Consider the following 1,153,433-nt stretch of genomic DNA (forward strand, 5'->3'; position numbering starts at 1 on the left):
AAACAAGTAGCTTTTATTCCTGATGGAACACACAATTTCCTGCAACATATTATTCAGTAAAATTTTGAAAAGCACATTTTTACCATCATTCATAACTTGTAATTAATAACTACAGAACAATATGGGAGGAAAATAGGAGTAGTCAGTTTGAAGATATGTGAATATGGTTTATATGAAAAACACTCTGAAAAACAGCTGAATGCGATTTTCTTATTTTGTCTTGTAAAAGTGGGTGACTTTTTTTTCTAATCCTCCTTTTGTATTGCTTCATTTTACTAATTTGGAAAAGACGCACCATATTTGTTGAACTGTAAAATAAAAATACCTCCTTTGAGGTCATTTAATATATGATCCCAAGAGTCATAGTTAGACATCACACACACTTCCTTAAAATTATAAAATGTACTCCTCTTTTGAGATAAATTAAAAATAGAAGTGGGCAAGATGGAAAGTGACCAGTGAAAAAAATGTATTGTTATATTAAATACGGTAAAGTGATGAAAGCTTATGAAAAAACTTCTGGATATAATTATAATCAATAAGATATAGGGTAAACATAATGACATTTTAAAAATATTGGATCTTGTTAGATACTTTTTTTTTTTATAATCAGGAACATAATTATATACCCTGTAATGTTTAAGGAAGAAATTACATTGCTCATAGTTGAATGCAGTGTAAGCACGACTATATATACTGCTTCCTGAATTATGGTGGGATTGAATTAGCTACTATATTGCTGTTTGTTTTACCCACAAACAGATTTGAATTCAGAGTTCTGAAGTAGAACACCATAATTATAAAAAGAAGGAAAAAAAGAGAAATTAAAAAAAAATTATCTGAATGAAGGGAAAACGGAGGCCTGAAGTATGTATGTATTGTGAATACAGAGAAATCAACCTAATTCAATATACCACAAGATTATCAGGAAAAGTGCACTATTGAATCTGTTCTAGAAATACTCATTGAAAAGGAAAGTCAAGAAAATTAGAAGAAAAAAATCAGACCCGATTGCCCTATATATCTTCTTTTAGTCTATTTCCTTACTACATGCTACCTTCTTTAATTTGTGTTTTGTTTTTTCTTGCCTACATTTAAAACACCTCTAGCTCTTGCCTGTTAAGTACTGTGTATTCTAGTCATTCACAGACAGGCTCTTTATCAATATGTCCTTGTCAATACTACTATGAATTATGGATTGCACGACTGGTTATTATGTAGGAGCTTGTCACAAATCATAATCTACACTGAGTGGCCAGATTATTATGATCTCTGGATGCATAATAATCTGGCCACTCAGTGTATATCCTATATAATAAAAGGTTAATATGCAAATTGTCCCCTCGACCAGGAATTCGACCAGCAGGCAGGACGGCCAACCGCCCATGTCCCCTCCCCATGGCCAGGTTGTCCGGACCGCACTCATGCACAAATTCATGCACTGGACCTCATATATATATTTACACATATACACACACACACACTAAGTGGCCAGATTATTATGCATTAAGAGATCATAGTAATCTGGCCACCCACTGTATAAGAACTAGACCAAATTCTGGGAATACAAAATTCTTATTTAACATTCAGAAAATGTTATATATGTAAACTATGTTATTCAAGTTATGATCAGATGTCATCTTCCACCCTTTTATACTCAATCATAAATGAAAGTGTAACATTAATACAAAACACTCAGAATAAATTTTACAATAGCAGTGATATTAATTTTAGCAAGGACATTTATAGATCATCCAGACAGAATGTCACTAAGGAAATTTTGACCTTACTGACACATTAGACCAAATCTTTCCTCAAGTGCACAGGGAACATTCTCAAAGATAGACCATATGTTGGGGCAGAAAACAAATCTCAATAAATTTAAGAAGATGGAAATCATACCAAGCATATTTTCTGACCATAACAGTATGAAACTGGAAATCAGCTACAAGAAGAAAGCTGGTCAAAGCACAAATGTATAGATAGAACAGCTATTTGGTCACAAAGTAAAGAGCAAAGGCTTAATGTTATAAGAGCAAAGCCCAAAGTAAAATTAAGGAAGAAAGGGCAGAATTAAAAAAAGTGGAAAAAAATAAATTTTACATAAAAAAAACTTCTATCTAGACTCACTAAAGAAAGAAGTGAGAAATGAAAGAGGATAAGTTATCAATACAATGGACACCAAAGAAATATACAAGATGGCCAACAGATATATGAAAATATGTTCAACTTCACTTGGTATTAGGAAAATGTAAATCAAAATCACAATATCACCTCACACCTGTTAAAATGGAAAAAGGGAACATAAATTATTAAAGCTCCTTCCAAATATTAAGAATAGAGCTACCATGGGACCCTGCAATGTCTATTTTGGGTATCTACTCCAAAATTTTGAAAACATATTTATAATATGTACCCCTATGTTTACTATAGACTTATTCACAATAACCAAGACTTAAGTGTCCTTCAATAGGTAATTAGATAAAGATGTGGTTCTTATACACAATAGAATACTACGCATCTATAAATAAGATTAAATATTGCCATTTACATAATATGGATGGATCTTGACAGTATTATGTTAAGTCAGACAGCAAAGGACAAGAATGATAGCAAACAGATTTTACTCACATTGGGATATAAAACAGATCAACAAATGAACAAACAAAATAAAATTTTAGAAACAGACAATGTGATGATTAGGAGAATGGGGAAGGGGGTCAAATATATGAAGAGAAGGAGACTAGACTGGGTGGTGAGCACACAATAGAATATACAGATAAGGTATAATATTATAAAATTGTATACCTATAAACTTATGTAATACCATTAACTAATGTTATTCCAATAAATTTAATATAAAAAAGCAAAATATCCAATATTTTTACATGTATATAATTTAGATATTTTATTAATTATAGTGTCATTTTAAAAGTGGTAATTCAAATATAGACAGGATTGATTTGAAATAAAGTTAACTTAATGTCAAGACTATTAATTGCAATATAAAATCTAACAATTAAGATAATTGTATTAGGTTTTTTATTGTGCATGTGTATTGTTTCATTTGCCATTCACATATAGAATGTACAAATAAATGTGTAATTACATGAAAATAACTCAATGAAATTTAAGCATCTGTAATTCATTTTCTGATATCTTGGAGCCAAATGTGCTTTTAACCTTTTTTTACTTTAGAAAGATGAAATGATGCGTAAACCATGTAGAATATTACAATCCGTAATTTCACTGACATATATGTACCAAAATCAACCCACATGTGTGGGATAAAGACTTTAGAACGTCTGACATCAGTTTTGGTCAAGCTTTATTACCAAATGAATTAAGATTAGTTTCGGATCTGTGGACAAATGAGCAAAATATAAACAAAATTATTACAAAGATTTGATTTGCAAAGCTTTGGGGATACCAATGTGAATAAAAATAATGATCTCTGATATGAAAGACCAATGTACTTTTCATTAAAAAAGTAAATCAGTGTTGTTGTAACGAGTGGCAAATTATCAATATTAGAGTAATTTTACTCCCTTGTTGATTAAAAATTAGCCCTAAATATAATAATTAAAATATTGATGGTAACAGTGATAAATACATTTATTAAAAGCTTGCTAAGTCTATAAATACATTTATTAAAAGCTTGCTAAGTCTCAGGTATCTCAGAAATAGCTATTAGCAGTCACATTATATAAATTAAAGAACAGAATCTTAGAAATATTAAAAAAGGTAATGCAGTTAGTAAATCTTGGAACCAAAGTACAACCCAGATAGTCTAGCTCAGTGATTGGCAAACTCATTAGTCAAAACTCATTAGTCAACAGCCAAATATCAACAGTACAATGATTAAAATTTCTTTTGAGAGCCAAATTTTTTAAACTTAAACTTCTTCTAACGCCACTTCTTCAAAATAGACTCATGCAGGCCATGTTATTTTGTGGAAGAGCCACATGTGGCTCGCGAGCCGCAGTTTGCCAACCATTGGTTTAGCTTTAGCACAGTCTGAAACTAAGCTCAACTGCATAAATTTCTATTTTATATAAAATGTGGAATGAATTTTTGTTATTGTTTGGATCCAATTTGCAATGGAATAAATAAAATTTGCTTTTATCATTATACACTTATAATACCAATAAAAAGATAGTATTATAGAAGTTGATGCTAGAAATAGATTAGATAGGTAACATATTACAATGCAAATGCATGGGATTTTTTTTTTTCCTTAACCATGGTGGCTCTGCCCATAATATTGGGGGTTTTTGTTGTTTGTTTTTTACAGTGTACATCTTCAATTGAAAAGCAGAAGGTCATATCCTATCACAGTTTGAATTGTGGTAAGTCACAGTGATGCTTTCAACTTTAAAAAAATATATTTACTATACGTGTGAGTCTTTTTCAAGTATTTCTGGGGCACTTGTTTAATTCTAAATTCACCAGTATTACATTTTGAAATTTGAAATTTTTACTTGAATGAACATATTAACCAAAGCACAAGTCAATATAGAACTTAATATAAAAAAAATAACCCTAAGTATTTTAGTATAGAATATATATATATATATATATAATTTTCATTTCAACCTTATAAAACAGGTCTTATGATTATAATATTGCCTTAAAATGTAGTACATTTCTCAAAAGTGTATATCTGCTATAACAGCAAAATATTACTTTAAATCAATGACTCTCTAATTGCAAACTGTTAGATTTTCTACTATGAAATAGAAAAGCAAAAAGAAAATGCTTTAAAACCTGCAAATCAGTTGGACAAAAAAAAAACAAAACCAATTATAGTTTTGGCTATTTACGGAGCAAATCTCTTTTCCTTGTTCTACAAATTTAACAATTTTTGTATTATATTTTATTGTATTTCAGTGATATTGCCCCTTTCTTGTCAATATACCGTATTTTCCGGCGTATAAGATGACCCCCTAATTTTACAGTTAAAGCATAGGTTTAGGCCTATATTCGCTGTATAAGACTAACCCCCACTACAAAGAAAAGACTTACTTTGCTGTCAAGATCTGCAGGTAATTTTTGTGCAATTGTAGTCTTTTGCCCCCGATTTTCGGTTGACTTTTTTTCATTTCAAAGGTCATCTTATACGCCGGAAAACACAAATTATGTTTAGATTTTTGTAGCTAAATACCAAAATAATTGTGTATGTGTATATATGTATACTTGTCACTGAAAGCAAAATGGTTTCTGAACAAATATATGTGCCCCCCTCAATCTTCTGCCCCTTTCAGTACGTTGTGTATATGAATTCAGATTTGGCACAAAGATCTTGTATACATTGTTTGCAGTATGATCATCTCTTAATTTTACTTTTTTAAAAAAAAATTTTGCTGTCACCTTTGCTGCTCAAAAATCAATACTGTAATGAAGTGGCTTAAACTATTCACAAAGGTGTCAGTATTTGCATCAGATGTAATAGCTATTAGCTATTATATCAGGATTCTTCCTTTGTTTTTTCAAAATAAAAGTAGCTTTACTATTTTGCCTGATTACAAAAGTAGTAAACATTACTTGGAAATAGGATTTAAAATTAAAAACCAAAAACAAAACCATGTAATCATAAGATCTAGGGGAAACTGTTAGAATTTTGAGACATTCTTTAGGATACTACTAGTATACTTTTATTCTCTCCCCTATGTGTTTCAATGCAAACAAAAACACACAAACAAAAACAAAAACACACAAACTTTCAACCTTTGTTATGTCTGAGATTCTTTTTTTGTTTTGCTTCCTTTCTTTTAGGGTGAGTCAAATGGAAACAAATTATATTAGTTTTTCTTCATCTGAGAATATTTTTTTTTCCTCTGAATGAGCAAAAACACTTGAAAGGAATTAAAATTATAAAAAAGAAAATATAAAATCACAATTAGAATTTAAAGAAAATACAGAAAACATAAAATTTAGAAAACAAATTCTGGAAGTGAAAAATATAATGACTGAACAAAAAACTGTACTAGAGTTTCAGTAACTGAATTGACTGAGCAGACAATCAACAAATTTGAAATAGATAACTTCAAATTACTCTGAGGAGAAAATTTGAGAGTGAAAATAGCCTATGAGAGAGAAAATAGCCTTTGAGAGAAAGTGGATACCTTTAAACTAACCACATATGAATTATAGACATTTCCAAAGAAGGGAAAAGGGAAATTTTTCCCCCCGTTAACCTGTTAACCGAGCGGGACGTATAAATACATCAAACGTAAACAATATCGGGTATGGGTAGGACATATGAATACATCCTTGAAATATATGTTGCTCCCTGAAACGGGCGGTATGTGTATTTTCGAACAACAAAGGTATTAGTCATCCATACATGTATCGACATGAATTGAACACATGGAGGGAATCAGTATAATTTCACTATTGAGAGTGGTGGACGTATTCTGGGTGAGCAGTGATGGGTACGTACTTACACTTACCTACCTATTTTCGTATTATATATTATTTACTTATATTTTTTATATCTCCAACCTTTATATAATAGAAAAACATATAAAATTGATCCAATCGTCAATAATTTGTCAGAAAAGTTTAAAAGTTTTTATGTATGTGAACGAGAAATATGCGTAGATGAATCTCTTTTATTATGGAAAGGGAATTTATCTTGGAAACAACATATATCTACAAAAAGAGCTCGATTTGGAATGAAGTTGTTTATTTTGAGTGAAAGCCAATCTGGATACGTACAAAATATAATTTTATACACAAGCAAGGACACAAATTATGGTTCGAACTACCCACAAGAAAAAACAATCAACAAGAATTGTTTTGGAGTTAACACATGACTTACTGAATAAAGGGTATAGGATTTACTTAGATAATTTCTATACGTCAATTCATTTGGCTGAACTCTTGTGTCAAAACAATACAGACGTTGTTGGAACAATGAGGATAAACAGTCAGAATTCCCAGTGAAATAAAAACAAAAAAATTACAGAAAAATGAACATATAGTAAGAAACAAAGACAAACTTATGGTTTTAAAATGGAAGGATAAAAAAGACATATTGATGCTATAATGACGAAAAGACAATGATTGAAAAAAGAGGAAGAAGGCAAGAAAAACCGAATGTTGTCCTGGATTATAACAAGAATATGGGCGGCGTAGATTTGGGAGATGGAGTTATGGTGGCCTACATGGCTGCCCGTAATAGGATAAAATGTTTTATAAAACAATTTTTCTACGATTAATTGATATGTGCTGCTTCAATGCATATATTAAATACAAAAAAGATAAAGGTCATTTGGATCGATTACACTTTTTGATAGATCGATTACACTTTTTGATAGAGTGTGTAGAGAAATTGGTAGATAACAGCATAGTGAAAATCCACCCAAAGACATCAACAAGCAGCTCTACATCTAAACCATTATGCTTAGTTTAAAGGCATTTTCCAGAACAAATGAAAAGTGATATAGGAAAAGCTAAATCCAGGAAATGCCAAGTTTGCTACAAAAAAAGGTGTTAGGAAAGAATCTACATACGATGTCCTGATTGTAAGGTAGCACTATGTATCAACAATTGTTTTAAAATATATCACACAGAAGTTGAGTTTTGAATTTTTACATCTATACTTCAATTTTTTAAACTCAATATTTCTATTTTATTTGTGTGCTTTTGTTTATTGTTCTGTAATCTTTATAATCGTTTGTAAAATTTATAATTTTTTATTTTGATGTTTCCATTTTTTTGTTAGTATTCTTTTCTATTTGTAATTTTGTATTTCCCTCTGTGCTTTATATATAAATAAACAAAAAATATATATTTCATTTAATATTTTAATTAAGAATGAATAAAAAAATAATATAAAATTACGTCCACTGGGTGTGATGTACTGACACGTCCTAGTGTACGTTGCGTAATTAAAAAGGGAACTCCCGGTTAACAGGTTTTAAGTAAATAACTGAAAACTAACCAAATCCTGGGAAATAGTCATTCAGTCTTAAATCACCCAAGGGCTGAACATAAAGAGGTCTGTATCAAAACGTTATTAAACTGAAAAGGAAATTGTTACATAAAAAAGAAACCACATGAGAATATCAATTTAATTTTCAACCCTAAACTTGCAAGCTAGGAGACAATGGCATAATATATTCAAAGATATTTTTTTAAATATGCCAATAAAGAATATTATGTTTTGCAAAAGTGTCATTAAAAATGGAGTTATCTTTCCCAAACTAATAAAAACTGTGGAAATTTGTTATCACTAGACCTACCTCAAAAAAAAAAACACAAAACAAAACAAAACAAAAAACACTTAAGGGAGTTCTTCACATGTAATGAATATGCTAAACAGCAACATGAAAGCATAGGAAAAGATAAATCTTACTGTTTATGTTAAGTATATAGTAAAATAAGAATATAGTGGTTGTGCACAAATTATCCACAAAGTAACGCACAAAGTAAAAGCAGTAAAAGCAATCATGTCCACAAAAATTTAGTAGAAGATTCACAATATTAGAAGTAAACTCTGACTTTTAGAACGCAATTTGGGGAGGGGGTCAAAATGGTAGTTTTCTATGAAATTAAATTTCTACCAAATTTAAAAAGATGTTATAACAACATGAAGATGTATATAACCACAAAGAGAAAGACATCAAGTAGATACACAAAATAAAAAAGAGGAGGATAGCACATCAGTACCCCCAAAATCAAATAATGAAAGATAAAAAATAATGGAAGTAAGGGGGAAAGGACAACACAGGAAAAAGAATGAACAAAACTGCAACTGTACATTCTGACCTATCAGTATGTAAATGGATTAGACTCTCTAATGAAAAGACAGGGTGTGATTAAATGGATTAGAAAACCAAAAAGAATTAGGAACATGGTATCTATAAGAGACTTTAGTTATAAAGACATACATAGGTTAAAATGAATATATATATATTCATTTTAACCTATGTATGAAGTTTAACCTATGTGTGTATGTATACATTTAACCTATATAAATACATTTAACCTGTATATATTTTAACCTATGCATATATATACACATTTTAACCTATGTGTGTATATATGTGTGTGTGTGTGTATGTGTGTATATATATATATATATATATATATATATATATATATATAATGCAAATTGGAAAAAAGTGCAGGGATGACTATGGCTATATCAGAAAAATACAATTTAAATGAGACAAAGAATGTAATGATAAAAGTTTCAATATAATGAAAAGATATAACAATTGCAAATATGTAGTTAACATTAAAGCACTCAACAATGTAAAACTAATATTATAGATACAGAGGAAAAATTAATAACAAAACAAATACAGTATACCCTTCTTTCAATAATGGAAAAAACACTCAGGTAGAAAATCAATGAGAAAACAGGCTGACTTGCACAACACTATGACAAAACAGACTAAAACACAACTTTCCACCAAATATTTCAGATGACAACTTTTTCTCAAGAACAATATTCCATGAAATAGGTCCCATGTTATATCACAAAATAATTCTTTTTAAAAATACATATTTTATTGATTTTTTACAGAGCGGGAGAGGGATAGAGAACTAGAAACATTGATGAGAGAGAAACATCGACCTGCTGTCTCCTGCACGCACACACACACACACACACACACACACCCACTGGGGATGTGCCTGCAACCAATGTACATGCCCCTGACCAGAATTGAACCTGGGACCCCTCAGTCCATAGACTGACGCTCTATCCACTGAGCCAAACTGGTTTTGGCACAAAATAATTCTTAAATAAAAAATTGAAATAAAACCAAGTACTTTCTCAGATTGCAATGTAATGAAACTCGAAATCAATGGCAGGAAAAACAAACAAAAAAATTCAGAAAAATGTGGAAACTAAGCAATACAAACCACTACTGGGTTAAAGAGAAAATTAAAAAAAAGGAATTTAAAATATACCTTGTGACAAATGAATATGGAAATATAAATTATCAAAATTTATGGGATACAGCCAAAGCATTACTGAAAGGAAAGTTTATAGCATTAAACAGTTAGAAGAAATGTCTCAATTAAACAACATTAACTTTATAACTTAAGGAACTAGAAAAAAATGAAATCCATAAAAAATAATAGACTATATCAGAAAAATGAAGATCAGAAATAAATAAAGCTGTTGAACTATTCATACTACCCAAAGTGATCCACATATTCAATATAATCTGTATCAAACTCTCAAGGGCATTCTTTTATTACTTTTTTTAAGTTAAATTATTATCTGTGTACATATTTTAACATTGCCCCCCCCCCCAAACATACCCTCCCTCCCCAGAGTTTTGTGTCCATTGGTTGTACTTATATGCATGTATACAAGTCCTTCGGTTGATCTATTATCTCCCCCAGATCTCCCTACCCCACCTGCTGTAATTTGACAGTCTGCTTGTTGCTTTACTGTCTCTATATCTATCTTTTGGTTCATCAGTTTATAATGTTCTTTATTATCCATAAATGAGTGAGGTCATGTGGTGTTTCTCTTTCATTGACTGGCTTATTTCACTCAACATGATGTTCTCCAATTCCATCCAGGTTGCTGCAAATGATGAGAATTCCTTCTTTTTTATGGTAGCATAGTATTCCACTGTGTAGATGTACCATAGTTTTTTTGATCCAATCATCTGCTGATGGGCACCTAGGCTGTTTCCAAATTCTATCTATTGTAGATTGTGCTTCTATAAACATAGGGGTACATATATCCTTTCTGATTGGTGTTTCTAGTTTCTTGGGATATATTCCTAGGAGTGGGATTACTGGGTCAAATAGGAGTTTTTTATAGAAATACAAAAATATCTGGACTTATATAGAATCATAAAATACTCCAAAATAGTCAAAGCTACCTTTTTAAAAAAATATATTTTAACTGTTAGTTTTTTTTTTTTAAAAACTTTATTGTTGAAAGTATTACATATGTGACCCTCCATGAACCCCTTCTAGCCTGTTCCCCTATTGTCTATGATGGGTTATGCATATATGCATATAAATTCTTTGCTTGATGAAGAGCAATAAAGCTGGAGACATCATACTTCCTGGATTCACACAACATTACAAAACTATAGTAATCAAAACAGCCTGGTACTGGCATAAAAACAGATACACATATAGCCAATGAAATAGAATAGAATGTCAAATAAATCCATGTGTTTGTGGTCAAGTGATCCTTAACAAGAATTCTAAGAGCACACAATGAAGAAAGAATAGTCTCTTCAATAAATGGTGCTGAGAAAATTGGTTATCCAAATGCATAAACATAAAATTGAAATGTGTACTAAAATCAGCTCAAAGGTGAAAACCTAAGATGTGAAACCATTAACTTATTCTGAACAATAATTTGTGGATATGACACCAAAAGCACAGGCAAAAATATTAAAAAAAAAACAAACCCAAAAACAAAAACCAAAAAAACCTCTAAACCTTCTGCAGAACCAAGGAAACATCAATAAAATGAAAAGGAATTAAATAACATATTTGTAATCCATATATTTGAAAAGGAGTTACTACCCAAAATCTGAGGGACTCATACAATTCTATAGCAAAATGAAAACACAAAACTCAATTTAAAAAATGGTCATGACTCTGAATAGACATTTCTACTAGGAAAACATATATGTGGCCAACAGTTAAATGAAAAAGATGCTCAACATCACTAGTCAACAGGGAAATAAAAATGAAAACTGAATATCACCTCACACTTGTTAGAATGGCTATTACCAAAAAGACAAAAGACGACCATGTGGAGAAAAGGGAATCCTTGTAGGCTGCTGGTAAGAATGTAAATTGGTACAACCATTATGGAATCAATATTGAGGGTCCTCAAATAATTAAAAATATAATTACCTATGGTCCAACAATCCAACTTCTAGGTATATATCCAAAGAAAATTAAAAAAAAATCACTGTCAAGAGATATCTTCTATCTCAGGTTCAATGCAACATTTTTTTTACAATAGCCAAATTAGGAAACAACTTCAGTATCTGCTGATGAATGAATAGATGAAATAAATAAGTGTGGATTATAAACACACAGAGATGGTTATTATTATGAAAAGGAAGTAAATCCTGTTATTTCGATAGCAAGGATGAATCAAGAGGACATTATGCTAGGTGAAATAAGACACAGAAAGACAAATACTGCATGATGTCCTTACATGTGGACTCAGAAACAGTCAAACTCATAGAAGCAGAGAGGAGAATGGTGGTTATAGGAGCAAGGTGGGAGGAAGAAAGGAGGAGTGTTGTTGAAAGGGTAAAAAGTTTCCTTTGATGCAAGACAAATCAGATCTGGAGATCTGAAGTATAACAAAGTGACTGTAATATACTTGAAACTTCTTAAAGGACAGATATTTTAATAGTATTTTTCACATTTTTTTCCCAATTCCATAAATTGCATATCCAAATATATCTATATGAAGACTAATTAAGTTCTTTAACTATAGCAACTGATGCCATTGGCATAAATCCTAACCTCTTACAGGCAACAGTTTACACAGTTTTAAGGCAAGTAGATATCTACTATACTCAAGTGCCATTAAAAGGTATAATAAGTTAAGTGCTCTGAGCACTTAAAAAGAAAGTCACGCTTGAAGAAGGTAAGGGTAAGTAAACCAGGATCAGAAAAATATCACAAAATAACACGGCTATTTTATTTCCCCCTCTGATGATTGGACAGGATTTCAAGAGGATGAATGTTTGGAGAAGGCTTCTAAGCTGAAGACTGAACAAGTACAAAGGAGTGAAGCTAACAAAACACAAACCTTGTTCAGGAGCTGTTGGCAGGCCTGGGCAGCTGCAATGCTATACAAGTGTGCAGCCTAAGCGGGTAATAGGCTGGCGAGTTCTGTGGAGGTCATTTTGTGGAATTATTTAAAAAATCAGGCAAATGGATTTGTATTTAATTGAACTGATACTCGGATGTCACTTAAAGTGATTGGGCAGGATAAGGATTCAATCAGGGTTGCACTTGGGGAACATCGATCAGCCACAGGAAGAGTGTGGCTGAGCCAGAGAGAGAAACACCAATTAAGTAAAGGCAACAGGCAGAGAGCTGGCGAGAGGATTAGAGGTTCTCATTAAAATCGGAATGAAAGTAAGGAGGAGAGAGAGAGAAGCTAGATTTGAGAGTTAGGAGATACTGACAGACTCAACATAGTTAATGTTAATGGGCATTCCATATTTTCTCCAATACAGAACTGAAGATAAAAACACAGAGGGGGAAAAGTGAGCATTTGGAATTGCCTAATGAGAATTGTCATTAATGGTTTTCCAACAGGCATTTTCCCAGTATTTTTGAACTATAACTGACATGTAACATTGTATTAGTTTAAGGTACAGAGCAGGTATTTTTGAAGCAACCTGATTTTGTTTACAAGTCTGCTGCAGATTTTCTTTAAGGAAACAAGGCATTACCAGATTAGATTGTTTTTCCTTATGTTGCTCTCCCCTGTAATGTTGCATTGCCATTATCATAAATGCAGCGCATCTTCTCTACATGATCTTTAAAATATATATGCATATGTAGAAAAATATAGTATTTTAGCATTTCCTTAATTTTAATTAAACTTCTATTGTTCTACAATTTGTTTTCAAAAATGTATGTCATGATATCTACCTATATTGATGGTATGTAAATCTGGTTAATTCATTGTTAACTTTCATATAGGCTGAATATATTGCTATCTATTTTTTTATTTCCTTACAAATAAAGTTTTAGGTTGATACTTAAGTTTTATTTTTGCATTATTTTAAACTTTTCATTTTAGAACAACTTTTAATTTACATTAAGTTGCTAAGATAGTTCAGAGTCCCTGAATAACCCTCTCCCAAGTTTAAATTTCACCTAATGCTAACCTTGTACATTATATTGATACACTTATCAAAACTTCAAAAACATTACTACTACAGATATATTTTTCTACTACAAATAATTCCATCTCTGGTAGGCATTCTATAGAAATCAAACAGTTGATAGGTAGGTAGGTGGACATACAGATGTAAGGATAGAAATATGAATGATTAGCATTTTTAAGTATGAATAATTGAAAATACTGTTTTAATATATCATATTAACATTGGCAAAAACTGGGAGGTTTTTTTTGTTTTGTTTTGTTTTGTTTTTTTTGTGTGTGTGTTTTCTTCAGAAAATGTTGGGCCTAAAATTACCTGTTAAAAGACTGTGAACCTAGATGGCCATTGTCACAAATATGTTAAAAATAATTTTTCTTTGACTGATACGCTTATATCCTAGTCTAGGCAGTATTTAGATGTCTTTGAGTGACAATTAATTGCTAGTTGAAATAAATATTGATTGCTTTTGGCAAAGGAAACAACGGATTGGGAGGGCTGTCACAAACATGCTAGAAGTAACCCTAAAACTTTAAAAAGCACTGGAAGAAACCTTGGAGGCTACTCAAATATTCTTGTTATACTGAGGGGCAAGCAAGATACAAGAGAGAAAGTGATTTTTCTCAGACATGGAACTGACAAGTGCATCCCCAGGGAGCCAGACCCAGGTCCTTGGACTCAGTCCAAAGCTTTTGTTCCCACTGAGGAATGCTTATGTGAAACATAGAACTAAATTAAATTGTTGTAATTTATCATATTACATTTATAAGCAATGATATTTATTGGCTTATCTTTATAAAAAAAAGGACTAATCATTACTATCCTTAATATTGAAGAAAAGAGAGACATGTTTTTCAACTTAAAAAGACCTCATGTTAAATAGAACATCTGTGAAAATCCTTATTTTTAAATCCCTTCATTTTTGTGGTAGATTGAAAATATGACCATCATTCTTCACTTTTCCCTATGTCCATGCTCTTTGCCATGTGAGTTCCCAGCAATTCAGATCAGAGAGGAATCTCTTTCCTCTCTCTTTATTTATATTTTATGCCTTATGCCTTCTGGTGGTCATGTAGTGCAATGCAAGTAATATGGTACCACTTCCAATTCTAGGCTTCAGAGGACGCTTTGTGTACTTCCACCCTTTCCCTTGAAACCCCATGCAGCCACTGGGTGAAGAAGCCCAGAATGACCTATAAGAGGTGAGAAGAGGAACCAGTCAGTTCCCAGATAACCAAGCAGGTGACCTGGCACCTGACCACAGATGCATGAGCTTAGCTGAGAGGTCACTGCATCTGGCCCAGATCAACAGAACCATCCAGAGTACACAGATAGATAAAAGATTAAAGATTGTTGTTTGAAGTAGCACTCCGAACCATTCTGGACATTGACTACCAGCTACTCGACGCTACTTTGCGGAGGACATGTGCATTGAATTAACTCAATTCCCCGTAATCACTAATAAACTGCAATGTCCCCCCTGGGAAGGGACATCCGAGTGATATGCTAGAATTCCGATGTCCCCTGAGAGGGGACAGCGGAGTGCAAAGGGTTAAGTTGGATTAGTTTTAATTACAATAGCTAAATGATATACTTTAAAGTTATTATTTCCATGAAAGCATCAAAAATTAGATTATATGTTACTTATGTGAAATATGAAAGTTATTTGATGACAATATGTTACATTATTTGTAATAAGAATATTACAAATATTAACACTGATATTGTGTAATATTTCACAATAAAATTTTATTTCATTGGAAGACATAAATCTAGACTTTATCACTAGGTTAAGATAATTCTCATCAATTTTCAAAAATGATACACCCTGCTATGTTCATTATTTCTTAATATTATAATGTTTTTAAGATAATTATACTAATAATAGAGTAATATGCAAATTGTCTAGGACTCCATCACAGTAATGACTGAATAGCAGGCTGTGTGGGGCGACAAGGCTGACAGGGGTTAGCGAGGGATGGCCAAACGACTGAACAGCAGGCTGCGTGGGGTGACAAGGCCAGCAGGGTGGGCAGTTGGGGATGATCACATCAACAGGTGGGGGCAACCAGGCCAGCAGGGGGAGGTAGTTGGGAGCAACCAGGCCAGCAGGAGAGGGGGCCAGTTGGGGGTGATCAAGCCAGCAGAGGGGGGAGGGGCAGTTGGGGGCAATCAAGCCAGCAGGCAGAGGTAATTAGGGGGGATTAGGCTGGCAGAGTGGGGCAGTTAGGAGTGATCAGGCAGGCAAGCAGTTAGGAGCCAGCTGTCCCGGGATGCCCTACTATTGGTGTAGGCCTGATCCCCTATTGGAGAGGATGCAAGCTGTGCTGAGGGGACACTCCCCCCCCCCACTTGTGCACAAATTTTGTGCACCAAGCCTCTAGTGTTTTATAATCTTCTTGAATTTTCTTAGTTTATTTTTAGTTTTTTAAATATTTTACATTCTTTCATTATTCAGATTGTTATACCTCACAATCAATGCTAAGAAAAGAAATCAAAAGCCTCAATTTTAGTAACTAAGCCTGGTTTAAAAATAGCTTCTGTTACAGTCAAACACACAGAGACAGAGAGTAGAATAGTGGGTTTCAGTGCCTGGGTGCAGGGGAAAATGGGAGTTCCTGGTCAACAGGCCTAACGTTTCAGTTATACAAGACGATTAAGTTCTAGAGATCAGCTGTACTGCAAAATTCTACCTATAGTTAACAATATTGTATCACGTTAAGTGTTCCTCTCACAATTAAAAAATAGAATTGCAAATTAAGCTTATATTTATGAGCTTAGTGTAATATTTGCATGTGACCACTAGATAGAGCTAGTATAATATCCTGAAAAAATAATAAAAATAGATAAAACACAATCTTATGCTTAGCACATGTAGTTTGCTTTTCTTTACAATGCAGTTTATATAATGCTATGAACTCTGAATTTGTTAACTTTAAACCAATATACTCTTCTCAACTGTGTTCTGTTTTCACTAATGAAAACATCTAATCACCAATATATTATGAAGTTCAATTAATAACAGTCATAATCCTAAAACCATAACATAACATATTAGCAGGAACATTTTCCTAAAGCCACCAAAAATATATTTTTGAAATCGTATCTTATGATATATATATATATATATATATATATATATATATATATATCATAAGATACGATTTATATATATATATATCTTATGATACGATATATATAATAAGATATGATTTTTTAAATCGTATCTTATGATATATATATCATAATCGTATCTTATGATATATATATCATAATCGTATCTTATTTTATATATATATATATATATATATATATATAATATGTATCATGTATGAGGCAAATCATGCTTGCTACTTCCTCATAACAATTAAATATAAAATAAAGAATATACAAAAATAAAGGATAAGCCTAATACTGAGATTCTAAAAGCAGAATAAGTTAGACTAAAACTTGTTTCCCCCTTCTTTTTATGAAGAGAGAGAGAACACCTCTTTTATAGAACCAATAAAGGGCAATACAATTTGTAAGAAATTTGACACTTCTATAAATACACATCACTATCATGATCATCACCATAACATATAAACTAACATAAGAAGTCCTTAGGGATGCATTCTTAACTGTAGTTATTTGCCAGCAATATTAGTTCATTATTTGCAAATATGCAGGCATTTATTTGATATTTTTTATTGCAATGTATGTATTATTATAATTTCAAATTATATATATTAAAATGTCAAATTAATGGCATCTGGAAAACTCAATTTCTTAATCTGTAAAATAGGTTTAATGTAATGTGATTTAGAAATAAAGTTAGGAGCAGTTGTTTTTGCTAGTCGATAAACAATGTCAGATCTTATTGAATATGAGAGTCATATTCAAAGGAACATTGAGCTTATCTCCAGATAGTATGACTTCATTCTGCTGTGAGTCCTGAAATATGCATTTTTAACAAGTGCTTTTAGGAGTTCTCATGCAGAAGTCCTTACACCATCATTTTGGGAGCACAGATTTAAGGATGTAGACCCCAAATTGAGATAAACCTGAAGTCTAAGCCTCAGTTTCTAAATCAATGAAATGGAACAATAAAATCTAACACAATTAGCTGCAAGGGGTTAAAGCAGCGGGCACATCGTAGCAGGTTTCTAATTCTGTCTGAACTGCGTGGATATTCTCTGCAAAATTTTCAGGGAAATAAATGATGACGCTAGTGACTGGTGTTTTTATTATGTCTTTGTGTTTTTATTTTTCCTTCCCATTTATGATATTATGCAGTTCCTGTTAATCACATGCTTACATGAATAGCAATGTCACTTTATCTATTAATAATTACTCAGGGCCTTGTTCTTGCTTTAGAAAAAACAACAACCAAAAACTATGTTTAGGAACAGATTACATGGCCACAAGGTGTACATGCCTCGTTCAGCGCAAATGTAAGTTGTCAAGAAAAATAGACTGCGTGCCTTTTCTCACCAAGAGCTCTCCAAGAGGGTCTTCAGAACTCCCGCCTGGAGAAAATAATTCAACTGAACATTGTCATCTAATATTTTAAATCCTTTACTTGTCATGGGGTTGCATATAAAACTGTTAACACGTGACCTTCAGCGAGTCCATTGAACTAAGCCGCTTTTGTAGGCCTGCATTTATCTAATCCTGCTCACTGGTCCCATCCTATTACTGAAGAAAAGCATTGGTTGTGTGTAAAATACACTGACCATCTCCTAACGATTCTCTCTTCTTTGCAAAAGGATGTACATTAATATGATGTTATTTAAATGGCTTTTGAAAAAAAGCCGCTGCCCCACACTGACATAGCAAAAAAATATTTTGTATTAAAGTGGTACTACTATACACTGCATGATAATGTAGTACTTGTTCGAATAGCGAGCTATTTAGAAGATAAACTATTTCAAATGATTTTACCATGTGTTTCTTCCCAACTCCAACTTAAAATTAAGGGAGCTGGGAATCATGTTAGCTAACATTTACGAAGCACTAACTTCCTAACAGTCTTCCGAGTGCTCTATATTTAATTTAACCCTCACACACTCACAAGGTAGACAACGTTATTTTCATGCTTTGACAGCTGGGACACAGATCTCCAGCTGAGGCCCTTACTATCTTAAGCAGAGTTTTAAGGAAGTAGGGGCATTCCAAGCACTCCATAGTTTGGTTTTAATCTACTTCTCCAACTAATATATGGTAGTAATTCCATTTTCCATCCCTTCCCTTGCTGGTATCTTAAACTTAACCACCTTGAAGCTATTGCTTAAGTTATGTGAGTGCACGGCTTTGTTTTGAAAAACACCAATATCATAGACATGGTTCCACATCCCATTCAAATCCTTCCTGCTTTGCAATGTGTTTTTCATATACTAATATCTCCAGGGCAAATTTTTTTTGTTTTGTTTTTTTCTGATCCTGGTAGGAGTATCTTGAAATATCAATCTGAGAAAATCTTAAATTTATAGGTGACAACTAGTAAACTCTAAACCAGTCTCGACTCTGATGCACTTCTATTTCCCAGGAATCATTTTGTGCTTTGGGATGTTTCCCATCCATTTGGGTGAGATGCCCTTTATCATGTACACTGCATTTAGGAGATTTAGAGGTGACCCACGTGATGATTTATAACTCTCAGTGTGGCTATTCGGGAGGAGAATAAATCATAAGCCCTACAGGTCCAGTAACTCACCCCACAGAAGAGTCTCAGTCCCACAGAAGGATTTATCCAGAGAGACTTCTAGACATGAAGGTATAAATGAAGGTGCAGTGGGTACAATGCTTAGATTTTCACTTTGAAATTCCCACTAGTTCATTATTAAACACTAGAAATGTGTGTACTTGGGGAGTGGGGGGTTGGGGGAGTCACTCAGCCTGGTCTGCACTCTCTTGCAGTCTGGGAGCCCTTGGGGGATGTCTGAGGGATAGCTTTGGCCCGCTTCCCAGGGGAGTGGGCCTAAGCCAGCAGTAAGACATCCTTAGTGCTTTCATGGAGGTGGGAGAAGCTCCCGCTACTGCTGTTGCTCTTGACAGCTATCAGCCCAGTTTCTGGCTGAGCAGTGCTCCTCCTGTGGGAGTGCCTTGACCTTGAGGGGGCAGCTCCTGTGTTGAGCATCTGTCCTCTAGTGGTAAGTGCATGTCATAGCAACCGACCATTCCACTGTTTGGTCAATTTGCATATTAGCCTTTTATTATATAGGACTAGAGGCCCCATGCACGAAATTCATGCAAGGGGCTCAGCCTTGCAGCCCTAGCTGCCTCAGCTGGCCCTCACAGCCCTGACTGGCCCTCACAGCCCCTCACAGCCTCGGCTTCATCTGGAAGGTTGACCAGACCAGAAGATCATTTGGCTGTTCGGTCTAATTAGCATATTAGCTCTTTATTATATAGCCATGGTTGGAAAACTTGTCAGCCACATGCAACTCTTTGGCCCCTTGAGTGTGGCTCTTCCACAAAATACCATGGCCTGAGCCAGTCTATTTCAAAGAATTGGTAATAGAGGAAGTTTAAGTTTAAAAAATTTGACTCTCAAAAGGAATTTCAATCATCGTACTATGGATATTTGGCTCTGTTGACTAATGAGTTTGTCGACCACTGTTATATAGGATTGCCTCTATCAGTGGTCTCTAGCTTTTCTTTGTTAAAGTAAAAAAAAAAACAAAAAAAAAACTGTTCATAAATACCAATATGGTAATCATTACATATTCAATATATAAATTGTTTTAAAACAAAGGCTATAATGATATCAGTAACAATTTGAATTTTGTTAATTCCAGTAGCACCTGTTATCACTAACTATGCAAGATACATTTTTACTCACGTAGAAGATAATATGTGGAATCTATGAATGGGAAGATTTATTGTAAACATCTTGTTAGCCAAGATCTGAGAACCACAAATTGAAACTTCTCAATAGGATACCTTATTTAGAACCTTACTATTTACCACATTGTGATATTCGTCTAGTTCCTACTCTTTCTGCTCTCTTTTTTTTCTGTTTCTCCCCTCCTCTTTTTTCTTCTTGTCATTTAATAATTCTTTATTTTAAAATATATTTTATTGATTTTGTACAGAGAGGAAGAGAGATAGAGAGCTAGAAACATCAATGAGAGAGAGTCATCGACCAGCTGCCTCTTGCACACCCCCTACTGGGGATGTGCCCGCAACCAAGGTACATGCCCTTGACCGGAATCGAACCCAGGTCCCTTCAGTCCCCAAGCCGACGCTCTATCCATTGAGCCAAATGGGTTTTGGCAATTTAATAATTCTTTTTCTCTGTTAGCAATTCTATAATTTCCCCTTATGATCACAATGCAGACACACATCCTGAACACTGCAATCCCACTCTGAGGTTTGGAATAGAATTTGGTTTCATTCTCACTCAAGGATATGTTTTAATGTTTTTTTTGTTCTGTTTCATTTTAGGAGAGAGTGAGGAAAGGAGAGGGAGAGAAAGATCTATGTGAGAGAGAAACATGAATCTGCAGTTTGATCTACTGAGAATCAAACCACAACTTGGGTGCGTTCCTTGACTGGGAGTAAAACAGATGACTCTTCCATGTATAGGAAGGTGCTCCAAACAACTAAGCCACACTGGCCATGGACAGAATTCAGTTTAAAGGAAGCCTGCCACGGGTAATGAATATTAGTTGTTGGGAGCCATCAGAGTTGAGACAAGCAACTCCGTCTTAAGGAAATAGAATTAAGTTCCTTCTAGCAGAAGTTATGCGGTGCCCTGAGGGTTTGGCCAGAAGCTAAAGATTAACCTGCTGCTTAGCATCTTTGCAACTTCCCCTTCCTGATCCTCCCCCATAGCTAGCCCAGCCTTGGAATGTTACACCTTGGAATGTTATGATGCCCTGGCAGTTAGCCAATCCTGTGTTGCCAGATACCTTACCACCTTGTCACTCAGTGCCTAAACCAATTATACACTGCCAAAGACCCCTCTGCATAGGCAACCCTGCCCCCCTTTGTTTCTGCTGTATATATACAGCCATTTCAAAAAATAAAGTTCGAAGCTTGATCAGAACTTTGTCTTGCCTCCATCTCCTGTCTTCTATCATTCCCTTCTAGGTGCCTCCTCGCCCCCACATTGATCTCCTGCTGGTCGGGACAATTAGTCAATCAAGATAATCAAGGTACATTTTTTATTGGTACCAATGACTGGTTGTGTGTCACCAAGTAGGTTTAAAAAGGTTTGTTTCCATTACACTTGTGAACGGCTTTCCTCCATGATAAAACAGAGAAATTACCTTCTTCATTGATGGACATTTTTCTGTGAAGCAACAATGCCGGTGATGACAAAAACCCTGTTGCAGCCCTAAGGGACCTAACGTTACGTTGAGAGTGACAAGGACACAGATGGAAGGAAACCAGATTCTGGATAAACGTTATCTACCATCACGTCAGCCTTCACACATTTTACTGTAAACCTCACTGTTGAAGCATTATTAAAATGTTCCTGAAAAATCAGCTCATTCTGTGCTCATTTTAGCACTCCTACTTTCTCATCAGTTTTGTTACAAAGAAAAGCATGATGAAGGTCTACTTTAATTGTAATGATACTACATAATGTATCTTTTTGTTACATTAACATAATCTGTAAGCTACCTGAAGAATTCAGGAGACAATGTAATGTAAATTTAACTTTTCATTTCAGATAGCTTCTTAAAATTAACAATGGAGAAAATTGGAACTATAATGATTACAAAAGTAATTTCATAAAATGTTTTAACCTTCTGAATTAAGTTAACTATTACAGAGTTGGCTAAAATACACAAACTTATATTAATGTGACAAATATGTTTATATTATTTTAGGGAACACCATAACTTTTTTGTGGGATTTTATTGCTTATTATAATTACTTATAGCAACATTCATCATGTTTTCATTTAAAATTGAGGCCTTAAATATGACTTTTAATTATAAATGATCATTATCCTTGGGGGATGTCTGACTGTGGGGAGCAGGCCTAAGCTGCAGTTGGGCGTCCTTGGCACTGCAGAGAAGTCAGGAGGGCTCCCAACCACTGACCAGCCCTCAGCCCAGCTTGTTGCTGAGTGGTGCTCCTCCTGTGAGAGCACAATGACCACCAGAGGGCATCTCCTACTTTGAGCATCTGGCCCCTGGTAGTCAGTGTGTGTCATAGCAACTGGTCATTCTGTTGTTCAGTTGATTTGGATATTAGCCTTTTATTATATAGGATAGATATGCATAGCCTGTGGACATGGGCAGTGGGATGGTGAAGAGCTCGAGGAGGTGAGTGGGTAGGAGTGGTAGGAGGGGAGTAAATGGGAGACATCTGTAATAGTATCCTATCTAATAAAAGAATAATATGCAAAATAACCATCACTCTGCTACATTCACAAGCCATGCCCACCAACCAATCAGGAGCAAGTATGCAAATTAACCCAATGAAGATGGCTGCAGCCATGGAGAGAGCAGGAGGATTAGGTTTCCTTGGCAATGAAGGAAGCCAAGCTTTCCGCAAACCCTGGCTAAGGCAGGCCTCCACTTAAGGCTACAGAGTTTCAATTATAGAAGATAAATCCCAACAAAAATGGCGGCAGCCACAGAGCTAGAGACAGCAGAAGGCTTGAGTTTCCCCCAGCAATGGAGGAAGCCAAGCTCCCACAGCCCTGGCCTGCATTGGTCTCTGCTCAAGGCTACAAAGTTTAAATTATAGAAGATAAATAAATCCCAGAAACCATGGCCTCCACTTGGTTTGACAGGGGGAGTGGCAGGCCTGCAAACCAACACAGGCCCCTCACCCAGGCTGCCTCATGCCCCAAGGGAAACCCCAGGACACCCTTCAGGGCAAACCACCTGGCCCCCACCCATGCACCAAGCCTCTATCCTATCTAATAAAAAAGTAATATGCAAATTGACCATCACTCCAACACACAAGATAACTGCCCCCAAGTGGTCAAAGATCCTGCCCCCCATGTGGACACAAGATGGCCAGCAGCGGAGGGCAGTTGGGAGAGACCAGGCCTGCAAAGGAGGGCAGTTAGGGGTGACCAGGACTGCAGAGGAGGAAGTTGGAGGCAAACACGCTGGCAGGGGAGTGGTTAGGGGGTGATAAGACTGGCAGGCAGCGGCGGTTAGGTGCAATCAGGAAGGCAGGCAGGCAAGCAGTTGGGAGCCAGCAGTCCTGGATTGTGAGAGGGATGTCCGACTATCCATTTAGGGCCGATCCTACTTGGATCAGGCCTAAACAGCCAGTCTAACATCCCTTGAAAGGTCCCAGATTGGAGAGGGTGCAGGCTGGGCTAAGGAACACTGCACGGACCTCTAGTCAACAATAAAACATAACAAAAAACCTAATTCTTGATTCTAATATGTTTTATTCATTTATGTTTATCCTTTCACTGATATTTATTATCTTAATTATGGTATCTTTGTATTGATTTAGAAACTGGTAGTAAAATGTATCTTTGCCCTCATAAAGTTGGATATGCTCAGAAGGTGTAGCACTTCAATATGCAAAAGATTCCTTCTGTCTCTTAAGAAACAAAATTGATAGCAACCTGTCAAGTTCACAAGCTATGTTACAATACCAATATCAAAATGAGTTTGAATCCCAGCTGAGAGTTAAATAGTGTTGGAAAAATGGAACGGCAATAAAGAGGGCATTAGCTATACTTGGTCTACTGCTGGGTTCTGATATTGAAAGCGAAATAGAAGATAAATCAAATATAATTTTCTAAATGTGTTTGGCCTAACTGGAGAAAAATCTTTTTAAAATTTTGAATATACATATATAAACAATATTTGCCATCTTAACCATTTTAAAAGTTTACAAGTCAGTGGTTTTAATGTTACGATATCTTACAGCCATCACTACTATATATTTCTAAACATTCATTGCAGAAACTCAGTAAACTTTAAAGGGTAATTCCCCATTCTCTCATCTCCCCAGATCTACTTTCTGTCACTATGAATGTGCTCATTCTTATATTTTATATAGGTGAAATCATACCATATCTGTCCATTTGTGCCTGGCTTATTTCACTTAGCATTGTGTTTTCAAGGTTCATTTCTGTTGCAGCAGGCATCGGAATTTCATTTCTTTTTATAGCTAAATAATATTCTGTTGGATATAAAAAAAACCATGCTTTGTTTATTCCATTTGTCTGTTGATGGGTCCTGGGTTGTTTCTACCTTGTAGCTATTATAAATAGTGCTGCAATAAATAGTGGTCTACAAGTATCAGTTTGAACTCATTTCCAATTATTTTGGGTGTGTGCCTATATTAAAACTGCTGGGCCATATGATGATTCTATATTTTACTTTTCGAAGAGTCACCATCCTGTTTTCTGTAGCACCTAAACCATTTTACATTCTCACCATCCATGGATGAGGGGCCCAGTTTGTCTTCATATTCAACACCTATTTTCCTTTTGTTTTAATTACAGCCATCCTGGTAGATATGAAGTGGTAGCTCATTATGGTTTTTATTTCTATTTTCCCAATGACTAATGATGATGAGCATCTTTTCATATACTTTTGACATTTTTAAATCTTTTTTTAAACAAGTTTCTGTTCAAATCCTGTGCCTGTTATCAATGGGGTTGTTTTTCTTTTTGCTATTGAGTTTTAGGAGTTAATATTTACTGGATATAAAACTCTCATCAAATATATGATTTATAAATTTTTTATCCCATTCTGTATATTATCCTTTTACTTATTTGATTATGTCCTTTGATGCCAAAAGTTTTTAATTTTGATTACGTCCGATCTGCCTTTCTTCTTCACAAGCTAGTGTCTACTATCAGATAAAAGAATCCATTGCCAAAGCGAAAGTCCTCTAAGTATTGTTCTAAGTGTTTTATGGTTTAGCTTTTATATTTCTATTCATTTTTATGTACTTTTTTATTTATTGTAAGAGGTAGGGCTTCAATTTTATTATTTTTTCATGTGGAAATTCAGTTCCAGCACCTTTTGTGGAAAAGATTATTCTCTCTCTAGTGAGTGGACTTGATAGCTCTGTCATAAATCAATTACACATAGACATATGGGTTTATTCTGGATTCTCAATTCTATTCCATTGGCCTATATATTTATCCTTATGCCAGTACTATACTGTTTTGATTACTCTAGTTTTATAATACGTTTTGAAAGTATGAGTCGTTCAATTTGTCCTTTTTTTTTTTTTTTTTTTTTTTTTTTTTTTTTTTAAGATTTTAGTGTTTTGTTTTTCCTCTTTGGGGACACTTAAAATTTCAAATGATTTGAGGTTCAGTTTTTTTTCATTTCTGAAAAAAAAGCAAAAAAGGCTGTCAGAATTTTGATAAGGGTTGCATCAGCTCTCTACATCACCTTGTGTAGTATTGGCAGTGTATTTAAACATCTCTGTGCTGAAGCCTATATTAAATGATTTCTTTTTCTTTAAAAATGAGTCTTTCATAATTTATCTATTAGAGAAACATAGATTGACACATTCCATTCCCTGGATCCATATGGAAATTCTAATGTGTCAAAACTAAGAAAAAATATACTTAACAAACTTATTTATGAGAGAAGAAGGGAACATTATTTGATTTGTTGATTTATATCCTGTCATAGCTCAGCAACGTTAGATTTATACTTTCAGTGGCCATTTTAAAAGCCATACATGTAGCTCTTTTATTCTCTCTGGAAAGTCTGTGCTTTATAGAAAAGAACCTCAACATTTGTTTTTGAGTGTGACAGCCAGAACAATTTTGAACTACTATAAAATAAATGTATGTCTTCACAAGGGGAGAGGACTAGTCATTTTTCTATAAGCGGTAACTTCTATTTTAATGAAAAAAGTTAAGTAGCATAAAAGAGGGAGAATGACAGTGGTCAAAACACAGGCTTGGGATTCCTGCATTTGAATTGCAGCTTCACCGTTTACTAGCTACATAATGATGGGCAGTTTACTGAAGATCTCTCTGCCTCTGTCGTCTTACCTAAGAAATGAGGATAATAGAAGTGACTTCAAATAGTTTTCATGAAATTTAAATTATTGTACTTTATATTTTCAATATACATAGTAAGTATTAAGGTTAACTATTATATATACATAATAATATATATCATTTCACTTTATAAAAAACACTAGAGGCCCAGTACATGAAATTTATGTATGGAGAGAGGTGTCATGCACCCTCTTCAATCCAGGACGCCTTTGGGGATGTCCAACTGCTGGTTTAGGCCCGATCCGCAGGGCATTCCTCTCACAATCCTGGCCTGCTGGCTCCTAATCTCTTATCTGCCTGCCTTCCTGGTCACCCCTAACTGCCTCTCCCAGCCTGGTCACCTCTTACTATCCCCCCCACCCCCTCGCTGGCCTGGTTGCCCCACATACCCATGTAGCTTGCTGTTCAGTTGTTTGGTCGTCCCTCACTAAGCCCCCTGCTGGACTGGTCACCCCATGCATCCTGCTATTTAGTTGTTTGGTCATCCCTCACTAACCCCCTGCTGGCCTGGTCATAGGCAGCCATCTTGTGAGGATGTGAGGGTTAATTTGCATATTACCTCTATTATATAGGATTTTAACATATTATTAGTCCCCTTTCACAGATAAAGGAACGAAAATTCACAAATTGTGACATACTGAGGGCATATTAGAAATCAAAACCTATAAAGTTTTACTTACACAGGATAAATAAGTTCTAGAGATCTGCTGTACAGCATTGTGCTTATAGTTAATAATACTGTACATTAAAAAGTTTATTAAGAAGGTAGCTTTCATGTTGTCTGTTCTTGTCTCATACAAAAATAAAAACCTATAAAAACAAATTATATTAAAACCAAATGCTTGTTTTTTAAGCTCATATTCTTTCCACAAGAGTAAATTGATACCTCTTGATATTAAAATTGAACAGTAAGAATAATATAGAATAAAATTATAATAACAAGATAAATTGAAATAATGAATTTTTACAATAATCTGCAGAAAGTTAAATACCTATTCCTACTGTTCATATATTTTTTTCTTTCTGGTTTTCAGTAGAGAGAAGTTGAATTACTGGTTGTGAAATTTATGTAGTGGTTGGCAATCTCTTGAATGTGGAATCATATGTAACATTTGTACCACTCTGACTTCATTATAAATAATCACAATTTATACTAAGACCCATAACTATGGATGCAATCACATCAACAATAAGCTATACTTGCGTATCTGCTTTTTATATGAATAATCCTTGATTACTGACTCATAATTTAAGGAAATTTATTGTTCATTTTTGGAATCTTATAAGCATAAGTAAAAATGAAAGATAGCATTGAATTTTAAAAAGATTTATCAGTACAACTTAGAAAAATATAAAATATGTTAATAAGCCTATTAATTGAATTTAATGAACCAGTTATCTAGTTAGTAAATATATGTCCATGTATGAACTTTACTATTATTATTAACAACTATAATCAGAGGCATTTAAGACATTCTGATTGATGTCATGGCTTTGAATTAGATGCAAAAGAGATGATAAAGATTGGGAAAGTGATTTCCATTGCCTTCAAACAGATGTCAATTGAAAGAAAACAGTATTAGCACTATGTCATCAGGATAACAAACATTGAGGCATCAAACACATGCACATAGGACTCAAAGTTCAATAAAAAGCATATTTTGTAATCATGGCATTAAATATAATTTTACTTATTGGTAATATCTACATACTTACACCAGAGTTGCACATGATAGCTGAGATTACACCTATGCTGAAAGGATTATTGGTGTTTCTGAACTCTATTTAAAAGGATGTTTAGATTTGTCATTAGTCACTTAAGGTAGCAAATGTAGTTCAATTAAATTAGTAATAAATTCAGCAGTTTAGTAAATGATTATTAAATGTCCATTCCACTCCAGACACAATAGTAAATATTGAAAATACAAGTACTTAGATAGAATAAGACCTTGGAATAATATTCTGAAACCAGAGATATTAGACTCAACAGGCATAATCAAAAAGAGAAATGAAGTTAGTTTGATATAATTCAGAATAAGACTTTAGAATAACAGCCTAATATTAAACTAAACTGGCACAATAAAAAAGAGAAATGAAGTTATTCTGAAAATACTTGGTCTAGTCAAGTACTAATGATCAGTTCATTTAAAAAATGCAGCTAAAATTATTATCAAACTTCTTTTAATAGGCTTTATTCCTTAGAGCATTTTTTTTTCAGTTCACAGCAATATTAATCAGAAGGAGTACAGGACTGTCAAAATTGTTATTCTCTATTGTAAATTGCTTTATTTATGTTTTGAAAATCATTTATTTTATCTCTAAAATGTAATTACTTTTCCTATGCTACTAAATTATTCTTTAAACTTTAAGCTGCGTTAATTCCTACTTAGTTTCACTGAAATTATATGCTGGTATAATATTTTAATAAGTGGTTAATCATTAATTATTAAGTAGTTAATTATATTTTTCAGTGAGTACATGATATACAATTCAATAAGTAACATTTGGACAATTGCATAAAAATGAGGATGGAAAATTAAGTTCATAAATCATATCCTTGCTCCAAATAAATTTCTAACTAACTATTTACAATTATAGAGGAAAAACTATGAAAACAGTATAACGAATGTAGAATAGTATATTAGAAAAGTGATCTAAGGGTAGAGAATTTATTCCTAAGCAAAATACAAAGTTAAAAAGCTTTGCCCTGCCTGGTGCTGCTCAGTGAATAGAAGATGAGCCCATGCACCCAAGAGTCTCCGGTTTGATTCCTGATCAAGAGCATGTCCCTGGGTTCAGGTTCATCCCCAAGCCAGGTTGAGGCTCATGTGGGAGGCAATCAATTGATGTGTCTCTCTCATCAGACACATTGATGTTTCTCTCTCTCTCACCTTCCCACTCTCTCTAAAAATCAATAGAAAAGATATCCTTGAGTGAGGATTTTAAAAAACAACAACAAGCTATGAAGGAAGAGTAAATACTGTATTATATGTATATTATTTTCAAAAGTATTTATATTTAAAGATGTCATAAACAAAGTTGTATATTTTAAATAAACTAAAAAACTAAATAAAAATTATTTAGATTCTCTCTAACAAGACATGGCTTTTTATAAAACTATCAGAAAGAGCAGGAGGACCTATGAAGATGATAAGTCTAACTATTTAAAAGATACTTTGACAAATATATAAAATTCAAGGGAATTAAAAATTCAATGATAGAATTGACATACATAGGTGACAACAAAGAATAGACATGACAAAGTATAAATTTATATAATGATATAAAAAGCACTCTCAAGATAAAAATGAAAAGTAATGGAAAACACAAGGGGAAAAACAATAATAAAACAGATGCAGAAACCAACTAACTGGCTAAATGATGTGTGCTCCCAACAATGAAAGAACTATCTAAAAGGAGGCACTAGCCAGACTAAAGGTAAAAATAGTTTAACCAAGAAAGCAGGTGAAAAAAAGTCTCGGTACTCAGATAAAAGGGATTCACTATGTTTTAGCAAAGGGATTCCAGGGAAGGAGCATGGCTGATTTGAGTGCTTCATCTTGCCTCCCAACCTTTCCACCTCCCCAGTCGGTGGGTAAGATTATCCTCTGCTGGGGTTGCTCCTTGCTGAGTGATCTCATGAGATAAAATATCTTCACACACTGCCTCCATTCAGAGAGTACTATCCACATGCCTCTCCCCCAGACCTCCTTGTTATCAATGCTTGAATTATGGGACTAAACCAGTGGACGGCAAACTCAGTCAACAGGGCCAAAGATCAACAGTACAGTGATTGAAATTTCTTTTGTAAACTGACTTCTGCGCATGGGCCACAAAGTTTCAATCGCACTGTACATGCTCACCTGCATGTGGTGTTTTGTGGAAGAGCCACACTCAAGAGGCCAAAGAGCCACAAGTGGCTCGTGAGCTGCAGTTTAAACAAATGCCAAGCAAACAGAAATGCAAAGGCTTTATATTTATTTTTATTGTTTTGAGTTTCCTATAGCCAATGGGGCATGTTTTGGCAGAGACTCGAAGGCAGGGAGATGGTGGGAAAGCAGGTGGAACTGGATAGGCTTCAGGTTCACATTAATTGGAGGTGGTGGAGACAGTGAAGCTGTAAGTAGGTTCTCTAGACGAAGAGTACCTTATGTGCTTGGTTGGGGGCATATATTTGACTTTCTCTGGTTGGTACTAAGTTGAAATTAGGGACCAAAAATAGCGGAGATGTCAATTATTAATCAAGTTGTGACTATATTGGGTCAACTACTACAGAAGTTTTTAAATCCTGGATTGTTACCAAAGATAGCAATCTGGGTTCCTGCAAGTGATTTATAGCAACTGGTTTTGGGGGGCTATTTATTATAGACTAGTAGCCCTGCGCACAAATTCATGTGAGTAGCTGCTGCCACTTGCCTCAGCTGGCCACCGGCCCACCACCGCTGATAACTCTCTGCTGCTCATAGCTCATTGCCCCACATTCCTGGAGCTCTCTGCCCACGGCCCCACCCTCCTATAGTTCCCCCTGGCCCTCCCCCATAGCTTTCGGCCCCGTCCCCTCCTGTAGCTCTCTGCCCCACCCTCCTGCTGCTCCTGGATCAGGTACTTAAGCTGTCAGTTGCTGCACCTCAGGGCATAACTGATAATTAGCATATTCCTCTCTTTTTATATAGGATAAAGGGTTGATTTGCTGATAAAATTACTTCACAGTGTGGGCAGAGTTCTATTTTTATGCATTGTCTGGCCGTTGTCCATGTGTATACTCAGCCCCTTAGTATTGTGTTTGTCCCAAGTCCTGGATCCTTATGCCAAACCACTGACCCACTATGACTGAAACAGTGCACACCTTATCTCTGGCCATAACTACTTTCAGGCAAATTGTACACCGGGTGCCTTACATACGTTCGCCTGTTTTCCTAACCTTCCTAAATGCCAGACACTCCACCCCCACCAGATCTGCTGGTCATTTGGCCCAATGGCAACACAGATTGTATGAAAGTCTGTATCTGTAGCAGTTTTTTTCTTGCTCTGGATCTCACTCAAAACAGGCGACCTTGCCCTAACTGGTTTGGCTCAGTGAATAGAGCTTCAGCCTGCAGACTAAAAGGTCCTGGGTTCAATTCCGGTCAAGGGCATGTACCTTGGTTGTGGGCACATCCCCAGTAGGGGGTGTGCAGGAGGCAATTGATCCATGTTTCACTCTCATCAATGTTTCTAACTCTCTATCCCTGTCCCTTCCTCTCTGTAAAAAATCAATAAATATATATTTAAAACAAACAAACAAACAAACAGGCGACCCCCTTTTTTTTTCTTCAGTTCCCTGGGGATTGGTCTGGTGTAGCATATCCAAATGAGGAAATGCTGCTTCCAAAATCTAAAGACCCGTTAACCAATGTGTTCTTTCTTGGTGATAGGCAAGCAGCTAAAGAAAATTATCTTTCTGCCAAAAGGGACAATCCAACCTTCCCAAGAGAACAGTGCACCCAGGAATTTCACTGGGGTGTCACGGCCTCAGATTTCTCTGGCTCTCATGTCCCACTCGCTGGCATGCTTGTTTCTTATCAAGGCATTTAAAGTGGTTGCAACTTTCTACTCTCAAGATTTAAATATGTTATTAATATGATGAGCTTGCATAATGCCTGTGGAATAGACAGGTAGTTGAGACTCTTGTATAAAGCACCATGACTTAGAGCCAGTGTACTGTACAACCTTAAAATAACACAGTGGGTGTGTATTACTGATATTGCTCATTCTGCTGAAAGGAAACTGATCTTTTTCATTTATTTTATTTATGTATTATTATTATTATTTTTAAAACTCATCATCTGAGGATATGTTTCCATTGATTTTTAGAGACAGGGACAGAAGGAGGGAGAGGGAGGGGAAGGAGGGAGGGCAGAAGAGAGGGAGTGAAAGAAACATCAATTGGTGTCTTCTCATATTCACCCCAAATGGGGATTAAACCCACAATCTAGGTGTGTGCCCTTCACCGGAATCAAAGCCACAACCTTTTGGTATACAGGACAATGCTCCAAGCAACTGAGCCCTCCAGTCTGGGCCCCTACGGTCTTTTTTTAACAAAAAAGTTTATGGAATATGTTTATTCAAAGAGTACATTCTGGAATTGAGGAAATAACCACAGGGTGTGTTCAGGAATTTCCTAAACTACCATGAAATAGACTTGAGCCAGAACTCTATTAATTTCCTATGCTTCATCTTTCTCATCTTAAAAAGAGGGAAATATAACAATAACATCTACTTTATACTGTTGTGAGATATGAATGAGATAACTCTAAGTGACATTTTTATTAAAATTTTGGCACCTAGAAAGCCTAAAAATATTAGATATTATTTTTAAATGTAAGACTCATTAAAAATAGTTTTCCTGTCCTGGCAATTCTATTTCAGCAGTACAAACTTAATTAAGTAGAAAAATTAAAATTAAGAAATCAAACCAACTACATGGTGATTATTTTTCATTATGAAATTCTGAACTTTAAAGTTGATCTTCATTATAATATTTTTGACCCACTTAAACTTTTTAAAATTTAAATGAACAATGTTTATAATAAAAAATTTTAAATAATTTGAATGTACATAACTATTATAAAATATGCATAGAAAAGTGGGAGGAAGAACAATTAAATGTTTATAGTGGGCAGTAATTCTTCAGTTTTGTACTATGTATCTATGTATATTTTCATAATATTGTGTATGAATGGCTGACACAGAAGTTTATATCAAATATTGAAAACTAAAAGTCAGAAACCACTTCTGAAATAGTGAATAGCCTCCTAGGCATTGTGCACATCCTTTGTTACTGTGAGGACAGATGGGGAAGAATGTGGATGAAGTACAGACAGCCAAGGACATTCAGGACTAAAGCAAATCTCTGAGGCTTGTCAGTGAACAGAAAGGACAGAGCAGTGGTCACAAGAATGGTAACACGTGATCTGCTGCTGTCATTCCTGGGATGCATGCAGAGAATTGAAACAGCAGAAAGAACAAAAAAATCCAACGTAAGAGATGAAAATGAGTAGCAGGAAGGGCTATCGGGAACCCAGGGGGGAACGCAGCAGGGAATGGAGCAGCTCTCTCCATCCTTTCTGCTCAGCAGTCAGCTTGTCCTAGTAGCTCTACAGAAACATTCCCATCCCCGCTGTGACCACCTGGAGGCACTGCTCTGCATGCCTCTGGTAGGACTGGCTTTGCTGGAACAACAAACACCGCAACCTAGGGGCTGAACACAACTGGAGAGGATTTCTCCCTCCTGCCTGCCACAGGGTGCCCGGGGTGGAACAGTCCTCCCTCACGCAGTGACTCAGGGACACAGGACTTCAGGTCCCCAAGGCATCCCAGGTGTCTTCAAACTACTTGCCCGCGGGCCTCATGCGGCCCGCAGAGGAGTCTGATCCGGCCCGCCAGGTTTTTTGGGCAGTGAGCGCAGCCGAGGTGTTACAGTAGGAATTAGTAGTTCATATAGTCCGGCCCTCCAGCTCTCTGAGGGACCGTGATCTGGCCCCCACTTTAAAAAGTTTGAGGACCCCTGATAGACTGGGAAAAGAGAGCGGCTGGGTGGGTGAGGCCCAGATACTGAGTGACTCCTCCTAAAAGTGACATAGTACTTGCCCTCCACTCCTATTGCGTTGGCCTATGCCAGTGGTCGGCAAACCGCAGCTTGCGAGCCACATGCGGCTCTTTGGCCCCTTGAGTGTGGCTCTTCCACAAAATACCATGGCCTGGGTGAGTCTATTTTGAAGAATTGGCATTAGAAGAAGTTTTAAGTTTAAAAAATTTGGCTCTCAAAAAAATTTCAATTGCTGTACAGTTGATACTTGGCTCTGCTGACTAATGAGTTTGCTGACCACTGGCCTGTGCTGATCACTAGGCAATCCTAACTTCTTGGCAAATAGGGAACTGTTGAGAGGCACGTGGACACTAAAGGTTTCTTCCATTCCACCTTCTCCATTTCTACCTAAATAACATAGCCTTGCTATTAATCTTCTGACAATTTTCTCCTCCAATTTTAACCCGTCTATTTCCTTGGCTATTCTCCTTTCTCAAGTACCTTCTGTGATAACCTATCACTACTAACTAGGTTGAAACTAAACTCCATATCCTGATTTTCTAAAAGCTCCATGCTGCCGAGACCGGTTTGGCTCAATGGATAGAGCGTCGGCTTGGGGACTGAGGGACCCGGGTTCGATTCCGGTAAAGGGCATGTACCTTGGCTGCGGGCATATCCCCGGTAGGGGGTGTGCAAGAGGCAGCTGATCGATGACTCTCTCTCATCGATGTTTCTAGCTCTCTATCTCTCTCCCTTCCTCTCTGTACAAAATCAATAAAATATATTAAAAAAAAAAATAAATAAATAAATAAATAAATAAAAGCTCCATGCTTAGGTTTTACTTTGTATAACTTTAATATATTTTATTGATTTTTTTTTTTACCGAGAGGAAGGGAGAGGGAGAGAGAGTTAGAAACATCGATAAGAGAGAAACACCGACCAGCCGCCTCCTCCATCTCCCCCCACCCCCCCCCCACACACACACACACACTGGGTAAGTAACTTGAAGATTACTATGTTGTCTTGTTGTCTGGAATATGTAAGTAGGTAAATAGTGCAATAACAATGTACATATGTGTGCAATATTTTATTTGAATTAGAAATGAAAAGGTCACTAAAGTAGCTTACTGAGTGAGACCCAAACTAAGCATTCATTCAAATTAAAGAAAATTATCAACATACAGAATTATAGAAAGAACCTAAATAAATAAATGAAACAAAACAGGTAGAAGAGTCAAGAATTAAACAGAGAGCCTAGGCAGACTCATGCATATGTAATCAGTTAATTTATGGCATAAGAGCCAACGGGGAGTCTCTTTAATAAATGGTATTGGAAAAATTGGATGTGAAACAGAGTAAAACTGGATCACTGTTTTACATCATACACAAAAATCAATTCAAAATGAATTAAATACTTAAATGCAAGACCTAAATCCATAACATACCTAGAAGAAAACATGTGAGGTACATGTCTAGATATCAGTATTGGCAATGGTTTTTTATTTGACACCAAAATCAAAGGCAATAAAATAAAAAAAAAACCACGGGCGGATTATATCAAATTAAGCAAAGGAAATCATAACAATATAAAAGGCACCCTACTGAATGGTAGAAAATATTTGCAAATCATAGCACTGATAAAACATTATCACTGGCAATATATAAGTAACTCACATAACTTGACAGAAAAAATCCAATTAAAAATGGGCAAGAGATCTGAATAGACTTTTCCCCCCAAAAAAATAAATTAGAATGGCCAAAGGTACATTAAAAGGTGCTCAACAATATTAACCATTAGAAAAACCCAAATCAAAGCTGCAGAGAGATCATCTCACACCTGTTAGAATGGCTATTATAAAAAAGACAAATAAAAAAGTTATGGTGAGAATTTATATTAAAGTGACCCCTTGTACATAGTTGGTGAGAATGTAAATTGTTCCAAGCACTATGGAAAACAGTGTGAAGGTCCTTTAAAAATTTTTTAATACAAATACTGTAGCAATTTCAACTCTGGGTATTTATCTTAAGAAAACAAAATCGGCTAAAACCGGTTTGGCTCAGTGGATAGAGCCAGGTTCGATTCCAGTCAAAAGTATGTACCTTGGTTGCAGGCACATCCCCAGTAGGGGGTGTGCACGAGGCAACTGATCAATGATTCTCTCTCATTGATGTTTCTAACTCTCTATTCCTCTCTGTAAAAAAATTAATATATTAAAAAAAACACAAAAAAATGAAATCACTATCTTGACAAAATATCTGTACTCCTTATGGAAGGTAGCATTATTTATAATAGTCAAAACATGGAAATATCCTAAGTGTTCATCAATGGATAAATATAATGTTTAATATATAAATACATATAACAAATGAAAGCCAGACTTGCAGAATATGTTCACAAAATGTATGTAATACATGTAGAAGACTCACATTTTGCTAGTGAGAATGCAAAATGTTTTAGTAACCTTGCCAAATGCTTTAGCAGAGCCTTATCAGATCCCAAAAATCATTTCCTAAGAATTACTCAAGGTAAGTGAAATGATATGTTCACACAAAAGCGTGTACAGTGCCTGAATATTCATAACAGCTTTATTCATATTATCCAGATGCTGGAAACAAACCTTATGTTCACTGGCATATGTATTAAAGAAGAAATGTTATATCCTTAGAGTGGAAATCTACACAGCAATAAAAGCAGTTAATTACTGCTAACGCCCAACAATATGCATGAAAGTCAAAAGGAGCATATTAAGTGATAAAAGCATCAGACATAAGACTATCAATTCTGTACTTTATTTATGTGATATTCTGGAAAAGGTAAAATGATCATATTGGAAAGAAAAGCAGCAGCTACCAGAAGCCAGTGGTGGGCCATGCAGTAGGATGACTACATAAGGATATGGGAGCATGGCACAGTTTTGGAAATATTTAACACATGCTTTTTAAACTCCCAGAATTGTATGCTTAACATGGCTAAATGAATGTCATATGCAAGTTATATATTGAAAGTGCTGATTAACTAAGCCCCCTGCAACTTGGTTATTTAAAACAAAACCACCCATATTTTTTTTAGTAAACAACAAAGTTTACTAGTTAATTGCTAGTCATAATTCATAACAGAACTCAGAGTTTTCATCTTTATAACTCATTTACTAACTGTCCAGTCAAAAATCACTGTTTCTCCTCTTAGAGGCCCAGTGCACTGAATTTGTGCAAGGGAGGTTCCCTTAGCCCGGCCTGCCCTCTTGGTTTAGGATTGGGCCTAACCAGTAGTCAGACATCCCTCTCCCAATCCAGGACTGCTGGTTCCTCACCGATGGCCTGCCTGCCTCCCTGATCGCCCCTAACTGTGTCTGCCTGCTTGCCTGATTGCCCCTAACCACTATCTGCCTGCCTGATCATCCCTAACCACTCACCTGCCTGCTTGATTGCTCTTAACCACTCATCTGTCTGACTCATCACCCCTACTGCCTCTGCCTTGGCCCCCACCTCTGTGGCTTCATCAGGAAGGACTTCTGGAAGGTCACTTGGATGTCTGGTCTAATTATCATATTACGTTTTTATTATTATAGATAGGTTCCTTACACTCTTTTTTTAAAATATATATTTTATTGATTTCTTATAGAGAGGAAGAGAGAGGGATAGAGAGTTAGAAACATCGATGAGAGAGAAACATCAATCAGCTGCCTCTTGCACACCCCCTTCTGGAGATGTGCCCACAACCAAGGTACATACATGCCCTTGACCGGAATCGAACCTGGGACCCTTCAGTCCCAGGCTGACGCTCTATCCAGTGAGCCAAACCGGTTTCGGCCCTTACACTCTTAAGAAAGCCTGTTTTACACATGTACTCCTATATCTTCTATTAGATTTTAGCATTTGCAAGTAAAACACAACATGACATAATGTTCTGTAAACTAGAATACATTATAGAGATGATAGCTACTGTTATTTATTATCCTTTAATGTAAAAGTGGTTCCTAATTCATCTTTGTTTGGAAACAAACAGTGCATACACATGGCTTTTGCTCACTGTGTGCTGAGTGTAGTAGTTAAAGTGATTAGAATCCTTATTTTTACAGTTGGACCTCTTCCAAGTTGCAACATTTAATTGAGGCACCACGTGGCAGCATTATCTTGGGAACAAAAGCTGAGTAGTGACTAACGGTGACTATCTTGTGTTTCTATTGGTTTTACTCATCATCGCATTTCCTCCAAGTGAACTATTTATGGAGTTCCAGTAACACTAAGTACAAAGGACAATTAAATTGATTCTCAACAAATTACTGAGAACCACTTCCTTGATTTTAGTGTTTTCCCCTTAATTGTGAAGCTGTGGCAGTTCCACAAATAAATGGGTTGCTTAACAGACTCCACTGCTAATAATGTGAAACGCTCACATTACCTAATGCTGCTTACAGCATCTCCATTTCCACTCTGGAGGTATCCAAGAATAGAGGGATAGAGACAAAAATAACTGCTATATTGTTCACTACAAACTGCATTTTACAAGCACACACACGTTAAAATATTAAAGCCCTACATGCTTTAAAATGGTTTGCCCCCGTTTAATTGCCTTCATGTGAAGAATTCATCTCTTCTAAGAGATTTACACAGTAGAGAAGAAAGTTACATTTTATAGATTAGAAAACTAAGTCTCCTTTGGTTGATCTCTCCCCCTTAGTCCCACCCTACCCCCTGCTTTTCCTCTGAGGTTTCAGCCTCTCTGTCTCTGCATCTATTTTGTTCATTGGTTTATAATCCACAAATGAGTGAGATCATGTGATATTTATCTTTCTCTGACTGACTTATTTCACTTGGCATAATGCTCTCCAGCTCCATCCATGCTGTTGCCAATGGTAGGAGTTCCTTCCTATTTACAGCAGCGTAGTATTTCATTGTGTAGACGTACCACAGTTTTTTAACCCACTCATCTGCTGGTGGGCACTTAGGCTGCTTCCAAATCTAAGATATTGTAAATTGTGCTGCTAAAAACATAGGGGTGCATATATCCTTTCTGATTGGTGTTTCGGATACAGGCACAGGGCTGGGGGTGAGGGCATGAGTCGGGGAATGGGGAACAATGAGGGGATAAGGACACTTTTGTAAAACCTTAATAAAAGAAAAGAAAAAAAAAAGAAAGAAAACTAAGTCTCAAAGAGTAAAGTACATATATGTTATTGGGGGAAAGGTAGGGGAAGAGTTCCACAATTCTACTTTAATTTCAACACAAAACTGTTACATTACCCAAAACTAATTGACTGTTTTCAGAAATCAAGTACGAGCTACATGGCAGTAGCTCCATGTACACATTTTTCAGCATTTTATCAGCAGTGCCGACCACATTTCTTGATCTATAACGCCTGCAACAATTAGAAAATTAAATATAATGACTACTTTTGAAAGCCTACATTCCAGAAACTATATTAAATGCTCTATAATATTCAATCTCATGAATTCCCACAATGGCCTGTGACATGGGCTCTCCTACTCCTGGATTCCCCTGTACTCAGCGGCCCCTCCCTTCCATGATAAACACCCCCCAACCCACCCCACCATGTATTAGCTGTCTATAGCTGTCCTGATACAGTTCCATTACACTTAGTGGCTTAAAACAGCACTCATCGATTAGCTTACAGTTCTGCAGGCCCAAAGTCCGAAAGCCAAGTTGTCAGTCCACCACATTCCTTCCTGGAAACTGGGGAGGGGGGATCTATTTCTTCCAGTTTCCCACCTTTGGAAGGCCACTCACCTATCTGGGCTCATGGCTCCCTTCCTCCATTTTCCAGAGCAGCAAGCTCCTCTCTGCCCTTCTGTGGTCACCTTTCCCTTTGCCCACCACCAGGAGAGAGGTTCAGCGCTTAAAGACCCGGGATTCCATTGGGCCCACTTGGACAGCCCAGGCCCCTCACCCAGCTCCAGGTCATTAACTGGACCATGCCTTCAAAGCCCCCACTCTGTGCAACCAAACTTATCACAGACTCTGAGTTTGGTATACCATGGACGTCTTTAGCAGTCATTAATCGGCCGGTGTCAACTGGATCATCAGCTCTTCAGGGACCATCCATTGTGCTTCTGGCTAAATGGAAGGCTAGCTTCCTTTCCCCCTTTCCCGCCCAGTGCTCCAAAAGGACCTGAGGTGGGGCCTGCATCACCTTGCTTCCACACTGCTAATTCCCAAACGTTATTTCAAAGCACTTATTCTTAGGAGTGTCTTACTATCCACGCAAAGTTTCTATCCACTTTTTTTCATTTTTTTCTCTCTGTCCTTAGGCTTAATCATCCACAATCAACAGCGCTTTTGCCACTGATTCCTGTGGCCTTGTCCTCAAAGTTGCCTCTAAATCTAGACTCTCAATTCCAATAATTACAGGCTGTTGTTGTTCCTTGTGATGAAGCCCCTAGACTGCTGACATATAACCGCTTATTTTTCCTTGTTCATGCTTGTTTCTGCCTTTTTTATTTTTTTACTTATTTTGAAGAGAGAGGACTGAGTTTCATCTTTATGGGTACCAAAGAGCAGAAAAAATTAGAACATCTTCCTCCATATTAGTCTGGCTCTTAAGGTTCCTCAAAACTACAGCCAGAAAACAATGTGTTTAATTACAAATTGGCACATCTTAAAAAGCAAGAACAACAAAAGAGAGAAAAGAACCAGCCCTTGACAAAATGTTTCTGCCAGAGGTCAGGGGGAAAAAAATTCTTTGAAATTAGCCTCCTCCAAATATTCTCTTGGTGAGTGGCACCATCCCATCCAGAACCTAACTTGGTTCTTTGCCCTGAGACCATGTTTCTATTTCCCAAGTGAACCGTTCATCAAATCTCACTATAGAACTCTTCACCCACCTCAGAGGAAAACCCACTCACATACATGGGGTTGATCATACAGTATTGACTGAACCCATTTTTCCTTGCCCATTCATTTGCCAAGATTTGAGGAGTCAGGAGTTTGGGGTGGGGGCGTGCAGGAGAAGATATTGGTAGTGTTGGAATGAAATCTGGAACTCTACCATTAAGAAAATGGCTACACATAGATTTTTATTGTTATTTTCACTAGTAAGAGGTTAAAATATGATAGTTTTCAACCAGTGAACCTGCCAGCTCAAGCATCTATACATAAACCAAGGACAGACAGTCAGGTGGAGAAATGGTCTCATCTAAATCCAAATGGAACACGGACAACTTTCCTACTTAGCAAGCTCTTTGCCATTTCCTATAAAGAGAGTAATTCCCATTTCTTGGTTCATTTTCATCCACCCTAAGTACCTTATCAAAGTAGCAAGCATAATAAATTACCTCTAACTAGGTTTCTCCTTGGTTATCGCAGAAAAGGGCCCTAGTTTGTTCACTCTAGTAAAGACAAGAAAAAAAAAAGTGTATTATTCTATTTGTCTTTTGGATCTGAAGGGTTTGTAGTTTCTTTGGAGAACTGTTTGTTTTCTATAAATGTGCATTTATTTCACAGTATGGAACTGATTGTATTGCAATGGATGTGGAAATATGGAGTTTGGTGACAATGCCATAGCCTCTTTAAACATAAAGTTCAAATTTTATTTCACTCCAAATAATCACTACAAATTTACTGAATCTTCTGAGCCAGTTTCCTCATCTATAAAGTGAAGACACTGTTATTCAAGCTAAAGCTTTATGTACAGATCATGCCACTTTACTAATCCTGCATGTATGCAGTTAATACATAAATCCAGTACTCAAAAAAAAAAAAAAAATGAAAACTCTTACAAATATTATTGCAATCTAGTCTTACTTGGTTTCTCAGGTGTATGTTGCTGTAAGGAAAGAATAAATAAACTGCAAACATAAATATCTGATTTTTAAGTTTTTTTATTTATAGTTTTAATTTGAACTTTTTTTGTGTGTGACCATTCTTTTGCTTAGTGTTTTTCAGTTTGTGTAGTGTCTCTAAATGTTCCCAGATTTTTCAACACAAGGTATACTGAAAAAATCAAATAAAGGAACATACAGAAATGGGCCTGAAATCAACCTACTGTATATTATATTACCCTTGAGGAACTTAGAGAGACCACATCAAGTTATTATCTTGACTGAACTTGACTCAGCACCATGATGTATTTTTCTGATGGTAGAATCACTTCTCCCTTAGGTGGTAACTAGCTTATGTGAAAGTCACATTGAATGGGGTATGATCTTTACATAATGATTTTTCTAGGACTGATTGTAGCAAATATTTTAAGTCACTTTTATTCCTTTTATTCTTTAATTTTTGTTTTTATTTTACCCTATTTAGGTAAAAAAATAAAATAAAAACAAGTCTGATATTTATCTAAAACTAGTAGCCCTGCGCACAAATCGATGCTGCCCTCCTGTAGCTCTCCGCCCACTGCCCCACCCTCTTGTAGCTACTCCTGCCCTCCTCCCCCTCCCCCCATAGCTTGCTACCCTGCACCCTCCTATAGCTCTCCACCACCCACTTGTGGTTTGCTGCCCCACTCTCTTGCAGATCCATGATCTGGTCATTTCATGTGGTTGGTCTTTATGCCTCAGGTTATAATGGTAATTAGCATATTCCTCTCTTATTATATAGGATATAGGAGGATAGCAAAGAAGAAAGCTTTACAAACAGTAAGCTTCATATTCTGAAAATATTATTAAACTTTTTCTATTATAACAAATGTTTAGTTTTCTTCTAATTACTATAAATATTATTTGATATGCCTATATTTGAATATATTTATAAATGTAAACCATGTTTTAGAGGTGATTTTTCAGAGGAGATTTTAATAAGTAAATTATACCAAATAGAATGTGTATTAAATATTTGGAATCATCTGAAAAATAGTTCTTAATGACTACTAATTCATGACCCTTACAAGATGAATAATATGAAGTCTTTGATGCTTATAAAATATAATTTTCAGGCATCAATTCACTCTGACTAATAATTAAGCTAATTATTTTAATTAATGAGATTTGTTGGCTATCCAGTTTTATTGGAATTCATTTGAAAATTATTGTATAGGCACATTATTCTGACTGGAGATAAGGTTCTATAATGATAGTAATAAAATATTTTAAAATAGTTTATGCCAGTCATTTTATGTAACTTAAAATTGTGAAAACTATATAACTTTATTAACCAATGTCACCCCAATGAATTCAATACAAATTCTTAAAAATAAGTGAAAACTTACCTAATTCTCTGGACAATATCATCATAACAGTTATATCATTTAGCATTTTATATTCAGTTTTTCTATCCTGAGAGCTAATGTAAATCATGCTCATTTTACTCAGTTTTCTTACCTAAATTGAAGTTGATTAAGTCAAGTTAGCATTTATAGAATTAGAAATTGTTTAAAAGGGTAATTTATCACTTTGCTCTTCTCTATTTTGTTCTTAAGCTGTCAGGATAATTTTATTAGTACTCACAACTATAACATAGCAACATTTTCCCATAAAATGTGAGAGGTTGCACTAAAAGAATAAAATCAACAGGAATTGCATTCAAAGCATTTTTAATAAAAATATCTAGCTAAACATAAAATTCTTTAAGAGATAACTATTTTGAATGAATGCAAAATAATTACAAAAATCATTACAAAACATTTTTATGCTTTTGCTAATGTATTCAACAAAGATTTTAAGTTGTATTTGTCAGGCATTATGAGAAATTCTGATATCCTGAGAGAGTTACTATGGAAGCCAAATCCCCCTGCTGAAGGAGCTAACCACTCCTTTTATTACTAAAAATAGATATTTCTTTTCTTAAAATATTGACTTTTTTCTTTTCTTAAAATATTGACTTTCTACAGAAAGGGAGAGAGAGGGATAGAGAGTTGGAAACATAGATGACAGAGAATCATTGATCAGCTGCCTCTTGCATACCCGCTACTGAGGATGTGCCCACAACCAAGGTACATGCCCTTGACCGAATTGAACCTGGGACCTTTCAGTCCTCAAGCCAATGCTCTACCCACTGAGCAAAAAAAAAAAAAACAACCAAAAAAAAAAAAAACCAAAAACAAAACCCTCTGGTTTCTCTTCAGACCACATAAATCTTTCTCCTCTTACTAAAAATAAATGTTTCATCAGAGATATTATTAATTAGACTTCATATAAGTCATTTTTTTTGTTTTGATGTTCATGGTATATTTTATATTTACATAGTTGTTACCCAAATTGTAATGTGAACTATCCATGTTAACATATAAACGATGCATTTAGGTTATTAATAACACCCCCCTTGAACTCAAGATTGATTGATTGTTTTGTGCAGTGGAAAAAAAAATAATGTTGTATTACATTAGAGCTCATACTCATTTGTTTTCATCTCTCTTTTTTTTTTAGTTCAACCAAAGATTCAAAACAAATCCAAAATAAGATTTCTTAAAATAAGTGATAGCTAATTTTGCCCATACATTGTATTTAAATACATGATCTTGATCTATCTAAATACTATATATGTGTATATGTGGGAATACAAAACTGTCTGCACTGGAGTTTAAGCCAAAAGAAGTCTGTCGGAGTTTCAGCTCAACCATTTCTCTGGTTGTGGGACTTGTGCCTGACCCCTCTACTTGGTTTGAAATTTCAATATGAACAAAGAGAAGGGGTATGTCTCCAAACTGAGGCATGCTACAATTCTGAGGATTATTCCCTCACCTTTAAATGACATGCACAGGTGCACTTATTTACAAAAATGAAAAGCCTTTTTTTCTTCTATATTTCCTTGCTTTGAGTGGGGCTCAGACAGTCTTACAATTCTTTGAAAGAGCATTCCTTATATGATCCTTCCTTTATCAATATGCATGGTTTTATTTGACTTCTAAGGTCAAATATCCTGATTATTTTTTTCAATAACAGTGCTCTTTTATAATTCTATACTATCCCTACCAATAATGTATCTTTTTTGGATCCAAGTCTCTCATCACCTGACAGTTCCTTATTCCCCTTGCTGTTTCTGATTTGCATGAAGACACCCCATCCTATCTATTAAGATTTCCATTTTCACTCCTAGTACTGGACAGAAGCTGAAAACTTGAATTGCTTCAACAGTCTTCTTGCTAATTTGCAATGCCCTTGAGTGATATTTATGCTGTATCTCCTTCGATTTCAACAGGGATCCAACTACTCTGAGGGACAAGTCCATTTCATCATTCCATGATTCTAAGATGAGGATACCTTCTTTATACACAGCCAAAACCCACTTCCTTATGATACCAATGACTCATTCAGTATGAAGTAAGTTCTAGACTCTATGAATAAAACAAAAACAAATTGTATTATCTATCTTGAAGGCAATACGTTATTCTAATGGGATAAACAACTACAAATGGAATAAGGATCTTGTTCTAATGAGGTAGTTGTATAACCATACCTTCCTCTTTCCGTGGAAGAATCCAACTAATCCTTCTAATCTCACATTAAACACCATGACGCCCCCTTGAACCTAAAAGGATCATTTGTTATGTGCAGTGGAAAAAAAAAAATAATGTATTACATTAGAGCCCATACTCACTTTGTTTTCATCTTTTTAAAAATCCTTACTTAAAGATAATTTTCCCATTGATTTTAGATAAAGTGGAAGGAAGGAAGAAAAGGAGGGTGGGAAGAGAGAGAGAGAGAGAACAAAAACAAGGGAAAGAGAGAGAGGAAAAACATCAATGTGAGAGACACATGGATTGATCTCTTCCAATTGGGGCAGAGGATTGAACCCAGGTATATGCCCTTGACTGGGAATTGAACCTGAAACCCTTCATTCATACAACCATTCTCTAACCATTGAGCACACAAGCCAAGGCGTACTCAGATTTTGTCATTGGGACTATATCATTTGTCTCTCCTCGACTGTCCTCTAAGCCTCATGGGAGTAGGGAGTGGACTGGATACTTTGTTCATTTTGTTTCTAATACACAATAGTACCTATTAAATGACTAAGTTAGTGAGTGACACAGACATTTTAGTATTTGTCTCACTTTTCACCACATTATAAGTACAGTAGTTTTCTACTGCTGCATGACAAAGTCCCACAAAACGAGAAGCTTAAAACAATGTGTACTTCTCTCGGTTTCCACAGATCAGGGTCACCTTGGAACTTGGCTGCAATTAAGGTGTCAGCTGGGTCTCAGGCCTCATCTGAGGCGTGGTGTCCTCTTCCAAAGTCACTGTGTGTTTTTCTAATTGGTGTGTGTGTGTGTGTGTGTGTGTGTGTGTGTGTGTGTTTTCCTGCAGAATCTAGTTTCTTGTAGTTAGTAGCTTCTAGAGGCCGCCTGTCATTTCCTGCAGTCGGACCCTCCCTACTGCCTGGCAGTTGGCTTCCTGAAGTCCATCAGGAAAGGCTCTCTGGAGCCTCTTGTGTCTCTGCTCTCCAGATTCTCTTCTAAAGGTTTTTTGTTTTGTTTTGTTTTGTTTTTAATTGATTTTTTTACAGAGAGGAAGGAAGAGGACTAGAGAGTTAGAAACATTGATGAGAGAGAGACATTGATTAGCTGCTTACTGCACATCCCCCCACTGGGCATGTGCCCTAAACCAAGGTACATGCCCTTGACCGGGATTGAACCTGGGACCCTTCAGTCTGCAGGCTGATGCTCTATCCACTGAGCCAAACAAGTCGGGAGGTTAGTTAAGATAAACTGCCTAGCGGTCTCTTTTGCTGGGCCAGGCAGCCGGCAGTGACTTCCCAATGACACTGGCCCCTAAGCAAGCACGTGCCCCTACCTGGATAGCAGTCCTTGCAGTCACAAGTAAAAGCAAGCTTCTAAGGTGACATCTCCAACAGCCTTGTGTTCAACAGTCTCTCTGCCTTCCAGTGCTTCCCAAACCTACCTCTTCTGGTTTGAATTAACCCATCTAGTCTGAGACTTGGAAACCTCAAAGCACTCTATCCACAGATTCTAATAAAGATAAGCTGCCCAGGCACTGTCTCCTCTCACTGAGGAGGCTCTTGGGTGCCCTCCTCAAGGCATGCCAGGTACTTGTGCCAGGACCTGTGAGGAATAAATCTCTATTTCAATTCCGCTTGTGAACATTTTGGAATCAAATAATCCAGTCAGATTATTATGTACAGAGACTGTTACTTGATGCAATTAAAGCTATGTAGAGTGACCACAGGGTGTAACACAATTCATTATTTTCTAAGCTGGTTGTAAAGAAAAAAAAAGGAGTGAGAGTTCTCTTTTATATCTCCCAATAGTATACATATTAATTAACATAATTGTATTGGCTTGAGTCATAAAAATGGGACATTTTTGAAGTCAAATATAAAGGTAATTTGAAATTAGAATGGGTGCACAAAGAATTTTGATGAACTTTTTTTTTGGGGGGGGGGGCTTAGTAAATGTCCTTTTTTGAGAATGAAGATATAAGGAAGGGTTGAAGTTTATTTATTTAAAGTGTCAGGAATTATATAATTTATTAAAGAGAATCTTATTAAAAAGAGAGTACATTTTTTCATTTTTTTCTTTCACTCTAAATTTTTTTTTTAACAATCTTGCAATATAAACTCATAAAATCCTCAAATAATTGTTTTTTGAACAATAAGTCAACTTGTTAAAGAAAATATAAAACTTGTTTATAGTATATTATTGCAATTTGAGGAAGCAACTAAAAATATTAGCAGATGATTAAAGTAGTTATTTTTCTCTATAACGTGTTGGTGTATATAAGTATATCAAAGCTCATATTTAAGAGATATTTGAAAAATGCCAGCTTTATCATGGAAAGCAGAAGAATAAATAACATTATAAAGAGGAAATAATGAATGCTTAATATAAAGAGATTTGGGGGGGGGGGGGAAGATTTGTAAAGTATTGAGCTAGATTTTCATTCAACATAAGGAATTACTTCCTAACTGACAAAGAATACATGGAGCATCAGTGGAAAATTTCCAGCAGGAAAGATAATTATATACATGTAATAATTAAACGTCCTGTAGCTGCTAAAGATTCATCTACGATGACACCTTCTAATTATAAGGTGTGTGCTTTTATAAGTTCTAATACTATAAGAAAAAAAGTATAAAAGTGTATATTAGAAATGATAAATATTTCACAGTTTGGACCTAAACTTTAGGTTATACTGACTTATACTGACTTTTAAATAATTCCCTAATTTCATAGGAGAGTGAAAGTTGGTTAAGTCCTGCTCATATTTATTTTGTTAAAGAAATAACTAAGGACTTAACTATGTCTAGACCAAAGCCAAATTTTACTTTTATTATTTCAAAGAAAGTACAGAGCTTCTTACTATATTATGGATTTTCTCTTGAGTTTTAATAACATTGAAGGGCACTTCTTTGATTAAAAAGTAATGGCCAGATGCCAGAACATTTTGTTAACAATTTATAAAGAAAGATCCAATTTATCTAGAAAAAAGGTTGCCCCGAGTCTTTTCCAAATGACTACCACATAAATTTGGCAGAACTCCGGATAAATAGCACTAAACAAAGGAAGCTTATATCAGCTCTTACTTCTGTATGGAAGGGATGTTAAGTCCACACCAAGCAAAATAAATGCATAAAAAATATTTGGCACATTAAGCAGTGAAGAAAAACACGCCTCATAATAGAAACCCCCAAATCCAAATTCACCACCTCCAAAGTATAAGGAAAGGAACTCATTTTTTATTTATTATTTTTAAATATATTTTATTGATTTTTTTTTTACAGAGAGGAAAGTAGAGAGATAGAGAGTTAGAAATATAGATTTGAGAGAAACATTGATCAGCTGCCTCCTGCATACCCTCTACTGGGGATGTGACCGCAACCAAGGTACATGACTTTGACAGGAATCAAACCTTCAGTCCACTGAGCCAAACTGGTTAGGGTGGAACTCATTTTTCAAAGAGAAAAATAAAAATAATATGAAAGAACAAAGTATTATAATAAATATTGTGATATTTTGAAACATCATGATACTAAAATATTTCTGAGATCCCAGGAGCCATGATTTCAGATTTCAGATTATGATTCAAATATCACCCCCATCGCCCACTGTCAAAGACCAACTTCTTTCAGTATTTTTTATTTATTTAAAAAAATTTTTTAAAATTGATTTTAGAGAGAGAAGAAGGGAAAGGGAGAGATAGAAAACTTAATGAGAGAGGAACATTGATTGGCTGAGCCCACAACCTAGGCCCTTAACCTGAATTGAACTGTGAACTCTTGCTTCATAGGTTAATGCTCAACCACTGACCATACCGACTGAGCTAGTATTTATTTTTAATGGACAAAGTTTAATATGTTTTCCATCTGCAATTTATTTCCTAATCTATGTCTTCTTACATGCTTTATCCAGTTCTATTAAAAATCCCTTCTTACTTTAGCACGTGATTGAAAGGACATATGGGATTCAGTCTTTTCAATACAATGTTGCTAACCATTTCATGGGTCTTAGCAAGGACATGTTTTGCTTTACTGTCCGTATCCATCAGGTCCTGGCAGGAAACAGCATATTTTGGGTAAACTAGGAAAGTTTACTACTGTAACATTCTAAACTGTAGGCAGGGTTCCCACCCTAACAGCAGGTGGTTACTATTGATCGAATAAACACCCTTAGGTCTGAAGAGTGGAGGGAAAATAGCCTTTTCCAGAACTCAGAAAAGATAGTCACACGCAAAAGGCCACCTATATAGGAATTTAGATTGAAGAGTTCAAACAACCAAAAGTAATCCAAAAGCAAAGGAACTGGGTGAATACATAATCCAACCTCATTCTTTGTGATTCATGCTCTTGCTGGGTCCCTCCATCAGCCAAAGCAAACCTGAAGGCAAAGAATAAGAACATCTCTTGATAGAACCAGATGCCACCAGTCAGAACCCATCCAGAGCATAATGGAGAAGGACAGAGAAGGTAGGAATGAGATTTAAAGGGATAGATGAAAGGTATTCCTTAGATATTTAGAAGTAATTATATGATAGATGTTAGTTCATACTGAGGGTCTCAAGTAATTAAAAGTATTGAATAAAGAATAAGATAATAAATTTATATAAAAATAAGACTGCTTCCAAAGTCATCTCTGAAAGTCTTAGATGAACCCCTTCCCAAGGGTTTCCTTTTGTCCATGTCTTCAACTTTCCTATCTAAAAAAGTGAAATATGCAAATTGACTATATCTCTGCTATACCCACAAGCCATGCCCACCAGCCAATCAGGAGCAAGTATCCAAATTAGCCAAACTAAAATGGCTTCAGCCACTGAGAAAACAGGAGGCTTGAGTTTCCCTGGCCTCCACTCAAGGAAGCCAAGCTTTCCACCTGCCCTGGCCTCCACTCAAGGCTACAAAGTTTCAATGATAGAAGGTAAATAAACCCCAACAAAAATGGTAGCAGCCATGGAGCCAGCAGGAGGCTTGGCTCTGCTCAAGGCTACAAAGTTTCAATTATAGAAGATAAATAAATCCCAGATACCAGGGCCTCCACCGTGGTCACTGGGGGTCATGGCAGGCCTGCAAACCACCACAGGCTCCTCGCCCAGGCTGCTCCATGCCCCATGGGAACCCCCAACCTGATCCAGAACACTCTTCAAGGCAAACAAGCTGGCCCCCAGTAGTGCACCAAGCCTCTATCTTATCTAATCATATTAATATGCAAATTGGCCATCACTCCAACACACAACATAGCTTCCCCCATGTAATCAAAGGTAACTGCCCCCATGTGGACACAAGATGGCTGCCACAAGATGGCCAGCAGAGGAAGGCAGTTGGGAAGGCCCAGGTCTGCAAGGGAGGGCAGTTGGGAGCAATCAAACCTGCAGGGGAGGACAGTTAGGGGTTACCAGGTCAGCAGAGGAGGTAAGATGGGGGTGACCAGGCCAGCAGGGAAAGCAGTTGGGGGAACCAAGCCTGCAGGGGAGGGCAATTAGGGGCAAACAGGCTGGCAGGGGAGCAGTTAGGTATCAATCAGGCTGGCAAGCAGAAGCTGTTAGGGGCAATCAGAAAGGCAGGCAGGTGAGCCATTGGGAGGCAGCAGTCCTGGATTGTGAGAGGGATGTCCAACTGCCCATTTGAGTCTGATCCTCTGGGCCTAAACAGGCAGTTGGACATCCCTCGAGGGGTCCCAGGTTGGAGAGTGTGCAGGCTGGGCTGATGGGCACCCCCCCCCCCATGCATAAATTTTGTGTATCAGGCCTCTAGTATTTTAATAAAACTTGTGTATCTATCCATAGTTTCACTCATATCCAAGAATATATGCATTTCAAACCACATTCAAGGAGTTCACAGAATTTGTTCCCATCCTAAGATTCATCCCCTGTTCCCAGAAGTAAATTTCTCGAAGTCAGAATCCACATTTCTCAAGTAGCACCCAGAAGGGGCAGCAACAGATAGGTGCATGGAGTGGGCAGGCACTCTGCGTGGAGACCACCTGGAGTTCTTCTGATCAGATACACTTCCATATCCACCCAGTTGTCTGCAGATAACTGTAGCATACATCACACATACATGTGCACAAGCATGAACACTCACCCACAGTCACACACACACACACACACACACACACACACACACACACACGGAAATCTATTATTTCTCTTTGACAGAACAGTCTAAACTGCAAGGAGAAAAATAAGCATTTTCCTAACTGGAACATATTCAAACCACATAATTACCAAGGTCAACTCCCTTGAAATGGAATTATTACTTTACATTAACATTCAGAGCCGTTTTATTTCTTTGTTTATCTTCAGCTGCCCTCTATATTCAAATCTTGCCCTCTAGAGCCGAGAGAGAATACAAAATGCACCCCATTATCGTGTCACACACAGAAGATTGTTTGGGAGTCAGCACACCAGAACCATCCAAATAACAATCTATGATGACTTTCTGTGATCACTCATTTAAAACAAACAAACAGTGACAAAGAAAAGATGTCAAAATAATTGAAGAATTCTATGCTCTACAGCACAGTGTGTGGTAATGCCATTCTCGGCTCAGCTCTCAGTAACCACTCAGGAATACCTCAGTGGCTCAACGTTTATTACGAGAGCTAAGAAGTACAGACCACAGAGACAGATGGAAATGAGGTCAAATGGAAACTTTTCAGATCGAAAATACCATAACTATCAGAAAGAGTAAAGAACTATTCGGGATATAGCTGAGTTAGTACAAATTATGTTACCACATTCTTATGTGCATGTAACGAAGAATTTTCCGTAAGTAAAATATGCACATATGTTATTGTGGAAGGTTATTGTCTATCATTTTAATGATATATAAGTTTGTATTAAAATTTGACTAGCCTTTGGTTGATCTCAACCACAGGACTTGTATGCATGCATGTAAGCATAACCAATGGACACAGACACCAGGGGGTGAGGGCATGAATGGGGGTGGGAATGGGGGGAATAAGGACACATATGTAATACCTTAATCAATTAAAAAAAATGACCTGTCTGAGTAAGAAAGTCAAAGTAAAATAATTATGTCTAGGTCACTGAGCTTTTGATATATCAGGTTTTAATTTAACATTTTAGGAATCTTGGTATTTTTATGAGAAATGTTAGAATACCTAATACAGTCTTCAGTTGATTTGTTGAACACATATACTACTATTTCCATTTAACATGCAGACTATATAGTACACATATACTTTGTTCACATTTGTGTTTTTTTATCACATCTCGCATCCCATGCTTTACTAAACCCCTCTTTTTGTTCTCTCTCTTTATGTTTTGGAATATCAAGAAAGATGGGTTTCAGAAAGAAAAAAAATACATGGAAATTTTTAAGTAAAACATGTCTAATGTGCTTTTTAATGATTGCCTTTGAGCAGTAAGACCAGTCTGAAAGTTCAAAATAATTGCTTTCCACTGAGATTAAGTCCTACAGATGAGGTGCTGAACTCCCCTGGCTTTTGAGATGTGGGAAATCAGTTCATTTTTAAAAAATAAATAAATAGCATACACAGAGGGAATAGAACCAAAGCCACATATAGAAGCTTGGTTATTTGTTGGAAAGGCTTAACCTACCTGCAATGAACTCGCACTCACCGTGAAAATAAATAAATCTACCCACTGCCCTGGCCAGTGTTCTCAATGGTTAGAGTGTTGTCCTGCACACCCAGGGTTGGATTTGATTCCTGACACTGGCCTGGTGCGTGTGGGAGGTGACCAGTCGTTGTCTCTGTTTCTCTGTCTATGTCTCTCTCCCATCTTCCTCTCTCTCTCTTCCACTCTCTCTAAAGATCAATGGAAAATATATTTTTGGGTGAAGATTAACAAAAAATGAAAATAAATAAATAAATAAACCTACCTGCCTTGTCGAGCCAGCAGGTGAATTTAACATCAATTACTGCATTTCCTTCCTCCAGGTAATAAAAAGCAGTGTTTGTTGAGAGGAAAATAAACAAACAAAATGACCACTTCATCCTGACTCTGTCACGCTAGTTTTATTCTTTGGAAAAATGACTTCACTTCCTAGAGTCTCAGTATTATTCTTTCAAAATATGATTTACCCAACCTAGCCGGTTTGGCTCTTTGGGTAAAGTGTGGCTCAGACTGAAGAGTACTGGGTTCCATTCTGGCCAAGGGCATGTACCTAGGTTGCAGGGTCCATCCTTGGCCCTGGTCAAGGCCCATGCAGGAGGCAACCAACCAATCAATGTGTTTCTCTCACAAAGATATCTCTGTCTTTTCCTTCTTTCTTCCACTCTCTCTAAAAAACAAAAAAAAAAAAGGGGGGGGGGGAAATACCCTCAGGTAAGGGTTAAAAAAAGGCACTTTCTTAAAAAAAAAAAAAAAATCAATGGAAAAGTATCCTTGGGTGAAGATTAACCAAAAAATTAAAAATAAAAAAAACTAAAATAAAAATAATCAACAAAAATTATTTACTGAGAAGCTGCTAAATATGGGAGATTCAGCAGTGCTCTTCAACACTTACTTTTTTTGGGGAAAGAGATATTAAGGGTTAAATTATATATTCAATAACATAATTAAAATTGTATTAACTACTGTGAGAAGTAGGTACTGGGAACTAAGAGGATATAGGATACTTAACTGATTAATAGACTATTGCTCTTTTGGGACCTAGCTCATGTTTTTCACATAAAAAAATTATAGATTAAAATATGTTACAGAAATGCCAGCTTCTGTTTGTTAGCAATATTTTGTAATTCTATTTAATATTAAAATGATTTAAATATTAAAGCCTGTACAAAAATATTACATCAGGTTTTTTATTATAATCAATTAAAAATGTTGGTCTAATATATATTTAATTTAAAAAAAATATTGACTTTATTGGGGTGACATTGGTTAATAAAATTATATAGGTTTTGGGTATACATCATCTGTATATTGTATTGAGTAATCACCACCCAAAATTAAGTCTCCTTCCATCAGTATTTATCCCTTCTTTACCCTCTTCCACCTCTCCCCACCCCTTTTCCCTCTACTCATCCTAGCCTAATTTTTAAAAGGTTGAGAACCGACTTGCTCTTTTATATTTAATTCATTTTACATTTATTGTATTAAATCTGGCTTAGCTTAGTCTCCTTTTAAACTATTCAGTTTCGTTAAAAAGCTATGGTTTTTCCTTCTCTTACATGAGCCAGAGAGCATCAACTTGGTACATTCTAAAATAAGAATTTGGGGTGTTCTAAATTGTGGATTTTTAGCAAGAAAGTGGTAACAAGTGTGATTGGATTTCCATTTCCAGTAGGCTGATGGCGGATGAATTAGCAACCTGAAACCTCACTGACTGAATACAGGGTAGGTGGTGTGGGCACAATTTTTGAAAGAGAAAAGAAAAAAGGTCACAAGAAAGTGTTAAGACAACCAGTATGCAATGAAAACAAGCAAACAAGGTAATATACAAAAAACAAACAAACAAAAGACCCACAAACATTAAGTTGTATTGGTTGGCACTGATTTTTTGGTTTAGAGTTTGGAAGATGCAAATTTTACTCCTTTATTCTGAAACAGTCTACCATCACCACTTTTAGACACAGAACTTCACGGTTAGTATTTTCTGGGTGCCCTCTCTGAACCAGTCTCCAAAGAAAAAAGTGCAGTGGGCTTAATACTCAATTCACAAAGTCACTTGTGGACAAATGGAATCTTTTATTTGTATATAATTCAGAATGAGTACCTCTGACTTCTGATTTTTCTGGCCAAGCAGCGTAACATTTTTAAAATCACAACAAATAACTAAGTATTTTCTGGACATTCCTATCTCTCTTTAGGGTTGTGCCACAATTGTATGCATTGCTGAGAAATGGCAGAGGGGAATGGAGTTTTAATATGGTCCCCAGTCAATCTTTCACTTGCATATATAGCCCTGAGGCTGCCATTATCCCTGTGCATAGCACCCTGTCAAGCCATCTAGGTTTCATCTATTTTCTTTACTTTTATTTGGTGCAGAAATCATTTGAGAAACTATGTATGGATTTTTCTCTCTAGAATGCAGGCTAACATCACCCTGTGCCATCTGAAATAGACTTCTTTCTCTCTCCTTCTCTCAGCCGGGGGTGATCCCTTACTGTTCGTAATATAGGTTGCCTATCATATATATTCAACTGGAGGAAAGCAAGAGCAGTGTTTTAATCTTACTAAAATTCACCCTTGATATAAACACATAACTGCATGTATTGCATAACTCAATACAGCTTGAGCTGGGGAAAGATAAGGAAGTGGTAAAATGTAAAGTTCTAGCTGTACTAACCTATCCTATATTTTCTCTCACGTAGTTTAAACATTATATCGAAAATATAAAATTATTAATTTGTGGTTTTTGCTGTCAAGAGAATTAGAGTCCAGCAGAAGTTGTATATTTGGAGAAATAAACACAGTCATATATTACTTCACTTAAACTATACATGGGGCTGGTCTATAATGGGAAAGACATATTTTAGGCTATAAAATTATCTTAGGAAGTACTAAAACAGGAAGATGCAAATTAATCTAAGATGCATGTGCATAATACAGAGTGACTGGAACTCCTTAAAAAGATCAATGCATTTAAGATCATAAGAATACGAGAATATGAATTAAATGGGTGGTTTTTTTTGTCTATAAATATTAGATAATAAATTTCAAAGAAATAGAAGAAAAAATTGGGTACAGAGTTGATGTAATTACTGTGCCATCCTCTTCTCTATGATATTCTCAGTATGAAGAGCTGTCTTTAACCTCATAAAACTTCTCCACTGACACCCTTTCAAAACTTTATGCCCACTGCTAATGAAAGAATCTGTTGCTTTGTAAGATTTTTTAAAGAATGCTTTCTTATTTAGAATGGTTTCCCTTATCACATGATCTACACTTTTTATTGACTAACCCAAGTGTTTGATTTTTAAAAATCAGAATTTCTAGTAGAATGCTTGACACATTAATAGGTTGATTAATAACAAGTTTTAGAAGAATTTCTATTGCACCAGGAATGTTTATTTCTAATTCCTATGCAAGTTAGAAATTGGTCTCAGTAAGAGACATGCTTCTCCAGAAGTAGGCAGAGAAAATCAAACAAGTGAATGAAAGAGTGCCTTCCTTTCTTTCTTCCTTCTTGCCTTTTCTTCTTTTTTATTTTATTCTTTATTCACATATTTCATTTAGCAGGGAATCCAACTGGGCTACTTAGACTAAGTAGATGAAGGAAACAAATTATAGAGGCAAAAGAAGGGCCCTTGGAGCTTAGGGGAAGAAAGCAAAGGTATGTGCCCAAGGGAAGAAGTGGGGGGGGGGAAGAGAGAGAGAGAGAGAGAGAGAGAGAGAGAGAGAGAGAGAGAGAGAGAGAGAGAGAGAGAGAGAGAGAGAATCCAATGCTATTTGTTGTCCTACCCAGAATCAGAATAGAAGATTGCATTTCTCCTATAGTACATCTTAAAAATAATAAAGATTAGGCATCTTTGTGAGAGGAAAAAAGAAATTGGTTTTGTTTTTTTCCAATGAATTTTAAACAGAAAATATAGTGATTAGAAATACAGGAATACAATTGTTCCCGTCTTTAAACATTTTAAAGCCAGAGTCTGAAATACAAGTACTGGACCTCTCATGAGATAAAGATTTCTGACATGTTTTCTAGCCTTATTTTTGTCATCAATGACAGTTCAAATGAAGAAAAGGAACTCAACCTCCCGAAGCTTTATGATTCATCCATCACAAATTTAACAGAGCATTACTCACTCTGTTTCATAGGCTGTGCCAAGGAGAGGTTTTGCTAAAGCATGTCTTTTAATCAGTGAATGTGAGGTGGGGTCTTTCCAAAGTTAGGAGTGCAGAGATTAAATATCACATGATCTCACTCATTTGTGGAATATAATGAACAACATAAACTGATGAACTAAAATAGATCCAGAGATATAGAAGCATGGAACAGACTGTCAAACCTCTGGGAAAAGACAGGAGTGGGTGGGAGGTGGGGGGTATGAGATTCAACCAAAGGACTTGTATCCATGCATATAAGCATAACCAGTAGTCACAGACAGTAGGAAGGTGGGGACATGTGCTGGGGTGGTGGTGGTGGAGAGCAGACAGAGAGAGGTCAATGGTGGAAAAAGGAGACATCCGTAATACTTTCAACAATAAATAATTTAAATTTAAAAAAGACATGAATGCAGAGAAAAGATATATATAATTTTCAGATTATTTCTCAGAGCCATGAAAGGATTACCTACTCATTACAATGTTGATTTTTTCAAATTAACTTCTTGTGGTTTTTATTGAACAGTGTACATCTTTGCAAATCCTAGACACATATTTTATTCTTATAAGCAAGTTGTTTTCATGTATGTGATTCATTAGAGATTTAATATTTTAAGATAATTTTTCCAAAATATTCTTAGTGCTTATTAAATATTTCTTAATTTAGTTTAAGAAAAGTTTTTCATTGTTTGGAAAAAACATTAAAAAGCGACTGAACTGTCTTAAATGAAGAGAGTCCAGGCTAATGTGAGAACTTGTACAAAGTCTTTGAGATGAGATAGAGGGGAAGTACAGATTTATGGAATAAATATCTTTCCTGGTTCTGGCTTATACCACCAACAGTATATTCACTGGCATCTAAATCAATTGACTATTATAATAAGTCCAACCCAAATTCATCAGAATTTTTACTTTTCATAGTCATTTACTTAATCAATTTGTTAGTAGCTCACTCTGAGGTTATTCTAGTATTTTATTGACTTCACTCTCTTACATTCCCTATTTATTCTCTTTAGCTTTTAAGAGCAAACTTGTTTTAAATCTCTTCAACTATGCTCATCTTCTATTGCTCCTTTAATTCTATTCATCTGTAATGATATAGCTACTGTTTTATTGTTTTACCTCTTCCAACAGCTGAGTGGAGCCCAAAGGCTCTGAAATCACACTAATTTAAATTCAAATACAGAAGTGAGCCACATCATTAACCTTGATAAAAGTTTAGCTTCCTCATCTGGTAAAGGTGGATATAAATAGTTATCTCAAGCATTGTTGGAAGACTGAAAAGGGAAATAAATATCTCTTAATGGAGTATTCACATGTATGTTTTACTTCATCATGGATTTATGTGACACATTATTTACAATGGGGGAACTAAGGTTCGGTAAGACTGATTACAGTTGTGGAGCTGGGATAAAGCCTGGCTCTTTCACATCAAGTTTAATGTTCTGTCACCATGATGTCTTATCACAATGCTAAAGCTTTTTTTTTTTTTTTTAAAATCAGAATTAATGTACAATATAGAAGTATTTGAATGCACAGAAAACCCTACAAAATTCCATTTGCCTTAAACTCGCTTGCTCAGCAACTATATGAAACATGTTGATATAGTAAATCCTTAGAGAATCCTCTTATATACTTACTTTATTTTTTCAAATATATATCTTATTGATTTTTCACAGAGAGGAAGGAAGAGGGATAGAAAGCTAGAAACATTGATGACAGAGAAACATCAATCAGCTGCCTCTTGCACACCCCCTACTGGGGATGTGCCTGCAACCAAGGTACATGCCCTTGACTAGAATCAAACCTGGGACCCTTTAGTCCGCAGGCCAACACTCTATCCACTGAGCCAAACCAGTTAGGGCTGTATACTTACTTAAAAAAATCTCTATAAAATCAAATAGCTTGCCCTTTAATATTTTCATCATTTATATGTTAAACATTTGTTTTTCCATGATATATTAGATATACTCTTACAAAATCAATTTTATTGCAGCCACAGCAATCTATAGTATGAATACAAAATATTTTCCAAGGCCAATATTACTTTTTTTTTTCCTTAAAGAGGTGCTATGGTCAACATCCTTGTAACTATCAATTACAAATTCTTTAAAATAAATTTCATGGGTTAAAGGCACAGGGCACAATGATTTTAAGGCTTATTTTTTAAATTGCACATGAGAAGGACTGCATTATAAAAAGTTTAAGATGCTTTTCACAATTTGATTTAAGCATTTACACTTCAAAATTTCATGAATAAATTCTGAAATTCTTTTCCCCCTGAAATGCAACACCCACACTGCAGAATAAAAATGGCATTTTATTTCACTTTATTTTATTTCTGGCATAGTCAAAGGTAATTATCTCTTACCTCACCCCTCTGCTCAAAAGATTATCCTGAGAAATGCATGTTTAGGTAACTTTTTCTCTAATGTAAGATGAGCTTTCAGTCCTTTCTATTTCACAGTTTTTAAACTATAAAGATTTTTTATTTTATTTTACTAGTGAGAGAATGAGTTGCCTATATTTTTTCTCATAAAGACACATTATATCATAATTTTAATCTTTCTCAAGCATAACTTTCTTTATCCCATTTTTGTCATAATACTAAAAATAAAGGTAATAGAATTAGTGTCTTATTTGGAATACGATTTTCAGTCATCAGTGACCAAATATTTTTATATGTTTTATTAACCAACAGATTCTGTTTGCTAAGCAGTTTGTACAACAGCGTATCTAATATTTAAGAAAGTGTTCAGCTTTCCTGGATATTCATCTGAATATAAATATGTCTACAACTAATCTCTTGCCTTTTCCCTCAAACTTTCTCATCATCAGTGTTCAACCTCTCAGAATCTTCGTTTATCCAAAAGCTGAGGCAAAACTCTTGTGACATACTTAATTCTTTTGTAACCCTTATCCAAACCTCCAGCAAATCCTGTTAGAACTGGCTTTGAAATACATTCTGAATCTGACTCTTACCACCAGTCCAAATGCTGCCGGCTCCTACCTGGACTGCAGCCATCATCTGCTCTCCAGCCTCCCTGTGGAGTCTGGTCCCCTCTAGGGACCAGTCCTTCACCAACGTGACACATAAAACAGATCCTGTTGCTACCCTAATCAAACCTTCCATGGTTTCTCCTGCAGTTTAGAATAAAATTCTGAATGCTTCTATGGCAACAAATCCCCATGTAATTCTTGGTTTCATCAATCTTATGACTACCCATTTCTTCCAGCTAAAAAGGCAGTTGAAAACAACTCAGCTATGTCACTTTGCTTTGGTCAGTAGAATAAGGCAGAAGTGACTCTGGGCTAATTCAAATAATCAAATTTATATTCAAATAATCGAATTTATAAATATAGATGGCACTGACTTTTAGAATTGATATAGCAAAAAAAAATTGCTTCAATAGCTATCTATTATTTAATTCTTTGACATATGAGCAATAACTCAATATTTTTCTCTCCCAATAAATAGAGCATATTCTAAGGCAAATTGAGTAAATTGATGTAATTATAAATATAGGTACACAAATTCTCTTATTGATCAAAAAGTAAGACATTTATACTTTTTGGTTCTTAATAATTATGAACAGCAAAATAATTGTCACATCCTCAAAATAAAATCACCCTTTCAATGTCAATAATGGATTTTTTTAAAAAAGGGCTGTCTCAGAATCACAATTTTACATATTTTGGTTGGGGAGGGGAATATTATTTGCCCTATTTTCTAAAATATAACCCATTTTATGTTTTTCTTTTCATTTTATTGTCCATAGAATTTATACTTAGGTTCATACTTTCTGGGAATAGCTTTCAATCAATTTTTCTTCCAACAGTATATCTGCTACACAATTTCATGTAAAAAGCAAGACATAAAATTTTGGAGAAGATTGGTTCTTTTATTAAGAGCTGTCATTACTCAATTAAAATGACTAATATTATAATGCTGTTAATAGATACTTGAAATATTTCCTAGATATTCCAACACTCTATGTTTAATGTCCACCTCTTTTATGTGGAAAAAATCTATAGAAACGTTTGGATGCTTTTTCCTTTCTCACCTAAGTGGCAAGAGACATGTCCCATTTCAGAATTAAGTATGGCACTGACAACCCCTGCCACCTCCCTCCCTACTTACCAACATGCCTTGCACACTATTACCTAGTTGTAATGGGATTTCAGAACTTACAAAGCAGTTCTGTGAAAACTACTTTAGTAACCAATGTAGAAGAAGTGCATGTCTTTCTTTGAATTACAAGACCCTAAATAATAAGATCAGAGATAAATGTAGCAATCTCCATTTATTGCAGGATTGGGAACTGAAGTGTTGAATTGATACACGCTCTTAGAAGATGTTTTTCTCTATTAATGATATTTCAATTTCCTCTAAGAGTCTCCGTTCTAGTTACTGTGCAGCATACGGTACGTGTATCTCTGGAGACCTCTTTCAAATTTAGGGTTTTGTCACTCTCAATAGGTGAGAAATAGAGGCAAGTTTTAAAAGGACTGATTCATTACTTTGGGATGTGCCCTACCATGCCACTATTGCACCTGAAAATATATGTATTTATTTCCTTCTGAAAGGAGTTAATATGAAATTTTGTAAGAGCATCGTGTGTCATATTGTAAAACGTGAAGAGATTTCCTATAACTGGTCATATAGTATGGCTTGCCTATAGTAAGTGCAATTTAAATTATACTAAGAATACTGAGATATTTTAAGACATTAATGATTTCGAATACCTCACTACTAATACAAGACTTTAATACATGCATTAAGTATATTTTACATTTTTTGGAATATATTAATTATGTATTTTGGAACCAAATATATTCTTTACTGCCAAATAGATAAATTGTTTTCCAAAATTTTAATTATTCTCTTAAAAATCCCTTTTCATACGTAACACAAATAGAAATTTAAAAAAGAGTATTTGTTTCTGGTGTCATTGTTTTGCTTATCAAAACTTGTTTAAAATTCAAGGGTCATAAATTTAGAGATGACAATATATGTCATCCTTTAATTCTAGTTCAGAATTAGCTGAAAGATTTTAACTAGAGTTTCTTTTTCTTCCTCCCTTACCCCCCCTCTCTCTATTTCTATCTCTGACACACACACACACACACACACACACCATGGTACTTTGTCCAGTTCCAGGATACATCTTTCTTATTGTAGTCATTATAGATTTATATAGTTAGCATGACAGTCATCCTGCAGAATTACAGTAACATGCTTTGTGCTTTATTGAATGCACAAATATTATTTTGGGCAAGCAGAGGGGACATGTCTAATCTATGATTTAATAGAAATATATCGCCATTGCTCCTCTTTCACTTTACTCTTTAAAAAAAAAAAAAATATATATATATATATATATATATATATATATATATATATATATATATATATATATTTTATTGATTTTTACACAGAGAGGAATTGAGAGGGATAGAGAGTAAGAAACATTGATGAGAGAGAAACATCGATCAGCTGCCTCTTGCACACCCCCAACTGGGGATGTGCCCGCAACCAAGGTACATGCCCTTGACCGGAATCGAACCCGGAACCTTTCAGTCCACAGGCCGATGCTCTGTCCCCTGAGCCAAACCGGTTTCAGCCTCTTTCACTTTACTCTTATACTCAGGCAAAAATATTAATCAAGCTAAAGTAATTTACAAATATGAACTAATTTATATGAATATGATAAATCATCCTTTTATTTATCAATATTCACTTTCATTCTCATTCAGTAAAAATTTACCATTTCTGATCCTGTAAAGAATGCTGAGAAAATAATGAATAAAACAGAGAAAACCTTGCCCTCATGAGATACAAAACTTTCATTATCAAGGGAAAAGAAAAGTAGAAAATTAAAAAAACACACACATATCTCTCAAAGAGTAATGCATGCTATGGAGAAAAATGAATCAAAGCAAATGCAACAAATTGTGCTAGGCATGGGAAGAGGTCCAGAATCCCCTTCAGGGAAGGCCTTGCCAATAAGGTAACATATGGGCATGGGCTGGAAAAAGTGAGGAAGGAAAGTGTGCATGAGGATACCTGGGGGAAAACAAAACAAAACAAAACAAAACAAAACAAAACAATAAAACACTGAAGGCAGAGAAAACTGTAAATGCAAATCTCCTTGGTCAGTAGTGACCTTGGGGGCTCCAAAACCTTCAAGAGGGCCAGCAATAGAAGAGAGTAAGAATAGCAGGAAATAGAAGCCAGACCAATAGGAAGTATCAAAACATGAAAGCCACATTAAAGACTGTCTCCTATAAATAAATATAATAAAGACAGTGAATGGGTGTGGTTTCAGAGACTGACTTTTCAGAAAGAATGTTCTCCAAGTCACAAAGCAAAGCTTGAAGTTGGGTTGATGAATTTCATTTAAAATCTTCCAGATGTTCAGACTGCTTCCCAACAAGGTGCCAATCTCTCCACCCCAAAATTTCTTTCCCCAGAATCTTTACTTTTCTTGAATATTGATTAATCAGCTAATAAAAATTAGTCATAATGTTCTTGGATGAAACAGAGAATCGAGGAAGAGGTATATGAAAAGTAGGAAAGAGCATGAAGCTGAGACCATGAAACCATTGGTTACCTTCTTTTATTATTGTATCATAAACTCTATGGTATATAGAAAACTTAGATAAATATTTTTTCCCAGTAGATAACCAGAGATGCTTATTTTACTAGCAACAAACATAAATTGTCATGTTGTAAACTAAGATAGAGAAGAACCATTCATTTTGCTGAGTTACCACACAATACTGCTACCTCTAAAAGGTTTGCAGGGTTTATCATATTTTATTTCAGATTTGAGCCACAGGATGCTAATACAATGCTACAACTTATAACCTTCTCTTTTAATGACAAGATGGAGGTCTGATATTAACTTTCACCTCTTATACAAACTTTACATGGTAGGTTCTACCATCTCTCTTAAGATTGGGGGTGATCAGATAGGTGAGGAATGAAGGCAACATGAAGGGATGTTACTGTTTACCTGACATAGGCTCTTATACCATTTGAGGGCTTAATTGAAAGCAAGGGAACTCTCAGCAGGAACATGCTCTATGCCCCTTCAGCATGTTCCATTCATTGCAACACTGCAGTGAAGTGAATGTTTGGATGGATAAGGAACTACTTGTAACTTCCAATTCTCAATAGTGAAGTTGCAAGATGCATTTGGTATTCTCAGTGATCCACAGAAATAATCATTTTCTTATTTTATCTCACCTCTATAAACTTATAAATCTTCTACCTCCTTTTTTGGTTGATTCTGAAGAACTGTTCATTTTTTAAGTTGTCTATTTTTTTTTTCTCATTCTATTTATCTTGTTTTCACTGAACCTTAACTATGTCAATGATTCTTCATTGTTCTTTTATCTTTGCCTGTATCTTTTGTATTATCTTCTGCTAAACCTATAAATATGCTAATATCCCCCCAATGAAAGATTTTTAAAAATTTAGAGTCTGACTATTGGTAAATATCACTGTTACATGACTACTGTATTTATCATTAGTTTTTAGTCTAAAAGAGTGGACATTCTGTCTCCACTTTCCTTTTGACCCCTACTTATCCAATAAATTTATCTGACAATAAATTCCATGATGCTAAACTCACTGGACAGTTTTTATTCTAGTCTTTTTGCTATCTTTGAACATTTTTAACATCATTAAGTTTCTGTTCATATAGGATCTACACAAGTCTATCCATTGTGTTTTAAAAAAAAACACAACAACACACAAAACACAAAACCTAATCATTTCTTCCTAAAATTCCTCACATCTTGATATCACATAAAAACATTTCCTTAAGTTGCCTATTATTTTCTGAACAACCTTAAACCTGTTAGTGGAAATTCCTTTCTCCTCCTTTTTCTTAAAAATTAGCATTCCATCCCACAAGGCTCTGTAAAATGTCACTGCTCCTCTGACTTCCTACATATGCTATCCAGAGAACCTCATCCACTTTCATAATTTTAATACTTTATTATGACATTCTCTCTGATTTATTTTTAAAGCTGACTTACTTTGTGGTTTTAGACATAATCCAGTAGACATCTTTATTTTAATAAAGAGAAAGATGAAGATTAAATAGAAGGAAGAACAATAGATGAGCTTTATTAACATATGCAGATTTAATGTATACTATAACATTCATTATCATATTTAATCCTTACAAAACCTTAGATTCAATTATAAATATTATTGTATCAATCTCACATATGATGAAACTAAGGCTTAGAGATGTTAAGATTTTTACAATCCCATAGCCCCCCCCCCCCCAAAAAAAAAGAAAACAAAACACAAAAAGTACAAAGAATTAGAACTCACATATGTAAAATATCTAAGCCAGTAGTCTATGCAATAGTTGCTTCTTGGATTATTTCACATTTAACATGTCCAAAACATTTTTACCTTTTATTTCTATATTATTTCTCCCTGTAAATGTTAATTCTAATTATGACATTTGCATCTACTCAAGTCATAAAACTTGGCATTATTTCAGTTCTATGAAGAGCCCCTGTCAATCTGGCCCATTTTAGCTCCTACTACTCCTTAAAATGTATTTCAAGCTGCAATAACATCGAGCAGCTTGTATTTCCTCAATGTTGCCATGGTATTTTATTTCTCTGTGACCTTGTTCATTTTGTGTCCTCTGCTACAATGCACTCCATCCCATTTTTTTTTAAGTTTAAGTATAGCTATAATGTAATATTATATTTGTTATATTAGTTTCAGGTGTAAAATATAGTTATTTGACAGATTTCACCCCACTAATTCTAGTAATCATCTGTCACTGTGTAAATGTATAAAATATTATTAACTCTATTCCCCTTAATCTTTTTCATCCACTCATCCTTCCTCTTCCCTCTGGTATCCATTCCTTTGGTCTCTTTCTATGAGCCTGTTCTTGTTTTGTTTTGTTGGTTGGTATGCTTTGTTTTCTTAAGATTCCACAAATAAGTGAAACTTTACAGTAGTCTTTTTTCTGTCAGACATATTTTACTAAGCATAATATCCTTTAAGTCTATCCATCTGGTCACAAATGGCAAGATTTTATTCTCTTTTTTTATTGTTGTATAATAGTCCATTGTGTGTGTATACAAATATACACACACATATATATATCACATCTTCTTTATCTATTCATCAGCTCATATTTTAAATCCAATCCTATACTCTACATGTCGTTTCTTGAAAACAAAGCCACCCCAACTCCAAGAAGTACCAGAAGACTCATAGAGGATATTTATTTAGAGATGACAACACACTTCTAGTAGAGGCATCCTATATAATAAAACCCTAATATGCAAATCTAGGGTTTTATTATATAGAATAATAAATGTTGGAACGACCAGTCGAAAGACCAGTCACTATGATGCCCACTGACCACCTACAGGCAGATGCTCAACGCAGGAGGTTGAGCTCCTGCGTTGAGCATCTGCCCTCTGAGAAGAAGGTGACCAGTAGCAGTGATCGGGGGGTGGGGCCTGCTAGTGGCCAGTACCAGGCCACCAAGTCAAGGTGGGTGACAGTGGGGGCCCCGATTGCTCTGCCTGCTGGTCGCCCCACAGATGGTTCTGGTCACTGGGCAGGCCTAGGGAACCCTACCCTATATATTAGAAACAGTCTCTTAGATTTAAAAATTAAAACCTGGCAAGGCTACTTACTCTAACACTGAAAGACAGGATGATGCAGTGATGACATGCATGGACTCTGGCTTGCACACTTTGTGGTCAGCCCTGATTCTGACACTTATAACCGTGTGACAGTTACTTAACTTTTCTCTGCTTCAGGCTTTTTCCACCTATAAGATGGCGGAAATGGTACTACTGCCTCAGAAGGACCATGCTATGTACTACTTTTTATAGTCAGGGCAAAAAAAAAAAAAAAAAAATGTAGCTGCCCATACAACAGCAAGAAGCCTTTCACCTCTATGTAAAGTATGGTCACTGGTGCATGCAGCATTCTGGATTATGAGAGGGATGTCCAGCTACCAGTTTAGGCCTGACATCCCTTGAGAGGTTTTGGAATGAGAGAGGATGCAGACTGGGCTTAGGGACTTCCTCCCCTCCCCTCACCCCCCCCCCCCATACACAAATTTTGTGCACTGGGCATCTAGTAAAGTATAATTACATATCATTAAGAAACATGACATCTTTTTCCTAATTTACACAAATTCTTACAAACTTTAAAATTTGAGCAAATGTCACTCCTAGTGCTTCCTGAATCCTTCCTCACATAAATGGTTAGTTGCTTAACCCAACTATAATATCTAGCCTCTTTTTTCTCTTCTGCCAGAAAAATCCACATCACATTTGCTGTGTTCAAATTCCAAACATTTACACGTGCAGCCTCTTCTGCTACACGGACGCGTGACCCAGCCTTAGCCCATAGGACCTGACAGGAACTCTGCCGGGGGTAACTGAGAAAGTCTTTACTCCACAGTAACACAAAAGAGAAGGATAAGCAAGACCCATTTCTTGACATGCTCCCTAGATGCGAGTTCTAGCGCTGCCATAATTAAGCATCACACACTGAGTAGCTTAAACAACAGAAATTTATGCTCTGGAAGCTGAAGTCCCGGATGGGGGTTCCGGCAAGGTTGACCTCTTTTGAGGTCTCTCTGCTTGGCCCCCAGAAGGCCTCCCTCTTCCTATTTTTTTTAATTAATTATGCCTTAGTACTCCCGGTGTCTCCTTGTGTGTTTAAATTTCATCTTCTTATAAGGACACAAGTCAGATTGGATAAAGGGCCCACTCTCATGGCCTCATTTCAACTCAGCCACCACTTCATAGGGCCTATCTCCAAATACACTCACATTCCGAAGTACTAGGGATTAGGGCTTTAGCACACAAAGGAGCGGGGTACAGTTTAGCCTACAACGGTCCCCAGCAGTTGCTATTTTGGACGTTGCCATGTAATGTGCTATTTTGTATGGTGACTGGCTCCTGAGGGGAAAGACAGAGAACCCCAGAAAAGGCAGCTCAGAACCCTCTTATCACTTATCTGCTATAGTAACCAGCCTAAGAAAGCCTCTGCCTCTATCCTGTTTTAGATTAATAAGTGTACTTACACTTTAAAGTGATTTTAGGTTACTATATTCCAACTTGCATTCTAGAATATTTAATGGATATACTGATATAGTACTTCCATAATATAATAATCAATGAAACTGATTTTAATTCAAAAGCAATATTGCATTTATCATCATTTGTCTGCTACCCGATACAGTGCCTAACACTCAATAAACATATATTCAACTGAATGAACTCCATGCTTCTGCACCTGGAATCCTTCATTAAATTTCCTCTCCTGACCCTTGAATCTCTCTGGGAAAGTCTTCATGAAGTCACCTTTTCTTTTACCCACTAGAAAAAAATTCTCCTTTATATTCTTTTCTCCAACTCTGCTGATATCTCTAAGTCTTTCCACATTTTGGCTTTTCTCTTCTTCCTACTTATTTGCATCTCTCAGCAGTCATGAATCAATAGTGACTTTATATTTTACAGAATAATATAATTAGTTGTGACTTTATTATATAAAATATATGACCCAGTTGATAGTTCATAGTTGATATATATATTTTTTGGTTCATTCTAAAGTTCAAGGTTGGAAATAATAATTTCCTGGATTTAGGAAGCACCTCTAGTGCATTCATCTGTGTCCTGAAGCAGGCTCAGTTCTTCCTCATTTAACTCAATGGGGCTCGTTCAATAATTTTTATCAGATGAAATGCTATATTCACTTTAATATTAAATTTTATGGCCTTTAAATCAGAGCAGGAGTTGTACTGTTTCTTGGAAATATGCAATGTATTATGACATGACAATAATCTATAATTTGAGCCTTCAATTTTTAAATATTCTCAAGTTTTTAAAAAGACATACAGAAATATGGGTAGCTTCATAAAATGAATACTAACACTGCTTACTCCTTTATTTAGCTTCACAGGAGAAAAAAAATCTTTCAGGTTGACATATGGTTCATGCTTCTCTGATCCATTACTATGGGAACTCACGACTCCCTGAGTATTCACAGAAGCTCTGAAGTGATGTATATTTCTGGTGAAACGAAGCCTTTTACTACTTCCTCTTGACAGCTGTGGGAATCACTCTTATCCACAGCCAAAGACAAACCCAACTTGGGCCACTCCCTGATACTTTAGATCAATGGTTTCCAACTGGTGTGCCACAAGAATTTTTAAAACATGCATTACCTGACTATTTAGTTAGGGGCACTGAATTCTTTTCCCTTAGATTGTAAAAACAAACAGACAAACAAACAAAACAAAATAAAAAACCCAACAACAACAGAAAAAATAACAATAGCTGTCCAGTGTAAGTGAATCAAAATTATACATATTATTTTTGTCAGATTAGATTGGCAAAAAAATATCATTTTTGGGTGTGCTGGAGAATTGTAGTGGTTAGTTTATATGTGCCATGAAATGTAAATGGTTGAACATTGTTGCTTTGGATAAAGAAGATTGCTTAATATCTTTGCTCTATTATTTGAAAATGACAATTTTCCCTTTGGGAAGGCTTGGGGGTTGGTGTTAGGGGAGGGAATGGAAAAGACACCATCTCCTGTTGACTTGAAAGCTGGACCCAGGGCATATGAGGCTCCCCACACCCACCCTCTCCTTGGTGTATATTCTGGCCAATGTTCCCACAGTGGGGACTGTCCCAAGGATGCTGCCTTAAGAGAGTAATATGTGGAGACCATCCAGATGGTATGAGTGACTGAAACCAGTTAAGGACTCTATGTAAACTTTCAAGATTCTGGAGTGTTCCTTTGAAGATCTACTCATTTTGTGCCTATGCAAGTTCCCTTGCTTATTAAATGTTTTGCCTCTTTCTTCGGTCTCTCCTTGCCTTCCTCTCCATGCACAGGGGCCAGTTTGTGAACCAGCAGTTTGATTAAAAAGGAGTCAGAGAGTCTGTCAAGATGATTCCATGTAAAATACAAGGGTCTTATTTATATTCATTGTCTTATTTATATATATAGTAAAAGAAAACTATTGGCATTAAATTTTTCAATGGGTTACAGATATGCACATGGTGCTACATTAGTCAAAGTACAGGTTTAAGATGACTGCTATTTTCTAGAAGTACAAGAATCCAAGATAACTGCAAAAGATATGATAGTAAAACTACCTGAATAAGCAAACAAAAAAGAACTATGACAGTTGGTGGAATTAACATTTTTCTCTTAATTAGTTATTATGTCAACTAAGATATGAAAATCACTGTGTCAAAAGCATACCTTCAGAACACTTTTCACAATTTTTTTAAAGAGTTCTTAAAATGCTGTTTTTTTCTAGAGTAATCACAGCTATTTCCAAATGTTGTATTTTGTAAGGTTCTCCATAGGAGTATGTGTTTAGATTCTGTATTATATCTTTATGTGATATTTACTATATTTATGTTTCTATTGCTTACTTCATGTGACTAAGTAGGAGGATCAAATTTTCTTATAAAAATATCATCCTTAATATGGAGTTTTTAAAAAGTTATCTCACTGAATTGAACTACAGAGATAACATGTAAGATGTTCTCCATAAAATATTTTACCTACTTTTAGTTAGATTCCCAGGCATACAGGGTTGGTAGAACTGCTAAGTAGAAGGAAAAACACCCAGTTGAAAGATGGAGGTTACATACAATTTATCTTTGCACAACAATCATTTAAACGGGGAAAAGAAAGGATTTGGGCTCTAAATGCGGGAAAGTGAACAATGGCTTTCCAAGGAGCTGGGTCTGTGTACTTTCGGAAGTCAAGAATAAATAAATGTTGGAGATTCCTGCCAGGGGCATCTGGAGGATGATAGATGGTATTGTTGAAAACAAGCTTCTGTAAAGGACTTTTTGTGGCGTGACACCGTAATTTTATAGCCACTGGGCAATTGTGAAGTGTCTCACAGAGACCTTCAGATGGTATAAAAATATATATTTGTCATTTAAAATAAAAATTCAGAAATAATATCTTTTTTTTTTTTTTAAATGTCTCTCATTCATGAAAATGCTGGTCAATGCCTGATCCTGGAGGACCCACAGCTCTTAGTTCCTGGAGCCTAGAGATTTCTAAAGCTATCTACTGACCCTACTTGTTTGCTTTGACAAAGCAATCTGCAGCTCTGAAACTAACAGCAGCCTTGTGGCATTTTAGGAAAGTGCAATAAATAACAGATTATAGAGAATACATGACAATAAATAACAGACATCGAGAAAGTGTCATTTAAAAGAAGAGGGATGATTCAGGGCAAGAAAGAAGCTAAGACACAATAACATAGCAGCTACATTTTCCACACTGAGCATTTGTGAAGCTGCAGCAAAATCATGGGGAAAGGAGAGGATGAAAGTGGATGCTGAACTTGGGTTATTTACTGGATGTACCAATAAATATAGAGAATCAAGCAGCCAAACAGCTATAGATTGGAAATGAATACGCCCTGTTTGGAAGGTTTACTAAATTCAAATAAACTTATTTCCCCCACATTCACCATTTCCCTTTAATGTCATATCTACCCAAGACCCCAAAGTTTCAGGAAAGCCATCCAAACCTCATGAAATGTTAAAACTGTTGAGATTGCCCTATTATTTTCCTACAGGGGAATATACAGTTTAATTTTGTTCTCACGAGACTTTTGAACTATAATGGATATTTAAATGTCTAACATTTAAATGTCTTTAAGTAAATACTTGGGCTATAGGTTTTTATCAGACCTGTATCTATTGTTAAATATATCAACCAGGTATACTTAAGCGTGAAAGGAAATTCATTGAACTTTTTAGGCAAGTAAGCAAGCTGTGTTTTTCACAGCTTTAGGAGAAATGATCATGAAAATATATAGAAACAAAAAGAGGTACTCAAATCTACCTGAGATTAACTGAATCTACACTTGAACTCTGCACAGTTGCCCAACAGAAGCTAGACCATTCAGATTATCATCAGATCCAGGATGTTACAATATTCTCTGCATTTTACAATGTAAATGACCTCTTGAGCAATTTTCTTCTGCCTTAAATCATCAGTTTCTCTCTCGGGAATATTGAGTCCATGAAAATACATACATGAAATTATATTTTCCATTTTTGAAAAAATTGCTTTTTTTCCTCCTCCATATCCCTTTCTAGCTACCATCTCATTTCTCTTTTTACATCAAAGGTCCTGGAAAAATTATCCACGTACACTGTCTCAATTTCCTCTTCTTCTATTTTCTCTCCTTTCATATCCAATCAGTCTTCTTTCTCCTGAATTCAACTAAGGCTGCTCCTATTAAGGTAAAAAATTATCTTCACTGTCTAAAGCTTGATATCAATTTTGAGTCCTTTTCATGTTGGAACTATCAGCAACATTTGACATCATCGCTTACTCTTGCCTCACTAAAGTAGGGTCGTCTTCTCCTCTTCCCATCTCTCTGGTTACTCTGCTTCACTCTATTTTGTTGGTCATTTCTCAAATGTCCAACAAATAAACATAGTAATTTCTCAGAGCCTACTCATTTGACCTACTCTGTTCTTTTCACTTACTCCCTGTATTCATCCAGCTCCTTAACCTCAAATAACATCTATTTGTTGACCAATTTTTATCTCCATCCTAAGCTTTTTATTTCAATCCCAGTCTTGTATAGCCAAATGCCTATCTAACATCTCTAATTGGATAACAAATGCATTGCAAACTTAACATGTTGAAAAACAGAACCTAATCTTCTATACAAAATTCATCCCCACCCCTAAATCTCCCTCAGTTTAGTCAATGGCAGCTGTATCTTCCCAAGTGCTCAAGCCTCAGTCAGTCATTCCTGACTCCTCTCTTCCTCACACTTTGTCAAATCCGTTGAAAAGACTCCAGGAGTACACTTTTAAAATGCATATGTTGTCTCATCACGTTTTATCATCCGTATTGCTACCACACTGTACTATAAAGTATCATCAAATAAACTGCATTGTTGAAATAATACCCCCTTTTTTACTGTTGCATCTCTAAAAATCTCTTCTCTTCCCAGCAGCCAAAGCAATCCTTTTATGATGTCATTCAAATCGTGGCACTCTTTGGTTGAAATATAAATGCCTATCTCCCACTATTGCACAGAAGGCTGTTAGATCCAGACTTCTTTTACTATTCTATGTAATGCACTACATCCTAGGCACACTGGCTAGCTTTTTCTTAACTGCTTACACAATGTATAATATAGCCTTTTCTTTAATGCATAAGTCATGATTGAGGCCTCTGCTCTGACAGGTCCTTCTCCATATAAAAGCTCCTCTATTAATGTTCACACGCCTTGGATGTTCACCAGTTTCATCTCATTTGGTCTTGACCACATTATGCAAAATAGCACCTCCTGTCATTTCTAACTCCTCACATAGTCCTCCTTACTGCCTAATTTTTCTCCATTATATTTACCACTCTTGATATAATCTATAGGTCATTTACCCTTCAATTATTTGTCTCCACCATGAGAATAAGCATAGGGATTTGGAACTGTTTTGTTCATTATTTATCCTCAGCACATGGAACGATGCCTGACACTTAATAAGGTACTTAAAAATGAATGTATAAAGTTATGTTGCTAAGTTTTAAATATATTTTGTTCAGATGAATCATTTTAGTATTCATGTAATTTAAAGTTACAAAAGAGGTACATATGGAAATTCTGAGAAATCAAGTGGGAAGTTTTCAATTGATTGACATTCATTGTCAGAGCTCTATTTTACCTAAATAGTGCCATGTTCAAATTTTTAGAACATTCCCTCATATACATTGGTAATTTCGAACTTGAACTTATTGCATTAGTACAATGTTCAGTGGTGAATTTGGTAATAATATAATTATTAGATTGAAAGCCCATAGCATATCTACCACATGTCAAGAGTTGAACTGGATATTTCTTATGTCCCATCTCAAGATCTTCTCATCCCAAACCCTCACTCTGGCCATGGCTACAGCAACCAGTTCCAGGAAGAAACTAGTTTTGCATAGGTTACCCTCAGAAAATCATGTGCATCCACATCCATGCATGTACAGCTGTGATGTCAGGGTGTGAACGCTGGAGAGACAGCCCATGATCTGTAGGGAATTAGAATGGATAGATATTGATTTCATCCTTTTGTCCTCTGGGCAATCAGTTCTAAAATGCATTTAGTAAGCTTTTTCATAATGTACTGGCATCATCAAACAGCAGTGACCCATAACAGTGGTGTGCTCAAAAATGCACTCTCGCATTAGCAAGCTTCCTTGTTTCACATCCCTCTGTTGACTTCTGCTTTAGGCATGTAAGGGTTTCTGATGTTGTGAGAGCCCAAGTCTGGAACTGTATTAAACATTCAAAAATATTTTTAATGTGTTCCTTTGGAAACTTACCATTTTTATCTCCATTTTTTCAGAAGAAGAAAATGAGTCTTATCTAACTAACATATCTTGCAAAGATAAGAGTCAGAAGTGAAGTCATTTTTTGTCTGACTTCAAATTCGTGTTCTTTCTATGGCACAGAAAGACGTAAAACAGTTAAAAGAATTCCTAAACTCATGATGCAATTTGATTTAAAAACAGAAAGTATGGGGTATAGAGTTGTAATGCACAAAAATTAAGATTATAGAATAATTCATTACACTAAAACATACAGTAATCCTATAATAAAATATGTTAATTTGTGGGTATGTGATGATTTCTGTTTGAGTCATCCTTCTTGCCTTATATTTCTAAGAAGCTCATCTTTAAGAACTAGACAATCCAGATCTTTTGTCCTCTGGTCACAGCTAGTTTCAGCTGGTGGGAAGCATCGTCAGAACACAGAACGGGCTGAAGTATGGCCAGGCTATCTATTACCTCACGTCCTTCATCGCCTCTAGGAAACCACACAACTCCTGAATGTAGTTCTCTGTCTTGGGTACCAGCCCTGGGGTAGTACACCTCTCCTTGATGGCTCTATCTCTTCACCTACAACCTTATAAATTAGCTGCTTTATTAAACTCTTCTTAATGACTCTATATTTGACTGTGCCATCTGTTTCCTCCTGGGATTCTGGATCATACAACAGACCATTAAAAATCATTAAAATATAATATTCTTAAGAAAGGAGATGTTGAAAGTAATTAGGGACAGATTGTCCGCTGGGGAGGATGCAGGAATACAGTCATTATTAAGGGGAATGGTAGTTATATATGGAAGAGGAGAAAATAAATGTTTTCTTTATGGGTCAAAGGGACCCTTGTGGTATAATGTGAGAAATGTAAAGATTTACATACTAACTAAATTGCTGACTCACTAACTAAAAGCCTTTGCTGTGTATATTTTGTAAAATAAATACAGGATCCAGCCTTTCATTGTTTCGGTTATCATTTGGTAATGCTCCATATACTTAACAAAATGTCAACCTTGACCTATAACATATATTGCTTATATCCTTGATTGTAAACTGGCATATGCATTGACTGCAGAGATATTCACTGTAAGTTGTATGGTTTAGAACTTGAAATTATTTTTATAGGAAAAGCACTCTTCTTACCACTTATCGGTTTGTATTAAATAGATTTATTCTGACATAGACTTCCCATAAAATTGGAGTCTAACGTTAAATTTTATGGGTATGAAACCATGAAATCCAACCTTAATAAAGAAAATTTCATACACTGCTTCAGGACTGGAGATTCAGATAGCTACCGAAAAGGGAAGATTAATGGGGTAGAAAGCCTGAAGTCCAGCTACTGCATTTCCTCCTCTTTGTAGACTTGGTGTTCCACCTCCTATCACCTGGCAATTTTCTAATCTCTCTCTTCACATTTCTCCTCTTCCTATATGACTTCCACTTTAAAAACTGTAACTGTTTCAGCCTTTTTAAAAAAAATAACTCTCAATAGCTTTTAAAATTGGCGCAAATTTCAAAATCTGAGACTTTCTGAATTATGCCCTCTCCCAATTTCTATAGGAAGAAATCATTGGAGCCCTTAAGGGCTCACAGAAAGATAGGGGACTTTCAACCTTGGCATTTCAGATAAGCATCTTTCATATTATTTTACTTTCATATGGGTTCAGCATGTTGTTCTAGTAAGCATAAGGGATACCAATCCCAAATAATGAGCTAATGTGTTCCACATACTGGCAAGGATGGTAGATGTAAAAAGGAAAGCAAAGAGCACTTAGTAGAGATAGGGCAGAGAGAAATATTCAGGAGCTGATGGCTAGTTAGGCATGATGAACTAAAGAAATGGTATGTGTGTTAGTAATGATTCTGGGTTGTTGGGCCAGGTAACAGAATCTGATTCTGTCATAATCACAGAGAGAAAGCAGGAGGGAGTGTCTGTCATGGAGCATGGCATGTTTAGATGCAACATGTTGAAGAACGTAAAGAGACAACAGGAGATTAGGAGAAAGTGAAAAATAAACTACTTGGATAATAAGAAATACATTTGAGATCACTTTGAAAGCGGTAATGCTTCTCACAGTGATCACTACCTTGTGGTTAAATAGAAATGCTGAAGAATAATCCTTTCTATTAATACACATATGTGCTTAATGCAGCATCAAATGTAGTTGCTGTTATTTTTCAATCCTTATAGTCAGATAATTTCATTAGTGATTTGTATATTCTACGGCATTGGTATGTATCACTGTCGATTATTCCTTGAATATCTGCCACTCTTTTTTCTTTCAGAACAGTTTTTTTTTTCTTTAATCTTCAGTTTAATGACAAAACACAACCACTACCAGCCTCTAAGCCTTATTTTTATGACAGCAATTACTACTTACTGACCCAGTACCATTTTTTCCAACTTCATTCATAATTGAACTATGATTTATAGATGATTACGCCACCTCACAGAATGAAAACCATATTTTGTAGTTTCTTTTCTAATAATGGTGGTTTTAAAAGTAAAAGCTAAATCTCTTAGGGAGGAAACCATAAGTAAGCATTTGAGGTTTTTCTTCATTCCTCCTTCCTATTGGCCGAAATGCAAATGTGATAGCTAGAGTGTTAGCAGCCATCTGGCATGGAATAAGAAGATGGAAATTAGTGTTGTGGATGGTGGAGCAGAAATACAGAGAAAACCAGTTCCTTGGTGATTGTGAAGTCACCAAAACAAGAGAGGAGTACCAATCTGCAGATTTCTCTAATATGAGAGATAAATAAACTTCTACTTAAGTAGCCACAGCCATTCTTTTATTAACAATCAAAATTCACACTTATACTACAGCATGTTCTGTCCAAAAGCCAAATATTTCAAGTTCTAAAATCTTGAGAGATTTAGTTGCAGAACTCAAATTAGATTTATGCCATTTTACCAGTCAACTTCTTTTATAAGAGAAAAGTCTATTTTACAAAACTATTTTTTTCCCAGTGGAGATGGCAATACTTCTCTGAAAATTTGGGGACCAGGCAAGACAACACAAAAGATGACCAAGAAACATTTCACAAAATGTCTACTTTCTTCAAGTAATCTTGGATGTTTTTAATCTTAAACAATATTCTCTTGTGTTCATTTTTAAGTGAGTTATGGTTAACATAAATAAATGAAAATTATGTGAGTAATAGTGTATGACTTTAAGCAATAAAATTCACTCTTTGAGGCTCAGAGCAAGATGTAAGAATGAAATTGTAATGTCTTATCTTTATTCCTGTGTGCAGTATGAAATGCAAGATAATAGATTGTTTTAATTTCACTAATAAATATGCCATGTTGGATTGAAAAACTATGCATAATGAGAATGACAAATATTTTTGTTACCAAGAAGACTAAAACTTGATATTATAATCTATGTAAAAGCATATGACTCATTAAATTTACTTCATAAATTCATACAATTGTCTTGACAAGGCATCTATTTCTAATGTAACATATGCTTGTTAATAAAATGTTAACAACCAACATTTTGTCATAAAGTCAAGGAAAAGTATATTTACTTGGCAGATGGTGCAATCATAACATTTCATTGGCTTATATAATGCCAAAGTTTGTTGAATTTACACTGTTAACTTTTTTTTATCACTTTGTGAATGATTTTTAAATTATTTAGGTGTAAAATTTAAAAACTATTAACCCCAACTTGTAGATTAAGCTAACATAAAATATTCAGGACATTGTTATTTAATTTCTATATATAAGGACTCTTAAAAGTCTGAAATCTAGGTAAGCAAAAAATTAAAATGACTTTTTAAACTCTGTTTTTTGTGTGTATGTGTGTGTGTGAAAGGGGATCTATTTCTATAAATTAAAAAATGTTAGAAAATGTGCACAGAAAGTTTACATTTAATTCTAAGAAAATAGAAAGTTCATATTTTGGAAAACAAAATTCCAGGCAGTTTGATATAGAGATATATTCTTAGAGTGAATGTACAAAAATATATTCTAGTCATATTTCTGCATTAAGTAGCTATAACTTGGGCAAAGTTACTCAATCTTAGTATATGTCAGTTTTCTCATGCATAAAAGAAAGTTAATTTTACCTGACTTTGCATAAAGAACATGATGAAAAAAATGTGCTAATAGGAAATGCATTAAAGAAATTTTTAAATTTCCAGTGATGGAGCTAATCCAATACATAGAAAATAACCACAATTTGTCACATTTAACCAAGTTATATTTCAAATATGATATTTTCAATGCAACTTAGAACATCTGACACAGAGAAAGAAGATAAATTAATGTTACTAAAGTTTGGGAAATATACTGTATATATGTATGTAATTATATTTTAGTTTATATATTATTCTATTCAATTAGAATAGTATGGCTGAAATGGGATTTTTACTTTGCTTTATTTTTTAGTTTGGAAATCCTGAATAGAGTATGCTTTATAACACTCAAAAATCATGAGAACACTACTTTAACCTGTGAATGAGAAATAATACGTTCTTATTTTATAAATTAGTTTTCATTTTAAAAAATATTTTCATGAATATTGAGTGAACTTTTGAAGTCTTTAGACCAAATATGCACAAGACTAGAAGTTATATGATCATAATCTATTATAGTGTTTCATCAAATATGTAATAAAGTCTATGTTGTAAAATACAGTTGTAAGAGCAGATTCAATATTTATTTCAAAATGACAATTGAAACATCTTTTTATTAAAGTAACCGACCCTCCTTTCCAAAGAAACAGAAGAATTACATTTATAAAATATGTATATAAATATGTATGCAGAAGTTTTCGTCCTAGGGTGACTGATTTATATCAGTTGGACTTGGAATCTCCCAGTTAGCACTGAATTGCATGGCATGAATTGTGTCAGTTCCAGGCAATCTTATTTGGGGTTTAAAACTGATAATCCCACCTTGTGAGGACACCTTCAGACCCTCATAAACCAGGACTCTCACTCACAGTACTTCATTCACTGATGAAGCCCATTACAGCTGGAGGAAGGGAAAATAAAAATTCATAGGCAGGAGGCATAAATATAATAAGTGCCAAATCCAGACTTTCAGCTTGCCATAGGATAACTGAAATGGTTTCAACTTCGAGACAAAAGGACATCATTATATATTCTCAAAGTTGAAGCTTATTTACAACAAAAGAGACATCATTCCACATTCAACCCCTCATTATCAGATTAACAACTTTTTTTTAATTGCTGAAGGACAAGGAAGATCAGAGTGATAAAAATCCATAGGTGTAGCATAACAAATGGAAAAAAACAACAGTCAACCTTCAGCCGATCATCCCCCAACCTAAACACAAGATACTGTTAGAGGAATGTATGGCCTGTGATATATTAAGAGTACACAGAGAAAAAGCAAACACCACACCCAGAAAAAAAACCAACCCCCCCCCCAAAAAAAACCCCTGAATATATTGACCCAATTCCTTCAAATAAAGTCCTGAATGAAGCATTATTTCCAAGCATAGAAATTGCTTTTTTTTTTTTAAACAAGATGTCTGGGTTTTGACCAAATATGTTAAAGTATACAAACAACAAGATAACAACAACCCATTATTAAGAGATATAGCAATCAACAAAAGCAGACACAGATGTGACACATATGTTAGTAATATCATACAGCAAGTTTAAAATAACTGAGATCAAAATTCAGAAAAGCATTTGACAAAATTCAACACCATTTTGTGATAAGGTATCAAAACAAGTATAGGAGGTACTTACCTCAACATGATAAAAGCCATATGAGAAACCTACATCATACCCAATGATAAAAAGCTGAAAGTTTCCTCTAAGATTAGGAAGAAGATAAGGAAGCCTACCTTTGTGACTTCTGTTCTTCAACATAGTACTGGAAGTCCTAGTGAGGGCAAACTGAAAAAAACAAAAATCATCCAAATCAGAAATACAAAGGTAAAATTATCTTTGTTGCAGATGACTTGATTTTAGATATAGAAAACCCTAAAAACTTTATCCCCGCTCTCCCCCCAAAGAAAGCCATGTTAAAACTATTAAATTCAGCAAAATGTATAAAATCAATGTTCAAAAATCAGTTGTAATTTAGACATTAACAATAAAATATTTGAAGGAGTAATTAAGAAAGTGATATCATTTGTAATAGCATAAAATTAAAATAATTAGGTAGAAATGTAACAAATGAAATGAAATATCTGTTGCAAAGAAATTGAAATTGTTAAACATAGTTCATTATAGATAATAAAATAAATCTGAAAAATGTAAAAAAAAAACAAACTGAAATTGTATGTATGTATTTTTTTAATTTTGGTTAATCCTCACCTGAGAATATTTTTTACATTGATTTTCAGAGAGTGGAGGGAAAGGGTAGAGATGGAGAAACCTTGATGTGTGAGAGAGACATCCATTGGTTGCTGCCCACACATGCTCTGACTGGGGCCAGGGATTGAGCCTGTAACCCAGGTTAGTGCCCTTGACCAGAATGGAACCTGTGATCTTTCAGTCCACAGGCCAATGCTCTAACCACCGAGGTAAACTGGGTAGAGTTGAATTTTTAATGACTTTCCCCTAAAGAAAATTCAAGACCAATATAGTTTCACTGGAAATTTTTTTTACCAACCATTAAAAAAAAAAAAAAAAAAAAGTAATACTACCGGTAATCCTCCACAATTTTCCCCCCCTTCAATATAGAAAAGGAAGAAACACATCATATCAATAGACTAAAGGAAAAAAATATATATATAGGCCTGGTGCCTGAAATTTGTGCATAGGAGGGGGAGGTGTCCCTCAGCCTGGCCTTCACCCTTTCACAATCCAGGACCGCTGGCTCCTAACTATTTGCCTGCCTGTCTCATCGCCCCCTAACCATTCGCCAGCCTGCTCGATCACCTCTACCCCTCTGCCTGTCCGCTCCTAACCACTCTCCTGCCTGTCTGATAGTCCTAACCACCTTTGCCTCGGCCCCTGACACCATGGCTTCATCCAGAAGGATGTCTGGAAAGACATCCGGAAGGTCATTTGGCTGTCTGGTCTAATTAATATATTACACTTTCATTATTATTGATTAGCACTAATATATAATAATATATATATTTGTTAGTGCTAATATATTTGTATAATGTTTATTAGCGCTAATAAATAAGGAAAATAAAACCTTTAAAAAAAATCCAAAAGCTGTTAGTGATCAAACATTCAGCAATGAACAAGTTCCTACATCTAAACAAGGGCTTCTACAAACACTTGTATCTACTTCGTACTTCATGATAAAATATTAAATGTTTTTTTTTACCACCAGTAAAAAGGCAAGTATATTTTCTTACTACTCATACTCATCATTGCACCAAAGTCTTAGACAGTGTAATAGAGCAATAAAAATAAAGTTATCAGGATTAGAAACAAGAAAATAAAAATACTTTTTTTTTCAGACAACTTAACTTTTTATGTTAAAAATCCCAAGGAATCTACCAAAAACATACTAGAGATGATTCATGAGCTTAGAATTGTCACACAATACCAAGTGCTGATCAACATGCAGGGCAACTTGACTTTTCATGCATTGCTGATGGTGTTTTAAACTGGTATAGACACTTTGGAAAGTACTTAACAGTATCTTTTTGTGTGTAATACTTGAGGATTTTTTTTATTGATTTTTAGAGAGATGAAGGGAGAGAAAGAGTTCAATGTGAAGAGAAACTTTGATCAGTGGCCTCCCAGATGCACCCTGACTGGGAAGCAAACCCTCAACATGGATAAGTGCCGTGAAAGGGACTCAAATCTACAACCTTTTGGTGTACTGGATGATGCTCCAACCAGCTGAGCCACCAGGCCAGGGCTCACAGTAACTTATCCAGTTAATCATACAATTACCATATGACCAAGTAATCCCACTCCTCAGTATTTCTCATAGAAAAACTGTTGCATGAATATATGTAGAAATTTTATTTATAATAGCCCCAAAATGGAAACAACCAAGGTATTACTTTAGAGATGAATGAATAAACAAACTCTACAGTATAAGGGTATATACTGCTTAACCCTAAAAAGTAATGGTTAACTGCAACACACACAAAAATATGGATCAATCTAAAATGCATTTCTTGTTAGTGATATTGTAGAAGCCTATTTCAAAAGGAAACATACTCTATATATCCCTTTGTTATCTTTTGAAATCTCAATGCCCTCATATCTTTCTGCCCTTTCTTACTTCAAATTTCTATTTCTTTTCCCTCCTGCTTTCTTTCCCTGGGCAATGCTCCTGTTTCTCTTACCTCCCAAACTAAATATTCTCATCATTAGGATCATTAATATCATGCTTTTCCTTTTTTATGCTGATATTTCTGCAAATTTTGAGACAATATAAGATGACATTATTTTCCTGGCAATTTTACAACATTCTTGGAACATAGAATATATAGGCAACTAAAGTCCCCAGATTTATTATCACATACAATTATGAATAAATAAATATCTCCCCTCTTTCTTTCTACAGTTTATTTTTCAAACTTGTTTGTGGGGGGAGGGATATATGGGTTTATATATTAAATCTCCATTAAATCATTATTTGTTTATTTTTATCAAGTTGGAATTTTTTTTTGCAAAAATAATTTAGTCAATGAACACATTAGCATTCTCTTTGGTTAGTATTTCCTGTGAATGTCTAAAGCATATATCTATTTTCTAATTGGAGCTCACTGATAAATATATCAAATAGAGAGAGGCAAGCAGATTTCTATTCTATTTTACTATTTGCAAGCATCCTGAAGTGTTTGTCTCAATTTATTTGTTAACCTCAATGGAAGTAGAACATACATAATCATTTTCTACTCTTTGCATAAGAATATTGGTCTTAGGGAATAAATAGTACGTTTAGGAAACCACTTATGAAACTTATCTGCACAGCATTTCTGTTTAGAGTATCCTCTGCTAATGAGAAATGTTCCGGAAACCTTTTTTGAAATGTACGGACCTTGTGTTTTATATTATGTTTTACATCTACCAGTCTTATTTTCTTATCAGAAAAATGGGGGAGGGGACATAATTCTTTGCAACTCCCTAATCATTTCTCTGAGTCTCCCCTCAATTTAGTTCTGCACTCTTCCCTGAGCCTTAAGAGTCATTCCCACATGAATGCTATCACCTCCACAGATCTTGCTCCTAACAGCTAGATTAAATTCCAATTGAGAGCAAGATAAGAGGTAAATTTTGAGAATCAGTATACAAATTCAGAAAAAAGCGAAGAGTCTGAGTTGTTGACGTGCCCAACTTTCCTAGAATTCTTAGAAGGATAGAAGATGCTTCCCTGTTGGCAAGAGGGCTGAACCTGTAGCTTAAAGCAAAGTGATCCATCAATGAAATTTTGACTTGAACAGAAGCAAGAAGTAATTACAAAGTCATTTAAAAAGCAATCACCTAAATGATTTCAAATATCCACTATTTCCAAACATTGAGGATTGCCTCTATTTCAGCATAAAAATATAAGGACTATGATTGACTTAAAACTGCCTTGTGTTATTATTTTAATATAAACATCACCTTGTAAGCCTTTATTCCCAAATTTACTTTTCAGAGAATGAAAATAAAAATGTTGGAATAGACAACAATTTTTCCAAAGCACGTGGGAAATAAGGACTATAGCCAGTGCTCAAATTACACCCCATCTGATTCCAACCCAGTTTCTTTTAATTTTCCCATTTTGCAGTTTCAGCTATGCTCCCTTATGAAAATGGATTCCTCTAACATTTGATCACAAACATTGGAAACTTTGGACTTATAAATGTAGAAACCTACGGTTATATGTATTTCAAAAAAAGATCAAATTGGGTTATAATTTATTAATGTGATTTAATCTAATAATTACATTCTTTAAATAAAATAGTTGATCTTTATAATTCATCAGAAGTCTATTTCAACGTGAAATATGCATGCTGCAGAGTAATTCTTTAAGATCTCCGCAGAGACCTAGAATTTTTTATTATTATTATTTCTTTACTTTACTCTGCCCTTTCAACTATCTTATGAACTTCAGGAAAGAGAAGGGGAGTGCCAATTCTTCCCTTTATATTCTCCCAAATGTGTCCACCATAGTATTATTCACCCAGTGGGGAACCAATTTATTTTGCTGGCTGAAAGATATGGTTATGTAATACATTTTTCTTTTCTTCACACCAATTAAAGTAAAATAATGACTAAAAGTTGTCATGCAGCTTCCAAATAAGGCCTGCTTAGTAATGATGATGAGTAATAGAAATTATTAGTTACCACACAGTTCAGGGAATACTAATGAATATAAAGTATTTTTTTTTTCCTAACTCATTTTCTGAAATGTTCTTGGTAATAAGTGTGAGGATGGGGTCAAAGTCATTTTCGTTATTTGAAAAGGAAAGATAATGCTAATGCTCAGAAAAGAAAGCTATGCAATCTGCCAGGAATTTTAATTTTTAAGCTGACAAATGTTTTAGCACTTATATCTGATAACCACCGTTATATGCATACTCTAATCTTCCACAAGTCAAAAGTGAAATATGAGTAACAGTAATGTGAAAAATGCAATGCAACTCTGAACTCTGATCAAATTCCCAATGTTATCAAATTATGTTAAATTGATGTGCCGATGGCAATGCTCCCAATTTCCATATCTAATGTCATTCTGCTCAGAAGCTATTTTCCTCTGAAAGGGAAATAGGAAGTGAAGTGGTTTCATTTAATTGAATACCTGATAAAAATAATCAACGATACTCCAGGTTTGATATGAAAAAAAAAAATAAGTAAAAAAAAAAGGTGGAAATGCTTTCCTGTCACCAGAGACACTGCAGAAAAATAGATGATAGGAACAGAATATGAAATACAGTTTGTAAATCTCCTTATGCTTCTGAGAACCCAGGCACTAACCTCACCTAACAAAACCAGGAAAAGCAATGGAACAAAGGCCACGGATGGAGGAAATGATTATGTAAATGTCAGCTAATGGATGTATTTGATTATGTCCAACAGTAGCTGACTAAAACGTTGACTTGTTTTAAGAATTCAAAATATGGGTGGCGGGGAGGGGATTAGCAGATTTGACAGGAAGTAAAATGAAGAGGGTAGGTGCTCAAAGCAAAATCTCACGAAACCCATCCCGGTACATGGAAGTTTAGAAGTATGCAAAGGCACTGGCTGTTCTGCTTCAACCTGAAACTTGTAAATCAGGAGAAACCCCAGCAGTCAGGGAGAGGGAAACTGATATGGTAGAATTCTTAATTTTTCAGTCCATAACGTGTGGAAAGGCCCTTGGAGGTCACTGCTCTTATTAGCAGGGTTGAGAACTAGGACACCTTACTTTGATCATGTGGAGAGGTGCTCTGCACAGATGCAAGTCAGGAAAAACTTTCAATTATAGGAAATTATGCAAGAGGTGGGGTGTTGAAACTAGGAGGTGAATCTAGTTTTGCATCACTGTTAAGAAGTTGAAGTAATGAAGTTCAATGCTCCCATAGTCCAGAAATATGTAAACGTGTCTGACCACAAACTATTTCACCACCCACAGGCACACCTGAATGTGTACTGTGTCAGTGTAACGAATGCCACTCACCAAACAGAGCCAAACTCCTGGGTTTCATTCCGTGTTCCCTGAACATGTTTCTACCTCTGCCTGGAATACACCACTCCAGTCACGTACTAGGAAGATTGATAATTATCTGGTTGATACTTAGATCCAAGAAGACTGCCCTGAATTTTTTTCCTTTAAAAAAAAAAATCCATTGAGAATTGATTAGCCTCTCAATTGCTACAATTTCTCATATCATATTTTAGTCATCTGCATCTCTAGTCAGGCTGTGAGATCCCTGTGAAAAATCTTCATGACTTATTCATCTTTTTAAATCATGTGCTTAGCACACTTATGGTTGACATAGAGAAGTCAAACTGTGCTAATGGAAGCACATAATTTTGATTTTTAATTTCTTATTTTTCCTATATTATCACTAAATTATAGTTTAATATGTCCCTCTGTATATGTGTATATATATATATGTATATCACACCATCTCTCTTTTATCCTGTTTAAAGCTGTTAATGCTTTAAATATATTTGGGGGGAAGAATAATGGTTACTTTTGGTTTTACCGTGATGTGTCAAAATATTTTAAGAGTGTCATTTATGCCCAGCCGGTGTGCTCAGTGGTTGAGGGTCAACCCATTAACTAGGAGGTCATGGTTCAATTCCTGGTCAGGGCACATGCCCAGGTTGCTAGTTTATTCCCCAGTGAGGGGGTGCAGGAGGCAGTGTATCGATGATTCCCTCTCCTCATTGATGTTTCTATCTCTCCCTCTTCCTTCCTTTTTAAAATCAATACACACACACACACATGATAATTTATAATGCTAAGGCTTACTATTCTCATGAATATGAGGTTTGATGATTATATCAATTTTGCAACAGTTTTAATCATTATCTCATTTAGTCTGTTTTTTTTCTTAATAATCTTTTTCTAGCAATCCATTTGATGCATTTTTATTTTTTAAAATTTCTCCATATCTTTTAGCATTTTATATAGTATCTTATTTTTATCTTTCTGCTCTGTTCTGTGTTGTTGTTTTTTTTTGTTTTGTTTTGTTTTGTTTTTGTCAACTTTTAATTGGCTTGACTATCTTTTAAGTTTTACATTTTTTTAAGTATTTTATAAATACAAAAATTGTGTCCATTTGTTTTATAGTGCCATACCTCGTACCAATTTCAATTCCTTTTACTTTTACAAATTTATTAAACATATACATTTTATAGTCTCTAGAGAATACATGCAAATTCAGCATATGCTGTCGATTTTTAAAAAAAAAAATCTTACTCATGTAATCTCTGTCTCTGTGTTTTAAAAATGAGTTTGTATTCCTCCTAACTACATTTCAGGAATTATTGATGTCATTGTTTAAACTAATTTACCCAAATGCTTTCCCTGTCATTTTGGCAGGTGCTGGTTGAGGGGTGGGAGAGTGGATGTTGATAAAAATTCTGGAATACATACTTCAGTTTAAATTTTTAAATGAATCTTTTGAACCACATAGATATTTACAGAAAGCAGCATTATGGTAGGAATTCTCAGGGGAAGTTTTCACATCTTCTCACATCTTCTCACCCTTCTGCCTTAAAGGCGATAGGAGGCAGGAGCCTGAATAATGTCTCCCTCTCTGTTTTAGTCTAGATTTTTCTCAATGAACCTGTTGCCTTTTATAAATTCCAGCTTCACAAATGGTCTCCTGCAAAGTGCATTAAAAAAAAAATGACACATCCCAGGAATTGACAGATGCCCTCTGGCACATCCAGAGGTATCCTAAGCATCTGGATTCATGCTTTTTCATTGTTTCTCATTTTTAAGAATTTGTCTTAATCTCCTATTAGGTTAACGCATACAATTTCTAATGTGGGAATTATATTTTATGTTTTATTTTTTTTCTTTGTTTTCTTTCCCCCCCCACCCCGTTATCTCTATCATCAAATATGTCATTTCATGGGGAATATGAACAAGTTTTAAATTATTTACCTGGAAAACTTATTATTCCAAGAACTATATTATATATCATTGGTACGGTGGTAATTAACTAGTTATTAATAGTAGAAAAGGATCAAAGGGGGAAGCCAGCCATTATAGGCATGTCATTTGGGCAGCTTCACCAGGAAGCTTCGACTCTACTGTCCCCAGGGAACTACTGGTCCATTCCCTACAAATCACTGAGGGGAGGGGTCCAACAAAGGGGAAGACGTGTGCGCGCACAGTGAAGTCTGGATGATGTAGAGAAGATGCTTGCCTGTCAGTCTGACCTGAGAACCAAGATAATTGCTTCAGGGATGGAGCCACAGCAAGCCTACAGAATAACTCAGAAGGCTAAAATTCCCAGTTAAAGGAATCCTCCCTCTCGTTTTCCTCTTGCTTCACTTCTGCTTCCTTGCCTTCACTCATGCTCCCGCCATACCATGTGGCCCCAGAAGCTGCGTGGCCCATGGCCATGCAGACCCACATGCAATGGAATGCAAGCTAAGCTAGCCTGGTGCTGGACTGGACTGTGCAACTGTGAATCAGAGCACCTGGACCCTGGCTTTAATCCTACCTCTGCTGAAGCTAGAATGGGACTTTTTTTCCTTGGCAGGTTGGAGGGAAATGGGACCTTGGAAAACCAGGGGTTTGGTTCCACAGAAATTAAACTTCCCACAGTCAGACATCCTCCCACAGCAGCCTCCAGAAATTCTTATTCCAGGGGCATCCCAAGAAGCCCACTTCCACTGGCAACAGGTGGGGACACAGAGAACTCCCTATGATGACAAAGTGATTAATGACAGAATACGGCGTTTGGAACCACCTCCAGGTGTTCTCTGTAGAACTAGAATTGTTCTGTCTCTCAGGCAACATCCCACATTGAAATTGATTAGTTCCATCCACTCACTCATTTGTTTGCCTACATCTATTTGGCATTACACAAACTCCTAATTGTGTCGACTAATTAATCCATAGCATTAATCAATCTGATTATGCACTTCCAATGAGCAAATGAGGATATTTATCATTATTAATTTTAATGAATAGGATTTACTTTTCATCTGTTGTAAATGTAAACATGCCTCCTGATAAGAAACAATTTTCTGAAAAGACACCTCTATAACAAATTCTAATAAAAAATGACTATCTCACTGAATATTTTTTCCCTGTAACTTGTGTATCTCAGTAATAAACAATAACTGTTAAAAATTCATCTTTGTTTCCCCTCCCCCCCACATTTTATTTATGGCAAGGATCCTGATATTTATAGTTTGATGACAATTCACTTTTTTTTTTATCAGTGATACAAAGATCTAGTATTAAATGGTGACCTAATAAAAATGGACACCTTTTTTTCCCCCCCTTTTAAGTGACCTTATGTTATTTGAAAATGACATAGGTTTAACAATGCCCTCCTTCACATGGATAAATTGTTTGGAATGATGTCCCTTCTAGTCCAGAGTTCATCAATATTTTCAATGGCTCAATAACAAATGTAAAAAGCAGAATCAGCATACAAATTTTAGATTAAATAAACCATGAAATATAGTTAAGCTTAGATTAAAGTATTAAATTCCTTTATATCTGTGAAATACATATTAGTTCAGCCTCCTGACTTTCAAATACCTTTTCCCTGTCATCATTATAAAGCATCACTATCAACATCACTTAGAAGGAAAATTGAATAATACTGATTCCTTGATCATAGTTTTAATAATATAAATCATATTTTCCATAAAACAAGAGCTTTAGCATTCTTATTTGAAACTTGCTATAAAAAGTGGGACACTTTTTGTCTCACAGGATTCTATAAAAATCTTTTTGAATTTTGTATTCAAAATTCAATTGACGGATTATTATTTTTCAAGCTCTAAATGAAAAAAATATGTTTTTAAAAATTTGGGGATTAGTGATATAAAACACGACACAATGTCTATCAGTATATTTGCCAATAATGTTTCATTTTCTGTATCTACACAAGGCAAGTTTTTGGTCCAACTAGGGCTGACACACATAGATACCTTCTGCTGTGAGGGGATAAGGAAATTTGTATCAATTCTAAATTACAAAATTAGGAATTAATCAGATGCCTGGAAAAGAACTGTTTTGAGAATCATGAGTCCTTTCTCACAGTTCTTAGAGCACATATTATCATTGAGATCAGTGAGCAAAGAAGAGATACAACATGTACATGAGGAAAGAAACTGGATACCTGAGCTCACTACACATTTGAGGGTCTGTGTGTTTGGGGGATCAACATGTGACTAAGTAAAAACTACAGCCTCATCTGGTCTCCATATCACATGTGCTTGAGTCCCTCTAATAGCAGTGCTTATAAATGACCTTTATAAAGTATAATAGTGAAATTCATGGCCTTCAAAATGAAGTATAATAGTAAGATTTATACACTCACACAGCCATCCACATATATACATACTTTGGATATATGTGTGTGTGTGTGTGTGTGTGTGTGTGTGTATACATATATATACTTTATTTCAAACATTTCATTGCTTTCTATTTTTTTCTATCATTTATAATGTTGTGGTAATAAACTTTGAATACATACCTTTGCACATATATATTTGTATATTAATTTTCAGAAATTGAACTAGGACATTGCCAAATAAGAAAAACAGCTTAATTCAATGTACTTTTTATTTCTATCATGTGTGCTTATTTGATTTCCCCCAGCTTATTTAGAAATGGATACAGTAAATTCATTTTTCTGATAAGGAATAGAAGCTCTGACAAAATCCTCTGAACTGTATTCACTACCTAGAATATCCAAATTGTGCATTGTGATATTTCAGATTTTTAAAAACACATCCTATCTAATAAAGAGGGAATATGCTAATTGACCATCACGCCCTCACAAAGATGCTGGTGCCCACAGCCAATAAGGAGGGAATATACTAACTGGATGGCACACCCTCAAAGATGGCAGCACCCACAGCCACAAGATGGCAGCACCCAGTCCCCTCAGTCCTGATGGGGCAGCAGGCACATAGCACGGCCAGGCCCAACCCTAGGCGGATCTGGCCACTCTGTGCAACTGCCTCCAGAGACTCCCTCAACCCCTAGCCACCCAGGGCCAGCACAAGGTGAAGGCAAGCCTCAATGATGCTGCCCAACCATCCAGGATCAGCCCGAGGCACAAGCAAGACTCGGATGGTATCTGTCCTGGTGCCCAGTGCCACCCGAGGCTCAAGTAACCAGGGCTGGCCGAATCTTGTGCTGCCAGCAGTGGCAGCAGCAGAGGTGTTGATGGGGGTGTCGCCTCCCACCCCTAAGGGTGCTCCAACTATGAGGAGACAGACTGGGCTGAGAGACTCTCTCTCCAGTGCATGATTTTTCATTCTCCAGATCTCTAGTTTCAAATAAAAACAGTTTGGATTTTTGCTTCCAGGAAGCACATATTGAGTATTATTTGTTTAGTACTCAAATGAGTGACTCATGCATTTTGGCATTAGTTCTATGGATACATGTAGGTGCCCATCAGAAGTAAAACACATGAGACAGTGCCTCATGCAGATTTCACAAACGTATTTTACAAAAGTCACTGTCATTTTTTGTTGGTTTTCACAGAAAGAAAAAAATTACACCCTTTTTACTGACCGAGGGCTGGCTGAAATGGTTCTAGCTTTGCATGAGGGTTTTTATTTCAAGGCTGTGTACAACTCAACACTCCTTTTGTCTAGCTGACCTGGCTAGAACACTGATAAATGTTACATGAATTGCCCTGCCTGGGATTCTCATTCCACATGCTTGACCCATGGACATGTACTCACCACCACTCACCTTTCTCTCACATGCTTGTTTCTCTTGTTTTGGTGACCTCCCTGAACTTGACAACACACATTATTTTCAGCATCAAATACCCTTCTATCTGGTTGTTTATCTAATTGAGAACCTTGTCTATCCCATCGCCCTAGAGTGACTGACCCTGACATCATCAATCTTAATAGAATTTACTTTTTAAAATGTTTTCTAGAATCAACACAGAATATTGGTAGTAGTTTGGATAATTTTAAAAAATGATAATATTTTCTATTAATTTCTAAGTTAATAAATATACCATGGACCAGTGGGAAACTACTGGATGAGTGATGAATCTAGACTCTAGTCTGTCCTCAACATTGTAAAACACTGTGTAATGTTAAGCAAGACAAAAATACTATGCTGAGACTGTAAATGGTGAATACCTATTAATCTTTCTACATCCTAACTCTGAGGATTAAGTACAGTAGTCTTCTTTGTATTAGGTAAATGCTTTACAAGCACTTTCTTAAACACCTAAAAAATATTTAGTCAGTGGGAAGAACATATCATTTTTTCTCACTTTCAGGAAATAAGAAATTAAGACTGAAGGAGGTTAAATGAGTCACAGAAAATACTGAACCAGAAGAAGACCCAGCATTTTAGATTTCTATCCTGCTTTGGATTTCCTTGCCCCAAATGTAGGACATATGCCTACACTTACTGGAGTATCACGAACATTACAATTAAGTTACATTTGTTAGTGACCAGGATGATAGCTACACTTTAAAGGATTTTTAGAGGCTTGCTTTGGTTATAAAATAATTTTAACTTTTCCTCTCCTGGTGTATACAAAACAGGTTAACACAAATATTGAGGTCTTTTACAAGGATCTTTACGTAATAAAGATCTTTTCACTCATTCTGAGTTTTCATCTATTGGAATATTCTGAAATCCTGGCATCATTTTAGTAATACCTCTTCTCAAAGGGATAGAAAGCAGTCTTTCTAAAGTCATCTTTTACAAGTGACTGCACAGTGATGGAAAGGTGCCATTTGCCCTCCCGCATTAGCATCCTCAGTCATTTTTCTCTTCAGATGGCAAACACTGACCCAGATGCCCAGCTGTGAACCACGGTTGCCCACAGCAGCAGCTGGCTCCTTGGCAGCCTCATTAAGTGGTGGCAGTGGCCCCTCTAATACTGACTGGAGGTCTCACATGTCATTATGCTGCTGATAGCTGCTCTGGACTCATGTCCTTCTGTTTCACTAGTCCTCCTGACTAATATGCTTTCACAGATCTTGCTAATTTTACAAACTTATTAATTACTCAATCATGATTTGGTTCTTGTACACAGGAAGAACCATCCATGAACGACATGAAATCTATCGTTGCTTTCCATCTTAATTCATCGTAAGATAAGACTTGGTTATTGAAATCTCAACATGGAAAAGGTGTTTTCTCACTACCAGTTCCCAATCTGAAAAGGAATATAATTTATGTTTTACCTGTAGTGATAATGATCAGACAAAAATCTCTTCTTGAGAAGGAAATTCATAATTTTTAGCCACAGGAAAAGAGGAACTATCCCATGTATCTGTTGGCATTGTTTTCTCTATCTAAAATCAGTTGGATTGTGTGAATTCCTAACACGCAGATAAAAATAAAAAGATAAACATATCCATGCATTAATCATTTGGCTTTAAATAATCGGCGAAACAAACTGACAAACGTACCCTTCCAATGGCTACTTGGTGTGGGAAAATGAGTGTCCTGGAAGCATGAAACAGACTGATGAATCTCAAAAGGAAGGAGGGGGCAGGAAGAGATCAACAAAGAACTTACAAGCATAAATGCATAACCAATGGAAACAAGCAATTGTGTGGTAGACCTGGGTGAGGGCGGAGGGCAGACGGTGGAGGGAATTAATGGGGGTAGAGAGTGACATCTATAATACCCTCAACAATAAAAATAAATTTAAAATAAATAAAAGAAGTTCCCCAAGTTGAGATTATACATGAACCATGTGCAGTGGAGAATGGCTTGACAGGAGCCTAGAAAGGAAAGACCAGAAGATGAAGGGGAAAAGGTTTGGCCTAAAGACATGAGGTCAGATATAAGGAAAAACCAGAAATGTGTCCTCACAGAAATCGTATAAGTTTGCCTTTCCTGACTACAGAGCCCCTGCAAGAACCACTCTCTGCAAGTTTAGCACGCGTTTGCCCAGTGGCACGGATCTCACATTAACATTACAAACATTACACCCAACCAGGGGACACAAAACGTAGCAAAGGAGGTTAAAGTGAGCAGATGAGCATAGAGTATTCAGCCCATTTCACCCAGAACCTGCTGGCCTAAGAGCAGGGAAACAGCCTGTTGAGGATGAAGTTGAACCTCTAACTCAGATTGAATACCATCCCCAACGAAGCAATACACACACTGAGCCAAAGAACTTTCATGGTTCTATATTCCAGCAGGAATAATACAGAGGTCTATGGACCAGGGGGTAGAAGCCAAAGTGGCCCCACACATCTGGGTTCTGCAGTTTGAGATCCTGTTCTCCAAAGGAAGAACACTTTCACCAAGGAATGCAACCAAAGCCCCATTAAATACAATCTATAGCTGTTGCCTACAGATCTAGTCAATTTTATTTTATTATTTTATTTTATTATTTTAGACGGAATAGTATGGCTACACATTGTGGACACCGAGTCTGGTATCATTCATTTATTAATGCAGACTATTGACATGGATAAAGTGGCTTATCGCTTGGACTCTGTAAAGGTTTGATTTTAAGCTTTGTGAGAGTGTGTTTGCGTAACATTGGGGCGTTCACCAAGTCCATACAACTTTTTTGGACTCAAACGTCAGGTTCTATTTCACCTTCACCTTCCAGAGCTGAAATCTCTGCTCTTTCCTTTCAGCCTGCCACCTGTCCCTTTCTTCTGGGTGCACTGGTGTCCCCTCAACAAATGTGGCACTCAGTGTTCAACCAAGAATTTGAAAGGTGTTTGAACAAAGGGATGGGGATTCCCCCTGAAGGTATGGGGCTTCTTTCCAGGATCTCTTCCCTTAATTTTCAGCTGATTTGGCAGCCCCAAATTCTGATACCTCAAACCAAAAGACTCAAATACCCTAGTTGACACCTGTTGGCTCAGGGGGGCCTCAGGAATAAGCCATACAGAGGTCAGTGTTACCTAGTGAGCTCCCCTTCTTTCAAGGGTAAAATGCCCTTCAGTTTCTGCTTACATTGAACATTCTGCTGTACCATTATATACTTTTTCCCCCCTGTTAAATATGTTTTATCTAAAGCTTATAACTTTTAGAAGTATCGTTGGCTGTAACTATTTCTCAATTAGTCTAAAATGCCAATTAGTCATATGCCAATTAGTCATTTTTTATTCTCTATTGAGTGTGTATTCAACTTGGATATGGAAAATGATCTTTGTATTTTTTTAAGGTACAATTCATTTAGAAAATAGGTCGTCAATATGATGGGATATCTGAGGCCAGATAGAAGGAAGTATGACAAACCAGAATTTACCACATCTCGCATATCGGCTAAGGATGCAGACATAGGAGGCAGTGATACAGGAGCCCAGGTGCTAGGGTTAACCAGGTTAACCAGAAGCAGGAATTACATTGGGTCATTCTGGCAAGATTTTAACCATAAAGGAGACTCAGCTGTCAAATATATTGCCTAGGTCAGAAAGTGTGTGTGTGTGTGTGTGTGTGTGTGTGTGTGTGTGTGTGTGTGTGTGTGTTTGAGAGAGAGAAAGAGAGAGAGAGAGAGAGAGATAGAGAGAGAGAGAGAGAGAGAGAGAGAGAGAGAGAGAGAGAGAGAGAGAGAGAGAGAGAGAGACACCCAGGCTTTTCTCTTCCTCTGTGCTTAAACTACTGTAAGTACATTCTGTTGGCTAAATCAGCAGAAAATTGGCCAATAAGGCAACATGTGAAAGAGAAATGGAGTCTCTCAAAAAACAATGAGAGGAAGAAGAAAATATGGGCAAGGAGGAGATTTGAGGGCAAACTAGATCACAATACTTTTTTAAAAATTATTTTTGTGATTACCTAAAAATATTTAATTTGCATGTTTAATTTATGTAAGTTGAAAATAATGACATCGCTTTTTCTTCCTCCTCAATAATACATATGATCGATCACATCTTAATACTATATACCTATGAGTTGTCAGGCTTACACATGTTGTGATTTTAATGTGTCCTTTATTTTAACCCAACTGTAAGTCATTATTACAATGAATGATTTATGCAGTCAGTATTTATTTATATGTGTCACACATCTACATCATCCTTGTCTCGTTATTCCTTCTTAATCTCACAGCCTCCAATGGATATCTCTTGATATCACAAGAAAAGGCTTTAGAATTTCTTCAGTGAGATTGTGCTATGGCAAACAATTTCATTCTGAAAATACTTTTTAACCCTAATTTTTGAGAAGTTCTTTCAAAAGGGATAGAATTCTTGACTTTTTGTTACTTTGTTTCAGGACACTTATAACAGCATTCCATCATTTTCTGGCCTCCATTGTTAGTATTAAACAGCATGTTGTCAGTCTACCTTTGGAGCAAATAAACATAGCCTGTCAATATATATGATTTATTTAAAACATATAATTTTAGGACCCTACTCCTGGACCATCCTGATAAATATACACTTACTTCAGTTCACATCAAACAGAAAGAAATGATTTGTCTGAAGCAAGAGCTTTAAAATTATACATCTTTTATTTGGAAGGTAGTCTAATATATATATATAGTTCACCCCACTGGGCTTTTCAACTGCTATACTGCTCAAATAAAATATGAACCAATAAGACAGCTGTTATTGTACACTAAAACTAACTTATTTCTTCCCTTGAGTATTTTTAGGTATTTTATGACTTTATATAAATGCAGAATGAGCACAATGCTATAATTTGTTGAGAAAACAGCAGTGCTGTAGAGTAAGCTTTTATTTTTTCACATTTCTTTTTAAAATTCCCTCTTACCATCTTTATTCATTTTAAGAAGTCATTTTACCAAAATAAAAAGTACCATATACAATAATACCAGATAGCTATTTTTTTAAAAAGAATTTGCTTCTAGTTACCAGCTCATTTTCATTTACATGAAAAAAATTTTTTTAGCAGAGCATAGCAGAAAAATATAGCTAAACTATTATAAATACCCTAAAACACACTTTATTCAAGAAATGTGATATTGAGATTGGCTATGAGGGATGTTGCAAAATTATCAGATTCCCAGATTCATTAATCCCAAAATCATTTATCAAGTAAATAAGAAATATATTTAGTCTTTAAATCCACAGGAATATATGATTTATAGTTTCTTACCCATATTAGAATCCTCTATTGGAATTATAAGCATGAACTAATTTTTTATGTAAACTATGTAAATGTTTATAAACATGCAAAGCAGTGTGGTACTATAAAGAATATAAACTAAAGATACTTTATTCTTAGTATCTGAAAATATTTTTAATTATTTCATTCTGGAGACCACAGGTGGAAAACTGGATATAGCTTGGCATAATGCAATATAATTTTATGTGAATTTTGTGGAAAGGATGTTCTAATTTTTTTAATTTTTTTTTTTTTTTTTTTTTTTTTTTTTATAAAAAGACACATCTAGTTATATTGGTTTTCTAGTTGCCAGGGCATGAAAACATGATGAACAAAAGATGTCCATTATGTTTCATTTTAGCTCTCTACTCTGAAATACTGTTTCTGGCAAGAGCTCCATATTGGGGAGGAAAATAGTGATCAGCCACTTCTTCAATAGACCAAAAGTTAATTTTACATTTGCTATGAAAACTGGTAATGCATCATTCAAATTTCTTCCAGTACTGATATTTTAACAATAGCTAGTACTTGTTGTATACGTTATTTCCTTAGATATATTGCAAGAATTACTAATCAAGGCAATGGCCACTGTTTTTTGGAAATTTTTATTTTTAAGATTTTAATTGTAAAATAACAGATATAGAAAGCCAACAACAAATCCAAACCAGCATAGATACTTAATTTAAAACAAACATGGTGATTTGATTAACTTTACCAAAGATCAATTTAGCACAACTTATGCTACCAAATTCCAGGTAACGGGACTCAAATCATGATCAGCTAGGATGTTTTCTGAATTGAGAGGAGGAAGGATTGATAGGTAGATAGACAGATAGACAGACAGACAGACAGACAGAGGGACAGACAGAAATTGAAAGTGATAGTCTCCTTTATCTTTAGATATTTTGTCATATGACCTAAAAAGCTATAGTCAATTTAAATCAAGAATTGTTTTATGAATAAAATCACAACTTTAAAGATAGCCAATTATCACATCTTTACATCTTTTTGCTTTGCTATGTCTTTGAGCCACTGAATTTACCAATCCTGAAGGCATCATAGCCTGGCTGTTTTGTTTTGTTTTGTTTTAAAGTGACATTATAAATTGCTTAAATCAATTTGAGTTATATTTTCCACTAAGTGCAACTGTATAACAATTCACTTAACTTACTGAAGAAATGAGAAAGCAATGAACCAATGGAAATAAGGAACTAAATGAAGTTCCACCAATTACTCAGAATATATTAGGATTTAAACCTAACTTGTCTACATCTAAATTCTATGACACCATGGGAACTAGCTAACTCAGAGCACTAGTGGAGGTTTTTAGGTATATTGAAAATTCAACAACTCTTTCCCATAAAATTCTAGAAAGTTCAATTCAAAAAAAAAAAAAAAAAAAAAAAGACATACATTGAAGTATGTCCATATACACTTAAAATCAGGTGATAAAATTGGCATCTTAATTCATGTGGAATGATTCTTAATGCAAATAAAAGTATTTGAGTCTGGATTACAAAACAGTAACGGTTTTCCTAAGTACACTTTTTGGTCTGCTGCAAGAATACATAATACCTAAAATACTAATGGTTTATCATTAGCTTTAAACCATTGATTGATTTTGGTATATTTTTTCTTGGAAAGTAGGAATTGTATATTAAAAAAGTTTAGTTTACTTTTAGAGATTCACAAATGTTTCAATGAAGCATAGCTATAATTTTTTAATCCTGCTTCAAGGCAAAATATCCTATTCATTAATAGTATACTTTCTATTATTTCATCCCTCTTCAATAAAGCTTTTATATATTTAAAATCAGAGACTTTCAAAAGAGATAATCAAAATAATCATGAGAATTTTTGGTTGTTTGTAATTTTTTTTTTAACCAGTTGTCAGTAATGTGTAAAGGATGGTGAAAAAAATCATTTGACAAAATCATTTTAAGTATTTTCACCAAATTAACTACTTTTACATTTTTTTCCTTCTGTGACTTAAAGAATTCCCTTGTAATACTGTTATTTTACATCAAATGTTACTAATCTGGGGTTCCAAATTCAATTATTTAAAAAAAACCACAAAAAACAGATTTATTGGATCGATCGTTCTACTAAGATTCCTTTTGTTTTGGTATCTTATTCTTTGTTTCCCATCAAAAGTTTGTTATAGAAAATAATAACAGTGGGACGTTTTAGACAAAAATGTTAGAGGAGAATCTAAGGAAACTGGCTTGTCCAGCTGGCCTGGCTCATTGGCTGAGCATCGACCTGTGAACCAGAAGATCATGGTTCCATTCTGATCAGGGACTATGTCCAAGTTGTGGGCCAACCCCCAGTGCGGGGCATGTAAGAGGTGCCTGATCAATGATTCTCTCTTATCATTGATGTTTCGCTCTCTCTCTCTCTCTCCCTCTTCCTTCCTCTCTGAAATCAATAAAAATCTATTAAATAACAGAATTTGGCTTATTAATAGAAAAATTGTCTTAAGTCTGCAGGCTGGGGCCTTTGAGTACTGCATCCCTCTCACTGGCTTTTCCTGGAGTCTATATACATATCACAGACTTTGATCTTTTCTGCCCTGTTAGCTGGTATTACCACTCTGATTCTCTCCTGCCCCGGGGTGGAGTTCATTTTTCTGGTGACTCTATGAGATAGCTGGGGATCATATTTACATCTTCTCTATTTACATCTTCGGTCTTTGATAATGGTAAGAATGTCAAAGTTGCCTTAAGAAATTGAAAGATGGCAATTAGGACATTTTGAAACCCATGAAAAACTAGGTAAATGAACATTTTTGAAGTATCATAAGAGTCTTTTATTTATGACTGTAGTTAGGTGAAGATAGCCATTCTCATATACCAGCTACTGACCATTATCAGTGTTACCTTAAAAGGAAAAAGGGATCTTTGCAGATATGATTAAATTAAGGCTCTTGGAATTGGGATATTATTCTGGATTACTAGGGTAGGCCTTGATCTGTATAAGAGGCAGGCAGAAGGAGATTTGATACAGAAAGAAGGCAATGTGATCATAGAAGCAGAGATTGGAGTGATGTGGCCACAAGCCAAAGAATGCCAACAGCCGCCAGAGCTGAATAAGGAAGGGTTTCGTCCTTTAGAGCCTCCAGAGAGTTCACAACCTACTGACCTTCTGATTACAGCTGAGTGATACTGATGTGGGATTTCTGACTTCCAAAATGTGAGAGAACAAATTTCTGTTGTAGTTTAAGCCACCACATCTGTAGTAATTAGTTACAGAAGCCCAGGAAATTTTATATATATATACACACACACACACACACACACATACCTGAGTTATTTTATAAGGTTAAATGCTCCACCATATTTACATCTATTTTTAAGAGAAGACAACTGTGTATGTCAATCATTCTACAGGTATTCTAAATTTGGAAACCCTGCCCATACAGAAAGGTAATGAATATGTAATAAAATACCTTAAGTTACTCAAGTACCTTGCAAATTAAATTTAAAAATTGATCTCATTTCTAGAATTACCCTCATTATACTAGTAGTTATCTTATCCTTTTTGTATAATTTAAGGAAATATACTCCATTTAGGATTTATGAGATTTAACTGTGATTATTTTGAGTCCTCACAAACTCGCTTTTACATTTAAGGGACATAAACTTTATATAAAAAAGATGAGAAATATGCATATACCATTCACATGGGAACATGTTTACACTGACAATAATCAATGACTGTGCTGTTTGCAGCCTTTGTTTCAATTCTGATTGACAATAGTGGTATGGATAGTATGTGCATATTTACAACATCACCCCACCCCCTTTAAAAATTGTGCCCTTTAAGAAAAAGAGAATTTGTGCAGGCACAAAAATATCACAATGAAAAGTAATCTTATGAATCCAAAGTGGAACATTTTTACCCAAGTTACACATAAAACATAAAATAATTTAGGGGACATGAGCCTTTAAATCTTTACAGTGATAAACCCCTGTTCATGGTTTAAAGAAAGTTTTATCTAAATAAGGATTATGGCAAGATTTGTTGCTTAAATGTGACCTTCTTAGTTCCACTCGTGAAGTATTTCAAAAGATTTTCATCATTTCGATGACTTCAGGATTATTTTCACATTATATCAAAATGTTCCTTGAATTTTGTATTTTTTTTTCTTTTTATGCTCATGAATAATTTTTGACAAAATAACAACTTCAGAAAGATTGACCTCCCAAAGAACAATTTCTTGGAAATGATTTGGACATGAAATTTGTTGCTGCACTGTGATTTACATTCACTGAATGGTGATAACTAAGGAAAAGAACACACAAAAACACAACAAAACACCTCCATAAAAACGAAAATGAAATGAAGTAGCTTTTAGACATAAGTAGCACAGCTCTATTCCTGAACATATACAACTTCAGAAATAAAGTACAGGACTTCATCCTAAATTATGTAAAAGCAAAACTGAAGAAAAACAATTAAATGCAGCCAGATAGTACGTGAAAGCTACACACCTGAAAATTCCACATAAGTGCAAATTACTATGGTCCAAACCTGTAGAATTCATTTGAGCCAAACTGATGACAATTGCTGGGAAGCAAAATCTCAAAGGATTGAGAAAAATGCTCCGGAGATTACCTTTTATTTTTGCAGCTTATGTTATACTGGAGGCCCGGTGCACAACATTCATGCACAGGGAGGGGAGGGCCCCTCAGCCCAGTCTGAGCCTTTCACAGTCCTACAGCCAACACTTTGACATCTTTAGCACTGCCACGGGGGCGAGAGAGACTCCCACCACCCACCACTGTGCTTCGCCAGCCATCAGCTCAGTTCCTGTGTTGCCTGCCCCCTGGTGGTCAATGCCTGCCATAGCTACTGGTTTTTGCCCCGTTTGGTTGATTTGCATATTAACTTTTTGTGATATAGGATTATTATGTAGGATGTTAGTCAAATGAGGAGACATAAGGGAGGCTATATAAAATCTATCTTTTGGTAGAATGAGGTGACAGAAAGAAGTTGGAGAAATCACTGAAATTGGATAGAGTAAAGAAGACAAATGCTTATACATTTGTGGGTATAGGCTAGTTTAATAATCAACATTTACAGCATAAGGAGATGGTATTCAGGGAACTAGACAACAATGAGGGATTGTGGGCCCCTGCTCTGGGTGGTGGATAGACCCTGAGGGGTTTGGAAAAAGAAAATTAACATTCCAAAGGTATGTTATCATAGATACAAACAGACAATAGGTTCACTTAAGATAAAGACCGCCCTTTTTCAAGGAAGCTGCAAGCCTAGGATGTGACCCCTGTTCAATTAGGAGTTTTTATGTTCAAGCCATCCTTTGTGGTTACTATTGGTCTCCCTAAAGTCCACCCTGCAGGCCTCATCTGAGCTTGTCAAGTTTACTACGTGGCCCCTTTTGTCCACACTGTATACAGAGTTTCTTTCTCTGGCCATTTCATCATATTCAAACTTTGGGGAAAAACATGAAAAAATGCTACAGCTTTTATTATTTTTGTTTTGCCTTCTGCATGAAAAACAAAGAGAATCCACGGATACCTATCATTTTTTACACAAAATGACATTTTCAACTGATGTAATTGGCATGATCAGGTACTAGTGTATCCAGTAAAGCCTGCACGTTTAATTATGAAAGATTTTCCATGCCAGAAATTCTACGTGTTCTGTGGGGAGCTCACTCACTTAAGAACAAAACCTGAACACTAACAACACTCTTTGAAGCCTACCAAAATAAGAACTGGAGAAATCTGCCAGGATGTGTTAGAAGATTAGCGTCTTGCTGCAGTGTTTTGGAGATTTCATTAATTCTATTTGACACTAAAGAAAAAAAATGTAAATTCCTTTATGTATTCTTCATTGGATAACTTGAATGTCTCACCCAAAGGAGCTACGTGAAATAAGAAAGAAAACTTAAATGCTATCACATTAAGACTAGCTTTCCTTACTGTGTGAATTCATTTCTGGCAAAAAGAATGATTTATTAAATGGAGAGTTTCCATATACACAATGACATTTTACTTCAAGTCCAATTTATGAGATCTAATGCCATTTTTTGCTGGCCGTACAAGTTCCACAGTCTATAAATTCAGATAAAAATGGAGGAAACGCATAACGGTTCTTATCAGTTATTTTATGAACCTTGCGGATCTTACTAAAAGTCAAGGTTATATATTCATAACTTATAAATTATAAACAAGTATTTAATTTACTCCAAACCTAGTTTTTTAGCTACAGTTGCTGGAGAAATTGTGCATAAAAATTTCCTTTGAAATTTAAGAACTGCTCAGGGAACATTTTTTTCTAAAAACCTATACTGAAAGAAAAATTAATAAAAACTATAAATAATTTACAGTAAAAACTGAAGAATAGTAAGAACATAACAGGAAAATATCTTACTTAAACAAAAGAAGCTTATACTTGCAACATGCTTTAGAAAAAAAACATTAATAACACCATTCTGTTAAATTCTTTATGTAGACTCAGGTGTTTTTATTTATTTGCTTGTTTTTTGGGTCTTGAGAAAATTCTGCAAGAAATTTATACACTGTGCATCGGTTCCTTGGGTCACTATTCTCCCTAATCCCGTGGTCGACAAACTGCTGCTTGAGAGCTACATGCGGCTCTTTGGCCCTTTGAGTACGGCTCTTCCACAAAATACCATGGCCTGGGAGAGTCTATTTTGAAGAAGTGGCATTAGAAGAAGTTTAAGTTTAAAAAATTTGGCTCTCAAAGGAAATTTCAATCATTGTACTGTTGATATTTGGCTCTGTTGACTAATGAGTTTGCCGACCACTGCCCTAATCTATACCTGGCCAAGTCCCCCTTTTCCTTCAGATTTCAGCTTGCCCATCCTTTTCTCCTCAAGGTCATGCCAGACTGCTTCCTTGTCATCCAACATGTAATTAGGTGGCCAATCTGTGTTCTCAGTGTACCCTTCATTTATATTATCAACACAGAGCCACAGTCACTTATTGCAAATGCTATTTGTATTACCTTCCCACAAGACCATTAACTGGCTAAGTTTTCAGGGACTGTGTCTGATCATCTAGCCCTAAGGGATCAGCAAATAAGAGGTGCTCAAAAACTATTGTTATCTTACCAAGTAACACCAGGGATTAACCAGGGAGTGAGAAAACAGAAAGGACACTGGCATTGAATACACAGGCTTGTTTATTTTTTGATAAGAGGTGTTTAATTCTGTCATTTTCACTCACTAAAAGCAGATGCTATGGCCCCCAATTAGTAGAAATTCAGAATTAGTTTCCCTGTTTACTCAATTATCATGAAACAAAGTGCTCTGAGTAATAAAGAATTCAAATGCTGAGCTTTAGAGATTGTGTCACTTTCTGACAAAGACCCAATTTTATAAATAGAAGTTTAATGAAGCCTTAATTAGCCACACCATTTCCAGGAGTATAAATTGTTTCAAGCTTTGTCCATAACTCACCAAAATGCAAAACTCATGTATGTTCTGACCTATAAATTTTAAAACCATGTAAAGATACATGTATAAGAATAATTGATTATATATATATATTAGTTAATAATTATAGACAAACCCAAACTCCATCTTTTAGAGTCTGGCTTGATACATTATGGTACAGTTAAATAACAGGTAGCGAATTAAGTCAGTAAAGGTGATTTAAATATATTGATATGAAACAAAATTTCAAATTATAGAATGTGATTGTATTTTTTCTGTGTAGACACATACATATATGTGTGTGTGTGTGTGTATACATATTTATGTATATATAATTTAATAAACATTTCTCATAATTACTATATACTAAGAAATGTTCTGTGCAGGAAATATAAAATGGCAAATAAATAAGGTCCTTGGTTTTTTACTATACATTCTAATGAGAAATAATGCACTTTTTATAAATGAATATGAGATGGTCTGGAAAAAGGCACCCAACATTTTCCAGATTCTCATGATCCAATTTGTAACATTGTTTTTTGTTTTGATGTTTTACAGAGAGGAAGGGAGAGAGACAGAGAGCTAGAAACGTCAATGAGAGAGAAACATCGACCAGCTGCCTCTTGCGTACCCGGGATGTGCCCGCAACCAACGTACATGCCCCTGACCTGAATCGAACCTGGGACCTTTCAGTCTGCAGACTGACGCTCTACCACTGAGCCAAACCGGTTTCGGCCAATTTGTAACATTTTTATATCACTTTATATTCATTCTCCCACTTAGATTGTAACTTTTGTAGAATACAAAATTGTATCCTGTTCATTTCATTCCTAGATAACCAAAGATAGTGCCTGGGGTAGAGGAGGTGCTTTCCAAAAGTGTGAATGAAAATGTGTAAATGGCTTTGGAAATTATGACCTTATTCTGAATATCTCATTTCAGATAATATAGATCATTTTATTTTTTTAAATAAGTTGTAAAGCATCACACTATTACTATTCTCTTTTAATCAAAGTGTCTTAACTTTATATATATTTTAATGATTTTTCTTTTTTTGAAAGATGAAAGATAAAGCCATTCTATTTCCAGTAAAACACTCCACCCTCATAGAGTGACTCTCAAAATATCCACATTTGGCAGTCACATCCAATATATAAAACTGGATCACTTATTTGATTAAAAAAATGACAGGTGTTAAATGTTGTTGTGTGCCAAGCAATTTCACAAATTTTGCCATATGCAAAAAATCATTTGGGTATCAACAGACCTGAATTCTGTTTAATGAACTTTAAAGTTCCTTACCGAATAAGTTTAATGCCAAGGTCAAAATCCACTTACTGCATAAACTAAATTTCTGTTAGGCTTAATAGTGATCAGAGAAGGGATTTATGGCTTAATACTCATGTGTGGCCAAGAAATACTAGGATCAAATAGCTATTTAACATAAAAAATCAAATAAAAGCCAGGATTTTCCTCAATTTTACTAATTAAAACATGAGAGAAAAATGGATTGTTAAGGAGACTTAGTGGAAACATGTTTGATTAATTTGGAAACAGGCAAAATGCTATCGGAACACAAAGTAAATGTTCCCACTCATTGGAAATGAGTTCATGAGAGTATCCTACTAACAAATAATGAGAATAAATCCAAGGTAGGAACACAGAATGTGATATTTGAAAATGGAGACTAGAAAGCAAGGATCATGAGATTCCCAAATGATATACTTTACCAACAATAAAGTTGCTAAGCGTGTGAATAAGAACCTTTTTTGTTACTTTTACCTTTTCCATAACCTCTATATGAAAGCAGTGTAAGAATTCAAGAGACTAATGAAAGAGCAATAGTTTATCAGGGTCTGCTTCCCTGCTTTCATTTGGCCACCTCCTCAACCATGTCTCTTGACTTCAGAATCTCACTAAGAAGTCCCCCTGTCAGGGTGATCCTTTGCAATCGGAAAGCACATGCATGGGGTATAGTATCAGAAGGAAGCACTGAAAGGTGAGTGATAAGCAGACAAAAGTTGGCTTTGGATCCGTACCAGGAAAAGAGAAAGCAGCCGGTCTTAATAAAGTGAAAGATCTCAGTGCAACACAAACAAAAACCAAGCACACAAATGGGCTTTTTGGATTTTGTTCCATAGAAGGATACAACAACAGATAAAATAGCATTAACATTAATTTGCCATTCATTCTAAATCTTTTCTCTTTTCTCTACCAGATTCTGGAAGACACAGGAATAACAACATAGGGAGATGATAGAGAAAGGAAGAGGAAAAAACAATAACAGCAGCATAAAAGCCAAAAGCGTGTTTCTCTTTTCTGCTATAATATAGTATTAAAAATCTGGATTAGGCCTAAACTGTGGAGGGAGTTGCTTTACAGTGTATGACAGATGGAAGTGTTTTGATGTTTCACTGGTCTGGTATTTCTAATACTGGAAATCAAGGTTGCTAACCAATACATGAAGGGATTAGGAAAAAATGTATAGAATTAGAGCAAGGAAACATATAAAAATGGAGAGGAAAAGTCCACAAGAGTGATTTTGAATGGTAGTGGTAAAACATTGCAGAGACATTTCATTTTTTTATTCTTCCTGAGTCCAGCTCATTTAGTTAGTAGTGAATCATATGTGTGTGATGACAAGAGGCTTTTGAAGGGTTTTAATCACGAACTGAAATTCTCTAATTAACAGGCTGAACATATCACTTTCCTGGATGAGGGGAGGTTTTAGGAGAGAAAGAGAAAGCAAGGGGACAATCATGAAGCTATGACAACGGTTCAAACAAAAGATAGTGGTGTTTTGGGATAATGTGATTATAATTGCAGATGAATTGAAAGGGATCATTCTGAAATGTTTCAAAAGTAAATGCAATATGACTAAGGATATGAGAGTGAAACAGAAAAAAAAATGAAGAGTAAATGATATATTTTAGGCTCAAACATCTCAGCACTAACATTTATGAGGTATAAAAAAAAAATGGGAAAAAGAACAGTTAAGGAGAACATTCAGAGCTGTGTTTTGACCATATTGAATCTGAGGTGTCAAAGTAATCATTCATTTGGAGATGTGACATTTGGAATTGTCGGTAAGAGTCTGGATTTATGGAGAGAAGTCGGGAGTGGATATGTAGATTATGGAGTCTTCAGTGAGAGTATTTAAAATCCTGCATTTAAAACAAGTCATCTAAGAAAAATGACTCTAAAGAAAAGAGAAGGGGTGCCACGTTAGAAAACATGTGGCACCATAACATTTGGAGTTTAAGCAGAGGAAAGAATCAAAAAGGAAGCAGGAAGAACCCAGGTCAAACTAGTAGAAGAAAAAAAATAAGAATGTTTTATCTCAAAGCTATGAGAAGAATAAGCATCAAAAAGTGGACAACAGCCCTAACCGGTTTGGCTCTGTGGTTAGAACATAGGCCTGCGAACTCAAAGGTCCCAGATTCAATTCCAGTCAAGGGCGTGTACCTTGGTTGTGGGCACATCCCTAGTAGGAGGTGTGCAGGAGGCAGCTAATTGATGTTTCTCTCTCATGATGTTTCTAACTCTCTCTCCCTCTTCCTTCCTCTCTGTAAAAAAAATAAATGAAATATCTTTAAAAAAAAAAAGAGCCCAAACCAGTTTGGCTCAGTGGTAGAGAGTTGGTCTGCAGACTGAAAGGTCCCAGGTTCGATTCTGGTCAGGGGCATGCACGTTGGTTGTGGGCACATCCCTGGTAGGGGGTGTGCAAGAGGCAGCTGGTATATGTTTCTCTCTCATTGACGTTTCTAGCTCTCTCTCTCTCTCTCTCTCCCTTCCTCTCTGTAAAAAAATCAATAAAATATATTTAAAAAAATGGACAAAGGTGCCGGATATTGCTGAGAACTAAAAACAAACAAACAAACAAAATTATCATTTAGTTTTTAAAAAGTAAATAATTGATGACCTCGGCAATTATTATCAGAAAATGGTTTGAAAAATAACTCGGGTTTGGAGAGTTAAAGGGAGAATGGGAGATGAGCAAAACCACACAGCTTAAGATGAATCGTTCTCTCAAGAAGTGAATGGAAAACACAGAACCCGAAGCAAATGTGGATCTATGGTCAAGACCCATAAAAATAAACTAAACAAACAAATAAATGAAATTTAAAAAGTTGTTTTATTTTAAAAGCAAAAACCTGTCTGAACATCAAGAACATGTTTGCACACTGATGAGAATCAATGGAGATAGAGATGAGATTAAAAGAGCAACATTCCTGAGAATTGACAGATCATAAAATGCAACATAAAGTTAGAGGGTGTGGCCCTGAGATGAGCAGAGAGGCTTCTATAGTTAGAGGAACAAAGACAAAGCAGACAGGGCAAAGACTGAAGAAGGTAGATTACTTTGATGGCATCAAGATGTGAACATTCCTAGGTGAGAGCTTTAATTTGTCATCTCAATGAACCAGCTTCACACAATGAATTCCTTTCATCTCCAATTTTGAGAAGCTGATTCTCAAAGGTATGCATTCTCTTGACCTTCAGCCAGCAGAGCCATGGTAATAGGCACAGTGCCCTTTCTAGAAACAATAGCAACCCCAAACTCTTCTTAGGTTACCAGGAAACTGCTTATAACCTCCTCTACAGGATTGATTTAGAAAACCGTATCTACAATCACATACACTAGTTCTATTTTCAATCCACAGAGCAGCTTTTTATAGAAGATATATTCTACCCTTGAAATGAGTGGTAAAAAACGATAATGGGGGATTTACATAATCCTGTTTAACTACAAACAGTCATCCTCCCCCAAATAAGCTTGTGTTTCAGAAGCCTAGATAATGTTGCTCATTTTTGGAATTAGAATAAGCTTTTCTAATTTATGGGTGTATGAGAACCATGGTTAATGCCATTAAGAGGTGAGAGATGTGGGAAATTATTTCCAATTGAATGAAAGCCAGTAGCTGGTGGGTCAGGGTTGCAGTGTACATCTTCAAGGATACCATTTGTATGAACTACAATGTGGATAGTGTAGTTAAGTGGCAGAATGATCAGTGCTCCACAATTAGAGCAAGGGTTTGTCACAAGAACTGTTTCCTAGTGGAAGAGCTCCAAAGAAATCTAAGTGAGTATATCATTGATTTGATTATAATTACTTAGAAGTTGAGTTGTAACACAATAACCCACAATTTTATCTCCTCTCCTCTATGGTGGAAACCTCCATTCCCCTACAACTTTGTAGGTACTAATAAAATGTGTTACACTTGACAAATGAGAGAAGTACATTTACTTGTCCTACTAGTAAGAACTTTAAATAACCAAGCTACTATCTTGGCATCTGTATGTAGGCACAGATTTTAGCATTCCTATTTTATAGCTTTATTGTAAAGAAGCCAAAGTAACATTATGAAAATAGGCATCTTCATGCAGTATTCTACTTTGAAAGGTCATAGTCTGGCAGAGGAAATGAGTGTATGTATGTGTGTGTATATATATATATATATATATTTTTTTTTCTTTTTTTCTTCTCCCTAGCATCTAAAAGGTTTAGAAAGGAACACAATTTGATAACTAAGAAATGGAAATGCATGTCCCCTGATATAATAAACACATATTTATCTGATTTACATTAAAATGAACCAGTCAGCTTCTATTTATCCCGTGCACCAGAACATTTATATCCCTTCTATTTTTCCTCCTGGATGTTATTTATTTTTCAAGAAAAACTGAGAACACACCGATATCATGACAAATTGGCCTCATGATACAGCACTTGCCCTATATACTGTACAGCATGTCTGCTATAATCACCATCTTTATTACTAATCATATAGTCTAAGTTGGGTGTCTTCTTTCCATCTCTTATTCCATACTCCCATTCCCATTACACACTGCTGGACTCAGCCAGTTGAGAGTTTGTAACTGATGGGGTGACCCCCAATACATACATTCCAATTTATCCTGTACTGTTGATTCCCACAGTTACTCACTCACTCCTGATACTGCTCATGGATACTATTATAGTAGCTGCTCCCATGAATCCTCAGATTTCTAGACATAACCCTTGTATTAGTTTCCTGTTGCTGCTATAGCCAATTATCACAAACTTAGGGGATTATCAAAAGCATTCACATTTAGTGTAGTTCTGGAAAAAAGAAGCCTAAAATGGGTTCACAATGTTGCATTTCTTACAGAAACTCCAGGGGAGAATGTGTGTGAGCATGCGTGCGTGCGTGAGTGCATGCGTGCGTGTGTGTGTGTGTGTGTGTGTGTGTGTGTGTGTGTGAGCTTTCCAACTTCCAAAGCTGCCCCTCCTTTGCCTCATCACCCCTTTCTTCCCTATCAAAGCTAGTAGTGTTGGGCCTCAAATATTCTTCCCTCTGTCTTGTGTTTCTATATTCTGTTTTTGTAAGGATCTTTATGAGTACATCACAGGACTTAACCAGATCATTCAAGACAAACTCCCCATCTCAATATGTTTAATTTAATCACATCTGAAAAACTCCCATTGTATATAAGATAACATGCTTTACATGTTCAGGGTTTATGGACATAGCTGGGAGACGATTATTCAACATATCACAGTTCTCGTTTTATTCATGGTACAGCAGCAATCAAATTTTTTCTTGGTAAGTTGAATCGAAAAAGAACAAACCTCTTTTTGATCATTGACTTATTAGTAGGAGGAATCAAAAACCATGGGTCAGCATCCAGTCATAGCTTCCAGTTTAATGCTGTCTGGGCCACAAGGGCCTCCCAATTATTTGAGTCCAAAGCTGTACGCAAGGGAAGGGAGATAAGGGATTCAGATTTTAAGTGGAACATGTAAAATATCTCTTCCACTTGGATCCCTTAGTTCCTGGACTCATATTTTGTCAGTGGGGGAAGCAATACTATATATCAACCTCTGTTTTAAATAATTGTGTCCTATTGAACAACAACATAATGTCAGATGAAGCTCTGATTTAATCATTGGAAGGCATTTCATCATGAATAGGACTTTGATTATAGGAAATGGCATGGGTGAGTGCCTGTTGCTGCACCTCCTTTGCCTTACAGCCCATTGAAGTTGATGTTTCTCTCTCATCGATGTTTCTATCTCTCTCCTCCTCTCACCTCCTCTGTCTTTAATAAAAACATATTCAAAAACAAAACAAACATATCTTTTGCCTTAAAGTGAGCTCTTTGCCTAGCAGAAATATTACATGTGTAACATGTTTATAAACAGTGAGGTGTTGTCCTGGACTGACCATACTGGCTCTTGAGAGACAATTGTTAAAATTTTCAGGAATTCTGTGAATTGGTTGTGAAGCCTAGCCATTATTAAAAACTAAATGGTTTAAACTTACTTTGGGAAACCAATCTCTCCTGAGTTTTTAAGTGATTCTGTATAAGGCCCTACCTTCCTATGACCATTCTCAAACTTTGAGAAGTATATATTCATCTCTCCAGTTAAGTTCTCAGATTCAATGGGATAATAAAACTTATCTGACCTGCCTAAAGACACACAAATAGTTACAGCCCAGACAAGGTTCTCAAGTTAATCTCCCAAAGTGCCAGGGATACTGGGGTGCTATTTCTCTAGGCTTGATACCAAGACTCTGGCAAAGTCACCAGGTTATAAAAGACAGTCACCTGGCATTTATGTGGCCCTTGACATGGCATATTTATATTCCAAAAGGTTGGAGTAAGACCCAAGATGGATGGGAGAATACAGGATCCAAAGGAATAGAAGTGAGTTTGTTGTTTATCTTTTGTTAGGTCTCCTTTGGGAGAGAAGGGGATGTGCCTGTCTCAGGGTTTCAGCATTGACCTTTATTATTGGCAAGAGGGGAAATCAATATAGCTCAGTATTGCAGTGATTTTGGTGAGGAGAAGTCTGTACTGCTGAATTCATACATAACTTCTCTTCATCCCTGTCACCTAAATAGCTCATCTGTCAGAATGGGGGACATAGAGAGCTAGACTATCCATTTAAAGGTTGCCTATCTTCCCAGAAAGTGTGTGTGTGGGGGGGGGGGGGGGGGGGGGGGGGAGAGGGAGAGGGGAGAGATGAGCCTACTTTTTAAAATATTCAAAACTAAAGAACCATCTACCTAGCAACATTAGCCAACACTATAATTAAGACATTAATCCACAGATTTTCTTGCATATTTCACAGTGAGTAGGATTAGACAGTATAAGAAAAATGAATACAATTAAAAATTTTTAAGTGGGAAATTGACTGTCATTATCTTAGCCAGTGGCATTATCCTCTTATCTAAAGAACTGAAATGATAATTTGCTGAGTGACTGTTGAAAATATGTGGAGACATTTTAAGCAGAGAATTATTTTTTTATCAGGAATAATTATTTTCATAGCCCAGGTGAAGATGCCCAATGCCTGTTAAACTTCTCCAATGGCTCTATTTATGGACCTGCAAGCGGTTCTCTGTTAATACTAATGCAGTTGAGGAGGAAAGGCAAACATACTACTAAAGCTTATTTTTATTTCATAAAAGCTGCCTTAAAATTCAGTTACTCACTTAAATTAGAGAAACTAATTAGAAGTCATAATTTACCCCTTAATTCTAATGGACTATACTTTCCTCCCCTTCATAATTTTATTTATATATCCCCTTTCTGCAGTATTAATTTTCTGCCAAGGAACTCTGATTTATCTATCCCTTCTCAGTCCCTCTCATATATGTATGTGAACGTTGTACATGGGAATGAAAAACTAATGTAAAGCTCAGTGTAATAGAAAATTAGTACTTATATTTTCCCAAATATTATTACTTTTTGAACTTTTTAGGTTGAACCATATGAAGTTGCTATTTTTGTGGTTCAAATACAGGCTAATAATAAACATTTCTTATGGTTCAACTGAATAGTTCATGATCATTGTAACATAAGAATTAGGCTAAGAAATTAAGAATCTCTGTGGTGGTTTAGTCTATTTAAAATTTGGTGGTAAGCTAGTAACTTCATCATTCAGTAAGCACCAAATAAAGGCGGAAAGTGACAATGAAAGGAAAGGCTGGAGGAAAAAAAAAAAATATATATATATATATCAATTTTATTATTATTATTTTAAAATATATTTTTATTGATTTTGTACAGAGAGGAAGGGAGAGAGATAGAGAGTTAGAAACATCGATGAGAGAGAGTCATCGATCAGCTGCCTTTTGCACACCCCCTACTGGGGATATGCCCACAACCAAGGTATATGCCCTTGACCGGAATCAAACCCGGGACCTTTCAGTCCCCAAGCCGATGCTCTATCCATTGAGCCAAACCGGTTTCGGCTCAATTTTATTATTAATGACATTCAACCAGATGTAACCACACACATAAAAAAATAGATTGGACTAATTAACTGGGATCTGGTGAGTAATCATACGTGGCGGTGCCATTTAGTATGAGGTACTCAGCCTATATGTGGAGGATTGAAATGGTTTCTTTTCTTTTTTTTTCTATGTTAGACACTGAGGAATTTCACCTAATTGTTAAGAAACCCTGTATCTCAATCTGATTTTTCAGAAAACTGAAGTACAATAATTGACTTAGAGAGAAACAGCTGATAAATAGCCTACTTGGAATTGACCCCACAGCTCACTCAACACAGAGCTCCTGTTCTTTTAGTCATCCCTGGATTGATCCAAAGCAACTCAAAAACACTAAAACACAATCTCATTAAGAACTCCAGTGACAAGTGATATAAAGTGAAAAAAAAAAAAAAAGCAGAAATGATTTTTAAAAATACTTAAGGCCTAGGAAATGGACTGCACCACTGTGAGTTTGTTGTTGGGCCAGAGAGAATCTTCGAATGGATCCTGTAAGCAGGTCTTTCCCCCATAATCCAAACAATAAAGTGCCCACAACCATAATGCTATCCCGAGAGCTCAGTGGCCTGTAAAATACCAGTTGCGAATGGATGTGGTGAGTTAGAAAGCACAAGCACAAAGAAGTGCTCTTGTGATCCTCCTCCTTTTCTCATTTGGATGCATTCAGCTCAAATACTCAAGTGGCATACTCATATAAATCCTCACCCGCATGACTGTGGCCTTTGAAAAGCGAATTTCATCTCCAGAATTACTATTACTGCCTGATTTGCAAACTCAGTATGATAAAAAAGAAACAGGCTGAACAGAGCAACCTATTTTTAACCTTCTGAAACAATTCCAAAGTCACTCATAATTTGCTGGTGTCATCATTTTGCGTGATAGTATTAAAATTTTTGATTTAAATAAAACACCAGTAGGAATAAAAATTAAACTATTTTCTTTGTAAATATGCACCAGGTCAAATATATTTGCATATAACGTTTATATTTTCTGATAAAATAAAAAAATGATTTCATTTTTTTAAATCAAATTTGAAACTTTTATTTTGTAGCTTACCCTATATAATAAAAGCCTAATATGCAAATTGCCCCCTCCACCAGAGTTCTGCTGGGAGTTCCACCACTTGCTATGACACGTGCTGACCACCAGGGGGCGGCTTGGGACGTGAAGGGCATTGGCGACTTGGTGGTGGCAGTGAGGTGCTGCAGACCCTAGTGGGCCCTGATGAGAGTGGGACCAGGGTGGGATGGAGGAGCAGGTGAGTGGGCGGTGGTGCGGGCCAATCGCCCAGCTGATCCGATTGCCCCATCACCACTGGGCAATCAGCTGCAGTGGCGGCGGGGGACCAGGTGGGCGGCTGGGGGAAGGGAGGGAGCACCCGACAGCTGCTAGGGACCCTACCAGTGCACGAAATCCCTCTAATTATTTTATAATCCTACGTTAAGTACAGTGAACATAAAATTTGCTTATCATTTTGTTGAATTATGTCAGTTCACGTAATCTAAACATGACAAAATATGTTGAAAGATGAGTCTTATAAATCGTTATTTATTCAGAAGATGGTCAGCGAATCCAGTCAATATCAGAAATCATAAGAATAAGTCAGTGGTACAAATCTGCTCCCACCTCCTATATGTCAGCTATCTTATGCTGTCAAATATTCTTTGGTTTTGAACACTGTGAGTTTTTGTAAACACTTAACTACATTTCAGATATTCATAACTTAAATTGGGAACGGTAGTCTTATTTATCAAGGTCCCAACAGTGAAAACTTTCAGCTAAAAACAATTTGCCATTAATCAAAGGCCAACATGTTTTTATTATGCTTCTCATCATGCTTTACCTTCTATTATAATTATTTCTAAATAAGTCTTTTCTTCCTCCCATTTTTTTTTTTTTTACAATTCTTGAAGCTAAGAGTGTTTTCTCTTTCATCTTTAAATAAATGATTTTTTTTGGTAGTTGAATGTTTTAATGTGTTAAACACTTCAAATGTGTTGTTTTAATTGACATACCACCCTGGTCCATATGTGTACTAATGGGTTTGGTCCAAGTTGAGTTAGTATTTGTATTATGCCCCAATTAAAATACTTCTTTATATAAAAATGGTAATATTGCCTTTTACTAATATGATGAGTCTAAGCTTCTCCCCCTTCTGTGGTAGTAAAAAGGAGGAGAGTATCACTTTTCACTTAACACCTGGAAAATCATACCTTTATGGGTAGCATAACACTCTGTACTTGACATTGCTCAAAAGAAAGTATTTAAAAAGTATAATCAATTGTAAGTAATCTCAACACACGTTCGATCAGAGTAGCAATCAACCTCGATAGATCATGATGCATATTTCTAAACATGGCTCAAACATCCACTCTCCTGAAACATCCCTGTCCCCAGGCCACAGTATGTCTCACATCCGTCCCGGTGATGTGGTTGTCTGAATTGCTGACAAGGCTAAAAACATCTTCTGATGCATATCGGTCTCCCAGTTTTCCCCTTGAATCATTGCCTAGAATACAGACATTTTCAGGCATGCAACCATTACAAACTTGAATCCAGTGCACATTCTCTTAGTATGCTACTGGAGGGCTAACCGAAAGATGAGTAAACAAACAGTAAATAAAAGCAGACCAGAGGGGACCTAAGAATCATGGGCTGGTGGGTGAGGAAGGAGGTGCACAGCTTGTTGCTAACATAGGAACAGCCTGGAACTGGGCAGCAGAACTAGGAAGCACAAGGTCAGGACAGGGACTGAGGGAGCAAAGAGGAGAGTCTCTCTGGAAAGACACAGATAAAAGACTTGCTGCACTTCTGCCTTCAGGAGAGAGAGTTTTGCAACTTTAGGAGTAAATTAATGAGACTCTTAAGGAAAAAAAAATCAGCGAATATAAAAATGAGACAATTTCAAAATTGAAAAAGACACAAATAAAAGGAAAGATATTCTGTGCTCATGAATTAAAGTATTAATATCCTTTAAATGTCCACACTACTCAAACCAATCTAACAATTTAATTATAATTCCAATAAAATCCATAATAGAAATAGAAAGAAAACAATACTGTAATTTGTATGGAACCACAAACAAATAAAACAAAAACAAAACAGTAGCAAAGAAATCTTAAGAAGAACAAAGCTGGAGGCATCACACTCCATGATTTCAAAGTATATCACAAAGATAGAGTAAGCATAACACTAATTAATTTGCAAAAAAAGTAGATACATAGATCAATGGAATAGAATATAAAGCAAGATATAAGCCCTCACATGTTTGGCCAATTAATTTACAACAAAGTAGTCAAGAACATATAATGAATAAGTAGTGGGGGAAATGTGCATTGCAGACAAAAGAATTAAATCAGATCACTATTTTACTCCATACACAAAAATTAACTCAAAATGGATTCAAGACTTTCATATAAGACTTACCACAATAAAATTCACAGGAGTAAACAATAGGTGGCAAGCTCCTGGACATGGGTCTTAGTAAAGATTTTTTGATTTGACACCAAAGCAAAGACAACAAAAATAAATAAGTGGGACTATATTAAACTAAAAAAGTTTCTGGGCAGCAAAGGTAATGATAAAAAAATCTACTTAATAGAAAAATAATATCTGAGAATCATATCTGATGGTTAATATCCAAATTTTTTAAAAAAATCTTATACCACTTGATAGCAAAAAAATAAATCCAATTGAAAAATAGGCACAATAGACATTTTTCCAAAGAAGACACAAAATGGCCAATAGGCACAAGAAAGGATGTACTACATTTCTAATCACCAGGGAGATAGAAATCAACACCACACATGGTCTCACCTCACACCCATTAGAGTGACTATTATCAAAAAGACAACAAACAACTGGTGTCGGCAAAGATGTGGAGAAAAAGCAACCCTTGTGCACTGTTGGTGGGAATGTAAATTGGTGCAGCTACTTTGGAAACAATATGAGTTTCCTCAAAAAAATTAAAACTACAACTGCCACATGATCCAGCAATTCCACTTTGGGTCTTTATCTGAAGAAAATCACGCACACTAACTAGAAAAGCTATATATACTACTGTCTTCATTGCAGGACTTATAGTAGTTAAGGTATAGTAACAACTTAAACGTTTATAGATGGATGAATAGATGAAAACATTGACACATACACACATACATACACACACACACACACACACACACACACACACACTAGAATATTACTCAGCCACAAAAGACAATGAAATCTTGCCATTTGTAATAATATGATAGATCTGGAGAGCATTATTGATAGGGAATAATTAGAGAAAGATAAAATATCACTTATATGTGGAATAAAAAAAAAAGCTCATAGATACAGAGAACTGATTGGTTGTTGGCAGAGGTGGGGAGTGTGGGGTACACAAAGTGTGAAAAGCGAGTCAAATGGCATAAGTGTTCAGTTTAAAATAAATGAGTCACATGTCTGTAATGTACAGCATAACTACAGTAAATGACACTGTATTGAATACTTGAAAGTCACTAAGATCTTAAAAATCCTTCACCCACAAAAAATTCCCTATGTGCAGGGACAGATGTTAGACTTATTATGATGATCATTTCACAATATATACAAATATGGAATCATTCTGGTGTACAACATGAAACTACAATATCAACTATATCTCAATTAAGAATAAATCCATTTACTTCAGTTGGGTGGAAAAGGTGTCCTCTGATTACAAACAAAATCCATGCGGCTCAAATGTAAGCAGCGTATTCTCACAATAATCAAAACTCAAGCACTCTGAAATTGATTTTAAAATATTGGTACCATCCTCTGAGGCTGGAACTGAAGAAAAAAAAGTGTTTTTCTGTGTCTGAACAAATATTGCTCAGGAAGAGAGAGGTAGTTAAAAAATTGAAAACTCTGCATAATAAGTAATAAGACCAAGTGTAGGCTACAAAAAAAAAAAACTGTGGGACAAATATCCTTTCTGAGGGTGGGAAAGGCAGGCCGCTGTTTCACTGGATTCCTTTGTGATTGTGTGTGTGAGTGTGCACAAGTCTGTGGTGGTTTATTTAAGGGAATTCAATGAGCCAGGGTGTAAAGGTGCAGCCCTCAGAGAGGATTTGTGATTGTTCACGGTGCTCCTAGCTGGTGGTCTCTTCGAATTAATTTCCCCGGCTGGATGCTTTTGATGCCACCTATGTCCTGGGAATTTAAACTCCAATCTTGCCCAAGGGCAGTTTATGGTTTTGAATTCTCAGGAGTGACTTTCCTTCTCCCATCTGGTGCCAACACTGTGTTAAATGTGCTGAACACCCTTTTTTACACAACAGGTTATTTTTAGTTTCTCTGACACTGAAATTGTAGATCTTCAGAGGTCTCCGTGTGGGGCTATTATTTGGATTCCCTACCTTGCACAGCCAGGAGGACTCTGTTCTTTCTCTCCCTGCAACCATTAAGAGTCAAGAACTTGAGGCAAGTGCCCTTCGAGCAATCACGGATTCAGCACACTTAATAAGCTCCATTCCCTGCTCTTGTCTCCTTCTTGTCCTCTGAGGAGGTTGATTACTTTTTCATTTCAGCTCTGTCCTTTTAAAAGATGTGTTCAAACATTTCACGTAGCATTACAAAGGATCACAGCTTTATTGAGAAGTGACTCATAGCATCGAGCATGCTGAATTGTTTTGTTGCAGGAACACTTACAGGGAATTTAATCTAACATATTTTTAAGAATGGGAAACATTAGTACATCTTTATTTTTTCCCTCTCCATCTTACCAACTGTGTTTAGTGTCTTTCTGGATTATTTGCCCGATACACAATCAGGCTAATCAATCTCCTCAATTCTTATCTTAATCTTGTGTGTGTGTGTGTTTTTAATTACTCTGTATTTCTTCTTTCTATATTCTTTCAACATTGTTATGCCCTGCTATCATGTTTCATTCCGAGAACTTAGTATTTCCTTAGTGTTCCTTTCTACCTAGAATATCATTCCATTTTAAGTTAAAAATGCAATATATACCCTTATACTCCTGAAGATATAATTTTTGGAGATTTTACTTTTTGAATTATTTTTAGTTTGCCTTTTATTTTTTTAAAAAAATTTGATATAAGAAGCATTCTGAAATAATCTACAGATTCATGGATATTCATTAATATTAAAGAGTAAAAATCTTCAGTGAAAGGTGTGGTTTGTCTAACTTAGAGGTGGTAATATTGACAATATATAAACAACGAATTCACCACCTGAATCTTGGGACTGTTTAGTTTCTCTACAGAGGAGACTCCCACTTTCTTGCCTAAAGTCTCAAGTATGATTGGCAGCCTCTTATTGATAAGAAGGAGGAGGGACACAATTTTCTTATTTGCCATGAGTATCAATTTAATTTCCCTATTTTTTTTCAATGGGGTAAGCCATTCACTGTTTTTTATCTTGAGGGGGAATCTAATTGTCAATTTCCCCAGCCTACAAATCTTTGTGGTCTTTTCATGGTGGGGGAATAGTAGTCATTTAGCTATTGGTGACAGAGGAAACAAACAGTTTCAACAAATTCTTCTATTTTTTTTTTCCAGCTGCATTTTTATCCACTCCCTAGAGTATCCAGAGCCAAGATCCCGATCAGTGTTGATCATAGAAGCAGATCTTACTTTTTGTTGGCTTCCCCTCTTGTCAATCTTGGGCTTAAGCTTCTCAGCTTTCAGTCAGTGACCACTTTCTCGGTAACGTCCATCTTTCAAAATCATGTTGACACCTCTCATCCACTGTTGTTTTCCCTCTCAATCTCTTCTTTGCTGTGCCTTTATACCATAGTTATTACCTAATGGTTATCTTAATACGTTTTAAAAAGGGAGCGGAAGAGGAACATTTAATCAATCCACCATGTTTAACTGGAATTTAAATGAACTGCTTATTTTTTTCTCTAGTGGTTTGGATAGCAAGCCAGGATAGGAGAGCCGGTAATTTCATAGGTGAAAGTAAAATTTGCTAGGTTACCTGGCTTTTCCTTGTCATTAGTTATATCCTCCTGTATTTATTATTCTGAGTATTCCTTTCATGAGTATTTCAACTGTTGTGTGTGATAATAGATCCACTTTTATTAGAAAAAAAGGGTTTTTATCCCAGTGTTGCTGTTGTTTTTGCTACACCACAGTATTTCTCTCAAATACCTGCTACCACTGTTGTGTTATCTTGTTCTAAAGTTTCCCAACATATTTGCCCCTTATTTTAGATTCAGCTTCATTGGAACAAATGTCTAGTGGACTGTTTAAACCTTAGATGTATCAGGAAGCACACAGAAAAGGAACCAAATATATTTGCCTTCCATGATAGACCATCAAGAAGAAACTGAGATGGCTGATTGTCCCCAACCCTTACTAAGACTATACACAGCATGGATGTGTTAGTTAGGACAATGCTAACTGCTGTAAAAAACAAAACCCAAGGTTTAATGGCTTAACATAATAGAAGTATATTCCTCAGGCAGATAGCTGCCTAACATAATATAGCCTTCTGCAGGATTATGCTAACCCAGGTTCCTTCCATATTGTGACTCCGTCCGACTCAGTTCTTTATTCATTCTCTACAATCAGCTGGAGAATGAATAAAGGCAATGAAGGGTATACCCACTGCTTAAGTTTCTTGACCCAGATACATACATGACCTCTGCTCTCATTATTGGCACTAATCTGATGGCTTCAACTACACGTAAGGAGGCGTGAGAAGCACTACTAATAGGCAGATGCTTCCAATAAAAGTCCCTACATTCTATAAGAGGTAGAACAGTCTTCAGTGGACATATAATTAGCTCTGTAATGGGAGACCCTCCTATAAAGAGAAATGTGGGCCAATAAGAAGGGAATAGATAGGATGTGTAACAGGCAAAAACCAATATGTCTGCTTCAAAATTTATTTCCAGAAGCTGGTAAGGAAACCCATATTTTAATTTAGATGAAGTTGGCTGTACCTTCTTTATCAGAGTTTATAGCCCTTGAGGTAGGCTATTGCCCTGAGAGGTCCAACTGCTGCCAGGCTAGAATCCACCTGATGATGAAGCAGTACTCCTCCTGTATTCCTAAACTCCTCAGAAGCAGTGTATCAAGTAGAATGACTTAAGAAGGCTTAATAGAAAACCGAAATTCAAAGTGAAATCCAGAGGAAGAGGAGCCTTTAGGTACAGGGTGATCAGCAGTTTAATGAACAAGTCCTTTCCATCTCTCTCCTCTGCCATTCTCAGTGCTGGTTTCATTTAAATGATATTCTAAGATATTGAAAGTTTAAAGTTTTTCTTTCAAATTTTTGAAAACCTTACTCTTGTGCATTCAGTGATGTTTTTGGGAAAATCTAAGTAAAATAAGATTCGTGTGTTTTTTTTGTTTGTTTGTTTTGTGTGTGTGTGTGTGTGTGTGTGTGTGTGTGTGTGTGTGTTAGAGGCTCGTTGCATGAAAATTCATGCAATAGGCCTTCCTTCCATTGGCTGCCAGCACAGGTTTTCCTCTGATTCCCAGGACCAGGCCACAGTAGATCCAAGCCTTCAGCTTTCAGGCTTGGCTCCGGCCACAGCAGAGCCTTCAGTCTTCAGTCTTTGCTCCATGGCTGCAGATGCAAATTAACCCGCAATTTTGTTGGGTTAATTTGCATACTCACTCCTGATTGGCTGGTGTGTGTAGCAGAGGTATGGTCAATTTGCTCCTTTCTCCTTTATTAGTGTAGACATATTCTTCTTTCTTGGGATCTTCATTATATTCACTCAGCTTTAAAGTTTAAGTAAATATTTAGAGGTAAATATTTCTATTTGTTTCATTTCAGTTTTGTTTAGCATTCTCTCACATTTTATATAGGTTATTGATTTGGGGAAATTTTAAGTAACTGTTTCATATAGTATCTCCTTTTATGTATTTTTCTTTTTTTTTATACTTGTATCATTTGTTAAAACTTTTGTTTGTAATTTCAAATTGTTAAAACTTACTTTACATATTACATTTGATTATCTTCTCCTAATGCCCTCTGCAAAGTTCCTCAATCTGATTTTTGACGCCCTAACTCACTTTTCAGTTCATCTATACTGTTAGGCAATCCATCTGTTGGCTTTTTTATTTCAAAATTTTGTATTCAGTGTCTGAAATTGGTTACTTTAATGACCTCTTGCTCCTGTTTTATGTTTCTGTGATCCATTTTATGACTTTGAGGATATTTATTATGCTTATTTAAAAATGTTATTTCTTAGATCCATTAATTTTGCTTCATCTTATATAGAATTAAAGAGGAAAATATAGTCTCAGGATAGAATCTCTAATATTAACTGTAGGCTAGCCTTCCTTCATTTTCATTTTCATCCCCTTCTACTGCCTGGCATTCTCTCAGTTAACATCCCTCCATCTCTCTCTCTCTCTCTCTCTCTCTCTCTCTCTCTCTCTCTCTCTCTCTCTCTCTCTCTCACAATATTGGCCCTTCTGCCCTTCTGGATTTCAACCATGTAAACTCTGGAGTGGAGTCAAGAGAAGGAACACTCAGCCACTGACAGTTCTGCCAGATACTAAATTGCCAATATGCCTCCCAAACTGGGACTGTCACTGGCCTTGCACTGTGGGAATAATCTGAAGAGCAAAAGCAAAGTATTCTTCTCTAGCCTCTTGTGTTTCTTAGGAATCAGCTTTTTTCATTTCCATCTCACACTGAAATCAGCCATCATTGGCCACCACAATTTTTAAAAAATATATATATTTTATTGATTTTACACAGAGAGGAATTGAGAGGGATAGAGAGTTAGAAATGTCGATGAGAGAGAAACACTGACCAGCTGCCTCTTGCACATCCCCCACTGGGGATGTGCCCGCAACCAAGGTACATGCCCTTGACCGGAATCGAACCCGGGACCTTTCAGTCTGCAGGCTGACGCTCTATCCACTGAGCCAAACCGGTCCCGGCTGGCTACCACAAATTTATCCCCGTTCAGCTCTTACGTTAGGTTCCACAGTCCTCCGTTGTAGCTTTGCACAAACTAAGGGACAATAGCACTGGGAATTTCCTGACTGTTGACAGTCACGCTGTGCTGTTTATGAGGCAAATGCAGTTAGTTTTAAAATGATATGTGTAGATATCTACTAAGAGGATTTCTGCTTCACAAGGATAGTCTGACAGTAATGAGAATAAGAGTTAAAACTATGATCCATAAGGGACTTCAAGAGCACAAATCCAGTAATTGGATTAGTTTCCTAAAGTAGACTTTTTTTTCTTTTTAATGTCATGGTGGAAAAAGCAGATTATGGTTTCTATCCTCAAACATTAAGCAGGATTAAGGAAAACACGTGTAAACTCCTACCAATTCCCAGATGTTCTCTAAATGCTTGGGTTCTTTGTTTCCATTTTTTATTTTTTTCCTATTTGATCAATGTGTGATTAATCCCCAAGAGTTAGAGTTGTGAATTCTTTACTCCAATACAAGTGGCTTCAGGATATCTTGATTTATCAAAGATCTATCTTGTGAATTTTAGAGAATCCTGTCAAGTGAGAATCTATAAAGTAAGATCTCCAATAATGAATATACTAGAACATGCTCCAGAATATTTTTTTTTTAACATGACGAATATAATAATACTTATTCTGGACAAGGCTCACCTGGACCAGTGCTACCTAGAAACTAAAGCTCCATAAAATCAGCACCATAATCCCTTATCTAGGGAATGAAAGAATTGTCTAGAGCAGATGGAGTCAATCAGTCAATTAATTAGGAAACCAGGACTGTGTGAACCAACAGAGGATAAATAAAATAAAGGTGACTAAAAGTTTTAAAAATAAGATTGATTCAAATCTCTCCTGCTATCCCAAATAGCATATGTTTGGACTATTTCATGATGCAGTTTTTTTTCAGGGATTTATCATTATTTATTTACACAATTTGAAGCATAGACCTCAAGAGCTATTTCAGTCTCAAAATAGATTTACTACCTACCAAGAACAATAGTTATAGAGCCTATTTTTCAAATAACTGCTCCTTCAAGAGATGAGAAGCATGTCTAGACAGGTACACTTTGGTGGTCCAGACTTAAGTGGTGGAGGAGGACAGGGCACCTTGCTTAATGGTGGTGATAATATGTTTATTTGATAGTCAGTATAAGAGGAATATTCCAGTGCATAAAAAATACTGACTTACAGTGGGACACAGGTGTTTAATTCTTTGTTACTGGCTCTTTATGGCAACATGCACTGCTGAGAACATCTGGAATTATTTAATCCAACAGTCTGCTGCTATGTTTTCATTATGGCCAAAACAAGAGAGAGAGAGAGAAGAGAGAGAGAGAGAGAGAGAGAGAGAGAGAGAGAGAAACATCAATGTGAGATCTAAGAAACTAGGTTTTACCTTTGGAAACAACTTAGAAGATACGGATACTATGAGGGTTTTTTTTGTCTTTGGGTATTTACAACTACATGTTGAATATGGTCATGGAACAGATGTAAGCATCCTATATAATAAAAGCTTAATATGCTAAGTGTCCAGTTGGCCTTTCACCCAAAGCATAATATGCTAATGATATGCTAAGACTGTTCAATTGTTGGCTATGACATGCACTAACCATTAGGGGGCAGACACTGAATGCAGAAGCTGCCCCCTGGTGGTCAGTGTGCTTCCACAAGGGGAGAACTGCTCAGCCAGAAGCTCTGAGCCAGGCTCACAGCTGGCAAGCGCAGTGACGGTGGCAGGAGCCTCTACTGCCTCCATGGTTGCACTAAGGATGTCTCACTGCCAGCTTAGGCATGCTTCCCCGGAGCAGGCCTAAGCCACCCATCAAACATTCCCCAAGGGCTCTTGGTTGCGAGAGGACACCCATGAGTGCACCAATCTCATGCACTGGACTTCAAGTCTGCTATAAGATTTCCAGTCATAATATTTATGAGCTACTCCTAGTTTTGTTTATACCTGTAAGTGTTTATGATAAAGTTTCAGACTGTTTTTATAAATACATGTTGTTACAGTTTGGCCAATTTGGTTCGTTAAGATCTGCTTACATTCTCAACTGCTCCTAAAAGAAGGTTAGAGGTGCAGGACTTGCTGTCTACTGAATTTTACTGGTGAGTTTAAGAACCTCATCTGTGAAAAGGGTCTCTCAGTTATTGGCAGATTAAACGAGAAACCCACAGGGAAGAGTGGATTTAAATTTTTCGTTATGGTGTAATTTGTTTTTCCGATAGACTTGAGTAATGCAAAAATAATCATACAGTTGGCAGATGCCATTTATATAAATTTCCATTAATTCGTGCAAAAATATTTTTGAAGTTGATATGTTCTCTATTTTCCCATGAGTCATAGAGTCTACAGACATGACAGAGAAAAATAATTTGAGGGACCCCCAGCAACCAGCCAGAGCCTGCCACAAATATTCAGCATGTGCAATTAAATTTCTTCTTCGTGGTCATTGGAATACAATTTAATAATATTTTACATTTTTAGGGGGTGGGGGAAAGCAGGAGGCTTTAGATATATTTCATTTTAATTTAAGAAAAAAAGAGCTACAGAGGAAAATTTTTTTAAAAAATCAATACACTGGATGAGAAGTACCCAAGGTATTTTTAAGAGAGTTTATTAATAATTTGCTTTGAAAATATTGTCAAATTATCTCGAATTGGGTTTATAGTTTGCAATCTAGACATGGCCTTCTAATGGCATCTAAAGCAATATAGCCTTTTAAAAGAGAGAAGAGATTTTAATATCTCCCCTGAGGTATTATCAGAGAAAATAAAAATGTAAAAGACCTAATATAAAAACCAGAACCTCATACCGTTAATAGAAAGTGGCAATGGGAGGAATAATGTCTGTGCAATTTTGCTTGGAACTCTTACTTAACTCTTTAATTTTATGTGACAAGTGTTGAACACCCAAAATTTAGAAGGCATTTAAGTTAATGCAGCTATCATTTATTCATTGACCATCCAGAGCAATTTGGCTTTGGTTTTAGCACTTACATCGGTCTAGTCATCTATTTTGAACACACTGTGTTTTGTAGGGGTGAACCTTGCCCATGAAATCCTCAGATTTTAACTACCCTGAATTGTTGCTGCTATTAAAACGTGATTTAACTGTTCGTGTTCCACCAGTACCTGCACTGAATCAGAGAAGGAGGCTCCTCCGCCTGTATCCCCCTCGGAGCCCCACCCTTGGGCCTCTCTGCTGCCACCTTCAGGGATGGTCACTGGTTCCCTCCTGGGAAAAGGCCAGAAGCCATGCCTCCACCTCCAGGGTGCCTCTGGGAAGAGCTAGCTCCTTCTGAGGCCCTTCATTTAGGGCTGTTTTTCACCTGAGCCCATCTTTCCTCATCTGTTTCTTTATTCCACAAGAAGTAGGGAAGCTAGACTCCTACTGCCCCAAAACTGACTTGAAACCCATGACTTAATAGTCTCTGTCGCCTTGGAGAAGTCCAGGCCTTGCATGGGGGATGCTACAGGATGTCAGCCCAGCGAACGTTAATAGAAAATGCTGGCTATGGTGATTCAGGCTATTTTGCTATGTGTTAACTGACTTTGCTAATAGGCTTTCCACTGGTTAAAGCAGTATATTAATAGTCTCTCCCCAACTCTCACTCTCTCACCCACAAATAAATTCATCTTTTATTTTTTTAAAAAAGGAATAGAGAGGCATTTAACCAATACACCAAATGTTCTCCCTCACCCCTTCTTTTCCCCCCTGTTTTATGATATGCCACCGTGGCAGGCCCAAGGCACATTCACTTTTTCCTCATATTGCAGACTAGAGATCCATGCACAAACACAATCAGGCATGAGTGAGAAAAACTAGCTACTAGAGACTTGAATTGTAGCCTACCATACAATTTAACCTACAGTCAATATCAAACATTTAACCAAAATATTCACCTGAGCTCATTTGTTGCTGGTACAAGAAACTCACAAAGCATATTTACCTTTAAAACAAGAGTTGTTTATTGACACCCTGTCAACAGAAGTTTAAATGTTAATGAACTACTTTTGATTTTCAACTTGGAGGGCAGGGTATCCATCCAGTCCCAGAAAACAAGCATTCTTAGCTTCTGTCTCTAAACATTTATTTTTCCTTTGAACCCAATTATTTTCCTCTTTGAACATAGATTTTTATGTCCATACCTCAGTGAAAGAGATTTAGAATATACTCCAAACAGAATTTCACAGTAAATGTGAGAAAAAACATGGAGTTTCCAAAAATTCCAAGAACATTTTTATACTCTAAACTTCTTGAGTAGAAAAATGCTTAACCTATGACAGTTTGCCCACCCCAAGTTTGTGGTTTTATTATTAGAGAAATATTAAAAACAATTTTATATTTACCATTTAGCTTCCTAATTGAATTTAAAGTATTCACAGAAAATGCCAGCTGTTTCTGACTGAGCTTCTGATACACGCTCTTAGATTCCATAATTTGGATGAACAAATGCTTTGTTATGGGAATTAACTGACTTTCTGATTGATGCATCTGATGACACTGGTTTATTGGCTTCATGCAACTGTTTACAAAGCTTTCCTGCTAATGGATCCATCATATCAAGAGCTATCATCACACTTATCCTAAGTGCAATCACACACACAAACTTGATATCAATAGTGAGCCAAAATAATTTAGCAGAAAAATCATCTGCTATAATTAAAAAGTCATACTTTACACAGTATTGTGTAATAGCCTTCTGCAACTTCCCTGGTTAAATGTCCATGTTCAGACAACCGTGTTTTAGTAGCTACTAATTTGCGCAGTATATCAGACGCTTTTTCGGTAAGTAGGTGGTCTTCTGATTTTCATGTGGCCAGTGATGTCACCACAGCCCCCCACGGGGGATGGTAAATGCCAACAAATATTTTGAGTGTCACACACTTACCAACTTTTTGAGAAATCTAAATTCATTTATCTAATTTCTCATGGGACACACACTTGCTTTTAGTTTATTGCTGTTGAGTTTATTGTAATTTATAAAAATATGAATATCCAGTAAGACAAAGTCATTAATTGTTAATTTGAATGGTGTAGGAGTGTGCTTAATACAAAGATTTTTTTTCTTTCCTTTAACTCATTTGAGGTGTTATCCTCTCCCCACCACAACCCCCCCAAACAAAATATCAAGTCTTTCATCATAAAGCAATTATTCAGCCGTATATTCTCTTTCACACATTTAAATACCCAAAACAAAACAGTCTTTCTTCACAGCAATGGAAACTAGAGACACATTTACCAAGTAGATGTTAGCACACTGGGAAGAGATATTTCAGCGACGAAACCTGATAAAAAAATTAACATTTTAAAATGTATTGAACTCCCAAATTAAAAAGAAAATATAAAATTTTAAGAAAAAAAATAGAAAAAGGATTTGCACAGGCAATTCACAGAATGGTTATAAATTTATGAAAATAAGCTCAATCATTTTAGTAATCAGAAAAAAAAAAAAGTAAACTTCAATAATCATGTGCTACCACTATCCTATACTCTCTAGGATGTAGTAATGAGCACTCTCATATGCTCTTGGGTGGGAGTCTGATCAGTTGCTGCCCCAGCTGTACAATGTGATAGTACACAAAACATATGCAAGCACAAACTCTAGGAATAAATAGTTTAACTCCTGATATTTACTCCAGAGGAATTTCTTATAGAACCATGTGGGTTCCAGCACTATTTGGCCTTTGGGGGGATATTCTTAATTGCCATTAGAGTGAAACAATTAAGTAAAATGTGGCAAAGCATTCTTTGTCATATGATGAAACAATTTGATCAGCTGTGATAGAGAAACATACAACGTGGATATTTTAAAGTCGGAAGGGAATATTCATAACATAATGATAATTACTTAACTCTGCTAGTAGGTATTCGAAGATACCTCACACCCACAAGCAAACACAAACATGTTAGAGTAGGTTCATTTGAAGGAGAGAAGAGAAAGAATATTGGAAAGAAAGGAAAATTAACTGAATTTGCTAGACTAAACAAAACAAACACATTGTTCCATAGCACGGCAAAAATGACTTGTAAGAGGAAGTGAGATAATAGTGTGTAAGATCTAAAGAGTAAAAGTAATAAGTCTATTGTCTGCATTTGCAGCCCAAAACAAACTACACACACACACACACACACACACACACACACACACACACGTCTTTATCAGGACTTTAGAATATCACGCTAGTGTGGCAAAGAGAACTACACTTCCACGAAGTCACACATAGCAAAGAAGGCAAATGTTGAGATCACAGACTTTGTAAGTGAAGGGTACAGAATATGCAACCCAACATGGGATTGTATACGTTCAGAACATGCCTCCCCAAAATATGTCCCTTTGGAGCCAAGGGCTCTTAAAAAAAAAACAAGTAAAAGGAGAGGCTTTCTCTGAATTCCCCTTATCTGCCTAAAGGAAGACCCTTAAAACGGAACTCAAGTATCACAAACACTTTTCCTCAGTGGGGTCATTGGCTGGGGAAGATTGACTCATCACAAGAGAGGAGGCCAGAAGTTGACACCAGAATGCCTTTGTCACAGCCTGTCCTAGTTCCCATTCATTCTGCTAAGGACCAAGTCATCTTTCCCAAGAATTATGGAGAGGCCCACATCCCTCCTCCCCTTTCCCCATGAAATGGAATTTAAGTCTGGATTCTAAGCCCCCTTGGGAGTGCCTCATTCATCCCGGCTATGTCCTACATGTTTATGAAGTGTACGTGTTAATACTCTGTTTTTCTCACGTTAATCCGCCTTTTATCACAGGGGTGCCAGCTAAGAACTCAGAAGAACAAAGGGAGAATTATTATTCTCTCCCTACCTAATGAAAGTGTGACAGCCCAAAATAGTAAAAGGGATTCCTACAGGCAGCAGTGAGCCTTAGGTGCATCATGGGATTTTCTACCCCCCTGCCTGCCCATGTGCAGTACAATCTTGGATACAATCAGAGACATTGTGTGATGTTATAAAACACACTAAAAAAAAGTACGAAGAAGCTGCCTGGGTTTGATGAAGAGACTAGATACAAAGAAAGCCTGGACAAGAAAAGGAAGTGAAAAAGTGAGAGCAGAAATCACAGGAAAGCCTGTGAAAGGTCCTAAGCTGAGTGACCTTCCAGTTAACATTAAGTATTGAGGGAAAGGAATACCCCAAGGACATTTGGGTTATTGAAGGAGGAGAAAAGCCAGTGATTTTTTTTTTTTTTTTTTTTTTTTTTTTTTGGCATTTAAGCTTTTGATTTCTGAAATTGGAAAAATAAAGATTCGTGTAAACAAATGGAAAATAAATATATTTTTCTAAGCACATGAAGATCAATGGAAGAACAGACTGAAAGTCCTTTTAAAAAAAAATCTAAACCATTGAAATTCCCCTTTGATCACATTTGAATTACTCCTTTTCTTCTTTAATTCTACATATTTAATGTGCATTGAATGAACAAATGCCAATTTTCAGTGTGCATTTATTTATTATTTGATGCACCATTATTTTACAGAGTAATTTTGTTCTGAGTTAAAATGAATTGGTGTTTGCTAAATTAATCCCATTCTTTGAAAGTTAATCCTATGTTAATAAGGCTTAAAAGCCAAAACTTCTTGAATTCATCTTGATATTTGCTTATGTTAATAAAAGCTTTTTTATGTTCTAATATAAAAATAATAGCTTGATTGCAAAAATAAAAGATAGTTCAATAGTAGCATCGGATATGACTTTCATTTACTTTATAAATGAGGATTGTTATTAGAAAGAAATGAATCATAATATGTACTTATAAGTACTTGTGCATTTTGTTTTTCACATGTAAGTTATTTGTTAGTAAGATAGCCCTTAAGATTAAAGTTATAATTGTAAACCTACTGGAAAGTTTCAAGTGAATATAGAAAGAACATTTGATTGGAAGTGAATTATAGAACTTAGCCTCACATTATGAAATTTGCTATAAAAGTTTCCAAAGATGCACAAAAGTAGAGAGTACAACTAATATCTGTATACTTACCAAAAATTAAAATATTTTCTCATACTTATTTTTAATCAACTCTCATACCATCTTGTTTTATAAGGTATTTTAAGGCATAATGCCATTGTGTACTTAAATAATTAAAAATGTAACTCCAAAAATTAATATTTCTTTATATAACCATAAAACTATTATTAAATTTAACAGAAATAATAATTTCTTAATTACTAACATTAAGTTAATCTGATATCCAATCAAATAATAGTATTCAATAATAGAAAACACTTGAATGAAAAAAGAATGATGGATTTGACTACTGTAGAAAATTATTTGGCATATCTACATAGCATACCCAATGGCCTAGCAATGTTTTTATAGGTATACTAGAAGCCCAGTGCACAAAATTCATACATAGGTAGGGTCCCTAGAAGCTGCCAGCTGGGGCCTTCCTTCACACCTGCCTTGGTCTGGCATTGCCCACTCACTTGCTCCACCATCCTGCCACAGTCCCACCTCATCAGGGCTATCACCAACACCAGCCATGTTTGGTGCCACCCCGTTAGTCAGCGCACATCTAACTCCTGATTGGTCAAACTCCCATCTATAGGGACAATTTGTATATTAGCCTTTTATTATATAGGATACCAACAGAATTATATAAAAACAGTCACGAAAAATATATACAAGAATGTTCTTAGCAACACTATGTGTAATAGTGTCAGGATAGATACAAACCAAATGTCTATGAACATTAGAATAGATATAATGATGAATATATGCTCATTCAAAGAATTTGGCAATGAAAATGAGTGAACCATTCTTACAAACAACATGGATGAGTCTCCCTAACAAAAAGTTAAGTAATGAAGCCAGGCACAAAAAATTGAAATAGTTTTAGTCACATTTCAAAATAGGCAGAATTTATCCATGGTGTAAGAAGTAATTACTTTAAGCAGGGCTTTGCATCTGGAAGGAATATAAAGAGGGCTTTTGGGATACCTGCACTATTTAACTTCTTAATTTGGATTTTCATAACCCAAATGTGTTCATTTGTATGCTTCATTTGTGAGCTGTATGCTTATGATTTCTTTTTTGTATATACTTGACACGTTACATTTTTTATAAATATATTTGTGTTGATTTCAAAGAGGAAGAGAGAGAGATAGAAACATTAATGATGAATCATTGATCTGCTGCCTTTTGCAGATTCCCCCCCCCCCCCCCCGCCGTCCCCACTGGGGATCGAGTCCACAACCTGGGCATGTGACCTGACCAGAAATCGAACCATCACCTCTTGGTTCATAGGTCGAAACTCTACCACTGAGTCACACCAGCCAGCCTGAATTTGACACTTTAAAGATTGCTTAGACTATTAACTCCTAAACCCACTGATCAACATTATGTATCACAACCTCCAAACATAACTGTTTATCACTATATTTTCATTATTCTGCAGTTCTCCAACATGTTGCTTTATATGTTTGAAAATTAGTATGTTAGGTATATGTATATTTCTGATTTTCATGTTTTCTTAGCATTTTATTCTTTTTTTTATTGCATATAGTGTTCCTTTTTAACTAGATGATATTTTTGTCTTAAAATTGCCTTAAACTAAGTCTATACACCACATTTCTTCAGATTTATTTTTTTCTAATATGTTTATTTTCATTCCTTTAAGTGCAATCTTTTTGCAATTTTTTTAATGTGATTTTTTTAATACGATATATTGCCTTGGCTGACAAAAGTGATGAGTAATCAAGGGAGAAAGACACAGTTCAATGTATTCTCTTACGTCCTTTCCAATAAATTTTGAATAGTGTGTTTTAGGATTTAAAAACCTCCCTGCCTCCGATTTTATCATCTGTACCTCTATCTTGGCACTATTGCTTTTTCAAGACTAGTATTGTTGTCTCCTTAAGCAAGAGTCGGCTACCTTTGGTGTATGGAAGAGCTAAGAAATGATAGAATTCTCAAAGCCAATAAGTCTGTATGTACCTGTTGACATCTTATTTCCACCCAAACCATGTTTCAGAGCTACATTAGCTTACACTGGAGGAGAGCTGTTGTTTTCTGCTTTGTAGTAGCACAAAGGTAGGCAAAGAACTACTGAGAAAAGGACATAACTAGTAAGCTTTTTTCTAATTTGCTTCTTATATGTGAAACCTGGCCCCATTTCCTGAGATGATTTTGATACACAAATAAAGAGACTCTTGCTACCATGACTTTTCCAGGAACAAGCCAATGACACAATTCAAAAATTATCTGTTCATGTGACATTGGATGATAAATTTACAGGCATGACTAAGTGTGATTTATTCCAGGGATGCAAGGTTAGAACAATATCCACAGATCAATAAACATGATACACCACGTAAGTAAAATAAAGGATTAAAACCACATGATTATATCAACAGATGCAGAAAAAGCAATGCCTTGTTAGACTTTTCCTATTATTGTTTTCCATCTACCGTTGCACACATCATAAGCATTATAGCCTAGTTTAAATTTTTTTGTGTAGTTCTTTGGTGTCAGATTCTTTGCAAATCATTGGAGTCATAAACATGGAATGTATTTTGAAGAAGTCTGGCATTAAGTGGTAACACACTGAAACCTGAAGAATGTTCCAGTTTTAAATGGAGCTATAAAACAACATCCAGTAATCTTTTATTAGTAATGCTGAAATCAAATTATGACTTCAGAGGCTTTTCTCATTAAAGTAGAGTGCATTCTATTATATCATATCAGGATGATATTCCAGTGAAAAATATATTAAGTACACTCTTGCAATATGTCTATTGTGATTTAATGTCTTTATTCACTAAGGGTTTAGGATGAGAAAATGAAACAATGTAAAGTTTAATATACACAGAAAACAGAAAGGGGAAAATAAGCTTTTAGCAATATTTTAGAACCATTAAGAATTTTTTTCAAATTATTTTGATGAAGAGAAAATTGAGGAGCAAAGAATACATTTGGAAAAACACTCCAAAATGTAAATAACTTCAGGACCAAAGCATAGAGTGTTCTTAAAAAAAAAAAGGCTGCATACCTCCAGGGAATACTATAAAAGCCACAATATGTCTTGCTAGATTCTAGAAATCCTTTTTGTATTAAAATATATTTTTATTGATTTTTTTTTAATAGAGTAAGGGAGAAGGATAAGAGAGTTAGAAACATTGATGAAAGGCAAACACTAATCAGCTGCCTCCTGCACACCCCCTACTGGGGATGTGCCTGCAACCAACGTACATGCCCTTGACAGGAATCGACCCTGGGACCTTTTAGTCTGCAGACGGACGCTCTTAGATTCTAGAAGTTCTTTACTTAATTTACTAGGCTGGGAAATTTAATTTTGTCAATATATCCAAATATATTGAAGCTCTCTGGATGAGACTCGAACTAACTAAGCACAAAAGGTAGGAGAAAAACTCGAAACTGTCAGTTATTTGATATATAAATAAAATCTTAGTAAGACTGGGAAAATGATGAGACTAAGTACTTTTTCAGAATTAGCAAATATAAGACCTAATCTGAGCCTTGCAGTGTTCTAGACATGCAACATGAAATCAAGGTACTCAAGGTTTCTCTTCACAGGAAGCTTATGTTTTGCTAAGGGGGAGGAGGAGTAAGAAAATGCTCAATTAATATATGGACAAAAGAAAACATACTGTTAAAATAATTAAAATGAGTGCTATAAAATAGGGTCATCAGCCAGGCTGCTGTGGCTCAGCGGTTGAGTATTGAACTGTAAACCAGGAGATTATAGTTCGACTCCAGGTCAGAGCTCATGCCAGGGCTGCAGGCTCGATCCCCATTGTGGGTGTGCAGGAGGCAGCCGATCCATGATTCTCTCTCATCTTTGCTGTTTTTATTCCTCTATCCCTCTCCCTTCCTCTCTAAATCGATAAAAACGTATCTTTAAAAAAGGGAGTCATCCGATGGCTAATTCAAATTAGATTGTCATGAAATGCTTTCTTAGGGAGGTGCCATTTAAAAGTTAAGGTCTGAATGTCAAAAAGGATTCTGTTATTATAAACTCAATAGGGCTTGCATTATACATAGCAGCGATGTTTAAGGGAAAACCCTAATACAAAAACATGTTGACATATTTGTGAAACCAAAATTTTCCATTGGGGCTAAAGCATAGTGGGGGAGGCAGAGACTGTGAGAGAGGAAGAGAGGGAAGTTGACAAGAGCAGGTGATACAAGGCCAAGGCCAGAAGAAACAGTTTAGAATTTCCCCCTAAGTGCAAAGCAAAAGCTGTGGAGAATCTCAAGCAGACAAGTGACATAATAATGCATGTTTTTAAAAAAAGACAATTCTAGCTGATGTGTGGTGATTTGACGAGAGCAAAATTGTAGCAGGAAAAACAACTTAGGAGGCCATTGTGCTATTTCAAGTCAAAGATTACAGTAATGCTGCCTCGAGAACTGGGAGGTAAAGAGAAATCAAATTCAAAATATGCTTCCCTGGGAGCTTTGAAAGGACATATAATGGATTGGACGAAGTATGCCTATCCGTTAAGACGCTTTTAAATGCAAGGAACACAAATTTAACTGAAAGACACTTAAGTAATCTTATATAACAGCAAACACAGAAGAAGCCATTTCCAGAGCTAGTAATGCAATCAAGGATTCAGGATTGTTCTGCCTTTTTTGTCTGCTGCCAATCAAAATGATTGGCTCGATTCTTAGGCTTGCCCCTTCATGATCACAGATAGCTGACATGGGTGTATACATTCTGTATGTCACGACAGTTTGTAGAAGGCATGAGAAAAGACCATCACTTTCTCCTCCTCTTTCACGGAAAAAGATTTCCCTCCAGTTGCAAAAGCGCACACGTCTTTTCAGATCCCTTTGGCTGTGATGAGAAGTCACGTTTACTAGTATGTTAAATAATAAAGGGAGCAGGGACCAGGGTATGTCTAGCATTTGTAGCTTCTGAAATGGGCTTTGGCTGGTAGTCAGAAATAAAGATACTATTCCAACTCTGATATACACACACTTAAAAAACAACAACAGCACAGCAACTATTGTTTTCCCTATGAATTACATAGCAACGAGACTCACTATTTATTAAATCCCACTTAGCTATATAATAGGCAAAATGTTAATATGATGTTCAATATTAAATGCTATAAAAATATTTGTAATTACACATTAACCTTACTCTGGCTTCATATAAGCATTCTGGCTATTAGGGAGCAGATTTATAGGACAATAAAATATGAAAAGAAAAAAGATGCAAGCTTTTTAAAAAATGTTAAACTGTCTAAAGTTACTAACCAAAGGTAGAATGAACATGCACTTTTTAGTATCAGTGATAGCCTATATATAATTTATTATGAATATATGAGGCATGCATATGTGCAATTTTATATACTAATGTGTCAACAGTGCAAGATACTAAATTTATTTAGTGGTGTATACAAAGTTAACGATCCAGAAAAATTAATGAATATATAACATATCAAACTCTAGTAATAAAGTCTAAGTTAGGCTCTATCTACATAGAAATACATTACCACCAAAAAAACAAGTCACTGGAAGAAATTTTAGTAAGAATCAAAAATTGCTATATATCATAACATTATTTAATACTTCAGGAGCTGAGTCACTAGCATATTCTACACATGTATATATGAATCACTAGCATATTCTACACGTTCATATACTAGCATGATTTCCACAACAGTTGCTGACATTTCCTGCAATCAGGTCAGATGTGTCTTTTTTAATGTTTCCAGCAAAAGAGGTAAATTTGCTTATACATTAAGTTAATATAAATCTTTAAAATAAGTGACAGTTTTGAAGAACTTTACACTTCCTAACGCATTTTCCCAAAAGACAACTATCAAGATACAACTTGACATAATATGACATTCAAGTCATGATATATTAAAAAAAGAGCTGGTGGAAGAGTCAATAAGTGACTGAGGAAGGAAAGCATATTCTCCACCAAGAGAGGTCTCCAACCTGATCATGATCAAGCCTGGGCAGGATGGAGAAGGCTTATCTTAGATTGTTGTCAACACATTTTGGCCAAATACTATCAAGTTGCAGTTACATATATTGTAGAGTTGATTGAACAGGAGGAGGTTTTTGTTTGTTTGTTTGTTTTTACCCCTATAGCATAGGAACAAAAAATGCTTTTTACAAGTTACCTAGTTTGAATGTTTTTTTTTTTTATTATTGTTATTCTTTTCAAAGACAACAAAGCCAAGTTGGCTGAAAGTGTTAAGAGACAATTTAGACATAGAAGGATGTGCTAAGTGACTTTGCAGGTTTCATTGGCACTACTTCACGTCCTCACCTCTTTCCTTAGTTCTTTGTTATCATCAGCTCTTCTCAACCTCTTAGGAATAAATTAAATGGCACCCAATCAGAAAGGCCTCTCCTAGGAAAATAGCACAAAGTAGCTCTCTTGTACCCCTCGATATTATTAGGTGATTCTGTTGATTCATGATTAAATAAACAATGGCTAAAAAACAAACTATCATGTCATGAAAAGACATGGAGAAAACTTAAATGCATATCACCAAGTAAAAGCCACCAACCTAAAAAGACTCCATACTGCACAGTTTCAACTATACGACATTCTGAAAAAGGCAAAACGATGACGACAATAAAAACTCAGTGGTTGCCTAGGGTTGGAGCACGGAGGGATGAAAATGAGGTATGAAACTTCTCTGTATCATACCATATGATGGATACATGTCATTGTACACATGTGTAAACCCACAGACTATACAGCACCAAGAGTGAACACTGTTGTGAACTATGGATTTTAGGAGATAGAGGGGTCAATACAGGTTTATCAACTGTAATGAATGTACCACTCTGGTGGGATATATTAAAAATGGTGAAGACTGCCCTAACTGGTTTGGCTCAGTGGATAGAGTGTCAGCCTGTGGACTGAAAGGTCCCACGTTTGATTCTGGTCAAGGGCATATACCTTGGTTGTGAGCACATCCCCAGTAGGGGGTGTGCAGGAGGCAGCTGATTGATGTTTCTAACTATCCCTCTCCTTTCTTCTCTGTAAAAAATCAATAAAACATATTTTTAAAAACTGGTGAAGACCATACCTGTTTTGGGGTGGAGGGTGTGTGGAAAATCTTGGTACCTTCTCAATTTTGCTATGAACAGAAAACTGCTCTAAAAATTTTTTTTCTTACAAAAAAAAAAAGTGTTTTTCCAACTGAGACATGATGCATCTCTTTTTGGTTTCAGTTAGTTCTACTCAATTGCTCTGTGGATAGAAATTTTGTCAACTATACCTTGTTTGGCAGAATGACAAAATCTCTTTCCACGGTTAAGTGCTAAAATCCTGTCTTCGTGTACCATGGTAAATGTGGGACTCATTGACACAGATATTTGGTCCTTGAGTGGAGTGGGGCCCAGCTGTTGGAGATCAAAAGCAAATGCAACAAACGCTGGGACTCGGGCCTCTAGAATGGCATCTTTAGTCCTTTATTTGGGCAAGAAGTTCTATTACCATCTGCTACACTGCTATGGGCCCAAACAAGATCACCAACGCTCTTGCATTCTGACCCTCAAAGCAATTTCTTGAAATAGTTCCAGGCAAAGTGACTCAGTTGCAAATTGGACATTCATTGTTTCTGAATCGGTTCTCTGGACCGTTTTCACTTCTGTAGCATTGTACTTAGCAGGCATACATTTCAATAAAGAATCCAGATGTGTTCTTCATTTGAAATTCACACAAAAACACCACATCGCCAGGAGTTAATGACCTCCCGCCCTTCAACTATTGATTATGATTCCCGATTTATTTTCTTTCTCTCTCCCTATCCTCTAGCTAAAATCACCCTTCCTAACCCCAAGATTATTTCATTCAACAAAGTGACCTTGCTATTATTTCTTGCAGGCATAAAGATTTCAGCATCTCCATGGATTAATTTTCTGGCTCTCAAGTATTCTTATTCTTATAAATTGTCAAGGTTTTCCAAGTAGGATTCTTTCTTCTTTCAATTAGTAGTAAGTACTGTGACTCTTTTAAGCATGAAAAAACAAAAAACAAACAAAAAAACCCCGCATCTCTTCTTGTGGTTATACATTTTGGCCAAATACAATCGTACTGCAGTTAAACAGATTATATATTGTAGTTGACTGGGTTAAACAGAAGGAGGATATTTTTCTGGTGCATATGAATAAAAAATGCTTTCTGCCAGTTATCTAGTTTGAATCATGTTTTTTTGATTGGTACTCTTTTCAAAGACAACAAAGCAAGTAGGCTGAGACAGTTGGAAATAATTTAGACATGGAAAGATGTGTGCAAGTGACTTTGCAGGTTTCACAGCCGCTACTTCAGGTCCTCAGCTCTTCCCTCAGTTTCTTGTATCTCTAGCTCTTCTCAGCCTCTTAGGAATAAATTAAACGACACCCAATTATATAGAAAGGCTTTTCCTAGGAAAATAGCACAAAGTAGCTCTCTTGTCCTCCTTGATATTTTTTATCATGCATTTTGTATTCCATGTAGAGAATTTATCAGACTTTATAGTGGTTTTATTTACATAATGACCTGTGGTGCCTCTCACATGCCAACATAAGATCCCTTCACTTAGGTACTTTGTCTTATTCACCATTATGTCCTCCAATTTTAGTGAGTACTGTCCTAGCCTATAATAGGTCTTCTGTAAACACTTATTGGGGGATGAAAGAGGGTAACAGAGGAAGACATAAACATTGTTCTTCAGTTTGATTTCTTTCCTGTCTTTTGTTATAAAACGTGGTGGACTAAACAGCAGCTTCCAAAGACTTCAGGCTCTAATCTCTGAAACTGAGCATGCTCCCTCATGTGGAAAAATGTTTGTACAATTATCCTAATTATTGTTGTGGCCCCTAAGTGCCATCGAGGTGTCCTTGTAAGTGAGGCAGAGGCAGATGCGATAACAGAGGTGAAGGTGGTGTGAAATCAGAGGCAGAGCATGGAGGGGTGAAGCTATAAGCTAAGGAATGCCAGCCACCCTTGTCAACAGAAGCAAGGGAGGTGTGCTCTCCCGAGCCTTCAGAGGAATTGTGTTCCTATCAGAACCTGAATTGGGGCCTAAGGAAACTGATTTTATAATTTGGCCTCTAGCATATGAGATAGTAAATACCTATGGCTTTAAACTACCCATGTGTGCTAACTTGTTACAGCATTCATAGGAAACGAATACATGCCATATTTAAAACTGAAAAAAATTAATGAAAATAGTAATTTAATACATATGCACTGCTACCCAAATGTAACAAATGGTATTTATATATATATATATATTTTTTTTAATCCTTAACTGGGGATATGCTTTTTTATTGAGTTGAGAAAGAGAGGAAGGGAGAAGGAGAGACTTAATATAGGCCCTGGCCAGGTAGCTCAGTTGGTTAGAGCACTGACTGGATATGCCCCATTTCTGGATTCAATCAGGGCACATACAAGAAGCAACCAATGAATACTAAATAAGTGGAACAACAAATTGATCTCTTTTTCTCTCTCAAAAAAATCTATAAATTAAATAAAAATTAAAAAGACAATATGGTTAACATGGTATTTTTAAATTTATCTAAAATTTAATGCAATTCTTATCAAAATTTCAATTATATTTTTATAGATTTAGCATAGCTGACACTGAAACTCATTAAGAATTCAAGGGAAGCAGAATAGCCAAAACTGTTATTCAAAAGAGGAACAAATTTGGCAGATTCACATGTCCCAGTTTCAAACTTAGTACAAAGCTACAGTAATCCAGATATTATTGCACTGGCATATGGATATACATATAGATTGACATGAGAGAATTGAGAGTCTGGTAAATAAACCCAAGCATCTATGTTCACTTGATTTTCAACAAAGGTGCCAAGATCATTCAATGGGAAGAGAATAGTCTCTTCAACAAATGGAGCTGTTTATTCTCAGCTCCACTGGAATAGCCAATAAGAATGGATTACAATTGGATATTCACATATAAAAGAATGAATTTGGACACCTAATTCACAACAAATAATAAAATTAGATCTAAATAAATCAATAACTTAAGTATAGGAAATGTATATATAAAAATCTTGGAATAACATATGAATATTTGTGACCTTAATTTTGACAATACTTTCTTAGATCTGATACCAAAAAAGCAAAAGCAATAAAAGAAAAGTCAGAAAAATTTGGTTGTCGCCAAAATTAAATAGTACTGTACATCAAAGGACATTATCAAGGAATTCACAAATGGGAGAAAATATTTTCACATTACATGTAATAAGAGTTTATTATGAATAATATATAAAAATGCAATATATTAAAAGATAATTAAATTTAAGGAAGAATCAGAATGGCTATTTCTCTAAAATGTACAACTGAGCAATACACACATGAAAAATTGCTCAACATCATTTGTCATCAGGAAAATGAAAAACAAAAACAAAAAACCCACAATGTAGTACCACTTGACACTCGCTGGAATGCATAGGTATATCCAAAGATATGGACAAAAACAAATGTTAGTGAGTGTGGGGAGAAGCTGAATCCTCTTGTGCTGTTGTTGGTAATATAAAAGCATGCAGCTGCTGTGGGAAGAACATCTGGTAGTTGCAAAGGCTAAACACAATTTTTGGATGACCCAATAATTTCTACTTCTGGGTATATACCCAGGAGTAATAAATACCATATGCACACACACACATACACGCATACACACACGACTTGTATGCAAATATTCAGAGTAACATTACTCATAATCACCCAAAACTGGAAACAACCCCAATCTCTATCAACTCATGAGTGGATACTGTAAATACAATGCAGTGTTCCATACAATGGGATATTATTTATTGTTTAAAAGAAATGATACATGCTACAATATGAACTTTGAAACCATGACCTAAGTGAAAGGAGCTAGTCACAAAAGATCACAGTATAGGATTCCATTCATTTGTAAAATCCAGAATAGACAAATCTTTATACAATTGACTGTTTTCAGGAGCTGATGGGAGAGAGGAATAGAAGGAATATTAATTGGCACTTGGGTTCTTGTAGGGAATAAAGATGTTCTAAAACTAGATTGTCATGATGGTTGCACAACTTTGTCAATATTTCAATTAATTGAATTGTATACTTTAAATGAATTAATTGCATGGCATGTGAATTATCTCAATAATGCTGTTCAAAATAATAACTGGAAAATAAAACCTGTGATACAAATACTCTCTAGATAGAACTGTTCATATCTTTTAGAACCAGCTGTATGAAGTCTTTATACATTTTATGTAATTATTCAAATTTGGACAGAAATATTTTTGTAAAACATCATCTTTAGACCAGCTGGTGTGGCTCAATGGTTGAGCGTTGACCTATGATCCAGAAGGGCATGGTTCAGTTCTCGGTCAGGGCACATGCTCCGGTTGTGGGCTCAATCCCCAGTAAGGGGCATGTAGAAGGCAGCTGATCAATGATTCTCCCTTATTATTGATGTTTCTATATCTCTCTCCCTCTCCCCGTTTTCTCTGAAATCAATAAAAAGTATTTTGTTATATTTATTTGATTTTTAAAAGTATTTTTAAAATATCATTTTTAGTGTTTGTAGTTTGAGATACTTCTTTATGAAAATTCACATCCAAATATAAAAATGTAGTGAAAGGAAGGTGGAATAGAAAATAAAAAATATAATCTTTCCTGTTTTACTGCTTTTCCAATGACAATATCCATTAATAGGCTTCCTTCATATATTTCTGTACAAAAAGCCTTTTTATGATGTACAGGAATACTTAATATTTAAAGACATATATAACTTAGTGGCTAAGAACATAATTTCCAAAATCAGAGAGTTTGGGATAAAGTCCTATCCACCAATTACTAGTTTAATGACCTTGACAAGTAACAATCTTTCTAAGCCTTGATTTCCTTTTATTTATTATTGGGTGTGGGGGGGGGGCAGAGGAGGGAAAGGTAATATAAAATATTTTGTATTATAGCTTAGTTGCTGTGACAAGTAATGATGTATAGAAAGAAAAGAAATTGTCTCTACTATTATATGAAGGCTTTTTATCATGTCTGCCATATTAATTTCCCCATTATTTCCAAAACTGTCACCATTAAGGTCACTCTTTAACCTTTCTAGCATAGTAGTCATTTTATATTCATTGAGATATTAGGATTTCTAAATGAGTTCACTTTTAGCCAGACTGTTACCACCTTTTTTAGTAAAGGACATCTGGCCACTTCACAATTTTAAAACACAATCAATCTTGCTTTTTGGTACAAAGTCAGGTATGAAGGATATAAATAGGCAGATATATTTATGAGATTATTTAAGGAATACTGCAAATGGCAGCCATTCTGATGGGTGTGAGGTGGTACCTCATTGTCATTTAATATGCATGTGACTAGAGGCCTGGTGCACAAAATTCGTATAGGGGGTGGGGAGGGGTGTTGTCCCTCAGCCCAGCCTGCACCCTCTTTAATCAGGGACACCTCGAGGGATGTCCTACTGCCTGTTTAGGCCCGATCCTGGTGGCCTAAACAGGCAGTCAGACATTCCTCTCTCAATCCACGACTGCTGGCTCCCAACTACTCACCTGCCTGCCAACCTGATCACCCCATAACTACTCCCATGCCAGACTGATTGATGTCTAACTGCTCCCCTGCCAGCATGTTTGACCCCAACTTCCCTCCTCTGCTACCCTGGTTATCTCTAACTGCCCTCTCTGCAGGATTGATCACCTCTAACTGCCCTCCCTTGCAGGTTTGGTCCCTCCCAACTGCCCTCCCCTGCTGGCCATCTTGTGGTGGTCATCTTGTGTCCACAGGGGGGCAGGATCTTTGACCACATGGGGGCAGCTATTGTGTGTGGGTGTGATAGTCAATCTGCATATTACTCTTTTATTAGATAGGATAGGAGCCTGGTGCATGGGTGGAGGCCAGCTGGTTTGCCCTGAAGGATGTCCTGGATCAGGGTGGTGGTTCCCTTGGGGCATGGGGCAGCCTGAGCAAGGGGCCTGTGGTGTTTTTCAGGCCAGGCACACCCCCTGGCGACTCAAACTGAGGCCCTGGTTTCTGGGATTTATTTACCTTCTACAATTGAAACTTTGTAGCCTGGAGTGAAGCCAAGCCTCCTGATCACTCCATGGCTACTGCCATTTCTGTTTGGATTTGTTTACCTTCTATAATTGAAACTTTGTAGCTTTAAGTGGAGGCCTAGGCCGGCCAGGGCAGGCTGAAAGCTTGGCTTCTTCCATTGCCTGGGAAATCTAAGCCTCCCTCCTGCTCTCTGTGGCTGTAGCCATCTTGGTTGGGTTTATTTGCATACTCGCTCTGATTGGCTGTTGGGCATGGCTGTTGGGTGTGGCTTGTGGTACAGCAGAGTGATGGTTAATTTGCATATTACTCTTTTATTAGGTAGTATGTTGAGCATTTTCCCATATGTCTCTTGGCACTGCTGATGGGAATTCAGACTGGGAGAGTCACTATAGAAATCAGCATGGAGTCTCCTCAAAAACTTAAAAATGAAATTGCTATTTGACCCAATAATCCAACTGCTAGGAATATGTCCTAAGAAGCCTGAAACAACAGTCAGAAAGAACATATGCACCCCTATGTTCATAGCAGTGCTATTTACAATAACTAAGATCAAGAAACAGCCCAAGTGCCAATCAATAAATGAATGGTTAAAAAAAAGCTATGGTGCCTTTACACCATGGAATACTATGCAGCAGGAAAAAATAGGATCTCTAACCCTTTGAGGAGAGACCTGGAGAGTATCATACTAAGTGAAATAAGCCAGTCAGAGCAAGACAAGCACCACATGATCTCACACATATGTGGAATCTAATGATCAAAATTAAGTGATGAACAAAATAGATCCAGAGACATGGAAGCATGGAACAGACTGTGGAATCTCAGAAGGAAGGTAGGGTGGGTGGGTGGGTGGGAAGTGATAATCAAAAGAACTTGTATGCATATGTGCATAACCCATGGATACAGAAAGTAGGGTGGTGAAGACCTGGGGTGGACAGCAGGGGCACCCTAGATGGGGTCATTTGGGGGAGGAAAAGGACACATGTAATACTTTCAACAATAAATATTTAAAAAAATTAAATAAGACAGGGATGCTAGGGATTTCTAGCATCTGCTGAGTGTCCTATATAGGCTAACCCCTCTGCCATGTCCATTTTGTAGACTTCTTATCTTCAAAACAACCCTTAAGTTTGTAATACCTACTGATTATTTTATTATGTACGTATCCCTGTTTATAAGGAAGTTTTGTTCTCCACTTTACAAATCAGAAATTGGAGTTCCAGAAGGGTAAGCAACTTTTCAAATTTACAAAGCAAGCAATTGCTGAAGCCCAAGATTAAAATTAGATTTGCCTCACTTAGCACTTTTCTCTCACCACATTTACTATCTATTCAAATGTGTCTTTTTACAGCCCTGTTTTCCTGTTTGTTTGTTTGTTTTTACTTCTATTGGTCTGAAATCTTAAGTATTAAATTTACTCCTTTGAAAAAGATACTAACGCAGAAAATGTGTCTTCATAAAGACATTTAAAATACACATTCTTTCAAAATATCTAATATTCCTTTATTTTTTTTTTTTAAAAAGGGGGAGCAGTAAATTGCTTTGTAAAAAAGGTTTCCTTTACATCAAGTAATAATTTTAAAATCTCCCCTACCATTTCCTTTGTTGCAATAGCTATTCATATAATATTAGTTAACTAAAATGGAGTTCAAGACTCTTTCAAGGAGTCTAACCCATTGATTGCCATTAAAATTTAGCCATAAAGTTCATCCAAAATACTTGCACTTTAAAGAATCAATGAAAAATCATCACAAGTAGATAGTGATTAAGTAGGAATTGTCTCCTATTAAAGACTTCCTGTCTGCGAGATTTGGGCAATTTAATTTTATGAGCCAAGCTTTGGGGTAAATTTAAAATCATATTGCTATTATTGATCTCTAGGACATTTTAAATAGGCATTTAATAGGTATGTAATTATAATCATGAACTGCTTTTGAGGAAAAAAAAATACAAAGAATTATAACCATTCAGCTTTCATGAAACAGCCAGCTTTTTAAAGGTATAATGCCTTTGACAATGAAACACTTTTAATCTCTCAATATAGTTGGAATTTAAAGCTAGAAATGAATACAATGCTGAAAAATCCTTGCTTAATTACATCCAGATCTGAAGTATAAAATACAGCAGGTGGTGAATTTGGGCTTCCATTGTTTTTGATTTTTCAACCGTATGCCTGGAAACTACAGACAAAAAAGCTAAATTGCCAATTGACATCATTCACCTATGCTACAATATGATTTTCCTTTTTTTCTATTACTTAGTAGCAAAGAGAACTTTCTAAAATGTAAAAAAAAATAAGTACTAATCTAGAGAATAACATAATTTTAAAATATTTGAAAGGTTTTATATAAATTTTTATACAGAAATTATGTACAGAACTAATAGCTGTGGTACCTACTGCTTGTTTTTATTTAACATATCACTGCTTGTAAGGAAGATTTGAGAAATGAATATTACTTATAATAATGTCATACATATTCATAAAGTAATATTAAAGGATTATTTTATGGTGTCATTATTTACCATTTATGTGGCAAGAGTTAAAGTCCTCTGTATCTATAAATAATTTAAACATCAAATGTTTTGGTACATAAGTTATCTATAAAATGGAAATTAAAAAATAATACAGAATACTAAATATCAATGTATGTAGTTTAATCAGTAGGTAATAATTCATACTGAAAGGGTATTGTAATTCTTTATATTCATTCTTATCTGAATATTCTAATTATCTATGATAATAAAAGTGGAATATGTTAATTAGACCAGACCTATTCCAGATGTCATTCCGGACCTCCTTCCCAATGAAGCCAGCTGGGTCCAGAGTTGCCAGCAGGCAGCTGGGGAGGAAAGCCCTGGTCCCAGGTGCTAGAGGGAAGCCGGTGCTGGCAGCTAGGTAAAGGAAGGCCTACTCTTGCATAAATTTTTATGCATTGTGCTTCTAGTTTTACATATAATACATAATATATATACAATATGTGATATATTGGGTCGGCAGCTAAGTAATTGCGGGTTTCACACATATATGGCTTCAGTTGAATTTTTAGGTTTGCAGATGTAGTACAAATGTAAAACACATTTTGTTATTTGATAGTTGGCTATTCAGCTGTTAATCAGTAAAAATAGTTTTTTGATCTGTTTTGTAGTTTTCGTTTGGCGTTCGTTGAAAAATGGAAAATCAAAAGGAACATTTTCGTCATATTTTGCTTTTTTATTTCCGCAAAGGGAAAAACGCATCGCAAGCTCATAAAAAGTTATGTGCTGTTTATGGTGACGAAGCCTTAAAAGAACGGCAGTGTCAAAATTGGTTTGCCAAATTTCGTTCTGGTGATTTTTCACTCAAAGATGAAAAACGCTCTGGTCATCCAGTTGAAGTTGATGACGCCCTAATCAAAGCAATAATCAATTCGGACTGTCACAGTACAACACGTGAGATTGCAGAGAAGCTTCATGTATCACATACATGCATTGAAAATCACTTAAAACAATTTGGCTATGTTCACAAACTCGATACATGGGTTCCTCACGAACTGAAAGAATCACAGTTAACGCAACGCATTAGCAGCTGCGATTTGCTAAAGAAACGTAATGAAAATGATCCATTTTTAAAACGACCGATAACTGGCGATGAAAAATGGGTTGTTTACATCAATATCAAGCGGAAAAGATCGTGGAGCAGGCCAGGTGAACCAACTCAAACAACATCAAAAGCTGATATTCATCAAAAGAAGGTTTTGTTATCAGTTTGGTGGGATTACAAAGGAATTGTCTACTTTGAACTCTTACCACCCAACCGAATGATCAATTCTGATGTCTACATTGAACAACTAATGAAATTAAACAATGCAGTTGAAGAAAAGCGGCCCGAATTGACAAATCAAAAAGGTGTTGTATTCCATCATGACAATGCAAGGCCACACACATCTTTGGTCACTCGGCAAAAATTAATGGAGCTTGGTTGGGATGTTTTGCCACATCCACCATATAGTCCTGACCTTGCACCATCTGATTACTTTTTGTTTCGATCTTTACAAAACTCCTTGAATGGTAAAAATTTCAATAATGATGATGATGTCAAATCGTACCTGATTCAGTTTTTTGCTAATAAAAACCAGAAGTTTTTTGAACGTGGGATTATGATGCTGCCTGAAAGATGGAAAAAGGTCATTGATCAAAATGGGCAATACATTACAGAATAAAGTTATTTAGTTTTATGAAAAAATTGTCTTTGATTTTTATAAAATCCGCAATTACTTAGGTGCCGACCAAATATATTATAAAAATATTCTATAGAATACAAATTTAACCTAATGATGGGGTAAATTATATTTAAAGTATCAAGTGTATCATCCAATCCATTTAATTAAAATAACTACCTTCTATATTTCTGACTCCCTCTCCTATCCCCACTCAAGCTGCTCAGAACTACCTGCTTTGACTCTACCAGCCTTTTACTTTCCTTCACCACACCTCACTTCCTCATTTTTTATCTTCCTCAGCTTAAATATTAAGATCCTGACTCACATACTCACCTGCTTTTGCCCCACCTTGGATGTGTCCATCCAACAGCCAAACATGGCTGAAAATACTCGATAACCACTTCAGTTTAAATCATTTTAAATTCTTGATCACTGACCTCACATGAAATATTTACAGTCACTAATCAGTTATACTAGTTCAATGTTTTGTCTTGTGGACCATTTAATAGCTTCTCCTTTCTCCTCAGACACATATATTTTCCTCCACCCTAACTTTTGGTAATACTACTACTAAATATTTGAGAAGATGGGGGGTGTTAAAAGAGGACTTCCCCTGACTCTAGCAACCACATCTACTCATCTGTGCCTGGGACCATAGACTGTGCCTTCCAGCTGGTTACTATGGGTTACATGGCCAGGTAAGATATCACATTCCCCTTTTCTATAAAAAGGCGTGGGTGTGTTTTTGTTTTATGTTCTCTTTTTTATTTTCCTTTTAATTTCTTCACTAACTATAATTGCAATTTTGGAGGAGAGGCAAGGGGGAAAAACAATACATTTCTTGTCATATACTATTGTGCTAGTATGTTGCTATTTTATGATGTGTTAGTACAGTATAGTACTAATAGTATAAACTTGTTTCTAACTCTCTAGACCTTGCAGCTATTTCCAGCTCCTCCTCTCCTGGACAATTTTCAAGATTCCTGAGGAGTTCCCCTGCTGGGCTCATCCCTTGATATGTCTGCAACCTCTCCTGCAGCTGGACGCTTTTATCTCAGCTCCACACTCAGACATCAGCTGTGGAGTTCCCTCACCCTCCCATGCAGTCTTCTTTGATAGGACATCAAAGGCTAAGCACCTCCCTCTTGTCCATGGGAAATGGAGAGGTGCTTCTTGTCATCAGTGGGGGTGTGTACTGCCGACTACAGGCCTCGGCTTTCTTCCTTCGGCCCTGCGGCCACCACTTCCTACCGAGTGTCACTCCGGAGGTCCCTCAACCACAGATAATGCACATTGGGTGTCAGGAGTACTTCAGGTGACTCCTTATAGACTCCAAATCCTCCTCCCCGCGTGCTCACAGCCTAGCCCAGTGATCGGCAAACTCATTAGTCAACAGAGCCAAATATCAACAGGACAACGATTGAAATTTCTTTGGAGAGCCAAATTTTTTAAACATAAAGTTCTTCTAACGCCACTTCTTCAAAATAAGACTCACCCAGACCGTGGTATTTTTGTGGAAGGGCCACACTCAAGGGACCAAAGAGCCGAAAGGGGCTCGCTGCTAGCCACAGTTTGCCAACCACAGGCCTAGGGCCCACTTCTGGTTGCTACTGCTGCGTCACCAATTCTTTTAAAACTCGAAGGTGTACAGATTAATTGTATTGTGCTCACAGATTCTGTGAGTTAGGAAATCAGACCGAGCACAGTGGGGATGGCTTTATCTTGCTCCACGACATCTGGGACACAGGGAAGGTGGGCGATGACTTCTCACTGGGGATATGGAATCATCTGGAAGGGTTTTCTGACATCACATGTCTCACGGCTAATACTGGTTATCATGTGGGACCTCCCCTGAAGCTCTGGATAGACGTTACGTTTAGTCTCTCCCGGTGGCCTGGGGGTAGCTGGGATTCATACAATGCAGTTCAGGCTCCGGAATCAATACCCCAGCTAACAAGGTGGAAGCCTTCCTTTCATGGCATAGCCTCAGAAAACACAGTGTCACTCCAGTCACCTCCCATTGGCTACAGGTGTGTCACAGTTCTATTTAGATTCAAGGAGATAGAATTAAGTTTTCCCTGTAGGTGGGGAGTGTCCATGTTCTCCAAGGGCCTTTGGGAATGGAGATAGATTACAGCCAACTTTGAAAATAGCCTACATGACTTTTCTTCTTAAGGTAGCTTTATTAATTAAATCCTTTTTTCAAAATACATCTCCTACCCCCCCCCCCCTTTTTTTTTATTTTAATAAACTTGTTCTGACAGAGGCCTCGGTGTCATGGAATATGTTATTATGCATTGCCTTAGTAAATTATGCATTGTAAGGTGTCATGTTACCCTGCTATGCTGTCTTGCAATAAGGTTTTAACATCTTGTTCTAGGAAAAGGGAAGGGACAAGTAGCCATTCCACCATCTTTACCCACCTGTCATCACCTCCACACGTGTGAGAAAAGACACCTCCACAGGCCACTCACAGTGGCGCTGCCTTTCCCAGTCACAAGAATCGGAACTCTTTCTTGCGGTTTTAAACAGCCGAGAGAGAACTTGGTTCTTTGAGCTGGAACTTCTTGATTTTAGTCCCCAGGCTTTAGAACTATGACAAGGAAGTTGCTAATTTTGACAGTAAAAATTATCTATAATTTAATGATATGTGTAGTTAAAGAGCTTTCTCTCTGATAATAGATGCCACACACAGCAACAACCCAATATAGTTTGGGATTCTTTGAAGTGCTATGACGGCAAGAGGCCTGGGTTTTCTACACGATCATTTAAGTAAGAGATCACCTTTGTTATATGAAAAGTTGATTTATACAGATTATATTTCTACTAGAAAAAGTTTCCTTTTTAATAAGGGGTTTCATCTTTGCTACATGTGTTCACTATAACCTCATAGTGTGTTTGTGTGTTTATCCTCCAACGAATGTAGAGAGTTGAAGACTGCAGAGAACGTTAACAAAATGTTCAATCTCACTTGGGTTAACAAATGAGAGAGTCTGATCATTAGCAAAGCCCTGTGTCTGGACTGAAACAGTGTAATGCTGCATATGGTATGATTTATGGGTAACAGTCTAGTTTTTTAGAAAACAGGCATAATGTACATATATGAGCTAATAACGTTAAAGGGTCAGATCACCGCTCAGATCTCTTAAAGTAAGCAGACACTCTGACTTTTCACTTGTTTTAAGAGGGTGGATCTGAAGACAGAAAACAAGGCTGCAGCAGGTGCACTTTGCTGTAGAGAGGGACACACCAGGCCTCTCTCTGTCCCTGCAAGGCTTTTGCAACTGCAATCTTAGCAGTACGGATGGATGCCTCTGAAGGTATTCCCAATGGGGAGTGATAAGCTGGCCTTAGCCATAGGAGGCAGACTGAGAGCTGAGCTGGGAGGGGCATTTCTTGGATATTTTGAAATGTGGGCATCCACCTGCAAGTAATCATTCTCTGTCTGGGAAGGTAATTGGTTACTTTTGATCTTGTTAAAAGTTTCGCTTTTATTAACTATTAGTGCAAGGAGTCTAGGGAAAGGTCTCTCTTCAAACTTGGAATAAAGTGTTGGCAGGAAAAGAAACAGAGGCTTTAGCAAAGGTGGGCCGGGCCAAATGGAAGTTGATCTGAAATTGATTGCTCAACAGCTGGTCGATAGCCTAGAAAGCGATTGTTTGGGAGGGAACAAACAAGTGGCAATCAAGAAAGGTTTATCTGACACACAGATTTTGTAAACTAAACCATGAGAGTTTGCTATAATTTCCATTTTAATAGAGATTATAAAATAAACTGATGTCAAGTTATGTGTTTGGAGTTATGAAGTAACCAGTAAAATAAGTAAATATAAGGAAAATGGCTCTCTAAGGAAAATAGAGTATTGATTTGATTTTAATATAACCATGTACATACAGTTGTCCTCCCCAATAAATGTATACACACTTTGAATGATTATGAAGTCAATGTGTATTAACATACAGTTCATTTTCAAAATTAAGTGAGCTATCAGATGGTACAGTGTGTATACATTTTTTTGGGACATACTGTATCTCTTTTATAAAAGTTAGAACTAAGTACAAAAAATAGTTCAGCAGTTCAATTTTATATATGAGTGCCGAGGCCAGATGGCATTTGAAGTACATGTTTTGATATGCAGGAGTGAGAAAAGGAAAATTGTGCAGAGGAAGCAATGTCTTTGGGAAGGGAATTGAGAAGGGAAGGAGGGAAAGGATATTATGTGTGGGCAAGAGGAGTTTAATTTGGTTGGACCACACTCTAAAATAGAAAAGTGAAAGATGGGATTAGAAAAGTTAGATGAGATTCAATTGCAAGTTCAAGGAATCTAAATTATCCCCAAGAACTATGGGAAAGGTATTAAATATTATTAGGCAGAGGAGTGACATGCTTAGGGACCTTTAGAAATTGGTAGCATTATGTGAGACAGTTTAGAGATAGGAGAGACCAGAAGCAGAAAGGCTAGTAAGAAATGTATTTCCATCAGTCAATGAATGAAATGGATGTCTCAGAATATGCTAACGACAGAAAGAGTGGAGAACGGAGTTGGATGTGAGAGCTATTGCAAAGGTTCAGTCAATAAGGGTGGGTTATCTGGAATCATTTAGACCAAAACTAATAGATAAAGAGCATGTGAAGTAATCCTGCTATTTTAAGGCTAGGTAAATGAAAACAAGTGATTCCAAAGCAGAAACAGAAAATAGAGGAAGAATAAATATTTGGAGGGAAATTAGACAGATAGGAAACTGTGCTTAGTCTTTTGTCTCCTGTGCATTTGATTTTGAGTTTCTGGCAGAACCACCACAGGTGTTTGGTTTTGTTGTTTTGTTTTAACTGAGCAGCTGGAAATGTAGGTATAAATGTAGGTATAAACTTCTCTTATGTGTAGCACTTTTTCTTAAAATCAAATACAGAAATTTTGTTAATACTATTAGTAGCCTTCCTAATATTGCATGAAATAATGCAATCACATATGGAACATGGGCATTTGCTACTCCTAATGCTAATTCCCATTAAGTATTGAGAAAAATAAAATGAGTTAGTCACATAATTTTATTATAGCAGATGTTTATGTCTGTGTTCATAAGCATGTTAATCTAGGCTAGGTTAGGCAATATTCTACTATGGAAAACCAAGACTTTATAACATGCAACAGTCCCAAAAGCAGTACGTGTTAGGGTATTAAAATTGAAGAATAGCTTTTAATACACATTTAAATGAGGATTATGATTTTTACATATGAAGAATTCTGATTTATCCTTTCAGAGTGAGAGGAAAAAGTTTTATTTTATGGCTTAAATTTTCACCTGTATACTGTTGACTTACAAATTGCATACCTGGCCTAGACTTCTTTCCTGAAATCCCACACACCACCCTACAGCTTTCTTGAACTGTTCAATTAGATACAGCTTTATTGAAATGTTCAATTAGATACATAAACACTAACTTTAGACAAGTTATCAGACAGATTTTTGAAAATAGAAGTGTTGCTAATAGAGAATGAAATACAAAATTTTGAGGGTGTCTTTACAAAATCATTTAATACTATTAAAAATTCATGTATTAAATAATTATGTTCAATTACTAACTAATTCTTCAAAGCCTTAAATATGTATACATGGAATGCAAAGATGGAAAGCATTGCTATACTTGACAATATTTTCTACTGGACACCAGCTTTGAGACCAAAAAAATTGAATTGCAGTCATTGTTAGTATGTAAAATGTAGCCTTATGTATATATTTCTTATTCCAATTTTTTCAATTTACTAACTTTAAAAATTTTATCTCATAACTTTCCTAAAACAAACTTTGTTTTCTTATCAACATTTTACTTTAAATGTTGAATCATTTAGTTGTATTTGTAATAAATAATCACAATTTTGTGAGATATTTCACCTGATCACTATGAGTGTTCAACAATTTTACATTTCATGAATTGAAATTTAACAACTAAGCCGTTATTAGAATTGTTTTTTCTACTTGACCATTTAACAACTCTTGATATAAAACTGATATCATACTAGTACATCTGTGAAGTACTTCTGTTAATGGAGCTATTACTTCACTTTTCTATATTTGCAAATAAACGTCAAAATCCAAAATAAGAAACAATATTTTAGAAGAGAAGTTCCATTAAAATAATAAAAAAATCAATAAATAAAAAAAGTCAATCTCCAGAAAGAGATTAAACACACCTTTGGCAGTTGCATGGATGAAATTATTATCATTGAGTGAAATATTTTCAAGTACCTATAAATGTTTGAACTAAATGTTGGCCTTCTAATTTTTATGCAGTAAATAGAATCACAGTGCCCCACTTGTGTTATGATAGTTGGCTTGGCTATCAAAACAAAATACTATAGCCTGGGTGATTTAGACAAAGATTTATTTCTCAGCCTTAGAACCTAGGACCTCACTGTAATGACCTGTGAGTGCAAATTTATCTACAAAGAAGTTTAAAAATACAGTGTGTGTGTGTGTGTATATATATATATACACACACACACACACACTGTATGTATTGTAATTTTAGAGAGAAAGGGCTGAGAGAGAGAGAGAGAGAGAGAGAGAGAGAGAGAGAAACATCAGTGATGAGAGGGAATTATTGATCAGCCGCCTCCTGCATGCCTTCTACCAGGGACTAAGCCTGCTAACAGGTATGTGCCCTGACCAGGAATCAATCCATAATCTTCTGGTTCATAGGTCAGTGCTCAACCATTGGACCACACCAACCAGTCTACAAAGAGGTTTTTGTACATGTAATTAAATTTCTCAGGATGAGACCATTCTGGTTTGGATAGACCTTAACCCTAGCAAGTGTTCTTATAAGACAGGAGGAGGGGGAAGGACATAGAGAAGAAAGCGATGTGAAGACGGAAGCAGAGCTTGGAACAAAGTATCTACAAACCAGGAAATATCAAGGACAGCTGGCAGCCACCAGAGGCTAGAAGAGAGACAAGAAATTATCCCTCAAAATTTCTAGAAGGAACCAATTCTGTCCTCAGAGCTTTGAGAGAATAAATGTGTTGGTTTAAGTCTCCCAGTTTTGGGTAATTTTTTATGGTAGCCACAGTAAACTAATACACTCTGGATATGCATATTTTGCTGAAATATGAAACACCAGGGATGTGTTTCATTATACATAACATAGGCAATAGGTAGAAACAAGCCTTATCAGGCGGCCTGCTCAAGTTAATGTATTCACTTAAAATCCACATGTTATCCTCCTAGACTCTCATTTTAAATTTTCTTCTCAGTTAATAATTCCATGTTTCTACTTGCTGAGGCCCAAATGTTGGAATTATCTATACTGTTCTTCTCACGCAGAGATTGAAACTATTAGTAAATCCTGTCAGCTCTACCTTTGAAATATGCCTAATTCCATCACTGTGCACCACCTTCACTATTGCTGCCTTGCTCCCAAACTATTATCATCTACCACCAACTCCTTCCTGCTCCCCCTCTTCCAATTTTGTCCCATTTAGTTCCTAAACATTGCAGCCAAAAATCTATTTTTAAAATGCAATTCCGATAATGTAACTTGTATATCAAAACTCTCTGCTTTCCATGTTCTATGAATTAACTTGTGTCTCCAGAAAGACAGGTTGAAGTCCTAACCCTCAGTATCTCAGACACTGACCTTATTTGGATATAGGAGTTATGTTAATATGAGATCATCCTGGAGCATTGTTGGGAGCCATCAGAGTTGAGACAAGCAACTCCTTCTTAAGGAAATAGAATTAAGTTCCTTCTAGCAGAAGTTATGCGGTGCCCTGAGGGTTTGGCCAGAAGCTAAAGATTAACCTGCCACTTAGCATCTCTGCAACTTCCCCTTCCTGATCCTCCCCCATAGCTAGCCCAGCCTTGGAATGTTACACCTTGGAATGGTACACTGCCCTGGCAGTTAGCCAATCCTGTGTTGCCAGATACCTTACCACCTTGTCACTCAGTGCCTAAACCAATTATACACTGCCAAAGACCCCTCTGCATAGGCAACCCTGCCCCCCTTTGTATATATATATATATACAGCCATTTCAAAAAATAAATTTCGGGGCTTGATCAGAACCCTGTCTTGCCTCCGTTCTTCGTGTTCCTTGTTTGCTTCATTCTCTTAGGTGGTTCCTGCGGGCCCCCGTTGTTGCCCCGCGGGTCAGGGCAGAGCATGACCAATACAACTTGGGTCCTTATGGAAAGAGGACGGGGAGTCCCACAGAGCAAATGCCAGGTGGTGACAGAGGCAGAGATTAGAGTGATACAGATACAGGAACGCCAAGGATTGGTGGTCAGCACCAGGAGTCAGGGAGAGACAAAGAAGGACCCTCCCTTACAGCCCACAAAGAGAGCATGGCTCTGCTCACACCTTGATTTTGAACGAACGCCAGGCGGTGACGGAATAAATATATGTTGTTTTATGTAACCCACCCAGATTGTGCTGCTTTGTTGATGCAGCCCTGGGAAACTACACAGCATGTCACCCTGAGGAAAAACCAAAGTCATTACAGTGACCTACGTGGTCTTTACACCTTGGTTCCCATCTTGTCCAGGATCTCATCTCCCACCACATTGTTTGCCTAGTTCTCTCTACTCTAGCCACACTGGCTTTTTTTTTTTTTTTTTTTTTTTTTTTGTGTGTGTGTGTGTGTGTGTGTGTGTGTGTTTCTCCAATATTCTAGACACACCCTTCCCTGCAGGAACTGACGTTTTCTGTTCCCTGCCCGAAAAGCTTTTTCCTCAGATATCTAGACTGCTTGCTGTGCTCATCAGCCTGGACCCTTTACTCATATTCCACACCGTTAGAATGTCTCTGGCCATTATGTTAATAGTTAAAACAATATCCCTCAAACTCCCTCTCTTTTCTATTTTTTTTTTTAAATTCCAGAGTGCTTCTCATATACTTCTATTCTATATTGTAATAGTTAATGTACTGGGTTTTTGAAATTTTATCACCGTTATGTACCAAGCATTTGATATACTAGCTGACACACAGTAGACACTAAAGGTATTTTTTTGGAAGGGTGAACAAACATGTGGCATACTCAGGGAACTCTGAATAATTACGTATAGCTATGCATGATTTTTCCTTCCTTGTCAGGGTATGAAGTGCTAGGTCAGGTTGAAAATCAGTCAAAGTCCAGGTTGTAGGTGATCACCTATGCCACATCAAAGACCTGTTAACTTGTCTTTTACTTCAATTGTTTTCAAAATCGTTTCATTGCAAATTTTGTTCTAGTTGCCTGCAGTGAAACACATTATTCAAATGGAAATCTAATAAAAACACATACAAGAGATAGTGTTAAGCTGTTCAGTAAGAAACAAAAGAGTGGGTCCCAGAATCTTTGTTTCTTTTCTTTTTCAGAACACCTAAAGGTCACTGTATTCACCAGGGTTTTCTAAAAGCAAGCTGAAAAACAGTGCTTTAAGCAACAGAAAACCTCAGAAGGATCAAACAAAGCAGTTACTGTCCATGATGAGATTTGCATTTTATTAGATAACAAAGACAACAGTATAAAGGATAAATCAGAGGCTTGCAACACTGAAGGCAGAAAAAGGCCAGCAGGGAAGAGCCCACAGTATCCAGAAGAGCCATCACAAGAGCCTCAACTGAGAAAAATCTCAGTAGGTAGCATTGTCAGAAAGTGAGAAATAGTGCCGCTAAACTGTGAAGAGTGGAGGGGGGCGAGGGAAGGGAGATTTCCAGGTGTCTAAGGAGGGTCACTGGGCAGAAGACCCTTTACTAATATTATAAAGGTCCTAGAAGAGGAGTTCAGGCCTCGGGATCTGTAAGACATTCAGGGGCATGTGCCTAAGGGAAAGCATCATGGAGGGATTAAGCCTTGGGTATTACCTTATTCAGTGTTTACTCACTAACATAAAAACAACCAGTGGGTTCTTTTCAATATTCCCTGTGCTTTTCAAGTTGAGGGGCACACAGTGGAACAAAACAGACACTTTTCTTTCTTTCTTTCTTCCTTTCCTAAAAAAAATATATTTTGATTTTTTACAGAGAGGAAGGGAGAGGGAGAGAGAGTTAGAAACGTTAATGAGAGAGAAACATCGACCAACTGCCTCTTGCACACCCCCTACCGAGGATGTGCCCGCAATCAATGTACATGCCCTTGACCGGAATCAAACCTGGGACCTTTCAGTCCGCAGACCGATGCTCTATCCACTGAGCCAAACTGGTTTCGGTAGTCACTTTTCTTATGCATAGTGATATGAAATGACGGGCAAATTTTGAAAGGGGTAAGGAGGAACTCTGTCCTGTGTATCACTGAAAAGGGAAAAACTAGAAAAAGGCTTTGCCAAGGTAATAATTTATTGACTCTGAGCTCCAAATTCACCCTTTTGCCTGCTCTATAAAAATGAATCTTGGTTCTTTAATTTTTTTTTCCTGTTTCCAGCTGCCATGTTGCTATGTTTTATCAGTCTAGGGAGATCAGGGAGATGGGGAGAAAACGCTGGAGGAAAGGGTTTGTTTTCTGTTGTAGGTGTGCTCACTTGGCTGCCTGTTTGGCTCCAGCAGCTTCTCTAGCACACATTTCCTGCAGTGCACATGCATGGTTCTGCTAGTGCCTGGCTCCTGTAATCACAGCAGCCAGCGTCACCCAAGAGCCATCACCTTCTGCCTGCAACCGCATGGGACAACATGATGGTGAAGACATCTGATGAGACACCTTCCTGGGCAAAGCCTTTCCTGGCATCCTTCAGAGTGGACTTCCTGCAAGTTCTACCAGGACCTCAGCAATCCCTCCATCACCAAGCAAGTCACAGTCATGCTCTCCCCAACTTCCTAAGGAGCTCCATCTCAGCCCTAAGGTGGTAGCTTATGTTATGTTCTACATCCGACATTAGTTTATATACTTGCTATTCCTATATTCTTTAAAGATTCCCTAACTACTTATATGCCAGTTCTGCATTTACTCCATTTTCCTATTGTCGTCAAATATTCTTTGTATTGTCTATTGTTTATGCTCCGCAAACTGCAGCTTGAGGGCCACATGGGACTCTGGCCCCTTGAGTGTGGCTCTTCCACAAAATACCACGGCCTGGGCGTGTCTATTTTGAAGAAGTGGCATTAGAAGAAGTTTAAGTTTAAAAAATTTGGCTCTCCAAAGAAATTTCAATCATTGTACTGTTGATATTTGGCTCTGTTGACAATGTGTTTGCCCACCACTGCCTGGGGCATTAGCTGAAGTACAGAATAGGAGCAGTCTGGGGCCTTAACCAGCCAGGAAGTAGAAAGCTACTTACGAACTAGGGACCTTCTCATATTGAACTGTTGTTACATGATGAAGGACTACTCTTCTGTTGGCTGAAGTCCCTGAGATTGCAAGGGCTTATTTTTGTCAACAGTTGGAATCCTCATACACCACCCAATGGTGGTAAAAGAGTATCAGAACAAGTAAAAGCTATGTTTCTTTCCTTTAAAATATAGCTTTTGCCTTGCGAACTTCAGTTATTCATATACCGTATTTTTTCGGACCATAAGACGCACTTTTTCCCCTCCAGAAAGTGGGGGGGAAAAGTCCCTGTGTCTTATGGTCCAAATATAGCCTACACATATACTTGAAAAAAAAGTTTTTTTACTTGCCCGGCTCTGTGTGGTCTCTGTGTGCTTGCCCGGCTCTAAAATGGTTCTAAATGCTGCTGTTTACTTTACAGGGTTGATTACATGTGTTTATGACTGTGATGTTGGGTTTTAATGCACATAAAATATTTTAGGACACTATTTGTTTCAGAATCTTTTTTTCTTCATTTCCCTTCTCTAAAAACTGGTGCGTCTTATGGTCCGGAGCGTCTTATGGTCCGAAAAATACGGTAAATATGCTTTTCAATAATTCTTTAAAGTGATGGGTATTGTTTTAATCCACAAACCTTCCCCTATTCTCAAACACTTTTCCTCTTATTAACCAGTTCCATCACTTTGACTTGAAAATTAAAACATATGATATACTGGACAGGCTGCTCTTTTCAAAGAAAGATTTCCTAATTTTATTCATGACCAAAGGAGAAGAGAAGTCACTGATATTTAATTTGAACGTCGCTGTTAGTTGTGCGATTTATTTGTATGAATAGTGCAAACTCAGTCCCTTGAATTTTAGAAGTAACTTATGCAGATTTATTTTTAAAGAACACACATTTCCACCATAATTTAATGGGACTCAACTTTTGTAACATTAGACCATCTGGAAACGAAGTGGAACAGAGACACTTTGTTTTAGCATTGTGGCACTTTTCCGCTAGGCAAACGGCTCTCTCTTCTGCTTTCACATGAGTTTGTGCAGGTGTGATGAAAATCCCCACGCAATAATTTATCCAACAACCCTCATAAAAACACTACATTTCCCCAATCACGCATTATGCATTCCCAAAGGCTTTCAGGGAAAATGAGTACAATTCACTAATAAAAATAAGGCATGGTGTAATTAATGCATTAAATTACTATAATGTGTATAGTAAACATAATAAGGATTCAAGTTATTTACTTACTCAACAATTATTTACTGGGTGTCTGAATGGTATACATAGGTTATAAAAATAAATCGATTAATCTGAAGCAAATGAAGCTCAATTTCATGGTTTTCTAAATAAGGTGATATAATGTGAGTCCTGTTAAAATCACATGTGTGTTCATAGCTACACTTTTAGGAATTGTAATCCCATTTATTAGGCATTTAATGGCATAGACTTCATGAGGTCATAGTTTCCATCTGTTCTCTATTCTTTTGTCTGTTCATTCAATTTTGCATCTACAAATGATAACATAATAACTGACATGCAACACATGTTTAATATGTTTTAGGGAATTAGTGTGCATAGCAATGAATGGACATGTCTGTCATAGAGCTAAAGGCCGTAACTACATCATCTCATTAAATTCTCACAACATTCTGGTAAGGTAGACATCATTACCCCTCTTTTATCATTAAAACACTGATGCATAAGTTTAAGTAACATTTAGATTATAAAACTATTAGGAGCCCAAGATCCATTAAAACTCTCTTTGTAACAATTATACCATCATAGATTCATTCTAGCATAACAATCCCTTGAAATACAAAACACAAACCATATTGGAAACAACCAGAATGAAATGGATGTTGTCAGCAATATGAATTGTGCTTTTGAGTTTGGATTTCTAGGAGATATAGGAAGGGAAGATAAATCTGTATATTTGCTTTCATTCTTTTAAAAATAAATTATCTGTACTTGCTTGTGTACTTGCTTTTCTGCTTGTTTGATATTTTCCTAGGGAATAAAATAAAGTAGGGTTTTTGTGAAAACACACATTAAATGGTAGTTTGTCTCTATTTTGAAACATAATCTCTGAACCAAATTTGTTGAATGGTTAATTCTTACAGCTATAATGTATACAGAAATAAAGAACTTGTCTATTACAGCTGAGGGAAGGTATTTTTGTAAGTTGCTGAAGTCATGTGTTTCAAGTCCATTTCACTCTGGTCTTAAATCAGTACATCCATTACATTCTATTTCTCACAGAGAAGATGAAAATGGCATGAATTTTTGATAAATGCAAATCTTAGTAAACATCAGTCACATCTGTCACAAGTATTTGTAATACAATAGAATATTTTATTATTTCCTGGATAAACATGCTTTCGCTATAAAAATTTTATAGAAGCAAAAGTTGTTCTAGCAGGCATCTCTTTTTTCTGTATTTATTTGATTAGATTGTTTTTGTGTTTTTCTGCACAGAATTCATCTCTTTCTTTTTATGGACTTGCTTTTATATGTCAGTCACATGATCTCAACCCTCTATTAAAAGAAGAAAAGATACAGTTGAACAAAATTAGAAACTACCAGTGATTTCTTTTTAGGGGGTGGGGAAAGGGAGGAGAGGGGAAGAGAGATTCAGGGAGGCATGTGACCTCAAGGGAACCAGCAATTATCCTTTCTGGAAGACACTGTGGGAGGAACCTTCTGAGTGAGGAGAGGAGTCTACCCGAGAATATAAAGCCAAGGGAGGGAAAGCAGTCAACTGACAAACCACTTAGAGACGGAGTCCTAGTAAAATTTTGAGTTTAGACCCAGTTGTGCTAAAAAGTTTACCTGGAAGTTTCCTTTAGTTTAAGCAATACTGAGTCTGTTTACTTTCACATTTAATCAATTAATATGTGCCTTATTTTGGTAGAAGAGAGCTTTGGTAGTTTCTTGAAAAAGCATGCCTAGGGAAGTATATGTTTGAGACCATACATAGTAGAATAGATGGACAGATAATCTGCATCTACATATCCATATCTATATTGTCTATATCCACATTCATACCTATATACCCATATCTATATCCATTATTGGTGCAGCCTTCACACTTGATTAATGGCACGGTGGACTAGAATTATAGATTTAAAATTATTTTTTGCCCAAAATATTGAGAACATTTCTGTAATGGCTTTCTAGCTGCCAGTGTTGCTCTGAATCCGTTTGCTGTCATCCTGATGATCAGTCCCCACCACATATCCTATTCCCTGAACCCTAACAAATCTTTCAGGATCATGCTTTTGTTTTTGATTTTCTAAATGTTTATACTGATATGCCCTTTTTAATCATGTAGTGCACTTACTAAGCTTTTATTCATTTTTCTGAAAAACAAATATTCCTACCACTTTTTTTAAGTCCTATCAGTCAAATACTAAAACCACCTTGATTATCTAAATTTCTCCTTTTTTTAATCTCTATCTTATTTTCTTCTTCTCATTTTCATCTATTTTCTAGGAAATTCACATCATTTTATCAAACATGAACTGACTTTAAAAATGTGTTTTACTAACATCTATAATTTCAAGATCTTGTTCTGTATTTTAATATCATTTGATTCTTATTTTGTAATTTTAATATTTTAATTTTGATCTCTAAAAACAATTGGCTTTCGGTTTCTTATGCTCATGCATTTCTCAAGCTCCTCCACCCTCCCCAGTTATGCTTTTCTTAATGATTTCTTCAGATGCCCCGAAATTTTATTATGTCTATTCATATTAAAAAGTGCAATAAATTTGTATTGGAATGAACAAAGTGCTCCTAAAATCTATTGATTTCAGAAAGGAAAGGATAGCGAGAGACAAAAATATCACTGATTAAAGAGAACCATGGATTGGCTTCCTCTCCCCCCCCCCCCCCCCCCCCTCCCCTGGAGATTGAGTCTGCAACCCAGGCATATGCCCTGACCTGGAATCAAACTATTACCTCCTGGTTCATAGGCCAGCGCTCAACCACTGAGTCACACCAGCTGGGTGAGAGGCATGAACTTTAAAATGTATGGATATTGCTAAGACAGGCAACTTACAGATAGCCAATCATGAACTAGCAAGCATATACACAAAAATGCGAGAGCTCGCTTCCTCTTCTCCTCTCTCTAGGCACAGCGCACAATGGATGCCTGACATTCCTGTTGCCAGGGAGCACATCCCTGTGCCCATGTGACTTATGGCCATATGGGACTCTACACCTGGACTAATAGGCTTTAATTTGCATGAATGCTCTCAGTTAACTTTGCTCTCACTGTTTCTGTCTGTAACTTCATTCTTCATTTTAGGAGATAAGAACTCGGACTCAACATCCAGCATTTTGGTTTCAGTAATGAAGTCAGAATTCAACCTGTGTGTTTTTGTTTTTGTTTTTGTTTTTACATTAAAACCTGTAGCACTTGCTATTATAATTTTCATGCTGTTCTTCAGAAAGAAAAAGTATGTTCCTGTCTAAGGAGTCTTTTCCTTAAGCTTTAATATATAATTAAAGTATATACACAAATATTTGCGCCATGTCTACTAGTTTTATAGGAAAGGCACAAAGTATAATTTTCACATTCAGAAAAATTTAATTAATGTGAGAAAATTATAAGCAACTCTGAGTTCAGCTATCACTAAGTTTATCAATTGGCATTTCTAACTAGTGTTGACCTTTCAATGGTATTAAGTGATTCTTCAGTGAAAGTTCAACATGTATTTGTGCGACCTTGTGAGAATCTACACAACTAATTAGCATAGTGGAAATGTCTGATCTATTTGATCTCTATCTTCTTTGGACTGAAGCCTGATTTATAACATAAGTATAATGTAAATTCACTATATTTAATAAAACACAACATATATTTGATATATTTATATACAAATTCTATACAAATTGTTCAAAGTGTATTATCTGACCATAGAATATGAATATTCTATACATCTATTTGCTAATGTTTAGGTTGTTATTCATTCCTGAAATGTAAACATTGAAACAAGAAATAACATTAAAAATGAAGACAAAATATCAAATGTTAAGAAATTATGTGTATGATCTAATCAGAAGCATGCTTGTTCATTTTAGTTCATAATTCCCTGTTCATTTAGAATGCGCTTAATGTTTTTTAAGTATTAGGATTCTAGAAAGATAAACCCTTTAAATTTGAATGACAGGAAATGCTTTCAAATTATAGCTTTGTTTTGATTTTTTTTAAATCAAAGCATGACATTCACCCAATAAAAAGTTGTAAATTCATTGAGATGGAGTTCTTTGTACACCCTGAGGACTGTGTGAAATACACCCTCTCAGGAGGGAGCCACTGATGATCCAGAAATGTCCAAGTGCCAGATTTGCATCCTTACTTCCCTTCAGCCTCACCAGAATTTGATATTAATACTATCTAATTGTATCAATCCGTTCCTTAGAAAATACCATGTAATTATTTAAATTCTCCCTTCATGCATACTAGCAAGAATGCCACATTTTTGGCCTTTCCTGTTTCCTCTTTTGTGAATTGCCTATTCATATATTTGCAACTTTTGAAATGGTAATGTTGCTGCTTTTTTAAAATTTTTTATTGGTGAGATTCTGAGTCTATTGTCCTTTATAAATACATTAAAACCATCTGCTAGTTGCCTGGCCAGCCTGGCTCAGTGGTTGATCACGGTTTGATTCCTGGTCAAGGTACATGTCCAGGTTGTGGGCTTGATCTCCAGTGTGGGGTATGCGGGAGGCAACTGATCAATGATTTCAAATATGGTTTTATTGATTTTACAAAGAGAAGAAGGGAGAAGGGAGAAGGGAGGAGAGAGAGAGAGAGAGAGAGAGAGAGAGAGAGAGAGAGAGAGAGAGAGAGAGAGAGAGAGATCAGTTGCTTTCTATACTTGCTTTGACCAGAGGTTGAACCTGCAATCAGACAGGGTTTTGAACCCACAACTTTGATGGTGTATGGGATGATGCTCTAAACCAGTGTTTTTCAACCTTTTTGGGGCAAAGGCACACTTGTTTCATGAAAAAAATCACGAGGCACACCACCATTAGAAAATGTTAAAAAATTTAACTCTGTGCCTATATTGACTATATATAAAGTAATTCTCTTGAATAGGAATCAAATAAACACAAAGAAAGTATTTTATAATTACTTTATTATGAAATATTAAGTAAACAAAATAATGAAAAATTATAAAATTCTTGTCTTGTCTGCACCTACGGCACACCAGGCAACATCTCGCGGCACATTAGTGTGCCGCGGAACAGCGGTTGAAAAACGCTGCTCTAAACAACTGAACCACTGGGCCAGGGCTAGCACCATTTGTTTATCATACAATGCACTAATCATTTTGAAAGCTTCATGGAAATTATATAATTGCTCAACTTCACACTTATAAATTGTGTTACAATTTCTAAAACTTTTGTTCAGTTTTTCTTTACACCCAAGATATAAATAAAAATAAGCATTTTGATTACAACAATAGAAATTTACAATGGACCTCTTCACATATTTATAATTATTTATCAAAGAAGTATTCAGAATGTTCCCAAATGAAATCCTGGTTGGCCAAATTGTTTGACTTACAGATAGTGACAGAGCCAGACAGTTTCAGAACTTTTAGATTATCTGAAAACCTTTATTGTACCTTATCTCACATTTTTCTGAAAGAGCTTTAAAATGAATATGATCATTAAATACTTTTATTGTAAAGAATTTTGAAATATGTGAAACAAGAATAAGATTCAATGAGTCTCATTTACGAAGGCCTTGACCATACATCCAGCCTCTCTCTCAGTATTATGTAAATTATGTAAGTCTGAATGTATTTTTATGTGTGTTTTTTCTAAACCAAAAGATTACTTATTAGTGATATAAAGTATATCTCAGGATTTTCATGCCTTTACTTTCCTCTGTTCTATTTCCTCTGTTTAAAAATTAATCTTTGTTATCTTATACATTAAATTTCCAGTTAAATAACTATTAACAATACAATATTACTGTATTTTATACTGAGTACTATATATAATTATTCACTTTAAAGTAATCATTAAAATTGTTTATCATTTATAGAATAAATGCTTTTATATTTATCCTTTGCTCAGAAATTTTGCATGAATTGCTAAACAAGATTCTTAATAGTATAGAAATAAGTAAGATGAAGCATTTTACATTAACCTGGAAGACTTAGTTCTAAAAAAGATAAAATCTATTGTAGCTAGAGACACAGGTATTGTCTTAGGGCTAGTTAAAAATGAGACCAAGGTCTCCTATTAAAGGAATGGATGTTGTTTTAGGTAAATAGTGAGAACATTTCTAATTCTAGGTCAATTGTTATCTAAATAGAAACACATAAATGTAGCCTATTAAAGGAGAAAAGGAATAATTTGGCAAGTTGGTATGAATAATTAAATGAAAATGAAGAGCGATTCCTGGATTTAACATAATCACATGATATTTAGGATGTTTGGGCAAGGCTAAATTCCTTCATGTGGTAAGGGAACTACAGATGTTCTTTGATTTACAATGGGGTTCTATCCCAACAAACACATTATAAGTTGAAAATATTATATCAAGTTGAAAATGCATCTAATCTGCACTGTAGGGAGTTGCTCACCATCCTGATGGAGTGACTGACTGGGAGCTACAGCCGCTGCCCAGCATCGCGAGAGAGTTATCACACTGCCTATAACTAGACTCGGAAAAGGTCAACATTCCAAATTAGAACCATAGGTTCTACTGAATGCATGCAATGTTCTCGCCATTGTAAATTGCAAAAAACAAAAACAAAAACACAAGTTGAACCATTGTAAATAGGGAATATCTGTATTTAGTTAACTTATATATAAAATTGATGTATAAAGTTATCTTGTTGTGTAATGAAAGTTCTATCTTAAATCCGTCTTTTGCATGGTTTCCAGTACTTTCCTAACTTCTTCCATTCATTTCTACCTTAATAGCCTTTCCCTTCTATAAACATATAAAACAAACAAACAAAAAAAACCAAAACCTCATAACCCTATGGGATTTTTATGTTTTAGAAGAATCCTAGAGATTAATTTAACTAAGACAGAAGTTGAGATATATTTATTGACTAACAGCATATTTTGTTAAAAACACACCAATATTAACTGGTAGACCTATGCTTTCGGATGAGATTATAGTAACAGAATGGTGAAATTTTGATGGCTTTCCCTCTACCTGCTCAAGCAGAATCACATTCACCTGTGAGGTCTGCCACATCTAACAGGAGACTCTAAGTCTTAAAACTTGTGCTTAAAACCAAGTGGATGCTGGGAGTCCTTCTGCTACTGCCCTTCCCCTGTTGGGCTACCACATCTCCTGCTGGACTGATGGGGGCTGGTATGTCAGCTGAACAGCCCTTGCTACCCACCCAGCTCCTACGGGGCTCCCTGTTGGCTTTGGCCAGCACCTCCACCACCAAACCTAGGCCATCACTTGGAGCAGCGACTGCCTGCCTGCCTGCCTGCCTGCCTGCCTGCCTGCCTGCCTATTAGAAAAACCTGAGCTTTTACAAGCTGAGCATGAAGGTTTTCAATCACTCAGAACTCAGACCCTGAGGGACTTTGAATGAAGTTATATACATTTGTATATCTGTGTATACATTTCTGTTATCTGTAAAAGGAGTAGTAAATGCTTCTTCAGGTTTCTGTGAATATTAGATGACTAAGTAATATTTTATTTATGATACTTGCTTAGATAGAAAATAATTAAATTGGAAACTAGTGACGACATGTTATTTATTTATTGCAATACAAATGTTAACCAGTTTAGGCCAGCTTATCTGATGCTATCAGAAAAGGTCTGATATGGTCATGGATGCACCTTCATTTAAAATTTAGGATCAAATATTAGGGTAATATTAATACAAAAGTATGTTCTAGAATATATTCAAAATCAAAGTTGTTTTGGTTATGACAGAATAAATAAAATGTGGAGATTAATTCATGAATTTGCTAAATTATATACAGATTTGTTAGAGAGTAGTAAATATTTTAGAATGTTAAGATAGACATGTTGATAAGGACAATTATACTTTATTCATGCTTACTCCTCCAAACATAAAATTAAATAAATCTTATTTCTGTAGACAGTTTCAGAAACATTGAGTGATACAAAAGGCTGTTAATTCAAATTTTGAAGAAAAGCTTATGTGATTAAAATTATTAAAATTGTCAAGCATTTTACACATCAATAATGAACTATCACAAAGAGAAACTAAGGAAATAATCCCACTTACAATTGCATTTAAAGAAATACCTAGAAAAAATTTTAACCAAGGATGTAAAAGAACTGTAGTCAAAAAATTATAAGACACTGAAAAATTTAATTGAAGAAAATATAAATAAGTAGAAGCTTATTCCATGTAAATTCATGAGTAGGAAAAATTGACATCATTAAAATGTCCATACTAACCCAAAGCAATGTATAGATTCAATGTAATTCCTATTAAAATGTCAATGGCATAAATTTACAAAACTAGAAAAAATATTCCAAGAATTTATATGGAACCACAAAAGACCCCAAACAGCTACAGCAGTTTTGAGAAAGAACAAAGTTGGAGGAATCACACTATCTGATATCAATCTATACTACAAAGCCATAATAATCAAAACAGTATGATACTGGCATAAAAACAGACATATAAGTCACTGGAACAAAATAGAGACACCAGAGATAAATGGTGCAGGGCAATTGGACAGATGCATCCAAAAATAATAACACTAGACCACCTTCTTATCCCATACACAAGAATAAACTCAAAATGGATTCAAGACTTAAATGTGAGACTCAAAACCATAAACACTCTGGAAGAAAATAGGCAGTAAAATCTCAGGCATTTCTTGTAGCAATATATTTTTTTTTTTCTGATATGTCACCTTAGGCAAGGTAAACAAAATAAAAAGAATGGGTCTGCATCAAACTTAAGAAGTTTCTTCACAGCAAAGGAAAGCAACAAAATGAAATGATAACCCACTGAATGGGACATCTTAAAGTTTTCACCAAATAATATTAAATGTCCTATTTTACTGTAGTGAAAATAAAGTTGCTGAATCTACCAAATAACTCTTAAAACATTTTTATTAACAGTATGTGAATTTACTATATCAAGCCACTCACTGTAAGAGTTTAAAATACCATTCATTTGAATGATCTCATTTTTTTTCTTATTTAATCTAACAATTCATTCAGCACCAGTACCAACTCATTCACTCTAACACTGTGGTCAGCAAACTGCAGCTTGCAAGCCACATGTGGCTCTTTTAGCCCCTTGAATGTGGCTCTTCCACAAAATACCACAGCCTGGGTGAGTCTATTTTGAAGAAATGGCATTAGAAGAAGTTTAAGTTAAAAAAAATTGGCTCTCAAAAGAAATTTCAATTATTGTCCTATTGACTAACGAGTTTCAATTATTGGCTCTGTTGACTAATGAGTTTGCCAACCACTGTTCTAAGATACATCACTGATAACCACTGGATACTACTCACACACTAGATGCTATCGATAAATAAATAAAGATAAGACTCAGTTTTTACTCACATGCAATCTAGTAGAGGAAATGTGTACAACAAAAGATAGTGTCAAGGTCTATTCATTACAGTCAAAGGGATATGGAAGAACCAGGGAGTGATTAATTCCAGTCTAGTGTGGTTGGAAGAATGTGATATTCAGAGTCAGAATGACCTTTTTTTTTTTTTCCCTCACCCCAAACCCCCTCAACAAACCTACATTTTAATCATGGATCTAACCCAAACCAGTTTATAATGTTATTTTCCTTTTCCAGAATCCATTTACATTTTGAACTGACCACTAACCATCCTCATCTGAGGACAAGACAAGACTCAGGCTCAGACAATTTTCTCAAGCTTTTTAGTCAAAAGACCCATAAACCTCCTCTTAGAGTGGACAATGGTCGCAACATTTTCCCATATGGACTTCATTTTGGTGAAATATTTTAAATTAGATTAAACATACCATTTCATTTGATTCCTAAAATTATTAGTGTGTATTTCTATAAAACAATATTGCTCTACTTCTATTACATAACCATTAAACCCTTATAATTCATAAAAGTTAGCAACAATTACTCAGTAGCAGAGTATATATTTGAATTTCCCCAATTTACCTAAGTTAGTTTGTTTAAATTGGGACTTAATCAAAGACCATAGAGTTTTCCCCCAATTTACCTAAGTTAGTTTGTTTAAATTGGGACTTAAAGACCACTAAGACTGCATTTGGTATGTTACATCTCTTAACTATCTTTGTATGAGTAATCCTTTCTCCCCTAACTTTTCTTTTCCTATGACATTTTTTTGTTGAGGCTGGGCTAGTTATCCTGTAGGGTATCTCATCTTCTGAAGTGATCTAAATAAATACATGCATTATTTGTTTGGCCATTGAACTCCTATTTCTATTTTCTGAGCAACATACAAACCTAACTAGATTAAACACTGTTAGACACAGGTGAAACATTTAACAAGGGAAGTGCACAGGTGACCTGAATAATGAAGATATCTGCTATTTTCTACTGTTAGGAACAAGACTGCTGACAGGGGTAAGATAGTAATAAGACTGCTGACAGGGGTAAGCTAGAACTAGCTCTCTGCATAGTGAAGCCACACTTTTCAGTTATCGGTGTGGTGGAAATCTGTTTTTATGGGAACACCCAGGTCTGGTCAACCTCTCTTCTACTGCCTTCCTTCCTTGTGTCAATAATTTTATTAGTGTTGTAAACTATCAGTTGCTTAGTGATATTCTTTCTACAATTATTAGTTCACATTCTTGAGCCAAGGACTTCCTTTATCAACTATGGCCTTATTTTTATATCCAGTATAGTTCTCATCAAACAGTTAGAAGATGAACTTAATTCTTACCATTAATTACCATTTCCCAGTAGAAGCCACTTGGGTAACAGTCATAGAGTGTATATCAATAAATTAACATAGTAAATACCGCTACTCACCCTCACCAATATTTCTGCTGTCCGTCTTCTGGTTCCGTGGAGAGGACTGCATTCCACTCCCTGGAAGTACAGGATGACCTGGTCAGATGAAATTATGTTAATAGGATGCAGTTCAGAGGTCCTGGGAATAGAGTTTGCCATGACTAGACACCATGCAACTTTTGAATTATATGTAGTGCAAGTAAGAAATTGTTTTTATTGCTCTAAATGTTTTTTTTAGTTTTATTACAACATAGCATATCTTGACATGTATATGAAGATATTGTACAATATCTTACAGAAGAGTTTTATAAGTATGACTTCAGAATTTGCCCATCACTAAAATACCTCCATGCAATATGGGACTGTTTTCAAATATTCAGATATTCTCTGCTAAGCAGCGAAAACTCAGTTAACTCTACTTCCCCCCCCCCCCCCCCCTTTTCTTCCATATGGTCTCACATTAGGTATATGCTTGAGACTACAGCCTGCCAAGCTCACTGAGTGGCCAAGAGTTGCAAATCCCTTAGATACATTTTACTTAAATACATTCCCTGTAATTTATCTCCAGATTGAAGTCATTGGCAGAAGACTGGAAATAGCAGCCATAACAATTGCTTAACTGAGAAATCATTATCCGTTCGTTATGTTGCTGCGGGGCGTGTGAGAAATGGAAAAGGCTAAAATGCTACCCGTGTCTCCCTCTCCCGCGTGCTCATGGTTCGCAGCTTTCCAACATTTCCTCAGACTCCATCTCCCACCACACTCGGTGCTGTCGCACCATATGCTGCCTCCTGCACTTTCACACTTTCCAAGAACACTTTGAAAAGCTAAAGCCCATAGTCTAGTCTGGGAAGGAAGACGTGCTCAAAATAACTACACCACAACCGAGCGATAAATGCCAGAGAGGAACAGAGAGTGCTAGGGAAGCAGACACAGGGATCGTGTCCAGCTGTGGAACAGGAGAGGCGGTGGCTTCTCTCACAGACCTGGAGAAGCGTTTTGATGACTATGCGGAGCAAAGCGGCAGACGGGCAGTAAACAATATCCAGTGAAGACAAGGAGCTATGTGAGAGGGGAGAGGGTGGTTCCGTACACCTCCCAGAACTGAAATCTGTACCTGCTTCCCACTTGGTTCCTGATTTCCAAAATTCTGAAAACTACTCTGACTTTCACTACTTGCATAGGATTTCCGTTCATCACTGAGGTCACTACTAAAAATCAGTTCTTGCAAACGTTTCTAACTCTTCTCCAACTAGGTCCTGTGGTTCTAATTGTGAATCATACATGGGGCTTTTTTTTTGGTAGTTGATCTTCACAGCAGACAGTCCTTGTTTTTTTATCCTGCTCTCTCAGCAGACTTAGAGCTCCATGAGAGAAGGCTCCAGAAATGCCTGCTGATGAAATCAAATTGAACCAAGGAAACCTATACTATTTTAGGGGTTGGGAGCGAGTATAAGTTAACAAAAATGTACTTCAAGCTCCTAAGAGGGGAAAGTTATCGAAGATAGCTCTATGAATTTTCTATTGCCGCTGTAACAAGTTATTTCAAGCCTGGAACTTAAAACAACACATTTGTTATTTTACTGGTCTGTAGATGAGAAAGCTGACGTGGTCTCAGCGTTCTAACGTCAAGAGGGAGGCAGGCCTGCATTATTTTCTGGAGGATCTAGGGGAAATGTCTTTTCCTCCTACTTTCCAACCCCCAGAAACTACCTGCTTACCTTGGCTCATGGCTCCTTGCCCCAGTTCCAGTTCTCACCAACGTGGATACCAACTTGTGCTGCCATCTTGTTCTTGCTTCTGAGTCCTTTTTCTTTCCGCCTTTAAATACTCGTGTGATTTACATTGGACTCACCTGGGGAATCCAGATGACTCTCAGTGAAGTCTGCTTATTAGCCAAATGAATTTCATCTGTAACTGGCATTATCCTCTGCCAAGGAACCTGACATAGTCACAGAGTCCAGGGATTGATACATGGATTTCCTGAGAGAGCCTTTATTCCACTTACTTAAAATATTGGAGAATACTGATAGTATTTGTGTCTAATGCAATTACTTTGAGATTCTCCTTGTGGCAATAACTAAATAAGAATCCCAAATACTCCTAAATATCAGAGTAATTAAAATCATGTGAACAGATTAGAAAAAGGGCAGCCAACGGTAAAGCCGCTATGAATAGCACACACACACACACACAGACACACACTCACAGAAATGTGCATGCTAATAAGAATAATAAGAACTCTGTGGAGTCCCACAGGGTAGCCCCTGTGACCTAATACTGTAGCTCACAGACTAGCTTTATGTAGCTCACATTCTTTTTCTTCCTTTTTAAGAAATGAATCACTCCTAGTTTACTTGGCTACACATTGATATCTTAACCTCAATAACATTTTTTTTCTAGCTGCATTCATGTCTTTTCCTTTTTACTCTTCCTGGATTGTAGGCATGTCCAGAGTGAATTTATTCTGCTTTATAGAACTCACAGAGTGAGTTCTGTGATTATCATATGCCAATCAGCTAGCTGTTCAGTAGATGTCTGCTAACTGAATCAAGTGAGGGAATGTGGCCATGGAGCCAATGAATCAAACAGTCAAATCACATTATGTAGATATAAATTGAAAAGAAAGTATGCTGTGATCCAGGACTATTTGAAAATTGCTTAGGACAGAATCAAATCAGCTATAAGTTAATAGTTTCAATTCTGATTTTAGCAGACTTATAGGGTTGTAGACTACATAGAAAACATTAGAATATTTAAATTACTGTTAAGTGATTCAGTCCATAATGTATTATATATGTGAATACTAAAATGTTACTAAAGTTGCTTCCATGAACATTTTAAGTTACTTTCAAGTAATAATTTTACATAAAAAAAAACAAGTCTTAAGGATATCCTATATAATAAAAGCATAGTATGCAAATTGTCCCTTCTATCATGAGTTCATCCGAGAGTTGGACTGGGGGGGGGGGGGCAACCAGGGGAAGGAGGGAGGCTCTGGCCAGCAGCAGGCAACTGCTAGGAACCCTACAAGTGCACAAATTTTGTGCACTAGGCCTCTAGTTTTACATAAAAAGAAATAAGTCTTCTCTACATTTATTTGGTGAGGTAAAGGGGATTAATGGCTTTCATTGTAATCAGGCACTGGGCTAGGCAGTATGAAAGTTATAAATAAATCATAAGAGTTAAATACCATTATGATCATTTTAATACAATCTTTAAAGAAAACAGGAGGGTACATTAGACAATGATACTTGGACATATAGCTGCACTTACACTTGATGAATCCCAAATCTTTGTTGGATCCTCAAATATTCCATGTTGGACAATGCCTGATTAAAGGCATTTTATTTTCTACATATTCTAGCAGTCTTCAAAATAATTAAAGAAACCAAATCCTCTGTTTCTCTCGTAAGGGCCAGTCAAAATGAGTATCACTCTGTTAAAATGTTTCCCTTAGTAAAAAATAAAAAAACTCATTAAGACTTCTATTCTCATAACATTTACAATTTTGCTGGCCTAATTTTGAGGAACATGGTGAATTTGCATAATTAATTCATAATATCTATGGAGGTTAAATTGTTTCATCAAATAAATGCCTGCTTCTGAAAAGGAAATAACAATGTAAATAACTAAGAAAGGTAGTCACTGCTTTAGAGATGATACATATCTAGATGTTCCTTTCATATAGTACTGTGATAATAAAGAGATAAATTGGCATTAGCCTAAGAGCATTACTGGCATTAATCTATTTAAACCATATAGTAGTCCAAAGAGCCAGGTACATCTCCTCCTATAAACGATTAAAGTTCTTAAAACACACATTCCCATCAAGTCAAAGTTACAATACTCTGAACTACTCTCACACATATTTTCAAAGAAAACATTTTGAAAAAGTTATCTTATTCATTAATTTCCTTTTGTTCACAAATTAGTCGTCTAACAATGGATAAAAATTAAACTGAATTCCATTTAAAAATCAAATAGCTTAATTTATTAACTTTTCTATTTGATTTATTTCATTTTTCTTCCACATTGATCATTATTTCTCTTTCATTCAACATATTTCCTCTTCCTTCCTACAAAGTATTTTTTAAGTCTCCTCTGCAGTATCCTAACTGCCCTTTAAGTCTATTCTTAGAGGTTATGAACCATAATTAAGTTTTCTGTCCTCAAAGGTGGTTGATGGGCTAGAATTAATTGATAATCAAATAATCAATTGTGCAATATTTATTGGGTAGCTACTCCATGCTTTACATTATGCTTAGGTCTCCAGAAAATGTACAATAAATGTACATATACAATTATATGTAATACATATATATGTCCATATATCTGAGGGCTTTTTAAATCTATATGTGAAAACCAGGCTAATTGAAAAAGATTTTGTAAGCTTGATTGTAATTATATTGTAGATACCCATATTTTTAGGATATAAGTTGTCAATCTCCTTTAAGAACTTACCTGATAAAAGTAGATCAATCATTTAAAATAAGTCTGCTTACTTTTGAAGTTATTTCACCCTGGTAAGAGAATCTACTAGACAGGAAAAAAAGAAATCAGATAAAATGTCCTTAACTTTTTAAACTGAATTTAAAATTTGTTTCCTTAGGAATCTCTAAGTTCAATTATAATTTTCACAAACTTTCAGGCTCCTGGGGCTGTAGATTCATATTTGCTCTGTTACAAAAAGTGTTCTTTCTCCTTTTCATTGAGGATAGTTGAAATACATTGGTGCTAAAACGACAACTAAACAAACCTCAAAAATGAAAATAGGAAAAGAATAAAAAGTACAAAAAGAATAAGTACAAAATGTAAAACATTGTGAAATCATTCCAGACGAGTTGCTCATAAACAGAAGTTGTCTGTAGTGTTCTGTCTTAACCACCTTCTTTCCATATTCTCATAGAAAACCCTACCCAACCTTTAACTCCTACAAGTATACAATGATAGGAGATTAAATATCCTATATAATAAAAGCCAAATATGCTAAGTACCTGGTCATCTGGTCAGCCATTCAACCAATAAAAGCATAATTTGCTAATGATATGCTAAGGTTGCTCAATAGTTGCTATGATGAGCACCGAGTACCAGGAAGCAGATGCTCCGACCAGTAGGTTTACTTGCTTCTGGGGCCCAGCCAATTGGGACTGAGTGAGATGGGCTAGACATGCTCTGGAGCCCTTCTGAGGTCCCTTCCCAGCTGGCCAACCCCTCCACATCCCTCCCCAGCCTTATCATGCATCAGTAGGGTCTCTAGGCCTGGCCTGTGCCCTCTCACAATCTGGGCTGAGGGACCATCCCCTCCCCAAGTGCACAAATTTCGTGCACTGGGCCACTAGTATATTCATATACATATATTAATATAAATGGTCCCCCAAATAAAAATGTTGTCTAAATTCATCTACTCTAGTATGATCCACATTTCTAACTACTTATTTGAAATATGACTGAATCCCAGAGACTAAATATATTTACTATTGGACTTAAGACCTCCTCATCACTAATATAGTGCATAAGATTCGTTATATGTGAAAAATAGAGGCTTGCTTTCCAAAATCAATTGTTACTGAATTTTGCCATTAAATGCATCATGGAGTAGGTAGAGGTGGAGGGAATTATGAAGACCTAAAATATCCTTTAAATAAAGAAACCACTTATTAAATTACTGCATAAATAATATGGTTTCTGCCTCTTTACAAGTGCTTAGAAATATTTTAAGTGTCACTTAATAATGATGCACTTGTTAATTACATGGCACTCTTCAAGGTAAAAGTATTGTAAGTATATCTTAATAACAGAAAATTCAATGTAAAAGGCAAAAGATATATACAATCTGAAGAGGACCAGAGTATAGAAAATGCAATTAAAATTTAGATTGGATACTGTAATTGTTTTAAGAAAAAAGAGATCTATTAACTCCATAGGCTCAAAGGAATAATCATTAAAAAAAGCCACCTTCTGGCTAGGTATTTTTTAAGGTTTTTAACATTTAAAAAATGTTAGACAAAAATCTGCTGTTATTTTTGTTTTCTAAATTACATAGAATCTACATAGAAATGTTGCTTCAGCTTCTTTTTAGTACTGTAGTTATATTTTTAGAAGAAGTTTAGTTTTCACGAGAAAAAAAAAATTACTTGTTTGTCCATAATATTCTGAGTAAATTTTATGCACTGCAAACAGATAAAGGAAATTGAAAATATGTAGGTGATTAATTATTCCATATACTTATTTTTTCATTTCTGTAACTCATTTGAATTATTTTCTGTGTAATTATTAGATTTTTATTATTTCTTCTATTGACACAATTGACATGATTCACCTAAACTCAGGTTCTTCAATTGCTTCTAGAGTTGCATTTTTCTCTATGCAAAGTCATCATCAAAGTAAAATCTACTTTTTAAATGTCAAACTACTTTTTTATTTAAAGCTATTATTTTTATAATGAAATTAATGTATGTATTCTGGAAAAGAATAAAACAAGAAAAGTATAATTATTCACATACACTCCTGATAAACCAACCTACTGTTTACATTTTATTTCTCTGCTTCAAGACATTTTTGTTTGTATATGTGTATTTGAAAGAGAAGAGAAAAAGAAAGTCATTTTTGTTTTGTACACTGAAGTCTCAACATCATTAAACTGAGCATAAGTTTTCAAATATGGTCATTTCTAATACAATCTCATGCCAGTGAACATTTGTATTGCAGAAAAATTTGTAACTAGTAATTTTCTTTCACCATATATAAATAATGAATAATTTTTCGGGCTGGAGTGACTCAGTTTGACCATTATCCACCAAAAGGTTTTCAGTTGGATTCCTTGTCAGGGTACATATCTTTCTCTTCCTCCCCTCCCCCCTGCCCTCCCCTCCCCTCCCTCCCTCTCCTCCCCTCCCCTCCCCTTCCTCTCTCCCCTCCCCTCCCTTCTCTTCCCCTCTCCTCCCTCCTGCCTTCTCCTCCCCTCTCCTCCCCTCCCCTCCCCTTCCCTCCCTTCTCCATCCCTCCCCTGCCCTCCTTCTCTCTCTCTCTCTCTCCTCCCTCTCTCTCTCTTTCATTTCCTCTCTCTAACCACGTCCTCCAGAGATGATTAAAATCAATCCAATCATGTCTTGAAAAGCCTTGTCAAATCCCCCCCTCTCTGTTTACTTCTTTTGGATAACCCATTAAATAGATTTACTAAGTGAAAAAGAATACTGATTTTGCTCACCCAGAAGATAATATATTTTTCAATACACACTTGACCTTTGTCTTATCTAATTATTATTCTTGGTGCTTTTTTCTCATAAAATAAACTGCTAATAATATTTTATAGCTAAAGCTTCAACTAATAAAGATTCTTAAGAAAACATATGCAAATTAAAGTTAAAACATACATTCTCCATTCAAACTGAGAAGAGTCTGTCCAAGAAATGCCAAATTTTCCATATAATTAAATTGACCTAATATGCAATTTTAAAATAAAATCCATCAAATTTTGATTATTCTGAAGATTATGTATTAATGCCATACAATCTAAATATTTATACCACTTAATCATTAGACAAAAAAGTAGTATCTTATTCAACAAACTATAATTTTAAAACTATCATGCTTATAATTTCATAAAAGTTTACTTTAATTAATAGAAAGTAGAAAGTGAAAAAATACATATACAATAGATGACAGAATTAATATGTGGCATATTTTAGATATACTTTAAGAATTTTTACAGCTTGACAAAAAGTTACTTCAGAATAAAATCCATGTTTCTTACTTTTTATTCATCCAATATCCATTATACCTCATAGATAGTAGTATGCATAAGTTTGTTAAGAAATATTTGTTTCATTATCAAATTTATTTATTAATGACATTTTTAAATTGTTTTATTTTCATTCTCACCTACGGATATTTTTTCCATTGATTTTTTGGAGATTTGGAGGGAGGGAGAAGGAAGGAGAGGGAGGCAGAAACATCAAAGTGAGAAAGACACATGGAGTGGTTGCCTAGCATATGCGCCACAAGCAGGCCTGGTAATCGAACCTGCAACCAAGGTATGTACCATTGACCCCAAACTGAACCTGTGACCCTTTGTTCCTTGGGATGACACTCTAATCACTGAGCCAAACCATCCAGGGCTGACTAGTGGCATTTTACTATTTATAGTCACTCCTTCATATTGGGGATTTCTTCTTAGACTTTATACTGTTACTTGGCAATCAAAGTCCACATTAAGCACTATATTTCTATTGCCATTAGTACCAGAGAGCAAACAACGTTTTCTTTCCTGCTCATCTCAATGTACTTGCTGTAAATTCAAACCTCTAAGACAAGGTTCTTAAAATATAGTATTTCCTTTAGTAAAAAGTTGGGCAAAAATAATCTTTGCTTTTGTCACCAATAAAAAAATCACAGATATTTCATGTCAATATTATGAATATCTCAAAGTATTGATTATGATACTTTTCAAAGTTACAGAAAGTATTAGCTCCATTGATTATGTAATGCATCAGAAGAATGCATATATATAATATATATGTATTAGTATATATTTGTATATAATTTTACATATTCATATATATGTATATTAGTATATATGTTAAAATATTTTTAAAAATTTGTAACGCCCTAGCTGGTTTGGCTCAGTAGATAGAGCATCAACCTGCAGACTGAAGAGTCCCAGGTTCAATTCCAGTCAAGGGCACATGCCCGGGTTGTGGGCTCAGTCCCCAGTAGGGGTCATACAGGAGGCAGCCAATCAATGATTCCCTCTCATCATTGATGTTTCTTTCTCCCTCTCCTTCCCTCTCCCTCTCTGAAATCAATTTTTAAAAATTTTAACTATTTTATTACAATTTATTTTGTATTTCCTTTTATGCATTTTAAAACATAATATTTAAGAGTGCCATAGTGGGGGAAAGCCCAGTTTAAAAAAAATAGGAATGCATATTTTATTAACTTGCTCTGTAATAAATGTGTTAATCTACTTACTAGGATTGCAATCATATCATAGGATATTCTCCAGATAACATTTCATTCTAACAAGTCCTTTAGGAGATGCAAAAATCTTAACTCAATGGGCTCTTTTACTTTATACCATGTAGATGGTTTTCTATTTTTCTCTACATCTATGTATCCCATTGGTTTGCCAAAGTATGTGGGTTCCTTCCTATTTTCATAGATATGCTAACAATTACAAGCAAGTTTTGGACTTTTATGAGAGTTTAAACACAGATTACTGATATTGTGTTTTGCAATACAATTTATGGCTATGAGTTTGAATGTATAGAATATACTTTTTTGAGATGAATAAAATGATTACACATGGGAACTTATTAAAAGTTTGGAAAGTGTCGGGTGTTCACCATGTCCATTCCTTTGCATTGTAAAGAATGAAATCTGATGTCCTGTGACCACTTCTCCTCCCCCGTAGCTTTTACATCTGCAGATAAATTGCTTTAGAATACCAAGCTCATGAAAGTGATGGCAGAAAAATATTTCTTGGATTTTTATGACATATATAATCTTCTCAGATCAATATTCCCTCTCCTCCAAAGTCATCCTAAAAAAAATAAGAAGCAGCAAATCAATATTACTTTCAGCTAAATTTCAAACTACCTATTCTAAATTATTTATAGACACGTGGCTTCTATACTTCTATAAGTTACTTTAACTATTATTTTAAATTTATAGAGATTCACAGATTAATACTTTTGGCAAACAATGTATTCTCCTATTCTCTTTAAGAGAGAATCACCTAGTTATTTTTTATTGACTCTTTAAGCCAATGTTATGTTCTTTTTCTCCCCTTCACTTGTAAGTGAAAAGGAGGGGCAACATCAATCTGATCCTTTGGTCCATTTTCACAAACATTACCATCAGGCTCCAGTATCAATATCCTGGGTGGAACCTAAAGCTTTAATGTTTTTACATATAAGAGGAGTACAGGAAGACTCTTTGAAACTACTTCCTGAATTGAAATTTGCCAAGAAAGTAGCAAATTTCTTACAAAGTATACATTTATTGAATCATCAAGTGTTACACTTTAATAATAACATAATTTTGTTAATTATACTTCAATAAAGTTGGGATAACAGTAAATCTGCTTCCACTAACCTTATTTTTAACTTTTAAGAGGGTTAAGAATAAAGAACATAGTAAAAAAATAACTATAAGAGGTTAAAAAGAAGAAGACATGGTAAACAAAGAAATAATATTAAGAAAAACATCAGAAGTGAGAGATCAAAAATTAGAAAACAAAAAAAAGGAAGAAAAAGTGAAAAAAATAACCCAAAGAGGAAAAAATATAAGGACTAAGAAGAATCAGGGAAAATATAGAAGATATGAGAGTGAAAGCTAGAGGTAATACAGTTAATAAAATAAAACCAGAAACTAAAATTATATCAAGAACAATTTATTTCTAAAATGGAAGTGTAATAACCAGAGACAGACTTTAAATGGAGTTTGAGGTTTTGAAATATAAAGAAAGCACTATATATTTTGTGAAAAAAGAGTTCGCTAATAAAATTGAACTTAAATAACTTGTGATTTGCACTTTATAGAAATTTGATAAGTTTCTTCAGTATAAAACTTTACATGCTCCATCCTGACAAGATATAATTGTTTTTGAGCATTAGTTTAATGGTTACTGTGTTTGTACTTATGAAGCATACTAAACAGAAGTATCTCTAAGAAAATATACTACAGAAATAGAAATATCAGATATACCTAAATTCAGATAGTATTATTAAAATGTTTACATTCAAGAAAAATTCAAAGATAAGGCCCTTATGATACTATTATTTTAACTGGGAATCCATACTCTTCTAAAAGAGTGTCACAGTTGAGGAATAATAGAATATAAAGAAGAAAAACACCTATATTTCATTGCTAGGTTGCTAAGTATATATAATATGTATTTCTGGAACCTTAAGACATCAAATAAATATGGGCTGTTCATTCCTTGTACTGTCCAGCACACTGTCAGGCAATTTTTTTTTTTTTTAAAGAATACACATTTTACAAAAGCAATTATCCATTTTTATTTTTGTTTACATTGCACTGAAAATTTACATCATACTTTTACAAAGTTTTTTTTTCCCCATAAAAATATACTTCTTTACAAAAGTGTATGCATTAATATAAGAGGAGTAGCCAGTTGCAGAAGAAACATTGTTTAAACAAGATCTTAAATGTATTAACCTTAAACATTAATGAATGAAACATTGTTATTGCAGTCATTTGAATAAACAAGAATAAATAACTGATGGCATTAAAATTTAAAACAGCATCCTGTCAGTAGAGTACAATGTTGAGAAAATTGTACGAATTTCCAAAACAAAGTATCTCAAAGTGGTTGACAAGAAATTCACCGAATGTGGTAGAGATAGATCCAAGCAGCGCTTCCGGGCATGATGGTTTCTCTTAGGCACTCTGTCTCATGGAACAAAGAGTCAAGACTTGTTTACAGAGTTCTCCATACTTGAAAGGGACAACAACAGAGGATTTGCACTGGGTACATAATTTATTCAATGCAGTAACACATGCTATTGAAGGAGGACAATGACCTATTAAACAAAAATGCTGGCATGACTGTGATACAGTTGTAAATGAGACACCAATAACTTGCAAATGCATGACTTAATTTGATGGTGAGAGAAGCCTGTCAAGTCTACAACTTTAGAGGGAAAGAGGATATTGGTGATTTGAAAGAGTAGATTTTTATTTATTTATTTATTTATTTTGGTCATAATGTTTAGGGACTCATCCAAATATATGTCTAACTCATTACATAAAAGTTCAAAAACAATGTTAAATAAATTTGAAGGCTCAACTGGGAGGACAAATATAAATGATATAAACTAATTATAATAGATTCATGTTTTATTTGGTTTTTCAAAAACATTGGAAAGTTTGTTTAAGGATGATAAACTTGGTGTCTCAGTTAACTGCGAAATCATCATTGTTAGAGATAACTTTTGCCAGCTAAAGTAGTTTCTGGGTGACAAAATTGATTGAAACAATGAGTTAAACACTACCCAGATGGCTCACTGAATACTACCGGTCACAACAAAATGAGGGAAATCTGGAGGATAGCACGATGATCTTGCCATTTACAGAAATTATAAAAATAAGAATAACAATAAGATCCTAAAGAAAAAAAACTAGGAAGTGTCAAATCAGAGTGGGCAATCTTATCTCTTCGGTGGCATAAATTAGCTCATAAACAATTCAGGGCTTGATTCAATCTCAAGTATTCATGGAAATAAGGAAAATAATGATTCCATTAACAGGAACACAGAGCTGATGGAGCGGTGTGAGATACAGACCGATGGGTGTGGTGCAGCACAGGATGGTTAAAGAGAAGTCAGTGATCTACCGACTCTGGTAAGTATAGCTCTTATTGTCTACCCTATGTCTTTTTCTTTAAAACCCAGTCCCTCTAATATAGTTTATAAAGCACAGAAATACTGATATGGATGCTCCTCCAATATATGCAAATAAGTTTATGTTTTAGAATAATCTCCTTTTTTAAAAAAGCAAATAAACTGTGAGTAAGCACTCTCAGAGTGCAGCGGATTTCTGTAAAACTCTCCATGGTGAACATGAAGAAGAATTATGGTCCAGTTTATGAAAAAAAAAAAAACAACAACACTCTTCTCTATCGGGAAAAGGTGACCCAGCAAGTCCTGAAAAGTGTGCTTTATTTCTTTTTATTTTACCAGTGGACTAATGTGCACTGTGTTGTGTGTCGACTTCCAAGCTTCTGAAGAAGGCGAAGGGCTGCCACGCTATACCATTGTGCAGACCGTGTTCAAATTGGGATCGAATCGCACAGCCTTCCCTTCCACGGACTTGGCATTGGTGTCGTACATGGGGTTTTCAAAAGCTGCTTGCCCGTTGTTGTTTTCATGAACCGAACATCCAGTGTACTGTGTTTTGGGTGCAGTCCTGTTGATGAGAACATTGGTTAGCTATGTGTCAGCTAGGAATAGCAGCATGGTGCTCAAACATAATATTCTTGAGTTTTCATGGCTAATGGACAATGTCACTTAAAGGTATTTACTGACAAGTCAAAAATCCAATACATCAGATTTGAATAATCTACCTGACACTTTTAAAATCCTGAGTGGCTTTATTTACACACAATACCTATTTATATACAGTACTGAATTGAGCAATACGAGTGTAAATAAATGATATATTATAGCTATCATACATTTTCTTATATTAAATTATAACGTTTATAATTTAATATTTATGAATCAGTATGTATACTATAAATACATTGTGATGATGACAATGAATTTCAATCACATTACCATTCATTCATTCGTGTATCAAATATTTATTGAGCATCTATAATATGCCAGGCATGATCCTAGGCATAATCATTGTTCTCCTGGAGCTCATATTGTAGTGACAGAAAAAAATTAAAACATAAAACAAAAAATAATAGCTAGTCATAATTATTCTGATGAAAAGGAAAAAGGTTACTTGCCCAGGAGGTAAAATTTAATCTGGGACTTGAAGGATCAGAGAAGCTGGTTCTGTACTAAACAGAAGGGGACTGACTCCAGGAGAGCAGACAGCTGATGCTGAGGCCTGACATGAGAAGGTATTTGGAGTGTCTCTAAGACAGAAATATGTGATTTGTTTAAAAATGTTCTATATTAGAGCACGTACCTTCAACATCTTAAAGCAGAAAGGCTAGACTAATACTCAAGTCATGAAAATAGTTTCCAAAGAGTTATTAAGGACTGAAAATTTGTCTTTAGTTAATAAAGCATGTAGAGTCTAGGCTGGCTAGCGTAAGTTGCTGTTTTGCATTCCTGCTTCATTTTTTTTTTTTTTAATAATTTCTCTCACCTTTGACTAATGCTTATTTCTAGTTTCTCTTTCCCACATGCCACTGCATAATTTGCTGACATTTGTAATGGAACAGAAGTAGACTTGCCCCTACTTGTTTCTGAGACCTAATTCCTAAAAAAGATATATATTAACATAAATGTTTCTCAACTCTTTTGTTTATATCAAGCACCACAAATTTAAACTATATTTTATCATAATTCATATTTGACATTACATTGCTTTACTATCCCTAATGCATTTCCTGAACTTTTTTCCTAAATTGAAAATTGTTAGGCAATTTGCAAGACAATATTAACAAACAAAACAAAAACAAACAAAAAACAAACAAACAAACAAATGAAGAGCTATCTTATGTTTCTTTCAGAGGCATCACCAATATAGTTATGTTGCTTACAACTTACTCTTCCCAGGTGCATAGTCAGATTTGTCTCTCTTTTTTCAAACTAGATTCACAATAAAACAAAACAAAACACAAAACACAAAAGCAGCTAAATTTCCTTACAAAAAGGTAAGAATCATAAAGACATAAAGAAATTTCCTTTTGCTATCATTGAGCAACAGCTTAAGAAAATATCATCAAGGTTTATAAAAGAAAAGTTTTTACCACTAACAAAAATTAAGTTGAAATGAATCAAAGTTCTAAATATAAGAGCTAACTCTATAAAACTCTTAGGAGAAAACATACAAATAAATCCTCATGACCCTGAATTTGGCAGTGGTTTCTTAGATATGACACTAAAAAACAAGTCACAACAGAAATAATAGATAAATTGGATTTCATCAAAATGAAAAAACTTTTGTACTGAAAGGACACCATTAAGATTCTCGCCATTGATGTTTCTATCTCTCTCCCTCTCTCTTCTTCTCTGAAATCAATACAAATATATTTTTAAAAATAGAAAGAGAAGGAAGAGACAGAGAGAGAGAGAAACCCAGCTCTTATAGTTCAGTGGTTGTATATCATCCCATGCACCAGGAGATCACCCTTTGATTCCTGGTCAGGGCACCTGCCCGACTTGTGGGCTCAATCCCCAAAAGGGCTGTGCAAGAGGCAGCTGATCTTTATCTCTCATTGATGTTTCTCTATCTCTCTCACCCTCCTCATTTCCTCTCTCTCTAAGAAAACCAATAAAAACATATAACATATATATATATATATATATGTGTGTGTGTGTGTGTGTGTGTGTGTGTGTGTGTGTGTGTGTGTGTATATATATATATATATATATATATATATATATATATATATATGGAGAGAGAGAGAGAGAGAGAGAGAGAGAGAGAGAGAGAGAGAGAGAGAGAGAGAGGAAATAGACCCTGGCCAGTGTGGCTCAGTTGGTTGTGTGTTGTCCTGTGCACCGAAAGGTTCCTGGTTCAATTTGATTCCCAGGCAGGGCACATGCTTGCATTTCATAAGAGCAGAAGGCAACCTACTGATGTTTCACACTTACATACATGTTTCTCTCTCTCCCTCTTCCATTCTCTTTCTCTAAAAATCAATTTTAAAAATTCATTTTTAAGAGGGTAAAATACAATCCACAGAAAGGGAGAAATATTTGCAAACCATATAACTGTTAACAATCTAATAGAATATATAAAGCATTATTACAACTCAACAAGAAGACAAACAATCCAATTACAAAGTGGGCAAAGTACTTGAATATACATTTCTCCAAAAAGATAGTCAAAAGCATCTGAAAAATGCTCAATATGTATTGTGCATGTGTGAGTCAACTTAGCCTTTTATATATATAGAATAAACTTGCTTAATAAGACCTGCTTTCTGATTTACTAAACTTTTTCCGATCAAGTGAAGCATCCCAACTTCTCTTTTAGGTAATTGTTAGCAACACAGCAGTAATTATCAACACAAAGCACATTATTATTGTAGATCATGCAGGGTGAACAAAGGGTAAAATATTTAACTGTAGCAGTGTTTGACTATATTCTGTGCAGTGAGAAAACCTGAAGTCATTTTATTTTTTATTTTTTTAAATAGCTGATTATATACAATTAATACAAATGTATATAATATTAAGTAAGTTATTCTTAGATAAAACAGGCTGATATTTATAACAAAAATATCAGTTTTGGGAAAATGCATTAGGTAATATTTATTTAATTATCTGATTACCTAAAAAAAATTTTTTTTCTTGATAAGTGATGGTTCTAAATAGTGGAGAATTCATAGTAAAGCCTTTCTCACCAGGATATTGTAATGGATATCATCAAGAAGGACCAATAACAATACGTATTATCCTGTACTACATATGTCACAAATATAACATATTTATTGCATAATCTTCTTAAAGCAAAAGCAGGTACTTAAGAAAATTAGAGGATTCTACAAACTGCCTGCCTGGGTGAAACTGGTCAATATTGTCATGTAAACAAAGGGCTTTGATCATACAGTTCTTCTTGGTTCTCTAAATATGTCTGACAATAGATATCACCTCTTTAATTTAAAACTTAACCTAGATTTCATCTCTCTAAAGTCTCATTATGGGTAATTTAAAAATAACTTGGACAACTAGTTATGTACTAGGAGATTGATAGACGGAAGAAGAAAGAGTTAAATTGAATGCGTGTGCAATTTAACAAAGCAATTTTTATTGTGTGTCTATAAGATTGGTGAAGAGGAAGGCAGGAAAAATAAAGGTTTTCAACAACTGTGGCAACATTTAGCACACAAATATTGCAACAACCCAGAAGAAATGGAAATTAAAATTTGATGTAGAGTAGTAAAAAGAACATGAATATAGATTAGGGATATATATTTGTAGTTAAAGTCAACAAACTTACCTTTGTTTATAAAGATAAAATCCAAATCCTGCAAATATAAGTGCAAAAAAAGGCACAAGAATAGCAATGGCCACAGAACTACTATTTGTACCATGAGGTTGATTTGAAGAATTTAAACCCTCTGACATATTCAATCCTATAAAATAAAATAAAATTATAAGTACATAATCAACTCAACTTATCACAATCAATTTTTATTTTCTGAACCAAATAATTTCTCTCTCTCTCTTTTTTTTTTTTTGGAAATGCACATAGTATAAAAAATAATGACACTCCTTCAACTCATTTCCACACAATTTTGCACAATGCCTATTATGCATATACTATTTTCTCAGGAAAGGATACAGCGTCTTTGAACTGAAGAGCTTATATAATTGTGAGAAAACTGAGACATAAGTAAGTGGATGCATCAGGCATGAATTAATGAGCAATGTTCTTTAGGGAGGGAAGGAGAAATTCCATCTGGTGGTATGTAAGAATGTTTCTGGAGGATATACTATATGAGGTTGGCCTTGAAGAATGAGTAGAACAATGAATAGAGGAGGAAGCAGGACCATCAATCACCTAGAAATGGGAAGATCGGTGGCATATTTATGGGATGTGACAAGCATTGGGCATAGATGTGTAGGAATGACTGTGGTAGAAATAGGAGGCTAAAATGGTTAGCTATGATTAAACTGTGAAAAGGCATAAATAGTCCAAAGAGCTCAAAGTTACTGCTCACTAACAGTGAGGAATAACGGAAGGTGTTCAGTAATGAAAGGTCTGGTGGATAAGACATGATTTAGAATAGTGACTGGTGTGGAATAGACTTGAGGAGGTCCAGACCAGAAGCCAGAGTAATTTAAAGGTTGCAGTAGCAACCCAGATAAAACAAAATTAAGATGTGAATTAAAACTCTAGGAAGAGAATAGGTTTAGGGGAACATTTTGGAGTTAAACCCAGCAGAACTTGTTTGTGTGCCACATGAAAGAGGTGAAAGGCATAGAAGTAGAGTGCTTTACTTGGGGCTGAGTAAATGGCAATGACAGTAGCTGTCAGAAAATGAGAAAAGTCAGGCTTGTCATCACATTGGCACATGTATCAAGAGGAACTAATGACAATTATTTTTCAGTTCCTTTTTTTTAGGTTCTGTTTTAGTTATGTAGTGTTTGAGATGCTTTTGGAAATATTACATGATAACATTGTGCATGTAATTACACAACTATTTTACCGTATCATGTTAATGTTTTGTCCTATTTAAAAAAATAACACAATTTTAGGTAAGACATTATCTGAAATTACTTACCATTACTGCTCATTGAGAGAAAGCTAATTTCACTTTTTGATAGTTATATTCAACTATATGATTCCTCAGGCCGGGTTAAAAAAAAAAAAGTTACTACCTTATTTTATACATATTTTTCCAAGGACTCAGAATACTTATGTAAAGGTTGGTAGCAAATTGAATTTCTAAGAAAATGTCAAATAGTAGTTTTTAGAGCCAGAATTTGTTCTTTATGTAGCAACAACACAAGATAATGGCAGACAGTATAACTGAATAAAATTATACACCCCCCCCCCCCCCCCAAAGAAAACTATACCCCCAAACTATGTTATATCCTGGAAAACTTATACATCCAAAGCTATGCTAATAAATACATTTCAGGCAAGGCCATTACATGTTTACACACATTTTAGCAGAATTGGAAATACTGCTAATGACAGAACCCTGTACCTCCCACAGCAAATTTACGTATCTGAAGAGCACAAAGCCCTGATGCTAGGCCCATTTCTCAAAGTTATTTTCCCTTTCCAGACCCTATGAGTTTCTCAAAGTGCCACTACATTCTCAAAGAAGAAAGAAAATTGCAATAATATTCAAACTGAAGAGAAGTATCCCAGTTCTCAAGAGATAAGATAATATAATTTACAGTTTAATATTTTCCTTTATATCTATATCACTTTTTCTCCTTTTTTACTTGCTTAAGGGCAAGATAGTTTGTCATGTTTATTGGAATTATGATGAAAAACCACACTGTACAGAGGTGGTACATAGAGAACCGATATTTTTGAAGAATGAGATTATGTAAAAGGCTATCAAAATGGATCAATGTATAGACCTGACAACGCAAAATTCAAAATGTAGTAAGGGTGCCTAATATACAGAATCTACTTTATTTTCTTACGATGTCTGGAGTATAAGTAAACTACATGGAAATGAAAATGAATACATTACCCAGTCTTTGGAGTCCAAATTGCCCATAATCTTTGCCCTGAATAAATCCTTGAAACACATAAGTAGCTCCATCAGGCTCAGCAGAAACCTAAAATATATTTATAATGTGATTAAATGTGAAGACTGCCAGCAGCTATATTTTCCCAGCTTTAATAAATATTCAATGTTATTCTGAAATGAATATTAGGCAAAGTGCCTTCCTCTAGCTCATTGGACATTGTACAAATTTGCCATCATTAAAAGCAAAATCAAAATTTTATAGGTAAATAATTCTGATATTTAAAAAGGTTGGGCTGATTATTAATATTATGATATAGATTTATAGATTTCTTTTAGGCCAGGAAAACAACTGTCAAAGAAAAGAGCAAGGATATGATGAAAGAGGCAAATGCTCAATTAAAAATTAAAGTATGAAAATACCATGTTTTCAGATTAAATTACTCTTCAGCATATATGCACTTCTCCCCACTCCCATGACCTTCATGGGAAGAGTATAGTTTGCATCTCATTGAGTTGGGTTTGGTTTGGTGACTTCCTTTGGCCAATAGGATGTGGGTGAAATTGACAATGTCAGTTCCTAGCCTAGGTTTAAGAGGCATGTTTCCCATTATAATAAGTAAGTCAGTCACAAAAAGCCACACAGAATATGATTCCATGCATATGAAAGTCCAGAACAGAGAAATCTGTAGAGATAGAAAATAGATGTGTGGCTGCCTAGGGCTGGGATGGTGATAGGGATTGGCTGGGTGAGATGATAGCTAAAGGATATAGAATTTCTTTTTGTGGTGAAAAGTATTCTAAAATCCACTGGGTGATGGTTAAACATTTGCAAATATACTAAAAGTCATGGAAGACAACACTATAAACGTAGGCTGTGAAGTGTAGGCTGTGTGAATTATACTTCAATAGAGCTGTTAAACAAGGAGGTACGTGCTTTCCACATGTGCTTCGGTGCTTCTGAGCTGACAAAAAAGAACACTAGTAAGCTTCAGCGAGCTGCTGCAGAGCCAGCCTGGGCCCCAGAACAGACTCCTGGAGCAGATCTGAACGCTGCCACAGCCTCTAATAGAATGTGGGTGACACTGACAATAGGTCTACCAAAACCAACTTCAGACACATGAGTAAGAACTAAATCCTGGTTCAGTGACTCTGAGATTGTGTGGCTATGTCTAATGCTGTAAATGCTGGCTATTAATGCATTTTTAAAAGACTACACATGGGTAGCATCTTTTGATCTCAGACATAAAATAGGAATTTAAACATTTCAATCTTCCTGCTAAGTAATAATAATGATTAACCCCGATGTTTGTTCTCATTAGCTGCAAGTGGCCACCTAAGTCATGTATATTATTATAAAAGTTGTAAAACAAAACACCAACCAAAATCTTGACTGTCTCTCTTTAAAGCAAAATATCACATCGAACCATCCACACAAGTCTGATATAGCACAAGTGGTTAAATTTTTTTTTTAATTATTATTATTATCAGGCATCATACTTTGGGCATGGTGGTTTTTATTTTATTTTATTTATTTATTTAAAATATTTTTATTGATTTCAGAGAGGAATGGAGAGGGAGAGAGACATAGAAACATCTATGATGAGAGAGAATCACTAATTGGCTGCCTCCTGCACACCCGCGACTGAGGATTGAGGCTGCAACTCGGGCATGTTCCCTGGACAGGAATTAAATCAGGGACCTTGCAGTCCATAGTCTGATGCTCTATCCACTGAACCAAACCGGCTGGGGCTGGGCATGGCAGTTTTTAGAAATGAAGTACTTCTTAAAGTAATAGCTCAAACTCGAATATTAAAATGTATTAATTTTGTTTCCTAGATGAAATAAAACAGTTAGTCTACATGCTGTGAAGACAAGATTTAATCTCCAACTCCGTGAATAGCAGCACAGATAGAAAAACAGAATGAACATTTTTTTTTCCCTCAGGAACCAAACTTACTGAAGCCTAGGACTTGCTATATATCTTCTTTCCTGTTAGGTCTTTCTTGTAAAAGAAGGCTTGTTACTTGAGAGAGTATGAGCTTTCTCTCGTGCTCATTTTTCAACAAAAGCTCCCGGGCAGGATGAGGACTAAGACGTGTTCCCAACGCCCAATTTAGAAACTCCATTCACATACGTGACTGAATAGGACAGGGTGACTCCGCGGTGAAACTATGGCAACTATCTCCCTACACAAAGCGATTTACATAACTTCCTGTTCATAGACAACTTTAGAAAATATTCTAAATCTGTACTTACATTGAACGGGAATACTTAATTTTCTGAAGTCTTTTATTAATATGTTGCATATGCTTTAAATAGTGGTTCCAGACAAAGACTGAATTCTATTTTATTCAGGTTTATTTATCATAGTACTGACTGTAGACAAAATACATTTAATGACAACAATAAAAAAAAAAACCTATATGCTCCTGTACACATACATATTACAAAAGTTAAGCAAAGCTCATCAGAATCCAAAAATCCTAGGCTCAAACTCTAGGTTACTAAATACACTCAGTCATTTATTTAAAAAATACTCATAATAGTAATTTTGCCATTTTTTTTTATTTATGTGTGTGTGTGTGTTCATAGTCAGCAAAATGTAGAATATTACTTTTTCCCCCTGGAATTTTAATGATGGATATAAGCACAAATTTGTTTTTAAAATCAGCAGCAGACTTTTAAAGAACTATACTTACAAAGCCATCCATAGCCCAATTTTCCTCCTTCATTTTCTTCACAGAAGCATGAGCTGGTACTTTAATAAGATAGATGTGTAACATTAGGCGAGCCTCCTGGCTTTTATATACACCTGTAAAAACAGTTATGCTTCATTTTATTATCGATAACTCCTTACATATATCATTAGGTTAGACAGGAAAAAAATAAAACAAGGCCAAGTCAAGGCCAGTTTTATCTGTGATGCTATTCACAAATCCTACAATGTCCATGTGATTTCTCTTTCAGCTAAAATTCTCAACTGACTAGTAAGTCTTCATTGTGGGTTTAAATGACCTATGCTATTAAAATTAAGCATTGCTGTCCTTAATAACATCATTCTATTATATTACAAACAAAAGTGTTTCTTCCTCTAAAGACATTTAAAATATTTTTAAAAAATGAATCAACTTTTAAAATTGTTTCTATTTTTTCTTAAAATCAATTGGGTGCCAACCATGTGATAGACATTATTCTAGATGCAACTGGATGAATATGAGTTGTTTCTATAAATAAAGATACAATGCTTAAAAACATTTCCCATTAAGTAGGAGATATAAGTCAATGTATACAGTTAACTAAAATATATGACAGAATATGATAAATAACAACCCAGAAAGGAGAGGGATTATTTTGCACTGGAGTCATCAGGAAATTCTTATTTTTAAAAAGCATTAGAGCTGGATCCAGAGAAATCAAGTAATATTTTTAGTTCAAGAAGGTCAATGAAAGCAATGGCATAAAAGAGAGAAGCCAAAATATAAACTATGTTTTGTTTTGTTGTTTATTTTAAATGGTAAATATTTTAATAGTAGAAATAAGCTGGAATATAAATGTGTCCAGTGGAATAATCCTATATAATAAAAGGCTAATACGCAAATCGACCAAAGGGCAGAATGACCAGTCACTATGACACTCACTGACCACCTGACCACCAGGGGGCAGATGATCAATGCAGGAGCTGCCCCAGGTGGTCAGTGTGTCCAACAGAGGGAGTACCACTGAACCAGAAGCCAGGCTCACGGCTGGGGTGGGAGCCTCTCTGGACCACGAGAGGGCACAGGCTAGGCTGAGGAACAAATATTGGACACCAGGCCTCTAGGTTTAAGTTAAAATTTTGTGATTAACTGATGGTTGAAAATTGAGCCAATCACTCATTCACTTAATATTATGCCTACGTATCATAAGACTATGCTGTGAATACAAAGATAATGATAAGTAGAACTTGACATAATGTAAATTATAATTAATAGGAAAAAGACATAAGAGTGATAAAAATAATATTGCTTGTAAATGTTATAAGTTATATATACAGAGACAATGACAGCAAGCTAATCTAATTGTTCATGTTTTATTTATTTTTTTTATTTGTAAAAATTTGTTTAGAAAAATTCTAGATTAGAACAAGTACAGTCGACCCCAGACCAACACGGGAGTTAGAAGCACTGACTGCCCTGGTGCAACTGAAAGTCTGTGTATAACTGAAGCCTGCCCTCTACCCTGGCATACTTAAACTGTGAGTTGGCCTTTGATTCAAAGTTGCATAAATCAGTAGTCACAATTTAAAGGCATTTCTCTTGAGTATATCATGCAAATATCAATAATATCTTTAAAGCCTCACTCAGGACATGTGAAGAAAGAAAAAGGGAGAGAGAGAAGTATTGATGGAGAAACATTGATTGGTTGTCTTCCATACATGCCTGCAACCAGGCACCAAACCCATCACTCAGATATGTGCCCTGACTGGGATTTGAACTCACAACCTTTCAGTTCACAGGACGATGCATAAGTAACTGAGTCACTCTGGCCAGGCCCAACTATCTATAATTTTTAAAATATAATACATGTATATTTACTCCTAATACTTTTACTCTAGGTTTACGGGATCATTCGATTCTTTTAAATGATGCTTGATAGTTCTTCTAACCATGGAGTATACTTCCAAGATCCCCGTGGATGTATAAAATTATATATAAAGAACTAGGTAGTCATGATGCCAGATAGCTCTTTATATATATTAGGATTCTCTAATAAATGTTGAGTGCATGCCTCCTTCTCAAACTATCTTATTGCACTGTAGTCACCTCTTTTTTTAATATATAATGTGAGATGACAGGATGCCTATGTGATGAGATGAAGTGAGAAAGATACAGGCATTGTGACTTAGCATGAGGTTGCTGTTGACAGTTCTGTTGATATACTAAGTGACTAAGGTTAAGTAGCATAAGGTTGAATACTCTAAACAACGGGATGAATCACTTCCTGGCTGAGAGGAATAGAGCAAGGTAGATATTTCATTATGGTATACAGATGGTTTGCAATTGAAAACTATTAAGTGTTCATTTCTGGAATTTCCCATATAATATTTTTGGACCATAATTGACCTTGGGTAACTGAAACCAAAGGAGAACTACTCTATTTAGAATATGTATACTGTCACGGTGTTTCAAACAATATATATTTCATATTTGCAATATTAATATTTTTAAAAAATATTTTTATTGAGAGCAATAATTCAAATTCATTACTTTGACAATAGTTTGGGCCTATTGTGTTTCAGATGCTGTTCTAACCTCTGCGATAGGGTCTGGCTGTGTTTGTGGTGTGAAAGCTACTTGAGAAGGCTCATCAGGTATGCTGTTGACAAGAAGACATCTGAGAAAATATCTGAATGTCTGAGAAAACAGTAATCAAGGATAATGAGAGAAGCGTGCACTACATAGAGAAAATAGAAAACTGACAAGGCCAAGCAGATGGACAGTGGTGTGGGTCCCTGCTGCCTGTTTATAGTAATGTGGCTCTACCTCTTCTGTCTTAACTTATGATGTCTTAAACATTTTCATTTGAATACATGATTCTATGACCATAAAACAGATGGCAAATCACAAACCCAGTCTTTTTGGTGTCACAAGAACAGAGGAAGGTTTAGTTACATTCAAACTAAAGTTCTGTTCTATTTCGTGATGCCTCATTCTAGTTACAGTCCATAATAATAATCCCAAAGGAGCTTTATTTGGTACCACGGAGTTTTATATGTGTGTAGAAATATTTGTGCATTAATACAATAACAACAAAAATACCAAACAAAGAAAGCCTTGTTTCTGATTGAATTATGTCATAAAAAAGTAATAAATATTTCACAGCATAAAAATCACTAATAAACAGGATGGAAATGAAGGCATTATTTGTTGTTCTTTAAGGTAATACCTGAAAGGAGCAGTTCCATGTTGCTGTTGCTGAGTGTGGCATTGACTCTCCCAGTGGAAGCATTGAAACTAGTCACTGTCAAGGTCATGGGTTGTTTCCTTCCTTTGAAATTGTAAGAACCTTTCCATATGTAATTTTGGGCAAACACGTCATCAGGAACTGTGAATGGATTGAACAAACACACATTAATCTTATGATGTCCTATAAATATAAGACAAACAGTAGGTTAATGAAGAGTAGTTTATTGGATAGTGATATTTGGTAAATACACAATAATGTGGAATGCGTATTATAAAATAAATGTTTCCATTATTTTAGAAGAAACCAAAATTGTAATACCATAGATTTGTACATGAGTCATCAATAAAAAATAAACACCAACAATAAAAGACATGAGATTTATACTTACAGTCCAGGGAAGTATCAAGTTTACTTATATTTAATCTCCTATAATAATATATTCATTATATTTTTATTGATGACTCATGTATATACCAGTCCCTAGAGACCTGCTCTTGTCCTAACAGTGGGGATAGGTTCATTGGAGGAAGGGCATAGAGATTATACCCTCCTTACAAAATCGCCCTGGAAGACTGTCAGGAGGGACACACCTTTGTCCCCCAAACAGAATGCTAGCTCAGTTATCCCAATAATTGAAGCTCCTGAGAAAGTGCTGGGCTCCACCATATTCATAGCTCTGAGGACAGAGAACTGTCACTAGAATTGTCTTTCTTTGGGGGAGACAAATGGTAGCAGAACCAAAGAACATTCTCAATGTCACAAAACTTTCACTGCAGAAAAAACACTCTTTGTGTAAGCAAAGTTTCCATTAATCCTATATATCATAATAAAGACCCTTCCTGCCCCAGCTGGCCCCCCGAAATCAGCTATTCATTCCATTTATTAAACATTTTAAATAAAATAATTGCTATTATTGTAACATGTCATACTATTATACTGCTGGAAATTCAATATCTCATAACACAAACTATCAAGTTCCAAATTGTGAAATATATACTGAAATGTATTCTTAAAAATGCATAGTCATTTTAGGTATCATGGCTTTTAGAAAAACAACTGAAGTTACAAACCACTTAGCTTCGGGCTGGGTGTTCCGAGTGCAGGTCTAGGGTCTTTCACCAATATTTTGGAACCAGCTATGAAAAGAAATAAAAAAAAGTTTATAAAAGTTAATATAATTAATAACATTTACATACACCCCTCAAAACATGATCCCTGTCAAATTTATTCTCTGACATATTATATTATATACTTTTCTCCAATATGTCCTGTTCATCATAGTATGTCTGTCCCCACTCAACACTCCTGTTTCACAGCTAACAGTTTCAGTAATTATCATTCTTATGGTCCAGAGAAATAAGGGTGAACATTAGTGCTGCCACATGATGGGATACTATTTGTTATTTTAGAGGCATATCTATCATGGAAGCAGTTGATTCCAACTTAAAAGCTGAGACCTGTTGCAAAAAGGCTGAAATCATTTGTTTAAAAACAAAGTTGAGATAGCACATAGAGTCATAAGAAATTGGGTAGGCTCAATGGAGAAAACATAAAACAAAAGCTTTAAGTTATACCACAGGTAGCCCCCAAACCAAACAAATCCAGTGCGGAGTTAGATGTGCCTGGAAAGCTATAAGAATGATGAAAGGCAGTGCTTGCAGGCCGTAAAGACTTAAGAGTTTTATCCTAAGGGCAGTGCAATATCTTTAAAAGATTTGAGTGGGAGGTTATGTGGTTGAACATCACTCTGGCTGAAAGATGGAGAGCAATTTGGAAAGAAGTGGATATAGACATGGGCTATTTAGAAGGCTGCAGCAATGGTCCCAGTAAAGATGATCTTCAGTGAGACTACAGTAGTAGTGAAGATAAAACAGGAAAGCAGATAAAATTAAAAACTGTTGAAATACTGGTGAATTTAAAGGTTTAAGAAAGTGTCAAAGCAGACTACTAGATGTCTATGTATTATATGACAATGGCACCACTAAGATAGAGAATATCAAATGAAGACTTTGGTGAAAAAAATTTATGGGTTTAGATTTGCATTTATTGAGTATTGAAATGTCTCTGCGGAATTCAAGAAGAAACATCAAGTAAGCAAGTGAGTATAAATTCTAGAGCAAAGAGAAGAAAGATAAACTATAAATATTAATCTGCAAATATCTCCATAAAAGAGATTGTTGAAGCCATTGACTTAAATGACCTTATCTAGGGAGAGAATATAGAGTAAAACAAGGAGATGGCTAAGAACCAAGCCTTTAGAAAATCATGGAAACAAAATAATAAAAGAAATGGAGACTGGATAGCCATAATTATGAGAGAATAACATATTTATTTACTCAAATTATTCCTTAACACTTTCACATGCAAGGAACTGATCTAGATGTTAAAATCACAGTTGTAAAAAGTAAAGTTTTCGTTGATATTATATTCTAATTGGGGAGGAGCAGATGAAAAGGGCAGAGAGCGAAGAAACACAATGACAAGTAAACAAATAAAATAATATGATCTCACACTGTAGAGATTTCTACCATAAAAAATGAAAAACAACAATGTTCTAGCTAAAAGAAGAGAATAAAAACATTTCAAGAAGGATAAAGCCATTAACATTTGTGACTGCTGCAAGAGATCAAGATTTAGAAGGTCTGAAAAAATGAAAAATAAAAGAAAAGGAAAAGATAGTTTCTTGATAACTTTATCAAAAATTCTGAAAATAATTTCCTTTGCTCCTTCCTTTGGAAACATAACCCTATTCCCTCCCACAAATTCCTTAGATCTTGTCTAGATAGGGACTGTCCTGTTGAAGCAGCAAGAGCAGTTGACACTAGACCTAGAAAAGGTCAATGTACCATATCACTCAGGCTGAGTAATAGACTTGGAAATGGACTCTGTTCAAAACGGTGACAGTGGAACTCCTTCATAGTGCTTTCATGACCAAGCTTTGGGAAATATTTTTTTACCAGGGTGTGAGCCAGAAGTGTATGGGGCCGGAAATGCTAGAAGCATTTTTTTTTCTTCTCACTGTGGTGGGGTGAAGCATGTATCCCCCCAATTGTATGTTCACCAGGAACCTCAAAATATGACCTTATTTGGAAATCAGACCTTTGCTTATGTAATTATTTGGGGCTCTTAATGTGAAATAATCCCTAAATCAAATGACTGATGTCTTTATAGGAAGAAGGGAGGACATACAGGGATACATAGAACAGGCCATTCTATGAAAGCAGACATTGAGATGAGGCAGGTCTGAGCCAAGGAATGCCAAGAATAGCCAGAAGCCATCAGAAGGTTAGAAGAGTTAAGGAATGCTTGTCCCTAGAACCTGCAGAGGGCAGTTAGGCCTGCAGATTTTGGACTTCTACCTCCAGAAGTGTGAGAGAATAAATTTGTGGTCTTTCAAGCCACCCAGCTTGTGGTATTTTGTTACGGTTAGCCCTATAAAATAGTACATCTACCATGAACAGAAAACTAGAAGAAGTAATAGGGGCAAGAACACCAGAACATGGAAAAGAAGCTCTAAAGATCTGAATAATATTTCTGTGCCTGTGGGTTCAGAAGTATCTAGATCCCTCCTTTCCTTAGAGTTGGCCAACGCATTTCCCTTGCTCCTAAGCCAATTTAATTTATTTGCTTTTTGTCTCTTTTATCTGAGGGCCATCAAAATAATACATTATCTTCTGTGAAAGGTTTTATAGGAAAAATACTTACCTTCACAAACAGGAACTTTTCCAGTCCAGGTGTTATCAGATCTACACACCCTATGTTCTGTGCCACCTGCTAAGAAGAAGCCAGGCTGACAGGTATAAACTAGTGTGTACCCATGGGAGGGAAGGTCCATTCCCACTACATTTGCATGAGCAGGAGTTTCTGGCTGCTTGCAGCTGTGGGCTAAAAAAAGAGAGAAATGTTCATTTTTATATTGGGTCTAGTAATAATTAATGTCGTTTTTAAACATTCATTTAAAATCTTGCTTGGCGTTGACTTGTATTGAAATAACCTTCAAACACGTGGTATCTACAGAACGTGTGAAGTACAATTAACAAGTTTTGCTTGAAAAAGTTTGTGTTTGGTTTGGTTTTTGTTGCAAAACTAGGGCTAAGAAGATGGCGGATGAAGAGCATATTCGGCACTGCATGCTTTACGAGTTCCAATTAGGAAGAAAAGCAAGTGAGGCTGCAAAAAACATCTGTAGTGCTCTTGGTCAAGATGCAGTTAGCGCCAGAAAATGCCAGCGTTGGTTTGAGAAATTTCGCGAGGGAAATTTTTCGTTACATGACAAGAGTGGTCGAGGCCGTGTGTCCAATTTTGATCAAGAAGCTCTTCAAGCTCTTTTGGTACAAAATCCTCAAATTACCCAACAAGAGCTTGCGACAACTTTACATTGTTCACAAAAAACAATTTCCAATCAATTGCGTGCACTTGGCAAAGTCCAAAAGTTTGGAAAATGGGTTCCTCATGAGTTGACCGACAACAACCGTAATCAAAGAGTCACAATTTGCAGTTCGCTCCTCTCTCGTCAAAACCGTTTTCCGTTTTTAGAGCAAATTGTTACCGGAGATGAAGAATGGGTGCTGTATGTTAATTTGAAAAGGCGGCCTCAATGGTTGGACAAAAATGAGGCTCCGCAGCCCACGCCAAAACCTGACTTGCATGCGAAAAAAGTGATGTTGTGTGTTTGGTGGAATTTTAAAGGAATTCTTCATTATGAACTTTTACCATCTAACCAAACCATTACAAGTGCAGTGTATAATGCCCAATTGGAAAGGTTAGCCCAAGCTTTAAGAGAAAAAGAACCTGCGCTGATTAATCGGAAGGGCATAATTCTTCACCACGATAACGCACGACTGCATACTGCAAGAATCACTGCTGAAAAACTGCGCCAGTTGGAATGGGAAGTTCTCCCTCAACCTGCATATTCTCCTGATATTGCCCCTTCCGATTACCATTTGTTTTGTTCTTTGCAAAACTTTCTTCTTGGAAAAAAATTTAATAATGAAGAATGCCTCAAAAATGCATTGACCGAATTTTTTGCATCAAAATCACAAGAATTTTACAACAGAAGGATTAAAATGCTTCCTGAGCGTTGGGCACAAGTAGTAGAAAACAACGGCAACTATATTGTTGATTAAATTTTGTTGTATTGTTTAAATAAATTCGATTTAAAAAAGTATTAGAAAACGACATTAAATATTACTAGACCTAATAGACATGTTAAGAAAACTTTGAGACTGGAGTCATGATATATTTTTAAAGGCATATCAATGCCTTTATACAAATATAGTTTAAATAATTAATGAATCGAAGTAATACATGAATGTAAATATACATCCTGATTTCATAAACTAGCATTTTCTAAACAATCTTCTGTTGAACATTATGTTACTAGGTAAACTGAGGGGGGAAAAGACTGGATAATTAAGCTCAAAATGTAGACTACATCTTCATTCTAGAGAGTCACAATACATATGAACATTTTAAAGGTCTCATGCTAAAATGCTTCTTAAAGTTTCTCAAACTCACATTTTCTATGCCAGTTTAGAAAATATTATTCTATTATTTTTAAAATGTATTACATTTACTTTAAATTGTAAAACAGTTTTTCCTAAAGTTAAGCCTAAACACAGCTTATTATGTCATTCTGATATTACTAATTCCTAATATAGAAAATATAAACATGTTTTCTATTAATACATATAACTTTTCTGTTTATATTTTTTATTTATATGCTAACAGTATTTTTTTAATTATTTAATTTTTTGTCTCCTTTTATCATTTCCTCTCACTCCTATTCTCTACCTTGATTCCACTCTACATATACTTATGGCATTTCTTGGCCCTGACCCCCAGTTCACCTGTTTTGTGTATTTTAAAGACCATGCCTTTCTCAATCAGAAATAGATGCTGCAATAATTTTCTTCCCTATATAAGACAATTCTAGTCACTTGTTCATGGATAAAAATTCTTAAATGTGGTCTCTGAGAAAAGTAGTATTCTGCAGACAAAATTGTTTGGAAAATAAATTTCCCAATGGAGATTTACAAAGCTATAAATAACATTTTTTTAACACTGTGATAAACATTGTATTACATGGTTTATATTTAATTAAATTCAGTTAATGAAATTTAATCCTCAAGGGAGATAACTAAGGATAAACACAAAGTCTGTCTCTGCTACATTCTTAACCCCGACATTAAGCACATATTAAAATTCTGAGATGCTATGTAGTAACCAAAGCTGTTTATCTTCATTTAAATCATCATGTTCTAAATGTAGGTCATCAGAGAATCTTGATTTGCTATGGAATACCTAGCCACGTTCCGCACAGCTGTTCTAAAGTACACACTGAGGAATTCTCCTTTAAGAGATTTCCCCCCATATTTAAATATAAACCAAGCAGGCTTATGATATGACTCAGCGGGGCATTTGGGTGCTTTTCAGCAAGCTTTCGGTCCACAGGGGCTCCCGTGATCATTTGAGTGGCTAAGAACAGGGCTAGAGTACATTTGTAGGTCTTTATTTAACTTCAGCAAGTCCTAAAAGTTATCTACCATTCTCCTCCCTCTTACTCTTTTTTCTTTCCCCAAGAGGATTAGAATGTATAAAGATTGAGGAGGAGATAAAAAAAAAAAAAAAAGAGGAGATGCAAGGGAAAGAAAAGACAAATAACTCATCAGCTAAAATTTGTTATTAACTGTTAGAAAAGATTGTTCAGAGGCTTTGAATTTCATTCTAATTTAATTTCTACAGCAACTGTTCTCAATTTAGAGTCAGAGCACATTTACCAGCTCCAGGAAATCCTGAAATAATATTAACATTTTTGGTCAAGGTGTACATTTGCTTGTGGGTTTTTCTTAGCATTCCTTGAATGCTCATAGAGTTTCACAAGTGATAAGATTCTGAGTCACTATGTTGGAGCCTCCCGTTACCTGAGTGTTTCAGATTCATAGTATTGATCTCTAAATCTAAAAAAAAATAATCATTTAAAATTACCTGGTGACTAAACTGAACACAATTACAGGAGCTTTTAGGGAAGAATAAAATTATACCTCATGCTTTCTGCTTTCTTTAGAAAGAATGCTTCCTGATGGACATAGGATTAGAATATAGTAATAAACATATATAGATGAATTATGTTTTATAGTAGTCTAAGGCAGTGGTCGGCAAACTGCGGCTCTTTGGACACCTGAGTATGGCTCTTCCACAAAATACCACGTGCAGGCACACATGTACAGTGCGATTGAAACTTCGTGGCCCATGTGCAGAAGTAGGTTTTCGGCCTGGGTGAGTCTATTTTGAAGAAGTGGCACTAGAACACTCAAGGGGCCAAAGAGCCACATGTGGCACTCGAGCTGCAGTTTGCCAACCACTGGTCTAAGGTATCAACATGTATGGTATGTAAATACATTTATTTTCACAATTAGAAGGAAAATGCATATAAATTCTTCTGTGATAAGTATAATTTCTTAGCCACAATACTTACGTATGCACTCGGGCTGAACTCCACTCCACGTGAGGTCTGGCAGGCAGGTTCGTGTTGTAGACCCCTGGAGAAGGTGTCCTTTTTTGCAATGAAACTGTACAACACTCCCTATCTGCAGAAAATTACAGAAGAGAAAAGAAACAACAACAAATGTTCCAATGCAACTTCAAATTTGGTTAAAAAAAAAAGAAGTTTAAATGAAAAAATGTTTTCAGAAGAAATTAAGCACCATAGAAGTTGGAGGAAAAGAAATTGAAATCTGATTTAAAATAAAATTGGGGGGGGGGGTGGGAATCAAGGCTAAAGAAAAAAGCATAGATCTCTTTGTATATATAACATCTCCAAATATTTGAGTACCCAAAGTATATACAGATACCAAACTTTTTGCCAAAATATGAATAAGATATATAGGTAGGTACCAAAAAGTCAATCCTATCTAATAAAATGGTAATATGTAAATTGACCCTCACTCTGTCACAAGATGGCCACCCCCATGTGGTCAAAGATGGCTGGCAGGGGAGAGTAGTTGTAGGTATTTAGGCCAGCAGGGGAGGGCAGTTAGGGGTGACCAGGCTATCAGGGGAGGGAAGTTAGGGGCAACTGGACTGGCAGGGGAGGGAAGTTAGGGGAGACGACGCTGGCAAGGGAGGTCAGTTAGGGGCAACCAGGCCTGCAGGACAGGATAGTTGGGGGATAGCAGGCAGCAGGGAAGGGCAGTTGGAGGTGACCAGGCCTGCAGGGGAGGGCAGTTGGAGGCTACTGGGCCAGCAAGGGAGCATTTAGGTGTCGATCAGGCTGGCAGTGGAGTGGTTAGGGAGTGATCAGGCTGGCAGGCAGGTGAGCAGTTGGGAGCCAGCAGTATCCAGTGTGAGAGGGATGTCTGACTGCCGATGTAGGCCCGATCCCACAGGGGGTCTCAGATTGGAGAGGATTGAGGATGGGCTGAGGGACACCCCACTTAGTGCATGAATTTTGTGCACTGGGCCTCTAATAAGTTACATATGAATACAGGATAACAGACAGACATATGGTAAGAAAGATAAAAATTAAGGTGGATAAAAATAGATATAGAAATAAAGATTCCTAACAACATGAGGGGCAAATGAATATGGGGACAGTAAATGCAATATGATATTAGACATAAAAGTGTTTACTGAACATTGTAAAGGCGACAGAAATATGCAATGGAAGACATGCAGCTTGCACTGAGTTTTCAAGGATGTGGACTAGAGATAAATAGATATAACAATGGTTTTCAAAAGTGTGGTCCCCAGACCAGTAATCTAACCATCACATGGGAACTTGTTAGAAATGAAAATTCTGGGACCTTACCCTAGACCCACTGCATCAGAAACTCTTAAAGTAGAGATTATCAATCTGTATTTTGATAAACCTTCTAAGTAATTTTTTTTTAAAAAAATCCTCACTTGAGAACATGTTTTTATTGATTTTAGAGCGAGAGAGAATAGGAGAGAGGAAAAGAGAAAGAAAGAGGAACATTGATGTGAGAGTGAAACATCAACTGGTTGCCTCCCACACACTCCCCAATAAGGGATCGAACCTGCAACCTAGGCATGTGCCCTGATGGGGAATCAAACCCAGGACCACTTGATGGTGTAAGGGACAATGACTGTGTGACTGAGCCACACTGGCCAGGGCTCTACTAGGTGATTTTAACAAATATTAAAGTTTGAGAACAACTGATATAAATTAAACAATGTAAGAAAATGATGAGAAAAATGTATGGAAAGTAAAATATACATCATGTAGTTTATAAAAATGAGAGTACATTTCATTGGTTGACATGGATAGTTCACACAGCTGGGCTAAAATGGTATGCAATGATAGTTAAAAAGAAAACATAATCTGGCCAGTGTGACTCAGTGGTTGAGCATCAATCTATAGACCAGGAAGTCAGGGTTCGATTCCCAGTCAGGATATGTGCCCCAGTTGCAGACTTGATCCCCGGTAGAGGGCATGCAAGAGGCAACCAATCAAATGATTCTCTCTCATCATTGATCTCTCTCTCTCTCTCTCTCTCTCTCTCTCTCTCTCTCTCTCTGAAATATTAAATAAAAAATGTTAAAAGTAAGAAAGAAAAAGAAAGACCCAGCCTAATCCATGCTTGGCTTTACTTTGGATTTGATCTTAAGTAAGAAATATCTCATCTTTGAGATTTAACCTCCCATCTAAAAATAAAGACAATAATATTTGTCTTGAGATTTGTTTTAAGGGTTAAATAAAATAGGACACATAATCTACTCCACACAGGGATGGCACATATATTTTAAATAAATTCTAGCTATAAGGACTAAGTCAGAGACATAAGTAAGAAGCAAGGCAAGCCATGACATTTAAAACCCTTTTTAAATAGAAGCAAATTTGCTAAAGCTTTAAGAGCAAGTGAAAAATTGTGTAGAAAAAACTATCTTTGGGAAATTAACTGGACATTGTATAAAGAAACTATTAAACAAAATGATTGATGAATGGCAGTTCTGATGGCAAGGCTGGCACTGACATTTTAGAAATGAGTGGATAAAAGCTGGACTAACGTGTGGAAGATCAAGGGAGAAGAAAGTTGTTTACCCAAAATAAATTATAAGAAAAAACCACCATGATTTATTAAATGATTAGAGATGGAGGAATAGTTAAGGTCTGCCACTTTATCCTTCCCCAACAACCGGAAGCTCAGAATGCTCAATCGCTGCCTCAGTACTTAACACAGCTATCTGCTTTCTGCTTTCCCCTTAATTCCTACTCCCACCTGCTAAAGCAACATGAGGCTAAGCCTAATGTGACATGATTTAATACAAGATTCTATTTGGACATTGAGACTAGCTAAATTCACTATTTCTCACACTCTCATTATCTGCCAGAACCATGTTACACCAGAAACATTTGATTCCAATAGTCATTCTCTTATAACAACCCTTATCTTTCTGGATTCCTAGTATTGTGTCTCTCATAACACATTCACTTTAGCCTTTAGGAGATCTCTTTTCCCACAAATGCCCCATTTTGTCCAAGGCTGCTATATTGCCAGAATGCTGTATTCCATATAAACAGCAGCCTTCATTCATGTTCCAGAGCATGCCATTTACATACTCCCAGAGGTTGTACAATATGGTGCTACAGATTTTTAGTTTCTCCTATGGCCTGGATTCTGGATTCATTGATTGTAGATTTTGCAATTCTGTTCTTCAAACCTCTATCAATCCTACAATCATACTTGAGGCTAGATCTCAGGTAATGGTGCCACCTATCACCCATAAACCTTCCCTCATTTCATCTATCACCAAATTTGGACAATTTTACCTCCTAAATTTTTCTCAAAGTGTCCCCTTTTCCTTTCTCCCAGTTATATCACCTGTTTTAGTCCTCAACAACTTGTCTACAAACTTTGGATTTCAAACTGTAGCAGATGTCATAATAACCAGGAGGGCTTACAAAAACACAGGTAGCTGACCACCCCTCTAAATTTTCTGACTGGGTATTATCTGCATTTCCAACCAGTTCGCAGGAAACACTGCTGCTCCTCGGTCATGAACCACACGTGGAAAAAGACTGGCATAGACAATTATCATAATCATCTAACGTGTATCTATTTCTCCACTCTTGACCCCATTAAATGTATTTTCCACACTCAAATCCATGATTGATTTAACATAAAAGTTTGACCTTATCATTATCCTTAAAATCTTCATTGACTTATCACCCAGAGGAAACAGTTACTTTGTGTTACTTTAACAGATAAAAGGCTCCATAATCTGACCACTGGCCATATCCCTAGCATCATCATTAGCCACTTATTGTACTTTTAGTCAAATAGTTAAAGAAATATGTATTTGACATTTATCCCATAATTAATCTAGGTGTTGTATCAATCATTTTGACAGCTGCTCCCTTCACTAGCAATCTATTTCCAGAAAAAATATTGTTCCAATTTTCAATGTTTTAGAAAAAGATAAATTATATTCAGTATTATTTTTCAATACTAGAGTTATTATCATCTCTATCAAGAGGTAATTTATTCTTATATATTAATTATTATATCTCTATCCAAAAAAATCTATTATAAGTCTATGTAGACAAGGAAAGTGAATAAATTAACACATTAAAGAGAAAATTAAGAAAATGCCATTACAGTTCATAACTTTCTCCTTTCTCTTTTCCCTCCCAGAAGTGAGATTACTATAGCTGTTTTTACAGAGCTCACCATTGGCCACTTGATAAAACAAGAGATAGATAAAAAAGGTGGACAATTCTGATTCTCTGGAAATTTGGAACTGAGATTGAGGTAATTAATCACTTCTCTATGTGGTTGAGATGTTAATATAAATGATGTGCCCCTGGCCATATGGCCAAACTGCAGAGAGAGAAAATGTGGTAAACCCTGAGAGTGAGGACTGAATACTGTAGTCCAGTACCTAAATTCTGGACTCAATGACTCTCACTTAATTCCTTCCGTGTCTCAGACATACCCAAAAGTTGATTTGTAATACCTTTAGGCTTACGGTAGCTCAAAAACATATGTTACTTGCAAGAGTTTTTCTCAACTGATAAAGATGCCTTTCCTAGTTACATATGACCATATTCATTACAATCTACCAATAAATTGAGAGTAGTTAGAACTAGAATTTTTAAAATTCTGTTGGCTCTATACAGATTTAGTAAATATAATTATACATTTATCCTATATAATAAAAGGGTAATATGCAAATTGACCTTAATGGGGGAATGACTGGTTGCTATGATGCCCACTGACCACCAGGGAGCAGACAATGGAGGAGCTGCCCTCTGGTGGTCAGTGTGCTCTCACAGGGGGAACTCTGCTCAGTCACAAGCCGAGGCTGCAGTAATGGGAACCTCTCCCACCTCCTTGGCAATGCTAAGGATGTCTGACTGTAGCGAAGGCCCACTTTCAGGCCTAAGCTGGCAGGTGGACATCCCCCGAGGGCTCCCAGACTGTGAGAGGGCACAGGCCAGCTAAGGGACACTACCCCCCTGCCAAGTGCATCAATTTCATGCACTGGGCCTCTAGTAGTAAATATAATTTATACACACACACACAAACACACACACACCAGCCATATGCATGTGCAAAAGTTAATGTCTTTTTAAAAATATGTATCTTTATTGATTTCAGAGAGGAAGGGAGAGGGAGAGAAATATAGAGAAACGATGATGAAAGAGAATCATTGACTTGTTGCCTCCTGCACACCCTACACTGGGGATCAAGCCTACAATCTGGGCATTTTCCCTGACTGGGAATCTCAAACCATGACCTCCAGGTTCATAGGTTGATGCTTAACCAATGAGCAACACCAGCTGGGCAAAAGTTGATGTCTTTAATTTAATATACTCAATATATCATTTATAATTATAGTAGCAATTAATATAATTATATGTACATCTAACCATACTTGAAATCTAGTCAAATTCATATTTACCTAGATAGAATATAATAATATAAGAACAAGAAAGTTTTATTAGCCAAACAATATGAATTCGGGGCTAGGTTAAATTTATAACAACCTTTTCTTCTTAACCCTCACCTGAGTACATTTTCCCATTGATTTTTAGAGAGTGTGGAAGGGAGGCAGAGAGACAGAGAGAAGGAAACATTGATACAAGAGAAACACATCGATTGGTTGCCTCCTGCATTCACCCCGACTAGGGCCAGGAATCAAGCCTGCAACCAAGTATGTTCTCTTGACAGGAACTGAACCTAGGACTCTTTAGTTCTTGGGCCAATACCTATTAAGTGAGCCATACTGGCTAGTGCTGTAACAACATTTTTAATGATTATAATAAAATTCTTAAAATTCAATTAATAATTCTATTCATTGGGATAGGTATTCCCAACTCAATCTTACTCATTTCCATTTCCATGAACTCAAAAAATATTTATTAGAAAGGACTCATATTTTTCAGAAAAAAAACACCTGATATGATGCACAGACATTAACATCACAATTCTGTATTCTTTCAGGATATTGTCAACGACTTTTGATCAAAGCCAAGGCACAAATGTTTCAGTTTCTTTGTATATAATGAGGATTAATGCTGTTTAGCTAGTTGTCCAATTTTCAGGATTTAGATCAACTGATAAAACCTTTTATGTACTGATGAATCTAAAGTTTTCTAAAAACATCAATATAATAGAGACTGAGACACTTTTTTACACTTTTGTATTATCTAGGGAGGCCTGAGGCAAACTGGGAGAATTGGAAATGCTATCAAATCAATGTTCATACCGAGCCTGAACTGTAGGTAAATGAAAACTATTTTTAGCAACAACAATATGGCACCTTTGATGAATACTTTCTTTAGAAATAGATGTTCTTCAGATTCGCACTGAATTTCACATAAAATAGCACAGTTTAGAAAAGCCTGCAAAACAAGGCAGCCGGGTAACATGTAAATTGACAATTTCCTTTCAGAATCAGTAGGCACTTTGGCTCCCCTTAGGCCCTGTAATGAAACACTCACCGAATCTCTACATAAAATCTAAATGGGAAAACGCGAGAACAAGAAAGTCAGCCACACATGACTGGGCATGCTAAAGAACTGTAATAGAACAGTCCAACTATGTGTTGTGTGACAATAGGTTATGGGTAAATTATATTTTCAGATATTTCCCACATCAATGACAATATGTAAAAAAAAAAAAAAAAAAAAAAAGTATTATATGCGCCTTACAAAGCAAAACCATTTTAGTCTTATTGCCTTAGGGAGTAATCACATTTTATGTAATAGCGAGCTGTTGTCTCAGGTGTCTCTCCTTTAACCTGTTTCATCTTTATTTTCTCCCATTGTCCCCACACCTTCCTGCAGAGTTTATTCATTTACTACCTCACATACTCTTACTCTCCCTCTCCTATGGACTACCTATTGCTTATGCATTTTCCTACGCTCATCGCTATGTCCACCTTTTTTCTTTCATCTTTATGGTCAGTTAGGCTACTATTCTTGAAGCATATTTTTCTTCTCTTGGTTTCCTTTTATGTACCATGCTTTTGTTGCCTGTTACCTTTTTTATAATATGTTTCTAAATGCAGTTATAAACATAACTTTTCTTCTGTTTGAATCAACAGGGCTAAATTCACACAAACCAAAGAAGCCTAAGGATATAGTTTTATACTAAAGGGAAATATGTATTTAAAGCACTCACTTGAAATCCAAATGTACTGTTCTGAGATCCATGCCGGGGCACCCCTGGGTTTTCACAAGATGTACGAGTGGGTTCTAAAAATGAAGATTAAAAACATAATATTTCTTCCAAATTTACTATTATGTTTATTACTATTTTTTCAATGTTGTAGATCATGTTACTTCTCATCTATAAACAGCGTTTACACAGAGTATTTTTCTCATACAAAACAATTTTAAGCGATATCAGCTGCAATGAAATGGCCTTGGGTAATAACAAAGGGTGTAAATCTAATATCATGTCACCGTGGACAGAGCCTACTAATCCTAAAGCAAGAAATTCAGCTTAACTGCACTTTATATAAATGAGGCAATTATTGAACTTCGAAGCCTGTATTTGCAACTAACTCCGTGGATAAAAATTTAAAGGAAAATGAAGGATATGAAAGAGGAACACATGCATAAAATATTTGCCCAAGGACTTTGAGAAATTGTAATCTCAGGTAGAATAATAGTCCCCTCAAGAAGTAAGAGTTTTTTCCCCTTACACACAGGACTTAGTCTCTTGGAGTTTTCATTGAGAGCTGTAGGAGATTCAGACACAGGAATGGTAGGGCTGGTCATCCTTGAGGTGGCTAGTTTGCATGACAGGTTATCTGGTTAGTTTACCAAATGTGTCATTTAGTTTTAGGACTGTAGTAATGTACTTTGACAACCTGCCAGTTATAAAAATAGTCACAGGCATATCAAGTAAGCAAAGGAAGTAGAGTCAATAATAATGCAATAACTGGCAAACAGATACTAGGGTTCTTGGGTAATCACTTTCTGAGGTACAGCAATGTCTAGTCACTATGTTATACACCTCAAAGAAATATAGCAGTGTATGTCAAAAGTAATTTAAAAATAAATTTAAGCTGCAACCGGTTTGGCTCAGTGGATAGAGCGTTGGCCTATGGACTGAAATGTCCCAGGTTCTATTCTGGTCAAGGGCGTGTACCTTGGTTGCGGGTACATCTCCAGTGAGGGGTGTGCAGGAGGCAGCTGATTGATGTTTCTCTCTCATCGGTGTTTCTAACTCTCTATTCCTCTCTATCCCTCTCTGTAAAAAATCAATAAAATATATTTAAAAATAAAAATGAATTAAAAAAAGAAATGAAGTGCCCTGGCCAGTGTGGCTCAGTAGGTTGGGTGTCATCCCTTGCACTGAAAGGTTGTCATTCGATTCCCAGTCTGAGCACATGCTTAGGTTGTGGGCTTAATCCCTTGTAGGAGAAATGTTGGAGGAAGCCAATTGATGTTTCTCTCTTTCTAAAAATCTATTTTTTTAAAAAAATATATTAAAATAAGAAAATAAACTAAGAGCCATTTTAAATCAATATATCTTTTGTGTATTTTTGGATCAAGTTTAATTTCATTTGAATACATTTTTTAATTTTTTAATTTAATTTTTTTATTTTATTGATTTTTTACAGAGAGGAAGGGAGAGAGATAGAAAGCTAGAAACGTCAATGAGAGAGAAACATTGACCAGCTGCCTCTTGCACACCCCCCACCGGGGATGCGCCTGCAACCAAGGTACATGCCTTTGACCGGAATCGAACCCGGGACCTTCCACTCTGCAGGCCGACACTCTACCACTGAGCCAAACCGGTTTCGGCTGAATACATTTTATTAATGCTAAAGATCTATACTAATGTTAGTACTTAATAATAGTATTAATATTAAAGTGTTTTACTTTTTTACTTTATTGATAAAAAAAATATTTCAAATGTTTCTTCTGGAAGTTTTGCGTGCTAAAAATAACATCCTTTGTTTTACTGATATTCATTTTCAGTGTTTGTAATTGCTTCTATATTTTACATTTGTTTTCCACATTTAGTCAACTATAGTTTATAGGAAAACCATTCAATGTCACCATTACCTATTTTAACCAGAATTATTGAGCATAATCAACCTTCCACTGACATTACCTATGCAGTGAGGTGAGGAGCCACTCCAAGTGCCATCCGCTTGGCAAATCCTGGTGCTTGTTCCCACTAATATGAAAGGAGAATTGCAGCTGAATGCAACCTCTGACTGGTAGATAAAGCTTTTGCCTTCTCGTTTTCCTTGGGCGGGTGTACCCGGGTCACCACAGAACTTTGCTAGAAGTGCGGGTGGGGGTGGAGGAGGGAAGACAATGACGATAGAGATTTAGGATTCATTGGAGTAAACAATTTAGAAAAATGGTGAGAATATTAGACTAAAGTGACAAGAATCTATATTAGTCTATTCCAATGACTTAGCTGCATGTTCAACTCAGTGTAATATTTTAAAAATTAGTCTGAGTCAGATATTTTCCACCTAGTGGTACTAATTATTTCAGTTTCTAAAAAAATAATATTGGCCAGAAGCAAACCAGGGAGTGTTTATGTATATGTGCTGCAGAGGTGAAATGTAATCCTGACAGACATGTGATTCACAGATGGCTCTGCCAGAGGAAACCAGAAATAAATTTGGGGTTAAATTAAAACATTCAGCTGAGAGACACTGGACTTGAGAATAATTGCCTGGCAGAGAAGGTTTCTATTTTGAGGAATAATTTTGAAAATTAAGTGAAGTTTACAAACAAAGCAATTTAGCTTAAAGTTTAGAGTTCAAGCAGAAGGCACATAACGGTTGGATGAAAAGTGGGTACATTGGTAAATACTGATTTTTCATTAAACTTTACGCATTGGATGGAGTTTAACAATCTCATATTTATTCTGGCAAAACTTGAAAAATTTACATAACAGTTGTAAACTCAGGAAAGCAGTTCTAAGAGAGAAAAAAATAGGAAAATATAATTTAGATATAATATAATTATACTTACGTAAGCACTGCGGCACTTCCCCACTCCAGGTGCCATTCCCTACACAGGTCAAAACAGCGGGAAAGGAGAGCTCGTAGCCCGGAGAACAGATGTAGCTAATACTGAAGCCCCAGTCGAAATTTGTTCCTTCCAACCTCCCATTGGAGATCTGGGGAGGAGTCGAGCAGGTAACAGCTGCAATTACATTGAAAGCGATTAGACAGCTGTTGAGATATCCTGGGTATGGAAAATAAATGAACAAATATCATTAGGAGAAGCATATGTGCTAACGTAACCTTTTGAAGGACACTGTGGTGTGGCACGTTTTATTCCCCTGGTTGTATCCCTGAAACATCCCTAGACTCAATCCCTCTACAGTACAACTATTTCTTGACAACATAATGGCTACTGGTTGAGATTCTATTACAAAATATCGAGCTGCCTGATATATAAGGGAAATAAACGTTGATCTTCTAGCCAGTATTGTAACTGATAAATTATTGGCTTTATATTGTTTTCCAATGACCTTTAGACAGACTGGGTTATTTAGCTATAGACAGTGTATCAGCACTGTGGCAAGGACTTTGGTAGTAATTTTGTGATATTTCTGAAAACGTAAATCACGTATCTCATTAAAATATCCAAATTGGTTCTATTAAACACTTAGACTCATATATTAAAATTTACTGTAGAATTTTAAGGGTATTATTAAAGTTTTAAACATTCATTTTTTAAAAAACTGTTTTAAGATGTCCTCAAGCAGAGATAGGTTGGATGAGGTGACAGAGATGAGAGGAAAAGGAAGGGTACCAACTTCAAAAATATCCAAATGAGGAATGTTTATATTTTAATGGCTACCAACATAGCTGAATACGTTTTGGAATTGTATAAGACTGCCTTTACCAGGATGGGTAAATTGTGTATTAAATAACTTCTAAACTATAAAATATCTGTTACATATTTTATATACTATGTACAGTGTTCTGATCCAGAACTGAAATCAAAAAGAAAAATATACATCAAAATTATTCTTTTTTGTTAGATTTTTTTAACTATCTGGGAGATACTAAACTGTCAATTTTTAGATATTTATAGACACCTGAATGAGAAATCTCAATTAATAAAGAATCAATACTGTTATTATACAATATAAGTTACCTTACATCGCATCTACACTATTACACAAGGAATCAGAAAATTATGAAAATGTTTTCAATAAGAAACAATTAGTATAAGGTAGCAAATCTATGCCTATATTGACTAAAGTATTAATTCTAGATTACATTCTTTAAATAAACAGTTTTTCCTCTTTAAGGAAAAATTACAGTTTCGTAATTCTGATTGACTATTTCAAACTACTAAAAGTTTTTCTCCCTATCCATGAATTACTTGACAAAGTGGACTATCAAATTAAAATCCTGACAGTGATTTTAAATTGGCATGCATTAGAATTTTACAAACATGTAATACCTGAGTATTTCATCAGGGGCACTGACCACTTTTCCCTTAGATCATCAAATTTAAAAAAATGCCAACAACCAACACAACAGTAGCCATCTAGTGTGGTCTGTCTTGAACCATAACTACATAGGTCATATAATAGGTTGCATTTTATTGGTCATGTCCCATAATAAGGTTGCATCTGCTTGGTTAATTCTTGGAACCAGAAATCCTTACATATATGTATAGGCACCTGATTTTTTAAAAAGTCACTTTGGAGAAAAAAGAATAAGTAATTACTATTTTTTTTAAATCAATTAAAATTATATTTATTTTTTACAGATTGGCAAAAATACAATCTATTTTTGAAATGCCACAGAATTTTCATAATCAGTTTATGTGTGCCATGAAATAAATGGTTTGAAATTGCTGTTGTAAATCATTAAGGTTATATTATCTTTTAAATATTCATAAGTTAATATAAATAGCAGAGTACATGATATTTTTGCTGTTTGGGTTGCATTGAAGTTCACTGTCACTACTCACAAAAGATTTTTTGAAATATCTTTACATTCTATATGTTATTATCATCTATATGGTTTAAAATTAAAACTGAAACAATCATTTTTTTTAGTTTCAAAAATGTGAAACTATACATAAAACACTATTTAGGTCTACTTTAAATTTGCATATTAACAAAGGAACCATGTGGTAGTGATAACATAAATAATTAAGAAATTACTATACCTCTGCAGGTTGGCATTACTCCACTCCATGTGCCATTGGTTGTACAAGTCCTGATTCTGGAACCATTCAATTCCATGGTATAGCCAGGCTGGCACATGTAGGAAACATTGTGTCCAACCACATAATCATCTCCGTATCTCAGTCCATTGGCCGGTACGCCTGGGTCTCCACAACTGATTACTATCGATATTGGATTCAAAAAGCAGATGGTTAATGTGGCAGATATTTAATGGAGAAGAATAGTAAGCATATGGCATTCTTAATGTATCAGTAGGGAAAATTAGTTATCATGTTCATTTTTAATCATAAAACATATGCATACTTAAACCACATCCTAACAATTATTGAGTATGACCGGTATGCTTATTACAGATTCTATACACATAGTTGAGAAATTGCCATTTAGACTTGGAAAAGGTTAAGTTAATATGCTATTATAGTGCAGGAAACTGTGACATGGTAACCTTAAGATATATTAAGTGAACGTGAAGAAGCCATCCTATAGAATCAAGATTTCTCATGTATTGTTTAAAATCTATATTCTTATACATGGCTATTGAAGTTTCTGATTTTGGAGACTTGGTAGATTGAGAGTATTTTCTGCACAGTGTTACTCAATTTTTTATTATAATAGTTTTTAACTAAAACAATGATAGGTATAAAAAGAACACTTTTTATTGAATAAATAAAACAATGGATGAGCTATAAAGTGTGAATTTATCATGTACAGGGTGGGATGCATACTTTGTGAGGCTCAGTAAAAAGTAAAAATGCTACAACTAGGGATAGAGTTAAATTTCCCATTTCCACTAACTCAATGGCAACCCAGGTAAAAGAACAACCCAGAAAAAAAAATGGGACCCTCTCTTCTGAAATCCACTTGCTTCCTGGATTGGATGTGAATGAAGGTTTCCCTAAAGGTTTCTGTCAAGTGCTTGCTAAATATGACTCAGCAAGACCAGCCCAGGGCAGAGATAGATGCTACCCACTCTGCACCAAGACTTCACGAATACACAAAAGTCTGACTTGCCCCATGCTACGTCCAGGCCCCTCAAATGGGGTGGAGAACACAGCTGCAGGGTGAGCCTCCCTCTGCTGATTACAGGATGGAACCGCTGAGCAAAGCAGTGGTGGGGATGGAGAGGCCGAAGGGACAAGGGTACCAGGTGGTGGGGGCAAACGGCCCATAAACCCAGCCTAGGAAGACAGGAGGCAGGGTGGCTAACAGACTGCATGTGCAGAGGCTCCAAGCCCTCATCACATGCTCCAGCGTTCAGGGGACTTCAGTTACAAATGACACTTTCAAAGATAATATTATTGATAATGCTGAGACAGCCCAAGCTCAGGCCCTCGGGCATGAGGTTCTATCAATTGCACTCATCCATAAAGCTGGCCCTGATAACGTATATTATCACTGACTGATGCCACCAAAAATTTTCAAGAAGACTTAAAACAGTAAAGAACATTTAAAAAAAAATCAACCCTACTATGACATTTAAGAATAAGGCATAGCAGAAATTATATATAGGCCACCAAAGCACTTGCTGCTTTGAGTACATGATTTGAGCAGTGAGCTGGCTAAAAACTTTCTTGTGGCTAAGAGAAGAGAAGAAAAAGGAAAAAACATACCAGCTTACACTTTTTCTTTTCTGGAGATAAAAGAAATGTGGCATACTTGCCTCTTACTATCCTTTTTGCTTTTTGAATCGTTTTGTTTATGAAAGAGTATAAAATTATACCACGTGGAGCTGAGTTATATTCCCTCATTTTTATTTTTAAGTAATTCTTCCCAGAAATGTGAAAGTCAGAGGGTTAAAAACTAAAAATAGGTTAAGTCATGGGAGACCTTAATAGTACTTTAATTACATTGGATTTATTAACTTACCATTTAAAATGATGAATCTCAACATTTCTTTCATATTACTCTAATCTGTTGAGTCTAGCAAGTTTTTAGGACCAAGAATAATGGCAATTTAATTAAAGAGCAATATTCACTGCCCTCCCCTTCTAGCCCTCAGAGCCCTGGACCCAGTTTGTTGAACTAACACTCTGAGTGTTCCTAGCAGATGCCTACTAGGAATTTTGCATATAGAATGATTTTTTGTTCTTTTGATAACTGATGATGAAAAGATTTTTTAAATTACATAACTGAGTTGGATAGGAAATCAAATACAGCTTATTTACCAAAAAAATTTGTTATTTTATTTGCAGTTTCAAAATTCCTGAAAGTGAGTGTACCTTTCAATTTATTTTGTTTTATTTTACTTTATGTTATTTTATATTTTCAATCTAGATCCCCATTGAGAGGAGAAAAATTAAAGAGAACACCCAGACATTGCTATTTTGTGGACAGAGCTTTATTCGAATCCTGGCAAGAAAGACCAGCTAACCGAGTGGGGAGGCACAGGAGCTGAGAGGCAGCCACCGACAGAGAGGACAGAGGGTTTATTCTGCAGAGGCGCTGGGAAGTTCTGCATAGCAAGGCAGCCTCATGAATGGAACTCGGGACAACAGCTTCAGAAGGATTTGTTTGGTGACTTTCTAAGGAAGCAAAGGCCAGTCAAAGAGGCAGTTTCCAATAGCAACAACCTGCTTCACAAGTCAATTCACTCATTACACCAGCTTGTTTTCAACAACAAAAAGAGGCTTTTGGTCTTTTCGAGCAAAACCTTAGAACTGTAGCTCTTTAGAGCTCTACCTTAGAATTCAGAGACACCGGTTGTGTGACAACCGAGTGCTATGTTTTATTGCGAGAAAATCTTTTCTCAAGTCACCGAAATCCTTAAGGACATAGCACTTATGTACACACATAAGCATACACACACATATAAGCATACACACGCACACACACACACACACACACACACACACACACACACCAATAAACTCCACCAAGACAGATGTTTTTGTTTTTTTTCTACACTGATGTATTCTCACAGCCTCTCTTCTAGTGCATCAAAAGATATAAATACTGCTTAAAGAATAAATCAACAAATGAATGAATAAGAAATGATTAAATAGCTCAAATTCACACACAAAAAAACATATGTTATTTAAAGGTTTAAATTTGTTTTTGTCCTGGCCTGTGTGGGTCTGTGGTTAGAGTGTTGGCCGTTACACCTAATGGTCATGGGTTGCCTCCCAGTCAAGGGCATGCACCTGGGTTGCAGGTTCATTTCCTGGCCCTGATCAGGTCGTGTACAGGAGGCAACAAATTGATGTGTCTCTCTCACATTTCTGTCTGTCTGTCTGTCTGTCTGTCTCTCTTCCCCTCTCTCCTGTCTTTCTACTCTCTCTAAAATATATATATATATATATATATATATATATATATATATATATATATATATATAAATAATCTCCTTGGTTTAGAATTACCAATATTAAACAAACCAACAAACAGACAAATAAATGTGTTTGTTTTCATGGGAGGTATTCTCATTAGCTTCTATCATGTAATTAACTCCATTTGGCATCATTTATAATAAATTAAGCAGATAAACCTCTATGCTAAAAAGAAAACTTAATTTAGCAAATTAATTTATGCCATTTCAAAACGTTTAACTTCTTAAATGAGCATTATAAATATGCATTTTTAAGTAAATAGGATTATACTATCCACACTTTTATAATGGAATTCATTTTTTACTCCGAATCTACTTGATTATTTTTGCATGTAAATTCACATAGATCCATGTAACATTTTAATGACATAATATTCTCTTACATGTATATACATGCAATATAATTCGTGAAACCAAACCCCCCTGGATTGATGTTTGAGTTATCCCATTGTTTTCCTATCAGAGAGAATATAGCAATATTCATGCTAGCTCAGGCATCCTATACATTTGCTTTGCCAGGTTTCAAGCCCAGAATAAAATTCTACTATAGCAGGATGAAGTTCCAGAAAGGTGATCCACTCTCTCAACTCAAAAGTTGGTTTTCTTTTTAGATCTCAGTAAGGGAGATTTCATTTACCTTCATTTTGGCACTATAGACATTTGGGACCAATTCATTCTTGATCATGTGATCAGGTTGCTTTGTCACTAACGGTAGTCAGCATAGACCTCTACCTGCTAGATACTGATAGCCCCTCACCTGCACTGTACTCACCTGCACTGTGACAGTCGACAGTTCCTAGGCATTGTCAGATGTCCCCTGGGAAGCAAAAGCTTTCCTGTTTAAGAGCCACTGCTTTAGCAATAGCGTTCTTCCCTTGAGGAGATTGAGATGACTTTTTAGCCTGACTTCACGCCTGACTTTCATGCTGGGATATCCCCCAGCTTTTTCTTGTGTGAAAATATCCCCATTTCTCTGGCCTATCTTTTAAAGAAAACCAAAAACCAACCAACAAAAAAACTTTGAGAATTCTCGGGTTGGTCACAAAGATTCGGGGAGGGCCATTTCTGCGGTGACCACTTGTAACAAAAGCCTTAGGTTCATTTATCAAGGGATCTGATCAAGTGTTTTGTACCTCACCCAAATGACAAGACCTGCCAGATGCAGAGCAGCGATCACTTTGGAAGGAGTTCTGGTAGGATTAAAAACCCCGGTAATAGATGCACATATTTCGTTTTAGACCTGAAAGTCAGTTGTTGCTCCATTTGACAAGCCTTGTCTTGAGGCAGATTTCCTCAAAACACTCTGAGCACTGTGTGCTGCTGGTTCCAGAGGTGACCTGCCATTAGACAGCATAAGGTAAGGATCCTATACTGTTTATACCCGAGGGGTTTTTGTGCTAACAAAACAAAACAAAAACAGAAAGCAGAAAACAGTAACCACAAAACTCTATCTGAGTGAGTATTTACCTGTGCCTAGGTGTTTTTTTTGTTTGTTTGTTTGTTTTTAATATTTTCTCTCAGTATGGACATCACAGAAAATAACTTAAGCAAATTTTATAATTAGTGTACAGTAATGAGCTTCTTAGTATAGTATTACAGCAAATATCTTTCTTTTCCAGGTTGTTTTAGTTCTGTGAATGTTTCTTAATATTTATAGTTCCTCTGTCAAAGGGTGCATGATATCTGAATCTATGACCTTGATCTCATGATATATACTTAAAGAAAAATGTTTTCATTGATTTGAGAGAGAGAGAGAATCAGACCAGGTTACCAATGCTGTATGAAGCTTGTGGGTTAGCATATAGGTAATTGCTAGAAGAATTACATGGTACAGAGAGGTCACTTTTAGTTAAAAGCAATATGAGGAAGTATCCTGAAAGGCTTTTGCCAAGTGGGTGCCATTCCAGCTGATACTTAAAAGGTACCACTACAAATTTTAGGGCTCGGATGGGTTGGTGTAGTAGGAAACCAGCAGAGACTATTTGTTAATTGTTAAGTTGTTCAGTCTTGCAAAATTGAGACATTATAAAAGCAAGTAGGAGGACTTCTTTCCTTCAAGATGGGGAAATAGAGAAGACTTTACTCTCCATTTGAAACAACCAAAATAAATAAATAAATAAACAAACAAACAAACAAATAAATAAATAAGGACATGATATTAAAACAAAAATAACAACAATGAAAAAACAGGTTTCAAAGGCAGCAAAGCACAGTGATCCTTGAGTGACAGGAAACAAATGAGATGCGCCCTAAAACTGCCACATGGTACTGCTTTCAGAGAGTTTCCAGGCTGCAGAACAGGGAGCCCCCTGCAGTGCCCACCAGCTCCCGGGTGGAGACATGACTCTAGAGCCAAGAGAAAATGAAGAGACAGTACCAGAGAGGACCCCCACTGAAAGAGGACTCTGGAGATCCAGGGAGAGAACTACAGGTGTTCAGCAGAATACTGGCCAGCTGGTGAGGAAACTGCCTATGGTGGGATAAAGAACTACCAAAAGATTAGCTGTGACAGCATTTGTTGCTGACACAGAGCCAGAAATACTACTTGTTACTGACTCTGATCAACAATGGGACATGTCTTGCTTATTATATTACAGGCTTAAGAGTCCCAATGCACGGAATTGATGCACTTGGGATGGGGGTCCCTCAGCCCGGCCTGCGCCCTCTCGCAGTCCAAGAGCCCTAAGGGGATGTCCAACTGATGGCTTAGGCCCGATCCCCGAGGGCCTCCTTAGCACTGCCATGGAGTCAGGAGAGGCTCCTGCCACAGCTGCTGTGCTCACCAGCCGTGAGCCCGGCTTCTGGCTGAGTGCCACTTCCCCTGTGGGAGTGTACTGACCACCAGGGGGAAGCTCCTGCATTGAGTGTCAGCCCCCTGGTGGTCAGTGCGATTTATAGCAAGGGGTTGAGCGGCCTTAACATATCATTAGCATATTATGCTATGACTGGTTAAACGGCCAATGGGACAACTGGGCACTTAGTATATTAGGTTTTTATTATATAGGATGTGGCTGCTATGTTCTATTCAGTGCTTATTTCAACAACCTCTTAGCCATAGTTTGCCTACACCTTTGAAGAGACAGAATAAACATGGAGTATCTCAACAGCCTTGTTGTCCACACAATTTGGTGCAAGTAAGATATTAACTACAACCAATATTCTCCAGAATTATAGGCATGACATGCCATTACTCTGATGACATCCTCCACTGAGTAGATCCATTGACCCACTTATTCAGGATAAACACATACAAAGAATTTAAAGAAAACCAACCAAACAAAAACAACTGATATTTAAAAGGTACCAGTAAGAACTTTAAGGCTCGGATGGGTTAGTGCAGTATAAAACCAGCAAAACCTATCAGAGATGAATCATTAGCCCACAAATCAGGTTGAACATCTCTTTATATATCTATTGGTTGTTTGTATGTCTTCTTAGGAGAGGTGTCTGTTCAGGTCCTCTGCCCATTGTTTTGCAATAGAGGACTGAATAAAGAGTATGTGGTACATATACACAATGGAATGCTACTCAGCCATCAGAAAGGATGAAATACTATCATTTGCAACAACATGGACTGACCTTGAGAATATTATGATAAATGAAATAAGTCTGTCAGAAGAATGCCAAGAACCATATCATTTCACTCATAAGTGGGATATAAAACTGAAACTCGTGGAAACAAACAGCAGTGTGGTGGTTGCCAAGGGGAAGAGAAAAGGGGTTCAAATATATGGTTATAAGAGATGTAGCTTCAGATGGTGGGCTCACAGTGCGATATACAAATCTTATAACATAGAAACCCACACTGAAACCTGAATGATGATATTAACCAATGTCAGCCTAATAAACTTACAGATAGCTAGATAGATAGATAAGCCTAGTCAAGCCCTGGCCAATTTGGCTCAGTTGGTTGGAACATTGTCCTGTACACCAAAAGGTGGCAGTTTGATTCATGGTCAGGTCACTCACCCCGGGTGCAGGTTCAATCCCTAGTCAGGGCAGGTGCAGGAAGTAACCAACCAATGTTGCTCTCACCCCTCTCTCTCTTGCTCTCTCTATAATCAAGTTAAAAAAATAAAAATAAATATATAATGAAATAAAAAACCAAGTATTTATTGATATGTGTTAGATTGGCAAAATAAAATTGCATTCTTTGTATTAATTTTGGTTACTGCTGATAATTAATCTCTATTCTTAAGATGCTATTAAATTTCACTTAATGTCACTGATTTTCAGTGATTCTTCTTTCCTCTGCCAAGTAATTATTTTTTTGTTAATCTTAACCAGAGAATAATTTCCCATTGATTTTTAGACAGAGTGGGGAGAGACAGAGAAAGAAATGTCCATGTGAGAGAGACACAATGATTGGTTGCCTGCCACACAAACCCCCAATCAGTGTTGGGGATCAATGTACATGCCCTTGAATGGAATCAAACCTGGGATCCTTCAGTCCATGGGCCAACACTCTATCCACTGAGCCAAACTAGCTAGAACTGCGAACTGATTCTTAAAGCCACTAGTATAAACTCTAACCATAGAACACTATAATATTTCAATCTGAAATACAATACAAATATTCAATATCTTGCATGGTTTGATTGAATACAAGTTACACATATAGATGAACATATTCAAATAGTTTCACATAACTAGTGATGCTTAAAAATATTGAGAAGAAACATACTTGTACAGTTCGGCAAAGTTCCAGACCACGTTCCATTGGCTGTGCACTGTCTTACTGAAGGTCCAGACAAGATATATCCCTCCATGCAAGAATAAACTATCGAACTGGAGAATGTTGTGCCATCAATCCGAAAGACCTTTCCATTGGCTGTTGTTCCTGGGTTACCACACTGTACAGCTACAAAAAAGAAAAAAATAATATTTAAGAGTAGTTATAAAAATATTATAATTAGAAATCTTCTCACAAAACGTTAATGACTGATTTTTAAAAAAATATATCCAAAGGAGCTGTAAAATCCTCAAAAATAAACATTGGATTATCTTTTACAATGGTTGAAATTCAAGATAAATTTATATTAATTTTATTAGGTTAATTACTAGAATACAAATCAGACAACAGCTGTTTTTTTTTTTTTTAAGTTTTTGTTGGTAGCTATGGTAAAAACTTCAGAGAGTAAAGTAACTACTCAAGAGTATTGCCTATAATATCACAAAATCTTTCAAGGATTGATTATAAGAGTCTCTGCCTAAGAAACAAATAAAGTGAAATGGAAAGATATGAAACAATGAGATGCAACAGAAATTTACTATATAAGAGGACAGATATCATATAAACAATTTAAATATTTTAAGAATCATGTATATTTTTATTTATATAAGCACATATAACTGATCTGAATTAAAACTGTATAATCTCTATTTCCGGAACAAGGTATACAAAAAAGTAAACTGAATAAAAACAAAATCTCAAGATGGTTTTCATTAAGTTTTCAACATATCATAAACAGGAGTCACTAATGCAATACTCTCTGTATTACCCTCTTTATTATGTTTAACTATTTGCCATCAATACCATGGTAAATTTTTAAAATATACTAAAACCGAGCCTATGTTACTGTATTACTAAATTTTGTTGTAACATAAAAGTTTAAAGATATCTCTATGAATATAAAGTGTAATTATAGTTTCAAATAGAACCATCTATATCACTCGAGGCATCTAAAATATTTATTTTGCCTATCCTTCCTTTACAGTGGTGCTGCATATTTCTGTGTGTGTGTAGAGACAGGAGACTTACACATTTTATTTTATTACTTTTTTGTTGTTGTTAATCCTCCACATCTGAAGATATTTTTCAACGATTTTTAGAGATAGCGGAAGGGAAGAGGATAGACAGAGAGACAGAGAGAAATATTGATGTGAGAGAGAGAAATCAATTGGTTGCCTCCTGCAGGCTCCCTGGGGATGGAGCCTGCAACTGAAGTACATGGCCTTAAGTGAAATCGAAAGTGGTGGTGGTGGGGTGGGAGGGGGGCAATAATGCTATATCCACTGAGCAAACCAGCTAGAGTGGAGACTTACACACTGTAAACAATTACAACAAGATCAAACTCTATGTAAAAATTTTCAGAAGAACATATAATGTTTTAAAAAAATGTTTGCTTCTGTTGTTCAGAGTAATTAGCCTCTTCTATATTAGCACCGGCTTAAAATAACAATCCAGTCATATTTATTTATGTGTCATGATCCATAATCTTGAAACAATCCAAGCAGGATTTGAAAAATATCATCCTTGTTTTACAATGTCAGGTGATTTGCATTTTGAAATAGGAATTCCAGGCTCAGTCCATTCTTTTTTTTTTGCACTTAATAAAAATTGAGAACTTCTCCAGTTAGGATGGTTTACAGACGTGGACAAATAGCACTGCCACTTCTGTCCCCTTGTCTCCAATTCCTCTACGCTTAGTAGACACATTTTTCTTACCAAGAGAATTATTTGAATTAAACACAAGTAAAAATAACTTTAAATGAAGAGACAAGTGCATCGCCTATCACGTGTGAGGGCTGAAAGCTCTGTGGACACATGAAAAAAGCAGCAAATGCTTTGCCTCTGTCGTGTGGACATTTGGCGGGAAATGGCTTTATTTATTTAATTTCTAAAAAAATATATTTTATTGATTTTGTACAGAGAGTAAGGGAGAGAGATAGAGAGTTAGAAACATCGATGAGAGAGAGTCATCGATCAGCTGCCTCTTGCACATGCCCTACTGGGGATATGCCCGCAACCAAGGTACATGCCCTTGACCAGAATCGAACCTGGGACCTTTCAGTCCCCAAGCTGACGCTCTGTCCATTAAGCCAAACCGGTTTCGGCGGGAAATGGCTTTATTGATATCTGTGTACACAGCCCCATTTATGTTAGTATTAGCTGAAAATGCCATCTCTCTTAGAAAGAATAATTTCTCAGCTGTCAATTGACCTAACTTAATATAAAAGACATCTAATATTCACTGATAACTCACTATGATAGCCACATTTTCAATATTCTTAACCTCACAACAAATACTATGAGTTGATATTGATTTCAACACCATGAGTAGGTTGGGAACTGAAGCACAGAGAGAATAAATTAGTTTTCCAAGGTCCCACAGCTAGTTCATGGCACAGTTTTATCTAGTACAAATTCCTCAGAAGATTCTGATAGCATATAATGAAAGTATTGGATCTTATTCAGGCTAGAAAATGGCTTAAACATAATATATTTTTGTCAATTAATTATTTTTTGTATCAAATGCCTGATATAAAGAGTATTTTATATTTGCCTTATATATTTGTAGAGATAATTATTTAATTATGGGACCATTTTTTTCTTTTTATCAAGGTGACTTCTCTGAAAAGACAAAAATAAATGGAAGCATAACGAAAAAGTTAAAGATCCTTTGTAAATAAACAAAGAAATAAGTTGATAAAATATTTATACAGTTATATATATAAATATGAATACATATTCATTCTGATGTGTATTTTAGGCACTGTGTAAAGCAAACAGTATACAATAATGTAATATTGCCATTTTAAAAAACAGAACTATGCTATGCATGCTGTTTTATAATCTCATTCTCCTTACTTAACATAACAATGAGGGCATCTTTCTTTTATAAAGTTCAGTAACAGGATAGTTTTCCATTTTATGTATATTCATAATTTATCTATCCAATCCCCTGTTGATAAACCCCCAAAATTTAGTTTTATTTCTTTATCATCTAGCTTATTAATACAAGTATGTACATTGATTCTATTTTAAGATAAATTTCCAAGAGTGGAAGTTCTGGATAATTTTCATTTTTGAAAAATGTTATTAAAATATTTTTATATAGAGTTACCAAAGATATTGTCATAATACACAGTTGGGTCCATAATATAGAAGTTCGCCTGCTTTTATATATCCTCATCAATGTATGTGCAATAATTGTTACAAATCCTGTCAGTTTGTAAAAAAATGATATATTCTTTAAGTTTGCCTGTTTAAATTTATTAAATTAAGATTTCCAACACATTCATTTGATAGGTTTATTTTCACATGTGTTTTATCCATTACATTATCAGAAAGATATTATAGTTTATGGTAAATTACTAAAGTGATATAATATTTCAGAGCATTTGGAAAAATAAGAGTAAAAGTTCTTCAAATTTCACCACTCTGTCCTATCATGTTTTGTGTACCACTTTTTATAAACTTTCTCTCAAATGAATATAATTTCCCATGATTTTAATAGAGTGCAAACTTTTGAATCTTATTTTTAACTAAGTTTTATTATGATTTACATTTTATCATATTGCTCCGTGGCCTTTATTCTAATAGCTTATTGACTATATACTATTATGTTATATAAATATACACTTGCTTGTGTAATATTATGTCTAATATTGTTGATACCAGAAAATGTGGATATTGTTGAGTCAAGTTCTTATTTCATGAAAATCAAACCATGAAGCTGTGGACAAAAACAACTAATGGGAACAAAGTTCATTGGGAGAGGACAGTCCTGGAAAAGGGTAGCTCAGGTTCCAGGAGCAGACTGGTGTCCAGAGCTCCCTCTTCAGGTTAGTAGTTTGGTATCCAAGCTAATTAAAGTCTACTAGTCCATGTGTGGAGGAACACATGGCCATAAGTCTCATAGGCACAGGGATGTGTTTCTCCGCCCCCCCCCCGCCCCCCCCCCCCCCCCCCCCCCCCCCAACACAGGAACGAACGTCAGGAACCCATTGTTTGTCAGAAAGAAGAAAGAGGGAATTAATTTAGGGTTGGTAGTCTTGCTAGCTACTAATTGGTCTTTTCAAAAAAATCTGTCTCAGGCACTATCCTTTGCATTGGTTTATATGCCTTAATGCCTTGTGATTGGTTATTTGCACGCTGTCTATCTTAGCAATATCCGTATATTTTAAAGTCCATGCCTCTTGTGAGTGCCCTTCTCTGCCTGCCCCATTGGGGTGCCTTAGTAACTCCTCCTAGTTAGGTTCCCATTTCTACTTCCTTTCCCATGGTCCCACTCCTATCTAGCTAGCTTCCTTCTGTCTCCTCATTGTTAAAATTATTTCCTGTTGTTGCTTATTTTAATCAATTAGACATAAAAGTTGCAACTTTACTATTATGTATTTTCTTTAATATTTTAATTTTCTGCAGGAAAGAAATCCTCAAAATTCCAATTACTAAAACAAAGTTATTTACATTCTATTAATATATATGCATTTTGTCAAATTACTCTAAATTTACTGTAACAATAACCATACCTCTAGAAAGGTTTTAAAGTTCTAATTTTGTTGCATATACACAAAAATGTCATATTAAAACTGGTAAAAGGATATTTAGTTATCATTTTCTGATTAGTAGATATGTTGAGTATTTCTCAATAGGTTGCATTTTGTGCTCTTCTTTATTTTCTGTTCATTTTCTTTGTCCATTTATCTACTAGAATCTGTTTTTCTAAATTATTTGTATAAGCACCATTTATTAGAAAAATATTAATTCTGCTATTTCTTATAATTCCTTGTTCTTTTTTACCTATAAAGTGCACTTTACAGAACCAGGTTGTATTTCATCTAAAACCTCTTTTGCAGTTAAGCTGAACAAAGGGCTAGCTTCCTAATGTATGACACCATCATAGAAATGTTGCCTTTGCAAAGTCAGTTTGAATAATAAAGTGAATAGTGAAGTCTTACTGTCTTTTGCTCAACAACTTTCTCTAGCATCTCCTTCCCCTATAATAGCAACTGAGTTATAATGCTCTCTGAATTAAGATTTCAAAATTTGGTCCATTTAAAAAAAGGATAACTATCTTTCCTAGAATATGGATCCTAATTTTAAATACCATAAAATGTTTTTGAAATACAATCAATCAAAAACTGTCAAGAAACTCTGTTGGGAGTTATTTCCTATTTATAAAACCAATACATTTTGATATGATATTAAGTAAGTTTCAAAAATACCTCTGCATGTTGAATTTTTACACTATAATTATCTTGAAAAGAACATTTAAATTGTAAGAATAATTTTCAGCAACATTTCATTTTTTATCCATTCTTTTAAAGATTTAACTATGTTAAAAATGTCAGTCAGAACAATTAAAACTTTATTCAAGCACTCTACATTTTAAAAATTCTAGTTTCAAACAATGTAATCTATGAATAAAAACCTCATTTATAGTTAGGCATCTTTATATCTTTCCATTGCTACAAACCTAAAACTAAAGAAGATCTTGAGAGGTAATGTTGACATAAGGAACAACCAATTGTTTTACCTGAAAGAGTCTACAATAAAGCCCTGTGATAAAAGAGAAAATAAAACATTTTTAACAAATATGTTTAATTTTTCAACTCAGATGTTTGCTAAGATGTGATCAATGTTTGTATATATAAATGAACCATCAGAAATATTTTTTTAAAAATATTACCTATTATATATAGGATGCTGTCAGTAAAACTGGAATACTCCTGCTTTTATTCCATGGTTGGAGACACAAAGAATTGGTAAGAGTAATTTCAGTAATGCTAACAAATTGAATTTGGGTACACATTAAATTCCAGCAATTTCAATCTATTTAATTTCTGCCCAACCTTACCTTTGCATTCTGGCTGCCTTCCAGTCCAACTGCCATTGGCCAAACATGTTCTTTCTTCTGAACCATGAAGGATATAGCCAGTATCACAAGCAAAATGGACAGAACTTTTGGTTCTGAAATTGCTTTCCTGTCTAGAACCATGACCAGGGGTACCTGGATCCCCACATGTGCCAGTAGCATCACCTGTAATTCAGTACAGTACAAGTTAATTTATTTCAATAAGCATTTACTATGTTCATTTTTTTTGTCCAATATTCTTATAGGCATGGGTTTTGTGCAAGTTGTTTTAAACATAGTAAGTTGACTAGGTAGAATGATAATTCACATTTTCCATCTGAGTCCAGTCATAAGAAAAAGCCTAAATGAAAAAGAAAGTAGTTGCAGAGTGTGGTATTATTTTCCTTAGCAGTGATATTTAGACTTATTAAATAGGTTAACGTCATTTTAGTATTTCCAGAACTTGGTCAATAATCAGGTTATTAGAAAATTTACAACTGAGAGTTCTATGTTTGAAAATGGGTTTACAAAACTAAAGTTAAAGAACTGGATTTGGTAATTTGATGTGTCCTTCTCTGAATTTTCTAATTACTGACAATTGTTTTATTGTTGTTAAATTAGGATTATAATGTACCAGAAAATATTAATGTTATAATACAGTATTTCCTGTAACACTAAAATTTCACTCTCTCATTTTCTCTACCAATGACTATTGACCAAGATAAACAAGCTGCATAAATCTCATATGAAATACAAAAGCAAATTGCAAATAATTGAAGATTAGAAACTCTCATGTAAGTTCTAATAAGGGTTTTGTTCATGACTAGGTGTTCATCTTTTTATGTTAGTCTTAAGAATTTACTTAGTCTCTTATCATCTTATCTAATAAAAGTAATATGCAAATTGACCATCATTCCAACACACAAAATGGCCACTCCATGTGGACTCAAGATGGCTGCCACAAGATGGCAGGCAGGGGAGGGCAGTTGTGGGTGAAAAGGCCAGCAGCAGAGAGCAGTTGGGAAGGACCAGGCCAGCAAGAGAGGGCACTGGGAGCAATCAGGCCTGTAGGGAAGGGCAGTTGTGGGTGACTGGGCCAGCAGGGGAGCAGTTAGTTGTCAATCAGGCTAGCAGGGGAGTGGGTGGGATGATCATGCTGGAAGGCAGAAGCAGTTAGGAGCAATCAGGCAGGCAGGCAGGTGAACGATTGGGACCCAGCAGTCCTGGACTTCCCTCGAGGGGTCCCAGATTGGAGAGGGTGTAGGTTGGGCTGAGGGACATACACCCCCCTCTCATGCATGAATTTTGTGCACTGGGCCTCTAGTTTCTTAATTCTAATAAAAATTGCTGCAGAATCTATATATATATATTAAGAGAGAGAGGAAGAGGAAGGGAGGGAAAGAGAGAGGGAGGAAGGGAGGGAGGTAGGGAAGGAGGAAGGGAGGAAAGAAGGAAGAAAAAGGAAGAGAGAGAGATTCTTAAATTTCTTAAGTACCATTATAGAAATGCTCTCTTTCTATGTACATGTCTTTTGACAAGACCTGTGTATTTGGAATCCTTCTTTACACTTTCTCATCATGAGATGTAATATTAACAACCACACAAACTTTAAGATAAGTATTTACCTTTAAATATCTATGTATAATTATTTTTTATCAATTAAGCAGCAATTTCCAAAAACTTTGGGGTGATATGTGTAAGGTTAGTGGCTATGTATAATCAGTTATCTGATAGTTTTAAAAGTCTATAGATTAAATTTGAAGTCCCATAAAGTTACTTCATAGATATTAACCACTAGGCAATAGTGGTTAATATCTATGCAGTAACTTTATAGGTAGTAACTTTATAGAATCTCCTAGTTACAAGGAGATTCTGAAATAAATAATCCTACATGAAAAACAACGTAAAATGAATTCCTAATAAGTGTTTACCATGCTCTTCACAGATATAAAATAATATAAAAATAATGGAAATATATAAAGAAAAACAGGCAGAAAAATAAGCACCACTATCTGGTTAGTGAATCAAATAGGGAGACATCATAGATTTAAAATGTAAATCATATTTTGAGAAAAGTATTAGTTTAAACAACTCAATAAAGACTTATCAAACACTCACTCTGCAAACAAATTATTAATTAAAAATATGCCTAATATTCACTTATTTTAAAATAGTGATAGAGCAATGTGGGGCTGTGGAAGCTCAGAAGTTATATGTTTTTTGTTAGTAAAAAAGAAAGGAAAGATAAATATATTTCACAAAACTTGGCTTAATTTAATTGAAGAAAACATTTAAGTCTTTATTTTAAAGTATGCTATTAAGCGACCAATTGTTTAGAAAGTTTAATGGACACATATTCTAACAGAAAATCACTGAAATAACATCACCTTCTGGGAAAAATTTTATTTGCTATCCACTAAAATAGAATAGCTACATAAACTTCAATAGTTCACCATTTTAATGAACATAAGCACTTTGCACAAAATAGCATTATAAATCCAATAATTCTTTGTATTAGCCACAAAACAATTTAAAACATGTATCTGTCACTTACTATCTACAGGATTAGAATTAATTTAGGCTCTGAATTTACATTATCTTAAGAAGTATTACTATAAATGTACAAATAATGTTATAGCTTCTCTCAGATTTTTACAAAACAAATGTAGTATTTTATCTCTTTTGTGCATATATTTCTAATACTAATCATGTAATTTCCAACACACTTTGTCCAATTTTCTAAGCGGTACCTGAACAATGAGGTTGTGATCCACTCCAATGGCCATTTAACTGGCAGGTCCTTGATGAATGGCCTAGAAGGCTGCGCTTCCCTGTGCAGGAATAGTGAACCGTGGACCCAAAGGTGTACTTCTCCCCAGACAGGACTGCATTAGGAGGAACGCCAGGGTGTCCACAGTCAATCACTACAATACATAATTATTGAATATAAAATTTTTTTATATCTCCTATCGAACAACCTGCACCAACTTTCTATTATCTATTTCAATATATACAACCACCAGATATCGAACATCTATGTGAAACCTGACTTTAAAAAAAAATAAAATGGAAGTTGGAATTATAGGAGCGATTCTATTATGCCATTCTCAGTGAGCTTGAGTTTAACAGGAACAATGTAATAAGCATACATGATTGAATAAGTATAAGTCTGCATGTATGGGGGTGGTGACTCTATATTCATATGCACGTGTGCATGGGTTTGAAGTACATATGTGCCAAAACAAGGATGTGCAAATTAATGAGAAGACTATATGTGGGTTGGCTAATTAAGGACTATATGTGGGTTGGCTAATTAAGGACTATATGTGGGTTGGCTAATTAAGGACGTAGGATGCCAATAAGATTTAAAATGAGCCCATACAGCAATTAAAAAGGAAGAATTTTGAGGCTGAATTTTCTTTATAATGTAGAGGTAGATTGGGAACTTACTGTATGCTCCCTTTAAAACGGACTTGAAAAAATACTGAATACAATAATACTATATAATATTAAATAGCACAAAATAGATACAAACAATAAATCCCACACTATCAGAGAGTGCTATATAAAACAAAGAAAGGCAAAAAAGTATATGAGAGCTATGAAAATCCGAAGTTCATGCTTCTATGTCCTACAAAATATTTTAAGTTGAATGTTATAGCCACACAAAGCCAAATAACGAAATTAGTCAAGCTATTAGACCAGTTAGTGCATAATAAGAAAGCCAAATGCACTTTAAGGAATAATAATTGACTTAATTATTTGCATAGAATCTGAAATTTAATAGATATTGCATAAACTTTTATTTATTCATCAGTGCTTGAATGTTGCTATAATTTTTTAAAAATCCCCCCACATGAAATTTCCTCTAAATAAAACATGATCTAAATATTTTTATAATTTAAAAATTAAGCATAATTTAAAATTATTTGCACAAGGACTTTTTTCATAGAATTTTTTCCTTTTTCTTTCTTATGACTTTTAAAAAAACATATTTTTATTGATTTCAGAGAGGAAGGGAGAGAGATAGAAACATCAATGATGTCAGAGAATCATTGATCAGCTGCCTCCTACACCCCATCCTGGGGATTGAGTCTGAAACCCGGGCATGTGCCCTGACCAGGAATTGAACTTGACCTTCTGGTTCATGGGTCAAAGCTCAACCATTGAGCCATGCTGTCTGGGCCACAATGACTTTTGACACAATACTCCTTCAATCTATAAAGTTATCTTGCCTATCATGTCCAAGATTTACCAATATTTTGAGAACCTTAGCTATACTTACTTAATTCTTAGAATTTATGTTCACTTCCCTATGTCCTTACATAATTTTTATTTATATCTGTTAAATTAAATTATCTTCTCACTGATTATATCACTATAGATATATGCATATCTGCTATAATTTATCTTATTTATATTCTACAACTCCAACATAACATTTAATAAAATGTACTCACTAAATATTCACTGATTTAAAAAGATTTCATGTATTAATATGTACTGCATCCATATGTGTATGAACCTAAGTATGATAAAAATTTATGGTCAGTATGTTTTAAGTAACACTTTTGTTTAAATTCTCAAGTATTCTGAAGCCCTAGTGGTTATTAATATTAAGAATAATATTACCTTAAATAAAATCTGAAATAGTAATACCAAAGACAATCAAAATGTAATTGCCCTTTTGGGATGAACATGAAAAGTATGTGTTTTTCATATTCTATCTGTTCTACCAAAATTCAAAGTCAAAGAATGACAGAGTTATTCAGCACATTAATATTAATAAGAATGACATCTGGGGATTGAATTGGAAGACTGTAGGAAAGTATAATTTCAAAACAATGAAATAATAAAATAAAATAAAAAGCAAATTAAAATAATAATTACAAACAAAATCTTTCTAGTATATATAGCTCTAGATATTTTCTATGAAAATAAATATCCATTTTGCACATGGCATTTTTGAAGAAAGAATTCACATTATCTACTTACTGATACATTCTGGTAAAGGTTTGTCCCATTGTCCATTTGGTTGACATATCAAAACTGAAGATCCAAATAAAAAATACCCAGGATTGCAGTCATAGAATACAACAGTACCATAGGTGAAGTTTCCATGTTCTATTTTACTTTCCCTTTTGGAATTGGGTGGAATTCCAGGATCAGAACAGTTCACCACTAAACAAATGAACAAATTTAAAAGGTATTTTGAAATAACATGTATATATCTAACATAGACTATTATAAGAAATTTAGTTGTCAAGGTATATTTAATAAAGCAAATTAAAGATTCTAGAAATAAAATTAATATATTCACTATCTAATATAATGAAATTGAAATCTGGGATGTTTTTAAAATAAAGAAGAAAATAAAACTTTTTTTGCAAATATTTTAACAACAGCAACTCCATAAGCATTATGCTGAGAACAAATTTTAAAAATGATAACTGTTAAACAGTAGTTAAACCATAAAATAATGTAAAGATTATGATGATTTAGTTGAATTTTATCAGACAATATGAAGTATACCATACTTCTTTGCAAAATGAAATAAAACACCAAAAATTATATTTAATTAGTTTCTATGCAGAGAATAATAAGTAAACCCACTCCCAATTCAGGTATCATGTTAATTCGGGGCCTCAAACGTATTTTTCCAAAATATGAAAAAAATAAATGCAATACATAAATTCCATTAATTATGGAGTAAGTAGAAGGTGAAAGAATCTTAAAGGTTTTTATATGTAGTCGCAAAAATAGATAAAAGATATTAAAGTTAAGCAGCTGAAATTAAGCCTGCCAGTTTTAACTTAAAAAAGGAAATAAATTAAAAAGAGAACAGAAAACATTGGTAATGAGATGATATTGACATTAAATCTTTTTTGTTTTAGTAGCTGAAAACTGTTCACCGTTCTACCACAGCTGTTTCACATCTTATCATCTACGTTCACACAGACACATTCTGACTCTGCTCTAAGCGGGCCCACAGTCAGACTCTTACCTTTGCACACTGGTGGGGGATGGCTCCACTGTCTGTTGGCCTGACACTGTGCCTTTGTTGGCCCTTGCATGAGATAGCCAATATTGCAAGAGAATGTTACCACATCATTAAAGTTGAATCCATTTCCACTTGTTCTTCCATAAATCGGACTACCAGGGTGACCACAGCTGACAGCTGAGAGCAATAAGTTGGGGCAGGGGAAACACAAAACAATATTTGGTTATCAGTAATCAAAACAACTACCCTAAACCATTTCAAACACTGTAGAAAGAAAATACTTTTTTTATGATAAAATATATCTAAAGTACTTTTACTAATGTAAAGGAACAATTTAGAATGGTAAAACAGTTTACTCTGAAAGGAATATTACATTAATAAGTAGACAATCTTTTGCAATTGTGGTGCACAATGTTTAGAGTTTCATAGTACCTTTTTATTCTCTTTATTTGGGGGTGGGGAAGAAGAGAGAATACTGAAATTTAAAAATCTGGGCACGACTGAAGTCATCAGTAGCAGAAAGAAATGAAAATGAACCACTTTTCCTTTTCCAGTCAAGAATTGGAAGATAGTTAAAGGCAGTGTTTTGTATTTAACTTTGAAATTATTTATTTTAGTATTTATACCATTAATATTTACAAATAATAGATTGATATGCAAAAGTGTGTTTGAAGAATAATTTAATGTGACTATAAAATATGAACCATAAAAATGATGCTGTATTAGAATTCTTACTGGTTTATTTTCTTCACAATTGTTATTGGGCAATTTAGCACAATTTTGTTTGCAAATAATGGTATCAATTAATGAATTATTTAAATCCTTTAGGTGTTATAGCTTCGTTCCTGATTTTATGCAGGACTGGCTTTTCCCAAACACTCCACATTTCTATGAGCTATTGCACTGCATCATCTCACTCTATGATCAGAGCAACTCCAGTAACAGCCCTTCATAATTGGGCACAGTGGAAAAACCAGAGTCACTTTTAGTACCTTTGAAATTACCTGAGAACTGTACTGTAATGAGATGAAGTTTAACTGCATATTATTCTTGTTAAAATTATTGATAAAGAAATCTGTTTTACCTCAAGGGCCAATTTTCACTTAGAGTTTCAATTATTCAAAAAGAAAAACAGTGGTAGTTGGCCATGCTTGAATATAAATGAAAAAAAAAAATCTAGGAAAGGCACAAACATAATTTTGCTATCTGTAAGTCATCATCAGAACATTCAGTGTTTGTGTATATGGGGGTGTGTGTGCAAACTTTAGAAAAATAGTTTTAATTGTTAAATATATGCTATATTATCTTATTATATCTCAGCACACAAAGGTGTTTAACATGAAACTAGAATTTCTGTTGATTGGATAAAAATTGACAATGATGAAATTTATACATATGGATGTCATTAGTTAGAGAATAAATATTTTCTGTGAATACACACTAAAAGTCACATGCATTATTTATCTGAAGTTGCCCAAATCTCAATTGCATGATCTTATCATGTTACAATTACAACATATTTGCAGTGTTTGTTCTCATTTTCTAACATCAGTTTTAATATAAATGTAATTGGGAAAGGAAACACTTAGGAGAAAAAAAAGTAAGAAATCCATTGACAATGACTTTTAGATCCAAAAAAAAGGACAGGGTATGATGTGAAACTATTATGTACTGTTTGGAATTCAGTGGTGTAAGGAAATGTAATATAATTTACATATACATACATGAGTGTGTGTGTGTGCTTGTGTGTGTGTGTGTGTGTGTGTGTGTGTGTGTATGTATGTGTATACTTATATAACTTAACTAAGAAAAAAAAATTACTGGTTAATGCATGAGAACAGAGGTCTCTAAATACTTCTGCCATGCTTACTTACGCACACAGGATGGGAGCTGGCCAGACCAATTGTGATCCTGCTGACAAATTCTCACTGAAGAACCAATCAATCGAAAACCAGGATTACATTGATAAACAACTGTGTCTCTGTATCCATAGTTTTCTCCAATGACTTGACCATTCACAATGAGTTCTGGAATTCCACAGTGACCCGCTGAAATGGTCAGAAAGTAATATTGTTAATACTGTCATCTACGTTTTATTTGTGTATGTATATACATATGCAATGTTACTAAACTTTTAAAGTTTACTTAGAAGCATTACATATATAATGCAAATATGACTATATGACATAAGATACTCAGTAAAATGCCATGTATTAGGGAATTAAAAGAAAAAAACAATTCTAGTAACACTTGGGTCTATAAGAAATTAGAATTTCAATCTAAAAATTAAAATGAAACATCAAAATTTGAGAAATACAGATAGTGTAGTGCTCAGTGGGGGAATTTATATGATTAAGTTATTTTATTAGAAAGGAAGATATATAATCAATGATCTAAGGTTCTACCTTAATAAGAGGGAAAAGAGGAGTAAAATAAAAAAGAGAAGAAAATAAAATTAAAGTATTTAGATTTAAAATTACATTAAAGACAGTGAAGGAAATCACAAAAATAATAAGACAGAAAAACTACAGAGAATGTCATCTAAACTAAAAATTATTTTTTTAAAAACAGCAACAAAGTTGTAAAACCCCTGGCAAATCTCATGAGCACAAAATTAGAGATAACAAAATTACCAAAACAGAAATGAATGAAGTGTTACCACTACAAGTTTACCAAAAATAAAATAATAAGAAAATATTAAAAAGAGCTTGGTTTAACAGTTCAGAAGTCAAATGCTTTGAAAATTATATCATAGCAAAGTGAACACAAAGTAAAATAAAACATTTGAATAGTTCTTTATCTATTAAAAATATTTATATTCTTAAAACTCTTCCTTCTCCTCCCTTCACACACAAACACTTAAACAGCAATAACTTAAAAATAGATCATAGGTATAAAAGTAAGACCAACTAAAATTTCTAGAGGAAAGCATGAAAGAAAATCGTAGTGACTTATGATTGAGCAAAGGTTTTCTAGACAAGCTACAGAAAGCAACAAACAAAAGAAAAAAAAAAAGGTAAGATAAACTTTATCTGAATTTAAAACTTGTGCATATCAAAACATATCATTATGAAATGAATACACAGTCACAGACTGGGAGGAAATATTCAGGAAACACATAATGATGAAGACCTTGCAACCAGAATATGCAGAGAACTCCTACAGTTCATAATAAAAGGCAATTCAATATAAAAGATACTTTACGATTTCAAAAAGGAAAATTTACAAATGGCCAAAAAGCCTAAGAAACTGTACTACATTGGTAGTAATCAACATAATACAAATTAAAATATTGTAAAACAGCTTTATGCACCCAGCAGAATGAATAACGTTAAAAAACTGACTCTACCACATGCTGGAGAAATTGTGAGACCACCAGAACTCTACCAGGAATTTTACATCTGAATATCCAAAAAAATAAAAAATAAAAATAATTGCATATACCGATAATAAGAGATTTATACAAATATCCATAGCAACTTTAATCAGTATGACATGACTATTTATAGAAACTTTGTTAATAATAGTCCCAAACTGACCAGAACCCAGGTGTCCATCAACAGAGGGATGGATAATTATGGCAGATTCATACAATGGAATTCCACTCAGTGATAAGAGAAAAGGTACCGATACACATGTCAGCATTGATGAAAGAAGCCTTACACAAAAAGGGTACATATTTTAGGAATCCATTCAAATGAATTTCTAGAACAGGAAGAACTAACAGACATGAAAAAAAAATCAGAATAGTTATTGTCTCAGGGTTGGGGAGAGGAGCTGCTGACTGTGAAGGGCCATGGGAACCTTCCTGAGGTAAGGGTAATGCTCTCTAACCATACTGTGATTTGAGTTACACAGGAGTCCATACTTGTCAAAACTCACCTAAAGTGTACTTATGATATGTGCATTTTATCATGTATACAATTTATCATAGTAAAAGGAAAGAAAATAGAACGTTAAGGGATTATTGAACTCTGGCTAATGAAACGCATGCTGAAATGTTTCACAATGATGTGTACCAATTTCTGCAACTTACTTCAAAATCCATCAAAAATAAAATGAATTAATGGATTGATAGAGGCTTGAGAGGATAATAGATAGGTAATAAGCAAATACAACAAAATGCTACTTGTAGAATCTAAACTAGAGGGTGGGCATATGAGGGTTCAAAGTTAAGTCTTTCAATTGAAAAATGCATAATAAAATGCTGGGGGACTGAAAATAAATGCATTATATTTAGATAAACAATTATGAGCATATTCTACTGTCATTCCAAGCCCCAATGTGTCTGGGGCTTTAAGAACAAGTTGTTTTCAAACCTGAGGAGAATGACTGGACTACATGAATCTGTCAGGTCACTGTAAGCATAAGAAGCTAGGATTTGCTTGTTTGGCAGCTGCATTTTCCTCCCACCAGCAGCCTTTTAAATGCCAACACTATGTCCTCTGCAATGGATGGTGATGCTGTCTTCACAGACGAAGACAATGTTTTCTCATAAATATCCCTTTTATTCCCTGTCTCTTCAGAGAACAGTATCAGGATTCTAAATAGATGAATAAAACCACCCTCTATAACTGGGGATTAGGAGAGCATATAAAGCCAAAAAATCATTTGGTCTGGCCTTGTCATTGCATTAGTGGTGAGTTAATTAGATGTTTGACCAAATATAGCAGGCTAATTTTTAAGCTGATAATTTTGTAGGCCTGTGAAAGATGTTATAAAAATTCAAATGGCTCTTGGCAGAAAAAAAGGTTCTCTACCCTGCTCTATAGGCAAGAGTCAATAAATAATATACAATAAGAGCCCATAAGAGCATAGAGATATAAATATATAATATTTTAATTTTAGTTTTTATATGATTTTCAAATGTATAAGTAAACTAAATAATGGGTACTTGAAATCAGCATATCCAAATACAGTTTAGGAATTATTAGAAAATATTTTATTTGATTATTTAACCCTATATTAATACAAAGAGATATACTTTATTTGCTATTTTCTTTTTACATAGTATTCATATAGCACATTAAATGCATGTACTCTTATAAAGGAGCTGTTATTGCTGTGTTTTAACAAATACGTCAGCGGAAGGGATTTTACAAAGCCTCTACCCAAACGTTTGCAATGTCAAGTTGTCATCGTATCATCATGAATATTTCAAGCTTATTAGCAAAAACAGTGTGCATTTATTTATTTATTTATTTATTCATTTATTTTGTTAATCTTCACCAAGGACATTTTTCTATTGTTTCTTAGAGAAAGTGGAAGGGAAGGGGAGAGACAGAGAGAGAGAGGAACTTTGATGTGGATCAGCTGCCTCCTTGCCTCCACAGTCCAGTGGGGGGATCTAACACACAACATGGATATATGCCCCGACTGGGAATCCAACCCACAACCTTTTGGTGTACTGGACGACACTCCAACCAACTAAGCTACCTGGCCAGGGCTAATTCAGTTTCTTTTACTACATAGGTTTTTTTTGTTTTTGTTTTGTTTTTTAATAATAAATTCAAAGAACCATAAGGGGGAGAAATCCTATTTGTCCTAAAATTAGGTTTGAAGAAATAAATATTTTAAAGTTTTGATAGAAAGTAATATTACACATGTTGAAATTTATAAAATTAAAAGGGAGAAAGATACTTAAATGTGGAAATTATTTTTCTTCGTTAGTAATTATATTAAGCAAATACGTGAGTGAAACTATGGTTTAGAATGAATTAATTGCTACAACGATTAATGCAGCTGAGTATTTCAGAAATTAGCTTTCTCCTTTTTATTTCTACCATGCCTAGAATATAATGTGTCTCTCCTTAATGAAATGAGTCTCTTTTGCCATACTAGTTGATTAACTTTTTGAGTTTACTGTTTAGTAGCTTTTCTACCATGAGACATTTTAAAGTTGAATATTTTCTAGATTTTTAGAATGCTTACTGAGTGAAAGTTTCCCCTTTTCCAGAGGGGGGAAAATGTTTGGTTAAAAGGATTTAAAATGCTGTACCTAGGCATCTGGTCTCAGATCCACTCCAAAGGCCTGAGGAAAGGCATTCCCTTACAGCTGAGCCCACGAGAATGAATCCCGCATCACAGGTGAAGATGGCTGTGGAGCCATATGAGGTTTGAGTTCCAATCTTATTCCCATTTGGAGGTGTAGGTAGTTCTCCGCAGGAAATAACTACAAAACAATAAAAATGGAAAACTCTTCAATACACAGTTAATGAACACTTGTAAAAAAAGAACATGCTTTTACCATTTTGAATTTCCTATAATTTTACATATTTACAAAGAATTTGACATCTATAAACCATGTTTGAATGGATGTGCAAACGTAGAGAAAATAGATGGCATAATTAGAAGTTGATCCCCTTTAACTTCCCATAAAGTGTTATAAGCTACAGTGACATGTGATGAGGCTGTTTTATTTACACCTTTTACTTAGCCAACCTGGTTTTAGAGGGGTAGAAAAATCATCAGATCTTTCTGTGACTTGTCCAGTGACATAGGGCAATCCCTGTGACTTACCTGAGCCAAAGTTTCTTCATCATTGAAACAATGCTGAAATAGTCATTATAGTTACTTTTGTTGAGGGCCCTGTAGTTTATAAAGAATGCTTTATATGTGAAGCATTTGGTTCTCACAAGAACCATTAAATATATTTCACATTGTGTTTGTAGGTTTTTAAATGGAAAAGGAGAGATTAACTCACTTGCTAGGTCATTTAGAACCCAGCTCTTATGACTCTGTCATATTTAAAGATTACAAATGAGGTCTCTTTTCTAGAAAAGAATAATGGATTATGTTTATTGAGTCCTTAGTTTGTACCAGAAAATATTATGAATCTTTTCATTTATGTAATTCTCAGAAGAACTCTGAGGTAGATTCAGCCATTGACTAAATTGTATACATTAGGATGTGATATGAACACATAGAAATTAAGTCAGAAGGTCACACAGCCTGTTAATAGCTAAATCAAAATGTAAGTCCAGCAGTCTTACTCCAAATTCAATACTTCACCATCATCCTATATACTTCATTCTGGCTTCAGCTCCATGCTTTAGATAGCCATGAGACAGACAAATAGAAAATTTGCAAACTTTAAATAGTTGCATATAAAACTAATAACGTATTGATGGTTTTGAACTAATCTCCAAATAATCCTTAGAGGTAGCTATATTATTTATTAACATTAATAATATTCATGTATTTTTTTAATTTAAATGATGAGTAAATAACAGACCAGGAGACTTATTATTTTTTCTATTTTCTCAATGAGTTGCACTTGTTAAGAGTCCTTGACTCCCACATTCGTAGCTGTGGGCAGGAACCTGATCATATTAATCAACTAAACCTTCTACATAATGGAGGACTGAGCACAAAGAAACCAAACATCTATTGAAAGTTTAAGGTTCTTGCTAAAGATCATTTTTCCTACTCTTTGCAATATCTCTATGTTATGTGACTTTTTAATGAAATTCAGTTTTTAAAAATGAGAATGAAAGCAGGGAAAGATCCTGGAAGAAAACCCTAAGGAATAAGGTAAGAATTTACAAATACAGATGTCATATTATTAGAATATCAACTACAATTTAGATATTTTGTGGATTTTAATCCGTTAATATGACTTTCTTATAAAAGTAAGGGCCACTTAGACTTTTATTATATAGATAATGAATAGAAGATGGGGTTATAGTCAGACTGCTTGGGTTGAGTGCTATTTTTTCACTATTAATAGGTTCTGTGAGTAGTGCAAAATGATAAAATCTGGGGCATAGGTTCCTTTTTGAGAAAATGGATACAATATCAACCAATTTATAGTAGGGGAACTAAGGAATAAAATAATACATGTAAGGGACTAAAAGCAGCGCCTGGTAAATTGTACGTATGCAATAAGTATTTTCTAGTTGTTGTAGCAAGTGATAGACCAAGAATTCATGCACACATATTTAAATGTAATGAGAATAAATGACCTCTTAAGAATTATATTATGTCATTGCTCTAGTGTGTTTGGCAAAGGAAGTGATCAGTGACTATCAATCACCACAGATAGCTGATGAAACGAGTTGAGCAGAGTGCATACTTACTTTGGCAATATGGTCTTTCATTTCTCCAACTCCAGGTACCATTAGGAAGGCATTCAATGGAAGCAGGACCTAGTCCATGATAACCAGGGTCGCAGCTGAAAACTACCTTGGTTTTGTATTCATAGTGGGAGCCATTTACAATTCGCCATCTTCCGTGTTCCAAGGTAAAGGAATTGATGCTTGGACATGTGACAACTGTATAAAAACCAAGAACATAAATGTGAACCAGTCAGTCACATTGATTCTAACTCTTAACCATACCTCATTTCTATCCCATCATTTACATCACCATTGCCTTCATCCACTCACTATGGTGCCATACAATGTCCTTTAGCGTTTGCTTTCTATTTCTTTTCCATGTAATCTTTTCCACTCCACAGTTCTGTGGCAGAGCTTGAAGTTGAATATATCCTGTTATTTCACACTTCAAAGTGTCTGTACGGCTTTATGGAAGTATAATCGACAGAATGTGGAATAAGGGAATCCTTATACAAGTTGGTGAGAAGTTAACCTGGAACACCATTATGAACTACATACACACAGCTAGCAAAGAGGTTCCTAAAAAAATTAAAAGTAGAAGTGCCATATGATTGAGCAATCCTCCTTCTGGGTGTATATTCAAAGGAACTGAGTCAGGATCTGCTCAGAAGAGATTCTACAGTCTTGTGTTCATTGCAGCATTGGTCAGAGGCAAGCTAGGGAAACAACCTATTCTCTTATTTCTTCACAAGTTTTGAAGGGATTATATTTTGAGAGAAAAAAAATTTACAAGTATGGTCTTTTTATGCAAGAGTTGTGATATAAACTTTGGCTAATTCAAAACTTGCTCAATATAAGTAGAAGCACTGTTAGACACATGCTGATTTAAAAAAAAAACAAACCCTCATTTTAACAAAATCACAGCTGTATTAAATGAAAAAAATCAAAATACAGAGACAAATTAAAAAGCTTATTTAACAAGCATTCTCTAATCCTTTTGCTACCAAATATTTTACTAGAAGTATATTATATTATCATTATATAATATTCATTTACCTTTTAATGTAGTAATGGCAGCAATGTAAACTATTCTAAATACAAGTAATCTAAAGAATATTAACAAAGTAAAAATTATGAATCATCTCAGAAGATTTATTTATCCTTCTAAAAATCAAGGCTGAATGTACTGAAATATAATTTTATTAACGAAAGCCTACAAACATTTTTTCCTTGTGCATTAAAGCACCTGTTGATTTATGGATGACTTTTTTCAAATTAAATGAAACTTTGTTATGTAAGATAGCCAAATTACCTTTTCCTCTTAGATATCATACTTCAAGATTTCAGGGATTTACAATAATTAGTTCTAAAACTTAAACAATACATATAATTTCAAATCATGTAAGATGCCAGTAGAAACACAAATAATGATATTCACTAGCACACATACCAACACAGCGAGGGGTCTTGTTATGATTGCTCCAAGTTCCATCTGATTGACATACGGCAGTGGTGAGTTCCTTAGATGACAATCTATATCCATCATGACAAAAGTAGGTAACTCGGGTTCCTACCAAGTAGTCTGTTGTGAGTATTCCTCCATTTGTTGGAGCTTTAGGAATCCCACAGGAAATTGCTAGAATAGATACATATAGATACAAAATCAGAGAAACAGAAAAATAACTTATTAGATGTTTATTAAAATTTGTTTCAGTGTTTATTCATATTCTATATGATTTAGAGGTTATTATGTACTAGAGGCCCGGTGCTTGAGATTCGGGTATTCAGGAGGGCCCTCAGCCCAGCCTGTGCCTTTTCACAGGAGCCCTTGGGGGATGGCCTAAGTAAGACATCCTTAGCACTGCCGCAAAGGTGAGAGAGGTCTCTACCACCACCTCTTACTCACCAGCTGTGAGCCCCCCTCAGAGCTTCTGGTTGAGCCCTCAGGGGCAGGAGGTGACCCAGTGAGTGATCAGGGGGAGGTGACGCCCCCATCACTCCTCTGCTGCTGCCACTGCCAGCAGCACAAGCCTCGACTGGCCCTGGTTACCCGAGCCTCGGGCAGCCCTGGGCAGCTGGGAAGCCACCATTAGAGTTTGCCTGTGCATTGGGCATTGCTGGATAGATGGGCAGTCGACAGTGAAGAGTTGCCTGTGCCTTGGGCCAGCCCTGGGAAGTGGGAGGGCTGAGGAGCCTGGGCACTGCCATCTTTGAGGCTGGAGCAGTCAATTAGCATATTCCCTCCTTATTGGCTGTAGATACTGCCATCTTTGAGGGTGGGGCAGTCAATTAGCATAGTCCTTCCTTGTTGGCTGTGGGCACCACCATCTTTGAGTCAGCATGAGGGTCAGTTAGCATATTCCCTCTTTATTAGATAGAATCTATCTTTTCTTGAATAAAATACTTTACCTTGACAGGCAGGGACAGGCGCATCCCATGCATGGTACCCATAGGAAGACTTCCTGCACACGGCACTGCTTTTCCCAACAAGTCGGAATCCTCGATCACAGGCCCAGCGGACCACACTATTAAGTTGCCCACCTGTCTGACTGATGATGTATCCATGAGGTGGGGATTCTGGTGTACTACAGTAGAAAGCTTTTCAAAAGAAAAAAAAGTTTCTCTGCATAATTAATTAACCAGAACTTCTTTACAACCCAGAGTTATAAAAATTTATATGTGTCTACCAGACTTAAAATTAGGGCAATAGTAAGATATATACACAAATAATAATTTAATTAAAAAAACAAAACAAACAAACAAATAAATAAATAAACAAAAATAGGCCATGGTGTGAATTTGGTTTCATATGATTATATTATTTCCTATCCTCTTAAAAAACAAAAACAAAAAATAAAAAACACATATGCTTTTATTGATTTTAGAGAGAGATGAAGGGAGAGGGATAAAGAGATAGAAATATCAATGATAGAGAATTACTGATTGGTTGCTTCCTACATGACTCTTATGGGGATCAAGCTCGCAACCCAGGCATGTGCCTTGATTGAGAATTGAACCAGTGACCTCCTGGTTCATGGGTTGACCCTGAACCACTGAGTCACCCCAGCTAGGTTATTTGCTATCCTCTTGATAATCTACTGACATAACTTTTATGAGACATAACTATTTCTGGACTCTTCTTTTAATTTTTATTGTCAGCCAAGATGCCTTCTAAATTACAATGTCATATTTTCTTAACAACCTAGAGGTTCAAAAGCCCTACAAATATTTCAGTGAATTTAGAAGCTATATTTCCTGTCGTTTGAAGGGCCTAAATGTTACAGCCTTGGTAGGCATATTTTACAGCATGTTGTTTACATGTCATTTTGAAGTTATCTCCGGACACCTTTATCATGTTAGAAGATCATGCATTTGATGTCTAAAAAAGATCCCCTACATATCATAATCCTTTCTCTCAGTTTATTAAAGAATTTCCATGCTGTCAAAAGTGCTTACATATAGAGATTTTTAAAAATCCAATAAAATAAACTTTTTTCATCTCCGGAAGTCTGAAATGTCACAAGATAATGTCAAATGGCTTTTTCGTATAAATGTACTTTGAGAATATTCAGCCTGGTAGAATCCAGTTACCCTTTGAAACTTCAATATATTCATCTGAGAAAAATGAGACTTTATGGATAAATGGTAGAAAATAGATTAGACTTAGAATATTTATGTTATAGCCTATCACTTCTAAAGGAAAAATACATAGTTATTCAACATATCCAAATTTGTTATAAATTATAGAACATAATCTAATGCTTATAATTGTTTGATTTGAATGGTTTCTCTTTAAGTTATTATGGTCTTTAAGAATATAATGTGCTCAATTTTAAATGCCATCTTTGGGCACACCATTAATACAAAAATTTATATGTTCATGTGATCTAAATATAGATTCAAATATGAAAAATCTTAAGGACTAATGCATATATTATGACTGAATAATATATTTTTATAATATTTCTCCTTTGCAAGCCTATAAACATTTTAAAAAATCTATTGTGGGATAAAACCTATATATATATATTAGTAATATGATGCTAGTAATAAGTTACTTCTAATATGCAAAAGACAAATTGTTAATAAATAAAATAAAACTATCATCAGGTGGTTTTATAATCAAAGTGGATAGACAAAATTGTTTTATTGTACATTTGTACTTACTCAAATGTATCTTAATGAGTAAAATTTGAGAGTATATTTTTAGAACTGAAATTGAAAACTTGTTTAAGTCTATGACTAGAACCATTGTGTCACAACTGTTTATAAAATATTTATGAAAGTAATTTTCAGTTGAGCTAATTAATAATGACCCATGACTTAGGGAAACATATCTTAACACTGTCCAGACAGAGATGACTGACTAATTCTGAAGTATTAGTTTATGGAGCATATACTCATGGCATCTGACATGAATAGGATGGCAACAAAAAGGAATACAACCTTCACATAGAGGAGAACTATTTATGTATACTTACTCGATAACTAAATAATTGATACAGTGTCAGTAGGCCTTATAAACAGGAAGACATTGAGAAAAGACTGTTCCGTGTTGATAGTATTTCCAGCCCATATCTTTCTAAATATTACTGAATGAAAAGTAGTAATGGCTAGAAAAATATATTTTTAAAAAGTTTTTGAAATGTGTTCCTCATCCTCTTCCAATATTTAATATATTTAGAAAGTATCACAAATCAATACTTAATAATAAAAACAAATATTTTTATCTTTTGTTTAAACATCATTTAAAGGAGTTCTTAAATAGATCAGATATACATAATTTAGCAACACTATTAATGTTGTGTGAGAATTCAAAAGAAAGAAATCTATTAGGAAAAAGCATTAACAAGCAAATTTGATGACACTCTAAAATACATATGATAAAAAATCATATAAGCAGTGTTTTTACACTGAAGGTCTGAGTGCATAATACAGTATTTGGGCTGAATTTATGAATATCCAACAAATATAAGTTAATTTAGAATTAATTTATATAAGACATAAATATTCTAAGTGTTTTAATCTTTCCAAAAGTCATATGACCAAATAGTAAAGAGGAAACTGAGAAGGGGTGATATATAAATTGCTCAAGAATGAAGGAGCAGCCAAGACCGGTTTGGCTCCGTGGATAGAACGTCAGCCTGCAGACTGAGGGGTCCCAGGTTCAATTCCGGTCAAGGGCATGTACCTTGGTTGTGGGCACATCCCCAGTAGGGGGTGTGTAGGAGGCAGCTGATAGATGTTTCTCTCTCATCGATGTTTCTAACTCTCTATCCCTCTTCCTTCCTCTCTGTAAAAAAAAATCAATAAAATATAAAAATTAAAAAAAAAAGAATGAAGGAGCTATGATTTAAATTCATGTTTAATTCATTACTGTCCGTGTCTGTGGTCTTTAATCACAACCATCCTGAAGACGAAGGTGAGATCTGTACTGAAGTTATATATCAATATGTATATGTACCACATACCTATATATCTGATCCGGAAGCCTTTTTTGTTATTGCCATGATCGGCTGACCATTGAAGAAATACTTCATGATTGTTGCTTGTTATATTAAAAGCAGATGAATAATCGCCACTGAGGGAAATAAGCACGGGACTTTGAATATTTGGTCCTTTGGAAAGAAAATAAATAAAACAATTTAGATGCAACTGAAAAACTATGTTCCAATTAACCTTTAGTATTTCATATCTTTAGAACAGTATTAAATATGATGAAATTGCTCCACAAATGATCTAGTTCATTGACAATCATTTAAAACACAATATAAAAATGTTTATTTTACACATTTTAACTTCATACCAAATAATCTGCAATTTGTAAAACAATAACCAAGATAAGTACAATTTTCATATGGTATATAAGCAAATTTGATGACACTCTGAAATATATATGTAATATAAAATTATATAAGCAGTGTTCTTATAGTGAAGGTCTGAGTGCATAATACAGTATTTGGGCTGAATTTATGAATGTCCAATAAATATAACCATGGTTACCATCATACACCTGAAGAACATCAAATTCCTTTTCTGTCTGGAAGAATTCTACAAACATGCTGATATTATATCCCTTTTCCACGGAGATGCTCCAGGCACACATCTGAAGATTTGGGTAACTGTCAGGATATCCAGGGCTCAATATGACTCCCGTGGAGTCTAGCCGCAGTTCATTGGCGGGACAGAGCACTGGCAAAGAAAGAGATCATTAAGTAAAGTTAGTGTGTAGGCCTATGTGAAAACTGCACTTTACATAGTGGATACTCTACTCGTCTTCAATACTAGAAATGAGACAATACCTTGAATTATGTGTTAGAAAAAACAATTTGTATTAAGCTTGCAGTTCAAAACATGGAAGAAGGACCTTTCAAATGTATGTTATTGATTTCTATGGTTTTTATTACATAGAAGATGCTTTACTTTTCTGGACAATAAATTAATAATGAAAAGATGAGGCATCTGTTTCCTTCTGCTTCTTTGTATTCAGTCCTTGCCTTTTGCCATCTTCTTATGCCCTCTCCCCTCTGTCTTTCTTGTCTGTCTTTGCCCTTTCCTCTTCCTTCCTTTTTTAGTGTATTCTCCCCTCAAATCAGATATTTTGAACTCAGCACATTCCTACATGTTTCTGTTTCAAATGCCATTTTCTTGTCGGCTGCATTTGAAGTGTTAGTGCATTTCAAGATCCAGATGAAAAATATCCTCTTTGAAACAATCCCTGTACTTCTCCATCAACCCAAGAAGAATTGCAGATTTCCTTCTCAGAACCTCTATAATGCATGCTTCTGTTACTGCATTAGCAATGTTATGGCTATTACTTATTTGGGGGACTGTCTTTCTAGGCTATGGTTACTGAAAAGTAAGTGTCACTGAAACCAGTATTGCTCAGTGGATAGAGCATTGGCCTCCAGACTGAAAGATCTTGGGTCTGATTCCAGTCAAGGGCATGCACCTTGGTTGCGGGCACATCCCCAGTAGGGGGGTGTGCAGGAGGCCGCTGATCGATGTTTCTCTCTCATCAATGTTTCTAACTCTCTATCTCTCTCCATTCCCCTCTGTAAAAAATCAATAAAACATATTTTTTAAAGAAAAAAAAAAAGTAAGTGCCATATCCTATGTAAGGTTTTGGTCCCAATGTTCTGAGCTGGGTAAATATTCCACATTATTTTCAAAACATTGATATGATCCATAATAATTCATTGAGAATCTACAAAATAACCCATTCTCATGCAATTCAACCCATACCAAAAAGCCTGACAATCATCAAGATTAAAAGTAAATATATACTTTTGATTATGACTCTATGTTAGATACTGTTAAGCAACTTTTGTGTAGTATCTCACTTATTTGTCAAAACAGCTTTAAGAAATGTGTTCAATTTTTCTCCATATTATTCATTTGAGGAAACTGAGACTCAGAAATTATAGTCTACAAAGTCTCACAGACTCAACTGGATGGAACCCACATTTTTAACCCCCAAATGAAACCCTCCGTTATATTTTATTTATATCAAACTGTTTTAAATTTATCACATTTACAATTGCTTTCCATATTTTAACTGTGAGATTGAAACTTAAAGTGGATCCCAAGAAGAATTTAAAAATAATAATAATAATGATGATGCATCTCCATTTAGAAAAAGTGGAAAAAAATAATTTAAAATAGACTAAAAACAATGTAGATTACTTTTAAAATATTCCAAACTGATTTTAGCAAACCTGTAAACACAAACTAAAATGTATAGTCAGCTAGTTAGCTTACAAATCTGGTCCATTAATTAATATAGTAACTCAGGATGAACTCATTCTGAGGAAGGATTTATTAACTGTTAGCAAGTATCTGATGTTATTATGAGATGAAAACATATTGTCTTTTTTTGTATTCTCCACTGCAGATAGGTTAAAAAAAGGTGCAATTAGTAATCTATAGGAAATTCGGATTTTAAAAATAAGATGTTGGAAGTCTAAAGGATGAGGGATTGTAAAATATCTATGTTATCCAAATTGTTTTATTTCTTAAAAATTATTAAATTTGGATCCAAATATAAAAAAGAAGTGTTCTCCAAGAGTCCACAATGGAGTGTGTATATTAGGGTCAATAAAAATGTCCTGGTATATAATTGCTTTTTTACACCTTCCTGTGTCTGCCCAAGCAATTCTCCCATGCATAATCACCCCCCACAAATGACTGAAAATCTATCTCCTCCATTCACATGTCTAAACATCTGAATCTGAGTCCTAAATAATTTATTGTAAATACCACCAAAATTAATTGTATATAAAAAAAAGGAAGTTGAATAAACACCTAACTATTGGGAATATACATGATAGACTTCAAAATACTCTACCAACTTTAAGATATTCTAAAACCACTGCCTAAGAGCAATGGAATCGGTCACATTGGCACTGGTTTATACCAACCAATTTTTTCTTTTTGCTACTGTAAAAGCCCCTTATGAAAATACTTCCATCTTCTTGTAAGTACTCCAATAACATAGAAAATCAAATGTTAATTCTTACTGATAGCACATTTGATATAATCAACATAAGTTTTGTTTTAGACTTATAATAACAGTAAGTAATGTGCCCAGGAAATAGGCTTCCATTCCTCCAAATGAACCTCAATGAAGAAAATAATCCAAGAAAATCTGAAAAGGATAATTTTAAATTAAATTATAGTTTTATTTGAATTAAGCACACAATTATCATTAGTTACTATGTGGTAGATACTTCTCTGGATCCTAGAAGCCACACAATGAACAATACATGATTCCTGAGCACTACACTCTAGCACATCATTCAAGGTCCGTCATGGTCTTCTTGCCTTGCAGCAGAGGGAATCCTTTGTAGTCCACCCCCTACTGTGTTTCACTTCTGTGTCTTTATATGTACATCTGTCATTGGGGCCATCTCTGTTATAACAGAGTAAGTCTCCCTTATAATTTGGAAACTATGACTCAGGGCAATGTTCCCTTCAAGCTTTCACTGCCCCATAAATAGTTACACATTATATAATATTGTAATTCTATGGTCCCTGCCATATCCCATATTCCTTATGCTACATTGCCTTCATAGACGGGACTATCTATAACTTGTGTTTTTATTTATTTATTTATTTTATTCTCCCCCCACCCCCCCAGATACTCATACTTAACAGATGCTCAATCAAGTTTTACAAATGTAGTGGTTAGATCAGAAACTACTATTAAGTTAAGGCAATCAACATCGGAGCCTTTATTTATTATAAAGTGATTTATTGTATTTTCCACCTCTTGGCCCAAAAAAAAAAAAAATAATAATAATAAGTTGAACTGACTTTGAAATAAACTAGAAAAAAATTAAAACTTAGAAGAAGAAAAAAATGTTTAAAATTAAATATGAGAAATAATGGAATTAATGAGTTGTATAGCTTTTTACATTACTGCCTGTTAAATACTAAATAGTTAAAATCATTCCTGGTCTTCAGTTAAACATAAAATAGATACTTAGGAATCAATAATTATAACAATTGGTACCTTGACAAACAGGAGGTGCTCCATCCATCTGGAGTCGTTCTCCTAATCTGCATGTGAGAATTGCATTGCCCACCAAAGAAAATCCTGGAAGACACTGATACCTAATGATGTCACCTGTTAGTAAAAGAACAGGCAGAGGTGGCTTCAGATGAGTAACAAGGTGAAAATTAACAGATGTTTCTAAAGCAATACAAACATGTTAGTTTTTAATCAGTATAAAAATTCTATTAACGGTAAGTAGGGCCGATATTCAAAATATTGAATGACTAGTACTTCATAGGCACTGACCAATCAAAACTGAAAGCAAGAGTGAGACTGTACTGGTGCCTGCCAGTTGGATATAAGCAGTAATAGTAAAGAAATAATCTGATCAATACAGGAAAGGTAGTCATTAAAACTGTATCAAGCAAGTAAAATTACCTATAGTTATTGCTTTTATATTAAGATTTAACTTACATTGGTCAATGATATTTTCTTATACTTCTCAACCAAAATAAATAGGATAATAATAAAAGTTTACTGTGTCAACATTATACAGTTATATTACTCAAATTCCCACAGTTTTCTAATTGTACATCCTGGAAATATAGAATTCCTTCTTCTTGCTTAATACTTCTTTCCTCTTTCCAGTGCTGTCCATTCTTAAGAATGCTAAGCAATCCCCACCATAGAGGAAAGAGCCTCTAAGACAGGCTGTTTCTATTCTTTTTTGTTTGTTTCTTTTGAAGCAAACACCTCTGTTAACAGTGTACTTTTTTTGAAAGTAATATAACAGACTTTACCTATTTCAAATTCATCATCTTCTGTCAAAATTTCAGCATTGGGTACGGGTGGTGGAGGTTGGCACACTCTTAGTTGATAGGCTATAAAAAGAGACAATATGTTTATTCCTTCTCTGAGCAGAGATATATATATATATATATATATATATATATATATATATATGCTGACATGTGCAAGAAAATTATGCAAGGATTTTATATAAGAGTGACAATAAATGGTAGGATTTATAAAGTTTCAATTATTTACTTTAAAAAATTCTATAACATTGAGGAAAAAGAAATCATTATTTAGAAGCCAAAATATTATCCCAGAGTAAGATGCTTACATTTACAATAAAATCCTTAATTTTTACCCTTGTTCTATTACTTTTTGTTATATGCTTCATAACACTTTTTTTTTCTTGGAGTAGTCACTATTTGGAATTATATATTCATGCCTGTTTATATGCTCTATGCTCTCTTCCCCAAGGCTCATCAGAGAGCCCCCAGCACCAGCGGAAGTGCCTGGCACACAGTAATAACTACAAACAAGTAAGTACTCCATGCTTCCTCTATTCCAGAAAACATTATGAGCACTTTACATATAGTAATTATATCAGTCCTTATACATTATTTATCTTATTTCTCCATTTACATAACTATTTTTATAATTATCCCTATTTTATATAAAAAAAAAAAACTGTTAAAGTGGCCTTTAGAATTTGGTCTAACTCACACAGCTGTGATATGGTAGAGATGGAATTTGAACCCAAACAGTCTGGTCCCAGAGCCCTCTATATTAGCATGTTTACAAAATACACCTATTTTACATTTCATCTTTCTAATTATTGGTATCTCTTAAACAGGTCATCCTATCAGATTAGATAGATTTCTATTTGGTATAATTTAAAAACCACTCCCCCAAATATCTCTATCACCATGACTACTAGCTCAATATATCTACATCATAATCATTTGCTTGATTAACTCCTGTTTTCACTGGTTTTCATAGGAGTATTTTAAAAAAAATGTATTCTTGTTCATTCAAGAACACATTTCAAACTATTATAACATTCGAATAAAATGTGTTTTATATGTTTAATTTTATCACTTAAACTTAGGAGTTATATAGTATGTACCTCTGTGCTCAGATATGGGAGAATAAGACTTAAAAGACACAGTGAATCATCTGTGATCAAAAAACTAGTACAGAGCTAGTATGTCTCCTTCCTTCATTAGAGTATATATGAGAGTACTGAGGTACATCAATTAGGCCAGTTAATGATACGCCTATAAAAGGAGATGAATGAGATAACCAATGGACACAGACAGTAGTGGGGTGAGGGCATGTATTAGGGGTGGAAGTGGCCAGGGAGAGATCAATTGGGGAAAAGGGAGGCATATGTAATACTTCAAACAATAAAGAATTTAAATGTAAATAAAAAAGAAAAAAATAGATATATTTTTTTAAAGAGTAAAATATTTCCAATTCTGAAGGGTAATCATGGGCATAAGAGCATTTCAGATGTAGGAGAAAACAGGCAGTTGAGTACCAAATCCATCATTAGATAACAAACCCATTTATAAGTGCTTAGGAGTCTAATTAACTGCCATGTTATTAAGGACAAAGAAGAAAATTTCAAAATGTAGACAAAGAAGGACAAATCAAGGACAATTTGTTTTCAATATCCTGCTGTTAACCGTTGTCTGTCTCTTCAAACATCTTCCTTTCTGTGACTTAAAAAGCACTCACTGTGTAGGGAAGCTCATTTGCAAGGCAAACACAGCTCTGCACAGAAGTGTCCCCACTAGAAGGCTTGCTGGGAAAGAAGCCCAGGACAGAGAAGTCTAGCCTAGATTTTTGAGAAAGAGTTTAGTTGAAAATAACATTAGGAATTTTGAAAATTATTTTCCTGGACTTAGACCTTAGAAATAACAAAGAGATAAGAGAAAGGGGAGGAGATACAGAGAGCCTTATACAGAGAAATCCTTTTAAAACTAGGCTTTCAAGAATAGCATTTTATTGGGTCTTAAGTAGACTAGAGATCAACTCAAAAGTTAGAGAAGTGTGGAGATGGCCACATGTAAAATTATTTAACTTTTGTTTGCCTATAAAGTTATTTTTAATCTTCACAATAATCATGTTATTTTCTTATTATAAAAGCAGCACATTTTTATCATTGAGGAATCCATGACTATTGCATGTATAGAACATGCTTAAATGACTTAGATAACTCATTTGTAGAGTTTAAAAGACCAGAGATTATAAATTGTTATTAATGAGAAATATGATGCTCAGAGATACGATATTTTCCCAAGACCTCCTGGGTGCTGTGAGCTAAATTGTTTCATTCCCTGTCACTGAGCATCACTAGCACTTTCACCAACTGTCTCTGGAGCCAAGGAACTAATTACCTTGGAGTCATGGAGGGTCTAAGAAGGCATACTGTCCTTCCCCTGCTACCTCTACCTCAGTAAAAACAATTCTATTTGATTAGTTTTACAGTTTTGAATTCTAAATAACTTTCCTTTAAAACAAATGTTTAGTCTGCACCTATGTGGTTTCATTGATGCTTTTTAAAATATATATTTTTATTGATTTCAGAGAGGAAGGGAGGAGACAGATAGAAATATCAATGATGAAAGAGAATCATTGATCTAGGGATCAAGCCTGCAACCTGGGCATGTGCCTTTGACTGGAATCAAATCTGGGACCCTTCTGTCCATGGGCTGATGTTCTATCATTGAGCCAAATCAGCTAGGGTTCATGAATTGTTTTGACTTCAAATCTGAATTCATGTTTCAAATCCCAATCAGGGTTAATCATTGCTTCTGAATTCTTGACTGCCTACCTTCCCTTACCCCTTACTGTTACTTTCTAATCATACAACTGTTTTATGGCACATGTAATCATGACTTGTTTCAAAATATATTATTGTTCATCTATTGGCTTGCTTTTTCATTGTTTGTGCCTCTATCTTGACTTTAAGTAACATAAGGGATGAGACTTTTTCACAGTTAAGTCATTAGCTCCTATCACTACGCTTATTATCCAACAAATATTTGCCAAATAACATACGGAACGTAGTCTCTAAACACATAGTCTTACCTAAGATAAATCTCATCTCTAAAACTTCAAATGGTAAGAAAATAGGACCAATTTTGGGTTAGGGTGTTAGAGATTGGGATTTAATAGGACCTGAGTTGCTTTTCAGCACTTAACTATATAATTCTGATTATAATATAAAGGATCTAAAAACCATACCCTTTGTGTATATTTTTCTTTAGACCCCTGAAGGCAAAGAATTACAAAAAGTTAAATCATAAACAGCTTCCAACAATTCTGTTTATAAATTTTTGTAATGTCTACTAGTCTGTTAAAAACATGTTCAAAATTTGTCCACTGTCTTCTCGTTCTTGCTGCCCACATTTTAGTGTGAACCCCTGTCTTTTCATAGCTTTTGTACTGGGCTGAATAGCGTCCTTCAAAATGTATGTCTTTCTTGAAATCCCAAAAATATCATTTGGAAATAGGGTTGTTTCAGATCTAATAAATTAAGTTGAAGTTACAATGAATTAAGGTGAGTCCTTAATCCAATATGACTGGAGTCCTTAGAAGAAGAGAAGAAATAGAGACTGACACACAGGGAAGACATGTGATGATGGGAACAGAGATTGGAGTGATTTATCTGCAAGGTAAGGAATGCCAAAGCTGTCTGGCTACCACCGGAAGCTACCACAGCCTTCAGAGGCAGCATGATCCTCCCAATACATGGATTTCACACTTCTTATCTCCAGAACTGTGAGAGAGAAAAATCTGTTTCCTTAAGCTACCCAGTTGGGTACTTCATTACAGTAACCTTAGGAAACTAATACTCCTATATTATTAAATTGGCCTACAGACTGTTACTTGGTTTCTGTGTTTTTTGGGTACAATCCTCCCTACACATAAGTAAAGTGGCGGAAGGGAATTAAGACTGTATTTACAGGAAATCCGCTGTGTGCCAAAGATTCTGCAAAGGAATCAGCAGAATTTTGTATAAAATCAACAAAGAGGCCAGGGAGGCTGGCTGGGGAGAATAAGGCATGAGAAAGAAAGGTAAATTAAGGCTGAGTCTAACGGAGTCTATGTGCTGGGCTCAGGATCGGTTTAATGTGAGGCCAGTGGGAAAACTTGGAAGAGTTTTCAGTCTGAGAGTAACGTGATCAGATTTCTTTAAAAAATAATATTAACACTGTCTGCAGTAGGAAAAATACACACAGTTGGAAGGGGACAAAAGTAGATACCTAGACTCTACATAGCTGTGGGTGTTCAATAAACAATTGTTGATGGATTCTAAAAAACTCACAGGTATCCACTGATGACATGATGTTAAAAGTTTTGATTGGGCCTCCAACAGTCTCTCACTTCGGTTAATCAACTTCAACCCCACATATTAACCAGTTTATATTTTTAGCTGCAAGTAAACAGGTAATTCCTCTCCTCCGCCTAAAACTCAAGGACCCAATTTGAAAAATGAAACCTGTCTACACTCTACCCCTTACCGTAATCCCTTCTATTCTCTAATCAACATAGCTCTGAAATGGTTGGTGGTGTAACATTTGATCATTCAGCTATAACTTTTAAGTTCTCTGTAATTTTTAAATCGGCTTTGCCTTTTTGAAACCTACCTTGTTTCCCCGAAAATAAGGCATCCTCCGAAAATAAGACCTAGCACATGGAAAGATAAGACATCCCCTGAAAATAAGACCTAGCGCAACTTTGGGAGAAAAAATTAACATAAGACACTGTCTTATTTTCGGGGAAACAGGGTAGCTTCCTTTCTCTTTTTAAACTTTGTTCTCAGATGACCGAAATAGAGACATTTTCACTGATCATACTACCTGGAGTTAACTCCTCACAATTACTCCATTCCATATCTCTCTATTTCCATCTGGCAGTTTTCACAATCTGTAAGAATTATTTGTTTACTGTCCATTGTCTTGCACTAGAATGTAAGCTGTGTGAGGGCAGGGGCTTATGTTTATATTATTAAGTTCTAACTCCTAAGGGCATGATACAGTAACTAACATAACAATATTCAATGAATATCTGTTGAGTGACTGAATTCTAGAAAAATGAAAGAATAAATGGTGAGTTAGTATCCTGCATAATAAAAGGCTAATATGCAAATCGACTGAACTGCGGAATGACCGGTCGCTATGATGTAAACTGACCTCCAGGGAGCAGATGCCCAATGCCAGAGCTGCCCTCTGGTGGTCAGTGTGTTCACTCAGGGGGAGTGCCACTCAGCCAGAAGCCAGGCTCATGGCCAGCTAGTGCAGCAGCAATGGCAGGAGCCTCTCTCACCTCCATAGCAGCGCTAAGGATGTTTACCTGCCAGGGAGTGGGCCTAAGCTGTCAGTCAGACATCCCCCAAGGGCTTCTGGACTACAAGAGGACACAGGCCAAGCGGAGGGACTGCCCCCCTCCACTTGTGCATGAATTCTGTGCACCAGGCCTCTAGTATATATATAAAGCACTTTCTATGATATTGAGCATCAACTCAGTCCAGACTCTTTGGATTCGAAACTTGTTTCTAAGGCTGACAAATTGGGAAATCTTGGACAAGTCGACTATTTGTCTGCCTCATTTTTCATCATCTGTAAAATAATAATGTTATGCCACTTCAAAAGGTATTTAAAGGATCAACATGTTAATATAGGCAAAGAACAGGGAGTAGTGCCTGGCACATTATAAGAGTAAGTCCTTATTCTATCTAATTGGAATGCCATTCCTTCCAGATAGTTGGTGTTCAAAGATAAATAAAAACATTTGTTAAAATAACAATACTTTCTGCTGTGCCCAAGTTTCCCCGTTTATTCATGAATGACTTTTTGCTTTGGTAATTACTGAAATTATTCCAAGCAAAATTTAGGCATGTTATCTTCGTTGGCAGGATCAGGGTGGAAAAGGCAATGGTGGGATGTACAAGATGAAGGCCATAGTGAGGAATTAAACTCTATAGCTCCACATCCCTTTCCGGACATGTTTCTAACAAAGCAATGAGCATCCCCGGAAAATAAATGTCTGCCAATTTGTGCCGGTTATTCATTACTTCTGTGCACATAACAGCCTACGCTGCTATTTACTCTGGAAGCAGAGTGTGTGTCCCCCCATCTCGGTCCTGCTGGCTCCATGGCCTTAGGCAAACTGCTAAGACTCTGTTCTTCCGTTTTCTCTTCTGCAAAATAAACACAGAACTAAGATTGAGCTGATAGATTGTAATGTGCTTAGAAGAGTGCCTGACACCTATTTCAAAGGGAAAGCACATTCCCTGCTTTATATAAGGTTAACATGGCTGCTGGGATGGCAGCTGTGTTCTGAATACACATAATCTCAATTACTGACCTTACTCACAACCCGATGTCATCCCCAAGGTGAGTGCCCATGGGACTTCCCAAAACATATCAAACAAGTTGTTTTGTTTCTATTCTTATTCAAATCTGCTGTACTTTGCAAATGCAGAGATTACTTGCGTATTTTTCATTAATGTACATTATACTGTAATATAAAATCTTTGAGTTCAGAAACCTATGTCAAAGTCCTGTATGATATGTAACAACACTGCTAGCACAATGCCCTGTGAATAATATTCAATAAATACCAACTGATGATGAATTGAATTAAAACAATATCTCATCCTATATAATGTATATACTTTGGTTACTTTGGAAGAAAACAAACAGATCTAGGATGGGTATACCCAATATTGTACAGGTTAGCATCATAGGTTGTTTGATCTGAAAGATACCTAATAAATCACCTATTCTAATAATTTTCTTTTGATACAGTGGAGGGAGAAGGTGACCTAGTATGAGCAGAAGTGAAACTTCTAAATTCTGTCATTTAAATTTTTAACAGTATTAGCATATATTTTAATACATGCTTTTCATAGATTCTTCTATTTAGAAACAGCTTCAGAGTTATAACCATTAATGAAAAAGCTGTGTACTATATATCTACACATTTTATCTAAATCTGTATTATATTTAGAAGAATCACTTATTTGACATGTCATTCAGCTTTAAAATATCATTTATGACTTAATAACTGAATGAGGGCATCATATTCTACATGTATCTTTTCTCTAATATATATGTTTTTATCTATTTTAGTCAGAGGAAAAGAGAGGGAGAGAGAGATAGAAACATCAATGCATCAGTGAGAGAGAAACATCATAGATCAGCTGTCTGGTGCCCTGCTGAGGATCGAGCCTATAACCCAGCATGTACCCTGACCTGGAATTGAACCCACAACCTTCTGGTGAACAGGACAATGCTCAATCAACAGAGCCACACCAGCTAGATTCATGTCAGTACCTTTTGAGGATGACTCTCATTTGAATTGTTCCCTGTTTTTGTTCAAATGTGTGTAGCTCTCTGGTTCTTGTTTCTTGACATTACTTTAGGGTTTGATTCTGGCAATATTTTTGTTACTTTTAATTTCCTATTTTCTTTGTCATTAAATATCCAGCCTAATTCCAGAAAAGAGTGTTGCATATACCTACATCAGTTCAACTGAGTTATTAAAGGCATCTTAAAAAAAAAAAAAAAAAAAAAAAAAAAAAAAAAAAAGACAGACTAGAACACTGGCAAATTACCATTCCTCTGAACCAAAAAAGTGTAAGTGCATAACCTTTCAGTCAGGTAAGGGCACTATTTCTTTCAGAGAAAAAAAAAATAATAGTGGTCTCTGCTCCCTCATAAACTCTAAAATCTCTATAGTCACGGACAGACAGACTTCCATGGTGACCCAGATTAGTTCAAGGATGATAATTTCATGATGTGGAGAAAACTGGTGGAGAAAAAGGCTTGACACATTGCATGATCAGTTATGTACTTGTGGCAATGTCAAAAGTTGTGTGAAATAAGCTCCACTTGTAGGTGAACTTAAATAAATGTTCTCGTTGTTCTAATTAAGAGGAAAAGTCTGAGTGTGAATTGAGGTACCCTAATACTCTGATATTAGAAAAAAAGAGGTGACCTGGATAATCGATTTAAACATTAACATGATACCTTCTCTTCTAAGTTAATAAATATGTGTTCACTATTATAGCCTTCTGGTGGTTTTGTTGGCATAAGTCAGACCCTCAATAAAACGTATTTTCTCTTCACACAGGGACCATGGATCGTTAGGAGAACTATGAAGAAAAACATACTAAGTTGCGATAAACCTACCAACATATTGTAGTTAGCTTGTAGGTCCTGGGGGAAAAGCACTCAGAAGTGTGAAGCTTCAAATGGTAATTAGAAGGGGTATTTTCTAGAACATAAGGTGACCTATCATCTTGCCAAAAATGAAAGTGATTTTTGTTAAATGTTTAAAGAAAACATAGATTTACACACCATGAAATATACGCAGTAGTTAGTACCAGTTTAGGACATCACCCGGCACTCATTTTATTGCTGCAGCTGTTTGCATTATTTAAAAAGAGGTCATGCTTTGGAGTCAGACAGACCTATTTGAATTCCAGGGAGCCCTTCTATTTATTAGCTCTCTGGTTTTATGTAGGCTACACAATTTTTATTCAGTTCTTTCATTATTAAAATGGGGATCGTAAGGCTTACCTTGCAGAGTTATTACAAAAATTAGCAATAATATATGGAAAGTACCTAGCATAGCACTGGGCATATTAAGTTTTCGGTAAATGGCAGCTATGGCTATTACAGTGACCATCATAGAGAGTCAGTGTCTGCAAAAACATGTAGCTAAAAAGGTTTTGTGTAGTTTACTTTCAAAGAGTTACTGATGAGAGCTGAAAGTTGTTACTGTTTATTATAATCCAACCCCATCTTGACTCTATGGCAAATATCAAGAAAATTCAGCAATACTGAGAAAGACAAAAACATTTTCTCAGAAGAAGAAGAAATATGATAGATGAGATAAAGTGCCTCAACATTTACCCCTGTCCTATTTTTTTCATTGCACAGAAATTGCATTTTGGGAAGCTTTTTATGAATGTTATTTTTGATCAGGAAAGGCTTTTGAAAGTGTTATTTTATAAAAGACAGATGGCTAGCTGGATCTCATAAAAAAAAAAAAAAAGTCAGGTTAGAGAGAAAGGGAAAAACACTTTTTTTTTTCACTTTTCAAATGTATTTAAAATATCTTAATAAGTAACATTTAAATGATTGATGTGACCTTCAGAAAATATATGAACGTATAGATCTATCAGATTTATAAAATAAATACACAAATCCTAAGAAAACCACTCCTGACTTAACAGGTCAGGGCATAACAGAAGGAGCTATTAAATCACTAAGAGAATTTAAAGAAAATTGAATGTGGAAGTAAACCATTCTAAGTTTAGCTATACTCAACCATCTTTAAATAATAAAATGTCTACTGGTTTACTTATTTTTACAAACACAAAATGACTTGAACAATTTTTTTTTAATCATTACAAAAGTTCACATTGGCACTAACCTATAGGTGCTGAATATGGGCCCAGAATAGGAATATTATATTTTAGATGCATTAAATTATATTAGTTGTATTAATACTAATTTGAAAACACACATCTTTCTTGTTCCTGTGAGAGGGAATAGATACACATCTACATACTGTAAAATAATCTTTTCAAAAGTTGTCACCCGTATAGCTAAACATTTCAATAAGAAACTTTTTTGAAAGAATGTGAACACAATTCCAACTGTAAGACCAAAACATAGTCAATCCCAATCAGTCAATAATCCTATATAATAAAACCCTAATATGCAAATGGACCAAATGGCCAAATGACCAGCGGAATAACCTGTCACTATGATGCACACTGACCACCAGGGGGCAGACAATCGATGCAGGAGCTGCCCCTGGTGGTCAGTATGCTCCCACAGGGGAGCATCACTCTGCCAGAAGCTGGGCTCATGGCTGGTGAGCACAGCGAAGGTGGTGGGAGCCTCTCCTGCCTCCACTGCAGTAAGGAGCAAGGGGTTCTGGATTACGAGAGCTCAGGACTGAGAGAGGGATGCCTGACTGCCATCCCCCAAGGGGTCCAGGACTGAGGGCCGGGCTGAGGGGACGCCTCACCCAGTGCACGAATTTCATGCAATGGGGCCTCTGGTAAAATTATAAAAGGCTTACAAAGCAGAAATATGAAGTGTCTTCAAAAATGCATTTACTATTATTAAACTCCCAGGCTTATACAACAATACGCCATACTGTCATTAATTTCTCAAAAGTTTGACGAACGAATAAGTGCATCATAGAAAAGATGGTAGTGATACCTATGAGTGTAAATTGTCAAAGAAATGAAGGAGGCGATGGGACTTAAGATGGGAAGACTTAAAGAACTAAAGAAGAGTAAGAAAGCATTTAGGAACTGAAGTTTAGGAGGAGGAAGTAAGAGAACAAATCTGCCTGGAGTCAGAGTGGGTAGACACTGGGGAGTGAGGTTCAATGGACCAGATTATAGGGTAGAAATAAATTTGATTGAATGTAGGCCTCATGCATTCTTGAAAAGGTGAGTCCGGATGGAAGCAGTGCTTAGGAAAACTATCCTAAGTGAGCTGTTGGAATGTAGGGCATCTGTCAATTTTAAAAGGAGCCCTAGCTCAAATTTTAAGGTCATTTTAAGATTTCCAGTGATAAAAATTTTCAGAGATGTTGATTCAAATGTTAGGATTCTCTAGGCTCTGATAATTTTGCCTTATTATGAAATTTAAAGCATAAAATAAATGCTCTATCAGAAAATGTAAAACGTGAGATAAGATATGATAAGGAGAGGAGCACTTACTGAACATCTACTCTGTTAGGCATTACATCACTGTACATTATCCGTTGTCTCCAATTCTTATATAACCTCTGCAATATAATGCTGATAATAGTAATAGTGACAGCAATTATTTGGGTTGACCAATGCAATATTGAGCATTTTTTTAACCAAACATTTCATATTGTTCAATCTAATTTATGCCAGTAATTGAAGTGATTTCCATATATACAGTATCTCGTTAATCTCAGCAATCCTACCATGATGTTTTATAGCTAAAAGTAAAGGCCAAGTGCATGACATTCTTGCACTGGGGGGGGGGCAGGGGGGTCCCCTCAGCCCAGCCTGTGCCCTCTCACAGTCCGGGACTCCTCAGGGGATGTCCACCGAGGGGTCCTTAGGGCTAAAGAGGAGGCAGGAGAGGCTCCTGCCATCTCTGTTGCACTCACCAGCCATGAGCCTGGCTTCTGGCTGAGCAGTGCTCTCCCTGTGGGAGCACAATTACCACTAGGGGCAGTTCCTGCATTAAGCGTTTGCCCCTGGTGGCCAGAGTGCATCATAGCAACCAATCATTCCAATGCTCAGTCAATTTGCATATTAGCCATTTACTATATAGGACTAGTAGCCCATTGCAGGAAGATTCCTGCAACAGGGCTTCCTGCTGCACTCTCCCCCTGCTGCACTCTGCTTCCCTTCCTTCTCTCCTGCCCCACTAGCTTGCTTCTCCACAGCTTCGCTCCCTTCTGAATGCTTGATATGCAAATTAACTGCCATCTTCGTTGGGTTAATTTACATACTCACCCCTATTGGCTGGTGGCCGTGGCTTGAGCATAGCAAAGATGCAGTCAATTTGCATATTACTCTTTTATTAGGTAGGATAAGTGAATATCAACAGGTAACTTGTCAAAAGTTCATTGGAAAACTAAGCACTAAATATTGATACTTAATCTATTTTACCTTATTCCTAAACTAATTCTGTTATTGTTATACATGGCTGAAAAACCTATTTACACAGCAGATGAAACATTTATATATGAGGCCCAGTGCACAAATTTGTGCACAGATGGGGGTCCCTCCTGCATTGAGCATCTGCCCAGTGGTGGTCAGTGTGCATCATAGCAACCAGTCATTTGTTCAGTCACTTAAGCATATATATATATATATATATATATATATATATATATATCCTATTTAATAAAAAAATAATATGCAAACTTACCATCACTCCAATACACAAGATGGCTGCCCCCATGTGGTCACAGATGGCTGCCCCCATGCAAACACAAGATGGCTACCACAAGATGGCCAGCAGGGCAAGGTAGTTGGGAGGGAGCAGGCTGGCAGAGAAGGGAAGTTGGGGACGACCAGATTGGAGAGGGTGCAGTTTGGGCTGAGGGACACACACTCCCATGCATGAATTTCATGCACCAGGCCTCTAGTATTCACATAAGTGTCTATGTAAATCCACATTCACGCTTTGTGTGTACATATATGCATTCTGTGATCCTAATGTTTTCTATATGAATACACATACACAGAAATTTTTTCTTTGACAATATTTCCCTTTTGTTATTTATCCTGCATTTTATAAGAATTGTACATTCCCTACAAGGTCATCTTATGAATATTCATAGTCCATCAATGAATTAGTCCCTTCTTTGTCTTTTGTTCTGGCAGGACACAAAATAATAAAAGTTTATGCAAGGATCCATAAAAGATAAAATGTACAAATGCATTTAAGCAACTAATTCATTTTTCAGCTTTATTACTTAATTTATTGGTTCCTGAGTTATGATTAGTTATGAAAGTAATAATTATTATGGTCTTAGACTATATCTACATAATGCCAGCTGCAATGTCCAAGTCAGTAAACAATGACTTATTCTGTAAAAAGCCTGAACAAAAGTTACCAGGGGAATGTCCCTTTCTAATGGCTGTGCAGGAGTGTACATGCAGCTGTGGGCTCTAGGGAAGTACAGAGTGGGTACTGTCTACTGGCTGCTAAATGCTGAGATAAAGCAAATCGAATATCTTCTGGCCTATGCTCTGAGTATATCTAAACCTGATGTGTTTTAAATGTGAGCATAACCGTATTTTTCATGGAATATAAGATGTGGGTATCAAAGCTTTACATTGTGTTAAAGGAGGTAAAAACATTAAATTGTATATTAATGTAATGGACAAAGCACATGTTCATGTTGCACATTTTTATATAACTTGCAAATTTAATTCATAGGCATTGACTCTGTGAAAGACTCATGGAATTGGTCCAAGGAAGTTACATGAGGCAGAGTATGTTTCATGGAGGTGTGGTCATAGCAGATAAAGGTATGTAATCATTAGAGATAAATTAACATTTTCTTGTTTATAATGGAATAAAATCAATTTGAGATAAAATAAAAATATGTAAAAGCTGTGAAACCATCCGAATGTTTTTCTCAAGAAATTACCATTATGAAGAAAAGACCCAGAAGTATACAAAGAATTAAGGTTGCAATTCTTCATAAATTATTCTACAGGCATAAAAGCCATCAATTTAATAATCTGGAATAGTCTCTGAAATCTATAATATTCTAGACTAGCTATAGTTTTGAAACAAAGTATAAATGATTGAGGAGCATGATTCAAAGCAAAAAGATATTGGATGCTAGTTTTAGAAAGACTCACAGCAGGCTGAATAGATTAAACATTTTCTATTGAAAAGTCTATTAATGTCTCAAAGTTACATGCAATAAAATATGAACAGCTGGTTCTCTCTTATTGGTTTTCATGTGGAAAAAATATTATTTTCTACTGGGTAATTACTGAGTGATTTATATCCTGTTTCCATTTGTTTAAATTCTAATGCTCCTAAATGCTTATAAGAGGTTATTCTTTGCAAGTAAATGTATTTGAAGTAATTTTTTAAGTGTCACAATTTAATACCTTTTTCAATCATTGGTTAAATATATTTTGAAGTCAATTTTCCAGGACAATTTTAAACAGCACCAACTGAAACATAAACTATTAGGGAATACGAACCATGATAACTGAGCACAAAAAAGCCACTTGTTGTGAAATCGCTGTGGAATTTGATTAGAATCTGGTTTGAAGTGCTATAGACGGACTCCAGAGCAGTATTGCCACTGAACTGCCCAATCTGAGGTGAGTTTTGATCTGGTCCATCCCTATTAGAGAGAGTCAGAGCAGAGAGGGGAGAAAGATTAAGACTGATTTTTTTTAGATGGGTTTTCCACAAAGTTTAATAAAGGCATTACAGAAGAGCTGATACAGGAGATGAAATAACCAATGAGTGCCAGATCATATTTGTGTTTATGTAAGTGATAACATTGAAAAATATAAATTATAAAAATGGACCAGAATTTTACCTAACTGAGATGTACTCATATTGTAATTGATGACACTATCTTTGGTTTCCTGACTATAGCCTGAGCTTCCTAAATTCTTGAGGTCTGCCCTCCTTTTATTTTCTTCAAATTAATCTTGAGTAAATTCAGAAGTAATCATAGAACTCACACAGGAGTTCTATTAACCAATTGTCAGCAATTAATTCAGATGACTTATTTATAATATATTTTTAAATAAAGATGTTTCATTTAATGGGATAATAATACAAATATATTTTATAACAAATTATTATGAGAGAAATTCAAATGTTATATTAAGTCATTATGATTTGTACATAAGCTTTTAAATTTTCACTAGTTTTGTAAATATGTAACTTTCTTACCTTAAATTTACCCTGATATTAATTTCTTGTTTTTTTTGCATATCAGTTTAATAATAAATTAAAATATTTTTCCATATGTAACATTTTTGTTCAGTGTTTAATTACTTTATGGGCAAAATCTAAATCTATTTCTCTTCTCTGTCTCATTCTACAAACCACATACTGTCACCCTCAGTCACACCAAATTCTGTTTTCAGAGGACTATGATATATTTTCATTCCTACCCTTTTGAATCAATAAGTAATAATGGCCCTGGCTTACCATACAGTAATGAAATCGTAGACTGGCTCTGTTTGAAGGACAGTGAAATTGATGTAGATTCCATTCCCAGGGGGAACTCGTACAAGCCAAAAACAGTCTTGAAAGTTGGGGTATTCATCTGGATAACCAGGAGAATAAATGGTGCCATTCATAGCAGTTATATTCCCTCCACAAAGAGCTACAGGAAAGACACAAAACAAAATGTTTAAGTCAATAACAATGAATTGATAATAAAGAGAGAGGCGCACATTTAATACTTAAGCAGTATAAAATCCATCTGTATTATGTTTGTACTTCAGTTAGGTATATAAAATAAAATTGCAAACCATGAACAAAATATTGTTAGCTTGTATTTATTTTTCTATATGAAGCATGCTACCTAGTTTTTATTAATTATTACTAGAGTAGTAAATTATATTATCTCCTCTTTTTCCAAATATTTTATCAATATATATTTATACTGTTCAACTCTTATTTGTCTTATGTCATATATATATATATATATATATATATATATATATATATATATATATATATAGATGGCCTTAAAAGAGGTTCAGAAATTTTTATTTAAAAGGTTTTTTTAAGAGGAAATGTACCCAAATTCAGTATCTGGGCTACCGGTTTTTATAAGAACGATTATTAAACATACGCACATACAACTACACAGACACATACAGGAGAAGCTCCAAAGTATGAACTTTACTTTTACTGGTAATGGAGAAGGCTAGGGCTTCTGCCAATAATAATAATACAGTCAGTTATTCATCATTGAGCCTTAAAGGTTTAACCTGTGTACTAACTATAAATATTCAACTATTATAAAAGAGAGACTGTATGTTTCCCATGCCATTTGAAGAGGAAGACAAAACAGTGCCCAAACAAAAATGATTAAACATAGAAGGTGCATACCTTCACACCTTGGAAGTGGGTGATTCCAATTGCGACTCACTCCATGAAGGCAAGTGAGAGCTGAATGTCCAATTAGCGTGTATCCAGGGAAACATTCAAACGACACGGTTTGACCCACTGTAAAATCACTGCCAATTACAAAGCCATTGCGAAATGGGCGTGGATCAGGACAGCTCTGCAACTGATAGGCTGCGAAAGGGAAAAAGGGAAAATGTTTTTCCTTTCTGAGTTTTGAAAGACCACAGACGCGTACCACTATTCGCAATTTGAAAAGTAGATGCACTGCTCCTTGTATTTGGTGAAAGATAGCAATTCAGGTTTATGACAGATGATATTAATCGAAGTATGATACGAATTGCTTCGCATGTTTATACTTTTCCATTAAATGTTAGTTTAATTTACAAAAATGCACTCAGTTTCTTCACCCACTTATGTAATCTATCTAAATTGTAAGTTTTAATGAAAATGTAAACTACTATTACCACCACAGTTTTAGTCAAACATATTCTGATTCCTTTACATAGAGTACAATAGCTTCCTGGTTACACTGCACATACATAGAATAAAATAAACACATGTAAGCTTCATTCAGAGTCTTTTGAATTTTATTTATTTTTTTCTTTAAGGAATAAGCCACTGTTGAGTTTCTCCAAAGTAGTTATGTAATAATATAAAATACTAAGAAACATTTTCCTCTTAGTATCAATTTTGTACTTTAGTTAGCATGATATTTTTGGCACTGCAGTATAACAATGTATTCATTTGCTCAGATTCCTTTTGTTCTACATTCAACATGAAATCAACATTCCTATTTGTTTTGTTTGACATTGTATCCTAAAAGCCTTATCCATTGTCTGTCACATAGTAAGTGCTTAATAAACACTGCTGAATAAACTTTGAGCTTATAAACAGTGTACACTATGCATTTTTCCAAAATTCAGAAAGTGCTTCAAGTCTAATTGAAAGATCATTTAAAAATAACATTGGTTCTGTGAGTCTGTATAAATTAACTTATTTCTCAAAAATGGCATCAGCTCAATGATATCAATGCAATAAAAAAGAGATAGTTTTAAAATTCAACGTAACTTACAAATAATATGTGCTCATGATTATAATATTTTGTGGTTTATGTCAATAATATTACTATTAGATCAATGTGTAATAGATTTTATATTTTTATGCTTTTATTATGTAAATAAATATATTTCAAGGACATATTGACTAACAATGCAATTAACTTTATTATTAATTTTTTATTTCACAAATAAAATGTGAACTGTATTTTCAGAGGGAGAAGAAAATGAGAGCAGGAATAAGAGCATGAAGCCAGGTTTGCATTAAATACCAGAGTGTTGGCATAAGGCTCTGCATACTTTCTATAGAAGGACCACAATATATTTCTGTGTCTTTTAGCAACAAAGAAGAAAGTTGGTTGTTACCCAACTGTTTCTCAAATAATTAAATTCTTTAGGAGCACAGTTAATTCTGTATTGTGAGATAGTAGAAATGACTCCTATTTATTTTTTTAAAATATATTTTATTGATTTTTCTTACAGAGAGGAAGGGAGAGAGATAGAGAGCTAGAAACGTCGATGAGAGAGAAACATCGACCAGCTGCCTCTGGCACACCCCCTTCCGGGGATGTGCCCGCAACCAATGTACATGCCTTTGACTGGAATCGAACCTGGGACCTTTCAGTCCGCAGACCGACGCTCTACCGCTGAGCCAAACCGGTTTCGGCATGACTCCTATTTTATGTAAAGGATGATGTGTAATGTAGTGCTCTTATATTATATCTGCAAATATACCACATATTTTAATTATTTGGACCCATGTTTTAATTATTTAGATATTGGATGTTACAATGTCTATTTTAACTAGATATAAATGCCCTGTTAGGTATATACTTTTATTCAGAAAATATTTATTGTGCTATTATTGTCCTAGGCACTTGAGATGCATTAAGGAACAATATGAAATCACTGTTTGGAAATCACAATAAAAGGTATTATATACTTATGAAATCCTTTAATAATTAGAACAGAGATGTAATAAAATGTTAAGATATTTAGATTAAACATCCAAGTCATTGGAATTACATTATTTGTGTAAAATAAATTTAAATATTTGATTTTAAATTTTAGACTTCAGAGCTGGAATAATGTAAAAATAATAACAGCTAAAATTGAATGTGTATACCATATATATTTTACATTCATTTTATCATATAAACTTCAAAGCAACTTATCTGAGAGATACTAAAGCCATCATGCAAATATAAAACTTTGTTATCTAGCTTGCCTTACTCAAATACCTTGCCTTGACATGCTTAATTTCACTGTGCACTAAGACAAACTCAATTCTTTTTTCAGAATTAAGATTTCCTAAGGCTTCAGAAAGATATCATTCCCACTAAAAAAGTTGCATGAAAATTGCATTAAAAAAGGATCTTTTTAATTGAAGTTTGTTTGGTTTAGGTTCTTTTTATTTCTAAAACAAAATACAGAAAATATTTAGAGTTAGCTTGCTAATAACTGATTTGGGCTAAATAAACTTTCATGCTTTATTATCCATCTCACCTTGGTATATGATGTGGAACCCTTGCTTGTTCTGTGAATAGTCACTGTGAAAGTACAGGCTGGTTTCATGAGTCGTGCTGAATAAGGATGATGGGATTTGAGGACCACTAAGTCGGCCAATAACAGTGCTAGTCTCTGAGGTTCCACTTCTTACTTCCAAATAATCATGTATAGTTTCTGTAGAAAAATTTACAAACTGGAGATGTACACCTACAGAAGAAAAGCAAGCAAGATTACTTTATGTTTTCACCAAACTAAATGCACACACTCACTTCAATGCACTTAGGTATGTTTCCATTTAGGTTGAGAGGCATACTCTCGGGACCTGGACCATGGGTTTGCTGTCTGCCTGGGACATTTAACTTCAAAGTAACAATACTGCTCTCAAATGCCCACTATTTGTCACATGAGAAAATGTCTTTCATTTTACTACAATGTCCCGTTGCAAGCTAATCAGGAAAGTGGATTTCTTGCTTTTTAATATTATTTAAAATTATACCAGCCAATCATAGAAAGACAAATACAATATGATCTCACTAATGAACAAAATAAACTGATGAACAAAATCAATCCAGAAACATGAAAGCATGGGACAGATCTACAGAACTCAGAGGTAATGGGGAAGGGGAGGGAAAGAGATTAACCAAAGGATATAAATGCACATATGCATAGCCCATGGACATAGAAAGTAGTGTTAGTAAAGGCCTCAGTGAGGCAGGGCCACAGAGGAGGAGGACAAAGAGGAAAAAATAGGAGATCTCTGTAATACTCCTAATGATAAAAGTAAATTTAAAAAATAAATAAATTTGGAAATTTTTTTCTTAAAAAAAGTAAAATTATATCAACTAACGTTTAAAGGTAAAAAGCCACTCAATAAATTATACTTTGTAAAATGTCAATTTGAGGGCAAAGTGTATATATAATAATGTAATCAGATTCCATAGTGGTGTTAAAAATTAGTCATTTTGCCAAAACGGGTTTGGCTCAGTGGTAGAGCATTGGTCTGCGGACTGAGGTGTCCCAGGTTCGATTCCGGTCAGGGGCATGTGCGTTGGTTGCGGGCACATACCTGGTGGCAGATGTGCAGGAGGCAGCTGGTCAATGTTTCTCTCTTATTGACTTTTCTAGCTCTCTATCTCTCTCCCTTCCTCTCTGTAAAAAGTCAATTAAAAATACATTTAAAAAATTAGTCATTTATCTACAGGGGATATATTAACTTCTCTAAAATATCATCTTGGGACATTAATTTATCAATGTGCTTTTTTAGCACTTTGCTTTTCAGAAGACAATACCAAATTTTATGAAATCATTTCAATAAAATCTAGTGATCAGTGTTAAGTGTTATTAAGCTGCAAAACAATCTTAATATCTTTATAAATAAAACTAAAGAATGAGATAGTAAAATGTCCCTGGGAATGAATAAATGAAATAAAAGTCTCAATAGAATATGTTTGGTAATTCAATTAATATTTAATTTCAGTAAATTTGATCTTTTTCTTACAACTGCCATTCTCCAATTGTTAATAATAAATCTGACATATATTGAATGCTATTTACTAGGCACTGTTTTAAGAGTTTGTATATACTCACTTATTTAATACTAACAAATACTCATGAAAATGAGGAAATTGAGGCACAGAAAAGCTAGACAAATATGTTGTTTACACAGCAACTTAAAAAAGCTGAAAAACATTAGCTCTTGAGCTTTTGCTCATAAGAATTATATTGGGTCCTCAAGTGAAGTATATGGTTACTCAAAAAAGAGTTCCATGGAAAAACAGTCCCATGGACAGTAAAGGTAGGAAATAATGAAAATATGCTTTAAAATATTAAACACATTCCTGTGCAATCAGACAAACTAGAATTTGGACAAGATATGTTAATATATGTGCATATTTTTTCTAAATTTTTTCCAAGTCCCCTTTTCATAAATTATCTTGTTAATAATTGTTTCATGAGCATAAGAATATGATTCTATAATTGTTGCTCTATATTCTATTTTATTTTTAAAAATTATAAAGCACTGGTTCAAATATATTAGAACTAACATTTTATTTAACTCAAACTCATGGATTATTTAAATGTAATCAACTCAGAAAGTCTCATATTTTTATTTCTAAAATAAAGATATCTTCTTTTTATTTTTTTAATCCCTTACCTGAGGATGTGTTTATTCATTTTTTAGAGAGAGGAAATAAAAGAGATAAAGAGAAACACATATGAGAGAGGAACACCCATTGGTTGCCTCCAGTATGTGCCCAACTGGGAATCAAACCCACGTGTATGGGATGATGCTCAAAACAAGCTTTTTCTTTTTTTATTATTATTTGAAATGTTGATAAAAACATTTAATGAACTTGTTTCTTAAAAATCAAGGAAGCATTAGCAGCAGAAATAATGACACTATTGAAAATTTGCTTAATAATTTATTTTAACCTGATTCTTTTAGCTCCATAAGCAACTTCTCAAGTAATTAGTAAAAGACATATAAGAATAACCTCACTGGTTCACATGTAATATTCAGACATGTCAGTACTCTCTTTCAATAAATGGCCATAGAACTTGACAATTACAAAAAGTGTTTACACCTTGTAGCTAGAGAAATGCTCATTAGAAAGCCACTAAACACTTCAGTGGCTTCCTGTTCTCTTAAAACCTCGGTCCAATAAGACAGTGTTCAGGCTTGTTGAATTTCTTTTGCTTCCTCGTCTGTATCTTTCAATGTGTCACTCTATTTATCTAGAATTTATTTCCCATTCCCCATAAGGCTGATCCTCTTTGCAGGACTGTCTCTATAAAGCCACAGTTCAGGTATCACTTCCTCAGGCTGGATGTCTGCACTAAGTACAACCCTATACTCTATTGTACTTTGTAGATGGTAAAGGGGGCCAGATATATGGCGATGGCAGATAACTGGACTATGGGGGATGGGTACACAATACAATATACAGGTCATGTTTCATAGCAATGTATACTTGAAACCTATATGAACCTATTAACCAATTCTAACCCAATAAATGTAATAATGATAATAATAATAATAATAATAAGAATAAGAATAAGAAGAAGAAGAAGAAGAAGAAGAAGAAGAAGAAGAAGAAGAAGAAGAATAAGAATAGGTGGCTCTCTGTATCCTCATTGTGACTGTAACTTGTTTGGAGATAAGTACAAAGTCCATTCTACTAGGCTTTTTATCCCCAGTGCTTAGCATGGTACCTGTAGAACAATATGTACTCAGTCAAGAATTATTAAAAGTATGAGTTTCTGTAAATTCATGTAAACATTTAAATATGAATTTGTATTCTGAGGCTATCGATGTTTTGAGGTAATCTGGTACTTAAATTCAGTCCTCAATAAGTGAGATAGTACAGAATTTCTTAATTGCTCTAAATCCACTAAGCTTCTGTTTAAGGAAGTATCTATTCATTCTAGTCTTCTGAAATTTAATGAACAAGCTGATCCTTGATCTGGCACTCCTATTTATGCATTTAATGACTCATGAGATATGAAGAAGCTACAAAAGAATATTATTTGTGATATAAGTGAGAAAGAATTTATTAAATTCAATACATCCAAAACACTGATAATTGTATTATTAGAAGTAAAAAGGTATTATATACCCATTTAAACCTAACAATTGAAAATTTATATTATTTTTCAAATGTAAAGTTTTATTTATTTACAATGTATAGTAAATTAATTGAATAGATTACTAGAAAATAATTTTTTCTGTGTACCACTTGGTTACAAAGTTGAGATTTACAAAAACAATTATGCATGAAAATTAGGTTGAATTTATCATTGCCACACACATCTAACTCAAGCTACATCCATAAATAGCAAATAGAAAATATCATGAAGTTATCTACCTACCTATCTATCTATCCACCTATCAAATTAAAAATGCACATATTCTTTCCATTATCCAAGTAGTCCAGTTGAAATGTATTTGGCTTATCAACAATTATCTAAATTGCACTCCTCAATTTATATAACTGTACGTAACCCAAATTAAACTACAATTTGTGAATATATTATCGATATGTTAGACATTGATATTTCTTCAAGGATACCTCTACTGATATTGAAAACATTTTCACCTGTTTTTAATATACATACCAAAACCTACAGGCAGCTTTACTGTCCACGTGCAATCTAAACTGCTGGGGTAGTTTCCAGGAAACCCAGGGCTGAGAATCACACCACTGAAATCTGACATGGCTCCACCGCACTGAGCTGCAAAGATAATTGAGGTCCCCGGTAAGCCAGAGCAATGGAACAGCTGACTACATTAAAAAACCAGATTGAAATCATTTCAAGTCTTCAGCAAGTCTCTGAAGTAAACCTGTTTGATATACATTTGAATATTGCCAATTCTCATTCACCACACACTAGTAATGGAATATAATCAATTGACAATGCATTTTCTAAAATAGCATAAAAAGGCAAGGTACTTTCTTTCTCAGCAATAACGGCAAGTAAAAACAATTACAGCACAGCAAGGAGTAGCTCATGTGCCCTGAATGCAATCAAACAAGAAGCACATGTCCTTTCCCACAGCGGGCAGTTTATTTCTCAGCCATACGTATTCTAGTAATGTTTTGATTCCCTCCAAAGATGACCTAATTTAGAATAAAATCAAGCCAACAACATCAGTTCTAAAGTACCGCGCTCAAGAAGGGACTGTTTTCAAAACTGTGCCTCCTTTTACTCTTTTTGTAAGAAGGCTAAATAAAGAATGTTAAGAAAAATATTGGTTTCTAATGGTAATGTGTGAGGAATTTACATATCACATATGGGATATGGTCTTTATCCTACAATAATTTAAACAGGGAGTAGGGAAGTATAAGGCACAAAATGATGCGGCCAATTTTGAGAATGTAGGCATAATTTATCAATGTGCTTGTTTTAGAATCTGTTATACTGATTTACTATTGATAAGCTAAGTAACATTTATAGGAACAGATAATTACCCAAGTTCTAATTTTTGAATGATTGAATAGGACTATTTAACATGCATTGAAAGAGCAATTGCATTTTGGAAGCTAATTCTTCTGAGTATTTTTATAATTTCATCATAAAAGGACTAAAAATCTCATTTGTTAATAATTTCATGCTAAGAATAGTGCCAGATAGATACACAAACTTCAGGATATACTGTATTAGTATATCAGAAAGGAAAGTGAGGTAGAAAGTCTATCCATGTTCTGTAGGATAGCAATAACAAGTTTAGCTGCTCTCTTCGTGTGATCTGAATAAATTTGTATCAAGCTGATTTTACTAGGGGAATAAATATAACCTCACAGTCAATCTGCATATAAAGCTTTTTTTTCAAATGTGATTATCATCGAGAGCTAAGGATATACCTGTACCTGTATACCTTCCCATTCTTCAGTGGCTTTGTATTGGACTTTTATGCTCCATTACACTTTTTGTTAAGGACATAACCATAGCATAGTCCTCCAAGATAAAATCATCTTTGATTCTGCCTTCTAATTTGTCTCTATTACCTAAAAAATCTCAAGTGACTTTTCCTTTCTTCTATCAAATATCTGGCAGATTGTTTATTTTACAGTTCATCACACTGTAACCTTGGTAACTAGAGTTTTAAGATACTCTCTGAATCAGTCCCATTGCCTTCAGTTCCTCCTTATACAGCCATGATGGCAATTCAAATACTTTGTCAGTCAAATATCACACAAACTTGTTCAAAAATAAGACGAGTAGAAAAGAAATAAAAATGCATTATAATTCTACTACTACATACAAATTTATATTTCTTTTTCTCTACAGAAATATATATGTGTGTGTGTGTGTGTTTATACGTGTACCTTTATAATGAAATTAGAATCACATAGTTGTCTATTTTTCACTATAATAACTACTACTCTGAATGTCCTATGTGTTCCCTGTTCAGTGATAAATATTTTAAACAGATTATCTCCTTTAATTCTTACAATAGGCCTGGGCGACAGACATATTATCCCATGTAACAGGTGAGCAAACAGTAGTGCAAAGAATAAAACACTCGCTGACATACCGAATACCGAATTCACCCTAGCTGAGATTTGAATATAGATATATTGGACATCAAAATTTGTTACATATTCCTTATAGTTTCATACCAATGTACCCTTATATAATAAAATTTAAATTTTCTAGCCAAGTTTTATTAAAATATAATTTCCATCGAATATTTCTCTCATTAATAATATACTGTAGGAAATGAATAGCTAATCAAAATGCAATACTTTACCTAAAAGTTAACCATTCATTAAGAGTAATAATTGGTTCCACTAATATAACAAGATAAAAATCAACATATAATGCTGGGTGGTAATTATCATAATACAATGTTCTAAAAGAAATTTGGCAATATTTTTCAAAGCTTTTAAGCATTATATTCAATGACATAATTAGCCTACTTAGGTAAAATCTCAAGTAAATAATTAGAAGTGTTTATGAAGGTATGTGAAAAGGACTTAAATGTATATTAAAAACAAAACACTAAACTCTAAGAAAAAAAGTAAAACTGCACAAATTAGACTTATGCTATATGCCATGAAGCCATTTTAAAAATCTGATTTTTTAAAACATAGCATGGGAAATTTTTCTAAGTTACTGTCAAGAAGAAAAACATTATAAAAAATATACACATTGTATAGAATCCAAAAACTTCATATTAATTTGTTCATTCAACAATATTCATTGGATATTTAAGATGATACATTTTCTAGGCGTTGGCAATAGAGTGATGAAAAAAGATCTTCACTCTGTTCTGATATCAGTAGAATATGCATCGTATTTATTTTGTTTTTTATAATTTATTATGTCCCCTATTTTTTTATACTCAATTGGATACACACAAATACATACCCCACACATAGCGCACACATAATTGATATTATCTGTGTACATAAATTTTTACAATAGGCATCATGTATGCTTATATATATAAAAACCAACGTGACCATTCAACCGCTAACTATGACCGGCACTGACCACCAGAAGGAAGACTCTCAATGCACAGGCATGGAACCATGGAACAGACTAATGACTCTCAGAGGGAATGGTGGAGGGAGGAGGACGGGAAGAAATTAACCAAGATTTTGTATGCATACTAGAGGCCCAGTGCACAGATGTATGCACCAATGGGGGTCACTCGGCCTGACCTGCAGGGATCGGGCTGAAACTGGCAGTCTGACATCCCTCCCCCAAGGAATCCTGGATTGCAAGAGGGTGCAGGTCAGGTCGAGGGACACCACTGGTGCACAAATATGTACACTGGGCTTCTAGTTTTATATCAGTGGGTATAAAAATTACACCAATTCTTTTGATTTTGCCCTTCTTGCCATTCAGAAAGAGCTTTCTTCTTTATCAATTTATCTTAATAACAAACAAGCCATCCAAAACTGTGAAAATGAAATGGGCTAATTTCTCAGCTAACACCAGTTCAGTCAATACCAGTCTCATATTTCTGAAATTGCATCATATAATCAATGGTATAATTTAATACTAAATTACTCTTATTTCATTTCTCTTATTTCTACCATTCAAAATGGTAAATGGATATTTTATTTATTTATTTTATTTTTAAAATATATTTTATTGACTTTTTACAGAGAGGAAGAGAGAGGGATAGAGTTAGAAACATCGATGAGAGAGAATCATCGATCAGCTGCCTCGTGCACACCCCCTACTGCCCGCAACCAAGGTACATGCCCTTTACCGGAATCGAACCCGGGACCTTTCACTCCACAGGCTGACACTCTATCCATTGAGCCAAACTGGTTTCGGAAGGTAAATGGATATTTTAATGATAGAGATCCTACCCTACATACTTTTCATACTCTTAGAAGCCAGTATTCCAGTGGTTGCCTATAGATAACAGAAATGAGGAACAGAAAAACAATAATAAAGGGCAAAAAAGAAATATTTGGAAGCTGCATTAAGTTCAGGCAAATGTCTGTGCTCCTATTTTCAAAGCTGCTAATGCTCTTTTGACATACCTGCCATATCTCCACCACTGAAGACATCCCCTGGAGTGCCATGTTCCCTCTGGGAGTCTCCAGATTCCTTATCTACTCTGGCTCATTAGTTAGCCATAGGGTATTTACTATTTTCCTGATCCCTGGGTACTCCTATCATGTTATACTGAAAAAAAAAAAAAAAAACTCCCTGGGGGAATAAAAAACCCTAATGTCTTTTCTCAGTTTTCTTAAGTTTAAAGTCACTCATTGATATCAAATTGGGGGTTAAAAAAAAAAAAAATAAAAAAAAAGACCTATAAAAATTTTAAAATAAACAAAATGAAACTTCTCTAAGTGTTTTTTCCACAAAACTTGACAAAAAGCAAACTATATGTTTGAGCAATACCATATAAAGAGTGTAACTTTAAAATTTCATGAACCTTATAACTGTCTTATAATTCTTTAACTTACCCAAACAAATTGGGATCGGGTAATTCCATCTTCTTACAGGTCCAGGCATACATGTTATGTGAGAATGACCCTGTGTAAATAGGACAATGCAATTCAGTGCAGCTTTTTATTTTTTTATTTTTTTAAATTGACTTCAGAGAGGATGGGTGAGGGAGAGAGAGAGAGAAACATCAATGATGAAAGAGAATCATTGATCGGCTGCCTTCTGCACGCCCCACACTGGGGATCATGTCAGCAACCCAGGCATATATGCCCTTGCCAGGAATCAAACTGTGACCTCTTGGTTCACAGGCTGATGTTCAACTACTGAGCAACCGAGGCCGGGTTCAGTATAGCTTTTAAAAGTTAGATTGAACCTAATATAGTGAAAGAATATTATGGAAACAAGGTTAAATACATACTGTCACTTTTATAGATTTTAACTTTTACTGTAAATCTTAGTATATCATTTGCAATAATTATATATACTTTTGATGAAATTTTTTTAAAAAAGGTCCAGATAGAAAAATTAAGACTCCATATCATATTAGAATTGTATTTTATATTTTTTATCAAAACATTTCACTACAATGATTACACTAGTATAATGGCCATATATAGTGGTTTATAATAGCTGTACAATTCAAGATAAGATTAAATAATGATAAGAATTCTTTCATAAAGATATTAAAACAGGTGTTGAGGTATATTAAATTTTAAATTAATATATAATATCCAGATACACCTGATTGCCTTTCTGAGACTAATTGTGACACAATCATAAAGACTATAAATTATTAATTTTTAATTTAACTTCCTCTTAGAAATTTATTTACTTAATATATGAAATAGTTTGTGCTTCTTTTCTTTTAATTTTTTAATAAGCCTATTCTTTAGGGAGATTTTTATGAGACCATAATTTTGGGACCCTTCAGAAATATATAACAAAGGATCAATATAAATACCCCCAAAAAATCTGAATATACATTGCCAATCCACTTCTTTAGGAAAATATACTTGTGGTTGATTTTTTTACTAATTTGGGGAATTTATTGTTATGGAAATTTCATTTAATGATTTAAGTAAAACCTCATTTTTATTTTCACATTCTAAAATCCAGGAGCTCAGTTGTGACATCCCATGTGAATAGCGAAAACTGAATAATTAATTTTGACTCAAAATTCATTTTTCATTAGCTGCAATTAAAACACATTTATTTCATTTCAACAAATTTCTCTCACACACACATGTTTTATTGAAAAATTCAATGCCGTCTGACTTCAGGCTAAGGATTCTCGAGATCAATATAGTTTTAAAACTTGGAGATAGTAATATAATTGGTTCGTTAAAATATCCCAAAAAAGATAATTAAAATAAAAACTATGCTCTCAAAATAAACTTACCTGCAAAGAATAGCCTTGATCACACTGAAATGACACCACATCACCAACCATGTATCTGTCTCCAACTTTAATTCCATTGCTGGGAGTCTGTGGTTCAGGACAGGAGTCCAAACCAATCGCTAAGAATATTTAATAATAATAATAATAATAGTAATAAGTAACTTTCAAATAACAACTGCTAAAATCTATGCATATTAAATTATTAAAGTTGAATATCTGGGTCATTAAAACCACTTTTAAAGTGTGGCAATAAGAATATTACACGAACAAGATTTAACTGCAATATGTGAAGAGCAATGACTTTGGAACGCCCGATAACTTTTGAATTTTTATGCTGCTAAACATTAAGCAGTTCTGTGATTATACTTAAATTCTCTTTTAACTCCCAGCCAAAAATCTCTTCTACTGTAAAACAAAAGTAAAAGTTCATAGAATTAAACCCCACAATAAATAATAATAATTTACTGTGAAAACAAAATTAAATTGTAGTTGCAAAATGTTTTTAGTAAAATGACTAAAAATCATTTACAATTTCATTAATATCAGCTGGAAAATTCCATTCTTCCTTCATAAAGAATGGAATTTTTAATTCATGAGGTATATTTTAATATGTTCATTTCATGTAAAAAAAATTTAAATATAATTACAAGTAAGACTTTTTCTCCAAATATAATCAGAAAGAAGAAAAACAAGCATCTTATTGAGACCTGAAAAGTATTGTGCAATGCATGAAATTAGTTATTTCAGAGAGGAAGATAATGATATAATTCAAAACACTTCCATTATTCTTACATTGATAATTTACTTTTCAACATAAATGAATAAAAGCATACAAAATACAAATGATTTTCTTAAACAATTCATTTCAAGACTTAAAGAAAATCATTGTTTGATTTTCTTATGGCCAAAACATTTTTTAAAACATTGAATGTATTACATATTATTAAAATACTAGAGATCTGGTGCATGAAAATTGTGTACTTAGTGGCATCCCTTAGCCAGGTCTGCACACTCTCACAGTATAGGAGTCCTTGGGGGATGTCTGACTGACAGCTTAGGCCTGCTCCCCGCCAGGAGTTGGACATCCTTAGCTTTGCTGTGGAGGTGGGAGAGGCTCCAGCCATCACTGCCTCATTCACCAGCCTTGAGCTCTGCTCAGGGCTTCTGGCTGAGCAGTGCTCCTCCTGTGGGAGTGCACTGACCACCAGGGGGCAGCTCCTGCATTGAGTGTCTGCCCTCTGGTGGTTAGTGCACCTTCTAGTGACTGATTGTTCCTCCATTCAGTTGATTTACATATTAGCCTTTTAATATATAGGATGTTTATCTTTAATAAAGCAAATGTTTATTATTTACTTTTAATTTACAGTTTTAAGCAGTCACCCCTCCGAAATTATCCTATTTAATAAAAGCCTAATATGCAAATCAACCAAACGGGAGAACAACCGGTGGAACGACTGGTCATTATGATGTGCATTGACCACCAGGGGGCAGATGCTCAATGCAGGAGCTGACCCCAGCCCAAAGGTCCCAGGCCAGCCAAGGCAGGTGCCAGCGTGAGTCCCCCAATCACCCTGATGGTCACCTCACAGATCAGCCCTGATAGCCAGCCAGGCCAAGGGACCCTTCTTGCACTGGGCCTCTCGTATATGAGTGTGTATGTGTATGTGTGTGTGTTTGTGTGTATGTATGTATTCAATTAATAAAAAATACATAAAACATAAGTCCTAATTTATGACAATATCTCATATATTACTTCACTCCTTGACCATGCTGTTTCCTTCTGATAGATCCTCTCAGAGCACCAACTTCTACATTTCCTTTGTGGCACTTTATATAAATGAATAAATGCTTATATAAATAGTTGTTTAATATTGATCTCTACTCTCAGAATGGGAGCTTTGTATGGGCAGCTCAAAGCACAGCATCTTAAGGATGCACTCAATAAGCTTTGGCTGTATGTATGGATGAATAATATAAAAAATGAAAGTGATTTTTATTTTTAATAAATAAAATTATTTTAATTATTTCTTAATAGGTACAAATTTTGATTTCTGCAAATGGAAGCTACTTTCTCTGCCTAATAATAGATGAAATGAATAGCTAATAGTAATGCCTACTTAGGTGACATTTAAAGGTAGAAAACAGCATAACAGCAGTAATTTGGTGCAGTTATGATTAGATCAGAAAGTAAGGCAGTAAAGAGGAGGAACAAATTATTCATTTGGAAATGCATTTGAGATAGTCCTGAAAGAAATTAGGAGAATCTGTGGAATATAAGTCCAGTAACTGGTGCCTCAATTAGCTAGGTCTCTATACATATATCATGTTCCATATTTCTTGATTTTTTTTTTATAATCTTGCATTTATGAATGTAGGGAAGATGTGACCATTAAATTGTGACCTATTTACATTTTTAAGGGTTAAAGCTTCACCTCCCCAACTATAATTTAAGATCCAAGAAGAGACAAGGTCTGCCTCACAATTGTTTTATATCTTATTTAATTCTTGAGACTTATACATTATATTCTTCTGATTTCATAGAGCCCTTTTTCAGGAATTACTGGATACAAAAAATAAACTGTGTTATCATATAAGCATGCATGCCTTGTTTTACCTTCCTTTGCTTTCTGCGAGTCCTAAACAGCACATTTATTAATCTTCACCAGACTTAGTACATTACATGCTCATTTCTTTTCCTTTCTGTCAAGTTCTCCATTCATTGTCATATACACAGAAAGTTATTAATAACTACAAGTGTCAATATCCTCTTTTGGGAGGAGAAAAAATAAAATTGTGACACAGAGATGCCATAGATATTGAGATTCTTTTTTTTAAATCAATGTTATTACATAAAATATATATAGTGAAATATTTATGAAAGAACTTTAACTTAAAAAAAAAATGATATGGGCCCAACCAATGTGGTTCAGTGGTTAAGTGTCGGCCTATGAACCAGGTCACAGTTGGATTCCTGGTCAGGACACATGCCTGGGTTGCAGGGTCGATCCCCAGTAGGGGGTATACAGAAGGCAGCCAATCAATGATTATCTCTCATTACTGATTATCTCTCTCTCCCTCTCTGAAACAGTAAAAATATATGTATTCTGAAAAGTGATACAAATTCTTATTAACTTATGTTATAATAATTTTGTAAGTTAAAATTCTTATAAATATATAATTACAAAGAAAAATGACAAAAAGAAAATATGCCAACTATTAGCAGTGGTTATTTTGATTATGAGATTTTTAGTGATTTGTATGTCCTTCCTTATATTTTCTTGCATTTTCAACATTTTTATAAATGAACATAAGTTATTTTTGTAAGTAATGAAATCACTTATCTATTGAATAAATTAGTACTATCAGAGATTTAGGGAGTACAAAACAAATTCCCTTCTATTTTTCTAGAAATAATTGAGTCGAACCAGCTAATCTGTTGAATAAGATTATTTCAGGGAAATAAGGTGATGAGGTAAACAGATAAGCAGGAGAAGTCATATATTAATGGCTTCTCATTTCTTTGCATCCGTTTTTTATGTGTACTAAAAAAATAAAATAGAATCATTTGAAAGTCATGTAGTTCATATTTTATAGACACTTTTTACTTATACAAATAAACCTCTGACTATTAAATAATAATTTTAAAATGTCTTCTTTAACAGTTTTTACTTCTTTATAAATAATAAAACCAATAGGTTATTATTTGTGAAAATCAACAAAAAATAATATTTGTAAAAATGTTGGAAAGTATTTTCCCTTGCTTATCCAAGGGAATCAAAATAGTCCTTTTTAGCTTCATAAGTGAGATGTAAAAGTATGCCCTTTGCAATCAAACATACTCTGACTGAATTTTTTAATGAGATTTGGATCAATTAGTCTGCAATTGTAGTCCCAAACAACCAGAAACAAATCCAGGAACAAATAAATCCATATAAAAAATTGCAGTTATGTCTGCTGTTGAATCACTGCGGGCAATTACCCCAACTGAAGTATTGAAACCGCAGTTCATATTTCTAACATTTATTTATAACTAAATATGCTTTTCAATTCTGTTTACAAGGCAATCAATCTAGACTCTAAAGTGTTGTTATTCATATCATTTATATCGGATAATTCTGATTACATTATTACATATATATTACTTCTTTGTATTTCACAATGATTTTAAGGAATCTTTAATGCATGAAGGGAGGAAGTCAGGAATAAGAAAGCTTAATTATTGCTAAGATTCCCAGTAACGTTGTTTGTAAAAGAAAAAACTCCTTCACAAATTTTACATGACAACCCATGTAGACATTTATTGAAAAGGAAGACCAAAAACAGTGGATTTGCATTCATGTGAGAAAGAAATCGGAACTGAATTGTCTCTTTGCACAAGAGGTTGTGTTCAGTGAAAGTGAAGAGCTCGTTATTCTAAATATCATATTGCATATCTTCAATTTAAAAACTGTCCCTAAATAATGGATATGAAAGAAAGAACTATTATTCCTATGTTTTTACTACATCTGAGGGAATTTTAATGTACTAGAATTAGCATTTGGCATCCCACATTTATCATCGTAAGACAGTTTGAAACTCACACAGAAGTCAGTGACAAAGTGTGAATTCAGTAAGAGCTAGTCTAATTTGAGAATGAAGAAAACTGCAATAGTACGCATGCAGACTTATTTATGGTAAAAAGTACCTTGGAATTACTTAGTCAATCTATTAAACAAATACATATTTTGTAGCATGTAACTTGACTGTGGATTTTTTTTTTAGGATGAACAATTCTGACAATAATCTCAACAGGGAACAGTGATTTAGGAACATGTGCAGACTTTGCTCATACTTATCTTGATCCTCAACGCTTTCTTACTTTACCTCTGCTTACCTTCTCTGACATTTAACTTAGCATTACTAAGAATAACTAATTGGAAATTTAGTAATAGATACTACTTGGGAAATTCTAGCCTACAAAGAAACGCTAAATTAAATGATAAAATGTTCAATGGAATCTGACATGCAGGTTCCATTCATTCATTAAATCAGCCATTACTGAGCATCTATTGTATACTCTGCATCTAGATGCTGGGAGTGTTTAAATTAGCAATTTAACCGTGCTCTTAAGGAACCCTTTTTGGAACTACAGAGGGGTTAGTTTAAAATATGATTACAGTGTAGTGGAATAATCACAATAAATAAAGGTTTTCCTTTATTTAAATAATAATTTCATAGGAAATAACCTAACTGAGCACTAAAAATGATCTGTTTCACCAATTCATGACAATAAGGGAGAAGGTATATATGATGCATTTGCAGACAAAATGGCATGAAGTTTTGAGAGATTTTTCCTTCTTTTATTTAATATAAACAAGAGAAGTGTTTTCCCCACAAACACATGTAGAAATTGGGGAAAGGTGGCAAGAAACAAAGCTGATAAAGGCAGGCAGGATATAGACTGTAAACAGTTATAGAACCTTAACTAACGTAGCAAACTGTATTTTCCTCCTGTTTAGTAATGGAGGGAAAATTCAGAGTTATTAAGAACATAACCTCTGTGTGCATTTTGGTAAAGCTGAGAGTCCTTATGACTTTTATTATATTTAGTTTCAAATTCTAGTCCTAGAAAAAAGTTTCTCTCCCTCTCTCTTTCTCGTTTTCTTTATCTCTCTCTCCCTCCCTCAGAGACTTAGCTGTTTCTGCTTCCTTCTCTTTCTTCTCTCTTGCTCTAACTCTAAAAATCCATAAAATATCTTTAAGGGGGGAAAAAAGTTTTTGGTAGCTTATGTCAGCACCAAAAATATTGGCAATGTTATTATTATTATTATTTTATTTTATTTCCTAGTATAGAAAATAAAATAAAATAATAATAATAATATCGCCAATATTTTTCCTCTGCAATTCTTGTTTCTAGTGCTTGCCTCTGCCAACGCCTGATGGATAAAGTCCTTCTGTTCTGTAACACTGTCTCTACTATGTTTCCCCAATCTAGAAACTTAGACTAAAACCATCTCTAACTTAATAGCATAAAGAGGTGAAAAGTCAATGAGATGATCATGAAATAAATTTTAATTAACAGAAAAGAGGAAACAAACTATAATATAACCATAATGTCCTCATAGGGTTAATGAGGGAAATGCATTTAATATAAAGCTCAATTATACTTATTTGTATGTAAATTTTGAGTTAGTGGCAAGTGAAATTAGACATGACGATTATTAATAATTTAATTTGGACAGGAGGTGTTTCTATAATTAGTATTTTATGTGATGATTTGTATAAACTAGTTAAAACAAAATAATTAGTTTAAGAACATATAATTAATTTTAAAATCACTATTTTTCTCAGATAATTATCTAATTAGCCCAAGGGAGGAAACCATTTTTAGTGATTATAAAAGTAAACTCATTAAGTCCTAATGTGTTATCACTTAAGCACATTGCTTAAGGATGGGGAGCAGTAAAGTAACTATTGCACTGAATTGCATCTTTCATTATTTATAAGCTAGAGTTCAATGGTACGTTTCTGGATGTTTACTATTTTATGACTAGCTTTGTGCTTTGGTGTATTCAGGTCCTCCAACTATTGCATGGGATAAAAAGATGTTTCCTAGACTACCTGAAATTTCCCAGGACTTATAACAAACTTACTAGTGGCAGATATCAGGAGTGCTCTCAGGTGTGGGAGGAGAGAAAAATGTATTCATTATGGTAATGTAACCACATAGAAATTGTTTCTTTAACGTGACCTTTTCTCCTTTCTGCCCATGCAGTCCACTCTATCCTTAATCAGCAAGCCCTTAGGACACTGGATTCTGGTTAGCATCAAAGTGTCTTAAAGACAAAGCCTCAAGTCTGTTGATAACAGTTGTGTTTCAGCCCCAGGCCAATGCAAACAGAATGGCCCTAGGAACCACACCCCTCAAGAACCAGACAGAACAATGCCATGGCTGAATCAGAGGTCCCACCCTGGCCCCAACCAATCAGTAGAACCCACAAACCTAACTCATTCCCAGGAAGCCCTGGGAGCCATGTCTTCGAGCAAAAGCTCACCTATGACTCTGGGCATGGCACTATTCCCTTAAAAATACATTTACTTTCTGGGCTGCAAACTCCTGTTTGCATTGGATTGGGTTTTAATATTTATAGGTAAATGGACCTCTGTAGTCTGGTAAGGTTAACATGTGCCTTTGACTTTCTCAGAGTCTATGAAGTACCCCTAAATTTATAAACACCATTAATGCATGGAGTTTCCCCTTTTAAAACATGTATGTTTTATAATTTCAGTACCAAGAAACATCCCTGTTAATAATTGATTTATAGATATTCCACTTATTTATTTATGCATTCATTGGTTGGTTCTTGTATGTGCCCTGACCGGAGATTGATCCTGTAACCTTTGTGTATAGGGATGATGCTCTAACTAACTTTGCTACCCAGCCAAGCCTAGTCATCTTCAAGATAGCTATTGTATAATCCACAATTATCTGAGAAGTGCTGACTTAAATACACAATACTTACAGTGTTTACACTGTAATTCTGCAAGTATTTCTTTGCATGTTCTTATTCGCAATTAAGTCTGAAGGTTTTCAGGACTAGATCTTAACACAAGTTTGTAGTACTGACACCTAGCAAATATAATTCGAATTTAGTAGGTACTCAATGAATATTTAATGGCTAAACAACTGGGTTTGTTCTTATATTTGGGAAGCAATATTGAAATGTAAAATTAAGGGAGGAAATGAAGTGTTGCCTTTCTTTACTAGGTAACAATGGAAATATTAATGAGACCAAGGCATGTGAAGAATAGACTGTCCAGAAGGAACATCAGATTTGTATGATAAAAACAATAATAACAACAATAATAATAATTATAGTAGTAGTCAGGCATTCCCAAGTTAAAGTGTTATGATCTCAAATTCAAAGAGAAAAAGAACACCATATGCAGATATTTGTCAGCACTTACTTTTTAAGTAAATAAAAAGCAAGTCATATCTATATAGTACCCATGCCATCAGATAATCTTGTTTTTTGTTTCCTCTCTTCCACCCTCCCCTAAAACCTCATGAGTGTGTAGAAATATCAGATGGGGAAAATACTCCCTGGAAGGATGGAAGGAATTTTGCCAAATTTCCCTTTCCCAAGAGAGAAGAACACTTGTCATGTTTCTTGAAACCTTTATCTTTAAAATACTCCTTTAGGGATATAGAAAGAGTTTACCTTCTTGATTCAAAACAAATTAAGAAATCTGTCCTTTTTATAGCAAACCTTAATGTCTTATGCATCTGTTGCTGGTATTCATAGTGTGATTATGAGACCACTGTTAGCCTGTTATGATTCCTTCCCTATATTACCCAGCAGACAGAACTTTTATCTTAGATACTTTTATCAAAGATGTGCAGTGAAATAGGTGTATTCTCAATGGAGAAAAGTTAATATAACTACCTTGTTCAGAACACACATAATTATGTTTTCCACTTTTACTAAACCTAAAATCATTTTTTTTCTTTTAGTCTTTTATATTCATTAGAAAAGTACAATTTTCTCTTGTAAAGGTTATTGCATTTTCATTTTTTTCAGACTGTCATACTGGGGACATCTGATTTAATAAAGAAGTTCTTTAACATTTTTATTTTTAGGTCTAGTTATTATAACCAGTCTCCACCAGTGAACAGATTCTTGCATTAACACAAAATTGATGTTTCTCCACCAAGGGAAATTACTATTTTGAAACATGACAGAAATTAAGTTGCCCTTTTCACAAGCAAGACGGATTGCTGAGTGCATTCTCTGGAGTTCCTTGAAGCAGTGTCCTCCAGCGTGCACAGTGACCAGACAGCCTTTGAGCTTGTCCTGCTGGTCACTGCGCCCACATTACCGCTTTTCTACACAGCATTTGTACCACCAAATGCATCCTAGCAGCTTTTCAATCTGTTATTAGCAAAGCAGCCAAAAATACTGCTAGAGCTTGTTCCATAAATTTGTCCTTAAAGACCAGAGCAGAAGTTATTAGTTATTTGAATTTGTAAAGCTGTATTTCAAATCTCCCCCCACCTCCCCTTTCACTTAATATTTTGCAATTACTATGTTAATGTCAATGTTAACTAGATAATAGATGTGAAAACATGAAGGATAATGCAAAAACTTTTAAATTAATTAAAAGAACATTAGGCAGCCTCTGTCACTGATTTCACTACTGTCCACTGTATCATTTTCTTTACTCTCTTCTCTTTCCCAGGCTTCTGTCCTACTTGCTCCACTTTTTCCATCCTCTGTAACTCTCTCATATGTTTCTCCATACACCTTCATTTTTTAATTTATAATTCCCATTTTGATTAAATTCACTCGCTTTGTTTTTTAAAAAAGCACATGCAACTGGAGCATTTTTAGGTGACAATATCACTAAGTGTGACTATTTAGTAAGCATTTACTTAAATTCTCCAAAAAGGAGGGTCTTTTTATACCTGGAGAATACTTTTGCTTCTTTAAGTTATGATTTGATACAAAAAATATTTTAATATAACTCAACAGGATTTTTGTAATACTGGCATTTTAAAAATTATATTTACTTTGCTCTAGGACAGTGGTTCTCAACCTTTCTAAATGCCGCGAGCCTTTAATACAGTTCCTCATGTTGTGGTGACCCTCAACCATAAAATTATTTTTGTCGTTACTTCATAACTATAATTTTGCTACTGTTACGAATCATAATATAAATATCTTCCAATGGTTTTAGGCTACCCTGCTAGCGGTTCTCAATCTGTGGGTTGCAAGCTATGAACCACGTGGTCAAACTTGATTCCCTGACAGGGCACACGCCCGGGTTGCGGGTTCAATCCTCAGGAGGGGCTGTAAAGGAGGCAGCTGACCAATGATTTTTTCATCATTGATGTTTCTCTCCCTCTCCCTCTCCCTTACTCTCCCTCAAACAACTAACAATGTATTTTTAAAAATTGTGAGATCTAAAAATCCAGTAATCATTGCTTTTCCTTAAGAGGAGCAGTCAAGTTCTAAGTTCTTTGTAAATTTGTATCTACTATTTGTTGATAAGGATATGGCTCCATTTCATTTAATATAGTTAAGAGTTAAAAAAAAAAACAATTTGAAAATATTAAAAATCATTGAATAACTTATCCTATTAAATTTTAATGATCTTATATTATCTATCTTATACAAAAAAGGACCTTTGGGCATTTAAGAAAACATTTTATAAATGCAAAAGTCATATATAAGGGACTTAAAAAACTTGCTATAATTTCTTTATAATTATAATTACTTAATGGTCTATATTATGAATAAGTGTTGAAACATTTGCTGTTTTCATATTATGTTTTCATATAACAAACTACAATAAAGTTAAATTTCTGGTTAAGGCATCTTATCCCTTTCAGGAGTCATTATACCTTTAGAAGCATTAGTTCCTTGTGCTGCCTCAAACCTTAGTTCAGCCCCGCTGAACTAGTTGCAATTCTCCTAATATGCCATATATCATAGCAGTGTTTAAGCCTGCAGTATTCGTGTTAAAAGTATCTACTGCTGTCTAAGTGCAAAACTCCTCTCTGTTTGTTAAGACTCAGCCAAATTGTCACCTACTATTTGAAATATTTCCTGAACTTCATAAATGGAACTGATTACTATCGCTTTTGTACACTCTATTATAAATCCCTCTATTCCTGCATGCAGTGCACTGTATTATTGCTTTATCTCTCTGTCTATTCTATGCTATGATCTCATAAAAAAAAGATACTGTGACATATTTATCTTTGCTTTTCCCATGCTGAGCATAGTAACTGACATGTAGTAGGTATTTCAAAAAAAATTATTGGCTGAATGAAGAATAAATCTCTTATTTATAATCTATTAACATTACAATGATGCATTTGTTGTATCTGAGATTAGCAATAGCTGAAAAGTGAACTTCAAAATAAAACTAAAAGTATTGTCAAAAATTAATTTAGCCCAGCCAGGTGTGGCTCAGTGGTTGAGCGTCAACCCAGGAACCAACAGGTCACCGGTTTGATTCCTGGTCAGGGCATATGGCCAGGTTGCGGGCTCGATCCCCAGTGGGGGCATGCAGGAGGCAACCAATCAATGATTCTCTCTCATCATTGATGTTTCTATCTTTCTCTCCCTCTCCCTTTCTCTCTAAAATCAATAAAAATATATTTAAAAATTTAATTTTGTACATGCCTATCAGTGTAGCCTCTGTTTTTCCCTATAGTGAGTTTCTTTTCTCTCAGAATTTTCATTAGAGGTAATGATGTTACAGTGATGGATAAAGTGATGTTGAGAAAATAATAATCAGTTCCTTCAGGAAGCAGAAGCTGACAGAATTATAAAAATATATACAGAAAAAGGTGCTAAATACCTTTATGAACACCAATATCAGTGTAGGCATACTGATGGCAATAATATATTCCAATATTAAATATTTTTTATCTTATATTTCTTGATGTTGTATCACTCACTCATTATTCAGTCAACCAATATGTTTTGAATACTAATAAGATTCAGGAACTGGGCTCAGTGCAAGAGATAAAGAATATCCTAAATGGACATGATCCTGTACTAATGGCAGAGGGAGACAGAAAGCTCCAAATTATCCAATAATCACCCAATTAGACTTGTAATCATTTTATGGAGCAAACTACAAATTCATATATGTATTTAACTTAGATGCATAAGATTTCTTTTGTATCTAAAAAAGACAAATTCTTAAAAACACGTAATTACAATAAAAAACAACAGCATACAAACCCAAAAGTCAAAGTAAAATTGCCTCTGTTGACAGATAATATGATGTTATATACAAAAAATCATAATGACTCCACTCCCCCAAAATATCTGACTAATAAACAAATTTAATAAAGTTGCAGGATATAAAATCAACATACATAAATTAGTTGCATTGATTGCTATACACTAAATACAAAACATATTTGAAAAAGAAAAAAAATTCCATTTACAATAACATAAAAAACAATAAAATAATTGAAGAAATTTAAGTATGAAGGTAAAAGATCTACACACTGAAAATTATAAAAGTCTAATAAAGTAAATTATATAAATATAAATAAATAAAAAGATATTTGATATTCATGGATCAGGTTGATAAAATGTCCATACTACCCAATGCTACCTATTGATTCAATGCAAACCCTATCAAAATTCCAATGACATATTTCACATAAATACAAAACAATATTAAAATTCAATTAGAACCACAAAAGAACCCAAATACCCCAAAACAATACTAAATAACAAACAAATAAAAATTGGAAATATCATTCTTTCTGATTTCTAACCAAATAAGAAAGGCTATAATAATCAATACAGTATGGTACTGGCATAAAAAAGAACACCTAAACCAAAAGTTAGTCTCTTCAATACATGGTGTGGAAATTGGATAATCATATGCAGAAGAATAAAATTGGTCCCCTATCTTACACCACTTTAAAAAATTAATTGGAGATGGATTAAAAACTTAAATATAATATAATACCTGATATATAAAAGTTTTAGAAGAAAAAACATAGGGGGAAAGCTTCTTAACATTGGTTTTGATTTTTTTATTATGACACCAAAAACACAAGCAATAAGAACAAATAAATAGAGCTACATAAAAATCAATACAACCAAAAAACTTCTGCACAGCACAAGTAACAACATAATCAAAAGGCAACCTGTGTAACTGGCAAACATCTGCAATGTATCTATCTGAGAAGGAGTTAATATCCATCCACTCTCTCCTCCATAAGTGGACTGAGGTGACCTCTGAAAACGGTTTTCTATACACCTACCCAGAAAACCCTACAAAATAATACAAATCAAGAGTTTCAGATATTCTGTGCACTTTAAGAACGCTTGTGACACTGCCTGGGCCATATGGGTATGCATATCTGAAAAGCCACCAAGTATCTGAAGGATGTTCCTGTAGAAGCAGTGTGTTCCATTCCTTCACTACAATGGTGGAGTTGGTAGGTGGTCTCAGGCCAAACCATGAGGCTGGACAAAGGGTCAGTGGTGAATTTTTACGGCACATACTTAAAAATACATATTAATGCTGAACTGAAGGGTTTAGATGTAGATTCTCTGAGCACATCCAGGTGCACAAAGCTCCTGAGATGCGGTGTAGAACTTACAGAGCTCACGGGTGGACTCACCCATACGTGAGCTCTCCGCACCACACTGAGATGATCCTTACTGAAAAGAGCACACTGTTCCTAAACCAGAAGAGGGGGGTGCACAGAAAAATTAAAATCCCAGAAGAAACAGAACACATGAAAACAGGAGTGAATATCCAAAATGTATAAAGAACTCATACAACTCAAACCATGGACGCAGACAATAGTGTGGTGAAAGCCTGGGGTACGGTTTGGGGTGGAGGGAGGTCAATGGGAAAAAAGGGGAGGGGGGCGCATACATGGTCCAACAATAAAGGTATTAAAAAAAGAGAAATGGGCAGAATATCCATAAGACATTTTTCCAAAGAAAATATAAATGGCCAATAGGTAAATGAAAATATGCTCAACATCACTAATGATCAAACAAATGTAAATCAAAAGCAAGAGATGTCACCCAAAATCTGTTAGAATTACTATTATCAAAGCAAAAAAAAATGAACAAGTATTGATTAGAATGTGGCAAAAAGGGAACCCTCAAGTTCTGTTGATCAGAATGTAAATTTTTAGTCACCATAAAGGCCCCTCGAAAAATTAAAAATAGAAGTATAACATGGTCCAGTAGTACTACTTCTGGGTATAGATCCAAAGTGATTAAAAACAGGATCTCAAAGATATATCAGTTCTATATTAATTGCAGTTTTATTAATTGCCAATATATAGAAACACCTTAAGTGTCCACCTACATGAAGAAATGAAGATGTGTATTATATATATATATATATATATATAATGGAATATTATTAAAACCATGGACAAGAAGGATATCTTGACATTTGCAATAACATGGATGGAACTTCAGAGTGAAATAAACCAAAAAGAGAAGACAAATATTTTATGATCTCATTTACATGTATAATATCAAAAAGGAGAACTGGTAGGAACAATGAGTAGAATGTTGGTTCCAGGGGCTGAGCGGAGGGAGGAATGGAAAGTCACCATTCAACAAACTTAAGTTATGCAAGATGAGTAAATTCTAGACATCTGCTGTATTGTGCCTAAAGTTAATGCTACATGATATAATACTTACCTGTGTATTCAAGGTGAAATCCAGCAGCAGAAACACTGATGTCTGATTGAAAATTTAGATATAGATTGTTAGATGTACTATTCAAAAGATGAGGTATTGTTGTTCCTGAAATGATAATTTAAAAAGCAGGTCATCAAACACATAATAAATACTATAATAAAACTAAGTAAGCTAATTACTAATTTGCTAATAGGTTATCACTAAACTAGTGGCCTGGCACACAAATTCGTGCATATAGAAAGGAAGTTAACTAGAAGAAATATTTTAATATCACTATTTGCCTTTTCTCTATAATAGAAATGTCAGCTAAATTCATGATTGACAATGACAGATCAAAACACACGTGTGTGATTGGCACCTGCGAGAGCTTTATATATGTTGAGCATGTGCAAGTCAACTCAGCCTTTTAGATCATTCTACATTACTGCCTAAAAATAGATAGGAACAATGAGAGCTGGGAAAAGAGAGTAGTAAGTGTTATGATCACCTAAGATAATTTTTTTCAAATATATTTTTATTTATTTCAGAAATGAAGAGAGAGAGAGAGAGAAACATCAATGATGAGACGGAACCATCGGTCGGCTTCCTGCTGCATGCGCCACACCAGGGGCCAAGCTCACAACTCAGGCATGTGTCCCTGACCAGAATCGAATCTGGATCCCTTCAGTCTGCAGGCCAAGACTCCATCTACTGAGCCACACCAGCCAGGGCTAAAATTGATGTTTTGAATTTCGTGTGGACTTCAATATTCCATACACTTAATTTTAAAGTTTGCAGGTGATTATTATGGTATATTAACTTAAGGGTTCAGAGGATATATTCATTTCTTGCCCTTTAGTATAATATATTTTATATCAGGTCAAGTACCTTAATATTTCTTTTTAAAAAATATTTATTATTGAAAGTATTACAGATGTCCTTTTACCACCCCACCTCCCTCACTGATCCCCAACACTCCATGTTCACCCCCTCAGGCCTTCACCACACTTGTCTGTGTCTATCAGTTCTGTCTATACTAGTATATGCACATAAAATCTTTGTTTAATCTCTTCTTGCCCCTCCCCCCTATGAAATACAACAGTCTGTTGCATGCTTCAGTATCTCTCTGTCTATTTTGTTCATCAGTTTATTTTGCTTATTAGATCCCGCATATAAGTGAGATTGCGTGATACTTGTCTTTCTCTGACTGGCTTATTTCACCTTAGTCTATTATTCTCCAGGTCCCTCCATGCTATCTCAAAGGGTAATCCTTTTTTATAACTGCATAGTATTCCATGGTATACCATAGCTTTTTTTTATCCACTCATCTACTGAAGGGAACTTGGGCAGTTTCCAGATTTTAGCTATTGTAAATTGTGCAGCTTTGAACAGAGGGGTGCATACATTCTTTCTGGCTGGTGCTTAGGATTTCTTAGGCTATATTCCTGGAAGTGAGATCACTGAATCAAATGGCAGTTCCGTTTTTAATTTTTTGAGGAAACCCCATACTGTTTTCTGTAACAGTTGCACCAGTCTGCATTCCCACCAGCAGTGTACTAGGGTTCCTTTTTCTCCACATCCTTGCCAGCACATGTCATTTGTTGATGGCCATTCTGAAAGGTGTGAGGTGATACCTCATGATCATTTTAATTTGCATCTCTCTGATGATTAGTGACTTTGAGCAATTTTTTCATATTTCTCTTGGCCATCTGTTTGATGTTTCTGACACTCTGATAGCAAAGCTGATAGCATTCAAAAACTCCCAGATACGAGCTAGTGTTAGTTTTGTCTTTCAGTAAATGCATCATAATGATGTTCTTCTTCTTCTTTTTTTAAAAAAAAATGTATTTTATTGATTTTTTACAGAGAGGAAGGGAGAGAGATAGAGAGCTAGAAACGTCGATGAGAGAGAAACATCGACCAGCTGCCTCTTGCACACCCCCTACTGGGGATGTACCCGCAACCAACGTACATGCCCTTGACCGAAATCGAACCTGGGACCTTTCAGTCCGCAGACTGACGCTCTACCACTGAGCCAAACCAGTTTCGGCATGATGATGTTCTTCTAAACTTGTAAAGGAAATAAACTAGTTTATTCAATTGTTGAGTAAAAATATAAAATATCTGCTTAATATTTCTTGACTATTTAACATTGAAAAATAGTTAAAGATCCTCAAGGAGTTTCAAATGGCAAGCATAAATATGTGTCAATTGTATTTTTTAAGATAAAGTTCAAAAAGCATATCAGTCGATAGTATTAGAAATATTTTTGTTAAGTAACTATTATTTAATATTATAAGTAAATATTTTTGTTAGTTACTGTACACTTATTTTGCACAACTCTGTGGACCTTTATCACTGATTCTATATAGTTAAAGCCCAATATGCTAAGTGTCTAGTTGTCCAGTCAGCTGTTCAACCAATCAAAGCATAATATGCTAATGATATGCTAAGGCAACTCAACTACTCACTATGATGTGCACTTACCACCAGGGGCAGACACTCCGACGGGTAGGTTAGCTGCCAGATCTGGCTGATCAGGACTGAATGAGATAGGCAGGACATGCCCTGGAGCCCTCTCTTGGCCCCTCCCCAGCTGGCCAACCTCCTGTGTCCCTCCCTGGCCCCAATTGTGCATCAGTGGGGTCCTTCGGCCTAACCTGCATCCTCTTGCAATCTGGGACCCCTTGGGAGATATGGGAGAGTTGGTTTCAGCTTGAAGGTGGAATGACTGGTCACTAGCACACACACTGACCACCAGGGGGAAAGTGTTCAATGCAGGACCTGGCCCCCCTGGTGGTCAGTGTGTTCACACAGGAGGAACACCACTCAGCCAGAAGCCGGGCTCATGGCTGGCGAGTGCAGCAGCGGTGGCAGGAGCGTCTCCCGCCTCTGTGATGGTGGTGCTAAGGATGTTCGACTGCCAACTTATGCCAGCACCTCCCGGGGAGAGTGGGCCTAAGCTATCAGTCAGACATCCACCAAGGGCTCCCAGGCTGTGAGAGGGAAGCCCCCTTGAGTGCACACATTTTTTTGCACTGGTTCTCTAGCTCTTCTATAAGAGAAATCACAGTGAATTCATTACAGAACATATAAGTGCTTTTGATCTCAGCTCATAGTGTCCTAATTGAATCACTAAAGACAGAGATTAAAAAAAAACTCAAAAGCCCCTTGACCTGCCTTTCATCTTTTTGAGGATATGTAAGTTTTAGTCTCCGGCTCTGAAGTCACACCAGCTGTATTCCAGTCTCATTTGAACATTGTCTGTATAACCTTGGGCAACTTAATCTCTCTTAAGTTTCAATCCCCTATGAGGATGGCTAGAAAGACTAAATGAGGAAATGTGTGACAAACCTCACAAGAGCTAACACTCAGTCATTACGAGCATGTTATTGACCACTTTTTATCATCTTCATCTGTGTGTTCATTATTAATAATGTATTATACCTAATATATTATAAATAAATGTATACTCAAATTATATAAAAAAAATTTTCAGGAAAGATTCCTGTCTAAATATCTAAAATATATTTTATCAGGAAATCAAATCACTCCTATTCTAGATATTTCTTCTTTACTTTCCTCAATGGTGATGCTAAAAAAACTGGTTACAATACCCCATTTGAAAATCTATTAAATCCCTGGCCTGTGTGGCTCAGTTGATTGGGTGTCCTTTGATTGGTTGCTGGTTTGATTTCTGGTCAGGGCACCTGCCTGGGCTCTGAGTTCAGTCTCAGGTAGGAGGCAGCCAATTGATGTTTTGCTCTTACACTGATGTTTCTTTCTCTCTTTTCTTCTCCTCTAAAGACCAATAAAAATGTTAGGGGAAAAAAATAATATACATATATATACTAAAAACTTGAAACCATTCAAACTTATTTCAGTATATCTGAAATGTATAAGTTATATAGATTATGATTCTATTCCTGGTATAATCTATATACATAAAAGGCTAATATGCTTAGTGTCCCTCCCTCCATCCGTCTGACTGGTTGCTATGACTGGCACTGACCACCAGGGGAAGATGCTCAGTGCAGGAGCTGCTGAGCTGCAGTGTCTTGGCAGTGGTGGTTCAGGAGATGCACTCCCAAAACCAGAGAGAAAGAAGCCTGATTCCTCTCAGAGCCACACAATTCCACCTTCAGCTATGACATGGGCTATGTTGTTATAGGGGCACTATCAGCCTCAAATCTGGTTTAATGCACACTTGCATTTGAGTCCCACACCCTGTATGACAGCAACTTTGCAGAGTGATCTCTCACAGTCAGGGCCTCTTGGGAGATATCAGAGAGCCAGTTTTGGCCTGATCCCTGCAGGCAAAGCTTAGGGACTCCACCTGCTGGAAGGACCCTGCTCACTCCACAGACACCTTCTGAGCCACTGCACCACCCCAGGTGCGGCCTGCCGGAGAGGGACCATGGGCGGTTGGCCCCAGGGCATGTCCAGCCCGTCTTGCCCAGTCCCGCCCTGCCAGCCACCTTCTAATTCATTTCCTTTCAATGTGCACGAATTTGTATACCGGGCCACTAAAGTATAACTAAAATGAATGTAAAATATATAGTTTCAATTAAAATAAAATTTAATTTCACCTCTTATATGCTAAAAAAACAACAACAACAAACCACTAACTGTTAGATATTGAATAATTTTTTAAGTGTTAGTAATTTTTAAAACCGTCTAGTCAGTACATATGTATACATTAATTTCACATAATCTCATTTATTTAATAGAAATAAGTGTATATTTTCTTTATTGCCACTCAATAGTGCCTTGTAGCTTTGACCATGCTGTTACCCAGTCTCCATAATTATTTTAATGGCTGCAAAACATTCTACTATGCGCATATACCATAATTACCAGGAAATATCTTATATTTAAATATTATTGCTCTTTTTTTTAAGGCTAAGGGGCACAGCACACATATGATTGCTGAAGCACAACTGAAAATATTACCTTTAACATAAAAGCATCAATAAACACTTATACCATTACAATAAAAATATAGTAAGGTTTTAAACAGCTATTTCTATTTCATTATCTGTAATGCCTCACGAGCGTCTAACTTTGTGATTTAGTTCATTGCATATAGTTTATAAAAAGCAAATTAAATCCACCAAGTCAGGGTAGTAGGAAACACTTTTTAAAAAGAGAGAGGCTGTAAAATTACGAAGTGTAACTGCACTTTGCTTAGGCTCAGCTCTCTCATGTACCTGAATAACTCCCGAGTCTCGGAGCATTGTTGTCTGCCCCATCATAGAAGTCCAGAGAGTCCCAGTTATGTTCTGTAGCAAAGCTGACAACTTGTACCTGTGAGATAGTAATTGCTGTTAGGAACACGTACTTCTAACAAAATAGCTCAAAGCCTGGATCACACCACTTTGGCCCTTCTTAAGAGAAATTTAACAGGACTGAACATCGCCGTAATGGCACTGGCCCACACAAGCTTTCTGTCATAAGATAGGCCTAAGGGACATCTAGCAGCGTTCACTATGGTTATGACACTGTGTTTGTCACAACCTCAGACCACTCACTTCCTGAACAGCTTTGTGGGAATCTAATGTCCCAGTGTTAGGACGCCAATGCACGCTCCAAATGATTGGCTAACTTCTATGTTTTGGAGTCTAGATTCTTGCCACTGATTGAATTTTCCCATTCTCTTTAGCTATGAGGACACAACCAGAATTGTTGTCCATGAGTATGTAGGACCTTATATTGAAAACTGTCCTCAGATTAGCCTGGATACTTATATTTCCCTTTATTTCCATAACCTTTGTTCAAATTCCTGCCGTTTTTTTTTAGTTTTTTTTTAAAAATTCCCTATCAAAATTATTTTATTAGGTTAATTAAACAGCTGAATGATGATTCATTTTGTTCGGTACCCTTCTAGAAAATACTTCAAGTTTTAAATGAATTTTCCATACATCAAACAAAATTAACCATACATGAAGGTTTTAACGTTATTATCCCTGATGCACATGATTAATAGGTCTCAATATACACAACCAAAATGATACTTTGTGATTGATTTGTGTACATCTTTTATTTTATGAATGGAATGGTGATCAGTAAATCACTGTGGAAGTCCGTAAGTGTGATAAGGGAAATGGCTGGCGTGTGATTCTCTCGATGTCTTACATTTTATTTAAAGAACGAGCATGTGTTACTTCGATGCACTTCAGTTGGCACAGCTTGAGCCTTGCAAGAACCCACAGGACCCTCACAGCTGCGGATCCTACCTACCTTTCTCTTTGCTTATCACATATTGTAAAGCTTTGGGGCAGGGAAAGGAATAACCATGAAAATACATTTATTTTATTTAGCTAAAATATGTATACATGTGAGCATGACACATCCACTAAATAATTATAACAATCTCATTCATTAAAAATATCTAATCCACAAAACAGTCCATCACCATTCTTCCATTCAAGTGCATGCCAGTGTCCCCTTTCCAGGGGTGAGTGCCACCTGGCAGCACATGCGCTGCCTGAGGGACAGGCAGAGTGCCCACTGGCAAAGCTCCAGGACAGGAAGAGAACCAGAATTAAAGCCGCAGGATCGGAACATAAGGACCACCTCCTCCATCTATGATCAAGTCTATCTGAGTTTCCCTTCCCTTCCATTCAGGAAAAGCAAAGATCACATTCCACTTTAAAAGGCTTCCTGCAGGAATTGACATTTAAGGTAAGCTCAATGTACTGTGAGATCTTCCTCCAAAAAAAAATTTTTTATTCAGTTAGTAAAAATGTAGAGAAGTCAAAGCCCTGAGGTGGATTTAGTGAACCATTAATAATCCAATTTAGCCACAGTAGAGGGAATTTACATAAAAGGAAAGAGGCATGCAAAGTTTGGAAAAACAGAGAAAAGTTAGAGCAGAGCTTAGTGAATTAGTAAAGGTGACTTTAGAGTTAGAAGGCCTGCATTTGCAACTTCACGCTCGCTCTCTTCTGGAGCTTTTGCAAGCATCTCTAGGGTTTCATTGACATGTCACCCTGGGAGAACAGTGACGCACTATGCCTTAGATCACTTACATAAATCACTGTAATCAAGGTGCCTGATTCATAACTTTGCTGTAAAAATCAAATTACGTTTAGCTTAGGATAGTGCTCAGTTTATATTCACCAAAAATAATTAGGCGACTGAGGAGAGTATTACACCGAAGGTTTTAGAAGGGAGTCGAGGGGACATAACCAAGACTGTGCTTTGGAGTACCACACTGGGTGAAGGAAATAAAGGCGAAAAGACAATTTTCATATCTATTGTGGTAGCCTGTGTGAGAAGCAATGAAATACTAAAATAGGATGGAGGCAGGAACAGTAGAAAGAGTTACCCAGTTGTCACATGTGTTAAGATAGGGAAAGTTATTAGATTCTGTATGATTTCAACAGGGAAAGAAAATGGAAAAGAAAAGAAAAAAAAAACCCAAACATTTAAAAGTAATTTATCTTTTTCTTCCTTACTCATTGAGATCAGGTTGGTGGTAAGAACAAAATTGTAGAAATCTCCAGAAAAACCTATTACCTTGGTGAGAGGAAGAAAATACATTTCATTCTGGTTCTAGGTACATGCGCACGGCAGACTAAGTAATGCTCCCAAAGATATTAAGTCTACATCACCAGAGCTTGGGAATACTGCCTTATTCAGAAAAATATTCTTCCACATTTGATTAAACGAAGGATCCTGAGAGAAGGAGACGGTCCTGGATGATACTGGTGAGCCCTGCATGTGATCTAGCTGATTGATCTATTAATAAGAAGTATGTCCAGGGAGATTAGACCCAGACAGAAGAGGAGAAGGCAATGTGAACACTGAGGCAGAACTTGGAGGGATGTAACCAGACACCAAGGAATGCAGGCAGCCAGAGGAAATCGGAAAAGGCAAGGGGAAGATGCGGAGGCCAGGGCAGAGGGAGAGCGGAGGCTCTCCACTCTAAGCACAGGGTTTCAGCGCATTTAAATTGACTTATGGCTTTTGGCCTCCAGCACTGTGAAAGAATACATTTACATCATTTTAAGCTACCAAATTCATGGTAATTTGTTGCAGCAGCCACAGAAGATTAATACAATTTGCTACTATGATTCTGGGCATATCATAAATGCCAGTTGGCATAATAAAGGGTGTAGAAGACACAAGTACAATGAATGAGGACAACTATGACAAAAACAAAACAAAAACAAAAACAAAAAACAAAGAAGAGTCAAGTAAAAGATATAAAAAGAAGGAGCAACTGACTCAGTGCTTGGAAGCACTTTGTATTAGGAGTCATCCACCATGGACACTTTTTTAAGGTAATGAATTAGCAATTATTAAAGCCAGATATCCCTCATATAGATATGCAAATCCCATTCGGCTTTGTGTGAAATATTATATTAATGGTTATTATTTCATAAATTGAGGCAATTAAGTAACCAATATGTTTTTCTGTGGCTCATTACATAAAAACTGCACTTTGCTTCGTAACTCTGTTACTGTTGAATGTAGTCCTTTTGGAATTCTCCCTTCCATATACTTTGCTAAAATGAACAGGCAAACAAATGAATGAATATCCTTCTTCCCCCAAAACTTCACACGCAATATTAACAGAAAAATTTGATCTCTTCGTTGAGGTTATTTCCAAAGGATGCTCAGCATTTCACATGGTTCTTCTCTTCTTTCCACAAGTGGTCATCCCATTTCATCTCACTAAGATTTACTGGAAATTCATAACATTCCTTATTCATGCATAAATTCATTCCAACAGAGTAAAATAAAGGCAGCAGTATTTTATACCTGGTGTACTAGCCAGGTGGCTTTAAGGTGAAGTTCAAATATGTTATGTATTACATATGTCTGGGTATATGCAACTGTTACAGAATTTCCTATGACTTAGTGATATATCTAAAATTAGCACACTTACAAGAGGTTAATTAGGGGGAAAAAAGTGCTTGGTAGTCTTTTAGAGAATTTAAAATTATAAGTTCAATATGCTTCACACTCTATAAGTTTGATAAATGCTCTGCTAAATTTGAAACTGTTTTCCAAAGTGCAATCATTAAACCAAATGCTTTCTCAGTAATTTTATAGTGTCATTTATGTGTGTCCAATTTTGAATAGTGTTTGACTAGAACAAGTGATATATAGCATACTTTTTCTGCAAATTCTTTTTTTTTTTTTTTAATCCTCACCAGAGGATTTTTTTCCATTGACTTTTAGAGAGAATGGGAGAGGGAAAGACAGAGAAAAATATTGATGTGAGAGAAACACATCAATTGGTTGCTTCCTGCACATGTCCTGACAAGGGCCTAGGCCAGGGAGGAGCCTGTAACAGAGATATGTTCCCTTGATTGGAATCAAACCCGGGACCCTTCAGTCTGCAGGCTGGTGCTCTATCTACTGAGCCAAACCTGCTAGGGCTGCAGATTTCTTATTAGTTCATCATATAGTGTTAGCTCCTTAAAATAATCCCAAACTTCACTGATTGGATAGGTATTCACTGGTTTATTTTCAAAATAGCACTATGCTATCTGCTATAACAGACCTGATTCATAAACTCCTGAGCTTACAAATATTATAACTAATAGCAGTAAAACAGGATAAGTGTTTTTGACAATGAAAATACAGGAATCTATGAGAACGTATGGCATGGGGACTTAATCTTGCCTTAAGTTCATGGCAGGTCTTCCACAGAAATGGTTTCTTAGTTGAGACATACAAATAATGATTATAAGTAGCCAAGGAAAAGGAGATTGTGGAGTGTGTTTCGGGCAGAGGGAGAGAGGCCCGCACAAAAGCCCAGAGGCAAAAGAGAGCTAGGTTTTCATAAAGAACTAAAATCATGTCAATGGAATAGGCAAGGAATAGACACAAAGCACAAAGGAGTAATCAACTGTGTCAAGGAGTTAAGGACATAAGGGACAGGCAATCCAGGTATTGCAAGCAGGGAGCAATAGTATTAGATTTATATTTTTAGAAGGTTACTCTATTTGTCCTCTGGGGAGTAGACTGACAGAGAATAAGAACCCGGGACAGGGATGATGGCTATCAAACCTTAAGGGATAGAAGTCTAAATGGAAAGAAATAGACTTACTCTAATTTGGAGAAGACAGGCTGACAGTGTACTGTGAAGAGTAGACAGAGAAGACCCATCAAGATTTCTGGCTTGTGCAACTGAATAGATTTAGAACTCATTCTGAGACAAAGCACACTGGGAAAAAAAAATCCCCCATTTTAAGAAAAAAGTAACGAAGTCAGTTTTGAACAGGATGAATTGGAGATGCCAGCAAGAAGTGTAACATAAAAATTCCAGTTGGACAGTTGTTTGGGGCAAAAGTAGGTTTACAGTTGTGCGTACACAAAAGTTTGTCCTTGTATTATTATTTATCAATTACCATATTATTTTCCATATGAACAACTGTAAACCTACTTTTGCCACACTTTGTACAGCATACAGCTTAGGTAAAAGATTTCGGTTAGATATTTAAGTTTTGAAATCATCTTTTATTCAGTCCTATATTTTTTTAAAAAATGTTTTTTGGGCACATGGTGCAATATACAGATCTTGTAACATAGAAACCCACTTCTGAAACCTATGTGTTCATCTTGACCAGTGTCACCTCCATGCATTTCATTTAAAAAACGTCTTCTGGTTGTCTATTGTGATTCAGGTCCCAGGCATCAGCACAGAAGGACAGCAGAGGATATAGATCCAAACAAGGTGGCGGAGAGAGTGGTGTAAGGGGCACACATTGGAGGCATTGAAGAGGAAGAGGAGGCCCTGTCCCTAGATGTCCAAGCAGGAGCTATAATTATAGGAAACAAAACAAAGTCCTGTAGAGCCCTGGTGCAATGGCAACTAAGAAAAGGGTTTTAGCGTGAGGGGAAAATCCCAGGACAGAATGTTACCCACAGAATAAGCAGGAGGAGCAACACGATGGATTCAATGAGATGGTCCTTGGCGATTACTGTGCAAGTGGCTCAGTTAGGGCAGTGGGTGCTGCAGCCACATTGCAGGGACTAGAAGGAAAATGCCAGTGTGTTCATTATTTTAGGATGAGATAGAAATGGACAAGATGATGTGAACACAAAAGATGCTTCAGATTAATCTTCAGAGTTAGATGATGTAGTAAATGTTTTATGAAGATTCTAAACATATTCTCATTTCAGATTCCCTGTTCCAAAATTATCTTTTCCTAAAATCCTTGTTAATTTTACTGCTAATAAGATAGGGTTGATTGGTTATCTCCAATTTTATAAATTGGCCATAAAGTAGTAGCACTGTTAATGGGAATGTAAGGTTATATCTACAACCCTTTGATTTTTAATACCCTTAAAAAGACTGAACATCTACATTTTATGTTTTCTCATTAGTTTTATGACATATTTTACTCCTTACATAAGTCAAGTAATTTTTTGAATTTTCTAAAATATTATAAAGGTAAATCCAAAAATAGTAAATCTTTTGCTATTGCTCAGTACATGGCTCAGAAATAGAGATGGTTGCAATTTTGACCAATAGCATGGGGAGAAAGTCTGCCGGCAGGTTTCTTGAAAAGTGATCTTAACTGTAAAGGCACAGAAGACAGACACATTGGACGCTGGGCATCGGGCATTGCTAGGCTTAGAGCTGTTCCAGCCATCTCAGGGCCATGGGAAAGGAAGCCCGGGAACTAAGCCAACAGGCTAAGGATGGCAGAGCAGAGAGATGGAACACACCTGGTAAAGAATGGTACAACTGAACCTTTAAAATAAAAAACCCTTGAATTACCTTACCCCAAGATTACATATTATGTGGAGTAATACATTTTTCTTATTGTTTTTGCCATTTTGCATTGTCCTTCTGTTACTTGTAGGTGAAAATTAATAATAAGTACCTTTCCAATAAATTTAACCATGTCAGTCAAAAGGCTATTCCTTTAGTAATAATGGATATCGTATTATCTCTGAAAAGATTAATTCCAAATACACAATAAAAAGAAGAAAATTTTAAATATCCTTACTTGGATGCCAGCTCCCTCTGGCACTGTGATCTTCCATACACAATTCAGGTTGTTGTCATAAGGCTCGGGGTACCCAGGAGACAGAATTGTCCCTTTGCGCTTAGTTAAAATTCCTCCACAAGGCACTAAGAAGCAAAGCAGTCCAAGTGAGGAAGTTAATGCTGATGCAGAAGACTGAAATAAGACTAAAGGTCAGAGCTAATATCTTGGGCAGATGCTAGACTTGACAGTACAACCAAATCATGCTGTTTTTAAAAGTTCTCAAGAACAATAAACAATAAATCTTCCTATATCACAAACACTTTTAGAATTAATAGGGCACATTAATGGATAATCTTGCAATTCCACATCTAAAATAATATAATTAACTCAATGATAAGCGTGCCATTTATAGTACATAACTAAAAATATATGGTATGTTGACACATTCACATTAAAAGATTTTCACATCTAGATACAAAATTTTTGAATATTTTATATTTGTTACCTTTCCCTTCATGCATCCTATGAGAAGTAATAGCATCCTTTGAGGCATGATGATAAGAATTATGTTATCGTTGTAACATTTATAAAGAGCTTACTATTTGCCAGACAGTCTTATAAGCACTTTATATATTTTAACTCATTAAAACCTCCCAACAATGCACTGAGATATGAGTGCATATACTCCCCATTTAACAGCTGAGGGCACAGAGTCATGAAAAGATTAAATAAGGTGTCCAACACCACAGAGTTAACAAGAAGAAGCTGGGATTTGAATCCTGGTAGTTGGACTCTAAATTCCATGTTCTTCAGTGAAAGGAACATACTCGGTATGGCAGTGCCAGTCTCGTTGTTGCCAGAACAACAATTATATAAAAGAAGAAGTATATGGACCTGCTCTAAAGTTAAAAAAAAAAAAAGTTCCTATTAAAGGTATTAATTTTAAAGCAAATTTCTCATACAACTAGTAGTATCAGCTTGATTCGGGGCATGTCCTAATTTACAATTTTAAGTGCAGTGTGATGTTGGGAATGTTCCTTAAAACTCTCTGAAACTCAGATTCTTGTCTGTGAAATGGACAAGGTAGTATAATTATTTCCAAAAGGCTTTTATGAAAATATAGCATGATAGTTTATGTAAATAAGTTCGCATATTACTTGGAAGACAGGAAGAAGTCAATAAATCATATTTCCTTTTGCAACTATAATTATTTTTTAATGATTTTCTTGATTTTTTGAGAGAGGAATGGAGAGGGGTGGGAGAAAGAGATAGAGAGAGAGAGAATCAAGTCCACAACCAGGCATGTGACCTGACTGGGAATCCAATGGGTGACCTTTTGATGCATGGACAACTCTAAACCAACTGAGCAGGGTCCAACTATTATTATGTTATGTACCAATGACATTGTTATCCTAGGGCACATGTGTCAAACACAAGGCCCGCGGGCCAAATCCTTCCCGCCAGGCCTTGCAATGTGGCCCGCACCGCACTGTCATCACTGCACTCCGCTGCGTTTCCATCACAATGACAGTTTATGACTGTTCAGTAAACCATTTGGCCCATGATTTAGGCTGGATTTTAGATTTTGGCCCCTTCTCTGAATGAGTTCGACACCCCTATCCTAGGGCATTTGTCCAAGTGTGGCTCTAATGGTGTGATATCAAAATACATATTTTGTAATATTTTTTACAAAGTTAATAGTACAGTACAGTGCCACTGCCAAAGTCAAATGCAAAAACCTAGGGTAATTACTCAAAAGAGTGCTGGCCGATGTTTTCTTTTCTTTCTTTTTTTCTTTTTCTTTTTCTTTTTTTTTTTTTTTAATAGTGTTGATGTTGATTTTAAATGAGATAATGCTTAACAGTGTATGTACTTCATACAAATGTTGGGTAGATGGATGAATCAATGAATGAGGGTTCAGATCCTGTTTATATTTCTTCATCTATACCTTTCACACTGTAAGGAAAGATGATATAGATAGGTGTTGTCATGGAGCCAATGCAAATAAATAGTTCTTTCAGAGTCTCTAAAGCACTTGGAAAAAAACAAATCCAGATAAAGGTAATGAATAAGCAGCTGATTAAAGACTCTGTGCCTAAGGCTAGTAAGTGGCAGGTTCAGGGACTTTTCAAAAGAGACTTCCCACTACAAACACGTATGCCTAAGGCCATATATTACCAGAGCTATTAGTGGCTGCAGGGGGTTATTTGAATCACAGAGGCTCAGAGAACTTGAGGTTTTATAAGCCTAAATTTTTTTAAAAATCTGAAGCATAAAGGTCAAATTTGGAAGATGAAAACTCAGTCCTCAACATAGTTTTCAATTTTAAATTTGTTCCACGTCCAGTGTTCTTAGCAAAATATTACTGTGCTGTATTGCAATTTACCTGAGAATGGCTTGATATAACAGATTTGTATAAGATTATTAAATTTTATTTATAGACTATTATTTACACGTATGTATCCCCTAAGTTAGTACCTGACCACTTTAACTGTAAGCACAGCTTGCGTAACATGCCTAATGGGGCTGCTTTCCAGTCAACAATTTAATTCCAGTATGTCAGTTTAAGCAATATTACAAGACTGTTTATTGTGTCTTACTCTGGCAGAATAAAAAAGAAGTGCTGATAGCAGTAATGCAAACTGTGAAACTAAAACAATACAATTGAGATGGAAATCATTAAAAACATACAAAACTATTTTATTTTCATTTCAATTGAATGTTCATTTGGCTTAAGCTGTTAACTGGAGCATTCACTGAACAGTAAAAGCTGAGAAAATACAATAATTATGCATAAAATCCTGACAATAAATTGTCAAATATTATATCTACACTGTGAAGTATAGATAGAGAATTTTTTCTCTCTCAGAATAAAATTACACATACAATGTATAAATCTATTGTTTGTGTTTTAACGGGGTACTAGAGGCCCAGTGCATTATTCATGCATGGATGGGGCCCAGCCAGCCCACCCCAATATGGGCCGATTGGGCCAGGCTGGCTGGGGGAGGGGTTGTGGGCAGTTGGCAGGCCTCCTAGGGGGAGGGTCTGAGGGCGGTTGGCTGGCGGCCCCAGATTTCTGGTGGAACACCTGGTGGTGGGGAGAATTTGCATATTAGTCTTTCATGCTATAGGATCTTTCCTAGGGATTCTCAGAGGAGCATGAAACTTAAGATGGCTTGTAAAGGTCTAAGAAAGCAAAGAGAACAAAAACATCACCATGTGATAAAAGGCTGAAATTAAAAAGCATGGGCTCTGGGGGAATAAAAAGAGGGAGACATCTGTGATACTTCAAACAATAAAGATAAATTTAAAAAAAAACATACAAAACAAACAAAAAACAACCCAGGGACCCTGGACTCAAGAAGTTGGCCAATTGTTCTGAGGAGTCAGAGAGAAGCTAGGTAGCTAGGGGTGGGACCACAGGAAGGGAAAACAGAACCAGGAACCCAGCAAGGTGGAGTTACTAAGGCACCCCACTGGGCAGGGTAGGAAGGGTGCATGCAAAATGGCATAAACTTTAAAAAGGACCAATCAGGAGCTAGCAAGGCTGTCTCCACCCCCAAATTAAAAGTGCTTCCTCTGGCTCTCTTCTCCCCGGCACACAATGGGTAACTGACCTTCCTGTGGTGGGAAGCACATGGCTTATGGCAGTGTGGACCTCCACATGTGGACTAATTGACTTTAATTCCCATGGATACTCTCAATAAACTTTGGCTCCACTAACTGTTTTTTGTCTTCGATTTCATTCATCGATTTCACAAGATAATGAACTCAGACTCAAACATCCCATATTTTGGTTTTAATTTGAACTCAACAAAAATTCAGAAAATAACGGTTCTTTGTTAAAATCCAATCATTAAACTAATGTGTATTGAACACTTATTATGTGCCAGACAGATCCTCTCTCAGTTGAGTAGAAAAACAATATAGTGGCAGGGGAGAGGTCAAGAAGATTAAACAAAATTTAAAAACTATATAATATGGTGGGTTGTTGCTGTAAAAGAAAAGCAGGGTAAGGATGAAGAGAACAAATGGAGGATAGACATCAGAATATTATTTTAGATTATCCAAGGAAAATATCGAAATAATTCAGTAGACCCAAAAGAAACCTCAAGGATGCATGCACCAAGGAAAAGAAATACAAAGTTCAATGTTTTATTCATTAACAGTTATTGAAAATGAACACAAATTATAGCTAATGCTTTAATAGCAATCTATGATAACTCTATACTCAACTCATATTTGAATCTTTAAGACATAAGCCTTTTCTCTTTTGAATATTTTAAGACAACCAATTTTGGTCAGAATATTTGAATCTAAAAATATTTATAGTTAAAGAATAGAAATGCAAAGTATATTTTCACTTATGGAAATATGAGCAGTTGGACCAAATGGTAAAACCTAAGCTGAGCCATCATCTAACTGTCATTTAGAATCATCGCCTTTCTACTTCTTGTCTCACACAAGCCCCCTATGTCCTTCTGTTAGTATTCCGTTTTCTATAGGGTGGAATATTTTTTAAGTGGTATAAGGTAATATGTCCTTTTCATGTGATCTTGTCAGGAAATAGAAGTTATCTGATACAATTTCTATCTCTATGTATGCATTTTCAAACCAATAAAAAAATGAAAGGTGGTCTGCTCTATGTTTAAAGTCGCTCTACAGATGCAGTTGGCAAGTTTTTCAAAAAGCCCAGGGACCTACAAAGAAGTGGGTTTTTGCCAGAGAGATTGTAATAGCTCCTTGATATGTAATCTGTGGCCAAAACCATCTAGACAGAGGACAGTACATTAGTATTTTAATGTCAGCCACAGATTTGCATAATCTTTCCTGACTGGTATAAGCGCCTTGCCTAGATGAATCCATTACTGAACACTAAAAAAATTATTCAATGATGTAAAAAAAAAAATTCTTTTATTTACATGTAATTTTACTTCTGATGGCAAAACCTATGGGATTGGCAACTGGATGTTTGACACATAAAAAACTTAATAATCATCATATAGGAGTTTCACTCTAAACAAAAATAGTTTATGCTTTAAAAATTTAGGGTCTTTATTCTCTACCTGCACCTTCCAAAATATTATTATTTTCTTTCCTCATCCTAAAATATTCTTTCACTTTCTTTTTCTCTTTTCTTTAATATCAGCTTATTTCTCCCCTTTATTTTCTTCCTCATTCTACTCCTATTTCATCATCATAGCTTCATGCATAAAAGAAATTTCCTTAGATAATGTAATGTTTAAATTTTGCAGGATTAGAAAAACACAGAGTGCAAACTATTAGTTAAATGTATATTTTCAAGGCCAATTAGAATTGTAGTGATCATTATTTTAATTTTAACCTTATTTTTAACCCTTGCAAACAATGAAAACAAACCAAATATAATTATATGCATATTTAAAAAAAATCCTCTTTAACTATATGTTCTTTTTAATAAATACACACACACACACACACACACACACACACACACACACACACACATATATATATATATATTTAATTTAATTTTTACAGAGAGGAAGCGAGAGGGAGAGTTAGAAAAATTAATAAGAGAGAACATTGATCAGCTGCCTCCTGCACATTCCCTACTGGGGATGTGCCCACAACCAAGGTACATGCCCTTGACTAGAACTGAACCTGGAACCCTTCAGTCCGCAGGCAGATGCTGATTCCACTGAGCCAAACCAGCCAGGGCTAACTATTTGTTCTTGAATGCAACAACTGATGGAAAGAAATTTCTGTCTCTCTAAAGAGCTTATTGTAACAAATAATTATTATAATTCTAAAAAAAATTGTCATGGTATTTTCTCAAAAATTTTAAGTGTCAAGGATAATACTGCATTCAGGGAATGCCAAATTAGAGAATTGGAAAGAATGTTACAGATACCATGCTTTAGCCCTTTCCAAGATGCAAAATCTTATGTAAAACATAGTAAATTTTAAATATAACTTTAAAGTATTAGTAAATCAACCTATCAACAAATAAAAATCAATAATATCAAATACTTTATCAACACAGCATATAAATTATATACTTCAGATCTAATACCTTTAGAATCTATGGTGGAGGATTTGGCAACAACAAAAAAACTTAATTTTAGAATACATACTAGGTTCCAAGAACTCTGCCAAGGCTTTAAATCATTTAATAGCCACAATAAACCTAAGAAAGTCAGTCCTCTTATTATTTTTTTTATCCATATGGAAATCAAGAATCAGATTATGTAAATTTTCCAGGATTATGTAGTAACTCACTGCTCTTCAGTGTTACAATAAAAGTCCAGACTGTTACCCAAGACTTAATTAACCCTATTCTAAGAACCTAGTACACTTCCCCATTGTTAAGATTTTATTCAGCTTTACATGATTCTTTACAACTTTACCCCATTAATTAGGATATTAACATAAGTATACAAACAGATATTTTAAAGAATAACTCACAGTTTTACATTTCAGTACCTATACTGCATATGTAGCTACTTTAATAAGCTGCTATGAGCTTTAAAAGACATGCAAATTCTTTACATATTGGCATAGAATTCTTTGCATAAACTTTTTAAAATGAAAAATAATATTTATTTCAATAATCCCTCATTAGGAACATTCAAATACTATTATTGGAAATATGAGGTACATTTTATCCATATAAGTCAATAAGTGAGGAAACGTACCAGCTCATTCAAAACAAACTATTTTTCATTGATTGTAGCACACCTCAATTGCATCAAATATTCACTCTAACTTGCAAATTTAAGTACATTATAACTAATAAATAATGAAAAAGCAATGTCTAAGATATGAAACAGAAATACTAAAAGATACACGATAACTAATTTTGATATAAAGTATGTACAATGACAAAGCATAGAAATTTGCTACTCACCAATACAAGTGGGTAAGGAGTCATTCCACTGGGCCAAAGAATTGGGCACTGTGTCACACCTAATTGCAATGGAACCATGGAGAATATATCCTGGGTTGCATTCAAAAAGAACCAATGAACCAACAGCAAATTCATTGCCAATCCTTCTTCCGAATCTTGGTTCAGGCACAGAACTGCACTGTGTAGAACTTGTTCTAGGAACAGCTGCATACAAACAATTACTGATTTTAATTTCTACTTGGGAGAGAAATACAGACTTCAAAACATAGCTTTTTAAGATTTCAAAGAAATCTCTACCCTTTATCAAAACTTCAATTAAAAATTTGAATACATTTCTAAAAGTTTTAAAACACAGAATACAACTTAAAATGAATATTGTTATCAAAGATCTTTTAGTTAAAAATATTTTGCTTCATTCCTTTAAACATCAACTAAATTATTTTTCTATTTTTTTTGTTTCACCAAACTCTTATTTTTATAGCAAAGTAGTATGAGTAATATATATTTCAATTTTGGGGGTGATAACTGAATGATATATATTTTTTCTTTTTAAACTGGTATACTGAGGTCCAAAAATACATGCCAGATTACATGAAGTAATGTAACAATTTTATTCATTAGTTGTTTCTTAAAAACATAGATTTTAAAAAGGAAATAAAATACTATTAATTCCATAGCATGTTTACAAACTAGTGCTCAAAACATATTATTGATGAATACTATAACTACATTCAGACTAAGCAGAAGTCAGACAGATTAACAACAATAGAAGTTTATCTTTTAGTAATCGTACAACATCAAATGTGAAATTGCTCGTAGAATTATATTCTTTAATTTTGAGGGTGTTTTTTTGTTTTGTTTTATTTTTTGGTTTAGTAAAATAGAATGATAACAGGATGTTTTTTCTTTTTAAAACACATACAGATGGGATTACAGAGTTTGACAAAAGCCCGAAAAATGATATGATGAAATCCAAATAGACTGATTCCTATTATGTGACTAGAGTAAAAGTAATTCAACTTTTAATAGTGCCTTTAAAATTCATAAAACCCTACATTGTTTACAGAGGGAATGCTATTAAAAATAAAACAGTGTGATATAACCAAGATTATAAATAAATGGACTAAGAGGGCTTAGTTAAAATATGAAATCACAAATGGTTATAATTCTTAAGAAAGTTCAAAGTACATTTGAGAATACTACATGACCACATATAACTTAAAGAAAATATTTCAAATAATACCTCAATTTAGGTTAATGATAATATAGAAAATTGTCCATAAAAGGTAAGAAAAACTGTAAACCTATGTTCAATTGCACAAAAATATTTAGTAGCCATGAAGAACATTTGAATTCTCCTGAGAATGAGAAACTAAAATTTTTAAATGAAGTAATGATTTCCTTCGCCTATCTAAGTACATCAGCACAGAATTTTGTACATTTCAATTTAGAGATCTAGACTATGAGCAAAATAGATTATGCAGAAACTAAAGAACTGTCAGAAAAAGAATAAGTGTTTTGAAAATAATATGTTGGAAGAAAGGAAAAATCATACTATAAACTTGAGAATGATAATGGAAGCAAAGGTATTTTTTTTTTTTTTTTTTACTTTGGTTAAGGTAATAGTGCTATATTGATGGGTAAGGAACAGAGAAAAACTGTTAAAAAGAAAAACAACTTTTAACTCTCCTATATGATTATGAGGATCTGATCATTCAATCACTCCGAACACAGCATGGAAATAAAAAATCATTCCTTAGTGTGTTTCTAGGCTACAGGGTCACTTACCTTGATAAACAAAGTGAAATCCCTTAGCTGTTATTGGTCCAACTGAAGTAAATCGAATTGTGATCTGATTACCTGAACTCAGTGGAAGTGATTCTCCTACTCAACAAAACAAACACTAAGATATCATAAATAATTTCATTCAGTAAACCTAACAAGTTATATTAATTTACACTGTCATTTGAAAATGTGAGTCTACGTTCTATCAAATTACGTCAATATATCCTACCACTGGCAATATATTTTCAATGGGTTCAGCTATAATTGCAACTTTTTTTTTACTGGCAGGCTTTAATTACATTTTGATACATATCACCTCAGTCTTTAAAGAATCCTTAACTATTTGATATTACATTAAACGCCAGAGGCTAAGTGACTACATATTATATTTACTTGATTACAATCCTAGCAAATGGTTGTCTTTGTCTCAAGCATTTGATTTACTGTTAATTGTGTTTCTATTTTTTTTTTAAAGAAATAACGAGTAATTCCAGTTTCAGTTTACTTTATCTCTAATATGGATGACATAAATCTCAACTTTCACTACAATATCAATCAATGTCAGTCTTTAAGCAATAACTGATGCACGGCAGTTCTATGAAAGGATACCTGAATGGGATCCTGAGAGGGAAGATAACAGAGAAGATTGCTGAGTTGGCCCATCATACACCTCAACAACATCGTGGAGTGATGTCTGGAAAAATACAAACTGGCCAAACACCACTGATCAACAGGAACCAGGAGAAGCAAACAAATCACCAACCATCCAAAAACAAAAACAAAACAAAAACAAAACAAAAAAATAGAAAGAGGAGGAGAGAGAGAACAAAGTATTACAATATAATAGTCATCTTTTTTTCTACCTTTAACAAAAGGATAGGTGCCAATTGGTTGATATTCCTGACACGTTTATTTCAGGTCATAAAAGTAATGACCGTGGCCTAAAAGCAATAAGATTTTAGGAAGACTATTTTTTTTTTTTAATAAATGAAATGTGTATAACATTTAATTTAGATCAGAAACCATATGGTTGGTGATTAATGTTTTATAAAAACTATTTTTTTTAATTTTCCCATTGGTATTTTGATTCTTATCACTTTGTGACTCTCTTCTCTTTTTCTAATTTTTTTTCTCCTCTTTTATATGAAATAGACAAAGTTTTAATTTGGGGAAACTTTTCTGTATATTGCTTTTAAAATACTATATCATTATAAATAATAGTTTCATGGAAAAATATCAATAAGATACTTTTCAGGTATAATGTTTAATCCACATTTATTGATAAACTTCTGCCAAAGTAAAGAAATTCTATTTATGATGCCTATGTAATTGAGATATTATACAATTTTCTAAAGTAGTTGCTTTTTTATGGTTAAGTACCAAAGGAGTCTTATAAGTGTCTCTTTTTAAACTAACTTCATACTTTTTCTTAAAATCTATACTAACTTTATGTGCAGAAACTACCCAAATTATAACTTAAAATATCCTGTTCCAGAAGAGAAATCAGCTAGTATTTTGTGTTTTTTAAAAAGAAATGGATAATAAAATTTATCCTTAAAACATTTATTAGGTAGAAATACTATAGGGCTAAAAAGAAGATGATTATTTTTTAAAGTTTGATAATGTAAAAGCAAGGTAACTTTTAATAAATTCAAGATCACATTACTGTAATTAAACTACACAGTAAAATATGTATATGTATATGTATATGTATATGTATATGTATATGTATATGTATATAAAGTTCTTCATATTTTACATCTTAATCAAGGTTATGGTCATCCTTTGGTGGTTCTAAGAAGACAGCCTAGTTCATTGGAAGCATGCTGAGATTTGCATATGAACAGAACACACACACAAATACTGTATACAAAGCTATCCTTATTTTGTTTTATTTTTGGGCCTGCTAAAATAAGCTGGTAATCTCAGTCCAGTTTTTTTGTGGGGTAAAAGAAGAACAGTTTATGAACACTGAAGTGCTAAATTTCATAAATAATCCTTCTTACGCCATTTCCTAGAAGTCATGAAAGCAAAATTATATTTCTACCTAGTCATATATATGTAGTAAATTATTTAAATGGTTTACAAGTGATATAAAAAACATTGTCAGTTCAGATCTTTTTAAAATATCCATATTTTGGTCAAACAAACCCAAGCTATTTCAAAAATACTCCAAAAGATATTAGCACAGTTTTTGTTTTCTGTTTTTCCATTTGTTTAGATCGGCATTTGCTTTCAAATGTGTCTTTAAAAGTTTCTATTATAATTTCAGCCATTGCCACTGTCTTTCCTTATGCAGGAACAATCACAGGGGCTTCGCTAAATGAAGTACACTGTGCGACAAAGCTCTTGACAGATAACATTCTTTCTTTACATATTTTTGGGAGTCATTAAAAAAAAAACACACATTAAGGTTCAACATCTTTTACCCTTTATACCTAAATATCTCAAAGTAGCATTAGGAAGCTTGCCCAATTTCCAAACAAACTGCTACATTTACAAACAACGTCTAAAACAGCCAAACTACACAGTGATCCAAGAGCTTTTTCTAAGAAAAAAACAAAAAACAAGCACAAAACCTCCTTCTTTTTACTTGTTTGTAGGCTCTTGTTTTTAATTGTTATTTATCTACCATTACACCAGTGTTTTGTACCACCTATAAATTGAGTATGTAGACCCATCATTTCTAGATGTTGATACTTCAACCTTTTTAGCCCATCCTTCTATTTCTAGGACTATGATTAATTCCCTTAGCATGGGCTGCTTATGCTTTCTGGAATCATTAGCAACAGTATATTGAGAATACAGAGACACTAAATTCTATGAATCTCAGCTCCAAGTTTCTTCCCTTTTCTCTTGAGATGTGCATGTAGATACGAAAAGCACTCTACTAGTAGGCCATTAGAGTAGGCTATACACATCAAGCTTCTTCTTAAGAAAAACATAATTTTAAATGAATTTTTTTTCCTTATTCAAGTGTAATATATGCGAAAATGTTTTAACTCTTTTGTTAAAAAAAAAAGGCATGTTTATAACATTATGTAAGCTCCAGAAAAATAAAAGGGAAGCCTAGTAAGAAATAAACATGTAAAATATCTCTATTCATAAGCTTATGCATACATCTATTATTATGCCTGAAACTACTTCTGAGCCTCTTATTTTCCATACATTTTATTATAGAATTCAGTTTATTAATTCAACTACTATTTATTGATTCTGATCTATGGTGTACGCAGCTAGACAGATATGAGTAGACCCTGTTAGAGGAGAAACAAGGGGACTGGAAAATAGCTTCTTATGATTTCAATACAATACAAGCTTCTTATGATTTCAATAAGTGTCTTTCAGGACAATGAGGTTCTGACCTGTATCAAATAATCTTACCAATAAAGCCTTGGGCCTGTTGACCACAGAGACAGAGTTTTGGTCAAGCAGAGATTGAAAGAATAAAAATGTTTAAGAGCTGTCTGTGTTATCTCAACCATTCAAGGCTCCCGCCAGTGATGGGAACAGGACCCTTAACAAGCAGGGAGTAAACTGAGCGAGGTTTGCTCCGGCAAGAAAAGAGAAACAGGATAATAAAGTAGACCTTGCTTTGACAGTTCAGTGAAATAGAGTGCGAGATTACCGGGCAGGACTGTTGACTCAGCGCAAGCCCTGTCATAAAATACGCTATTAACAAACCCAGTCTCCCCTTTGAAGATTCCTTTGTTCCCCTCTTCCCCCTCCGTGTGTAACCCCTCCCGACATATAGTTTTTGCCTATATATACTTGTAAGATTTTCTGCTCGGGGCTCGACTCCTCTGCTCCTGTGTGAGTTACGAGTTGAGCCCCAGCATGCTGGAATAAAAAGCCTCTTGCTGTTTGCATCAAGTGACGTCTCCTGCGGTTGATTGGGGTCGCCGTCGATCGGGGGACAGAGTGGGAGTCTCCCTCCTCTGGGGGTCTTTCATCTTTCAAGATAACATCTAGGCCTCAGTTGTATTTCAGCTTCAGGCCTAGAAAAGCAGCAAGGCCAGGTGGCGTGATGCCATGGCTAACATCAGGACTATATGTAGTGACTAACGACCCACCCGGTAGCCCTGACCAATTAGTAGAGACCACTACCCTGAAAGGACACACCTGGAAAAGCTACAACCTCCCCAAATAGCCCCACCTTTGGAGAGGAAATAAACACTCCCAGGACAGAGGACCCAGCACTGTTTCTCTTGAGAATGCCAGGATCTTTCTCCACCCCCTTCTCAAATGCTCTGATTCCGGAGCACACCCTTTCTTCTTCCCCTGGGTATGTTATCTTTGCCTTTCCCTCTCCTAAGCTCCAAGGGCCCTCCCTTTGCCTCTGTACCTTGTTTCCAGAGTCCACAAGGCCCAGCTGGTTCACGGGTTATCTATAACTCTCTAAATAAACTTTTTCTTATATTTGAGTCTTGTCTCTGAATTCTCTCTTAGCTAGCACTCAAGCGCTGAGGCTGAAAACCCAAGTGCAATTGCTGATAACACATCTTACTTTTCTTTGTAGATAAGGCAAGATTTATTTGATAAATAATTTTAATAGTGTCATATGCAACCGATAGAGAAAGGCAGGGTTCCCCTTATTGAGAAGTTTGGCCTGGTATAAATGTTCATTTAAGTATATTTCACTCATGTGGCTCAGTTAGTTGGGCATTTCCCCATGCACTGAAAGGAGAAAAAAAAGTATAAATATGTTTTAAGGGCCATTTATTTCCTATTCTACACCATATTCTGTCAAGTCTTTTATCCATAATCATTTAACTCCTAACTTTGCCCATTGTGCTTAATTTAGTCAAATGTAAGTCAATAAGTGATGAGAGACTGTTTGGGATGGCATAAACAAACTTCTGAGCATTAGTATGGCTACATTTTTATATTTTTATTTTTATTGAATTTATTGGGATGATATTGGTTAATAAAATTATATGGGTTACAGATGTACAATTTTATAATACACCTGTATATTGTATTGTGAATTCATCACCCCAAGTCAAGTCCTCTTCCACCACCATGTATTCCCCCCTTTACCCTTTTCTACTCCCCTTTTCCCTCTGGTAATCACAATACTGTTGTTGTCTATGAGTCTGGGTTATTTTTGTTTTGTTTTGTTTTGTTTTTGCTTAATCCCTTCACCTTTTTACCTAGTCCCCCACCACTCACCCCTCTGACAACTGTCAGTCTGTTGTTTTATATCTATGAGTCTGTTTCTATTTTGTTCGTTAGTTCATTATGTTCATTAGATCCACAGATGAGTGAAATCATATGGTATCTGTCTTCCTCTGACTGGCTCATTTTACTTTGCATATTACTCCCCAGGTCCATCCATGCTGTCTCAAAAGGCGAGATTTTCTTCTTTTTTAATGGCTATTTAGCTATTTAAAACAATAATACAATTATTGTTTAAAATAATTAGTGCTTAGGCTTTCTTCAGATATATTCGCAGAAGTGGAGTCACTGGGTCATAAGACAATCACGTTAACGCCATGCTGCCTCCCACCAGCGCCTGCACCAATCTGCATTCCAACTGGCAGAGCACAGGTTTCCTTTTCTCCGCACCCTGGCGGGCACTTCCGGTTTGTGATTTACTGATGATAGGCTTTCTGGCAGGTGTGAGGTAATATCTCATTGTGGTTTTAATTTGCATTTCTCTGATGTGTACTGAGGTCGAGCATCTTTTCATATGCCTATTGGCCGGGATGGATGGGTTTTACAGTGCTCAGTACAGACCAACAGTCACTCTGAAAGTCCAATTGTGGAAAGTAGATACCTGCAGTGTGGCATAAAGCACTAGGTGGTTTTTAGTGCTCAGGAAAGTGTGTGTGTTTTTTTTGTTTTTTTTTTGGTTTTTTTTTTTTTTTTTTTTTTTTTTTTTTTTTTTTAGCATATAAATAAACAGAGACGTTAGAAGCTCCCTTTTCTGCTAAACTGGACTCTGGAACATAGCTGAAACATTTCACCACTGCCTATGCAAGTCAAGAACTTTTGGAAATTACATTTAATTCTTGTACCTTCAAAACAACTAGCTAGTCATTGTACAGAGGCTTACTGATTTAGTAATTAATTAACTTAGAATGAGGATAATAAACATGTGCATGATTACTCTTATTCAGTGATCAGGATTGGAGTTATTGAATAAAAATAAAAATTGGGTTTATCAAAGAAAGAAGGATTTCAGTTTTGTTTTTGTAAATTTTGTTTTTCTCGCAGAAGGAACTATTTCACAGTGTATCTTCACGGCACACTAATGTGAGAAGAGAGAAAACACACACACACACACACACACACACACACACACACACACACTTACACACTATCAGAATCAAATGGTGCCCTGGCTAACAACGATTTTAGAAGATGGTGATTAAGCTAAGATAAAAATGTCTAACGGCTTATGGTGAATTTAGTCCTGATTCAAACTTCCTTTGATGTAAAAGAGTTCAAATGTGGTGGAGAATAGCAGTAGGTCTCTTTGGGCAGTGGTGGTTTCATTAGTGAGCTGGGTGTTGCCTTTTTAATTATGGTACCAGATACTAAAATGACCAGGTTTCTTTGCTCCATGACAGAATGGATAAAACAGTTTAAAGATTGTCAGCATCTCCAGCTGGAGCATATTTAAAAGGACTATTGCTTTCAAATTATACCTAATTCTATGGGACTGAAAGGCCCTAATAAATGATACAATAAGTGATATCAGAGCATTTTAGAAAACTATCTAATGAAGACTTAAGGATTTAAGTTCTGGAATCAGATTCTTTAGGATAGAATCCAGTATGTAACACACAGGAAAAGTTACCTTCCCATGCCTCAAGTTCCTCATTGGTCAACGAGGGATAAAAAAACATACCTAACCTAGTAGGACAAGTATTATTTAAATTGCTACTTGTAAAACATTTTGAAAGGTGACTCAAACATAGGAATACATAATAGTTACTATTCCTAATAACTCAGCTATTATTATTTGCTGATAATTCATTCTGAACATTTACTGATAGACTACTTTTAACTGACCTTTGTTATTAGATAGCATATTGTATCTCAGTCTATGATTTCCATATATGCATTTTTAGAACACATGATAGAACTAATTGTTTTAGCAGAGTAGTAAAGCTATTTCGGTCAAGGTTCATTATGATTTTAAAATGGCTATGTACTTCCTAACCACTTGACATTCTATCCCTTTGGGTGGGATATGAAAATGTAATTAGCAGCTTTCTAATTGGGCAAAGAAAATAGGAGCAAGGTCAAAGGGCATTCTACTTTTTATTTTTTTTTAACTCCCTTCTCATCATAATCCTGTGTCCCACTGCTGCCAAGGAAACTCCATTACAAAGAAATATTTTCACACAAAAGGAAGTATGGGAAGAAAAAGAATTGGAAAATATACTGGTAAACTCTTATTATATTTCAGCTTGATTCTTAACATGCCTGTACCTGCTCTTTAAAAATCTACACCTTGTTTAGTACTCTAGCTTTCATTTTGATTATTTTTGGCACTCAGACAGTTGTCCACCATGTTAATTTTTTAAGTCACCCTGCTTTGCTAGATTTGCATTTTATTAACCAATACAGTGTAGAAGAAAACACACATCCATTTACCCACACTACTAACAGAATAGAAATAAAGAATATTCAAATCAAAGATATGTTTGAAGCTTACTTGATTATATATAAAAAATGACTGCTAGTGACAAAAGCAATCGTGATTTTAAAGATTCTCTTATTTAAAAATAATTACAATGAATCCAATTAAAACTTCTGGTTTATAAAATATATAAATAAATGTAAATATTACAAAACTTTACTCTCGAAAGCACCAATAGGAAGAACTTTAAAAATAATCTCAAATCAAATCAGTGTACTACTTATTTTTAAAAGAGTCATCTAGTGGGAAAGTTTGGGGGAAAGTTGAATTAATTGGTAAACGAGTTTCATTAGTATTTTGGAAATACAATTTCCAAATTGTATTGTGAGTTTCATTAGTATTTTGGAAATACAATTTCTATAGAGTTAGATTTAAAATACTCCTAGTTATTATTATAGTATAACAGCAGTAACTATGAACTTAGAATGAGGTGCTTTATACTAATACAGAATTTCCATTAACGTGAGTCACGTGCATCACATAATAGTTATCTAAAGGGCTATTACAATCCCCCCTAGAAGCTTGGCTCCAACCTATTGTAGATGGTGGAGTCAGTCCTATGCTAGAGCAACAATGGAGAAGGAGTAGGTTAGCAACTGGCCCTCTGTCTATATCAGTGGTTTTCAACCTTTCTAATGCCGTGACCCTTTCGTACAGTTCCTCATGTTGTGGTGACCTCAACCATAACATTATTTTCGTTGCTACTTCATAACTGTAATTTTGCTACATAATGTAAATATCTGTGTTTTCTGATGCTCTTAGGCGACCCTGCTAGCGGTTCTCAGGACCCACAGGTGGAGTACCACTGCTGTAGAGCCTAAGACCACCGGAAAGCACAGATATTTACATTATGATTCATAACAGTAGCAAAATGACACTTATGAAGTAGAAACGAAAATAATTTTATGGTTGGGGGTCATCACAGCATGAGGAACTGTACTAAAGGGGCATGGCATTAGAAAGGTTGAGAACCAATGGTCTATATTTTGACCATTTGCTTACTACATAAATCTCAAAATTGCTCATTTAACATACTATAAACATACAGGCATTGCAAAGATACCCGTCTTATAGAAAATATAGTTAAATTTTCTTTAGTTTTTTCTCTAGGACCAAATATATATTCAACTACAAACCAATAGCTTATCTGCAATTTGGAAGCTATCACATTTCCCAATAGCTGAACATTAATTTGGTGTTTAAGAAGAAATGAAATCAAGAAAAATATAGTAAGAAATTCTATAGCATGTCTACAAATTTTATTTTATTTTGTTTGTTTATTTATTTATTTTAAATATATTTTATTGATATATATATATATATATATATATATATATATATATATATTTTTTTTTTTTACAGAGAGGAGGAGAGAGGGATAGAGAGTTAGAAACATCGATGAAAGAGAATCATCAATCAGCTGTCTCTTGCACACCCCCTACTGGGGATGTGCTTGCAACCAAGGTACATGCCCTTGACCAGAATCGAACCTGGAACCTTTCAGTCCCCAGGCCGATGCTCTATCCACTGAGGCAAACTGGTTTCGGCCAGAAAATTTTTAAAAAGAAAAGCAAAGTGAAAAGTTTTAAGTGTTAGAATATTTTATTAACACTTTTTTTAAAAACTCAATTTCAATTTGGATGATTGTTTTTCTTTAACATCCCTATGATTTTTTCTCCCTATGTATTTGGCATAATGTGTCTTCCAAATACCAACCAGACCAGAAAATTTAGATCAGGAAAAAATTCTTACAGGAATAATAACATAAATTTGTAATATTTTTTATTATTATGAAATTTCCCACACATATAAATTGAGAGCATAGTAAAATAAACACCCATGAATGCATCATCCATTTAAAAAACTTATCAACATTTGCCAATTCTGTGTCATTTGTTTTCTCTTATCCTCATCCTGGGAATGCTAGAGCAACTCACAAAGTCATATCCTTTTCCCATAAATGCTTATCTCTAACAGATAAGGACTTAAAAAATAAGCTCAGTGTAGTTACCATATCTAAAAAAAAAAACAAGCCAAACAACAACAACTAGCAATGTCTTTCTATCATTTAAAAACCATTTCTTGATTGCATTTCTAGAATTTTCTCTCCAGAAAGGTATTTTTATAGTTGCTTTGATCAAATCAGGATCCAAACAAAATTTATATATTTCATTTGATTTCTCTGTCACTAAAGCTTCTATTGTATAGAATCCCTGACTCCCATCTTATTTTTAATATCATATACTTATGGATAAATATGGGCCTTTTAAAGTTAAGGGGACTATCATAAGATAGAATTCAACTAATTGAAATTTTACTATCATCTAGTTAATATATATACTGAAAAACATACCACATACATTTGTAACCTTTCTAATATCTTTTTTTTTAAGGAGTTAAAATTAAAACCTTATCTAATAAAAGAATAATATGCAAATTAAACATCACTCCGCTATACCCACAATACACGCCTACCAGCTAATCAGGAGTGAGTATGCAAATTAACCCAACCAAGATGGCTGTGGCCATGGAGCAAGCAGGATGCTTGAGTTTCGAAAGAAGCCAAGCTTTCCACACACTCTGGTAGACCCAGGCCTCCACTCAAGGCTACAAAGTTTCAATTATAGAAGATAAATAAATCCCAGATACCAGGGCCTCTACTTGGGTCACGAGGGAGCGTGGCTGGCCTGAAAACCACCACAGGCCCCTTGCCCAGGCCGCCCTATGCCTCAAGAGAACCCCCACCCTGATCCAGGATACCCTTCAGGACAAACTAGCTGGCCCCCACCCATGCACCACGCCTTTATCCTACATAATAAAAAAGTAATATGCAAATTGACCATTATTCCAACACATAATATGGCTGCCCCTATGTGGACACAAGATAGCTGCCACAAAATGGCCAGCAGGGCAGGGCAGTTGGGAGGGATCAGGCAAATAGGGGAGGACAGTTAGGGGCAAACAGGCTGGCAGGGGAGCAGTTAGGCATCAATCAGGCTGGCAGGGGAGTGGTTAGGGGGTGATCAGGTTGGCAGGCAGAAACGGTTAGAGGCAATCAGAAAGGCAGTCAGGTAAGCAGTTGGAAGCCAGCAGTCCTGGATTGTGAGAGGGATGTCCGACTGCCCTTGAGGGGTCCCAGATGAAAGAGGGTACAGGCTGGGCTGAGGGATACGAGTTTCATGCACGAATTTTGTGCACTGGGACTCTAGTAAAATATAATGTTATAAATAAAATAAAGTAGGCATTTTTAAAAATTATTTTGTTAAATGTAATGATTAGCAATAATGGTCATTAGTAAACTTAACAATGAAAAAAATAATAATAATAGATAATTTTGATAAAGACTTTATCAGTCATTTAGTCTAAATCATCAGACGCTATAAATGTCTTTTTAGTACCTACCCTTCCCTTGAGAATATATGCACACATACATAATGGTGTACAAAGGAGTTGGTGAAGTAATTTTACAGAATGTGTTTTCAAGGAATATATTGAAATGTGTTAGTGGAAGAAAGGTCTTATTTATTGCTTCAGTATCCCAAAAGATTTTCTTCTATTATTTTTCAGAAAAAATACCAAAATGTTATTATCCATTATCAAAAAACGTTGTTTTTAATCTAGTGTGGAAGATGGCTACACTTCTAAATACAACTAAAATAACACATCTCATAATGCTGTCTTAACAACTTCTCTTATCACTATCTCTGCTCTCATCACATAATTTTGACATTATCACTATCGAAAGCACCTAAAATGAATCCAGTTTCATGGCAAATAAGCATACCTTTATTCTGTTAATTATAACCATGTGAAAAACACTAGAGTGATTGCTGACAAATTTACAAATGCAAATTCTAGACCTTATAAATATGAATATATTTCAGTTTTTTATATAGAGGCCCAGTACACAAAAATACGTGTACTAGGGTGGGTCCCCTTGCCTGGCCTGTCCCCTCTCACAATCCTAGAGCCATTAGGGGATGTCCTACCTACAGCCTAGGCCTGCTCCCTGTGATTGATCAGGGGAAAGCACCGCCTACATTACCTCCTCCCTGCTGCCGACTCTGGCCTCCCTCTGTGGGAGGTGACCCAGTTATCAGGGGAAGGCAATGCCCCCATCATGCCTCTGCTGCTGCCATTGCCAGCCACGTGGCTGCCTGAGCCTTGCCCCTCATTGCCACTGCGGATTGCCTGAGCCACAACCTTGCTCTTATTGCCTGATCTTTGGGCCAGACCTGGGCAGCAGCAGCCACCATCTGTGGCTTACCTGAGCCTCAGGCTGCTGCTATGGCTTTGTCAGGAGGGACTCAGTGTCAAGTACCCACCCACCCGAGCACACCTCGCCAACATACAGCCCCACCCAACCACGTGTGCCTTCTGTGCACACAGTCTCCTGCTGATTGGTCATTATGGTGTGATGGTGTGACAACCGATTAACATATTCACTTTTTATTATGTAGGATATTTTACTAGAAATTCATTTAAGTATACAGACAGAATGAAAGAAATTTGAGATGATTCTTTTTCCCTTCACTTGGTAATTGATAGATATGCTAAAACAAACGAATCTTCCATTGAACTAGTAAAATCCCATTTTTGAGAGGTGTCCTTTTATTTACAAAGTACTCCATTGCATGGTAAATAGTGATACAAAAGCCAGTGGTAATTAATAACAGGTGGTCTCATACCAGATCAATCTACAACCTATAAATGAATTATGTTTGAAAGTAATGCCAGCGGAATCTTAAGATTTAAAAAATGCACACTCTTATGGAAATCGTATACAAATGATAGGTGCCCAGATGAACTCACAAAATCAATTTGACTTGAAATCAGTGTAATGCATGAAAACAACAGGATATTTTAACTGGACAAGAAATTTCACAATCATCTGGCTCAATTACATGTACTAGAATTGAGATAACTGAGGCTTAAAAAGGTTGACTAATTGATTTGTAGCATCTATCCCATAGGTGGGTACATTCTAAATTCCAAATAGAATAACAAGAAACATATCCCAGCAGGATTTGGGATCCATGGGGAGAAGAGGGCTTAAACCCCCCTGACACAAATGGAAAACATTGCTTCATCTTATTTTGCCTGTACTGCTACACTCAAAGATATCTAAGTTGATCATAAAGGTGGAGAAATGGAGGAAAAAAAGTGAAGTCTTTACACTCAACTGCAGTTCCTATTGGAATACGCATATGTGTAGCCTGAGAATGACTGCTCCCTTGTTCTTAATTTAAAGTAACACTTTATGTTTGAGGTCCCATTCAATTTTTTCTGCCTTATTTTCATCAGAGTGTGTCTATCCCCACCCCTCACCCCCACCTTCAGAAGGTGAAAGCCCTAGGAAGTATTTTGTGGTGAATGAAGTATTCAAGTTCCTTGTGTTGTCTAGATATGTCAGAAATTGTGAGGTGTAAAATAATTTTAAATAATCTAACTTACTTAATAAGCTATAATTCCAATGGAAAATAGCTCATATTATATAGTATGGAAGCATTTTACTTACATTTACAAAATTTATTCATAGAATTGTATATAGCATTTAGCTGTTAGCAGAAGCTGTGTGAAAAATGTGTTTTGGATGGTCTTCAATGGAAAAATGGTTGAAAATTAATCATTATGGCTCTTAAAGCAGAGGGAGCTAAAATAGCATCACCTTCACTCCTCTCAACTTACTTGTAAGAAGAGTTAACTGTTTAAAGCTCTGGTTAATGGTAAAAATAGAAAAATGTAATTTAAAAATGGATTTTAAGAAACAACTCATCTATTAAATAATTTGATTCTAGCTATCATAACAATGATAAGAATAATTAATGTTTTAGCTAAGTATTTAAAAATTAATTATAATCACATTATATCAATAATTATTAGTTATGAACCTATATATAAGGAAACTGTTATCTGTGTATGTAACTAACTTGCATTATGTGCTATTAAGTGGTTTATTGAGTTACAGTAAACAGCTTCTCTGAGTTGTGGATCTTCACCCTCTGTTTCATATCTAATCACCTCTGAAGACTCAACTCAGAAAAGCTGTCACTGAATACTCATTACCATTACATCTGCATTTATTGATTAAGGGCTGCTTAAATATCCCCTGAGCAGGTCATATAAATTATTTTGAAATTTTCATTTCAATTTCTTTATCCTCCACTATTTGAGATTACTTATTTGTTTATCCCAGTACCTACTTCCCTGGCACTCCTCAAGTATTTGTGAAATGAATATAGAAACTTCAATTATGGAGAGAAAAAAAAAAGAATAAAAAATGCTGAGAAAATGTTTTAATTCCTTTCAGGCATTCACAATACCTTGCAATCATTTCAAATACCCGGTGTTAAAAAAGATTGTGTCAGCACGGCTCTCTCTTTTTCTTTCCTTGTTTTGTATTACAAAGAATCAATTTATTTAAGCAATTATCAATCATATCTGACAGAGCTTCCTTAAATATAAATTGAGTTGTCATGAGTTGCTTAAAAAGGATAACAAAAATAAGGGTATTTAGTTCAGTTCACTTGAGATTGATGGCTTAGTGTTCATTTAAGGAGGTAAGACAGAAAGCTGCTAGTAAAATAAAAACAAGCTCCCTGTCCCTCTGCCAAGTCTTTCCTTACTGGAGAAAAGACATGTGCCTGATCACCAGAACCATTTTACAATGTTTACGATGACCTATTCTGTATCTATGCTAGCCCCAGGCACAGGGTCTGCCCCAGAGCTGCTTCCTAGCACAGCCTCATCATATATGGCAGCACAGAACTCATTACTTCCTATCTTCTAAATGTGTCTTCATTCTAGGCCAACCACCTGTTCTCCTCTCTGTTCCCATTACTACATCCCCAATTCTTTAACCTTCTCTGTGATGTCCCTGTGTACAAATCTGGAGCAACTCTGCTTCATTTTCCACACCTTTATGGAAGTAATTAATCTAAAATGCAAATCAGATATTACTTCCCTACATAAGACAGTTGTGCTGTGGAATTGAGCAGATGGGCTACATGAATAGTTTGATATTTTCATTTTGTTTACCCCCCCAACTGTTTCCTTGGCATTTAATTTCTAAAGTTTATCTAGATCCCTGTCCACCACCACCATGACTACTGGTAAGAAAAATACCCATGAACACTTTTTTCACTTTCTGATACACTAGTAAACTCTAGATTAAGTCATATTAGTGTTTTATTAATACTTATACTTAAACAATTGCAACAGCCTTTCAATTTTTAAAGTCTTGATATATAATCAAATCTTTGGAAAAGGGATCTGGAAGTACTAAAAGCCAGGGTAAGATCAGAGTATTAAAAATTCAGGTATACATCAACATTGTTCTCAAAACAGAGATATAATATAATTTCACCATAGAAAGTAAAAACTTGGATATACCAAGCAACCAAGTAAAGATTTAATCTTAGAAAAAAGAAAGAGGTGAAATGAAATGGAAACTTGGCTTAAAATTTATGAACAGATTAGAAGGTTGATATCCAATATTCAACACATAGTAGTATGTATTGAGAACTGAGAATGTATAAATAAATATTCTTGGAGCTGAAAACATACAGTCCTTGCCCTCAAGGATCTCATAAACTAGAGGAGACAACATATTAACCTTTACTTACCACCCTGTATGGCAAATTCAGTGGTGAAAAATTAGCGTCCTGTTCATGCTACTCCTTGCTTGGAATGCCTCCTCACTTTCCCTGACCTGTATGACATGTGCCACTTCCCAACAGAAAACAAGGTTCATCTTCTCCATGAATCCTCTCTGAACTCCCATCATTCTACTCCACATATTGGTAACCCATGTGAACTCCTCAATATTTCTACCTCCACCATCCATTCCGTACATGTTACTGTGAGTTCTTATCTAAAATAAATCCATGCTGCACTGGGCATTGGGGACACAAGTCTTAAAAAGACAGGCACAGTTCCAGGTCTCACAGAATTGACAGTCTAGCATAGAAGAAAGTCATTAAGTGCTGGATTTTAAGTATATTAAATAAGAACTATGACCCCAGGGTGTGATAGGATAACATAAAGGTACAACAATATTTCTGCATTACTAGTATGAAAAGATAAGAGAACAGCTTCATACAGAACCTCCAACATAGATTTCTTCTTAGGCAGAAACTTTCAAAATGAATTGTTTTAATTACCAAAAAGACGGTGGAAGCCTAATTTAAAACCAGGTTGAACTTTAATACACACACACACACACACACACACACACACACACACACACACACTGAGTGGCCAGATTGTTATAATCTCTGAATGCATAATAATCTGGCCACTCAGTATATATATTAGAGGGGACATAGGCCTTTGGTCGGCCTGCCTGCTGGTCAAACGCCTGGTCCAGGGGACAATTTGCATATTAGCCTTTTATTATATAGGATATATCGATACACTGAGTGGCCAGATTACTTTGCATTCAGAGATCATAATAATCTGGCCACTGAATAATTAAAAACATTTATGACCAAAACATCCAAAGTGAAAAACGCATGTATAATATGAAAGTATATAATCTTTGCCAAAGTACATCACCGGAGACCTTATCTCCTTTTTTATAAAATATAGAAAGTTTAGAAACTATCAGTAATTTGTCACTAAACAATATTTACTGAGAAGTCACTATCCTGTGACCTTTATAGATATATAACAAATATGAGGTCACTTTTTCTGTACTTCAGCAACAGGTGGAGATTTTAAAAGCTTTGTGGTATCCGGAGTAGTTTAAAACAATATCAGTTAATAATACAATTCTAAATAACAGTCATTCATTTCTAATGTCAATCATTTTTTGCAACTGAGGCCAGTGTCTTTATATAGCCCTGATATTTTTTGCATAAAATATTCTTACAAATTCCTTTTGGAATGTCTGTAAGTTTTGCCCATATGTCTGAGGCAGGGAGAAGAGCAAATATAAATTTACCAAAAGGGAGTACTTATACCTTATGCATCACATCAGGAAGCTTTTAAAAGTAGTTTTCCAACTTCAATTCTCTATTTCTCCCCTCATTACCTGCTTCTCCAAACAGATAAAAAAAATCAGTCATAAATGAGTGTATTCAATGGAAAAGTGACAGAGGCCAGATTAAGTAGGAAAAGAGAAGGCAGTTATCACCAACCCCCATCACCTCTCTCTATAACTCTTCCTAGTAAGTACACTGTCATGTAAAAATTATAACATGATTAAATTATTACTTTATGTAATCAGTTATATTAATAACTATGGTCGCTACTCAGAGTCAGCTTGAAGCATATAGGCATCCTCAGCCTACTTCCTGAGATTGGCGAAGCATTGGCTTTTAAGTAACTAAAATAGTATTCATTTTTATGTTTAAAACTTGGAACCTATGAAACATTACTTATTAAGCAGAAAACAAATATCTTAGGAGACATAAACTGTTCATGTAAATCACTTGGTGAACAACCTTATGTCAAGTAAAGTTTCAGAATTTCAATGAATGGCAACTGCAGATTTTGTATAATATTCGGTTTACTAATCTGAAGATTGAAGGTACACATTATATGATGTAATATGTATCCTACATTAGCCTGTCACAAATGTACTCAAGAGAGAGAGGTCAACAGAGCGATTTGATTTAGTTGTTAGAGAGATGTTTGTGTGTGTGTGTGTGTGTGTGTGTGTGTGTGTGAGAGAGAGAGAGAGAGAGAGAGAGAGAGAGAGAGAGAGAGAGAGAGAAGAGAAGAGATACAGATTTACACTTGAAGTAATTAGGAAGGGATTCTGGATGGGATGGGATCAATTATATTCTGGGGATTGATGTCTTAGTTCTCTCAGCCCCCAAATCAAGTTCTGAAGGTAATTAAAGCCAGTCCCTAACCTCACAGATATTAAGGTTAATAAACCTCATTAGAATATAGGCATATAATAACGGAAAAAGAAGCAAAAGAAGGCTGCATTATGCCTAGATATCACATACCTGATGTTTCCTTTTAGTTTTGGTGTTTAAAAGGCATATCTTCTTTCTAAATAGAAAAAATAACTTTTGGCTTTAAAATTTAAAAATCAATACTTTAAAATTGATTTTTGTTTAAAGCTACTGATAATATAAAGCAGAAATGAGGACTTCTTTAAGATGAATTTCAAGAAAAAAGTCTCTCATTGTACATTTATTTATTTTATACCTAATATTAACAGTAGTACACTTTAAGCTAATGATTGTTAGCAATGACTTAGAGAGAAGGACAGTAAGAAAAATGAATGGGGATGAGGTATGGATGTGTCTACTCTTTAATTTGTTTAGAGAGGCAGAGCTTGAACAACAGAGAAATGATGGATGATTTCTGTAGACTGCACTACTCAATAAATATCTGAAGGCCACCTTGAGCTGTGAAGCCTACTCTTTCTACAAAATAAAAAATAAATAAAATTGAGCTCACCCACACTTGTCACCCTGAATGTGAAACTTCCTATACTTTATAGATTGATGTTACTTTTCAGAGATTAACTGGTTATGTGGTAAGCAGTCAAGAAGTACTACATATTGAGTAATAGTCACCACAAGCATGAACATTCCAAAAATGGAGTAGAGAGGAGAAAATGCTTAATATCATCCATTTTTCTTTCCACAGAACATCTCCTTTCCCATACCGGTTTGCAAGACTTTTATCTCTTTTAGAGAACTCTAAAGTTTCTTCTATCCTTTCACTTTTCTATTTCTGATTCCCTTTCTCCCTTAAAAAAACACAAACATATATATATATATATATATATATATATATATATATATATATATATATATATATATATATAATTGATTTTTACAGAGAGGAAGGGAGAGGGATAGAAAGCTAAAAATATTGATGAGAGAGAAACATCAATCAGTGGCCTCCTGCACACCTCCCACTGAGGATGTGCCCACAACCAATGTAAGTGCCCTTGACCGGAATCGAACCCAGGATCCTTCAGTCCACAGGCTAACACTCTATCCACTGAGCCAAACCAGTTTAGGTGCCCTTTCTCCCTTTGCTTGACTTTACATTACACAACCCTACTGATGAATCTAAACACTTGCAAATACCTCCTAGATAGGACAAAAAAAAAAAAAAAAAGGTGAATAAAGCAAAGGAAGGAGTGATGCTAAGAACACTCATATGTTAATAAATCTATTCCTGTTATACAAATTAGAAAAACATGCCTATTGCAGCCTGTATTGCCCTTAGTTACATACTCAAGGTTTTCTAACAGTGTGCTCATACAGAATATGACATCACAACTCTAATATTTTATAATCAATTAATTAGATTAGAACAAGCATTTTTACTGAGTCAGAGCAGTATGGAGTAGAATGGAATAGAACGGAACAGAATAGATCAGAGACAGCTCAGAAACAAATGGAAATTAATTGGGAATTGAGTTGAGAAGCAAACATTTCTTTATGTGAGATTTAGTCACAAAGTGTAAAAGTCTCTAACTATATTACATATATTATGTAGAATAATTTCTACATATAGACAACAACTTGATCTTGACATATTTTTAGTTTAATTTTTTGGTCAGAACTATTAAATGAGGTCCAACAATATTTTGGCATGAATTAAAGAAACAGATAAGTAATCGTGGCCCAAGTAAATTCTTATTCCAAAGGTACAGGCTGATCAGTTCAAACAAAAGTTTGTGTGAGAGTAGTGCTATGATTGCTTATTTAGAAATACATTAGAAGAGTAAGCTCATATTCCAAGAAGACAAAATAATTCAGCATCGTAGACAGCTTCCTCCCAAGGGCAGGAATGACCTACAACAGGGAAAGAATGAGGAATGCTCCTGTGATGTGTTCTACCAGCTGTGTGGAACATAATATAAGTTCTTGTGGGCAGAAACATTTAGCAACGTATTTATGTATCTACCTGCATAATTTTTTGCTTTACAAATGACTGCAGAAGTACTTAAGTTAATAATTAACGTTTGAATGCAGTGAGTAAAAAAGATGGCAGTAAATCAACTATTTCCGTGAATTATTTGTGTTAGGATTGATTATTTCTTGAATTTATTGTATGAATCTATCATGGTAATGGCACCCAAATATACTGGAAAGTACCACTAATGTGGATATGAGATCTAGTAGCTATTTTGCTTCTTAAATGGAAGAGAGAGGATGAACTTGCCAGAAAACTGGATGGATGTTCAAATATACTAACTTCAGACTACTTCCATTTGCTGACAATAAATATAGAGATCTTCATTCATGCCCAAGCATCCTTGAGGATTTGGAAAGGTAGTGTGAAGTGGTACTTATGAGTAAAGACTTATAGACATGAGTTACAAATCCAACACTAAAACTCACTAACAGAACGATGTGGAGCATGTTAATAAAATAAGCTTACTTCATTCTACCCTTATAAAAATTAAGTGAGATAAAGATGCAAACCCCTAGCATAATGCCTGGCATATGATCATGATGACTGCATTCGTTTGTATACAATTTATGGGGAAGAGCTGGGATTTATTATTAGGTTGATTATTGAACATAAATAAAACTTTCAATCTACTCTACTACTTTATTATCAGCATCATGATTGGTACATGTATATTTATAAGCATGTTCCTTTTATTCTCATTCGCCAAACAGCTAAAACATTCTTTCTTTCTATTATGGACTCCTTTTAATTTATGCCATATCATACTGTCTAAGAAGCTATACCGTTGGGTAAGTGTACTATAAAGTTAACCACCAAGCTCCTGCCTTGCACAGGCTCCTTCCAAGACCTTGTAAGAGGACCATCAATGCATTCACAAAGACATATGGTTTGGCAAAATCTGCAGAAGTAACATATTCTTTTTTTAAAAGAGGGGTCGCCAGAATAGCTCAGCTTTAGGTCACACAAAACCTGCATCCATTCCCACTCTGGGCATGAACTCACATGGAGAGTTCATTTATTTGTACAGTTGCCTCCAACCTGGAATCTTTGACTCTCTAATTTTTTTCAAAACACATTCAAAGACTAGTTCACCAGAGTAGGTCATAAGGTTCACAGTTCTCTTGTCTAACTGCATACAGGAAAATTTACATGATCTCAGCTTCTCTTAAGCTACTCTAGGAGTCAGCAATCAAGCAGCACTTATATTTTAGAAGAGTGAGTGAAACCAGAGACCTTGGGAACTTTCAAGTATGGGACAATATGTTTTAAGTAAACATCGGTTTATTTAGGAAAAAATAGTGTACAGAAAGATGATAACAGTAGTTATTTTTCTTAAAAATTAAGAACATGTTTTGGTATGGGAGAGAGCACTAAATCATCAAGCATGCCAATAAGAATTTTTCAATAGAGCAATGAAATAATATCAACAATAAGCGGTGAGTGCTTATAAACATTATTTTTAAACTCTAAGTAATCCTTTGAGGCAATTGACACTTAGCATTAAATAATTCTAATCTATAAAAATCCAGGGTCCATAATGACTGAAGGCTTGCCCTACAGGAAGTCAGTCCTGCAGTCAGCTCTGGGTTTCTGTGTGACCCAGCACTGACTGCCAAGGATCAGGCCTGGAGAGAGGCCTGGACAGAGAAGCAGGGTCTGATCCATAGCCTCCGTGGCAGCTGTTGATCCATGCTTGCCTCTCTCTTTCTCTCCAATCTGGCCAGCAGCTGCATCTCTCTTTCTCTCTGGGCCTCCATGGGGACTGCTGATCAGCCTTGCCTCTCTAATCAGGCCCAGAAATAGGCCTGGAGATGTTGACTGACATAGAAACAAAACCAATCAGAAGCAAATCTGGGTGAACTGTGAGAAGCCAATGGCTGTCTAGGGGGCAGAGCTTTTGACACTGACTGGCATAGAAACCGACCAATCAGAACCTAATCTGGGTGGATTGCAAAGGCAGAACCTAAGGTGGAGGCTGAGGAGGGGTTTTAAGGGCAACAGCTGTTTGGTGTAAGGTGTAAGAAAGCAGTTCAATTTTTTAATTGCTGGTTTGGCAGCATAGTGCATATGGCTGGCTATCAGTCCAGATATAAGGATTATGTATTTTTGTCTGCCAAGAGCATCTCCTCCTGCTAAAAAAGGCTTCCCCCACCATTTAAGCAATCTTATCCTATATAATCTATCTATACTACTAAAAGGGTAATATACTCATTAGACTGAATCAGCCAGCATCTTCCAGACACCCAACTTCCTTCCTCAACATTCAAGCTATGGTGATGAGGGCCAAGGCAGAGAGGGCTGTTGGGAGAGAGATCAGGCCAGCAGGGGAGGGCAGTTAGGGGCAATCAAAGTGGCAAGGGAAAGCAGTTAAAGGTAAGATCAGGCTGGCAGGGAAGGGCTATTAGGGCTAAGATCAGGCTGGGAGGGGAGAGCAATTAGGGGTTATCAGGCAGGCAGGCAGGCAGATGAGCAGTTAGGAGCCAGTCATCCCAGATTGTGAGGGGAATGCCCAACTGTCAATTTAGGCCTGATCCCACAGTTTATTATCTGAGTGATATAATTTGAATACATAAAGCTTTTCTTATATTAACAGAAAAACTGGCAATCAGACATCCTTCAAAGGATCCCTGATTGGAGAGGGTGCAGGCTGGGCTGAGGGACACCCCTCCCCTCCACCTCCTGCATGAATTTTGTGCACTGGGCCACTAGTTTCATATTATCATACAGCTAGTAAAATACATGCCAACACTAGAACCTAGTCTGTTCCACTTTTAACCATTGTACTATTGCACATAAAGTATATATCAAATAAGAAAGTCTTAGATTTTAAAGGTAGAAAAGTAGTTGAAAAAGCTTGTTTATTTACTATAAACTCATTGCTAAGGTCAAATTTCTTGTATGCATTTCAATGAGGTCAGATCCAGGCTTGGATATATAATGTAACATCTTAAAATATTTTTTGTTAAATAATCATTTTTTTCACAGCAGTTTGTAGAGTGCTTACTAAGACAAAACAATAGATGCGACACATTTTTTTTAAAACTTGGGTACTTTTCAAGATAGCTTAAAAATGATATATGATTTATATTTCAGAATTGTGCCTGATACACAGGGCACTGAATACAATGTGCTTTTTTTTTTTTTTTTTTTTTTGTATATGTGTGTGTGTGTGTTGTCACTGTTAACTGGTGGTTATAATCGATAGCCATGTCTTGAACACTCTGAAGGACTTTTATTTATTTTATTTTGGGGGTATTTATAGGCATAATGCATTCCCTGTATATAAAATAAAAACATTTTTAATCAGTTAAATTTAAAAATAATTTTGGCAATGTGCTGAGCCTAAGAAGATAAAGACACTGACATGTCACATTCCTTCAAGTGGTTTCAATTCCTTTGAGTGCAATGGTTGTCCAGTAGAGTTTGTGCAGGAATCAGCTTGGATGCTTTAGGAATTTAGGGAGGAGCTGTGCCTGACAACCTTAGCTATAACACTGAAATAGAGCCTAGTGAAGGGATCTACATTTTTTAAAGAAGTATTCCATTGATTATTGGGTGGCTTGTCCTCACCTCAAGAAACTGATCTAATAGAAAGAATATACTTGTACACAACCAATTGCAATATAAAAATGTATTAAAATTGTATAATAAAAATTATAAAGAGAAGATTAACTCTTTAATGTATATATTTTAGATTCAAAATACTGTTATAGTCATTATTCATTTGCAAAGAAAATTTTTTTAATGTTTTGTTGATTTTAGAAAGAGAGAGGAAGAAAAAGGGACAGAGAGTTAGAAGCATCGATGAGAGAGAATTATCAATTGGCTACCTCCTGTGTGCCCCCTACTGGGGATTGAGCCTGCAAACATGGGCATGTGCCCTGAACTGGAATTGAACAGGTGATCTTTTGGTTTTTGGGCCTATGCTCAATCACTGAGCCAAACCGGCTGGGCTACAAGGACAATTTTTGAGACAAAACATGAGTATCTAATAAAAGCCCCCCCTTCTTTTATTTCTATATAAATTATTTATAGTATTATATTGTACACTACATCATGTATTGCTGACTAGAATAAACTGTTCCAAGCTATAAAAATAGTTTTTCTGCTTTAAAAACTTTGAGGACATGTTTTTCTTTATTGTGTATACATAGACACATTTTACTTCTACCTGCATTGTTAGTAATAAATGATTCTTCCTCAATTTTAGCTGGATGTTTTACGCTAGTGTAAAACCCTGTTTCCCCGAAAATAAGACAGTGTCTTATATTAATTTTTTTCTCCCAAAATTTGCGCTAGGTCTTATTTTCAGGGGATATATTATCTTTCCATGCGCTAGGTCTTATTTTTGGAGGATGTCTTATTTTCGGGGAAATACAGTAGCAATCTAGTAAAGCTCTGGAATATATTATTGGAAATGAAATCAGAATGTCAACAACATGAAATGTGTTACAAATCCACACAAAGCAGAGACATATGGCATTTGGACGCACGTGAATGCCACTGTGAGTGGCCAACTGTGGCTACTCAGTGGGAAATCCTCATGGCTTTTGTCTAGTCTTTATCCAGCGAGGACTTTACACCTGGCAGCGCGACAGGCTCTTATTCGAGCACAGCTAGAGGCTGATTGCGTTAGGTTCTGGCCACACCACAATGAAATTCGCTGAATTTATATAAGCTTTAACACCCGAACCAAAAGGGAGATGAAGAATTATGTCAACATTAGGATGTCAGAAAGAAATAGCTTTTGGAACAAAATCCAACAGTTGCAATCAGTTGAAGCATCAGCAGATTTAATTATTTCCAACATGTTCTGTGTATTTTCTGTCAATTATCATTTCTAACAAGCAAGTAATTTCTGCTACTCATTTTAAATGTCCCATAAAATGGAAAATAAAACCATAGTTTATTGTATACTTATTTAAAGGAGGAGTTTATCGATGACTTGAATATCCTTTTTTCAGAAAAACAGATTGCAAACATCTGATTAGTAGTCATCTTTGCACACTGCCTTTGACATGATGGGAGCTCACTGGATGTTCACTGAACAGATGAATAAAAGAATCTTTGGCATTGGGAATAAATATGTCAATAAAATGTAGGCATCCATAAAACATTACTTCCCTCTCTTTTACCGGAAGAGAGACCTTTTTGAAGCCTTTTGGGGGCTATGTACCTATACAAATCTCAATTATCTGAGTGATATAATTTGAATACATAAAGCTTTTCTTATATTAACAGAAAATACTCTTCATTGTTATTGTTAGATTTTAGTGTTTTTACAATTGTACAAATCAATGGCTTTCCAGTATTTTCATTAATGTTAATTCTTACAAAAATAACACAAGGATGGTAAATATAGTAGCATTATTCAGAGCAAAAAGGGAATGTTTTTAAGTTCATGCTACTATATAAAAGCCCATGAGAGCTTTTCTAACTTTCACAAAGATAACCTCAATTACTCAGATTTTAGTAATGTCTCTCTCCTTTTCCCTCCTACATTATTCAAGGTCCATTCTAACACTTAGCATAATGATGTATTTTCATTTAGTTCTATATTTGTGATGTCTCATCTACTTCCACATACTATTAACTCTTGAAGACCAGAGACTCAAATCTCTCTCAGAAACAACCCCAGTATTGACCATATTCTCAATCACTGAGTTACAAAGTCAACTTGGATTGCTCCATCTCATCTAATCTCACCAACCACACCCAAACAATCACGGTGCAGAAGAATTATTTCATATGCTTCTGGATTCTGTCACTTTCCTTCCATTTATACTGAAAGTTTCCATAGCAGTTACAGTGACAAAAAATAGGAATGTAAGTGAAAACCGACCAATTTGAATTTAAGAGACCAGCTGTTGCCATTTTAAGAGATGATAGTGAAAAGAGCTGATGAGAAGGTGAACCTTCTTGGGGCTAGATTTTGATAACAAAATCTAACATGTGACAGAATGCTGACCATTCAGATTTTGGGTGCAGTCATTAAGGTACTATTTTGTTGAGTTCACTTTCAACTTTTCTATTTAAGTGACTAAAGTAATCTCATTGGTATCACATACTGACCTGAATTTCAGAATGCTGTCACCAGTACTAAATCCAGCACTGGTAAAAATAAATAAATAAATATAAATAAATAAATTCCTACCTCTATTGTTGGATTTTCCATTTGAAATCTAAAGTAACAAGATATAGCAGAGTAACAGCTATTTTTAAAAAGAAAAATTTTCAATACCTTTTAAATATTTCCCCTTTTATAATTATCTATTAAATAAATAAAAGCAAATGCCCAATTTACTCTTGGCAGTGTTACTAGTAAATTGGCCAAAGGGTCATAGATTACATCTTATTCATTTGCTATAGCTAGTGCTCAACAGCACAGATTCATAAAGAAGAGAATTTGGTTAAATAAAATTTAAAAGAGTTACAATCAGTATAGTAACTCCTTGATTCAGAATATTTACAATATACCCTTTTATACTACATTTCCAATGAGTTTTTAAATGAATTTTCTGAATATTTTCCAAAATAGGAATACACATAGCCATTCTTCAGCGATGGAACAGCCTACAGGCAGCAGACCTTATGATAATGCTGTCTTTATTATACCATGTTCCAAAACCAAGTGTAAATTTTATAAACTAGTGCATATCATTTCAGTCCCTTCTTTCATGTAATGGAGGCTACAAACTGCACTTAAAGGGTCTTTTTTTTTTTATCATGGAGAAGTAACTACTTTAATTTCAGCTTTGGCTAGATCTTTTTTAACAGAAGTTATATTAGCAAAAGTTCTTATGGATAAATATGTCATGCTCCCACTTACATGAGGAATATAAAATAGAATCATAGAAACAAAGAGTAGAATAGTGGTTGCCTAGGGGTGGAGTAAGGGAAAATGGAGAATTGATGTTTAATGGGTGTGAAATTTCAGTTACACAAGATGAGTAAGTTTTAGAGGCCTGCTGAATAACTCTGACTATCATTAAGAGTACTGCCTTGTACACTTATATTTTTGTTAATAATATAGATTTCATGCTAAGTGTTCTTACTACCACTACAACAACAAAATGTTTTCTTAAAATGGTTCTCGGAAGAAATAAACCCTTTTCCTCCCAAGGAGATTTTATAAATATTAAAATTTAATGTTTATTTATATTTTACTGACTCAACTGAGTTGAACTTTTCTGGGTGCATATATCTAAAAAGTCTTGTGATCAGAATTTAAAAATCAGCTAGCAGTCTAAAAATACAGCTTATACTCTTAACTCATATCCTATGTGCCTCTGACTGTACCATGTCTCCTAATGGATCTCATGCTCAGTTACAAATTGTCTTACTGAAGCACAAATATTTTCATAAATCAAATATTACAGTATTAAATATTAACAGTGGCCTGCTAATGTTGACAACATACACACTTTGAAACATACTACTAAGGGGATTTTAAAAATTTATATGTAAAAAACAGGTGGCCGAAAACAGTTTGGCTCAGTGGATAGAGCGTCGGCCTGCGGACTGAAAGGTCCCAGGTTTGAATCCTATCAAGAGCATGTACCTTGGTTGCAGGCACATCCTCAGCACAGGGGGAGGAGAAGTGTGCAGGAGGCAGCTGATTGGTGTCTCTCTCTCATCGATGTTTCTAACTCTCTATCCCTCTATCTTCCTCTCTGTAAATAATCAATAAAATATATTAAAAAAAACACACACACAAAAAAAACAGATGATGCTTGGGCCTTATATATGATACCCTAAAATAATTGTTTACATCTGTTTTCTACTTAAGGTATCAAAGCTCCAGAATGCATACTTGTGGATTGCTAGAGTTTTGAAGTTTTATTCCATGGTTATTTTGTAAAGATTTTCTAATTCTTTTCCAACAGAAATTGTACTAATGTTTAGTATTTTTATGAAATTTCTTTTTTTACTGCGAAATATTTACTTATTTACAATATTTTTAACTTCCACTCAAAAAATTTCAGCTAATTTACTTTTGAGAACCTAGGAAAGGTAGACATAGTTCATGTAAATTGAACAACTTATTATATTGGGTCGGCAACTAGGTAATTGCGGGTTTCACACATATATGGCTTCAGTTGAATTTTTAAGTTTGCAGACGTAGTACAAATGTAAAACACATTTTGTTCTTTGATAGTTGGCTATTCAGCTGTTAATCAGTAAAAAAAGTTTTTTGATCTGTTTTGTAGTTTTCGTTTGGCGTTCGTTAAAAAATGGAAAATCAAAAGGAACATTTTCGTCATATTTTGCTTTTTTATTTCCGCAAAGGGAAAAATGCATCGCAAGCTCATAAAAAGTTATGTGCTGTTTATGGTGACGAAGCCTTAAAAGAACGGCAGTGTCAAAATTGGTTTGCCAAATTTCGTTCTGGTGATTTTTCACTCAAAGATGAAAAACGCTCTGGTCGTCCAGTTGAAGTTGATGACGCCCTAATCAAAGCAATAATCAATTCGGACTGTCACAGTACAACACGTGAGATTGCAGAGAAGCTTCATGTATCACATACATGCATTGAAAATCACTTAAAACAACTTGGCTATGTTCAAAAACTCGATACATGGGTTCCTCACAAACTGAAAGAATCACAGTTAACGCAACGCATTAGCAGCTGCAATTTGCTAAAGAAACGTAATGAAAATGATCCATTTTTAAAACGACTGATAACTGGCGATGAAAAATGGGTTGTTTACAACAATATCAAGCGGAAAAGATCGTGGAGCAGGCCAGGTGAACCAACTCAAACAACATCAAAAGCTGATATTCATCAAAAGAAGGTTTTGTTATCAGTTTGGTGGGATTACAAAGGAATTGTCTACTTTGAACTCTTACCACCCAACCGAAGGATCAATTCTGATGTCTACATTGAACAACTAACGAAATTAAACAATGCAGTTGAAGAAAAGCGGCCCGAATTGACAAATCTAAAAGGTGTTGTATTCCATCATGACAATGCAAGGCCACACACATCTTTGGTCACTCGGCAAAAATTAATGGAGCTTGATTGGGATGTTTTGCCACATCCACCATATAGTCCTGACCTTGCACCATCTGATTACTTTTTGTTTCGATCTTTACAAAACTCCTTGAATGGTAAAAATTTCAATAATGATGATGATGTCAAATCGTACCTGATTCAGTTTTTTGCTAATAAAAACCAGAAGTTTTTTGAACGTGGGATTATGATGCTGCCTGAAAGATGGCAAAAGGTCATTGATCAAAATGGGCAATACATTACAGAATAAAGTTATTTAGTTCCATGAAAAAATTGTCTTTGATTTTTTTTTAAATCCGCAATTACTTAGTTGCCGAGCCAATAGTTCCATCAGTAAAGGAATAATGATGAAAATTATAATTATCAAATTTTAATTGACTCTAAGTGCTAAATTATTTCTAAGCACTTGAAAGAATTTAAAATGATAAAGTCTGAGTAAAGTTAAGATATTTAAGGTGTTGTTTGTTAGGAACTGGAGGGAATCTTAAGGATCATGGTTCTCTATGTGAGATGGATTTGTTGTTTTGTTTTATAGTTAAATTCATTCACTTTTTAAAGTGTACCTTTATTTTCTCCCACCTTCTAAATTACAAACCTCATTCTCAACCCACATAATTTGGATGAGACTGACCCTACACCCCACCCAGGGATAATCTTAGTTGGTACAAGTGAATCAATATTTCCCATTCACTGGCCATTAGGAGCAGTTCAAGGATTGAAAGGTAACCCAATCAAAGTCCTTGAAATATCAAGAATCTTCACAATGACTTTGTAGAGATTCTTGAAAGAAAACAAACAAACAAACAAACAACAACAAAAATTAAAAACATCCTTTTATTTTATTGTTTTTAAAAAAATTAATGAGACATTCATTCCTGTAATATAGTATAAAATCATGAGTTTTAGAATTGTCAAAGGTAGCCCTGCCAGTTTGGCTCAGTGAATAGAGTGTCAGCCTGTGGATTGAAAGGTCCCAGGTTCAATTATGGTCAAGGGCGCATGACCAGGTTACAGGCTCGATCCTCAGTAGGGGACATGCAAGGAGGCAGCTGGTCAATGATTCTCTGTCATCACTGATGTTTCTCTCTCCCTCTACTTTCCTCTCTGAAATCAATAAAGTAATATATTTTTAAAATAAAATAAAAAATAAGATAAAATTGCCAAAGGCATTTCAGCTCCAAGAAGGGAGAGCTTTGAGTTGTGGTCTAGGGAGTGAGGTTAGGGACAAGGACACAGAGCACTGGGACATCTGATTGATGAAACCGACAACCTGAAAAGCTTCCTGCAGAAACACAGAAGAACCAGGAACTGAGTGCCATGGTGTGTTTTTTTATTTTAATTTTAATTTTAATTTTTTGCTAATAAAGACAGTATCCTCTGGAAATTATGAGTATGTACATTATTTATTAAACCAGCAATAACATATATTATGTTTTTTAGGCTCAATCATCTGAAATTTGTTTTGAAAGATTGACCTATATGTCTTGAGATTTTAATCACTTTTGAAAGAAAATAAATTTGTCTAATTTTTCTATTTTAAAACACTGTACCTGAAGGGATTTAACATTTCAATTTGCACCTATAATCTGAAAGTAATAGTTATTCTTAAAGATAAAAATATCAGAAAAGTACAATATAAAATAAAATGTGGCATAAAAGTTGATAATATGAACTCATTATTTTAGAATTATATTTTAATAGAGGTAGATATTAGAAGCAAAACTTCAATACATGAATAAGAATATTTGGATATGAATTGATGCTATCTCCTTTCATTTTAGTTATTTCATATCAGAAACAGTTTTAACATTTACTGAGCCAAGATATTTCAACATAATAGAAGCCAATTATAAGACATGCGTGTGTTTGTTTTTTTTACAATAACTCACAAGATAACAATCTTATGTTTCAAAATAAATCTCATAGCCCAAAATAAATATATTATATGCTAATATAAAGATGATTTTTAAAAAGTAAGTCTTTGAAAGTGTTCTGTAAAATTGATACTCCAAAGCAAATATTTAAAATGAAAGGAGTGCTTTGAAGTACAAACACTACTTATCTAAAACACTGCTTCACAGAATACTCTTCCACTTCAGAATTTAGAGAAAGAACAATGAGGCTCAAATGGACCATAGGCAGCATCAGGTCAGCCTCCCAATTCATGCAAGTACCCATTTGCAATCTCCGTTGAAATGTGTTTAGGGACAGGGAGAAATCACCATGTGGTAACAAACCCCATTTCTTGTTAGAAAAACCTAGTTTCTGCAATACCCTTTCTTATTCTGTGCCAAAATCTGCCTCCCTGCATTTTCTTCTCACTCATTCTTTCATTCATTCACTCATATTATTTGTTATGAAACTTTCTTGCCAGTAATCCTTCCTTGAAATGTATGCCTTATATAATACTACCAGTGCATGAATTCATGCACCAGTGGGACACCTTGGCCTGGCTTGCAGGATTGAGCTGAAATCAGCTCTCCGACATCCCCTGAGGGGTCCTGGATTGTGAGAGGGTGCAGGCCAGGCCCAGGGATCCCATCAGTGCATGGTCAGAGTCAGGGAGGGATGTAGGAGGTTGACCAGCCAGGAAGGAACCATAGAAGGGCCCCAGGGCATATCCAGTCCATCTAGCTCAGTCCCGATTTGCAGGACCTCAGCAGCAAACTAATCTACTGGTTGGTGCACCTGACTCTGGTGGTCAGTGCACATCACAGTGAGTAGTTGAGTGGCTTTAGCATATCATTAGCATATTATGCTTTGATTGGTTGAGCAGCCAATCAGTCGACTGAACACTTAGCATATTAGACTTTTATTATATTGCCTGGCACCAAGATATTTCACTATCCTTGCCAGACGGAGAAAAGAATCTGATATTTAGTGATCCTATTAAATTTCCTGATCTAAACTTTTTTTTTTTTTTTAACCTGTGGACTGTCTTCCTATGCTGGTCTGAACACTGGATAATTTTATGTACCATTCAAATCCCAGGACAACATCAATCATGTTTCCTACTATGACACATACGATGTGGTATATCTCAGAGGGTGCTTAACAATTTCTATCAGTTACATTTAAGACATATTTTACCTCTTTATTTATACTAAAACTGCGTTAAGATTTCAATATTTGTTGAAAAGAAAAAATAAAGCTGATCATTGGAGATGCTGTAAACTATCTATACTAATAAAAGGGTAATATGCTAATTAGACCAAAAATCTTCCGGACAAAGCCATGATAGTGGGGCCAATGCAGAGGCGGTTAGGGGCGATAAGGCAGGCAAGGGAGAGCAATTAGGAGGATCAGGCCATTAGGGGATGAGGCTGGCAGGGGAGAGCAGTTAGGGGAATCAGGGAAGCAGGCAGGTGAGCATTTTGGAGCCAGTGGTCCTGGAATGCAAGAGGAATGTCCGACTGCCAGTTTAGTCCTGATCAGCCCTAAATCGGCAGTCCGACATCCCTTGAAGGGTCCCAGATTGGAGAGGGTGCAGGCCAGGCTGAAGGACTTTCCTCCTCTACCACCACTGTCCATGAATTTTGTGTTCTGGGCTTCTAATATATATATATATATATATATGCCTAAGTGACTGGCTGACCAACCAACCAGCTGATTGGCTGACTGGGTGGTAGCTGTAACACACACTGACCACCATGGGGCAGATGCTCAATGCAGGAGCTGCTGAGCAATAGCAACTTTGCAGAGTGCCCTCTCATACTCCGGGACCCTTCAGGGGATGTCAGACTGCCGGTTTTGGCCCAGTTCCCACAGGCCAGGCTGAGAGACTCCACTGGTGCATGAACCCATGCACCAAGCCTCTAATTAATTCATAAGCACCTGAGTCTGAAAATTTAACTTTAAATAAGCCTAAAGACTTAAAGATTTGGGGTATCTTTTATTCAAAAGCTTATTTGAGCTGGGACCGGTTTGGCTCAGTGGATAGAGCGTCCGCCTGCGGACTAAAAGGTCCCAGGTTCAATTCCGGTCAAGGGCATGTACCTTGGTTGCAGGCACATCCCTAGTGGGGGGTGTGCAAGAGGCAGCTGATCGATGATTCTCTCTCATCGATGTTTCTAGCTCTCTATCCCTCTCTCTTCCTCTCTGTGAAAAATCAATAAAATATATATTTTAAAAAAAAGCTTATTTGAAATCATGTGACTACTGATCTGTTTTAACTATATTTCTTCCTGGTTATTACTGGCATAGAGGCAAGTCAATGCATATTTCTCCTTTAGTCAGTCTGTTTTATTATATTTTAATAGTTTAATTCAATTTCTTTGAATTTTCTAATGTTCAATGGTATCATTTGCAGGTAGTGATATTTTGACATTTTCTCTTCAATATTCATATACCTGCCTTCTATTTAGCACATTCCAAATAAGATTAAATAATAATGCTTTCAAAACATCTTTGCTTTGTTCTAAAGTTCTAACAGGAATGTTCTACAGATTTATCAATTAAAAACATACTTTTATCTGGCTATATATCTATCTTTAAATTCTAAATAAGTTCTAACAGGAATTTTCTATAGATTAATCTATTAAAAACATACTTTTATCTGGCTATATATCTATCTTTAAATTCTAAATAATTTCTTATTTAAAGAAATAAAAGTTTCAAGAAGACAAAATAACAGTCAGGAATGAGCATCAGAAATCCCAATACTGCAGAGATTGTGAAATAACATATGTCTCTGAATAGTTCTGTTACAAATCATTTTTTCCTAAAATTACATACAATCCTTTAAAATTGTTAAGATGTTTTGTCAAACATGTGGGAAAAGACAGACTTGGTTATTTCTATTATGTGTAAATAAATAATAATAATGTTTACTGAGCAGTTTCTATATTCTGGGCATTTGAATATAATTATTGTATATAGAAAATCCTCCTAATAACTATACAATTATTATCTTCATTTTACAAATGAGGAGTCTGAGGCCTAGAGAGGTTAAGAAACTTGTCAATATCATAATTATATTACGATTGGACACCAGATTTATAAACCAGGCTATCAAAGGTTAATATGATTTCTGAGAAGGGAAATATAAGACAAATTGCATTTTCTTAATGGTAATTAGCATAAAGAATGTTGTTTCTAACAAATAGTTTGAACCACCAAAATGTGGAAGCTCTAAACATTTCACTTCTGGAATGGAGAGCTATGAAAATAAAAAAAACAAACTGAAGAAATTGAGATGTAGACACTTAGCTATAATTGTTTTTGTAATTGCACAGTCATTGCAAAATACCATCTGAATAAAAATTGATATACTATAGTCTTCTAAAAAATGATAGATGCCCAAACTTAGATGTAACTGAAAGGTTAAGCCCAGTTTGCAGTGAAGAAAATAAAAGTCAGGTAAAGTGAGTATAGAATCTATAGCAAAGAAGTATAGTTTTAGCTTGTCATAGTTTGAAAATTAAACATTATTATCATTGAATTATTTAACAAAAAAGATTCTTTACACTAAAAATAATTTTCCAATTTAGTTTTTTAAGAAGACTTTAATGTATTGGCTTGCTAAAAATAGTATGCTGGCCTATTTGGCATATACATTTCTCTGTGCAAACCAACAAAATATAATCTGATTAAAAAATAATTGATTTCAGAGAGGAAGAGATAGGGAGAGAGATAGAAACATCAATGATGAGAGAGAATCATTGATTAGCTGCTTCCTGCACGTTCCCTACTGGGGTTCGAGCCAGCAATCCAGGCATGTGCCCTTGACAACTCGCTCTATCCACTGAGCCAAATCATCTAGGACTGCCATCTGATTTATAAGTCAGTATCTGTAAGTGTGGTGGAAAGGCATGAGTCCCTAGAGAGCCACTCAAGGCTTCATTTGGAAATAGCAAAGCTGAGGATTAAATCTGTTGAGTACATCTGGGTACGAGCACCTTATTAGACTCCTATTAAATGTCTTTTTCTTGGACATTTTAATAGTAAGATGTACTTTGAAATTCGTAGCTGATTGATCTACAGCTTCTAGCTAAATGGCATAAGCTCTGTTTCAAAGAGCAATTGAGCACAATGATGTAGGCAATTTCTCACACTTTTTGATGGAATTATAAACTGGCTAAACCTTTCTGGAAAGCAATTTAGAAATATATATATCATCAAGAACTTCAAAAAAGTTCATGCCCTCTGACTTAACAATTCCTATTTTGGAACCTAGTGAAGATATTAATCAGGGATGCAGCCGAAGACTTACAGAAAGCATGCTATTGCAGTGATATTTGTGGGGAGGTAAGACAATCTGATTATTCAGCCTTGTAGAAATGGTTAAATGAACTTAGGTACAAATATATGATGAAACAAATATTATGAAACTATTAAAAGTCATGAAGTTGAAGAATATTTAGTAGCTGATAAAATACTTAAAATAGAATTGTCTAAAAATTGAATAGAAAATTATGTGTATTCTATGTTTTCACTTTCATTAAAACTAAATATAAAATACTAGGGGAAAAAGCTTCAATTTTTACTTTAACTATCTCTGGATAGTGGCATCATGCATGGTTTAAAACAACTTTTCACCCAGCTGGTGTGGCTCACTGGTTGAGCATCCACCTATGAAATAGGAGGTCACAATGTAATTCCTATTCAGGGCACATGCCCAGGTTACAGGCTCAATCCTCAGTAGGGGGTATGCAGGAAGCAGCTGATTAATGATTTCCTCTCATCATCGATGTTTCTTTCTCTTTCTCCCTCTCCCTTTATGAAATCAATAAAAATATATTTTAAAAAATAAATAAGCAAAACAAACTCGTTCTTTGTGTTTACTATTTTTTCTACAATTAGTTTGAAATATTTAAAATAAGTCCAAAGTTACATCTTTAAAAAAATTTGTAGGTACATTATTCTTAAAGATTTTAGAAAGCATTTGATATGATTTAAAAATAAAACTACTGTGTTCTTAAGCGTGCCTTCCTTCTTGCTTGATTAACTATATGGCCTTTTAATAATGTTAGCAAACTAACAACTATTCGAAAGTACAATATTTTAAAGGATACAATTTTAAATTTGGATTTTAATGATGTTTCTATTTTATTAGATATAAAGATATTCATTGTTTAGAATTATTTTTGTAACAAATCTTTGGGTAATTTATGATCTTGGTTAGACACTAATTTTCCCCATGGCATCTGCTCATTTGGCTTACATCTCCACCACTGAACCAGTGACTGAAATCCACCCCAGCTGTGATTTATCGTCTGTTTATACACAATCTGCCAGACAACACTGTAATAAAGCCTGCAAGATTCTCAACTAAATGGAAAGTGAGGTTGTATGGCCTATCCCAACTACCCTATCTATGTTTTACTCTTTAAATCGTAGCAAACTATAAAAGTGACTTTGAATATAAAAGAATCAAAATATTTATAAAACACACTTAGATCAGGGGTTTCTGAAAATACCTAGTATGTTTTATTCTTCACTGCTGGGTTCCAGTTTTTAAAATATTGTGTTTTTTTTAAAAAAGAGATTTCATGAAAATAGAAATGGATTAGAAAAACAACAACAACAGCAACAACAACAAAAGATTGGAGTAGCAATGCTTTTACCAGAAGAAAAAAAAGAGTTTAAAACAAATGCTATAATAAGAGGTAAAGAAGGACCCAGCTATTCCACTTCTGGGTATTTATACAAAGAACCCAAAACACTAAATCAAAAAGATATATGCATCCATATGTTTATTGCAGCATTATTTACAACTGCCACGGTATGGAAACAATCTAAGTGTCTATCAATATGTGAATGAATAAAAAAGTAGTGGTGCATATATACAATAGAAAATAAGTCAGTTATAAAAAAGAATGAAATGTTAGTGCAAACAACTAAACTTATGTGCCATGATATGGCTGCTCTGGGCATATCATCCTATACATTAACTAGTCAATTCACATGAATAAACAGGGACATTCAACCATTTAATAAGATATATACCTTTACGTACCATGGCATTTATGTACACAAATAACATATACTGCTCAGGTAATATGCAATATGGATCAATAAAAATAAATTATTTTGTGCTTCTTAAGTTTAATTTTCAGTGACTAATATTTGTTTTTATCACTGTAACACGGATTATTAAAAAAAAAATACTTTCTGAAAGCTTTTGCAGAATTCTACTTCTCATCTTCAGAACCAGGTCTAGGAAACATAGTGAATTAAAAAGAAAAATTTAAATCCAGTTAAAATATAATAATGGTCAGAGCGGTGATACTGTAAATAGTTAAAATTAATTGAGCATTTTGTACATGCCATGTAATATGCTAAGCACACTAAATAAATTATTTCTCATCATATTCTTTTTCTAAATTATTTATTTATTTATTTATTTGTTTGTTTGTTTATCTTTGTTTCTTTATTTGTTTATTTATTACAGAGGAAGGGAAAGGGATAGAGAGATAGAAACATGGATGAGAGAGAAACATCATCCATCAGCTTCCTCCTGCACATCCCCTTGATTCCACTGGGGATCAAGGCCAAAACCCAGGCATGTGGCATGACCTGAATCAAAAGGTGACCTCTTGGTTCCTGGGTTGACATCCAACCACTGACTACACTGGCCAGGCCAGATTCTTGATACTCACTAGAAAGTCTTTAGGCTGGAAAAGTTATTACCTCAGATCAAGAAACTTGAGTAGTTAAGTTAATCAAAATAACCAGCAAATAAATGGCAGAAGTGGGATGAAAAATGAGTCTCTACTACCCTCTAGAAAAGTCAGATGAATTGAACATAATAAATAAGCCAAGGCATAATCAAAGTATAAAGAAATTTATAGTGAATATATCTTTAGAAATAGTATTTTCAATGCCCTTATAAATGATGAAACTGAGACAAAGAGATATTAAATAAATTATTCAGTTTCATGTAGCTTATTAACTGACTGAATAAGGGATTGATGCTAGTCTTTTGATCTATCAGAAACTATAACATTTTAAATCTAAGCAGATATAAATTATAAGAGAATGAGTAACTTTATAATAGCACATCGAATGCTGCCTCAGTGGGACAACTATCTCAGGCAATTCCTCAATCAACTACTGGTGATGCAAATTGGAGATTAAAATAATTAAAGTTATATATTTTATATTTATTTTATCCCACTTTCTAAAAGAATGGTGGTGAGAGGTCAATTAATTTTTAAAACATTTTTATGCAGAAAAGTTTAAATGATCAACTCACAAATAGTCTAGATTCATCTATCTAAATCACCCAGCCGAGCCCCAGCCCCTGGGATTATGTGATAGCAAATCTCTTATATCATTTCCTAAGTAAATAGAAAAACACAATTTAAAAGCAGAAAAAAAAATTTTTTGAGGGTGATTCTGTTTTAAATGGTACGAAGAAAAATGAGTGATAGAGAAAATAAAATGACTAATGATATGCTTTATAATTAGACAAGAACTGTAAGTGTAGACTTAATTTTTTAAACAGGATAACCCCAAACAATTATAGCAGAAATCAGTGAAATGAAGGGAAACAACTCGATAATTTTTTTAAAAAAATTAGCAAATTGATGTGGAAGACAAGCACCAGACTGATGAAACTTATCAGCAAAGCAGCTCAAAGAGCTCAGATTTTATTAACAAAGTTTCTTCTCAAGGACAGAAAGCGCTGAGTAGAAATAAATGATTCTCTGAAGAACTGTTAATGAAATATGCATGTACTTCCTGGGGTGGAGGAGAATCTATTATCTGGCGAAAATAAACAGAACCAGGCACTTGTTCAGCACTCAAAATATATTTAAAATATAATTCTAAATATATATTTTTAGAATTATATTTGGCTGTTTCTTAAAATTAACGTTGTTTCTTAAAATTAACAAATGAGAAAAATATTGAAAATGTTATAACCAACCTTTTTCTGGAGCCCTACAATTTATAATATGAACATGCATGTATACAAACATTTATTTTTATTATGCTCACAGAGATCTTATGGATGAGGGTGGGACAGATAAATTATCCCTATTTTATATGGGATCATTTTAAAGAGGATAAATGATTTGCCTGAGGTCAAAAGAGTGGGGAGAAAACAAGACTAGAACCTAACTCATTTTAACTATAATGCATGTCTTCTTACTGAAGGGGCTGTGCTTTAGGTTTAAATGGAAATGGCTAGATACAAACCCTCATTACATAGAAAAGTAAGCTCAAAACATGATGCAAAAAACAAACAAACCAAAAAAGCTATTAAAGCTAAAAAAAAATACAAATAGTAATCTATTAGTCAATTATAAATACAAAGATATGTTACTGAAAATTTATAAACAAAACTAAGCCTCATTCATGAATCTATTATTAAATTGATTTATATTAGTGCAAGAAAATACATTATGATATTTGATATTCATTAATATTTCCTCCCTCCATTTACAGAACCTTGCATACTGCTCCCTTCTTCTTCCTCAATAGGATTCTAATTATACTCCTTCTACCATGCCTTAGGAGATGCTGGACATAACAGAATAAAAATAACAGTCAAATTTGTACTTTTTGAGCTCAACAATAAAGTCCAGGCATCAAAATGAAGAGGGGAAAAAGAGGGGAACATGTGTGGCTAGTCAGATGGAGTTATTTCTCTGCCATATTTCACCACCACCATCATTTATCTAGTGTAGAAATGTATCTACACTAGAAGGGAGAGAGGAGAATCTACAGGCCAGCATGTGACAATGTCTTAGGTGTGTTATTGCAGTTTTCTCCCTGCCCAAACCTGGGAGGCACCTTTGAATAGTATAAGGAGCTACTCGAGCTTCAGTTCTTGGAAGAAATTCAAGTGAGCATCAGTCCTTGGCTTAGTCCTACACACGTGGGCATTCAGCTGTATCAGGGAGAAATTGGGTGAAAGAGGCACCTTCTAGCCACCATAAGGAGGATGAAGCAGCAAATGCTGTGCTGGCACATCCATCAGAAAGAAATAATGCCTCATTGGGGACCACAGGGCTAACTGCGACAACATAACCTCCCAGAATTCCTCCTTACGTCCGCCTTGCTCACAACTCCTCATATTTACTCTGGCTTGGCATTTTCTAAACTTCAAGCATGTAGCTCAAACTGGATAAGATTGGAGCTTACATTTCTTGAACAGCTGAATTTGTGATGTGAGAATTGTATCATTTCATGTATTTTAAGATTGTCACAGAATATTTCTCCACAGAACTAATTAAAATATTTCAGCAGGAAATATGGTTCACAGAACATGCTGCAGGATTCTAATTAACATTGCTTCCTTTTAGAATTTAATTTAGACTAGAAATTCTCAATAAAAATATACAGGGTCACTATGTCCAAACTATCCCAAAACTGATCATGTCAATGCCAATAAGAAACAAGTGTTTTGTCACTTTAAAGATTCATGTTTCCCCTGGCCAGTTTTGCTCAGTGGGTAGAGCATCAGCCTGTGGATTGAAGGGTCCCTGGTTAAATTCTGGTAAAGGGCATATTCTGGATTGCAGGCTTGATCCCCAATACTAGCTGTGTAGGAGGCAGCCAAGCAATGATTCTCTCTCATTGATTTCTGTCTGTCTGTCTGTCTGTCTGTCTGTCTGTCTCTCTCTCTCTTTCCCCTCTTTCCTTTCTGAAATAAACAAAAATATATTTAAAAGATTCATCTTCAACTTTGCAAATGTTATTCCTATAATTTTTAAAAATAGAAATTTTGTGTGCCAGGCTTATTATAACACTTGTTTTAAATGTTTAATTGGTAGCCAAGGCAGATCAATAAAATAATTTAGAACCACTCACAACATGGTTGGAGCTGTGTGCTAAAATAATCAATTATAAAAATTTCCTTAAGAAATTAAGTATAGCCTAATTTTATAAGGAATATAAAAGAATTACCAACGAAGCAAGCATCTGGTTGATGGAAAACATGGGTCCACTGATCTTTTTGCTACTAACTATGATACATAAGATCTAGGAAAAAAATGAAGGATGCGCCATTCCCATCCACAAGAAAAGGTTACTTGATTCATTTATTACTTCAACCAGTCATATACTTAAAAAAACACACACACATAAATTGGGTCTTTATAAACTGTGAAGGATTAAGTTCTTGGAATTAAATAATAAAATAAAATGTCTGGTCACAAAAACCTTATACATTAATGTGATAGTGCTATTGGGCCGCAACTTACAGAAAAGAGCCCCAGCCAAATATATGAAATGTATGTATGCACACACTCACAAATACACACAGATAAGTTATGTATATTGTCATAGTAAATGTTTTGAGAAGGCTAAGAGAAATGAACCAAAAAGACTTTCAAACATTTAAAACCCAGTATTTACAAACTTTTTTTCAGGTTTTTCTGCCCCTGGCCCTCTTGCCCATGTGTAACAGTTCCCTCCTGATACTTGGGGAAAGGTTGGTGCAGGGAATTCCAACGAAAGAAATTTCTTTCCCTAGTTCCCTAGTGTAGACAGCAATACTTCTTACAGATGTAGTAGTTTGAGATACATGTCCCATAAGTATATCAATTTTCCTTTCTGATGCCCTTAACACTCAATAAAACTCTTATCTATAATTTGATAAATAATTATATTCATTTTGTCCAAGAAGTAGATTTACTCACCTATATGGAGGGTTTTAGGCAAATAGCAAGGACAAATAAGCTTGCTGGATATTCTCTCACAATAAATGAGGTAATTGATAGTGTGATTTAACCAAGGCATGTACCTTGGTTGCGGGCACATCTCCAGTGGGGGTTTGCAGGAGGCAGCTGATCGATGTTTCTAACTATCTATCCCTCTTTCTTCCTCTCTGTAAAAGCTCAATAAAATATATTTAAAAAATAAAATAAAATACCCAACAGGCTGTGTTATTTTCATAAATAGTTTCATTAGTTTCTATAGCATACATAATCCATTTCAACCTCCTCTTATACTTTGGTTTATAGAATATTGCAATCTCCATGAATTTCCCTAATCTAATTTTGATCGTTTTGTAATTTTTTTCTTATAGCATCCTTTCTTTTTTTTCTCACTCTTCATTCCCATGAGCAGATTTGCAGTCATAATTGTGTGTGTGTGTGTGTGTGTGTGTGTGTGTGTGTGTGTGCGTTCATTTAAAGTGAGCATATTTAATTATATTTAACAGGGCGACTCTCAAAATACATAATCAATATGACATGGGCCCAGACCAGTCAGAATTAATGCTAGGCTAGGTATTTATGTATCATTCTTTTAGTTGCTGAGAGGTAGGGTTAGATAGCCAGAAAAATGAGGAATCATTCAGGACTACCAACAGCATTGAAATAGTTCAAAATTCTAACAAATAAAATGTCTGTGCCAGTAAGAACCAGGTGAATATTATTTCTAGATTGCCAGACGACTTACATAGAGTGTATGCTACTGATACCAATTAAAGATTTCTGTTTCATTGGGCATCAAATATCCTCAGCCTAAAAAATGTCTCTGTGAAACGGAGTGGGAACTAAATAAGCATTTTTTAATTGGTCTAAATGTGGCATAGAAAGCCTTCCATAATCTGCTCTTCCACTTTCAAGTATATTTGTCTCTGAATAGTGCTTTTCTCTTCAACCAGAGGGGAAAATATGCACTATAGTTTCTTTCAGACACCATTTACCATATGCCTATGCCATTTCCTGTGTTGTTCTCTCTGGCTACAATATTGTTCAAGTGGCTCTAAGTCTCAGGTCACACACAATCCCTTTAGGTAAATATTTCTGACACCAATGCCGCCAATCTCTCAAGCCTGCTGTTTTTCCTCAGCGGCTCACAAACATCTATTATAGCATTTTCCACATCCTTTTAAAATAAACTCTTCAATTATCTAATTCCTTTTCTATGATCTCTCGAAGAGGAGGAACCATTGTTTATATAACCTTTGTACTCAGCTTCTAGCTCCAGGCTGAGTATACATGCTGTCTGAATAAATAATTGATCCAATTAGTGAAAAAGTGCGACTTACGGGCTATATAATATAGATTTCTACCCACCATGAGGTTAGAATGAATAGAATTATATGCCTATAAATTTAGAGATGGTAGAAAAGAACACAAAGATAAGGAAAAGGAAGTCACTGAGTTTCCAAATCTCTCAGCTAAACACTAAAACATACCATTAGATTGATGTCAGATTTATTCCACAGATGAGTTTTGTTTGGATCATACTGTGTTTTAAACACTTTGAAATTTAACTATAATAAAGAGGGCATGAAATCTTTAGTTCCCCATGGTACCACCATGTCTTACTACTAGGCCCACATTCTACTCTCATTTATTTCATTTGCCATTAAGTCAAAGCTTTAAATTTGAATTTGAATTGGCAGCCCCTGTACCAATAAAATAAATGTTGTATCATATTAAAAAAAATCTCTCTATATAAAAGCCTAAGCAGCCATCTGACCATTTGACCATTTTCCCTGCAGCTATGATGCGCAAAGACCACTAGAAGACAGCAGCTCCAACCAGTAGAGGAGGGAACCCGATTCCTCACAGAATCAGCCATGGGTTAGGTTGCTGCTGGGGCATTGTTAGCCCTGAATCAGCTTTACCTGCTCTCTGGACCCAGAGATAATTTCGGCCCAATCCCCACAGGCCAGGCCGAGAGACCCCAGTGCACACGTGTCCTCTAGTATTATATAAAATGTTGCTAACAGAAGCAATAAAACTAGAGAAACTATGGCATTTAGTTTGATATTTTAATGGAAAACATAGCCTTAGTGAATTTGGAAAATATTCTAGTTACCTATCTGCTTTAGAGGTTCCCATCCTCAGCAAAAGCAGTTAGGTTAAAATGTTAAGAGTCCGTATAAAATGTAAGAGAACGTAGTTAAAACCTTCTGAATTCAGGAACTAAAACAACACTTCTATAGTGTGTGACATGTACCATGAGTTTGTATACCAACTAGGTAATTAACGCTTCATTTCTTTAACTTATTTGAAATATAATTCATTGAGTTTTCCTACAAATGAATTATTTCAAAATTATTTTTTGTTAGGCCCAAAGCAGACAGATTCTATCATATGAGTCACCCAAACAGAAAAATAAAAACATCTGCATTTTAATTGTAGTCAGCACTGGACTGCAGTATTGAACAATCAGAGATCATTATGCTATCCTGAAATATCAGTGGGAGAGCATCAAAAATGATGAGTATTCCATGTTTACAGAAGACTATGCCTGTGGCATGCTGTGTTCTTTTGTGAATTATTTATCATTTACCATTAATCTGTCATACTATGAAATATTACAAATGTGATTCTGCATGACAGAATAATGAAACACTAAAACAGGCTATATTTAATAATTTCTCCATAAAATCTTTTCCAGAAAATGTTATGCATACATATGCATTTTTTTCCCTTTCGTGATTTCAAATGCTCTCCCATATCATATTCTGAAAGGAAGACCACCCATTTTATAGTAAAATTGTAGGTAATATTTTCTCTTGGATATGAATATTTGAGCTAATCTAAGGAATTATTTGGTACCCAATGACAGGGGAATAGAGTTAAGAGTAATCTTCTAACTTTTGTAGTGAGTAAAAGATTTTTAAAAAAATGCCTTTAAAAGTGTTTATGGAACATTGATGAGAAGTAGAGTAAAAAAAGGTAAAGATAACCACTGAGGATATTCTAATGCAATGAAAACAAACAAAACAGAAAAGAAATAAAAGAGAAAGAAAATAAAAATAATGTGGCATATCACTGTTATACTGCTTATCTTACTTTTGAAGGAACATAAAAAATTCAGAACTTATGGTAAATTTATAGTCACCTTTATAATTAACTGAAATTATATAAATCCATGTAATTCTATAAGCAGACTCTTGAATTTCAGAAAAAGTTGTTAGTACTTTCCTATAATTTACTTCTCTAGGTGCAAGTAAGAATAGTTTTTAAATTTAAAATTAGATTTCACTTTTTTTTGAAATGGGAAGATCCTTAGAGACCACTGAATCAAACATTTATTCTTATAAATCAAGAAAATGAGACTCAGAAAACTTAAATATCTTGCTGAAGGCCATACTATCAGTTAGAGGAAGATAAAGAACTATAATTCAGACCTTTGGATCCTAATTCAACTTATTTTTCACTATTCCACAATAACTACCCAATCTTCTCTTTATTCAGTTTATTAATGTTACCATCATTGTCTTTATTACTTTGACCTTATTTCAAAACAATCTTCAGCACTCTGATGCCAGTAAATTGGCAATAAATAGTCTAATGAGGCAACCACTAAACTTGTCATCTTGTAAAAGAAAACAAAAAGTAAAAGCTATCATGAATTGGAAAAACACTGATATAATGAAATATAATCACTATTTAAACAAATTGTAAGATGTCTAGCCTAATATTCTTGCACTATGTTTCCAATAATCTTCTTAGAATTTTAAGAGCCAATAATGAATTCTTTTTTTTTATAAATATATTTTATTGACTTTTTACAGAGAGGAAGAGAAAGGGATAGAGAGTTAGAAACATCGATGAGAGAGAATCATCGATCAGCTGCCTTTTGCACATCCCGCAACCAAGGTACATGCCCTTGACCGGAACCTTTCAGTCTGCAAGCTGACGCTCTATCCACTGAGCTAAACCAGTTTTGGCACAAGGCAGATTTTAAATTAATTTTAATAACAACTGAGCTGCAAACCTTCATGGTCTTAATACAGAGGATGAAATTAGAGTTATTTCTGGGGATCCCACAAAATTTAAACAATTTCATATCCTGTAGTCTAAAGGGATTGATAAATATAAACAGTAAACAAGGAAGTATGCTTCATTTTAATCATCAGAATTATTGCCCTAACTAAATATCCCATAGTGGCCATGAAAACATTGACCAAAAAAAAAGTGTAATAAATTAAATCATGTCTTTGGCACTTATAATAAATGGGCTTGACAAACTGAGATCCCATGGGTCTTTTCCCACAACTAAAATAGTTAATGTGTTTCAATATATATTAAAAGAGAGGCTTACAAGTTTAAATAAAAGAATTATTTAGAAAAGTGGTATTTATTCCACCATTTCTCCATTTAACGGCCCAATTTGCCTGTTCTGAAACCTGGAAAGAATCAATGGTATCTCCTAGTAAATTACTGCAACCTTAATCTTTGGTTTCAACATTAAAGGCCCCATAATCACTATTATTGAATGTACTGACTCCATCCAATCATCAGCTGGTAAACATTTCACTATTGTTGATTTGACTCATATGTTCTGTTGTATGCCTATTTTCAAAGCCTCTCAGCCATAGTTGGCCTTCACCTTTGATGGAATACAACACTTTTTGCTTTAAACTTCATGGTCCTGGCTACCAAGGAAGTTTTCAACAGCCCGGCTATCACACTCTGTCTCTGTAGGTGAGATCATGGATTGCATCCAACTATCTCAAGCAGTATGGGTAATGATATCACGCCGATAGCATCTTCTTTCAAGGAGATTCACTTGCCATGATCATTCAAGGCAGCAAATGCAGAGGAGCTCTCAAAGAGGGGCAGGTTCTATTTCCTCATCCATAATAGAAGGCCCTCGTTAAATCTCTCGTAATTATTTGGTCAGTCAAAAACAACTCCATCTATGACCCCGTTAAGAAAGTACTATTGACCCTCCTGGTACCACAATGTTAAACCCAGATCAAAACCTTTCAGGAATTCTTAGATTTTGAGGGCAACATATTCCTCATTTACACTTTTACTTAAGCCCATTCCTGCTGTTTCTATTAAACTGATCACCTTGAATGGAGCCTCCTACAAAAAGTCTTTAGAATCTTTCCTAATATAATAATACAATAGGCACTACCCTCTACAGAATCCGTATGTTGTCCATGGACTGCTGATGTAAAAAGCTCCTTCCTAAACCCCTATTATAAGCCATGGCAGCAGCAATTCTGCATACTGACTCTCCTGGAAACTCATAGGTGCTCAGTGGCCCTGAGTCCAGCTGTCCATTATGCCTTGAGTCATGGAAGTAGTACCCTGCAAGTCGGGTACGGCCACAAAGGCTTCCTTGCTAAAATACAAATAATACTAACATATTAGAGCCAAACCTGGGTCCTCTGGGATATCCCACTTGGATAAGGATACGGCCTTCCTTGTCCTCAATTCCTTGGTAGATGTTATGATTTTACAGACCCTCGTTCCTCTTCTGGACCTGTTAGCTATTTGAGGATTTCCTTGGGATCAACTGAGTGAACAGCAAAGGAAGTCTATATACCTTAGAGACAATATGGCCACCATTATCACACATAAATTAACTCCCTGGTAAGCTGCATTTAAAAAAAAAATGTAAATCCTCACCTGAGGATACTTTTCTCATTAATTTTCTTAAAAAGTGGAAAGGAGGGGGAGAGAAAGAAACATCGAAATGAGAGAGACATATGGATTGGTTGCCTCCCATATCGGCTCTGAGGGGGGCCGTGAATTGAGATACTTGCCCTTGACCAGGAATTGAACCTGAGACCTTCCAATACACACAGTATGATGCTCTAACTACTTAACCATGCTGGCCAGGGAGCTGCTGCTTTTAATACCTTAATCAAGCTGTTCCTGATAAAACACTCAATGATAAATACAATTACCTAAACTCTGAGAATTCATCTTTGTCCTGGATGCACGGTCAGTAATGAGGTCAGCAAGTAGCTCCAGCTAAATATACACCCTTGGGCAACTGTCAGTTGTTTGGCTATGTGATCCAGCAATGAAAGCAACAACAATTCCTAATCCAAGGTTGCCCTTTTGGGGTAAAATTTTCTGGGAATATTGCCTCAGAGATACCTAAAATATAAATCAGTGCCACATATATGGCCTATGCATACTAAAGCCACAGTACAAGGCCTCACCAAGCTACTGGTACTCCATCTCCTCTTCAGCATTCTAGTTGTTAAGTGACAGTGATCCAGGCACCCACAATACAAAATGCTGAGCTCTTGTACTAGATATTCAATAGGATTTTTACCTCTTTAACCAATCTCTGGAGACAGGCCTGATACAATACCATCATGGCTTAATTAAACAAGCTCAAATTCTATTATAAATTAAGCATGGCACATTTCACTCATCGGTCAAACACCAAAAATGAATTGTGATAAAGTCTAACCTATTTTTGATGTTTGATTGCTGACAGCTTTCCAGGCTTACCCCTCTTATTCCTCCCTGCTTCCCTCTCCCCCTCTTCTTTTTGCTCCACATCTGGGCAAGCAGCTGTCAAGTGTCTGAGTATAAGCTCCTTTAGATCCTGTAGAAAGTTCAAACCACATGAAGCCCTGACCTGTGTTAGGAAACTTCCACTCCAAAACCATTCCCTGAGCACAATAAAACCACTTAGCTTTCCTTGCTCCCTTAAGCCATTTTGGATCATCTTGAGATCCTGCCTTGTTCTGCTCAGAAAGCCTCATTACATGTCATGTGTAAGAAAGCCTTCCACACTCTCTTAGTGCACATGTGGTGTCATGAGTCTTGACATTCAAATCAAATTGCAAATGGGGAGTAGTTCTGGCTCTACCTGGTGACCAAACACACCTACTGATCAAATTATATACTAGTCCGCAAAGAATTAGATAATCTTACCAAATAAAAGAGAAACATGCAAATTAACCATCACTCTGCTACACTCACAGCCAATCAGAGTGAGGTTAATTTGCATATGCAGGTACAGAGCTAAGTGAAGCCTGCTATGAGGGGAAGGGGGGCAGTGGAGGAAGCTACTAGAGTGGTGCTCCAGACAGAAGCGAGGACTTGCTGGCTGGGTGGCCTGGGAGCGGGGAGGTGCCGGATCCCAGTCAGAGCGGGGACGCAGCTGGGGAGTAGAGACTTGCTGACTCCTTGGTGGCCTGGGAGTGAAGCCAGGGGAAGGAAGGCCTATTCTTGCACGAATATCATGCAACAGGCCTCTAGTATAATTATAAACAGACAGATGTGTTCACCATATTTTCCTTACTCTAAAATGTTAGGGCCAAAAAAAGTAAGAGTTTTCTTTCTTATAGGCACAAAATTAGCATATAGTAGTCCTCCCTTATCCATGGAGGATACATGCCAAGACCTGCAGTGGATGCCTAACATCATAAATAGTACCAAACACTACGTATACTAAGTTTTATCCTATACACACATATCCTTGATAAAGTTTAACTTATAAGTTAGGGTCAGTAAGAGATTAACATTAGCAATAAAATAGAATAATTAGAATAATGTATATAATAAAAATTGTTTGAATATGCTATCTCTTTTTCAAAATATCTTATCCATCTTGCTGTGATGATGGGGGATGCTAAAATGCAAAACATATCCCTGACTCTCTGTAACCGTTCTTTACTTGCAGTAAGTAGCTTGGTATCCCTCCCTCATTTCTGGGGATCCCTTGTTGAACTCTTTGTATAGACTCCATTCTTTCTGGAGCAACAAGTGGCCATCAATTAGAACATGTTTTTTTGTTCCTATCTTCCACCTCAAATCCAATGCATTTTCCATGATGACTAAGCCTTAACAGCCAGTGTGGCCATAACTTTTGCAGTGTGAAGTATGGCAGCAAAACTAATGCAAATTTTTCCCCTTCAAAATTTTACAAATGAAAGATTCATTCTTATTGAAATAGTTATCTAGTTATTACCTATGTTTTAATATAATATTATGGTAATGTTTGAAATAAAAAACAAAACCAAAAACAAACTATAATTCTATGTTATAGTCAATGGCATAGAGAAAGATGTTCTGAAAGGAAAAAATATACTGTAATGGGAAGTAAGAAAGATAATGGCTGCAACTAACAAACACATAAAATATGTGGAAGTAGGAGAGAAGTTCAAGATATGATAGTTATTAAAAATTAAGAAAAAGCCTCTCACACAACAATACACAGAAGGTTTTCGTAACTCTATGTGTCCACTGTATAGAGTAATTCATTGTACAGAGCAGACTAGACCCATGGTCGGCAAACTGTGGCTTGCAAGCCACATGCGGCTCTTTTGCCCCTTGAGTGTGGCTCTTCCACAAAATACTATGGCCTGGGCGAGTCTATTTTGAAGAAGTGGTGTTAGTAGAAGTTTGTTTAAAAAATTTGGCTCTCAAAAAAATTTCAGTTGTTGTACTGTTGATATTTAGCTCTGTTGACTAATGAGTTTGCCGACAACTGGACTAGACTGACAATAACTTTGTATTATTGGGGTATTCATACATTTGAAACCTATGCAATGAAGATCCCACACTAATAACAAAAGATATGAAAAAGAGCATATTGACTTGGGGTGGTAAACACACAGTACAGTGCACAGATGATGTATTACAGAATTGTTTTGCCTGAAACCCATATAATTTTGTTAATCAACTTCTCCCCAATAAATACAATTTCAAAAAAAAGAAGAAAAACTCAAAAAGTTTTTATACACACTTCCAAGATTCTTGAGAAAGAGTAAGCTTTGTAGTTTAACAAACATGCATTCCTGTGAGTCTGTTAGGAGGTAAAATCATCTGGGACAGTGGTTGCCAACTGGTGGCCCGTGGACCACTGGTGGTCCATGAGGTCTGAATGGTTGGCATGGAGACCACTGATCTGGGAGGTTAAACACAAAATTAAGTCACCACAGATTGTCCTAAATCTCTTCAAGGTGATTCATATGTTGGATTCTCTAAGAAATCTGAATGTCAGTTTGCACTCTAAACAGCTGATATTTGATACCATTATAGTACATACTTTCCATAGAGTCATCTATGTTAAGATTTTCTATATAAAACTGCAGCAATGCAGTTTATTCTATGTTGTGGGTTGAATAGTGTCCCCTCACTCCAATTATCTTCTACTCAAAACCTCAAAATTTTTATTGTATTTGGAAGCAGGGTCTTTGGAGATGGAATTAAACATTAAAATGAGATGATACTGGGTATAGGTGGGCCCTAAATTCAGAAACTGGTATTACTGGAAGAGAGGGTCAGAGACACAGACAGAAACAGAGGAGACACACAGGGAGAAAGGTCTTGCAAAGACAAAGGCGGGTATTAGAGTAATGCATCTGTAAACTAGCCAATAGCACAGATTCCTGGGAGTCACTAGAAGCTGGGAAAAGACCGGGAAAGTTCTTCCCTAAGGCCTGCAGAGGGCACGTGGACATAATGATGCCTTGGTTCAGAGGTCCAGTGCTGTGAGATAGTACATTTCTGTTATGTGAAGCTACCAACTCTATGGAATTCTGTTATGACTGTCCCAGAACACAAATGCACATGCTTTTACAGATAATCCCTAGAATGTAGGAGAGGGTGATTAAGGGGAGACAGGGATGAGCGAATGGGAAGAGATGATAATTTCAAAAGGTAACAGACCATGTGAAACTAATTCAGGTATTATGTTACTAAATACAAATAATTTCTTCTGAAATTATTACAGTTTTAAAGAGCTTTCTATTTGTTAAATCCTTCATCCTTCAATTGCTCATGCATCTTGCTTTGCCAATTAGTCCATTCAATGTTGACCTCTGCACTGAGTCTTTACCTAAAACAAAAGCTCCATTATCTCCTATTGCAGAAGAAAACAGACAAAAACAAACACTAGCCTTGGATTTATATCCCACTCTGGCTGCCATCCTAGCCTTTTTTTTTTCACCAGCCAAGTTTGTTAAAATAAATATTCACAATGTTTATTCACTGATTTTACTAATTTCCCCCTCCCTGCAATTTGATGTTGGCTGTTACACTCTAAGTGTGAGTGCATATTAATAAAACTATTTCAACTCTAAAAATATCAACAACTCTCTTACATTCGAAAGCACTTTATGTAAACCAAACTTAAAATAAAATAAAATCTGTCCTCAATGTGTTTGCCACTTAAAATAATGCACAAAACTTAAGCAACCAAACCAAAAGGGAAAGCAACTGTTATTGAAATTTGAAAGATGAAGAAACATTAAAACATGTTTTATTTATAAAGTAGGGTATTTTTAATCTACAAATCCAATTAAAATAGTTTAATTGTATAGAATAAAGTGAAATTCTAATAAATGCTATTCAACTGACCTAGAATAATTATTTTTCCTAAGTATATAACACCACTGGAATCCAGCAGAATAAATATTCCCCAAGTGAACCTAATATCTGAAATTCAAATGCAATCCAATGATGCTTATGAAGGTATTAAAATTGACAAATCATTTATCGAGATAACCTGAAAGATAGGAATGGACTAGTAGATCAAATAGTACTCACTTAATCAACCAGTAGAGTCACTTATATGCACATTTAACTTATATGAATTCATTTCTATACCAGGCAAAAATAATGGAAATAATTTGGTGCCACATGACCTGTGTAAGAAACCAAAATAGCTCATCTGGTTTTATCTGAAGAAACTGTTACCTGTCCTGACACTGGAGTGAAAATGTCCTGTTAAAATTACTCAGAAGACAATATGGCTTGTGCGATGTCATGTAGATGATCCTAATGGGATATTTAAGGTATTTCAAGGGTAATGACTATATGTGATTTTCTTCTTATAGAAAACTTTGAACCTTAATCCATATAAAAAAGGTAATCCCAATGAATAAACTGATGTATTTGACAGATATTATGCTAAATAAATTTACAGAGTAAAATTCTAAGAGCATATATATATTCAACATATAAAAGCCATAAAAGAAGACATGGTTATAATTTGGGATAAATGACAAGAAAAGAGAAAATAGTAAGAAGTGATATATTATCAAATTATATTTTAAAAATCATAAAATAAAGCCTAATGTGGCAACAGAATGAAATTATGGCAGAGTGAGGCTGAGAGGAAGTAGGAGCAAACAGGAATTTTATTTGTTCAGACCTAGTGACTATTGCTTGATCATCTCACAGTAAGTAGGCAGAGGTAAAGCTAGGAAGAGGTCAATGATCAGTACTTATTTAATTCTGCTGGTCTGTTCCCAAATGTTAGGAAATCATTAGGTAACTGGTGATCTATTAGAGATGTGAAACACAAGATATTTGTTTTTGTGCTTTCATTACACAATATAAATGTTTTATTTTTAGCCATGCTATTCTTAAGACCCTAGTCTGGCAATCCATTTTATTTCATCTTTTTTTGGAGAAGGAGTCTATTAATGTGAACATAAAGAAAAGTGTGTGTGTAGGTGCACACATGTGTATATGACTTGCTATGTGTTATTATGCCAGTCATGTATATAAATTACTTAATTATAAGAGTATGAGGTAGACATTTACCATCTCTCACTTGTAGATTTAAAAAGCAAGGCTCAGGCTGATGATTGACTTGTCCGATGAAAAAAGCTAATTGGGATGGGCTCTGAACACAGAAATCTTACTCTAAAACTGGCATTCTGAAACCTAAAGATATTGAGCATGAACTATGTGAAACACACTCTGTATATACAACCTCATTTATTCCTCACAACAACTCTGCTCTGCAGGCGTAATGATCCTCATTTTGCAAATAAAGAAACTGGGTCTCAAAGAGATTATATGATTTTCCAAATACAGAAAGCTAAAATGTGATAGCTTAAATTAGAATCCTAGTCTCTTTAACTTTATACGTACTTTGAAATGAAAAAAAAAAAAAAATGATGACACATTTATAAAAATAAAATCAGTTCCCTTACTGATAAGTCAAAGTATATTTGATTTTATCCACAAATAATCCAAATTTTGTTTTAAAAAAAAGTTTTAAAAAACACTGATTGGTTGCACAATTTTTAAAATCTGTTAATATTCTTTTACTAGAAGCCCTGTGCACAGGATTAATGCACTGGGGGGGAGAGGGGGGGAGAGGGGTGTGGCTTGCAGGGATCAACCCACTGTGGGAGTGCCACTCATCTCAGTCAACTGAGTGGCTGTGGACCCACCTTTTGAGTAGTTGTTCCCATTGTGGGAGCGCACTGACCACCAGGGGGCAGCTCCTGTGTTGAGTGTCTGCCCCGTGATGGTCAGTGCACATCATAGTGACTGGTAGACCAGTCATTCTGGTCATTCCTCTGTTTGATCATTGGGCTTTTATTACATATGATTTTAATCACTATTTTGTCTCTTTTTGAACATACTTAGGCTACTATAAAACATCACTAGGTGATCAGCATATCTACCTGACAGGGAAGAAAATAACTGTTTATTCTCTTTCTCATTCTTGTGACCACATGGCATCCTAAGAACAGAATATAATAAAACAAAAAGATGGTTTTTCAAGAGGACTCAGATAACCATGAAGTCTCTGGGACCACCATTGCCAAGATCATGTCAACAACCATGTAACAATTTTGGCAGCTGGAAACTATAACCCTTCTAGCAAAGAGAGGACTGTCTTAGGCTCAAAAGGCAAAAAATAAACACAATTAAGTAGATGATGTATTTCTTTCTAAACTATTGTTCTCTTCACAAAGGGGTCAACTCTGACTCAAATGGTCAAAATCCTAGGAAGAAGAAATGTTTTGTAGAGTACAGAAATAGACACCTTGCTAAGGCTGGCATCATCATTCTAGTTCAAGGTTGAAATAAAAGGGTTAGTACTTCATTTCTGATGACAATGTTCTCTTGTGTAAGTTAAAAACCTTGGACTTGTTTCAGAAGAGAGAAAAGGAGGATATATAGGTCTTATCTGGTCATAAGAAATTGGATTGGAAGCATCAGCTTATTTTATATATTCACAGAAACATTAAGATATGATCCAAAAACCTTGATACGACAACATCCATGTCCTTCTGCTAAAATAGTCACCCAGGCCCCACACATCCATGACAGCTATAGCAAATCCTTTTACCATATAACACGATGCTGTAAATCTAAATTCTAGAAGTCTGAACTTTCAGTCTCTCTCCCACATTGTACTACTGCTCACTAAATTTCCTTTGCCCATCCATCCATAAACGGAGCTGAACCTGGGTTAGATCCAGGTGGGTCTCAGATCCAAACCCTTTAGAAACCAGGTAAGTGACTCTAAGGCTTGTGATCAGGGAGACATAAAGGCAGCAAAGGACACGCTGTCTCCTCAGTGCCAATGCAGAACAGATTGTCAGGTTGACAAGATGAGCTGAAATGTCCTTTGCTGTCTTTCTTTATTCGTTGCTGCCCCAGGAACGAAGTCCTCAAAAAAAAAAAAAAATTATTTCTTTCTGGAAATGTGTCAATATAGCATAAAACTTATTTGACTATTTATATACTTTTGTCTTTATTATAATACTTCTATATTTGACTGCATATTTTACAGAGCAGGCTGCTTTATGCTCTGGTAATTTCCCATTTTATGTCATTCAAATATGAAGGCACTTGCAAAGTTACTGGATGTACTTATTTTTAAAAATTAAAAACAATCCTGTTTTCATTTTTATATTGTTGTTCACCTGTGTATTTGACTGTAAATTCAAATGGAATAAAATGACCTCAAATTTTATTATTATAAAGCTTTCTAGAAGGATTGCAAAATAAAGTACTTTATGAATAGTACCTATTTTCATTAAAAAAAAAACACTAACATTTTTGAATAACATGTAGTGAAAAATAAAGATGTCTGTAATGAAATGCTACACGATGAGATGAATCTGACTTACCAAATTCCTTGGGAACTGCTATAGAATAAACACAATTATGTCCCACACTGTAATTTTTTGGGTAGTTTGGCGATAGGACAGTGCCTTCTGAACCTGTTGAACGACTTCCACATGGTGCTAGAAAATAAAAATGATAGCACATTATTTTTGGAAAAATCAATTAAAAACCATATTGAGACAGGCCAATAAGCCAACACAAGTAAAACAGGGAAACAGAGAGATAACTGAAAAACTGGCTGAGCAATGTACAGCCAGATACAGAACATCACCTCCCTAGAGATAACATCTAGGCCTCAGTTGTATTTCTTCACTAGCCCAGCAAAGTAGAATAACCAGGTGGGCAGTGCCAGGACCAGCTGTGATGACTAATGACCCCCTGCCCTGGCACTGATCCATCAGTAGAGACCAGAACTCTGAAAGAGCACACCTGGAAAACTGATGGCGATTCTGCTGAAACTCTCCCCTGAGACCTCTCTTAAGATTCCCGCCTGCAAGAGAGAGAGAAAACCCAAAAGACAAAGGACCCAGAGTGAGATGTCCCTCTGTGGAGCAGCCCACGCCATTCCCTTCCCCCCCTTTCTTCCCCAACTTCTTTCCTCACAGGCATGCATCTCTTCAACTCTAAGGGACCCCATGAGTCTGGCAACCAGGGGAGCAATGGGCAATGGCAGCATGTCCTTCCTGGGCTAACCTCCCAAACCTGTCTCCAAGGCCCCCTTTTCTCTGACTTCCCAGTGAGCCAAAACAGCCCATCCCAGGTCACTCCTGTTGCATCTTCTATGCTGAGCCCCTCTTTGTTTCACTGTCCCCAGCTTTAATAAATGTACCCGCACAGTCACCTGGACTCCTGTTGCAAAATCCTTTCTACAGAAAGTCAAGAACCCACACCCTACTGCTTAGGGCCAGGTCCCCTGTTTGGTACCAATATTATGAGCATTTTCTTAATATAAAAATGTGGCTTCTAGATTTAAGGCATATCATGTTTCTCCATATATTAATAAGATCTCCTATTGTCAAGTATTTAAAAAAAATTGTGCACAAAAGATTTTAAACAGATTTTATTCTTCTCAGAAATAAAGTAATATAATAATACTAGAGGCCAGGTGCACAGATTTGTAAATGGATGGGTTTTGGCCAGCCCTCCCCAAAAAGGGCCAATAGACCTGGACTGGCAGGAAGGTCGGGAGCCGATCAGGGGTGGGGCTGGCCAGGGGGAGGGGCCATGGGAGGCTGGGGCGGGGGGATGATGGGGGACCCAATCAGGCCAGTTGGCCTGAGCAGTGCATGTCATAGCGATGGGTTGTTCTGGTTGTTTCGTTGTTCTGATCACTTGGCGTATATATATATACACATATATCATATATATATGTATATGTACACACACACACACACACACACACACACACACACACACATATATATATATATATATATATATATATATATATATATATATAGTAATGATGCTATCTCTAGAGGTAATGGTGGGCCTACTTTCCTTTATGATAAAAGTGTAACGATAATCATCTCCTTTATAATGATAAGAAATTACATATGCAAGGGAGAAACTCTTTCACTTTGAAAATCTACTGAAAAAAATCAACCCTGATTATGCTGTCACCAAATTACTTCTATACATGGTACCAGGATGATTGTGCATTTACTCACTCATCTGGAGAAAATTCTCTCGCCAACCTTTACCTGTTTATAGGATTTACATTTAAATCTGAGGAGACGCTGATGGTGTCAGAGCCAGACTTTTTGCTACCGCAGCCCTCAGTGAGCTATGTTCCTAAAAAGCTGAGGGTGAAATCACTGTGTCTGGGAAATTTGTAGGTGATTGTTTTGTTGTTCGTAAGAAATGTGAATGCATCAAGGAGAGACTGAGCTACTAATAGAGATTTAGGAATAAAAGGCACAAAGAAGATAAGCTGGTACTCTTTAAGCTTGGCTCCCAAGAAACTCTTTTGGTTTCTTGGGAGCCAAGAGAGAAGAGAGTTTCTATTAAAAAAAAAAAGAAGTGTTACAAAAAGTTAATATTTCAAAGTGGTAATAAATGAAAAAGGAGTCTAAGTAGAAAGTCCATCTGGAATATCAGGGGACAGAGAGCTTCTATAGGCCCATGGTTTCCTTGAGGAGGGATTTTGCCTAGAGCTGCCTGCCGGCTGGCCCCACGGCTCCCCCTGGGGAGGTGGAATGAGCCTCCTGATTGGTGAGCTTAGGACAGGAACTTACTGCCAGAGGGAGTTATCTGCCTGCAGAGCATAGGTTTCCTCCTCTACAGTCTAAGCGAGGGAGTGGCCTTTCTTACTGCACCTGTAAGTGCATACAAAGCTCCATGTTACTGCCCCTCAACTTTACAATATTAAAACTGACGGCTGATTTCTTTCAGCCTACCTCTTAGTCGGCTTTGAACTTGTGCAGGATTCCTCTCAAACACCATCTATGGAGTTTCTGGCATTATTCATACAGTAGTTTCAACCAGGGCAGCTTTCTATCCGTTATAGCCGGCAAAACCAAACCCAGCCCAAGCCAAGAGAGGCTTGAACACTTTTAAAGAGTTATAAACAAAACAGAAACTAAGAACATGCAACAGACATGTGGCCAGCAAAGCCCCAAATGCCAATTGGCCTTTTAACAGAAAAAGTTTGCCAACCCTTAAAATAGAGTCGAGAGGAGGGAGCTAGGCTGTAGTTGCATGAAGAACAAGTGGTGTATAAAGAAATGCAAAAGTAATCAGAATCCTAGCCATAAAGGGGAGGAGAATGTTGGGAGTAGCGGGGGCAGATGCAGAGCTCAATGAGTTTCTGTGATGTGGTTTTGTTTAATAGTGAAGGGGTTTTTACAGCAGGAAGGTAAGGGGCGCTGACCTGGAGGCTTGGAAAAGATGAGATCAGCAACAAAAGGGGAGTGATTGGTTATGAGTCATCAGTGACATGCCTCTGTACCTGAGAAAGGGCTGGAAGAGATGAGGGTTTGGGTTTATGCTGGTAATTTATCAGAGGTAATACCGGACTTTCCTACTCACAAGAACTGGAAGGGGTGTGTCATGTGGCTTGAAAAGAGTCATGAATGTTTGAAAAAGTGAAACATTTTTGTTGATTCCTGACCAAAGTTTAAAATATAACAACATATTTAAACACCACACACACACACACACACACACACACACACACATACCCCAGTATGGTGTACTGAGATGGTGGCTAATGAATTCAGCCTGTTTTTCTTTTCATTTTCCATAAAATGGTAATAGCTAGTTAGACTTAAAGATACTAAAATTAGAACTCCCCAGAATAACAACAAATTGACAGTGATGATAATAAGCAAAGGTGCATCACTCTCATCACTCATTATTGTTTGAAATTAGTCAGGTGTGTTCTTATTTCAGCACTGATAACTTTATTCAATACTACTCTCAGATAATCATTCAAGGATAAGTAAGCATGTTTTATGTTAAACTTTCTTTTTGAGTTAAGGTGCTCCAAAATTACAATACTTAGCATGTATGTGACAAAACTCTTATTTTTAAATTATTTGGAAAGTATGAATGACTAGCAATGAGAGCTTCTAACTGAAGTTTAGCTTTGTGCCTTAGTCATGAATATTCTGTCATTCCACATTAATGTGCATCTGACAGCTCAATTTGTTCTGTATCTTTTATTTTGCATGATTAGGGTATTTAGCTTAAGTTGACAATAGAATTTATAAATATAAAAAATAAAGGTTTTTATTTTAAACCACTGATGAATATATATGAGGTTGCATATAGCCACATCCTTATGGTGACTATTATTATGTTAGATTCTGTTATTTGTACTGGTAGCAATATTTTCTGTTTCATCTGAGCAATGATTACAGCATGTCCTAATTCATACTGAATTGTGCTGAATACTGTAATGACTGAAAATATTTTTTGCATCTTATCAATATCATAATAAGGGGAAAATAAACTATGGATTTCGATAGTTTTATTGTAATCTGTTTTATATTTATTAAAATCTAAATGGAATAATAACTAAGCCAAGCTAACTTTACTAATTCTTCTAATATTGGTTCCTAAATGCTTTTCACATTCTCTCTTCCTGTTTTAATTTAATCTTGTTGGCAAGTAGAGAAAAGAACAGCCTTTATCTTTCTGGCTCTGTTTAACAATCAGTAGAAGATAAAAGGAAGCCAGGGCTTTTAATTCTACCCTTATTTTTGCTATCTGATTTACACATGTGGGCCTATTGTTTCTCCAGACAGCCTTTATTTTTAGAATGCATTAACTGTAAGGATTTGCCTGTTCCTGATGTACACATATAAAACCAAAGTGTTTATTTTTAGAGTCAAAGTATTTTAAAGATTTAAAATGCAAAAACTAGCCTATTATAAAGTGCCATTGTTCTTGATATGCTCTCCCTGACTTTTGGGGTCCAATACATTATTGATCTGTAGCTTGCACCCTATGTAGCTTATCAGCCTGTCTGATAAGGTAGCTGCCACTATCCAGACTTCCAATTCCCACAAGAACTCTTCCAATGAATAACCAGCTCACCTCACTTCCACAAGTTCTTACCACTGCTAGTTAGTTTTCTAACACACAAGTCTTAGCAACTCTTCTCTTCCTAGAACAGTTTTGATGAATAGTAGGTCCTCATAAATGTCAGTTGGATGATTAAATGAAATATGTTCGCAAGACCAGGCTCCTATAAAATGGTGTTCATAGTCAGTACATAAAACAAACATTTCATTTGGTTGAAATGACCCCAGAAACTCACTTACATCCAAGGCAGAATTGAGACAAATCCTCTCTTGGTAAGTCCATATACTGATAAACCTATTTTTTTTTTCTTTATGTGATTAAAATCACTACTATTATGTGAAAGATTGTGTATCTTTATGAGGAAACTGGTCTTGCAGAATTTGTTATCTAAATGGAGAAACCAGGAACTGTGAACAATGCACTGCCCTGGGGGGAGGGTTGTTATGCTGGTGCCAGGGCAGATTATGGGATATGGCCTGGGGGCCTTCCTATAAACCCAAGAAAGGGGGCGGAACCATATCTGCAAGACAAAGACCCCAGAAGGTTATAAAAAGTGAAGCCCCCTGCCTGTTTCTTCACTCTGATTTGGAAATTATTCCCAGAATCCACTAGTGTTAATAAACAGGGTCCCTCCCTTTCTCTAGGAAGCAATCTTGGTATTTCTTTGGTCTTCTGTAACATTTAAACATTAGAAATGTATCCAAAGATAAGACTTTTACAGTAGGAGAGCCACATGGACACTGAGTTCCACTGAGGAAACAACAACCAGCGAACTCATGTCTATCACTTCACAGTAGCAAATCCATGCTAACATTTCTTTTCTTTTTTTAAATATATATTTTATTGATTTTGTACAGAGAGGAAGGGAGAGAGATAGAGAGTTAGAAACATCGATGAGAGAGAACCATTGATCAGCTGCCTTTTGCACATCCCCTACTGGGGATGTGCCCGCAACCAAGGTACATGCCCTTGACCAGAATCGAACCCGGGACCCTTCAGTCCCCAAGCCAACGCTCTATCTATCCATTGAGCCAAACCGGTTTTGGCCATGCTAACATTTCTTCACACTGGAGTATTCCCTCATTGAGCAAGCGAAGCCAGCCACACAGTCTAGATATGTGTTATTCTTTCCCTTTTCTCTTTCCCTGTCCACTTTTTAAAAATGTTTGGCTGAAATTCATTGTTTGATGTGTAATAAGTAAAATGTGCCCATGCTGTAATTATACGGTGCATGCTTCCTTGTCTCCTGAACTATGAGCTGTGGTGGAATAGACAGATGTGGTGTTTCCAGGGAAATCAGATGAGACTGCAACTGAGTTTTAAGGCTTCTAATCAGCCAATGAAAATACTTCCCACTATGGCTTGGTCAAGTGTGCAGGGTGAAGGAGGAAGATGAGGATGAGGATGGTGAAAAGCAGAAGGAAAAGCAGAAGCTGGAGGTGAAGGAGGAGTCTTCCCACTGAGTGACTTAGAAGAGTCCCAGACCATTTATAGGGAAGAGGTACTACTTGAATCTTAGAGATTTTATAGCCTCAAGCTACTTGCAATTTCAATCTGTCTTCTCACTTGTGCAATGTATAATTTATTACCAAATATACCCTATAATGAAACTTATTATATAATGTTTAATTTTTTTCCTCAGAAAGCAAGTTTGGTACTTTTAAAAGTGATGAATTCTTACAGGTCACAAAAGAGCAATATGATATATTAAATCAATAATTTACTAGATGTGGCCTGTGACTCCTTCAGTTTGAAAGAACTGCTGTACCTTACAAAAGTGCTGGCCCAGGTCTAGTACAATACTTATGCCCAGATTGAATGTCACAAATCATAAATCCTGGTGTAGAATGTGTTTGAAAGCTAGATCTCCCATAGGGTCTTTCCTTTATTTCTAAAGAAGGACTTTCATAACCTTAATCTCTGTGATGTGAATTCATAATGCAGACAGCTAGACAGCCATTACTGTCAGTACTGACTTTAAGATTAAAATTACTATTGCTTCTTTTTCTCCCTTTGTTCAAAATCTTGATCTTAGTAAAAAATAACCTCACCATTCATCTATTCATTTGATTCTCTTCTTCATGTCTTCTATGTAAGCATACATACTTCATTTTGTTTACCTGCCTTACATCATAAGCCTCCAATAAGGCTATAGTATCATAATGGTGATAAATACTAGTTTAAGTAGAAATCATTACTCTAAGTAACTTTTTCATTTTGCTCTTCATTTTCTTCTGCCTTATTTTGAGAGGTGTACATTTATTTATGTGCCCTGAGTTTTCTATTGCTTCATCTGTTCACTTAAATATACAAAGCCAAAAAATCAGTCTTTATTATATGTGAATTAATTTTGTGTTATAATTCCATACTCTTGTTTCACACTGAAGAAAATAAATCCATCTCAATGTTGTAACCAGTGGCGTGTAAACCATTTTAATGACCCACTAAGTCAACTTAGTAGGATATGAGCTTCTACATCTGTCACCTCACTGACTGCCTAGACACAGTCATTTGATTTTACTGGCTAGGAAGGCATTCTCTTTCTCTTCCTCTCTTTTTATCTTTATCACTGAAAGTATTACCAATGTCCCTTCTTTTCCCCCCAGTGACCCCCCTCCACCCTATGAATGCATTCTGTTCATCCTCTGGTACATTGTGAGTTCTGTTCTCCATCAGAGATGTGTTCTTGAGTGGCGGGGGGGAAAGAGTCATTCTATGACAAAAACATCCTTAGGAATAGCTGTATTCCTTGAATAGTTTTTCCATGTTACTACATATAAATTCTAATAATAGTATTGATCTTTTTGTTCAAATCTAATACCAAATTACTTATTTGTACCTCATTCTCAAGATTGTGATATAATTCACATACCGTACAATTCATGCTTTTAAATGCATGTTTTTTCTAAAAGCATATACAAAAATGTATAACCAACTCTATGGTCTCATTTCAGAATTTGTTTCCCCAAAAAGAATCCCTGTATTCATTAGCAGTCATACCCCATTCACTCTACTCCCAAGTCCCTAGCAATCCCTAATCTATTATTTTATGGAAACAGTATGTGAAGACAAGTTCTTAAAATGATTTTGATTGAGTTACTGTCACTTTAAAAAAAAACTCAAATTTTTTTCAGCACTTAGTTTATTCTTATTTTTTTTAAGAAATAGATCTTTTATTTTTAAAAATGTTAATATTAAAAATACTTAAAACAGTTAATATGTTGGTATAAAGTAAGTTTAGAGGATAACAATATTTTATTAACTCCTAATGAATCTCCCCACAAATGCTGATTCCTCAGGAAAGTCTTCCTGCCCTCCCGACTGCTTCAGAAGCCCTCTTACTACAATGCTTGAGCAATTACTTTTAGGACACTGATTACAACTTGTAATAATATATTTATTTGTATGGTTCTTAGATTAAAGTCTGCCTCTATTTCTAGATTCTATGATCTATTAAAGTTCACATGTCTTTTTTTTATTATTATTATTTTGCATACAATTTATACCCCTGGAGCCCAGTATAATGCTTGTTTATGCAATAAGCTTTATCCACAATCCTATATAATAAAAGCCAAGGTAGCATCATGTTTAATGTTGACACAAGATGACCACCACAAGATGGCTGCCCTCACATCATCAAAAGATGGCCACCCCAAGTTGGCCACCAGGAGAGGGCAGTTGGGAGCAACCAGACTAGCAGGGGAAGGTAGTTGGGAATGACTAGACCTGAAGGGGAAGGCAGTTGGAAGAGACCAGGCTGGCAGGGAAGGGTAGTTGGGGGCAATCAGGCCTGCAGAGGAGGGCAGTTGGGGTGATCAGGCTGGCAGGCAGAAGCAGTTAGGGGCAATCAGGCAGTTAAGCAGGTGAGAGGTTAGGAGCTAGCAGTCCTGGATTGTGCAAGGGATGTTCCAGATTGGAGAGGGTGCAGGCCGAGCTGAGGGACACCTCCCCATGCATGAATTTTGTGCCCTGGGCCTCTAGCAAAATTAATATAAGGAAAAATAAAATACAAATTATATTAATATCTTTTCTTTGACTAAATGTACAGAATGAAAAACTCATGGATATTTCATGGCCTTATTTTTTTATTATTATTATTATTTTTTAGAGTAGCCGCATGCCATATAAAACCCAAAGATTTGGAATCAGAAAAGACTAAGTTTAATTTCCAACTTCACTATTTACTGACTGAGCAGCCTTGGAAGAGAGGAAAATCGAACTAGAACAGGAAGTGTCTGTTAGACCTGATATATGAGGTGAGCTTAGGTAAAAATGAATTAAGAAACTCCTGACCTAATCCAGATTTATCTGGAGGCGACACAATAAGGCTTTCATAAAGGTCTTAGAAAGAGGAACTGACCTCATAAATCTCAGGAAGGAACACGAAGGGTAGTGAAAGGGCAGGAGAAACGTCCCCGGTGTTTTTGCCAAATTCTTCTTTTGAGACCCTTAGAGGTAACTTTTATTACCCTACCCAGGGCATTGTCTCATGGTTTTTATTTTCCTCTCTTAATTTTTCCTAGGGCTGAAGAGCAGAATTCTCAATCCCAAAGCAAGAGGAACCTACAACTTCAATTCAGCTACTTTCTCAAGGGGTGCCCAACTGTTCACTCATGGTCAGTCCTCTACTTTTGTGGACTCTATTCTTCACAAGTCCAGGGAGAAAAAAGAGCTGAAAATATTCACAAAAAGGTGGAGAACCTTGCCCATCTTCTTCTTGTCTATATTCTTCAGGGGTTCTTTTCCTTGTTCCATGAATTTTAGATGGTTGGGGGAGGAGAGGGAATGTCTATATTTTTACTAGATTCTAACTGAATTTTTTTCTAACAGGATTTTAGCATTTCCTTAATTTCAAATGTAGGTGACAAAACAACAGAATTAAAAGTAACTGGGACTTTGCCACCAATAGAAATCACAGATATTTTTATATTACATTATAAATGATGCAGATGCCTCAAAATATTTATGCTCATCACTACTAAAAATTATAGTAGTTCTTAGACCTGATGATATAACTTTTAATTAAGGCATTGATTAAGAAGCAACATATTATTACATCAAGTGTTTTTTATTATAGATTTTAAGTACTTTGTAATTAATTTCTTTCAAGTATATGTATTTTATTTTATACACTTAAAAATATGGTTCTAAGGTCTATTTGGTTCATAAGACAGCACACACACACACACACACACACACACACACAGAGAGAGAGAGAAACCCTGTGCTAATTAGTGTCATCTCCTCTTTTCCTTAAGGGAGCTTGCCTCACAGATTGTTGCTTTGGCCTAAAGGGATCTGAAAATATACTAGTTTTATTGGAGGGTTCTTTCTTTCCTGCTCTTTTCTAAACTCAGATTTGGAACTTGGGGAGAAATGCCCAGTTATAGGGTTGGCTTAAGCTTAAGGCTATTTAGAGCTATAGCCTAAATATGGTTCATAGTTACTCACTAACTCTCCCATGTGTTTCAATGTAACTAACTAGATTCCTGTTTTGGGATTTGGAGCCAGATTCCTGGTTGCACAGAGAGACGTTCTATATTGTCTTCTTGTATGCATATATATCCATTAGGAAACTTGGAGTGAATGGCTCACTGGTTGCAGGGTAAATGTTCTAGTAAAATGAAATTTTTCTGTATTTAATAAAAGGGAGAAAACAGCAACTTCCTCTCTCCTCTTGCAGAGTGTCTCCTCAGAAATATAATGGAGCAAACCTTTTCATTTTACAGTCCAAGGCTGCTGGCTTTCTGGCCTTTGGAAATATAAACACATACTTCTTAGATAAACTCATGGTTCTTTACAATATATTCAAGAGACAAGGTGCTTCAACTGGTCTTTCAAGGATATAGTGTTATTTGGTATTTTTTTAAATGTATACATTTGCATGAGATTCTGTTTGGTCTTTTTAGTGTGTTTCACAAACTGAGTGCAATGTGTATTGTATTCCGGACATGCTTATTCGATAATAAAAGTGCTTTCTTTCTCTTTAAGGTTTTGTGGAATGACCTCCGTTAGTAAGATTTTTGTTTTCCTAATGAAAGTGGAGATTTGGCCCTCTATAGATCCAGTCTGGAGTCCCATATCATTATAAATGTACATATCTTGTCTTTTTAACTTAATACCATTTCGTAATACAATTTAAACCACACCATGGTTTAATGGTATATGTGTGTGTGGGGGGGGGGGGGAGAAGGGGGGTCCTTCAGCCAGGTCTGCCCCTTTTCACAGTCTGGGAATCCTCAGGGGATGTCCTACTGATGGCTTAGGCCCGCTCTCCATGGGAGGTGACCAGGTCTATCAGAGAAGGTGCCACCCCCAATCACCCCACCACTGCTGTTGTGGCTGCCTGCCCTTGGCCCTTGCAGCCACCACGGCTTTTACAGAAGGATGTCTGAAAGGACATTTGGCTGTCTGGTCTAATTAGCATATTATGTTTTTATTATTATAGATAAGGAAAGAATCACTGGATTAATTTAACTTGATTTTTTTCAACTTTTTTTCTTCAATCCTCACCTGAGGATATGCTTTCTTAAAATTGTTTTAGAGAGAGAGGAAGAGGAGCAAAAGAGAGAAAGAGAGACATCTATGTGAGAGAGAAACATCATTTGGTTGCCTCCCATACACGCCCCTACTGGGATCAAATCCACAATTTAGGTATGTACCCTGATTAGTAATCACCCCACAACCTTTTAGTGTCCAATGAAGCTCTAACCAACTAAACCACCTAGCCATGGTGTTGACTCAACTTTCTGTATAAATAAATATTTTCTGTTTCTCTGCAAAACCTGGCACCACATCTGGAAGTTATGTTTGAAGTCTGACTTAAATATAGAGTTCCTGATAGCAGAGAATGGAGACATCTTAGTACAATGAGTAGCTACCCATCCCTGTGACCACCCCTCTGGAGATATGGAGTAGCCATTGAGATGCCAAAGGTAGGGGAAACAAAAATGATTTAAATATGAGCTCCAAATCACTGGTCACAAGAAAATATTCTGTGAATTACAGCCATTGATTTTCAAATCAAGTTGCTTTTTCCGTGGGAAATTTCACATAGTGTGCTCCAGAATCCACAGCAGCGGGGGTGGATTTATAACAATGTTAATGATACTCTAGACTAGCAGGCAGGCAGCCAACTGCAGTGCTAATGTACGTAAGAGTGCCTGGAAAAAGTAGGTGCTCAGTAACATTTGTCTACCTCTTTCCATTTCCTTTTAAATAATACCTTCCTCCCATCCTATGAAAATGAAATATGCTTCGGTCTTCTCCCAATACTACTATAACTTGTTTCAATACAAAATACATTTCACTTCTTTGTAGAACATGGTTCTCATACATAATCTGTATATTTTGTCTATGAACAAAATTCCTATGTGTAGCTGATGAAAGGCAGATATTTGATAATACTCAGAAATAATTTACCACTAAGTCTTTGTTTTATAAATCTTTCATCTACATGCTTTATTGATATCATATACTTAAATGAGATAACATTCTAATAATTCCGTATATTACACTAGATAATCTCTATGTACATGTATAATGAAATGGGACTCCAGACTTTTTTTCACACCTCAAAAATGTATATACTTCAAGGACAGTTGAAATAAGGAATTAATCTAAGGAAAGATAATCTATTTAAGCAGAATATCTGGATAAAAGTTCAGCTATTTATTTATTCACAGTGTCTAACAATATGATTTTATTAAAAGTAGGCCACATGAGGTTTCTAATGAGAGATAACTATAAAGTTGGAAAGCTATAATTACAAAATAAATGTTTTATTTTATTGTTTGTTTCAAAGTTTTCTCTTCGTTTGATAGGATAAGAGGGAGTTTTAAAAAAGTTTTTATCATTCCTTATATAATTAGTTGGCAGTTGAACAAAGAATGATGTCAGATAACTACTTGATGTCTAATAGTAACATATTCAAGTTTATGCACTGTGGACAGACTTATAGTTCATCAGTGATGGAGTTTCTTTAGTCTTTTAATTTCCATCCTCAGAATCGAAGACTTAGGTTAGCATGAATGAAACAGTTATTAAAAATAAGCTCCAGCCCTAGACGGTTTTGCTCAGTGGATAGAGCATTGGCCCTTGGACTGAGGGGTCCTGGGTTAGACTCCAGTCAAGGGCACTTGGTTGCAGACTTCATCCCTGGCCATGGTCGGGGCATGTGCCAGAGACAACCAAGTGATGTCTCTCTCTCACATCTATGTTCCTCTCTCCCCCTCCTTTCCACTCTCTCTAAAAACCAATGGAAAAATAGCTTCAGGTGAGGATTATAAAAAAGAATATGTTGCAGATTTTCCAAAGAACTGAGTTAACACTGACTATATCTATTAAGGCATTTGCATTCTGTGCAAAGTTGATTTCAAATAAAATGGAAAAAATGCACTTTAGATAAATGCTTTTATCTGTTATCAGTAGGGATTTACCTTCCCTTAATTCTGACACGTAGCCTGGAGGGAGATTTCAGGCTCAGTCTCACAACTCCATCTTGGTGTCTCACAACTGCATTCTTTCTTGAAACATCTAACCAACTAAAATATGCCAGGTACCCTTAGGCCCTACAGAGATAAAAAGATCAATACAGGTCGTGAAGAATTAACCAGCCTACCCATAGGAAAGTAAGAGCATGGACTCCAAAACAAGACTGTTAGGCAAGTGTGACTTTGAGCAAGAGAATGAACCGCTTTGTGTGTCTTGGTCCCCTCATCTGTAAAATGAGAATATGAGTACTCCCTAAGTCATGGGGTTGTGGTGAGGTGTAAAATGATACGGGTATAAAACTTCATATTGTGCTCAATACAGGCAAGCTATTACCTCTCATCATTCCTTCTGTGTGCTTCCCCTTCTGAGCATCTTTAATTTCTATCCAAAATGCCCTGTTTACTCTTTTTACTGTATGTTCACCTATGCTGAACCTTAGGGGTTAAACACACCATCCCCTCTTATCTGATAACTTCCCTGATTCCTTCTTATTTCTAATTTTAAGATTCAGTTCATGCATCACTTTTATCGGGAAGACCCTCCCTGCTCTCTCTCTGTAACTAGGTCAGATGCACCACCATGCTGTGCGCATAGTACTACTTTGCTTTATTTCTAGCAATGGATCTTATCTGTCTGAATCTCATCAGATTGTAGCTCTCTACAGGAATGGACCATAGTGAATTCATGTTTTTAACCCTGCTAGTGCAGGATCAGGCTGATAACTGGTACTTTTGAAAGCCTAAGAAAATAATGAATGATGCAATTTCTTCCACACTAGTAATCATTTAACAGTCCAAATACATATATTCTTAGGATCTTATTATTATAATTATCATTTGAATGCTCACTGAAATATGCAATATACTTGATATTCCCCATTGCCATATGCTATGGAAATGGAAAAGATCAAGTATATTGCATTAGTCCAGTTATGAAATAAGTAAGTCACAGGGCTGTAATGTATTGCATGATGACTATAGTTAATAATATTCATAGTTTAAAGTTGGTAGGGAGTAGATCTTAGAAGTCCTCATCACAAAAAAAAAACATATTTTTGTAACTATGTGTGGTGATGGTTATTAACTATACTTATTGTGGTGATCATTTGTTAATATACACAAATATCAAATCATTATGTTATACACCTGAATACACCAATATGATGTTACATGTCAATTTTACTTCAATTAAAAATGATTATTATTGTGACCAAGGTCAATGGTTTTTACCTTTCAAAGTTCTAAGGCCTTAAAATAACTAAAGTTTTTGCACACATAAGAGATATCTTTACCCAGGATAAATTGTTTCAATTTTTAGACATGTACATATGAGTCCATTCTTGAGCTTTATGGGGTAGGAGGAGGATAAATAGAAGATTTTTTTCCTACTAAGAAGAAAAGCAATCGTATGGCTAAAGGAAGTCAGAGGGCTAGCCAGTCAGAGAGCTGGGGAAATGGCATTCAGACGGAAATGCCAGCAAATAAGCCTGATGCAGAAATGTGAACAGTGCTTTGAAGAAACATGAAGGAGGCCAGTGTGGCTCAGCTGTGTGGTAGAGAGGGAGAATAGCAGAGAGGTAAGTAGCATAGAAGAAGATTAAGTAAGACATAAGATCTTTGGCATTTATTCAGACTTAGGAAACCACTGGTAGATTTTGAACAAATATGTGATACAATCTTACATGTGCTTTTAAGACTATGCTGCTGTGTTCAGAAGAGACTAGAGAGGCAGGGAAGGGAAGGAACCAGTTGGGAAACAGGATAAGAGATGAGAGATAGCTAGCTAGCGGCCTCAATCAGGGTAGAGATGTGTTTGTATAAACAACTCCAATGCCATTAGGTGAAATAAATCAAATGATGAATTTTAAGGGGAAAATATAAATCAGTCACTGTTTTTATTTTATTACTTTTACCTAATATTGAATCAGATTATGGATAAGAATGATATGATAATTTTGTTTCAATAGATGCTTTTCAAAATATGAAAAATAACAAGGGGAGAAATCATTTTCTAAACTCGTTTTTATATCCAAAGGGAATTGCAGGTATGTGTGTGTGTGTGTGTGTGTGTGTGTGTGTGTGTGTATATATATATATATATATATATATATATATATATATATATCTGCTATCATTTAATGTATATATATATATCTATATCTGCTATCATTTAATGTATGTGACAGTCTCATGAGATAATCTGCAGGGTTTCTCACCTCTGGGAAGGATTTAGCACAGGATGATATCATTTTGGATCTACTTCTGAAGAAAATAATCTCCCAGTGTCCAACATAAGCTTTTAAAAAGATTTTCTTAAGATTTCAAATGTATACTTAATCCTTAAAAGTGATAAAAATCTATACTCTAAAATAGAAAACCTTGGTGCATTCTAATGGTTCAATTCAGGTAAAAAAATATTTACTTAGAGCCTTTTTGTATAAATTAACATGTTTCATGCTAAAAAATAATATATATCCCAAGACTTAGTAAGTTTATGTTGAGAGACTAAGGTGACACTAAGGCAATATTATACAAAAAAGAAAATATATATGGTTGTATTTAAAGAGTTTGCAAAGTATGGTCATGTTAATTTTTATATAAAAATAAAAACTTTATTTCCTTATTTTGGCATTTGCTAATCACAGTCCAATACTCTCTCCTTATGACTTCTAAAGTAAAGCCTATCAGTCAGTCAAAATCTCCAAGAAACTTGGCATCAAATAGAGCAGAGAGTAGCCATCCAACACTCAAACATTGATGAAGTTAGAAATAGCAGTATAAGCAAATTAACACGTGGCAACGGTAATTATTAGAAAAACCAAAAGTAATACATATCTGGAACACTGAAGAGAGGAGCTGTGGATGTGACATAACTCTTTATCATTTATTTCTGGAAATCAATAAATATTATCTAGAGTTGGTGAATCAAGAAACGGAGCTTCATATGTTATGCAGGGCCACAGATTGGCCCATCAGAGCAATTAGAAATAGATCCTATTAGAAGACGCATTCAAAGAATAAGAGAATAGGGGAGATGACCATTGCTTTAAATGGTAAGCTATTTGTATTGTATTTTAGTTATAGCACATATGCATATTTTACTTTAGTGAAAAATACAAATTTTACCTTAATTAAAAATAATATATTCTTATAAACAAACCCCCTTGCTCTAATGCACACTAATTTTGACTCTTAAACTATTAAATCAATTTAAACCAATAAATAAAAAAGTCAGCCAGTCATGTGTATTTTGGATTTCTATGCAATAACTATGAAGGACAACAAATCAATATGTCTTATACTAATTAAACAGAAAAATAAAAACAACACTCTAAAATGTATTAATCTCCCCTTACTGCGTAACATTAACAATGACAGGACCAAATGGTTTAAATAAATTATTTTATATAATTTCCTAACAACCTTCAATTTACACAATATTATTTCACTTAGATATGCAAAATAAATAAACTGAACAAAATTACAGAGTTGACCCAGGCTTTTTGCTTATTTTAAAGTCATTTTTTAGAGTTTACCATATCTAATTTTAAAACATGGATTTTTCTTCTTCAAATATACTAGAAGTGAACAGTTGTGGTTATATTTTTTTTCTTTAATGGCTTAAAACACACATTGAATAACTTTGTTTTCTATAATACCTTGGCATTCATTGTGGTTAAAAGTCAAGTGATATCCTCTTAATTGTTAAAATGTTTTCCTTTATGAAATTTAAAAATACTAAACTCCTACACTACCTTCAGGAAGAGGTGAATATGTAGCCAAACAATGACATTAATGACTTACATTTTGTTAATATTAAAATGACAAAAATATACTAGTTCAACTAAAATATAACATGCAATGCATGTTTTCTAGTGATATGCTTCTTGTTGAAATTTTACTAGGCCTTCAGTATGTGTTGTGTTAATTGAGTCTTTACAATAACTTACTAAAGTAAAACTACTATCAAGTTTTAGAGATTTAAAAATCAAGACTCAGCCTGCCTCAGGCCATAAGTACAGTGAGAGAATTTGAATGAACATCTATTCTTCCTTCTACAATGTCTATAGATATTATTACTCAACCAACATTGCATAATACACTTAACTAGAGGCCTGGTGCACAAATTTTGTGCCCTGGGAGGGTGAGGGGGGGGGGGAGGCTCAATCCAGCCTTCTCCCTCTCACAATCTGGAAGCCCTCAGGGCATGTCCTACTGACAGGGAGTGGGCCTAGGCTGAAGTCTGGCCTCCCTCTGTGGGAGGTGACTAGGCTGAGCCCTGGGCCTCACAGCTGCTGTGGCTTTGTCCAGATGGACATCCGAATGGACATTTGGAAGATGTCTGCACTAATTAGCATATTACCCTTTTATTAATATAATTTGGGCTATAATTGAGCCCATAAAATATTTTTTGTTCAGAGGAATTTATTTGTATATGGTGTATGCTATGGCATATTCCATGCTGAAATTGGCATTGGTATGACCTATCAATAAAAATAAAAAACACTATTCAAAAAGAATAGGATTATATTAGGCATATATATACTAGTGAATGCATGCTAAACTCTAGTACTCTTTTCTTCTTACCTAAATCAATGAAAGCCATCTCTTTAATAATGTATGCCTTTTCTTAACACCTATCTTTTTTATCTATTATTTTCTGTATCCTTTGAGTTTTCTCCATCAGAATTTTTAGTTATTTTTTGGCTGGCTCCCAAAGTTTCTTAATGACCACTGATAATATATTTTGAAAAGTGCTTTAGTATATTTTTCTGGCTTAAACAGATTTCCCTTCTGAATAACTCTAAATTATACCACAATATACTCACTCTTTTTCTTAAATTTCCTATTAACTTCCATGTCATATAGTGATTTTTTTTTTTTTTTGCTTTGTGAGAATTAAATCCAAAGTAATTTACTTTTTATTCTCTTCATTTTCTGATAGATGAAATCATCAATTCAAGTCAATAACTGAATGACCATTTAGTAGATATCTACCTTTTCTTTATTTCTTATAAGAGCATTTTGAAGTAAAAATTTTTAAGTTTTCCCTATTGTTTATTTAGAGACAATAAGCATAGAGTAGTTAAATAACTTGTGTATAAGTTAGAATCACACACATATAATTCTAATATATGAATATTACACAAATAGGAAAAATTACCACGTGTATTAGACACACAAAAAAATCATAGTTTTAACCATCAGATTCGTGTTGTTCACAGTAAGAAATATACTTTATACCAATGAACACATGAACACTTACATAAAGACACACACATATGTATATTTATTGCATTTTATTTATCTCTGTGTATAACCAAAAACAGCTCCACAAATATTATTATTTATTCTTACTGCGTTCTTTCGATTATAGTGTTTTTCTTTTCTTTTAATTTTCTTTGTTTTATTATACTAAAACTTTATGTCATTTGTAAAAATGCTAGCCATGACCCAGTGGATTGATTTTATGACTCATGGTGGTGACCCATAGTTTGGAAAGTCGGCCCTAGATGAGGTCATCTCCATGGTCAATTTTGTACAACAAATCAGAATCACTCATCTGACTGAAGAGTCTGTGATAACTTTCCACAGTGATTTCATTGTTTTTCTCTCTCCTTCCTGACTTTTCTCTCCCCTGTCTCTATCCTCATAAATATAGTTAAATACAAACACGATTTTTGAATGTGCAATATTATTTTTTCTAATATTATTTTATTTAGCTATAATACCTCCAACAGCTTGAACTAAAAATCCCCATGGTCTGCAATAGAACTCTCTGTCATTTTTAGACTTGAGGTCCAGTGCATGAAAAATCGTGTACTTGCGTGGTGGGGGGGCTCCTCAGCCAACCTGTGCTCTCTCACAGTCTGAGGCCCTTATAGGAGCAGGCCTAAGCTGGCAGTCAGATATCCTTAGTGCTTCCATGGAGGCAGGAGAGACTTCTTCCACCACCACTGAACTAGCCAGCCCTGAGACTGACTTCTGGTGGAGATCCCCTTGTGGGAGTGCACTGACCACAAGGGGGCAGCTCCTGCAATGAGGGTCTTACCCCTGGTGGTCAGTGCATGTCACAGCAATGGGTCATTCTGCTGTCTGGTTGATTTGCATATTAGCCTTTTATTATATAGAATGTCTGGTTTTCTTTCTTTTTTTTTAATATATATATTTTTAATTGATTTTTTACAGAGAGGAAGGGAGAGAGATAGAGAGCTAGAAATGTCAATGAGAGAGAAACATCGACCAGCTGCCTCTTGCACACCCCCCACCAGGGATGTGCCCGCAACCAACGTTCATGCCCCTGACCAGAATTGAACCTAGGACCTTTCAGTCTGCAGACCGATGCTCTACCACTGAGCCAAACCGGTGTCGGCGAATGTCTGGTTTTCATTAAAATAATTTCTAAACCACTCTGTGTTTGACTTTCTGCTTAACACTAAGATCTGGATTTTTGGAAAGGCCACAAGTCACCAGTCCATAAAGTGTTGAACTGATCTTTGTTTTGGAAAATACTTTAGGAATTTATCCAGAAATATATTTATAAAATTCCGAATCACCATCATCAAAATCTGCTTCTTTGTTACCTGGAGACTTTCACAGTTTCCCCTCTTGTGCTCACTGAATGATCTCTTCAAAACCATTCCCAAAGAGCTGTTTATTTATTGCAGCTAACTGCTTAGCAAATTGCACTCCCCAAATGAAGGTAGTATCTGTTTCAGGTGCCTCTCTGATCAGCAATTGCCTTAATCTCAAAAAATATTATGTCTTTGCCCCTTAACTATATTTTCCTAAGATTTTCTAGTATCAGAAGTCTTCTCTTGGCTATGATCATTGTCTGATATTATACTTTGTCAACACGATTCTGTACCCTGGTCTTACCCAAACTCTGTGGGAGCACATCTGGCAATCTCATACCTGATATTATGTCACTGAAACCAGTTTTAGGTCCTTCTCCATCCTTCCATGTCTTTGAGTTTTCCTTGTGCTACTGAAGCTGCCTATGCAGCTCTGATTTGTTTTTTGTTTTTAGACAACCTAATTCTTAGAAATATATATTTTATATGTTTCTATTTCTATAAAGACTTACCACAAAAATGACACTATTTAAGTTATTGCATTTATCTACTTCTGTTGAAGTATCAGTTTCATTGTGTGTGTGTTCCTTATTTACTCGGTCAGTATTTCCGAGGTACCTAATGATTTCAGGCAATCCTCTAAATCCCGAATACAAATGAACAGAATAGGTCCTATTGCTGCACTCAGTTAGCTTGCTTACCACAACATACACATTGCTTTAGACACACCTGGGAATATAAACCCTTTCCAAAACCATGTCTTTATTGAATCCAATTTAAAAATCTTTGATGAAAATCTCTGCATTCCTATTCCACACTTGTAGGTTGTATGTTAAGTGGTTGATTTTTTTTTTAAAGTACAGAACTGACTTTAAACATTTATTGATTCTTTCTAATAATAATTATGAGAAATAGAGATATTTCTTACCATGACAGCTTGGTAAGGCTCTATTCCAGCCAGGTCTTCCATCATCTCCCATGATACAGGTGAGTGTTGAATAACCTTGAAGGACATAACCAGCATCGCAGTAATAGGTGACTGTTGACCCTAATTTATAATCCATCCCAAGTCTGGTGCCATTCATTATATTGCCTGGATCAAAGCAGGACTCTCGGAGTTTTGCTGTAAAACAACGTGGATGTAAAATGAGCTGCTTTACAATACTGTTTCCTATGCAACCTTTAGGATTTCTTCATTACCAGCGCTAAATAGAAAGGAAGACACTAGCACCCTTTCAGCCTCTGAGTGCTCAAAGTATAAAGTAGCCCTTAACCATATTTCACATTTTGTGAAGTCATATCAATTGATAAGAGAATAAAATTCTTCACTGTTTTTTGCACTAAAATTATTGTCTAATACATACAGTCAAACATAGGGGTTTTTAGATTTCTTTATAGAAAGAGGTAGGGCTTATTTCCTTATTTAATATTCCTTTATTAATGTGCACTTATTCCATGTCTGTGCCGAGCTCAGTTCATTTCACCACCAAGTGGAAAGTAAAAGACGCTATTTTTCTGTCTTGAAAATATTTCTTAACCTACCTGCTTTATTATTCCCACATTCCCTTCGGAGTTCTGCCCATTATAAATAGCAACAAAATCTTTATATACCCAAGCCAATGTCTTTTTAGACAGAGAAACTATATCAAAGCCAAGCACTTTCAAAGCTAACAGTACTGGGCAATTGTAAAACTTCAGTTCAGTCACAACAAAGGAACTGTTTTCTGTGCACCCAGATAGTGAACTGAAGAGGAAAATGTGTAGAAAAAAATATGCTGGTTTGTACAGTTTGAGAATAGGCGCTACAACACTTGGTTGTTAAAATTTCTGGTAACGCCTTAATCTTTCCATTTTATTATTATAACAATTTACTTAAGAAATAAAGAGAAATGTGCAATATAAGGACCATCACAAATTGAGCATAACAAGTATGATTTTTTTTTTATATTAGAGTTTATCTTAGTTAATGGGAAGTCAGAAGGTAGGCACAACTCTGGATATAAACCATGACATCATTGGAATCTAATTCAACAATGTCCTGGTGTTTGACTATTGCAAAAATTATATTAATACTAGAGGCCTGGTGCACGAAATCCATGCACTTGGAGTAGGGGGGGTCCCTCAGCCTAGACTTCACCCTCTCACAGTCCGGGAGCAGTGGATGCAAGAGAGGCTCCCACCACCCTGCTGTGCTAGCCAGCCATGAACCCTGAGAGAGCACACTGGCCACCAGGGGATGGCTCCTGCATTGAGCATCTGCCCCCCTGATGGTCAATGCGTGTCATAGTGACCAGTTCTGCTGTTTGGTCAATTTGCACATTAGCCTTTAATTATACAGGATAATGTCTTATTTGGGCAAGGCCTCTAATTCAATTTTTTTAGATAGTTGAAGGAAGGGGCAGAATTTTCTTTTGTGCATGAAGCTAAACTTGCCCTTAGCACAAAAATCTGCATACCACTGAGATACATCCTAGTGAGGCTCATTCTGAACCGCCACACTGTTCTATTATGTGTATACGTATTGGGAACCATCTTATCTCTTTAGTGAAAGGAACCTTTTGCTATGTTACAATGACTAACTTATTATTTCATGAGTTGTGCTTTGGTTTCAAGCCTGTATCCAGTATTCATGCAGCAACTTCAGATCTTCTGTTCAACATTTACCAAGCATATATTTTATTTTATTTTCTCAAAATCTTTCTAGATTTTTATGTATTAGATAGGAATAGCCCATGGGCACAGAGGATAGTCTGATGAAGTCCTGGGAAGGGCTGGATGCAGAGTGGAGGAGATCAATGGGAAAACAAACAAACAACAAAAAACAAACTTATAAAACAAAGGGACGTCTGTAATACTTGCAACAATAAAGATACGTTTTTATTTGTATCTTTACAAATAAAATATCTTAAAGGAAACTATCTTAGTTGAAAAGAGTTTTATGTGGAAGTAATATAAGTAATTGCTCTGCACTGTACTTTATATTCTCAACTCCTCTTGAAAAGGTATTAATTGACCCTATGTTCACTAACTGCAAGACTGACTTCTGCCACACCGACCCAGCACTGAATGCCATGAGGGCTGCCATCAGGCCCTGCTTTTCTCTCCTGGCCTCTGTCCCTGCCTGATGGCAGCCCTCTTGGCACTGACTGCAGGACTGACTTCTGGTGTTTGCTCAAGCCTTCAGTCATTTTGGGCGTTATGGACCCTGGTTCTTTATATGTATAGATGTCCAATTCTAATGAATTGCAACAGAAAAGTATATTTTTTTCTATTCATAAAAGTTTGTAGAGTTTAAATTATCAATACTTTGACATTTATAAAAAAATGATGAGAAATTGGTGTTTTAGGAAGAGCACTAGGTAAGATTTCTACCAAATCAACAAAAGAAGAAATGTTGGAACCAAACACTTCAATGATTTCAAAAGATAATCAAAGGAATGAAGAAGGCCACTTTCTTCCTTCTTTCTTTGCAACAAATAGTTGAAAGCCCACTACCCAGCCAACTCAGAAAACATAGCAGTAGGCAATCAGAAAATATTCTAGCTGAAACCAGTTTGGCTCAGTGGATAGAGTGTCAGCCTGTAGATTGAAAGGTTCCAGGTTCAATTCCGGTTCAATCAAGGGCATGTACCTTGATTGCAGGCACATCCCCAGTGGGGGATGTGCAGGAGGCAGCTGTTCGATGTTTCTCTCTGATAGATGTTCCTACCTCTCCATTCCTCTCCCTTCCTCTCTGTAAAAAAAAAGAAAAAAGAAAAAAATATATATATATTGATTTTTATATTATATATATATATATATATATATATATATATATATATATATATATATATATTCTAGCCCTTATGTCACTTACAGTCTATCGAGAATTATATTAAATACTTGTAATTGTGCTGAGTATGCAAAAGGGGAGGCATTCAAAAACTCACCTAAAGAACTGACATGCAAACTGAAAATTAAGAAAACTGAGTTGACTAGGTCTGAGAGAGATGAGGAGTATGAAGGGGATGAAGTGTATTGGAATGTGCAAGTCGAATAAACCTAATTCCTGAGTTTCAATATGAAGCTAAAAATCTTGATCTCCCATGCAGGTGCATGCATGTGCATGTTCACACACACACACACACACACACACACACACACACACACACACCATTTGCACCCCATCTATTATATTCAGACTCCACTATAAAAATTATTTCCCAATCCAATAAACTATGTTTCTTGCCAGATAAATATCCACACTGTACTGTTTTCAGATAAGCCCCAGGATGAATAGTAAATTTGGACACTTAAGAATGGGTCTTTATTCTTGGAGGGCTGGTTGGCTTATTTTAAAGAATAAAACCTCCCATAGAGTCTTTCTTTAAACAAGCAGAAAAACACAACATAATTTTTAGACAGAATAGCAGCCTAGCATTTATAGTCGACCCTCATGAAATTGAGTTAAATCCTCTGAGGAAAAGGGAAGGATTGGAATTACTGTTTAAAAGGATTCATCTCCTTGACAGGCCTAACAGTCTAATACTCATCTTTGGAAAAGTTGCTTTTTCATTAAAGTTTTCCCAAAAGTTTCAGTGAAATATCAATGAATCTATAATCCAAACACCCTACCTTTTGAGGAGAGGAAAATATGGTAAATAAATTTAAAACATTGCCTGTGCAACAGTTTTACATTGGATAGCCTCATTTTGAGAGGATTCATTTATCTCATTGTTATGTTTATATACTATTTTAAATCCTGGTGAATAGCTTTCTGTGAATAATACTGCCTTTGTTTATTTCCAAGGACACAGACAGTGGGTGGTGAAAGCTTGTGGGGGGTAAGGTGGTGGGAGAGGGAAATGGGGGGGGGGGGCATATGTAATACTTTCAGCAATAAAGATTTATTTAAAAAACAAAAATAGTCTTGATGCACTAAAGGAAAAAAGATATATTTATATCTGCAATTCATTTACAGGGTCTCCCAAAAATGTGTATATACTTTTAACAACTGATAGACCAATTTTGAAAATGAAATGTATTTTAATAAACACTGACTTTATAATTATTCATAGTGTGCATATACATTGTTTGGGATACCCTATAGTTTAAATTTAATATTAATTTCTTATTTTTAAGCTTTACTTGTTATCAAAGATCACATTAACTCTAAAAAGTAGGCACTGCCTTTTAGGTATAAGTCTTAAATTCTTATTTTTATTGTAAATGCATGCTCTGGTAGAGGATGTAAACGTATGGAGTTATCTCAAAAGAAATATTGTGATCTCTTTAAAACACAGTTCATTTATTCAAATCCCTATTAAACTAAAAATATGTATTCTTTGGTAGATGTCTGATCATTGCACATTACTTCTAGACATTATATGTTCTTGATATACTGTATAATAACACTTGTTAATATCGATATATTGGTAAAGGCAAAAAAAAAAAATTAGACTTGGGGAAAATAAACTCAGTCCTAACAGTGTAAAAAAATAACATCTGGATTCTAAAGAATAAAATAAGGACCTCATGGTAGAATTGTGTGTAAGTGGCTGTTTGTATAGTAGCTAAGGATAGTGGGAAGTAATTGTAGGGTCTGAAAAGAATTATAGTTCAAGACATGATTATGTATTTTTATCTGCCTATACTCTCATTTGTATTTGTGTTTACTCAAAATGGTAATGATAAGTTGTCATCTTGTGTAACTCATTTTAACAATTTGACCCTCAATTTTATCATTTGTATAGGAGAGATAGCAGTATGTATCTCATAATGTTGCTAGTTTAATATTTTTGTTGCATTTATGTCTGTTCCTGGAAGGACAGAGATTATGCATTAAAAGAATTAATCACTACATAGAATAGAGTAAGTACATAATAAATAATATTTCTTTTTAAAATTTTGCATCTATGGCCATTGTCCTATGACAGCATAAATCTTAGTTTTTGAAATAATGGACACAGAAACAAGCTGGGCAATAGAAAGAGACATACATTTAGCAGAGATATGCCAAATAGATTCTATCTCAAGTACTTCATTGTATGGATTTAGTGATAGCTATCTGGAATGTAAGATGGAGAAAGAATTGTAAGGTCAAGTCCAGTTTCCATGAGAATAATATTGTATTCCATTAGCACCATCTTCCCTGAGCATGGTAGTGCTTATAATGTTCTTTCTATATATTTTATCATAGTGATCTCTAGAAATGATTTACCAAGTATTATTTCACAAAAGTATTAGCTCTACTGACTTGCTTACAGTTTCCCCTCTCCCTCTTTCTCCCTCCCTCCCTTCCTCCCTCCCTCCCTCCCTCCCTCCCTCCCTCCCTCCCTTCTTCCTTCCTTCCTTCCTTCCTTCCTTCCTTCCTTCCTTCCTTCCTTCCTTCCTTCCTTCCTTCCTTTCTTCCTTCCTTCTTTTCTGTCTTTCCTCTCTCTCCCCTCCCTCCCTCCCTCCCATTATTCCTCCCCCCTGCCCACCTTGTTTGCTGCCTTTTCCCCCCTGATCTCTTTTCCTCTTCTCTCCCTCCCCCTCTCCTGTCCTCTTCTTTACAACTGGTCTTATTTAGAAGCCCGTCAATATGCAGATATAACTAGCTATTCTTAAAGAGGCAAGTTTTCATTTATAACATGCAGGGCAGAATAGTATCTTCAAGGCTTCTAATATTTCAATAATATTATTATTTTAGGATTCTAAGTATGACTTGATTTAAAACTGAAAAGTTAGCAATTAAATAATTATCAAACAATTACTATGCATAGGCAACATTCTAAGGTGCTCATTGTATAATAGCAAATAGAGTTCTTGCTCTTAATAGGCTTGCATTTTAGTATGTTTGAGAGTTAGTGAAATAAGTGCTGGTGCATGTACAGAGAACAGATACAGAGAACTAATTGGTGGTTGCTAAAGTTTAGGGTTCGGGGTGGGTCAAATAAATAAAGGTGATCAAAAGATATAAACTTCCAGTTGTAAGACAAGGTAGTCCTGGAGATGTAACGTACAGCATGGTGACTATAGTTAGCAATACTACATTATGTATATTTGAAAGTTGCTAAGACAATAGATCTTAAAAGTTCTCATTCAAGAAAAAAATTGTTAACTGTGTAGTGATGGACACTACCTAACCTTATTGTGGTAATCATTTCATGAGATATACATATATCAAATCATTATGTTGCACATATAAAATTAATAAGATATCATGGGTCAATTATATCTTAAAATATATGCAGAGTTTCTGAAACACTTTCTCTGCTATTAACAAGATAAACTGGTTAACCTCTTCTGAGAGTAATTTGGCAATATGGACTTAGACTGATTATGGAATTAGATTAGCCTTTGACTTAGTAATTCCGCTCTTAGTATATATTTATTTTAGAAAGACACTCACACATATATTGAAAAAAGCATATAAAACAATTTTAATTTCATCACGATTCAATTCTGATGGTGAAAAACTGAAACAACCTAAGTGTCTAGCAGAATGACTCATAAATTAACTGTAATACAGTCATATGATGGAATAGCATTAAGAAATGAATGAACTAAATCTACATATCTCTGTCATTAAAAAACCTTAAATACAATGTAAAGGGGAACTTTTTCACAACGATGTGCACATGATGGAAATGAAAAAAATATGATATAGGATGAAGGATGTGCACATGGTAGAAAATATAAAAATATGTATAAGCTTTCATACATGGAAAGATAAGCATCAAATACAGAATTAGGAAGATACTGTCATGAAAAAAAAATATGGTTATGTGAAAATGGCCTTGGGCTCTCATCATGGTTTGCCTGAATTGTCAGCAGCTGGGTCCTGGAATATGGGATGTGGGGAGCCTCTTCCAATTGATGAGACTGATAGAATGTTCAAGACCAACCCTCCATAAGGCCAATGCTTCCTTAGCCCACAATCACAAGGTCTAAACTTCCCCGGGGCCCTCTGGTTCGGAGGAGTTAGCATCTGCAGATAGCCCCAATGAATAGCTGGCACACCAAATCCTCACTGTCTGGTGCCCACTGTCTTGTATATTCTCCCTGTGATGTGACCATATTCTTTCTTTGCTCTGTCAAATGAGGGACTCACAGGGGGCTCAATGTTCCTACTGGAATAAAACCATTCAGATATTTTGCATCAGAAATGCGTGTTTCATATTGAGCAGATGCCTTGGCCTTGGCATTCATTTCCAAGGAATGATGACATTCCAGAGGACTTCAAGCATCTGCATCTCGCTGAGTTGTGAGTTTTTCCTTTCCCTAAAAAAGTCTTCCTTATCTCAGGCTATGTGAAGCTGTAACATTTATCCTGACTTTATTTGTTAGGCATCAAGAGACAAACCTATTTCCATAGCAACTGCAAAAGGTGTTTAACTGTAAATGCAATATTATGTTTCTTAAAACAAGAATTAATAGAGCTGAAGCAGATATGAAACTATGTTAAGGTTTGTCAAGTTGGATGATATATATTTTGAAGTTGATTTTATTATTCTGTATAATTTTCAGTTATTGAAAATATTTCATAGTGAAAAAGCTGAGTGGTAAGTTACAAGCCCAAAATATGTATTTTCAGAACTCAAAACTTGAGATGAATTATCAGTATGTCCTTTAAGGATTCAATTATTGAAAAATAAGTTTTACTTTTAAACAACTAAGATCTAATTTGTTCTTTTAACCACAGAGTATAAAACTTATATATATATATATATATATATATATATATATATATATACACTGTAATACTAATTCATTTAAATACTTACATAAATATTCTAAAATATAATTATCACTAATTTAATACCCCTATTCTGAATACTGGCATATTTAAATATCTGTAGATGTTTTGTGTAACATAATTATCACCATAATTTGTTCTCTTTATCACTGATCATAGCCTCTAAATAAAATATATTTAAGAGAATATTCAGCTTCCAAAAAAAACTAGTTTTTTATTTTATTTTATTATTTTGTGGTTTCAGCCAACTCTCAGAGTATACTAATTGTTAATTTGTTTGCCGATACATTCCCTTTGGTAGTAATTAGGGAAATACTAATTTCCTCCCTACCGATAGGAAAAGTCAGAGTTCTTTTATGAGCTGAACTGTAGGTAGCCTGCACTGAGAAATGCACAGATAACCACTGCAGAGTTATCCTCCTGTAGAAAATACACACAAGTGAAACCATGATGCTAAAATCAAATGGTCACAATTACCTTTATATTCTAAATGAAATCCAGTGTAACTCACAGATCCATCACTCCGAAAAGCCAAATGCATGGCATTGGAGCTGCTTTCTATCCGCTCTGGTAACTTGCTGTCTTGAAAACTTCCAATTAGTGGGCTATTACTGTCTGGCCCGTCGTATATATAGAGGAAGTCATAGTTTGGCTCTATGCTGAAACTAAAAAAAAAAAGATAGTAAGCTTAAGTCATATGTATATAATCAGATATTAATTCAGTCAATATCTTTTAAAATAACAATAGACTCTGTCAAAATAACTTAATTGGAAAATTTGCCTGGCAAAAACACACTACATATGAATATCAAATTAGCAGTGAAAAACAGAAAAGACATCTTAATATTTTCAAATATTTCTAAGTTAGCATTGTGTCTACAGGAAATGCCAATGATTGTAAGGCAAATAGTTTAGCTGATGAAAGGGTATAGGATTTGCAGCCAGAGATGCAGGTGTAAGCCTTGCTTCTGTCCTTGTTCACCTATATAGCTACTTTATATTAGTAAAATGTGGAGAACAAAGAATCTGCTTCTTTTTATTCAGATATTTTGCTTCAGAAAATAAAACATCTCTTTTTCTTTATCAGTGGTACTACTATGCCGTGAATTTCAAAGTTTATAAGGAGCTTTGCTGTTTTAAAAGACAACTCCATATGTCATATTTAAACAAAAGTTTGAGATACAATTTTGCATTTAAATTATGCAAATGAAGCACTGTACATTGTATTAGGTTTACCTTTTCTTAAAAATAAATATATTGTATTGTTTTATAACTTCATGTAGGAGAAATCAAACCAATAAACTACTTGTCAAAACTAAATAACATGCTAGTAAAGACATTTTAACATGTAAATTATTCCAAATAATATTTAAATATTGCAGATTTGCATATTAAATTTGCTCAAGAAGTCTTCATAAGTCTGAACATTGTCCTACAATGATTATAGAACCCACATGTTTAGAAGACAGAAGATATGTACTCTCCTGGAACACTGGAGAGGACATTTTGAAATAATTTATCTCTCTCTTAGCTCCTATTGTGGCAGAGAAAAAGTGGACTTAATTGGGTCATTAAGAAAAGCCAACAAGTTTATGACAAAACCAGGAAAGCTTGCCAATGTTGAACATTCATTAGTGGAGAAACTATTTTTACAAGTTTTATCATCCTTAAATCTAAATGAGAAACTTAGGTGTTAGATATAATACTTCCAAAATATACTGGATTTATAGAAGTTTACAAATCATTTATAATCCTTTCTGTCTGCATGTATAAGAGAGAGGAATCCAGCTAGCTTACTTATGCATAAATAGTGGTGAAGAAAAACTGGGATAGCTAGAGGTTCCCAACCTTTCCACATATGAGGGAAACTGTAACATAAGAAAATTGGGGTACCACTACATTGCTATATTTGTTCTTATTTATTCATTAGCTTCACAAGCCTAATTCAAGTAATTGCTCAAAACCTTGAAGTAGATATGAGGTCTAAATTTTGGTGAGTTTTGTATAATATAGCGGAAAATGGAGAACAAGGACTTATTTTATTGCTTACTACCTTGGTTCTAGGGTAAAACACAACCTTTCTGAACTTCATCTCTTTCAACATCAAGATTTCATGAGGCCCTAGCTGGTTTGGCTCAGTGGATAGAGCATCAGCCTACAGACTAAAGGGTCCTTGGTTCAATTCTAGTCAAGGACACATGCCCAGGGTTGTGGGCTTGATCCCCAGTAAGGGGTGTGCAGGAAGCAGCCAATCCAATGATACTCTCTCACCATTGATGTTTCTATCTCTCTTTCCCTCTCTATTCCTCTCTGAAATCATTAATATATCTATACTGATAAAAGGGTAATATACTAATTAGACCAGACATCTTCCAGAAGTCTTTCCAGACAAAGCCATGGTGGTGGGGGCCAAAGCAGAGGTGGTTAAGGGTGATCAGGCTGGCAGGCAGAATGATTTGGGACCATCAGGCAGGCAGGCAGAGTGGTTAGGGGCAATCAGGCAGGGAGACAGGGTGATTAGGGCAATCAGGCAAGCAAGCAGGTGAACAGTTAGGAGCCAGTGGTCCTGGATTGTGAGAGGGATTAGGCCTAAACTGGCAGTTGGACATCACCTGAGGAGTCCTGTATTTAAGAGGATGCAGGCTGGGCTGAGGGTCCGCCCCCCATGCACTAATTTCATGCGCTGGGCTTTGAGAGTGAGAGTGAGAGAGAGAGAGAGAGAGAGAGAGAGAGAGAGAGAGAGAGAGAGAGAGAGGAGTGTATGTGTGTGTGTGTGTGTATATATATATATATATATATATATGAAATATATGATATAAAATTTCATAAGAATTACAACTTCCTTATCTATCTCACCATTAGGAGAATCACTAGAAAGAATTGCTTTGTAAATGATATATTATAGTGGCATGTATTATTCTTGAAGGCCAAAAGCCCATTTAAGAATGGATTGTAGTACTCTTCTTTTTAATTTCTACTTTGGGGTTAAATAAAAACTTCAAAATAATGATTTTGTAACTTCTTTGAAATGAAAATAAAACAAAAATAGGTGTGTGTTTTTTTTCATGGAAATCTCCAAATCTTAACTATAATAATTATTTTTTCCTAGAACACTGGAGAGTACATTCTAGTAGTACATTGATTTTACAAGGTGCTTTCATAAATATTAACATGGTTTTATCAATAATACTGTGGTATAGGGAATGTATTATCATTTTCTTTTTCCCAAGCCTATACTAAGAACATCTGTAGTTTCTTTAAGGTCACATAATATATAACAGCTGGAAATCAAATTTAGGTCAAGCACTTCCTGTAAAACAGCCTTCTACCACTCATTTTAATTAGAATAATTTGTATAAGTAAACTAACACTTGTATTATACGTTTTCATTCTGACTTTCTGTACTGCTATTTCTTCTACTGTAAAAACGGGAATAATAACAATACCTACCTAAGGGAGTTGTCCTCTAGCTTGATGCTGACATAACACTAACATCATCATCACTGTTTCTTTGTTATTACCAATGATCAATGTATCACTGAAAATTATAGAACTAAATATTCTACACGTTTACAATGTTTTCAAATATTCATGAATTTAAGCTATCCTTAATATTTAAAAAACCTAGCTCCAATATGTTAGAAAATGCATATTTAAGCTTGTGAACTACCAAGCAGGTTTAACACAATAGCAGGAGGAGGAATTGTGTTAATAGAGCCCATGTACATCGGTCTTGGACACTGAAGATTAGTAACGTTTCTGCTTAGGAAGATTTTGACTTGCCAATACCTAATATTCCCATTGAAATGTTATGGGGGAGGGTTAGGCCAGGTTTGGTGATCACAGGTATTGACTCCATGTGAGAAAACAAAGGCTCATTCAAGTAACTTATCCAGGTAACACAGACGACAGTGGCAGAGCCCGGGTTCAAACTCAGCTGCCTCCTTCTTCATACAAGAAGCTCCCTTCTCCACTGCTTCAGTACTAAGCTAACCCTGAGACTCATTACAGGGATAAATACTTATTGTGAATTTTAAAACACTCGCTTGTAAAATTCTGTCATAAGACAATTCTGCCCAGACAGCGTGGCTTAGTAGTTAAATGTCTAACTATGAACCAGGAGGTTATGGTTCCATAACTGGTCTGAGCACATACCCAGGTTGCAGGCTTGATCCCAGCAGCCAATCAATGATTATCTTTCATCATTGATGTTTCTATCTCTCTCTCTCCCATACGGATACTGGTAAAATTCTTTGTTAGCTTGATTTAATGAGACCACCAGAAAGGGTGGTAAGTGGACTATCTTTCTTCCCAAGTCCAGTGGTGACTCTGCACACATGGATATTTATTTTATTTTATTTTATTTTTTATTTTTTTTTAATATATTTTATTGATTTTGTACAGAGAGGAAGGGAGAGAGATAGAGAGTTAGAAACATCGATGAGAGAGAGTCATCGATCAGCTGCCTCTTGCACACCCCCTACTGGGGATATGCCCGCAACCAAGGTACATGCCCTTGACCGGAATCGAACCCGGGACCCTTCAGTCCCCAAGCCGACGCTCTATCCATTGAGCCAAACCGGTCCCGGCTGCACACATGGATATTTAGATGCTGCAGAAGGGAGGGAAAAAAAATTCTTGAAGTCCTGACCTTTTCATCATGAAGTTTAGGAAAAATTGAAGTTCTGAAGCAGTGATGGCAAGTACAGGGAGGCAGAAGAGGTTATAAAGAGATCACATTTAATGAGAGCCAATAAACTGCTCGACCTTGAACACCTTTCCTCTAGGCTGGAATCTGAGAGGATGCTCACCCTCTAGCCTACTGAACTGAATTGCCATCTCTGCCATGATACAGGGCGCTGTAAAATGTTGATTGTAAAGTAGTAGTGTTGCAATTAGCAACAATAAAAATATCATGCATAGAAATAAAAACCCGCCTAAGCAGATGATAAAGAAAATGACAGGAAGATTTAAAAAAACCACCATATATATATATATATATATATATATATATATATATATATATATGATTGTTGCTTTTTTTTCTTTTTCTTTTACAGACAGGAAAGGAGAGGGATAGAGTGTTAGAAACAGGGGTGGGAAATAAACATCAATCAGCTGCTTCCTGCACACCCCCTACTGGGGAACAAGCCCACAACCAAGGTACATGTCCTTGACCAGAACTGAATCTGGACCCTTCAGTCCACAGGCCAATGTTCTATACACTGAGCCAAACCAGTCAGGGTGACACGTGTGGCAATGAATAGGCACTCACCTGATAAAGGCCAAGGAGATGACATAGTCTGTGTTGACAGTGACGGTCCAGTCGCAGTCCCTGCTGTGGGGATATGGGTGAGGGAAGTTTGGCGAGAGAATGAAGCCTGAAGATCCTGTTAAATTGCCTCCACAGGGTGCTTTAAATGAACAAAGAAAATTCCTTAAGTGATTAGTAAAATTTATTAGCTATCAATATATGCAAAAACGGTTTTTTAAAAAGGTTTAGGAGGTTTTGTACAGACCTGACTTTTTGATAGGGCTAAATAGTTGAATATTGCATTGTACTTTAAGAAAAACCACTTAAATAGTAAATATACACATACATGGATATATCGGATTTAGCTCCTTTTACTGGCTTCAAAGGATAAGAAAAATTACATATGGACTTATGTTCCCTTCTATTTTAAAAAAAATATTTTTATTGATTTTTTTACAGAGAGGAAGGGAGAGAGATAGAGAGCTAGAAATGTCGGTGAGAGAGAAACATTGAACAGCTGCCTCTTGCACAACCCCTATCAGGGATGTGCCCACAACCAATGTACATGCCCTTGGCCGGAATCGAACCTGGGACCTTTCAGTCCGCAGACTGACGCTCTACCACTGAGCCAAACTGGCTTCGGCTCCATTCTACTTTTTTTTTTATGTACAAAAAAAGCATTGAGAAAAGGGATAAAAATGGTTTCCCCATTGCTACTAAAAAAATAATCTGAAGGTTTTTATGAACATGAGAAACAAAACAAAGCAAATCAAACCTCTAATAAATAAGTGGAACACTAGGATATATGATATTTGGCCATTTTTACATCCTCCCATTACCTTTCTATATATTTATGAAGGAAGAGCCTTTGATATAGTTAAAGAGTGAGAATGGATAATTATCTGATAATCTATACAGCACTTTGTAATAAAAGACTCTTATATGGAGTGTTAGGATATTCCTAAAGTCCAGTTGCCTAATTTGCTAATGAAATGGACAAGCTGCTACAATTATTATTGCAGCCCCAAACAAAGGTTTCCTTAACACTTCAGTGGACAGGCTCAAAAAGTTCTTAGTGAAATTCAGAGAACAGATTCTTTAGAAGATTACTGTTGAGGTCTATTAAACACAGCTTATGATCAGAATTATGTATCTGTATGTAGATATACAGAATTAGAAGCTTCAGAAAAATAGAGCAAAAAAAATATGGAGGTCACTGGTGGTGGAGTGGAATTATTAATAAACATACACACACACACACACACACACACAGGTGGGAGGGAGATTCTCATGATATCTCCTACACATGATCAGGACATCAGCATTCTTCTTTTAAAATTATAGTTTTTCTCGGGTACACTTTACCATTCAGTTATAAGGCATGCTTAGTTCTCTGACAGCATATAACTGTTTTGAGAAGGAGGAAATTTCTGGTTCTCTTTGGTAACATTTCAAATCTCAATTATTTTGCCTGAGTCTAGACATGAAAATTTATCAATAAAATTGTCATCTAAATTATGGATGTCCATCATTTCCTTTCTCCATGTCCTCAGATACCTTAGTGGTTCAGTCACTGTAGGAGACCTCAGCTCTTACTCAATGGAGAATAAATATTTTTAGTTACCACCTGTGTATTTTTGTGGTATCATATGCCCAAATGCTTACTGGTTATCTCTACCTGATAGCCTATAGGTACCTCAAACACAATATATCCAATATATCCAATATATCCAAACCTCAACTCAAATTTGTTTCTTCTGATGCATCCCTAAGTTGTTGTTTGATTAGCACGATCATCTCCCCTAACTAGAGATGTGAAATTCTTCCCTTCTCTTCACTGCATACTTGTGTCCTGTGCATCAGGGCACACTGCCAGGACTCCACCTCACCGATCCTCCTGGATACTTTTCAACCCATTTCTTCTTTCTTAGCCTGCTACCATATTTCTAGATCTGACCTTTTTATCTGCCCCCCGAATTATGGCATGACTTCTTGTGTCTCATGCCTCTAAAATTCTCCAATTCATCTTTGCCCTATTAAAAATATTTAATCATACTATGCCCATCATAAAATTCTGCACTTGTTTCACAATGCCTAACACAGAATGCCTCCTCTAGTGGGGTTTTCATAACCTAACCTCTCCAATCTTTCCAATTGATTCATTCACCATTCTAATCATATAAATATCACCAGGATGCTTATAGTTCTGAGTACTTCCATAACTTTGCCAACACTATTTGTTTTCCCTTTTATATTTAGATAGCCTCTACTTACATATCAGGATTTATTTCGTTTCTAGGAAGTTTTACAGAAATTTCCAGTCTAGGCTCCATAGCAAACTCTGCTGATCTCCATTATTCCCATTACCATATTTTACTTAAAGATTCCTTTCAAGTGTCTGAATTCATCAAGAATCTATTAAAGACTGTGTCTTACATGTGACTTTATACCTGGGATTCACCACATACTCTACATTGCATACATGTTTGTGGAATTGCTAGTGGCTCTTTGTATTGATTTTGAAGATAATTAAGACGACTACAGATGAATGTGCAAATCTAATTTATATCTATGTATTTTGATAAAAATAATAGCATGTTTTGCTTTGAAACTTGTCAAATCTACATGAATTTGAAAAAATAAAAGAAAATATGTGTGATAATAGCAGGTATATGTATGTATATAAGCATAAAAAACAAATAATAGCAAAATGTACTTTGTGTTTCTTTTCACATGTGAAGAAACGGGATAACACATAATTTGCAAAGAGCATGGTAGAGTATCATTTGCTTCAATTTTCCTTATTTTTCACAGGAAGCAGAAATTTTATATACATGTACACACTCATATACACACTTATATATGTATCCTTTTTCATAAAATATATAGAAACTTTATTACATATATTTTAAGTATCTTACTGGATATATTCCATGATTATATTATGTTAATATTTATTTATCTATCTATTTATTTATTTATTTTTGATCCTCACCCCAGGAGAGAGGATATTTTTTTCCATTGGCCTTTTTAGAGAGAGTGGAAGGGAAATGAAGGGGGTGGGAGAGAGAGAGAGAGAGAGAGAGAGAGAGAGAGAGAGAGAAACTGATGTGAGAGAGAGACATCAATTGGTTGCCTCCCACTTGCACCCAAAGATTGAATATGTAACCAAAGTTTGTGCCCTTAACTGGGAATTGAAATGACCCTTCAGTTTGTGGGTCAATGCTCTAACCACTGAGAAAACTGGCCAGGGCCCATAAACATTTTATTATTTGGATACAAGATCCTCTAAAACTTATTTTTATTTGATTATTTAAATTATTTTTCAAGGTTTCTGATATATTTTATTGCTGTTAATTGATTTTGAAAATATACAAAAGACATCGAGACTATTAAAGACATTATCTGACACTTGCATATCCCAAACACTCAGTGAGTAAAGAATATTTTCTTTGCCTTAAATGTACTAAATTTTAATACCATTTGGGAAATGCATACTCATTTTGATGCATCTAATCATAAAGCATTCAGTATAAGATTCTCCTTAAGTCAAATAGATTTATGAATTACATTTTCAGTTAGGTTCCATGAAATTCTGACGTTAATAATTTGTTCTGAGGGTAATTTCTTGTGAGACAGTTAGTTATAAGGGGATCTATTAATAACTATTGTATAATTGTCTTAATGCTTTCATCCCTCAGTTTTATTTGCTTCTACTGTCTATCTCAGCATCCCACCCACACCAATGTCTTTGTTATTTACCTTCATATTGAGTGCTGCTACTTTCCCTCTGGCAATGTCAGAGTAATCTTCACACTGTCAATTTTGCTGGAATGAGTTCTATTAAGTCTCTTAAAGATGACGTCCTTCTGTGTGTCACTTGCTATAAGGCTAACTACTTCTACATGCAAGCAAAATGCATGCTCCAGGCTCTAAATTGTAGTCTTAGGGAGTTCTAAAAAGTTCAGGGTTTAATCTTTGGCATAGAGTTTCCAATCATGCAGTTTTTTCTTATCAGTTTCAGAGGTCAAACTTTCTACAGCCTTAGCAATTTTTCAGACATGTTATTTTTAGGTTCTTTTCTTCCTCAGAGAAGCTCTGATGCATCTCTTCTCCTCAAGCTATCTTTTCCGACCAAAAAATAATACCCAACCCCATAATCCATACAAAAACTTTCCAGGACACTCTAAGTATAATTTAGTGTTCAACTTTTTTTTTCTAGAATTAGGATTTGTTAAAATCATGTTTACAAATGAAACTTTGTAACAGCCTGTATCAAAACTCTTCCTTTCTTTTGTATTTTAGTTCTTACTAGAATTTCAGTAAAAAGCTGTGCAATATTTTAGAATTCTAAACATAAAAACATATAATAGAGTCCTTTCAAGTAGTTCTAGTAAGCAACACTCTTTAAAGTCTAAGAATTACAATGAAGCAAGAAGTACTGCAGTAAGTTTTTGTTTTTCTGTTATTCCTTACAAGGGGCCTGGTGCACAAAATTTGTGCACTGGGTGGCAGGGGGGTCCCTTAGTTCACCCTGCCCTCTCTCAGTCTGGGAGCCCTCAGGGGATGTCCTACTGACAATTTAGGCCCGCTCCCCTAAGCCGCAGTCTGGCCTCCCTCTGTGGAAGGTGACAGGAATGATTAGGTGAAGGTGCCACCTGCATCACCCCAGTGCTGCTGCTACTGCTGGCCACTGCAGCTACCAAGGTTTGCATCAACACAGACTCCAGTCCCTTCACCATGAAAAAAAAGTCTGTATCTGCTCCTGGCTTGCTCAAGCTGCATCACCGTGGCTCAGGCATGATCTCCATCTTTTTCTGCTCTGGGCCTGCTCAAGCTGTGCCACAGAGGCTTAGGTATACCCCCTATCTGTGTCCTGCCTGCGAGTACCTCCATTGGGAAAGGCCACTGCCTCCAAGACAGCCTGACATTAGCGCTGGGCAGGCCTGTGTGAGCCTTCCCCTGTCCCAGCTCACCAGCTCTTGTGCACGTGCAGCCTGTTGGTCAGTTGTGACAGGGATACTGTTAGGACCAATTAGCATATTACCTCTTTATATATATACATTTATACAAAGATTCTCTCTACAAGTACTCAATTAAATTCCAATTGGAATGTGGCATTTTTAATTTAATTGGAGTGTTTTTAGGTTAACTGAGGAGTAAATAAACAAAAACTTAATTATATCAGTCTTTTTTTCCCTTTAAAAATATTTCTTAATATCTATTCCTTGCTTTTATGAGTTTAAATTATGGAAATATAAATTAAGTGATATTTGATTTAAAATTGTGCAGAGATACATAAAGAAGTGTAAGTGAGAATAATAAAGGGTAAGAGGAGGATATAGGATTTCAAGCTATGCCCTTATTTTGTGCTTTCAAAAATGTCTCATTTTAAAAATGATTTTCCTTTGTTATCTCCTATATTTTCTAGAACTGTCTACTTACTCTGTGGATGTTTTGAGCTATTGAATGTGTTTTGTTTTGTGCATAATTGCTCTTAAAATGCCAACATATAAAATACACAAAAAATGTGATGGAGTTAAATAAAGCTAAATAATTGAGTCCTTGAATTTGTTTACATATGACTAGGGTATAAAATGCTCATTTCCTATTACTATGTGAGTTAAAAAAAATCTGTGTAAGATGATTATTTAAATGTATTTATGAGTTGGATATAAATAAAGAAAAATAAGGCTTTTTCTCCTAAGTGTGCTGAATTTGCTTGTGCTGAATATTATAAGGAATACAATAATAAATAACCTATGAAATCTTCTCTCAAGTTGTTTATAGTGTAAGAAGGAGAATACGTAAAAAAAATAAGATTTTGTGTACAGAGAACATACTTTGCTCAAAATATATTATAAATTCAAGATGACACTAATTCTAAAATATTTAAGCTAAAAGGTATGAGATTATAGTTTAATGTAAAAAAGGTAACAATGTGGTTGTGAAACAAAGATTGGATAGCAGGTTTTCTCACTATTTTTATTGCAAAGGCAGTACACCCTTCTAACTTTCTCAGATCCAGTAGATATGTATCTTAATATTCTGGAGTATAACTTGAGGATTCGAGAACAGAGCATAGAGAATGAATGCAGAGAGTTGGAAGTATGAACAAAGCAGCTACAAATCCTTAGATCATCATATTCGAAACTAATATTATTTTAGAATACATGAACTGAATAAAAAGTCAAAGCTTTGAAAGTCAAGGATAAGTTCCAATAAAATGTTCTTTCTTGGAAGAAATAATCATTTTAGAGGCAAGATCAATATGGGCCATTTAAAATGTAGACTCTAAACCACTCTTTAAATATTAAAAGCAGTGAATAACTGCATTTATATAGTAGATAAAGAAGATCAGGGCTTTTCAAGAGCTTCAATTTTTAACTTGGATCTTAGAACCATTGGAAATCTAATAAAATGATGGACCTGCCCCTCAGGGAAAAATAATTATCATTTAAATAGGATCATTGTACATTTTCTAGAAGTTCATTGACCTGTGAAATCATAGACTCTTATATATATAATCAATTCTAGAATATTCTTACTTAATGATATGAATGCCCATTTATAACCATTTTTTATGCTTGCATAAAATTTTAATTGTTCTTTAATTCATACCTATACAAACTGGTGGGCTGGGCTGCCAGAAGTATCGATTTTCTACCTGAATGCAGGTTATTCTTTCCTCTCCTTGAAGCTCATATCCTGGGTCACATTGAAAGACAACAGTGTCCCCAGGTTCTCGTCCATCCCCATTTCGAGTTCCATTCATGGGAACACCCGGATCACGACATGCAGTGGCAACAGAACCTATCAAAAGATAGAAACAAACCTTTAGTTTTGATGGTTGCATATCACTTAATCTATATAACATTCTTGAAATGACAAAATGATGGGATCAGAAACAGGTTAGTAGTTAACAGGGACTGTAGGGGTAGAAGGTGGAAGGGGATGGCTGTGACTATAAAAGAGTACCGTAATGGATTATTGTGATGAACTGTACTGTTTCTTGATGTATTGATGGTGGTCTCACAAGTCTACACAGAGCTAAATAAACACAGATAATTATATGTAAAACTAATAAAATTAAATAAGATTGGTGGATTGTATGTCAAGTTTCTGGTTGTGATATAGTTGTTATAGTTATGCAAAAAGTTGTCATTGAGGTAAACTCGGTGAACAGTATATAGGATCTGTCTTTATTATTTTTTACAATTGCAGGTAAATCTAAAATTATCTAAAAATTAAAAACAAGTTTAAATGTATTGATAGAAAAGAGAAGTATGAGACCATAGGAAAGTAACCACAGTATTTTCTATATATAGTAAATGGCACATTTAATTATGGAGTTAGCTCCAATTATTCAAGTTAAAGGAATAAAATATTATTTAGAATTATCACAAAGTAGATTTACCCTAAAGCATATGCGAATTAAGTATCAAGACAAAGAAGCTATTAAATTTTCCATTTAAGCTGTTCTTAAATTATATTTACAAATGTAGGATTCAGCACTTGAACAAATTACTTTTATAAGTTGTGTATTAGAATAATGAGATAAATTGCTGGATTCAGACAAATAACTGATATTCATTCATTCATTTACTTTCTGACTTAATATATCCCAGTTGTGGTAGGTTCTAGTCATACAAAGAACAAGCAGATGCAAATAAAATTGAACATACATCAGATTGTTTTGTATAGTGGTGGTACTAACAGATTCTATTGTATACATTCCTATTTGGTAGGTAGGTAGAAAGACAGATAAATAGATGAGTCAATGGATTAATCAATCTATTAAATGTTGAACTCATATTAGAGAATAGCAAGGGTAGTGAGGTAGGATCTTGATTCTAATTTCTACATGAGTGTGTTCTGTATAATCATCTGTGTTCCTTGGCAGAATTCCCATCATGCCTCACAGGGCCGGGCAATTACAGCCTTTCAATATTGATAGTTTTTGTGAAATGTTTTTGTGATAAACTCAGTCATTATGTTTTTCTTGAAGCATTCTGGGATGGTTTTCCCAAAACTAAAGTTGATCCATAGATTGGCTTTGCAATATCCAATTATTATAGTGGAAATATCAGTGGAAAGTGATGTTTTATACAGATTTACATTTTATTGAAAAGAAGTGACAAAAATGTGAAATGTGCTATTAAACTGAAGTTATATTATTTCTATTTTTAAATTGAAAAATAGAAATAATATAAATATATGAGAAAACTTTAATTTTTGAGACATCCCATGTGCTGGACTATGGGTCTGCAAAAAGCTTAAACCTTAATAATTTTCCCCAAAGCAAAATATACATATAACAAAGTTACAAAAGCATACTGAAATTAAAATAGTCAGTATAATCGTGTCTTAGGTGAATTTGAGGGGGAAATATGCTTTTACTCTCTGTCAGATTTTCTGTGCTTAAATATTTAAGTGAAACCAAGTAGCTATAATAACATGTATAATATGCAAAAAATGACAGTTAATATATGTAAAAATATGCATTTCCTTTTGGGTTTGGTTTATTTGAAGAAAGAGAGGTGGTTGACCCCTTTTGTTCCTTTATCTCTTAATTAATAAACAAATTAGTAGTAAGATTTTAAGGCACAATGGATAATGATGGGATTTAATGAAAGACCAAAGATCTTTTTCTTGTAATTACTTGAATTCTAAAAGCAATTAGTTAAATATACACAGGAACAATTATTTGGTATAAATACTATAGTCTTATTTCCTTTTTTTATTGAAATTTTGATCACCACAACAGTTATATTCTGTGTTTGTTGGTAGACAAAATTATAATAATTTTAGAGTCAACCATTCTTGTTCTCTGTATTAAATAGAAACTGTAGCCATTGAAAAAAAATAAATAACCATTAAAGGAGCCATGTTATCTCTCCTTGGAAATTAGGAGTGAAATAATCTCACATAATTATATGCATAATTTAAAAAGCAATTATGTGATGTTGGAACATGCATAAACAGATTAATAATTTTTATTTAATACTTATTTTTCCACTTAGGTGGCAATATTATTAATATTACATTTTAATTTGCTTTAATCTGTATAATCTTAGTATGTCTTCAGTTCAAAACAGTACCAAGAATTACAGAATATGAGTGAGTTCTTACCATTGTTACAACTTATTGAGATCGTAAATACATCTCAAAGTTCTCATTTTACATTTGTTTCTATCTAATTTAGAGTATATTTTTATTGGAAATATGCATTTTACCTAATATAGATTTTACAATCTGTATAGGTTTCAACTAAATTATAGATAACAGTTTGAACTATTATTCATATATAATGACTAAACTACCATCTTGATGACCATAGGTGAATCAACTTTTCAGGTTTATTATTGCATTACTTTGTATAACAAAGAATACATTAAAATCACTTATAAATTCTTGTGGCTTCTTCCTGTTCAGTAAGTTGACCCTGGTATAAACTTTTTTTTTTTTTTTTTCACTCAAGAACTTTCAAAGAAGAAAATCCTTGAATTTCATACTGCTGAATAAGTGATATTATCAAAAGCAGGAGAAACTAGGTTTTAGACTCTATTGTAGTAAGAAAGGAAGATTGACCAGGTTGTATAACTTTCCTGAATTTTAGCTGCCTCAACTATAAAATTGGCAGAGTAATATTTTACTGGCCTAATTTAGTATCATATAAAATCCTAAAGTTCTATTCAAACAACTGTACTGAATAATTTTTAAGAAAATATCAATTGTGAAATGAAAATTTTAAACCACTATATTTTACTATTCATTGGGTAGTTTGTCTAAAGATGAAGTAGTTTTATATATTTTTGCAACATCGGGAGACCAGAAAAGTTGTAGCCCAAATCTGATATTCAAAAGGCCTTACCTTCCTCTCTTCTAGTTTTATTTGCTTCTAATTCTGTATTGATGAAGAAACGACACTATATTCTAGATTTCTATAAGGAAATCAAGTTGGGTAATGGGAATACTTAACCTGGAAGGAAATCCCATCCAAAGTCAAATCAATCAGAAAATATTTGAAATGCAGATGGTAACCTAGAGGTGGATTTCACCCTGGAGAATTCTGACCTTGATTGAGCCCTTGCTTTGTACAAGATCCATCAATTTTATAAAGAATGTTCAACATCATCATGGGGCCTATATTCTGCCAGCTACCCAGGAATGTGGCTATCTTTAGAATTTCATTATGTTTCTAAGGATACACTTAATGATATGGCAAGTCAGGTTAAAGTAAATGGCAGCATGACAGAGTCATTCCCATCAACTCAGGAGGGAAACCGAGCAAAGGGGATGCAAAAGAAACCTCAAAGTCAATGTTGCAATATACTTCCAAGTAGACAAAAATCTCTTTCATTAAATACGAGTTTATTAATTTATTTCACCAGAAAATTGTTGACCGACAATGAAACAGGCATTATACATAATACTGGAGTTATATTTTAATATGAGAAAACATCTCCCTATTTTCATTATTATGCTCCAGTTACTGGGGGTAAAGTTACTGATATAATTTTTGTAGAATCAAAAGGTAGGTTAGGCCCTGATGAGTGTGGTTAGTCATGGTCCTGGGAAGTTGCTAGTTTGAATCCTGGTCAGGACACAGGATTTCAGACTCAGTACACAATGGGGGGATGTTCAGGAGGCAGCTGATCAATGTTTCTCTCTCTCTTCACCTCTCTTTCTGATTTCTTCTCTCAAAATCAATTAAAATATCTTTTTAGAAAGTGCGCATGTTAGTTTGAAGACTGTCAAAATGACCTATACAGAAAACTGATTTCATATCTAAAGATTATAAAAGATAGTATCTATAAAGGTCTAATTCTAATAAAGATAGAATTCTAATACTTGGAGATCACCAGAATAAATTAGCAAAATCAAAGAAAAAACCCCACATAAAATGCCTTTACATTATTTCTGATAGGCAGTACATAAACAGCATGAGTATGCTTTTAAGTTTACCTTATTATTTTTTTCTTCTATTCAATCAGATTTATTTAACATTTACTAAGTACTAAGTATCAAGCACAGGACCAAGTTTTAGGAATACAAATAACAACAGATTAACACTTTTGACCTTCAAAGTAACGCAATCTAAGAGAAACAGCAGATGTGTAGATGGCTTTAATATAATAAAATGGCTATTAAAATCTGGTGACTTTTTGCCATTCAAACTGATAAATTCTGGGAATAATAAAGGAAGCTAAAATAATTTAAATTATGTAATTACTAACAGAATTGGTAATATATTGATGAATACTTCAAAATAGTTATCTATACAAAAGCTATTTTAAAAATAAAATCATTTCTAAAAAATTGCCATATATTATTACTTGTACACAATAAAACACAGTCTTTATCTGAATTACCTTAACATTGAAAATAATGGAAGCAAAATAATTATTTGCAATACAACCAATTTTAAAATTTGTTTCTTAGACATATTTAGTGCCCTTTTATTCTATTTCTGAGGAATTGCTTTTCCCATATTCTTATTTTATTAATATTGTGGTAGGTGTTTTTAATACATTTTAAATTGTTGGTATCTGCAACTGATGTCTCTATAGGCTAGGGGTGTAGAACTCAATCAGAGAAGGGGCCAAAATCTAAAATCCAGCCTAAATCGAGGGCCGAATGGTTTACAGAACAGTCATAAACTGTCATTGTGATGGAAACGCAGCGGAGTGCAGTGATGACAGCGCGGTGCAGGCCACATTGCAAGGCCTGGCGGGATGGATTTGGCCCGCGGGCCTTGTGTTTGACACATGTGCTATAGGCCATACTGTTTTTAATTAAAAAAACCTTTTCTTAATTAAAAATAGTATGGCCTATTTCTTTAATTAAGAAAATCTTTTCTTTATAGGTACTGAGGTATATAAATCTAGGGATATTTTTTAATGTTGAAAACTTTTATTTAGATTTTTTTACAACAGCAATGTGTACTATTAATAGAATATAATCCAGCTCAAATATTTTCACAGACACTGAATGTTTACTATTCAGAATACCTTTTGTTGACAATTTGTATGGTAATGTTATCATTGTAATTCGCTAATTAACACTAATTCCTAAAGAAAGCAAAGGGAAGTGAGATACTGTAAGTATGGTCACCTGGGAAACTTCAACAAGAAGCTACAGCTTCACACAGCATTGTCCTCCAAGATGATTAACACCCTCCCTGGATTGTTGGGGGAGGAAGGGAGAGATAAGCACATGTGCAGTAGAAGTCAGGGGGGCACAGGGGCGGTACTTGCCTGTCAGTCTAGCCTGGGGAACAAAGGATTGGCTAAGGGATGGAACCCATCAGAAGTGTGTGGAATATTGAAAAGTTCTTTGCTGAGTTTGAAGAAGCTCCTGGTAAAAATTCCCCGACCAAGAGTTCCCTCTCTCTTGTTTGCTCTTGTGTTCTTGTTCTTGCTCTTACTCTTGTTTGCTCTTGCTCTGTGACATGCACTCACCTGTTCTCTCTCCACAGCCATGTGGCCTTAGCAGCTGCATGGCCCATGGCTGTGTGGACCCCATGTGCAATGCATGACAACTGGGAACCCAAGCTACGCTAGCCAAAAGCTGGACTGGACTGGACTTTAATGTGGAGCAGAAAGTATGGCCAGTGGCCTTTTCTGGGACCCTGTTGAAGGTACTGTTGGAATTTTTCCATGGTGGGATGGACGGAGATGGGACCTTGGAGGGGACCTCTTTTAATTTTACACCATCAACAAAGCGTTCCAGAAAACCGTATCCTCCTGTAGGATCCTTAGAAAATTCCATTTTTCTCGCAGCACCCCAAGAACTCCACTTCTACCAGTAACAGTAATGATTTTCTTATTAACAGTGACAAGTCAGTATTTCACATTTTGATAGCAGCCTTCAACATAAAAGTACCTGGCAACCATTCTCATTTGTGTTAATTGATGGCTTAGAATGAATAGGGCACCTTTCTGTCAAAGAGGTCAATAATCTCTACATTAAGCATGTCAAACTCTCAGTTCGAGGGCCGCCTGCAGCCCACAATGGATATTTTTGTGGCCCAGCCAATATAACAGTGTTAACAGTTCTTTACAATTATGAAAGGAAATAAGTCTCCTGTCAGATCCAGAATTACTGACATTCACCTTGGGTCAGTTTTAGAAGAAATCACTGTGAACAAGATTTCCCCCAAAGTGGGAAAGACAGTAGCATAGAAGAGATGCCAAGTGTCAGGAAGAAAACATTAACTTTATATCATTGCTCCTGTTCTTTTTTCTATACTGTACTTTTTGAAATAAACCTATGTTTCTATGCAAAGTGAAGGTTGTTTTTTGTTGTTGTTGTTTTTTGTTTGTTTGTTTTTTGCGGTCCACATAACCTTAAATCTTGTGTATTTGGCCCACGTTAGTCTCTGAGTTTGACATTCTTGCTCTACATGAACTATGTTTTGTATCACACAGTTTTTATTTTTTGTGTGTGTTTTTTAAAATATATTTTTATTGATTTTTTTACAGAGAGGAAGAGAGAGAGATAGAGAGTTTAGAAACATTGGTGAGAGAGAATTATCGATCAGCTGCCTCTTCCACTGAGGATGTGCCCTCAACCAAGGCACATGCTCTTGACCGGAATTGAACCTGGGACCTTTCAGTCCGCAGGCAGATGCTCTATTCACTCAGCCAAACTGGTTTCGGCAGTTTTTTTTTTTTTTTTTAATTACGCTGCTTTCAATATACTAGAAGTTGGATGCACAAAATTCGATCAAGAGTAGGCCTTTCTTCCCCCAGCTGCCAGCACTAGCTTCTCTCTGGCACCTGGGACCCACCTCAGGCAGGCACCCAGGACCCAGGCTTCCCTCTGGAAGGTCATCTGGAAAGATGTCCAGAAGATGTCTGGTCTAATTAGCATTTTATACTTTTATTATTATACATTAGTTTCAGGTGCACAGCATAATGGTCAGACAATTACATAATTTACAAAGTGATTCTTCAATAATTCTAGTACCTAAATGGCACCATACATAGTTACTAAGTATTAGTCACTATATTCCCTATGCTGTTTTTCACATACCTGGGAGTATTTTTTAACTATCAATTTGCACTTCTTAATCGCTTCACCTTCTTCACCCAGCCCAAACACCCTCCCCTCTGGCAACCATCAGTTTATTCTATCTATGAGTCTGTTTCTGCTTTGTTTGTTCATTAATTTTGTTCTTTAGATTCCACATATGAGTGAAATCATATGGTATTTGTCTTTCTCTGTCTGAGTTATTATATTTAACTTAGCATAATATCCTCTATGTCCATCCATTTTGTTGCCACACACACACATACACACACACACATATATATGCCTAAATAACTTGTAAATGTAATAAAAAATTATTCTAGGTTTCTTCCCACTATATGTTGGTTTTAGTTTCAACTTTTGCAAGGATAAGTTTGTTTGATATTTCTCTTGATCTCTGCTTGGGATCTTCTTGACGGACCCTTCAGTTGAACAGACTGACCTTCCTTTTGGACATCTTGGGGGAATCAGCTTTCTTAAGAAATGAATATTCAGTACATACTTTTTCATTAAACTTGTACTTTAAAAAATACTTCTGCTTCCATAAATATCTGCTGTAAAATAATCTTTAAAATACCTCTATGATAAAATAAATAGTTGTGGTTTTACCACAAAAAAGGAACAAATACACATATGCAAGGGCTTTCAGACCATATTGTCAAATTAAAAAAAAAAAATGGTAACAGCCAACACAACAGTATCCATCCAATATGAATGAATCAAGGTCATACCTGCCCAGTCAGTGTGGCTCAGTGGTTGAGCATCAACCTATGAACCTAGAGGGCAAGGTAAGATTCCTGGTCAGGGCATATGCTCGGGTTGCAGGCTCAAACCTCAGTAGGGGGAGTATAGGAGGCAGCCAATCAGTGATTCTCTCTCATAATTGATGTCGAAAAATCACACCTATTTTTTGTAAGTTTTGTAGCGTGCCTCAGACTTTTAGTCACTAGTTTATTTGTGCCATGAGATGAAAGGTTGAAAACTGCAGCTCCAGAGCTCCACAGCACATCTGCTGAGCCTCTATTTCCACGCACAATTCCCACTAATTCTGCCAGTTCATGGCCTGAGAGCTTTGTGTGGCTTTCAAACAACAGCACAGGATAGGAGATAACTTGTAATCTGAAAGTTTTGCGCTTATGACCGTGTGGCAATTAAAGAATTTTAAATAGAGAAGTGATGTCAGGTGGAAATGTAGAAACACTACCCTAATGAAGTAAGTAGCTGGTAGGCTGTGCCAGAAATGCAGGCGGTAATGAGGATGGGACTGTGGGCAGGGGCCCTGCAGTCCTGTGAGGCTGGAGCCATCAGCCTTTCCTGGATAAGGATCCATTTCCTTGAGAATTGTAAGCAGCATATTTTGTAATACCCAGCAGGGGTAGATTCTTAAGAGAGAGGTCAAAGACTGAAGAGCACAGAAAATACTCTGTCAAAATCAACTATTCTGTGGGCAAACGGCAGCAGGATTCTCTGAGATGTCCTCCCCGTGGAACTGAAGTAAGACAGGCAGATTACAATTTAAGCAGCAGCTAGAGAGGCTTACTGCTGAGACCAAGGACGCCACGTAGGACAGCATGAGGTGCGATGTCAGACTTAAGTAGCTCTGATTAAGCAAAAGTGCCTTGCAGACTATAACACCAAGTAGTGTAAGGACAGAGTACAAAGAATGAATAGATCATGGAATAGCAGACAGAGGATGCTGATAATGGCCTGATGATGATTGTGAAGTTGATATGTGACCTACATTTCAGTTTGATTCACTTGGTACCAAGTTCAGTGAAATACTTTTCTTTGGTTGCATTTTGCCACTGATCTGCTACTACTGCCAGAGTCTTTTCTTTCTTTATTATTTGACACCCAATAAGCCACAGTTATTTGCTCAGAACAGGAATGCACATGGTGACAGTGAGGAGAATGAGGACAGAATAAAAGACTGACAATTGAAATGACACATCATGATTTGGCCACAACTGTCCTGCTTTATGCCTGTTGTCCAGCTTACTTTTTAATAGTTTCTCCTTTTACTCTCAAAAATTAGATTAGTAAAATAACTATATAACCATCTCAAACATGATCTTTGTTCTTTCTAAAGATTTAGGGAGGCAAAGGAACACAAAGCATCTTTGGGAAGCAAATGTCACATAAATATTCAAGTATCTTCAGGACAATGAATTGTTAAACCATTTACTCTCATCTTTATTTGGAAATAAATCATAGCTGGTGCCTGGGGCATGGGCTTGACTATGTTTAATCAAGAAAGTTCAGAAAATGTTTTGAAAGATATTTTATAAACATTAAAAATGTTTAATTAAGAGGTCAGAAAATATTTTTTGGGGAGAAGTCTTGGTGCTGGGTCTGTATGAAAGAGCAAGATGGAAGCATAAGAGAGCAGGCAGAGAAACCTTTAAGGTGGAAGAAGGTTTAGACACAGAGCAGTACAGCATGTATGTTGTGTGTGTGTGTGTGTGTGTGTGTGTGTGTGTGTGTGTGTGTGTGTGTTTGTGAAACTAAGATTTGCCTCAGTGAAAGGGAAGCACAACTGAGAAATAATTGGTGGTAAATATGTTTAGAATATAACCCTTAAAGAACAAATGAAAGAATGAACCAATGAGTAACATGAGATAAATTTATCCAGGGAAGAGGACTTTAGCAAGGGCCCTAAAGGGGTAAACTGACTCACAAGCCAAATTTGACCTAAAGTAGTGGTTTATTAGCCTATATATCCTGTTAACATTCCTTTAAGCGTAGTTGTTTTCCTTGAAAATTAAATGACTTTACACACAATTACCTATTTTAAGTTCCACTTTTAACCTGTTTTGCTACAGGACAAAATGACTATAGCAAGGAAGGGCAGCTGCCCCTTGTAAATGGGTATGTGTACACTCCAGCTTTCTCTTTCCTCCCCCCTGTTTCACTTGTATGAATCACCTGCCTTTCAAAGTGTGACCTTAGATGTGCTACTTGGGAGCATAATCAGAAGCACAGCTGATTAAATAAAGCTTCATTGTGACTAATATATAAATAAAAGCTTCCTATCTCTTCTAGCATATTAATACACGTATCTAAATAATAATGATAGCATGCCCAGCCAGAGTGACTCAGTGGTTGACAGAAGACCTATGAACCAGGAGGTGGTGGTTTAATTCCTGGTCAGGGCACAGGCCTGGGTTGCTGGACTTGATCCCCAGTATGGGGTGTGCGGGAGGCAGCTAACCAATGACTCTTTCATTGCTCATCTTCTATCTCTCTCTCTCTCTTGCTCCCTTCATCTCTGAAACCTCTAAAAATATATTTAAAAGTAAATAATATTGACAGCATAATAATAATAATAACTACCAAGCATATATTATACTATGCTCCAGACATTGTGTAGAGTTCCTTCCAAACACATATGAATTTGAGTCACAGCTCCAGGCACTGCTAACAGTTGACCTTGAACAAATTAACTCACTCTCTAAACCTTTGACTATTTATTTGGAAAGTGGGAGTGACATATCATATCTCATATGGCTTTTGTGAGAATTAAATGAATGAGATCATGTATATAAAACACTTAGCATGGTTCTTGACATACAAATAAGAATTTATTCATTAAAATAGTATTTTCAAATTTGAAATCTGGGCACTGGGAAAGCTGTGTAAGCATGAGGTACAGAAGACCTACCACCAAGAGACTAATTTTCAATGATTGATGCTCAGATCAGTAGTACAAATTTCTATGCATCTTAAGAATATTATGAAGGCAGATTTACTAAAGATCTGGTATTATGCACATTCCTTTGATAACTTTAATATGCCTGACAAATATAATCAATGTAAAAATGCATTGCTAATTTTACAGAAAAAGCTGCATTAAAAATTCCCCAAAACTCATGTGAAATAGCCTGTTTCCCTTAACACGTGGACTTGGCATTCACAAACACTAGCCTGAGGCACAAGCATGAGTGTTTTCCTATATTTAATCACAATAACCATTTAAGTGTAAAAATATATATTACTAACTTAAGGTAAAAGAAAGGAGAACTGTTAGTTTCCAAACTACAATTAGAACTGAAATTGGACAGCAGTCATGAACAGTTCTTTGATAAATTGTCCCTAACTTCAAAAAGAGAGAGATAAACAGCAGAGAACAGAAGACACAAAAATGAAAAATGTTTGGTGTTTTACAATTAGAAGCCATTTCTGTTCACCAATTACAAATGTGTGTTTTTTTCCTTATTTTTCATACTTTTTTCAAAAGATGTGAATTTAAAGAACAAATTTACAAACATTGACTCTTATACACTGATTTGCACCTTTCACACAAGCTTAGCTTATATACAATACAAAACAATTTGTTTCTGTTAGTTAATTATGTCAAACAACTGTGTTCTCTGAACAAAAAGTCCATCAATTGTTTAAATATACTAACTAGTCACTTATCTAAAGCAATATTTTGTGGAGAGTCAAATTTCAAAAGTCTTTCATGTTTTTTCCATTTTTTTTTCAAAGGATTTCCACTTTACGTTTATTCATATAATGACAATAGTGCATTGGGCACACACTATCTACTCAATACCAAGTACTATGCACATATTGTTACATCTTAATAACTTATTTATGGAAAGAGTGTTATTATTCCTATGTGTAACAGAATACTCAGCCTCAGGTGATGAGGTAAGGTGCCCAAATTGGTAAGGAGCTAGGATTTTAATTCAGGGCCATTTGAAGAGTACTGGTTTGTACTATTTTTATATATTAATTTGGAAACTTAAATAGATTTCTGTTAATAAAAATTTTTAAACGGATACAATGAAAAAATCCATCAGATAATATTTGTAAGGAGACAATGTGTATTGGCAATAAAATAAAAAATAGCAATTAAAATATTTAAGTTTCCATTTATTTTTCTCCAGCCACTAAAAACAAAATTCCTTTTGACAGAAAACATATATATTTAGTCATGCATCAGTGTCTTGGTAAAAAACACACACAGAGAGATCAGCAATGGACACTGGTAATTACTTATGCATGGTCTTTTCTTGTTATAGGCAATTTTTAATTTAAAAGGTGATCTAAACTAAGTGTATAAAATTAAAAATGAATATAAAATTAAAAATGAAAAAAATTTTAAATGTAAATCCAGATTGCAAGTTTTTGTAATATAACTATTTCATTTGCTGAATCATTATAACACCACTTATATTAATATTTTAAGGAAAATTGGTTTGCCAATTGAAGAGACAGTCTCAACAATTAATATATTGGCTCAAAACTATTGTAATTGCATTTTTCCCCCCAAATATATTTTACTGGAACTGCAGATTAAGAAGATCCGATAAGAATATTTAAAGTCATTAAAATTTTAGCAGTAAAGTTAACAGAACTATTTGAATAGCATTCTTCATTTGCATGTAAGAAATAAAATAGTAACTCACTTGAAAACTGAATTGCAAATCCAGATTTGCTGATATAAAAATCCGTGTCAAACTGGATGGTTACAATGTTGAGGGTGCTATGGATTCCTTCAGGAATAAGAGATCCACTAATTTCCTTTAAAAGCATCTCATTTTCTGGTGGACCATCCCAAACTCGAAGTATATCATGTGATGCTTCCGTATCGAAAGCAAGAAACTGTAGGCTGTGGGAGAAACGTATATATCTGTTTGATAATTTTAAGGACAAATTCTGCTTTAAATAAACAATATAAGACATATGCACCTTTCCTCTTATTCTTTTTATTTTACCAGGTAAAAATTTGACAGAATATTTAAGCATAATACATTTTTCTTGAACAGTATTTATTTCTTTAGAATGATTAAATGATTAAATTTCTTTCTAATTTATTTCTTTAGAATGATTAAATGTACTATTATATCCCCTGACAAATTATCGATTCTGAGTTATACATTCTTTTCAGTGTGCATGAATTTCAACTATGGCCACTGCCAATGACACTGATGGAGGATCTGGCACATGCCAGGCACCATGCAAAAATGCATTACATTTTGTTGTTGTTTTTTACTCTTATAATGACTCTATGAAGCAGGAATAGGTTTTATCTCAATTTTATAAATGTGTGAAATGGAGTTTAAAGAGATTAAATACAATGCCCAACGGTGGCAGAGTCATAAATTGAACTGAAGTTTTCTTACTGCATAGTATATATTTTTACCAATGTTTCAAGTTTGTTTGTTTGATTAGATTCCAAGGAAACTTCTTTCATAAATACAAGAATAATTCACATTCAGAAACCAATCAAACATTCATAGTGATAGATATAAGGAAAAAATATAAACATCTCAATATAGAAGAGAGAAGTCTAAAAAATTCAACATTATAATGGTATTCAGCAATTTAAGAATAAAAGAGAACTTCCTCAATATAAAAAAAAAATGTTTACCCACCCTCTAAAAAATGGATGAAAACCAAATAACCTTGTTTTATAATAATCTAATCTGTTTTATATCTAATTTAGACAAAATTAGTATATGACGTTCTGTGACTAATGCCAAAAATTGGAAATTCAATTTTGTCAACAGCTCAACTCAACTCTTTGTACATAAATGTCACATTATGTTTGATGCTAGAGGCCCAGTGCACAAATTCCTGCATAGGTAAGGTCCAGCCAGTCAGGCCCCAATCAGCAGATCGGAGCTGGGCTGGCTGGGGGAGAGGCCATGGGTGACTGGCCAGCAGGTCACACCCCCTATTGGGGTGGGGGGCAGTTGGGGGCAGGGCCAGCCATGGGAAGGGGTTGTGAGAGGTGGGCTAGCTGGCCCTACTCCTGAATGAAGTAGAGGGGCTGATTGGGAGTCAGCAGCTGGGAAAGGGGCCGTGGGAGGTTGCGCAGACAGCCCCACCACTGATTGGTGTGGGGGGGCCCACCTGGGGGAGCAGTTTGCTGGAGGAGTGACCACAGGCCAATCGGGGTTGTGGGGGCTGATCAGGGATGAGGCCAGCCATGGGCAGGTGTTGTGGGCAGTGGGAATGCTGGGCCCACCCCTGAATGGAGTTGGGGGGCTGATTGGAGGCCAGCAGCCTGGGGAAAGGGCCATGAGTAGTTGGCTAAATGGCCTTGCCCCTGATCAGAGTGTGTGTGGGGGGTGGCAGACAGGGGATTGAGCTGGCTAGGGGAGGAGCCTCAGGACAATCAGAGTGCTGGGGGCCCATTAGAGGTGGGATGACAGGAGAAGAAGCTGCAGGTGGTTGGCTAGCTGGCCCTACCCCTATTGGGTTAGGGGAGCAATCAGGAGCGGGCTGACCAGGGGGAAGGGCCGTAGAGGGGTTGGCCAACCTCCCCACCCTGAATCAGGGTGGGAGAAGCCAATCAGGGGCAGGGTGGCTGGAAGAAGGGGCTGTGAGAGGTTGACCGCTGGCCCCACCCCAGATCATGTGGTTCGCTGGCAGCAGTGGGCATCATAGTGACTGGTTGTTCTGGTCATTACTGGTTACTGGCTTTTTATATATATAGATGTGAATTGTTGCAACTTTAAATTTGAACAAGTATTGATCTTTATTTTTATAAAAATCCCAGAATCCTGTTGAAATCGGTATTTTCAAGTTTCCTAATATTTAAACAAAACAATGCATTATCCATACTAAATAAAAATAAGCTGATAAATGATCTAGTGTAATCTATTTTGAGTTCTGCAAACTCCCTTGCAAAAATGACATGCCAGTTCATATCTAACAGTATACCAGTTTACATCCAATAATGCATTCAGTATATCTTTCATAACGTTTTTAAATGGTAACACTTGTTTTCTATGACCATTTGCCTGTCTATAATCCAGAAGTCTGTCTGAAATTTCATTTATATAATCAATTCCTAGGTTTAAAGTCATTGTTTTGTGAGCAATTAACACATTGGCTCACTTGTCAAGGATGATTTGTTCATTTATTAATCTATCCCTAGCCATAACACAAATACTTAAGACAGAGAGCCTGTCTCAGCCTGGAAACCTGACTCTTGTTGACATAGGAGTCAATGGTCTGCTCTGATCTAAAGGGTGATGATGTGAAGAACTCTTAGCCATCTCTGTCCTCAGCAGGGAGCAGGAATGGAGTCTGGGTAAAGGGGCAGAGAGCAGGTGCTTCAGAGATATGCTGAAAGCCATGGAAGACAAGGAGTAACTAGTTATTGAGTTCCGCTTCTATTCTTATTTTTTCCAAATGTTTATGAGGCTAAATTTATTATAATGACTGGGATAATTTTGTATCCTTATCAAAATGGTGGACTCAGCTTCTTGAGTGTTCCAGAGTTAAGTGTGTAGCCAGGCAGAGTGGCTCGGTTTGTTGAGGGTCCTCCCATGTACCAAAAGGTTGCTGGTTTGAGTCCAGTCAGGGCACATGTCTGGGCTGTGGGTTTGATCCCCCGCTGAAAAGTGTACAGAAGGCAACTGATATCTCCTCTCTCTCTCCTCTCTCCCTCCCTCCCTCCCTCCCTCTCTCTCTCTCTCTCTCTCTCTCTCTCTCTCTCTCTCTCTGCCCTCCCTGTCCTCAGGAGAGGATTAAAATAAGAAGAATTAAGTGAGCAAAATTCCAAGAAGTAGAATAATAAGAATAATATTTCTTCCTCTGTACCTTCTTTATATATATATATATATATATATATATATATATATATATTTTTTTTTTTTTTTTAATTTTTTTTATTGATTTTGTACAGAGAGGAAGGGAGAGATAGAGAGTTAGAAACATCGATGAGAGAGAGTCATCAATCAGCTGCCTCTTGCACACCCCCTACTGGGGATTTGCCCACAACCAAGGTACTACATGCCCTTGACTGGAATCGAACCCAGGACCTTTCAGTCCCCAAGCCGACTCTCTATCCATTGAGCCAAACCGGTTTCGGCTCCTCTGTACCTTCTTATAAATATGAGAAGTGTTTTTCTATGAGGTTATATCAGCTACCACTATGGCCCATTAATCAATAAATTATAAATAATTCTTAGTAATATTTTTGTTTTTCATGTTTAACAGATAAAATTCAAAGTTTTTCCTTACCAAGGATAAAAACCTTGAAAAGTTTTTATGTTGATTGTTATTATACTTAGGGGTGCCTCAGGAAATCCTGATTCCCTAATCATTTTGAAAAAACAAAATCCATTTACCTGACAATGTTTCCTGGGTCCACCTCAATCATCCACATGCAACGCAGGTTATTGTCATATGGAAAGGGGTAACCTGGAGATAAGATTCTTCCTGAAGATTCTCCTTTGAAACGCCCTCCACATTCAGCTAATAAGTAAGAAAATGAAAATTTAACTCACAGTTTAATTGAAAACAGTCTTTTGAAAACAATCTGTAAATTTTACAATAATACCTAGTACCTTAAGAAAAATAAGAATTGATTCCCCCTTTTCTTAAAAGTATGTATTTGTATAGGCAGTATGTCGGACTCTACATACATCATTTTGTGGTCATGTTGCCATCTCCCATTTATTTATAAAAAAAATGTTCTGTCATTTGGACTTTTGTCCATATGTGTGCTTTGTGTTTTTTACTATTTATTTACCATAAGAAAAGGCCAGGAATTGTTATCTTTCTTTTACATTTTTGTTACTGTGTCACTTCATTACTGCTGTGTGTGTGCTTCATGTGAGTGACACGAGTGCTTATGTAGGTGGGTTCCAACTGACAGAGAAAATTGCATTACTTCACTCAATAAGAACACGGATCTCTGAAGTAAACCAAGGACTTATTGTATATTGTTTCTCAGAGTAAGGTATTAATTGAAGAAAGAACATACTGCACAATAAAAGATCACATAAAAGATAATGAAATGAATGCAAGTAGAGATTTAAAAAGAAAAAAGAGAGACACTCAAAAATTCTAAGTTTAGGATTCCAAACACTTTAAGATGTGTTGTTAAATAATGACAATTTAAAACGGAGAAACAGATGGCCAGTTGCTTAGTGCGAGTTGGTTGCAAGCTGAATAATTCATCATCCTGCAACCCACCTCTGAGAAAAACTAATCTTTACTGCAGTCCCTCAGGCCTTCTAAATTTCATTGTCCTTTTATTCCCCTTTAAATCACTCTAAACACTTTCACTTTAACCTCCCAAAAGTCAAAGCATCATTTTTATCAGAGATTTTTTACTTCAGTGAAATCTAGTTTGATTTTGATTTAATGCAATCTCTAATTTTTATAAAATTCATCAAGTTAAAATGTAAATATTGTCATGTAATCTAACAAGATTTTTATCTTTAGGGGGATTCCCTCTCCATTTTAATACTTTTTAAACATATTGGGGTTCCTGGTGTAGTCTTAACTCTAGAAATAACTATATTCAAGAAGAGAAAACTAAATATTTTAGTTATATATTATCAATTTGAAATTCTCCAAATTATTTCCTACCAAAAAGGAACCAAAACAAAGCTTACTATTAGCATAAATATTTGAAGATACTCTTATATTTTTCTTGTTTTTATCTTACTTAAATTCAATGACTTAATTAATCTTAATTTTTTTTTTTTAGAGCAAAGGTCAAAGACAAAGTTTTAGCATTTGGGAGAACCTTAGAACAGGTTCAAATTTGCAGGCTCTACTCCTATGTTTGTTTCAAAGATTTAGATGTTATATTTCACTGTACTGTGATGGTTAGTTTCTTGTGGTAACTTGGCTAGGTTTACAAGACCCAGCTATTTAGTCCAACACTAGCCTAGGTGTTGCTGTGAAGTTATTTAATCAATGTGGTTACCATCTGCAATCAATTTATTTTAAGTAAAGGAGATTACCTTTGAGATTGTGTTTGATAATGTGGTTGGACCTCATCTAATCAATTGGAAGGCCTTTTGGGCAAAAACTAAATTTTCTAGAAAAGAAAAACGTCTCCCTGCAGTGTAAACTCCAGTCTTTTGGGCTTTTCTACAGATTTTGGATTTGTCAGCCACCACAATTGCTTGAATCAATTCCTTAAAATGGATCTCTTAGATAAGTGTGGATAGATCAATTGATCTAGATCTAGTATTCTATTGATTCTGTTTTAATAGAGGGATTGACACAAACATTTATGGAGGACTAGCAGTTTTTTGTATTGCAACAACAATTCAATTTAATTTATATTGGGATTAATTTTTAATAGTTTGAAATTTATTTATTATCACTAGTATTTTTTAAAGTAAGTTTTATTGATTTTAGAGAGAGAGGTAAAAGGAATGGAAGAGAGAGAGAGAGAGAGAGAGAGAGAGAGAGAGAGAGAGAGAGAGAGAGAGAGAAACATCATTCAGCTGTCGCATACTGAAAACTGAGGCTACATCCTGAGCACATGCCCTCACCAGGAATCAGATCAGTGACCTCTTGGTTCATGGGTTGATGCTCAACCACTGAGCCACTGGCTAGGATGTTATTATTTTTTAAATATGTTTTTATTGATTTCAGAAAGGAAGGGAGAGAAAGAGAGTGATAGAAATATCAATGATGAGAGAAAATCATTGATAGGCTGCCTCCTGCATGCCCCCTACCAGAGATCAAGCCTGCAACCCAGGCTTGGGCCCTGACAGGGAATGGAACCTGACCTCCTGGTTTATATGTCAATGTTCAATCATTGAGCAACACCAGCCAGGCAGAAATTTATTATATTTAAATAAATATAAGAAGATACCAGTATTCAAGATGTATTGTAACTATCACTTGTGGTATGTCTCCCTCCCTCTCTCTCTCTCTCTCTCTCTCTCTCTCTCTCTCTCTCTCTTTTTTTTTTTTTAACAAAAGCTTTATTGAACAACCAGAACTATATAACTATATTAATTCATTTTTCATCTTTTTTATGATTTATCAATGTTGGCATATATTTATCATGCAAACAAAATTTATTCTTAATTTTTTTCAGATTAATGTTGAACCAATTACAGGTTAAATTTGAGTTATGTGCACTATGTTATATCTTGAACTTAAACATAACTTTTTTCTCTCCATTTTTCTTTACTTAGTATTAGATTTCAAATGAGCCAGGGTGGTATGTTCTAGTGCTAGAATTCATTTCTGAGAGAAGACTTACGTTTTCAGGATAAAAATGAAATGGTATTTAAAGAAAGTATACTGCTTAAAATTTTAATTTTCATTTGATCAAAGTATAAGTTTCAAAAATGTAATTATCTATATATTGAAGAAAAAGTTTATTTGATAGAAGAAAAAATATAGCCATATAAATATTTAATGTTAATAAGCACAGAAAATTATATTCTTAGGCCAGGTGGTAAAGCTATCAACTGTTGCCAATAGAGAACACTTCCAAAATAGAATTTAATTTTCTGTTATCATGGAAATCATCACCATGTGTCCAACTGTTTTCAGCTGTTATTCCTGATCATCTATCATTGAAAAAATAAATAAATAATGTTATCCTTCTCATGAGATCTTGAGCAGTATTAAGTCACTAAGTTTGTCTTGGGATATTTGCAAATATAAAGTGCATTGATTCATTGCAAACATAATTAAAATCTTCTGATCTCAGACCAAATGTTCTTCCATTTGCATATAACACTCCAAAGAATAAAGAATATTTTCAACTTGAATCAACACATATTAAAAAAACATATGGTTTTTAGCGTATTTGTTTTGTGAATTTAATTTTCAGGACAGCATGCAAGTCAGTGTTTACAAGTTTATAGTTTTATGTTATTGTAACCTTTAACGATTTTCTTAATATATTTCCTGTACACATCAAAGAATATAACCTAGAGAGAATTAATCAATGCTACATTTTTCTCATAATCACTGCCAGTGGGCTGTTTATTGGTCTTATTCCAGAATCCCAAGCTTAATCAGTTTAGGTCAATTATTATTATAGATATTATCCTCATAATCTTCCAAAATTCAGTTGCTGCTTGAAAATAAAACACACTAAAATTGAACTTTGGTTGGATTAAAAACATGTTTGCTTTCTGCATGAATCTATGTTTTAAAAATCCAATAGCAGTCTCAAGGCACCAAAAATACTGCAATTAGTCACAAGGCCTTTAATGACTAAAATTCTATTTTTTTAATAGTTTGTATTCTAGCAAGTTTTGTGGAGATTCCTATACTGACCATGCCAACTAACAAATATTAAACCTTGTGTTCAAAGGTCCTCAGACTATATACAACAAATATGTGCAGTTTTTTTGGATATTAATTAACCTTAATAAAACTATTTTAGAAAAATATTTGGCCAGTTTAATACATATAGACATGTGACAGAACAAATCTGTGCCTCCATAAATACGGGTGTAGTTCAGTGGTTGAGCATCAACCCCAGGAACCAAGAGGTCACCAGTTTGATTCCCGGTCAGGGCATATGCCCAGGTTGCAGGCTTGATCCCCAGTGGGGAGTGTGCAAGAGGCAGCCAATCAATGATCCTCTCTCATCATTGATGTTTCTATCTCTCTCTCCCTCTTCTTTCCTCTCTAAAATCAATAAAAATATATTTTAAAAAAAAGAATGACTAAAGAATCATTGCATGTTTGTTCCCTACTAAGCAGTTAGTGTTTTGTTAAAATGTTGGTCTTTGTTGTTGCCCTAGTAATCCGCCCTGGCACATATTTGATTTTGTGGGGAGGCAGGAGAAGCAGCAGTCTTTACAAACTTTTCTATCCACCCTCCCACCCACACATGCCCAGTATTCATTATTGGGCTATGAGATGGTAGAGAATGATTACTGTCTAGCTTCATGTACACCATATACCTGATATCACTCAGAAGAATCTTATGGAAATTGGTTAATTATATTATGCAGTGTACAGATTTTAAAAAGCACATGATCTTCTTTAGATTTTTGAAAAGTTGAGTATATAAACAAAACCTTTTTAAGTTATTAAGAATAGTTTATTGTTTTTAATCTACCTTGATAGCAGGACAGGTAATAATTTTTTTATAGTAAAACTAGAGGCCTGGTGCACAGGATTTGTGCACTGGTTTGGAGCGTGGCCTGCGGGGATAAGCCCGCTGTAGGAGCGCCCTGACCACCAGGGGGCAGCTCCTGTGTCGAGTGCCTTCCTCCTGGTAGTCAGTTCGCGTCATAGTGATGGGTCCACCAGTTATTCTGGTCATTCTGCAGTTTGGTCACTGGGCTTTTATTATATAGGATAAATCTGTACAATGTGATTTAACGAATTATATGGTTAAGAATCTTAACATCTTTCTGTAGTGCATTAAATGTTATCAAGATAGGAAAAATAAAATAATGCTATATTGCATCAAAAAATACTCATTAAAATTATTAAAAGAAGACCTTCACTTTCCATTAATTTCCTTCTGACAAATTTTTGCTCATTAACTTCCTTCTTTTTTTAGGTTTTTGAAAACTGTGTATTTCTTACTAACATATTTTTAAAAGTTTAATTAGCTATATTAGGGTAACACTGGCTAATAACCTGACATAAATTTCATGTGTACAACTTTATAGTTGTATACTCTACGGCAATATGGATGGATCTTTTAAAAAAATATATATTTTATTGATTTTTTACAGAGAGGAAGGGAGTGGGATAGAGAGTTAGAAACATCGATCAGCTGCCTCCTGCACAGCCCCCAGTGGGGATATGCCCGCAACCAAGGTACATGCCCTTGACCGGAATCAAACCTGGGACCTTTCAGTCCACAGGCCAACGCTCTATCCACTGAGCCAACCCGGTTTTGGCATGGATGGATCTTATGAAATGAGTTAGGCATAAAAAATAAAAAAAATAAAAAAAATAAAAAAAGATAAGAACTGCCTGACTGACAATAGCTCAGTGGTTGAGCTTAGACCTATGAACCAGGAAGTCACAGTTTGATTCTTGATCAGGGCATATGCCCAATTTGCAGGCTTGGTCCCTATCGTGGGGTGTGCAGACAGAAGCCAATCAATGATTCTCTTTCATATCACTCTCCCTCTCCCTTCCTCTCTCTGAAATCAATAAAGATATTTTTTCACTCATATGTGAATATAAAATAAAAAGCAACAAAAGAACAAGCAAAACAAACATACAAAGAAACAAACAAACAAACAAAAAAAGCAAACAACGAACTCATAGATACAGACAAGAGAACGGTGGTTACCAGAGGAGAAAAAAGGGTAAAGGGAGGATAAAGAGCATAACTGGGGTCAACTACATGGTGACTGAAGGAGACCGTACTGTGGGTGGGAGCACATGCTAACTTCTTGACTTAAGGTATGAGTTGTGTGCAGAAAGATGGAATCACTTGAAAACCTAGTATTTTGGTAACACTCTTATAGGAATATTTTCTGACAATCTGAACGAGTCTCCTACCAATACAGGAAGGCAGAGGGTAGTCCCACGCTCTTCTCTCCCCAGTCATGCACTTGAGAAGGCTACTTCCATGGAGAGTGTAGCCGGGATTGCACCCGTAAATGATAGTGCTGCCAGCAAAGTGGCCTTGGTCACTGATCTTGTATCCAAATTGTGGGATGCCAGGATCTTCACAATGTGAAAGTTCGAAACCTGTGAGAAGAATGTAAATTAAAGGTGAAATTTAACAGAAAAAATTAAAACCCTACAAATCATTTATTCCTATTATTTCCATACAGGCACATTATCCTTACCTAGTTGTATTCTCATTCCTAGTTATAATACTTCTGCCATATTTAACTTTGATATTAGGCAACAGCTAAAGAGAGTTTTTACATTTTTTAAAATTAGAATTTTTCTTGTATTTTTCAAATGATTCCCATGGTCTATATGACTCTATCATGTCTTGTTTTAGTAATAAGCTTCTTGCATTCTTTAAGTGATTTACAGCTAGTAGATTCTGGCCATTATAACTACTACATCAAAATTTAAAACATGGAAATCATAATTGTCCAAATAACAAATATGTCCACTGCAAATATAAATTTAGACACTTTATGGCTACAGTCTTAGAACATGAAATAGTTTTATATTTAAAATACACTTTGTCAAAAAATAATATAAGAGTAATTAGATTGAAGAACTCTGACTTGTTATATTCTGCCTTCTCCAGAAATTTAGAACTCTGAAAAAAGTCTCGGGAGGAAAAAAACACCCAGAACACGTATTATTCTTCCTACACGTGTTACTCTGGGGTGCAAAGAAAATAGTTTTGTGATTCTGCAGAGTTTGGGCTTCTTGCATTAATTTTTACCAGAAAATCTGGACCCTGAGGCCAGAGCAACACTTAATAAGTTATTTTACAACTATAACATCCATAAGGTAAATTCCCGAGAGATTTTCCTAAGTTTGCAGGAGGTCTATGTTTATAGCTGAAGGAAAAATGAGGCCAGGGCCTAAAGGACATCTTTCAGATTAGAAAAACTGCATGCACAGGAGGCTAATCCGGCCTCTGGAGAGATGTCTTTACTTTATAAAGGTTAGAATGAAAAGCCAGAGTCCTTTCTATCCATCTCAAAGAAGCAAAGGTTTTTCTCTCTCCTTTCCAGACAGGAGGGCGAGACAGCCACTTTAAACAGAGAAGGCCTATTTTTCTTCATCTCTTACCACTGTCCACTTGTGTAGATTTTTCTATGATTTTCATCTTGTTACTACAAGGTTAAGGGCCGGATCAAAGGGGGCCCACAGGGTTATTATTGTTAAGATTGCATTATCTTAATAATAAAATTTGATCTCTCAAGATCCAGAAGACCTTGTGTATAATTCAGAATAAAATTAATAAAGATGGATATTAAAAACCTAACAATCAGGGCACAATGAACTGTTAAGATTCTGAAATAACTAGAAAATATACTTTATAATTTAAAGCAAACATAACACTAGTAATCAAAACATAAATTCCCTAGCTATGGAGTTCTCGATCTCTAAAGTTCTAGAAAAATAAGATAATTAGGTGCAAAATTATGCAAGTTATGACTTCTGAGACTAGAAGATGAAAAAGAATTTTCCAGATAGCATTATGCATGAGGGAAATCTGTGATTTCAACACAAAAATGTTGGAGACAAGTAAAACATTTGTGTCTTAAGTTGCATAATAAAAATAATTGTATCTCCTTCATAGGCACAGATCCTTGACCAAATTAGTATAGGAACTAGAAAGTAAAACTTACATCATTGGCTTTTTTACCGTATTAAATCATACATAAAATCACCAAAACCTGTAAGCTGGAAGTAACGAGTTTTATACTGTAATTTCTGTGTGTTGAGGGATACATTTGCTCTTAGAGAACAAAAGGATCTTTTTCTAGTCCCTGTTAGGTTCTTAATCATTCCCTCCTCAGTCAACTGATAGAATTACTCTGCATATTTCAATTCATTTACAATTGTTACTTTGGTGTTTGTTTCCCTACCAACTAGAATGATTTCATTACTTTTTCTTTCTCCCAAAGCCCACCAAGCACAAACCCTGGCACATAGCAGATGCTCAATAATGCTCCTGGATGATTTTGGTTTCTTCAAGGCAATTACTTTTAGGAAACAACTAAAAAAAACCAAAAAAAACAAAACCTAAAGTAATGCTAATGAGAAACTGAAGTTAATGAGACGATTAAAAAAGCACATCTTCAGAAATTTCCCTTATGGATCAATTTGTTACAGCCCAATTTGGGTAAAAATATGTTAAGGGAAATTCAAACAGCTTCAGAGACAGAGCTAGACAAAAAGTTAGAAGTTAATTCAAATGATGACATATGTATGTGTGTATATATATACACATATATACATATATCCACATATATATACATAATATACATACATGCATATACATATATATTACATTTTATATACATATTTTATATATAACAAGGTATAAGGGATACATGTTCTAGCAAGTCAGTCTTTTAAATACAGAAGTAGAAACAGCATAAGTTGTAACTGTAAAATTTCAGAACATTAATTTGCATACTTGATACTATTTTTTAATTTATTGATTAAGATATTACATATGTGTCTTTATCCCCCCTTTACTCCCCAACCCCCCTCTCCTTGCTCATTTCCTCACCCCCCAGGTGTCTGTGTCCAATGGTTAGGCTTATATGCATGCATACAAAACCTTTGGTATAATGTTGTTCATTATACCCCACATATGAATGAGATCATATGATATTTATCTTTCTCCAACTGACTTATTTCACTTAGCATAATGCTCTTCAGTTCCATCCATGCTGTTGCAAATGGTAGGAGTTCCTTCCAGCAGCTTAGTATTCCATTGTGTAGATGTACCAGTTTTTTAATCCACTCATCTGCTGATGGGCACTTAGGCTGTTTCCAAATCTTAGCTATGGTGAATGGTGCTGCTATGAACATTAGGGTGCATATATCCTTTCTGATTGGTGTTCCTAGTTTCTTGGGATATATTTCTAGAAGTGGGATCACTGCGTCATATGGGAGCTTCAGTTTTAGCTTTTTTGAGGAAACTCCATACTGTTCTCCACAGTGGCTGCACCATTCTGCATTAATTTGCATTCACTTGATACTGCTTTTAAAGTGACCCTGTTCAAAAACTGCAAAACTACATTCCTTCTACTAGACAAAAGATTGAATTTATCATTCAAGACACAGCCAGTTTTGAACATGTATCTTGAATAAAAACAAAAAGGAAAGTCAAGCTTTCTTTTCAAGGTTTATTACCAAATTCATCCTTTCTTAATGTGAATGCTCTGTAAGTGTGGTTGGCAATTGCTGGTGATGAGGTAAAATGGAGACAGTTTTTGTAAATTAAGATAGGTTATAATACTTTGCACTGTAGATGAAAATGCACATGGACAATAGTATTATAAACTATAAAGCACAATATCACTTAATCCACTTTGGTGGAATTATTATTGCTTATTCATAAATATTCAGAACTTTATGGAAACATTCAGCTGCCAGTCTTTTCATTGAAAAGCTCAAATATTTGAAACTTACAATTAAATAAAGAACTGTATAAATATCATATATGGTATTAATATCACCCATTCCTTGTGAAATTTGACAGTCTGATGAAATGAAAATTTCTAGAGCACAAAGATAACTGAAAAATCCCCATTATGTGAATTCTTTTTGACTTGCTGAATAACTTAAATTGAGATCTAATTCCTTTCTTGTCACCATGTAGTATAGTATTTCTTTAAGGATTTGTAATTTAGTTTTTTATATGTTTTTATTTTAAATTATTTTTATTGATTTCAGAGATGAAGACAGAGAAACATCAATGAAGAGAGAAAATCATTGGTTGGCTGCCCCCTGCACACCCCACACTGGAGAATGAGCCTGCAATATGGGCATGTGCCCTTAACTGGTAAATGAACCATGACTTCCTGGTTCATAGGTCAATGCTCAACCACTTAGCCACTCAGCTGGGCTCCAATTTAGTTTTAAGTTATAATTTGAAACCTACAAAAGATAATGTAACCTCACCAACTCACTCTATCACATTCTAGAATCATAGTTGCTCAAGTTAATTTTAATTCAGATTCATTTAAAGAGTTTAAAAAGGGTAATTTACAAATGTATAAATGGTATACTCTAGTCAATGGAATGGAATTTAATAAGATATTACAAATTACTCTTCTAGGTGGCTTTACCAAAGGTAAAAGAGGTTCAAGCTCTTAAAAATCCCATCAACACTTGGTATTGTGCACCTTTTTAGTTTTTACCAATTTTATGAATGTGCAATAGCATGTTATTTAATGTTTACTCTTCGTTTCTTAATTTCTACAATGCATTTTATTTATTGGCAAACGGAGTTTCCTTTACTGTGAAATTTTCTTTTACAATTTTTTTTCCTTATTGACTTGTAGGGTTCTTTCTATATAGTGTATGTTTTTATATTATATATAATAAAAATATGTACATATAATAGCTCCTAATATACATATATAATACCTCTTAAACAGTCTCATTTCTTTTTAGTTTTTTTTGTTCTGTTTTTTTTTTTTTTGTATGGAATGTTTGTTATAGAAAAATTTAAAAAATAATGACTGGGGCTTGGTCAGGAAAGCAGAGCCACTTAGTATCCTGAGTTGCTAAGATTCAATATAAAAAAAAATTAGAGGGAACGTATAAGACATGGGAGGGAGTGGAGGTCAGAAGGTCACTGCTGGCTTTTGGGAAATCTGGTTCTGGGAAGCTGCTGCCACACTCGCCCAGATGCCAGCAGCACAGTCCAGCTGGAAGATGCTGGAAAAGAAAGGCTTCTTCGCTGGCCCCACCTTCCCACTCTCAGGGGACTGCCTTTGACGGGCAGGTTCTAAGCAGAGATCTTCGCTGGAAAGAACATGGAGAATGTACTGCCAGGTTTTTAATCTCTGCACTTCAGGATGTGCTTGGAAAGGCAAGGATGGACGGATGTTTGCTTGTCTATTTTGTTTTAGAAATCTTTCTCCTTCTTAAAGACATAGCTATTCTAGGTAACATTTTCCCCCTAAACATTGTAAAGTTTTGATGTTCTTATATGTCTCCAATCTGCCAGACATTAAATGTTATGTAAACAGTAAAATTGTAAGACTTTAAATATTTATGTTCAAAATTCACAGAACTTTTGGGATGAGAAGGCTATAAAAATGGTAATGGCTCCTCTGTTATTCCAGTACAAAGCAAGCGCATCCAATATTGTCTGTAAATAGATAATTAAGACATATTTCTTTGATATTTTAGTTAGAATATCTTATAATATATAATTCAGAATAAATCAATACTTCCTTCATTGCTTGGTTAAATTCAAGATTTAAAGAATAAAGGAAATGCCAAAAATATCTGTCTTACGTGGTTTACAGGAGACAGGAATACATGGAATAACTTTGTTGCTCTTTTATAATTTAATTATTTTCTACTTGCATTTGCATTAAGTAAGTTATACACTAGGAATACAATTAGAGTTAATAGGTCATCTGATTATTTTTCACAGTTAACATTGCCAACAACATACTGTAATGAATTTAAAGAGTTTAAAGAGGGTAATTTCTTACATGTGTATAAGGCTAGTACACAAGAAAAGGCATCAGACATTAGCTAATGGCCATCTTTAATTTGAATATAAAATGTTAAATGGCCATGTTCTGTGTGAATTATTGAATCATTTCAAGCAACAACAAACAACAATAACAACAACAAAAGCCTGGAAGGCTAAGACAGTTCAAATATAGCTGAACCTTTTCTCTTGCAATAACACATACGTCTCGGGCATGTTAGTCAATTAAATGTATAGAAGTGACAACAAGGGGAAATCTGAACCCAGGGCACTACTACTAATGAATGGACATATCAGCTTGATAAAAGGCAATGCTATAAGCTAGGGGTGTCGAACTCAATCAGAGAAGGGGCCAAAATCTAAAATCCAGCCTAAATCGCGGGCCGAATGGTTTACTGAACAGTCATAAACTGTCATTGTGATGGAAACGCAGCGGAGTGCAGTGATGACAGCGCGGTGCGGGCCACATTGCAAGGCCTGGCGGGACGGATTTGGCCCGCGGGCCTTGTGTTTGACACATGTGCTATAAGCCATCAGAAAGGTCTAATGTAGCTCTCTACTAGGTAGTTTAAATATCTAACTCCTTTCTACTGGATGAAAGTGGCGTAAGTACAAATTAAGAGCTAAAAGAATTTTCAATGAAATATATCTTTAAGAGACAGAGTTTTAAAACTTGATAAACACCCTGAAAGACAGTAGGCGTGTGTCGTGACCCTGTAGTGCATTTGGCCAATAGGAAAGCCTTCAGATACCCAGGAATAAAATGACAAAGTTGCTTTGAGAAGAAGTACATAAACATTTTTAAAAAATAATTGTCTTTACAGTTACATCAGTGATAAGAAGGAGTATTACTTAATGGGATTTCCAAAAACAAAATTTAAAAAATGCCCAGCCAGCATGGCACATCGACCAATGAAGCATGAACCAGGAGGTCACGGTTTCCGGTCAGGGCACATGGCCTGGGTTGCAGGCTCGATCCCCAGTGTGGGGCGTGCAGGAGGCAGCCAAGCAACAAAGTCTCCCTCATCATTGATGTTTTTATCTTTCTCTCCCTCTCTCTTTGAAATCAATACAAATATAGTAAAAATAATAATAGAAAACTACAACAGGTTAGGTGCCATATAGTATGATAAATAAGAGCATGGATTCTAGAGGCAGGGCTCCTCAGTTGTCTCCATATCTGCACTTAATAACTACGTGACAGAACTTTTCCGTGCTTTATGTTTCCTCCTCTTCTCCTGGACTATAACAGCACCTCACTCACAGGACTATATCTAGTAAATGGTAGATAAGTGTCAGTTATTATTTTAAATCTTCACACTTGACATGATAATATTTAAAGTGTATGCCTTTAAATAAAATCCAACCCCTTAAAACAGTCCATCTCCTGTCGCCTACTTTCCAACTTTACCTCTCACGTTGCCCTGTTCTTCTCGTTGATCCAGCTCCAGGCACACAACTCAAGGCCTGGACTCTTTCAAGCCTTTGCACTTGTCTGCCCTCTACCCCAAGATCTGAATGTGGGTTCCCCTTCTTTTAACCCAGGTGTCAATTCAGGTGATGCTTCATCTGAGATGGAGTCCCAGAGAAACTAGTTAAAAAAAAACAAAACCCATCTCCTGTACTATCTGTCCATGGCCCTGCTACAAATTAATTCTAGGGGCAGTTACCTTATCTTTTGTTCATATCTTTATTTTCTGTCTTATCACATTAAAACATTGGCTTCATATGAGCATAAACTTTGTCTTATTCACTGTTTTCTTTATCTCTAGACCTTACACATTTCCGTGGGGAAAGACAAAATGTAAACCTATGACCAAATAAGTAATTTCAACAATAAATTATTTCTAGTAAAGGATTAAAAGGGAAGACAAGTCACCGAATAAAAAATGACATTTTTACAACTTAGCCTTCAGAGAGAGAAATACAATAAAAGACATCAGGGTTTTAGAAATGCATTCCTGAAATGTGCATTGAGGGGTTGAAGAAGTCTGTTCAGAATATCCTATAAGAATTTTCCAAATTATATTAGAGTGTTATCCAGAGCAGAGTAATGGATTAGCAAGGATACTGTATTGAGTTCTAAAGTTCTGATTTGTTCTGACAAAAAGGAATGGTAATTTTCCTCCTAGTTTACTCCCCTACACCTTCTCAGAAAAATAGCTATGCCTTTATGGAACACGGGGAAATTAACAACCAATTTGTGTTATATAAAGCACTTGAAAATATGCTTCATTTAGATCTTTATTTGGGTGAGTTTCAGATTCCTCAAGGGCAAGCGTATTGATGGCCATTATTTTGAGAAGAATAGGAGAGCAGTCTGACTCAAGGAAGTAATTACTTCTGAGAGGCTGGAGGGATGGAGAAACAGTGGGAAACCCTGCAGCAGTCAAGGTCTGATCAAGTGTCACAGAGATTTTACATTTAATCTGCATAACTGCCCCACTTCACCTGACTAATCAAACTAGAATTGACTGAGAAACTTATTTGGGAGTAAAAGACTAAATAAGATTTGTCTCAATAATTCTAAAGGGTAAAGACTGAAGAAATGTAATTTGCTTTAGGAAATAAAGGGGTGTGACAAAGGGTGTAACATTTTCTCCCCTCAAGTTTATCCTAAGTATGTATATAACATATGTATTGTTGCAAGAAAGTGAGACAAGCCCTCTGTTTTCTTAGCATAGTGAGGCTAATATTATATTAATGACTAGAGGCCCAGTACATGAATTTATGCAAAACTGTGCTCTCTTGCGATCTGGGACCACTAAGGGGATGTCGAACTGCCAGTTTTGGCCTGATCACAGGTCACGCCAAGGGACCCCGGTGCTACATGAATTCATGTTCCGGGCCTCTGGTATGCATATAAAATCTTTGGTTAATGTCTTCCTGCCCTCCCCCCCCCCCTTCCTTCTGAGAGTCATCAGTCTGTTCCATGTTTCCATGACTGTGCATTAAGCATATGCCCCCTGGTGGTCAATGTGCATCATAGCTACAGGTCAAATGGTCACTTAAGCCTATATATATATGAAAAGCATTAGTTTATATATGATATGTAAACTAATGCTTTTCCTTTCTAAACACCCAAGATTCTCTGAGCTTCCTTGACACCATTAATCATGGAGGCATATATTAATATAATACCTTTGGACATATTAAGTTTTAAAATATCTGCTATAGCTGTACCTTATAGTACACTGTAAGTTGCCTTTCAGCATCTTTTTTCCTCTTCTTCCTCACTGATTTTGTTACCAGTAGTTATAGAATCATATCAGACAGTATATTATGATGGCCTAATACTAAAGCATTTAGTCTGCCAAATACTTCATTTCCTGGGATGCCTTCTAAAAAACTCAGGCATAACCACATGGCCCAGTTTTAGACAAAAAGAGGTAAGAGAATGTCTGACAGAGGAATGAGCATTCCTGATCAAAGAAAGGCATGTGATTGGCACTTGCTGTTTTTTCTTTCCTTCTTTCTGCCTTGAATGTATCTATCCTGTGACCATGCCACAAGGATGAGGAGAAAAAGTGAATGCTAGGGAGGCCACTGTAGCAAGAAAGGGGCAAGATCCTTACTGACTAATTTGAACACTTGGATCAAAACCTACCCATCATCTTTCTCATATATATCCTTGTTGTTTAAGCCACTGGAAGGTTTTCCATTATTTCAAGCCAAAAGCTTCCTCTTAGTCACTATTTCCACTATTTGCTCTTCCTGGCGATTATATACATAATGGAGCCATAAGACAACTGAAATAAAATTAACCTCAATGGCCTGTTTTAAAATATTTCTTTATTTTTATCTCAGCCAAGTGAGATTCTGTCTACCTCAAACTGAAAATAACCACACAATGGCAAGTGCTACTAACTCACCAAAATGGACAATAGAAAGATAGTTAGAAAGTGACTATCCTTAGACAATGTGTCATTACACAAGGGTGGTCTTAAATGTCTCTTTATGCTAAGACTAGAATTATGAGAAGCTAGGTAAACGGGATTAATCTGAATTGTATCAGATGCATTAAAAAGTGCTTACCATGTTTTTAATCTCAATGCCTTTCCTTGTCCAACTCTCTTTGCCTGGAATACTCCCCATGTCTTTCTGTGACCTGCCAACCCTACCTTTAATATCACATAATTCACCAATCCTTACCTGCTCTGCCCACCTTAATGCCCTCTCTCCTGTCTCTAATTCTCCTAACGGCAGAGGTGGAGTTGAATTTAGAAAAAGCTGGACAAGGAATTCAAACACAAATACAGTTGCTACTGCTTCACTTTTCCCATATATGAACACCTGGTATATTCTCTTTGGTTAGGAAATGAATTATTGCTGCTAAGAATTTTATTAATATTTAAAGTATGTGGCCTCATAGAATCTCTGCTGTATCATAAAGGCATTTTATAAACACAGTATTGAGACCATATGTTAATTTTACAAAAAAAATATGTAAATAGATACAATTGAACTAAAACAGACTAAAGACATTATGAAGGGAAATGGCTCCCGAAGAACTATGCACAATACGTCTGCAAAAAATATATAACCACAATACAGTGTGATAACTGTCATATTAATTGTAGATATAAATACACACACACACACACACACACACACACACACACACACATATATATACACACACTTTTAAAAAATAATTGCTTTTATACTTTCTTCCCAAATTCTTTAGCTTCCCATCTTCATAAAGACATGCTAAAGGATGAACAACTAGGGTCATTAAAAAAGAGTGAGCTCAAATATTTGCTTTTTAAAGTTCCTCTCTTTTGGCATCCGATAATTCATGCCAATAACAATAAAGTCAATGATCTTCCTCATACCAGATTCCCAAGCTCCCCACACAATTTAAAAATCCAGGTATGCCATCCCAATAAATTCAATTAAAGAATCCAGGTGTGTCCTACAATACCTAGTATCTTTGCATCAATAATGATGTCAAGATGCAGAGAGTTTAAATATCAGAAAAGAAAATTTCTATTTCCTCTAAGAAACCCATTAACATTTTAGACATGGAGAAATGCAAAATGATGCAGAACAAAGGAAGGCCATTTTATAAACACTGAGCCATGACTTGAAAAATGTCAGCAGCCCTGTTAGAAAGCAGAGAAAGGAGAAGAAAGCACATTTAAAAATATTGGCCTTCCCGAAGAGATCACATCAATTATATTTGAGCAATAATCCTCAATATCATTACTTTTAGACCTTCAAACAGTATACTTGTAACATGAGTTGCTGGGATTTTCATTTGTCTTTGCAAGTACTTCATAAAAAAGATTGCATTATACACACAGTTCTCAGGATTTAAAAATAGGTATTTAACATTCACTTTGTTAATTTATTTTTCCTTCATGTTAATGCTGTAACAATTAAAGAACAAGTAGAAAAAGCCTTGACATAATCAGGGAACAAGAGTAAGCTCTCAGTATTATTCACCAGAATATGTTAATATAATGAGTCATAATCTCCCTATTTCAAATTTCATTAAGAAAGAATATTTTCACAAATGATTTTGATTCATATTCCCTTTAGAATCCCATGTGAATAACTTTAATGCCTCACCTTTTTAATTTCCCTGTTTTTGTAATAGTTTCCACTCATCTGACCTTTTGAGAAAATTTAGAGTTGTCATTAGATTTTTTTCAAATATTCTAATACTAAAGATTCCTGAATATTGCTACTTAATTTATTTTGCTATATTAAATGAGTATTCTGAACTTCTAAGAATTGATTTGATCTGATGGTAAGTTTATTAAACACATGTAACCACTTCAATTTTATCTGTGCTTTACTTTTTAGTACAGTGTTTTACACAGAGTAGAAACTCCATAAATATATTATTTAAATATAATTTATTGTTCATTGATGTAGTCTACTTCTTATATTTTGGCACGTGTAAAATTAATTCATATAATAATGTAATCTAACTATGATTCTTGGTCTTGAACTGCTACCTGTTTAATTGTCAGAATAGTTGTTTGAGTATAATAGAATAGGTTTGTGTAAAGTTATTTTTAATAAGGCAAGTCAACACAGAAAAACAGAACAAAATAAAAACTTAGCTACTCTTTAGTGTAAAATCACCTGGAACCATCATTTCTCATCAATGACTGTCCAAATATACTATCATACACAAATTGTGTGTATTTTGCAATTACAGGTGGGAGCCAAAATATTGGATTTCTATCTACTAAAGAGTTTAATTGTATTTCTTAAGTGGGGAGAATTTTGCCATTTTGAAAATAAAAAAAAATAAGCTCAAAGTCACAGATTACTTAACATTCCTGAACCTGAGTTGTTTCAAATGTAAAACAGCAAGTTAGAATACCTGTAATTTATGGAGTTGTTGTTAGAGTCAAATGCAATATATATGTAAAAGGCAGCTGCAAATAACAAACTGATGTTGGATTTTACTTCACCTAGTATACTTCAATTATTTAACAAATACTCAGCATTAGTGTTTGACAACTTTATTCTTCCAAAATACTTACTGGTATAGACAAGTTGAAAGCCTTCATCTGTCCCTTCAGAATCAGAATTAAATTCTAGCCAGAGCTGATTTGAAGTACTACTGAGAGTCAGTCCTCGCATAGACGCTCCAGTGAAAGCACCTAATAGATGAGTTGTTTTATCTTTTCCATCATAAATCTGCAAAATATATTTATAATTAAGATGTAAACGTGCCAATAATAACCAATTTGGATGATGTATTTATGTCTACATAAATGGAAAAAATATTATAATCTTCCTAAATAAGTTTACTAGATGTTTTCAAAGGAAAATTACACATGCATATTAATTCCTATAAATACCAGGTTAAGAGTTAAAATTCACATGAGTAATTTTAAAATTCCAAACTCAATAGAAGCTAAGTAATACTCAAACCCATGTTATATAATTTATCTCTTATTATGAAAGCAATCCTTTCTTCTTTTTTTTATGTCAGACTTAGAAAGTTGAGATTAATTAGAGATTTGTTTCCAAGGTTGATTGATTGGTTGATTCTTTTGTGTTTGTTTTTGTTTGTTTGTTTGTTTTGTTTTTACAACTCGCTAAAGGGAACCAAATACCTATTTTTCTAATAATATAATTAATGCAAAATGTGCTTTTTTTTTTTTTTTTTCAATTTCTATAATTTACCCATTTACTTTAACTTACCTGATTTTTACATTTCCTAAAAAAAATATATATTTTTATTGATTTCAGAAAGGAAGGGAGAGGGAGAAAGAGATAGAAACATCAAAGATGAGAGAGAGTCATTGATTGGCTGCTCCCTGCATGCCTCCAACTGGGAATAAAGCCTGAAATCCAGGAATGTGCCCTTGACCAGAATCAAACCCTTGTGTAATGACACACTGTCTAATGATAGTCACTTTCTAGCTATTTTTCTATTGTCCATTTTGGTGAGTTAGTAACACTTGCCGTCGTGTGGTTATTTTCAGTTTGAGGTAAACAGAATCTCATTTGGCTGAGATAAAAATAAAGAAATGTTTTAAAACAGGCCGTTGAGGTTAATTTTATTTCAGTTGTCTTATGGCTCCATTATGTATATAATCGCCAGGAAGAGCAAATAGTGGAAATAGTGACTGAGAGGCTGCTTTTGGCTTGAAGTAATGGAAAACCTTCCAATGGCTTAAACAACAAGGATATATATGAGAAAGCTGACGGGTAGGTTTTGATCCAAGTGTTCAAATTAGTCAGTAAGGATCTTGCCCCTTTCTTGCTACAGTGGCCTCCCTAGCATTCACTTTTTCTTCTCAGGCTATACATATTCAAGGCAGGAAGAAAGAGAGAAGAGGCAGTGCCAATCACACATGCTCCTTTGATCAGGAATTCAGCCATTATAATGTGCACTGACTTTCAATGCAGTCTCTCAATGCAGTGGCTCACAGCTGGCAAGCACAGTGTTGGTGGCAAGAGCCTCTCCCGCCTCTGCTGCAGCTAAGGATGTCTGGGGAGTGGGCCTAAGCCCTCAGTAGGACATCCCCTGAGGGCTTCCAGAATGCAGAGAATGCAGGCTGGGCTGAGGAAACGCCTCCCAACCCCCCAATGCATGAATCTCCTGCACCAGGCCTCTAGTTATTGATACATGTTTAAATGTTATAAGAACAATAAACATTTTACTTAACATACTATACAAATATAACTTTTGTTATAATTTAAATTTAATATTTAAAAATGATTTAAAAATTGTTAAGTCTCCAGTGACCAGGCCCTTCCTGTTCTCTCCCTGTATACTGAAGGAATTTATAGCCTCACATGCACCCTCTAAGCACCTCTAGCTTCCTGACCTATTGTATTACATAAAGAGGGTGTTAGAAATATGTTTAAGCCTACATGTTTATTTAATTCCTAATAACAAATGACTTACTGGTCACTGACTTTTTTTTTTTTTAAGGTATTTCTGACAATTAAAACAAAACAAAACCGTGTTGATGATTTAAAGAGTGTTCTAATAATAGAGGGTTGTATGGACAAATTTTTAAAAATTATATGGAAATACAGTGAACCCCTGGTGGAATCTAATTTATCATACAAATAAGTTTCTGTTTTAGATAACAGCAATAATTTATTTGTCTTCAACAATGCTGAAGCATATGTGGAGGTTTTTTAGCTCAGAAATTTTTTTGTTTGATTAAATAAGATTCAAATTTTTATTTAAAACAATATTAATCAGGGATAATTCAGAGGCAAGGAAACATTACTTATCAGGAAATAACGCTTTTGTGTCTGTGAGTTTCAAATGTTCAATATTCTCAGATGTCCACGTCTGAATACATTTGTTTTATGACTACATATATATGATATAGTTAATAAAACCAGTGGACCTTATTTGTGGTTAATGTTGTCAAGGTAACCCCAAAGAATAGCTTCCGTTTATTTCCCTTACTTCTCATAAACATATAATTTGATTCTCATGTTAAATATAAGTAATTGTTTCTTGGCTTCAACTAGTTCTACTTTCATGTGTGGATGCATTGTAAGAACTTCTAGTGTGTCAAAAAAGGTCAAGCCGAAACTGGTTTGGCTCAGTGGTAGAGCATCGGCCTGCGGACTGAAAGGTCCCGGGTTCGATTCCGGTCAAGGGCATGTACCTTGGTTGCGGGCACATTCCAGGTGGGGGGTGTGCAAGAGGCAGCTGGTCGATGTTTCTCTCTCATCGATGTTTCTAGCTCTCTATCTCTCTCCCTAACTCTCTGTAAAAAAAATCAATTATATATATATATATATATATATATATATATATATATATATTATATATATATATAGTCAAGAAAAGAAAAATATAAATTAAACAACTACTTGATATAACTTAATAGATAAAAGTTGGTTGTTAAAATCTGTTTTGTTTTGTTTTTAAGTTTCTCCTAATAATTTTCTCTCAAATTTTTTATGGTTATGAAAAAAGTTTAATAATAGCAAAAAACATTCTCTCTCTCTCTCTCTTTTTCTTCATATATATATATTGTTTAATTCAACACATATTTCTATGCATTGTGTTAAGTGCTATCTTTCTTGACCGAAAGAAAATTTTAAAAAATGATCCAATATTTTGTTATTGGAGAGATATATTTCTTTTGAGTCTTTCTATTGTTTAAGCTAGCATAATCCTTTTATTCAAAATAAACTTTCTTAGAATCATGCTTTAAAGAATGATTATTAAAAGAAAAGGCACTAATGTTAAAAATATATAACAGAAAACGAATTATCATATGCCCAGCTGGGAGGACCTAATTCAGCACCCAAACTCACTAAATAAAGATTACTAAATAATTTACAGTCAAAAGGTAGAAAACAAACACTAAAGAAGCACTATTCTATCAACAAAATAGAATGAAGCGTGATCATTCAACCATGAATTTCAAAAGCATGTATAAAATTGTTAAGTCCAATGACACAACTGTAAATTATAATAGGAAGTCTTTAAAAAGAAGAATAGTTTTATACTAATAATCAAGTCAATGCTTTTAACTGGTAAATAAAGTCCTTCAAATGTATTCAAAAAATATGGACTCATACAGACAACAGGGAAGAACAATGTAGTAAAAAACAAATTACTTTGGAAAGAGACATGACTATAAGCAAAGAAATAAGAGGATAAAATAACCAAAATGTATTTTCATTTAAAAGTATTTACTTTACGGAGTGATTATTGGGTCTAATCAGAATCATACAGAACTTTTATTTGAGATTGTTATTTCTCATATTTCTATTCTTATTAAAATAAGTATCTTTAAGAATATTTTTATTTACTTGGGCCTATTTTTCATTTTTAAAAATACAATATTTTCATTATTATTACTTTCAGCATGTATCTTAATATCTATTTTTCTCAAAAAGCTAAAAGGACTAAGATAACTGAATAATATTATACTTTCTAACTGGAAATGAATAAATTCTTGGTGTTTCTCACAGAAACATTCTTAGTTACTTAGCACCCAATTCAGATAATAAAGACTTACTTTTATGCCAAATATAGAATTTCAAATCAATTTAAAAATTAATAGTATGAAAGTCATTGAACCCTTTTATAATGTTAATAAAAATCTTTGGTAAGACCAATTTGTTAAAAGGTTGCAATTTATATGGTAGTTTAACACTAGAACAGACTAAAATTTAATATTGCCATGTTTCAATTATCAAAGCTTTTGTAATGGATCAAGGTTTGAAATGAGTTATGGTGTATAGACTCCTGGGTTTGAAAGGTCGAACATTATTATGATGAATTGCTGATCAACACTCAAAATTGTTGTTAATTTTATAATGAGTGTATATTATAAGATATATGTTCAGTCATTTCTCCAATGATTTAGCAAGAAAGGTGTTATCTAAATTCAAGAACAGAGAGCACATAAAAAAGTAAGAGAGAAATTATATATGTACTTAAGTATATAAACCTTTAAATTATTCTTACTCATGGACATTACAAATTTAATTTTTTTTGGTTGATTTGTAAACTTAAATACACTTTTCTAAAAAGGTAAGGAAGCTGTCAAAGAAAGAATGTTTTTCAGTGGTATATCAAAAGGGACTCTATTTGAAACCTTATGTTTTCTCCAAAAGTAATATGAAACAAAGCAGAGAACTTGTATTAAAAAATATTTATGTCTCTGAAATAGCTATATATTGTGTCCTCAATAAGGGAGTTGTGGCACAACGAAGGGTCCACTTTTCAGGGGCTTTAGCTTTATAGTTATACGAAAGGCCTGGTACACAGAAATTCAGCCCAGCCTGCACCCTCTTGCAGTCCGGGGTCCCTCAGGGAATGTCCAATTCTCTAAGCTGGCAGTCAGACAGCCCTCTGGCAGCCCGGGAGCCATCGGGGGATGTCCTGTTGGATGTCCTTTTTTTGACATAAAGAAAAGTTGACAAACTTTTTCAGAAAAGAATAAGATAGTAAATATTTTAGGCTGCTGGAGTCATACCATTTCTGTTGCCACTATGCCATCATGCTGTCGCAGCACAAAGTCAGCTATAAACAATATATCAGTGAATAAACATGGCCTTCTCCTAATAAAATTTTACTTACAGAAACAGGTCTTAGGCCAAATTTGCCCCTTAGACGGTTGCTTATGAATCCCTCATTTAATGATGTGTAGCATGTAATATTTGCAAATAGTAATAAAATATACAGTATTCATTATTGTAAATTCCATAGAGCTAATTGGTTGTCACAAACTGTTTTCAGTGTTTTTTGGACAAACCTTTTTTTTTTTTTCCCCTGCAAATTACAATTGCAACTGACAAACAAGAGTAGAATATGGTTTGATTATTTTTATGTGAAGTTAGATAAAAGTGAAACATCAAAAAATAGTTATATTAGGCCTAGCTAGCATGGCTCAGTGGGTAAGCATCGACCTATGCACCAGGAGGTCACGATTTAATTCCTGGTTAGGGCATATGCCCAGATCACGGGTTTGTTCCCCAGTGTGGGGCATGCACGTGGCAGCCCATCAATGACTCTATCAGAACAAAACTGATTTCTAAATAATATGAGCAACTTTTCTAAGTGGAATAATAGTTTTCAAATACTAGGAAAGATTTCTTCTCTTTTTTCTGTGTGTGCTATGCACAATGTAATTGCTATAGACACAACACGTCTCTACTTCAGTGTAGTTATGAGCCAAACAATAAATCAAGTCAGTATTTGTGGTGTTTGACAATGTCTGTGGTATAAACACTCCCACTGTTGATACCATTGCAATTTAACCTAGTTATTAACCACTGGGAAGGAGTCAAGGGAAGGCCAGATGGTACAGGCATTCATGTGTGCAGCTTTGCCGGGAAGCTGCAGTAGAGATGCAGGCCCAGTCAAGTCCAGATGAACTAAGGAAGGTACTTTCTGTCAGTCACATATGGGAACAGATCATTGGCGAGAGTTGGCCAGGCCACTGCAATCGTGGGAAGACAGAAGATGTTTAATTTCTGAAACAAAGGAGTTCTCTCTCCTGGCTCCTGGTGCTCTTGGGACCCTTGCATTTGCCCACATGACCCACAGCCATGTGGACCCCACACAATGGACAGATGAACTGCAACTAGCCTACTGCTGTATCAGGTCCAGCTCCCCCTGAAACAGAAACACTGGATTCTGGCTTTGCTTCTCACTCTACTGAAACCCCAGCTGCACATCTTCCAGGGCTGGATTGAGGGAAATCGTATTTTGGAAACTCAGGGATGTAATTCCACACAAATAAATATCACTCATCCTCCCAGGTGAGTCTCAGAAAATTATTTTTCTGGAGCTATCATAAGCACCCCGCCCTGAGCACTTAAGTGGGAAAGGGATGCCTCACTTTCACTGATGACATTATAACTAAGATCACATTATAAGTGTAAGGTCATTGAATGCAGAGTTGGGAAGAGATGCACACTCTGACACAGTATTTCCACTGTAGAGATGCAACACACTACACAACGAGCATAAAAAAGCAGATAATATTAAACATAGTAAAATAATTAGGAAATTTTACCTTTATTTATGACCTTTATTTTTAATATAACTTAAATTAATATAGTATAATGTAATTGTAATCTGATTTTTAATAATGGCTATGGATAACAACTAGTTCACAAAATTACTGACAATTTAACAAAAGGGTCTTATAAGTGGTACTCCCAAAGACCCTCAGACAAGTTATGAAAAAACTTGAAAATAATACATCTTAGAAAACAACAGTAACAACACATTAATAACCTTCATATCATACCCCTAAAAGAGGTTATTAATCAAGTCCTTCAATTATTGAATTTTTCATAAATATGAGATTAATTTTCCTAACCCTTTTTTCTGGACTCTCAAAATCAATTTTGAGTTATTTTGCTGGCTCTTTTCCATAATCATCTATTTATTCTGCATAAGAAATAAGTCTTTAAACCACACAATGCTGACTGTGGTAGAATGGTTCCCTTGAATGTTGTCTCTGCTAAACACAGCAACAACAAAAACAAAAACAGTATTTCTGATTGGCATTCATTTTTCATGCTTAACAGACTGACAAGGGGAACTATTCATTGTTGATTGTTTAGAGTCTACATCTAATTAAACATCTCCTTTTAATGTGAAATGAGAGAATTAATTACATTGCACATTTTGAGTGAGGGTTAGGAAAGTTCAATATTCTTCCTTATTGAAAGGAATCAAACCAAAGAAGAATATGTTAATAATTCCAAACCTGCTGGTCACCAGATAATCTCAAGAGTTTCATAAAAAATACGTAATTCTAGGTGTAGACTAACTGAAATAGTTTCCCCAGATATAAGGAGTCAGAAAATCTTGCAGTGATGCCAGGAATAGATGTCCTCCATACCTGATATAAACTTCACTAATGTGGTTATAAATAAAGTAGTGTGTGGAAAGAGGGGGGAGGGAAATAGCATGAGTGAGTAAATTAGCCACAAAATAGACTGTGAACTCTCAAAGAGGGAAAGTATGTGTGTGTGTGTGTGTGTGTGTGTGTGTGTGTGTCTTTAGATATAGCTAACACATACACATATTTTCTATTGTTGTTTTTATTAGAACCCAATACAGTAATGTTATAGTTTAAGAGAAACCAGAAAAAAAAAAAAAACAGAAAAAAAAACACCTTGCAAACTCTATATGTCAATCTCTCTATATAAAAGCCTAAATGACCATCCGACTGTTTGTCCAACTGTTAGCTACGATGCACACTGGTCACCAGAGGGCAGACCCTCAATGCAGGAGCTGCTGACCTGCGGTGACTTGGCAACTGCGGTTCTCGGGTGACACACCTGGAACCATAGAGAAAGGAGTCTGATTCTGGGTGTGTCACTCAAGAACTGCCCTCTTTCAATTCAGGACCCCTTGGGGATGTCAGAGAGCCAGTCTCAGCCTGATCCCTGAAGGCCAGACCAAGGGACCCCACCTGTGCATGAACCTGTGCACTGGGACTCTAGTAAACATTATAAGAGAATTTAAGCAATTGTTACCTACCACATAAAGAAAACAATGCGTTTAACTTCTCTTAGTCAAGGGGATTCTTTAATGGCCTATTGTTTTACTTCTTCTTATTTCGTAATCTGAATGTATTAAGATAACTGTTCTACTAGGTTTAGACACTGGCTTTGCTTCTAGCTCTACTGTAACCCCAGATGCACATCTTCCAGGACTGGATTTAGGGAAATAATAGCACTTTGGAAACCTGGGGATGCAATTCCACACATATAAAAATCAATCGGAGGAGTGCTGGGACTTGGGATGGGTTCTTGTGGACTAGTTTACAGTTAAAGTAACTGATCTTTCATCCTTAGAGGACTTTGGAGTCCAAAATCTGAGAACTTTCCATTTTTTCTTTGGAGGGTGCATCTGACTGCTTGTGCATGTAGGTGTCTGAACTAATGATTGGTCTTGGGATTAGTGGGAGGAAAATGTAACATATAAGCATCTTACATCTTACACTGACGGAGAGACCATGAAGGAGGCAAATGTGGAAGGTAAAAGACCCATGCCAAATCATCTCTATAGAGTGGCTTTTTAAAATCATTTTTAAGTAACAATTTAGAATAAATCCCAGGCAAGACTAGCAGTAAGACGATAATAGAATTGATATGTTTCTATTGTAACATTTAGTATATTATATTTTCAACTTTGGGGCTTATTTTAGGAAAATACCAAAATAAAAAATCTTAAAAATGTCGGGATATAAATTTTCATCCCTTCATTAATGAATTAAAAATCATAATTTAATTAAATCCACCATTATGCATTAAATTGAAGGTTTTTTTTTCTTTTCTTTATTTCTTTCCATTATCTCTCACCATCACATCCCCTAATGTAGTCACTATTACAGAGGTCCTGCTCTTTCTCAAGGTTACACATGTCACAAGTGCATGTGGCCTTCTTCCAAACAAGTATGGCATTAGAGAGCATGCTGAGGAACACATTAGAGTTTTTATTTTTAAAAGAATTCACCTCATTACTATTATAATATTTCCAAATAATAAACATTATTCAGTATGGAAAAGGAATGCATACATTTCAAGCATCATGGAGAGAGCAGACAAATATTTTAGGAAGAGTGAGAAAGTGCTGCTTGACTTTAATACATAAATGCATGTTTATTATTGTTGCTTGTGTGACACAGATTAGTGGCTGGGTTTACCCTTTTGATCTATGTCTTGATGCATTTTTTTTCTCACATAGTTAGCCTGATGGAGAAAAGTGCAAAACACAGGAATGGACTTAAATTAATACTAAAATTCCATATGTTTAGGTGTAGTGCAGAAAGTCTTCCCCATGTATGTACAAAACTTATGTGCATAGAATGCCGATTGTATTAGATAATCATGAATTATCATCAAAATGATATTCTTTTTAAAAGAAGAAAATAACTAACAATCTAAAATCACTGCTTAGATAAGAATCTCCTGCCAACATGAGACGACAAATTTTTTTTCAAGATTTGTGAAAACAGAATTATGTTGAATTTCTAACCTGGCTTAAGAAAATCTTAACATTTAAGAATAAGGCTTGTAATTACTTTTAAAATATTTAAATCTGATTTCATAGGAGTTTTATCTTTATTATGTCATTTATCAAAACTATACTTTGAAAAATATAAATTAGCAATTATAGACATATTTATTTGCCTTAAATTATAGTTCCTTATTTATTATCAACTAAGTTAATTTTTACTAAATAATTTCTAAACATTGAGTTTTTAGTTTTATATGGTTATGAAATTCAAATTTCTATAGTCATAAATGCAAAGAATTATACATGTGCCAACATAAATTCTGACTTACTTAATACATATAAAAATAAAGACACATTATTACTATATTTTTTAAAGAAATGACCATTCATGTATTAACTATGATTTTTATATAAATAGTTATTGAATAGGGAGGAAAAGTGTTTTTATTTTGGTGTTACTGAAACATTCAACTTTATCATAAAATAAAAGTTACTCATTATGAAATACATTGGAAACAAAACATTTTATCTCAATGAAAATAATATAAAAATGGGCAATAACATAATTTAAAGTTATGAATTGTAGAATCAGCTTATGGTTGATTACATATGCATATATATGTATTAATGTATACTTAATGACTAAAAATAATCAAAATGCAATGTCTGGTTTCACCTACCTTAAGAACATCTCCTTGCGCTAAATGAAATGTTCTGGCTGAAATATTGATCCCCTTTCCTGCTTGCACCTGAATACTATAAATGCATTCATGGTTGTTTTCATAGTTGAGTGGGTAATTTGGAGAGAGCAAAATTCCTTCATTATTTGTTGCAGATGCACCACATTCAGCTGCAGGTAAAACAGAATATTGAAGTACAGTTTAATAGAAAGCATTATCAGTTTTAAGTAATATAATGTATGGATGTGTAAATGCATTTGATTTTAACTGGAGCCTAACAGAAAAATTATGTATGGAATGGCTGTGTGTTGTAGATGAGTCATTCCCTCTCAAATATTATATGGGAAGAACTACTGCCTGTGGACAGGACGTACCTAAGTGGAAATAGACAAGAGTTTCAGTACTTGCCCCCATCCCCATAGAAGGATAGCATGGAAAAGGGTCAGAGCAAGAGATTACTAGGATATATCGTACATTTCTCAAAATCTGATTAATATTTTTTCTTTTGAACTTATAATTTAATTGTTTAAAGTATTGAAAGAGTCAATAAATCAATTCTGTTTTATAATAATTCTAATTGGATCTTTTTAATTTTACCTTTTTTGAATTTGGCCCTTTTTCCTCCCAATAATTAGCATTCCCCTGGTTCAAGAACTTTAGTAACAAAATGGTAAATAAATACTAATTTGCATATGAAAACTGATATAACAAGGAAAACTCACTAACCAATAATTGTAAGAAATTGGGCATCTTTAGAACTAATATTCCCTTTCAGTTAAAAAAAACACACAGATTAAAACATACTTGAAACCAGTATATTCTACTGCTAACTCCCCAGAACTAATTTGGAAAATTTGTAGACATGTCTAACCATTTAGAGAAAATTAGACATTTTCTAAATTTATTTAAAATTTAAATTCAACCTATTACTTAAAAAACTTGTATCATTATCGCAATATCAGACAAGGCCTGACAGTCCCCACACATGCTCCTTAGGTTTCTGAAATTCAATGAACTCTGGCTCCTATCTTATCTAATAACTTGCTTCATGTTACCACACCAGGGGCCAGGGAGAGTTAAAATTTTTTAGAGGTTTTACTAACCAGAAAATATATTAAGTCACTATTTTCCAGAAGTGAGATTTTAAAAAACTAATGATTCTTGGGTCCAGTCATAGGAAGTATACCACAGAGTGAACAATGAATTGCTTTACATTTACATGATTAAAACATGAACAAAAGTAAGGCAAAAGAAGAAAGCCTAAATGAGGAAATGAAAATTATCAAGATTGAGCAATCAGTACAATATCAACATAGTCTAAAATAATAGAAACTCATGCTGTCACGTTAAAAACCTACCAATCACGTGAAGAAACGTGGCCCGACAGAGTTTATCCAAGTTCATTTGAACAAAAGGAAACCAAGACAGAAACTTAAAGAGTCCTAATACTAATTTAAGTTTATTTTAATGTCCCATAAGTATGTTCAAACACACAAATAGATAACTCCCTATGCTTTTAGTTATCTACAATTATAATACCAAAACAAGTTTACAAACACAGGAACAAAGCTACAAAAACAATAAAATTAAAAATAGCAACATGCATCCAATGTAGCACACGGTTTTGTTTTCCTGAAATTAAATTGGCCTTGGCAATGTGGATAAAGAACCAGCTGCTACAGCGCTGGCTTTTGGGGTTCGCTATGCCTTTAATTACACTGTGCTGTGTAATGATTCAATCCTCCCTCATCTTACCCCCTCTCTGAACTGCTGAGACACGTTCATCAGGATAGTCTAACATGACACCATGCGTCCTTCACTTGGTGGGGGAGAATCATTTATATGTTAAGTCTGCCTCATTTCCTTCTCGCTAGCTTACTAGAATCTAGGTGTGCTTGTGGGGAAATGAAGACAGATGTATTGGATCATACAAATGGTCCAGAATGCCAAGTGCATTTTTATCAGTTTGGTTATTAGAGCATGCAAACAGTTTTTTAATTATGTTACAGAATCATGGAGTCCTGATAATATGTTTTGTTGTTGTTGTTTAGAGAGAAAGAGAAACATCAACGCGAGAGAGAAATATCAACCAATTGCTTTCCCACACATATGCGCTCTGATCTGGGGCTGAATCTACAACCTGGGTATGAGCCCCCATCAAGAATTGAAACTGCCACCTCTTTGGTATACAGGATGACACTCCTACTAACTGAGCCACACCAGACAGGGCCTGCCAATGTGTTTTTTATGCCAGCTTGCAAAAGAGTAATATACTGATTAAGAGCTCAAGCTTTAAATGTCAGAGATTTAGTTTACAAAATTAGGCTCCGTCTTCTATCTGTATATATTTGGCAAGTTATTTATTCTCCCTCTTAAGCCTCAATAGTATTAATACTATATTGAAAAAAAAATAATACCCTCCTCAGAGGGATGGTTAGTTTGTGTGTGTATGAGTGGAAAATACATAATTAGAGCATAATCAAAGTGCTGGCATACAATAGCTTCATAAACTAGAGCTATCATTACGTACAAGTACTAAAGTTATATCATCTTATATACACACAAAAAAGTTTAGGACATTTATATTGCCCCTAATGTGACTAGCCAGGTGCAGATAGATATTTATGTGGGAAAAGCGGAGAACTCTTTTAATTCTGGAGAGTTATTTATGATATTTAAATCATTTAAACAACGTGGATAAACTGAGAATTTGCTTAGTAAAAAGTTACTTCAACTACCCTTTAAAATATATTAATATATTGCCAAAACCGGTTTGGCTCAGTGGATAGAACATCAGCTAGAGGATTGAAGGGTCCCAGGTTCGATTCCGATCAAGGGCATGTACCTGGGTTGCAGGCACATCCCCAGTAGGAGGTGTGCAGGAGATAGTTCATGAATGATTCTCTCTTTATCAATGTTTCTAACTCTCTATCTCTCTCCTTTCCTCTCTGTAAAAAAATCAATTAAAAAAAATATATATCTATCTATATATTTATTTTTTTATTTTATTTATTTTTTTACCATAAGACGCTTCGGACCATAAGACGCACCAGTTTTTAGAGAAGGGAAATGAAGAAAAAAAGATTCTGAAACAAATAGTGTCCTAAAATATTTTATGTGCATTAAAACCCAACATCACAGTCATAAACACATGTAATCAACCCTGTAAAGTAAACAGCAGCATTTAGAACCATTTTAGAGCCAGGCAAGCACACAGAGACCACACAGAGCCGGCAAGTAAAAAAACTTTTTTTTAAAGTATATGTGTAGGCTATATTGGGACCATAAGACGCAGGGACTTTCCCCCCCCCCCCCCCTTCTGGGGGGGAAAAAGTGCATCTTATGGTCCGAAAAATACGGTAATATATTATGTAAGTTCTCAACATTTCCATAGGCAGTGTCTTCTGTATAATTTAAAGAAGGTTTGTTTTTCTATGAAAAGTAACTGCTTTTATTATATTTTACTATTTCTGTTGGTTGAAAATGAATAAAAAGGTTTTCCTATTCGGTGAAATAAAATCAGGACTTAAACCAGAATGAGAGAATTAAGAAAGAAAATTTGAATTTAATTAGCCCCTTTCTCATTTAATCAGTGTGACTATAAATCGAGGGGCCCAGTGCAAAATGAAAACGCACTGACCCATATTGAAATGTATTACGAATTTCAGGAGACCAACAGAGGATTAAACCAAGCACAGGGACCATCTTAGCGTGGAGCCCTGTGTAATTACATGTGCTTCACACCTGTGAAGCCAATACTGCATTTATTCCTCACAACTTTGCAAGGAAAACCTCTCTTCTCCAGTTTTACGGATGAAAACACCAAAGTGAGCTTTCTTGCTAAGTCACACAGTGTATCAGAACTGGGATTTACATCTGTCATTGCACATGGTGTTCATATAAATACTTCTGTTAGTGTGACAAGAGGCACTATTAATAAGTATACCATGCAGCAGGTACAAATTGAGACTATTTCAGATGAATTGGTGTACAAGATCACTTTTTTCTTTTTCTTTTAACTTCTGCACACACTGTTTCAAGAGGATTAGTTTATATGGACTGGGATATGTCCTGGAGGTCACAACATATTTATGCCACATATCATGTATACATCTGTAGTCCATTATACATTAACGAGAGACCCAGTGCACAGATCCATGCACCTGTGGGTTCCCTCAGCCTGGCCTGTGAGGATTGGACTAAAACTAGTTCAACAACATTCCCTGAGGGGTTCCAGGTGGTGAGAGGGCACAGATCAGGCTAAGGGATCTTACTGGTGCACAATCGGGTCCAGGGAGGGACCATGGCAGGGCTCTAGGGTGTGTCCAGTCCCAACCAGCCAGATCCCAGCAACAAGCTAACCTACTGGTGGAGCATCTGTTCCCTGGTGCTCAGTACACATCACAGAGACCTTTCAAATGAGGGGAAGGGACTGTGGGAGGTTGGTTGGCCATGGAAGGTTGGCTGTGGGAGTGCACTCTGACCACCAAGGAGCAGTTCCTGCATTGAGCATCTGCCCCCTGGTGTCAGTGTGCATCATAACTACCAGTTGTTCAGTCGTTCAGTCACCTAGGCATGCATATATATATATATATATATATATATATATATATATATATATATGATTATTCATGTTTAGAATGATTATCTCATTTGAAAGGAGGATCTTGAAACATAAAAATTGAAAACTTGTTCAGTGTTTTACTTATACATACAGGAACATGAACAAATTAATTTTTTTCCAATAAGGATTCTAATAAAATAAATTATCTACTAATAGATTAAGGAGAAAAACTTATTTAATCACAAAACTGAACACCAGGAACTAGGTAATTAATAAACAATTTATTTTTACATGGAATCTCATCTTTGAGTTTATCTCTGAAATGAAAAGATACCAAACACTGGCTTCCCAGTGCCCAAAGTAGCACTAACATTTACCTTATATAAGCTCTCTTTCTGCACTTTGCTATAGCAGTCTTGCTTGCCAACTGGAGTCGAACAAAATCTAATGTTGAAATTAACAACAAACTTTGCACATATGCCTAAGACTAGCAATGAAATGCTTCTATCTTTGTTGTATAATAAGCTGACATGATGATATTTTCCAAATGCAAATCTGCTCTTGCACTTTCCGCCTAAATTATACTCCCCATCAGCAAGTCAAAGTCCACAGAATGTCATACAAGGACATTATGATGTGAACACAATCTAGCTTTCTCTCCCCTGGGCCTTGCAATTCAGTTATCCTGAACTGCTGGCCCTTTGTCACAGTCTGTACTCTGTTTTCTCTGCATGTAAACACTACCTCGAGTCTGAAGGGATGTGATTTCAGGGTCCAAATAAAGAAAAAGAAATGACTTGATAAATAATTATACTTTTATGATTCTTTTGAGCATCAGCTCTCTGTGATGATGTATGAAATAAATGAAATAATGTCACACTGAAGTATCAGGGACCATTTTCACAAATAACAGTCACAGCTGCAATGTCCAGGAAAAACAATACCACAACCACACATTTTCATAGTATATGACATGAATAGAACAGAGTTCTCACAAAGCATACTTCAATGAGAAGATGTGACCACAGATGCGAACTGTGATCAAATATTCTCAATATATGTACAGGTTAACTGAGCAAAAGAACTTTCAACAGAACAGTTAGCCCCAGAGAGAAGGATTGTTTGATTCTAGGACGATGTGTGATATAAAACAACATCAACTACATGGAGATAAGGAGTTTGAGTCAAGGAAGTTCTAGAAATCCAAGGAGCAAAGGTGAAATGAACACGGTCCTCTCCTCCCAGCCATAGTGATGTATGTGAACAATAACACAGCTGTGACAGACCAAACTAACTCAGTGACTCACTACGCCAGGGCAGCGCCAGGCTTCTCGGGCAGGTGCCATACAGGAAATAAAATACGTATGTGAAACATCTGTCATAACAGAAATAAAGCTATCATGTCATTCTAATATAAACAATGAATGTATTTGCTTAACAGGACACCTTGGTAGAGAGTTCATACTAAGATAGTTAAAGTGGTTTGAGAGAGATAATAGAAAAAAAAATTGATTCATTTAATACATATTGGGCATGGGAGGTACTGGGTTGACACCCCAGAAACCATACGTTCAAGTAGTGAAGACATATTTACTACGTCATTCTTTAAATATGCTTGTTCAGTTGGTCCTCTGTACCCACAGGTTCTACATCCAGAGTGTCATCCAACCTCAAACTGAAAATATGCAGGGGGGAAAAGCTACATTGTTGTTGATGTGTGCTATGAAATCAGACCTATGTTGGCTGTATCTGTACTACACATGCATAGACATTGGGGGAGGGGTGCATTATTTCCTAAACAATATAGTACAATGACTATTTATACAACATTTACATTGTATTAAACATTGTAAGTAATATAGAGATGATTTAAAGTATATGGGGGATGTGTATAGGTTATATGTAAATACTACATCAGGATTTTCATATCCTCAGGAGTCCTAGGACCAATCCACCAAAGAACAGATAGAATTCTAAAGTCTGTGAAACCTCATAACCTGGATCTCTGACCTGTTCTGAGTAAAGTCAAGACTTCTCTGAAGGGCTGAACCTAGTAAATCAAAGATTATGGGAGAAGACAGGTAGAGGGAACCTATCCCAAGTAGGAGGGGCATTTCTGAAAACATTATTTGCGGGTGGGGAGAAACACATTCTACGGACTAAAAAGCTCCAGGAAGGGAGTGGCTGTATTGATACAAGGCTGAGCTAGAGGTAGGTCTCTCAGGATGAGGGTTTCTTTTGTGGTTCGTGTGGTATGGTTAGGAACAAATGCTCTTAAGTGTAGCTGAAAGGAGATGTCATTGATGTCTCAAGGTGTAAGCAGGTTGCTGTTCTTGTGGTGGTTAAATGTTTTACCTTCAGGGCTTGGAAAAGACTGAATGAGGAACGCTATATATATATTTAGATTTTCAGTTAGAAAACCATTGCTTCAGCATTCAGGATTGCCATGTTTTCCAGAAGAGAGGTAAGCACATTTTCCCTAGCTTAACATGAACTTAGCGTCTGTATCCCTCCTGCTTTGATCTGGAATGAATTTTATGTTCTTGAGAACTGATCACTCTCTTTTAAAGCTTAAGGCTTTTAATGTGATTTTCCCACAAAATAATGAGAGTTAAAATGTCTCGTCTCTCTGATTTGAGAGGGGAGGACATCTTTAAATTAAAAAATAATAATATGAAAACTGCATAATTTAGCAGAATATTAGGGAAATTTTTTCTTGAAGAATAGGTCTTCAGTACTCGTTATAAAAGTATAAATATTTTCTGTTTGCTTATGAAGGCTTTATTTTTTTTGAAAAACAAATCCTGCTTATGTAAAATAAATTTTTTTAAACAAAAAGATTAAGAAATATTTTGAGCTACCAATATGAAACTCTTTGCTGAGTTGAAAATAATATGTTGATGAATGCAGCTCTAGCTGGACTGGAATAGGGGAGATATGTATACTGGAATCTGGTGATAAGAGTCGCTGCTACAGTGAGAAATGCAAGAGAGCGGGCAAACCCATTGAATTTCCATTTTTCTTGTGTACTGAAAAACAGGCTAGCCCATGCATCATTAATCTCCATTACTGAGGTAAGGAAATCTGGTAGCATCTATTGTTTACACACAGTCATATATTTTCAGATAAACTGGTAAAATGTTTTTCTGTAGTTTGGCTGGGAATTTTGAAAAATGTCTATGAGTGGAAGTTTGCCATTACTTTTAAGAATTTGCGTTGCAATTGAATTCCTTCTTTTGTATTATTTTGATAGCACCAAAGGTTATTTTAAAATGGTCTTATAAAAATAGTTAAAAATAAACTTGACTTGATTAAAAAATATTAGCTTTCAAACCTAAATACCGTATATGGCATGCTAAGTCAAGTATTAAGGTATAGCATTAATTAGAAATATATCTCCCATATTTTAATTCTTATTGATGAAAAAATAACAGTAATATGTGGTTGTGTTCAGATAGGAGGGGGTGGATTCAAACTTTCAAATACAAATTAACTATTTCTTTTTGTCTTATATGTGAATTTGCCAATTTTGATGTTGTTTTTAGCTAATTATATTCCAAATCTAATTTCTACTGTATTTCATCAAATTAAGATACTATTGATTGTAAGAGCCATCATTAATTTACATGTCTCTAAGAAAAAAAATGTTGACAGTAATATATAACAGCCATTGATTATGAAATACATATAACTTCCAGAGATGTTAAAATGTTTTCAAAAGAGCATATGAAAATTGTGAAATGTGATGAATTATTGAATTCATTTGAATATATTTAGGAGACCTTCTAATATGCTTTTATGAGTTGGCAGTATTAATAATACATTATACCTTAGAAAGTTTTAATAAAAAAATGTTTACCTCTCAAATAGTTACATGAAAAATGCTTGGATTCAGAAGGGGTTGGAAAGTAGAGGGTAGAAATAAATATTATTTTTCTTTTCAAAAACATTTCTTTTTTATTGTTGCCTCCCATATGCATTCTGACAAGTGACTGAACCTGCAACGTGGGCATGTGCCCTGACAGGGAACCTTTTGGTGCATGGGATGGCACTTAAACAACTGAGCCATACCGACAGAGCTATATTAATTTCTTTACACCACTACTTAAAATAGGAGCATCCATAAATATAACTTGCATAAAGGCTGCTTTTCCCTTTTCTTTGTTGTTCTTGGACAAGAGTGATGCTTAACTTGCTTTCTCTTTCCAGCATCTCTAAATACAATGCATGCATGTGTTCATGTGCAAACTGATAGTGCTTGTTAAACTTACTTACATATCAAGAGTTTCTTAAATTTTTTTTTTCACTGGAAGAATTTAATTTGCATTTGTTTTCTCCTTAAAATTCATTGCAATTCATTTTTATATGCATTTCAGACCATGAAAAATCATGCATTATTGCCACACAGAATTATTCTTCTTCTGTGAATTCAGACAAAAAATGGAAAAAAAAATATTTGACATTGTACTGTTATGCTTTGTTCCTTAAATAGTTACTGAGCGTTTAATCTTTTAATTTTATTTAATCATTCGAAATTATGTAAACAATAATATCCAGGGATATACCAGATACTATATTAGGTGGAGAATAAGGTTTTTGTTCTCAGGTTATAGGTAGTCTAGAAGAGAAACAAACATACAGATTGATATGCACACTGCTATGCAATCTGTAGTATGATACAACTTTGTATCAATAATGAGGCAATAATACATTTTACAGGGGTCGTAAGATAATGTCAGGGAAGATTTCATGGAACAGGTTATCCTTGATCTGAGTGGAAGTGGTTCTAAAGGTAATCAAAATGGACAAAGAAAAGGGCCAGGCAGAGGGAACTGCTTGAAGAAAAGTAGAATGAGTAAATTGGATTATCATGGTGAGGAGAACCATTAGCTCATATATTATTCTAACACATTCAGGCTTTATCATTCAGGCAGTGGAGGTCCTTATGAAGAGAACAGACCATTTGGTCAACAGTATGGAGCATGGATTATAGCCCTGGGTTCTTAGAGGGAGGAAAACCTAGAGATGATTGTATGGTGTCACCAGGAAAGGGTGAGAGTTTGAATTTACTCTGGAGAGAGGGGAAACTGAAAGCAAAAGTTACAGAGCATGGGGACCAGTTGGATGTGGAGGAAAAAAGAGAGGGAGAGATTGTTCAGCCCAGTGGCTCAGTGATTGCATTTCAACCTATGAACCAGGAGGTCTTGGTTCAATTCCTGGTCAGGGCATATGTCTGGATTGTGGGCTCAATTCCTGACTATGCAGGAGGCAGTCTATCAATGATTCTCTCTCATCATTGATGTTTCCATCTCTCTTTCCCCCTCCCTTCTTCTCTGAAATCAATCAAGATATATTAAAAAGAGAGAGAGAAGACATGAAGAGGAGTGACTTTGGGTATGTTGATTAGCTTATTTTTGAAGACTGCACAGTGGGCCAAGATAGTTATTGGTTTATAATAAGATTTTAAAAGCATATATATTACCTTTGATTACTTTTTTTTAAAACTCAACTGGTAAAATAATACTATTGTAATAATTATTAGTGTCATGTAAAAAGTGTTTGTATAGAGTAAATATATTGTTATTAATTTTATAGGGCAAGATAAAATAATCCGTTAGGCAGTAGGATCATTTTTATATTTCCTAGTGAACTACTTCAGTGAAGAGAACCAAATTGTAGTCGTAAATATAGTGAGAGGAAGGCAATATCTAATAATATTTCTCATATACAAATATTTGAATGTATGTTTTTGGACACTGTGTAAGCTCAATAAATACTGTTAATTTAATAACCAGGCAGTAGTGGTAATAATACCAAATTAGTTACCCTTGAAATAAACTTATGAAAAGTAGCAGTTGTAGAAAACAAGAACAAAATATAATTTATCTAACAGAATTTAATTACTCTGTCTACATATAAAAAGCTCCACATACGGAGGGGATGCAGGCAATAACAATAGTTAATAGGATTTGTTAATTGCTTACTCCCAAAAGCACTTTATTTGTACTTCCCAGTGAAGTAAACCTATGTTTCTGTTGGAGAATTTGAAGACAGGAGCAGCTAAACTAGTCAAGATCACACAGTTGTGAAGATTCAAACACAGTTTTGCCTGGCTCATCACCCCTACTTGATATCTCCATTGAGAGAGGTGTGAGATATAAACTACAAAATCAAGAAACTTTATTTTCACAAGAAAGAGAGGAACTGCATAAGTATCCTACAAAATAGGAGTAAAAGAAGAACAGACAGTATTTACAGGTTTGAATTAGAGAGAAATTCTTTCTTATGAAAAAGTCAGACCATAAGGTAGCATTTTGGCTGCGCTTTCAAGGAGTAGAATTCTGATGGGCCAAGAAGGGGAAGAGTGGATTCTGGGGAAAGAAGAAAATTTCATTGAAGAATATAATTAATTTTCCTGACAGAAGAAAGAAAAGGCAAGAGCAACTTAATTTGCTTAGTGAAGTCCAACAGGTATCTTTATTATCCCTCCCAACTTTGTAATAGCCATGGGAACTTTTCTCTATAATGAATTGATTCAATACTTAATTTTAAAAACATGTTTTTATTGATTCAGAGAGGAATAGAGAGGGAGATAGAAACATCAATGATGAAAGAGAACCTGCCTCCTACACGCTCCTCACTGGGGATCAAGACTGCAATTTAGGCACGTATCCTGACCAGAAATCGAACTGTGACCTCTTGGTTCATGGGTCTAAGCTCAACGACTGAGCCACACTGGCCAGGCTAAATACTTAATATTAAACTTCACTTTAAACTCTAAGTATCAGGGATGTTCAAAACATGTGTCTTATTAGGAATTTAAAATGCAGTATTTTTTATTTAAAATAGTCACAGGTTAAGCATAAGATTCATAAAGTTCTCTACTGGACAAGAGAAGAAGGGGTAGGAAAAGGGAGCAGATAGCTTCTTTGTTCATTTTCCTGCATTAATTAAGTATGAGCCTGACTCTCTAATATTTCCAATGGAAGAATAAGAAAGCAAATAAGGTGTACATCATTTCTTAAATATTAAAGTCAGTTCCATGATATGAAAATGGGCCCCTATTGATCCAAATGTTATAGTAAGCAAACTTTTTATGAGTGTGTAAAAACATGTTTATAGATGTAAGTTTATAATCTAAACTTTCATGAGAAATATGTTAAGTAAAATACTAATTAAAACAACTACTACTACAAAACCCCCACAGTTACTTTATCGGAACTAAATTCTACATTAAGCAAACCTATTCATTCATGTATAATAGAATCATAATTGTATATAAAATAAAAATTATTACCAGGTGAAAACTACATTAATTTCCTCCCACTTACACTGTCCCAAATCAATATTATTTAACTTTTTCAAATTGTAATATGCAATTTTTCAATTTAATAAAGACTTTTTTTGTTTTTGTTTTTAATCAGGTTGGAATAGGAGTGGGGGTGGGTTACCAGGTTTCTCTTAGTAAATATTTAAAAACTTCAGAAATCATTTAGCACAATTTCCAAGGCTAAACTCCACAAACATAATCATAATAAAGCTTAGAATTTATCATAAAGAATTACTGGCATGACAGGTTGATCCTGCCCTTACTCTAAGCTTGGGTCTTCATGAGCAGAGAAATGACCTCAATTTCGTCTTCACGTGGAAACACTATGAAGGAGCCTCAGGAAAGTAAAGGGGGAGGGGTACATGTTTTGTTGTCTTAGGCTCCCTATCTTTTGAGGAACAAGCAACATCTACAATCTCAATGCCCTCACATTTCCCTAGCTCCTCCCATCAAGTGTGTAATGGGTTTCATCAATATGAGACTCCTTGCTGTTAGAATCCAAGTTGTTGCTGATTTCACCATTTCTTTCCATCTTACTGATAATAATAATAAAAAACAACCCACAATTGTTTAATATCATCTGATTAAATAGTGAATAAAGTCTCTAGGCTTCAGTGCCATTGCATCAGCTCAGTGTCATTTTCTGATTCTCATCCCTTAGCTAATCATCTCTGGTGGCTGAAGGGAGTGTACATTGACTGTCTTCTCTGTGGCCAATGTGTGAAATGTCACAATTACAAATTAGAGAAGCCTCATGCCTTCCTCCTCAAATTTGCCATGCTAAGTACTCAGTAATGTTATTCATACACCTAATTCTTGAAAAAGGTGGCACTATAGATGAGTTTTGCAGATGTCAGAGGATTTACTATGGATTGAAAGTTCTTTGCAAATCAAGAAAAACAACATCAACATGTTAACAATTTAAAACTTTTTAGGTTGATCCTGCTGTTACGCTAAGTTTAGGTCTTCATGAGCAGAGAGAAGTTAAGAGCTAAGGCTTCATAGAGAGAGAATCACTGAGAAATGCCATTTTTTTTTTTGCAAATAATCCTTGACTTTACATCTGTGAATACAAATGTCAGGACCACATACATGTTAAAAGGAATTCCTGCTGGTTGCTTAATACCTTTTCCAAGACTCCTTATATGGAGCATGGGGAGTATTTACAATTTATGAAATACATCAAATTAATCCAAGAAAGTGAATATTGTGTTTTGCCACTTCAATGTACAAATCACTTATTGTTTTCTTTATATTAATAGCAAAAAGATATAGGCAAAATTATCTTCAAAAAAGAGTTAAATTTGGAATGGGCATACACACACACACACACACACACATATACATTCAGAAATTTAAAAATAATACAATCACAGCAAAATAGCTATATATTGATAGTGCCAGTTGCATGTTTTGTTCCAAGCCATGGTTTTTAACAGACTATTGGCTTTGAAGACAGCTTTCCATTCAAACGAGATAGAAATCATTGATACTAGTGTGGTGCTTGTTGCTGGAAACAACACATGAGCTTTTTTATACTGCCACTATGGATTCTAGTTAATAAAATCAAATTCAAATGTGCCTTCTTGAGTCTATTGGATAACCAGGCAGCATACAAAATAATTTGTCAGCATAAAACATAAAAAATTCTAATTTCCCTTAAGTGACAAAAATCTAAGCATCTAAACTAAAGCACCTTAAATTAAAATGTTACATTTTAAACATATGATAGATGCATTGAAATTCTAGTACAGACACTTGGGTATTTGCTGGAGGTAGAGGAGAGTAGGATAAATAGATCAATTAAGTGATAAATGCTATGTGATGTGCTAAGAGCTATAAACACAATTATAAATAAGTTTGATGCGCACACTCTGAAAGGTATAACGAATTTTTCCCATGGGGTTAAGAAAAGCCTGCAGAGAAAGTGAAACTTAATCCTATCTTTAAGGCATGAACCGCAATCTGCTAAAAACAATCATGTGATATCATTGGATTTCCTAAGAAACATCTTATCTCATTATGTTCCTTATGGTCTTAAGAGGCATACTAATCATGTATAACAGGTATATAAACATTGTGATTTTTATTTTTTTATTTTATTTTTGTAATATATTTTATTGATTTTTTACAGAGAGGAAGAGAGAGGGATAGAGAGTTAGAAACATGGATGAGAGAGAATCATCAATCAGCTGCCTCTTGCACACCCCCTACTGGGGATGTGCCCACAACCAAGGTACACGCCTTTGACCAGAATCGGACCCAGGACCTTTTATTCTGCAGGCTGACTCTATCTACTGAGCCAAACCGGTTTCAGCGGGATTTTTATTTTAAGGGAACTAAAGCCTGCATGAATATGAATAAGAAACTATTCCATTCCACTTCCTTTGTCTTTAACACATCAGTTTCTCAGGATCAGTAAATGGGTTGAAGATTCCTAGAAAACATTATCCTTTGTACCATTCACCCTGTATTGTAGCTGTACATTCTCTGTTTCATAACTTATTAGGTTGTAAGTAAGAAATAATACAATTTTAGGGGCATGATAGCAGTAGGGTTTAACACACCAGAATATTATAATTATAGGATCAGCTGGAGAGCAGTGACTAGTCCATATTGACTTTTCCATCGTAGCAGTACTAATTCTAAAGCAGATGAGTTAGGAGCAGAGTTTTGAGTCAGTATTCTTCTGAAAACATTTATAAAAGAGAGAGTGACTAACATATTGTGATCCTGCAGTACATATTTTTAGACATTCCCAACTACAAACACTGAACAAAAATGTAATCTGTACATCAAAGTCCATGCATTCTAAACTGACTGAAACACAGTGATCTCTCTATAAATGCTTTGAGTGTTTTTCTAGCATATTGTTACTTAAAGGTGATTAATTTTTCTTTTATCTGTGTTTACTATGCTCTTCCTTTCCTTGCTCCTATTTTCTCCACTGCTGTTATTACTGTGATAAAGATTTTTGGTTCTATTTGTTACTTTCCCACAGAGGAGGGCATCCCCTGATGGCTCCTGGACTATGAGAGGGGGCAGGCCAGGTTGAGCCCCTCTTACTCCCCTCCCCCATGCATGAATTTTGTGCACCGGTGCACTGGGTTTCTAGTTCTGTTTTATAAATTCTGTTAGATAAATCTGAACATGAAAATATTTATTTGAAATAATTATAGTTTTCACTGGAAGGTATCATCAACTCATTATCTTTGGAATTAAGGAAAGAAAATTTGTTCTTTGCTTATTTAATTTTAGGAGCAGATATTTCTATGCAAAGTGGCTATCGTCCTTCTTTGAACTGCCATTGAAATGCTAATGTTTGGGAACATCATGTTCACTAACTAGAGGTGCACTATAACAGTAATTATAAGGAAGTTGAGAGTTGAAATACCTGAGTTTTCATCAAAGCTCTGGCATCAAGCAAGCTAATCCCCTGTATTCTTATCTAGAAAATGAGGAGATGGTATCAAATTCCATATTTTCATGAGGATTAAAGAAGTTAGCACATGGAATGAATTTAAAACAGAGCCATGTATCTTCTTTGTTCCTATTTTAAAGATATGGAAATATATGACATCAACACACAATGCTTGACAATGCTTGTGTTACACATATTGTTCTCTTCCCACTACACAGCATTCCTATGCTATAAGGTAGGTAAACTATAGGCATTTATTAAGTGCTTGAAATAAGAATATCGTTCGGGATGAGTTCTGTCATTGCCAAGTGGTCAAACGGTCCCTCGGTAGCAGTGCAACGGCTGACAAAGCCACAAAGCCATTCATTCCTACAGCTGACAGACTGGCTTGCACTCTTCCATAGGTTTTACTGGTAAGGTGACAGCAAGCCAGTTTATCACTCACAGAGTCAGGAAACACAAGGTCAGCATAATGTCATCTCCCTGTATCCCTGTTTCTACAGGGTGACACCAAACCAAAGAGGCCAGGTGACAGATGGCATGGGTTTGGGGTCACTATACCACCGAGGAGCTCGCTCTAAAGTTACAGGCAGGAAATTTCAGAAGCTCATGCAAAAGCTGGCAAATGTACCCTGAGAGGGAGCAGCAGAAAGTCTTGTGTGCTCAACAGAAACTAGGGGGATAGGTGAGAAACAGCTTGGTGGCAGCACTTCAGCAGGTTGCTTAGCAATCCCTATTCCAGAAGGAGCCACAGCACATTCTACTAAGAGCTGGGTCAGATGACAGACAGACAAGCCTCACACATGTGTCGTACATGGAAATGCACCAGATCGTCAGGGCACTCTCTACACAACAAAGCTGTTTCCTTACAGGCATATTTCCCTTGAAAGATTTAAGAGGAATACACTGTAAAACCTTCACAATAAAATGATATAGAATCATATTAATGTATATGAACTTGATCTTCCATGTTCCATCACAAGGAGAAAATAATGTTGTGCTAGATTTTTTCATCTTTATGCAAAATATTAGCATCCATGCTATAAAGGAAGCCAGCTGATTTACTTTTTTTTTCACATGAAAAAATTATTACTTATCTAAACATTCATACTTTGGTCCCAGGCCATTGTTGAACCAGAGTAGGGAAGAGCATGAAGTAGGCCTTAAAGCACAAGTACGGTCTTTTGGAATGTGAGGTAGAGTATGTGTAAATATGCCTAAGAGAAAACAACTTGAAATAGCTAAAAGTATTTTGCCTCATTAGTAAAGCAGGCAAGAGTTTCAAATCTGTAATGACTTTCCCGAATAGGGTCTCTCTTCTGTTATTTAAAAGATCACATTTCACATTGATGCTTAAAGGTCAACAACTCAAAATTTCAGATTATGTGAAATAAATTCCATGGCCAGGAAACATGCAGGTAACCTGCCCTTTCTCTGGATTTTTTATGAGTCAAATCCTAGGCCCATTACACTGTCCAGTTGATTTCAACGATTATCATGTGTAGTATCTATCCAGATGTACACAGGGGCTTCCTTTCTTTCCCCAGCCTTCAGATGCATGCAACAGGAATTTGCCAAGAAACTTAACTATATATGTATATGTGTTTATCTGGCTTTTTCTGGGCCTTCTACTCAATGTAGGTATAGAGAGAACTTAATTTCCTTCAGCATACATGTTTTCAGCTGCTGGTGGGGTTGACCAGGATCATGTATTTCTTTGCCTCCATGTATTTATATATAGGAGCAATGAAACCTGACACCCACCAGCCCTCTATTTTAACTCTGCCTTTGAGGCTGACACCTAAAAATGGGCCTCATGCACAGGAGTTATCTTGGTGGAGGCTCGAGTCCAGGGAGAAAACAATCTGAACAAGACCCACCATGCACCTTTGCAGAGCATGGATGTACCTGGAGAGTATTGTGCTAAGCCACATGTGTCAAAAACAAGGCCCGTGGGCCAAATCCGTCCCGCCAGGCCTTGCAATGTGGCCCGCACCGCGCTGTCATCACTGCACTCCGCTGCATTTCCATCACAATGACAGTTTATGACTGTTCAGTAAACCATTCGGCCCACGATTTAGGCTGGATTTTAGATTTTGGCCCCTTCTCTGATTGAGTTCGACACCCCTATGCTAAGCAAAACAAGCCAGTTAGAGAAAGTTAGGTATCACATGATCTCACTCATATGTGGAATCTAATGAATAAAATAACATGATGATGAACAAAATATACCTATAGACATAGAAGCAAGGCATAGACTGTAGAACCTCAGAGGGAAGGCAGGAGAGGGTGGGTGAGTGGGAAGAGAGCAACCAAAGAACTTGTATGCATAGATGCATAACCCATGGTCACTGACAAAAAGGTGGTGAAGGCCTAGGACAGGAGTTGGGTGGGCTAGAAGGGTCAATGGGGGGGGGGGGAAATGGGGAACATATGTAATGTTTTTAACATTAAAGATTTAATAAAAACTCACCATGTGGTCAGGAGGAGATAGGGTGGTAGAACAGAGACTTGAGGAGAGTGCTGAATCAGAACACTGCCTAGCGCTTCAGCTACTTGGAGCTTGGGGTTCATCTTGGACAAATTATTTCCCATGTATCAGGAGTGCCTTATTCCTACAGAACTCTAAGACTTAGGGTTCAGCCAGATTACCTATAAATGCTTCCAGCTGAGTCTTACACAAAGGTAAGCACTATCTTCCCTCTCCAGAGAGAAGGTTCAGCAAAAAAGAAATGGTTCAGCTATGTTTTTCAGATGTTGGCTTTGACTTTCCCCCCCTCCTAAGCATTTTAATGGAGTTGCAGTTCTGTGAGAACTTTATTTACAGCAAATTTTTCATTGTCACTTATATGAAAATCCTAGGAAACAGTAAAACATATTCTCTCATGTTGCAATGTGTTCTTCAATACAATCTTCTCTCAGTGTAACTTTATACCTGCTTCAATCACAAGTTATTAAGGCCAGAGTACAAGTGACTCATTAAAGACAACACTGCTAGGGAGCAGTCAGTCAGGACTTAACTCCAGATCCTCTGACTTTCTAAAGTCATTCTACCAAGCCAATTATTTAAAATCAGGAACATGAAGTGATTAAATAGAAGTAACTGGGGAAAGCAGTCAATGCATTCATTAGGGATGATAAGAAAGGGAAGAACAACCTCCTAACAGAGTTAAGTCTACTGAGGAAAGTGTGCTGGGTTTAAATAAAATACAAAGCAGTACAAAGACCCTTTTCCCTACCTACTATCCTGGCATATAATAAGACTCAGAATAGGAAAGGAAGGTTTGGTGAAACAGAGGATTTTCATATTGTGAAGGAATTTCCTAGGAGACTCCTATTTCTTTTATTTCTCAAGTGAACTCAAATTGAGAAATAGCAATTAGGAACAGAAATAGAAATAGAATGAGGAACAGAAATATAATTATAAAGCCCTTGTCAAGACAGAAGGCTTATATTTTAAGGACTGGCATTGTGTCTTTGAAAAAGGAGGAGATGCAATGTTTCTGCTATCCTAATATCAGCAGGAGACATTCCAAAGCAGGTTTACCAATGGGGTGCAAATTCCAAGGGCCCTCAATGTGATGGGTTCCTTCCAAGACTCTATACCTAATTTTATACCCATATCTTTCCATTCTTCTTCTTAGAAAAGGCTCCAAAATTATATAGGTTTTAGTAACTACAAAACCTAAATACATGTTCTAAAACTATTAGTCCAATGTGGACCATCACGGAGTACAGACACAGATAACTGGGATTGGCAACAGAGAACAAAGATCATAAAGAAAGTTGGGGACTCAAGCCAGAACAATGGCAACAACAACAGTCACTACTTGCTAAAGGTTTTGAATCAGTATCCTAAAAGGGAGCATCAATACTGAAGTGTTCTATAATGACACCTACATATATTACAGATATACTCATGGGTAAGTCAAGCTTACAACCAGCTCTTCGGGGCCTCATTCCTTTCCAATCTATGATTTGGATCTCTATTTTGGTTTGCCTAATCTTTACATTAAAAAAAAAAAATCAGATTTCCCTAACTGGTTTGGCTCAGTGGATAAAGTGTTGGCCTGTGGACTGAAATGTCCTAGGTTTGATTCCAGTCAAGGGCATGTACCTTGGTTGCAGGCACATCCCCAGTAGGGGGTGTGCAGGAGGCAGCTGAATCAATGTTTCTCTCTCATCGATGTTTCTACCTTTCTATCCTTCTCCCTCTCCCTTCTTCTCTGTAAAAAAAAAATCAATAAACTATATTTAAAAAATCAGACTGAGAGCTATGATTTTTGATCCTTCATTTGTCAAAGACATGGTACTTTATTTGGTCTCCCTGTGCCTCAGCTTCTGAATTAATAAAATAAAGACCATAATACTAGTGCCCACACAGGATTGCTCTGAGGATGACATATATATAAAATCTGAGACCAATGGTTGGTGTGTTATTAAGTGTTCAGCACTGATAGTGTTCATTTCATCACTTTCCCTGCAGTCTTCTCAGGCAGTGGTTCTTTTCCTTCCCATGCTCCACTTCCCACTCTGCCCGGAGATGGAGCAGGACTGCTTATTACTCATTGCTGCTTACTCCTTCCCTCAAGCTCCAAGCACGTTATCAGACTGTACTTCTCTTGCTGCAATCATTACAACCCTCCACTCCTGCCCCCATAGTTCTTGGCTAAAGGTACATTCCAGGCTCGTTGTTACTCTCAAACATAACTACTGTCCTATTTCTTGGTGCTCTCAAAATTTCAAAATCCACCCACTCCCCCACTCTTTTATGACTATTCACTTCTTCCTTTCTCTTCTGAAAAATGCACTGTGTCCTCCTCAGTCCTCCTAACTAATGATCTTGCCTCCTACTTCACAGAGAAAGAGAACAGCTTACAAATTTCTACTAGGAGAGTACCACGTTTGCCCACATACTGTGTCTGTGCCCATGTTCTCTGCTTTTCTCCTGAGATCCACAGATTTTGGTGATCATGTGTGTACTTAAGAAATGTACATTGTATAGCCTTTCCACTTGTACATTGCTAATGCAATGACATTACTCTATTGATTGGTCATCAATTTTTCCTCATCATTTATTTTTCCTCCTCATTGGATCATTTTCATTAGCATACAAATATGTATTTTTTCTGCTATCTTATTTTGTTTTACAATACTTTCAAACATGTGATCAAACAGCAACCATAATAGGGAGACATCTAAATGTTTATATAACATTTAATGATATATATAAGCATCACCCACAAAGGACTATGGTTAAAAAAAAAGTTTAATCAAGAACTAATCAAAACTTTAGACCTAACTTGCTGTTTACATGACAAACAGCAAGGGGGTTATGAGTAGAGGAGTGATGTAATAAATAAGTTAAATGACCCATCAAAGAAACAATTGGAAAAAATCAGAATATATAATATTTTACATGAAAACTGTCCTAGTCTCTTCAAAAAGTAATGTTATGTTTGTAAAATTAACAAATCAAAATCAAATATCAGCCTGAAACTTGATTTGGATCCTAATTTGCTGAAATCAACTATAAAAATCTTTTGGGGGTTAGGGTAATTTAAATATGGACTGAATGTTAATTCTTTCCAGGTGTAGTAACAGTATTACAATTATGCATTATGTTTAGCAATAAATATTATAATATTCTGGGATGAAACATCTGATGTATGCAATGTACTTTCAAATGTTACAGAAAAAAATAATATAAAAACAAATAAGAAAAACTTCAAAAATAGTTAAACAACATCCTATTCTTTTATGCTGGAAGCATATTTTTAAAAATAATATCATAACAAGTTGGGGGGATAAAACTCTCTTGTTCCAACATTTTCATCCAACATTTCACTACCCAGATATTTTCACCAAAACTCCTCAAAAGAGCCATCTGAATTTACTCTGTAATTATCCTCCCTTTTCCTCAAACCTTCACCCTATCATTCACCGAAAATGCATTTGCCAACTTCACCAACATTGCTATGTATATCCACACTCCTTATTTTACTCACCCTTCCAGCAGCCTTTTGGACCAGGGTCATTTATTTCTCCTCCAAACTCTTTCTTCACTTAGCCTCTAAGACATCAGTCTCTGTTTTCTCTCCTACATTCCAGAATCTTCCTTCCCAGTCTCCTCTTCTGACTCTCTTTTCTCTCCCAGATTTCTAAACACTGGCAAGGCCCAGGCCTTGGCTTCTTCTCAGTATATGCTTACTTCTACACTTATCTCATCCAAATTCATGGTTCTCAGTAGCATCAATATGCTGAAAATCTATAAATATTTCTCAGCCTGGACCTCTCCCATGATTTGCAGACAGTGCATTTGGTTGGAATCCCCTCATCATCACCCCACCATCACCACCCCTGTGTTTGTAGCCTGGAGACCCTAACACAGGCGCAGTGAGGATTTCTGCTTTTGTTCTCTAAGCGGTACACTCAAGAGGAAGCTGGTTCTTGGAATGGTCTGATGTCTGGCTATGATATAAAAGCAATGGAAGAGCATGAATAAGAGGAGTTCTGTGAATTCTGATCGGGAAGTCAATAATATGCATCTGAATTGGAAATGTTTCACTAAAATGATTTCAGGAATTGGGACCTTTTTGGCTGTTGCATGTAACAAATTAAGAAGTTTATAATCAAACATTCTGAAGATCTCCAGCAGAAATATTCTTCAGCTCTTAAAACTGCCTCCTCCTCTCCAATTTGAACGCTCTGCTTCATAAGTAAGATACGAGAGCTCCTTCCCCATAGACTTCCCTAGCTTCAGTAAAGCAAACTAAAGTTAGAGAAACCCAAATCATTATCCACATAATATCTGAAAGATCTTATAAAATGCAACTTTGACCATAGTACTCCTTTGTTTACACATCTCAATGGGTATTGGTTACTCCTTAACATAGTATAGAAGATTCTCCAACATTCAGACTCCATCTGCCTCTTATCTTCTTCCCTTCTTGTCCCATTGCACCAAGCCATGAGGAATGTCATGTTTGCAGCTTCAGCTTTCCCAATGACAGATTGAGCCCTCTAATTTGGTTTTCATATAAAAGAATGAATTTAAGCTCATTCATGCTGAATTAGACCTCTGTATTGGTGAGATGACTGAATGAGTCAATACAGTGGTCAGCAAACTGTGGCTTGCCAGCCACATGCGGCTCTTTGGCCCCTTGAGTGTGGCTCTTCCACAAAATGCCATGGCCTGGGTAAGTCTATTTTGAAAAAGTGGCATTAGAAGAAGTTTAAGTTAAAAAAATGTGGCTCTCAAAAGAAATGTCAATCGTTGTACTGTTGATATTTAGCTCTGTTGACTAATGGGTTTGCCGACCACTGGGTTAATACAGGTAGATAACTCAGCACATTACCTCACCATGGTAGGAACTCAACAATAAACATATATTTTAAAAATTGTATCTCCATTTCACAGATGGGAGTTGGAAGGGTTCAATATCTCGTCCAACTTTCTACAAGAACTAGGTTGTGAAGCCATGATTTGAACCTAGGGTGTCTTTTTCTCAGGCCCAGAAATATGAAATATTGCAGAGTTGTTACATACTAATATGTCAGTTCTAATAAACCACTTACAAAGCCTTCTGAAAAACACAGAAAAAGGTGTGAAATAAGAACTATTTATCATGTTAGGAAATGTGGCCTTCATGAATTGATTAAAAAGCAGAAAGAAGAAAGTGTTAGCTACATTGACTACCCCTATAATTGAACTGGGATTCAAAAAGGAGCCGACCCAAAACAGATTTGTACACACATTAGCTTTACCTACTTGACTGATGTTAACATTCTTTGCCTAAAATGCCTTCCCCACCTTTTCTATTTACAAATGCAGCTCACTTTTATTATACAAATATGTCATTTTTGAAAAGATGATCCCCACCCTTTCAGAACACTATTGCTGCCCCTCTTTGCTGCATTATGAGTTTGATTTATCATTTCCATTACATGATATCATAATTAGTCTTAGGCATTTACCCTTCTAGCAGAGTGGGAGATCCTGGATGAGAGGGTATGTTTCTATATTTAACAGAAGCCCGGTGCACAGATTCATGCGCTGGTGGGGTCCCTCCGCCTGGCCTGTGCCCTCTTACAACCAGGGACCCCTTGAGGGGATGGGGATGACAGACTGCTGGTTTGGGCCCAGGCCTGTGGAAATCGGGATGTAATAGTGCGCAAAGAGACAGGAAGCTAGGTAAGAGCCCAGGCATGGGAGGGAGCCATGCCACTCCTGCACATCCCGGCCCAAGGTGCCTGCAGCTGCTGCGGGGCAGGAGGCACCTGTACTTGCCAGTATGAGACCAGAACCTGGTGACCTGGTCACCTAGGGTTTTATATATAGAGAGAGATCATTGCCATCCAACAATCAAAAGAGGATGTTTCAGGGGAAGTTATTAGGAATATATATCAAGATATGATGAACCAATGATAATATCTGTGAAACTGTACCCGAGACAACAAACCTAGAACAGTGTGTTAATGTTTTCTAAGGTCACAAGAAAGCATGGCCTGCAAGGACCCTCACTGTCACATTACTCTCTTTACCTGTGGATCTCATCATTCTGTCTTCCTCCCACACGCCTGAGGGTATTTGTCATTAGCATCACAGCTGACTATTGCACTGATCTTGTTTCCCAGGGAAGAGTGCTGGAGGTTGAGAGTGGGTAGAAGAGAAGACCATCTCAGCACAGCAGGGGAGGGTTTGCAGTTTTAAAAATCTCACTAGTTTTTATTTGTCCTCTTTTAAAAGGAAGAAGGCAAGATGCCTTTTCAACAAACTATCACAGAGTAAATATAGCATGAACATGTATTAGATAAATAAAGGAATTTGGCACAAGGTGGTATATGAAGCCGAGACCATGCATAATCAGGTGTTTGTTTTTTTTTCTACAAATTTTTCAAAAAGAAATGATAGAACCCGGCTTTTCTTTTTCAGATGTGAAACGATGATAAAGTGGTGAAGTGCTCATACATTATTTTACAGGGAAGAGACACCAAATGGTTTGAAACACCGTGAGTAAATGAGTGGGATATTATCTTACATTATCAGAAGAACAGAACAACCTGAGAGGGAGGAGTGGGGAGAACACAACATATTCCAGAACAAAAGCCAGGATTGCTTTTAGAAAACAGCGATCAGATTCAGTTGATATTCCAATTTACATGATAGAAAAAGGTTAATATTTTATGTCTGCAGAATTCTGTAGCCAAGTATAAGAAAACATCATCTGGGCCCTAGCTGGTTTTGCTCAGTAGATAGAGCATCAGCCTGTGGACTGAAAGATCCTGGATTCGATTCCAGTCAAGAGCACATGCCTGGGGTTGTAGACTAGATCTCTGGTAAGGGGCGTGCTGGAGGAAGCCAATCAATAATTCTCTCTCATCATTGATGGTTCTGTCTCTCTTTCCCTCTCCCCTCCTCTCTGAAATCAATGATATAACAAAAATATCAACTGGATATCAACTGGTATGAATTCAAAAGGTATAGTAAAATGCATGAAATAAAACTGCCATCACCATCTGAAACACAGTCTTTGTAGACTGATTAAAACTAGTGAAAAGAAAAATGTTACGTTACCTCCACATTGAGCATACCAATGATTGAACTAGGATTCAGAGAGACTACAAAGAGAATGCTTGTGTACAATGCAGAGATATTGAAAACTGACTTATAGACAGAAATTCAGTTGTTTGTGGGAAGGTTAATAATCTAGCTCCTTAAAACACACACACACACACACACACACACACACACACACACAGGAAGGGCAATACTTGAATTTTGCAAATATCTTCCTAAAGCTTTGTCCATTTTTCCCCGTGCCTTCTCAGTAATTTACTTTGACATTTTTTATGATTACCAAGGCCATTGCTTATTTAAATAAGCACACTCTTTCATCCCTGACCCATATGTCCCTTCTTGATTCTGGATTTAATTTATGACATTATATTATTCCCATGGTAACTGTCTTGATATAATAAACAAAGGAGGATGACTTCAGCTCTTTTGTCCTATAGTCAAGGAGATGGCTTTCAAATTGGTAAGCTTGAACTGAGGAGAAAACAGCTAAAACAGAAAAAAAAATGATGAAAAAATGAAATTCATTTATGACACAACCCTGATTAAATACTGAATTCACTTACTAGGTAGAATAATCAGTCCTTCCTACTCTGCTGGACACAAGATAACCCAACTGCCATTAGTGCCACTGAACTGAGAGCTAATTGGTTCCTTAGTACAATGCACTGTTACTAATTGATACTTCTAGCCCATTCCAATGTTCTTTCATCTAGTTTCAAAGCCCTAGGTACATTTAAATATATCTAAGCTAAGTGCATTGCCAGATGACAATCAACAAAACCACTTATTACAAATCAGCTTCTGTACTAATGACATGCACAACATTTGCTATTATTTTCAATATTATGAGACTGAATTGGAGATATATATATATATATATATATATATATATATATATATATATATATAACAAAAACAAATAGACACATAAACTGTATAAAAACATGGAATTAGAAGTAGTAATTTTAAAACCTTTTTTGCCTAATGTGACAATGACCTTTCTTCCCAGTTTAAAAAGGCTTTTAGGTGCTGTGGGTCTACTGCAACTTCAATTAAATCTTACCTCTCCTGAGAATAATTCAGTTACAAGTAGTAATAACATTTAATTATCTCCTCCAGTTAACTACACTGCCAAATGATAGTATTTCCAGAGCCACAGATATCACCGTTGTAAACAAGAACTCATTCAGGATCAGACGAGACCGTGTATGTTCAGGTGGAAGAGGGCATGGAGGGGATAGATGGTGTTGATATTCTGTACATACCCCCAGTTTGGGGATATGTACAGAATATCAGAACCACCCTGGCATATTCATGCTTTTTTTCTTTATGGCTCATATTTGCATACAGCAAACATTTGCTTCACATCTAACCTACGTCAAATACAAATTTCTTTAATATATTCTCCTAGGGAAAATTACTTAACCTTCCTGTGCCTTGGTGCCCTTAGTCCAACCTCATAAGAGCATGCTAGGTAAATAGTAAACACAGAGCGACTATTAGCTTTTATTATTACCTCGGGTAAAATATTCCTCTCCTGGCACTGATATGTACTAGGGACCAATCACCTTCAAATTAAGTAAGGCTATATTAGGCCAAAAACCAAAATTAGTTTTTCTAATGGCAAAGTTGACAAATTGCATGATTTATAAGTTATTACATTTAGTTTTCTTTAAAATACTAATTACAGGTCTAACCATTTCCCTTTCTTTCCGGCAGGTTTTCCAATGAGCCTAGGCTAAGTATATAAGAAGAGGGGGAAAGAAGAGTATGCTGTAGGTATTCTTGACCTTGGGCATATTCTCCACAAGATAAGGAAGAGGTTCATTCAGATTGTAGACAAAGCAAGTTTCCGTGGTTCTTTTGTGAATCTTTCTGGTGTGAGACCTTCACTGTGGCAACTGTTTCAAGGACATGATCCTGAAGCACAGATTCAATAATGGTCCACTTTTTGCCCCTGTTCTGCAGCTCAGTTCTCTAAGGCAGTTAACTGTCCCTTTTGTAATCCCAAAACTAACTGTTCCAATCAGCAGGGGCAAATTTTGGTTTGAAACAATATTGATAGTCAGAGAACATATACAGGGCATGAAGTGTTTTTAGGAATCCACTATTTTGTCATCATAAAATTTTAAAAAATGTTCAAAAAATTTGATATTCTAATAAACACAGAGAATCATCTCAATGAAAGAATCCTTGTGAGTGAATCGATCTGGATAGCTCTACTCTGATTAACTTGGTACAGGATGATCACATTAACTTCATTTCATACTGTCTTATGCTCAGAATGAGCTCCTTACCATATGCCAATATTTATAGTAGACACACAGGAGGTGCAAAGATAACTAAGATACAGCTGCCACCTCCAAAAAGCATGTATTCACTTGTCAGCTACAGTATAATAAAGTTTAGTAGCTTATCTACTAATGGACCACCTATAGATATAAAAGCCTAAGCAACTGAATGACCAAATGACTGAACGACCTGTCAACTGATTGCTGTGATGCACACTGACCACTAGGGGCCATACACTTAATGCAGGAGTGTGCTCCCATAGTGGAGCACGCTTGGTTGACCAATGGGTGCCAGATGCAGGGCTCACAGCTGGCTGCTGCAGCCCAGAGACCCCAGAGGAGCAGCAACAAGCCTACCAAGCAGCAACAGGCACAGTGGGGCCGGGATAAGCAAGAGCAGCAGATAGCATTGGACTGCAGTTTTTGGCCCGATCCCCATAGGCTATGCCGAGGTGCACAAATCTGTGCACTGTGCCTCTAGTTTAGATAATAAAAGGCTCTCCATAAATCCATGTGTTTGTAAGTCCAAAATTAATGAAAAGAGTCATAGTTTTTGCTGAAGTTCTATTAAATAGGAGATGTACATTGATTCTTTACATTGTAGATACTCAGTTTCTATCAAGCACATTTTTTCTTCCTTCATTTTTAAAAATTTTAATAAACTTTTCATTTTAGATTAGTTTTAGATTTACCAAAAAGTTTCAATGATAGTACAAAGAGTTCCCATATATGCTGCATCTTGTTTCCCCTATTAACATTCATTTTTAAACATAATAATAAATAATGATCAGCATATATCATCTAAAAAGTCACAAAAAGTGAGAATAATATATAGATGTGCACTGTAGAGTTATCATTTTTTCATTTGATTTATGATTACAGAAAGATGTTGTTACTTGCCCAAGGTCAGATAAAAAATTAATGACACATAAAATTAGATACAGAAGAAGATGTGTTAAATGGAGAATTCTAAGAATGAATGAGTGAATATCTTTAAAATGACTTCAAAAGGTGTGGACTCTTGCCTAAGAAAATCAGGACTAATATTAACTTACTAATCTACTTTACAAACTGTTCTTTTGTCAGATCCTTGCTAATACACAACATGACCTGGCTTAGTTCTTGGTATATTTAGAAGCTGAGTGAAAACATGCAAGTTTTTTCTTGATTAGAAATATGACAATGAAAATGACAGCTGTGGGTTTTTTTTGTTTGTTTTTTTTTGTGTTTTTTTTTTTTTTTTTTTTTATAATGTGACCTTCACAAAAGGAAATCAGGGACTTATTTCCTGATCCAAAACAAAACAGCTTTATGAAAGCTGATTACTTATTTTCAAAGTAATCAGTTTTCATAAACTTGTATTGTTGTTTTTTCTCTGTGACATTTGGTTGCTACTTAAAATGGTAAAAGGATATTCATTTCCTTAGAAACATGGCTCTCCAAGAAAATCACTTACATATAAAATATCTTTACTAACATAGGATTTTACCTGTTGTTTTTATCTTTTCTAAAATGTAAAATCTAAGAATATTTTTAATGTGAAACTTTTATCTTGATCACTAAGTAGTAAATGAGGATGTATGTGTACTTACAGTACTTAGCTGCTGATAGCACACTAAAGCTTGCATCTCCTCCTCTTTCCTCTCCTGCTGGGTTGTGAAAATCACTTCTCACAGCTATCAGACATTATGGCTCTCAGGAGCACTAACAATATGGTGGTGGAGAGAGTTACAGGTACAAGGAAAAGGGACAAAGGTTCGCTGAGCAAGTGTCCTGGGTCAATGAGTGCACTGGGTGATTTACTAGTACGCGTCTCCCATTGCTTAGAGCTATAGCTATCTTGCATCATGGGTGTGGATATCCACTTTTCACATTTGAGAACACTTGGCAGGAAAGAGGTCTGAACAACTTCCAAAAGGCCACACAGCTTAGGAATGCCCGGAGGGTAAATATGAAGCATGTGCTTGCAATGGAGGCCACTGCTTAGAGGGAAGGATCCCTGCTTCTGAGTGGATGGTATGCTCTCCATTTCCATCTTGATTTCTATCAAGATTCTTCTCCAGCCTCCATAAATTTCCCTGAACTTAAGTAACCCCAGATAAATGGGTCAAGGCTGTCGAAGTTTCCTCCAACTAAAATTGAGGATAGAGGATGGTATAAGTCATCTGAAGCCAAGTGTCAAGTGTAATTAAGGCCAGATTTCCCTCTATCTTCCTGAAGCCTCCAGTCAGGAAAAGAGGTGTGTTGCTGTGGACCAAGCACAGGCCTGAGACAAGGACAGTGTAATCGTCATGGGTCTTCCCCTAAGTTTGTGTTTAATCTTGAGTTTTTTATGGACATTGTATTTTTACCGATAGTTATGCTAAATCTACATTCACAGCATCAGTGGATTTTGGGGATGAGATACTACATGATATAATTCTTTATAAATTGTAAATACCCTAATATGGTATTATTATATTTTAATATTTGTTAAAATATCACCTTAAAACAAACACAAATGCAAAGGTTATTCAGGAAATTGCTTAAATAAAAGTGTTACTTATTAATAAACTGACACTCAGAATTAAGATAATTTTCATGTAATTCTATCAACAGAAACTCAAAGGCACCCACTAATTTATAAACTAAACGTGAATCAAAACTAAACATTCATAAGCAAAAAATAAAGGCTAAAAGGTAAGTTTCTATGTTAGCTTTATCAATTACCTGCCTTACTTTCAGTCACCTGCTTATATAACAATGTAAGAATAAGTCATTTTAGTGTATTAGTTTTAAACTTGACATACAATTTTGAAACTTTAACTAGTTTTGGGAATGTATCAATTATTTGCACATTTATGCCAGAAAAAGACCATCTAGATTCCAAACAACTAAAACAGAAGTAAACTTTTGAAATACAACCTACGTATAATATGGCCACTATAACAAACTTTCTAAGATGTTGGCAATGCTGAGAACTAATCAATGGCTTTTATGCAAGTATGGAATGCAGAATTGGTATTATAGGTATGTGAAATGAAACAAAAAATCTAAAAAGAAGTAAAACTGTTCAAATAAACTAGCATTTAGAAGTGACTTATAACTTAAATGTATACCTACAGTGGAATTTATTCAGGTCCACAGACTTAATTGTAAATTTCATAAACTTCAAAGCAAACATAGCTCATTTGGAATGGGGAAATTTTCCATAGAAATAATTTTGCTTTCTAAATTTGCCCCCCAGGGTGTTTTTTTTTTTTTTTTTTATAATATATTTTATTGATTTCTTACAGAGAGAAAGGGAGAGAGATAGAGAGCTAGAAACGTCAATGAGAAAGAAACACCGACCAGCTGCCTCCTGCACACCCCCCACCGGGGATGTGCCCGCAACCAACGTACATGCCCTTGACCGGAATCGAACCTGGGACCCTTCAGTCTGCAGACCGACGCTCTATTGCTGAGCCAAACCGACCTCGGCCCCCAGGGTGGTTTTATTTCCTCTTTCCCATTAAAGATTTAGGAACCAAAAAACTTTCTTTCAAAAAAAATTATTTAATAAAACAAAACTCACTTAAAGTTACTTTTTTTGCAAGCACAGATTTTCATAAATCCACTTATTAAAATTTATTATAAACATGGACATTAAATCTATACATGCAATGATTTCTTTTCAGCCTGCATAACAGCCTTATGCTTGGAGAGAAAAACAACACTAACTTTTTATAGTTCTGTATGACGGAGAGTCCTTCAAGATTCACCTCTTGCTAGACCTCTTGAGATAAAATCCTCTGGTGAGGAAAAAGTTTGGTTTTGAAATGTGAGACGTTATATACAAATCATATTTCCAGCATGTACAACCTTGATGCTCTTGGTTGAATAAGTTACTTAATACTAAGGCTCAGGTTTTCTGATGAAAAATGAGGGGAATAACAAAACAGGATTGAAGTAAGGATTCAATGAGATGATTATAAATAAAAGAGCCTAGTAGAACCTCATACGTGTTAGTGTTTTGTGAAATGCAACCATATTCCTACTACTATTGCTTTTATAAACTAAATGTATAGTTTGAATAGACAGCCAATTATACTGAAAATATCCTCTCTAATAAAAGATAAGCATGCAAATTGACCATACATTGGCTATGCCCACCAGCCAATCAGGGTGAGTATGCAAATTAACCCAACCAAGATGGTGGTTAATTTGCATATCCAGGCCAGAGTGAAGACTGAAGACAGCTTAGTAAGAAGCCAAGCACTGGAGAAAGGAGCGAAGCTTCGAAGAAGCAAGCAAGCAGAACAGTGGAGAAGGAAGGGAAACAGGTGGGGTCAGGGAGAAGGAAGGGAAGTAGGCAGGGTGGAGAAGAAGAGAGAGAAGCCTGAGGGGCTGCGGAGAAAGGAGGGAAGCAGGCAGGGTAGCAGAGACCTCCAGCAGCAAGCCCTATTACAGGAATCTTCTTGCAAGGGGCCTCTAGTTGAGTCATAATAACATCTAAGTTCTGAATCCGTCCTATGTTCCAAGGACTGTGCTGGGTATCTGACTGGCAGAGCTAACCTCTTTTAATCCTCAGAACTAACTCATGACAATGCACTAGGTGCTACTGTTGGAACCATTTTGCAGATGAGAAAAATAAAGTTTAGAAAAGTGAAATAATTCAATATTAAATGACCAGGGTGTACACCCATATACTCTGCAGTCCTCATTTGGTTTATTCCCAAGGTTCTTATTAACTGGCCTTTGAAAATACACCAAACAAAAATGGAAATGGTGGCAATACAGGTAAAGAAAGGAATTCCAAATCTGGCAACAGTAGAGGAACACACACACACACCAACAAAATAAAATAAAACAAAACAAAACAACACAACAACAACAACAACAAACTCAGAAGAACTGCACCCTACATAGTTTCTTGGAAAAATGTTTGGAGAGAGTGGCTGCTCATCACCTCTCAGCTTTAAGCCTCTGAGGTTGCATATGCCATGTCTATAGAAGTCTGTGGTTTTAAAAAGAAATGCCACGTGGTATGTTAACTTATTTTTTACATAACCAATCGGGGTTGTAAAAACAATACCATTACTATAAAAGCTTTCAGAACAATATTAACCTGGAATATCATTTTTTGACTTGATTTGGAGATCCACAGGAATATATTGAATAAGGCGCACGAGGTATTTTCTTCTTCATTCTCATTTTTCATCTGAGACTTCTATAGAAAAGGTCAAGGTCCTGAACCACAGATCAATTTGCTTGATCTTGTAGCATATTATAATTGATACAAATCCACAACCCACAATTAAATTTATTAATTGTAAGTTATATGCTTTTGGAAGTTTTAATAGTTTCATGAAATAATTGTAAAATGACCATTCGTACTTGTTCTGTCATAAAATAAGTACTGATAATGGCTGAAAGGCTAATGACCTGAAGAAATTTTGGCCTCCTTATTTGTAATTTAAATAGAAAATGAATTAAGTCTTACTAAAAATGTCCTTCATTTTCTTTATAGAAATGTCTTATTCTTTTAATCAATCAAAACATTCATTTCCAAAGGTTAAGGTAGTAGGTCCCAACTTTCAATACTTTAATTATTGCTATTCTTTATTCTACATCATGAGTTGCCATATTAACTAATCTAAATAATAGATTAATTTTATCAATGTTTACATTGAGTCAATCAATACACACCCCCATCATCCTTAAATTATCTTATTTATTGGATGTCATTTCCCAAGTACTCTTGTTTCATTGATGTTAATTCTATTGTAAAATATTATCAAAACTTCATTCAGATGTTAGAGACAATCACCTATCAACAGAATACAAGAATGCAATTTTCTGTAAGGTTTCTAAATATGATGCTTTCTGTCTGTCTATCTATCTATCTATCTATCATCTATCTATCATCTATCTATCTATCTATCTATCTATTTATCTATCTATCTATCATCTATTTATCTATCATCACCTAGCTATTGATCTACCTTCTATCTATTCATTCCTTATACCCACCATTTAAAAACAAATTTAAAAGCATGGTTGCTTGTATGGAGCAGTTGAGAAGTTAATTGAGGTACACCAGATTGCCAAGAGGAAAAGAAATTGAAATAACTTATATGAAATAAATGAAGAAATTCAACAGATTATTTAAAAAAAAGAAGGGTGTATAACCATGCAACTCCATGAACAGTGACTACACATACAAGCAAATGAAAGCAGCTGACCACGTACCCACACACCTTGGCAGAGGTGCACTCCACACTCGGCGGCCACCACCAAGACAGATGATCTCTGATGTCCCTTCCAGTCGATAACCTGATGAGCAGGAGAAGGTCAGTGTGTCACCAACTCCAAAGTTGAACCCAATTCGGTTACCATATTGAGGAATTCCAGGATCTTCACAAGGTTCAAGGTTATATTCTGTAAATTAGTGGAGAGGAGGACAAAGAAAATGGCAGTCACTTTTTAGGAATAGACTTATATTTTACAATCTGGATGCTTTTAGGGCTTAGTAATACATTTAAAAAGTAACTATTGTCTAGTCAAGGGAATGTGCAAATGGCCCACATGATTTTCTTCTTTTGTAAAAGATCTAATAATTCAATTAATACTTTTATTTGGAAAATTCAATATAGATGATAAAATGTCACCTTCTGAGTGATAAATGGAAAATGTAGCTATTTATCTTATTCTTTCTTCTGCTTTAGAAGCATATCCATTTTGTAGGGTTTTTGTCTTTTTTGTTTTTACTTATAAAATTAAGATAATTGATGCATATTTTCAAAAACACACACAAAACGTCTGGAATTAAATAATTTTGGAATGCATTTTACCTAATGGCTTTAATCTCATTTCTCTAGTATACAACAAATTTAATTAGTTCATAATTAAAAAAAAATAAAAAACATCTGACTTCAGATGCAAGCATTTATGTAAGACTGAAGTGTCCTCATACTTTTCTCTCTTTTACATTATAGAAGCAATGAATAAACATCATGAAAATGAACAGCTAAACACTCTTCAGAGTATGAGAAAGTAGAGTGGATTGAACAAAAAATGGTAATTTATATATCATCCTAAAAAGATATAGCTTACCTAAAAATATTCCCAGAGCACAAACTGACTATGTAATTACAATAGTGAACAAGAGGAATTGTTTCAAGTTGATGACTATTATTGCATAGCTTAAAAACATATTTGTACATACTTTCAATATTCTAGCCTAAATTGTCTATGCTCATTCACTACTAATTCTGGAATACCTAAATTATATAATAAGACAAGTATTTTTATGAAAATATTAGAACAAGTTGAAGAACAAGGTTAGCTTTTGTGTGTATATATATATATATATATATATATATATATATATATAATATATACTGCAAATATTAAATTTTTAATATTAGCAAGTTGGTATAAGATTTATTTATCATTTCTGCATTAAGAAATAACTACGTTTCCACAATTCCATTCAACTCAGCCATAGAAATTTAACTGACAAGAACAGTTTATATTTACTTTAGTCTTATAAATTTTATTTTCTGTAATCCAAGTCTTAAAGTTGCCTATAGATGAGGTTATTCTAAAATAAAAGGAGAAGCACATTAATCTTTCTTGAACATTTAGTTACAAAAGAATAAACTGCTTGTATCTATCTTGGCCTATAAACTTTTTCAAGACACATAAAACTAGACTATCACTGGCTTAAGTCAAATTTCACTTTTAAAGCCTAATTGAAGCTTTAAAATATGCATTTGAATTTCTATTTTAAGTTCATTGGGCATTTTAGCTAGCTTTTCTCACTTTTAAAATTCTACAGGTGTGTAAGTTAAAAGTAACTAGTGGATTTTTTAGCAAATTAATTTATTTATTCAAAGTATTTCAAATGTTCCTTAAAATTTGGTGACATTTATTTACTACTTTTTTTAATTACCTTTATTTTGTCATACATAAATAATGTTCATTCTTTTTTAAAAAAAGTTATTTTTTTGTTGTTGTCAAAATAACATTTTTTACTTGACTATTTTCTTACCAGAGAATGTAATATTGAATCCCTCATAGGATATTGAGAAATCAGAAATGAAGCGCAACTGAGCCCTGAAATTCCCATAGAGGCCAGCATTGATGGTTGAAGGAAGCTCTGAGCCAGTCAGGCGTGCCAGTGGCTGTGTGAAACTTCCATTCTCTGTGATCAGTAAATAGTCGTGATGGTCTTCCAAATGAAAGGTGTGAAAGTTGAACTGCACACCTAGTAAGAAAAAGAGGAAAAGTAGATGTACAATGTTTATCAGTAAAACCCAGGGTTACCAAAAACAATCAATACGAGTTACCTAACTATAAATAAAAAAAGGATCCTCTTCATAACTGATTTTTCTGAAAATGAAAGGTACTACTATAAAATGTCCAAATGTATAGTATAAAACTATTTTTTTTCCATCAGCATCCTTATAAGAGATATAGTGAATCATGTCTTAGAAACTGCTGGAAATAAAATTTAAAAACAGTGACTGAAAAGAAATAACTCAAGTTTTCTAAACATTTCAAGGAAAATGTATATTCTCCATTGATAACAGAACTACAGCTTTCTGGCCAACATGGTACATGCCCCTTTGAACAACATAGTGCTCAACTTCCAAAGCAGAAATAAAGAGGAACTATTTGTTAAATGAATGTACTGGCTCTCTGTTTATTTTCCACCTAGTTCAATCTGTGCATATAATATACTGAAAAATGCTCATTGAATTTTCACAACCTGAACACACCTTTGCAAATGCACCATAATCAATAGATAACTTTTCCAACAAGCAGAGCTCCCTTCATTAAACTTTTCTATCATTTCACGAGTTTTTTAAATGAATAAATTAACTCTTTTAAAATATTAGTACATGCAGATTTTCTGGTAAATAAGTTTAAGTCATTTTTAATATATTAGGATGACCATTTCCCCATTGTTAAGTTATTGCCTTCATCACTTATATTGCTAATTTATTATTTTAGTGGTGTTACATGAATGAACCATATTTAGTACTACAGGACTTTCATTTGTTTAAAGGTGTATTAAAATACACAGTGCAATATTATACTCTATGTGAGTTATATCTGCAGCTCTGATAAAAAAAAATTGAGACACAAATATTTCTAGAATAACGGTAAATTTATATGGGAATATAATTTTAATAAATAATCATAAACATTTTAATATTCAAGTAGATATAAACATGGACTTTACAATTAATTGCCTCAGCACTACAAACCATCTTTGTATTTTAAATACAAACTTTTGAACTTTTAAAATCAACCTTTTAACACTATGCCAGAGACAAAAGCCATCTGTTTAAGATGTTGTTGATATGCAAATTCCAAATAACATTAGCATAACACATCAAAATGAAAGAGTTAGCTAGCTTCCTTAATTAGGAAGGTGTAGGGAATAAGAAGGGTCCATGGGAGAGGAATACAAAGATGGAGACTTGAAGACACCAGGGTGCTTATTTTACTTGTGCAGAGAATAGAGAAATCTCCAGGCTGCTGGGAACAATGAAAACAGCCATAAACTGTAAACCCAGGACAGGGGTATCTCTAGCCTGGGCAGCTGGGAAATCAAAGGCAACTCCAACCAGCAAGATAAGGGGGAGAGAAAGAGGAGGGCATCACTTGGGCTTTGAGCTTTGAAACTAATTCTATGGAGCAGAATGGCCAATGAGGAAAGCAGGAGGGTGGGGGACAGAGTCCCAAATTAAGGAAAGGGACCAATTAATAAGGTCAGATTCCAACAAAGAACTACAGCATACACAAACTGGAGACTAAGGGACACGAGGCAGAATTATTTTATTTTATTTTTCCCATTAGAGAGAAAGAGCAGGCTTCTCCCATTGGGGGGTGGGGGGGTGCTCACCATGGCGTCCCCTTTGGGGACACCCTTGCCCAGATGGAGTTTGTATTTGCTTTTAATAAACTTTTACATTTTTTTTTTTAATTAAAGAAGCCTTTTGGTCTGTGAGTTTATTCTTCAAATTTATGAAGACAAGAACTCACAGGAAGAAAAGTCTGTACCCCGGAACCCAAAAAGAAAGTAAGTCTTTCTTCTCACTATTCTGGTAAAAAAATGAGCACATTATAATACTATAGAAAAGTAAATACAATCCTCTGTTGCAGTTACTCAAAGTAAATTTTACTAGTGATCTATTTTTGCTCATGCAAAAATGATATGGTAAAGGATAATGCAATAACTATAGTTGCAATAAGAATTCAGAAGAGAGCCCAGTTATTATTCTACGAGAAAAATTACCTTTTCCATGGGTTACATCAACAGTCCAAGTACAATTTAGAGAATTTGGATAAAATTCTGGGTAACCAGGTGATAAGATTGTTCCGCTAGGCCCTCTAACATCGCCTCCACATAATGCTGAAAATACAAAGAAATCCAATCTTATTAACATCCATACTTAGAAAGACAGAGGCTGAACAAACCAGTCTCCTCCCTGGAGTCTGCTTTTCTTAGCTTAAACTACTTCCTGGTAAATAGCAGGAGTGTGGAAAGACCTCCTCCAATACTGGGAAATCATTTCATCCATTGTAGCAGCATTAGAGAAGAAAAGGGTACGTAATAGCCTCAGAGAATTAGCACTGGCCCCAACAGAGTGTAGCTCAACTTGCCACATTTGAATCTGAAGTACATACTTATACAGTTCTAATTATAAGCAGCATTTGCATATACTGGTTGTGAATTAAACATGAGCAATTAATTGTTTAGCAGCCCCTCTTTTACTAAGCTTAAAGAAAACAAATTGTTAATTATAGAAATGTTTTTTCTTTTAAATTCTTAAAGGGATACCTGCCATTCCACCTAGAATTCCTCTTAAATTATGCAAGGAAGCTGAACATTTTGAAGGCTGCTTTTGGAATTCTGAGTTTCTATGGGAAATATCATGAACAAAAAGGTATTGATTTTTTATTTATTTTTATTTTTTGAGAGAGAGGGTATAGATTTTTAAGTAGATGTTCCAGATAATGAAAATAAATAAATATTTATGAACTGAGGTCAAATAAATTAAATTTTATTCACTGTTCATTTATTCAAGAACAAATCAAATTCTATATAATGCCTTCAATAACCATCAGTGGATAGGGTATGCCAAAAAATGGTATCAGTGTTGTAGGATGGGACATACCCCCAGGATGACCTTTCCTCCCCTAGCATATCACTAGTCATGCAGTTTAACCCCCCTGACCTTTCGTATCACTGGGCATGCACTTCAAACCCTCCTCTGACTTTTCCTCCTCTGACATGTCAACAGTCATGTGGTTGGAACAAAGGGTCTGGAGAATAGCTTCATATGACTCCCATACAATTCCTTGCAAAACCACTTTCTTCAGCATTAAGTCTTCTTCATAATGAGGTTCTGACCCACATCAAATAATCTGAGCAATGAAACTTGGGTCTGTTAACCACAGAGACAGAGCTTTGGTCAAACTAAAGGTAACATCTAGGCCTCAGTTTTGTTTAGCTCCAGTCCCAGAAAGGCAGCAAAACCAGAGGAAGCCACACCATGACTGACATCAGGACAAGATGCAATGACTAATGACCCCCTAGCCTGGTGCTCACCAATCAGTGGAAACCAAGACCCTGAAAGGACACACCTGGGAAAGCTAATGAATATTCTATTGAGAGTCTCCCCTGAGACTTGTCCTAAAGCATCCCCTCACCCCACCCCCTTTAAAAACCCTTAAGAAGAAGGACCCACGTACTCACTCTTTATCTCTAGAGCATGCCTGTGCCTTGTCTCTCAGGTTCTTCCTTCTTTTGACTCTGTAACTTTGTAACTTGTTTCCCGAGTGCACCCAGCCCACCTGGCTCACTTCTTCTACCTCTGTGACTTTCTAAATAAACATCCCCTTGTATTTGAGTTCTGGCTCTCAATTCTCTCTTAGCAAATCTCAAGGACCAAGATCTAACTTCACAGGTAACATCTGATATTGTTCAGCATTAACAGAAAGAATCGATTTATACTTAGAAATATACATACTCAGATAATATAACTGAACTCAAAGTACTCTTTTCTTATGACATAACAGATAGCAATGCCCTGTTTTTCAATCACACGGTTCAAGTAGTACAGAGTACCCATAAACTATTAAAAGATATGTTTATATAAAAGTCTTAAAATAAATATGTGGTATCACCGAGTAAACAAATCTATAATTACACTTTCATTTTAAATAGATTCAGGATACTCTGAACGTGGAGAATGTGGGCTGGAGGCAGCGCAGTAGAAGGCCAGTGCATAGGATCTGGATTTAGGCAGTCTGAGTTTGAATCCTGACTGTGATCAGCTAGTGGAACGACACTAGGCAAGGTGACGAAACTTTGTTTGCCAAAGTTTTCTTGCTTCTATGTGTAACTTAGTTCTAGCCTGGATTTCCCCCATGTCTTTCAGGCAAATGGTTTCTGCTGCACAGAAGCTAATCATTAGAAAAATTCTGCTTGCAGCTTCAGTGTTTGGGAGAACAACCCTAGTGTCAGGAGGTGCCTTTCCCAGAGGAGGGAAAATAAAGTACAAAAAAGGACGGTTCATCAACGTTTTGCAGTGCGGGAGCCTCAAGATGTGCGTGAGGTAAGCAGGGGTCCGTGAACTGAAGGACAGGGAGCAAGGAGAGCTAGTGATTTCAAGCTCTTCCGTGGGTCCCTGGTGGTGCCTAGATGTCACCAACCCCCTGTGCCTTTTGCCTGAGATCCGGGTAGTCGAACAACAAACTCTGCTTTTATGCTTTAAATCCCGTTAAAATGGGGTTTCTGTCACTTACACTCACAAGAATGCTGACTATTATTAATGGTACTGTACCAAATACAAGGCAGATATGCTGATGATTTTTTCAAACCTTGTTATAAAAATAAATTGGACGAAAGCAGCTACTAAAAATGATGGCACCAACAGTACTTGAAAATGTAATCATAAAATGAACAATGAGATATTCCACTTAAAACAGTATAGAAGCTGGAAATAGTGTTATAAATAAAAATTAAAACCCAGAACTAAACACTACATGGATTTACATTGTGTGCTTTTTTAATAAAGCAAATGTGAAAGCACTTTCTAATCTTAAGGAAGCAGTTCCTGCCATTGTATTTTTATGTCTTTCCTGAAAAATGAAGCATTTCTGAACTATTCTCCATGGAAACAAAAACTAATAAGGGCACTAGTATGCTATTCATCATGACCAGCAACATGCCACAACAGGGCAGTCTGGGTACCCTGCCACTGTGCTGGGTAGCTAGCTAGCATTTGGATTGGTACATGTCGCCTTCCAAGGCAGGGGGTAAATGCTCTATTCCATTAGTGCGTTCATCTGCTACCAATTTGACATTTTCAATGCTATTTTGTCAAAAGGCCCACGTGCACAATATGCACTTAAAATGATTTCCTCAGCACTTAAAAAAAAAAAAATACACAGAACTTCCTATGTCTGTGATAGCTTTGGGTGATTATCAATGTTCATTCTTTCTTTTCTTTATTAATGGTTCGATAACATAAAATTTCCAAAATATAAAATACTCATAGTTAAGTCTCGCCTCTTATAAAGGCTATATTGATTCCTTTTTGGTTTATAAATCAGTTCATTTTGCCTATTGAATAAATCCTTACCATCACAGGTTGGAAGTGGGTGACTCCACCAGTGGTTTTTTTCACAGAGGAGGGGCTCTTCATGGCTTAGCCTGTATCCGGGGTCACAACTAAATGAAACAGTGGATCCGATTGAGAAATCATAACCATAGCGACGGCCATGTACAGGTATGCCAGGGTCCAAGCAAGAATAGGTGTTCACTGTTACACCTGGAAAACAAAGAGTAAGCTTGATGGGAATCAGATCTGCTGAAATTAATTTCTATCTTCACACAATTGTAAATGATGATTTTTACTAATACATGAATGCAATCACAGCTCTATGCTAAAACCAACAGTTTAACACATTTGTTTTAATATTTCCTTTAACATCCCCACAAAGATCAAATTCAGGTCATTTTGTTATATAAAAACTCTATGAAAATATATAGTAGTAGTTATCAAGCATTGTATTATTATAAATTCTCTATGTAATCATAGCATTAATTAATGTTTCTTGAGCTTATTCTATTCCGGGAACAACACTAAAAATTTTGTAAAATTGTCTTCAGTTGGTTGGTAAAAGAATCCTATGGAATTAGTTTTACCATGAACGTTTCATTTGATTGCTAGGTGACTCTGACTCTGGAGGCCTTGGCAACATCCAATGTCACACGTAAAATTTATTATGTGTTTTTAAAATTCTTAATCAACTTTAAATGGAAAGTTTATCATTTTGATAGCAAATATATAGGAGAGTAGAGGCATTTTGCCTTATATGAAAGCATGATCACCAGTATCTTTATAAGTAAAACTGTGCAACTGCTCTTGTGGGTACTTGATGGGACTTTTATTATTATTTTTTTTTAATATACCTTTATTGATTTCAGAGAGGAAGGAAGAGGGAGAGAGTGATAGAAACATCAATAATGAGAGAATCATTGATTGGTTGCCTCCTGCACACCCCTACTGGGAACCGAGCCTGCAATAAGGTATGTGCTCTAATTGGGAATTAAACTGTGACCTCCTGGTTCATAGGTCAGTACTCAACCACTGAGCCATGCTGGCCAGGGTTGAAGGAACTTCCAATAACCTGTAGTGTACATTGGTGTCTCCTGATTATAATGTTCATTGAGATTTATAATCTTTAGCTGAGGCCATGTCCTGACTATGCCCTTCCCTTTATTTATTTTTTATTTTTTATAACATTATTTTATTTATTTTTTTAATATATTTTATTGATTTTTTACAGAGAGGAAGGTAGAGGGATAGAGAGTTAGAAATATCAATGAGGGACATTGATCAGCCGCCTCCTGCACACCCCCTACCGGGATGTGCCCGCAACCAAGGTATATGCCCTTGACTGGAATTGAACCCTGGACCTTTAAGTCCACAGGCCTACGCTCTATCCACTGAGCCAAACCTGTTTTGGCTGACCTTTTCTTTAATAAGACATTTTAGGTTTCAGAACCTCGCCACTGTTAATTTTGGGGCTGTAATTATTTGCTGTGTGCCTGACCTGAACCTTCTAAATGCCAATAGCACTCCTGCGGTTATGACAATCAAAGATATCTCCAGATAGTGTCACATGTCCCCTTGGGTACAAAAATGCCTCCAGTTGAGAACTGAGGTAAAAGATAAAATAAATAATTATCTTACTGTTCCTAGATGGGGGATTTAGACATGTACTTATTTTACATCCCCCCAAATAATAATTAGCATTTAAAAAATTATATATCATAGAATCATCGAACAGACTACAGAATCACAGAGGGAAGATGCAAGAGAGTGGGTGAGTGGGAAGTAATCTACCAAAGAACTTGTATGCATATATGCATAACCCATTCACACAGACAACACAGACAATAGGGTGGTGAAGGCCTGAGGGGGAGGGCCTAGAAGTGGTCAATGGAGGGGGGCGGAGTTGACATATGCAATACTTTCAACAATAAAGATTTAATTTAAAAAATTCTATATCATATAAAATCCTATTAATGAGAAAGTTTTTATTTGTATTAACTACACAGTTTAAACTAAAGCTAAACAAAATATTTTTTAAAATAAAATAATTTTAAAGAGACAAATAGTACATTTTAAGTGTATTTATCAACCACATTAATTTCATTTAAATGCTGTTGTTTTTAATGAGAAACTAAAATGTGTCAGAAAAATTTATGTTCAACACAATTACTTTGACCTGTTATATTCCTCTTCTAAATGTGACCATTATTCTTCTAGGCACCCAGTTCTTTGAAATACTCATTCATCATGAATCCCTCTCAGAATTTTTTTCCCCCTCTATAAAAATGTCTGAAATTCACCCTCACTGAAAAGCATAATGCAATTTATCCTCACCCTACTCAAAGGCCTGCATCACTACAAGTCTAAAACACAAACAATAAAGTCTGGCCTTTGTTTCAGTATCTTTGATCTCCCATCTATTTTATATACAATTTTGGACATCTATATCCCTAAAACCTGTTATTTCATTGCTTTGTACCTTACTGTTAATGGCACCATGTTTAAAGTCAGCACTCTTAAATTTAAGGCTCCCAAACTGAACTTAATATTCTTAATTTCCATTATTTCCCCATATTCCTTCTCCATTTTCAGTCAGATGATTATCTTAATTAGTTTTATGCTTTACTTCTCTGCCAGAAATACCCTCAATTGTCCCCTTATTTTACACAATTGCCTCAATCTTTGATAGACAAGCTCAGATCTCCTCTCTTTGAAGCCTTGATCTCCTAATGCTCCAAGTGTATGTATGACTTTCCTTTAATCAGGACTCTTATGTTGTAGTGATATCTTAAGAATTCACAGAAATGAGGGTTTGATGGGGTCACACAAATGTAAATTATGGAAAAAGCAAGATCAAGCCAATTTAACTAACCAAAAGAGATTTTAATTCTTTCAGATTACTCAGAGCAGAGTTCAGTGAATAGTATAAGGTTAATCCTTTGACTTGTCCTTGCCTTTCTAACTGATAGATGAAACAAGATATGTTTCTTTTATGTTTCCAACTATACTGTACATATCCAGTAGTCACATAATACATCTACAGAAATATTTGATAACTGATTGACAAGCAAATAAGTCAAGGCAATGCAAATGTTGCAAAATTTAGAACCTCAGAAAGGTCATGATAAACAGATAGTATAATTTACTGATAAGTAATCATTAAAGTTACAATGTAATTGCTTGTTAAGCAGGTTTAGAATATTCTTATGTTTTGGAAATGTACATAATTTTCAAAGTTCATGTCATTTTAATAAAATACATGATCACTTTCTCGTTTATTGTATTTTACAGAACTTGCTTTTTACTAAAGTAAAATCTCAAAATAGGTTTTCTGCTTATGTGGTTATTCGATGTGTGGATGAAAAAGGGGTGTATGGAAAGTAACCTCACAGACTCATCTGGTCAAAAATTCCTATCTGGGCAGGTCATGGTGAGCAGTCACATTCCAGGCTACTTTTAGTTAAAGGTTTATCTTTGGTTTATATGACTATTTTAGTAAAAGGTTTATTTTTGCCTTAACCAAGGTCTGCGCATTGTTTTTGTTCATAGGTTATAGCACAACATTGATTTAAACATAACCATTCTCAAGACAGCACATAATCTTGTTAGCTGTCCTGTAATCCAATCCCACCTTGCTTTCTCCCACCTTCATGTAATCTTCCTTGCCTTCCCTCTTACCTAAATGCAACAAAGAAATTGCAAACTGCCATTCTCTGAAGCATTTCAGATCTTTCTTTCTGGCAACTGTCATTAGTTTTGACTCAAACTCATAAAAATTCTCTACAAGTTTGTATCTTTCTTACCTTGACATTCTATATAATAAAGAGGCAATATGCAAATTGGCCATCACTCCAACACATAAGATGGCCACCCCCATGTGGACACAAGATGGCCATAACAGATGGCCAATAGGTGAGGGTAGTTGTGGGCAATCAGGCCAGAAGGGGAGGGCAGTTGAGGGAGGGACCAGGCCTGCAAGGGAGGGCAGTTAGGGGATGATAAAGCCTGCAGGGTAGGGCAGTTAGGAGCAACCAGGCCTGCAGTGGAGGATAGTTGTTGGACCCAGGCCTGCAGGGGAGGGCAGTTGGGGGAGACCAGGCCTACAGAGAGGGAACTTAGGGGGGACAATAGGGCCAGCAGAGGAACAGTTAGGAGTTGATCAGGCTAATACAGAAGTGGTTAGGGGGGATCAGGCTGGCAGGTAGAAGCAGTTGGGGCCAATCAGGCAGACAGGCAAATGGTTGGGAACCAGCAGTCCTGGATTATGAGAGAGATGTCTGACCCTAAATGGGCAGTTGGATATCCCTGAAAAGGTCCCAGAGTGGAGAGGGTGCAGACTGGGCTGAGGGACACCTCCCCATGCATGAATTTCATGCACTGGGCCTCTAGTATATAATATAAACATATAATCATTTTAACTCTGAGTTTCTCTACCCCCTCCCATTATAACAACTGCTATTTAAATTGTACATTTTTTTTGATATCTAGTATTTTCCAGAATTGGAAAAAAAAGATTATTTACTCATGCATATGAAAAATATGTCTTTAGAGATGGATCTCTGTAGCTATGGGTTTGTTTTGTAACCTATTTATAAATATAAAACTTGCAACCTATTAGCATTCTCATAGGTCAAGGAGAGCTCTGATTAAAAAAAAAAATCTACTTTGCTAAATAATATAATGCTAAATTTAAATGTAGGGAAACAGAATAGGAAAATAAAAAATAAAAACAACATGTTGTCAATACTTACTTTCATAATGAATCTTGAAGCCATTATTAGAACGGCTGTTGTCTGTTGTAAATAGAAGGTATATAAAATTACTGCTACTAAATAGAAACTGGGGCACTTGTGTGCCATTATAAGATCCAAGCAAGGGTGATAGAAGATTTGGCCCATCATGAACTTCCAGAACATCATAATTTAGTTCAGTCTGAAATCTAAGAATAAGAGACACATGTGAAATATATTTATTAGCATAACACTATATAGAAAATAATACCTTAGATTGCTATTTCAATAACTATTTAATTTTTTTTAACCATTTTAGAATCTGCTTTAGCTTATTAAACCCAAGTATCTCTGTTTCTATCCACTCTGCTACTCTGGCTAGTGGCTGGTTTTATTTTTAGATATTTGGTTGTTGTTGCTCCTACCATTTTAAATTGTTTTTAAAATAAGATGCCATTATTTTGTAAACTGCAATCAATACAGAGCTCCTTTAAACATGCTTAACATGTAAATAAAATAGCATGTTGGTTATTTTTTTAAAAATTTCTTCCTTGCATTTCAAGATCATACCATATTCTAAATCTGGATCAGAAATATTAGCTGTGGAAAAAATTCACATGGAATCATGGAAAACTGAGGATTTCATTTCATTGCCCATAATGACCCTATAGACCAGGAAATTCTTTTCCCTCTTTCACCCAGGTTTTCCTACAGATCTTACAGCATTCATTCAGTTTAACCATCTCCTCAGGAAGCCTTTCCATGACTTCATAGTGTAGATCAGTTCCCTCACTATATTGCCACAATATACTGTGTCTTTTGTGACATTAATCATAGTCATGTTTGCTTATTTAATAACCATCTCCTTAAGAGTCCATAAACTTCATGAGGTCAGACAGTGTCAGCTTTGCCAATGCTTTGCATGTAGCAGACATGTGATGAATATTTGTTAGATAAATATAAATGAATGAATCAATGTATTTTAATGACAAAAGTATCCTTATTTTCTCTAGGGTTATTACTAACTTGATAAAAAAAAAAAAAAAAGCACTAACTTGGGACATTCCAATTTTAACTATGCATTTTTATCCTTTTAATATGTATCTTGAATTACATTGTTAGTAACAAGTTTTCTCTGGTACACTTTAGGAAATAATTTTGAGTTAAAAGTCCACTAATGTTCAAATAATTACTTTTATTGTCATATATACTAGTCTTTCATCATTACAGGCATAAAATAAATTATTTTTAAAAAAGCAGACAAGTAAAACTCAGAACCTGGTCATGACAAATTGAGTGGAACATTTAAAAATTAAAAACTTAACTTCATTATAAAATCTCTGATATTATTATGAATATGGCATGCAAGTAGTCAAAATTAAGTATGTAATTTAATGCTGTTAAGAAATACAATTGGAACACCTTTCAATATGTGCTACTGTGATATTCTGTTAAGCAACACACTTAGTAAAATGAATGGATTTCTATGTTTATCATACTTTTCATTTCGCAACCTTGAATATATTGTATGTGTCTAAAATAATTTTCCAATACTATAATCTTGAATAGGAAATGTACAGGAACACAAGTGTTTGTATAAGAATGCACAATCATGCAACTGTGCATTGTGAATCCATAATTGGTTGTTTTGTGGTCTTTCTATTGTAGTATGGAAATTGGAGTTTCATTTTGATAGCTAGTCAGTTGATAATAACCGAATTAAAATGCACAGAAGAGTCAGGGATTATTTTGAGCTGAACCATAAAGAGACTTCATTCTTAATAGAATAGGACCAGCAACTGGTGATACAGAGAACATTGTGTAGTAGGAATGAATCTTTATATAGAAAATCATCACAAATTTGCCCTAAGGGATTATAAAAATGCATTATACTAACTAAGGGTATAGGATAGGGTTACACAATAATTTGAATTTCATTTTTGTATTTTAAAATTATTTGTGTAAATGTCTCATCGATTGTTGATTACATTAATACATGTATTGTTTATCATAACTTATAAAACCACTGGATGATATTAAAAAATGAAGCAGGATCTAATCTTACGCAATTTTTGTTCTTTTGAAAACATTCTTAGTATTGATTCAAACCTGTTTTGACCAAATTCTGATAGTTCTCATTGATTAAAAAACAAAACAAAACTGCTCTTTGGAAGACTGATACTGATAGTTTGTGGTCAAATAGTTGCAGACAGGAAAAGGAATAGAAGAAACAGAATAGAGGATGAGTTCAGTTAGGAGCTGCCATAGATTGAGAAAATTTAAGAACTGTGGGAAGATACAAAGCAAAAGTTTATCTGTAAATGAAAGGATAAGACTTGTTGTTTGACTATGCTAGGAAGAGATAAATGCTAAAACCCACCACATATGCCCATTGGTATTATTGGCACTCTGCATTGTATTTGATACAAAATTATATTTCTAAAGATTTCATTCATTTAAGCTATTTGAGACAACCTCAAGAAGCTAATGGCTTATATTTATAATGTTTTTAGGTTTTATTTCTGTAAATTAATTCTAACCAATCACTATGCTGGACAATATTAGAAGAAATAAAATTAAAAATATATATGTCACCACGTTAATTATATTATCTGATACTTAAATTTTTTTCAACAAGATTAATTTTAGTTATTCATTAATACTAGAAAGTAAGTAACATAACTTTCTAATACATACAATTTGTTACTTGGTGCAACATGCTATTAAAACATATTCTCTGAATGAGAGGGACTATTAAAGTGTTGGCATTATCCTTAAATTCAGGAGATGAGTTTTTTCAAGAACATAATTCTTGTTATATACTTCATAGATAACTTCTTTCTTAAAACAATCTTCAGGGGAAAATGAAGCACCAAGATATTATAAGGTCACAAAACAAGGAAGTGATAGATGATTTCATCTATTTGACTTGAAGTGACTATTTTATGCCACTACCCCAGTGGATAAAACTCTCATTTACTTTTTAACTTGCTTTGATACTGAACTACTATTAACCATGTAACAGCTTTCTAAGATGTATATTATTTTAAGGAACTATAATAGTTTTCTGATGTACTACATGGAAGTACAGGTAGCTCCAAAGCAAAATCACATACCCTTAAAGGGTCTTTGGAAAGAAGAAATGGAAGATATTTGATTTTTCTTTCAAATAGCTCCAACTCAAGAATATTATTGGCTTGTGTGTATGTCTTATATTTGACAAATTTAATCATCAGAACCTAATTCCACTGTATTAATATATTTATATGCTTATCACATAAATGCAATTCTTGCAGAGGTTTCTTTCTTTTCTTCTTCTTCTTCTTCTTCTTCTTCTTCTTCTTCTTCTTCAAGAAAAAGGTTTGGAAATGCAATGAACAATATAATTGGGAAATACATTAATCATTCTATTTGGATTTCTCAATAGCAGTCCAATCACATATCAGAAGCTTCATTCTTTTAGTCATTGATGTTACAATCTTTCACCATACAGATAATTGTAATACTATTTCAAAATCAGTAATACTAATTTTCCTAAGAAAAATATCAACTAATAAATCATTAATATGAATTAATTTGATAAGAGTCATTTTTCTGAAGGACTTATTAGTGTAGATATATGTGTAGTGTAACTGCCATAAGCTGCAACAAGGTATTGATTTGAATGTGTTATAGCACATTTGCCTCCTGAAATCTAGTACAGAATTCATAGGCCCTTCAGAGTATAGGACAAACTAAAGTCATTAATTTTAAAGGTCATATGTTCATTATTCAGTAATATGCATATATATTTAAAGCCCAAAGGTCCATCTTACATATCTCAATAGTGCTGATACAGCATTAAACAAATAAAACACAGCTTGAAAACAGGCTGACATGTTAAAAGGTAGGCCAATCACCTGAAGCATTCAAGGCACAACAATTGACTATTGGAGTGAAACTTTCCAATGATTTGGTAAATAACATGGAGGAAGTCAACTATTCCTTTACATAATATCTTTTCAAGGTTAAAAGAAATTCCAGAGACCTTTCAAATGTAATTTTGATAGAGTGTCCGGGTTCAGCTTCAATCACCCACTCACAATTCAAAGAGTCTTTATAGTATCCTGGCCATCCTGGAGAGAGAATCAGTCCGCTGGGAGCTGAGAAATGGCCACCACATGGAGCTGAGGAATGAAGTCAGAGAGTGAAAACAGAGCTTTCAGAACAAGGTGCAGGAACTACTCCTAGTACTATGATTTGCACAGTGAATCTCTGCATTGACTTATTAAATGCTTCTTTATACAATTTTAAAAGTAAATTGCATTCAGTCCTTTTACTATTGAATGGTTATTTTCCTTATAAAGGTAATTACTTTTTTAAAATATGGCATAATTAAAATAATAATAATAAAAGGCATAGCTACATACTCAGCATGTCAGAAAAACTAATCATTTAAAGTTCCCCAATAATATCCCTTAAATACATTCTTTTGCCTTCATCATCCTTTTCATCTTCAAAGCTTGGGGAAAAAAATATGTTAGCCTGTTTCTCTCTCTTTCATTTTCTGATTTACATTTTCAAACACTGCTAATTCATGCCACCCTATCTAAAACTTTAATTTTCCTTTTTCCAGAGTCCCTACTACATTTATGACCTTCATTGATTCATTGATCTTCTCTGACTCCCCATCTGCTAATGGCTCTCTTGCTTCAGTCCAGCTGTCAGAGTGTTCTTCAAATTAAGTTTCATCACACCATTCCCCTTCCTAGACATGTAATATCATAATTTTCCTTTTAGCATACAGGTTATTGAAATACTTATCAAGTATTCACTCTTCTCCTTTTCCCCACACTTACCATTGAAACCATAATGATTGCATTAGGTCTCTTTGTGTAAGCAGCTCATTTTGTAGATAAATGAAGTTCTAAGAAGATCAACTTGTCAAAGTTCACAAGATTTGAAAGTCTCCAAAGTACTTTCAAGTCAGGTTTTACAAAATGAAACCCTAAAACCTGTCCTGTACCATTATTCCCTGTAGTATTGGTAAATAAAACTATCATCCATGGAGTTTCATAAGCCAGAGAGCTATAGCAGTCATCTTTCATATTTCCATTATCCTTGCATTGAATCCCTTATCCAATCCAGTCCAAAGCTTATATATATTACTGATTTCAGAGAGGAAGGGAGAGGGAGAGAGAGAAACATCAATGATGAGAGAGAATCATTGATTGGCAGCCTCCTATTGGAGATTGAGCCTGAAACTCAGGCATGTGCCTTGATCAGAATATGAACCATGACCTGGTTCAGGTTTATTAAACTTGTTCATAGGTAAATGATCAACCACTGAGTCACACTGGACAGGCACAAAGCTCACTCTTACTCCTCTATTTCTATAGTCTGTAGCTGCCATAATAGTTTAAATTGCCATCATCTCATCCATGAAGTAAACCCTCTTTACTGACAGTCCTAATTGGTCTCTTCAGTCACATTAGCTATCCTCCATAATGGAGACAAAATGACTTTTTAAAATCACAAATATTACTATACCCTTCAATGGCTTCTTTTTGTGTTAATAAAGCCCTGCTTGATCTATCTGTTTCTTACTTCCTAGCCTAGACTCTGACCTTCTCCCCTTTCTTCTGCAGCCCAGCTACATTAGTCTGCTCTGTACCTTCAGGGGGTACACATAGTATAAAAAGGAGTAAAGTGTACTTGAATTGTTGAAAATTATTCAGGAAGAAAAAAACCACAAGCGTATATCAGCTTTTCAACACATTGGAGATCATTCCCAATGACCTCTCACGTTGTATTTTTATTTTCTTTAAATCCTTCCATTTCAACTCTATTCCCTGTGTTTTTATTTTTGTTGTTTATATGTTTCTTTCTGTTTTACCTAACAAAATTTATAAAAAAAACTGATTGCTCCAGACATTATTTTATATTTTTCATTCTTCAAATAACTTGGTGTAACCCAAATAAAATAGTAAATATTTATAAATTGTCCTAGAAATCAAGCATTACTGAACTATGTCAATTTGAAAAAAAAATTATGTAAAATTGACAGAATTTATTGCTTGTATGAGAAAAAAATCCTTTCATATAAAACTAAACTCTCCTCCTTAGAATTTAGTTATTTCTTAAAAGGCTTTTAAAGGAGACCATTTTCATGAAGATTATTTACTCTTTGTTATAATGACCTATAATTAGGTTTCCTATAGGATTATTATGCATTTCCAAAATGAAATTATGTGCATAATAGTTATTTAAATTACTGGATTTTAAGTGATATAGTAAAGTATTTTACTGAGAGAAGGTCCTGGAAATATGGAGAGTTTCTGACAAAAATTCTTCGTATGTGCAGGACTCTTCAAGAGGCATAAAACCTGAGAGAGATGCTCAGTGCAGGTCAGTCAGGAAAGCCTTGCCAGCACATTGATAAGCAGGCACATGGCAGGGAAATGAGCACATGGAGATGCCATGGTAGCAGCAGCAGAGTATGGAGTGGACAAAATGCAGGGCAGAATAAAGACACACACACACACACACACACACACACACACACACACACAGGACATGAAGAGAAACCAGAAAGAGAAAATAAATGAGCCTGAGTAGAAATTTAATAAAATGAAATTTATAAAAAGTACACAACTGCCCTAGCAAACAATCATAGTCTTAATAGCAATACAAATAGACAGCAATAACTTAGTTGTCCAAACCTTACAATTTTATCATACCCATGTACTGTTTATATTATATAATTAATTTTCTCTAAATACACTTTTATTTTTAACTTAAATGACCTCTTTAGACTTTCCGTAAGCATACATACATACATGCACACTAATTAGATCTCGCTCTCTCTTTTCTTTTGGTGCTCATATAAATTGGGAATCAGATGTCTGAGATTATGATTGAGAGAGTCGAGTCAGTTAGAACCCACATAATAAGTCATGAAGGGGGTATCTTGACCTCAGTTTTTTGGAAGGGGATATTGAATCTTTTTCTCCTTAACTAGAGCTCCAAATTGTCGATTCCAAAACAAATGGAAAGTTTGCCTCTATACCTTGTTCTGCATTTTGTTTTTCTTGTCAGGGAGGTTGCAATAATAACAATATTCAAAATATGATGTCTCTGCCATGAAGGACAACTTGTTTTCATTAGTTTTAACTCAGTGTCTTAATTAAATCAACAGCTTTGAGCCAACAGCATTCCTCCAACTCTTCCAACGTATTTTATTAAATGTAATCCTCTTTATCTGTAAAGCAGTCCAGTGAATGTTATTATGTCCTAATTATATTCAAGAACATGGCCATGTAATCCAGAAGGCCAGTATTTCATTTCCATTTTTGTTGAGGGGATTGTTTTAGATCAAAGAGGGCATTGCTGGCTACAGTTCAAAGGGCGTAAAAGACAAAGAGCCACGTAAAAAGAAGATAGTATACATGCATCAGAGCCTCAGAGTCCCAGAGGAGAAATGAGTATGAAGAAGTTAATCCCTGGAAATAAGTGAACTGAACAACAAATTGATTTTACTGAAATGAATAGTAATAAGAGCAGAAGCAGGAGGCCAGTTTGGAAGCTATCACAGTAAACAAGAGTGGGGATGATGATTGCTGGTACCAGGCTGCCAGCGGTGGAGGAAGGAGGAAGTAGATGGATTTTGAATATATTTCAATGATAGAGCTAAGAGATGTTTCTAACTGATTGCATATGGTTGGTTGTTATAGAAAAAAAGGAGTCAGAAATTACTCCAAGAGTTTCAGCCTGAATTACTGGAAAAGGGAATGCTGTTAATGATGATGGAGAAAGTTTGTGACATATCATGTTTAGGGTGATTGGGGGTGATCAGATCAGTTTCTGACAGGATAAGTTTGAGCTGCCTATTTAATACCTAAGTGGACACTTTAAGTAAGAAGCCAAACATATGAGTCTGGACTTTAGGAAAGAGAACTAACCTGGAGATTTAAATGTGAGAGACATCGGTACATAGGTGTTATTTAAAGTCAAAGACTGGATAAAAATTACTAATAGAGTAAGTGGAAATAGAGAAGAAAAAAAACACTAGCAGAGATCAAAGACATGAGGAGAAACCAAGAAGAGAAAATTAATGAGCCTGAGTAGTATATCTAATAAAACGAAAATTTAAAAAGTACACAACTGCCCTAGCTGGTTTGGCTCAGTGGATAGAGCATCAGCCTGTGGACTGGGTCCCACATTTGATTCCAGTCAAGGGCACATGCCAGGGTTGCGGGCTCGATCCCCAGTGGGGGGCCGTGCGGAAGGCATCTGATCAATGATTCTCTCTCGTCATTGATGTTTCCATCTCTCTCTCTGTCTCCCTTCTTCTGTGAAATCAAAAAAACTATATAAAATAAATTAAAAATTAATAAAATAAAATATTAAAAAGAAAATATACAACTTTTAGACTTGTGTAATTTCTTTTTCCATGAATAATTGAGTAATTTTATAGCTTTAAACCTTTGAGACATTTCATTTTAAAAAAAGGTAAGTGGTATACATTTCAGATTTTATAACAAAATAATAAATACATTTTAACCCAACTCTCATTTTTGGTCTGCAAATAAATCTTTCTCATCTTTCAGTCTATATGAGTACAGTTTAGTAGTATTAAAAATGACATTCACCAATGAATAATAAATCCTCATACCCAGGAACAATTTTCTTCTGTGGCTGAAACGGAGATAGGAGACAATTTATGTCTAACTGTCTCGCTTTTTAAATCAAAAAGTTCTAGATGACTTAGTGCTCTCTGACACCGAGGAAGAAAACTTTTGTGTTTTGTTCTGAGTCTCATGGGATGGTATCTCTTTCAAGTTCTTTTGGGATGCACTGGTTGGTTTATTACTGGCAAATACAGAAGCAGTCATTTATAAAGTAAAAATACAACTCAGAGGTTATCTTGAAAATAAATGTCAAAAAACTTGATCTCTCTCTTCTTTTTGTTTTTCAAACAATGTATAATTACTTATAGTGAATAAAAGATTGTATTTACCAAGCTTCCAAGGAGACAGAATCTTATCTGAAAACTATTAGGATGGATTAACTAATTTTTCTTAGGGGCAGATTTTATGTTAACTGAGTAGGTTAGGTCTTATGTTAACTGAGGATTAAGTACGGAGAAAAGTTTCTAAATACATATGAGTAAGAACATGGAACTGAGAAGAAAGAAGAACAGTTTCATAATGATAGAATTGTGTGTACAATCATGAGAGAGAAAAGATGATGATGATGATGATGATGATGATGATGATGATGATATTTACATGTATCAGCTACCTTGAATGGGAAAATAAGGAGAGATAGCTTAGGAAGATAAGTCATCTGTTTACTGCACTGTATAAAACTTTTCTATCCTAATTCTAAAGGAAAAACAAAGTAAAAATCTTTATTATTTGCTAATGTTTCTTGAATAACTATAGATGTTGAGTCTGCCTGAATCAAATCAAACTACCCAACTGAGCCACATTGGCAACTAAATTATTGGAAAATACTGTATTGCCAAATGGTGGAAATAAATCAGATACCCGCAGAATAGCAATATAAGCCCCAAAGGCTATAGTAGAGACGTACTCTGAGATCGAAATGACAATCTGGAGAGAATGCACAGTTCAGGATAGGGTGTGCCAGCTAGACTCTGGAAGCTAGAGGATCAGACTTGAGCAGTGTTACACAAATTTACAAAAAGGAGAAACTCAAAAGACTTTCCATGAAATCAGTCTCTGGAGAATGGTTCTTATGGAAGTCCAAAATACAACCAAATTCTTGGAACACTGGGATGTTTTCTCAAAAGAGAAAGTGTCTATGGCTTCTAACCACTCCTTTAGTCATCACACTCCCCCAGGGATTAGTGGCTGCTGTTGGATTTCCAAGTAAAGTGGCTGTAATAATCACTAAATCAAGCCATTTCCCTTTACAAAATGTCCTTTCCTACTGTTCATAAGGGGCTGTATGGGCTAATGGGAACACTTGTCAGTTATCAATATCTTTTTTGTATTATTATTGTTAAATAGAAAAATGTTTACTTGTAACTATGTCTCTATAAAAAGTGAGATATGACACCTCACAGGTAGGTAGTCTGCTTCATCCACTCACCTATGAGTTTCAGTTACTGCCTTGCTCGTGTAAGCATCTGAGGTCATGACTCCTGATCTACAGTATTGGGCAGCAGATGCTATCTGTGGACTCAGACTCATCAAGACCTCTTTCTAATGGCAGTAAGCCACACCATATTGGGGGAATAAATATTCAGAGAAATGTGAGCTCAGTGTGGCTTGTTGGAATGATATGTTTGGAATATAAGGTAAACTCAGAAATGGTTAAAAGCTAGACATTCACTAGGAAAAGTTAGGAGCTGAAGGGAAGATCAGAAACACCTGCAACAAGTTCATGACAAGATGAACTTATGGCCAATTCACAAAATAACCACAGACTCAAGCCCTCCTACAAAGGGAGTCATCAATCCAGTGATAATTCTTAAATAAAGCCCCCACCCATATTCCTATAGATCCTAAATTGATATACCATATATAAACTTGAAATGTTTTATTTTTACTTATGACCATCCTTCATTCTTACTAATTTATGACTTTATATGAGTATATATATATATATATATATATATATATATATATTCAAAGATATATACTTCCAAACATTATATATAAGACATATATATTGTCCTGAACTTTCTTGACTACATTTTATTGGGCCAATTAAATTGATAAAAAAATTAGTAACTATGCCTTCAAAAATTATACATTTTAAATAATGGCTGCATTAGCATAATTTATTCTAACTAATAATATCATATTTTAAAAAATTAATTAAGTTTATACCAAAATGGTTAAAACACCAAAAATAATAAATAGAACTATATAAAGTGTAGTATACTATCGCTATAAAGTATACTAAAGAGAATTTGCACATGCAATCAATATTTACCATTTATTAATGTATATCTTTTCTTAAGAGCTCTTTTTAAAGGAAACTTCTAAAATGTCTGTAAAATCATTTTAACATGGAAAATGAAAAGTGTAACTTATTTAATTACTCTATGTATAATGTACAAAACTCACATTTCAAGAAAATGACCACAACAGTTCTGGTAGAACAATGCATTTCCTATTACTGTCTCTAGTGCATAATCGTGATGGGGTTATATTGGCCATTGTGCTTACCTCCACACCTTGGAATTGGTCCACTCCACATCACTTTTCCATCCATGAGAATACATGTAATTGTCTCCGTTCCCTGGGTTTTAATAAATCCTTCTTCACAAATGACTGAAATCGAACTGCCCAATTGAAAGTTGTCCCCAAACCGCCTTGCGTTGATTGGTATTCCAGGATCAGGGCACTCATTATGTCCAAATGCTTGAGAAAACAAAACAAACAACATGAGAAAAATTTTTCTGGAGCATGAAAAAGTGATTATTAAAAAAGTACGTTCATATCTATAAATAAATAAATAAATAAATAAATAAATAAATAAATAAATAAATATTGGAGGCTCTCCTGTGCCTAATCTGTGATGTGTAGTAGTAGTGATGGCTTTAACATATTAGTTTCACAAGATTTCAAAATAGAACTGTTTCTGCTTATTTCTGGACACTATTAGGCTTAGTCTATGCAAAACTTTTCAGTAAAAGCTGGTCAGAATTCCAACAAATGTGAATACAGAACACGGTAACTCTATACCATCGCAGACTTCTCTTATGAGCCACTGTTTGGAATGAAGGGATCATCTCATTGTGGGAATTAAAGTGAAATGTTTCAATCTAGCATGAAGGTTTTAAAGTTCTTTATCATTGCTGTATATCACCCATCTTCTGCCAACTAGGAAAAGGGAAAAGAGATCATTCTTTGTAATTACCATGTTTTAGGCACTATGATAGGAGTCTTAGAAATGGTATTATCTCATTTTGCATTTAGAATGCCTGGGGAGCAAAGTATCACTACTTTGAGAGATTCAGAAAAGGCTAACGAACTTGCCTCAGATCTAAGACAGGACTGAAATGTATCTGCTGGTGTGATTTTCATTTTTTCTCAACGTATTATATCTTGGGTTATATGTCTGTCTCTCAAGAGAATACGAGTTCTTGAATTCAGAACCAATATCCTATTTTACCTTGTACCTTGTATCTCCCAGAGTGTGTATTTTTTAGCTCAGTCCCAGCAAGTAGCAGAAGTGGAATGACAATGTGTTTCTTTAAATTTCTCAGGATTATAGATTGCATGACTACAAATTTTTCTCCTTTCTTATCTGAATGACCCAATATGTACTATAAATTTTTAAACTTTTATAATATAAATGAAAGAATATTTAATGCAGCTAAGTTAAATGTAAAAAAAACACATTTACATAGGGTTTATAATTTCACATTATATTTAGACTACATAAGTACATGCAGTTATTTTAAATATTTTCACTAATCATCACTTTGATATTGTTCAAGAATTATATAATTTTACTACCCATTCTCATTTTTAAGTAAAACAACATTAAATTCTATAATGTTTTGTATAGTTGCTCCTATACAAAATTCTTGATGGACATTTTTCAGGAATAAATAAAAATTTCAGTAGTAAACATTAAATATAAGAATTTACATATGCTGAATTAAGTTATCTACTAGATAAATAAAACAGGGAACAAGGAGCCATATTTCTATGACACCCTGAAGATACGAAAACATTGAAATTAAAAATACTCATTTAAGACAAACTGAAAATTATTAATATAAGAGATACCATAAAACGTATACACACACTTTGAATAGTTATAAAGACACTGTTTATTAAAATGCATTTCATCTTCAAAATTGAGCTATCAGCTATTAAAACTGTATATACATTTTTGGATAACCAGAACTGTGTATGCATTTATCTATATATCTATCTATATATCTATCTATACATCTATCTATATATCTATCTATATATCTATCTATATATCTATATATCTATATCTATGTCTATATATCTATATATAATTTATTTCAAAAAGGACTTCAGGATGAAGCAACAATTATAAATGGCAAGTCTCTATGACACACATCATTACCAATTTAATGTTGTGCAATTACATGTTGATACTTATTAGCAACAGTATTCACCACTAGTGACACTGTGAAAAGACAATAACTGTTTTATTACTAAATGCCAAATCTCAGAATGGAATGGACAGGGCTGTAGGTAAAGGGTTCAATTCTTTTGTCAAGAGCAGAAAACTAAATCCTACTGTTAAATGACTCATAAATATCAATTTGTTAAATTGGTTAATTGTGGTAGTTTTAAGGAAAATCACTAGTATTCTATAGCTTCAGGTAAAACATTTACAAACAGAAGTGTTAGTATCTAAGACTATTAACCTACTAAGATAGTTTTCCCTTTATGTAATTCATCCTTTGGTTATATCTATGCCATTATTTTTTCAGAAAAATAATATACATTGTTTTGAAATACAAGAATGAGTGATAGACAATAGCTAAATAACCCCAAATACATTTCAAATCTAGAGCAATATAATAAACAAAATAATAAACTATCAAATGTCAAGGTAAGAGTCAAAAGCCAACTAAACAGTAAGAGATGATGTTATTGATAATTTATTAAATTCCATATACTCTCAGTTATTTACATTCATCATCTTCTTTAGATCCTGAAGGGTTTCAGTGACAGGGACTGAATCTCAGTTATTAAACCTGAATATGTAGACAAGCCAGTACTTGAAGCTGCATAGTTTCCCTTTAAAGCTCATATTTTTAATTTTTAAGAGCTGGTATTTTTCCTCCTTGGTGGCTTTGTCAAATCTGCTCAATGGTCTGCTACCCCTAAATTAACGATTTCCTGCATTGTGGTGCTTCCTGTCATGTGACTTTGTCTTTGGAATTATAATTCTGGGCTGTTATTATTTGTTGATGTCTCCTATTGATTTATAAATATCTTAAAGAAAGTTCTATCTCCCTTTTAATAACAGAGCAAAACTTGTGATATATGGTAGGTTTGAGGTTATACTTATAAGACACTAAAATCAGTTAACATATTGGCGGATATAACAATGATATTTGAAACATATTCCCTTAATAGCAGGCCTCTCATACACAACAGGGAGTAAAATATGGTAGGCCATCAGGACCAAATGAACATCCCTGGTCTAAGTATGTGTATAACTTGTTCAATTTTCCTCATCTGTGGAAGAAGAGAGCTGGTTTGCACGATTCCTGTCTAGCTGAACTTTGTAGAAATATGTCATTTGGAAAACATAAACTTACTGTTATAAGTGATGTTGAAGCCACGCCCTGACATGGAGTGGTCAGCTTGAAATTCCAACCTCAGGATGTGACTGTTACTAGTGAGATGGGAGGGCACCTCAGCTCCAGTAAAAGTTCCAAGAATTGGGGAATCTGGAGAGTCACCGTCTTTAACAGCCAGGAAGTCAAACTGAGATTCCAGGTCAAAGTCATTAAAAGAAAGGTGGATCCGACTGCCCGGGTCAGAGATTATTGTCCAGATGCAGTTCAAATTATTTCCATATCCTTCTGGGTAATCAGGAGAAAGGACTGTTCCCATTGGCGCAGTAAAGTTAGAGAGGCAAGGGACTGTTAAAAGATTACAAAATAGAATAAATGTTAAAAAGTCATATTTTACCTTACATTGCCCTATCCTACGATTATGATAATCAATTATGCTTGAAAAATACTAACAATTTAAAATACTTTATAAGACAGAAAATAAAAGTTACCTTTTTACATATCAGAAATGGAAACTAGATGACTGTATGCCTAAATATGCGCAAAAATATAATTGAAGCAATAACAGTTATTTATTTAGACATTTATCATGTTTGTATTAGAATGCTACACAATTTTGGTCCTGTACTTAAAAATAATATTAGAGAAATATGTTGAAATGTTATAGAAAGCAATATGCTTATGAATGATTAAAACAACAAAATATTATGTGAATATTAATAGAAATGGCACGATGTAGCCCAGAGAAAAATTGTAATAAGAATGGGATTGGTCAGTTTCATTCCTACAATGGCCAAGGGATGCTCTGAAGTTTATAACATAAATAAGGAAATTCATTAACTTTTTAATCACCACCGCTGTGGCTAGCACTGGAAAAACAAGTAAACTCTACACCATACTAAGTTAAAGTACCCACCTACCTCCAGTTTTCTTTTTCTAACTTTTAAAAATATCTGACTGAAAGGTTCACATAGAATACTTAGAAAGCAAAAGCAAAAGGAGGATTAAAAAAATAGAAAAGTAAATGATCACACCAAGAAAATCAGTTAACATAATGATGCATTTTCTTTCAGTTTTTATTACATGTTTTTAACAAAATTGAATTCATGCAATTTTGCACCAAATTTTATTTACAAAGGGTAAAAATGCTTTGAAATAGTTTGCTAAATTTCTGCCTAGAAAATTGTATTAATTTATACTGAAATGTAACAAACATATTAGTGAATACAATACCCCGACCAGCATAAAAGGGTCTATTTTACCTTTCTTATTTGATGGAAAAATGACCAATTTTCTATCTCTCTAAAGAAATAAAAAGATGAATTTATGCCTAAATGTATATAGATTATATAAAGTATGCAAAAAGAATAATCAAAATATATAAATTATAAAATTTGTCATTTTTATATACACTATCTAACTTCAATTTGCTTTTTCTGTATGGAATTATGTTAGAAGTTAAAACCAAGACTTGGAAACTGAGAAGCACTGGACTGAATACAGACTGCAAAAGTGTTTGGTTTATTCTTTTCTTATGTCTAAAAAAATAAAGTAAAATCACCTTTGAATTCATCATATTTCACACTTGAGGGGACAAAATGTGGAGTTCTAACTTCACTAATGCACTACAGTTCCCTATTACTTTTTGTTAGCTTTTCTCAGTCTTACCTGCCTGCATCCTGACTTCTTTGATTCTATAGCCTTGATCTAAATTAAGGTCAGCCAACTTCTTTTGTGAAGGGACAGAGAGTAAATGCCTTGTCTATACAATCCCCATGGTCTCCTTTGTAACTACTTAACTCTGCCACTGAAAACAGGAAAGCAGCCATGGGCAACAGGTAAGTGAAAGTGGTTATGTTCCCATAAAACTTTATTTACAAAACCAGGATTCAGGCTAGATTTGGCCACAGTCCCTAGTTTGTCAATCTGTCATCTAAATGATCCCCATTTGGAGCAAGAGCTGTCCAAAATCTACCACTCTAATTTCATCAGAAAGATAGAGAGAAATCCTTGGTTTCATTTTCCGGGTTTCCATTATCCACAGCCAATCTTGGTATTTTAAAGCATATATTATAATCAGATAAAATGTAGGTCTTTAAAAAAAAAAAAGGAAATATTGAAGTAAGGTTTGTGCTAATGTCTGTGCAAGAAATAGAGGATTTCACAAATAAAAAGCATTAATATAATAAATTGAATATAAATTAAAAGCCATATTTAAAAGCTAGAAAAAATTACTTTTACTTTTATAATTATTGGCTTATATGCTTTCATTTGGGAATATTCAAAACTAAAATTCAAAAATTTGAATATTGCAATCACACCTGGCAAGTTGTATTTGTTGGTAATGAAGACAGTATTTAATTGAACCTAAATGTGCCTCAGTATACGATACAGATTATATTTTTATTGCAGTTAAATTGGAATATTTTAATGTATTTTTAAAAAATACTTTATTATAATCCAAGCATACTATATTTCATAAACATTAATGAATTTTATTCTGTGCAATATAAATAAATGACACATAGATATGCATTAATGTGAGCATCTACAAGCAAAAATAAATTAAGGCATTATACACAAAATATAAGCTTTAAATATTTTATGATAGTATATGCAACTAAGCATATACTATCTTGTGAAAATAAATTAGTTTACTAGAATTAGTTCAGATGTATAATTTCCATAATAAGTATGCTATCTATAAAGTATAAAGTGTTATGAGAACATATAATATATACTTTGCAATTACCCAAGTAAACTTTGTTAACTTTATTTAAATCTGTAATGAAATTTATAATTTGGCATAAACACACTTGTTAAAGATAGTATCACAGAGTGCTACTCATTCAAAAATAATTACACGGTTCCAGCTCTTTGAAATTAATTACAAAAACAATTTTATGCAAGGACAGGGTAACATATGCTATCTGGGAGAAAGCATTTGGTACTCACAGATACAGATGGGTATGTTTGCAGACCATTGGTTATTCTCTTGACAAACAATGGATTTTTCTCCTATTAATTCAAACCCAAACTGGCATTCGAACCTTAAAACATCACGGTTAGAAAATCCATCGCCTTCTCTAATTCCATACAAAGGTGTACCAGGATCGCCACAGCTTTCTTTTTCAATTTCTGTAAAAGTAGAAGATTAAAGTCACTTTCCATGGGCTTCAGGCATTTGATATCCATACATCCAGGTTAGTTAGTATATGTACACTCTATCTAGCTAAGATATTTCAGAGAAAAAGATGAAAAGTTTCTGATATTATTATAATTTTTTTTGCTATTCTTACGGACATGTTTTGATAAAATTACCTGTAGGAAATAGTGTATTTCTCTGATTTGGGGGAAACTGAGGTCATCAGAGCGATTGTCTCTGTTCCAAACAGGACGGTTATGACAAGATTCAGATTTTCTTTTTCTTTTTTAAATATATTTTATTGATTTTTTTTTTTCCAGAGAGGAAGAGAGAGGGATAGAGAGTTAGAAACATCGATGAGAGAGAATCATCTATCAGCTGCTTCCTACAAACCCCCCACTGGGGATGTGCCCACAACCAAGGTACATGCCCTTGACCAGAATCGAACCTGGAACCTTTCAGTATGCAGGCTGACACTATCCACTGAGCCAAACCGATTTCGGCAATATTCAGATTTTCTGACCCAGCTGGTGGGGCTCAGTGGTTGATTGTAATCCAGAAACCAAGAGGTTGTAGCTTCTTGCAGGCTTGATCCCCAGGCCATGCAGGAGACAACCAATCAATAACTTCCTCTCTCATTGATGTTTGTTTCTACCCCGTCCTTTCCTCTCTCTAAAAACCAATAAAAATATATTTTTAAACAATTCAGATTTTCTATCTGTAATGTACATATACTCATCCATACACACATACATAGAGTGAGGCAAAAAGTAGTTTTACAGTTGCACACATGTGAGACAAAGTTTATCCTTTTTATTTACTAATTATTGTACAATATTATTTTCCATACGAACAACTGTAAACCTACTTTTGCTCTGTCCTGTACATATGTATTTTCCCCAGATACCAACACGTTGAAAATTAGGTTTCAAGATATGAATTTTGGAGGGTCACACATTTTCAGCCTATAGCAGAGGCAGTGATGGTGGCACCAAAGGTTGAAGATGTCTTGACGTCAAGTAGATGATGGTGTAGCTAAGAGCCAAGCAAGTAGAAGCTAGGCCAAGGAAACAGCCAGTAATGTTAGGGAATTGATTACATGTGAAGGAGTTGAGCAAATCACAAATACATTAAAAATAAGGGTAGCCAGCCAGGCCGGTGTGGCTCAGTAGTTGACCCTGGAGGTCAAAGTTCAATTCCTGGTCAAGGCACATGCCCAGATTGTGGAATCAGTCTCCAGTAGGGAGCGTGCAGGAGGCAGCTGATCAACAATTCTCTCTCATCATTGCTATTTTTATATCACTCCCTTTCCCTTCCTCTCTAAAATCAATAAAAATATATTTTAAAAAATAATAATGGTAGCCAAAAGCTTCACTATCAACAAAGGAATGTGGGGGAAAAAGAAGGCTATAAAGCATCCTAAGGTGATTGAACTAAAATTGGGTGAATTGCTGGAAACTCATGTTTAAAATATAAACATAGACAGATAAAAAGATGATAGATCTAGACATTAGTATGTGTATAAAAATACATACATATCAAAAATACACACATATATATGTGTATTTTCTAGCTATATCTACTAAGAGTCCTAAAAGCAATATATCCCTATACTAACAACTATATTGAATGTTCAAATCTTGATCTCGATATGATTTTTCACTAAAAGGGACCACGAAGGCTGCTTCTGAGAAGAACAAGATGAGACTGGAACACCTTGTTCTGTCAGAGAACAACAGCGACATGCTTGAAGAATGATGGGACGTATCAAAAGGCAGAGAAACAAGCTTGAGGGACTCTATCACCATTCTGAGGCAGTTTAACCAACAATGTAATGACAGATTACTACTAATTGAGTACAATTTAAATTCATAAATCCATATCAATATAACTAAACAGGAGACAAAACTCTGTCTCCATATAGAATAACATTTAAAAATGAAAATATACCTTTGGTAGCCATGATAGTGATTTTGGATTTGGGGGTGAATGTTTGATTAAAAGCAAGAAACTAGTGTGGTGAAGGCCCTGGGAGGGGATGAGAGTGGGCAGGAGAGAGGTGAGTGGGGGAAAAGGGAACATCTGTAATACTTTCAACAATAAAGATAAATTTAAAATAATAATTTGAGTCCAGCCAGTGTGGGTCAATGGTTAAGCATCAACCTATGAACCAGGAGGATTCCCAGTCATGGCACATGCTAATCAGTAGGGGATGTGTAGGAGGAGCCAATCACTGATTCTTTCTCATCCTCTTCTCTCTCTCCCTCTTCCTTCCTCTCTGAAATCAATTACAATTTTATTAAAAATAATAATGGTTTGAGAAAATAAAAATAAATAAACAAAAACAAGATATTGACATAATTTTGGATTACTTTTCTGTAAAAACACTTATCAATCACAAAAGTGAAAATGGTGATGGTACCATGGGAAAACCCAAGAGACACTAATTTTACAAGGATCACATAACCAGTGTGGAATATCCTACCATTGTTTGCCTCATGCATGATACACTAAGATGAGCATCATTTTTGCCTAAAATGAATGGCCTAAGTCTGTGTATGAAGGACTGGACAGACCCAGATTCAGAGGCGTATTATAGGCTGAAAGGCTTGTACTTTTAAAGCTGTCATGGTCATGACAGACAGGAAAAAACTGAAAAAACAAATTGAACAAAATGAAAGAGACATGACAAGCAAATTCAATAAAGTTCCATGGGTTGAATCCTGACAAGGAAGGAAAGAGACATTTTTGGGTAGAGAAATTTGAATGGAGTTCGTGAAGTATTTGGTAGTGTTGTACTGATGTTGATTTCCTAATTTGGATGGCTGTTGTATGAGAGTCTTTGCTTTGCTGACAATCAAACAGTACTTGGGAGTGATGAATGAATCATTATGTTTGTATCTTGCCCTCAGAGGGCTCTTTGGTGGTTTTAAATCATGTCTGCAAATCCTTTACTGTTCCTCCTATCTGAAGGTGGGCTCAGCTTCTCCTCTCTCTGGTCAGCATTAGTGACTAGCTTCTAATGAGTGCAAGGTGGCACACAGAGCCTCATGACCACTTCTTTTGGCTTCTCTCCTAACACTACCAGTTGTCTGAAGCCCCTGCAGGACTGGTGTATGGAGCAACCACTGGTACAATGGCCAGGAGGCAGATTTGACACCACCGAATTGCTGGAAGCTTTATCTTCCTCCACAGTTTCCCTAAGAGGCTGCTCTGCTACATGCACACAGCCTTATGAGGACTCAGTGGAATAGCTTGCCTAAAGTCTCACATTGTAAGTGGCAGAAATGGATTGGAACCCAGATGTTATGGTTCCAGAATATGAATTCTTAAGCATTATACCCTCTCCAAAAACAGCTGCAGAATAGACAAAAGAAGGAAGAACGGCAATAAAGAATAAGCATATAAAAGTATGTGGTTCTACTAGTAAGCAATATAAGACGTCTAAAATGTGTGTAGGTATACAGAACTACATAGACAAAAAATCATAGAATGACACAGTTACAACTTTTGAATACTTTACATTTCATAGTGCTATCATTATTGTAGGATTTGTGTGGTGGGTATTTTCTGTTTTCCCTTCAAGAATCATTCTGAGCCCTTTTCTGCCCTTTTTGTTACTCCAACCCCAAGGACGGGGGTAAAGGCTGACCCATATGGACCCATTAATAGGCTCCTGTGCTACCCGACTTCCTGTGTGTGCACTTCCTGTGTGTGCACTTCCTGTGTGTGCAATGGGTGGTCAGGAAAGAGGTGGCGCTGGCCAGAGGTCAGGGGAAGAGTGCAGTAAGGAATTTCCCTCTCCTCTCCCCACCACCGCCCAATTTCTTCTCTGCTGGATCACCCTTTACTGAAAGCCAAGTTTATTTCAGGCAGCCTTCTCCTTACAGCTGCCCTCTGAGAGCTGAGGTTCTCATTCCTGAGGATGATAAGGACTCCCTACTATCAGTAGCCAGGAGTACTGTAGAGCCCCTTGTTAATTCCCTTAAGCTCTGCCCATACACACCCAGTGCGAGGGTGCCATTTGTTACCTGCAGTGTCCCTGACTAATACAATATAATTTACCATTGAAATCTCAGTTAAACACATACTGATACTTGACTTTATTTATAATATTTTATTCCTTTTTAGAACCTAAGATGGGGTTGAGATTCCTTTAACAAGAGTTGCCTCTATTGGGAATCCTATGTAATAAAGAGATAATATGCAAATGATCATCATGCCCTTGTGCAGTGGCCAGCAGACCTGAGGCTGTGCCCCCCAGTTCCAGGATCAGGGGACCTGAGGCCGTGCACCCACCCGGAACCAGGCCTGAGGCTGCACTCCCCGTCTGGCAGGGCTTGACTGGGGACTTGAGGTTGTGCCCCCTGCCCGGTGGGGCTTCATGGGGGACCAGAGGCTGAGCCCCCACCCTGCAGGGCTTCACAGGAACGGAACCAGATGGGTCAGGATCTTGCATGATTCCAAGGTACATGCACGTGGGCGGGGAATTGACTCAGGGTCCTGCGGCGAAGCCCAGACTCTGAGAGGAGGGAGATTTTCATATACATTTTAATAATTTTCTCTAATCTCTGACACTTCTATTATAAAGAAAGGGCAAATAGCAATATTAAAATATTTCCTCTCACTAATTCCCATTTAATGTGCACAAATGTTGTGCCCAGGGCCACTAGTCAGGTAAATACTATGTGCCATTCACAACTAAATAGGAAACAAAGTGAGTAGCCATTTGCAGAGTCAGAGGTTGGGGCTCAAGGGATAGCAACTGGTTCTGCTCTTTTTCTTCCCTGCTGTAGGGGCAAAGAAACCAGAAGCTGAGGAAGAGGTACTAAAATAAGTGAGATTGGAGATTAGAGGAAATATAAGAAGACTAGTGGGAAGGCTCTCCTGCAGTGAACTGAGAACAAAATTGAAAATACAGGTTTAAATGACAGTGGCTGAAATTTGTACAACAGGACTCTTTCAACGCCTTTTTTTTTAGTGACCAACTAACTTTGATCCTTGATGCCTAAAGTAATAAGCTTTAATTTTAAATGCAATCAGATTTCCAGCCAAAGACTAACATTTCGCCCATTTTGACACAGAAATTCTTATTGATCAATCTCTGACTTGACAACAGTTGACACTTAATTCAAATACCTCGCAGAGAAACTGTGTAGGTTAAAAGAAAGTGATCTGTGAAACTTGCAGTTTTGCTGATTCTTAATGTTAAGAAGCCTCTTGAGAATCTTATTACCTTAGCAACGGGCTTACAAAGGTTGTGGAATATTGAATCTTGCAGCTAGAAAAGACCTTGTGAGTTAAACTCTATTTCACCTTCAAGCATCTCAGACAAATGAGACTACAGTCAACATTCTAAGGTATTTTGAGAGGGATGTCTATAAATTCCTAGGAAAAGTGATAAAGGACATATTTATAATAATAAATGTGTAAAGTGTTTTTATAATCATGATGAAAACACTGACATTTAAAAAGCTTCAGACTTTGCACAAGCATTTAATGAAAAATATGCAAAATTCCGAATGCTGGAAATATCCCCTGAAACAACATTCCCAAAGTGGACCTTTTCACTGAGCTGGTATAGAAAGCACTGACCTCTGCAGTCAGCACTTAAATTATATGCTCTTCAGACATGTAGCAAATAAAGGCACTCACAAACAAAAGCCCTACCCCAATTCTTAATCACATTTCAACTAAAAAATTATTGAATATGTTAATATGTTTAATAGAATTAAGAACTCTTTGTTATAAAAAAAAAATTTGCTTTTTTTGGTGCTAAATATAATGTAACTAGTGGCCCAGTGCATAAAATTTGTGCAGGGCGGGGGGGGGGGGGTGTTCCTCAGCCCAGCCTGCACCCTCTTCAATCTGGGGCCCCTTGGGGGGGTATCTGACTGCCAGTTTAGGCCTGATCTCTATGGCTCCTAATCACTCAGCTGCCTGCCTGCCTACCTGATCACCCCTGCCCCTAACCACTCTGCATGCCGGCCTGCTCCCCCCAACTGCCCCCCCTTCCAGCCTGCTCACCCCTAATTGTCTGCCCATGCCAGCCTGATCACCCCACAGCCCCCACCCTGCCAGCCTGCTCAGCCCCAACTACCCCCACTCTGCCTGCCTGCTTGCCCCCACACTGTCCTTCTCTGATAGCCTGCTTATCCCTAATTGGCCCCCCTGCCAGCCTGATCACCCCCAACTGCCCTCCCCTCCTGCCCTGATTTCCCCTAACCACCTCTGCTTCAGCCCCAACACCATGGCTTTGTCCTGAGGATGTCTGGAAGGTCTCCCAGTCTAATTAGCATATTGTCCTTTTATTGATTTGGCATACCATTAACTTGGATTTGTTTCTTATTGTTGTATTTATTTGTTTTTGCAAATCATTTATATTCCATCATCTCAGTCAGTCCAAGTCTCAAATTTAGAGAGTAACTGAGGGACCTACAAAAAAATAGTTGCCTAGCCTTTGTAGGTGCCATGGTCTGAAAGTGTTCCCTCCAAATTCAGATGATATTAGGAGTTGGATCCCTTGAGAGGTGATTAGATCAAGAGGTCAGAGTCTCATAGATGGGATTAATGATCTTAAAGAGGTTCCAGAGAGAGCCACTGTCCCCTTCCACCATGTGAGGACACAGTCAGAAGGTGCTAGTTATAATTCAGAGAGATAACTCCCACCAGGCAGTCAACCTGTTAGCACCATGCTCTTTGACTTCAAGCCTCCAGATGTCAGAAATAAATGAATTACCCAGTCTTTGTATTTTGTTATAGCAGCCCAAGTGGACTAATTTGATAGGCATACAAACTATGAATTTGGATTACATAGTATTTTCCTCCAACACAGTAATTATCAGACTTTTGGCCATGAGTTTCCTGGGGTCTTATGTAAGATCCTACTCAACAATTATAACTCTACCCTCTTTTTTTCTCAAGAGAACATATTGGAATACAGGAGAGTGGAACTAAGAGTATTCAATCTCATTAGTTATCTTATAATTTAGTTAAACATAAATATTGTACAAAAGTAGGTATCTAAATTATTATTCATAACATATTTATTAAAATTTCACAACAGTTCAGAATATACCATAATGTAATAACTCTAAAATTAAAAAAAAACAAAACTAATGCTAACTCAATAGTTTCCTCATATATAAATTGGTTCAATTGTCCAAAACAATTTAATGGAATCTGGTAGAAATTAAGTTTTTTAAAACCCCCCAAATCACTTCCTGGTGATGATAAAGTACTTTATTTCTGGGAATCTGAAGGCTATTTTTACCAACTTAAAAATACTTAATAAATAAACTTAGCTCATTATTTACAAAGAACCAACTGTGCACTGTGTACCAAGAGGTTTGCCATGAAGTATAACTACAAAAGGGTGTATGTCAATAGTTCCAGTTCTTAAAAAACAGTCTATAATAGCTGCCAAATAGATGTATTAAATATATGTTTTAATTTCTTGGCACACATTTTTTTAAGAGAAAGAGAGGAGATTATATTCCGAACAACACCTATACTATGTTTTAAAACTCAAATCTCAAATCCAAGATAATTTGAGAAGTTGAATGCATTTCCTATGGATTCTGACTTAAAGGCTATTTTCCATATAAAATGTCAAATGACATGTCACTCCACCTTCTTGACTTGCCCTGAGGTAGTATCCTTAAAAATTGACCTACTATATATATATATATTTAAGATCCTTCAACAACCTCCTTAGCATTTCCCTTCAGTTTGGGATTAGGGTACAGTGTCCATGACAAAAGGACAATATGGAGGGCTGATTGAGACTTGGATACCCAGGAATAAATGCTCAAGAGCATTTTTCCTGTAAAAATCTCATACCAATGAGACATCAATGAATAAGCCAGCTAACTATAGATAATTTCATTATCATTTTTTTTCAGATACAGTGATCTTACGCATTTATACATCCATTCAATCATCTATTAGTATTTCTATTAAAAAAAAGATGTCTTGAAATTGTACTACATTCTAAATGTTGGGAATATAGACTAAAGACAGTATATATGATTGCTTTCTAAGTATGCAGATACAATACATGAAAGTATTACAGATACTGTAGTTTTAGAATAAGATAGAAAGGAAACCTGAGAAGGAAATGAGCAATCCTGCTTAGAAATAGAAAGGCAAAAAAAGATTTTATAAACTGAAACATAAAATAAGTTTGGGCAGATTTTCATGAATGTGTGTGGTGAAGGGGTTGGGTATAGGGTATGTGGTAGTTTTTGATATTTCAGGTAGAAGGAACAGTTTGACCAAAGGGATGATACTGTACAAGGCCACAATTCAGAGAAGTGAAAGTAGCTCAGTACTGCTGGAATTTGGGTGCAATGAGAGTGAGGTACGAGATGAGGTTGGGGAGATGTGGGATGCCCTTGAGTATTATATAAAAAAAACCTTTGACTTTATTCTAAGCAGACATAGGCCATTGATAAAGCATTCTAATAATGCATAGCCAATAAATACTCCACAGACAGCAGGCACACCAATCTTGTGTAAAATGAACTAAACTTAATAAAGAGTCAATCAGGAGACATGACCCTACTCCCTTACAAACGTATAGTCTAATAATGGAGTAGTAAAAATGAAAGTATTAGGAAGAATGCCTTTTTATAAGAAGACTCAACATAGCATTGTTCACTTGAAGCTTCACTTAACCTGTCTATTCGTTAAACATTTTCCGTTGAAGTACCTTAAATGAAAAAACAAAGTGAAATATAGATTTTTGTCTAAATCTCTATAGCTACCTGTTTAAAAGAGGTTGCAAGCGGGGTAGATCAATATTTTTTGAACTGTAATACCAATCAAAGTAAATGGATTTTTCTTTTGAAAGAACCATAACTGCTAGGAGTCTAAGAGCAGCCATTAAAAACATTTAAACATTATTGCTCTTACTATATCTACCAGGTGGTAAAAAGGAGTTATAATTATTTGAAGGCACATCTATAAAACAAGAAAAATCAACCACTCATATTATTTCAAAAAGACTACATTGAGAAAGCCAGAGTGCAACAAGTGAGCAGAATATGCCTTCTGTTTTAAAAATAATAACACTGCTACAGACTTAGGCCTTTATGGAATTAAGCTCTGGCTCTATTCATATGACTTTTTCAATCTAAGAAACAGGTATTGAGCTCCCATATTTGTTGAGCTAGTCATTGTGGGTTGGAGGGAAGTATCTTAGATGAATTGAATTTCCTCAAGAAGATAAACACAGCATTTAATTAGGCTTTTTGAAGCACTGGTGAGAAATATGAAAATAACAAATAAATATAGCATAAGCTCTTTGGATCTGGTTTCTTCACTTAATTTAGGTTTTTAGGGCTACTATAATAAGCACTATTTCATTGTATCTGGCTGTATTTCAGTTTCCAGGGGCTCTGTGCTGAATAAAATTTTATTTTCTGAAGAGGACCCTATATCAATCATAGATACCTTAGTTTGAATTTGAATGATTATATAACTTCTTGCAAGTTATCTTCTTGCATGTTGTGAATTTTAATCATCAAGTAACTTCTCATTAAGTTATAAAAAAAAAACCTGAATAAGATATAGAATGTATTTTACAAATAAAAAGTACAAATTGCCAGCTGTAAAACTAGTCATAAAAATGTAAGGCACAGTATAGGGAATATAGCCAATAAATATAATAATACACCATGTATGGTGTCAGATAAATACTAGATTTATTGGGGGGATCACTTCATAAGGCACCTAAATGTCTAATCACTATGGTGTACGTCTGAAACTAATACAATATTGTATATCTATTGTAATTTAAATTCTGGAAAAATTAAAAATTTAAAAAAGAAAAGAAAAAAATATATATATATACATTTTTTTTTAGCCTTCCTGAGGAGATTTTCCTTGAAATGCCCTAACATAAGCCAGAATTACATTAAGTGGAGACCACACCAGCACTGAGAATGCAGTACATCTCAAAATATTTAGACAAAATCTAGGCTCTGAGAAATAGGAAAAAAAAAAATAATGAGAGAGAAAAAAATAGGAGCAGCTGAACTAGTTCAATGGACTGTGGACTCCTTGAGTAGTAAACATTTCTAGATTATCTTCATATGCCTGGGACCCAGCAAATGGGAAGTGTTATTTTCTCCTTTGTTTTAATGACTCATGAGGGAAATCAGAGGTAGGAAAGTTAGAAATCAAAGCCAGACCTCATTAGAAACTCTACACTAATTATTTGCAACTGCACTAATCCCAAGCATCATGATCTGGATTTATGAATAGGTGCTATATTAGATTTACAGAGAGATATCATAAACAAAAGTATGACATATTATCTCCATCATTTAAAAAAATAGTTATTTACTACTTGTATATCAAGGCATTCTAGAACAAAAAAACTGATTTAGGACATCATGTCTGACTATTATGTGACAGGTGGTCTGTGTGCCTCTGTGGATTGATATATATATATCAGGAATGAAGACAGGAATGAAGGAGAGAAAAATTGTGTGCAGAGGCCTGAGGGGAGAGAGAAGAGTGACAACAATTATTGAGAAACTGATTTTTGAACCTCTGCTGACTCATGGGAAATATTTTGATCTTAGAAAGTGAAGTTGGGGTTAGAAGTAAAATGTGTGATTCTGGGAACAAGTCAGTGGTGCTGTACGCTTCAGATGAAAAACAAGAAAGAAAAAAGAGAAAGCTTGTGCCACTCATGTCTACCACCCCAGGCATTCTCAGGGTTTAAACTGTGAGCTTACATGACCAACAATTGAAAGGTAGCTTTGTCAGCAAAGCAGGATTCTCAGTAAAATGTCATTTTATTAAAATAATAAAACATAAAGAAATAAAAATGTTTTTTTCAAGTTGGTGGAGGAAAAACCAATTGTAGTTCAATTTGGTAATTGTAGACTAATCCAATATTTTAAGTAATCTCTTTAGGAAACTCAGTTACTTTCTATTAAACAGATCTCAGTTCTATTAAACATATTACAGTTTAAGAGGCTAATTTATGTAAATTTTGTATCTTCTCCTGCTCTTCTTCAAAGTGGTTACATAAAGGGGTGGGCCTAAGTAACATAAAAAAGACTAGCAAACCCTGGCTGATGTGTTCAGTGGTTAGAGCATCAGTCCATGTACAGAAGGGTCTTGGGTCCCATTCCTGGTCAAGGGCATGTACATGGCTTGTAGGTTATATCCTAATCCCTGGTCTGGGCCATCAATATATCTCTTTCACATCAATATGTCTCCGTCTATCTCTCCCTCCTTCCCTCCTTCCATTTTCAAAAAAAACAATAGGGCCCAGCCGACATAGCTCAGTAATTGAGTGTTGACTTGTGAACAAGGAGGTTACCATTTGATTCCCGGACAGGGCACATGCCTGGATTACAGGCTTGATCCCCAGTGTGGGGCATGCAGGAGGCAGCCTATCATTGATTCTGTTATCACTGATGTTTCTATCTCTCTCTCCCTCTCTCCTTTCCTCTCTGAAATAAATAAAAATATATTTAAATATAAATAAATAAAATTATTATCTTTTAAAAATCAATAGGAAAAATATCTTCAAATGAGGATTTAAAAAAAAAGATTAAAAAAGACTAACAAGACTAAGGAGGCCAGTAACTGTCCTATGTCCCTTGATAGTTTTGTTGTCACTGATGAAGAGTCATTGGCTTAATATCTTAATTGGCTTGGTGAGTTTTCAGGTAAAATTATTCTAGTCTAGAATTTTGGGCATTCAAAGAATCTGGCCATTTGCTCTCAAGGTATCTGGCTTTGCAGCTTTTAACTTGGGTCTCTGTGGGTCCAGCCATTAGAATTATTAAGAGTTCTGCGTGTATTCACTGGGGCAGTAGGAGGTACTGCATCCCCACACAGGCCAGACTGTGTGAAACAAAACCAGAAAAAAACAGTCTGAAGTTTCTCCCATACCTAGGCAAAGGGAAGTTGGATTCACTCTGGCCTGAAGATTTCTCATCCAACTCAGCACTTGGAAAGCTGGTTATTACTCTGTCATTGAGGCATAGCCTTCCTTTCCCCCCACAATTCCTCCAGCTGATGATGGTGCTGGCTTTAAGCTTTTTATTTCTCTACTTCATATTCTTCTCCTCTATTGTAATGAGTCTGAAAATCTAACTTGCGCACATTTACACGGGCATCTCTATAAACTATGGAGGAAGCTCTGTGGTGATAGGATTCATAATTGAACCATTTATAAAATGTATTTTTCTCTTTGACAGAACCTGGATTTCAAGACTATTTTCTCAACTCAACTCAAAATCACACTGGGGTAGGCAAAACCTGAGCTATCCTCTTCTGTTTGCATTACTACCTTAGTAACTCCTGTCCCGATGCCCTTGAGGCCTGTGGACTTGGTGACATGGGATGACAGTCATATACATAGCAATGCAACAGAGAAAAGGCTCATATAACAAAACTTAATTTCATTCGCATGTTTGGAATTCAGACTTTTCCCTACTTCACCTTGAAAACTCCTACTCATTCTTCAAGACTTTTATATAAGGCATCATTTCAGGCAGCTTTTATTGTACCCCCATTTTTAGCAAATCATTCCAGTTTGCTCTAAATGCTAAGTGTATGTATTAAAATGACCTATTTAGATGTAACTGACCCCACTTTTCTGGGAACCTTGCCTATTTCATCTTTTTATTCATCTATTTCATTAACACAGTGCATGGGGCACAGTAGGCAATTTAAACAGTTCTTAAAGGCAAATATAAATCTATTTATAAGATTAGTATTAATGTTATTGCTATTGGGAAAAAAAGATTTATAACTAAATGCCTTTCCCTCATATTTTTTTCTTTTCTTAATTAATACTAGAGAGAAGAAGAAGAAGAGAGAGAGAAATAGAGGAAGAGATAAAAAGATGGATCGGTTGCCTCCTGTATGTGCCTTACTGGGGATTGAATCTGTAACCTGAGTATGTGCCCTGACCAGAATCAAACCTTCCACTTTTTGTTGTATGAGACAATGCTCCAACCAACTGACATACACTGGCCAGGGCTGAATACCTCTTAATGGAGCAGAAATTATCCTTCTAAAGTATCTTTTAAAATTTGATGGAGATGTTATTCTGATATCAAAATATAAGAAATTAAGTAATCAGATGTGTTATAACCATATTAATTATATCAAATTTAATGTGAAAGAAAATTTATACATACATATATATATGGAAGAAAATTAGAAGTATGATTATATAATGTAAAAGTAATGTTTATTTTCCAGAAAGATATTATAATTTAAGGCAGGAAGGTTGACAATATAGCAAGGCCCCAAAGAATACAAGGAAAGAAAAGTAAAGGACTAAATGGAATTAATAAGATTTAAAGTCCTTTGCAGGTAGCATTCTCGAGGTGAATTACATATAGTTAGGTAGGTGTATTAAGGTGAGATTTGAAAAGTCAGAGAGACAGAACCCATCTGCTCATCTTCCCTGTGCTTTCTGTCCATGAAGGCAAGCACGAACTTGGGTTTCCCTAAAGTTGAACCCCATTGTCCAGTCATGACTTCAAAGGCACTGATTCCTGAAAGGAAGCCTTGTTGACAACCATGTGAACTTTCTGACTTCCCACCCTCCTGACTGTGGTAGAGATAGCATCCATTTGTCAGTTTGTTTCTTGCCATTGTTCTGGAAGTCTCTCATGGAAACCAGATCTAGAACCAGCTCGTCTGGCCTTCTAACAACTTCATAAAAACAAAAACAAAACAAAACAAAAATTAGCCCTTTCTATTTAAAATGGCTAGAGAGCACTTTTCCCAAAATTATTCTTCATAAGACCTTAAAACCATATACAATAAAAAGCCAAGTATTACTTAGTTCACTTATAAAATAATTTTCTAAACATTTATATTTTAAAAAGCTCAAGGTCAATGTCAATCCCAAATACACACAAAGAACTCTATCCACCTACAGAACAAGTTCTGAACTGAGATGCTTATAGTTCAACTAAGTAGCTCATTCCCTTCCCAGACTGTGGGCAATTTATGCAATAAGCATTCCCTGAAACTATGTACCAAGCACAGATTCTTACCAGGAAAAAAAAAATGTTGGTTGAGAAGCTCAAAGTCTAGATTTCAAACAGGTAATGTAAATATAGGTAATATTCTAATGTGTGTGTGTGTGTATTTATATATATATATATATATATATATATATATATATATATATATATATATATATACATATATATATATTTATCAAAATTCTATTAAATAATATGGAAGTGGAGAGAGAACAATCCAAGGGAAGTTTATATGACTTTACTATTCTGAAATGATCAGTTTGGAATATATCATCATCCTTCATTGTAAATGATTCTATTATTACACTTTCTATAAAGTCTACTTCAATTCCCCAATTCACCTGTGATCCCATTGTGCTTTAACATTGGAAGAAGGCCTATGACAGCCAGTTCCCATGCATATGGTGAAATGTCAATAGTAAGTTAGAAGTGTTCTCTCTGTATCTTACTTTCCCATATTTTCATTAAAATAAAGAAAGGAAATAAAGTCATGTGTGTGTTTGTGTGTAGAGCGAGACAATGTATATCAATATGTCAAAATCTTGAAAACTAGTGAACAGTATATCAGTTCCTCTTTTATCATTCTTCCTAGATGTCTTTCAGTTAAATTTTTTTAAATAAAAATAAAAAAAACAAACCACTCACTTAAAATAAGTCATAAAATATATGTCATTATTAAAATAAGTCATATAACCTAAAAATATTATTAGTATGCATATTAATAGTAATCAAAATAAAACAGATGTCATAATTTAAATAATATTAAAATGATTCATTTCTAGCTGAACATAAAAAATCAAAACACATTTTCTTCTGTATGTCTCTGAATATATACAATATAATAGTCTAAAATAGAGACCCAAGTTAGTGATAAAAAATTCAGATGACATATTTTGTAAGTGACAAGCAGGTTACTTAACCATTTGTTGATGGGTAACAAAAAATAAATTATCTGTCAATGCATATGTACAATGTAAAGTTAAATTATCAGTTTTAAATCTGAAAATCCAGAAATACGATAATCATTAACTTAAGCATGTAGAACTATTAACACAGAGAGTAAAAAAAAGGAACACTGATATTACAAATCTCAACAAAAAAATGACGAGCACTCATTTTTCTCATGACTTTTCTTGTCAATGGTGACAGAACATGTGCTCTCCCTATTTCCTAATAAAGGAGTTATTCTGTCATGTGCAACCAATGGGTCAAACATGTCAGTACCTTTCTCACAGGCATTTCAATCTGTATTTTCTAGATCTCATGGTGAGTATATCAGACTTGCCAAGTCATATCTCCCACTCATGAAGGCAGCAAATGGCTTAGTTGATATATTTCATTAAAGTGTATGATAAATTCTAAACATCAAATGCCAACAACAATTTTTCCTTCTTGTCAAGAAGTAAGGGCATTATTCTCTATGAGTATTATGAGGAGCCTTTTTTTTTTTTTTAAGAGTTCAACCCACGTTGCTACAGTGGTTTAGATGCAATAACGAGCTGATATTAATGTGGAAGGAAACAGAGTTTAGAAGCATAGGCTTTGGAGTCTAGTTATCTAGGTTTAAAGCTCCCCTTTGATAATTCTGTAGTTTGGATATTTTACTTAAAATCACAAAGATGAGATAAGGTGGGACGATGAGAGAAGGTAGTTAATCAATGATGTCTCCAATCATTTTGATCTTAGTAAGGAAGGATTAAATTGCCATCAACTGAGATGGAAAAGACTATAGGTAAAACAGTTTGGTAGAAAATCAGTTCAGTTTGAGTTTGGGAAATCTGTTAGCTATCAAAGTGGAAATATCAAGAAAGCAATTGAATTTCTGGATCTCTAGTGGTAGTTGGCAATGTAAATGTTCAGTAACATATGGATGGTATTTACAATGTACCACCAGATGGAACCACTGAGGGGATGAGTTATAGAAGAGAAGAGGACTAAGGGCTGCAAGCATTAAGTGACTGGGCAGGGGAGGAGAAAGTGGGGTAGGAGAAAAACACAAAGTGCAGTGCTCTGGAATACAAGTGCAAAAATTCATGCTGAGTTAATTACTGCTGATTTGTCAAGTAAGATGTGTAGAGAATGAACTACCAGACTTAGAAATGTGGAGGTTATTTTTTACATGGACAAGATAAGTTTTAATACCACCATGGTAGAAAACAATTGTCTGAAAAAAAATGGTCTGTGGGAAAAGACAAATCAAAGATAAGCAAAATTAAACAATTCTGCTGAGAAATTTTGTAGCAAAGAGAAGCAAAGATATGTGGTAATAGCTAGCAGGAGAATCAGGGTCAAAGTAACTTACTTTCCCCTTTTCTTCTTTCTTTCTTTCCTTTTTTACATTACCATTTATCCCTGTTTGTATGATTAAGGGGATAAGTCTATACAGATAGAAAGTTTCTGCAGGAGAAAGAGGGAAGATTGGCTGGAGCAACATTCTGGAGCAAGCTAGATGCAGTGGGTTTAGTATTTTAGTGGAGGCTCTAAATAAAAGCATTGCTGTTTTATTTCTACAAACAGGAGGGCACCATCAATAGGTAAAGATTTGAATATCTGTGTAGATCTATTTAATAGCAATAAGTATGGCAAAAAATTAATGTCAACTAACATAAGACTAACTCTAATGGGAAACTCGTGAATGCTGATTAGTTCCTTCACTTATCCCAGAGCAATTCAAATGGAAGCTGATTAAATATAAATCTATTGGATCTAAACCATTTTTACAAAACATATTTAAACAAATTAGTTCCTAACTCAACTGAAGTCTATTTTGTTTTTTATTTTATTTTCTATAAATTAAAAGGGTAATTGACCAGCAACTGCTTTTATTTGCTTTTGTAACATCGAGATGTAGTACCTCAAAATATCTTACCTAATTTAGAACAAAGGAAAAAAGATCCAAAGCATTTATTTCCAATTAACTGTTATATAAGGTTTAAAATTCCAGTTAATTTGGATTTTAATTCACTAAACATTTATTTCTTATTAAGTTTTAACCAGTGAAATGAGACTTGGGCAGGAAAGAAGAAATGTAACATTGCAGATTGTGTATTATTGTTCTGAGTATGCAGGCTACTTCTTACTGAGAGACATCAATAGCAATTATAGAATTACTGTTTAGGTAGATGAGGCCAATGATACTAACTGGCATATCATCTCTGCTTCCTCTTAGGTTTAAAGTACATTCTTAGTAGTTAGCCATTGGCTATGAGTTGGGTCAATACTCAAGATAATTTTATTAGTGTACGAATGTGAAATTCTAATCCCCAAAGTGATGGCATTACGAGGAGGGGCTCTAGGGAGGTGATTAAGCCATAAAGATGGAATCCTCATGAATGTGATTTGTCTTCTTATAAAGGCCACCTCAGAGAACCACTCCCCTGCTCCTTATGCCATGTGAAAACACAGAGAGAAATTTGCAAACTGGGAGGAAGCTTTCATCAGATATCAGATTTACCAGTGCTATGATCTTGAACTTCCAAAACTGTGATAAATAAATGTCTTTTATTTATAAACTCCTCATTCTGTGGTATTTTCATTCTAACAGACGGAATGGACTAAGGCAGGGAGGTAGTTTGAGAAGCTGCAGATAGAGAAAGGGTCATGCATCTTTGTAAGTATGGTACACCAGTATATGGTACACCAGTATACTGGTACACCAGCAATATAATTGCTATTGATGTCATAAGATATTAATTAGATTCAGATTGTATTTTGGAAGGGGGAGCATTGCTCATCTAACTAACAAGGATTTTAGTCCTTACTATCTTGAAATTCTTCTTTATCCCATGCCATTATTTGCATAATTAAGATAATAAAGTGATTGAGTAATCCAAATACCATAGAACCCTCTTTAAATTATAGTAAATGATGCAGATACGAGTGATTGAGTGATTTGATAATTGATGTATGGTATTAAATTTAATAAACAACATCAGACAAGAAGATGACACTACATCAAATGGATAAAGACAAGAACCAATGAGGATAAAATTCAAGACAAAATGGCTATTTGAATCTCATTTTATTCCTCAATTTAATTTATGACTAAATAAATAAATAAATAAAGAATTAAAGGCACAAGGACTGTGCTACTTAATTGGTTTAGCATCATTCTTTAGGCATTCCTAAACCCCATAAATACAGATTTCATTAAGTAGTTTCATATGCTGTTAAATATGCTCTTTTTTTAATTCAACATACATATTGAATCAAAGCCAAAACTATAAAAATGTATAATTACCAATAATCATTTTATTTATAGAAAGTTTTCTTACACTGTGTTAAGGCCCTATATAAAACCAGCAGCAACAATTTGTCAAAGAGATAAATTGTGTCCTGCATCTGATTTTCTACCAACTGAATATAATTAATTGGATGTAGTGCTACAGATATGAGATTCTGAGCAAAGCAACATAAACATAAAGGATCTCTTTTATTGAGTAATCATAATCCTCTGTGGTTTCTTTCCAACTCTGTTTAACATGTGAACAAGATATTTTCTGTTGAATTAAACTCACAAAGGGGATGATTGAGCATTTAAACTTGGAGAATGTTACATAATGCTTCAAGATTCTTAATGACTTCAGTAGAAATGGCATAATTTTCCTTCATAGTTTTAAAATTGGCTTTTTAAAAAATGCTTACCATCAGCCAATAAGTATAATTAAAAAGGATAAAATCAAAACTAATTGTTTCCATTTTCACACTAATACCATTGTATATTTGTTATTTCACAACACATGATTTTTGTGACCCAGGGTTGATTATATAGCATTAGTCTACTTTATATTACTTTTCTGAAATAAGTACACTGCAGCCAATCTTATTCAAAATGAAATGCAACAGTGAAATACTGTTGGCTTCCAAATGGTATTTTTAAATCATTTAAATTGTGGATTCACTATATGTGAAGTCATATCATCAACAAACAAACAAAGTGACTTTGAATAGATCAGTTAATTAAATCTTAGTATTGAAAATGTGACTTATCACTGAAACCGGTTTGGCTCAATGGATAGAGCATCAGTCTGTGGACTAAAAGGTCCGAGGTTCAATTCCGGCCAAGGGCATGTACATCGGCTGCGGGTACATCGCCGGTAGGAGACAGCTGTTCAATGTTTCTCTCTCATTGATGTTTCTAGCTATTTATCCTTTTCCCTTCCTCTCTGTGAAAAATCAATAAAATATATTAAAAAAAGAAAAGAAAATGTGACATATTTTCTAGACTGTCTTGACATCAATTTGGAATTATCTAGTGTAGTGCTAATTTCCTTTCCTATAAGCATTTTCTTCTTGTTTTGTTTGTTTGTTTGTTTGTTGTGTTTTTGTTTTTAATCATAAAAACAAAAGGCATTCACACTGGTTAATAATGGATGATAGTTACGTGATAGACAATGAAGATCATTTGGAACTGTTATTGGTGGAAGTGGGTTCTTGGGATGCCATTGGAGTAAGAATTTCCTGAGGCCCCCAAAGAAGGATGAGGTATTATAATAATAGAAAGCTTTATTTCTGTGGGATCAAACCCCCTGAGTTTCCAAGGTCCCATTTCCCTTTGTCCCACCAAAGAAAGAGTCCCATTTGCCTTCAGCAAGGTTAAGATCAAAACCAGTGTCCAGAGATTCCATCCCATGTTGGAGCCCAGGAAACTGCTAGCAGTCCTCTTGAAACTACATGGGAGGAAGTAGCTAAGGATGGAGGTGGCACAACGAAAATGAAAGCAAGGAAGGAGGGTGACAAATCATCCCTGATCAGAAACTCAAACCCTAATCAATCTTTTAAATCAATCCAGTTGGGGTGGCATTGCTATTATATTTCTCTGGGACAAGAAATAGATAGTAGCCTTTACAGATACTGGAGGTTACTCTCTTAGGCTACCACATCAATGCTACTAGTCATCTCATTTTAAAGAGGAAGGGTTTATTCTAATTGTGAAGTAAATGCATCAAGTTCTCCTGAGGTTCAGAAATTTTACAATCACTGCATCCACAAATGACATCTAATAAAAATAACCACCCACTGAGAACAGTCATTCCATAGTGATGACATAAAAGAACATAGAATATTTATCAGAAAGCTTGGTAGAATTTCAAATTCTATATCTGCATTAGAACATTATATGTACACAAATCTTGGTGTCCTACAACTGATGCTTCATCTTTATTAGTATGAGTTTATATGTTAGATAGTACCTGAACCACCAAATATGTACGGAATAGGAATAACACCACTGATAAGAAGGTATTTTAGACAAATTCAGTTTTAAAAGTTCTTGTTGAATCACATCTTTGAAATTTATACTTGTTCCACTCTGATTCTGTAACTCTACAAAATATACATCTACAACCTGAATTGAAGAAATCTTTCTATAATTGCTGTTCTTTTATAGTCCTGTATGGTAAAATGCCAATTTCCACTGAATTTTTCACAACATATTCTATAGCTTGTTAAATCCACTCTCACTAGAAATATTTTTTTCAGAAAAAATATACTTGTTCTAATTCTTCAGGCAATAATCTGTAGTAACATGCTCCATGAGCATTTGTTCTTTGACTTGAATTGGATTAGATGGATTAATATAAAGTAAACCCACAGGAAGATTATTGAAAGAAAATTGCCAATGTTAAAAAGCACACAGCAAGAATAGGAGTCAGTGCTATTGAAGGACTAATGGGGGGAAAGCCTGTCTAGATCATGCCCATGAAGTTGCAGGACAATTGACAAGTCAAGCAGAAATTGTTTAGGACATGGCCCTGACTATGCCACTGCCACTATAATTCTGTCTCATGGCCAGTATAAGGAAAGTCCAGTCATGCTGATTAATTTCAGAGTCCTTTTCTGTTGTTGTGGAGTGATGGAAACAGCAGGAACAATGAAATAATGTTTTTCTCATCTTTTATCGGGCGTCATTAAGTGTCTAGCTCTACCCTGGAGACCACACCTTTGCAACTAAATGAGGAGAAGATTCATTATTCTTTTGACATAGAGATTTTAAGAGAGTAAACTCATATTATAACAGATACATCCTCAAAACCTTTAAGAGCTCTCTCCCAACTATGATGGGAAGGGATGGGGATATGTTGAAAAGGCTGGTGTCCTCTGATTTTAGTGATTTTGAACCTTTTTAATTGAACTAATTCAATTAGATTAATTTGGGATGACATTTACCAAGAATAGACATTGTCCCAATAGATCTATTTTAGAAGGCCTGCAGATCAAATAACAATGATTCCCACAAATTATTTTAATTCAATCTTCACTTAAAAAGGAATGGTTAACTCTATAAAATTTGATCAAGAGAGATAGTAAAACCCACTGGTATAACCTTATATGGTTAGTAAGAACTATCAACTTTTTATCTTACAATGGACTAAGTGCATATAAAAAGAATATATAATTTACTTAAACTGAGGCAGATCAAGTAAAGGGTAAGATTGCTTTTAATATGTATTTTAAGAATATCCAGTAATTTTTATGTTAATCTTTTTCAGTTACAAATGTGTTTGACTTTTTAAATTTCATCAACTATCCCTTCATAAGTGTGACTCTATCTCCATATTATAAATTATATTTGGAAGGTAGCAGTAGTAAATAATATTATGACCTAATAAAATAATAATAGTTCTCCCTCTAACAATACATGACAATCCTTCCCCTTATTCAGCAAAAATGAGGGCAAGGATATATACAATTGTGCCATTCCAGATTTATTAGGTCATTAGTTTAAGGCATAATTTATTTTACAATTAAAACAAATTTTTATATTTCTGTTTCAGCTAAAAAATATGTTTGAAAAAAAGTTTTTCAAATAGTGCTTGCTAGTTGTTTTTAAAACGAACTTGATGTAAAGTCTTTTTTAAAGGAAGATCCTCTTTGTGATATCAGTAAGACTAAGCAGAGAATACAGTTTTTGTAAATGTCCCCTGCACAAATAGGATAAAGTTCAATTATGCACAAATGAATTGAAGAACTTTAAGGAAAACCGAGAAAAGCATAAATTTTATGGTAATTGGAATTTATCTAATAAAAAACTAATAATATGTGTACTTACTACTTTTGTAAACATCGTATTTAAAAAAGAGCTTTTAGCCCTATGATAGTGAGATTATGCTAATTCTATTCAGAAACAGAGGAGAAAAGCAGGGAGAGAGAGAGAGAGAAAACCTGTGAGACCCTTTTCTTGGAGACTTGTACTTGTAAAATGCAGATAATAACAAACTCTCAGAGAGGAGCTGTGAGGCTTAATTAATTTCTTCAGAGTTTGACATGAGAAAATGTATATGTCAGTTGGGCATTTCATCAATAATACTCCTCCAGGAGTTTTCTTTGATATTATCTGAGGAGGCCAGATGGAAGACTTTCAGGTTACTGAACACCAAGAAGGAGTTAGAATAGAAACACCTGTATTGAATAGCAAAACTAGTGAATTAAAAGCTAGACCTTTGAATTAAACCTAGAGCAAGTGAAAAAATTCACCACTTGGGGATGGCATAGGGATAAAAAAAATTTGACTTTATAATTTATAGTTTAACAAAAAGAAAACACACACACACACACACACACACACACATACACACATATTTGTATGTAAGCTGAAGGTCCTGAAAGAGAAGGAGAGAGGAATGAAGAGAGAGAGGAAAAAAAGAAGAGAATTGAGATTTTTATATGTATATATCTTACATGAAGAAAATAAAAAGGGAATGTAAAATGTGGGGGAGAGCAGCAGGATGAAGTGTGCATAGGTTAAAGTCATTGTTAAACTCTAATAAATAAAAAAATGAATTCAGAAGGTTATGAATTCTAAAGTGCTCAGAAAGCTCTTACATCATTTCAAAATAAAAAATGCAGAATAACAATTGATATTCAGAATCAAATGATTTAGTGAGCTGTTCAGAGAAATCATAGAATATAAGAGCTTCTAAGCAGAATAAGGACAAAATTTTTGTGAGGATTTATTGAAAAAATTTCCATGTAAACACTCAGCACGAAGTTTAGCAGATCAAAAATGATCAACACATTTTTAGGAATTACTAGTTATTCAAATTATAATGAACACACTAGGTAAAGGTGCACTAATTTCTTGCTATGTCCTTTTTTCTCTTTTATGTCAAATATTTTATTTTAAATTATTAACTGTGAATGCCTGGTACTTCAAGAAGTCATGATTTGAATGATGAAGTTTTCTAAGTTATTTTCAAACTTGGGTCACATTTTCCCCACAGAATCAATGTTACATATAAATGTTGTTTGTTCCAGAAGAAGTAGTTCATTATTTTAAAATATGACTAGCAGAGAATAATTCATTCCCTGGATATTTGTTGAATAATACTTTATACTAGTCATTTGTGAGACAATATACCAGGGGGGAAAAAATACTAGTAGTTGCTCTAAAGCAGATTACCATTTAGCAGAGAGGATTAAAATACATAAATATGTGAGTATATTACAATAAATGCGATATAAGATAACCTCCAAGTACATAATATTTAATTCATAAGAGAAAATATCCTTATAAAATGATGATATGCAATTTAGCCATCACTCCATCACAAAGAGTGATAGGAGCCTGGGTGCTGGACACTGGCATTGCTGCAGGCTGGGCTGAGGGACCCCTTCATTTCATGCACCAGGTCTCTAGTATTTAATAAAATACTTCTTCCCATTACACTCATTCCTCTGTGCTTTTTACAGCTTACCAAGCAAAAGGCTATCCACAGTGAAAGGCCCCTGAATTGATAAAAATGGAAGAAAGCATGAAGGACAGCTCATTGCAAAGTCTTCTCTTTGAGACTTGTTTTGAAAGTCCCTCAGGTGGTGTCAGAGAACATACATGAATTAAACATATATAACAATTTAAAAAGCAAACAAACCAAAAAAAAAAAATACTTGTTATTTGGGACTAAAGCATCCAATCCTGAGAGAAATGCTTAAGTGATAATATAAAACTAAAAATAACCTATATCCAAACCTTCTAGTTACTCTACCAATCTGGCTGTCCTACATAGAATTCAAAAGACCTGAAGTCTTATAGGCTATGGCTATATTAAAGAATACTGAGAACTAAAATGAATCAACAGGCAGAATATCCTAGAAAAGCCAGCAAAGTACAATGTGAATGGAGCAGAAAATTAGGTATAAGTTTGCCTTTTCTTAGCCCCAAATAACCCTGCAAACAATCAACTTACGTATATTAAAACACAATAGAAGTCCCTGATCTTGCTAACAATGAAAAAGAATTTGAATCAGAGGTTTCCATGTAACTGTTTACTGAAGTAAGCCTATAGTCAAATCTCAGATACCCATTTATCTTAATTTTATTTAACAAATTATTTACAGTTTTGTGCCCCACATTTGTTCTAGACTGAATTCAAAGACATAATTCTTGCTGCCAAGCAGCTTATAGTCCAAAAGAAAGAAAGTCTATGTAAACCAATACTTGATGAAACCTGCAGGTTGCTTAAAGGTGCTTAACAAGTTGAGGTCAGCTCTCTCTTTGAATGAGAGGTCTGGGTCTTTTGGGTCAAAGTCATTTTAGGAAAATATATGTTTCAGGCAGAGCCACTCTCATATTGATCACCATCACATTCTCACTCACTTAATGGAGAAATCTGCCAAGAATAACATGATGCCTTTTACTGTTTTTACTGATTTATCACCCATCTATAACTCTACGGATAGGCGTTAGTTGTGGGCTAAGATGTAGGAGTTTAACACAAATCCTCATCCATACGTCAACAAAATCTAAAAATTATAATTCTACATTTCAGGGACTAGATTAAGCAGGAAACAGATCATATATCAATTTTCATTAAAAACTCTATTCAAATACTCTTCTCTTTAAATAATACTTTATTAGCCTAATTCATTTTTGGATGCTCACCATCTAGGATAGTATTTGGCACTTAAGTATAATCACATGTAGGGTGAGTGAATATGGTATTTCATTCCTTATGCATGAATTGATTCTAACCTCCTTGTCATCCATGTACTTCTCTAAGCCCTCAATATTTCCCCCATATTTCTACAAAGGCTGTTTTATACTGCTAACAAAATTATAATAGCTTTCCTCATAAATGCCTTTGCTAGATCCTGGTAGCTCTTAGTTAAAAACCCCTTCCTGTATTACCTAGGTCCACTCACACCCTGATCTACCTGCCTTCATGGGCATCACACCCAGGGTTCCCTGCATCCTAGTCACATGCACCCCCTCACAGCTTCCTGAATATCACCTTCTCCTCTGTGCTTTCATGCTACAGGGGAACTCCCCTCTGCCTGCAGGATAATTTTCCATTTCTCTGCTTGGTGAATGCTTACTCCTGCTTCCAGATTCCACTGGTCTATGAATTCCGTGAAGCTTTCCTAGATGAATAAATCCTTTCTGGTAGTCCTTGATGTTCTTTGTTGTTCTATAGGGCTTGGGGGTTCTATACTACTGTAATTCCATGTTTGTGCATTCATCTCCCCTGCTGGACTGTAAGACTTTCATTTCATATTTCTAGTGTAGTGCTTGACTCTAGTAAACTGTTGACTAATTTGGCAAGTGAGTAAATGAATAAACAAGTGACTTCCCCCCCCCCCCCCCCCCGTGCCCCCAGCAAAGAATGACAGGGAATTCCTGGATCTATGTCAGCCGGGATCTAGTTTTTTAACAGATATTAGAGATTTTTCATTTAAAAGGCTCATAGAAATAACTGTATCAGCTTTGTAAAAATTATTGCTTCCACATTTCAATAGTTTTCTATTTAAAAAATTTTGAGAGTGCTTTCGTATGCCTAACATTTACTCTCCTGCACACTTTTAGAAAAGGTAAGGCAATCTTCAGTGGAGCTAAACTCTAGGGAAGAGATTAGATTGGAGGGAAGGCAAAATTGATTAACTGGATAAGCCACCATGTAGCTTTCTGTGGCCAGCATGATTTGCTAGAAGGAAGGAATGGGTAAATATATATAAAAGAATGTATCATTTCTGAGAACTTGACATGATATCAAATTAGTAATAGGTGGAGAGGCAAGCACATAATAATACCATTTAGGGCATACTAAATTATAAAATTTTTCAGAGATATATTTTGATTATCTACTGGTGTTTGACGCTTACCGTGATCAATAGCTAAAAGTAGATTTTTCCTGGAAGGTAAAGAGTAGATCTTTTGGCACAGAAGTTTTAGAGAAAAAAAGTCCTAAGACAGGCTACCACAAGTCCTGGCTTTCCCTGGACAATTCCAGTCTATGCCTATTATATCACTGTCGTTATTAATAACATTCATATCATTCGGAGAAGTGTTTGGGTTTGAACAACACATTATATTTCCACCCTTATGATAAGAAAATAATAAAAAGAGTAAGTGGGCTGATGAGATATGAAACAAAGCTTCTTGATGAGCTGAAAACAAGTAAGAACATCACAGCAACTGTCCCTGATTCCACAGACAAATGCCTACCATTCTTAAGGAAGCTTTACTTGTGTATCTCATTTATGCAGTTGAGGAAAGTAGTGACAATAAAGAAAAACCTTTTTGACCTTTCCAAGCAATGAGTTTATGAATCCATTACTGTAGCTTCAATTTCCACCCATGAAAACCTCTATTGCAAATTAAAACACGTGGTGTCTTAGGTAGATAATTTATTAATGCAAATCATTGTCTAACCTCATCTCCTATTCTTAGAGCTATGATTGCATTCTGCTGATAGTTTGATTGATAGCTAGATGAAAAATAGTCTTGATCAACAATACACCTGTAAGCTTATAGTGATAGAACCTGACCTTGGTTTACAGATGAAAGTAGGGGGAGGAGAGGTTAGCTCAGGGATCCATAAGTGTGCTTATGTGTCCATCTGGCATTTTTCAAGTAGAAAGTCAACTAATAGTTAAAATGACTACCTCATTTTATAAATGTGAAGTTTGCATCTCAAAGGGTGATTAAATAATGCTCTCAAAGTGGCAGCATATCAAACGTTGCAGCCATTTTATGATTCCAACTATTTATTCAGACAAGTCCTTAGGTAAGTATTCAGCATAGTGTGTGTAGGTGGTGTTTGAACTGGGTAAGAAAGAAAGTTAACTAGAAAGAACAGTGTGTGGAAGAGCTGTGTGGAGAGTGAACTGCATGTGCACAAGCCTACTGAATGGCCCTGTACGGCAGAATGTATGATAAGTACCACACACACAATGACTACTCCATCTTTATCTTAATTAAGTCCATCTATTGTCCTTTTGCATTTAAGATAGCATACCTTTGGAACATCAGAACAATTTCTGTTTTCCAGAAATGCCGCATGTCTTTGACAACCTATGCTGGAAGAAGTTCTCTGTACTACACAAGAATCAGTTACCCTCTTCACAACAATTAGTTATAATATGTTTTATAAAGATTCTCTACAAGGAGCAAAACTCAGGTTTTAGAATGATAAAGCCCTAATGCTGAATTCTGTTTGGCTCCTACAATGTAACTAGATCTTTGTTGGCAATCTTCAAAGAGTAACTGTTGAATAATGACTGCATATGGGGATAGAGCATAATATTGTGATAGCATATTATTTATTCTGCCTTTGATTAATATATAGAGTACCTTATGTTATTCAATTTGCAAACTATACATTGATTTTACCACATTTAAACTATTTTTTATAAAATATGTCATTTGCTCAGTTCCTAATGATTATAGTCACTTAACTTTTTTAGAATAAAATTTTGATTGAAAGCAATCCTATTTTTGATTAAAAAAAATAACTGTCTTATAATTATAATTCTCAGAATAATAGCAACTTCTTATTTTATGTTGTATCCAGGCACTCTGCTAAATACTTTAAATATGCTCCTTTCAATAACATTATGAGGTACTATTATTAACCTCACATTACAAGTAAAAAAACAAAAAAACAAAAAAAACTGAGGCAATATAAGTAACTCGTGGATGTCACACTGAAAATAAGTACTAGAATCCAACCCCCGCCATCTGACTCCAACATTAAACTCTCAATCATTGCCCTCACTGTTTTGCCACAAACACCTCCTGCTTTCCCTGGATGACACTATTATATCATCCATTTTGTTAAAAATTTTGAGACTCAGACATGACCGCAAATAACCAATATAACATGCATCTTCTGGTTCAACATTTTCAGGAAGAAAACATTTTAGTTAGCAGAAGTAGATAAACGCTTAAACCCGTCTTTCGTCTGGGAGAGCAGTTGGCGGAGGGGGACAGGATGCTCACTCCCCTTGGTAGGGATAGACGAGAATGATCTCAGGCAGATGCCTGATTTCAGCTATTATTTTGTGAAAACATAAAACATGTCAGTTTTACTTTTCCTATTTTATCCACAGATGTACACCTCAATGTTATTATCAATTAAAGGGCTTATTCTATAATTACTATTAAAATCTAATATAAAAAAATGTAGATCGTGCATTAACAAAAATAATATGAATATTTGCTCATGAAAATCAAAGCTATTGAACTAATAGTGCCTACTCTAATGGTTTTGGGGTCAAACAAGGTATTGTATAGATAAAATAACTTTATTCTATTTCTTCTTGAATTTCTATGAGTTTTAAAAGCAATGTGTAACTTAAGGTATTTTTACATTGTGTAGTCTTATTTTCTCCAAAATCTCCAGGATTAATCAGTTTAAGCAGGAACAGCCAGACCAGTGCTGCTCTTTTAAAAAGATGCTCAGTGGATTCCCTAAGAGTTCTAATTTCAACGTGTTCTGGTTTGAGTTAAAAGTCTTACGAAGCATTGATTAAAGTATCTGTTATTGGGAAAATCTCTTCTATTTAAAACCACAGTACAGGACAAAAATTTTTCTTTGTGAAGATGCGATTATTCACATAAACTTGTCCCCAGAGTCAAGCCCTTTACACATGGTCTTTGATAGTACAGGAATGTTCCTAAGAAAAAAGTGGAAAATTGATTAAGAGCTCTCAATATCCCTTATTAAAGAAGTAGATGCAATCTCTGTCTCAAATTACCATGGGACACCTTCAACCCGCCTTGTCGATTTCTCTAATTTATTTACTACCATGGAGCCAACTTCAGAGTCACTTACTGGTGGACCATGCTGCAGTTTCAGTTAATTCCTAGTAAACATGCTTCTGAACACAAATACCTTATCACCCACCAAAACGACCACCAATGGAATTCTCTGAAACACTGATTCTAGGCTTTGTTTGAAATACATTGTAAAATTATTATTTTCAGTATTACAGGCATGTTGCACACCATATAGGCAGATATGTTTATAAATATAAGCAAACACATTTTCATATTACTTAGCTAACTTGTCTTTTTAGCCCTTTCTCTTTTACCGGCTGACGTGGGCATTAAATAACATTATGCTTCAAAGTAAAACTACTAAAGTAGTTTACCAGAGATGAAATCTGGAAATATTTTTTTATGATCAATCTTACCTCTTAACCAAGTGCTCATAACCAAGCATTGATTAAGACATTGATACTTGTCAAAAGTCTGGCTCTTGTAATTCTGTGTACGAAGTAATTTAGGAAGCTGTAAGACATCTTCCTAAAGAGGAGCCTTTTTATTCTCCGTGTTTAGTTCACTGGCTCCTCCTTCCTTCTGAGTCCACGTTATAGAATTCTAACCATTTGATATATGTAAATGGGAGCTGTCTGAGGTATTAGCATGTAGGAAAGATGATACTTGGGAGTATTCTGTGGCACCATGGTGGTTTTTCTTGAAAATGTGCACTGTGAAAATATGTGATGATGGTAAATAAAAGAATAGCATAGAATGAGTGAAAAAACAATTTGTGAAATATAGTTAATTATTTTTAATAACTAGGTGGGAAATATGTACTGTTACATTTTTATCAAAACAACTAATTTAAGCAACTTTACTGTTTGCATAAGTAAGTTTGAAAAATACAGAATTTTCACAAAGGAGGTCAGCAAACAAATTTGAGCAGAATAGTTCAGATTCTGTGAAGGTAATGACCGTGATCTAATCAAGAGAATAGCAGCAGAAGATTTGGAAAAACATATGAGTGAAGTACATTACAGAACTGATATACAAGAAAGAGAGAGAGAGATAAAATAGCATGGTTTTTCAAGAAACAAAATGTTGTTGCATACAGTGAATATAGGAAATGGGGAAAATGAGGAAATGAGGTGGATAGAGTCATAAGGTCTAACAGTGGAGGGCCTTTAAAACCTTCAAAAAGATATTTGATTTCACTAAAAAGATGGGGAACTTTTTTTTTTTCTCTGACAAGGGTCATTTGGATACTTATTTTTTTCTCACCTAAACAAAATTATCAACTTATAAACTAGTCTGCTATATTTGGTCAAACATTTAATTAACTCCTAAAGTCTTGTCAGGGCCAGACCAGTTGATTTTGGGGGTCTTATCCAGCCTGTGGGCCAGGTGTTCCCCATCCCTGCACTAAAGAGATAAATGGTAGCCACTAAAGGTAAGAAGTACTATGGCAATATTTATATCTCAAATCTTTCCTCAGAGCAATGAAAAGGATAGTTTTAAGGCAAACCAAAATTAGATGGAGATGTTTTACATGATGAGGTCCTGAGGCTCTGGCTGGAAGAAGACTAATAAGAAAATGAATTTGAGAAATAAATAAAGAGGTGCTATCAAGAAGAATTGGTGTACATGTGGATGTGAAGACTAATAAAATGAAGAGTTTATGATCATTAAGGTGAATATGATCATCAGTTGACTTAATACAGAAGATAGAAATTTTTTTAAAAAAATATATATTTTATTGATTTTTTACAAAGAGGAAAAGAGAAGGATAGAGAGTTAGAAAAATCGATGAGAGAGATTCATCGACCAGCTGCCTCTTGCACACTCCCCACTGGGGATGTGCCCGCAACCAAGGTACATGCCCTTGACTGGAATCAAACCTGGGACCCTTCAGTCCACAGGACGACACTCTATCCACTGAGCCAAACTGGTTTCAGCTGAGATAGAAATTTTTAATCAGGTTCATGAAAGTATTTTGTTTCTTCTCTGCCTGTGAGCTAGCCCACCTAATACTGCTCCCATTTCCTCGGGCCTCCCTTTACTGAGTTTCCTCTGTTGGAAAAAAGTCCTAGAGAATCGGTGAGTGTATTGATGAAGAGTTCTCCTCTCTGTGCATCCTCTGCCAGGAAGGGAGGAGTCAGGGACACCTCTACTTTGTGAGAAAAAACCCCCACATACATTAAACAACGTAACAGAAAAATTTAACCTACCCAAATTGAATCAAATCGATGTTACTCCACACTGGAAAGATTAATGGCAAGTAAACTGTTCATAAGAAGAGTGTTCTTGCAATATTTTAATTTGGTTGGAATTTGTAAAGACATGAAAACAACAGAACAGAGGGCCTTTCTGCATCCAGGATCATAAATCAATTTTGCTTTTATGGTTTTATATGTGTGTGTTTTTTGCTTTTTCTGTCTTCCAGAAACTTGAATGTGGTGTTATATGATATATTTTGTTAATGGGGAAAAAAACATATATTCAATATTTTTTTCATTATCAAAATATAAGCACTAGAGGCCCATTGCACAAAGAGATTCGTGCAATAGGCCTCCCTTCCCTTTGCTTCCAGCATGGGTTTTTTTCTCTGGCACCTGGGACACAGGCCTTTGCTCCAGCCAGAGTCTGTCCAGTTCATCTTAGCTGCTTCGCTGCAGACTCTGGCTGGAGTCTGCCATCATCATTTTGTTGCAGACTCTGGAGTCTGCAGTCTTATCTTCACTGTGGCCCTCCACTCCTGTAGATCCCTTCACCCGCTGCCCTCCCTCTCATAGCAGGCATCCTGCCCCACCTGGCAACTCTGTGCCTGGAGCCTTCTAATTTGCATATTCACTCTGATTGGCTGTGGATGTAATGGAGGTATGGTCAATTTACATGTTTCTCTATTATTAGGTAAGATAAGCAACAGCCAACTGGCTAGTAGCTATTACACACACTGACCGCCAGGGTGCAGACACTCATTGCAGGAGCTGCTGAGCTGAGGTCACTTGACAGTGGGGGTTCTAGGGTGATGCAACCAGAACCAGAGAGGAGGGAGCCCAATTCCAGGGTGCATCACCCGAGAATCACCCTTTTGCAATCTGAGACCCCTCACAGGATGTCAGAGAACCAGTTTTGGCCCGATCCCCACAGGCCAGGCTGAGGGACCCCACCAGTACACAAATACGTGCACTGGGCCTCTAATATATTCATAAAATATCAACAGGCCGCTGTTATTAAGATGTCTCAGCAACTGGTATCTGGGAAAATCTAATAAGGGCTATGATGCCATTTTTTAAAAATCCGAATTTTTACTGGTGATGTAACTATCATATGGTAGACAATAAATACTAAAAGCAAAGCCTTGGGAAAGCATGCTTACTGTTCTTCATGGCCCCAGGGGTAGAAAGGCCGGTTTCTTTGATAGTTGGCTATGTTGCTATGGCCAATGAACAATTTAATGCAAAAGGACAAGCAGTACCAGACAGAACTTATATTCTAACCTTGGAGATCAGTCTTCCTAATCGCACAGCAAATTGCAGTAGTTAAAAACTCTGGAATTAGAACTGGGGGCTTTAAATCCCAGCTCAGCCACTTACTTGATTTGTGACCTTGGCCAAGATTGTGAGCTTTTAAAACAACTGTAAAATGTAAATAATGTCTTTGCTCTCAAGTCTCTTGTAAAGACTACAGGAGGTCAAGAGTAATAGACAATTAATTAGGGCTTAGCTCATAGGAATATACAACAAATGGTAGAGTGATCTTTGATAATTCACTTGCTGTACAAAAGTGGGCGATTCCTGAAGTAAAAATAAGTGAGATAAAAAAAAGTGCAAGAAAAATTTTGTTGGAAAGCTGAGACTATGAATATTGTACATGAACAAAATGTGTGTGTGTGGGGGGGGGCCCTAGTACAGAAGCAAATTAGTATTATAAGAATTTACAGCAAAAGATGGTACCTTAGAAATAATACAATAATTTGACATTGGAGTACTTGCAGAGGGAAAGTGGTTAATTTTGTTTGCAGACATGCATAACGGCATTGTGCAACAACATAAAATAGGACAACAAATAAAACAAATAGTGGTGGATAAAAAAAAAAAAAGTAAAATAAAAGTAAAAAAAAAGTAAAAATAGCCACTGAAATAAAAAGAAAATTATATTATTGCCAAAAGAAAACAGAACTGAAATATAGGGTGATATATCAATGTAGCCAGGTAAAAAACAAAACAAAACAAAACAAAAAAACAGCCCTAGCTGGTTTGGATCACAGCCTGTGGACTGAAGGGTCCCAGGTTTGATTCTGGTCAAGGGCACATGCTTGAGTTGTAGGCTCCATTCCCAGTGTGGTGTGTGCAAGAGGCAGCCAATCAATGATTCTCTCTCATCATTGGTATTTCTATCTCTCCCTCTCCCTATCCCTCTCACTTTCTATCTGAAATCAAATATATATATATATATATATATATATATATATATATATATATATATATACACATACATATTTTAAAGACCAACAATCTATTAGAAAGGAACAAGGACATGGACACCAAAACCACATAGCCTGGGTCCAAATTCTGACTTGGAATATCTATTAGTTCTGTGTCCATATCCAGGTGACTTAAGCTGTCTATGTCTCGTTAACCTAAGAGGTCATGTAAAAACTCTTTAGTAACAATACCTACCCTCTTTAGAATTGTAGGGAGTTTACATTTAAGTCAATGTAAGTAAAACACTAGATTCATGCTTCTGTAAAAAATAATATAAACGGAAAATCTTCAAAAACGGATTTGGAGCTGCCATCCCAGAGGACCTGCTTTACAAGTCTTATTCCTCAGACCCTTGGAATGTTAAAATGGGATAAAATAACCTTTGGACAGTGGCCTGCAGCAGCACTGCCCTCCAAACAATTACTGGCAAAGCTAACAGGAAGCAGACATTATCACTATAGGATTGAATATTAAAAACATTCTTTAGAATTAGCCTCACTGTGTTAGCTTATTTGCTTCCATAGAAATCTCTTCCTTCTCTTCATAGAACTGTTCCCTTTCTCATAAACACCCTTTGCCTTCACCTCCTAACCTAATGGGAACACTATTTGAGTTTCTGCCTGAATCAGTGCTTCCTATATATTATTATTATTTTGGATCTCAAATAAATGCTGTTGCCTCTTACTTGGGCCTTTTAAGATTAACGTGTCACACTGACAGGTTTTTAGAGACAGGAGAGGCAGCTTTAGGGAAGGAGGCTCCATGGGGAAGGAATGAATACCTGATGGAGAGAGAGAGCTCCAAGCCTCTAGAATGTTTATCTTACAAAAGGAGGGGGAGCGCTGAGTGGGCTCTGAAGCTTTAGAACTTAACTGAAACCATGCAGGGAAGCTGGCCCACTAGGAAAGAACAGGGGACACACAATAAGGAAGGGTCCAATTAAAAAGTGTCAGGAAGAGATAAAGAAGCTTCCAGCATTTATAAACGGGCAGACAAAGAGACTCATGGGACAGGACTAGGTTTTATCCCGTTTTAGAGACAAAGAGAAGGTTTTCTCCATTTGGAGGCCCCTCCCCAGAAGTTCCTTGTGGGGATCCTTGCCAAGGGAAGTTTGTATATGCTTGCAATAAACTTCCACATTTTTAAAAATTGATTTTAGAGAGGAAGGGAGAGGGAGAGAGATAGGAACATCAAGGATGAGAGGGAATAATTGATAAACTGCCTCCTGCATGCCCCCCCCCCCCCAAAAAAAAAACACACTTGGGATCTAACCTGCAACCCAGGCATGTGCCCTTGACTGGAATTGAACCCAGGACCCTTCAGTCCAAAGGCTGATGCTCTATCCACTGAGCCAAACTGGGTAGAGCATAAACTCCCACATTTTTGGTTAAAATCTTTTCGTCGGCGAATTTTGTTCTTCAAACTTCTTAGAACAAGACCTGAGAGGAGAGTCTGAGTGTGCCCAATTTCACATATCAATACCGACTAACTGCCTTAAAAATATGGCTATTATTATATTAAATAATACCCAGTTATATAGATGTCTAAATAATTTGCTTATGATTATCCACTATACATCTACTCATAATTTTATCAATATCAATTAAAATTGTTCTTATAGATAACCTGTTTAATTTACATTAAATAAAACTATTTAAAAGATCTTCTCCCTCTGCTAGACAGTTCCTGGAGTTCACTGAACAAGGCTTTTATATCTCTGAATCTTTATTAAAGTATTACCAAATCTGGCTATACATTATTCCCTTAGGGAAACTTATAAATGCTAATCTCTGGACTCACTTCAGATGAATAAAATTGGATTCTCTGGAGGAAAAGCTATCTCATTGAACTGTCCCAGGTAATTTTAATGTGCACCCACAAGTGAATATGTAGTGTTTTTAAAAGAAATTTGACATATTATTTATTTATGCCCTTCCTTCCAACCAAAACTTAATGATTTACTATCTACTATCTATCTATCTATCTATCTATCTATCTATCTATCTATCTATCATCTGCAGGAGAATTTGACTCCCAGAAGGCATTAGTAAAAGTTTGATAATACATCAGTCAGGATCCTGTCATGCAACAAATGGCACCCTGAGCTTGGATGTGGGCAGAGTTTGATAAAATTAACAAAAAGTGCAGTTCCTTAGCGCTAGCAGATCAGGAAGTTGTTAGCATTTTCTCTGCCTGTCACTGCTCTCTATAGAATCCCTTCAACAATTTTCTCTCTTTTACTACTTTGGTGCTCCTAAAAGTAAAACCCACCAAATGTTTGCCCATAATCTGCTAAAAATAATTCCCCCACCCCCTCAGAATATAAATCAACTATATCATTCATCATAATGTTTATTTCTCCTGACATTTTTTTTTTCCATACTGAGGCTTTATCAGTGAAAGAAGCAATGCACAGATACACATTCTGGCACAAACTCTATCTCTTGGTGGCTTTCTCAGGCTAGGGTGATGGACCAGTACTTTGAGTATCAGAGTACTAGATTACTCACATCAGCATGACAATTTGCTGAATATCTCTGATGTAAAAATAAACAATCAAAACCTCCTTTGGTCCCACATTTTCCTCCAGTTATGGTCCTTTTACAGTTGCTTTTTTAGAACCACTCAAAAAGCCATTCCAATCATGCTTTGTCAAGAATACCTATTCTGAAGGGGAAAAAAAAAAAAAAAATATATATATATATATATATATATATATATATATATATATATATATATATATATCTCCATTCTGCCACATCAGTAGTCAATTTTCAGTCTTCTTTCTTGATTTCTCAGAAGTGTATGACGCAGTAGATCATCTGTGGCAACCCTCCCTCTAAGATACTGATTCAACTACCTACTCCATATGCATTCTTAAATATCAGTTGGCATACCAAATTTATTATATATGAACAACAGAATTTTTTAATTTGTATCCCTGAACCTGCTCTTCTCATAGTCTAACTTCTCATAGGTATCACCTTGTTTCAATTTGCAATGATCTTGCACCTGGACTCTTGAATACTCCCCTGCTTCAATGTTTGCCCTCCTACTGTGTTTTCTCAACACATCATCCAGAGTGATTCTTGGAAAATATTGTAAAAAACAGATGATCACTCTTCTGTTGAAAATCTTCAGAGACTCCAGGTAATAAGTTGAAACCACACACAAAGGCATGAGAATTAGACTCTTATCAGCCTTTTCCAAAAAGCATGCAAAGTAAAGCAACAGGGAAGAGTATTGTCAAGAAACTTAAGGGGACAGAATGCATTCACAGGATATAATGCCCAACTAAGTTGTCCTTTGAGTAAACAAACTAGTCTTGAACATGAAGAACTAATGGGATATTGTTACTACATGTGTGTGCTTCTAAGGAATGTATTGGGGGGGAGCTTTGTCTAATCAAGACACCAGTGAGAAAATTTTGGCTGAGAACTGATTGCAAGAAATTAATTTTAATTTTAGAACTACCATATTTCCCCAAAAATAAGACATCCTTCGAAAATAAGACCTAGCGCATGGAAAGATAAGACATCCCCTGAAAATAAGACCTAGCGCAACTTTGGGAGAAAAAAATTAATATAAGACACTGTCTTATTTTCGGGGAAACAGGGTAGGATTAAAATAAGGTGAGGTCATACATTAAAAAAATGATTTATCTTTACATTTTCTACCAAAACAGCAGGGAGCAAATACTTAGGGCTTTTAGGAAAGTAAGACAGACTTTCTTGCTACCTTTCAACCTAAGGTATTGTGAGGCTAGTGCAATTCCATCCATGCTGATACCCTCCTCACCCCTTGTCCTCTTATTGTAAATGTTCTGAGCACTCTGCATTTTCTAATTGATAGGAAATTGAAGACATACAGTATGAAATCCCACACTTTCTTGATTCTTCCCTCCTCCCCATATCTATAAATTTATCTGCATTTAAGCCATCTTTACACATTTACTACTGATATCTGACACCATGTCTATTCCTGCTCACATCTATGCCATCTATGCCGGTGATCCAATGTCTAACTAACTATTTTCCCAGGGACATTTGAGTTTCCATCCACCTAATTATCACCACATCTAACCAGATTTATATTTCAAATGTGTAATATATCTCTGAATTGTAGAATAGTTACTACCAGCTAAGATGCAGTGATTATAATGCATGTCAGTATGTTGTAGAATATACTGACATGCATTATAATCACTGCATCTTAGCTGGTAGTAACTACTTGTTCCTCAAATCTTCCCATGAGAGTCCCCTAGACTATACAATCAGGTTCCCACACAAAGAATCAAGATCTCTTTCTTGAATTCCAGTTGCATATTGACAGCCAATTCAATTTGATGTCTCACATATGCAATGCACCTAAGTCTATTTTATGTCCTTAAGTTTACATCTGATCTTCCTTCTCAACATATTTCCTTAATGTAACAGCTGTTCCTCCAGTCACTCAAGCAAAAGAGCTGGGTATAATCTTTGATTATCCCCCTCTACTTTATTCAACACAATTCTTACAACATCTGGTGGTGGATTCTAGCAATTGCCAATTGCAGCTCCAGTTTCTATTGTCTTCGTGTAACCTCAACTGCCCTTATCTTGGATTTGGCTTATCTCTTTTATGTATGATTAAAATAGCATCTTCATCTACCTTTTCCCTTTGATTCCCCTTCTATACAAATTCCAAAACAATATTATCCAAACATAGGCACAAGTTACTAGGGACTGCTTAAATCCCTCCCTAGACTCCGTGATTTCTAAAGCCGCGTTTCTGGTCTTATCTGCCAGTGCTCATTCCTTCTTACCACTATGCTTAAAAAATAATAATTACTTTTGATTGAGCCCCTGGAGTCATGATTTCATACCTTTGCCCATGTTATTTATTCTGTCTGGGATGTTGACCCATTGCTACTCTACCACTGCTGACCAGACATCACTCCTATCTGAAGCCTGCCCTGATCCTTTGTCCCCTAGCAAGTGAATTACTCTTTCCCCTGAGCTATCATTGCAATTAGTACAAGCTCCTATTATTACACTCTTAACAAGGCAATCTTATTTGTGTCTTTGTCTATTTCTTGTCTGACAAGGCAGAGGTTGCCTTAAAAGAAGAGCTCATGTCCAGTCCAGAGCACCTCACAGGGTAGACACATAAACTAGAGGTATTTAATAAATGTTATTTGTGTGAATGACATGGAGAGTGACTTAAAATACCACTGGACTAAGCATTCATCCGTTTGAATTTCTTTTTCTTTTTCTAGCCTAGTGGACTAAATCATACAACTATACTAACAGATCAGTATGAACAGTAACCTAAGCTTTCAAATACTTCCATTAATATAAAATACTATAATTTTACAAATATTCTAAGCACCTTTATGAGTACTATTGAGTTTTACTTTTTTAAATCTTTTATTTATATACTTATTTTTAGAAAAGTTTTATATTGACAGTAAAATTGACCAGAAAGTACAAAGGCTCCCTATATGTTTCTTTCCTACACACACACACACACACACACACACACACAGCCTCCCTTACTATTGACATCCTATTCCACAATGGCACACTTGTTACAATTGACGTATGTAACTGACACATCATCCTCTAACATCTTTAGTTTAAATCACAGCTCTCTCTGGTGCTGTACATTCCAAGGGCTTTGAAAATTGCGTAATGACATGTCTTCATCACTACAATATCATACAGAATAAACTTCCTGCCTTAAAAATCCTCCTAGCTTTGCCTATCCATCCCTCCCTTCTTCCTAACTCCTGGCAACCAGTGATCTTTTTACTGTCTCCATAGTTTTGCCTTTCCCAGAATATCATAAAGTTGAAATACAATACGTAACTTTTTCAGATTATCTTCATTCACTTAGTAATATGCATTCAAGTTGCTTCCATGTGTTTTCCTTGGTTTGTTAGCTCATGTCGGTTTAGCACTATATAATATCCCATTATCCTGATGTACAATAGTTTATTGTTCTCTTCAACTATTAGAGAACATATTGGTTGCTCTAAGTTTTGGTAAGTATGAATAAAACTATTGTAAATATACTATGTACAGTATTTGTGTGGCTATAAGATTTCAATTCATTTGGGTAAATACTAAAGAGTGATATTGCTGGATCATACAGTAAGTATATGTTAGTTTTGCGCCGTTGAATGACTTAGTGGTTGAGCGGAAACCTATGAACCAGGAGGTCAAGGTTCCATTCCAGGTCAGGGCACATGCCTGGGTTTTGGGCTCCATCCCTAGTGTGGCAACTAGTCAATGATTCTCTCTCATCATATATATCTCTGTACTTTCTTTTCCCTTCCTCTCTGAAATCAATAAAAATATATTAAACAAAAAGAATGTATTTAAATTTGTAAAATTCTACCACTAGCTGTCTTCAAAAATGATGGTATTATACCATTTCCATTCCCACCAGCAATGAATGAGAATTCCTGTTGCTCCTCCTATTTGGTGGTGTCCCTGTTTTGGGCCATTATAATAGGTATTAGGGGTATCTCAGATGAATTTGCAGTTTCCTAATGACATACTATATTAAATATATTTTCATCTCTGGTGAGGTATCTGTTCGTATATTTCACCCATTTTTTTATTTTATTTTAAAGACATAAATTCTTTTATTTACTTTTTAAAATTTAAATCTTTATTACTGAGAGTATTACAGATTCTCCTCTTTTATTCCCCCACTGTCCCCTCCTCCATCTAGTTCTGGGCCTACCCCAGGCCTTCACCACCCTATTGTTTGTGTCTATGGATCTATGCATACAATATATTTGGTGAATCTCTTCCAGCTCCCCCTCCTCCCTTCCCTCTCAGATTTGTCACACTGTCCCATGTTTCCATGCCTCTGGTTCTATTTTATTCATCAGTTTATTTTCTTCATTAGATTAATTTTCATTTATTTTTATTTAGATTCAATTGTATATTTGATTCAATTACCTAAAAGTCTCTTCCAGCTCCAATGTTCTATGATTCTATATGTTAATAAATACGAGCCTTTGTCCTCAGGAGAAAGTTGGGAGAGCTGCCTACCTGGGAGCAGAGGAGGTGATCATTTGTTTCTGTGGGGAAATGGACTTCGTTCACCACCACAGATTTACGCTTGGCTCCTCACCAAAGCATGATATGCACTCCCCGTCTCCCCAGCCTCTTCTAGGACTACTCCCCTCTTTCTTCTCTCTTCACTCTTACCATACACCCTGGAATTCTAACAGCTCCCCAAATGGAACACCTGCCTGTCATGCACCCAGCTTCCAGTTTCCATAACTCCTGCTCAGCTTCAGTTCAAGGTCACCTCCTCAGGAAGGCTTCCCTTTCAGCCTGCATTAGCCATTTTGTTACAGTCTCCAAAAAAGCACTCTATGTTTTTCATTCTTGGTACTTATCACATTTACAATTATTTAAGTGTCGGTCTTTGTCCCCCTAAACTGAAAGCTGTAAGTCTCCTATTTTTTGCTACACACCCTATTCTCTCGACAATGCCTGGCACATCGTTGAAACACAACGAATATTTCAAAACATTACTTTTAATATTCTACTGCCACTCATTCTCATTTTGGGGGCAGAGAAACAAAGGGCGTAAGTCTATTGAGATAAAAAGTCGAATTGGGTATTTTAGGAGCAGTAGTTTTCTGAAGAAACTTAATGTATTCAATGTAAAAATAAAATGTTTAAAAATCCTACTAGCTAAGAAAAAAACAAGAACAAAAAGTATAATTGTTATTCTAATGTAAATGTTCTCATGAGTCATACTTAAAAGCCCTCTTTATTCCAAGAGGTAGGATGAAACCTTGTCGTGAAAATCCCATGTAAAATGCACGTGACTGTAACTTTTCCTAGGAAAGAGAAATTTCTTTTTATAGACTGCAAGATTTCAACAAAGAACAGAAAAGTAATAGGAAGAGGAGAGATATTAACAGACCACAATAAAATAATAAGGTACTAAGTCTGATACTAAATTTTGAGGGAGAGATTTATCTTGGAACTCATACAATAAATATCGCATTGAAGGTATATCAGTTTACTACAATGAATGAATATTGAGCTTAATATTATTGGACAGTATAATAAATATATCAACATTTAAGTTATGAAATCTAATAAGAAAATGTTAGAACTCAGAAGAAATGCAGACACAATTTAGTTCAACCTTCTGGTTTTAAAGATAAGGAAATTGTTCTTTATGTAAATATTGAATTAAGCCCCCCTCCATAAAAGTCTATAGTTATTTACATAAATGCATTTAGGCTCCAATTTAATTATATCAAAATTGAAATATATCTTTATAACATGCTAACATTATGTCAGTATATGACAAATGATTTAGTTTCTAAGAAACTAGAAACTTCAGTTTTATTTTCAATGTAATTAAATATTATTTTTATTATTGACAGGATGCTTCTTTAAAAAAATATATTTTGTTGATTTTTTTACAGAGATGAAGGAAGAGGGATAGAGAGTTAGAAACATCAATGAGAGAGAAACTTAAGATCAGCTGCATCCTGCACCCCCCCACTGGGGATGTGCTCAAACCAAGATACATGCCTTGACCTGAATCTAACCTGGGACCCTTCAGTCTGCAGGCCAACACTCTATCCACTGAGGCAAACCGGTCAGGGCAGGATGCTTTCTTTAAGAGATCAAAATATTATCTAAGTATGTTCTATAGATTACTCTGATCTTGTTAAATTTAATTCATTTGAATTAAGGGACAGGATATGGAAAAATAGAAATATTTGCAAAACTGAAACAACTATGCCATAAATAATTTTACTTCACTAATTTGATTTTATAACACTAGAAAACTAAGAAATATATGGAAATATTTAGGGTCCTTATAAATCTCAAACAAAATCTTTAAAAATATTTTATATTTACTATATATTCTATTTCGTAAGGCATATTTTTAAAATTAAAGATTGAAGAATAAGCTGTTAATACTATAGTAATTATTTAATACTGAAAGCCATTCTGGTTCTACATTAATCTCAATGAGCTCTCATGAAGGTTAAAGTTTGATTATTTATTGGACCATTCATATGAACTGTGGTAAGTACAATGAGTGCAATGATGGATTATTCAGGATCGCTGTATAAAGGTACTATCTAAAAGTATAAGAAGTATACATACAATTAACTTTTGCCATATACCATTTCTCCACTCTATAAAAATATGGTGAAAAATTTCTTTTTAACTGAATCTAATCATAAATATATCAATGCTTAATTTGGGGATTCTACAAATGATGATTTCTGTAGAAATAGCTTAATAAATAGTTTATAAAAATCATATAAATGGAGCAAAATGAAAAAAAAAATGCTCATTCAGCTAGAATTTTTTAAAATGCTTTCAATTTCAATAAGAATCCATTCCTCACAAGGAAAAATTAGGTTTTCCTACGCTGACCACTGGGATTAAGCAGTAAGTGGTTTGTTATAATAAGTTTTAACTTTACATAAGCCCAAGAGTGTTTTAATGAAAAAAAGAAAAAATAATAATACAATAGTTAGCACTGCATTTGTTGCTTAGATATAAATTTTCCTTAACATTATGTGTATTAAAGCATTCATACTCTTATTTGTCATAGATTTTTCACCTACCAAAAAAAGGAAGAAAACTTGAATTCTGCAGTTATAACCACTTTAGCACTTAAAACATAAATTCTGAGAATATATTATCCTAAACTTAAAAAAGCATTTTGAATGAAATATTGTTCTTGTCAAAAACAGTCAAAACATTTTGTACACAAACTTTTTATATTCTCTCAAATTAATAGCATTAAAAATAACACAACTTAATAATGTTCATTTAAAACACTTGATAAGGTGAACATGGGAATTTTTATAGCTTCTTTGAGTTATACTTGTTGGACAATAATTTGCCCATATTTAAAGAGTATAGCTTGGCAAATTCTAATATATATATGTGAAAAACATCACCACAGTCAAGATAATTAACTTATTTATCACTGACAAAAGTTTCATTCGATAATTCATATTTCTCCAATACATCTCAGTACCCAAAAAACAAATAATCTGCTTCTGTTACTATGAAGTATAGTTAGCATTTTCTGGACATTTACATAAATACTAGTACACATACAGGGATGTACATTTTTTTTTTGGTCTGGCTTTTTTTTTAATAATATATTTTATTGATATTTTACAGAGAGGAAGAGAAAAGGATAGAGAGTTAGAAACATTGATGAGAGAGAATCATCAATCAGCTGCCTCCTACACACCCCCTACTGGGGATGTGCCCACAACCAAGGTACATGCCCTTGACCAGAATAAAACCCGGGACCTTTCAGTCCTCAGGCCAAAGTTCTATCCACTGAGCCAAACCGGTTTCGGCTGGTCTGGCTTTTTTTATCAAGCATAGTAGTTTTGCTTTCATCCATGCTGTTGCATATGTTAATACTTTTCTCTTTTTTATTGATGAGTACAAGTATTCCATTGTGGAAAGATAATACTCCATTTTGTTTCTATATTCACAAATGAATGGGGATTCAGATGGTTTACAGTTGGGAGGATTTAAAAAACAAAACAAAACACCCTGTTATTATATTCTTGTACAAGTCTTTATTATTGACACTATTACAGATATCCGTTTCCCTCTCTTTGCCCTCCTCCACAACCCCCACCTTGCCTTGTTCACAGTATTGTCTATGTCCATCATGTCATTTCTTTGGTTAATCTCTCCCAGTCCTCCCCACACTCCTCCCCTGTGAGACCTGTCAGTCCATGTCATGCCTCTGGTCCTATTTTGTTTGTCAGTTTATTTTGTTCATTAGATTCCACCGGTAAGTGAGATCGAACATATTTGTATTTCTATGATTGGTTTAGTTCACTTAGCATAATAATTGCTAGGTACGTCCATCCTGTCCCTAGGCGTAAGAAAGAGTTCTTTTTTTTCACAGCCTCATAATATTCCACTGTGCAAATACACCACAGCTTCTTTACCAGCTCATCTATTGTTGAGCACTTGAATTGTTTCCAGATCTTGGTTACTGTAAATAATGCTGCTGTGACCATAGGGGTGTATATTTTCTTTCTGATTGCTGTTTCAGATAGGATATATTGCCAGAAGTGGGGTCCCTAGGACAAAAGGCAGTTCAGTTTTTAATTTTTTTAGGGAAATTCCATATTGTTCCTTTGCCCATTTTTTAATTGGATTGTTTGTCTTCCCAGTGGTGAGTTGTATAACTTTAGATGTTTTAAAAATTAACCGCTTGTCAGATGTCTCGTTGGTGATTATGTTCTCCCATACAGTGGGTTCCCTTTTCGGTTTGTTGTTGGTTTCATTTGCTGTGCAGAAGCTTTTGGGTTTGATGTATTCCCACTTGTTTTAGTTTCTCCTTTGTTTTGGCCCCAGGAGATTGTTTCGACATTTAATTTAATTTTTTTTGGGAAAACATCCGGGAGTGAAATGTCTACATTTATATGAGGCATGTGTTTAAGGAACTCTTAAACAGTTCTCACCAGTGCATGAGAAGTCCAGTTGTTCAGCTTTCTCCTCATCAAGTGAATATATTTTAATTTTTCACCATCCTTTCTCATGGGAAAATAGTGGCATCTCCTTGTGGTTTCATTTATATTGCCTAAATAACCTTGGTGGTGAGCATTTTTTCCCCCCATATGCCTTTTGGCCATCTGTATCTCTTCATTTTTCAGGTGATTGGACAACTCTTTTATCCATGTTCAATTAGATTTGATTTATTCTGTTATTGGGCTCTTAAAATTCTTTATATTTTCTGGATATAAGTCTCTTATTATGTATATATTGAAATAATTTCTTTCAGTCTATAATTTGTCTTTTTATGTATTTTTCAATGTGTCCTTGGCTGACCAAATGTGTCTTTTTTTTAAAATTTTTCTTCTAAAATGTCTTAGTTGGTTTGCGCTGTCATTATAAAATATAATTTACTGGGTGGTTTAAAACACATGTAAATGCTTCTTTCTCAGAGTTCAGGATGCCAGGACTCGTATCCTGGCTTACAGACAGCTGCCTTTTGCCTGTATACCCGTGTTTCCCCGAAAATAAGACATCCTCCGAAAATAAGACCTAGCACAGGGAAGGAGAAGACATCCCCTGAAACTAAGACCTAGCGCAACTTCGGGAGAAAAAAAAAATTAATAGAAGACACTGTCTTATTTTTGGGGAAACAGGGTACTTACAGGGCCTGTTTTCAGGACAAGTAGTTGAAGAACCGGGGCAGACGCTCTGTGCTCTCTTCTTATAAAATCACTCATCCCAACATGAAGTCTTACACTCCTTTAAACTAAATTCCCTCCCTAAAGCCCATCCCCAAATACCAGCACACGGGGGTTATAGTTTCAACATATAAAATTTTGGGGAAAACTTTTCTTAAAATAAGATGACTATTCTTTTCTTCCAAAAGTTTTACAATTTTAGCTCTTATATTTAGGTCTGCTCTCCATTTTTAATTAATTTTTGTATACTGTATTAGGTAAGAGTTGTTGGGATATTTTTAGGGGAAGAGGCATACAGCTATCCAATTGTTTCAGTACTATTTATTAAAAAATAAATATATCCCCACCCCACTGAAATGTTTAGGACCTTTGTTAAAAATCACAGGCCATATGTATATGGATCTATTTATGAACTATTCATAACAAAAATTGTAAGGCAGAAAACAGAATAAAAAACATTTTACACTCATTTTTTTCCATTATTCCCACAAAATTATTTCAGTGTCATAGTTAATCGTGAAAGAACCAAGAAATTTATGCTACACATTTCAATCAATCTCATAACATGATTTGAGAATAAAACAAGACTAGGACTGCTGCTAAGCTAAGATTAATAAATAATTTTCCCACTGGGAAATACAATGTTAGTAGAAAGTAATTATAGAACTCTTGTATTTCTGTTTTCTTTCTTGAGATAAAGCAATAAAGTATTAAATATTACTTACTCAAATATAATTATTCCTTTCTGTGAGTACATATTCTCCCTTGGACCTGTCTGTAGTGTTTTTCTATGATAACATCTTTTTAAAAAAAGAAATATATATGATTTTGAAAGCATTAAACTATAATATAAACATTGATATTCTTTTTTGTCTATGTTGAAAGAATTAAATAATAAAGAGATGACAGTCATGGTTCATTGATTTATAAGTGACAATAATTGAACTTGCTGTGGCTTAAAAAAAGGAAAAGTTTATAGTCCCACACAATTGGAAAACCAAGGTACAGTGTTCCCTGCAGGCATTTCAGAATTTCAATTATGTCCACAATACTGTTTTCATTCTTTCCATCTGTTGGTTATCCCCTGTCTCTCTTGGCAAGATATTGACATAAGGTAACAAAAGTTGACCTAGTTTAGCACCAAGTTAAATGACCCTTAGGGTTTACAACCTCAGAAAACATTTCTTTCACCCAGAATCTATATCAATTGGCCCACATCTTGGACTGATAACTGTATCAAAAGAAATTTTGATTAGTTCAGCCAAACCTATAGAGCTGTACAGATTTAGAAGAGATAAGGTTCATCAAAGCCTAGAATAATTCAGTTACTAGAAGTGAGAGGAAGGGTTGCTGAGCAGCCAGAAAAGCAGATACAGGCAAAGAGGAAAAAATTTAGTCCTTGGAATTAATATATATATATATATATATATATAAAGCCAGCAACCAGAACTCCTTAAGGACTGGAACAACCAGTCACTATGACTCCCACTATGGCCAGTGAACTGGCCTGATTGGGATGGGGGGGCCTGCTCAGCCAACCTCCTGCGGCCCCTCTACCAAGCTGGCCCTACCCCTAATCAGCCTCTCCCACCCTGATCTAGGGTGGGGTAGCTGTCCAAATGCCCCATACCCCTTCCTCCTGGCCTGCCCTGCCCTCAATCAGCCTGCTCCACCTGGATCAAACCAAAGCTCTTCTTTCCAGCCTGCCCAGGCACTGATTGTCCCCAGACCCCAGTAGTGGGTAGGGCTGGCGGGCCAACCTCCTGCACCCCCTATTCCCAGCCATCCCTGCCCCAGATGGGCCCCCACCACCCAGATCAGCCCACAGCCCCTCCCCCCAACCAGCTCCACCCCAGTTAGCCTCCCTACTTCAATCAGAGACAGGGCTGGCCAGCCAACCACACATGGCCCCTCCCCAAGCCATTGGTCCCCAACTGGCCACCTAACCCAATTGGGGCCCACCAGCCAATCACCCTTGGCCCAACTTCCCAGCCAGCCCAGCCCTGATTGGACCTTGATTGGGGTGGGCCAGCAGGCCAATCTCCCACCATCTCCTCCTCCAACAGGCCCAACCCTAATCCTCTCCAACTGGGGTAAGGCCAGCCAGAGCCCTCCTTGCACAAATTCGTGCACTGGGCCTCTAGTATATACTATAAATAGAGCACCTGGGAAGATATCATCATTATTATTTAGAAAATGTTTTTTCTTTAAAAACAAAATACATATGAAGTAGCAACATGTTTGAAAAGTAGTATCTATAACCTAGAAATTTTTGAAACAAAATATAAATGACCAACATTAATCTATGAAAAGATTTGAAAGGACATAACCATAGGATAAAAATTTAAATTAGATAAGCATTTACATTTAAGTAAAAATGACCAAATTATTTTGTAGTTAGGTTCTCTTACTCTCAAGGACATGTAACTTTTTTGCTTTTATATCATTCAGGCTTTTCTATGTCATTCAGACATTGACAAGCTTCCTTAGCAATTCTTAGAAACTGCAAAAAATTCTCTAACCGAACTTTGACGAAATGAACATAAAAAGAAACTATATTTCTGGGTGAAAAAGATGAAGGGATTAAGAAGTGCAAATTGCACGTACATATGACACACTCTGGTAATTTAAAAATAAATGTTGACTTGCACATGTGTGACACATATAAAGTTCCTGCTGGCACCAATTGCACATAATGCCAGGATGTATCTGAAGACCAACTATTGACACAATGTGTCTCTGAAGCTGAAAGAAAGCAGCATTGTCAACAGAGTATGCCTGAAGACCAACTTACTGGCACAAAGGATTGCAACCTAACATAATCCACGCTGAAGTATTAAGAGGATCTGTGGAAGGAGAGGTTGTTCTGATTCCAAGAACTGATTTGTCCCTGTCTGACGCTAGCCTCCCATTTAAATTAATTCGAAGACAGTTTTCCATGATGCCAGCAATTACAATGACTATTAATAAATCCCAAGGACAAACTCTAGATAAAGTAGAAATATTCCTAACTGAATCCATTTTCGGACATGGTCAGTTATATGTTGCTTCTTCTCTCTCGTGTTTGAGGAAGTGTGTGACTTAAAGTTGTAAATGTTTCATCACTAGGGAAATTAGTCAAGCACACTGAAAGTGTTTAACTCTTAATATGGTGTAGAGGGAGATATTAGAATAAGTTTAATCAATTTATCAGTCATTGTTCTTATCAATGTTGTTTTTGTATCATGTTTTTGTCGTTTTTATATTATGATTTTGCTTTATATGTCTTTGTTGTTGTTATATATTATTGTTGCTTATTTATTAATCAATTTATCAATAATTGTTTTGTATTTTAATATTTTCTATTTTAATTTTATAATACTATGTTATATATACTATTTTGACATGTAATTTTTTTGCAGTAATGTCACTACTGCATGAATCTTCTAATTAATTTCCATTCAATGTGCACGAATCTATGCACTTGTCCACTAGTCTATATATATATAAAAGGCTAAGTGACTGATTGTCCATCTGCCCAACAGTCATACTGACCAACCAACTAGCCAGTACATATGACATGCACCAGCAATCCTATTAATAAAAGTCTATGTGGTCATCACGTCTCAACGAGTGATCTCCAGGAGGCTGTGTGCACAGCGGATGTACATAGTTGGGTGGGGTTGTGACCCTATACAGGTGGGCAGGGACTTGATGCTGCATGTGCCCTGCAGAGGCGGATCTCTTGGCTCCACATGGTGTGGAGGCTCCAGTCTACCTCTTTGGGGCAATCCATTGAGGAGCCCTGGATGGGTGGTGGGGCAAACCTCTTTGGGATGATCAATCACAGGGCTCCTGCACTATGAGAGGTCACAGGCCAGGCTGGGGGACCCCTCCCCTCACCAAGTGTATGAATTTCATGCACCAGGCCTCTAGTTTAAAAATAACCTTTGACTCACACATGCACACAGAGCTCTTACTGGTGCACAAATCCATGCATCTGGCCACTAGTTTAACTATATGCAAAAAAATTATAATCACATTATTAGTAAATTGTATCCAAAAATATGTTAAAATATTTACTATCGGTTTCAAGAAGGTTTTATTGCAATAATAGAAGTTTGTCTCAGCATTAGAAATTGATGAACAGAGTTAAAGAAGTGACACAGTTAATTATATGACTGTGCAATGAATGCAAAATATGTTTGATTCAACAGCCATTCCTAATAAAAATGCAAAATAAAGTAGGTCCGAGAAGAAAATCCCTAGACTTGATAAAGACTCTTTTCCACATATCTGAGTCCAATATCACGTTAAATGTTGAAATAATAAATTTATGAGCATCAAAAGAAGAACCAGACAGAACTGCCAGCTTTCATCATTACAGTTTAGCAGGGTTATTAGTTCTAATCTATTTCTGCAATTGATATTTGGCAACAGTGATGTTACAACTTTGTCAGTAAAGATAAATATGCTAAGGAAGGTAGAAAAAAGGATGCCTCTGAGTCTCAGATGACAATGTTAAGAAACCATCCCAAATCTCCAGACATGCCATGTGAAAATAATAAAGTTTTTATTACAACACCATTATTTGTGTTTTCTGTAATTTGATGATTAATGCCTTTTCAATTATTACAATTCCCAATTATAAAATAATTGAAAGTACTAAAAGTATTAAATATATGACCAAATACTACACAGGCATGAAAAAATCATCTTTATAATAGAGATATAATATTATAATAGTCCTTTATAATGAGTTATAAATGGAAATATAAAATAAATATTCTGTTAGAATATATCAAAAATTAGAAAATACTTAGGAATAAAGCTATCATGTATAATAAAGAAGCTGTATTGAAAATAAATAACATTTAAATTTAAGAAGACTAAAGGAAATTTGAAGAGAAAACATTACATAAGAATATCAATATTATCCATAGTGATATATAAAATTAATGCAATTCTAATGAAAATTACAAATAGTTTTTATATTATTCAACAATGTTATTTCAAACAGGTGTAAATTAAGTGTAAAGGATTGTCATGAAAATTTTGAGACTGAAGAATAGTATTAGCTTTATCCACAAGATGCTTTAAAAAATAAAACCTCAAAACTTGTAAAATTGTAACAGTATGGTTTGGGCAGCAAAAACAAAAGCAGCTACATGAATGCCAATTTATATGAAAACTTTTACTATTATAAATGTAAGAATGCAATTCTGTGGAAAAATAATGACTGATTTAATAATGTTACTAGCAAAATTTTCTCTAAAACATTCATCCAGTCCACATATATAAATTCCAGATATATAAAAGTTTGAAGTATAAAAAAAATTGCAACTTTGATTAACTCTTTAACTACTCATAGATAAGTCCAGATTTCATAAATAAAAGGAATGAGATATTTGATTAGAACAAAAACTTGGTATGAAGAATTATTTTATAGACTCAAAATAGACTAGAAGAAAATATTTGCAATGCATGAGCCAAAGTTAAGGGTTAATGCTTCTTTTGTGCCCAAAGCACCTACAATTTGATAAGAGTAAAAGGACAAAACAAGAGTAGACTATCATATTATGTATCAGAATAGACTAGGTTATGCTGGAATAACAAATTAACCCTGAAATCCTAGAGGTTTTGGAAGGAATTTTAGAGACAGGACAGGGAGGGGGAAAGAGGTGCCCATGGGAGAGGAATGCATATGTGATGGGAAGGAGATAGCTCCAGAATGCTTATCTTACTTTCATGAAGGACAGAAATGTTACAAGAAGGCATACATTCACAGAGGATAGAGGACTGTTTCAAGATAAGAGGGAGGAAAAAGGGGAAGCACCCGGTGTGCTTTGACCATTGAAACTCATACTCTGCAGAGTGACTGATTAGGAAAGCACAGGGGTCATATATTAAGGAAGAATCCAATTAGAAAGGTCATGAAGAGACAAAGAGCTACCAGCATATATAAACCAGCCACAACGAGATTCAGAACAGATTGAGATTTACATTTTTTTCCAATTTAAGAGGTGGAGGGGACCCTCTTCCCAGTGGATGTCTATATATGCTTCCAACAAACTTCAACATTTTCATTTAAAATCTTTTAGTCCCCAAATGTATTCTTCAAACTTCGTGGATCAAGAACCTACAGGGAAAGTCGGCTTGCCCAACCCCACATTACAGTTGAACAAAACAAAGGTTTATTTCTGGTTCATGCTGCTTATACTATATGTTGAGAAAATGGGGTGGAGGTAAAAACCTCTATTCTCTATGGTAGGGGTGTCGAACTCAATCAGAGAAGGGGCCAAAATCTAAAATCCAGCCTAAATCACGGGCCGAATGGTTTACTGAACAGTCATAAACTGTCATTGTGATGGAAACGCAGCGGAGTGCAGTGATGACAGCGCGGTGCGGGCCACATTGCAAGGCCTGGCGGGACGGATTTGGCCCGCGGGCCTTGTGTTTGACACATGTGCTCTATGGAGACACAGGCCAAAGGAAGCAACACCCTCTGTCACTGTATCACCTGGAAGATAAGGCCTCAGTGTTTCTTTTGAAAGAGAACATCAATAACTTCATACATGGGCTTAGAAGTCACTCCAACCACTTCGAATTGAGTTTTAGTAGTCACATGACCACCCAACTTTTAGAGGACATGAAAGTGTAATTCTCTCTGTTCACTTAGAATTAGAGAAAAATCATATATTGTAAAAATTAATAATGACTTCCAAAAAGCATGAAGCTGAAAAATGTCAAACATGATAAAATCCAGATGCAAGTAAATCTATAAAAAGATTATAAAAAACCTTGTAACTATTAAATACAATAACATTGCATTTATAACACATCAGTTTGGCAAACATCTGAAAGATTAGTAGCATTCTATTTTAGGGGAAAATGTCATTTTTACACATCTGGGAGATGGGAAATATGAAACTTATGAAATAATTATTCAGGATACATTATTTAAATCTCCATATTATTTATTTAATAATTGGCTTCTCATTATAATAGAAGAAAAGTGTATGAATACTTGTTCAAGAATATTTATATCAATGTTGCAAATTAATAAAGGCAATGATCTAAATGACTACTAATTCATTTTAAATCATGATGTATTCATTTTGTGGACTGTTTTATAGTTATTTAGAAGAATGCCACCTATCTATATGAATTATGATATAAATTGAAATAAAAAAGGATGCACCACTCAGTCCAGATGTCATAAATAAAAGGAATTATATATTTGATTAGAACAAAAACTTGGTATGAAAAATTACTTTATAGATTATATTACTTTATATATATATGAAATAAAAAGCAGTTAAAGTGCAACAGATAGAGTATTATCTCATATAAAAAACTTGATATGAAGAATTACTTTATAGTCTATATTACTTTATAGATATGAAATAAAAAGCAGTTGAAGTGCAACAAGTAGAGTATTATCTCATATAAGAATAAAGGTAAAAGAAGAAAGGAGAGAGGAAAGGACACATAAGAATAGAGAAAAGTGAGGAAAAATTTAAGATTTTAGTACATAAATAAATATTTATGATCATCAGACTCTGCAAATGTTTTTATCAAACACCCAAAATATTTGTTGATATGTATAAATGACATCTCCATCATTAAATTATGCATTTTAAAGAAATTTATAATTAAATTTGAACTTATATTTGAATCAAACACTTGCAAATCATTATTTAGTGATTAAATATTTTGTATCTATCTTATCTCTGGCATCTGTCCTAATTATGAAAGACCTGCATTTGATTAAATAACGAAAATTCTATTCCTTAGTTCTTTTTTATGTACTTGATTTTTTTTAAATTGAATTTATTGGGGTGACAAAGCAAAGAAAAAAGAAAGACTCATATCCCTAAATTCTAGTAAAGGAAAGGTATTCTGAGTTTCCTTTAAAATATAAAAATAAGTGATTCTAAATATTTAAGAAAAATAATCATTTTCATGAAAATGTCACATTTCACAAATTTAGGTGATCCCATAAAGCAGATGGCTATGCACTTTAATTGAGAAGTTTTAATATTTAAATACTAAATAAATTTAACTTCAAGCTAAGATTTATGGAAATAATATGTTTCTAAAAGGCAACAGTCTAAAAACATAGAACTTAGAGTCATTCATAATTTGCCGCATACTAGCCATATGATCTTGAACAAATCAGGTAACTTGCTTTGCCTCAGTTACTTCATCCATTAAACAGGGATAATATTATTACTTGCCTGGTAGGTTTGTTGTAGTTAATTAAATGAGATGAAACAAGCTAACAATTGTACATAATTACTCAATAAGTGCTTGCTATTAATACCATTGTTGAAATTGTATACTATTAGACAACTGGGAATTAATCAAAACATGTTAGTTTTCAAAAAAGAGATATTATCACTTTCATAGCTCCATAAAGGCTAGAGATTTTTCTTTATATGCCTCTGCTAAATATCCTTAAGGAATATTAACTAAACATGTTGAACTAAATATGTAGGCATTTGAAATCAAGTGTTGTGTGTAGCTAATGAGACACTGAGCTCTAGAGTCTAATCTTTTTCTACTTTGAGTTTCTAACAGAATTGTCTTATGCTGAATGAACACAGAGATACATGTATCTTTGTGCATAAATGTATTCAAGTTTTTTGGGGGGTATATACCCAGAAGAAAGGGTGCTAGATGATATGATAATTGGATCCTCAATTTTTTGAGGAACCTCCATACTGTTTCATTCAGTATTATTCATAGTGTTCAAGATATAGAAAAAAAAAAACAAAGTGTCCTTCAATAAATGAACAGATAGAGAAGATGTGGTACACATGTACCATGAGATATTACTCAGCCAGAAGAAACGATGAAATATTACCATTTGAGACATCATGATGGATCTTGAAAATATTATGAAAACTGAAATAAACCAGGGAGAAAAAGTCAAGAACCATATGATTTCACTCATATGTGTGACATAAACTGAAAGCAACAAGTGAACAAACAAGAAAAGCAAATTAAAACTCAGACACAGTAACAGTATGGTGGTTATTAGACAGAAGGGGTGTGATAGGGAAGTAAAGGGTAAATGGAGGCCAATATATGGTACAGAGATTTGACTTTTGGTGGGAACATTATACAATACACAGATGATGTATCCAAATTGTATACTTGAAACCTATATAATTTTATTAACAATATTACCCCAATAAATTTAATTTTGAAAAATACACTGTCTTAGGTAATTAGCAAAGCATAATTTAAGAATTAAAATATATTGTGAAAAACAACATATAAATTTCATATTTAGTCACTACATTTAGTTTTTTTAATTTAGAAGAGAATATATACATATACACACATAAACACACACACATATATATTGCAATATATGTTTAATTTATAGGAGAGCTACATCTAATGCTATATTATGCAAAATCTATAGGTGACTATATATATATATATATATATATATATATATATATATATATGATGTGGAAAACTCTTTTAGCAAGTGTTCCATTTAAAACCAACACACTACTTAACGGGGAGCATGATAATTATGAAAATTATTTTTAGTAGGAGAGGTTGCTGAAGCTATCTTCATATCAAAACTTGAAACTTCTTAAAATGAACCCCACTTCAACTTTGAGCTGAGGTTTTAAAATTATGGAGAATGTAAAATTAAGATTTTTTTTAAATATATTTTTTATTGATTTTTTTACAGAGAGGAAGGGAGAGAGATAGAGAGCTAGAAACGTTGATGAGAGAGAAACATCAACCAGCTGCCTCTTGCATATCCCCCACCGGGGATGTGCCTGCAACCAATGTACATGCCCTTGACTGGAATTGAACCCGGGACCTTTCAGTCCACAGACCGATGCTCTACCACTGAGCCAAACCGGTTTCGGCAAAAATTAAGATTTTTCAGTGTAAAAAAATCATGATAAATTAATTTTTGAAGACATATTTTACCCTATGTTACATCATGTTATACAGGTCAAATAATTTGTCCAGCTTTATTGAACAATAACTAATCACCTGCGATGACAAATCAGGGAGTTACTTTTGGAAAAAATAAAGATGAATATGATATACATGAAAAGGCTTTAAAACACAGAAGTGTTCTTTTGTGATGGGTAGAGTTAAGGAAAGCTGCACAGAAGAAAATATATTTGAACTTCATCTTCAAGGATGAGTAATGTGATGTTGAATTAAAATTAGAATAGTGGTGCAGGTAGAATTTACTGAATATCCAGAGGGCAGGTGTAAAACAACTTGCTGAGTTCAGAGAATTATGGATAATTTGATAAAAAATGTATTGTAGGAAAAAAGAAAAAAAACAAGAAGAAGGGAGCTAGAAGATGCGATCTATGGAGGTTTTGTTTTTAACTCTAGACAATGGAACGTTATGGAAACACAGTAATAGGATTCCCTCTCTGCTACTGGGAGATCACTGTTAGTGATGAGGTGCTTAGATTGAGGAGAACAGATTGAAGGGAGGGATAATAAGGGCATTATTCACCAAGAATCTTCAGGGTTATTTCAAATATCTCATCTTTGTGGACATTTGTGTATGAATACTTAGGTGCTTTTTTTCTATATCTGTATTATGATCTTGCTGAGAGAGATCATATGTGGGTGTTCCTTCTATTGAATATATTCAACAACTAATTCTGTAGCTGACACAGAGCAGATCCTTAGGAAATATTTCCTGAATTATTCTTGCTGACAACGGAGCAGAAAGAAAGCAAAGCATCACTGATTTTTGTACTTTGAACTCTTGAACTGCAGTGGAGGGAAGAGCTTTGTAAACACCGAGAATGCGCGCTTCCGCTGCTCCAACCTGGTCATGAGCTTAATAACCGTGCTCCTTGCGGAAGCGCTGTCAGTGATTAATGTCGTTTCTAAGGTTTAAATGAACGTAGGTTTTCCTTCACAGGGTGAGGAAAAGAATAAAACCAAGAGGAATATAATGATCCCAGGTTCAATGAGTCACTTAGAGGAGGGAAAAGAGAAATCATGTAGGTATTTTCAACATGAGCTGACCATTCCATAAATTTTGTAACATTGTTTTATTCACTGGGGACAGATGTAGATTTTTTTAAATGGAAGAAACATATATTTTAAAGTATAATCAGGGTAACCTTTTTACTTTTAAATCGGCATTTATACAGATTTCATGAACTATTCAAATTAATATAGAACCGATATAGTCAAAAGTTAAAAACACAGAATGCCTGTGTCCTGTCTCCCTGACAACATCATGCATTCATTTCCCTGTGTCTGGATACAAAGGCAAGGCAAGCCAATGCCGAAAAAGGAAACTCTTATTAAAAGTCATTGTTATTCAAGTAAGAGACTTTTGTACAGCCACTGTTTAATTGATAAGCTAAAGAATAATAATTGGTACCACAATAGAAATAATAAATTCAAGTGACAATGCTCTTTTATATGTTTTCATATTCTAAAACATGGATTTTAATTGAATTTATTAACATTTATATATTTCTTCAGTTAGAATTCCAAATTGCCATTTCTAATATGTAGGTTGTGTGCATATATGTCCACTGTTTCTAACTTTAACCAAGGTTCACCATGTGTCAAAGATATTCATGATTTCAAAATGCTTGCACCTATCTCTTATAAGTGGAAGTAGAACAAAATTTTTCGTTATACACATGTAATTAATATATATCACTACCAACACTGGTAAGGGCAGTAGCAATTTCACACATTTGTGGTCTATCAGCTTCACAGAAGCTGATAATCTAAACACTAAAACCATACATTTGATCTAAGAGAACCACTAATAAATTTTTAAAAATATTCCCAACTTTTTAAGCCCTTTACTTGGTACTTAAGTATTTAATAATTTGTGTGTGTGAATTATATGAATTATATGTATTTAATAATTTGTGTGTGTGAATTATATGAATTGAATTATATATATAATGTATTTAATAATTTGTGTGTGTGAATTATATGAATTGAAATAATTTGTGTGTGTGAATTATATGTGTGTGAAATAATTTGTGTGTGTGAAATTCACAAATAATGTGAAATAATTTGTGTGTGTGAATTATATGTGTGTAAAATAATTTGTGTGTTTTAAATTCACAAATAATGTGAAATAATTTGTGTGTGTGAATTATATGAATTGAATTATATATATAATGTATATCTATTCACACATGTATATATGTGTGAATAGATATACATTATATATATATATAATTCAATTCATATAATATATACATAGCCAGGCAAACTGTGTGACATGTATAAAAATACATTGTCTATTTTGGGAAGGGCTAAGAGTGATTCAGGCATAGGGATAGTATAGTGGACTAGGGGAGACATGATATATACAAAACAGACACAATTTAAAAAAAATCATGTAAAGGAAGGTGAAATAAACATTTGTAGGTGACTTTAAAAGAAAAGCATTTTTAAAAATATATTCTTGCTTGTGTTCTGGGAAACTTACTTTGTAGACGCAATTAAACTAGAATTTAAAAGTATTCTCAGGTGGTTTTAAAATAACATATTTCCAAATAGTAGCAATTCTCCATTACCTTTGTAGTTAACCTTGAATCCAACAGATCCAACACTTTCATCTGTTTGAAGATGTAGCCACATTTGGCTGCTCATGCTCACTATTAAGTCTGGCACAAAGCTTCCAGTAAGACTAAAAAGAGATGGGCAAAGAAGGGAGAAATGGGTTATTAAAACACCCTCTGCAGGCAAATTATGAGAAAGACATCTTTTCAATGCATTCTTCGCTAGAAAAAAGCACCTGCCTGATAAACTTACAGCACTATGCAGTGATGTTACAGAACAAACACAATTTAGTGATCAAGGTCTGTTGTAAACAAGTACCATTTTATGTGTTTAAATAAGTTAGATCTTTCATATTCCTGAGGCAACATACTAAATTTTATACCTTCCAAGAACTGTATACTTCTATAAAAGTCTTAAAGCTTAAAATAAACACACCAGGGATGCACTTCAGTTTAACCTTTCAAATTTCACAGAACTCTGTTCTAAAGAAATATTGTAAAAATATTTAATCACTACACAAAACAATAAAATGTCAAGGACTATAATATAACCCTTTGCAATACCAATGTTAGGCTAGCTGTCTCTTGTATGTTTTGATGCAAATATTTCTATTTAAAAATATATTGCTAATTTCATATGGCATCACTAAATCTAGGTATTACTATCATTCAGTAACAATCAATTTTATAACCCTCTCAAGGAAACTTACTTCATGTTTCTTTATCATTCATAATTGTTGCAGTCACATATTTGAAACAAAGCCAAATGTCATATAAAGGGGACAGAATTACTAAGTAAATGAAGGCTTCGGGGGAAACAACTATCAAGAATAGAAAGAGGGGAAAAATGGACTCACTGCTGAGTCAAATATCCATAGTGATTGGAAATTCCAAATCACACATTAAATATACAGTGTTTTCTTTTCAAAAGAAGAAATTACTCTAGGGGTCTACCTCTTTCATTGCTATAAACAGAGAATTGCTGGAAAATTACATGGAGACTTCACATAAAGTTACCCTTCATCATGAAAAGGGTGCCTGCCCTAAGCAGGAAGCTCTTGGATAGAGGCTATACTGTAATGAGACCAGGAGAGGGCAGCATGGAGGAACATATCCTTGAAGTGACCATTGCAGAACATGCTAGCCATCAAAACTGTAAAATATCATCAGTGGACTGCATGTGCAATATAGCTGCGTCCCCAGTATCCAATGTCCCAGAATTTATGGGAATGTATCACAAAGAAACCAGTTAAATATCATGATTTAATTATGGACTTATCCAAGATAGTGAGGAAAACTTAATAGTATGATAGAAAGATCCTATAAGATACCACAAAGTATTAGATTATATTTAATTTTACTCACCAAGCAAATTTAAAATAAGTACACACGTATATCCCCTTTGTAATATATAAGTGTAATTGTAAGTACACACACACACACACACACACACACACACACACAAACACACTATCATTTGAAAACATCTTGCAATTAAGCATTGTGATGTGAACTTTTAATTTGCAAATAGGTGAGTTAATAAGTATTAGTCTTTTGAACTTTGTAGAATAGGTTTATGTGCAAGAGTGAGGATTCAAGGTAGAGACATGACAGAAAGTAAAATAAATCCATTATGAAATGGGCATGAGAGCTTAAAACTGTATGATGTATGTTAGATACACTATATCAAATATGCCAACAATCCTTTTCATACAAAATAAACCTCTAGCATGGTAATTTTGTCAGTTCATAAAGAACAGTTAAACCTATAGTCAAATTGTTCCCTGACTAACTTGTTCTCCTATTGGCCACGATTCTAGTTCACACCTCATTTTTGGTATAAAGGTAAGAAGAAATATAAAAGGTAATAATTTTCTTGACACTGCAAGGGAAAGACAAAACCCTCTTTTGTTTATCAATTTCTTTAGAAAATTTGAAATTATAAATGATATCTGTTTCTTTCAAATGGGCAGACATCTTTTAAGCTAAATAAGCCTCTTGTCAATTTTCATGTCATGAATGTTTTTCTTGGAAGCTGTGGAACCACCTCTTTGAAAAGTGACCATCCAGGACAATATCACCGTTTTCCTGTTTCTCTCAGGATTTGCGAGAGCTTTAGGAGGGCCTCAATTTAAGCAAATTAATTATGGGTATTTATTGGATGGATAACATTTTAAGAGGAAAGTTAAAAGTGCTTTGAATAGCCAGTAGGAAAGAATGAGAATGGGAGAGGCAATGTGAGAATATAAGGTACTTTCTCTTTCATAAAAACATTTTCTTCCTTTCTTTGTTATTTCTACTCCCTCTGTTCCCCCTATATCTCCTTATCCTTTCTTGTTTCAAGAAGATCCTGGGAAAAGGAAACTGATGAGTTTTGAGATATACGGTTCCATTCGTTAATGGATTTCCCTTCTACGAAGGCTGAGGACACAACTTCTTTAGCTGGTACCGGGTTACCTGCCTTGATGGAGGATACAGGCTTGTGCTCCTCATTTCTCAGCCCTGAGTTCACTCTATGTTTCAGTACAGATTCTATTTCAAGAAGTCTCTTATCATCTATACATCATGGGTCTAGGAAGGCAGAAATTACAAAGGGATATGTTTAGGGAGTAGTTAAGAACTTGTATAAAATTCTCTGTCCCATATGAAGGTAACATGATTCAAAGAAGTTCCCCTAGTTACTTGGGAAAAGGCCAATATTTTAATAAGTATTACATTGACGAATGCAGCAGCATTATAATGTGTGCCAAAGAGCCATACAAGCGCACATTTTTCTTGTTACAATGTGAGGAAAACTAGCTTCTCTTATTTGCTCACCAGTGAGGCTAATGCCATTGAGAAGCTACACAGCATTGCTGCCAGATGATATTACTCATAGAAAAGCTTTCCCTGTTTCCCAGATGTTTGTAGATGTTCTTCACAGCATGTTTTCGATTCAGATCCCCATGCTTGTGCATGTGCACAAGCTACTGAATGAAATTCTGCAACTGGCAACTTGGAAGGTGCAAGCACCAGAACATGACCCACCACATCAAGGAGTAGTCAGATATGCACTACCCTCCACCACTGCAGAAGACCAAAGGGCCTGGGAGACCCATTGGAGAAGATTGCTCATAGCCTGGCCTCTCAAGGTGAGCTGGGAGAAACTCCATGTTATATTCCAAAAGAGGTGAGTCTCCTGTTATTTCCATCAGGAATTTCCATCAAAATTTACCTGCATGGATCCAGGGACACATCAAAATCATCCTCTGGTCCTACCCACCTTTATCTCAGCTCTCTTGCTGACTATCCAAATTTAAATTAAGGACAAAGTGGCAGAATAGCAAGGATAGACAGATACCATTGTAATTAACTTAGCTGTGAATAACAGAAAAGGAGCATAGGGAAGGCCAGCTACTATAGGAATGTCATTTGGGCAACTGTGTCATGAGGAGGCAGTTCAGCACTCCTCAGGGAGCCACTAGGCTATTCCCTGCAGATGGTGGGGAGGGGACTGGACAAGGATGAGAACAGATACACGCTCAGTATAGTGATGTCTGAGAGGTACTTGTGCGTCAGTCTCACCTGCAAACATGGGAAGACTGGGGACATTTAATTCCCTAAGCAAGGGAGTTTGCTCTCTTGTTGACTCCAGGCTCACAGGGCTCTCATGCTCCTGCTCCCCTGCATTTGCCCTCAAGGCCCATGGCCATGTGGACCACACACAACCTGATGGTGAACTGGACCTGGCTCCCATTTGGAACAGAAACTGGACACTGGCTTAGCTTTTAGCTCTACTGAATTCCAGGTTACAGGAATTCAGGACTGAATTAAAGGAAATGAAACAGACTTTAGAAATCCAGCGATGCAATGCCACACAAAGGAAAATCACTCATCCTCTCATGTGAATCTCAGAAAGTTGTTTTTTTCTCAGCATATCATAATGACTCCATCCCCATTCCTCAGTGGAGAAGGGGACACCTCAAATATCCTGAAAACAAGACTATTACTCAAATCTTAGCTGCAATTACTCAGTTTTGAGACAATCCAGAACAAGTGTGAAGAAGTTAAAAATTGCTGTGTTGACTGTTCAGTTAAAACTGTTCAGTAAAGGAAATATTCTGTCCAATCTAGAAAAGAAGCAATGGAAGAAACTTCGCTACTGCAAGAAGCTGGGAAGGGTTGGAGAGAAAGATCCAGATGATGCAGAAAATGCAGAAACAGGGGATCAGAAAAGTGCAGAAGGCTAGAGCACAATTAACAAGTAAATTGTAGCTGACTGAATCTCAGAGGTAGGAACTGGTGAAATACACTTTCAACAACTTTCTCTCAAGTTAACATATCTTTGCTTTTTATGGTAGATACTGGTACTACTTATTCTGAAATTTCCCCAGAAATCCCTCACTTTCCATCTGGTTGGTTGTTGGTATTTTGAATAAGTTTTATAATTGTGGTGTGTGTGGTGTGTTGTGTGTTTTTTTTTTCTTTCTTCTTCTTCTGTAGTTCCCACAGGAATAGATCCTGTAACTGAGATATATGTTTTCTTACTTTTTCTTGCTTCTCATGTAAGCCTATTGTGGAGATCTCTCTTGTGTAATTAAGACTACCATATTGTATACTCCATATGGAGCATCTGTGGAAAGCTCTGGAAATAAAAGCATCTGATTTTCTTACTAAAACTAGAGGTATAGCAGAGAGCGGCAGACTCATAGGGCACTGGAAAAGTACCTCGAGCAGAAACAAATCAATGTATCACTTTAGGTCCTAGGAATAATAATACTGATGTGTAGAACCAACAGCTATAGCATATCAAAAGCATAAGCCCTGGCCATGTGTTGTCAAATGCTACCCTTTGTTGAGAGCTCAATTATTGTAGAAGGAATAAACCAGTTACAAAACAAATTAGAAAAATAGGAATAATTATAAAAGGAAACTCACCCTGTGATACTAACACTGCCAAATGTTCAGTAAAAAAGGAAAGTAAATATGATAAAGAAGGCTGACCTTTTTTTAAAATATATATATATATATATATATATATATATATATATATATATATATATTTTAATTGATTTTGTACCGAGAGGAAGGGAGAGAAATAGAGTTAGAAATATCTATGAGAGAGAGAGACATTGATCAACTGCCTCTTGCACACCCCCTACTGGGGATGTGCCCACAAGCAAGGTACATGCACTTGACCGGAATCGAACCCAGGACCCTTCAGTCCCCAAGCTGATGCTCTATCCATTGAGCCAAACCGGTTTCGGCAAGAAGGCTCACCTTTATCAAGATCTTGAAGAAGTAAATAAATTCACTATCCATTAATGCCTATATAGTTCCTATCACTGAAACATTATAACTTTGATACCATCATCTGGAATGTTTTTTTCTGCAATTTATCTATGATCTGCTTTTTTGGGATCCTGCTTCTCTAATAGACAAGTCTAAATTTTTATTTGCTTTTACTTTTAAAGAAGTCCAATGTTTATGGACAAAGGATTGCTCAAGAGTTTCAGTGCTCTCCTATATTGCTCTAGTCATTTACAGGAAAACTTAGAGGGAAGCTATTCCACCAGAAGAATCTATTGTACAAGCATTGGCTAGTAGTCAGAAACTAAAGAGCAAAGCAAAACCTAGGCCTTTTCTTTGTCACAATCCCCCTTAGCAAGAGCATGAGGCCTCATGAGATAAATTGCATTATTGCTAGACTGAGATAAAATATTAAGGGCATTTATTGCTGTTGAGGCCCCAAAAGAGTCAGCCCATTTGACCAATGGAATGCCTTATTGCAAAAACAAACAAACAAACAAAAAAACAATTAGACAATTTTGGTGGCACTCAGGGATATTGTAGACAATGGATTCCAGCATTTGCAATGAGGAACATACTTCTGAAGGAGTGACTGCATGGTAATTTCTCAGATCTTCTGGTTAAGTCTATGGATTCTAAAGAGGCTTGTAACATAAAATTGACTATGGTCTCAGTTTTGAAGATTCTAAGTTTTGTAAAGTTTTCCTATTCGTTTTGTCATGAAAATGAAGACTCTACTCCACAGAATACTCTAAAAAGATTAAAATCCTTGCCATTAGTCACTTGACTTAATCACATGCCCTATGTGTTGTTACAGCCACCTTACAAAGTGCCTAAGATCAGGACTATGTGAGTGTGCCATCAGACTAGCTGTGATTATGAATTATTAGTTAATCCCAACACTCTGTTTAGGAGATGCAAACATCTTGTTTGTCTTTTATAAGATCCTGATCACATAGATGATCATTACTGTACAACAGTAATAGAATAAAACACTAGGCCCTTACCTGATTTGTCTGATATTCTTATTTATAATGCCGATTTAATGATGTTTGCTGATGGATCATGCATTTAGAATGAAAGTGGCCAGCCTAAAGCTTTGTATGCTATAGTGACTCCTCATAAAACTTTGGAAAATGTAATTCCTAGAACTAAGCTGGCACAACAGCCTAGTCAATGACAGTAACAAGAGAATTGCAATATGTATATAAAAGTCATCTGATGTCTGTCATGAAACAGAAGAAAATTGAAAAAATTTAAAATTTTCTACTTTCAGGGAAAATAACATGTCCTACAGAAAACTGATAACTGCTTTGTGAGAAGATGAACTTCTGCCTGCTCAAGCCAGCATTCCATTACAGAGCTCATGCAGGGTGGAATGAAAACTGCAAAAGGCAATGCTTTTGCTGAGAGAGCAATAAAATAAATTATGGGAATAATTTAACAAAGCAATTCTTATACCACTGTCCTTATTTCTTAATTAATAATGTTGTTTCATCATCATAATCATCTAAGTAAAAGAGATTTTAAAGACAGAATATGAAATTATTCAAAACTTATTAAGGAGATGGCCATTTGTTAGCAGAATTCTTTACAGGATATTCCCTATGTATATGTAGGCAGTCTTCCCCAAACAACTTCACTGGAAACTTCGTGGTGTTTGGATTTTATAGATTTATTGTCTATCTATATATATAAAAGCCTAAGTGGTAGCTATGATGAGCACTGACAGCCAGGGGTCAGATGCTCAATGCAGGAGTGGAAACCACAGACATAGAAACATGGAACAGACTGATAAGTCTCAGAGGGAAGGAATTGGGGAGAAGGTGGAAGAGATTAACCAAAGATCTTATATGCATAGTAGAGGCCCGGTGCACAGATTCATGTGGGTTCCTAGGCCTAGCCTGTGGGAATCAGGCCAAAACTGGCTCTCTGACATCCCTAGAGGGATCTCAGATTGTGAGAGAGTGCAGACCAGGCTGAGGGACCCCACCGGTGCATGAATCCATGCATTGGGCCTCTAGTGGATAATAAAATATTTTATCCAGTTATGTTGTATATGATGTCTAGAGATTCTGAAGTCTCTCCCTCTTCAGGTGCCAATGCTCAGGTGGGGGTAAGATAATGTCTCTCTTGATTCACATATTGTCTGTTTTGGGGATACTAGAGCATTTTGAATCAGAGAGAGAGAGAGTCATCTTGTTTCCAATGTCATCCACTAATTATGCAAATGTTTGCAGATTCCCATAAGTTGAATCAAACTTTTTTGCTAAGATTCAGCAATACATTAGATTAAAATGGCCTATAACTTTATTGCTAACTTCGTTAAAAAATAGAGCAACTCCTGTAAGCAAACATTATATTTTCCCTGTAAACTTATACTTGGCAGGCTAACCATATGCCTATCAAAGTGAAAGAGGAATCCAGGGGGATACTTGCCTGCCAATGGAAGCCAGCACCTCAGGAGGGCTGAACAGTGATTATCACAAAGGACTTGAAACTTAAATTTTCTAGAGAAACTGATAATTCCACTGAACTCTCTCTCTCTCCCTCTAAAAAAAAATAAAAAAATAAAAAAAGGAAGAAAGAAAGAAAGAGAGAAGCATGTCTTTGAGTGAGTGTGTTTTAAAAAAATCCCACAATAACAGCAACAACAACAACAAAAATTCTACCTTTTGTTTCAGCAGAGTTGAGTTCAATTTCTCTTTCCTACTGAACTAGTGTTGACTCTGCTCAATACTTGAGCCCTATTCCAATAGTCTTGATTCCTATTGCAATTATCTTGAGTAAAATCTTCCTTGGCTGTTTTACTGGCCTGCCATAATTTTTCTCTTATACCAGTATTGACACAATCTGTTATTATAAACCTATCAATCTAAATATTGACAGAGTAAAAGTGAAACCATCTAGAAAATACTGTTATAAATTCAAAGATAAAACCAAATTTTGTATCAGGAGTCATATACATAAATGGCTACAGGCCCAGGCAGCTAATGCAAATGTTCTTAGAAGCTCAAGTACAAAACAATAGCAGAATTAGTAACGAAGGAGAACCTGTACCCTCTTTAAAGAACCTGTACCCACATTATTTGCCATGTGACTATCCAAGGCTAGTGTTGCCAGTTTAACAAAAGAAACCATAAATTTAGATTTTCTTGCATGTAATATTCAGTTCTTTAAAACATTGTATTTCCCAAACAACAATAAACAAACACATCTACTGATCATATTAGCTCTGTGGCTGCAAATATCTAATATGATATTACAGTATAATGAAACCTAAGCTATCATGTATAAACTCACAAGGAAATCTAGGAGAAACTATAGATTATTTCTACAAGATAGTACTCCAATGTAGTAAAATACCTATTAGGCTCAACATTCTGATAATAATGCTGAGACTTTTTAACGAGGGTGAAGTTACAAACAATTTGAGCACAACAGCCCAACATGTAAAATGCTGATGCTTTTATACATTCTATCTTAAGAATCACAAAATGGAATTATAGTAGCTCAGAGATAGACAACAAAGTTGTGGTTGGTCAATGATAATACATATTGTGGGGAGAGGAAGAGGTTAAAGTTGAAGTTAAGTGTGCATGAGGACAGCTAGGAAGAGTAGTTTTTTCTTTTTTTCTTCATTTTAGTTTTTCCCCCCTAGAATTATAAAAACAAAGAAGGAATAATACTGGAGCCTATATTGTATACATAAAGTAAATCCTAGGCTTTATAGGATTATGGAATAATAATAAGAGAAGAACTTGTAAAATTAATAATCAAAGAAAATGGGAAAAAAAGAATAGAGAAAAAAGAATGAAATAAAATTAGCTTGCCTTCAAGCAATTTACACAATAAGAAATACATACATAATAAGCACGTTGTATCTGGGAATATGTTGAAAATAATTTATAAATATTTATACCAGTAGTTCTCAAACTTTTGATGTGCATAAGGATCACCTGGTGAATTGATTAAATATATATATATTTTGTGGTGCAAATCCCAGAACACTGACTTAATAGGTCAAGAATGGGGGTCCAGAAACCTACTTTTAAAATGTGTTCCAGGTAATTATGATGCAAAATATCCAATTTTTAGAAATATTGATTTGATAAAGTCTGAATTTCAAATCAAGAGTGATGAAAGGAATTCTGAGAGAGGGCATACCCTAAGCTTTTGAAGTTCATAGCAAAGTAAACAATAGACTTTCCCTGTAACATTTCTTCATGGGATCATCAGGGGTAGATAATTAGAATTAACAGCCCAAGGACTCAGCAATAAATATTTAATACTCAATACTTCCTTCTTTTTTCAACATAATTTCATTCTTTTAGCTCCCATTAAGAACCATATTTGGTCTATTTTAACTATCTCAGTTCTGTGATAAGAGGTACATTGCTGGTTCACTACTTCACGTTTCATTGCTAAAGATTTCAAATTTAAAACCATTGACAAACTCTCAACAACTAGGGATGAGTTTGCCACCAGTACATGAGCAACACTGACCAGTCTTTGGTACCAGTTTAGGTCTTTGGGATCTATTTTATACTTTTATTTTCAGTCTGTTTTTAATTATGTGAGGGCAAATGTGTTTTCCATATAAGACCCAATCAACCATTTTACAATTTCACCTTATTTTATTTATTTATTTTTTAATTTTTTAATTTATTTATTTTTTTACATGTGTACATCTTATTTTACAATTTCACTTTAGATGTCTGTTTCCAAATGGGCTCCTGTTTGAAAACACATTCTAAGAAGTTGTGTTTGGATTAAGTCCCACTGAAGGGGATTTAATGTACTTACATGTAAGTTGATGATAACAAATTAGGTGCAATGTTTTATTGGTGGTAGTGAGACATAAAGAAAAAGAATAATAAGGGACATTTTTCAAAAACACCTGACAGGCAAAGTCAAGAGGAAAACACTGAGAACTTACACTTGGAGCACTGTTCTGGGGTCTCCAACTTCACCCCCATCACCAATTGTCAAAGTATCATAGCCAATCTCAAGATCAAATTCTTCGAAGTTTATCTGGATAACCTAGCAATAGACAGAAACAAACATCTCACATATGTAGCATTATGCAATAAAAACAAAAATAAAGCAATGGGAGAAAAATATTTAAAATGCCCCTCAGACATTTCATACTATGGCAACAGATCATATCGGACTATTGCTAAAGGACCAATCATTAGGATTACCAAACAATTTTCATTTGGCACATTGTACATTCTGTGATAATTTTCAATGAAATGGCATGGCTTCTGTTTATAGAATCCTCTTACATGAAGTATTTGAAGAATGATGAATGCGAATCTACTTAGAGAAGTTTTATAAAAAGTACACGTAGGTGGAGTGTGGTTTACCATACATTTGCAGCTATTTTTATAAAGCTAGCTCAATAAAACACAGAGTATGCTTAAATAGTATAGCTTAAAAAATGTTACAGCTAAATTTGAATCTAGATCACCAGATTTAAAAGTATCAGGGGCACAGTCCAAGATAACAGCATATGAAGATCCTGAATGTCTCCTCACAAAAGCACACCAAATTTACAACTCTATATGGATCATTTCCCTCTGAAAATAACGTGAAATTTAGATGAACTTCTACTTTTCACAACAAAAAAAATAAAAGAACCACATTGGACGGCGAAATTGGTTTGGCTCAGTAGATAGAGCATCGGCCTGAGGACTGAAAGGTCCCAGGTTCAATTCCAGTCAAGGGCATGTACCTTGGTTGCAGGCACATCCCCAGTAGAGGGTGTGCAAGAGGCAGCTGATTGATGTTTTTCTCTCATCTATGTTTCTAGCTTTCTATCCCTCTCTCTTCCTCTCTATAAAAAAACTCAATAAAATATATTAAAATAAGAATCAATATTGTTAAAAATTACATAAACACTATCCTATATTCAATAAGTCCTTGAGCAAAACTTAATTTATACTAAAATCTAACTCATCATCCCATAAAGAAAGTGAATGACAATATTAATAGAAATAAATTAAAAACCCATATCTTTAATATTTATTATAACTATTTATAAATTTGGTATCATAAAAAGAAACTATAAAAACAGATGTCATAACCTAGCTTTTCAAAGCTATATAACAAATTGTGATTATAACTTTTTAAAAAAGTATTTTTATATTTGCATTGACTAAATAAATTGTTGCCAAGTTTAATACAGAAGATACAAAAAAAAAATCTTGAATTATACATTTTACATGACTGCAATTAAAAAGAATGTTTCCCAGCTTACCTTGAATTAAATATAAATACTCTCCTTTAATAACTGCCTATCAATAGAGATTTAGGTTGTTTCTACTTTTTGCTATTATAAGCAACATGTTTATGAGCAATATTAAACATCTTCTGGTTCAGAAATACAAGTATAAAATATATCTCTAAGTTATATACTTAGGAGTGCAATGTCTGGGTAATAAAGGAAAAATTCAATTTTATAACATTGTGCCATATGATTTTCCAAAATTATTTTATTAATTTAAATGCTCACAATATGTTTATATTCAATTTTATTATTTCGACCAATTTAGAGTATGTGAAAATGATATTTGTTTTGCATTTTCTTCATTAATTATTAAGTTGCATGTCTTTTCATGTATATGTCATTTACGCTTCCTTTCCTGTGACATGACTATTTGTACTTTGGCTAATTTTCACTTGGACAGCTTGTCTGCTTGTTATTTATTGCAAGAATCCTTTATATCAGTGATTCCCCATAGTTTTCCATAATAGCACACATAAGGAAAGTATAGACACAATGAGGTAGGCTGCTTTCAATGGAAGTTCTTTTGCCCAAGATATTGAGAGCTAAGATAAATATTTATGTCTACCTGTAACTCATTCATAATGCATCATTCATAATACAACATTGAGCCTGGCTTACCTGTTGAGAAGATCAGCTTATATATTCTGGATACTAATACATTACATGTTGTGTGTTGCAATATGTTCTTTAAGTTTATAATCTGATTTTTCACTTTCCGTGTTAAATATTTAAGTCTAGAAGAAATCATCTTAATGAAGTTGGACTTAATAACCTATAAGTAGCACTTTTGCATTGGCTTATACCCAAGGTCATAAAGGTATTTCCTGCATTTTTGGGAATTGACTTTTATAGAAAGGATAAAGTATAGTGAGTAGAATTATGACTCTCTAAGATCCCCCTACACCATGTAGATGGCCTGTATAATTACTACCCCTGGAATGTAGATAAAACCTATTAATATGATGGAGAATTATTCCCATAATTGGTTACATTATATGGATAGCATAAGGGATATTATAGATTTACAGATGAAATTAAGGTTTTTATTCAATTGACTTCAAGTGAATCAAAAGGAAGATTATCCTGGGAGAGCTTGACCAGTTCAGGAAAGTTCTTGAAAGGTCTAAAAGCTAGGGATAAAACAAATCAGAAGAGATTCCTTTCCTGTTTGCCTTTGAAGAGCACATTGGTGCTGTGAAGAGGTCCAGGTAGCAGGAACAGTGGGTGGCCTTTATAAACTGAGAGCCTCAATCATAAACCAGAGTAACTACATTCTTCCAACCATCAGTGAGCTTGGTATCACCATCTCAAATGAGATGGCAGCCCTGGGCAACACCCTACTTTTATTCTGGTGAGACCTCAATATGAGGATTCAGCTAACGTGTGCCTGAAGTTCTTTCCCATGGAAACTGTAAGATAACAAATTCATTTTGTCTCAGGCTGCTAATTTGGGATAATTTGTTAAGCAAAAACAGAAAGCAAGCACGGCATCACTTTCAAATTTTCTTTGACTGCAATATGAACAAGAGATTGTCTCTGTAGTTTAACTGAATCAATAGTCCTCCTTTCCCCAGTGACCTGCATGTCAAACTCCAACATACAGAAAGATTCTATATATGGGGTGTTGGTTTGGGGGCTCCAGATGCTATTCTCCTGATCAGTTTATCTGACCCTGAATCAACACAAATTGGCTTAACTCTTTTTTTTATGCATAGGCTGAAATTCTTTCCTGCTGCTGTTTAAATTTATATATATATCTTTATATATGTTCAACTGTTGGTATGTAGAAATAAAATTTATTTTTGCTTAATGACCTCATATTTGGGCAACTTGATAAGCCTTCCCTATTATGTAAACATCTTTGTAAAGCATCTTTATTTTTCTATATAACAAGTATGTCTTCTGTAAATAGCATTTTAAAATCTTGCTTTTAAACCTTTTAAAAATTTTCTTTTATCTTAACTGCCTTGGATCTCTTACATAATTTTTACTAGTTAATTAGTTAATCTAATTAAACAGTATTTTATTTTAAAAGGCATATATGTAATGGCTCACCATTAAGAATATTGTTAAGGTAGGTAATACTTTATAAACAAGAGGAAGTTTGCTTCTCTGGTTTTCCTTGCTGATTTACTCTTGAAATTTTCTGGTATCATAAAATAAATTGACAAATGTACAAGTTCTTTTCTCTTAGGGAAGACTTTTCAATACTTTGAAAATAACCAGACACAAAAATACAAATACTGAATGATTCTACACATATAAAATATATAAATAGAGTAAATTTGTAGAGATAGAAAGTACAAGTAGAGATAGAAGTTAAATTTATAGAAATAGATGTTGCCAGGGTAATTGCTGGTTACTGCTTAACTAGTGGCCCCATGCACAAACCTCATGCATGGCAGGGGGAGGAGGTGTTCCTTACCCTGGCCTGCACCTTCTCCAATCTGGGTTCCCTCAAAGAATGTCCTACTGCTAGTTTACAAAAATCGGGCCTACTGGCAATTGGGCATCCCTCTCACAATCTCACCTGACTGCCTGCCTACCTGATTGCTCCTAACCATTCTGCTTGCTGGCCTGCTTGCTCCCAAATGCCCCCACCTCCAGCCTGCTTGCCCTCAAATACCCCCCACCAGCCTGATCACCTCCAACTGCCCTCCCATGCCACCTGCTCAGCCCCCTGCTGGCCTTCTCACTCCAAACTGCCCCCCACCTCGGTCCTGATCACCTCCAATTACCCCTCTTGCTGGTCTGCTTACCCACAAGAGCCCCGTCCCCCACCAGACTGATCACCCATAACTGCCATCCCATCCTGGCCTGATCACCACCCAGCTACTCAAGCTCCCAGCCCCTCATTTTTTTCTTTTTCCTTTTTTTTCTTTTACTCAATGCCTCTTGAATGGAGACCAGGGCTGGCTGGAAGCCAGTATCTGGAATTTATTTATCCTCTATAATTGAAACTTTGTAGCCTTGAGTGGAGGGCAGGGCCAGCCAGGACAGGAAGGAATCTTGGCTTCCTCCATTGCCAGGGCAACCCAAGCCTCTTGCTTGTTCCAGCTACATGGCCACTGACACCTTGGTTGGTTTAGTTTGCATACTCATTCCTGATAGGCTGGTGGGCATGGCTTGTGAGCATAGCAGAGGTATGGTCAGTTTGCATGTTTCTTTTCTATTAGTGTAGAAGTGTAGATTAGAAAGAGAAACATGACAGAAATGCAGGCCCAGCTCAGACTAAAAGAAAGTGAATAATGATATGACAGTGAATTTGAAAATGTTGTCACCACTAAATGTTTCTAGAAAAGGAAACAATAACTTGACTCATGAAATAATGAATAAATAAATAAAATAAATAAATAATATAAGAGGCCTAAACTATGAAATAAACAAGCAGTAAAATGTCAACTATCGCTCCCCAAAAGGAGGCTCAGATGTTTTTGCAGGACAGTATTACTTAGCATCCAAAAATAGGAGTGGAATTTCTGGGTCATATATTAATCCTATGTTTAACTGTTTGAGACACTGCCAAACTGTTTTCCAGAAGTGCTGAAACATTTTAAATCCCACCTGGAATGCATGAGGCGTCAAATGTCACCACATCAACACCACTTATTCTCTGTTTGTTTCTGTTTGTGTTTTATTTTTTTATTTTTTATTACAGCCATCCTAGCAGGTGTGAGTGAAGTGGTATCTCTCCTGCTGCTTTTAAGATTCTGGTTGTCTTTACCTTTCCACAGTCTGACTATATTGTGTCTAGGTATGGATCTCTTTAAAATATCTTGCTTAAATATAAGCTTTGAGAATCCTGAAGGCCTAAATTGGGTATAATTTTATTCATTTTCTGTGAACTAGATCCAAAGTTTACTAGCATGCTGGTGTATACTTATACACCCTTTGCGGGTTTTTAGATAAATGTTAAAGCTTCAAATTTAACTTCTTTACCTATTGATCTAAGAAGACTAGGCTCTAATCTTAGAATTCTATAGACTAATTGCTCTCTGCTCCTAGGAAAACAGAGCTTTATACTGACTCAATCTCCTTCCTTTTCAGCTCAATGTTCTTTTCATTATATATGTATATATTTGGATGGTATACATGCATTTCCTTTGCTTTCGTGTTAACCAGCAATGCTCTGAAGAAAAATATGCAGTTGTTTTTGTTTTTTCAGTGGGCAGACCTCTCAGAATACTTTACCTGTCATCTTATTAAAAGAAGAAATTCCATGGTCCACTTTACTCCAAACATTTCAAAATAGATCCATGAGTGCATTTCATTTAAAATTTAGGAACAGGAACATCTCCTTTAAAATGGCTTAAAAAGCCTCATAGACAAGTAGATACACAATATATGTCTAATAAATGACTCGTTGACTGGATTGCTAATCCTCTGTAAATCTTTTGATAGTCATTATAGTATAATCATGTCCTAAAGAATTTGGACATCCATTTAATGGTAGACTTTACTTTGCCTGAATTGTAACTGAGATTCATGCATGTATATATGCCACAGTGAGAACTCCATTCAACTTAAAGTAAGTGATGGGTTAATTACTAAATAATCCATATACTTTCTGATGAGCACTTAACCACTGAGCTGTCACTAAAATTTTAGACAGTTATAATTATTGAACAGTTTCAATGACACGCAATCACTGAGAAGCTAGAATAGTCTGATTTGTGGAAAACATCCATTATCATGTAATTCACTGGGGCTTAATGTAAACATTGCTTCTAAAATAGTAGTTTAAAAGTAAAATCTACTTATTAAAAAAGAAATAAAAACTAACTTTCCCTCAAATGGTCACGTTAATATAAATAAAGCATGCTAATAAAATGCAAAAATAGTACATTAGATACTCCCAGTAGAGAAAATATTATTTAGTAGAATATATAAAGGTAATTTGAAAAATTGGGAAAAAAACAAAAAACAGACACCATACTTTTGTCTGTGCAAGAATATAAAATGTAGCATCAGGAGTGTGATGTGAAATTTTATTTTTACAGATTTAACTATAATATGGAGTTGACCAAATAGCCATTTCCATCACTTTAATTGGCATAATGTGGAAACAAGGTAGAAAGATTTTAAAAAATCAACAAATCATCATCAATATGATATGAATGCTTTCTTTACATGTTTAGTTGGCTTTGGGGCTGAAATAATTAGTAGGGAAACAGGAAGAATATCATGTTTTTTAGTAAAGAAAGAATTGTTATATTTTTGCCTTATGTGCCCTATTATTAATCACTTGCGAGTAGGAAAAGAGCTGCATTTAGCTCAAGAGTACTGCCAAAAGGACCTGTGATAATAAAATGTAGAAATTACTTATAATTGTCTTGATTTTTAAAAGCAATTACTTCCATTTGTAGGGGGGTAATTCTAAATGGCTTATACAGTGCTGCTTATTGAGGGTTATTTAAAACTTTGAAGCTACTAAGGCAGTCAGTTAAGAATAATCTCATGCATTTTAACATTGGCTTTACAGAAACTTGAAATCTGTAAATAGCAATAAACATTAAATTCTCAGTAGTTTCATTTCCTATAAGCTTCAATATATGGATTTTTAAGGTATTTTGACAAAACTGATGTAAAACTCATGTCTCATAATTTTCAATCTCCACATTATTCCCAGCACCATGATTTCTACATCATTTATCTTATTAAGTCATGTGAAATTCATGCTTAATTTTAAACTGCATATCCAAGGAAAATTTAAAATTGACAAATATTTATGATGTGTAAGACACTAGGATCATTATTCTATATGCATTTCCTTATTTGAACCCTGAAACTGTATGTAGTGTATATTTGTACATTCATTTGGCCACTTAGCACCTAAATATCCACCTTTAATTTGAGGGATTAGGCACATATTATCCCAATCAACAGAGTACAGACATTTGACCTAAGGATCAGAAACTATGGATTCTGGCAGAGGGTGGCAAAAGCAACAGGAACATCCAATTTCAGATGCAATAGTGTTTATGATACTAAAATCTTACAGCAGCGTTGTCCAATAGAAAAAAGAGTATCTTCTCAGAAGTCAGGACCAGAATCCATGTCACACTGTAACAGAGTAAGGTCCTAGAGCTACAGAGTTCTGCTGCTTGCCATGCTCATCAAGGAACTCATTCCACTTCCAGAGATGGTAGTGCCTTCACCAATCTTGTCCAACAGGGTATTGTTCTATGGATTTTAGTACTCTCATCTACTGAATGGGAGTATTTATGATGGTTATCACACTTGTTTTCTATCATTATAGAAGGGATGTGATGATAACCTGTCTTTTGACCATAGGTCTCTGGATAATGGGAAACTACACTGGAAATAATGGAGATGACAGTGCAATACTTGAAGACTCTAAGCTCATTGTATGTAGTGACAGGCTGATATTTTGGGTTTTGTCCACTAACATAGATGAAGAATATGTTTCTTGTAGGCTTTTTTTTTCTCTTTACAAAGTTAATGCACAAGAAGGTTTTATCTATATTGAAATCTAGTAATCAAAAGGGAGCACTGGCGGAAATAATTGATTGCCTTCCCACAGCACTCTGGTTTGTTCACCACTGACCTTTCTCTTCAGGTCACAACACTGGTTTTGTTCAACTATGCAGCTTACTCTACACATCCACATGCTTTATGGATTGCTGACCACATTCTGAGCTCTATGGAATGGTCCTAATCAGTCTATGCCAGTCTTGCATTTCAATTTGTCATGGATAAGATTATGTATTAGTATGTGACCTAATTCTGATCAGGGAAAAGTGAGAAATCAACCAGAAGGCTTTTGGGAAAGGATTTCTTGGTGCCGAAACTAAATGCTATGTGGGGGGAAAAAGTCAGACAGAAAAGAACAAGAATTGTATAATTTACTCATATATGGGATGTAAAGCAAAAAAAAAACCAAGTAAATAAGAAAAACAAATATAAAAGCAAACTCAGATACAGACAACAAAATCATGGTTACCAAAAGGGGAAGAGCTGGGCGAGGATGAAGAAGGTAAACTATGCCAAATGCATGGTTATGACAGACTTAGCTTCAGATGGTAAGCTTACAACAGAATACACAGATGTCTATGATAAAGTTGTATACCTGAAATTTATATAATTATATTAACCAATGTTACCACAATAATTAATTAAAAAATCAAGAAGAAAAACAAAGAATCAGTCTGCTTTGGAAGTGACTGGATGTATTGACTGGCACTACTGCAGCCATTGTGTAGCATGGTTTGAGGACAAAGTCAGCGCATGAAGTTGCCCAGAGCCATGATTAGATGTTTTTACTGAACATCTGAGGGTACCTCTGGACAGCATGCTGTGCCAAATAATGTATTTCCTTATTATTTAAACCATTTGATTTATGGTTTCCTATATTTAAAACTGAAAACTTCCTAGTGGATAAATAGGTCTAATCTATTCTCTTTTTTAAAAAAATCACCTTGTTCAAATAATTTGCCCAGATTTACTTGGCAAACACTGATGGTGCTAAAATCTATTTCAGAGTTGTCTGATGCCACAATCTGTGTGCTTAAACATCACACTATTCTGTGTTTGTATAGGAAAGTCTGCAATTTAGGAAACCCTCTCTGTCTGCCAAATACTGATATGTAATAACAATTTCTAACTATGCTCTTTGATGTTGGGCATATGTCCTATGTGTTAAATACCTAGTAGTGTTGGCAAGGGAAGGTAATTTCTAATATAATAACTAATAAGTAGCATGTCAAATCCTTGGGGGAAAATACAGCAAAGGTGGATTGGTATAAGCTATTTTATATTCTATGGTAAAGCCTGGTTTGTTTTTGTTGTCTTCTTCAAAACAATTCTGAAAGCAAATGAAATTTCTCAATATTTCTCTAGCACCTGACGCTGGTATCAGAACATTTGTACCAATATATTTAGTACAGAATTAAAATAATCCCTTGATGATGCTCAACTGAACATGTTAATGATAGTCTGACTTCAGTACCATGCTATACTTTTTAGTGAGACAGAATGACATACTAGTCAAGTGCACAAGCAAAGCCTAGGGTACTAAAGCTCATTACTGCCATATAATGTTATATTACTTGGACGGAGTCTTTGATATCTATAAAAAGTTCATACTTTTTTTTCAGATTGAAGCAAGTATTTAATTAAACAGAGTTTATAAAAACAACATATATGTACTTGATATATATAGTAGATCCTCAATAAGTGGCACTTATTATTAGATATGATAACTAATTCAGCATTAAATAGATGCTCATATCTGTTCACTTGAGGATAAAGTTCTTTTGGGTTCTGGTGGCTTTTGTTTGTTTGTTTTGCAATGCCCCCTATAATTAAAAAAAAGAGATTTCCCCCAAAACTCTAGGCTACTAGAAAATTCTCTTTTCTGAAAATAGTTTTCTCCATTATGTTCACTTTAGAATGTTAATAATTCACTCCAACATTAACAACTATTTTTGTTGCCCAATGAGGAAATCCAGAATGCAAAATATATGCATAAATACAAAAATATACACAGTTTAATTAAGTTTCAGCTATGCAATGCCATGCCACCCAATCAATGTAACAGATAAAGCACTTCCTTTTCCACATGCTTTTCAGAGACCTTGACAATCACAACACAGTGGGGAGACACGAGGTAAGCAAGATCAGTGCAGCACTCTGTATTAAGTGCTTTTGGACATGGACACACAGTGTGACATGGAAGCAGAGATGAGAGTCCCTAATCCAATTGGAGAGTAAAGAAGAAAGATTTCCCCCCAGGATAAAACTCCCAGGCAGTGCAATGGAAGGTGTAGACGGGAACTGGGAAAGAACTCTGCGTAGGGGAATGGACAAAAAAATGGCACAGTGGAAAGGAATATTCCTTTTGTTTCTGCAAATAAAAACCGTGAGAGAAGAAATGATGAGAAGGAAGACTAAAGATGGAAGTAGGAAACAAATTGTGTTAAGAACTTTGTAAATGAAGAGCTGCAAGCAGTGAGTTTTGAGCAAAGGGTTGACTGGGATGCATTTGCTTTTCGCTTGCTTCCTTTGGCAGAAGGAACATGAATCTGAAGGGGAGCAGGGCAAGGTTAAGGTCAAGAACTAAAACTGGCTTTGGAAGTGGGAGTGAGGAAGAGTGGACTCCCTCATGATTCTTTATCCCCAATAAAAATAATTGTAATCAACCTAGCCAGTTTGGATCAGTGCATAGAATGTTGGCCTTCAGACGAAAGAGGCCCAGGGTTCAATTCAGGTCAGGGGCACATGCCTGGGTTGTGGGCTCAATCCCCAGTGGGAGTCATGCAGGAGCAGCCAATCAATAATTCTCTCTTATCATTAATGTTTCTGTCTCTCTCTCTCTTCTTTCCTTTCTGAAATCAATAAAAAAATATTTTTAAAATAATTATAATCATTTTTTAATCTTTTTTTTTCTTCACACATATAAAAACAGCATTCAAACACTACAAAAACTATGGCTCACGTGACTATTTTATCAAATTTTATTGAGTGTAAAGTCTAGTTCAGACAGGGCAGAATATGCAGTCCATTTGTTTTAAAAGCCCCATTTTAGAACAACCCTAAAATGTGCCTGTTTCTGTAATACATATTGTATGTGGTATGTATTTCCTATGGCTATGGAAAATCAGTGCTTAATATCTGTTTAATTAGTTATCCTCTTAATTTGCCTATTTTTTTTGTAAAAAGATATTTACGAAGCTACATTCACATGACATTTATGAAATAGGTAAATATTGTAAGATATAAAAGTTTAAATAGGACACCTGCAAATCCAACATTTACTCATTTGAGAGTAATTTTGTCTCTTTAAAGTAAAGGATAAATCTCAGATTCTAGAAGAATTACATGCTGTAGTAGAATACATGGGTACTTTATTACAGAAGACATAGTCTATGACTGATCTAGACCATATAACATGAGAAGTGCCAGCCTAGGCAGTTCTCCAGGTTCCTCCACTTTGCTGCCAGCACCAGGTTAATAGTGTCCATTCTTAGAAGGGCTCATACATTAGAGGCAGGAGAGGCAAGGAGCCTGGAGACACAGAGATATTGATGGGATGATGAGAGCTCTCAGCTTTGTTTTGGTTTGCTTAAGCCTTTTGTGTCTGTACACGGCCTTGCCCTTCAGGGGACCGCTGGCATGTAACAGTGACAGATTAAATATGGCATTACAAATGTTCCACTGAAGGGAAGAAGCTACAAGAGTAAAAATAAAAATTGCAGCAAATATTAAATCTATGACACAACCGTACAAAACGGTAGGTTCTTTTCTGTCGTTCAGTCATGCTTAGCTACTACCTGGCGTAATTTAAATCTTGTACATATAATTGATCAACTTGAATTTAAAATTTTTGAGGAAAATGTTTTTAGATAATGTCATTGGTTTTAGGAGGATATTCATTGCAAATTTGTGTATGTTAGGTTGTACATATCCAACTATTTTGGAAACAAATAAAAATATTCACTAGCCGGGACCGGTTTGGCTCAATGGATAGAGCGTTGGCTTGGGGACTGAAGGGTTCCGGGTTCGATTCCGGTCAAGGGCATGTACCCTGGTTGCGGGCACATCCCCAGTAGGGGGTGTGCAAGAGGCAGCTGATGGATGACTCTCTCTTATCGATGTTTCTGGCTCTCTATCTCTCTCCCTTCCTCTCTGTACAAAATCAATAAAATATATATATTTTTTAAAATGTTCACTAAAATGAGTTTAATAAGAAGGGCCTTTGGCTGTTTTTTTCCTCTTTAGTAATGGTTAGCCTAATCTATATCTACTTGTTTCCCCATTTATTCAACTATATCTATTTTTATACAAAGAATCTTTAACTTGAAACATTCTTTTAAAAATGAGATTAGTTCACAACACTATTGTAGTGAGAATCACCTGCTATACACTTTTACATGCAATGAATCATGAAGTGGACTCTAATTCCCATCCTCCATCAACCTAACTAACACCCTCTACCCTGCCCTGGCTTCTCCACTCAAATGACCTGTCTCCTCTGCACAGGCTATGAACTTTCCTAAAACCTCTCAAAGGTTCACAACCCCCAAATCAAGCAGTGGCTAGCCTCATCATGCCCTGGACCTCTTGCTCAGTGGCCCCTTTAACATTTCTAGCTGCAGCTATTGATGATGGGCAGCTGGAGGGGAAAACGATGTCCCACAGTGGTGACTGTAGCTCTCCCTCACTCCAGGGCTGTCATTGAGATAACCGCCTAGTCTATAATAAAGCATCTCAATTCCTTTTACAGGCTTTTAGCAAAAGACCATTCTGACTTCTTAGACTTAGAAGATCTGCTGATGGCTCTGATGACTAATTTCAGCAGGGATTCTCCACGAGGTTTTCCGAGTTCTGCAATGCGTGAGAGCCTGTGCTATCAGCACAGTAGAAAGGTAAGCTCAAATGCTGTTTGGAGGCATTAGGTCTCAGAACACTCGGGGAGTATGCTGCTGCTGCTGGTGCTAGTAATAGCAATAACATTTGTTGTTGTTGTTGTTGTTGTTGCTGCTATTGCTGTCATTTTTTGAACATGTACTATATTCTAGACTCTGTTCCAAGGGTATTGTGTATATCACCTCATATAATCCTTCCTAAACCCCCATGAAGAAGGCATTAACTTTATTTATTATTGAGAAAACAAAACCCCAGGTAGGTTAAATTACAGGTGATCTGTGATTCATTATATCATTATGCAATGTGTATATTTGCATACAAATAAAAAATTTTATATTTTATATTAGAATATATTAGAATAGTAGCACTGATTATAGAAAATACGGAAAGGAATTAAAATAAATATTTTATTTTTATTCTAAACAGTATAACAGTAGGTAGGTGGTGACTCACTTTCCGCAGAAAGTAAAATGTTGAAAGTCTCTGTTATTAAAAAAACATGATGAAAATTTCATGTTATTAAAAAAACAACAACACGATGTTGCTTTAGTTTTTCAAGATGTAAATGAAATGACATCTAACTTTATTAAAACTGCAACCTAGAATATTGGTCGTGTAATTATGGAATTAAGTAATATACATGTGATGAGCTGTTAAATATCATCCTATATAATAAAAGGGTAATATGTAGATTGACTCTCAGGACAGAATGACCAGGGGGGCAGATGATCAGTGCACTAACATTCCTCATTTACACATCAATTTTGGACTAAATGGGTATAATAGGGTTTGTCAAACCTTCTCAAACATCCTATTAACCTTTCTTCCATGGTAGATGGATTTTTAGTTGATGCCAAGTTACCCTAAACAAAAGTATATTTTCCATTTCTCTTGCAGCTGAGTATGACCATTTTGCTAAGTTTTGGTGTAAACAAAGAAACAAACAAATAAATGTTTTTTGGTTTTGTTTTTTTTAGCAGATTGCAGAAACCGTTCTTAAGAAGTAGCTTGCATCTGTCCATTACCCCCTTCTTTTTCTCTCTTCCTGCAATACGCTGTATAGAATGTGTGAGATATCTTGCTGGAACCTGAGGGTAGGGGGCCCTCCCTAGGGATGGCAGAGTAGTGTTAGTCTGTCACTGAGGAATTCCTAACGCAGAAGCCCCGTGAGTCTTGGACCACATCTTGTTTAAATCTCTCTTGTAACGGGGTTTTCTGTCACTGACAGACAACCGAGTCCTAACTGGTAAGTCTGTGTATACTGCTTCTTTTAATTAAGGATTTCTTTGTCTAGTCTCTCATTTTGTTATGATAAGGCAGGCCCCCAATTTGTATTTGGTTATATAAAGTATACTAATTGCCACCATTTATGTGAATTAATATTTATGATTAATTACCATACAGCACAGCTCTGATCATTCAAAAACAATTATAATATTGAAATAAATGTGGTAGGGACACCAACAGTTAGTAATGGGAGGAGTTGTGGGTGGAAAAAAACTAAAAGAAAAATGACTTTGTCTTTTGCATACTTTGTCTCCTTTTCCTTCCTTTTTTTTTTGTAAGAGTCACAGAAGTTCCCAGGAAAAGCTAATAAATATGCAAATACACCAGTGAAATTTTTACATGGGAACATTTAATTAGTTCTTTCAATATTTGTTTGAAATACTCCCACCTAACATTTAGTAAAGCTACTCTATTTAACGTTAAGGATGCAAGGATTCAAGCATGATTTTTGTCTTTAAAAGTTAAACTAAAGAAAATAGATGAGTAAACAGAAAATCACCATATAATGTGATGATTGGTGAGCAAGTATGCAGAGTGGGATCCTAAATTAATGTAAGAGACCAGAAAGTCTTCCATGGAAAAGTCAAACATGGATTGAGGCCTAGAGAATAAACAGCCAATAACTAGGATCACATGTTTAAAGAGGTACAGAGTGTGGAAAGGTATTCCTTAAAGAGGGAGCAGCGTGTCCCCACAACAGAGGGGTCAGGTAATGCACTGGCATGAAGTATACTGTTGGGGCACAGCTCTTACATATCTCAGAAAGGTGAGAGTCGTTCAGATTGCAGATTTATTTAATATTTTACCAAGGAATTTGTATTTTATTTTACAATATAATGTCACACTAGATTTGTCAACAGTCTTAGGGTAAGCAGTAAAACGAGATGAAGCTTCGCTAGTTGAAAAGTTGATGATAATTTAAATGAGAAAGAGGAATTAAGCAACTTTGAGGCATATTCATGAGCTATACTGAATTAGTCGGATTTTTATTTAGATGTGTGAACGAAGAATAATTTATAAAAAAAATTGAATTCAGAATATTGAAGGACATAAATTTTAATAATATGGTAGAAGAAGTTGAGTTCTGAGAAAAGACTGAGAAGGTGGGAGAAAATTCAGGAATCAGAAAATAAAAGCCAGAGGAAGAGAAAGTTTCAAAAAGCAGGAAGTAATCAGCAATGTCAATTACCCTGTACCTAGATTGTTGTTGTTGTTTTTTGTTTTTTTAATATCTTTATTGATTTTTTACAGAGAGGAAGGGAGAGAGATAGAGAGCCAGAAACATCGATGAGAGAGAAACATCAACCAGCCGCCTCCTGCAAATCCCCCACAGGGGATATGCCCACAGCCAACATACATGCCCTTGACCGGAATCAAACCCAGGACCTTTCAGTCCACAGACCGACGCTCTACCACTGAGCCAAACTGGTTTTTCAAATTAAGTTGTATTTTTAAACTATATTTTATTATAAAATATAACATGTACTATTAAAATTTTAAAAAGAATGCGTTTGTGAGCATAAAAGAAATAAAAGCATTGCTCTATCCAAGTATAATCCTTCTAACATTATGAAATATTTATTTTCCTTTTGTTAATATTTGTGTGTTTTTTTAGAAGCCAGAGTTTATTTCTATATAAAACAATCTTCACAAGGTTTTAAAGGGTCCAAAGCCCAAAGATATTTGGGTTTAATAAAAATTATAGCCTAGTGTTTGCTTTCGCTGCCTCCATTTCACAATAGATAATTCTGAGCCTCTGGGTGTTTCCAAGGTTTGATAATTCTTCTAAGCTGAAAGGTGAATCCGAGTTTTGATGTGTGTCATAGAAAATAAACACTACAATAATAACAACAAAGACAATTCCAGAAACAGCCATTATCATTGCAAGAGAAAAATGTAGATAGCAAATCCCAGTAGCAAAGTGATTACCCTGATCTAAAAAACCCAGATACATTTGTCCAAATCCTGGGAAACTACCCTGCCCTATTCTCGGCAACCAGCTCTGCTGGTTGGAAGCTTCAGAAAGTGGGATCATGGTGAGTCTTATCTGATATTAAATGCAGCTCTTGGACAATGGAAACCAGCAAATACCCTTCAAGACGAAATGGATATTTGTTTATTTTTAGATGGTTAATCAATATGCCCACCTACAGTAATTAATTTTATATAAAAGATTTCAACTAAATGAGTCATTTTGACAAGAGGACGACGGGTGCTGGGAATAATCAAGAAGTGCTACCCAGCCCCTGACCGGTTTGGCTCAGTGGATAGAGAGTCAGCCTGCAGACTGAAAGAAGTGCTACCCAGCCAGGTGTGAGTGAGCCAGAAGGGGGGGAAATGAAGGTCAGCACCTCTGATAGCGCCCCTACACCCAAGGTGGGGGTGTCTTTTAAATGGAGATCACAGCCACTCTGCCTGGCTTGGGGATAGGAGCTTCTAGTTTGTTCCTCTGACTTCTAACCTATTGATCTCACATTACCAGTCCTCCTGAGCTCTTTCTGAATCCTTACTTGGTAAGACTTGGTAAGCCCAAATGGCGTTGATTTCAGTTAATCCCTGAACTTCTCCTCAGCTTCGCTCCCTCTAGTTTCTACTTAATGTAGCAGACACTGTCAATACTCCACCCAGATCTCCTTGGATGCTTCTGGTCCTTTCTGTTAACTGTTTGCTATCTTCCATATTCATTTGCCTCTAAGTCTTCTGGAGACTGCCTTTGGGCTGTGGGGACTAACTGCTTTCTCCCTACATGAGCCCTGAAGAACCAGGTAACCCTTAGCCCATGATGATGGCCTATAGAGGAAGAGATCCCAGCTCCCCTGCTCCAATATGGGATGCACTTCCAGATGTAATGTGCATTGCCTGGGATCAGGCTGCACCTGGGATTCTGCCTGAACTTGCACTCTTGCTTAACTGTACTTATTTTCTACCTTACTCCCCCCGCTATCTTAATCATTTCCCGGGCACACTCTCAATAAATCACTGGCATACAAGTCCTTACCTTAGGTGTGGTTTTTTGCAAAAGACAGCTGCATCCTACAAAAAAATAATACTCTGATCTCTGGCTGAGGTCTCAGACCTGGCACTGAGGTTTGGCATAGGTCCCCAAACTCCAACGATTTGGCACAAAGAACTAGTGCCTAAAGTCGTCAGGCTAAATTAAGTGGTAAAAGGGTAGCTTCAGTGATGGAACAGTGACAATCAGGAAAGACTCCTAATGACAGTGTTATGGTGGAAAAGTCAAGGATGTTTTCTGACGTCTGTAGAGTTTACAGGAAGGAGCACTGAGTGGGTATTTTTTGGATCTAAACACAAACCATGGGCTTAAGTGTTGCATTAAATATATTTTACCAAGTCATAAAATGGACCTTCCTTCTTCTTTCATAAATAAAGAATAAAGTCCCTCTTAGAAAGGGGTTGCGTCCCCTTTCTAGAAAAGGTTGGCCCCGTTCCCTGCATTTATGTTTGAAGAGGTAAGGGGAGAAATTCCCATCTTGTCACTTCAATAGGTACCAAATCCATGTGAGGATAATAGTGAAATTTTAGCAGGACTATATGAATCAGCCATGAACTCTGTTTTATGATAACATTAGAGAAAATAATAAACAAGTGTAAATGTAATTTAATATCATATAAATATAGTTTACATTTATTGATAAAGCAGTATGAGGACAACAAAATATTTTCTATCCACTGTCCACTAATTTTAGACTATGTCGCGTAAGAATGCCTAATAATTTCTCACATGTTTTATATATATTGCTTATTCTTATCTATTAGTTTGTTTGTTTTTTTAATTTATGCAGCAAATGTTAACTGAAAACCCACCCATTAGGTACTATTTTTAGGTCTGATCATCTTTAATTACTCAACATATCTAAACCTATGTTTTATAGTCTATCTGATAATATCATCCTCCTAAAAAATCTTTGAAATAGGTCTGAGATAAATAATAGGCATATATAATAGTTCACATCTTCAAGGTAATTTTCAATGTATAAAGTGTTGTTTAACTTGTTGATCCTCCAACACTTGTATGGAATGGAAAGCATGGGACATTATTCCTGCTTGAAATAGGAAGAAACAACAGTCAAAGAGGTGATCTAATCTACACAAGAATTCAGGGCTGTGTCTCTTAGATCAAAACTCTGTCCTTACATTATCTATAATAATAAAAGTGTAATATGCAAATCTGCTGAATGGACAAAGAGCAGAACGACTGTCTGGTTGACTGCGCTATGACATGCGCTGGTGCCAAGTCAGCCAAGGCAGGTGCGATGCGATTGGTTGGAGGGGGCACCATCAACCCATGATAACCCCGCCCACCCTCTGCAGTCCACCAGTCAGTGGCCTGGGCCTCCCTCTTAATGGCGACGATCGCGGAGATCCCTGATCAATCACTCAAAAAGAGAGGCACAGGTTACCTGGCCAGCAGTGCTGTGAGGTGGACAGGGCCTAGACTGTAAGAGGGTGCAGGCAGGGCTGAGGGACCCACCCCCCCTTCAGGGCACAATCCTATGCACTGGGCCTCTAGTTCTACATCTATACCAATAATGTGCAAATTGTCTGGGACATTGTCACAGTCACAGTAAAGACTAAACAGCAGGCTGGCAGGCTGCATGGGGCAACCAGGCCAGCAGGAAGGTTAGTGAGGGACGACCATATGACTGAACAGCAGGCTGCATGGGATGACCAGGCCAGCAGGGGGGTAAGTTTGGGGTGATCAGACCAGCAGGGGGGAAGTTGGGGCAATCAGGCAGGCAGGAAGGTGAGGAGTTAGGAGTCAGTGGTCCTGGATTGTGAGAGGGATGTCCGTCTGCCAGTATAGATCCAATTCTCTGGATCAGGCCTACACTGGCAGTCAGACATCCCCCGACAGATCCCAGATTGGAGAGGGTTCAGGCTGGGCTGAGAGAACTCCCCACCCCTGTGCATAAATTTCGTGCACGGGGTCTCTAGTATAATATAAACAAAGTTACATTCATAAAATAGGAAGTTCCAAAGTGGGTTCTTAAATATATACAATTTAAAATCATGCCAGCCACTGATCCTCTTCACTGATGTACCTAAGTTACAGTAAACAATATTCTATGAATCCTAAGGTGCAAATATGAGCCACATTTAGAAAAAAATAAAATATTCAGAGCCTTGTAGTACAAAAAATATTATGCTTTTGGCTAGTGTTATACAACATTAAAACAAAACTGCCAATTCTTATTCTTTCGATGATCAATTTTATTTCTTCTGACACTTGAGATGCCTGCTAACTTACTGAGAGTTATAACCTAAACTGAGGTTGACCTCATGTGCCTGTCTTTATTCTCTCTGAATTATACTCTTCTATGCTCAGTTAATTTAATCTTTCATTACTACTCCCGATGGATTTTATTTTCTTAATTGTGAGAATTGCTGACATCCTGGTGACATTAACATTATTCTTCTGATAATCATTCAATGTGGATAAAAATGCATTCCACTTAAAGTGAAAACAAAAACTGGTCAAAAATTTTTTTTTAAATTGTGTTTCACATTTTTCCTTTTGGTTGTGCATATTACACTGAATACTTATTTAGTTAAAAGACTATTTGACTTTACCATTCATTTATTTGTTTATATTTGAAGAATCACTTCTCCAAAGGACATCAGAAACCCAAGAAGTTAAACATAGCTAACATCACCATATATTGGGATAGATTTCTCCTACTTATATATAGACAAGAAGAGAGAAAATGTGCATATTATCAATTTGCAAAATATTCTGTAATGTATCAGAGGGCAAATTGGCAGAGCTAAACATTGCAACAGACTCCTTATGCTAGATCAGAAGACAATAATAGAAACAGCAGCTGTATCATTACATCCCGTCTCGGTGTTCCTTTATGGACAATTAAAAAAACAACAACACTATTTTGGCTGACTTAAGAAAAACATGCAAGTAAATAAAAATATGGGGTAGTTCAAAGAAATAAGCAAAAGCTAAAAATCCCTTGTTGAAGAAAGAACAGGAGCCCAGTGAGACTTTGGAAGTGAGACAGTAGGGGGAAAAAGTGAACAATGTAAGAAACATAGTATGTGGTTAAGAATATTGTCTCTGAAAGTTACACTATGGTGTTGGAAAAATTATCTACCAGAATCTGTTTGTTTATCTGAATAATAATGGTACCTACAATATAGGAGTGTTGTAAAACTTAAATTAAATGTTATGTACAAGGGTTTATAACAATGACTATTATATAGTAGACATTTAATATAGATTAACTATTGCTATTAAATATTATTCTGGTCTCTTCTTTAACTTTTATGTACTGAGAGAGAGAGAGAGTGAGAGTCAGAGAGAGAGAGAGAGAGAGAGAGAGAGAGAAAGAGAGAGAGATTTGTTACTCCACTTATGCATGCATTAATTGGTTGCTTCTGGTATGTGCCCTGACTGGAGATCAAACCCAAAACCTTGGTATATCAGTATGATGCTCTAACCAACCAAGGGATATTTTCTTATTTGAAATTTGAATTCCAGTTTCATAACGCCCCCATTATAAACTCTTAGATTCTGTAATACCATCATTTCCATTGTCTTCCTCCAGCAATAAATATGATGTCTGTCTATACAGTTATTGCTTCTATATTAATTTGTTATTTTCAAATTAAAACACCTGCATAAAAATCCTCCAAATGAATTCCATGTATTTTAATAACTAATGTAGTTTATACACTGAGTGGCCAGATTATTATGATCTCCAAAAGCATAATAATCTCGCTACTCAGTGTATATTTTATGTAATAAAAGGCTAATATGTAAATTGTCCCCTCAACCAGGAGTTCAACCGGCAAGTAAGCCAGCCAACTGACCATATCCTCCCATTTCCCCCCAACCGGACCCCACCTATGCATGAATTCATGCACTGGGCCTGTAATACACACACACACACACACACACACACACACACACACACACACACATACACACACACTGAGTGGCCAGATTATGCACTCAGAGTTCAGAGATCATAATAATCTAGCCGCTCAGTGTATTTCCTGAATAGACCTTGATTGATATATCCTTTGGTGTCAAGAAGAGCCCAATAAATAGTTTCTCTAAAATGGGATTTTTGGAGAGTGCTTTGATTATTTTTTGGTCTTGACATGGAGCTCCTGGTCTGAAGAAAATGGCATACAAATAATTTAATTCATTACTTGTGATTAGAATGAAACAGTTATTAAAGACAAGGCTTGAGGGAGCAAGACGACTGGTTGATGCACTTGATGACCATCATACCCAAAACTATTAGCATTATGGGAGGAGATGACTTTACTGAAGTCAGAAAAACAAATCAATTATAGTTTAAGTCATGGTCCGAGAACAAGAGTCCTTCCATGGTGACACTGTAGCACTGGGCAGATAGGACTGACACTCATACCCATGATTTAATTACACACATTGCATAATTACAGTGTATGACTAATTTATAGATTCACAATTTATCATGTGAAAATTACAGCAATAATTGAGAGTGATCCTGAAATCTGAAATAGAGACATCTGGATGCCTCAGAATAAAGCTAGAAGCTTAAAACCCCAAATCTTCCAGAGCTGCCTCTGCAATGAGATCATTTCCTCCTACCTATCTTTCCATGAGGCTCCTACAAAAAGGTCACTTGAGGCAATTCCCTTGCAATGGGGCATTTATTCTCGTCCAGAGTCACCATCATCATTTTATATTATCTAAAGAGCAGTCAAACTTGTCAATATTTCCCCTGTGCAGCATGGTAGCTGCCAGCAACATGTGGCTATCGAGCACTTGGCATGGGGCTTGTCTGAACTGAGATGCACTAAGTGCTAAACACATTTTAGATTTCAAAGATTTAGAATGGAAAAAAAAACAACAACTGATGATAAATTACCACATTAATACTTTTAGGCTAATTAAATGTTGAAATTATAATATTAGGATTAAACTAAATATAATACTAAAATTAATTCATCTTTTAAAAAACAAATAATAGAAATTGTAAAATTAAGTATGTGTCTCACAGTGTATTTCTATTGGACAGTGCTGGTATAGAGAGCCTTCACATACTTTTACACACATAGATAAAATATTTTTAAAAAACTACTTCTTACACAATTTTAAACAGACATATATTTTCTTTTTAAATTCCACGTGTGAGTAGATTCAAATTATGCAATTTCTATTATACTCTAACTTTATACATACCTCAAATACAGTTTTTTAAAATCTTGCATCATTAGTTTATTTGACTTCTATAAAATAGCCATATGTTAAAAATGGATAAACTATAAAATTAATCAGACAAATCAGGAATGTTTTCTGTCCTAAAAGCCAAACTTTGTGTTTCAACTCAATTGGCATATAATATATTTTTATGTATTGTGAATTCTAGTTCTAGGATAGAGATAAAGAGAAAGATAGATATATTAAAAATATATGTATAGTTATATAGATGATAGATGATAGATGATAGACAGATAGATAGATAGATAGATAGATAGATAGATACTTATGTGCAAAGATGCATAAATAAAGATACGGGGCATTTAATAAGTTTGTTGTTTGGCTAAAATAAGATTGTCTCCTTGAAATATATCAGTGAATCTATGTTTGGATTTGTTCTCAAGGACTCTCACTTAGGAGCTGTGATTCAGAATTTCTTACTCTGAATGTTCAGAGTTTTATTTACACTCAGGTGAAGTAGGATATTAATATTTCAGCTGGAAAGTAATGTATGCCTTTCTTTTGACACTGCACAAGATAATCACAAAAGGGAGAGCGGTAAAAGAGAGCAAACAGATAGAAGAGGGTCATCAGGCAGGACAGTGGTAGAAAGTGGAATATCTTAAAATGGTGTCCAGGCCACTCAGGTACACCTTGGAAATTATTTTTGTATCCCACATACTTGAGATTAAAGACAAATGCACTAGACCCATGTATAATACTGAGGAAGATCAACCTTATAAAAAATTAAGAAACTGTTCAAGACAAAATTATCTCACACAGAGTGCATAATAAATGCATATCTTAATGCAAGGAAAATAATTAATTCAATGATCAGATTATTTAAAATATCAGCTCTAATATTTCAATTTACTCTTATGAAGAAATCCTCAATTGTACCCATTACTGAAATGCTATAATTAAAGAAAATATTCCCTTACAGAAGCTACTGAAAGGGGTATAAAATAACCTTAAAATTACTTATTACTTTAAGATTATAATCCTCAGTCATTATATTTTACAAGAGGCCCAGTGCATGAAATCCGTGCACTTGAAAGAGAGGGATCCCTCAGCCCAGCCTGAACCCTTCTCCAATCCAGGAGACCTTGGGGGATGTCCAACTGCCAGTTTCAGCCTGATCCAATCCGAGACCTTAGACTCCTAACCACTTGCCTGCCTATCCTAACCACTCCGCTTGCCTGCCTGACACCACTAACTGCCCTCCCCCGCTAGCCTGTCACCCCTAACTGCCCTCCCCTGCTGGCCTGGTCACCCCTATTAACTTCATTTTTAATCTCATCCCCTTCACACACAATTGTATTTGACTTCCTTATTGGCTTCTCCCACTCACACAATTTTTCTTTCTTCTTTAGGTAACACTTTTTCCTACTGACTCATCATTGGTAAACTTTTCTTCCCTCTTATTTCCTACTTCTGTTCCATCATCCTTCTTCCCATCTTTCTTGTACATTCCTTCTTTCCTTTATCTTCATCCCTTTCCTCTCCCCCCTTTTCTTTCCTTCCCACCTTAATTTTTTCTTCACTTCCCCCCTTAGACCTACTTTGCTCCCTGCTCCCCCATTTCTTCCTTCTTCACATTCTCCTTTTAAGCTCTACTGGCTCCCCTTTAAAATTTTTCTCCCTTCCCTCTTTGTCTCTCATCCTACTTTCCCCATGCATTCGTCTATACTTATTCCCACTGTTTTAATATCTATCTATCTACCTGCCTAATTATTCACTATCATTTATTATCTTCTTTCTTTTCTGACTCCTAATTTTAAAATCTCTCCCCTGTACACAACTATACCTGATTTTCATTACAGCTCCTACAGTCCACTCATACATCCTCTTTCCTTCTTTAAATCTGCTCTTTATTGACTCCTTTATAAAGTTCTTCCCTCCCTCCTTTCGTAAAGCTTCCATTGGGGGGGGGGGGAGGTTTAATCCCCAGCCCAGGGCTCAGCCCCTGCCAGGTGTTCACCGCCCCCACCCCCCCATCCTGTTCCCATTCCCTGTCCATGAAGCCAGGCCCGGAGAGGGTAGCTGAGGCCTACACGGAAATGGATGTGAAGCAGGAGTCCCTCTGCCTAGAAGGCCTCGGACCATCCACCACTTCATCCCGAACCCATGAGTGCCTCCCTCACCAGGCACACCTGCTCCCCCCACTACCCTTCCCCCAAAGGTAGCCACCCCCATCCCACATGCAGCCCTGGGTTTCCTTCCCTTTTCCATTCCTGCATCTTTTTCTTGTTCCCTTTCTGTATTTCTGTTTCTCCTCTCGGCCTGTCTTCTGCATGCAGGCCTGCCTGCCTCTCCCTCTCCTTTCTTTTTTTTTTAAATATATTTTATTGATTTTTTACAGAGAGGGAGCGAGAGATATAGAGAGCTAGAAACATAGATGAGAGAGAAACATTGACCAGTTGCCTCTTGCACACCCCCTACTGGGGATGTGCCCCCAACCAAGGTACATGCCCTTGACCGGAATCGAACCCGGGACCTTTCAGTCTGCAGACCAAAGCTCTACCACTGAGCCAAACTGGTTCCAGCTCCCTCTCCTTTCTTATCCTCTTCTCTTGTATCCCTATCCTACCCTGGGCCTTGCAGCTGCCTGAGCAGAGGGCAGGGATGCAGTCTGCTGATCCGGTCAAGATGTGACACTGTAATAGAAAATTTGAATATTTCTATATTATTAGTATAGATTTTTAGTAAGTTTAGTGGCAACATTGATAGAATGATCAGTAAAACGACTATAATTTAATGTTTAATGTTTTTAGTATAAGACAGTCACCTATAAATTATTCTGCCACGTAATCAAATGTGGAAGAAAAAAGTACGTAGTGCTTTTCTACATTAATACACAAGTTAAATCTTTCAAAATAACTGAAGAGAAGCAGCATATTTCTTGATGAGATGGAATCATTTGGCAATGATAACCACTGTCATTTAAAGTGATCCTACTCTGAACCACACATTTCACGCTTTCATATCTAATCGTAAAACAACTTTATGGTGTGGTGTTATTACATCTAAAAGATTAAAAAAACACATAAAACTTTTGTTCAAAGGACTCAAGAATGAGACCTGCCTAAAATTGTATAATTAGTCAAGAGGGAAAGCCCAGATAGAAAACCAGTTCCATCCAGTTTCATTCAGTTTCAAATCTCAGAGTTTTGCACCTATCATATATTTGTTTTGGACATTTAGAATATAATGATTACTTTTCAAGTTTACCAAACATAATGAAAAATGTGAGCAATAACATTTGGAGGAAATTACAGCTATTGAGGAATCAAGAGGGCTGGTTAATTAGGAGAGCTGTGTTGTCTATAGTTCATGCCAGTAGCTGCCTTCCAAAACGACTTTCTACTGTGATGATCCCTCGAAGCAAACTATAAGCAGTATTTTTCGAACTATGTGTTGTAACTTCTTAGTGCACCGTGACATTGATTTAGTGAGGCATGAACAATGCTTTAAAATAGATTACAATAAATTAAAAAAATAGAGAAGTACACTTTTGTAGTAAGATAAAATATTATTTTGGGACAATGTGTGTGTGTGTGTGTGTGTGTGTGTGAGATCTGAGACACAACAGCACAATGTAAAATATAATTCTAACTGAGTGTCATGATTAAAAATACTTGAAAAGCAATTTTTATACATTATATGAAAATGGAGGTAAACCAACAGATTAAAAATTAATGTCCTCAATCAGCTATTTGAAAAAAAGTATAAAGAGGTGAAAGTAATTATGTCCTCCTTAGAAAATACATTGAAAAAAAATTGGGGGGGGGGTGCGAAGAGAAAAAGAAGAGATAAAAGTTTGGCAGATTAGGTAAAATAAACAAGAAGAGATGAGACGACCTCTGTGAATCTTCAGGTAACTCAGTAATGAGAATAAATTAAATTTAGCAGAGCAGATATCTTATAGCATAGAACATAATTACCATATTGTGATGAAAATTATAGGTAATTACCATGACACAAAAAGATTTTATATCTCCATGCAAGATTAATTCAAAGTATTTGTTCTGTATTTTACAATGAACTCACTCCACGCTTATCTTAGTGTAAAATACTTACATCTTAGAGTGAGATATATCCTCATAAATAGAATAATCTCTGACCTTTACTATTTATGTGAACTTAGGCAAGTTACTAGCCTCTCTGTTAAATGAAGAAATAAAACTACCTCATGGGAGGAAGGAGATTATAAAGATTAAATAATTCATGAAAAGCGCTGTAATTTTTACCTGGCATGTTACTAAGTGGTCACTAAACTTGAGTTTATTTTTCAAGTACTTCATAATTTTTTATTTTCTCAACAAGCCATAATTTGCACAGGAAAGGTAATCAATAAATGAACATTTGTTGAATTGAACTGAATTGATGACACAGGGCTAGGTGGTTAAAATTATTTCCTCTATATTTTTACAAGGAAAAGCAGGATAGAGCAGGAGAGGAAAATTAGCTAATTTTCCAGCCTCTCCTGCACTCATTCAGCATTATCATTTTGTTCAAAATGTTGTAGCACATACATATCCGGATGTATTAGTCACTTTTGGTGAGACAGAAAGACAACCTAACCTTTTCAGATGTTATAATATGAACTTCTAATAGCGCTGAGCACATTAAAATCAACAATTTATAATAAAAAAATAGCTGTGTGGCAGTAGAGAAACATTAAAAGTCAGCTATGTTTAAAACACCATATCCTTGAATAATATGTCAAGCAAAAAAAAAAAAAGATATGAAGTCAAAAGCCAATATTGATGACTTCTTTTTTAAAAAGAAGATACACTTACAACCTTTCAAAACATGTCTCAGCAAGCATTGATTTATAATGTTAATGTGTTGACAATTATATGTTAGTAACTGGGAGTAAAATTATATTCTTTTAGTTTTCCCCCAACATTTTTAGATGAGTTTATGTTCTTCATAACAGATAAGTAGAAAATGCTGCAGAGATCATACTTGAGACATGAATTTCCTTTGCCGCACGTCCCTCACGATCTCTTTGTCTTTGGCTCTGTGATCGTGCTTTTCTCCCACGGGTGACGTTCTTACCTTATTTGTATTCGCCGCCGTGATGACCCAGACGCACTGTGCGTTGCTGTCATACTGGAAGGGAAAGTTGGGGGACGTAAAGGTTCCGCTGGGTCCTTGAAGGTTAGAGCCACATGTCTTCACTGGAAGAGAAATCGCATTTTAAAAGGTGAGTGTACACCAGGTGCAAAGTCATAGCGATGAAATAACTTGCAAATGGATTTTAAATGCAAAACTGCACAATTATAACTGCGTTGATATATATGAGACGGCTTGGGAATGTTCACGTATCAAAATGAGAGTGTTTTTTACACACTGCAGTTCACGAGCTCAATATTTCCAACAACAATGGAAAACTAGTGATGAGTAAGTGTGAGGCATGAGGAAATGCCTTCTGACTGCAAATAGGTTAATTTAATTAGAGAAAGGCATACTTATCCAATATTAGGTTAACAAAAATCTACAGAGAAAGAAGCAAAGGTTTGGATTGATTAAGCAATCTAAAGGGTAGAGTTTATATTTATTCATTTACATTTATTAAATACCCTAGGACAGATAATAGTATAATTGAGGCATAAATATTAAAACTACTCTTTCTGTTCTTATCACTGTGAACCAGACTGCACAATAAACTACACTGAAATAATTTAAAGTCCCACAAAAGTTAAATGTTATATTTCCTCTAACCCTTCTTTCTTCTTAACTGAAGAGCTTTTCACCACACTGCATCTGTCTTCACTTCCATATTTTTCTTTAACTTGAAATGTATATCTTACAGTGATTTAATGATTACTTTTCATTTTTTTCTTGTTTGTGTCTGATCTATAAATTCTAAACAATAAAGCTATGTCATTTTGTAATGAGAAAATAATTGTTTTTTATCCAACATTAACTACCAATCTTTAATTTCCTATTCACTGCCTAATTTCTTTATATTCTTGTATGCTTAGTATTTCCTTTTCTTCTCTTCCATTTACTCCTATTTGTTGTTTTCAAGTCACATGGTATAAATAGTCCCATCTTGGCTGACTTTAAGCTACCAAAGGCTTATCAAGACCTCACCAATTTCTGAATATTTCACAATTGGCTCTTTTGACCAACTCTATTGACTAATTAAAATGTGATTTTGTGTAAATTGAAGGTGCACAACATTATTTGATAAATGTATTTTATAAAGTAATAAAATCAGTTAATATAAGCATTTCAAATAATTATTATTTGTATATGTGCTTGTGTGGTAGAATATTTGAGATCTCTTACACTTTCTTAGCAATATGTTAATACATATTATTAACTATAGTCACCATACTGTACATTAGATCACCAGAAGTTATTCATCTTATCATTGGAAATACACTTCCTTTAAACAAAATCTCCCCATTTCTCCTAACACCCCACCTCTGGCAATTTATACTCTATTTCTATGAGGTTTTTGATTTTATTTTTAGGTTTCACATATGAGTGAGACCACTACAACATTTTATACATCATCCATGTTCACTACTTCACTTTCTTTCCTCCATTTACTTCTGAAGGCACTGTAGTCTGATTTCTCCCATTCCAGTGTTGAAATTGGATTCTCCATGCTAACAAAGATCATCTACTTGCTAAATTTAATAATATCTCTTCATTTTTTCCACAAATTTAATTTCCACCAATAATTGAAAGTAATGATAAACTGTTTGGAATTCCCTTCCTTTCCTCACACAGCCCTGAACTCTCTTGAATTTTGGTCCCATTTATTAATATTAGTTATGTTCCATATTCTGTGTCCTGGTTCTATTTTTTTTTTATCTGACCCTGAAATAGCATAATTATAAATTGACTTAATGGCCAATCTTCTCTTTCTTTAATGATCTTTCTGAATAGTTCATCAAGTTCACTTCAAAACTGGTCACTCCTATATTGGTAGCTTTCAAACCTGCATCAATAATTTTGCCATTTATCTTGATTTAGAGAGTAAATACAGGCCTGATGCATGAAATTCATGCATTCCTGGGGGTCCCTCAGCCCGGCCTGTGCCCTCTTGCAGTCCAGGAACCCTTGGGGGATTTCTGACTGATGGCTTAGGTCTGCTTCTTAAGCTGTCAGTCAGACATCCTTAGCGCTGTCTCTCCCACCACCGCCACTATGCTCACCAGCTTTGAGCCTGGCTTCTGAATAAGTAGTGCTCCCCCTGTGGGAGCACACTGACCACCCGAGCACAGCTCCTGCATTGAGTATCTTTCCCCTGGTGGTCAGTGCATGTCATAGCAACCAGTTGTTCCACAGTTGGGTCGATTTGCATATTAGCCTTTTATTATATAGGATTTTCTGTTTGCTGGACATTCCATTTAAATGTTTTGAAGATTTTTAAAAATATGTTTTTTATTGATTTTCAGAGAGGAAGAGAGAGGTAGAGAGAGATAGAGACATCAATGATGAGAGAGAATCATTGACTGGCTGCCTCCTGCATGCCTCACATGTGCCCCTGACTGGAATTGAACCTACGGCCCTTCAGTCCACAAGCTGACACTCTATCCAATGAGCCAAACTGGCTAAGGCTTAACGATGTTTAAAATTAAACCTTTCTTCTCTAACCCCTCTCCACACTTAAGTACTCTTAAAGACCTATGCACTTCTCTTCTAAACATCTTAAAAAAAAATAAAATATATATATATATATATATATATATATATATATATATATATATATATATATAATTGATTTTTTTACAGAGAGAAAGGGAGTTAGAAACATCTATCAGCTGCCTCCTGCATACCTCCTATCAGGGGTGTGCCCGCAACTAATGTACATGCCCTTGACGGAAATTGAACCTGAGACCTCTTGGTCCACAGACCAACGCTCTATCCACTGAGCCAAACTGACTAGAGCTCCTTTAAGCATCTTGTTTTCCTTCTTTCCCTCTCAATACCCACTGCTTCATGTCATCTTTTTCCAGGACTAGAAAGAGCTACTTAAATCCTTCCTATACTCCACTCTCTCCGTTTCCTCTTCACTAGTGCTACTAATTTCTCTTTTTAAAAATATAGATTTGATTATTTTACTAAATTAAAACTGGCTTATATAGAACATAAAATGATTCCTGTGAGGACCCAGATTGCTTTTCCAATACAATTTCCTGCCATTTTATACAACCATATGTGCAGCTTCTGCCAGAAAAGAATCCTTGCTCTTCCTTAAATGTACCATACCCTTTACAATTTTCTGCTTTTGCTATGATGGTCTCAAAGTCTAAAATGTTATTCCTTCTTGCATTTGCCTGAAAAAATAATATCCATTTAAACAATGCCATGCTGATGTGCCACTTTTTCTATAGAAAGTGTTCCCATTTCTTCTATTCCGTGTTTGTAATGGATAACAGTACTCACCACACATTATTTAAATAGGTGTGTAAGTGCTAGTGACTAATAGAAAATGTATTTATAAATATTTTAAGAACTTAGAACAATACAAAATTTACAGCAATCAAATAATTGGTTTGAAGTTAGTAGAATGAGCTTTCTGATGAGACGTAGTGCTTCTCTGAGTGGCACTTACTACTTAATAATTCTATTGTATTACATGCTTCTATTATATTTCTAAAATGTAATATACACATACAGTCTATTGTAGACAAGGCCTTGCTTATCATCTTCATTCATTAACTCTTGCGGTGGCTTTCATGATGCAAGAATGTTTACTATAGGAATACCCAAGTTCCTTGGCACAGCTCTTAAATAGACTCTAAAATAAGGGTTTTCTACATGCTGATAAAGAATCCTTAGCAATATGTTTCACAATGAGAAATTTTTACTTTTGAAAATGATTTTCTTTCAGATAAAAATAAAGAATCCTCATAAAATGACAGATAAAAATCATCTGTAAATATGCTATTCTTCCTGTTTGTTACAGTCATCCAAACCAAAGAGTAACCCACTTAAAAAGTTAGGTTTTATTTTTACAGACAGTTACACACATCATGCTTTGTTGTAGTTTAAATAGGTTTTTATTGATATTTAGAGAGAGGAAGGGAGAGGGAGAAAGAAAGAGAAACATTAATTGGCTGCTTCCTGCATGCCCCCTACTGGAGATCAACCCAGCAACCCGGGCATGAGTTGGTATCAAACTGTTACTTTATTGCTCATTAGATAGGGACTAAGGTAAAAAAATAAATAAATAAATAAATAAAAGTAATAATGCTAAATTTCCTCTGAGAATAACTGGCCATGGAATAAACTATATTTCTTCTGTTACACGAGAGGTGATGGAGAAAGCAGGTGACACTAATTTTAACTTAGTAGAGTTTCTGTTTCTTCTAGAATATCCAACTCGTACCTTCAAATTAGATAGCTTAGTAAGCTATACTAGTAACTATGTAGTAATAATCAAGTATGAACAGCTCAAATTTTATAAAGTGCATCAAGTGAGAGTGGCTCAGACCTTGGGAAATATCCCAACAACCATTAGTTGTTTAATGGTTTCCAATGGGGCCTTGTAAGTCAGGACAGAAAATACTGTTAGGGACAAATATGAAATTCCCAATAAAGTAGATAAATGCTGGCCCCTGATGTTGGACAACTTCTACTGTCCCTGGAAATTGAACACGGAGAGACATGGCTACTTTCTAGACTTCAAAGGGAATTATCCCTGGTTTCCTAGAGATAAGAGAGTGCAGGTGCTACCCACTATTTCTTCCTAATCCTTCTTTTTCCATCCACCACCACTGGTATTTGAACTCTGCTCTTACCATCTACACTTTGCAACATGCTTGCGATTTCATCATGACCTTCAATTAAAGCACAACGTTGGGGTTTTGGAGGATGGCTTTTAATTATTTATTTTCTCTCCAGGAGGCAAAGAATGTCCTCTGGGACTGAGTGAAGCCCAAGAGAGAAAAGTAAAAGACTGATAACAGTGTTCCCAATGACTTAATTATAATTTTAAAAATATTAATTTATTTTATATTCTAAGCTAATGGAGTACGTACATTATCCTATATCATAAAAGGGAAATATGTAAATTGACCATACTTTTGCTACACTCACCAGCCAATCACGAGTGAGTACGAAAATTAACACAACAAAGATGTTGAGTTAATTTGTATACACAGGCTCCAGGAGAGCCTGCGGAGACTGGAGCAGCTTGGGAAACTTGGCTCCCCAGGCCTCCCCAGACAGAGAGCAGAGAGCAGAGAGGGAGAGCTGGTGGCCTAGAGGACTTGGTAGAGTGGGAGGAGAGGCCCTGCTTGGGAGACAGAGGAAAGGGGAGCACCAGGAATTCTGGGAGCAGCAGTTCTGGTGGCAGATCCAGAACCAGAAGTGAAAGCCCAGCTCAGGGAGCACCAGGAATGCTGGGAATCATAGTTCTGTGGCAGAAGGATCTCCCAGGGGTCTTCAAACTACGGCCCGTGGGCCACATGCAGCCGGCAGAGGAGTCTGATCCGGCCCGCCAGGTTTTTTGGGCAGTGAGCGCAGCCGAGGTGTTACAGTAGGAATTAGTAGTTCATATAGTCCGGCCCTCCAGCTCTCTGAGGGACCGTGATCTGGCCCCCACTTTAAAAAGTTTGAGGACGCCTGTAAGACACTAGAGCAAAGTGAGCCTGGAGCAAGTGACTGTTGCGGTGGGGGATGGAGGGAAAGCAAAGGTGAGAGACAGACGTAAAATCAGAGTGTCTGGGAAAAATTAAAGGGAAGATATCCTAAAACTTCCAGGAAATCTCCACCAATGAAGCAAAGGAAAAAAAAAAAAAGCCTCTATTATTCTGTGAGTGACAAACCAAACTGGGTTGGGGTCTCAGACAATTTGCTCATAACATTGCAAAGATGGACAGAAACTCCCAGATTGGAGAGGGCTCCCCCGAGGTTTCCCAGATTGGAGAGGGGGCAGGTGGGGCTGAGGGACCCAACTCCCATGCACAAATTTCCATGCACTGGGCCCCTAAATTATTATAAATATTAAGTATGGTTGTTGAAGGAATCAGAATTATTATAGTTTGGAAATTTCAATAAGAATATAGAATTTAAAACACTCTATGTCTATGATATAAACTACTATTAAGATTTTTATCATATATTTTATAGCATATACTATATAAGCTGACATACACTATTATCATAGCAAAATCTGATCAATGCTAAATTAATACTAAAGCAAAATTAATATTTTATTGGTCAAATATGTTCTACACTTAAAAAAATATGACCTGATGGTTAAGAATTTTTAATCAGTTAAATATTAAATCAAATTGTTCACTGGGGAACAAAACCAATGTTTATATTTCAATGTATATTTTCCTAATAAATTCTACCTACTCAATATTAGATAATATATGTTTAATCCATTTGTAAAAGTGAAATGCTGTGAACATTTATTCTGCAAATTTACATATTTCACAAACATTACATGATTGCAAATTCTCTTTGAAACACTATGCTTGATATTGGAGGTGGCAAGGTAAAATATTGTTAGGGACAAATATGAAATGACCAGAAAGGAATAAATATTGGTCCCTGATCATGGACCGCATAGTCTAGCAGAAAAAAAAAAATACTGAAATAGTAGATAGAGTTGGGTTTATAAAAGGCTAGGAGAATAAATAGATCAGGAAAGGTTATGGATTTAGGTTAAAAGTCAGGAAAGGCTATTCATAGGAAGTGACATAGGAAAATAATTGCTTTGTTTCTACATTTGGCCCCTCACCCATCCCCTCTCAGAGTAATTTGGTAGTCTTTTCCTATGGCTTTTGTAGAGACCTTATAACAACAAACTCATTCTAATCAAATTGGGGTGAACTTGTACACAATGACCCAGTTTCCATTTCCATGGCAACATTTCATGAGATATTATCTTTTAAAATTAGCATGTGATCATTACTATTAGAGGTGGCTACATTAAAATGCTTTAGGGACATTCTAAGAAAAAAAAAATCATACCATGTTGGCAGATGAATGTGCTTTGAATACAAAACAATGCACTGTGAAAAAAAGGACTTTGAGAAAATATATTGGTATGGAAAATTAAATAAGTTCTAAGACAGAAGTCACAAGAAGTACAAAAGATCTATTAGCTCAAACAAAATAAATATTTCCAAAGTGGTAAAAGAAAAATACTTTATAAATTAATGTACATATTTTTAATGAAGGGATTAGTAATCTAGGAAGGGGGAAATGCTCAGAAAAATGAAAAGGGTTGGGGAATTTTCAACTCAGATCAGAAAAGATTTACTTTAAAAATATTCATAAAAATTGGTAGAAGCCTGTTATCAAAGAGGACAAAGGAAATAGGACATGGAGAAGAACAGCAGCAGAAATAGAGTGGCTGCTGTCTTAATGGACATAAATAGAAACTCTGAAGTTTTCACACAGAAAGTAGAATTCCATTAAAAGAGATACAGATTTACGGATTGAATCACAATTTTAATCTTCCTGCATGACATCTGGCATATATATATATATATATAATCTGTTTTGAAGGACTATGCTCAACCACACTTCATCTTTTTCCTTGCACTTTCTTTCTTGGATGTAAACTTCTAGTAGTTTTGAAAGTCAAATACAATTTTATTTATTTGATAAATTAAAATTCTACCTTGGAATTTATAACAAGCTACACACAAAAGTGTGGATTCAAGTGATGCCTTAAAATATGGCTGTAACACTTTTATTATGTTAGGATTTTATTTTGTTTGTATTTTACTTTGTTTAATATAGTATATAAGATACCTGAAAAATGCGGAATTATTTACCTAAATATCAATAAACTCTTATTAAACTGTAGATAAACAGGTATAAAAACTGTTCTCTGAGTCAATTAAAATTCAGATTGTTGATTGTTGGTCACGAAACACACACACACACACACACACACACACACACCTGAAAGTGAATGATAAAACCTATTTAAGTCAGTGTCTGGAACTATCAATAAGTAGTTCAGTTTAATAACATTTAATTGAATATCTTAGTCTCTATGTCTTCATGAGAAGCTGATAAAATGTCAGAAGTAGAGTGACAATTAGGGCTAATCTTCAAATTCATCTGTCATCTACATAAGAATGGAAGTCTAACCTATGTCTTCACTGATAGGAAGCATATAAATGTGAAACAATAATGAAATAAACCCAAAGCAGGGGATTGAAAAACATGGGCGATGCTTTGAAAGGAACAGAAATAAAATCAGCAACATCAGATTGCACAGGATCAGATAAACTTAATTAAAACCCAGCAAATGCAATTCCTATTAAAAAGAGGAAATATAATGTACATATTTGTTGAGGGGGAAAAAAGTAAGCAAATTCTTCTTCCATGACCCACCCACGATTCTTGGTTGTTAGTAATTTACCCTAGAAATGAAGATCATGTTTATTTATACAATACTTCCTCTGCTTGTGTTTTGTTCCACTGAATCACCTATTTGTGTGCTAGGATGAAAGCACATACAATATTCTATTAGTAATATAAATGATATCTATGAATTAATGATTCATTAAACTTTTCCATAAAAATAAGAGAAAAATGTAAATATATATAATGCAAATTGTTTCCTTGGAAGACAATTTCCACAGGGAGTTTGATCATTTGCTATGACATGCACTGACCATCAGGGGGCGACACAGAATGAAGGAAGGCCTTGGTCAGCAGCCGGCTGCTGGGGAAGGAAGGTCCCATTTGGCATCCAGAATACTCCAATGGGCCCTGGCTACTGGTCAGGCCTACGAACCTACTCGTGCATGAATTTTGTGCACCCAAACTCTAGTTTAATATAAGTTTGTCAGAAAGAAAATTAGTTAAGTTATGTTGTAAGACAGAATGAGATGAATTGGTATGCATAAATATATAGAAACTATAGTTCTCTTGAGACCATTCAAGAGGAAAGGTGATTAGAGAAGAAATGAGAAGCAGAAAGAAGAGAAAAATATAAAAAGATGGCATGAGCAGGACCATGGTAAATACTGAAGGCAGGAATGAACAAAAACAAAAAACTGTAAGCAACTGGCTGGATGAAGGATTTAAAAGATAAGAATAAAATTCAGTCACAAGTTGACTGCCTATTTTGTGTAGACTGCTGCCATCCTTTCCCAATTGAGCAAGTTACCTCCTGTACATTTGAACACTGTTCTTGCTTGTTTGGTTAGATGAAATTGTGAACAATGGCTACTTGAATTTATGTAAAATTTACATAACACAGAAAATTTAAAAAAGTAGGAATTTGGAGTATTAACCATTAAACATTAAGTTTTCACCAACTAGTCCAAGAAATACACTGAAATATTTTAAAAGACTGTGCACCTTCCCCAAATTTAAAATCAGGTGTTAAAGTATCAAATCTACAAAGGCAGCAAACTTCACTTGACAATTTGTAATTTCAAAATGTACTGTGCTCTAACTCACTTCCATAGTTTTTCACATGCTGTTTCCTTCATCTAGAATATTATATTTTAGTTCTTAACTTGTAGCTAAACTCATTCTTCCACATCCTTACTTGTATTAGAGCATTAATACTTTAATTATTTGTTTACCTACTGAGTTTCTCTATGTCCACAAACTACGTCCTTCCTCTTATGACAAGATGGCTTTGAGTATAACACAAAGTTAATGCTCAAAAAGTTTACTTTAATAATAATTTAATGAATAACATGAAATGCACCTACACAGAAAAAATAAAAATGTCAAAGTTTACAATTTAAATGTTTCAATGAAAATGCAAGAAAAAAAGCAATTCATCAAAACAAATATGTAAGGGATATTTGAATGTCACTTGTCACTCTATAAAGGCAATCTTTTCTCCTAGCAGAAGGTCAAATAAATATTTTATGATGATTTATTGTCATTCTTTTATGAATATATTTACTCAAGACCAAACTTTGACTTACATTGTTTCAAAGCCAAAATGAAATCAGATAGAATCTTTTAAGGAACTCGAAGTCTTAAAGAAGAGTTAGACAAACAAGTTATTTTAATAATGTAACTCCTGAGTTAAAGGTAAGATAAAGGTGACATGGAAATGTAAAAGGTGGACATTTTTGCAACTTGAGAGGTTAGAAAAGGTGTCTTTGAGATGACATCAGAGTTGATTCTTGAAAAGTTACAACACAGAAACACCAAGTAGAAATTCAGGATGGGCTTCCAGACAGAAGGGGGAAAAGGTACACTAAATAACATACTGAATATAAGAAAACTTCATAATCCCCAAAACACCTAAGATTTGAGCTGGTGAGATTCTTTAGATGAGATGGAGAGGTGAAACAATAACAGTTCTAGGAGAGCCATATATGATACGCTATGGCAGTTGTTGGATTTTTGCTTTATGTCAAAACTAAAGGAATATTTTTGCAGGTACTAAAGGACACTTGACTTAACCATGACTGAATTGAATTGGATCAGTCCAGGAGCCATATTCAGGATGAATTTAAGAAAATAAAAACTAGAGGCCTGAACACATGCATAAGAGTCAAGTATTGATCCCCTCTACCTATACACTTATTCTTAAAAGGTGGGTCTATTTAGTTTTAAATACAGAGCATAACACATTTTTTTTTCACTAACTTATTTACTCAGTCATCCACACTGCACTCAAGAAACCAGTTACATTCAACTGTATGAGAATTAGTGATCATATAGGTGCTGCCTTCACACATCTCTCCTTACAGCAAGAGAGACAAATCTGAAGCAGTCTTTAACAAGATTATTTACACAATCATGAAAAATGCTACAAAGGAAATGTACAGGGTGCCCCAGTAGAGGTGCAAAGCATATTTTAAAAATCTAAATTATTATTTCGAAGAACAAAATAGAAATTCTATAGAATGTCTGAGTGCCAAGATCACTTGTGTTTCTACTATACATCCCCATTCCTAATAGATTGTCATATAGGATGGCATAGTTACATTAGTCTAAGAAGCACCAATAACAATAACCTTATCATGAGGATTTACTATATGCCAGGCACTCTATAAAGCTCTATTTTATATAATTTAATCATTAAAAAACACAAAAAAACAAGAAAATACAGCAGCCAAGAGGTATGTAGTACTTTTGAGAACTGTAGCTCAGTCATTGGAGCCTGACTATATGGGTTCAAATCCAGGCTCTGCTGTTTATCTACAGTGAATCACTGCCTCTCTCCGTGCCTCAGTTCTTTAATCTATAAGAGAGAAATGGTAGCACAGTCTCTCACAGATTAATTGAGAGGATCAAGTGAATTGATATAATTAAAGCTTGTGGTAATGTTAGTTTCTATAATAATTTAGATTTTTTTATTATTATTTGAATTTTACAAAGAATGTAACTAAGAATAGAAATTTAAATTACGCCCACAAATTTATTTGAATTCATAGCAGCTACATGTCAAAATATAAGTTCTTAGCTAATGTGCTATATTTGTTATAGTATTATCAATTTTGGTTTAATTTGAAGTAAAATTATGATCAAATATTACTGAGAAAATATTCTAATGGCCATTGTAGCTTTTTTATTTGTTTATATAAATATATTCTAATATAAGTAAATACTAGTGTGCACTTATAGTATGTTAATTTTTTATATTTGATTACATGAAAACATTATATATATATGTGTGTGTGTGTGTGTGTGTGTGTGTGTGTGTGTGTGTGTTGTTTATACCAATACTTAAAACTCTCCTTAATCCCTGGATCCTAGAAGAATAAAGTCTTATAAATAGGTAATACATAATTTTCCCCACATTTTCTGCATATTATTATAACTATATGGATAGTATACTTAATAAGATTTTAAAATTCATTTGGCCTCCAAAAGATGAACAGTCCATAATCTGTTTGATAAAAGTCTTTATGTAGGAAAATAACCCTCACAATCCAAGAACTCAGGATTATCAAGAACTTCCCACAGCATGTAAACCATCACCGAAAAAAGAGACGGTAATAAAGTCACATTTATTTAGTCCTAGTCAATTCAAACCATTAGTGTTCCACCTGGTAATATTATTATAATCCCGTAAGTCACTGCAAAATGTGTACATAATGCACTGTTGGGTGGGGAGTTAGGTGACATTTTCAACTCAGTGGTGAGTCCCAGTAAATTATTTCAGCACCTGCTATTTCCCTATAGATATATATATTAACCACAGAACAGAAAACAAAACACTAATAACATAAAACTAGAAACCAAGCCTGTCTACCACACAATTATACATTTTGTGAAGAGACTGACCTCAGTGTCTATTCCCTATAAACATATCAGCAATCGCACTATTCCCTGGAGATCAGCATATGCAATGCCCATGTGGGCTAGAAAAAAATATCTGAATTCCTTTGGAATTAGGACCATTCATTGAACCAAAGGAGCATGAAATAGAGGTGTTTGCTATCCTAAATTTCTTATGGGATCATTCTCAAGGGATATAAATTTCTGATTATTCCCCAAACATGGATAATCTAATTATATGACCCAGAGTCAAAGGTCAAGTAGGGATTGATTGGAGCTATCAATGATGCTTTCTCATTTCGAGAGCAATGAGATGCCATCACTTGCCTGATGCTGATTGAGAGCCAAACGGGAGGGGCAGAGAAGGAGCCCACAAAGTGACATCTGAGATTCTGTTACCCAGAAACTATGCCTGAAACAAGGGCTTATGTGTGACAGGTTTAACTGGTGAATTGTTCTCAGGAAGCAGAAATGAGCAAAAGTTGGGAGTGAAACAGGCCTAAATGCAGGAAAGGCAATACAAGGATGTGTTATCCAATTGGCTACGGTATTGGACCCCATAAAAACTTCTGGTGAAATATTGATACTTCTCAGAATAGCAGAGAAAACTGCAGAAGAAAGGAGGAAGGATGCATTTCTTTGCTCCTATCTTCATGCAGATCACAAGTAAGATTCCTAGAGCATTAGTTCCTCAATTTCTGGTGGTCCCTTATAGCACTCCAGCCATTTCATATACTTCCTGGCCCGTGTCAGAGAGGCCCCAGGTTAGAAACTAAGATGAAGAGAGAGAGGCCTGGTCAAGTACACCTGCAAAACAATCACCTGCCACCACAACAGTTACTGGAATAAGACAGGGGATGTATAGACTAGAGAGAGATACTGGACACATTGCCTCCCTCATTAAAATTTGAATACTAAGGTAACCAATTAACAAAAATTAATTCCATTTAATATATTTAGAAAGTTACATCATTCAGGAAATGCTTTAAAACTTAAAGCAAATCTCTAGCTTGTAATATTGCATTCTCTACTGGGAAAAGAGAAAGTTAAATGCACTGTGGAATTTTCTCCAAAACCTTCTGCCCACAGCCCCTCTATTTTTCACATTTTCCTTCTAATGCTTATAATTGAAATGCCAGGAAAATCCCCTGCTCTATTTCTGTCCCAGATAATAGATTTAGAGAGCAATGAGATACCATCATTACCCTGATGCTATTCAGCTGTGCCATTCATTTCCTCTGGACTCAGATGGCACTCAGCCTCCATGTTCTCTTCAGTGGCCAAGTCCAGAAGAGAGATGAGCTGGCACACTTCCAAGCCATTAAAGACAGAGAGATTTGGCTGGGATGCTCAAGAAACACCAAGGGACTTGAAAAGAGGAAGTTTGGGCTTTCTCGGATGAACTGACTCACGCAGACCTAGTGTCATCCTATTTCTAGATCTCAGTCTGCCCAGGCATTTCCAGGCAGTGCCTATGGAAATGAGGGCCTTTGTCTTCTTTTATTTAATTTGAACCTTGCAAAACTTATCCAATGACTGGATGTGTGCCTGGGAAATTTTCACACTGACTTATGAGCAGGTAAGCAAAATTGGTGCTGATTATGTTGGTTCTATGAAACTGATACCTTGGAATTCCTTAAAAGAAAAAATATATTATAGGTGTAAAGTCTTTATCAACTCCTTTTTTTTTTTTTAAGTAATTTTAAACTAGAATACTCCAAGTATGCTGAGGTCTTACTGATTCTACCCTCCCTCTCCACCTCCAGAAAGTCTTGTCAGAGGATACATCCAAAGATAAGTTTTCAGGGCAGAATTCATTTGTAATTGACCTCAAGTGTAAAACTCCAATCATTTGATATGTCCTTGCAGCTTGACAGATCATCACTGCTGAAGTTGCCTTCAGAATGAATTTATGAGTGAGAAATATATGTGAAATAAGCTTAGTTTAAAAAATAAACAAATAAGAAAGCAATTGTCAATGTTTAAATAAACAATTTTACAGTGTCATTGATGTATACTATAGTCAGTTTTGTCATTAATGGTCTATTTCCATTTAAAATTTCTGGAAGAATTAAAACATCCATGGCATTCCACCAAAATGCAACAGTGACAATGGGATTTTTGCCACTATCCAAGACAGATGGAAGTTCTTTAAGTGGTTGCCAGCACTTCTGGAGGTGATGGTAATGTCTTTATCATAAGTCTGTGGCATAGAGAGAAAACAAATCTTGATATGACAGCTACTTTAGAAACATGAGGTAATACTATCTTTTTTCCCCATTCTATAATACACATAGTTTCATAATAATGACGGAAACAAGGCCAAGTAAAGTTATTTTTCACTAAATGACTTCACATTGTAATACCCAGCTAAAATAAGCAGATGATACCCAGGATAAGCCCATGCTACTGGAGGAGGCACCTAGATTCAAGATTTTACTTGAATTCCTGAGCCATGTGGAAATTCCGCACATTAACTTTTTGAAATCTATGTTCTCTTAAAATTTTGTGCATCTTGGGAAAAAAGCATACACTAAACATGTGAATGTCATTGTCATTATTATATGATTTTCACAGATAGGTGCTCAATTGCTGAAAGACAAATATAAGGGGGGGGGGGGACCACATATACACAAAAAAACAGAGAGCTCGTTTCTCCGTAAGGTAAGGTACCTTTATGAAATAACATACAGAGAGAGGAGGTCTGCATCCTGCCGATATAGAGCAAAGGCCAGGCCCTTAAAGCCACACCTTTAAACACCACTATAATGCTATAAAAAGCACAAATGTGTTACAAAAACATTGTGCTGTGACATGATAAAACAAAATTAGGGAGATTCCCAATGCCAAATACATTTCATTGTAAGCAAAGTCTGACAATTAAAAACAAAACAAAACAAACAACAAACAAACAAAAAAACTCTAAAATGTTAATAATATGTCTCTCTTACAAAACTTGGGTTAGTTTTGAAAACAGATCATTTCAAACATTTTTACTATAATAAGTTAGGTTCTGAGTGAGCATTATATCTCAAAGTCTGACATTGCTTTCCAAGATGATAACCCCATCAGAGAGAGATTCGTTTGTGTATCACTTTAGGCCAGATGCATGCACCCAGACTGGACAATGCATTGGTATTAGTTACCATTATAGGTAAATAACACAAGGCTGAAGGGAGGAAGATTGGGGTTGGAAACCCAGTCCTGCCACTTTTTAGCTGTGGACATGCACTTTAACATCTCTGAGATGCATTTTAACTACACTTAATTACACAGTATTATTAACTGTAGTTACTATGATATACATTTTATCCCCAGAACTTTCTAATCTTATCAAAGAGAATTTTAAAAGAGAATAATTAGTATAGGGAAGCACATTAGCAATACTGGTCATGGGAGCCTCACCAGAGAAATGAATGAATAAAAGAAACCAGATATATTTTGGGGAGAATTATTCCATAAAGAGCAAAATCCTAAGGAGAAAATGAGTTGGTACTTTCTAGGATTAGCAAGAAGTTCACTTTTCCAGAATACTGTGAATAAGGTGGACTTGACCATATCTGGCATTTGCTTGCAATTGGTACTAAGGGAAACAAGTCAAAAATAAACCCAAGAGTTTGAACCAAAATGATTTCTCCATTAACTGAAAAAAATGATTTCAAGATAAAGGGAAAATTTGAGGACAAATAAGGTGTTTGATTTTAAACAAGTTACACTGGAGATGATGGAGACACATCCTAGGGACAACAAGCAGCTGGAGATACAAGTGCTTCGATGAGACGTCAAGGTTAGATACATTTTAGAAAACAGATTTAGAAGCAATAGATAAATTCATGAAAAAGGTAGAGGATGCAGAACAGCAGCTTACAGATCAACCAGAATCAGAAGAAATGATTTCTTTTTCCAAATGTCATCTTTTTCTATCTTGCCTCTCAATAGTGGGCCTAATCTGCCATCCAGTTCTCTAAATACTTTTAAACAGGTCCACAAATTCTTTGACATGACTGGTCTTGAACAGAAGTCAGCCATATTGACCTGTTTCTAAGGAATATCACACGGTAGAGTTGATGCTGAGTGATTTCAAGGCAGAGTCATAAAAGGCTCTACAGCTTCTGCTTGGCACGCTCTCTCTCGGTGTTTATCCTTGAAAGCCAGACACTATTCTATAAGAAGAAATTTGGCTGGGGGAGGTCGGGCACATACACAGAAAGTCCACATGTGGGTGTACTAGCCAAAACTCTAACACATTTCAACATCACTCAGCATCACACTCCAGACCTGTGATTCAGAGAAACTTCAAGTGATTGTAGTCTGAGCCTTTGAACTTTCCAGCAGACGCCAAATGATACAAAGATGAACTTCCCTGTTAAGTCCTTACTTGCAGATACCTGAACAAAATAACTATTGTTGGTATTTAATCTATCAGTGTTAGAAGGAACTATTACATAGCTACACATAAGCAAAAATGATATAAGCCATATATTTGGAAATAATTTATGATTCTGAATCCTATGAAGTTTTCTACCAGCACTTCCAGCCTTCACCAGACTGTCGTCTGTGTTTGTGGGTTATGCATATACGCATATAAATTATGTGTTTAATCTCTCCTTTCTCTCTGCCTTCCCTTTGAGATTTGTCAATCTGTTCCATGCTTCTGTGCCTCTGGATCTATTTTGTTCATCAGTTTATTTTGTTCATTAGATTCCACATATGAGTAAGACCTTTGCCTTTCTCTGACTGGCTTGTTTTGCTTAGCATAATGCTCTCCAGGTCCTTCTCATTTTTAACCCACTTTCCCTTCAACCAAAGTCTGCATATACTACATCCTTGGCTGGAAATTTTTTCTCTCCATTTCTTAAGTTTTACTCATTCTTCATAGGTCAATTTAATCATTATATGGTCAGATAAATCTTCCCATTTCTAGGCAATCACCCAATTTAATGTTTTTATTGAGCTAAATGTTCCTTAGAAAGTCATTATTCTGAAAAAGTTGCAGTTATGTGTATATGTAGGTGTATGGTTAATTGTCTTCTTGCCCTACTAAACAGTAAGTTCAATGAGATGGGACTGTGTCCACTATAGTTCAATGAACCTAGTATGATGCCTGAATTATAGAATGCAATCAATAATCTACAAATATTTGTAGAATACATTAAGAGTGGATATAAAAACATTTTAGTAAACAGTATAGAAGGAAATCATGATGCTAACAGTTTAAGTAAAGAAGAAAGGAATAAACTAGATGTCAATCTGCAGGGCTTTGTTCTGCCCTACTGATCACCTTCTCTGACTTATTCATGTGTCGAGTCTCAATGAATAAATAACTCAGATTAATGTGAATATTTGCATTAATGGGATGATATTTCTATATATTTTTACTTATTTTAGAATGGAAGGGAGAGGGAGAGAGAGATAGAAACATCAATGAGAGAGAATCACTGATTGGCTGCCTCCTGCATGCCCCATACTGGAGATCAAGCCTGCAACCTACATATGCCCAGTCCGGGAATCATAGGTCAACACTCAACCACCATGCCCCACTGCCTGGATTATAATGATATCTTAATATTTCAGGAAAAGAGGCATTTTAATAGAGAATTTCTGAAGATATAATTCGTGTGTGTGTGTGTGTGTGTGTGTGTGTGTGAACAGAAGTGGGAGCAAGAAGAGATATGAGTGAACAACATAGGCACAGAATAAAGTAAAAGAAAGACAATGAGAATACACTCAAATTACAACATAAACAGGATAATAAGTAGATATGGCAGTCAATTGTATTTATATTTCCTAACCTACAGGTTAAAAATTAACAACGACAAAAACACTAACAGGACAGACATTGAGTGGTCCCCTCTTCAGTGACTTACTTACAAAAACCAAGAAGGAGGAGTTCAAGTTTAAAAGTAGATATTGCCAAAAATAATAATAAAATAAAATAGATATTGCCTACTATCCTTGTGTTTGCCAGACAATTCATTATCCACATACAAATATTTTTATAAATGTAGCATTTTCACTTATCATTAGCAAGATTAGCATTACAATAACATCTTAACCAACCATCTATAACTAGATCGTCTTTTTTTAATTTTTTAAAATATATTTTATTGATATTTTACAGATAGGAAAAGAGTTAGAAACGTCGATGAGAGAGAAACATCGACCAGCTGCCTCTCGCACACCCCCCACCGGGGATATGCCCACAACCAATGTACATGCCCTTGACCGGAATTGAACCTGGGAGCTTTCAGTCCTCAGACTGAGGCTCTACCACTGAGCCAAACCGGTTTCGGCTATAAATAGATCTTCTTATCAGCTTCAGCACTTAAAATATTTATTGTCTGATATTCATTTCATTGGTTAGCATAAATTAATTCAATATGGATTATTATAATGCTTATTATAGTAAATTATCCTGATTTCATACTGTAAATGTTTTTCTATTTTCTTTCACTTGCCACCAATGGTCATATTTTTCTAATCACTGTGTCCCTGGGAAGGACAGCAATCAATGCCCTCTAAAGCCATCATGGCATCCTATCCCACGGAGTCCCAGCAGGCTGCTGAGGAGAATTTGGTGCCTTCAGGATCAAGAAGGGGCAGCTGGGAAACAGTTTTCTGAATGCAGAACCATTGTTTTGGACTATATTTCCAAGAATTTTATGTAGCAAACAGCCTCAGAAAAGCGAAACAGTATCTCCTTCTAGAACAAATTCCATATTTACTTACAATTTTGGAAAATAAGGATATACCTCCCTCCAGGGTAAAAGGTTAGAGTTCCCCAACCACAGCATTCCTCTCCTATAATGCATGGCATATACAGCTTATGTCTTTCCTCCTTATCTGGCCATGTGAAAACTGGGGCTCCAGATATTCTCTCCATCTCCATTCTCAGTTTTCACTCTATTATTTATTCCATGGGTGAACAAATGCAACCTTCTGTTGGCATAGATAAATAAGACAGAGAGTCTCTCCAGAAACAAGAATTAAACTCAATTATTTGAACTTAACTGGGAAACCTAAGTTTATCAGCTATATGAAGGCATTTTTAAAGGCATTATCAGCTTGGTTCTCTGACTAATAAAGGTTTTCCTTGGGAGATGAGGGCAGTGCTTCTAAACAAAACTTTCCTTCTAGAGGCATCATGCATATACTGGGGACTGTTCTTATGTAGAAGATATATATTAACTAGCCTCCTTTACCAAAATATGATGACATGCACCTTAACAATCTAAATAAGAGATACCCACCAGTTTAATACCACCACCACATGTAGGCCATGTAGCTATAACTGTGAAGCTCTTACATCTTGTCTACCTTGGTTACTTGGGAGCTACTAGATGGAACAGCTGATTCATTATTTATGAGTCCCCTGTAGGCACTCATCATTTAATAGTGAGACATACTGAATTAAAAAAGGCTGCAAGAAATTTGTCTCTGGCTTGAGCTAAATTGATAAATGACACCACATTGATTCTGGAAGTCATTCAGGTCGATTTCAAGTTACTGTCCAGAATTGTTAGAGATGGCAGAATTGCCCAAGATTTCTACCTGGAGGACCACAGCAATTGCTAATGGATCCCAAGTACTTGGATCAATGCCTTGGGACAGTGCAGAGATAAATACGGAAATGAACGATGAAAGCCATCTGGCTTTCTAAAGTAGACATTGATAGTTGATGTGATTTGTTCTGCTAGTTCAATATCGGTCCCTGTAGGTTAGCCTCATTCTCCAGATTGGAGTCCCTCTGAGGATAATCTTAATTAAATGCTCTATGATAAAAATTGAATGGATTTGTTTCCAGCCTCTGGCATTCAGATTAATCAGAGCATCATACTAATAATGGAAATTCTCATGGGGAAATGTACCAGAAGTTAAATGTGATACAAATGATGGGTGGTTATTGTCAGGAGGCAGTTCTCTATGGGTCTATCATAGTTGTAGACATCTTGCATCCAAAGGCACTAACTGCCTTTGTTCTGGAATAACCTGCTAACATTTTTTGTATATTGAAGGATACGTCAACCATTTGATAATCTTGGAAGATGGAGAGAGTGTCTCCCTTATATAACAAAGGGCAAGTTTATTTACAGTTTTGGGAGATACAGAGAGTATATCCCTCCAGAGCAAAGGAATAGGCATACATACTGCCTATTATAAATTGTTTGGATTTCTTATATTCTTGATTCCTTTCCTGTTACAACAACTCATTGCATGAGCAACTGTTGCCTGGTCCTCTTCCTGTGTCCATGTAGGAGCGGAGGTTCAGGGAAGTGGCAACAATGCTGATAGTCTAGATCCCATTCTTGCTGTGAGTAGAAAACTGTCTTTGGTCTCTGAACAAGGGGTCCTTTTACTTTATCTTAGCAACTGTAAAACTGCGGCAAGCTAAAGCTAACTTGTTAACTTGCAATTTTGTGAAATCCCAGGCCCTTCACACTTCTTGACACATTCCTTTGAACATCCTGGGAGGTGTATATTGGATCCACAGGCTGAAAGAGAATGACTACTGTTTATATCACCAGAGTACCTATTTGGCAATCAATCAAAAGCCTTAGCAAAAGAACAAACCACATATTGGCCGTAGTATAATGAAATCAGCCTCTGTAACAATTGAGAACTCTCAATTTCACTAAAAATAAACAAAAACCCTCTAATAATTGGAAAAGGTGACAACTGCCCTTGATATTTATTACCTATTTTTCCCTAGCTACTATCAACAACTAGATCAATTATTTAAGGTTTGAGACAGTGGGGCAAAGTAGGGAGTTTACATGACAGCAACACAAACAATTTAAGATTTAATATTAGATGCTAACTTGCTTTTCAACGAATGAAAGCTGGAAATGGCAAAATGACAAATCGCCATCCTATCCAGGCAGGGAACCTGGCATCATCTATAATGAGGACAACGGTTTGGATGCCGTTGTAATAACCTGGTTATTTATTTAACAGGAAAGGAGCAAGGGAAGACTGATAACATAGGCATGCCATTCACACGGCTTTGCCAAAGGCCGCATTTAACACTCCAAGTCTATTCCCCACCGACTGATGGGGCAAGGGACAGGGCAGGGCAGTTTAGACTCAGACACATGTCCAGTGAGGTCTGAGTGACATAGGACGGTGCCTACCTGTTTGCCCATCAATCACCCCTGAAAACCAGCCATGGCCAGAGTAAGTATAGCCATTGCAAGGGAGCGAAAGTTAAATATATAAAACTTCCAAACTAAGGAAGTTCTTGCTCTCCTTTCTGGCACACGGGTTCCTGGTTCTCCTGTGACAGGGGGGATGCATTCTCCTTTTCCGAAGCTATCACAAGAACTTCACTCCCAGAAGCCATAGGGGATTTTGATTCACCACTAACAGTAGCATCAAGGCCTTCAGAAACATCCCTGGAATTACTCTGTACACTGTGAGCAAACTGAACATTTTGAAACTGCTCCTGATGGGCATGTGGGCTGTTTCTGCATTTGGGCTGAACGTGCTTCCCACAAGTTAGAAGATCTGTATGGCACTCGTTGTAAAGCCTACAGCCTTCCCATCTATAAGGTGCTCAATATGGATCTTAGCAGAATCTTGAAATGCCCAGACGTCCCAAGAGCTCTCACACAAGAAAATTCACCTCAGTCCTAAAGAAAAAGCCACTGAAAAGCCTGGGAACCACGTCGAAGCTAAACCCATGTGCAAAGACCATGTGCCAAACGCCATTCTTCACCAGGCCAAGGACCACAAGCTGGGGGGGGGGGGGGGGGGGGGGGGGGGATAGAGCAGCAGCACCAGAAGCCAAGTCAGATGAGAAGGGGATTCCAGGCAAGAAGCCCATGGAAGGGGATGTTGGGAAGGAGGCTGTTGGTGTGACAAAGCAGAGGAAGGGAGGGAAGGCTGCAACTTCCAAGTCACCAGCAGCTGAGAAGAAGCCCTAAGAAAAGGAACCCACCACAGAAGAAGCCTGAGGCATGGATTTAACAGTGTTTGTTCCATAAAGGTCAAATCACTTTGGACAGCTAATTTTGAGTGAAAACTGATCAAAGGCAGTAAGAAAAAAAAATTTTTTTTAAATAAATAAATAATAGATACTCCTCATAATCATGTCTTCATCAGACCCAAGAATTTCTAACTGGTTTCTGGTTCCCAAGGCTCTGGCTGCCTTTCAAATTGCTTTATATTCCTTCAGCTTTCTAGATCTCTCCTCTTCTCAATCCCACATCCAAAGTCTTTGCTCAGTAATTTTGTGTGTGTGTGTGTGTGTGTGTTTCCCTTTATTATTCCAGATTAGGGTAATAGGATCTGAATATCTGAATGTAACATTTCCTGTTTCCTTCAAAACTAGTTGATGTATGGATTAACACTAACCTCAAGCTCCCCCGAATACATTATTGAAGAATCATTAAGTATGCCAAGGCTTATCACAATGTTTGCCTATGAATAAAATAAAGGATGAATAAATGAGAATAGCCACCTATCAAATCAGATTAATTACATTTTGGAATTTGGGGAGAAACTTAATTTTAAGAAGAAAGTGAGAACTTTTCCAAAGGACCACTCAGGGGATGAGTAAGAAAAGGTACATGTTATTACAGAAAATTTACTTGAAAAAAATCCAGAAATACTGCTGAGTTGGGGTGTAGGTGGCACAGGAATTAGCAGTTCCAGCCCAAGGAGGCCAAAGTCATATATAGGTTAGAACTGGAATCAATCTTATTTGCAAGAAACTTCCTAAGAGCCAAAACTTTACATGACCGTTCGCAAAATGTAACTGTTACTCATGGACACAGTTTGTATATTTTGCGTCTTCCGGTGTTTTGAGTTATTTAATTCAATGTGGAATAGTGAACACAATGTGGGTTTTGAAATCATACACATCTACATTTTCACCCCAATTCCTGCACGTAAGAGCTATGTTTCCTTGAGCAATTTACTTGGCCTATTTTCTCAGCTATAAAGGGCAAAATTATTGCATTAATTATTGATAATATATGTAAGGTAGTCAGCCAAATTTTGTTACAGAGAGTAAATTAAAATATTGATATATAATATTAGCATAAAATGCAATGGAGTAGGTGGATCTTGAAACTAGGTATTGTGACTCTAAGTCTGGGAACCTTTTCACTAAGGGAACATAATGGAATGAAACATAGGGTGTGGTCATATATACCTTTCTGAACAGTGATTATGAATGGGACTAAGAAGAAATAAAGCTGAAGAGACATTAGGGTCATTTTTTAGAGGCTCCAAAATGTCAAGTTAACACATTTTGACTTGAATAGTAAACCGACAAATTATTTGTAAAATAGAATGGCACACTGAAAGTGAGTTTTTGTTTTGCTTGTAATATTTTTTCATTGATTTCAGAGAGGAAGGGAGAGGAAGAGGGAAATAGAAACATCAATGATGAGAGAGAATCATTGATCGGCTGTCTCCTGCACGCCCCTTCCTGGGGATCTAGCCTGCAACCCAGGAATGTGCCCTTGACCAAAATTGAACCTGAGATCCTACAGTCCACAGGCTGACGCTCTATCCACTGAGTTTAACCAGCTAGGGCCTGAAAGTGGTTTTTAAATAAGGTACTCTAGTAGTATTTGAAGCAAAGTTGAAAAGATGAAAACTAGAGGTGAGAAAAGTTAGGAAATTAGGGCAATACTACAGCCCTCAAATCAGTAGCTTCCAAAAATTTTATTCCAGGTTAACATATTTTGGGAGATTATGCTATATGCTATATTTCTATTTTCGATGATAAACAGAGGAGATGACAACATTAGAAATTCTGACAAGTTATTCAAAGTAACACAACAAATTATATATTTGGATAATACTGAGTTCCTTTTATGCAAGTTCATTATTAATATTCAAAGATAACTAGAAAACACTAGCCTAAATGAATGACTATACATATATTGATTTCCTTACTTCATATATGTAAAATTTTTAAGTTAGGGTTTTAGCATATTTCACAGTTCTAATTTTGGCTTTAGACAGCCTGGCAGTGTTCTTACAAGTGTGTATTACATATTAACTATTTAATACTGATAATATGTGCATCCATGTGTGATTTGTACTTTCTGTTTAAGTCCAGAGTTCCTCAGCCAGGACTCTATAATGCCACCTTAGTTTCTTCAGATGTCTTCCCTTTCTATGTTCTATTTTACTGGAGTTTTCAGCACCTGAGCTTTAATACAATAGCTTTATAAGTTTATAGGCACATTTCAACGTGTTTCTTATAATTTGAAGAAAATTAGTTTTAAATTCTAAGAACAATGTCTGATAATGCCCACTATTTCCCTCAAATATTCTAATCATATTCTTCCCAGGTTTTACCTTTATCAGACAGCTTTGCCTTACTGAGAAAACATTTTTTAAAAAGTCCACATTAGCCAGTCCTGTAATTACTTCTGAGGAGTGAAATAACTGAAAGGGCAAGCAAAAAATAAATAAATAATAAATAAGAGGCTAAATATGACCTTTGGTATTCATAGGTCAGAATGAATGTTAATGAGTAAATACTTTTATGGTTATGAAAATAAAGAAAGCTGCACTCTTTTTTTTGAAAACCTCACAAATCATTTTCCAATAACATAGCTCTTATGTTTTCATTTTCTATTTAAAATCCTCTAAACAGGTAGAAAAAAAAATTATACATGCCATCCTTCCATAATTTGAAAATAAATTCAATGCAGGAAAGAACAAAATAAATGTGAACAATGGTAAGGCATTCGGAAAACATTTCTTATAGTCTTACAGAAAGCCACGCTAGATTCTTCAGGAACAGATTTAGATAAGCAATAAAACAGTTCATTTCTTTTGCTTTATCTTTTTTATATCTAAAGATTTTTGTTGGCTTTTTTATCCTTTAGAATTTGGTACACATTTGCAGGGAGATGTGAGATGTGTTCATGTTTATTAAAAGCAACAATGTCATAAAACCCAAAGTATTTATTTTCAGAATATATGATTTCAGATCATGCTAAGCATGAATATTTATCCTTCAGAAGTTGAAATAAAAGCTTACTCAATAGTAAGAAAATGACCATGAAATTTTATTAACTTTAAATAGGTTCAGAACATTTTTAAAAAGGTGAACATATAAAATTAGCCAAGATGTCTCTTTTTTCCTCTGCTAAAACTAAGAAAATATTTTTCTGATGAAATAGCACTTATTTTAAAGAATCAGTCATAAATATCAACCTTAATTGTATAATGGGAATGTGAAATTAAAATATATTTCATTTTTCATTGTTCCTGAATTTGCTGGGGTGACATTAGTTCATAAAACCATAGAGATTTCAGTAGTACAACTCAATAAAACATCATCTGCAGACTGCATTGAGCATCTATTGTCCCAGGCAAATGCCCAGGCAAAGTTCATTCTGTTCCCCTTTTTCCCATCTTTGCCCATCTACTACCATTCCCTTTTCCTGTGGCTGTCACCACACTGTGGTCTGTGTATATGTGATATATATATATATATATATATATATATATATATATATATATATCATATATATATATCATATATATATCATATATGTGTAATCTTTTTTTCTTAATCCATATATATATATATATATATATATATATGTAATCTTTTTTTTTCTTAATCCTTTCACCTTGTTTAATCCAACACCCAACTTCCCTCCCCTCTGACAGCTGTTAGTTTGTTCCATGGATCCATGTTTCTGATGCTATTTTGTTCATCAGTTAATTTTGTTCATTATAGTCCATATATAAGTGAGATCATATTATATTTGCTTTTCACTGACTGGCTTATTTTACCATGTTGTTACAAAAGGTAAGATTTCCTTATTTTTTTTTTGTGACTGAGTAGTAGTCCATTGTTGTATGTACCACAGATTTTTTATCCACTCATCTACTGACCGGCATTTGGGCTGTTTCCAAATATCAGCTATTATAAATAATGCTTCAATGAACATAAGGGTGCATATATTCTTTCAAATTGTGTTTTAGGTTTCTTCGATATATTCCCTTAAGTAGGATTTGGGGGGGGGGGGATTCACAAAGTCTCTCTTTGGGGGTGATGCTGGCAAAGCTATAGATGGGGGAGGGCACTACTTCCCCTTTCTGGGCAAGAGCCTTTGAGGGAGACTGTGCTCCAAAGATCCCTGCTCTGAGCAGCTCTCAGATTCCCACCCCCCAGGGGGACGGAGCTCAGCAGGGTATGGCTCCCAGCTGCCTGAGACAGGTCACATGAGTCTCCTGTTGAGAACATAACAAGAGCTGAGACAGTATTCCCTCCACCCCCCGCCCCCCACCACCACCTCCACCACCAAGATATAGCCACAGAATCCAGCACCCAGCAGGGGACCAGCCCTTTGCACATCTCTGCCCTTCTTACCAGTCTCTTCTGTAAATTCTTGTTTATATTTCAGTTCAGTTAGCCTTCGGTTGGTTACTCAAGTTGTTTGCTCTATAATTTATTTGTAAATCTGGTTTGGTGCTGGAAGGATGTGAGTCCAGCTTCCACCAAATCTGTAGGCATCTTGGAATCTCCAGAAATATATTTTTTTATAGAATAATTTAAATGATAAGCCAATGAAGCAAATGCTGAATACATAAATTGGATTATCAATACACAAAATCAAGAAATACAAATGTAATGAATATGTAGAAAGGTTGGCACTTTTGACAAACTTTAAAAAGAATTCATTTTTCATAAAGCCATACTTAGTTACTTAATTATATTCTCAAGATTATTTCCATGCTGCAAACCTACACTTGTCTTGCCTTGTTCCCTTGGAATGGGTAAGCGAAAGGTGACTGAGAGGGGCAGTGGGAATGCAAGTGGAGTGCAGCTCCTTCAGGGTGACCCCATTTCATTTCCTCCCAAGAAACACTTAATTCAAAGTAAATCAATGCCATTTCCAGCTGCTGATACATGGGATGTATGAAAATGAGTCCATCTTTGACATTTAACATGCAAATTTATATTGCTTTCACTGTCCGTATGTGTCCAGTAAGAGGAGGAAGCAGTTAGCTGTTCCTTCGGCTCTGTGACCTGAACACATCAAACATGGACTTTGCCCTCTGCAGAGCAGGGACATGACATGTGTAGCTAAGTGTTCCAACCAGCCTGGCAGTGAGTACATTGCTCCTTAGGAGTGAAAGAAAGACCCTAGGAAAACAGAATATCATTTCAAAATATCATTTTTTTTAATCCTCATTGCAGTTAAATTGACCAATGTATCTCAGAGGGGATATACTAATTGAATTATCCTCCCAAGACTTTGACTTAATTGTTTGGGTTGGGACCCAGGCATGGGTTTTTATTTTCAGAGCTCTCCTGTTGGCTGTAATATGCACTCAGGGATGAAGACCACTGGGCTAGATGAAACCCGCAGGATATGATGGTCTTTCTCAGAGACTCACTGCTTGGTGACTTCCCCAGCTCCCTATTTTTATTAAATTCATCTTCAGTTCCATCCTACTTCATCGCAGAACTGCTGGATTTCTTCCTGTCCTTGTAGAGGCCTCACTTACTTTATAGGAAAATAATGGGGAGCGGAGTAGTGCACTGTTTGAGAATGATGCTGCTTTCTGCTTCCCACCTGTAAAATTATCCTTACCTTCACTGACTGCTCCCTCACAGGAGAGAGTAGGCTCCTATCTAAGGGACATGCCAGCCCCTCTATTCTGAATCCCAGACCCTTCATGTCCTGAACTATATCTTCCAATTTTGACCCAGTTCTCATCTGTATCTCATTCTCTTGGATTCACTGGAGATTTGTCCTTGCTTTTAAACCTCTCATATCTTAAAAAAATATAAAAATCCCCAATTACATTCCCCTCTCTACTAATTTAGTTCTTGCCTTTGCTTCATAGTCAAGTTTCTGGTTTTCACTTTAAGACTCAATTTTCTCACCTCATTACTCCTCAACTATAGCCATGTATCTTTCACATGAACAATTCCAATGAAAATGATTCTGCCATGGTCACTGGTGACCTCTTGGTTGTTGTATTCAATGAGTTCTCATTTTCTTGACCAGTTTGCAAATTTTAAATGTTGACAACATGTCAGTCATTTGTAAGATCTCTCCCCATGGTGTTTATATCACCATTCTCTCATATCATCCATCTGTTTCCAGCTGCTCCTTCCCAGACTCAACTTCCTCTCCTTGTCTATTGCATACGGGTGTCCTTGTAGTCTACTTCTCTTTTAATCCCTTCTCTGCATTTCTCTCATTACTTAGTCTGATAAAGTAATATTTTAAACCAGAATTATTATAATAGCTTCCAAACTGGAAACTCTGCCTTCCATGTTGCTTCTCTCCTTTAATACTCTATTTTCCATAACATACTGCACCCTGGTATTTTGTTATCTTTGCCCACGTGGTGGTTCCCTCTAACTGGTGTACTCCTCATATCCACCACCATTCTCATTGGCCTTGTCAGCTACGTGTTAAGGGTTAGCTCAGGTGCTTCTTCCTGTGGGAAGCCTTCTCTGATGAGCCCCAGGACGAACACCTTTTACATGACTGTAGTGTAGAGTTTATGATAAAGTAATATAACTCTATTAACTTTGGAATCTCCATTTCCCCCTACTACTGAGAGTAAATTCATTGCAGGCATGGCCTTTACCTTAGCTTATTTTTTAAAATATATTTTATTGATTTTTTACAAAGAGGAAGGGAGAGAGATAGAGAGCTAGAAATGTCAATGAGAGAGAAACATCGACCGGCTGCCTCTTGCACACCCCCTACCGGGGATGTGCCTGCAACCAACATACATGCCCTTGACCGGAACCGAACCTGGGACCTTTCACTCCGCAGACTGATGCTCTACCACTGAGCCAAACTGGTTTCGGCATGCCTTAGCTTATTTTTATTCCTAGTACCTGGCACAGTGTCTGACTGACACATAATCATGACTCAATAAATACTTGTTCAATGAATTATATTAATGTAACATCCCATGCATATTTTTAAATGCAAAAAGCAAAAATTTTCTTTTCTTTATATATCTAAACTAAAACCCAATATTCACCTTGGCAATGACATATAAGACCCTTCACAATAAGTTCAACCCTGTCTCCCAATTTTTCCCCACCCTCAATAAGTTCATGCTTTTCCACAATTCATTCACCATTGTCTCACTCTCTTTCTAACATGGTCTCTTTCATAACCCCGCAACTTTATGTATAGTATTCTCTGTCTTCAATATATTTCCACCTCTCAATTTCTATGCCTATCTGCCTTTCCTTCTTAAATCACTACTCATTTTTAAATAAAATTTTCTTGTCGTTTTATCATCTTTGAATCAAAGCACTGTGTTAATTTATCTGAAATACCTCTTATTGTGATATAAGATAACGTATATATTTCTGTTTTTTGTTTCTTTTTTAATTTTGCATTAAAATAGACCATGGATCTCCTTGAGGGAAAGATTATTTATTGGTCATATTTTTCTCCCATTACCTAATAAAGAATTAACACTCAAATATCAATATTGTTAAATAAATTATTTTCAAAATAAAGAAATATGTAGTCATACTCAACTCTGAGATAAAGTGACTAAGTAATATTTTCAAGGTCAATGGAATTTATTTCATGGAGGATAATGTTATCATTTCTGTCTTTTGTCCCTCATTTGTTTTGAATTGTCCTTATGACTTAAATATTGCCTATGCACTATGCTTCTGTTGCTTAAGGGATGTTCTGAGGTTGTTTTATTTTGAATGTACTGTATTCTCAATGAGACTGTGAAGTCTTCAAGGGCATGCTTTATTCAGTTATTTCCTGTGTTTCTTAAATTGTGTCTAGAATAGTGAGAAACAAAACATTCATTCTTTTAAGTATTTGAGTGTCTGGAATGTGCTGAGCATTGCTAATTGTTGGGGATGTAGATGCTTTAAGCCTATATCCACATAAGTTGCTGTAACACCAGCTAAGCAGTACAACATAGTTTATACGTTAATATTAAAAAAAGGTCTGTCAGATGTGATAAACTTTCACATTAAGTGTAAAAGTCATAATTTTTAAAATTTTAAATAAAGTTAAAAATTTAAGTATTACAAATTTCCTTCTCACCAATCACGTCTGTTTATGTTTTGCCTATGCCTTTTGTTTACTTTTTGGTGTATATGTTTTTCCCAGATTTATATAGTTTTATTTCACATTGTATCTTTCACTCTGCATCATACAATTTAATATTTGTGCCCACATGCAAAGTGTCAGACATTTCAGCTGTGATCATTTTATATATAAACTCACTTTTGTTTTAAGATAGTAGGTGCTATTTTAAAACAAAAGTGAGTTTTCACTGGGGAAAAGTAAGGAAGTAGAATCCTCACTCCACTCTCTTTTCTTCTCCTTTCCACTAATTCTGTCCAGAATTCTGACCAGAATTAGTGGAAAGCCTATTAAGTCATCACAGATCTTCCAGGTGCTTTGTGCTAACTGAAACATCCTGTCAGCACACACAGAAAATAAGGCTTTCTACATCACAGGGGAATGAGAAAACTCCATACTGTTTTCCATAGTGGCTGTACTGGTCTGCATTACTACCAATAGTGCACTAGGATTCCCTTTTCTCCACATCTTTGCCAGCACTTAATTTTTGTTGATTTATTGATGATAGCCATTCTGACAGGTATAAGATATATATCATTGTGGTTGTAATTTACATTTATCTGATAATTGATGACATAGAGCATCTTTTCATATGCCTTTTGGCCGTCTGTATGTCCTCTTTAGAGAAGTGTCTATTCAGGTCCTTTGCCCATTTTTTAATTGGATTGTTTTTCTTCCTAGTGTTGAGTTGTATAGATCCACAAACCCCAAACAAGTGACAGCTGGCATCGGCATGCCCTGTTCCTCTTGCTGAGTGGCCTCAAGCCCAGCACTAATGGCAGCCAACCTCAGTTCACAATAAAACCCCTCCCAGGCACCTCTAAGCAGAGACAACTGACAACTGCAGATTACTTTGTAGCTCCCACCAAGTTGCCCAGGGCCAGGCACAGGCAGCAGCTGAGCTTGTTCTGCATCAAGGAGAGCCCAGGACCAAAGAACTCAGTGGATGATTTCAGACTACACCAGAACACCACCCAATTAGCACAAGAAAGGACACTCTCAAAGGGTGTCCTTGGCAGGCACAGAGCCCTGCTAAAGTGAATCGTTTTCCATGGGCTCAGTCCTCACACAACAGCTGGTCTACTGTAGTCATGGCCAGTCCTTGAGGCCAGTCATCTGAGGGTCAGTTCCACTCAGTGATGTTCCAACAGCAATCAAGGCTCAACTACAACAGAAGAGCACAAACAACCCACACAAGGGACACCACTGGAGCACTCAAAAACCAAAAATCTATAAGAGGTATACAATAAATAGAGAGAAAGGAACCCAAATACAACAGAAAGTCAACATACAGAGAAGAGAGCAAGAGAATAAAAAAGGAACAGAGGACTATAAAAACAATCAGAAAATAATTAATAAAATGACAAAAACTACATCCCTATTAATAATTACTTTAAATGTAAATGGATGAAATGCTTCAATCAGAAGATGAATGCATAAAGAAGAGGTGGTACATATATATAATGGAATATCACTTGGCTATGAAAAAGAATGAAATCTTACCATTTGTGACAAAAAGGTAGACCTAGAGGGTACTATGCTAAGTGAAATAAATCAAACAGAGAAAGATAAATACCATATGATTTCATGTAGAATCTTAAAAACATATAAAGGAACATACAAAACACACACAAACTCATAGATACAGAGAACAGACAGATGATTGCCAGATGGAAGAGGGTGGAAGATCTGAGTGAAAAAGGCGAAGGGATTAAGTACACACTGGCAGATACAATATAGTCATAGAGATGTAAAGTACAGCTTAGGGAATATAGTCAGTAATATTGTAAAAGCTACATATGGTGTCAGGTGAGTGCAAAATTTATCAGGAGAACACTTTGTAAGTTATACAAATGTCTGACCACTAACCACTATGTAGTATACCTGAAACTAACACAATATTGAATATCACAAAAAGTGACTCCCTAATTTTTTACCCAGTTTCCAGTTTGGGGGTTTTTATTTTTGTTTTGTTTTTTTTTATTTCTTTTGCCTTCTTTTGCCATGTACCTAATAGACAAAAGACATTACTTATTTGGGGGTTTCCAAATATATATTAATTGAAAATCAGTCAACATTTTTAGTCAAATCAATCAGTACGGACTCTCTTAAATGTATCTTAGTTAACAAATTATCAATTCTTAAACAAATGCTTCTTCTTTGAACATCATCAATGTTTAAAATAAACATTCCATAGGCCATTAAAGTGCTTAAGTCTGCTTATTTGCATAAGCTCCAGATTTTGGATATCTTTTGCACTTTCAACAAAGAAATAATGTTTCCATAACTGTAAACTGACAAATATTTAATATAAATATCCCATTTAGGGAATAAAAAATATTATCTGAGTTTGTGTAAGATCCATTATTCTTAATTTCTGAATTGCTTTTACTTTCAATTCATAATTTGCTATTTGTGAACTTTAATTTCCTATAAATCCCCCATTTCTTCATTGCTCAACCATGCAACATCTAGACAGCAGCTATATTAATAACCTCTCAAAGGTGCAGTGCACTGATACGGCTATTTATGCCGCTGTCTGGAGAAAAGCATATTTATTCTGTTCAAGTACCCATGAGACATGAAAACTATTCTTTCTTCAGTCTCACAGTAGATAGTCATTTCAAAACTTCAATTACTATTTCAGCATGTTCCCTCCATTACCGTTTCCAGCACCACAGCCAGTAATTTCTAATAGCAAAATGTGCTTTATAAACCATACACACGTGTGCCTTGCATGTAATGAACACATAAAGCTATGTATAAATGATTAATATCTGCAGAAAATACCAATATATAAATCTTGAATATGAAAATTTTATACCTCCCAGCTACTGATGAATAATTGTTGAATGTATGTACTAGTATATATCATATGTATATTCTAGTACATCATATATCTTAGAATTGAAGAAAAATAATCCTATAGTAATATTCAAATATTTCTTGAGATTTATGTCAGTATAGAGCTGTTCTTTGTGCTACAGTTTATGAAAAATAAAGTAACATTTCTGTCTTTGAACAACTTATAATAATAATAAATATTATTATTCTTTTTATTGAAATGAGAGGATTGAATGAAAAAAAAAAGATGGCTTATAGTCTCAATCTTACTTTATGCATACCTTAAATTCCACGGTCTGGTTATAACTTCTCTTCTTATGTGACATTTTGTTTCAGTTTTAAATCAATCTCTTTTTATTGAATCTATCATCTATTTCCCCATTCTTTTTTTCCATAAAAAGTGCATACATCTAATGAGACAGGACATTTGGATCTTGCCATTTTGAAACATGATTTTCAATATATTGTCTCTTATAAATAGAATTTGTCTTAAGTGGAGGACACCATAAAAAATTCAGCCTTTTGCTGTTTACTGTTCTTTAATTATTGGGATATTGATGAGTGTAATCCCAAAACACTTATTACTCAGTGTCCAATAAAGAACAATGCAAGGTATTTCAGACCCCAAAGCCAGGAAAATAGTTTGCTTAAACTGATGTTTCCCTATTTGTTTGGCAGCTCTCATATTTGTTTAATATATAAAACACTCTTTTTTAGACTGATTTTTAGAGAGAGTAAGGGAGAGAGAAAAACATCGATCAGGTGCCTCTTGCACACACCTCGAACCAGGAATTGAACCTTTTGGTACACAGGACAATGCTTCAACCAGCTGAGCAGCACCGTAAGCATCCTTAAAAGTTTTTGATGAACTTGTATGTAAGCTTTTGTAACTATTTTGTCTTATTTTTTCATTGACCCTATTTCAATATTTTTATGCTACCATACTATATCTCATTTTTCATCCTTTCAAAGCCAGAAGGATAATGCATAAAAATCTACCTGTAGCCAGAAAGTTTTACTTCAACCTGAGAAAAATCTAGATTCTTATTCTTACTCTGCATTGCCATTGTCAAGTGAATAGAACATACCATGGCTTCCATTTTATCATTTTCTCCTTCCTCCTTAATGTGCTGAAATCTGTCTTCCCTCTCCATTCTATAGATAGCCTTATTAAGGTCTTTGCTATTTCCTAGGTATTTGAACTTGGGAAAGTAACTGGATCTCTCTTCTATTCCTCATTTATAAAATGGAGATGGAAATGCCTTTATCAGTTTGTTCTGAGAATTAAATGAGATGGAGTACATGCAGTTGTTAGCAATGCGTAGCATGCACTAAGTGCCTAAAACATGGTGCTGATAGCAATGTTGTAATAACAGTGAATAATTTCCCATACAATCTGATTTTTCAGTTCCTTCATACTTTTAACAGCATATTTTTCTAGTTCCATAGGTATTAACATTCATCTTTGACTCTGTCTTGTCACCTTCTCCTTCCCTATCTAGGCAATTGTTAAATAGTTTGCCCTTTCCTCTTTACCATAGTTCTCAAATGTGTCTGTACTCTGACATCACCCTCATTTTATCAGAGAGTAATCTACAAGGTGTGGTGAATCCCTGAAAATGTTCTCTCAGGCAGAAGAAGAGTTTATAGGATTTTGAGTATGTAAGACATTGAAATATTCAGAGATGCCATAATCACAAACAAGCAATGAAGGATGCCAGGAGGCTATGATGAGGTGCTCGACTTCAAATAGAGCTCAATCAAGTTTATGAAAAAAGGAGGCTTCATTTAATTGAGATGGAAAAATTTAATTTATAGAATGGTGGTGAGAATAAATTTTATTAGTAATTACTGGTAATATGAAAACTAGAATATTTGTTATTGATCTTAGATTAAATTAATTAATTATAGAACTTGTGCTACACATCCACTGCCCCAACATCACTACTATGGGACACATAAGTGATTAAAATGGCAAACTGTACCAACAGAGGTGGAATAACAGTTGCTATATGATTATTAGATTGGAAATTCCTTCTGAACCTAAGATAGTTGGTTCACATATTACAGATTATTAAATACATGAGCTAAACATTTGCTTAAAGACTGCATTATACCTCAAAGAGTCCATTAGCATTAATACTCAATAGAACAAAGTTCAAACTACTCAAATGTGTGAAAAGACCATTTTTATTTTAAAGACTTTACCTTTACATACGGGCCTGTGATCACTCCAAGCAGCAAAGACTTCGGCTATTCGCTGACAGGTGATGCTCTTAGCTCCCTGTAGGACATAATCTTCATCACAAGAAAACTGCACAGTTGATCCCAGACTAAAATAGAACAAAGGATTAAAAAGCAAGATTAGAAGCATATAACATAATGAGTAGGCTCCATTTCCATTGGCAATATCCAGCAGGTCAAAAGTGTCTCATGGTGACTGAAGTGTCTACTATGAAAGCAGAAAATGCAAAAATGACTTGAGCAAATGTAGAGTAAAAGTCATAAACAGATTAATCTATTGCAAGTCAGTAACACGCAGATATTGGTAGGAATTGTATAAAAAATGTCACCCAGTCTAAGTATCCTGTTATTAATTGAGAAGCCAAGATTAAATAACTGAGTGTCTCATCTAAGTAGGTGGTGATTGTGAGGCAAAAAGTGCGTTTCCTAACTTGAATCCCGGTGCTTGTATTCATACCACATAACATTACTTCTCTAGCAGGTTTGAATATGTGTACTAGAGTCCCGATGCACAAAATTCATGCAAGGGGCTCGGCCCTCGAAGCCCCGGCTTCATCCAAAAGATCGTTCAGCTGTTGGGTCTAATTAGAATATTACGCTTTTATTATTATAGATTGATTTGGACATATCTATGTGTATATATTTACATATATTTAGGGCTGCAAAATGGTGATCATTTCCATAAAATTAACCCATCCTTTATTATTTATCCTTTTGTAATTAGAATTTTGCTTCCCTTTCCACTGAAAGTTAGTTACCAAAATGTTTATTTTTAAAAACGCTAATTGCTAGGTATAACAAATGTTTTTTTCCTGAATTAAACAACCAGGTTTAATTAAGGATTAATTAAATGTTTAATTAAGAAATGAAGGATTTTCTGACCATGCATTTTTGTTCAGAAAATCCTTAAACAGAAACTCACCAGCAATATAGATAGATTATAGATAGATAGATATTATAGATAGATGATAGATAGATAGATAGATAGATAGATAGATAGATAGATAGATAGATACAGATGATAGATAATCCAATTTCCTTAACGTGACATAAAATGTCTTCAATCAGTTAAGTCCCTGGCCATTCCCACACATGTTGGGCACTTCTAGTGGCTGAGTTTCTGGGCCTGCCTGCCATGCCGCTCTCTGTCTGCACTGCTTGTCTGGGCCCTTCCTGACCAGAGGGCTTCCCTTCTCCCTCTCACCGCCCTGCACCAGAACAGCTCCTCTAGCTCCCTGAGCTCTTCATCCAGGCGAGCACCTGGTCACACTTGTGCTGCAAGAAAATATCCCTGGAACAATGCGAAGGGCAACTTAAAAGGAAGACAAATAGAGAAAGGGAGGCCACTAAGAAAATAACAAATAACTTAGGACAAGAGTTAGCAAACCAAGTCCTGCAGCCCAAATCTGGTCCCCTGCCTGTGGTTAAACAGCCCTGGAGCTAAAAATTGTCTTTATATTTTTTAACATTTGAAAAAAGTCACAACATTAATACTATTTTATGAAATGCAAAAACAAATGCATCAAATTCACATTTCATTGTCCATAAATAAAATTTTATTGAAACACAGCCATCCTCATTGCAAAATCTATGGCCGTTTTCATGCTATAAGGTCACAATTGGGTAATTGCAATGGAAACACTTTGGCCTATCAAAGTATGAAATGTTGACTATCTGATCATTTAAAGAAAAAGTTGTCCAACTTCTGGTCTAGGCTAATGAAGACAAAAAGATATGGAGTAAGTGGTGGCATGGCAAAGAACAGAAAGGTTTAATATAGGGGAAATCTAGGCATTAGAAGCTAGTCTTCCTTTCCTTTCTTTCTTTTTAAAAAGCGGTTTTATTTTAAATATAAAACAAATCCATAAAACAAAATCCACAGTTAATTGAATTATCAAGAAGTAAACACTCAGATATCAAGAAATACATGATCTCTAAGGTCTTATTGGATTTCTTAATGACTCCCAATTCTTATTCAGACAACCCTGCAGCCTGAGCAGCCTTAAACATTTACTAATGATTAACTTTCTACTTTTTCTTCCCCATCCTTCCAACTGAAGATCAAACTTCATCCTTCCAAATGATGATCAAAAACCATGGAGTCATTCTTGCCGAAACTGGTTTGGATCAGTGGGTAGAGCATTGGCCTGTGGACTGAAGGGTCCCAGGTTCGATTCCGGTCAAGGGCATGTACTTTGGTTGCGGGCACATCCCCAGTAGGAAGTATGCAGGAAGCGGCTGATTCATATTTCTCTCTCATTGATGTTTCTGACTCTCTATCCCTCTCCCTTCCTCTCTGTAAAAAAATCAATAAAATATATATTTTTTTAAAAAGCATGGAATCATTCTCTAGTCATCTATTTCTCTTACTTTACACACCCACTCTCCATGAAGCAAATCCTGTCAGTGACAATTTCAAAATCAAGAACCTAACATTTCTCACTTCCTACAGTGTCACCACCATGATCTGAGCCACTGTAATTTCTCATGAATGCTATTGCCAGTAGTCCTTTTGCTATGTGTTGGTTTCTTATTTCTGTTCTTGGCTCCTTGCAATATATCTTTAAATGGCATCCATGGCGATCATTTTTAGAAAATGGCTCAAATCATGTGATTCCTATGCATCAAACCTTCTATTGTTTCCCCATTTCTCTCCTTTCTCCTTCAGTCTCTGTTCTTTAGCCACATTGACTTCCTTGCTCTGGCTGGAAAATATTAAGGATGCACTAGCCTTGGGGCCTTTACATTACTCTGATAACAGTCTGGAAAATGCTCAGCAACAAGTCCATGTCTGTCACATCCTCATTCCTAGTTTTTCTTCACATCACCTTGTTCATAAGGTCCTCCTTGACTATTCTCTATAAAACAGCTAGTCCCATTCCGTAATCTTCCCCTATGTTATTTCCTTTACATTTTCTGATACATAGTGCATTTGTCTACTTATTGCATCTCTCATCCTACAAGAAAAACTCACAGCACTTATCTTTTTTGTTTCCCAACCTGTCAAATATATACTAGTATACAGTAAATTGTTAGATATGTATGTTCATACATACATGTATTATAAATTGTTAAATATGTCTATTCATACACAAATATTTGAGAGTGAATAAATGCTCTTTATAAAGTATGTAATAAGCAAAAATATGTATTTTAATATTATATCCCTTTAGTTGGAAAAAATTATTCTCAGGTAAAATACCTTCTCAAGGCTATTTTAATGGCTTTCAATCCATGTGCACTCTACTCCCACCACTAGACACACTTGCTGTTGTCCAGAAACAGCAAAGAAAGCAATGTATCAGAGCACAGCAAATGAAAAAGACAGAGGTACAAAGTTACATTAAGGAAGCAACTAGAAATTGGGGTCAGATCATTTATGAATTTGTAGGTCACAGTAAAGTTTTTAACCTTTAGTCTGAGGGAACTGGGCAGCTATTATAGAATTGAAAGCCAAAGGAATGACTTTATGTGACTTTAGGTGTTAAAGTGATAATATTGGAGCTCCAGTAGCCCAACCAGTTAACGCGAGGTACTTATAAAGTGATAATACTCGCACTGGGTGAAGAATGGAATTTAAGGGCAAAGGCGGAATGAGGGAGCATGGTTAACAATCTAACCAGTTGTCCTAGCCCTCATGGAGATGCTGTGATGGTGGTTTGTACTACAGACATGTTTTTCAGAAACTAAAGATGGTGAAAAAACATTTTTAAAAGGCCTTAGAAAAGGTCTGGTCTACAAAAGTAATTTTAATTACTAATTTCTTACTAACTTAATAAATTAATAATTCTGTCAAGGTCACTCTACTTGTCACATGATTATAATATGTTTGCTTGACCAGACTCTTCTTGCTGAAAATAATAAATTGCATCTTGTAACAAGTGTTTGAGCTTGTTTCTTTTGATTATAGCAAAGCAATCTGCTTACCATGCAGACAGACAACTGGCAATAACAAACAACTGAGTGCATTGTTATGATAACAAAGACTGGCCAGGTATTTGCATCAAATACCCTCCCCTTCACCAGAGGTTTAATAGTCTTAACAAGGTTTTCTTCTTTTACTGCACTGGAGAAGTAGTTTAGGATTGCAGTTAACAGTGTGAGCTGCAGAGTCCCAGAGGTCTTTCAAACCCTAACATTTCCCTCATTCAGCTTTATGGCTTGGAGCCAATAAAAATCTCTCCAAGCTTCTTAAGCTGCTGTGATCATATAATGAAATATAACTTATAAAGTACACAGGGCTTAACACACATTGAATACTTAGTTATTCCTCTCCAACTGGAAATAATTGTGAAAATTACTAAATTCTTACCTACTATTAAGAGAAATACTCTTTGTCATCTGCAAGCACTATTACCCAGGATCTCAGTTAAACTATAAAATATTCTGAACCAAAAAATATAGAAGTACTAAATAACATAGACAGGATAAAAATCACCGGAATAACTAATCTTTCCAGTAAAATCCAGGCTCAGTAAGATCCAAGAAATGGCTATTATGAGCAAATGCACTACCTTCATTTTATGAACTGATTTAATATTTGAATCAAATTTAAAGGAACATTTACAACTAAGCTTAATAAAAAATATGTATTTCTTGAATAAGTATTTAGTTATACTGCAGTGACAATAAAAGAAGACAAGCTGTGTTCACTATAATTTCTCTGTCACCACTGAAGAGACACCTGCCTGGTCCAGCTAAAAAATACTTTCTAGTTTAGTAGGTTACTCAGTTTGATTGTATGCCCTCAAATAAATTATTGGACACATTTCTTAAAACTGATAGTACTAAATAACCAAGCATATATAATATGCAATTACATTGTTTGGAAAACAGTGTTGATTTTCAACATGATTACGCTGGCCTACGTTTAAGTGCTTTTATCTTTTGAAAAAAAACTGTACGTATTACTGCAAAACAATTACAACATCAAAGCTCTCAGGGAAAGAATATATGACTTTTTAAAAATACATGACTTTTTTTTTTTCATTTTTTGCATGTTTCTGTCCAATTTTCCCAACACCATTTATTGAAAAGACTGTCTTGACTCCATTGTATGCTCTTTCCTCCTTTGTCAAATATTAATTGAGCATAGTGGTTTGGGTCAATTTCTGGTTCTTTATTTTATTCCATTCATTTATAGTCTGTTCTTATGCCAGTCCCAAGCTGTTTTGAGAACAGTGGCTTTGTAATACAGCTTGATACGTGGTAATGAGATCCCATGACCTTTTTTTTCTTTCTTAGGATTGCTGCAGCTATTCGGGGTCTTTTTCTATCCAGGTGAAATTTTGGAGAATGTGTTCTAGGTCTGTGAAATATGCAGTTAGTATTTTAATGGGGAGTGCAATGATTGCTTTGGATAGTATGGACATTTTAATGATGGTGATTCTACCAATCCATGAACACAGTATGTTCTTCCATCTGTTTATGTCTTCCTCTATCTCTTTTGGCATTTTCCTGAATTTTCTGAGCACAGGCCTTTTACCTCCTTAGACCACTAACTTACACATACACAAGTAAACTCAAAATGGATAAAGGACATAAACATAAGATGGAAAACCATAAAAATATTAGAAGAACCCACACGCAAAAAAATCTCAGACATATGCTGAAGCAATATCTTTACTTTCCTGGAACAGCTAATCAAGGTGTTCCTCACTCTGAGGCTCTCCCTTCTTTGTCTGGTGAAGACCAGGGAAGGGGTTAGTGGCTGGGTGTGAGTGAGCAAAATGAGGAACATCTGTAATAGTGTCAACAATTTTATAAAGTCCATCAAAGAATGAATATATACACAAAATATGGGAGGGGGGTAATTGTTCCAGTAAATATGAGAGTGGGACCTTCTTAAATTGAGTGGGCTTCTACCATGACACTTTTATTCTCTCTCTCATAGAACACAGTTTAATTCTTTTTTACTTTAAAGCACTTATAAATTTGTGATTACATCTACACATGTTCATTTTATTTTTTATTATTTTCTGCCTTTAAATTATAAGAACTATGGAAGGCGTGTATTATGTCTGTTTTTTCAGTTTCTAGTACAAGGCCAGGCACATAATGGGCACATAATAACTGTATATAGATAAAGAATATATCATTTTTTTTCTGAATTTCCCTTCCTATCTATAACAGATTCTAGTAATCCTTCAGAACCAGTTCAATGCTAGCATTTTGTGACTCTTATTTCCTAGTCTCCAAAACACCATACCTTGTCTGTGCTTCCATAACATTTCATACATTCATATATGTATATTAAATTTCAGAGAGGGAGATGTAGATCCACAGATTGGCTGTTTTTCACATGCCCAACACTGGGGATCGAGCCCACAACCCAGGCATGTACCCTGACTGGGAATCAAACCATGACATCCTGGTTCATACACAGGTCGATGCTCAACCACTGAGCGACACCAGCAGGGCACATCCTTAAGTGATAATGACCATATTATAATGTACTTCTGTGTGGGATTTTTGATGCCTAACATCTACCATGGTGCTTGAAACATAAACTGAAAGATGATCTTAAGACATGAAATCCACAATATTTAATGATATTGAACTCACTGTATTGCTTTTATAATAAATTGATTTCTAATAAACCATATATTTTTGCAAATAGCGGGGCTAAGTAAATATTAACATTAATAAAAGTCAGTTTATAGCATACCGTAATAGCACTACCACTGAGTACTTGTTTGGTTTCAAGCTCTATGATTACTACCACACATAACTTATCTCATGTAATCTTCCCCTCAAGGATATGAGGACATAAATGCTTGTAGAAGACAAGATAGTTTATGGCAAAGATGGAATTTGAACAAAGTTTGCCTTCAAAATATAACTCAATATAGTGACTAAAAGGTCAGGTTTTAGATTCAGGAAGTAATGAGTTCAAATTTCAGTCCCATCAAGTTATTAGCTGGGTAAACAGATCATCAATTTTCTCATTTGTAAAGAGGGGCTAAAATAATAAATACATGATGGGAATGTATAATAAATAAAGAATGCATGTACATACTTACTATTTTGTAGTCTATAAAATATCAATTTTATTTATCAAAGCTGAGGATTTAATTTGTTTTTAATAAGTCACTTAGTATCATTTAGTATTTTATAGATTTTTTAAACATTTTTATTTGTAAAATGCTATAACCAGAGGACTACTGAAAATTCAAGATTTAAAAAATATTATTTATTAGTAATGTAAAATAATGGCTACCATAAGTATAACATACACTCTCCAGGTTGTTAGTAACTTAATTTAAAACTAACTAAATTAATACTATTTTAAGATGGAGATAAAACATATTCAAGTTATGTTTACTTCCAAAAAAATACATATAAAATGTTTGCAGGAATGTTTTGCAGGCAATAGTACCTCATTTGAAACTCACCATCACATGTGGTAGATATGATTTACATGTTGCATAGAAGGAAATTTGGACAAATGAAAGTGAGTGACTTATCCAATAACAGACAACTAATGAGCAATAAAAATCAAATTAAAATTCATGTCTTTCAAATCCAAATACCATGATTTTCCCTTAATATATGATGATAAATTAATCATTTCAACTCCAGAAAAGCTCTTTAATGTTTTTTTTTTCATTTGATATTGTAAAATAATGAAATAGTGCTACTAGTACACAACAATTAAATTTTAACTAAAATAAACTTTAATAAAATGAAATGAACAATTAAATATTACCTAAAATCTGATCCAACTCTCTTTCCATTTTCTGGTTCACCTGGATCTGGACATAAATTGGAAGCTGTTTTAATACCGCCCTCATTTACTGGAACAACAGAAAAGAGGAAAAAAAGAATCAAAACCTTAGAAAAGAATATTAATTTTAAAAATTACATAAAATACATTCCTGTATTTTGTCATTACAGTTTAAATATCCAAAGTTAAAATATAATTATATCATCTAATAATGAATACAAAACAAATTTTTCTATTTGTATACCTAAAATAATTAAGTTTGATGGTCATATTCTAAATGGCAAACTATTATGATAGTAATACATCAACAGTTAACAATTTATTTTTAATTACCATTAAATTGTGAAATCTCTGGATATGCATTGTCAGGGCATCGATACCAGAGGTTCCACTAATTATTGGCAGTAAAGAATGCATACTAATTATAACAGTGTAACTGGGATACCTATTACTTTTAAAGGTACAATCAAAAATTAAGAAACTATGAAAAAGTTTAAGGTTATCAGCACTTTTCATGTGGTCTATAACAAAGCAATTTAGTCTAAAAATTTAGGCTACAAATGCCAAAATAAAATTAAGGTGCAAATTACCAAGCAAAGCATAGAATCTATCTATAATAATAAAAGTGTAATATGTTAATTAGACCGGACATCCAGACAACCTTCTGGATGAAGCTGGGACTGTGAGGGCCAAGGCAAGCCTCAGTGGCTGCAAGGGCCGAGTCCCCCTTGCACAAATATCGTGCATCGGGCCTCTAGTTATAACATAATGGTGAAAAGCAAAATAATGACGTATCCTCTAGCAATTTTTATGACTATGGTTTACTCAACCATTGTACACATTTTAGTAGTTTCTTCAGAACACCCAGTTAATGAAATATTAACTAGTATGTTCAGTGAATGTGACCACATTGTATAAATTCCTAAGATATATATTTTAATGAAAATATTATTAAACCAGATAATTTGAAAATATCTGACTGATATCATTTCATAAATTCAGTTGTATAATAAACTGGAGAATAACTTCTATTCTGCTCTTCATTGACTTGGGTGGTAAGCACACAATGCAGTATAAAGATGAAGTATTGTAGAATCGTACACTTGAAACCTTTATAATTTTATTAGCCAATGTCAATCCAATAAATTTACTTAATTTTTATAAAAAGAAAAGAATAGTATATTTCAGTAAAGATTTCAGAAAATAAAAATATATATAAACCTTATAATGGTTCTCATCTTACACAGTGGATTAAACTCACTGGAGTTTTCTTTAAAGAACAAAGATGACTACTTCTATCTCTAATATATTTACTCTATGGCAGGATCCTGGCATCAATTTTGTTTGTATTTAATTTGTCATAACCCTCAAAGTGATTCTGATGTAAAGTCAATGTTGAGAACAACTGGATCCCTGCATCATTTAGTTCAGACTAGTCAATGAGCTTACATTGATTTATCAGATAGCAAGATAATTGTCAGATGATGGCCTAACAGTCGTGGCTCTAATAAAGCTAACATATTTGCAATTAGATATTAAATTTTACTTTTGTGTCTTTTATTTTATATTAAAAAAAATCACTTTCCTAAATAGCCATAGCCCAACAATACTCTCATTGCTGACTTTATTATATATTCATTGGTCCATGCAAAATATGTGATATTTGTGTTTCCTTGGTGTTGACTTGCTATTTAATTCCATTTTACCTGTCTTTGGTTTTTTGTTTGTTTATTTTTTGTTTTTTGTTTGTTTTGTTTGTGTTTGTTTGTTGTTGTTTTTTTTTGGGGGGTGGCTATTCTGTTACTTTTGTTGATATCACATATAGTGGACAAATTCAAAGGCACTGACCAATAGTTATCTATTGTTTATATTTCCCTCGCAGCTTGAAAAATTACCTCTTTGCTCATGACTTTCAATGTATGGTTTTGCCTTCTTTTCGAAGTTCCCTTCTTATTCCTACAATGATTTGCTAAACCAACAAAATTCTTATTGTCATCTCACGTGCATGCTCTAATCCAACCTGACGACCAGGATGCTTTTGTGATTCCATTATTACTCAGCTCCAATGCATCTTATTTGAGGACTAAACTTCCTCAAACACAGTTTTTATTACTGTTCAATTCTATTATTCTGGATTTCTACTATATTAATTATATTTTCCACTGGTCATCAAAACAAGTCCATAATTCAAGTACATCAAGTTGCTTATCACTCCCCAATTTTACTTGTTATATCCAACAGGTCAAACATGTCTCCTGGTGACAAAAGTGGTTAGCCTTGCTTATTCTATGCTTTGTGCTTTTTCCATTTTTTCCATTTCTTCAACTTTATCAAATTCCTATTTAATTTTCAAGACTCATCTCATGTACTACTTTTTACAAAATTCAACCTTTCATTTTGTTCCAGTTTATTCACATGCCTCTTTTTACATAACGTGGAAAATGTATAGGTAATATTAAAGTTATTTTATGACATTATAAGAGAGTAGTTTCACATTCTTTAGTCATAGGTATACATCAGTATGTCCCTGATAAATATAGTGGGGTACTTATAATTATTTTAATATACCCACAATATCTAAAAGAACTTAGTAATATACCATAAATATATCCTCATTGTATGATTAATGACTAAAACCTTGTACATAACTCAATGAGTCAAGTATTTTCTATGGGAAACGCTATCTTTTCTATCTTTAAATGGCTTTTATAAAAATTACTATATATTTTATAAGAATAAGCATCTTCCTTTATTGATAATGTTTAACATGAGATAGAGAAGGAAAATAAGTAGTATGACTATACTTACCTACTTTATTATATTACAATATATAACATTAAATTACAATATATAAAATACTATGGGTTGATAATCTAGAAGTACTTTACCAACACATTATTTGAAATAAAAGTAATTAAAACCTATATTTTCCATTTTTTGTCATTATTTTAGGTTGTATAAATTTTCATAATAGGTAAAATACCTACATAGCACTAACTACCGGTATGTATCAGGAACTATTCTACATCTATTTTACCTGTATCTGCTCTTCACAACCATCTTTAGAGTTTCTAATAATATTATATACTTCCTTCAGGTGAGGAAACTGAGGCATGGAGAAGTTAGAAATGTTTCCAAAGTCATACCATTAGTTAATGCTTAATCTTGGTTTAAACCTTAGCAGATTAATTCAAGAAATTTTACTCTTAACTCTTGAGCCCTATATATTGTCTAGAAATCTCACCAGGACAAAACATTATCATTAGTTAAAACTGAAAACACTTTCTAGACATTTTATCTTAAAAAGCAAAGCATAGATATTACTTTAACCATTTTCACTTAGTTAATCCCAGATCTTATTATTTTAATTGTCAATTATTTTTGTCTATTTGGGGTTGCCCTTTAGAACACAGTTTTTGAACGCCTGCAATATGGAAAAGGCTTCTCAATTTAAATTGCAAAGGTAACAGGAAACCTTCTGCATGATGCATGTATGTAATGCCCATTGATTAAAAATATTTAATATAAAAATAAAGAACAAAATATATAATTGCTTAATTATCTGATATTTAGATATTTCATAATTGCCCATAGCTATTGATGCCCAGACATTCAAATGAAGTTAGCACTCATTTAATCGGATGCTTCCACTACATAATGCTATTTAGGTAACTGAACAGATTGGTCACTTTTAAAATATATATTTTTTTTTATTTTAGAGAGAAAGGGAGAGATAGAAATGTCAATGATGATAGCGAATCATGGATCAGCTGCCTACTACACACTTCCTCCTGGGGCTTGAGCTTGCAACCCACACATGTACCCTGCCTGAGAATTGAACCACGATCTCCTGGTTCATAGGTCAGTGCTCAACCACTGAGCCACAATGGTGGAGTTGTTGATCACTTTTATTTCTTGCTGAATGGTAAGAACTTAAGTATTGTTTAAAAGTTTAAATACATGAAAAAGTGTACTGCCTCTTAAAAAGAGCATCACTATGAGGCATATCCTTTTGCTCTGATCTTTAAGGGTATTGTTACTATTATCAATATTTCAAAATGAGTCCTTTTCCCCAGACATCTGTGACAAAAGAGAGGACAACATTGATAGCATTTTAAAAATAAAATAAACTGTCACTTCTTATAACACTGAAACGTCTTTATTATATGTATTTATAAATTGCTATATGAGACTATACTTTATTCATTTACTATTTTACTTTCTAGCATGGTGCTACAATGGAGAAGTAGCTCAAACAGAATTATGGAATGAATGAATGAAAGTATGGATTTGAAGAAGATGAAAAAAATAAACAAAATGATGCATTATAGGAAGCTCACATTTTCTTTATTACACCTGAATATTCTAAAAGAATTTAGTAGAAAAAATGGCGAGATTTCTAGCTCACTAAATGCCACATTTTAAGTATAAAACTTGTATATATATATTTCCTTTCTCAGCAAATGTACTCTTTTTGATGAAGAATAACAAAGGAAGAATATAGACTATTTAATTTCACTCACTAAAGGTAGAAGAAGAATCAGAATTAGCCATCTAAACAACCCAGTGCTCCCAGGAGGACTACCTGCAGCTTTCCAAACTTCTTATTAATTTGTTTCTTGATAAACTTTTCAGGTGCTGGTGTGGAAAGACATGCTCTGGCAGTATATGTGTGGTTAAGGTCCTCAGCAACTGTGCTCATTTCTGGCAGTTCCAGTAACAGAATTTATTGTTTTTACAATGACCACAAGCTTTACTTTTTTTTCCTTCATTTAAAAGTGAGTGCCAAAAAAAAAATAAAAAAAAATACCTCCTTTTAAAATTATTTGGTCCTGTGTTAAATAAATGGCTTCAAAGAAATGAAGCTCCAAATGCTTATTTGATAATAAATATAAAATAATGATAAAATTGAAATATAATATTTTTCTCTAAACAGCCATGGAGAATATATTTTTGAAAGTAGTGATTAAATATTAGATAAAAAATTGGGGATGAGGACACATATCTAATACCTTAATCAATAAAGAAATTTTAAAAAGTTATAGTAAAATAAAATGTAAAATAATGGCTTATTATTTTGTGACTATAAAAATTTTGCATAACTTGTTTTGATTGAAGTGGGATTATTTATATTCAAAAATAAAAATAAATAAGTATAAGAGTTTTTTTCTTTTCCCTTAAAATGCAATACAGAAGTACAATTTTTAAAATAAAATTAAGTTAACTTTTTGTTGTTTCATATTAATGTTTTTTAGCCTATTAACTTTATTGAAAATTTTAAAGCAAATATTCTTCAAAGGAGTTTTTTAATCTAGGTCACCCCCATACCTTCCAAATACTGCTATGTCTGTTTCCTTTCTTGTTTATACTCATAACTCATGTACAAAAACAATGAACAAAAATATATGCCCACTAAGGCAATATACCAAATATACAGAGTTACACACATCTTAATGTCTTAATAAATCTAATATATTTTAGTATAAATAGCTTGAATTTTCTAGCATATATTAAAGTATAAAGCAGTTAGCATATAAAATATCAGTGTAGCCAAAATGAGAAAAAGGTGAATAGTCATGTCTTATAATTCAACCAATAATTCCAAAATAATTATATTGGCCAGACAAAATATTAGAATAAAGGTAGTAAACCTAATATTTAACACTGCAAACATTTAACTCTTATTTCCCATCGACATGATGAAATTAAATATGTCAGAATAATTCTATCTGATTTTTTGTGTTTATATTTTCTATTCTAGGAAAAATATCTTACTTTCCAGAATATAACAAATAATTAATGAAAATAATTATTGCACTATTTGTTTTCCCTAAACACTAACATATCAAACTTGAAAGTATGATTGAAATCCAAATATATAACAAAAATCATAATTATATACCTAAACACTTTAAAATGAAGTGTTTAGTGCTTTCCTAACAGATAATTCAATTTGATAAAAGAATTTCCAACAACTAGCTACCTTTTTTGGTTTAGTATTTTCAAATCTAACATAATATAAAAATCACATTTTAAAATTATGACACTTAAAAAATATTTTATAGCATACAGGTTCCAAATTTATTTCTAGATAATTGATTTAACTGCTCAATTTGTATCACCATCTGTTATATATATACAAAGCAATAAACATGTAGGTACTTTTTTTTTTTTTTAAAGTTAATATGCATTCAGTCTGGCGACATGTAGGTACTTTTTGATAGAACTATAATCAATGAATATTTAAAGAGATAGTGTTAAACAAATTTTTTGGATGATTTGGAAAAAAATAAAAAAACAATCCTAAAATATACTCTTTTTAATAACACATTAATTACAGTACATAATCTTATTTACTACCAACATGTTACTGTAGAAGTCAGATGCTATGCCATAAGTGACTTCTTTCAAAATTTTTAATATCTATCTGTATAAAATCAAGGCAGAGAGTTCTACAAACTGCTATTGATTTATATTATAAAAATGCATACCTCTCCTAAAATTTTTATATGTTTATGTACAGTAATGTAAATAACTGCACTCATTCAGTGATTCCTAATAAGATTCATGGATGAACATCATAATTAATTCACAAAAGACTATTGAGTTTTTATATTTAAACTCAAATTAAGTATATCTTTTTCCTTAAATGAAAAATTATTCTTAATGTCTTTCCTTATCAAAGTAATTTTGTTGAAATTTAGATATGATGAAACAAAAATTCCTACAAGAAACCCCTGATTTGAGGAATTTCATTCTTTTTTTTTTTAATCTCACATCCTTGAATTACAAAATTAGAGTATTATCAACATACTCCGTAAATTAAGAGTTTATTTATCTTTTAAAATATGCTGAGCTTGGGAGTTTATTATATTAATCTATTAACTCAATTCACTTTTAAATACAATAAGATATTGAATAATAATCATGCATGTTATATAGATATTAATGCAGTTAATTTGGTAAATATACAAACTTATAAAACACACACAAACAGCACAGACATCACAAGCTTCACTCTTGCACCAGAGAAAGTAAAAAAAGGGGGTACACTCACAGATAGAAAACTTGTTGCTGTTGTCTTTCCCTGGAAACAATTTAAATCCTCTAGATTTAAAATCTATGGCCTTTTTCACTAGTTAAGAAAACAAACAAAAACATGTATCAGGATATGCAATTTTAAAATGAAATTCAAGTTAACAAATTTTGTTAGCATGGATTTATGCAAGTAAAAACAAAAAGCAAAAAAAACTGCTTTCTTAAGCTTAATATAGGGGTACCCAGAAGAAAATTTTAGAAAAGAAAAATCAGCAATGCAATCAATAAATAGTAAAATACCAAGCAGTAAAGAAGGATTTTTAAGTCTTCTATGGGGAGACTCCTGCATATATGTGTAGGTATTTTTTAATACTATTCAAGGTTTTTATGAGAGCAAAACATTAATACTTTATAATAAGCCACTTGAATTCTTCAAATTTTATGTATTAAACTGGAAATATTAAAATTCTGAGACATAAAAGTGTAAAGAATTTAATGAACTTGGTCTTTAAAGTAAACTAATACACTTTTAGGTAACTTAGCCTAACTAAAATGTTAGGATACATTTATTAAATGGCATACCTGGAAAAATTAAAATATACTTTAACATTTCTGCCAATAACCATTTCCTTTCATAATCATTACTTTTGACATATGATTGATATTAGTCCATACGGTTTAAAATTTGTAAAACGGAATTACAGCTACTTGGAGTTAATCTTAAAATGTCTACTACTTTTCTAAAACCATTTTTTAAAGTATTTTAGATAAAAAAAGAATTGTTTCCTTTTAAGTAAAAATTATTGATTAAAGTTGCTATATCATTTTTTAAATTGATAAACCATACTTCAGAAGACTATTTAAAAATTTAATGATACCAAGTAAAATAAAATCTATTTAACTGAAACTCTGCTAATTAAAATAGTTATGCAATCTTATCTAAGAAGGTATTTAAATATAATTTTCTTTAAAAAAAAACAAACCTGAACAAGTATGCAAGATATAGTTAACTTCCTCAAATATAACTTAGAATATTTTACATATTGCTCTTTATGAGGCTTATACTAGGTAGAAAACAATGGGCAAAAACAATAGGCAATTAGGTTTTATTCATGCTATGAATTTAAGAAAAACAAAACTGCTTTTTGTTAGTATAAAATGACCACTTCACTAATTGCACTTTTTCATTGTCCCCAATTATGGATATGTTATTGGTTTTTAAACAGTTTATGGTTTTTTTTTCTTGTTAATATTTCCAAAAGTAGAAATGTAGAGACAGGATCTGATGGGCTACTGAAATATATAGACAACTATCTATCCATATTACTTTTTTTTTTTTAAAGAGGAAACTGATCACTGAAGCAATATTTTAAAGAGACCTGATTCTTGCCCTGGCTGGTTTGGCTCAGTGGTCAGTGTTGGCCCAGGGAACCAAAGGGTTTGATTCCTGGTAATGGGCAAGTAGTGGCAGGTTCTATCCTCATGTGTGGGAGGCAACCAATTGTTGTTTCTCTCTCATGTGGATCTCTCTCTCTCTCTCTCTCTCTCTCTCTCTCTCTCTCTCTCTCTCTCCCTCCTTCCCTCCCTCCCTCCCTCCCTCCTTCCCTCCACCCTCTAGAAACCAATGGGGGGAAAAACATCCTCAAGTGAGGATTAAAAAAAGAGAGAGACCTGATTCTTAGCAAGTATTAGTTGTGTGGTTTTAGAGAAAAATCTACCTTTTTATGTTGGTCTCTTTTTTTCTTTATTTTAGTTTTTGTTAATCTTCACCCAATAATATTTTTCCCATTGACTTTTTTTTAGAGAGAGTAGGAGGAAGGGAAGAATGGTGTGCAAAGAGAGGAAGGGAGGGAGGGAGGTATAGAGGGAGAAAAGGAGAGGGAGGGAGGGAAGGAAAGACATCAATTGACAGCCTCCTTCAAGCACCCCAACAGGCCAATCTCCAACCAGGCTGGATAAAACCAACCATCTACCTGCCCATTGGGTGCACAGGGAACCACTAACCCCTGAAGCACACAGGACAAAGCTTGGTTTCCTTCTTCTCTTAAAAATAAGAAGCTATGATCAGGACTGCTCAGTCTTTTTACGGGTTTGAGATTATTTATGACCCTTTATTTATAGTGTAAAAATGACTACATTCTCTCAAGCTGTGCTTCTTGTTGTAATTCTCTTTCACGCACACACCCTTATGGTAAGCTAAAGTTTAGTTCCACTGGAGTTTTCAACTGCTCTAAATTTTGTGTCTGCCATTTGTGAATGTTCTAGCAGCCTTAAAATTCCCTTTAACAAATTTTGCATTTTATATTTTGAAGCATAATTGTTGTTTTTGCCAATTCAAACATGTATTATAAGTAGGAATTCTACCTCTACTTTTTTCTTCATTTTAAGATTTAATTTTAAGTATTACAAGTGAATCTGAAGATTTCATGGTAGTTCCACCACAAATTTGTGATTCTTTAAAAAACAAATAAAAATTGAAAAAAGATTATAAGCCCACAGAAGAAAATTGAAGAAAAGTCCATATGGTCAAAGAGCACAGTTGGATAATGTTGTTTCTAGGAATAAGCGATGTTGAACACTACAAAAGCTGTGTGTGTGTGTGTGTGTGTGTGTGTGTGTGTGTGTGTGTGTAGAAATGGTACATTTCTGTGATGTGCTTATGTCTAAACTTGAATATTTGGTTGGGTGAGGTTAGGGACAACACCTAGCTAAGAAAGTGTCACCTCAGACCAAAAAGTTTGAAATGATTTCCTGGTTCTAAAGGGACTTAACTTTATATGTTTTCTTTATAAAGTATTTGCCAATTTAAATTGAAAAGAAAAATCAATATTTTTTTAAAGTAAAAATTATAAATATTGTAATACAAATGCAAAAGATGGAAGGACATGAGAATATCTACTGTAAGAGACAATAAGGAGTAAATTGAAAACAACACAAAGTTTAAATACACAAAGATTGTAAATGTTAAACGATATATCCATACTTAGGATGCGTTTATAATTTCAATAGAAAGAACACAATATGCATCTCTTTTTGAATATATAAAAAGGATGAATATTTCAATTACCAATTGCAAGATCCCACTCTAAGTCATTTATCAATGAAATGTTAAATCTGAAGTACATGCTATAAAAATGTAAATTTTATTATGTATTATATAATGTATACATTAAATATTGACATGATCAAGCAATTAGGGCATCTATAAATCATATTAAACATAAAATTAAAATGACATTTTAATAGTTGTATGTCAGTAATAAGCATCTAAAATTTATTTGATCATAAAGATAAAGTATGTTGTGATCTTTCATGTTTCAATTTCTTCCAGGGTATTGTGTTTACATTTTTAAAAGCTAAATATATGGAGGAGACATAGGTTAAGAAGGTCACATAAGTTTTAAGTGTACATTCTTATGATATGTGACCTATATCTTGCATTGTGTGCCCAACCCCCAAAGTCAGATCATCTTCCGCCACCACATATTTGGGAAAACTTCTGAAACAAAAGCATAGTATTATACATCTGTGGTGCGTGCATGAGTGTACAACTGAATAAACAAACTCAATACTATAAATTCTGGCTCACTTAACAAAGGCAGTTTGGGGGAAAGAATTTCCTTTACTAACCATGAATTAGGAAGGGAGGAACTGATAAAGAATGTTCAAGGCAAAGCATTTTTATATTCAAAGCTATTTTTATTTATTTACTAATTATTTTTACAGAGAGGAAGGAAGAGAGATAGAGAGCTAGAAACATCGATGAGAGAGAAACATCAACCAGCTGACTCCTGGACACCTCCTACTGGGGATGTGCCCGCAACCAATGTACATGCACTTAACCAGAATCGAACCTGGGACCTTTCAGTCTGCAGACCAAAGCTCTATCCACTGAGCCAAACCAGTTTCGGCCAAAGCTATTTTTAAAACCATAGAAACTATATATGTTCTAACAATTACTTAGTAATAAAATTCATTAAATGCAAGACATAGACACGCACAAGCATCTATTTCCTTTGTTTTCTTCTTGTTTTCAAATGTTAAGTATTTTTGTTTATTATATTCACTACTTTTTAGGTTTGACATGATTTTTTTTTAGCATAATATAAATATTTTATAATGTAGGGAAAGGTCTGGCAGACCTTTATTTATTATGGCATTATTTAACAAATGTTATCAGAACATCCCCACCCCCTTTCATGTCCTATTTAGATGATATTCTAACACAAATAAAAAGAAAATGAATGCAATGCAATATTCATTTTATTATATTAACCTTATAAATTTATACTACTTATTTTTACAATAACTTATCTTGTAAGTGGCAATAGCTGCATTACCAATGTGTCATTAAATCAGATAAGTTTTCTGAAAAATAATATTTTTAGAAAGTGGTTTATATCTTATCGTCATTTTTTTGTTTATTTTAACTTTTCAAATGGACAGTAATACCTTTCTCTCCCACTGTATTTTATAACATGAAAGCTGGATGAAGAATCCCTACTTGTTATTTTGAATTATTATTTTATCTTTATATTTATACTCAATAAACTCTACTGATAAAATGATTTTTAATTTTCATTTTAGTTATTAAAACCAATGTGTATTTGAATTTGAAAATATGGCACATTTCACTAGTGACAGTAGATTTGTTTAAATGGGTAACAAAAAATGTAATCTATCACTGACTCACTAACTAGTAATTCCAACATAGGTCAGTGTAATGTTAAAACCCAGTGTGTTACTTGTGGCATTTCCACCACTTGATTAAGAGTTGGAAGACCTGTGTTCTAGTCTCATAATACACAGGGTATATTGTTTAATTTTTCTGTTTTATTTCTCTAAGAGATTCTTTCATTTACCACTAAGTTTTCAGGTGTAGAATCTGAACCAAAGGAAGAAGAAAAGACAAATATAATCAGAATTCCAATTCTATCTTGAAGATTAAAATGTGTTTAGCGATTACAAAAGTATGTAACTGTGTTAGGAGGATAAGTTTTCATCATTTTTTAAAATAAATGGTGGATCCCTGCTATGGGTTTAAAAACATTACAATTTAACAATTTTTCTTATATCCTGAACTGGTAAAACATAACAATTCTTTTGCTTTTGTTTTCTTCTTGTTTATGTGGCTTATATTTATTAATATCAATTGTATTAAAATTAAAAGCACATTTGAAGGTGTTATTTCTAAGTAAATTAATAAGTAATAAACTCATTTCATATTAAATTTTATTTTAAAATTATTTAAAATGAAAAACTGTATGACATCCTAACTTCTATCTGCCTCTACATACAATATGTTGCATTATATTAGACTAGAGTTTCTTCAAATGCTTCAACCAAAACAGTTCTTTAGAACATATTTATCATGGAGGCTACTATTTGGTCACTCCTTCCATATTATCCTTAGAAGAAGAAAGATGAAGACACTATACAGACACAGAGTAAAAGCTAGCTAGTATTCCTGTGGTGATTGCTTTACCATATTTCACATAAAGTTTACCACTCTACAAATTTCTGAAAAATGATATTTGCTTTATAATTTTTCAACAAATACTGGCCATCATTTGATGAGAAAAGTAGTGGTATGGTACAACTAATGCTCAAAAGCACTAAAAGATTCAATTGTTCAAACTTACATGTTAGAGATATGCAAGATCCAACATTTTCTCAAATTTAAAATGATGGAATTAGAACTAAATTTAGCAAGAAATTATGTATATTCAATTTAATAATTATTTAAAATAAAACGTAGCTTCCTTTAAAAAAAAAAAATCACCAGAGAAAAGCAATATGGCTCACACACTCCAATATTTTCTTAAGTCCTGATTTCTATTTAAGCTAACATGCTAATTTGCAGCTAGCATTTATTCTTGCTATACAATGTATAAATATACAATGTAAATATAACATTCATGCGATGCCTGATTTTTAGTTGAAAAAAGTCAATTATATATTCTAGCATCATGCTTCAAATTCTACTATAAATTCTAGGAATCAGTATATAGCAAAAGTTCAGTAAATGTTCGTTATTTTCATTACTGCTATTATCAGTTCCAATTTTAAGATATAGTTAGTTTTGGAGGCCTTCCCAATTGGTTGTGTGCTATACACAACTTTTTTTTCAATTGTTTTGTGTTGTCTTTTTCATTGTGTAGAAACTTTCCCTGGATTTCTAATTTTATTATTATATTTTTATTGATTTCACGGCTACTGAAGACAGCAAGGCATGTGTCTTAACCCATCTATGTTCTATTTTGCCCATACCCCTTTCTAGACCTATTCTCCTCCTTGTTCTTTGTACAGCAGGTTGGTATGAATCGGCTACAAACCATTATGCAAACAGTGGCATTGCACTAGCAGCACTGGCATCACCTCTGGGGGCTTATTAGAAACAGTGACAATTAACCAACCCCCCCCCCCAGGCCTACTGAATTACAATTTATAGCTTAACAAGATCCCCAGGTAATTCTTATTAACATGTAAGTTTTGAAGCACTAGACTCTATCCACAGACTCCCTTGTCCCTTGGGGAATTCCAGCAGGAGGATGGAGAGTGGGAAGAAAAGTAAGATTAATTCACAGTGTCCCTCACCATTACATTGACTGGTATTGACTAGGACCCTTCACTGAATGTAATGAGTCCTCTCAAGCCAGTTAACTATATACATCTCTCTGTCCAACATCTCTCTCCCCGCATCCCAATGGGTTGGGAATGGGAACAGCCTGGCTGCTGCTACTCTAGGTGATAGCACGATCCCTTGGGGTTCCCTTCCATCCATTCATTTAGAAATAATCCTCTTGTAAGTAAACCCTCCTTAAAGCAGCCCTTGTTCCATTGTTTCCAAATGGACTCTGATGGGTATACCACTGTTACATGGAAATCATTAGAGATTAGACTCTTTTAGTGACTATATTAAACAACATCTCATAATGTATCTATAACCATTCTTATAATCTTCAAAAGATTATTTTCAAGTAAGATGATAGGTGGCTAGTGGTGGTTTACTTATTTCCTAGGAAATGTTTTGAAGATCCATATCATACACATTTGCTCTTTCCTGGAAACCATCTCCCCAAAAAGCATAGATAATTCACAAGAAAAAATAGGTAAAAGGAAAGTCAAGTGAGTTGGCTATACTGAAGTTACAGAGTAACTGAATTAAGGTTAAAAATGGCAAAAATATGGTGCTAATAGAAACTCAAGATGAACTGAATACAACGCATTACTTTGGTATAACTTGTACATGAGTTAAATATAAATAGTAGTAGCTAGAATGGTATATATTAGTTGTTTCCATAAGTTTTTTTAAATTAAACTATATATTTTACTTATAAGAAAATCAGATACCTAAAGTATTTAAAATTATGTGCTATTTTCTTTGTTTAAATATATTTTACTTTATGAGATTTTTATATAAGGAGAACATACATTTTATTGTAAAAGTGCCACAAGGGGACAGTATCATTTATTGGATGTTTTTCTTAAGTGCAAGTACTCCATGCCAATTGTCTACACAGAATGGGATTATTGCTCTCCTTTCTACAGATATAAAACTAGAGAAGGGCTAAGTAGAAGTCAAGGTCTTACACATATATGTTAGCAAAGCATGTTCATTCATGGACTCTGAAATTTCAATCCTAGCATTTATACAATCACCTGCTATGAATATCAACACTGCACATATTCAATCAAACCCCCAAGTGCATATCCTAGAAAACCACAAGTAGATGGGATTAGTGTACCCTGTCCTCATTTCTTCTTTTCAAGACAAACCAATAGTAATGTCAAAAGTTGAGTAGTCAACAATATCTGACCTTAACACATTAAGAGTCCTGTCACTACACTTTCCATCCAGAAGATAAAACAGTTGGGCACTTAATGTGGTAAGCATGTTTACTTAATTCAGAACAGAACCAACTTTACTAATTAAATATAATACTGAATTAAAATATCGATTATGTCATTGATTATGTATAGATAGTGCCAAGTTTAATCGCATGGCCTGGAGCCTTTTAATACTTTATGTTAAAAAGTGAACAAATTAAATAAAAAGGCATAGCAAAAGCCAACTGCTATATGAAATTCAAATCACCGTAGAACCATTTTAGTATTTTAGTAAATCATCGCCTGCATTCCTTTCTAATGGAAACGTTCAGGCACTACATGCCCTTTATGTGAGCCAAATAAAAAAGTTTGAACCTCTCTGAGCTCTGGATAAAAACAATCTAGAAATTTCTGTCATGTTAATCTCATTTGGTATTCTGAAGAAATGCCATTTGAAGACTATTGTAAACAAAGAAAAATCAAGCAGCAACACTGAAAATGATAGCCCATCACTTAGAATACAATGGTGTGATTATGAAGAGAAAAATATTCTATGCAACGCACCCCAACCTACCACCAGGCTGTTCTGCCACATGTGAAGCCTCAGCTATTCCTAACATGTTAAAACTGTGATTTCGCTCTGTGCACAGCAGGGCAACCATATGCTCTAGAACACTACATGCAAGGGAAGCAGCTTGTTGCAAAAGTGGGTGAAAATGCCCTGAAATAATTCTGAACAAGATAAAAATGTCTCTGACATAGGACCGCTTCTGCATATTCCAAAAGGCAGAGGAGTCAGCTCTGGCACCAGCTTTGAGCGCAAATAGAATGTCTAGCCCCTTCAAACTACTTTTAAAGGAGAAAAGACTTAAAAATCACCATCGTCACATTCACTGTGACCACATGATGCAAAGGTAAAATAATTAATTATGGTAACCATTCGCAGAAATCAGTTATACACCAAACCAGTTTCATTTTCTATCTTTAAAGGTAAACCTTCCCTTTTAATTTACTGCAGTGCATATTATTATCTTCTTCTTTTTTTTCTTACCCATTCTCTAAAAAAAAAAAATGAGGAGCTATATGTTAAAACAATGAACAAGCTACTAAGATTTCTGTTCATGATTACTAGTAAGCAGTGGGGTAGAAAATCTGAAAAAAATAATTTATGCATCGTTATAAAATGATGGTTCCAGTTAAATGTTCAAAGAAATATGCTTCCTAAGATCTATTCAAAGGAAAAACAAAAGCATTGTTCAGCAGTTCTTAATCCTAAATTATGAGAGGGTATTATGCAAATTGACCCACTTGGTGGAATGACCAGGAACTACCAGTGCTATGATGCACACTGACCACCAGGGAACAGAGGCTCAACACAGAAGCTGGCCCCTGGTGGTCAGTGCACTCCTACAGGGGGAGCTCTGCTCAGCCACAAGCAGGGCTGATGGCTGAGAGGGCAAGTGTGGTGGCGAGAACCTCTATCACCTACTCAGCAGTTTTAAGGATGTCTGACTGACGGCTTAGGCCTACTCCCCATGGGGCTCCAGAACTGCCAGATGGATGTCTGACTGCCAGCTTAGGACTGATTCCCCAGGAAGCAAGCCTAAGCCCATAGGTGGACATCCCCTGAGGAGTCCTGGACTGCAAGAGGGCACAGGCCAGGCTGAGGGACTCCCCCAAGTGCACTAATTTTCGTGCACTGGGCCCCTAGTATCTATATAAGGATAAATTAAAAGCATGGCTTATATCTATCTAAGAATAAATTAAAAGCATGGCTTGAGAGGTAGCATTAGATGTTCAAATATTACTTGCAGACTTGTCACTAGTGAAAAAAAATAAACTGCCATTGCTTAATATTGTCATGAAGGCATTCAGAGTATTTTTATCTAATACCTTTTAAAATGCACAAATATCTTCTCAAGTAAAATCTAACACTTCTTTTTCATTTCTCCCTAATAGCAACTTATTCTACAAAATTAAAATAATTAGAAATATAAAATATAAATATGTTTACTCTAATAAAGGACATAGTTCTGACAATTTCACAAATGTGATGAAAGGTGGTAGTAGAATATGAATTAATCATGATATTCAATAAATTATTATGTATTTAAATAATAAATTGGTATATTTCAAGACATGGATTTTTAAATTGCTAAATATCAACACTGACCACAATTTCCCACAAAATAATATAATTATTAAAAAAATCATTAGAACTGCAAAAGATAAGATAAATTATCTGGTTCTATATGTTTCTTGTAAAATATTTATTCTATTAAATTAATAATTAATTTTTGAGTAGGAACTTTCGTACTGGTAAATACATATTTACTTCTTAGATATATTAACTCTTGAATGCTTTATCACTATCATAACTAACCCAGGGGATGTCCACCTATGGGCTTAGGCTTGCTTCCTGGGGAATCAGTCCTAAGCTGGCAGTCATAAGATAGTGATAAAGCATTCAAGAGTTAATATATCTAAGAAGTAAATATGTATTTACCAGTACGAAAGTTCCTACTCAAAAATTAATTATTAATTTAATAGAATAAATATTTTACAAGAAACATATAGAACCAGATAATTTAAAAAAAATTAACTTCTCCATTAATTATTATTTATGCTGAACATGCATGAAAATCAATACATTAGTCTCATAAAGGACCAGGGAATTCAATCAGCAAGCAAATGCAATTTTACCATTTGTATAAAATAGAAGATAATGCTTAATTATTCAAAGATAAAATATTTTGTACACCTGGCATAGCTCAATAGTTAACCATCAACCTGTGAACAAGGAGATCACAGTTGAATTCCTAGTAGGGGCATATGCCCAGGTTGTGGGTTTTCAGGAAGCAGTCAATCAATGATTCTCATCTTTGATGTTTCTATCTCTCTCTCCCTTTCCCTTCTTCTCTGAAACCAATATATATATATATATTGCTTCCATCTATCAGTCTTTCACGGTTTTTAAACATGGTAAGTAAAGAAAAAATAAAATCTTATACCTTAAAACTATTTTTCTTTTATTTGATAATACAATTAAAAATAGTTTTAAGGTATAGAATTTAGGGTAAAAATTAAAAGTAAGAAGTTAAAACTTGACTTGGGAATGTCTTCATCATTTATTCACATATTCATTATCTTTTCAGTAAAATCATAACTAACCCAAACAGTTCTATCTTAAGGATAGACAGAATTTACTGTTATTAAAGTTAGTCACGAAAATCCTTTTACCCTAAAATATCCCTTCCATTCATGAGTTTGCTACCATTCAACTCATTTCTATAGAATCTAAGACTAGCTTTAGTGTATTATCTGAGATAGCTTGTCAATACTACGGTTATTCTAATGGAGAACAAGTTCTCATGGAGCCAGGAGAGAGAGCAGGCACTATTTGATATGCATCGCTCCCTCTGCTTGTTAATCATGCTCATTGATGCTCATGTTATGCAGTGTATCAGCATGCCCTGTAATCTTGTCAGAAATGCAGAACTTCAGATGGCACCCCGGTTTCATCAAGTCACAATCTGCCTTTGGGTAAGACTGCCCACTGATGTGTGTTCACAATGAAGTTTGAAAGAAGCATAGTCTGACTCATACTCCAAGTCCCTATCAACTCTTCATTCCATGTCTGTGTGCCTGCCTTTAATGACTTGCCATTTATTTATTTTTTTCATTTCTGCTAAAATCATTCTTTAAAAGAGTTACATTAAATAATACCACTTCCCTGCTAAAGCCCACCAATGACTTCCTACCTCATTTAGATCAAAACGAAGCTCTTCCCCAAGGCCGCAGAGCCTACCTATATGGTCTGATTCTACCAGTCTCCTGCTTATCGCCACCACTCTCCTCATCCACTGGCTGAGCGCCAGGCACACTGTACTTTCTTTTTCTCAAGCAAAACTCAAGTTTTTACTACCTATTGTTTTCTCTGATATGCTGTCTCTCCTAATCCTAGATAAATGCTTTCTTACTGTTATTTAGGTCTCAGTTTAAATTGTAACACCTTAAAGAGGCCTTTCTCGACCATCTAAACTAAATATATTTTATATATTATATAACCTGTTGTGTTTTTTTTTTGTAATATGTTTTTATTTATTTCAGAGATGAAGGGAGAAGGAGGGAGGGATCGAAATATCAATGATGAATCATTGATCAGCTGCCTCCTGCACATCCCCTACTGGGTATCAAGCCTGCAACTCAGACATATTTTGACCAGAATAGAACCTGGGACTCTTCAGTCAGCAGGACAATGCTCTATCCACTGAGCCAAGCCACCTAGGGCCATAACCTGTTTTAGTTTTCTGCACCGCTCTTGTTACTATCCGGGAGATATCTGTTCATTAGCTTATAGTCTTTTTCTCCCCACATTAACGTAAGCTTCAACGAAGCAAGGTCTACTACTTCATTTTGTTCAATTTTTGGTAGTCAAGAATTGGAAGAAAATCTGGCCTAAAAGTACACAACAAAAAAGAAATAAATAATAAAGGAAAGGAAGGGAAAGGAGGAAAGAAGGAGAAAAGAAACAGAATAAAAGGAAAGAAAAAATAAAACAGAAAGAAAGAAAAATGCAAGATGAAAGAGAGGAAGGGGAGGGGAAGAAAAAAAGGAAGACAGATGGGTAGGTCTTTAAGAAAATAACTCTTGTCGTTGACACTACGTGAAAGAAAAGCTAGAGTTAGATCCTCAAATGGAGAGTTTATAAATATGCATTGGGCCCTGGGAGAAATATATGTGGCTGAGTTCCCATTTACTGCAGTTAGGAGAGTGCCAATCTCTAACTTTCTTGATGGCAGCAACGGCCACTTCTTTGCTTATTTAACACTGGCTATCCAATTGGATAATGATAAGTTTGTGACAACTCAAAGATTAAGTAAGAGACTATAGATGGTGATAAATATATTAATATACAATATCTCTAAATAAATTCATAAACACTTAGGTCTAGAAGGTACGGTAACAAGTATCTTGCTACAATACCCTTCAATGCTTAAATGCTTCCTAAATACCCACATTTTCCATCAAGCTATGCTTAGATAGCTGATTAGTGATTTAGGGATTTAATATATTCAAAGCAAATGCAATGTGAGAAGTGTCTATTTGTAGTAGTAAGCTACAGTAGTAAGCGAGTTGTATCTTTAATGATTCCATACACTAAGTTCTACAACTCTGAAAAGGTTTGACTTCTCTTACAAATAACAACCTACCACATTTGAAGACAGATATAACTAATCCCTATTCACATATCATACTCATTCTGGATCAACTTTTCTCTTAGAATTAAACAATAAAGTTTCTCTGTAGTCTTATCTCTACAACTTTTTCTTTTGAAATAGACACCATATCTTATAGACACCATATCTTATACTTTTGAATTCATCACATACTTAGCACAAAGATACCATGTTCAATAAAACCCTGACACATAATAGATATGTATCATTATCTATTAGTAGCCATAAATTAACATCCATAAATTAACTTCCACATTGTGATATTTCTTATGATGGCTTAAAAAAAAAGATGATGCTCTAAATTTACAAATTAATGCTCTATAGAGGTATTAACAGAATTTTTGAACACAGTATTAATTGCTTACAAACAGTTAAAAAAAAACTTTTTAAAAAAAGTTACATATAGCCAAATAGCCTATTCATGAAAGGCACTTAGTAGGCACCCCAAAACTATTATTTCCACATAATAGGATGTTTTTCTCATATTACAATCTAATCCTTTGAACAAAGTTTTGTCTATTATAGAATATCACTTCTGAAAAAAATGGAAATTTAGTGTAGACATATGTATAATAGTCTGCTGTACTCCCTTTTCTGTGGAGCAAGGTCAATGCTCAGATGATCTTACTCAAAAAAAATTTTTTTCTTATGACAAAAATGAAGGAAAAAAAAAACCCTTCTTGCTTTTGTTTGGTTTAAAATCACTGACATAAAATGACTGGTTTTATGCTAAATTAGCCATTCTTACCAGAAGTTGAAAATAATAAGAAGTTCCACTTTTAAAATGATTATTAAAATCAACTTCCTTTTAATCTGCCCTTATTGGTGGTGACGGTGGTGATAGGTGTTCTACATCATATACAATTTCAGTTACGCGTAGGTAATTTCGAATTACACAAATTAAGCTAAAATCATGCTTAACCCTATAGCTATATTCACTACCAATTAAACCCAGTATGGAAGAACTGACTACACTATGTCAAGACAAACACCAGCAATGGGCTATAAATGTTCATAACACATATTAGACCACATATGTTACAGCCATCTAAACTAAATGTCCACTACAAATAATTTAAAAGTGTGTGTGTGTGTGTGTGTGTGTGTGTGTGTGTGTATGTATACACACTTTTCCAGAAGAATAGGTCCACATTTTGTACTTGAAGAGAGAAACTACCCAGGTCGCTCATTAACAGCTGACTGAACTTGCCCATACATATTGAAAAGAAATGTAATTCTAGTACAATACACAAGAAAAACAATGTTAAAATAAATTATGTGGAGTAAAATGCACTTTAATGTTATTTTTGAGATGGTATGACCATAAACTTCTTGCGGAAGAAAACTCAATTTTGCTTATTATCTCCATTATGGTACTTTAATTTTAAGTGAACTAAAATTCAGTCAATAAAAGTTGAATTCACATCTGAGGACTACTGGTGACTAATATAAGAAATCGTGGTATGGTATTAATACAGTTTAGAAAAGATCCAAACCACATTTTTATTAGAATTTTAATTCCTCTTTTCCTTATTTTTTTATATCAATGTCAACAGACTCTTAAATGGTGAAAATTAAAATGATTTTTTAATGAAAACAAATAGAAAGCACAATATAAATATGTTATATTAAGAATGTAATTTAAATTAAAATAGTGCTTTTTTAACCCTAGTACAATAAATAAATAAAATTAGTTGGATTAAATACCACAGAGAAAATTGAAAATATCTTTTACAGATATTCCAACTGTTTTCAGATTATAATTAATTGTGCAGTTATTTATAATAAACTAGGCACAGTGATTTAAAATTTAATATACCATAAATTAACGCATAGATTTTGAGTCCACATTCACACACAAGTACCAAATACTATATGCAATTTCAGTGTCCAGGTCTTCTTTGTGTTCATAGTGATAGTAATGGAAATTATAAGTGTTTTATTTGCTTCAGGTTATTAATAATAAATTAGGAATCATTAATAATAAAAAAGCATAAAATGAAAGTTTTAAGTTCAGTGTGAATAGAGAAAAGTGATGAAAAATTGTCACACAAAGCAGAAAAGTATGGTCTGGTGGTCATCAAAGATGACTACTGCACTCTCTTGTCATAAACAGTAAAGTCAGCAAAACCGCATCTATTTTATTATGTTAATATTTATTCATATGAAATTCATTGACTATATATTTCCTGTGTTTAATTACAAACTTCCTTTAACTTGATATACATATAAAGGTTATAGCCAAGGCACTTATATCAAGTTTGAAGTGCTAATATAGTATTAATAAAAGCAATATATTATTGTGGGTTAATAGGAATGTTGTTCACTTTAACGGAGATTAAAAAATGGTCTTTTTATAAATGTGCAAAAAGTATTAATAGTTACCTTTAATTATGAAATGTATAGATATATAGATATTTGATTAGAGTGAAATAGAATTTTGTGTCTTTAAATAATGGAGGTGAATGCTTTGGCTAATAAAATTATAAATATTCTTTATTTTAGAAAACATTGTATTAATATATTTATGGGTCAGAAGCTATTTTAGGCACTGGGAATGCAACACGAACAAGACCCATCTGTTTTTTACCTCTCAGAATTTAAAATTTACAAGGCTAGAGCTGCTGATGGCAAAAGCAAGGGAAGTTCAGTGTTGTGTGGCGAGTTATAACAGGAAAAACCAAACTTCGTCGATGTAACAATTAAACTAAACCTTGGAAAAGAAATTAGAATGACCAGGTTTCAAGAAAGATGAAGTAGCTTGTGAGAGTAGAAAAGTAGAAAATAACATGGTATGCTTGACAGACTAAAAAAAGCTCTTCTTCCCCAAAAAGGGAGAGTGACAGTGAGAGTCATATCAGATAAAGTCAAAGATGTGGACAGAAGCCAGACCAGGAAGGTTCCAATAGGCTATCATTAAGCCTTGATTTTATTCCTGAGGTTGTTAGGAAACCACTAGAAGGTTTAAAGCAGTGGAGTGATGTGATCAAACTTTCATTTTCAAAAGGTAATTCTGACTATACTGTGGAGGATATAATGGAAAAGTTAGTTTTCCTAAAATGTCTAGACTAAGCAATTAGTTTTGTATCATGTTTACTGATTTAAAATGGCAAGTAAGTGACTCACTGCCTGCATACCCTATATCTCCTTTAGTTCTATGATCAGCCACAAGCTTCAGAAAAACGTCCTTGTTTCACCAAGATGAGCTTCTCCAGTCCAGTGTTTCCCAAAGTGTGGTAAGCGTACCCCCAGGTTTGGAGTGGGTACGCGGTGCACCGGAGTTTGGTGGGGATATGCACTGCACCGTGCTTAGCTGCACCTAATGCTACGTTCTCATGAGTACGAGGGGTACTCAGCCTTACGAAAAATATAGAAGGGGTACACATATGTCAAAAGTTTGGGAAACACTGCTAGTAGTCATCCACTTTGTCTTTAAAGAAAGGCATTATGTGTCATTTATCTTTATTTCCCAAAGATCAGAGCATAGTACTCAGTAGGAATTTCAGGCATGTTGGTTAAGTTCACATTATTTTTAAAATGAATACTGATTTGACGTCAGCCAATTCCAATTTTGAAACTTGGCTCTAGATGTGTGGCAAGCATTGAACGGAACTTTATTTTTTATATATAACACGCTCAGGATAAACTATGCCTGACCCCACAAACCATAACCATTTTAGAGAATATATGATAATGAATCAAAAACAGAGTTGGAGTAGATATTTTGTATCTCAAATAAGTTCAATTAATTAAGATTTCCAATGATGCATGTATTGCTGTAAATGAAATCCATTTGTTTTTTGACACTACATTGACTTTTCCTGAAACTTGTTACCAAGAAACAGGAAAATATGCTTGCTAAACTCCCAAATTTTGTGAAAGGTAGGCAGGCTAATATGAATCAACTAGAAAATTACCAATATATGATTTCGCTTTGTGATAACTTTTCCCTAAAAATTAAATTAGGAAGTCAAGGAACATTTAAATTTGGAGCCATAATTTCAATGAATACCTGTTACTTTTCAAAATGAGAATCTGTTTCCATATGGGTCAGGCAATGGGTTATTTAGAAATAGAAGAGTAAGCTATGCAAAACAATCACCAGACATAATGTTTCCATTTTTACCAAATTATCTATTTTCTCAATCATTAATTAGCATTTATTTGTGTAACATAAAAACCTCATGCAAATACTGAAAATTACTACATAGGATAAGTCATCAGTATGGAAATATGTGCACATTAGTAGATACTAGCTATTTTATTCTCATGCTATCTCAACAACATAACTGGTATGTAATATGCAGTCGGTGTTGAGTACTTGGTTTTACTACTCTTTCTGCATTCTCTTTTTTCTGCTTTTACCCCCTCCCCCTTTAACATTTCCATTGTACTTTGGTTTGTTTATTTTACCTTCTGTGCCTTCAAATTATTCAGGTTTTGGCAATACTATCTATAATCTTCAGCTACTACTTTGAACTCTTTCTCTAGCTTCCTACATCTTGGTTGTCTCTCAGTTCATTCTCTAATTAGAATCATTACCAAAAATAAAGCTTTGGCTGTTAACTAAATGGACACAAGTAAAATAACATCCAATACCTCTATGAGTAACAACTGCAAGCTCGTTAGTTCTTTCTATCTGTTCAGCATTTCTTGGTCTTCTCCTTGTACTTTGTGTATCTGCTTGATGAGGAGGGAGCCCGTCCTTGGACGTGTTGGGGTCCAGACCTGCATTTCTGATTTTCATAACTTGCACTCGCTGTTCCTCGGAAAGTCTATGGATGGTGACAGCTGTAACACTGGATACAGTAACATCTGCAGATGTGCTAGCAACAGCAATAGCACCAGTGGTAGTCCTGTTATGCTCCTCTAACTCACCAGTGGAGGTAGTGTGGGTCAATGTAGAAGAACCTGTGGGACACAGTAGCACTAGATGCTAACTTTTTCTTTTAAATTGTATTTTTTGATAAGTTTAATAAATTATATCCCCTTCTATCACCTTAAGGATAATCAACATTAAAAGGCAAAACACACACACACCACTAAAATCTGAAGCAACCAGATCCAAGGGTTGGTTTGCATCCAATCAACCCATGAATGGATACACAAAAATATTCCAAATTCTAACTGTAACACATTAAGGGGAGAAGGTGAAACAGTAAACCCTTTATGTGGCCCTGAATCAGTCCTCTTCATTATTTATCTACAGATGAATTTTAACAACAAATGCCATTCAGGGGACAAGTTTTGACAGAATGGATAACTAAGTAACCACACTTTTCTCAAAAGGACAGTTTGAATAATATGCGCCATCTCTCTTTATAATTTCTGGGGGGAAATCAAAATAATCTATTTTGAGACAAGCAAATGGAGAATTCAAAGTCAAAATAAAAAATGATTTAAAAAAATTAAACTGAAATTATTGCTTTTTGCAAATATCTATCTTAACCTTATTTGCCAGAAATCAAATATTCAATGTCATGAGCTATTCTGTGAGTTGTTTTGGGGATTTCTCTATTTTAAAGTAAAATTTGAGATTAACCAATCTTAAGTAATTAATATTAAACGGATCATTTTATTTAGGAATTATTAAAAATTGCTCTAGTTGGTTTGGCTCAGTGGATAGAACATTGGGTTCAATTCTGGTCAAGGGCACATGTTTAGATTGTGGGCTCCATCCCCATTGGGGGGTGTGCAGTTGATGTTTCTATCTTTCTCTCCTTCTCCCTTCCTCTGAAATCAATAGATATATTTTTTAAAATTATATTACTTTGAAATATTTATTGTTACAAAAATAATTTTTAAAAAGGTTGATAATTTCCAAATATCTCATTAGTATTTACATACACACACACACACACACACACACACACATATATATATATATATATATACATCAATGTGTGTGTATGTGTGTATTCTCATTTTTATTATTAAAATTTCACTATAATTTAAAAATATGTTTTAAATATTCCAAATTAGAGTTTATTTCTTTCTGTTCACTTAAACTTTTTATAAGATTGTCTAGGGTAGTAAATAATTCTTACATAAAGAAAATAAGTAACTTTATAATAGAAGCATGACACTGAAAGAAGATATATTTAAAAGAATCTTGACAGTTAAAATACTTTATAAGAAAAAATTACTAAAATTTTTATGTATAGCTACTAATTAAAAATAACAGTCAGATACTGGTTAGAACACTTCTGAATATTTTTTAAAGCCAATAAATGGCATATGCCTTCATATATAGTACCTTCCTTCTCAATAAACTGCCCTTAATACTTCAGTCCACAAAATAATTAGAATTTTAGACAAAAATAGCGAGATATTTAACCATTCTGAGGAAGAAAATAGTTGCATTGATTAATGTGCTTTGAGCATGCTTGACCTTTATTTTCTTCTTGTAAGCAGGTGATTAATAGGACAAGTAATCCTAGACTTTGTTTTAAACTCAAAAAAGAAGTGAAGCATGGGGCTCACTCATTCATAAGCCAGTAAAGGGACAGATGTCTGCTAATAATTCTTCGAATTTTGTCTTATTTTGTTTTAATTTGATGTAGAAATTCAAAAATGTTAAATGATTGTTGTATTTTGACAGGGATAAGGGTAATGAAGTATGATAATCACCAGATTATTTTAAAGATTTTTAATCTATTTTAAAGCAAAAAAAAAAAAGTTGCTATTGAATATTTATCCAAGGTTTTTTGTGAAGATTAGAATTTACTCAATTCATGTTGGCTATTCAAAATGGCCAGTATTATTTACTAAACTAATATTTGCTAAAGGTTTCCACTAATCACATGATTAAGTAATAATTATGACTGCTCAGCTAATGTTCCGTAATTGACTTCCTGGTAAATCAAACTTTTGGGATGCCCATGTACTCATTGCTATAAAAATATTTACCTGATTCATATTATTCTCCTGCATAATTTAATTATCCCTTACATTTTTTAAGGAAAATGTGAAATAGAATTAAAAGCTAATATTTTAAAACTTTCTATAACTTTATCATAATTTCCAGGTTTTTTGATCATTTGCCTAGCCAGCATTGTTTCTCAGTGGTTGAGCATTGGCCTATGAGCCAGAAGGTCATGGTTCAATTCCATCGGGGCATGTGCCCAGGCTGCCAGCTAGATCTCCAATGGGAGATGTGCAGGTGGCAGCCTATGATTAATGTTTCTATCTCTCTCTCCCTCTCCCTTCTGCTCTGAAATCAATATTAAAAGAAGAAGAAGAAGAAGAAGAAGAAGAAGAAGAAGAAGAAGAAGAAGAAGAAGAAGAAGAAGAAGAAAGAAAGAAGAAGAAGAAGAAGAAGGAGGAGGAGGAGGAGGAGGAGGAGGAGGAGGAGGAGGAGGGAATCATTAACTACAAACTTGTTGCTATATATAATCTAAATGTGTGAAAAATAATGACATTTTTGTTCTGTCTCAAATCTCAGTGTTCCTACCTTTAAAAAAGAAGTAAACTGAACAGATACTATATTCTTTCACTGAGGTTATTACAATGAAGCCCAAGTAATCTCTCATATTTAGGTCATTAAATTTGTGGTAATTCTTGGAAATGTATCTAAATTGCTTCTATAACTAATCTTTAAGACTTACAGACCAATTCCAAACCCATTTTCTTAAAGACCCCAGATGATAAATACAGTTCTTGACCAAATCTGAGAGTCAGGACTGATCTTTAGTAGTATTAATATTTAGACCTAGAATTTGCCAGCCATTCTCATAACAGGGCTCCATTTCTGGCTAATGGTGGTGATGATTCAGTACTATTTTCTTAACCCAAGTGCATGGCATGTAATGTTAGAATAAAGCATTGAACACCCCATTTACTTAATAAGCACAGTCTAACCAGATATATACTTCAGCAAGATATTTTACTAACTAGTTTTTATGCTTTATTTGTGTTTTGTGTTCACATTCTTTCTCTCCATACTAGAATGCAAGGTCTCTGAAGGCTAAGTTTTTGTATATTCTATTCACTAGCATCTAGCTTATTGCCTGGTACATAGTAGATGATCAAGAAATATTTCTCAAAAGAAATAATTAATTTCCTTAATAATAATGCTACTATAACATTAACAGTAATAAAAAGAATAAATTTCACAAAGGAAATATGATTATAATGTGTAACATGGCCAAGTAGTATTTCCAACAATAAAATGATTCAAGAGTAATTAGAAACAAAAAGAAAAACAATTTTGTTTTTAACTTTCACAAACATCACTTTGAAAAAGTGTGGAATCTGTAGATAAGTAATAAGAGTTACTTTAAATATTTTGCCATCATCCCCAAAACATAAAAGCTTACATTGTTGTGTAAAATAGGTTTACTTAGAATGTTTAAATTTCTACAGAGTGAAAAGTGGTTATATTTTATATAGTCAGGAGGCATAAGTGCATCTAATTTTAGTTCAATATGTTTGATATATTCAGTAGAACTATAAAGAAATAATTCTTATTTCCATAATAGGACCATAAAATCATCCTTTGTCATATATTTATATCATAGATGATGTAATAATTAAATTTAAAATGCAAACCACTGTAGAATACTGATTTTGGTTAGACTTTAAATTGAATGTGTGTGAAACACAGATTTTTAAATTGTCAAAATGTACTATTTAACAATTTAAAGACACTCAACATTTTTGCATACATAATTATTCTATGAGGTAATTATCAATGCTATAAAAAGCCTTAGAATTAAATAAAACAACAATTCAATGTTAAATATGTAATATATCTAATCTAAAATTAAAATATATATTTTACTTTCCTTAAAAAGGTTAGAATTACTACACAATTATGTAAATATTATCTTTCATAACACAGTATTAAATGCATATGTTGTAAAACACACTATAAAAATTTTTAAGAAAAAGTACATTCATAAAATCCATTCTTCACTTGAAATCAAATCATGTATACGAGATGTAGTCTATCACAATTAGATTAACCTGTCATTAAATTGCTTGAGATATATATAAAATTACATGTTTACAATATAAACACATCTAAAAATAATTTATTAATATCCTTTAATAAAACATTTCCCAATATAACAAAAAAATGAAATGGTTTACATATATAAACATGCTTCTAGAAATCATAACTACATGTAATCTTTGGAATTATGATAATGAAAAATGACATACATTACACATGTAAACTGGCAAATTTGTTAAATAGTAATATTTACAACATTAAATTTAGATTTCATTATGAAAATAAAAATGTTTTTAAGGCTTTTTTATTTCAGTATTATATCTGCAAGAGACTAACCATAATTCATGAAAAGTCATTTACAAAGTGTCATTTAAAAAGTGTACCAAATACATCATAATTGATTTTTAATTTCTTTTTGATTAAATTTTTAGTAATATATAATTTTAAAACATGCTGAGTTTTATAATTATTGTCTAACTCATCACAAAAATAAAGAATAGAATATGTTGCTATAGTTATAACTGGTGGCCACATATATATCTATAATAATAAAAGGGTAATATGCTAACTAGACCAGATGTCCTTCTGGACATCATTCTGGATGAAACGAGGGCTAGAGTGAAGCCCGGGTCCCAGATGCTGGTGGGAAGAAAGGCCTACTTTTGCACAAATTATCATGCATCGGGCCTCTAAAATATATAAATATATATTTATATATATATAATCATTGCATATTCAAAGTGGTAGCTTTTAGATATTTATTTGGCATGTTATTTTATATAAAAACATATATTCTATTTCATCATTTTCAGTAATTCAAATAAAATATTTGAAGAAAATTTAACTTACAAAATAATTCTAAATGAATAATTGGTGGCATTATATTTAATGAAGAAAATTATTGTACAAAACATTAAACATGAAACATGCAAAAGGAAATATATACAAAATAAAATTTAAACAAAACTAATGCAACAATTCAATTTGAGCCATAATTTAAATATTCTATAAACTTTAGCATATGTAATTTAATATTGTATTTATTTTATTTCATGTTTCTTATATGAAACTTATAAGAACATGTCAATAAGTGAAGTCTCTTGAAAAGTAATTGAAACATGAGGGGTAAGTTAAACAAAGCCACTGGCTTTGTTACATGTTACAAGTTTTAGGAAGCATACCATATTTGGGAAAATAAATATTTTGCATTTTAAACATTACTAATTCCAGTAACCCAAAATCTGTATTGCTCAGAATTTTATTGCATAAATTGATGAAAGTATATGTAGTATAAATATTCAACTTAAGAAGGATGGGTGAACTGAAATGGAAATCACCCTTTAAGTGTAAAATATAAATGACCTACATTTAATTAACTGTTACCCAGTATAAGAGTTTCTAACTAGGAGAATTTTAGTGAACAAATATTGAAAAACATTTCAATTTCGTTTTAAAGAGTAAGTCTTCATTGATCTTATAAAGTTCTGATTTTAAACTAAAATTCTGAATTGATATTGAAACTACCTATGATTATAAACTTAAAATTTCTAGTTAAATGAATATAAGATATACTTGATTGTAAGATAGATTCACCTTTGAGAGAAAAAAAATGGCCAATGAAACTATGACATAGTAATGCAAAAAATGCTGTCACCTGCATACAATATTCTGAGATGATAAAATGTAAAACAAATTGATCTTCATAGAGAAAAAAACGATCAGTAACACAAGTAAAAGACTTTCTATGAACATGAATTAATTAAATTACTAAGTTAAAACTAGAACTGAGAATTTAAATACAAATAATATTTCTGAATTGTGTGATGTAACATCTTATGTTTTTGTTTCTACTTATGTTGCATGTTTCTAAATAAATTTCTAAGCATTAATAGGAAAACCAATATTAAGTTTTGCAAATAGATTCGTTATTGTTTATCAAGTACAAGAGATCTTACTGATTTAATATAAAAAATTAAAGAATAAATATTTACAATCTAAGTGGAAACTAGTGATAGCAAGATTTAATGATGCATTTACTAAATCCACTTGCTAAGAGTAAATAAATGATTGTAAAAATACTCAACAAATATGTAGTAATGTCAAGTTGTTTACATGCAAGATAAAAACCTCATATTCTGAATTTTGAAAATTTTATAAACCCGCATGCCAAAAAACATGAATATCTTTATCTAAGTGAAATATGAAAAAGTATCAAATTTTAGAAAGCATGTGGAGAGTACGGTCTTAGTCAACTATGACAAAACTATACACACACACACACACACAGATGTGCATATATATATATATATATATATATATGCACATATACCAATTATATCATGTTATATATATTAAATATGCTGCAACTACATCTTATCTATGATAATTTATAATAATAAAAGCAAAATATGCTAATTAGACTGGACATCCTTCTGATCTTCCAGAAGAAGCCAGTGCTACGAGGGAAGTCCAGGTCCCGGGTGCCTGCTGCAGCTGGAGGGAGGAAGCCAGTGCTGTGCTAGCAGCCTGGGGAAGGAAGGCCTACTTTTGCACAAATTTTATTCATTGGACCTCTAGTATATTCTATATATCGCATATATATTATATGTTGTAAACACATGAATGTTATACTAATTATCATCACTGCTTTGTCATAAAAATATGAGAGGACAGCCATCTCATTTCTTAGAATAAGAGAATGCTAGGATAAATTTATTTTAGTTATTTTTACAATCCTCACACAATGATATGATTTATTGATTTTGGAGAGAGATAAAAATATATCAATGTGAGGGATAAATATCAATCAATTGCTTCCTGTATGTACCCCAACAGGGGATTGAACCTGAAATCTGGGTATTTGGTCAGACCTGGAATGGAACTTGTCACCTTTCAGTGTACGATGGATGACACTCCAAACAACTGAGCCACACCAGCTAGGGCACGGAAAATGATTTTAAGTAAAGGATCAGAGTCTTGAAGATATTCTCTCTCTCTTAAAAGGATTATTTCTTACTTTAACTCCTTGGTTAAAATAAACTTGCAGATTCAAGCCTCAGCATCTAATCACCTTTTTCCCCCCCATATATTTTGGAAGTCTTGACAATGTGCAGCAGTAGGTCCTCAGTGTCATTTTTTATGGTGCCCAATAACACTCACACACACACACACACACACACACACACACACACACACACACACCACTCACAGGAATAAATATCCACAAAATATAAACCGAAGTTTGGTATTTTATCTTACTTGGTAACTAAGCATACAGTTCTTCCATGAAGTCACAATACTGAGACCAGACTTGAGATAAAGGATTTGAAAGAGATTCATGCCATCCTGGTCACATTTCATACAAATAAGAGAAAGGGATAGAAATGTCCTTCCACCCCTTTCTAATGCCATCTCCCAGAATCCTGTATTTTTAGATCTCGTTCTTGCAATAGCTCTTATCTCTTAGCTAAAGTAGAAGTGTTTTATTCTGGATTTCCTCTAAATAAACAAAACATAGGTTAGCACACATTTGGTTAATTTTCTGCACAAAGTCTTACGGAATTGCTGCTAGTTCTCATAGAATATTTAAAGGCTTTTTTTTTTTTAAAGGATACCACATATCTTTTATTCCAAGAGTTCCTGTATCAGGAACTCTTTTACTTTCAGAGCTTGCAGTCTCTGATAATCAATGCATTAATAACTCTCTTGAAAGTAAAGATCATGTCTTAATGTGTGCATCTCCCACTTCCCCTTGAATGTTTAACAAGTATCTGAGGAAACGATGAATGTGGCTCGACATACCTCTCTCTTATTTCTCAAAAATACATGATTTTATGTTTAATTAATATGTAGTGTTACATGTGTATTTAAGGATGTAAGAAACTGAACCTGTACTGATGTGTTCAAAAAATATAAAAACCACATAATTATAATTTCACATTGTCTAATAAAAGCAAAGAAAAAAGAGGAAGAAACATTCAAGAACATGTAAGTCACTCCACTAGTATTTTCTCAAGGAGGGTAGCATTTCCCTCCTTTTCTCCCACTCCCAGTAACCTCGACCTTCCCCCCTCAAAAAAAAAAAAAAAAAAAAAAACTATAATGACAAAATTTCCTATGGTGAAAGAGAGAAAAGAAAGTGAGAAAGGAAACTGGTGAGGTTATCCTTTAACCAATCATGGTGGAAAGGAAAAATAAGAGATTTTATCCTAACCAGCTATTCATCTACCTGAGTCCTGCTTACCTGCACTACTGACTGTATCCATGTGTATTCTCTATTTAATCCTATAAAAGCCTATAAGTCGGAGAGGTTGAGGATTCATCGTTTTTCATTAATTGTAAATGTTCCTGTTCTTAATGCTTAAGTTAGAAAATGTACACAATGCTTGGATAATATATGGGTTGTGACTTAAAATGAACCAAGGAGCTATCCTTGCCCCCACATGTTTCTGTGTACCCAGATGCTACAAAAACGATGCTCTATTAGGTATTGCTTTCAAGGTTGTCTTCTTACCACCAGAGAAATATCTGGTTAAGAGTACTGCCTCCTACTGCGGTTGCTTAGCTATTTAATTTGAATTAGTTTATTTTAAATAAATAACAGCGACCATTTGAGAAATGCATGTTTTGGGGAGAAGAATGAAGCCTGCAGTTAAGATCACTGAAGTAAGATAACTGTTGAAGCATTTATCACATATTATCTCATGTAATGGTTATATAACTGGAAAAACTGAGTTCACTGTTAGCAGGTGGGTTATAAGGGAATGGTGGGCAGGTTGGAAAGGCTGACATTCTGAAGAAAAGACAACTCTATTGTTGATTGTAGAAAGGTTGCTGAGCAACTGGTGATTAGCTGCATAAATATACCGAACTTGAGCAGCCTAATAAGAAACTCAAGCCAAAAACGTCTTATTTTCCTGAATCATAAAAAGTCTTTAAACACTTATTTTACAGCAGCTAATTAATTGGTAGTAGGAGTGATTTGTTTAAAAATAAGTACCAATCTTCTTAGAAAAATAGCATGTTAAAGGGAAAAGAAAAAAACTTCAGAAATGGTAAAAACCTGCAAGTTTTAGCATCAAAGGCTACCATTAACTGGAAAGACAAATAGATTATACATTATGTACTGGGGAATTAAATATAATTGTATTAGAGACCTGGTGCATGAAATTCATCTTGTGGTGGCCATCTTATTTCCACATGGGGATGGCCATCTTGTGACTTGGAGTGATGGTCATTTTTCATATTACTCTTTTATTAGTTAGAATATACCATATATAATACACATATAGTCACATATAAAATATAGACACACTTATGCTCTATATAAATAAGCAACTATAAATTCTGATTTTTTTGAGTAAACAGGTTTTATTTTTATCAAGCTCATATACATTTTAATTGGTTGACTTCCTGAGGAAAAATATTAAGTCAAAGGTAATTTTCTTGATCATTAGAGGGGTTTTAAATATCTGAGATTTATATCTGCCTGAATAACTTTCGTACATTCCAAGTACAGGTAATAATATAATTATCCAATCAGTTTTGTGAAGGATACTTTAACTCCTATAAGGATGATGGAAGCTTGCTCCTCTCACCTGCAGAATGTTTTTTTATATCTCCTCAAAGTTCTGAATAGAGGTACTTAAAACACTGTTAAAGATATCTGACATTCCAACATGTTTCCTTAAAATGACTAGATAACAGAACTATTTGAACAAACATGTTGTAAAAAGCAACCAGTATTTACTGAGCATTTACTATGTTCTAGGGCATAGTATTAATTCATGTCATCCTCAAATATACCTATAAACCAAGGATATTAAAGCTTAGAGCAGTTTCAAAACATAACCTGACTCACTTTGTTAGTAAGTAGAAAAGCTGGGATTTGGATCCAAATTGTATAACCCCAAGTCACAACCCCAAATACTGTAAAATGAGTATATTTCTACTTGTCCCCATCTCCCCGCCCCGCCCCGCAATACAATACAGCACTTATTTCTGCATCAACATGTACATTTTTGTTATAGCTTTGTTTTCATTTTGTTGTTGTATTTCTTTCCCATCATCTCCTTTCCTTCCATGTCTGTTTCCATATCCTTCTTGAAATTCCTTTGCCTTGGGGGAGAATGATTCTGCGGGGCTGAAAGATAAATTTGCTCTAAGATCTCTCCATAGCTTTTATTTCAGGAAAGTCAAGGTCTCTTCAGGAGAGTGCATCAAGTGAGAGGCGATGGACAAAGACTAAGAATAGAGGTTGGGCCTGCTCTCCCTTCCTCTCTGTACAAAATCAATAAAATATATATATATATATATATATATTAAATCTCAGCTGATTGTTTAAAAAAAAAAAGAATAGAGGTTGGAAGTGCAGGAGAGGGCACAGCATACACACCCTCCCTGTGGCATAGCAGGAAGTGCAAGGGTCCTGAGCCTGGACTTTCACCTTTGGCTTAGATTCCCCAGGCAGGCTGGTCACGGGAAGCAGAAGATCATCACCTTCCTGGGGGATCTGGGCTTGGACAATGTCCAGGCAAGACAAAGACCACAGGAATTCTTGTGCAACTCAAGGGAAGAATGCGCCAATGTTTCTTCCACTCTCCCTCCAAATGACTGAGATAGAATTTTCCTCTGCCATCTGTCAGGTACAATGCAGGCTAATAGATTTGTATTTAGGAGAACAAAGTAAATCATACAAGTCTGTGATTTAAATTTCATAACTGTTTCAACTTGCAACTACAGCAGAAAAGCACACCCTAAGCCAATATCCTGTCTTGTTTTTTTTTGTTGTTGTTGTTGTTGTTTGTTTGTTTGTGGGTGTTTTTTTCTCTTAATCCTTACCCCAAGATATTTTCTCCATTGATTTCCAGATAGATTTAAAAGTGGGGGGGAGGGGGGGAGGGGAAGTGGAGAGAGGAGAGGAGAAAGAGGAGCGGGGGAGGGGAAAGAGAGAGAGAGAGAGAGAGAGAGAGAGAGGGAGAGATAAATTGGTTGCTCCCTAAATGCTCCACAACCATGGCCTAGATGAGACCTTAAACCTAGGTACATGGCCTTAACTGGGATTCAAACCAGTGACCCTTCTGTCTTCTGTGGGAGCCAATGCTAGAACCACTTAGAAATACTGACCAGGGCTTATTTATTTGTGCTGTTGTTATTTTATATTTTTTAATCTTTATTGTTGAAAGTATTACATATGTCCTGCTTTTTTATCCCATTAAACCTATCTAGCCCACCCCTGCTTTCCCCACCACCCCAGGCCTTTAGCCTATTGTCTGTGCCCATGGGTTATTCAAGTATGCATGCAAATTCTTTGGTTGATGTCTTCCCACACACCTTCCCCCACCTTTCCTCTGAGATTCCACAGTATGTGCTATGCTTCTAAGGAATTTCATTTTCTTAAATATGCTTCTATTGCTTTTTAGAAAGAGATGAAGGGAGAGAGAGGGAGAAACAGAAAGAAACATCTTCAATCGGCTGCCTCCTAGAAATCAAGCCCTCAACCTGGGCATGTGCCCTGACTGAGAATCAAACCATGACCTCTTGGTTTCTAGGCTGAAGCTTAACCACTGAACTACACCGGCTGGCTGTTTTGTGGGTGTGATTTGGATAATTTTTTTCAGTTTGACATGATGCCTCTGTGTTCTATTTCCTCCTATAACTATTTTAGTCTCTTTTTTTTCACAAAACAGTTCTTAGTAATTGAATTGAATTTCACTTATCTTTGAAAATTATCAATTGCACGATAGTTACATGACTCATATTATCATTCCTGAGGCTTCTTACTATGTTGCTAATTGGACTTTTTTTTTTTAAGCATAAATAAGCTTCTGTAAATTCCTAGTTCCTAACTTTTACCTACAAAGACTTCTCCAATATTAACAAAATGTCATAGGAGTAATCTTTTTTCTCAATCCTATAAAAATTTTATTCCTCATGGAGAGATGTGTTACTATGAGAACTTTTGCCCCTGGAATCAATTCGCCTTCATCTACTAGTCCCTACAGATTCAAAGTCCAAAGAATAATCTTCTCTAACAATCACTTATTTAATCCAAGTTCCATGATAAACATTTTATATCTAATCTTCACAACATTCATGTGCAACAGATCCTATCTAATAAAAGGGTAATATGCAAATTGACCATCACTCTGTGACAAAGATGGTGGTGCCCACAGCCAATAAGGAGGGATTATTCAAATTGATATGACAAAGATGGCAGTAGCCAGGCCAAGACACTTGTGTTGTCAACATGGCGGTAACACAGATATTCAACCACCCTGGAAACTCTGGGCCTCTGGGCAGTGCCCAGGCACAGAGCAGGCAGAACCAGGCAGGACACATGTGAGGGGGTGCCAGGGAGAGGAGTGGAGGAAGCTACAGGAGGGAGGCAGGGCCAGAGAAAGGCTGAAGGCGGCTCTTGCCAGAGCAAAGGTGAAAGGCAGCTCTGGCCAGAGTGAAGGTAGAAGGCGGCTGCCAGAGCAACGGCTCAGGTCTCAGGTGCCAGAGGGAAGCCAGGGCCAGCAGTCAGCAGAAGGAAGGCCTATTCTTGCATGAATCTTCATGCATTGGGTCTCTATTATTATTATAATTTATACAAAGGTAAATAACTTGATTAAAGACATTCACTGGTGTATTCACTTAAGTTGTTTGTGGACTTAGGCAATTCCTTTTATTCATTCATTCATTCATTCATGTATTCATTCAACAAGAATTTATTGAGTGCCTACTCTATGCCAAGCACTGAATGATTCAGGTGAGTAGTAGAGACAGTATGTTTCCTGAAAAGATTACACTCAAGTGGGAGAGACAAAGATCAGACAGATTAGTATAGTATCTAGTGGTGAAACAGAAAGTGACATGTGAGTTAAAACCTTAATAAAATGAAAGAGTGAAACAAAAATATAAGACAGATCTGGCAGTTTTATTCAGACTGACATATTCCACAGCTATTTTTAAGCTTGATGACATACTGCTTTCTATACAGTTATAAATTGGACATTTTGCTTCCTCTATAACTACATTCCACAGTCTTTTATGCTATGAAGTAATATGTATTTTCATTTAGTAAAATACTATATATTGAGGTTAAAATTTAAATATTTAAGTTCTATGTTTCAGGAATAAAATTTAAATTAATAGCAATAGCATCACTACTTTTTCTTCAATGAAGATATATATATATATATATATATATATATATATATATATATATATATATATATATGGTCTCTTACCACTTGCTAGCCACTGTTGCATTCTAGGATATAATCATGAGTGAGCAGAGAAACAAACAAACAAGAATAAAACAATAAAGTATCATTATGATAATTTGTTATATTCGGTTAGATGCGGCCTCAAATTCTTTACAATTCTCTCCATCAAGAAGTAGTTTATTTCCCCACCCCTAGGATCTGGGCTGGCCTCATGACTTGCCATGACCAAGAATATGGCAGAACAATATCAGGGGATTTCTCGAACTTCAGTTGCAAGAAACTCTATAGCTTCCAACTTTGCTGTTGGCTGTTCCCCTGAGATTGCCATAAGCAAGCATGCCCAGCCTACTAGAAGATGAGAGGCACAAGGAGGAGAACTGACATGCCTCAGTTGACATACTACGTGGGAGGCCATATTAGACCCAGGAGCCCAGTCAACACTAGAATTTAATGTAGCCCCATATATGAGCCAGAAGCAGTCTGCCAAGCAACAGAATTATGAAAAATAATAAATAACTGCTGTTTCAAGTCTGCTAGACTTGGGGTGACTTTGATAAGCTATGAATAACTGACACAATGCATAGAATAGAGTTTTATAGGAACATAAAATAGTTACATGAGTCTGATCTTGGGGGTCATTTAATGAAGAGAACCTTTCTCAGGAAATGTTTTAGATTGAAACCAGAAAGATGCATAGGGATTTCCAAGGTGAAGAGGAAGGAAAAAGATGATTCAGAGTATGCTTTATGCAAAAAGGCCATGAGGAAAAATAGCTTGTGTTGGTTTTCAGGAATTGAAAACCATTTACTATGGCAGAATGATATCATGGGAATTCATAGCATAGACTGCAAGCAGAAAATCACAATAATTTAAGCTGAAAGTGCATATTAGAAAATTTAGCACAGGAGATATGGTAAAAGGCATGAGAAGATATTTGGATCTTGTAATGAAGCCACAGAAAGAGTCCCTCAATCCCACTCACTCTATTCGCACCATATTTCTTGTTTGCTTTTCTAAATTTTGTCTCTTGATTTAAATATGTATCTCAAGAAGACAAGAACCAAGGTCTTGCCATCTCCTCCATAATAAAACTGCATATGGTATGACTTGAAACAAATTGGAATGAAAAAAAAATAATATTCTAATCAGTAAATAACATAAACTGAAGTTTGGAGTGTAAAAACAATACATAAATTATATGTAGAATATTTTCTTGAGTTATCCCAGTTAAATGATCCATTGTAATTAAATATTATTTTGAACGTGACTACATCTATGCTTTCACTTTCTGCAAAAATGTAATTATTTTGAATACATTTTTAATACCACTTCTTAGATTAGTATATAATGTGGGGGAAAACAGTGGTTAGAAATTAGTTCTGGGTGCCATGTTGGCTATGCTGAAATGCTGAAGCTAGAAATAAAACTGCAGGTGATTTGCCTTAGTTTCCTCACTTATCATATGAAGAGTATGGACTGAATTAGTGGCTCTCAAATGTTTCATCATGAAATGCTACTTGCATTATATTTCCCTAAGAAATTATATTTTTGAAGGAAAAAAAAAACTTTTTAGCCTACAAATAAACTAAATCAATTTCACAGCAAGAAACGTATGCACATCTAAAAACACCAATCATGGCATCTGCTAACCAGCACTTCTAATCGCCATGAGGTAAAACTACCACAAGTCAACTTAATTATACCTAAGAAAAGAAATCTGATATTTTAGTTAGCACATGACACCCTATAATGGGTAAATTTTAAACGTGGTTTTTGAAATAAAATCATTATTTCAGGGAATCCCAGAAAGCTCTACTAGGTAACAAGGTGGTTAAGGTCCATCCAGCTCTACAAACCCATGGGAACAGAAAATTTAATCTAAATAATACATTTATTTTAATAGTTGTCTGCCTGCTTTCCTCTTCCTCCCCCAGAACTCCTTTCTTTCTTTCTTCTTTCCTTCTATGAAAGGCATTTAAAATTTAGTACATTCCAGCCATTCCAGGTTGCTAAAATGATCAAGGGAAGAATGGAGATACCAAGAAACCAAGCAGGGAAATTTCAGGAATGTTAGTACTTTTTTTTTTTTTTTTTTTTTTTTTTAATCCTTACCTCAGGCCATGCTTAGAGAGAGGAAGGGGAGAGGGAGAAAACCATCAATGTGAGAGAATCATCTGTCTGTTGCCTTCAGGGCATCAAATCTGCAACCCTGGTATGTGCCCTGATGAGTCATTGAACCAGCAATCTTTTGGTTGCATAGGACAATGCTCAGACAGCTGAGTCACTCCGGGTGAGCTGACATGTGAGTCCTATTAAAGCACAAATACAGGAGGCGGTGGTAGTGAATGCCTTGGTTGTTGAGGGTAGCCTAATTCATACTGGCTTATCCTGAGAAGGAAAGTCTTGTGCTGTCACTGAATGGTGAAAAAAGCCTGCCGGGAAGACTCAAGAGCCTAATCTTCTACTTAGAGAGAACAGCAAATACAAAGAACCTAAGGCAGAAAAAAGGATGGCAGTGAGATGATGCTGAATATTAAGAAACTAAAGGCCTGATGCTTGGGCTACAGCCACCTTTCCCCTTTCCCCCTTCCCATGCTGCCCAGAGGCCCAGAGCAGCTGGGGGGGAGGGGCTGAACACCTGTATTATTGCCATGGTGACGGCACAAGCCTCTCACCCTGCCCAGCTGTTTGGCACCTGTATATGCAAATTAACCATTCTTTGTTGGGTTAATTTGCATGCTCACTCCTGATTGGCTGGTGATCATCTTGCGGATATGGATACGGTCAATTTGCATATCTTATTAGTGTAGATTAGGAACTTGTATGCTATTGTAAGAAGTTTGGACTTTTCTTTTTTCAAATTGATTCTAAGTAAGCAATGTAGAATGAAGAGCTAACTCAAATTTAAACAAATCACATTGCTTTTAAAAGGCCAATTGTCTTGATGCATTTTTTGGGCATATATACACGTATGTGGGGAGTTTATGATGTTACTAGTTTGCTGTTGTGACAAGAAATATGTGTTACAGTAGCAGTGGAAGAAAATGAAGTCCATTTCCTGGCCCTTGCCCTGACCGGAACATCCCAAAGATTAAAAGCTTCAAAAATAGCTATTATAGAGCTTCTGCAGCAGAATGCACATGTGCAAAGATTGAAGAAGTAAATAGATCAGACCAGAGACCCCATAGTAAGAGCCACAAGCAAACCCATGCTGAATGAGGAGCGGCCTGGGATGATATGGAACACACAATGAGTACTGAGGTTTAAAAAATATCCAAACGGCTAATTGAAACTGATGTTTCAAATAAATCACAAAGCGAGGGGAATGCAAAAAGCTGAGGGTGAGTCCCTGAAAGAAGCAGGTGCTGTGAGCAGCAGGGAGACGCCAGCATAACTGGCACACATGTGACTGTGAAGAATGCTCTTCATGACCCTGCAAACCTCCGATCCTGGCTGGGGAAGTGTATTCAAGGTATTCAGAACATTTTCATCTTTGAATTTTTTAGAAACAAGAAGGAGGACGCCAAGGCTAAAATGAAAAGAAAATAAGATTGAGCATTCTACAGAACGAAATGAGATGTTAATTCTTGATTCATTTAACAAATATTTATTGAGTGCCTGCCGTGTATTAGGCCCATTGATGCTGAGGATCTTTTTTTTCAAGGAACTTACAAGTTTAAAAAGAGAACAATAAACCAATGAATTATCAAAGAGAGGAAATATCCAACAGTGAATTGAAGAAGAAAAAAAAATTTAAGTGGCAGAATGGAGAGTGCCTGGAGCCTGGAACATAAAGGTCTCTTTGAGAAGAGACCATTTATATTATGACCCAAAAGATAAGAAGGGGTTGAAAGTACCTGAAGACTGGGAAAAAGAATTCTAGAAAGAAAGTCAGTGTTGCTGAGATAAGGCAGGGTGGAGGAGGGTTGTGATGAGTTTGGTAATATAGATGAGGGTTGATCATGGAAGAACCAAATAGCTGAGTCAATAATTTTTGTAAATAATGTTGGCAAATAATGGTGAGGTCTGAAGTTTGACCTGGTTTATATTTTACAAAGTCACCCTACTTTTGCTTAGAGAATTGAGAGACAACAAAGTCAGAGGACCCAGACCTAAAAAAAAAAAAAAAGAAAAGAAAAGAAAAGAAAAAGAAAAGGCTGGTGAAGTTTTAAAGGATAGAGATATTTCTTGATAAATGGGGGCAATGGGTTGACTCAACAAGCAAATCAATAATCATGGAATAATAATTAAAGCTAAGATGAATTTCAAATTAGATAATACTTACTTAAATATTCCAAATATCAATAACACGTTTGTGTTGTGCTGGTTCCACCAAGCAAGGAAGTTTTAAAAGCAGAGTCTATATATGTGAAGTAATGTTCTTTATTTTGATCACAAAAGTACAGCTCAATGAACATGTAGAGACTGACAGCTACTAACAGAAATAGGGTTGTTGTAAAGAATAACTAGATGCAAAAGGCATCTGGAAAAGACCACAAGCATCTTCATTATTATTATTACTCTGATGAAGAGAATAAATACAATAATGGAAGATTATTTTGCCAAGCTTTCTTCATGAAAACAAAGCATAATGGGAAACAGTTAATAGCTATATTAGTCCTTAGTATGTCTAAAGAGGCAAAGTAATGTGATAAATTCTTTCAAAACTATCACAGGCTATATACAATACAAATAGTATCATATATTAGAAAGTATTACTGTTTTATCCCTAATAAAATTGAGATTCTAAGGGCTAAGAATTTTATAGGTTTGAGTCAAAGTCCAATAAATGTTCTTTGTTCTATGATACTGCATTGACACACTACATTTTTTTGTTAATCCTCACAGAGGATTTTTTTTCCCTCATTGATTTTTAGAGAAAGTGGAAGAGATGGAAGTGGGGAGTGGAGAATGAAAGAGATAAACAGAGATAAAGACATAGATGTGAGAGAGACACACTGATTGGTTGCCTCCTGCATATGCCCCAACCTGGACCAGGAATTGGACCTGCAACCCAAGTACATGCCCTTGAACAGGAATCAAACCAGGTCCTACAGTGCACAGGCCAAAGCTCTAATCACTAAGCAACACCAAACAGGACAGCACCCTATATCTTTAAATCCTACAACCCTTTTTTTTCCATATTATACTGCAGACAAGTATAGAACCAATACACCTAATGCATATAATCCATATTTATCCTTAGAGATTAGAATATGTTTACAAGCAACTCAGTTCATTCCTTTCCAAATGCAATAAAATATAGGGAATACAAACAGGGAAGAATAATAGCCTTGCCAATTAAAAGTAATAGAATTAGTATCAGTGGTAAGCATCCATTTTATTCTTATTGGAAAAAAAAATACATCCGCAAGAGTCGAGAAACAGATCAATTGTGTCTGATATAAAATATTTTATAAAAATAAATGAATACAATTTTACATGTACTCATTCTATAAAAGACACCTAAATTTATCATTTCCAAGATACTATTCTCAATCTGAAGATAAATATAAAGGTTAATAAGGCATATATTTTAACTTTAAAAAGTTATAGGATTTAAACAAATTACCTACAATCAAGGGAAGAATGGAAAAGGATAAAAATCATATCAGAATTGCTATATAAGGAAAATATGGAGGCTTGCGTTTAAGAGATATAGGCAATTGTGGCATGAGGCAACTAAGGCTTAAAGAAAGGTGTGCATAGGGGTCAAAAAGAATTTTAAAAAGATAGAAAGTAGTTCAGTTTGTGCAGATAATGTGAGAGGAATTAGTATACAAGAAAACTATGAAGAGCAATGTAAAATATATTAAACAGTTTAAAGCAATTCTTAGTTACTATTTGGCCACCCAGAAACCTTAGTGAGAGTATGAGAGATTTGTTTGAAGGATTTCAACTTGTCACAAGTGTCAGTATTTTATCTCTAATTTCTAATTCTAAGTCTCACTTCGAGGTGTGATGAATATTTAATCGAAATTTACATTAGGAAATTTAAGTAACTGAGGAGTTCAAGTACTTAAGTTATAAATAATTAAGGTGCCTTAAATAATGCAAGTAACCGATTCAGTCATAATTTAGTTTTAATTCCTAACACATTTTATGAAGATAAAAGCAGAAATACTCAAACGAAAAGGTAAATATTTGTCTCTCACTTTTGCATCCTTAGTATTTCTCAGACTGAAAATTTCCATTCAAATGACTTGAACTGTAAAGTGTAATTTTTCCATAAATTGTGTTATCTCTGATTAAATGGGTGTATTTGCAGCTGTTCTTACTATTCCCAGTTAAATGATATAATTAAAAAGAATATTTATCTTTGAGGGACAGGGCATTTTAGGTTTCCTTCCATCTTGGAAGTTTAGGATCTAATTATAATGACTGAGTAGTTCTGGGAGTTATATAGTCACAGGAAGGGCAAACCTTACCCTAAATATAAGAAACATACATGCATAGCAATTCGGTTAATGAGGCACTCATGGAGATAAATTAATTATATACTTGTTGTTTTTGCATAGCTGTCACTTGGATATTTTAAAAAAAGTTTTGTTTTTGGTTTTTTTTTGGGGGGGGGAAGGGTCTGTTTCAAGTAGATGGATGTAAAAATGCCCAATAATTTTTTATTAGGGGGTGAACAACTATGACAGAATTTGTGTATTTATATAGCCTGTATTTTAGAAGCCTTAAAAATACAATAGGTGAGCGCTGGAATAGAGAGGAATTTTAATTTAAAAAGGTTAATTATAAGACTCAATGTAACAGCATTTCTGAATCTAGAACTTGGTCCTATGGTTATAGTCTTTGCTCTCCTGAATTACTCTCTTAATTTATATGGTCATTTCTGCAATACAAAAATATACTCTCAGAGTTAAAAAAAAAAATAACATACAGTAAAGTAGAAATATATGCTGATCTTACATTTCACTCTAACCAGCTTCACATTTCTCTCTTCGTTCTTAACTGAATTTCTTGAAAGTATTATTAACACAACCTATTTTTACTTTCCCACTTATTGTTTACACCTTTTTAAAATTTCATTTAGAATTTTGCCCACATTTTACCACTAAAATGCCCTCTATGTTACCAAAACTTATACTATGTCCTCAATTTACTCCCTTGACAAATATCTCCTGTGCACTTAGCACACAGCAAGAACTCGTCTAGTCATTCAGAAGAAAGCAGTCTGGAAGAGTCAAATATTCCTGACTTCAGGAACTTATATTCAAATGCCAAACAGCACTATGAAGAAAAAATGGGAGAGGAGGAGAATGCCAGGAAGTAGATACTGTTTGAAATAGCATATAATAAAAACCCCACTGAGCCTGTCCACTGTGGGTCAGTGGTTGAGCATCAACCCGTAGACCAAGAGGTTGCCAGTTCCATTCCCAATCAGGGCTCAATCCCCAGTATGTTACACAAGGCAGTTTTTTGATGTTTTCCTCTCATCAATATTTCTATTTCTCTCTCCCTCTCCCTTCCTTTCTCTCTAAGATCAATAAAAACGTATTTTTAAAAAACCAACGATAATGTAAGATTTAAGCAAAGATATAAAGTATAATATATCAGATATTGAACCATGCAAATTATCTGAGGAAAGACCTTTCTAGACAGAGAGAACAATGAATGCAAAGGATCTAGTTTAGGAACATTTAAGAGACTTTGAGAACCAGCAAGGACGCTGCTATGTAAGAGAAGAAGTAGGGAAGGAAGGAATGAGGTCAGCAACTTAAAAGCCTAACTCCTCTAAGTAAATTAGATAGGCTTTTACCCTGATTGGGACAAAACCATTATGGGGCTCTTAGCTGAGGAATAACACTATCTGATTTAGAGTTTAAAAATATTATTTTGGCTGCTTTATTTCTAACTGTTGATGGAAGATGAAGAATGTAAGCAGAGGGACCTTTTAGGAAGAAGTTGCAATGACAGAGGCAAGAAAGTGGTGGCTCAAAACTGGTTATTTGCAATGAAGGTGAAAGGAAGTAGTTATATTATGTATATTTGAAGGTAGGTCTTGATCATTACTTCCTGATATGTAAGGGAAAAAAGAAGGCATCAAGAATGATTTCAAAGATTTGTCCTGATTAACTGGAAATGAAGAACTGTCTTTGCTAATATGAGGAAGACAGAATGGAGTAGACTGTGTAAGAAAACAGTTCAATAATGGGGATGTTAAGTTTGAGAAGCATATTAAAAGTCTAAGTAGAGATTTTGTAAAGGAGCTTGCATGTTGATACTATATTTCAGGGCAGGTGGTTTGATGTGGAGTACAATCTTGGGAGTCATTAGCACAGATTGCTTAAAACCGAAGGGCTACATGAGATGCCAAAGAACTCTGTGAGGAGAATCACCAGTGAATTTGGGGCAAAACAAGGAAATACCATTCTTGAGGCCAAGTGCAAAAAGTGTTTCAATGAAGAGGAAAAAATAAATTGTGTGAAATTCTATTAAAAGACTAAATAATACACAATTTGAGAATGTTGACCTCTTATTCATCATAGGCATAGAGTGTTTCCCAAAGTGTGGTACGCGTACCCGCAGGGGTACGAGAAGAGTTTGGTGGAGGTATGGGTTGCACCGGAGTTTGGTGGGGATATGCCCTGCACCGTGCTTAGCTGCGCCTAATTCTAAGTTCTCACGAGTATGAGGGGTACTCAGCGGTACGAAAATTATAGAAGGGGTACACATATGTCAAAAGTTTGAGAAACACTGGTAGACAATTAAATGGTCTAAGACAGAATTAGAAGAGAGGAACTGCATACAATGAATTTTTTTTAATTATTCTGAGAATTTAATATAAAGGAGAACAGAAAATCTTATAGAACCTATCATGCATTTGATCCTCTTTTTGAAACATTCTGTTTTCTGGGCTTTTACAAAACTGCTCTCGGGTTTTCATCTACCGTACTTTACTCATCTTGGTAGATTATTTTCAATCTCTTGTGGGTTCTGTTCCTCCACATAAAATGTAAATAGTGAATTTTTCAGGGCTCAATCCTAGGTTGTCTTTTCTCACTCTGCATTTTTTCTGTCTTCATGGGGAAGTCATCAACTCCCACGGATTTAAATGTTTAATAGGCTCAATCCCAAATGAAACTTCAGTGTATAACCCTTCTTGAACTTCAGATAAAAATATCTGTCATTCTTTTTAACATACCTATCTGGTCATTTCTATAATAACACCAATATACTCTAGAACTCAAATATAGCATCCTCAAAGAGGTGTTGTTGTTTTTCTTGCCATATAAAAATTTTCTCCTTAAAGTCTTTAGTATCTTACCAAGGAAATTTTAGAAATGATTCATAATTCGTTTTTCCCCCCCTCAGATCAACTTCCAAATAATCAGTAAGGCTTGTCAATTTCAACTCAAATTTATATTAAATCTGCTTTCCTTTCATTTTCTCCTCATCATCCTAACTCAAGCAGTCCATATCTGTCACCAGAATAGGACAACACAAGTCACCTTTTCCCACTTTCATTCTTATTCCTCTACAGTTTTCACACTGATATGGGGGGGAAAAAATATCTCCTCAAAGATCAAACCATATTTCCCCTATCCTCCGCTTAAAATTATTCTATGTATCCCTTACCACTGTCTGAGGACATAATTCTACAACATTACTTAAGGTCGCTCTCACTTAATTCTGCTGTTTCGGCCACATGGGATGTTGTTGGTTCTTCAAATATGTTTTTCTTCATCAGGAACTTTGTTTCCGCTGATTGGCCCATTCTTGTCAATGCCTCCCCCACTCTTCTCATAGTAAGCTTCTTCTCCTCTTTTACATCATTTCACCGGGAATATATGTTCCTGGGTATCTCCCTAACCTAGATCCTACATCTCCTATTTTATTTCCTATTTAGCCCCTCCATTTATTTATTTACTAGAGGCCTAGTGCACAAAATTCATGCATTGGAAGGGGTCCCTCAGCCCAGACTACACCCTCTAGCAATCTGAAAGGCTTCAGGGTATGTCTGACTGACAGCTTAGGCCCAAAACCCATAGGGCACATGCAGGAGGCAGTCAATCAATGATTTTTCTTTCTTATTGATGTTTCTATCTTTCCCCCTTTCTCCCTGTCTGAAACCAATAAAGTATAATAAAATGTATTTTTAAAAAATGTGTTTTAAGTACCAAGAAAATGAAACAAAAACAAAGCAATAGCAACAACAACAACAAATAAACAACAGAAAAAACTCAGAAACAATATCCTAAATTGGTCCCATTCAGATTCCCAGATAGATTTTGGCCTAAAGCCCTATTTATCACCTAGTTCAATGGGAATGCATTATGCAGAGCTTTTAAGTAAGACATGTAGCAGAAGCAGCAAGGAAATGTAGCATGAAAACACATTACAAATTATAGAGAAAGAATTTTCTCAGGAAGATAAAAGTATATTGCAGCGTCATCAATACACAAAGGTATGCTAAAAGCATTTAGCAGCGCCTTCCCCTTCCCCCCACCCCCCAAAAAAAAGACAGGAAATAGAAGAGTTATTGAATAATGTAGAGAAAGCCTTAAAATATCGGGTGTTTTTTTGCAAAAAAATATATTTTCTTATAAGAAGAACTTGACCTCATTTCTTTTCCTTTGCAGTTTTAGAAAGATCATTCCAATTTGGAGCATTTACCACTAGATTAAGTTAGTGTCTCTTTTTCAAGGTAATTTAATAGCTGCAGAATCAACAGTACAACTCAATTGGAAAAATTAAAAATTAAAATTTGTACATCAAAAAATAACTTTAGTACATTTTAGTAACTCTTATTCAGAATTTTAGGTAAAGGAGGTAATCAGAGGCTAAGGTTTGAATTTACTAAATAAAGTATTAACCATAGTTGGCAAGATTTAGTAAATATATTTGCAAAATACATAAAATGGAGAGCAGGCCAGAGTGGGATAGAGAGGGTCAGAAAAAAGGAGATGTTTTTAATACTTTCAATGGCAATAGAAAAATAAAAGATGTTCAACATCACTAATTAAAAAAACTAATAAAGCATAACTATTTATACCATAATTAAAAATCATGTAGAATAGATAAATGAGTGTATTTTGTTAAACTTTACTATTATTTCTATGTCCTGTGTAAGATTTCAGCATGTACTTTATTATATTTTATAGAGATTTTCAAACTTATCTATGTACTGCCTAAGACAATGCGTTTTTCAAAAATCAGTTTATGTATAAATAAATAAACCTTTTGAGTTAAAGGATGAAAAAATAAATAAATAGATAAATAGATAATTTAATAATAAAGTTGTCAAAAATAATTTTAATGATAGAGAGAACTTGTGGCCTACTTAAATTTCCATAGGTGAGCAATTTAACTTGCATCAGTGTTATCTATCTATCTAGTAATCTATCTCTCTCTCTTCCAGAAAGAAGATGAAAAAAATAAATAATTTTGGAACAAATAAAAACATGATTTGACTCTAGACATTCTGATGGAAGAGATTTAGAGAAAGAAATGGCCAAAATAAACCCTTACCAACTATTGTTGAGTCACTGCATAAACTAGAAAGAAGTACATATCCATTTCCTCAATCAGGTCTTCAACTGCCACATTACACAATTAACAAATAATTGTGGCTACATAGTCATGGTTATATTCCCTGAGATTTATTACAAATGTATATATATAAAGGCTGTGACAGGCCATATGTCCGCCCAACTAACCAATGTGCACTGGCAATTTAAAAACAAACACTGACTCATGCATGCATATAAAGCTCTCTCTGTTGCCAATTGCACACGTGTTTTAATTTTATAATACTATATTATATATACTATTTTGACATGCAATTTTTGGTAGTAATGTAATTACCACGCAAATCTTTCTTCTGATTAATTTCCTTTCAATGTGCATGAATCCATGCACCAGGCCAATAGTAAACATATAAATGAATAAAGTCATCATAGGAACACGTATGCTATATGTTAACATATTCAGAAATCATGAACAATGTAACTTAATTTAAGACCCTAAAGAAATGTCTATTTGATTAATTCTCACTTAAAGTCAGCGCTCAAATAACAACTCCCTTAAATATTCATTCTCATAACTATATATACAAATTTAGAGCAATACCTGAAATGTAAACACACTATCAAATGTTCTGTCATCTGCAAACAATTCACTGAAAGTCATTAATATACAATTTTTTAAAAAAAAGTAATTATTCAATTTTAAACCAACTCTAACCCCCCAAAAGTGTAATAAATATGTTAATATATCTCCCTCATTTTATTTAGAGTAAATTAAGATTTAAAGACATCCAACATTTTTTTAAAAAAGTTAACCAGTAACATAATTGGGATTCTGACACACTAGAGGCCTGGTGCATGAAATTTGTGCACTGTGCAGGGGGGCGGGGGGAGGTCCCCTCAGTCTGGCCTGCATCTTCTCGCAGTCCGAGAGACCTCAAGGAATGTCCAACTGATGGCTTAGACCTGCTCCCCAGGCTGAGCAGCACTCCCCCTATGGGATCAGGCCAAAATGGCTCTCCAAGATCCCCCTGAGGGATCTCAGATTGCGAGAGGGCACAGGCCAGGCCAAGGACCCTGGGCTGAGGAGAGACATGGGAGGTTGGCCAGCCAAGAAGGGACTGTGGGAGGGCTCCAGAGTATGTCTTGCTCAGTCCTGATTGGCCCGACCCCAGCAGCAAGCTAACCTATTGGTTGGAGCATCTGCCTCCTGGTGGTCAATGCACATCATAGTGATTTGTCAACTATCTGCCCCCTGGTGGTCAGTGCATGTCATAGTGAGCAGTTGAGTGGCCTTAGCATATCATTAGCATATTATGTTTTGATTGGTTGAACAGCCCACCCATTGACTGGACATTTAGCATATTAGGCTTTTATTATATGAAATAATCTTAGATTTTTTGGTTTAATAAGAGTGTATCTCTTAATTTCTCTTATTAAACCCCCCCCCCCAAAAAAAAAATTTGAAGTTGCTAGTTTTCTATTTACCTCATATTTACCTTATGCTCCAGAAATTCCCTACTATTGGCTAATTTTGCATTACCAATACCTTGTTGGGTTTTTCATATTTAGTTTATGAACTATAGAATACCACAAAAGTTCAATCTTAATGTGAAAGATAGGTTAGTGGGAGAAAAATTCACAATTAATAGAATGCAATATTATACATCATATGCACAAATATCATACCAATGATAAATTTAAATGATAGATGTATATAGTTTCCATTAGCTATTAAACATTCTAACAACATGTGAAGACTGGCTTCTGCAACTGTGTAAGCATTTCCACATATTTATATGAGTATGAGAGGACGGCATATCAGGAGGTAAAATTGGGGCTCTTCCTACTTCAGTTTAAATGGAAGCATTGATTTAGTAGATATGAAGATATTTCAGTGACTGTATGACATTCACCTTCTTATACAAATCAGTTTCAATGGAAATGTAGGCTAATCTATCTTGAGACTCTTGGACTCTTATGACACAACTAGATTGAGAAAGGGGACAACAGGAGAGGAGTTCGGTGAAATTATTTCCTTTGAAAGAGTTCCTGTAGATGGGTCAGTACCCTTCCCAGCACCAGTTATAGGGAGCAGTGGGAAAATTATACCCTCTAGTGCTAGTCTGATAAGGTGGGATTAAATGGAATCACTCATATATGAAATCTGTTTCATCACTTGGCACACAAAAAGATTGTTGTCTATTCCTGTCTGACAAAGCTGAATAAGGTAAAACTGACATCTGTTGAGGAAAACTAAAGGAAAAAGGAGAGCTCCTGTGTTGAAATAAGCATGATTTTGTGTGCGTGAGTGTTTCTCAGAGCTAGGATTTGCTTCCTGTTTCACCAAGGAGGATCATGCATTACAGAAATTCAAAATTAGCATCATCTGAGAACCTGTCCAATCAGGCTACCTGAAAGGTAAATATATCTTAACAGAAGAATGTTGGAGATATCTAGTGACTGGGGACAAATTTGGGCAAGTATTTGTTGAGGATACAGATGCATTGCCCTGGGATAAGAAATCACAGAAGAGGGAGACCAGTTGAAATCATTGTCTAGGCCCCAGTCGGCCTGAATAGTAGACCACAGAGCATGTAGCTAGCTTGGGACTTAATTCCAGGTCAGGCCTTTTTACCCCCTTTCTCCTCTACACTGTTTTATATTTTCTTTTCTTTTTTTTAATGTTTTTTTTTATTGATTTTAGAGAGAGGAAGGGAAAGGGAGAGAAACATCAATGATGACAGAATCATTGATAGGCTGCCTCCTGCATGCCCACTACTAGGGATCGAGCCTACAACCCAGATATGTGCCCTGATCAGGAATCAACCTGTGGGCCGACACACTCAGCTACTAAACCACACCAGCGCCGAAACTGGTTTGGCTCACTGGATAGAGCATCTGTCTGTGGGCTGAGAGGTCCCAGGTTCGATTCCAGTCAAAGGCATGTACTTTGGTTGTGGGCACATTCCCAGTGGGGGATGTGCAGGAGGCAGCTGATCGATGATTCTCTCTCATCGATGTTTCTAGCTCTCTATCACTCTCTCTTCCTCTCAGTGAAAAATCAATAAAATATATTAAAAAATAAAAAATAAAAATAAAAAATAAACCACACTGGCAAGGCTACTCCATTTGATCTTAATGAAAGCTAAAAGTGTGTGTGTGTGTGTGTGTGTGTGTGTGTGTGTGTGTGTGTCACTGTGAAGTTGAGCTATCATTAAGCCAACTTTTGTGAGTTAGTGGCACTGGGAACAGATTAAGCCCAACAAATTTTAGACCTGGAAAAAAAATATATTGTTCTGTTATCTAATGACCTTAAACTTCTGAGATGCTAAGGGATACATTCAAGTTCACAGTGTGGAGTCTGTACGAAAATTTATCAACTTCTAGTTCAGTGCTCTTTGTAGTAAAGTGTATCCCTGGGAATCTTAACCTCTCTCTACTTTTCCAATATCAGTTTTTATTGTCATTTATCACTTAAACAGCTGCCCCATTTAAAAGTTTGCTTAATTTTTGTCATATTGATAAGCTAGAAAAATTAGTATATGCTTGAGAATTCAACAGAAGTGCATGGCCATAAAATTTGGAGGCGCATGTTAGTTATGGAAACGCTATGTAGAACGTGTTACATTTTCTGTAGGAAAGGTTGTTTTCTTGTTAGATCAATAGCATAATGTTTAAATTTGACCTTTTCCAACAAAAGTGCACTTGGGTATTCTGAAACTACTGCCTTTTCTGATAAGGGTTATTATACTTCTTTCACCATAAGCTATTTTATAGTTACAGATTCCTCCTTGGGTTTTCCAATAACAGTCAGTATTCCTAATATAATGGATAAATAAGTCTGTAAGAGAAGGTGGTTTTATTGCTGTTTCATCCTGTGCACATACGAATATATGGCTGATATATCACATGGTTAGTTTTTAAGACATATATGTGTTAAACATTTGATACAGTTTTACTAGAAATAAATTTCTTTATAATATCTACTATAATGAAGCCTATATTAAGTTCATTCCTTTTTTAAAAATCAACAACGAAGCACTTATGTTATCAAGTAAACATGAGTCTGCAACATAATATTATGAAATGTTGGATATTCTTATTTCAGATAATACTCCTATTACCAATAATATGCTTGAAATTGCCTTCCAAGTCATTTGTAGTCAAACAATAAAGGTGACAATGCTTCTCCTGCTGCTATTACTGATAATAGTAATAGCAGCTAAGATTTTATATATAACATTTTATATGACAGCTCTGTCAGACATTGTTCAAGGCTTTATACATATTAACTAATTACATAACTAATATAATTGCTTTATTAATGTCACTTTTAATCAAGAACAGTGTACTGACACTATTTTTTCTTTACTCAACAAATCTCATTATCAATGAATTTTAGCCTTTTCTAAAAATAAAATAAACCCATTGTAAACTTGAAAATCTGAAGATAGTTAAGGCTAGAGATCATAGTAAAATTATCATAGATCTTACAAGAAACAAACAAAATAAAACAAAACAAAACTATAAGGGTTTGGACTTGGCTCAACCCTTTTCTAATACAATTTTGGCTTAATACTTTTTCTGAATGGGCTACAGTTAGCTCATATTGAACTTCTGAGTGATTTAGACAATAAGCATTCTCCTTCACTCTTTACAGGAACTCATAATTAATAATTTTAATATTTCACATTTTTCTTTTAATATACTATCCATTCATCTTTTCAAATCCTATGGAGGAAACTCTCTGAATTCTGAGACTATGTACTAACAGAGCCTAGAACAGCGTCTGGTACAAAGTAAGTGCTCAGTAATATTTTTGTTGAACAAAATGGGATAGATGGGCAAATGAAAAATAAATAAATGTGTCTTAATAGATCTCAAATGGGAGTTTTAATTTAAGAAATTATTTTAGTTTCAGCAAACAGCAGTAGCAACTTACATGCCTCATATATAACTTTGGTAATTAAATAAACAAAGGAAAGGTCAGGCTAACTAATGATAAATGTACAGTATTGTCACATAAAGTTAAATCTTACTATCACGCCTTACAGGATCATTTCCCAAAATATGGCCTGAGAAATAAGTAATTCCAAAATAAGCTGAAAGGGATTATTTGCTTAAAGAAAACATTTCGGCTTAATTTTTTCAATCCAATGTTTACTAAGTATTCATCACTTTACAACTCTAAACTAAAGGAAAATCCAAAGTTAATATCTTTAACATCTAAATAAACTTTCCTAAATTGACTTTAGCTATTTCTGGATATCTTTGAATTTGAATGAAAATATCTAGGGATTTAAATTTCATGATGACATTTTCAATTTCATGATAAAATTGCCTATAAAATAAATATAAGTAAGGTCCCAAGGCTTGTTTCCTCCGACCCCATTTTTTACACCGACATGGAGGATCAATCATCTCCAATGTCTTTGATGGCTTGTACCTGCTGTGCTTGACTGATGCTTTTGTAGGTCATTTTGTGCAATTACTGAATCATTATAAAAACAAATTACGTGTTCAATATATTTGTAACATCAACAGAATTTAAAAACACTGAATTTTGTTTATTTTACACCTAATTAATCCATTATCACTTGTTATGTGCTTATCCTTAGGTGATATAATAAAACTGCCCTCACTAGAGGCATATGTGAGAGTAAAACTATCAGATATATCATAAGCAAACGAATACTAATTAGAACAGTACTAACATTAAATAATGCAATTTCTGTAATCCACCAGATGTACTTTAAATGCAAGAAATTTATACAATTACAGACTAAAAAGTTTCACTCATGAATTCATTACATTATAATAATTTAAAAATACTTGACAGAAACCACATTAACTAAAAGGAAAATGCTAAGCTGGGATAATAAAGATAGAAAATATTATAGACTTATGTATATTTTGAAAAAGTAAACTGCAGCTGTAAAAGCAACTTGAACATTATTAAATCAATCTGTAATAATAAAAGCATAATATGCTAATTAGACTGGATGTCCTTCAGGACATAGCCAGGGCTACAAGGGAAGCCTGGATCCCAGATGCTAGAGGGAAGCCAGTGCCTGCAGCCAGGGGATGGAAGTACTCTTGCACAAATTTCATGCATAGGGTCTCTAGTATTTAATATATTCTAAGCTTATTTACTGTGTTTCCCTGAAAATAAGACATCCTCCGAAAATAAAACCTACTTACTACAGGTTTCCTTCTGAGTGAAATATAAGGCATCCCCTGAAAATAAGGCCCCCCTAGGCTAAACATGAGAGATTTGGTCCACTGATTCTGAAAGAAATGGAGTCACAAGAAATTCACCAGGAAATTCAGGAATTGGATTGTTATGATGATGTTCCAGAAGATGATGACATGATTATCTTTTAATAAATGAGTAAATTCTTGATACTGTAGGATTTACAGTTTATCTGGTTTGTGTTGACAACTACCGTACTACAGTACCATATACAGATAATAAATTTCCTTTATTTTTACTTAACAATAAATGTGCACTGTATTTTTCTTCATGAAAAAATAAGACATCCTCTGAAAATAAGACCTAGTGCATCTTTGGGAGCAAAAATTAATATAAGACACAGTCTTATTTTCGGGAAACAGAGTAGGAATGATAATATAAATATTTCTTTGAGGAGATCAATTTCTCACTGAATAAATAAGGAAGCTATTTAAAAATTTGTAAACATGTATTCCACATTCCTATTAATTTTGACACTGTGCACTTTCCTCATTCTTTGAGTCCCTTGGATTACTCTGTTTCTATCCAGATATTAGTCTTGAGAGTCATGGTATGATCAGAGAGATTGTGAATTTCAAACAGTTTCCTTTTCAGCTCCAGAAAAAAGTCTGGAAGACTTGGTAAAAATCCACAATTAGTGAAAACTCAGGACATGCAAAAGAAATGCTTTCCCATAATCTAGCAGAATAAAAAGCCCTAAGCTGTCCCTTCATGTAAACATTTTCATGGAGGATGGAGTAAGGAAGGCTACACATATCTCTATGGATTTATTAATCTCCATTTGCTAAATAAATTAATGCTGAAATCTTACAATATGGACTTAGAGAAAATGTAAACACTTTAAAGACACACCTGCATTCAGCAGAACGCCAGAGTAATATGTGACCAGCACGTTGGTAGGCTTACACTGTGTTGAACAATGGTATTGGGTGGCAGATAAGTATAAGAAAAAAATCTAGAACCCTGACACAGGACTATCATCATACAACAGAAAAAAAAAATGTGGATTAAAGGGTTTTAGCTAAACGGGAGATGGAAGACGCAGCAAAAAAAAAAACAAACTGTCATGGAATAGAATCAGAAAGATAGAAAATGGACCTTGCTAAAAGAACATAGCTCAAGTTGCCTTGAGAACGCCAGCAGTAAATGCAGGATTCGTTACAAGGTGATCTCTACACTGAAGTCCACTGATATCAATAAGAACAATCGTTTCTATAATATAAGGACCAGTCAGTTTCATCCTACCACCACTAGTGCTCAATGGAGAGCACTTGTATTAGAAGCTTTGTTTAAAAAGGAGAAGGCAGGGATCTGAACTTTTAAAGTTTGCACATTTACCCCAAGGATGCTGAGTTAACACAAGAGAGACTTTGCCCTAAAAGAGATTGGCTAATTTATTGTTTATTCTGTCATCAGCAGGAATACATAAGCCAAACCAAAATGTTGCTCTATAGTGATTTTTTTTTTTTCAGTTTTCCAGGTAAGTCCTACATTTTAAACTTATTACATGTTTCAGAAAATATTGGCCATATTACAACTGGATACTGTATAGATTATTTCCCATCCACAGTAGTTGCTCTATTTGAAGATAGCAATCTAAATCACAATTTTACTAAACTACAATATTTCTGGAACCCTGTGAATTTCATCTGATTATAATATAAGATTAACGTAATTTGCCTTTCACTTTTTAAGATATATCAATACAAAGTTTACATATATGGATTGAACACTGATTCAAGAAATATTATTTCTCAAACATTAAACAATTATTAAGCATTAATAATTTTATAAAGAAACAAAGCACTGGCTTACAAAGAATTCTTAGCAAAGTAAACATTAAAGAACTTTTTAAAAAAGTAACAATTCTGATATTTTCCCTCTTAACTATTATTCCTTGTCACTCTCCTATCAATGAAGATTAATTCAGTTCTTTAAAAAAGAATAAAAATCTCCATCTACCCCTTAATATAATTTCATCACTATTTCATAAGCATATACATTAATTTATTTTATAATTTCCTGCTATACTAGTACTTTTCTAAGAAATCTATTATCATTTGATTTTAAGCAATCCTTTTTTATCAGAATCTGAATTTAATTTTCCCAAGTTTAACTTTTTCTAATGAATATTGTCCTTCATGGGTAGTCTCTGTGTTCATGCATAACATTAACTCATAACCAGAATAAAAAGGACTATAAAACAGCCAACATAAATGAAATAACAATATTTCTAATATTATACTTTATTTCTAAATCTCATTATATATATATATATGTATGATATATATGTGTGTATATATTTATATTGTATATATATGTGTGTATATCTATAAACTGTAAAACTATATTTTAACTCTAAATACAGCCTCGTGGCTTAATTTTTAATTCATAACTATTAAAATGTCTAACAAGATAAAGTATTTTACTAGAAATTATATTTGAATAGAGTTAAGCAAATAAGTCACCAGCATTGTGTTTCTGATATAAAACCCTTAGCTCTGTTTACCAAGTTGTGTTGCAGTGGAATTTCTATTTCAGAAAAACTTGTAATTAAATGACAATTTACCAGTTACTGTCAAGCATACCCACAATTTATCAACAGAACTGTGAGCTGAAAGATATATAAACTGGCAAATAAATTGTAAGGATTGGAATGAAGAAATAAATCTAGTTAAGCTTTGGAAGATTTGCATGCAATCATTATTATCATCTAACTAGAAGCCTGGTGCACAAATTTGTGCATGGGTGGGGTCCCTCAACCTGGCAGGCGATGGGGCAGATCAGAGCCAATAGGGGATGGCTGGCCAGGAAGGGACTGCAGGAGGTTGGCTGGCTACAGGAGGTTGGCTGTGGGAGTACATTGACCGCCAGGGGGCAGCTTCTGCATTGAGCATCTGTCTCCTGATGGTCAGTGAATTGTCATAGCAACAGTCAACTATTGGGTCGGCAACCAAGTACTTGCGGATTTTTTAAAGAAAATCAAAGACAATTTTTTCATGGAACTAAATAACTTTATTCTGTAATGTATTGCCCATTTTGATCAATGACCTTTTACCATCTTTCAGGCAGCATCATAATCCCACGTTCAAAAAACTTCTGGTTTTTATTAGCAAAAAACTGAATCAGGTACGATTTGACATCATCATCATTATTGAAATTTTTACCATTCAAGGAGTTTTGTAAAGATCGAAACAAAAAGTAATCAGATGGTGCAAGGTCAGGACTATATGGTGGATGTGGCAAAACATCCCAACCAAGCTCCATTAATTTTTGCCGAGTGACCAAAGATGTGTGTGGCCTTGCATTGTCATGATGGAATACAACACCTTTTTGATTTGTCAATTCGGGCCGCTTTTCTTCAACTGCATTGTTTAATTTCGTTAGTTGTTCAATGTAGACATCAGAATTGATCGTTCGGTTGGGTGGTAAGAGTTCAAAGTAGACAATTCCTTTGTAATCCCACCAAACTGATAACAAAACCTTCTTTTGATGAATATCAGCTTTTGATGTTGTTTGAGTTGGTTCACCTGGCCTGCTCCACGATCTTTTCCGCTTGATATTGTTGTAAACAACCCATTTTTCATCGCCAGTTATCAGTCGTTTTAAAAATGGATCATTTTCATTACGTTTCTTTAGCAAATCGCAGCTGCTAATGCGTTGCGTTAACTGTGATTCTTTCAGTTCGTGAGGAACCCATGTATCGAGTTTTTGAACATAGCCAAGTTGTTTTAAGTGATTTTCAATGCATGTATGTGATACATGAAGCTTCTCTGCAATCTCACGTGTTGTACTGTGACAGTCCGAATTGATTATTGCTTTGATTAGGGCGTCATCAACTTAAACTGAACAACCAGAGCGTTTTTCATCTTTGAGTGAAAAATCACCAGAACGAAATTTGGCAAACCAATTTTGACACTGCCGTTCTTTTAAGGCTTCGTCACCATAAACAGCACATAACTTTTTATGAGCTTGCAATGCGTTTTTCCCTTGTGGAAATAAAAAAGCAAAATATGACAAAAATGTTCCTTTTGATTTTCCATTTTTCAACGAACGCCAAACGAAAACTACAAAACAGATCAAAAAACTTTTTTCACTGATTAACAGCTGAATAGCCAACTACCAAATAACAAAATGTGTTTTACATTTGTACTACGTCTGCAAACCTAAAAATTCAACTGAAGCCATATGTGTGTGAAACCCGCAATTACTTAGCTGCCGACCCAATAGTTGTTCGGTCGACCAGTCAAAACAGTTGCTTAGGCTTTTATATATATATACATCAATGTAGCTAAAAGCCTTAAATTTCATATTGCATGACTATAAAATTAAATTAGCACCCAGAAAATAATGTTATTATGAGTTTTTAATGGCTATTTTAGACCAATGTTTATTTATACAGATAATTTGACTACTAAATATGTTATTTTGATTATATCTGATGGTTATACTATTTAAGATGATATATTCCATTGACTAGACAGGTATATAAAGCAAGAAGTAAAAAGAAGTTTCTTATTTTTAACCATAAAAGGAAAGGGAAGGAAAAGGAAGGGAAGGGGAGAAGAAAAAAGAAAATCCAGGTAAAAGTAATTATTTTGAATTGAGAGAGATTTGAAGAAAATGTATGTACATAATAATAAAAAATCAGAAGAAAATAAAACAAAATATAGACCAGAAATCATTCTCAAAAACTAAACACCAATGAAACTCTCCTCCTATCCTGTCAAAACACAGTAACTAAAAATAACTAGCCTACCTCACAAACTTAAAATAAAGCAGTTTGTCTATGTATGAAAAGGATATTTTTTGAGATAAGGATTTAATAGAGTTTATGAATGTTCCCACTGCAGGTCCTCACTAAAAATTAAATAATACCTACTATAATATAAGAAAATACATATTCATACAGACTTTTTGAATTGTGCTGGCAAATCCTTGTTCACTGTCTTTACCAGAAAAGCAGCCTATCTGCCTATGTCCAACATTCCTATGACAGTGAACTACACCTACACTGTCTGATCCCAAAGTCTTGAACTTCACATATTTACTCTTTAACCACCAACCTTGAAATCATGAACATGACATGCTGACAGTTATCCAATTAGAGGAGGGGTTTTACAATTAGAATGGTGGGATGTGACTCGCCGTCTTTTATTAACAATGGATATTTAAACGTACAACAACAACAAAAAACTGATGTCTAAACAAAATTAGAAAAAAAATAAATAATTGGTAAAAAAGTTATTTTGATGCTGTGCTCTGGGTTATATATATATATATATATATATATATATATATATATATATATATATATGATTTTAAAAATTCACATTTACTTAAGAAAATAAATCCCATTTTGAATGAGTTCTAAGTTGAAATGTGTTTTTTTTCCTTAGAGAATATGGACTGCCTCATTTCTGATAGTAAGAAATATAAAACCCAGTGTTTTCCCTTCTTAATTGTTTACTGAATTTAAATTTTATGTTTGATCATAATTTTAACTATTTTATACCTCAGGGTTGAAAAGTGTTTCTCACCATTCCAAATAGCTGGTCACCTCTTTCCATTGAAATGTATGGATTCACTGCATGCCCAACTTTTACTATTAGAAATCTTAATACCTTTTGCTTTACACCACACCAGTATCTAGCTATTGTGAATATTTTAATTGATGGGAAAACTAAAGCTCAGAAACTCAAGCAGCAGTGGGCAATTTCACCCTCATTTTCTGACTCCAAGTCCCACTCTTTCTTATTACACTATGCCAGCGTTTTTCAACCGCTGTTCCGCGACACGAGATGGTGCCTGGTGTGCCATAGGTGCAGACAAGACAAGAATTTTATAATTTTTCACTATTTTGTTTACTTAATATTTCATAATAAAGTAATTATAAAATACTTTCTTTGTGTTTATTTGATTCCTATTTAAGAGAATTACTTTATATATAGTCAATATAGGCACAGAGTTAAATTTTTTAACATTTTCTAATGGTGGTGTGCCTCGTGATTTTTTTCATGAAACAAGTGTGCCTTTGCCCAAAAAAGGTTGAAAAACACTGACCTATGCTGACTCCCCGATAATCTTATTTACCTTTGTTCAGTAACTGTGTACATTAATTTTTCAAAACATTTTCAAGTGTAAAATATGGAGTAAAAACCCCCAAATTATTTTCACATAAATTACCTACATCTAAAATACCAAGGGCCCCCGTTAAACTGAGGGTATTAGCCATTCACTTTCAATACAATTTAAAAGTTTGGTCCATTAAATATGTTTTCTTACCAAAAAATACACTGGTGACACCAAAATTACTATAAGTTCTTTGAGAACCTATATAAAATATTTTATTCATAAATTTAAGATAGTCCCTATAATTATTAACATATCTTTGTTACATTGAAAATAACTGTCTACAAAATATTAACCTGCATAAGAAGACTCACAGGCACAATAGTATGGGGGAAACCCTTAAAAATCAAAATGAGATCAACTATAAAATGATGTAGAAGACTTAATCTATAATGTAGAAATAGTACTATATTTAGACATTTGAAATCAATTAAATAAAAAAAAATCTAGTACCATTTAGAAACTGAGTTAATTTTCTTGGTATTTTATATAAGACCTCAGGTTAAGCTCCAGTAAAATACTAAATATTGAAAATAATTGATAAATTAATAATTACTGATTATAAATTTGATTTATTAATAATCTGTTACATGGAGACTAGTTTTTGACTACTGTATAGTAGGTTCCACAAATTTTCTACCTTGAATCGGTTTTAATTCTATTTTAATTTAGATACCACTGAAATTAAATGGTAGCATGGAAGGATCTAAAAAACATGATCACTACTTCATGCTGGGGAATGCATTTCAACATGTCAGAACTATGACTTTCATAGCTATTTAACTTAGTTTATTTGTTTTCAACCCTAATTTGTTTTATTGTAGCTTTAAAAATGACTTAACCAACTGAATTTATGTAGTGTAGGTAAAATATTATTTGGAGATAATGCAATTAGAAAGTCAAGTCTGAATCAGGAATGTCTTAAAAAATACAATACAAAGATGTATTTTTATGTAATAATACTTGTTTAATCTTATTATAAGATCATTGCTTCTTTTCTGTTAGGCCACTTTATTTCCTCTATATTAAGTAGATATAGATTATATCCAAAATTACCATATTTTAAGCTCCTTTCCCTGCTGAAAATAGAAATAATTCATACCCCATAAAACACTTCCTTACTATTTTACTACAGTCAATTCAATAACGTGCTATTTTTCAATGATGAAACAAGTGAGGCAATGGCAGAAAATAAAACTGAATCCTGAAACTACCATAAAACTCAATTTAAGATCAGCAAGTAGAATATTAAAAGTAATAATTAAATACACAAATCTACTCGCAGCTTTGCACTGCTGTCTTTTAATGTAAAATAACCCCAACTATAGATTCTAGTTTCATGAAACTATACAGCATAAAGCAAATTAAGTACCATTTTATTTTCGAGAGATATCTAGTTTTCTTCCAACAAAAAATTAAATTTATATTTAAATACAAAATAAGTGGGTTTTTTTTTTTATATTAGGATAAATCAGAGGAGCCATCTTATTTAAAAGGTTCCATGACCACATGAGTCAAAGAGAACAAGTCTTGCATTTCTTTACTCAGGGCAGTGGGGAATCAGAGCCATCAAATGATGTGGTTGGAAAACTCAAGAGAAAGGGTTAACCTAGAGCAGCGTTTTTCAACCGCTGTTCTGCGGCACACTAGTGTGCCGCGAGATGTTGCCTGGTGTGCCGTAGGTGCAGACAAGACAAGAATTTTATAATTTTTCACTATTTTGTTTACTTAATATTTCATAATAAAGTAATTATAAAATACTTTCTTTGTGTTTATTTGATTCCTATTCAAGAGAATTACTTTATATATAGTCAATATAGGCACAGAGTTAAATTTTTTAACATTTTCTAATGGTGGTGTGCCTCGTGATTTTTTTCATGAAACAAGTGTGCCTTTGCCCAAAAAAGGTTGAAAAACACTGACCTAGAGAAAAAGGAACTCCACAACAATTACTTCTTTTCGATAATAATAAAAAAGCCCTCTGATTTCTGAAGTGCACAAGCACTTTTTAAACTAAAATAGGAATCTCAGAATATTGTTCAAATTTAAAAGCAACATTAGGTTAAAAGGATAAGATTCAAGTTACTATGATTTCAATGGATATTTTTAATAAGATATAAAAATAAACATTTCTATGAATATTTAATTTTTAATTTTAAAATATAGTGTTATAAGGTGAATAACATTCTGAGAAATGTTAATAAAATGTATAGCATTAAGAGCACATTTGCATTCATACTTCTATTTGAAATAACTATATTAGAAATAGAAATTACTGATTTTTTATAGTGAATTTTATGTAAAACCTTTACTTTCAAGTTACTTTCTCAGTGAATTTTATGACAGTGGTAGCAAATACACTATTATAAGGGTCAAAATACCATCACATTAATGTGTTGCTATTATTGTGAAAAATCCCATTGATAGGATCTAAAGAGAGGATGCTGGTTCTCAAAATATAAATTGGTTGTTGAAATTTGTATTCTAGAAAAACAATATGTGGTCTCATACTATTTTAGATATTAATTATAAGCTGGCTAAAGTCCTTATATTAAGCTTTCAAAGCACATAAGTCTGAAGACTACTACATCTGAAATCATTAAATAAAACAAACGGATAAATGGAAAAATGTAACTGTGGCAATGCTCACCATTCCCCGAACAGTAGCTGATACACTACTGAGAATGAAATGAATTATTTACATAATAGTCTGAGGATAAAGGACACTAAGCCCATAATATTTCTAAACACTGGAGGAGCTCCGTCTTCATGACTATCTTACCCTAAACACAGTGTTTTCAAGTGATTGCATCAAATATTATATCCTACTTATTCAAAAGTATGCCTCTTCATATAAATGTTAGGTAATAATCCCCCCGCCCCCCCCCAAAAAAAAAGGTTAATTGAACTATCAAGAGCAGACACACGGTATATGAAAAGGAGCTTCAATTTATGAAAAGACTACAACTGCGGGTTTTTTGCAGTGTGGTGTGCTGCAGCTTTAGGCATCGTGTCCAATTGCTGGAGCACTTCATGAAAGTAAAATGCAACATCTGTCACATATGACCTTGAGAGGTCATAATATCCTTGATTCTAAACATTGTATTATGAAAATCAACTAACTTCTATACTTTAATTTAGTTATGATCACATCACTGCCATGCAAGACAATGTCCATTTTTTTGCTTATTCAAATTTTCACAGAATGCACTTGTGTATACCAAAACATTCTACACATCAAAAGAGGCAGAAGTATTCATCAAATATACCTTGATATGGAGCACTAAATCCACGGTATCTGTGATTGCTGTCTGTAACAAAATGCAGTCTGAGCCAGTTTTTGTTGCTGATAATTGGTGGTGGTATATTCATTCCAGATAACCTGAATTATGGAAGACAACAACAAAAACATTTAAAAAGCCTTGCAGCACTAAACAACTTTACTGAATTGGGACCCCTCCCAAATTTATATACATGTATGCAATATTCATGACTCTGCATTAACTTTTTAATTAAAAAAAAAAAATAGAACAGTCGTTTTAGGTATAGAAGATTCAATCATGAAATAGTGAAATTCAAAACACGCATTATTCCACTTATGTTACATGCATTTATAAATTCAGTAACCTACAAATGATTTTGATTCACCCAAATTTACTGCATTTCTACACCAAGAGAAACATGCAAATTGATCACATCTCCGCAGCGCCAACAAGCCACACCTATAAGCCAGTCAAGAGTGAGTATGCAAATTAACCCACCAAGATAGGCTGTGGCACTGGCCTCTGCTCAAGGCTACAAAGTTTCAATTATAGAAGATAAATAAATCCCAGATACCAGGGCCTCTGCTTGGGTTGCCACCACAGGCCCCTTGCCTAGGCCACCCCATGATCCAAGGGAACTCCCACTCTGATCAGGGACACTATTCAGGGCAAACCAGCCAGCCCTATCCATGCAGCAGGACTCTATCTTATCTAATAAAAGAGTAATATGCAAATTGACTATCACTCCAACACACAAGATGGCTGTCCCCATGTGGTCAAAGATGCCTGCCCCCAAGTGGACACAAGATGGCCACCACAAGATGGCCAGCAGGGGAGGGCAGTTGAGAGGGACCAAGCCTGCAAGGGAGGCAGTGGACAATCAACCCTACAAGGGAGGGCACTTGGTGGGGCCAGGCCTTGCAAGGGAGGGCTGTTAAGGAAAAAGGGTTTAGTTAGTCATTAATCAGGCTGGCAGGGGAGTGGTTAGGGGGTGATCAGGCTGCCAGGCATAAACGGGTAGGAGCAATCAGGAAGGCATGCAGGTGAGCAGTTGGGAGCCGACTGTCCTGGATTGTGAAAGGGGTGCCCTACTGGGATCAGGCCTAAATAGGCAGTCAGACATCCCTGGAGTGGTCTAAGATTGGAGAGGGTGCAGGCTGGGCTGAGGAACACACCCCCCCGTATATGAATTTTATCCACTGGGCCTCTAGTATAATAATAAATATAATGGAAGCTGATCTTAATGGTGTTGGTCGTTGTGTTCCTATGTTTTTATTGATATAATATAGTTACAAAACAGAAAGACTTCAAAGCAGTATATATACTTTTTCTACCTAATATATTCTCACTTTTTCACATTTGATGGCAAATTTCACAATTTCATAGGACAGAACTATTTTAATGTAATTTCACAATACTATAATTTTTTTATTATTAAAATTCCCTGTAATGCATCAGAGTTCTGCTCAAATTGACAGAAAATATTGTAGTTTGGGTATAAACATAGGGTGTATCAAAAATGCATATACACACTTTGAGTAATTATGAAGATGGTATTATTAAAAATGCATTTCATTTTCAAAATTGAGCTATCAGCTGTTACAATATGTGTATACATTTTTTTGGGACACCCTGTATTTAGTCTCTACATAGCAAGTCATAAAGAAACCATTTCATAATCTCCTTAAAGCAAGGCACTTAAAGCAAGATCTTGAAACTATGCCCATGATATTTCCAGGTGTTTGTTACAAAGCCAAGGTAAAATATTCTCAAAAGAAGTACTTTTACATAGTTAAGAATTTTAGACTGAAGTGTTCTAATAACCAGTATCTCATGTATCTTTTTCATTCTGCAAAGCTTACACTTTTCTTTTGCTTCATCAGAAGACAAAATGGGTGTGTGTGCATATGTGTGTGTGTGTGTGTGTGTGTGTGTGTGTGTGTGTGTGTTTTTTCATGGTGATTACAACTCTTTTTCTCTTACCTCCCCAAACCAACCTCCTAGGATGATTTGGAACTAATAGACACTTACATTGAATGATTATGTGCTAAGTCATGGACATATGAATCCACCTTTATTGTATAATTGTGCCCATGAGTATAGAGGATGTGCTTGGAAGCATTATATATAACCCAATTTTCTTGCATTCTAACATGAACAAGGTGGGTTTTATTCCAAACATTTCTCATTTATCTTCCTTCTTTAGAATGCATCTTTAACTTTTCTCTATCAATACTCTATTTTCTCTTTTGTAGTGGTGTTCCTATTTATGGTTCAGCTGGGTGGTTTTTCATATCTGAATTTAGTAAATATATGTAATTCACCTATAGAAGTTTAAAACTCAAGGTATAAAATTTCACTTCATTGCTTTCAGAAAATATCCAAGTTGTGTTTACTTCTGTTTGCTTGTTGGCTCGTTCTGTTTAAATAGCAATTCAGTTTTAAAAATTTGGGTTTGATATAATTTTATTGTCAGTAGAGTAGCACAGTTCATGTCAGATTTTGATTTTCAATGTTTCTCCTCAATTCCTTGATTTGATAAGCATAAATATCTGTCCACAAAATTTTAAATTATTTTGACAGGCTGTGGACATTTCTAAATATAATGAGTGCAATGTTTGGAGAGAGGTCCAAACATTTTATCTCAACAAGAAAAGTGAGATTAAAAAGAGGATTAAAAGGATAATAAAAGTGACAAATGTCCCTTGTCTCAGGGACATCAAAGGTAATTTCACCAACAAAGGGTAGTTAAGACTAGTAATAGCTACAAAAGCATGATAGGTTGGAGCCTAAATGTACCTTCAGAAATTTACAAATGAGGAACTAAAGATACTAGAACTGCAGTAGCTGGGGTATAATGTCCATAAGATGGGACAAATAATGGCAAATTAACAGGGGTGGAATTAAGATGACACTCCTGATACCCTCAATGCTTCAGCTTTTGGTGAGTAAGCCAATACACTGAACTAGAAAGCAACTGTGTCACAGTACCCCTCTGCTGCAGACAAGAAAAGCATCTTTACTGGTTCTAAAGCAGTTTTATGGGATTTCCAAATTGTAGTCACCTAGTACTTAAACACAATTTACACAATATGACTTTATGGTTTATGTAGAACTCTAGTAAATGAATCTACTTATCTTTGTACCCGATTTCACATATTATCAGAGGAGATCTTGGAAATGAAGATGGAAAATATATGCCACCTAGAAAGATTCAACTAAACTCATTATTTTAAAGAATCCTATATAATAAAAGCCTAATATGCTAAGTGTCTGGTCGTCCAGTCATCCATTCAACCAATCAAAATGTGGTATGCTAAGGCTGCTCAACTGCTTGCTATGATGTGCACTGACTACCAGGGGGCAAACACTCAAAGCAGGAGCTGTCCCCAGCCCACAGGCCCCAGGCCAGCCAAGGCAGGTGCCATTGGGGCCTTACTCGCCCTGTCGATTGCCCCACAGATTGGCCCTGATCATCAGCCAGACCTCGGAACCCTACCCGTGCAAGATTTTCCTGCATTGGGCCTCCAGTTAATTTATAAAATACTGCAGGAGGTATTTCTTAACTATAACTAATTGTTATCTCTATGTCAAATCACAAGCAGTTATGTGTGCATTCTCATATTAAGTCAGTAAGCATCAACACTTGATAATGAAGAGATTAAGTATAGTCAATGATTATAGATCACTTACAACATGGCAAACGTTATGTTAAATAAGTACTGGAAATAAAGTAGTACCAAGATAGATCAATCCGTGATCTTACAAAGTGAAAATACAGAAGAAAACATAAGTAAATGACTGATGTAAATTCAGATGGTATTAAATGATGTAATAAATAAATATAAATAAGAATAACATGATCAAGAATGTCTAGAAATGGCAAATGTCCCAAGTGATTACACTCAAAGCAGCCATACTCATGATTATCTCTTAGATTACTAATCTGGCTTTTAGAAGAATAAAACCAAATAGAATTATGATAATTATACAATGGTCTGAATTTGTCATCTAATTATTTGTATTAAAAAATAATCAAAATGTATCTTTTGAGTAAATTTAAAGAAACCTAATAAATTAATAAGGACATTGAATTTCACTGAATATTTAATGTATAAATACTGAAATAATACAGTACAACTTTCCATAATTAATCTTTGCATAAAGTGTTTGTTTATATTTATATAATTTTTCTACAGAAATAACTAAAACATATTTTTAAAATAGCTAGAATATTTTATTTAATAGATAGTCCTTAAGTATAAGAAACCTAAGAGAACCAAAGGTCTTTACCATTTTTAAAAAGTCCCTAAAACTATTTTGACCTTAACCTTTGGATAATAATTTTCTTATCAGATCCCTATTGCTGTCACCAATTGATCTCTGATTCTTAACTTTCTCAAAACTGCACTTGTAACAATAAGTGTCATATTTGGTGCCTCTGACATTTTTTTTTTAATCTTTCCAGGTTTCCTTCTCTCTCCTAATTTTACTTCTTTCTCTTCCTCTTTTACTCTCTAACTCCTTGGTCCCCTATTTTACCTCCTTTGATCTCCTTCTTCCTGTGACAATTAGATAAGATGCATTTTTCACATGCTGTTTTCCAAGATCTTGTTAGACTAATTGCCCTATATTGAACTACGTATAATTAGTCGCTAAAATGCATTTGCATTCCTTCATTTAACTCAAGGTCTTTTTATATATTCCTCCTTGAGACTGAGTAAAAATAATATTTTGCACCTTGATTTATTTTACCCTTAAGCATTCTCAGAGAAGCCAGCCTTAAAGTTTCAATGTTAAGATAAATGCCTAATCTCCTTCTCTGTCCGCAGAGAGCACTTATCACATCATTTATATTCTATATAGTAGTGAGTTTTCTATCAACATTACTTTAAAGGTAGGTCATTAAATTCCTAGTGCTGCACAGAATGATTGACACACAGTATGTGTACACTGATATTATTTACCAAGAAATAAATTAGCCCAACCGGTGTGGCTCCATGGTTGAGTGTTGACCTATGAGCCAGGAGGTTACAGTTTGCTTCCTGGTCAGGTCATGTGCCGGATATGTGCTTTAATAAAAAATTTCTTAAATTTAACAAGCACTCTTTTACTTCCATGTTTTGCCATAAATTAAAATAACATGCCATAAAATTATTTTATAGAACTATTTAAGAAACCACTACCTGTATTTATTTCTTCATTTCTGAAAACTAATGCATTTCATGGTTTCAAGAAAATACAGCATCTTAAAATAGTCAAAAAGGAAAATAAATTTATATTATTTTCTGCAGTATAAGTGGAAAATTTATTATTAGCAACAAAATTAATCAATGTCTCAGATGACATTACAAGCACTAATATGCCATGCTATGTAATCATGAATACTCTTGTGTGGAGTGTACTAATATCCACATGACCAGGCTGAGCTTTTATTGTCACAGATGACTGTGTTCTTGTTTGGATATGCAAAAAGTCAGTGCCTGCAGAACATACAATAATATGTATTGTAGTTTTAACAAAGGCATTAAGAAGCTTAGTGCTGTGTTTTGCAATCCAACGATTCTGAAACCAGATGTTATAAAATATTTGCAAAGGAAATGAGAGAAGTGGCTATAGTAAATTTCCTTCACTTTCTTTCTCTCCTCCACTTTCACCCACATACCACACTTGTTATCACCATCTATACCTCCACTCTGGTTTTCTACTTACCCCACATGATCTATCTATCACATATCCTATATACAATAATAAGAGAGGAATATGCATATTATCTGTTATGCCCTGAGGAGTAATGACCAACCTAGTAACTACCGGATCACGGATCTGCAGGAGGGTGAGGCAGAGAGCTACAGGAGAGCAGGGCAGCAGCTATGAGGAGGGCAGTGGGTGGAGCTACAGGAGGGTGACAGCGACCTATTGGTGCATGGATTCATGCGCAAGGCTACTGGTTCTCTTACAAAAACTGCCTGCACAGAGAAATGTTTTATTTTGTCTAAACGCATGCTTCAGGAAAATACATTTATATTTTAGATATAACATATATGTATTCAACTATCAAAATTTAATTAAAATAAAACAGAAAAAAACGAATAATCCTCTAACCATTTCAAAATTAAAAAGCAGGCAAAATATCTCCTGATCCAGGTGTTTTTTACTAGAGAAATCTACTAACCAGATAAAAAAAAAAAAATTAACAATTTTATCCATTCTTTTTACAGAAAACAGAAATAAAGAAACCCTTATGAACTCATTTTGTAAAGCATTACTCTAATAATAAAACCAGAAAATATCAGTACAAAAACAAAAAAACAAACAAAAAAAACTATACACCAATATCTCTCATGACCTTAGCTTTAAAAATCCTCAATAAAGTATTAGCAAATAAAATTCAGTAACATAGAAAATAACTATATGCCAGGACCTAGTGAGATTTATTTAAGTTCTATAAGGCTTATTCAACATTTGAAAATCAATCAATGTAATCCATCATATAGAAAAAATTTAAGTGATCAAATTAATAGACACAGAAAAAGCATTTCTCAAAATCCAACACCCATTCATGCTAAAAACTTTCAGCAAATTAGGAATAGAAGGAACATCCTCAAGTTGATAAAGAGTATATCTAAAAGTCCTACAACTGACATCCAACTGCATATTAAATGATACTTTTGATTAAGATCAGGAATATGGCACATCGTTCTTATTCAACATTGTGCTGGAAGTTCCAGTGAGTACAATAATTAAATTAAATAAATATACATTACATAGAAATAAACTATTCTGATTTGAAGATGAAATGATTATTTATGAGAAAAATACAAGAAGTCTACAAAATAAACTCCTAGAACTAATGAGTGTATTCAGCCAGGTAGTATATGCATAGTCCGTGGACACAGGCAATAGTGTGGAAAAGGCCTGGGGTGGGGCAGATGCTGGGTGGAAGGGGAAAATATGGGCCATCTGTAATAATGTCAACAGTGGGGGAAAAATAAACTTAGAAAAAGGAAATATTCTATTCTCATTTCTTATGGAAATGTTTATCAAACCTCATTTTTCAATATATAATAGAATACTACTTGGTTTCATTGAGTCCATCTGTTTTCATGTATATTTACAATACTGTTTCAATGACTGCATCGCTGTATTTCCATGTTCATGGCTAGTACAAAGATCCATCCTTCTTATTTAATTTTTGAAAAGTTTTAGTTGTGTCCACCTGTATTTGTTCCCAAACTCGTTATCAAGTTTCTAAAAGATAATTTCTGAAGTTCTGAGTAGATTATTATTATATTAATTTGGAAAGAACAGTTTGGATAATGGTTAAAAATAGTTAACAACTGGCCCAGCAGAATCACAAATCAATTCAAAAAGACAAGAAAGGTATCAGCCTTTTTTAGTTTGTCAAAAATTTTTCTTTTAAATATTTTTATTGGTTTCAGAGAAGAAGGGGGAAGGAGTGAGAGAGAACAGCAATGATGACAAGAGGATCACCGATTGGCTGCCTCCCGCATGCCCCACACTGCGGATTGATTCTGAAACACAGGCATATGCCCTGACTGGGAATCGAACCATGACCTTCTGGGTTAGAGGTCAATCCTCAACCACTGAACACACCAGCTTGGCCTTTTTTATTTTTTTAAGAAAACACCACAGTATTTTCCATAATGACGACACTAATTTGCATTCCCACTAATGATGCAACAGAGTTCTCTTTTCTCCACATCCCTGCCAACACTTGCTGTTTGTTGATTTATTGGTAATAACTATTCTAACAGGTGTGAGGTGATATCTCATCTACGTTCTAATTTACATTTCTCTGATGATTAGTGACACTGAGCATCTTTTCATATGTCTGTTAGCCATCTGTATATCCTCTTTGGAGAAGTATGTATTCAGGTCCTTTTTCCATTTTTAATTGGATTATTTGTTTTACTGCTGTTGAGTTGTACAAATTCTTTATAACTTTTGGTAATTAATCCTTTATCAGATGTATCATTGCTAATATGTTCTCCCATTCAGTGGATTGTCTTTTTTTGTTTTGTTGATGGCTTCTTTTGCTGTGTAAAAGCTTTTTAGTTTGAGGTAGTCCATCTGTTTATTTTATTTACTTTCTTTCCCTTGCCAAAGAAAATGCTAGTATATCAGAAAAAAAATATTGCTATAAGAAATGTCTGAGATTTACTGCCTATATTTTCTTCTAGGATTTTTATGGTTTTGTGACCAACATTGAAGTCTTTAATCCATTTTTAGTTTATTCTTCCTTATGGTGAAAGAGGGTGGAATTTTCTTGTGGATCAATAAGAACAAATATAAGAACAGGAATGAGACAGGGATTACCATTTTTACCACTTCTGTTTGACATAGTTCTGAAGTGCTAGCCATATCAATTAGACAAGAAGAAGAAATAAAAGGTATCCAAATTGGAAAAGAAGACATAAAATTGTCATTATTCTCAGATGACATGATACTGTACATAGGAAACCCTAAAGACTCAATAAAAAAACTATCATACTTAATAAATGAATTTGGCCATGTATCAAGATACAGCATTAACACCAAGAAATCTATAGCACTTTTATATACCAATAGCAAACTTACATAGAGACTAAAAAAAATAACAATTCCATTTACCATCACGCCAAAAAAAATTAATATACCTAGAAATAAATTCAGCTAAGAAGGTAAAAGACCTATACGAAGAAAACTACAGAACATTGAGGGGAAAAAAGAGAAAGAGAAGAAGAAGAAGACAAAAACAGATGGAAGTACATATTATGTTCATGGATTGATAGAATCAACTTCATTAAAATGTTCATACTACACAAAGCAACTTATATATTCAATGCACTCCCCATTGAAATACAAATGGCATATTTCAAAGACCTAGAATAAACTCTCCAAAAATTAATCTGGAATTGAAAAAAAAAAAAAAGACTCCAAATAGCTGCAGCAATTCTGAGAAAGAACAATGTAGGTGAAATCTCAATAGCAGATTTCAAGCTGTATTACAAAGCTACTGTTCTCAAAACAGCCTGGTACGTGCATAAGAACAGACATATAGATTAATGGGATAGAACTGAGAACCCAGAAATAGACTCAAACCACTATGTTCAATTAATATTTGACAGAGGAGGCAAGAACATACAATGGAGTAAAGATAGTCTCTTCAATAAATGGTGTTAGGAAAATTGAACAGATAATTGGGGGGGAAAAATGAAACTACACCACTAGTTTGAGATACATGATACAATGACCCAACTACTGAGAGACAGGGAGCAGATATAATTTCATAATATGTTATAAAGTCTTTTTTATTATTTACTAATAATTGAAATTCTAAAGTTTAAAGTAATTCACTTCATATAAAATTTTGTGAATTCTTAGGTGACTTATCAAAATAGCTGGAGTTAGTATTAGTCTTTAACGCTGGTGTAAAAGTGGGAATACATGAAAATGAATGTGCCCCACCTGTGTCACCAAAGTCCAAAAGTCACTGATCTGTACCTTTTCATCATTCTTTTAACTCACTTCCCATCTCTAATTTCCCTCCAAACAACCCTTGCGTTTTCTTTTTCTCCTTTTTGTTTATGCTGTTTGCTTTTCTTTCTCAAATGCTGCTCCTACCCAAGCAGCTTGGCAAATTGCCCCTTTTCCTTAAAGATTCAGCACAAACATCATTTCTCTGTGAAACTGAACTTTCTTCTTGATCGCACAACATTCTGAGCTGTCTCTATTATATAAGCGATTTTCTCAGAATCACATAAGTATTGTCGGCATGCCTTATTAGTCTCTAAAACCAAAGATACAGTCTAGTGCAAACTTGGAGTGTTAGCATTTACAAGTCTTTGTTGAGTAAAAAAAAAAAAAAAAAAAAATCTAAAAAAAAAAAAAAAAAAAAAAAAAAAAAAAAAAAAAAAAATTAAGGACACTTAGATCAAACACCTTCAGATGCTTGTTTGAATGTCTGCAGAAACATCCTAATGCAGTTACCCAAGATCACAATTCAAGTAGCAGCTATTCCTGTTTGATATAGTTTTACTAACTCCAACTATGATGTTTCACATTACTTTCTATATTTTTGTCCTAACATAATCTTTGGACCGCTGAAGTAAATTTAACTCTTTTTTTTTTTTAATCCCAGCAGCTTTATTTGTAAAACTGAAAATGTGAAAATAAACAAAACCATAGACAAATCAAAGGATATGTGGATAATCCAAATTATATATTTCTTAGCAACAAAAAAATTAACCATTTACATAAATGTCATTGGTGAATCTCAAACTATCTGTGTAGTATGAAGGATGCTAGTATTTCTTTTCTTTTTCTTTTTTTTTAACCCTTCTTCTAAATGCATGTCCTCTAACTATAATATGTAAAGGCAATGACATATGCCAGTAAAGTATAATTCTATTTTGACCTATAATTCCTAAATTAAAATCATTGATCACATTGCTGTCATTAAAACAAACCATAAAGAAAATTTAATTATTAAGGCAATTATATACTTACCTACTTGACTAATTTCTATATTGTACAAAGTAGATTTACCCTAGCATTTGAACTGAACTAGACATTAGGAACTTGGATGTGGCCCAGAGAACACATACCTCTGCTAATATATTATTTCCGTGTCCCTCCATACTTCAAGCTAATTGAACATGATCCACAGGAAACACTGGCCACATCACATGGCTTTCAGTTTTTTAAACAAAAACAGTTGTGGATGAAAAAGAATGTAAAAATACTACATACTAAGTATCGTTGCAATCTTACAAAGATCATTTTTATGACAAGTGTTTATCATAACTATTCCTTTATTTTATGCCAAAATATCTAGAAAATTAAAAAATGATAATTCTTGCTTTTGTTTGCCTTTAAATGAATACACGGACTTAACTTTTCAATGTGATATAACCAAACAAACAAATCTTTTATTGAAGGGATTCCAAGAAAGAATGGGTTCTCAGAAGATCTGGACTGTTGGTTCCATCATTCTCAAAAGCATTTCCATCAATTACCCAGCTGCATCAGGTGTTACTGTGTCATTTAGACTGACTCTGACTACTATGTTTTAAATTGTTACATATCCTACCCAGCCATTCAGATCTGACACCTTTTACTATTGTTTCTATTGTTTCCCCATTGGCACTTATCACCTCCTAAATATATATATATATATATAAACATAATATTTAATATTCATTTACTTAATAGCTTTATTGTCTATCTCCCTTTCACCTAAAATTAAGCTTTATGAGGTAATAAATAATTATTCTTTTTTATTCATTAATCTATTCTCCAATTGTAAACAGCTCTGGTATGGACAGTATAGGTATGAGTAATAAATATTGCAGAATAAAGTAATTCTAAATTATTTTTAGTTGTGGTCATGGGATTCAATAACAAAAGTGCCAATTGGTTACTACAAAAATCAACAACATAGATTAGATGGTCATTAAAATATTAGCCAAATCTTGAAAAAAATATCCCTGAAAAGAGGTTTTTGTTTTGTTCTGTTGTGTCTTTCCCCCTATTCTTGAATTTACCATAATGAAAAGCCTAGAGTATTGAACAATTAAATCCCAAATGGTATATTTTCACCCAATTGCCTTAATGGGAAACAATAAAAAAATAAAATAAAAAGTATCATGTGCTGATAAACAAGGTAAGTATCCTAGAAATTTAAAATAATTTGCAGTTATTTCAGAAATCATAAAATTTTAGATAATTTATCACTCGTAAGTGCTTAAAGACATGACTCAAAATTGTTACAGAATAGTCAAACAAATTAAAACTAATTATGCTTAGTGGTGTGCATTCAACTCAACCAATAATCAGCAAAGGCCTGGGGGTGTGTCACATGGACCTTAACAGGCACAGCCAAAGGCTGCAGAGATAGTAACTGATGCAGATAATTGCACAGTATTGTTTCAGAACATTAATGGGACTTTCTTAGGGAAAAAAAAGTCTTCATTTTATAAAGCTTTTTTTTTTATGGCCATGTGTACAAAAAAAAAACAAAAAAAAACAAAACAAAAAAACACTTTCTAGGGAAATGAGTCAACTCTGAAATAAAGCCTAATAGAGGGCAGTGCACCATAAGGTAGTTTGATGTAACTGCAATTCCTACTGGCAGAAAATGGCACGGTGTGAATACATAAGGCTTTTCTATACACACTTGTTTATTAGAGAGTAGAAAATTAATGAAGTAAAATGCACATCTTAAAAAAGCAGTGATTACGAACATTATGCAATATTTTCTCAAAGGACACTCTGGATTAAAAAGCAAGATAATTAACTATACATATTTATGTATTCCTATAAATTGTATAAAATGTATTAACACACATGATGCCATTTATCCTTTATAATGATTTTACATGTAAGATTCATTGGATCTGCATTGTCTTTACGATACAATATTAAGACACAGACAGCAGGGAACTAAAAACCATGAAAGATTTGGGAAGGTTCTTCCTCCTTGTCCTGTACTGGCTTTCACTTTTGACTTTCTGTAAATAAACCAAAGTCAAATGAATAAGTATTTAAACTTAGTTGATTTAATGATCATCAGGATCTACGTTTGAATGTTTTCTATAAAAATCATTGAGCTTTCATTTAATGATTTTTAAGTCTCTGATTGAAGCCATGGGCATTCTAATTTTTGTACAAATCCAAACTCCAGAATAATCAGAGGCAGGTGAAAGCAGCAAGCAAAATATTTGGGAAGCTATATCCCAACACCCCTGATGACTGAGTTGTCTCTCTTCTAAAACAAAGTGCTTGGAGCTTCTAATATTCAAATCAGTTGTGCTACTATTGAAAGGACTCATCCACTGCTCAGTATAGCATTGGTTTTTGCATAAAAATTAATATTTTAATAATAAAAAACAGATAAACACAATAGATGCAGAACAAAAACAGATAAATAAATACGAAGGTCTCAGAAATCAAAGTACATGCTATATTCTATGGCACAGGTACATATAATTTTTAATTGTACAATGGTTTTAAAATAAAATTTGATGCTAGCACATTTTTAGAAGCAAGGTTGGGAAGGAATGTAAAAATTTAAGGGAAGCAGTTAGAATATTTCTTCCCAGTTTAAAATCTACATCAATAGTGAGCAGGAGTCTGTTTTCCGTGATGTTTAAGTATATGATACACCCATGCCCACATGATATAACAGGGTAAATGTCACACTGTTTTCACATTACAGAATTTTCATATAATGTCCAATATCAGAGCACACCTCATTAACTTACAAAAATACTCTCAATGGCAAAATTATGATTCATGAGAGGATTTTGTTTTTTAACAGTAGATACAATCTGTTATCTCTAGAGGAAATAAAACAAGATTTTTTTTGTTAAGGAAATTAACCTCAATTTTAATGCAAATCAAAAAATTCAAAATAGGTATTTAAACACTAAGATTTCTAAAGTCAAATACCATGTTTATACATTTAGAGTCATAAGGCACATGTCTGGCTTTCATGAATGTAGGTAACGTACCGCATATTGGGACTGAGAAGAGGAAATAGGATACAAGAACAGAAATACTAATTTACTTTGTAAACTTTTAAACCTATTTAAATCTAAGATGTGCAAAAACATTGTTCTAAACATATTTGTATTCTATACTGCACATTCAGTTACCTACAGAAGTGAATTATGTATGACCTGTTTTATAAGCTTGCCAGCAGAGTTCATTTTCAAGAAGAAAATGGCGTAAGAGAATTAACCACCTCTTCCAGTGACGTGAAAATAACACACCAAACCAGAATAAGACCATATCAAGCTGTACAGAATAATGCTGAAAACTTAAAAGATAAACATTTTAATGTAATATATATATATATATATATATATATATCTCCACATATTTAAGCTATTTGAATCAATAAAAAATATTTTTAGATTCATAGCTTGTGCCCAGTAATGACTGCTCTCCAAATATGGTTATCTAAGGGGCATTTTGCTTAAATATGCATGAAGTCACTTTAAGTATAAAGTGAACCAAACCAAATATCTCATAAACATCAAAATACTTTATATAGAGAACCATATGACCTATTTTTAACTGTATAATTTGAGATAGAATTATGCATTCTCATTTTTTAACAATTCAAATTTCTACGAAAGAGTGAAGCTTTCATATACAGCAACAGTATACATTTGGTGAGAGAAAGGGAGTAAAGTAGGGGAGAGGGCGTGAATTGAGATTATCATCAAATTGTCATCTTTCTATTTAATTTCAACAATTTAGCAAGGAGTCAACATTAAACATGAAAAATAATCTAACAATGTTCCTACAATGTAGTTATAATGTGGTAACTATTTTAAAGCTGATGTTTTACTAAGTAAATGCTCTATGTCTGACTTAAATTGATAAATATGCTGTTGGTTATATTAGCCTGAAAATTCTTAAGAGTCATTTTATTCTACCTACTGCTTCCAGTGAGTAAAGCACATAATCTGGATGGACAAATTATTACCCATTCAATATTTAATTGTTAAATGAGGTAATTTTGTAAACTAACTTGGTGATATCTCAAAAATTAGTACCTTGGGTACCTGTTCAAAGTATATATGCATTTTATAGCTTTCTCTTAGTAAAAAAAAAAAAAAGAAAGAAAAAGAAACAATATATTGTTTTTTTATGTTAAATGTGAATACTTTTTTTCTGAATTCTATATTTGCAAACGTTACTGTTTTTTAATCTGTAGTTACTCAACTTTATGCACAAAAGAAATTTTATAAATAGAATGCTTAGGATGTTTATTGGCTACCAACCATATAAGCAGGATACAATGAAAATATATATTTAAATAATTTTAAGGCCTCATGCATTGACTTCAACAAAAATGATGATTTGTGAAAAGACACTAGCAACCATGTTGGCCACTGAACTATAGAATAATTTCCTGACGGTCAGGGATTCATCTGAATTCCTCACAGTTAATAGCACAAGCATCTACCAGGTGCTCAGTAAACGCGTGCTGAATTGCATTAAATGTCAACATGTAACCTTCAGGAAAAAGTCATCACATTTTCCGATAAAGGAAAAGAGCAAATGTGACAAGATGCTATGTCAATAACAAACTGCGGGGAGAAGAGTGGTTGTTTTTTTACGTGCTATTTTTTACACGCTAATTTTTTTAAGAGGGGATTTTGTTAAGGACTTCACTCTAAACTTACTTTCACTTTCTCTCATAATAAATTTGGAGAGCTGTTTCTGGTACATGGTCAAAATTTACTTCATTTACCTATTAATAAGCTTTGGATATTATAATGGCACATGTAAATGTTCGGCATTGTCATCATTACAGAAGGAAATTTGGGGGATGTTTATCTGAATGAGCTTGGAATAGATTAAGGATAAATAAATGTCAGGTATTTCACGTTGAAGTTGTATCGTATAGTACTCATTTATACTCATATAAAATATTTCATTGCAGTCAAATTCTTTATACTCTTTATGGAGAGTCCCTACCACCAGGATGTTTTCCTCTAGCAACTGCCTCACTTCATTTCTTTGCTTCCTGTCAAAGTGCCATTTCTGGGGAAAATTCTATGCACACACAGTTTTAATTTCCTTAATTTCATCTAACTTGTCTTTCCCACCCAGTCCCTTTAAGCTTCCAACCATTCTATTTACTTAAATGAATCTAAAGGTGCCAAGAGTATTGCACTTAGTCTTTATTCCAGAACACCTTTTCAGACATACCTGCCTTAGTCTCACTCATTTTCCTCACCACACCTTGTCTGTGTAAGGGCTAACCTAACCATTCTAAAACTAGAGGCCAGATGCACGAAATGTGTGCAAGGGTAGGCCTTTCTTCTTTCTCCCAGCTGCCACACTGGCTTCCCTCTTGCACCCAAGATCCAGGCTTCATCCGGCAACCAATACCTGGGACCCGGGCTTCCCTCACAAAGAGAGGCCCCTCCCACCCATCACAGCCTATCGGTGGCCAGGGTCTTCCCCTCTTTGGGGCTATCATAGAGGCCCCCAACTAATCACCCCACTGGTCAGTGGCCTGGGCCTCCCTCTGCAGGGCAATCATAGGGTGGTGGCTGGGCCCCAGAGCGATGGCTGAGCCCTGGACCAATCACATTACAGTAGCCTTGGCTGGCCTGGCACCAGTGGATCTCATGGCAAGTTGTTGAGATGGTCTTTCTGCTGGCCGATTTGCATATTATGCTTTTATTATATAGGATTTTTATCTCCTCTCTGCATTTTATCTCCTCTTTGCATTGTGTATCCCCTTTTCCTGTAATATTTTCTTTCAGAAACTTTTAACCACATAGTATATTTTATATTCTACTAAATCTGTTTATCTGACACACCAAACATTGCTTTATTCTCACCTCTTAGCGTCTCCTATAACAGTTTCTTACAACAAGAAATCAAGAAACAACTTCAACCTTGCCAATTCCCTTCACATCCTAATATTATTCAACCTCTCAACAGCATCTATACAATTAGTACTTTGTTACTTACTATCATTCATTCCACATCCACACTCTATATTTCCTCCTGTTCTATTAGCCCATCACTTTCAATGCAGTGCACTAGCTCCTCTCCTTGTTATAAAATATTTGGATCCAGTGTCCTGAGCCAGTCACGGGCCACCTTCTTTTCTGAGTATGCACTCAACCAAGTGATCTCACCAAGTCGCCAAGCATTAAAATTCTCCATAGTCTTGATTCTGAAGTCTATAATTGCAATCCAAATTTTTCCCTTGAGCTTCAGACTTTTGTAAAATTCTACTCTGTAGTTGGTTTATAATTTAAAATTGATTGTCAACTACTAAAATACACATACACAACAAAAAAACTACATAGCTCAAAAAGCATATTGAATATAATATAGACTTCAATAAATGATTTCTAAGTATTCTTCATTATTAACTAACCAATTTTTTTAAAGATATTTTATTGATTTTGTACAGAGAGGAAAGGAGACAGAGAGTTAGAAACATCGATGAGAGAGTGTCATCGATCAGCTGCCTCTTGCACACCCCCTACTGGGGATATGCCCGCAACCAAGGTACATGCTCTTGACCAGAATCGAACTCGGGACCCTTCAGTCCCCAAGCCGAAGCTCTATCCATTGAGCCAAACCGGTCTCGGCTAACTAACCAATTTTATTATAGCTAGCATGGCAAGAGGTGACAGGCACTATCATCATCTGGAAATTGGCAAACTATTTCAAAAACTGTATAATATTCATGTTTTATAAACATAGCACAGAGTCCATTCATGACTCCCTAAAATATTTCATAATTATTAAACAACTACACAGCTTATAAATGGACAGTAAAAACACAAAGGCTCACACCTCTAGGCAACTGAAAATAATTTGAATAATTTTATTTTATTTTAAATTATATATCCCAAAACTTACATTCTCATCACTGCACAAAACCAAGCCTAGTAGACTTGTGTTACAAGATACAAATCTAGCACATGGAAAAAATGAAAATAAAGACCTGTCCTTTATTTAGAATTATCTGATCATAGTACCCAATACTAGCTGCCCTTCAATTAATTCTACTACTTCTATAGCCTCCATTCTACCTATTTCTTTCCTACTTCATACATACTGCCTTTGATACAGGACAATACATACTAACATATAAATCAGTAATCATAACTGCTGATTCACTGTAATAAAGCAATTGCTTAAAATTGCATATAAAATAATTTGGTCTGTTGGTAAATTCTAAAAGTGTGTATTGCCTAACATGTTAGAAAAAGTCTGAAATTGTAGCTATATGAAAGACACAAATCTCACTTGCTAACTAACCTGAGTATCTGAACCCTGAATGACTTTTGAAACATAAGTTATCCTAAAGAAAGTTTTATCTATTGAGAACAAAGAAGAAAGGAAGACATTTATTTAGATACTAGAGGCCCGGTGCATGAAAATTCATACACTGGAGGGAGGCAGGGTTCAGGAGCCCTCAGGGGCAGGAGGTGACCTGGTGATCAGGGGAAAGCAATGCCCCATCACACCTCGGCTGCTGCCACTGCCTGCAACTCAAGCCTCTGCCAGCTCTGGTTACCTGAGCCTCGGACAGCCCTGGGCAGCTGGGCAGCCACCATCTGAGGCTTGCCTGCACCTCTGGCTGGCCCTGGGTGGCTAGGGGACTGAAGGGAATGGGGGACTCCAGAGGCAGGCATGCAGAGCTACTGGCAGGGCTGAGCGGACTGGGCGCCTCCATCTTTGCAACAGCATGAAGATCAATTAGTATATTCCCTCTTTATTAGATAGGATGGACTGGCCCCTTTGCTATTGCATTTTTTATTGGAAACATTTGGGTTGGAAAATTAGGCCCTAGGAAATTTCTGTGAGAGCAGAGGAAAACAGAAAGCTTTTCTAGGGAGCAGCTAGAGACTCAGCAGCAGATGAGTGAAGTATAACACTTTTTTTTTCTTTTAATAAGATCTACAAGTTAATTAAGAGCAATTAACCTAGCAGTGGGTTCTGAGGACTACAGGGCCTTGTTTTCATGCCAAGGTTTATGTGGGACTATGAGAGCTGAAGAGACTTGGAACAAAATACTGTAAACCTGACAAACTGGTGACAAAATACAATTAACCAAAATAAAAATACTTCTCAGTTCTATGTGTGCTTATTTAAGCTATTTGCATAGGGTCCTCGCCAGTGTGGCTCAGTGATTGAGTGTTGACCCATGCACTAAGAAGTTACTGGCTCAATTTCCAGTCAGGGCACATACCAAGCTTGTGGGCTTGATCCCCAGCAGGAGGTGTGCAAGAGGCAGGCAATCCATGTTGATGTTTCTCTCTCTCTCTCCTCTCTCTCTCTCCTCTCTCTCTCTCTCTCTCTCTCCCTCTCTCTCTCTCTCTCTCTCTCTCTCTCTCTCTCTCTCTCTCTCTCTCTCTCTCTCTCCTCTCCCCACCTTCTTCTGTATTTAAATTAATAAAAACAGCTTTTTAAAATATCTACATTGGGAATATAGTCAAAAATATTGTTATAACTATGTATAGTCCCAATGGTACCATATTTATCTAGGTGATCACTTTGTAAGGTATATAAATGTCTAATCACTATTTTGTAATATAGTATCTTAATAATAATTGACAATTTAAAAAAATAAAAAAATAAGTGTTTTAAAAAATAAAGTATTTGCTTGAGAGTTATGTTATTCATAAACGTCGTAAGAAGTACTACATATTATAAAGAAATGTCATTTATTTTCAAGGAAAAAAAGTGATATATAGAACACACCGTAGAAACTATGCAGTTGGCTTTCCCCTTCTTTTCTCTTCCATGAGGACATAACTCTATCTCCTTCCATGTGTACGCCTGCTTCTCCTCAGATCCTTTATGATCCCATATTTCCCTTCTCTTGAGTTTGAAATCTCATACTATGATTCTTGTGTTTTGCAAAGTACACTCCCCTGAAAAATCTTAGCTACTTCAAAGGTTTCTGCATCGGCTATTTTTTTTTTAATTTATTTTTTGTAAGTACCACAGATACCCCTCTTTCCTCCTTTTTGCCCCCCTTTACCCAACACCTGCCCACCCACAGTACTGTGTCCATGGGCTATACCTATATGTTCTTTGGTTAACATCTTCCCGTCCCCAGCTGATTACCCTCTGACCTCTGTCAGTCTTTTCTATGCAACCATGCCTCTGGACCTATTTTGTTCATTAGATTCCATATATGAGATCATATGATACTTGGCTTTCTCTGACTGGCTTATTTCACTTAGCATAATAATTTCAGGTCCATCCATGCTGTTGCTGTTGTTGTTGTTGTTGTTGTTGTTGTTTACAGCCATATGGTATTCCATTGTAATGTATCACAGATTTTTATACACTCATCTATGCATCAGTTTTCTACAGAGAATGAGCATTAGTGCCAAACAGACTGTTCTGGAATACTAGAGGGGTCATCATCCAAACCCTAAAAGCATCCAAGATAACTGTGTGAATCATAATGCAGAGCAAATTTGTACGTTGGAAAGTTAAATCCTTGTTGAAGTCCTCGGAACATGACCTGGATATCGGATTTAGTGGGGGGAAGGAAATGTGAGGCTGAGAAAAAACATATAAATTGACATTGTCAGTATTTTGGAATTAATGATAGGAAAGCCATAGACGGAATTCACTGTTAACATATTTCAAATAAACTTTTGTCATAAAGTTGTTTTTACTTGTTTTGCTTTATTATTGAAAGTATTGCAGATGTCCTCTTTTTGTTATTTTTTCCCCTTCTGACCCCTTCACCTCCCACCCACCCCTCCCAGGCTTTCACCAGACTACTGTCTGTGCCCATGGGTTATGCAAATAAGCATGTAAATTCCCTGGTTAAACTCTCCCTCTCTACCCCTTTCACACACCTTCCATTTGAAATTCATAACGCTGTTTTTAATTTAAGAACTGGTTTAGTTCCCCTTGTGTTTTTAATATTTCATTGCTGTAGCTCTATAAATTATACCCTTAGAATTATGTTCATGTTTTATAGTAGAAATACTTTATTCTATTTTATTGGGACACATAATAAAAAAAAATTTTAAGCAGGGTATCAAACAATCTGTAAGAAGGCACATAAATTCTTAAATACTATATCTTTATATATGTAGATGTACTCATTTATCTAACTTCTGATATAAACCCAAGATTTTTTCTTTAAATAAATGTCTAATAGTTTCAGTGGTAGTTAATTTTGATAGCTTTATGTGTAATTCATGAAGCATAATTTCTTATTATTCCAATTTCTTTAAAATTAAATAATAACAAAAGACATTTTTTTGTTAATCCTCATGCAAGGATATTTTTTCCTACTGATCTTTTTTAGAGAGAGTGGAAGGGATTTAGGGTGTGGAGAGAGAAACATGGATGTGAGAGAGACACATCCATTGGCTGCCTCCCACGTGTGCCCCTAGGGCCAAGGATGAAACCTGCAGCACAGGTAACTGCTCTTGACCAGAAATTGAACTCAAGGTCATTCTGTATAAGGGCTAATGCTCTAACACTAAGCAAACCAGCCATGGCGAGACCCCTATTAATCAATTTCAGTTTTTAAACCCCTCTCTTATTTTTTCTATTTTCTATTACTTTATAATCTTATTATTTTCTGTTATTGTCTCCCTATCCTTGATATGAATATGTATCTTATTCATATCTAATTTGCAGAGATTTTTAGTCATGTATCCATATATATATATATATATATATATATATATATATATATATATATAAAATGCTAGCATATAAAGTGTTCCCTCTGGAGTTCAGCCAAAAGACTGAGTTCAATCACTCTTTATGATGTGCACTGACCACCAGGGGATGATGTGCAATGAAAAAAGGCCCTGATCCTCGGTCAGGCCTAGGGACCCTACCAGTGCATGAATCTCCCAAATCTATGGTCTTGGAATTTCTTTTGCAGAGCCATATTTATACCATCACTGAATTCATGTGAAACTACACAAAAATATTTCCTGCTTTTGTGGGTGGTTCATATACGTGTATATGAAAAGAATTACACTTTATTATAGATACAGAGATTTCTGATTATCATTTTGTTAAAGGAAATTTATAAGTAAGAACTAATCTGAATAACAATTTAACTGTTTACATAAACATTTTTTCTTTTTTCAGAAGTAATTCGAATGTTTTAATCATTTAAACAGTTTCCCTTTATTTTAACTAGTACACAATACGAACAGAAAATTAAAAAGAAAAAGAAAAAATATTTACATCCTTATAGTGAAAACTTAGAATTCACATTTCAGTTTTTATCTTTCCAGTGTGCACTACAGAATGAAACATTCTTCCTTCCTCCATGAAACTTCCCACTCAAATACTATTAAGTCATTACTTTGAGTCAGTAAGTTATTTGTCCAAAGCATATCCTCAATTCATAGATATTCATTTAAAAACCATATTGACTTAAAACAGAAATTACATTTTCCATAAAATAGCATGCTCCATGTTTAATATACAATAGAATTTGTTTGCTGCATTTCTGATTTATATTTAATTTGCTGATAAAATTGCAACTCAATCCATGTCAGACCCACTACTTATCCCCACTTGGTTTCCTTTGAAAATTAAAGCGCTAACATGAAAAACAAGCATACTGTTCAGGGACACTATCTTATAAGTTTGGTTGTTAGCTTCCTGCTGTTCTCAACAAATCAGTCTGCAAACTACTGATCCATGTCCCAGCATTTTCACCTCCATTTGCTGGAAACAACTGCCTACAAACTGAATTCTTTTCCATTGAATTTGTTCAGTTAAAGATATCATATTTCCTTCAGTGCATTTTATGCTTATTGATTTTTATAGCAAGCTAAATATCAATGAATGTAAAAATAATTATGAATTAAAAAACCATATGTTAACAGGCTAAGTGCTGTTATATTGAGCAATATATTAAAGGAGTTTTCTAAATTCTTTAAATCATAGTTTTCATTATAGGTACAATTGGAAGAGGTTTATTAAATCAGAAAGTTTAAATAATTTCAATAATTTTAGTCCAGCCACCATCGCTCAGTGTTTGAACATCAACCTATGAACCAGGAATTCACAGTTTGACTCCTAGTAAGAGCAGGTTTCCAGCTTGATCCCCAGTGTGGGGAATGCAGGAGCAACTGATAGATGGTTTTCTCTCATCAGTGATGTTTTAACTCTCTCTCCCTTTCCCTTCCTTTCTGAAATCAATAAAAAGTATATATTTAAAAAATATAATTTCAATAACTTTATATTATGCCATTTGCTTTTGACTTCATCTTCAATCAATGTTAAGTAGCTTAAGTGATGACTTAACTTTAAATAGCCCTCTCATAGTCTCTCTCCAGCAGTTCTACCTCCCATATCCCTCCCCAGCCCTGATTGTGTACTGGTGTGGTCCCTCGGACTGGCCTACACCCTCTTGCAATCTGGAACCCCTCAGGGGATGTCAGGAAGCCCTTGTTTTGGCCCAACAGCAAAAGGAGCGGTTGTTAGGACATGCACTGACCACAAGGTGGCAGACACTCAAATCAGGAGCTGCCCCCTGGTGGTCAGTGCGCTCCCACAGGGGGAGCACTGCTCAGCCAGAAGCCCTGAGCAGAGCTCAAGGCTGGCGAGTGCAACAACAGTGGTGGGAGTCTCTCCCACCTCTGCAGCAGCACTAAGGATGTCAGTAGGACATCCCCCAAGGGCTCCCGGACTACGAGATGGCACAGGTTGGGCTGAGGGACCCCCACCCCTACGAGTGCATGAATGTCGTGCACTGGACCTCTAGTATATCTACAATAATAAAAGCATAATATGCTAATTAGACTAGACAAAGCCAGGGCTGCAAAGGAAGCCCAAGTTCCGGATGCCAGAGGAAAGCCGGTGTCAGCAGCCCAGGGAAGGAAGACCTACTCTTGCATGAATTTGTGAATCAGGCCTCTAGAGTGTGTGTGTGCATGTGCGTGTGCGTGTGTGTGTGTGTGTGTGTGTGTGTGCGTGTGCGCGCGCGCCTAATTTATTTAAGGGAAATCCTCTTATCTTATAGTACAGAAAACAGCAAAACAGCAAACCTTTGGGTTCCACTGTTGAAAGTTTGGAACAAGCCCAGCTGTTTCAGCGTGCCCACCCATTGATGGTGCTACCTCTGTCTGCTTTTGTTTTAGTAACATAGAATTTGAACAACAAAAAAAAATCTAACATTTTAAATTCCATGAGTGGAAACTAATGTATTTTGAGAACTAATTTAAAATAAGTTATAAACACTTCTTAAATCTGTTAGAATTATACTTGCCTTCCAGATATAAAAACTTGATTTACAGTAGCCCTAATAAGCAGGAGTATGATGTTGTCTTATATAGCAAAATTCTCAGAGTTGGCATTTCAGGGTTGATAAACTTCCCAAGGTGCCTTAGAGGATGCATCACTACTGCTCCCTGCCTCCCAGTACTCCTGCCCTTCATGAGCACTTTGAAGATGTGCACTGCTGCCCTCTCACAGCCAGGCAAGGCCCTGGGACTAGTTCAGGCCAACAGACAAGGAGCAGAAGTCTAGTGTTACTTTCAGCCTACGGCGGTTAAAAGCCCTTTTCTGACCCTTTCCATCTCACTTCTGCCCTCCCTGGACCTAGAAACCCTGTGCTGTGACTGCGCACACAAGGTAGTAACAGCTAAAATCCCGGAGCTACTGTTTAAAAGGCAGTTGCCCTAGAGCAGCAATTTTCAACCAGTGTGCCTCAGGAATTGTTAAAGAACGCAGTGCCTGACTATTCAGTCAGCAGCACTGGCATCTTTTGCCTTAGTCAAATTAAACAATGACAACAGGCAACACAACAATAGTCATCCAGTGTGAATGTCCTGTGTTGAACCATAAATATATAGATCATATAATAGAATTGCATCTTATTTAGTTGTCTCATGTCCTAATAAGGATGCAACTGATTGGTTAATTATTGGTACCATAAATCCTTATATAGAAGAGCCTGATTTTTTTAAGTCACTTTAGAGCACAAAAGATGTATAATTATTATTTTATAAGTCAATTAAAATTATACCTATTTTTGCCAAATCAGCATAAAATGTACTATATTTTTGGTGAAGCGCAGAATTTTGGTAATTAGTTTATGTGTGCTGTGGGGCGGAAAAGGATGAAAATCACTGCCCCAGAGAGATGATAACTACAACTGAGAAATAAACCTGTTTAGTAAGGGACTGAAATGTCAGAATTAATTTGTTTCACTCCTAGACCCTGGCTAATACATAATGATGGCTTTCATCATCAGACTTGCAGTTAGGTAATCGCCATCCTTTTAGCCATCATTATCACATTTCAGGCCAGGAGGTAGGAGAGAAGGTGAAGGGGAAATAGTGAAAGAAAATCCTAACCAGTTATGCTTTTTCAAATCTCTCTCTCAGAAGGCAAAACTCAATGACTTGCACACAAATTTCATTGACCAAAAGTCTTTCACATGGTTGTTTCGGTTACCTGGGAGTATTAGTAGGTGAATATTTTAAACTGAATACTCCACCATCCTCCAAATTGAGAAGACGGGAGAGGAAATTGGCATTAAGTTATTTCCAAAATTTGTAAGGGTCTTCTAGTTTCCAAATGCTTCTAAATACTTCTTTCTTGATTTTTGGGTTTCAACTTTCAGGAACACTATCCACCCTGAAACTGTCCCTCTCCCTGCTTCCATAGAACCTCTCTTTCTGTGTTCTCTCCCTTCCCTCTTACAGCTTTCAATTTTGTTCATTAATATCTCCTCCTGTCCATATCTCAAGGTTGTTCCTTTTCAGTTTTTATTTTCCACATTTTTCTTTGAACTCAGGTATCCTAGAACTTCATCTGTATTCCTCAAAATTATTTTCACTCAACTTCAAAACCTCTCCTACCAATTATTTATTGTCTTATTCTTTGAAAATTCAATATTTGAATAATTATACATTTGTCTCCCATTAAACTACTACTTTTCCAATATTTATGATTTGTTTAGGCATGCTCAATTCCCCCATCTCTTATATCACATAGACTTTCAACTAATATGCAAATACCAATGACTATCTACTAAATTAAATTTATGTAATCCTCCTAACCTTCAACCTGAGAACAACTTTATTGGTTCTTATTCTTTTCATCACTCACAGGGGCCAATTTTCAAAGATTCTGAGTTGGCATGCTTGCCTACATTTTTTTCCATCCTCAATCAATACTCATAATGACACTTCCAATTTCAGGTCAGATTATGTAATTTATTTGTTTAAAATAATTATGTGTCCCCATACTCCTAATCAACCTTCAGAATAACAGCCAACTATATTAAGAAAGTATGGCAAGATCTTCATGATAGGTAATCTCCCTGGAATTCCCACTTTTCAAGGAAAAAATAGTACACTATCTTTTACCTAAATGAAACTTCAGCATTTTTTAAAAATATGCTTTTAATGATTTTTTTTTTTGGGGGGGGGAGAGGAAAAGAGAGTGAGAGATAGAAACATCTATGAAAGAAATACTGATCAGTTGCCTCCTGCACACCCCCCTTCCTGCGGGTTGAGTCCACAACCTGCTAAGTGCCCTGATGAAAAATTGAACCCAAAACCTTTTGGTGTAGGATACTATACTCCAACCAATGGGGCCACCTGGCCAGGGCATGGCATCATGTTTTGTCACCCTCATTAATTATGTCTTTTTTAAAATACATTTTATTGACTTTTTCCAGAGAGGAAGAGAGAGGGATAGAGAGTTAGAAACATTGATGAGAGAGAATCATCGATCAGCTGCCTCTTGCACACCCCCACTGGGGATGTGCCCACAACCAAGGTACATGCCCTTGACCAGAATCAAAGCCAAGGCCTTTCAGTCCACAGGCTGATGCTCTATCCACTGAGCCAAAATGGTTTCGGCATAAGACATGCTTTAAGACTTTGCTGCAATGTACTCCCTCTGTGCAGTTTCCCTTAAATCACTGAACCATCTTTGCCTCTGTGTTGCTGAAGATATGCTTTATATGAGAACATCTCATGGAAGTATTTATTTATAGACATATTCCTTACCAGATTGTGATCTTGCTAAGTATTGTATCTGGTTTTGACTGTATATACCATACACTGCCTGGCATATAGTAAACACTAAATGACCCTCTTAAAAAAATAAATTTGTTGATAGATTTTCTTACATGTGCTCTCTCATTGTTTTCCTAAAATTATAACACAATATAACACCCATCTTAAGCAAGTTGCCTGTAATTATAATTGTCTTTCTAAAACAGAAAATGCAACAGCTGCACCTACTCTGAAAATGGATCCTTGGAGAGTATAATTAAGTTATTTCAATTTGAACTGAATATTATCAAGAACTATGGGATGTATAACCTTAAGGCATACCTTTCTACCAGGTTTTTAATGGTATGTCATTTGTAGAAACTTGTATAATGAGGAAATGAGAATGCAATATTTTTTGCCTGCTCCAATCAGAGGTTAAATGAATGAAATTTGGTATCAGATAATGTTACATGCTAACAGAACCTTTGGTAGACCATATAGCTAAGGAGGCGAATGCCATGTGTTTATTGTCTTTGCAATACTCCTAATAGCTCTACTTACATTGTTTTACTGCTATAGAGTTTCCCTATAGCCCAGAAAAATATTGCACAACTGTGTTTAAGTCACAAAGTGAATCTGAAAAGATACCCATTCTAAATTGCTAACCTCTCTAGAAAAGTCTATTCCAAGGTCATGAGTGGTTTTCTATAATTATGCCTTCATATTGTAAAATGACTAATTTTACACTTGGCAATTACTTTAAGGGATATTTTATGTTTAAATAGTTCAAACGCTATGATAAAATAGTGTTTTCAGACATTTGTTATATCTCATTTCTTATAATTTTACATTTTATGTGGCATACATTTTTATTGCTGAAATGATCAATGTATGCTAATCAGTTGGTATTGTAGCAAGCACTGTCTCTAAGCAAAATTCAGGCTAGATGAAATTTTATTTGATGAATATATATCATTTGATGCTAATAACATATGGTAAGTACTGAAAAGATTGCCAATAAAAAATAGAAACCTAGCATTGGAAAGATATTTTAATAATCATTTAGAGTAATCACTATTACCTTCATGAATGTTTTATTGCCAATAATCAATTGATTACAACTATGTAAAAATTTTTCAAAGAAAGAAACTTATTACTGATAAGCAATCATTTATTTTTTGGGTAAAGCATTAATTATTTTAAATGTCTATTTACCTTGAACCAAATTTTTCCTTTTATGATTTATAACTATTACCTTTAGTTTTTCCATTTATTCAAACATATAATCCCTCCTGCATTATAAATAGAATATCTGAAATTCAGATGATCATCCTAAGTGTTATTTATTTTCTGATTAAGATGATGATGAAATAGCTTCAATATGTGTATATATAGTAAGTAGTACCAGACCAATAGAGCTTTGACTAATTAATTTCTCATCAACAGTGAGACAAAAGATTAAATATTTGAAAGAATATTTTTGAAGGTAACAGGAATAAAATATTCAGAGCAATTAATCTATCTCAATCTATTTTTTTAAATATATTTTATTGATTTTATCAATATACGTACAGAGAGGAAGGGAGAGAGATAGAGAATTAGAAACATCGATGAGAGAGAGTCATCAATCAGCTGCCTCTTGCACACCCCCTACTGGGGATATGCCCGCAACCAAGGTACATGCCCTTGACTGGAATCGAACCCGGGACTCTTCAGTCCCCAAGCCAACGCTCTATCCATAGAGCCAAACCGGTCCCGGCTATCTCAATCTATTTAAGTGACACCCAATATTATTAAGATAATTAACACTGGTACATGTTGATATTGACCCTCACATGAAATCAATAATATACTCAGAAAAGAAAATGAAATGTCCCAGTGATCTTCTAGAAAGGTCAAATGTTCTACCCATAACATAAAAGCTGACTACTGCTGTAAATTTTATGATTTATCAAAGATAATTTGACAGGAAATATTAGGTAAAAGAAGCAAGAAGTCATAATTTCTTCTAGTCGCTACAAATATTGTATTCCTACAGAGCATTTACACTGAAAGCCAACTTAAAAAACTGACAAAATTTGATCTGGTCAGGTAGTTCAGTTGCTTGGAATGTTGTCCCATGCACGGTAAGGTTGTGGGTTTGATTCCTGGTCAGGGAACATACTTAGAATCCCTAGTCCTGACACATGTACAGGAGGCAACTGATATCTCTCTCTCTCTCTCTCTCTCTCTCTCTCTCTCTCTCTCTCTCTCTCTCTCTCTCTCTCTCTCTCTCTCTCCCTTTCCTCCTTCTCTCCCCCCTCCCATTTCCCGCTCTCTAAAAATTATTAAAAACAGATCCTAGGGTAAGGATTAAAAAAGAAAAACGGACAAAGTTTAAGGAAAACAAACACAATAGGAAATTTGACTTATAAAGTGAAGTAGGAACTCATGGATTTCATTATTTATATGTGATAATAAGGTCACAGAAAAAAAAAACGTATTCAATTGGAACTTAAGATAAACTCATGGATGCTATACACAGTAAGTTATCTATGAGAGTTCTAGATTAGGAATCACAATTAACCATTTGAAGTTGATGCCTATTCAGCAAGTTATCCATTTCCTTGCTGCCATTATCAAGGATAAATTCATGAACTGATTTTAACATTGGTCTAATCCTCTATAATATAAATTCTAAATAATTTAAATAATAAATTAAATATAGAGGGCAATGTCACAATACCCAGAAGGACAAAATTAAAAAGTTCATTAAGTATTCAAAAGCACAAGGAAAATTGTGAGAGGTAGAAAACTCAGAAATGATAAATCTTATACCTGAACTTACCCAATAATTTAGTATTAATAGTAGAAATAGCACATGCGTACATGATAATTACTTATTCTCTTCAAAATATTTTAAAAGGTCTTTCTTTGTGATATTTATGAATACAAGTTGAGAAGCTTTATCTCATTACAGCATATCCTCAGTTACAGGGTAGAGTGACCACCAAGTGAAAAAATATAATAAAACTACAAACTATGGTTATAATAGTGTGGGCCATGTTTTATTACATGGGAAAGTCTAGGAAGACAATTCACAATTATACTGTCACCAGAAACAGAAATATGTCAAAATTTTAATCATCTAATAAGTAATCATCTTTTTATGAAGATATGGTTTAAAAAAAACATAATAATATGTAACATCAAGTGTGCATTCTAATTTGACATATGTATATGCTACACAGTTATCACCCTAAAAGTCCAGTTACCATCTATTACCATACAGTTGTCATATCTGTTTTTGGTTCACAGTTGGTAGTCCTTGGATATAACATTTTATATAGGGGACTTGAGCATTCATGCATTTTGTTATCCTCAGTAGATTCTGGAATCAATTCTTCATAGATACTAAAGGACACCTATGTTTTGGGGGAGTCAAAGTTATGCACAGTCTTTCAATTGTACTAAGGGTCAATTTTCCTAATTCCTGAGTCGTTCAAGGGTCAACTATGTAAGTACAAGGTAACATACTTCAGGAAAGAAAAGTTATCCCAGGATGATTTTCAGTTACATCTAGTATGTAATTTTTATTATAGCAGACAAATGTGGTTCTATCATCAAGAAGATCATAAAAATATAATGCAATAACAATAATTATTTGTAAGAAGAGAACCAGTGGTATTCTATACAAGCTCTGGTCCATTAGTGTTTAATATCATAAGGTATCTAGAAAAGATAATATATTATATTCTCCGTGTGATCATGAATTCTGATTACACGGAGAATATAATAAACAAGGGGACCATTAAATATATCCCCCAGAACAAAGTATGATATGTTTGTTGAATGAATGAAAACTAGACCTTATTTTTAGCATGTATTATGCATCCAGGCTTCTGCCAGATTAATTTTTCCTAGGAAAGATATGGTCTATCTATAATAACAAAAGCATAATATGCTAATTAGACTGGACATCCTACCGTACAACCTTCTGGATGAAGCTGGGGCTGAAAGGGAAGACCAGGACCCAGGTGCCAGAGGGAAGCCAGTGCTGGCAGCCGGGGAAAGGAAGGCCTACTCTTGCACAAATTTCGTGCATCAGGCCTCTAATATACACACATATATATATATATATATATATATATATATATATATATATATATATATATATATATATATATAACAGAATTCAAGAACACGCAAACTTCAATCAAGAAAACTTTTGAAGATTTTTAACAAGGCAAGAATGGAATCTAAAAGCTAGGAAACAAAATCTTAATCTAGCAGATTATAACTTGTCCAGTTTACATAGTGTGGGAAAGAAATCAACTCAGTGGAACAGTCCACAAGTCCATAGACTTGATTGTTCTCACTCCTTTGGCAAGCACGTCACTCTGAAATGGCTAAATTTGGCTATGGTAGCTTAGGAATCTTAACTGCTTTTTTCTGTTCTAATTCTGTGATTACTGAGCAAGCTTCTAATTATGTCTTGCCATAAATATCTACTCTTGGGGAGAGACTATGTTGTTATGGTGACATGTTTCCTGGTGCATAAATAAATAAATAACATCTATTCATTCACTTAAAAAGCATGAGGTACATCATATGCTCTGGACACAGCCCTAAGATTTTTAAATTTTAAATATAAGCACTAAACTAGGAATTTAAACTCTAGTGGATATTAAAAGATGTAGACAGTGCTGTGGAAGTGCAGCAGGATGATTTTACCGACTTTAGATACTCAGGGAAGACATAACAGAGGAAGTACTTTTTAAACTGTAATTAGAAGAGGGAATAAACATTAGTCAGGTTTGTGTGTGTGTTTGTTTTTTGTGCTTTTTTTTTTAAGAAGAAAGAGGGGCAAAACATTCAGGAAAATTAAATAGTATTTGCAAAGGACTTATTAATTATGTCCTATTTTAAGAAACTGAAGGGATGCCATTATTACTGGAGCATGGGAAGAAGGGTGGGAGGGAAGATGAGAACATGGTGAATAGCTAAATGAGCACTCTATTTTGTGTGAGTTTGCATAATGCCATCCTGCTCTAACAAGACAGATTCAATTCTGTCACAATCCATGATCTTATTCCAAAAAGTGTCTTCATAGCAATCCAGCACTCAGTGATTCCTAGTAACCCGATCCTGTCATTCTCCTTCAATCATTCCCTCAAGAAACAGAATAATTTCAAAAAGTGCAATCCACGAAGTTTTAGAATTTATCATTACAAGTGGTTATAGTGGAAGATAAACTGTGCTTATAGAAGAAAGAAGAGTTAAAAAAGAAAAAGAAAAAAATATATATATGTATATTAACAATAGATAATATGACAAAGGTAAGTACAAAGATATTATTGGAAGCATGTGTGCCTGGATGTATATATAATTTATTACATTAATATAAAGTATATATATAAAGAATTTGTGTAATTTACCTGAGGATTCAGCAAGACATTTCTACCAAATATAATGGTTTTACTTATGCTCAAACTTGAAAAGTTAAGTATTTATTTTTTAAATACGACCTCATCTAATCTTTCCTTGAGTGGTATTATACTTTATTTCCTGAGTAAATTGAAAGTATAACTTGAATTTTCTTTTTAACTGAATTTTCAGTGATAATGAGTATGCATTTAGTATGTTCATGAACTCCAATTTTATTGAAAAAATATTGCTTAATTATGAAACACTAGAATTTATAAAAATCCTTTCCCAATCACAAATCCTTTAAAATCTTGATTTAAAAGTATTATTTCCTAAGAAACTATACAACACATCCACACCAAAAGGAAAATATGAAAACTTAGAAAAATCATTGTTCTTTTTCTGATAATTTACAACGTTGTGAGAAGACAGAAGGTTTGTACTTTGCTTACTAGTACATAAACCACATGCCTTGGGATCATATGTTAAAAAGACATGAATTCTCTTCAAATCCTGGGGCAAATGTTTCAGGCTGTATCAACAGATTTTAATTGCCAACATTACCCCATAAGAATGGAATTAAGAATTAAATTTCAACCCAGCTGAGCATATATCTTTTTTTAACATATTTATTTTTATTGACTTCAGAGAGGAAGATAGAGGGAGAGATAGAAACATCACTGATAAGAGAGAATCATTGATTGGCTTCCTCCTGCATGCCCCCTATTGGGGATCAAGCTCACAAGCTGGGCATGAGCCCTTGACTGGAATTGAACCTGGGACCCTTCAGTACACAAGCTGATGCTTCATCCACTGACCCAAATCAGCTAGGGCTTGAGCATATCTACTTAAAAAAAAAAAAAAAAGAGTAACATGCTAATTGAATGTACTTTTATGACACCCACCAGCCAATCAGGAGTGACTATGCAAATTAACCCAACAAAGATGGGCTATAATCTTGTTGAATATAGAGATGAAAAAATCCTGAACATATTTTACTTCATGAAAGATAATTAACATTAATTTTTTTTAAATTCATTACTTTCAAATATAGGAGATACTGAATTATTAAAATTGTCCTGTTGTATGTGGTATATTGCAAACACAGCTAAAATCTCCATGCTTTCCTTTACACAGCCATTGACATTTCACTGCAGCTTCTCCCAAGAGTCTGTCATCTGCTTTCTTTTGAATTGAAAAGTTCATATCAATTTGAAAATTCATTCTTTTCACTGTCCCATGCTTACTCCAGAAAATAAAACAGCCCAAGTTTTATGTCATTGGTGCACAGATTTAGTCCCTTTCCACTCTGTCTTCTCATTCCATCCTGTCTCTATCTAGCCATGATTACTGATGTCTACTGGTTCAATTACCATCATTGTGAACTACATACCAGTTATGCTTCTATTCAGAGCTCCTGAATCATATGGTCATAGTTATCTAGTAGATAATGTTGATAGAATGTCTAAAAGATTCTTCAAACTAAATATATCTTTAAAATTTTCAATATCCATATCATCCCTACTGCAGAGTTGACCTTCATTCAACATTTTCCAATATGCCTTTAACAATTTGTATGTCAGAAGATGTTTTATTTTAGCACTATCTTTTCTTTTATCACTCCTCAATCCACTACTACAGAGTCCTTTTCTTTATACTTCCTACATAGCTCTCAATTAATTCCACTTTTTTTATCTCCATCAATACCATCATAATCCAAGCTACCTTGATTTGTTTTTAGATTTCAGCAATTACCTCTCAAGTAGTCTTCCCACAGTTAATTGAGCCCCACTGAAAAATCAATCTTTACACATAAGAATAACCATTTGAAAAGTCAGAATTTAGACCTCTTCATGTAATTGTTTTTAATAAAAAGACTTTAATAAATTTCCATTGTTCTTATCAAATCCTTCACTTGGCTTAAAACACCCTTCCTAGTTTAATGTTTATAAATTTTTTTTCCTTCACTAATCCTATCATTCTTTACTCAATCACTGATTTCATAATCTACTTTACCCTTTAATAATAAGTTCATTCATTTTTTAAATGGCATAATGGAACATTTCCTTTTAAAACGATCATATCCTAAAATTATGTTATGAAAACTGCAGTTTTCTGAACATGTCTTGAGTTTCTAAAGAAAGAGCCCATACTCACTCAGAATACACTGTTTAAATTTTGCTTTTAGATAAAAGAGTATATAAGATTTAATTACAAAAATAAAGCCAAATTTCTTCCAGGACTATTCTATTAATTTGAAAGGAATCATCAAGTATGGACAGGCATACTAAAGAACACAACTGTAGATTATATTAGAAATGTAATTTCTTTATTCAAGTTTTGATTAATCACCTTACTTCCCATGAATAGAGTGATAAAAAAAATACTGATGGGAAACTCTGTCTTTCAAAATACCAATCTATTTGCTCTATCATTGCCCTGACTTTCTAAAATATACCTTAGCTCTGACAGCTGCCACATATAATTTTCCTGTTAATTATAAATTTTTTCAAAAATGTAAACCCTTAAACACCCTCACATAACTATTCTTTGATCCCCAATTTGTCTTAGGTAACAACATCAATGCTAGGTTACTAAAAAACATCTACTTACCATATTGTAGGTGGCTCAGAACCTTCAATTTCTAAGTAATCATACTTTTCTTCCATTTGAAAATCAGTAAATATGAGTGAAATCGTGTCCCCAGGCTCTGCTACAATGGTCCAAGTGCAATCGGCATTATTGTGGTATTCATTGGGAAAACTGGGGCTTGATATAATGCCACTAGATCCTCTCATTGTTCCTCCACATGCATCTTCAGCTGTTAAGAGCAAGAATGAAATGTTCAGATATAAATCATTAAGAGAAATGCAACTCTTTTAACATTTTCAAATAAAATAACAGATCAAATTATGTGATACCAAGTACATATACCTAATAGAGATAAAATAAAATGAGAAATCTGTGGGGGGGAAATTAAGCACATATATAACTACACTGAGTGGCCAGATTATTATGATCTCTGAATACATAATAATCTGGTCACTCAGTGTATATCCTATATAATAAAGGGCTAATATGCAAATTGGCCCCTCAGCCAGGAGTTTGATCAACAGGGAGGCTGGCCAACCACCCATATTCCCTCTACCTGGCCAGGCTGGCCAGACCACACCCATGTTCTATAATATAATGACCACATGTATACACACACACACACACACACACACACTCACACACTCACACACTGAGTGGCCAGATTATTATGCATTTAAAGATCAATAATCTGGCCACTCAGTGTGTATCTTGATAATTTTTAACCATTGCTTGATGCAGCAATACAAGTAAGTAAAATCTAAACTCCAATTGATCTCAGGATAACAGAACCAGGATTTTCTTTTCATTGATTAGCTGATAAAGTCTGCAAAATAAAAGAAACATCATCCTTAAAGTCTGTAATGAGAAGTCTTTAATCACTTTGTACATGTTTATGGTAAGGCTGAGCTTTGTTTTGTTTTTTTGTTTTTATGTAGTAAAGAACAAAATGAAGAAACAATTTGAGAGAGAATATAATAGAGTTTTATTAATGGCATGATTCAAACGCTATTGAAAATATTTGTGGAATTGCAATTTAAATAAAAATACATCATATGTCCACAAAACTTTAATTAGAGAGAAATAACATATTAACTAATATATCATTGGTAATAAATTCCCTACTAAAGGCCCTCAGACCAGCCTGTGCACTCTCGCAGTCTGGGAGCCCTCAGGGGATGTCCGACTGATGGCTTCTAGGGGTGTCGAACTCAATCAGAGAAGGGGCCAAAATCTAAAATCCAGCCTAAATCGCGGGCCGAATGGTTTACTGAACAGTCATAAACTGTCATTGTGATGGAAACGCAGCGGAGTGCAGTGATGACAGCACGGTGCGGGCCACATTGCAAGGCCTGGCGGGACGGATTTGGCCCGCGGGCCTTGTGTTTGACACATGTGGTTAGGCCCTCTCCAGTCTTGAGCCTGGCTGGTGGCTGAGCAGCGCTCCCCCTGGGGGAGCACACTAACCACCAGCTCCTGTGTTGAGCATCTGCCCCCTGGTAGTCAGTTCATGTCATAGCAACATAGCTCTCCAACATCCCCTGAGGGCTCCCAGACTATTAAAGGCAAAAGGGTACAGGCCAAGCTAAGGGACCCCCCCCATCTCCTCCAAGTGCATGAATTTTTGAACACAGGCCTCTGGTATAATACATATTTTTCTAGGGATTCACATGATATATGGATATACAATATTATAAATTTTCTATTTTTTAACTATACTTGTGGACTTATGGTTTTCATTTTCCAAATAGGAATTGTAAATTCTCCATGAATCTACTTTTGACCAACAGTGTATAATAACAGAGGGGCTACATGAACAGCTATGTTTAGTGTGAAAGTATAAAATCAAGATCCTGATTAATAAAGAGATTAAAGCTATAAAATCTATCTTGTCATAACACTGTTTAGACCAGTCAAGTTAATAAGTTACTAAATTAGTTGTGCAATAAATCGCCTCAAGATTTATGTTGTTATCTTAATCCACTCAGGGAATTCTTCCAATTCAAGTCAACCATTTGAGGAAAAATATAGTTCTATAATGACCACTTATTATTTCATGTAAAGACTAATACTTCATGGCTTTCAGAAATAGAGATGGGCAGCATCCTATCTAATTCCACAAAGGGCAGGAAATAGCAAAATGCCTTGATACTGGTGATAACTTTATTACCATGTTCTTCTATGCATTAAATAACATTAGCTTCCTTCTGGCCCACACTTAGCCATTTAATTCCACAATTCATAAATTTAAAGATATATATAAAGATATATATATATTTATAATACATATAAAATATATATTTTATAAATATATAAAATATTAAATTAAATCACAAACTATGTAAATATGATAAGTATTTATTTTCATTACAAGTCCTACCAATTTTTAGGGTAATTAAAATGAACTGGTGCTCCTGTCCAGACTAAGAAATATAGGACTATAATTTTCTTGCCAGAGCACACAATGCCTTCCCTCAATGTTTTACCTTTAGTATCTGATAAATGTGTCTGGCTGCCCCCATCCTCAAATACCAATTAGTTCTACTTTTTTTCTTCTCAGTACCAATACCAAGATTGAGTACTGCTTTGGAAATAAAATGTTACACTATTATATATTTTAGTGGAACTGGTACATAACCTACGGAAATCAGCTCTGTGAGTTATTTATTTCTGTCTCCAGATAAAATTATAGGCAGATATTTAATATTTCAGCTCACACTCAGATGAAAGGAATACATTTCTCCATTTTTTAATTAAAATGTGTCAACTGATCAAACTGATCAATTAATATGTCCAGTCTTGAGTAGTCACTTACCAAAATATATATATTTAAATATATATATATATATATATATATATATATATATATATATATATATATATATATATACACACACACATATTTTTTTTTCATTGGCTTAAAGTTCTTTGCTCCCCATAGCTTGGGCTTGTGGCAAATAGGGCAGAGCTGAGGAAGATAAGTGGCTTCTTCCACCCTATGCTCCTTCCTAGTATTTCTACTCCTCCCCATTACTCACTGAGCTCGTTGGGACTCCTCCTGAGGTAGGGAGAAATCAGGGGACATGAATCTTTTATTTCCCTGGTCCTGATTTGGCACAAATTTCCAAGAACTATGGCAGATGATCAAAAAATTATGGTTCTTTTGGTCATGAGCCTTTTTATGGGAACCACCAAGATATTCCAATCATTCTTTCCTGGAATATATATTTCTCTGCTGACTGCTTACATTTCCCTTCATAGCATGGGTATAGAATAGTATATTTCCATCTTGTTTGTAACTATGTCTTCTTATCACTGAGGTGAGCCTCTTGGACAGGACCTACGACCATTCCAGGCCAGAAATCCCTCACAAAAGCTCTGCATTTGGTCAATGGAAAACATGCTCCATGTATTCTTCCTCTGTGGAAATTCAGTTTCTTCCCAAATGCAGCCCTATGTGTTTGCAAGAGACATTTAACTATTTCATCCATGGTTTTAAAAATAATACATTGTGTTCTCCAAGCTCCAGGGCATACAAATAAAATTCTTTGTATGACACATGAAATGGAGAGCAACTTGTAGAATAGATCACTCCAGGCAAATTCTTATTTTACAGCAAAATGATTTCAAGCCTAAAATGGATCCGCTTGGGCTTGAAAACAAGAATAAGAATTCAGGTCTTCTAGCATACACAGCAAATGCTCTTGCCAATTCTTATACCAATTTCTTTGTTCAGCACTGCTGTTTGATATCTTTATTACTACACAAACTATCATAGAATCCTTACAAGACAGAATTGTGAAACAGGTAAAAATTGCTTTATAGCACATGCCAGATAGGCAGAATTTTGTCTGGATGGCACAATTTGAGTGCTAGAACCTATGTGTTATGATTTGGCCTGAACTTAATACAGTATTTATAAAAACCAATGCATTTTCTGCAATCATAGACTCAGAGAGTAGAATATACTATAATAAGCTATTTTTTTTTTTTAAGCAGAGATAGGAGACATAAAAGACAGTACTGCAGGGGTCCTCAAACTTTTTAAAGTGGGGGCCAGATCACGGTCCCTCAGAGAGCTGGAGGGCCGGACTATATGAACTACTAATTCCTACTGTAACACCTCGGCTGCGCTCACTGCCCAAAAAACCTGGCGGGCCGGATCAGACTCCTCTGCGGGCCGCATGTGGCCCGCGGGCCGTAGTTTGAAGACGCCTGCTACTGGAACAAGCCATGACACCCTTGAACCTAGGCCTGGGCTCTCTTTGCTAAGTAATATCACCTGATCTCTGGTCAAAGTGAGTTGGTACAAATCTTATAGGTAGCCTTTATTTTTTTCTATATAATTGGCACACAATATCCTATTAATTTCAGGTGCACATGATAGTGATTCAATATTTATATCCATTATAAAATGATCACAACAATGAGTTAACATCTGTCACCATAAAATTTATTATAATATTACTGACTATATTTCTAAGCTGTATAATTTGTACTTCTTAGTCAACTATTTTATCCATCCCCTCAACTCTTTACCCCTCTTGCAACCACCAGTTTGCTTTCTGCATTTATTAGTCTGTTTATTTTGTTTCTTCATTCCTTTTGTTTAGATTTCACATAAGGGTAAAATCATGTATTTGTCTCTCTATCTGACTTATTTCACTTAGCATCAGACCCTCTATATTCACTCATGTCACAAATGGTGAGGTTTATTTCTTTTCTATGGCTGAGTAATATTCCACAGTATATGCATACGAAAAATTATGTACCCATTCATCTATTGATGAACACATATAGTGCTTCCATTTCTTGGTTACTATAACTAATGCTGCAGTGAACATATGAGTACTTCCATCTCTTCAAATTCATGGTTTTTGTTCTTCTGATAAACACCCAGAAGTAAAAATGCTAGATGATGTGAGAGTTCTATTTTTAATTATTTGAGGGACCTACATACTATGTTCCAGAGTGGGTGCACTAAATAACATTTCCACAACAAGGTACTAAGGGACACTTTTTTCCCATATCTTCAACACTTAAGCACTTTTTGTTTTTTGTTAATAGCCATTTTGATGGAAGTGAGGTGATATCTCATTGAGGTTTTGATTTGCATTTCCTCGATGTTTAGTAATGTTGAACAATTTTTCCTATGCCTGTTGACCACCTAAAAAATGTCTATTAAAAATCTCTGCCCATTTTTTAATTGCGTTGTTCATATTTGATATTAAATTATGCAAGTTCTTTATAAATTTTGAATATCAACTGCTTCTTTATATGTACCATTTGCATAACAAAAGGTTAGTATATGCACACACAGACTCTTGTCCTAATGGAATAGGTTATAAAATTTATAGTGTGGTAATTCTTATGTATGTATGCATGCACATATACATAAGCTGAATGATTGCACATTGCATGTTAATAACTTTCAGAGTCAATGTGTTGTAAAATATAGAGAAAAAAAATTGATACAGCCAATAGAATCAATGGAGTAATGCAGTCTTTTAAAAATAAAAATTTTTTAAAAACTAATACTTATGACTTGAAATTCTTATGAAGATATACTATCAATTGCCTTTTAATTTATTAATATATTCAAGTCTATTGCTAAAAAGTATAGATATCCTATCCAATAAAAGAATAATATGCAAATTGACTGTCACTCCAATATACAAGCTGGCTGCCCCCATGTGGTCAAAGATGGCTGCCCCCATGTGGACACAATATGGCAGCAACAATATGGCCAGCAGGGGAGAGCAGTTGGAAGGAACAAGGCCTGCAAGGAAGGGCAGTTGTGGGTGATCAGGCCAGCAGGGGAGGGCAGTTGGGAGGAACCAGGCCTGCAAAGGGGGGCAGTTGTGGCAATCAAGCCTGCAGGGGAGGGCAGTTGGGTGTGACCAAGCTGGCAGAGGAAGAAAGTTCAGGGCAACAGGGCCTACAGGGAAGGACAATTTGGGGGTGGGAACCCAGACTTGCAGGGGAGGGCAGTTAGGAGTGACCAGGCTTGGAGGGGAGGGCAGTGAGGGGCAATCAGGCTGGCAGGGGAGCAGTTAGGCATCAATCAGGATGGCAGATAAGTGGTTAAATAGTGATCAGGCAGGCAGAGAGAAGCAGTTTAGGCAATGAGGAAGGCAGGTAGGTGAGCAGTTAGGAGTCTGCAGTCCTGGATTGTGAGAGGGATGTCTGACTGCCAGGATCAGGCCTAAATGGGCAGTCAGACATTCCTGGTGGGGTCCCAGATTGGAAAGAGTGCAGGCTGGGCTGAGGGAAACATTCTCCCCGTGTACAAATTTCGTGCACTAGGCCTCTAGTTAAATATAAAATGTTATTAAATCTCATTTTAATTGTTTACAATATTGTAAATGTATTATCGAATAACTTCTATTTCTAGCTTTAAAATAACTGAATTTATGTAAACTTGCTAAACAATTTTCTTTAATTTCTTGCCATAGAGCAGGGGAAAAGTACAAAAATAAAATCAAAATTAGTTTTATTTAAGTGCAAAAAGTAAGCAATTATTTCAGCACCTCCCAAAAATGTGTGTGTTTTTTTTATAGAATTAAATTTTATTTACTCTCAATTTCTGTTGAACTTATTAGGTACCAAAAATACCTGACCTTGTTTTGTCTTTAGATCTTACATTACATTTAATGTATGTCTTTAGATCATACAGTACATTTAAGATATTGTAAATTGAAAGTGCCCCCAAAGCATGGCAATTTAACAGCTTCAAAATTCACTAGAACGATTTTCTGTAACATGTAATTTCAGATACTGATCTCTGTGCTCTGCCCTACTAGTTTCTTGTGAAATAGCTTAGGGATAGGGGTAGGTAGACCATAAATATGCTTGTTTATCACAAAAGAGAAAGAACTGTAAATTTAGCAGATGAGTACACTTGGTCAATTCCAGATGTGAGGCATTCAATCCAATCTCCAAGTTTATCTTGGGAAAATGTTCTGCAAATCTCCTTTGCTGAATCTCAACATTCCATCAGCCCCATGAGCTCACAAATAAAGCAGACATCTATGTGTTCCATCTCAAGACACTTTTGTCTGCCTCTTAATTAGACAAAATATTTAAATAATACACTCATTAATTATCTATTACATTATATATACAGGGCAGCAGTTCCATTAGTATAACTGTCCTTGTTTGCATCTAATAGTTCAGCTTTATGTATCTTTGTGTTTAAAAAAAATAATTTTTTTCTTGATAGAGAAGAGAATTAAGCACCTGGGTAGTTAAATGGCACATCCAGGGCAACAGGGCCTACAGGAAAGGACAATTTGGGGGTGGGAACTCAGGCTTGCAGGGGAGGGCAGTTAGGAGTGACCAGGCTTGGAGGGGAGGGCAGTGAGGGGCAATCAGGCTGGCAGTTTGTTCCTTGACAAACATAAAATAATGTTTTATGTTTGTCAAGGAACAACAAGAAACAACTGTTCTAAGTTTTAAAGAAAAGTGGTGTATTTTTATTATTATTATGAAGGAAAATTAAAGAGTTTTAATCATCTTCATTTCTTAGTCCAGGTCCTTTCATACTAAAATAGACGAAATTAAATTTATCTGGGAAACAGATTTCTAAGTCAAAGAAAAACATTCATCATTCATTCAGTTGACACCTTATGGAAAGAGAAAAACAAAAAAACATATACATAATGGCATATCAGAATGGAAGGTTTATTCCTGAATACTCAAATATGCTTTTGATAAAATATTCCATGTTAATTTATAATTATCTTCCTAAGAGACATGTTGAGAAAAATGAGAGGGATAGTTAGTGCACTGAGGCAAGTAATTAATAAATATGTAGATTATAGTTTGATTGTTCAGTTTTATGTTCAGCTTAAAATACTTTTCAGAATCTAAAAATAAAAAATACAGGCATTTGTTTATGATAGATTAAATATTTAAAATAATATTTTTTTTTTCAGCAAGAAGCCATGCAGAGGAACAGGGAGGAATTTTACATTATGTTTTTAATTAGCAAAATATAATTATTTTCAAATATTGACCCAGAGCCATACAAAATGTGATCACAGGAAAAAGGGAGTAAAAAATGGGAAATCCCTATAATTACCTGGCTTTCTGTCTAAGCATATTCAGGACAATAGGCTACGGAGGGTGATTATGAGTAGAATATAGTGTTCTCCCTGAGCTGAGTTCAGGGAGCATGAGGTCTGTAGATAGAATTCCAGAAGAAAGGAAGCTTTTCAGAAAAAGAACTCATAAAACCTGCATTGCGGCCCCATAGGTCTTAGCTAAACAATAACAAATATATGCTATGGGTGAAACTGCATGAAGTCAGACAAAGAGAGGCCATTGGTTCCAACCAAGGATGCACACAGGGCTGGGAATACAAAAAAAAATTAGAAACATGTTTATTGAGAAATAATTCAGAAACCACAAAATTCATCCAAAGCATACAATTAAAATATTTTCTTTGCTGTAGCATGTACTAATATAATCACATCCTATTTTCAATAATATTCAGTTATATTGATATACCATCTTTTTAAAACATCCATTTTATTGAATGGTGCTTGGTCAATTAGTTATCTACCCAAATAGTCAATTCCAGATGAACTATAACCTAAATGTAAAAGGAAAAAACAATATAGCTTCTGAAACATAATATAAGACACCACCTTCATGTCCTTAGAATTGACAAATCTTCTTAAATAGGTACATCACTCTACATTAAAATTAGGAATTCTATTCCTTAAGTGATTTCACTAAGGAGGTCCAGGCACAAAGTGGAAGGTATTTCCAATACACAAAGCTGATAAGGGCTCATTAAAAATCTATAAAGAACATCTATAAATCACCAAGAAAAAGGACAGCAATAGAAAAATGGACAAAAGACTAGAATGCCATCTTACAATGGAGGATCAACCAACTGTCAATGGACATACAAGAAAGGAACTCAGCTCATTAGTCATCCCAAATTCAAATTAAAACCACAATGATTCTCTATTAGACACACACCAGGATGTCTAAAATGACAAAAATCGATACCATAAATACTTAGCAAGGATATGAATCAACCAGAATTCAAATTTGCCCATAAATTAATTCTGTAAATCAATTTATGAGAGAATATTCTGTAAATCAGTAGAGCCACTTTAGAAAACTCATTAGAATCTGCCTAATAAAGCTACCATATCCTATGACTTAATGTTCCCACTACTAGGCATTTTCTCAGATGTACATCAAGTGATGTTTATGGGAATAGTCACAGATACATCATTTATTCTAGCCAAATCTAGAGACAATCCAAATGTTCATCAAAATATCACAAAAGTAGTGATTTAGTCCTATAATGTACAACTACAATCAATGAAATATGTGTAATCTGTTACTACATACAACATGATGGATATCACAAATAGTATTACTAGTGGAAGGGTAAATTAGCAAGATTCCATTTTATAAAAGTTAAAAATAGGCACACACAAAAATCTGTGGTGCTAGAAATCAGAGGGGTGTTTGCATTCAGGGAAGGGCAAGGTGGTGACTGGAAGGAAGTATTTGAGAGATTTCTGACTTTCTGGTACTATTCTGTTCTTGCTCTGGCCTGTGTTCATTCTGTGAAAATTCATCAAGTTGCACACTTGTAATTTGTGACTTTTCTGTATATATGTTTAAATAAACACGTTATTAAGTAAGAAGGAGAATTCTTCAAAAGCACATTGTCTTCCAAGGTCTCTATTATTCTCATTATAAATACCACTTTTCTCCCAAGATGGTGTTTTCTATTCTATTCACTTCAACTACCCTCCAAGTATATTGACCATCCCACAATCTTTGTCATTTAGCTTCATCTTCTTCAGCACCCATCCAACTGCTGAAGAGGAATCTTTAACATTAATAAAACATATTCACTAATGTGGTTAGCAATCATCCTTTCCAAAATCCCTGTTCATTTCAGAGTGATTGATTGTATAAATTTCAATAGGAATTGTTAATTCCCATCTGGAGCATGAGCTCTCAGAAAGTGTAGGAGTTTCAAAGAGTGGCTGATGATAAATAAAATGAAGAAATAGTTATCATTTATACACGAGGAATATTTGCTACCAAGATTCTGATAGCAAATATTATGAGGCAGAAATAAGATTATGTGTGTACTGATCTATTTCCTCAGAAAGTTTGGTTGGACCCATTGGAGCTAATGGCTGTGCAATGAGAATTGAGCAAAAGTGACTTAAGATTCCTCTCTTAGGAATGACTTTAACCCCATCTTCTCCTGTCCCTTTAAAACTTATTTTCTACAACAAAATCTAGAGTATTTTTAAAATCATATCATGTCACACTTACTTCTATGTTTGTAAGATTTTAATGGCTTTCCTCAAATTTGGAATAAGACCAAAGTATTTATCATGGCCTTAAGGGTCCTTAATTCATAGACTTCTCAAGGTAAGAATACATAGATGGGAATGGAATAACTACAAGGTCAAATGGGTCACCACACCTATGATGGATATTGCATAGCTGAGAAATAAATATTTACTGAATTAGATATTTGTGATGTCAAGATGTGCTTATTATTGCAAATGGTAATCCATCCTACTAGAAATCACTTTGTTACGTCCATTCTGTTTTAATTTCAAAAAATAAGGACTTTCCTATTTCAGATTTACTAGTAAATGTGATGCATTTTTGAGAGACATCATGTCTTATGTTTATTTTTATAAATCTCAGGAAGTATTTTACTTTATCTGAAATTACAAAACTTGAGCCTAGTTTACTTAAAAATTAGAAAATTTTAAATTTGGGTGCATCTGTTATTTTATGGAATGTTCAATTAAGCAAAAAGAATTTAACCCTCTATGTCTATTTTTCTCATTAACATATTTTCAGTGCTTCAGTGCTTAGAAATATGTTTGCCACTAACATAGCCAAAATAGCTATCTATGTTAAATGATACTGAACAAAATGTCTTTGGAGGATATCAAGGACTTTCATGTGAACTTTAAATGATTCCTTATAAAATTAAAGCATTTCCCTCTTCAATTCAATCTTTCTGACTCTTCTATTGTATCATTAGAAGAGTTGTGTGTGCAAATCCTTTTATTCAGAGAAATAATTTTAACCTTGTCTAACACTGTTCTAAGCATTATAATAAACAGTCGTTAAACTTAAGATATGTGTATTTCTCACACCTTTCCAGATAAACACTGAGTTCTTTGAACATAGATGTTCAATACAAATAATAATAGTTATGTATCTGAGTATTCATTTTGTGCCAGTCACAATGCTATCAATTCTATCTAATAAAAGACAAACTTGCAAACTCCCACAAACCATGCCCACCAGCCAATCAGGAGCAAGAATGCAAATTAACCCAACAAATATGGCGGCAGACATGGAGCTGGAGCAAGCAGGAGGCTTGGGTTGCCCCTGGCTTGAAGCTAACCCTCCCACCCACCCTGGCTGGTGCTGACCTCTGCTCAAAGTTACAAAGTTTTAATTATAAAAGATAAATAAATCCCCACAAAAATGGCAGAAGCCACAGAGCTGGAGAGAGCAGGAGGCTTGGGTTGCCCTGGTGATGGAGAAAGCCAAGCTTCCCTCCTAGCCTCTACTCAAGTTTCAATTATAGAAGATAAATAAATCCCAGATACCAGGGCCTCTCCTTGGGTCACCAGGGGGCATTGCCAGCCTGCAAACCACCACAGGCCCCTCACCCAGGCCGCCCCAGACTCCAAGGGAACCCTCACCCTGATCCAAGACACCCTTTAGGGCAAACCAGCTGGCCCCCACCCATGCACCAGGCCTCTATCTTATCTAATAAAATAGTAATATGCAAATTTACCATCACTCCAACACACAAGATGGCTGCACCCATGTGGTCAAAGATGGCCACCACAAGATGGCCAGCAGGGGAGAACAATTGAGAGAGACCAGATCTGCTAGGGAGGGCAGTTGTGGGTGATCAGGCATCAGGGGAGGACAGCAGAGGAGTGAAGTTGGGGGTTACCGGGCCTGCAGGGAAGGCAGTTGGGGGGAGGGGACTCAGGCCTGCAGGGGAGAGCAGGTGGGGGGAACCAAGCAAGCAGGGCAGGGCAGCTAGAGGTGACCAAGCCTGCAGGGGAGGGCAGTTAGAGGTGACCAGGCCTACAGAGGAGGGAAGTTAGAATATGGCATAGAATGGCCTTGTGATAATTCATTATTTTATTATTGCAATGTTGACAAAATGTACAGTATTGTGAAATATTTCCACTTAGTTAAAAATTGCAGGCTGCCAATATACATCAAGAAATTCATTCATATTAAGATTAAAAAGCATGACTAAATCTGACCCTTTGAAGATTTTCTTCCTTATTTTATTATTTATTCTAAAGTAAGTGAGAATTTGTATTTTTTGTACCACAAATGTACATTCTAAGCATCAATGGTCGGATGTATTTTATTTCACACCAGTTTGGTATGCTTATTTTTGTTCTTTTCTTTATTTCTTTTTGTTTGGTTGGTTGTTATATGGTAATAATATAATACACAATTATCTGTTAAAATGAGATGGAAATCAAATGGAAAATTATGCACATTATAACTTTGCTATTTTTGTTGATTCCCCTTTAAGTGTAATACAACGTCCTATTTCAAAACAAAATGTTTTTATATACATGTGAATGTGTTTATAAAAATTAGATTTTTATATGATTAAAAGAGTCAAAGGTAATAAAATGAATACCTCTAATCAATGACTTATGCTAGATGTAAAATTAAAGTGTTTTCATTTATTCAGCAGATAATATGAATACCAAACTTATATAACATACTACTATAAGAAATATGTACCAGGCTGTAATACAATAAAAGTTACTATAGCAAAAATTCATTTATCAAAAATCACAGCCAGTCCATATCTCACCTATAAATTTTAGCTGTATTTTTCAATCCAAAACCTTGCTAGCTGCTATTTGTCTGGGTCACCTTTTCATGACGTCACTTACCATGTGCTACCTAGGGAATGCACACTGACTATTATAGAGTCCAAACCCATTATAACGGGGGAGGTAAGTGAGAGCCAAATGTAAATGAGTTTTGGATATTCTGCTCTTTTGCATAATTTCTCTCTTGGCGTGAAAAAATAAAAAATTGGCCGTGTAGTCACATAGGGATGAACAGAAATATAGAGCATCCGTATTTACATGGAGGGCCCCAGGACAAGCAAAGCTTACGTTTTTATAAATGGTTAATTTTAGCATCCATCCGAACATCAGTGAGCCAGTTAGTGAGGTATAGCTGCACTTTAAATGATGTCCAAGGGCTTTTTACACAGAGTTAACATTTGCATAAAATCAGATTTTTTTGTGTGTGCCTTATGTTTCCAAATCAATTTAGCTTTGTGTGCTAATATTTCACTTGAGCCCTGAAGATAAAGAAGCATATAGGTCAGCCATGTGTGCTGCTAAATCCCCAAAGGAAAGCTCCACTAAAAACCAAAAGATTGACACCAGACAAGATTAGCAAAAGAATTAGTCATGCACAATCGACTGTGTTAAATACTGAGGGGAAACCATCTGCTTCTCTTGTCCTCAGGAAAAGGCTATCAGGATGCACTCATTGCTAATGCTCCCAGTGTATATTATTATATGCTTCGGAGTGTACCACTGTTTTCTATGAAAATGAATTTATTAGAACCAACAACCATAGCTACTTTAAATGCTACTAATGAGGCACACAAGTAAAAGCTTCGAGTCCTGTGCTACTTAATTCCCAGACCTAGCTGGGCCCTGAGATCTTCTCCCCAGGAATACAATAGTTCAGAGTTTTCCCCTGAAGAGGCTTGGGCTCTGACCTCAAAATGCTATACAGTAGCTGAAAATGTCTACATGAACCAATCAACACACAAAAATATTCAACAAATAAATTCTCTCCCAAAAGAGCTTATTATCTAAAGTTTTCTATTAAAGCATAAGAATAAAATCCTACCAAATAGCTAAAGATCATTAAAACTCAATATCTGGAAAAAATGAGATTTGTTCAGAGTTCTTGTGAGATCAACCAAAAGACTTGTATGCATGCATATAAGCATACCAATGGACACAGCCACTCAGGGATGAGAGCACAAGTGGGGGCTGTAGGGGCAATGAGGGGCTAAGGACACATATGTAATATCTTAATCAGTAAAGACAAAAAGATCTCAAAGACAACTAAAATAGAAATATTTTAAAACAAATATTTATCCAAATGTTTCTCATATCATTAAATAGTATTTCAAATATGGATTGAGGGGATTACTATCCTATCTAATAAAGAGGGAATATGCTAATTGACCCTCATACCATTGCAAAGATGAAGGCACCCACAGCCAATAAAGAGGGAATATGATAATCGACTGCCCTGCCCTCAAAGATGGTGGCACTCACAGCCAATAAAGAGGGAATATGCTAATTGACTGCCCTGCCCTCAAAGACAGGGGCACCCACAGCCACAAGATGGCAGCATCCAGTCCCCTCAGCCCTGTCTGGGCAACAGATGCGGGGCAAGGCAGGGCCAACCCACAGGCAGGCGGGGTCACTCTGTGCACCTTCCTCAGGAGTCCCCCAGACCCCTCAACCCCCCAGGGACAGCCCGAGGCACAGGTAACCCTTAGATGTCAGCTGCCCAGCCACCCAGGGCTGGCCAGAGGTATAGGCAAGCCTTGGATGGTGGCTGCCCAGCTGCCCAGGGCCACCCGAGGCTCAGGTAACCAGGGCTGGCCAAATCTTGCACTGCCGACAGTGGCAGCAGCAGAAGTGTAATGGCTGCACCACCTTCCCCTGATCATCAGGTCACCTCCTGCTCCTAAGGGTTCCCAGACTGTGAGAGGAGACAGACCAGGCTGAGGGATACCCCCCACCCCCCAATTCAGTGCTTGAATTTTCATGCACTGGGCCTCTAGTTAAGAAATAAACAAGACAATAGAAAAGATCATGATGTATAAAAATAAGTGTATATAATGTTGTACATTTATGTTCAATCAGTCTATCTTGTTCCCTTCTTCATTCCACATCAAGGAAATAAATAACTTTGACTGAAGGGTTTTAGACAATTATATGGTTCCTTCCTAAGATATCATTTCTTTTGACCTGAAGTTACAGGGACCAGATAATTGTGATGGACACTGGATTTAGTAGTTTCATTGACTGAACATATATTCCATGCAAACCATTTGTTAAGACACTTTATTTGTATTGTTTAATTAAACCATATTCACAGAAATATTTTAAACAGGAAGAAATTAGCTCAGATAGGTTAATAAATGTATCCCCACTACACAGCTAACACATAGCAACGTGTGGATTTAAAAAAGATAGTGTTAACAATGTGTGGTAGGCAAAAATAATACCTACTCTAAAGATGTTAACCCTAATAACCATGATTATGACTTTACAAGGCAAAACAGGAAAAGTTGCAGATTAAGGTTGCTAATCAGATGATGCTGAAATCATGACATCACTATGAATTATCCCAATAGGAGACAAATTGGAAGAATGTTTGAATTCAACACACACACTCACACACACACAGGCTCTTGTGTAAAAAACAGAATGTATAAATTTGAAAAAACATAAAGCATAAAGTATATACTTGAAAAATAATATAGTAACAAAGATAAATAAATATCATATAAAGGTGATACTCCAAGAATAAAAAAAAACATATAATTTGAGTGGGATCAATAAAGGTAATTTTAATGAAATAAAGTTTGAGAGAGATTGATATGGAAATGGTAACATAGATTGTCAAAATAATTTTTTTTTAAATATTGGGGGGGAAAGTAAAAGGAAGAGAATGGGGGAAAAGAACATCAGACTCATCTTACGTTGTCTTTTATATTGTTGTTTACTGATCAATTTAGGTATTCTTATATTTGTAAAAAAAAGCGGAAGATTCCATTGACTTTCCAGGATTCAGTTCTTTCTGCAGCTCACCTCCACCACCTCCTGCTCCTAATGCACACAGCACACACTCCCCCTATCAGCACAAGTATTGCTGTTTCCTGTCTCCTCCTCCTGAATTCCTTTCCCTTCTACCTCCTTTACTAACTAGATAATTTTTTAAATCTTTGTTGAAAGTTTTACACGTCTCCGTGTTCCCCCACTGACCTCTTCCCACCTAACTAGATCACTCTTAACCCTTGCTTTCAGCAGCATGTAAGTTAGCATTTTCTTTAAGAATGGCTTTTCTGACTTCTTTAGGCCAGAAAACTAACAGGAAGAAATTAGCTCAGAGAGGTTAATAAATGTATCCCCACTACACAGCTAACACATAGCAACGTGTGGATTTAAAAAAGATAGTGTTAACAATGTGTGGTAGGCAAAAATAATACCTACTGGTTAGGGCTCTAACATATTTTTAAATTGTCATATCTGTTCTACTGTGAGCTAGTTATTAATCAGCAATACTTGTGCTGATAGGGGGAGTGTGTGCTGTGTGCATTAGGAGCAGGAGGTGGTGGAGGTGAGCTGCAGAAAGAACTGAATCCTGGAAAGTCAATGGAATCTTCCGTTTGGCCAGATAACTATTTCTATCTATTTGAACAGCACAATCACACTGCATTATAGTAATATAGTTAATTTTCTGTGTCTTCAGGACACTAGAGACGCTTTGAGAGCAGGGCTGTGTCTTACATCTCAATAGTAGTTTGTTTGTTTGTTTGTTTGTTTGTTTGTTTTAATAGAGGAGTTCTAGCTTCTGAAAAGCATTTCATTAACATTTGTAAAAAGAAGATTACTAAATGAAGAATGATTCACAAATTATAGATGAGAGTTCCAAAATCACACATAACAATCACCTGTCATGTCCACTTGGATATCTCACAAGCACCTTAACCTTCATATCAACAAAGATAATAATTTACTTTCATATCCCTCCATTGCAGTGACCATGCAGGCATGCAACAGTAACAATGAGTGCTCTGTGCCAGCCTGGACTTGATGCTCTTCCTACCACCAGCACTATCACTGACTCTGGTGCTCAAACAGGAACCCTCTGTATTTTTCATGCTTTCCCTCCCCTCACTGCCCCAGATCTAAGTCAGCAGCAAGTCCTGCTCTTTCCATCTCCAATAACTCCTCAATGTGCCAACTTCACATCTCCCGGTCCAATCCTTTGATCCAGACTGTCATCTGCATCCTCCTTCTCAACTAAATTTTTACATAATCCTAAACCCCTTCAATTGTATATCTCAAGCAGCAGTGGAATGTATAATCTAACAATATAAATCAGAACATGTTACTCTTCTCCCACAATGCTTCATTGGCTTTGATTACATTTAATCCAAACTGAGAATTTTTTTTCCCCCTGTAAGCCCCAGAAACCAACACAACCTGGTCCCCCAATTGTGCCTTCCCCATCGTGCTGCCAGCTTCATTTCACCATATACTCTAGCCTACTTCAAACTGCAATGCATGGTATGACTTTTCTTCTGCCTAAAATATTCTTTACTCCCCAATGGGAAATGTATTATCACTGGAGTCCAGATAGATATCATCCACTGAAAGCTGACTTTCCTGAACATATGCTGGAAATAGTTCTGTATTATTCTTCATTTAATCCCTTTATTTCACTTTATCCTCTTTTTTTTTTCTTTCATGATGTTTGCAATTTACAATTTTTGTGATTACATGTCTTTATTGTTTTGACTCATGTACGAACTAAATATATTAAATATCCCAGTGAATACTTAGTTCCTAGCAGAGTGCTTAGCTTAACTGAAGCTTAATAAAATTTGTTTGAATGAAAGGGGAAAAGGAGAAAGTAGAAAGGAAGGTAAGCAGCCAAGAGGGGATGCAAAGTAATAGCTTGCTGCTTACTTAGAGTTTTTTCCCCACAGTGAGAAAAATTTAATGACTAGCTCACAGTAGAACAGATATGACAATTTAAAAATATGTTAGAGCCCTAACCAGTTTGGCTCAGTGGATAGAGTGTTGGCCTGCAGAGTCAAGGATCCCAGGTTTGACTCAAGTCAAGGGCATGTACCTTGGTTGTGGACACATCTCTAGTAGGGATGTGCAGGAGGCAACTGATGGGTGTTTCTCTTTCATCAATGTTTCTATCTTTCTCTCTCTCTCTCTCTCTCTCTCTCTCTCTCTCTCTCTCTCTCTCTCTCTCTCTCTCTTCCTTCCTCTCTGTAAAAAATCAACAAAATATATTTAAATATATATATATATATGTTAGAAAACAAAGTGTGCACTTGGAATTTTGCTCCTTATAGATGGTTATGCCAATGTAAATGGTAAAGTACTATATTATAATATATAAATTAGAGTATAAAAATGTGTGAAAATCATATGAAAGAGGATGACCCAGATGCATTGATTTAAAACATTAATAAGTAACTAATTAAAATTCATTTCTAACTATAAAAAGAAGCTGTGTGTAGCTGAAGGATGCCCAGGACCAAACCAGAGATGGTGAAACCTGCATCAACACCATTTGTCAACCAACCAGATCTGAAATACAATGGCTGACATGTACACATAAGGAACTGTTTGATATTGAAATGGGGACTCAAAAGAACTGTTGGCCCAGAAAGGAACTCACTACAGACTGATTCATTTGCCTCGCAGCATAACCATTATGGCTGGTCTGAGTTTCAGTCCTTATAAGGGAATCCCTTGTATCGCATGATCTAAGGTATCTAGAGGAAATAATGAACAACATAAATTGATGAACAGAAACAGACCTGGAGACCGAGAAGCAACGATCAGACTGTCAGGCCTCAGAGGGAAGGTAGGGGAGAGTGGGAGCAAAGGAGAGAGATCAACCAAAGGACTTGTGTGCATGCATTTAAGCCTAACCAGAGGTCATGGACAACAGGGCGTGGGTATATATGGGGAGGGGTTTGGGATGGGAGTGGTGGGATGAGGACAATTATGTGACATTATAATCAATAAAGAAATTTTTAAAAAAGAAGTTAACATGTTTAAAAACTATAAAAGATGCAGTTAACATATATGCTGAGAAGTTTCCTTATTTAAATTTGAACATATTTTAATATATAAACCAATTCTAGTAACTGTTTATAATTTCAAAGAATTGTTTTTTGTTAGTGTTTTCTTATCTTTGCATTAATGCATAATTACTGAATGAATTCTTACAAGTAATATGTGAATACACTTCCTGAGTGAAAAAGTCAACTAAATTGCATAAACTTTTATGTTAAATTGGGTGATATTTTGTAAAACTTCAAAATTCATTTCTGCACAAAATATTCTATTTACTAAAATGTTAAACATATTTGAGAAAAGTAGTAATCTGTTATTAGATTGTCTTCTATTATATTTGGAAGTAATCAGAGGTTTCACATTTTCTTAACAATGATAATGGCATCCGTTAACTGTTTCAGAGAAAACAATATTAAAATGCATAATGAAGACTTAAATTTTACATGCCCAGTTAAACTGCACACATATTTTTATACTTATCTTTTCATACTGTACACATAAACCTGAGTAACAGAATTTCAATTACTGCAATTCAATAGGTTTGACATGTTTTTCTTATGGGGTACACGCACCTTTTGAAAATCTAGGAGGCACTCCCACGTGCTCTGTTGATGGGAATATAGACTGGTGAAGCCACTGTGGAAAACGGTATGGAGTTTCCTCAAAAAAATTAGAAATGGAACTTCCTTTTGACTCAGTAATCCCACTTCTGGGAATATATTCTACAAATCCAATGTGGAAGAATATGCACGCCCCTACATTCATAGCAGTATTATTTATAACGACCAAGAGCCCAAGTGCCCATCAACAGAAGAGCAGATAAAAACTGTGGTACATCTACACAATGGAATACTACAGGTTATAAAAAAAAAAAAAAAAAAAAAAAAGGAAATCTTACCCTAACAGACTGCATGGATAGACCTGCTGAAACACACTCTGCTGGTCTTTTCTTATGTCTCTGAGAGACTTCACTATTTCTCATTTCTTGGATCTCCCACCATCGTAGGTCTTATATATATATGTCTGTACCTCTCAAAGTAGTTTGGGCTTGCTTCTCTTCCCCATTCCACACTTCTTCTTCTCCAACATTTATACTCCAAAGATTCTCAGATATATATATATATATAAATTCCATTTCTTTTTCCTTTACCATTTAAATAATATATATATATATGTATATATATATATATGTATGTATGTATATGTATGGTATTTATTAAAAATAAAAATGTGCAAAACTACTAATATTTCCTGGTTCAAATATGCTTCCCTGCCATCATACAGGTCAATGAAAGGTGAGTTTCCCCAAAAAAATACCTTGTTTGATAACTCTTCATCACTCATCCACACATCCACTGATTTTCAAAAATCTGAAATTTATGTTTATCCCTTCCTGAAAATGTCCCCTATTCATCACATCACTCTCTCTCTGCTCAGACCACCGTTGCCCAAGCCAGCAGCACCTCTTGCAGGGAACACTGCAACAGCTCCCTCTCAGATCCTGCTCCCCATGTTTCCTTGGTTACTAGGAGCTTTGAAATGCATGTTTGATTGTCACACAACACCAACACTCTTTCTCTTCCCAGAGTATTTAGTGGTAACCCACTTCTCACAGGATAGTCACAAATTCTAAAAATTTATACAATACCCTACAGCAGAGTCTCATTTATAAGTAGTTTTACGCCCACATTTCCACTCCACTTACTATGCTGCAAATGTTACAGACTTTTTTTTAGTTTTTTTGAAAATCCCAAATTCACCTTATTTTGACCACGTTCTTCCATCTGCTTACAAAGCTCTCTTTACCACCCTTTCTCTTTCGCTGTGTTGGCTTTATTTAATCCTCATATTGCAGTCTGAATGCCATTCCCTTGGGTTGCCTTTCACAACCCTCTGTATCAGTTAAATATATCAGAAAAATTTATCACTTCCTCATGGCACTTACAACCACTGCAATTGTACCTTCTGTATAATTCTTTAAGTTATACATCAAACTGCTTTTTTACAGATCAGTAACCACCAGGAGGGCATGAAATGTGTCTGTTGTGCTCACAACTATATTTCCAGTACCTGGTACAGGAAAAAGACTCAATAAAATACTGCTCAATGAATGAATGAACAATGAATGGATGCAGATATCATTCAGCACACGTGGAGACTGCCAACCCAGCACTGCTTATTTGTCTAAAAGTGTCACCGGAAGTATTGCTTTTCCACAATAAGATATCTCATTTGAGAGCACAAATAATTTCCCACCAGTAAGTAAGCTGTTGGGAATGAAATGTTAGCATCATAGAAAAGGAAATTAGGTTTTAACTAGTTGTGGGTGAAAAACTTAATGTTGGCAAGCCTCCCAGCTGTCACATTTCTCTGTACATCACTAAGAAATGCCACATCCATTCCTCTGCCTCAGAACAGTGCATCCATTGTTTCACACCTTACAGTAAGCATCCTTATCTATTTTCTAGCCTTCTGGTTTAATTGTTATTTATTATTTTATTTACTGCTTATTTTAACATACTGTGTTCATTAATATTTTTTCTCAATTTAAAGATGGTGCTAAGATCTTTTTTGGAAGCCAGTGGGAACTATCAATTATCACATTTAAGGCAAAACAAAGGAAATATATATGTAATGTATAAAACATCCTATCAAATAATAAGTGATATAAAATAGTAACAAATGCAAATTTGAAGATCAAGTTTATTTAATTTTAAAATATAATAATATTAATAGAAGTTTCTCATATGTTCAGAGAAATTTAGTCAGTTTTGCAACAGATTTTTTTTTTTTACCTAAAATTGCAAATAGAACCAAAGAAACTGTTATTTGACAGATACTTTGATATGGCAAAAGAGAGAGAGAGAGAGAGAGAGAGAGAGAGAGAGAGAGAGAGAGAGAGAGAGAGAGAAAGAGAGAGAAGAGAGAGTGTGTGTTTGGAATAAAGAATATTTAAACTTGCATTTTACTTCTGCCATTATCTTACTGTATGATCTTGGGAAAATACTAAACTTCTCTGGTAAATATTAGAAATTTTAATCATGACAAGTTTGGCAAGGCATAACAGGCATGACCATGCTTTAGTAGTGGGAATACAACCAGGTGTGGCCATTCTAAAGAATAGCTTAGAAATAATTAGACAAATCAAGAATTCATTTTCACTTATTTCTTTTATAAGAACTCAAAAATAAAGGATGCCACATATACATCTGAGAAGTCCTCATGTGGGAGATGAATGAGAATATGAAATAGAGATAAAATAATTATATATATATATATATATATATATATATATATATATACATACATATATATATATTGTATATCCACATATAAATACCCATATCCAGACAAGAAAAAGATCTTGAAGTCTTGCAAAAATTTTGATAACAATATTTCAGGAACACAATTAACTAAATCTCCTGTACTTAAGCTACAAATACCAATGGCAACCGAGATTATATAAAACTAGAGGCACAGTTCACAAAATTCGTGCACAGGGGGTGGGTCCCTCAGCCCAACCTGCACCCTTTCCAATGTGGGAGCCCTCAGGAGATGTCCTACTGATGGCTTAGGCCTGCTCCCCATGGTCCTCTACTCTCTGCTGGCCTGCCTCATCGCTGCCATAGGCTCTGGTGCCTGCTCTCTGTGGGGGCCTGCTTGCCCCTCACTGCAATGAGGGCTAAAAGGATGATTCCAGAGGGGGCTGAAAAGGCTGAGTGCCACCATCATGTGGCTATGGGCACTGTCATCTTTTGTGAATGACAATCAATTTGCATATTCCATCTTTATTAGATAGGATAAGGGAATAGGACTATTTAATCTTTAAAGTCCTTTTTAGTTTATACTGTATGTTTTTTGTTTGGTTTTTTTTGTTTGTTTTTGTCTAGATTGCTTTTTCTAGTATATAAATTGATCCAATTAGAAAAATTCTCTTTCTTTGGCTAAGTCTAAACTATAAAGTGAAAATTCCATATAGTGGAATACATGAAGATTTATGATTATTAAAAGAAAATAAACAATGATTGCTATGGAAAAGGAAAGACTTGGTAATGGGCACTAGGACTGTGAAAATTGTTTTCCAATACTTGAAAGACCTCCTCTCCACCTGTTGTTTTTAAAATTGGAACAATATAAATCACTAGATGAAATTCATGGGGATTTTCATTTTAATACAACAGTGACTTCTATATAGAGCTGTTAAAGATTGTGAGTCACAGTCACTGGAGTGTTCAAAAGTAGCAAGGATGCAACAGGAAGTAGTCCTATGTTAGTGCTACTAAAAAATGACTGTCACGCAGATTGACGTATCACAGGCATACTCTTCTACCCTCTTATTTAGGTTCTATGATCAGAAATGCATATGAATATCATTTAAGTTCATAAGTATCAAATTAGATGACTTAAAACGATTCCCTTCAGCTTATAATACTATGAGAGGTAAGAAATGAACCTATCCACTGCATCAGTCCAAGATTAGTCTATATTCTAATATATATATATCAATGTCATTATAAGATAAATTACAGTAAAATAAAAGTCAGATTTAATGCACAGCTGTCAAACATACCATTTACTGCAAAATTCTCTAATTATTGGTTCTTTTTCATTTTGACTTGAGTTTTCATGTACCTTCTAAAATTTAAAAAAAAAAAAATGTATGCACAAAGAAGAATGAGTGATTCAATGCTCTTAAGAGAAAATCATCTAAAGAACTGAATAATCATAAACAGTATAATAGTGTGATGATTGACAGGACATCCAAGTATAACTGAGAGAAAACTTTGAGAAGATCATAAAAGTTTTGATCACTGGAATTTATCAAAGCAAAATAAGAGAGTATCAAAGCTGGAATTTGGAGACTATGAAATTAATAATCACAAGACCCTAGTTCACAGTCCAGTACTGTTACATAACAAGCATGTCGTTCTTTGTAAAACTCGGTTTTTTAATCTTTGAAACTCATTTGACTCAATCAGTATTTACTCTGGGGTGAATCCTGAGAACATAGGACATAACCTCAGGGAACTCAGAATCTTAGACCTGGCTGTTAATACTTTAATTCAGGCAGCAGACTAACAGAAATGAACACATTGTGCAGGAGTGGATAAGGGAAAGCAATGCTGAATGTAACAATACCTACTTCAGGGCTTTGGTTTAAGGATGAAAAGAGATAAGGCATATTGAAATATTGTGTATACTGAATGTTTCTCCCATCTGGTGGAGAAATTTCTGAATGTGTACTATTTGTCACAACCTCTTTTTTTTTTATTATACCACTGCTACTATAACTGGTTAAACTTATAATACCTTCACATGTGAACTTGATATAAATGTGTCTCTCTTGGTGCCCTAAGGTGAAGGTATTTTCTTCAGAAAGCCATTTAAAATAAGTAAGTAGTCCCTCAGCCTGGCCTGTGAGGATCAGGCTGAAACCAGCTCTCTGACATCCCCCAAGGGGTCCCAGACTGAGAAAGGGCACAGGCCAGGCCAAGGGACCCCACCGGTGCACAAATCTCTGTACTGGGCCTCTAGTATGCACAGAAGATCTTTGGTTAATCTCTTCCCTCCTTCCCGTCTGCCCCCTTCCCTCTGAGATTCATCCTGCTGTTCCATGTTTCCATGACTGTGGTTTCTGCTCCTGCATTGAGCATCTGCCCCCTGGTGGCCATTATATAATACATCACAGCTACCAGACAGTTGGCTGGTTGACCAGTCAGCAGGTCAACCAGTCGCTTAGGCTTTTATATATAGAGATTATGTAACTATATACTGGTGATTAATGACAACATTTAGGTTACTCAGTTCTCCTACTAAGAGAAGATAGGTAGACATATTCTCTGTTTACAGAACTGTTGGGAAATAACTACGGTATATGAAGCCTCCCAATTTCTTAGGCTTCTTATGAGCTGTAAAAGATTCCTTTATTTCCTGGGATCAAGAGTTAGACAATCAGGATATGGATGGCCATTCATTTTCTTGAATGTTTTTCTTCTTTGTTTCCCACTATTAAGTACCTTACAACTGGCATCAAGCCAAAAGAAAGAATTTTGAGCTTAGCAGACTGAGATTTAGATTAAAAAGAAAAATAAAAAAATTGCTAGGAAAGGAAAATTACTAAGTTAGTCTTATAAGTAAAGTAGGTGTATTGATTATCTCTATTCAGGTTCCCAGAGTGTCAAATAGAAATATGTTGTAAGTTAAATAGAACACAATTGCAATATCTCTGCATAAACCATGATCACAGCAATTAAATTTTCTTGCCAATCTACAGATATGTTTTCATGGACCTTTTGTATGGACCTTTTCATTTATATCAGCCATTATAATTTATAAATACATATGTATCTGTATGATTATTTGCAAAAATACATTTTATTTACTATCCTATTCTGATTGTAGGAACTATAACTATTATTGTTTGATCTATAGTTGTATTTCCAGTGTCTAGCATACTAAAAACAGGATAAATCATCATCTGTTCCTATCTATCCTTTCTCTTTTTTACTACTATATTTTCACAATATTGACATTATAAGAGTTATCATATTCTAAAGGCTGTTTTTTTTATCATTTAAAAATAAGATTACAGGGCTACCTCACACTCATTAGAAAGGCCACTATTTAAAAAATTAAAAAGGACTGAAGTGTTGGCAAAGATGTAGAGAAATTGGAACCATGGTACACACTTAATGGAAATATAAAAAGATGCGGCCACTGTGGAAAATGGTGCTGTGTTTCATATGAAAATTAAATATAGAATTACTATATGACCCAGCAATTCCACTCCTGGGTTAAACTTAAATGAACTTAAAACAGGATCTTGAAGACATTTGTACAACCATGTCCATAGCAACATTATTCATAGTAGCTAAAACATGGAAGCAACTCAAGTGTCAATCCACAGATATATGGCTAAACAAAGTGTATTCCATACACACAATGGAATCTTATCAGGCTCAAAAGAAAGGAAATTCTGACATATGCTAGAACATTAATGAACTCTTGGGACAATATGCTCAGTAAAATATATCAGTCACAAAAAGACAAATACTGTATGATTCCACTTACATAGGGTACCTAGACAGGCCAAAAGAGACAGAAAGTAAAGTTCATAGTTATCAGGAGCTGGGTGGAAGAGGAGGAAGAGAATGGGAGTTATTGTTTAATGAGTATAGAGTTTTACTTTTGTGAGATGCCAAGAGATCTGGTGGTGATGGTTGCACAACAAAATGAATGTGCTTAAATCACAAACTCTTAAAATATGTTTCAGTGGGTAAATTTCATGGCATGTATATTTTACTACAATAAAAAGTGAGGTTAAGCAAAAGCAGATTTTATATTATTACTAGAGGCCCGGTGCATGAAATTTGTGCACAGGTAGCGTCCAAAGGCATAGGCCTGGCCGGTGATCAGGGCTGATCAGGTTCCCGCCTCCTCCTTCCCTTACCACCCACACACCACCACCACATGGTTCCCCTGTCTCCTCGCCTCCTTCTTCTCTCACTATCTGCGTGCCACCCCTGGGCAGTTCCCCCACCTTCTCCTTCCTTCCTCCACTCCCTCAGCACCCCACGGGCATCCCCTGGTGGTCAGAGCACATCATAGCGAATGATCAAACTCCCGGTCTCATGGTTGAACTCCTGAGAGGACCTTTTGCTTGTAAGCCTTTTATATATTATATAGTTACAACAAAGAAATCTGTTCAGAATATCTGTCTGTCGTGGTTATTGCCTACCTTTTAAAATAATTTGAAACTCAAAGGGTCATACTGAATTTCCAAGTGTAAAGACCTCTTAAGCCACTAAAAGGAGCTTTTGAAAACTGAAAATGGAACTCCCATTTGACCCAGTAATCCCACTCCTAGGAATATATCCCAAGAAACTAGAAACACCAATCAGAAAGGATATATGCACCCCTATGTTCATAGCAGCACAATCTACAATAGCCAGAATTTGGAAACAGCCTAGGTGCCCGTCAGCAGATGATTGGATCCAAAAACTATGGTACATCTACACAATGGAATACTATGCTGCCATAAAAAAGAAGGAATTCTCATCATTTGCAGCAACCTGGATGGAATTGGAGAACATCATGCTGAGTGAAATAAGCCAATCAATGAAAGAGAAACACCACATGACCTCACTCATTTGTGGATAATAAAGAGCATTATAAACTGATGAACCAAAAGATAGATATAGAGACAGTAAAGCAACAAGCAGATTGTCAGATTACAGCGGGGAGGGGAGGAGGATCTGGGGGAGATAATAGATCAACCGAAGGACTTGTATACATGCATATAAGTACAACCAATGGACATAAAACTATGGGGAGGGAGGGGATATGGGGGAGGGAGGGGGGCAAAAAAAATCATTAAAATATGTAAAAAATAAAAAATAAAAAAATAAAAAAAATAATAATAATAAAAAATAAAATAAAAAAAAATAAAAGGAGCTTTTGAAAAATACCACTTTATCGTATTGAAGGAGAAGACCTCTCAGAAGTCCTGACGTTTGTATAAATGGGGTAATGCAGGACTCATCTTCTCTCAAGGGACTCACGTGCTTGTGCCCCACTTACTTCCACCCTCTAAAAGCACTGGAAGCATCTGAGAGCCATCTAAATACCTGGATTTTTTAAATTTTCCTAGGATCTCTGATAGGAATTACTATTTACAACATGATATTATGTCTTAGAAAAATAATTTTTGAAAGTATTTAAGACATTTTTGTATTTTTCATCAACAAAGCTGATAAATATGACAAGCAACAGATTAAACCATAATTGCACAAGTTGGTGTACTGTATATAAGGACCTCTGTGATGATTCTCACTAGATGAACACCAAAATATTTTAAAATCATTATTTTTTTTAAGAAAGGAAATTAGTAGACCCTTGGGAAGAATGTATTTGAAACTTAACACAAATTCATCTTCTGAGCTTAACCTTCTGTTACATGCACTTTGAGGCCAAAAAACAAGCAATAAAGTTAGTTTGTGTTGGTTACTAGATGATATTATATTTCTGAAAATTTATATTGGCTGTTATAGGGCAAGAACTAAAGTCAGGGAAGTGAGGCACTGATCTCAGAAGCTAAAAATTCAGTAATCAAGACAAGTTGTTTTAAAAATATGAAAATCAATGCAAAAATTCTATGATGAGGAATATATAAAAATTTTTGAAAAGACACAATAAATGTTCTCTTTCCCACACCACTTTTATATTCTTTGACTCTACTGTGACTAGCACAACATTAAGTGTTGGTCTTAAACTACCTTTCTAAGGACATTAGTATAACAAACAGCACAGGGAGATAAAGATAGGATCTCCCTCTGGATCAGAAAGGAGATTTCCTGACAAGGATAATAAAAATAATGTATTGAAAGTTATGGATCCCCCACATGACCATTCCTATTTTTTTTAAGTTAAAGGATGTTTGAAGTTGGGTGAAATGAAGAATTGGCTTCCCATGGTGCCACAAAATGAAGAGAAGAATCTTAGGAGTAATTAATCCTTAATGATCCAATGTGTTTACTAGGACTGTACTTGACTTTTAAATAAATTATACAGTATGTGTAAGAGTATAAAACCTTTGTTAATATTTACAACACGCACACACAAGTAATGTCTTCCTTTGGGGCAAATATTAGGCAGGTTTGCTAAGTCTGCTTTTATATTATTGGAGTTTCTTAAGTTTGACTCCCTCAGCATGACACAAAGTCACTGCATCTAGTGTTCACCTGTGATAGTTCACATTGCTTTGTGATTCTCAGGGGCACCTTATGCAAGGTGAACTGATTTGACCATGAAACTCATGATGTTTGCTGTGTTTAAATTTAATAAAGTCCTTTGTCTCTGCCCCTATGGTCTCATATATTTTGGGGGTTTGGTTTTTGTTTTGTTTGTGTTTTGTTTTAGCCAGTGTATATAAACTCTGTGGCAGGATAACTTACTAGCTTCTAAATAAGGCAAAATCTAAAATCTTAATAGTTGTTGACAATATTATTTTTTATTTCTTTGTTTCTCCTCAATTTCCTCAAAGGCTAATAAAAATCTGGGAAATTTCTGTATGCTACAATATAGAGGCATTTCATCTGATACAGTCCACTTATGCCAAAATAGTTAATGTTTTAAATAGCTTCATGCATTCTTAATGCGTCAAGGTCCTCAGATATATTTTCCTCACAAAATTTTACACTAAATACTAAATTATGCATTGATGGAGTTGATGAAAATCATTGTATATTTCAAATACTTTCTCTGTTTGCACTCAGCATTTCAGAAATAGATGCTCAAAATGCAGAAATAGTTCTATTTTCAGAAGATGAAATATGTTTATAAACACACCTCTCCATAAATATATAACTTCTTTATGCTGAATTTAAATCTAATTTTGTGACAGCTGTAAAAATGGCTACCTCTCAGAGAAAAGCAAAGAAATCAAATTTCTGCTATTCTCTGGGAAGTTACAATGCTAACTAAAGTATTGTTCTGAATTTTAAACAACAACATTTCCGCCTCTAGTGAGGTTCCTGAGAAAATTCAATTCTTAGAATATGTTTATAGATCCGCTTTCATGGTGACAAATTCTGAAATAATTTCCAAACGTCAGTAGTAGTAAAAGGAGGGGCGGAACTGAACACGGAATATATTTGTTCACAAACATCTAAGGCAGAAAAAAAGATACTGCTATCAACACTAACCAAACCAAGAAGACAAAAATGGGGAAAAATAATTTTTGTTTAAATCAATCTGCCGAAAGAAAAGCTGACATTACTGATTCCGCGATGAGAAGAGAGGCAGGAACAAGAACAAGAACGGGGCATTTGTGGATCTGTAAGCTGCAGATCCCCTCCCCCACCTGCCCCCGCACTGATTTTTTCTATTTTTTTTTTTTTTTAATTTTACTTAAGAGGTGACAAAAGAGAACAATAAATTAAGTTGAACACCATCCCTTTCAGTTGACTTTGGCCAAGCTCATAGTTTTCAAATGCAAATTACCCAATTTCATTCTTTCTTCTTCCTCACCTACTATAGTAACTAAATTTATTTATTTTTAATTTCATTTGTTGGGGTGACATTAATATATTTTCTTAAATGTTGAATCCAATAAATAAGAATGGCTAAGTTACACAATACTTTCAGTCATATAACTGTTATAATCATTTTCACATTTTCTTTTACTACTATTTTTATTCCTTTTCCATCTTTATTTTTAACTTTCACTCCATGGGTTTTATGTTGAAAGTAGTTTAAACTAGGAAGGATTCTTAAGTTTATAGTTGGTAGAAGAATGTCTTTGTATGAAACAAACTAATTTTCTCAGGACCTGTGTATCTATAGCATACAAAGGAAAAATGAACTATAACTTGTAATATTTACTTTGTTAATCTAAAATTAAATTTAGCTACATTTTAGAAAGATTCATGGACACAAATTATCTCCCTACAATTGAATTTTATCTTTATTACTAGGGATTGCTGGGGAAGGGAATCATAAAAATGTCCCCATTGAATAATCGACTCCCCTATGCCATACAATATCTGTTAATCTCTGACCATTACCAAGAAATTCTCTCTTTAATCTTTAAAGTAATCATCTTTACTATAATTCAAGAACAATATGCTTTGTTCAGGGGAAGGATGTTGAATCAAAACAGACCATGCACTGAAGATGCTAAAATTATGGAGAAGGAAAGAGAGTCCCACAAGGAATCTAACGATGGTCTTTCTAATAAAATGTTCCAGAGCCAACTGCAGCATGTTCCTAACTAAACTAAACTATTTACTAAGGTAGATATCAACAGCCATTCAATTTTTCTCACTACAGGGAATTTTACTCTATCCTCTGAGCATTCGCAGTATCCCAGGGAATGGATCTTAGTTTGTCTTAATTAGCAATGGTGGGTTCACTCCCCTTTTACAAGCAATTGGGATTGTCTTTCCATAAATTCAGAGTGTTATAAATAGGAAACATTACTCTAATTGGACATTTATAAAAGTTCTAGAATTTCACAAAGATGTTATAAAAATGGTTCTAGTTTACTAAGTTTAATCCCCATTCACCATAAATTTTGGCAAGATTTAACCTCCATTAGCCTCATTAGATACTCATAATAAGAAAATCCTAATACCTAAATGGCAAGCTTTTATAAAGGTAAAATGAGATAATTCTTATATAATCCATAGAACTATCCTTAGAACATGGTAAGGACTTAATAAACATTAATTATTATTACTCTTGAGTTGGTATCATAGACTAACTGCATGTGATGTTCAAAAATTCATATGTTGAAGTATAATGGTGCCTTAATCTTAGACTTCCCAGCCTCCAGAATTGTCAGAAATAAATTTCTGTTGTTTATAAGCTACCCATTCTATGTTATTTTGTTCCAGTAGTATGAAGGGATGATGCAGATGGCAAATAGAAACTTCCCTCAATGATCCTCCATTTCTCTGCAAATTCTTTTTGTGTATGCAAAAATGGAGGACAAACTTTCTGCCTATTGCTGATGGTCTCTAATTTATGATGAATATGTTGAGATGAACAGCATTTGCAATATTGTCCAAAGAAAACAGGTTTACTATCTTAAAAAACCTTTCAAATATACTTAATGGCTTACACCTGCCTAGAGAATAAGTTTTAAGCTCTTTATTCTGCTTAAAAACTCTCCAAAAGATGATTTTAACAGATCTTCTCAGTTGAAATTATATTATCCCCTCTCTACCCAAAGTAAACTCACTTTTAGTTTTCCCAAGTTATACAAACAGCTATAAACATTAAATAAATGACTATAGACATTATATATGACTAAGTACATTTGTTCCCTAAACCTAGAAAGTACTTTCTCCATAATTACTCATTAAAATATTTTGAAATTTGAAAAAGTGTTTAGTAAAGAGAAAAAAAATATACAAACATGAAAAGATAATTCTTAATACATTTTGAGTTAAAATAAAGTAGAAAACAAGACAGTCACTTGACAATAGGTTGTTTTAAGATTAAGACTTCTGTTTGGTTGATTGGTTATGTTTAATTTAAGAGAAAAAAGAGGTCTGAGGAGAGGAGAGAATGGGGTAGCAGGATTATGGGGGGAAGGACATCTGTAATACTTTCAACAATAAAGATTTAAAAACAAAAATGCTAGCCGAAACCAGTTTGGCTCAGTGGTAGAGCGTCGGTCTGTGGACTGAAAGGTCCCAGGTTCGATTCCGGTCAAGGGCATGTACGTTGGCTGTGGGCACATCCCCGGTAGGGGGTGTGCAAGAGGCAGCTGGTCGATGTTTCTCTCTCATTGACATTTCTAGCTCTCTATCCCTCTCCCTTCCTCTCTGTAAAAAATCTATAAAATATATTAAAAAAAAAATAATAATAAATAAATAAATAAATAAAAACAAAAATGCTAAAACATCTGTATAGGCTAAGACTAAAGAAAAAAATACAAAAAAAAAGTTTCATAATCAAAACAGCGGGAAAGAGAGCATAATACAGATGGTATTAGAGCCAAATTGCTTGATTTCAAATCCTAGCTCTACCTTTTACTAACCCTGGGAAATGTTCTTAACCTTGTTTAAGAAAACAAGGAATCTAGGTAGAATGAGTATAGATGATTAAATTACAATGTATCTTCTTTGTGACATAGAACATACAGAATTTTTCATTCTGCTTAGTAAATTTATTTTTCCACCTCAAATTATTTTCTTTTACTTTGTCAGACTATGAACTAGTATTTTTCAGATGTGAAAAATTTTCCCATATGAATTAAAATAAAGTAAAATGCTGATTCTATCAAGCATCAAAAAATGCAGAACTTTACGCTTGTGTATAAACCTTGCTCTTGGTTTCATCTTATCCTTCTGTTATTTTCTTTTAACATAGATATCCCTATTTGCATTTAACTTATTTGCTATTTGTATCATGTTTTCATGCTGCATCAACTGACATTTTATGTTAGCTATAAGTTACATATAAATATGCAATAAGTGACCTTAATATTTTATTTAGAATGCTATAGTATCCTCAAATATAAGGGTCAATAAATAAAGACAAAATTGCTTGGTCAAAACCATAAGGAATTAGTAAAATAAATATGAAAATAACAAAAATGACAAAATAGTTATTTTTCAAGATTTCATTTTTAAGAGTTACTGCCAGTTTTACACACATAATAATTATGTAATAAAAATAAAATTATTTGTTCTTTGGGGTCAGATCCATAATTGGAAAAATAAGGTTAAGAAAACTGTAGAAAAATTTTAGATTTCAAGCACATACAGTAAAAGACCAAAAATTAGAGTTAGTAAAGGCATACAAGTTTAAACACTGGATTTTGTCATCTATTATTAACTGTATGGAAGATCTTTCATCATTGAATGTCTCAACCACACATACCTTTAACATATCTTATCTAGATTAGTAGTAACCAATCAAACTTCATAGAGGAGAAAGAGCTCAAGATTAAATGTATACAGTGTTTTTGCAGAATAATTCTTATAAAAATTCTTATTATTGTGCTTTCTTAGCACACAAAAATAAGGACTTCTGACATGGCAATAGTCCATTAGAATATGTGTCACATAACATTATCCAATGTCTTTGGTGCACTACCATCCTCTTCCTCCATTCATTTATCCTAAATTATTTTTCCTTATCTTTAGACTGGTGGCTTTACAAAGAGCAACAGAATACCAGATGGTCATTATTGTGGTTCACTGAGTTTATGTCCTAGCAGGAAGTTAGAAGATTGCTTTTCAAGGTTCTTATCACGCATTGAGCACTCTATTTCACCACAGGGAATTCTGAAGCTGTCAATATATTTTTGGCTAAGCATGCCCCAAAATTTTTCATTTAAGTCATGGTCCCACATAATCATTTGAATAAAAGATAACATAATTTTTATGTTTACACATTTTACAAGTTTGGTCTAGTATAGAAAATCTCACAATAGAAGTTTCATTTTTCACTTTGCAGCTTATTAATATGTTTAATCACTATAAGGGAATGAGCCGAACATGACATTGAGTTATGTGTTTGGGTTTTCAATTCAAAATCAGTTTCCAGTTTTCTTCATTTTTAATTATTTTTACTTGGCTTTTATCAATAACCAGATCTATTATTAATGTAGTATCATATCTGTGGATATCAAATCTCAGCATTTATACATGCATAAGTGTGTGGTCAGTACATATACACAGAATAAATGGCATTTTCTGTTTTCTAATGCCTTTTGAGATGGCTTCCAGAGACCTAAGCATGGGAACACATAAACACAGTGAACATCTTTTCACCAGCCCCTTTCACCAGTTTAATCAATTTTTTTCCAAAGTGCACTTTTTTTTAACACACTTTGCTAGGTCTTCTGATTGGTTATTTGTTTTGCCTTTAACCTTTGATCAGAAGTCACTACCTCTTTGGAGGACTTTTGGTATAATTTTCATATAGAGAACATCTAGCTAAACCTCCCCCTCTTTCCCCTTTCCCACCATTGCCTTTAACTGCACATCCCAATTCCATGTTTCGGTATCATGCTTTGATCCTGAATCACTGATAGAGATTTAAAGGAGGAGAATAATATTATGTTTTGACTATACAAGCTGCTGCTATTTTTTCCATTAGCTATTTTCTTTATCATATTGCAGTAGAAGGCAGACTCATTCCCAAGAATAAAACATAGAAGACCCTTTCACTCTTCACTGCTCATTTACATAACTGCAATTCCTTTGCTTTGTCAGAGACAACAGTTCACTTATTAGCCCTTTTGCTTGTCTGTACTGTCAATCGTTTGCTTTAGATGGCACCAGCTGACTAGGACATCTACACCACTAACATCCAAGCCTTCCCCCCGTCAGCATCTCACCTGTCAGATCAAAATAAATGTCAATATTTTACATTATACACATCAATGATTTGTGCTATCCTAAAACCTTACATAGAGCACAAGATCTTTACTTTTAAAGTTATCAAATCATCCGAGGAAATATAACACCTTTCGAATATTTTTTTCTAATTTATCTAAAATAATCCTAATACAAGCTTAAATTATTTTTGATTGACTCCTTAAATCTTAAAATGTTAATTCTTCCAGTCAAACAGCATGACGTGTGTGTGTGTGTGTGTGTGTGTGTGTGTGTGTGTGTGGTGTGTGTACACCCAGATTTAGCTGCACTGATAATACTATAATGTCTGTGTAACTTTTACACTTAACTTTATTAGTTTGCTCTGAGATGTGTATATCAAATGCCATTCTTACTACAAATAACATTATGAATTTCAGACTGTTTAACCTAGGAGAGCATATTCATTTTACACTGCCTGCCAACTGTTCTTATTGAGTCAACAGTGTTGGGAGCAATGGGATGAAGAGGACTCTGAGGCCACATGAAAGTTCAGTGGCAGCCCATGTCACGTGTATGTCTACTGAAGGAGGGATACAGAAAAGGCACGTGTGCCCCGCGTTTCCATTCTAGACCGAGAGCACAGGATTTGGTTTCACTTTCTGTTGAATATTCTTCAGCCCAGCATCAGGCAGTTAGCTGCCTTTTACCAATAATAGCAGATGGTGTTGATGAAATTCATCTTGCCTATGAATGAACACAAAAGCCCTTTGCTCCATACCCTCTAGGGTGACGTGGCATTCATTTTTCTTAATTAAACTATCATTGTTAGGAAGCATCCAAAGAACTCCCTGAGAGACAAGAGTTTCATCAAGGAGAGACTCTCTGTAAAGTCTAAGGAGAGCAATAAGGACATCATTGCAGGGTAATCAGCCTCCTGTGAGATTATAAAACAAAGAATCTGCATGCTATCAAATGGCAAAGAACAGAGGAGGGAAGCCGTGGCCTGAACAGTCTCTCTCCTCATTTCTTTCAGGATGAATGGCAACGACACAAAAATCAGAATGCACTTTTCCTCCATGGTTTCATTTTTGAAAATGATCAGTGGGAGATAAACTGCTCCTTAAAAAAATAGATCATGTGCTTTATTAAGTGGGCCTTTATATACTCTACCTTAGCCAGGGAATATAGTAGCACTGGAACTGTTTTGAGGTTAGAAAGGAAAATGATGGCTTCATTGAAAATGCTCTTGTTCTATATAGTTTGTGTTTTTAGCAAGACCTCTCTGTGAGTTTCTCTTAAAACACTGTCCCTAACCGAATTTCCTTCCACTCAACTGATAGAGTCTATGATTTTCCTTATCAAGGTGGCTAACACACTACACATTCTGATATTAAAGCAATTATCATATATTAGTTTAATTATATGATTACATTATGATGAGCCACAGTAGAATTTGGTTTTTAAAGGCAAAACTTGTTTCTGAATCATGTTTTGATCCTTGGTACAAAGAATAATGCTTTGCACATCGCAGGTCCTTAATAAATATATTCTGATGAGTAAATGTATTCATTAGTATTACTGCTAAGGAGAAGAAAATGCAAATTTGACAGATGAAGTTGAAGTGGCAGAATTTTCAAAAACAGTAGGTGCCACTTTATTTTAGATTTTTTTTAACCATAGAAGTTAGAATAGAAGTCAAAGAGTCAAAGGAAGTAATTCTGAAGGTACTTGAGGGTGATGGGTAGGGAAGTTGAGTATATGGCAAAATCAAACAAAATATCAACAATAACTGAGAATGAAATGTTTTAGGTTTAGAGGCGGATATAAGAATAATTGATTTTGATGCAGTTTTTGTTGTAATTCTTTTCTCTCAGAAGGAGATGGTAACAAGTGCTAAAGAAAATTAGGAAGATAGAGTGCCATAAATAATAACTTAATATGTTCCTGGCCCTTTACCTACACTATCATCTTGAACTCTAACAGTAGTGCAACTTTTGGTATTTCTATATTTTCATCTTATTACAGCTAAAGAAATAATATCCAAAATAACAATAATTTTTGCTCAAAGGCCATAGTCAATATGTGAAAGAATTAGTATTTAGACTCATCTTTCCTATTAAACAGGCTCTAAACTGAGAGAGAGAAGAAGCCCCATAACAGAATTTAATTTTTAGATAGAATTAAAACTGCTCCATTGAAACAGCTTACTAGTACAAATGTTTCCTGGTTTTAACTATCTTAAGTCCTTTTGACAAAGGGAGTTTTACACTTAAAAAAAAAACAAACTTGAATATATGTATTTTGGCTGATTCGTATATACCAGCACCATTTCCTCTCATAATAAAATTCTTTTGAAGAGAGGTGCTAATTATTTTGGTGAAGTGCCAAAGTGGTAGCAAGCTCAGGCTTTGAATGGGTTCAAATCTGACATCGCCATCCTACCCAATTCACCATTGGCAGAGATTTCTTCCTTGGACTCTAACAGTTCTGCACATCTTTGTACCAGACTGCCTCTTCAGAGATGTTTGTATAGCAAATAGACACAAAGAAAAAAAATAGTGTCTTCCACCAGATGGAAGGACAAGTTTGCTTACAAGCTTGAGAGAGAGAGGTAAGACCTCTCTCCAGAGCAAAGGGCAGGTGTGGCATTTGTAAAGGATTACATTTCCCTAACTCAGTGGTCGGCAAACTCATTAGTCAACAGAGCCAAATATCAATGGTACAACGATTGAAATTTCTTTTGAGAGACACATTTTTTAAGCTTAAACTTCTTCTAACACCACTTCTCCATAATAGACTCGCCCAGGCTGTGGTATTTTGTGGAAGAGCCACACTCAAGGGGCCAAAGAGACGCATGTGGCTCATGAGCCCCAGTTTGCCGACCACGGACCTAAGTTCATGATTCCTCTCTGATAATGCCACCAACTACATGTGGAAACATCTCCCATTCTTCTTCTCATTTTATGAGAATCTGGCTTGCAGAGCTGACACAAATGGCGATACACTAGGTCCTAACACCTCGATGAATAATGAACTTCCTTTGTTTCTGACCCAAATGCCTTGTGCCTTCTATGACTATTCAAGTAACTGTGGCAGACAAACTTGTTAACTTGCAAGTTAAGTAAAAATCTCATACTCTTCATAGTTTTTGACATGTACTGAGCAATCTTGAACCTCGGTTCCCTATTGTTATGAAATTGAAAAGTGATTATGCTTATAATATCTTAGTACCCTAGAAGTGCACAAATAAATGGTAGCTAATAGTGGTCAGAGAAATATCACCAGCAGCAGAAACAGCGGTAGTAACAGTGTCACAGTAGCAGTGGTAGCATTACCATAAGTAGCAGCAGCATTGAAGGAAGACTTAACATTTAAAGAATGTCATACACGGCAGATATTTTACAAAGAGGCAGATATAGATATCTTATGTAATCCTCAGAACGAATGAACGGGTGGTGGTGGTGGTTTTCTCCCACTGGTTAAAAGAGATAAATCTGAGATAAAGCTCACAGGGTTGATGATTTGCATATCACTCACATGGTAATGGTCAAAGCCGGTATAAGAAGTTAGCTGTGTCTGATTTCCAAGGGTTTCTCTTGCATGCATTTGTGGTGACATGTTTAATGAAGAGTAAACTACAAAGTAATTTAGATGAGAAGTTGAACATTCCTACATCCCATCTGCAGAGGAATTACAAAAGCTTATCAAAAGCTAAATGAGATATTCTTTTGTTGGAAAATATGAAGCCCAGAGAGAAAACAGCATTGTGCCTAGTATTTCTATGGACACAATTCATCCATGAATTCAGCTAATGTTGAACTTGTTCTATCCTCTAGTCTCTGTACTTTGAATCTTTGTCCATCCTATATAATAGAAGGCTAATATGCAAACTGTCCCCTCTGGAGAGTTTGACTGCTTGCTATGATGTGCAGTGACCACCAGGGGGCGATACAAAATGAAGGGAGGCCCCGTGAGCAGGCAGCCAGCCAGCAGCTGGGGAAGGAAAGCCCAGATCAGCCCTGATGGCCAGCTAGGCCTAGGGATCCTACCTGAGCACAGGGCCTCTAATATTATTATATTATTGTATTTTCCCTATAATCAAATAATGTTCATCAGTATTGGTAAGAAACTATACAGCATTCTTAATGTCATAATTTCCTATGCAAAGTTCTCTACCGAAATCTTTAAAAGACTGACAAATCCAGTCAATATTTCAAAATTTAAAAAAGAAAAAAACATGACGAAAGTCTAATTATATTTCTAAACATAATGAGCTCCATATTCTTCTAATATAAATATGAAGACACATATACACAATGTATTATACAGAAATATGTATATAGTATGTAAATATAAACGTATTTACTGTCCCATTTTAAAAATAAAGTATTTCCTTAGCATTTTTCCCCCTAAACTTTTCATGTAGTATATAATATGTATATATAGTTTTTAAGCTTCAAACATTATAAAAGAAACAATCACGTTTTGCAAATATACTCTCTGACCGCCACTCTTCCTTTATAGAATGCTGTTATTGTGTCAAATATTCAATCAGCATAAAAACTAAGACTGTATTTCTCCATTTCTCCTTACCTCGGCAGATGGGTACAGGGAAATCCCAGGAGGCTGTGTTCACTGTGTTGGCTATGCACGTGAGTTGAGGGTGGCCGTCCAGGATATATCCAGTTACACAGCTGTAGCGGATCTTGTCCCCGACGTCGAACCTTGTACCATATAACACTCCTTTGGGAGGGACTCCTGGGTTCCCACAGGAGCTGCTCTGTAATTCTGTGGAAGACAGGGAAAGGAGAGCGTACAGTTATTTTAATACACATTTTAATGTTTTAGATTCGTCAGAATATAATAGTAGATCAAGATGTATCCTATGCTTTTAAGAGGAGTCACACAAAAGAAGTATTTCATTTGAATAAAAGGAACAGAGAAAACTGGGAAGGGAACGAAATTTTGTTGAACAAATGTCATCTTCATGAAAAAAAGTGTAGATATTTTATATTGCTTAATCTTTATAGTAATGCTAAAATCAGTATTACTCATATTGTACATATAATTAAAACGAAGTAATACTTTGCTTCTTTAATGTTTATTAACTAATAATAATCAAGTAAAATTACTCTCTCTCCTTACTCTGAGACTTGTACTTAAGCCTAAACCATGAGCATTCATCTGAAAAAAAAAAATACACATATGGGCGGGAATTTTTTTTTCACTTGAAAATATAGTGCAGTACAAATGAACACACCTTTGAAGCTAGAGATTGGGCTAGAATCCCAGCTCTGTTATTTGTTTAACCTTGAAATATAATAAGTATATAAAATTGTGACGTTCTGCCGAAACCTGTTTGGCTCAGTGGATAGAGCGTCAGCCTGCGGACTGAAGAGTCCCAGGTTTGATTCTGTTCAAGGGCATGTACCTTGGTTGCAGGCACATCCCCTGTGGGGGTGTGTGCAAGAGGCAGCTGATGGATGTTTCTCTCTCACTGATGTTTCTAACTCTCTATTCCTCTCCTTCTTCTCTGTAAAAAAAATCAAAATATATTTTAAAAAATAAAAATAAAATTGTGAAGTTTTAATTAGATAAATATGCAAAATATCTGGAAAATACCCAATTATGTCAGGATACTTTTCCCATTGTCATATGTCTTATTAGTTAATGATTAAAAATATATGAGCATACAAATATAAAATATTTAAAGTAATATTCACTTCAGACAAAAATACAATTTTACTTTTAAAATAAAGTAATGCAGAGAAATTTATAGAAAAGGAAGAATTTATATAATATAATTAAGTTAGAGGGAATATTTTTCCCTTATATTTTCTAAATTTTCTAATTTATAGAATTATATTATTTTTATTCTATAAGTAATAATCATTAGGAATACTAAAAAGTATTCTAGTTTTAGTAAAGCCTAAAGTCTAGCTAATAGTTTTATTCAAATGTTAAGTTCCTGCCAGAAACTTAGTTTGGACACTCAGGTTATGATTAGGTATGTAATTAATATTAAGGGAAGCTAGATTAAAAAATATATGAAAATTCTGTACTGTTTTCATAAATACCTAAAAATATGTAATTACTGCAAAATAAAAAGCTAAAAAGGACATTGCAAGGCAAAAATTAAATATCTTTACATTTTTTATATTCATCCCAAATGTGCAGTTAGTTAGAAGAAGGAAGAGGGATGGAGAGATAGAAATATCAATGATGAGAGAGAACACTGATTAGCAAGAACATGCATATTAATAATTGGTTTATAATCTGCTTTATTGCATATGGTAGAGTATGTCTTCCTTTTTTCCTGAAATTAAAAATCTTATTTAATTTTTCAATTAATTTACATTCATTATTATTCTGCATTAGTTGCTGATGTATAGCAGAGTGGTTAGAAAATCACATACTTTTACAGAGCAGAACAGACATTTATTTGTTGTGAAGGGACTAGAGTCTGTATTTATGAAAACACCTTGGCGGCTGCGGTGGCTGGCAGTGGCAGCAGCAGCGGGGTGATAGAGGAAGAACCTTCCCCTGATCAGCCTGGTTGCCTCCTGCAGAGGAAAGCCAGACTGCAACTTAAGCCCGCTCCTGAGGGAGCAGATCTAAGCCATCAGGACATCCCCTGAGGGCTCCCAGATTGGAAAGGATGCAGGTCAAGCTGAGGGACGCCCCCACTAGGCACAAATTTTGTGCACTGGGAATCTAGTAAATATATAAAAGAATCTTCCCATGTACTGCAATCTAATTTGAATTAATTCTTGGAATCTATCTCATGAGATAAAGTTTGTAGATAAAAGAGAAATACTTAGCCGAGACCGGTTTGGCTCTGGATGGAGCGTCGGCCTGCGGACTTGGGGGTCCAGGGTTCGATTCCAGTCAGGGGTGTGTGCCTTCGTTGCAGACATATCCCCGATGGGGTGTATGCAGGAGGCAACTGATCAATTATTCTCTCTCATGGATGTTTCTGGCTCTCTCTCTCTCTTCCTCTCTGTAAAAAAATCAATAAAATATATTAAAAAATAAAAAGAGAGAGAGAGAAATACTTAGATTGGACAGTTTAGAGAATTGAGAATATTACTGTAAAACATATCTGAAGATTTTACCTTCAAAACACTTCTCTGAAAATGTCAGAGACCCTCTATGTAAGTTTACTTCTATATCCATAACAAATGATAGAGTAATTAAAACACATGTGTGTGTGTTTTTTTTGTTTTGTTATGTTTTTTATGAAAAGATGTATATTTCATATATTCTGTCTCCTCAGAGTTATTGCAATTATCAGCAAGTAAAATGAAGGCATTTTGGCAATATAAAACTATTCTAAAGTGTAAAGTATTGTTGATGGATCAAAAGAGTAACCTGGAAAAGATTTAAGAAAAACAAAAATTCCAATTGTGTTATACAGAAGTTATATTGATAGTTGAGTGACACTTGTCAATATTAATTAAACAGAAACATAATTACTGTACTTGGTAAGTGATGTGACTAATTTATTCATTAGAAGCTCTTGAGGGTTACTATTAACATTGCTCTGTGATATGCACAAGTTAAAGCAACACCATCTTCTTTACTTTCTAAGAGTTTACAATTTAAGGAAGTTAATTTAACTGTTGAGGTCAGCTCTGAGCTATACTGTTTTGGCACATAGACATTCATTTTCCCAATTACATCTCATAAAATACACAACAACATATATGACTCCCCCCACTGTAGAGAAAGAAAATCTTGAGGCTCAGGTAGATGAAGTAACTTTCTCAAGGCCACCTGCCTAGTAAATTGTAGACTTGTGGCTCAAGCTTAGATGTTTCCAAGTTTAAAGTCTCAGATCATTTTACAATTGCATACTTTACCCATGAAAAGCAGGTGTTCTTTTTACAAATGATTATTTAGCAGCTATAATGGGCAATACTCATGGCAATATAGATTTGCAAATGACACACATAGCCCTGACATCGTGGAGTTTATAACCTAGTGTTGAGGTTATAAATAATTGATTACAGAACAGTAACTATAAAGTGACAAGTGAGATAAACAAATGTGTAAGCTATAATGAAGTATATGATTGAGAAAACAGTAAGTCTTGATTAATAGGAGGTCTGAAAAGAATTTCATGATGAAATAAGGATTAAATTGAGATCAGAAATAGGATAAGAATTATCGGATAAGAAAAAGAGTTAACAAGTATATTGAAAATTTTAAAAGGATCAAACTACTAAAATAGTTATTAGATTTAGCAATATAAGTAGTACAAGTTCTATGAATATGATAGGGTAGAAACTGAATTTGGGGAAGGGAGGAATCCATATGAGTTGACCAAAGACAAATTCATACAGTGAATGCATGTACAATGCACAGGCTTATGAATAGAAAGAGGAACTATGTATGTCATTTTTTTCTCTTGGGGGAGATACTGTAAGGTCTTCAGAAAAAAATAGAGAATTACTGAAATCCATCCAAAATATACATGAGCAGAGATTTTCCTTTGTATGATATATACTGTGTGAGTTTACAAGCTTAATACTAGAATAATATTGAATGTGAATGATTTTTAATAGATCAAAATTAATTTTAAAACAATGAGCAGCCAAAGTAATATATGCATACTACTCAGGTATGATAGTATCAAATAGAGCTGTTTATATGATTGCATGAAGTAATACATCCTACTCATTTATATACTGAACAAGCACTCAATATATGGAAGATATTATTAGCTCATCAAATTGCAGCTTTATTATTATAATTAACTTTGCATTTGAGACCTCTAAATTAGGTGTGATTAAGTTATAATCTACTAGATATAGAGTCATGTCTTTATTAAATGTTAATATAATGTCATTCTGTTGTTTTAAAAATTATTCAAAAAATAGCAATTTAATCAAAGGTAAAACTGAGTTAATTATCTAAATCAGATATAAAATTCAAGAGATAAGCTCAACTCCTGGTAGAAGATTTGTATAACCAAATTCACAAAGCTTTCCTATAGTTGTCATTAATTCATGCATTCCTTCCTCTATTAGTTCATACCATTTATCAAGCACTATGCCAGGCACTATATTATAAAATGATATATTGATGTACCACAGCCTAAGAAGTTCATAGTAGTTTGTTTTGCCGTGTTTTGTAAAGAAAAAGGTGTTTAAAATAAAATGTAAATCCTGAAAGAGGGCATATGAAAAGAACTATAGAAGAACAGTGTTTTCATCATGTGTTCTTTGGGGAAATTCAATAAAATTAACCAAGCAATTTAGAAAAAGCGACTTACTCATAAACATGGTAAAACAAACTTGGCTCCAAAAAAAAAAAAATTAGTTATGAGCACATAGGTAATTATGAAAGGCAAGATATTTAGCAAATCATCAAGAAGAAAACCTAATCTACAAAATTGAATGAAAGGATAAGGGATACCATGACTCTGGAATTCAATAATTATTCATTCAAACAGATGAAGCATAATCCTGCTAAGACCAATTAGCAATGCTTTAAAACATTGTAAAATTATATCTACTAAGGGAAGGAAAATCAAGTTGTTTGTACTTCTTACAGAAAATTAATTTCAGGGCTTTATTTCCCAGATGATTAAAATAATTCAGAAGAACATAACATTAAGTTAAACCACCTAGTACCTCGTATCCTGAGACTTCAAAGCACTTAACAAAGTAATACGTTTTTTCATATTTTTTAGTGGTACAAAATCTTATTTTATTACAGATACTGAGTCATTGCGTCATTCCATTTATATAGGATATAAATGGTGGTGCTTAAGAATTCTCTTGGAGATTTTGTTTAGCAAATATTCTAAGATCATTTTGAATCAGTTATTTCATCTATCATGCTCCCATGGACTTTAATTCATATATATATACATATATGAAATTTATTTCTTTTAAAAAATATTTTATTGATATCAGAAAGGAGAGGAGAGGGAGAGATAGAAACATCAATGATGCAATAAAAATCATTGATTGGCCAAAGCCGGTTTGGCTCAGTGGTGGAGGGTCTGTCTGCGGACTGAAAGGTCCCAGGTTCAATTCCGGTCAAGGGCATGTACCTTGGTTGTGAACATATCCCTGGTAGGGGGTGTGCAAGAGGCAGCTAGCTGGTCGATGTTTCTCTCTCATCGACGTTTCTAGCTCTCTAGCTCTCTCCCTTTCTCTCTGTTAAAAATCAAAAAAATATATATTTTTTTAAATCATTGATTGGTTGCCTGCAGCTGGCCCCTCTAGGGATTGAGCCTGCAACCTGGGCATGTGCCCTAATTGGGAATCCAAAATGTGACCTCCTGGTTCATAGACCAATGCTCAACCACTGAGCCATGTTGGCCAGGAAAAATTTGTATATTTATCTTTCCTTTTTGCTAGACAATAATCATATCTAGAACAGGGTTTCTAATTCATCTTTGTGTTTCAAGAATTTAGCATATTGTCTGATATATTATTAACAAGCAAAAGAAAGAATTAATTGATTTATTTCCTTTAATGGAAAAACATAAAAGATGTTTATCAGTCAGAGTTTGTAAGAGTAGATGTTTAGACACAAAACAGAGTGGAATGGTAGAATATCAGAGAACTGTAGGAATACCATGAATTAAACTAATGTTATGATAAGCACTGGACCACATTAGCAACATGTGATCTTGTATGGGTCTAAGCATGTCAAACTCAAAGTATAAAATGGGCCAAAATAATGAGGTATATGGACCATGAGCTATGAATTTGACATGCTTGCACAGGTCAAATTATATACTGTGTCATTCAAATATTAGTATGCCCACTGCATGGGAGAACATATTTTCCAATATTATCACCAATAAGGGTTTAATCTCCAACATTTACAGGGAACTCATACAATTTAACAAAAGGAAGATACACAATCAAATTTTAAAAAAAAAATGGGCAGCAGACCTAAATAGATATTTTTTGAAAGAAGACAGAAAGAAGACAAGAGACATATGAAAACATGCTCAAAGTCACTAATCATCTGAGAGATGCAAATCAAAATGACAATGCAGTTCCATCTCACACCTGTCAGAATGGCAATCATCAACAAATCAACAAATGGCAAGTGATGGTGAGGATGTGGAGAAAAAAGAACCCTCATGCATTGCTTGTGGGAATGCAGACTGATGCAGCCACTGTGGAGAGCAGTATGTAGTTTCCTCCAAAAGCTAAAACTGAAACTCCCATTTGACCCTGCAATCCCACTTCTAGGAATATACCCCAATAATCTAGAAATACCAATCAGAAAGGATATATGCACCCCTATGTTCATAGCAGCACAATTCACCATAGCTAAGATTTGGAAACAGCCTAAGTGCCCATCAGCAGATCAGTGGATTAAAAAACTGTGGTACTACACAATGGAATACTGTGCTGCAATAAAAAAGAAGGAAGTCTTACCATTTGCAGCAGCATGGATGGAACTGGAGAGCATTATGCTAAGCAAAATAAACCAGTCAGAGAAATATAAATACCACATGATCTCACTCATTTATGGAATATAATGAACAACATAAACTGATGAACAAAAACAGATCCAGAGACAGAGAAGCAGCGATCAGACTGTCAAACCTCAGAGGGAAGGTAGGGGAGGGTGGGGATAAGGGGGAGAGATCAACCCAAGGACTTATGCAGACAAGCATAACTAATGGACACAGACAGCAGGGGGGTGAGGGCATGAGTGTAGGGGGGTTAATGGGGGGATAAGGACACAACTTTAATACCTTAATCAATAAATAAATTAAAGATTAAAAAATACTAATATGTATATGTTTTTGTTGTTTTATGAAAGTACATTAACTTCTTTTATAGTTCTTAAATATGTGCACAATTTGTAAACTACTGGTTACACCTGTACTCACTGAAATACTAGAGATGGAGCAAACAATAGGCCATATTTGCATTTTGAAAGCCATACTGAAACTTTGAAAAGCTTATTTTCAGATTTGGCAATCAAAAGGACGAATGTCTGTTACAGCCTTTATTCTTTTCACTTAATGAAAGAGAATTCTAACAAACTATTTGTTGCTAGAGGAGAAATGACAGCAAATTAACATTTTCTTAGCTGTGTGTGTAAGAGGAAAATAGCCTGTACTCTGACTAGGTGAGAGGAGGAGAGGATGCAAATATATTACCAAGCATTTCAAGCAGTAGAAAGATAAAAGTCTATTGCTACACCTTTTTTTTTTCCAAATTCAGATAAATCTTCAGGAGGCTGAATATATTTCCAAGTAAAGGAAGTATAAAGTAGTGGAAGAGACAGTGTGAAATCAAATACATAAAAATGTATGCTGTCTAGGCAATATGATTCTGCTTTTATTTTTTTATTTTTTTAATATATTTTATTGCTCTTATACAGAGAGAAAGGGAGAGGGATAGAGAGTTAGAAACACTGATGAGAGAGAAACATCGATCAGTTACTGCCTGCACACCTCCTACTGGGGATGTGCCCGCAACCAAGGTACATGCCTTTGACCGGAATCAAACCTGGGACGTTTCAGTCCACAGGTTGACCCTCTATCCACTGAGCCAAACCGGTTAGGGCATGATTATGTTTTTAAAGGTACAGCTCACAGGCAATATAGATGAATGTTTGAGAGTCAGTTAAAAAGCCATAATCAGATACCATGAAAAAAATTCAATTGCACAAAGGACTAGCAATTATTGGATATTTAATTTTGAATATGTGAATGAAAGGAAATTAATGTTCTTTCAATTTCAAATATTTGTGCCCTTTTTTGGCAAAACACATGTTCCCATCTAAAATAAACTGATGAAAAACATTATTTTTTGCAAACTATTTAATCGCCAATGTAATAAAGTATTTAAAAATATGATTATTTAAACCTAACTCTATCCTGTGCAGCTACCAGAATATTCACAAAGTATATGTTAGCAGCCATCCTCACTTTACAGTTTCTAAAAATGGAATAATGCTACATCTGGCATGGATAGCATTTGATAGCTTGATTCAGAATAATAGGTAAAAAATATGAATAGACTCTCCTCTCCCGATGACAGAATTGGGACAAGTATCTGAATTAAGACTTTCAGATAAAAGTAATTTAATTCTTTTTTTAAAAATCTTAAGCTGATTGTGGATAATTTACTAAATTATATATTCACCCAATGAGTGAGAGATGCCACTGGATTTCAGCAATTAATTAATCACCAAATAATTATTGAAGCCTGAGATATAAATGTAAGAGGGATATAAAAATAGGACACCAATTCTGTTCTTTGTGTAATTATAACTCATTTAGAAGCATAAGCATGCATAGTGATATTCTGGCATTTAAATAGTAAAACAGATTCCATAAGCTATATATTATATACTTTTACAAAAGGACAAACACTGTATGAGATAAGTAGGATTTTATTTGGGGAGGAGTCAAGAGTAAAATAAATTATATGAGTAAAGGCCCAGAGAAAAGAACGTACAATATGTGCTCAAGAGAAAAATGCAAAGCAAAGGGCTTAAGCGAACACTATTCATATGAGGAAACACAGAATTCAACTTTAGAGAAGAATGTGAGTGGCACACTTTGGAGAGCCTTTAAATGAGCTGTCTCGGGCCATAATGCTATGCAAATTCTGCCAAAAGGCCTCAAAATAAAATGGTTTAAAGAGATAGCAGTGATTTTCTGCATGCGATTCTTTGGCTGGTCTAGACTAGGATGGATCAGACTATTACCTCAGGTTATCAAAGACCCTGATTTTTTTTTTCATTTTATTGTTCTGTTATCCTGTGGGTCTTTGCATTTATATGATGAAGCTAGACTATCAAAAAGTCTGAAATCTAAGCTACTGGGAGCTGAATCAGAGGATGTTCACAGAAACTCTCCCTCCCTCCCCATTACTCCTGACAAAACCCCTTCTCATTACTACATCCTTCTCAAACCCAAGGTTTCCCAGAGAAGCACAGAAGCGTGTGTGTGTGTGTGTGTGTGTGTGTGTGTGTGTGTGTATGTGTGTGTTTTCCATTAAGGCCACCCATACTTCCTCATGGATCAGTGACCCGTTAGAGAAGAACAGTCATGGAAGTGAATAAGTTATTTTGGTCAGAAATTACGAAGCTCCTCCTCTCCTGGAAGGCCCTGGTCCTGTCCTTGAGAAGGTGCTGCCTTGTCTTGTATACTCTGCCAGCCCCAGGCATTTCCTGGTGAATAGCTCTTCCTTGCCCATAATCTCTGCAGCAAAATTGGAGGTGAGTGTGGTAAGGGAGACTATCCTTGGAAGTACACAGTTCTTGCAGGTCCAGTGCATGAAAACAGCCTCAAGGACTGAACAACCAAAAGGATTTGGCCAATGAGTTTTAGGATTTATTTGGCTAAAATTTTCTTCAAAATCTTATAGGCAACTGGTTTGTTTGCTTCCAGCTACTTCCTTGTGCCAGTCAATAGTCAGGCCCTACCCAAAACCTGCTTTAACCATTTCTCTCTCTTTTTTCAACTGGGACCACCAAGGCTGATCTGAAGTAATGTGCAGGCATGAGATATTCTTTACCTAATCTTTGCCCCAGGGCTGTCGTGAATAAGAAAATAAGAAACTTACCAAGCTTTCTTACCCCTACTGTGCAGTAGCAGTTGACTTTTCCAATCTATTTAACCAGGATTTTAGACTACATTTCCCTAAATCTCTCCTTAAAAAATAAGCCAATATATTCCTAAACTCTTGACTTTGTTGTAAAAGGCAGCCCAGAACAGGCCACACACACCTAAACAACATTCTCATGAACCTCAGCCTTTTGAGCTAAGGCTTCCGTGGTCTGCCATCCACATTGTCATAAACAATTTCTTCAACAACATACTTCCTATAATATATTCCCTTTGCTACTATTCCTATCCACAAACCAGTAACAAATGTCTTAGGTTTTTTTCTTTCAATGCACCACTTCTGTTACAAATACTTCATCAATGTCAGAAATAAAAACCAATTTCAAAGAGTAAGTGGGATTTAATAGATTTTAGGAATAGGTTCTAGGCTGGACCTCTTGATTAATACAGCATTAGCCCAATAAGGGGACTGCTTCCTTGAGGCCACCTCTGAAATCAAGTTTACCTGCAATCACTGCCACCTCACCACCATCCCCGGAACAGCAGGAGACTGAAAAGGAGTCAGTTGAAATTATATTTCAAGCATAAGGGAGTCATAGCGAGAGGCAGCAAATGCAACAACTGTGTTTCACTCACAGGAAGCTAGAAAATGCTGGGAGAGGCTATAGTAAAACATTGAGTCTGCAAGACAATCTAGGCCTGTGCCTAGATTCAATGTTTCAGGCTCAAGCAGGTACATACAGATGTAATACTTAACTCAATGAACTATATGAGACTTAGAAATGGGATTTTGTTTCTTTATAAAATTTTTCATATTGAAAAACTGTATAATGGAGAACAAGAAAATGTGTCTGATCCAACTGCCTGATATGCAGGTATTCCCCTTTCACCCTTTTTCAGATTATAAATTAATTCTTTCAAAATACCCCTAGACAATCCTTCAGACTCTGCCTAGAGAAGAAAATCCAATATCTCACCTGACTGTCAAGATCCTCCATAATCAGACCCTTTATGCATTGCCTATATCATCCTACAGACTCCTACTCACAGACTCTATTTCAGCAAATAGTCACTTCCTTCCAAAATGTCACATGTGATCTTGCTTCAGAGATTTACAGCATTTTGAAGTGTCTCCTGTTTCTATCTAAATGTTCTGCACTTGAAGATTTAAACCAATCCCTTTGTATAAAGCTTTCCCAAACACTTCAGTACTTTTAGTACTAGAGCACCTTTGCTCTAGTACTAAAAGTTTCTATTTTCTATTATAATCATTGAACATGTATTCAAATATCTTATGACATTTCATTTTGCCACCTTTTTAAAATTCTTTATTGTTCTCTAGCTTTTAATGTGTAAACCTTATCAACTCAATTGACTTGTGGCCATAATCAAGGCAGATACTGTGCTTTTCCTGTGCCTCTTTCAACTCTTTAATTCAGATATACTTGGCTCTTAATATTTATTTAGTTCCAGAATTAACTTAATTCAAAGAATAATTAGAAAGTTAGAAATATCTAAGAAGTCCAAATTGTTTCAGATCTACTTGAGAATTCAATTCCCTTAAGGAGGGGTGGGGGTGGGAGGGGAAGGGCCAAATCCCAGTTGAAGCAAAGGATGATACAATAAACTTTATGGGGACATGAACGGTAGGGAAGTGAAACCAGGGCCTGGAAGAATTTCTGGATGACAAGGAGTATAATGAATCCACACTATTTTACTCTTCCAAAATAATGCTCAACCTTTCCTCCCGATAGGGCTAGCTCTGAAAAATCTGGAAGAGAAGTAAAAACTAAAAGATCAAAGAAAGTCTTGATCTAGCTGATCTGCATTCTTGCAGTTGACCTTATCATTAGAAAGTGAAATATAAAGAAATCTGGCTTTGAATCTTACCTCTGACATGTATTAATTTGTGGCCAATGTGGATTTCAATACTGCAGCTTCTTTGCTACCGTAGGCATTACTGATATTAGTATGGGCTACTTAGGCCAATTGATAGTAACTCACTATGATTTTAACCATGCTATGTGTTTTTGATATCTCTATATTCTGAAGTTCATTTTTAATGAAATTTATTGGGGTGGCTGGCTAATAAAATTATATAGGTTTTAGGTGTAAAATTCTATAAATCATCTGTATATTGTATTGTGTGTTCACCACCCCAAGTCAAGTCTCCTTCCATTACCATCTATTCCCATTTACACTCTTCTACCTCCTCCCACTCCCCTTTCTCATTACCAGCCTCTCCAAAGCTCCTCCCCTCTGATAGCTATCAGTCTGTTCCCTGGATCTATGAGTCCATTTTTATTTTCCTTGTTTGTTTATTTTGTTCATTATTTTCCAGATAGGAGTGAAATGATGTTACTTGTCTTTCCCTGGCTGGCTTATTTCACTCAGCATAATACTCTTCAGGTCTATCCATGCTATTGTAGAAAGTAAGATTCCCTTATTTCTTTATGGCTGAACAGTATTCCACTGTGTAAATGTACCACAGTTTTTATACCCACTCATCTACAGATGGGCCCCTTGGACTGCAATGAACATAGTAGTGCATAATGGTCACTTATTTCGTACTAAAAGATAGCTGTTTGCACATGTACTCATTTTCCTCAGAAAATATGTATTTATGAGGCTTGAGCTCATTGAGTCTGTCTAATTTCATTGCATTTAGAAACCACATCACATTACACAATGACAAATATTTCCTAGCAATGCATTTACATTATTCAATTCATTTATCTTCACTAAGATCTTAACATTTAGAATATATATATATGTATATATATATATATATATATATATATATATATATATAGTCCTTGCCCAAAGATAACTTTTTATTTATTTGTAGAGAGAGAAGGGAGGGGGGGGAGAGAAATAGAGGAGAAAGACATCTATTCAACAAAACATCTATTGGTTACCTCCCACATGCACTCAACCAGGAATCAAATTCAAAACCTCGGTATGTGCCCTGACCCGGAATCATAACCACAACCTTACCAGATACTAAGCACATGAACTTTTGGTGTATAGGATGACACTCCAACCAACTGAGCAACCCAGCCAGGACAAGGATATACTTTACCATTTTCAGCACTGACACACAGTAATCATGACAACTAGTTTTGGTACTTGTTATGACTCATGATATACAATAGTACAATAGAAACTGCTTCACCAAAGCTATGAAAAACTAATTGAAAACAATTATGACAATTATCTTTCTGCTCATTTGGTTGCACTAGACTCCTCATTCCATACTGACAGAGTGCAGACAGTTTTCCCTGGTGCAATCTAACCAATTGTATTTCAGGCTTTATTCAGTGATCAAGCATACTTCTGATTAAAATTAATAAGAGCTATGCATGGATTGAGTGAGGGCTGGAGTTATTAGGATTGTAATATGAGTATAAGCAAAAATTAAGTATCATTGGACCTTCTTATTTTAATTACGTACCCAAACATTTTTAATCAGCATATAATTAAATTTAAGAGGAAATGCATTTGTGTGCTAATTGCCATTGATTATTAATAATATGCTTATTTATGCATGCAAACTCTATAATGGCACATATCTCAACTGTTTCTGAATGACAATAACTGAGCTCTGCATAATGAAATTGTTAATGAAATGGAGTCTCGAAAGAACTATCAGACAATAAAATAGCTCTGATCTCAGAATTCTTTTTCTCTAACTTTTCCTTTTGAAAAATTAGAGCAAGCCACATGAACTCAGATAAGAAAACATTCATAATTATATTCTGCTGCCTTTTATCAATCATGTTTTATTTTCTGGGATAATATATATTTTGAGAATATTACATTAAAATATACATAATTCATGTGCACTAAAAGCATAACCATTTAGTTTTTCATTCTCAAAATGTTCTTTTATTTTTCTCAGCAACTATATACAATTAGAAATTACTTCCATTATAAGCTGATGCTCCATTTCCACTTATTTATTCACTTATATTATCTAATGGTTCCTTGTTTATTAAGCATCTACTGCATGCCACACATAGCTAGTCACCGGGAGCAATGTATACTCCTTCCCTCATGCAGTTTGTTTAGCTCAACTTATGAGATGGTGGTGGAGAGGTGATAAAGATAATATTTAGGGTATTATTCGATAATGCGTGTTAAAGAGAAATATAAAGAAAAAAAGAAGGGAACCAAAAGGTTGACGGGGAAGGCAGAGGTATTATATATGTTAGCTAGGGAAGACAGAGCTGAGATGGTGACAGAGTGCAGATCTGACTAAAGGAGGTCAAGGAGCTAACCATAAGGCTATCCCAGGAAAAAACATTCCAGGAAAGAGAGCTGCCAGTGCAATGACCTTGTGGCACAGAATGCCTTGCGTGTTCATGGAATGGTAGAATCTGTTGTAGTCGATGTGCATTCCTGGGAGTGTGTGTATGTGGGGGGTTAGGGGACATTCGGGGGGGGGGGAGGGTGTTTGATATCTACCTCTGTCTCTGGAAAAAAAATGTTTATATTGCTATTTCATGATTTGCTTTTTAAGGCATATATATATATATATATAGATATATATAGATATATATATAGATATATATATAGATATATATATATATATATATATAATTTTCTCAGAATGGAGAAAAAGATTTACGCTCTTTTGTCACCCCAAACTATCTCCCTCCTACCACATCTCCCCATAAAAAATTCAGTTTAAATATGTACTGTTAACATTATAACTATGTAAGTGCTATTCTTAGCATCCTTAGAATAAATATGCATTAAGTAATGGCTATTTTTGTTTCCTGCATAAGTTTCTGTTTCTGATAATATTAATAATTTCCCTTTTTGAAAAATTCCACATTCAGTATAAACTCAACCTCAAACTCTGCCATTTTTCTGAATATCTTCCCAAGCATTCAACTTAAACTCATTGAAAGTTACCTAGTTGCTTGTTTGTTTCTCTCACTGCTTCTTAGTTGGATTTTCAACTAACCTTCCTGTTTTATGCGTGACTTTCACTGCCTCTTGTAGAGATTCCTGTTGGCACCAATTTATAAGACTTTCATGACATTCAGAGAGGCAAACTCAATTTCTTCTTGGCTTTCCCAACTTGTGACTGAAGATCCAACTTTCTGGTGAATTCTTAGTCTCATTACCACTAGCTCATCCAATTACTAGTTCCCAAATTTTGTCTGTTTGATTTTATCCTCTCCCATTACCTATCTATATTCCTGTGAGTTTTTGCCATTTAAAAATCCTTTTATGTTTTAGGAGAGAATAATAGTCAATATGTTTACCTTTTTATCTTGACACAAAAATGCATACCCAGTGCTCATTCATCAATCGGAAAGCGATTAATGAACTATAAAGTGAGCATCACTTAGTAAGCATATGGCACATTTGGTTACAGGTGTATAAAAGCTCTGTAAAATCCTAAACCCAAATGATCTCCTTCTAGTGAGATATTTTAAGTACACACTATATCTCTGAATTAATTAAACATATTTACTATGAATATGTACTGTTTTTAAAGGATCCGCAGTCATCCAATTAGCAAATACATTGGATCTACCTGCATATGTCATTTTAATTAAAATTAAAATTAAATGTGCACACTGTTTCACCTTCTAAGTCTGGAGAAACAACATACAGTAACATTAAAATTGTAAAACAGAATGCCTATTAACTTCCATAAATTGAACAAATATGAAAAGTTCAAAGGCTTTCTGCTACTTGACCTTTCCTATGGATTACACATAGCTTGCCACCAAGTAAATTTAACATTATTTGTCCAAGTGAAGAATTGCACTTACTATTGGCTATAGAAATGTTCCTCCATTTTTAATTGTCCCTGTTCTCTCTCTGCTTTAGTCCCCTCCACTTAATTTCAGGTCTTTGTGTTTCTACTTTAGTGACATCAAGAGATTAGGGCATTCATCATTTTCTTTATATCATGTTATATATTATCACTGTAAAAGCAAGTTATTGGTATATTGTTTTATTGCTTTATTTCTTATTAAAAAACACTTAGTACTGACTGAAAATAATTTCCCAGGACACTGCCAGTTCTCCATATTACTACCCATTCCCCATCCCAAGAATCCTTAATATACTTGTGTTTTTCACAAAGTGCTTGTTGAGAACTTTTATATTTTATAGAAATGGCATTAAGACACAGAATATTGACAGATATTTACTCAAAACATTTTGTCTTAGAAGTCAAGAAAAGAGTTTTGGGACTAAGCCTTCAAATGGAATTTGTGGTCCAGAGAGAAATAAGCATTGTGAATTTCTTTTTATTTTTTTATAGGATTACCAGATAAATTAGAGAAAGTGCATTTAAATTTGAATTTCAGACAATGAATGAATGATCACTTACTATAAGCATGTCTTGTATATCTTAAGTATTGCATAGGTGTCCCGTATTTTTATTTGCTAAATTTAACAACCCTAATTTTGCAGGGAGATCATTTACGGACTCCTTCTGGGTAAACAAAAGAAGGGTCCTGGGACTCACCAATGCATAACAGACTTCATCTCCTATATCACATTCAGAAGGGGCCTAGAGCTAAATGTGATTAAATGTTTAAAAATTAATATAGCTTTTTTTTTTTTTTTTTTGCATAACAGTGAGTGTATTTTGGAATAACTTCATATCCATCATAACTTTTTTTGAAAAAATTAGCCTACTTTCCTTCACTCGCATTCAAAGGAACAGTTATAGATCCCACCTATACAAATATTTGAAGACAACTTATACAACGAGAAAACTTGTCTTCCAAAGCCTTTCAGTCCATTTACCAGGAAATACCGTCCTCTTCTAAGGTCTGCAGAAAAATGTCACTTTCTCACTGCACGGGAGACTTGTCTCACTGCCGACACGCAGGAGGACCTCTTCTGCCTACTGCCCCCGAAAGCTGTTTGTCTGAAAACTTTTATATATTCCTGTCTTTTTTTTTTTTTTTTCCTATGGAGTAAACTCGTGGGGAGGCTCTGGCCCTGAAGGAGAGCCATTCCATTTACCATCTGTTCATTTTGTGGATGAGTAGGTGTAGTTGAGAGGCTAAAAGTGGGAAGCTGAATCTAGGTCCTGGGCTCACAGGTTAGAATAATGAAGATAGTATCCTGATCTGTATATCACTACTATGATTACTGTCTAATCGTTTCAAAATGCAGACAGACGAGGTCAGAGAGCACACATGCTCCTAACAGCAGCACATACATTTCTTATCTATTCTGAAAATTCTTACTATTTTCTCCATTAATTCCTTACACCATTATTGGCTTTGTGTGTGCCCAGCATGGTGCTGTGTCTTCCCAAAAATTCTCTCTGCTCTGTAGACATTCTCTAGAAGAATCAACTCTCTTGGATATTAGATTATGATATTAGGTCATATAAAAAATGCCATGGGAAAAACAGAAAAAAAAGGGTGGGGGAATTAATTCTACTTAGAAAACTCAGAGAAAATATATACTGAACTGTGTCTTAAATTACGCATAGAAAATCACTTGATGAAGATGAGATAAAAGGCACTCAGCAAAGAGGCCTTTGTAAAACCAAGACACATAAATACACAAGACTTGTTTGAGTAAGACAAGCAGATTGGAGGGAACAGAGTTTAAAGCATATGGTCCTGTAGACAAGCAGTGGCAAAGTCAGAAAAATAAATTGGGGCCAGCGTGTGAATGCTGTTGATTACTTTAACATTTTGCCTGGGTACATGGAAGGCTTTCACAAAAGTTAAATGACATGACCAGGATTATGTATTGAAAAATATAATGATGCAACAGAATCAAAGCTGAGAGCAAAAGGACACTAGAATCAGCGAGGAAGTTTTCTTCCAAGGAGAGAAAAGAAGGCCTGATGCGGATGGTAACCTGATTTGCTCTTCATCAGCGAAAGTCACTCCCGTGGCTCAGGAATCCGTCATGTCTTTCTGTTTCCCATGCAGAAAGCCTCACATTTTCTGGGCATCAATGGCACCCACAATGTTAGCTCACTCTTCTTATATAATCATTTCTTATTATAGTGTCTTTGTAAGAGCCCTCCTAAAACTAGTTAAAAAAAAAAAAAAAAGTGATTTCAAGAAGATCTGAAATCTAGCTCAGGTCCTGATACTCTGGTGCGTGACCTCAGGTGAGTATTTTAACCCTTTTGTAGAGCAATTTTCCTTTCCTCTAAGTTATATACTAGTAGTATAGTATATTTCTAAGTATAAAAATACAATTTGGGTGGGATAGTCTCTTTTTTTATTAATCCTTTATTATTGAAAGTACTAGAGGCCCGATGCACAAAATTCGTGCAAGGGGCTCAGTCTTCACAGCCCCAGCTTTGTCAGGAAGGTCATCCAGAAGGATGTCTGGAAGGTCGTCTGGCTGTCCGGTCTAATTAGCATATTACACTTTATTATTATATATTACATATGTCCCCCCCCCCCCCAAAAAAAAAAGAACTCTTAACATTTACAACAGCATGGATGAACCTGGAGAGCATTATGCTAAGCAAAATAAGCCAGCCAGAGAAAAATAAGTGACACATGATCTCACTCATTTATGGAAATATAATTAATATTCATGAATATAAACTGATGAACAAAAATAGATCCAGAGACATAGAAGCATAAAGCAGACTGTGAAACCTCACAGGGAAGGGAGGGGAGGGTGGACAGGAGTGGGTTGGGGGGGGGGGGATGGGGCAGATTAGAGATCTGCTAAAGAACTTGTATGTATATAAGCATAACCAATGGACACAGACAATAGGAGGATGAAGGTCTAGGCTGTGGAGTGGGGGCGGCCTGGGTGGGATAATATTTTAAACCACCATCAGGTATTAAACTACTTAGTTCTTTTTAGTAAACCCCTTAAATTAAAAATTGCTTCATCATGTGTTTTGCTTTTTTTTACTGTGATATATTTTAGGTTGAATTCCCCAACATAAAATAGGCACACACCTATTCTATTGGTACATAGGGTATTTTTAGCCCCCTATTTTCATGGAGGATGAATATATAAAGGCTCAGACACATTGAAGCAGCCTGTCCAAATTCACACCATTCATAAGTGGTGACTGCCAGTTTTTATGTGAGGTGAATGATTTTTCCCCCCATTACACCATGCTACATATAAACAATGTGGAAATTGTAATTGCCATGACATTACAAAGCACTGAGTAAATGGACACATAATGAAATGATTTATTAGAGGTTAGAAAAAAGGAAACAACTATCTGGACATCAATATGCTTCCTTCCGAGGGGACTGCTCTCTCAGGGCGAAGGCCTGGACCATCAGAACATGAGTAAGGAGAACAGAGCTTGATCACAGGCTGAACCTCCCTCAATTATCTCAGCCCAACCTCTTCTCTGTGTTCCTGATTCATACACACACCTGCCTATTTCACATCTCCATTCAGATGCCCTCTGGGCATCTCAAATACAAAAGGTCCAAAATGAGCTTCCTGTTTTCTACCTGGTCTTTGCTATGTTTAGTCGCCAGTGCTGCTGCCTTCCCAGATGTTAAAAGGAAAAAGCTGGAGTCCTCTTCTTGTCTTTGACTCAACTCATAGTTTTTCTTCCATTCATATTCAAACTCTGCCATACTCATCCCCAGAATATACATCATACCTGCTCTCTTCTTCCCATCTCCACAGCTGCCACCTTATTTCAACCAGCACTCTCTCCTGAATGCTGTCACATGTTCCTATTGGTCTGCCCATGCACACTCTTGCCTCCCTACACTCCATCTGCCTACACAGCACCATGATAAATGACAGCATGGCCCTTCCCCTTTAAACCTTGTAACAATTCTCTTATTATTTATAGCACCACCATGTGTTCTAGAACACACTGCTACAGCCTGAATAGTCCTTTCAGTTTCTTTGAAACAAAGCAAATCCATTTGCATACTTAGTCCTTCTTGCACGGACCTGAAGACTGTATATACGTACATACATAAATGTAAATACATACATATGTATAGTACATGCCTATGTTGTTTAGTAACATTTATGCAGAAAAGTAATGACCAGTTTATTATTGATGGAGACTACAAATCCCTTCAGATAAGAGGCCATGCCTCTTGTTTACCAACGGTTCCCATGCATTCCGTAACCCCTGACATCTAGAAAGTGCTAAGCACTAATTGAATTCATTGTCTTAGAGTACAAATTTCACAAAGGACCAAGATCCTTGCTGAAACCAGTTTGGCTCAGTGGATAGAGTGTCAGCTTGCGGATTGAAAGGTCCCAGGTTTGATTCCGGTCAAGGGCGTGTACATTGGTTGCGGGCATCCCCCCAATAGGGGGTGTGCAGGAGGCAGCTGGTGGATGTTTCTCTCTCATCGATGTTTCTACTTCTCTATCCCTCTCCAATCCTCTCTGTAAAATATCAATAAGATAAAATAAAAAAAAAGAAAAGAAGCAAGATCCACTATCAAGTTAAAGGGAGCAAATCCAGACCATTTTTATCTCAGAACTCTTTCTACAGACAGCTTCATATTTAAGATCTTGCATTATCTTGATTTAGATGGCATTGTATGGAGCTTATTTATGGGTTCAAATCATTCCCTATAGTCATAGGTCTGCTCTAAGGAGTCTACGCTCTGATAAATATCCTTATTTCAAAGCTGGGTTTTGCAGTTCTTTATTTTCTGAACCTCTACTGGCATCATTTTAAGAATGCATGAAGTTAATTGAGAATTCAGTCCCTTGCATTTTATAGCAGTTGTCTTTGGGTATTGTACAATGTCATAATCCTCCTGTAGCTTACTATCGAAGGTTTATTGAAAGTGGAAATGTTACAATTCAAAATTATGATGAGCTTTATATAACCAATCTTCTCTGCTCATCTGTATCCCAGAATGGACTAAATTAAACATTAACTAGATTTTGAGCTAAATGGCAAATTGTTTGATGCCCTGTTTTACTTTTTCTTTGATTACTGCATTACTACCAGAAAATATATCATTACAAAAACACGTGCATTCCTCACAGAATCTGTTTAAAATGGAGTTTTCCCAGAGTTACATAGTCATGACGTTTTTAAGGTGGCCCTTGCCTTTTCAAAAGACATGTGACTTTTTAAAATTGTACGTTTGTTTTCTTTAAAAACTTTAGCACAGAAAGTTTTGCTTTTATGTTATCCCCTGTAAATCAAATTACTGCATTTTTAGTTCATTTTTAAAGTGCATTTAATAAATGGTTTACAAGAAATTGGAATAGCTCAATGTGTACCTTTTAATGTACCTACCTCTCCACCCAGTTCACTGGGATCGTTTTAATTTTATAAATGGAATTTCAACATATATTTTTTGGCATTACATACCAACAACCGTAGCCCAAATTTTCACAACTAATGCACCACATGTTTTGCTTCTAAAACAGAAGGACAAAGCTGGTAAAAGTAAAGAAAAATTAATGCTCTACTGATGACACTTTAATGAAATTGTAAATTTACTGAAACCATGCTAAATTGTAACACTTGACATCATACCCATTCTGTTGCTATAAACCAGGGTTAATATCAAGCAACTTTCCACTGCTTAATGGCTGCTGTTTTTGCTTAAAATTAATTGCACATGTGTTTAATTACATAGCAGTTTTTTAAAAGTGATTATATAAAATGTTATTTATTCTTGGTCTTGCTCAGATTTCTCAAATTATAGTTCTCTAACTCTGAAAGCAACAATGAATTTTAATAAAGGGCAGGGTTTGCAAATTACTGTTGCACGGTTATTGCCAGTGAGGAAAAGCCTCTTTCAGAAACTGAATAAAGTTCTATTGTCTTTGTTCATCTGCGAGAAGGGACTTGAATTACTTGACTAGGCCACCAGAGGGCACTCTGATGATGACCTGTAGACATTCCTCTTGAGAGGCCACTTAGAACTGCCTTTATCATGGGACTGCTGTGCAGACCTTCTTTGATGTTGCCTTTCATTCTGAAAAATTTTTATCTGAAACTCCAAAAGTAATACTATAAGCGACCCTCAAATAACAACTATACTCAGTACACTTAAATAACACTTAAGCCAAGATGCCCTGGGTGTGTGTTTTTTTGTCATCATTCTCAGAACCTGATGTGACTCAGGCACATGTCTACATAGACTGATTTAGACTGATTTATTTTTGGTTCAAGTTGCCAACCCAGTTGTACTTAATGGGAAAACAACAGGATACACTCTAATGATTCAGAAACCTATTTATAAGTAGACTTTACACTAACATGTAATATAGGCGATGAATATATAGCTATATATAATGACATTTAAGGAAGAAAGTGTCCTTGAATCATCTTTTAGAATCAATCTACTTTTCATTGAAGCAGATGTCTAGGTGTTAGACTCTTTGTTAAAACCAACCTAGTTTTGGACAATTTGTGGAATTACAGAAGGATAAATCGATCGCCATTGGTGATCCAATTTTGGCCTGATAACTTAATTTTTAAGTGTGCTTTTATAATGCTTTCTAAGCTTTTTCCTTTTATTTTATTTTTTTTGCAATTTTTATCAAATGTATATAAAAAAGCATCCAATACCACTGACTTGTAATAAAAAGCTACTTCTATATATCATGAGAAAAACATCATATCTACTCTCTAGATTGGATGCATGAAGATAAAATATGTGAAAGCACTTTGTACAGTGACTGTTACATAATAACCAGTCATTAAATGTGAGAAGTGTCACCATTTTACAAAACATATTCCTGAAGTGTACATTTTTGTCCACATTATATTACAATATGTAACACAGATCATTATTTTGGTCCATTTCCTACCTATAGTTTTAAAATATTACCCTAAAGTTTCTCAGCAAATCTATACAGTATACAGGATAAATAAAACATGAAGACCTGAAAATTAAAATAATACAAGAAAATATCTCACTATTATGACTTTTCCACATAATAACAACAATTTATGTGTATATACATAGCATTACATACATTCTATATGTGTATGTATATATATAATATCTAAGTGTGGGTATACATATATTTCTGTATTGATATGCATAAGTTGATTTTTCTCTTTTTAAATAAACACATGTTCTGAAAATGAGCATTTTTTTTGCTTTCTACAGTAGAGAATCCATTTTAAAACATCTTTCTAGAGAAAGATCCATTTTATATTGTTATTTTATGAACTATAATACATCATGCAGTAAGTTAGTACTTTGTATAGATTCTTTGTAAGAAAAACACCACTGTTTCAAAAGAACAAAGGTTAAACGGAATCTGCAAAGACTCACAATGTGTGACACTGTTTTATTCACTCTTTCCCTAAATGTGTGGCATCTACACAGTAGCTGGGAATGTGCTTGCCACTTGTGACACAGTGTGAATACAACATACCTGTGTTCTCTGGCCTCTCAAAGGTTATAATCTACTGAGGTATATGTAAGTTAGTAATTATATTAAATGCAATACTTATTTTTTTAAGGGTGTGAGTTGTTCCATTATATTTAAGGTTTAAGATTTTTCCATGTATTATGCTTTCCATCTATTTTAACAGTAAGAATAACAGGTGTTGCTACCAACGTTCTAAAGTAAAACACCTTCTCCAAACTTGGGAATTCAAGGAAGTCTCACACTGCTAAGATGACATTAGAGGTATGAATTGTTCTGAAAGTTTATTTTACAAAATACATACAGCACAATTTGTACTAAAGGAAGGCTAAGATAATCTGAGCTATAAGTAGAGAGCAGGAGTTAAATACAAGGCAAGTGATAAAGGAAATTTCCAGTACTGTAGCTCACATTTATGCCTCCTTATGGATGAAGCAGAAAAATAAAAAATACATAGTCTCCTTTTATCCACAAGGAATATGTTCCAAGACCCCCAGTGGATGCCTGAAACTGTGAACACTACCAAACCCTGTATATACAGTATTATGTATTTCTCTTATAAAGTTTAATGTATAAATTAGGCATAGTAAGAGATTAGCAACTATAATCTACACTAGTAAAAAAGAAACATGCAAAATTAACAGTCACTCAACTACATCCATAGCCAATCAGGAGCGAGAATGCAAATTAGCCCAACCAAGATGGCAGCGACCACAAAGCTGGAGAGAGCAGGAGGCTTGGGTTGCCCCTGGCAATATAGTAAGCCAAGCTTCCTGCTCTCCCTGTCCAGCCCTGGCCTCCACTCAAGGCTACAAAGTTTCAATTGTAGAAGATAAGTAAATCCCAGCTGGCCCTGGCCTCCACTCATGGAGGGGCTGAAAAAAAAGAAAGAAAAGAAAAAAGGAAGGGCTGGGAGCCTGGATCGCAGGGGGCATGGCCAACCTGAAAATAGCCCTCAGCTCCTCACCCAGGCTGGCCACACTCCCATGGGATGAGGGTACCTGCTGGGGGTCTTGGCAGCCTCCAAACAGCCATCAGCCCCTCACCCCATCAGTGGGGGTCAGAGCTGATCAGGAAAGAGGGGGGAGGGAGGGATTTTAGAGTGAGCAGGCCAGCAGGGATCAGTGGGGGCAAGCAGGCCAGTGTGGAAGGATGGTGGGGGCGAGCAGGCCAGCAGGGGAGGCAGTTTGGGGTGAGCAGGCTGGCAGGAGAGGCAGTTGGGGATGAGCACATTGGCAAGGGGGCTGTTGGGGAAGATCAGGCTGGAGGGGGAGCGTTTAAGGGCAAGCAGGCCAGCGGCGGGGGGCAGTTGGGGTGAGCAGGCCAGTAGGAAGAGTTGTTAGGGGCAAGCAGGCAGGTAGGCAAGCAGGCAGGTGAGTGGTTAGGAGCCAGCATTCCCAGATTGCGAGAGGTATGTCTGACTGCTGGTGTAGGCCCGATCCCTATAAACCAGCAGTAGGACATCCTTTGAGGGGGTTCCAGATTGGAGAGGATGCAGGCCGGGCTGAGGGACACCACCTTTCCCTATGCATGAATTTCATGCACCGGGTCTCTAGTAATAATAATAAAATTATAACACTGCTGTAATAAAAGTTATGTGAATGCGGTCTCTCTACTCCAAAATATTTTATTGTAATCCTCCCTTACTTTAGTAAGTGACTTGGTATAACTCATTTCATATAATCCCTTCCTGAAGTCTTTGCATTGGCTCAATGCTTTTTGGCATAACATGCTGCCATCAATTGAAATACCGTTTTCTGTTCAGATCTTCCACCAACAAATGTAATGCCTTTTCCATCTAAACTAAGCACTCATCACACACTGTGACCATAAATTTTGAAGTCTGAGGTGTAATGACAAAACTAGTACAATATTCTTTTTTCTTCTTCAGGATTTCACAGACCGAGTCAGTCAGAAAAAGACAAGTATTACCTGATCCCACTCATGTGGAATCTGAAGAACAAAATAAACTGATGAACAAAATAGATCCAGAGACATTGAAACATGGAACAGACTGATGAATCTCAGAGGGAAGACAGGGGTTGGTAGAAAGAGATTAACCAATGAACTTACATGCATATATGCATAGCCCATGGACACCTACAATAGTGTGGTGAAGGCCTGAGGCACAGGAAGGTGGCAGGCTAGAATGGATGGGGGGGGGGGGGGGGTATATCCATATAACTTTGAATAAATTAATCTTTTAAAAAGCAGTAAGAGCCGAAATTGGTTTGGCTCAGTGGATAGAACGTCAGCCTGTGGACTGAAAGGTCCCAGGTTCGATTCTGGTCAAGGGCATGTACCTTTGTTGCGGGCACATCCCCAGTAGGGGGTGTGCAAGAGGCAGCTGATCAATGATTCTCTCTCATAGATGTTTCTAGCTCTCTGTCCCTCTCTCTTCCTCTCTGCAAAAAATATCAATAAAATATATTTATTTTAAAAAAGCAGTAAGAAAATATACTGTGATAAAGAAAAATATGTATACTGACACCTATTTTTACCCAACCACTGCCATGTGTTTACATAGAATGTGTAACTCTCTATCCCACTTTCTTCCTCTCTGTAAAAAATCAATATAATATATATTTTTTTAAAATTCTACAAATCATTTCATTTTTCACTCTCTGAATAAACTTGTTTCAGGGGGGTAAAAAAAAGAATGCTTGAAAGTACTATGATGATGGTTTAATAAAGATATACTTACAATACTAGATTGTTTTTATATATTATTCATAGCAGACAATAATGCAATTCTTTAAAACAAATCTTAAATATATCTCTAGTCTGAAATATACAGATTAATATATGTCTTGGTCATCTTAAAATGAAATAATTTCTGAATACCTATAGATCAGAAACACTGTAGAATTCTATATATAATAGTGATACCAACACTATGAAACTAAGAGATGATTCTAGGAATCAGATAATTAAGTCTCTTAACACATTTAAATCTTTTATAAAGCATAGCCAAGAAAAGCTCATGTTTATAATAATAAAAGGATAACCTGCTAATTAGAGCAGAAGACCTTCCAAAGCCAGGGCTGTGAGGGGAAGCCTGGCTCCCAGGTGCCAGAAGGAAGCCGGTGGCAGCAGTCAGGGAAGAAAAACCTAGTCTTGCACTTATTTTGTGCATCGGGCCTCTAGTTTTCTTAATAAAATACCATTTTTATGGTTTGAGAGAAGCAAAAGAATTCACTGATCTAAACTTGTTGAAAGAAAGACTAGCTTTGTTTGTGATTTGAACAACAAAATGTAATGCCTCTATTTCAAGCTTCAAGAGGAGGATACAAAGTCTGACATGTTTTGATTGATCAGGTTCAAAATAAAACCTAAGAAGTGATCAAAATCGGCTGCAAGAGTTTCCATTTAATATTTTCTTGTCATAGATAAAAAGCCAAAGAAAAGCTAAACATTAATACAATAGGCTCAAGTTGTTCTTCAGAACTTTAGATTTGTAGATTTAACCTTTATCAGGCTGGTGGACCATTTGTTGTTAATGATATCAGTGAAATTACTAATCAAGATAAAAGTGCCTTCAAATTAATTACAACTGACCTTGGAAAAAATCATTATCTTCTCAATGGATGTTCAATTAAACGTGAGGGAATGTCAGTGTGACTTTGGGTCATTATCTTAAGACTGCAAATCTTTTCTTAAAGTTGTTTACTCTCAAGTAAACATGATAGTAATTCAGTTTCACACTAATATTTCCAACATTATATAGTATAATGCAAGCTTATGTAAAACAAATAAGAAACCTTGATAAATCCGACTATGTTCACTTGCCTTTTCTGTACTTGTTTTTTTTGTGTGTGTGTGTGGCTACATTCTCCACTAGACTGCATAACCTTTCAAACCCTCATCATCTTTGAGCCATTTATAAATTTTTGAAACAGTTTATAATGCTTGATTCAGTCTTTTATTCTACCTCAGTCAAGCTCAGCTTCTGTAAATAATTTTCAAAAGAAATTTGGTAAGAGAGAGAGAGATTTTCAACTTATAAATCTATTTTGACAAAGAGGCAAGAAAACCAGCATTTTCATACATTGTTGGTGAAAAAGAATTGCTCATATGCTTTCAGATAATAATCCAAAACATATTAGAATGTATTACTCTAACCCAGCGATATAGCATACAGAGAAAAAGCAATAAGAACAAGAAGCTTACTAACTATATTTTGTAGTAACAATAACCTAAACTTCTGAGCCACAGATAGTTGAATTGTTACTCAGTCATACAATGAAATAGATCTATGAGTGATATACATGAGATACTCATTAATGATAAAGGTACCTGCTTAGTTAAGTATACATTAAGCTAAGGAGTGATGATCTAATTGTTTATCCACATGGAAATGAGACATGGTTAGGAAACTTTTATACTATGCCGTTAACACCGGTGAGCTTGAACAGGGAATGAGGTATAAGGAATGTTGACAAGAGTTCTAATAACTCTGTTTGCATTTTTCAATCTATAATAATAAAAGCATAATAGGCAAATTGACCAAACAGTAGAACGACTTTCTGGATAACCTTCCAGACACCCTTCCAAATGACCTTTCGGACATCCTTCTGGATGATCTTCTGGACAAAGCCAGGGCTGTGAGGGCCATGGTAGCTGAGGCTACAAATGTCCTGCATCAGGCCTCTAGTCCAGTGTTTCCCAACCTTCTCTCATGATGAGAATCACCTGGTGGAGTTGTTAAAACACAGATTCCTGAATCCCAACTAAGAAGTGCTAAACTAGAATTTTTGGGAACATATAGGTAAAATTGCATACCTAACTTAGTGCTCTGTATATAAAATCTGTCTTAGAGCACTAGTTAGGTATGCAATTTTACCTATATGTTCCCAAAAATTCTAGTTTAGCACTTCTTAGTTGGGATTCAGGAATCTGTGTTTTAACAACTCCACCAGGTGATTCTCATCATGAGAGAAGGTTGGGAAACACTGCTCTAGTCTATATAATAGAAGCCTAAGTGACTGATAGGGCAAAACAACCAGAACAACAGGTGGTTATGATGCACACTGACCACCAGGGGGCAGACACTCAATGCAGGAGCTGCCCCCAGTGGTCAGTGTGCCCCCACAGGGGGAGTGCTGCTCAGCCAGAAGCCGGGCTCATGGCTGGTGAATGCAGCAGCAGTGGCGGGAGCCTCTCCCACCTCTGTAGCAGTGCTAAGGAGCAGCAAGCAAGAGGGCAATAAGGAGCGAGGGACCCCAGACTGTGAGAGGGCACAAGCCAGGCTGAAGGACCCCACCCCACCCCAGTGCACAAACTTTGTGCACTGGTCCTCTAGTTGTGATAATCAACCCACATTTTTTATAATTTGAAAAATTAAGCAAGAGAATGAGATAAATGTGTCAACTGACAAAACTGAAATATAAATGTAACATTTTGTTGATGTTGAATATACTGAAGTTGAAACTGCACTCCATGTAGAAAATATCCCTAAAAAATGTACACTGAATAATAGAAGTAATAATTTACCCTCAAATGGCTTAACACAAAATATATATACACACAAAGAGAGATTAAGACAAGCAGACAGGGCAAATAAATAAACTAGTCTTAAACTTTGATAATAGGTCAATCAGAAAAAAAATATATGAATATACTTTTTCCTGTTTTTATTTTTGCCACTTTTCTTTAAGTCTAAAAAGCTATTTAAATATAAAACAATATAGGGGGACTCAATTTATCTTGCCACTGACTTATAAGTACCTCTTCTTTTTGGCTTCCTCATCTTACTTTCTTCTACCTCCTAGTGTTTTTTTCCCACACCCCAAATAAATATCACTGTTTGCTAAACCATAGATTTAGATTGTTCACCCTTTAGATAAAGACTTATTTTGCAAACTTATTTTATTCAGGTCTACACTCAAATATTGTCTTATAGAGACATTTCCTTATTAGTTTTATGAAAAGAACACTCTCATATATCTAATTATATATCCTAAATGCGCTTTATTTTTCCTCAGAGCACTTTATTTTGTATCTCTCCTGAACAGAATGTTAGTCAATGATCACAGGGTCTTCATTTTGGTAATTACTACAATCCCAAAACGCAAACAGTTCTTGAAGTAATGTAGACACTAAATGAGTGTTGAAAGAAGCAATAAATGCAATGATTAGACATGAAGATTAAATATGGAATGTGAATTTATAAATGTCAAATAAATAATGCAGATAATGTAAGAAAGATAACTATCCCTACATATTTTTAAACAATTTTACTCATAAAGCCTTTAAAAATTAGGTAGAGTTCCAAAATTCTTACATTCTAATATGTTATACTGAAATCTGTTTTTTTTTCTAATAATTACTTATATTCAACAAATAATTTTTGTTGAAAAATCTCAAAACATACTCACAATTCAATAAAAAACAGAGTAGATTCTTCTCTTCTAATATTTGCTTTTATAAAAATAAAAAACAATGTATTTTATAATATTTTGAAAAATATCTAGTAATACATATGGCAAATTATCATAAAAAATAGTAAATGCATCATTTCAAGAAAACACGTCCCAAGTGTTATAGAACATTAATTTAAAAAATACAAACTTAAATAGAATAAATTTTTCAAAGTATAACATAGTTACAAATAATTAAATGAATCGTGAGAATTATGTGAGAAGAAATAACTATCATTTATCATCATCACAAAGTTAAGAATTGCCCATGGTTACTTCATATATTTGAATTATTTCATACCAAAATATATTACAAATTAAAATGCTAAATGTACCCTCTTTATTAGCACTTGTAAATTATTGTTGCTTTAATATCATTTTCCCTAATGGAAACATTTCTAAACAACTCATTGAAATATTTCATTTGGCTTGGCCAGTACTGCTCAGTGTTTAAGCTTTGGCCCAAGAACTAGGAGGTTGCAGTTTTATTCCCATTCAGGGCACATGCCTGGGTTGCAGGCTCCATCCCCAGTAGGGAGCATGCAGGGGGCAGCCAATCAATGATTCTCTCTCATCACTGACACTTCTATCTCTCTCATCCTCTCTCTTTTTTTTTCTATTAAAATCAATACAAATGCATTTTGTAAAGAAATACTTCATTTGACCTATTTTTATTAACCAAGCATATAACTTAGTTATAAACTTCATTTTCATAACTATTCTTATGGCTTTATATACAATGTGGCATACTTTGAAAGGAATAGGGAGGATCACCCCATGTTATGCTTTTGTCGTTAATGTTTTCTGCTTTTGTGTTTTGGTAGTTATCTATAAGGTAAGGTTAGGATGAAATTAATTGTAGGCAGTTATTGCAAAAATAAAGTATTATTCTGGGATTATGCTCCTCCTGTTTATTACACCAGGACATATACTTCACTTCTTCTTAAAAAGGGTTATTTAATATTATTTCTTTTTCTAAGAACTTCTTTTACTAACTAGGTCATTTTAATATCTGGGATTTATTTATCTTCTGCAATTGAAACTTTGTAGCCTTGAGTGGAGGTCAGGGCTGGCCAGGGCAAGCAGGAAGGCTGGCTTCTTCCATTGCCAGGGGCAACCCAAGCCTCCAGCTTGCTCCAGCTCCGCGGCTGCTGCCATCTTAGTTGGGTTAATTTGCATACTTGCTCCTGATTGGCTGGTGAGTGTAGTGGAGTGATAGTCAGTTTGCATGTTTCTCTTTTATTAGTGTAGATTCCTGGTCATTTGTCTAGACTCTATGCCACTTGAAGGCAGGGTTTATGACTGCTTTATTTATCACTATGTCCACCATGCTCGGCATGCAACCAAATGCAGAGAGGAAAATTATCACAAGATTGTTGACTTGAATTAACTACATCCATGAAAGCATGTTTATGGGATGTCGAGATAATATTCTGAATCCTTTGGTTTCTGCTGTTTTAAACTCACACATGGATAGAAATTGAGAAATAGCAGATCTGTTAATGAATACCTTCATTAAATACTTTGTCTAAATTGCCAGATGTTTTAAAAATACCTTTTATAGGTGCTGGATAAACAGTGATTACATCTGTTGACTTAAGTTTAATGTCACATAATATCTCTGAACCTCAGTTTCATCCTTTGTAGAATGATAGGAATGGTTGAAATGATCTGTAACCTTCCTTTTAGTTTCAAAACTTATTTGCTATTTTTGTGTTACCCAATATATTGTAAAATGATTAAGACTGTTCAGACAACCTTCAGGTCTTTGTAGAATCTCAGATATATTTTGTCTGGAAATAAGAACAGCACTATTAAATTGTAAGAGTTTAAATTTTTTCAGCCCAACTTCCATCAACTGCAATGCAATGATTCTCTCTGAAAACATCCAATACAAGGGGGTAATTCAACTACTATTGCTAGTTGTCTCAATTTAATCCTTTAAGAACCCCAGGAGGTTCCATCATCTCCACATAACACACAGAAGAAACTAAGGCTGATAAAACACATAATCTGTCCAAGGTCATAGACATACGTAGTGTTTACGTGCGGCAACTCAAAGGTACAATTTCTCTTCAGCTACTTAAAAAAAATGGCATATTGGGTGAATTATTAACTTCTAGGCTTCACTTTTTTCATCCCTAAAATGAGAATAATACACTAACTACGTCTTAGATTTGTTGCATAAACAAAATGCTTGTAAAGTGCTTATGACAGCATCTGGCTTATAGTATGTGCTCAACATGAGCAGTGCTTTTTATATTACTAGGTATTGCCCAAAAATGCCATTTAAGTTCTAACGGTTCTAAAACTCTTGAGTTTTAAAGCAACTACAAAACTGTTAAGTCTTACACTGGAAAATATAACCACTTAAAATAAATTTGATTCTATCATAGATAAACCACCTTACTACTACTTTTTGTACATTCTGGTTTTACTACATGTGAACCCAGTAAAAAGAAAAAGAAATTTAAAAGGTCAAATAAAGCCCATACATTTTGAAGTAGCCTTTATTGTCAATGCTCATCCATTTAAACATAGACCTATACTATCTTACTTACAGGTTTAAATTTTGTTTTCCATTAACAGTGACATTGGAATCGATTTTTTTCATAGCACTTTTTTTTTTTCTGTAAACTAGAGAGGTTGAAGATGTGACCACTCAAAAAATATTGCTGAAGATTCTCTAAATTCTTTAAAGATAAAATTTTCCAAATAATGTTCACAAGTCACACTGAAACGTCATTTAAAATTACATTGGACCCACACTTTCCTGACAAAGTTCTACTGTAAGCTCTCCATGTTGCAATTATGGTCAAGCATTTTCATTTCCTAGAACTAATTATGAGCTGCCCACTTTTCTATTTTATCAGTTTATTTCACTTTAAAAGTAGTTACACATGCACCATCTTATTTGTCCCATCCAATAGCCCCTAATGGTGAGGCATCCAGGAGACTTCTCATTGGAAACCAAGGTCATCTGTGTGCTAGTTACCATGCTGGGCCTGGAATTCAAGTCTTTTTTTCCTCCATTTGTACTTACCACCAATTGTCAGGAAACCCCCTAAAGCTATCTTGCAAGACAAAGGGAACTCTGTAATTGAAAGGATGCAAATAGCATGACTACCAAAACTGCAACAACTTCTGACAAACCCTTAACCCCTCGTGGTCCTTGGAAGATAATGTGCTAGTTCAGAGGTCTGCAAACTCATTAATCAACAGAGCCAAATATCAACAGTACAACGATTGACATTTCTTTTGAGAACCACATTTTTTAAACTTAAACTTCTTCTAACGCCATTTCTTCAAAATAGACTCACCCAGGCCGTGGTATTTTGTGGAAGAGCCACACTCAAGGGGCCAAAGAGCTGCATGTGGTTTGCAAGCCGCAGTTTGCCGACCACGATGCTAGTTGAATGGTTAAGATGATAAGGTGTGGAGGGATGCTGACAACCCATCTTCAGATCGGTTAGAAAATGTTTGTGCTGCAAAATTCACTCTCATAACACAGATCATCTTATCCTCCTCATGACCCACTTACCCGGTTTGCTTGCTTGTGCACCCTGGCAGGTGCACAGACCTCCCAGAAAATTCTTTCCCTCTCTAAGTGTAATTATAATAAATGGACATCATGGCAGTGATTCCACTCATAAAGCCCAAACGCAGCTACAAAAAGGACTGAGATACAGAATCGCCATAAATGTGACATCAGCTCCCAGGAAACAGGACTTAAACAACTCAAAGACTACAGTATCAGCCAGTGACCAACAATATTCGGACTATAACAATTTATCCCAATCATTTGTTACCGGGCAGTTCATAGGACATGCTTCTCTGTATTTTAAACACATCTTAATTTAATTCTAAGAGCAACTCCAGGCATCAGTATATCTATTATTTGGGGAGGCAGGTGCACAGAGGGGTAAATAAGGGGTCCAAGTTCACATAGCAACACCTGGCAGCTGAATCCCAATGTGATCATTAAGCCAATCACGCAGACCTGGGCCAGTCATTTAAGCTCTGGGCCTCAGTGCCCTCCACTTCAAAACAGCCTGCCTTCCCTGCTCTCAACGCCCTTGGAATTTCCGACAGGATTCCTCCCCATCCCCTAGCTGGTCTGCAAACTCATTAGTCAACATAGCCAAATAGCAACAGTACAATGACTAACATATCTTTGGAGAGCCACATCTTTTAAACTTAAACTTCTTCTAATGCCACTTCTTCAAAATAGACTCGCCCAGGTGGTGGTATTTTGTGGAAGAGCCACACTCAAGGGGCCAAAGAGCCGCCTGTGGCTCGCGAGCCACAGTTTGCAGGCCACGGTCCTAGCAGGTGAAATTTTCAAGCCAGTATCAACCACTCCGGGTTCTGGTACAGACCCCTTACCTTTGGCGTGTTAGGGTCCAAGCTTCTCATGGATGACTTATTTTCTAATAGTTGCCCTATAACAGTGACCCTAAATGGTCTCTCTCCGTCGGCCATCACCTATCCCCACTCCTAGGGGTGCGGACTAGGCCAGACCTTCCCCCGGTTACCCCAAATCTTTAGCCTGTTACCCCATACCTTCCCCCAGTTACTTCCCATCACCTCACCATTTCCCAGACCACCACCTAAAGGCCAAAGAACCCTCTAGAAGCAAAGGAAAAAACTAGGATGTCTCTAGGACACTTGCCCCACCCTAAAGGGTGGCCTGGGCCTGGCTCCTCCATGGAGGCGGCTGGGTTGGGAGATGCCTCCTCACTGCAGGCCCTGCAACCCCAGCAGACCCGCTTCCCCGGGGTCCGCACGGGTCCGAGGTCACATGCAGGTCACTGGTCTCACCTGGAACCTGGGGGCCCTCCCGCACCTGCACCGGCTCCGCATACCTAGCACCACAGCGGAGACTGGGGCTCTGGGGTTCAGGCGGGACCTTCAAGGGCCTCGGCACCAACCAGAGGCCTCCGCTGAGGAAGCCCCACCCCGCCCTGTAACAGGTGCTTTATGTGCGAGCTTATTGTGTGTCTAGGGTTTTAATCACAAGGAACAACAGCCCGTAATTATTGCAATCAGGAGTCTAGGATCCCATCATTGTATGCTGACTGTGTAGGGGAGGGTGGGGGGAGGGGGGTAAGGTAACTTAGCTCTCACAGTTCCTGGCCTCTGAAACTGGAGGGCTGACGTTCCTCAAGGATCTGTGTCTGAGTGGCCTCATCTTCAAAGGGACATAAAGGGTCAGACTGTGGACATCACTTTTGAGTAAGGTGACCAGATGTCCTGCTTTTGGCAGGACAGTCCCGATTTTTAACAATTTGTCCCGAGTCCCACAGCATTTTTAAAAAGTCCGGATTTGGGGGAAGAATGCACAGTAAGCTAGGGAACAGCTATTTAGCCAGGATGTGAGTTTTATATTATTTTTGATACTTTTATAATGTTAAACTTTAATAATAAATAATTGTTGAGAACTGCTTATCAAAGTTTGCACCGTTGATCAGTTATTAGAATTCGACCACCGTTGTTTGGACTTAATGAACCATGGCATTTTTTGGGATTGGCAACGATGAAAACATTTTGTAACTGTCTCTCAGATGATACACATCGTACTGTCTGCTAGTAAGCTAAACAAGTGATGTCATTACAAATCAGCTATCCAGATAATTTAGGTAAGTAATTTATTTCATAAATACATACATTTTCTTGAATTTAGCAGACAGTACTCATATTATTTATATTTTATAGTGGTGGCAAAAAGTCTAGCACCGGCCTTGAAAGTCATACGACTATACATAATCTTTTTTTATTTATTATATTTGTAAATTGTACTTAGGTTGAAATTTTAAAAAAATATATTACAATACTATTTTTGCGTTCTATGAAAATTTTTGTTGCTCCATATAGACCAAATTTTTAATCAAGAACTCCCCTCCCTCTCTTCCCCCATCAATGGTGTCCCACTTTAGCAATGTTAAAATCTGGTCACCTTAGTCTATATACCCTGACTGGGAATTGAACCCACAACCTTTTGGTGTATGGGATGATGCTCCAACCACCTGAGCCATTAGGCCAGGGCCAGATGGGTTCTTTTAAATGCCAGGTATTTGAATGACTAGACTCTTCTGAAAAAGGATGTCTTAAGTACAAAAAAAGTAAATTGCAAAATGAAAGCAAAGAAGCGCAGTTTTTCTGAAAGGAAAACACTCTAAGATCTCTCAATAAAAGAGGTAGGTCCTACGGCATTAAGTATTAAAAATTTCAAAGAATGGATGTCACTTCAAAATGAAAAACATCATTCAAGTGGGAGGATTCTATCTTGTCCTCTGACACACATCACTGACTTTTTTCAGAAAAGCTTCCTTGCTGACACAAGAGAAGTACTGTGATTATTTTTATGTTTGCATATGTTTTTTTTTCTTTTTCTGATAAGTCTTGATGTGCTCTGAATATTAGACTTGGTAAACAATATAACTGTTTATGTGAAAAATAACTAAATATATTTACACAATTTTAAACAGGCAAATATGTGTTATACTAAATATATCAACACCTTTCTATATTCAGAAGAATACCATTTCAATTTTCCATTAAGATTGAGTAAGTGCAACATGAATTTAATTTTTTTTAAATAGGTTTCAGAGAGAAAGAAAGGGAGAGAGAGAAACATTAATGATGAGAGAGAATCATTGATTGGCTACCTCCTGCATACTCTCTACTAGGCCCCACAACCTGAGCATGTGCCCTTGACTGGAATCTAATCTGAGAACTTTCAGTCCAGAGGCCAATGCTCTATCCAATGAGCCAAACCACCTAAGGCTGAATTTAAAATTTAAGATTTAAATTTTAATAGAATAATAATTGTGAAAACTAAATATTTAATGTCAACATATTAAAAAGCTTTATGTTACTTATATGGAAAGAAAAATCAACATTTTAGAGTTATCCTTGGTGCTTTTAGAAACGTGTAGTTACTTACATACATTTTAGTTTGATGACCAGAATGAAATATATATATATATGCCTAAGCAACCAGCTGACCATTCAACTGGTAGCTGTGACACACACTGACCACCAGGTGGCAAATGCTCAATGTACAGGCATAGAAACATGGAACAGAGTGATGAATCTCAAAGGGAAGCCGGGAGTGGGGAGGGCAGGAAGAGATTAACCAGATTTTATATGCACACTAGTTGCCTGGTGCATGAATTTGTGCACTGGGGGGGGAGGTCTCTTGGCTTGGCCTGGCCTGTGGGGATCAGGTCAAAACTGGCAGTCTGACATTCCCCGAGAGGTCCTGAGTTGCAAGAGGGCGAAGGCCAGGCAGAGAGACTCCATCAGTGCATGAATCCATGCACCGGGCTACTACAATAGTATTAACATAATGAAGTTCTTTTTGTTTCTCTAAATATTATCAGGTATCATTCCTGAGGCTGAGGAGACATTTAATGTTTTTAATTTATTCCAATGTAGTCATTCAGCTCTGTACTATCTCTGTGACTTGATTTTTAATGTCCAACTACTTACAATAAGTGTCGAAAATTTCTGTGGCAGCTTCCAGAATTAGCTGCAGTTTACCAATCTGAAAATCAGAAATCAAGCTAACACCACAGTTAAGAGATTAGAGAATCAAGATTAGATAATCATTACACTGTCTCTGCTTCCAACTGTCATTAATAGCAATTCTTCTCTATTGTGAGAACTCATTGTGAGGTAACAGAATGAAGTTTGAGGTCCTTTTGAATTTTTAAGGGAAATTAATTTATTTTTGATGCAGATTTGTGTAACAAAGGAATGTATTTTACACATGCAGTGTTTAAATACGAACTGTTTGCAAGCATACTTTTCTTATTACAATATGTAAAACTCTGCTATTGATATATAAAACACAATTTTCTGTATTAAATTGGAACTTTCTATGGGGCGGGGCATAGATTATACCTAGAATGTAATGTCAGGATTTCTCAAAAGCCTTTATTAACTAACCTTTTATAATACAATTTTCAGGAGAAAAATGAGAAGGTTTCTCTCTTTCTATAAATGCAGACAAAATGTCCCAGAGACTTTCACAGCCTACTTTAAAATTTTTGATACTCAACTAGGAAAGAGTAAAAGAAAATGGACTGAAATCTATCATAGATTTGCATAAGTATGTGCTATTTCTGTGGCAGAGACTTGCCTATTGTTCTTCATTGGCCTCTATTCCTTTTTATTTTTTTTCCCCATAGTAATATAAGTTTTAGCTAGACACATTAAAATCCTTAATATACACCACATTTCCCACCTTCCAGTGCACCCACAGTCCATGTTACTATAATCTGGCCAATTGGAGAAAAGTAGAAGTCTCATGTAAATTTTTTGAGTAGGGAAGTGCATTCTTTAATAACTGACCATTATTAAAGAATGCACAGATACTAGCAAGGCAAGGGGAAAAACTAGGAAGCCAAGTAAGTGTCTAGGGTAGTAGTCTAATTTAATCCAGGGAAGAAATGATGGTTGCTAGAACTCGGTCTTAGTAGTAAAGATGTTCACCAAGTGTTAAGATTCAAAATATATTGTTATTCAATATTTTCTTTTGATTTAGGTGTAAGTTACTAGATTAAGAGTGGAATAAGTCATGACATCATAGTTTCTGAACCATTGTGATGCCACTTATTGAGAAAGACATGGGGATGAAAAAATCAACTGAGCCACACCAGGTCTATGTATTCAATATATTGATTATTAGGACATTATGTAATATTAAGTATACATCTATAATGTCAATATATAATATTGTATATGTATGGTGGAACTGAAAAAAATACTAGCTAAAATGTATTGAATAGTGATTAAACAAGAGGCACTACTCTGTAGATGTTGCATCACTTACTCCCTCGATCTTCAAAACAACCTTGAAGGATCAGTATATTACTCATTTTTCATTATGAAGAACTGAGCCTCACAACATCTGAGTGATGAAGTCAGCATTAAATATTAGGTTTTATAACACCATGTCTAGCATTAAAAAACAAACAACATTTCCATTACCCTAAAGTTACTACTAAGAAGAAAGACATGCTATATCAAATATGCACTAATATTAAAATGTAATCCTTAAAAATAAAAATCTGATATACACTTTAATCATAATATTATAATTAAATTGCATTTAACCCATGCATTAACATATTAAAAATATGCTATTTACTGACCTAATTTAACAAAGTAAAGGGGAAAATGTAAATAATCCATTAAGTGTATCTCTTTTTAATTAAAAATAGAACCATTTAAGTTGATTGATTATAAAATGCATCTTCTAAACTTGTTCTTTCCCTTCTTATATTTTTTATCCCATTTTCAACTATCATCTAAATGAGTAACTCAACATGACATATGAGGCATAATTCTAAGATGGGTTCCAAGACTTCTGTCCCCTCTCCTGAGTGTAGGTAGAATATTTGGCTATGGTGGAATAATGGCTCCCTCTATTAGTTTGCATTATACTAGTATACCAGTGGTGGTGGGACAGTCACTCCTGAGATTATGTTATAAGGAAACTGGAGCGGGAAGTAAAGTCAGAGAGATTTCTCCCTTTGAGCTGGAAGAAAGACAGACTGAGAATTGTCTTTGTGGGGAGGAACAATTAGGAGCCACAAACAGTCTATAAAAACTAAGCAAAGTTCCTGGTCAATACCTGGCAAAATAAGGACCATAATTGCATTGCTGCTAAGCAGTATTATTCCTGCAACAAGTGAACTTGGAATAGAACCCTGGCCTTAGGTTTAATCAAAGTACTAGTCAACACTTTTTGACTGCAGTTTTTGAGATCTTAGTTAAGATCCCAGCTGACACCTGCCCAGTCTTCTGACCTACAGAATGATGAAATTATTATGTATGCCATGTTTGTCCAATAACTAATGGCAATTTGTTATGAATCAATATAAAACAGATGGAAATTATAATTTTGTGGGTGGAAAACCCTTTAAATATCCCAATGAGAAACAAATGCACACCAAGCATGTCAAACCTGCCAGCCGAGTTTGATTATGTTTGGACATGGAAAGATACAATGAAATTTTGTATGAAGGATAGCTAGTGATGACTAGTGCCTGGAAGTTATGACCAAAAGAGCTCACTGTCAGAGATGTTTGTAAACTGAGGAATAAAGTTTTCCATGGGAAGCATCATGACAGAAGCAAAAGAACTGAGAAGTGCCTTCAAAGATGACTGAAAATCAAATAAATTATTATAAATTCAAATTAATATGAAGAAAACTACTTTGAAGGATTTCATTATTTTAACTATATATTTGGGAATATTATCATTAATTTAATAATTAGATTTTTTTTAAAAAAAAAAAGCAATATGGAGTCCTAACCAGTTTGGCTCAGTGGATAGAGCATTGGCCTGCAGACTGAAGGGTCCCAGGTTCAATCCTGGTCAGGGGCATGTTGGTTGTGGGCACATCCCCAGTTGGGGGTGTATAGGAGGCAGCTGATCAAAGTTTCTCTCTCATTGATGTTTCTAACTCTATTCCTCACCCTAACTCTCTGAAAAAAAAAAAAAAATCAATAAAATACATTATAAAAAAGAGAGCAATATGGAATGAATATTTAGTCACCTGAAATGCTAAAAGTACCACAAACAGTGCCTTGAGGTCAATTCACGTTTGGTTCCATGAGGAAGAACCAATATGTTGTTCAAAGAGTATTGTTAATTAACATTGCTTCCGATTAGATTCTTGCATTTCTATTGATTTTTTATCATCTACTTCCCATCTACTTTAGCCAATTATGGCCTTGCAGAAACTAAGATTATTCTCCCCCAACTATGGCCAACTGAAAAGCATACCCCCCCCCCCTTTCTCACTGTGGCAGTCCATTAAGTAAATATTAATGTCTTCCCACATTCATTAAGATTAAGGTTCACTTTTAATTTTTTTTTTATTTAGAGTATACAAAATCTAAATAATATATTTACAAGTTAACGTATCACACTACATAGAAAAGGTATATCCTTTTTTATTGAAATAGCGAAGACATTTTGTAAACTATGCTGTCTGATGTATATGGTGAAAATTCCTAAAAACTACATCTTAAAGCTGAGAATTGTGTAACAAGTACTGAAAATGGAATTTAATGGCATAATTACTTCTCCATGAAGATATATAATTTCCTCTAATACAGTAGGTATGTTTATTGAATCAAAATAATTGATACTTGTTATTATTCCTATGGAATTATTTCATTTGCATATTTTATTTTAGCTGTGTTTATTTTTTCCTGAAAGTAAATGTTACCCTATTAAATAGCATAATCCTATATAATAAAAGCCTAATATGCTTAGTGTCCAGTCATCTGTTCAGACGTTCAACCAATCAAAGCGTAATATGTTAATGATATGCTAAGGCTGCTCAACTACTCTCAATGATGTGCACTGACCACCAGTGGACAAATGATTCAACTTGTAGGTTAGCTTGCTGCTGGGTCCAGTCAATTGAAACTGGGCGAGATGAGCCAGACATGCCCTGGCTGGCCAACCTCCTGCATTCCTCCCCAGCCCCTATTGTGACTGGTGGAGTCCTCAGCCAGGCCTTTACCCTCTTGCAATCTGGGACCCCTAAGGAGATGTTGGAGAGCCGGTTTCAGCCCAATCCAGCAGGCCAGGCCAAGGGACCCCATTGGTACAGGGATTTGTACACTGGGCCTATAGTATTTTAATAAAGAAGAATCCATGTTAAGTTTAATTTTCTGTGATATATTATCATACTTAAAAACAAATAATAAAAATAAAATTAATTTTTCTAATGTGCCACATTTTGGTAGTAGGGAAATCAAGATAAATTCACACATTAATCTTTTGACCTATCTCATATTATGCTGTTTAAAAAAAAAAAAAAAAAAAAAAACTTCTATTTTTGTACTATCAATTATAACAACTTGTCCCAATGTATGGCCTTTGACTCTGTGAAACACAAAAAATTACATTTGACATATAATTAGAATATTGAATTAATCACTGTCTCAATTACACTTAATTCTAGCGTTCATATCAAAATGATAAATTATAGTAGTTGACAAATATGACACATTCAGCAACCTATATAAAAGAAGGAAATTCAATGTGAAATGAAATTACCTGCTAGGTTTAATCATTCTATTTCTGGAGAATAAAATACAACCTTGACTACCATCTCATCTTTTCCACATGAAGCACAAAGATTAAGTAGGTCATATATCACTGACTTTAGCAATTTTTCATTTTCAGCTTGTTTTTTTTTTTTCTTTTTTCTTTTTATGCTCTATGAGCATGAAATGCTGCCCTTGGCCAGCGGGGCCAGCTCGGAGGCCTCGCTCCATCACCTCCTCCCTCCCAATGCCCAGTCTGCTCCCTCAGGTGCAACCCTGGCTGCTGTGACGCCCCACCCCAGCGCTAGTAGCCTGGGAGGCAGTGTTGAGGCCTGTCTCCAGCAGGCTTTTCTGGCCTTTCATTGCTACCTCCTGGTGCAGCAGCCTATATTCACCTTCAGTCATCTCCACCAGGCCTAGGCCAAAGGGTTCCCTCTCCACCTCCAGGCTGGGGAAGAGCCAGCAGTCACCACTCTGCAGGGTCTTCAGCAGCACAACTTGGATCTCCTCACAGGGCATCTCAGAACCAAGAGACAGATGGTCAGACTGGGTGCAGACTGAAGACTCACACCTGTCCTGGAAGAGTGTCATGCACAGAGAACCCGCACCCAATCTGGCAAATTTCCTAACCAGGTTTAATTTGCAGAATCTTCTTTGCAGTTCCAGGTTACATGCATGCCAGGTCCCTGGTTCTCTGGCTCTCCTGAGCAGGGGTGTGGAGGTGAGCAGGGCAGGCTTGGCCCTGCTTGTTTATTTAACCCTTTCCCCGACCTGAGGAGCAAAAGGGGAGGCTGGGTCTGCTCAGGCCTCCCATCACCTCCCTCTGGGGTCAGACCTGTGACCGGACGCATATTTCAGACGAGTCTGTCACTGTGAAAATACACATTCCACTGCAAGAACAGGGTCAAGCCAGAACGAAAAAGCGATCCCAAGCTCATTAAATTTGCTTAAAGACAGCCTCCCACTCTCTCCCCCTGAAAGACGTGGGCTGGGAATGGCACAGGGGTCAGCCTGTAAAATGTGCAGGAGCTAACAGGGAGCATTATTTAGAGGAGAAAAAATATGCACCAGGACTCAGCCATGTTTTCAAATAACTATAACGAATTTCACCAGTGCACTTGCAAAGTTTATAAAAAATATCCATATTTCTTCCTTAGACTCTAGTTACCAGTGTGACAACTAATATAATAGTGATTGTATTATTAATGCCTGTGGTTAAGCTGTCTAAGGCAGATTGTATGCATTTCCCTTGTCAACTCTATGGTAGTTAATAAAATAAAACACACCCATCACATTTGTGTTTAGGGAACAAGGAACTGAACACACCACTGGTTTGTTTTTCTATTAGAATAAATGGCAGGCAGCCACATCTGAATGGCCCTGAGTAGGGCTCTTCCAGATGCAAAGGAACTTTCTGGACTCTGGGCACAATTCATCAGCACCAGCGCTGGGCTGAGATCTGGCATCTACCATGTTCACAAATGAAACTTTTGTGATGATATTGAGGATCATTCCACTGATCTTCCTAGGAAAAGGGGTGTTTAATTTCACTAATATTAACATGAAGAAGTTAAGACATCTACAAATAGGTGACTACTTCCATAAATAGAACAATGGGATAAGCTGTGAAGAGCCCAGACAAACTATGTAAGGTGATGTATACCACAGAAGGAAAACTTTATTATCCTTTTCCAAGCCCTTGCTATGAAAAGAACAGTCCCCTAGATGTTGGGGCTGTGACATGGCAAATAAAGTAAACTGGCTGTGCAGGCCACCTGCCTGAAGAATTACACCTTCATAGTCAAACATGTCTACTTAACTCCAGTGACTCTGATTCTTCATAGACACCCATCATCAAAATACCGTGTTTGTTTTGTGTTGTTTTTCTGAGGTTTCTCGGGATCATGAAACAATGGTGCAAGTTTGGTTCAGCAGAATTTTGCGATTGAATGTAGCTTTAACTTTCTGGAAAAAAGGAATTATAAGTGAACTTGTAGCTTGTTTTGGTGAAGATAGAAGACCTTGGAGTGGGGTTGGTGGCCTTTTTCTACTGACCAATAATTTACAGAAGACATTACACAGCACCTTGCTGAAGTATATACTTATTGTCTCTAGTAAAGACACCATTTAAAAAAAAAATTTAAGAGTGTATAGTAGTTGCTTTAAAAGGTGGTCATCAGAACTATCATCCCAAATAGAAATTGCAAATGATGAAAATATTCACATTTTAAAACAACCATTAAGCGATTGTAGGAACAAGAAAACCATCTAACTTTGGTTCCAGAATACTGATAATATAGCTAAGGACGTAGGTGCTTACTTATTACGGTTGCATTGAGAGACTTCATTAATTAAAGAGCATTTGGTTATACAAAGCATCCCTGAACTACTTGATTTTTAAAAAAAAAATGCCTCATAATAAAATGGCAAATTGTGGAAGAAATCAAAACCCTTTTTTTATATATATAGCCACATAATAAAAACACTAACAAAACTGTAACAATCTGCTTTATATTTAAGTGAAAAATTATCTGAAAGAAACAACTTCAATGAGGTGAAGATGCCCTATGAAGATTGTTCACTTGGATGCATTTCTATTTATATGGTTATTTGGTAACATTGTCTAAAAATACTGGATCTTAATTCAATCCTGAATAAGAAAATACCTTACATTATGAAGAAAAAAATAAGAAAACATTACTAGAAACCACAAAGATGAATCATTACTTTTTTAAAGATTGTATTTTATAAGAAAACACTCAAATGCATGTAACTATTTTCTTATGTTGAAAAGACTTTGAAACTTCAAAACATCATAGCAAATAATCAATTCTAAACTAAATACAAGACATTGTTGGGGGGACTAGAAATCTGAATCTGTGCCAGTAACCTGCCTTCTAATGCACACTCTTGCTAGCCAAAAATTAACTCCATTGATGCCTTTCCTGCCTTGCAGAACCTATTTCCCAGAATACTCCCTTTTTGCAGAGGCCATAAAACATGAACCATATACAAACCCTAAGGGGTTATATGCAGGAAGCCAATTCTAGCATGTCATAATTGCAAGAGTTTCATCACAAGGTTGATGCAACTTGGGGACTCAACCAGGGCTAAGTCACATATTATCACTTGTTGGAAATGGCCAAAGGCATTTTCCCAAACCTGAAAAGGATGCATTAAATTGATTGTTTGCTGCCAGACAGCTCAAGGGCATCTTAATCTACATGTTATTGCCTCCTACTGGCCAAATACCTGAACAGCCATAGGCTATTCCCCAATCTGACAATAGACTCTGTTATATCTCCACCTTGCCTTAGGCCATTTTTTGTTAATAAGAGGTGCCTAGACAAGGAGAACTTGGTTTCTTTAACCAAGCTCCTCTGCATACCCACCCCCATATGCCTTTCAAAATTATGCTTCATCTCTGGACTCTTATTTAATTTACGCACAGCCCCTTCTCCAGATTCCTGAACCCTTCTGGATGCCAGATCAAGATCACTGGCTTTAAATGTCACCCAACATCCAAAATTAGTTATCAGCGCTGGCGCCAGGCCAGACCTTTGGGTGTAATCTCACATCCTCCATCCCAACACATGGAACATTTCACAAAGCCCTCAAAAGGTCCAGAAGCCTGATCCATATTTGGGGGACAAAGAAACCAAAGGGTATAAAGGATAAGCTTCCTCCATATTCATTCACTCGGGGATTTGGAGAACTGACCCCCTGAGTCAATGTACTGGTAAACCTGAAACATCTGAAAATAAATTGGTTTTTCCTGAATCTCTGAGTACTCCCTGTGTATTTTTCCATCTCCTGGTAAATTCTGTAACAGAACTTTTTGTCCACACTGAGATACTGTGCATACAAAATGCCTTAATCATTAATAAGTCAAGGTGTGTGAAGCCAATATCAATTTTAAAAATTAAACCAACTATGCTTCTGGCATGAATAAAGCATGGAATTAAATCAGGGGTTTCCATTCATGTGAAAGGTTATTGTTAAAACTTATTCCACACCATTTATAAAATGTGTGAATATTTTTAATATTCTGGCTTAAAGACTTTAAGGAAAAGGCTGATTTGCGTCATTCTCTGGATTGGGATTTTGACTACTTCCAATTGTTTAAATTGAAGACAAGATACTCATGATTTAGCAAGAAGGCCACTGTAGAATTAGGATGTTTCAACTCCTAAGTAGGCTGCGTCTATGGAACCCAAAAGGCAAAAGACTTGAACTTGATCAAGAAGCAAGAAAGAAAAGTGTTCGCATGTATGATATCTCCTTGCACTGTCTTTTAAAAAAATATTTCTCATTTATTCATAAAAGTGTTTAAGATGAAGATTCATTTACTTCTTTTATGAATCTAACCTGCCTTTACTGCCAGCAAACTACGTATATAATTTTATTTTAAATTTATCTTCTCACAATTCAACTATCTTGCCAGAAGCATAATTCACTTGATTCTAAATTGTAAGCTCTTCATTAAATTTCATACTTCAGTTTAAATTGTTAAAGCTTAGGAATTGAAATTAACCCCTGAAATTAAAATCACTAAAATGATTTGTTGTTTTTCAAAGATAAACATTTAATAAACATGTGTGACAGAAAGCTGAGTAGAATAGCAAATAGTATAAATATCCTTTTGTATGTCAATTACTTCAGAAGGACAAACAGCCCTAGCCAGTTTGGTTCAGTGGATAGAGCGTGGACCTCCAGACTAAAGGGATACAGGTTCGATTCTGGCCAAGGGCACATGCCTGGGCGACAGGCTCCATCCCTAGTTGGGAGGTATGCAGGAGGCATCTGATCAATGATTCTCTCTCATCATTGATGTTTCTATCTCTCTCCCTCTCTGAAATCAATAAATGATTTAATTAATTAATTTAAAAGGACAAATAATACAGAGGTCACATATTACATACAAAAATATGTTGCAGTTTTTGTAATACATATTATTTCAATACACAACACTTTAAGTAATTTTTATTTTTGTATTGCTCTTTCATACTAAATTGTATGTGGTTATATCCATTTAACTATAAATGGAATTATGGTTATAGCTATATATAAAAATAAGTCTCCTAAATGTATACAATTTACCGTGTTTCCCCGTAAATAAGACATCCTCCGAAAATAAGACCTACTTACAGGTTTCCTTCTGAGTGAAATATAAGGCGTCCCCCGAAAATAAGGCCCCCCTAGGCTCTGTCTCAGAATGCTATTGCTAAACATGAGAGATTTGGTCCACTGATTCTGAAAGAAATGGAGTTACAAGAAATTCACCAGGAGATTCAGGAATTGGATTGTTATGATGATGTTCCAGAAGATGATGACATGATTGTCATTGAATAAATGAGTAAATTCTTGATGCTGTAAGATTCAGTTTGTCTGGTTTGTGTTGACAACTACCGTACTAGCGTACCATATACAGGTAATAAATTTCCTTTATTTTCATTTAACAATAAATGTGTACCGTATTCTTCTTCATGGAAAAATAAGACATCCCCTGAAAATAAGACCTAGCGCATCTTTGAGAGCAAAAATTAATATAAGACGTGGTCTTATTTTCGGGGAAACAGGGTACATTTATAGGGCATTTAAACATATTTTTACATTAAGGTTATTGCTTTGTTAAATCCTTGCTCATTGCAATTTTTAAGAAATTTTCAGTGTGAGAAAAATTCATATAAAATATTTAGCACTGTGATTGGCTGAAAAGCAATTACTCATTAAGTGATATCTAACAGTAACAGTGTCATTAGCCAGATAATTCTAATGCATGTGGTCCAGTGTTGGCATTTTGAAAAACAGAGATAAATGCACACATATCACTAATAAATAGCATTTTCATAAATCCTAATCCATAAGAACAAAGTCTTGGGAAAGTTTTTTTAAAATGAAGAAAATAATACATTATTATGTAGAGGGGGTTGAAAAGAAAATAAATGAGATTCAGACATTAGGATCATCTTGAAATAAAAAAAGGGATACAAGGGTAAATGTAGAGAAAATGTTTAGAGGATTAATTTTACTGCAGCATGGGTAGGGTAGAGTTGTAGTGTGATATAACTGTAGATGGTAACCTGGATCCAAATGTGAGGGTTGAGCTGAGTATTGAAGAACAGGCTTGATTCAAGAGTCTGTTCCTTGCTTCTATTCATGTCTCTAGATCTATTTTGCTCATCAGTTTATTTTGTTCTGCAAGGGTGGAAAGGTGCGTGGGAAGAGATCAACCAAAGAACTTGGATGCAAATATGCATAACACATGGACACAGACATAGGGGGGTGAAAGTCTGGAGCAGGGGCTGGGGAGTGGCTAGAAAGGGTCAATGAGAGAGAAAAAGAGGGACATATGCAATACTTTCAACAATAAATTTTTTAAAAAGAAAGGACAGCCTTTGGAATTTGAAACTAAGTGTTGATGTCACAATTAATATACCTGTTGGCTTTTATAGCGCCTTTGACCCTGGTTAAATAATGGACGCTTATAGCTGTGCCCTCTGTAAAGCGTTACACAGAGTTGTGCCTGGTGCAGTAGGACAAAGGAAGACCACCAACCCCTGCTCCAGAAAAAACATCTCTGGAACCTGTCCATATGTTAACATGTTATGCTACATGGCAAGAAGGATTTTTCAGATATAATAAAGTTAGTCTTGATTACTCGGGTAACCTCATGTAATTAAATAGACCATTAACAGCTGAGAAATACTCCCAGCTGAAGTCAGATATGTAGAGGGGCACAAAGGAGAAAATAGCAGAGAGATGTATCTTGAGAGGAAGGCAGGGAAAGAGACTCAGTACGTATTCCAGTGTTGGCTGTCAGATGTAGGACTCACGGAAGAGAGTGTAAGGAAGAGAGAGGCCTACAGCAGCCATCAGCAATAGATTCTTTACCGAGTCCTCTGACAAGAGCTCAACAAGCTGACATTTTTATTTCAACCTTTGAGACCCTGAGCAGAGTAACTGGCAGAGATCAAGCAGGACTTCTTATCTACAGGGTGTGAGATAATATATGTCCATTGTTTTAAGCTGCCAAATCCGTGGCCATTTGTTATGATAGCAATATAAGACTAATAGACATAGTGAAAGATATCCATCGCAAATCAATACCTGAAGATTCTGCAGCATGAGAGCCAATCCTTCGGTTCTACCTGGATGCCGAGTACCTTATATTTTAAGTCAGGAACAACCACACATACATTTAAATGTCCCAAAAACATATGAGTCCATTTCACTGAAGCACAAATGTCAGGCAGAAATTTAATGTTGCTTATGTAGAAACAATGGGGAGCCTTAAAAAATATATCTTAGTGTATTTCATATAACTTGACAGTCAAACCAGAAAACACAGCAATAACATAAGTCATCTTCCAAGTTGCTACATTTTCAGCATACTTATTACTCACCGAAATAATAAACTAACCTAAAATATCTTTATATGTACATGCACAGAAACAGATTTTCCAGTAAGGAGTCTTTAATAGAAAAACTATTGCATTACTAACTCAATGTTGCTAAAATTACATTACTTAAAATTAAACCTTTGTGTTTTCAAACTATGAATTAAGTTGCTAAGATAAAAAATATTCAACTGTGGTAAAAAAACAAACAAACAAAAAAACACCTTAAAATAATGATTCTTACTATCATAAATGGAGGAAATGAAGTGTTGAGATGCATCCTCCATTGCTAGACTAAAGTTCAATAATGTATTAGGTACAAAATAGCGCTGAACACTGCTGCAAAAGGAGCATTATTTGAGATGGGAAAAAGACAAAACACTTTTACTCAATTGTTTACTAGAAGGTATTTTGTTTTCTAATGAGAAAGGTAGCACTAGATGAAACATTCAGTTTAAAATCTGCCCCACATGCAAACTCCAAACCTTTATCCTAAAGCAATACCATTTTATATAAGGTTGTTTTTTAGTGTGTTTTTGAAACATATCATATTTTGAATGATCATGTGGTTTAGCGAGTAACCACCCCTGCTACTATGTTTTTGTACTTATGACAATATTAGATCTGGTGTGATATAATCCTGGGGAGGTGGGCTGAAGTCTGATCTGCTATTTCTATGAGTAAAGCAGGGGCTGTTACCCAAAGTAGGTGTAAATTTTATTGTCACATCGCATATGGAAGAAATTACAAGTCCATGACCTCTATCAGAAAGCCTCAGGAATAGATTATTTTGCCATTAGAATACTTACACATTTTTAAAAAGGAAAACATTCTATAGATTGTTTTTAAAACATTCAAAGATTCTATACATGTTTAACACCTTCAACAGAGCCTGGGTTACCACCCCATTATCAAACAATATTTCTGTAGTGAACACGTAAATTCCCACACTAGGTGAGATCAATCAAGATGATGTGTCCTCCAATCAGTACAAGTCATGTTTTGATGCCAAATGAACGTGTACCAAACTTCTAGATTAACATCTTCAGCATCAAGACCTTTTTCATTTTCCTCTTTGTTGTTAAGGGATTCTAGATCTCTGGGTTTGGAAAGGTTGGTTTAAAACAGCAAATGTTATCTCTTATGTCTTGGTGGGATTTTTTTTTTCTTGACTTGAACTTGCAGAGAAGACAGATTACTGGTTTGATATTTGGCAGAGAGGCAAAGCTCAGAGGAGGGCAGAATGGAGGATGCATCTCAACACTTCATTTCCTCCATTTGTCAAATAATTTATTGTCCTAATTGTTAAAAATGTAGGTGAAAACGGGAAATATTTAGTGAAATTTAATACTGAATCTCTCACCCGGCCCAGTTTCCCTTAAACTCTCATATTTTATTGCTTTTGTTTATCTCTAATCACTATAGTAATTTCATGGTCTTCCTAAGATTTCAGGGAAAGATGGTTCTATGTCTAGGCATACTACTAGGAAGCATTAATACCCATCCATTTCAGCATTTTATTATACATTAATGGTGAATAACAAAGTGACCCGAATTTGAGGGAACAGGATAAACTGCATCTTTCTTCCGGGTGATGCTTCCATTTCCACCCTGGAGAATTTCTTTATGACTACGTTAGGCTCTGCTGTGGTCCTTTTGTATTACATCACTTACCTTCATAGTATACTTTAAACCCGTGAGCACTCACTGCAAAATCACTCGTCAAACGTAGCGAGAACACAGATTTGGTGCTTGTTACTGGCGGTGGCAGATGGAATCCTGTTAACCTAAAGACATAAAGGAATTAATTGTTAGTTTCTCAGACATTTTACCCAATACTGTACAAAGAGCATTAAAGTAATTTCATCATATTCCCAAGCTTTGTATAAGTATGTATGTACATATACAATATGTCTATACCTATGTATGAATTTATGACAACTAGATCTCACTTATCAAAAACAATTACTGTATATATAAATATAAAAATTTATTATTTTCTTATGAACATGTACACATTAATGTTTATTGTATCTATTATATTCATCATCTATATGGAAATATTAATTCAAACTTTGGGAAATGAATTGTGAGAGTATGTGTTTGTGAATATTTTCTACTGCTGATTTTAATAACTGAGCATTTACAATTTTGTCAAATAATTTATTGTCCTAATTGTTAAAAATGTAGGTGAAAACGGGAAATATTTAGTGAAATTTAATTCTGAAATAAGAGATGTGCTCTAATTATGAAATATTGAAACTGAAATTTCTAAAAATGAGAAATGATTTTGTTTTTATCAGATTCTAAAATTCCATTAAGTTCTATTACATTTCATTACATTTTGGTTAATATCGCATATGCTTACTTAACAAATATTTACCATCTTACTCATAATTTATCACTTAACTGGTGAAAACTTTATTGCATAAAATTACAAGCTCAATTATATACAAGGTAATTTACAATTGACACTTCCAAAAGAAAATTTGTTTTTTAATTTTTCATGGAATATAATGTTCCTAAAACAAATGAAGATACATAATTTTTAATTCTATGAATTGCTTTTTCTCATTTTATTATGTAAAATTACATGCAATATAATTATATTTTTACTAGAGGCCCGGTGCATGAAAATTCATGCACTGGAGGGGGTTTCCCCTCAGTGCAGTCTGTCCCTTCTCACAGTCTGGGAACACTCAAAGGCAGGAGGCGATGTTCGTATCACACCTCTGCTGCTGCCACTGCACACAGCGCAAACTTTGGCCGGCTCGGGTGCCTTATCCATATAGAAGAGTACATAAATCAAAAGTATATGTACTGCTGAATTATCACAAATTAAATATATTTCAGATAAAAAATAAATAAAATATTGTGCCTGGTCATTATGGCTCAGTGGTTGAGTGTCGACCTAGGAACCGGGAGGTCATGGTTCAATTCCCAATTAGGGTCCCTGCCTGGCTTATGGGCTCCATCCCCAGGAAGGGGCATGGAAGAGACAGCTGACCAATGTTTCCTGTCATTGATGTTTCTATTTCACTCTCACTCTCCCTTCCTCTCCGAAATCAACAAAAATATAATTTTTAAATATTGCAAGGAATATTGAGTACTTGCTAACATTCCTTCCCATTTGTTACTATCTCACTCCTCTCCAAAGATGATCATTATCATAAATTCTATAAAACAAATTAGTTATTCATGTCTTAGAGCTTTATATAAATGAAATTATACAATAAAATTATTTTGCATATGTCTTTTTTGACTCAACATTATGTTTGTACTTTTATAGTCTTACTATGGAATTTAACTTTCATGGCTATATAGGATTACACTTTATGAAAATGCTTTAATTAATTTATCTATTCTGCTGTTGGTGGGATATTTTTACAGCTAGGTCTTTTATGAATAATACTGCCATAAAAATTACTATAATTTTATTAGCATATGTCATATTTCTACATATCCACTAGTGAAATTGCAGGGTCATTGGGTAACTAATTAGCTGTTAAATATTTTTATAGATATTTTTCAACTTTATTTCTTAATAAACTGGTGTCAACATAAAATAGTTCCCACTGTGACTAAGTTCAAATCTTGAGAAGAAGAAAATACCCCTAGATTATCTGGATGGGCCCAAAGCAGTAATCCCCAGGGTCCTTATTACAGAGAGGCAGGCAGGTCAAAGGAAGAGAAGGAGATATGATAAAGGAAGCAGAGGTCCAGTGTCATTACTGGCTTGAAGATGGAAGGGGACCACAAGTCAAAGAATGACAAGCAGCCTCTACAAACTGGAAGAGGCAACAGACAGATTCACTCCTAGAATATCCAGGAAAAAAATGCAGCCATGCTGATGCCTTGATTTCAGCCAAAACTTATTTTGGATTTCAGCCTTCAGTCTTCAGGATAATAAATTTATGTTGTTTAAGGCACTAAGTTTGTGGGAATTTTTGGCAGCAGCAATAAGAAACCAATGAAAGCTCTTTCCGGGGGGGGGGGGGGGGGGGAGGGCTCTTTAATATAATTTTTAAGCTTCTAAAATATTAGCTTATGCAATAATTGAAAATAGAAGTCACATGAAACCTCATGAACACTGAGTCCCATGTTGATGTTGTACATACAGCACAAGCAGATGCAGAGCCCATTAGTGTAAAACTTATTTGCTATTACTTTAAAACATCTCTCTATGTAGGTAAAACATTCAATTGTATACTCATATTAGAGGATACAAGAAACGGAAAATTAAACAACTTGATCAAATTCACAACAGAGTCATGTCTAAGTCTGTAACTTATTGTGTCCCATTTTCTAGTGAAAACCCTGTTCATTCTCTTTATCTTTGGCACATTAATTAAATAAAAAGCCCTAACTGGTTTTTAACAGTGGATAGAGCATTGGCCTGTGGGCTGAAGGGTTCTGGATTTAATTCCAGTCAAGGGCATGTACCTTAGTTGAGGTCACATTCCCAGTAGGGAGTGTGCAGGAGGCAGCTGATTGATGTTTCTCTCTAATTGATATTTCTAACTCTCTATCCCTCTCCCTTCATCTCTGTAAAAAGTCAATAAAATATAGATCTTTTTTTAAAAATAATAAGTTTAACTTTTAATGTACACATAAACATAAAAATTATTTCATATGCAATCTCAGATTTTTATACTCACTTCGATATGTTCAATAATTAAATGTTTTTAGACATCATTTAGAAGATTTTTACTATTAAATTCTCCAAGATAATAGAGAGGATAATCTGAAGATGATTTTCTTTTCCTTTTTTTAAAATCTAGTTTTCTGAAGTTATCTTTACGGTAAATAACCAGCTTTACTGTCTTATATATTGGGATTTTTTTTATTTCAGTAAATAAGGGAAGATTTATGCTTTTAAACTTATTTTTAATAGTTGTAGCCTTATGAGGATTTGCTCATTTTTTACTCCCTCCTGTAGCTTAATTTGAAAATAAGCTCTTTCAGTTATGAATTCCTTTAGTTACATTTTTTACAAGTCTCCATATTACAATTTAATATTTACGGGTATGACTATTTACTAAGCATGTCTCTTTCTCCTTTGGACATGAAGTTTTGTGAATTCAATGCTTACAACTAACTAGTTTATAACCAATGCTTTCATGAAATGCATACTTGTGAAAGGTCCTCCATAGATAACAGTAAATTAAGGAATTGGGGTGGTAGGACAAAGTGAATTCCATCAGAACACTTTAACAAATCAAAAAAAAATTGTGCTTTTTAACTAGTATTCTCAAGAATCATAACAATGTAAAATAACTCCAATTGTTAAAAAAAAAAAAAAAAATCAGCCCTAGCTGGTCTGGCTCAATGGATAGATCAGCGGTCCATGTCCTGTAGGCTCCTGAATTTGATCCTGTCAAGGGTACATATCTAGGTTGCAGACTCAATCCCTGGCAGGCCACCCCATCAGGGGGCACCTGTAGGAGGCAACCAATCCAAATACATAGATGTTTCTTACTCTGTGTCTCTCCCCACCCCTTCCACTTTAAAAATCAATGGGAAAAATATCCTTGGGTCAGGAAAACAGGAACAAAAAACAAAAACATAAAAACAGAGACAGACAAGAGTATGGTGATTGCCAGAGGGAAAGGACAGTAATTCCAAAGGCAATCTATTTGAACAACTGAGAAATATGAAGTGCAGAAAAGCTATGTCGATCAATTGAGTGGAGGCAGAAGAAGGTAAAGGGAAATAAATGGTGATGTAAGAAGACTTGACTTTCAGTGGTGCATGATGCAATATACCATTAATATACTGAAGAGTTGTACACTTGGGACTTGTATCACTTTATTAACCAATGTCACCCCAATAAAGTCAATTAAAAAAAGCCATAGCATATTTCTGCTTATAATGAGGTTGAAGGAAAATAGACAAGGAGTGGTAAAACACAGACGAGAGGCTTTATTTAACAATAAAAGTGGTAACATCACCAAAATCTCAGATTTTTGTGATTGTTAAATAAGAGAATTCATGTGGAATGACCTACTATATTTTCAGGAACATGAAAAATAGCCACTAAAAATTAATTTCATTAGTGATATGACACCAAACCCGCTGCCCTTTTGTCTAAGCCTGGCATGCTGTGGCTGAGATAAATTGCATTATAACACCAGCATTTTCACAGTGATCTATCATGACTTACAATAAGATTCCTGGATATGAGTTATCTTACCATTTTATTTTAGTTATACAGTTCTCAAAAATGAAACAGGTGATATAGAGGGAATTCTCTGCTGAAACAAACTATTAACCTACTTAATTTCAAAATGAATGAGCAGAGCGCAGGAACAAGTAGATATTTAAAGTAATGACTGTTCTGTGAGAATAAATCATGCATACCCTATTGATATCTGGGTACATGAAGCACAGCAAATAATTCATGGTTATGTCAAGATGGCAGTAATTGTACTATTAAAGAAAAAGATGGCCATGGCCATATTTGAATAATTAGATCATTTGCTGAGAGTAAATGATCTGAAGCTTCTTTCAAATACAAAATTCCCGGAGAGGGCATCATGTGTGAGAAAGGCGAATTCATAATGTTAGGACCATGTACTATGCATAGCCCTAGATATGGAAATTGAATAGATTCTGATATACATAGGGATATCGATAGGGATCGGGGGAGATACGGATATGACTGTGAACATAATAAATATATAGATAAATGGGTAAGCAGCCAGAACTCATTTCCACACTTTTCTTAATCTTTTCACTGTATTCAAGTGCTTTTAAATCTTAGAACTAAACTTGCCAAAATATCTCTCATTATCAGTGGTGTTCTCCATTAGATTTTACCAAAGACACACTTCCATAAAATTTGGAATTTAAATTCAAAGTGTCAGCTATCATTATGTCTTGGCAGGTATGTGCATAGGCTGCAATGTGTGTTAAAGGTCAGATTATTCCACCAGCTCACCAGAATTCTTATTTAAACAACTGTTTTTGTGCTGCAAACAATTGAACTTAGCACTGGTTATTTTTCTACAATTTCTACAAATTCCTTATTTCCTGAAAGCTACTGTACATTCTCTCTAATACTCATGGTCCAGCTTTAAATTTTTGGAAATTTTTGTTATTACCATATTTTTCAGACCATAAGACGCACTTTTTTCCCCCCAGAAGTGGGGGGGAAAAGTCCCTGCGTCTTATGGTCCAAATATAGCCTACACATATACTTTTAAAAAAAAGTTTTTTTACTTGCCCGGCTCTAAAATGGTTCTAAATGCTGCTGTTTACTTTACAGGGTTGATTACATGTGTTTATGACTGTGATGTTGGGTTTTAATGCACATAAAATATTTTAGGACACTATTTGTTTCAGAATCTTTTTTTCTTCATTTCCCTTCTCTAAAAACTGGTGCGTCTTATGGTCCAGTGCGTCTTATGGTCCAAAAAATACGGTAAATATGTAATGCTTTAGGTATTTCCAAGTTTTTCTGTTTTGCTTGAATCCCAAGGGATGCACAAGTGCTAAGAAACCTCTATTCAGCAAAGAAAATAACTTGAGAATATGTTCAGCTCATGTCTACAGTCACTCCATTTACATAAAACTCACTTTTCCATTGGTGTTGAAATTTCATCTGCAAGACCAATATTTTATCCGGAAACCATACAATATATTTCTAGAAAATTCCTTCCAAACCCAACCTTTACAATTTCTTCTCTATCTGCTACAAATACTGCTCCTGCCTCCAGATCTTTTTTTTTAATTCATTGATTCATTTATCTTTAAAGATATAAATGATCATAATTCCAAAGGCAATCTATTTGAACAACTGAGAAATATGAAGTGCAGAAAAACTATGTCGGTTAATTAATCAATGTCAGACATTTAAATCTATTTAACAGTGTCTCCAGCTTGCATAAACACCTTCAATTGTTAATGAACATATTATTTCCAACTTTTGGGCCTTTAGAAAGATGAAGTTAGTGCTTATGAGCTTGGATTCTAGAGTATACAAATGGAAAAAGATATATTCTACTGCTTATTCATCAACTTGATATTGAGTAAGGTACTATTCTAAATCAAATAAGTATGAGTGTAATATTAGAAGTTATTCCATAGCAATATTCAGAGTATTGGATGGGATATTGCTTGTAAAAATGTAACACAGTGCCTAGCACATGTTAAATATTATTTCTACCATAAATTGATCATAAACCTACCCAGGACTCATCTAAATAGCATAAACACATTAAGTGATAATTCCTGGGTTAATTACCTGGAGGAAATCTCAATATTGCCATGTACTATTTTGTGGCATTGGGCAGGTTACTTCCCACCCATTCTGTTTTCTGTCAAAAATGTAGATGAAAATCTCTATGACCTACCTTTTAAATTCTTGTCGGCTTTAAATAAGTTAATGCAAGCATGCCACTTGGAAAATGGCATTTAGAAAGCATTACATGTGTAGTTGCTACCATTGCTATCCACTCTTGATAGTAGATATGAGAATGAGAAAATTCTTTCACACACCTATTAAAAATTTCTACTTGTGGCACCAATTCTTGATACTTATAATAAACTTGGGTTATTTGAACAAGTGTAATCCTTCAAATATGTTCTATTTTGCTCTGTTGTGTTGTTGTCTTCTTTCCTCCAATTTAGCATTTCTAGACTTATGTATTTTGATTAGTAAAGACAGATTATATATTGTTTGCTTAAGGTAAATTTAAGACAAAAGTATGAAAAGAAAGATATGAGAGCATCATTACACCCCAACTGTTAATACAGTTTTTCAATTAGACAAAGCAGGAGAAGGAGAAAGAGTGGGAGAAAGGGAGGGAAGAAGAATCAAAGAGATGAAGAGACCAGATGAGAACACCTGCCTTTAGGAACACACAATTCATGAGACTGGAGTCAATTTGATTCCCTCCAACCCCCAAAACCTTGACATTATTTTGGGAACATTTCAAAGATGTCTAACACTCATTTTATACACATGGGAATTTTGCTTTATTTCTTAAAAGGGTCATCTACATTTAGTAAGGAGCAAAAAACATGACTTTAAAAATGTACACTTTGCATTCCTCCATGTTGTCAATTCTTTGTTTAAGACAGTTATACAAAGCACATCCACAAGAATTAATGACTTTTTATTTCCCAGAAAGGCATTATTGCTGAACTGTTAGATTTAGCAAAACATATAATTTATATGAGAAACATTATTTGTATACTAGAGGCCTGGTGCATGAAATTTGTGCACAGAGGGGCTTCCTCAGCCTGGCCTGCACCCTCTCCAATCTGGGACCCTTCAGGGGATGTCCGTTTGCCTATTTAGGCTTGATCCCTGGGACGACTGACTCCTAACCACTCGCCTGCCTGCCTGCCTACCTGATAGCCCCTGTCCTCTCTCCCTGCCTTCCTCATTGCCCCTAACCACCCTCTTCTGCTGGCCTACTCTAGCCTCTAACTGCCCTCCCCTGCCAGTCTGATCGCCCCCAACTTCCCTCCACTGCCAACCTGATCTTGTTTCCAAGTGCCCTCCCCTGCTGGCCTAATCTCCTCTAACTGCCTCTGCCAAGGCCTCCACCACCATGGCTTTGTCCAAAAGGAAGTTGGACATCTGGAAGATGGCTGGTCAACCTAGTCTAATTAGCATATTGCCCTTTTATTAGTATAGATAGATTATATAGGATAGGATTGCTTAAATTGGGGAGGGAAGCTTTTTTCAGCAGGAAGAGATGCTCTTGGCAGACAAACACACATAATCCCTATATCTGGACTGATAGCCAGCAATATGCACTATACTGCCAAACTGGTCATTAAAAAATTGAATCACTTTCTTACACTTTACACCAAACAGCTATTGCCCTTAAAATCTCTCCTCAGCCCCCACCTTAGGTTCTTCCTTCACAGTTCACCCAAAATAGATTCTTATTGGTCTGTGTATATGCCTGTCAGCGCCAAAAGCTCCATCTCCTAGGCAGCCATTGGCTCCTCACAATTCACCCAGATTTGCTTCTGATTGGCCAGTTTCTATGCCAGTCAGCATCTCTGGGCCTATCTCTGGGCCTGATCATAGAGGTGAAGCTGATCAGCAACCGCCCCATGCTGCTGGTGAGCAGGCTGAACTGCTGACTTCTGGAAGAGGGAGAGAGGCTTGGCTGCTGCAAGGTCCAGAGGGAGAAACAGGGACTAATCATCCTGATTCTTTCTCTGGGCCTTGCCAGCAAGCTGCTACTGCTGCTGATCAGCCCCACCTCTCTCCCTCTTTGAGAGGTCATCAATTCAGCCTACTTGCCTGCTGCACACACACCCTGGTTATTTATATATATATATATATATATATATATATATATATATATATATATATATATATATATATAAAGTATGGAATTTTGTTTGTCTATTTTTTCCAGGCATCAAAGGGGTTTTTTTGGAAAAAGAGAAATGACTGCACATTCAATGTCCCTAAATAGGACAGAGATAGAGGAGATAGAGACAGAGGTAGAAGAGATAGAGATAGATACAGTATATATATCTATCTAGAACCCAAACATTATATATATATATATATATATATATATATATATATATATATATATATATATATAATGTTTGGGTTCTATATTCTTTGTGACATGTTCCAGTGATGAACAGATTATAATTGTAATCAATCTAAAATGATTATAGGAAAGTTTTTGACATTTATGGATTTATATAAGTAATAAATGCATTAAGAAGTAGTATTATGTGGTACATAAAAGAGAACACTGCAATTGCAGAGGTTTAAATATAGCTTTATGATGATAATGATTGAAGATGTTATGATAAAGATACTATAGAATTTGACTTAGTCTAAAATTTAGGAAAGTTTTTACTTTTTCAGAAATTTTGGTTTTGTTTAACTTTTTAATCGCAAAGCTATTAGATAGAAGTAATTGAGAGCATAATCACTCTTACAAGATCTACATAGACATTAATTATATTCACTATGCCCAAAATATACACTGAGTGGCCAAATTATTATGATCTCTGAACGCATAATAATCTGGCCACTCAGTATATGTACATATGTGGCCACTCTAATATATAGATTAGAGGCCCAGTGCATGAATTTGTGCATGGGTGGGGTTCAGCCAGCCTGGCCAGGAGGAGGGGACATAGGCAGTTGGCCAGCCTGCCTGCTGGTCGAACTCCTGAACAAGGGAACAATTTGCATATTAGCCTTTTATTATATAGTATATACACTGAGTGGCCATATTATTATGCATTCAGAGATCATAATAATGTCTCCACTCAGTGCATTCACACACACTCAAAACTGGTGAATGTATAGCACCTTATAACTTTCTCTAGTCATTGTAGGCTAAATAAAATTGTAAGCTTTATTCATTAGAATACATTATGAAGAAAAAGTAATATGAGAATGCAATGACATAGAACATATGTATGGTCATTTGTCTACCTAATTAATTAGTGAATTTAGGCATGATTTATGAACTAATTTAGTGTTATCAAATGAAAATTTTAATGTCAAGTGCAAAATTATTCAGTCCATTAATCTATTATTTTAAAATAATTATAATTCAGATCAAAACATTTTAATTGGACTAGTTAAATTTAAATTATAAATTATTTTTATACTGTTATGAGATGTCTTACTGTATATAAAGCATTTTAAAAAATTCTTTTACATTGTCAAGATAAAACAATTATAAAATTTTAATTGCATAACACTGATGATGATTAAGATAAATATTAGCAAACATAATTAAATAATTATATAAATATTTTATTTTTATTTTAGAAATAATGTTTTTTTACATCTTGATGTTTCACTTTTAATAATGTGATTTTTAAATGCTCTCCTAAAATGCTATTATAAAAACAACAGTATTTAAATTAGTATGGTATTAGTTCAATTGTTAATAGAAAGACCTATAAAATAAAGTCCAGACAGAGCATCACAGATAAATAGCTACTTTACTTGGAATAATCTGATGTGGAGTAGAGAAATATTTATTTCCTACATATGATGCTTAGTCAAGGATATACTCATATTTTAAAAAAGGGAGAGAAAAATGAAAATATAAACCTTGCTCTCTACTTCATACCTTACACAAAAATCAATTCCATATAGATTATTTAACTAAATATTAAAAGAAGGTAAAAAGTATTTGTTCTAGATCTGTGAAATATGCTGTGGGTAATTTAATAGGGATTGCATTGAATCTATAGATTGCTTTGGGTAGTATGGGTATTTTAACAATATTAAATTCTACAGAGAGTACAACATCCCTTGAATCAATATTAGCCAATCTTCATTATTAAATTAGAAAAAAAAAAGGAAGTTGCAGAGAAAAAAAATTTTAATGTCAAATAATAGAAAAAAAAAGATTAATTTAAAGAAGATGTCAGCTTGATTGGCTGAATCTGATTATAGCAGTTTTTTTCTTGAAGATCTCAAGTAGACTTCAATACTAGAGGATGAAATCTATTTAGGCATATAGCTAAGGAATTATATGTTATACACACACACACAGATGTGACTGTCAAAGTCATATGTTTGGATATATGTAGTTATAGGCGAAATGATGGTCCTGGACCACAAAAATGGTGTTACTGATCAATTTATTACCAATACCAATTATGCAGTTGCTTTGCAATAATACTTTTTCACAACATTTTGTATCAGTTAGCCACTCATATTTATCTTACATTGCCCTTATTTTTATCATTTTTATTTACATAACACACTGGAATTGCATGTTCAAGGACCATAGTAAGGTTAACTAAGGAAACTGAAATGTGAGAAAATTAACTAACAATCTGACACAATAGTAAATCAGATAGGATAGCTAAATAAGTCAAATAAATCTTCCCAAGAAAATATTAAGCTTAATTTGGACAATTTAATAAAATTGTGTAATCTTATATTTAAGCTATTAAATATAGTTATGATCATCTCAGGCCTACTCATTAGGCTAATGTTAATGAATAGTTACATCATTTTAGTAAATATCAGAGATATAAAAACAGATAAAGTCTTCCTTAACCACAAAGACTTCAAGCCTATTTAAAACCAAGAAGAGCTTATACTAGGTTTTTATATTAATTGTTATACAATTTTGGTAAAAACTATTTTATATTTTAAAATGGTAGCGATGAAAATTTATGTAATTGTTACTTTGTAACATGAACTTGATCAATCTATAAAATAATAACTATTTGTAAATTTTTTTAGAAAAATGTCAATTTTCTCTTTTGTTCTATATCATGCAGTAATTTAGAGGTGACAGTATGCAGAAGAGGCAATATGTACAAAGTAAAATTGATTGATATAAACAAAGTTGAATTTTTTAACCAATAGGTCTTAACCCAATGCCCAGTAACATATAAGCTGCATGAACTAATAGAGAATAACAAGATCAATTAGAGAGAGTATGAAAATAAGATTGATACCATAATGAAAATTTAGTTATTCTATAGCGCAAGGAAAGGCATTATGAGAGCATAGTTAAGTCAGAATTTAAAAAAAATGAGAACTTAGGCTTTTACATGCAAGTATTTCCCCAAGATTTTCATTAATTCTAGGGCTCTCTCAAAACATTTTAACAATACTGAAGTGTTTCAAACTACATGAGGCTTTTTCTAAAATAAAAAATCATTTATAAATTAGTAGCATTCATTTTATATTTATGAACATTTAAAATATAAACTTATATGATCATTTTCAAAATTTTATTTTCATTGTTGACATAGAAATCAAGAAGTAATGCATCAGTTTGAATCAGTTTCTATTTAGGGTTTGAGATTTCTATATGAAATTTTCTTTTGCTAAAACATATATGAGAACATCAACAAGTTCTCTGTGAGATAATCAAACGCCTTTAGATTATGCCATCTTACAGGTGAATAAAAATGAATGTTTATGGAGAATAAGCGACTTGCACAAAAATAGCTCTAGTTAGTACTTTATTAACCATGCATAGTTTGCTTTTAGGATGTCAGTGCTGTTTTACTAAAAGCGGAGGAACAGTAGTTAATGTTTCACAGATTTTCTATAAAAGATTGGATAAATATTAATCACGGAACAAAGAGCTTAAAATTGCTTGCTGACATCTTTTGTTTTATGTGTTAACCCCTGCGTTAATGGTTTAATTAATTCATTTCTTTGCTAAAAGCCACCTCCATTCTTTTTGGCAACATGCCTAGTATAAACAACAACTGACAGTGTATACCCTTGAATCCCTGCCTTGCTCGGATGTGAAAGAGTCTTTTGTGTTGACAAAAAGTTTAGAAACCTCATCCTTGAGATCTATCCAATTATTAATTTGAATGCTCCAAACTGAGGCATGCTATCTGAGAAGAGCCATTAACTGCCTAAGGTGCATCGAAATTTTAATTGGCTTTTTTCTCCTAATTCGCTTGCATGCCCTGTGGTGATACAACAAATCTTCAGTAAATTAAAGCACTGAAAAGGAAGGTACTAACCACAACACATCTTTTTCTAGCTTGCCCAGAGAAAAACCCATTTCTACCCTCAATCCTGTGACTTGTGGTGGAATCTATATATTATATACACGGCTATTATCAAGGTCACAGATTAACAGCAAGCAAAATGCATTATGTCATTAGATGGAACTCATTCATATAATATATAAACATGCAAAACGGGTATTGTTTTTCTTATGGAGCAAACAGTTGTTAATATCACATGCAGTTTACACACACACACACACACACACACACACACACACATATTTATAGCCTCTGCATTTTATTATACAAGAGATAATCAAGATACAAGGATTGGTTCTAACTCTGAAAAGAGATGTCTTCAGAGATAGCAAATCAGACTGGGTTCTATCCTTTCAGTCAAACCTGGGTAAATAGGGCCAAGCTTGGGAGAACAATTAAATCATTAGGGTGCACTGCCACAAAGAACACTCTATGGCCATTTACTTCTATGGCCTAACAGGTCCTTTTGAATTTTTCTAATAATTTTTGTGGGAAACCCGTTTTTACCACAATGTTGTATAGGAAAGGAGAGAGATCATTGAAGTATAAGGAGCAGCAGTTAGGGTGAGAAGGGGTTGTAAACGTGAGTATTAGAAAATGATATGGGAAATCCAGGGAGCAGTGGAGAAAAGAAAGGAGACAAGATTAATTATGTCAGAAGAGAACTCCAGTGGCTGCTGGAGAACACTTATGGGCGCACTGCCAGCATTTTCTGAGGAAGAAAAGGCCTACCAATTACACAAGTGGGAATTCAGGCTTCAGATTGCTGTTTATTCATTCTAATTACTGTTCCTTGATTATGTCCCCAAGGCTTATGAATTCCATGATTATGTCAAGAATCCAGCAAATTTATAAAAATAAACAAGAAATTATGGCAGAATATATTACTTTTTTTTTTTAAATGTGACTTTTTAGATTAGTTTCCTTTTTCAGTACTTGTCACTTTTTTTTAAAATATATTTTATTGATTTTGTACAGAGAGGAAGGGAGAAGGATAGAGAGTTAGAAACATCGATGAGAGAGTCATCGATCAGCTGCCTCTTGCACACCCCCTACTGGGGATATGCCCTCAACCAAGGTACATGCCCTTGACTGGAATTGAACCAGGAACCTTTCTGTCCCCAAGCCGATGCTCTATTCATTGAGCCAAACTGGTTTCGGCTATTACTCTTTTATATCTGTCTTCACAGGACTGAGAACACAAACTGGTTAAATAACTGATATTCAAAAGCAATAAAAGGATAAATAAAGCACAGAGTGTAGCTACAGTAATTGAAGTATATTTTATAACTATGACCAAAAGAAATAAATAGATTATGGGCAATCACAATGTAAAAAAAAAACTGAAAGGGTTAAAAGTTTCATCATAAAAATAGGAAAAAAATATATGACAGAGCTTGTAGCAAAATTCAGTTCATCAGGTAGTAATTGAAAAAAAAATTATTGTAAAAAAACTCCTTGAATATACTTAACTATAGTTGTGCTCAGAAGCAGACAGCTGGGGTGTATAGCTTTAATTATCATTCCTACAATTCATTAAAACATAAGCCATGCTAATTCTTATTCACTATTACACCCACATGAATCTAGGCTCTTTTACACCTTCAAAACCAATCATAAACCTAAATATGTCCTGAAATTTCAGGAGAAATATAGCACTATCTTTTCTATCTTTGGATAAGCAAATATTTATCAGACTACATACAAAGCATTATCAATATATATTATTAATTAATTAGACTTTGTTTAAACTTCAGCTCATCAAAAGAAAGTGTAATGAAAAGCAAGTCACAGATCTGAGGAAAACATTTACAATGTATATATCTATCAAAAATGGCATAAAGATTGCATCAAAACACATAACTCAATATCAAGACAAATCAAACAACCCATTTAGAAAGTAGATAAAATATTTGAACACATTTTATAAGATATATAAATAAATGGTTAATAGCACTTTTTAAAAGTGTTCAACATTATTAATCATCACAGAAATGCAAAATAATAACAAAGTACAGCTTGACAACCTCAAATGTTGACAATAATATGTGCAATTATAACTCACATAGAATTATGGCAGAATATAAAATGAAGCAACTACTTTGGAAACCTATTTGGGAGTTTTCTCCTTGTGTCTTTTTTATTCCTCCCTATAAAATTACATATAGATACTCAATAACCCAATAATTCTATTTCTAAGTATTACCCAAGACAAATGAAAATGCATCCAACAGAAGAGTTGTACATGGATGGTCATTGTGTATTTATAGTCCCAAAAGAAAAACAATTTAAAGGTTCATTAACAGGAGAATAAACAATTCATGGAATGAAAATGTTACTAAAAAATAAAAAAGTAAAAACAAAAACAACAAAAAAACACCTGTTGACACACAAAAATGCGCAAGGAATCTCAAAAGCATTAAAAAAACAAACAAACAAAAAACAAAAAACAAAATGCAATACCAAGCAGCTGTAAAAAAGAAGAATCTCTTACCCTTTCAGACAACTTGGAGAGACCTGGAGAGTATTGTGCTAATCGAAATAAGCCAGTCAGAGAAAGATAAGTATCACATGATCTCACTCATATGTGAAATCTAATAAACAAAATAAACTTTTGAACAAAAAAGCATGCAACAGGCTGACTTATTTCCGAGGAAAAGGGCAGTAGGGTGAGAGGGGGAAGCTGGACAATATGATATTTGGGGCTTAGGATGGACAATATGATATTTGGGGCTTCCATTTCTTTGTTATGTGTGTTTTATATCTTTGTTATGCATGTTTTAAAATTTGTTTTTATTATTTATCTTACCATATTTTATTTAAAAATAGGCTTAAATTCATATGTGAATAGATAAACCCTGGCAATTACATACATATATGTTAACTAGAGGCCCGGTGCATGGAATTCATGCACTCAGGGGATGGGGGTCCCTCAGCCCAGATAATAAGAGGGCACAGGCCAGGCCAAGGTACCTCACCAGTGCATGATTGGGGTTGGTTAGGGTAGGGAAGGGCGGCCAGCCAGGGAGAGATCTCAGGAGGGCTCCATAGCATGTGTGGCCCCTCTCAGTCCCGATCTGTTGGACCCCTGCAGGAAGCTAACCTACCGGTCTGAGCGTCTGCCCCCTGGTGGTCAGTGCAGTACAACAGGCATCACAGCTACTGGTTGACTGGTTGACTGCACCCTAGTGATCAGTGCATGTCATAGTGAGTTACAGAGGGGTCTTAGCATATCATTACCATATTACACTTTGATTGGTTGAATGGTTGGCTGGATGACCGGACACCTAGCATATTAGGCTTTATGATATAGGGTTATGAATTACATATTATGCATTAAACATATTTTAAATGAGCATGAGCTCTGAACTGAGAAAAATCTGTGTTGCAATGATAATTCTGCCTTTTCTACTTTCAATAGTATTAAACGTGGACAAGTAACATAAGCCTCATTTTCCCCGTTGTAAAATGATGATAATAATGAAAATCTTTCACATTGTTTGAGCAAGAGAAAAGTTAAATAATAAAATGAATAAAAAATACTTAGCAGTGTTCAGTACAAGGGACTCAATAAATGATTAAGTGTTAGGTAATTGAGCTTTCATTACATTGTAATCCTCATATATCTGGTAAGTGCTTTTATTCCTTCATTTACAGATTAAGAAGCAAAGAATGAGGACAAAGGAAATTGATTTGACCCATCTGACAAAGTCTTTTAACTTCCCAGGAGCCACAATTATTGTTTTTAAGGAGGCAGCAGGGGTAAAATAAAAATGTGTTTTCATTTTCGAGGGGATCTAGAGAGAATAGATTCTGACACAAACCAAACTATCTAAATTGGTGCTTAGAAACTGCCAGATAGCCTAATGGGAGCTTTATTTTTTTATACCACTTATAAAGCATACATCGCTACTATAAAGAAAATATACAAAAGTCTTTATTTTTAAACTTTATATACACCATTTTAGCTGGCTTGACAACTTGAGAATTGTTTTCCCTATTCTCTTACAGCCTGTAATATGATTGACTGGGTACAGGTGAAGGCAGACACTCACACCTCCACAGTACAACAGGCAAGCAGAAACACAGAAACTGTAGCATCTACTTATTATCTTGACTTAATGCTGTCATTAACAATCAGCATCCAAATTTTAATGATAGTGGCAATGATGATGAAATAACACTGTCAAATAAGTCAGCCGCACTGTATATTTTTAATAGGATGAATACTGAATGACTTACACAGTGTAAAAGAAAGAAGAAACTAGAAATACTCTAATGAATGTATCACAAACAAAAATGGAAAAACAAAACTTCACCTGTAATCATCCCAGTGCCCTTTTCTTTGCATAGACATGTGGTTTGAAACAACAATTCAGGCATTTTTAACTGTCATTCTGACTGGAAACATAGTCAAGTATATAAAAAGCCTTTAATTCTTATAGGTTATCTGCTTAGAATATTTTGATTTGGAAATTCGAAAAACAGTTTACTACAGTTAAAGAAATGTGTACATGCTTGGGTGAAATTTTAGGACTCAATGAAATATGTAATATCTGGCACTTTTACCTTGGTTGAATAAGAGTTGATCTATGTTTAGAAGGAATCTTTGGTAAGACAGAAAGAATATTTATATTTACATATTCTATTTGCCAAAAAGAAATTCTGAAGAACCACTGAAATAGCAGACAGGGTGCCAGCTAATTTCACATCTGTCTTATCAGCAAGCTTAAAATTAAATAATTTCATTTGTATGGACAGAAATGTGAATGTACCAGTTGGTGACATAAAAGGGGCTATTTTTCAGATATTTATTTTTATAAATCATACACATAATCTACAAATCATGTATTCTACTACCATATGAATATTTATTTTAAGCATTCTGCATATTGTTATATATTAAAATTAGGCACATACCACTAAAAAAAAGCACATTTCCTGGTAGGCATTAACTTTATCAAAAGTTATTCCCATAAAGAATAAAGCCTTGAAATAAATATTTTTAAAAACACAATATCTTTAACAACTCTAAAGAGGTCACAATTCAATTAATATTAACTTTTTTGCAAGATAATATTAATATACTAGTATCATGAACTCAGAGATTCTGAGTTAATTTATTCATGGGATAATATATTTCCAAATGAGTAACACATGGTGCATATGATTTTATTATAATTGCACCACAAATATTAATAATCTTTTGTAAGATAAATTGCCTTTACTCAAATATTTTCTTTCCATTCTTCCATTCAAAACACACTAACCTTGTCCGAAAGTTCGTGGGATGAGGATGTCCATCATATAATGATAAGTAGTCGTATTCTTCTTCTAGAGCAAATGATTGAAAAACAATTTGTATTCTATTTCTTTCTTCTGCTATTATTACCCATGTACAGTTTGCACCATTTGGATATCCATATGGGAAACCAGGGCTTTCTATAGTGCCATTAAGTCCTTTTAAAGTGCCACCACATGTATAAATAAATCCTGCAGGAAAAATAAAAAAGACAAATAAACAGACATTAACACTATGTAAAACAAGAATAATCCATACCTGTTATTGTTTTCCAAGAACAATGTTACAATCATTTTGGAAATGACAATTTCAGAGCTATGTAAATTAACAAATTTTTTTAAAAGGTAAGACATACTAGAAGACTTGTCATTTATCATATATATTGTGGTTAGTAATTTTATGCCAGTAGATGAAATGAAATCTTCCACATATATGACTCATCATCTATTACATGATTCAAGAGACAAACACAGTTCTAGAACATGATATCTTCCCTGAGGTAGTTTCTGATCTAATTTTGGATTCTCATAACTGCATTGCTGGAAAAGGTGGAGGTATTAAGAACTACAACTTGGTAGTCACAAAATAGTTCCAGGGAATTAAAGTACAGCACAGGGAATATAGTTAATAATATTGTAGTAACTATGTTTGGGACTTGAAACATCAGGGGATCACATTGTAAAGTATATGATTGTCTAGCCACTATGCTATACACCTGAAATGAATACAAAATAATATAAAGATGTAAATTATAATTGAAAAATAAAATAAAAATGATTTTAGTATGCACTTTGGACCTTAAAAAATTAACTCCACTTTTTCTTGGTAAAGCATGATAACTCTTTTGGGTATCTATATCTCTAACATCTATTAATGCACTTTAGGATAATCTGTCCCACACTGATTCTAGCAGACTCAGACCTAAAAAAGTAAAAGCAAAAAAAAAAAAAAAAAATCAATATAATTGCTCTGTCATAAACCAGAGTGGTTGGTCCAAAATGAGCACAATCCTAATTTAATTGCAACAAGTGAAACCTGATGTCGGAGAGAAAATATTTTGAAAAACTAAATATTGGGCAACTGTCATCAGTCATTTTATAGATTTCATACTAGTTCTATCAAAGGTCTAAATTATTGAGGGTTTGACTCTCGGTCAACTCTTTACCCAGGTATCATTTACATATTTTTGGGTCAAACTTGAAGCTTAAGTGCCATGAAAGTGTCACTCAAAGACACTGAGCTAACCCAGGGAAGAAGAAATTAGCTACTGTGGCTAATATGGAATATCATACTACCCAAACCATCTGTGTCTGGAAGTAGTTGTTGAAAATGCAGGCAACTTGGGGCTGCTCTCTCTGGGTAGAAATGAGTTTTTGTTTTATAGGCGGATCTTTTTTTAAAGTGTGAAGACATGGAAACATGCAAAGTCCTTCTGTAGATGGTTGGATAAAGGAAATATGGTACATATATATTAATACAATGCAATACTACTTGACCATAAGAAAAGATGAAATAATACCACTTGCAACAAAATGGGTGGATCTTATCACGCTAAGCAAAATAGGTCAGATAGAAAAAAGTTAAGAACCACATTATTTTAATCATATGTGGGATATAAACCTGAAAGCAACAAGTGAATAAAGAAGAAAAGAAAGAAGGAAAAAAAAAAACTCAGACACAGATAATAGTTGGTACTTACTATAGGGAACAGGGCTTGGGTAGTAAAAGGTAAAGGGGGTCAAAACATGGTGACAGATGGAGATCTGACTTTGTGTGATGGTCACACAATGCAATAAACTGTAATCTATCATAGAAATGTACACTTGAAACCTGTGTAATCTTATTAACCAATATCACCTTAATAAGTTGAATTTTTAAAAAGAAACAAAAACAATAAAAGTGTGAAGAACTGCTGAGGTTCTTGTCCCAGCATTACGAAGGGTTCAGCAATCCGGAGAAAGGTTGTGCGTAGATTCAACAAGGAGTCCAAAGACGAAAGACAGTTTTGAAAGGCATTGGGGGGTCAGGGGAGCTTCAGGTAAAGGAGCTAAAGACTCTCTTTGCCTCAGGACCCCATGCTTTTTATTAACACAATTTTTCTTAAGGCAATAATACACTTCAAAGGGTAGGGTATCAAAGGGTAGGATTGACAGAAGCATTGTCAGGTTGGGGAATAGCCTACAGCTTGTTTAGGTGTTTGGCCAACAGGGGGCAAAAACATGTAGATTAAGATGCCCTGAGCTGTCTGGCAGCAAACAATTATCCTATTCAGCTTTGGGGGAGGTGCTTTTTAGCTGTTCGAACAGATGATTACATATATGGCTCAGCCCTTGTTGAGCCCCCAAGCTTCATCATTCTTTTGATGAAACTCTTGTAATTATGACATGCTGGAACCGGCTCCTGGCAAAGAACCTTGCAAGAAAGATGGCAAGCCAGATTGTAGATTGTGGCAGAGAGAGGCTGATTTGGGATGCTGTACGTTATTTCCACACCCCGTTCAGGAGCACCTTTCTTTTGCTAGCTGACAATACTGACTAGTGGTGAGACCTATGGCTGGGAACTGGATGAATCAACATAACCCTGTGCTCCTAACCACAGTAACTTCAGGAATCTACTCCAGTTATCTTCATAGAGGGCAAAGTTCTAAGTCTGGGATATTCACTGTGACATGAACCTGCTGGTCTTATGATTCTTTTGCCCTTTAAAAAACTTACTAAGAAGTTGAAATGAGGTAGACGTTTTTAAAAGCCAGTATTTGTGTGTATACATGTATTTTTGCTCCAATGCCAAATGTCAAATAGGGCATTTTATTATTTTCAAAGTAAAAAAAGGGAAAGGTCCCTTTTAAATTGCTTCTTGCAGAGCAATTACTGTGAAGCCTCAGGTTAATTAGCTATCACCCGTTTCTATTAGTTTTCTGCCTGAACAGCTTCCAATTTGAACTTCATAACTAAACGCAGGCATGAATCCCTTCATCTGCAAACGGATCTATGGGTGGTTTTATATGTTCTCAAGCCCCATAACCCTGACAGTTTTAGAAAAAGGACGTATGTCCTACAATAACATGCTCAGCTTTGTCCACTAATTCCTCAAGGGCCTGTTGATTCATGCGTTTCAATCACTTTCCTTTTTTTTTTTATTCTCCAGGCAAACTAGAAATTATACCTTTTCCCAAGCATTTTTATCTGTACTCTTCATTTTTTATAGCTAAGCTTGTCTGATGAATATTACATTATTCATAATAAGACAGTACATTTTTTCCAACACAAAAGAATCAGAAGTAACTAGAGTTTTTTAAAACTAAAATAAGTCCTAGTCGATTTGGCTCTGTGGATAAAGCATCGGCCTGCAGACTGAGTTCGATTCCCATCAAGGGCACATGCCCGAGGAAGGGAGCATACAGGAGGCAGCCAATCAACGATTCCCTCTCATCATTGATGTTTCTGTCTCTCTCTCACCCCCTGCCTTCCTCTGTGAAATCAATAAAAATATATATTAAATAAAATCTTCCCTCATTTACTTACGCTTCATAAGGTTAATCATTGTTATGAATTAGTGTTTATCATTTGAGGCCACTTCTGGACACATACGCTTATAAGCATATGGAAAAGGTATACTATGTACATTTTTCTGAATCTATTTATTTATTTTTGTAACATATTACTGATCCCCATGTGTACTTCTACTACATTTTTTATAATGACTACAGAGCTAGATGGCATAAGGTATGCCTGTACTATGATTTATTTAATAAATTTCCTATTGAAGGCTTTATTCTTTGGGATTACAAAGTTGTAAAAAATAACTTTAAATGTATATCCTTGTATACTTGTGTGAAATAGTCTTCAGATGGAGTTCCAGTAATGGAACTGAAAGAGCCAAACTATCCTCAATAAATATAAAAAAAAAATTTCTTCCATCACCAGGTTATGAAGTGTTTCCAACCTTCAACCCCAATTTTGGCAATACCAGATTTTTCACAAGGCAAATTTTGCAAGACAAAAAAGTCATGTATTTTATCTTGCATTTCTCTGATTCCCATTGAAATCAAGTATCATATGCTTCTCATTCATTCATAATTCTTATTTTACGTATTGCCTCTCCATAGCCTTAACATGTTTTTTTGTTTTTTGTTTTTTGTTTTTTTTTTAAGGGATGCACCATTGACACTCACTTGTCTTTTTGGGCACAATTACTTTGGTTTCTATTTATTGTTTGGTAATACATGTTTGCCTTTTCTGAATGAAACAATAATTGCTTATGCTTTGTAACTCATTGCTCTCATAAATCCACAACTACTTATCAATCTCTATAGTTCATGTGAAGCATGATCTTCTTTCCCACCCATTTCCTCTGATAATCTTGCTTCCACATTTGCTCATGTATTCATCACATATATTATGATTAAAAGGAGATTATTACCTTAGAGTATCTCCATAGAACTGACAAACTACAACATGAGGAAGCAGAGAGGATGCAGAATGACTGGGGTAAGCACACTTTGCCATGAAAGTAAATTAATCAAGATAATTTGGTATGTGTTTATGGAAAACATGTCTCAAAATTGGCATGGAAAATTTCCATTAGATTTAGCCTTTAACAGTTTCTGAGTGCCTTACATTGTATTTTTCACACCTTAACTTTTAATGTCCACTAAAATTAAACAGTTGATTTATTCTTAAAAAAATTTATAATATGTAAGAATTGGTTTACATTGTCAACAAGAGTTTTATTGATGATATGTATTTTAATTTTCTTCTCTTTTTTGATGCCATATATTACCTTTCCTATAGAATAAAGAATTATGCAAAGATTGTTTATACAGTATTTTAAGGAATGTGCTTAAATTTATTTTATTCTATTTTATGCTAACCAAGTTCCATGATAGACCAACATTTACACTTATATTTACTTTTTACCTTTTTCACACTTGTGTTTATTTATTGCAATCTGGATTTTGTGCCCAATTATATTAACATGGCTCTTTCTATTCATCATCAAGAGTTCACTTTTTTTTATAGAAAGACTTGTGTGCTAAAGACTTACAAAGTAAAAAAAACTTAACAGTCAGAGTATCCTTTTTATTTTTGTTAACAATACATAATATGAAGTCTATCCTCTTACCAATTTTGAAAAGTACAGTACTGTTAACTCTATGTACATTGTACAGCAGCTCTCTAGAATGTTATCATCTTGCATGAATGAAATGCTACACCCATTAAACAATAACTTCTAATCTTCCCATCATCCTATTCCCTGGCAACCACCATTCTACTGTCTGCTTCTATGAATTTGAATAATTTAGATGCTTTATAGGCATAGAGTAATTTAGTATTTGCCTTTCTGTGACTGGTTTACTTCACTCAGCATAATAACCTCAAGATTCAACCATGTTGTGGAATATGACAGAATTTCCTTTTTTAAGCTAATTTCAATTGCATGTGTGTACCTCTTCGTCTTTACTCATCCTTTAATGGATATTTAGATGGTCCCCCGCTTTTTGGCTATCATGAATACTATTTCAATGGGCATGGAAGTGCAATTATCTCTTTGAGACCCTGATTTCAACTCCTTTGGATAAATATCCACTCATGGGATTACTGGGTTACATGATAGTGTGCTTTTCATTTATTGGGGAACCTCCATATTGCTTTTCATAGCAACTGCATCCTTTTCCACTCTCACAGCAGTGCAGAAGAATTTTAAAATCTCCACATACCCAGCAACACTTATTTTCTGTTAGTTTATTCCTTTTGGATGTTTTGAATGATGGCTATCCTAACAGGTGTGAATATATCTCACTGTGGTTTGAATTTGTATTTTCCTGATGTTTAATGATGTTCAGCATGTTTTTTTAGACATGTTATCCATTTAGTATGTCTTTCTTTCTTTTCTTTTCTTTTTTTTTTTTTTTGAGAAATGTCTAAGTCCTTTACCCATTTAATTGAGTTCATTGTTTTTAGTTAGGAATTACAGTTGGTGTCCTAGCCAATAGACTATTGTTCAAATCAATGCCAAGAAGCTTGACCCCTATGTTAATCGTTACCCTAGAGTAGGGGTGTCGAACTCAATCAGAGAAGGGGCCAAAATCTAAAATCCAGCCTAAATTGTGGGCCGAATGGTTTACTGAACAGTCATAAACTGTCATTGTGATGGAAACGCAGCGGAGTGCAGTGATGACAGCGCGGTGCGGGCCACATTGCAAGGCCTGGCGGGACGGATTTGGCCCGTGGGCCTTGTGTTTGACACATGTGCCCTAGAGAGTAAAATGGGTGTCCATGTTTATTAGGGTAAATTATACATTAATACTAATCACTTCTTGAACAAAGTCAGAACATCAGAGCATTATAAGTCCACCCCTTTCCCTTAATGTCTGTACTACTGTTTTTGTAGACTTTAGTTATACATCCTCTCAGCATCTATTTTCAAAAGACATATTTTTTTCATTCTAAAAGCCTATGTCTAAACAATATTACAATAATCAACTGAAATATTCATTCAGGCAAAAATAATTCAATGGGAACTCAATAGTTCAAGGCACTATCATTCATTGAGCATGGGAAACTCCTTCTCTCCAATCAAGTACTAAAATAATAAAATTATTGTGAGGAATACACAAGAAAATCATGACAAAGCATAGAAATTATAAAATAACTTATGTAACAATAAATATTGCTTTAATGATCTTATGCTTTGCCATGATTAAGAATATAAACATGTATTATGTACTCTATTGTTTATAGCAAATTTACAGCTTTGGGGTACTAGTGGAAAAATACAACATTTGAATTTGCATTTTCCTGTTGTTTAGTGATGTTCAGCATGTTTTCTTAGACATGTTATCCATTTATTCAATAGTATGTCTTTTTTTTTTTTTTTTTTGAGAAATGTCTAAGTCCTTTACCCATTTAATTGAGTTCATTGTTTTTAGTTAGGAATTACAGTTGGTATCCTAGCCAATAGACCATTGTCCAAACCAATGCCAAGAAGCTTGACCTCTATTTTAATTGTTACCCTAGCAGGCGTCTTCAAACTACGGCCCGCGGGCCACATGCGGCCCGCAGAGGAGTCTGATCCGGCCCGCCAGGTTTTTTGGGCAGTGAGCGCAGCCGAGGTGTTACAGTAGGAATTAGTAGTTCATATAGTCCGGCCCTCCAGCCCTCTGAAGGACAGTGATCTGGCCCCCACTTTAAAAAGTTTGAGGACCCCTGCCCTAGAGAGTAAAATGTGTGTCCATGGTATCTTAACATTTAACTTGCTTTTCCACCATTGCTTCTTTATGACAAAATAAAGATACCATGGGCAATAAAATTATTCCAGATCATTATATTAATTCCATCTCCTTTCTCCTCACACTTGACAAAATCCAGAGAGACGTGTCCGATAGTCCTCCAGACATGAGCTGCCTGTCTTGTTTATTTAATGAACACTTCTATTTTTAAAAAAATCTTTGCAGGAAAGTGCTGAGCTGGAAAGAGCAGAGAAAATATTTCTATGCCAATAAAGTAACTGAAAGGCATTCAGGTTGTATTTTCCAACTTATCTTCCTTTTGACATTTGCTTTTCTTGACTGCAACTGCAATAATATGATTTCCCTCTTTTATTCCCCCTTCTTATGATTACCTTACACATGTTAACCTAGTGCTAATAATAATGGCTCTGTGTATTATCTTCTTCCACACCTCTGTGGATTTTTCTATTGGCCTAGAGTCACTGTTTACTCTAGAAGGAATAGTACATTGAAAGGCTTTTTGTGAATCCAAAGAGCAGTGATAGCCCTTGGCACATCAAAAAACAAATCGCAAGGACTTCTGAATTCTCTTGTAGGTTTTCTTCCACACGCTGTTTGAAGGCAAGTGAAAGCATGAGCGACAGCTGAGATGATACTGCCATTTGCAGGGGACTCAAATTCTGCAGATGACGCAGTGCAGGGGAACAAAAGGAGGTGAGAGATAAGTTGTTGCTGAATGGGTTTTCACACCATGGAAAGTGTATTTCAGCGTAAGGCTAGTGACAATCCAGCTCCAACCTGCTGACAGATGGCTGCTAGCAGCACGATATATTTGAGACTGACTGTCAAGATACAAGCTTTCCTATTAACCAAAGAACACGTTTTTCCTAAAGAGTATCTCAAAGGATGATGAAAAAAACAGAAATGATATTTAACACATACATTGGGAAAAGAATATCTGAGAACCCAAAGCAGGGCCCAAGTTGGCAAAGGGAAGATAAATAAATGTCCTAGGAGTGAATACCTCTGAGAAAACAGTAAATCCTTAAGAAAAAGGGTCAGTGTTAGGCTTGGGCACTAAGCCCAAGAGGGTAAGAGAGCACACTGAAAATGGCAAAAGTCACCCAATAAATATTATACAACTGAGAAAGACCTTTTGCCTCAGCTTCCCTCAGCAGAAAATTAGAAAAGAGGAAGCATTAATTTTAATGGGTCCTTACCACAATATGCATGTAGCAAAGACTGATATCTATTCACTGGAAACTTAAAGGTTAAAGGCAATTATTCATTGATATGTGTGCACAGTGCTCTTCTAAAAATTTTTAATATATATTTTATTGATTTTTTATAGAGAAGAAGGGAAAGGGATAGAGAGTAGAAACATCAATGAGAGAGAAACATCAATCAGCTGCCTCCTGCACACCCCCTACTGGGTACATGCCCACAACCAAGGTACATGCCCTTGACTGGAATCGAACCTGGGACCTTTCAGTCCGCAGGCTAATGCTCTATCCACCAAGCCAAACCGGTTTTGCCTAAACCACTCCTTTTAATGTTTCTCATCAGAAAATATTAGATTATAAAAATACTTTTCCTCCCTCTGTGGGATTATTATAAATTTTATATCTTATAGCAAAAGAATTGCTCGCTCATGAAATTTTATCATCACTGTCGAAACTAGAGAAAGTTACAAATGCTTAATGCATTTATAGAGATATCATAGGTCTCAAGAATATTTCACGGCCACATGCAAAGAAAAAAATAATTTCTTATATGCCTATATTAAATTGTCAGACAGAGGAATAACCTGTTCTGTAAGCATTTCTAAGTTACCATATACCCTTAAATTTATATTACCTACTTCAAAGAAGATATTAATTAGAAAAAAATAATATCTTTTCAAAGATAATCTGCAAAATCATTACTAGGTACCCTTATTCCCCATACCTCCTATACAACTTTTCTCCGATGTATTTGTAATTCCTAATGTTGCTGCTTCCTAAAACTAGTTAAAATCATACCTAACCTAATTTTCTTCAATGGCTTTCCATTATCTTAAGAACAAATTCCACATCCATGGCAGGGCTTTCCAGCCCTCCATGATGCAGCATAGTAGCAAGTGTCCCAGTAATTCCTCCCATCCCTACATCCTCATGTCACCCATCAAGAAGAGAAATCTATTTTTCCTCCTTGAATCGGAGCAGGCTGCAGGAACTGCTTTTTCTAATAGGGTGCCGCTGAAGTCTATGCCAGTTCTGGGCCTAGCATTTGGGAAGCCAGACAGTTTCCAATTTCAGTCTTGGAGCTTCGGGCCACCATGTCATAAATCAAACGCTTTGCTGAAGAAAGACACAACCAGTCACAGGCTTCCGGCAACCCTAGAAGAGGCCCAGGACATGCTTGTAAAGCCATTTTGGATCCTGGAGTCCCAACGGGGGCCCTAGGTTAGGCAGACCAGACCAGACTAGAGTGACCCCGGGTAACACCCCATGGAAGAGAAGAAGCAGTCGCCTGAGCCCAGGCAGCCCAAAGGATGGTGAGCGGTAAAATACCACTTTTTGTTTTAAGCCACTACATTTTGGGTATAATCTCTTTCCCAGCTTTAGATAACTAAAAGCTATCAAAAACTAAGAGACAATAATTAAACTGAAAAAAATTAACTTCACACTCTCCTTGGAAAGTTCAGACCCTACAATAAAACTGTTTCTCCAAAGGCAAGATGATGATAACTGTTAGCACACATAAGAAGAGTTATATTTTCAAGAGTGAACAATTACTATTTAAATGGACTTAAGTCACCTAAATTAATTGAGAGGTGACCTCCAATTTTCATTCTCTTTTTTTTTTTTAATTTATTTTTCTAAGCCACTTTTTTAATGTTACTAGAAGCTAATTCCATTCTTTTCAACCTCACTTATCAGGTAAAGATTAGGCGCTTCACACTTCTCCCAAGGATTACTAGGTACGCTTATTCCCTAGTAATAAGGAATAACATACACTAGAAGTATCCTGAAGGTTGTCTGTAAAATAAATATAAATATAAAATACATTTATATTTAAATATATTTAGAAATAATGAAAAGAAAAATAAATGTAATGACTGGGAAGTGATAATTTATCTTAGATTGTAATTGTCCAAAGAAATTAACTATTTGATCATTGTAGTTTTAAAAATGATTTTGAAAAAAAAATGGAGATAAGTAAAGGCAAATTCATTATATTGAATAGAATTAGAATCATATATTTAAATTAAGCAATATTTTATTAAGTCTCAGAATTGAATTTATTTACCATTACAATGAGACAATATTGAATGCAGCTGGTGAGTGATCCATAAACTCCAGGCATTGTACTAAGTGCTTTGCAGACATTATCAAGTTTAATTCTTAGGAAAACTCTGAGACAAGAATGAGTATCCTCCTCTTAAATCTGTAAATTAAATTTGTCCATGTTGTCACTATTAAAAAATGGCAGAGCCCTGGTGAGATTTCAGTTTTAACCCATGGTTTCTTGTCATCAATGGGAATGGAAAACAGAATAAAACTGTGAAATTCCCTGCAGACAAGAATTTTATTTTAAAACTTACCATTTCTCTTCAATTGCTTAATAATTTCTATTTATTACATGAACACTAATCCTCTTAGCACCAGGATTTTACTTTAGCTTCCATGAATGACTGTCACTTCAAAAGTCACATTCCTTAGAAATAAGGGATATTTCTTACATATTTTACAATTTACTACTACGTGCCATTCAATGGCCATACAAAAGCACCTATGTGTAGAAGGTTAACTAGTGTCCCTTCAACACAGACATTTTCACCCTCTGAATGTGACATGATTTGGAATTAGTACATTTTCGGATATTACTAATGCGAGGACCTCACCAGGAGATCATCCTGCATTAGCTGAGGCCCTAAATCCAATGACCGTCATCCTTAGAGAAAGGAAGACACCTGGAGACACAGAGGCCACGTGAAAATGGGCGCAGAGAGAATTAGAAGTGTGTTGTCACGATCAAAACAACGCATGGCGGGAGTCGGGGGAGGATTGGTAAGATATGTACACATATAATACCTTAATAAAAAAATGGGGAAAAAATGCATGGCACCCCAGATCTGATAGAGGCAAGAAAGGAGTCTCCCCTGGAGCCTTTGGAGGCAGCCCAATCCTGCCTATGCTGCAATTTCAGACTCCTAGACCCCAGAACTGGGAGAGAAAGAGTTACTGGGTTGTTGTTGTTGTTTTTTATTTTTTTTTAATTGATTTTTTTTTTTTTTTTACAGAGAGGAATGGAGAGGCAGAGAGAGTTAGAAACATTGATGAAAGAGAAATATTGATCAGCTGCCTCCTGCACACCTCCCACTTGGGGATGTGATGCAACCAAGGTACATGCCCTTGACTGGAATCGAACCTGGGACCCTTCAGTGCGCAGGCCGATGCTCTATCCACTGATCCAAAGTGGTTTCGGCATGGGTTGTTGTTTTTTTAAACTGCCAAGTGTATTGTAATTCTTACTGGAGCCCTAGAAAACTAATAGAGCACCTAGTTCCCATCTTTGCACACCTGCCAAAAGCAATGTCATGCCTAGGGCAAAAACAGCACAGGAATGCCTGAGTTGTGTGTATGCAGTGGTTAGTGAAGGTTCTCTTAAGGGGGTGACATGTAAGATCATACCAGGAGTATTTCAAATAGGAGGAAATAGACAGTAAGATGACTGCAAGGAATAGACCATATACAAAGATGAGAAGGAACTTAAAGAGTGCAAGGCAAGAAGGAGACCAGTGTGGCTAAAGTGCAATAGCTAGGGAACACAGGTGGGTTTGGGAGTTATAAAAAGAAGCCAGATCCTGTAGGTCTTTGTACAGTTTATTGAGGAAATTGCCTTGTATTTTCAGTTCAATGCAAAGCCACAAAGCAATTTCATATTTTCTGTGGAAGTGTAAAGAAGACACAAGCTGAAGAATGCAGGATCCCAATGTATGTTTTACAGTGATGATATGAAGGGCTGGCATGAGGAGAGCAAAACCAAAAGCTAAAAGGGTGGAAGGAGAGAGATGAGCAAATAGGCTTTTGCAGTTATCTAGGAGAGGAAACTGGGCTTTCCGGTAGCAGCCATGATAATTGAGACACCTTGGAGGGACTTTGTGGAGTTCCTACTCCCCATGCTGATAGATAAGAGGGAAGGAAAGTGAAACATCAAATCTCTGCACTGAGGTACCAGAGGACATGAGAGGGTTACAACACCAGCAACTTGGTGTGGATCAAATTAGTAGGTAGGTGAGAAGTACAGAAACTTTACTGCTATTGCAAGCAGAAGAAACTTTACTGTAAGCAGATACTATCTCTAAAACTATAATTCTAAATTCCTAAGAATTCAGAGGGACAGAGGGGTCCCCTAAGGCAGCCGCTGTCTTGTGGCATTATAAAGGCTGTGGCTCTTTGTCTCCTCATGGCCCTTTCTAATTGGACTCTTCCCCAACTTAGGATCACCATGCTTTCCTCACTGGTCACTCTGCTAAGGCCAAAGTCCACATGTGCCCTCCTTCTTTCCCCTATTTGCAATATTCCTCCATTCTCTGTGAAAATAAGTTTCCTTTGTCCCGATATTCTGTGTCTAGTCTTTGTCCTTCACATACGATACTCATCTTATCTGTTAGAGTTCATCTAGCAACCTCATCCTGCCAAGCCTTGAGACTGAAACCACTGGCTTCTCTGCTCAAATGAGTAAAGCAGCTTCTCTCTCTCCTCTCTCCTCTCTCTCTCTCTCTCTCTCTCTCTCTCTCTCTCTCTCTCTCTCTCTCTCTCTCTCTCTCTCTCTCTCTCTCTCTCTCTCTCCTCTCTCATCTCTCTCTCTCTCTTGGCCAGAGATGCATTACCTTTATGGTTCTCCCAGCTGTTCAGGCAGGCCAGAGATATCGCTGTCCTTCCCTGTCTTAATTTAGCTAGAATATGTTCCTCAGAGGAAGAGATTCTTTATCTATGAATAAGAGTGGCTTACTAATTTTATAAACATCTCACATGAATGTGGGAGACAAGAGGCTGGAGAGAGAAGGGTTTATAAAAGTATTTTTGTTCTAAATGCTCTTCTAACAAGACCAATTCTCTGTTGAGCTCTGTTTATATCCCTTTGACTATAAAGAATAGTAATTATGTACAACACTGACGCACTAAATTATTTAATTGCCTGAAAGTTGTGAACCTCACATTCTTTTCCCATGTGCCCATTTTAGGACCATTTTCAGCATCAAGACATTTTTAGATTTGTTTCAAATTTGGCATTATTTTATTCAAAGTGAGTTTATTCAACACTTTCACTTCTTCCTGGCAATATTTTTGCTTTTCTCACCAGTTCTGCATAATGACCTTAAGGTGGATTCACTCCTTAGGTAAGGTTCTTTATCGGTTTTTCACACTTAGTAGTAGAGGACAAATTTTTTTTCCCCCACCCTGAATCATGTAATGGTTCTCTTTATAAATAGTTTTCTGTGATTTTGAGTCAAGCTATTCCTTCTTCTTCTTCTTCTTTTTTTTTTTATCGCTGGCTGGAGCATACCTTTTAAGAATTACTTCATTTTTTAAAAAGATATTTTTCTGCTTGCCTCCGTGACCTACTTTCCTTTTTTAAAACTCTCCACTAACTTATTTCCCTGGTCCCCAAGCTTTCTCATAGGATCTACTTTCCTTGTAGCAAAACATTCTAGTTTGCTGTTATCTTTGCTAAAGGAATACAATATCCTTAGGTCGTCCTTTGCACATGTGAGTCACCAATTTAAGTTAAGGAAAGACCCTTGCATGTATATATTATAAAAGGAGATGCCGGATAACATCAGAACACACTGTATCAAGGAGAGTTCAAAGGTCTCCTCACTTCCACTTCTTACACAATTCTCATTCCTGGAGCAAAAACAACTGCAATAGGGCACTTTTCAAAATTAGTAAACTTAGTTTTACACTCCTAAATTTGAATGCCTGAATTTACTCTAAATTTTTTTTAAGTGAGTTAGAAGAGTTTCAGTAAGTATTTACTCTATCTTGGGGTCTGTCCTTGAAGTTTCAAGAAAAAATGCCTAACACAAATCATAGAATTAGTTTCTGGAAAAAGTAGTACAGACTAAGAATGGAACTAAATTATGAAGGGTTTACCAAAATTAATGAATGATACTGGTTCATCCTGCTAAACATTTTTTTAAATATACTTTATTGATTTTTCTACAGAGAGGAAGGGAGAGGGATAGAGAGCTAGAAACATCGATGAGAGAGAAACATTGACCAATAAGGGTACTTAAATATTATTTCACTGAAAATAGTCTAGGTTTTACTAGTAGTGAGTGAACAGTTCTAATTGAAAAAATGACCACTTATGGAATTTTATTTTAGATAACAGCCTTAACTCCAGATTATGTATCAGTAACTGAAAAGCTCCACCTGCTGGCTTTTAATTTCACTGCAAACTCATTGTGATTCTGTCCTTTTATGGATTGATTCCCCTCCCACAACAACCACTGTGCATATCATTACTTCTCTAGTCACTCTAATGTCACACTATGTTACATAGCTTTATATTTCAAATTCAGTGATCATGAATTAATAAACAAAATAACTAATAGAATAAGGCTTGCATTATGATATAAACCCGTATTTTGAACCCATAGCACATTTGTCACTAGACAATAAAGCAGTGGAATTTATTATGAAAGAAGAACTTATGATATATAAATACCTTAAATACTTAAACAAATATATTTTCATATAATCTTTATTAAATACCTTCATTAGTTCTTCTTCTGGCAGAAATAAAAATAATTTTCTCATTAAAACACTTCATGGAAATACCATATTTTTTAATAAGTTGTCAAAAATGTTAGATAAGACAATCTACATTCCTTCTACCATGTGGTGTAAAATAATAATTAAACACTAATATAGTCTTAGTAGAACAGTAGGTCATTTAAAATTTATTACTGTGAAATTGTAATTTTAAGTAACTGATCATTTGTGACATTTATAGGAACTGTATCATTGCACAAGCTATGAAGCACAATTTATACTGTAAATCATATGAGCAGAAAACAATATCACTAGTTCATTAATAGCAGGAAATATAGTCCTAATACAAACTAATCATAATGCTTCCATGACCAATTTAAGCTATGCTCAGTATAATTTCTAATTTTACATACAAGTGTATATTAAGATCTAAAATGATCTCAAAGGGAAATTGAAATAGATTTTTTTAAAGTACATTCCTAAGCTTTGATTGGCCACAAGCTCAAGCTATATAAATAAGTTATCTGGAACAGTCTATATCTCTGTAAAGCATCCAGGGAAACAGCATTTGTAGTTTACAATTGGGAAGGATGCTTTTGAAATTTAAAACTGAAGCTGGACACAGAAGTCTAGCTGTTCAAACATTTTGATTTAAAAACTATGAGAAGAAAAAAAAAACACCAAAAACTATGGGCTAGGAACTCTGCTAGTTTGGGGGTATACAAGGATAAAAAGCACACAGCTGACAAATGTGACATCCATATAGACCAGGGGGAAATATGATTAAACCAGATGCCTGGTGCACAAAATTTGTGCACTGGTAGGGTCCCTAGGCCTGGCTGGCAATCAGGGCTGATCTGTGGGGCAACAGCAGGGCAATTGGGGGGTTGGGACCCGCCTTGGCTGGCCTGGGGCCTGTGGGCTGGGAGCAGCTTCTGCATTGAGCATCTGCCCCCTCGTGGTCAGTGTGTGTCATAGCAACCTGTCCTTCCACTGATCATTCCATGTTTGGTCAATTTGCATATTGGGCTTTTATTATATAGGACAATTGCAGCAGTAGAGGTCATTATTTAGTTATACTAGTATGCTCCACAGAAAAGAGGCAAAGAGAAAAATAAAAAATATTTCTCATTTGATAACCTCCTTGATCAAAAGTAAGTATATTGTTTGATCTTCACATGGTATTTTCTTGTATACTTTTTTTGTAATAAAAATAATCTGCATAAAAGTTGAGAACAATTTCCCTATAGTTAGGAAGCCACCATTCCTTGGTAACAAGTCTATGACAACATACTGTGCTATGGTAACAAGTCTATGACAGTGTGAAGTAGTATTGCTTAATATTTTAATGAGAATATTTAGCCTGTGGCAAATTGCATAGATTAGGCAAAGCAGCTATCTCTCTTCACTCGATATTTTTAATATCAAGTAGGGAAACATAAGAATGTTTGTTTATATACAGTTTTATTAAAGTTATGATAATATGCACTATCACACAATATAACCAATAAATATTTACAATAAGTACATAAAATAAAAATATTTATGTACTCAGTAAATATTTGCGAGTGATAATCATCAGGAGTTCATATTCTCTGCGCAATTCCACATCTAAGAATCTATCTGAGATAAAACTGTCATCATTACAACACTTAATTGTATCCAGGTATGTTTTCCATCATTATTTATAATAGCAATATTTGCGAAACAACTTATATGACCCTGAAGAGAAAGATTTGTTTTTAAAAATTATAACATAACTATGTAGTAAAAAACAACATGCACCATTTAAAAATAATGAAATACACTATTTGCCTGACCAGGAAATTCTTAAGGAAAAAAAAAAAGCTAGTTGTAGTAAAATAATATCAGCAATGAAAATGATAAAAAAAAAAAAAAAGAAAACATTTTATAGTACAGATGTACTTAGCTACATTCAAGAGGAAATGTAAAATGAAAAAATGCTAGTACTAAATGAATCTAGAAAATAGTGACATATTGAGGAGATTGAGGTGAAATCAGAAGACAGAGACTACCACACTTTATTTTCAAAATTCTAAAATTCAATATAAATATTGGTTAATATTTACTGTATATGGTATATATGCATTTGAAATAAAAAAGGCAAAAAATCAAGCAATAAAATGGCAACATGATAGTCCAAACCAAAAGGACTTTATAAAACCAACAGGCAGAGGAGAAAAATGAAATCTCCTACAGATACTAAACATGATTATTCTAAATCATCTTTTACCCCATCACACTTCCAATAAAGAATGATCATTAACAGCAACAACCAAAGATGGGGTATGTTACTTTAGAAAATGATTTCATTTAATATTTCTCTATTCCATTTTCTTTTCAAACCACTGCAGCCCAAGCCACCAGGATCTCTTGTCAGGATTGCCACCATAATCTCCTCTCTTCCTCCCTATCGATCTTCACAGAATGTCAGTGTGAGTGCCACATGTTCTTCTTTTTTTTATATATATACTTTATTGATTTTTCTTACAGAGAGGAAGGGAGAGAGATAGAGAGCTAGAAACGTCGATGAGAGAGAAACATCGACCAGCTGCCTCTTGCACACCCTCTACCGGGGATGTGCCCACAACCAAGGTACATGCCCTTGACCGGAATTGAGCCTGGGACCTTTCAGTCCGCAGACCAATGCTCTCTACCACTGAGCCAAACTGGCTTCGGTGAGTGCCACATGTTCTACATGAAATCTCTCATTAGTTCCTCACCGTATTCACTCTAAATCTCAGAGACAGAGCCTGGCCTTTCTGTCAACTGCCTCCCACACCCCCAAAGAAGAAAATGATTTTTAACCTGAGCAGCAAAGACTTACTAATTTGTCACCGTCTTGCAGTGGGAAGGAAGGAAAAATTTCTCCTCATTTCAAGGAACCCACTGCCATCATTTCTAATGTGCGTGGCCAGAAAATAGAAATCTTAATTAAGATAGTGTCTCTACATCGCATCCATTCCTCTCCCTGCATAATTATGTCAGCTCGAAAGGAGATCTCTTTGGGTGGATCATTTTTCATGGTAATGTATAGATGGCTTGAAGGATGGGCTCATTTGCCAGGGTCCTATGAAACACAGATATTGGATAGCCTTAAATACATCCCATCATTTTAGAAATGTCAGCTTCCAAAAGCTCCATTGGCCAATGCACCTGCAGTGCCTGGGGGCAGGTATATTTCAATTGCATCCTTCAGGTGAGTACTGTATAGTTATGCCTGCCAAAAATAAGTATACAGAAAGTGCAGGTGCAGCAGTGAGCATCCATCCCATGATGCTCTCTAACTTCCCAATAGAATGCATCCACATTAATGGAATCAGAACTGTTTTTCAGCTCTCAGGCACAACTGCCTACACAGAAAGGAAGTAATTCTGTTCAACTAAGCTTCATTGGGGCAACTAATTAAACATTTATTTTATTTCTACTAGCAAAATACAGAAATAAATGTAATTGAAATATTCACACATCAGCTCCTCTCACCACTCAAGTTTTCTTCAGAGAAGACCTTTAAGAGCATAACTGAAAGTTATGTTTGCGTGTGTTTTTCTTGCCCAGTAACATATGCTACCACAAAATAGAAAATTAGTGCAAGCACTGCTCCTTTTCTAATCACAACAGTAAAAATGTTTTCTGACTTTGATTGACTTTTAAAAGTAAATGTGAAAATCATAGCTTTATTATCAACTAATACCAATCATATTCAGATACTATAATAATATTTACTCAATATGTGCCAGTACTGTACTCAAATTTTTCTATATTTCATATTATAGCTTATAACAGTCTGCTTTAGATACCATTACATTGTCGTCTTACCAACTGGGAAAGACTCCTTTTAAATAGTAAAAGGAGTCACAGTTAGCAGGTGGCATATCAAAAATTTGAACCCAGCCTGGCCAGTATGATTCAGTGGTTGAGTGTCGATCTCTGAACCAGATCATGGTTCGATCCCTAATCAGGGCATATGCCCAAATTGTGGGCTCAATCCCCAGTGTGGAGCATGCAGAAGGCAGCCAATCAGCGATTCTCTCTCATCATTGATGTCTCTATCTCTCCTTCTCCCTTCCTCTCTGAAATCAATAAAAACATATATATTTTTTTTTTAATAATTTGAACCAGCCGAAGCCGGTTTGACTCAGTGGTAGAGCATCGGCCTGTGGACTGAAGGGTCCCGGGTTCGATTCCGGTCAGGGGCATGTACATTGGCTGCAGGCACATCCCCAGTGGGGGTTGTGCTGGGGGCAGCTGGTCGATGTTTCTCTCTCATCGACAACGTTTCTAACTCTCTCTCCCTCTCCCTTCCTCTCTGTAAAAAATCAATAAAATATATAAAATAAATAAAATAAAATAAATAAAATAAAAAAAATAATAATAATTTGAACAAAGGTGTGTCTATATTTTGAGTCTAATTGCTTTACCGTGAAGTCACCTTTAGTCTTATGCGGTTAATCATTTATGATGCAGTGGTTCAGGGTCTTGGCCACAATTCTTCTTTTTTGAGTTTATAGTCAAATTACACAAAATCATTTTTTGCATCAAAGACTTCTTTTATCACCTATTAATCGTTCACATGTACATTTGAAAGATTCTGAATATAGGTGCTTCAACAGATAAGATCTGTACATACTTTCTCCTGGTTCACTGCTCGTCTTTTTATTCTTTCAACAGTGTCTTTCATGGAGTCTGTTAGTTTTGGTGACTGCTATAAAAAATTACCACAAAACTGATGGTTTAACACATCAGAAATGTATTCTTTCCCAGGTTTGGAGACAAGAAGTTCATTCATCCAACTGGGATACAGGTGTCAGGAAGCCATATTCCCTCTGCGGGTTCCGGGTGAGAGGTTCTAGCTTCCAGCTCTGGGTGGCAGTTGGCATTCCTATATGACTGTACCTTCATCTTCACCTTCTTCTCTTTTCCTGTCTAATCTCTCTCTACCTGTTATTTATAAGGAATGGATTTACAGACTGGATGGGTAATCCAGAATAATCTCCCCATGTCAAGATCCTTAACTTAATCAGATTTAAAAATGACACTTTTTCCCTTTTAAGGTAACTTTTGTAGGTTCCAAGGATTAGGACTCAACCCACTATACAGAGCAGAAGTTTTTAATTTAATAATGTCCAACCTATGAATACTTTTCTCTCATGGGTTATGCTTTTGGTTTTTTGTTTTGTTTTGTTTAATATATTTTATTGATTTTTTACAGAGAGGAAGAGAGAAGGATAGAGAGTTAGAAACATCGATGAGAGAGAATCATCGACCAGCTGCCTCTTGCACCACCCCCACTGGGGATGTGCCCGCAACCAAGTTACATGCTCTTGACCGGAATCGAACCCAGGACCTTTCAGTCTGCAGGCCGACGCTCCATCCACTGAGCCAAACCGGTTTTGGCTGCTTTTGGTTTTATATCAAAGAACTCATCACCAAACCCAAGACTACACAGATTTTTCTCTTGTGTGTTCTAGAAACTTTCTAATTTTTCATTTTTCATCTATTGAGATTCATATTAATTATAAGTTATTTTTTTAATCACCTTATATATGATTGACATTCCACAAACGGTACATATTTAATGTATACAACCTGATGAGTGTGGAGATAAGTATGCTTTCATGAAGCCATCCCCACATTCCAAGCCAGAAACATATCCATCACCTGGAAAAGTTGCTTTCTACCATTATTATTATTATTATTATTATTATTATTATTAATGTGATAAGAACATAATATAACAACAACTCTCTTAGCAAATTTATAAGTATACAAATACAGTATTATTTTAGGCTCTAGCTGTGCAATGGATCATAAGCGTTTATTCATCTTATATAAATGTAATTTTGTACACTTTAAATATTAATACCACTCCTTTCGCCTCCTCTCATTCTGCCACTAGACACCACGACTCTACTGTCTGCTTCCACGGGTTTGACTATTTTAGGTTCCTTATATAAGTGAGATCATACTGTATCAAATTTCTGTGTCTGGCTTATATATTATTAAGCATAATTTCTCCCAAGTATGTGTCTATGTTTTTGCAAATGGTAAGACTTCTTGCCTTTTTTTAGGCAGAATAATATGAATAATAGTGACATAAATATATCACATTTCATTTATTCATCCATTCATTGATAAACCTTGAAGTTGTTTCTGTGTCTTGGTTATTGTAAATAGGGTTGCAATGAACATGAGAGTGCACATATCTGCTCAAGATTCTGTTTTTATTTCATTTAGATATATACCCAGAAGTGGAATTACTAGATCAAATGAGAGTTCTATTTTTATTTTTTTACAGACCTCCACATTGTTTTCCACAGTAATTTTAATAATGTATATTTCCCCCAATGGTGTGCAAGGGTTTTCTTTTCTCCACATTCTCACCAATACTTATCTATTTTTTTTATAATGATCACCTTAATGTGAAGTGATATCACATTGTGATTTTGATTTGCATTCCTAAGATGACTACTGCAGTTCAGTACCTTTCACATAACTATTGACCATTTGTATGTCTACCTTGGAGAAATGTTGAATTTGTGATTTTGCCCATTTTTAATTGAATTTGTTTGGGGTTATTGGGTTGTAATAATTTCTTATACATTATAACTACTAACTCTTTATTATATATTTAATTTTAATAAATGTGAAATATCAAATATTTTTTCCCGTTTTAAAGGTTGCTTTTTCATTGTTGATTATCTTTTTAATTGTTGATTATCTATGGATAACACAGGACGACATGGATAGAAATAGAAATATCATCTATTTGTGTATAGTTGAAGAGATCTTATCACCATATTGCCTTACCTTTACATTTATATTCTCCAAGTAATTAATTGCCTTCAAATGTAATCCTATATAATAAAGAGGTAATATACAAATTGACCATCACTCCAACACACAAGATGGCCACCCCCATGTGGACACAAGATGGCTGCCACAAGATGGCCAGCAGGGGAGGGCAGTTGCGTGGGGACCAGGCCTCTGGAGGAGGGCAGCTGGGAAGGACCAGGCCTGCTAGGGAGGATAATTGGGAGGGGCCAGGCCTGCAGGGGAGGGCAGTTGGGAAGGACCAGGCCTGCTCGGAAGGGCAGTTGCAGGTGACCAGGTCTGCAAGGGAAGGCAGTTAGGGTTGACCAGGCTGGCAAGGGAGGGAAGTTAGGAGTGACAGGGCCAGCAGAGGGAGGAAACAGTTTTCTTTACTATACAAGTTTCTTAAAACCTGTAATTAGTTACAATTATGTGCATTTTAATGTTGAAATTAATGGAGCAGCAGAATTCTCAAACTGAATGGCCTTGGAAACCTTTTTCCAGGACTCACATCTCAGTATCTTTCATGAGGCCATTCATATGAGATATTGAATAAATTTGTAGGAAATGTTGAACTACAAAAAGGCCTAAGGCAAGGACTGGTGAGCTTTCCTTGGGAAGTGAGAAGGGGTGTATGAGTTTTCACAGTAATTAGAGTAAATATAAGCAGAACAACATTTTTAGATAACTCGCTTTCATGTGGAAGTGTCAGCCACAAGAGTTGAAAATTAAGCTGCTATTAAGAATTCAAAATTGTCAGACTCTATCTCATTAGATTTTGAGACATTTACTTTAATCATAATTCATAAATTACTTACATTTAAAATAATACATTTTCATAATTCAGGAGTAAAAGTAAATTCAAAGTGTTATTAAAATAAATTGAATTTGCAAAATTAGTTCAAAGAAGAAACATGTAATACTTTGGAGATAGAGATTCACATTAAATTTTCAATTTTACATATTTCCATGTAACTTTAGTGAGAATGTTTACATGGAAGTCATAGGATTGAAACTAATATGTTCACATTTACTATCACAAACATTGCCTGCTGTTGCATTTTTTTAAATTAAAAGGAAACTGTAATGTATATTTTATATTCAATATTTTTAAACCATAGTGCTTTTTAAAAATATATCTGTATTGTTGAAAGCACCGATGTCCTCCCTTTTTCACTCATTGTCCCCTCCACTGGTTCTTGCCCTGCCCTAGGCCTTCACTACCTTATTGTGTGTGTCCATGCATATAAGTTCTTTGGTTAATCTCTTCCCATCCCCTTTTCTCCCTTTCCTCTGAGACAGTGTTTTTTATTCGCTCTTTAAATAAAATCTACTACTTTTTAAAATATGCCACTTTTTAATGTCCTGGGATGATGTGTTAACCATGAAAACATATGCTTCCAGAATGATACTAAGAAGATCCACAGTTATGTAAATCATTGGTGTTAAGGCCAAATGGCTTTCTTCTCTCCACAGTATTTAAATATGTAAATAAAACCTTATTTATTAAAATTGGATTATTTCCTTGAAGCTAAGATTTCAAAAATAGCTTTCAAAACATGCTGTACTTAAGTGTTCGACTTTATCCTTTGGACAACTGTAGCATCGATGAGTAGTTACTAAAGCTTAAAAATGAATACTGTGAAAGATCATTAGAGACCATTTGTTGGAAACATGGATAAATTTCCTCAAAAATAGGTTATTTATTTTCCTGAAAGAAGGAAATTAAACTCTGGTAATGGCACCCAGAGCCATTAGCAAATGCCTTTGTCCAACCTTTCAAAACAGAATCACCACCCTCAAGCTATCTATCTTTTCCTAAAAAGATTACTATATACTTTTACTTGACAGTGATTTTACTATGCTTCTATAACAAGAAGTCTCTTCTATAACTGACATCCCTCTTGAACCTCCTCATTCTTCGAGCCCTGCGCTGTTTATTGGTCTTTTCCCACTAGGCGTGCTCTAATTCTCCCATTAAAATGATGCATTTTTTTCAAATGTCCTCAGCTTTAAGGGGCTTGGCTTTATCTTAAAGTCAGGTAATATAAAGATACTGTATGCTTAATAATGGATTATCTTTACTCCTTGGATGTGTCTCAAAGTCACATATGAGTAGGGAATAGTAATTACAAGTATAAATAAAACAGCTTGGCTCCTTGAAATTGGTTTTGGCAAGGAGTGCTTTTGGATTTGACACCAATAGCAAAGACAACAAAAGGAAAAAGAAGCAAGTGAGACTACAACAAACAAAACACTTCTGCACAGTAAAAGAAACCATCAGCAAAATGAATAGAGAATCTACAGAATAGGATAAAATACTTGCAAATCATATATCTGATAAAGCATTGAAATCTAATATATATATATATAGATAGATAGATAGATATAGATATAGATATAGATATAGATATAGATATAAATATATTGTAGATATAGATATATATCATAAAACTCAGTAGCAAAAGACACTAGACAATTCCATTAAAATATGGGCAAACTAAATAGACATTTTTTCTACAGAATACAGAAAAGTAGTCAAAAGTACATGAAAATGTACTTAATCATTAGGGAAATGCAAATTAAAGCCACAAGCTATTATCAAATAGATGAAAGATAATATTGGCAAAGATGTGGAGACAGGGAATCCTTGTGTACTCTTGGAGGGAATGTGAATTTGCTCAGCCACTATGAAAAACAGTGTGAAGGCTCCTCAGAAAAATAAAAAAAAAACAGAACTACACTATGACCTAGTAATTCTACTTTTGGGTATCCACCCAAAGGAACTGAAATCACTCTCAAAGAGATTTCTGCACTCCAGTGTTCATTGTACCATACAGTAACCAAGACATGGAAACAACTTGTGTTCATTGATGGATGAATGGATAAGAAAATGTGATATTTCAGCCATAAAAAATAAGGAAATTCTGCCATTTATTACAAATGAATGGAACTTGGGGGCATTATGCTAAATGAAATAAATCAGAAAAGACAAATACTGTATGATCTCATTTATATGTAGAATCCAGAAAAATTGAAACAGGGCATATTGGTGGTTGCCAAAGGCAAGAGAGGGAGAGCAAAATGGATGAAGGGGGTCAAAAGGTACCTACTTCCAGTTATAAGATAAAATAGTTTTGAGAATATAATGTACAGTGTGTTAACTCTAGTTAATTGTACAATATTGTATATTTGCAAGTTGCTAAGAACATAAATATTAAAAGTTTTCATCATAAGAAAAATTTGTAATCATATTAGGTAATGGATATTAACTAAAGTTATTGTGGTAAATATATACAACTAGAGGCCCAGTGCACAAAATTTGTGCATGAGGCAGGGGTCCCCTCAGCTGGCCTGCACCCTCTCCAATACAGGTCCCCTCAGGGGATGTCTGACTGCCCTCTTTTTTTTTTTTTTTTTTTAATATATTTTATTGATTTTTCACAGAGAGGAAAGGAGAGGAATAGAGAGCCAGAAACATCGATGAAAGATACACCGACCAGCTGCCTCCTGTACACTCCCCACCGGGGACATGCCTGCAACCAATGTACATGCCCTTGACTGGAATCGAACCCGGGACCCTTTGGTTCAGTGGACAGAGTGTCGGTCTGCCAACTGCCCTCTTGCAAACCGGAACCACTGGTTCCTAACCACTTGCCTGACTACCAGCTTGATCAATGTCTAACCGCTCCCTTGCTGGCCTGATGGCCACCAACTGCCCTCCCCTGCCAGCCTCATGGCCCCCAACTGCCCTCCTCTGCCGGCCTGATTGCCCCTAACCACCTCTGCCTTGGCCCCCACCACCATGGCTTTGTCTGGAAGGAAGTTGTATGGTAAGAAGATGTCTGGTTTCCCACTCTATTTAGCATATTACCCTTTTATTAGTATAGATTATTATGTTGTATACCTTAAACTTATAGGTCAATTATAACTGAACAAAAGCTGGGGAAAAACCTCTTAGCCATGAGGTTATAATTGTCTAAGCTGGGTTATGGGTATATGGAGATTATATTATACTCTCTACTTTTGCATATATTTCAAATTGTCCATAATTTTTAAGTATAATATTTATAAAATTCATGTTATTTCACAAGAATTTAGATAATTTTTAAGTGAATGTAAAATGTTTCTACTATAATTAGTTGCTTACATAGTTGTCTTCTCAAACATATTTCTCAACTATAATATATCATTTTTGAGGATAAAGATGAAATTTTATCAATTTCCACATTATTTTTAAAGTGCTTTCTCAAGTATAAATAAGCATATGAATAAAATTTGAATAAATCATATTGAATACTGACAGCATATGTTTTGTACTTTTAATTTTTATTGTAAGTTTTATAAATTGTAATATATATTTTTAAATATATATATTCAGCAGTTTTTGCTATATAACAAAGCCAGTATTGTTATTTTGTTTTCTTCAATTTATATTTCATGCAAATTAAGTCTATTGTTATTATTGTTGTTGTTGTTATTATTATTATTATTATTATTATTATTATTATGTGTTTTGCTTGCTTGGATGACAGCTACCCTGAAATTCAGCAACAATGTTCATAAGGTTAATGTGACTTAATGATATTGGAAGGTTATCACAACAAACAATAGTTGAATGTAGGTAAAGAATCACAGATTAATTACACATATGAATTGTGAAGTTAATCTTTAAGTAAAGAATAGTGTCAACTACTTAATTTGGAAAGGAAAGTTAAGAGATTCCAAAGAGATCAACAAAAATATTAAAAGATTCTGAAATAGGCTCTATGAGAAATGAATTGTAGTTATTAGCTTATAAAAAGCAAAGACAAAAAAGTGCTCAGATGGGAGTAGTTCAATGAGAACAAAATTACAGCAAATAGAAGTTAAAAACTCTGAAAAGGACTTTAAACTCATGTGACTATAAGGCAAAAGCTAGTTACAGTTTACAGATCCATACTAGTTAAGTACAGGAAAGGTGAGGTCAATTTGATTAAACCCATGGATTTATTGTTCACTCAGGATTTGTTACTCCGAAAGGCCAATTATAATTGTTCCTGATATTGTATTTGGAAAGAAAAATGATTTTCTATGTAAGACAATACTCTTGTTCCTCAAGGTAACTTGTAATTTTTAAATTCTATGAAGTCCCATAACAATATTATTTTGAATATGTTCACATTAGCACACAAACCTATAAAAAAGTTAATATCACTTTTCTCTTAATATCCTTAGTAGTTAGCATATTAATTTGGTAAACATTTTCTTGGCTGTCTCTAGGTAGTTTAGATGTCTGAGGCCACAGGGGATGAATACAAGGATTAATCTGTTAATACTTTGGGCCTCAATTTCCTGATATAAAACATGAGGGACTGGATTGTATGATCTTAATTTATCATTCTGCTGACGTTTTAGTTTTTCATGAGTAATTTAAACACTGCTTTTAATGCAAATAAAGCAAGCAGATAGCCAGTAGAGGGAGTCCTGATGTTATCCCCAGAATTACAGAAATCCTTAGATGTTGGCAAACCATTTTAAGAAATCTGGCTGCTTTTTCCACACTATCCTAAGACACATGCGGAATGTATATTTATGCCAAGATTGTAAAAAAATTAAAAATGTAAAGGTGTATTAGGATGTAAAATTCTCTGATGTTTTAAGAGAATTTTTTTGAATGTTCAAAATTATCATTTTCATTTGATCATCAGGATTAACTGCTAGTCCCAGCACCCACTCTGAAGCAAAATCAAATCCCTTAATCTTTCAGTAACAGTGAGAGAAAAGATTTTGGCTAGAATTAGGCACACACAGATGGTATTCCTATATTCTGTGCCTTCATACATAACACCTGCTACAAATCTGTACTCAAAATGGCTTCGAGGAAAAAAAATATTTATCTGTGTTGATTTATTTGAAAAAATATTTTTATTAATGCATTATAAAATAAAATAATTTGTGGTGCTAGCTTTGATTTTATAGACACAATATTAGTCTTTTATTGTGGCCCCAGTTTAGTATATTGATATTATACCTGACTTCTCCCAATATTTTTTTATTTCAATTCTATTTTCATCTTTCCTTAGTGTAAATAACATAATAAAACTTATAAGTAATTTAGAATTTACTTAGACTTGATCTTAGCCAAAAGGCCGAGAAACGATTAGAATTTTCTTAGAATATTGTTTTCTTAATATATTGTTTTCAGTAATCTATACTACCTCTTTTAGGAGAGTTGCCCAGCTCAGTTTTATTAAATACATAAAATAACATTCATTTACATTTAAAAATCATTACTCTGGGAAACACTGGGCCAATGAAAACCATTTCTCTCTCTCTCTCTCTCTCTCTCTCTCTCTCTCTCTCTCTCTCTCTCAGCAATATATATATATATATATATATATATATATATATATATATATATATATATGTATATATATATATATGAAAAAAAGCAACCTGCATATCCCCTTTTGGTAATAAAGAGTTTTCTGTGAATTATGCATATACACACATTCTGAGCATTTTGTGGGTTACAGAACTGCATGCGATGAGAGCAAACACAAGAGTGCCAGTAAGGAAGCTATTACAAATGTTCAGGAGGAGCATGAATAATACAAGCTTGTTCTAGGAAGGAGGCAATAAAATGGAGTGAACTGCATGGATTTAAGACAAACAATGGAAGTAAGATATGAGAACTGGCTCAGAGGCTAATGCATATGAGGACAAAGACATGGTTAGAAATACTTCCCAAGTTTTTTGCTTTAGCACTTAAGGAGATTAGGAGCCAGTAAGCAAGGTAGAAAGGACGTGGTTATGAAAGAGTTTTGCAATGAGTTCTGTCTCCAAATGCTCCACTCCCTCTGTAAATTAATAACATTTTGATTCTGCGTTATTCTAATGATATAACCTTTGTGCATTTTATTATATTTGAACAAAGGTTAGATTTATCTTAGAGCTACAAAACAGAAAATTATGATGTTATACTTTAATGATCTTGTATGTACAGGACAATTTTGTACATCAATAGAAAACTATGCATTATTTATACACCCCTTTGGTTTATCTGATTCCTGTTCTATGGAAGCTACTTTACAGCTATGCAAATTGTAGAAAACTGATAGCAATGCAAATGTGGCCCTTTCCAGTAGATGTTCAATTGACTTTCCAGTTTGCCTCCATTTGCACATTCATTTCAGTATTCCTGTTCTAAAAATGTATCTATTCCTTAAATGATGCTCTTTTTAACCATTTATAATATCTATCTGGTTCTTTCATTATTAGTACGTACAATAAAAATGTAAACATGTGTCCATTTTAATATTTTTATGACCTATGACTTAACTTTGGCTTGGAAAATTATCATTCCAACATGCGTATTTTACTACATTTTTAATTTTACAAGACATGTTTTTCTAGTTCAGTTCAAGTCGTTTGCCATCACATCCTTAAATTCTTCAAACTAAGACATAAGTAAAATATAGTTTAGAAAAATATCCAATCTGTCAACTATACTTTCCTGAATATTCAGGGTGTGGCAAAAGTAGGTTTGTGCCAAAACCGGTTTGGCTCAGTGGATACAGCATCAGCCTGCGGACTGAAAGGTCCTGGGTTCGATTACGGTCCAAGGGCATGTACCTTGGTTGCGGGCACATCCCTGGTGGGGGGTGTGCAGGAGGCAGCTGATCAGTGTGCCTCTCTCATCAATGTTTCTAGCTTTCTATCCCTCTCCCTTCCTCTCTGTTAAAAAAAATCAATAATATATATATATATATTTAAAAGTAGTTTGTAGTTGTTTGTATGGAAAATCAAACAAAAATTAATAAATAGTTCAAGAATAAGCTCTGCTTTGCATACACACAACTATAAACCTACTTTTGTCCCACCCTGTATTACTGAAATATTTGCACATATAAACGGTTATCTGTTCCCTCTCTTATTAATTTAGAGAGAGGAGAAATAATTAGGAAAAGAGGAACCACTCTACAGTTCGTTTATGGAAATATATCTCCACCCAGGTCTAATGTTCCTACAAACTGCTGATCAAAATAACCATGGCGTTTGCCAGAAACTGGCAATGCACATCAATTGCAATTTACTGACACGTCCAATTTCAAAACCAAAGTACCCCAATAACCTTTCATTCAAATGCAGAAATGATTTTGAACTAGTACTGAATTCTGTGAAGCAAACAATAGGTACTGAATTGATTGCGTTGAACTCATAAATAAGTCATCAAATAAAAGTTCCATCCTACACAAAGAAGGCTTTATAGTCTCGTGCCTTTGAGGATGAGTTCCTCAGAGACAAAATGCTTTGCAAAATGTGTGATGTAACCAAAATACAGTGCCTTGAAGTCCTACAGTCTAAAGTAAAACAAATAAGCCAAAAAGAAGAAAGGGGGGGGGGGGGGGGAAAAAAGGCAAATCTCACAAGATTGCTTCACACTTCTTCCCTCTGGCCTTTTCCAAGCAGTCAGCTCTCTCGGCTAGGAATAGATCCAAACTCTGTCTCCAGACATAAATGCCAAGTTTGCACAATATTTCTTGACTCCGGGATTAGATGTTCCTCTTCAATAAAGTTATCAAATTATTTTTAAGAGATTTTATTTTTATTTGGCGCAATTGATAAGAATTTACCACGACAGGTAAACTAAAATGGTTTCCTAGATGCTATGGAGAAGGGGGCACAATGAAATTGATTTCATAGGATAATTAGGGTGTAAGTGGGAAAACCAATTTATATAATATAATTGAGCAATACAGAGTTTGTACAAAATGAAACATTAACATGTGAAGGAGAAATTTATTAATATAACGAACATTCAAGGAGAAGGGACAGATTCTGGCTCTTTTTATGCCTGAAGTTTATTCTGCTGGGGAACTGACTCTAAGATATCGAATGCAAAATTACAAAAAGAAAAATCACTAAACTCTTTGCTGTGTTTTTAAGAGGCTTGAGCAAATGCAGAACTAGGGAGCTTAGATTTCATTAAAATAAACCCATCCCTATTAAAGAAGGAAAGCTCTTTTTAAGTACTTTCCAATTATCTACTCATTTGTGAAACAAACATTTAGGGCACCTCATGTCCCTCGTATGGAAGTTTCTGAGGAATACAACAAGGAATAAGAAGAGCGCATGGTCTAGGGCACATGTGTCAAACACAAGGCCCGCGGGCCAAATCCGTCCCGCCAGGCCTTGCAATGTGGCCCGCACCGCGCTGTCATCACTGCACTCCGCTGCGTTTCCATCACAATGACAGTTTATGACTGTTCAGTAAACCATTCGGCCCGCGATTTAGGCTGGATTTTAGATTTTGGCCCCTTCTCTGATTGAGTTCGACACCCCTAGGAGGTCAGAAACACATTGATTTAACAACCAAATGGCCACTTTGGTAAAGGAAGAATATATGAAAAAGGCTTATCTAAAATTTTTAGAAAATACACAATTATAAAAAATAATAATACCCATAGTCCCACTGAGGAGACAGAAGAAAGCTAGGGAGAGAGAGGTGGGACCATGGGAAGGGAAAAATAGAACCAGGGAAGCCAGCAGGAGGAAGTTACTAAGATAACCCAACTGTGGGAGGGAGAGGGAGAGGGAACCCATGAGTAAAAAGAGAGCTTTAGAATGTATACCAGTAGATGTTGTAAGATAGGCAACATTCAGGTAACCAATCACAAAACAGTGGGGCATACAAATACATCCCAAGAATGTTACTAAGACAGAATTCTTTGAAAGGACCAGTCAGGAGCTAACAAGCATATGTACAAAAATGCCCTAGTGCTTCCTCTCTTCTTCTCTCTCTGGTGGCACAAGATTCTTGGGTTGATGGCAGAAGACATGCTCCTCCGCACCCAATCAGCTGCTTGTGAGCATGTGAGAAAGCATAATGAAGTTGCTTTGGGAAGTACGAAAAGATTCCGGAGGATAGACTAAAGTGTAAGTGCTGACATGAAAGTCCACAAAGGAGCTTCACTACCAGGAAAAGCAAACAAGACACAAATATCTTCTCCTCTGCCAGGCTTTTCGTTTGCTCTCCAGTAACCTTAGCTGTGGAACCTAGTCATTCTTCCCAGCGAGGCGGCCAAAGGGATCATTTGAATTTGTATAACCTCTGCACCAGTACCCAAAACAGACTCTGTGTTTTACTTTACATTCAAATCAGATGGATAAACTTGGAGCTTAGAAAATAATTTAATAAACAGTACATGCACAAACCAATTTGACCTTAAAATGTAAGGTCTGGGGGGAGGGGGGCGGGGGAAGGGGGGAGCATACACATTCAAAAAAGAAATAATAAAAGATGACTTACCAATGTCCTAAAACATTAAGATCTTGCTTATGCCCGGCCATGATGACATAATGGACACAATAAGATTGAGCTCACTACTGAAACCTGTTTGCCTCAGTGAATAGAGTGACAACCTGTGGACTGAAAGGTCCCAGGTTCGATTCCAGTCAAGGGCATGTACCTTGGTTGTGGGCACATCCCCAGTGGGGGGTGTGCAAGAGGCAGCTGATTGATGATTCTCTCTCATCGATGTTTCTAACTCTCTGTCCTTCTCTCTTCCTCTCTGTAAAAACTCAATAAAATATATTTAAAAAAAGATTGAGCTCACCAAATTCATGAATGCCCCCTAGTTGGTTTGAGGAGTACCCCATGAATAAGAGGTGCTCAATTGACACTGTGATGACTTCACACCATGGCTTTGCCTAACATTTTTGGTTCTTGTCTTTTGTTGGGAGAACTGAAGTATTACATATGATTTTGAACCTCAAATAAGATGACAGGGCTGAGAACAAAATTTGTGGAGTCTTTAACATTTACTTGAAATGATGAAAGAGAATAAAATGTCCCAAAGAAATTTGCAGACAATGATAAAGTACCCAAGATTGTACTTGGAAAGCAAGAATATTTCAAATTTATGGCAGGATGTAGGGAGAGAAAAAAAGAGAATGGAAAGCACAAAAAGATGTAATTCAAGAGAGATGGGTCCTGTTATTACATTGCTATTTTAATTTGCATTTTTATTAAAATCCAATTGAATAGTTTTCTCATACTTAGTGGTCATTTATTTTTGGTGTGAGTTTTTTGGTTTTGTTTTGTTTTGTTACATGAGGATTATCTATTTATTTCTATTAGGTTTTCATTTTGGAGCTTTCCTGATTTTCTTTTAGACATTTCTATGAAACTTCCTATCTGATAAAGAGGGAATATGCAAATTGACCATCACACTATCACAAAGCTGGTGGCACCCAGTCCCCTCAGCACTGCCAGAGTCCTCCAGTCCTTTCAGCCTGGGGTGGCACATGATGCAGCCAGACCTACCCTCAGTCCCCAACCTGCCCAGGGCCAGCCAAGATGTAGGCAAGCCTCAGATGGTGGCTTCCCAGATGCCTGGGGCCATCCAAGGCACAGGTAACCAGGGCCGGCTAAGACTTGCAGTGCTGGCAGTGGCAGCAGCAGAGGTGAGATGAGAGGAAGGCTGAGGGACCCCCACCAGTGCATGAATTTTCATGCACCAGGCCTCTAGTAAAATATAAAGTTGTATTGTTAGATAGCAGAAAAAAAATTTAATGAGATTCTAGCTGCTCCTCTAAAACAGCCTTGAATTTTAGTTGCCATTTAAGAAATGCTGTGCCAAAAAAACAAAATGTTTTGGAAATACCCAAATATATGGAAATGCAGCAGAAGCTGTGCCAGTATTCTCTTTTCCTTTTCCCTGTTCTGCCTTTTCTGTTTTTGTAGGCAGAATCCGAACGTGGTTGTTAAGGGTGAGGAGTAGATATTGCTCAAGCAAAATTCTTGGATTTCCATCTTATTTTGACCAATTACAAGCTTAGGCTCCTGCGTAAATTATGCACCTTCCCTGACTCACTTTTCGTTTTTGAAAAATGAGAAAAAGTTTTGTCACTAAGTAAAGTAATTGTGACTATTAAGTGAATTGATATGTGAAGCCAATTTAAATCGGTGCCTGCACATAAAAAACTTCTTAAATAACAGCTTTTACATTTATTCATCTCTGTACTCCTTTTGCCTCACATAATCAGTACATACTATTAAGTCATCTCTCTATCTCTCAATATGTATCTGTAAACGAACACAAACGAGTATTTTACCAGCAAGAAAACGGAAGCCTAAAGATATTGACATGTTGACCCTAAAAACAACAAATGGGCATTCAGTGACATTCATAGTTGTTAGGGTACATCCACCAATCTTTTTTGAAATGTGATCATAGGCCACCAGATCAGATTAAGCTGCAATGCTTATTTAAAGAGATTACTGACCTTGACTCCATCCCACTGAACAATAGTCTTTGGAGATTAAGACCAGAAATTGCATTTTACGCTGCCACTTCAAATGCTTCTCAAGCATACTAAGTGAGAACATCTTTGTGCAAAAAATATATAATCCAATTTTTTTTTTTTAAAGAGAAACCTGAAGGAAGAGAGCTTCCGGTTTCCAGTGATGGCATATATGAAACTTATAACACCATGAAACATTTGTATTTAAACCTTAGAAAAATTATCCTCTTGACCCAGAAAGGCAAGAGATATTTTGAATTGGAAGTGTTCCTTTACATCAGAAGGACATTCTGTTGGCTCTTAAAGAAGATTCACAATGAGTGAAGTATGGCTTTGAGAGCAAAGTCCAGCTATTTTTACATTCATTAATTGAACACATGCTTGCTGGTTTTATTGTTAAATATCCAACTGTTGGGGGGGGGGGAGCAGACAATTTATTTTGTCATTTACTGTAGGCATACTAGTAGTTACATTTTACCCTTATAATAACTGACCTCACATCAGCGAGACTGAAATTAGATGCCTGTCGAAATGGTAACCTGTAAAATGTAATGGACTAAGAAATGGTTGTTATGATTCTTTTAGGAATACAGCAATATTTCCACATCACTTACCCACCTTAGATAGACCTTTATTAGCAGGTATATTAGTGACCTACTATATTTCAAAGACTACATGAGGCATAGTGTTAAGAAGATAAACAAGATACAATTCATGGCCACAAGTTTTTCTTGCTCAGTTAAAGAGTTTGAAAGATGAACAGCCTAACTATAAGCACAGAGATAATTAGACATAGTGCATGTAGAACAGAGATGAGAGATTTTAACTCTTCCTGAGGGTGGCTGGGGAAGATGAAAGATATATGGGAAGATTATGAGACCAGGATCTCATAATGTGAATATTATTGAAAGGGATAACAGAGAGGAGCAGTGGCATGTAGAAGAACCAGACCATGGCATAAACATAAAGCTAGATGTCCTGCTATTTGGGGAAGGTCAATGATGAACTTGGATAGGTCAATAGCTAATAAATGCATTCATTCATTCATTCATATATTAATTGAACCAATTATCTGTATGTGCCATGCTAATGAGTATAGATAATACAGAGCTAAAATACATGATGTTAAGCAGGGGATAATCCATAATCAGATTTTCATTTTTATGTGCAAGATTGAGATGAACCAGAGGCAAATAAAATTGTCCTCATGGACAATTATACCAGCATGGATTAAAAAGCGCCACTGGATTGTAGTGGTGATAAAAGATATGAATGAATATTGGAAAATAAGGGAGAAAGACCACGTTTCTAGTTTGGATGAATGAATAAATAAACTTTGTTACCATCCCCCCAAGAAAGCCATTTTGAATGGAAGATGATTAGTTTGCTTTCTTACCTTCCAGTTCTCTCTATGGCATGTTGCCCTCTCTAATCATAGCCTTTTCTGAACCATCTGACTGAGTTTGAGTAGGAAACTGACAACTTTTTAAAAAATGTTTAACTCACAGTACGTAAACCAGTGTCTGGCACACAGTACATACCCAGACATGGCCATTGTATTGAATTGAATATGCGTACTGTGGCTTTTCAAATAGGCTACCGACCTAACAAAATCATCACTAAGGACATTCAATCCAGAGAGAAACATTTACATGACTGTGGTTAACTCAAGTTCTGAATTTACCAGCGCACATTCCTTTCAGAAAAGGCATCATTCAGCTTTCTGAATTGCTCTTTTCACAATGCTAGCTTCACTGACTTCCATTTCAGAGATATTTTTAGCACCCAGATATTAGCTCCTGAGACATATTTGGTAATCAGACAAGATACCTGTTTATCATGAGCTCTAAAGCACCATGGGAGTAATTATAGCCTGAGTACTGGAGTGCTTGCATTTCTTGAGCTTCAGCTGTCTTCCAGGACAGCTGTCACTCCTCTTGCCAGTCTCTTTTCTTTCCTCTGACTCATTACCAGGTGAAATTTATGTAAATAAATCCAAATGTAAATGGCAAGCTACCACAACACAGTTGTTGATGGAGTAGAGAAGGGCCAGGGGAATTAGTGTTAAATTTGTGTTACTCCAGTTTACAGAGACCTGTCCATCTGCAGCTAATTTCTATTATTAACAGGCTGCAATGGACTGAAAATACATATTTGGGACCAAATCAATGGCCCCCTTTTACACCTGAAATTCATTATTTTAAGCATCGAATTTATTATGTTATCACAAGTAAATCTATGCCTCTTCAACTTCTTCCTAAATTAATGGAGTTGCTATCTAGTCAATCTGAAAAACTTTAAACAGCAACAATAGGTTGTTTGTTGTTGTTGTTGTTGTTTTTAGTTTTTTGTGTTTTGTGTTTTTTTTTAGTTTTACAGATTGATTAGGTAGCAGCTCCATTAATTTAGGAGGAAGTTGAAGAGGCATAGATTTACTTGTGAAAATGTAGGCAGCAATATATCAGACATGTCCTAGCAATATCTTCACCAATAGAGCTCCTAGGACAATGGAAACTAAGGAGAAAATAAACAAATGGGACCATATCAAAAGCAAAAGCTTCTGCACAGCAAAAGAAACCAGCAACAAAACAACAAGAGAGCCCACTGCATGGGAGAACATATTTGTCAATATTATCTCTGATAAGAGTTTAATCTCCAAAATTTATAGGAACTCATACAACTTAACAAAAGGAAGATAAACAACCCAATAAAAAAAAAAGTGGGCAAAGGACCTAAATAGACACTTTTTGAAAGTGGACATACAAAAGGCCAAGAGACATATGAAGATATGCTCAAAGAAAGATGATGCAATTTCGAGAGATGCAAATCAAAATGACAATGAGATACTATCGCACACCTGTCAAAATGGCTATCATCAACAAATGTACAAAATACAAGTGTTGATGAGGATGTGGAGTGCACATTCTCATGCAGTGCTGTGGGCATGTAGATTGGTGCAGCCACTACTAAGAACAGTATGGAGTTTCCTCAAAAAATTAAAAATGGAGCTCTGATTTGACTCAGTAATCCCACTTCTAGGAATATACCCCAAGAAATCAAAATCACTAATCAGAAAGGATATATGCACCCCTATGTTCATAGCCCCACAATTTATAATAGCTAAAATTTGAAAACAGCCTAAGCACCCATCAGTAGATAAGTGGATTAAAAAACAGTGGTACTACATCTACACAGTGGAATACTACATTGTTGTAAAAAAAAAAAAAAAAAAAAAAAAAAAAAAAAAGAACTCTCACCATTGGCAACAGCATGGATGGATCTGAAGAGCATTATATTAAGCAAAATAAGCCAGTTGGAGAAAGATAAATATCACATGATCTGACTCATTTGTGGAATATAATGAACAACATAAACAGATGAACAAAAATAGATCCAGAGACATGGAAGCATCTAACAGACTCAAACCTCAGAGGGAAGGCAGGGGAGGGTGAAATGGGGGTTGGGGGGTCGGGGGATGAGGTAAGAGATAAACCAAATGACTTATATGCATACATATAAGCATATCCAATGGACACAAAAAGTAGGGGGATGACAGCATGTATTGGGGGGTGGGAGTAGCTGGAAAGGGGTCAATGGGGGGAAAAAGAGACATACATAAAACTTTATACAATAAAGAATTTAAATTAAAAAATAAATAAAAACACCAGCAATAACATCAAAAACAACACCCTTCAAAAACTCTTACGCCCTTAACTCACTCTGCCTATTTTGCTATCATCAATTCATTCTCCTATCTTTCCTAAAAAAAAAAAAAAAAAGATTCATATAAAATTTGTGCAGTCATGAATAAAGTGGCTAACATGTATTGAGCACTTCTGATGTTCCACACACTGGCTTATTAAGCACTGGTATGGATTATGGCATTTTATTTCCATCATTAAAACACTCCATGAGGTGGAAATTGAGGTTATTTTTTACTCTGCCCTTGAAGAAACTAAATCATAAAAAGATTAAGTAACTTGCCCAAGGATATATATGCTTCCAAGGTAAGATTGTCTAAAATTAAATTCTGTCTCCACCGTATACTAAATGTTTGATCCTGGGTGAACTGTTTATCCAATACGAGACTTAGGGGACCAACAATCTAGACTGAAGGATGTCCTAAAAGGCAGGATGGGTTTTTAGGGCTAAAATTGATATAGAATTGAATAATGGGTCACCCATATTTGAAAAGCAAGACTAGCAAAACAAAGCAACTTTAAGGATTTTGTGGAGTATTAAATGATAACCTATAGAGTATTAGCACATACATGATGTTCAGTACTGTTCGTTCCTATTGCTATTGTTTTCTCCTCTGTCATCCTTATCTTAGATTCCCTTGCTGTATTCTGTTGTCCATATCGCTGCCAACATTGTCCTATAAAACCCAGACGGATAATGCCACTCTCATGTTCAAATCATGTGTGGTGACTCCACATTTTCTAGTTAGTAAAATATCTATTGTGTAATATTAGATTATTTTCACTCCACCCTTTACACTCTGTAGTGAACTCCTTGAGGCAGTATGTGGGGTGTAAACAGGTCAAGCTCTGTTGGCAGATATTGTTCCAGGCTTTGGATCCAGTTCACAGTCTCTTGCCTCTGTGGCCTTGGGAAATTCTAAACCTCTCTACACTGCAGATTTTTCATTTTTAAACGATGGGTCATGATTTCTACTTCATTGAATCTCTATAAACATTAGAGAAATAATGATTATAAATTATCTGGCCAATAATGGGTCTCCAATCAAAGCTCATTTATTTCTGCCCTCTGGGTTTCTGAAACCTGCCTTACCTTTCAAATCTGTCACTGCTCCCACACCTATAAACCCAACACAATGATGCCAACAGGGTCTCAACACAGTATCTCGTTCAATTATGCAGTTTCCTTTCTACATCATTTCCGACTTATTAATTTGGAGAAGTGTTCTTATACTTAAGACCCAGAAAAAAAATGTTATTTCCTCTTTGGTGGCTATGACATGCACAGACCACCACAGGCAGGTGCTCAATGCAGGAGCTTCCCCCCAGCACGCAGGCCCCAGGCCAGCCAAGGCAGATGCCAGCAGGGGGCTCCTGATCACCCCACCATCCATCACCCCACCATTGCCCTGCAGAGGGAAGCAACCTGCGTCAGCAGTGGCAGGGGGCAGGGCCGGCCAGCAGGTGGCGCAGGCCACCCGCCCGTCACCCCACAGATGATCCTGATAGCTGGCCAGGCCTAGGGACCCTGCCCTATATATGGGGAACAGTCTCTTAGATTTAAAAATTAAAACCTGGCAAGGCTACTCTAACACTGAAAAAGCAGGATTATGCATCGGTGGCATGCATGAACTCTGGGTTATTAAATAAGGGCTTGCATATTTTGTGGTCAGCCCCAATTCTGACACTTATAACTGTGACAAAGCCAATTACTTAACTTCTTTCTGCCTCAGGTTTTCCACCCCTAAGATGGAAATGCTACTACTGCCTCAGAAGGATCATGTTATGTACTACTTTTTATAATCAGGGCAAAAAAAATGTAGCTGCCATACAACAGCAAGAAGCCTTTCGCCTGTATGAACAGTATGGTCACTGGTGCATGCAGTGTACCAGATTGTGAGAAGGATGTCCAACTGCTTATTTAGGCCCAACATCCCCTAAGGGGTCCCAGATTATGAGAGGGTGTGGGCCAGGCTGAGGGACCTCCACCCCTAATAAAATTCCAGGATACTCTTATTGCACCATTTATCTTCATTAAAAAGCATAACACATTTTAAAATTATTGATTTCTTTATTCAGTTCTTGCCATTACCATGTGTGAACCTCTTCTGAGTTTTACAGATTATTTAATTATGGAAAATAATCCTCTTTTTAAGATCCTTAAAATTAATGGATAAAATGACTTGTTTTACTGTCTCCTATATATGGACTTGGGCTCAATCAAGATCTGTCTCTTAAAAGAATTCACAATTCTTCATTAATAAATGATTAAATGGAAGTATAAATGATGTTATCTTTGGTTTATATACATAGTGGAACTTCTCTGGGACTTACTACTAGTATTCCTACATCCGAAAGCAGGGGAATCTTAAAAGAACTCAGTTCTGTGACTGCAGTATAATATTTATAAAGGAAGTTCCATGTGAGGAGAGATAGGGAAAGATTTTTTACATCGAAGACAGAACTGGGAAAGACCCTAGTTCTTTCTGAAATTGACAGGCTTGATGCACTAGTGAAATAGGAACCACAATGGGGTGCACAGAGTACTGGCAAAGAAATACTGACACATCCTCAGACATCCCATTGATATCACATGGATGAGATTAGCATATATGTAGTTAAGTAGATATTTATATTCAACAGAAATACCTGGAAATATTATGATACTATATAGGAGATCCATAATAAAGTGAAGCAAAATTTGTTCCAGATATCGCTGCTAAGAAAAAAAAAAAATAGGTTCTACGTATGCATATTTTAAGTGTTCAAATATTCCAAGTGTTCTTCAAATTGGCTTGCTATGATGAAACACTGTAATAATTAGAAACCAAATCAAATATGTATAAATGCTCCACTTGGTTTCCCCTGGTAGTAACATGGGATAATTAGTTTGTACATGAGACTTTGCATAAATTCCTCAAAGAGTTTCCTGACTTTAAAAGCAATTTATTTATAGTAGAAAAGCAATGCCATAACTGTGACAATGCATGTCATTAAGAAACTATGAGAAGTTATAACTGGTTTGGGAGATCTTTTAACTGATAAATATATCTCTTGATTAAATCTGAAGTCTTACAGTAGGAAACTTTTTGTTCTAATGAAAGGTTTAGAAACATTTCCTAAAGGAAAATTCCCCATCTAATCTAAAAACTCTCATTATGACCACTAATTATACAGGAGGAAACAGAGAGAGGTGTCTCATACCTACAGTTGACAGAGATAACACTCAAACTCTACAAACAGCAAGATTAGAGTTTGTTTTTAGAGTAAAGTATAAATAATCTTTTGTCTGAGGTGCTGGTTGGTCTAAATGACAATTGAAGTGGAGAATATTGACCCACATATAATACAGAATTAGGTAGCAGAAGAGAGAAATGTCACTTATACCAGACGAACAAAAGAGTGCTGATACATTTCCCTTCTGTTGCTCAGGAGCTGACAAGATAAGAGGGAGGAATAGAGAGAACTGAAGTGTCCTAGATAAGTTGTAGCAAAGGGACTACAATTCAGACACAGTTTAGCCTGATGCCAGGACCCATAGGGGTTCCACTGTGTGTCTGTGTGACACTAGGAGGTTTGCTTCCTTTGTCCCTCAGTTTTATGATGTTAAAATAGCATCTAATCTTGGAACATGATAGCAACAAGGGTAGCTAAACAGACTTAGTGTATTCCAGGTGACAGGAATAGTTAACACTTTGCTTATATTAACATTTTTTTTAAAAGAAATAAAACATTTTATTGTAAAAATTCAAATATGCTTCCTGTGAACACTGTCCATTTATTAAGCGATCACAGTTCTACACATTATATAAAACATTAAACCACTAGTCCAAACTCCCTAATTGCCTATTCTGTTGAATTTGGTTTGTATGACATTGACAGGTGAGTGCTACTGTCATGTAGTAACCTGTTCTTATATCTTATATTAACTCTTGTTTAATTTTAACAAAACTCCTATGATAGGAGAAATCAAGACGGCGGCATAGATAAACACCTGAACTTGCTGCCTCACACAACCTTTTCAAAACTGCAACTAAAAGACAAAACGGGTATCATCCAGAATCACAGGAAGGCTGAATGAGTGGAACTTCTACAACTAGAAGGGAAGAGAAAAGCACACTGAGACTTGGAGGAAGAGTGGAGGCACAGAAGTAAAGTGCAGAGGTACGGAGGCACATGGAGCGGGCTGGCAACTGGATGTGCAGCTGGCTTTGTCAACCCGGAGGGAAACACAAAGCTCCCAATTACTCTGAACTCCAGTTCTGGGTGGGACTCTTGCGACCTAGACTTATATGGGGAGAAACTGGACTGTCTGACATCAGACGGAACTCCAGAGCGGCTTTCTCTCAAAGGTGCTTGCAGCAATCATTGTTCCTGCACGGTGTCAAGGGACACAGAGACACAGGACCTCTTCCAGTCAGGGCTGACGGTCAGCCATTGCTGTTTGCTCCATCCTGGTGATTCCCTGAGACCCTGCCCCACCCAATTTGTGCACAGATGCTTTGGCATATGAATGGCCTGGGCCTTTGCAATCTGAAACCTAACGTACTGTAGCTGGGTCAAAGAGCCCCAGGGCCTCCAAAAGAAGACCCAAGGCTCCACACTAGCTTGCATTGCTTCATAGCTGGGCCTCATCTGGGCACCTCAATACCCCAAACAAAGAAGAGGAATCTGCAAAGAATTTCTCTGTAGCTCCTACTGGGTGGCCTTTCTCTTTGGAGATCCAAGAGCCAATGCATCCAGCAGTCAGAGACACACTCAGGGGACAGACTCAGCAAGCGCCAAAACCCCACTGAAGCAAGTCTTGCCTCATAAGGGATGTCCAGCACAGAAGTTCTTCCATCATAGGCACAGCTGATCCTCACAGCCAATTGGCCTTGAGGTCAATTCCTCCTAGTGATACCAACAGCAATCAAGGCTTAACTACAACAAGACTGTGCACACATCCCACAAAAGGGAACACCAAGAGTGTCCAGCTCAGGTAACTGGGGAGTCTGAGCCACTGAGCCTTATAGGACACCTAGCACACAAAGCTACTCTACCAACTCAGGGAAGCAGTGAAAATGCGGAAACAAATATCACAAATGAAAGAAATGGAGGAAAACAAACTACTGGATATAGAGTTGAAAACCACAGTTATAAGGTTTTTCAAGAATTTCCTAGAAAAGGCCAATAAATTTAGTGAGACCCTCAAGGATATAAAAAGGGACCAACTAGAAATTAAACATACACTGACTGAAATAAAAAATAATGTACAGAGATCCTACAGAAGACTAGAGGGTCACAAGAATCAAGTCAAAGATTTGAAAAGTATGGTGAACACACAATGCAATATACCATATGATGTATTATAGAAGTGAACTCTTGAACTCTATATATTATAATTTAATTAACCAATGTCATCTCTATACATTTAATTTTTAAAAAAAGAACTGATGATAACTTTCTGGTTTTTCCATTGCACATTTATATTCCCTCCTTCTTTGCCCTCATTCTATATATGCTATCATGCTATATTTTCTAATTTGTTGTACAATTAACTTTGGTGTAAAAGTGTATAATGTTACATGTACCATATAGGCATGCTTTGAAAGAAGTATGCATCTTATCTCTCTATAGGTTGAGAAAAATGTATGTCTTATATTTTATTTCTGTACACTAAAGAATCTGAAGAGCATACTGTGTTTGATAAAAACTGTTGACAATTTGCAATCGGTGCTAAGTATTATAGCTTTTGAAAGCTTCATAGACAGGACTTTTGTATTTCCCTTTCTATTGCACAACACTCAAGAACTCATGGAGTTTTGAATCTTCCCTGAAAAATCTATAAAGACATATGTACAAGACATAACAATGGATGATCACATGAAAACAAGTAAGCTTGAAAGGAAATTCATCTTGTCCTTATAGTGACAAGAGGTATTTAACCTGAAAAGCAAGATGAAGTGGGAGAAAGCATGATAAATATGCTTCATGATTAAGGTGCCTACAGTCTCCACTTCCGTATACCGAGAAGAAATTAAAATGCAATCTTCCCAATGTTAGAGTGGGCAAATACTACTACTTATAGATTACCAATGGGTGTTAAGTTGTTGGTGAAAAGAAAAGAGACAGCTGCATGACAGTTTCACAGTGGGTACAGCTTTATTGGCGCCAAGGATAACAGACGCAAATGGAAAGCACGAATACATTCCAATAAATACAAAAGCTGTTAGATTTATTTTTGTTAGATTTCTTACACATGGACAATGGAAACAACTCATGTTTGGAGATTCTTTCACGGTCAAGAAAACTGCTATTCTGTTCCTCGATTTTATTTGTGAAAAAGCATCCAACATAAACATTTAATGTGAGGGAGCCCTTTATGTCTGCATCTGTTTGAAAATAAAGCAGACCCCCTGGCACACATTTATAACATCAAATGAAATAACATAATTTTAAGTTCTTTATAAAACAGTTCCAGCCGAAACCGGTTTGGCTCAGGTCTGCGGACTGAAAGGTCCCGGGTTCGATTCCGGTCAAGGGCATGTACCTTGGTTGCGGGCACATCCCCAGTGGGGGGTGTGCATGAGGCAGCTGGTCGATGTTTCTCTCTCATCGATGTTTCTAGCTCTCTATCTCTCTCCCTTCCTCTGTAAAAATTCAATAAAAAATATTTAAAAAAGAAAAGAAAAAGTAAAACAGTTCCATGCTTTATTTTATTAAGAAAGGTGTTGTTTTTTGTTTTGTTTTTTTCAGTTTTAAAATATACTTAGAATGTATGGAATATATATTCTGGAGATTATTTTGTCCCTAGATACCTTGCTGGCAATGTAAAATACTAGTATATTCTAGCATTTTTGTAAGTAGATAATAAGGAACTCTATTGTTCGTTGAAACACACACACACACACACACACACACACACGCAAGGTTTCATGATCCACCACATTAGGAAAATGCTGAGTTAAAAGTTAAATAGGATTATTGCTTACAAAAATTTTCAGAATCTCTTACACATTAATGTGCAATGTGAACTTCCAAATATATGACTATTGTCTAAAACAAATATGTCATTTGAAATCCTTATTCATTGAACACCTATTAACTTTATGTCTCCTGGAACAAAATCAGGAAATGTTAAATTGGTCCTTTAATCTATCCTAATTGTGTTTTTATCTCTAAAATGGAAGTGTGAGCGAGAGAGAATGTCCTTAAAGTGCTAAATAACTCAGAATTCCAAAGTGTTTTTCACTTTAGTGTAGCAAAGGAAATTTTTAAGCTACATTTTATAACATTATTTTCTAAGCTACAATCTTAAGTACCTCTGTGCTCTTCAAGTTAATGAACATTGTTTCACCTACCAAGTGAAAAAAAATTGCTAGACGATAAAAATATATAGATGAAAGGCATAAACCCTGTCTTCAAGAAATTGAGTATTATATTGAAAGAAACCAATGAAATCCTAATTAAACATATTAAGAAATGCAGTCCAGATATTAACAAGGTGCCAAGAAAATCAGAATAAAGTACTGACTGGAGGAGTCTAGGAAGATTTAGCATAAGATGTGACTGAGTTTGGCCATAAAGGATGACATGTCATTGGAAGCTGAGAAAAGACTAGAGAAAACCAAATCTTAAGATAGGGAGCATGAAATAGCATATATGTTCCATTAATGTCAAAAATTACATAGTGGATATATATGTTCTCTTTAAATATGTTCAATGTAATACTACGTTAGTGACAATTTTTTTCTGAAATCATTATGGCCCTAGTCAATAAACTACCAAAATTTGACATCAAACACAAATACAATAAATAGTTAATTTTTTTAAAAAGCAATCCATTTAATTTATTAACCTTTCTGTTCCCATATTCATTAATCCATGGCTTTATCGAGGCTGTCAATGACCAATGTGACTGCTTTGTCTTAAAAAATTAAAAATGTATATGAAGTATTAAAGAAAGTGTGTGATTATTTTTAAAAATGTCTGTGTAGTCATTACAAACATTAAATTTCCTAGTATTTTAAGTAAATCTCCTTACTGAGCCTTACTTCATCATTATTGTTCCCTGATCTTGTATCTTTGCTAAATGAAGTTTTATTTTCTGTTATTTTATTCAAAACCATATTTAATTATTAATACTTCCTATTAACAAATTTCCTGTTCTATGATGGAACCTTTTCCTACTTAAGTTTCTGCTCGGAGTTAGTGTTATCTGGATCTCAGAAGAGAAGCCAGGTTGGGTATCAGTTTTCTCCTGCCAACAACCGTAATTGATTTTCTTCTTCCTAAGTTAAAACCAGTGAGGAGAGGAATTCCGAATGACAATCAATGTCCACTCCACTAACCATGTGATAGTTAATTACATTAAGAATGCTATATTTCCTTCTTCTAAGTAACTCTCTGAGGGAGGAAAAAGGATTTAATTATGCTTTAAACGTACCTCAGAGCACTCAGACTTGGTAGTCAGACAAGATTCCCATTGGGAATCATTTTTTTTTAATGATTATTATACATAACACCATGGAGCTCTTAGATGGCCCAGAAGACCTTGTATTCTATAAGAGAGATATGGGTCACCCGGGTAACATTAAGAAGTGTCCAGGAGCAATAGGAAAGTTTTAATAAAGCATTCTATCAGAGAACAACCGATCAGTTGCTAAGTTACCTGTACCACCACATGTACATCTGAGTTACAATTACGCGTGATTATTGTACTTCCATTTAGTGTGCGGGAAGTTAATGTATGTACAATATATCCTACTCATTTAGCTCGGTTTTATCATCTGACATCTATAAACTTGATTCGTGAATAAATTCTCATGTACTTTTTCTTTTTTTCAAATAGGCGACAAGATCTTCAAATGCGCTGATGTTTTTATATTTTCAAATATGTCGATATTTGTCATAGGCTCGGAACAGTGCTGGCACATACTAAATGCTTTAAATAAAAGAGGCATGTGGCCCCCCCGCCACGAGTTTGGCATGCTTGCAAGTGCCTTTCTGAATAATTTATTATTCAGCTTGTAGATTAGTACCAATTTAATCACCTGCCGTTTTGTACAGTAACACACTATACAGCCTTGTAGCCAAGGAGTAAAATGCTATGACTCACAAGCTAACTGTGTAGTAGGCTCTACCATCAGGTTTGTATGAGTGTATTATATTCTGTTCACATAATGATGAAATCCCTTAACAATGCATTCCTAAGGATGTGTCCTAGTCATCTGTAATAGTGAACTCACACATTATACTTCAGAAATACCATAACCTCAACACTTAGAATTTAAGTCTGAATGCAAATCCATAAAAATATACAAAGTTAATTTAGTTTAAAAGCTAATTTTTGAAAATGTAACTAGCTTGAGTTACTCTAAAATGACTGGACAAAGAATTTTGATACAATGAAGAATTTAAGTTCAAGATTCAAAGAAGTGATTAATGGTCTCCTTAAACTACAAACATTATAGTCAAAATACAAAGACGGTATTTTCAGTGACCTGTAAGCTTAAAAGCAATGTACAAAAGATAAACTGTCCCAAAAAATCAAGAGAGACATGCCATGAAGTTAGATTTTAAAACTATAAGAATGCTGGAGAAGTAGGATGGAGTACCTAAGGAATCGTTGAAGAAAAACAAATCTATTGCCGAAACTGGTTTGGCTCAGTGGATAGAGTGTCGGCCTGTGGACTGAAAGGTCCCAGGTTTGATTCTGGTTAAGGGCATGTACCTTAGTTGCCGGCACATCCCCAGTAGGGGGTGTGCAAGAGGCAGCTGATCAATGATTCTCTCTCATTAATGTTTCTAGCTCTCTATTCCTCTCTCTTCCTCTCTGTAAAAAAAAATCAATAAAATATTTTTTAGATCTATTATTTCCTATAACATTGACTCTGCTTCACTAAGTTAAAAAAAATCAAGACTGTTTTATATATACTTATAATATATATATAGAATGGCATATCACTTGAATTATTGAATAATTATTACATTAATGGTGCCGTTTCTTTATTTCCCCTTATATTCATATTGTTTGCTCAGTAAATTTACAATTTCTCTACTTCCAGGCTATGTTCATTTTCTTGCCCCTTGGTTCTTAATTTGGCATTGGCCAAGGGTATGATAACATATGTGATTCATGTAGAAACATGACAAAGCACTTCTACATTTTGGCCTCGGCTCTTGTGCCTTAGCCTTCACTGTGAATAGATGCCCAGATTTGGGTGCTGGAATTTGAGGCAGGTAGAACCAAGTCATCTCACTTATCTCAGCCATAGTCAACCTATTTCCACTGATAGCCAAGCATTACCTGATCATGTGATCAAATCCAGCTAAGATCAGTAGACAATTCCAACTAACTTTAAAACTTTTGAGCTAAGCATATGCTTTTGCTTTAAGTCAATGGTATTTGCAATGGTTAGTTGCACATTATTTTGACAATGTATACTTTTACATGTACAAATGGCATTTACCAAATTTCAGAATGTTTGTTTATACAGGTCAAAAACTATAAATTTGTAGTTTCCTCACTAAGGACATTCTAGGCATCATTAATTAAATGAACCCTTGTGTAATTTAGTTAATAAACATATATTCATCAGTTGTGCAAAGAACTATTGGGTCGGCAACCAAGTAATTGCGGGTTTCACACATATATGGCTTCAGTTGAATTTTTAGGTTTGCAGACATAGTACAAATGTAAAACACATTTTGTTATTTGATAGTTAGCTATTCAGCTGTTAATCAGTAAAAAAAGTTTTTTGATCTGTTTTGTAGTTTTCGTTTGGCGTTCGTTGAAAAATGGAAAATCAAAAGGAACATTTTCGTCATATTTTGCTTTTTTATTTCCGCAAAGGGAAAAACGCATCGCAAGCTCATAAAAAGTTATGTGCTGTTTATGGTGACGAAGCCTTAAAAGAACGGCAGTGTCAAAATTGGTTTGCCAAATTTCGTTCTGGTGATTTTTCACTCAAAGATGAAAAACGCTCTGGTCGTCCAGTTGAAGTTGTTGACGCCCTAATCAAAGCAATAATCAATTCGGACTGTCACAGTACAACACGTGAGATTGCAGAGAAGCTTCATGTATCACATACATGCATTGAAAATCACTTAAAACAACTTGGCTATGTTCAAAAACTCGATACATGGGTTCCTCACGAACTGAAAGAATCACAGTTAACACAACGCATTAGCAGCTGCGATTTGCTAAAGAAATGTAATGAAAATGATCCATTTTTAAAACGACTGATAACTGGCGATGAAAAATGGGTTGTTTACAACAATATCAAGCAGAAAAGATCGTGGAGCAGGCCAGGTGAACCAACTCAAAGAACATCAAAAGCTGATATTCATCAAAAGAAGGTTTTGTTATCAGTTTGGTGGGATTACAAAGGAATTATCTACTTTGAACTCTTACCACCCAACCGAACGATCAATTCTGATGTCTACATTGAACAACTAACGAAATTAAACAATGCAGTTGAAGAAAAGCGGCCCGAATTGACAAATCGAAAAGGTGTTGTATTCCATCATGACAATGCAAGGCCACACACATCTTTGGTCACTCGGCAAAAATTAATGGAGCTTGGTTGGGATGTTTTGCCACATCCACCATATAGTCCTGACCTTGCACCATCTGATTACTTTTTGTTTCGATCTTTACAAAACTCCTTGAATGGTAAAAATTTCAATAATGATGATGATGTCAAATTGTACCTGATTCAGTTTTTTGCTAATAAAAACCAGAAGTTTTTTGAACGTGGGATTATGATGCTGCCTGAAAGATGGCAAAAGGTCATTGATCAAAATGGGCAATTCATTACAGAATAAAGTTATTTAGTTCCATGAAAAAATTGTCTTTGATTTTCTTTTAAAAATCCGCAATTACTTAGCTGCCGACCCAATATTATTAAATATGGGTATGTTCACTAAAAACCTTGGATATTCTAGGACTTCCCAGGTTTATATTCAAACAATAAAGCCCCTGTAGCCATGAGAAAGTTAAGATATTAAAACTGAAATAGTAGCCAAGGAGTGAAAACTCAACATTGGGGGAAAAAAAAAAAAAAAAAAAGAACATATTTACAGGAAATCATAACTAGGCATTAAAAAAAAAACTCCTGCCGAAACCAGTTTGGCTTAGTGTCTGCGGACTGAAAGGTCCCAGGTTCAATTCCGGTCAGGGGCATGTACATTGGTTGTGGATACATCCCCAGTAGGGGTGTGCAATAGGCAGCTGGTCAATGTTTCTCTCACATCGTTGTTTCTAGCTCTCTATCCCTCTCCCTTCCTCTCTGTAAAAAATCAATAAAATATATTTTTTATAAACAAATACAAACCTCCTGTTTAACTCTTCTGAAGGTAATGTCATGTTCAAGTTTAGTTAAAATTTACTAAAAAGGCTTTTAACTGAAAATGAAGAAAGCAAAGCAGGAGAGGAGCTAAAAGAAAAGAAGGAGTGCTGGTAAAAGGGGGAAGAGAAAGGACAAATAAGGAGCAAGAAGTTGCAATGAGGAAGAGGCCAATCACTGAGATAAAATAAAGAAACCTTCAGAACTCTGTGCACCCTATTTTCTCTAAATTTTGAGAAAAGAAAATTAAAAGAACTACAAGTCTTTGGAAACATTATCCAAAAGAGAAGGTGCTCAATGTACATCTAATTAGCAAAATAATTGGTCAAGACACTGTGTAGTTATCAAAGGCATGGTGATACACTCCCACGAAAATGAAAAATTTTAGGAGCAATGTTCCAGTGGCCAAAATTTTGATAGATAACTACACACTCACACACACACACACACACACACACACACACACACACTCATAGTGCATGCATGCATGCAAGCATGTACACCCATACCCCAAAACAATACCAAAATAAACAAAAAAGCAAAAAACAAAAACAAAAATGACATAAATGGAAAAGGAGTAGATTCACAAAGGTAATGGGTAAAAATGGAAATAAACCTGTCTCATTCTCATATGGCAAGTAATTCAGTAAGAGCAATTGACCTAGAAATCTTGCCAGTTTGTATAACATAATCCAAAAAATCATTTCTCAGAAAAGGAAAATTAAAAATGTATTTGGCATCTCCTTTGGCAAAACATTTGCACTTATATCTTCACATTTGATCCTTTAAAACCATTTTTGTATTTTTAAAAAACATGGAAAATGGCTTCAGGGAGGTTAAGCAATCAGACATACCATATGCACCAGAAAAACCATTTGCACCCATTTAGAAAATTTTGCTTTGTTTTGTTTTGTCCCTAAGTCTTCTAAACCAGAAATGTGCTAATTCATAGATTTTTCATTTCTAGTAGGAAAAAGGGGAAATGTTTGATAGGGTCCCATACTGAGTTAAACAATTACTCATGGGATGAAATGGAATCACTGTTATACAAGCTAGAAGCAAGATATCAGTTCTAAGTTGAAAATGTGTGTGTGTTTTTTTCTTTACCAACAACACTTAGAAAAATTAAGTTCTCAAATTCTCAATTTTGTCAAGTAAAGAAGGAAAAATAATAATAGAAAATATTTCATAGAAGCATTTAGCACAGCACTCACACATTGCTGGAATTCAGAGCCAGCTCTGATTTGTACTTGAAATAGTTGTTACAAAATAGTAAATTTGAGAGTACAATAACAGGGAGGAAAAGACCAATGCTTTGAAATCCACAGATCCTTATTTGTAATTGGACTCCAATATGAATTATTTGGGACTCTTAGCATATGATATAACCTCTCTCCACATTTTTGTTTTGTGTGTGTGTGTGTGTGTGTGTGTGTGTGTGTGTGTGTGTGTGTGTGTTTTCCAAAGGGCTCTAAAACATACTTTCAAAATTGGGGTGGGGCTTAGGGAAAAATAAATGTAAAGTTTCTGGTCCAGTGTCTGACAGGTAAGAGGCATCAGAAATGGTAGCATTAGGTGGCATTTCAATGCATTACACTTATTAATATTTTGCATATAATATGCAGCAAACATAAAGAAGAGAGAATGTTGTTTGAGTGTTCTTTACTGCTTGCTCAGAGTTCTAGAAACATGTTCCTCTGGATCTATGGAGGGATGTTTAGCATCATGGCATGCTGAAATTTAAGCAGGAAGAAACTCAATGGGCACTTATTTGAATGTATTTTATAGACGGAGAGTATGAGATTTATTATTTTGCTAGGTCATTTAAATAACTGTGCTAGGGCTTGGACAAGAATTGGGTTTTCTGATATTTGCTTCAGTGGAAAGGAGTCAATTTCAGAAATCCTCATCCAAGAAGCTGGAAAATGTGATATAACCAAAAAAAAAAACTTGATAAATTTGAATGGGTAAGCAAGAAGGAAAGACTTCCAGGGTGAGATAAGGGAAAAAAGCAAAGTGTATAGCTAAGTTTAGAAGCTGGGTTACCCACTGGCTCTGAAATGGAGTTTCCATTTGGAGGAGCTGAAAGAGATCATGAAAATGTAGGTTCAGAGTCTTGTAGACTCGTGAATGCCTGGATTATGTGGGCACTATTCTACAGCGATCGAGAAGTCATGGGGGCAATGATGGCCTTTGAGGTACCTCATGCTGTTTGAGATCTAAGTGAATGGGTAGGTGAAAAGGAAAAGAGAGCATTATTTTTTTCTTAAGTGAGTTTCGAACTAAAACTAAGTAGACAGAAATGCAAGATATAGGCTAATACGTATCTATATATATAAAAGCCTAAGTGATGGGTGCTATAATGCACACTAACCACGTGGGGGCAGACAGAATGCAGGAGCTGCCAAGCTGCGGTCACCTAGCAGCAGCAATTCTTGGGTGATACACCCAGAACCAGGGAGAAGAGAGCCCAAATCTGAGATACCTCACCTGAGAACCATCCTCTTGCAATCCAGGTCCCCTTGGGGGATGTCAGAGAGCTGGTTTTGACCCAATCCCCCCCAGGCCAGGCTGAGGAACCCCACCAGTGCACATATCTGTGCACCGAGCCTCTAGTAGTATATAAAGAAGCATATAAAAGGCAACTGAGACCTTCAAGTAATCATAACTTTGAACTGAACTACACAGATTTAAAAAAAAAAAAAAAAAAAAAACCCAAGGAAGTGAAATGATTTCAATAGCTTCTTAAAAATGTGTTAAAGTTAGTAAAGCCAGATGAAGAAAAAAAAATGTGTGTGTTAATGCCTTTAAATGCAGGAATTTCCATTAAGCACAATGCAGACCATTAGAAAATTAGGCATCTTTTGCTATTGCTTCAGGCAGATAGCTCTTCATGGCTTTGACTGTCATTTTATATCATCATTTGAGAGGCGAACAGTCTTACCTTAATTTTCTGATTTGACAGCTTTCTTCAGGACTGAGGACTATTAGTTCTTATTACCAAAGTTTACACATCATCATAAAATTACCCATCATAGTAAGATGACATTAATTTACATTTGATACTCTTTGGGAATTGTGAGAATAGTCATGAAAGCAACTAGAATCCCTTGCCAAAAATAGCAATATTATGTTTCAACTTTAAATAAATTTAATACCTACCTACATACAATTTCTGGATTTCTATTTTCTTTAAAATGTGGGTTGCTATAAAGCCAGGGTTTAAGTATAGGAGAAGTTGCTTAAAACTAATCAAAAGAATATCTGTGCCTTCTGTGAATATTGCAAGTTAGATGGTGAATATATAATGTCCCAGAATTTAATAATCTAGTGAGAATATTTATTAATATAAGATAAAACATTTGGCCTAATCTTATTCACTGTTATAATCATCTTCCTCATTCTTTCTGATAGTGGTGCTTGAAGGAAAATTGATAGTATTCTTTGAAGCCAGAGATTTTTTATCTTAACTTTAAAAAAGATATGACTACTTTTAAATAAATACATCCATTACTGATATTAAGATATAAGTAACTAAAAATAGAGAGGAACTCTGAGATTTTAGTACAGAGTAAAATATATTTTTATTCTTTTTTTTTTTTTTTTTTTTTTTTTTTTTTTTACAGAGAGGAAGGGAGAGAGCTAGAGAGCTAGAAACGTTGATGAGAGAGAAACATCGACCAGCTGCCTCTTGCACACCCCCTACTGGGGATGTGCCTGCAACCAAGGTACATGCCCTTGACCGGAATCGAACCCGGGACCTTTCAGTCTGAAGACCGACGCTCTACTACTGAGCCAAACCAGTTTCGGCTAGTAACTAATTTGTTATAAAAACAACAACAATGTGCCCTAGTAAAGTATGTCTCGAAAGTAGCTGGTTCATTTTTTATAGCCTCCTTTTATTTTTATTTTTTAGGAAATGTGTTTTCATTTTGAGCATTAAGTTATAAACCAGGTGCCCTATTGATATCAAGACACAACAGAATAACTATACAAGCATTAAATACAACTGCACCCTCTGAATATAAAGATCGATTTTTCTGTCCTTACTCAGGCAAAACTATCTTTAGAATCAGTGGGAGCTGTTAGGAATGAATTCGATTTAATAAACCTGCAGCTGTGTCCATTTTAGCATTGCTTTTTCACTGGGATTCATCCCATTTTTAAAAACTTTTAACTAATGAAAAACTGTTTGTATTACAAATATGATGAATAATTAAACAGCCAGAGACCAATTTGGACAGCTCTATTTCTGAAAGTCTTCTTGAAAAGATAATATTGCTGGAGTACCATAGAACATGCCTGTAAAAGAAAAGCCAAGGATTTGTAATGTAGAATCAAAAATTTTAAATTATATTTATGTCTGGTTTCTATGGTACTTTCTATGGATGTATTTTTGGATCTGACTAAAAGAGTCTCTGGTCTGAAAACAATTATTTCCAAATACATAAAGAATCTGAAGGTCATCAGAAGGAAATAGGCAGACAGGGTGACAGGGTAAGGGTAGGGAAGGGTGAAGTGCAAAGGTGACCATTTGAGCTAGCCCAAACCATAGACATATCTGTCTTGCAGAAAACAAGATGTCACAGGATAAGAACAAGTGCAGGATGTTGCAAGAGAAGAGGAAGAAGGAGGGGAAGCACTGGGTGGATTTTGAAATTGCTGCTGGGTGCACAGCATGAAAGGATTCTGGCAGTGATTACCCAAAATCCTCCATGGTAACCCCGCCATCAGTCTCCTGCCCATCATATCCCAGGCTCCTGGAGAAAACCTCTCCTCTGACAATGAGACCCACACCTAAACCAGACTTGGTCTCAGCCTGACCCAGGGGTATATCCCTTAGTGAACAGGCAGGTGGAGAATTTTCCCCACCCCGGTACAGGTGCCTTTTTCATTCTAGAAATTTTCCTAGAGTACTTTTAAGTTGTCTTAAATCCCAGACTCTAATTAGAATCCTAAAATTGAGATGTGGAAGATAAAACATTGTTGAGGGCCTCCAATGTAGGAAAAAAAAAAAAAAAAGCCTATTAATTACTCTAAATTGGCCACCATTAATCAAGGGGATGATGAAAACCCCTCAGCCTTTTTAGAGATACTCAGGGAGGCACTGTTAAGTACACCAATATGACCCCAGACACAGAAGAGGGATGACTGACTTTAATGGACAAATTTATCACCCAGTTGAATCCAGACATCAGGAGAAAGTCACAAAAATTAGCTATTGGTCCCAAGAGTACCTTAGAGAATCTCCTGAACGTTGCCACCTCTGTATTTTATTATAGAAGAGGAAAAGAGGAAAAACAAGAGCAACCAAGCCAAGGTATGAAAATGGAGAAGGTCATAGTAGCTGCACTCCAGGAAGCTAATAGGGTCTCAAACTAGGAAAAAAGCCATTGTTCTGGGTAGTTCTCTTAGGGATATTTCTTATCTTCTTTGACTCAAGGGTTCTACACTGCTAGGATCATCAGGGTAGAGCTATTTCTTTGTATGGTGCCAGGATAAGTAAAATACTCTTGCTTTTCCTTAACCTCTACACAACAGGGGCCTGGAGAGAAAATACTTCAGTAAATTTCAAGGCTATCCTAGCTCCCCAAATGTCTGACTGTTGGCTGTGTTCTGAGCAGCATACCTCAGGGTCAGATGTCAATGATTAGGTGTTCCTCTCTCCCATATCCCTCTTGGAGTCATGTAATCTCACCCTCACAGGAGCACCTTTGAGCATCTCCAATTCGTTGATTATCATTCCTGGAGTTATTGGAAACACAGCCTTCACCAGCTCCAGGGAATAGTACTCCTATATGACAAATACAGATCCTAATTGTAAGCAAACCTGAGACCCCAACTGCCTCAGTGAATCATATTCAATACATTCAGTCTCTCAGGGGAACCTTTCCTGTACTTCCTCTCAGCAGGCTGTTTGCCATAATAGTGTCAGGAGCCTTACCTTCTACAATGCAACAATTCTCCACTTGGGGTTACTAGTGAGACCAGAAGCTGTACTATTATGAACAGCATTAATTACAACTATGGTAAACAAAAGCCATATACCAGCAGCTTATGAGATACTCTACTAAGACCTATAATTTCCATCACATGTTCCTCGGAAGCACTCTCCTACACATTAAACCTTCAGGATTTGAACAGATTGACACCACTCTAGATCCCCATTCCACTATGATTATAGATATCCAGAAGGCTATCTATTTACAAGGGGCAATAAATCAGAATCATGGAGACTCTGGTGCCTAGACTGGAAAAATTGTGCTGGACTTTCCATCATTCAACAACATTTCTTCTCCAAGTCATCAAAAGGCTTAATCCGACACAGAAGAGAGCCTATCACGCAGATTGTCCTAGAAGTAATGGCTGATTGTGCCTATTTTATAATTAAGTTGGGAGTCACTTATAACACTGTCCCTGTCACTAATCTAACCAGAACAGTTTCTCAAGTCTCTGAGGGCCCTGGCCAAAACTTCAGGCATCTTCGGAAGTCTGGAGACTCTCTAGCCCACATGGTCCTTAGATTATCTGTTAGCCCAACAAGGTGGGGTTTGCGCCACCATTAATACTTCTTTTTAAAAAATATATATTTTATTGCTTTTTTACAGAGATGAAGAGAGAGGGATAGAGAGTTAGAAACATCGATGAGAGAGAATCATTGATCAACTGCCTCTTGCACACCCCCTACTGGGGATGTGCCCGCAACCAAGGTTCATGCCCTTGACCGGAATGGAACCTGGGACCTTTCAGTCCACAGACCGACACTCTATCCACTGAGCCAAATAATACTTCTTGCTGCATATATGTGAACACCTCTAGTGAGGTGGAGGAACATACTTCCCGAATCTTCCAGCAAGCAGCTTGGCTGGAGGAAAGGGACTCACAATCTCTCACCCGAGAAGTCTGGACACAAGGGAATGATCTTCTCCCAAGAAGCTGGCTGACTACTCTTCTTGGTCCTTTATTTGTGCTAATTTTATTACTTATCTTTGGCCCTTGCTTATTTAACCTCCTGGTGAATTTTGTTTCTTCTCACAAAGAGGATATAAAACACTCAATGGTCCTACAGATGAAACCACAGATGAAAGCTACCTTCTTCCCTGATCACCCAACTCCAATAGGACCCTGACAGCTGCTTCCAATCAACACCCGAACTCAGCAGGAAGCAGCTTTAGTGATCACTGCCCCTGTTTCCAACAGCAGTTTGGATTTCCTGATTGGAGGGTATACTGAGAGGAGTTAGAAGTGAATAGAAAGATTAGGTAGGGACACTGGAAGGAGAAAGTGCAAACTTGAGCTAGCCAAAACCATAGAAATATTTGTCTTGCAAAAACAGGATGTCACAAGACAAGGATGTTTATCTTTCGAGTGCAGAATGTTTTAAGAGAAGGGTACAAAGAGGCAGAAAGATGGGGAACACCGGGTGTATTTTGAAATTGTTGCTAGAGAAGGAAGATAGAAGGAGCCAAGCAGAGAATGACACAGATAGACAAAGAACGGGTCCATAGTGCATAAAAATCCCTAGACAAGTGAGATTTGGTGGCAACCCTCTCTTGGGCCCCCAATTCCCACTCCTCCTCCCTACCCCCACCCCCATGTGGAGAGTCTGTATCTACTTATAAGTTCCATGCTTTTGCTTGATTCTTCTGGTCTGCACTTTCATTTTTTGACTTTGTGAGACACGATCCCAGAAGGAACCTTGGCTTGCTGTTTGGGTATCAAATCCAGGGCAAAGAAGGAAACTAAATATAAAAATCTGGCAAAAGCACCAGGCTGAGGTTTGAAAACTTCCTATTCTCCCCGCTTCTTTTTTTTCAGAAGACATAGAAAGGAAAAAAGCCATAATAAAAGATGATTGCTTACTATGATTATGAACTTCTGAAGGAAAAGCCATTTTTTGCATTAATATTGTGAAAAACCCAGAACAGCTGTTTTAAATGAAGCCATAGCAAATGTAAAAGTAAATACTTCTTTTAAAATTATAATGATAAAAGTTTCATCTTATCCATTAAGCCATATTTCCTGACTGAAAACATTTGTTTGGCTGAAAATAGGAAGCTTTTCCATCCCTAAATGATAGAAAAAATTTCATTGTCCCCATCTGAACCAGAGTAGTTACTACTGTATTTGTTGAAGTTTCATGTATGACACAATAATGCTTTATGATCTAGTCACATGAAAAGTTTTAGTTTCAAGCAAAAGACACTGGAAAAAAATCAACCACCAAATATATTACTGAAGCCAACTTAATGAAGTAATTATATAGACTTAAAACATAAATAACTACTTTCTTGAAATGTTATATTTGAATAATTTCTTAATTAAAAATGTATACTGTAGAATTTCTAAAATAAATCCAATATACAAATTTAGATTTCTTCCAAAATTTAACAGAATGGGTTAAATACATGCTCTATATTTTAAAATTTTATGACCATATTTTCATATGCTCTCTGAATAACAAAACTGAATGTCAATACATGCAATTTTTATAATAAATAAAATACATAATATAAACAAAATAATGTATTTCTATTACCATGGCTTTATATGTAACAACCAAATAATTTAGTCATGCTCCAAGCTATTGAAAACACCTTAATAAACATGCAGTGAATAAACATGTTTATTAACATAAACATTAAAAAGATGAATTAACATGTTTATTCATATTGATAAACTATGTAAGTTTCATATGATCACAAGAGAATTTAGCCTCAAATTCCTTGCAGGCAGGGAGGTCTTTTATATATATATATATATATATATATATATATATATAGAACCCAATTAAATAACTGAGATTTAGCAAGTTTTCAATACCTGTATTTTGTTATAACTTGAGAAATTACATATTATAAAATGGGAACAACTTTATTATAATTCTAATGTAATATCCTGATATCTGTCTGGATAGGATATCTCTTCATTTGCTCACATTGTTCAGCAAACATAGCAAAACCATTTTGGGAAAGAAAGACCCACAAAAATGACACAGGTTAAAAACCAAAGAAACCAGCTGACAACCATTTCTTTTCTTTAAAAATTTATATATGTATAAGTTATATAAAATGTTATATAAATTTTATAAAAATATGTGTGTGTGCTATGAATGTATTATGTGCACGATATGGAGTTAGGTCCTTATTATATAAATTATAAAATAATAATGTTCTAATGAAGAGCATGTTATTAATGGTGAACATAAATTGTCTAGATTTTCAATCTTAGTCTATGAAGATCGCTTAACACATTACTCCTTTAGCAATCTCATAAAGCAGTAAAAGCAGTTTTCTTTATATGTAATCCCAACAGACATGAAAGGAATGAGAATTGTTATTTTAATTTTCATATCTCTATCAATTTAAGATTGATTTAAATGGATATATACATGTGTACACATGTATACAAATATCCTTATTATTAGAAAAATAATTTCCATAAAATTAATATTAAAAAATTATAGGCTTCCAAAACCTGAAGCCAGAGGAGGCATTACCTGTTAGGAAATTCATGAGCTTTCATGTGAGAAGATGTGGATTTAAATTGCATTTCTGTCATTAGTGAGATAGGTACCTGGGAAAATTTCTTAATATGACTATTTTCTCATGAATAAAATGTGAATAATAATTTCTAATAAACTGCAAAATGAAGTGTAATATCATTTTTATTAGTTGAAAAGATGAAATAAGGGGAGTAAGACCTATAAAAATACAAATAAAAATTTGGGAATCATTGTGATAAATCATTGTAATAATTAGGAAAAAGAAAACTACAGTAAATTAATTTCAAAGGAAGCTTCACATAAAATGTTACATAAAAATCCAGAAGGTGGGACGAGCCAGGAAGGGTAAGTACAGTTCAAGGTTAAAGACAAACGAAGGCCCTAGCCAGTTTGGCTCAGTGGATAGAGCATTGGCATACAGACTGAAAGGTCCTAGGTTCAATTCTAGTCAAGGGCATGTACATTGGTTGCAGGCACATCCCCAGTAGGAGGTGTGCAGCAGGCAGCTGATCGATGTTTCTCTCTCATCAATGTTTCTAACTCTCTATCCTTCTCCCATCCTTTCTGTAAAAAAAATCAATAAAATATATATATTTTTTTTTGAAAAAGACAAATGAAGATGGCAGAACCTGTATAATCAATATCAGGCAGACTAAAATTTAGGGCAATTTAAGTATTATAAAATTATAAGTGCAAGGGCAACGACAACAAAAACCTTTTAAAATGTTATCTTCAAAACTAACAAATGAGGGGCTGGGGAGTATTGGATAATGGTCCACAGTATAAAGTGAAAGCATGCTTTTTTCTTTTTTTCTTAGAGAGAGGATAGAAGAATCATGATTAAGAGAGGCTTGAAGGTCAGTGTGAGAGAGAGGATTATTTAGAGGATATCAAGCTGTTTTAAATGAGTTATGTTGAATTATATCCCTGGATAATATAACAACTTGCAGATACCATTTTACAACCATTGTCATCACCTAATAAATCACAAGGCTAAGAAGTGGTGTATGTGGTAAAACAGTCAAACTTCAGAGTAAGAGAGAAAGCAGATATCAGAAATATAAGAAAAAGAGTTTGAAGCAAAACAGTGGCACAAATCTGGAACAGAGATATTAATTCTAGTTGCAAATATCTATTATACATTTACCATTTTAAAAGGCTGTGTCCACCCTGGCTGGTTAGAGTATGGGCCAAGCACAATGAATGGTTTCAGATTCAGTTCCTGGTCAAGGGCATGGGTTACAGGTTCAATCCCTGGCCCCAGTCAGAGTGAGTGTGGGAGGCAACCAACAGATCTCTCTCTCTCTCTCTCTCTCTCTCTCTCTCTCTCTCTCTCTCTCTCTCTCTCTCTCTCTCTCTCTCTCTCTCTCTCTGTCTCTCTCTCTCTCCATCTCTCTCTCTCTTTCTCCCCCTACTCTGCCCTCCTCATCCCCCCCCCCCCCGCGCCCCCTTTCTCCCCCTCTCTCTAAAAATTAATGGGAGGGGAAAAATCTCCCTGTGAGGATTTAACAAACAAACAAAGGTTAAGTTCAATTCTGATACTTAAAGATTCACATAAAATGCATACTCTTAGCATACCAGGATGATGGAAAAACAGGCATGTGATAAGGGCAGTGATAGATTTGTATACAAATGCTAGGAAGCATGTAAAAGTAACACTAGTTTTATCTAGAAAAGAGATGATAGTATTTATTCTGGAAAGAATTTTTAATCTGAATGTTAAGCAGGTAAATTGGAACCTTACATAAAGAAACATAGACATTTCAGTGCATTTGAAAAACAAGATGCCAATAATAGTTTACTAAGAACAAATGTTATAAAGCATGGCATGATTGGACAAAACAACGAACCAGGAGTCAGTAAATATGGGTTATAGTATAATTCTAAACTACATGAATTTAATCAAGGTACTAGGAATATTTTATGTATATATATTCTGGCTCTAGTTTTTTAATATATCAAACAAGGATTATGCTACAGTCTTTTGTTTTGATTTATAACCTACTAAAAAAGGAGAATTCCACAGAGAGTATGCCTTGAATTAAACAACAAATTTGTTAAGTATTAATGATCAAATTAATAATCAAAACTATCACTTATTAAGTGCTTATATAGCTATCCTATTTTATCATGGAGGTACATATACGAATAATCCAGGGATATATAAAGTGGTGACTTGCAGATATTTCTAAAACTGTATTGACAATGGTCTGTTAGTAAATTTATGCTCAGCTGAATATAGTCTTTAACAGAGAATATTTGCAACAGTATTGAATACATACAGCAGCACACATGTTGTGTTTACCAACTTAGTAGATTACAGAAGTTAGAAAATATAGCTAAATTAGACTTTTATAAAAATTATGCATGTTAAAATAATAGGCGTGGAGTAAAAACAATTTCTTAAAAAAGATAAATGTGAAATCTTCCAATTAAATTAAGAACTAAAATCAATAATGTTTGATATTAATAGACTGTAGAAGTTTTATCTTACCACTAAAGAATTTGTCTTTAAATTCCTTGAAGAAAAGATATATGTCTTTTTTGCTCTGTCTAGAATCTAGTTCAGTGATTGGGGTGTAGCAAGAGTTCATTACATATCTCCTGAATTGCACTTCACTGAAATTTAAGTGAGCCAACATGTACAACAACTTTACAACATTAAAATTAAAACTACTTCAACTACTTTATCCAGGATGAGGATAAAGTCTATGTCTTTGCGCTCTGTAGATCTAATTTGAGGTACTGCTACATTCAAGGAGCTAGCTATACTTAAGGTATTCACTGACAATGACTTTAACACTACATTGCAAACTTCATCATAGTTATCCATGTAAATCTCTGCTCACAGATACACTTTGAATTCTGTGTGAAATACTATGTGCTAACATGTGGTATGATGGTACTCAGAGTATATAGTATTTACCAGTAAAGGGGCTATTAAAAAAAAAAAGCCCTGATTTGTAGCATTTGCCAAAATTAACACTAAGTAATTCCATCAAAGCCAATGTACAAATACCAATAGACTCCCCATTGAATTAATATTCTAAGTAACTCTTCAAAGTACATCTAGGATCAATGTTTAAAGTGATAGAAAATAATGTTTTTAAACAGTTCATCAAAGCTATTTTGTAAAATAGTGAAAAAAATTAAACAAACATAAAATTAGCCACCTCTCTTTAGGAATTCTACCGGAATATTCTACAATATGCAAGGAAATCAAGGACCTAACTCAAAGGTTTCCGAATCTCAATATAGAAGAATATGGGCAACAGAATTTTTTATAGTTCTTCAATTGAGTTTAATGAAAAAGCCACCAATCAATGGAAATTTTCTGTGGTTCTATATTATAGTTACAAGTAATTAAAAGCACAAATTAAAAACAACCCACACACAGAAAATTGTTTTCAGTAGTTGAAGGTCATGGTCATGTGGTAGGTAGGCAGTTAGACAGACATGAGCAGAGCCAAGATGACAGGCCAGGTACAGAAGGTCACCAGGTCAGAAAGCCCTGCATCGCTAGCAAAGGACAATTGTAGGGTGGGACCTCATCCCCAGGTTGAATGGTCTCCCCTTGCATATAGCTGGTCATGCAGTTTGGACTACCTGACCTTTCCTCCCTATAGATAATCTCTGGCCTCAGTTGTATTTCAGCTCCAGGTCCAAAAGAGCAGCAAAACTAGCCATGGCTGAGGTAAGGCACATTGAATAATGACCTCTGCCCTCGTGTCTGTCAATCAATCAGGGGAGACCACCACCCTGAAAGAACACACCTGGAAAACTGCTCCATATTCTACTGAGATGTTCCCCTGAGGCCTCCCCTAAAATCTTCACCCTTAACACCCTTAGGACTGAGGGCCCAGAGCACACCCTCCGGGGACACTGCTCCCTTCTGTCTTACCCTTCCCCCACCCCTCAGGTGCATTACCATTAGCTTCCTCACTCCCAAGTCCCTAGGGCCCTTCCCCTTCCTCAGCCCATGTCTTCTATGAAATACCTTTACCTCTGTCATTTTATAAATAGATGTTCTCTTGGAGTTGAGTCTTGGCTCTGAATTCTTCCCGAGCCAGAACCCAAGTACTAAGGTTGCTGAACCCAGGTCAGTCCCATCCCAGGGGTGCCATTCCCACCACCTACAACAGTTAAGACCTTCCTCATAAACTTGGAAATTAAAGAAATGAAGTTGCCAACATTCATTGACACAAGTAGGCTGACTCACAGGGTTAGAGGCTAAAATAATAAAAGAGGAAACTCAAGAAGTTCTTTAAATTAGGCAATATAGATATAATTCTAAACATGCGGGGCTATATTCTATAATGTTTGCATGAGCAAGGGCATTTCTGATCTAAAAGCATTGACATATATTAATGTTATTTATATTCATAATAATAAAAAATAACTGCTAATTAAAGAAGCAAAGAAGTATGAACACATTTCCAGATAACGTAGAGAGAATATCTGCAACAAAATTTCCAATGTTTCCAGGTGCAGAACCAAAAAGTGATTTATTTCTGAAAAATATTCCTGAATGAGACATTGTGTTACATTATCTAAATTTTTTAGTTCCTAACCACTTTCATTAAAACAACTCATGAAGCTTGACTGCAAAAAGCGAGGCACTGTAAGTCTCTTCAGAGCATATCTTGACCAGCATCATGTATTTATGCTTAGCACAGTTCCTAGCAAGTAATAAAAATTTACATATGTATTTTTAAATAAAGGGATTACCATAAAAATAGCAGGGATCTGTATCCTCAGAACACTCCTCATTCTCAGTGGGAATTAATAGATTGAAATTCTTTTGTCAGTCTTAATTTTTTAATACAGTTTAAATATATATATATTTATTGATTGCAGAGAGGAAGATTTTTAATTGCTTGCTTTTGTGTTCTATTTTATAGTGGGTATTATGTATCCAAATTCTTATTCCCAGGGCTCCAGAAAATCCTGTTCTATTCACCCCTCCAATAGCCCACATCAGAGGTTCATTAAGGAAACTGTGTAAGTGTGTCTACATGTTACCATCACCTGTGATCTTAATTCCTTGCCAATTGATTTATGCCTCCACCACTCTATGGAGCCAACTCATTAAAAGGTTGTTTATCAGTGGCCAAATTCAATGAACCTTCCTAAATTATTTTTCTTTTAATCTTTAATTCCTTCTGTGTTGTACATCTCCCCCTCCTTCTTGTACATCCTTATTTTTCTTTCCTACCCAGGAACCATAATGGTTCTTTTCCAACTCCCATTAATTGGTCTTCTGTCTCTTTCATTAGGCCATGATCTACTTTCTGCTTTTAGAAATGAGTGGTCTCCAAGGTTCTACCAATGACATTGTACTCTTTTCATTTTGCACACTTTACACTCCTCAACTCAGGTGCTTTCAAAACAATGGCCGCACAAGAAGTCTCCTGAAGGATGGACTGCTTTGAGGATTGAAATATAGTGGCAACCATACTTTGGTAAAAACTGCTGTTTGAATTTTAACCCTTCTAGTTTGGCCCCTGCATCTGATTAAAACACAGGGTACTTACCTCAGCTTCCAGGTGAAGACCTGGAGGCTAAGGCAATTTTCTCTTGCCTGGGACCAGGACCGCAGGAGATTGATTCCCACTGACTCTGTAGCTTCGGGGATAGAAACTGTAGATAGCCTTTAGAGTCTAACTGCTGAGCTCTGCTTCTGTGTTATCGCTATCGCAAGATAGGGCCACATTCCAATGTCCAGCAGGATGTGACTGGGAACCAACTCTGCGGGCTGTCCCCAGTCTTTAGAATTTAGTCTTTAGGCTTTTAGGAACAAAAGGAAAATTCTTGCGGTTTAAACCTTTAAAAGGAATTGCCTACCCCTGAAACGGTGCAGTCATTTGGAGTCCACCTGCGTGTGGTGCTCTTGTGGCTGTCCTGGCCAGTCAATAAATCCTTGCCAGCTTTTTTTAATTAATTAATCAGCCTCCGGTGGTCTTATTTTGAACCCAGGGTTCGACCCCACAACAAGGATTAACTAAGCTCATACGTTTAAAGAGCTTTGCAATAGACAAATGGCAGTTGAATAGGCAAACCTGTCATGCACCTCGTCCCAGGGCCAGATTGGAAATACAACTAAATGGGAGAACATTAGCCCGGAATTACCAAATGAGGCCCAGCTGAGGAGGAGATGGAGCGCAAGGAAGGACAGATAACACCTGGAGACCCGGCGGACGGGCACCGAGGTCTCCAGAGGAGTGGGCCCAACCCCAGGAGGGGGCACTGTGCTTACCGGAGAGTCTCCTCCCTAAGGAAAACAGAAGCCTGGCCCAGGCTGAGCACCAGAGCCACATCGTCCAGCAGAGGCAGGTGGGGCATCCAACTGAGAACAGGAAAAACCCCAGAGCTGCTGGCTGCCTGGGGGTCTGGACCCAAGACCCAGCCGAGAAAGTGGTCCCCAAAAAGGTGATGTCACCAAAGGGGAAAGCGGCTCAGCACGGTGCTGGTGGGAAGGAAGGTCGCAGTTTCATCGTCATTTTGTTTTTGTTTTTAATCTCTGAACCCAGAACACAAGATTTTTCAGTTGCAGCCACTCACCTGAGGCTTTGGTGCAGGGAGGGAGGTGTGCAGTTGAGGCTGTGAGAAGTGAGGGAGGGATGCAGGCAGGGAGACCTGGAAGGGCAGTAGCCAGGAGTCCTGCATCCAAACCCCAAAGGCCATTCCTCTGGAGGAGCTAGCCCCGCCCCGTAGCCCCAGGGCAGGTGCTATAGCCTGCCACGCCCAGCAATCTAAGCTTTATAATTGGAAACAAAGGGAGAGGCCTAGTTTAGGGACTAAAACAATTTCAAGAGGCCTCAGTGGCCATCTGCTCCACTATTGTAGGAACAAGACTGATAAAAACTCGAGCCAAAACCAGTTTGGTTCAGTGGATAGAGCGTAGGCCTGAGGTCTGAAAGGTCCCAGGTTTGCTACCTTGGTTGCCGGCACATCACCAGTAGTGGGTGTGCAGGAGGCAGCTGGTCGATATTTCTAACTCTCTATCCCTCTCCTTTGCTCTCTGTAAAAATCAATAAAAAATATATTTTAAAATAAATAAATAAAAACGCCATGGTCCCAGCTGACCCCATTGAACTCCATACAAGGATCTCTTTCCAGAGGCAAGCCCCATGTGGCTAACAAGCTTAGTGTTGAGGGCAGACTGAGCCTTTTTGCCTGTGGCCAAAGTTTGTGGAGACAGACACAAGTGGTGGATCAGTGAATCCTATCTCAAAAAAACAAGAACTTGTAATAAGTTATCTAACTCTACAACTTAAAGAATTAGAGAGGGGGAAAAAAACACACAGAGTAAGCAAAAGGAAGAAAATAATAAAGATGAAACTGGAAATAAATGACATATATATAATCAATAAAACCATTAGCTGGTTCTCTGAAAGAATAAACAAGATTGATGAGGGTCTAGCCAGACTCACCAAGAAACAAAAAGAGGGGACCCAAATAAAATCAGAAAGAGGTGAAGTAACAACTGACCTGACCCTACAGGAATAAAAAGAATCATTAAAAAAAAAAAAATACTAGGAACAACTCTATTACAACAAACTGGACAACCTTGACGAAATGGACATATTCCTAGAAAAATACAATCTTTCGAAACACTCAATCAAGAAGAATCAGAAAAAAACGTGAATAGACTGATAACTACTGATGAAATTGCAGCAGTAATAAAAAATAAAAAATAAAAAAACTTTCAGGAAAAAGAAAAAAGAAAAATCTGGTCCAGACAGCTTCACAGGAGAGTTCTACCAAATATTCAAAGAAGAACACCCATCCTCCTAAAATTAATCCAAAAAATTCAAGAAGAATGAACACGTCAAGCTCTTTCTATGAGGCCAGAAGTACCCTAATCCCCAAACCAGATACGGGCACTACAAAGAAAGAATTACAGGCCAATATCCCTGGTGAAAGTATCACATGTTCTCACTTGTATGTGGAATCTACGTTGAACAACTTAGGTATATCCAGTCCAACCTCTTCCTATTGCAGAGAAGGCAAATGAGTACCCGAGGTGTAAGGATCTCTGATGTCCACACAGCTGATTCAGGCAGAATCAGATCTGCCCCTGCCATCTCATTTTCTTTAGAACTTTATTATGGGAAAGTCCACTTTGAACATATAAAACATAAAAATAAAATGCTGTGGGGTGGGAAATGAGCCCTTTGTTAACCTCTCACAGAGGGGCAGGTATCTGTACAGGTATTTTGTTACAAGAAATTGTGTCAGGAAAACAATCATTGAAGCTTATGAGATTGCTGACTGTCAGTATGGAATCATGCTGTGTGGCCACAACTCCACATACCTAGAGTCAACAGATGTCCTGCTAAGGCCCCACCCACCAGAGACTTGGAGGCCACAGTAACTTTAGTCAGGAAACAGTGAGGCTAGGATTTGGGTGGCACCAACACATTTTCTGTGCTGCTTATCTTTTTCTTGACCTGTGCCCCATATCAAATAACTAAATTGGCTTCTTTAAAAATACAATACCCTCATTAGAAAAGTAACCTTTATATTTCTTGAACTCAATGAACAAAAATATATAACAAGGCATATATGAATTCTGGGTTTTCATAGGGTTCTAATTTTAAAGCCACAAACTTCTGTAAGTAGTTTGGTTTGTGAGACTGAATCAGCTGAGCTAGCTTTTTTCAAAATTAGGACACAATGCCTCTTAAGTACGTAAAAGCCTACAACCAATGATTCATTCCCTCTGCTTATAGACATTAGAGCACTCTAGACAAAAAAGAAATACTGGACTCATATTTCCAAATTAATATACTCATTAAAATATTAATTAAGCTGTTGAACTAATCCCTCATTGGCAACATATTCATGGGACTGACAGTTTCAGAACAAGAGCCTTTCAGTCCATTAGGTCAGTTTTATGATTGAAAAAAATTATTTTTGAATTCTAACTACTGCAAAAGTTTCTTATCTGCAGCATAATCGTTATGATTTTGGACTTTAGAAGTAAAAAATGTCTGGGTTTTGCCCTGGCCCGTGTTTCTCAAGGGTCGTGGGTTTGATTTCCAGTCAAAAGCAGATACCTCGGCTGCAGGTTCCATCCCAACTAGGCTGCCTGTGAGAGGTAACCAGTCCACATATCTGTCTCATATGGATGTTTCTCTCACTCTCTCTCACCCTCATCCCTCTCTTCCACTCTTTCTCTAAAGATCAATGGGAAAAAAATATCCTGGGGGGAGGATTTAAAAAATATATATATGTATTGAAATCCTGTCTACCATTACTAGCTATGGACCCAGGCTAGTTATTAATATTTATAAAATGTGATTATGCCACACTTTATAAATATTGTGTGTTGCTGTTATGATTAAATGTAGCCTACAGAAGTAAACCCTGTAGAGTATTTGATGTTTTTATTGCTATTATACATAAGAGGAAGTATCATTTGTCACAAAATATTTTTATTAAGTCAATCTCTGTACCTGTTTTATTAGCCAGGACCAGTTAGGGAAACACAACTTTGAGCCAGCTTGAATCCTTGCACAAGAATAAACTCAGGCATTAAGATTTTAGAGCAGTATGGTAGACAATATGAGTTTCTTTTTCAAGGGATTTTGTGTCTGCAGTTTTGCCTTTTCTTCACCAGATGGAAGTATTAATTGAACTGGGAGGACGTGAAGAATCAGGAAGTTGAAAAAGCTAAGGTTAATTGAATTTCTCTAAGAACAACAACCCATAGACCGGTTTCCTTTTTATGAAATGAAATATACTGCTTACTTGAAACTTTATTAATCTATGGTTAAAATGAAAATGCTTGCTATTTTATAAATTGAAACATCCAAATCTCCAGGGGAGGCCACTTAAGAATGAAAGATCATAGTTTAACTTTCATAATTAAATATATGAAAATAAAAATACCTAGTCAGTTTATCTCTCACATATGTACATCACCACAACTTGGGGACCAGGGTACTAAAAAATACAGGTGAAGAAACATGGTGTATAATTAATATATAATATAACAATAGTATATATTTATAATTAACATATAATTAATAGGACATGATACATTAACCTGACCCATATAAATCATCCATAGCTACTTTGAAATTATAGTTATTAAATTGCTATTACATTTAGGTTAATCACAAATGCATCTTTGGTTGACTTTAGATGTATTAATTATATCCTAATATTATAATACTGAAGTTAACTTTCTATCACATAGCAAGGTCACAAACTTAAAAATACAATTTGAAACATGCTTTATAAATATATATAACCTATTTATAACTGAAATTATTTTTAAGGTGAACAGAATCTAAATAAATTGTATTTTATTCTATTTTTAAATGGTTACATTTAACATTAAACCTTACAGAAAATGGCAGCACTCTATACAAATGACATTTCAAAATAGACTAGTTTTAAAGTCTAATGAAGAAAAATCTTGTTATTTTATTGTAACTGCAAATTCTTCTCATCTGCAGCATAAAAGAAGTCTAGGTATTTAAAACCCATAGTTGTACAGTTAACTAAGCTTCATTGTGCAACTACTTTGTGCCAGTTCTGAAGGGAAACCCTCAAATTGGAAAAATTAACAGTTCTCATACTCCCTAAACTCTAAGTCTTGTGAAATGGCCAATATTCATATGACTATAAAAAATAATGAAATACAAAAAGAGAAGACAGAAAGTAATATGGAGCATTCCTAACACATGGGATATGTTATATTTTGAAGAAAAATATTTAACATGCCTTTTCAATGGTGATAATGAATGGGGTTTTAGAAGGCTTTGTTCAAGTGGAAAGAAAATGGAATAACACTGAGATAACAGGAAAGTTAAGTGGATTTACAGACCTTGGACAGAATTAATTGTGAAACTGATAGGCTTTTGATTTTGTGTGGAATCATGTCTTTCAAAATTGGTGAACAAGGCTTCTCAATATGAATGAGACTATTAAAAAAAAAAAAAACATTGCTTCACAATCTATTCATTTCTTTATTTAAAAAGAAAAGTCTCTGAAGCAATTTGTTTATTTTGTAACACATTCCCCACGTGTTTGGTATACACAAGCCTGTTGTATAAAAAGCATAGTATATACATGTACATAATACTTGATAATGATAGTGAATGAACTGTTACTGGTTATGTTTACAATACTAAATGTAACACTATTTTAAAGTGTATTCTTTGTGCTTATTAAAAATTTTTTTGCTGTAAAACAGTATGCCATGCTGTATCAGCAGCAGCTGCATACATCTTGTGTTTATCACATTTTTTTTCATTGCATCCTTTTCTCTTGTGCTTGACTTAATCTCATGCTGTGTTTTTTTGTTTTGTTTTGTTTTGTTTTGTTTTGTTTTGTTTTTGTTTTCTTTTTGGCAGTGACGTGCTGTGCAGCTGTAGCCATGGAGCAATGGGCCACATAGAGCCTAGGTGTGTAGCAGGCTATACCATTTAGGTTTGTGATGATTTGCACAATGATGACATCTCCGAATGAGGCATTTCTCAGAAAGTATCCCCATCAATGTATTTGCATGCATAAAAAAGAGAATTAAAAGCTGCTGAACATACTACTGGTTCTGCTGGTAGCACAATGCTCTCTTTTACTCAGCCCCCAGTAATAGATAAAATGGAACGTGTGGATTAATGGGTGAACAGATTGTGGAGTTCGGTTAACTTATACTTAAGAAGAAAATAGTCTTGTTTTGTTTTTGTTAATCCACACCTGAGGATATTTTTAGAGAGAGTGGAAGAAAAAGGGAGATACACGAAGAGAGAAACATTGATGTGAGAGAAACACATTGACCGGTTGCCTTAAACATAAACCCCAACGAGGGCTGGGGATCCAGACTTGACCAGAATCAAACCTGGGACCCTTCAGTCCATAGTCTGACACTCTATCCCCTGAACCAAATTGGCTAGGGGAAATCAGTCTTTTTTCTTTATAAGGAAAGCTGCACTGTACATTTATTATTTTTACTTTTTATAGGCTCTGTATTTATCATATAATCCCTACTTTTATTGTATGCCAGTGTCACTTAAGTTTTTTAAAAAGATATTTAGTACGATTTGTCAGATTATTGAGGGCCTCTGGGAATACTAAAAAGTATTTCCATATAATTTAGGCGTAATTGTTTCTTCCCTTTATACCATTTCAGCTTATATACTCTACTTTTGGACAATAGGAGAAGCCTGTACATAAATACAGATTATATGTTCAAATACTTTCCTTCTCCTTTTACTATGTCCTACACACTGTTTTTGTTATTGTGGAATATTAAGTGTGGTACTTAAATTAACTCATCAGAATCTTTTACTTTTTATGGCTTAAATACATCTTACCACAATTAATTTTCAGTGGATGAAGTAAAGTGATGATCAAATTTAAAAACTGGGTGGGGGGAAATCCAACATGCAGCCTACCATCGGAAAATGTTCTGTTTCAGATTTTGTTGGTGGTAGCTGTGCTATAAAAGTTTACAGAATTTTGCCACCTACATGTTATATTTTTATAAAGCAATTTTCCTGGTTTACATTTCTTTCTTCTTTTAAAAAAAAAATTTGTATTGATTTCAGAGAGGAAGGGAGCATGAGAGAGAGATAGAAACATCTATGATGAGAGGAAATCATTGATTGGCTGCTCCCGCATGCCCCAGGCTGGGGAGGGAACAGGAAACCTAGTAGCATGTGCCCTGGCTGGGTACTGAACCGTGACCTCCTGGTTCATAGATGGGTGCTCAACCACTGAGCCACACTGGCCAGGCTACATGCTATATATTTTACAGCAATTTTATTCTGCTTGCCAATAACATTACAATGGTAACAGCAGTTTTCCTTAGGCAGTCCTATATAAGCTATTAGATTTTTAAAGTAAAAAAAAAAAATTGGCATTGGAAATTATTGCATCTCTAAAACAAATGTCAGGTTCATTCATGCTGTGAAGAACTATTATAATTTTATGTCTATAAACTACATCGGTTTTGCAAATAATCACTCACATGTTACATCTACCTGAGCACCGAAAGCTGCTTTTAGAATCCGAAGCTCCCCTGTGCATTTGAAGCAGCAGTAGTGCAATAAAGTTGCTGGAGTATACCGCTTTTCTCACTTTCTGCTTCATTCCCACTTAACCAAAAAGTGAGTAAAAACGGAGCATTGATGGCCAACCCCCTAACTAACTATCTAAGCATTTTTTCAGCTATGTGATTGGCCTATTGTAAACCAGTCAATTGGTAAGGTCATATTATTTTTACTAAAAATATTTTCTACAGATTAAACATATCTGAATCCATATGGTCTTAGTTGGTTTCTTTATTATTTTCTGAATCAATAGATAAGCTAACAATCATAAAATGCCCTGTGTATCAAATTGGGGGGGAAAATTGATGTCTACTGTATACCTACTCTGAGGAAGAAGACATTTGATTCTTTTTTTAATTATTATTATTGATTTTTTACAGAGAGGAAGGGAGAGATAGAGAGCTAGAAACGTCCATGAGAGAGAAACATAGACCAGCTGCCTCTTGCACACCCCCTACTGGGGATGTGCCTGCAACCAATGTACATGCCCTTGACCGGAATCTAACCTGGGACCCTTCAGTCCGCAGACCAATGCTCTACCGCTGAGCCAAACCGGTTTCAGCTGATTCTTTAGAAATATAACTACAACATGGTAATATATTTTAAAAAAGCACTTTACAGAATGATAAGCAGCTTTGATAATTACAGTAATATAACTGGCTGCCTAGAGACAAAAAGGAAATAAAAAAAAGTTATTCATGAAGCAACTATAAGTAGATATAGCACATAACAAGCAATAGTGTCTCTCAGAGCAAATCCTGACAACATCATTTTCATTCCTCCAAAAAGTTCTCATGCCCAATAAGAATAGAAAGGAACAATTTGGTGAGTCAAACAGTCACATAGAGGTACAGAGTTTTCAAAATGCATGGGTTTTTAAATATATGTCCCAACTTCCACAAGTTAAATATAATAAATGAAGACATAAGTAAAAAAAAAATTAAAAATGAGAAAATAATGGTTGAAAGAGAATCTTATGTTCTGAAAGATAATATCAATAGAGATGGAGGGTGTATTGGTAGCAAACTTCAAAGATACCTTCAACACTATCATTGCTTTAAACCTCAAAAAGGTAAAAAGGAAGCTCATAACAATAGGATTTTATGAGTGAACTGATATACATCTTGAAGAAATGGGAATATCTAAGAGAAAAGATATAATGCAAATAATAGGCTATCTCAATTCTAAAACAAGAAACCTAAAGCAATGTCATAAACTTTCAGAAACAGAAATAATGCTTCAAGAGACATTTCAAATTCTAAAAGAGGTAAAAAAAAAAAAAAAAAAAGACAAGTAAAAGAAAATTAAAACATTAACAAGGGCAGGTTAAACGGCACAAAATCAAGTCTAATGGCAACTTACGGAAAATGACAAAGGACTAAAGTTTAACATAAAAGATTAGAGGGAATAGAAAAAAGGATAAATATTAATATATTAATTATTAATTTTTAAAAATAGCCCAGCCAGCATGGGTCAGTGGTTGAGTGTTAACCTATGAACCAGAAAGTCATGGTTTGATTCCTGGTCAGACCATATGTCTGGGTTTCAGGCTCCATCCACAGTGAGGGGCATTGCAGGAGGCAGCTGATCAACGATTCTCTCATTATTATTTTTCTCTCTCCCTCCCGCTCCCTTCCTCTCTGAAATCAATTTAAAAAACTTAATAATAGTATACAAAGTAATATTTAAAGTGTCAGAATATGGTAGTTCAGTTCGTATTCTATTGTATTTCAGTATAATTTAAAGCAAGCAGCATTTATTAAATTTCCACCTCTAGAGAACTGTGCAAGATTCCTTGGAGATACATGATTGCTAAGTACACAGCCTCTGACCTCCCATATTTTTCTGTTGCATGAGGGAGATAGAATATGCATAAATTGCTAAATATGAGGCAGATAATGGTAATAGCTGTAATTTTGATACAAATAAAATTTAGGGTTGATGTGGGGAAAGAAGAGTTTAATTTCAACTTGAAAGCATCCAGAGACATGTTCCTGAGGAGAGATAATATTTCAATAAGGTAGGGCATATATTTTAAACTAAGGAACCACAGAGCAATTTGCCTGATTGGTGGGGCTCAATAGATCATGATTTGATTCCCTGTGTAAGGGCACATGCCTGGATTTCCGGCTGGATCTGGAATGTGCAGGAGGCAGCCAACCAATGACTCTCTCTCATCATTGATGTTTCTCTCTCTCTCTCCCTCTCCCTTTCTTTCAGAAATCAATAAAAATATAATTTAATAAAAACACGCCAGTAATTTAAAACTCACTGTAGAAATAGCATATATAGAACGAGAAAACAAAATACATATGCACACTTTAGACGACTATAATGAAGTATCATGGTCATCTATAGTAGGTGAAGAACATTAAACTCTATGTGTTATATTGCTAAGTATAAACGAAAGGAATTTTATTCTGTTCAGAATGGCTATTCCTTCATTTGCTCCCATATTAGTGAACCACTAAGAAGTCTAAGATCATATCGTAGCAAAACATTTCCTTTAGGAGATTATGGTCCGCCTCCATAGGTTATTAACCGATTTAATTTTGTTTCAAGAACAGTATCAGGAAATTAAGCAGAAGGAGGAAATATATCAATGGTCAAAGAAGAATGGCAATAATTTAAATTAAAACCATGTTAGTGCCCTAACTGATTTGGCTCAGTGGATAGAGCATCGGCCTGCGAACTGAAGGGTCCCAAGTTTGGTTCTGGTCAAGGGCATGTATGTTGGTTGCCAGTAGGGGGTGTGCAGTAGGGGGTGTGCAGGAGGCAGCTGATATATTGAATCAATATGATTCTCTTTCATCGATGTTTCTAATTCTCTTTCCCTCTCCCTTCCTCTCTGTAAATAAAATATATATTTTTTTAAAAAGAAGGGGGGGGGGAAACATGGTTAGTGTATTTGGAGCTTTTCAACAGGGGAAAAAGCTTTCATAAGCAACCAATTTGATAATTAGAGAATCACATTAGCACCACAACTACTGTGTCTGCCAGATATTCAGGGGCCTTTTAAAAAAAGTATTAGGTTGTTAGGGAGGCGAAATATAATTTCCTCTGACAATCAACCCCCTTTCTGAGAGCGATATGTTCTAAGACCTCCAGTAGATGCCTAAAACCACAGATAGTACCCAACCCTATATACTCTATGTTTTTCCTAAACATGCATACCTATGATAAAGTTTGATTTATAAATTAGGCACAGTAAGGTATTAGCAATAACTAATAAAAAAAAAAGGTACAACAATTGTAATAATACACAATAGGTTCTCACTGTCATCATGTGGTTCCTAGAAACCACAACGTGAAGCAGTATGAAGCACTACGGAACCCACTGTACCACAGGCTAAGTGACAGATTAGTGAACAGTTCAGTTCCTGCAGCATAGGTCTGTCCACAGAAACATCACCACACTCCTAAATAAAGATCGGAAACACTTTGAATATTAAACATGGAAATAAATGTGAGCTATGTATTTAAGAACAGCGAATAAAAGCAAGTTAGATGATGATTTTTCAATCTGCTTATTCAAGTCCAGGGTCAAGAGTGGCCAGAGCCTGTCCTGACTGTTCAGAGTTCCAGGCAGGCACTCCTCTTGGAGAGGACACCCTTCCATCACAGAGCTACACACACACACATACACACACACACACACATTCATACACATACACACACACACTCACACACATACGCACACTCACACACACACACACACACACACACACACACACACACGAAAGATGTGCACATCTTTCGGGTGTGGGAGGAAACTTGAGTACCCAGCAAAAAACCACATAGAGGCAAACATGCAAGTGCAAACGCCACACAGACATGTCACCAGCTGGGAATCTTTTTTTTTTTTTTCCATCACCGTTATATCCAAATGAAGTTGAAGGAAAGAATGCTATTCGAGCATGCACTCTACTTTAAGAAAAGTCATGTCAATGAAGCTCTCCCTCTGTCAGTTTCTCAAAACCTCTTATTGTACTGTGTTCACCTTCTCTTGGATGAAGTGAGATGATACAATGCTATGTGATGAGAGGAAGGTAGGTGAATTATGAAGGGTTGTGACATAATGTTAGCCAACCACTACGTGCTGCCATGCCCGCCAGGCATCCTATGGCTTCTCTTTGGCCTATCTGATTTGCCAGCACCGGTATTCTTGTGCTTTGGGGCCCACCATGGAGTCAAATGAGGGTTACCTGTTATCGCAAGCACTGTGATAGCACAACAGTACACCTGGCAGCCTAGACTTACCTGGTTACCAAGTGGCATGGATACACTGGACAAAGGGGATATCCACACCCCTGCTGTAATGGAGGATGGCAGGCTTCATCACACTGCTAAGAAAAGGGGGCTACTTCAAACTTACAAATTGTTATTTCTGGAATTTTCTAATTAACATTTTTGGACCACTGTTGCCTGAAATTATGGAAGGTAAAACTGAGGAGAAGAGGGAGCTACAGTATTAGAGAGTAAACAATGATCTAACATCTCATATATGTATATGTAAACTTTTTAAAAAGCCTTGTCATGCAGTCAAATTTACCCATTGTACGCCATAAGTGTCTGTAGAGACAAGTGGCAGACCTTCCTCACGCCGAGCGCGTCTATAAAAAGAAATGTTTTTCCTAAGTGGCAGCCCTGTCCAACTTCAACATCATTTTTGTGAGAATTTTTAGCTGAAAATATTCAAGAACACCTGAATTGTAATATATTTATTTTTTATAATATTCGTTGCAAATTGATTTTTTAAATTATATTCAAAATATCACGGTATGTGGGGTGGTTTCCGTTTTGGATGTGTGGTAGTTAACTGGTTGAATATATTTCATTGTGAAAGCCAAAGAAATACATTTAAAATGTTTGCCCCATGGGAATGTGAGACATATTTACTAGGAGCATCCTTTGGTGGTTTTTAAACGGACTGACCTGCATATAAAGTTCTACTTGGTGATGGAGGCAGATGTAGAGAAGGTACAATAAAAATATGATTTACAGCCTTGGCCAGGTGGTTCAGTTGGTTGAAGCATTGTCTGTACACCAAAACGGCTGTGAGTTCGATTCTCAGTCAAGTTTGATCCCACGCACCTTGTGTTCCTGAGGCTACCAAGCAGTGTTGCTCTTTCTTATCTCTCTTTCTCCTTTCTTCTCTCTCTAAAAATTAATTAACAGCCCTAACCCATTTGGCTCAGTGGATGGAGCGTCAGCCTGCAAACTGAAAGGTCCCAGGTTCAATTCTGGTCAAGGGCATGTACCTTGGTTCTGGGCACATCCCCGGTAGGGGGTGTACAGGAGGCAGCTGATCAATGTTTCTCTCTCATCAATGTTTCTAACTCCCTCTCCCTTTCTCTCTGTAAAAAAAAAAAAAACAATAAAATATATTTAATAAAATAAAATAAAAATCAACAAACATATCCTGGGCTAAAGATTAAAAAAAAAAAAAAAAGTTGCACAGTAGAGACCTTCAGTCTGGAGGGCCGCTGTCTCTCACGCCCCCAGTCTGACAAACACAGGTGCAATACCCAAATCATGAACCTGCTATAAAACTTATCTCCTCTTTCTCAGGCTAGTTTATCGTTTTATTTGAAAATATGTGCTACAGGGGTCTCACAATGAACAATTGTTTTGATGCCGGGGTACTTTATCAGGGCTCAGTGTTTCTTTGGGCTCTTATTCTGATTCTAATGGAATGTAGTGATATTTTAACTAAGGAACTTTATACAGAATGCTCAAGTAAAAGAAACTGCATTAAATATTCCAAAGTGAAAGTAGCAAAGGTAATTCATTCTTTGATATGTTGAGTAGACAAAATTTTTATGTATTCTTTTATTTCCTAGAAGTTGTTGGATATCATTAGCCACTATTGAAAGAGTTGGAAACATTTGAAGTTTATGCAACTACAAGATTTGGGCAATATATATTGATTTTCCTGAATGCAGGTTAGACTTAAATTAAATTAATGAATTCAATTAACTTTACTCCAATTCAATTCTCCTAATATTTAAGGAGTACTTACACTGTTTATAAAGTACTAAGTTAGGTATAGAGATCCCATGCTAGGTGATTTATGATCCTTGACAAACTCTCTTTCACTCAGTAGTTATGAATTAAGGACATATTTCATTTCCTTTACATTTTTAAGAAATAAATTCATAGGAAGTTTTCCATAAAGTCTTGGCTGTTGAAAATAAGGGGAAATATAAGTAAATATGAAATAAGGCCTTATACATAAATTATAATTATGACTTTCTACCTATTTTAATTTGTAAAAAAAATATACAATATTAGGTAGCATTAAATACAACACCTAACTATTATATATACATATATGTACAAATGCCATATGTGTACATTTATATATATGTAATTTAATAAAGATTCAACAAAGTATGTTCAAACACTGGCATGAGGCGTGTCCCTCTGGTAACCTAACCGGTCTGACTTTTCTGAATTCTCCTGGTTCTATAGCCTTCCCTTCATCTTGCAGCATAGGAAATAAATCGTTTTATGTTCATAAATACTCACTCCAGAAAAGAAATAACCTTGTACATGTGAACAAATTAAGAAGTCATCTCAATCTCTGGAATTTCCCCCCCTCAAAGTCAATTAAGTCCTTTTCAATGTGGTAAAAAAAAAAAAAAAGCAAAGGCTTTGAGGTGGGCAAGCCGGATTTGAACTCCATTTTCTGCACTTGCTGGCTCATTTCCTCCTTCTAAGTTGTTTCCTCAAATTTAAAAAGGCATTAAGTGTACCGATCATGGCACGTTGAGATGCCTAAAGGAGAGGCACTCACACTCCAGAGCAGTGGTCAGGGACAATTAGTTTCCTTTTCTGCCATGAAGATGACAGCAGAAGTAAAGATTCTGAAGTAGAAATGTCTAATGACATATCTTACTGAGGAAAATGTTTTCACAAGTACTCTAAAAAAATGAAACATTGTGAAAGTTGAAGTAAAAATGTCGGAGACAGAATTCATAAATTCTGAATATTTGTGCTTAAATATATAATCAATAATACTGAATATGTTTAGTGGGCATTGTGTTTATTCACTATCAACAAGATTTTGTGAATAAATTTTGAAATTTAAAGTGCTTGAAGAGTCCTCTTTCATCCAAACACCTTTCTTAGAACTAGCTGAGTAGGCAAACATCACCAATCTATGATCCTTTCTAATTTTCTACAAGGCTGTCTGTGTATCATAACAGGCGACTTCTGTGAGATTCTCTTATGTATTAACAACTAACAAGGCAGCTTGAAAACCTCTCTGCTTCATTATAAGCACGGAGTCCTTGTTATAACACTGTTGTTATATATAAAGTGTCAGTAATACTTTGAATGGAAAAGAGAGTTGGAGATTGAGAAGAAAAGATGAAGCAAATGGAAAGGCAGTGCAGGGTTTGGTTATTTGTGTAATGAGCTTTGTGAAAAGTAAAGGGACCACTTTCTTGGTTATGGCAAAGAAAGGAAGAAACTTAGACATTGGTTTTGAAATGTTGATGAAAACAAGTCAGCATATTCTGCAGATTTATCTCCCATGCATTCGTTTTGAGGTTTCAAGAAAAGGAGTTAATCCTATGTATTGTGGAAAGTGTTGGAAATTCACCATGATGCATGTGGAAATTTCTTCCTTTAGTTTTACCAAGTTAAGTAGAACAATCCAAAACATATTTTAGGCTTCTGAATTTACCTTTTCACCCTGCTGCAGTAATCAAAACAGAGAAGATAGCCAATTTACATAGATAATAGATGTGTTTGGTTTTTATCTTACATGAATAAGTCAAGATTTTGAGACTTAGAAATTGAAAAATCTTCCACTGTTTGTTGCATGAATAGACACCACATCTGGTTTCTTACATATTACATTCTCATTAGTAGATAATGAAGAAGCTTTATGGAATGTGAAAGGGACTAAGGAGATGGAAATTATGAAATAGGGTATTGGTGCAAACATTAAAATAGCATGTATCATCAAAGCAATCAATGTGGGGGAAATGAAATAAATATGAAATACTAGATCAAATTTGGTGAATATCCTAACCTTATAAAGATAGGTTATTTTATTTGACTCCTATGTATCAAAATTGGTATTAATTGATGCCAGTATTTCATAAAATAGCCATTAATAAATTATTCTATTGCTCTTTATATTACAGATTTTTAAAAAAGCAAAATGAAATACAATCTCCTTATGTAAGTCTCCAATAAAGACAATAATAAGGAATAGAAAATTATAACAGAAACTGTTATATTTACTTATTTGTTTGGCCCTTTGCATGTATTCACCTTGTTAAGTTAGCTCTAGGCTCATTTCATATAAGTCACCAAGTGAAGGGGCAGAAATTTAAATTTTAATCTGAAAGTATTAGCAAGCTGATAGTGAGGAGTGCTGAAGCAAAAATTAACATGGAAAATAGAAAGGGTAAGAAGCACAATTTGCTGATCACAAGCTATTATATAACTGTACAAACACTGTTACAAAAGTACATGTGGGATCATCATTAATACTGGATAAACTAGTTAATATCAGTTGGCTGAACAGATGGGAGTCAATAAACATTTTAATGGAAAATTACAAGGGAAATTGCATTAGATTAAACCACAAAATGATGCATTTCATTGCAAAGTTTCAAACAATGTCTATAGAATGTTAGTACTTACCTATGATAAGATAATGACTTACGTAATATATAAGAAATGTAAATAAAGGTGATATGTTTCATGATAAAAGAAGCCCATTGAAGAACGAAACAATTTTACAGTCACCAAATTGCTTTGGTATTATGTTTGCCTACTTCAAAATAAAGACTATGTCTTCTTTTAGGGTAGTAACTAGGTATACTCTTTATTTTTAATTTTTTTTATTATTATTATTTAGAAAGAGAGGAAGGGGAAAGGAGAGAAACATCTATGTGAGAATAAAACATCAACAGGCTGCCTCCTGCACACCCCCTACTGGGGACAGAACCTGCACCCTGCCTAACAGGGAATTGAACCTCCACCATTAGATGTATAGGACCACAAGTAACCAACTGGGCCACACAGGGTCAGGGCCTTGGCTTCCCAACTTTAGGCAAGGACTTCACCTACGTTCTGGTCCTTAATAAATGATTGATAGCTGAAGGAATGTGTTGATGAGTTCCAGAAATGATCAAATAAGTCAGCATTTCTTTTTGTAGTCATAAAATCTACTGACCACTGCATCTTTCATAGCTCTTAACTTAAAATGTATCAAAGCTACACTATTCAAGATAATACTATTTTAATAAAAGACATAATAATCACTTTATTTAATAATGACTTTAATAATGGCTTTAACCAAAAGAAAATAGAAACAATTAAGATTATATTTACTAGCACAAAATATAACCTAGCATCTCTAACATCTTCCAATTTCTTTTTGAGACCATTGAGAATTTTGCCTTTCAAAGAATTGCGTAATTAGAAAGAATTCTTTATAAAATGGGGAGACTTTAATAATGGATGCAATAACAGGTAAAAATAGGTAGTAACCTTCAAATTCTTGAAAAATTGCCTATTTCTATGGACTTACATATTGGTAATACTTAAAAATTAAGTTCAAAATGTCATTTCTGATTTTCAACTGTAATATGTTAATGAGTACTGCCAAGCTAACGCAGAAATTAAAGATTTCTTAGCACTTTGCTAGAAAATTGATTTTAAGAGTTACTATCGATATTTGACCTCTTTTATAAAGATTTAACAGATGAAAAAGCACTCAAGTACCAGTAGGATTTACAGATGAAAGTTTTATTTATTTATTTATTTGTTTGTTTGTTTGTTTGTTTATTTATTTATTTATTTTTAAGTCATGAACAGAGTGCATTGAACATGAATTAAATACAAGCAATCCCAGGCCAGTCAGCATTTCTATTGCAAACTTCATTTAAGAGAGTTTATCATCTCTTTCATCTTTAGACATTATGGAGCTGGAAACTGGCACACAAATTAGCAGTCTGGATGCAAATTTGTTTACATGAGAATTTGAATCAGTTCAGCTGTTTTGATTTAGACATCAGTCAAAAAACCTTAACTCGGGTTTTTTCTGTACATGTGGATACTGAGTAAATATTTTGTCTAGACTACATAGCTCAGTCCATCAGAGCACAGAGCCAATAAATCCAATATATCCTGTGTTTCATCTCCAGAAGATTCAGTTGTGTTTATTCTGCCTGTTCTCCTAACTTTGATCTGTTATCTTGCAAATGCAGCTTCTAGCAACACAGGGCTCAATGTTAGATAGAACATGCAGGTAGATCAGCATAAATTCACTACCAACATTTGGGGGAAATTCAAATTATATGTCCCATAGCAGATTCAGGAGAGTCATTTTTGTATCTGAAAATATAATTTAAAGACTGAAAGCCAAGTCATTTCTAACAATTGCAAATTACTTGAAATTAACAGTATCTTATTATTCTTTAATAGAATAAAAAAGTAGACTCATATTCACTTCTATACATTAAAATATTCATAATAAAATACAGCTTAACCTTATATTTTTGAAGTATCCACTTAGTTCATAAACCTCAGGTACCCGTTATGTGGTATTATAAAAGAAAACAAAATAAATATTTTTTCTTCAGGATTTCAAATCAGAGAATCCTCATAGGGTAAACAAACAAAAATAGTAAAAGATATGTCCCTATAGAAAAATAAAATAAATATTTGAGAAATTAGAATAATATAAAATAACACAACTGACAATTTTATTAAGTAACTATGAAACAAGCGATTAATGGGAATGTGAACAAGATTTAAAAATATATTTTAGTTAGCAATCCACTTCCCCTTCCCATCACCAAAATCATCAAAGCAAAATGTCAAGTCAATTTCTGATTTAAAATTTCAATGAACTAGGTGAATTATTATAAAAATAGAGTTGATATTAAAAGAAAAAACTTGGCTGACAAACAATTCTTAACATTACAAAACTTCTGGAATTCATAATTATAGGAAATAGACTTGGAGACATATTGTAGATGTACCTTTATCTCTGACTTTTGCCAACTGAGGAGAAATCTATCCCAATACATCTAGCTATTATAAGATGCAAAACTATTTAAATAAATAAGGATGTCCCATTAAAAAAAGAAAGTGTTCAATGTAACAAGTGTGCTCTATGAACATTGTACATGAGGGTATTATTAGAATATCTCAGCTTTAAAATTTTAAATGTAGATAAAAATAGCATCTCTAAAATATATACCAACAAAAAAATAACTTTTTAACAGTGCAAGAAGAAAAAGTCTAGTTAATATTGGGGGTGTCTGAAGTTCAGAAAGGACAAAGGATAGTACTCCTGTTACATATGAAAATACATTTTATCATGTTCACAAGAAAGCGTAATCTATTAAATAGATGCATTTTTTATAGATGATATATATATTTCAATGCTCGCATTTAATTTTTAGGTCAATCTTTAAATTGCATATTAAGTTTCTCATTTACATGTGTGTATGTGTGTCTCCTAACACAATTGCTTCAGGAAATACTATTTTACCATAAATCTGGTTACGATTTTGGGGTAAGCACAGTGTGCTTTCATCTCAAAAAACTTTACTCCCATAAACCAATTAGGAACAATTAAGGAGGCTCATAAGGCAGCATCCAATAAAGAGAAATGTGCCCTCTTCAGGAAATGTAAAGTCTGGTTTGCACTCTAGCTTGGCAAGTCACTTCATTTCTCTTACCTGCTTCCTCTTTATGTGAAGATAGCCAGCTACCCCTATACATTTTACCAGGGTGTACTTACAGAATGACAGAATGGAGTAGACTGTATTGATGGAACCTGGGAATGAATATTTTTAAGTATCTTCCCTTGGCCCACAAATAAATCTAATGTACATTTCCTGACTATTTGACACTAGTCTAGGTAGTAAAAATGGGTTTTCAGAGCTTTCCCATCCTTAAATTTCTACAGAATCAAATGGAAGATTTAGGTACCAAAGGAACAAATTTATTTTACAAGGATCATAATACAGCTTGTAAACCATTTTTATGCCCATATATTATTTTATAAGTGAAGTCCATAAATTCATCTGCATTCATAAATTGTTAATTTCACTCAAGACGCTGGGTTGGAATCTAAGAGTTATAGTTGAATTGTTTTTTGCACTTAATACATTAAAGAGTTTTATGTGTTGTATCAACATATTTAACTTAGGTATTACTGCACATTTACCTCATTTACTATTGCTTATAAAAGTAGAAAATATTTTTCACATTTATTTTATAGAATCTTTTAGAGAATAAAGGAGGACAAGTAAAATATGTTGAAAAATTACAAACTGAGACCTTATATGTCACTGTTGCTATAAGTTATATAAATAACATAAATATTAATTTTAGACTTTCTTTTAAATTAAATTCTTGAAGTCTCAATTTTTCTCTTAAAAATGAAAAGATTTCATTAGTAACTTAGTCATTTATAGCTTTAGTTTTTGATAAGTCTATGAACTTATAAATTTATTATCATTTCAGGTTTCACTCAACAACTAGCTAATCATATAATCCTGGAAAGTCTATGCACCTCTCTAGACTTTGTAATGTGGATAATTTGTAATAGAAGAGAGTAATCAGTACATAGGAAGTAACAGCTACCTCACAAGATGCTTGACAGAATTCTAAGCACAAAAATGAGGGAAAGAATCATTGTGTAAGATGTTAATGACACACTAAAGGGCTTAGTATACAGCTTCCCACATAAGAAAAAAAAGACATAAAGAATTATGTCCTGATACTATTTCCCAAAACATAACAATATCTTATATCCTCTCTCTAAATGAAGTACCTCTGAACATTTTGGAGTCAACCAGATAGATTTGCTGTATAATAGAAAGCGATGGCAGGAACTCCTGCTTTTTCAAAGTTATTAACATTTAATAAATCCATTTCTGCAGAATCTATTTCCACTTAAAATTTTCCTTTCAAAATGGTATCCAATCATATTTTAAATGTAATATTTTTTATAATTCTTACAATCATTTAAAAATATATAATCATAATTATTCCTTTTAAATAGGCTAATATAAAGCAAAGACAGTAAGAAGACTTTTGTAATCTTGAACATTATAAACTCAGCCTTTAAGAGAATCACTCATTACTTTTCTATATTTCAATCACATTCTGAACATTTAAACTTCTCAAACTTACTAGCATTCATTATTTTGGATATTTTACTCCCATATCCCATTCTTTTGGAAAAAAGTAGAAAAGATCTTCCATATCAATAAAATTAAAGATAACCCATTAATATCATTGATTGTTCTTATGCTATTAATATATTATAATGTACTATTTTTCCTTTGGTAGAGTTTTGAATGACAGCATTTTCTTATATAGCCCATGTAAAAGAAATATGCACATGAGAATGCAGGTGACTGAGAATAAATAAATTTTATGTTAATAAGACTTAAACATAATGAAAATGCAGAAAAAAATTAAGAACAAATTTTCTAGATATAAAAGCTTTTATACAAAATTGTTCCAGATTATAAGAAAAAATAAATAAGAATTTCATTCTAAATACTATCCCTCAAAGTTCACTATGAGATGTAAAAAGCTGTCAATACACTGATTTTATTTTATAGACATATTATTATGAAATAGATTATTAAAACATGATTATTTATTTGACATACATATTACGTATTTTAGAAATTGTTTTTATTACATACCGGTAATTATTTCTTTTTGTCTTCTACAAAACAAGTGGTTTGCATTTTTAAAATTTGACCACACAACATATAACCATTAATTGATATGTGGTACTTAAATATTAACTGTTGTGGTTTTCTTCATTGGTACCATCTCTGTAGTAAAACTGATAAGGCATAGTACAAAGAGAGTTGAACATGAACTTGAATGTCAATGATCTAGTCTCAATGCTGGAGTTAATGATCTTTGTAACCTAGTAAAAATCACTTCTCCTTCCCAGGCATGTGCATTTATTGTATCAAAATATTAGCATGGAACTAGCTGATATTTAAGAATCCTTCCAGCACTGTAAACATTATGATCCGTGACAAGATGAATAACACTAGTTCATGTGTTTGCATTAATTGATCAATATTAAAATAAATCAATATGGAAATGTAACAGATGAAATGAGCCCAGAATCGGGGGTCACATTTTGAAGCTATGGTTCTGGCCTTGATTCACAGAGCCAGCACCTGAAGTAGCCGAGGAACGGTGATAAGTAGACATTTCAGAGTGTTTCTCAAATGGATAACAGCCTGGGAACTTGGCCAACGTGCAATAATAGCTAGTGAGAAGAGGCTGCATTTTTTTTATTTACTGCTATGGGAAACTTAAGGCTGCTTGTGTAAGGGATAAAGTGTGTGAAAGTTCATATGCTTTTGCACATGGACGTGTATTTGATAATACTGATGATTGCTAGGGTTGGGCACTATATATGTTACCTCTATAATCTCCTTAGAGTCCTACTGATATCTTAAACTTTTTAAAAAATAGATATAAAAATGAAGCTAAGGAAGTTGAATTGCTAGTAGAACCATGATTTGACATCAGGGTCATGGTGGCTCCAGAGCCCTTGCTCTTTCCACATTACCCCTGTGATCCTCAAATTGTAGAGTGCATCAGCATGACTTGGATGGCTTATTAAAAATAGCAATTGTCTATGCCAAACTATTGGGGTGTCTGGTTCAATAGACCTGTGGTGGGGATCTGAGAGTTCATATTTTTAACATGTTTCCAGAGGGTGCTACTTGCTCAGGGACATTTAGAAAATCACTGTAGACTCGCAGGCGTCTTCAAACTACGGCCCGTGGGCCACATGCGGCCCGCAGAGGAGTCTGATCCGGCCCGCCAGGTTTTTTGGGCAGTGAGCGCAGCCGAGGTGTTACAGTAGGAATTAGTAGTTCATATAGTCCGGCCCTCCAGCTCTCTGAGGGACCGTGATCTGGCCCCCACTTTAAAAAGTTTGAGGACCCCTAGAGCAACCACTTAAGAGCCAGTAGAATAATATTGCGAGATCTAATGCCACATGCTGGTCATTGATATTCCTGCTATCCAATTACAAGGCATGTGATGATGCATATGGTAATGGTTTCTTAGAAGAGATTTCAAATTGCGTTGTGGGCAACAAGCCATTATTATATAAAAAATATTAATCCTTGTTAATTCTCAACAGGCACCAAGAAATAGTTTAATGAAGGGCCTCACGGCATGACACATTTCATGGCTGCAAGATGGGAAGATTGAGAGAAGGTTTATCGTTAGTACTAAGACCAGGAATACTGGAAGACACTCAATAAATTAATTTTTTAAATATATTTTATTGATTTTGTACAGAGAGGGAGAGAGATAGAGAGTTAGAATCATCGATGAGAGAGAGTCATAGATCAGCTGCCCCTTGCACACCCCTCACTGGGGATATGCCCGCAACCAAGGTACATGCCCTTGACCGGAATCGAACTCGGGACCTTCCAGTCCCCAAGCCGACGCTCTATGCATTGAGCCAAACCGGTTTCGGCAATAAATTAATTTTTTAGTAAAAGTGATCATCCTGATGAGAATGGGAGCCTCATAAGGGTCTAATTCTGAGGAAATCTTGAAGACATGAGATTGATCTCCCTAGAAAGTACCATGAATCACCCCCCCCCACCACCACTCACTCAGAGAGAAAAGATGAATTTGCTAAGAATAGTGTCTGTTCTATCACCCTTACCAGACAGATCTCATCCAAAATCCCAATCAGAACTGCCATGGTATCCCAAAATGATAAACCCCTTTAAATTATGAGTAAAGGGAATGGAAGAAAGAATAGAAACAGGAGTTATGTTTTAATGTATACATAGATCAAATATTTAAAATTGCTTTACATTTTTTATTTGTATCCACACATTTTTTTTTTCATAATCTCTTCCTTTGCAAGCATTGTACTCCTAATCTCCCAAACACTGGAATTCAAAATGCAAGATGGCGTATTTTCTCAAATAGTCATGTTGCCTAGAGTAATATGTTCCTTGCAAGACATATTGTTGGGTGCCTCCAAGGTATTTTACAAACTGGACAAACATTGAAAGAATTTGATATCCTGAATTGCATTCTAGAGATCCTGATGACTACATAGAAGAAAATCACCCCTTGGGACACATGGGGGACGTATATTTGGAGCCCAAGAAACTGAAGTTTAGTTTGTTTTACTTACTGCTATTTGAGATCGTAGAAAGCATTTAACATGAGTGCTTCTTTCCAAATAAGCACAAGACATTATTAATGTCCTACCTCTCTTACCACTTTGCTTTCCCAGATCTCACTTATAATAGAGTTTTACTTACACTATATTTACAACTATGTACAGATGCCATTAGCTACTGCTTCATTTTATAATTCCATTGTTTCTGTAGACACCAGATTGGGTGTTCAGGGGAAAGACATGTACACCCCAAATCTACTTAGTTACCCCACGAATAGTAACGCTAAGTAATATCACGAACAGTTACAACTCCTGCAGTTGAGTCCATGCTCCTGGAGTACTTCATAGAGTGAGTGATTACACCCCCGTTCTCCTTTAAGGATCTCCACGGAGCTGGTACTGGGTTTGCAAGAAGCTAAAACGTGCTCCTTAATTATTTCTGCTCACACTTTTGCTACCATTGGTGTGTGTGTGTGTGTGTGTGTGTGTGTGTGTGTGTGTGTGTGAGAGAGAGAGAGAGAGAGAGAGAGAGAGAGAGAGAGAGAGAGAGAGAGAGAGAGAGAGAGGAGCCCTTCCCAAACACCAGCAGATTCGGGGAAAATATGTCGCTGCACAAAAAAATGACATTTCAGAACAATTTCAACCAGGTAACTGTCCAGGGCAAGTCCCACTCAGCCTTCTGGGTACCCGTTCAAGCCTTTCCCGGGCGGCACATCGCTTTGGCTTAGCTCCTGGGCAGTGCCAAGCCTCCCCCAGGCGGGTGCTCAGGGAGCAGGGACCCCGCCTGGTGCCCGAGCGGATCTTCTTTCCGGGCGCCCTGCCTCATTGCTTATTCTGCAATGCTCTGCGGGCCCTGGCGCGTCCCGCACCCTGCCCTGAGCTGGGGGTGGGGGGGAGGGCCCCCGGTGCCCGGGGTGACCCCGCGCCCTTCCATCCCTCCCGCTCTCTCCAGGGTCCACCGAAGCCACCGCGCGCTGGAACCCTGGCGCGGGCTCCCCCTGCTTGTGGTTCAGCGACGGGGCCGGGGTGGGGTGCGGGCGATCGACTGGCGGCTTCCCGGGAGGTTTCCCAGCTCCCCCGCGCCTGTTGGAGTTGCAGTTGGGAGCGGGCAGCAGCGTGGTCAGCGCGGGGAGAGGGAGCTTTGGGCGCCTGGGGCAGAGGGGTGAGGGTGGCAGGGGCGCAGCTCACCCCACCACAGAGTCTGGGGAACAGGAACGCTCTGTTCCCGAGGACTCCCCTCCCCGGGTTCACCTGGCCTCCCAGAGGCCCCTCCGTGTCCATCCACGTGGACCTTCCCCTCCGAGCGACACACACACACACACACACACACACACACACACACACACACACACGAAGGCAGGCACGCGTGCAGATCCAAGGCAGGCTTTCAGCTGCAACCCCAGAGGCCCTAGGGAATGTCAGGGAGGCTGGCCTTCTAGAAGACAGGAACTCATACTCCCAGTGGGGATAGATGGCGGGGAGAGACACCTGTCCACACGCGGCCAGACAGGGAAGCCTGGCTCACGCGCAAAGGCCAGCATCTCCCAGCAGGAGGCTCAGTCTGGAAACCCCCAGGGAAGGCTTTGGTTGGACATGATGGCTTGGCGTGGCGGGGGGAGGGGGGGGGCGGTCTTTTGTTTGTTGTTATTGTTTGGTACAGACCTTAACCCAGCCCAGCCCTCTTGGAAAAGCTAGTTTCCTTGGGGGGGGGGGGGGGGGGGGTCAGACTTTAGACTTGAGGGCAGGAATGGGAGGGTGTCAGCCCTCGGAGGGCAGGGCAGGGCCACCCTAGGCTGGGTGCAAGGTGAGGACACCTGAAACAAGACCCTTTCCAGTGGTGATTCACTGGGGGAGAGAGAGAGAGAGAGAGAGAGAGAGAGAGAGAGAGAGAGAGAGAGAGAGAGAGAGTAGCCCCAGTCTTGCAGAAGAGCATTATGGTGGGAGTGAGACCTCCTCGGAGTTCTAAGGCTCCAGCAAACAGAGATCCTTCTGGAAGTCCAGGGTCCCAAGAGAAACCCCAGATGCACGCCCAGGCTTAGGCTTGCAGGACCAGCGCCCTGGCTCCCACCTGCTGGGGGCCAAGGTCAGTGTGTTCTGTGCCCTGGGTTCGCTGGGATCCCAGGAGAAGGCGTGTGGGAACCCCCCCCCCCCACGCGTGTGTGTTGACGTGGGCGGGACTTTCCAGCACGACATGGAGATCCAGCTCCTCTCCCAGCGAGCCCTGGGCAGGCAGGCAGGCTGCAGCTGCAGGCTGCATCTCAGAAGCCTCTGCTTGTGTGTTTCCCTTGCAACCAGCCAGCCTCAGTTCCAAGCAGCCCCTGCCCTGCGGGCCCCCAACCCCCCCAAATCCCTATCCCCACCCCGCAATGTGCTGCCCTGCAAATGTAGATGATGATCATGGGGATAAAACAGCCAGAGGAGGTTGCCTCTCTCTTCAACCCCACTCTGGAGGCTCAGGCCTAACCCAGGGCCCCTCTGTCTCCCAGGGAGCCCCTCTGCGTGTGCTGTGGACGGCGGAGGGGAGAAGGTGCAGGGATGGCGAGGGCGGGCACCGGGTGGCAACCTCCAGGCGGAGCTGCTCTGCTCGCTGGGAAAGCTGCGCCCCCTGAACTTCTCTGCGCCCCTGAGCCCGCGTGGGCTCCACCTGCCGAGCCTTCCTCCCCAACGACGCCCGTGCCCAGCTGTCCCGTGGGCCCCTGGGTCCAGAGGAACCCGCGTGGAAGGCAACAGCAGGCAGGGACAAGAGGGCAAGCAGCATGGATGCCATGTCAGCAGTGCCCCCCCCCCCCCCCCCGCTTTTTAAGGAAAGCCTGGAGACTCTGGTGAAATGGAAATAAAAATGGGGAGAGAGAAGCAGCAGCAGCTGTGCCCCCTGGCAGGCACCCCCAGACCTCAGGGAGGAGGTTCAGGTTAGTGTTGGTGTTTCCGTATGTGAGGATCGCGTGCCAAGTTGTGCCACAGACGAGGTGCCTTCCAAGGGGCAGAGAAGGGACCCTCAAGGACCTCTCTGCCATGAAGCACGTTTGTTGTTTGTTGTGTGTGTGTGTGTGTGTGTGTGTGTGTGTGTGTGTGTTTAAACGGTCCTGTAGAACCTCCGTTCTGTATGGGACCAAAGCAGAGCGTGCCGCACGACTTTCCTCCCCATGTCCCCACACCGAAAACATCCTTCGTGGGGACCCCTTTGCTCCACGAGAAGTTGCAAGGAGAGGAGAAGGGGTCCCGTTTCCGGTGCCATTGGAAGCCAATGCAGGCGCTCTTCCTTCCCGCCCCCCGCCCCCCACCCCCCCCACCCCGCACCCCTGATTCTGCAAACGCCCGAGGTGCGGGCCGCGGGGCCGGGATGCAGGCGGCAGGCTCGCTGTTCCTGGGGCGGGAGGGTGGGCGGGACTGCTCTCTCTGCGTCGGAGACCCCCCCCCCCTCTCCCTACCTGCCCCCTTGGATGCGTTTTGGCTCAACAGGTTACCCCTTGGAAACTCGTGCTTCACCCCGGGTCACCCTCTCCGGCAGGACCCCTCACCCCCCCTCCACACACACACACGCATCACCACCACGTCTGCCTGCGCCGCGCTGTGCCGGCTCCCCGCGCCCATCACGCCTCTAGCAGGCAGCCCCGGGCCATCCATTCACCAAGGACTCCCGGGCAGGCGAACCAAGCATGCATGCGAGGCTCCCCGCACTTGGAGCCGGCGACGAACCCCCCCCCCCCCCCCGCCGCCTCCCTCGTGCAAGCAAGCAGCCCCGAGCCGCGTCCCGTGCACCCCCCGGTGCAGTTATGCAGCTCAGAACCATCGGAGGGCTCCGGGCTGCGCCGGGGTTCCCGGGGCCGGGGGCGGAGGGGGTGGGGAATCCAGCTCAGAGGAGGAGCAGGTTGAGATTGCAGGGCTGTTGCTGCCAAAGGGACCAGGGCGACTTCTTGGCATGTGGAGGTGCACATGAACATTCGAGACCTGCCCCCCCCCCCATCGTGGGTCCTCAGAGAGGGAGAGGGAACCCCTCCCACCCAAAACATGAGTTATCATTTCCACGGAATGCAAATGGGCTGCCTTCTGCAGGGGCGAGGGGACAGCCAGCTGCAAGCTGGACAATAAACTGTTTCATAGAGACCCGGCGGGTTGCGGGTTCGGAGGGGAGCTCCCCCACAAAGGAAGAAGCGGCCAGTTTGTGTGGACAGCCTTGGCGCGCCTGGGCCAGACACCCCCCTCCCCCCGCCCCAACACACACACACACACACACACACACACACACACACACACCGCCTCCTCGTGACACACAGGCGCCCGGGGATTGGAAACTGGCTTCCCTGAGAGCCAGAGCCACCGTGTCTAGGAGATCTGACAGGAGTATGGGGAGGTGATTGTTCAGAAAGGATAGCATGAGTCATAAACACCCCCTGGGCGTTCTTTGCGGCAATTAATGGGGAGCAGGGCGCGGGATAAGTTATGGAATAGAGCTAGGGATCTATGCCTCTCTCTACCCCCACCCCCCAAGCCCCTCCCCAGGACAGTTCTCCTTCCAGTGATCCTGACTGTCCCCCTAGCCTTCCTGTTTGGGAATACACTGCACATCCCACCCACCACCTCCCCTTGTCTGTGCATGTGACACTCACTCTACCTGTCTGAACGCCCAGACTTGCTGGGGATTTTATTTTATTTTTTTTCTTTTGGGTCCTCCGCTAATGACTTTCTTCCTACCTTCCTTTCATCCCCAAGGGTGCATCTTGACACTTCAAGGTGTCTCAGACCGTTGGAAAGCCTCGTTTTTTAAGCCAAACCTCTGCCACTGGATTCAGAGAAGCTCAGCTCCCCTACCATGCACCAACGGAGAAGAGCCCACATAGAATGTGTTCACATATGTTCACATAGACATGAAGATACGTATGTGTAGGCAGACCCTGCGCCCCAAGGCATTGAAAACCACCACATTCCCAGCCTGCAGGTAACTTTCCCACCGGAAAGGGTTAAGAGAGAGAGAGAGAGAGAGAGAGAGAGAGAGAGAGAGAGAGAGAGAGAGAGAGAGAGTGGCATTTGCGGGACTGTCTTTCATATAAATATTCCAACCGGGGCATCAGACCCGACTGGTCTGAGTAGCCATCAAGGCAATCCCCACCGCCGAGAAAGTCTTTGCGGAGGAATGCTGCCTTGGACATGCCCGCGTGAGAGGCTCTAGGAACCAACTCACGTCTCCGTTTGAGCATACTGCAAGAATATTTATTGAGCACCGGCTCAATCACTGCATTGAACGCCAAATCTGGCAAGCAAAATGCATTTCCTATCCGAGAAAGGGGAAGGGGGGGGGGGGCGGGGAGGGGAGAGAGCTGTGAATCAACTCCTTCTTCAGTATTATTACGCTTATTTTTATCGGTGCAAATTACAAAGTAACCTTCCAGCCTCTCTCTCTCTCTCTCTCTCTCTCTCTCTCTCTCTCTCTCTCTCTCTCTCTCTCTGGTGACAAGTCAGCTCACCTCCATCCAAAGCAGACGGGAACCCCCCCCCCCCAAAAAAAAATTTAAAATAAAATAAAATAAAGCAGTCCTACCTTTCACACAAGACACCGTCAACAAAAAGACGAGGTTCCCGAACGTAAATCCACTTTTGATGCCCATGTTCTTCAGGAGGAGGAGGTCGAGGCGGCCGCATCTAGCGCATCTCCCGGGGCCGGGCTGCCGGGGCTGGGCGCCCGGGGCCCGGCGCTCCGCTCCGCGGCCGCCGCTCATGCTCTCCGCCCGCCCGCAGCCCGGTCCCGCTGCCCGCCCGGCGCCCGCCGAGCTGTGGCTGTGGCGGTGGCGGTGGCGGTGGTGGGTGCGCGGTCGGTCACAGCTCGGAGTGAATGGTGTTTCTGGGATACCACAGCAACCTTGACGAGGACTCAACCATCTCTCCGACGGGGGCACCGAGGCTCCGTACTCTGGATGCCGCCTGTGCCTGTGCGTTCTTCCCTCCCCTCCGCCCCAAACCTGCCGCCTCGATGCTGCCAGCTCCTTGCAGGAACCAGCAGACACCACTAGTGAGCCCTCTGCAAGCCCAGCTCCTCCGCGCTCTGACAAACTCCCCACGATGTTTGCAAATCCGGGGGGGAGGGGGGCTGCTCGGGGTGTGTGTGTGTGTGTGTGTGTGTGTGTGTGTGTGTGTCCCTCCTCCCCTCCCCTCCCCTTCCCTCCCCCGGAGTGATCAATTCTGCCTGTTACAAGCAGCCGGAGAAAGATGATGGGAGGGAGCTCTCCACGGCAGCCTGGGAATCAGAGAGGCATGCTACAAGGAGGGTTTTTGGTCGGAGGATCGGGGCTGCTTTGGGGGGAAACCGCGATGAGAAGGGGAATCGAGCCCCATCGGCGCCCACGCGCTCCAACGGGACACATGTGTTACTAAGGTGGCTGCAGCACGAATCCGGGCGGGCGCCTCGCGCTGATGGTCCTGCGATGTAATTGAAAGGGGGAGAATGTATTTGCACACGGGCATTTGCATATGCAAGTGCTTACGCGTAAACCGGGAAACCCTTTTTTTGTTCTTCTCCTTAAAAAAAAAAAAAAAATTCCATAAACCGATTCCATCGGAGACCAGGCCCGAGGTGGGGTGGGGTGGGGTGGGGTGGGGAGGGATGCGGTGGGGAGAGGGAGTCAGAGTCATTTCCCCCAAATAGTTGGCCCTGTCCTCGCCCCTGCCGCCTTTTCGGCTGATGTGCGCCGGCAGGGAAACTACTTTATCTGCGATCCTTTATCCAGGACAGACCCATCTGTCTTCCTTCTGAGCCGGCCCCAAATAATGTACAGGGAAGGTTTCTTTCCAAACGGGAAATGCACGCAGCTATCTGCACGGCTGGACTTGGCAGCCCCCCGCGCCACGCAGGGGTTAAGGTTGCGCAAGGAAGAGCTCTCGCGCCATCTACTGGCCGTGGCGAGGGCGCCGGCTTCTCTGCCGTCTCGCAGGGACCCCTTTCCCCCACCCCTCCCTGTCCTGGTGAGGGAGAGCTGGGTCCCCAGCCCGGCGTGCTGTGTTGCTGTGTCAATTTCCTAATTTTTTTTTTTTTCCCCTCTCCCAGCTGTCCCAGATCTTACAGCCAACAAGTTCCTTTGACCAGGCGCCTGACTGGTGATCGGGGGTCTGATCCCATCTCAGAAGAGGGGAGGGCGACCCGGCTGGCTCTGGAATGGATCATTGAGGATGGGGAGGGGGGGGGGCGCTTTTGGCTGCATGTGCACATGTGCATGCTGAAGGCCACCCGGGAGATGGGCACCTAGCTACAGGACTTATTCGGGGCACTGCCCAATCTGAGTGTGGAGCTCCCCACACTGTCTACCCCCGATGGCTCCCGTCCCAAACACCACCAGCGTGCCCCGGCCAGCCCCGTCCCCGGGTCCTGGGTGGAGCTGGCGGCGCAGGGAACCAGGCGGTTGCACGGGCAGAGAGTTAGGCAGCGAGCCGCCTGTAAGGCGTGCATGGTGAGGGGGTTCCATCTGCAGCATCGGAGGGAGTCTGAGCTCTACGGGTGCGTGGCATTTTGTGATTCTCCCAGGGACTGTGTGTATGTGTGTGTGTGTGTGTGTGTGTGTGTGTGTGTGTGTGTGTATGCTAGTTGGGGAGGGAGCCTTACCTAGAGGTAAAAGCTGCAGACGCCCGCTGACCTCATTACACAGGGAAAGGAACCTGCAGGGTGGGGTGGCAGAAAACAGCTCCTTCCCCATGGAGCTTCCTTCCTCGGTCACATATGCAGAGAGATCTCTAAGGGGAGTGGGCCACAAGCTTGGGGCTACATGGTGATCTGGGAGGGTCCACAGTGAAAACCTGGCACTGTTATGTTTCTGCAATAGCTTTGGAAATGCTCCCTCAAAGAGGAGTTGGCTCTGGCACTGATTGCAGCCAAGATGTCAGGGTGTGCTGCCACTGCTGCTGCTGCTTTTGCTGGGCCGGACAAGGAGTTAGATGCAAACAGGTCCTTGGGCTTAATGAGGATCCTGGACAAAACCCTCCTTACCAGTGTGCGGTTAGTCACCTCCACTGAATTCACTTTTCACCAAGGGGGGGAGGGAGGGAACATCCAGACTCTTTGGTATATGTTATCCTCATGGACACACGATTATTTAAAGAGAGGAGGACTTAAACAAACAAAAACCGCCAAAAATCTCTATTTCTCAAAAGTCAGGAATATTTTAACAAGAATTATTGTGAGGGGAAAAAAACAACACAAAAAAGTCTTTGACTGTGGGACTATCATGACTACTGCAAGATACCAATTGCTGATAATTCTTTTCAAACATGCTAATTCTGTAATCCTGTTATCTTATCCTAAACGAATCCTGCCTATCATTTTAAAGTGGAGTTGTTAAAAGATTAATCTACTAGTTCGTAAGACGTTGAACAATATACTCTAGTTTCTAGTTTCTCCAGCTCATAATAAATCACAAACATTTTCTTTACATGCACCTCCCAGTTCCAGAGACCGAATGGAAAATCCTACTGTGCAGATGGGAAAAGTTAAGGCCTAGAGAAATCAAATATTTATCCAAGGTCATCATCAGGAGCATGGCCACTTAATCCAATACATTTAGTGCTGGATTGCATTCCTGTCTTTTAAGCTAAACCAACTCCTCTTTGAGGGAGCATTTCCAAAGCTATTGCAGAAACGTAACATTATCAGCCAGAATCCTGCCTGAGAAACCCCTCAGTTTCTCTAGAAGGGAAAAAACAGTGTGGACATTTAGGAGGTAGAAATCATATATCGCATCTGATCTGTAGGGAAACAGCACATGTGTGCACCCATGTATTTAAGACTTTTAAAAAGAGAAGATTAAAAAAAATAGCTAACATAATAGCAAACATTAAGTGCTTCCTATGTGCCTGACATTGTGTTATGTTTTCCTGGCATATGTTATTCAGTCTTAATACTACTTGCTGAGACAACTACTACAATTATCCTCATTTTATAGGTGAAGACATTGATACACAAAGATGTTAACCATCTTGCTTTACTCAAGGTAATATGTCTAAGAGGAAATATGAACCACTGCTGTCCAATTTCTGAGTCAATCCATTTGCAGACTTTGCTCTACTATGCTAGCTCCCAAAGATGCTTGTTCCAAAATAGTCTAGTAACAAAAATATAACTGTTATAGTAAACCATTGAAAAACCTGTATCTGTGTAACCATAGAAAAACAAAGATTTATAAGATAATCTAAAGGTGATCAAGTTTAAAATATGTATGCAGACATATAAAGAGAAAACTTGTTTATGTTTGCCAGTTACTACTGCCATCATCCTTCTCTCTCTCTCTCTCTCTCTCTCTCTCTCTCTCTCTCTCTCTCTCTCTCTCTCTCTCTCTACTTGCAACCTACTGATCTTACATACAGGTCAAGGAAAAAAGTGACTTGGCAGGGATCATTAAGCCAATCACAATGATTAAGTACACTTGATAGCTTTTAAAAAGACTCTACATCAGAAGTGGACAGGTTTTTAAGTGCCAGATTTCCATTCCTTTTCAGTTTTGCCCAAAATAGTTATGTAATATCATTAAGCATGATCTTTAAAAGGGGCTCAGATGGCTCTTGAAAGGGAGAAAATAAGCACCTTTTCAAAAATTGCTCTATATTAAACCTGATCCTCTCTATGTATTTACTCTGGTTTAGCATCATAGGGCCACATCACAGAGAAATGAGCAAAGCAGAGTGAGAACACTGAGAAAAAAGCAACAAAGACTAGAGAAAGGGTTACTTTTAATTTTTTTAAAGAAGTGCAGATCCTTTTGACAGAGTCAGGAACTTAGAAAGTGGTGTTTTTTTGTGTGTGGGTTTTTGTTGTTGTTGTTGTTTGTTTGTTTGTTTTTTCTTTTCTTAACTGATGTCACAGAGATACAAGTTTGCATGGGTATTATTGTCCAAATACAATATTTATTTTGTTATAGAAACATTGCTGCCTTTTAGAACTAAATGCCCAATGATTGTAGAGATATACTTTTCAATTAAAAGGCTCAAATTCAAAACTGTGAGTCTGTGGGGGAAATTAGAGTAAGTTAAAATTTTTAATGATCTACAAATAATCCAGCAGGCTTTCCCCCTTTGTGTGTTTGTTTTTTAAAAATATAGAATTTGTTGCTGGAGAGTAGGAGAAAAAGAGGAGATAATTTTCTCATTTTTCTATAAATGTCCATTCTTGGAACTGACCTCTCTCACTCCTGGGAAATAAAATATTGGAAGGTAAATGTTAGGGAATTCTGATTCAAGCCTAAGTTTTCCTTCATTTGCAATAGTTCCTATTCAGGTAAGAAGAAAAGAAAGAGCTCTACTATTCATGATAAAGCAACTTTTTAAAAACAATCATATTTAAGAAGATCAGTTATGAGGTGGATAAAAGTATGTGTCCCACTGTTAATCAGGAAGCATTGTTGAAAGATGGAGACAGGCTCTTAGAAATGCTGCTAGGCATTCTTATATCCTGACTCCTCTGAATTTCATGAATAGTGAGGCTTAGCAGGCTTTCCAGAATTTTTAAGCTTTAACAACATTAAGAAAATCAGAGAATAAAGTTTCTATATTACATCAGGATATTAATATTCTATTCATAATGGGAGAATGGAAAAATGTTACAACTGAAAATAGTATCTATTGCTGTATTCATATAAATAAATCATACTTTGACTAAAATACACACACACACCAACCCAAAAACTTATTTTTGACATGAGCAACATACATAATAAATTTAGTACATTAACATTGAAATTTTATTAACTAGTGTCTTTTAAATATATACTATATAGTATACAATTTATAGAAAGTTTACTGTCAGTGATATGAACACATTTCACTGAAAGAAGAGAAATATGGGAAGAAACCAAGATGACAGCATAGGTAAACACCTGAACTTGCTGCCTCACGCAACCACTTCAAAACTACAACCAAAAGACAAGACGGACATCATCCAGAACCACAATAAGGCTGGCTAAGTGGAAATTCTACAATTAGAAAGGAAGAGAAAATCACACTGAGTCTCAGAGGAGCTGTGGAAGTAAAGTCCAGAGATATGGAGGTGTGCACGCATGGAAAGGGCTGGCAACTAAGGACACAGCTTTTTCAATCGGGAGGGAGACACAAGCTCCCAACTGCTCTGAACTCCAGTTCTGGGTGAGATTCTGGGGACCCAGACTCATACAGGGAGAAACTAGACTGTCCAGCAGTGGGCAGAACTCGAGGGCAGCTTTCTCTTAGAGGTGCTTTACAGTGATTACCAAGGGACACAGATGTGAGGGCCTCTTAGAGAAGGGCTGGTAGGAAGCCATTGCTGTTTGCTCTGCCCTGAGACTCCACCCCATCCAGGCTGTGTGCAGAGGCTTTTGCATATGAATGGCCTGGTCCTTTGAAATCTAAACTTACCATGATATAAGGGAAGAGAAACAAGGTTCCTGACAAGCTGCAGCTGATTCAGAGAGACCAAGAACATCCAAAAGAAAGCCCAAGGCCCAATAGCAGCTTGCATTGCTTCACAGCTGGGCCTCATCTAGGCACCTCCAAAACCCAAACAAAGAAGAAGAATCTGCAGATCTCTCTGTAGCTCCTGCTGGTGGCCTCAGGCAGAGGCTAAATTAGCACCACCTTGGAGATCCAAGAGCCAGTGTACTGAGGAGTCAGAATAGGACCATCCAGATTACAACTCCTCAGATCCATAAGGGACACACTCAGGGGGCAGACTCAGTGAGCACCAAAGCCCCACTGAAGCAAGTCTTGCCTCATAAGAACTTCTCCAGCACAGAAGTTCTCCCATCATAGACACAGCTGATCCTCACAGCCAATTGGGCTGGAGGTCAATTCCTCCCAGTGATACCAACAACAATCAAGGCTTAACTACAAAACTGCACACAGCCCACAAAGGGGTGCTCCTAGAGGGTTCACCTCAGATAATGGGGGAGGCTAGCCACTGGGCCCTATAGGACACTTAGCACACTAAGCCACTCTATCATCACAGCTAAGCAGCCAAAATACAGAGACAAAAAAAAAAAAAAAAAATCACAAATAAAAGAAATGGAGGAAAGCAAACTACTGGATAGAAAGTTGAAAATCATGGTTATAAGGTTTTTTTGAGAATTTTCTAAGAAAGGCCAATAAATTTAGTGAGACTCTCAATTATATGAAAAAGGACCAACTAGAAATTAAGTATACATTGACTGAAATAAAAAAAATAATATACAGAGATCTAACAGAAGACGAGAGGATTGCAAAAATCAAGTCAAAGATTTGAAATACAAAGAAGCAAAAAACACTCAACCGGAAAAATTAAAAAAAAAAAAAGAATCCAAAAATATGAAGATAGTGTAAGGAGCCTCTGAGACAACTTAAAGCATATCAACATCTGAATTATGGGAGTGCCACAAGAAGAGAGAGAGCAAGATACTGAAAACCTATTTGAAGAAATAGTGACAGAAAACTTCCTCCACCTGGTGAAAGAAATAGACTTACAAGTCCAGGAAGCGCACAGAACCTCAAACACAAGGAATCCAAAGAGGACCACACCAAGATACATCATAAGTAAAATGCCAACAGCAAAAGACAAAGAGAGAATATTAAAAGCAGCAAGAGAAAAACAGTTAGTTACCTACAAGGAAGTACCCATATGACTGTCAGCTGATTTCTCAACAGAAACTATGTAGGCCAGATAGGAGTAGCAAGAAATATTCAAAGTGATGAATAGCAAGAATCTACAACCAAGATTATTCTACCCAGCAAAGCTATCATTCAGAATTGAAGGTCAGGTAAAGAGCTTCACAGATAAGAAAAAGCTAAAGGAGATCATCACCGCCAACCCAGTATTATATGAAATGCTGTAAGGTATTCTTTAAGAAGAGGAAGAAGTAGGAAAAGGGTAAAGATAAAAATTATGAACAACAAATACATATCTATCAACAAGTGAATTTAAAAATCAAGTGAATAAAAAATCTGATGAACAGAATAATCTGGTGAATATAATAGAATCAGGGACATAGACAGGGATTCGACTGACAATCCTCAGGGGGAAAGTGTGTGGGAGGTGCTGGAAGAGACTGGACAAAAATCATACACCTATTAATGAGGACAATGGAGGGGCAGTGAGGGCTTAGTGTGGGGTGGGAGCCGGGTGGAGGAGAGCTATGGGGTAAGGGGTGGAGGGAGGGGGAAAAGGAACAACTGTAATAATCTGAACAATAAAGATTTTTTTTTTTTTAAGAAGAGAAACATGTTGGGACACGTGTGGGTACTAATCCTAAAAGAAAAGAGATAAGAATTGAGAAAATGTTTAAAGACTTTTCTGTTTGTCTGGAGGTGCATTTCACTTAGGCCTATATCATTTGTCTCTGTGTAGAGGAATAGAAATAAAAATAAGTTAAGCAAATGGTAGCTTCCATGAATAATAAAGATAATCCAGGTCTCTTCATAAGCAATAAAGTTGTTTTGCTGTCATGATCTGAATAAATCTCAATTCCCCTGTGTAGCAGATCTTTTTATCATCCCTTTCTAAACTCTAATGCAGATATGTGATATCAGCCTCAAATACACTTGAGAATATGTACATATTTAGAGAACATAGAGTGCATTTCAAAAGACACCAAGATTATCAAAATTACTATAAAAATGCAATGCATATTTTATTTCATACCCTGAAATATCTGCCAATAAATTCATTGTTATCTCCTACAAATTAACTCTGGCTTTATTCTCATCCACGTATTCTCTGCTGATCTTCAAACTTGATTATAAATTCTTGAGATAAACACATATTTTCAAATATTCAGAACATAGTAAAACCCCAATACACTTTATTTTGCAGCTTTCTAGTTTAGCATAGATTAGGTAGCATGTGTGAGATTTTATGTTTTATTTCATTTACTTATTTAAACATAAGTTTGTGGAGTTTTCTGGAAGAATCTAAACACTAGCAATAATCAAACTTACAACTGAAAGTGAATTTTGGAAAGTTGTGAGCATTTGTTTTCAAATTATAATTGGTCATAATCTCAGAAGTTGATTTAAAAACTCACAAATTTGAAGTCTATAATCCATTTAGGTCTATACATGTGCTTGTGTCTGAGCCATCTTTAGAAATGAATATCCATTACTGCATAATTTGTCCCAATGTTTAAACTTCCCCATTGATCACAAACAAATTGTTATTTCATTGGTTTTCCAAATTTATCTAAAATGAACAAATGTTGAAATATTTCCTAGAATAAGAGTACAGGAAACCAAATACTATAAGCATTCTTTCTTCAGAGATAACATTTACCTTTGCTAAGAATGATCATTTTGGCCACCAAAGAGAAGAAAATCAATGCAGCTGATTTTGCTTTAGCTGCACATAATCCAATTTGGGTTGTAAGTACAAATATCTGTCCCACATGGGCAGGGATCAATTTCATCTTTACTCTTTATGAAGCAGGTATCATTTTCATCTGTGTGCTCCTTCATTTATTTGAGAAATCATTTTGAGCTCCTATTGCAAGGAAACATAAACAAGAATTACACATTATCCTCAAGGAGCTTACAATGTAATAGGATGGATAGAATATATTTCAAGTAATAATAGTGAATGTCAATACAGTATAACCACTTTAGAAGAAATACCTGTAAAATGCTAAGATGTTAGGAGATTATAGCTGGGGGAATTGAAAGAAAATTCAAGGGAGAGATATACATTTGAGCCTACTAGAACATCTAGGAATGTTTGACAGGAACATTGGAGGGGAGGTTGTCTTCCAGAAATATAAGTAAATTTTATCTGCTATAAACATATTTAGGATTTAGTCAATTAGGTAAAGTGATACTTTTAGAGAAGATATGGGAGATGAGGCCAGAAAGATAAAATTAGTCAGAGAGAAGTTTGAAATGGGAAGTAATGAGTCCTTGCCAATAATTCCTACATTTTTTTCTTTAATGGACCTTAATGATTGGATAGTTCAAGTAAACCTCCAGTAGCACATTTTTTTAAGCAGCTCAGTCAATGAATTGTTTCATTGAATAAGCGAATCAATTTGTTTTGGTATTTTGCATTGCAGTGATTTATAAAGAAGAATCAATTTAGCCTTTTAGTTGATTGAAGTCTTCAGGCATTTATTATAAACACACTGAATAAGGTTCAATCATTTTTAAATGATATAAGATACTATCAATATAAATGTAATACCTAAACTATACAACATAATATCGATATATAATCTGAATCAGTTACTAGACCTAGATTATTTTTTTCTTTGCATATAGTAACACTATGAACAAATGCTATATTTGAAAATGCTATATTTGAAAATTTACCTCATTATTCAGTATATGAATACCAATTTGAATTTTGGGAGATTTCACCTGTTTAGGTTAGGCTTAAATGAACCATGAATTAAATGCTTTACATAATATGTCTATATGGATATAAAGTCATACAATTTCTGAGGAGGTTAAGCTATCCATTAATTACGATATCATAATAACTCAATTTGTTCTATTTAAAAAATTTTAGAGGGTGTTTCTTCTGGGACAAAATGAATCTTGTTCTTTGTTTTTCCCAATTAGCTTTGCCCTTTTCTAAATAAAAACAAACAAACAAGCAAATTCCAATCAGCAAGCAACAATGACAAAACAAACAAATAACTCTATGCCTGGTTGGAAAGCTTGCTCACTCAAGTGATGAGAAGATTGTGAGGAGAACGGATGTGACAGATGAACACAAATTCTTCCTTTCCAAAGGAAAAGCAATAAAATCAATGCTTTTCTGAGTCTGGGTCAATATGCAGTGATGTCTCTAAGATAAAAAACAAACAAACTGGTATTGAAAATGCCTTTAGGGTAAGAGAGCTATCACTTAATTTTTCATCTGTAAAATGAGGATAACTGTTTACTTCACAGAATTTTAGTAATTCACTCAACAGGTGTGATAGTAAAAGAAATTACCTCATCACTCTATACCTTTTCATAGTACCTGTAATTTTGGTTGAATAGTGGGGGGGGGGGGAAGCTATTTCCACATCCTAACCCCTGGAACCTGTGACTGTGACTTCATTTTTTTTCAAAGAGTCTTTGCAGATGGAACTAAGAAAAGTAAAATAAGAAAAGTAAAATGAGATCATACTAGATTTACAGTGGACCTTAAATCCGATGATGTGTCCTTAAAAAAGAAAGAGACTTAGACACAGAGATACAAAAGAGGAGACAATGGGGAAAAGGAAGCAAAAATTGGAATAATGAATCTGAAGAACCAAGAAACATCAAAGAGTGCTGGCGGTCACCAGGATTTAGGAAAGGGGCAGGGAATGAATTCTCCCTGAGAACCTCCCAAAGGAATCGATCCTGCCAACATCTTGACTTTAAACTGTGCGAGAATAAATGTCCATTGTTTTAAGGCATCTTGTTTGTAGTATTTGTTATGGCAGCCCTAAAAAACCAAGGTACCTGAAATATCCAAGACATTGATCCTATGAACATGGCTACTGGATTTTATTTGATGATGGGTTCTTCTTTCTACCTCCACCCTAAATTTGGAGCATTCCTCAATGAAATATTTTGAGACTTCATAAATTATTATTAATATTCCCTTATTGAAGAACAGTTATGTCTTCCTTTGACTCTTACATTTTTTAGAATGAGTTTTACATAAATATTTGAGTCTGATCTAGTACTTTCAAGCTGTAGCTTGAGTCCTAGCTGTGCATTTTATTATCTTCCTAAAAATCTCAGACTCAAGGTAGTAATATTGCACTCATCTTCTTTCATGCACTCCTTCATCAAATTTCCTTCTTCTGATTGAACTTTTTTGTAGTTACTCCCTTTTTTACCTCAACTACTGAGTCAAAACCTTATTTTTGTACCTCTGTTCTTCTCATATTTGCAGTAGAGTTGAACACTAATATATGAAAATATATCCTTTATCTTCAACTCCACTGTGTATCTTTTCAACTATTCTATTGCCATCACCTGAGCTAGGTAATAATGATCTCAGGCATACATTATTTCCAAGTTACTCTGACTGTCTTCAGGCTTCCAGCTTCTACTCTATTCTATCTTGTACTATGTATAATCATCTTATTATGGCTCTTCTCTTCTCAAAATACCTTCCTGTCTCTTCATTATCATTATCTTCCAGAGCAACCAATGTTCTTAACTCTCACAATCAGACCCACTCAGGGATGTTCCCTCTTTCTGTGAGTCCATTCTGATCAATATACACAACTGAATGTGTTTGCATTCTGCATTTAGGCCTTTCTTGATATTGCTCTCTTGGCTTTTAATACTTGCTTATCTTTCACTGGCCTCTCCAAATTTCAACTTTGAATCAGGTCTTATTTTCTCCAGTCCTGCGATATTTATTAATTTCCAGGGAATTTAAGCATATCTTTTTTTTTTAAGTCTATAGATTATTTTGTGACATTTATACTACTTTGCTTTACTTAAGTTTTGTTATTTACAGTTGTTGTCCTTATAAATATATTAAAATATGTTAGGGTTTATTTAAAAATGTATCTTTAAAATGTCTTCAATAAACCCTTTTTAATATTATACAATCATACATTTACCGAATGCCTACTCTATGACATGTTGACAATATAACTCTTTGAGTTTGTTCTTTTTTTTTTTCAATTGGTGGAAACATTGGTGTGTATATCAGTTATGGGGGTTGAGGAGAGAGGGGAGGGGGGGTGGGAGAGAATGCACATTGTGCAAAGAAAGCAGGGAAAGGAACGTGTTATGTCCACTAACATTAATTATAGTAAAAGGTTTGATAACTAATTTCAGAAAGAGTACTCTGATTTCTTCCTTGGCTCTGAGACACTCCAATTTCCAATGCAGAGGCAGTTCTGTCTGTTTGGCAGATTGTTTGAGCTGGAATTAAATGTGCACAGCTGGTACCATCTGCTGTAAATTCTTTAATTCTTGTTATCTCTCAAACAGCTTTTGGTTTTGTTTTATTCATAATTCATTTATGGAGGATGAGGAATACCTATTGGGCTCTTAATAACAGGATCTTAATGGATGTATTGCTGGTTCTCAGATGAGTAGCAAACAGTAGTACTCTGGTTTATCAATATTGCTAAGAATATCTACTTAGTTCATTGATGACTAGACTGGCTTATGAACTAAAACCAAGGCTAGTTTTAGGTAATCCAATGGAATCGTTACTTAAGATTATATAGTTTAATGATATTGTTTGAAATAGTTCTTATGTTTTTATCAAATTTTTAAAATTTATTTTCCTGTTTATTTCACAATTAAAGCCTAGAAATTTTGAATAATTACCTAGACAGCAGACAAAAGCAGAGAAACCTAGAGTTTATTCTTAACCCCTCTCTGTCCCTCACCTCTTCCAAAATTTGTTTTTCAGTGTCTCTCACCTCAGTATCTTCCTGTGAATTTCAGCCTGACTTTGTGTGGGTCTCACAAGTCATACCCCAGACCAATTTAGTGCGTTGTCTACTGAGGACTTAGAGTGATCTTTCTGAAACATAATACTAATTAGTCTCTCTTCTTAAAATTCTCTAATGTCTAGATGTTTTCTTCAAAAATATATTTGAAAAATCTACCAGTTTCCGTTGCTCCTTTTCCCTGACATTTACTCTACTTCCCACTTTGCCTGGGAAACAGCAAATCAAAATTCAGGTGCCTTTGTTATTATTGTTGGATTCATTTCTCATTCTCCTGGGTTTGAACAAAATGACCTTCTTCTAAGTTTTTGCAGAAATTTGTGCATAAGCCTGTTGGAACATTTATTGTCATTCCCCCTCTCCCCCCCACTTTAGTTTTTGTATTAATGTTTGCAGTCCTGATGGACAGAGTGTATTTCCCCCCACCTTCAAAACTTCAAATACTAGTATAGAACCCTGCAATATTGGGCATTTGATAAGTCATTTAATGGATGAATGGAAGGTTTAACAACTACATCATTAGTGGTCTTGGCAGGAAAGGATTCATTTCATAGTGAATAAGTAGAGGTCCCCTTATAAATGAAGCAAGGAAGTTATTTTAATTTGGTAACAGACACAAAAACACATATTAAAAACATCATTGTTTCTCGTTTTATTTTAAAATTATCTTCAAGGAATTTGACCCTAATCAATGAAAGGTTTTAAACATCTCCAATCAATGGAAACGAGGGTAGCCAGGGGAGTTGCTTGGGCTGCTTAGGACTAAATTTAGTTTAGTATTGACATAATTCATGCTGGTTGGTTCTCTTTACTTGCTACTCTGCACTGAGGCAAGCCGTTGGCTTTTCCTTTACTCTGAGATTTGTCTGATCTGGCGTCGATAAGATATATTATGCTCAGGGCATCTGCTAAAATGCAGAAAAAAATATGGGGAGGCTTTGTCAGACCAATACATCGTGTAAATGTCTATTCCGAATATTTAAAATGTAGTACATGGGAGGAGAAAATGTGCAGGAAATATAGCAAGGTTTCTGGTATTCTAGAAGTCATGTTGAAAACCTATTTATGGCATGTTGAGAAGCTTGCTGGCCATTCTGCAAAAACGCTAGAGAGAAGTTAGGACATAGGGCTTTTTCTGGCAAATCATGACTTTGTGTTAGTCAAATTCTGACAATGTTAAAATGTGATCTCTCAGGAAGTGACATTTGGATTTTTCTGTACCATCTATGGGTGAATTTTTAAGATTTTGGTGTACATCAAAACTACCTGACAACCTAATGTATCAAAAGGAATGGGAGCCAGGCTCCTGCATTTTATTTTATTTTAATATATTTTATTGATTTTGTACAGAGAGGAAGGGAGAGAGAGAGTTAGAAACATCGATGAGAGAAAGTCATTGATCAGCTGCCTCTTGCAAACCCACTATTGGGGATATGTCAGCAACCAAGGCACATGCCCTTGACCGGGATCAAACCCGGGACCCTTCAGTCTCCAAACCAACGCTCCATCCATTGAGCCAAACCGGTCTCGGTGGCTCCTGTATTTTAAACATGCACCTTTATAGCAGTGGTTAAAAGAGATACTGAATTTCACATAGGTGACTTTTTCCATGAAGGAGAACAGACATCTCCCACCCAGGTTTACTCAAATAAGCTTTTGGGTGCCAATGGCTATTATTTTTAATGAGTGGAAAACAGGTGTAAAAATATTAAAGAAAGCCGTAACTGTTTGGTTCAGTGAATAGAGTGTCAGCCTGCGGACTGAAGGGTCCCGGGTTCAACTCTGGTCAAGGGCATGTACCTTAGTTGCGGGCACATCCCCAATAGTGGGTGTGCAGGAGGCAGATGGTCGATGCTTCTCTCTCATTGATGTTTCTAACTCTCTATCCCTCTCATTTCCTCCCTGTAAAAATCAATAAAATACATTTTAAAAAATTAAAAAAGTATTAAAGAAAGAAAACACACACCCACTTTTACAATGAATTTAACTGAAATATATATGTAAAGATTTCCCTCAATAGAAATTATAATACTGGATTTTTGGGATGCTGTTATAATATCTGAAAATCACTTATCAGCTAACATACTTGCTGGGAGAGCTAGAACAATAGGGAAAGAGCATGTCATTGACAAGTAAGTTATGTTGCTGCTCAGACCAACAGTTCTGCACCAAGTATTTTGCTGTTATAAAACTTGCATGCAGAAGAATATTGAAATTGATCATCTTCATACGAATAGCACAGAGAAATGTTTAATGCACCTGTAAGCTTTTATTTCCTTTTCCTTTGCAGAGCAAACCAGTGTTTCATTCAGAAGTGGTATGTAATCAAAAGCTATTGCCATTTACATCTAACAAACTTACAGTGTGTTAATTTGTTAGAAAATTAATGAGTGCAGAATGCTAAAATATCAGACTTCTACACGTTGCATTTAAATGTTGTAGCTCTATCAGCTCTTCTATATATATATTTTATAGGCTATCCATGCAATTCTAACATGGCAGTTTTTCAGTATTGTGCATATATCATAACGATAATAGAATTATTTGTCTCAGTTATTCATAACTATGGGAGAAGACTTTTAAAAATATAAAAACTATATTTTTATTGATTTCAGAGAGGGAGAAGAAGAGGGAGAGATAGAAGCATCAATGATGAAAGAGAATATTCCATCGGCTACTTCCTACATGCCCCACACTGGGAACTGAATCTGTAACCTGGACATATGCCTTGGTCAGGAATTGAACAGTGACCTCTTGTTTCATAGGTCGATGCTCCATCACTGAACCATGCTGGCTAGGTGAAAAAACCTTTTTTGAATCAGAACTTCTTAAATATGTGAGGGTATAATTGCTTAAGGATCATTCGAAATAGTTGTTTCAAAAAGCAGTACATATGTTCTATATTTTAAACAATTTTTTGAGCCTCAAATAGTAGCTATTAACATCAATTTTTCTATGGTGGAATAGGATCTCTGATGTGACTCATGCTTTGGTTGACAAGGAGATTGAATTCAAATTGCAGCTCAAATCTCATAACAGTATAGGGTCTTCAGACTTGCTTATCTTTCACTTTCACTCTAGTTAGATGATTTAGACACGATATTATTGGGTATTATTCAGATATTACTCTAGCCTGCATATGACTCCTGTCTAACCAGCATGCACTTAATAGCTTTTGAGATACTTATTTTAAACAATAATTTTTGTTTTTGAATGTTTTTGCTTTTATTTTTCTATTCATATCATATAATCTCAACTGTTATGTTTTATTTATAATTAGACCAGTATTATTTTATCTTTTCCATCAGCATTTATCCTCCCTATCCCCTCTTCCACCTCCACCCATCCCCTCATCCCACCACATTATTGTCCGTGTCCAGGAGTTTCTTTTTTTTTAAATTACACTTTTATTTCTTTTCCAGTTATTATCTCTCTCTCCTTGTCTATAGTCTTTATAGAGCTGTCTGTCAGGATTTTCTGGAGATCCTTAGACATACATGGACACAGGACTTAGCTTTGTTCACTGCGACTTACTTTAAATTCTTTGAATCTTGGACAGTGTCAAAAAGTCTTGAAAATATGGCTGTGAATGAATTCCCACCACGTAGATTTTTTAAATATATATATTTTATTGATTTTTTACAGAAAGGAAGGGAGAGGGATAGAGAGTTAGAAACATTGATGAGAAAGAGAGAGCTGGCAACCAAGGAACATGCCCTTGACTGGAATCGAACCTGGGACTTTTAGTTCTCAGGCTGATGCTCTCTATCCACTGAGTCAAACCAGTTAGGGCTACATATAATTTTTTACTTACTAGTCCTTCACATTTCTAGTCTAATTTGTGTGTGTGTGTGTGTGTGTGTGTGTGTGTGATCCCAGTATCTCTAGAGCTCTTTAATTAATTTACATTTTGTATCTGCTAATCAGAATTGATTTTTATTGCTTATCCCCACAATAGTAACAAGTCTGTAATGCCTACAAGGTCAAGATGGCAAATAAAAAAATAAATACATAAATAAATAAAATAGTCTTAGTTTGAAAAGTCCTCTGTTTTCATTTAAGGTTTCTCTCCTCCCACCCCCCCCCCCACACTTAGCATAATGTTCTCCTAAACCAATAAGAGAAAGATAAGTACCATAGGATTTCACTCTTATGTGGAATTTAATGAACAAACTAAACTACTAAGCAAAATACAGACAGATTAATTGATAGAAAGCAGGCAGACAGTTCTGGTTGTGTTTGTGTGTGTCCATGTGTGTGTGAGAGGGTGAGGTGTGGTTGGGAGAATGGTGAAGTATTGAACCAAAGAGAGAGAGAGAGAGAGAGAGAGAGAGAGAGAGAGAGAGAGAGAGAGAGAGAGAGAGAGAGAGGGAGAGAACTCATGGACATGGACAACAATATGATAATTGTGGAGTAGGGTGAGGGAGGAAGTAGAAGAGGGGATAGAGTGGATAAATAGTGATGGAAAAAAAATAGAATAAAATTATATATATAACTTTCACTTGAAACCTTAAGTTAGATATAAGTTAGATGCAAAAATTAATCTGGGCCTCAATGCGGCCATTTTCTTTTTTTAATAGACATGTTCAATACAACTCTATTATTCAAAGCACTCTCATAGCCACTGGTTATTACTGAACACACTATCACAACCACAATTCTTAGCTCCTATTGCCTTTGCCACCATAAAGGCACCCTCCCTTGGAATGGATATGGTGCACATTCTCCAGCTCCTGGACCAGAGCTTATTCCTAGCACCTCCGGGGATGAGGGAGCTGGCCAGGTGGCAGCACGGGGCACCACTGCTGGAAGGTGTGGACTGGAAGGACCCTGCAGTGCTGACTCTACATTCCCTGGTCATCACTCCTTCCTACCTCGCTGCCTGGACAAGTTTGTTCTTCCTTTCCTTAGAAAGTTTATGTCAATTAAAATAAGTTCTTTTAAGGGTCATATAATATATTTGAAATAAGGCAGACAATGAGCATAAACATGCTGTGTATATTTATATTAAATGAATACAAATTGACTTCATGCCCTAGCTGGTTTGGCTCTGTGGGTAGAGCATTAGCCTACAGACTGAAGGGTCCCAGGTTTGATTCTGATCAAGGTCACATGCCCGGATTACGGGCTCGATTCCTAGTAGGGGATCTGCAGGAGGCAGCTGATCGATGATTCTTTCTCATCACTGATGTTTCTCTCTCTCTCCTTTCCTCTCTGAAATCAATAAAAAATATTTTAAAAAATTGATTTTATAGTTGAGTCATTTATCTGATTTTTATCTCTCTCTTTTTTTACGTCCTATGGTTTTGTTTAAAGTATTACAGATGTCTCCTCCCCCCCATTGGCCCCTCCCCGGCCACTCCCACCCCCCAGGACAAGGCCCCACTACCCCAGTGTCCGTGTCCATTGGTTATGCTAATTTTTATCATTTTTATAATTCACACTTTTCTGGTGGGTAGTTACTTCTCATTTCTCTCCACACTTTTCCGGTGGGTGTTTACTTCTCATTTCTCTCCAGTCAAGCTGTCTCATTGTCTGCAGTTCTATATGGAACAGTCTATCTCTCACCTTATTTATTTATTCTAGTTTTGCAGGAGCTTGGAAACCACAGAACTAAATTCTGTAATTTTGATTCAACATAATAAGAAATAGAGTCTCAGAGAGAAATGAGAATCACTACTATGAATAGTGTGTGAATTTTAATGTGAGTAATTTGTACTATTATTTCATACTGAAAAAAAATGACGTAGATGTCTATTAATGGACATGAAAAATTGCCAAGACACATTATTAGGCGAAATAATAAAATATACAGTATAATTCCTTTATATGAATTAAATATCTTTCTAAATATATAGGGAAATGTTGAAGGCATGTGCAACAAATAGTTATGTATTTGCTTTAACAGTCAATTTTCTCTGCTTAGAGAACATAATTCTCTATTATATGAAAAATTTACAAGAACATATTCATCTGTCATATGTTACAAATGGAAAGATCTTACATCCATAATCTTAATCTCTGTTAGATCAACTTTTACAGAAAATGTTTCCCTTTTCAATTTTTACTTCCTTTAAGAGTAATATACATAATTAAATTGTGGTAAAGATTCTGTGAATAGGCAAGAAAAATTCATCATTAAGATGAAACTCATCTAAAAATTTATTACTTAATTAAGTAAATGTTCTATATTTAATTATTAGTATTCATTATTGGTTATTGCCACATGTCATGAGTAAAAATGAATCGTATTTTCCTCCTAGGTTTTTTCCCCCTGTATTTTTTAATATAGTAATAAAAAGAAGTTAGTGGGCATAACTTTTTAGCAAATGGCACATTTAGTTATTATTATTGTAAGTCATTGATCTTCTATGATGTTCTCACTGGGATGTGGATAGAAAGTGGTGAAATAAGATAGATGTGTTTCTCTTCATCTTTAAAGATTTCTAATTATGTATCTTTTGCAAAATAAATCAACATTACTATAACTGCCAATACTGGTGATGTACATTCATTTATTATCTCAGTAGAGACTGTCTTCCAGAATGTGGTACAAATAATAACACAAAAATATTATTTATAGTAATTCAACAATATAACACAAGAAGTTTGGCAATATTTGTGGAAAAGAAACCAGTGTTTAGAACCAAGTTTTGTTTTCACTGTTAAAACATTATTTCTCAAAAGCTAATTCTTTATCTAAATTTGTTTATTTTTACCCCTTAAAAATGAAAGCTCAGATATTTTAATTCAACCATTAGTTGGTGATGAGACCAATGTTGACAATCATTTAGTAATTTGCTCAACATTCAAATAGTCACTTATTTTATGAGAGATCTAGGTCTCAGACCTTTTGACATTCATTCCAGTATTTCTTTTATGTCTAATTAAGTTATATGTATTTCCGAACTAAAGAAAAAACAGCAGGGCATACTGCATGAAAGGGCATAAACATATGATTAATTAATTTTAACAAACAATGATAATTCACGCGTTTTTACCTTACCAGCTGCAGCCACTTCTTCCCTTCTTTGCCTGAGTGAGCTCAGCGCAGCTCTGCAACAAGTATTTTAGATCAGCCAGTGCACCGGGAACATCTGTGTGATCACATGAAGTGTGGGGGTTGAGGGGTGGTCCACAGCATCTAACCTACGGGCCACTGGTTCCCACCTAGAGCACTGGGGATTCCCACTTCTCAAGTCTCTTTTCCAAAACTCATGTTGTCTGTCTCCTCATTGGCTCGCTCTTTGTTGGTTCAGAAACTGGCCCTGAACCCAGGGGGCAGATGGAGACCCAGGAAGAGAAGACTCCAGCAGGTAGGCGACTGGATTATTAAATAAGAGAGCTGGCAAAAGAGTCTTGTTTTGTGGGGCTGTGAGCGGAGTATAATACATCTCCATACACACCTGCTAGAATCTTAAGTGTTTATACAGAGGCCTTAAAGGGACTCGGTCATATATATCCAAGTTTCCCCATGCACTGCTCTTTCAAAGGCTGTGTCCTGGAAAACAGCTTCCGCTGTGGGAATAGAGGGCAGAAAACAAGCCCAAGGACAGAAGAGGGGTAAGAAGCCTCCCATGGCCCGGGTTTAGCTGGCTGGTCAGCAGGCGATGGTCATGTCCACTCCTTTAAGGTAATGCATGTTAAAGAAATGGGCTGCTTGTACAATGGGGGGAGAGGGAGCAGCAGGATAGTGAGGAAGAGGGAAGACAAGACGAATGGTGAAGACAGGGCAAAAATGCAGCATTGGCTAATCCCTTCACACATTTTTTTTCCTGTTCAATACAGAGCCAACTAGCATTTTCCTCAGAACCGATTTTGAGTCAGGCTCTCTGCTGAGAACTTTGCAAATATATCTTAAATTTCAATAGAACTCATTTAAAGCAGGCATCTGATCTTTCATCAGAGGCTCAGAGGCTCAAGATTTCACAACCAATGAGGGGAAGAAGTGAGTTATGAACCCAGGCCTTTTCTCTCCAGGTCAGGAAACATAACTCATGTTGGCCCATCCTGACTATATGACTGCATTCACCATGCATTAGAGCAATAGAAATTCCTTAATTTCTTTTCATGTGTAAATGCCATTGATGTTAAGAGATTTCAAGTGGTCAGAAAATGAAAAGACGATAGAATAAAGCAAACCTTTCTGTATTTCCTCTGTCTATATAAAATCATGCTGCTTCTTTTGTAGCTAATTTGCTGTTGCAAAAAAATAAAATCTATCCATTTGTTAGTTATGCGATTTATGAGCTAAAAAGGAAAATATATTTTCTCATCTCAATATGAAAGTTACTAAACGCAGTGCACTTTACGGTAGGAACCAGGTTTTCATGGGTTTGCCAAGGCCATGTCTTAGTGCTTCAAGATGATGAAGCAAATTTCCAAACAAAGTACTTTATGACATAAAAAAAATATCCTCAACCCTTAAAAATTAAGTCTCATCCTAGGCAAGACTCCCTTAAGTAAGCACTATAGTGTAGTAGGGGGGAAAAATTAAAGAGGGTAAAAACATATATCTAACAGCCAGGAAAAGTAAATTGTATAAGAAATATTTTACCCTCTGGTACGTAGAGTGAAACCAACTCATGGGAAATAACATTAAAGACAGCATTAGAAATAATGTAAAACCACTTTAAGCTACACATAATTCTCTGAAAAATGACAAGTTGACAGCTTAAAGAGCCTCAAGCTTCATCCTGCCAATGTCCATTTCTTTTCTGCTTTTTCATGCGGAGATGCTTTTAAAAGATAGGCACCATCAGAGCATTCCTGGCAATGCTAAGTGAGTGCATCCAGAGGGTAAAGAGGAGTTTCCCTCACTTCCAAGTGTGGTTAGCTCTAGGATGTCAGTTTTTAAATCTATCTTCAAAGATGTGCAAACAGTCATCTAAATACTGGTATCATTAGAAGGCATATTGGAACTTGATGAAGCTGTCACTTCTCAAAATGCCTTTTTTAGCATTGACATTCTTAATAAACTCTTTTTTTTTTTTTTTTTTTTTTTTTTGAGACAGAGAGGAAAGGCTTCCAACCAAATTAAAATCACCTTGCCGAAACCGGTTTGGCTCAGTGGATAGAGCAACGGCCTGAGGACTGAAAGGTCCCAGGTTCGATTCCAGTCAAGGGCATATACCTTGGTTGCGGGCACATCCCCAGTAGGGGGTGTGCAAGAGGCAGCTGATTGATGTTCCTAACGCTCTATCCCACTCTCTTCCTCTCTGTAAAAAAATCAATAAAATGTGTATTTTTAAAATCACCTTAAACTAAAAGGTGCATATCTGTTAGATAGATATAGGTAAAAAATAAATGATATGAAATAAGAAAGATGAAAATGCGTGCTCATCTTCTCTATGGATTTATGAGACAAAACAATCATTTTCATAAAAATTAGTAATTGATTCTGACAAAAACGAAATCTTTTCCCTGAAATGTAATTATTATGTTTAATTAATATACCGAGAAAATTAAACTAGGATATTACAGTTGCAGAATCGTACATTTCTACCCCGTTGGATAATCAGGAGGCAATTGCTTTCATTATAACATGAATGGGGCAGATGATTTTTCCTTGACTACAAAGAGAAATTATGACAATGACAGAAACAAAACAAAAAAAATCAATAGTCTCATTTCACATACAGCTATGCTCCTCTTAGTGCTTTAACATGATATTGAACAAAAGTAGCAGTATATCTGCTTATTCAAGAAAAATTTGCTTCTTATTATAAAACATAAATACAGAAAGAGAAAGTTACTTCCAGCTTGCATGTTTCTTTATTTTTTATTATGAGCGATACAGTGTGTTAAATGATGATTATAAAAATGAAGACTAAACCCGAAACCGGTTTGGCTCAGTGTATAGAGTGTCTGTGTGCAGACTGAAGAGTCCCAGGTTCGATTCCCATCAAGGGCATTTGTATTGGTTGTGGGCACGTCCCCGGTAAGGGGTGTGCACAAGGCAGCTGGTCGATGTTTCTCTCTCGTCAATGTTTCTAGCTCTCTATCCCTCTCCCTTCCTTTCTAAAAAAAAAAAAAAAATTGAAGACTCAAGACTTATCTTAAAAAACTCACAATGGCCCTAACCAGTTTGGCTCAGTGGATAGAGCAGCGGCCTGTGGACTCACAGATCCCAGGTTCGATTCCAGTCAAGGGCATGTACCTTGGTTGTGGGCACATACCTCTCTATTCCTCTCCCTTACTTTCTGTGAAAAATCAATACAATATATTTTAAAAAAAACTCATAATGTAATAGAGGGGACTGATTTGATAATATATAATTATGATCATATGTAATGTTTGTAACTGTAGTATCAACACAGTGCTGTAAAAACACAAATCACATTCGTTAGTATGGGGCTGGAAGAGTCAGGTGAAGTGACCTTGGACTGACTATAGAATTATATGAGAGTTAGCTTTCTGTTGTCGCAGGAGTGAAGGAAGGTTTTCATAGGCTACAGTATGTGAAAATTCACTTGGAATTTTGTCTTCTTTAGAGAAGATATTTCTGTTGCACACAATCCAATACTTTTTTCTATCATATTAAAAAATTGGGTTCTTGACATTTTCTGTCGGACTTATTTCACTTAGCATGATATTCTCAAGATCCATCCATGTTGTTGTGAAAACCATTCATATTGTTGGACATGAAACTGAAAGAAAAAAATGAAAAATCAAACACACAAAATCATAGACACAGATGATAGTACGGTGGTTGCCAGAGGAAAGGGGAGTGGGAGGAAGTAAAGGGAAAAGGGAGTCAAGTATCTGGGGACAGAAGAGTACCTTTGGGTGGTGGGCACACAATGCAATATACAGATGATATTTCGTAGAAGTGCACACTTGAAACTATGTAATCTTATTAACCAATGTCACTTCTATAATTTATTTTTAAAAATAAATAACACTACCCTCAAAAATGTAACCATCACCACCACAGTCAATTTTAGAACATTTTCTTCATCTTAAGAAGGAATTTTATATTTATTAGCAATCACAACCCTAATTCACTGTCCTACCCTCTCAACCCTAAGCAACCATTAATCTACTTTTTGTCCATATTGATTTCTATAAGATATTTACTTAATTTCTATAATTATGTTCATTTATGACACAAATCTGTATTTCTAATATTTACTCATTTTTAATTTTTTTTATTTGAGGATTACATTTCATTTTTGAATGAGCCAACTCTGTAAATTTAATTACCAATTCTGTGGATTTTCTACATTTCCTATAAATTTTATCATCATATTCCATCGACTTTTCATTACCACTTTTATTATAATTTTTCAAAAATGGTTGATTTATTTCATTTTCATATCTTCTTTGATTATTAATGCAAACTTTTAAATATGAACATTTTTCTTGATTACAGCTTTGCATTCAATAAGTTTTAATGGGATGAGCTTTTGTGTTTTGTTTTATTTTATATTGAAGTTTCATTTCCTGCTGAGCCAACAATTTTTGTAAATATTTTTCAAGTTCTAGGAATTTTAGAATTTCATGGCTTGTTTTTACTAATTTATAGAATTAATTTAATTTGGTTAATTTGATAGAGTCATTATATATACAAAAGGACTTTATGTTGGGTTGATTAATTTGCTAGAGCTGCCATAATTAAGTATAACAGCTCGTGTGGCCTAAACAAATGAAAGTTTGTTTTCTTAAAATTCTGGAGTCTAGAGATCTAGGTGTCATCATGGCTGTTTCTCCTGAGCCCTCTCTCCTTGGGTTCTAGGTGGCTGTCTTCTGTGTCATCATATGGTCTTCCCTCTGAAACTGTGTCTAAGTTTCCTTTTTGTAGAAAAATATAACTCAGATTTAGATTTACTTTAGTTATTTTTGGTGATGTGCATGTTGTTGGGCTTTATTCTTTTTTAATATACTTCTTTTTGAGAAGTAATAGTAGTAGTGCTGTTTTTATTATTATGCCCTTAACTGGTTAAACTTAGCATTAATATTTTACTTTTCTAATTGGAGAAATGAATCAGCACCATTCTTATTTAATTATTGAAGGGAATGTACAGTTTTAAAAATGTTTTGTCATACTTAACCTTTCGAATTAATAGATGATAATGGATAGATTGCAACACCATTAAAAAGTATTACTGTAGCTTTGTTGTATAACCTTGATGATTTAAAAATACCATTAAGATAAATATTTTGTTCTTAATTAGATAAATAAATACTTAAAATGTATTTAAATAAAATATTAGATTCTGTATTAAATTTAAATCAACATATAAACACATTTTTATGTTATCTCTTAGAATCATTTTGCTCTATGGGAATATCTATAATAATAAAAAAGCCTAATATGCTAATTAGATTGGACATCCTTCCAGATGACCTTCCAGATGAAGCTAGGGTTGTAAGGGAGGACTTCCCAGTGCCAGAGGGAAGCCAGTGCTGGCAGCCAAGGGAAGGAAGGCCTACTCTCGCATGAATTTTGTGCATTGGGACTCTAGTTAGTTAATAATTTAAGTTTGGCCTAAGTAAAACATTTTTTTCAAAAAATAAATGTTTTCTGACATTTCTGCCTAAAAGATTCTTTTAGCATAAGTCTTTAAGCAAGTGTGTTGAAATTAAAACAAAACAAAACAAAACAAAAAAACAACAAACACCTCAAGGCAAAATTCTGTTTAAAATTTTAATACAGTTTTCTTTTGAGAGTTATTTTGCAAATGATCCATAAAAAAAACCAATATGATTAATATGTTTAAGTGAACTATATGAGGCAATAAATTTATACAATAGGTAGATTTACGAACTGTTAGTCTATAACCAACTATACAAACCTTTACAAACAAGTAAAAAACCAAAATACTGTTTTAGTCAATATTTGTGGGTTGTTGTTTTTTATAAATTTCTCATAAGCTAGCATCTTTATAAGTTGAAGGATAAAAAGCAAAGAGTTTTACACACCCTGGATTACATAAAAGACGTGGGCTGACCTTTCAGAACTGTTTAGTATTCTCTTGTGCATATAATAAAGAGAACAGAAACAACATCCGTGTGTTTTGCAGTGCCTGAAGGCATTTCAGAATGTCTAGTCCACCACACAGCTGGGGGTGGAAGCCCACTGTGTATTTTGAGCAACAAAATTGCATTTATCAAAAAAATATTTCAGTTAATGCTTGGCATAGTGTTAGCTGCTAAGTTAGGCTTGGAACCTAGATGTCGATAAAATGAAGGAATATTATGATGCCAATAGGTAAGTGTACAGGGTGATATGACGCAAACACAATTTATTATAAGTTTATTGTGAAATAAGAGGTGGCAAATCTACCATGGAACCTTGAATGGAAAAACAAATCAGAGAGCCAAGGATGGAAACTTAAAGGAAATCTTGAGAGCCAGGAAATGTAAAATGGTTTTCTCTCTTTTAGCTAAGTGATTTTAGCCCTGTCAAGTTTGTTAGTATAAAAATTAACTGTAAAATAAATTTAACGATAATTAGAAAAGAGGAATATTACAATGTGAAGATGTTATATCTTCATGTATCTACAATTTACACCAATAGTTATGAATGAATGAACCTATTGAATAAATTATAAGCTAATATATTGCTTTGAAGAATTGATCAATTGCTTTGTTGAATTCAGTCAAGTGGTCAAACAAGTCACCCATCCAGATAATATTTTCTCAAAAACAAATTCTCTGTTTGAGACACCTTCCTATATATATGTTAATATATAATGTTAATATATATATATACATATATAATGTCAATATATATATATACACATATATATATACATCCAAATTTCAGCTATCCATATTGTGAGCAATCTTGTTTCAAGGTAGATTTTGTAAAATAGGTAAATTTTCTACTGCAGAAATTTGGGAAGAGCAATGTTTAATTCAAATATCTGAACATTTAGTTTGTTTTTGTGCCTTTTTTTCCCCTGTGGGGTACTTCAGTTTTTGGGTCATTGTGTAACTGATGATAAAGTACATATAAGAGCCAGTTGAGGTTTTTCTCACAAACTGCATGATATGGCAGCTTTTGGAATGACATGGGAATAATTGTCTCTCTATTCATTCTAAGACTTTCATAGCTAGTATATGCTTAAGAGCCATATTTTTAAAAAATATATATTTTTTATTGACTTTTTTTACGGAAAAGAATGGAGAAGGATAGAGAGTTAGAAACATCAATGACAGAGAAACATTGGTCAGCTGCCTCCACCAAACCTCCTACTTGGGGATATGCCCGTAACCAAGGTACATGCCCTTGACTGTAATTGAACCTGGGACCTTTCAGTCCACAGGCCGACACTTTATCCACCGAGCCAAACCAGTTAGGGAAACAGCTATATTTAATTAGATTATTAACCATAAGTTAAAAAAAATGTATTACAAAAATATATTGATAGAAAAATGTGTTTATATGATTAGATCATTAAAGATTAGATCATTAAAGCAAGCAGTCTTGGCACTAAGGTAATTCATTGTGAAATATGTTGTTCATAACATCAGGACTTATTCCTCATTCTATTTCGCTATGATAAAATTTGAAATAGAAATGTATGAACGTGAAGACAGTTATGTGAAATAACTTTTCCCTCTCTCTTGCCAGGCACACAGAGAGCATGCAATAAATACTTCCTAAATTGAACTGTTATTAATGTCCTCTCCTTCCTACCTGCTTTCTCCTCATTGCATTTCTGTATGGATGCTTTGCTCAAGAAAACATTGATAAACTTATTCAAGAATAGTTGATAAAATCTCATTGTAATGTGGGATAGTATCTGAATTCTGATTACAATTCCTGACTACAAGGCATTGGGTTTGGTTCTTTTAATAAAATGGAAAGTAAAATGCTCTTAACTGGACTTCAGGGAAAGGATTCATTCCGTAAACATATCATTGGTCTAAGACCAGGAAACCTACTTTTCTAGAGTAACTCTAGAAAGGATATACCAATAGTTTGAGTAATAGTATTTACTGGAGAAGAGCCTAAAAACCTCTATCAAGCAGCTTCCCTGGTGGAATTAAATAGACTGAAAAGAGCCTTTATCTCTATATGTCTGTAGCATCAGTTAGGATAGTGATTTCTAATTTTTTCAAAATAATTAAAATTAAAGAACTTTATAGTTGTGATTCATTCCTAGTGAACTTAAAGCATACTCTTCCTCAGGGTGTGCCATGGTTTTTAATTGACTCTCCTACCCCCAAAACAATGCATACAAAACCATACTTTAATTCTAAATAAACTTTGGAAAATGTAAGTGTAACTGAGTTAAAGTGGTACCCTCATCACATGCCTCTTCTCATTCCATTCATTATGCTCCATATTCATTGTCAAAAGAATAAAAGTTCTATAATATGCCATCATTCCAGGACTTCTTGTATCCCAGAATGCTATTATTTATTATTATAATACTATTATTACATATTAACAGTGCCTGAGGTTTAATCATGGAATAATAGAAGCAGCTTTTAAGAAAAGGTTGATCTAGGCTATTTTTAATGTAAACTTTTATTTTTGAAACAGCTTTCGGTTTATGGAAAATTACAGACAGTGAAGAGAGTTTCAGCCTATTATTTAGGACATTACATTAATATGGTATATTTGTTCCAATTAATAAACCAATATTGATGCATCCTAATTAACTAAAGTCTATACTTCAGATTTTCTTTATTTTTACCAAATATATATCCTTTTTCTGTTCCGTATCCCATCAAAGACAGCAGATTATGTTAAGTCATCATGTTTTCTTAGGCTCCTCTTAGCTATGACATTTTCTCTCAGACTTCTTTTGTTTTTAATATCCTTGACAGTTTTGAAGAATACTCATTAGATATTGTGTAGAATATTCCTCAATTTAGATTTTAGATTTTCTATGTGTTATTTTTTTTTTTCTTCCCCATAATCAGGCTGGGGATGTATGTTTCTCAAGACCCAATTCAAAAAGGACGGTAATAAATTTGTCTCATATTTATTTTTGTTATATTACATTTGCACATCTCTCAATGTCTTTATATATCACTTTATGTCATCTTAGACTTGTCACCAGAGGTTTTAATATACACTTAAAACATGAAGCAGTCAGTGAATTATTTTTATGGAAAGCTAAGTTGCAAATGTTCAACATTTCGCATGAAGTAAGGCATACCATAAGGGCATGCTTGATATTGCATCCCTGCAAGAACCAAATGCATGACTTAAATAGAGAAGGAGCACAAAGTCACTGTATCTGGGTAAATTCACACAGAGCAGGTAGTTACGATTTTGTCAAATTTCAAAAAGGCATGGGTCATCTTATTTTTCCCTTGGTGTGGGCAGGGTAACTACATGGCGTTACCATGAGTAAAAACTGGCAAAAATGCATCATGAATTACTTCACATCCATTATCTTCATGGTGGCTTGCAATGCCAACGTTTTTGCTTTGCTTGTCAAATTAGTGTCTGCACTCATGCAGGAGACTTACTATACCAGAAAGCATTTGTATGGCCATTCCTGCAATGGAATCATTTCCATCGAAAGCTTGAACTCCTTGCTTGGAGAGGGAGGGGGAAAGGGGGTGGCACCTTTGACCTGAATTAGAGAAGTCTCAGCTGACCACCTCTTGTAAGGGCTTAGCATCTTAGCAAGCCTACATGGTTTTCACCATGCTTGAGCTCTTCTTCCCATTTGGGATCACCCAGGAAAGAGTTTACACTTGTCAGCTCCCACTGGGCTGCAGCCTTTTTTGAGGAATTTTACCCTAATTTAAGTCACCTTATATTGAAAGAACATACATATATTTGCCCACTCTGACACTTTCCAGCAGAGAGACTGTAGCTTTAAACAACAATTTTTTAAAAATCTATAAAAAACAGGAAATATCTTTATTTTTTTTTCTTGACACGAGTGACATGGGGTAGGATTCAGATGCACTGACAACCTGTCCCTGGTTTCAGCCTCCAGCCTGCTCTTCACCCTTGCCCCCTTATTTCAATTAGCTTCAGCCCAAAGAAGTCATTTTTCTCTCACCAAAATTATGCCAGAAATGGGCATATGCATGGTCCCCAGACCATAGTAACTCAACATATCAGAATCTTGAACCGATAAGAACATGACAGCTTATATTTATTGAGTACAGCTCTAGGTGGTACATCCTCTGGCATATTTTTTATGATTTAATTCTGTGGAAGTGCTTTTGCACAATGACTATAGACCCTACGATAATGCCATTCCTTTGATGAGCAGGAAGCAGAGATCCTGATGAAAGGAGTTAAAACAGAATTAGTAAGGGGTGGAAGAAGGGGGAATCATGGAGCTAGCGGAACAAACAATGTGTTTTGCAGAAAAACAGGATGGGTAGCAGAAAGACAGCGTGTTTTGAAACCCGGATGTTTTTCTTGCAAGCGCAAAACAAAATGTTGCAAACAGGCCCGTGATCAATCAGAGAAGGGCACAGATAAACAGAGAGCAGGCCTTTCACAGATGTAAGAGGAAGAGCTGAGTGCTTCTGGGCAATGCATTTGACTCTCCATCCCGAGCTAGTGGCCTGTATTTGTGTGCAATAAACTCCTGCCTGGTTTCACTCCCCTGGTCTGTGGGTTCAGTCTTCATTCTTTGATTCCATGACACAGGACATGGGGAAAAGTTCCTGCTCACTGGTTCCAGTATCGCTAATTGTCCTTTAATGAGTGGGGTTGTTCTGAACAATGATGCCATGTAGCACTCAATACGGTGCCACCTTATTTCCGGCCAGATCACATACACAGACCCACCATACTTTATCAATTAAAGTTTTCTGTCTCAAGTACTTTCACATTTGCACTTGGAGGCCACCTGTTCTAATTAGAAAATTATTTCTGATATCCAGCCTTCTGAATGCCATTATCTGTAACCCAATTAGCTTGCGCAAAGCACAGTGCTTGGTCAGTGCTCTCATTGCAGCCTGCCTGTAAAAGCAGCAAGACGAGCTCACACATCTTAAAACAGTTGCAATTAAAAATAATAGCAAAACTTTAAATGACTTTGTCTCCTTTCTGTGATCTGATGTCCTTATCTTACCTGCCCACCTTCCTTTCTGGCTGTTAGAACTCCATCGTTATGAGGTAAAGCACCTCTTGGCTCCTTTTCTTACCTTTTCCCATATCCAATACCTCAGTAGTTTGCAAATGCATGCCTAGAAAGTTGCTTCCTGCCAGGCTGGGTCTTGCAAGGCCCACAGGACCTCAGCCAATCACAGCAGCGCCATTGCAGCTGTCTTCTTTCCGGCCATGGGGACCACAGTTTTAGTATCTGCTTCCTTGCCAGCCAGACATCTAATCTGGTGGTTTTCTTTTGCAAAACCTCAGGTGCCTCTTCTATTGAGCCATTAGAAGCCACAGGGAAATGATACATTTTGCTTACTTCAGATTCTAGCATTTTTATTTATTTATTGATTTATTTTTTTATAAACCAGGTGGACAAAGGGCCAAAGTGCCTGGAATCAAATTTTTGCAACTGGTCTCAGTTCTCTGGCTACTCAGCCTTTGTTGCCTGGTACCAGGAATGGTTAAAACTATGATCTTGTTTTATGCTGGGATCAAATCCTTCTACTTTCTTTAAGTCCCCAATTCACTTGTACCAGAGTGGGATGCTTTGTATGAAACTTCCTTTAGGCATCCATTAGCAGGACTTCCATTGTGAGGATGGTGCCAGCAAGGTGACTGCAGAGTCAGTCCAGTGTCACAGGCCCTTGAATACACACAAAATGGCTATTCAAAGGCAGGAAAACAATAGTCATCTCAGACAAAGGAACAAGCTGCTGTGACTTTCACATCCCTACAACAGCACCCGGTGTCACCACCTGAAGATAGTGTGTAGCCCATTACTCCTTTTCCAGAGGACTCTGCTATTTTTAGGGGGGCAGGATATGTGTGTAGACTTGAGTAATGTCCCCACTTGCCAATGAAAGGCACATCACTTCTTACTGCTTACATATATCCCTTAGTGTTTGCTGTGGGACTAGGGCAGTGGTCGGCAAACTCAATAGTCAACAAGCCAAATGTCAACAGTACAACGATTAAAATTTCTTTTGAGAGCCAAATTTTTTAAAATTTAAACTTCTTCTAATGCCACTTCTTCAAAATAGACTCGCCCAGGCTATGGTATTTTGTGGGAGAGCCACACTCGAGGGGCCAAAGAGCCGCATGTGGCTAGCGAGCCACAGTTTGCCAACCATGGGATTAGGTGAATCAGAGCTCAGTGTGCCAGGTGTACCATTTCCTTATTATTCCAGGTTTCCTTGATCTATATTCCTATAGATAATTGGCTCCAATTTCTATCTACCATTGGAAAGAATTTGCACAATAATTAAAGAGTAGCACATCACACAAATATTACCAATGACTAAATTGGGCTCATTGACATGAGCCTTGAGTATTATACCCTTTGAAACTGCATCTACCTCAGAAACACTTGGGATGCTTCTCTTGAATGATGTTAGATCATTGGTAACTTGTACTTTGAACAAGATTCGAACCAAATGGATCTTTAGGAAAAACAGCATCTATAGTAAAATCTGGAGTTTGGGACCCAAGTTGTTCAAGTGACTACAACTCAAGTTCTAGATTGGATCCAGGTGGTCTTCTTTTAAAATATATCTACACTAATAAAAGAGTAAGATGCAAATTGGTCATACCTTCACAACATCCACCAGACAACTGGGAGCAAGTATGCAAATTAACCCACCAAAGATGGCAGGTTAATTTGCATATGCAGTCATTCTGCACTGCTCCAGCTGCTCTGGGTCTCTAGGCAGTCTAGGAAGGTGGAAAGGTGACTCCAGGCAGGAGCAAAAAGATGGCTTAGGCCAGAATGAAGGCAGTACTGGCAGCCAGGGTAAGGAAAGCCCATTCTTGCACAAATCTTTGCATCAGGCCTCCCTCTCTCTCTCTCTCTCTCTCTCTCTCTCTCTCTCTCTCTCTCTCTCTCTCTCATATATATATATGTTGATAGTATTACAGATATCTCCCATTCCACCAACCCCCATTCCTAACCTCTCCCCCCTCCAGGTTTTCACCACCCTATTGCCCGTGTCCATGGTCTATAAAAAGACCCTATTCTCAATAAGCTTACAGTTGTGTGCGATGGAAAACAATAAAAACTTGAGCTATTTCACTATAATATGATGTAAGCCTTCATTCTGAGCATTTAGAAATAGTTTCCATTATTGTGTATGAAATGCCACTAAAAAAAAGTTAAAGAATAAACAAAAATATAGAGAAACAGGATTCAGGTTTTAAAAATGCTAATTGATTTTCTTTTTACATTAGCATCCTCACAGATTCAACCTTGGGGCACCAAGAAAGTAGGCGGTGATTAGTGGTGTGGGCATGTTTCATATTTCCCTTCATAAAGATATATCTGTCTGGTACATTGTGTCTGAGGATGTTTGCCTCTCATAATTAGAGTTTATATTACCAAGTGTTATTTATTTTTTTCTCCTTGAGTATGTTTGATAATAGAATAGTTTGTCTTACTCAATATTGGGTTCTAGCTTGTTGTGTTAATAGCATCTACTGAATCATTTGTATTGTTTTTTATTTAATCAAGAATTAGAAATCATAAATAAATTTAAACTGTCTGTCCAAGGATTTTATTGTTGTTTTCCCTACTAGGACTGTGTCTTGTATTTTTTACGTTTATAAAAGAATAAAAGATGCTGGTTTGTACTGATTGATTTGTCTTGCTGTTAGCATTTAATATATATATATATATATATATATATATATATATATATATATATATATTTAATCCATCTTAACTAAATTTTCATTTCATTGCTTTTCATCTCCAACTTCTAAAGATGTGTGTGTGTGTGTGTGTGTGTGTGTGTGTGTGTGTGATTGGTAAATTATATGTGTCATTTACTTCTTTAAAACTTACACCTGGAGTAATTTGGACCTTTAATTATCTTAAGAAAATGATGGGGAGAAAACTGTGTAGCTTAAAATACTTTATTCACATGTATTGGAACTTGAAAAAGTCTACCAATCAGAGGTAATCAATCATTGGCATACTAATTTGCCTCAACAGGAAGATTTTATATTTCAACATATTATTATTATCATTATTAATCCTCACCCAAGGGAAAAATAATATATATATTATTTTATATAACAGGGGCAGAGGCAGGGGCAGGGGCAAGGGCAGAGGCAGAGGCAGAGGCAGGGGCAGAGGGAGACATCCATGGGAGGGAGAAATATCTTTTGTTAGTCTCCTGTATCTACCCGCTTGGGGATCAAACCAGTCACCTAAGTGTGTGTCCTGATGGGGAATTGAGCCCACAATCTTTTGTGAGTATGATGATTCTTTAACCCAGTGGTCGGCAAACTCATTAGTCAACAGAGCCCAATATCAACAGTATGATAATTGAAATTTTTTTTGAGAGCCAAATTTTTTAAACTTAAACTATATAGGTAGGTACATTGTTATTAACTTAATTAGGGTACGTGGTATTTTGTGGAAGAGCCACATTCAAGGGGCCAAAGAACCGTATGTGGCTCGCGAGCCATGGTTTGCTGACCACTGAACTAACCAAACCACCAGGCCAGAGCTCAACATCCTTTTGATCTATTTTCTCTTAACATAAAAACAATATTCTGAATAGCACACATATAGGGCAGGTGTTCATGCATGCACACATTGTCTGTGTGGGAAGAATTCTGTCTTAGTATAAGATGCAAGATCCTGGAATATTTTTATTCTTTTAAAATAAAGATTAGAGAAGTTTGATCATTGGAGATAACTAGAAATAAACGTGTCCACCAAAAAGCAAATCAGATAAGACTTTTTGCCCTCCCGGAGTTCAAAATTTAGTAGAGAAGACAATTTATCACTTACTACATAGCATCGTGGTCATTTCTAGGAGGAGATACACATGGTTGCTAAGGCTGTATAATATTATCTAGGAGGGGGTTGGGAAAGTGAAGAATAAGAAAGAATTAATTTGTAGTTAAGTACACAAGAAGCTAAGGCACTAAAGGAAGAATAAACAACATATGCAAGGTAATGGAGATGAGAAAACAAAGTATGCATTTGGGAAATTTCAGCAGTTGGGTTTGATTTGAGCATAGGGAACATGAGGTAGGGGGGATATTTATGGACCAAATCATGAGGGAACTTGTATCTGTGCTACAGTTATCCTTACTAAAAGAGAGCCATTAAAGTCCTTCAGTCAAGGATATGACATAATTATATCTGGGTTTTTTTTAAAAAATATTTATGTTGCAGGAGAAAAGTTCCAAGAAGAGGGGTAGGGAGTTCTCGTTAGTAGCCATTATATTTAGCAAAGAAACAAGGTATGAATGGAGAAAAAGGACTTGTGATATGTTCATCAGGAACATTGATAGGATTTGGAAACCACTCAAGTTTGTTGTGTTTGTTTTTCTCATAATCAGATTGGTGATCAGGACTTATAAGTGAAAATATCATGATTGAGAACAGTTGTAGAGAATAGAATGAGAAAGTCTGTTTGGAAACAGTGAATTTATATGACACTGGAATGGCCCTTAATAGGCCGTTAGAAATGTTCACTTGAACTTCCATAAAATGTGTGATGTTAGAATTATAGCATCAGAAGACATGCAGTTGTCTCAGAACTCAGCATTCATTACCTTTCCAGTTCTCATTCTCTGATTTCTGGGCTAAACGGGATCATTGGCCCTCATTTATGTTTTTCTCTTCCATAGCGATAGCCATTCTGCTCTTCAAATGTATATTTACTTGCATTAAGCTGGTAAGGTTTTTTTGTTTGTTTGTTTGTTTTGGTTGTCACTTATTTGTTTTGATCCAAGAAACAATTTAAGAGGGTTAAGCAATAGGATTTAGACAAGGTTAAACAATAAGGCATTTCTACTGTTAGACCAATAGTACACAGTCAATAAACATTCATTAAATTCCCTCTATCTCTCCCTTTCTTCTTTCTTTACATTCCATCCTTTCTTTTCTTCTTTTCATCCTTCCTCTTTCCCTCTGTCCCTGCCTTCCTGCTCTCATTTCCCCACTCCTCTCTTTATTACTTTTTAGGTAGGTATTTACTGAGCATCTACTACATGGCAGTGTAAGATATAAAGTGGCCAACATCACAGACATATTACCTGATCTTTGGATATTTTACTCTGATAATAAGGAAAGACAAAATATACAAGTAGTTTAAAAATACACATTTAATCCAAGTTGCTGTAAGTTCTATGAAGAAAATAAAGAAGTAGTCTTTATATGTAGCACTTATGCTGCATATCCAGAATTCCACTCAAGACTTTGTGATATTGAGTAAGCAAGTAATAAATATATATTGAGTGAATGAACAATATGTTCAGGGAAAGATGAACCAATAATGCATAAATAACCAGAATCCAGGTTTTTCTGACTCTTAGTACAGAAAAGTTCAAATTATAGGTTGAGTTTTTGAAAAACAAACAAATAAACAAATAAAAAACTCACATTTTTGTATTCTGAAATCAAGGCTAAAAACTAGAAACATTATATCAATGCTATGGAATTGCTCTTAAAATTTGAGAACAAATTTTGCTTTTTATATAGTGTCTATATATCTCACACCACCCCTGCCATACAAAGCATTTTTAAGTTATTTCTTAGGTATTTACATAACCAAGTAACTCCTCAGTGAACCCTGGTTTACTTTCTTCATGTAACTTCTGACTGTCATGTTTTTAATCTTTTTTTTTCTATTTCAATCTTACCTCAACTAGAATGAAACTAGAAGACAGAAAGTCTATATATCTTAAAACTCTTGGTTTTCTAGCTTCTAGTATTCTAAATAAATTATAGTTAAATGAATAAATAAATGATGATGAATCATAATTTAAAAGTCTCTGTAAATGTTTTAAGGGTTTTAAAATTAACAACAACAAGGACAAAACCCTAATCTGTGCTATATTATTTTATTACCAGAGAACTTCTTGTGGTTTTCAAATCATGTTTTCTGTCAAGGAAGTACACTTATGCTATATTGAATACCATCTGCTGTTATAGAGTTGGAGTAGCAGATCCAAGAGTAAATTTTACATTCCTTTATGAATGCTTTGATTTGTATATAAATATTTTATTTTGTCAAGGTCTCACTTTGGTATTTGATTGAATAGTACAGGCATAGTTTTAGTTTGAAATCTAGAATTAATATTGATTGTTCCTCTGGCAACATTTCTTTAAAATAAATGTATATATTCATGATCTAACTCTTTTTTATTTGCTTTATTTCTCTTAAAACAGAGTATCTAGGCCTCACAGTTTTATTTTCACAATATGATCTCTTCAACAACGTTTTTCTTTTCCCAAACTTTTTTTTTTTTTTTTTTTTTTTTTGGCAGAAAACTTTGATCTGAACACTTTTACTCAGAACTTCCTAAGACATTTAGCTTGCCAAATCTTGTGTTTAGCTCAATTCTGAGATCTCTTATTTGTTTTAAAAACAGGTTTAAAAATCCCTCAGCAGAATATATATATATATATATATATATATATATATATATATATATATATACACACACACACACACACACACACACACACACACACACACACACTTTTTGCCTTTGTGAGATTTCAGACATTTTCTTAGCTCATGATATTAAAATTAACTTTTCATATTGGTTTGCTGTAAAGATTACTGATTTGGGGCTGGCTGGTATAGCTCAGTGGTTGAGTGTCGACCTATGAACCAGAACCAGGAGGTCATATGTAGTTCAATTCCTGGTCAGGGCACATGCCTGAGTTTCTGGCTCAGTTCCCAGTAGGGGGCATGCAGAAGGCAGCAGATCAGTGATTCTCCCTCTTCATTGATGTTTCAATCTTTCCCTCTTTGAAAATCAATAAACATATATATATATTTTTTAAAAGATTACTGATTTTATTCTTTTGCAAGCATAGAATATTTTTTTAAAAATCATAGGAAGTCTTTAGTAGCATGATGAGTGAATGCCTGTTCTGCTTTGGTCAGCTCTGAGCTTTGGGCTTTTCTATAAATTAGAAAGGCCAGCCAAAGGTCTGGAAAAAAAATTGAAAAGTTTATTTCATAATCGTAGTTTTAATCAGTTTTGAATATTAGAGTAAGTTTTCCTCTTTAATAATTAATTCCAAATTCTCTCCTTTCCCAATTCACTAATAAAAATTTCCCAAATTACTTTGTGCTATTCATTTTATGCCTGATAATTAATGGAATTCCTTCCTACAATATTTTTCAGAGAACCAATTTCTAATATATAGTTGCTGGGGTTAGTCATATTCATTGGCAGCCAACTTTATACATTAATTCCAATGGCAAAATGAAAGCATGAGGCTACACTTTCTTTATTTTGTTAGTGTTTTCTCATATCAGGTTATACAATGTATTGGGAAATACCTCTATGGACATCTTGTGATTTTATTAAACTAGGGTTTTTGCTAAAGATTTGTGATGGTTTCAGCTATTGGCTGTGGAAAAAGAAAAAGGAAATTCATTGAATAACCACTTGTTATAGAGCTAGATGCCATATTACTGCAAGGAAAAATAATTAATAAAATTGAGGCAGCATATATTTATTTCTGTCCATCTTTGTTCCCATCCAAGCATCTTGGCAATGTGAATTCAACCCCTCTAGTAGATCTTTTAGAAATTGACTGGCAAGAAAAATTCAGGCCACATTCAATTAACAAGACAGCATCAACTTAGCACCTTATTAATTGAATGTTTAAAAGTTAGACAGGAGGTGACGTGTGGCTCACGAAGAGCTAAATGATTGGAACTTGGGTGGACATTGAATCTCTCTGTTTACAATGGCCTCTGAGTGAACTGGGGGATCTGAGGATCTGAAGGAAAGGAGTGGAGATTTTCACAGAATTTTCTGCTTCTTTCTGACCCTCTATCAGCAGTGAACAAATTAAGCACCATTTTTTTTTCCTCTAGACTTCTAAGGAGCATAATATTTATTAGGCATCAAGTAAAAATAGCCATTAGCCAACAAATACCTCTACTCAATATCATTTCATCCTGGATCCCAAGGAATGGGATTCCATCCAGATTTCTGGCTAGTGATGGATATCATGGTGATGAGGTGATGCTCCTTAGACCAGGACTTAGGTGCTGCTACGATCCTACTTCATGGTCTTATATGTTCTCACAATATCTTCTGATGTCAGGCAGGTTGAATATTTAAAAGTTATAGATTTTATTGTTTTAATAGGTTTTTTTTTCTTCCCTTAATCACAGAATCAGGAGTTGGACCTGCATTGCAATGAAACAATTTTAGAATTGCTACATAGATGGTGTGTGTGTGTGTGTGTGTGTGTGTGTGTGTGTGTGACTCTGGACTTACTTATTACTAAAATTCCACACCAAATTTGAGATTCCACTTCTCATTGGTTGAACTGTTGCTATGTTGCTATTGTTTAGTGCCTCATATCACAAAACATAACTGTTATTTTTAATCTCTTGTTCCTTTTATCTCCTCCATATTCCCATGATGTCCTTGCTGTGGGCAATGCTCTCTGCGTTTTTGAAAGATAAGCAGCTTACACAATATCCCTTGGTAGAAACAGGCATGCATACCGCCCCAATAAATTTTAACTACCGATATGAATTTTTAAATGCATAAAGAGCTAAAATTTTAGCTCCAGTATCATAGAGTGTTAAATTGAAATCTTCCAATGAAACAGAAAATAAAGACATTAATCATAGTGACCTTATTGCAAATCATATTAATAACTTTGTATCTGTTGCCTCATTGTGTGTAATTGTTGAAGAATAAATAGTAATTTTAAAAGAAAAGACCTATAAAGTGGTGTGCATCCGAATAGCTGCCATATATGTTTATTTAAAGAAATAAATCTGTGAAAACTGGCCTTTTCATTTAGAGAACTATAGGCTATCGAGAGAACTTTATAATTGGGTGGAGAATGAAGGAGTAGTGGGCATGATGTCCGTTCTGACAAGCAGTAGATCAGTTGGGAGATTACTTAAGTAGTGGAGGCAGATATGTTGAAGACACTGATTGGTGAAAATTCACAAAAAGTAGAGCAGTGAACTGGTATAACCTATGATTCTGGAGGTTTAGTGCCAGGACAAGTTGGTGAATAAAGTATGTGTAAGGAATTATATAAAGAGAAGAATCAAGAATGTTCCATCTTTTGCATTGTTCTATATTGTTCGCTATGTCTTTTCCCAAGTGTTAAAATTTGTTGGCAGCGAGAGAAAGAGGAAGAAGTAGTGAGCCCTTGCATAGTAGCTAGCATTGTTTTCCACTCCATGCTTCCATCCAATAGAAATGCTTTTCTCCGTTTCTTCTTTCTGAGAACTTGCTGCCATCATTTTACTTGGAAGGCACTGGGGTCAATGAGTTGAACACTTAGCCGCGGACTTGGTTTCCATAAACCTTTCACTTTAGTGTGTTATATGTTTGTTCTCCTAAAGAGGTGTATTTTTAATCACATTTGTTCTCAAAATGCTTCATCTTGTTCACACTATTTTCCCTTTGGCTGAAATACTTCTCTCACTTCTGTACCTCCCCAAGCCCATTCTTTTCTCTAAAACCATCCTGCTCGGTATGCCCTCTCTGAAAACATCTTTGTCTTTATGCCACTGTGTGCGTTGCATCGGCTTCTGTTAGACCTGCCATCCCAGGGTGCTGAGTAAGAACCTGTTTACATGTCTGAGTCCCCAACTATTGTAGTTTGAAGGCAGAGCTAAGATAATTTCATCTCTCACAGTGCAATGCACTTAGCAAGCCTTCAAAAAAAAATGTTGTGAATGATTGCAAGTAAACAATAAGTAAATTTAAAAAAAATAGTTTATTTTAAAGAATTGAGGAAGGAAAACATTCAACTACACAAGCCAGCAGTTTGCTGTTCCATTGCCTGTATGTTGAATTGAAATGCCTGCACTTTCGGGGAAAAAGAAAATTGCATGAAAGTGGAACACAATCTAAAAGCTTATCAACAGGAAAATTGGCTTTGGGTGGTCAAATTCCGGGACTATTCTGAGATCATGTCTTTAGCATTGTCTCAATGAAGAAAGCTACGTAGATTGGATGAGATTTTCTCTGACCCTTGTATACCTGGCCAAGATTACCCTAATAGTACCAGCCTGATGGGAAAAAGAAACCAAATTATTCCCAAAATTCCACTCCGACATACAAGTTTATTCAAATCCAGACAGGAATAAATTTCATCTTTTCAAAGTATTCTATGACCAATCTAAAATAGCACGAATAAGAAGGGATTCACTTACAAAGAAATTATCATTAATGAGTTACTAGAAATGAATAATCTGAATTATGTAAAGTACAAACTTTCATATCTGCAAACTTTTAACTTTCATGAAGTTTAGAAGTCTAATCTTTTCTCATCATTACTTCTGATATTTTTCCTCCCTGTTTCATTTCTGATTATAAATGGAGGAAGAAAAATTATGAGCAATGAATAATTTGCATGGGGATGTGAATCACACATGGTAAGAGAATTTAAATTGCCTAAAAGTTGACAGATCCATCATTCTGCTCAATATCACTTCTTCTCCATTGAACGGAATCTTACCCCTTACATTTCCACTTTAGTTCTATAAACACTTTCTGAATATATATTACATGGAAACCACTATCTCAGGCCATGGGCCATTGGCAAAGTTTAGGCAGAAGTTATAGAAAACCCAAATATATATTTATATTTTAAATCTTTAATATTTTTAGAAAAAAAATGCTAATAAGTCATTTAACTGATTGATGGGATTTGGAGACCTATGGAGAACGAATATGTTAAAGTAAAAGGACACAATCTTCATCTTAGATTGAGCTTAAAACTTAGAGACAAAATTATAAATAAAACCACAGGGAGAAAGGGAGAAGATAATAAAAACAGTGAAACATTTTTATATTTGTTGAAGTAATTCAAAAGTATTTAAAAATATTTATACTAATAAAGGCATGTTAAAGTTGAAATATTGAAAAAGTACAAATAGTTGTTTCCATACATACATTGATATTTCATATTTTTAAACTTACGTCTTTATAAATAGAGATAGGTGAATATAAAAAAAAAGACAGAAATAAAGTCAAGTGTGCATTTGGAATTATGCTAATATACCATCAGAATTATATGTAGTTTGATTTGTTTTACCTAGCAGTTATGATTTCTCCTGAACTATCCAAAATATTTTTTCTGATAACTGTAGTTATCAGTGTTAAGTATTTACCAGGGGACTGACATTCAATTAATATTAAGATGACACATTATTAGATTGGAATAAATCTAATTACGTTTTGGAGTGATGTCACTCTTGCCTTTGGCTTTATTACCCATACATTCTGGTCACCTGGAGCAGAATTTAGCAGAAGACACATACATTAGTCATTCGATTTAATTCAAGACTGAGCTTTGACATTTACTAGCTTAATTTAAAATAAAGAATAATCTGAATTTCTTAATTTCTTTCTAAATAAGACCATGTGATGACAATGTAACCTAACACAAATGATTATATAAGATAATATGTGCTCAAGCACTGTAAACTGTGAAGAAATATGTACACCTGATATGAGTATATGGTTTATTATATACATAGGGGCTGCATGCCTGTGGATTTTCCATTCAAATACTTGGCAGAAACAATGTTTCATGCACCATGGTGAATGCCAGTGCTACAGAAGGCTTAGATTTGGTGTTTTCAAATACATATATTTTTGTCCCGACCCCCGGGGCAACAACAGGGGCATGCAGGAACCACCTAAGAGAATGAAGCAAACAAAGAACACGAAAGAATGGAGGCAAGACAAAGTTCTGATCAAGCCTCAACTTTATTCTTTGAAATGGCTGTATTTATACAGCAGAAACAAAGGGGGGCAGGGTTGCCTCTGCAGAGGGGTCTTTGGCATCTGGCAACACAGGATTGGCTTACTGCCAGGGCGGCATAACATTCCAGGGTGTGACATTCCGAGGCTGGGCTATCTAGGGGGGAGGATCAGGACAGGGAAGTTACAAAGATGCTAAGCGCAGGTTAATCTTATCTTCTGGCCAAACCCTCAGGGCACCGCATAACTTCTGCTAGAAGGAACTTAATTCTATTTTCTTAAGACTGAGTTGCTTGTCTCAACTCTGCTGGCTCCCAACATCTTTTAAATTCAAATATACAAAATTCTGCCGGGACTGGTTTGGCTCAGTGGATAGAGCGTCAGCCTGCGGACTGAAAGGTCCCGGATTCGATTCCGGTCAAGGGCATGTACCTTAGTTGTGGGCACATCTCCAGTGGAGGGTGTGCAAGAGGCAGCTGGTCGATGTTTCTCTCTCATCAATGTTTCTAACTCTCTGTCTGTCTCAATTCATCTCTGTGTAAAATCAATAAAATATATTTTTTTTAAAATTCAAATATACAAAATTCTATGAAAATGAAATATTCAGATTTGAATATTAGTACACCATTTTTAAACTCCTAAAAGTCTGTTTATATTTTTTTAATCAACTTTCTAACTATTTGCCTCATTCAGCACAAATGGTAATATGTTCCTAGACGCTCACACATAAGCAAAAGTAAGCAAGGATCATGGTGATTTACTGCTAGCATAACCACAAGTTAAAGGGACCCATTGAGCCTGGGGAGTATATCCAATTCTTCTTAGGTGTGATAATTAACTGGAGTTAAGGATTTTTAAAATATTTTACCTGTAGGCACGAACGATCATTTTGCTGCGTGAAGGAATTCCAAACAGAGGAGAAGTGAGGGCAATAAAGCGGAGACTGTAAAAAAAAAAAAAAAAAAAAGTGCTTTATACTTTAACATTTTTTAACTGAGAGATTCAGAAGGAAATAATTATGAAAGCCACAGAGTTCCATTATTTTCTTTCACATGAAAAAGGGATGAGCGGGACAGTTTGTTGGCAAGTGTGTGTGAACTGGACAGGCTCATGCAGATGGGAAAATGGGGTATTCAGGTTTGAAACAAAATGGACCATAAAAATGGGTCAAGCTCTCACCTGTCATCAAACAAAGCAGTTATTCTATAGGTTCAGTTTCTACTATTCTCCTTTTCCCCCATACACAAGTTATTTGGGGCTGGTAATAATTCCTTGAACATCCCAGGGCTTTTTAGATGGTCTATGACGCTCTCCTTGCCTTCTTCTTTTCCTGTTTTTAATGTCTACTTTTTATTTTGTAAATGTCAACATTTCATTATTTTCATAATGGTAGGTTTTGTATTTGTAAACTATTTCATATTAATTAATATATTTATAAAGGTGATACTCATCATTTATAAATAATGTATAATACTTGACATGAATGCTGTATGTACATTAAATTGGAAATGGTGGTGGGTAATATTTGTACCATTTTTGTTCTTACAAAATTCATCCCATTTTAAAACCACCCATTAGTTTTTCACTTTCCATTTTTTAAATAAAAATATTTGATTAGAGTAATCATGAACTTTATTTTACCAAGTTTGCAGAAAGTCAGAGTTATAATAAATATATCAAATGATTATCTTAATGTTGCCTGACTGTTGGGTTGTGAAGTTTTATTTTATAGCAACATTTTTCTGCAAACTGTATGCATTCTTCAGACTATTATATTCTTATCCACAGAGCTTTTTGCTTTGGTCCTCCATAAAATCACCACCCTCTGCTAGAGTGTTTCATTTATTCTCTAGCTATTGATTTTTCCCCTTCCTAGCACTCAATTTCTGCCAAAAGTTTAATGCTCTAAAATCAATGCATTAAGAAATGTAAGTAATATGTAAACTTTCTTATGATTTTAAGTATCTACTTACCATTTTTGTAATAAAATAAACAGTTACATCCAAAAAAAATTACTGAAAGTTTTAAGGGAAGAAATGCAATAGAAATATGTAGAGAAAATAATAGTATGTCAATAAACTGCTCACCAAGAATACTATGAGCAACAGTGATAAAAACAATAATAGTGCAATCTGCATAGTAAAAAGGAAAAGCAGGAGAAGGTCAAGAACTCAACTTGCTTTCATTCTGGGCTGGTAATTTTCCATTAGTCTCCCCCACACACCATTGCCTTCAATATATTTCAGAGCTGGATTATTCAAGGTAGTGCAGCCGGTGATACATTTTGGAAAAGACTTCGCTGTGCTTTGAATAGGCAATTGATTGCCCTTTGGCTGGTAGGGCACGTTTTCTGATCATGTTCACCCATTCATTTGACAAATATTTATGTGCCTTCTCCAGTCTGGGGATAGAACCATGAACCACATAGTTTCTGTCCTCAAGGAGATTGCTTTGACTCTGGTTACCAGCAGACACCAGTATTAATGAGGAGGCGTTCTGGCCAGGAGAAGGGATCCTGTTTCAAACAAAGTAATCCCTCTAAAGCACATGTGTCAAACACAAGGCCCGCGGGCCAAATCCGTCCCGCCAGGCCTTGCAATGTGGCCTGCACCGCGCTGTCATCACTGCACTCCGCTGCATTTCCATCACAATGACAGTTTATGACTGTTCAGTAAACCATTCGGCCCGCGATTTAGGCTGGATTTTAGATTTTGGCCCCTTCTCTGATTGAGTTCGACACCCCTACTCTAAAGGGACTTAAACCTGACATCATTAAAATGTCTCTTGTAAGTAGAGGTATTGTTTATTGTTTGTTTGCTTTTATGTTTGTAAAACCCTACAAGGGATGCCGTCAACTTTTAGAGACTCCGGTGTGATTTTGCAGGAAGCTTGTTTCAAATGCAAATTTCCAAGACGCACCTTCAGAGATTTTGATTTAGTAAGTCAAGGCTGATGCTCAGAAACCTGTATCATTATCTAGCATCTCGGGTGTAGTCCTTATTTACTAGAAAGAAAAAAATCTTCAGTGCACAGAGTTCGTATACGTTTGGAAATACATTTCTGGGTTTAGGTATTGTCGGTGGTTTGTTTCCTTCCTTTCATTGTCGGTGGTTTGTTTCCTTCCTTTACAGAACCTGGACCTTCTTTCAATCTTGTGGCCGTTTCTTGGATGCCTATAAGATATTTCTGTACAGATTTTGTTTTCTCTCTCTTCACATGAATTCTTTTAAAGCTTGAAAAATATATATTATTTTTATATATATTATTTCTATTACATAAAATAATACTAATATAGTGGCAGGAAAGGCTGAAAATGACAAAAAAATATTTAAGAGAAAAACCTCGGAAGTCTTACAGTTTCAAGTAGAGCAGTGGTGGAGGCCACATTCTTTTCTTTTCTTTTCTTTTCTTTTCTTTTCTTTTCTTTTCTTTTCTTTTCTTTTCTTTTCTTTTTATCAACACTGAACCTTCCAAGTCAGGTCAAGTGCAATGGACTTGGAACACTAGCACCCCGATTAACCCAAGTTGTCTGATTTGTAATCTCTTAAAAGTGACTTTTCCCTTTCTTTTTTTTAAGAATATATTTTATTGATTTTTACAGAGAGGAAGGGAGAGGGATAGAGAGTTAGAAACATTGATGAAAGAGAAACATCCATCAGCCGCCTCCTGCACACCCCTTCCTGGGGATGTGCCCACAACCAAAGTACATGCCCTTGACTGGAATCGAACCTGGGATCTTTCAGTCCACAGGCCAACACTCTATCCACTGAGCCAAATCGGTTAGGGCAGTGACTTTTCCCTTTCTGTTGAAGTTCTGCTTTCTTCTCTATGGATAAAATGTTTCAAATTTGCTGTGAACTGGCTAATTTTTCTCTGTGGTCATACACACCTTCAGGTCAACTACAGGTACTACACAGATTAATGCAGAGTACGAAGTACCATTTCTCTCAAAGACAGATCTCTGTGTCCATCTGTTTCATTTCTTCCAAAGCTGGGGATTTCTCATAGTTCCTCTAACCTTGAAAGGTTTGAAAGTCATAGTCAGAGAAGCTACTGATCAAACTAGGGAGTGCTAATAATGTGCAGTATGTGAACTTAGTTTGAAAATACTCCAAAAAGTCAGCACCTATTATACATTTGCATTTTAAGCTATGATTTTCTCATCTTTCCTAAGTTGTTATAATCACTTGGTGACTAAGTTTCAACGACTTAAATAGGAACTGCAGTATTCAGTTAGTAAGCTCAGTTAAATCAAAGAGAATTGAGATGCATTCTTTTAAAAATAAGAATTTCAGAATATATAGAACTCTCTATTTAGGGAGAGTTCTACATATTCTGACATTTCTGAGAATGTGTATTTACATATTTTTCTATTTCTGTTATTTTTAATGTAATGAGAGCATTTACTTGTTTTTACCTAAGGGATTGGCAGTATGAAACCAAGAAAAAGTAAATGAACCACCAATCCCACTATTTCTAATAATTTTACATATTATTTGAGTGGAAATTTTTGTTATTGGTAATTCAATATATTTAACTCTACTTAAGTTATTACCCATTTGTTCTGTTGTATTTTTAAAAAATATATTTTATTGATTTTTTACAGAGAGGAAAAGAGAGAGATAGAGAGTTAGAAACATCGATGAGAGAGAAACATCGATCAGCTGCCTCCTGCACACCCCCCACTGGGGATGTGCCCAAAACCAAGGTACATGCCTTTGACCAGAATCAAACCCGGGACCTCTCAGTCCACAGGCCGACGCTCTATCCCCTGAACCAAACCAGTTTCAGCTCATTTGCTCTGTTTTTAAGAATATTCTCTTCAAAGACATAGTAATCCGGGAAACAATTCAATTTGTTTCAGTTAAATCAGCTCTATCTTAGCAGTTCTCAATTTATATGGGGGGGGGGGGGAGTAATGAATTTAACTGAAACATGAGTAATATAGGTTAGATAAAAAGAAGAAATTTCTGACAATAGGATTTTAAAAGTATGAAATGAATTACAGAAGGAAGTTTACAATCTTTCCTCAATTGAGTCATAAACATACTAGAGGCCTAGTGCACAAATTCATGCACAGGTGGGGTCGGGCTGGCCTGGCCCCAATTGGGATGGCCAGGGGGAGGGATCACAAGCCAATTAGGTGGAGAGGCTGATCAGGGGCAGAGCTGGCCTGGTGGAGGGGCCACAGGCACCTATTGGGGTAAGGGGAGGCAATCGGGTAGAGCTGGCTGGGCAGAGGGACTACAGGAGATTGGCTGGCTGGCTCCACCCTCTACTGGGGTAGGGAGGCATTTGGGGGTGGGACCTGCCAGGGGGAGGGGCCATGGGAGGTTGGCCAGCTGGCCCCACCCCCAATCAGGCCATTCCCTGGCGGAGTGGATGTAATAGCAGTAAGTTATTCCTGTTGTTACAGTGTTCCAGTTGCTGGTTTTTTATATATATATATATAATTTACATCTTTAGGTAGTGATTCTAGGGTTTTCTTTGTTGCATAGAAATGCTCTTGAATATAAATAACCTCAAGATCTATAATATTTATAAATTCATATTTTGCATTTAACATGGATGAATTTGCCCTTTTAGCTCATATAATCAACACTTCTCATGTATGGCTTAATAGAAAGTATTGAGTTTGCTAGTTAACAGGGGGAAAAAAGTAATACTATTTCTGATGTACTCTATTTGGATAACTAATTTTTATTTTTCAAAAGAACCACTTAAATGTCAGCTTGACTAATGGGTTTTATAACAGATAATAGAAAACCCAAACTTTTTGTATTTTATTTTTCTTAAATGTAATTCACATAACAGAGAAATGCAAACAATACAGAGTATAAAAGTTCTATAGGATTTACTACCCTAATCGGGACTTCAAACAACTACTTCTAAACATATAATAAAGTTATTTTCTCTGCTTGAATATACTTGTTTGGGGAATTGGCACCCTTCAGAGATTCAAAAATTTATGATAAAAATGGTGCTGGATGAGATGATCTCTAAAGCCCAATTCAGCTGCATGGTGCTCTGATTATTTGAAAGCACTGGCATGGTCACAAAGTATGTGACTGAATCCTCCCTTTGTCCTCAAATATGAATACATTGCTTCATATTTGCATCTTAGAGGCTAATCTAAATGAAGAAACTATTCATTTCCTATTCTGTTTGCTGCAGAATATCATATACTTGAGTTCATTGTTTATGTAATTTTGAATGCATAGAACTTAACATTACTTAACCAAATGATTGCTTGCTAATGATTCAATGTGAAACTATATTTTCCTTTAGAATAATTCAGATTAGAATATTCCCAAAGTGTGCTACTTAAAGAATAGTTTAAATGCCCCCAAAAGGAATAATGAATTAAGCAATGTATAATTTAATAACAGAGAAACCAGAGATTGAATGCTATATTTATATTCTTTTTTTCTATTTAGAAGTGCAGCCTTTTTCAAATGTTAAGGAATACCTGTGGTCATATCATCATTATTTTGGGGGCATGGGGTGGGATGGAGAATAGATCAAACACACACACACACACACATACACACACACACGTGCACACACTACTGCTAACAGATGCATATGAAGTGCTTCTACCAACTGACTTCTCGGAATGACTAAGTTCATCTTATTTTTTTGTAAGCTTCCAAGTTATGAATTATTTATATTTCAAAGTTGTTTATAAATGCACTTCGTATTTCAGGAATATGCTTTTTTGGGGGGAAGCAATGCTATAGTTGGTGCTGAGCTACCAAATCAACCCACAATAACTGAATTACTTCAGTCCTGGGTATATAATTGCATTACTGGAACAAAAAGACAAAGCTGCAGAGATTTTTAATTCAAATATACAGTTGTGAGAAGAATGGTAAATTAAAACAATGAAATCAATTCAGGTAATATTCAATAGGCAAGGTATTGAACAGATGATACAAAAGTGGTTAAGAACTAGGGCATGAAAAGAGGTAGATAAACTCTCCTTTCCAAACCAGAAAACTGAGTGTTCAGTGGAAAGACATTATTATTATTTGCTGGGGTAAACCATGGTGTGGAAGATAAGGTGTGAACTAAATTGCAGGAGACTATTGCCATTATTTTTTCAGCAGAAACGATGTGCTATTCTCCCACTGTACTTAGAGTTAACTTTGCTAGGTATATATGTGTTTCCTTTTCACTAGATTGCCCTCCGGTCAGGAAGATAAAATAACTTATTGGGAGTCAAGAGAATGTACAGGAGTGAGCGAAAGCAGGTTTATAGTTAGAGTATGCAAAACAAAGTTTATTCTTGTATTATTATTTATTCACTAGGGGCCTGGTGCACGAATTTGTGCACAAGTGGGGTCTGGCTGGCCTGTCCTTATGGGGGCTGATTGGACCTGGTCAGCGGGTGGAGGAGACCCAGGAGGTTGGCTGGCTGGCCCTGCCCCCAATGGGGTGGATGATTGAGGTGGGGCTGGCCAGTGGGGAGGGTCTGCAGGAGGTTCAGTGGCTGATCAGGACCTGATTGGACCAGTTGGCTACTGCAATATGCATCATAGAGACTAGTTGTTCTGGCCATTCCGGTTATTCTGTCATTCTGCCATTCATGTTGCTTGTTTTTTATATATGTAAACTAGAGGTACAGTGTGTGAAATTCGTGCTTGGGGGGTATGTGTCCCTCAACCCAGCCTGCACCCTCTCCAATCTGGGACCCCTCAAGAGATGTCTGACTGCCTGATTACGCCCAGTAGGATCAGGCCTAAATGGGCAGTTGGACATTCCTCTCATAATCCAGGACTGCTGGCTCCCAACCTCTTGCTTGCCTGCCTGCCTGATTGCCCCTAACCACTTCTGCCTGCCAGCCTGATCATCCCCTAATCAGTCCCCTGCCAGCCCAATTGCTCCTAACTTCCCTTCTCTGCAGGCCTAGTTACCCCTAACTGCCCTCCCCTGCCAACCTGATCATCCCTAACTGTCTTCCTCTGCTGGTCTGGTCGCCCTTAACTGCCCTCCCTGTTGGCCTGATTGCCCACAGTTGCCCTCCCCTGTTGGTCATCTTGTGGCATCCATTTGTGTCCACATGGGGGCAGCCATCTTGTGTGTTAGAGTGATGGTCAATTTGCATATTATTTATTATATAGGATTATTGTATGATTTTTCATATGAATAAATGTAGACCTACTTTTGCCTATCCTATGCATTCACTGTGATCTGAGACTCTCATGTATTTATATTTTATTATCATGCTCTTCAGAGGAGCTAAGTAAAGTTTTGTTAGAATTGATTGGAAAAATAGTATATGCCTACATTCATCACAATTCAAATGGAGTCTTGCACAAATCACGAAACATCTTTTTTGTGAGCAAACATACCAGCCAGCGACTGGGTTAATTTTTGCTTTTGGTGAAGCTTTGGACAACTTAAATCATAGCAGCTGCTGGAAAACAACCCTCAGTTTTGGCAGAGACTTCTTGCTTGACAGTGAGGTCCCCCCCGAAAGACTTCCTTGGGGAGAAAACAGAAGCAAGCAGCCAAATATAAAGATGTTTTATTTAGAGTGCTGCTTTAAATGTCAATATCCAAGTGTTAGTTTTCAACTGTAGAGCTCTTACACGGATTCCTCAAGGACTTCTGAGAGAGGTTAAGATGCGTGGGATTCAATGTTTCATGTAAACTATGTCAATACCTCAAGCTGTACAGTGGTTAGGATTTCTTGTGATTATCAGAACTTCATGTAGAAATCATCTTGTAGGACTTGCTTAGGTAACCTGGGTAGGAACCCTTTGTCAGATACATGGTGCAGACATTTTTCCCTGGCCTGTGGCTTGACTGTTCAATTTCCTGTCACATCTTTGGATAAGCAACAATTTTTAAATGTGGTGAAATAAGTTCATACATTTTTCTTTTATAGTCACTGAAATGCAAATTAAACTACAGTGAGAGATCACTTCATGCTTAGTAGGATGGCTATTAACAAAAAAGAAAAGATAATAAGTGTTGGTGAAGATATGGCAAAATTGGGACACTTGTACACTGTTGGTGGAAACAAAATGGTACAGCTGCCATGGAAAAGAGTATGAAGATTTCTCAAAAAATTAAAAATTGAACTGCCATATGATCCAATAATTCTACTCTTGTTAATTATTTAAAATAATTCAAATCAATAAATTAAAGACATATTTGCTCCTATATTCATTGTAGCTTTATTCACAATAACCCAAGATGTGGGTTAGGAACAAACTAAATATCTATCTGTTGATGAAAGAATGAAGAAAATGTGGTACACACATAAATTGAAATACTATTGAGCCTTAAACAAAAAGAAAATCCTGCCCCATGTGACTTCATGGATGAACCTTGAAGATATTATAGGACAGATACTAATTTAATTACATTCATATAACTGAATTATATATATTCAGTCTTTTAAAATTAACCATATAACAGTCATTTAAAATTAACCATTTACTTAAGTGAAAAGGGTCAGTCACAGAAAGACAAATACTGCATGATTCTATTTATATAAGATATCTAAAATAAACTCAAAGTAGAATGGTAGTTTCTGGGAGCTTGGGAAAGGGGACCATGAAGAATTGCTATTCACCAGTATAAAGTTTCATATATGAAAAATTAATTCTAGAGATATGCTGTACAACACTGCTCCTATAGTTAACAATAATGTATTGTACACTTTACATTTTGTTAGAGTAAATCTTTCTTTTAATGTATTTTTATTGATTTCAAAGAGTGGGAGAGTGATAGCAAGATAGAAACATCAATGATGAGCTAGAGTCATCCATCAGCTGTCTGCTGATTCCCTCACTAAGGATCAAACCCACAACCCAGGCATGTACCCTGCCTGGGGAATCAAACTATGACCTCCTGGTTCATGGGTTAACGCTCAACCACTGAACCACACTGGCCAGGCAAGAGGGTAAATCTTGTGTTAAATGTTTCTATCACAATTTAAAAAAAATTATGGCATAATTTGATGAATCTATTTTACAGATAGTCATTAGATGAAATTTATAATAAAAAGTCAGAAAGAAATCAAAGGTATTGGAAAAAGAGGATAGGATACTAATTTAATTACATTCATATAATTGAATAATCCACAGTCATTTAAAATTAACCATTTATTTTTAAATGTCCTATTTATAAAATCAAGTGGTAGAAAAATGTAGATTATAATATACAATTTATTTGGGGACTAAACAACAAATCTATGTATAAATTTCATTTGTAACCTAGTTAACAATTATGAGTCCATATATGTTTGTATCTATCTCTGGATTCTATCTGTGTTACTGCTTTGGTTGTTTATCTTTATATCAGTGCTATCAAGTCTTAATTATGGTTGTAATACTTCAATAAAGGGGTTATGCTATTAGGCATAAACAAATGAAAAGATGATCAACATTATTTTTATTTGAAAAATGGAAGTTAAAACCACATTGAGATATGATACCGCTACTAGCACAGCTGAAATAAAATCAATAGAAAATTTTTTTCTGTGCAATGATATAAATAGCCACTAATTAGAGAGATCACTATGAAGTTCTCTCAATATAGAAGTTAAAGTTTAGAATACCCGAGGCTCGTATTTCTTTCTATGCACTGCATCTTTCATTAATAACATCATGACTTCAGAACAATGGTTCTTTCCCTGGATTTGCATTCGAATCACTTGGGGGAGCTTTTGAAAACATGATTGTTAGGTCTCAAAACTCGCCAATTAGATAAGATTCTCTGCGAGTGGAACCTGGGCTTGAGAATTTGTAAATGCAACCCAAATGATTTTAATGAGCAGTCAAGTTAAAGCTTTGTTTCATTACCATCTGTGGGAGAAATGAATTTACACATTTCAATTCTAACATTTAACTGAAAAGAAATAGTAAGAAATGTAGGAAATATAAGTTGGGCTGGGAATCTAGAATTTTTAAACCTTAATTCTTTTCTATTCCTACTTCAAAAAGAATTTCTGCCTTTATGAGTTATATTGAAAGCTTTGTGGTTATTGCCTGGGAAACACGGAGTGAAGTTTTTATTTTCCAAGACTTTTTTTTTTTACTGCCAATTCTTTAAAATGTAAAGTTTTTGGGCCATCGTAGCAAAAATTCAAGGATGCTCTCTTGTGGAAATACCCTTAAACTTCAGGTCCATGATCCCTGAGCTCTGAACTTTTACACACTGACAGCACATACCACATTAACCAATGCTAATTTTTTTCTGTGTGTGTAGGACAATTACAATATTTGTTTTTGCTGGATAAAAACAATAGGTCCCAGTGGGGGTTGAAATCACAATTATGATACTCTAACCAACAGAAATTGTTAGCCAAAATAAAATAAAAAATAAATAATTAATAAGCTTTAAAATTATGAGCGATGACTGGTAAAAAGGATAATTTTCTTCATGAAATGTGCTTTTTTAACAAGCAAGTTATTTTTATCATATGAATTACAAATAAAGTTTGACAAAACTGGACTGATGGAGGCAATTATTATTATAGTTTCTGGGCTGAGAAAATTGTTTACATTCATACAGAGTAGGGAAGGTACCAGCTGATAAATGTAACAGAAGTTAGATCTTGTACCTGTACTCATGGAATATGTGTAGACTAAAATCTGAGAAGCTTCATGCTAGCTCCCCGGACTCTTATTATTTTTGTATTACTAACAGATGTCTTCAAGAAACTCAAAGTATTTGGAAAACATTTAGACAGAAGTTGATGGAAATCCAGTATGAATTACCAAATGCATAATATACATAATATGACATTAATATTCACAAGCTTAATATTAATGAAACTACTGATGGAAGAACTCCAATCAATTAAGATTTCATATACTGCAAATCTGTCCTTTCATTATGAAGCTTTGCTTCTGAGAAAAAAAAAAAAAAGGTGTTTTAAATACATTTTCAGAACATTTATTTCTACTTGTATCTTTTTTATAAACATGACTATTGCTTTTTCTAAATGTTAACTATTTGCATGAAGGTTTGATAATATAATAACAAAATTACAAAATAAATCACAGAGGAGGAGCATACTTTTCTAATTCCTATACAACGGGTGAATATTACTTAATTAAAAATAATATTTTGGCAAAAACATCAGACAAATGTGGGGGGTAAAAGCAATAAAAATGACATTTATTCCCTACTGAAAGGAAATTATTTTAAAAGGAAATACATGGGAAGTTTACAGAAATGAATGTAGGCTGGGAATCTAGGCTCAAATCCAACAGGCAGCACGTGGGAAAGGAAATAGGATCATCATAAAGTTTTAAACAAGAACATCCAGAAATAATGTTATCATTAGCATCTGCAACTATTTTCAAGCCAAGATTTGAGTTCTGGGGAGATTTTGCCACAGTCACATTGTGTACCTGTCCTTTGACTTGCCCAATGAGGAAGAGATAGTTTCTCAAAACACGGTGTTGGGTAACATTACAAAAGGATGCTGAACATCACAGAATAAACATGTCTTCCATATTGAAAAATAATTAAGATTGGCTGTACTAAAAATTGCAATCTGAAAGATTTCTTAACACCCAACTTACTCAAAGAGGTACTGACAGTACCAGGCTTCCTATGTGTATATATTCAATTTTCAATTTTTCCCCCCCAAAAAAGTAATTTTTTTGAAGATTTAACTTAGGTCCAGATGCAAAAGAGTGAGCTTTATTACTGTAGGCTTTACACATCATAACAATTGTGTACTAAAAACCAGCCACATGCTGACCACAGGTGAGCATTATTCAAAGTCAAAGCAGAATGAAATGAAGACTGTCTTCAAAGAGCTGCTGATAAAGTAGGATTAGAAGTATTGTATCTACCGAGCTAAGAATCCCATTATCCTGGTTTCTAAATCCAGGCTCTTTTTCAGTTGAAATATTGATAGCACATTTGATTTCCAATTTCCATTATAATGTGTCAGGTAAAACACATGTATTTTTCTGTAAGCCGTAAATGCTATAGACAGGTCATGTGAGGATAATACAAAATGAAAACTTGGATCATTTTATTCTTGGAATATTTTATTTGGTTTCATGTTTACAGAGTTATTTCCATCCTCTTGGATTTGGGAAACTCTTTCAAAGCATGGTGTATGATAAAACATTTGTTTTTAAATTTAAAATGCCAGTTGTGATATGATATGACTACACATCATATTATATATTTCCTTTTAATGCAGTCTTTAATTATATTTTAATATGTATATTAGAAATGTTTGATTGCTTTCCCAACAGGCATTCTTCCTCTTCTTTACTTGCAAACAGATCTCAAATAAAATTTCTACAGTAAAACACGCAACCCAAGAGGGTAATTATTTTGAGTTTAATTCTATAAAGATATTCAGATTTTCCTGTATCAAATGATTTTTCTAGGAACAGGCATATGATAGACTTTTAACCAAAGAGACATAGTGAATATCTGTTTATGGCTTTGGGCAAGATTTTCTTCTCTAGGAGAAAGGGGATTAAGAGTTTTTCCTTATCATGGATAGTGTTCTGTAAGATTGTGATGCTTTAGCTGCTATTCCATATTAAGGTCATGAGAAAAAGCCAAGAGACAGAGAGGTGACTGCTGCTAGCCTTCTTGAAATAGGAAACAAATGTCAAAGTCATATATTCTGTAAGTTATAGTCAAAAACATTTCTAAGGGGTGCACTAGGAATATAGAAATTTGGTGTTTTTTTATTTTTATTTAACAAATGATAACCATCATTCATCTTAAATTATACAAAAAAATTGACATTTATAAATTCCTTATAGTATCATTTGTTATTTGGATTAATCTGAGTTTTAAAATAGAAAGATTGAAAGTATCTTGAAGTTATATAAAAAATAAAACAAATGGTGAAAAATGGTCAGTATATTATAAATGTTATTATACTTATTAAAGTAAAAGGATTTTAGGATGCCATTTGCAAGAACTTACAAAGTTTACATTGTGATACGCTTTCTATTTCAAATAATTAAGAAAATTCGCTGATGTTCTTCACTTGAAGGACATGTTGATAACTTTGCTCACTTTTCAGTTAAAGGGAGCACTTTATGGCTTCACTTTCACAAATCCAAATTGCCAAATTTATGGCTTCACTTTCACAAATCCAAATTGCCAAATTTACCAGTCTTGTGCTTTGGAGCCATTATTAAGTAAATAAGATTTACTTTAACACAAGCACTGCAGTACCATGATGGATAATCCAGATGGCGACTAAGTGAGCAAAGGGTGGGTAGCCTGTACAGAGTGGATACACTGGGCAAAGGGATCCACAGCCCAGGTGGGAGGGAGCTGGTGCACAATTTCATTCTGCTACTAAAACTTATGACTTGTTTACTGGTATTTCTGCAATTTTGCATTTAACATTTTTAGATCATGGTTGATTGCAGGCGACTGAAACCTCTAAAAGTGAAGCTGTATATCAGAGACTTCTCTAACTGATTAAACTGAAATAGTGAATTATGTGTTTGGACGAAGGGCTATTCCTTCGAAAAGGGTTGTTTCTCTATACACCTCTCAGAAATTATGAAAGTTTATGATTTGCCCTTCTTTTAAATAAAATTATATTTATCATCTACCATCTCAAACAATTCCCAAATATTTCTGAGGCATTATAACAAGATTTTCAACTTCAAAAAATGACTGGATAACAATGTGAACATTTTAGTGTTTTTTAAAAAATTAATTTCCACCTTATTATCATTCTACTTGGGGGATTTTACTACTCATAAAAGATGTATTAGACCAAATCAAATCTATAAATCTCCAGGAAGTTCTGAAGCTAATCAGGATTGCATGTGGTTACATATTTCTCATGCTTTTCATTATGTAGATTTCTATTTAGAGTGATGCATTTCTTTGCTTTTACTTATTCTAAGGGACTAAATATCTTGGTTAATTTGTAGCAAGAAATTTAGATTAATTAGGACCAATACACCTAAATTCATGAATTATTCCAGGAGAATTTTAACAGAAACAGAGGAAAGAAAGGTTAATTGTCACAAGAAGGGTCAGAAATAATGACTATAAGTTAAAAAAACTCAACATAGCCATTAATTTCTAAGATGGTAGAATAAGATACTAAGAGTAACGATATGAAACTTAGGGGAAAAAATGACTGTGCAAAGTTATGTGATAAGGCTAGAGATTTTCCCCATAGGTTTTAGAATACAGAGTATATCTAAGTAGATTTGTGTTCAATAACAAAATGTTTTGCAAATCACCTAAAGAAAAATACCCATTGGGCTACATCTGCATAACCAAAACACTTGATCATAATTGTTTTAAATTGACAGTCATTACCTAGATAATGTCTCACTATTTCAAATTTGTTTGCTAGAATTGCAAACCTTAAATTTTAATTCAGCTAGAGTAATCATTTTTATTTTTAAATTATAGTTAACATACAATATTATATTAGTTTTAGGTATACTACATTATACTACATGGTGGGTAAAGAAAAAAAATTGTCTTTTTAATTGGATTCTAAGTTTCAACTGTTTCCTCATACGAAGTTTGTGACTCAGAATGCTAGGGTTTATCTCACAAAATGAGAAGGATGAAAAACCAAGACACCATGTTAAACACTGGCAACTAATTTAATATATAGCCCTACTTTCTGACTCTTTATGTGCACAGCTAGATACTTTTGTTTTTGTTAAAATCCTATCTTTATATTTGACCATATAGAATATCCAGGTTAATCACCTGCTCAGTATATTCCTTCATTGGGTTTGCTTCCTTTTGTTAACTTTTTTGGCACTGCCTTATTCTCTAGAACTAAAGCGAGGAGAGTTTTTAAAAATTATTTAGACTAATGAAGGTAAAGCTATATTCATAAGTGGATTCGATATCTGCATATATTACATTTTATAATCTGTCTTTCAGTCCTTTGACTAAGACCCCACCCCCCATCAAACTAGTTCACATTCTATTGATTTTTTACAGAGAGGAAGAGGAATAGAAAGTTAGAAACATCGATAAGAATCATCGATCAGCTGCCTTTGCACACACACACTCCACCTCCCTTCCTCCCTCCCCCTGGGGATGTTCCTGCAACCAAGGTATAAGCCCTTGACTGGAATCGAACCCTGGATCTTTCAGTCTGAAGGCCGACGCTCTATCCACTGAGCTAAACTGGTTTTGGCAAACTAGTTCACATTCCATTAGCACAACAATTCATCAAGAGTGAATGTGCTTTCCAGCCAATCAGAAGAAATTATAATTATTACTCATTCTGCCCATTGCACCAAGACTTTTTTAAAAGAGAGATTGTTCATGCCATAGTAATTTTGCCTTAGGAAAGGTGATGTGAGATCTTTGGAAAAAATGGAGGACTTTAGACTCAGAGAAGAAAGAAAAGTTCAAGGCCTTGTGAAATTGAGTCCTTGTAAAAAGTTGTATTTTCAGCCAATCCTACTAAACCCTGATCAAGTTGGTAAATGAATAAATCTTCCATATTCTTAACTCACTTTGGAAGAAAACACATAGGATTTTAGTGTGGAATGGGACTTTCCTTATTGTCTGTTAGGTAACTTTACTGGAGAACATTTATGGCCAATTGTTTTAAGAAAGTTTGTTTGAAAACCACACATTTACCAAGAAGTTCATGTATATATTTTTGTATTAAGAAAGATGAGCAAAACTGCATATTGTTCTGCCCTTAATAAAATGCTTTCTCTAAAGTGCTGCCCAGGGTCCAGAGGTCAGCTGGGATCTTCCCTTCCATGCCAGACGCCTGCACTTCGATCACTGGCCAGGCCTAGGGACTGCACCCATGCACAGATTTTGTGCACTGGGCCTCTAATTTTATTATATATGTCATTGGTACCTCAAATACATAAAAGTAAGGGAGATACACATTTAAAAATATTTAACACATAATAATGTTTTAGCCACCAAAAAATAAAGGATTTTAAAATATAACCTTTATCATGAAAATAAATTTATTCTATAATATCTACAGCCGGGCAGGTTATATAGGGTTTATATGAAAGAATACATTAAATCCTTAACTATTTACCTTATGTGTAATAAGTGCATATAAAGTCCAAGGCTATGATGTATGTGTGTTTGTGAAATCAGGCCTTCTAAAAATACTGTTGCAAAGATTTTGCAAGTGGTCTATTAACCTAATTTTTCTATTATAATTACCAAAAATATAAGTTTCATTATAAATGATCTCTATACATTAACTCCTAGTAATATATAAAGCACAAGATTACTATTTTTTTTAAGAAATAAGAATTATATATAATGCATCTCAAATGAGTTCCCATGAGAAAAATAAATTTTGAAAGTCTTATTATTCTAATTAGTCATCATGTATCTATGGAAATAATCATTTATTCATACTCAAAATAGAGAATTAGGTCCACAATTATGTATCCAGAATCAGCTCAAAGGTGGCCTAATTCTGCATAGTCTGCCTTTTATACTGTGCATATGTAAATGGTTATTAGTGCTCCTTTTAAGGGAAAGAAGAGAACTTCTGGACATTCTTTTGGACAAAGCCATGTTGGCGGGGCTGAAGTAGAGGTGGTTAGAGGCCAGGAGGGGAGGGCAGTTGTGGGTGATCAGGCTGGTGAGAAGCGGGGCCAGCAGGGGGGCCAGCTGGGGGTGAGCAGGCCATCAGTGGGGGTCAGTTGGAGGTGATCAGGACAGCGAGGGGGGGGGGCAGTTTGAAATGAGCAGGCCAGCAAGGGGGGGGGGGGCAGTTGAGGGTGAGCAGACTGGGAGGCAGAGTGGTTAGGGGCAACCAGGCATGCAGGCAGGCAGGTAAGCAGTTAGGAACCAGCAGTCCCAGATTGTGAGAGGGATGTCCGACTGCTGGTTTAGGTCAGATCCCTGTAAACTGGCAATAGGACATCCTTTGAGGGGTTCCAGATTGAAGAGGGTGCAGGCTGGGCTGAGGGACATTCCCCCCTACTCCCGTGCACAAATTTCATGTACCGGACCACTAGTACTTATAATAACACAAGAATAAACTGTTTCATGTATTCACAACTGAACACCTCCATTGTTTAACCCTGTATTTGAGAATCCCCAAAGGAATAGGGAATGGATTTTACTAATTATTTTATTGAGTATTCAATGAGTGTGTATGCTATAAGCCAAGTACTATAGGAGGTACTGAGGATAGAGCCCTGAATAGCTTAAACATGGTTGTTGCCTTTGTGCAAAGGTTCTCTTGGTTTTCATAACTTTTAGAATATAGTACAGAGACTTTAGAAATTTTCATTTTCAATTGAGATTTATAATATTCAAGTTACTTATGGTGATGGGTAAGGAAATATGCATATCTTTGTATTAGATTAATCCTCCAAATCACTTAGCACCATTTTAAATCTCCCACCTTTCCCCCCGCCTGCCCCCAACTGGAATTAATAATTTTAGAATGTTATCTTTTTCTGTAATGGAAAGTAATTTTGAAGTATATTGTACCTCCCACCAAATTTGGTAGATTACACTTATGTTTTGGTGGAATTAGAACTCCAGGTCATTTTACATCAAATTATTCTTAGTGAATAACTGATAAAATGCATAAGTGGTCTTGTCCAATGGAATATACTTTTTTTCACTTTCAGGTGATCAATAATTAATACTAACCAAAAGTAAGATTGTTCAGTTGTCTCTCATCTATATTTTACACATATTGATTACTATTTACTTTAAAAATATTTGTATCTGGAAGTTGAGAGAGATTGTTCTTCTGTGTGTGTGTGTGTGTGTATGTATAATTTAAGTAGATCAATATCAGTTTATTTTTTCCCTCTGGACTACCTTTTCAAAAATAATCAACACTCTATGGTGAATGCTATTGTAAGATTTGTGAATGTCTAATAGGAGTGGAATGTTTTATGCTTTCTTTATACAAATTTCATAACTTTGCACTATTTTCAGATACCAATGAGACATTAGGTTGATTAGCACATAAACAACCGCAATAAAATGGCATGCAATGAAAAGGTAAATGCAGTCATCACATTTTCTTTATGCTAACAATAAAAGTCTCTTCCAGAGATCCCCTAAAGTAAAACATCCCCAGCTCCCTTTCACTGTTTGCCACAAAAGCAGCTGTTTGATTACTTCAGCTTAGTTTAGAACATTTCACAATTTTTCTGTCTTCAGGAAATTAACAAGAAACAGATGCTTCATTTGACTCTTCTCTAGGGTAGACCTTTCCTGAGGAAGTAACTGTGTTAATGGCAAATGTTCTCAAAAGTCTTTGCCTTTGATCTTGAGTCAGAACCTGGTATTTTTATGTCACATAAATTTAAAAATTACTTAGATTTCTTGATGCAGGACTGTTGATGTGTTACGTGGTTGATAATTACTTTTTTCATTGATTCAGAATTATTTTTCACAAGAACATATTTTGGATGGTATCTATTAAAGTTGTAAAAGTTGTGGAGAGGATACTCTTCTATATAGAGAAAGATGCAGATATATGTAGATATCATTTTTCACATGGAGCAACTATAAGTATTTTTAAAAAGAAAATATCCTTTCAGCTACTTTACATTATCTGGGGCTACCCGACTAACCAGGAAGAATGTTTTTTAAGTGACACCATAGTAGCAGCAGCTATCTTATGGTCCTTAGTTTTTTCACATGGTTTATGTTGTGTCTAATTTATTTATTTATTTATTAATTAATATTTTTTATTGATTTTCCACAGAGAGGAAAGGAGAGAGATAGAGAGCTAGAAATGTCAATGAGAGAGAAACATCGACCAGCTGCCTCTTGCACACCCCCTACTGGGGGTGTACCCACAACCAATGTACATGCCCTTGACTGGAATCGAACCTGGGACCTTTCAGTCCGCAGACCGAGGCTCTATCCTTTGAGCCAAACCGATTCGGCGTGTCTAATTTATTTTAAACTTTGTTTATATTCTCTTTTTTTGAATGTAAAAAAATGAAGAATTGGGTCTAGTGATTATATAGTCAAAAGAATATACCATGAATATATCATATTCTGAATATACCATGCTTTAAATTTTCCTCATAAATATTTTACTATATAAATGAATAAGTAAGGTTACCAGTGAGGATAATGTTTCAATATATTAATCTGTATTTGTCTTACTAGTATATTCCTACTAGTCTGTATCTTTCTCTATAAGTCTAGATAGATAGATAAATAGATAGATAGATAGATATAGATAAATTATAGATATTATTGATTGCCAGTTTTTTTCTCTCCACTACTTCAAAAAGACTTGAATCCTTTTCAAAAGAGTCTGGTCTTCTCAGTCAAGAAAAGATGATTTGTGCTGTGGAGATTTTATTTTTTATTATTTTTTTAAAAATATATTTTATTGATTTTTTTTTACAGAGAGTAAGGGGGAGGGATAGAAAGTTAGAAACATCGATGAGAGAGACACATCAATCAGCTGCCTCCTGAACACCCCCCACTGGTGATGTGCCCGCAACCAAGGTACATGCCCTTGACGGAATCAAACCCGGGACCCTTCAGTTTGCTGGCCGACGCTCTACCCACTGAGCCAAACCAGTTTTGGCTGGAGACTTCATTTTAATTCAACAAAATAACACTTCAACCCAGGAATTTGTTTTAAGCTTACATTGTTAGATTAAATGATGCCAGTAATAAGTCTGGAAGTGGTAGATTTGCTGTGCTCACATAGAAAGGGTTACTTGGAAGTTGGCAACCATGGCAGATTTTGTTAGTGGACCGAGTGCTGTGAACATTTCCTCAGATGAGACCTTTGAGGGGGTGGCGGAGGATTCCTGGAAGGTGAACATTGACAGCAGATGCTCTTTGACAATGCTTAGCGTGGAGGAAGTGGAGCTGCCTTCCTCAAATAACAATACCTACTTATAACTCAATTCTAGGGACTACCATTCTGAGGCTATAGATCAAAAAGCCTTTTTAAAAAAATTTCCAGGTATCTCATAAAGAACCACAGCTTTAGGATTCTCATACAATCTCAGGAAGCGGGAAGGATGGAACCCATTCCTCATGGTGCAGACACACTTCCTATTCTCTCTCTAATCGGGTGAAGCTGAGTCAATATTCATCAACTTTAGAATCAATACAATTATGTGAAGCTTCTTAAAAATGTAAGGGCTGTTCATCATATTCTTACTATTACACAGAAATCTGCGTGACATACTGGCGTCAAAGCAAGATTAAGAAGACCATATTGGAGCTGTCATCATATAGCAGCGATGATGTATATCGTAACAGCTGAATCATAGGCTTGATTGATCATTTTCATTCCCATTCATCAAGAAGGGCCACAAAGCCTGTCTGAGCATTCATTAGTGCCTATTTTACTTCAAAAACTCATTTTTATTTTATTTTTTTGCCAGATGACAAACCTCAGATCAGATTCTTCCTATGATGAAGGTCCAATATGAAGGAAAAGGTTACCTACATACAAAGGCACATATAATAAAATAAGGAAAGCATACTCTATGATATTTAGATAACATAATTTCTTAGAAATAGTAAGCATCTAACTCTATGTGTTTACATTTCATATTTATTGAGAAAATGCAAAGACAAAATTGTGTAAGCTAAGTTTAGGGAGAAATTTTGATAAGTGTTTGGAAAATGTAAGGTTGTTGCATGCCATATGTCTCTAATCTAAGTAGTTCTCCATTCATTAATTATTTATTCAACTATTGGTCATTGAATGTCCCTTGGTGGGCACTTTGCCCCTCATTTTAATGGCCACTTCATATTTTATAGCAAAGAAACTCAAAATTCATTTATTTGACAATCAATTGCTTGAAATAAGATACACAGAAGAAAAAACAACAGAGGTTCTATGGTCCTCTTGAGGCTTATTTTGAACAACTTATGCAGATATTGGCCATTTAATTTCTATCTTGCTTTATTCATACTGCATTTGGATTGTGGCCATAGACATGCTTCTCAGTGTAGACTGAGCCAAATGATGGGAAGAACCAGGAGGCGCTGGAACACTTTGGTCTGGTAGATCAGAAATCAGAGTCTTTCTGGCTGCAGAATGGCCTCTGGGGTCTGGGGAGCAATGGGGAGATTATCATTCTGACTTTTAGCACCTGGCTTTGGGGCAGGGAATTGGCATCTCGGCAAAGCCTATGAGAGTCGATGGCATCGGAAGGGCTATTTGCAAACCAGCACAGAAAGTGCTCTGTTGACAGGGACAGTATTGGTGAAAGATGGTGTTCACGGAAGTGGAGAAGGGAACAAGGCTGGCTTTGTCCTGCGCTCAAACCTAGGAGGCCACTTGAGAGAGGGTGACCCAGGGCACAGCCAAGGACAGGCAAAGAAATTAACTTTCCCATAAAGTGCTGGTCAGGCGTAGCTGCAATGTAGATACTCTATCTTAGGGCAGGGGCAATGACTCAAGCAGTATAAGCCACTGTAGACAGTACACCCAGATGCAGGATCAGAGGTACCACATTGGAGACTATAGAAGTTGATGCTTCTGATGAGAATAATAAAATTCATTTTTAATGCCCTCTGAGCCCTCTTAGAGACAAACCTGAATGAGGAAACTGGTTTCCAACGGTCAGAAAGGCAGCACTATACAATGTTATTGCCACATAGAAGTAGTTCACAGTTCCCTTCATTAGGCTGGTGTTTAAAAAAGATCCTGTAATCAATAGTGGGGCAAGCTGGAGGGGGTCACTGGGGGAAAGAGAGGGACATATGTTATACTTTCAACAATAAGATTTGTTTAAAAAAAAAAAAAAAGATGCAATCTGGGCTCCTTTCTTTGAGGCCCTAAATACTGTTTTCCTTGTCAAGACCACAGTGACTTTGGAGCTGATGCTACTTAAAAACCTCTGTGTACATGCAGTTGCCTGTCAGCCACATTCATCAGGGAAAACCTTCACCACATCAAGCTCTAATTCTTACAGACTCTTATCAGACCCAGCAAATGTAGGGGGTTGTAGCTTAACCATCCTCCTGGTGTAACCAATGAGGTCATCCTTTACCCCACCACTAGTACTAAGCTCTCTCATCAACCGGATTCTCAAAGTAATCTTTGAGAAGTCACCTGTCAGATTCTACCCTATAAAACTTAGTGAGGAAAGTTTTGAGATTTTTCACAAAAACTATACACTATATTTTTATTCTTAAAACAGCTGATATTCAGGTGCAGTATCATATACTTCAAAAGTAGAAATAGATATTTTTTTGCAGAACTATTAAGGAGCAGCTTTTCCAAAGACTTTCTGGAGTGGGGTAAGTTACTTCTTGTTGCCCTTATTTTGAATGTTGAAAGTTTCTATGTACTCCAGTTCAAAGGGGAATCCCAACAAGTGCCTCATGGAATGAATAGACCTTGCTGTTTACAAGCTCCTTCTGTTGGACATTCTCTAACATATTGGCTCTGTTTTTGTTCTTCCTATTAGCAATGAAAAAATCCAGAAATGCTGTCAGCTTATCCATTGTTCTTACCTGTTTCTTTCCCCTATTTCTAGACCTATGCTAGGCACAAGACCCACATCCACTGCGTAAGAGCAGATTTCTACTTTCATTTGGCTTGAAAATAGCTGAATGCTTTATGGCCTAGTTCAGAAATGGCTTTGGGATGTCAGTCCTTCTTCACTAAGGAAAAGAAAGAGGATGGCTCTGGCCCATGTTTCTCAGTAGTTAGAGCATTGGCCCATGCACAGTGGGTGGTGGTTTCAATTCCCAAAGGCTGGTACCTGGGTTGCGAGTTCACTCCCAGCCCCTGGTTGGGGCCAGTGCAGGAGGCAACCAACTGATATTTCTATCTCACATTGATATTTCTCTCTCTCTTTTCCCCTTCCTTTTCCCTTCCACTCTTTCTCTGAAAAGCAACGGGGGAAAAAATATCCTCAGGATTAACAGCAACAACAACAAAAGTCTACACTTTTCTATGGCCTTGGATTCCTGATAATCTACCATGCCCTCTGCCTTGGTTTGTATTTCCATGCAGCCCTCTAGGGATGCATAAGGCCACTCACAGCTGAAGGGAAATCTTGACTGTTGTACACAAGCTTATATTCTGGGGAATCAACACAGCCCCTTACATCCAAAACATCTATGTTCTATTTTTCACAGATCTGTATGTTCTGGGCTCCAAAGAATTCTTTGAAATACAACTTTCACTCAGGTTGGGGACTGTGTAATACCTAAAACAAGGCAGAATTTCTTGAAGATGTGTGGTTTTTTTCGGTATCTGTTTTTCTAAATCTCTTTTTTTCCAGCTTGTAGTTGCCTATTTCAGTTCACCAGACAGCAGGTGTTTGGATTCTCTGTTGCCATTAGTCTCAGCACTTGTTCTGCCCAGCTGAGTTGTTTGCAGCAGGCACTTGCGAGCAGCAGTCAGAGACCTCCTGGGTCAGCTATCAAATAAAGTCAACCACCAGCTCCCAGAGCCTTCTGTCTCCGAGGTCTCAATGTGGTGTCTCTGAGGGCCCGTGGTTACATGTAAGATCAGAGAAAATCAAGACACCGCTACATTATTCTGCCTTATAGATATTTGATGTTACTCTCCATCATTTACTGAAATAAAAGTGAATTTTAATAGAATTGGTGTTGAACTTGTATTTTTCATGTAGCTAATCCAATAGTAACCTGCCAGTGGCAATATTCAAAATCAATGAATGTAGCTTAACGCTGGAAAGAAAACAATAAGGTGGAGAGGGTGGGGAGGAATACAACATTAAGGAAAATGTTAAATTCTATCTAATATAAATTATTCAAAACGTGATCCATAATAGTTATATTAACTTTTTAAGAGTTATCATAAGAATCAGCCATCAGTAGAAACATCCCTTGGCAAGATTTTGCCTGTAGTAGATGTGTGTTTGCACTAGAAATGGAGAAAAATAGGAATTAACATGAGAAAAGGGAGATAAAGTGGCTAGCATTAAAGAAGAAATCATTCTCAAATTTAGCCTGAGGAGAAATGAAACTGATTTAAAACAAAAAAGCTGAGTCAAAATCTCCAGGGCTTCAAATCTTTTTTTGTCTGTTAGCAAAAGAACTAATATGAGTTGTACCATATTTTACAGGTTTAGGATTTCTTGCCAGAAATCTTGTATTAGTTGATTATACCTTTGAAAATATTTCAGTCAAACTTAAAGGATATTGTAAACTATGTTACAGTCAGGTTTGTTTGTTTCAGTCTAAATGTAGAGAGAAATATACAAATAAAATTCACTGTACAATTTCCTTAAAAACATAAATAAGTAATTATGTTTAGCATCTCACTCTTAGCATTCCTTCTACTTTCCCTAACTTGAAAAATACAATGATGTGTTTTGATTTACTTAAAATATAACTATTTCAATTAATTTGTATATATTCTTTTACTTTTAACCCTAACATAAGTCCATATAAGTATTATATAAATTGGGCTTTCATATTAATGTTTAATAAAAATTAGTTTTTTTAAGAAAACATCATTTATAGGGTTACTGGTCCATTACTTTAAGTTAATTAAGGTAAAGATACCTTGGAATTTTAATTTTTGTATAAATATTATTTTAAATAATTGAGGTTCAATTGATATACAACATTACGTGTATATTCGTTTCAAGGATACAACATAATGTTTGAATGTATTCAGGAGTGATCACAATAAGTATAGTTAATATATACCACTATATATAGTTACACAGTTTTTTGTGATGAGAACTTCTAAGATTGAATCTCAGCAACTTTCAAATATACAATACAAGATTATTAACTACAATTGCTGTGTTGTGCATTATGGCCTTATGAGTCACTGATTTTATAATGGAAGTTTTTGGCCTTTTAAATCTCATCTCTCATTTAACCATCTGCACACCAAACCCTTCTGGCGACCTCTACTCTGGTTTCTGTATTGACATGTATATATTTTTAGATTCTCTATATAAGTGAGATCATATGGTATTTTTGTCATTACTTGTTGGGCTTATTTCATTGAGCTTAATGCTCCCAAGGCTAAGCTATGTTGTTTCAAATGGCAAGATTTCATTCTTTATTTCTTTATTTTAATTGATTTTAGAGAGAGGAGAAAGAAGAGGAAGAAAGAGAGAGAGAGAAACTTCAATGTGAAAAACGCACATCAGTTACTTTCCATATATGCCCTAACCAGGGATGGAACCCACAGCCTACATATATGGCCTGACTGGGAATTAAACTTGCAACTTTTCCATGTATAGACAACGCTCCAACCAAATAAGCCACACTGGTCATGGCTCTTTTTTTTTTTTTTTTAATAGCTGAATCATATATATGTATTTCATTATCCATTTTCTTTATTCATCTCTCCATGGATGGATTTTTCAATATTAATGCTCATAATTTTCCTAGCATTTTATAATGTAGCAGGAATCACAATAGACTTGGTATTTTAAAGCTTTGGTTCTCATTTCAGTGTTGTATTATTAATGAAGTTTTGTGTTGAAGTGTCCATTTCTTCTTTTATAAAAGGGAGTTTATAAATTTTATGTTCCTCCCCCACCTTTTCTTTCTGTGTATATGTAAGAGTCGATACAAGTCTTTCTAACGCAAATACTACTCTCTGTTGTAGGCAGTCAAATAGGAATGCTAATCTTTCTACTTAGGGTATTTGGAAGAAACCATTGAATTGAGTGGAATATATAAATAGATTGAGCTATAACTTTACTAGCACACTAATTTAAAGTTTCTAGTAAAGAGACAAGGTATGTAATTGTATTCATAGCTATGCTCCTAAACCCACTTATTTGACTAACAGTTGCAAAGAAACTTTTAGTATTTCACAGGTGTATCCACCTCAAAGACATTTCCTGTGTTAACTGCCAAGTGGTCAAACATCAGAGCCCTCTCTGTACCTGCAAATGGCTATATATTTATAAACACTCTATTATGCTGGTAATTTTTAAACTTTTGATTTATTTATGGTAGTGTCTACTTGATATCTGAATCCTGTGCATACATATTTTATATTGTTGACATGACTTAATAGATTACTATCTTTCCATATAGTTTGAAAAATACAATAATAATCAGGTCAAAAAGTATTGTTTTTTTGTTTGTTTTTTGTGTTTCATATAAAAGTTTTTAGGTGAATATTTTATCTTATGGCCATCTTGCATCCACATGGGAGCAGCCATCTTTGTCCACATGGGGGCAGCCATCTTGTGTGTTGGAGTGATGGTCAATTTGCATATTACCCTTTTATTAGATAGGATATACATGCATACATACAAATACACGTCTATTTAGCTTACTTAAAATGTCTATTTCTTTACCTATAAGATAGGGATATTAACAACTCTGGTATTGTGGAGTTGCATTTATTAAATGAGGAGAGATAATACATATAAACAATTTAGACAATGCAAGGCACATGATCAAAAAGCAATAAATTCATTTCTGTTGTTATTATAAAAATTATAAAAATACTTTCTTATTCCATTTGGTCACAAAAAAAAAAATAGCCTAAAAAAATATATAGGAAATAGGAAAAGGAGTGAGATAGGAAGATAATTTTCATTTTACATAATATGGACCCATGTTTAATAAATTTTCAAATAGGATATGTGGGTCTTGTAAATTAAGTAAGTGTGATGATACTGATGGAATGGTAGATTTGATCTTTAACTTCAGGAATTCTTCACTTAGAAATCACTTAATTTGATTTGTTTGAAAAATCTTATGTTCCATTTAAAATTTTACCATTAATCTATAAAAAATTATAAGTCACTGGTATACAAGTTCCCTAGGAAAGGTAATTTGTTGACAATGGTTCACAAATATTTTTATTATAGCTGTGGAGAACACACCTTAGAAGAAATATCAAAGTTAATTAGTTTAGTAAGCTTTATTTATATTTGAAATAATTCTATGTAAGTCTGGAAGTATGTGCAAAGAAAAAATTGCTTCATGAAAAATCTCTAGTTCTCTTAAACTGAAATGTGTGAGCTATTACCAGCAGTTTATAATTGATCTTATCTATGCTGGTTGAAAGTACTGATTTTTCTTGATGTTTGAAGTTGATATTTATTATGATATTGTTATTGAATGAGAATGAACATGATAACAAAAGCTGATGCAATTAGTGATTTTTACAAGAAAGCCTTCCTATACCAATCTTTCTTATCATGGGTGTTTGTAATCATTATTTATCAGGTTATCCCTTAAACTCATAATTATGTTTCTCTAAATAACTAATTTCATTTTAACTTACGTTTGAAAAAAAAAGTGTTTTCTATTAGTATCTCTTCAGGATATTATTTAAGGCTGTCGTGATACCAATGTGTCTATAAAGCTTTTCACACTGGGGCTCTTTGCATTGTCCTAGTTCACCTTGTGATTCAGTCCCTGTGGTCCCCATCTGTCTTGCATGTTTCCTGAAGATTCATGTGGTGAACTCATCACAAGAGTATTTCTTATTCTGACCTATAGGGCCAAATCTTACTCCTGATCCTGTATTAACATCAGAAAGTTCTTTCAGGGAAGTATTGAATGGTTTGGTAAGCCCCATCACTGAAACAATAAGAAGAATAAAATGAAGTGTATAATAATGATAATAATAATAATAATAATAATAATAATGTAAGTTAAACTCACATCCTAGAAAGATTAACTTGTTTTGGTTTATATTTTCTCCTGCTCAATCTCTATCACTCTGATGCCATCTACTTATTTCCTTCCAGACATTTCTTCAAAGTTCTGAAATACTGGTGGCATCTTGTTCCATTACTAGCATTGTTATAATTTTATTTTTAATTTGTATATGATGTCATTTCAATGACATTTTGAAGGGAATAAGAAATAAATATCTATGCTCATTCATCTTTTATTGCAAATAGCAATCTATTTCATTAAATCTGCTGTCAGATAGGGGTTTATAAATGACAGTAAGTACTATGGAGAATAGTGATGGAAATGTGTAAATATTTCATTTTCATACACTAGATCAAAATTTTGATCTTAGATGTGAATTAGGAGATCAATCAAGCAAACAAACATGTAAAAATTATGCTAAGAATAGTAATACATTTCATCTTCAAAAAATTATTTCCTCATTTTTCAAGAGCGAGAATCATATAGCATTTCATTCAAAGACTGCCTTCATTTGTGTGTAGGAGTTTTTAATGATAGACCAGAAGGAAGAATGTTTCCACCTGGGTTGTAATAAGAACAGTAGCCAGAAATGGGAATCCATCACCATTTCCAGTGTGTTGGTGGACAGCAGTCACTCACATTAATCCTGCCAGCATCAGTTTTTCTTTTAACGTAGCAAATCCATTATGTTCACCAATGAACTGACAAGCAAAAAGTACAATATTAAGAAGTATCTTTCAACCTATCTAAATATTTCTACATGTATATAATGAATATATGTATTTTTAAAAATATCTGAGTGTGAAACTGATCATCTTTTTATGCATTGTTATAATTTTTATTTTTTTGGTTTAACTTTATCCTTAATGTATATTACTTTACTCCCTTTTAAAATTTTGCTATAATTATCAGATATATGTGAAATTATGTCATCAGATTATTTAGTTATAATTCATATTCCAGATTTTTATAAAATAAATCTATTTGTCAATACTTTAGTCATACTCTTTTATAGAATTATAAAAATATTGACTTCTTTTCATTTCTGAAGTTACCTAATGAATGCGGTTTAAGATTATAGGAGAGAACTAAAATATCTATCTTGATTATTGGAACCATGACTTTACTGGGGAAATATAGTTGGAAAGTAGTCCAAATAAACTAATAGTTGTATTTCTCCTCCCTCCAAAAAAATCATTTTTAAAAAGTATCTAAATTGAAGGATGTAGGATGATTAATTTTCTGTGTCAACTTGACTATGTTATGGTGACCAATTCTTTTGTCAACACGAATCTGGATATTGCTATGAAGGTATTTTGTAGATGCCATAAACATTTACAATTGATATATTTTAATAAAGATTACACTTCATTTTGTGGATGGCATCCTGAAATCAATTGAAGGACTGAAAAGGAAAAACTCAGCTTTCCTAGAGAAGACTGTAACAGTCCTCACCAGTTTGGCTCAGTAGATAGAGCATCAACCTGCAGACTAAAGGGTTCCAGGTTCCATTCTGGTCAAGGGCACAGGCCAGGTTGCAGGCTCAATCCCCAGTGGGGGGCGTGTAGGAGGCAGCCAATCAATGATTCTGTCTCATCATTGATGTTTCTATTTCTTTCTCTCTCTTCCTTCCTCTATGAATTTAACAAAAATTTAAAATATATATATTGGCCTATAACTTAAAAAAAGAAAAAAGAAAAAGACTGTAACAGAATTTCTAGCCTTCCGGCCTATCCTACAGATATTAGACTTGCCAAATGCAGCAATCAATTCATCTTGTTAGCAAATTCATACATCTTAATAGTTCTGTTCTGAGTGTTTTGACTGATAGAAGGTGCTTGCATATAAGTTATATTAAACTTCATATAAGTTATGAACTCTAGGTTGGGTAAAGATAAATATGACAAGAAAGAACAGGGATAGATTTGATAATGTTGTGAGGTCAATGAGGTACCCTGCCATTGAAGAAGAGCTGAGTGGCATGACACATCTGAAGAATTTCTAGCATTTGTTGATGAACAACTGAGTTTCAAGAGGTAAAATGAAGAGCTTTTGAGAAAATGAGAAAAGGAAAATTAGTGGGATTGTGAGATATGAAGTGTGATATAGAAATAATATTCTGGGTGATAATGCATATATTAGAAGCCTAGGGTTTATGTATTGAATAAGGTAAACAAGCATATTTGGAGAATATTGAAATTAGCCTTGATAGAATCATAGAATGGAAGGGTCTTAAGTCTAAGCTGTTTTCTGTGCATTTCACTGGGAATTGTCTGTACCCTAAGGAACTCACACCTGTTGTTGGATGGCTGATCCCACTATAATGATGATGATGATAATGATGATGATGATAATGATGATGATGATAATTATAATAATAATAATAATGGCAAAAAGAGGAAGAAAAGACAATAGCTAATATTCCTCTATTATGCACTATGTTGGAATAACAACAACAACAATAATATTAACAATGACAAAAAGAATGAGAAAAGACAAAGAACAGCTAATATTCCTGTACTGTGTACTATATTGGAATAATAACAACAACCACAATAATAGCAATGACAAGAAGAACAAAAAGACAAAGAACAGCTAATACTCCTGTACTATGTACAGTTTAAACCACTTCCCATATATTACATATTTAATTTAGTCATTGAAGCTGTTAGTTGAAATAATTATCCACAGTTTAAAGGTGAGAAATAGCTTTTTCAAGGTGATACAGATACTAATAAGACCTTGCAAAATAATCTCTATTTATCTGCCTCTGTTTTATCATATTTATTAAGAAGATAAACAAATAGCATGGCAGGCTAGATGAACTCAACCAAGCTAAAGACACCTTCACAGTTGTATCAAAGTAACTGACCTGACCAGAACACACTTCCAGTGTTAGAGAAAGAGAAATAAGTATGGACTAATAAGGGATATAATCTTATAATATAGCTCATAAGTGGGAATCTCTCTAAATGTAGACCTGCTCTGCTGTGTGCACACACATGTATTCTCCAATTGCATCAGCCATGGTCCTTGGAGGAAACAGATTATACACATTACACAGGTAATTAAAATAAATTTAATTAAGAGAAAACACAATTATTTATAAAGGTGTTGGCAGGGTTAAGGGAAACCAGAAAGATAGTGAAGAACACACTTCCAAGCAACAGTGCGGTGGAGCTATTATCACAACAAGGCCTGAAGGAGAAATGGGAAGGAGCAATAATGCAATAATCAGAGCATTCCCTTGGTGGAGGGTAGCAGTCAACCTGTGCTCTGACCATTCTCTTTCCTACACTGAGGAGTTCATTTTGCAGACTCATATGAAAAGACAGAAAGCTATCTATGCTGATGACACAAAAGGTAAGATTCCCCCCCCCCTTTTTTTTTATGGCTGAGTAGTATTCTTCTGAGTAAATGTATCGTACCCAGCTTTTTTACTCATTCATCTACTAATGGGCACTTGGACCATTTCCAGATCTTGGGTATTGTAAATAATGCTGCAATCAGGGTGCATAAATTCTTTTGAATTAGTGTTTTGGTTTTCTTTCAATATATTCCCAAAAGTATATCACTAGTCAAAAGGCAGTTGCATTTTTAATTTTTTGGGGAAACTCCATCTTGTTCTCCACGGTGGCAGCTTCAGTCTGCATTCCCAGCAACAGTACACGAGGGCTCCTTTATCTCCACATCCTCGTCAGCACTTGTTATTTGTTGATTTATTTATGGTAGCCAATCTGGCAGATGTGAAGTGATATCTCATTGGTTTGAACTTCATCTCTCTGATGGTCACTGATGTTGAGGTTTTTTATTTTTGTTTTTGTTTTTGTTTTTTTTACATCTGTAAGCCATCTGAATGTCCTTTTTGGAGAAATGTCTACTCAGGTCTCTTGCCCATTTTAAAATATATATATATATATATATATATATATATATATATATATATTATTGATGTTTACAGAGAGGGAGGGAGAAGGATAGAAAGTTAGAAACATCAATGAGAGATAACCATCGATCAGCTGCCTCTTGCACACTCCTTATACCTTTGACTGGAATCAAACCTGGGACTCTTGAGTCCACAGGCCGATGCTCTATCCACTGAGCAAAACAGGCTATGGCCCTTGCTCATTTTTTAGTTGAATTGTTTGTCTTCCCAGTAAGTGAAATAAGCCAGTCAGAGAAAGACATGCCATATGATCTCACTTGTATGTGGAATCTAATGAACAAAATAAACTGATGAACAAAATAGACACAGAGGCATGGATACATGGAACAGACTGACAGCTGTCAGAGGGGAGGAGTTTTGGGGGGGTCTGAATGAAAGAAAGGGAGAGGATTAACCAAAAAACACAAACAGCAGGGTGGTCATAGCCAGAGAGAAAGGGGCATGGGAGCTAGATGGTGGTGGGCAAATGGGGGAAACGGGGATGGAAAGAGACTTTGTTTGGGGACGCATAATGCAGTGTGCAGATGACGAGTTGTTGAGTTGTACACTTGAAACATGTACAGTCTGCAAACCAATGTCACTCCAATAAATTCAATTAAAAAGAAAAGAGAGAGAGAGAGAGAAGAGAGAGACAAAAGGCTAGGGAAGCTGCTGATGAAACCCACAAATATCTGCCTTCCAGAGCACAGAGAACAGGGTGAGAGAGTGAGCAGTTTGAGAAACAAGCTTCTCTCAAGCTCACTGAAACTCCACACTGCAAACATCCATGGACAAAGGAAATGCAGAATGTCATGCATATTGGAGACAGGCCGGAGTGATTGCCTTACAGGTGAAACATTCTCTGACAAAGCAATGAACGCTATGTGACCTTTCTGTGTGCAGACTATGTCCTAACTTTTATCTGCTTTAAGAGTTTCTTCCTCTACAAACCACTTTCCACAAAAGTAATATGAAAACTAAGATTAAGGAGTTAGAGATGCCCAGTTTGTAGTTACAAAGTGACCAAAGGCAATGATCTTCCCATTTCAGCTCAGCTTCCTGCCGAGAATCACCCAGTGGCCCAAATCTTTGCCTTCTCACAGCGAGTTAATCTCACCTGAGGCACTTTCATTTTTATCCCAACCAAGATGCCTTTCTTATCTCCTTCCCTTTCCCCTGCCCCGCCACTTCACTTTTTACAGGTTATTTCAATTTTTTTTTTCCTTTCTGTTTTTTTCCTGTGTTGCTCTCTTGGACCCAAAAGAATCTCATTAATCTTTTTATTAGTGGTTTCTTTCTGTAAATAAACATAGCAGGCCCTATTTAACTGACAATATTTCCCCCCTAATTTCCGCATCTCTTACCTCTTCAAGTTTTTCTAACATCTTTGAAATTTTGACACATTTCCAACTCAAAGTATTTCTCTCTTATTTATCTTGCCCATTTCATTCTGAATTCTGACTGTGTAGTTAGTTCCTCTGAAATGTTTCCTTTGAAATGATTTGAGGAATTTAGGAAAAGTGATCTCCTAACTTTTTTTCCCCCCTTTGAATACTCATTCCTGGCAACCTATCCACAGGATTTAATTTGTTATTAGGAGAATCTTTTTTAAAAATTGTATTTTATTGTCTGGCCAGCATGGCTCAGTGGTGAGCATCAACCTGTGAACCAGGAGGTCACATAGTTTTATTCCCAGTCAGGGTACATGGGTTCAAGCCCCAGTGAGGGCTAGGAGGGGGGAGAAGGCTGCAGGAGGCAGCCGATCAATGATTCTCTCTCATGAGTGATGTTTCCATCTTTCTCTCCCTCTCCTTTCCTCTCTGAAATCAATAATGATATATTAAAAAAAATAATTGCACCTCAGTAACGCTGCCAGATATATTTACATTAAGAGTTGCTGTGAAAACTAGATGAATGTTACTGATATGTAATAAGTGCTCAATAAATGTTACCAGTTGTTAGTATTTATTATCATTTTTGAAGTCTTTTATCTCTCTAAGAGATATTGACGTTTTTGGTTAGCTTGTGTAGTTAGTCTGTAGTTCACAGCCTACAAAGGCCTTAAATCAGTGCATTCGTTTTCTATTGCTGCTATAACAAATTACTATTAGCTACTTGGCTTTAAAAAAAAAACATAAATTAGTTATTTGTTAAATAACATAAACTATGATTAAGTTAATGTAATATTTCTGAAGGCCAGAAGTTCGTAATGGGCCTTAGCACACTGAAGTCATCTTATGGGCAAGACTGCATTCCTTCTGGGGAACTAGGAAAGGGCTGCCTCCCCCACCTTCAACAGGCCACTTGCCTTTCTTACCTCTGGTCTTCTCCTGTCTCTTCAGGGCCGCCTGAGTAATAGTTTCAAATTCCTCTTTCTGACACAATTGTTTTTCATACATAAAGATCCTTGTGATTCCCCTGGAACGAACTGGATACCCCAGGATAATCCTACCTCATAATCTTTAATTTACCCTATCTGCAAAGTCCCTTTGCCATGTAAAATATTCACAGTTTTCTGGGATTAGCAAGTAGACATCTTTGGTGCTTATTCTTCTGTCTGCCATGGGCAGGTTCGGGAGATTTTGTTTCATTTTAATTGAGTTTCTACATTTCTTAGTGTATATTTCTGCATCTACGGGGTACAATGAATGTCTGTTGAGTAGATACATCAATAAATGGAAGTATGAATGAATTAATAATAGGACATTTAGAAAATACTTTGATTTTTTTTTTTTTTACTCTACTGCTGACACTACTTAATTATTCACACCAGAACTTCTTACACTCCATTAGAGAGCAACCAAGGCATGGAAGATCTATCTGTTATAAAAAGGCTTGTCTATGTATTATATATTATACATGGGATTCAGCTCCAATAAGAGGTGTGCTCACAGGGACATCCTACATCATCTTCCTAACCTGACTCTCATCCATTTATGTAATGTATTTCCAATGGTAATATCAGTTTGGATGAGTGACATATGTCAGGTATGTTTCTGGAGTTTGCACTATGATTTTTAGTCATGCTTAGAAAGTTCTAAGTTGTGATTTTTAACGTGAACACTATGTCAATTTATAGAATGCCAAAAGTTTTTCTGTATTAACTAAAAATAAATAAATAAATAAAACAAATAAATAAATAAATAAAAAGAAAGAAAAAAGATACCTCTTTTAATTCATGAAGGCTTAATAAAAGATGTTTGATAAACTCCAGTTACTTATATAGATTGTAATGTTCTTTATATATCAAAATCCTGGCCTTAAGCTATAGTGAAAGAGCTTTGAATTTGAATGTTTTTATTTATAAATTGCTCAGAGCAGTTATTCAATATTCAGTTTTAAAGGCTTTACAAAGCTCAGTGGAATTTAGTTCATCCACTTAAACTTTAATCATGGAAAGGCAGTACATAGATAATGATTTATTGCTTCAAAGTAGGACCATGAAATGACATAAAAATGCTCATATCTTGATTGAAATATGAGTATTTACAAGGTTATTATATTTAATTCGCTTTATATCAGCAGCACTAATGGAGTTTTCAGTGTTATGATTCCATATTTATTTGCATTACAGACTGTCATATTGAAGGTTGTTATCTCAATCTGTTCACTTTGCTGCAGGCAGAAAATTCTGTACATGACATTTTTGTCATCTATGTTTCCTTTACAGATGAGTTTTAAATTAAAACATTTTTTTAAATCAGCTACATTTATTCATTTAAAAGAACACTCCCCATATTATGCTATTGACTTTGGTATTTTCTGAGAGATTTGGAGTAAAATAAGAAATACCTTCCACAGAAGTTTTACCAACATTCAAAACTGTCTGCAGTGTGCCTTATTTGGAATGCAAACATTTTGGAAAATATTTAATTTATAATCACAAAGAAAAAATACTGATAGATGTAGGTACCCCGACAGATATGTGATTTTTGTTTGTTTGCTTTTAGTTAATGCTTACTGAGAAGAGAAATAGAATAATAGAAGTGCTAAAAATATGGCTAAGCAGACCCAGGGGCTAATCTTAAATCCCTAAAACAACAACAACAACAAAAGAAAACAAACAAACAAAAAACACACCAAAAAACCCCACAAAAATATGTCTGTTGAAAAATTACAGAAAGTACCCTAAGGTGAGACATTCCAAAGACTGACATTAGTACGGAACTATAAGAAAGGACCTATAAATTTAACAACAAAAAAACAAACAACTATTTTATTCAATTCAGATGAACTTAATAGAGTGAACGAACCTCATGGTTTGCTCCACATAGTCCCAGTTTATACCTGTTGCCTCATATAATTATTAATAATCTTTCCTGATAGTCTCAGAGTGTTCCAGTTAGAGTGATAAATGATATGATCACATAAAATTTATAGGCCTAATACTTTAGATCCCAGAGGACTTTTCACTATTGAGAAGAAATTGTTCTCTCTCTACGCTGAAAAGATGCCCAGGTTTGAGCATCTTTTGCTATCCCGTTGGAATAAAAAGCCATGAAGTTTGAAGTCCAATTTTTGCCAACTGATCTATTTAATGTGTATATTGCTTGGTCCAGTGTGTGACTGTTTCATTAAATTGGTGTAATTTTCTTTGGCAGAAAAGTGATTGTATGTGATTTCAGAGCCAAATCTCTTGAGAACCCGAAGCTAACAATTGCAATATGAGAAGCTTATCAACTATTTAAATTTCATGTTAAGGATTTGTTATGCTTAATGGAATTTTTTCCCAAGATTTAAAAATTCTGGAGGAGAATGAAACTTGAGACACTTGCTTATAAATTACTATTCTGAGAAGCCCGGAGCAGAGATTCGTACACTGGTGGGGTCTCTCAGCCTGGCTTGTGGGGATGGGGCCAAAACTGGCTCTTTGACACCCCCTGAGGGGTCCCAGATTGCAAGAGGGCAGTCCTCTGGTGACACACCCTGGAATCTGGCTCCCTTCTCTCTGGTTCCAGGTGTATCACCTGAGAACCGCAGCTGCTAAGTCACTGCAGCTCGGCAGGTTCCTGTGTGAAACATCTGCCCTGTAGTGGTCAGTGTGGGTCATAGCTAGTGGTCAGAGCATCTGCCACCTGGTGGTCATTGTGCATCATAGCTACTGGTCGGATGGGCAGATGGTCACTTAGGCTTTTATGATATATATATAGATTCTGAGGGAACATTACAAATCCCAAAATAAAAATAATGTTACACTTGTGCTTGCTTACCATTGATGTTTCTGTCTTAATGTGTGTGCTATCATTTAGTAAGGTGTACAGCTTCTTATGAAATGACCTAGATCAGTGGTCAGCAAACTGCAGCTGGCAAGCCACATGCGGTTCTTTGGCCCCTTAAGTGTGGCTCTTCCACAAAACACCACAACCTGGCTGAGTCTATTTTGAAGAAGTGGCATTAGAAGAAGTTTAAGTTTAAGAAATTTGGCTCTCAAAAGAAATTTCAATCGTTGTACTGTTGATATTTGGCTCTGTTGACTAATGAGTTTGCTGACCACTTCTCTAAGGGTTGTAACTTAACTGAAAAAAATTTTTTTTTATAAAACCTCAATCTGTTTAGAGATCCAACTCATGGTCTTCATCAAAGTATTCTTCCTTAATATGTGTAAGCATCCAACCTGTTTTGTCTTCTGGATGGAAAGTAAGTGTTAGTCACAGGTGACTGACTGGGCACTTAATGTGTTAAGAAAAAATTATTTGAAATCTTGGGCATAGATTACTAATATAAGGAACAATGGGGGGATTATATAAAGAATTATACAGTCCAGAGTATGATAATTGTCATATATAGAACATAAGAGCTAGTTTGGCTAACAGAAACTAAAAATTCCTAAAATATTTCCTCTGCTTAAGAATGTGATGGGAAATGGCATCTTTGAAGCTCCATCATCCCAAATTCCTAAATGGTTCTCTTTTTCATTATTGTGTTTAGAACATTTGATTAGGATTTGTTGGACAGGACAGTCATAACATATGAGAAGGAGAATAATATTTCCCAATCAATCATTGATCCATTTGGGTCTGGATCCCCTTTTCTTTAACACCGTTAATCACATGTAGTCCTTGGATTATTGGAATCCTTCACCTTTCCTTCCTCAGAGATACATCCTCTAACCTTGTGAAGTTCAGTTTTTTATATTGTGACTCATTTCTAAAAAAAAAAGACTTTATGTTTTTTAATAGATGCATATTTTTGTATCATTAAATAACTGACCATTTATTTAGTTCTCCTATGCAAGACACCATTCAATGTACTTTTTGTGTATTCAGTTTTATTCTGTATTAACAATCCCAAGTATCTTCAGTTGCAGATAAGGAACACCTCATACATAGATATGGTAAATTGTTGAAAATCATCCTGTCAGTATTTGTGGGACATGGGATGAAAACACATCTTTTTTGTTTTCCGAAATATTCTCTTTAACATAGTGTATAAAATTAAGATAAACCTTCAAGCAGGGCTTCATGTTGCTACAGAGTTATTAGTGAGGCCATAATTCCTACTTCTTCACACCAGGCATCCTTAGGCAGCTATAGATAGGCTGGTTAAAATTCAATTCTCCGTTCCGGCTAAAGGATGGAACCATGAAGTAGCTAGATAATTTTGGATTCATATGGCTTATCCACAGACTCTTAGGTATCCCTCTCCATTCTTTGAGACCAAATTGGCACTGGATTTTTTAATTACATAAGCTCTGACCAGAGCTTAATATTCTGTGACTCAACTTGTGGTTTTACCCATTAAAAATGTTTGATTATAAAAGAAATATGAGTGATAGCCTGCATATTAAAATAAAGTGTGACTTTTATGACTTGAAGCAGAGAAACAACTTAAAGAAATGATTGCAAACTAATAAGGCAGCATTGATGATCTGGGTCTGGAGTCCTTTGAGTCTCTGAGTCAGTTTGGCTTAAAAATCAAGAAGAAACTGGATTGATTTGAGAAGAGTGCTTCAGTTTAATGATCAGGATAGAAACAGTACAGAAATAAAAACAAAATGAAATAAGTGATTAAATTGGAGAAAGAGATATTTTTTTAAAAAGAGATTGAGATCTTAGAGGACAGATTAGATATATCTAAGAGGGAAATGAGATCTTGAAGGGCAGGCTACACTGATAAGTACTGGTATCTAACTGCTCTTAACAGGGCCATTAAATGAAAGAAGTATTTTAAATACAATTGAGAAAAAGTGACTGACACCCAAAGAAATTTAAAAGGAAAAAAGAAAATAGCCAAGAGTAGATAAAAATGACTCCTAAAAAGGAATCAGTACTCAGGAAATCTTTGAGAGATGCTTCTGAAAGCTATGGTTTTGGAATTGATAATAAGAGCAATTGGGAAATGGCCCATTAAAATTATTACAGACATATGTAGAGGTTAAAAACTCTAGATAGATTTGAGAGAGGGAGAATATAGCCATTGTAGGTGGATTGATGGCAGATTTACCTGTACCCTGGGGGAATATGCCCAAACTAAGAGAAGACACAGCAAAGACATTCATGACAGATAAAGACTATTTCTGGATTAGAGGTTCAGCTGAATAAAACATACCTCCTGGCTAGAATTATACAATTCAGGGAAGTAAAAGTAAACTACATTTTATTAGATGTGTGTGGCTTCGAAAGATGGCAACTTCTGAAGCTCTGGAGGAATTGTGACCCTGTCAGTGAGAGACTTCAGGGACAGTGACTGGAAGAGCCCCAGCTGTTCCCAGATGTCGAATTACTCTCTGAGTCTTGGAGCAACTCTGACTTTTTATTCCTTTCATGGCCAATGCCAACATAGCTCACTCTCCCAAGTCACCCACCCCAAATCATGTGTAAATGGTGCTTTTTGAATGAGGCTTATTCCAGCCATTCTGTTTAAAACTACCGTCTATAGCCAAAACTGGTTGGCTCAGTGGATAGAGAGTCAGTCTGCGGACTGAAAGGTCTCAGGTTTGATTCCAGTCAAGGGCATGTACCTTGGTTGCGGGCACATCTCCAGTGGGGAGTTTGCAGAAGGCATCTGATCAATGTTTCTCTCTTATTGATGTTTCTAACTCTCTATCCCTCTTCCTTCCTCTGTAAAAAAATCAATAAAATATATTAAAAATAAAAAATAAAACTATCATCCATAGCTTTTGCTCCCAAATCACTATTCCCTTTACCCTTGTCCAATAGCACATTCAAGGATTTTATGTAACTTATTTAATGTATTATTAATTGTTTAGCTGATGTCATCTTCTCTCAAAAAATGCATGTTTTATTCACTAATGTGTCCTAAGAATTTAGAAAAGTGCCTGTCACACAGGAGACAATAAATATTTGGTTAATGAATAAATGTAGGACTTATGACACTTGAGAAAAACAAATGCAACTTCTGGGACTCTGCAGGAAACATACAATTCCAGAGATGTAATTTCTGGCTCCTAGCAAGCTCCTACCAGGAATTTCTTTCAACAAAAACATTAACTGATTAAGAGAATTGGGAAAATGGTTAGGATTTGAATTAATACTTTAGGATTTAATCAGTAATCCACAATTGAAGAGGGTTTTATTTTGAACTTTAATTCATTGAATTTTAACATCATTATAAGGATGTCTAACCTTTGAATTTGAATTTTTTCCTAAAATGTATTAGAAACTTTGTGTTACATTAGAAGGCATTTCTATTTTTGGTATATATTTTTTTGAAGTATATTTGTATGTATCATTACTGAAGTATTTTTATGTTATTTGCATTTGTTGCATTTGTTCTAATTGATATAAAATATCAAATAATCTTGCTGCACTTAATTTGGTATGAAAACAGAAGAAGAAGGTATTTTTCAGCTGACAGTGCACATGTGTCAAACACAAGGCCCGCGGGCCAAATCCGTCCCGCCAGGCCTTGCAATGTGGCCCACACCACGCTGTCATCACTGCACTCCGCTGCGTTTCCATCACAATGACAGTTTATGACTGTTCAGTAAACCATTCGGCCCGCGATTTAGGCTGAATTTTAGATTTTGGCCCCTTCTCTGATTGAGTTCGACACCCCTAGAGTGATCTTAGAGTTAGTCTAATGAATGTGTTGTTTTGATTTATAGATGTTTTGAGAAACTGACTCATGAAATGCACAGAACTACTCAGATAAACTGCTAATCACATAAGCCAGAGGAATATCACAAAGTTCTTTAACCATGGTTCCATTGCTAAGCCCGATATGTCAAGGGGAAAAACTAGGACAGAATAAAGAAAACTTTCTCCTCATGCTGATATTTTCTTCCTTTAAATAGAGGACTGGCCTCTTACCGCTTTTACTAACTCGTCCCCAGGGATGTATGTTACATCGCCCTATTGATAAATTTGAAAACTAACTAACTAACTAACTAACTAAATAAATAAATAAATAAATAACTGGATATACTGAACTCAGTTTCTAATATCTCTGTTGGAAGGTAACCAGCCCACAGAGAGCGTAATACTTCTCTGATCCTGCTCACGGGAGGACCCTTCAGGTCCAAGATGGCAATGACTGCCGAAGCCGGTTTGGCTCAGTGGTAGAAGATCTGTCTGCGGACTGAAAGGTCCCAGGTTTGATTCCGGTCAAAGGCATGTACATTGGTTGGGGCACATCCCCAGTAGGGGATGTGCGAGAGGCAGCTGATTGATGTTTCTCTCTCATCGATGTTTCTAGCTCTCTATCTCTCTCCCTTCCTCTCTGTAAAAAATCAATAAAATATACTTTTAAAAAATCAATTAAAAAAAAAAAAGATGGCAATGACTGTTTGGGTAAATTTGCCTCATTTGGGGGTCTAGTTGGGAGTCCTATTTTGTGCTAAACTAAGCTACACCCTACACGTTAGTCTTCTGTCATAAGGAGGATGATATAGTAGCCTCTGCCTTTACTCTTTGTTATTCAGACTCAGGTGGACAAGAGTCTGCTCTTTATTGCCCCCCTCTTAAGGAGCCCCACACATATTTTCTTGCTGGTATCTACTTGAGTGAGAGTTCCTCATTTTAAGACGGTAGGGAAGCCTGTTTCCACCTAGTTTGCTTTATCCTGTATGATGTCCTCCTGGAGCATCTTGGATCTTACTTCTTTCACCCTCTGGCACAACCTTTTCACTCCAGCCACTCCAAGCATGGCAGGTCCAGTGGGCTGCTGCCTCGCTCTACAAGGGCCAGAAGGTCTGAAACACGTTGTTTCCCTCCTACCAGGACTATTTCCTTGGCACCGAAAGTCTAAATGGAAGCTTTTCACTTAATGGTTGTGTAACTCTGTAATGAGATCCCGACTCCACAAAGAAAGGTGAACATTTTCACTCTCCAAAGTAATTTAAATGTACTCTGTTAAGTCTTCCTTCCCGAAACTCCTCACCATCCCTTAGAGAAAGGCTGCATTTCTGCGCATGAAAAAGAATATAAATCTCTGAAGCTATTTTCTTGTCCTCCTTGCAATGTCCTATTTCTGTATCCATTGTTCTGCAGGATCATCCATTCTTTGGCCTTCGGGTAATGTAATTCACGACAGCATTTGCACTCCTCTACAAGAGGCCATTTGGAAATATTTGGGAACATGTTGGTTGTCAAAACGACGAGGGAACAGTACTGCTATTTTTGGTGGGCCGGAGGTTGATAATTATACTACAATAAGAAAGACACTCTCATCCAAATGTCAAACGCACCCCATTAATTAAGGTGGGAAAGTTTGTTTCAAGTTTGGGTTACTCTGAATGGCGCTGGGATGATTATTGTTGCACATGTCTCTTTCTGCCTATGTATACAATACCAAAATGGCTAGACATAGAGAGTGTGCTTTTCTAAGCTTTCGTAGATATTATCAATGAATTTTACTAAGCGGTTGTATAAAATTTATATTTTCATGAACAATGTTTGAGTGTTCCAGTATCTCTACAGGCTTGTTTCCACTTGGTGTTTTATTATTTTTATTTGTTTTTAGGTTTACTTGTATTGTTGGATGAATAGTGTTGTTTGGCTTGATTTATCTGATGACTACTGTGGTTGAGAAAATTTTCACATGTGTTTAGGAAATTGCCTCAAATTCTGTTTTGAAATTCCTGTGCAAAATTCTCCTACTTTATATCCTGCCTTTTTACTCTTTAAATTGTATTGTCTGATGAACCAAAATTGAGCAATTTATTATTTTATTTTTTAAATGAAAGTATTTTATTATCTAACATTATTAAAATAAATTCAAATATTTAAAAAAATTTTCTCATGTGACTCTTTGACTCATGGGTTATTTAGAAGTGGATAATGTAATTTCAGTGTATCTTGGAATTTTCATGTCTTTCTTTTCTTTTAAACATATTTTTATTGATTTCAGAGAGGAAGAGAGAGAGGGGGAAAGAGAGAGAGAAACATAAAATATGAGAGAGAATCATTGATCAATGGGCTGCACCCCCCATTGGCAATAGAGCCTGCAACCTGGGCATGTGCCTTGACCTTTTGGTTCATAGATCGACTCTCAACCACTGAGCAACACCGGCTGGTCTGTCTTTCTGTTTTGATTTACAGTGCATTCTCTTGGAGTCAGAGGAAATATTTTATTTAACTTTTAACTTTTTAAATTTTTAAATTTTATATTCCCCCAGTTTTAATGAGCTATAATTAATAAATAACATTGTATTAGCTTAAAGTATAGAACATAATGACTTGATGTACATTTATGTTTGAAATGATTACCACAGTAAAATGAATACATCCTTGACCTCACATAGTTTACTTTTATTTGTGTGCTTGTGGTGAAAATGCTTAAGATCTACTCTTTTATCATATTAAGGTATACAACACAATGATATTGACTACAGCTACCATGCTGTGTATTACCTCCAGAACTCATTCATCTTATAACTGGAAGTTTGTACCATTTCAACCAGTATTTCCCTATATTTTCCACACCTAGATTCTGTTAACTACTTTTCTACTCTCTGTGAGTTGTTTTTTTAAGATTCCACATATAAATGAGAATGCAAAGAGATCATGCCACTTAATTAAATTTATATTTTGATAGACAAATAGATGAGAGTTGAGTCCTTCATTTCATAATTTAGACTTTTATTCAGCAAATAGCTATTGAGTGTCAGGTACTCATTAAAAGGACAAGCGTAGGCTTGTCAATAAAACAACAATGGCCCTGCCCTAATAATTAGAAATGAAAAAGGATAAAAACATAATTGCTTAATGTAAGTGTATATTTATAGCCATATCAATATCAATGCCTATACCTACATCTATATCAATGTCTATACCTACATCTAAATCTATCATCTATCTATACGTGATATATGATATGTAATGTCAAGTAGTGACAAGTACTATGAAAAACCTTAAAACAGTACAAGGAGATAAAAAGTGAAGGAAGGGGCACATTCTTTGAAACAGAATAATTAAGGAAGTCATCTACTATGGTGAGAGCCATATCCCTATGTAAGGGGAAAGCACTCTATGTAAGAAAATCAGCAATTGAAAAAATTTTGAAGCAAAACAATGTTTTAACAAGACTGGTAGGTGTAACTAGAGCTCAGATCATGTAGGGACTAGTAAATACATTGATGCCTTGGGATCTTGGCTGTATTCTAATCAAATGTGAAAGATTCTTTTGGATCCTGTACAGAGAACAGCCATGTGAGCAGTGGAGGCAGAGAGGTCAGATATGAACTGCTAAAGATACAGAGTAAAAGAATTTTAGCTGGGCTATTGTCAAATCCTTTTTCTGTGTGGGTGTGTGTTATTGAGAAATTGGTGGAACATTTGGCACTTCCCGATAACATAGTTAGGTGTGCTTAATAACTTTTTTTATGAAAATACCAAGAGAATGTTGATTAATGACTCAATGTCAACTTGAAATGAACAGAGGGATAGGACTTGGTTCTTATTATTATCCTGTTGAATATCTTTATCTGTGATTCATTTGGGTGCATGGAAAACATGCTAATGAAATTCACAGGTTACCTAAAGCTGGCAGTAAGCCATTGAAACAATAGGCAGGTATAAAATTACCACAACAGACTGGAAAATACAGTCACATTTTCTAAAGAAATTGTACTATGCTTTTAGAGGACCAAATCTAGGACACTAGACAAAACTCCAGACAAAATCAAGATCTCCTATCCTGTAAGCTCCCATGTCCCGTAAAAAGTTTAAACAACAAAACAGAGTTCAGACTAAAGCTACAATAACACATAAAAACAAGAAAGATTGCCATCAATGTGTCAAAAGTCTTCGGAAGTTTCTGTCAGTAAAAAAAGAGAAGATTTTAGCTTCAGATTCTAGAGAGAAACACATCTAGGGAAACCAGAGTTCAAATCAATAGCAAAAAAATATATGGTTGATGCAGTAGGAATATTTCAAGGGATATATAAACCAGAGTTAATAGAAATAGTATTGAACCTTCTGGCATTTGCTCAAGTTATTAAGTGGAAAGCTTTAGTAGAGGTGGGGTTGGCCAGTCAATGGTAGCACTGAAGAATGAGGGAAATGCTTTAGGGAAATAATAACTTAAACATAGTCCTACCCCTTTCATACACTCTACAGAAATAAACACATAAACAAGAATTATCCATTGCAAAAGACAGAGTACTAATTAGAAAGAAAACAACGCCAAGAATGAAAAAAAACTAATATATAATCATTCAGTGAATCAAAATTAATATAAGAAAATTTCTTAGGAAAAATGGAATTTGTATCTTAAATATGATTCCAAAGAACATTGAATCCAATGCGGAAACATTATTTAAAATTCTTGAAGACATTTTCTGATACTAAGTTAACCAAAAAAAGCAAACTAGTGAAGTGGAACATTGATAAAAATATTAAAAAAAAAACAGTAGAAAAATACAAAAAGGGATGGTTTGAGAAAAATGTTTAAACACATGGAACATAGATCCAATCAGTCTAAACTTTACTTAATAAAAAAAGGGAAACATAACTGAGAGGATGAAGATACAAACAAAAGAAAAACTGAAGACCTTGTATGACTGATAAGTGAGAATATCAAATTGTTCTTTATCCTCAGTCAGGAGAAGATAAGTTATGCTGCGGTAAGAAACAATTTCCAAATCCCACTGCTATAAAAGAACAATGGCTTATTTCTTGTTCATACTATATATTCAACTTAACTTGGCGTAGGGTTCTGGTCAATTTCATTCTTACTCAGGGACCCAGGGGGTGGATTATTCATCATCTGAACTATTGTTCTTTGGGAGAAACAAAGTTTGTCACTGCACATGGCCTCTTAGGGGATATGCTTCATACTCCCTCTCTGATGTGGCACACATTACTTCCGCTCCGATTCCCTGGCCTGAGCCATTCATAAGGCAAAAGCCTCACTGCAAAATGGAAAGCAAAACAACAACAAAAATATATGCAAAAGGAAGGAGGGAAGAAAATTATTATGAACACAACGCAGAATCAATATATATACAGGGTGTCCCAAAATAAATGTACATATACTTTAACAGCTGATGGCTCAGTTTTGAAAATGAGATGTATTTTACTCAACACTGCTTTTATAATGATTCAAAGTGCATGTATACATTTTTGGGGACAACTTATATAATTGGTATTCAAGAAGCAGAGGACAGTGAAAATGGAAATAAAATAGTAGATATAAATATGTAAGACATTAAAATATTCTTAAAATAGATTTGAATCTATAGATTGAAAGGGCACAATTCATTACAGGAAAATATCTCCCCTTTGCCCACCCCCACCTACCCTCACCTCCCTTTCCCTTCAGCTATCACCACATTCTTATCTGTCTATTAAATTTTTCCCTTTCTTTCATATAGCGCCCTCCCCCAACCCCTTTTCCTCTAGCAGCTGTCAGTCTGTTCCATGTACCCATGTCTCTGTTCCTATGTTGTTTGTCAGTTTATTTATGTTCATTAGATTTCACTCATAAGTGTGATCATAAGGTATTTGTCTCTCTCTGTCTGACTTATTTCACTTAACATAATGGTCTCCAGATCCATCCATGCTGTTACAAAAATTCACCCCCTTTCAATTTAGTCTCTATGCATCAATTCATTACTTTTCTGTATTTGACCAGAATGATTTTCCCATGGATACTCAGGTCCAGAAGATGCTTTGTTTAAACCTCAGTGGATTCCCATTAAGTTTAGAATGATATCCAAACTTCATATGACATTTGTAAAAGCCTGACATTAACAATACTCTACTGGTTGACTTCATTTCTTGCCATTCGAGGACTGTATTGACTATCACCAGGATAAGGCTTTTCTTGGAAATGTAGTGATGTTATATCTATTCTTTATCTCAATTTACATATTTTTGCTAGTACGACTTATCAACGTCATTATATTCTTATTTTCTATCTCCTTTTACCAGAGGCTAAGTTTCACTAAATAATGACCTTGTCTTCTTCTTTATCTCATTTTCTCCAGAATCAAGCATAATACATGACATGTAGTGAATTTATGAGTATTTAGAATAAATTAAGTACTAAATTACTTGGAACCTTATTGTCCTGAATGGCTGTTGGCTAAGGATGCTGTTCTTGTTGTACATTACCATTTCTGTCTCTATAGTTATAAAATAGGCGATGAAAAGGGATTTATAGAATTTTAGCAACAGCTCTTGATTATGTAAATGATTTTGCTTCTTAATGCAGGAAATATTTTCAATTATCTGTAGACAGGGTTATTGGATTGATGGTATACCCAATGACAGGTTTACTCCCTCTTAATTGGTTAAAAGGCAGAGCTAAATTTGCATTGAACTGCTGTGGAGAGGATTAGAATGAAAATCTCAGTTTTTAATGACTGCAGTTCCATGTGTTTTACCTATTCATTTCTGATGCAATCCAGAACTAATGGTTAGCTTTATTCTTCCATTCCTAAGGTTAAGGAGCAGTTACCAATAAACGACTCCTTTTGTGGAGGTAAGAGTGCTCTAGGACTCAAATGCTGATTCTCAGTTCTCCATTATGCTTGTTGATATTAATCCATTCCAGAGTACCAATCATTAATCAGAATTTTAAACTATTTTTAATGAAATTGCTCTAGTCAATTAAAATTGATATCAGTATAATAAAACAACATAATTTGTTAATATGTATTGAAAACAAAGTATCCAACAATGTACTCAACTATTATATTCACTGTAAAACTATATTGCTTGAAGTAATTATATTTTATTATTAAATTTATTGAGGGTAACAGTAGTTAATAACAGTATAATTTTCAGGTATACACATTATAATTTGGCATCTGTATATTTTGATTACTATTTTATTACTATTTATGAATGGAAAAAAAATAAGACTCAAGGATTTATAAAACTCAAACATAGACATTCAAATGAACACAATTGGATTTCAGATACCTCTGTTATACCAAGTATGTTATAGAACAACAGTATTTTTCTCAGGAAAAAAATAATAATTTAGTTCCTTTGGGTAATAATAGACAGAAGAATCATAGATCTCCTTTCTTCAATTTAGGCCATCAAAATCAGGGAGTCTTTTTCTCCCTCTTCTTTTCTCTCTGAAATTAGTGAAATATATGTTTTGTGTTTTTTTTTCAATTCACTTTATTCTTTTACTTGTTTTTTTCAACTCACTTTATTCTATTTACTTAGAATAAGAGACTTGGATTTAATTTGTATCTTAAAGTCCATACTTGTGAAGAAAAATGTAATTTAGGTAAGACAGTTTTAAAAATGTCTCAGAAAGAAGGTAATGTCCTATATCTCACCATAAAAAAGTTTAATTAGTGAACATATCTATTCCATTTGAAGATAAAGATCAAACTTCAATCAAATTTTGTATAGCTGCTAGTTGGTCTATTTTAGAGCTGACCCTTTGTACTTTAAGTGCTGAACAGGAGAATATAATTGGTAAAGCTTATCTGGTACTTAGAACATGACAAAATACAAGAATTCACCGTAAGCAGGAATAGTCTCTTCTTTTAATAATACAGTCTCTTTAAAAAGAAGAAGGAAATCCAATTTAGCTTATTGAAAGATAAATTTAACTTCTTAGATCACCTACAGTAAGTTTATCTTCCCAGTGATATAGCTTTTCAATAAATAAACTCAAATGAATGTTACACTTCCTATTTAAATGGATAATTATGAAGCAAAATCATTTAAATTGATTGCCACCAATTTGAAAACCAAGGAAGGTAAAACTACTGAGGTCAAGGTGCCTGTCTTCTATTTGTTTTATCTTCTGTAACTATTGGGTAATCCAGGTGCGTGCACATACACAGACACACACACCCACACACACACACACACACACACACACACACACAATTAAAGAGTAAATCTGAAATTTGAGTAATAATATTGACTTATGTGAAAATAAATCTTTAAACTTCTCAAAAAAATGAAGAAATAGAACAAATTAAATTATGGAAAGGAAAATAACAGGCATGAAAGAACATTTTTATAATTATTTGTCTCTGTAATCATTGTGATAATTACTGATGTCCTTATTTGCAAAATTGGCCATTGGAATGTGCTCAAAGTTCTAGTCATAATCCTTCACTTAATGATGACAAATCTGAACATTAATGTGTTTGCATAAACCAAAACATTACAAAAGCTGTTGTTTTGCCAAACCAGTGTCAACCTCTGAACTAGGAAGTCACAGTTTGATTCTCTGCCAGAGTACATGCCCTCATGCAGGGGGCAGCTGATCAATGATTCTCTCTCATCATTGATATTTGTATCTCTCTCTCCTTCTCCCTTCCTCTCTGACATCAGTACAAATATATATTAGTATTTTTTAAAAAAAAACACTTTTTTTTCATTTTACTCTATTCTAGTTATTTAGACTTGAATTTAATTGGCATCTTAGATATATAATATTTGGTTTGACAGTAAAAGTGAAATAATAATCTTGTATCATGTTGCCTAAGCTGTGAATATTACTTACAGTGAATTTGCAGAGGTGGACTATGTCTATTTAAAGAGGCACAAAAACAAAGGACATCCAGAATACTGAGAAATGACTTCTCATTATCTGCTGTCTCATATACATCACAGAATGATTGCATTCTGAGGCTATTGGATAATAATTGAGCTTTGGAGGGAGTGAAATCTGTGCTTCGTCTATGGGGCAAAGTATTGGAGAAGCTTGTTATGACTATGAAATGTACAGGAAAATTGGCTCAATATCAAATATTTATTATATCCACTTCCTTAAGAAAATAATAATCTTTATTAGGCCAAAATGTATTGGGTGTCAAGAACTATTGAGGTTTATACTTTTCCTAGATAACAATAGATATTCTTATCAATGTTGCTATAAATTTCATCTAACAATTGTCAAATTAAATCCAATGATTTTTCCAAGTATTTTATATTCTAATTCCACAGAGCAATAATTTATTAAAAAGTTACTAAATCTTTCCAAACGGGATTACAAAAAAACAACAAAAAACACACCTAAGGGTAGACTCCCTGCATACCAGTATATTACTAATTGATTGAAGGAGCAGTCTTTTTGTTTAATTAAAGAATAATAATTTAATATTGAGCCTGTGATTATATATGACTGTGGGCACTTGAGAAAATCTTATTAAATCTGAATCATGTCTATACCACTTTTAGGAGTATGACCTTGAAGAAGATCCCTTACACATGTGTAAGAAGGGATTAAATTAATTGCCTGCCCTACAGACTTATTGTGAGACTTAATTTATAAGGAATATGAACTTCTCAGAAAATTGGGATACAAACCTTAATATTTTTTTTAGTCTCTCTTGACTGCCCTCTCCCCACTTTCCTAATTAAATTAAATGCTGTTTCATAAGGTTTGGAATTTGGCTTCTTGAACAAGAGCAGAAGTTCTGAAAGTAGCAAACTGAAGTGCAAGGAAGTTCACTTACCATAAATGGAAACTTAACCAAAGAAAAATGGCAGCTAGTGTTAGCATAGGTCATTCACTAGTTTTTGTTTTTTTATGATATACATTCTCGCCTTTATTTATTTTTTAAATATATCTTATTGATTTTTTACAGAGAGGAAGAGAGAGGGATAGAGAGTTAGAAACAGCAGTGAGAGAGTCATTGATCAGCTGCCTCTTGCACAATCCTATTGGGGATGTGCCCGCAACCAAGGTACATGCCCTTGACCGGAATCGAACCTCGGCATGTGTTTTTGTTTGTGCAACTTTTGTAAAGTTATATAAACTTGGAAATACTGATTTGCCTTCACTTTATTTGATGTGAACTCACCTGCTTAAAAATATTCAGTTATAGACATTCTAATCCCAAGAATACATAAATAAATTAAAAACAGGAGCTCACAGCAGAAGCAATATGAGAGATTAAGAAAGTGAACTGACAAATGAGAAGAGATTAAAGTACCTCACATTTTATGAGCTAGAGTGAGCAAAGTCTACCAGGGGACAAAATCTACCTATAAATATCAAGTAAGGAAATAATTTCTAACCCAAGAGTAAAAACAGGAACACTGAATTAAAAAAAAAAAAAAAAAAAGACTAATAAAATATACTGAATATTTAAAAGACAACTCCAGAAAGATGATAAAAACATACTTTTTGTAAAAAAAGAAACTTTTCTTTTTAATGATTTTTAAAGGGAGAGAAAGGGAGAGCGAGAGAGAGAAAAACACTGATAAGAGAGAAACATTTATTTCCTACTTGCTGCAGGCCCCCTACTGGAATGGAGCATGCAACCCTGGCACATGCCTTTACTGGAATCAAACAGGTGTCCTCACTGTGCATGAGACAATTCTCAATCAGCAGAGTCACACCCACCAGGTCAAAACATACCTTTTTCATTATTTTGGAAATTACTTCATAGAGAGCTAGTTGGTATAGGGGCAACAATAAAAATTGATCCCAAAGTGAATCAGAGGCTTAAAAGTAAAACCTACAATTATAAAACACTCAGAAGAAAAATAAGAGACTATCGTTTTCCTCAGTGGAATACATAAAGCTTTCTTAAACATAAAACAAAACACACAAACCATTATTAAAACTTAATATATTAAGTTGTATCATAATTATGACTAAAAAGTTTATGTTCAAAAGACATCATTTAAAAATTTAATAAGCCATCCATATAGTAGGAGAATTTATTGCAAAACATACATCAGACAATGTACTTCCAGACATGATAGAATAACACATTTGCCCATTTTTCTTAAACAACTAAAATTCAAACACAATGTAAGAATCATAAATTTCAGACTTGAACCAAATGTAGTATAAGATAAAGATTGTTGAGAGGACAAATTAAATAAGCACAGAACCCAAACAGAGCCTGACAACCTTTTTAAGTTGATGAATTTAGAATTTGAGATAGCCAAGACATCTATAATTCACAGGCTAGAGTACTGGAAAAAAGTTGTTTTAGAATTGTTACCTTATCTTTCATGATAAACAACTTTATCAAGTCTTAAGTACATTTCCTCTTGTCTTTAATCTCACAAATTCCATTCATTTACAAAGGTACCTAGGTCAGCATCTTATTCCCCTAGTCCCTCTTCAATGAAGTTATTTCATACAATAGTCATACATTTATATTCTTTTGTAAAATTTTACAAACAAACCATAAGGTTTATTCTTTGTGTTGTCAAGTTTTACAGAGTTTGACAAATTATTACTGTCTTGTATTCACCATTACAACATCATACAGAATAGTTTCACCAGTCTAAAGAAATCCATAGGAGCTTTCCTATTCAACTCCTTAAAATTTTTTAAAAATATATTTTTATTGATTTCAGAGAGGAAGAGAGAGGGAGGATGAGACAAAAACATCAAAGATGAGAGAGAATCATTGTTCAGCTGTCTCTTGCACATCGCATACCTGGAATGGAGCCTCCATCTTGGGCATGTGCCCTGACCAGGAATTGAATTGTGACCACTTGGTGGTTCATGGGTCGAGGCTCAATGATTGAGCAATGCTGACCAGGCTCAACTCTTTTTCATATTAACCTTTTATTTAGTGAATCTGCTATACCTGTTTATTATGTATAGAAGTTTTTGGTCCATTCTTTAGGATTTTCTACATAGACAATCTTGTCATCTGCATATAGGTAGTTTTATTTCTTTATTTCTAATCATTACAGTTTTTTATTTCTTTTTACTTTCTTATTTCATTGGCAAAGAGCCCAGTACCATGTTGAACTGGAATGGTGAGAGAGGACATCTTTGCCACACCAAAACAAAACTAAAGGTACCAAGATTTTCCATATACTCTCTGAATATACAACATACACAGTCTCCCCCATTATCAACATCTCCTAGATGGTACATTTGCTCCAATTGATGAATGCTTTAATTTTTCAAAATGTTCCTCCTGCTTGTTGTTAGTATATAGGACTATAAATGAGTACTATGCGCAAAATGCTTGCTTTACATTTTAGTATGGGGCCATATGCATGACTGTTCAAAGTGGAATTTTGCAAAGCAATCTTCTTAATAATCAATGATAAAAATAAAAATGTTACATTCTCCCAAAGGACATATTCTTCCAGAAATGGCCTTTGGAATACAGTAGATGGGTTCATTTTGACCACCGAGAGGCTGGGACACACATGTCTTTGGTTGAAATTAAGTCACCTGGAGGGGCAGAGATCATGGTCAGGTGATCCAACTTGGATATGAGAGACATACCCTTTGGGCATAAAGATGGGTCACAGGAGATGTTAACGGTTATATTCCTGCCCAGGTGTCACCAAGATCACAGAGAGTCAAGACTCTGGGTTATAAGGAGGGACAGTTGTCTAGTTATTTCATTGTTTGCCTGAAAAGCCACAACTTACCATGAATGAATGCTGTGTCCAGGAGAAGGGAGATCACTCAGGCATCCTTGGGAGGTGCATTCAACTTGAAATGAAAGCCTGGGACAGAAAACTGCTAGTAACCAGTATCCAGTTACATTTCTTTGTTTACAAGGATACAAACCTGCCTGTAATTCAGTTCAATGACTCCCTCTCCTAGTCTCTAGTTTTTTATGAACTCTAAGATTAAGGACAAGGAGAAAACAATAAAAGATCCCAGCGTCCTATAGTGGGGTGCTAAAGCATCCTAATATAGCAGAGAACACCAGGATCTTTTGGGAACATTTCAGGACAAATAGGTATGTAAAAATACCTGGAGGAATTGCTAGAATATCTTTCCCCCAACTAGATTCACCATTTATTCACTTGGAATGGCTAGACATTTAAATACTGATTTCAGTGAGTGAATGCTGGCAGACAGTGGTTAACCTAGGAGCCTTCCTTCTCATGAAAGCAATAGACTGACCCATCAGAAGAGAAAAGAGAGCCACTGAATTTAGGAAGCAGAAAAGACTCTCTTTGACTCTGATCCCATTTGCAGACAGCCTGCTGTATTAGAAATGTTCCCCTCCTGAATTGCAGGGATGTCTGAGAGATTAATGTCTGCTAGCTCTGGGCCAAACTCCCGGGACGTTTGCCAGCAACTGAAGTTCTGTGTGGCTGATTCAAACACCAGACTGGATGGGGGGGGGGGGGGGGGGGAGAACTGACGAGGAGAAAACTGTCAGGACTGGACAAACTGGGATAATGACAAGAAACATCTGGAACGTAAAAGGGGAGGGGGAGATATCGTTAGGAAGACATTGTGTGAGGAAGGCCTGCGTGAGGAGACTACTGTCCTTGAGAGATCTGGAGCATTCATTCTCAACCCCACAACACACAGCCTCTTGAGTTCTCAAACACGCAGGGAAGGAGGCTTGCTTATCTTATCTCCATATTACTTTTTTTTTTAAAGCTCTTTATTCTTCCCACTGCCACATTGTCATCAGGCCTCCCTGAGTCTCCTCAGACAAGAGGACAACAAAGCCAAGAAGGCATCACTGTCTCCCCAAACAGATGCTTGATGACAAGAGAGGGAGCCCCGAACATTCTGAGTCAAGTGGACACCATAGCTCTCGCTGGAGACTAAATTTTGCCTCATGGAACTTCTGTTTCTTCAGCGAAAGCCACATGAGGCTCCTACCATTGAGCTTGCTACTAACTCCAGCAGATGGCTTTTAGTGGTTCAAGGAGCAAACTGGAGCTGTTTGCAGGCTGGATTGCTGATAAGAAAGATGTGTCTACACAATAGTCAGATTTTAACAGGAATCATAGACTTCCAGGAAAAAGGAAGTATAGAAATAGGAAGTGACGATGAATTTCTCTTTTCCTACTCCAACTTCAGCAAATAAATAGACATTTACACTTGGATGAAACAATTTCTGAGACAGTGGGAAGAAAGTAGCAATGTAACTGACTATTTGCTTCACTCCTGAGGGGAAAAGACCAAACACAACTGGTGAGACATAGGCATAATACACTACAAAGAGAAAATGAGTATTTGGAGGTCAGATAAAGCGATAAATACCCCTCTTTTTATTTTTATTCCAGATATAGATGTAATAAGCCCCTGAATCAAGGGGTTGAACCAAAATACAATGAGCAGAATTCTCTGAGGGGACCTCTAGGGGACTTGGAAAATTTGGTATTTAACTAGTATCCTAACATATATCTTCTAAATTTGTTTTGATAAAAGAGTTTAGAACTTAGTCCACACTTTTCACACATATGTGCATGCTCTTGTTGCAATTTAGTTCACAGGGATGTGAACATTGACATTTCCTAGAACGTCATGCTGTATTAATGAGATTGTGATAGTTGAACCTGAGTAGGTTTTCTGGATGCCTTGGTAAGATGTATATACACCAAAGTGATGAAAAATTTCCAGGGCCTGTTATATTAGTGAAGTTTTTAAGTAACTATGGTATAAATATGCTGAGATATCATCTTTAATGTCAAGGCCAAATTGTTGAAATTGTCATGCCCTGCTATCAAGAGAGGAACTCAGACTGTTCTTCCATGGATTTGGGAGGAGTCTTTGATAAGGCTCTGGAAGAGAATGTGGTAGGTAGATTCTCTAATTCTAATTCAATGGACCTTACCTTTGTATAAGCACCTCCTATTAAGTATGTGTGGAACCTGTTCAGATGATGAGCCATGATTTCAATGATTATGCTATATTGTATATTAAACTCCCAAGCCAGTGTACCTAAGATAAGGAGATTGTCCTCAGTGAGCCCTATCTAATCAGGTGAGTCTTTAAAAGAAGTGGGATCTTCCTGGTGAGAAATAATTCTTCAAAATGTGAGATTCTCTGTAGTTGGTTTTGAAGATGGAGAGCACCAAGCAGCAAAGTATGGAGGCAAACTCCTGGAGCTGAAGTAGCCCCGGCTGACAGTCATCAAAGAATGAAAACATCAATACTATATTGGGAAAGAACTGGATTTTGTCAGCTGTCTAAAAGTGCTTGGAAGCAAATTCTTCCTCAGGTTCTCCAGGGAAAAAAACACACACATCAGTATGACCAACATCTTCATTTCAGCCTGAGACCCTTAGCAGAAAACCCAGCCAGACCATGCCTGGACTTGTGACCCATTGAACCGTGAGATAATAAATGTGTGTTGTAAGTTGCCAAGTCTGGGGTATACTTTCTAAGAGTCATGTAAAGGATTGTCGTTTTCGGTAAAATTGTAGATAGTGGTGATGGAGGAGGTTATTGAGAGGATGTAACTGCCTGTTGACCTGCAAGCTGGACTTGGGCAATCAGAGTTCCTGACCCCACGCCTGTTCTTGGAATGTACTTTCTTCCATTCACTGTTCCCATAGTAGTTGCTATTTCCAGGACAAAGCCCAAAGTAAGGTGTTGTTGAGACTGGTGGATGTCATACATGCTGAGTCCCATTAAGGCGTCTGTATAAACTCTTTTTTTTTTTTTTTTTTTGTATAAACTCTTAGATTCTGGCAGGAAGGTATAGAGATCTCATCTCATGGCTGCCACCCAAAATAAGTCTTGTATGTGAGGGCCCTTGCTAATAAAATATATATATATATATATATATATATATATATATATATATTTTGTCTGAATGGGTTTTTATTTATTAAGGTGTCTCTATTTCCATCAAGTATTCTAAGTAAAAATTTATTTTTTATTGTCTTATTTATAGAACACAAGTTCTCTGTGTTTTTGTTTTGTTTCTTTAATCATTTAATTTATTGGGTAACATTGGTTCACAAAACTATAAAAGTTTCAAGTGCGCTTGCCACCTACCAATCTGGAGTGGTCTATCTTTTTCTTCCATTTCACCGTGGCCTCCGTGAACAAGAACCAGTTCTGAATTTCACCTGGGGGTACTCCTAAGGAACCAATGAGTGGTAGAGCACTTCACCGTTCCCAGAAAAGAATCTGGAGAGTCACTTCCAAAAATGACAAATTCACTCTCTGTCTCTCAGCATTTGTCCAAAGACTCACACACACGAACACAGACACTCATAAAGAGGAATGTCTCCTATTTCAAAATGAAGAACCACATTAATCATTTTTATATTATTTCCTTGAGATTAAATTTGGCGCTGGCAATATTTTAGTAAAATACACCTTATAGAAAACTGCTTTCAGTAAAAAAGTTTTTGATCATGAATGTGATAGTATTTTCTTAAATAATATATAGCACATATTTTTATATATTTAATTATTTTTCATTATTATTTAATTTTCAATCATATTTTCCAAGAGAACTAAAATTAGCTTTTATTTACAAATATTAATTTATTTTCAATAACCATTTATAGTAATTTTTTTAAAAAAATATATACTATTAACTGAGATTTCTAGTCACTCCATTTAGCTAAATGGTGTGAGTCACCTCCCTTAAAAAATTGTAGGTTTCTCACCTGTGTTGGGAGGATTATAACTATATGTGGTCTTCCTGAAACAAAATAGAGTTTTTGTTTAAGTCCTTTGCTCTAATTCATACATTTATTGCTTAGTAAATGCAAGGTGCTTCTCTTTGAGTATTTATACACTATTTTTATGTGTAAAATGGAGACTATATTAATGCTGCCTAATTCTAAAATTGCCAGAAATACTAAAGGAGATATTCTGTGTAAATACTTCACACTGTGCTATTAATATTAAATGTAAATAAATGTTATTTTTATTATTGTTCCCTCTGTAGATATTTTTGAATGCTGGATCATGTTTGTAAAATTAATTTGTATACTCTTTATATCCAGTAATTATGATTTTATTAGTATCAAGACTAAAAAACAAACAAAAACAAAAAAAAAACTCTGTTGCCCAGACCGGTTTGGCTCAATGGATAGAGCGTCGGCTTGGGGACTGAAGGGTCCTGGGTTCGATTCCGGTCAAGGGCATGTACCTTGGTTGCAGGCATATCCCCAGTAGGGGGTGTGCAAGAGGCAGCTGATGGATGACTCTCTCTCATCGATGTTTCTAACTCTCTGTCTCTCTCCCTTCCTCTCTGTACAAAATCAATAAAATATATTAAAAAAAACAAAAAAACAACTCAGTAAATCAGTTCAGGATAATTGATGTCTACTTATTACATCAAAGACAATAGGGCAAGGTCATTAAGTGAGTCAGGAAACAAATAATTACTCTTCCAATATATATTTTTTAAAATATATTTTTATTAATTTCAGAGAGAGGAAGGGAGAGGGGAAGAAACATCAATGATGAGAGACAGTCATTGATTGGTTGCCTCCTGCACACCCCCTACTGGGGATCAAGTCCACAAGCTTGGCATGTGCCCTGACCAGGAATTGAACTTTGACCTTCTGATTCATGGGTTGACACTTAAACACAGAGCCACACTGGCTGGGCTTCTCTTCTAATATTTTAATGTGGGGAAAACTATCAGATAATTATATACTATAATATCATTAATTTATGAATTAATGATGTTAAACATCCTGGCTATTTTTTCTCTGGCCCTAACTATACTAAGAATGGATAAAATTTGGGATTTTCTTGCTGAAAATGGGAATAACCACATTAAACAATTTAGTCCTGTTGGAAGATTGAAAATTTGCTATAAAATAACCTCATCAAATTGGGGGGGGGGGGGGGGTGACTGGATAAAGAAGGTAAAGGAATTAGCTAAAGGACATATATTCCTATTTCATGGACAGGGACAATAGTTTGGTGCAGGACAAGGGAGGGAAGTGTGGGTGAGTGGAGGTGGGTAATTATGTCAACATTAAACATGTTTTAATAATTTTTTTTTAAAAAAAAAGAATAGAATCAGGCATTTCAAAGAGGCAGAATCTAAGATTTAACTCAAGAGAAAACAATTCAATGAAGAGAACCTGACACAGCTAGACAGCAACATGTTGTAGACATGGTATGTGCTGCCCAATTTCCGCTTCACAGAAGGACTGGATGCCCCTCCCCCCCCCCAGCAGGGAGAGCAGCTCTGACAGGCCAGCCTCAGTCACAGAGAGCCAGCTTCCCAACATCACATCCTTTCTGTGGCAACCCATGTACAATTATTAAATCAGGTGAGGATATAAAGGTTCTGCCATGTTTAACAGGGCAGAAGACATCCTACCAGGCAATGCGTGCTCCAGAGCTCCCCGCCATGTTGGCTGAGCCTTTGCCAGTCCTGTACTGTAGTTTTTGACATTTTCCTTTAGCTCAATCCAGCTTCCTTCCACTCACAGGTATTGATTCCCAGTGAAGATCTCGTCCCTAAAATTCCATCTCAGTGACTGCTGCTGGAAATATAACGGTGACACTAGAGCAGAGTAAGGAAGACTTCCCTTGCTTATGATTGCCGTAGAAAACCAATGCAAACTGTTCCCCTCTAAAGTCATTGGGAAATATGAGAATATATAAAAAAAGTTAAAACCATTTTTTACCTTTGACAATTTTTGGTAATATAACCAAAGCAAATGACCTATATATAAAAGCCTCAGCGACCAGCCGACCAGCTGACCAGCCAACTGGCCTGGTAGCTATGATGTACAATGACCACCACGGGGGAGACGCTCAACACAGGAGCAGCCAAGCAACAGCAGCTTTGCAGAGTGCCCTCTTGCACTCTGGAACACCCTCCCCACACCCTCCCCCCACCACCCCGGGGGGAGATGTTGGACTGCCTGTTTTGCCCTGATCCCCACAGACCAGGCCGAGGAAACCTATCTGCCAGAAGGACCCTGCTCACTCCATAGATGCCCTTTGAGCCCCCGTGCCACCCCAGTGTGGCTGGCCAGGGAGGGGCCATGGGAGGTTGGCTTCAGAGTTCGTCCAGCCTGTCTCACCTGCCGACTACCTCCTAATTAATTTATTTTCAATGTGCATAAATCTGTGTACCAGGCCTCTAGTACAAAATAAAAATAAAATTGACTCAATGATATTGTTGAGAAAATTAGAAATGTGTTAGTATAGGAGTCCTAAATGTCAACATTATGACATATTTATAAAAATAACATTATGCAAAAAATATTCATTATGTAATGGTTATGCTTATTAAGCAATTCTAATGAGGACACCCCTATGGAGCAGGGCTTGCTCAGTGTAGCTTTCTTGCTCACTGAGTCTTGCCTGCTCACTGAGTCTTGCCCTTGCGTGTGTTGCTCATAGATGTATAGGGTTGTAATCTGGCATGGTCTGAAGTTGTCCACTGGGTACACTGGCTCTAGGGCCTCCTGGGAGGTGAAAAGTCAGCCATTGCCTGTGCCTTGCATGCGGCCACCTAGAGCAAGCTATAGGGCAGGCGGTCAGCAGACGACTGCTACTTGTGTTGGGCTTGAAAAGCCCAGGAGAAGCCAAGCTGTGAACCAAGGCAGCTGCTAGTGCCAGGCCTGGAGCCACTTTTGAGAGGTATGGGGCATGCTGAGTCAGGTTGCTACTTTTTTGAGAGATTTTTCAATTTTTTTTTTCAATCTAAAGTACCTCCATGCTTCCCAACCTTTAAAATTTTTTACTACTAAAATCACCTAAATATTTTCTTTCTTTAATTTAGAAACATGATCAAATTATTATTATTTTATGAGATTTCTTAACAATGCCTTATTCTTTTAAAAGGCTTTCTTATTTTTTAAACTTACTCATAGCTTCTATACTGGATAAGAACCCAAGCAACTTTATTTTATTGCTCATATTTTAATTTCTTTTATTTTTCTCCTACTTCCTAGAGCCCCTTATGGTCTCTACTTTTAAAAAAATCACAGGAAACAGTAGAGATTTTTTTTAATGTATTGTCTAAAATAGTCTTCCCACTGTTCCACACTTATTGATTCTCATACTTCTAAAATCTCTTTTAGAAATCAATGTTTTGACCTTGACATATTCTTAATTTCAGTATTAAAAATACATTCCCTCATTTCATTTTCTTTGATTTGGTCTGTTTTATTGAACCAAAAGTTTATAAAAAGAAGAAGTAAAACTTTCCTTTGAGATTTTTTTGATGAGTCTTCATTATTCTATTTAAATCATGACAAAGAATGACAGTGCAATCTGGTCTTTATGCTACCTCGTGTTTAATTTATTTTGTGTTGAAAGCACATCTTCTAAATTGTCAAATTTGTTGCTCTATATTCTTCTTTTGTCTTTCTTCCCCACCATTCCCAGTACATACATTTGTGGCCACTCATTCTTACCACCATCTCAACCCTCACGGCCAACACCCTCTCACCCCTGCCCCATATGATTTCCAGCCACACAGTTTTCTTTCTGACTATCACAATTTATCTTTGGAGTATCTTCTCCTCTACTTTCTCCATTTTCTTTTACTCATTCACTTTAAATACTGCTTAATTATTTTACTTCCACTATCGCATTTATTGTGATTAACCATATTCATCTTTAAGTTCTTATGTTATATTTAAATCTAATTCCCAATAAAGCAACTTGAATATATTCATATGTTTCATTTGCTTTAATAATTTTTATGTGTTTTCCCTGCTTGCAATAAAAATGTCTCCTTTTCTGATATATAATTAAATAGTATCTCTTTGCAAGAAGTTTTTCTATTTTTACTGGGCAGAATTAGTTGAAATGTATTGCCATTAAATGACTATTTTATATGTATGTTGAATAACAGGAGGCATTCTAAGTGCTATTTTAATAGTTTTTTTAATTAATTATTTTTTTCTCTTTTAGAGAGAGAGGAAGGGAGAGAGAGAAACATTAATTGGTTAACTTCTATATGTGCCCCAATCAAAGATCGAACCCACAACCTAAGTATATGCCCTGACCAGAATCGAACCCACAACCTTTTGGTGTACTGGACGACACTCCAACCAGCTAAGCCACCCTGTCAGGGTTATTTAATAGTTTAATATTGAATGATTGCTAATTTCTTACTAAAGAATAAGTGAAATGAAAACCTTTCCTTTACACCCTTTTTTATAGACTCTAGAAATGGAAATGGTGGGAGTCAAGTTATTTACTTAAAATATGAAGTGTAGAGATATTGAGATGTTTTATTAAAATTTCCAAAGATTAATAAATCATCCACCAAATAGTAGAGTTCAATAAATATTTGTTGAATTAATTTTGTCAAGTAAAATTTCAATGGCATTGGTCTCCAAAGAGTAGTTACAGTAATTCTGAATTAACATATTACATTTGTGACTTACTAGGCATATACGTCCAATAGCAAAATTTATTTTAATCATACTAAATTATTTTTTAACTTCAGTATGATATTAAAGTTAAAAACTTTTGTTATGCATAAATATGCTTTAAAAATTAAATGTTTGGCTAATTTCCTTATTCAAAATAGACCATTAATGCTCTCACAGTTAATATATGTTCTATATGTAATATTTGTTGTTTAATATATTCTAATTCTTTTAATTCAGAATATGTGAAAAGTCAGTATAACCTCTAAATCATCACTCTAACGGTAATGAAAATTTATGTATTTCTCTATTTCAACTAATGAATGGCTAAATAAGGCAAAACAACTTCTAACCTCATTGATTGTATTTTTGAGTCAGAGCTACATGGAGTAGTAGACACACACATTCAAAAAAAAGTAGTCTCCCAGGGAGGATAAATATAACCTATTGAAAATAAATCTTTCAATTCAACATACACATGCTTTATCAATGACTTCATTTGGAAGACAGGATATTTACTACCACTCAAAATAAAACATGATGGCCTGTGTCAGAATGTTATAAAACATATTACTCTTAAGAGCAGAAGGGGGAAAAGAATGAAAAACAGGATGGACCTTGAATAACAACTCAACAGTAATTCTGTTTAATTGCTTTTCATCCTCTCTAGCAGCGGTGAAGCTTTAAAACATTGATCAAAGATGATGACTATCACAAAGCACTTAAAGTGCAGCACATTGTTAAATTTCCTCAGCCTCTGAAATAATTGCAGCATGAGCAAGCACAGAGATGATTCCCCCACCTTCACCCGCCTTCCTCAAATAATTTCCCAGCGAAGGTAGATGGGATTAAAAGAAATCTGACATGAATGAGCTATATTAGGACATCAATGTCAAAGATATATCATAGGCACTTGCCTTAAAAAGGATATAAATACCGGGAACATTTCACATTAATGCACATCAGAATTCAGACACTCTTCTCACTGACAAACACACTGCTGAACTAAAGGACACAAGCACACCCAATGGATGAGAAAATGCAACACAGAAATGTAAAGTGTTTATTGATGATGTAAAGGAGATAGCTCTTCTGTGCGGAGACTTTATAGCTTGTGGGGATAATCAATAAAGGAGTCCCGCCTCCTCAAGAATTTAGTAGTTAATGTTAGACAAATGTTTTAAGCACATGGTTTCATTGGAGTTTAACTCTATTGATTTATCCACAATTTAATAGATTAAAAATTATTATTGATATCCTACTAAGTGCCAGGCATTCTGTAGGAACACAGGTTATGTGCTGTGTTGCACGTGAGGCTCTGTGCCATGGCCTTTCAGCCCATCAGATTTCAGCTCACACAACTAGGACTGATGGTTACACACCTTTGCCCGTTTCCTAAATCAAATGTTCCCCTGAGGCCTCTCTGCTCTGGAATGCCGCTCAGTTACAATGAGAAGAATCAGGAACTGAGGGGAATTTAATGCCCTTCAGGTGAGTCTCAGCCAGTGGAATGAGATGAGAGATGCTTTATCCTCCATGCTCTCTGGAAGGATAACTGGAAGATGCTATGCACTTTCTCACATTTTGAGAGCGGTTTGAGTCATCACTGCTCAAGCACAATGGTAACCAGCTCGTGCTGCTCAACACCAGCTTTTCTTCTTTACCTGTCCCATTGTCCCACTCTTTCCATTTTGTTACTCTGCTCTCTTCCCAATGCCCCCCCCCCCCCCGCAAACAACAACAATAACAACAACCCTATATCTAAAAACATGTTTCAGTTGCTTGTTTCAGGACCTGCTTTCAGAGAGGAACCTAAACCAAACAGTTGGTACTGGAAGTAGCAATAGAAAGTAGCCCCTTATGATGAGATTCTGGAATTGGTTCCCTCATAGGTCAAATGTCAACAAGGACCCCGTTACCAATCCTAAAAGAGGTGCTGGAAACTCTAGATATGGTTTACCGCCACATTTTTTAAGACAACTGTGGAGAGTTGAATGAGACCCAGGTGGAGGAGATCACAGGTGTATGCAATAGCTCTAGCACCTGAAAGCTCTGAGGGCAAGCTATTTATAAGACTTGTGGAGATAGTCTCACAAGTCTTGAGGTGAAAGGATGGTAGGCTCAGTTCAGCCAGCTCTCAACTCAGAACATACTAGAAAAACAAGAAGGGCCTCTTGCATTGTTTTCTACTTGCAACTGGAGGACAATCAGCACTGAAAACCAAACCAAACAACAAAAAGAGGCCCAGGATTTAATTATAAGCGTTGAACACACGCAAGAGACATGGAACACTCAGCTTCTGTGGGTGTCCTGACATCAAGGAGTGGTGTGAATGGTGGGACTGAGGAACCTGATGGATTGCCGGGAAAGATGGAGCTGAGAATGTTGCACCTCCACATTTTCCTGATGCAGCTGGACTTTGAGAGCAGCGCTGTCACCATTGCTGGAGGACAATCTCCCCTTGACCATGGACAATGTAAATACATTATCTTAGGTGAGTGCCTTGTGATAGATGTTTTCTCCTTGTGACTCAAATCTATACAGGTATCCAACTGTCAGTATAGTCGAAGAGAGGAAATATAGTCTCTGCTATGAGTAATTTATTTTATCAGACAAGTCTTAGGACTGGATAATAGGTGAATATGTATGAGCAGAAACATGTATAGAGTTGAATATTGAGAATACTTTTCTGGATAAATATATAAGGCTGGGAAAATAAGGCTTTGTTTACCTGGAAGCACACCCCAATGGCATAAAATAATATACTGTGTGTGAATACCTGGAGCTGGTTTTAATGTGAGGCTGGAAGGAGTCCTTAAAACTTGAATGCGCTGAAACCGGTTTGGCTCAGTGGTAGATCATCGGTCTGCGGACTGAAAGGTCCCAGGTTTGATTCCGGTCAAGGGCATGTACCTTGGTTGCGGGCACATCCCCGGTAGTGGGTGTGCAAGAGGCAGCTGGTCGATGTTTCTCTCTCATTGACGTTTCTAGCTCTCTTATCTCTCTCCCCTCCTCTCTGTAAAAAATTAATAAAATATAAAAAAAAACTTGAATGCTATAGTGGTTTAGAGTAAATAATATAGAGAGCCTAGAATTGCCTGAGCAAACTTTTAAGGAAGTGGTTACAGTGGTGGGCCTGCGGAAGGTCAACTATCAAACAGAGAGTTATATTATGCACATAAATTTGATAATATGATTTTAATTTATTCTCTGGAAGTTGTGATTTATATTTAACTAAATCCCAATTAAAATAATAGGTTTTCCCTTTTTTTTTGGTTAAAATTGACCAGCTGGTACACAATTTATGTGAAAAAACAATGAACTTAGAATAGCCAAAATAAGTAGGAAATGTAAGAACAGAGATTGAATTTATACACCCTTAATTTGTATCCCAACTCAAATTTTCACCAAATAAGTGAATTGATAAAACATTTAGGTATAAAATGGAATATTGCACAGCAATAAAGCAAAATCCGGAATCTTGAGTGTTGAATCACACAACAAAGTTGAATCTCAAGAATATTTTGAGCTAAAGGAGCCACATACAGAATTGCATATGTTGTATTAGTTTATTAAAATTAAGTCGTTTGACTTGCTTTTTCATTAAGTCAGAACCAGAAAAACTAAAAGGTAAGAACGGAAAGGAAAAGAGTGGTTTCCAATGAGACACAGAAGAATTTTGAGGGAATGGAGATGTAAACATGAATATATATTTGTCATACGTCCTTGAATTATACACTTAAAATTATTGTGCATTATTGTATGCACATTATGCCTCAACGTTTATTTAAAATATATGCCTAAAGAAAATGAAATTCTACTACAGCCAAGTCATTATATTGTCGCTTGCCTAAAGGATGTTTGTATAGCAGCCCAGATTGTCAGCTTGCAATAAAGAACATGTATTGGTCAATCAGATTCTCTCCTTCAGGACTTTCAAGCTGAAAGGGGCGATAGAAAAACTCGGAGCTAGTCAGAGGTCACTTTCATATCTGCCACAGCAGCAACGCGGTGGGCAGGGCCCGATCCTTCCTTGTGGTTCTTAATGCCTTTGCTTTCAGAGCTTGTTGGATTTCGCCAGGTTCCTAAGCCTCCCTTCAATCCGATATCCTGCCAATAAATCCCTTTTTGGCTTAAGCGAGTTAGATTCAATTTCTGGCAGGTACACTTGAATATCTCTTTATTAGATTACAACATCTTTAGGAAGCAGAGAACACATTCCTTATTCATTATTTTATTCCCAGTGATAGATACAGTATAGGCATAGCGCTTAATGCATGGCTTAACCTCCATCAATGTGCACCTGAGAGATTCCAGCAGGGCACGCACAGAACTTTTTTAGAGAAGCATAAATTGTCCTGTTTGGTTGTAGGGTGGCTGCAGGCACTGTGAACCTCAGTCTTGGGACTGTGGTGTTCACGAAAGGCCCTGGTCGCTTTAGATTTACTGCAAAGTCCTGCCGGTAGAGCAGGTCCTCGGTTACTTCGGAGATCCGTTCCTGTGTCACGACAGGAACGTGATTTTCGCCGTAAATCGAACCCACCCGCGTGAGCACCTACGTCACTCACATGGAGCTCATGCACAGCAGTAGTGAAGTGAATCAGTAGCAAAGATTTAAAAGGAAGATAACAATTCCTGGTTTTTATTATGGTAAATACAGTAAATAATAATATATAATAAAAAAACCCCGTAAAGCTCATATGGACATATGTCGAAATGATGGAACTTAAAAAAAAAAAATGTTATTGATTTTTTTTACAGAGAGGAGGGAGAGAGATAGAGAGCTAGAAACGTCGATGAAAGAGAAACATTGACCAGCTGCTTCTGGCACACCCCCCACCCGGGGTGTGCCCGCAACCAATGTACATGCCCTTGACCGGAATCGAACCGGGGACCGTTTGGTCCGAAGACGGGCGCTCTACCGCTGAGCCAAACCGGTTTAGGCTGAAACTTTTTTTTTTTTTTTTTTTTTAAGTAAATAAATGGGAGGTGGCAACGTAACCACAAAAGGAAGTACATGGAGTCTGGTGTAGCCAAGGCCTGCTGCTTGTATTCCGACCACTCCTGGAAGTAAGGCTTTCTTTTGTTTTCCTATTTCCCCTTTCCAGAAGCAGTGGATTTCCATTAGGGCCTTCGGGCTACGGCCTCTAACTGTTCCCCTTTCAGGTGGAGGCTTTTGTTCCTGAGAGGGAATAGCAAAGATGAATCTGGGTGGGTACCAGCCGGGGGCAGCCATTGTCCTATAGTCACCACGGGGAAGCTTTCTAGGGATTAATTGTTCATCTTGTTAGAACTCCCTGGGGTTTCAGAAGGAAAAGCGCACAGGAGGGTTATTAGTCTCCATAGGTCTGCATCTCTTATGGGTTTCAAAACTCACACTAGTCCACATGTAATCCTTTGAGATTTGTTTAAAAAAATTATAAAAATGACTCTCCTTCCTGGATTTTGTGACATTTGGAAACTTCTGCCCCAGGTAAGCAACTGTCTTGTTTCTCCTTTTAGTCCATTTTGTTTGTTGTTGTTTTAAAACATATTTTGGGTTAATTTGCCTTGCAATCTCAATTTCCTCAGGTAAAGTATCAATAGTTAACTTGTCATTTTCCAGCTTTTTTCTTGTTGTCATTGTAGAAAGGGTACAGCTCTCAACATTTCTTAACTGAAATGGAAAGTATCCCTTTCCAGGCATCCTCAAACTTTTTAAAGTGGGGGCCAGATCACGGTCCCTCAGAGAGCTGGAGGGCCGGACTATATGAACTACTAATTCCTACTGTAACACCTGGGCTGCGCTCACTGTCCAAAAAACCTGGCGGGCCGGATCAGACTCCTCTGGGGGCCGCATGTGGCCCGCGGGCCGTAGTTTGAAGACGCCTGCAAACCATTTTAACAAATTTTAGAGGGAGCTGTGTGGTAGAGATGGAAGTGCTTATATTTTAGAATTCAGTACCTGGTCCAACTTCCAACTTTTCCTCTCACAGGTACACGTATCACTAAGTATATATCTTGACCTTTGATCAGCACCAAGAGGTCACTGATACTAACCTTGTAGAGCTATATGACAACAAGGAATAGGATGAATCTAGTTCTCAGAAAACACCCATTCCATATCTATCTTTTTTTTCTTCTCTTGCTCTGGCAAAATGTAAACTTGAAATTGCTTATGTGTTATGAGTTCTAAGTACTGAATTCTTTAGAAGCAGGAACATTTTCTTACTTAGATTAGACTCATCAACTCCATGCACAGAGCTTGGAACATAATAATTTGTGCTAAAAAAAAAACCATGTAGATATGCTTAAGGCTAAGTTGTAGGTGGTACTTAGGAAAAGATTTACCAGACATATTTTCAGTAGGAAAAGCTCCTCCAAGAAGGCCATAACATTAAATGGTCAGGAAAATTATACACAGAAGGGTGAATCATCGTCTCTCAGAAGTAATTTTTCCTAGCTGGAGCCCTTCAGGGAACAATGAGTAGTGAACACAGGTTTTTCGGTTAGATAATCTTGTTGTTTTTTTAAACCTTGACTTCTCTAGGCTGTGTGAACTTAGACATGTCAGTTAACCTCTCCATGGCTTCAGTTTTTCCTGTCTCTACCTTGCAGAACTTTGAGACTTAGAAATAATTTATGTCAAGTTTCTTGCACACAGTAATGCTTAGTAAATACATTATTCTTTGTTTTCCCATAAAATTTCATCCTGAGGGAATCATGTTCTTTTAGTAGAAAGGACTTTTTTCTGGTTTTAAAGAAAGTACTCTGTGCACAAAAGAGCTGCATGTTTTCAGAATGGAGAAGATACATGTCTTGACCCGTAGACAACTGGTTCTGTGGAGAATGAGAATTCTTTTCAAAGAGGAGGGTAGAGGGGCATGCATGGTGATGGACGGAGACTTGACTTGGGGTGTTGAACACACAATACAGTGTGCAGATGACATGTGATGGATCTGTGCACCTGAAACCTGTATAATTTTGTTAATCTGGATCATCCTAATCAACCCAATAAAATTAAAAAATAAATCATTGAGAAATGAAAAATCATGTTTTCTGGGTCAACGGTCAGTGTGCTAAAACAATTATGCTAAAAAAAAAATCACAGCAACTTTTGAAACATAAATATGCCTGTGTTTATACCTGTAAATTTTAAAGTGCTAAACTTAGAGTTATAGATAGTAACTAGAAGTCTCTTAAATAGTCTCTGAAGACTTATGGTACTAAAATTCTGTCTCTTAAAGACAAAACAAAAACGTCAAAATATTAACTTTTCAAAATCAGGAAGGGAAGAAGAAATCCTTTGACTTTATGGAATATTTGTAGCCATGGGCTGTGAAGAAGGTTTCAGAGAATGTTGAGTTGGTCTATTTCATGCCCCCAGGGGAAAAAATGATTAGCATTCTGAGGCAAATATTTTCCTATCATTTGATGAAAGATATCCATTTATTCACTACCCATTCATTAAGATATATTATTAAAAATTATGTTGTTTTGACAATAAACTTACTTGCTTCTCCACAGAGCACCTTCTTACCATTAAAATTTTTCATTCCCTCAGGTTTAATTAATTGTGGCAAATTGAAAATTCTTTTCTTGGAGCTTATATTCAAAACACTTTATTAAAACTTTAAAAAATATAGCTGAAACCGGTTTGGCTCAGTGGATAGAGTGTCAAACTGCGGACTGAAAGGTCCTGGGTTCAATTCCTGTCAAGGGCATATACCTCGGTTGCAGGCACATCCCCAGTGGGGGATATGCAAGAGGCAGCTGGTCGATGTTTCTCTCTCATTGACATTCCTAACTCTCTATCTCTCTCAATTCCTCTCTGTGTAAAATCAATTAAAATATATTTAAAAAAAACATAACCTTTTAGACATGTTTTTGGAATAATTTCTAGTTCCTAGCCATGTTGCTTGTTTGTTATTTAATATTTTTTTTTCTTCTCTCTCTTTTTTTTAATGGCACAACCTTCACAGTTGAAAAGAAAATAATAGTGTAACTGGACAATCAATGGATCCATACTGCCTATCACTACTTGGGCCAGTTACACAGAGATAAATGTTTATTCCAATAAGGCCTGCAGTATGGGAGAGCTGTCAGTCATCCACAAAAATCTGCTCTGCAGACCCCCATAAGCCAGATGCTTATATAGGGTAGGACAAAGATAACATGGGGAAGTCTGGATCATAGCCATGGGGAAGTAGTAAATGTGGGCTGGAGTGGGATGTCATTATTTGGGCAACAGTGTTGTTAATCTTTTCATAATAATAAGCAATTCTTGAATGAGAATTGACTACATTCCAAGGTTGACTCCCAGGTCCAAGGTTGACTCTGGAGCCTACAGCTCCCAATCAGGTTAGAATGTACTTTCTTTTTTTTTTTTTTTTTTTTTTTTTTTTTTTTTAATATATTTTATTGATTTTGTACAGAGAGGAAGGGAGAGAGACAGAGAGTTAGAAACATCGATGAGAGAGAGTCATCGATCAGCTGCCTCTTGCACACCCCCTACCGGGGATATGCCCGCAACCAAGGTACATGCCCTTGACCGGAATCGAACCCGGGACCCTTCAGTCCCCAAGCCGACGCTCTACCCATTGAGCTAAACCGGTCCCGGCAGAATGTACTTTCTTTAACTAATATAGAGCTCTCATGGTTAACAGAGCATGATTAATATTTTCCATAGCCATAGCTAATTCCCAATATTCTATTTTCCCCCTAACAACAGCAGATAGATTTATCTAGAATAGAGATAAAAATCATTAATAAACATTATTTACTTAGACACTTATATAGATTGCAGAGTACTTTCTCTTTACTTTTTATTTTAGGTGATTCTTGGAGCATTTTTGGTGGGAGGGGTTGAGGGGGGGGGTATGTGAATTAAAAAAAACAACACAATTTATAGAAAACCACAAAAGTAATGAGTGGAAAAACTGTTGTTTGGTCATTTGGTCACTTAGGCTTTATATATATAATATACTATCAGAGGTTTATCATAAAAGGTATCTGGCATAGTTTCAGGGTATTATTTGGAAATCTAATGGCCTACTCTAATTCTACTCATGAGTAAATTGTCCTCATTCTCAGAAATAAATCTTTAACAGAAACATATGTTCAACTTTTCTTTTTTAAAGGATGACAGTTAAATGTCTGAAAGAGAAAAGAGTGGATCAAAGTGGAGAGAAAATAGAGATGGATGTACTTAGTTGTTGAATAAGAGGCTCAGTCATGAAATTTATCTGGAAAGCTCTCAAGGATAGAGAGTCTAAAAGAGGAGTTAATTAAAATAAATGTAAGCATCACTGCCTAATTGTGACCATTTTCCTCCTATACCTACTTGATCTCACTTTAATCCTCGCAGTCTAAATATAAAATAATGGTCAGCTGTAGCAATTACTTTGCCAAAGCTAATCCATCAAAGACATTTAGAGAAACCGGAGGATCTGGAAGGGATTTTGTTTTTTGTAAAATAGAGATTGCTTCTTTACTTTTTAACCTTAAGCATAAATTGAACATCGACCCAACTCATTTTCTAGTTGGGAGAGTTTTCATATCCTTGCACAGGGTTACCTAGGATACCAAGTCTCTGCTACATTTAGGCACCTGCATAATTGTTCTATGTATAACAGGTCACTTGTGAGACAAATTCAAGAAAATCATCTAAGTAAGATTCTGGTAAAATGAAGATTGAAAAGTATTTTGAGATTTTATGTTTGAGAATTTAAAATTACTCAGAAAAAGAAAAAAAAAACTGTCTATCTCTAGTATAATTTTTTTTTTAAACCAACCAATTTTGCCCAAGAGATCTCTATTACAACCACGCTCTTTCCCCTGTCATACTTCCCCCAGCATTATTTCTCTTGGGCAAAATAATGTTTATTGCTCCTAGTTTCTAAGTTAACCCTATTATACCAAAGTACCGTGACTAAAATATATGGCTTTTTTGTTGTTGACTATAAGGTTGATGCTGATGGTAAAAAAAAGCCTAATTTTATTCTAATTTACATGTTGAAGTCAGTATTTAATCCAAGATGGGCACTAAATCCCTAATAAAAATATTTAATTGTAGGAAAAAGATCTATTATGTCAGTAAGAGTCATGTATAAAAATATGCTATGTTTTCTTTTTATCTCTCTAACCTGATCTCCAAGAACCTTTATTTCAGCAAATCATACCATAATTCAATTAAATGTTAAGTTTTGTTGATTCCACACCAACATATTAATACTTCAACTCCTTAGTATCCAAATTTCAAACAACTACTTTTTTTTGACTATTACAATAGGCATTTAAAGGTATTCTTGCTTTCATTCTCCTTTGATCCACTTCCACATAGCAGCAAAAGTGATATTTTAAAAAAGAAAATTAGACTACATCACTCACCTAGGTAAAATCCTCCACTTCTTATTACGCTTATCTCAAACGCAGGCTCCTTACATTGGCTTACAGAATTCTATTTGATATGTTCCAGGATATTTCTTTGAGTGCATCTTTTATATGTTCCATCTCCTCCTCCATCCCTTAGAGGCTGGGGGAAGTATGACAGGGGAAAGACAGTGGTTGTCATAGAGATCTCATGCAATTCCATGAGGGGCACTGAAGCTCAGATGAACCTTATTGATGCAAGAGAGTTAGGCCTCTGTACCCACACTAGCACACTAGATCAGTCCTTGGGTACAGGATTCTCTCTAAGGCAGCATGGAAACTTGAGAAAATTAAATCTGTTTAGCCAAGAGCCAACTATTATTACCAAGCAGTATTTCAAGATGTTGGGGAAATGACTCTTTTTACTATTTCATCTGTTTTGTATATGCAAAAAGATCATATCTTTTGGGAATAGGGCTTCTGTTTTTTCTTTTTCTTTTCTTTTTTCTTTTTTTCACCTTGGGAAAACTTATAAAAATTCTAGAGGCTGGGTGCATGAAATTTGTGCACTCAGCAGGGGCATGAGGGGCAGGGTCCCTCAGCCAAGCCGTAACCTCTCCCAGTCCGGGAGCCCTCTGGGGAGCGAACCTAAGCCATCAGTTGCACATTGTTAGCGCTGCCGCACAGGCTGTAGAGGCTCCTGCCAATACCCCTGTGCTCGCCTGCCATGTACCTGGCTCAGAGCTTCTGGGTGAATGGCGCTCCCCCTGTGTGGGAGTGCACTGGCCACCAGGGTGGAAGCTCCTGCATTGAGTGTCTGCCCCCTGGCGTCAGAGTGCATCGTAGTGACCGGTAGTTCTGGGGTTCAGTTGATTTGCATATTAGACTTTTATTATATAGGAGAGTTAATTGAAAGAATTACAGTCCCTGACAGTATAGCTGGTTTCAGGGCAGCAACTTAGATATATCACCTTGCTCCTCTTCTACCTCATCTACCTTCTCACCTTTAGCTGCCACCTCTGCATTCCTGGATGGGTCTAGTTGCCATATTCTTCTTAGGCTATGACTGTTGCTCTTACCCATTTTCCATCATCATTTTCGGGGAGTTACATTGGATTATCTAGGTCACCTAATATCAGATGTATTCTTTCCTGCCCCATGGATAATAGCTTCCCTCTGAAAATCAGGACAGCATGGTGGCACTTTTTCTGGCCCCTTAAAACAAGATGTATAAATTACCAGGCAGCAACTGTAACTTTACTTTTAATCAATCAGACTCTTGCTTATTTCCTGTGGTAGAACTCCACCACTGGTCACCAGGAGACCTTTATCCACACAACTTAAGAGTTGTGGAGGCAGAAAGCAAAAACCCTAAGTGAGTCACTGGAGGTGAGAGTGAAAGAGGCCATTTCTGTGGTTCTTGGTTTCTTGGCTCATGTACTCTACATGTTTCATACATAGAACTGTATTATTTTCATTGAAATTGAATCAGCATATATATATATATTGCATCCTGAGAATGGCTGTCCATCTTTGTGAGGTATCATCTCCAACCTGGAGTCTTAGGTGACCCTCCAAAAGTATGTTTCTTTTCCTCTTCAGTCTAGTGGTTGCTGAGTGTGTGGTATGTGGGGGAAATAAATGGGTTCATGTTCTCGGTAATACACATCCTCTGCTTTGTCTTCTGTGATATAATAAAAGGTCTATGTCAATGGATCACCATACACATATTTACACAGTGATGCTGGCTGAGGTCCCATAAGAAAGAGAGGCAAAGCCATGTGAAGAATGTGGGTCAGTTTTATTCAGAATGGCTGGTGTCCAGTGGTGAAAGGAGTCCAATGTAATCAATCACCTTGGAACCAAGTACAATAGCTCACTGCTGCCTCCTAGAGGTGATTCCATAATATATCTTACGTAATGGATTCTGTTGGATATTGAGAAGCATCAGTAGCTAGATTAACCTTAGATGAGGTAGCTGAGTTATTGCTATTATCATGGGTCCATTATAACAGCACTGAGTTCCTAAAGACAGGGTTTACTTGATCTGAATTTTTTAAGTCAGAACTCAACAAAGAGGGAAATTGAACCTCACTGTTTGCTTTCAGGGCCATACCTGAATGTGGCTATAGCACAGAAAGAATGCCTCTTGAGTTTGTGTCCATATATAAGCTGACCCACGTACAAACCAAGCTAACCTTTGTTCTTCCATTGTCTATTTTAAGCACCTCCACTGCCCACATCCTGACACTCAGAGGTCTGATCATCATGAGGAAGAAGTATTGTTTGTGGAGCTCACTTATGCCCTTTGGACCCACCTGTACCCTGTGCTTCATATACTACTTCTGTCTTATGATGCATTGCTACCAGGCCTTCCCAAGCCTTTGACTCAGTAACTCAGTATGTCTGACAGAAACTATTTATGACAGATATTCTTAATTCAAGGTCACTTGATAGCTTTTAGTAAGATGTTCCATATTTCCAGTGCCTAGTGGCATGCCAGCTTCTGTTTTCACATGATGACATAACCTTGCTGTAGAAAATTAAGGTTTTACATAATGACAATGCTACTGGGGCTTGCCGTGCTTCTTAAGTGGTGTTATTCCTGCAGGGCCATATGGCCCAAGTAGTACAAGGGCTGCTGGGATCACAACCTGTGTCTGCTGTGGATACCTTTTCTGCTCTGGGTCTCTTTAAAAGCTGTCAGACTTCCAGTCACCTGGCAAACGGATCAAAGTAGTACCACCCAGTGTGAATTACGCTGTACACAGAATATAAAGTGTCTTGTCGGGTTCTGTGCTTCCTTTGTAGTTTTGAGTGGGGCAAGATACAATCCATTGTTCTTTACATTTGAGAAAAGCTTTGGACAACTAAAATCTTCACGGCTCTGACCAGTTCCATAGCGTTTTAGTGCTAATCTCCCACCTTCTGAAACAGATCTTCAAACATACTTGCTCTTTTTTGCTCAGTTGGTTTGATTATCCTGCCATTAACATAGTGAACCAATTGATATTCTTGAATATCTTTTTAAAATATATTTTATTGATTTTTTACAGAGAGGAAGGGAGAGGGATAGAGAGCTAGAAACATTGATCAGCTGCTTCCTGCAGACACCCCCCCCCCCCCTCCCCAGGGGATGTGCTTGAAACCAAGGTACATGCCCCTGACCAGAATCAGTCCGCAGGCCAATGCTCCATCCACCAAGCCAAACTAGTTTCAGCATATTCTTGAATATCTTGATGGTCTAGATTCCTAGGAAGTATTTTAAGAGATGGGGGGGAGGGGGGAGGGAGAGTGAACATAGCCTGGGGATATTGTAAATGTCAACTGATTCATTTTTACAGTAAGGTTCATGGTAATATGCCCTTAAAAAGATAGCTTCTCTTGTACAAAGCTAATGGATACCTCTCGTTTAAATTTGAGTCAGTTGACTGTCATTATCTTGTGTTTATAAAGTTGACATGATGAATAAGTGAGAATATAACTGAGACCATAATGCTGGATTTTTTAAGGCGCTTAAAGGTAGCACTGACCTCTCCTGCTACTTCTGATAATTTGATAGGGTTTTATTTGGTAACTTGGCTAGGGGAATGGGTGGTTTTGCAGGCCTTGTGGCAATAGGCTTTTACTGTACAGGCCAAGGAACCAATCTTGGGATTGGTTTTGTCTCAAGAATGTCCAGTTAAATCATACTCTCAGGGATTAGGAAAATGAAGACTGTTTACTTATTGGACCTTGATGTAGGCCAGTCCTAAGCCAGTTATTTGCTAGTGGGTCCCCCTTTCTGCCACTCTTACAAGAGTTATGTTGCTTCAGGCATCATATATCAGCACCAACTAGGACTGTGTCCATCAATCTTCCAAATATTTTTATATTCCTAGTTCCCTAATAGTATATTGTTTTCTGAGTAAATAGCCCTGACCCTTTTTTGGAAAAGCCTTGGCGAATTATTACTATTTACACATAATGTGTTTTTTTCAGGGTCCTTTCTTCTGGGAACTTGGACCCTTCTTCATTCAATCAAATAGTTCTGGGCCTGAAAACTGGTCCAGGATGGGAAAGTAGGCACACTATCATGATTTTTTTATGGCATTTGTGAGTGGCTGTCCTGAGTCTCCTAATAATTCATCTTGATTCTTCAGATTGATTATGCAAATAGACCCACCTTGCCCTAAATATCTTTCCCCCTAGGATTCCATATCTTATTAAAAAAATCTGTCTGGATGCACTCTGGTTTTACTCTGATATTATTGGCTTATGACAATAATGAAAAATAACAACAAAAACTCCATCTTGTTTTTGACAATTAAGAACCTTTTGACAATAAAGAACATGGTCTTCTTTATTCCAGGAAACTCTCTTTACCATCACCATTACCATTGCTCTCAAGGAAGTAAGTGCGGCAACAGCCTTTCCAGCTGTCAGGCCTGGGCTACAAAATCTTACAGAGAAACTACTTCTCAGTGTCTCACCAGTGCATGCCTTATTGACTGGGTAAATGGAGTGTCCTTCAGGCCTCCTTTAAAATAGAGTTGACTAGTGGTTTTCACCCTTACATAATAGATATCCATTTGAACATTGCATTTTGCTGAGCTCCTCAATCCCTTTTTATACTGCCAGCTGTGATAGTTATGGCTCCCATTTTTCACTTAGTGGAGGACATCCTTCTCCAGGCCTTCAACTACTACCCTACAAGGTAAGTACTTCCTCCTCTGTCCTAGATAGAGTTTTAAATCCAGTTTCACAGGAGATTGATCCCAATTTTATAAATTCCCCTTATCTAACTTTATGTCATGGTACCCTTAATATCTGCTCCAGTCTCTTACATGGGCTCTGATTCCTGTTAAATATATTTGTCAGGGCTGTGTAGCTCTTTCAGTTATAGCCCTTAGATCAAGTGCCCAGCTGAGTTATGCCCAGCTGAGTTATGCTATCTTCTAAACCTGGCCATTGCTGTCATGGACAAAATAGGAGAAAAGATAGAGAATCTGTGGGAGACACAAACAATCTTTTGAGGCAGTGTTTGAACAAATTGCACACATGATTTTAACATGGAGGTGTCCCAGGTTTCTGGGGAGCACTACAAGTCCAGGAGGATTTAAGATATTCTGCAGTTTCAGAAATTTCAGGAGAATATGGATACTTCAGATGTTTATATGCATTGGCATAATGTCCCAAATCCCGAGTATAAAATTCTCACTCCTTCCAAATTAGGGTTCAGATCATGGTGCAAAGGAATTGCTAGGGTTGAGGGTCCAATCTTCTCTGGAGCTGCATTATTAGTACTATTATAATTCAATGCTGACATTGAGCCTCAGCTTTCTGCTTTCTAACTTCAGGAAGTAGAATTCTTTATGTTTACAAGGTGGCATTATGGCTTTTAAGCACATGGGCTTAAGTTGGTGATGTGTTTACTCAGGTTTTTGCTATCTTTCTCCAATTTATTGATTGCTCCTAGCAATACTTCTAACAGTTAATGTTTCTCATAATTACTGTTTCCCCAGAACCTCTCAGTTACCCAAGATATTGATACTTCAGTGCATTCCTTCCACTGATACACCATTCCAGTTCATCGTTGATGAAAGGGTTAACAATTACACTATCTCATGCCAGAAACTATCAGCATTACACCTATCCCAGTGAAGGGATTCTCATTGTCAATAGCCAATGAATAATTCATCTCCAAAATAACATTCTTGGGGACTGACTCTTTCTCCTGACATCATCTGTCAATAGCTTGGTTCTGCAGAAAATGGAGTCCCAGGAATATTAGGGAATGCTTTAGAAAACAATCTTCTCAGAGACTCAAGGAAATAGGACAGGGCAGAGGGAAAACTTGACCTGCAATGTAGCTGCAACAAAATGCTCAACCAGTCTCATGAGTTGATCTGAAGCTGGAGTAGCTCTTCAGCAATATCTTGCATTGCATTTGATGGATAGGAGATATGGGGCATTTGATGGATAGGAGATAGGGGGACGCTTTGTACCCTTGCATGAAACGGTCATTGGAAGAAGGCCATCTCTGAGGAAGAAGACTTACTTTGGGAAAGCAACTCCCTTTGCCTAAGAACTTTCACCGAGATCCAGCTGTGGGCATCAGTAGGTAACACTTCCAATCCTGCAGGGAGCATCTGTGTGGAGAGCCACTGTATTTGCTACAGGACCATGATGAAATAGTTCTGCTACAACTTTGCCCATACACTCAGATCTATAACTTCCCATTGTTTCGTCCTCTCTTCCACACAGCAATAACTTGCAGAATAAGGCCTGCCCCTACAATTTTCCACATAAAATACCAGAAAACTTGTGAAGACGGGATATTTTAAAAAGTGGGAAAATGCAGCAGGGGATGCATTTTCCCACTTTTTAAGATTTCTTAATTTCTTCCTTTTAGATCTCTAATCATGTAGGTCATACCTTTCCCATGGAGAGGGAGAGTATGGTATTTGTAAATGGCCAAAAATACTAGAAGTAGGCTGAAAAAAAAATGAGGAAAGGAGAATGGAATTTCATTTTACATTCTCCAGTTTTTTATACTAACTTAGTGGTCCTCAAATATAGCAGCGCCTTAGAATCCTCTTTGGTGAATTTTAAAATACACCACTACCTGGGTCCATTCTTGACCAGTTAAGTCAGAAGCTCTGAGAATGGTGCCAAGTAACCTCTGGGTTATAAATGCTTACTGAGTCAATCTAAAGTTCAGTCAGTATTGCATAGTATATTGGACTTACTGGTTAGGATTACAATCAACTACTCTTGTAACTGCCATCCTGGGAAGAGAACAGAACCACATGCCAATATTTATAATTCGGCTCTGCCAATGTCAACTACTGTTGTTTTATGTATCTATTTGGAAGCACTGGAATGTATTTTTATTTTTATTTTGTCCTTCATAGGCTATGATATGGATCAAGTATACACAGTTCCCTAGGCATAAAATGTACTCTCTGTTTTATCTGCTATCTTGTATTCATCTGAAAGAAAAGTTATACAGAGCCTAACAGCATAACATTTTTTTATAAATATTTTAAGATTATCAATGTCAAAGAATAATAAAATTATTAAATCCTTTAAAATGCGTATTTTCAAGAGTTTAAGATCGCATGGAGAAGTTAGAATTCAAGAAATAACATATCTTAAGTTAAAGACATAAAAGTCCACACATGTCCAACAAGCATTTAAATAAAGATCTTAATATTTTATCCTGTTCAATTTCAACCAAAAGAATCTCACCAAGATGTTTGGAAGAAAATGGGGTTTCTTTAGTCAACTCACTGTAATGAATATAACCTTGCAACAGTTCTGAAAATGATCTTATGTATAAACCTTAAATGTGTTCTGTATTTTCAACTCTAAATGATGTATTAGATTCATCATTTCAAGTTTTTATAAGCTAGCCTTCAAACAGAAACTCTTGAAAATATACATTTTCAATGCCTTAACTCAGCTAATAATTTTTCCAGTCTCACTTTATATTTCTAATCAAAGACCATAGCAGAGAATTTGTCATTTCAGACAGAATGAGGTAGAGGGAGAGAAGAAACTATTCTTACTTTAACCTTGACTGAATGAGTACTAATGTACAAGTTGTGCAGAATTCCACACTCAGGAATTTAAAATAAATTGAGAGCTACACATATCAAGAGGCTAGTTTAATCACCATGTTTATTATCTAAAGAGGCGGAAAATGACCAAACTTCCTTTCTCTTTTACTAAATGAGATTTATAAATTCTTTACACAGTTTGAAACAATATTTTAGTGCCACATATCTTATTTAATGTGTCATTTCCCCCCCCGTATAAGACATTTACTATCTGCTGTTTAAATGAAAATTTTGATTGAGGAGCTGTAGGATGATACTATCTAATAAGCTCCTAGGTGATGTAGAAGCCATCCAGTCTAAGGATAACCTGGTTTAAAAAAAAAAGAAAAAGTTTTTGTTGATTTTTAGAAGGTTGAAAAAGGAGAGAGAGAGAGAAACATCGATGAGAGAGGAATATTATCGATTGGCTGCCTCCTGCATGCCCTCCATTGGGGATTGAGCTCACAACCCCAGTTTAATGCCCTGACTGGGAATTGAACCAGTGATCTCTTGGTTAATGCTAATCCATTGAGACACACCAGCCAGGATGGATAATGTTTTAAGCAGCCAAGACTTAAAGCAGTGAATCTCAAACTGTGGTCTCAGGACCACCAGAGCAATGCCTGAGAGCTTTAAGAAATTCAAGTTCTCAGGTCCCATGGCAGATATATCATAACGGACCCAATGAGGATTGAGGCCCAGCAATCTGTTGTTGTTGTTTTTTTTTGTTTTTTGTTTTATAAGTTCTTCGAACTATTCTGCTGAACATTAGTTTGAAAATCAAGCCATTGCTTTAGGGTATTTGTTTCCTTCTTTTTAACAGTTTTATAGAGGTATAATTGATATAAAATAAATTATAGATGTTTGAAAGTGCACTATTTGATAGCTTTTAAAATGATCAATACAATCAAGATAATGAATCCATCACATCTTCCCCTCAATTTCCTACTTCTCCTTTGTAACTCCTCCCTCTACATCTTCCCACCCTTCACTCTTCCTCCCTCCCAAATTAAAACACCTTCTACTTTTGATTACTTTATATGCTATCTTGCATATATAGAGTTTTACATAAATGAAACTATAAACAGTATTTTTTTCTCTCTGCCTGACTTAATTTACTTTGCCTAATTATTCTGCAACTTCCTTCTATTTTGATATGTATAGTCTATTTAAAAAACTATCATGTTAAAATTCATCTATTAAATTCTGAGGTAGTTTTCAGATTTGGGTTATTACAGATAAAGCCACTATGAGCATATGTGTATAAATCTTTCCATGGGAATATGCTTTTTTTTTTCCTCTTGGGTGTAAGTACCTGTATATAGAATATGACTACATTGAGAATACTTGTATACTTAAGTTTTTAAGAAATTGACAAAACTGTTCTCAATGTAGTCATAGCATTTTACATGTCTCATTTTCTTTACTACAGTTCATCTAATTTAGGTATATAATTCTACTTGACTCAGAAGCAATACTTATTTAATAATGTCATAGCTTAAATAGATTGGGAAGGAGATATTCGTTATTTTAATCTTTAAATACATCTGCCTGAAAAAGACAACTTTTTCCCCAAAACTAACATAGCTTTCTAAATATTTGCAGAGTTAATGATGTACACATTTCTAAAAACTGATTACTATTTATGAAAACAATAAATACTCAAAATAATGTAAATAAAATAATGATGTGCACATTACTAAAAACTGATTACTATTTATGAAAACAATACTTAAATACTCAAAATAATGTAAATAAAATAATCATTTCTATCTAGCTGGTTCATGACCCCTTTGTTCGTGATAGGAAGAGGCACAAAAGAACATAGTTTTTTTCTCTGTTTTAAGTAGATGAAAAATAATAATGTCAAGTTGCCAACCTGGTAAGTGCATGAAGAAAAAGTACAACCACAATGCAATTAAAATGATCTTTGTCATATTTTCCTGTCATACACCCTTGTCTGTGTGGGTGGTCTCCAAGCATGAGATCTGTTCTTGACATTTTGTCTCAGGTAGCAACTTTGGTTTTGAATGTATTATCTCCTAATCATTGATTACTCCCTTTTGATAAAAAAAAAAAAGTATTTTTTCTCATTTTCTACATACTTTCATTTCTTCCTTGCAAAGTGCAATGTGTATAACTCTACATATCCTGTAAATTCCTCAAATTTTATTGCTGAAATATCAGAGATTAGAATTAACAGATTAAATATCTAGATACGGTCTTTACAAAGGTGAAGCCTTTTCATTCTAACACCAATAGTACAGCTTCTAGAAGGTAGTAATACAAGCAAGTTTTCACATCATGCAGAGACAAATTATATGTCCCTTAAATTAACAGAATACATTAAGCACCCACTACATGCAAAGTATTTTGTAATTATTTGGGTTATATAAATATAACATTTCATTGTTTGGGTTATTTGAGTCAAACTTTGATACCCAAAGTAGTTTCAAAATGTGATTTTGACTGTAGTTGCACATATAAATTTTAAAGGTATAAAACAAAAACTTTAGTAGGTCGAAAAGGGCTATATTAATCAAGTGAAAATGTTAATAATCAGTAGAGAAAAAGTATTACTAAATTATACATGTAATCTCTAAGATTCCATATCTACCATGAGTGATGCTTAAATTCTGCAAAAAATAGTTAAATGAGTCAGGTTGACAATGTTTCTTATTGAAAAAGCATAACAACATTATGATTAAATAAATAGATAATTTAAGACCTATTGGTTTATTATTACATATTTTTGTTGTTAATTAACATTAAGTATTCATACAGAAACTGTTTATTTTGATGCCTCCCATTTTTAGGATTTCTTTTCAAATTATATTCTTATAGTAGCCCTGAGTGTTATAAGTCTGCTTTTCTTCACCTGTAATATTTCAAGTCTTCAATAGGAGTAAGTGCAAAGGGAAAAAAGAAAACACACTAAATAGCATTTTTTGTAAGTGATTCTAAAAAATGAGTATTTCCTTTTATTTATCCACTGAATTTTGGCAAATCAGTTTTTCCTACATGTATTTATTCAGTGATAATTCAGTGACTATGTTTAGAAAGATTTATCTCTAAAATTTTGTGAGTACCCAACCGTTTTAGGACTTGTTCTAAAATATTAAAATTAATATTTTAGTTGTCAGTGCAAATATTAACTTTTGCTTAAGCTCTCATTTTGATCATTTATGCTTTATGATTTTAATACCATTTTGAAAGAATGTGGTGTAGAGTTCATTTCTAAACCATTCTCTACTTGTTAATTTCACTATAATTTTTATCTTCTTAGTCAGAAATTATGGAAAAATTTAACTCAGGACTACCAACGCGATAGGTCAGCATCTGTCAATTCTGTCAATTTTTGTTTTATTTTGTGTTTAGCTTTTGAAAGGTAGATAATTTAAATTGATCTCTCAAGGAACCTTGGTTTAGTTTTATGTTCCTTAAAATTAGAAAATAAATGCACGCAGACATGGATTGTCATAAGTAATGAGTACTAATTTTATAGTTTATATACTCTTAAGTAACTTATATAGAAAAATTGTGATTGTCATCTGCTGATCCACTCTTTAACATAAAATTTATATTTCTATTTGGATATTATTCATATTAATAACAAGATTTCATTTAAACTCATAAATTTGCTTTCCACATTTTTTGTAATTCATTTATTTATGATTAGACAAAATACACTAAATATGAATTTGGTTTCTTAATTCATGTTTAATTACTTGACTAGATGACATTTCATAAATAATGTAAACATAAGCATACATGTGTTTCATATAAATTTTCTATCATACATGTTTAATATACCAATTTCATGGGTTAAGTTTAATTTTTGTTTATATGTCAGGTCAATTACTTTACTTGTAATTGGTTGGTAAATTATAAATAGTACAAATTTGTTATTCATGTTGTTATTTACTATTATTATTATCAAAGAGATGTTCTTGTCAATATCACATATTCTGTAGTTATGGAGATAAGGTCTGTTTGTAAGGCCAGATGAGTTTGGAAGTTAAATTGCATGTAACTATTTGAAGCTGTTATTATTATAGGCTAGTAATGAAGGGAACAGAGAATGACTTATTCCAGAGTTGTAACCTAATAGGCATAAGCCGTTTTTGGTAAAAGAGTACGAGGTAGAAGTACTGAGGAATAAGTCAGCTTAAGACCAAGTGCTGCCCAGCCAGCATGATTTAGTGTTTGAGCATCAACCTATGGACCTGGAGGTTGCAGTTAATTTCTCTGACAGGGCACATGCCTGGGTTGCAGGCTCAATCCCCATGTGGGGCGTGCAGTAGGCTGCTGATCAATGGTTCTCTCTCATTATTGATCTCTCTCTCTCTCTCTCTCTCTCTCTCTCTCTCCCCCTTCCTCTCCCTGCCCCACCCCCCCGCCTCTTTTTCCTCTCTGAAATCAATTAAAAACTGTATTAAAAACACACAAACAAACATGTGATTGGGCTACTTAAAAGATATGTTTTAAAACTGGTCAATAATCGTGATTGAAGAAAATTTCACAATGAAATATAACAAACACAATCATTGATGTTCAGCACATAATTTGATTGGATTAGATCATAGGAAATATGAGTCTTTCATTTATAAATTATAAACAGATCAATGAAAAGAGGCATCTGCTGAACCAGATACCTTTCATTACAGCAAATACTGAAGCAGGGTGAACCAGACTGCCAGTGAACAGAATTCCAAACCAATTAAGACCTGGCAGTGTGAAGAAACATTATTTGTGTGATTTTTGAAATTTCAGGTTTCTTATTGTCTTATTCTAGGACTTCTCAAAACTTTAGTTATATACCATCCGATAGTTACACATCTTGTAGACCATCTGTTCTCCCCTGCAGTTCCCCTTTCATTTCCTTTACATTGATTTACCTGGCTTATTTTTGTATGTTAACTAGACTCAACACTATTTAAGGACAGAGATTATGTTTATAGTGTGAATTCTTACCATAGTTCTAACCTAGACACTTTTAGCTATTCAAATACTATTTTTGTGAATTAATTAAACTATCATTTATTCTCTGAATATCACTTGCATATTATCCACTTTGTTAATATATTGTTGGAGGACTTATAGTCAAATAATATGCATTTTTCTTTTAACAGCACTAAATTTGCTTTTTCTTTCTTCATAGAAACTAATAAAGACGCAAACAATGACAAAACATTCCTTAGCTATATACTCAATAGGCACCTAACTAAAGATTTAAAAACTGTAGATAGTTATAATTTCTTATATACTACTTGGTGTACAATTGAAGTTTCCAACCTGCCAAGTATTATTACAAAGATGAATTATTGAAACTAACATCTACTGTAATGCTGCAGCTATTTTGGTACATTAAATCCAAAACACCTATAGGTGACTCCATTAGAAAGGATGGATAGATTTTTCACGATAGCTTCAGCTAAATTAAATTAGTATTCTTACTACCTTTGATTAGCTTACTATCTATTTATTATACTAAATTTAACAATCACTCTTGTGTTTTTATTATTCCTATTTTCAGAAAATTAAATAGAGGAAAGGTGAATTAGTGTGTAGTATTTAAAAATTATGCACGTTACATGGAAGTGATCTAAATAAAAGAGTACCTTTTAAAACTAAAAATGTTTTTTTTTAAGAAACTTTATTTTTAAAAAGTAACACTTCTGATGCAAAAAGAAAAAATTAGGTAATTTTGGAGTCATTTCTTTGAGGGACTCACATAAATATGTATATTATTAAAATGGTATTTTCTCCCCCATTAAAAAATTACTCAATATGGTCAATCTGATAATCACTCTTTATATTTGTTTGTGTCTTCCACTTTCAGTGAACTGATGTGCAATCAATATTTTAGCTTTGTTAGATTTAGATAATATGAAATGTTTTGCATAGTCTGATCCTAAGCATGAATAAAGAGGAATCAAATTGATTTTCAGTCATCATTCAGTAAACACAATATCTATCAAGTAAATCCATGCCTGACATCTTTAAATCAAAGACTGCTCAGCTACACTGATGAACACTGATTTATTTGCCACTAAAAAACTATATAAACTTATGATTACCTTTTAAAAATAATCAATTTGCTTTATAATATTCTGTATAGCTATTTCTCAAACTATTACATGTATACATACTGTGTCATTACCTTTTCACTGGGAGGCAAACTAAATGTCTTTCAGAGTATTTTACTCAAGTCATTTATGTAGATTTCATTCAATGATTTATTAAAGACAGTAAAAGACTCTGCATACAAACCATGGCAACTTTGTCCTTATCCTCTGTTTTCCTCTGAAGTAAACTTTGAAATAAATCTTTAAAGCTAACTGAACTAGGTTTTGATGTTTATTTTAAATAAATCATAACTAGTATGGACAATAGAAATACTGTCACAATGCTTAATTTGATTTGGGAGTGCATGTATGATAAAAGAGTCAAAGGTGAGTAGAACAAATCTGATCTTGTAGCAAGTAAGTATGAGTGTTTTAGCGACAGCCTTGGGAATATATATCTGATACTGAGAACCTCGAGAGATGACTCAACTGAGAATCTAGCATGCTATTTATAACCTTCAATACACTGTACAAAGTCAGCATGAAAAGATATTATTGAAAAATAAGCAAAGGGAATTTTTTTTGAAGCACTTGTTCCATAACCCATGACCTCAAACTCACATAGAGACCTTGGTATGTAAACATATGTAAATATTTCCAATATGAGGTGATTGAAGGTCTTAGAAAATAGTCCAAGGCTTTCATAGTGTGGTCTCTCCCCGCTTGGCATGGTCATACTCCAAACTACTAAACTGGCATGTTCCCTCTTAAAATCAGGTTAGAAATCACCTCTTCCCCCCAAAAAAATTTCCTGACCTGTACAATATTCAGTTGTCCTGTGAAGTGTCCTGGAAAACTGTTTCTCTTTAGCATGGATTTTATCACATTATCTTGACATTTATAATTTATTTCGCTTACAGTAGTAACTTAGACCTGTAACACAGTTCCTTTTCTGGCCCCTGGTAGCCATTCAATACATATTCCTTAAAAATAATGAGTAAACAGGTAAATGAAACGACAGTAGACAAAATAAATTTGGTAAGTGAGAGAATGAGTTACTTTAGTGAGTCTGTATTTGAATATATGTTTCATCTAGTTTAGAATTAAGATAGGGCCCAGCAGCCTCAGGTTCTAAATGAGAAAGTAACTCAGAAGCTTCTAGACACCCAAAAATAAAACATTGATATTATAATTATGAATGCTTCAAATTAGAAATAAAAGGAAGGGACATCTAAAGGAAATCTATGTAGCATAGGGTGCGGAGGAATTCTACTTAAAATAAAAAAAAACTTGGATAAAAGTTTTCAAAAATAATGTATACTTGTTCTTGAAGAAAAAAAATTCTTTATGAATATTTATCATCAAATGATTCAGCTGTAGCCATAAAAATAGAATAGGAGTGAAAATATTTGGAATTCACTTAGGATATTGCCTTAAACCACCCTGAAAGAATAAAGGATCCCTATAACTAATTATAGAGAAAACCCAGGGAGACATTTGTAAAGACAAATGACATATCACTAATTAAAATTGCTTCCTTAGGAGTAAGGTCCATTTCAGACTTTCTTAACTCTTCTGAGAGTGAACTGTGTTGGAAACAGTCCAACCATCTAACAGTGACTACAATTTCATGAAATTAGATACAAACAAGATATTTAACTATAATATAAAAATTTATATGCCTTCATGAATATATTTATTATTAATTCACAGTATTGGATTTTTGTTTAATTTCCCCCATGTTGATTTTTACAGTGGATGAGAGAGAAGTGGGGAGAGAGATACATCTATGTGAGAGAGTTCTATCCCTTGGTTGCCTCCCACACATGCTCTAACCATGGCTGGGATCAAGCCTGCAACCAAAGTAAATGCCCTTGACTGGAATTGAACCCACAACCTCAGATTGTGGGCCAACTTTCTAACCACTGAGCAAAACTGGTCAGGTCAGAAATTTTAAAAACTTTTCTGTCCGTAGGTATCATAGCATTGGAAAAGCGAAGAGAAAGATTCAAACTGATGATCTAAAATTAGGATTACATCTTTACGGTTTTCCCTAAACCAAATGAAATTATAGTTTATATAGCACTCTAGCTAGTATGCTACAGCAAGCTACCAGTATTTCATTGGAAAGCTATTTTATAAATATATATGTAGTAGTAGCTCTACGCAGGAATCCATGCCCCAGCAGCTCGCTGTTGCCCTCCAGTAGCTCTCCGCCGCTGTCCTGTCCTCCAGTAGCTCCCCTTTCCCCCCCTCGCCCTCTCTTCATAGCTTGCTGCCCTGCCCCCTTTTGTAGCTCTGTGCCTGCCACCTGCTTGTAGCGCACTGCCCCACCTTCATGCTGATCCATGATCTAGTCATTACATTGTTGGTCATTACGCTTCTTTAGTTTGATCATTGAAGAAGTCTGAGGTTCCTATTTATTGTGATGTATAAATTTATATAATTAAATTTTATAAATTGTCACTTTTAATGCATTTTGAAACACTTTGGATGCAATATACTTTGTCTATCAAGTCTTTATTTTCCTCTCAGGTCAACACTAACTATTGATAAATGGTTTTTAAAAAATTATATGCTTCTCAGTTAAGTTTTAATATTTGGAATATATTTTAGATCTCCGAATACAAGAAGACTGTGAGACCATCACACTTATTTGTGATAAGATGCATACATTAAATGGAGTGGAAAAATACTAAGCTAGGTTAGCTAAAGTTATGTAATGGAAAAATGCTAGAAAATGACACACAATAAATATAACACATTTGGAAAATGGATCTTTGATCAAGTGCTAAAAGCAGTCATTTTAATTTTTTCAAAGAAAATGAAGCTGAGTTTAAATGGTTCAGAATATATTTACCCTACAATTTACTTTGTAATTTAAAATCATTTGTGGGAGATTCATGATAAAATCCATGCATGATCCATCACAAGTTTAAGATTTGGCTTTTCCCTGCGTAAACTCTTCCATACTAATAACTCACATTTATTTAGTACTCATTTGTTGTCATATTCTATGCTAGGCTCATTACACACATAATGCATAATCGGTATACATTGCTTTCCAAATTTAATTTTTAAAAAATGAAGTTTGGAGAAATTGGGTAATTTTCTCAAGGTAACATGTTTAATGAATGCCAGAGTTAGGATTTTAATGGAGGAATTTGGGGCTTCAAGATTAAGGACATGTTCTCTCTACCAAACTGCCTATTTACCAAACTGCCTATGTGTTCAGTATCATCTCTTAATACTTTTATTCCTGATCATCTGGGAATCAAAAATGCAACCATTTTGGTGCACAGTTCAATGTTTCAACCAATTGAGCCACCAGGCCAGGGCCCTTCTACTTTTAAACACATGGTTAAGTTCCTATTTTCCTTGAAAACTATCATCATATTATAGGTTTCCAATAAATTCATTTTCCTATAAATTTTAGATCTTTAATATAATTAACTGGCTTTAATTAGGAATGACAATATATTCTCTAGGTGTTTGTTAGTAAAATGGGCTCTACTTGTAGTGGTGTGCATAACCTGAGAGGAAGATTTCACACTGTAAGCAAGGTCTTCCAAATACGTTTAATACACATCACAGTCTTTCAGAATTTCAAAAAAGTGTCTATTTCTTCAGTGGTTTTCTTAGTCTTGTCAAGAGATTGTCATTCACCTATAGACATTGCTTTTAATAAACGAATTGAAACTTTCTGGACTATCCTAGTAGGAAAAGGGTTGTAAAAGGTGATTTCTACAAATGAGGCATTGTTTTTATGAGTTGTGATAAAAGAAGAAGATGGTCACTTAAAGAAGGCTTTTTTGTGTGTGATAATAAAAACAACAACAAACAAAGCAAGCAAATCTAGGTGGAAAGTTGTATCAGACTGTTTTGATTTTTCAAGCATAATTTAAAATAAATGCATGGTAATTGTGGGAAATGATTATGGAACTTTCAAGAATGGCTTGAGGTCCAGAAAGGAGTAGCATACTGAAGAAAAAAGCATCTACAGACTTTGAAGAAGTCTGTGTTGAGAGGGCCACGGGGCAAAAACCCAGAAATAGTATCTAGTCACTGGTCCCTGGCTGATGACCATAAAGAACGCAGAGAACTACCCTACAATCACGAGAAATGAAATCTGTCAATAATCACAGGGATCCGAAGTGGATTAGTCCCTAGTGTGCCTTCTGGAATGTTGTGACTCTGTTAAATTAACTGTTGTTAGGCATACCTTAGGGTGTTGGTGTTGAGCCAGGCTTCAAGGAGAGATCACTGAGGGAAGTGAAAATAAGAGAAGTTTACTCAAATCCTGGGGCAGCTGTCAGGCACACCTCCATAGACCATGTGGTGGGAATGTCAAGGCAGGGTGCAGGCGACAGAGCACCTCAGAACTGGGGCACAAGCCTTTATTAGGGTACATGGGTAGGAATGCTTTGGACTTCCTAGCTAAGGGTGGATTGATCAATTCAAACCCAAAAGGGCACTAGTTTTATAAGCTTCAATTGGGTCTTATCAATGAGATGCCTTGAGAAAGGCCCTAGGAGGTGGATACAGTGCTCATCACAAGGGAAGTTGGAGGAGTCTTATCAGTAATTTATGCTTACCTGGGACTCTGGAGACTGCTTTTTAGGGCATGAGCTCTAGCAAAGGGCTAGTGTCATTTCAAGGCTCCCTACCACACATGTGGATACTGAGGTAGCAATATCATGTAGTTTAGCTAACTTCTCAACATAGATGCAATGCAAGCTGGCTGAACCCAGATTTCAGCCTTCTGAGGTTCTGAGTGAAGGACCAGCTAAGCTATGGTTGTACTCCTGACCACAGAAGATGTGAAAGAATAACTGTGTGTTGTTTTAAACTTCTGTATTTGTGGTAGAAAACAATGAGTCATTTGAACAATTTTGACAGTAGGGTGGCGTGGTGGTGGTTACATAACTTAGGTAAAACCAAATGAACTTCATCCCCTGACTCAAAAAAATTGACTTAGAGATGGACTATGAAGCAAATAAATAAAAATTCTTTTAAAGGAATTTCTGATAAAGAAGATAGAACATTATCTATTAAACCTTTTATGCCAGTTATCATGCTACCTGGGAAGAGCAAAAATGTGAAAATATCTTTCTCTCTCCAGCTACACATTCTAGAATCTTGTAGTTGCATAGAAAATACACACTTTGCCAATGAAAGAGTTATAGGTTATACGGACTTAAATTTTGGGTCTATTGTCTTTTCCCAGCATGTCCTTCATAATAATTAAATTCTGGTCAAGTCTAACTATATGCCATCTCCTGAACTCATTACTTATATTTGACTTATGTATTTTGCTCTATGAGTTTCTTCCTCTGCATTGTGCTACCTTGTGTATACTTTTCCTTGACTTTTTATATCATCTTCATACCATTCTTCAGTGATAAGAGTTGAAGTTGCCTGTCACCAGAATGTCTTTGTTCAAAAATTCAGAATAAATTTCTAGAATAATTTTACCTCAGCCATGCAAATTAATTCATCTTATGGAACTTAGTAAAAATCTCTCTGTGGCTTAGTACATGATCATTTTTTAAATAATTCCTCCCAGCTTATTTGAAATGAATATATATTCTGGTTTTAGTCTTTTTAAAAAGTACTTATTATCTACTTTAAAAATTTTTAAAAAATCTTTGTTGAAAGTATTATATACATTCCCCCTTTTCCTCCATTGACCTCTTCTAACCCCACCTTCTACCCCAGGCCTTTACCACCCTGTCTGTGTCCATGGTTTAAGAACTGTTTATAGAATTTCATTTTTTCTGTTCTGAGGTAAGTTTATTGTCTTTTAAATTTTAAAAATATGTCCAATGTCGATAATTTTAAAGGGTTAAAATTTGAAGTATGGAGAAATGAATGTGTGATTCTAAATATAGTTTCAATCAAACAAAATGGTACCATCTTGACTTTCGCAAATGGAGAGTATACCATACTTATACACAGGGCTACTGAAACAGGATGCAAAACGCCTCCTCTCACTACACTAGTGGCTCAGATATTCTGATGCTGACCATGATCCTGGGACACTGGTATTTAACCTTTAGTATAATATCCTAATTCTGATTAAAACATTGAGTTTCGCTGGTTTGATATATAGAGCTTAACAATCTACACATCTCATCTTATATGCTAAAAATTTCATACTTGTGTATTTTTCTGTGTCACCCAGTCTAGACTATAAAATCTTTCTAGTATAGGACTACCATCAGATAAATATTGGGATGCTCATCTTCTCAGCTGTACCCTAGGGATAAGCACTTATTTTTACTCAGTACGTCTTTCTTTCATAAAACAAAGGCAAATTAAGGAAGCTGTATGGACAGCTCAGAACTGAAGCCTGGTAAAAGCGCTTCTCCTTGGCAGCTCCACATGAGGTTTGCCATGAAGTTAATAGCAGTGAATTAATTTGCTGAGGAGCAGGAGGTAAACAACAACAAAATAAACCTTTATGTGACAATAGCTATGCAATGCACATTCATACTGATATTTTTAAATCAATCATTAGGACCTTGCTTGACTGACATATGCCAAACTTTGATAGATGCTCTCTAAGGGCATGGACTTTGTAGACAGGGTTTACCAATCTATCCTCAGCCTCTGTTCTTAGCATATATTAGGACCTTGATTAATATGGATTAATTGGATTAATGGGTCAATCATCACATCAAGGATTACTGTAGCAATCCAAATAATAGTTTGCTAAAAAAACATTTCCCTTATTTGTTACATAAATGTCTATGTGTCATTTAAAGCAACAAAACCCAGAATTTGAAGAGCATCTATTTTTATTTATTTGTAAAAAGTCTGGGTTTATATTAAGGAAGATTAGCTCTTCACCTCTGAGTTCGGACATTTTTATATCTGTGTTCCACATAGTCTTCAAACATAACAAGTCCAAGCCTATTTTACGCTTAAAATAGATTTCTCTTCTTGTCTTTTCCATTCTATTAGAGGCATTGCAAATCTTGCAAACATAGGATAATTTTCAAAAAAATTTTTTTTCTCCATAATCTTCAGTGGATTGTTTTAGGTTTTGAGGATGTCTGCAAACCATATTCATGTTGACAACCACCCAATTAGATGAGGCAGAACTCAGTCTACAGAGAGGGGAGTGGGGAGTCACTTCCCCAAGGAAGGTTTAAAGCACCGTTATTCATGCCCAGACCCAGTCCCAATTTCCCCAGGAGCTCTTTCGATAGCATTCCCTCTCATATTTTACTTTCCCCCCCTGATATATTTTAATGCATGTAATCTCCTGTATTTTAATTCTATAAATCTTATGCTGGAGCTGAACTGTTTCATTTGTGCTTATCATCTCTCCTCAGGAAGCTCTTTGATATCTCAAAGGAAGGCTGTCTCTGGCCACCTCTGAAAGGTGAATGAATACCTGTAGCATTTTCCTTTTTCCATGTTAGCTCCTGACACTTCCTTTCAGGGCAATTACCATTCTTTTGAAGCAGCCTTGTGATCATAAAGAAATCCCTAGTAGAAATCTAAAGGCTCTGTGTTAAGTTTTTTCATTGTAGTTGACATGTACATCAAGCACAGTTCTCGCTGTCAGGCTGAGATACATTGTCACTAATCTCTGTGAACACATAGTCAAGTTGAAAAGATACAGAAGAAAACGGCAATTTGAAGAGAATCTGATAGAGATAATGTAATAGGTGCTGTGATCCTGGAGGTAAAGCATCAGATGATACCTATTCAGAGGACCAAACTTAAAGTTGAGAAGCATTGGAAGTCTATTTTTTCTTTTTTTTTTTCTTTTTCTTTTTTCTTTTCATTTTTTTTTATTAAGGTATTATATGTGTACATATCTTACCAATCCCCCCCAAATCCCATTCCCATACGTGTCCTCCCTCCCCAGAGTTTTTTGTCCATTGATGATGCTTATATGCATGCATACAATACAAGTCCTTCGGTTGATCTCTTATCTTCCCCATATCTCCCTACCCTCCCCCTGTAATTTGACAGTCTGTTTGTTGCTTTACTGTCTCTGTATCTATCTTTTTGTTCATCAGTTTATAATGTTCATTATTATCCATAAATGAGTGAGAACATGTGGTGTTTTTCTTTCATAAAAAAATAAAATAAAAGGAATTCTTATTATTTGCAGCAACCTGGATGGAATTGGAGAACATTATGCTGAGTGAAATAAGCCAGTCAATGAAAGGAAGTCTTTTTTGGGGATAGGAGAAGAGAGAGTAATTTTTATTGAGATAAATTTACATAACATAAAATTCATCACTGTAATCATTTAAAATTTACAATTCAGTCAGATGTAGTATAGTCAAAATACTGTGCAGTCATCACCACTCTATAAGTCAAAAAAATTTAAGCACCCTCAAAAAAAACTCTATTTCCATTAAGAAGTCATTCTTCATTTTCTCCTGCTCCTTTCTCCTGAAAACTACTAGTCTATTTTGTGTCTCAATGAATTTGCTTATTCTGGATATTTCATATAAATAAAAACATATAAATAGATTACACTTTGTCTAGTAAGTTCAATGTCAGATCTAACTTATGGACAGTTTCTATTCATTGTGTTTATTCCCCTTCTGTTCATAGGCCATCCTTTCTTGCTTGTTTGCATCATATTTTTTGTTGTTGAAAACTGAAATATGCTAACATTAAATCTAGAAAAATGGCCATTTTTCTAGATTTATTGTTAGCATATTTCAGTTATCCTCTGTAAATCAGTTATCCTTTCTCCCCAGGTTTGTTATTGCTCCTGTAGTTATTGCTACTTATTACTTATGTGACTTTTTAAAACTAATTTGATAAAGTCTCTATTCTCTGTCATGTGTTGCCACTAATGTCTCTGTTCTGTTAGTTTAATGGTGAGATAGAGATTGGACCGAGATTGCTTACAGACCTGGAAACAATAAACTCGCAGGCTTTGCTGATGGCCTCCGTAGCATGTTGCTCATGCCTTCAGCACTCAGCCAGGCGGTTTACAACTCTGCCTTAGCCTTTACTTCCTCTCTGTGAAGCACCTGAAGAGCAGTCAGAGGCGAGAGCTTAGGACCATTTTTGTTCTTTCTCAAGCATTTTCCCTGCTATGATATTACACATGGCCTTCTAGACTGTGTTGGTGTTTTAAAAAATGTTTATGACCCTGATACATCTTATTCCTCAGCTTTTTATCCTAAGCTTTTTAGTCAATGATATGTCCCAAAGATTATTCATTGTCCCAGTGAGCAATGGCTACTATATCTCCCTTTACTTGACAAATACCCTAGATATCTGACTAAACACCAGAAGAGTTTCTATTAAGTCAAAATCATGGCCACCCTTTGAAGGGTCTTCCAGGGAAACACTAGATAGGTTAAAACTATCACCATTCTTTGCAAATGAGCTATGTTTTGTTCCCTTTAGCACTGGCACCCTACAAGGGGTATGGGTTGCTATCTCCAAAGACATTGCATAAGCAGGGAATGTGAAATTGGAATGGGGTAACTTAAGGTATCACAAAGCTCTCTTACCAAGAGTTAGATGGCTTTTCTTGCTTAAGCATTACTCTTACTGCTGTAAGCTTTTGGTGAGTTTCCAGAGTTCGAAGAAAGTTGGTTCTGCCAGTTTTTAAAAAGTTTCTCATTGACTTTATGGAAGGATGAACTTTTGGATTTCTTTGCCATTTTCACTGACAACACTATAAAACATTTACGATGATGTTACAACTGGGTTTGAAAGAACCAACAGGAATTAGTCAGGTGGAAAAGGTAAGAAAACAAACCAGGTTAAGACAGTATTGGGTCAGAAGGCCCCGAAACACAAGGAGACTGGTCTGTGTGCTGGAAAATGCCCCTAGTTCTTCACGGATAACTTATAGGGTACATATAAAAGCAGAAAGGCATGAATTTTAAAGGCGCTAGGATGGGGACTCAGAGTTCTTAATGCCAATAACATAATATTTGGATTTAATTTGAGCAATGTCAACTGAATTATTTAAAACAGAGTTGTTAAACTGTTTTTATAAACCGTTTTGGCTTCAAGTGAGAGGAGACTGACACTGTTCTCTGAAATTAAGAAGATGGCCATGAAGTGAATTTGGAAAGGGCAAGGAAAACTAGATGTATTCAGAGTTGGACACTAGGAGATTAAATTATGAAACATACATGGTGATATTCACCAGACATGTGGAGACACTGGTTTGGAGCTCAAGAGGAATTTAGAGCTGCTGTGCAGATTTTGGATAGTCAAGGGCATGTAAAATGATTTAAAAAACTATGGGCATAAAGGGGTCCTTAGAAATAAAAAATTAGTGAGAAGATAGTTAAGGCTACACTGGGATTTATTAATAATTGAATAGATAATTTATCACTATTCCAAGTTAAATTGCATTCAGTTTACAGTAAGTATCAATGTATGAAGGATATCCCACTCTTTCTTAGATGTGCGACTTAACTACAGAACTAGTGAAGTTTTTGTATAATCAATCCAGAACATTTTCTGATGGAAAAATAAGTCTGGAGAAAAAACTTTCTTCTTATAAGATAGAATCCAGAGTTATCTCTTATAATGTAAAACAGTTTATCTAGGGATAATCATTGATTTTAATCTAGGCCATCAATATGAATTTAATTTTTAATAATGTAAGCTGCCAGAAAATCACATTGCTAATAACACAAGCCAAGAGCTTTTTAAAAATATAGCCAGGATTTGAAAACCACTTTTGGGAAATCTGGGGCATAGTAAAATCATCAAACATTAGCCTTATTCCCAACATTAATCTATTTTAACATTAAAGATTTAAATTAAAAAATAAATGACATCCATGTTCTGGCAAATAATGATTTCCTTCAAGTTTTTTTAAAATTACATCATGGCTACATGGAGTAATATTATGCATAATACAAAAATATTACATATTGAAAAAATGGAAACATATACTTATCATATTTTTAAATAAAAATGGAAATAAACAGCCACTGCCACAGTTTAAATTGACAGCATCTTAATGTCAATGTTTTATTTAAGGATAGTATATGTGAAGGGCAATACACATTTCATAAAGATACAGATATAAATATTTTGTGCTTTGCAGCCCATTCCACCTTTCATAACTATTCAAATCTGTTCTGGTAGTGCAAAAACAGCCATAGACAGTACATAAAGGAATGAGCGTGCTTGTGTTTTTTTTAAAAAGCCTTATTTACATACACTAAAGCTTGACTGCCTATAATTTTCATACTTTTGATATATTTTTTAAAATATTAGGGGTAAAATTACTTAGCTCACCATACAAAACAAAAACAGGCAAAAGGTACACTAAGCATTTGGGCTATCGTTTGCTAATTTCTGGTTTAGAAACAAATCTGCATGATTATTTTCTCAAACTATATAGATATATCAAAATATACACAGGCTAAAATCTAGTGCTCTGGGCTCCGAAAGCTCTAAGGCTGAAGCAGTTTGACCCCCTTCCCCTGTCTTGCTATTACTCTTATTTGACATAAAACAAAAGAGTTGCTTTTTGTTCTTATTGTGTTTCATTGGATCAAAATGGATTTTTGTCTGATTGTATACTTGTATGACTGAATAAAAATATTAACATCATTTCTATTATGGCTGGGCATTAGAAAAAAACAACAACACAAAAACCAAAGGACTCAATTTTCTTTTCCCCCATCATTTTTATATAGCTATATTATAAGGACCTACACTTTTTTAATTTATATTGATTCGACCCACAATGTGTAAGGATAAATGGTTTTTAAAATCCTATACTCATTTCAATGGCTCACAAAGGAGCATTATAATAGAGTTTTTCCCTGGGTCAGAATAAATAAAGCACATTATTGGTTCCATGCTTACAAAGATTAGGCATTTAAAGACTCGAGTATTTTTTAAAATTGCTGTTGAATCTATTGGGGTGGCATTGGTTAATTAAAGTGTATAGGTTTCAGATGGACCTGGATAGTATTATGTTAAAGGAAGCCAGTCGGTAAAAGACAAGTACCACATGATTTTGCTTACATGTAGTATCCAGTAACAAAACCCGAGTGTTTTGTTACTGGAATGAAGAGTTGTTTGAAATATGTCATTACTTAATAAGTATATGTGTGTAAAAACAAGATAATTATAATAATTTTTATTTTGGATGCATAATAATATTCTAAATATTTGAAAGTCTATCATTCCTATATCATGTACTTAGTCATACTAACCCAGTGGTTGGCAAACTCATTAGTCAAGAGAGCCAAATATTAACAGTACAACAATTGAAATTTCTTTTGAGAGCCAACTTTTTTAAACTTAAACTTCTTTTAATGCCACTTCTTCAAAATAGACTCGCCCAGGCCATGGTATTTTTGTGGAAGAGCCATACTCAAGGGGCCAAAGAGCTGCATGAGGCTCGAGAATCACAATTTGCCAACCACAGTTTGCTAACCTTTAGATATGTTTAATTCTTCAGTTCATAATAGTTAATGTTCTTGATGTAGTTATTATATAGCATCAGCTATATAACAATTGCTAGCTCAATAGATACTGATATTTCAAAGAGTTAATATATACAAGTGTTTATGACAGTTTTTGGTACATTTTAAGAATTTAATACATGTGAGCCTCTAACACATATTAACATTAGTCAATAAAATATTGTCAAAAGCCTGCTTATTTTTAGTTATCTATTTCATCCAACCCAGCAAGATTATAATATAAGATAAAATAATTTGAAACCATTTAAGAAGATTCCAGATGATTTTTAATGCATCCAGAAGAATATTTTCAACATACAAGTAACCTATTGAAAATCACACCTGAAAGAATCTACCAGCAGAAAGCAGCCAAACACACTGCAGAATTTTACCCTAAATCACAGGACACTGACAGAATGCTTTTCCTTTTAGAAGGACATACTCACATCCATTCATAGACATACATTTATTTGTATCGAGTTTCTTTTACCTTTGAATATTTTGTTAGAATGCATATCTGTCTCGTATTCATATATAGCTGTATGGGTTTTGCTGCTGCTGCTGTTTGACAATTTGTTGCTGTAGTCATTATTCTTTTAAAGTTATTTCTTAGTGAATAAAATGCTTGGCAGTTGGTGAATTTCACTCTAAGATAAATACGGTACTATAACCATGGTATATCTTTCTTAACACCCTAAAATTGGTTTCTGCTTTATAATTTTGAGAATGCCAACTCATACATTCCAAAATCAAATAATAATTTTCAATTAAAAGCATATTTTAATTGCATCAACTCATTGCCATTTAATCTCATCAAAGATAAATTTTGACACGGTCATATTTTTAGTGAGAGATATGAATCCATTTCTCAAACTAAAAACTGTTATCACTGGCTTATTACTTGTCCGACTCTAGCTGGTATCTGAGAATTGTTATTAATATGGTGACCACACACTCCTTGAAATTAAGTGAATAGTATTTTTTATTGTTAAGTAGCCAAGTTATTCCTAAGAGGTAGTGCAGTGGCAACTTCTAGGTTCTAGGATGGTTCACCACACTTCACTTGATTCAGCTGATGAGAAGACAATAAACCCAAATGGATTTAGAAAGTAGATTACTCAGAGTACAGCTGGTAGCATGAACTCCGTGTCTGTATCACTGCCTTATCCTTGCAAGTCCCACTGGGGTGCTTCATAGGTGAGCCCAAGTGGATGTTGTACATACAATGTCACAGCTCAGGAATATTTAGGAATTCTTATAATGTGACTTCCAGAAAACATGCTCACCCTCTTCTCTAGAGATAAACCTTATTTTGATTACCCTGAAATGGAAGCAGTTTTTTCCCGGGAAGAGAATTGAGACTTTGTATTTCCCATCTTGGTAGATAGGTAAGTAGGTAGGTAGATAGATGATAGATGATAGATAGATAGATAGATAGATAGATAATAGATTCTATATTTTTAATCATTGAATGTAAATAAATTTAAGTAAATGTGTTTTGAATAACTAGGCATGAAGAAATGTAAAAGATTCATTAAAATTTTTTCTTCTCCCAACTAAAAGAATTCTTGAGAAGACATTTGAATTAAAGCGAGGAAGCTAGCATCAGAAAAGGCCAATAAATTTAAAGCTCTGGAGTCATATAAAATGGCACATTAGAGAAACAATGAGATGGTCTATTGACAAAAGCAGAGTAAATAAAGCATATAGTGGTAGAAAATTAGCTCTGGGAGATAAGCATAAGCAAAATCATATAGAATATTTATTATCAGTTTTAATGTGGACCTCATGTTGAGAGTCACGGGAAGCTATTTAAGGGCTTGAGTAATGGAATGGCAAGATTTAATTTAGATTTTAGTAACTTCACCCTGGATGCCATGTGGTTGTAAAATTTGAGGAAAAAAGCACCCTCTAAGGAAAATGAAAGTATTGTAAATCTGAAATGATTAGGGTTCCTGGTGGAAATACACCACCACACATTGAAGGATGCCAAGTTTTACAAATTATGCCAGCCGTTTGCATACCAACCAGTCTTGACAACACTTAAGCATCTCTGGTCTTCTGACTCAGATCCTGAGTTATATACTCACCTGAGTCACTCTTCTAGTGTAGGAGCCAAGGACTTTTTTACAGGCTGCCAAGTAGGATCTTAGGCTCCCACTCTGATCCTTTAACTGTATTAACTGCCTTCGGTTTCTTCCCAATCAATCCGCTGCAGGGCATTAATGTAACTTGGTAGGAAAAATAAGGCAATGTTACTGCCTTTCTTTGTAGACATTGTTTTCCCTACAACTTACAAATGCCTTTATCATCTCACTAACCAGTCGAGGCATCTCCTACCACTGGGATGTTTTTCCAGGTCACCATTGATAAAAATCTCCCGGATATAGTCCTGCTTCCTTGGGCATCATTATGGTCCACGTTCATTCAGAATGGAGCCTTCCCTACAGTGGATAATGAGAGATAACCTTAAAACTTTACCTACTACTGCCTGTTTTCTCAGACCATTCCTAGTCCCATCTGTGTTAGTTCAACAACAAAACCCCAAGAGTAGCTTAGATGTATACAAGTTTAAAGAGAAAACCAGCCCTTACAACCAGGAATTGCCCTCATACCATTAGACCTTAGTGTTGACAAACTGCCCCGGCAGTCAGAAATAGACAGAGGTATTCTATTGAAATGAACAATCTCACAGGAGTTCCATATGTCAGCTTCAGTCTGTGACCATGATCGATCAACATAAAAACGCTCTCTTTGTATTGGTCTGCTGAGGCTGCCATGAAGAAATATCATAGACTCGGGGTTAAAACAACAGAAATTTGTTCTCACAGTTCTGGAGTCCAGAAGTCCCACAGAGAGGTGCTGGAAGATTTGATTTCTGGTGAGAACTCTCTTCTGGCTTGTAAAAAGTGCCTTTTTATTGTGTCCTTCCCTCTGTATACACTTTAGAGAGCACTCTGGTGTCTTTTATCTTCTTATGGAGGTAACTAGTCCTATGAGATTAGGGCCCAAGCCTTATGATCTTATTGAACCTTAATTACCTCCCTAAAGACCCTATCTGTAAAAAGAATAACCATTAGAGTTATGGCTTCAGCATATAAATTTTGGGAAAAATCAGGGCAATCTATTATATTCCATAAACATACACATAAAAAAAAACACACATGAAAATCATCCAAGCTAAAGTGCAAAACATACCTGTGATTTAATAAGAAATGTATAATTCTTATGATAATATTTGATCCCTGACCCCATTTCCACACCTAGGAATTTATATTCTTTTGTGTACTGATGTGATGACAGGTGACAGGGTAACTGAATAGCAGAAGGATGGGAGGTTGGTTAACAGGTGAAATAGCCATGTGATTAGAGGTTGGAATTTTATTTTTTTTAATGTATTTTTATTGATTTCAAAGAAGAAGGGAGAAAGAGAGAGAGAAAAGGAGAGAGAGAGAGAAATGGAGAGAGAGAGAGAGAGAGAGAGAGAGAGAGAGAAACATTAATGATGAGAAAGAATCATTGATCAGTTGCCTCCCGAACGCCCCCTACTGGGGATCGAGCCTGCATCCCAGGCATGTGCCCTTGACCAGAATAGAACCTGGGACCCTTCAGTTCATAGGCTGACTATCCACTGAACCAAACCAGCTAGGGCATGGGATAGGAATTTTCATTACTCTCCAGCCCTTCCCTCCTCATTGAGGTAATCACCAATGACCAATAAGTTAATCAATCATGCTTACTCAATAAAACCTCTATAAAATCTTCACCCGCAGGGGATATGTAGGGCTTCTAGCACATGGAGGTGTTGGAAAGGCGGAGATCACCTAGAGAGAGCATGGAAGCTCTGCACCCCATTCCCTATACATTGCCCCATGCATTTCTTCCATGTGGATGTCTCTGAGGGGTAATCCATAATAAGCCTGTCATTTAGTAAGTAAAAGTTTTTCTGAGTTCTGTGAGTTGGTCTATCAAATGATCAACCCTGAGAAGAGGGCTATGGAAATTTATGATTTATAGTCAGTTGATTGGAAGCACAATTGAATGACAACCTGGACTTACAATTGGTGTCTAAAGAAGGGTAGCAGAGTCTCCTGGATCAGCTCTTTTTAAAAAAAAATATATATATATTATTGATTTTTACAGAGAGGAAGGGAGAGAGATAGAGAGCTAGAAACGTCGATGAGAGAGAAACATCGACCAGCTGCCTCTTGCACACCCCCTACCGGGGATGTGCTCGCAACCAAGGTACATGCCCTTGACCGGAATAAAACCTGGGACTTTTCAGTCCGCAGACCGATGCTCTACCACTGAGCCAAACCAGCTTAGGCTGGATCAGCTCTTAACCAACGGGGTCTGTATTAACTCCAGTTACTGACATAATTAAGTTGTAGGACATCCAGTTGGTGACTTACAGAGTTGGAGAATTAGCTGGGGTGGGGAAAAAATCCACACATCCGTTGTTGTCAGAAGTGCAGTGTGAGTGTAAAAGAAACAGCTTTTTCCTTCCTTCTATCTGTCTTCTAATGAATCTGAGTGACCATTGCTTCTTTACCAATGGTCACTCAGATTATAACTTCATCCTTTCCCTGGTCTGACCTTTTTATAGATGCTCAGTTTTAAAAGATATTAATGCTCATTGTATATATAAAATAATTGGCTTTAAAAATAATTTTTTTCTGTGAACCTTACTTTCACATGTGATGAAGCTTTACAATTTCTAAATGATAGCCTTAAAAATACTGAAATTATTCAGAAACATGCTTCTTAGAAAATTATAGTGTGAATAACCATTTATATTGTGTTATACCAGCATTTATTATTTCACATATATGAAGACTGTTTAATAAAATTCTAATTGGCAATCTACAAGTCTGACAGTTCTGCCAAGGGTTCTACTCTATTCATTGCATACACATTTTAAAAAATTATATGAAAGAGGTGGAGGTAGATAAAATCCGTAAGATTGTGAAAACATGAAAGGTAGGAGTACTAGAAGAATTTGTGAGGCCTATTCAGTTTTAAAATATGTCTAAAAAGTATTATAAACCTTCTGCTCCTTCAATAGTTGCTTGTCTACTGAAGGTTTTAAAAGAGGCTTTAAATGACTAAATAATACTGGCTGCAAATGCATAGTATTTTATGATCTGTGATGATTGAATCCATTAAAAATCCATCTTCTTCCCTATGTCTGTGTATGTCTCCTTTTCTCTGTGTTGTTCCTGAAAATGTTTTTTCTGTTCATTTGAGTAACTCCTCCCACTTATTTCCCACAATTTGGCAGCGTTTTTAGGATATCTGGGCAGACATTTCAATTATCTTGGCTGAAAACTTTCCAGGGCACAATATGTGTGTGTATTTACAATTTTTAATTGGATATCAAAATTGTTTCTACTTATATATCTACCTAAGATGGTAAAATTATTACCTTGCAGGAAATTTAAAATGAAGCTTTTACAAGTACCAAATATCCAACTGGTTTCATGACAGATTTACACACTAAGATTTGTGTGGTAAGAGAAAAACAAAAGGAAGACTGTAAGCATGTGCATGAAGATAAACTGTAACTCTAAATACTCAGAACATGTAAAATTGCTTAAATGGAAAACACACTCAATTTGTAAATAATATGACTTGCTTTTCAGGTTCTAAAATAAATATTGACCAGCCCTGGCTGGTGTGGGTCATTTGTTTGGACACTGACCCATTCACTGAATGGTCAGCAGTTGGATTCCTGGTCAAAGCATACTCCTGGGTTTCAGGCTCAATCCCTGGTGTGGGGCATGCAGGAGACAGCCAATTTATACTTAGGTCTTATCTCTCTCTCTCTCTCTCTCTCTCTCTCTCTCTCTCTCTCTCTCTCTCTCTCTCTCTCTGTCTCTCTCTCTTTGTCTCCTTCCCTCCCTCCCTCCCTCTCCCATTGTTTTTTTTTCTTTTTCTAATGAAAAAATTATTAAACAATTTGAAAAAATCAATAACAACAAAGCAGTAAATAAAACTTTTATTATATCTGAATACATAGGGCAGCATTTGGCATATCATCTGGTATCATTGATTCAGTAAGTAATGACTGGGTCTGAGAATTAATAATTTTAGATGTACCACTCTGCTGACTTTGATGAACTGCTTAAATTAGGAACAAATGTAATAACAGCAGATATCCTCAATATTAATATTACAAGGGAGTAGAAATTTACCTGACAGGGTTACAACTCCAACAGGTTCTGGCATGTTGTAAAAACTACTGAGTTCAGTTTTGCAACACTGGTGTGATGTCACTTTCCAAACTGGATATTTCCTGTAGAAGCCAAGTGAAATGCAATGCCAATTCATTCAGGATTATAACCAAGATGTTTTCCAGGAAATTAAGCAGTAAGAAAAGGAATTGGACATTTGTATTCAAACTAAATGAAAGGAAATTATTATTTTATATTTCCCAATTTACTGGAAAGAGAAAAGGAACCTATACACTCCTATGGCAAGACAGAATTCTCTGGAGACTTTACTTTGGGGACTGGCAGTAAGGAAAGTACTAGAACCTTTGTGAGGGCACCTGCTAATAGAAATTATAGACAAATTGTCCCAGGGCCTAGAGAAATGGTAGTGTTTACAACATTTAGTCAAGATTGGAACATTTTACTACAATATCAGTGACAATATAATTTTATTATTTTTAAAGTTCATTTTTATTTATTTTAGAGAGGAAGGGAGAAGGAGGGATAGAAATATCAATGATGAGCGAGAATCATTAATCGGCTGCCTCTTGCATGCCCACAACCCAGGCGTGTGCCCTGACTGGGAATTGAACTGTGACCTCTTGGCCCATAGGTTGACACTCAACCACTGAGCTACACTGACTGGGCAACAATATGAATATTAACAAAGGTCTTGGTTGTGCAATCAGGGCTCCATGATCTTTAAACGTAAGCATTTCAGAATTGAAACAGCAATTTTGGGTTGAAGAATATTTTATTGAACAGGATGGCTAAGTGCTTTTAAAAATATTCAGCAAGTCTGAATCTTATTCCAACTCTCAACCGCACACATATAGCAGTCTGCATATTCTTATATGAGGGCTTGAATATTAAATATTAATGTAAAGCTAGACTTTTATGAACTCTCTTAGTTTTCCTACCCTGCTCAAATAATACCAGTTATCAAGTATCTTATACTCCCCCAATATTTTATTTCTTTACCTTCAGCGTTAATTTTTCAGCTGTAATTCTCCAATATCTTATCTCTACTCTTAGCTCGATATCTTGCTTGTCAACCAATGCAATCTTGAGTTTTCATAATTCATATGAAAAAGAAATTAAACAAGGCAACTGGGTCCTGAAAAACTGAATGGAAACATCAATGGTAAATGATGAAACAGTTTCTGTACCAGAGTCTTCGTTTCTTATTTACTATAGTCTTCTGAGCTTATTCAATTGCTTAGAGCAATTGCAATGTTGCCCTTGTAATTATATTGAGATAGTGCAAGTCTTGAATGAATAGAGCTATAAATTCTCCAAAAAGATAAAATTACGAAAGTGTAAACATTGTTTTATAACTAAAAATGTCCATATTTTAGTTATTACAAGTCTCTCTGCTTTTGATTTTATATCCCAGTATTACTCAATGATTTATTTTTTTCTATTTATTAGCCTTGTTGTCCCAAAGAAAATTTCCACCAATGAATGGTAAAGAATAGCATGGCTGGTGTGGCTAAGTGGTTGAGTATCTCCTTATGAATTAGAAGGTCATAGTCTTACTCTGGTCAAGGCACAGGCCCGGGTTGCAGGCTTGATCCCCAGGAGGAAGCATCATTGATCTTTCTATCTCTCCTTTTCCCTTCCTCTCTGAAATAAATAAAAATATAATTTAAACAGAAAGGAATAAATGAAGATTATAGTTCATGCTCATTGCATTTGCTCTTCCAGTACACTTAATATAGTATTCAAATATGCAGCAAACTGAGATTCCCTTTGCTATTTTCAAGTTTAATTCCCTTGCCGAATCAAATCAGGTTAATTCCCTAACCTCTCAACTTATTTCCTCTTGTGTGGTAACATTGTCTGCGTCAGTGGATAGTGATCTGTTGTTACCCTGGCAAGTATTTTTAAGGCACTGATTTATAGCGGAATGTAGCAGAGAAATTCCAACCTACTCCTCTTGATCAGTAAAACAGGTACTCATGCTCTAATTGTGCTCTGCTCTCTTGCTTGGTAACAGGTCAGATTGGAAAGCAAAAAGGACTGGGAAAACATACATGATTGCCTGGGAGAGATTGTATGGTCCTTTAGGATACAGAGACTCAGGAAGTGTGCAATTTGAAATTTACAATAGTGGACATCTCCCTTTGAGATGTTGCTATAGTGGATAGAACATGCTATAATAGAGAATAAAGAAGAGCTAAAAATAAGCCATTGCTTTGTGCTGGTATCTATGATGCAACTCTGCTGCTTAAAACTTCTGCCACTTTGTGTGTTGAATCCAATTAGGTACAGGAAGCTTATTGGATGCTACACACAATCTAGCTGGCCCCATTTCTTTTTAAAAGAAAAGACCAAAAAGACATGTGGAATTTTTGTGTTCTGGTGTCATGTAGCCCAAAGGCTAGAAAAAATGATAACGGTTTCCAGCAATTGTCCTTGTTGTATTGTAATGCACATATGTGTACTAATATATTTATTTTAGTAATTTTCTTATCCAATACAATAGTTTAAGGAAAATGAACCAAAGCTACTGAATCATATATAAACAATCACCAAAGTCACAGATAATTTATGGAACTATGTATTTTCTCTACTTTTCAGGCACTGATTTTTAAAATAATTAAATGTTTGCTGCCATTTTCAATGCAAACTTTATTTCCAAAAACTTTATGACTTGGCTTGTAAAAGAAATCAGCACCAAACTAGAATTTGTTATAGTGACTTAGTGGAAGACAGTGACATTTCAAATGGATTTTTAAAATATACATCATAGACTATATTTCAAAGTAATGGACTACCTTAATTTTGGAACATTTCAGTGCCTCCCAAGATCTCCTTGTAGAAGCCCTACTTGGATGCTCTCCTCTGTGCAGCCTCATCTGATGCACGGATGGGGGGAACTCTCAAAATCTCGGCAGAGTGTAGGGGACAGAAGGGTAACTTATTCTGAAAAGTTGCTGACTCAATGAACTACTAAATCATATTCTTGTAGTAGGATTTAGGGGTGCTGGTGTGGATTGGAAAACTCTAGCAAGTTCAGTTTCATTATGTGAGCAATATGTTACAGTTTGCAATTTTCAAGTAAGCCAATTTCAGAAACACCAATGCAAAATAAACAGGAAAAACAGTGACCAATGCATTATGTTCAATGACCCGAGCTTCAGTTAAAGGACAGATCATTAAAAGGCAGAAAGGAAAAAATAAAATAACAACAAAATAATGGTTGGCCAGAGAAAGTGAAAAATATACATAGTAGTAAGACATAGGAACACGGAATTAAAATTTAACAGATGGAAATTTGAGTTATTAACCCATAACTTATTGGCTGTGATAACAAAGCAAATTATCTCTACTCTTAAGTCTTAGCATCTTCAACTGTGACTAATAAAATTCTGAAAATTTTTAAAATCCCTCCCAGAAATTAAATACTAAGAAATATTTATTTTTTTCTTTTGAAAATAAGTGCTAACTAAAAATCCTATAGCTTTATAACCAATTAAGAATTTCATATTATGAAATTTAACCCTTAGAAACTTAACCAAAGCCTGATCTTATCAATTATCCTTCAGTTTCTTGTTTTTCAATTATATGAGTTATATTTTATGAGACTAAGATGAATGGTGTGAATTCAATAATACTAAAGAATATGAAGGAACATATAATTAAAAATTATAATTTAAAAAATGAAAGCAAAAATGTATAATTAAAATATATTTCTGTGTCCTGAAAGATACATAAAAGGTTCAGGAAAATTTATTTTCACATACAATGAATGTGCTGGAGTCATGGGCCCTTAATACTTTAAAGCAGGCAGCTGTGGCAGGCCTATTATATCTTTTTGCTGTACTGTTTGGCTTCATCCATAATGTTTTCTAGTTAATAATTATGAATGTTGTAAAAATTAAATATGTGTGTATATATAATATATATATGTATAATATATATATGTATAATCTTGTCTTGATTTTTCTCTTTAGTCTAGGTTGGCTTTTCTAATAATAATAAAATTAAATTTTCATGTCTAAATACAGTTGGTCAATTTGTAGAGGAGACTTAGCTTCATAAATCTGTTTTCCTGGCCATCACCTCAAAATCCCAAATGTCTGTCTGCCTCTTGCAAGCGAACTCGCAGGAGCAAACAGAAAGGTGGAGATTGGTCTTTTCCTGGATTTGATGTGGTTTTTCCTTTTAGGGCAAGCCATTTCCTATAAAGGGGTCTTTTATTGCTTTTCTAATATTTATTTTATGAGTCTCTATCTCTATTTATATTCAAATAAACTTTTGTGGGGGAAATTTTTTCTAAAGACCAAGAAAGTCTGTAGGCATAATTTCACAAGGCACACTTTTATTTTCCATAGCAGCAAATCTATCGCTTGGTTATTCCAAATGGTTTCACCCTTTGCCAAAGTGGATTAAAGTACCAGATTGAGATCAAAGGTTATATTCTTTTCTTTCTATACTGGACATGAGCCCATATGGGTCAAAATGTAATAAAATGAGAATGTAGAATGTAGACGTCCTCATTCCTAATCAAGTGTTGACTGTGGATGGCAGAAGTTTTGAGAACTTATGAAATTGATTTGCAAATTAATTTAAAAAGAAGTAGATGAATAGCTTTGGTGGACACCCCTCTGCCAATTTGGCACTGTCTGTTGAGTTATATTAACTCTTTGGCAAGTCATGAATATGATAATGAAAGGAAGATACAGGCGAGGGAATAGCACATAGGCACTGAAAGTAAAAGAGTGTGACAGATATGGATTTGTTGCTGAATTCAAAACCATGGATGTTGTAACAGTTAAACCATTTAGCACAAAAATTCAAAAAGCCAATATTTATTAAATACATTTATATAAAATAATATCAATTATGATGATCTCTTGCTTTCATATCAAATACATATGCAGGGTTAAGCAAGCCGGTAACTTCATGATACCTTTTATGCTTTTCCACAATCTCATTAGTTAGAAATATAGAAGTCAAATTTCTGTTTTATGCAGTAAAGTCTAGAAGTTCTCACACCTGTTTTTTTTTTAATTATTATTAAATCTTTATTACTAAAAGTATTACATATGTCCCCTTTCTTTTCTCCCATTGACCCCTTCTAGCTTATCCTCACCCCCATCCCCAGGCCTTCACCCCCCTGTTGTCTGTGTCCATGGCTTATGCATATATGCATACAATTTCTTTGGTTGAACACTTCCCACCCACTCTTCCCCACCTTCCCTCTGAGATTCCACAGTCTGTTTTATGCTTCCATGTCTCTGCATCTATTTTATTCAACAGTTACACCTGTTCTTGTAATAAGAAAAATCTGGACCAATGGAAAAGCAGTGAGTTTTCTTCCACTCACCAGACAACTAACATTGCAGGGAAAACTGCCAATACAAGTGTCACAAGACAGATCCATTCTAGAGAGTTAATCTGAGGCCTGGTTGGTTGGAGTAACGTGTGCTGGAATGGTAAACTAGTAAGATAACTTAAATGCTAATTTTGATGAACAGAGGAAGGCTGAGTGTAAAGCAGAATGAGACTGAGAAACTCCCGAGGCCGCAGTATGGAGGGCTCCCACACTCAGTGGTATCTCCAGTAGTACCACTAAGATTCTCCTGTGGAAGTCGGAGAAATGTACCTTCGTGGCTCCAGAAGGAGGAGGAGACAATTAATCCTTGAGAAATAAGCCCAGAATATTCTCCATAGCAAAGAGCTACTGTCCAAAAGAAAAGACTTTGCCAAAGCTTTACCTCAACTAAACCAGCCCAGCCTCTTCTGCAGGTGTTGTCTTATCCAAAGTTCGGAGAAAGAATATCAACAGGAGTTAGGGCTTCAAAAAATAGATTGGGCACGCTGAAGTCAGGGGAGGGAGTAGAGAACTGAGGAAAAGGAGCAGGGGGGGAGGGTGGGGGGGGAGGGAGGGAGTACACTGGAGGAGCACTCATGAAAGGTACAGCCCAGAGTTCCTGACTGGCATTTATACATATTTCCCTTCCTCCATCCTCTACTACTATACCAATAGGGTTTTAGTATAAGAACAGCGGGTTAGAGTTGAAAGAAGCAGTCTCTTTCTCAAATGGAATACTTAGGGAAGTCCAAAGTCAAGAATGGTGGCAAAAACAAGGACACTAGATGATTTAATCTATGGTACTTGAAGCTACAGAAAACAGGAAACAGCCCCACTCTTACCATAATTAACATAAATCCTGACTGTGAAGGCCTATTTACCTCAGTGTTTATTACCCAAAATAGATATGTCTGTCTTTCAAAAAATTATTAGGAAAGAAAAAAAAAAGAATAAAAAAAGGAAAAAAAATTATTATTCATGCCAAAAAGCAAGAGAGAACACAATCTGAAAAGACAAATGAAATGCCAACACCAGATTCTGATATTACAAAGATGTTTGAGTGATCAGGTAGATCATTAACAATAATTGTTTCTCTGTCTAAAATAAATAAAAACCTACTTTAAAAAAAATACAAACAAACAACCAAAACAACACCCAGAAATCTCAAAAGTTCAGATGCAATGTTGGTATGAATCAGACCTCAATTTTTAAAGACAGAAAGGTCAAAGGTCTTTAGTTCTTATTCTCCAAGGGCCCTTAGCAACAGCACATATGAGAAATCAGAGCTCACTGAATGTGACTGCTCTTATCCATAGAGCTATTTGACTCAACCACAACAAAAGCATTTCATAAAGAAAAGTGACATTAGCCCTGATCAGTGTAAGTGTGGCTCAGTTGATTGGGCATCGTCTTGTGCACCCAAAATTGTTGATTCAATTTCTGGTCAAGTCACATGCCTGAATTATAGGCGATTCCCATAGGGGGTGTGCAGGAGGCAGCCAATGTTTCACTCTCACATCGATGTTTTTCTCTTCTCCCTTTCTCTCTAATAATCAATAGACTATTCTGTAAAACAGAAAAGTGACATTAAATTCAAATTTCTAACTCTGCAGGGCCTAGGCTTGTTGAGGAGAAATACCCCACTTTGATTTCTCTTGCATGCTATGGGAAATCCAACTGATGATTGCAATGTGCTTATTTCCATGAAGAAAAACTCAGGTCCACTCTCTACTCTCACCCTTTCAGGATCTAAGTAACCATGACAGGATTCATTCATCCTCAACGAGTTTAAGATGATGTATGGTTAGGGTTGAAGAGAAAACCTAGATGTTGGTCTAGGAGAGGTTAGGATTACACAAGGAAGAAGTAAGACCTATTTAAAAGAGAAGTTTTTGAGAGTTTAGAATTACACAAGGAAGAAGTAAGACCTATTTAAAGGAGAGATTTTTTTTGGCGAAATGTAACAAATTTTATAGTCATAAGAGGTAATATTTTAGTTTATACTTCTGGATAAATTTCAGCAAACTTCTTCTGAAAAACAATACTCTAGAGAGGTTACAGATCAATCAATTTTTATTGAATTTCAGGAATTAGGGTTATGTTACTAGATCTAACCTGAGTTCAGGGGGTGCTGTTGAAAACACAGTTTTAATAGTGAACAAAGTGCTGAAACCAGTTTGGCTCAGTGACTGACATGTACCTTGGGAGGCAGCTGATGGATGTTTATCCCTAGTTGATGTTTCTAACTCTCGCTTCCTCTCGGTAAAAACAATAAAATAGATTAAAAAAATAGTGAACAAAATTAATTACAGTGTTGAGCTAATAAAGAAAATACTTAGGTATTTTTGCATGCCCTGGACACACTGAAAATTTTATTAAGAGCTATATTCACATAAAATAAATTGATGGCTCAAATGTAACTTTTTATTTTTTATGTTGAACGTTTTTACTATATGCATGATTTTCTAATATTTAAATTTAAGTAGTAAACATACTACATTGTCAACAAGAAAAATTAGCCTGTTGAGTGCTATATTTCACTTCTACATTCTAAAGGACTGGTATGGTCATAGTATCCAGTGGTCAGTAGGCATTTAAAAAGCACATTTTGTGAATTCGTAGAAAAGCAGAAATATAGTATCATATATACTAGTATTCCTTCTTGGAATTAGGCATGATTGTCATAGAAAAATTGATGAGATACGCATATAAATTGATAACTGGTGAATTCTTCATTTCCAATTAGTTATATTTATTCTGAGCAAAGGAATATGGTGAGGGGAAATAATATTTTAAAGCAAATCTTATATTTTTCCCCCCAGGAGAACAGATTCCCATAATTTTGCCTCTGAAATATATATAGTACAATCTTATATCAAATGAGAAAAACTTTGAACACCGTTGAAATGCAGACAAAAGATAAATGTCCACATTCAAAGTATTACTGACATATATCATTTATGGGTTTAATATGTTTTGAGTCTTAAGAAGATTATATATACAAATTTAAAATGACTTGTATACTTTAAAGTTCTCAGATCTTTTACCAGTTGTTTCACACTCTCTCTCTCTCTCTCTCTCTCTCTCTCTCTCTCTCTCTCTCTCTCTCTCTCTCTTTCTCTCTCTCTCTCGTAGTATATTGTTTGCTTTAATATAGTAAGTTTGGAACAGTTTTCTTGACCACATGTGTAAAACTGGAGGATCAACTTTCAAAACACATTCTAGAAGTTATTTGAAAACATAATAACTTTGTATAGAGAGATTGATGGTTTCCATTATTTACACATTTTGAGAGCCAGATACATTCTTTTTTCCTATTATTATTTGTGTAAGATAGCTCAATCTCCCAGGTCTTTAAAGTTAAAAAACTATGAACAAATAAATAACTGTCTTCCTTCTATAGATTTAAAAGCTTGGGGTAAATATAGTAATTTGTAAAAAATTGGAGACCCTAAGTTCAAAGTACCTTATATTAGCATTTGAACTTCCTGCTGAGTAATAATGGCAATGTAATAGAAGGATGAACTCTCATATCTATGCATACCACATTTTAAACCTAATATTCTCCCCAGGATCTCTATGGCTTATTTGCTAGTCCTTACAAGGAAATACAGAATGCTTCATGGATTTACATGCCATGTTTGTGAAGGGGTCATGCTAATCTTTGTTATTATTCCAAGTTTAGTAGATGTGATACCAAAATAAGCACTTGATATATTGTTTTGAGTTATTGTAAATATAGTAAACTTTAATTATTACAAATGTCTGTTTCATGAGCAGCTAAAATATTAAAGTCAAGGTAGTGGATTACATAACTGGTACAAAAATATAAATTATTTATTATTCCTTGATTCCAAAACATTCAAATAACAAGAGATAACCATAAGAATTTTTATAAAATGCAGAGGGGATATTTTGTAGAAAGAAAATAGTGACATGTTCTTCATACAAGATTATTTTTTGAAAATATTCATTCTCTACCTCTTACAAGGGCAAAGTCACACTTCATATTTTTTTGATTCTATGTCTGAACACATGACTCGTTTTGACTAAAGGGATATTGGCTGATGTAACACAAGCAAGAGATGCTCTCTTACATTTCTGCTACAATCGTGAGAAAGTCATACCCAGGCTGACTACTAGTCCCAGTAGGAAAATGGAAACTTTTGGGGCAGAAATAATTACTCCTATATTTGCTCAGCTTTGATCTACTCTAAATAAATGACAATGGTTTAACACAACAACTTCTAATTTTTTTTTTGCCACCTTTTAAAGGCAATATGTCACTAATTTCTTGAATTTAAGACACATTGAAATACCTTTTTTTTTTTTTTTTTTTTTTTTTTTTTTTTTTTTTTTACAGTGTCTTAACACATTAGATTTCCACAGCCTAGAGTTTTCATGCCCTTTCCAAGTTTACCTCTCATGGTCCTCTTAAATGTCCTCTATCAAAATTTACTTGTCAAAATTTACTTATATTTGTTTCCTAGAATACAACCTTTTTATTGTTTTGCAACACAGAGTATACTATTTTATAACTATCTGTGTATTCTTCATACATTTGCTATTGGAATATACCTGTGAAGCATGACTTGTGGCATACTTATCTAGATATTTCTTACTATGCATGTTTCATGTATATTTTTGTAATGAAGAAATATGTTTATTACATAATGTGTTTGGGAATGCTAATAAAAATAAAAATGTTCCTTTATTAGAGGTATTGAGTAAAGGAATAAATCAGTTTTTATTGGAACAAGCATACTTATGACTTACACACATTACAAACCAGTCCTAGAATCATTGGCTTGCAGAGTGGAGGGTTCCTTAGTTGGTTTTTGGATTTCATCAATATTAGTATTTTTCTTTTAATATGAAGAAAACCTCTGTTCTAATCCTACTATTAAGGAGATGTCTTCTTCAGTGTCTTTAAAATTAATAGAAGAGCTTGATGTACTGGTGCTCTTCCCCTAGTGAACAAAACTGAATAATTTAGAGCTAGAATATTAAAATACCTTAAACTATTTTATCTGCCATGACCCTGACTCCACAAGGAATCTTGATGTATTCTAAATATATTTAAATGAACAATGGCATTTAGAATCCAAGATCTGGGCTCCAGATGTATTTATTATTACTGGGATGCCAGTTGCCCAGACTTCTTACTGCATAGAGCTAGAGAATATATGTAAGCTAATCCCTGCAAATAAACACATCGATGTTTCTGCATCTAATATTTATGCATATATGCAATGTATTTTATGAATGACCTAATATACGTACTTCATTCCAATACCACAAATTGCCTTTTGTATTTATAAATTCTCCAACAGTAAGAAACCTGGCTCTTATTAATTACAATATATAGTATACATCCAAAGAAGTTTCAGAATTGTTACTCATATCTCTGTGTGAAATACATTTTTTCCATACATATGTTTGTTTGTTTTGTCCTTGACAATATCCAGTCAAGGGACTATTTTCTGAAGTTATTTAAAATAGTTCTTTTCTTTGCACTCATCAGCATGCTAATAGAGTCAGGTTTATTTAGTAGTGTTTGTATACCACTTTGAGTTTTCCCACATCCTGGTTGATTTTAATTGTTGATTTGTCTTTGAAATATCTGAAATATTACTATAATTCTAGCAGTTTGAATATACAAAAGATAATGAGGAAATGTCACTTTCTTCTCATCTCTGCTATGTTATTAGCAATACTTCTTTCCAATTCTTTTCTACACAAGCCTGGCAAAAAACAACAAAAAAAACAACAACAACACCAAACGCTTTTGTTTCTGGTTTATCTTTTCTTCAAAACTAAAAAAATAAAGTCATGCTCATAAAAAGATGCAGTGTTAGTATAAAACATCCATCAAATGAAGTAAGGACTAACTACTTGACCAACAAAATAAATATAATAATACTTGGTTATAACCCTGAGAATAAAAATAATAATGAATCCATAAATATGTAAATAAATACACACCTTAACATACTTTAATCACAAAGGAAAGACAACAACATTACAGTGGAGAAACCAGGAAGGTCAACATTATCAGTACCAACACAGCAGCAGAGTATGGTCCTGTGATGTGATTGCTTTAAGAACTCAACATCAGCTTTGTGATATTATTGACAAAAATACATATTTTCAGTATAGTCATGAAGATGCCTCAGACTCAGAGCCAACTTACATTGGACAAGGTAAATTATTAATAGTCTTTGAAAGTGTCAAAGTTATGAAAGACAAGGATAGTCTGAAGAACTGTTAGAGACTAAAAGAGACAAAGGAAAAAGAATAACTAAATGTAATGTGTGATCCTGGATTTGACCTTGGAACAAAAAGAGCACATTATTGGAAAAATTGATAAAATTTGAATAAGGTCTTGTGTGTAGTTCATAGTAATATGCCAATGTTAATTTCTTGGTTACAATAATTTCATTACAGTTCTGTGAAATGGATATATTAGAAAAATCTGTGAGAGGGATATATAAAAACTCTTTGTACAATTGTTCAACTATTTAAGTCAAAAGATAGTTTGGGAAATTTTAAAATATATCAATTATCTAGGATTCAAATAGTTTTATTAAAAATGATCAAAACTATGAGTAACTTTAAATATCTGTCATGCCAAAATTCGAAGTGAAATCCAGCTCTACCAATTCCAAGTTCAATAACCTTTACTTTTAATACTCGGTGTTCTTCCAAATCTTGTAGGGGTATTTTTACTCAAAGGAAAATTGATATGGTAATATTGTTAGGCATTATAAAATATAAAACTCATTTTTTTAAAATGCCTCATATGCCTTATTTTTGATTCTGTTAAAACAAGCCATAAACACATCCACCTAATTTTGTGGTGTTCAATTTGTTACTCTTCTATAAAACAGATGAGAAAACAAAGATTTATTTTTAAGAAGGCAGTAGGCTGTCTTTTGTTTATAGATCTTAGAATTGAAGAATAGAGAAAAAGCATTTAGAATATTTTAAAATTATTTTCAATCCTAAGCTTGTTCTTACACTTGGTTGCTTCAAATTATTATTGCAGTTTCATAATAACCTTTGTAATTCTTTGGGGACATTAAAAAATTATTCTTAAAGAGACAATATACCTTTTAAAAACTCTAATCAATAGAGAGCAAGTAGCAATTATTAGTATATACAATATTTCCCCCTGATCTCCAAAGTTAGTATTATCATTCTTTAAATCAGAGTTAAAGTCATACTCTGGGTGCTACATTTTTAAATATCACTATCAGGAATAACTGGATATTCTCATTTATTTTGCTCTTTGATTTGGCTACATTTTTCAGAGCTACCTTCTTATCTGACTGTTAAATTGTTATTGAAATGCCACCAGCACTTGTTAAGATGTAGAAAATTAAGCTCACACATTTACATGCTGAATTTTATAGATGGTTTTATAGTGATATTGCTACTGGTATTGAATTCTTGAACTTTTATAGCTGTACATAAAAATAATAATATATAACTGTGTAACATAGAAATTAATAAATGGTAAATATGAAATATTGTTATATGGGGATTTATCAGTAAAATACAATTTTTATTATATTAAAATTCTCAGTCTGGAAATATTAGTTTACATTATTTTCTTAAATCTTGCACTATAGTATCTGTAATGTCATCATTTAAGTAATTGATTTTGCATGAGCTTTATTCACATTTTTATTAGCTAATTGAGAAGATTACAATTGTCATTTTAATCTAAAACTTAGTAAAGTTACTTCTAAGAGAGATCTGGACAGAAGCACACAGAGAAAAGTCCATTAAAATGGCACAATACTTTAAAGATCCCACAGAGCGGAACTCAACAGGAGCTGCTGGTAATGCAAACCCTGAGGACATCCTTATTAGTCTGCCCACCAAGTGGACTGTGAGTGTGTTGTCAACTCTGTGGGTTAGCAATAGCCAATAATTCAAAGCTAGTAGAAAGTCACTCCAGACATTTAAAATGCAATCACCTGCCCTTTGCTGGCATTTAAAATAGAATGAGCCAGTGTGAAGTTGGGGAGATTGACTTGAGGCTCTCTGAAGTGATACATGAAGTCATGTGGTTTTTACTACCAAGGTTAGTTAAATATGAACCTTTAGTCTATTAAATGTTTTCACTTTTTGGGGTGGTAAGGATGAGGATTATAATATATAATCAAATATTTATTGAGTGTTTATAGTACTTGGTTTCCAGATGTAAGAAAGTAGAAAAGGATTTCTTGCCTAAACTAAAATATTCTCTAATAGAATAATTACCAGCCCTGGTCGGTTTGGCTCAGTACATAGAGCATTGGCCTGTGGACTGAAGGGTCCCAGGTTTGATTCCAGTCAAGGGCACGTACCTTAGTTGCAGGCTCCATCCTGGCCCTGGTCTGGGCCCCTTAGGGAGGCAAACAACTGATGTGTCTCTCTAACATGATTGTTTCTCTCCCTTTTCCTTCCACTCTTGCTAAAAATCAATGGAAATAATATCCTCAGATGAGGATTAATAAATAAACAAAAAGAATAATTACTAAATGGCTGGTGTAGTTGATGATGGTAGTTTGATGAAGATGAAGATGATAAAATACAGGGTGTGGCAAAAGTACACAGTTTATTCTCACAAAATTCGTGCATGGGTGGGAAAGGGGTTCCCTCAACCTGGCCTGCACCCTCTCCAATCTGAGACCCCTCGGGGAATGTCCGACTGCCTCTTACAATTTGAGACCACTGGCTCTTAACCCCTTTGCCTGTCTGATCACCCCTAACTGCTCTCCTCCTGACCTGATTGCTCTTAATTACTCCCCTGGTGGCCTGATCACCCCTAACCACCTCTCCCTGGCCCTGCACCTGGGACCCAGGATTTCCTCCTCTGGCCAGTCACAGGTACCCCTGACCTGTGTTTCCCTTCCTCTGGCTGGCCACAGGCATCTAGGACCCGGGCCAGTTTTGCCTGGGCTAGCTGCAGGGGATTGTGGGTGGACAGCGCCGCCTGGGCCACAGCCACAGGCACTGGCGCCCAGGACTGCAGGGACCATGGGGCATGTGGATTATCCCTCTCCTGGCTGCAGGCACAAGCACAGCTGCTGGCACCCGGAACCGTGGTGTAGGAAGCTTGTCCCTGTCCTGGGCCAGACGCTGGCTGATCCCCATTTCTCTCTCCCCAGTGTTGAGTGTCTGAGCCCTTACTAGGTGCATATTAGCTCTTTATTATATAGAATTATTGTATTACTTTCCATATGAACCAGAGTAAACATACTTTTGCCATAACCTGCATTTTAAATTTAAAAGATGCTAATAACAGAAGGAATACTTTTAGAGTTAATGTGCTTCTCAGAGTTCAGAATAGTTAGTCTCTGAAAACTTGTGCCTCATTCTTGTCTTCAAATTCAACTTCATCCTCTCTTCCTGCGTTAAGGAATATTATCAGTGTTTTAATGACTCCTCTTACACTAACTTCTTATGTAGATTAAAAAGATAGAAACCAAATTAATCTTTCTTTCAGTTTGCTTCCATGTGTACCAATGACAGCAGAATTTCTAAAATAGTCACATGGAATTTAAGTTGACAGTATTTTAAAGACCAACTCCAAATCTACTTATTCTTTTTATTCTCAAATTTGTTGGGAATCTTGGAAATCATAAGTAGATGTGGTTTTGTCAAGTGACACTATTACTTTAGAAGCCTATACTTTCAAGTTCCCCATCTTCCACCATAGCTAATTACTATAATATATTAAATCTCATAAGACATGTATCATATAGGATTTTCTAGTATAATTAACCTAAAACCCACATGCATCTTAAAGGAAAACAATGATGGTAATCAGACATCAGTGCCACTAGACAGGACATTAGGTCACAGTCCAGCTTCATTTACAAAATGGAAGTTCAGGGACTGCTGGAATCACATAACCATTGCATTTTATCATTGTTATTATTTAAAGATGCTGGATAGTTATGGAAACAAGATTAGTTACTGGTGAATTATATGATGCTTCCTGTTGTTATCACACCCAAACATGATATGCATGTTTTTTAAGCCTCACCATACTTTGGTGTTGATTTTACCTCCACTTCCATCCTTGAATTTTTATTCTTAATCAATAGTGTTTTTAAAAGTAAGAAAAAAATAGCATTGTTAAAAAAAACAGATTTAGCTTTATTCTGGCATCATTGGAAATGCAATTTATTTTATACAGATTCTTGCATTTTTGCTATGATTATCATCCATAATATTTGAGTTTTAATAGCTGTACTTTTATTTAATATGTGGTGCTGGGAAAAGTGGAAATGTACATTCAAAAGAATATATAACTATTCTGTTGTTTTTCTCCATTTATAAAAATTAACTCAAAATGGACCAAAGATTTAAATTTAAGACCTGAAATAATAAATTACATAGAAGGAAACATAGGTACTAAACTTATGGACCTTGGTCTTAGAGTAAATTGTATGAATTTGACCCAAAATGAATGGTACTATATCAAATTAAAAAGCGTTATACAGCAAAATAAACTGCCAATGAAACAAACAAGCAACCCAAAATGAATGGTAGAAGATATTTGGAAACAACAGTTCTGACGAGGGGTTAATATACAAAATATATAAAGAACTTATATGATATTATAAAAAACAAATAAATAATACAATTAAAAAGTGGACAGTGGGCCTCAACAGACAATCTGCCAGGAATACATAACATACAAATGGCCAACAGATTAATGAAAATATGCTCCACCTCACTAGCTGTTAGGAAAATGCAAATTAAAAATACAATGAGATACCACCTCACACCTATTAGAATGACTGTTATCAACAAGACAAGTAATAACAAGCTGTAGGAATGTAAACTAATTCAGCCACTATGGCAAATAGTACGGCGAGTCCTCAAAACACTAAAAATACAGTGACCCTATGACCCAATAGCGTATTTACCCCCAAAATTTGAAAACATTTATTCACAAAGATATATACACCCCTATATTCATTGTGGCATTATTCATAGTGGCCAAGACATGGGAAAAACTGAAGTATTATTTATTTTTTATATATTTAAAAATATATATTTTATTGATTTTTTTACAGAGAGGAAGAGAGAGGGATAGAGATAAACATCAATGTGAAAGAATCATTGATCAGCTGCCTACTGGGGATGTGCCTGCAACCAAAGTACATGCCCTTGACCGGAATCAAACCTGGGACCTTTCAGTCCACAGGCCTACACTCTATCCAATGGGCCAAACCGGTTTTGGCTGAAGTATTCTTTGATAGATGATTGGATAAATGGAATACTACTCAGCCATAAGAAAAGATGAAATGCTATCTTTTGAGACGGCATAGATGGGACTTAGGAATGTCATCCTAAGAGAAATATTATAAGTCAAATGGGAAAAGTTGGGAACCATATGATTTCACTCATATGGGGGTTATACAACTAAAAGCAAGAAATGAACAAAACCTCACAGACACAGACAACAGTATGGTGGTTACCAGAGGAAGGTAGAGGAGTTAGTGCAAGGTATGTTTGGTCACATATATGGTGATGGAAGAAGATTTGACAGAGTGATGGGCATACAACTAAGATACAGATCACGTGTCATAGAAATATATACTTGATATCTGTGTTATTAATGTCACTCCAACAAATTTAATTTAAAAACAAACAAACAATTGACTAATGCATTGGAAGTTGTGGTAGGTGCTTTCCTTATTTCCTTGGGTCTTCTCAAAAACATTTTGATCATTTTTATGCATAATAAAACACAAGATTTAAGATGTGATGCCACACAGCTAATAAAAGCTGGAAGATTTAAGGCCACATCTTACTGGATTGTACCCCATGCCTTTCAATATTTCATCAGTGTGTATAAAATTATGAGAAATTGGATCAGCAATTATATTAGTATCCATAACCCTTAATTTTGGTCCTTGAAGTTTCAAAAGAAATATTTGTTGTTAAACCTTCCTTTTCCTTCTCAGCTCTTACAAAAACATTCACATTTTACTTTCTGTACTGCCTGCTGGACCCTTTATCCACAGCTTTGTGTTAACGAGTAGGTGGATGATAAAGTACTCTTTCTTTACAAGAAAAGTACAGTTTCTGGTCTAGCATTTTCATGGTTCTACAAAACGTCTAAAGTAGTGAACACAACTCATATTGCCTGACACATTTTTGAGAATTCCTTTCTAGCTAAACGAACAATTGCCTCACTTCTAGTGGGGCATGAGATAAAGCTGAAATTCAGATGATCATGCAGTTTAAATTGCTGGTCCATACAATGCTGCTTGCTCTTTTATTTCAATTTGCAGAATAGAAACTTCTTTGAGAAATTGGTCCACATCTATCATTTTATTATGAGCCATCACTGTTGTTACCCTATAGATAAGTAAATATATGGTAGAATTTGAAATGTTACATCACATCCTACTGAGTCAATTTACTGCTTTGTTGGTTTCTAAGATGCCAATGAAGAGGCTACATTATTTGAATTATCTTTTACAAACAACTCTCCCAAGGTTAAAATGTAGTAAAAATGTGCCCTTGAAGGCTAATTTATTTAGATTAGAAACAATGAAGGCAATTACAAGATTATTTTACCTTTTTTTTTTTTTGTAATGTTCAATTGTAGGGAATAGTAGATTACCTAACAGTCACATGTTAGGTTTCAAGAAATGTCTTAAACTTAACCATAAGACTCAGGCAGGGAAGAGGACTACCAATTTAGATGGAATCCAGCTGGAGGGAGGAAATTCTTGGAAACTCAGATTATGCTTCACGTAACACATACATTCTGAATATCTCTTTGTAGATAATTGCATTGGCATTCAGACATGTTAGGATGGACCTAGTTGACAGTTGGCAGTGATAATATTTCAATATCCAGGGTTTAATTACTATTAGGAAGAAGATGCCTTGGAGAGATTCCATATGTCAATTTAATTCATAAATAGGTTTGGACAAGTGGGTAAACACAGAAAATCTTCACAAATGATTGGGGAGACTCATAGAGAATGATTGTCAATGATAGACATGCCTTTTAGCGTCTTGTCTCATGTAAGAATCCTTTTTGAATTGAAATGAGTATCCTACTTATCTTTCATCAAACTATCTGATGAATACCCATCATCTATTTCTTCATACAGCACCCACTTTTAGTAACAGCAAGGACATTTTTTCTTCATGAAATTATCCATTCTCTATAGAAAATTGTTGTTCGTCAGTCATGACATCCTTCTGCCAAGGATCTTTTATATGCAGTCCCAGCTTCAAAGATTAGAAGAAAAAAAAAAAGACACATAGAATCAGGTATAAAGCTGCTTTTACTTTGTTTTGTTTTTTTACTGGACCAACAGAAAGGCAGTGCAACCATTATCTAAGATCAAAGATGTAATTGGGTTCACCAAATTCCATTTCTCATCACTTCTTCATTTTTATCAGTTTTGATCACAAACTTACCATATTCACCTTCTTTGGGGTGAGGAGTGAACATTTGGTCTAGGTGAAATTAATGTAATGTTTTCTATCTAGAATTTTAAAATGAACTAACAAAAATTGGTTCATTTTGGAGCTAATATTCTGGTGTCCTGTAGAAGCTATCTTTTTATTTCTATCACCTATATTCTTCTATTCTGTGGGCTAGCTTATATTCCTCAGATTCTTATAATAAATATTTTTTCTTTCTTAAAGTTTTATTATTGTTGTTTATTTAAGCCCTAGCAGTGTTTCCCAAACTTTTGACATATGTGTACCCCTTCTATAATTTTCGTAACGCTGAGTACCCCTCGTACTCATGAGAACGTAGAATTAGGTGCAGCTAAGCACGGTGCAGTGCATATCCCTACCAAACTCTTCCCATACACGTGGGGGTACGCGTACCACACTTTGAGAAACACTGTGGAATCTCTTTAATCCTATATACTGTGGCTATGTGAGATCAAAACTAGGGTAGTGGTCAACATGTTTCCAATGTTCTTCTGAGTTTCACCTTGTTTTGGCAGCACTTGCTGCACCTCCCACAGCCCATAAGCTACCTAGGAAGAAAGGAGGGAGGGCTATAAGGTTCAGCTTAATTAAACTAAGAGGCTCTGCCCTCCAAGCTGGGACTTGTTTGTCGCCCTGCGCAGGTCAGTACAAGGCTTGACCCTAGAGCCACTCCCTACAGGCATCATTAAGTAAACTTATATTAAAATGTACTTGATGTTAATATCTTGAACTAGGTTTAATTTTGCTAATACTTATCCAGCAATTTTCACACATTTCCTACAGGCCTTCCTATATTTTCACACCTGACTCAAAATATAGAATGCTAAAGAGTATCTAAGTAACTCACTACACAGACTCTTTAGCCATAGAGGCCAAATGTTCTGAAGCTATCCTCTCAATGTTCCAAGCACAGTAGTTCTTATGGCAATTTCCTTAAAGAGACAAACAATTATGGGCCTCCCCGTGGTATTATTCTATCAGGACAAGTACTTATGGGAACGGGAAGCACGTTGTAGTAGTGAGATCAGCATTATTTTAAGCACTAAAATGAAACTTACTGAGGCTAATTAACTCAAGTAATAGCATTCAGAGAACATCCTTAGATTTGAGGTTAGCAAATGTTGTCAATGTCTTTGGCTATATAATGTTTTGTGCAAAGTTATAAGCAGAAATGTATAAAAAAAAAAGGAATGTCTCAGAAGTTTGAGCCACTCTATTCAGTAATAGAATTTGTATTGTAGTTGACCCTTAAACAATGCAGTTGTTAAGGGCACTGAGACCCCTCCATCTCCACAGTTGAAAATCTGCTTGTAACATTTGATTTCTCAAAAACTTAGTACTAATAACCCATTCTTCAGAAGCCTTGCCAATAACATAAATAGTATATTAACACATTTTTTGTGTTATAAATATCATCAACTGTAACTCTTACAATATTATAATTAGAAAAAAGAAAATGTTAAGACAATCATAAAGAAGAGAAAATATATTTACTATAATGTACATATTTATTGAAAAAATCCACTTATAAGTCAACTGCTTAAAAATAATACATGATGTTAAATGTTATGCTATAAATAACAAGTAATTGTTGTGCATGAAATAATGTAGATATAGGTAAATATTTTTATAAGACACATGGAAAATGTTCAGACCTCTCAAGATTCTTGAATGTGATTTTCATCAATAGCAAATTAATGTATTGGTTCCCAAAGTGTTTTGTTTCAAAATTGAATGACCCTTTGAAGGTGCAGGCATAGGGAATCTTATTAGAGGATATTTCTTATTCTTATTCTTATTCTTATTCTTATTCTTATTCTTATTCTTATTCTTATTCTTGGATCCCATACAATTGTGACATATTATTCAGAAATAAAATCATAAAAATTTAGTAGTATAGACAAATGAGTTTGTATATTCTTATAGTGAATGTGAATATTTTAATATCAAAGCCAGTGGGCTAGGAAGTCATCATCTTGTATTTTGTCCCTAATTTTTTTTCACTCCTTTGATGAAACTGAACCATCAACTTACGAAAGAAATACATAATAGCTTAAACTAGTGTTATTCTTTGAACAGATAAAATGCCTTATTACTGCTAATGTATTCCTTTATTTTACATTATAGTTAGAATTGAGTAATTCACAACGTTCACTATCCTTGACTCTTCCATCATATGGTTTTAAAAATAATGAAATAATAGGAGCTCTTTGTATTAGTAAGAAGTTAAAAAAATATCAGAGGACTAATGAAACTCTAAATCTTGAGCCTTAATGAAAAAAAGTTATTTGTTCTTTAAGTAAATATAATTACTTAAATGATGTGGAAAATAATAGATAAACACACTCATAGATCTAAGTCATTTATATTGTTAGCAGCATATCTTTTATTGAGCAAATATCACTGCCTTCATTACTAAATGGTAATATAAATGAAAATAATTATAGCTGTGGAATTCTTCAAATCCTTCCAAATAGATTTATCTGTCTATTTCTTCCACTATTAGAAGAACAAATGGGCAATAAAGCCTGATCTTTTATCAGTAATAATACCAATAACAATAATAAAGCTTACAAGCACTGTTATATGCATATGTTCAAGCACTTTATAAACAATCACTCACTTAATATTTGTAATAATCATCTGAGATGGGATCTTTTATAAAACCTTACTTCAATCCCAGTATATAGATTGGAATCCACACATTTAAGTAGAATATTAGGCAATATCCAGAGCACATTATAGCCAGTTAACATTTGTCTTCCTAATTAATTTATAAAAATAATTATTTTTAAAATCTGGGACCAAATTAATACATAAATTTGAGAAATGCAATCCCTCTTCTTCAAGGTCTCACAGTGTAGAATTAGAAACCCATGCATATACATACTTGAGTATATGTGTATTTTTTGTGTTGCATTTTTTCACCTTTTCTATTTTCAAACCTAAGTTTTGTACTTGTTTTCTTTTTCTTTTCTTTTTTCTGTTCACAGCTGAGAGCACATTTATAAGATAATTATGAACATCTTTTGAGGCTTTTTCCCCAATAGGGAGAAATTTATTTTTTTGAAGAGGCCCCTATTGGGCTATAAGGCTGCATTAATACTACTTAAGTCTAAGATTATTTTTTTGAATTATAAAAGGATACATTTTGTCTGGATGGTATAGTACACTAGTACTTTTTAGAGAATGAAATAAATAGAATTTAAAACTTCTATGCAAATAAAAATACAATGTTATATTTAAATGTTTGTAATTTAATTTTTTAAATCAGTACATTATCACTAAATATAGAATGGTATCTTTTATTGGAAGGTATATATTTTCTTCCAAAGATTTTACAGAACATTACCAAGCATATAAGTCCAGATATAATGTATATCACATCTTTAAGATCCTTTATATAGTATAATTATTGCTGTCTATATTTTTAGTTTTTACTTACTTATGGAATCCTAGTCTTATTTTTTCCCTTTTTCCTCAGGAAAGATTTTTATCAATTCCATGTACTATTCCCCATTTATAATAAACTTATTTATTCCTATATTTACTCAAATATAGATGCCCTGAGCTTCTAGTTCAAAATCATATGCAATAGGGTAGCTATATACTTTTTGTCCAAACTGAGCCAGTCCTGAGAATCAAAAGAATCAGAATTAAACAAATACACCAAATCAGTTCTGTCCTGAGAAATACCAGAATATGTGCACTGTATATACAAGCTTTTCAAATCTATTTAAAGTCATCTGCCATCGAGGAAAGAAGAGGCATTCACAGCCTTCTCACTTTTCCTAATGCTGGGATTTTACCATTTTTAATGTCCCATCTTTTCTTAATATCCAATGAGGATGATTTTTTAAAAAGTTTGATCTCTAGAGGCATACTAACTATATAATAAATCAGTCAGTTAACTACTAAATTCATGTATCTATGTGTTCAACAAATATTTACCAAATTTATGCTGACACTATGCTAGTGTCTGGCAATTCATGACAGAAAAAGATAGGATATCTTTTTAAATGGAGAATTCGTCTAGTAGAAAAGGAAAAACAGACAGATGCAGTATAGGCAATATGATAGAGTTCATAACAAGGTCTAAAAGCTTAATAAAAGTGAGGTGAACCTAATTCAGAATCGGTGAGTGAGATACATTTTGAGAGAGAGTAAACATGAAGATTCATGGATTCTTTTTAATTGGTTAGGTAAAAATAAATATTTTAATTATGTAGAGGGAATGGTATGAACTGAAACAAAGAGGCTATGGAAGCCATGGAATATTTTGAAGAAGATATAGCTAGATTAGGTGAGGAAGAAGATGTGTGAAGAAAATGATATTTGAGTGAGAATTCACCTACTGATGGGAACTTGAGCTGCTTCCAAATCTGGCTATTGTAAACAACACTGCAACAAACATAGTGAGTTCACATATTTTTTTGCATTTGTGTTTCAGGTTTCTTTGAATATATTCCCAGAAGTGGGATCACTGCATGGTAAGGCAGTTCTATTTTTATATTGATATTTTTGCGGTGATTCCATACTGCTTTCCACAGTGACTGCACCAATCTGTATTATATACTACCTAAAGCAATCTATAGATTCAAGCAATTCCTGTCATGATACCTACAGTGTTTTTAACCAAAACTAGAACAAATATTCCAAAAATTTATATGGCATCACAAAAGACCTTGAATAGCCACAGAAGTCTTGAGAAGGAAGAGCAAAGTTGAAGGAATTAAGGCTATCTGATATCAAACTATACTACAGGGCCATAGTAATCAAAACAGCATGGTACTAAAAACAGACATATAGATCAAAGGAACAGAATAGAGAGCATAGAAATAAGTGCACAACTTATGGTCAATTTATATTTGACAGAGAAGGCAAGATCATACAATGGAGTAAATATAGTCTATTCAATAAATAGTGTTGGAAAAATTGGGCAAATAATGTGCAAAAAATTAAAATCTTAGACCACTTTCTTACAACATACACAAGAATAAACTCAAAATGGATTAAAGACTTAAATGTTACACATAAAACCATTAAAATCCTAGAAGAAAATACAGGCAATAAAATCTCAAACATTTCTTGTAGAAATATTTTTTTTCTGATATATCTCTTCAGGGAAGGGAAATAAAAAAAATATATATCAATGCGACTACATCAAACAAAAATCTTTTGCACACAAAGGAAACCATAAACAAAATGAAAATACAACTCACTGAATGAGAGAACATATCTGCCAATGATACATCTGACAAGGAGTTAATAACCCAAACATTTTATAAAGGACTTCTAGCTTTTAAAGTAGCACATTATCACTTTGGCTGATGCAGCAAAGTGGTTAGAGTGTTGACCCTCAGACCAAAGAGTAGCAGGTTAGATTCCTGATTGGGTTCTATGCCCAGCCCTAGTGGGGGCACCAGTGAGAGGCAACCAGTTGATGAGATGTTTCTCTTTTCCCTTCCCTTCCACTCTCTCTAAAAAAATCATTGGAAAAATATCCTTGGGTGGGTATAAAAAAAAAAATAAAGTGACAAATTATCAGCTCTTTGGACTCATATACAAGGCATAGTTTTTGGTTAGCTGCATGTTTGCTAAAAGACCTCTGAATTTGTGTCAGATGTTTCCCTGTGTATCAAGTCTTGACATAGATGTATATTGTAATGACACAGCCTAGAGCTTTTACGGAAAGTGTTTTCTATTAAATGCAGCATGGAGAAAGATAAAGTGTCTTGAATTTCTAGTAGGCTTATACTTTGGTGGTTGTTTATTTGTTTGTTTTTTGAGAGAAAAAGGTTGCAGAAAGCTATTTCTTCCTGAGCTTTGTCCCCTTCCCCCCTTCCCCCCCCCCCCAGTATTTATGAGTGATTAAGTTACTAATTTCAGCAAGTCATATTTTTTTTCCTAAGCTTTCTTTTTCTCCATTAAGTTTCTAGGACTTTCATAGGGATAGCTTCATTAACATAAAATTGACATTCTTTATGGAGGCTGGAGCTCCCAGTAGTTTTTAAAACTATTTTATAAACTTAGTACCCTTTTGCTAATTGATGTTTTGCCCTTTTTCTAAGCACTGTTTAAATATGTGGCTCTAACAAAAAGCTAAGATATTTTGAATTTGAATAATGAGTCACTTCTTTACCCTGTGTTTATACATTTATTAAAGTAAACCTACTTTATACACTATTCCAAATTTAACATGGGAAATACAGTGTATAAGAGACAAAATGTAATTTTTTTTGTATATTTGGAATAAGCTCTTATCTTCTCAAATGCTTTAACTGAGTTATCAATAATGTGTATTGCCCAGTTCCATATTAGCATTGAGATGTGCTGGATGCACATTGGAAGGAATATAATAGGCTGTGTATAAGAATCAAACCATGAACACTCCTTCTAAGAAATTGAGATTTCCACTGTGAGACCAAACTAATGCTTATTAAACTGTAGTAGAATCAATTCAGAATTTCCTGATTAATTCTAAATGATTAAATGTGTTTTGAAAACTATCTGCAAACCACCTATTTTTCAGCCACGTTGGTAGACTTTGTACACTCTGAGAATCACTTGAAAGTGTTTTGATTTCTGTATTCTTTAGTTAGCATCAGTGTTTAACTAAGTGGATGCTTTTGTTTTCTTTAATTGTACTTTTTATTTGTAAGATAAGTATAATGAGATATGTGAACATTTTCAAAATACTGATAAAGGAGAGCAAATCAATAAGGCAATTGAGTAGACCTGCCTTATTGTTCTTTTCATCTAAAAATCTATCTATCTATTTTAGATGAAATATAAATATAAATTATATATATATATATATATATATATATATATATATATATATATATATATTTATTCATCATCTAGGGATAATTTTTTCTATTGATTATTAGAGAGACTAGAAAAAAAGGGAGGGAGAGTAGGAGGGAAAATGAAACACCAAACATCATTGTGAGAGAGAAACATCTGTTGGTTGCCTCCTGCATGTGCCTCAAATGGGGCTGGGGATCAAACCCACAACCAAGGTTCATGCACTTGGCCAGGAATTGAACCCGTGAACTTTTCATACTTGGCCCATGCTCTAACTCTTGAGTACACAGGCCAAGGCAAAACCTATGTAATCTTGTTAATCAATGTCACTTCAGTAAATTAAATTTTTAAAAGTTAAAACAATAAAAATAATCATTGTGAAAAGGAAGATTTCAGGTGGAGCTTGAATATTTGGCAATCACAAGGTGATAAAAAAAGGAAAGGCTATTCAAGGTAAAAAGAATAGAATATGTAAATTACAATGAGATCACATAGTAGAATCCAGGGCAGCCAAAGATAGATTTGACCTCAAGTGACCTGAGATGGAACAGGAAAGAAATGAAGATAAGATCAGAAAGACAAAAATGGTAGCAGCAGTTCCTTAAGGAGGTACCTAGAGTGGATGTCAGTATGAAAAAACATGTGGTGAACAGATGACTTGGATGTATTTTGCAATGACCCCAGTTAAATATGTTGCTGACTCTGCTAAATGAAGCAGTAAGAAAAGGGAATACACATATGTATCACAAATAATTTTTTCAGATAGTGTTCACTGATACTGGATACTTCAGAACCACCTAACCGAAATATGACTACTCGGATATTTTATCATTCAATTAGGGGATTCAATCACATCCATGTAGATTGAATCCCCTAATTGAATGATAAAAACTAGCCACTGATAGAAATTCTTTAAAGTGTCCCTTCCCCTGGGAAATTAGAAAAGCAGTGGTGAGATCGCAGGCATAGTCTCGCTGGCATGTTGCTGATAGAACCCAGGTTGAGTGTATGCAGTAGGAATGGTCTGTGGTGGTCAAATCATAGTTAAGGTTATATGATATAATAACTGTTCCAAACAGCATGCATGGTGCAGTCCCAGTTCTGTTAGAATATTTGTTCATGCACATAGACAGGGACATGTGATTTTTTATATGCAAATGTTAAGTGCCTATTTTTAGCAGAATTCTGATATTCACAGTTTTTCTTTTTTGAGCTTTTCTGAGACATTTATTTTTTAATAACACTCATGCATTTTTGTAGAGATTACAAATAATTATCTAAAGATTAGTTGTTAAGTAAGCTGAGAAAAAAAAGTTAAAATACAGAGAAATTCAGAGTCTAAGGAGTTTATAAGATGGTGAACATACAATTAAGCTTATCTTGTGAAAACAAAGAATCAAATTTTGGCTATTATATCAATACATAACACTGCAATGAAGAAAGGGGTGGAGGAATTGAGAGAAAACAGAGAGAAATCATGGACATGTTCAACAGTGTGGTGATTGGGGGGTGAGGAGGTGGGTAGAGGTAGAAGAGGGTATAGAGGAGATACATGGAGATAGAAAAATAAAATAAATACAAATAAAAAGAAAGAAAACAAAGAGTTGGAGGAGAGAGAAGGTTAACATATAAGAAGAAATGCCAATCTTGGAGTGAAAAAGCCCCTGGAGAAGATAGGACAGAATACAATGACAGGTCAATAGCATAGAAAAATCCATCTTGGAGAGAAAGGCATTTTTTTCCTGTAAGTAATTGGAGGAGATCAGGAGAGATGTGGACTAAATATGCTGATTCTTATATAGATTAAGTCTATTTACCTATTTGTAAATACAGTGGTCACCAAAATTACATGCTGAAGGAAAATACCAATGTCCAAATTTTTACATTTACTAAGTGCTGGTAACATTTATTTTAACTTGATTTGGTTGACTTAAGGTCCAGATTGAAAAGTTAATATTTGATTCAGGCTGAGTATCAAATGCTAAGGCATAGTAGAGATTATTAATTTTAGTTATAATTAATTTTAATCAATTCTTCAAAAATATATTTTTATTCAATTGAGAATAAACAATTATTAAAAATAAAATTTATTAAAAAAATCAACTGTTTATGAATCCAGGAAAAACAAATCCACAGAAACATAGTATGTATTTGGTATAGCCGATAGGCCTCTGCTTTTCAAGTTTTGAAAATCCACTAGTAATTAAATTTAAATATTTTTTTTCAGATAGGATTCACATATGCAGACTACATCAACACTACTTAATCAAAACACAACAACCCAGAACTTTTTCTTTATATCAATTGTACATTGAATCTCCTAATGGAAAAGAAAAAGTTGTATTCTATTTTTTTGAATAGTTTCATTTTGACAGCTTTCTAAATGAAAATTCATGAATATAAATGTAATTCTTTTCAAATTATACATGAATTCTTTTCACTGCAACTTGTTTTGTTTCTGTGCTGGCTTTTAGCTAAATAAGATTTCGAACATTAAGAATGAGAAACCAACATATTACAACAGAATTCACTTTGAACCAAATGAAATGGGATGTAAAACACAAACTAACGTCTAAAAATGGAATTTTGGGGAAATGCTTTTCTCATTACTTTTTTGGTAATATAATAAGTTGTTCCCTACCTTTATGTTTTGAGGCAAAGATTGAGGGTTATAATGCTTTACAGAGAGTATGATGTAAGCCTGCATGATATCAGAACGTTGAAAGAAAGCAATTTTTGCCAACCTATTTGTTATTACTTTTTAGACAGAAAGAGTTGGCCAACTATTTTCTCGATTTTTCATCATATTCAGAAATTGTTACACTTTTTATATATTTGCAATCCCATTCAAAGGCCCAGCATATGATGACTTATAAGCATTCTTACCTAGAGAAGGTGGGGAGAAGGTGAACATTACACTAAATTCAGCCTGGGTCATGGGACGTAAAAGATACCAGAGAATTAACAAGATATCTATGTTTTAAGAGTCGGGATTTTGTTTGAGCGAGTACCAGCCATTGGTTACCAAAAAAAAAAAAAAAAAAAAAAAATAGTTTAAGTTTTGCCAGGGAGATCCCAGTATTGAAGCTAAGATTGGCAAGTGAAGTTCAATATCGGATAAATCTGTGAGGTATGGGGAATGCCTAATACTAATGAAGACAATATAATACAATTTGCTAAAGAGCATGAATTTTATTTTTTATTTTTAGTTTTATTTTTTGGTGATTCATTTAACAGGTCATGAAAGCATTGGCTAGGAGCCATCTTAAAAGCAATACCTGGATCTCAACAGACAGAAGCTAATAAAAGAACAGCACATTGTGAATATACATGTTGTTGCTCAAAAGCATGTAACAGTGATCATAGACTAGGTTTTTTTCACAATCAGCACAATAACCTTATTTGGGCTGTTTATAATTCATCGTTTTAAATAAAATAATGATTAAATGTAACAGGGAGGGATGTTAAAGCATGTTGGTTAGATGAGAGCTATAATCTAAGTTATATCTGTTAGGGTTGCCAAAGGAGGAATGCACAAGGCCAAAATGGTAAAGGATTATACATTTATTAGATTATCTGGATGCCAGATGGACTGAGCCCCAAAATGGCACCAGCACCCCGGGATGGGGAGTCAGAAGTTTTAAAGGTCTCTCGGTGGGCTTTTCCTCGGTGGAGAATTCTCCGGACGGGCCTGGATCCTGGGAGGTCCTGAGGGGAGAGAAGGCTCTTAGCAAGTGGGATGTGGTCTAAGGGAAAGGGAATGCCTGTCATGAAGTGGTCAGTTCCCAGGGGAGGGGCATAGGTTCAATTATTTGATCAGACCTAACAATTTCTTGATATTACTTCATTACTCATGTATCCAGGTTGATAAGTTGAAAATATGTTTTTATATTACTAATTCAAAAACAAAAAGAAAACAATTGTTATAGCAATAAAATACCTTGAGTTTGTTAAGAACCTGAGAAAATTATTCCTGCTTTTATTTGTGGAGGTCCCCTTAATAGAATACAACTTAACAGACATGTTAATACTTGATATGTGTACATTTGCAGATGTATATTTTCATATATATTAAAACTATTTCTTATTTGTGGGTATATTTTCAGAAATATATAAAATTTCTTAACTTTACATATTATTACTTTAGAATAAATGATTGGTAAAGCAGAACATGACTATAGTTCCTATGGTCAAATCTCAATTCTAAAAATGAACAATCTGAATCTCCAAAATATGAAGTGACTTGCTCTGAATTCTGATTCAAGGGTCTTATGACAGCATGGTTGATATATCTGTTACAAAACACTTTTAAATGGCTTTAATGATGACCCTGTGAATGGCCCCATCTAAATTTTTATGTTGACCACTTTAGTTGAGAAGTACATAATAGGCTGGTTTGATAATTCTATTCAATGACCACTATTTTTAAAAATATATATATTTTATTGATTTTTTACAGAGAGGAAGGGAGAGGGACAGAGAGCTAGAAACATCGATGAGAGAGAAACATTGACCAGCTGACTCCTGCACACCCCCTACTGGGATGTGCCCGAAACCAGTATACACCCCCTTGATTGAAATTGAACCAGGGACCCTTCAGTCCGCAGATTGACTCTCTATCCACTGAGCCAAACCGGTTTTGGCCAATGGCCACTATTTAAAGAACAAATTTAGATATTATTTTCCACTGAATAATAAAGATCAACTAGGCTGTTACTTTAACTTTCTCTCCTGGCCTGAGATCTTAGCCTGAATAGGTTATGTTCTTTTTACTCTTCTAATCTGCTATTTCTTTTCAGAATTGCCCCTTTCTCCTCCTCCACAGAAGTAGATCTCTGTGGTGTTTTAGGGAATTGATAACAGATGCTGGCACAGAGATTTCAATCTCTAAAGGATTATGCAGACTTAACTCTGCCTGAGGGTAGTTTGATGCATATAGAGTTTTTATGAGAACAAACAAATATTAGGATAGAAATAGAGATAGATAGTAAAGTAAAAATCATTTTTGACAGTTTTTCACATTTCTTACCCAGCATGCCTGCATCTATTTCTGCTACCCAGTCTATTAATAATACACCAAATATTTGTGAGCACCTATAATGTGACAGTCATATTCAAAACACTAGGATACAGCAAGAAACACACAAACAAAAAAGTCCTTGTGAACTCACATTCTAGGTGGAAGAGACCATAAACACTACTTGCAAGATTGCTACAGCACCATGTTGCAAATGAGTAGAGAAAGTAAATTGCCAATGCTAATAGTGGGAATGGTGAGGGATTTTAAATGGGGCTATCAAGGGCAGGCCTACTAGAGCAGAGTATTATTTCAAAAATGAAGTAAAGGTTCTGATGGGGCAAGACATGTGGCAGATGAACAAGTGAGCCAGTGTGCCTTCAGCTAGATGAGACAGGTCAGCAGAAATTTTATTTATTGTCTCTCGCTTGCCATAAGGAAGGAAACTCCATAAGAACTTGTGTTTTATTTCTTTGGTCCACTCCTGTATTCTCAGTCATTAAAATAATCCTAGCACATGGTTGATACTAAATTTTTGTTTAGTGATTAAATGATCTTGGTGCTGTGACAGCCATTTGCCCTCACACACACACACACTCACACACACACACACACACACACACACACCCAGAGCAAGATGACATTATCTGACAATGAAAATAGGTCTAGGCAAACAGAAGTAACTGAGACATTGGACAATTTCTACATCTACATATATCTGAGAACGCTAGTTCTTGGACTTTCTTTTTATAGGAATATGTGATTTTGTTTTTTGTTGTTGTTGTTGTTGTTAACCAATTTAAAGTTTCCCTGGAATTATGCCAAATGAGTTCTGACTAATATTCTGGACATATTTATACTTTAAAATGTCACTTTCCTGTCAGTTGGATTTGAACAGTTTTGGGAGTATTTTACAAGGCTGATTAGTCCTATTATAATTTTAGAATTGAACTTCTTTTTCAAACAAACAAACTTCTTACAGACTATATCTAGAGATAGAGCTCATTTAGCTAAGCTAATATAAACTACTGCTTTAATAAATAATTATATAAATATATTTTTTATCTGAAACTGTCATAAAATAGTTTTGTTAAGAGAGAGATTATAAATCTTTCTACCTCCTTTTCTTTTTAGAAGGCATAGGACTGACATGAATATAAGACAACAGTGAGACAATTTCTGCTATTTATTCATAATAATAATAGTTTTGAATGGAGCTATTAGAAATTTTAAATCTTTGGCAGGGAATAGGAAAACAACAACAAAAAAGTCTCCCAGTTCTCTCAGTTCTACCAATTGCTTTAGTCAAACTATAGCAGGCATATATTATAAAATTAATTATTTTTAAAGCATATCTAAAATTTTAAAACAAATTAGTCATTGCATCTTTTTATTTTTACAATAAAGTTCAGAATACCCTATATTTTTTCAGAAATCTCAATTAGCCTATAAAATTGTATGGAAAAAATTAAATTTATGTACTTTCAGATTCTGATGACCATATTTAATTTAGGGAAGAAAAAAGCATAATGATTGAGGCTCACTGATTTTTTCATCTCAATAATAAAGCAGCTTTTATATTAAAACTGGAAAGTTATCACAAATATATATTTAACATCAGTAAGGAATTAATATAACTAAATATTGGATACAGTGTAAATAAAGATAGTGGCTCAAGCTAGATAGATTAGGTAGAAGTGAAGTAAAATGTTTAGAGAGCCTATGGATATATTATTGTAATAACCAAACAAGGGCATTGATCTAAAATACAATGGTAACACAAGGCAATAAAAACTAAGTCTAAGAATTGAAATGTAGAAGGCCAGCAAACTGCAGGTGTTAGAAAATCAAGACAACTAATCATCTCACTAAGTATGATGACTTATAATTTTTACTCCTCAGAAAAATACAGCCCACTGCCATATAACATTCACAATTGTACTCTGCAGCTGCTCTCCTACCCACAGGCTCATCTTCTCCCCGGAGACACTATAGTTGTGGGTCGTTAAAGATTAGGCTCCTAACTTCAAAATCTAGAGGCTCTAATTATCTCAGACATTGGGAGGGGGAACCTCCCATTGGACACGACTCTTGATTTAAGTTCTAGGAAATTGTGACACATTAAACATATGTTGTTACTACTATTTTTTATCTTAATTTTGGTCCTTGGTGAAGTTATCTAGTACATGATATATATAATGCTTGTCTGCTCGGTTATGTATATTATTAATTTGCCTGGACAGCCAAATATTGGCAATGGGGAGAATAAGGCTTCTAAATACTAGTGACTTGTGTTGATAACTACACCAAATGTAGGAGAGAAAGTGGCTCTGATTTTACGACTGAATGTAAGAAGTAGTTTTTGCATCTTTATTTTGGAGAGTAATGATTCTCTTGTTCATATAAATAATGTTTAATAAAACAAATGGGAAGTAGCTGAAATTTTAACAAGTAACTCAGAGATTTTCTTCATCCTGAGAAATGTGTGCTGGGATGGAGCTGTTGTTTCTGGGTAAGGGAAAATGAGGCATCAATTAGTAGAAACCTAGAAGCAATGCTCGAGGGAAGAGCAGAGAGCAAGAATCTCAGGCTTGAGAAACATTCCAGAAACAGGAAGCAGGGGGATGTTTAAGCATTTTATAGGTCTGAGATTCAAGGAGATTTTTGTTTGGACTGGTGAGTAGTAAGGCCTGTGATTAACACACCTGCAATTAACAGACCTAAAGGTGAGAGAGAAGTTATTTGAAGAATTTATAAATCCTCAGGTTCTCATGTTTGAAATTCAACAATAATGTTTATGATATAATTTTGTTAATGATTGACAGGCAGCTGAGGCTGACATAACAAAACACTATAGACTGGGTGACTTGAATAATAGGAATTAATTTTCTCAGTTCTAGATGCTGCAAGTTCTAGATCAGAGTGCCAGCATGGTTGGGTTTTGGTGAGACTCTTCCTGGCTTGCAGAAGGCCTCCATCATCCTTGTTTGGTCAAGAGGAGAGTTCGCTTTCTTGTGTCTCTTCTTATGAAGGCACCAATCCTAATTTGGAGCCCCATCCATGCTCATGACCTCACCTAATCTTAATTACCTCCCAAAGGCCCCATTCCCAAAAATCATCACATTAGGAGAGAATTTCAATATATGAAATTTAGGAGGAGATAATTCATAGCAATGATCAATAAGAGATGTTTTGTTCTCTAGACCTCCAAATCTTATACAATAAGAGAGGAATATGCTAATTATCTATTATGCCCTGAGGTGCAATGACCAACCCAGTAAGGACCAAATCATGGATTTGCGGGAGGGGGCAGCAACCAACTATGGTGGGGGAGGAGAAAGAAGGACTGGCGGAGGGGTGGGAGGGCTGCAGCAACCTACTGGTGCACAGATTTGTGCACAGGGCTACTAGTCATTTTATAAGAGCTCAGTTATTTCAAAGCAAGGATTTATAAGCATTTCTCTGTTCTATGTTAATCTCTCAGTATTCCAGCCTGGAGACTTTGTCTTATTCAACTATGTCTCTATAAATTTAATAGCTCTTGTGTATGTCTCTGTCAGGCACTTAGTAAAAGAAAGTAAAGAAATAAACACTAAACAAACATTCTGTTAAGAGAAACTAGAGAGGAGGGTGGCAAAGGCCGATAGTAAGCATTTTTCCAGAGCTGTAGTAAACTTCATAAATGATAGCTTCTATTATCTATGTTAGTATGGAAGTAGAACTACAACCAAAGATGCAGATAATATTTCAAAAAATTCTTAAGGTGCGTTTTCCAATTTATTGAATAAAGTTCATGGTTATCATTTACATAATTGAACACAATTTATCTGCTCTCTCTCCCATTATCTTCATAGCATTTCTTCCAAAGAATATCTTAAATGTCTATTCCCTCTTGGTATCTGTTTTTCTGGGTCCGAAACTGACACAGGGGAACAAGCGTGGTTCTATCAGAAATGATGGAAAATAGAGAATAATAGAATGAAATCCTTAAAATACTAATATCTAACAAATCAAGTAATCTAGAATATAATATCCAGTGAAATATTATTATTAAGTTAAAGATAATAGTTTTTTACAAATTAAAAACAAATACTACCAAATAGTCTTTGGGAAAATCAAGTAATATATGATGTTGTAAAGAGTGTGTGTGTGTGTGTGTGTGTGTGTGTGTGTGTGTGTGTGTGGCGGGTAGGGGAAAGGAAAAAGAGGTAACTCTCTGGGGGTGATGAAGTAACAACTAGTTTCTAGATCTTGATTTACATGTTTATTCCAGGTGCTTTTGCATTGCCCCAAACATTTTAGATTGCACACTTGATATCCTTTTTACCTAACTGTATATAAATTTTACCTCAAAACAAAAAATAATAATGCAAGCGTACAACTAGAAACGGACATGATTGTAATGTCCTGAACCAAAAATTTCATTAAAATTTCCCCCTAAAATGCAGCATATTCTAACATTGAAAACATGAAATAAATTATATGGAATACATCTTGGTGTTTTTTATGTAGAAAAATTCACCTTCTAGTACGTATAACTTTGCAAATTCTTGTTTTTATGTCTGAATACTTGTGTTCCTGTAACTGTAGGGATCATGAGGGATCACTACACAGATTACGGTTAAGGGCATGACACAGTTGATACTGTTCAGCTATACTGACCCAGACTCAGTACTCTGGGTACAACTCACTTGGGTTACTGTAATAGACTCCAAGGGTTCATTTTTTCTATGCAAACTGAATATTTTGCAGCATAGAGTTATATTATGATCCTATATGTCAGGACCTATGCTAGATGCTTCAAATACATCAATTTACTCAATCATCACAGCAACCCAGTCATTTAAATAGTATAATTATCCTCATTTTAGGTAAGTGAAAAGTGAATCTTAGAATTGTTAGGTAATTTGCCAATGACTACAGTGCCCATGTGTGGCAGAGCCAGTTCTAATTCAAATCTAATTTGAGAGTTTTGCTCTTATTTCTGTGACATTCTTCTCAATTAAACACAGGCATGTTCTCCATTCGCTTAAAATTACATTTTACATTCTCAAGCCAAATGTGTCTATATTTGCTAGTGTTTCAATCAGTTTAGTAAATAAACTTAGCTTTTGATATTGAGAAGTATCTTAAACAATGTTCAGTATTTTCAAGGGTAAATAACAGTGGAAAAGTTCAACATTATTCACTGATGTTAGAATACCACTAACAGGAAATAATAATTGAGCTTGTTTTGAGTTTATAGTGACAAGGGATTTTCCTGGCATATAGCTAGCTAGGCATTCCATCCTAATAACAAATCATCCCCCTCCCCCTAATTTAAAATATGAATAGCAGTTCCAAGGAAATGTCTAAATGTCTTCTAATGAAAAAGATTGGACATTGCCATCTCAGTGTCACAATGTGTTTTTCAACTGTGCTAAAGTTAAACATATTACAATTTGCCATATGTGAAATTTAAGAAGTTGAGAATACAGTTTGAAAATTGTTATTGGCAAATCTGAATTTCCTCTTGCTAAACAGAAAAACTGAAAAATGAAAGATTTTCCTTATTTGTAATACACATTTTCTTTCTTCTAGATCAGATATAAACATGGGAAATATTATGAAGAGGTATGGTTTGTTTACTAGTCTAATGAACAAAAATAATGAATGTGGGATTTTACTCTGGCAGCTACTTACCTTAGCAGTCTTAAAAAGTTACCATAACTCAGATTCTTTCATGATTTCACAGCAAGTAAGTCATATACTTTGTCAGAATTATTTGTTATAAATTGCATAGTAAGATTTACTATACAGTTGGCCCAGGTTTATTAATCCATGTTCGCTTCATGGAATATAAAAGCTTATAGAAGTTAATGAGTGGATATGATTCTGGGCTTTATTAGCAGATGCTTTGAAGTTAAATTTTCTAGCATCTGAACCCCTTTCCTAATTTGGAGAAATCCATATTTCTGTAATCCTTAAAGTGGTAAAAAAATTTAGTTTAGAAAGAAATTGAGATTATGTCTTTAATCTTTGGCAGCAAGGGTGATACAATTTATGTCAGTTTGGCCAATGAGATGTGCCTACCAAAGATTTTGAATCTTCAACCAATGACTCATGATTAAGGGAAAGTGAAAGGAGGATCTTCATGGTGGTGATGTGGGGAGGGCAGTGCTTTCCATATCAGCATGTGTGTGTCCAGTAAAGATGGGATATTTGTTAGAAGTAGCACTGGCTGTATTCCTATTTAGTTCTCTAAGTATCTTGTGGAACCAGTGTATTAAATTTATATTCCTGCTAAGGCTAGAACCTGTTTCTAACGTGTACATCCAAAACCCTACCAGATCACTAGAACACTTATTTTACAACTGTTCTGGACACAATTTTAAGTCATTGAGACCATCATATACAACAACTAAACACTAATGACCATTCTCTTGACATGTGGAAAAATAAAACATGGCCCTTTTGGCAAGACAAGTGGTGGACTGATAGAATATCAAGAAAAAACTAACAATATGCCTAAATGAAGTTAAAAAATGGTCCTGAAGCCTGGCCCTGAGGACTTGCCCCTAGTCAATTCATTGTCTAATGATGCGCTTGTCTGCCGAAAAAAGTGGGCAAAGTCAATCTAAAGACTGGCAAAGGAACCAGATCATTGGTGCTTCTAAATTGAATAAGAAAAGCATGGGGGGTGGGTGCGGGTAGCAGTGAAATAACATGACTTTAAGTACAAATCTGTCCTGGAACATATAAGTAAGATGAATGATCATGTAATTCCCAAATACTGAGAATATATCATCTTCTGACTTCATTAAGTTTTTATGTAATATATTTATTTGAATGATTAACCAACTGTAGATTTCTGTAGTTCTCTATATATCTGGGTATGTGTCTGGAGGGGAAGTGACATACACTGAGTGACCAGATTATTATGATCACTGAATGCATAATAATTTGGCCACTCAGTGTATATCCTATATAATAAAGGCTAATATGTAAATTGTCCCCTTGACCAGGAGTTCAACCAGCATGTAGGCCGGCCAACTGCCCATGTCCCCTCCCCCTGGCCAGATTGGCTGGACCCCATCTCTCTCTCTCTCTCTCTCTCTCTCTTTCTCTCTCTCACACACACACACACACACACACACAGTGGCTAGATTATTATGCATTCAGAGATCATAATAATCTGGCCACTCAGTGTATATGAAGCTCATACCAAACTGCTTGATTCATTAAATATTTGTTGATTTGAATGAAAAGTATGTCTTTTTTATTTTGCAGTATATTTGCTGAGAAAAATGAATACATGAGGAAAATATTATTAAATGAAGTTCTAAGAGTTGAATTTTTGAGAGAAATTAAACTCATATTTTTAAGGAAACATAATTGGACTTGAAAGTATTTATAGAAAACATAACCCAAATCTGATAAATATACTGAAGGAATAAGGCAAGTCACATCAAATTTATATCTCATTGAGTTAAAAAGTGTTTAGCATATATATCTTTGTGAAACTCAAGATTTTGACAGCACAATCCACTGAAATCAATAATTTAAATGATGAATTAAGACATCTCTTATCATTTATGTTAATAATTCAGTTGAGTTTACCAAATAATATTTTATGGGATGTGACACCGGTAAATCTCAAAGCTAATATTTAAAAATGTCAATATGTTTCAGTGATAATAAAAATTTCTATGACTGCCAAATGTCTCTCACTGTATTTCATAAGCTTATTGTGTCATAATGCACTCCCCTACCTACCTGTGTAACACCTGTGTGTTAATGTATAACGCATATGTAAAGAGTCCAGATATTGCACCATTAGTAAAACTTTACCTGAATTCTACAAAACATTAACAATAATTTTATGATAATAAGACACTTTTTTGTTGTCAGAGATATTAAATAAATTAACCACTTACTAAGAGATTCTATACTGGAATTAGCTCTACCACAATAGAGCTATACCACATAATGGCTATAGATGGACTTATTGATTTTATAGCATCTTGAAAAAGGGAAATGACTAAATACTATTTCTAGATTTTGAAGTTTACATTAAACACAGTAGTAAATATGATTTATGTAACACTTTTTCTCAGGTACAGAACAAATATCAGTTAATAACTGATAATTCCACTTTTTTTCTTTAGTGGGACATGATTTTATTTATAAACTAGGATCGATTGGATTTGCTTATGGAAAATGAGTGCTTATTGTTACTGTTTCCAATATTTTTCTGATAGTTCTCTGAAAATAATTCATAACATTTAAAAATCTATAACTATTTTAACATGATTATTTCCAGAATCATTTAAAAAATTTAAAATATTAATTAAATTATATACTTTAATTATCTGTATATATTAAAAAATGAAAATCACTCATACCTTAATCTTTGCTCATTTATATTAAAATCCTATTTTAGAAGATATTTTCATAGACCATGTTATGTTCAAATTCTGATCTATACACACTAGCAAATAGACTATTCAAAAATTAATTTTCTTTCTGTTAGGACCAGCCTATTCCATTAAAAAAAAAAAATTGACAGTGTTACAGATATTCCCCATTTTCTCTCCCTTTGCCACCCTCCATCCTGCCCCGATTCTGCCCCAGACCTTCTCCATACTATTATCTGTGTTCTTTGGTTAATCTCTTTGTGTCTCCTCCACCCCCCACACCCCTATGAAACCTGTCATTCTAGTCCACACCCCTATGAAACCTGTCATTCTAGTCCACTCTTAATAAACAAACAAACAAACAAACAAACAAACAAAACCACACCAGAAGCCTGATTTCATTCTTCCCTCCTAAGAGAGCCCAAGAAGATGGGAGTTTATATACATCTTTCATAAGATGCTAGTTTCTTCCCTAAAATATCATGCTTGCTTCTTCATCAAACCTGTGAACCCTCAGTCACTTGGATGTAAAGATTGATAGACATGTTCCATGTTCTTCACAAATTTATTATCCCGTTGGGGAAACAGACATGTATTATCAGAAACAATGCATTGAGTAGAATAGAGGTCTTAGTAAAATAAGTTGGATTAAAAGGGTCATGGCCCTAGCTGGTTTGGCTCAGTGGATAGAGGGTCTGCCTATAGACTGAAGGGTCCAGTTCCATTCTGGTCAAGGGCATGTATCTCGGTTTTAGGCTGGATCCCTGGCCCTGGTTGGGTGTGTGTGGGAGGCAACCAATAAAGGTGTCTCTCTCACATCTTTCTCTCTTTTTGCCTCCCACTCTCTCAAAAGATCAATGGAAAGATATCTCTTAGGTGGGGATTAGTAAAAACAACAAGAAGAATGATCCTGAAAAGTCAATCAGAAGAGAAAGATACGTTTATGCCACTTTGGACATATAGAACCCAACAACAATTATGAGCTAGTTTGGTGGCATTATGACAATTTAACCCATACTTACACTAACTCAGATGATATTACCTAAGACTTCTGCCACATATCATAGTCCGCCTCAAACATTGTTCTCTGTTCGCTCTCCTTATTCCAGCCTCAACACGCTTTTATTTTTCACTTTCCTTTTGATACCGCTGCCAGATTATGATCATTATGATGGGTTTCAAAGAATTGTTCAGAAAATTATGTTTCTCAAAGCCTGTGAGAATGGGGAGTAGAAACATTTCGCAGATGAATGAAACACAGACATTGAAGCATAAATAACAACGAGGTTTCACATCTGCGACTTTTGATAAATTGTATAGATTCTAGATGGCTTATTTGAAATCCCGTTTGGGTGGGTATCCCTGTCTTGATAATTTTCTATGCAGCACTGAGCCAGTCTCCAGGGTACTGTGAGATATGTACACATTGGTTTCCTTTCTTTAACTATTATACTTGTGAAAGCCTTGGCTAACTCCTCACCGCTTAGAGATTACCTTCAGCATTCACAGGGACATACCATTAACTCCTGTTTTATTAAAACCCACACCTGCCCCTTTTTAGCATGTCACCTGCAGAGTAGGATAAATTAAGTGATTAAGAAGCTGTGTGCATTCACTTCACAATGTTTTCACATTTTCATCTTCCTATGTCTCATCTCATCTTAGCAGCTTTGGTATTTGAATGTAATGCCTGCAAGGAACTTTACTGTGTTGGCAATTGATGCTTCTGCACAGGTCAACAATATGCCCACTGTGTGTGAGAGGCTTTCTGTTGCCCGTCTTGGGGAATGAGCCTCGGGATTCATTTTACAGATGAGTAGACTGAAGCTGATTGAATGCTTTGATTAAAGTCACTTTTGTACAAAGTGTTGAGGGTCAGTTCTGTTTGAATTCCAATCACATTCTCTTTAGAGTTAAATTTGGTGATGGGGAGAGCCCCCTGGGATCCCATTTGCAGTAAAGCTAGTAGAGGATGCTTATCACAAATCCATTAATGTTTCTGTTGCCTGGATTTTTTTTTTTTTTGTGTGTGTGTGTGTCCTTAAGAATGGAAATTGAAGTATGACTGAAGAGATCTGAGTCAGTGCTTGTTAGCCATTTGTTATCAAATATCCGGAGCAAGTCACTTTGATTTACTTACATTTCAACTAGCTCTACTATAGAGTAAATCAGAGTTATAGTTTTAATGATCAAGTGAAATAATATATATATATATATATATATATGTATATATATATATATATATATGTATATATATATATTAGCATGACAGTGAGAGGTAAAATAATCTACAGTTTTAAGGCATTTGAGTGGTATTCAGCTAACTCTGGTGCTTTTCAATCCAAAAAGAGACACAAGTAAACAATTTTGTTGTATTCTCTTTACCAATGAATTACTCTTGATTATGGTGCTATTTTTCTTTTTTCCCCCCTACCCAATTAAGAGACTATAGTTGTTCAAAATGTGTGTATTGTTAAGCTCTCATTACCTAGGCTTTTTTTTTTTTTTTTTTTAACTGCCACATACTGGAGGCTGTGTTCTACTTCCATTACCTGCATTCCCTCCTAAATCACACCCATCCAACAGCTGCCCCACCCCTTCCCTCTGCAACTGTCATCACTGACTGCCAGTGCTTGCTATTTACCGATCAGGCTTTTCATTTTAGACTGGTATCATTACTGCCACTTCCCCCCCTTTGCTCTTGTTTCAGTGATTATTTTGTTCTAACTGGCGAAGTATCCACCCAACTACTTAAATATCTCAACTTTGAAATCTATTTTTTTCTTCCCTACTCCCATCATGCTTTCTTCTCTTTTTAGCCACATTTAATTAGATCTAAATTGTGTACCCATCGCAGTCGGAACAATCTCTCTCTCTCCCTCTCTCTCTCTCTCTCTCTCTCTCTCCTCTCTCTTTCTCTCTCCCCTCCTCTCTCTCTCTCTCCCTCTCTCTGTCTCTGTCTCTCTCTCTCTCTCTCTCTCATTAAGACTGAGATATGAGATATAAAAGGCAGCAGGTTAGGTTGCTGGGGTTTTCCCAAGAATAGTAACAGGACATTTTGGTAATGAAGATTACTAAATCCTGATAGTAGAGATGGAGAAGCAGAAAACTCTGGTGCACAAAGCTGGAAAGTAGATGAGCAGATGCCACAAAAGAACTGAAGAGAAGATGCAGAAATATAAGAAGTGCTTCTTAGGTATCTGGTATCTCTTCACATTTTGATTCTTTTCTTTAAGTTTTGTGATAAAGTATGTATATGCATGAATTTCATGCACTGGGCCTCTAGTATTACGTAATTATATCTGTCTATTTAGCTACATATTCATTTATTTTTTTTAATCTTTTCATTACAAAAGTATTTTAAGATATCTCTGACTAAACTGGAAAAAAGGAAAACGTAAGGTTTTTACAAATTATTGTAATGAGAAATCCATTACATGCCATTCAATATTTAATATTTATATATATATATATATATATATATATATATATATATATATATATACATATACACACACACACACATACACACACACACATACATATATACATACTAGGGG

General features: G+C 35.4%; 1 protein-coding gene, 1 non-coding gene and 1 pseudogene across 2 annotated transcripts; 1 reads left to right on the top strand and 2 right to left on the bottom strand.

The window, feature by feature from the left end:
* Positions 1 to 183,537: 183,537 nt before the first annotated feature.
* Positions 183,538 to 962,927, bottom strand: CSMD3 (CUB and Sushi multiple domains 3). Its single transcript, XM_036436812.2, has 71 exons — positions 962,750 to 962,927; positions 868,266 to 868,488; positions 850,180 to 850,292; positions 799,317 to 799,511; positions 759,965 to 760,172; positions 725,436 to 725,548; positions 684,733 to 685,044; positions 667,083 to 667,160; positions 660,008 to 660,095; positions 652,264 to 652,388; positions 616,988 to 617,109; positions 589,669 to 589,772; positions 579,456 to 579,568; positions 520,989 to 521,171; positions 518,055 to 518,381; positions 514,960 to 515,154; positions 507,804 to 507,942; positions 503,798 to 503,985; positions 499,068 to 499,256; positions 495,713 to 495,829; positions 493,457 to 493,672; positions 491,653 to 491,841; positions 458,257 to 458,426; positions 448,134 to 448,290; positions 436,020 to 436,211; positions 429,896 to 430,022; positions 426,218 to 426,420; positions 413,388 to 413,579; positions 406,788 to 406,926; positions 401,990 to 402,177; positions 393,722 to 393,916; positions 373,199 to 373,315; positions 318,734 to 318,847; positions 318,128 to 318,223; positions 316,340 to 316,543; positions 309,466 to 309,590; positions 302,701 to 302,797; positions 297,512 to 297,616; positions 283,320 to 283,438; positions 281,938 to 282,007; positions 277,616 to 277,732; positions 273,497 to 273,706; positions 270,918 to 271,106; positions 270,006 to 270,183; positions 269,036 to 269,181; positions 255,282 to 255,362; positions 254,500 to 254,613; positions 250,989 to 251,177; positions 250,457 to 250,603; positions 247,395 to 247,583; positions 246,436 to 246,621; positions 245,007 to 245,201; positions 242,927 to 243,100; positions 238,803 to 238,976; positions 236,932 to 237,105; positions 235,923 to 236,108; positions 233,678 to 233,851; positions 230,931 to 231,113; positions 225,032 to 225,208; positions 217,004 to 217,183; positions 214,838 to 215,011; positions 213,957 to 214,130; positions 212,010 to 212,083; positions 204,836 to 204,947; positions 201,064 to 201,243; positions 198,429 to 198,494; positions 197,338 to 197,496; positions 194,112 to 194,224; positions 191,413 to 191,500; positions 189,195 to 189,330; positions 183,538 to 185,471 (listed from the first exon to the last, which is right to left on the bottom strand). Exons 1-71 carry the CDS (start codon positions 962,925 to 962,927, stop codon positions 185,312 to 185,314), a joined length of 11,124 nt encoding a protein of 3,707 aa, XP_036292705.1. The 3' UTR covers positions 183,538 to 185,311.
* Positions 842,480 to 843,443, top strand: LOC118718538 (annotated as a pseudogene).
* A 156,848-nt stretch (positions 962,928 to 1,119,775) lies between the features above and the next one.
* LOC118718721 lies at positions 1,119,776 to 1,119,880 on the bottom strand. Its single transcript, XR_004987902.1, has one exon. It is a non-coding gene; the product is annotated as a U6 spliceosomal RNA (small nuclear RNA).
* Between the last annotated feature and the right edge of the window lie 33,553 nt (positions 1,119,881 to 1,153,433).

This window comes from Pipistrellus kuhlii, unplaced genomic scaffold (genome assembly GCF_014108245.1).
Source record: "Pipistrellus kuhlii isolate mPipKuh1 unplaced genomic scaffold, mPipKuh1.p scaffold_m20_p_14, whole genome shotgun sequence".
NCBI classification, from domain to species: Eukaryota; Metazoa; Chordata; class Mammalia; order Chiroptera; family Vespertilionidae; genus Pipistrellus; species Pipistrellus kuhlii.

Bases quoted from the DNA above. Each gene is read 5' to 3' on its own strand.
- CSMD3 (XM_036436812.2), bottom strand. From the start codon at position 962,927: ATGAGCGGCGGCCGCGGAGCGGAGCGCCGGGCCCCGGGCGCCCAGCCC. The intron at 868,489-962,749 runs GTAGGACTGCTT...TTTTTCCTGCAG, and splicing joins GACGGTGTCTTGTGTGAAAG to GATTTATTTATACATGTGGT. The intron at 406,927-413,387 runs GTATGAATTAAA...GTTCATTTAAAG, and splicing joins CAGCCCACCAGTTTGTATAG to CACCCTGTGGAGGCAATTTA.